The sequence below is a fragment of the Eurosta solidaginis genome, chromosome 2 (genome assembly GCF_040869045.1).
Source record: "Eurosta solidaginis isolate ZX-2024a chromosome 2, ASM4086904v1, whole genome shotgun sequence".
NCBI classification, from domain to species: domain Eukaryota; kingdom Metazoa; phylum Arthropoda; class Insecta; order Diptera; family Tephritidae; genus Eurosta; species Eurosta solidaginis.
The window spans coordinates 125,292,624-126,314,803 of NC_090320.1; the positions used below are offsets into that span (position 1 = coordinate 125,292,624).

General features: G+C 38.0%; 2 protein-coding genes across 7 annotated transcripts; one reads left to right on the top strand and one right to left on the bottom strand.

Annotated features, from left to right (window-relative positions):
* Positions 1–15,036: 15,036 nt before the first annotated feature.
* Sgt (small glutamine-rich tetratricopeptide containing protein) lies at positions 15,037–16,248 on the bottom strand. The gene has a single exon (XM_067766163.1). It carries the CDS (start codon positions 16,144–16,146, stop codon positions 15,208–15,210), a length of 939 nt encoding a protein of 312 aa, XP_067622264.1. The 5' UTR covers positions 16,147–16,248; the 3' UTR covers positions 15,037–15,207.
* A 281,733-nt stretch (positions 16,249–297,981) lies between these two features.
* Positions 297,982–882,495, top strand: Acadvl (Acyl-CoA dehydrogenase very long chain). 6 transcript variants are annotated; one of them, XM_067766166.1, is made up of 8 exons: positions 297,987–298,171; positions 496,895–496,924; positions 514,000–514,207; positions 715,701–716,192; positions 833,729–834,718; positions 861,027–861,366; positions 861,425–861,627; positions 882,286–882,495. In XM_067766166.1, the coding sequence occupies exons 1-8, from the start codon at positions 298,119–298,121 to the stop codon at positions 882,424–882,426; spliced, it is 2,457 nt and encodes an 818-aa protein (XP_067622267.1). In that variant the 5' UTR covers positions 297,987–298,118; the 3' UTR covers positions 882,427–882,495. The 6 variants fall into 6 exon arrangements, with proteins under 6 accessions (XP_067622269.1, XP_067622267.1, XP_067622265.1 ...); XM_067766164.1 differs by lacking the exon at positions 882,286–882,495 and adding an exon at positions 861,880–862,206; XM_067766168.1 differs by lacking the exons at positions 715,701–716,192; positions 882,286–882,495 and adding an exon at positions 861,880–862,206 and having other exon boundaries at positions 297,982–298,171.
* The last annotated feature ends 139,685 nt before the right edge of the window (positions 882,496–1,022,180 follow it).

The following is a 1,022,180-nucleotide window of genomic DNA, read 5'->3' on the forward strand; positions in this document are numbered from 1 at the left end:
CAGCATCTAAAACTGTAAAGAAAAAATACGATAGTACATCGTTTAAAAATTGATTTTTCTTTAACTTACATATCAAATTCCGTTCCTTAGCGATGTTGTGAAGTACAGCAAAAGCAATAATAACATTTTTCGCTGTATCCAAATCTACACGAAGACGTTCGAAAATAAAACGGAATTTCGATTTTATCTGTCCGTTTAGGCATTCTATTTTGCTTCGAGTGGCAATGTGGGACCTATTGTACCTATCATCAGAACAAAATTAAACATGAATAAATATGCACATTGCCAAGCATGCCTTTGGCGTTGAAGGATTCCTAACAGGGGTTAACAAAATAGGTGACAAAGGGTATCCTCCATCTCCGAGTAGTACACCATTATGGGAACTTCTCATTCTCTCTAATTTATTTTTTAATTGGCACTCGTTCCAAATCCGAGCGTCATGCTTTGAGCCACGAGATCTTGCGACAATATCCAAAATTTTGCAGTCTGCATCACATACGATCTATGGATGTATTTTATATCATATGATTAAAAACACAACAAAATGAGCAAAAAAAGTTTAACCTGAACGTTTAAGGAATAATACCCTTTTCTATTAAGGTAATGTCCTGCCATCATCACTCCAACATCCTTCGCAGGGCATTTTATCCTAACGTGTGTGCAATCAATTGCTCCAATAACTGCAGGAAATCATGTCATGTTGTAAAACTTAGATTTTACGTCAGCCAACTCCTGATTGGATGGATATGCAATGAAGTGTGGCAACAAAAGGGCAATCTTTTTGCACATGTTTTTTATAACCCTTCCAACTGTAGCCTGTGACATTCCATGAAGATCACGTTAAATGACCAAAATTCTGCAGAGCACAAATTATAGCACCCACCAATGTCACTTTGGTGAACATTTCTTCCTAAAAATCGCAACGCCGTGAGAACCTGCAAGCTGGCCGAAATGGGAAGTCCCCTGTTATTCAAAGGTTCGTCAATATCCAAAATTTCTATGAGATATAGAACTGTAGCCTTATCGAGATATCGTTTATAAAAATCGTCTTCCTCCATTTGGAAAGGATCGTACCGCGTCTTGTACACTTTTTCCCTCCTACTTGGGATTGCATCATCTACAATCGCAAAATCCCTCAAAATTCGTTGATTTCTGTCCATTTTTTCACTTTCACTTCAATAATTTCACTTTTATTTTAATTTCTCGTATTTTCGTAAGTATGCAACGCAAAACGTCAACTTAAATGTGATTTTAATATTTTAAAATGACGTTCGCGCCATTTTAAAATTAAAACTCCTTTTTAGAGATAAAACAGTGCTTAAGTTGACTATGATAGACTTAAAACGATGCTTAATTTAGAATCATGTTTAAATCGATAAAACTCTATTCTAACTTGACTATGATTACGGGCCACTATGTTTAATGTACATTTGAATTTTTTTCGAAATTTGAATGTTTATATTTCAATATAATAATTTTATATATGTAAGTAATTTGAAAAATTCAATTTCTTAATTTATTTAGTTAACATGTTTTTGTCTTTGAGATAGAAAAAGTGTGTTGCTACATGCGTAGTATACAAATGTCTATAGGAAAAGTATGTTTATAAGCAAAAGTGTCAATTTGTGTTGCTACATGCATAGGCTACATGTGTATTACGGAAAATTGTTGCTACGTTTATAGTATACATGTATATTGAGAAAGCCTAAATGTCTACGTATGTACAAAGTTAAAATTTTATATACGTATATATATATTAAGGTACTGTACCGCCCTTTTTCTGCTTTGCTTGCTGCCTTCGCTCTTGTATACTGCTGTTGTTGTTGTTGTAGCAGTGCTTCGCCCCACCTAACAGACGCGACCGATCACAAACTGTCATCAATATCCTCTAACGGGAACCCAAGGAAACTTGCTGTTTCAACAGGGGTGGACCATAGGGAAAGGGGTGTTAGAGGCGTTGGTTCCACATTACAATTAAAGAGATGGTTGGTGTCATGTGGGGACACATTGCAAGCGGGGCATACATTTTGTATGTCGGGGTTGATTCTGGATATGTAAGAGTTTAACCTGTTACAGTATCCAGAACGAAGTTGAGCCAGAGTGACACGCGTTTCCCTGGGGAGTATGCGTTCCTCTTCCGCAAGTTTTGGATACTTTACTTTGAGTACTGGGTTCACCGGGCAATTCCCGGCATAAAGGTCCGACGCCTGTTTGTGGAGTTCACCAAGGACCTGCTTGTGTTTTTTCGCTTCATACGGCTGTGTTCTCAGATGCCGTATTTCCTCAAAATGCTTACGGAGATGACTCCTTAAGCCCCTAGGCGGTGCTGGCTCGTCAATCAGATGTCTGTTGGGATGCCCAGGTTTCTGGGTATTCAACAGGAACTGTTTGGTCAGCATCTCGTTTCTTTCCCTGATGGGGAGTATTCTCGCCTCATTATGTAGATGGTGTTCTGGGGACATAAGAAGACAGCCCGTTGCAATTCTGAGAGCAGTATTTTGGCAGGCCTGTAGCTTCTTCCAGTGGGTAATTTTTAGGCTTGGCGACCATATGGGTGACGCGTAGCACGTAATCGGCTGGCTAATTGCTTTGTATGTAGTCATGAGCGTTTCTTTATCTTTTCCCCAGGTACTGCCAGCAAGGGATTTGAGGATTTTGTTACGGCTCTGAATTCTCGGAACAATTGCGGCTGCGTGCTCACCAAAATGTAGATCCTGATCAAACGTCACACCCAAGATTTTGGGGTGTAGGACAGTCGGTAGCGTAGAGCCATCGACGTGGATGTTCAAAATGGTCGACATTTGGGACGTCCATGTTGTAAATAAGGTCGCGGAAGATTTAGTCGGTGATAATGCCAGGTTTCGCGAGGCGAAAAAACTGGAGAGATCAGGGAGGTAGCCGTTTATTTTATTGCATAGCTCATCGATCTGTGGGCCTGGGCCTGTGGCCATTACTGTGCAGTCATCGGCGTAGGAAACGATTGTGACTCCTTCCGGTGGTGAAGGTAGTTTAGATATGTAGAAATTAAACAAAAGTGGGGATAGGACACCACCCTGTGGCACCCCTTGTTTAATTCTCCTTGGCTTTGATGTTTCGTTTCTAAATAGCAACGATTCCTGCCGACCACCCAGATAATTTGCGGTCCACCTTTTAAGACATGGGGGAAGGGTAGACCCTTCCAGGTCTTGCAGTAACGAGCCGTGGTTGACCGTATCAAAAGCTTTTGATAGGTCTAGCGCTACGAGTACTGTTCTATGGTGGGGGTTTTGATTTAAACCGCAATTTATCTGGGTACTAATGGCATTTAGCGCGGAGGTAGTGCTATGGAGTTTTCTGAAGCCATGCTGATGGGAGGCTAGTTGCAAATTTGCTTGGAAATAAGGGAGCAAAATGGCTTCGAGCGTCTTTGCTACTGGCGATAGGAGAGATATCGGACGATACGACTCTCCTATGTTAGCTGGTTTACCAGGCTTTAGTAGCGGGACCACCTTGGCCATTCTCCATTTCTCGGGTATGACAAAGGTGGAAAGAGACAGGTTGAAGACCTGCGCTAAATATTTGAAACCCTCTTTCCCTAGGCTTTTAAGCATCGGCATGGCTATGCCGTCTGGGCCCACTGCTTTGGATGGTTTAGCGCGACCAATGGCGTCCTCAACCTCTTTAGCGGTGATGGTGATTGGTGACGCGCTGAATTTGTGTTTATGTGCGTGTCTGTTGGCCCTCCGTCTAACTTTGTCGACCGTAGAATGCATTATATATTGTCGGCAGAAAGCGCTCGCGCATTTTTTCGCATCCGACAGCACTTTGTCGCCAAAGGCGATGGAAACTTTGTCTTTGTGCTTAGTCGGATTCGATAGGGACTTTACGGTGGACCAAAGTTTACCCACACCGGTAGAGAGGTTACAACCTCTTAGGTGCTCCTCCCATTTCGCCCGCTTGTGTTCATCCACAAGCAATCTGATGCGTTGGTTTATATCCCTTATTTGGGGGTCGCCTGGATCAAGCTGTCTTATAAGGTCACGTTCTCTCGCTAAGTTTGCGGCCTCCGCCGGGAAGTGGGGCCGGATTTCGGGAATTCTCCCAGCGGGAATGAAACGTGCTGAGGCGGATTCAATGACCTTACGGAAGGCACGCTCCCCTTGGCGGGCATCAGCCGGGATAGGGAGGGCAGCAAAGAGGTTGTCTGTAAAGGATTTATATTCTTCCCACTTTCCTTTTTTAAAGTTTATGAAAGTGCGTTTTTCGGTGACGATGAAGTCGGCGGTACGCTCGAGCGAAACAAGTATAGGCAGGTGGTCGGATGCCAATGATACCATCGGCTGCCAGTTGACGCAGTTTACGAGTTCTGCGCTCACGATTGAGATATCTGGCGAACTTTGACAGCTTCCTACCATACGTGTGGGGGCGTCTCCGTTTATTGTGCAGAACGTCGTTTCTTCTATTTGATCCGCCAACATCTCGCCCCTACTGTCCGCCCGCAAATTTGAATGCCATAGATCATGATGGGCATTGAAGTCGCCTAAAATAATGCGATTGTTTCCAGTGAGTAAGGCTCTAATATTAGGGTGGTATCCACCGGGGCAACAGGTGGCAGGGGGGATGTAGATGTTGATGATTTCTAGGTTTGCATCGCCTGACCGGACAGATAGGCCTTGACGTTCTAAGACGTTGTCCCTGCGGTCGATGCCAGGATCAAATATGTGATATTGCACAGAGTGGTGTATTATAAACGCGAGGCCGCCTCCATACTGCTGAAATTTGTTGTTGTTGGTGTTGTCTTCCATTGCTGCCGTTACCAAGTGATTTTTTTCTGCTTCTTGCCTCTCGTTCTCTCCTTCTAATTTTTCTCTGACTTTTGATGAATTTTAGGATGATGAGTAGGATAAGTAAATGGCGTGTCGGTAATGTTTTACCGCTATTAACGGTGCTTATTAAAGGCGTCACTGGTGGTTGTGTTTTTAGTTTCACCGTTATGGCGTGGTACAGCCAGTTCAAAATTTAATATTTCCATATACATGTATGGATGTATGTAACACCACAAAATGTCGCTGGTTTTGTTGAAGTTCCAAATTTATGTTTGTTAAAAATTGTATTTTTAAATTTCTTTTAAATTTTCCCAAAAAATGTATATGTTTTATATAGTCCATTTTGCCATTTGTGGCTTTTGTTTTGGAATTTTAGGTATTTTTTCGTATTTTTTTGGAAATTTTATATATTTTTTGTAATTTTTCCTTTCGAAATTTTGTATATTTTTGTAGTATTTGAAGCTTTTGTAATTTTGTGGCTTCAAAATTATGTGAAAAATGTTTATTTGTAGTTTTTTCTTTGAAACTTTATAACTTTTTTTTTGTTGGATTTCAAATTTTATGATTTATTTGTAGTTTTTTTGCAATTTGTAAAAAAAAATTTTTTTTGGTAGTTTTTATAATTTTTTTGTATTTTTTTGAAATTTTGTAATAATTTTTTTTGTGGTTTTTTTTCAAATTTTATAATTTTTGTATTTAGATTTTGTATTTTGAAATTAGAGTTTATTCCATGTAATTTTTTAAAATTTTGTTGCAATAAACGTTTTTGTAATTAAATCATTTTATGTAAACTTTTTTTTGGAAAGAAACTTTTTACTTCATGTAATTCTGATTTTATGTCTTTTTTTTTTGCATATTTTGTATTAACACAACCACGACGCATTTTTTTCGTCACCACCACCACGCACATATTCTTCCCATTTCTTAATTATGCTGATTTTGTAGTGCAGGGAATTTTTTTCTCTTCCCGGCGCCACCTTTTGCCGCAGGCACGGCCACGGTCGCCATGTAAGATGTCCATCGTGGTCATCTCTTTTTTTATCCTTACCATTGCACGCGCTGCCGTCATGCAGCTTTACCACAAGTATTATGCTGTTCCAACTTGGTAGTTGCTCCCACAGTCCGGCACTCACGCTATCGTTATTTCTTTCAATAAGAAAGGCAAGAAAGGGGCGATCGGGTACTGAAACAAATAAAATAGAAACTCGACACTTTATTTAATAGTGTTCTTTTATTAAAAGTACTGAAGCACTTATTAAGTTATTTCGACACAATATATTTAACGAAGTTCTCAATAATTATGACCGTTCGGTTTAACACGCGCAAAATATCTGGCGTCATTCAATTTGACGTTTGTTAAGGTAACCCTCATTGTGAGTGATTGGTGTGGTCAAAAAAATTGACGTAGTTAATATTTAATGATTGATGTTATGGTAACTCAACACTTATCATAAGGGTTCCCTTACACTTGCCCAAGGACGCCCAGTCCCAGGGCCACAACAGCAATTGCGTCCTGGCCTTCCACAACCCAGGCGTAGTCACCCGTCACTTACCCCGTGCGGCGGCGTCTCCCCTTATGCACTTCAGAATTCTGCAGTTAAACTATAATGGACTAACTGGGAAGATTACGGAGATAGTCGATTTCATAAAGCGGCACAACATCCGCATTGCTGCGATTCAAGAGACTAAACTCACAGCAAGATCTGCATTGCAGACCTGCTCTGGGTATAATGTCCACAGGAAAGACCGCGAGAGAGGAAATGGAGGCGGCCTCGCGTTTACCATACACCACTCTGTGCAATATTATATATTTGATCCTGGCATCGACCGCAGGGGCAATGTCTTAGAACGTCAAGGCCTATCTGTCCGGTCAGGCGATGCAAACCTAGAAATCATCAACATCTACATCCCTCCTGCCACCTGCTGCCCCAGTGGATACCGCCCTAATATCAGGGCCTTACTCACTGGCAACAATCGCATTATCTTAGGCGATTTCAATGCCCATCATGATCTATGGCATTCAAACTTGCGGGCGGACAGTAGGGGTGAGATGCTGGCGGATCAAATAGAAGAAACGACGTTCTGCACAATAAACGGAGACGCCCCCACACGTATGGTAGGAAGCTGTCACAGCTCGCCAGATATCTCAATCGTGAGCGCAGAACTCGTAAACTGCGTCAACTGGCAGCCGATGGTAACATTGGCATCCGACCACCTGCCCATACTTATTTCGCTCGAGCGTACCGCCGACTTCATTGTCACTGCAAAATGCACTTTCATAAACTTCAAAAAAAGAAAGTGGGAAGAATATAAATCCTTTACAAACAACCGCTTTGCTGCCCTCCCTATCCCGGCTGATGCCCGCCAAGGGGAGCGTGCCTTCCGTAAGGTCATTGAATCCGCCTCAGCACGTTTCATTCCCGCTGGGAGAATTCCCGAAATCCGACCCCACTTCCCGGCGGAGGCCGCAAACTTAGCGAGAGAACGTGACCTTATAAGACAGCTTGATCCAGGCGACCCCCAAATAAGGGATGTAAACCAACGCATCAGATTGCTTGTGGATGAACACAAGCGGACGAAATGGGAGGATGGTTCACCGTAAAGTCCCTATCGAATCCGACTAAGCACAAAGACAAAGTTTCCATGGGGTTCAAGGGGTTGTGTAGCGCAATATATAGCTTCTCCAACCCAATTGTCAACCTCACCTTCGAGCGGCGAATCCCGTTTCACTAACAGACGAGGCTCTGGCGACCCCAAGTTCCTCATGGAACTTGGGGGTGGGGAGGGAGGGATGGCCTGAAGGTTTAATGTGGCCATATAAATCGTTCCCGAGATGGTCGGGCCAGCACCTTAATGGTGCTGTGTTACCGGAGCGTATCGGATCTGTATCCGACAAAGGACCATCACATCGATAACACTCCCCAAAGCCTTCGGGGAGTAACCTAATCGCTACAACAACAACAACAAAGTTTCCATCGCCTTTGGCGACAAAGTACTGTCGGATGCGAAAAAATGCGCGAGCGCTTTCTGCCGACAATATATAATGCATCCTACGGTCGCCAAAGATAGACGGAGGGCCAATAGACACGCACATAAACACAAATTCAGCGCGTCACCAATCACCATCACCGCTAAAAAGGTTGAGGACGGCATTGGTCGTGCTAAACCATCCAAAGCAGTGTGCCCAGACGGTATAGCCATGCCGATGCTTAAAAGCCTAGGGAAAGAGGGTTTCAAATATTTAGCGAATGTCTTCAACCTGTCTCTTTCCACCTTTGTCATACCCGAGAAATGGAAAATGGCCAAGGTGGTCCCGCTACTAAAGCCTGGGAAACCAGCTAACATAGGTGAGTCGTATCGTCCGATATCTCTCCTATCGCCCGTGGCAAAGACGCTTGAAGTCATTTTGCTCCCTTATTTCCAAGCAAATTTGCAGCTAGCCCCTCATCAGCATGGCTTCAGAAAACTCCATAGCACTACCACCGCGCTAAATGCCATTAGCACCCAGATAAATTGCGGTTTAAATCAATACCCCCACCATAGAACAGTACTCGTAGCGCTACCCCAGCGGGTCAGGGGATCAGAATATACCCGCGGTAGGTATGCCTGTCGTAAGAGGCGACTAAAATACCAGATTCAACCCTTCAGGTTGCCAGCGCAATATATAGGTTCTTCAAACCCAATTGTCAACCTCACCTATCCGCGGCGAATCCTGTTTCACTAACAGACGATGCTCTGGCGACCCAATCTCGTGGAACTTGGGGGTGGGGAGGGAGGGAATGGCCTGAAGGTTTAATGTGGCCACATAAATCGTTCCCAAGATGATCGGGCTAGCACCTTAATGGTGCTGTGTTACCTAACCCCCAGCGGGTTAGGGGATCAGAATATACCCGCGGTAGGTATGCCTGTCGTAAGAGGCGACTAAAATACCAGATTCAAAGGGCTGTGTAGCGCAACCTTTTAGGTTGCCAGCGCAATATATAGCTTCTCCAAACCCAATTGTCAACCTCACCTGTCCGCGGCGAATCCTGTTTCACTAACAAACGAGGCTCTGGCGACCCCAAGCTCCTCATGGAACTTGGGGGTAGGGAGGGAGGGAATGGCCTGAAGGTTTAATGTGGCCATATAAATCGTTCCCGAGATGGTCGGGCTAGCACCTTAATGGTGCTGTGGTACCGGAGCGTACCGGATTTGTATCCGGCAAAGGACCATCACATCGATAACACTCCCCAAAGCCTTCGGGGAGCAACCTTATCGCTACAACAACAACAACAACAACCGGAGCGTACCGGATCTGTATCCGGCAAAGGACCATCACATCGATAACACTCCCCAAAGCCTTCGGGGAGCAACCTTATCGCTACAACAACAACAACTCGTAGCGCTAGGCCTATCAAAAGCTTTTGATACGGTCAACCATGGCTCGTTACTGCAAGACCTGGAGGGTCTACCCTTCCCCCATGTCTTAAAAGGTGGACCGCAAATTATCTGGGTGGTCGGCAGGCATCGGTGCAATTTAGAAACGAAACATCAAAACCAAGGAGAATTAAACAAGGGGTGCCACAGGGTGGTGTCCTATCCCCACTTCTGTTTAGTTTCTACATATCTAAGCTACCGTCACCACCGGAAGGAGTCACAATCGTTTCCTACGCCGATGACTGCACAATAATGGCCACAGGCCCAGGCCCAAAGAACGATGCGCTATGCAATAAAATAAACGGCTACCTCCCTGATCTCTCCAGTTTCTTCGCCTCGCGAAACCTGGCATTATCACCGACTAAATCTCCCGCGGCCTTATTTACATGGACGTCCCAAATATCGACCATTTTAAAAATCCACGTCGATGGCACTACGCTACCGACTGTCCTACACCCAAAAATCTTGGGTGACGTTTGATCAGGATCTACATTTTGGTGAGCACGCAGCCGCAATTGTTCCGAGAATTCAGAGCCGTAACAAAATCCTCAAATCCCTCGCTGGCAGTACCTGGGGAAAAGATAAAGAAACGCTCATGACTACATACAAAGCAATTAGCCAGCCGATTACGTGCTACGCGTCCCCCATATGGTCGCCAAGCCTAAAAATTACCCACTGGAAGAAACTACAGGCCTGCCAAAATACTGCTCTCAGAATCGCCGCGGGCTGTCTTCTTATATCCCCAGAACACCATCTGCATAATGAGGCGAGAATACTTCCCATCAGGGAGAGAAATGAGATGCTGACCAAACAATTCCTGTTGAATACCCAGAAACCTGGGCATCCCAACAGACATCTGATTGATGAACCAGCACCGCCTAGGGGCTTAAGTAGTCATCTCCGTAAGCATTTTGAGGAAATACGGCAACTGAGAACACAGCCGTATGAAGTGAAAAAACACAAGCAGGTCCTTGGTGAACTCCATAAACAGGCGTCGGACCTTTATGCCGGGAATTGCCCGGTGAATCCAGTACTTAAAGAAAATTATCCAAAACTCGCGGAAGAGGAACGCATACTCCCCAGGGAAACGCGTGTCACTCTTGCTCAACTTCGTTCTGGATACCGTAACAGGTTAAACTCTTACCTATCCAGAATCAACCCCGACATACAAAATGTATGCCCCGCTTGCAATGTGTCCCCACATGACACCAACCATCTCTTCAATTGTAATGTGGAACCAACGCCTCTAACACCCCTTTCATTATGGTCCACCCCTGTTGAAAAGGCAAGTTTCCTTGGACTCCCGTTAGAGGATATTGATGATAATTTGTGATCGGTCGCGGCTATTAGGTGGGGCGAGCATTGCTACAACAACAACAGCTCGATCCCGGCGACCCCCAAATAAGGGATATAAACCAACGCATCAGGATGCTTGTGGATGAACACAAGCGGGCGAAATGGGAGGAAGAAATACAATTGCGTAAAGTATTTTTTTTTTTTTCAATTACAAACAAACAATTTTTTGTACTAGAGCCTCAAAGAACGAAATTACTTCTGATATTTTTTTTTTGAGGAATTTAAATGTAATAAATTCCTTTGCTGTGGATGAAGAAATTGATTAATTTTTCCAATTACTAAGGAATGTAATGGGTAATGTAGTGGAATTGAATTTACCCAGCTCTGGTCTGAAAGGTATTAGTGAAGCTATTTTTTCAGAAAACTGAAAATGTTAAAAGAAAAATATACAAAAAAGTTATATGTATTTAATTAGCGAGCTTTGCTCATATTGCTTTATTGATATTAGAGAAAAATTGTAAAGTTTACAAACGGCGATGGTTACTAGGACATGTTTCTGAATTTCACTTCTTCATCAGCTAGCTTTTCGGGAGCTGAGAATTGAACTCGAATCTCCAACATTCATATCAGTGCAAAGGCAAATGCCTTTAGCTACTGAGCCATATGAATGTCCCGTTGCTCGCTGTACAATTGGTTTCTAAGAATTGCCTTTTTGTTTCTATTCCTGTTAGCCACCATGTAGGCACATACACTCTGTATGTAGTTTATTCCTAATAGTGCGGATATGATTTTTAGGAAATGAAATTCAGAAACATGTCCTAGTAACCATCGCCGTTTGTAAACTTTACAATTTTTCTCTAATATCAACAAAAAAAAAGTTATATTTTTTAATTTTTTAGTTAATGGTGATTTCAGTGCTGAAATAAATATATATCAATTGGAAGGTATTTTTATAAGCTACTTTGAGGAGAAATTACTCCTAGTGTTTGTGTTTGCACCAAAAAAAATATAGTTAGAATCAGCGGAACATTCTCTTAAAAGCCCAATCTTTCTCTTTTTTGACAAATGTATGTATTACTCACTTGTTCCCATAACAACAAGGAAGCAGGTAGCAGAGTATAAGAAATGCTACCACTTTTTATGATATGGCTCTGCTTTATTCTCGGTTCATGTTCAGAGCCGGAGCTATAGCAGGGCATATTTTTCGTTGCTACTGCTACCCTGGAGTAGCAAATGCAAACACGGATTTCCATTTTTCTTCCCTATTTCACAGCAAATTTGCGTCTTGCCAATTATCAGCATGGCTTTCGAAAACTACATACACTACCACAGCGTTTAACGCCAATAACACAGAACAGTACTCGTCGCACTTTTTATATGGACAACTACGGCACCTTACTGCAAGACTTGGAAGGGTTCCTCGCAAGTCCCAAATATGGATCGCAAATTATCTGTCTGGTCGACAAGCATCGGCGCAATTCAGGAACATAACATCTAAACCCATAAAGATTAAACAAGGGGTACCACAGGGCGCTTTTGTTTAACTTCAACAAATCGAAACTACCTTAGCCACCAGCCCCCAGCGTGTAAGCGGGTCAGAATGTCGCGGTAAGTATGCCTGTCGTAAGAGGCGACTAAAATACCAGATTCAAGGCGTGTGTAGCGCAACCCTTCAGGTTGCCAGCGCAATATACAGCTTCTCCAAACCCAATTGTCAACCTCACCTATCCGCGGCGAATCCTGTTTCACTAACAGACGAGGCTCTGGCGACCCCAAGCTCCTCATCGAACTTGGGGGTGGGGAGGGAGGGGATGGCCTGAAGGTTTAATGTGGCCACATAAATCGTTCCCGAGATGGTCCGGCTAGCACCTTAATGGTGCTGTGGTACCGGAGCGTACCGGATCTGTATCCGGCAAAGGACCATCACATCGATAACATTCCCCAAATCCTTCGGGGAGCAACCTTATCGCTAAAACAACAACAACAACCTTAGCCACCAGAAGGAGCAACAACTATTCTATCCTACGCCGATGACTGTCCAATAATGGCCACAGGTCTAGACCAACATATCGATGAGCCTTGTAATAAAATAAAAATTTATCTCTCCAATCTCTCCAGTTTTTTGTTGGACAAACAGTTTATGTTGAATATCCAGAAACCTGGTATTCACATCTGTCATCTGACTGAAGAGACCACACCTCCCAGGGGCTTAAGAGGTCATCTCCGTAAGCATTATGTCTAAATACGGCACCTGAGAACACAGCCGTGTGAAGCAAAAAAAAAAAAAACAGGTGCTCAGTGATATCCACAAACAAGCGCCGGCCCTTAATGCCAGCAATTTCCGAATCCAGTTCTTAAAGGAAAATAATCAGAACTCGCAGAAGAGAACGAGCTTTCCCTAGGGGAAACTCGCGTCGCTCTAGCTCAATTTGTTTTTGTTGTTGTAGCAAGCCCCTTTTCGATCTGTATAATGTAACAGATTAAACTCGTACCTATCCAGAATCAACCCCTACATATGTACATAATGTATGTCCTGCTTGTAATGTGACCCCACATGACACCAACCATCTCTTCAATTGTAATATGGAACAAGTTATTCAAGAATGATTTCAAAAATGAGTTTCAGTTTTTGGCCATTAAAAGAAAACTTATTTTATTATTTATTAGTTCGCCAGCAGTAATCAAATTGGGCTTAAGTGCAGTATACGGACAATTCCAAAATATTAAAAATTGAAGTATGAGGATTGATAGACATGGTCAAGGTGAGTATAACTACACAATTTTGTTTGTGGGCAAATGACAATAACAGGAGTTATTAAGGGTCAAAGTTCATATGAAGCATTTTTTTAAATCTAAATTTCTCTTTAATTATCGAACCGATTTTCAAAATTACCTTTCATTTGATATGCTGTTTGTATTCCTATCCCGTAAAATACTTAAAAAATTCGCTGTTTAAAAGTGCTATATTTACTAAGTAAATTACGCATATTTATTTGTACATATGTATGTATGTGTATGTATGTATATTGAAATAAAGCCAGTATGGCCTTATTGCCATTTTCAAAACATGGTTGTTGTAATGTTATTAGGCTGTACCTAAAAACGCGCAAGAGTGCGTACCGTGGCATGTTGCGACGGTTCAGGCAACCACCCGGACATGGCATGGCGTAGCCCAGGGTTATTTAAATAAGCGCGGCCGAAGGCCGCCAACTCGGAAAGGTGTTCTGCACATAAAGGAAACAAATACCAGGTATTCTGCGCAGAATTACTGTTAATTTGCCCAAAATTAAGTTTTGGTATACCAGGAACAGGACAGTTGGTATTGCATTGATGGGACTAAGGATATTATAACTATATTTTCATATATTTAATACAGCAATTAAATTTAAAAAAAATTTAGTTTTTAAAAATGTTTGATGTTTTTAAAAAATTATATTATTTCAGGAAATTCTTTGCAGTTATTTACTTAAGATATACATCAAATGAAAGGTATTGGAAATACATATCCAACGACGTCAAAAATCGGTTCAATACTTCAGAAGTAATTTAGATTAAAAAGAAAGCTTATTATGAACTTTAACCTTTAATAACTTTTGTTGTCGTTGTTTGCCCAACAAAAAAAAGATACCGTTATGTTTCTTTTATTAATACCTATCGATCTCAATTTTTCGTTTTTTTATATCAGCATTGTCCGTATACTGCACTTGTTCCTCAAATTGTATTGATATGAAGGAAAATTCAAAATTTAATCATCCAAATGTTGGTAATTAACACAAATATTTTCTAAATTTTATATTTTTAAATCAACTAATTTTATTTTTTTAATTGAACTACCGAGAAACTTGCGCTGTGAAAAATTTAAAGTATGCAAACTTTTGACCTCTTAGGACCTCAAATATCTTAAAAAGCAAAAAACCCGTTCTTTTAAGAGATCAAACTATCCGGATCAAGAAGTGGCTATGCCGCATATTCCATTTTACGCCACAAACACAACAGGTAACAGAGAATGTGTAAATCGGATTATTTTATTAAGATTAAGCATAGAATTTCCTGTAATCTAAACTCGGTTCATTAATTCGTGAAAGCCTAAATCCACGTTAAAAAAAGCTACAGTAACGTTTTACAACACGGTGTACCAACTTATCTGTATCAAAAATTGTCAAAGGGGAAATCAGTTGATGCATTTTGAGCTCCCAGAATCCGAAAGCGAAAATTATTTTTTTTTTACTTTTGGAAAAAGATATAAGCAAGAAATCTACACGTGGTTGTTGTTTTAACACACCCTTACATTAATGCAGAAAGGTATTCTGTACGGATATAATTTTGATAGCAAGTCGGTGCTATGCGTCAATACAGGTAGGTGTTCCGTGCAACAATAAAAAAAGATACGGACCATCCCAGGGTCTTTTCCCCTTTTTTGCAAATATCTTTTATTAGAGACACAATTCAAGGTCTATACTTTATTATTTTTAATTTGTATATCGATGGTGCACTGTCTTGCAAAACGTTATCCAAAAAATTTTTAAGTTTGAGTTTTTGATTTTTAATGTGCCTTAGTAATCATTTGCACCAAAAAATATATATTTAGAAGCAGCATAAAATTCTTCATACGGGCTGAATGCTTGTATAAAATTTAGCTAGATGGACGTATTTTACCGGATACGAACATTAAATCGCCTTCACTATATATTCACTGTGTAGGCGGCTGAGAGTCCGATCTTGTGCTGAAACCTTCGTTAGTGCTACCATCATTATCCGTGGACAACTGGCTTGCGAAGGACTGAAATAGTTGCATCAAGCCGTTGGGGAGTACTGAAGGGTCAATATCAGCGCTATTATGAGTTGGCACCCTAGAAAAAATTTGTGTCACTGCATTCATTACTAAGGGATTTTGAGACAATATTTGCAACTGTTGTATATCAATGTCTGCATTGTTAAAAATATTCCGAAGCGACGGTGTAGATAGCATAGTATTGATGCCTTCTGTAATTTGTGGAATAGTATTCCGAATTTCAGCTGCCTCGCGAGCAACTTCCAAATTGTTGCGATAATCTTGGTTATCAGGATCCAATTCGATAGCTTTCTCATATGCTTGTTGTGCTTCGAGGTACATTTTTAAATTAGAATACGCTATACCCAACCTTCCATAAGCTTTGCTATAAGTCGAGTTATATATTAAAGCTGTTTTACAATCTGTAATTGCGCTCTCATTATTATTCAATCGGATATATGCTGCTGCTCGATTGCAATAATAAATGGGGTTTTTTGGATCAAACGTTATGGCCTTATTATACTGTAACAGAGCCTCGTTGTATTTTCCATTTTTCATAAGACGGTTGCCCTCATTTTTGTAAGTTTCTGCTATTTGCTTTATTTCCGCGTTTTTTTCAATAAACAAGGACTGATATACTTCAAAAATATCGATTTTTGTATTGGTTTTATTATCAGTAGCACTGCTACCAACAAGTTCATCTAATTCCGTATCTTCAATATCAAAGGCCGTTTGTAGGCATTGAACAGCGACATCTACGCTTTCCTTGGAATCTGAGGATAACAACTGGGAAACACATGGGCCCCGCAAAAATGTTATAAATGTTCGCACAAACTCTTTCTGAACCTTGTCAGCCATGTTTAATATTGAAATCAGCTATTTATTTTACCAAAAGCTATATTTTCAGTGTGAATGTATCGATACTAGTACAGGGTTGGTCATATGCGTAAAACAAAATTTGTGGTAGAGTTGTGCTTTTTCGTTCATTTCAGAGATTCGGATCTTTCGTTCTTTTTCTGATGAACGAACAAGTTGTTCTTTTTGTTCACTTTTCAAACTTTTCAAGTTTAATAAATGTAATAATTAGTTTCTTACAAATAATGTTTTTCATAAATAGTCCACACATAATTGTTGTAGCAGTGCCACACACACATGACCACACATGTCTTTAGTGTAAGTGGCATCATCGACATTCGCGCTCACTGTGAATTTCAGCGTATGTGTGTATGAATCTACGGTAATAGTCTAGTTGAGGGGCCGACTGCTAATACGCTACCAAAAATATCGAGAGAGGAACACCTTTCTGCGTTGGCGGCCTTCGGCCGCGATTATAAAAAATAACCCTGGGCTACGCCATGCAAGTCCGGGTGTGTGGTATAACCGTGGCTACCGCCACGGTGATGCACGATTTTTTTGGGGGTAAAAACACAACAACAACCACATGGAAATCGCCAACTTCAACTGCAAATATCTCCGGACAGAGATAAAATTTTTCTTTTACGGATTATTGTTCTCGAGATTAATACGCGTCTTTTGACACCTCTCTCGATATTTTTGGTAGCGTATTAGCAGTCGACTATTACCGAATCTACAATGTTCGCGAACGAGAAGAGAGAAAGAATAACTTTAGATAAAACGAACTAAAAGAACTAATGAATTAAAAGAACAAATAGAACCGAAATCGAAGATCTAGTTCACTTGTTCAGTTGAGAGACCCGGTCAATTGAACAAGTTCAGAACGAAACGACCGAACTCTAATTTGTGGGCGCTTTCAGTAATGGGTGAGACACAATGCCGCATAGTCATAGCGAAAATAAAATTGCGCATAATCATAGCCAAAATAAAATAGATTTTAAATTTGGCTGCAGCTTTTTGACATAATTTTCTATGAACTATCTGTCAAAAAAGCTGCAACCTATTTTATTTTGACTATGACTATGGGCAAATAGGTTTTAAATTTAGATGAAGCTTTTTGACATAATTTTCTATGAGCTATCTGTCAAAAAAGCTCCAACTAAATTTAAAACATATTGGTCCGTAATCATAGTTGAAATAAAATAGGTAGTAGTGCAGTTTATGGTACCCACCGAAATTTGGGCCAAAATTTTCGAGTGAGGTATCAGAAGACGCGTATTCACGTCCGAAAGCGGAAGTTAACTTTTTTTACTCCTTTAAAAGTTATCCGCGGAAAACAGGTTTGAGTTAAACATATTTTTCCGCACGTTTACAATCTTTTAAGTGCACACATCACTTTACTTTTTATATTTAGTATATTAACATAATCTAAATTGCACGAATTAACGAAAAAATTATGTTAAATTTCACTAATTTACTTATAAAATATCAAAACAAATATTGCAACAAATTTCTGTCGAAATGAAAACACATGAAAGTGAACAGTGTTGCCAGCTCACCAACGCTGGTGATTACTTTTGTTGTTCTCTGTTAGGATTAATACATGGCGGTGGCGGCTCAACATAAATTTAAATAAACATACAATTACATTGTTTTTGTAATTACTGAATATGTTGCAATTTAATATATTAAAACAGAAGAGAATACGTCTTCAATTTATAGAAATAAAGAGATGCTGGCAAATATTTGGAATTTTCATTTTGGAACAAGTGCATAATACATACATTTGTCAAAAAAAAAGTTTGGATTTTATATAAGGTGCCACGATTTTCAAATTTTTGTTGATTTGTAAGAGTAGATGGGGTCCTAAAAATGACCAAAATGGAATCCGCAGCTCTAGGAAACTCTTAGTTTATGAAATATAAGCTTTTTAATTTCCAAATTTAGTAAAATTTTAACTTAAGTCCTGCTCTTAAAATTCGGGTCGCACATGTCGATAGCAGTATCAAAAGACGCATATTTGCGTCAAGATTCAGACCCCGAAAGCAGAAACTATATTTTTTATCTCGTTTAAAAGTTATTCGCGGAAAACCCGTCGGTACTATTGTCGCTTTTTTCGTTGTTGCAATTAAACAAACGAAAACATATGAAGGTGGTGAATAGTGTTGCCAGCTCCGCAACAATGTCTTTTTATCTTTGTAGAACATTATAAGGTAGGGGCACGTCGACATAAATGCAAACAAACATACACTATCAATGTATTAATTTTTTTAAAACTCTTTGAATAATTTGTAGTCTAATATTATTTGGGGTGTTGACATTGCTCGGGTTTATAATCGGATTCAGTTGTATGCGTAAAACTGCTTGCAATTAATTGATTCACTCACTGTATTGACCAATGAAATGTCATCAAAAATGAACTTCTCTTCCTTTCTCTTCTCTTCTCTTCTCTTCTCTTCTCTTCTCTTCTCTTCTCTTCTCTTCTCTTCTCTTCTCTTCTCTTCTCTTCTCTTCTCTTCTCTTCTCTTCTCTTCTCTTCTCTTCTCTTATCTTCTCTTCTCTTCTCTTCTGCAGAAGGGTGTACTACGCAGAAAGGCACGGTAATTCTGGGTACAGCACTTTTTTGCATAGGCGGCCTTCGGCCGCGATTATAAAAGATAATCCTGGGCTACGCCATGCCAAGTCCGGTGTGTGGTGTAACCGTGGCTACCGCCAACTTGATGTCTTCCGCATAGTACACCCTTCTGCGCAGAAGGACATCACCGGTTACACCACACACCCGGACTTGGCATGGCGTAGCCCAGGGTTATTTTTTATAAGTGCGGCCGAAGGCCGCCTACGCGGAAAGGTGTTTCAACTTTTCAAAATGAGTAGTAAAAATATATATTTTCCTTTTTCTTTATTAACTGAAAGGTGGTAAGGTAATATTTATATTTGTTTTTTTTTTTTGTATATGTGGCAGCACAGCTTTGTAATGTCATCAATAAAATACCCTTCAAAAAACGCGGTACTCCATAAATAATGTAAGGAATACTCCTTTGGGAGTAAAGGAGTATTCCAAAACTAATCTGTATTCATACGAAAAATGTGCTCCAATTAACATTGCGATGTCCTAGGAGAGGAGTAGGTGATCCCACTCTCGTTTTGTTTGTGAGTATTCCATAGAGTACATATGTGAGAGTACTTTCCAAAGAACTTTCACTGTAGTACTCCATGGAGCACCCACAGAGGATCATATGCCAAAGTACTATTGAGGAATTGTGTCGGAAAGAAATATCGGAGTGAATTTAATTTAAAATTAAGGTAAATGTAGAAAGCAATACAACTTTTATATTTTTTACTACGAATATTCTTATGTTATTTAGCATTTGCGTGAATAAAGAAACTAATATTTCTCTATACTATAGTATGTATACATAAAACCAGTTCGCGGTTGCATTTTATCAGAGTTGCCATAGTAAAATTTTATTATCAGTTATTTGTATGCAATATTTTACTTTTGGCAACTCTGTTCGATCGTCATCGTGTCGTGATCACGGTCGTTAAAAAACGAGCAATGATCGGCTGATGGTGGTCCGCAAACGCATTGCAAAGGAGTATTATTAGAGTACTCCAACATGAAAAAAATGGAACACGTAATCCAACAATTTTTGCAGGGTATATATATATAAATGTACATGTTGCTACAAAAGCGCGAATGATTTAATAAAAACATTTATAATAAGTAAAAACAATGCAAAAATGAAATGTGAAATATACGAAGATGCAATTTAAGTTTATCGTTGCCAATTTATATAGATATGTATGTGGATTAAGGTTTTGAAAGATGTGTAAATTGTAATTTAAAGTGCTATATAAATTTACTAAATTTGCAAACTTTAACAACAAAATAACTTTTAAATTGTAAGTTTGCGCACTTTAAAATATATATATTTGTGATCGGGACAACTCTCTCTTTCATTTTATACCAAGTTTTACCCCGAACTCGGGGGGTGCTATTCTAAGATTTTCCCAATTGAAGACGTATTCTCTTCTACTTTAATATATTAAATTGCAACATATTCAGTAAATTTCAAAAACAATGTAATTGTATGTTTATTTAAATTTATGTTGAGCCGCCACCGCCTTGTATTAATCCTAACAGAGAACAACAAAAGAAATCACCAGCGTTGTTGAGCTGGCAACACTGTTCACTTTCATGTGTTTTCATTTCGACAGAAATTTGTTGCAATATTTGTTTTGATATTTTATAAGTAAATTAGTGAAATTTAACATAATTTTTTAGTAAATTCGTGCAAGTTAGATTATGTTAATATACTAAATATAAAAAGTAAAGTGATGTGTGCGCTTAAAAGATTGTAAACGTGCGGGAACAATATGTATCACACAAACTTGTTTTTCGCGGAAACTTTTAAACGGGTAAAAAACGTTAACTTCCGCTTCCGGATTCTTAATCTAGACATGAATACGCGTCTTTTGATACCTCACTCAAAAAAAAAAGGCCCAAAATTTCGGTGGGTACCATAAACTGCACAATTACCATAAAATAGAGTTTTATTGGTTTAAACATGGCAGAGCTGTAAAAAGATTAAATCAATTGAGTGTGCATTCTCTCAGCATTCTTTTAAAAGTTTGTGATTTTTTTGCATATTATAAATCTCCATTCCTGAATGGCTTAAAATACTTTAATTCAAAGCTAAAGTTTGTGTGTTATTGAATGGTAATATATAATTCAATATAGAGTGTGAATGTAGGAACCACATGCAATCTTTAATGAATGTAAACTTGAAACGAATGCACACTTTTTTCCATTCAGTACTAAATACTTTTTTCCAAGGTTATTTTTTTGTATACTTTCATTGCCATCAGATATGTTTAATCAATATAGCAGTTGGGTGCAAAAAAGGCGTAAAATTGGTCAATAGGAAAATAGCCTGTTCTAATTATTCAAGTAATTTAATATTTAAGAATTCATGAGCTTAACACCGGCTTATAATTATTGAATATCAAGATATAATTGAATTTGGCTGAAACTTCGCAAAGACAATTTATTGCTTTCTTGCTCTATGTCAGAATGTTACTACTTATTTTGCTATTGTTGTAAAATGGATTTTGTAAATAAACACATTGTGCATGTACCAAGTAGAGTAAGTTGTGGATATTTTTGTCGATAATATAAAAAAAACAGATTCTTGAGTTTAAGTCATTTAAATACATCAAATTGCATAGGTCCATCGGCGATTTCGTTGGAGCTTCCTAATTCCGAGATTTTCGATAAACATATGCCTATTTCCATGGTATCGTCCTATGGTGATTCAGGCTTTTTCTATTCACCTGATTCACTTTCCCCGTTTTCCTTCATCTGTGCTACAAAAAAAAAGTTCCATTGGGAGAAACTCTTCAGAGGTTATTGACTGGCTCCATCGGACTACAGTTTTTTTACAGCTCATATTTTAACAGTGTTTGACGGAATATAAATATAGGACCCGAGTAGTTGAGAATAGTCTCTCTGGCTATTTGCACGGCATTGGTAAATGATAGACATTTTTTTGGTTGAATTCTATCTTACTTAAGTAGATTTGTATTCAAAGTTAATTTCCTTACTGTCAAAAAAGCTACAACTACCTATAGAACCCTCTTTAAATTACTAATTACAAACTATTGTGTTTAGAATAATTTATTATTATTATTATTTATTAGGATAATATAAAATATTACACTAATTTGAAAGCACACTAGCTACATTGGCCTTCAGAGGGTTTAGAAGAATATTTTTCTTAGAAAATAGAATATTGCTATTGCAATTTGCAAACTCACAAACCAGTATAGATACAGCATTTGACCATATACAGCTAGGAAGAATATATGGAGGAACTTAAGAGCTTTTATAATGTATTGCCTTTTCTTCAATTGTTTAATCACCAATTGGGGACGTGCAAAAATAGGCTAGTACTTTTTAATGCAAGCCTTTTATATGGCACATTGGCAACACTTATTTAGAATGATAACAATTTTCGGAATAGAGATGTTGAAATATTTGTAATTTGTTTTTTTTATTATTAAATTTTTAGGAAAATTTCAACATGAATACTTTTCCAGTTAACTTCTTCGTACTTTATTATCATTTAAATATGGAAAATCTGGTAATCACGGACAATAATTAAAATTTTGTTTTGATATTTTGAAGTGGCTTTATTAAATGCAACCATGTGATATTTGAGCGGGTTTTGTGCATGTACGACATTTTTCATAATTGATTGGTACTAGAAAAGTGTGTGCACACTCAGCAAAGGCTGCATTCATTTGAATGCTTATTCTGTGTTGAAAAATGTTTGTGTTTCATTCAACTACTGCATTCTTTCTTCGAATGAGTTAAGGAGTGCATTCTTTTTTTCCACTACTGAACGAAGAATGGGTTGACTTTTAAGCCACACTCATTAGCAAGGAATGAATGAATGAAGAGAAAGAATTCTTAAATCAATGATTTAAAATTTCAATTGATTGCACAGTTTTACGGCTCTGAAACATGGTTATAAATTAAATATCATTTTAACCTTTAACACCTTTAAACAAATTACCCTTAACCGATCCGACACCGGCAACAAGAAAACTTAAATAAAAACTCACCTCCAAACAAACCCGTCAATGTCCTACGCAGAATTACTGTGCATGGCGTAGCCGGTGTTGGATCGGCTAAGGGTTATTTTTTTAAAGTGCGGCCGAAGGCCGCCTACGCAGGAGGGTGTACTAGGCAGAAGGACATCACCGTGGCGGTAACCACGGTTATACCACACACCCGGACTTGGCATGGCGTAGCCCAGGGTTATTTTTTATAAGCGCGGCCAAAGGCCGCCAATGCAGAAAGGTGTTCTACGCAGAATTACTGTGCATGGCCACCAAAAAAGAGCTTTTTCAAATTTTTGGTAAATAAAGACTAGAAAAGTTAAAGATGTATATCCATCAGATGAAAGGTATTTTTATAAGTTATTTTTCAATTTTTTAATTTTTGAAATCCATCCACCAGTTTCGGAGATATTTTGATTTTAAAAATTCATAATTTCGCCCTTTGACATGGAATTACCCCCAAACCTTTCAATTACACCAAAAAAGAAATGTACCGTTGGAATCAGCATAAAAATCTCTATAAAGTCCGATTTATATATTTTTTTTTGACAAACGTATGTATTCTGCACTTGTTTCAAAATGAAAATTCCAAATATTTGCCAGCATCTTTTTATTTCTATAAATTGAAGACGTATTCTCTTCTGTTTTAATATATTAAATTGCAACATATTCAGTAATTACAAAAACAATGTAATTGTATGTTTATTTAAATTTATGTTGAGCCGCCACCGCCATGTATTAATCCTAACAGAGAACAACAAAAGTAATCACCAGCGTTGGTGAGCTGGCAACAGAAATTTGTTGCAATATTTGTTTTGATATTTTATAAGTAAATTAGTGAAATTTAACATAATTTTTTCGTTAATTCGTGCAAGTTAGATTATGTTAATATACTAAATATAAAAAATAAAGTGTTGTGTGCCCTTAAAAGATTGTACGTGAGGGAACAATTGTATCACACAAACCTGTTTTTCGCGGATAACTTTTAAACGGGTAAAATAAAGTTAACTTGCGCTTTCGGATTCTTAATCTAGACGTGAATACGCGTCTTTTGATACCTCACTCGAAAAAAATGCCCAAATTTCGGTGCGTACCATAAACTGCACAATTACCATAAAATAGAGGTTTATTGGTTTAAACATGGTTATAAATTAAATATCATTTTAAGTCTGTTATAGTCCACTTAAACACTATTTTATCTCTAAAAAGTATTTTAAATTTAAAATGACATGAGCGCGATTTTAATTTTTTAACACAGATTTTAAGTTGTCGGTATGCTCTCAAAAATTGCAAGAAATTAAACAATTTGCTATTTAAACGCGATGAACTTAAAGGGAAGTGAAAAAAGGCTTCCCCGACAAGCAAATATACGTCAGGAACGAATTTATTATCGCTTGAATTCCTATCATTATATTTGTGACAAAAATTACAGAATTTTAAAATGTGCGATGGTTACTTGGCTCCACATATGCGAGATCTTTAATTAAGGTTATTCCGCATTGTTGTTGTTGCTGTTGTAGCAATAAGGTTGCTCCCCAAAGGCTTTGTGGAGTGTTATCGATGTGATGGTCCTTTGCCGGATACAGATCCGGTACGCCCCGGTACCACAGCACCATTAAGGTGCTAGCCCGACCATCTCGGATTTATGTGGCCACATTAAACCTTCAGGCCATCCTCTCCCTCCACAACCCCAAGTTCCATGAAGAGCTTAGGGTCGCCTGATTCGTCTGTTAGTGAATCAGGATTCGCCACGGATAGGTGAGGTTGATAATTGGGTTTGGAGAACCTATATATTGCGCTGGAAAACTGAGGGGTTGCGCTACACAGCCCCTTTTATCTGGTGTTTTAGTCGCCTCTTACGACATGCATACCCACCGCGGATTTATTCTGACCCCCTAACCCGCTGGGGCATTATTCCGCATTCATAGCTATTTGTGAGTTTTGATATTTTAGTATCTTTTGAGGAAAAAGTAGCATCCAATATTAATTTTGGCATTAAATATAGAGTATTCAATGGAAGGAATTATTTACCACAGGCGTCGATTTTTAATATATATCCACAAGTTTCAAATGACGCGTTTTAATTTCGGAAGCAATAATCCGAAGGCGACAAAGTCATGCCTTTACTTTGTCATGAGATGTTTACAAAAAAGTTTAAAATTTTTATGTTGTTGGTGTAATTTTGGTGATATTTTTGTACACAGAAAGGAATTAACTAAAAAGGTGTTTTGCGCGGATACAATTTTCACCAGTTTCGCAGCCGTTTGAGGTTAATTTTTCGGTTTTTTGTGAATATCTACTAATAAAAGAACAAGTTCTTATTTTCGACTTCTGATGATTGAATTATTATTACAGAATTCTTGAATTCTGCTAGGATTTCATTTTGTGTCCTACATTTCCCTTTAAATTTGCCAATTCCTCTTAAAAAAAAGCGTGAAATAAAACACGGAATATATCAAGAACTAACAACAAAACATTTTAAGATCTGCTTGGTACGGCGCTGTTGTACTACTTCCCTCCTTTTTCACCCCTTCTATGGCATGGCCGACTTGAGTTCAATTATTTTCTAATAAAAGGGACTTACACTTTGCAGGTCCATGTACAATGGCTATACTATACTATACTAAACTCCCTATATTTATACTGATTTTGCGAAGACAAACTTGATTTAACTTGATTATCATTGAATGTCCTGCATACTTATTAGTATCGAGGTTAGAGATATCCCTATTCGGTTTCGGGTCTATTAAATTAAACGGCTTTAACGGTTACGACCACCTAACATTTAAGATTTGCATCATTTTGGCCGTCACATCTGGCGTAATGAAAACAACTTTTCTTTACAACATTCTTACAAACTATATAAACTATTCAACATGAGTATGAGTGTATGAGTGGATAGCCTTGTTGCTTCCTTTGCTCTAAGGAGCCCAAATCCGCTTCAACTACTTATTCGTTTATGGTGCGAGATTTGAATAATTTTTTATGTCGATCAAGTACATTCATTTATTCCTGATGATGGTTTCAGATTGGAACCGAAATATCGACCAATTATATAAATTATAATACCACAAAATACATGGTGTTTTATTTAACCTTGAGGCCTTGAGCTCAGCAATTAACCAGAAAGTTAGAACGAAATTAAATAAATTTTCTTTCAATAAGAATTTTCATGTTCAATTAAAAGATTGTGTACTCAATTTTAAATTGACGGTTGATAAAAAACAGCGAAATTTTACAAAACGCTTGCTAATAACTTTTAAATAGAATTGAATGATAATTATCCGCCACCAGATTATTATCAAAACGCATTTTCAGGTATTCCTTTGACAATTTTTGTGGTATTGTAAGAGTTTTTGTCACGTAAAAAATTACATATTTTATACGTGGAGTCAAGTAACCACGATTGTAAGGAACAGGGTGAACTTTTAAAATTTCTAAAAAAATTCTTCATATCGCCAATCAATGCCTTTTTTTCATGCGGTTACCCTGTCCATGCTTATTTTAGCTGAAACTGTGTTTAATTTGTCTATGATAGACCACAATTTCAAATCCCATTTTTTATTTAGGCAAGATTTTAACTAAAGAGTATTTTAGTCAGCGACTATGATTACGGGCCATTTTATTTTGACTATGACTATGCGCCTATAAGTTTTAAGGGTTGGATTTTATATAAGGTGCCAAGATATTCAAACTTTTTTATTTGTGGGGGTAGAGGGAGTCCTATAAATCACCAAAATGGAATCCGGAGCTCTAGGAAACTCTTAGTTTTTGAAAAAAAAAAGGTTTTAAAAACCCAAATTTCACGTTGATTTCTTTAGAATTACGCACTTGGAATAAGTTAATATCGGCCCCTATTATGAGCGTTTTTCGATCTTCGCTGGCTATCGAACATCGAAAATCGAATTTGAAATTGGTATTATGACATCTACGGCTGAATTCTGTAATTCAGTCTCATCTCAAGTCTCTAAATTTGAGATTTTCCTTTAGAGACAATTTTTGTGACTTGAGATGATTTCGGTATTCAGTAAACGAAAGTCACAAAAACAATTCACCATATCAACGAAATTCACCAAAATGACAATTGAACAAATAATATAGCATTGCATTTTGTCAACGCAATGTTGAGTGGTGTTGTGGCTGAGCTCGCTAAGACACCGTTCACAACTTTTATAGAAAATCCGAAAGTGTGTAGGTTCGAATCTCAGCGGCGCCACTAGAGTTCGATGTTTTTTTAAGTATTTTCTGTTTTTTATTTTTTTCTATGCTTATTTTAATTTGAAGAATAAAAAGAATATATTTAAAGCGTTTTTCGCAAATAATTTTCATAATTTTTCTGAAATTTTCACGTTTGTGATCTACCCCGGCCCAGCTCACAAATTAGTGATTGCTTTTGTGTGGCTGGAGACGCGAGACAGCTTACAGAATGGCAAATTGTCTCAAACGTGATTTTCACCCCAAATAGTCTCTAATAGTGACTAGAGACGGCTTACTGAATTCAGCTATTAATCTCTGTCGAAATTTTCGTTGTGTATCTAATTTTGAAGCGAATAGAAATTTGTTGTCGATGCTGTATCGAATAGAAGAAAATTGTTTGAAACGTAAGTTTTTTGTGTTTATCTTCTACTTTTTTGCTAACTAATAGTCATTTAAAACTATTTGTATTAATCGTATATATTGTAGGATGCTTTATTTTATTAAAATTAATATCCACACAAAAATTATTTAAAAGTAAATGTTATATTTTCATGATGCAAAATTGAATAATAATGAAAATTTTGGAAAAAAAATATTGAAAATTTAAATGTAGTAAAACGTATTAAAATTACAAAGTTCAAAGTAACATAATAACAAAGTTAAATAAAAATAATTGAGTCAATATAATTTAAGAAACCTACATATAGGTCCAAGGTCGTGAATTCAAAACAATTGCTTGGAAGATTGGTTTCAAAAATTGGACAAAATCTGTTTATAACAAAAGGAACTTGCAGAAAGGATCAGATGGAAAAAATTCTGAGTGCATTCTCGTACCCGATTCTCAGTTGAGACAATCCCTAGCGCAAAAACTGAGAATTGTTGCCAATTTCAAAAAGTTGGAATGGACTTGGCTCTTGTGCATTGTTGCAGCCATTCATCTTTACTGTATAGCAAGGACATTAACCCTTCTATGGTCATTATTAAGTTTAGTTTTTAACACATGTAGCAACATGTTTAGAAAACCACAATGTTTAGAAAGCTACAATTACGCGTTGAAATTTATTTCAGCGTTTTATACTTCTGGCTAGTTGCAGTACTTAAGCTTTTTTCTTCATAATAAATAATTTTGCTTTTATTTTATTTGACAGATGATGGGAATGCGCCTTTCTGAACGGTTGATTTTATCGAATTATCGAACAATGACACTAGTCTTGATCGAATGAGTGTTATAATACCGAATGAAAATTCGTGCGATCAGCTCTTTCGATCACAGTCGAAGATAGAATTTGTTTCATAATAGGGGCCATTATTACATTAACCCATGGTTCAACTATATACAGGTTGGCTCATCTGTAAAGCAACAAAATATGTCTGTTCAAATTGTCAAAATCTGTGTATTGGTGTTGGTGCGAATGGTATGGAATGGAAACATAAAACTTAGCAGTTTTTGTATGTGTAAGTAAAATGTTGCCAATGGGTTGGTTTCATTTTGAGTTTGCCATCTCCTTTTGACAATCCCTTCGACCATGCAATGACATAAATAAAATCAGCTGATGAGATGAGCCAACCTGTACATAATTGAACCATGCATTAACACTACAACACAGGTACTCGTTACCTCATCGATTACTTAATCGTCACCGATAACTTCGTCACCAATCATCGTCTTAATCACTTTTACATTGCTGTCGTGAAAAAAGTAACGCACGCGCTCTCTCAAAATAGTATACGCGTGACTCGCTTTCTCGCTCTTACCTATTGTGTTTTCGACATCCCTTCTCGCTCGATGTTATTTACATTTTGAAGTTACTTCTTTAGGTATGTTTTTCTTATCGCTAACCAAAACATATGCAACAACAACAGTACGGGTTACCTTCTGTCAAATCGTTTTTTGCATGAATGAAAGGCGTTCTTTTTGTTTAAATAACATTTAATTGTAAATAAATTATGTATACAATGGTTTTTACAAATAATTTTCTAGTAATTATTATTATTAATATTATTATTATGTGCATATTTATTGGTACAAACTACATATGTATATACATAAACCCATTTGTAGTCGTGCCCTTTCTGAAACCATTTTGAGTTTCGGAGCTCAGAGTGATGGTGCCCAATTTTTCCAGCGCTGGTGGTGTTGTTAGCATCAGTGTGCAGAGATATGAGTGTTGTAGATTTAATACCGGAATATATGCAGCCCCAATTCTGCTATCAAAGTCGATTTGAAGGTGTTGTTGAGCCTTTGAAATTGACCCTCTCCCATAATATGCATGGTAGGGCCTTATACTATTTTCACACAGACGGCTTATTGAATAATAAAGGCAATTTTCTACATTAAGACGCTTATTGAGCTCAATCTTCCCTACAAAATTCGAATCTATTATTATTTCATTAGTAGCTAATCGAATACCTAATGAAGTCAAAAGCACAATGCAACTCTGTTGGTAGCGTTCCGCTTCCGTTTCCGCTTCTTAGTTTTTGGTGTGTTAAGTGCTTAAAAATGTCATTTGTCTAAGCAAATGTCATTGTCTGCATGGCGGAACGATACAAGGTGGCCGCATCGAACAGCTGATTATAACCTTTTTTATTTGATTTGATACATCAACTACCGGCGCAGTACGATTTTGACATTTATCCATCGAATTTACAAGTACATGGAATTTTTTTTGTTTGTAGGTATGTCACCATGCTCCCACCTTGTATCGTTCAGCCATGATTGTCTGTCTCATCCTTCATACTAATCGAGCAGTTACTTCTGTGTGAAAGCAAAAAATTTACGATTTCATTAGCAGGTGAAATGAGATCATTAAGTTTCTGTGTGAAAACAGTATTATATGTGATACTAAAAAGGCCGAGGGATAGTTACCGCAGTTTTCTTGTAGCTTGAGCAAATGTACGTCCTTCTTACAGCCACAGCTGGAATATTGCTATGCCCACATCGTCAAATAAAATTATCTAGAATGAAAAAGAAACGAATATCAGTAATGATAGATAAAAAGTGTTTAATATAACCGGAAAAGTGTTTAATAAATACAAGATACTCAAGTGAACCATGCCAAGGCATCTTCGGGTGGCGGGGGTACCCGAAGATTATAACAAGGGATAATTGATAGATGTTGGGATAATAAATAGTAAATTAGGCGTGCTACAAAAACAAAAACGAATAAATGCAGATGACTGTTTAATCCATTATGCGAAGTTCTTTGAATGGATGTGCAAATTGAAACTGGCAAAGTACTGCTAAAACTGCTTTCCCGAGTAACCCGGGAACGAATTGATATGCCTTCGTCTATTCTTCTTTAGCAGCAGTGCCGAGCACCAGTTCCCTTTTCGACAGGAAAGTAAACGTTTGGTTGTCTAGAAGTTTATCACATGCCAGTACAGAACATACTCGTTTGCTGGATCTGACCAGTACATCTACTTTTCCCAGATTTTTTGGGCTCAGCAAGGGTATCCACCTGAATGGTGCATGTGTACCCTGCTGCCTGGCCGCTCACCCAACAACACCAGGTACGACGGAACTTGCCTTGTGGCACCCAAAGTGCACTCATGCTTCTCATGGCTCCAGCGGGTTAGTGGGCTTAGAATATACCCGCGGTAGCTATGCCTGTCGTAAGAGGCGACTAAAATACCAAATTGATTCAAGGGGGTTTGTAACGCAACCCTTTCAATGGGTTGCCAGCGCAATATATAGCTTCCCCACCCCATTGTCAACGTCACCTACACGTGGCGAAACCTGTTTCCTTAACAGCCGAGGCTCTGGCGACCTCATGTTCCTTATGGATCTACATTTGAGTAAAAACCAAAACAAAATATAGGTTAGGTTGAACTGGCCGGTTCATGAGGACCTCACATAGACTTAATGAGTCCGCAGTGTTACCAGAAGTTTGTTTTAACGACCAAGTTGAAAACCCTATCAACAACCACGACCTATGTTATAAAATAACTCCTTCTTCTTGACAAATATCTTGACATTATCACTCCTAATAGCTGGAACCTTAGCCTGACAAGCGCAGGGAACGAGCACAGAACGTGCTCGATCGTTTCCTTCTCCAATCCGCACTTCTTACATTTGCTATTACTGACCAAGCCTAATTTAAAGGCATGTGACGCCAGAAGGCAGTGTCCAGTCAGAATACCCGTCATGAGTCTACAGTCCTCTATTTTTAATGATAATGAGAATATAAGAATCAGTGTTTATGAATAACATATTTAAAGTAATCTCGTACAATAACTTGATCGATGGCTACATCGCCATGTAGGTAGTGTGGCGTTCCACCTTGTATGTAGGTACTGTATGTGCTCAACCGTGCAAATTGACCTTAGCAGTAACATTATTTACAAGAACGTTGCCTGGTATTTGTGCAGGCATCAATATAGCATACATTGGTCCAGTTCGGCGTGCACCAGCCACTGGTACAATCACTTTTGAATTTAATATAGATTAAATGTGCAGCAGTACTCCGGTTGTGGCAATATGTAATGGGCTGCTCCGTCTCTTGGTACGGCTGTATAAGTATGGGCGGCTGCAATGTATTACTAGTCTGCTCAAGATCGTATGGTACATAGATGGCTCGAAGACTCCAGAGGGGATTGGAGCCAGAGTCTTCGGACCCAGAGCCAAAATATCAGTACCTCTAAAAGCACATACGAGAATTTTTCAAGCGGAAGTATTCGCCATAAGTTGGTGCGCTAAGCTGAAACTTCAGCGCTGATACCCCAATGAAACAATTGCCATACTCAGTCAGACAGTCAGGCCCCACTAAAGGCACTGGTCCTTGAGTGCGTAAAAAATTCGAATCAATTAGGAGCATAGAACCTAGTACTCTTGCCCTGGGTCCCAGGCCATAGGGAATTAGAGGGCAATGAGCAGGCGGACTCTATCGTTTAATTTGTTGCGTCCCTCCCACAAATTATCATCCTCCAAGCAGATCCATTCAGCGGGTCTGTGCCATAATCTCCTCCTCCGGGAAGGTATCGAAACCAATCCGGGTCCTTCTCCTGACCCGGTCCTGAGAAATGGTTTTATTGCATTTGCCGGAAAAGAATCTTTTTAGGACGGTCATACTCTTGTCAGTGTGTCATGGGCAAGGGATGGTTGCACCCTCATTACATTATGAGAAAATACGTCACCTGAGAACACAGCCGTATGAAGCTGAAAAACACAAGCAGGTCCTCAGTGAATTCCACAAACAGGCGTCGGACTTCTATGCCATGAATTTCCCGGTGATTCTTGTACTCAAAGAACAAAATTATCAGAGCAGGAACGCACTCTCCCTAAGGAAACGCGAGTCACTCTAACTCAACTTCGATTTGGATAATGTAACAGGTTAAACCCTTACATATCCAGAATCAACCCCGACATACAAAATATATGTCCTGCATGTAATGTGTCCCCACATGACACCAACCATCCCTTTAGCTGTATTTTGGAATCAACGCCTCTAACACTCCTTTCATTATGGTCCACCCCTGTTGAAACTTTCTGTTTCCTTGGACTTCCGTTAAAGGACATTGATGCCAATTTGTGATCGGTCGCATTTATTGGACGGGACGAAGCACTGCTACAACAGCATGCGGCCAACCCGGAAAGAGAAGCAGGAACTGCATGACCCATCGATTCCGAGCCGTTCCTGCCAGTTGGTTCACAGGGGCATTTATTAGTAGAAGGGAGGTGAAAAAGAGAGAAGAACACTGGAGCAATACGCCAGGTTTGAGACAATCTAAGTTACTGTTAGGAGGTTGTAGCACAAGTCGCTACAGGGCAATAATAGACCTCTCGAAAGATAACCTAAGAATCCCAAGAGCTATTCTTACAGGGCATTATAGACTGAACAGCCGTATGCAGAAACTGGGCATACTGTCGAATAACACATGCCGATTTTGTGATCGATCAGCAGACGGCGGACCATATCCCCCTAGAATACGATACAATCTCAAAACGTAGGGCTAAGTTTATGGGCTCACCATGGCCAGTGCATTCCCACATTTAACCCTTCAAGCCAAGAACTCTGCTAGGGTTCGTCACATAAGTCGGCTAGGATGAGGTGCTGCGAAGAAGATGTGCGAGTCACTGTGCAATCCTCAATAAATTATCTATCTATATAAGTTCCGGTAACAAGCACCTTTGAGGTACTAACCCGACCATCTCGGGAGCAATTGACATGACTACATTGAACCTTCTAGGGACTGAATATTAATAATGACCGCAATGCAAAAGTCTGCTAAAATTTACCATTCTCCATGGAATGCTAGATATATAACTTTCCACGTTCTGAATCAGTAATGGAAAATGCAAAATTTACTAAAATTTTAACTGGCTGTGGGTAATAAGGTGTTGATGTCCTCTCTTAACGCAATTTAATGGCAACGGCGACGCAGGGAAAATAATAAAAATCCTATAAATCTACTGATCATAATTAATTAATTCCTCCATTTCTATGCAGTTGTATGCATACATACATATGTATTTTGTTCTCCAAATGCTATTTTAAGAAATCAATTAGTATTTACATGAACTTCGAACTCTTTTGTATTTGCATTCTTCTGTCCATTATCAACAAAAGCATGACAAATTATCACTACCAAATTCACACATGTTGTTTACATATTTAATATGGTAGGCAATTTATTTACCCTTTCTGGTGCGATGATCCTGGATAATCGGGCCTGACTACAAGCAATTTATTTTGCTTTAAGAGAGCATGCTTAACGCGAACCATATTATGTTAGGGCACAATTTCGGTGATCCAACCAATCAAAGAAATGTCTGCTTCTAATGCTTCTAGGATAGCAGCAGCAGCTCCCGTTGGCGGCACATAAATAACAGTTGCATGCGGATCAATTGCCTTTTTTGCTTCGGCTACCTATTCAATTTTAATTTACATCACATTATCTACTATTGCAATTTTTAATCAATACAAATCAATATAAATTACCGAAGCAAATACTGGCAAACCAAGAATCGTATATCCACCCTTTTTTGGGGAAATACATTCAACCAGTTGTCAGGTCGTGGGTCGTCCCCGCGTTGGGCTTCATTCAGACCTTGGCCCGCTCTAATGTAGAGAGCCTCACATGTTGAGGTGGAGTACGCTGTTAAAACAGCAATATTAAATGTTTGGATCGTTCAAAATATATGAACAAAAAAAAAAAAAACCGAAAAGTTACCAGCGGGTCCCTCCTAAACCAGGGGTGGTATCCACAGTATGTTTGCGCGGAACACTTTTCTACGTTAGCAGCCTTCGGCCGCGCTTATAAAACAGCACCCTGGGTAGGTCCAACACCGGTTTGGAGACCAAAACTATATCCACGCAAAGCACTTATGTTCACAGTTTTTTTTTGTTGGGTATTACACAACAAAACAACAATCACCTGAAAATCACCAACTTCCACTGCAAGTATCTCCGGACAGAGATACAGTTTTTATTTTCCGCCTTCGGAGATTTGTTCTCGAGATTAATACGCGTCGGGGGAAACATCTCTAGATATTTTTTTTGTGGTAACACATCAGTATTTTAATATAATAAAATTTATAAAATTGTGTTTACCAAAAAGGTAAACACGAGAAACGTCAAATGAAAATGTCCCAAAAAAAAAACACCACGGTGAACTCACATAAGTTCACAATGATGAAAAAAGCTTTAGGTTGAAGATTGCCAGATGGACGGGCATGATATGGTGAGAATAAGGACAAGGATAGATAGAGGGTGGTTATGATTGCAATAGACAAAAGAAAGACCGTGGGAAACGGCATAAGGAAACGGTTCTTTTCAGCGGTTCGGATAGTATAAAAGAGGGTAACTGAAGGAGAACAAATATAAATAAAATATAGCAGCATATCGAGCTAAAGTGCGCGCGCCGCTTTTCTGATAAAGGAAGATATCCTTGAAATTTTGTGTGCGTTTAAGTTTTTTTAAATTCCCTGTGCGCGGAGATCCAGAAAGGGTCAGTGTAGTGCCGAAAATAATAATTCTAGAGTTTTTTGAGATAAGGCAAATTGCCTTCAATTCAAAGCGCGGTTTCGGTCAATAATCGGTAAGGAGAAGGGCGACACAAAACCCAACCACCAGGACAGGATTCCTCGCGGCATAGATATGTGGAATATTTAATAATCAGGTGAGTCCTTAAATGCTAAAGGATTTTTTTTTAATCATGTAGACTTTCGCGCCGTTTGGGGTTCACGCGACCTCATTTTCGACTTCGGTCACCAGCCTCCTCAATAAATCCGCAAGCACGGATTTTTCTGAGTGAAGATTCCCACTCAATCATTGTTTTCTTGCGTAATCCCAAATTCTAAAAATTTACTATCTCTTTGATTTTTCTTTTTGATTAAAATAAATTTTTTGCGGATACATTCGTTTCATATTGCGCGTAGGTATGAGGGCAATATAATATTAATGTATGTGTGACATAAGGCGCGTGAACGCCAAATCGGTTTTGGGAGCCTTAATGAAAGAATTTAATTGGCGCTAATTGAGATTTCATTCTCGTAGTGGGAACCGGAGGTGGCCAGTGAAGCCTTTTTAAAGCGCCAGGGAATCACATTTTTGCGAATCACATTTTTTGCAAATCACATTTATTACGAATCACATTTATTACGAATCAAAATTTTTACAAATCACGAATTTTTACGAAAACTACGAATTTCTACGAATTCGGTATCAAATTTTACAAATGCAACAATTCTTTTTGCAACTTCAACATCAAAATTGTTACGAGTATCAACCATTTTTATAAAATCACCGTTTTTGTACAAAGTCCATATTATTCCTACATATTCGACGTCATTTTATACAAGCTCAGCGTCATTGCCTACAAATCCGACACAATTCGATCTCCGATCTATCAAAACCCTACAACATTTTTTTATCAAGTAAAAATCGTAATTGCATCTCATCACGATTTTGATATTACCATTTCATCACCAACAAATCCTTTTATGTGCGTCTCGGAAAGCTGCGTCCAATTGGATTTGTTTATTCACCTAGCCATTTACCCTAACGTTGGAGCGACCTACCTCATTATAGCATTCAGCAAAAAAGTTCACCATAATGTAATTTGTACAAAAGCTTTTTATGGTAGATAGAAAATTAACAAACGAGTCAGGGTAGTCTAAGAATTGTTTTTTTTTATCCCAAATTTTAAACTGTATGAAATATGAATTTTACATTGATGTGCATGGACATATATCCGAGTCACTATAAATCTTTTCCGTTTTAGTCTTAAACGTAATATTCGATTAAACCAAAATTTATAAAATTGTAAGGCGTCTATCAGTCACAAGATATACCAAAACGATTTAGACTGTTTTTTTTTTGTCTTACCTTTTTTTTTGCAGGGGGTATGAACCCTGCACCAATATGCTCCCCAATCCCCACATAAAAGAGCTCTTTTAGGCAGGCATTAGGGTGTGTTTTAAAACTCTTTTTTTTATATAACTCCACTTGAGTAGATAAGAGTTTGGTGATTTTGGCGACAGAAAGGCCCAGAAATGTATTTGAACATTTGTCATACAGTTTTTTTATACGGAATTCATGTGCGCATTTTGATTCTTTTTAGGGTGATAACATTTATAGGCCTGTTTACGCGTTCATAAATACTGTTTGTAATACGTTTATTTTTACTTTTATATGTTTGCATAAGGATATACATTTTTTTTTTTTGCGAAGAAGGAACCCATATGTGTTAAATTAAAATTTACATATATGTATATATATAAATTAAGGTGTTTGAAGAAAAATATTATTGAATATAAACGAAGCTTGATTTTTTGTATAAGATTTTATTTCATTCGTGTATAGATTTTAAGATTATGTTTATTAAAAATGCGTTATTGAAGTGAAAAGAGAAGTAATATGGCTGGCTAATTTCTTTTGGGGCGGGATGTAAGGATGGAATGATGAGGAGGTAAGTAGGAGTATGGAGCATGGCATTAGGGTGACCGCAGAGTAGGTTGCACGATGCGAGCGGTCCAAGGTTGGGTGGGATTCCTATTGTGCGGTGGGTAAGTGAATCCGAAGAGGTGAACGGAAGTAAGTAAATATATGTGTGCGTCCGGTTCCAAGATGGCGGGTTGAGAACCACGGCCTGCCAAACGTACTGAGCTAGCCAGGGCCACCATCTGGAACCAAAGCAACGTGTACGTGACATATATTTATAAATCAGTGTCAGGTCGTGGGTCGTCCCCGCGTTGGGCTTCATTCAGACCTTGGCCCGCTCTAATGTAGAGAGCCTCACATGTTGAGGTGGAGTACGCTGTTAAAACAGCAATATTAAATGTTTGGATCGTTCAAAATATATGAACAAAAAAAAAAAAACCGAAAAGTTACCAGTGGGTCCCTCCTAAACCAGGGGTGGTATCCACAGTATGTTTGCGCGGAACACTTTTCTACGTTAGCAGCCTTCGGCCGCGCTTATAAAACAGCACCCTGGGTAGGTCCAACACCGGTTTGGAGACCAAAACTATATCCACGCAAAGCACTTATGTTCACAGTTTTTTTTTGTTGGGTATTACACAACAGAACAACAATCACCTGAAAATCACCAACTTCCACTGCAAGTATCTCCGGACAGAGATACAATTTTTATTTTCCGCCTTCGGAGCTTTGTTCTCGAGATTAATACGCGTCGGGGGAAACATCTCTAGATATTTTTTTTGTGGTAACACATCAGTATTTTAATATAATAAAATTTATAAAATTGTGGTTACCAAAAAGGTAAACACGAGAAACGTCAAATGAAAATGTCCCAAAAAAAAAAACACCACGGTGAACTCACATAAGTTCACAATGATGAAAAAAGCTTTAGGTTGAAGATTGCCAGATGGACGGGCATGATATGGTGAGAATAAGGACAAGGATAGATAGAGGGTGGTTATGATTGCAATAGACAAAAGAAAGACCGTGGGAAACGGCATAAGGAAACGGTTCTTTTCAGCGGTTCGGATAGTATAAAAGAGGGTAACTGAAGGAGAACAAATATAAAGTAAAATATAGCAGCATATCGAGCTAAAGTGCGCGCGCCGCTTTTCTGATAAAGGAAGATATCCTCGAAATTTTGTGTGCGTTTAAGTTTTTTTAAATTCCCTGTGCGCGGAGACCCAGAAAGGGTCAGTGTAGTGCCGAAAATAATAATTCTAGAGTTTTTTGAGATAAGGCAAATTGCCTTCAATTCAAAGCGCGGTTTCGGTCAATAATCGGTAAGGAGAAGGGCGACACAAAACCCAACCACCAGGACAGGATTCCTCGCGGCATAGATATGTGGAATATTTAATAATCAGGTGAGTCCTTAAATGCTAAAGGATTTTTTTTTTAATCATGTAGACTTTCGCGCCGTTTGGGGTTCACGCGACCTCATTTTCGACTTCGGTCACCAGCCTCCTCAATAAATCCGCAAGCACGGATTTTTCTGAGTGAAGATTCCCACTCAATCATTGTTTTCTTGCGTAATCCCAAATTCTAAAAATTTACTATCTCTTTGATTTTTCTTTTTGATTAAAATAAATTTTTTGCGGATACATTCGTTTCATATTGCGCGTAGGTATGAGGGCAATATAATATTAATGTATGTGTGACATAAGGCGCGTGAACGCCAAATCGGTTTTGGGAGCCTTAATGAAAGAATTTAATTGGCGCTAATTGAGATTTCATTCTCGTAGTGGGAACCGGAGGTGGCCAGTGAAGCCTTTTTAAAGCGCCAGGGAATCACATTTTTGCGAATCACATTTTTTGCGAATCACATTTATTACGAATCACATTTATTACGAATCAAAATTTTTACAAATCACAAATTTTTACGAAAACTACGAATTTCTACGAATTCGGTATCAAATTTTACAAATGCAACAATTCTTTTTGCAGCTTCAACATCAAAATTGTTACGAGTATCAATCATTTTTATAAAATCAACACCGTTTTTGTACAAAGTCCATATTATTCCTACATATTCGACGTCATTTTATACAAGCTCAGCGTCATTGCCTACAAATCCGACACAATTCGATCTCCGATCTATCAAAACCCTACAACATTTTTTTATCAAGCAAAAATCGTAATTGCATCTCATCACGATTTTGGTATTACCATTTCATCACCAACAAATCCTTTTATGTGCGTCTCGGAAAGCTGCGTCCAATTGGATTTGTTTATTCACCTAGCCATTTACCCTAACGTTGGAGCGACCTACCTCATTATAGCATTCAGCAAAAAAGTTCACCATAATGTAATTTGTACAAAAGCTTTTTATGGTAGATAGAAAATTAACAAACGAGTCAGGGTAGTCTAAGAATTGTTTTTTTTTATCCCAAATTTTAAACTGTATGAAATATGAATTTTACATTGATGTGCATGGACATATATCCGAGTCACTATAAATCTTTTCCGTTTTAGTCTTAAACGTAATATTCGATTAAACCAAAATTTATAAAATTGTAAGGCGTCTATCAGTCACAAGATATACCAAAACGATTTAGACTGTTTTTTTTTGTCTTACCTTTTTTTTTGCAGGGGGTATGAACCCCCTCTTTTAGGCAGGCATTAGTGTGTGTTTTAAAACTCTTTTTTTTATATAACTCCACTTGAGTAGATAAGAGTTTGGTGATTTTGGCGACAGAAAGGCCCAGAAATATATTTGAACCTTTGTCATACAGTTTTTTTATACGGAATTCATGTGCGCATTTTGATTCTTTTTAGGGTGATAACATTTATAGGCCTGTTTACGCGTTCATAAATACTGTTTGTAATACGTTTATTTTTACTTTTATATGTTTGCATAAGGATATACATTTTTTTTTTTTGCGAAGAAGGAACCCATATGTGTTAAATTAAAATTTACATATATGTATATATATAAATTAAGGTGTTTGAAGAAAAATATTATTGAATATAAACGAAGCTTGATTTTTTGTATACGATTTTATTTCATTCGTGTATAGATTTTAAGATTATGTTTATTAAAAATGCGTTATTGAAGTGAAAAGAGAAGTAATATGGCTGGCTAATTTCTTTTGGGGCGGGATGTAAGGATGGAATGATGAGGAGGTAAGTAGGAGTATGGAGCATGGCATTAGGTTGACCGCAGAGTAGGTTGCACGATGCGAGCGGTCCAAGGTTGGGTGGGATTCCTATTGTGCGGTGGGTAAGTGAATCCGAAGAGGTGAACGGAAGTAAGTAAATATATGTGTGCGTCCGGTTCCAAGATGGCGGGTTGAGAACCACGGCCTGCCAAACGTACTGAGCTAGCTAGGGCCACCATCTGGAACCAAAGCAACGTGTACGTGACATATATTTATAAATGGCGCCCAAACAAAAAACACATGAAGGGATCGCTATATTTCTTATAGCACCCGAGAAATAATTTTTTTATAATTCAACAGAGCGCAGGAAAAGAAGCTTGAATTGGCGCCCTCGCAAGAAATCAAATATTCTTCTGTAACATTTAGTAGAAATACAAAGATATAATTGTCTTTTTTTTACTCAATTGATCTTGCACTTACAAATGTATTTAAGCTTTCAAAAAAAAAAAAAAAAAACGTTCATTTGAAAAAGGTTATGGTGTAAGCGGGTTTCTAAGCTAGTTAGGTGACTTGCTTGTCTATTTGTTACAAAGTTTAATTGCACCAGTAGTTAGGAGCAAGCCCACCATATCTGCTACAATAACCAAACGGTGGCATAGACACACAACATGAGGGTGATCTATTAGCATCGACATTTTTACAACACAAAAGTTTATTTTAGATTTCAGTTTTTTGGTTTGTTTCTTTTATAGAGAGTTAGTGTCAGGAATATGGCTACAAATGTGGAAGCCAAAACATAGGTTTTGAGTTTTGTTGTTCCATAAGTAGTAGATTTTGTGACCACAACTACATCGCGAATGGTAGGGGTTGTGAAGCATAAAATAGTTTTTTTTTGAATTGTTTCGTTTATTTAGCTTATCAGTGAGGATTCACATACCAACCCACACAGGAACGAACAACTATGCTCCAGAACCCTAAGCCTCCTCAAGTAGTCAGGCCATCCGAACACCCGCCAACTCATAATAGTCTAACTTATTTAATTTTTTTTATACATTTTTTATGTTGGAGAGCTTTTGATCTTAAATTTGGTATTGTTTTTTTTGAGGCAGTCTTTACAAAGATTTGATTTTTTTGGTGTATTCGGTGAGCATAAGGGTTTAACCTACAGAGATACGATATTCATATCTCTTCATCAATACACATATTTTTTTTATCTATATAGATATATCTTTTTTATTACATGTTAGATTCAGTACCTATAGGATTGAACATATACCTGTACAGACATCCTATTTTATAGTTCCTTTTGACATATAAATACTTTTTCTTAATAACACATGTTTTATTTTTTTTTTATTAATACATGTTCAATTTTTTTTATATAACATGGTTTGCTAACATACGCGAGCGAAGTTGCGAATAGTCAATCTAGAGGATTTAACGTCCATATACTATCCTTAGTTCGTATATTTTTCCTTTATTTTTGATTACATCAAGATTTTTTTTTACTTTAGTACCGATATAAAGGGATTTTTTTACGAGCGGCGCTGATACAGTGGTATGTGCTAGCCGAGATAAAATTTTTATAGGATCTAATATACATACATACATACGCAGCCATTTCGACTTATATACATGGTTTTTAAATTGGTTCATTACCAAAAAAAATTTTTGTTTGATTAATACGTGTTATACATATAATTTCGCATAGGGTATAACCCGCACATACATATATTTTATATTGATTTAAATTTTCTTTTATATAAATTTTCTTTTGATTTTTTTTAAAAGCGCTAGTACGTAAAGGCGTGTCTGTAGACACGCAAGGCTCATAGGATTAAACACACATTTCGGGTTTTATACTATAATTTTCTCTTTTAGGGTTACATAAGGATTTTACATACATATATACATTTACAGTGTGTCTTTTTGGTGCCTCGTATACAAAGATTTTTTTTAAGTCCAAATTTTTTTTTGAATCATTTGTATGAATCACTCGCCACCGGCCCATAATACACGAGCAAGAACAAAGATAGCCAACATGCCAGCAGAAGACGCAAACAAGCAAATGAATGAGGGTGATCCCGCATTCATCGATCTTTCAGTTAGGTTCGTAGGTACGAAAAACAAAGGGGATGAAAATGTAGGCGGTAGTGGGCAATGCGCACAGCAAGGTATGATACAAACAGTAACAACTAGTACGGGGACAATGCCCAAACAATATGGTCAAGCCCAAGTTACCCAATCGGTACTCATCCGGCCACCGTCGTTACCCTTTCCGCGCCCCCCTCCGGTTCACAATTTCGCAACTAATGTTACGGCCAGTAGGCCTATAACACCAAACATACGTGAGGAAGTGCCGCCCATAATAAAAAGTATGATGGCGGTAACTCAACAAGCCCTTTTAAGTGAAATGCGCGCAGGCATGCAGGCGATGTTTGAAACCGTACGCAGTTCCAGTGTCGAAGTGGGAGCTGGCCGTCAGACAAATAGGCCACGAATACCTTACAAAAAAAGGAGGCATAACATTAGCAGCGGGTCAGCAGAATCGAGGCGTTCAATACCTGAAAACGAAAGAGTTAATGAAAACGTCAACAACAATCTCAATGCACATAATAATATTCCTGTTAGGTCGGCGATAGGTCCGTTACCGGCGTTCAATAATCGGGCGAATCAGCGTCCAGTCCTAGGCCCTGCAGCACCGGACCATCGTTCTTCCTCACAAAGATCACCACCTGAGCCTCAATACAGAGCTGGTACCTACCGAGCTGAACTGAATATAGAAAAGTGGGGGATCAGTTACCAGGGTCACCGCGATTCCATGACCATAGAGGACTTTTTATTCAGGGTGGAGTATGTGAAAGAGCAGTATGGGTGTTCGTGGGCTGAGATCATTAGAGACTTTCATCGGCTGCTGAGTGGAGAGGCCCGTGAATGGTACTGGTTGTACATCCGAACGAATCGCAACCTAGACTGGCCAAGTTTACAATTCGCGTTACAACGGCAGTTCGGATCTCAGCTAACGGACTTCGATCTAATGAGAGAGATCACTGAACGCAAACAAAAGCCCGGAGAGACGATTGATGACTTTTTTCACGCTGTCGGCATACTGCGTTCGCGTCTAAGGAACCCCATACCCGAATACGAAATGGTTCGGCTTGTCAAAGGGAACTTGCGGGAATCGTTGGCCAAATTAGTATACCCCATTGCAGTTTACTCCATAGAGCAACTCCGTATGGAGTGTAAGGAAATTGAAAGGTGTTTTCCTCGTAGGGATCGAGTTCCTCAAGGTGGATTCGTGCCTCGTTCATACCAAGTGAACGAAATAGTTGATACGTCGCCGGAAGAGCAGGAGTCCCCCGGAGATGAGGGTCAAGTCTCCGTGGAGGAGCTCCGTTATTAGCGCGTTACCAAACACCCGTCATCTCGTGACCAAGCAAGTCGTAAAAACCTGGTGTGTTGGAATTGCGGTGCCGAAGGACATGCGTTCACCGACTGCATGTCGCTTCAGAGGCGTATATTTTGTTTTAAGTGTGGGAAGGCGGACGTCATCACGCCAAAGTGTCCAATATGTAACCTATCGGGAAACGCGAAACGGAACGCGATGACAGCGGGGGTATCGCGCTCCACACAATTCCCGCTAGAGTAGACGCGTCGACTAACACAGTAGATGAAGACCTCGTGAGAGGGGGCGATCAGCAGATATCACGGATAAAACCAAAACTAACAAATTATACTATTAATAACAAAACAAATAACCCGGCTAGACTGTCCCTTGAAGAACGTATGAGGAGGTACAAAGAAGCCCGCGAAAGAATCTTTGCAGACGGCGTGTTACTAAGTCGTCGCAGGGTGTCACGCAAGATACTGAAGGCAAGGGATCGATTTCGAAACCGGAAGATGCTACGTCGAGCAGTTGTTGCCACTGTTAAAAGGGCAGACCGAGATGACCCACGGGTGTACGCGGACATCGAAATAAACGGTGTCCAAAAACGAGGGCTACTGGACACAGGTGCATCTGTTAGTCTATTAGGTAGAGGATGCCGTGAGTTAGTCGAGGAGTTAGGGGTACCTATCGAACGTTTCATTTCGAAGGTTACAACTGCAGGTGGTGGCGCACATACGGTATTAGGAAAGATAACTATACCTGTCAAATACAAAGATTTAGAGAATAAAATAACGTTTTACTTATGTCCATACCTGGAACAAAACATTTATCTCGGGATAGATTTCTGGCGCGTTTTCCAATTGGCCCCGAATGTCATAGATGTAAATGAAATCGATTTGTCCAAGTTAGAGCAGCAGATGGTGACGGCGGAAGACAGGAATGAACGGCGTGTGCTTCATGACCTCACGGCGGAACAACAACAGCGCTTAAATCAGGTCGTCGAAAGTTTCAAAACGTTTGAAAAGGATGGTTTAGGTCGTACACCGCTGGAAAAACACTCCATTAAACTCGTGGAAGATGCAGTCCCTGTGAAAGATCGCCATTACCCACTATCACCTGCCATGCAATCTATAGTTTACACAGAAATAGACAAAATGTTAGAATTGGGGGTAATTGAAGAAAGTGAGAGCCCGTGGAGTAATCGGACCACTATAGTACGTAAACCCGGTAAAAATAGATTTTGTTTAGATGCCCGAAAATTAAATGATTTGACCATTAAAGACGCTTATCCGCTGCAGAATATAGAAGGCATAATTAGCCGCATAGATGATACCCATTTTATTAGTAGCGTGGATCTCAAGTTCGCCTTTTGGCAGATAGAACTGGAAGACAAGTGTAAACCATACACCGCTTTCACAGTCCCGGGGCGTCCCTTATATCAGTTCGTGGTCATGCCTTTCGGACTATGCAATGCGGCGCAGCGGTTATGCCGATTGATGGATCGAGTCATACCACAGAGATTGAAGGCAAATGTCTTTATATACTTGGACGATTTACTCATAATCGCTCCCGATTTTGACTCGCATCTGCATACGTTGCAAGAAGTTGCCATGTGTCTTAGAGAAGCAGGATTAACAATAGGATTAAAAAAGTCAAAGTTTTGTTTCAAGGAGTTGCCTTATCTAGGATACATTGTGGGCGGGGGCATGCTAAAAACCGATCCCGAAAAGGTAAAAGCAATCGTGAACATCCCGGTACCGAAAACCATGAAGCAAGTTCGGAGCTTCCTAGGAACAGCCGGTTGGTACAGACGGTTCATTAAAGATTTCGCGGCGATAGCGGCCCCGTTGACCGATGCCCTTAAGAAGACGAACAAATTCGAGATGACACCTCAAGCAGTCGAGGCGTTCAATAAATTGAAAAGAGCACTTACCTGTGCGCCTGTCCTAAGACACCCGGATTTTACTAAACGTTTTTGGGTTCAATGTGACGCCTCTGATTATGGCATAGGAGCGGTGTTATTTCAAAAAAACCACGATGATTCCGAAAACCCTATTGCTTATTTCTCTCAGCAACTAAACGATTGCCAACGCAAATATAGCACTACCGAGAAGGAATGTCTCGCGGCTGTGATGGCGGTGCAAAAGTTTCGCCCATATATTGAGCTGATGCCGTTCACAGTGGTGACAGATCACGCCAGTCTTAAGTGGCTCATGTCGCTAAAAGATCTGAGTGGTAGATTAGCGAGATGGTCTTTGCACCTTCAAGCATTTAATTTCGAAATAGAGCACCGGAAGGGCTCTGAAAATGTGGTTGCAGATACACTGTCACGGTGCATCGAGGAGTTAGCTCAATCATCGATAGCGGGAATGGATACGGTAGAGTTTGAGTCGGAGGAATATTTAGATTTGATAGGCACGATACAAAAAAATGCTGAACGGCTGCCGGACCTGAAAGTCGAAGACGGGTTTGTTTTCAAAAAAATGATTGCGAAAGATGTAGAATTGGAGGAAAATGAATGGAAGTTGTGGGTGCCGGCAGCATTGACCTCGACCTTAATCGAGAATGCGCACGGTTGCGCAACTGCTGCGCACGGGGGTATGGCAAAAACTTTGCATCGCTTGCGACGTTTATATTACTGGCCAAACATGGTAGTACAAGTCCGAAACTACGTCCGCGACTGTCAGATTTGTAAGGAAAGCAAGCCCAGTAACGCTATTTTGAAACCTGGTATAGGATCGGAGGTAGTTACCGAACGCCCCTTTCAGAAAATTTATATAGACTTTTTAGGCAAATACCCTAGGTCCAAATGAGGCAACGCCTATATCTTTGTAGTTGTGGATCATTTTTCCAAGTTCACATTTTTAAAGTCAATGCGTGAGGCTACGGCCACCAATGTCGTGAAGTTCCTCACCGAGGAAATCTTTCATAAGTTTGGTGTGCCGGAAATAATACACTCAGATAATGGGCAACAGTTTACCTCTAAACATTTTGCCAAAATGATAGAAACGTACTGCGTTAAACACTTGAAAACCGCGTTTTACTCGCCACAATCAAATGCCGCTGAGCGGGTCAACCAATCGGTCTTGGCTGCTATCCGCTCATATTTAAAAACAGACCAGAGGGATTGGGATCTATATTTGCCAGAGATTGAGTGCGCGTTGCGCAGCGCCATACACTCTGCAACGGGTGTGTCGCCATATTTCGCGTTATTCGGCATGAACATGTTCACCAGCGGCGCAGACTATAAGCTGGCTCGGAAACTAATTTCCCTCAATGACAACGAATTACTGTTGCTGAACGACAGCGACAGAATAAGATTAATGAGAGAGAAAATTAAAGAAAATTTACACGAAACCTATGAGACAAACGCGGCTCGGTACAACAAAAGAACCCGTGAAGTGCGCTTTGTACCCGGACAAGAAATATATAAGCGCAACTTCGTAGTAAGCGATTTTAATAAAAATATAAACGCGAAGTTTTGCAAAAAGTTTATCAAGTGCAGAGTAACGCGAGCGTTAGGTAAAAACATGTACCTGTTGGAAACGTTGTCGGGAAGAAGCTTAGGTGCGTGGCATGCCAAGGACCTCAAACAATAGTTCTCCTTCATTCAATCACTATCTCTCCGGCGGCGAGGGTCAAGTCGTCCGGAGAGCCACAACCGATCCATTATGTCAGCCAACCTGAAAGAAAGATAAACAAAATATCCATAAAGTAACTCGCTTATATGGCAGTTTTATATATAATAATACTTCCCGTAAATCTGTCTCCGGCGATGACGGTCAAGTCGTCCGGAGAGGTCCAATATCCAGTATATACACAAATGCCCGGCATAGCTCGCGAAGCAGGAGACAGTGTCAGGTCGTGGGTCGTCCCCGCGTTGGGCTTCATTCAGACCTTGGCCCGCTCTAATGTAGAGAGCCTCACATGTTGAGGTGGAGTACGCTGTTAAAACAGCAATATTAAATGTTTGGATCGTTCAAAATATATGAACAAAAAAAAAAAAAAACCGAAAAGTTACCAGCGGGTCCCTCCTAAACCAGGGGTGGTATCCACAGTATGTTTGCGCGGAACACTTTTCTACGTTAGCAGCCTTCGGCCGCGCTTATAAAACAGCACCCTGGGTAGGTCCAACACCGGTTTGGAGACCAAAACTATATCCACGCAAAGCACTTATGTTCACAGTTTTTTTTTGTTGGGTATTACACAACAGAACAACAATCACCTGAAAATCACCAACTTCCACTGCAAGTATCTCCGGACAGAGATACAATTTTTATTTTCCGCCTTCGGAGCTTTGTTCTCGAGATTAATACGCGTCGGGGGAAACATCTCTAGATATTTTTTTTGTGGTAACACATCAGTATTTTAATATAATAAAATTTATAAAATTGTGTTTACCAAAAAGGTAAACACGAGAAACGTCAAATGAAAATGTCCCAAAAAAAAAACACCACGGTGAACTCACATAAGTTCACAATGATGAAAAAAGCTTTAGGTTGAAGATTGCCAGATGGACGGGCATGATATGGTGAGAATAAGGACAAGGATAGATAGAGGGTGGTTATGATTGCAATAGACAAAAGAAAGACCGTGGGAAACGGCATAAGGAAACGGTTCTTTTCAGCGGTTCGGATAGTATAAAGGAGGGTAACTGAAGGAGAACAAATATAAAGTAAAATATAGCAGCATATCGAGCTAAAGTGCGCGCCGCTTTTCTGATAAAGGAAGATATCCTTGAAATTTTGTGTGCGTTTAAGTTTTTTTAAATTCCCTGTGCGCGGAGACACAGAAAGGGTCAGTGTAGTGCCGAAAATAATAATTCTAGAGTTTTTTGAGATAAGGCAAATTGCCTTCAATTCAAAGCGCGGTTTCGGTCAATAATCGGTAAGGAGAAGGGCGACACAAAACTCAACCACCAGGACAGGATTCCTCACGGCATAGATATGTGGAATATTTAATAATCAGGTGAGTCCTTAAATGCTAAAGGATTTTTTTTAATCATGTAGACTTTCGCGCCGTTTGGGGTTCACGCGACCTCATTTTCGACTTCGGTCACCAGCCTCCTCAATAAATCCGCAAGCACGGATTTTTCTGAGTGAAGATTCCCACTCAATCATTGTTTTCTTGCGTAATCCCAAATTCTAAAAATTTACTATCTCTTTGATTTTTCTTTTTGATTAAAATAAATTTTTTGCGGATACATTCGTTTCATATTGCGCGTAGGTATGAGGGCAATATAATATTAATGTATGTGTGACATAAGGCGCGTGAACGCCAAATCGGTTTTGGGAGCCTTAATGAAAGAATTTAATTGGCGCTAATTGAGATTTCATTCTCGTAGTGGGAACCGGAGGTGGCCAGTGAAGCCTTTTTAAAGCGCCAGGGAATCACATTTTTGCGAATCACATTTTTTGCGAATCACATTTTTTGCGAATCACATTTATTACGAATCAAAATTTTTACAAATCACGAAGTTTTACGAAAACTACGAATTTCTACGAATTCGGTATCAAATTTTACAAATGCAACAATTCTTTTTGCAACTTCAACATCAAAATTGTTACGAGTATCAACCATTTTTATAAAATCAACACCGTTTTTGTACAAAGTCCATATTATTCCTACATATTCGACGTCATTTTATACAAGCTCATTTATAGCATTCAGCAAAAAAGTTCATCATAATGTAATTTGTACAAAAGCTTTTTATGGTAGATAGAAAATTAACAAACGAGTCAGGGTAGTCTAAGAATTGTTTTTTTTTATCCCAAATTTTAAACTGTATGAAATATGAATTTTACATTGATGTGCATGGACATATATCCGAGTCACTATAAATCTTTTCCGTTTTAGTCTTAAACGTAATATTCGATTAAACCAAAATTTATAAAATTGTAAGGCGTCTATCAGTCACAAGATATACCAAAACGATTTAGACTGTTTTTTTTTTGTCTTACCTTTTTTTTTGCAGGGGGTATGAACCCTGCGCCAATATGCTCCCCAATCCCCACATAAAAGAGCTCTTTTAGGCAGGCATTAGGGTGTGTTTTAAAACTCTTTTTTTTATATAACTCCACTTGAGTAGATAAGAGTTTGGTGATTTTGGCGACAGAAAGGCCCAGAAATATATTTGAACATTTGTCATACAGTTTTTTTATACGGAATTCATGTGCGCATTTTGATTCTTTTTAGGGTGATAACATTTATAGGCCTGTTTACGCGTTCATAAATACTGTTTGTAATACGTTTATTTTTACTTTTATATGTTTGCATAAGGATATACATTTTTTTTTTTTGCGAAGAAGGAACCCATATGTGTTAAATTAAAATTTACATATATGTATATATATAAATTAAGGTGTTTGAAGAAAAATATTATTGAATATAAACGAAGCTTGATTTTTTGTATAAGATTTTATTTCATTCGTGTATAGATTTTAAAATTATGTTTATTAAAAATGCGTTATTGAAGTGAAAAGAGAAGTAATATGGCTGGCTAATTTCTTTTGGGGCGGGATGTAAGGATGGAATGATGAGGAGGTAAGTAGGAGTATGGAGCATGGCATTAGGGTGACCGCAGAGTAGGTTGCACGATGCGAGCGGTCCAAGGTTGGGTGGGATTCCTATTGTGCGGTGGGTAAGTGAATCCGAAGAGGTGAACGGAAGTAAGTAAATATATGTGTGCGTCCGGTTCCAAGATGGCGGGTTGAGAACCACGGCCTGCCAAACGTACTGAGCTAGCTAGGGCCACCATCTGGAACCAAAGCAACGTGTACGTGACACAGTTTGGTACCGTATTCCAAAGCATGTTGGTTGTAGAAAGTACCTTGTTTACCGGTAAGTTCTTGGCAAATGACACGTGAATCTGCATTTAATTGTAGGTTTCTTGTCGTTTCGGCATATTCTGAGCTGAATCGTACCACCCCGGCAGAGATGATATATATTAGAATAATATAACATTTTTTTAAATTATTTAAAAATGCACATACGTATGAATGCAAATCAGAAAGTAAATAATGTTGTTTTTGTTGTAGCAATAAGGACACTCCCCGGGAGCGATTTAGTATGACCACCTGAAACCTTCTAGGCTATCCCGTCGATTCTATACAACTTAATATTATTTTGGGCGAAGGCCGCAGAAAGGTGTTTTGTGCAACAAAATTTTTAATTTCCGCTTTCAGATTGTAAAAACGGAGCTCGCCACGCGTCTATTGATACCACCTTTGTTTAGGTTGTACACTGTCTTGTAAAACGTCACCTTTTTTGGTTTTGGAAATCGAATCTTCCAATACCAATTGATGGTAAGAGGACTAGGTTGTCTCTAGTTAATGTGCCATGTTAATTTAGAAGTCCTAAACTGCGAACACATGTCACAACTTAAAAGCCCGTAGCACAAGCACTTTTCTTTTTACACACCAGGTGACGCGAGAGCTTGTAGGAGTTTATATAACAAAATTATATTTTTTCTTCGTTTTAAAATGTTTTACAGGAATAACTAATAAATTGTCATTAAAGATGACACTGTCATTTCGATGACAGCACGAAACGTCGATGCGTTAGTGGAGAGCGAAAAAAGCTTTGAATGTGTGGGTGAACTAGTCAACTCTGGCTTGTAGGGAAGTTATCTTAGCCTCTGCCGATGTTAAAAATTAAGCTACAACGGTTTTTTAAATCCATAAATAAGGAACCTAAAAACTGAAAAAATACACCGCCGCCCACGTTTTTGTTTGCTTTGCTTCCCAGGGCAGTCGGTTCTATGTACCGGAGCGACTCGGGATTTTTCCCGACCAAGGACTGTCATTTCATTGTAACCCCATTTAATTTGTTGCATCCCTTCCACAAATTGTCATCTTCCCAGCAGCTCCTTGCAGCGGGACTGCTCCATATTCTCTTGCTCCGGGAAGGTATCGAATCCAATCCGGGCCCGCTCCTTACCCCGGTCCTGAGAAATGGTTTTACTGCATCTGCCGGTAAAGAATATTTTTAGGACGGTCATACTCTGTTCAGTGTGTCTCGTGTAAGGGATGGTTGCATCGGACAGTTTGTTCTGGGCTTGATCCCAAAACCTGACGTCCACGTAACTTTTATAAATTTTTTGTGGCTCCTTGCTGTTCACGCCCTAGGACGTCCCGTATTCTGCGCCTTAGCGCCCCCCCCCCTGCCCCTGCCTTCTCCCCCCTCTTTTCCGGCAGCAATTGTGTATGTCAGGGAAACATACTGTGCAAAGTTACGAGTTGCGAAGTAATGTTGGACACAAAATAAGAAGAATATATGATTTAATATTATTCGCTTTTATGGAATACTTTATTGAAACGATGTTGTTCAATAGACAGTTTGAATAAGAAAAAAATAAAATAAAAAGGAATTACAAAATAATGAACAAAAGGAATGTGTGTGTTTAGTATTACTCTGTTCACAAAAACAGTGCTGCCGAATGTTTTGATTCCTTTGTTTGTTACAATGTATTTTTCAACACTCCCACTCATTGTTGCAAACAAAATGAAAGTTATGACGTTTACTCCATTAAGCTACATAGATATTTATGTCGATTCTTGTTCAACGGCTTAGTTAGAATGTCCGCTACTTGTTCATCGGTGCTAACATATTCTAAGCCTGATGAAATGGTATTGCACGTCAATATGCTTAGTTCGTTTGTGGAACACCGGATTCTTAACTAGGCGTATTGCGCTCTGGTTATCCATATACAATTTTACATTAAAATCCGATTTTAATAACAATTCAGTCAAGAGTCCTTTTAACCAAACTAATTCTTTCACAGCTTGACATGCCGCGACATACTCGGACTCTGTCGAAGAAGTTGTCGTCTCATTGATGCCCAACTAATGACACCAGAACCAATGTTGAAAACATAACCACTAGTTGACCTTTTTGTTTCACTTTCTCCAGCATAGTCAGCATCACTATATCCGATCAGATTTAACTGACTATCACTTTTATAAAGGATACTAACTTGAATTGTTCCCTTTACATACGCTGCATTTACATGGGCCAAAATTGGTTTGTCGAGGTACCGACTTACAACCCCAATAGAATAGCTTATATCCGGCTTCCTATTGCTTCTTGATATGGATATTCTGTGTCTCGTTAATCATTCACAAAGTCGCGAAGATTCTGATTATGATCTATCGGTGTTGACACAGGTTGGCATTCCATCATACCGAAACGATTTAGAACTTTCTTGTCATAGGCACCTTGATGTATGTATATTGATCCGCCTTGCAGCCGTTGAACCTCTAGCCTCAAAAAACGACTAACATCCGATACGTTTACTCGTTGGTAACTATCAGCCCATCGTCCACATAAATTGCAATAATTGTCATTGAATCGTCTTTGTAACGAATAAATACACATGCATCGAAATTGCTAACCCTGAAGTTGTATTTACGAAGAAAAAACATAAATTCCTCATTCCAGCACCGTGATGCCTGCTTTAAGCCATCCAAACTTTTATTCAACTTGCATACGCGGTTACTGCCGTCGTTATAACCAACCGGTTGTTTCATAAAAATATTTGCTTTTAGGTTTCCGTACAAAAATGCAGTTTTAACGTCAAACTGTTCTGATTGCATTTTGTTTATTGCTGCCAGAGATAAGATTGTGCGAATCGATGTGCATTTGGCTACAGGGCTGAATATCTCCTCATAGTCTACACCATATTGTTGGATAAAGCTACGAATTACCAAACGAGATTTAATTTTTTCAATCGAACGATCTGTTTTCTCTTTAACTTTAAATACCCATCGATTGTCGATAACCCTTTGATTTTCGAGTGGGTCGACTAAATCCCAAGTATTATTCTTGATTAACGAATTGTATTCTTCGTCCCTGGCATGCTTCCACTGTTCTACATTTGATGATTTCACAGCTTTTTCATATGTCATACGGTCGCACAACAAACAGTCTCAATCAAACGATCTGGGGGCTTGACTCATAGTCGCAAATCATACCGTTCGTTGTTTCTTTGGCCTACGCTTTGCTCTTGCGCATCTTCAAAATGCTGTTCGTCGCTTGCAATAGTTTCACTGTTCGATTTTTGATGCTGAACAATTACCTCGTCTTCACTATCGGAGCTGTCCTGAATACTAAACTTTGTGGACTCAACTTCATTAAAACGAACATTGCAGCTGAGAAAAATCTTCTGGTTCTCTGGATCATATAACCGAAAATTCTTGATAGTGGGCTAAAACCCAACCAAATTAACCTTCTTTGCCTTTGGATCCCACTTTTTACGACGTTTTTGCACCGGGATTTGGACAAAACACTCAGATCCAAAAATTTTGATGTGGCCCAGGTATGGTTTTCGACCAAACCACTTTTCGTATGGCGTACTACCAATACACTTACTATTTGATGCACGATTCAACAAATATGTTGCAGTTCGAACTGCCTCAGGCTATACAAACTTAGGCAAACCGCTAGCAATCAGCATGGTTCTCGCACTTTCTTGAATGGTTATATTTTCTCGCTCAACTCGACCATTCTGCTCTGGCGTATATGGTGTGATATATTCACTTTGGATATCTTCATCGCTGAATATTCTTTTGACTTTTTGATTAATAAATTCCGTTCCATTGTCAAAACGAACGAATTTAATCTGTGCACCATTCATATTGCAAACCATGGGAATAAAAGACTTCAGGCAGTCATAGACCTCATCTTTGGTCTTCAACAAATACGTAAAGCGAAAAGTTGTTGCCTCATCCTTGATCAAAAGGAAAATAATTATACCCACCGATTTCACTCACTTCCATGGGACCGTACACGTCCATGTGTAAATACTCGCCAGCAACTGAAGAACACTACCTTTGAGTTAACCTGGTCATTTTTCCAAATTGAGAATCTTCGCAGAAAAACTTTGCATTTTCCGACAACTTCATACCGATTACTAAATCGTCTCTACACATCCTTTTGATTGATTCAGCATTTATGTGACGCATACGACGATGCCAATGTTCAAGTGATACAGCCGCTATATTAGCATATTCATCTATGCGCAAACAAAAATCCATTCGGAGCTGATTCATTTCGTTAAGCTTACCTGTTGCAACAATTCATTTTGCTTTATCGATTATTTTGCAACCATATTTGTCGATTATTGCACTTGAACCTTTCTCAGTCAACAATGCAGTTGAAAATAAATTTTGTTTTAGCTTTGGTACGTATAAAACATTTTCCAGGCGACGCGACTCCCACTGATTTTTTACTCTTGCATCAAGTAAAATGGTACCAATTCCGCGATCGAAACGATCGGCCAATTTGACCGTTTCCTTTCCGGTGTATTTTTTTAGCTCCGGGCTCTTTTCAATATCATATATTGATCCCGACATCGACCACAGAACGCCAAGGCTTATCTGTCCGGTCAGGCGATTCAAACCTAGAAATCATCAACATCTACATCCCTCCTGCCACCTGTTGCCTCAGTGGATACCACCCTAATATCAGCGCCTTACTCACTGGCAACAATCGCATTATCTTAGGCGATTTCAATGCACATCACGATCTATGGCATTCAAATTTACGGGTGGACAGTAGGGGTGAGACGTTGGCGGATCAAATAGAAGAAATGACTTTCTGCACAATAAACGGAGATGCCCCTACACGTATGTTAGGAAGCTGTCACAGTTCGCCGGATATTTCAATCGTGAGCGCAGAACTCGTAAACTGCGTCTGGCATCCGACCACCTGCCTATACTTATTTCGCTCGAGCGTACCGCCGACTTCATCGTCACAGAAAAACGCAATTTCATTAACTTCAAAAAAGGAAAGTGGGGCGAATACAAATCCTTTACAGACAACCGCTTTGCTGCCCTGCCTATCCCGACTGATGCCCGCCAAGGGGAGTGAGCTTTCCGCAAGGCCATTGAATCCGCCTCGGCTCGTTTCATTCCCCTCGGCAGAATTCCCGAAATTCGGCCCCATTTCCCGGCGGAGGTAAGTTTAGCGAGAGAAAGTGACCTTGTAAGACAGCTCGATCCCGGCGACCCCCAAATAAGTGATATAAGCCAACGCATCAGATTGCTTGTGGATGAATACAAGCGGGCGAAATGGGAGGAGCACCTAAGCGGAAGTAACCTCTCTGCCAGTGTAGGTAAACTTTGGTCCACGGTAAAGTCCCTATCGAATCCGTCTAGGCACAATGACAAAGTTTCCATCGCCTTTGGCGATATAGTGCTGTCGGATGCGAAAAAATGCGCGAGCGCTTTCTGCCGACAATACATAATGCATTCTACGGTGGACAAAGATAGACTTAGGGCCAACAGACACGCACATAAACACAAATTCAGCGCGTCACCAATTAGCATCACTGCCAAAGAGGTTGAGGATGCCATCGGTCATGCTAAACCATCGAAAGCAGTGGGCCCAGACGGCATAGCCATGCCGATGCTTAAAAGCCTAGGGAAAGAGGGTTTAAAATATTTAGCACATGTCTTCAACTTGTCTCTTTCCACCTTTGTCATACTCTAAAAAAGGAAAATGGCCAAGGTGGTCCCGCTACTAAAGCCTGGGAAACCAGCTAACACAGGAGAGTCATATCGTCCGATATCTCTCCTATCGCCAGTATCCAAGACGCTTGAATCCATTTTGCTCCTCTACTTCAAAGCAAATTTGCAGCTAGCCTGTCATTAGCATGGCTTTAGAAAACTACATAGCACCACCACCGCGCTAAATGCCATCAGCACCCAGATAAATTGCGGTTTAAATCAAAACCCCCACCATAGAAAAGTACTCGTTGCGCTAGACCTATCAAAAGCTTCTGATACGGTAACCATGGCACGTTACTGCAAGACCTGGAAAGGTCTACCCTTCCCCCATGTCTTACAAGGTGGCGCGCAAATTATCTGGGTGGGCGGCAGGCATCGGTGCAATTTAGAAATGAAACATCAAAACCAAGAAGAATTAAACAGGGGGTGCCACAGGGTGGAGTCCTATCCCCACTTTTGTTTAATTTCTACATATCTAAGCTACCTTCGCCACCAGAAGGAGTTACTATCGTTTCCTACGCCGATGACTGCACAATAATGGCTACAGGCCCAGGCCCAAAGATCAATGAGCTTTGCAACAGAAGAAACGGCTACCTCTCTGATCCTTCCAGCTTTTTCGCCTCGCGAAACCTGGCACTATCGCCGAATAAATCTTCGGCGGCCTTATTTACAACATGGACGTCTCAAATGTCGACCATTTTCAACATCCACGTCGATGGCACTACGCCACCCACTGTCCTACACCCAAAAATCTTGGGTGTGATGTTTGATTAGGATCTACATTTTGGTGAGCACTGTTGAGATATCACTGTCAAATAAAATTTCAACATTTATGACAACCTTTCCTTATACATACATATATGACACTGCAGGTTTTTGCGCTGTAAGTTAGTTCAGTTAGTTGAACCTCTTATATATCATCGGTCTTTCGTAAAGCACTTTTTTCTTTTCTATTAAAAGCGAATGAATACTACAATTCTTATTTGGCTAAATTGATTTATGCGACATTGGAAATCCTTGGATTAATTCAACAGGTTATGGGCCCAGGAAATTTGTCCAATAAAAAAAATAAAAATAAATGTAAGGCGCGATAACCTCCGAAGAGATCTAAGGCCGAGCTTCTCTTCCAATTTGCGTCGTGCTCCTCTTGATTTTTCCCTACAAATTGGCCGGACGGGACCTACATGTTGTATGCCGACTCCGAACAGCATCTGCAAGGCAGATGAGTTTTCACTGAGAGCTTTTCATGGCAGAAATACAATCGGAGCGCTTGCCAGACACTGCCGAGGGGCGACCCCGCTTAGAAAAATTTTCTTCTAATTGAAAAATCTTATTTCTAAAATTTTTGATGTTGCTTTGCCCGGTTTGCTTTGCACGCTACCATCACACCACGGTGGCCGCTATAAGCTTCAACAATAAAAAAGAAATTTAGCCACCTCAAGAATAAATTGCAACAACCACAATCGTCTTGTGATAGCGTATTGGTCAAGCATTCAAAATGGATTCATTTGGCGACAGGAAAGACGAGAACAATTTCACAGGCCACATTTTAAGAAATTCCTCTAATTATCGTTTATGGAAATTTCAAGATGTAGCCTACAGGAAAGCACGTGCATTAACTTATAGAAGGCAAAGCGCCAGCCACAACTCCAGCTCAAGAAGTGAAGAATACTTTTGAGGGAAACGAGGGAAAAGCCACGAATTCTATTATCCAGTCGTTGGATGCTGAGCATGGAAATCTTGTTTTAACATGTAAAACTTCAAAGGTAATTATGGAAAGCATTTATGAAAGGAATTCCGATATCCGAGCAAAGACTTTATATGAAGAATTTTTTACAGTGAAAATGCGAGATGATGAATCGGTAGCAGGTTATGTAGCTCGAGTTAATCAACTAGCGTCAGAAATCGAACAGCAAAATGAAAAACTATCCGATAGATTAAAGATGGCACGTATCATTACTGGTTTAACGTCAAATTTTAATAATTATAAAACAGTGTGGTACTACACTAAAGAAAACCGAACGATTAATGCATTGATGTCATCTTTATAGTTGGAAGAAGAAAATCTAAATCGACTAAGTGGAGAAGAAACAGCTGGTGTTAGCTCAGCGTTCTCAGCAAAAACTAAACCGAAACCATATAATCGAAAAGATTCAAATTCGAAATCAAAAACCGATAATTTGAAGCAAAAAACGAGGTGTAATGCGTGCGGGCATAAAGGCCATTGGGCTAGAGATAAAGGCTGTCCAAAATATGAAAAAAAATCTACAGGCAAAACCAGCAAAGAAGGTGGTGAAATGGCATGGTGTTCCGTACAGCAAACAATGGAATTACCAGGTAAGAAATCTGATAGTTGGCAGTCGATTCTGCAGCAACAAAACATATGACATTTCATTGAGAATGGTTTTCTACGCTACGAAAGCACACGAACGGTAGCAAAGTTAAAGTCGCAAACAATAGTTGCTTACAAATCGAAGGAATAGGAACAATTCCAATTGATGTGAAAGTAGAAAATCAGTGGAAGCCAGTTCGTCTAGAAAATGTGCTGTACGTTCCGGAACTCAGCGAAAATCTGCTATCAACAAGCATGATAACAGATAAAGGTATCACAGTGATAATCGACAAAGAAAGTTGCAAATTTGTCGACCAGTTGAACAATGTTGTTGCGTAGGAAAACGCAAAGAACTGAATCAAATTAAAATGAGTTTTTGATTACATATTGATGAATATGCAAACGTTGCCGCTGTATCTTTGCAGCATTGGCATCGTCGTTTGGGACATGTGCATGCTGACGCTATCAAGCAAATGCGTAAGAATGGTCTAGTTACTGGTGTCAGTTTGTCTGATAATGAAAGTTTTTTTGCGAAGATTGCGTATATGTCAGGGAGTATCAGCAAGAGGCGAATATATGCATGTAGACTTGTGCGGCCCGAGTGAAATTAATGGAGTAGGTGGTATTCGCTACTTTATGTTAGTGAAAGATGAAGCCACTAATTTTCGTTTTGTGTTTTTACTAAAAGATGAGGCTTATAGTTACTTGAAGTCATTAGTACCACTTGTTAAAAATATGAATGGTGCAAAAATCAAGCATTTTCGATTCGATAATGGAAAAGAATTTATCAATCGAAAAGTATTGACAAACTTATTAAGAAATGAAGGTATTCAGCTTGAAGGCATCACGCCGTACACTCCCGAACAAAATGGTCGCATCGAACGTGACAATCGTACTGTCCAAGAAAGCGCGAGAACGATGCTCATTGCAAGCGGTTTGCCGAAATCACTTCGGCCGGAAGCAGTACGCACAGCAACATATTTATTGAATCGCACAACAAACAGCAATTGCGTTGGAAGTACGCCATATGTAAAATGGTTTGATCGCAAACCACATTTGGGCAAGTAAAAATTTTCGGAACCGAATGCTTTGTACAGATTCCGAAACAAACGGGTCGTAAAAAATGGGACCCAAAAGCAAAAAAGGTTTATTTAATTGGTTTCTAGTCCACAAATAAAAATGTCCGGTTGTATGATCCATGTAGTGAATAGGTTTTTATGAGTTCATTCGATTCAACGAGGAGCAACCTGTCAAGTATGTTATTCACGAAGAATCAGAAATTTAAGATAGTGAGGTCAGCAGCAATTGTGAGCAAGAGTCTGAACATGAAGATGAAATCACTTCCCAAGAAGAAAATGTTTTGACAAATGATGAGGAGACGTGTGATGATAATGAATCGCGACAAAACGAGCGATATAATTTTCGACCACAAGTTAATACACGAAGTCGACTGATCGAATCAGGTTATTCGGCGTAATTGTGTGAACCAATATCATATGAGGAGGCAATTAATTCAAAATAAGTGCAACAGTGGAAGCATGCAATGGACGAGGAATATGAATCCCTCATGCTTATAGGCACTTGGAAACTAGTTGATGCTCCGAAAGATCAAAAGGTAATTGACAACCGTTGGGTGTTCAAAGTGAAGCAAAGCCCAGATAGAACGATAGAACGATTCAAAGCGCGTTTAGTTGTTCGTGGTTTCACACAACAGTATGGTGTCGATTATGAAGAAACTTTTAGTCCAGTAGTGAAACATAAGTCGGTTCGATTAATTTGGCTTTGGCAGCGAGTCACAAAATGAAGCTAATTCATGTATGTTTGTTTAATGGTGTGTTCAGTTTATACATATATTTAAGAATTCATGAGCTTAACACCGGCTTATAATAATTGAATTTCAATTATTATGTTTTATAAGAGAAACTGAAAAGAAAGAAACATTTACTGGCATATTGCGATGGACCATTTCGAAAACCGCCAACGTAATCATCATCAGGCAATTTTGTAGTGTTATCAAAGGTTTCACCGGGATTCGAACCGTGAATCACATGGTGAAATTGCAGTAGCCTCTAACCACTAGGCCATCCTGCTGGTATTTGTTTTCATGCTTAATTCAGTTTTCTCATTTCTACACTAACAACACAATTGACACATTTTGTCTCTATATTAATTTGTGTGCCATGTAGATTTGTTTTTGTAAAGTTCTTCTTCGTTTACGAATGAGAAGCTTTGTCAACTCGGGCTCAGTTGTACATATTTATGTATGTTTGTTTAATGGTGTGTTCAGTTTATACTTATATTTAAGAATTCATGAGCTTAACACCGGCTTATAATAATTGAATTTCAATTATTATGTTTTATAAGAGAAACTGAAAAGAAAGAAACATTTACTGGCATATTCGATGGACCATTTCGAAAACCGCCAACGTAATCATCATCAGGCAATTTTGTAATGTTATCAAAGGTTTCACTGTGATTCGAACCGCGAATCACATGGTGAAACTGCAGTAGCCTTTAACCACTAGGCCATCCTGCTGGTATTTGTTTTCATGCTTAATTCAGTTTTTCTCATTTCTACACTAACAACACAATTGAGACATTTTGTCTCTATATTAATTTGTGTGCCATGTAGATTTGTTTTTGTAAAGTTCTTCTTCGTTTGCGAATGAGAAGCTTTGTCAACTCGGGCTCAGTTGTACATATTTATGTATGTTTGTTTAATGGTGTGTTCAGTTTATACTTATATTTAAGAATTCATGAGCTTAACACCGGCTTATAATAACACAAGTATACACGGTTTTGGATCTGGGCAACTAAAAGTGGTTTTTAAGTCAATTTATGACGCTGAATCCGAATCTGCATTCCGTTTTTTAAGATGGATTCTAGTTTTTAATATAGTCAATAAATTCATTTTTTAAGATTTTTGTCAAATAATATTCATTTTATTAACTTAAAAGTAACAAATCAGAAATGAAGATTGGTGGAACTTTGCCTTTTGTATTGTTTAGTATCTGTTTCGCCTATTAGAGTCCAACAACAGTCGCTCATCATGCCTTCATCCCAAAATCCTTGGTATCGTCTTTTAATGTTGGCTAGATCTTGGTGTAACCGCTCTCCCTGTTCGTCGCTCGTATCACCCAAGTTTTCGGGAAAAAAATCGAGATGGGAATGCAGAAATGCATCTTTAGAGACATCCGAGCTCCAATCTTGCGATAATTTTCCAACATATCGCCAATAATTTCCTCAAAATTAGGGGATTTGTGATTACCAAGAAAGTGGTGAACGATATTTTGAAAAGATGCCCACGCGGCTGCTTCATTGGGCGTTAAACATTTTGTAAATTCTTTATCAACCATTAGTTTTCTAATATCAGGTCCGACAAATATTCCTTCTTTGATTTTTGCATATGACAATTTAGGAAACAACTTGACTAAGTACTGAAAAGCCGGTCCTTCACGGTTTAATGCTTTGACGAAGTTCTTTATAAGACCAAGTTTAATGTGAAGAGGTGGCAGGAAAATGTCTTGTGGATTTACAAGTGGTTCAGCGGAGACGTTTTGCTGTCCAGGCTCATATTGAGTACGACTTTGCCATTCTTTCCTCACATAATGATGTTCAGTTGCGCGGCTATCCCACAAGCATAAGAAACAACAAAATTTGGTGAATCCAGATTGCATCCCAGTTAAGATGCCAATAACCTGTTGAAATAATATAAAAAATAAGTGTTTTCGATTTAATTGGAATTAATGTTTATACCTTTAGATCACCACATATTTTCCATTTATGATCATTGTATTTGATGAAGCACAGGATCTTCCGCATTGTTTCGTATCATTCCTTCGTTTGTACTGCATGAGCAATCGGAATAGATGGTTTGTTATTCCCGTTGTGGAGAAGAGCAGCTTTTAGGCTGTATTTGGAACCATCAGTGAATACACCCCATTCGTTTCGATCGTAGGGTGCATTCATTTCATTAAATAAACCATTAATATCGTTACAGAAACTTATGTTGTCTTCTTTTTTGAAGAAGTGTCGAAGTGCCTCATTTCTGTTTCTGTATACAGTAACTTTTGTTCGAGAGTCTAGATTTTTCCATTTCTGCAGCCGTGATCCTAGCAACTCTGCTTTTTGTTTGGACAAATTCAAATCACGAATCAAATCGCTTAGTTCATCTTGCAAAATTAAATGTGGCCCTTCCATGACAAAGTCGCTTTCACTACTCGGGGGTGATGGAGTTAAAGTTTCCAGGACGTTGGCACTTATACTTCGATAAACTGGCAATGGATCATTACCAGTACGTGGAACTGGTTTGGATACTGATGATACATCAGGATAATTATATTTTGCTAATTTGTTTGCATTTATACCCGTAACTTTCATCAAACAAAAGTAGCAATCATCTTTATGGTTTTTAGGTTCTCTCCAGAGCGCTGGCATTGAAAAGGAAAAGTACTCACGTTCTCCCGATGACCACTTATACAGCTTTGTTTTGCATGCATTACAAATAAATTTCGGTATCCATGACTTATGACTGTCTGCTACTCTGAAACCAAAGTAGTGCAGATACGCATCTTTGAGCGCATTTGTTATTATTTTGCCACTTTTTTTAATCATATAACCACCACAAACGTAACAAAAACAATTTGGATATTTTAATTCTGAGTCTTAAACTATTTTACATTTGCTTATATACTAAATCTTAAAACTATGTTCCTAAACGTAACTATACTTGTAAGTGCGTTTGTGTATCTAATGTTAGACAAAGGACTAATTTTAATGTCTTCTTAGTTTATTCTATTGTTTGCTTCTATTAAGAAACCATCTGTTTTGTATGAGGGTTGTTTATACTTATCTTTTCTCAAGTGGACTGTATGTGTGTACATATGTGTGTGTATGTGTGATAGGTTTAGGTACCTTATCCTGTTTGTTTTGTAAGTATGTATGTATGACAATATTATCTTAAATTCTAGTGGACTGTATAAATTTACTTATTTTAGAGCGGCGTAGTTATATGTTCAAACTTTTATGAACATTCTGCCATTTTTACTTACTTATCAAGCAGTGCCACGATTTAAAAGCTGCTATAACAGCACAATGGTGCTATCATGCGAGATCTCGGAAACTAGAATCAATCTTGAAAAACTGAATGCAGATTCGAATTCAGCATATTAAATATAGTTAAGAATCGCTCTTATCTGCTCAGATCCAAAAGTTGACCTAAATTTGTAAACTTGTGTAATTGAATTTCAATTATTGTTTTCTAAGAGAAACTGAAAAGAAAGAAACATTTACTGGCATATTGCGATGGACCATTTCGAAAATATAAGTATAAACTGAACACACCATTAAACAAACATACATAAATATGTACAACTGAGCCCGAGTTGACAAAGCTTCTCATTCGCAAACGAATAAGAACTTTACAAAAACAAATCTACATGGCACACAAATTAATATAGAGGCAAAATGTCTCAATTGTGTTGTTAGTGTAGAAATGAGAAAAACTGAGTTAAGCATGAAAACAAATACCAGCAGGATGGCCTAGTGGTTAAAGGCTACTGCAGTTTCACCATGTGATTCACGGTTAGAATCCCAGTGAAACCTTTGATAACATTACAAAATTGCCTGATGATGATTACGTTGGCGGTTTTCGAAATGGTCCATCGCAATATGCCAGTAAATGTTTCTTTCTTTTCAGTTTCTCTTAGAAAACATAATAATTGAAATTCAATTATTATAAGCCGGTGAAGCTAATTCAGTTCGACATTAAAACAGCTATTTTGTACGGTGAACTAAAGGAAAATGTTTATATGAAGCAACCAGTAGGTTATGAGGACAAGAGTGGGTGCGTATGCCAATTAATCAAAAGCTTATATGGACTTAAGCAAGCTTCGCGATGCTGGAACCAAAAATCCACTTTTCATTCGCCAATTCGATTTAAGGCCTAGCAGTTCAGATCCGTGTGTTTGTTCGTAAGAATGACAATGAAATAACCATTATCGCCATCTATGTGGATGATGGATTGTTAGCAACAAACGAAGAGAGCCAAATTGATGTGATCATTTAATACTTACGACAACATTTTGAAGTAAAAGTATTTGAAGCCAAATATTTTTTCGGGTTTGAAATTGAAAAGTTATCCGATAATTAAATCCATATACACCAAAAAGCATATGCCATGAAAGTTTTAAATCGTTTTAACATGATGAATTGTAAAGCAGTATCAGCACCGATGGACTGCAATCAGAAGCTTAGTGATTTTGTAAACGACGAGCACGAAAAATCATTTCCATATCGAGAAGCCGTTGGCAGTCTGATGTGTTTGGCAATCGGAACAAGACCAGATATCAGTTATACTATAGGTGTCGTGAGCCGATATTTGGAGGGACCAACTGCAGCACACATTAATGCTGTAAAACGAATCATGAAGTACATAAGGGGCGCGTTAAGTACAGGTATCCTTTACAAAAGCGACAATAAATTTGATTTTGTTGGTTATAACAATGCAGACTACGCTGGAGACACAGATAGCAGAAAGTCGACGAGCGGTTATATCTTCCATATTGGTTCAGGTGTTATTAGATGGGCGTCAGTAAGGCAACAGTCGGTATCAACTTCTTCAACAGAATCGGAGTATGTAGCCGCTTGTCAATCCGTCAAAGAGCTAGTTTGGTTAAATTTACTCGTGGCCGAGCTGTCGGGGAAAAACGATTTCAAGGCCAAGCTATACGTGGATAATATAAGCGCGATCCGACTAATCAAAAACCCGGTATTCCACAAACGAACGAAGCATATTGATGTTCAATATCACTTCATAAAGGAAAAATTTGAAGAAGGCTATTTCGACTTGGAATATATTTGCACCGAAGAACAAATTGCAGATATATTTACAAAGTCATTAAATAAGAATCCGCACATACTTTTATGCCAATATATGAATTTAACTTTTGATTAACAAGGAGTTTTCATATATAGCTGAAATTGTGTTGGACAATGAGTGGAAGTGTTGAGATATCACTGTCAAATACAATTTCAACATTTATGGCAACCATTTTTTTTATACATATATATATATGACGCAGCAGGTTTTTGCGCCGTAAGTTAGTTCAGTTAGTTGATCCTGTTACATATCATCGGTCTTTGTTAAGCACTCTTTTTATTTTCTAATAAAAGCGAATGAATTCTACAATTCTTATTTGGCTAAATTAATTTATGCGACATTAGAAATCCTTGGGTTAATTCAACAAGCACGCATCCGCAATTGTACCGAAAATCCTGAGCCGTAATAAAATCCTCAAATCTCTTACTGGCAGTACTTGGGGAAAGGACAAAGAAACGCTCATTACCACATACAAAGCAATTGGCCAGCCGATTGCATGCTACGCGTCCCCTATATGCGCGCCAAGCCTAAAAATTACCCACTGGAAGAAGCTACAGGCCTGCCAAAAGACTGCTCGCCGAATCGCCACGGGCTGTTCTCATGTCCCCAGAGCACCATCTACATAGTGAGGCGAGAATACTCCCCATCACGGAGAGAAATGAGATGCTAACCAAACATTTCCTGTTGAATACCCAGAAACCTGGGCATCCCAACAGACATCTGATTGATGAACCAACACCGCCTAGGGACTTAAGGAGTCATCTCCGTAAGCATTTTGAGGAAATACGCACCATTTTTAACGTATCAGACAATTTTTCACTTTGCTGCTCAATTTCACATGACAACTGATTAACTTTGGCAATGCACCCGACGACTCTTTCATCATCCGCCATTTTGAGTGAAAAGTATTCCTCATAAAGTGTTATTACACGAATCGCGGATTTCTTTTTATAGACACTGCTCAATTTTCCATCATTTCTTTAGCTGTTCTGCATGCCAAAACAAGATTTTCACGCTCTGTGTCTATGAATTGAATTACCACGTTCATTTATTTACCTTCGTTTCGTTCATATTGATCCTTTACTTGGGCAGAGGCATCTTGCGCTAGTACTCTATCCAGTACATTGTCGGTTAGACCACGCGCTTTGATATACGCCGTTAGTTGAAATTTCTAAAGCCTATAATTAGAACCATTTAACTTGTGACCAATGAAATTATTTCCTTCTTTTTGATCTGAAAACTAGTCCATTTTAAAATGAGAAATTGAAATATGAGTACTTTCAAATATAAGACGATAACGATTATCTTTCTTGTAATCCACTATTTCTTTTAATTTAATGGCGGCGACCGAATGTTCTTTGTTGTTGTGCCATTCACTATAACGGGAAACTGCGACAGGCGATATTGCATAAAAATTATGAAATATCCCTTTAGCAATAACGAAGTTGACCTCCAATTGACTTTCAACTAGATTTGGTGTGATCTTTTGGTGGTACGCCTCTCAAACATTAAACAAATGAAACTTCTTATTATTCTTATTCCCAATTTTTTTTGTACGCTACGACGAGACGACTTGATAAAAAAAATTATGCACACGTCCAACACTTTTTCGACAACGTGATCTCTATTTATTTAAAGAAATCGTGCTTTCCCATAACCTGTGCAAAGTTATGAGTTGCGCAGTAATGTTGGACACAAAATAAGAAGAAATTATCTATAGATTTAATAATATTCGCTTTAATGAATAACGATGTTGTTCAATAAACAGTTTGAATAAGAAAAAAAATAAAATAAAAAGGAATTACAAAATAATGTACAAAAGGAATGTGTGTGTTCAGTGTTATTCCGTTCACAAAAACAGTGCTGCCGAATGTTTTGATTCCTTTGTTTGTTACAATGTATTTTTCAACACAGACTCTTAGTCCCTACCTCCCTTTGCACCGTCTCCCAGCAGAGAATATATATGTTTGCGACATCCGCAGCTCCTGCCTTGGGCGGTTCCACTTTCCTAGATGTTCTGGTCTCCGCGACGGCAACCCCCCGACGGGTTTCATTGCGCCATATTACCAGGTACCAATTCCGCGCATACCCAAATACACTGGGTACCCCAGTGCTTACCCAAGGACGTCCAGGCACAGGGCCACAACAGCAGTCTCGTCGTAGCCTTCCACAACCCGTCACTTACTCCCAGAGTGACGAGGTCTCCCCCTATGCACTTCAGAATTCTGCAGTTAAACTGTAATGGATTAACTGGGAAGATCACGGACATAGTCGATTTCATGAAGCGGCACAACATCCGCATTGCTGCGATTCAAGAGACTAAAATCACAGCAAGATCTGCACTGCAGACCTGTTCTGGGTATAATGTCCACAGAAAAGATCGCGAGAGCGGAAATGGAGGCGGCCTCGCGTTTATCATACACCACTCTGTGCAAATCATATATTTGATCCCGACATCGACCACAGAGACAGTGTCTTAGAACACCAAGGCTTATCTGTCCGGTCAGGCGATGCAAACCTAGAAATCATCAACATCTACATCCCTCCTGTTGCCCCAGTGGATACCACCCTAATATCAGCGCCTTACTCACTGGCAACAATCGCATTATCTTAGGCGATTTCAATGCCCATCACGATCTATGTCATTCAATCTTGCGGGTGAACAGTGGGGGTGAGATGTTGGCGGATCAAATAGAAGAAACGACGTTCTGCACAATAAACGGAGATGTCCCTACACGTATGTTAGGAAGCTGTCACAGTTCGCCGGATATTTCAATCGTGAGCGCAGAACTCGTAAACTGCGTCAACTGGCAGCCGTGGTAACATTGGCATCCGACCACCTGCCTATACTTTTTTCGCTCGAGCGTACCGCCGACTTCATCGTCACAGAAAAACACACTTTCAATAACTTCAAAAAAGGAAAGTGGTACGAATACAAATCATTTACAGACAACCGCTTTGCTGCCCTTCCTATCCCGACTGATGCCCGCCAAGGGGAGCGAGCTTTCCGTAAGGTAATTGAAACCGCCTCGGCTCGTTTTATTCCCGCCGTTATAATTACCGAAATTCATCCCCATTTCCCGGCGGAGGCAAGTTTAGCGAGAGAACGTGACCTTGTAAGACAGCTCGATCCCGGCGACCCCCAAATAAGGGATATAAGCCAACGCATCAGATTGCTTGTAGATGAATACAAGCGGGCGAAATGGAAGGAGCACCTAAGCGGTTGTAACCTCTCTGCCAGTGTAGGTAAACTTTGTTCCACGGTAAAGTCCCTGTCGAATCCGTCTAGGCACAATGACAAAGTTTCCATCGCCTTTGGCTATAAAGTGCTGTCGAATGCGAAAAAATGCACGAGCACTTTCTGCCGACAATATATAATGCATTCTATTGTCGACAAAGATAGACGCAGGGCCAACAGACACCCACATAAACATAAATTCAGCGCGTCACCAATTACCATCACCGCCAAAAAGGTTGAGGATGCCATAGGTCATGCTAAGCCATCCAAAGCAGTGGGCCCAGATGGCATAGCCATGCCGATGCTTAAAAGCCTAGGGAAAGAGGGTTTCAAAAATTTAGCACATGTCTTCAACCTGTCTCTTTCCACCTTTGTCATACCCAAAAATGGAAAATGGCCAAGGTGGTCCCGCTAAAAAAGCCTGGGAAACTAGCTAACATAGGAGAGTCATATCGCCCGATATCTCTCCTATCGTCAGTAGCCAAGACGCTTGAAGCCATTTTGCTCCTCTACTTCAGAGCAAATTTGCAGCTAGCCTGTCATCAGCATGGCTTCAGAAAACCCCATAGCACCACCACCGCGCTAAATGCCATCAGCACCCAGATAAGTTGCGGTTTAAATCAAAACTCCCACTATAGAAAAGTACTCGTTGCGCTAGACCTATCAAAGGCTTTTGAAAGTAGCTGACATAGGAGAGTCATATCGCCCGATATCTCTCCTATCGCCAGTAGCCAAGACGCTTGAATCCATTTTGCTCCTCTACTTCAAAGCAAATTTGCAGCTAGCCTGTCATCAGCATGGCTTCAGAAAACCCTATAGCACCACCACCGCGCTAAATGCCATCAGCACCCAGATAAATTGCGGTTTAAATCAAAACCCCCACCATAGAAAAGTACTCGTTGCGCTAGACCTATCAAAAGCTTTTGATACGGTCAACCATGGCACGTTACTGCAAGACCTGGAATGGTCTACCCTTCCCCCATGTCTTAAAAGGTGGACCGCAAATTATCTGGGTGGTCGGCAGGCATCGGTGCAATTTAGAAATGAAACATCAAAACCAAAAAAATTAAACAGGGTGTGCCACAGGGTGGTGTCCTATCCCCACTTTTGTTTGTTTAATTTCTACATATCTAAGCTATCTTCGCCACCAGAAGGAGTTACTATCGTTTCCTACGCCGATGACTGCACAATAATGGCCACAGGCCCAGGTCCAAAGATCGATGAGCTTTGCAACAGAATAAACGGCTACCTCCCTGATCTCTCCAGCTTTTTCGCCTCGCGAAACCTGGCATTATCGCCGACTAAATCTTCGGCGACCTTATTTACAACATGGACGTCCCAAATGTTGATCATTTTCAACATCCACGTCGATAGCACTACGCTTCCGACTGTCCTACACCCCAAAATCTTCGGTGTGGCGTTTGATCAGGATCTACATTTTGGTGAGCGCTGTTGAGATATCACTGTCAAATGCAATTTCAACATTTATGGCAACCTTTTTTTATATATACATATATACGACACAGCAGGTTTTTGCGCTGTAAGTTAGTTCAGTTAGTTGATCCTGTTATATATCATCGGTCTTTTGTAAAGAAATTTTTTTTTTAATAAAAGCAAATGAATACTACAATTCTTATTTGGCTAAATTAATTTATGCAACATTGGAAATCCTTGGATTAATTCAACAGGTTATGGGCCCAGGAAATTTGTCCAATAAGCTTCAACAATAAAAAGGAAATTTAGCCAGCTCATGAATAAATTGCAACAAACACAGTCGTCTTGTCATAGCGTATTAGTCGAGCATTCAAAATGGATTCATTCGGCGACAGAAAAGACGAGAACAATTTCACAGGCCACATTTTAAGAAATTCCTCTAATTATCGTTTATGGAAATTTCAAGTTGTAGCCTACATGAAAGCACGTGCATTAACTGATAATATAGAAGGCAGAGCGCCAGCCACAATTGCAGCTCAAGAAGTGAAGAATACTTTTGAGAGAAGCGAGGGAAAAGCCATGAATGCTATTATCCAGTCGTTGGATGCTGAGCATGAAAATCTTGTTTTAACATGTAAAACTTCGAAAGAAATGATGGAAAAGCTCGGAAGAATTTATGAAAAGAATTCCGATATCCGAGCAATGACTTTATATGAAGAATTTTTTACAATGAAAATGCGAGATGATGAATCGGTAGCAGGTTATGTAGCTCGAGTTAAACAACTAGCGTCAGAAATCGAACAGCAAAATGAAAAACTATCCGATAGATTAAAGATGGCACGTATAATTGCTGGTTTAACGTCAAATTTTAATAATTATAAAATAGTGTGGTACAACACTAAAGAAAACCGAACGATTAATGCATTGATGTCATCTTTATAGTTGGAAGAAGAAAATCTAAATCGACTAAATGGAGAAGAAACAGCTGGTGTTAGCTCAGCGTTCTCAGCAAAAACTAAACCGAAACTATATAATCGAAAAGATTCAAATTCGAAATCTGATAATTTGAAGCAAAAAACGAGGTGTAATGCGTGCGGGCAGAAAAGCCATTGGGCTAGAGATAAAGGCTGTCCAAAATATGAAAAAGAATCTACAAGCAAAACCAGCAAAGAAGGTGGTGAAATGGCATGGTGTTCCGTACATCAAACAATGGAATTACCAAGTAAGGAATCTGATAGTTGGTACATCGATTCTGTAGCAACAAAACATATGACATTTCATCGAGAATGGTTTTCTACGCTACGAAAGCACACGAACGGTAGCAAAATTAAAGTTGCAAACAATAGTTGCTTACAAATCGAAGGAATAGGAACAATTCTAATTGATGTGAAAGTAGAAAATCAGTGGAAGCTAGTTCGTCTAGAAAATGTACTGTACGTTCCGGAACTCAGCGAAAATCTGCTATCAACAAGCATGATAACAGATAAAGGTATCACAGAGATAATCGACAAAGAAGGTTGCAAATTTGTCGACCAGTTGAACAATGTTGTTGCCGTAGGAAAACGCAACGAACTGAATCAAATTAAAATGAGTTTTCGATTACATATTGATGAATATGCAAACGTTGCCGCTGTATCTTTGCAGCATTGGCATCGTCATTTGGGACATGTGCATGCTGACGCTATCAAGCAAATTTGTAAGAATGGTCTAGTTACTGGTGTGAGTTTGTCTGATAATGAAAGTTTTTTTGCGAAGATTGCGTATATATTAGCGAGTATCAGCAAGAGGCGAATATATGCATGTAGACTTGTGCGGCCCGAGTGAAATTAATGGAGTAGGTGGTATTCGCTACTTTATGTTAGTGAAAGATGAAGTCACTAGTTTTCGTTTTGTGTTTTTACTAAAGTCAAAAGATGAGGCTCATAGCCACTTAAAGTCATTAGTACCACTTGTTAAAAATATGAGTGGTTCACAAATCAAGCATTTTCGATTCGATAATGGAAAAGAATTTATCAATTGTACCGTAGTACAAGGCAGCAAGCCTCCTTTTTTTATTTTCTTAGTTCTATTCCCTGCTGCATTTACTTTTTTTTTCGTATCCCGTTTAGCTAGGCACCACTGTTTCTAGTTACCAAAAATTGCTTCACAAAGCATTTGTCAAAAACAGGTGATTTTGAACTCATTTATCGACTCATCTGAGCCAGGTAGGTCAAGCTCTCGATCTTTTCCTACACTCAAAAAAAAGTTATCACCTAGGCGATGCCATATAGGCATCAATGTGCAATTTTTGCTTATCTTTTTTTCGTCATCAATGATCTTATGTTATTGACATTTTCGTAATATTAGTTTGATACTTGTATTTGTCAAGTTAATAGACAAAATATAAATGTGATGCATTTTATAATGAATCTAGTAATAAATGTTATCATAATGAAACTAGGAAATTTATACAGTTATCATTTTGATATATTTTAAGGGCGAAACAAATATTTTCCATGGGCAAATCAATAATCAAGATACAAAATTGATACTTTTAATTATACTTTTTATAATATTTATCGTTGCATTGATACCACGAAAATTATACCGTTTATAGTTTCATTTTTGCACATCGTGTGTTAAAATGATAGTGATACTTTTTTTTTTGAGTGTATGGTTTCGGAGCAGTAAACGTCATAGTCGTGGTCAAGTTTCCTTGTTTTTTTTTTTTCAAACATATAGAGAATTGGAGTGAACTTTTAGACCTCCAAAATTTTAAATATTTAAAACATTAAAGTAGTGTGACATATAATAAAATCAAGTAAGTCTGATTCCATATAAAATTTGACTATTTTGTGTTTGATTCAAACAAAAATAATGGATTAATTCGCCAAGTTCGCGCGATAAAATAAAACTCCTAATTTCAACAACTCTCCTGTCGCCACTTGTTAGCAAGAGCAGTCCAGTCCACCTTGAGCAGAAATACGTACATAATATCTATGGTCGGTCTTAATGTTTTATTTAAAGAATTAAACCCTTTTACCCCCCTGTCTAACATTAAATTGTGTGGTGTCAAAAGTTAAAAAAACAAATTTACATGTTTGTAAATCTTTCGGAACAGAAAACCAATATTATAGTTATGATGATTTAAATTCGAATGAAAATTTCAAAATTTTTCACGTAATTTACCCAAAATTTCATTTGACGATTAATTTTCAGATGTTGGAACTATAAGTTCACCGGGCAATCGTCAATTTTTTCCAAGGACCATTTCAGCCGGTGTAGCTGAAATGTCTTCTTTAAATGTTGATCGAAAACCTAACAGTATAAGAGGTAGCTCACCATACCAATCTCTGGTTCCATTTGTAGCCATTAAGACGTTTTCAATTGTCTATGAAATCGCTCTACCATGCCATTCGCTTGAGGATGATAAGCTGACGTTGTAATTTGATGACTGTTTAATAACTTTATAAAAATAAATGTAAGGCGCGATAACCTCCGAAGAGATCTAAGGCCTTCCAATTTGCGTCGTGCTCCTCTTGATTTTCCATACAAATTGGCCGGACAGGACCTACATGTTTTATGCCGACTCCGAACGGCATTTACAAGGCAGGTGAGTTTTCACTGCACTGTTGTTTCTTCTGGAACCGTCTTGCTGTGTTGAGTCTTTTAGCAATTGATTTCGATGAAGCAATTGTATCTAAAAATTTGTTGCCATTTACAGAATTTTTAAAAGTTTGGTCCCATTTTCCGGTTAAAAATACTTTTACTATTTCTAAACGTCCACAGCCAGAGTTTAGCAGTTGCCTTATTATCAGCAGCTTGCTTATATTTATCTGGCAGGATCATATTTAAGTACTGGCAGAATCGCCATATAAAATGTTTAAATGATTTTTTTAATGTTTTACAAAATATTCTTATTCTACTTATACCTATTTACACTAATACTTATGAACATATACATATTTCCTGTATGTAAAGTCAGCATATTGGATTGACCTTATTTCGGTACTTGAGTACACATGTGTGTATATCGCCAAACGTGGCCAATTGACCGATATAAACGAATATGTGTAATCTATTCATAAGTGCTTGAATAGCAATATAATGTTAATGTGTGAGGTCTGCATGTGTATAAATATGCAACGAACACTTGAATATAGTGAAAGCAGAACTAATTCTAAGGGCATATTACACCGGTAGTCCAGTTAGTTTTGTGCAGAAGTCGTGCATGCCTTTCGATGTTGAAGAGAAACGGCAAGCAACAGTGTATCGGGGCATGGGGAACAGACGGTTGCACACGTATGGCACAATAAAATGTAAAGTCCTGTTTAAAGGCGGTGAATTCGAGCATAATTTTTTTATTTTACCCGATAATCAACCTATCGTCCCATTGCTGATCGGACGGGACCTTTTGGGCCGAATGGGCATTCGTTTATGTAAAACTGCTGAATTGAAATATAATAAAAATGAATAAATTTTGTTACATAATAAAACGAAAACAAATGATTTTCCAGAAGATAAAATCAGTGCAAATTGAGATTGCATTGATTGGGCAAAACGGGATAGGGGCGAGGGGGAACAACTCAGTGGAGGCATAAGATATAGGTGAACATTTGGCAGAGGCCGATCGCAACATTATACAGAAAGTACTTTTGCAGGAGTATAATGAAAAAGCAGAGGGTAAACTGGTAAATAAATATTTTATGAAGATTTCGGTGAAAAATGATACTCCAGTATATAGTGTTCCACGCTTTAAAGAGAAAAACGAAGTACAGGAAATAATTTAATAATAAACAGTTTAGTATCGCAGGGGTAACAAGGACTAGCGGGTCGCCGTATGCGTCACACATTGTTTTAGTTAGCAAGGGAGATAGGAAGTTACATATGTGTGTTAACTATCGCGAACTGAACAAAATAACTATAAAAGATCGGTTCCAGGTATCACTAATTGATGATTATTTGGCATATTTGGCCAGTAAGAGCACGTTAGATTTGCGAAATGGATAACACCAAGTTCCAATGCATGCAGATTAGATTCCGTTAACCGCTTTTGTGACAACGGTGGGGCATTATGAATACAATTTCATGCCTTTTGGGCTAACTAACGCCCCGGCTGTTCTCCAGCGGCTACTTAACCAAGTGATTCAGCCATTGATTAGTCGTGGTTTACTTATTCAATTGGCGCTTAACCGTTTAAACGGTTATGGCCGTCCAACAAGGCGCGCCAGTCGCTCCTTCTCTCTGCCAACCGGCGCCAATTGGTCACTCCAAGGGAGTTTGAATCGTTTTCCACCTGGTCCTTCCAACGGAGTGGGGGCCGCCCTCTACCCTGCTTCCATAGGCGGGTTCCGATAGAAGCACTTTCTTGGCCGGAGCGTCATCTTTCATTCGCATAACATGGCCTAGCCAGCGCAGCCGCTGCGTTTTAATTCGCTGGACTATGTTGATGTCTGCGTATAGCTCGTACAGCTCATCGTTAAATCTTCTTCGGTACTCGCCATCGCCAACGCGTAGAGGTCCATAAATCTTTCGAAGAACTTTTCTCTCGAACACTCCCAGAGTCGCTTCATCTGCTGTTGTCATGGTCCATGCTTCTGCACCATATAGCAGGACGGGTACGATAAGTGACTTGGAGAGTATGATTTTCGTTTGCCGAGAGAGGACTTTCAATTGCCTACCTAGTCCAAAGTAGCATTTATCGGCAAGAGTGATTCTTCGCTGGATTTCAGAGCTGATGTTGTTGATGCTAGTTCCCAAATAAACGAAGTCTTTTACTATTTCCAAATTATGGCTGCCAACAGTAGCGTGGTTGCCAAGGCGCGTATGCGCTGACTCTTTGCTCGATGACAGCAGGTACCTCGTTTTGTCCTCATTCACCATCAAACCCATCTTTACCGCTTCTTTTTCCAGTTTGGAGTAAGCAGAACTAACGGCGCGTGTATTAAGGCCGATGATGTCAATGTCATCAGCATATGCCAGTAATTGCATGCTTTTATATAATATTGTTCCAGAGCGGTTAAGTTCTGCAGTTAGTATAATTTTCTCCAGCATCAAATTAAAGAATTCGCAGGATAGGGGGTCTTCCTGTCTGAAACTTCGTTTAGTTTCGAACGGCTCGGAGAGATCCTTCCCAATTCTGACTGAGCTGATGGTGTTCCTCATTTTGCGCATCCGTATAAGTTTTGCGGGGAAACCAAATTCATACATAGCGGCATATAGGCAGCTCATTTTCGTGCTGTTGAAAGCGGCTTTAAAATTGACGAAGAGGTGATGTGTGTCGATTCTTTTTTCGCGGATTTTTTCCAAGATTTGGCGTATTGTGAAAATCTGGTCAATGGTAGGTCTACCAGGTCTGAAGCCGCACTGATAAGGTCCAATCAGTTGATGTACGGTGGGCTTCAATATTTCGCACAATACGCTTGACAGGACCTTATATGCGATATTAAGGATGCTGATTCCGCGATAGTTAGTGCAGTTTGCAGTATCCCCCTTCTTGTGGACTGGGCAAAGAACACTTAGATTCCAATCGTCGGGCATGCACTCGTCCGCCCATATTTTGCGAAGGAGCTGATGCATGCGCCTTACCAACTCTTCGCCGCCATATTTGAATAGCTCCGCAGGCAATCCATCAGCGCCCGCGGCCTTGTTGTTTTTCAATCTGGTTATTGCTATTCTGACTTCGTCATAATCAGGTGGGGGGCATTTATTCAATCATCATCGATTGCAGGATCGGGTTGGTCATCTCTGTGCGGTAAATCGTTGTCTCCATTTAGGAGAGCAGAGGAGTATTCCCTCTATGATCTACGTACTCTCTAGGCATCAGTTACAAGGTCGCCGTTTTCGTTCTTACAGGAGTCGTGCTTTACTTGGACGATATTGTAGTGGCCACGGATAACATGCAGAAACATGGTACTGCATTAGGGCGAGTGTTAGAATTATTAGCAAAGGCTTGATTGAGATTGATAAATGTAAATTCGCGTGCCAAGAGCTGGAGTTCTTAGTGTATAGAGTAAGTAAGAAGGGAATCCTACCCAGTGAAAGACAAGTTGAAGCCATTAGGAATATCAGGGAACCACAAACTGTGAAGCAAGTACAACAGTACATAGGGTTATTTTCATACTTTAGCAGATTTGTACCGAATTTTTCGCGAATAGCTAAACCATTGAGACAGTTGCTGGGGAAGAATGTCAGATCTGAGTGGACGGCTGTGTGCGAAGAAGCTTTTCAGACATTAAAGAAACGATTAACGGAACCGCGCGTTCTGAGCATATTTGATCCCAGCCGAGAGATTGAGCTACATAAAGATGCCAGTGCCTATGGCTATGACTATTCTGTTGCAGAAGCAGGATGATCACAAGTTCCATCCGATAACATACTTTTCAAAAGCCACCACGAAAGCCGAGACACGCTACTATAGTTTCGAACTGGAAACATTGGTGACAGTTAGAGCCCTTGAGCGATTTCGAGTTTTTGTCCAAGGAATTCCATTTACCATTGTGACCGATTGTAATTCGTTAGTGTTGGCTCTGAGGAAGAAGCAGATTAAACCAAGGATTGCTCGATGGTCATTAGCGTTGGCCGAATTTGATTTTGCAATTAGACAAAGGGCGCGGGGAGCAGATGGCACACGTGGACGCGCTGAGTCGGTCAACGTGTGTGGGTGTCGTGGAAGAAAACGAAGTAGATGTAAACATACGAGTCGCACAGATGAGGGCCCCGGAAATTAAGAAGTTGAAAAAGAGGTTGGAAAATGCCAATGTCGTAGGTTTTGAGATGGAGAACGGACTTGTATTCCGTGTAGAGGATGGGGCAAGACAGCTTTACGTGCCCAGAAAAATGGAAGATAACGTGATTAGACTAGTCCACGAGACATATAGCCACTTAGCGGTCGATAAATGTTATGACCAGAGCATTATTGGTTCCCGGGAATAAAAGCGAAGATTAAGAGCTTCCTTGCAAATTGTATGAAGTGCATTTATATTTCGAGGCCATCTCAGAATAACGAGCGATGTTTGTATAGTATTCCGAAGGAACAAAAGCCGTGGGACACGCTCCACATTTACCATTTCGGCCCCCTTGAGACGATCAGGTCTAAGCACCGGCATATTTTAGTAGTTGTAGATTCGTTTACCAAGTTTGTTAAACTATACATTGTAAACACTAGCGCCAAGGAAACCGTGTGTACTTTGCGAAGGTACTTTACAGATTACAGTCGTTCGCGGACAATTATCAGTGATAGGGCGTCCTGTTTCACATCAGCTGCGTTCAAAGGATTTTGCAAACAACATCGCATAGAGAACGTTTAGAACGCTGCGTCTTCTCTCCAGTCCAATGGGCAGATGGAACGGGTGAACAGAGTCCTAAAAATTATGTTGGCCAAACTGACTGATTCCCTCGAACACGCACACTGGAAAAAGAAGCTAGTCGATGTGGGATTTGCAATAAACAATAGAGTGCACAGTAGCACTAAACAGACTCCGAGTCGTTTGTTATTTGGTGTAGAACAGCGGGGGCAAGAGGTTAATGAGCTAACTGAGTACTTCCGGGATAACGCTCTGTCAGAAATTAGGGAACAAGCGGACAAAGCCATTCAGGCGTCACAGAAAAGAAACGAGCGCTATTTCTGGTGACCCACAAACCAGCCCAGCGTTTTGAAGTTGGCGAGTTCGTTATAATCAAGAATTTAGATACAACCGTAGGCAAAAACAAAAAACTTATTCCGAAGTATAAAGAATTAAGAAGCCGTTAGAGCACGACCGATACGTGGTGGAGGACATAGAAAACTGCCAAAATTCGCAGATTCCTTAAAGTAGCGTCCTGGACTCAAGCCGGCTTCGCCTTTGGGTGCGGCCCAGCCCGAATAACTGTGGTGCTACTTGCGAAGGCAACGACTCGAAGATACCAGAAGAAAATGTTTCTAACTATGTATGTAATGATAATGAATTTATTGATTATGAGTATTTGGAGGACGATGTTCCTAACTTTTATGTAATGATGATGATTGTATTGATTATAAGTATTTGGAGGAGGCCGCGGAGTCGCTAGAGTCAATCGGGCGACTGGTTGTCAGGTTAAGGCCGAGTTGTTCCCTGCCAAGTGGCAGCCTCAACCCTGGTGGCAACCTCAACCCTGGTGGCAACCTCAGCCTCTTCACAATACCGTCGCTGCCAAGTGACCTATCGGTTATTTTCGGTTATCTTTTTTGGCATATTGGATCGACAAGACGTGTTTCACGTGGAAAATTAATAAATCAAAGAAAACAACCGGAATCCTATTGAGTTTTTAAAAAAGCAAGGTTAGATATTTATTTGCATATCTCTATAGAGAGGTTTTGGAAAATTGTTGCGTTGGTTGAAATCAAGGCGAATTCAGTAGAAGGTGTTGTTATCATATTAGCTGATTGATTTTCTTGATAAAATCTATACAAAGCCATCGTACAGCGACATGCCAATTAATGTTTTAGTTAATTTGCGATGCAGGAGCAGTTTTAAATATAATATATTTATATTTTATTTAAAAACCTATTTATTTAAATGATTTCGATTTCAGAAACAGAGGCTTGTTACAGGAGCGATCGGGATTTTCTTGAGGATCCTGGTGTTCCATCATTCTTAACATTTTATTTGAGTCGATGCTCACTTGCAAATGATGAAAACACTCATAGTCAAGGCAAATGTCACATCTATATGAAAAAAGTTGGTTGTGACGCGGCCATTACTTAGTTACTTAATTGGCACTTAAAGGCTCCATTACTGATACTTAGCATAGACTTGACTTGGCTCGCGAACTGTCACTTACAGTTCTGTTAAATGAACATTGCAAGTTACTGATTACTCAAAACTTAACTTGACTTAGAAGTCTGTTGAATTTTGATTTTCTATGTAAGTTCTAAGTAACGTTTACATTTTGAGATGCCATTTGTTTGTTTCCATTTCATTTTGACATTTTGTCGTACAAATTGACATTTATTTAAAAATAAATTTCAACGCTGATTATGATGCCAGATTTTATGCGCCAAGTCGAGTATAATCGTGGCTAAGTTGCCAAGTTTACGCCAAGTCAAGTCAAGTATATGCTAAGTATCAGTAATGTGGGCTTAACCGTCTAAACGGACGCGGCCATTAGGTTAGTTTTTAGTTAACTAGAGAACTGTCACTTTACTGAGTTTTGCATGTAACTGATTACCACATTTATAAACACTTGACTTGATTCAGTAGCCAGTGGATCTTTGATTCTTTGATTTTATATGTAATTAAAGCAAGTATATGAAATTTATGAAAAGTTGATAGCAGCACGACGCCGTATGCACAAAGAAAGCTTCGCTGCATTACTCCGCTTCATAGATGAGGTCAATGTATGGCAGGATCGACATGCAAAAAAGAAATATGCGCTATGAGAACCAGGATATACCACTTAACTTCAGTTTGGAGAAAGTGTTCAGCAGTAAACGAGTGTTTAATGGTTAAGTGATTGTCAGTGATTGCCTTTATTTTGGAAAATGCTTCTCTTTTTATACAAAATATTCTTATTCTACTTATACCTATTTACACTAATACTTATGAACTAAAATGTACATATTTCCTGTATGTAAAGTCAGCATATTTGATTGACTTTATTTCGGTACTTGAGTACATATGTGTGTATATGTCCAACCGATATAAACGAATATGTGTAATCAATTCATAAGTGCTTGATGAGGAATATAATGTTAATGTGTGAGGTATGCATGTGTATAAATATGTAACGAACTCTTGAAGATAGTAAAAGCAGAACTAATTCTAAGGGCATATTACACCACCAGCCTTTGGAGAATGGTCATACATAATTTGCGCGCTAAATTATTTATGACCATTCAAGTGGTATTGACATAATTAGATTTCAAGTGTGCCGTTGTATTACGTTTAACGACTCACTTAAATTGCTTTGGGTTACGAAATTTTAATTGTCTTTCACATTAAATTGTTGTGTGGTCTTAGTTTATGACATAATGGCAACTTGATGCCAAAATTAATGAGTTTGTTTGTTTGTGCCGTTTTTTTCTTTTTATTTGTTTACATTTGTTTTGAATGTGTACCTATTATGCTGATTTTCGTTTTTCATTCTGTATATTTGAATGTTTACATATCGAGTTAACATTTATTTCGTGTTTTGGTTTTTGTATTTAGTGATTTAGTGAATTGTGAGTAACGTGGAATGCTTACTTGTATAATTAGAAAGTTTTTGATTAAATGATTAAAATGATTTAAGTATTTTGGTTATTACTGAAAATTTTATATTAGTTTAAATCTGTTTTGTGAATTATTATTTCTTATCTTAATTGGTCCTATCACTATTTCCTATTCTACCGGGAGAAAATGTAAATTATGTAAAATTATTTTCCTATCGATATTTTCTATTCTACAGGGCCCTATATATATATACATATAAAATGATTAATGTACTAATGTATAATTTAACTAGGTATAACGTATCCTATTATCTAAAATTATGACCTCTCCAAAGGGCAATGTTTTCCTAGATGAAACCGGTCTGGCTTATATTTATTACTTTACTATGGTATTTCTAACGAAGCATAAAGATAAATGGTTTATATTTCCTTTCGTTTTCTTTATGATTTCTTATTAAATAAAGAACCTTATATTTGTTTTTTTTTTCATTTCAGTTCTTAAACATATAAAATATGAAATATGTAACTAGTTATACAGACAATTGAGGAGTTGTAGTAGTTAGAAATTTTTAGAAGTTGTGGTTGATGGAAGAGCAAGGTAATTTATAGTGGGAGTAGTGGATCAACCAATTGATCGAAATCGGTACAGTGGATGCAAATTTTTTTTTTATACTTTATAGATTTTTCGTGTTTTCCAGCAGTATTGTTTTTTGATCTTATATGTCATGCGATTTCTGCGGCGGCCACCTAGACAGAATCGTCATGATATTTATGAAGAATTATTTAAGTTTTACCGGGATTTGTCACTTTCACAACCCCTAGAGGTTAGTGCAATTATTAGATTTAGAAAACTTTGGTACCTTTTTTAATGTTTAAATTTGCCTACTCGAGTATTATTTTATTATTCTTCACCAATTTGTTCCTCAGAACAATTCTATCTTTCCAAGTCCTAAATTGCCAGCTTCTTTTTAAAGCTCGGTAAAGAATTGTCTTAAGTCAATCTTATCCTCAACAATTAGATTGCTTGTATTTTCTACGCTACCATTTTTCTATCCTTGGATGAAAACGAGCGCGACATGTCTTATTGCTGCAAATTTATATAGTGCTTTATATATATTGTGACGAATATTCACATCACTAAATAAATGCACAACCACAAAAACCATAAAGCAAGCTACATAAACACATTAATCATTATGTACACACATACATAAAAGCAGCAGAGAGATACTCACAAACGCATGTCATCATCAGCCGAAGTAGTACTCACATATACACACGCATATGGTTACACAAATGCACGCGCGTATGGCTGGTGACCAGGTAGAGGATACTAGAAGAAGAAACAGCTATAAATATGGGCTGAGAGTATAAAAGCAGCACAAGCTGAGTAGTCTGTAATCAGTTTGATTTAAGCACGCTATTGGTTACGAAGTATAAGTGTTATTGTGAAGTGCTTTCAAAGTAGTCTAATAGAGACCATTTTGCATTATTGAATATTTGAGTTATTTATTCAACAATTTGGCGATACGACCGTTAGTAGAAGGTTGCAAATAGGCCGAACTTCACTAAATTCGTCACAATTGGTGTCAATACGCAAGCGTCATTATAGCTGTGAAGTTGCATTTTATTTTGCTGTGTTGTTTTGCGAGTTTTAAATTATAATATCTAAATCGTAATACTAGTTTGTGACAAAAATAAGTGCGAAAACCTAGAGTTCATTTTAATACAATTGATTTGCTTTGAAAAGTTAAGATTTTGCGAATTTTTAAAGTTTTTAATCAATTTCTTATTATTTATTTTGTGTTTGCCGAGTCATTGTGCATTTTTGTTTTTGTTGCAATTTTGATTGTCACCTTTTCACCTTGCAATTGGTTTTGTGCGCACACTTTTTGTTTTTCTCGCAATTTACTGTCTTCGCAGTTGTTTGCGTAGCTTTTTAAGTGTCAAGTGACAGTGACTCTAAAACTGCTAGCTACCGCTAAGCTCCCAAACTTTCAGAGTTGCTTTATATATAACCTTTCTCATTCTCAGTGCTATTTCAACTTTTTTTCTTTGTAATTCACAAACATATCTTTACCATTTCTATATTCTTATACTATATATTTTCACCTTTCTATAAAAAATGACTTGCATTTTCAAAAACTGTCAGGTAAACAGCGAATTCGAACGTTTTGTCTCTTGCTGGCTTTGCGATGGGCTCGCCCATGGAAAGTGCGCGGGACTGACGGCTAGAGTTGTTGACACTGTCAATGATAGGGAGAAGGGAGTACGTTGGTCATGCATTAAATGCAGATCAACTGAGGTTGACCTATTTAAACTGTTTAGACAAACACGAAATGCGTTTTGTGAAATTGCTAAAGGGTTTTCCATAATCACGGAAAAGTTCAATCAATACGATAGATTGTTCAAATCCTTCAAGTGTTTGGATGAGTTACCGCATTGTATAATAGAAATAAAGACAACCGCGATAATAAACAAAAACACTCTGAAGACTCACCTAACGCTTTGAATCTTAATCCTGCTCAGAACATTAATCTTCCGCAAGTGGAGCTCATATACTTGGCTTCCCCTAATCTGCAAGCTGTGGTTCCATCCACTTCTAAGGCCGCGGAAAAAACCTTAGAGTCTCAAATTGTAACTTATGAAACTGTAACTTCTCAATCTGTGACTTCTTATTCAGAAGCACTGACTAAGAAGCTGGTTGTAGTCCCGCTCAAAAAATCGATTTTTGTATCTCGCTTTGACAAAGACACTTCCGTTGAGGATATCAAGTCTTATGTCACTTCGAAAATTAAGGCTGAAAGCATGACTTTAAGAAAATTTAAATTTAATTACGGAAGAAACATTTCTTCATTTAGAATTGATGTCTACTCAAAAGATTTTGACAAACCTTTGGACAACGCATTTTGGCCGCCAGAGGCTTTTGTTGGCGAATTTGTGCATAAGACTATTGAGATTACTCAAAATGTAGCAAAAATTCCTCCTCAAAGTTCAGATCCAAAAAACTTAATTTAACATCTTGCTTAGGCATTTACTATCAAAACGTTAAAGGCTTAAATACTAAATTAACTGACTTATATTTGAAAACCATTCATTGTAACTATAATATTATTGCTTTTACCGAAACATGGCTGAAACCCAACGTTTAAATTCCGAAATTTTTTGCGGTGAGTATCAGACCTATAGAAATGATCGCTTAAATAGGACCGGAGGTGGTGTCTTGCTAGCTGTACATTCTTCAATTCCATCTGAAGATGTTAATTTAGCCGAAGTTGATTCCATCGAGTTTAAGTGCATCCGAATCTTACTAGGCCGGGGTCATATTTACTTAGCCGTTTGCTATATTCCACCGTCTTCTGATCTATCAGTGTATATGCACCATATTTCACTGTTACTATCAGTCAATTGGATGATAAAGCCTACGAACTCAATGATTGTTTTAGGCAGCTTTAACTGCCACATATATCTTGGGATACCGTTGATTACAATATTGTCCCCGTATCATCCAAGATGCATAACAATGACTTTTTGGATGGAATTACTGATCTTTGCCTTAATCAGATCAACTTCTTTCCGAATAAGTATGGAAAATTCTTAGACTTAGCATTTGTTGACGACATATCTAAATTCTCTATAAATCGGTGTGAACCTCTTGTTTTGCCAGAAATCGTTTACCATCCTTCTCTTGAGATAACTTACGAAATCATAAGCAACGAAGTCGGCTGCACTAACAAAACACGTGTCTCTACCAGATGCTTTGATTTTTCCAAAACTAATTTCAACAATTTAAATAAAGAGCTTTCTGAGATAACGTGGCCTCGATATAAAGAGGATGTAGAGGAAAACGTTTTACATTTTAATACAACCATTTATACTTTATTTGAAAAACATGTACCCAAACGCACATGCTCGTACATTGAACCAGTGCAAGCCTGGTTTACTAAGGATTTAAAAGCTTTAAAAAATAAGAAATCACGTTTATTTAAATTATATAAGAGAACCGCTTTACATTCTCATTATGCACAGTACGCTATTTTCCGTCATAAGTATTTTGAACTTAATAAAATGTTATAAAACTTACATATGTAAAATTAAAAGAAACACTATTTGCCACCCGAAGTCTTTTTATGATTTCGCAAATTCTAAACGCAGAACTAACTGGTTTCCTTCTGCCATGAAGTTTAGAAATAGCATTTCCAGCGACGATCAGGAGATTGTAAACTTCTTCGCTCAATTCTTTCACTCTAATTACTCTGCTGTGGTTGTTTCATCACCTGCAAATTATCCGTATGAGCTCCATTCTAGTAACTCAATATATGCCCCACATTTGCTGCCTGAAGATGTTCTACTACATCTTAAGACCCTAAAAGAATCCTTCAAATACGGTCCCGATTTGATCCCAACATGTTTTCTTAAAAAATGTGCGGAATACATTTACCAGCCCCTTACTGATCTGTTTAACCTCTCTTTAAAAAATGGCATTTTTCCGATGGCTTGGAAGGAATCTTTTCTTATCCCACTCCATAAAAAAGGAAACAAGTCGTCTATTGAAAACTATCGTGGAATAGCAAAGCTCTCCGCTATCCCTAAGCTTTTTGAAGCAATCGTTACTAATCACCTTACATTTTCGATTTCTACATCGATAGATAGTTCTCAGCATGGCTTTTGTAGAGCCAAATCAACCACAACCAATTTGCTTGAATTTAAAACTCACGTCTTTAATGGGTTTAGAAACAATCATCATACCGACGTTATATACACTGATTTCAGCAAAGCATTTGACAAAGTACGCCACTCATCACTTGTTTAGAAACTCGAATTACTTGGTTTTCAACCTGGCATAACTCGCTCGATCTCCTCCTATCTTTGCGGTAGAACTCAAAGAGTCATTTTTAAAAACATTTGTTCGAATGTCATCGATGTTCCCTCCGGTGTGCCTCAGGGCAGCCACCTCGGTCCTATTCTGTTTTTGATCTTTATAAACGATGTTTCCACAAATATATAATATTCTAAAAATTTAATGTATGCCGAAGACGTAAAACTTTTTAAGTCATACGCGTCGGTTGAAGAACGTTCCCTACTCCAGGCGGATTTAAATCGTTTAGTTACTTGGTGTAATGCGAATTTTATGCCTCTCAACATAGAAAAATGTAAATCCATATGTTTTTCACGTGGGAACATACATCCAGCTTCCTACACAATTAATGGCCAAACTCTGGAAAGCGTTGATGTTTTTGTCGACTTGGGAGTTACAATAAATTGCAAACTTAGTTTCAACCCTCATATTAATGCCACAGTCAATAAAGCGAGAGGAGTTTTAGCATTTGTGAAAAGATGGGCAAAGGAGTTTAGTGATCCTTACGTTACAAAAACCCTTTTTACATCATTGGTGAGGCCGATATTAGAATATGGATCGATAATTTGGAATCCGCGTTATCAAGTTCATGTGGATAAACTAGAATCAATTCAAAAACAGTTTTTACTTTTCGCCTTGAGAAATCTTCAATGGGACTCTCCGTATAATCTTCCTCCTTACACTAATCGATTAAAACTAATAAATCTTCCTACACTTGCAAGTCGTAGAGAAATGCTAGGTGTACTATTTATGGCTAGACTTTTAATTTGATCGATTTCAAGCCCATTTCTTTTTAACGAAGTAAACTTGAATGTTCCATGCCGAGTTTCAAGGCATTATAAACCTATAATTCTTAAACAATGCAGAAGAAATTTCCAACTACACGAACCTTTTCTATGTTTGTGTGAAGATTATAACTCTCACTCGAGAATAATTGATGTTTCGGACTCGCTCTTTGCCATAAAAAACGCGGTTCTATCTTCTCTTAATAATTAAAAAATTATATTTTTATTTATTATTTTTTAGTCTATTGTATTTTGTGAATCTATATTTCTCAGCTGATTAGTTTCTCTGTAGCTGAGCGGTTTTAGATCTCGGTGCTTAAGAAGCCACTGCCCTCAAAGACTCGGTAACAAAAAAAAAATTATAAATAACACATAAATAGGAATTAGGATACAAAAAAAAAAAAAACAAAAAAAAAAAGTATGTAAGAATTAAAAAAAAAAAGAACAGGGTTAGCCTGATTTCATCGGGCCACTTGAGGGCAGTGCGCTGCCCCAACGTCCGAGAAAAAAAAAGAAGAATTTTTGAATAAATTCCGAGGATTTCGAGTACAACAAGGACATGGCAAAGTGGAGTGAATTGAAGATCCAGCAACTGAAGAATGAGTTGGAGAGCCGTGGATTGAATACAACCGGCAATAAACCCGAACTTCAGGCACGACTACGAGAGGTAATGGAAGCAGAAGGAATTAAAGTGGAAGAGTATGTCTTTCATCTTGATGGCGACGGGCAACAACAAAAATTTGAAGAGAAAAACGAAACATCGCAGACAGTTACGAGCACAGATTTGGCTGCAATATCTGCAAAAACATCGATAGTAACATCCAAGATGAAAGCAGAGGAGGCACGTGTAGTATTAGAAACCGTATTTACAAATTCGATGAATTGGTCGAAACCAGTAATATATTTTTATAGCAAACAATTTTATTGACAAACGCCTAAAGTTATCTTTTACATTGATTATGATTTTTTATAGAATATACATTTTTGATATTTAAAAATTCAAAATAATGAAAACAAAAGTATTGAACATAAATATTGAATTCACAAAGTATATAAAGTTAACAGGTAAAATGTATAATATAATAGAAACCCTACATTACTCCCCCTTCCAGATAATTAACATTAAATAAATTAAATGTGACTTGCTTTCTTGTTCTATTGTTATTGTGATAAGTGTTACAGTTGTTACGTAACGTTTCAATAATTGCTGGTTTAAGCCTGTCAATTGGAATAGTTTTGATTTCATCATCAATTTCAATTATAATACTTCTTGGTTTTTTTCAAGTACCTTGTATGGACCTTCATACGATTGTTGTAAATAACGCTTATTAATGAAACGAACAAAAACAAATTTACATGTTTGTAAATCTTTCGGAACATAAAAACCAATATTAGAGTTATGATGATTTAAACTCGAATGAACATTTCTAAATTTTTCACGTAATTTACCCGAAATTTAATTTGACGATGAATTTTCAGGTGTTGGAACAATAAGTTCAACGGGCAATCGCTGTAGCTGAAATGTCTTCTTTAAATGTTGATCGTAAACCTAACAGTATTAGAGGTAGCTCACCATTCCAATATCTGGTTCCATTTGTAGCCATTAAAGAAGTTTTCAATTGTATATGAAATCGCTCTACCATGTCATTCGCTTGAGGGTGCTAAGCTGACGTTGTAATTTGATGACTGCCTAATAACTTTGTTAATTATGTAAACAATTTTGAAGTAAATTGAGCACCCTGATCAGTAGTTATTTCTAGAGGCACACCAAACCGAGGTATATATTCATGTAAAAATTTACTTGCAATTGTTTCTGCAGAAATTTCCCTTAATCCGTATGCTTCTGGCTAGCGCGTGAACCTATCGATAATAGTCAAAATATAGCGATGTCCGTTTGAAATAGGTAAAGGTCCTACAATATCTAAATGAATATGTTCGAATCTTTTCTTAGGTATTGAAATTTTACTAACTGGTGACTTCGTATGTCGATAAACTTTAGATTTTTGACAATTAATACATTCTTTTGACCATTTTTTAATTTCTTTATACATGTTTGGCCAAAAATATTTTTTAATAATAAGACGGCGAGTAGCTTTAGTACCCGGATGCGCTATCCCATGTAACTTATCAAATACTATTTTTTTTTTTAATGGACGTTGTGGCAGCGCGCTGCCCTCAAGTGGCCCAATGAAGCCAGGCTAATCCTGTTCACGCGATCGATTTATATATATATATAATAACTTTTTTTATTTTTTTTTATTTTGCCGAGTCTTTGATGGGCAGCGGTTTGTCAAGCGTCACGATCTGAGACTGCTTAGCTACAGAAGAAATTTCATCAGCCAAGCGTTATACTTAAAGAGAACAGAAGCAAACGTATTATACATTAATTTAGAGAGGTGAGAACAATCTTTTTTTATAGAAAAAAGGGAGTCCGAGCTATCAAATGTGTTTGAGTGAGAGTTATAATCTTGGCATAAACGCCGAAAAGGTTCATTTTGTTCGAAATTCGTTCTACATTGTTTCAGCAGAAGAGGTTTGAAGTGTCTCGATGTCCGAGAGGGAACGCAAAAGTTCACTTCATTCAGAAGGAATGGGCTCGAAATTGGTCCATTTAAAAGTTTTGTCATAAATATTACACCAAGCATTTCCCTTCGACTAGCAAGAGTTGGAAGATTGATAAGTTTTAATCGATTAGTATAAGGTGGAAGATTTGTTAAAGAGTCCCATTGGAAATTTCTTAAGGCAAATAGTAAAAATTGTTTTTGTATTGATTCGAGACTGTCTGCATGGACTTGATAACGCGGATTCCAAATCGAGCCGTATTCTAATATTGGCCTAACTAATGTTGTAAAAAGTGCTTTAGTTATGTAAGGGTCGTTAAATTCTTTTGACCACCGTTTAACAAATGCAAAAACACCTTTGCCTTTATTCACTGTAGCATTAATATGAAGATTGAAACTAAGTTTGGAATCCATCATGACTCCCAAGTCAATAAAATTATTTACAGTTTCTAGACTATAGTTGTTAATTGTATATGAAGCTGGTGGCGAAACTCTCCGAGAAAAACACATGAATTTACATTTTTTGAGATTGAGCGGCATATAATTTACATTGCACCAGGTAACCAAGTGATTTAAATCCATTTGAAGCAAGGAATGTTCCTCAACCGAGGCACATGATTTGAAAGGTTTTACATCGTCTGCGTACATCAAGATTTTTGAGTATTTAATTGTACCAGATATATCGTTTATGAACAACAAGAACAGAATCGGACCAAGATGGCTGCCCTGAAGAACACCAGAAGAAACATTGATGACCCCAGAAAGTGTATTTTTAAAGATTACTTTTTGCGTACGATAACCAAGATACGAAGAAATCCAACATATAAGACGGGGTTGAAAACCGAGTTGACTGCGCTTATGAATAAGTAATGGGTGTGATACTTTGTCGAAAGCTTTACTGAAATCGGTGTAAATTACATCAGTGTGAAGGCCTTTTCTAAATCCATTAGAAACGTGGGTGGTAAATTCTAGTAAATTGGTGATAGGTGATTTGCCCTTAAAGAACCCATGCTGCGAGCTTGCAATTATGGGGGAAATAGAGAATGTTAGGTGGTGGGTAACAATAGCCTCAAATAACTTTGGGATAGCGGATAACTTTGCTATGCCCCGGTAGTTTTCTATTGAAGACCTGCTTCCATTTTTATGAAGCGGAATAAGAAAAGATTCCTTCCATATTGTTGGGAAAACGCCATAAATTAAAGATAAATTAAATAAATATGTTAGCGGCTGATAGATGTTTGCGGCACATTTTTTAAGAAAGTGTGTCGGGATCCTGTCGGGGCCGTATGAATATGATACTTTTAAAGTTTTTAAATAAGATAATACATCTTCTGAAGATATAAATGGAGCTCTGATTGAATAACATGAATCAATATGGTATGGGTATTCATTAGGTGAAACGTTGGTCTCAATAGAGTAATTTGATTTGAAAAATTCCGCAAAGAATTCGGCGATCTCTTGATCATCGCTGGAAATATTATCTTGGAATTTCATGGATGATGGAAACCCTTTCACCCTGCGTTTAGAGTTTACGAATCCGTAAAATGCCTTCGGGTTGCAAGTTATATTTCTTTTCATTTTACAAAGATAAGCTTTGTAACACTTTTTGTTCAATTGAAAATACTTGCAGCGTAGAATCGAGTACTGTAAGTAATGGTTATGTAAACCCGTCTTTTTGAACAACTTGAAAGATCGAGACTTTTTATTCTTTAAAATTTTCAGCTCTTTAGTGAACCATACTTGGCTTGTATCGGAATGTACACAAATCCGCTTAGGTACGTATTTTTCAAAAAGACAGTAAATGGTATTGTAAAAGCGAGAAACGATTTGCTCCACATCAGCATTAAATATTGGCCACACTATTCGAGATAGATAACGATTTAATTTTTTAAAATTGGCCTTCGCAAAGTCGAAGCGATAACTGGAGTCGTATCGTTTATTTCCGCTGTTACAAGCATAATTTACAACTTCGTAAACTATTTTGAGGGAAGGGTGGTAAGCATCTTCAGGTTCAATAATTGGTTCGCATCGACTAATGGAATATTTAGATTCATCATCCACAAAGGCTAAATCTAACACTCTTCCGAATTTATTCGATTGGATGTTGATTTGTTGAAGCACAGCTCAGACATTCCGTCTAGAAATTCATTGTTGGAAGACTTTGACGAAACTGGTACGATATTAAAGTCAGAGATGCACCATGATATGTGTGGCATATTGAAGTCACCCAAGACAATAATGGAATCGGAAGGCTTTATCATCGAATTAACAGTTCTTAGCAAGGAAATGTGATGCATATAAACGGACAGTTCAGAAGATGGCGGGATATAACAGATGGCCAAATAAATGTGTGCGTATGCACAAGAACTCAGTTGTATCGTAAGTTATTTGGAACAATCGGTCTAGGACAATCTCCGAATGATTCACACCATATATTTAAATTTAAAAGAGGAATTTTAATTAATTTCATCATCTTGTTGCTGTTCATTTTCTAAAATTTTAAAATTAAGTTTTGAATTTTGAATTGCCTCTATTTCGAATGCCCTAGATAAAGTATCAGCTACCATATTTGCTTGTCCAGTAATATGCTAAATATCACTTGTAAATTGTGCAATAAATTCAAGATGTCTAGTTTGTCGTGGACTTCGATCAGTTTTTGAATTGAGAGCGAAAATTAAGGGCTTATGATCAGTAAACACAGTGAATTATCGTCATTCTAATAGATATCTCAAATGTTTAATATTAAGATAGATTGATAATAGTTCTCTATCAAAAGCACTATATTTCATTTCAGCTGGAGAAAGTTTCTTCGAATAAAATGCAAGAGGCTCAGATTTATTGTTAACATTTTGTTGAAGAGCACCACCCACTGCCGTATTGGATGCATCTGCAGTTAAAGTTAATTTTGCATCTTTGCTAAAATGATTTAACAATACCTTAGATGGAAATTTATCTTTAATGAATTCAAACGCTTTAATAGATTTATCATCCCAAACTAGAATTTTGTCTCGGTTTTTATTTGATTTATTAATTAAATCATATATAACTCCAGTAAATTCTGCTAATTGTGAAATATATATATGGTAATAATTAACCATACCCATAAACTTTTGTGTTTGTTTAATGGATTTTGGTAGTTCAAAATCTCGAATAGCTTTTATTCTATCTTCAGATGGACGTATTCCTAATTCAGAAATACTATGCCCTAGAAAATCGATTCTAGTAACACCAAAAATGCATTTATTTGGTTTAACATTCAAACCATATTCAGCCAAACGTTCAAAAAGTATACGGAGATTTTTAAAATGTTGCTCTTCACTCTCACTTGCAACTAAAACATCATCAGTGTACGTGAAAACAAAATATAATTCACCTACAACTTCATTGATGAATCTTTGAAAAGTTTTTTTGCTGAGTCCCTCAAGCCGAAAGGCCGTTGTTTACTATATAATTTGGCAGCTTAAATAGAGCTTATGTTGTGAATAGAGTGGAAGGCAGTGGCCTAGGCAGTCGAATGTCATATAATGAAGGAATTGGTGTTCGGAGTTTTTTCAAAATTTGCCCGAAATCCTGAATCACAAAAGGGAGTGTAGTTAAGTAAGAAAATGAAAAAATGTAGTTAGGCTTTGCTCCTTTTTTAGCAGGAGATTTTCATTTTAAAAATGTAATATACACACCAATGTTCATTCCATTACTTTTTTAGCAGGAGATTTTCATTTTCAAAATTTAATATATAAGCCAATGTTCCTTCTATTACTCATTTTATCTATGGAGCTTCACATGCACTTCATAAAAACGTGCTTTTTATTTTTCCGAACGTATTCCTCAATGAAAATAAATGAAACACGTATTAATGTAAGCATTAATCATGTTTCTTACTTCTTAAATGTTCTTCTTAAATATTATAAATGTGTTAAAAGTAGCAGGACTAAAATAATATTAACAAATCTGATATGTCAAACTAATTTTATATAATAAAAATGATTTCATAAATTGCATGCATTTTATACATATGCATTATATTTTAAATTTTCTCTAAATATTCTGTGCTGACTAAATTTTGCTTTTGCATAACTTTCTTTGGCTATATAAGATAACAATTCCAGGGGCCGTTTTCACCATCTTCGGTGAACGCTAACAAACACTTTATTTGAAAGAAATCGGTCAGTGATTCGTCAAATAAGCGTTACTTAAAAATAACGGACGTTAAAAGTTCCCCTGTCACATGAGGGAAAATGAAATACAACTATTTTTATAACATGAAGACAGATAGAAAATTTATTGGGGATTGCACTGCGACCGTTGATCTATTGTGCCCTCATCAGATGGCGTCGCGTTCCAGGAGGACATGTTCCATCGTCTCTCCTGATCGATCACGAAATCGACATGAATACAAAATTATGTTTTTTATTTAGTTGAACGGCGATAGAAATTCTTATATTTTTCAAGATATCCAGGAAACTTCAAGAAGAACCCTAAGTTTTTAATTATTTGTGTTTTGTGCGTTGCTTATATATTGAAGCAATTAAAGCGCGTGTGTTCAAAGTCAGATGTAGACGCAACGCAAGTGTCAAAACGACTCAAAAGTCACCTTAAGCTTAGTTGCTTTACGTGTTATTTATCATTATTAATTAAAAATGTTGGATCTCGTAAGAAGCTAAGCAAGATACACACGAGACATAGCTTCGTAGACGCGTGCAAAATATGGAATGCAGCTACGATTTTCTACACCTCAAGATTTCTTTTGCTGTATCTAATACGCGTCTATGAAGATACCCCTCGTGTGCATCTTCCCTTAGATTATTTTCAAAGAAAAAATGCTTTGTTTTTTAAACTTTGCTAATATTCACATACATGTCTACTACTATGGCTGTCGCTTCCATACTACTATTTCGTTATTTAAAAAAAAATTTGTTCTGAAAAATGCTACCTTGTCCCATGCGTTCTCAAAGACGGTTGCCACACCATGTTTTCATTTAGGACCAAAATGCATCGAAAAAAACCAGATCTCAAAAAAAAAGGACCAAATTTTTGGTTTTTTATTGGTATACAAACAATTGGGATGTTTCAATGGTTTAATATATCAAATTTTAATAAAGCAGAAACTCGGTTTTAATTCAAACTGCACATACAAAAATAAAGTGCACCTTAAGGTATTATATGTTCACATTTCTAGGATTAGTCTATGTCTTTCACCAACCAAACGTTGTGAGCGTTGATCGGTTAGGTTTTATTAAAGAACGGTTAAAAAATTTGCGTTATGGCAAACTCAGTAAATCGTAAATAAAACTAAGCAGTGGTGTTAATGCTATTTTTATAGATATTTACTTTTTCCCTAACAGTTTAAACTTCATACCAGAGCCTAGATTCAGTAAGTGTGAGTTGAAACTCAGACTAAAAATCAAACGTCTTAAAAGTTTCAACTGTGTAATAACTGAATACCGATCGAAATATCTAACGACTAAAACAAGTATTTTTTCTGATAAGTCCGTTGTTTCATCAAAAATTAATGACAAAGTGTTTGCCCGAACATTCAACACTTCCATTTTTAATGCCTTGCCTAATTTATCTACCGGTTGAAATGTCATTGTTCTGCTGCATTTTATTGATAGAGCAATTTTCGTGGTAAGAATTCCATTGAAGTGTAAATTGGTAGAGGTATTTCAATTATTTTATACGATGTTTAATGATTAAGTTGAAACACGACTTTTCTAGTCTTTAGATTTACCGGAAGTGCCGGCCGCCATATTTATTTTCAAGGTTGCCATCTATTTTCATATCGATAGTTTTACAATATTTACAATAGGGTTGCTTAACTTCTAATAACTTAAGGTACATGTACATAATAGGTTTACAGAAGTAAATTGAAAATTATATGTGGGTAATAGATTTGCCGAAAATTTTATTAGCAGTATTTTGAATTTTTGTTTCAGTGAAAAAGAAAGAAAAGTACCAAATCCGTGCCGAACAAGAACCAAAATTGAGAAAAAGGGACCAGCGGACCACATGGGGATGAAAGGGCCATTTTTTGTCCAAATGGACTAAGGTGGCAACCGTGTTCTCAATTGCAAGCTTCCACATCAAACACATACACATATAAGTACTTCGACATTACGAAATACATTGTCTCGTTGTAAGCCAAAGTATTTTTGCATAAAACCTTTTTGACCACCACAATACCACAGATTAAGTGTAAAATTTCACAAAAATAATAAATTTTTCGAAAAATCACACCGAATAACTGAAGTCCTTGTTTACGAATTTAGAAACAATGAGAATGATAAACAAGAATGAGTATGAAATATAATGTCAAAACGTATATGCACATGGTTGTTTTTCAATGCACGAAAATGCTATAAGAACGCACGAAATTGTTAAACTAAAGTTGAAAAAAAAATGTTAAACAGTTTAATATAAATAAAGAGCTTTTAATAAATACGCCTTATATATTCTATTTATACACCAATTGGTAAGGTGTATCTCACTTTCAAATTTATGCTAAATAATATAAAGTTTTTTTTTTTTTGAAATTGAGTCGAGAACTGTGCGTGTGAATGTGCGAATTTCGCCGATCAGCAGCTAGTTGCGCTACTTGGTAAAATTTACAATGCGAAAGGCATTCGAATGAACTCAAACATACCAAGAGGAGTAGTAATCACTGTTTTATAAATATCTTCTTCTGCCATTGGTATTTGGTGATACGCTCTAACAAGATCTAACTTTGAAAATATTCTTTATTTCTTAGATTTATATTAAAATCCTGAATATGTGGTAAAGTATAGGGGTTAGGAACAGTAACAATATTAAGTATTCTAAAATCACCACAGGGACGCCAATCATTACTCTCTTTTTTTGGTACTAAATGAAGTGGTGATGCTACAGAGGAATTTGATGGTCTACAAATTCCAGTTTTTACAAGAAAATCAAATTCAGTTTTAGCTACCTTAAATTTGATTGGGTCCAAACGTGAGAAGATTACCTTCTGTAACTAGTCTATGAGCTGTGGTGTGTTTAACTGGTTTTGAATAATTCGGCTCTACTATAAGGGAAAGAAATTCTTTCAACAATTTTATGTATTGATTTTCTACTGAAAAAATGTTTGGAAGAGAGATGTTACAATAGTACCAAATTGTGTTAACTGATAAATTTGTTAATGGATCTATTAAATATTTGTTTTTAATATCAATGAGAAGTCCATATTTGCATAAAAAATGTGCACCTATAATCGGTTTCGCTATATCAGCGATCAAAAAACAAAAGGAAATGCCCTCCTTAAACCTAAGTTAACATTTACAAGTTTTTTTCCATACGTAAAAATCGTTGAACCGTTAGCTGCTGTTAAAATAATATCTGATGATTTTTTTGCACGAGAATTTCGAAGCTGGAAGCACTAAAATTTCTGCCCCACTATCAATCAAAAATTTTAACTTGTTTTCTTTGTCAAATATAAATAAGCGACGAGTTGATATTTCTGAAAGATTTTGTTCCTGCTTGGGCTGTGCAAAGTAAACAGCGACAGTGCAAGTACACGCATTATACTACAGCACGAACTATTGCTTATTGCTTGGACTATGAAATAAACGAACAGCATAAGCGATAGCAGCTTTCTATGCTGCAGCAGGATTCAGTTGCTGTAGCTTGAATTTTGTAAAAGAAAAAGCAAAAGCAATGCAGACTTATTTTCATGTGAATTTGTTTTTCCGGCTGCGAAGCTGATGAACGGTAAATTAGAATTTGATGACAAAATGTTTTCTTTTTCGGCTAGTTTTGTTTAGGCAACAAGTGTCGCGTCAACAGAGTGGTTAAAAATGTGTGAAAAAATGCAGAAGTGTGGAAATATTTTAAAAATAATATAAATGATGGGATCGCAAGTTGTTGCATATGCAGTGCTCGGTTGAAAAACAACAACATTTTTAATTTAAAACGCATATATAAAACGTGCACAAAATAATTACAAATGCCGACTTAACCCTAAACGCGTCGACTAGTGTTTCACCAATACTGCGTAAGAAAAAAATAAAGATTGAAGTCAATAAAAAACATATTTTTTGGTCAGATGTTCGGCTTGTGACAGAAAATAGTGTGCCATTTAATCTTTTGAACGCGCCAAACTTGCGAGCATTTGTCGATGCGATTTGCGAAGGACTCTCAGGAAGCCTTGGTAAAAAGATATGTTTAAATGCAGATATTGCAAAAAAACATTAAAATTAGTTGCCGAAAACATTAAAAAAGATATTTCAAGTCGGGTTTTATTGAAAATTGACAGTGCTACGAGATTATCGCGCAATATTTTTGGCATCAGTGAGCAATTTATCAAAAACAATGAAAATTCGAGAATGTTGGGAATGGTGAATTTTAAGCGGGTTATCGATTGAAATACTTAAAACTTTAAGTAAATATAATATTCTATTTAAACAAGTAGTATCCATTACTTCTGACAATGGTACCAATATGATAAAAGCTACGAAAATACTGTCGCATTGTATTTCTATAGATGATTGCAATGAAGATGATGAGTAGTTGACAAACGAAGTTTACATGTAAGTCATAAATTCATATGAAGATTTTCCAGATAGCCGTGCTGGCGATATACAAATTTGTCGATGCGCTGCGCATACAGCTCAACTTTGTACGTTAGATGTAACAAAAATCGGTGAATTTAAAAAATATATTTTAAACTGTCGCAATTTAGTTAAATTTTGTCGAAAAAAATCAAATGGCTGCCGCGAGGTTTTAGAGCTCAAGGAATTAAGAGTTCCTCAGTTAGACACGCCCACTAGGTGGGGATCAACTTACCAAATGTTAAGTGACTTAAAAGCAGCAAAAGATATTTTAGTTAATTTGGAATCACCAAAAAATAAATCAACTGAAGAAAACTTTGAAAATAACGAAGCATTATGGGATTTTATTGAAGGGTATTGCGTTGCATTTAAACCCCTGCAAAAATCTATCGTAAAATTTCAGGAAGAGCAATTGCGTTATGGCGATTTTTATGCGCATTGGCTGAAATGACAAATTATGTACGCATATGGTTACAGATGTACACACAAAAATTCAAAACTTACACCTTCCGGTTAAGGCAAGTGATGGAAACGTACTGAATTTTTGGAAATAAAGAACACACAGCGATCCAGAATGATATGCTCTTAGTAAAGTTTGCTTCGCTATACCCCCAACGCAGGTGAAAATAATTTAAATATTTTTAACCAATAACAGTAAAACAGTCTTTATTTTTTGATTTTAGGTCACAATTGAGCGAGCTTTTTCTATTTTGAAAACAATATTAACAGAGAATAGAAATCGGTTAAACTGAATTCATCACACTTAGATGATGCTATAAATAATTTGTCATTATTCGAAGACGAAAATATGGAATAATACTAAATATTCTTATAATCCATTAAAATTGTATTTTATTTTTTTGCTTTTGAACTACATACATATTTAATTCTTTTTCTGTTATCAAACAATATTACACAATAAAATAATCAATGAATAACGCTGCATCACAAATTTCTTTTGCCCCCAACACAGTTGGTTTCCCTTGCTGTGCAGCTCACTGCTGCTGAAATATGTAAGCCAGCATGTCCTTGTGGTGATTTTATTTCAAATTGCCAGCTATAGCATGCAATGTGCGCTGCAGCATGTCGTTTGCTGTCGCTTGAACTCATTGTTTTTTTTTTTTTCAAATCAAAGCCAAGCACAATGTGTATTGCTGCAGTTTCCTCGCCCATGTAAGCACAGCAACAGTACCATTTTTAACGCTTTTGCTAATTTTGCTGCAGCATTTTAAATCCTGAAAGGAACTGGATGTCTATGGAAAAAATAACCAGCAGTGTGAAATTGACCCGAATGTCCGTAATGATTTCTTTACTTGTTCGGTAAACTTCAACAATGTTACTATTGTCGATGAAATATCTGCGAACAATGCGAATCAAGAATCCTTTGAGTTTCTTTGTGTTAGTGAACATGATCTGCAAAGGGCTGTATTGGAAATTAAGTAAGAGGCTGTTGGAAATGATGGAATATACTTGAAATTTTTCAAATTTGTGTTGCCATTTATTTTAATTGTATTAACTCATATAATTAATCATTGTTTTACAAGTGCCTGCTTCCCACAAACCTGGAAAAAATCAGTTATTTTGCCTATTCCAAAAAACCCCATGTGTCCACCCTTTGTGACTATGGACCAATAAGTATCCTGCCAGTTTTCTCTAAGGTATGCGAAAGTCTGATGGCCAAACAAATTACAGAGCACATACAAAAAAATAACTTGCTTTCTCCATTGCAGTCTGGATTTAGGACAAATCACAGCTGTGCTACAGCTACGGTAAAAATTTTAGATGGTATTAGAATGAATTTCGACGTTGGAGCTCTAACTATTCTCTGCCTCCTAAACTTCTCTAAAGTTTTGATTCAGTAAATCATGCCCTGTCATGTTGGAGTTTTTTGGGTTCTCTGAATGCTCCACGAAACTCATGTTTAGTTATCTCCCTGGAAGATTTCAAAGAGTGAAAAGTGAGAGTACCTCATCAGAGTTTAAGGCTATTAGGCTGGTGTCTCGCATGTATCTATCCTTGGCCCGCTTATGTTCAGTATGTTTGTTAATGACGTTTTTTCTGTATTTCAATTCGTTAATGTTCATGCGTATGCTGATGATATTCAATTATACCTTTCTGATCGTATTGGTCTTGTGGAAGATCTATGCTATAAAGTGAATAGTGATTTGTCTGCTGTTTTGTCCTGGACGCGGAAGAATGATTTATGTTTGAATGCAGCCAAATCGTGTGCCATTTATATTTCTAAAAGCGATTAAATTCAAACGACATTCCGCCTGTGTGCATTGGTACATCTACGCTTGTGATCACCGATAAAACAAGGGACATCGGGTTTATAATAAATAATAAGCTTAGGTGCTGTGATCATATCAATAAATTAATTAGCAATGTCTACGCAATTCTGCGTAGGTTAAGATTCTCTGCAGCGTTTAGCCCACAGGAAACACGCCTAAAACTCGCCCTACAATGAATTGTACCTCATTTCACATATGCAGGTATGTGAAATTGACCCGAATGTCCTTAATTAGTTCTCTACTTGTTCGGTCACCTTCAACAATGTTACTATTGTCGATGAAATATCTGTGAACAATGCAAATCAAGAATCCTTTGAGTTTCTTTGTGTTAGTGAACATGATGTGCAAAGGGCTGTATTGGAAATTAAGTTTGAGGCTGTTGGAAATGATGGAATATACTTGAAATTTTTCAAATTTGTGTTGCCATTTATTTTAAGTGTATTAACTCATATAATTAATCATTGTTTTACAACTGCCTGCTTTCTAGAAGCCTGGAAAAAATCAATTATTTTGCCTATTCCAAAAAAACCCATGCGTCCGCCCTTTGTGACTATAGACCAATAAGTATCCTGCCAGTTTTCTCTAAGGTATGCGAAAGTCTGATGACCAAACAAATTACAAAGCACATCCAAAAAAATAACTTGCTTTCTCCATTGCAGTCTGGATTTAGGCCAAATCACAGCTGTGCTACTGCTAGGGTGAACATTTTAGATGGTATTAGAATGAATTTCGACGTTGGAGATCTAACTATTCTCTGCTTCCTAGACTTCTCTAAAGTTTTGATTCAGTAAACCATGCCCTGTCATGTTGGAGTGTTTATGGGTTCTCTGAATGCTCCACGAAACTCATGTTTAGTTATCTCCCTGGAAGATTTCAAAGAGTTAAAAGTGAGAATACATCATCAGAGCTTAATACTATTAGGCAGGTGTCTCGCAGGTATCTATCCTTGGCCCGCTTTTGTTCAGTATGTTTGTTAATGACGTTTTTTCTGTATGTCAATTCGTTAATGCTCATGCTTATGCTGATGATATTCAGTTATACCTTTCTGATCGTATTGGTCTTGTGGAAGATCTATGCTATAAAGTGAATAGTGATTTGTCTGCTGTTTTGTCCTGGACGCGGAAGAATGATTTATGTTTGAATGCAGCGAAATCGTGTGTCATTCATATTTCTAAAAGCGATATAAATTCAAACGACATTCCGCCTGTGTGCATTGGTAGATGTACCCTTGTGATCACCGATAAAACAAGGAACATCGGGTTTATAATAAATAATAAGCTTAGCTGCTGTGATCATATCAATAAATTAATTAGCAATGTCTACGTAATTCTGCGTAGGTTAAGATTCTCTGCAGCGTTTACCTCATTCCACATATGCAGAAATAGTCTATAGCCAACTTGACGCACAATTTTTAACAAGATGAATGTAACCTTCAATAATGTAACGAGGTATGTTTATGGCATAAGTCACCATGGTGTGACAAAATTCTGGGCTGTAACATTAAGCAAAATTTGGTCGCAAGAAACTGCATTTTTGTATACAAGCCGTTAGAGTGGAAAACCCCTAAATATCTATAATACAAGCTTCAACTAACCAGATCTCAGAGACTCAATACGTTGGTAATTCCCAGACATAGTACACTAACATCCAGCCGAATGTTTTTCATTAGCGCTATCAAAATGTGGAACATGATTGCAGAAAGTGTTAAAGCTCGTTGGAATAGACACAACTTTACACGGATTTATTTAGATATTTTTGTGATCTTGCCTTCTGACTACATACCACTTACTGCCAATATCTTCCTTTTCCTTTTCTCTCGTTTTCTATTTTCAAATTTTCCTTTACTATCTGTCTTATATCCTATTTTCATTTATTAAATTCCATTGTATTAGTTTTAAGCGTTACATTTTTACATACATTTGTGAGGTAAAATTTTGTGTTTATTGAAATTTCAGGGTTGTATAGCTTCTTTGTTAAATTTTCTGTGATAACAACAAATATGTTGTGAATACAAATTTTGATTCGAAAAATTTCAAAATTTTCGTTTAGTTTCCTGATTTCATACAACTTTTTAATAATTGTTGAAAAATTATCAATCAAGTTTGGCATTTGTTGTACAGGTTAATTATTCTTCAGTTCAATTTAGAAGTTCTTACAGGATATTGAGAGAATGGGGCATTTATAATATCAAAATTAACCTTTTCAGGTATATCGTTGTTTGGGTCATTTTTGGGATTCTAATTTGAACTAGTCAGAATCGGGAAGGACCTCTCCGAGCCGTTCGAAACTAAACGATGTTTCAGACAAGGTGACGCCCTATCGTGCGATTTCGTTAACTTGATGCTGGAGAAAATTGTACTAGCTGCAGAACTTAACCGCTCTGGAATAATATTCTATAAAAGCATGCAATTACTGGCGTATGATGATGACATTTATATCATCGGCCTAAACACCCGCGCCGTTAGTTCAGCTTACTCCAAGCTGGAAAAAGAAGCGGTAAAAATTTGTTTGATGGTGAATGAGGACAAAACGAAGTACCTGCAGTCATCGAGCAAAGAGTCAGCGCATAGCCGCCCTGGCAACCACGCTACTGTTGGCAGCCATAATAAAAGACTTCGTTTATTTGGGAACCAGCATCAACACTAGCAATAACACCAGCTCTGAAATCCAGCGAAGAATCACTCTTGCTAATAAATGCTACTTTGGACTAGGTAGGCAATTGAAAAATAAAGTCCTCTCTCGGCAAACGAAAATCATACTCTACAAGCCACTTATCGTACCCGTCCTGCTATATCGTTCAGAAGCATGGACCATGACAACAGCAGATGAAGCGGCTCTGGGAGTGTTCGAGAGAAAAGTTCTTCGAAAGATTTATGGACCTCTACGTGTTGACGATGGCGAGTACCGAAGAAGATTTAACGATGAGCTATACGAGCCATATGCACACATCAACATAGTCCAGCGAATTAAAGCGCAGCGGCTGCGCTGGCTAGGCCATGTAATGCGAATGAAAGATGACGCTCCGGCCAAGAAAGTGTTTCTATCGGAACCCGCCTATTGAAGCAGTGGTAGAGGGACTAGGTGGAAAACGATTTAAACTCCCTTGGTGTGACCAATTGGCGCCGGTAGGCAGAGAGAAGGAGCGACTGGCGCCTTGTTGGACGGCGACAACCGTTTAAACAGCAAGTTCTTAGCACAAAAGATGGTATTTCATCAGGTCCACTGATTTTGGGTTGGAAGAGATCCGATGCTTAATCTTCATCATATAATTCTTATAACATCCTATCTGTAGCCTGTTGCACTTAAGGCGCAAGATGGAATATACAGCATAGTCACTATTAGAACCAGATAATTTGAAACGCTTAAGAAGCGTGTTTTTATGTTTTTTAGATTATAAAGTTCTCTAGAGCTTCAAGAAGAGCTGGAGGTACTGAAGAGGTTTTGGAAAAAGGCACACATTTGAGAAATATTGCATGTAAAACGTTGGTGAAATGTATGGAGCTCACTTCAATATCTCCGTCGTACTAAGGCCAAGTTATATTAGAGGCTTCATCGATTAGTAAAGACCAATTGGCCTTCCTAAATAGAAACGGGCGAGTAGACGCATTCGGATCAATAGTATTCCGCATCGGTAAACTGAGACAATCCAGGTATATAGAAAGTGCTGGATGATAAAAATCGTCAAGCAATACCACTTGATCGCATCGAGTTACAGAACAGTTCGATGTGTGGTCTGAAAATATTAAATCAAGAAAAATCGTAGAATACAACATTAGAAGCAGTGGAGAGTTTCCACCACTTCAAGTTCATTTGACCTTGAAGCTGCTGATGAAGATGAAGTACTTCTAAATACATTTCTGAGAAATGGATTGCTTGCCAGTGAATCAAATAATATGGTTACAGATGTGAAAACAAAAATTCAAAACTTACACCTTCCGGTTATGACAAGTGATGGAAACGTACTGAATTTTTGGAAAGAAAGGACACACAGCGATTCAGAATTATATGCTTCGCTATACCCACAATGCAGGTGAAAATAGTTTAAATATTTTAAACCAATAACAGTCACAGTCTTTATTTTTTGATTTTGGGTCACAATCAAGCGAGCGTTTTCTATTTTTAAAACAATATTAACAGAGAATAGAAATCGGTTAAACTGAATTCATCACACTTAGATGATGCTATAAATAATTTGTCATTATTCGAAGACGAAAATATGGAATAATACTAAATAATCTTATAATCCATTAAAATTTTATTTTATTTTTTTGCTTTTGAACTACATACATATTTAATTCTTTTTCTGTTATCAAACAATATTACACAATAAAATAATCAATGAATAACGCTGGATCACAAATTTCTTTTGCCCCGAACACAGTTGGTTTCCCTTGCTGTGCATCTCACTGCTGCTGAAATATGTAAGCCAGCATGTGCTTGTGGTGATTTTATTTCAAATTGCCAGCTATAGCATGTAATGTGCGCTGCAGCCCTGTCGTTTGCTGTCGCTTGAACTCATTGTTTTTTTTTTTTCAAGTCAAAGCCAAGCACATTGTGTATTGCTGCAGTTTCCTCGCCCATGCAATCACAACAACAGTACCATTTTTAACGCTTATGCTAATTTTGCTGCAGCATTTTAAACCCTGAAAGAAACTGGATGTCTATGGAAAAAATAACCAGCAGTGTGAAATTGACCCGAATGTCCTTAATGAGCTCTTTACTTGTTCGGTAAACTTCAACAATGTTACTATTGTCGATGAAATATCTGCGAACGATGCGAATCAAGAATCCTTTGAGTTTCTTTGTGTTAGTGAACATGATGTGCAAAGGGCTGTATTGGAAATTAAGTTTGAGGCTGTTGGAAATGATGGAATATACTTGAAATTTTTCAAATTTGTGTTGCCATTTATTTTAAGTGTATTAACTCATATAATTAATCATTGTTTTACAATTGCCTGCTTCCTAGAAGCCTGGAAAAATCAATTATTTTGCCTATTCCAAAAAAACCCCATGCGTCCACCCTTTGTGACTATAGACCAATAAGTATCCTGCCAGTTTTCTCTAAGGTATGCGAAAGTCTGATGACCAAATAAATTACAAAGCACATCCAAAAAAATAACTTGCTTTCTCCATTGAAGTCTGGATTTAGGCCAAATCACAGCTGTGCTACTGCTAGGGTGAACATTTTAGATGGTATTAGAATGAATTTCGACGTTGGAGATCTAACTATTCTCTGCCTCCTAGACTTCTCTAAAGTTTTGATTCAGTAAACAATGCCCTGTCATGTTGGAGTTTTTATGGGTTCTCTGAATGATCCACGAAACTCATGTTTAGTTATCTCCCTGGAAGATTTCAAAGAGTGAAAAGTGAGAATACATCATCAGAGCTTAATACTATTAGGCAGGTGTCTCGCAGGTATCTATCCTTGGCCCGCTTTTGTTCAGTATGTTTGTTAATGACGTTTTTTCTGTAGGTCAATTCGTTAATGTTCATGCGTATGCTGATGATATTCAGTTATACCTTTCTGATCGTATTGGTCTTGTGGAAGATCTATGCTATAAAGTGAATAGTGATTTGTATGCTGTTTTGTCCTGGACGCGGAAGAATGATTTATGTTTGAATGCAGCGAAATCGTGTGTCATTCATATTTCTAAAAGCGATATAAATTCAAACGACATTCCGCCTGTGTGCATTGGTACATCTACCCTTGTGATCACCGATAAAACAAGGAACATCGGGTTTATAATAAATAATAAGCTTAGCTGCTGTGATCATATCAATAAATTAATTAGCAATGTCTACGTAATTCTGCGTAGGTTAAGATTCTCTGCAGCGTTTACCTCATTCCACATATGCAGAAATAGTCTATAGCCAACTTGACGCACAATTTTTAACAAGGTGAATGTAACCTTCAATAATGTAACGAGGTATGTTTATGGCATAAGTCACCATGGTGTGACAAAATTCTGGGCTGTAACATTAAGCAAAATTTGGTCGCAAGAAACTGCATTTTTGTATACAAGCCGTTAGAGTGGAAAACCCCTAAATATCTATAATATAAGCTTTAACTAACCAGATCTCAGAAACTCAATACGTTGGTAATTCCCAGACATAGTACACTAACATCCAGCCGAATGTTTTTCATTAGCGCTATCAAAATGTGGAACATGATTGCAGAAAGTGTTAAAGCTCGTTGGAATAGACACAACTTTACACGGATTTATTTAGATATTTTTGTGATCTTGCCTTCTGACTACATACCACTTACTGCCAATATCTTCCTTTTCCTTTTCTCTCGTCTTCTATTTTCAAATTTTCCTTTACTATCTGTCTTATATCCTATTTTCATTTATTAAATTCCATTGTATTAGTTTTAAGCGTTACATTTTTACATAAATTTGTGAGGTAAAATTTTGTGTTTATTGAAATTTCAGGGTTGTATAGCTTCTTTGTTAAATTTTCTGTGATAACAACAAATATGTTGTGAATACAAATTTTGATTCGAAAAATTTCAAAATTTTCGTTTAGTTTCCTGATTTCATACAACTTTTTAATAATTGTTGAAAAATTATCAATCAAGTTTGGCATTTGTTGTACAGGTTAATTATTCTTCAGTTCAATTTAGAAGTTCTTACAGGATATTGAGAGAATGGGGCATTTATAATATCAAAATTAACCTTTTCAGGTATATCGTTTATTTGGGTCATTTTTGGGATTCTAATTTGAACTAGTCAGAATCGGGAAGGACCTCTCCGAGCCGTTCGAAACTAAACGATGTTTCAGACAAGGTGACGCCCTATCGTGCGATTTCGTTAACTTGATGCTGGAGAAAATTGTACTAGCTGCAGAACTTAACCGCTCTGGAATAATATTCTATAAAAGCATGCAATTACTGGCGTATGATGATGACATTTATATCATCGGCCTAAACACCCGCGCCGTTAGTTCAGCTTACTCCAAGCTGGAAAAAGAAGCGGTAAAAATTTGTTTGATGGTGAATGAGGACAAAACGAAGTACCTGCAGTCATCGAGCAAAGAGTCAGCGCATAGCCGCCCTGGCGACCACGCTACTGTTGGCAGCCATAATTTCGAAAGAGTAAAAGACTTCGTTTATTTGGGAACCAGCATCAACACTAGCAATAACACCAGCTCTGAAATCCAGCGAAGAATCACTCTTGCTAATAAATGCTACTTTGGACTAGGTAGGCAATTGAAAAATAAAGTCCTCTCTCGGCAAACGGAAATCATACTCTACAAGCCACTTATCGTACCCGTCCTGCTATATCGTGCAGAAGCATGGACCATGACAACAGCAGATGAAGCAGCTCTGGGAGTGTTCGAGAGAAAAGTTCTTCGAAAGATTTATGGACCTCTACGTGTTGACGATGGCGAGTACCGAAGAAGATTTAACGATGAGCTATACGAGCCATATGCACACATCAACATAGTCCAGCGAATTAAAGCCCAGCGGCTGCGCTGGCTAGGCCATGTAATGCGAATGAAAGATGACGCTCCGGCCAAGAAAGTGTTTCTATCGGAACCCGCCTATTGAAGCAGTAGTAGAGGGACTAGGTGGAAAACGATTTAAACTCCCTTGGTGTGACCAATTGGCGCCGGTAGGCAGAGAGAAGGAGCGACTGGCGCCTTGTTGGACGGCAACAACCGTTTAAACAGCAAGTTCTTAGCACAAAAGATGGTATTTCATCAGGTCCACTGATTTTGGGTTGGAAGAGATCCGATGCTTAATCTTCATCATATAATTCTTATAACATCCTATCTGTAGCCTGTTGCACTTAAGGCGCAAGATGGAATACACAGCATAGTCACTATTAGAACCAGATAATTTGAAACGCTTAAGAAGCGTGTTTTTATGTTTTTTAGATTATAAAGTTCTCTAGAGCTTCAAGAAGAGCTGGAGGTACTGAAGAGGTTTTGGAAAAAGGCACACATTTGAGAAATATTGCATGTAAAACGTTGGTGAAATGTATGGAGCTCACTTCAATATCTCCGTCGTACTAAGGCCAAGTTATATTATAGGCTTCATCGATTAGTAAAGACCAATTGGCCTTCCTAAATAGAAACGGGCGAGTAGACGCATTCGGATCAATAGTATTCCGCATCGGTAAACTGAGACAATCCAGGTATATAGAAAGTGCTGGATGATAAAAATCGTCAAGCAATACCACTTGATCGCATCGAGTTACAGAACAGTTCGATGTGTGGTCTGAAAATATTAAATCAAGAAAAATCGTAGAATACAACATTAGAAGCAGTGGAGAGTTTCCACCACTTCAAGTTCATTTGACCTTGAAGCTGCTGATGAAGATGAAGTTCTTCTAAATACATTTCTGAGAAATGGATTGCTTGCCAGTGAATCAAATAATATGGTTACAGATGTGAAAACAAAAATTCAAAACTTACACCTTCCGGTTATGACAAGTGATGGAAACGTACTGAATTTTTGGAAAGAAAGAACACACAGAGATTCAGAATTATATGCTTCGCTATACCCACCAATGCAGGTGAAAATAGTTTAAATATTTTAAACCAATAACAGACACAGTCTTTATTTTTTGATTTTAGGTCACAATCAAGCGAGCGTTTTCTATTTTTAAAACAATATTAACAGAGAATAGAAATCGGTTAAACTGAATTCATCACACTTAGATGATGCTATAAATAATTTGTCATTATTCGAAGACGAAAATATGGAATAATACTAAATATTCTTATAATCCATTAAAATTTTATTTTATTTTTTTGCTTTTGAACTACATACATATTTAATTCTTTTTCTGTTATCAAACAATATTACACAATAAAATAATCAATGAATTACGCTGGATCACACATTTTTTTTGCCCCGAACACAGTTGGTTTCCCTTGCTGTGCATCTCACTGCTGCTGAAATATGTAAGCCAGCATGTGCTTGTGGTGATTTTATTTCAAATTGCCAGCTATAGCATGTAATGTGCGCTGCAGCCCTGTCGTTTGCTGTCGCTTGAACTCATTGTTTTTTTTTTTTCAAGTCAAAGCCAAGCACATTGTGTATTGCTGCAGTTTCCTCGCCCATGCAATCACAACAACAGTACCATTTTTAACGCTTTTGCTAATTTTGCTGCAGCATTTTAAACCCTGAAAGAAACTGGATGTCTATGGAAAAAATAACCAGCAGTGTGAAATTGACCCGAATGTCCTTAATGAGCTCTTTACTTGTTCGGTAAACTTCAACAATGTTACTATTGTCGATGAAATATCTGCGAACAATGCGAATCAAGAATCCTTTGAGTTTCTTTGTGTTAGTGAACATTAAGTGTATTAACTCATATAATTAATCATTGTTTTACAATTGCCTGCTTCCTAGAAGCCTGGAAAAATCAATTATTTTGCCTATTCCAAAAAAACCCCATGCGTCCGCCCTTTGTGACTATAGACCAATAAGTATCCTGCCAGTTTTCTCTAAGGTATGCGAAAGTCTGATGACCAAATAAATTACAAAGCACATCCAAAAAAATAACTTGCTTTCTCCATTGCAGTCTGGATTTAGGCCAAATCACAGCTGTGCTACTGCTAGGGTGAACATTTTAGATGGTATTAGAATGAATTTCGACGTTGGAGATCTAACTATTCTCTGCCTCCTAGACTTCTCTAAAGTTTTGATTCAGTAAATAATGCCCTGTCATGTTGGAGTTTTTATGGGTTCTCTGAATGCTCCACGAAACTCATGTTTAGTTATCTCCCTGGAAGATTTCAAAGAGTGAAAAGTGAGAATACATCATCAGAGCTTAATACTATTAGGCAGGTGTCTCGCAGGTATCTATCCTTGGCCCGCTTTTGTTCAGTATGTTTGTTAATGACGTTATTTCTGTATGTCAATTCGTTAATGTTCATGCGTATGCTGATGATATTCAGTTATACCTTTCTGATCGTATTGGTCTTGTGGAAGATCTATGCTATAAAGTGAATAGTGATTTGTATGCTGTTTTGTCCTGGACGCGGAAGAATGATTTATGTTTGAATGCAGCGAAATCGTGTGTCATTCATATTTCTAAAAGCGATATAAATTCAAACGACATTCCGCCTGTGTGCATTGGTATATCTACCCTTGTGATCACCGATAAAACAAGGAACATCGGGTTTATAATAAATAATAAGCTTAGCTGCTGTGATCATATCAATAAATTAATTAGCAATGTCTACGTAATTCTGCGTAGGTTAAGATTCTCTGCAGCGTTTACCTCATTCCACATATGCAGAAATAGTCTATAGCCAACTTGACGCACAATTTTTAACAAGGTGAATGTAACCTTCAATAATGTAACGAGGTATGTTTATGGCATAAGTCACCATGGTGTGACAAAATTCTGGGCTGTAACATTAAGCAAAATTTGGTCGCAAGAAACTGCATTTTTCTATACAAGCCGTTAGAGTGGAAAACCCCTAAATATCTATAATACAAGCTTCAACTAACCAGATCTCAGAGACTCAATACGTTGGTAATTCCCAGACATAGTACACTAACATCCAGCCGAATGTTTTTCATTAGCGCTATCAAAATGTGGAACATGATTGCAGAAAGTGTTAAAGCTCGTTGGAATAAACACAACTTTACACGGATTTATTTAGATATTTTTGTGATCTTGCCTTCTGACTACATACCACTTACTGCCAATATCTTCCTTTTCCTTTTCTCTCGTCTTCTATTTTCAAATTTTCCTTTACTATCTGTCTTATATCCTATTTTCATTTATTAAATTCCATTGTATTAGTTTTAAACGTTACATTTTTACATAAATTTGTGAGGTAAAATTTTGTGTTTATTGAAATTTCAGGATTGTATAGCTTCTTTGTTAAAATTCTGTGATAAAAACAAATATGTTGTGAATACAAATTTTGATTCGAAAAATTTCAAAATTTTCGTTTAGTTTCCTGATTTCATACAACTTTTTAATAATTGTTGAAAAATTATCAATCAAGTTTGGCATTTGTTGTACAGGTTAATTATTCTTCAGTTCAATTTAGAAGTTCTTACAGGATATTGAGAGAATGGGGCATTTATAATATCAAAATTAACCTTTTCAGGTATATCGTTGATTTGGGTCATTTTTGGGATTCTAATTTGAACTAGTCAGAATCGGGAAGGACCTCTCCGAGCCGTTCGAAACTAAACGATGTTTCAGACAAGGTGACGCCCTATGGTGCGATTTCGTTAACTTGATGCTGGAGAAAATTGTACTAGCTGCAGAACTTAACCGCTCTGGAATAATATTCTATAAAAGCATGCAATTACTGGCGTATGATGATGACATTTATATCATCGTCCTAAACACCCGCGCCGTTAGTTCAGCTTACTCCAATCTAGAAAAAGAAGCGGTAAAAATTTGTTTGATGGTGAATGAGGACAAAACGGAGTACCTGCAGTCATCGAGCAAAGAGTCAGCGCATACCCGCCTTGGCAACCACGCTACTGTTGGCAGCCATGATTTCGAAAGAGTAAAAGACTTGGTTTATTTGTGAACCAGCATCAACACTAGCAATAACACCAGCTCTGAAATCCAGCGACTAATCACTCTTGCTAATAAATGCTACTTTGGACTAGGTAGGCAATTGAAAAATAAAGTCCTCTCTCGGCAAACGAAAATCATACTCTACAAGCCACTTATCGTACCCGTCCTGCTATATCGTGCAGAAGCATGGACCATGACAACAGCAGATGAAGCGGCTCTGGGAGTGTTTGAGAGAAAAGTTCTTCGAAAGATTTATGGACCTCTACGTGTTGACGATGGCGAGTACCGAAGAAGATTTAACGATGAGCTATACGATCCATATGCAGACATCAACATAGTCCAGCGAATTAAAGCGCAGCGGCTGCGCTGGCTAGGCCATGTAATGCGAATGAAAGATGACGCTCCGGCCAAGAAAGTGTTTCTATCGGAACCCGGCTATTGAAGCAGTGGTAGAGGGACTAGGTGGAAAACGATTTAAACTCCCTTGGTGTGACCAATTGGCGCCGGTAGGCAGAGAGAAGGAGCGACTGGCGCCTTGTTGGACGGCGACAACCGTTTAAACAGCAAGTTCTTAGCACAAAAGATGGTATTTCATCAGGTCCACTGATTTTGGGTTGGAAGAGATCCGATGCTTAATCTTCATCATATAATTCTTATAACATCCTATCTGTAGCCTGTTGCACTTAAGGCCCAAGATGGAATATACAGCATAGTCACTATTAGAACCAGATAATTTGAAACGCTTAAGAAGCGTTTTTTTATGTTTTTTAGATTACAAAGTTCTCTAGAGGTTCAAGAAGAGCTGGAGGTACTGAAGTGGTTTTGGAAAAAGGCACACATTTGAGCTCACTTCAATATCTCCGTCGTACTAAGGCCAAGTTATATTAGAGGCTTCATCGATTAGTAAAGACCAATTGGCCTTCCTAAATAGAAACGGGCGAGTAGACGCATTCGGATCAATAGTATTCCGCATCGGTAAACTGAGACAATCCAGGTATATAGAAAGTGCTGGATGATAAAAATCGTCAAGCAATACCACTTGATCGCATCGAGTTACAGAACAGTTCGATGTGTGGTCTGAAAATATTAAATCAAGAAAAATCGTAGAATACAACATTAGAAGCAGTGGAGAGTTTCCACCACTTCAAGTTCATTAGACCTTGAAGCTGCTGATGAAGATGAAGTACTTCTAAATACATTTCTGAGAAATGGATTGCTTGCCAGTGAATCAAATAATATGGTTACAGATGTGAAAACAAAAATTCAAAACTTACACCTTCCGGTTATGACAAGTGATGGAAACGTACTGAATTTTTGGAAAGAAAGAACACACAGCGATTCAGAATTATATGCTTCGCTATACCCACAATGCAGGTGAAAATAGTTTAAATATTTTAAACCAATAACAGTCACAGTCTTTATTTTTTGATTTTAGGTCACAATCAAGCGAGCGTTTTCTATTTTTAAAACAATATTAACAGAGAATAGAAATCGGTTAAACTGAATTCATCACACTTAGATGATGCTATAAATAATTTGTCATTATTCGAAGACGAAAATATGGAATAATACTAAATATTCTTATAATCCATTAAAATTTTATTTTATTTTTTTGCTTTTGAACTACATACATATTTAATTCTTTTTCTGTTATCAAACAATATTACACAATAAAATAATCAATGAATAACGCTGGATCACAAATTTCTTTTGCCCCGAACACAGTTGGATTCCCTTGCCGTGCATCTCACTGCTGCTGAAATATGTAAGCCAGCATGTGCTTGTGGTGATTTTATTTCAAATTGCCAGCTATAGCATGTAATGTGCGCTGCAGCCCTGTCGTTTGCTGTCGCTTGAACTCATTGTTTTTTTTTTTTCAAGTCAAATCCAAGCACATTGTGTATTGCTGCAGTTTCCTCGCCCATGCAATCACAACAACAGTACCATTTTTAACGCTTTTGCTAATTTTGCTGCAGCATTTTAAACCCTGAAAGAAACTGGATGTCTATGGAAAAAATAACCAGCAGTGTGAAATTGACCCGAATGTCCTTAATGAGCTCTTTACTTGTTCGCTAAACTTCAACAATGTTACCTTTGTCGATGAAATATCTGCGAACAATGCGAATCAAGAATCCTTTGAGTTTCTTTGTGTTAGTGAACATGATGTGCAAAGGGCTGTATTGGAAATTAAGTCTGAGGCTGTTGGAAATGATGGAATATACCATTTATTTTAAGTGTATTAACTCATATAATTAATCATTGTTTTACAACTGCCTGCTTCCCAGAAGCCTGGAAAAAACAGTTATTTTGCCTATTCCAAAAAAACCCCATGCGTCCACCCTTTGTGACTATAGACCAATAAGTATCCATCCAGTTTTCTCTAAGGTATGCGAAAGTCTGATGGCCAAACAAATTACAGAGCACATCCAAAAAAATAACTTGCTTTCTCCATTGCAGTCTGGATTTAGACCAAATCACAGCTGTGCTACTGCTACGGTAAACATTTTAGATGGTGTTAGAATGAATTTCGACGTTGTAACTATTCTCTGCCTCCTAGACTTCTCTAAAGTTTTGATTCAGTAAACCATGCCCTGTCATGTTGGAGTTTTTATGGGTTCTCTGAATGCTCCACGAAACTCATGTTTAGTTATCTCCCTGGAAGATTTCAAAGAGTGAAAAGTGAGAATACATAATCAGAGTTTAAGGCTATTAGGCAGGTGTCTCGCAGGTATCTATCCTTGGCCTGCTTTTGTTCAGTATGTTTGTTAATTACTTTTTTTCTGTATGTCAATTCGTTAATGTTCCTGCGTATGCTGATGATATTCAGTTATAACTTTCTGATCGTATTGGTCTTGTGGAAGATCTTTGCTTTAAAGTGAATAGTGATTTTTCTGCTGTGTTGTCCTGTGCGCGGAAGAATGATTTATGTTTGAATGCAGCCAAATCGTGTGCCATTCATATTTCTAAAAGCGATATAAATTCAAACGAAATTCCGCCTGTGTGCATTGGTACATCTACCCTTGTGATCACCGGTAAAACAAGGAACATCGGGGTTATAATAAATAATAAGCTTAGCTGCTGTGATCATATCAATAAATTAATTAGCAATGTCTACGAAATTCTGCGTAGGTTAAGATCCTGTGCAGCGTTTACCCCACAGGAAACACGTCGAAAACTCGCCCTCCAATTAATTGTACCTGATTTCACATATGCAGAAATAGTATATAGCCAACTTGACGCACAATTTTTAACAAGGTGAATGTAACCTTCAATGTAACGAGGTACGTTTATGGCATAAGTCACCATGGCGTGACAAAATTCTGGGCTGTAACATTATGAAATATTTGGTCGCAAGAAACTGCATTTTCGTATACAAGCTCTTAGAGTGGAAAACCCCTAAATATCTATAATACAAACTTCAACTAACCAGATCCCAGAGACTCAATACCTTGGTAATTCCCAGACATAGTACACTAACATCCAGCCGAATGTTTTTCATTAGCGCTATCAAAATGTGGAACATGATTACAGAAAGTGTTCAAGCTCGTTGGAATAGACACAACTTTACACGGATTTATATAGATATTTTTGTGATCTTGCCTTCTGACTACATACCACTTACTGCCAATATCTTCCTTTTCCTTTTCTCTCGTCTTCTATTTTCAAATTTTCCTTTAATATCTGTCTTATTTCCTATTTTCATTTATTAAATTCCATTGTATTAGTGTTAAGCGTTACATTTTTACATACATTTGTTTTTATTATGTTTTATTATTATTACTAATTTTCCAACTATTGTTAGAATAAGATAATATCCATTTGCCGATGTACATATAAAAGGCCTATTAGTCTTAGTTGTACAAAAACGAAAAAAAAAAAATAAATAAATAAATAAGCCCAAATCATTTATGAAAGTGACATAGGCCAAGGCATGAACTGCATTGGACCGATGCCGCGATCCTAAATACTCTGGGCTGGCATACGGAACACACGGTGTGGGGGACAAGGAGTCGATGACTCCTTCTTACGCGAGTGCGAGTGTCGGAAAGGCAGGGGAGAGACGGGGGTAAAAGCTGGTGCTCAGCATTGCTACTATCCATGCTACGTAGATTGTAGTGAATGGTTGTAGCAGCCGCGTTAGGTAGAAGCGCCGTTTGGCGCGAGCAACAACGGACGGTTGATGTGAGCTGCTGAGCAGCGCCGCTGCTAGAAGGTGGCGGAGGTATGTTTGAGAGGGAACAGCGGGGCTTCCTTGTACGTGAACACCAGGGATCCACAAAGGTTTTATAGAAATTTCGGGGGCGACGAACGTTGCGTTCTAACCCAGAACAGCCCGAACCATTCAACCATTTTTACATGTGATGCACTGGCAAGGGTATGACCGTCTATGATAAATCCTTCTCCGACATATGCAGCAGAACCACATCCTAGCACAGGGGTTAGGTTCAATACCTTCCCGGAGCAGGAGGGTATGGAGCAGTCCAGCTGCAAGGAGTTGCTCCGAGGATGAAAATTTGTGGGAAGAACGCAACAAATTAAATGGGGTTACACTGAAATTACAGCCCTTGGTCGGGGAAAAATCCCGAGTCGCTCCGGTACGAAGAACCGGCTGCCGTGGGAGGCGTACTCGGTTTTTTTCCCCCCGATATGGTCGCCAAGCGTAAACGTTACTCACTGGAAGAAAATACATTCCCGCCAAAATACTGTGCTCAGAACCGCTGCGGACTCACTTCGTCTGCCCACAGAACATCGCCTAAATAATGAGGCAAGAGTACTCCCCATTAAAAAAATAAAATAAATTAAGGCGCGATAACCTCCGAAGAGATCTAAGTCCGAGCTTCTCTTCCAATTTGCGTCGTGCTCCTCTTGATTTTCCCTACAAATTGGCCGGAAGGGACCTACATGTTTTATGCCGACTCCGAACGGCATCTGCAAGGCAAATGAGTTTTCACTGAGAGCTTTTCATGGTAGAAATACACCCGGAGCGCTTGCCAAACACTGCCGAGTGGCGATTCCGCTTAGAAAAATTTTCTTCTAATAGAAAAATCTTATTTCTAAAATTTTGATGTTGCTTTGCCCGGGGTTTGAACCCAGGGCATACGGTGTGGTAGGCGGAGCACGCCACCATCGCACCACGGTGGTCTCCGTCCCCATTAGGGAGAGAAATAAAATGCTAACCAAACAGTTTATGTTGAATACCCATAAACTGGGGCATCCCAACAGACATCTGTTTTATGAGGTCACTAGGGGTCATCTCTGTAGGCATTATGAGGAAATAGGGCGTATGAAGAGAAAAGCACAAGCAGGTCCTCAGTGATATCCACAAACAGGCGTCGGATCACTATGCCAGGAATTGCCGGGCGAATCCAGTTCTTAAAGAAAAAAAATCGCAGAAGAGGAACGCACTCTCCCTACTATAACAGGTTAATCTTTTACCTATCCAGAATCAACCCCGACCTACAAAATATATGTCCTGCTTGCATTGTCTCCCAACATAACACCAACCATTTCTTCAATTGAAATGTGGAACAAACGCTTCTAACAACTCCCCCCCCCCCCCACTATGGTCCATCCCTGTTGAAACTGCAAGTTTCCTTGGAATGCCGTTAGAAGACATTGATGACAATTTGTGATCGGTCGTACCTATTGGATGGGGCGAAGCACTGCTCTAACAGAAACAAGAACGTCGCCCTCGACGTGCATCCGTTCACTGATACTGAGCTAAAGGCGCCCCTATAAAGAATGAAGTCCGGAAAAGCGCCAGGACCGGATGGGATACCAGCAGAAGCAATAAAACTGGCTGCTAAGAGCAGCCCTGAATTGCTGTTGCATTTGTATAAGAAATGCCTGGAAGCCAGGATCTTTCCAGCAAGGTGGAAGACAGCACACCTCGTGCTAATCCCGAAAGGCAATGGTGACCCGAACTCCCCGTCGATTTTTCGAATATTATGCATGCTCGACACAGTCAGGAAAAAGGATGGAAAGCCTCCTTAAACAACGACGATAGCAGCCAATAAATGTCAGAGCCGAGGTTACAAAGAAATAAAGTTTGTTATACTTATCATAGATAAAAAGTCGACTAGAAATTTTATCGTGGTTTTTATTATTTTCCATCGACAATGCTGAACTTTGAGGTAAAATTTTTTGTTTATTGAAATTTCAGGGTTGTATACATTTAATAGCTTCTTTGTTAAATTTTCTGTGATAACAACAAATATGTTGTGAATACAAATTTTGATTCGAAAAATTTCAAAATTTTCGTTTAGTTTCCTCATTTCATACAACTTTTTAATAATTGTTGAAAAATTATCAATGAAGTTTGGCTTTTGTTGTACAGGTTAATTATTCTTCAGTTCAATTTAGAAGTTCTTACAGGATATTGAGAGAATGGGGCATTTATAATATCAAAAATAACCTTTTCAGGTACTAGGTAGGAACTAGTCAGAATCGGGAAGGACCTCTCCGAGCCGTTCGAAACTAAACGATTTTTCAGACAAGGTGACGCCCTATAGTGCGATTTCTTTAACTTGATGCTGGAGAAAATTGTACTAGCTGCAGAACTTAACCGCTCTGGAATAATATTCTATAAAAGCATGCAATTACTGGCGTATGATGATGACATTTATATCATCGTCCTAAACACCCGCGCCGTTAGTTCAGCTTACTCCAAGCTGGAAAAAGAAGCGGTAAAAATTTGTTTGATGGTGAATGAGGACAAAACGGAGTACCTGCAGTCATCGAGCAAAGAGTCAGCGCATACCCGCCTTGGCAACCACGCTACTGTTGGCAGCCATGATTTCGAAAGAGTAAAAGACATCGTTTATTTGGGAACCAGCATCAACACTAGCAACAACACCAGCTCTGAAATCCAGCGACTAATCACTCTTGCTAATAAATGCTACTTTGGACTAGGTAGGCAATTGAAAAATAAAGTCCTCTCTCGGAAAACGAAAATCATACTCTACAAGCCACTTATCGTACCCGTCCTGCTATATCGTGCAGAAGCATGGACCATGACAACAGCAGATGAAGCGGCTCTGGGAGTGTTCGAGAGAAAAGTTCTTCGAAAGATTTATGGACCTCTACGTGTTGACGATGGCGAGTACCGAAGAAGATTTAACGATGAGCTATACGATCCATATGCAGACATCAACATATTCCAGCGAATTAAAGCGCAGCGGCTGCGCTGGCTAGGCCATGTAATGCGAATGAAAGATGACGCTCCGGCCAAGAAAGTGTTTCTATCGGAACCCGCCTATTGAAGCAGTGATAGAGGGACTAGGTGGAAAACGATTTAAACTCCCTTGGTGTGACCAATTGGCGCCGGCAGGCAGAGAGAAGGAGCGACTGATGCCTTGTTGGACGCCGACAACCGTTTAAACAGCAAGTTAGACACAGTGGAATAACCCTTGCAAAAGACATATTGTGAAAGGTCCACTGCTGAAGATACTGTAAAAGCGAGTTGCTTTGATTCGATTCAAATAGTTTTGGAATAGCATAAAGTTTGGTTATTCCTCTGTAGTTTGTGACACAAGATCTAACCCCACTTTTATATAGTGGGGTAATAAATGCCTCCTTCCACTTCTTAGGGAATATCCCTTGCCTCACAGAAGCATTAAATAAACAGGTAAGGGGTTGGCAAAGAAATAGATCGCAAGTTCTTAGCACAAAAGATGGTATTTCATCAGGTCCACTGAGAAATATTGCATGTAAAACGTTGGTGAAATGGATGGAGCTCACTTCAATATCTCCGTCGTACTAAGGCCAAGTTATATTAGAGGCTTCATCGATAAGTAAAGACCAATTGGCCTTCCTAAATAGAAACCGGCGAGTAGACGCATTCGGATCAATAGTATTCCGCATCGGTAAACTGAGACAATCCAGGTATATAGAAAGTGCTGGATGATAAAAATCGTCAAGCAATACCACTTGATCGCATCGAGTTACAGAACAGTTCGATGTGTGGTCTGAAAATATTAAATCAAGAAAAATCGTAGAATACAACATTAGAAGCAGTGGAGAGTTTCCACCACTTCAAGTTCATTTGACCTTGAAGCTGCTGATGAAGATGAATTACTTCTAAATACATTTCTGAGAAATGGATTGCTTGCCAGTGAATCAAATAATATGGTTACAGATGTAAACACAAAAATTCAAAACTTACACCTTCCGGTTATGACAAGTGATGGAAACGTACTGAATTTTTGGAAAGAAAGGACACACAGTGATTCAGAATTATATGCTTCGCTATACCCCCAATGCAGGTGAAAATATTTTAAATATTTTAAACCAATAACAGTCACAGTCTTTATTTTTTGATTTAAGGTCACAATCAAGCGAGCGGTTTCTATTTTAAAAACAATATTAACAGAGAATAGAAATCGGTTAAACTGAATTAATCACACTTAGATGATGCTATAAATAATTTGTCATTATTCGAAGACGAAAATATGGAATAATACTAAATATTCTTATAATCCATTAACATTTTATTTTATTTTTTTGTTTTGAACTACATACATATTTAATTCTTTTTCTGTTATCAAACAATATTACACAATAAAATAATCAATGAATAACGCTGGATCACAAATTTCTTTTGCCCCGAACACAGTAGGTTTCCCTTGCTGTGCATCTCACTGCAGCTGAAATATGTAAGCCAGCATGTGCTTGTGGTGATTTTATTTCAAATTGCCAGCTATAGCATGTAATGTGCGCTGCAGCCCTGTCGTTTGCTGTCGCTTGAACTCATTGTTTTTTTTTTTTTTCAAGTCAAAGCCAAGCACATTGTGTATTGCTGCAGTTTCCTCGCCCATGCAGGCACAACAACAGTACCATTTTTAACGCCTTTGCTAATTTTGCTGCAGCATTTTAAACCCTGAAAGAAACTGGATGTCTATGGAAAAAATAACCAGCAGTGTGAAATTGACCCGAATGTCCTTAATGAGATCTTTACTTGTTCGCTAAACTTCAACAATGTTACCTTTGTCGATGAAATATCTGCGAACAATGCGAATCAAGAATCCTTTGAGTTTCTTTGTGTTAGTGAACATGATGTGCAAAGGGCTGTATTGGAAATTAAGTCTGAGGCTGTTGGAAATGATGGAATATACTTGAAATTTTTCAAATTTGTGTTGCCATTTATTTTAGGTGTATTAACTCATATAATTAATCATTGTTTTACAACTGCCTGCTTCCCAGAAGCCTGGAAAAAAACAGTTATTTTGCCTATTCCAAAAAAACCCCATGTGTCCACCCTTTGTGACTATAGACCAATAAGTATCCTTCCAGTTTTCTCTAAGGTATGCGAAAGTCTGATGGCCAAACAAATTACAGAGCACATCCAAAAAAATAACTTGCTTTCTCCATTGCAGTCTGGATTTAGACCAAATCACAGCTGTGCTACTGCTACGGTAAACATTTTAGATGGTGTTAGAATGAATTTCGACGTTGTAACTATTCTCTGCCTCCTAGACTTCTCTAAAGTTTTGATTCAGTAAACAATGCCCTGTCATGTTGGAGTTTTTATGGGTTCTCTGAATGCTCCACGAAACTCATGTTTAGTTATCTCCCTGGAAGATTTCAAAGAGTTAAAAGTGAGAATACATCATCAGAGCTTAATACTATTAGGCAGGTGTCTCGCAGGTATCTATCCTTGGCCCGGTTTTGTTCAGTTTGTTTGTTAATGACGTTTTTTCTGTATGTCAATTCGTTAATGCTCATGCTTATGCTGATGATATTCAGTTATACCTTTCTGATCGTATTGGTCTTGTGGAAGATCTATGCTATAAAGTGAATAGTGATTTGTCTGCTGTTTTGTCCTGGACGCGGAAGAATGATTTATGTTTGAATGCAGCGAAATCGTGTGTCATTCATATTTCTAAAAGCGATATAAATTCAAACGACATTCCGCCTGTGTGCATTGGTAGATGTACCCTTGTGATCACCGATAAAACAAGGAACATCGGGTTTATAATAAATAATAAGCTTAGCTGCTGTGATCATATCAATAAATTAATTAGCAATGTCTACGTAATTCTGCGTAGGTTAAGATTCTCTGCAGCGTTTACCTCATTCCACATATGCAGAAATAGTCTATAGCCAACTTGACGCACAATTTTTAACAAGGTGAATGTAACCTTCAATAATGTAACGAGGTATGTTTATGGCATAAGTCACCATGGTGTGACAAAATTCTGGGCTGTAACATTATGAAATATTTGGTCGCAAGAAACTGCATTTTCGTATACAAGCTCTTAGAGTGGAAAACCCCTAAATATCTATAATACAAACTTCAACTAACCAGATCCCAGAGACTCAATACCTTGGTAATTCCCAGACATAGTACACTAACATCCAGCCGAATGTTTTTCATTAGCGCTATCAAAATGTGGAACATGATTACAGAAAGTGTTCAAGCTCGTTGGAATAGACACAACTTTACACGGATTTATATAGATATTTTTGTGATCTTGCCTTCTGACTACATACCACTTACTGCCAATATCTTCCTTTTCCTTTTCTCTCGTCTTCTATTTTCAAATTTTCCTTTAATATCTGTCTTATTTCCTATTTTCATTTATTAAATTCAATTGTATTAGTGTTAAGCGTTACATTTTTACATACATTTGTTTTTATTATGTTTTATTATTATTATTAATTTTCCAACTATTGTTAGAATAAGATAATATCCATTTGCCGATGTACATATAAAAGGCCTATTAGTCTTAGTTGTACAAAAACGAAAAAAAAAAAATAAATAAATAAATAAGCCCAAATCATTTATGAAAGTGACATAGGCCAAGGCATGAACTGCATTGGACCGATGCCGCGATCCTAAATACTCTGAGCTGGCATACGGAACACACGGTGTGGGGGACAAGGAGTCGATGACTCCTTCTTACGCGAGTGCGAGTGTCGGAAAGGCAGGGGAGAGACGGGGGTAAAAGCTGGTGCTCAGCATTGCCACTATCCATGCTACGTAGATTGTAGTGAATGGTTGTAGCAGCCGCGTTAGGTAGAAGCGCCGTTTGGCGCGAGCAACAACGGACGGTTGATGTGAGCTGCTGAGCAGCGCCGCTGCTAGATGGTGGCGGAGGTATGTTTGAAAGGGAACAGCGGGGCTTCCTTGTACGTGAACACCAGGGATCCACAAAGGTTTTATAGAAATTTCGGGGGCGACGAACGTTGCGTTCTAACCCAGAACAGCCCGAAACATTCAACCATTTTTACTGGCAAGGGTATGACCGTCTATGATAAATCCTTCTCCGACATATGCAGCAGAACCACAGCCTAGCACAGGGGTTAGGTTCAATACCTTCCCGGAGCAGGAGGGTATGGAGCAGTCCAGCTTCAAGGAGTTGCTCCGAGGATGAAAATTTGTGGGAAGAACGCAACAAATTAAATGGGGTTACACTGAAATTACAGCCCTTGGTCGGGAAAAAAATCCCGAGTCGCTCCGGTACGCAGAACCGGCTGCCGTGGGAGGCGTACTCGGTTTTTTTCCCCCCGATATGGTCGCCAAGCGTAAACGTTACTCACTGGAAGAAAATACATTCCCGCCAAAATACTGCGCTCAGAACCGCTGCGGACTCACTTCGTCTGCCCACAGAACATCGCCTAAATAATGAGGCAAGAGTACTCCCCATTAAAAAAATAAAATAAATTAAGGCGCGATAACCTCCGAAGTGATCTAAGGCCGAGCTTCTCTTCCAATTTGCGTCGTGCTCCTCTTGATTTTCCCTACAAATTGGCCGGACGGGACCTACATGTTTTATGCCGACTCCGAACGGCATCTGCAAGGCAGATGTGTTTTCACTGAGAGCTTTTCATGGCAGAAATACACCCGGAACGCCTGTCAAACACTGCCGAGTGGCGACTCCGCTTAGAAACATTTTCTTCTAATTGAAAAATCTTATTTCTAAAATTTTGATGTTGATTTGCCAGGGGTTTGAACCCAGGGCATACGGTGTGGTAGGCGGAGCACGCTACCATCACACCACGGTGGCCGCCGTCCCCATTAGGGAGAGAAATAAAATGCTAACCAAACAGTTTATGTTGAATACCCATAAACCAGGGCATCCCAAAAGACATCTGTTTTATGAGGTCACTAGGGGTAATCTCTGTAGGCATTATGAGGAAATAGGGCGTATGAAGAAAAAAAGCACAAGCAGGTCCTCAGTGATATCCACAAACAGGCGTCGAATCACTATGTCAGGAATTGCCGGGAGAATCCAGTTCTTAAAGAAACAAACTCGCAGAAGAGGAACACACTCTCCCTACTATAACAGGTTAATCTTTTACCTATACAGAACCAACCCCGACCTACAAAATGTATGTCCTGCTTGTATTGTCTCCCCACATGACACCAACTATTTCTTCAATTGAAATGTGGAACAAACGCCTCTAACACCCCTCCCACTATGGTCCATCCCTGTTGAAACTGCAAGTTTCCTTGGAATCCCGTTAGAAGACATTGATGACAATTTGTGATCGGTCGTACCTATTGGATGGGGCGAAGCACTACTATAACAGAAACAAGAACGTCGCCCTCGACGTGCAGCCGTTCACTGATACTGAGCTAAAAGCGCCCCTATAAAGAATGAAGTCCGGAAAAGCGCCAGGACCGGATGGGATACCAGCAGAAGCAATAAAACTGGCTGCTAAGAGCAGCCCTGAATTGCTGTTGCATATGTATAACAAATGCGTGGAAGCCAGGATCTTTCCAGCAAGGTGGAAGACAGCGCACCTCGTGCTAATTCCGAAAGGCCAGGGAGACCCGAACTCCCCGTCGGTTTTTCGACCATTATGCATGCCGCAGGGATGGGTGCTATCACCTCTACTGTGGACGCTGGTCATCAACCAATTGTTCAGGCAATTCGATGAGGGACCCGTAAAACGTACGGCTTACGCAGATGACGTTGCAATTGTCATAAGTGGAAAGTGCCTTCCAACGATTAGTTCTTTGATGGATCGGGCGCTTCGCGATATTCATACCTGGACATCTAAAGTCGGGTTGAAAGTCAATGCGGAGAAGACGGATATGGTCTTGTTTACAAAGAGGTACAAGGTCCCAAATTGGACCAGGCCTAAGTTAGGAGCGGTGACCTTACAGGAGAAACCTTGCACAAAATATTTAGGAATCATCCTAGACAGTAAGCTGTCATGGAAGCTCAACGTGGAGGAGAGGGTCAAGAAGGCCTCAACGGCACTCTATGCATGTAAAAGAATGCTGGGGTGTACGTGGGGCCTATCGCCCTCTCTTTCTCATTGTAAGCCCTATTCTATACTATGGAGTTCTTGTTTGGTGGAAAGCCACACAAAAAACAACATACCTCAAAAAATTAGAGGGGGTATGCAGACTATCGATGCTTAGCATTACGGGAGCCCTGAAAACAACCCCGACGGCTGCACTGTATGCCATTTTGCACATCCCACCTGTAGACCTGGTAGCAAAGAACAAAGCGTTAACGACCGCAACCAGGCTCGGTGCTTCTGGGCAGCTTGAGCGCCGATCATATGGCCATAGTAGTATAGCGTCATCAATCACAAGACGAACAGACTACATGATTCCCTATCTGCGCTTCGAGGGAGATCTTAAGGCCACAATAGAGGTGGACGGTTGGCGCAAGTGTGCGCAAATGGCCGACGAGGCGATACATGTGTACACCGATGTTTCCAAAGTAGTGGAAGGAGTAGGGTCTGCGGTATACTGCGCTGATCCGGAAATAAGCAGATCCTACAGGCTGCCGGATTACTGTAGCGCGGGGCTGTAAAGTGTCGAAGATTATGTGTAGGTCTTATAACCTTAGACTAACACAGTTGCTCCTATCATTAAAAAGAGAGGACTGTAGACTCACGACGGGTATTCTGACTGGACACTGCCTTCTGGCGTCACATGCCTTTAAACTAGGCTTGGTCAGTGATAGCAGATGTCGGAAGTGCGGGTTGGAGGAGGAAACGATCGAGCACGTTCTGTGCTCGTGCCCTGCACTTGCCAGGCTAATACTCCAGCTATTAGGAGTGATACAGCTGTCAGATCTAGAAGCAGCAAGTGGCTTAAGTCCTAGGAAGCTTCTAGTATTTGCCAAGAGGACGGAGTATTTTATAACATAGGTCCTGGTTTTTGATAGGGTTTTTCAGTTTGGTCGTTAAAACAAACTTCTGGTAACACTACGGACTCAATCAGTCTATGTGAGGTCCTCATGGACCGGCCAGTTCAACCTACCTACCATGCATGCTCGACACGGTCAGGAAAAAGGATGGAAAGCCTCCTTAAACAACGACGATAGCAGCCAATAGATGTCAGAGCCGAGGTTACAAAGAAATAAAGTTTGTTATACTTATCATAGATAAAAAGTCGACTAGAAATTTTATCGTGATTTTTATTATTTTCCATCGACAATGCTGAACTTTGAGGTAAAATTTTTTGTTTATTGAAATTTCAGGGTTGTATACATTTAACAGCTTCTTTGTTAAATTTTCTGTGATATCAACAAATATGTTGTGAATACAAATTTTGATTCGAAGAATTTCTAAATTTTCGTTTAGTTTCCTGATTTGATACAACTTTTTAATAATTGTTGAAAACCGCTCTGGAATAATATTCTATAAAAGCATGCAATTACTGGCGTATGATGATGACATTTATATCATCGGCCTAAACACCCGCGCCGTTAGTTCAGCTTACTCCAAACTGGAAAAAGAAGCGGTAAAAACTTGTTTGATGGTGAATGAGGACAAAACGAAGTACCTGCAGTCATCGAGCAAAGAGTCAGCGCATACCCGCCTTGGCAACCACGCTACTGTTGGCAGCCATAATTTCGAAAGAGTAAAAGACTTCGTTTATTTGGGAACCAGCATCAACACTAGCAATAACACCAGTTCTAAAATCTACCGAAGAATCACTCTTGCTAATAAATGCTATTTTGTACTAGGTAGGCAATTGAAAAATAAAGTCCTCTCTCGGCAAACGAAAATCATACAAGCCATTTATCGTACCCGTCCTGCTATATCGTGCAGAAGCATGGACCATGACAACAGTAGATGAAGCGGCTCTGGGAGTGTTCGAGATAAAAGTTCTTCGAAAGATTTATGGACCTATACGTGTTGACGATGGCGAGTACCGAAGAAGATTTAACGATGAGCTATACGAGCTATATGCAGACATCAACATAGTGCAGAGAATTAAAGCGGAGCGGCTGCCCTGGCTAGGCCATGTAATGCGAATGAAAGATGACGCTCCGGCCAAGAAAGTGTTTCTATCGGAACAACCTTGGTGTGACCAATTGGCGCCGGTAGGCAGAGAGAAGGAGCGACTGGCGCCTTGTTGGACGGCGACAACCATTTAAACAGCAAGTTAGACACAGTGGACTAACCCTTGCAAAAGACATATTGTAAAAGGTCCACTGCTGAAGATACTGTAAAAGCGAGTTGCTTTGATTCGATTTAAATGGTTTTGGAATAGCACAAAGTTTGGTTATTCCTCTATAGTTTGTGACACAAGATCTAACCCCACTTTTATAAAGTGGGATTATAAATGCCTCCTTCCACTTCTTAGGGAATATCCCTTGCCTCAAAGAAGCATTAAAAAAACAGGTAAGGGGTTGGCAAAGAAATTGAGTGCAAGTTCTTAGCACAAAAGATGGTATTTCATCAGGTCCACTGATTTTGGGTTGGAAGAGATCCGATGCTTAATCTTCATCATATAATTCTTATAACATCCTATCTGTAGCCTGTTGCACTTAAGGCGCAAGATGGAATATACAGCATAGTCACTATTAGAGCCAGATAATTTGAAACGCTTTAAGAAGCGTGTTTTTATGTTTTTTAGATTATAAAGTTCTCTAGAGCTTCAAGCAGAGCTGGAGGTACTGAAGAGGTTTTGGAAAAAGGCACACATTTGAGAAATATTGCATGTAAAACGTTGGTGAAATGGATGGAGCTCACTTCAATAGTTCCGTCGTACTAAGGCCAAGTTATATTAGAGGCTTCATCGATTAGTAAAGACCAATTGGCCTTCCTTAATGGAAACGGGCGAGTAGACGCATTCGGATCAATAGTATTCCGCATCGGTAAACTGAGACAATCCAGGTATATAGAAAGTGCTGGATGATAAAAATCGTCAAGAAATACCACTTGATCACATCGAGTTACAGAACAGTTCGATGTGTGGTCTGAAAATATTAAATCAAGAAAACTCGTAGAATACAACATTAGAAGCAGTGGAGAGTTTCCACCACTTCAAGTTCATTTGGCCTTGAAGCTGCTGATGAAGATGAAGTACTTCTAAATACATTTCTGAGAAATGGATTGCTTGCCAGTGAATCAAATAATATGGTTACAGATGTAAACACAAAAATTCAAAACTTACACCTTCCGGTTATGGCAAGTGATGGAAACGTACTGAAGTTTTGGAAAGAAAGAACACACAGCGATTCAGAATTATATGCTTCGCTATACCCCCATCGCAGGTGAAAATAGTTTAAATATTTTAAACCAATAGCAGTAAGACAGTCTTTATTTTTTGATTTTAGGTCACAATCAAGCGAGCTTTTTCTATTTTAAAAACAATATTAACAGAGAATAGAAATCGTTTAAATTGAATTCATCACACTTAGATGATGCTATAAATAATTTGTCATTATTCGAAGACGAAAATATGGAATAATACAAAATATTCTTATAATCCATTAAAATTTTATTTTATTTTTTTGCTTTTGAACTACATACATATTTAATTCTTTTTCTGTTATCAAGCAATATTACACAATAAAATAATCAATGAATAACGCTGGATCACAAATTTCTTTTGCCCCGAACACAGTTGGTTTCCCTTGCTGTGCATCTCACTGCTGCTGAAATATGTAAGCCAGCATGTGCTTGAGGTGATTTTATTTCAAGTTGCCAGCTATAGCATGTAATGTGCGCTGCAGCCCTGTCGTTGGTTGTCGCTTGAACTCATTGTTTTTTTTTTTAAGTCAAAGCCAAGCACAATGTGTATTGCTGCAGTTTCCTCGCACATGCAAGCACAGCAACAGTACCAGTTTTAACGCCTTTGCTAATTTTGCTGCAGCATTTTAAACCCTGAAAGAAACTGGATGTCTATGGAAAAAATAACCAGTAGTGTGAAATTGACCCAAATGTCCTTAATGAGCTCTCTACTTGTTCGGTAAACTTCAACAATGTTACTATTGTCGATAAATATCTGCGAACAACTCAAATCAAGAATCCTTTTAGTTTCTTTGTGTTACTGAACATGATGTGCAAAGGGCTGTATTGGAAATTTAGTCTGAGGCTGTTGGAAATGATGGAATATACTTGAAATTTTTCAAATTTGTGTTGCCATTTATTTTAGGTGTTTTAACTCATATAACTAATCATTGTTTTACAACTGCCTGCTTCCCAGAAACCTGGAAAAAACAGTTATTTTGCCTATTCCAAAAAAAACCCCATGCGTCCACCCTTTGTGACTATAGACCAATAAGTATCCTTCCAGTTTTCTCTAAGGTATGCGAAAGTCTGATGGCCAAACAAATTACAGAGCACATCAAAAAAATAGCTTGCTTTCTCCATTGCAGTCTGGATTTAGACCAAATCACAGCTGTGCTACTGCTACGGTAAACATTTTAGATGGTGTTAGAATGAATTTCGACGTTGTAACTATTCTCTGCCTCCTACATTTCTCTAAAGTTTTGATTCAGTATACCATGCCCTGTCATGTTGGAGTTTTTATGGGTTCTCTGAATGCTCCCCGAAACTCATGTTTAGTTACCTCCCTGGAAGATTTCAAAGAGTGAAAAGTGAGAATACATTATCAGAGCTTAATGCTATTAGGCAGGTGTCTCGCAGGTATCTATCCTTGGCCTGCTTTTGTTCAGTATGTTTGTTAATTACTTTTTTTCTGTATGTCAATTAGTTAATGTTCATGCGTATGCTGATGATATTCAGTTATACCTTTCTGATCGTATTGGTCTTGTGGAAGATCTTTGCTATAAAGTGAACAGTGATTTGCCTGCTGTGTTGTCCTGTGCGCGGAAGAATGATTTATGTTTGAATGCAGCCAAATCGTGTGTCATTTATATTTCTAAAAGCGATATGTCAATTCGTTAATGTTCATGCATATGCTGATGATATTCAGTTATACCTTTCTGATCGTATTGGTCTTGTCTATAAAGTGAATAGTGATTTGCCTGCTGTGTTGTCCTGGCCGCGGAATAATGATTTATGTTTGAATGCAGCCAAATCGTGTGCCATTCATATTTCTAAAAGCGATATAAATTCAAACGGCATTCCGCCTGTGTGCATTGGTAGATGTACCCTTGTGATCACCGATAAAACAAGGAACATCGGGTTTATAATAAATAATAAGCTTAGCTGCTGTGATAATATCAATAAATTAATTATCAATGTCTACGTAAATCTGCGTAGGTTAAGATTCTGTGCAACGTTTACCCCACAGGAAACGCGCCGAAAACTCGCCCTCCAATTAATTGTACCTCATTTCACATATGCAGAAAAAATCTATAGCCAACTTGACGCACAATTTTTAACAAGGTGAATGTAACCTTCAATAATGTAACGAGGTATGTTTATGGCATAAGTCACCATGGCTTGACAAAATTCTGGGCTGTAACATTATGAAATATTTGGTCGCAAGAAACTGCATTTTCGTATACAAGCTCTTAGAGTGGAAAGCCCCTAAATATCTATATGACAAGCTTCAACTAACCAGATCTCAGAGACTCAATACCTTGGTAATACCAAGACATAGTACACTACCATCCAGCCGAATGTTTTTCATTAGCGCTATCAAAATGTGGAAAATGTTTGCAGAAAGTGTTAAAGCTCGTTGGAATAGACACAACTTTACACGGATTAATATGGATATTTTTGTGATCTTGCCTTCTGACTACATACCACTTACTGCCAATATCTTCCTTTTCCTTTTCTTCCGTCTTCTATTTTCAAATTTTCCTTTACTATCTGTCTTATTTCCTATTTTCATTTATTAAATTCCATTGTATTAGTATTAAGCGTTACATTTTTACATAAATTTGTTTTTATTATGTTTTATTATTATTATTAATTTTCCAACTATTATTAGAATAAGATAATATCCATTTGCCGATGTACATATAAAAGGCCTATTAGTCTTAGTTGTAAAAAAACGAAAAAAAAGAAAAAAATTAATAAATAAGCCCAGATCATTTATGAAAGTGACATAGGCCAAGCCATGAACTGCATTGGACCGATGCCGCGATCCTAAATACTCTGAGTTGGCATACGGAACACACGGTGTGGGGGACAAGGAGTTGATGACTCCTTCTTACGCGAGTACGAGTGTCGGAAAGGCAGGGGAGGGACGGGGGTAAAAGCTGGTGCTCAGCATTGCTACTATCCATGCTACGTAGAATATAGTGAATGGTTGTAGCAGCCGCGTTAGGTAGAAGTGCCGTTTGTCGCGAGCAACAACGGACGGTTGATGTGAGCTGATGAGCAGCGTCGCTGCTAGAATGTAGTGGAGGTACGTTTGAGAGGGAACAGCGGGGCGTCCTTGGACGTGAACAGCAGGGATCCACAAAGGCTTTATAGAAATTTCGGGGGCGACGAACGTTGCGTTCTAACCCAGAACAGCTCGAACCATGCAACTATCTTTTACACCTGATACACTGGCAAGAGTATGACCGTCTATGAAAAATCCTTCTCACACATATGCAGCAGAACCACAGCCTAGGACAGGGGCTAGGTTCAATACCTTCCCGGAGCAGGAGGGTATGGAGCAGTCCAGCTGCAAGGAGTTGCTCCGAGGATGAAAATTTGTGGGAAGAACGCAACAAATTAAATGGGGTTACACTGAAAATACAGCCCTTGGTCGGGAAAAAAATCCCGAGTCGCTCAGGTACGAAGAACCGGCTGCCGTGGGAAGCGTCCTCAGTTTTTTTCCCCCCGATATGGTCGCCAAGCGTAAACGTTACTCACTGGAAGAAAATACATTCCTGCCAAAATACTGCCCTCAGAACCGCTGCGGACTCTCTTCGTCTGCACACAGAACATCGCCTAAGTAATGAGGCAAGAGTACTCCCCATTAGGGAGAGAAATAAAATGCTAACCAAACAGTTTATGTTGAATACCCAAAAACCGGATCATCCCAACAGACTTCTGTTTTATGAGGCTACACTTCGCTGGGGCTTAAGGGGTCATCTCCGTAAGCATTATGAGGAAATAGGGCACCTGAGAACACGGCCGTATGAAGAAAAAAGCAAAAGCAAGTCCTCAGTGATATCCACAAACAGGCGTCGGATCACTATGTCAGGAATTGCCGGGCGAATCCAGTTCTTAAAGAAATGAACTCGCAGAAGAGGAGCGCACTCTCCCTAGGGAAACGCGCGTCACTCTAGCTCAACTTCGATCTGGGTACTATAACAGGTTAATTTTTTACCTATCCAGAATCAACCCCGACCTACAAAATGTATGTCCTGCTTGCAATTTCGCCCCACATGACACCAACCATTTCTTCAATTGAAATGTGGAACAAACGCTTCTAACACCCCTCTCACTATGGTCCATCCCTGTTGAAACTGCAAGTTTCCCTGGAATCGCGTAAGAGGACATTGATGACAATTTGTGATCGGTCGTACCTATTGGATGGGGCGAAGCACTGCTACAACAAAAACAACAACGTCGCCCTCGACGTGTAGGCGTTCACTGAAACTGAGCTAAAAGCGCCCCTATAAAGAATGATGTCCGGAAAAGCGCCAGGACCGGATGGGATACCAGCAGAAGCAATAAAACTGGCTGCTAAGAGCAGCCCTGAGTTGCTGTTGCATATGTATAACAAATGCCTGGAAGCCAGGATCTTTCCAGCAAGGTGGAAGACAGAGCACCTCGTGCTAATCCCGAAAGGCAAGGGAGACCCGAACTCCCCGTCGGTTTTTGGACCATTATGCATGCTCGACACGGTCAGGAAAAAGGATCGAAAGCCTCCTTAAACAACGACGATAGCAGCCAATAGATTTCAGAGCCGAGGTTACAAAGAAATAAAGTTTGTTATACTTATCATAGATAAAAAGTCGACTAGAAATTTTATCGTGGTTTTTATTATTTTCCATCGACAATGCTGAGCTTTGAGATAAAATTTTTTGTTTGTTGAAATTACAGGTTTGTATACATTTAATAGCTTCTTTATTAAATTTTCTGTGATAACAATAAATATGTTGTGAATACAAATTTTGATTCGAAAAATTTCTAAATTTCGTTTAGTTCCTTGATTTCATACAACTTTTCATACAACTTTTTAATAATTGTTGAAAAATTATCAATCAAGTTTTGCATTTGTTGTACATGTTAACTATTCTTCAGTTCAATTTAGAAGTTCTTACAGGATATTGAGAGAATGGGACATTTATAATATCAAAAGTAACCTTTTCAGTAATATCGTTGATTTGGGTCATTTTTGGGATTCTAATTTGAACTAGTCAGAATGGGGAAGGACTTCTCCGACCCGTTCGAAGCTAAATCATGTTTCAGACAAGGTGACGCTCTATCGTGCGATTTCTTTAACTTGATGCTGGAGAAAATTATAATAGCTGCAGAACTTAACCGCTATGGAATAATATTCTATAAAAGCGTGCAATTACTGGCGTATGCTGATGACATTGATATCATCTTACTCCAAACTGGAAAAACAAGCGGTAAAAATTGGGTTGATGGTGAATTAGGACAAAACGAAGTGCCTGCTGTCATCGAGCAAAGAGTCAGCACATACGCGCCTTGGCAACCACGCTACTGTTGGCAGCCATAATTTCGAAAGAGTAAAAGACTTCGTTTATTTGGGAACCAGCATCAACACTAGCAACAACACCAGCTCTCAAATCCAGCGAAGAATCACTCTTGCTAATAAATGCTAATTTGGACTAGGTAGGCAATTGCAAAATAATGTCCTCTCGGCAAACGAAAATCATACTCTACAAGTCACTTATCGTACCCGTCCTGCTATATCGTGCAGAAGCATGGACCATGACAACAGCAGATGAAGCGGCTCTGGGAGTGTTCGAGAGAAAAGTTCTTAGAAAGATTTATGGACCTCTACGTGTTGACGATGGCGAGTACCGAAGAAGATTTAATGATGTGCTATACGAGCTATACGCAGACATCAACATAGTCCAGCGAATTAAAGCGCAGCGCTGACTAGGCCATGTAATGCGAATGAATGAGGACGCTCCGGGCAAGAAAGTGTTTCTATCGGAACCCGCCTATTGAAGCAGAGGTAGAGGGACCAGGTGGAAAACGTTTTAAACTCCCTTGGTGTGACCAATTGGCGCCGGTTGGCAGAGAGAGGGAGCAACTGGCGCTTTGTTGGACGGCCACAGCCGTTTAAACAGCAAGTTAGACACAGTGGACTAACCCTTGCAAAAGACATATTGTGAAAGTTCCACTGCTGAAAATACTGTAAAAGCGAGTTGCTTTGATTCGATTCAAATAGTTTTGGAATAGCACAAAGTTTGGCTATTCCTCTATAGTTTGTGACACAAGATCTAACCCCACTTTTATAAAGTGGTATTATAAATGCCTCCTTCCACTTCTTAGGGAATATCCCTTGCCTCAAAGAGGCATTAAATAAACAGGTAAGGGGTTGGCAAAGAAATTGAGCGCAAGTTCTTAGCACAACAGATGGTATTTCATTAGGTCCATTGATTTTGGGTTGGAAGAGATCCTATGCTTAATCTTCATCATATAATTCTTATAGCATCCTATCTGTAGCCTGCTGTACTTAAGGCGCAAGATGGAATATACAGCATAGTCACTATTAGAACCAGATAATTTGAAACGCTTTAAGAAGCATGTTTTTATGTTTTTTAGATAATAAAGTTCTCTAGAGCTCCAAGCAGAGCTGGAGGTACTGAAGAGGTTTTGGAAAAGGGCACACATTTGAGAAATATTGCATGTAAAACGTTGGTGAAATGTATGGAGCTCACTTCAATATCTCCGTCGTGCTAAGGCCAAGTTATATTAGAGGCTTCATCGGTTAGTAAAGACCAATTGGCCTTCCTAAATAGAAACGGGCGAGTAGACGCATTCGGATCAATAGTATTCCGCATCGGTAAACTGAGACAATCCAGGTATATAGAAAGTGCTGGATGATAAAAATCGTCAAGCAATACCACTTGATCGCATCGAGTTACAGAACAGTTCGATGTGTGGTCTGAAAATATTAAATCAAGAAAAATCGTAGAATACAACATTAGAAGCAGTGGAGAGTTTCCACCACTTCAAGTTCATTTGACCTTGAAGCTGCTGATGAAGATGAAGTACTTCTAAATACATTTCTGAGAAATGGATTGCTTGCCAGTGAATCAAATAATATGGTTACAGATGTGAAAACAAAAATTCAAAACTTACACCTTCCGGTTATGACAAGTGATGGAAACGTACTGAATTTTTGGAAAGAAAGAACACACAGCGATTCAGAATTATATGCTATACCCACAATGCAGGTGAAAATAGTTTATATATTTTAAACCAATAACAGTCAATCTTTATTTTTTGATTTTAGGTCACAATCAAGCGAGCGTTTTCTATTTTTAAAACAATATTAACAGAGAACACTTAGATGATGCTATAAATAATTTGTCATTATTCGAAGACGAAAATATGGAATAATACTAAATATTCTTATAATCCATTAAAATTTTATTTTATTTTTTTGCTTTAGAACAACATACATATTTAATTCTTTTTCTGTTATCAAACAATAATACAAAATAAAATAATCAATGAATAACGCTGGATCCCAAATTTCTTTTGCCCCGAACACAGTTGGTTTCCCTTGCTGTGCAGCTCACTGCTGCTGAAATATGTAAGCCAGTATGTGCTTGTGGTGATTTTATTCCAAATTGCCAGCTATAGCATATAATGTGCGCTACAGCCCTGTCGTTTGATGTCGCTTGAACTCATTGTTTTTTTTTTTCAAGTCAAAGCCAAGCACATTGTGTATTGCTGCAGTTTCTTCGCCCATGCAAGCACAGCAACAGTACCATTTTTAACGCTTTTGCTAATTTTGCTGCAGCATTTTAAACCCTGAAAGAAACTGGATGTCTATGGAAAAAATAACCGGCAGTGTGAAATTGACCCGAATGTCCTTACTGAGCTCTTTACTTGTTCGGTAAACTTCAACAATGTTACTATTGTCGATGAAATATCTGCGAACAAAGCAAATCAAGAATACTTTGAGTTTCTTTGTGTTAGTGAACATGATGTGCAAAGGGCTGTATTGAAAATTAAGTCTGAGGCTGTTGGAAATGATGGAATATACATGAAATTTTTCAAATTTGTGTTGCCATTTATTTTAAGTGTATTAACTCATATAATTAATCATTGTTTTACAACTGCCTGCTTCTCAGAAACCTGGAAAAAAGCAGTTATTTGCTTATTCCAAAAAAATCCCATGCGTCCACCCTTTGTGACTATACACCAATAAGTATCCTGCCAGTTTTCTCTAAGGCATGCGAAAGTCTGATGGCCAAGCAAATTACAGAGCACATCCAAACAAATAACTTGCTTTCTCCATTGCAGTCTGGATTTAGGCCAAATCACAGCTGTGCTACTGCTACAGTAAACATTTTACATGGTATTAGAATGAATTTCGACGTTGGAGATCTAACTATTCTCTGCCTCCTAGACTTCTCTAAAGTTTTGATTCAGTAAACCATGCCCTGTCAAGTTGGAGTTTTTATGGGTTCTCTGAATGCCTCCAGAAGCTCATGTTTAGTTATCTCCCTGGAAGATTTCAAAGAGTGAAAAGTGAGAATACATCATCAGAGCTTAATGCTATTAAGCAGGTGTCTCGCAGGTATCTATCCTTGGCCCGCTTTTGTTCAGTATGTTTGTAAATTAATTAGCAAATCGTGTGCCATTCATATTTCTAACGACATTCCGCCTGTGTGCATTGGTACATCTACCCTTGTGATCACCGATAAAACAAGGGACATCGGATTTATAATAAATAATAAGCTTAGGTGCTGTTATCATATTAATAAATTAATTAGCAATGTCTACGTAATTCTGCGTTGGTTAAGATTCTCTTCAGCGTTTACCCCACAATTAATTGTACCTTATTTCATATATGCAGAAATAGTCTATAGCCAACTTGACGCACAATTTTTAACAAGGTGAATGTAACCTTCAATAATGTAACGAGGTATGTTTATGGCATAAGTCACCATGACGTGACAAAATTCTGGGCTGTAACATTATGCAATATTTGGTCGCAAGAAACTGTATTTTCGTATACAAGCTGTTAGAGTGTAAAACCTCTAAATATCTATATGACAAGCTTCAACTAAACAGATCTCATAGACTCAATACCTTGGTAATTCCCAGACATAGTACACTAACATCCAGCCGAAAGTTTTTCAATAGCGCTATCAAAATGTGGAACATGATTCCAGAAAGTGTTAAAGCTCGTTGGAATAGACACAAGTTTACACGGAAATATACAGATATTTTTGTGATCTTGCCTTCTGACTACATACCACTTACTGCCAATATCTTCCTTTTTCTTTTCTCTCATCTTCTATTTTAAAATTTTCCTTTACTATCTGTCTTATTTCGTATTTTCATTTATAAAATTCTATTGTATTAGTATAAAGCGTTGCATTTTTACATAAATTTGTTATTATTATGTTTTATTATTATTATTAATTTTCCAACTATTGTTAGAATAAGATAATATCCATTTGCCGATGTACATATAAAAGGCCTATTAGTCTTAGTTGTACAAAAGAAAAAAGAAATAAATAAATAAATAAAATAAATAAATAAGCCCAGAGCATTTATGAAAGTGACATAGGCCAAGGCATGAACAGCATTGGACCGATGCCGCTATCCTAAATACTCTGAGCTGGCATACGGAAAAAACGGTGTAGGGGACAAGGAGTTGATGACTCCTTCTTACGCGAGCACGAGTGTCGGAAAGGCTGGGGAGGGACGGGGGTAAAAGCTGGTGCTCAGCATTGCTACTATCCATGCTACGTAGATTGTAGTGAATGGGTGTAGCAGCCGCGTTAGGTAGAAGCGCGAGCAACAGCGGACGGTTGATGTGAACTGCTGAGCAGCGTTGCTGCTAGAAGGTGGCGGAGGTACGTTTGAGAACGAACAGCGGGACGTCCTTGGACTTGAACAGCAGGGATCCACAAAGGTTTTACAGAAATTTCGGGGGCGACGAACGTTGCGTTCTAAACCAGAACAGCCCGAACCATGCAACCATCTTTTACACGTGACACACTGGCAAGAGTATGACCGTCTATGATAAATCCTTGACCCACATATGCAGCAGAACCACAGCCTAGGACAGGAGTTAGGTTCAATACCTTCCCGGAGCAGGACGGTATGGATCAGTCCAGCTGTAAAGAGTTGCTCCGAGGGTGAAAATTTGTGAGAAGGACGCTACAAATTAAATGGGGTTACACTGAAATTACAGCCCTTGGTCGAGTCGCTCCAGTACGAAGAACCGGCTGCCGTGGGAAGCGTCCTCGGTTTTTTTCTTCCCGATATGGTCGCCAAGCGTAAACGTTACTCACTGGAAGAAAATACATTCCTGCCAAAATACTGCCCTCAGAACCGCTGCGGACTCTCTTCGTCTGCCCACAGAACATCGCCTAAATAATGAGGCAAGAGTACTCCCCATTAGAGAGAGAAATAAAATGCTAACCAAACAGTTTATGTTGAATACCCATAAACCGGGGCATCCCAACGGACATCTGTTTTATGAGGCTATACCTCCCAGGGGCTTAAGGGGTCATCTCCGTAAGCATTATTAGGAAATAGGGCACCGGAGAACATAGTCATATGAAGCAAAAAAGCACAAGCAGGTCCTCAGTGATATTCACAAACAGGCGTGGGATCACTATGTCAGGAATTGTCGGGCGAATCCAGTTCTTAAAGAATAGAACTCGCAGAAGAGGAACGCACTCTCCCTGGGGAAAACAGCGTCACTCTAGCCCAACTTCGATCTGGGTATTATAACAGGTTAATCTTTTACCTATACAGAATCAACCCTGACATACAAAATGTCTGTCCTGCTTGCAATGTCTCTCAACATGACACCAACCATTTCTTAAATTGAAATGTGGAACAAACGCTTCTAACACCCCTCTCACTATGGTCCATCCGTGTTGAAACTGCAAGTTTCCTTGGAATCCCGTTATAGGTCATTGATGACAATTTGTGATCGGACGTACCTATTGGATGGGGCGAAGCACTGCTACAACAGAAACAACAACGTCGCCCTCGACGTCCAGCCGTTCACTGAAACTGAGCTAAAAGCGTCCCTATAAGGAATGAAGTCCGGAAAAGTGACAGGACCGGATGGGATACCAGCAGAAGCATTAAAACCGGCTGCTAAGGAGCAGCCCTGAGTTGCTGTTGCATATCCATAACAAATGCCTGGAAGCCAGGATCTTTCCAGCAAGGTGGAAGACAGCGCACCTCGTGCTAATCCCGAAAGGAAAGGGAGACCCGAACTCGCCGTCGGTTTTTCGACCATTATGCATGCTCGACACGGTCAGGAAAAAGGATGTAAAGCCTCCTTAAACAACGACGATAGCAGCCAATAGATGTCAGAGCCGAGGTTACAAAGAAATAAAGTTTGTTAAATTTATCATAGATAAAAAGTCGATTAGAAATTTTATCGTGGTTTTTATTATTTTCCATCGACAATGCTTAACTTTGATGTAAAATTTTTTGTTTATGGAAATTACAGGGTGGTATACATTTAATAGCTTCTTTATTAAATTTTCTGTGATAACAACAAATATGTTGTGAATACAAGTTTTGATTCGAAAAATTTCTAAATTTTCGTTTAGTTTACTGATTTCATACAACTTTTGTTACAACTTTTTAATAATTGTTGAAAAATTATCAATCAACTTTTGCATTTGTTCTACAGGTTAATTATTCTTCAGTTCAATTTAGAAGTTCTTACAGGATATTGAGAGAATGGGGCATTTATAATATCAAAAATAACCTTTTCAGGTATATCGTTGATTTGGGTCATTTTAGGGATTCTACTTTGAACTAGTCAGAATTGGGAAGGACCTCTCCGAGCCGTTCGAAACTAAACGATGTTTCAGACAAGGTGACGCCCTATCGTGCGATTTCTTTAACTTGATGCTGGAGAAAATTATACTAGGTGCAGAACTTAACCGCTCTGGAATAATATTCTTTAAAAGCGTGCAATTACTGGCGTATGCTGATGACGTTGATATCATCGGCCTAAACACCCGCGCCGTTAGTTCAGCTTACTCCATACTGGAAAAATAAGCGGTAAAAAGTGGTTTGATGGTGAATGAGGACAAAACGAAGTACCTGCTGTCATCGCGCCTTGGCAACCATGCTACTGTTGGCAGCCATTATTTCGAAAGGGTAAAAGAATTCGTTTATTTGGGAACCAGCATCAATACTAGCAACAACACCAGCTCTGAAATCCAGCGAAGAATCACTCTTGCTAATAAATGCTACTTTGGACTAGGTAGGCAATTGAAAAATAAAGTTCTCTCTCGGCAAACGAAAATCATACTCTACAAGTCACTTATCGTACCCGTCCTGCTATATCGTGCAGAAGCATGGACCATGACAACAGCAGATGAAGCGGCTCTGGGAGTGTTCGAGAGAAAAGTTCTTCAAAAGATTTATGGACCTCTACGTGTTGACGATGGCGGGTACCGAAGAAGATTTAACGATGAGCTATACGAGCTATACGCAGACATCAACATAGTCCAGCGAATTAAAGCGCAGCGGTTGATGCGAATGAAAGATGGCGCTCCGGCCAAGAAAGTGTTTCTATCGGAACCCGCCTATTGAAGCAGTGGTAGAGGAACCAGGTAGAAAAGTATTTAAACTCCCTTGGTGTGACCAATTAGCGCCAGTTGGCAGTGAGAAGGAGCGACTGGCGCCTTGTTGGACGGCGACAACCATTTAAACAGCAAGTTAGACACAGTGGACTAACCCTTGCAAAAGACATATTGTGAAAGGTCCACTGCTGAAGATACTGTAAAAGCGAGTTGCTTTGATTCGATTTAAATAGTTTTGGAATAGCTCAAAGTTTGGTTATTCCTCTATAGTTTGTGACACCCCCCCCCCCCCCACACTTTTATATAGTGGGATTATAAATGCCTCCTTCCACTTCTTAGGGAATATCCCTGGCCTCAAAGAAGCATTAAATAAACAGGTAAGGGGTTGGCAAGGAAATTGAGCGCAAGTTCTTAGCACAAAAGATGGTATTTCATCAGGTCCACTGATTTTGGGTTGGAAGAGATTCGATGCTTAATCTTCATCATATAATTCTGTGCCGCTACCGGCCACTCACCAAACTTTGACGACGCGAGAATTCTTATACAAGAACAAAAATACACGAAACGATTTACACTAGTGACACTGCATATAATAAACACACCGACGGACATTATTCTTAATTTTAAGAGTGATACAGATGATTGCGCGCATATTTACAAACAACTGTTAACCAGTAATCAGTATCAAACTCCACGCCACACAGGGAAGACGTGAAATAAAATGTATGTACTTTGTATGATCTGTTTTTGTATGTTATATGTTTGAATTTAATTGTTAATTGGTTTTTATGTTTGTTATTAGTTTCAACCCTGAAGACGATTACCGTAGAGTAACCGAAATATATTGGTATCCAAAAAAACAACTTGTCTTTTTATTATGAAAAACCTGACCTCGAGCCAGCATAACTGCATAAAATAAGGTCAAGTATATTAGAGGCTTCATCGATTAGTAAATACCAATTGGCCTTCCTAAATAGAAACAGGAGAGTAGATGCATTCGGATCAATAGTATTCCGCACCGGTAAACAGAGACAATCCAGGTATATTGAAAGTGCTGCATAATAAAAATCGTCAAGAAATACCACTTGATCACATCGAGTTACAGAACGGTTCGATGTGTGGTCTGAAAATATTAAATCAAGAAAACTCGTAGAATACAACATTAGAAGCAGTGGGAGCTAGCATTCCGTCAATAAAATTCCATGACACACAGGGCAGATTGAAGTCTCCAGCCACTAAGACAGAATCAACACGCCTTGACATAGCAAATATAAACTTTAATAGGGAAGGGTGTTTTAAGTATATAGAAATACCTAACTGAGCCTGAATATAAGACACTACAAAATATTTATAAATAGATAAGAGTTTTACTCGCACGCAGAGGATTTCAACCTCAGCAGAATTATCGAAATACACTTCCTCAGCACAGAACCAGCTCCTGCCTTGGACGGTGCCATTTTCCTAGATGCTCTGGTCTCCGCGACGGCAACCTCCCGACGGGCCTCATTGCGTTATGTTGCCTGGCAGCAAACCCAAATACACCGGGTACCCCAATGCTTTCCCAGGGACGTCCAGTCCCAGGGCCACAACAGCAATTGCGTATTAGCCTTTCACAACTCAGGCGTAGTCAACCGTCATTTACCCCTAGAGCGACGACGTCTCCCCCGCTGCACTTCAGAATTCTGCAGTTAAACTGTAATGGATTAACTGGGAAGATCACGGCGATAGTCGATTTCATGAAGCGGCACAACATCCGCATTGCTGCGATTCAAGAGACTAAACTCACAGAAAGATCTACTCTGCAGAACTGTTCTGGGTATAATGTCCACAGAGAAGATCGCGAGAGCGGAAATGGTGGGGATCTCGCGTTTATCATACACCACTCAATGTAGTATCATATATTTCATCCTGATATCGGCCGCAGGGACGTTACGGCTTATCTGTCCGGTCAGGCGATGTTAACCTAGAAATCATAAACATCTACATCCCTCTTGCCACCTGTTGCCCCAGTGGATATTAGTGCCTTACTCACTGGCGATAATCGTATTATCTTAGGCGATTTCAATGCCCATCATGATCTATGGCATTCAAACTTGCAGGCTGACAGCAGGGGTGAGATGTTGGCGGATCAAATAGAAGAAACGACGTTCTGCACTATAAAGGGAGACGCCCCCACTCGTATGGTAGGAAGCTGTCACAGTTCGCCAGATATATCAATCGTGAGCGCAGGGCTCGTCAACTGCGTACACTGGCAGCCGATGGTAACATTGGCATCCGACCATCTGCCAATACTCATTTCGCTCGGGTGTACCGCCGATTTCATCGTTGCGGAAAAACGCACTTTCATAAGCTTTAAAAAAGAAAGTGGGATGAATAGAAATCCTTTACAGACATACACTTTGCTGCCCTCCCTATGCCGACTGATGATCGCCAATGAGAGCGTGCTTTCCGCAAGGTCATTGAATCCACCTCGGCTCACTTTATACCCGACGCAAGAATTCCCGAAATTCGGCCCCATTTTCCGGCGGAGGCCGCAAATCTAGAGAGAGAACGTGACCTTATAAGACAGCTCGATCCCGGCGACCCCCAAATAAGGGATATAAACCAACACATCAGATTGCTTGTGGATGAATACAAGAGGGCGAAATGGGAGGAGCATCTAAGTAGTTGTAACCTCTCTGCCGGTGTGGGTAAGCATTGGTAAACCGTAAAGTCCCTATCGAATCCGTCCAAGCACAACCTGAGCATCCCAACAAACATCTGATTGATGAGCCAACGCCGCCCAGGGGTTTAAGCAGTCATCTCCGTAAGGATTATGAGGAAATACGGCACCTGAGAACACAGCGGTATGAAGCCAACAAACACAAGCAAGTCCCTAGTGAACTCCACAAACAGGCGTCGGACCTCTGTGCCAGGAATTGCCCGGTGAATCCTGTACTCAAAGAACAATACCCTAAACTTGCAGAAGAGGAACGCACACTCCATAGGGAAACACGTGTCACTCTAGCTCAACTTCGATCTGGATACTGTAACAGGTTAACCTCTTACCTATGCATAATCAACCCCGATATACAAAACAAATGTCCTGCTTGTAACACGTCCCCAAATGACACCAACCATCTCTGCAATTGTATTGTGGAACCATCGCCTCTAACACCCCTCTCATTATGGTCTACCCCTGTTGAAACAGGAAGTTTCCTTGGACTCACGTTAGAGGATATTGATGACAATTTGTGATGGGGCGAAGCACTGCTACAACAACAAAAACAAAATTAACACGCCTCCACCAACTCTGTTTTGTCGGTCTTTTCTAAAGATCTCATATGAGTCTGCTAATAACTCAGAGTTAAACATATTTAGTTTCAACCAAGTCTCAATAAAAACCAAAACTTCATAATAGAAATCATGACTTCGGAGTAAAAAATCAACTAGTTTAGTATTTAGGTCCCTAACATTCTGATAATAGACGTTGAGATCATTATGAAAGGTATCAACAAAATATACGACTCCGCGGTAATTTCTACGCCTTTTTGAAAAAAAAACGGATGGGTTTAATGTATACATTAGTAGGCCAAAGAGAACCATTGAAAAGTTTGCTGTATTTATTTTCAATCACTCCAACTTTAAAAGAGACTCTCACTAAAGAGTTGATGTCGATATCTCTCTTTACTAATTTAAAACAAGCGATATTAGAAGCAACAATGCCAAAGTGACCAGAGATGTATTTAACAATACTCTCCTCAATCACAGATGGCTAACACGATGACAAATGAATCCATTTATACCGCACAAATACATCCAATTCGGCATTGTCATTGCTACGACTTTTGTGTTATATATTTTGCTGCACTCTTTCGTTATCTGTCAGAAACATCAACAGATGGCTCATCTGCATTATTAACTGCGCAAGCTGCAGCATCGGCATACGATATATTGACAGCAGAGCGCGACACTGCATTAGTATATGTCACATTGTTGTCAACCTTTTGAGCATTAGCATAGCATACGCTTAGACAGCCACCGATAAACCGAAAAATTGCAATCAGCTCATGAAATCGACCGGGCTGGTGTTAAAATTGCAACCAATTATCGGACGGTAGCTTTTTTTTCGTACATTCTACTTTTTCCCAAAAATACGCTTGCGTTTATGCTTTTATGTTCTTATCCCATAAAGGGCGCCTGTTTTGCACACAATTAATTAATTTTTCACTCCGCCGCACAAATAATAAATTTTTCATGGTAAATGCACGCAATTTATCGGATGATAAAATTGAACACGCGCGAATTTATCGGTAGTGAAACTCTACAACGGCCGACAACAACTCGGTGACCGGTTGAAATGTACACACGCTTATCTAAATACATGTGTTTATTTTTATCGGACGATTACGACCGGCATCGGGCGATCAAAATCGGTGGCTGTGTAAGCGTACACTTACACTTATTTGCATTATCAGTGGGCATATTTGAATTAGTTTTGTGATTGTTAGATTCTGCTTTAGTGGATTTGGATGAGGATGCAGTAGATTTAGTTTTAGATGTAGAAGTAGTTCCGGATGTAGATGTAGTTTTAGATGAATGTGAGACTTTAGAAGATGAGGTGTTTTATATGTAGATGTAGATGCAGGCGAAGAAGAGGTTTTCTTTGGAGTAGAACTAGTAGAGAGAATTTATGATGTGTGCGTCTGAGTAAAAGAAACAGGTTTAGATGTAAAAGTAGTAGTAGGTGCAGGTGACGAAGCATTAATTGTGAGATTACCGAGAGGGGAATTAGAGAACTGCTTGCGAAGAGGGTAGCGGGAAATTCCATAAGGTTGCTTGGATTAAGTCGTTGTTGTTGGATGCTTTGGGAGAGCAGAAATAAGTAGCGCACTATATATGGCATTCGGGCAACCATATGTCTCAGCAACATTTAAGTTGTTGTTGGATTACTTTAAGGAGTCCATTATATGATTTTTTAAATCATCGAATTTTTTTTGTCACAGCACTTGTAATGGGGACAAAACCTTGTGTTGAGCCATGAGAATAGCGTTCAAAATATTAGCTAGCTTGTCCGGCATGTTAACACACCTTTCACACAAGTAAAGCTAATGCGGGTTAAACTTGATTAGCTTTACTGTGTAGAGTGTCAAAATTAAAGGCAAGGATTTCCGCGCATAAATCTAATATCAAAAATCGGGACCACGCTAATGATAATAAAACAGCTTTGACACAACATTGCAGAGTAACCGGGCATTCTCCAGATTTAAACAACGTAGCAGTAATTCAACAAGAGAGGCATTACAACAAAAGATACACATTAGAAATGCTTCATATTATCAATACACCAAGAGATCAAAGGATAAATTTTAAGGCAGATGTAGAAGGCTGCGCGGCAGCCTATCGTCGATTGATTACAAGAACTACAATTCCTCGTGCTGTCCCAACACTAATGTGCTGAGCGCCACTTACTGCTTATTATTTAACGTAATGTTGTTTATTATTACGGTTCTTTGGATGTTTACCTTTTTTGTTTATCGTTTTCCCTTGTACTTGTTTATTTTAAGATTTGTTAAATTAGTCGATCAGGTGCACTCAAGAGTGTAAGTTAAAAATTATGGAATGTTGTTATGTTTTATGTGTTAATATGTTTTTATTTTTACATGCCTTTCGGTCCTGAAGATGATTTCAGTTTGAAATCGAAATATCGATAAAAATAAATTGATAAAAATAAATTTGACAAATATAAAATTTATATGTGAAATAAGCATTTTTGATGTTTCAATTTACATATACATGGCCTAGAGCTCGAAAAAATTTTTATAAAAATTTACAAAATAAAGGCCGAAATAGAATAAAAGTAATTATGGAACGGAGAGCACGCCGTAACAACAACAACCCAAGGAAAATCTACAAAGGCATTAAAAACAAATATAATAGTGAGACTAAAACATACATAAAACGCTATCAATATAGCACAAAACAACTAACCAAGCTGAAGCAAACCATAAAGTTTCTAGTGATATGCAGAAAAAGCGCAATAATACCAAAGTTTATAAGTATTGCCGCACAAACAATTTCCTACGTTCTCAACTGTAATATCAACGACAAGAGAATATCGAAGCAGATTAGGAGCGCAGCAGCAACATATATGACCACAGTACAAAGCAAAATTTTGAATATTATTATCAGAGCAAAGCATGAGCTACGGAAGCTGAAAGAAAATGAGGTAAATAACATAACATAACATAAGAAATAAATTACAACAAACGCTTGATACGGAAGACGCGACCGCATTTTTCGAAAGTGAGATAACCTTAACACATATTTTAGAAACGAAAGTAAAGAACACACAAACCAACAAATTCGAGAGACTTAAAGACGTTCAAAACCGATCGCTTATCATTCCAAAGCGTGCCGGAATGGCTTTGTAATACGACGAACACAAACATACCGACAGACACTCAGTGGCTACTCTCCTAAAGTCCAAAGTTCTCGTTACCAACAATCAACTCCACTTCCACTATTTAAACTGATATCTGACGCAGAGGACTGTATACAGACTATTAAAGAGAAAGAAGAGCAAGAAATTGAGCGGAACAATTTTACCACATTAATAAAAGATCACCTAAACAAGTCAAAAAACAACGCGCGGGACAGGTTTATTTTAGACACACTACACCAAACGAAAACTTTTCTCAAAGAAAATAAAAATTTATTAGTTTTGAATGCCGACAAAGGGAATGTCACAGTTCTGATGGACAAATCAGACTACGACAAGAAAGTACAACAAATCGTGAACGATATTTCGGCTTATTGCGTACTAAAACGTGACCCTACCAATAGGTTACAGGATAAAAAAACCGAAATTGTTGAGAAACTATTTAAAAATAAAATAATTGATTTGAAGGAGAAATATCGTCTAATAAGTAAAACGGCAAATGCTCCAAGGTTATATGGTCTTCCCAAGATTCATAAGAAAGGCGTACCCCTGCATCCTATATGTTCGTCTGTCAACTCCTCGTCTTATAAGTTATTCCAATATGTTGTTAATGTCCTCAAAAACCTAACCAAAATTTCGAAGTACAATGTCAGAGATTCGGTAGAATTCAAAAACAAGGTAAAAGATACTTATATAGGCGACGATGAATGTCTGATTTCGTTCGATGTGGTTTCCTTGTTTCCCAGCATTCAAGTCGACCATGCTTTAGATATTATAGCATCTAAATAGAACCAATTAAAAGCCCATACCAGTATTAGTAAAGAATTGTTTTTGGAAATTGTGAGATTTTGCATTAAAGAAAACCGATATTTCAAATCAAATAATAAAATATATGAACAGCGGTCGGGAATGCTAATGGGGTCACCAGCATTACCTGTCATTGCAGACTTAGTAATGGAAGAATTGCTGAGTAAATTCGAGGAAGACTCTCCTAATAAACCCCGCTTTTTATCTAAATACGTCGACAATCTATTCGCCATCGTAAAAATTGATGCTGTAGAGGATATGCTGACGAACTTAAACAGTTATAATAAATCAATAAAGTTTAACCATGAAATTGAAAAGGATGGCCAGTTACCATTTTTAGACACTTTGGTGATAAGAAAATACAAAAAACTATACTTTGACTGGTATAAAAAGCCTACATCGTCAGGCAGATTGACTAATTTCCACTCGAAACACAGCAATCTAACTATATTAAACACAGCAAAAAATTTTATTCGAAGAGTGCTGACCATCAGTGATGAAATATTCCAAAATAAAAATATAGAAATTATTGTAAAAATGCTTAAAAACAACGACTTTCCGATATATCTTATAAAAGGTTATATCCGCGATTATTTTGAAAAATCAAGTACCAATCGAATAAATAATAATTGAAATAAAATATATAAAACATCCGTATATGTCCCTGGACTGTCCAACAGGCTAAAATATTCCAATATGTATGACCACGAAAAATTCCAAATGGCTTTCACTTACAACAATACCGTACAACAAATTTTTAGCAACACAAAGGACAAAATCGAAAAATACGAGAAATCTGACGTAATATACCAAATTTCACGTAACGGCGACGGGCCCCACGTATGCAATAAAGTATATGTCGGGACTACAAAATCAAAATTAAAGACAAGGATTTCCGCGCACAAATCTAATATCAAAAATCGGGCCCCAGCTAATGATAATAAAACAGCTTTGACACAACATTGCAGAGTAACCGGACACTCTCCATAATTAAACAATGTAGCAGCAATTCGACAAGAGAGGCATTACAACAAAAGAACCACATTAGAAATGCTTCATATTATCAATACACCAAGAGATCAAAGAATAAATTTTAAGGCAGATGTAGAAGGCTGCGAGGCAGCCTATCGTCGATTGATTACAACAACTACAATTCCTCGTAAGAAGAGTGTCGTTCCAAATATGCTGTCCCAACGCTAATGTGCTGAGCGCCACTTACGGCTTATTATTTAACGTATTGTTGTTTATGTAAAAATTTGTTTATTATTACGGTTATTTAGATGTTTACCTTTTTTGTTTATCGTTTTCACTTGTACTTGTTTATTTTAAGATTTGTTAAATTAGTCGATCAGGTGCACTCAAGAGTGTAAGTTAAAAATTATGGAATGTTGTTATGTTTTATGTGTTAATATGTTTTTATTTTTACATGCCTTTCAGTCCTGAAGATGATTTCAGTTTGAAATCGAAATATCGATAAAAATTAATTGATAAAAATAAATTTGACAAATATAAAATTTATATGTAAAATAAGCATTTTTGGTGTTTCAATTTAAATATACATGACCTAGAGCTCGAAAAAATTTTTATAAAAATTTACAAAATAAAGGCCGAAATAGAATAAAAGTAATTAATTTATCTACAACTAAGACCTATTAATCTTTTATATATACATCAATAAACGGATAAAATAATCTTATGTTACTAATAAAAACAAAAAACAAGTAAGAACAGAATGTATAGTAAAGCTTAATACTAATAAAATTACAAATTTTTAAGCTATAACAGAAGATAATATTGATTTTGTAGAAATTTAGGTTGGAAATGAGAGGAAGATAGTGGGGTAAAAGAAATGATTATAAGTTGATTGTAGTTAAGAAGCAAGTCCCATACCTGTGTCACAAAAATATTGTGTTATTTGTGTTTTGATATTGCTTCTATTCAGTCGAGCTTTAATACTTTCTGGAATCATGTACCACATTTCTACAGCGCTAATGAAGAATAGTAGGCTGGACGTTAGTGTATTATATCTGGGAATTATCAATTTGTTAAGTCTCTGAGATCTGGCTAGTTGCAGCTTGCCATACAAATATTTAGGGGTTTTCCACTGTAACAACTTGAATATAAAGATGAAGTCCCTTGCGGCCAGATATTGCATAATGCTGCAGCCAAGAATTTTATCACGCCATGGAGATATATGAGCATAACGACTTAGGCCATGTACATACCTTGTTACATTATTAAAAGCTAAATTTACCTTATTGATACATTGAGAATCTATTTTGCTGTATGCGAGTTCCGCATATGTAAAATGTGGTAAAATTAGCTCCATCGCGAGTTTACGACGTGTTTCCTGTGGTATAAACACCCGTCCTACGCTATTTATTAACATGATCACAACAAATTAGCTTATTATTTATTATAAATCCAACGTTTTTAGTTTGTCAGTAGTTGCGAGGGTAGTTGTACCGATGAACAACGGTGGGATATTATTAGGATCAAATTTATTTTTATATAATGCATGGCATACGATTTAGCTGCATTTAAACATAAGCCATTCTTCTGAGCCAAGGACAATATAGCAGATAGATGGCTATTCACTAGAGCATAAGTATTCTACGAGACCAATTCGACTTGAAAGATATAATTGAATGTCATCAGCGTACGCTTGCACACTCACAAATTAGCACACAGGAAACACATCATAAACAAACATACTAAATACTTGCTGAAATGTTCCCATGAAATAGCTGGATATAAGTTTAGTTGAGCATTCAGAGAATCCAAAAAAGTGTCTGAGTTTCCAACACAAAATGGTATGGTTAACTGAGTCGAAAGCTTTAGAGAAATCTAAGAGGCAGAGAATAATATGATCTCCAATATCATATGGCACTCTAAAATCGTCTATAATTTTCAGCATAGCAGTAGCGCCACTTTCCTTGGGTCTGAATCCAGACTGCAATTGGGAAAGCAAGTTATTTTGTTGAATGCGTACCGTGAGTAGGCTGGCCATCAAACGTTCGCAGACCTTGGAAAAAGCTGGTAAGATACTAATAGGCCTATAGTCACAAGGGCTGGACGCAAGGGATTTTTTTGTATTGGTAAAATAACTGCCTTTTTCCAGGCATCCGAAAAGCACTTATAATAAAAGGGAGTACAATATTTACAAATTTTATGTATACCCCATCATCCCCAACTGCCGCGGACTTAATGGCCATAATAGCACTTTGAACATCATATTCACTAATGCAATGGAACTCAAATGGATTTTCACCTACAGTGCGCATACACATTTCATCAGTGACAGTTACGTTGGTGCAGGTTGCCGAATGTATAAAGAAGGCAATCAGGGTCAATTTCGCATAAGTCATTATTTTAACCATGTATGTGCAGCTTTTTAAGGTTACTCCACAGCTTCTTTGTTGGCAGTACCACTTTTTCGCTTGCCTGATAACACTTGTTGCTGTATTTCGTGCAACTTTATATTTACACCAAGTTGTATCTGAATTCGACCTACTCCATTTGGCATGCAACTTGTTGCGTTTCTGAATCGCCCCTCGTACTTTTTTATTGAACCATGGGCAAGACTCACTAATCACACTAGCTCACGAAGAGGGACGTGTTTATCAAAGAGGGCAACCAAATTATTATTGAGACATTCAAGCTTTGTGTCTACAGCCTCATAGTTCCAACATTCATTCCAATAAATATAATTACATTCAGTAAATAAAGCACTAACATTTACAGAACGGAAGTCACGGTATGAGAAAGCAACGCCACTAAGAGGACGTTCAAACACTACATCAAGACTACAAAAATTAAGTCAATGTCCGATATAAAAAACAGTTGGTCAAATTTAAGGACAAGTGATAAGTCAGAAATAATGATATAATCTAAATGGCTAGTTCTAGCATTACTTGCGTATCTGGTAGGCATTTCTTCATTAACAATGGCTAAACCAGCTGCTGATATTTGATCCCGCAATTTGATACAACTAGAATCTCTGTCAAGTAGATTGACATTAAAAACGCCTCATATAACAAAACATTCATAATCAATAATATACTCAAATAATTCTATGAAAAAACCATCTAACAACAGGCATTTATTCGGATTATAAACACAGGAAACAAGTACTTTCGTTATACCGTCTGAAATCTCGGAAATAATAAATTCTGAACTGCAGTTTTCTGATTTTGTAAGAAGTTTAATATCAAGAGATTTCTTGCAATATATGGCTACCCCTCCTCCTTTTTTGTGCGTGCCATCATTTCTCACCACATTATAATTGTTCATGCAACACTGAAGGTCATTGACATGTTCACTGAACCAGGTCTCAGAGATACAGATAATGTCTATTAGTGACTGTTCAAATACGTATCTGACATAACCCATTTTACCAGAGCAAAGGATGCGTGCACTAAAATGAACAATGTTAAGACCGTTGCATTGTTTGCATAATACCTCAGCTTGTGGTTAACAGATATTTCAGAGAATTTCATTTTAAGTGATTAACAGAGTGTTATCAAAAAAAAAAAAACATAGCGACAAGCAATAGAATAGTATATCAAGATGAATAAGAAAAGGTTGATGGCACTTATAATTTTGCATTACATACAAATCAAAGGCGAGAAGAAGAGAACAGATAAGAATAACAGAAGTTTACAAAGAAGAAAGAGAAGAGAACTTATGCCAACTTAATAACAAAATTGTAATAAACAACAGAACAAAAGTTAAATTATATACAATAACAATAATCGAAACATCTTAAGCTGTGCCGTCAATTCCGTCAAGACTTCTTTTATCATTCACTCGAATCGCCGCTTCCCCGTCTATTTTACGAACGAACAATTGACCACGTAATGATAACGCTGCTTTTAGATGTTTCTGCCGTTTAAGCTGAGCAGCATAATGCATGATTTCGCGGTTCGCTTTTGACAGACCTTCAAATATGTGGATGTGTGCAGTGCCGTCAACAGCAATATCGTTTAAAATGGGTGCTCTTTTTTTTCTACAGTACAAAGCTACTGACTTCAATAGTTTATTGTGTGCATGTGGGGATTGAAGTTTCATAATAATAGGTGAAGTTGGAGGTATCATAATGTTGCCGCTATTGTTTTTTAGCGGGCACTCGGACGATTTCTTTTACTGCTGGCATCTCACTTTGCACCAAATTGCATATGTCAGAGAAGATCTCCAAGCAACTCTTACTGCATTGGGTATGCCGTTTATTATTATGTCGGGAGCAGCTGCTTCGTTCTCCCGTCTATCTTACTCATTCTTCATCATTTGTACTTCAACTTTAAGAGCGGCAATCTCCTCGCATGACGATTCCACAGCAGTCAGCCTCACATCGAAAAGTTTGTTAGTGGTCTTGATACTCTGCAGCTAAGCATAAATGTCATTAAAGCGCTGCATTAATCTCTCCTCACTGCTCTTGATACTCCCATTTAACTGCTCCATCATTCTTTCCATTTTTTGTTGCCAGTGTACTGCTATTGGAGTCTCACCATCTCTGCCTTTACCATGAAGAGAGGTGCTACATCTCGGGAAAACTTTGTGCTTCTTGTCACTTTTTTTCAACAAGCGGCATAATTCAAATATGTTAAATTATGTATTAAAGTGGAAAAATTACACTTTGTAGATATTATTACAACGCCCGCAAAACAAGTAACAATTTTGCACACAGATTTTGACTAGATTACGAGTATTTTATGAATTTTTGCAATAGGAAAAATTGACAAAACCGACAGCGCGACAAAAACACGTCTACACTTGCATACTTCTGCACTCACTTCACTGCACGGCACTAGACTATTGTCACCAGTTCTGGAAAATTGTTTGTTACACTTTCCACAAAATGCATGCATTTTGGCCATTTAAAACGAAAGAAAATATAAGAATATGTGAAAATATGAGAGCAATTAAAAACACGTCCGTACGCGGCAAGAGGACAATAATATATATAATAATATAAATTTACTTTCAGAATCATCTAGATTAAAAAAATGATGGTAAAATATTTAGTTTTAACATCTAAAGTTATTTCTATGCCATAGGTTGTTTCGTTATGTACTAATCTAAAATTTTCTGTAGAAAGAGTGTACATTGAATAAACCACTTGGTCTTTCTTCGCTGCACTCAAATTTGATAATAAAAAGGTTTATGTTTTTCTTTAAAAACGTTATAAAATTCATTTAATTTATAATTGGAAATTATTTCCAAATAAGTGTTGTTTAATTTTGTTAAAACTTGAACTTTGAACTTTAAATATTCACTTTTTTTAAACTTGGTAAACTACTTCAATATAAATATATGTATAAGCATTTTATATAAATATACAAAACAATCGCGTCCGCGTTTGCCGGTTGATAGTACTTGCCTGGTCTTTCCAAATATCGTTGATGACGATACTTGTAAGCACCTTCTGCAGCTCCTGCAAGGCGCGGATGGTGATATCTAAGGCGCGACTGGTATTGCGCCGTTGGCATTGCACTGTTTACAGGCCTGTGGTGTGCGCGCGATCGTGCGCTTGGCTGTCTTTGCATGTTTGGGGGTTGCCGCTGTTTTGTTTGCAGGGCGCGCCTTTTTGGCCCTGCAGGCGCAGGTTGGTTTGCTCTCCCTGCGTTGGTTTTTCTTAGGTTTCGGCTTCCTCGGCGGTTGGGTGTTTGGATTCCTCTGTGCTGGGGCTTTGTGCCTTTGTGTCGGCCTTTCGGGCCCTCGTGTAGGGCCAGGCAATTTAAACAGTAGCCCTGTGCCCTGGCCACTGTAGCACACTGCGGTGGCTGCATCGCCTTAAAGGCCGGCCAGGTCCATAGCGCGTGGTAGCGGTGGCAGAACCGACACTGAAAGCAGTTGTTGGCCTCTACCGTGGGAGCCAGTGGGCATGCCGGTCTCGATGCAATTATATGTGTCGTCCTGAAAGTATAAGAACAGATAAAGGAACGAAAACTAGTTGGATACAGCGGACGATAAACGGAAAGTTAGTTAATCAAGGAAATCGTATATAAGTTATAGTGCTGTGCGCGAAGAGTGCTCCATTGAAAGAAAGCACAGTTTTAATAAAGAGCGCATGACAAGCCCATTTTAGGTGCGAACCTCTACAACCCGAATATGGTTGTCAGGGCCGAGGCGAACATTTTTGATTCGCCCCAGACGCCACTCGGTTGGTGGGAGCGAATCTTCATTGATTACGACGAGGTCTTAGGTTTTCGCTGTGGCGTTTGCCATTTATAGCCCTTCTGAGGGTCCCTGAGATAATCTTCTTTCCAGCGTCGACTTAATTGGTGATGAAGCGATTTGAGTTTTTCCCATCGATTTATCCAGAGGAGGCTTTCCTTGTTTGGTCAGGAATGGATAATAGCGGTGCACCTCGAAGGAAGTGACCCGTAGTGAGCGCTGTAAAGTCAGCTGGGTCCTGGGATAGTGATGTTAGAGGCATCGAATTAAGAACTGCTTCAATACGCACCAACAGCGTCGTGAATTCTTCGAATGTAAACTTGTGATATGCAGCGATTTTTTTGAAGTGGGTTTTAAAACTTTTTAGTGCGGATTCTCATAGGCCGCTCATATGAGGGGCACTGTGTGGAATATAATGCCAGTTTATTCCCTGGGAGTCATATTTATGCACAACGTCCGTTAAGAAATTTAACGAAGTCGGGTTCGAGAGCGCGTTGAGCGCCAATGAAAGTTTTACCATTGTCGCTCATTATTTTTGCGCGATGCTGCTCGAAAGGCTTCGGTGGTAAGGCCCGAGCATAGCTCGAGGTGTACAGCCACGTACCCTTTTATGATCGTGGTCGACCTCAGAACCTATGCTTTTATTTGGAATGGACCTGTTCTTCCTGTTGTGGAAAATGGGAGTGATAAATTGCAGCGCTCAGGTGGTAGCGCTGCCATTATTTATGGTCGCGTTTTCTGTTTGAAAAGCGTTTACGATTTGCATTGGAAAATGCATTTTTTAATAAGAGGCTTAAGTTTTGGTACGTAGTACTCTTGCCTCACCATTTGGAGCATCAACCGTATTTCTGCATGAAGAAGCAGGCGGTATAAAAACTCTAGATACAACTTGCATAGCCTTGAATCCGAAAGAAGGATTTCTGGATACTTCTCGCTCTATTGCAATGTTGAATGTTCCCATCTGCCACCGATACGTAGGAGTCCATCAAGAAAGGGGTTAAGAGCCAGAGGGGAACTCTTTTTGCTAATCGGCATTTTGTTTTGTAGGGCACTCTTTTCCGCCACGAAATGGCGAGATTGTGCCATTGCCACAAGCCGCGCTTTCACATATTGCAACTCATTATGGGTCAGATGGGGATTATGAGTTGTTGCCACCGATTTGGATTTGTTGCAGGCTTTGTTCACAAAGCGGAACACGTATGAAATCACACGGAGAGCTCGAGAGTATGAGGAGAAACGTTGAAGAATATCGCCCTCTTTCTCGCATGCTTCGGCCTTGCGTTTCTCGGGTGGAAAAGCGCTACTTGCTTTCGGCTTTGGCCATGCCAAAATATGGCAAGAAATCCATTGTGGTCAGTGCCTCCAAAGGGAGGAGCCTATCAAATCATGCGGCTTGCAACCATGTGTGCCAAGATCAGCAGGGTTGTCTTGGCTAGATACGTGGCGCCAGGTGCCGCTAGGAAGATGTTCTCGAATTTGAGAGGTACGGTTGGCCACATAGGTCTTCCATGTCGATGGAGACTTTTCTAGCCAAGCTAGTAAAAACTCAGAATCTGACCATAAGAATGTGTTGCATGCTTCTTGGTCGAGCTATTTTCGAACAGTTGAAGCCAGTTTGGCGTGTAAGACTGTACCATATAGCTATAATCGGTGTAAGCTTGCAGTTTTTATGGGGCAACTTTGCCTTTCGTAACCAAAAGAGAAGATTTTTTGTTTGCCCAAATGTGTGCGGATGTAAATCGCTGAGCAATATGCTTTTTCCAAGGCATCACAGATACGTGGATTTGGGTATCTTGCCCTGGAATGACATTAACCCATCGAGAGATTTCGATTTGGCAATTGGCTGGCAGATTTTCTTCGAAGTATTGAAATTTTGATAATGTTGCAGGCTTTCTGCTTTCATCCAAATCTCTGCCATCCAGCCAGATTTCTTGGAGAAGCATCTTGGTTTGGATCATAACTGCCGACAGCCATCCTGCCGGGTCAAAAAGTTTTGCAACAGAAGATGAAATTTGTCGCTTTGTGACCGCATTTTGGGTGGGTTCCGGCAGAATGGTGTTTGAAAATTTGTCCGTGAGCGCGTTCCGTCGAATGCCAAGAGTTTTGGTATTGGAAGTGCTCTCAAATTTCAAGAAGTTGAGTCTAGATGATCGTCCTTCGGCAACTGTTCTAATATGACCGGTTGATTAGCCGGTAATTTCTTTAGTGTGAAACCAGCTGATTTTAAGAATTATATCACTTGAATGAGTGATTCAGTGGCGTTTTCGATGGTGTGACTTACTGATAGGATGTCGTCGACATACGTCTGGGTCTTGTCAATTGTTGCAGCCAAGGGGAATGTCGCTTTCGTGTCATCTCATAGTTGACGCAACGTACGAATAGCGAGATATGGTGCACAATTGACGCCGAATGTAACCGTTTTTAGATTGAAATCGCTAACAATGGAGTTGGCCGATTTGCGAAATAAGATTCTCTGAAAATCTTTATCGTCCTCGTGTATGAGGATCTGATGGTACATTTTTTCAATGTCTCCATTGAACACATACTTATGCATGCGCCACTGTCGAATTAGTAGCATGAGATCTGTTTGGAGAGTTGGACCAGTATATAACACGTCATTCAAGGATTTGCCTGACCCAGATTTTTTAGAGGCGTTGAAAACCACACGAAGTTTGGTGGTGACCTTATCTGGTTTGACTACCACATGATGTGGCAAGTACAATGAGAAGACCTCGCCATTTGAAGTTATTTCGTATCGTTCGGCAGATTCAATGCGATCAAAGTCGAGATATTCTTGCAACAAATTGTTGTACATTGTACCTAACTTCCCCTTTTTCTGAAGCGTTCGCTCCATACTGAAAAACTGATGTAGGGCAGCCGGGCGGGATTTGCCGAGAGAGTTTTTCAGGAAACAATGTATCGACCGTTTGGAGAACGTGTTGTTATTGTTGCGTATATCTGCTCACACGCTTGATCCTCGGGGGATGTCTGTGGAGGTTGTGGGATTTCCTCCTCTTCCCAAAATTATCTCAATTGAGAACTGAGTAACTCGTTTGATTTTTTTTTTGGACTTTTATCGAGAATGACACTACATTTTCTGTTATTGGACCACTGAGAATCCAACAAAAAATGGTTTGTTGCGCAAGTATGTTGCCGCACACCTCTTTTATACCTTCCAGCAGGATTTGTGGAAGTATGTCGCTGCATATGGCCATGTCAGTCTGACCTGGTATGTGGCAATTGGGATCAGCGAGTTCAAGGAGTTTGAACTGCTCCCAGATTTTGCGACTAATGGTGGATGTTGGCAGATTCTTTGTAAGTTGCGGCAACACAATGGCATGAGCCTTTATCATTTTCATGGCCTTGGATACAACCAGTGTCAAAGGATAAAGCTTGTAGGACTTTTATACGACTTGTCCACCCATGCCAGAGATTTCGAACTTTGAATGCTCGAATAGTAGTTTCAACCGTTGTTGAAATTTGGAGGAAATGAAAGTTCTTTCCGAGCCCTGATCGATAAGGGCCCTCAGTTGAAATAATTGCCCATCGTATTCGACTGCGACCATAGCAGTAAGAAGTAGAATTTGGTTATCATTGGCTGCATGCAATGATTGGACCGGTTCGTGTTTTGAACAACACGTTAGCTCGCTAGAATCGGAGCTATTCTGCGTTTGTCGAACGGGAGATGTCGACTCAGCAGTTGTGTGCTGCACGTTTGATGCATTCGTTCGCGGGGTGGAACGTGGAGCTTGTGGATTCGCATGCAACAGCGTGTGATGCCGTTGATGACATATCGAAAATGGTCACTTGCTCGTGCACTCATTGTGATATGAGTGCTGCTAAGGCAATTTGTACACAGCTTAGCTTGTTTTACGAATTGTGTCCGGTTTTGCACAGACATTGGCTTGTGGACAGAATCTAATATGGTGCGGGGCGTTGCAGCATTGGCAAATTTCCTTTTTAGATTCTATCAAAAGGGTTTGCGTCCTGTTGAAGGACCTGTTTTGCGCAAAAAATCTGATGAGCGACTGGTTTTTGTTTGCTTTGGCTTGGTTGAAGTCTATTGACTCTTTCAACAACTTCATATCTCGAGGTGAGAAAGTCGTTCATTTTATCTACGCGAAGAGAGAGATTGTTCCCAAAGTGACAGGGTTGTTTCGGGGAGTATTGGTGAACAAATGTACACCAAAATCGGATCCCAACTGTCTGTCGTAACTCCATGGGAGTGAAGGTCTGATAGGCAGTTTGCAATCTTTGAAGTTGCTCACTGCGACAAGAGTCAATAAGGATTTGATCTGGTTGTCAACCAGGATACGCTTGTTTTCGTATCGTGGCCGTAAAGCTTTCCAGGCAAGGTCAAATTTATCATCGCTCAACGGATATTGTTTGACCATGGAGCCGGCTTTGGCTTGCGTTTTGTACCGGGAATGATAAATTTCTGAGCACGGGAGAGCTTTGGGTGGTTGATTTACACCGCTGTGAACATATCACGAAAAGCGAGCAATTCTTCATAGCCAACATAAAAGGTCTCCGTGTCGCATACTGGGACTTTGAGGTAAATATTTGCCTCAGCCGAGGGTTGTTCCACTCGGGTGGTGGACTCGGCGTTGCCATCATTTTGATCAACGAAAATTGATCTGCAATCTTTGCTTTTGTCACTTCGTATGTATCAAGGCAAGTGCATTGTTTACCTTGTTCTGGATTCTTGAAGCCTTCAGAGAAACTTTCGTCTGGTTTCGAAAATACCACATCGTAAACAGATTGAAGCCGTGCTCAGCAATCATCTAGTTATTTATCTTGTATCATGAGATACGATTCAATGGGATCTTGAATCGGTGCCTCGTTAACTTTCGCACAGTATATCATGAGGCTGTTACTTTCCGCGATGACCTTTTGCGCGGATGTGTCAACTGATCTGGATTTCGGGAGGGGGATGTTGCTTGCCCTTTACTTGGCCGTTTCTTCCTTTGGGCCACCTTTTGGTTTTGTGCCGGTTTCGGATATTTTTTGGGGACTGAGAGGCATTTAAAGCAAAACTTAAACAAAAATTATTTGTACGCTCAGGGAACGTTCGCAAAGGAAGTTTAATCTGGTGGCGGTGTTTGTGTGTTTTTTTTTTTTTTTTTTTAAGTCAAGCGCTAACAACCTGGCGTTCCTTAAATGATTTAAATCCGCGAAATGCGGAATTTAGTTTTATAATGTTAGACAAAAAACAAATAAATTTAAAAAAAATCACAAACACTTTTCATTTGTATATGCTTGTAAATATACATGTGTAAATAAACGTGTATTTGTAAATGATTGGTATATATATGTTTTTGAGCGAATCAAATACATCTAATTCGGTATTGTCATTGTCACCACTAACAACAACGCGCGATTTTTGTGTTATTTATTTTGCTGCACTCTTTCGTTGTCAGAAACATCAACAGAGGGCTCCTCTGTATTATTAACTGCGCCAGATGCAGCATCAGCATACGATATATTGCCAGCAGAGCGCGACACTGCATTAATATTTGTCAGTTGAACTGAAACACCCCTGGCAAAAACCAGGACCTATGTTATAAAATAACTCCGTCCTCTTGGCAAATACTAGAAGCTTCCTAGGACTTAAGCCACTTGCTGCTTCTAGATCTGACAGCTGTATCACTCCTAATAGCTGGAGTCTTAGCCTGGCAAGTGCAGGGCACGAGCACAGAACGTGCTCGATCGTTTCCTCCTCCAACCCGCACTTCCTACATCTGCTATCACTAACCAAGCCTAGTTTAAAGGCATGTGACGCCAGAAGGCAGTGTCCAGTCAGAATACCCGTCATGAGTCTAAAATCCTCTCTTTTTAATGATAGGAGCAACTGTGTTAGTCTAAGGTTGTAAGACCTACACATAATCTTCGACACTTTACAGCCCCGCGCTTGAACCCACGCTTTTCCCGCTTGGTCGATCATGTGCACCTCTCGCCTTCGCTTAATCTCGCCCAATCTAATTGGGACATCTACGGAGCAAGCTTCAAGGGATGCGCCCTTTTTAGCTAGTTCATCCGCTTTTTCATTCCCATCTATTCCCATATGCCCTGGGACCCAATATAGATGTATGCTTCTCCCTGTCCCCATTCTCTCCAGAGACTGCTTACACTTTAACATGCATTTAGATGCTGTGCTATGCGAGATTATTGCCTTAATTGCTGCTTGACTGTCAATATAAAAGTTAACACGGTTGCAGCTTAAGCTATTCTCTTCCAGGGTTTCTACTGCTTTGGTTACGGCTAATATCTCCGCTTGGAAAACGCTACAGTAATCCGGCAGCCTGTAGGATCTGCTTATTTCCGGATCAGCGCAGTATACCGCAGACCCTACTCCTTCCACTACTTTGGAACCATCGGTGTACACATGTATCGCCTCGTCCGCCATTTGCGCACCCTTGCGCCAACCTCGAAGCGCAGATAGGGAATCATGTAGTCTGTTCGTCTTGTGATTGATGACGCTATACTACTATGACCATATGGTCGGCGCTCAAGTTGCCCCGAAGCACCGAGCCTGGTTGCGGTCGTTAACGCTTTGTTCTTTGCTACCAGGTCTACAGGTGGGATGTGCAAAATGGCATACAGTGCAGCCGTCGGGGTTTTTTTCAAGGTTCCCGTAATGCTAAGCATCGATAGTCTGCATACCCCTTCTAATTTTTTGTGTGGCTTTCCACCAAACAAGAACTCCATAGTATAGAATAGGGCTTACAATCGCTGTAAAAACCCAATGAGAAAGAGAGGGCGATAGGCCCCACGTACACCCCAGCATTCTTTTACATGCGTAGAGTGCCGTTGAGGCCTTCTTGACCCTCTCCCCCACGTTGAGCTTCCATGACAGCTTACTGTCTAGATGATTCCTAAATATTTTATGCAAGGTTTCTCGTGTAAGGTCACCCTCCTAACTTAGGCCTAGTCCAATTTGGGACCTTGTACCTCTTTGTAAACAAGACCATATCCGTCTTCTCCGCATTGACTTTCAACCCGACATTAGATGCCCAGGTATGAATATCGCGAAGCGCCCGATCCATCAAAGAACTAATCGTTGGAAGGCACTTTCCACTTATGACAATTGCAACGTCATCTGCGTAAGCCGTAAGTTTTACGGGTCCCTCATCGAATTGCCTGAGCAGTTGGTTGATGACCAGCGTCCACAGCAGAGGTGATAGCACCCCTCCCTGCGGCGTGCCCCTGTCCACTGATTTCGTGGCCTCGTACAATCCCCATTGTGATGTAATCTTTCCGCAATTTAACATGCAGCCGATCCATCTGATTAAGGCAGGATGTACTTAAATTAATCGCCCATTTTGCAACATTATTGAAAGCCCCGGCAATGTCCAAGAAGATTCCTAGAGCATACTCCTTATATTCCAGGGATTTCTCTATGCTTATTACCACCCTATGCAATGCGGTGTCTACCGACTTGCCTTTGGTGTACGCATGCTGTGTTGTGGAGAGCAGCTTTTCATCCACGTTAGACTTTATGTACACATCTATCAGCCTCTCAAAGGTTTTGAGCAGAAATGATGTTAAGCTAATGGGTCTATAGTCTTTGGAATACATGTGACCGATCTTCCCCGCCTTTGGTAGAAAAGCTACACGAGCAGTTCTCCAAGAGTGCGGTACATGATTCAGTCGTATGCACCCATCGAATATTATTTTAAGCCTTTCCACGACCGCCCTACTTGAGACTTGTAGCATGGCCGGGAATATACCATTTGGGCCCGCCGATTTAAACTTAGAAAACGTCTTCACTGCCCACTCGATCTTGGTATCGGTCACCAAGCCCGGCACTACTAGCTCCGTGATCGGAGTGTGAGTGATGTCTGCTGGCTCCTCTAAACCATCTCCCGATGGGAAATGTGTATCGAGAAGCACCTCAAGGGATTCCTCACTATTACGTGACCATTTCCCGTTCTCTTTCTTTATTAGTCCCTGGACTATGTTTCCCTTTGCTAGGACTTTTTTCAGCCGTGCTGTTTCGCTGGAGCACTCTATGTCCGTACAGAAACTTTTCCATGAGTTTCTCTTCGCCCTGGTAATTTCACGCTTGTAGATCCTCAGTAGATCCCTGTACATGTCCCGACACGCTTCGCTTTCCGCGGTCTTTGCGAGCTTAAACATTTCTTTAACCTGTGTTCTTAGAAGACTCAGCTCATTGCTCCACCATGGCGGCTTTGCTTTTCCTCTGAATCTTCTTAGAGGGCAAGCTTTGTTATACGCAGTCATAAGCGTCCTTGTTAGGAATTCATTCGACGCCTCTAGTTCCTCTACATTAGCAACCTCTTTGGGTTGTCCCAGTTTTGTTTCTACATGTTTCTGGAATTTAGTCCAGTTCGTTGACCTAGGGTTTCCAAAGGTTCCTCCCTTCTCTACCCTCTTTAGGGGGGTGTTGAAGCTGATATACGCATGGTCGGAGAAGGATGGTCTATCAAGAACCATCCAATCATACCTTGATATATCACGCTCGGAGCTCAATGTAATATCCAGAACATTGCTGGATGTCGGAACAATGTATGTAGGGGCATTTCCCCTGTTGGCTATCTGCAAATTGGTTTGCATGATGTAACAAAACAGAGATTCGCCTCTCTCGTTCGTATCTGCTCTTCCCCACGCATTGTGGTGCGCATTTGCATCTGCGCCTATGACCAACCGCCCTTTGCGTCCCTCCTCCTGTACTAGCCTTTTGCACTCCATCGGTGGGCCTTCCGCAGCATGGGCCATGTAGAGGGACGCCAGGATAAATGCCTGCTTATTCTTTTGCGCAACGGCCACCGCTACGAGATCCTCAGTGGTGTAATTAGGCAGCATATATGAATGCAGCTGTTTCCTTACCATTACTACAGCTCGCACCCGTCCTTCCGTTTGCGCGTAGTAAACGCCAAACCCGCGCGCGCTAAGTCCAGAAACCTTTCCTCCCGATGAGAGCCACGGCTCCTGGATCAGCGCCACGTCAAACGAACCCTCCTCAAGGGTTAGGAGGAGTTCCCTCGACGCCACTTTACTGTGTTGGAGGTTTATCTGTAGGACTCGCAGCACCATTGGGCTGTTTGTCCCCCTCCAGCACCTTCGTCTTGACGTCGTCGTCCTCACTGTTGTGCAGGGTGTTCCCCTGTGCGAGTCACAGCACAATTTAGCGGTTGGTCCTCTTCTAGCACGTTCGTGGTGACGTCGGGGACCTCCACCTGTCTTTTTTCCCTTAGGCTTTTGAGGTCCTTTTCGACTTCGCCCACCTCTAGCGTGTTAGGGTTTTTATCCTCGGGACTTCTTTTCCTGAGTCGCATGTAAATTTTGCCAGTGCCAAAGGACATTTTACCAAGCTGCGTGTACAAAATATCATCCGCCTGCTTGTTTATTTGGAAGATGTAGAACTGACCATCCTCGGTAGGCCGAGATACAGTAAGTACCTTCCAATCCTGTGTCGGTATGTTCGGATTCTGATTCTGCAGAAGTCGCAGTGTATCCTCCGACTTCATCACGCATGGTATCCATACCTTAACTTTTGGTACCGTGGGGATTTGCGCTTTACCCACCACCTCAAACCGCGCGTTCGTGCCTTGCCTTTGGAGGTTTGGAACCACTTCCTCCAGCCACTGCAAGCTCGCGATGTTGTCGCACGCTATCATCTTCACACCGTTATACCATCCCCCCGAATCAAAGGTTGGAAGGGGCTTACTTGGTTGTTCCCGCATCATCTTAAGCATTAAGCTAATAAGCTCCCTTTCCACAGATCTCCACCTTTCAGTAGTCATTTGTCCGAAAGGACTGCTACGATCAACCAGCGCCACAGTCAGTGACTGCTTTGCCACATCACTCATCTTCTCGGGAAAAGCAGGAGTCTTAGTGTTATCTCCCTTTGGCACCTCCGAGACAGCAGCTGATCTAAGCAACACAAAAATAATAGACAAAAAGAAAAGAGGGAAAGCCAGGTACACGTTGGAAATCCTGAGAAAATTCCAAAGGAGAGACAAAACGATAAACAAAAAGGAAGATACATATGACGTTGCTGCCGCCTACACCCTCTGTCTCTAACAATAAACAAATAAGTGTGACAATGATACCACTATGACATGGTACCGGAATTAGTTTTAAGGTTCTAACAAAAATTAAAATAGTCCAATTATGTGAGTGCTTTATGTAATGGTTTATGAGTTATAAAATATAATTATTCAGGGTTTTTTGCCTCTTGTTTGTGATATTTGTTTGTATGTAATATTGTGATTAATAATGTTTGAATATTATGTTTCTCATATTAATGTATTGTTTTTTGTTTTTGTTATTAAATACAGAGATCACCTTTGAAAAAGCTAGAGAGACCAGCGTAACGTCTCGTTGAAAGGTGAAATAAATTGTTTTATTTGCATCAAACGCCAAATGGTCAAAACAGCCAAACAACAATCCTAGTTAATAATTAATTGTAACTAACTACGATTAAAAATAGAATAGAACTAAGGAAAGAACTAAAATGCTTAGGCAGATTATATAAAAATGAAAAAAGGGGTTTAAAGCCCAAAATAGCATAGAAAAAAATAGATATTAATTTTTAAATTCCAATATTTTTGTAAAGTTTATCAAGTAAGAAAAATAAATTATACCTAAATGTTAAAAATATTAACATAAAATTTTTTTTTTTTTAATGGAATGCTTTAGGTTCAAAAATAACTAATAGAACTAAGGCAGATCAATAAACATGAAGAAAAAATATGAAGCCCAAAGTGGCATAGAAAATGATATAGAAATAAAAATAGCATGGAACTGAAAATAGCATAGAAATTAGTTTTCAAACTCCAATATTCTGTAAAGTTTGTTAAGTAAGAAAAAATAAATTATGATATTTTGAAAAGAAAATAATTTTAAAAAGAAAAATTTTTACAAACAAGGAAGTTGTAAAATAAAATTTTAGTCAAGTTGGAATGCCTAGAATAAAGAATAAAATCAATAATTTTATTAAAGCTTAAATTAGTCTCTTTCTCAAAGTTATTAAAGAAAATTTTTAATTTTCATTATGTCTTGGTGGAAAAAGGTAGCAAATGGCATTATGATAGCAATATGTGGTTATGAAATAGGAAAAGAAAATTCAAGATATACTGAAAATAAAGTAGCAGAGAACAGATTAGTTAAATATGAATAACATTCAAAATATCCCCGATGTTTGGTTAGTCGTTTTATTTTTCGCATTCATACCATTGATCATTGCAATAGCTATGATGCTCACAAATTTATATAAAAATTAAATTTAGACAACTAAAAGCATTCAAGATCATGTTTAAAACATCATATTAACAAAAACCTTATTATTATTATTGAAAACCCAGGCTCGAAAAGGCTGAAAAATGCCGGCAATCTAGGATTTGTAAGAGAAAAAGACAGTTGTCCCTTAGGAAACAAATTGGTCAATAATAATGAATACTAGAGTAAGCAAATTTAAAAATAAAAATAAAAAGAAAATAGGTACCCAAGTTCTCAAAGATCTAATAAATGCATCAACCCCAGAAGTTATGCAAAAGTCGGCAGAATAAAAGGAAATTAATCATAAATATCATTAGGATTCTGTCTTGGTGGCCGCCGCAGAATTCGCATGACACATAAGATCTAATAAAAATATTGCTGGAAAATATGAAAAAAAGGTATATGAAAAAATATGAAAAATTGTTGCATCCACTGTACCCATTGGTTTAACTACTTCTCAATATACAACTCATTCTTGCTCTAGTGGCAACTGAATCTACCCAATCTACTGTATATAATACGCTCAGAAATCTCGCCTTTTAGAACAATGTCAATTTTCAAACGATAATGACTGTAACCATCATCTTATTCTATACGTTCTAATTTTAATAACAATGCAGAAGGTTTGCTTGGCAGAAATAGTCAAGCAAGGAAAACTAAATCTCCCACATTTAGTACTAGTTAAAAATAAAACAGGTCATAATTTAGGTAGTAGACATATAGGGCCCTGTAGAATAAAAAAAAAAATAGGAAACATAATTTTACATTAATCCCCTTTGGAGTAGAAAGTATTGATAAGAATTTAATTTAACTACACTTTAATGAGAATAGAAAATATAGATAGTAAAAATAATTATACTTTAATTCCCTATAATGCAGAAAATATAGACAAAAATTAAAATAAGACAATAACAATTCATAAACTACTATAAATTTGAATTTACTTGCTTACTTACTTACTTAATAGGCGCTTAACCGTCTAAACGGATATGGCCTTCCAACAAGGCGCGCCAGTCGCTCCGCCAACCGGTGCCAATTGTTCACACCAAGGGAGTTTAAATCGTTTCCCACCTGGTCTTTCCAACGGAGTGGGGGCCGCCCTCTACCTCTGCTTCCATAAGCGGGTTCCGATAGAAACACTTTGTTGGCCGGAGCATCATCTTTCATTCGCATAACATGGCCTAGCCAGCGCAGCCGCTGCGTTTTAATTCGCTGGACTATGTGGATGTCTGCATATAGCTCGTACAGCTCATCATTAAATCTTCTTCGGTACTCGCCATCGCCCACGCGTAGAGGTCCATAAATCTTTCAAAAAACTTTTCTCTCGAACACTCCCAAAGCCGCTTCATCTGCTGTTGTCATGGTCCATGCTTCTGCCCCATATATTAGGACGGTACGATAAGGGACTTGTAGAGTATGATTTTCGTTCGCCGAGAAAGGACTTTACTTTTCAATTAGCGACCTAGTCCAAAGTAGCATTTATTAGCAAGATTGATTCTTCGCTAGATTTCAGTGCTGATGTTGTTGCTAGTGTTGATGCTGGTTCTCAAATAAACGAGTTCTTTTACTATTTCGAAATTATGGCTGCCAACAGTAGCGTGGTTGCCAAGGCGCCTGCGCTGACTCTTTGCTCGATGACAGCAGGTGATTCGTTTTGTCCTCATTCACCATCAAACCCATTTTTACCGCTTCTTTTTTCAGTTTGGAGTAAGCAGAATTAAGAGCGCGAGTGTTTAGGTTGTTGATATCAATGTCATCAGCATATGCCAGTAATTGCACGCTTTTATAGAATTTTGTTCCAGTGCGGTTAAGTTCTGCAGCTAGAATAATTTTCTCCAGCATCAAATTAAAGAAATCGCACGATAGGGGGTCACCCTGTCTGAAACCTCGTTTAGTTTCGAACGGCTCGGAGAAGTCCTTCCCAATTCTGACTGAGCTGATGGTGTTGTTCGATTCTCTTTTCACGGGTTTTTTCGAAGATTAGGCGCATTGTGAAAATCTGGTCGATTTACCAGGTCTAAAGCCGCACTGATAAGGTCCAATCAGCCGGTTCACGGTGGGCTTCAATATTTCGCACAATAGGCTTGAAAGGACCTTATATGCGATATTAAGACGATAGTTGGTTCATTTTGCCGTATCCCACTTCTTGTGGACTGGGCAAAGAACGCTTAGATTCCAAACGTCGGGCATGCACTCGTCCCCCATATTTTGCGAAGAAGCTGCTGCATGCGGCTTACCAACTCCTCACCGTCGTACTTGAATAGCTCCGCAGGCAATACATCATCGCCCACGGCCTTGTTGTTTTTCAATCTGGTTATTGCTATCCTAACCTCGTCATAATCGGGCGGGGGAAATATACTCCATCATCATCGATTGCGAGATCGGGTTCGTCATCTCTGCGCGGTGAATCGCTACCTCCATTTAGGAGAGCAGAGAAGCGTTCCCTCCATAATCTAAGCACTCTCTGGACATCAGTTACAAGGTCGCCGTATTTTTTGGTAAAATTTTCGGGCATTATTCCTGGTGGCTAGCAGCTCAAGCTTCTCGCACTCACACCTTTCTGCTTCTGCTTTTTTCTTCCTGAAAAGGCGTCTCGCTTCCCTTTTCAACTCACGATAGCGTTCACACACTCCTCTTGTCGCGCTCGCTTTTAGGCAGCGTCTTTTCTTTCGGTTGCAACGCGGCATTCTTCATCGTACCAGTTGTTTTTTCGTTGCCGCCGGTAACCAACTTTTTCCTCGGCGGCAGTACGAAGTGCTTTGGAGATATTCTCCCATTGCTCCTGTATTCCTTCAGGCTGAGTTCTGCTCTCAGGGTGTGAGAGTCGAGTTGCGAAATCATTGGCAGTCTGTTGTGATTGAAGCTTTTCGCCGTCTAGCTTTCCTTGTGTTTTTTGTTCCTTAGTTTTAGCCGCGCTGAGGCGGGTGCGTATTTTGGCTGCACGAGATAATGGTCCGAGTCGATGTTAGGTCCTCGGATCGTGCGCACATTTAAAACACTGAAGACATGCCGTCCGTCTATCACAACGTGATCGATCTGATTGCGAATATTTCGATGTATCTTTTTATGCATAAACCTTGTTCTCGATATGATCATGTTTCGAGCACCGGAAAAGTCAATCAGCCTCAGTCCGTTAGGAGAAGTTTCATTGTGTAGGCTGAACTTTCCCACTGTAGGGCCAAAAACACCTTCTTTGCCCACACTGGCGTTAAAGTCGCCAATCACGACTTTTATATCATGGCGGGGGCAGCGCTCGTATGTGCGTTCTAATTGTTCATACAAAGTGTCTTTCGCCTCATCGTCTTTCTCCTCTGTCGGCGCATGGGCGCAAATGAATGATGTATTAAAAAAGTTTGCTTTTATTCGGATAGCGGCGAGACGCTCGTCTACAGGCGTGAACGCCAGAACTTGGCGACAAAGTCTCTCTCCCACCACGTATCCGACGCCGAAACTGCGCTTATTCGTATGGCCACTACAATAGATGTCACAATTTTGATATTCTTACTTCCTTGATTCGTCCAACGCATTCCTTGGATGGCGGTGATGTCAGATTTTGCTTTGACGAGGACATCAACCAGCCGGTCATCTGCACCAATCCCATTCAGGGAGCGGACGTTCCAGGTGCATGCCCTCAATTCATTGTCCTTCAAACGTTTGCCATGGTCGTCATCAATAGAGAGTGTATTTATCCGAGGCTTGTTGGTAGAGGTCATTGGAGTATGGTTTTACGTGGCGGGTGCCAAGCCCAGCGCAAAACCCGCTCAGCGGTCGTGAAAATATTACTTGCACATTTATATAGCGAGCCGCTTGCTCCAAGACAGACGCCCATGTGCAGCCGCACCTAGAGGTGTACAGACGCCGCCGATGAGATCTCCCCGGCTAGCTCTTAAACCGATTATATCAGAGTGGCCTAGCCAAGTTGTCGCCTTCTCACATTAGCTCACCGCTACCCAGAGGATACTTGGCCGCAAGCGACCGGCAGTATTGAGCTGCTTGAACCGAATGCAAAAGAATCACTCTGGCCTCTCCCAGGTGAATGGCGGTCAGAAGCTTTCCCTACTTTCGTGGACTTCTACACACGGCTCCACCATCCATAAGTTTGAATTAGTCATCAACAAAACACTTTAACTAGAAAATCCAAATTACAATAAATAAAAGCATTCCACCTTACTCATAATTTCCATTAAGTGCTCGCAACACAATATGTACACACGCAAAAGCAGAACAAAAGAGATAAAGAAATGTAAACTATTAAAACAAAAAAACACATTTTTAGAAATCAAGTTAATTTCATGTCATAAAATATTGGCACACATAAAAAAAACAATGTAAGCACATACGGATTCAAAAGTTAATAGTACCACTTGAGTAGCCATATATAATTCGTGCACAAATTATATATGACTACTAGGGCGGGTCGATTTAAAAATCGCTCATTGCTCTGTGAAAATCGTATTCTAGGAATCAAACTAAGAAACTTTGCCGAAGGAACCATACCTCTAAAACGAATTTTGATCTCCCCCAATTTGGTCGGGGTAGGGGCAAATTTTGAAAAATCCCACTTTGACCCATTTAGAGTGCTCCAATCGAGTCCAAATGTATGACCGACCCCCACTAGCTTTGGAGGCCCACCGATGCCTCCAGTGTGCCAGTGGCGCACCCCCTGGAACCCCCCTGGGGTTCACCATACAAACATTTCAAAAAATCGCCAGTTTTGCACTTTAAATGAAAAAATCAGCTAAATTGCTATGTGGTAATAAGGCCAATTGACCTTATGGCCGTTGACCTTATGTCACCACACCATCACATTAATGCATTGTCATCGAGCCTTGATAGGTGTGCAAAGTTGCAATCAAACTTATCGCCATTCAAAGTGGTGATAAGGCCAATTGACCTTATGGCCGTTGACCTTATGTCACCACACCATCACATTAATGCATTTTCATCGGTCCTTGATACGTATGCAAAGTTTCAAATTAATCAGACTTCTAGAAACCGGTGAAAATTAAGCGCAAAGATTCCGTTACATACAGGCCAAGCTAATAAAAGCGTGCTAAAAATGAATTTAACTTAGTAATAGAAAAGAAATAAAAAAAAATTATTAGAAATTAGCGTTTTTACAACCCTTTTAAAACCAAGGCATCAATGTGATGCATTTGCATGTCGTAAACATAGTTGTGTGGGTTTTTTATTCAACCGTTTTAAAAAATGAAGGTATCACTGTGACACAATTGCAGATCGTAAAATTGCTTGTGTTGTTTTTTTTAAGCCACCACAAGACACAGCAGGTAGAATTGAAATTACCATTTCATTCTTATTACCTCGTCTCGTAGACCATATATAACGCAACAGTTTTTGTGAATGCATTAAGTCGTTGTGAAGAACTCAAAGTGTGAAGTGCTAATTTCAGATAAAAAAAATAATAAGTGAAGTGACCATTCCAAATCAAAAAGTTTACAATGAATCCACCATCATCTACACCGCAAGATGAAGCAACTACATCAACAACTATCGAAAACCCAATTAGTCATATACCCAAGCATGATGTTATTGTTTTTGGTGTGTCTACTGATTTAACTTATCTTAATTTACCAACCCATCTGGATATCTTGAGATATTATTTTTACTTAAGCGAACGTGCTAAAACAGAACAAAAAAAGTTTTCCCATTAATCATTCACTATTCAAGTACAAGATAAGTTGATTGGAATTTGGGAAAAACTTGGTATGGAAATAATGCTGAAAAAAAGTGTATTTAATAAATTGAATAAATTGCTTGACAAGTATCAAGAGCAAATCAAGAGAAGAAAAGATAGATAAAATTGATGAGAAGTATCATACTAGGATGGTAAAAGAACCTCATCCTGTTATTTTGAGAGAACCCAATTCTGAATTGATTGGTTACGTAAGACTTGAACATCATGCTTGGGTATATGACTAATTGGGTTTTCGATAGTTGTTGATGTAGTTGCTTCATCTTGCGGTGTAGAGGATGGTGGATTCATTGTAAACTTTTTGATTTGGAATGGTCACTTCACTTATTATTTTTTTTGAAATATTTTTTTATCTGAAATTAGCACTTCACACTTTCAGTTCTTCACAACGGCTTAATGCATTCACAAAACTGTTGCGTGATATATGGTATACGAGACGAGGTAATAAGAATGAAATGGTAATTTCAATTCATCTGCTGTGTCTTGTGGTGGCTTAAAAAAAAAAACACAAGCAATTTTACGATCTGCAATTGTGTCACAGTGATACCTTCATTTTTTAAAATGGTTGAATAAAAAACCCACACAACTATGTTTACGACATGCAAATGCATCACAGTGATGCCTTGGTTTTAAAAGGGTTGTAAAAAAGCTAATTTCTAATCATTTTTTTTTAATTTCTTTTCTATTACTAAGCCAAATTCATTTTTAGCACGCTTTTATTAGCTTGGCCTGTATGTAACGGAATTTTTGATCTTAAATTTCACCGGTTTCTATAAGTCTGATTAATTTGAAACTTTGCATACGTATTAAGGTCCGATGGCAATGCATTAATGTGATGGTGTGGTGACATAAGGTCAACGGCCATAAGGTCAATTGGCCTTATCACCACTTTGAATGGCGATAAGTTTGATTGCAACTTTGCACACCTATCAAGGCTCGATCACAATGCATTAATGTGATGGTGTAGTGACATAAGGTCAACGGCCATAAGGTCAATTGGCCTTATTACCACATAGCCATTTAGCTAATTTTTTCATGTAAAGTACAAAACGGTGAATCGGGCCTCCAAAGTTAGTGGGGGTCGGTCATACATTTGGACTCGATTGGAGCGCTCTAAATGGGTCAAAGTGGGATTTTTCAAAATTTGCCCCTACCCAAAAGTTCGACCCAAATTGGGGGACATAAGAATTCGTTTTAGAGGTATGGTTCCTTCAGCAAAGTTTCTTATTTTGATCCCTAGAATATGATTTTCACAGAGCAATAGGCGATTTTTTTGCCTCCCACAAATCGACCCGCCCTAATGACTACTCTTTCGAAGGCGGATGGTGTAGCATTCATTCAGTCATTCACTCATTTGAACAAACACATATTTCGTTTTTGATATGTCTTGAGATGCATTGACTCTTACATACATATTCATTAATTTGTACATACATGCAGTCTATGTCTCGTAACTTGAGGCTTCTTCTATTTCAAATTACTCACTAAAAACCTTTGCCTACACGCAATTTATTCCCACGACTCGTTTATACTAGGTAAAAACACACGCCATATTGGCAATTTATACCATTTGGGCAATTTATTACGCAATTTATCATATAATAAATTGTAATAACAAATTGCCAATTTAAAAAAAATTGCGTAATAAATTGTTTCAAACTGTAAATACAACCTTGTAAAGTGTGTTTATTGAGTAGATTTAAACGTCAGCTGCGCATGGCTCAAATATATGGTTGGCTCATCTCATCAGCTGATATTATTTTTTTCATTTCACTGGAGTAGGAATTGTCAAAAGAGGATGGCAAACTCAAAATGAAACCAAAACATTGAACACATTATCTTACAACACACACAAATTTTAAAGTTTTATGTTTTCATTCCATTCCATTCACCTAATTCCAACACGCACATTTTGACATTCTGAACACAGGTATGTTGTTGCTGTAGAGATGAGCCAACCGGCCATCAAATTACTATTGTGTAAGCTAAATTGAGTTGTATGAACACCACTCAATTTGAATTGATATTGCCTCAATTTATTTTTCTGTTTGAACATAGCATTACGCTTAAACGAAAATTTCCACACTCTATTCCGCGGCGGCCACCGTGGTGTGATGGTAGCGTGCTCTGCCTACCAGACCGTATGCCCCGGGTTCACACCCCGGGAAAAGCAACATCAAAATTTTAGAAATAAGGTTTTTCAATTAGAATAAAATTTTTCTAAGCGGGGTCGCCCCTCCGCAGTGTTTGGCAAGCGCTCCGGGTGTATTTCTGCCATGAAAAGCTGTCAAGGAAAACTCATCTGCCTTGCAGATGCCGTTCGGGGTCGGCATAAAACATGTAGGTCCCGTCCGGCCGATTTGTAGGGAAAATCAATAGGAGCACGACGCAAATTGGAAGAGAAGCTCGGCCTTAGATCTCTTCGGAGGTTATCGCGCCTTACATTTATTTATTTTTTATTCCGCTTTTGCTTACTATGCACTTCCAACAACTTATATTATTTGCGCTGGACTGGCGCTTCCCACCGAGCTGAATATATGTATCTACGCAGTTCATATTTTGTACACTTAGTATGTAAGTATGTAATAATGTAAATATGTATGTAGGCAGCTCATAAGAATTAATTAGAATAATTTTGTATAAATACTAAGGTAAGACAATTGTCGTTTGGACATCAAACGAGAAACCAAGTTTTACTTTTTTATAATTATAACAGGCTCTGTGGAAAATCCTCTTACAAAACCCATTACACGGCACTAGATTATTGTCACCAGTTCTGGAAAATTGTTTGTTACGCTTTCCACAAAATTTATCCATTTTGGCAATTTAAAACGAAAGAAAATATAAAAATATGTGAAAATATGAGAGCAATTAAAAACACGTCCGTACGCCGCGAGAGAACAATAATATATATAGTAATATAAATTCACTTTCAGAATCCTCAAGATTTAAAAAAAAAAAATGATGATAAAATATTTAGTTTTAAAATCTAAAGATATTTCTATGTTTTAGGTTGTTTTGTTATGTACTAATCTAAAATTTGAATGTTTATTTGTATGTTGAGTTTGAGTATTTGTTATATTAATTGTTGTGAAAGTTCCTGTATAAATAGTTAGCGAATATATTGAATTATACACTGTAGAAAGGGTGTACAGTGAATAAACCACTTGGTCTTTCTTCTCTACACTCAAAGTTGATAATAAATATGTTTATGCTTTTCTTTAAAAATGTTAAAAAATTCACTTTATTTATAATTGGAAATTACTTCCAAACAAGTATTATTTAATTTTGTTAAAACTTGAACTTTGGACTTTAAACATTCACTTTTTTAAGCTTGGTAAACAACTTCAATATAAATATATGTATAAGTATTTTATATAAATACACAAAAGGATCACGTCCGCGTTTGCTGGTTGATGGTACTTGACTGCCCGTCAGTGCCCTTAGTGATCGTTCGTTGGTGCCTTTCTCTTCGCCGCGACGCCGTACAAATATTTATGAAGACGGCTTAAACATCCTGCCTGCCCTGCAGGGAGGCACTTGTAAGTACCTTCTGCAGCTCCTGCAAGGCGCGGATGGTGGTATCTAAGGCGCAACTGGTATTGCGCCGTTGGCATTGCACCGTTTGCATGCCTTGTGGGGTGCGCGCGATCGTGTGCTTGGCTGTATTTGCATGTTTGGGGGTTGCCGCTGTTTTGTTTGCAGGGCGCGCCTTTTGGGCCCTGCAGACGCAGGTTGGTTTGCTCTCTCCGCGTTGGTTTTTCTTTGGTTTCCTCTGTGCTGGGGCTTTGTGCTGCCCACGTCGAACTTTCGGCCCCTCGTGTAGTAGGGTGTGATGTGCCAGGCTGCAAATTTTGCACGACCCCCGTTAGTCTCATTCCCCCGTGGTATGCGTAAGGGCCAGGCAATTAAAACAGTAGCGCGGATGGTGGTATCCAAGGCGCGACTGGTATTGTGCCGTTGGCATTGCGCCGTTTGCAGGCCTTGTTGGGTGCGCACGATCGTGTGCTTAGCTGTATTTGCATGTTAGGGGGTTGCCGCTGTTTTGTTTGCAGGGCGCGCCTACCCAGGTTGGCTCGCTCTCTCCGTGTTGGTTTTTCTTAGGTTTCGGCTTCCTCTGTGCTGGGGCTTTGTGCTGCCCACGTCAACCTTTCGGCCCGAATTCCTGAAATTCGGCCTCATTTTCCGGCGGAGGCCCAAATAAGGGATATAAACCAATGCATCAGAATGCTTGTGGATAAACACAAGCGGGCGAAATGGGAGGAGCACCTAAGCCGTTGCAACCTCTCTGCCGGTGTAGGTAAACTTTGGTCCACCGTAAAGTCCCTATCGAATCCGTCTAAGCACAATGACAAAATTTACATCGCCTTTAGCGATAAAGTGCTGTCGGATGCAAAAAAATGAGCGAGTGCATTCTGCCGATAGTATATAATGCATTCTATGGTCGACAAAGATAGACGGAGGACCAACAGACTTGCACATAAACATAAATTCAGCTCGTCTCCAATTACCATCACCGCCAAAGAGGTTGAGGAAGCCATCGGTCATGCTAAACAATCCAAAGCAGTGGGCGCAGACGGCATAGCCATGCCGGTGCTTAAAAGCCTAGGGAAAGAGGGTTTCAAATATTTAGCATATGTCTTCAACCTATCTCTTTCCACCTTTGTCATTCCCGAAAAATGGCCAAGGTGGTCCCGCCACTAAAGCCTAGGAAACAAGTTAACATAGGACAGTCATATCTCTCCAACCGCCAGTAGCCAAGACGCTTGAAACCATTCTGCTCCCCTACTTCAAAGCAAATTTGGAGCTAGCCCGTCATCAGCATGGTTTTAGAAAACTCCATAGCACCACCACCGCACTAAATGCCATAAGCACCCAGATAAATTGCGGTTTAAATCAAAAACCCCACCATAGAACAGTATTCGTTGCGCTAGGCCTATCAAAAGCTTTTGATACGGTCAACCATGGCACGTTACTGCAAGACCTGGAAGGGTCTACCCTTCCCCCAAGTATTAAAAGGTGGACCGCAAATTATATGGCAGTCGGCAGGCATCGGTGCAATTTAGAAACGAATCATCTAAACCAGGAAGAATTATATAAGGGGTGACACAGGGTGGTGTCCTATCCCCACTTCTAACTTCTACATATAAAAGCTACCTTCGATACCAGAAGGAGTTACCATCGTCTCATACGCCGATGACTGCACAATAATGGCCACAGGCCCAGGCCCACAGTTCGATGAGCTTTGCAACAGAATAAACGGCTAACTCCCTAATCTCTCCAGTTTTTTCGCACCGCGAAACCTGGCATTATCACCGACTAAATCCTCCGCGACCTTATTTACAACATGGACGTCCCAAATGTGTACCATTTTGAACATCCACGTCGATGGCACTACGCTACCGACTGTCCTACACCCCAAAATCTTGGGTGTGACGTTTGATCAGGATCTACATTTTGGTGAGCATGCAGCGGCAATTGTACCGAAAATCCAGAGCCGTAATAAAATCCTCAAATCTCTTGCTGGCAGTACTTGGGGAAAAGATAAAGAAACGGTCATTACCACTTACAAAGCAGTTGGCTTGCCGATTGCATGCTACGCATCCCTGATATGGTCGCCAAGCCTATAGACCACTCATTGGAAGAAGCTAAAGGCCTGCCAGAACCGCCACGGGTTGTCTTCTTATGTCCCCAGAACACCATCTACATAATGAGGCGAGAATACTCCCCATCAGGGAGAGAAATGGGATGTTAACCAAACAGTTCCTGTTGAATACCCAGAAACCTGGGCATCCCAACAGACATCTGATTGATGAGCCAAGGGCTTAAGGAGTCATCTCCGTAAGCATTATGAGGAAATACGGCACCTGAGAACTCAGCCGTATGAAGCTAAAAAACACAAGCAGGTCCTTAGCGAACTCCACAAACAGGCGTCGGACCTTTATGCCAGGAATTCCCCTGTGAATCCAGTACTCAAAGAACAGTACCCAAAACTTGCGGAAGAAGAACGCATACCCCAGGGAAACGCGAGTCACTCTAGCTCAACTCCGATCTGGATACTGTAACAGGTTAAACTCTTACCTATCCAGAATCAACCCCGACATACAAAATGTATGCCCCGCTTGCAATGTGTCCCCACACAACACCAACCATCTCTTCAATTGTAATGTGGAACTAGCGCCTCTAACACCCCTCTCATTAGGGTCCACCCCTGTTGAAACTGCAAGATTCCTTGGACTCCCGTTAGAGGACATTGATGATAATTTGTGAATGGTCGCACCTATTGGATGGAGCGAAGCACTTCTACAACAACAACAACAACAACCTTTCGGCCCCTCGTGTAGTAGGGTGTGATGTGCCAGGCCGCAAATTTTGCACGATCCTCGGGAGTCGAATTGCCCCGTGGTATGCGTGAGGGCCAGGCAATTAAAACAGTAGCCCTGTGCCCTGGCCACTGTAGCACGCTGCGGTGGTCGCATCTCCTTAAAGGCCGGGAAGGTCCGCAGCGCGTGGTAGCGGAGGCAGAGGCAACATTGAAGGCACTTGCCGGTCTCTGCCGTGGCAGCCAGTGGGCATGCTGGTCTCGATGCTATTATATAACCGAATAAATTATTTGTACGCTCAGGGAACGTTCGCACCGGGAATATAAATTGGTGGCGGTGTTTGGTTTTTTTTTTTTTTTTTTGAAAAAAGCAATCAAGCGCGGACAACGGGGCTTTCCTTAAATGAAATGCGGAATTTAATTGTATACTGTTTGGCAAAAAACAAGGAAATAAATATAAAAAAAATCACAAACACTTTTCATTTATATATATATACTTATAAATATACGTGTGTAAAAAAACGTGTATTTGTAAATTATTGGTATCCTGGCTGCGAAAAAGCCATATACATATCCAAATAAATATGGCTGCACGTATGTCGCGAGACGGAAAAAAGCTTCTATTTTCCGCGGGGCGTTTTGTCAAATGTTTACCGTTTTGTTTGGTTATGTATCTCTTTTTTTACACTAAACTAAAGTCTTGAGATATCCAAATATTCTTTATGGCAAACGCCATTTAGTAAAAGCCACTTTGCAGAAGTTTTTAGAAATCGAAACAGCCCAAATCACTTTTTGCCTTTTTTTTTACTAACTCGCGACCACAACCGCCAATGACGCGTGCACTTTACTTTTTAGCTCTTCAAAATGGCTTACCTAGCCGTCAAGCCGTTAAAGAAAAATTCCATTCCAATATTGTGACTGCGCAGTGGAACGGCGCCGTTAAATCGCATAATTTAACTGTGGTTGCCATGGTGGAACCATACAAGGTGATGGTCGCGGGGACATTCCTGCAGCTATCATTAAAAGTTCCCATATACTTTGTTTTTGTGAATCGATGGACTAATGTCCAAAATAATGTCGTATACAAACTACGAGTTAGCTGTGACCTTGTATAGTTACGCCATGGTGGTTGCCGTTATTGGGAATTTTCCCACACCATTGGCTTATTTGGCGATGCCACCTGCGCGAAATTAACAAACATTTATTTTAACCACCACAGGCAGACATGAGTGAGGGTGAATCCTAACCTTTTCACCTATCACTAGCCAGCTAGTACGTTCAAAGGGTGAATCTCCCAAGTGGACCATAACTGTTTAATCACTTCATATGTATCAAGGCAAGTGTATTGTTTGCCTTGTACTGAATTGTTGAAACCTTCAGGGAAAATTTCGTCTGGTTTCGAAAATACCACATCGTAAACAGATTGAAGCCGTGCCCAACAATCATCTAGTGATTTGTCTTTTATCATGAAGTCCGATTCAGTGTGATCTTGAATCTGTGCCTCATTAAATTTCGCACAGTATCTCATGACATTGTCACTTTCCGCGATGAACTTTTGCGCGGATGGGTCAATTGATCTGGATTTTGGGCGGGGGGATGTTGCCCTTTCCTTGGCCGTTTCTTCCTTTGGGCCACCTTTTCGTTTTATCCCAGTTTCGGAAATTGTTTGGGGACTGAGAGGCATTTAAAGCAAAATTTTTGGGTTTTCACCAAAAAAAAACCGAATAAATTATTTGTACGATCAGGGAACGTTCGCAAAGCGAATGTTTGTGTTTTTTTTTTTTTTTGAAAAAGATAGTCAAGCGCGGCCAACGGGGCGTTCTTTAAGTGATTTAAATCCGCGAAATGCAGAATTTAATTTTATAATATTTGACAAAAAATAAAGAAATAAATATAAAAAAATCACCAACATATTCATTTATATATGTGTTTTAATGTGCCCTTAGAATTAGTCACGCGTTCACTATATTCAATTGTTCATTACATATTTACACACATGCAGACCTCACACGTCAAGAACTATTAATATCATATTGCTGAGCAAACACTTATGAAATGACTACACATATTTGTTTATATCAGTCAATTGGTCACGGTGACATTAGTCATATACACACATGTGTACTCAAGTAACGAAATAGGGTCATGCCAATATGCTGACTTTACATACAGTAAATATGTACATTTTAGTCATAAGTATTAGTGTAAATAGGTATAAGTAGAATTAGAATATTTTGTATAAAAGGAGAAGCATTTTCAAAATAAACAAGAATCACAAAGAATCACTTTGACTGATCGAACGCTTAAACATCAACTCCGTATTAATTATATTAGATGGCTATCCTGCCAGTGTAGATCAAAAATAGCAAAACTGCTGAAGATGTGGCTGATCAGAGACCCTGCCAAGTTTTAAAAAAAGGGGATATAAAAACTAATGGCCACAGGCCACAATTACAACATCAATCCACAACCAGTTAACGTAAAGGATCAATCCACATCCAGTTCAGCATTAAATACGTAAATATCCATTATAAGGACGAGCACAGTTAAAACAAGCAAGACAAGCAGTACAGCGCAAATCCATCTACAGGAGACATGAGTAGCAGCATGAACAAAGCATAAAACAGAGTGGAATAAGGAACTCAGCAACAAATATAATGACTGGCGGCAAATGATGTGGAATATGATATTGACTGGCGGCATACTAGCAACCAAAAACCATAACTGGCAGCAATTAGTCGTAAATAAATAGAAACATTTTGATAAGTAGAAAAATTTTGGGAGTCCAACGGACGCCTAACCAACGGCAGAAATTTGTTATTTCTGCTTAGGAATATTCCAAAAAATTTTTTTTATCAAACAGGATAAATAAAAATAACAAACAAAAATTAAAATAATTAACAAAACACTGTAAGCTACAACTATCTATCAGTTATGCCAGACATAATTGAAGAGGAATTCCACGCGACATTTAAAAGGTGCGAGGAATTACTGAAAAGTTATATAAAGACCACTGAAGAAGTTACCGTAACCCCTACAGCTGCGAAGCAAGGTCCCAAACCGATAACCATAGAGGAATATCGGCGGCGGAAGAAGCTGAACAAAAAAGAAGAGCTTAAAATACCTACCCTGGTTAAAAAACAACGACAAAAACGGGGAGGCAAAAAGTTCCAAAAAAGGAAAAAAATAGCTGAAGCTTACAAACTATTAAATTTTGCCATTACTATGGAAGAAAAATCAAAGCTAAGAAAAGAAATTAAAGAATTAAAGAGTACTAAGTAAATATACAAAATAAAAATTAGAAATGTTTTGAATAAAATATTATTTGTCATATAAAAGTGTAAATGAAAAATTTTAAACAAAGATGTTTTGAAGAAAAATGTTTAGAAATAAATTTTTTATACATTAATTGAATAAGGTCGTAAGTAAAATGGAATGCATAGGATAAAGGATAAAATAAAACATTAGAGGTTAAATTTAGTCTCTTTCTACCAGAAACAGTAAAATAATTATAGAGAATCTCAAAATGTCTTGGTGGACAAAGATAGCACTCGGCATCATGATAGCGATAGCCGGATATGAAGTAAGAAACTCCGAAACATCAGAGAACAGGATAGTCAAATATGGCCCACCAATAGAAACAGATACGAAAAACGTTCCAAACACTCCAAACGTTTGGTAGCAGCCCTAATTTGCGTATTCATGCTACTGATTATTACAATAGCTATGATGCTGAAAAAATATATGAAGCATAAATATAGGCAATTAAAACCCATTCAAGATCGTATCTAAGAAACTTCATTTTTAGTACTCTATTATTTAAAGCTTTTACCCTACCATTTAAAACTCATTCTGATTTTGAGGAAGTGCAACAAATAATTAAAAATAAAACCTTTAGATAGTAACCCTCGAAATGTATCAATCGACAAGTTTAATAGCAATTCAAGAATTTGCATAATTTCTTTGAATGCTCCTGATATCATTGAAGACAAAGATAATCAGGGAACAACAACAACATAATCAGGAAGCTTCACAATAGTAGTTCCTATGGTAGTTATCAAAATAACAACTATGAAGGCTGTCAAAGTAGGAAATTTAGACCACAGCCCTGATGAAAAAATAATTTTTCACAAGTATTGCTTGATAAAAAAAGCTTACGTCGGTGGAATTATACAAAATACTAAAGTACTAAAAAACCAGCCACGATAACAACAAAAATGTATTGCTTGATATAAAAAAGCTTACGTCGGTGGAATTATACAAAATACTAAAGTACTAAAAAACCAGCCACGATAACAACAAAAATGAAGAAAGTCACAAGAGAACCTATGTGTATATAAAGCGCTATATAAATTTGCAACAATACGACATGTCGCGCTCGTTTTCATTGAAAAATAAGAAAAAACACAGTTGTCCTGAGAGACAAGTTGGTGAAGAATAATAGATACTCGAGTAGGCAAATTTAAAAATAAAATAGGTACCCAAGTTTTCAAAGATCTATTAATTGCATTAACCCTAGAAGTTATGCAGGTGACAAAAGTCGAAAAAAAATAAAAATTTAAATAATTCTTCATAAATATCATGACGGTTCTGTCTTGGTGGCCGCCGCAGAATTCGCAAAACACATACAAAAATACAAAAAAAAATATCGCTGGAAAACATGAAAATCTAAAAAATTCATCTAAAAATGAAAATTTTTGCATCCACCGTACCTTCCTTTTTACCAATTACTTGAACTACTACTACCACTATAAACTACCATGCTCTTCCACCAACTACATCTTCTCAAGTTTCTATATAATTAATTACATATTTCTTATTTTATGTATTCTTAGTTTAGTAAAACTCAAATAAAATGGAATAACAACGAAAAGCGTTGCTTAATAGAAATAATTAATGTAAGGAAATATAAATCATTTATATTTACTATTTTTTAGAAATAATATAAATATAAGTTTGGCCGGTTTCGTTTAGGAAAACCTCGCCCTTTTAGAGAGGTAATAATTTTAGATAATAGGACCTTTATACCTAGATAAGTTAAATAATAGATATAGGGCCCGATAGAATAGAAAATATCAATAGGAATAATATTCCCCTAGGAAAAATATTGATAGGAAAAATAGTTTTACATAAATAGATAATTCAATTTTCTATACAGTAGAAAAAACGGTAAGAAAAATAATTACACTTTAATACCCTATAGAGTAAAAATATTGATAAGAACAAAAATTTTACATTAATACCACATAGAATAGGAAATAGCAATAGGATCAATAAAGATAACGAAATAATCTTATATATAAAAAGAAAGCCTAAAATGTGTGTTAGTTTGTAGCCGGTGTTTGAAGAGATGCGCAGGTCGAGTTTGTTCACAAAAGTTGCATATACATCACGCGGTGGTTTGCATATAGGTTTGGTTGCTATCGACGCACAGGGTCTCAAGATATAGGCCAAAGCGTGGACGCGGGTACCCTAGAATGTGCTTATAGCATATGGATATCAAATGAAAGCTGTTGATGAGTGCTTTCATAGAGGGTAGAATGTGTTTATAGAATATGGATATCAAATGAAAGCTGTTGATGTGTGCTTTAGGAGTGGGTAATTTTCATACCTATTGGTGACTAGGGTCTCGAGATGTAGGCCAAAAGGTGGATCAGGTAACGCTAGGATGTGTTTTTACATTATGGGTATCAAATTGAAGCTGTTGATGTATGCTTTAGTACGGAGTAAATTTTACACCGCTGGGTGACTAGGGTCTCGAGATATAGGCCAAAACGTGGACCCGGATACCCCTAGAACTTGTTTGTATTATGGAAATCAAATGAAAGCTGTTGCTGAGAGCTTTAAAGTAATTTTCATTGTGATATTCGATTTAGTTGCATCAACCTGATAAATATGCATGCGAAGCCGAAACAAAAACATGAATTAATAATATCCACATACTTATTTACATACGTCCTATTCGATTTGCCTGAAATTTGGTATATAAATTTGCCTATATTAGTATTTTCGATCGTTTTTTTCGGGAAGTAGACCAGAGAAGGACTGTGACCGGGATTAGGACTGGGACTGGGACTGAGACTCGTAGTGGGATTGGGACTGAGACTCGGAAGGGGATTGGATCAAAATACATACTACCCTGTGGGAAAGGGAAATAAGGGATGAAGAAGAATAAGAAGAACTTGAGAGAAGAGAGAAGATAAAAGAGAGAAGGAGACTGAGAAAGAGATAGAATGAGACGAAGATGGAGATAGATGAAGCGAAAAAGACGGAAGGAGGGATTAGGAAGGAGGATTAGGAAAACGTGTAGAGGGGGGAGGGCAGAGTTAGCCGGAAAAAGCTTATTAAAATGTATGCAGATAGATCAAATTTAGGGCAGAAAAACGTCTGCCGGTTCTGCTAGTATAGTAATATAAATTTACTTTCAGAATCCTCTAGATTTTAAAAAATAATGATGGCAAAATGTTTAGTTTTAAAATCTAAAGTTATTTCTATGTTTTAGGTTGTTTTGTTATTTAATAATCTAAAAAAATTAATTTTAAAACTATTTATTGTATGTTGAGTTTGAGTATTTGTTATATTTATTGTTGTGAAAGTTCCTGTATATATAGTTAACGAATATATTGAATTATACACTGTAGAAAGAGTGTACATTGAATAAACTACTTGGTCTTTCTCCGCCACACTCAAAGTTGATAATAAAGAGTTTTATACTTTTATTTAAAAACGTTATTTATAATTGGAAATTATTTCTAAACAAGTATTTAATTTTGTTAAAACTTGAACTTTGGACTTTAAATATTCACTTTTTTTAAACTTGTTAAACTACTTCAATATAAATATATGCATAAGTATTTTATATAAATACACAAAAGGATCGCGTTTGCCGGTTGATAGTGCTTGACTGTCCGTTCTAAATATCGTTAATGACGATGTCAGTGGTCGTTCGTTGATGCCTTCCACTTCGCCGCGCAGGGCTGCGCATACGAATAATTCGACGCCGTATAAATATATATGTAGGTGGCTTAAAAATCCTGCCTGCTCTGCAGCGAGGTACTTGTAAGCAACTTCTGCAGCTCCTGCAAGGCGCGGATGGTGGTGGTCATTTGTAGGCCTTGTGGGGTGCGCGCGATAGTGTTCCTGTATGTCTTTGCATGTTTGGGGGTTGCCGCTGTTTTATATGCAGGGCGCACCTTTTGGGCCCTGCAGGCGATGATTGGTTTCCTCTCTCCGCGTTGGTTTTTCTTAGGTTTCGGCTTAATCGGCGGTTGAGTGTTTGGCTTCCTCTGTGCTGGGGCTTTGTGCTGCCCACATCGACTTTTCGGCCCCTCGTGTAGGAGGGTGTGATGTGCCAGGCCGCAAATGTTCGACCCTCGGGAGGCGCATTCCCCCGTGGTATGAGTGAGGGCCAGGCAATTAAAATATTAGCGCTGATCCCTGGCCACTGTAGTACGCTGCGGTGGCCGCATCGCCTTAAAGGCCGGGCAGGTCCGCAGCGCGTGGCAGCGGTGGCAGAGCCGACACTGAAGGCGGTTGTCGGTGTCTGCCGTGGGAGCCAGTGGGCATGCCAGTCTCGATGCTATTATATATGTCGTCCTGAAAGTATAAGAACAGACAGAGAAACGAGAAGTAGTTCGATACAGCGGATGATAAACGGAAAGTTAGTAATACAAGGAAAGCGTATTTAAGTTATAGCGCTGTGTGCCTAGAGTGCTCCATTGGAAGAAAGCACAGTTTTACTTAAGAGCGCATGACAAGCCCATTTTGGGTGCGAACCTCTTCAATCCGATTGTGGTTGTCAGGACCTAGGCGAACATTCTCGAACATTCGTCCCAGACGCCACTAGGTGGGTGGGAGCGAATATTCTGTGATTACGACGAGGTCGTCTGGTTGAGGACTTCGCTGTGGCGTTTGCCATTTATAGCGTTTCTGAAGGTCCTTCAGATAATCCTCTTTCCAGCGTCGACTGAATTGGTGATGAAGCGATTTGAGTTTTTCCCATCGATTTATCCAGGAGAGGTTATCCGCGTTTGGCTCAGGAATGGCTAATATCGGTGCACCTCGAAGAAAGTGACACGGAGTGAGCGCTGTGAAGTTAGCTGGGTCCTGGGATAGTGAGGTTAGAGGCCCCGATTTAAGAACTGCTTCAATACGCACGAACAGCGTCGTGAATTCTTCGAATGTAAACTTGTGGAATGCACCGGTTTTTTTGAAGTGAGTTTTAAAACTTTTTACCGCGGATTCCCCCGGGTCCATTTGAGGGGCACTGGGAGGAATATACCGCCAGTTTATTCCCTGGGGGGCATATTTCTGCACAATGTCCGCGGAGCATTCGTTAAGAAATTTAACGAAGTCGCGTTCGAGTGCGCGTTAAGCGCCAATGAACGTTTTATCATTGTCGCTCATCATTTTTGAGGGATAACCTCGTCTGACAACGAATCGGGCGAATGATACTCGAAAGGCTTCGGTGGTAAGATCCGAGCATAGCTCGAGGTGTACTGCCGACGAATACAGCCATGTACCCTTTTATGATCGTGGTCGACCTCAGAACCGATGCTTTTATTTGGAATTGACCTGCAAAATCTATTCCTGTTGTGGAAAAGGGGAGTGAGAAACTGAAACGCTCTGATGGTGGCGTGCCATTATTTGCGTGCGCGTTTTCTGTTTGAAAAGCGTGCACGATTTGCATTGGAAAATGTATTTCTTAATAAGAGGCTTTAGTTTTGGTACGTAGTACTCTTGCCTCACCATTTGGAGCATCAACAGTATTTCTGCATGAAAAAGCAGGCGGTGTAAAAACTCTAGATACAACTTGCATAGCTTTGAATCCGGAAGAAGGATTACTGGATGCTTCTCGTTGTATTGCAATGTTGAATGTTCCAGTCTGCCACCGATACGTAGGAGTCAATCAAGAAAGGGGTTAAGAGCCAGAAGGGAACCCTTTTTGCTAATTGGCATTTTGTTTTGTAGGGCGCTCTTTTCCGCCCCGAAATGGCGAGATTGTGCCATTGCCACAAGCCGCGTTTTTGCATGTTGCAACTCTTTGTAAGTCAGATGGGGATTATGTGTTGTTGCCACCGATTTGGATTTGTTGCAGGCATTGTTCGCAAAGCGGAACACGTATACAATCACACGGAGAGTTCGAGAGTATGAGGAGAAACGTTGAAGAATATCGTCCTCTTCCCCGAGTGTGTGATATGCCCCGAGAAGCGCTACCTGCATTCGGCTTTGGCTATGCCGAAATGTTGCAAGAAAGCCATTGTGGTCCGTGTCACCAAAGGGAGGAGCCTATCAAATCATGGGGCTTGCAATCACGTGTGCCAAGATCAGCAGGGTTGTCTTGGCTAGATACATGGCGACAGGTGCCGCTAGGAAGATATTCTCGAATTTGAGAGGTACGGTTGGCCACATAGGTCTTCCAGGTCGATGGAGATTTTTCTAGCCAAGCTAGTACAATCTCAGAATCTGACCATAAGAATGTGTCGCATGCATGTAGGTCGAGCTGGTTTCGAACAGTCGAAGCCAGTTTGGCCAGTAAAACTGCACCACATAGCTCTAAGCGGGGTAAGCTTACAGTTTTATGGGGCAACTTTGCCTTTCGCAACCAAAATAGAAGATTTTGTTTGGTTACCCGCATGTATGTGGATGTAAATCGCTGCGCAATATGCTTTCTCCGAGGCATCACAGAACCCGTGAATATTGGTATCTTGCCCTGGAACGATATTAACCCAACGAGATTTTTCAAGTTGGCAAATGGCTGGAAGATTTTCTGCGAAATGTTGCCATTTTCATAATGTTATGGGCTTGGCGCTTTCATCCCAATCGCTGTCATCCAGCCAGATTTCTTTGAGAAGCAGCTTGGCTTGGATTATAACTGGCGACAGCCACTCTGCCGGGTCAAAAAGTTTTGCAACAGAAGATAAAATTTGTCGCATTGTGACAGCATTTTGGGTCGGTTCCTGCAGAATGGTGTATGAAAATTTGTCCGTGAGCGCGTTCCAAGAGTTTGGTATTGGAAGTGCTCTCAAATTTCAAGAAGTTGGAGTCTAGAAGATCATACTCCGGCAACTGTTCTAATATGGCCGGGTTATTAGTCGTTACTTTCTTTAGTATGAACCCAGCTGATTTTATCGCTTGAACGAGTGATTCAGTTGCGTTTTCGATGGTGTGACTTCCTGTTAAGATGTTAATATGTCGTTGGCATACGTCTGTGTCTTGCGAATCGTTGCAGCCAAGGGGAATGTCGCTTTCGTGTCATGTGATAGTTAATGCAACGTACGAATAGCGAGATATGATGCACAATTGACGCCGAATGTAACAGTTTTTAAATTGAAATCTCTAAAAATGGAGCTGACCAATTTGCGAAATAGGATTCGTTGAAAATCCTCGTGTATGAGGATCTGACGATACATTTTTAAGAATGACCCAACATTTTCAGTTATTGGACCACTGAGGATCCAACCAAAAATGGTTTGTTGCGCAAGTAGGCGCCGCACACCTTTTTCATACCTTCCAGCAGGATTTTTGGAAGTATGTCGCTGCCAACGGCCATGTCATTCTGACCTGGTATGTTGAAACTGGGATCAGCGAGCACAATGAGTTTGAACTGCTCCCAGATTTCGCGACTGATGGCGGATGTTGGCGGATTTTTTGTAATTTGCGGCAATACTATGGCCTGAGCCTTCATCCTTTTCATGGCCTTGGATGCAACCAGTGTCAAAGCCAAAGCTTGAAAATATTTTGTGCGACTTGTCCACCCATGCCAGAGATTTCGAGCTTTGAATGTTCGAATTAAAGTTTCAACCGTTGTTGAACTTTCCAGGAAAGGAAAGTTCTTTCCGAGCCCTGATCGATAAGTGCCTTCAGTTGAAATAGTTCCCCTTCGTGTTCGACTGCGACCATAGCAGTAGGAAGTAGAATGTTGCTGCATTCAATGATTGAACCGGAGCGTGTTGTGAACAACACGGTAGCTCGCTAGAATCGAAGCTATTCTGAGTTTGTCGAACGGGAGAATTCGACTCACCAGTTGTGTGCTGCACGTTTGATGCATTGGTCGTGAGGTGGAACATGTTTGCACAATAGACCAATGGTCGCAGTGCGATCCTCAATTAATTATCTATGACATGTCGAACGTGACCACTTCTTCGTGCACTCATTGATGAAATTAGTGCTGCTAAGGCAGCTTGTACACAGCTTAGCTTGTTTTACGAAATGTGTCCGATTTTGCACAGACATTCGCTTGAATTGTGGACAGAATCTAATAAGGTGCGGGGAGTTGCAACATTGGAAAGTTTTATTTTTAGATTCTGCCACAAGGGTTTGCGTCCTGTTTACGGACCTTTTTTGCGCAGAATTCTGATCAGCGACTGGTTTTTGTTTGCTTTAGCTTGGTTGAAGCCTATTGACTCTTTCAACGACTTCATATCTCGAGGTGAAAAAGACGTTCATTTGTGACCATGAGGGTAAATCTCTTCGCGAAGAGAGGGATTGTTCCCAAAGTGACAGATATGTTTCGGGGAGTTTTGATGAATAAATGTACACCAGAATCGGACACCACTGTCTGTCGTAACTCCTTGGGAGTGAATTAATGATAGGCAGTTGTTGATTGTATTTTTCAATCTCTGAAGTTGCTCACTGTTCTCGGATAGAATAGTGGCAAGAGTCAGTAAGGATTTGATCTGGATCCGTATTACGTGTTACGATCCGTGATCGAAAGTAATTTTTTAAATAACAATAGCTCTAAAATGGTGGATCGGATTCATGCCATATACGAACTAGCGACATATAGTATTCGGTAGATCCATAACTTATTATAATTTTTAGAAATAGTTTGACAGTTGCATAGTTATCGCTTGATTAAAAATGGTTTTCAGTCACTGATCGTAACACGTAATTCGGGCCCTGGTTGTCAACCAAGATACGCTTGTTTTCGCATGTCATAGTTATCATCGCTCAACGGATATTGTTTGACGATGGAGCCGGTGTAAAACTTAAAATAATGAAAGTGAACGCTGATGAGTAGCGTTAGAATAATATTGACTTTATTGAAGAAATGCATTTCTTTTTATACAAAATTTTTTATTTTACATATACGTAATTACACCAATACTTACAAACTAAAGGTATCTACATTCCTAATACATACATTCTGTGTCAGCATATTAGTTTGACCTAATTTTAGATATATGTTATTATGTACATATAAATATTTTGGCAGGCACATTGACAAACTGTTACTGGAGTTCAGTCACGCTGTTAATGAGTTGGTCAATGTGCCAGTCAAATGTAAACAGATATGGTGTTGGGTTGAACATAATTTATGTATGTCGATATTGTAATTTGAATGCAATTTGAATGTGTACGATCGATATTTATATACGCATAAAAATGCATTGGCAGAGAAGTGCATAATGCATAATGCTACATCATCCGCCTAAGAAGAGTCATATATAATTGGAGACAATTGTATATGACTATTCCAGAGACTTAATGACCCACTTAGCTTTTTAATCGTTTTTCATATTCTATTGTAGTTTATTATTTAATGGTACCTTGATATTACAGTTATGGGTGTACTTATGCCGTTTTATTTGTTTACATTAGTTTACATTTGTTTTTAATATGCTGACTTTGGTATTTCCCTTTTTTTCATATCATGTCACTTTGTTTTTTTCTTTGGCATGTTTTTATATTTATTATTGTGAGTAAGGTGAAGTGCTTACAGTAAGGTTTTTGGTTTTAATACTAAAAGATTTTATGTTGGTTTAAGTGGTTTTATGAATTATTATTTCCTTATTTTTATTTGTTCTATCATTATCTCCTACTCTATGTGGTATTATCGATACTTTGAACTTTATAATGTCTTTTATATCTACTATCTAACTTATGTGAGGCCTCTTCTCTAACTAATACTAAATCTCCCATATTTATTTTTTTATTATAGCTACTTTTGTCGTAATAAAATTTTCGTTTTTCTTTAGCTTCTTGGAGGAATCTCTTTGCTCTCTGTTGTGCTATTTGAAGTCTATATTTTACTTCTTTGTCATAGGCTTCGTGATTGTATAATGGACTGATTTTATTTACTTTTAGAAATTCGAAATTCGGGGGCAATATTTATGTATGGTTGATGGCGTTGTATTGTAACAATATGCGAAATACCTGAGGTATTCATCCCAATCGTCGTTGTCACTGGATATGTATGAACGTACTGTTGTATATGCATACCCATACTATTTATAAGACACAACTTGTACATGCATAAGGGAACTAGGTAACCCTAGTTCAGTTATGCATTAGAAACATATTTATATGTACAATGATGATTCATTAAATAACGCACGAGGTTGAAATCAACATCACATAGATATAACATGGTGTCATGTTTTCGAACCATTTAATTAATAATAACTAAACTAAACATGACAAACGGAAAAGAATTGGAGGCAAGTTCACAAAAGCCAGCATTGACTTTTGGTACAAACATTGGGCCAATAAATTTGGCGGCAAGTAATTTGGCAGTAGAGTGGAAAAATTGGTCTACTCAATTCAAACTTTTTACTCGCGTCAAATTTGGAGGACCAACCAAACGCGCGAAAAGTCGCTTTATTAATACACCATCTCGGGGCAGAGTCCCTACAGATATTCAACTCATTTAATGAAGATGTGGACACAGTCGAATACAGTGAGTTCATTAAAAATTCGAGGGCTATTTTGTGCCAAAAGCCAACATAGCAATGGAGCGCCACAAATTTTTTACACGTGGTCAACTTACAGGCGAATCAATAAATGAATATGTGGCTGTTTTAAACAATTTAAGTTCGACGTGCGAATTTGGAAGGCTCCGTGACGACCTTGTCCGGGACATTTTTATATGTGGCCTGTCACACAAATTTTCAAAAATAAAGGAGAGGCTTCTGAGCGAAGGTGACATACGCTTGCAAAAAGCACTGGACATAGCAAAATCCATTGAATTAGCCACAGCTCACAAGAACGTCATTGAAAACTCGGGAGAATAAGAAATGAGCACCATTGCGACATTAACGCGTTCAAACAGCAAGTACAGCAAGCCCTCTAAGAAGGAGCAAACGACAACAACGAATTGTACGAAGTGCGGACAATTCCATAAAAACAAATGTCCAGCTGCAGGTGTCAAATATCATGCTTGCGGTAAGCCCAACCACTTCGCCAAGTATTGCCACAACAAACAACATGGGAAGAAATACATAAAAAATTTACAAGAAGATGAAAGCGAAAGTGAAAGTGAAGACGAGAGCGAGGTACTTTTTGTGGGGTCATGAAAAAACTAAAACCACGTCAGTCAGATAGGGAGTGGAACATCACCGTACAAATTGGCAGCAGCAAAACTATTTTTCAGATAGACACAAGAGCACAAGCGAATGTTATGTCATTGAGTATGTATAATACATTAAAGCTAAACAATTTAAAAAAAGCATGTCAAAACCAAAATATTAACCTTTAGTGGCGAAAAATTGCCAACTGTAAGCATGTGCAACATACAATTATTTTTCAAACAGAAAGTATATTCAGTTGAATTCTATATTATAAATATGAATTATAATTATATTATAGGTATACAAAGCGCCAACAGGTCAATATGGTAAAGTGCCTAAATAAAAAGTTCGAAGAATATTCAAATATGTTTGAGGATTTAGGGCTACTTAAAGATAAATGTCATTTAAAAATCAACCCGGAGGTGGAACCAGTAACAGATTCTCCTAGGAAGATTCCATTTACACTGTATGAGCCTTTACAAAATGAACTAAATAGAATGCTGGATTTAACAGTTATGACACCTGTTAAAGAACTAACCGAGTGGGTGAGCTCAATTGTGTTAGTTACAGAACCTAATGGCAATTTACGCTTATGTTTAGATCCACGAAACTTGAATAAAGCTATTTTGCGACCACGTTTTGCGTTTCCGAATATTGATTAATGTAAATCGCGGTTTATATAGAAGAAGCCGACAACATATTCTCAAAAAACCTTTAAAAGGAGAAAATTATTATTAAAAATCTCCCACTTCTGTTTGGTATCCACGTGTAATAATTAAAAAATGTCCAGGGCCGAGGTCCTATTTCGCTCAAGATACTGAAAGCGGTTTATATAGAAGAAGCCGAGAACATATTCTCAAAAAACCTTTAAAAGAAGAAAATGTAAATGAAAATTGCGCAATAAGTGATAATATTGCAAAAAAAACGGAATGTAATAAATTACCATACACATGTAAATGAAAATACTAAAATCCAAGAAAACAAGACTATAGCAAATAAAAATATGAACTTTGAAAATACTAGTATAGCTAACCAAACTAAAATCCAAGAAAACAAGACTGTAGAAATTAAAAATATGAATTTTGAAAATACTAGTATAGCTAACCAAACTATTGGAAACCTGGCAATCCTATGAAATGCATCCCTGTAAAATGCATATATGTACAACAACTATGTTTTTTCAAATTTTCAACGTTGAGTTCAGTTCTAAAATAAACTTCGTACTAGTAACAACGTGTTTTATATTTATTCCGAGCTTCGCTGTAAGTATACGCGCAACAGGTTATGGGCCCAGAGCCTTGTCGGGATAATATTTAAAACGTTTGGAAGTTATCGCGTGTGTCGCAAAAGAGACTTGAATAGAACTGTGTGAAAAATAAAAAATAAAATGAGTTCGCTGTATCAAATAGAAAAGTTGGACGACGCCAACTATGATACGTGGTGTATACAGATGCAGTGCATCCTCGTGCATTCGGACATTTGGAGTGTAGTGAGTGGCGAATTTGTGAAGCCAGACGATGCCACGTTAGAAGCCAAATGGAAGAGCGAAAATGAAAAGGCATTAGCTATGATTATATTGTGTTTGAAGCCATCGCAGTTGGGCTATGTGAAGAATTGTATCAATGCTTTAGATGCTTGGCAAAAATTAAAAAGTGTATACAAGCCAAGCGGTCCAATTCGCAAAGTTACATTGTATAAAAAGTTATTAAGCCTGAATATGTGTGAAAATATAACAATGGCAAAGCATATTCAAGAGTTTGTGTGCATTTCTGAGAAATTGGCAGAATTGGATATTAAATTAAACGAAGAACTTTTAGTGATAATTTTGTTGTCCAGTTTGCCACGAAGTTTCGAGAACTTCGTGATCGCAATGGAGACGCGTGACAGTTTCCCCACCTTCGAAGTTCTAAAAATTAAATTGCTAGAAGAGTACGATCGTCAAGTACAGTCAGAGGGGCAGCATAAAAGTGTGACAAGCCAACAAGTGTTTCTAGCGACTTCGAAAGGGGAAGGTAAAAATCAAAATAGAAAATTCAACGGAAAATGCTTTAATTGTGGTAAGCGTGGACATATAGCGTCAAAATGTAAAGCACCGAAAAAAGACAAGCAGAGTGAGAAGAGTGAGCAGTGTTCGTTCGCGACGCTGGCAGCAGCCGATGTCTCAAGCATCAAACGTTCGTCGTGGTGTCTTGATAGTGGTGCGTCGACTCACATATGCAGTGAGAAAAGTATGTTTTTATCTCTTAAAGAGAGCAAAGAGAAAGTGATGTTGGCATCAGAAAAGTACTTAGAAGCTACAGGTGTAGGAAGTGTTTTGATTAAAGCAAATTGTAACATTGTTTTAAGAGACGTATTATTTGTACCAACAATGGTAGGCAATTTCATTTCAATCGGCAAAGCCATAAGCAATGGTATGCGTGTAAATTTTGATAAACAATGCGCGATTATAAGAAATGAAAAAGGAAATATTGTGCTAAGAGCAGAGAAGAGAAATAACTTGTATATATTTGAAAGCGAAATGTGTGTACAAAAGTGTTTCAGTGCAGTAGAAGAAAATGCAATGATGTGGCATAAACGATATGGCCATTTAAATTTTCAGAGTCTGCAAGAGCTGTGTAGCAAGAGAATTGTTAATGGTATAGAGCTAAAAACACTACCTAAAGACATAAATTGTGACGTATGTATGAGAGCAAAAATATGTGTAAAGTCGTTTCCGAAGGTTAGCGATAATAAATCGCAGAATTTGTTAGATGTGGTACACTCAGATGTGTGTGGGCCTATGCCAAAATTGTCACTTGGTGGAGCACGTTACTTCGCGACGTTTATAGATGACAAATCTAGGCGAATGTATGTGTATTTTCTCAAAACGAAAGACGAAGTGTTTGAGAAATTTAAATTATTTAAAAGCTTAGCAGAATGCCAAACAGAGAGAAAAATAAAAGTGCTAAGAACTGATAATGGCAAAGAGTATGTGAATCGCGAATTTGATAATTTTCTAAATGAGTGCGGCATCCAGAGGCAATTGACTGTTCCTTATACGCCTCAGCAAAACGGTGTCGCAGAGCGAGCTAATAGGACAATAGTAGAGATGGCTCGTAGTATGTTAGTAGAAGCAGGTCTCAATGAAAATTTGTGGGCAGAAGCTGTTGCTACTGCAGTGTATTTGCGAAATCGATCGGTAACCAAACAATTAGTAAACAAAACTCCATACGAGGTGTGGACAGGCAACAAGCCGAATGTTAGTCATTTAAGGGTGTTTGGTTCAAAAGCAATTGGGTTAGACAAGAGTCAACAGAATAAATTTAGAGAGCGGGGAAAAGAGTATATTTTTGTAGGCTACTCTTTAACATCAAAAGCGTATAGACTGTATGAATGCGAAGAAAGAAGAATAGTTGAGGAACGCGATGTGATGTTCGATGAAAAGGTATTAGGTAGAATGAAAGCGAAAGAGACAGAAATGGTAACAATTGACACAAATGAAATAAGAAGCAAATTACAACAACCATCAAATGAAATCGACAACAAAGTTCGTATTGAGGAGGAGCAATACGAAACAGCATCGGAAGCAGAGAGCGACGTTAGCAACGAAGAAGCAGGAGTGCAATGCAACGAAGGCTGCGTAAATGAATGTTTGACTGAACGAAGAGGAAGGGGAAGACCGAAACGTATACATACTGGTAATGTTGGTCGTCCGCGTAAAGAGTACCATGTTGTTAATTTTGCAAACGATAATCGTGTTAAAATACCGCTGAGCGTAAGAGAAGCATTGTCTAGCGAAAGTAGTGAATGCTGGCAAGAAGCAATGAAAAAAGAGTATGACTCTTTAATGAAAAACAACACATGGGTGCTAGTTGATTTACCTAGTGGTAAGAAAAAAATTGGTTGCAAATGGGTATTCAATTTAAAAAGGGATCAGGCAGGAAATATAGAACGATACAAATCGCGGTTAGTTGCTAAAGGGTGTAGTCAGCAATATGGTATAAACTACAATGAAACGTTTTCGCCTGTGGTTCGTCATGCTACTGTACGTATGTTGTTCGCGTTGGCGGCAGAGCTTGAGCTGCATATGCATCAGCTTGATGTCTCAACAGCATATCTAAATAGTGATTTAGATGAGGAAATTTTTATGGAGCAACCAGAAGGGTTTGTAAGCACAAAATACCCAAAACGCGTATTAAAGCTTAAAAAGGCGATATACGGCCTTAAGCAATCAGGTCGCCAGTGGAATCACACGTTAGATGAAATATTGAAAAATATTGGGTTCAAAGCTTGCGTTAATGAACCATGCTTATATAAGAGAAAAGACGGCGATAATTACAATTTGATTGCGATATATGTAGACGACATTATCGTGGCTTGTTCCAGCGAAAACGAACTTATAAAAATAAAGCGACAAATTGCAAACAATTTTGAGGTTGTAGACAAAGGCAAAATAAGGCACTTTCTCGGTATGGAAAAAGAACGCATTGGAAGTGTAGGCGCTATTTCAGCTGGTCATACTCAATACGTTCAAAACATGCTGCGTCAGTATGGTATGGAGAAGTGTCGTAGTGCATCTACGCCATTAGATCCTGGGTTTAAAGGGCATTGTGATAAAACAGAGTGCGAGAAAGTAGATACTACTGAGTATCAGTCACTTATCGGCGCATTAATGTACCTGGCGATAACAACAAGACCTGACATTTTGCATTCGGTCAGCAAGTTGGCACAACGAAACCAAAATCCGCACATTGAGCATGAGACAGCAGCAAAGCATATATTAAGGTATCTTTCTTCAACCAAAGATTTGAAGCTTGTTTACAAAAAGACTGGTAAGCAAGCCGAAGGTTATGTAGACTCAGATTGGGGTGGCAACACAGAAGACAGAAGATCATTCACCGGTTATGTATTTACATTGGCAGGCTGTGTATTTTCATGGGAAAGTAAGAAACAATCAACAGTTGCACTAAGCAGTACCGAAGCTGAGTATATGGCGTTAACAGCAGTGGCAAAAGAAGCAGTATATTTAAAGAAATTGCTTAGCGAGATTGAATATTGCAAGAATGAAGGACCAATGACTATATACGGCGATAATTTAAGTTCACATAATTTGGCGAAGAATCCGGTTTACCATAACCGGAGTAAACATATCGATATCCGATTTCATTATATACGAGATGTTGTAAAAAATAATGTAATCAATCTGAATTATATTAGCACAGATAATATGCCAGCAGATATTTTGACAAAGAATTTATGTAAAGTAAAGCATGTTAAACTAGTAAATTTGCTTGGATTGAAATAGTATTTGCTTTTGAGATTATATAAAAACTATAATTGTTGAGGAGGAGTATTGGAAACCTGGCAATCCTATGAAATGCATCCCTGTAAAATGCATATATGTACAACAACTATGTTTTTTCAAATTTTCAACGTTGAGTTCAGTTCTAAAATGAACTTCGTACTAGTAACAACGTGTTTTATATTTATTCCGAGCTTCGCTGTAAGTATACGCGCAACACAAACTGATAAACCAAATGAAATATATACAACTAAAAAGGAAGAAATGTTAAACCGCCAAACAAACTGTAAAACTTGTAAAGCATTATATTTCAAATTGTATTGATACATATTTTATAAAGAGAAGATTTTGTATATGCATAGCCATACTATTTATAAGACACAACTTGTACATGCATAAGAAAACTAGGTAACCCTAGTTCAGTTATGCATTAGAAACACATCTCTATGTACAATGACGATTCATTAAATAAAGCACGAGGCTGAAATCAACATCACATAGATATAACACGTACATAGTCATTGCATGTTCTGTGACTGCGTTCATAGTGTACCTAAACAAGTGTGTCAACTAAGCGATAAACGTCAAAACTACAAACAGCCTCGCTCACCTGATGCAAATCTCAGGTCTAGAGTTGCATTTTTCGTACGTAAGAGTACTTCAAGATGAGTTGCATTTAATAGTTTAATAAAACTTTGTAGTATTTACAGATGAAGTAGTTGCATATATTTCCGCGGAAATAAGAATACTAGAAGATTTGTAGCCTGCAACAATGCGGAAAGCAAAATTTATTTAAATTAAAGCCAAAATATAAAGCGCCTCACGTGTAACATGGAATATTTTCACTTCTAAGGCTGTTTACACAAATGCATAAGGGCAAACTTATATAAACGCTTTGGTTGCTTCAAATTAATGGAACGTACGGCGTTTCATTGTTTTTCGTACGGCGTTGTCAAAGCGTAGGCACGCAACAAAAGCATTTATGTAAATTTTTCGATACTTCGCCCGACAGATGAATTAATGAATGCAACACAGCCAAAGCGTCTATGTAAATCCGTCTTAATTTTTGTAGCTGTGAAAGTCTCCGGCAAATAAAATGGTGCAAACAAATCAAACTCCTATATGACACTACTTTATCTCCAGCTCACCGGGAAGTTACTATAAAATCGATTGCAAGATTCCCCTCGTTTTTCAAGGTTTTGTAGTCATCTCACTTAGTGAGCTACCTAGCGGAATTTTGTTTTCTGTAGATTATATTGTCACCAAGCCTCGAACTGTGTGCCAAGTTTCAAGTCTCTAGGTCACCGGGAAGTTAGTTAACAATGGATTGAAATATTCCCAAACCAAAACTAATCTTCTTAGTATCTCCATACATGCGCCATCTACCGAAATTTTTTTGATCAAGTATTGCATTTTCATCGCGTTATGACTCACGGCCCAAGTTCCAAGTCTCTAGCTCACCGGGAAGTTACCTAAAAATCGATAGCAAAATTCCATGCGTTTTTTCAGGGATTTTCGTTTATCTCGACTCGCCTGCCACCTGGCGGCATTCTGTTTTCCACGAATTGTAGTTCCATCGACTCGCAAACTAAGTATATGGATCACCGAGAAGTTAGCTAAAATTCGATCGCAAAATTTCCATTTTAAAATAAATTTTCTGTATATCTCGACCCGTGCGCCACCTATCGGATTTTTTTTTCACTTGCATTGTAATGTCTCCCAGATCTGAACTATGCTCTAAGTATCAAGTGTCTAGCTCAACGGGAAGTTACCCAAAAATACTTTTCCGTGGGTCAAAAATTCGTATGGAAATGAGGGGACAAACATGAAAGCGACTTAATATAAAGGTATAATACAAAAACCCACGAAATACAAGAAAAATACAACGTAGTTCATTAAAAAGAAACAAGCCAGTTTGTATTTCGATAGGATTTTTTGACATTATGCCGAGTTTTCTTTATTTTTTCTGACAAATGAAAATTTTTTTTAGTTTCAAAATTTTGTGCATAAAAACACAACTAAATTCAAAGTGTAAATTGTGTGTGCAAATGAGTTTTCAATAAGTGTACATTTTTCAGTTTTCATAGTTAAGGAATTGACCTCCAAATTCTTGTGTTACACAAATATAGCAAACTTGGGTACAGAAATTCAAATTAAAAAGTTTTTCACAATAATTAGAAAAACTCTACGTTTTCTCTGCTTTTTACACTTAAAGGAGTAACCCTCCGTAATAAATTAAACTTTTAACGAAAATGAATAACTCTGAACTGAACACTTTTCGCCATGATCTAAAATTAAAATGCTGTGGAACAGGATTAACACTTTTGTGACTACATAAACCCTGTTTCAACCTTTTACGTCTCTGCACAGAACCCTAATAGACCGTTTTCTACCGAAACAACAATGGCAACCCAGATTTTCCCGTTATGCTCACTTAAGCGAGTGCCTGTCAGAAAGAAGTCAACACACTTGTTCTTCAGTACCCATAGTTTGACGATGATATGATGTTGAGGTTTTATGCTCAATTTTTAGCAGTTTACACAGTTATTTGAATAAGCTATTTTTGTACTCTGTACCCATGTCCGTTATGATTGTTTTCATGCATCCATAGATCAAAATGAAATCCTCGAACACGGCTTTAGCGACTGTTGTTGCGTGTTTGCTTGGGGCTGGGATCATAGTAAATTTTACCAAGTAGCGCAACTAACAGCTGATCGGTGAAATTCGCACATTCACACCCACAGTTGACTCAGTTTCAAAAAAAAAAAAACTTTAGATTATTTAGCTTAAATTTTAAAGTTAGATAATCCTTACCAATTGATATATGTATATATATAGAATATATAAGGCGTTTTTGTTGTTATTAAAAGAATCTCTTTATTTATATTAAAGTTTTTAAAATTCATTTTTAAACTTTATTTTAACAATTTCATGCAATTTTAAAGCATTTTCGTGCATACAAATACAACCATGTGCATATAGGTTTTGACATTACATTTCATACACGTTCGTATTTGCCAATCTCATTGTTTCTAAATTCGTAAACAATGACTACGGATATTCTGTGTGATTTTTCGAAAAAATGTATTATTTTTGTGAAATTTTATACTTAATCTGTGGTATTGTGGTGGTCAAAAGGCTTTTATGAAAAATACTTAGCCTCACAACGCACAGTGTTTCGTGTAGAACAAGCTAGCTGGAAAAAATTATTTTATGAGATTTTCCGTTTCATATGCAGTCATTTATTGCAACTACGTCATTTTTTTCAGCCATATGTTCTTTTTTTTATTTTTTTTCCAAAATTTTACTTCATATGCACACATTTGCTTATTTCATATACAGCAACTAATGTGAATAAGTGACATAGATCCAAAAAAATTTAAAGGACTTAAGAATATTACTTTATTGTACTTAAATTGAATGGACTACAAATCTCAATACTCTAAAAAATTCTAAAAATTCGGAAAAAAAATTAAAACTTTTTATGAAAAGTCGTCGAATTTTTTAAGCATTTTTTAAATATAATTTAGTTTTTGTTATAGATCGTGACAAATTTTCTTATGGGAATTAGTTAAAATAAATTTGCGAAAGCGAAAATTGTAAGAATTGTGCAAAAAGGGTGTCTGCTTATTTATGTGAGTGACTGTACATATGTACATACATATTTTGTATTTATTTGAGTATTTATCCTGGCACTACAATTTTTACAAAATTATTTTATAGTACCAGTCAGGAATGTAAAAGTGAATTACAATAATATTAATAACAATGTAAATAATTAAATTAATTATGTGAAAATTACTTATTACAAAAACTTAAAAGTAAAGTATCATACAAAGTACAAAAACAATAGATTTAAATTAAATAAAACCTGATCCAACAAAAAGTTATAGAGTAGGTTATCTTTTATAATTATGTTATTATTCGTTATCATCACTTTCATTCGATGAGTCACTTGTGGAATAGTCATGAGCATCAGCAACACTACTGTGAAAGCTTGAAACAACTGGGGTATTTATTGACTACTCAACATTATCGGGGGACAGTAAGTTTAAGACTTCTGAAGTCATACTTTTAAATTTTTTCTTAGATATCTCCCTAAAACTGTTAACTAAAGGATCCGATGTTATAAGCAACATATTCATAAGATCTCTATTCGTGGCTTCACGCAACTGCTTTTGTATGTTATCATCCCTGAATCGTCTCAAATCTTGGTTACGGGCTTCCTGTGCTTCCTCAGAAAGTTGACCAATAGGTAAAATTGCTGATTTTATAATATCAGTACTATGCACTAAGATTTTATGAACTGTAACAGGTATATTAAACCATGGATAGAGACCTATGTATAGTTTTTTAGTCTCGACCGCAAATTTTTAAAATTTTTGGATATTTATATTGTACCCAGATGCTAATGCGCGAAGGAGAGTGTCGAATCTTTTGATGAGCGTAACATCCAGTCCCGTAATCTCAGCACAACCCTCAGGATTTTCGAAAAACCCACGAGCAGTGTTGCAGTCATTAGTATTGCCGAAACCTGGTTTTGGTTTATCTACTATCAATCCAAGTTTTGCAGTATTTATATTACATTCAGGTATTGGCGTAGATGCTGCCAAATGGGGTTGTTTTGTGTAGCGTTCCTGTGATGTTATACCTGCATTAGGATTGCTTTGTATGTACCTGTTTTTATGCCTTGGTGACTGGTGCGGTAGGTTGTGGCAGGTTGAAGTCAGTGATCTTCGCCTTTTTGCTTTTGGTGTGCCCTTGTTGACCTTGCGCGTTTATTTTTGTGTGTTTTATGGTTACGTGTTTGTTCCCTGTACCTGGGAATTGGTTTTACCGTTTGTAGATCAGCTTTAAAGGTTCAAATATCTCGTCGGAGCTGGTACGTACATACATCCTATTTTATATATAGAGATAACTAAATCTACAAAAAAAAAATTTTAAATAGATGTGCAAAGAATTCGCAATGGTTTTTTCTTTCTACTATTAGAGAATACTTGCGACTATAACATATGTAAAATTTAGCCCGGATGTCCGCGGATGTATGTAACTTTTTTGTCCCTAAAATTAAAAATATAGAGAAAAAATACCTTTTCTTCTTAATAACGGAATGTTAAATATATTTAAAATACTCTAATTGCGAAATAATTACTATTAAAAAAATTTACTTACCTTAGAGCTTAGAATTCATCAAAAAAATTATATAAAAGTGTTCACTTAAAAGAAATATGAAGCTTAATATTCAACAAGAATTTTGCAAATTAATCAATGCATTTTACGGCCACTCCTGCCTTCTTACTTCAATTACTCAATATATATGAGCAAAAATATCAAAAAAAAAGCAAAAATCCCGTTATTTTGTTTGTTTTCTTTCATTTCTCATTACGCTTTTCTTGGAATAAGAACTTTGTTTTTGTCCAGCTAGCTTGTTCTACACGAAACACTGTGCAACGCGACAATGTATTTCGTAATGTCGAAGTACTTATATGTATATGTATTTGATGTGGAATCTTGCATTTAAGAACACGGTTGCCACTTCAGTCTATTCTCTTCCACCCTATATGGTCCCCTGGTCCCTTTTTCTCAATTTTGGTTCTTTTTCGGCACGGTTTTGGTACTTTTATTTCTTTTTCACTGAAACAAAAATTCAAAACACTGCTAAAAAAAATTGCCGCAAATCTATTACCCACATATAATTTTCAATTTACTCCAATGGAATTCTTACCACGAAAATTGCTCTATCAATAAAATGTAGCAGAACAATGACATTTCACTTGGGAGATAATTTAGGCGAGGCGTTAAGAATGAAGTGTTGAATGTTCGGACAAACACATTGTCATTAATTTTTGATGAAACAACGTACTTATCAGAAAAAGACTTGTTTTAGTGTTTAGATATTTCGATCGGTATTCAATTATTATACAGTTGAAACTTTTAAGACGCTTCATTTTTATTCTGAGTTCAAAACTCACACTTACTGAATCTAAGCTCTAGTATGAAGTTTAAACTGCGAGTGAAAATGAAAGCATTTATAAAAATAGCATTAACACAATTGCTTAGTTTCATTTACGATTTACTGGGTTTGCCACAACGCAAATTTTTTAACCGTTCCTTACTAAAACCTAACTGCGCTATACATTTTATTTCATTGCAATCAAGCAAAACTAGGTTCACAACGTTAGATTGGTGAAAGACATAGTCTTATCCTAAAAATTTGAAAATGTGATACCTAAAGGTACACTTTATTTCTGTTTGTGCAGTTTAAACTAAAGCCAAGTGTCTCCTTTATTAAAATTTTATATAGGACACCCCTCAAACATCCTACAATTTTCGCTTTTTACAACAAATACGATACTCTAGTAACTTGCCGAATTGTTTGTATACTAATAAAATAAAGCTAAAATTTGGTCCTTTTTTTTTTTTGAGGTCTGGTCCTTTTTTCGATAAATTTTGGTTCCAAATGACAACATGGTGTGGCAACCGTGTTTGAGAATGCACGTGATAAGGTTGCATTTTTCCGAACTAAATTTTTTTTTTTTTTTTAATAATGAAATAGTAGTATGCAAGCGACTGCCATAGTAGTAGACATGTACATGACTATTATGAACAAAGTTTAAAACTAAAAAAATGTCTTTGAAATATAATCTAAGAGAAGATGGACACGAGGCGTAGCAAATTAAAAATAATAATAGCTGTGTGCATTTACTTTTCTAGTAATAAATTAAAATAAGAGAGTTTTGAAAATTTACTCGAACGAGAATCGTAATAGCAGCAAATTAACGAAAATTAAAAGATGTAAGTTTTTTGTTTAAATTTTTAATTTCCTAAAATAAAAAGCCTTTTTGTGTGTTCAAGGTCCAAGAAATCCACAAATAAACAGCAATTAAAATTGCTGGTTGCATTAATGGAGGGTAGGCCTGACATAGCCCGAAATTGCAACAAAGGCGGCATGGACAAAGGCGAATTGAATGCCGCAGGACCTCCAATGAAAACAATTAGCGATTGGAAAAAGGTTCATATTAGCATAAAAAATTTATTTAAAAAATTCTTTATAAATAAAATGATTTACCTTCTTTTTAGGTTTGGATCGACCAAAAGAAATATGTGCGGCAGAAAGCAGCGGCAAATGCGAAAGCGAGCAAAGCAACAGGTGGTAGTCCAAACACTCAGCAAGCCTTCTCGGATATAGAGGAAGCTATATATAGCCTCATATCCCTGAAGGACTATGTGGAAGGAGTCGAGGCAAAAAAAATAGGGCTCCCAACGACAAAAAATATTGCTGAAGACGAGTCGGAGTTTCCAATAGAATATTTGGAAGTCCTAACTGAAGAAAACTTAGAGTTGCCATCCAGTCCACCAACCACCCTTCCACGGGCAACTCGCGAGCTACCAGAGACCTCAAGGGCGGCAAAAAGAAAGAGGAAGCCCACTAGATCTTCTGCAGATGCTCTTGAAGCGGAACTTGGAGTCCAAAAAGAGCTTCTGGAAAATATTTCGCTAGCTGTCAACAATATTGTCGAGCACAACCAAGTTGAAAAACGACATTTTGAAGTGATGGAGAGCCTTAAAATGGAGGAAATTCAGGAAATGTGGCGGCACAATGCAGTTTTGGAAGAGCTGTTAAGACTGAAGGTGTGACTTGTGTCGACGGACTTCCTTTAATTTGTTTCATTTATGGGCTCTCTATCACCTTAAAAAGTAGTTTAAAACATCGCTATACTTAGCAAAAATATTTTCCAGAAGCTCTTTTTGTTGTATCTAGTTGTAAGAGAATTTTTTGTAAATAAAAACTAGGCTTAAGGATGAAAAAATAGAAAAACTGATGTAGAAATCAGAACGGAATTATTGATTTTCTACATCAGACTTTTCCATGACTGAGCAATGAATGCTGTGAATTATTTGTGTTCTTTTTATTTTTGGTCATATACTATAATGTATATGTATGTATATATCACCCTATTTCAAAATTCTTTTCAAAAACGCCACACTTCAAAATTGGTTCGAAAACGCCCTATCTCAGAATTTGATCGAAGAACACCCTAATTTAGAATTTCTTTCAAAAAGCTCCAGAGTATAAATTAAATATATTTTGACATGAGATGGGGCGTTTTTTAAATGAATTCGCCCCATCTAAAAATTCATTTAAAAAAGTCCGATCTCATTTCAAAATATATTGAATTATCCTCAGGGGATTTTTGAAACAAATTCTGAAGTACGGTGTTCTTCGATCAGATTCTGAGTTAGGACGTTTTGAACCAATTTTTGAGGTGCGGCGTTTTTGAAAAGAATTTTTAAATATTTTATAAATACCTATATTTAAAAAAAATTTGTTGCTGTGAATTATTTGTTTTTGTTTATTATATTATTGTATTTTAATATTATTTAGTTAAAATAATATATTTAGTGAAAAAAATTATCGAATTTTTTCGATTTGCTTTGTGCTCTAAATATGCATGAATTTAAAAAAATTAAAAGATTGACAATTCATCTAATATTACATAATGGTTTTAATTTTGCAATTGTGGTGGTAGCACATCTTCTACCGGATCCAAATTGTTGTTGTTTTAGCAGTGCTTCGCCCCATCCAATAGGTGCAACCGATCACAAATTGTCATCAATGTCCTCTAATGGGAGTCCACGTCGACCACTACACTTGGTTGCTTTGATTCTTGTGTAATCAGACGGTAGAGTATTGATGGTATTGACCTGCATTTATGTCCGTACCATTATTAGCCTTTTTCGATGGTTTAAAACTGAAGACAACTTGATCCTCAGACGACTGAAGCCTGGCCGTATGAGCCACAGTCTGACGATGGTCCAGCAATGCGCCCCCATATCAAGTACCCACGTCCTGCTACTGCATTTACCGGTTTCGGCAACATAATATGTTGCTTACTACGTGTCGCGCATTCAAATGGTATTTCTTTTGTCTCACTTATACATAAGTGCACCCTCCTTTTCATAACCGCCACCGTCAACACCTAAATCGAAAAGTTTCAGTTTGGAAGTATATTCACCGCGTCCGCCAAACATGCCGAAACCGCCTGAAGTGAAATGGAGAACGTTTATAAATAATAAAAAAAATATAACTATTAAAAATTTACCTATTTTAAAAAGATTTTTTTTAATATATTAAAAAGCTACGCAGAACATATACTTGTCCTTCTTATAAACGTAAGTTATTAAATGCTTATTTAATATAATAACTCCGCACAGAAAGCTCGGATTTGAAAACGGGGTTTTGTTATTTAAAGCTTAGCTATATATGTGGGATGGTTAATTTCAACATTGTTTGAAGCAATCTATAATAGGAGTGACCCATTTTAATAGTTGTGTCCCTCACACAAATTGCCATCCTCCCAGCATCGTTATCGTTTTTACATTGTTTTGTATAATTTGTACAAAATTTATTTGATTACGATGATGAGCAGTACAGCTGCTACCACGACGATTAATTGAAAGTGTGTGAAATGTTTGTGGTATTGTGGGAATGAGTACTATTTGAAGGAGAGTGAAAGAAATTAATATCATTTTATTACCATATCCTGAACCCCTTAATATATTTTTCGGCTTACTATCTAATGTCAACTTTACCTGTGTTAATTGTTGAACTAAATAGTTATAGACTATTTCCTATGTTTGCTCTTGTTGCTTGCGCCAGTCGTGTATTGCGATGAAATTGTTGAAATTGGATCCGCGTCCGAAGGATCTAAAACCTCACACTCAGTCACATCATGATTCGACTTATAATGTATGTACACATTATTTAAGCACAGCAAACGTTCACGATTTGCGCAGCTTTCTTCGGCGAATAGTGAAGCTCTCGTGCACCTAGGGTACACCTCCAGCGGTTTTTCAGCACACCATTCGTACGTTCAATAATGTTTCGACATTTTGCATGCGTTCATTGAATTTCATTTGATTTGAGCCTTCCGCTAGCGACCTATGAGGTGTCATAACCACGGTTCTAATGGGTATCCAGCGTCTCCTAATGAAAAAATGAAAATAAATATTTTTGTGGTATTAGAGAATGAATATTATTGAGGAGATTTTAAGACCTACAATCTTCGACACTTTTCAGCCCTAATATAGATGTATGCTGCTCCCTGTCCCGATTCCCTCCAAGGACTGCTTACACTCTAACACGCATTTAGACGCTAGGCTATGTGAGATTATTGTCTTAATTGCTGCTTGACTGTCAATATAAAAGTTGACACGTCTGCGGTTTAAGCTATTCTCTTCCAGTGTTTCTACTGTTTTGTTTACGGCTCATTCTTCAGCTTGGAAAACACTACAGTGATATGGTAGCTTGCAGGATCTGTTTATATCCGGATCAGCTCAGTATAGCGCAGACCCTACTCCTTACTCTACTTTGGAACCATCTGTGTACACATGTATCGCCTCGTCCGACATTTGAGCACGCTTGCGCCAACCATCCACCTCTATTGTGGCCTTAAAATCTCCCTCAAAGTGCGAATAGGGAATCAGGTAGTCTGTTCGTCCTGTGATTGATGACGCTATACTACTATGGCCCTATGGTCGGCGCTCAAGCTGCCCCGAGGCACTGAGTCTGGTTGCAGTTGTTAACGCTATGTTCTGTCCCGTAATGTAAAGCATTAATATCGTGCATACCCCCTCTAATTTTTTGAGGTAGGTTTTTTTTTGTGTGGCTATCCACCAAACAAGAACTCCATAATATAGAATACTGTTTACAATCGCTGTAAAAACCCAAAAATAAGGAAAGGGTGATAAGCCCCACGTACACCCCGGCATTCTCACCCCAAGGGACTCCTCACTATAACGTGACCATTCCCCGTTCTTTTTCTTTATTAGTCACTGAACTATGCTTCCCCTTGATAGGTGTTGCGGAGCACTCTATGTCCGCACAGAAACTTTTCCATGAGATTATTTATTATTGTGGACCTGTTATGTACTTATGCATCTACAAACATCTTAACGTCACTTACAACACTAATGGTAGGAGTCGTAAACATAGGATAAATGTTATACAAGTGCAATTTCGTAAAATGTTACCTAAAATCCAGAAGTTGTTTGCTCCGCTCAAGTACTCCTGTTCAAAGTGGGCACGTAGGTCGCTGGTATTCCAAATAAAAGAATCGTGACAGGCGCCAGGACGCGAAGCGTCGACATACCTTATCCTCATGTCATTATCGCAAAGCTAAGTATGTGAATATAAATTATATTTCAGAAAATTTAAGAAAATAAAAAAGAGAAACTTACAAGCAAAACGTTTAAACTGTGATATCCTTTTCGGTTATAAAAGAGGTGTGCATTTTGTGCAGGTGCAAGAATTCGCACATGGGTGCCATCGATACATCCCACGACGCCAGGAATACCATGTTTAATGTAAAAGTCCATAGCCATTTTTCTTTTTTCATCGACCGTATCGCACACCTTTATCCACTCGGGGCATAATTGTGACTCAAATATATTTAACACTTCCGTAAGAGCTTTACTAAAGGTGGATTGTGCCAAACTAAGAAAGGAGTATTTTCCTACTCCAGTTTGGTAACCTCCTTCAGCAAAAAAACGCAAGCACCCACTCAGTTTAACGATTGGTGGTACTGCGAATTGTTTTTTTACTGGAAGCAAAGCGCTAGTTAGCATATCTAACGGTATCTAAATACCACTTTGTTCACCCTATAGTACTTTAAAAATCTATTAAAATCCAATATATAAAAAGGGTTTGATAGCTAAAAATTTAAATTTAACTTACAAACTCTCAGGAAGCTCCAAATGATTCATATCGTCTCGCAGTTGTCTCCGCCTACCTCTCGGTGACACTTCCTCACGCTCCACCTCCTCTGCCACTAAGCGAAATGCTATGGAATGCATAATGGTCTTCTAAAAATTCCTATTAAAAAAAGTTAAAAGCATAGAAGATATTCTACCTTTTCTAGACCAAGTTAAAAACACTCAGGAACGTGAAGGCACATCTGCCCGGTCAGCCGATGTAAATTTAGAAATCATCAACATCTACATCCCTCTTGTTACCTGTTGCCCCAATGGATACTGCTCTGACATCAATGCACTACTCACTGGCGATAATCGCATTATCTTAGGCGATTTGGTAATTCTATACGACAAAATAACATTGCTAATACGCGTCCAAAAATATCGAGAGAGGTGTCAAACGACGCGTCTTGACAACAGTATTAATAATCCGAAGGCGGAAAATACAAATTTTAACTCGTTCAAAAGTTATTAACGAAAATGAACCGCGGGTCCCTCCGCGACCGGAGGTGGTATCCATAGTATTTTTGCGCAGAACACCTTTCTGCGTTGGCGGCCTTCGGCTGCGCTTATAAAAAATTACCCTGGGTGCGTCCAACACCGGTTTGGAGACCAAAACTTTATCCGCGCAAAACACTTATGTTCCCAATTTTTTTTGTGGGTAACCACATGAAAATCGCCAACTTCAACTGCAATTTTCCGGTTCGGATTATTGTTGTCGAGAATAATACACGTCTTTTGACACCTCTTTCCATATTTTAGGACGCGTAAGCAGTGTCATGCTGTCGTATAGAATTACCGGCGATTTCAATCCCAACCATGATCTATGGCATATGGAGCATGCAACTGCAATTGTTCCTAAAATCCAGAGCCGTAATAAAATCCTCTTATTTTTTGCCGGGAGCACTTGGAGTAAACGCTCATTACCACTTACAAAGCAATTGGCCGGCCGATTGCATGACACGCGTCCCCGATATAGTCACAAGCCTGCCAAAATACTATCTTCTTGCCTCTTGGACTTTGATGTGGCGAAGCACACCCACAACAACAAAACCCACTTCCACAACTGATCACCCCGCGAAATAACAAGCATTTAGCAAAAAAGGAATGTATTCCGTAACAGTTTTGTTTGGAAAATGCCGCGCACAAAGAAATGTTTAAAATTTTATGAGTTTGGGTCTAGAAAAGATAGAAACCGTAGAAAATATATCACAAGTGTATTACGTTATTGCGGGTACGCGCAGTCGACCAGACACGAATTGTAATAACTTATTTCTAGGTAAATTATAATTTTTTATAAATTAACTCTTTCTCGCGCTAAATAAAAACTTGTAAACGAAATGTCAAATTTACCCGAAACAGCTGATTCGAACTTCGAATTCTTCTTCCCAAAACTTTTGGGAAAAATCTTCTCCCAGGGAGTTTATAATTGGGAGAAACAAATTTGTGGGAGATGAACTCCCATGGGAATATTCAGAATTGGTCTCCAAATATTTGGTTAGATCGCATATAATGGTAACTGCATATTCGTTTCCATTTATCGACTTCGGTAATGGTCCGACTGTATCGATTTGTACAATATCGCAAGCCCTTGGAGGTGTCTCCGTTATTGTCATTGGCTCCTTTATATGCTTATTTGTTTTATTTTTCTTGTAGTGGATGCAGTTTTTTACGTATTTTCTTATGCCATTTTTCATATTTAGCCAGCTATATTTCTGCTTTATTTTATTGGTCATGCGATTTATTCCTGGGTGGTCACCACTAATAGGATCTTCATGATATTTATGCAGAATTTCTTTAATTTTCCCGGGTTTTGTCACATATGTAACCTCTGGGGTCAGTGCTGTTGTTAACTTATTCAGAACTTTGGTACCTACTTCTATAAATTTGCCTACTCGAGTATAGTTATATTTAAACAGTTTGTCCCCTAAGGACAACTGTATTTGTACAAGTCCTAAATTGCCGGCTTGTAAAGAATTGTCCTAAGTCAATCTTATCCTCAACAATTAGGTTGCTTGTTTCCATATTGCTACAAATTTTCGTTCCTTTTTTGAAATATAATTTCAGAGGATCGAAAACGAGCTCGACATGTCTTTTTACTTCAAATTTATTTAGCGCTTCATATGTCTTTGGGTTCTCTGTGTGACTTTCTTTATTTTCAATATTATTGCTGGTGTTTTGGCTGTTGATCTTGTTAATATTTTAATATTTTACTTGCCTCCACTGCCATATCTTTTAAGTTTGTAATTGTTATGCGGGATAATGCATCCGCTATGTGATTTTCTTTTCCTGCTATATACTCTACTTCAAAATCGTATTCTTCTAAATCGAGTCTTACTCGTGTTGGCTTAGATGAAGGGCTCTTCATCGAAAACAGATATGTTAAAGGACAGTGGTCGGTTTTAACCAGAAATTTTCTGCCATAGACGTATGGTCTGAAGAAAGTTATACCCCAGTGGATTGCGGCTAATTCTTTTTCTCTTGTGGCTTTATTGATTTCACCTTTTGTGAATGACCTAGAAGCGTAAGCAATAGGTAACTGTTTGCCATCGAGATTGAAATAGTGAGAAATAACTTTAACCATGTCTATAATGTACACACATACTTCGAGTTCACGGAAGTGACATCTGATACTGTAGCAAAAGTTGCTAAAAGATAGGCTTTTTATACAGATCATGTAAATTTGTTTCAAAAAAGCATAAAATTCTTGTATATAGAACAATCGTGGAACCTCATTTTAATTACTGCCCTACCATATTGTTTTTAGTGGCAGATAGTGTAATTGACAGTTTACAAAAAATGCAAAATAAAGCGATGAGGTTTATTCTAAAGAAAAAATACGATACTCCGACAACAGAAATGCTAAATGAATTGCAATGGCTTAGTGTAAAACAGCGGATCCTTTTCTTTGTGATGATTTTTATTTTTAATATTAAAAAGGGTAATCTGCCGGAGTATTTGAGCAACAATATTGTATATCAAAGAGACGTTCACAATATTAATACGAGAAATAAAAATAGCTTCAGACTTCCGCTCTTTACAACGGAAAGAGGACAGCTTAACTTGTTTTATAAAGGTCTAAAAAGATTTAATGAACTTCCTGTAGAAATTAGAAACTGTGAAGACTTAAATATGTTTAAAAATAAATTATACTTATATTGTCGCACAACTGTGATACGATAGATATTTCATATTACATGTGATAAGTTTATATGTTGTTAATCTAGGCATAAAAGCTGTAATAATAATAATAAATAAATAAATCAATAAAAAAAAAAGTTTTGGACTAATTAATGCTTCCTTTGTGGTCGGCGCTAGTGGAAAACTGGAGAGTGTCAGACAAAGCCTCTCTCTCGGACCACCGCTGGATCTTCTTCGACATCAAATTTGGATCTGGCCAGACTCACCGCTACAGAAACACAAGAAGAACAAAGTGGGATAAATTTGTAAGGCTACCTACTACGCCAGCTTTAGAAATAAGCGAACCTAACATAAACTGCCCGCAAAAGCTCGATGAGCGAGTCGACAAGGTAGAGCTCGCGTTAACTACCTCTTACAACAAGTGCACCCCATTTAGTATTCGTAAAAAGAAGTCCCCACCCTGTTGGAGCGGGGACCTTAGGAAACTTAGAACGACAGTACGGCAGGCATTTAATGAGTGCCTCATAACCAAGGAGTGGCAGCCATATAGGGGGGCGCTCAAAGCATACAAAAAAGCTATAAGTGTAGCGAAGGCTGTGTCCTGGCAATCCTTCTGCTCCTTAATAGAAAACACTCGTGAGTCCTCCAAAAATCTGGAGAAAAACAAAAGTAATCTTTCTGCCAAAAGCGGGCAGACGCACACACGAAAATGCCAAAGACTACAGACCAATAAGCCTCACATCCTTCATGCTCAAGGTCCTTGAGAGGCTTCTGGATATATATATTAGATCAATAATAACAGGACCAAACCTTTCAAATGCCCAGCACGCCTACATGAAGGGAAGATCTACGGAGACCCGGGCTTTGTGGAAAGATCACTAAACTACAAACAATTCACACTAGCAGCTTTGCTAGATATAGAAGGCGCCTTCAACAACATCGAAACCGGCACAATTGTGAAAGCCCTGCAAAGGGCCGGAGTTGACAACCACGTTTGTGGATGGACTCAATCAATGCTGGAAAACAGAACCATACAAGCGGATATGGGCTCAGTGACAATGACCCGCAAAGTTGGTAGAGGTACACCGCAGGGCGGGGTCCTCTCGCCACTACTCTGGGTCATTGCACTGAACGAGATACTACTCGAACTCGACAAGAATGGTGTTAAGACAGTAGCATATGCAAACGACGTGGTCATTGCAGTCTCGGGGGCTTTTCCCTCCACGCTAAGCGACATCCTTCAGAGTGCGCTAAGTAGGCTACATACCTGGGCGGAATGGTGCGGCCTCAACATCAACCCTAGCAAAACAGAACTGATACTGTTCAGTAACAGAACGAAAATACCAATATTTCGACTGCCCTCACTAGATGGTACGAACTCTCGCTCTCAACTAGAGTTAAGTACCTAGGCGTCGTAATAGACAACAAGTTAAATTGGAAAACCAATATCGAAAAAAGGGTAGAGAAGGCGTATATCGCATACTACCCGTGCAAGAGAATAGTCAGCAGAAATTGGGGGCTAAAGCCAAAACTCATGATGTGGCTCTATACGGCGGTCATAAGGCCTATCCTGACGTACGGAGCCATAGCATGGTGGCCTGCCCTGAACAAGCAATACAACACTAAAAAACTAGACAAAATACAAAGGGCAGCATGCGCAGGGGTAACAGGTGCACTTAGATCGTGCCCGACGGACGCACTAAATGTTATACTTAACCTGCTCCCACTGGCCCTTCACACCAGATATACAGCGATCAGCTCAGCCTTCTAAGGCTAAGATAGTCTGGATGCTGGACAGAAAAACGATATGGCCACAGTGACATCCTAACAAGGCTTGCCGATGTGGATTCGACAACAGATTACCTCTCAAAAACACTGATCTTCAACAGAAATTACAAGGTGAAGATACCCTCTAGAACGGATTGGTCGGCCGACAAATTTGGCAGGGAGGTGACCACCTCACTCTACACTGACGGATCCAAAATGGACTGCGGCGTCGGCGCAGGTGACTTCTCCAACCAACTAAATGTCGCAATCCCCATCCGCCTTCCAAACACAGCCAGCATCTTCCAAGCAGAGCTGCAAGGAATAGAGAGGACCTGCATCTTCCTGCTGCAGAACCGGATAGACGGTGAGGTAGTCATCACCTTACACATCCTTTTTTTTTTTTTTTTTTTTTTTTTTTTGCGGGGAGGCTGAAAAATGCTTAATGCACCATAATTGCTGCCGTCGGAGCAACCGTGTGTCCGTAGACTAAAAAACAGCCCCGTTCTGGAACCGTCGCCCACCCCGGCACCACTTTCGCATTACTTCAGGGTGGCGTTCCATATTTCTCATTTTTCATTTTTTAAGAGCCTACTGTTGTCCCTGCGTCCAGGTTCCCGCTATTTGCTCTGAGTGTCCATTTAATCACCACTGCTTCGCATGCGCATTTCTCTGCGCTCCCTCTCAACATCCATCAGGCGTGTCATTACTATAAATGCCATTTTGCTCACTGCAGTCCAGCATTCTTTCCTGCTGCACATATGTGAAACTAAATTTCTCGTGGTAGGTTCCTCCCCAAAGACTCCATGCAAGGTGAGTCTTTCTTCGTGGAAACGGGGGCAGTAGAACATGACGTGTTCTGCGTTTTCTAACTCTGTGGTACACATTGGGCAATGAGGATCTTCCTCTATCCTACGCTTCCATAAATACTCTTTGAAACCGCCATGTCCACTCATTATTTGCGTGAGATGGTAGTTCAGTTCGCCGTGCTTCCGCTCATTCCATTGAGCTACGTTCCAAACTAGTGTGAAAGTCCAACGCCCTTTACTCGAGGCCTCCCACCGTTCTTGCCACTTAGCTATTGTTTGTGTCCTTGCTCTTTTCTTGTCTTCTTCAGATGGTCGCTCGATATTAGTGTTATACAGATCGGCCATTTCGCTTGCCAGTAAGTCCACTGGGATTTTCCGGGTTAGAACCAGGATCGCGTCGTCGGACACCGTCCGATAAGCACTTGCTATTCTTAAAGAAGCAAGTCGGTACGCTGCTAATATATATTTTTGATGGGTCTGTTTAGATCCATACCACACTGGTGCTGCGTATAGTATTATTGAGCTGGTTACTGTGGACAATAGCTGACGTATAGCTTCGCTCGGACCACCAATGTTAGGCATTATTCGCATAAGTGATCCATTAACTTTGGTAATTTTCTCCCCCACCGCTCTGAAGTGCTCTTTGAAAGTTAACTTAGAGTCAATGTGCACTCCTAAGTATTTTAAGGAATCCTTTGAGGTGATTTGATGATCCCCGACAGTTAAGACTAACTCGTTCGCCGACCGTTTGAAGCTTACTAATAACACTTCCGTCTTTTGGCTAGCCAACTCCAGTCCTGTATTGGTCAGCCATTCCTTTATTCTTGCTACGGCGTCATTACATAATGCTTGAAGCAGGTCCAGTTTCTTGGCCACTACTACCACTGCAATATCATCAGCATATCCCACAATTTGCGTGTTTTCTGGTAGATCAATCTTTAGCACCCCGTCATACATTACATTCCAAAGCGTTGGACCGAGAACAGATCCCTGTGGGACGCCTCCTGTGATTTTATACTCTTTAGCTCCTTGATCCGTGTCAAAAAGAAGTACTCTGTCTTTAAGATAGCTACCTATAATTCTGCGTAAGTAAGCTGGAGTGCCGAAGCTTTGCAGCGCTGCCATTATCTGCATCCAGTTCGCAGTGTTAAAAGCATTCTTGATGTCCAACATAATCAGTGCACAGAACTTCCTTTTATTTTGGCCTCCAGAGATAGCTTCTCTAGCTATATTGACGACTGTTTGTATTGCATCTACGGTGGATCTTGATTTGCGAAATCCATATTGACTATTCGATAAGCCACCTGGTCTTTCTAGAGTCAGCTGTAGGCGCTCACTAATTATACGCTCGAAAATCTTCCCTAGGGAATCCAGCATACAAAGTGGCCTATATGATAATGGTTGGTCCGGCTGTTTACCACGTTTCAGCAATAGGACAAGTCTTTGTCGTTTCCACGGGCGAGGGAACACGCCTTCTTGCATACAGGCATTAAAAAGATCAGTAAATAATGTAGCCCTAGTTGTAATCGCGGCTTTAAGGGCTATGTTTGGTACTTCGTCGGGTCCTGGGGATTTGTTATCAGCAACTCTTTTTGCAGCGTCCAGCACCTCTTGCTCTGTAATTTGCGGAATTTCCGTACTTTCTAGATCCTCGCTTGGATAAGTCCAGCGATCTTGCGCCGGGAAAAGTGTTTCAACAATAATATTCATCAGTATCGGGCACGTAGGTTGCTGTGATATCGGTCCTTTAACTTTGGCCATCACAGTTCTGTAGGCTGATCCCCAAGGATCTAGGTCGACATTATCCAGCAGTTCCCTAAAGCATAACTTCTTGCTCTTTTTTATGGCATTTTTAAGTGCCTTTCTTTGTGCGACATAGGTGCTGTGTAGCTCTGCATATCGTGGTGATGAGCGTGCCCTCTGCGCTATTCTTCGTGCTTTGTGGCATTTTCTACGCTCTTCCGCAATTTCGTCATTCCACCAATATACCGGAGTGCGCTGTGCTTTTCCGCGACTTCTGGGCATGGCAGCATCACATGCCATACATAGCAACTTAGTGATTTGAACCGACTGGTCTTCCGCATGCGATTCTCGTACTATGGCGTCCTTCCAGATAATGTCAAATATTTGTGGGTCGAAAAGGTGCTGTTTCCATTTCCTACTTTGTCGATGTCTTGCTGCTACCGTTCGTGGAGTTTCGAGCAGCTCTACGCTAATAGCTTTATGGTCGCTGTGTGTGTAGACGTTGCTTATGGACCATTTTGCTCGTCTTGCTATTTCGCTGCTAGCGAAGGTGAGATCTATAATGGATCGTCTGGTACCTGTATCGAAGGTATATATCCCTGGTTCATTTAGGAGTTCTAGCCTCAAAGAAGTAAGACTTTCGAGGAGAACTCTCCCTCTTTCGTTGGTTCGTCTACTTCCCCACACAGATGACCATGCATTGAAGTCCCCACACACTAAAAGCGGGTGTTTACCTCGTGCTTCAATGGTGATCCCGTATATCATGTCTTCGAACTCGGCGATGGTCATGCTCGGAGGGGCATAGCAACTGAAGACGTATATACCGTTGATTTTTGCCCACGTGAATCCTGCTACCGTTGGCGTCATAATTTCCTGTGGGAGAAATTTCCCTGGTGCCCAAATTGAGGCTTTCCCTGCTGAATCTGAGAGCCAACCCTGCTCCTGGCGATTTTTGTATTGTTCAGAGAGTACCACTATGTCATATCCTCCTTCATAGACTGTTTGGGATAATAGCTCTTGGGCTGCCTCGCAATGGTTTAAATTGAGCTGCAATACCCTCATGAGACAGTCATTTTGCTGCCCTCTCGTTGTGGGCATTTAAAACTGCCTGCTGAATGTTGTCCCCCACATAGCGCGCATTTCGGTGCATTTTCGCAACTTGCAGCCTTATGACCTTCCTGGCCGCATTTCCTGCATAGGCTAGACCTATCTACAGTCTCCTTACATTTCTGAGCTATATGCCCGTAGCCCCAGCACCTATAACAGCGTTTTTCTTGCTTGAGCTCTCTAATTCGGCAGGAAACCCATCCTACTCGGATTCTTTGCGTATTAAGTACCGCCTTGGCATCATCCGCTGTAAGGCTTATAAGTGCCGACTTCGTGCCACTGTACCCTGTGCGTATGCTTTTTATGGCAGCCACATCTGGAAGTTTGATGTTGCATTGCTGGTGGAGGGCGTTGCAAATCTCCTCGGGCGTAGTAATCTGATCGAGATCTCTGCACTGTAGCGTGACCATTTGGGACTTTGTTATAACTTTAGCCGAGTCCTTTAGTACCGCTTCAATTTCTGCTTGGTACGCGCTTGTTTTCCCATCTTGCGATTTTTTCAGCTCTAGTAACAGCTCTCCTTTCGCCGTTCTTCTAATCGTTTTGACGTCATCACCCAGGGATTTTAATTCGTCGCATCTTCTCACTTTACGCAATATGTCGGCGTACGTCGCATCCCCCGCCTTGGAAATGATGATTGCATCCGGCCTAGCCTTAAGTGATTTTTTCTTGCTCTTCTTTTTGGCTAACTGCCACTCTCCCGTCTTTTGGGCTGCAGTTTCCTCTTTCCGCTCCGTCTTCTCTTGCGTTTCTTGCACATCCTACACATCCTCAAAAGCTGTCGATAACTGTAAGAGGGTGCTACGTGAAGCAGCTAACCAGGCAGCTATCACACTCAGCTGGGTACCCAGCCACAGGAACATTGACGGCAACGAAAAAGCGGTTGAAATAGCAAAGGCGGGAGCATCGTTAGACATCACAGAAGCAGTCGCGGTGCATCGACCACTCACATCAATTAAAAGAGGCATTCTCACCTATCTTAGGAAAATAGCAATCCCTTATTGGTACTCTACGGACACCTGTAGAACCACCAAACTAATCTGGCCAGAGTACAACCAGAAAAGAACCGATGATCTACTAAATAGTTCTAGGCAGAAAATACACAGAATCACGGCCACTATTACAGGGTACTGGCCCGCACGCGAGTAGAATGGGTATCCCCTACAATGAGAGGTGTAGGATCTGAAGACAGGAGGGTGCCGAGGAATCGGTTACCCACTTCCTCTGCGAGTGCCCAGCCCTCGCGAACTTTCGGCCCCGAGCTCTAGGCAACTTTGTGTTTCCCGACTTAAGGGCGGTGTCAAACTGCCGCATCAAGGATATCAGTAAGTTTATAGTTTTAACCAAGTGGTTTGAGTAAAGCAACACGCACGATACATTAGCCAATACATAATTGGTTCCAGGAGAAAGTGCAACAAAATGGCGCCTAGAGCGCTACTTGGGCCCGGCTCCATAGCCGGACAGCACAGCAACCAACCAACCAATGCTTCCTTTAGGTAGACAAAAGCTTTTTGACATTCACTCAAAGCAAACATTCTTTTTGCATAGCCTAGTTAGTTTTCCTGAGTACTCTGCGAAGTTCGGTACAAATCTTCTGTAGTAATTGCAGAACGCACGAACCTTTTAACTTCATCAGCTGTTTTTGGTGTTGGGTAGTTTTGAACTGTCTCAAATTTGCTTGGGTCTGGTACTATTCCTTTGCTTGTATATTTGTGGCCTAAATAGGTTACTTCTTGGCTGAAAAATAGACACTTATCTGGATGTAATTTTAGGTTGTATTTTCTACATGTGGAGAACAAATCTCGTAAGTTTTTACATATGTTTTTTAGAGAAACCTAATACAACTAAGTCATCCATGTAAAGGAACGCTTGAGATGGTTTGAGACCTGCAAATGCTAGTGTCATCATTCTTTGGAATGAATTCGGTGCTAATTTCAATCCAAAAGGTAGTCTTTTAAATCTGTATGTGCCATTTTCAGCTGTGAATGAGGTTATATCCCTGGAATCTGGGTGTAATTCTATTTGATGAAACCCTGACATAAGGTCTAGGCATGAAAAATGTTTTACTCTTCCAAATTGGTCTAAAATATCATCAATTTTTGGAAGTGGGAATTTATCTGCTGCTAACTTTTTGTTTACTTGTCTGTAGTCAACTACCAATCACCATCTTTTTTCTGTGTTCTCTGGGAGTGATTTTTTAGGTACTAACAAAATTGGACTATTGTACTCTGATATTGAGGGTTCTATAATGTCATCTTCGATCAATTTATTAACCTATTTGCTTATCTCCCCTTCTTTTGTCTGAGGCAATCTATAGTTTTTTATGCAAACTGGGGTGTCGTCTTTCGTGTGTAGTTTTTGTTTGCAAAATTATTTGGGGAAATTGGTTCTGTTTCTAGTGCAAATATGTCTATGAATTCTGTGCATAGTGTTGTTAGCTGAGAATTTACAAATTGTGGAAAGTTTTTGGTTAGTCTTTTTAAGTTTTCTGTATGATTGCTATTTTTATTGTGTGTGCTTGTCTGAATTAGTGTATACTATACACTAATTAGTCATCTAAATTTTCAGTATTAATTTTGTAATTTTGAATAGTTTTGTTGATAATTCTAACGAAAGTTTGGTCTTTATTTTTAATTGTTTTTGCTATAAAAATGTTTCAGACAATTGTTGATGGGGTATGAAGATGTTTTTATTATCAGTGTTTACTTTAATTTATCCAATGACTTCGGATCTAGCGGGGATTGTGATAGTATTGACCGACAGACAATTTGTTAGATGCATTGTTATTGTTTGGGGGAAACCATATGGTCTTAGGATTAACTTATCCTCTGTCTTGCCATAATATAGAATACAATTATATTTCTTTATGAAATGTAGTCTTATAATTCCATCGCATGGGATTGGGAAATCGTCTTTTACAACATGAAATTTATGATAAATAAGTAGGTCATCACCTTTTAAATCAGGTTTAACTGTGCCTAATGTGTTGGTTATACCTTGACCAATGCCCTTTAAATCTGTAATTTGTTCTGTATTTATTTTAAGATTATTACTGATTTGGTTCTTTTTAATAATGGAGATATCTGATCCAGTGTCTATTAAGAAATTTGAAATTGAATTGTTAAGTGTTGTTCTTGTGGATATATAACTGTTTAGGTGTAGATTTATTACACATATTTTCCTATCTACTGATCTTGAAGTGGAGTTTCCTGGTTTTCCTTTTGGGTACAACTGCGCACGTTACGTGTCTGATTGTAAGATCTTTTACTATTTTGGGTTTGTGATCCTCTTTGGGAATTATTATTATTTGATCTAAAATTCTTGTTGTATCTTGGCTGAGGTCTAAACCTCCTACCTAGGTAACTTCAATAGTTGTTATTTCGGTAACCTCCACGGAAATTACTTCGGTATTGATTTTGTTGCCGTATGTTTAAAAGTGTATTCGAGCTGCCTGTTATTTCTGTACAGCTATTTGTAAATTTAGAGATTGCGTCATTCATTGATGTGAAGGTACCTGCTTGCATGATCATTTTAACCTTGTCATTGGAGCAGTTTTTACACATAGCCTTTACTGCTGCTTGTTTTGAATACCTCGTTGCCAAGTCTGGGTTAAGTCCGTCCGAGATATAAGCTCCTTCTAAGCACCTAGTATTTTTTTCTATTTCTACGGTATATTGATTTGCAGTTTTGCTGCGTTGCTGGATGTTCAGGAGTTTAGCTGTTAAAACTTCTACTGATTCACCCTTTATTGCTGATTTTAACTTCAATTTTATTTGTGCGATTGTATTTTCGTTACTAATTAAATTTCTTGTCGTGCCTTTTAGCTTGGTCTTTAGCATTGTTATTGCTAAGGCTTCGTGCGTATCCTTGATTTGATCGAGTATGTCAAGGGCATCTAAGAAACTGTGCAGATTTTCCGGTTTACCATCAAACTCTGGTAATACTGACGAAGCAGTTTTAATAAATTCTACCACTGTTTGGCCCATCGTAACGTTTATATTTGGTATATTTAATGGCTTTTGTTCTTCCACTGACGGAGTCTGACTCAAAGAAGGTGATGGAGTCCGGCTCAGAGAGGGTTCCGATAGAATTGAACTAAAGTCAACCTGGAGTTTTTCCTCTACTGTGGTTGGTATTCTTAATTCTATATTGTGTCTGGCTAAGGAAGATACCAATTTATCTCGTACGTTGGAAAAAAATTGGTAAGCTTCTTTTTGGTGTTATTTGGTGAGTATATGATTTACTGTATTGATCATATGTCCTATATTATTGAGTGCTTCTAAGATTATATTCAAATGTTTTACTATCGTTTCTGTTTTTATGGTAGTATTCTTGTTTATGCATTTGTATGACTTATCAACTTTTGATTTTTCTTCAGATAATTTATCATAAATTTCTTGCCATGTATTCATTTCTTGTTGAATTTTTCTTTAAACGCGTTGTACATTATTCAATTGTTTCAACTTGTTCTTTATATAATTTTTTATTAGAACTGCAATTGTGACAATTAAAAATGTAATTACACAAATAAAAAGAATTAACCATTTATCTGATATATCTTCTTTATTTTCTATTTCCAGTTTTTGTTCATATTTGACTAACTTATCTTCAGAATTTGTCTCATTATTTTCCTTACCAACTTCGTAACCTGCTATACCTATTGGATATCATTTAATACGTTTTTCCACCATGCCATATTTAAAGAATTAACAAAAAACTTGTTATGTTATATTTTTTTTCTTTATTCATTTATCAAAATGTATATATATATATATCTAACCATCCTACATATTTCCTCTTCTGTAGTTGTAGGATTTATTACATCTTCTAGGGTTGGTTCCCTATTCATTCCTATATGTTTCCAGTGAGTTTTCAATGACTTAAATTCCTTTTCCAAGTCCTTAGTTTTTAATGTATTCTCATCCCACCTTGGAGGGGGTATTTGAAAAGTCCCGCTGCATTCCAACTTACTCAAAAAAAATTTGTCTTTGTTTACTTTCTATTCCTTAGTTCTTTTATTTTTTCTTTTAATTTTAATCTATCTATTGTATTTGCAGTTAAATTTAGTAGCTTAAAGATTTCAGCTATTTCTTTCTTCTTTTTAAACTGTTTGCCTCCCCTCTTTCTTCTTCGCTTTACTGGTGAGGGGATCTTAGGAATTTCTTCCTTTTTTAGTAGGCTTAATCCATCGCCAATACTCTTTTATAGTAATCGGTGTCGGACCTTGCTTTTCGGTTTTACTTTTTTTTAGAATCTCTTCGGAGACTTTTAGGAAATTCCTTTTTGTATTTTCACGCTTTTCAAATACCCTATGAAATTCTTCTTCTGTCGTTATTTCTTTCATGTCGAAGAAATAACTGAAACTCTTTCTATTTTCTTCTTTAGCAAACTGTTCTTTAAAAAAAGTTTTTTTTTTTTGAATTTTAGTAATATTTTACATTTTTTTTTCAACTAATTGTTGGTTCTAATTAAAAAAAAAAAAAATCCTACGCAAAAACAAAAGTTTTTGCTCATGGTTAAGCGTCCATAAGGCCGCTCAATTTATTCTAATATACTTATATTATACTGCCAGTCTAAATCGTAGTGCAAAGTTGTATGCCGCCAGTCGGGTTGAAATGTTATTTCAGTTTTTCTATGCGCATCTAGCTGCGTCCAAGTATTATGTTTTTAAAAAATATTTGTTAATGCTCCTCATCCAAGTAAAATATTCGCCAGTGTTCTTCATCTAATATTAGCCAATTCTCCTCAGTAGTGTGTTAAAAATATTTTGCTAGGACTTGTTTTTTTTTAACATTAGTTCTCTTTGGCACTAAAGTTTGACCATTAACTTTTGACTAAAAACTTGGCAGGATCTATGGTCAGCTAGATCTACCGAATTTTGCTTTTGGGCAAATGTTCAGCGGAGAAGTGCATAATGCATAATGCTACACCGGTTTTCCTTGCGTTTTGTACCGGAGATGATACAATTTCTGAAAACGGGAGAGCCGCTGTGAACATATCATGAAAAGCGAGCCATTCTTCATAGCCACCATAAAAGGTCTCCGTGTCGCATGCTGGGACTTTGAGGTAAATATTTGCCTCAGCCGAGGATTTTTCCACGCGGGGTGGTGGACTCGGCGTTGCCATCATTTTAATCAACGAAAGTTGATCGACAATCTTTGCTTTTGTCACTTCATATGTATCAAGGCAAGTGCATTGTTTGCCTTTTACTGAACTCTTGAAGCCTTCAGGGAAACTTTCGTCCGGTTTCGAAAATACCAGATCGTAAACAGATTGAAGCCGTGCCCAACAATCATCTATTGATTTGTCTTTTATCATGAGCTATGATTCAGTGTGATCTTAAATCGGTGCCTCGTTAAATTTCGCACAGTATCTCATGAGAGTGTCACTTTCCGCGATTAACTTTTACACGGATGGGTCAACTGATCTGGATTTTGGGTGGTAGGATGTTGCCTTTTCCTTGGTATTTTCTTCCTTTGGGCCACCTTTTGGTTTTGTCCCGGTTTCGGACATTTTTTGGGGACTGAGGGGCATTGAAAGCAAAACTTTTTGGTTTTCACCAAAAAAAAAAAAAAGAATAAATTATTTGTACGCTCAGGGAACGTTCGCAGAGTTCGAAGATGGAGGTACTCTTCCTGCCACAGGAATTTAAAAAAGGGAATTTAAATTGGTGGCGGTGTTTGGGTTTTTTTTTTGAAAAAATAGTCAAGCGCGGACAACGGGGCGTTCTTTAAATGATTTAATACACGAAATGCGGAATTTATTTTTATAATGTTTGACAAAAAACAAACAAAAAAATTAAAAAAAAAATCACAAACACTTTTACTTATATATGTATACTTATAAATATACGTGTATAAATAAACGTGTATTTGTAAATTATTGGTATATATATGTATTATTGGTATCTATATATTAATACGCTAACAAAATTTCTATACAATCAATTGACAGGCTGTTTCGCATACTTAGCATACGTAAAATCATATAAAAGTTATATGAATTGATTCGTATTGATCAGCCGCAGTGCATAGGCCTATTTTTGTTAACAAATATTACTCTATTTGTTAATAATTAATAGAAAAAGTTTTTTTGTAAATTCGAACAATTCATACAAATATCGTAAGTCATTTTGGTGCACAAGCGCGCCATCTTTGGGAACAATTATCTAAGTTTTCTAATGCGAATTTCAAAGACCTAAACCTTTATGCACAAGCGCGCCGTCTTTGGGAACAATTGTCTAAGTTTTCCAATGTGAATTTCAAATTTCATGTATACTCGCTAAATTCGAAAGCACAAAGGTTTCACCTACATACAAATATGGTTCCCCATTGTAGCCGCTTACCTATAATAGTCTCTACCAAAATCCTAAAATTGTTCCAAAATAATATGTAGCGTACCAAAAAATCTTAAATAGAATTAATTTTTGACCCGTCCATTTTTTGTGGCAAATTTCACTTAAACGTAAATACATAAGTCTTTATTTAACCGATTCTTTGTTTTTTATTTAAGTTGTTTTCAAAAAAATATGAAATCACAAATAATGAGTTAACTTTTGTTGAAACTAACTAATTTATTTATAACAATTAATGGCAAAGTTGCCCGAAAATGTTTTTGCATTTGCAGATTTAATCCTTATTTTAGATAAAGTACGTCGTATACTGGACAAAAAAAAGTTACAAAAATATAACATTACATTTTTATATTGCCTTTTATGCTAATTGATTTTAGTTCTTATTATATTTTATTATATATTCTCTTATTTCAAATTGGTTTATTATTATTTAACTGCAACTTGACTGAATCGGAAAATTTCACGTTGTATATTAAACGAAATAAAAAAACGTCCCAAAAACGTCTTTGATTTTAGGTCAAAACGGCAACCGGCATCATAGCTTGCATAGTCAGTATATTACCCACTATCTATATATCAACACGCTAACAAAATTTCCATACAATCAATTGACACGCTGTTTCGCATACTTAGCATACGTAAAATCATATAAAAGTTATATGAGTCGATTCGTATTGATCAGCCGCAGTGCATAGGCCTATTTTTGTTAACAAATATTACTCTATTTGTTTATAATTAATAGAACAAGTTTTTTGTAAATTCGAACAATTCATACAAATATCGTAAGTCATTTTCGTGCACAAGCGCGCCATCTTTGGGAACAATTATCTAAGTTTTCTAATGCGAATTTCAAAGACCTAAACCTTTATGCACAAGCGCGCCGTCTTTGGGAACAATTGTCTAAGTTTTCTAATGTGAATTTCAAATTTTATGTATACTCGCTAAATTCGAAAGCACAAATGTTTTACCTACATACAAATATGGTTACCCATTGTTGCCGCTTACCTATAATAGTCTCTACCAAAATCCTAAAAAAGTGTTCCAAAATAATTTGTAGAGTACCAAAAAATCTTAAATAGAATTAATTTTTGACCGGCCCATTTTTTGTGGCGAATTTCACTTAAACGTAAATACATAAGTCTTTATTTAACAGATTCTTTGTTTTTTATTTAAGTTGTTTTCAAAAAAATATGAAATCACAAATAATGAGTTAACTTTTGTTGAAACTAACTAATTTATTTATAACAATTAATGGCAAATTTGCCCGCAAATGTTTTTTGCATTTGCAGATTTAATCCTTATTTTAGATAAAGTACGTCGTATACTGGGCAAAAAAAAGTTACAAAAATATTACATTACATTTTTTATATTGCCTTTTATGCTAATTTATTTTAGTTCTTATTATATTTTATTATATATTCTCTTATTTCAAATTGGTTTATTATTATTTAACTGCAACTTGAGTGAATCGGAAAATTTCACGTTGTATATTAAACGAAACAAAAAAACGTCCCAAAAACGTCTTTGATTTTAGGTCAAAACGGCAACCGGCATCATAGCGGCCGTATTGCATATCCAGTATATTACCCACTATCTATATATTAATTCGCTAACAAAATTTCCATACAAACAATTGACAGGCGGTTTCGCATAATTAGCATACGAATAATCATATAAAAGTGATATGAATCGATTTGTATAGATCAGCCGCAGTGCATAGGCCTATTTTTGTTAACAAATATTACTCTACTTGTTTATAATTAATAGAAAAAGTTTTTTGTCAATCCAAAAATCTCTCCAAATATGGATATTTACTTTCTTGCACAAAAGCGCGCCATCTTTGGACAAATTATGTAAGTGCTCTAAGATACAAACCTACATAAGCGTACGCGCTACACGGTGAAAGATTAAAACATGGTTTCCCATTGTTGCCACTTACCTATAATAGCCTCTACAAAAATCCTAAAAAATTGTTCCAAAATAATTTGTAGCGTACCAGAAAGCTTAAATAGAATTAATTTTTGACCGGCCCTTTTTTTGTGGCAAATTTCACTTAAACGTAAATACATAAGTCTTTATTTAACAGATTCTTTGCTTTTTATTTTAGTTGTTTTCAAAAAAACATGAAATCACAAATAATGAGTTAACTTTTGTTGAAACTAACTAATTTATTTATAACAATTAATGGCAAATTTGCCCGAAAATATTTTTGCATTTGCAGATTTAATCCTTATTTTAGATAAAGTACGTCGTATACTGAACAAAATAAAAGTTACAAAAATATAACATTACATTTTCTATATTGCCTTTTATGCTAATTACGGAACAAAAAAACGTTCCAAAAACGTGTTTGATTTTAGGTCAAAGCGGCAATCGGCATCATAGCGGCCGTCTTGCATAGGCAGTATATTACCCACTATCTATATATTAATACGCTAACAAAATTTCCGTACAAAACAATTGACAGGCGGTTTCGCATAGTTAGCATACGTGAAATTATATAAAAGTGATATTAATCGATTCGTATAGATCAGCCGCAGTGCATAGGCCTATTTCTGTTAAAAAATATTACTCTATTTGTCTATAATTAATAGAAAAAGTTTTTACAATCTCTCCAAATTTGGATTTTTACTTTCTTGCACAAAAGCGCGCCATCTTTGGACAAATTATGTAAGTGCTCTATCCGAAGATTAGAACTGTTTGTTCACTTCACTTAATTTCAAGTAATTTCACCATAATTCTATGTCAATTTCATTTCATTTTACATAATTTTTATATTTTTGTTTAAGGAGCTCCATAACAAAATGTTATAATTACATGTGAAAAGTTTGTAGAAAATTTAAGAAAATACAATCAAAAAGTACAAAGTCTTAGATAAAATGCAAAATTTTACAGAAAAAGTTAAGTAAGTTAGACCAGCCTGCTATATTTCCAACACCTGATGCATAGACTGATTTGAAAAAAATACACGTTGGTCGAATTTCGACCACAGGCGATACTAGTATATATGTATATTATGTAATAATACATTGTATACATATGTTTATATGCTAGCGGCATCAATTTACTTTAGCCGAAATAATATTTCGGTTATAATACTTTTAATCAAGTTTTCTTTTTGTAGGGTGACGGGTCGAGAGAGAATAATAAGCTAAATAAAAATGGGATTTGTGCAAATAAAAAATTTTTAATGGAAAATTTTAAGATAATACTATAGCACTATTAAGCTACTAGGCCGACAATCTCGGGAAATGTTAATATGACCACATTGAACTTTCTAGGCCATCTCGCCCCCACCCCCTAATTACATAAGGAATTTGGTGTCGCCAGAGCCTCGCCTGCTAAGAATGTGTAAGTTAACACACAATATATTTGGCTCTCACATAGTGATTTACATATTTACTTACATATCTTTCGGCAATTATATTTAGTTCGCATAAACATATTTATGCTGATATACCATTTAAATTATTTAAAATTTAACTTACCTTCCTATAAACAAATTAATGCTAACATCAATTATGCGAACTTGCCACATCAGAATTTGACACATTTCTTAATAATTTTGGATTATCAAAACTCAATGACAATTTTTTGCATTTCCTGTTTCGCAACACAAATTCCGCTTAAACTAAATAATAAAATTTTGGCTAAACAAAGCCATTGCACGCGCATCCGTTGCAGTGCCTTTGCTTATGGTAAAATGCTGACGCCTGCGTCTGGCTTACTTAAGCACGGGTAACAGCATTTATTTGTTTTGTTGTTGCTGTAAATAATGAACGAAAAATCATTTTAATAACAATTAATTGAACACAAAAATTCAGTCTTCATTCCGTAGTGTCCGCGTTCGGTACAAAATCTAAAAAATTAAGCCCGAGCAAAATAAAAAAACAGTTAGAGTTACACTTTGGAAAATTTCTAAGTGAAAGTCGAACAGTAAAAATTTAAAATAAAAACTTTGTCTAAAAAAAGTGCTACTAGAAAAAGTGCCACTAAAAATTTTTTGTTACCTCTGATAAGAAAAAAATTGCCACAGAAAAGTGCCACTGGAAAACTCTGATTTGGAAAAAAAAGTTCCACTAGCAAAAGTGCCACTAGAAACATCCGATTTGAAAAAAAAAAAATGCTACAGAAAAGTGCCACTGGAAAACTCTGATTTGAAAAAAAAAAAGTGCCGCAATAAAGTGCCACCAAGGATACCCACACCGGATATTTACCTCTGGAGTAGTGAAGGGAGGAACCCAAGTACTAAAAAAGGATATTTCCACCACATTTTCCAGGAGGCGCGGGATGCTGACTCAAGTAACGTAAGAAAATAGATATTTAAGTTAAAAATATTTAAAACAAAAAAATTTAAATCTACTAAATTTTGAAATTTCATTTAAAAATGCATATTTAAAGAAATTTAGAAATTAACGAGTGAAAAAATTTTTAAGAAAAAGGAAAATTATCTTCTGATTATTTTCGGCCTTAGATTTATAAATTTTAAATATTTAACGAGCTCGAGGCCATATACATATATATTCAGTTTAAAACCCGGATAGATTTTATATATAAGTATATATTTTAAATTTTATTTAGTCGATATTTCGACCTCAATCTGAGGTCATTCTCAAGACTGTAAAAAACAAACATGAAACATTAAAATCATAAATAATATAAAAACCTATTTATAAACTTACACTCTTGGGTGTAGCTTGTCGACTAATTTTACAATATTAAACATAAGTTCTGGGTTTTAAACTGAATATATATGTATATGGCCTCGAGCTCGTTAAATATTTAAAATTTGAAACAAGGAAAAGTTAAAAAAAAGTAACTTTCAAAAACAATTACAGTAAATAAAATTTATAAAAAACAATGGAAGTAAAATACTACATGAAAAAATTACATTTTGAAAATTTGTCGAATTTAGAATAAATCTAAAATTACGAAATACGAATATTTATTGTGAAAATTACTCAAAAATCTAAATAATTTAGAACTAATTTAGAATTTAATAATCTAGATATTTCATTTAAAGAAAAAAAAACATTTTAAAAGTAAAAGTGCGGAAATAAAATTAATTAAAAATTAGGAAAATCCTTTTAAGAAAACCTTAATTTTTTAATATCACTTAAAGTCCAGGAAATCAAACCCCTTACTGAAGAAGACAAAAATTCAAAAAATGTTCACTATGGCTAACCCAAATAATTTAATTAGGTCATCAATGCTGGCAAATACTACTCCCCTACAGCACCAGCATCAAATACAGCACCCTCCACTTTAGCTCCCCCAAATCGCTGCAGAATTAGCTAATCTCATACGAAGTATGATTGCCCAAGCAATAGAAATAAACGGACCCACCTTAATTTAAAATGCCCTTAATCAAAATACAGCGCCAATAACAAGCGACCAAACAATCGACGAACGATATAGGGAAAACATGAGTGAAATGGACAAAATACCGGACGTGGTACGTTCCTTAAGAGAGTTTTTAGGAAACGCTTCAAGGTTTAGCTCCTCGAAGAAAAGCGTCGAACGCATCCTAAAAATTTAAGAACCCTCAAAAGGAACGCCCAGATACTTTGGCATTTTAAACGTAATAAGAAATAAAATAATAGGAAAAACAGATATTGCTTTAGAGTCGTACAACACACCCCTTGATTGGACGGCAATATCCCGTTGTCTGACCACCCATTATGCAGACAAAAGGGACATTGGAACGTTAGAGTACCACATGATGTGCCTGGTACAAGGACGTATGAGTATGAACGAATTTTACCAAAAAGTGTACAGTCATCTATCTCTGATCCTGAACAAGATAGGATGCATGGAAATCAGTGAAGAAGCAGTCCACTTACTAACTGATAATTACCGTGCTAAGGCCCTCGATACATTTGTGAGAGGTCTCTCTGGCGACCTACCCCAACTTCTAGGCATTAAAGAACCAAAGAGCTTGCCAGAAGCCCTACACCTTTGTATGAAACTTGAAAATCAAAACTTCAGGGCATACCACGCTAACAATCAGGTGTTAAACGCACCTTCGACCTCCCGCCAGCAAAGCTTTAATTCCGTAAACCCACGACAGCAACCTTTTACATCAAGATATTCTCAACCGCAGCTAAATCAACAATTCCAACCACCGTCATTTCCGAACTAGCTTACATACCCCAAACTTTAACAAATCCTATTCCACAAGATTATCGGCAACAACATTTTAATCCCCTCAATTACCAACACTATGCCAAGCAAAAGCCAAACCAACTTAACCAAAACAATAGATACCAACCACAAAACCCGCTAAACTAACAGAATTATTCCCCTCCAAGACTACCTAAACCACCTCAACCAATGGACGTAGACGAAAGCGTCAGGATTAGAGCGGTAAATTAGATAAACCGCCATAAAGCCCAAGAAATGGGTAAAAGATCGCCGAATACTTCGATGATAAATCATCCCCCTCCAAAGCTTCAAAGAAACTTCCACATAAATTCAGAAGAAGCACCAGAAAACCACGAGATGCCTTACAACGACTATAACGAACCAAGCCACAACGACCCAGTCGATGAATCGCTTGACTTGACCGACGTACATTTTTTTTAGGCTAAATAGCTCTTCGTTGCCCTACTTCAGATGCAAAACGAAGAGCGGCGATATATTAAATATTCTAGTAGATACAGGGTTCAACAACAACTACATACAACCTCGCCTAGTAAAAAAGAAAATTGAAAACGACAACCATTTTCTTGCAAATTCAGTAGGAGGAAAAATTGAGATTACCCATCATACGTACGTGAACCTTTTCAATCAGCCAAATATTAGTTTAAAGTTCTATCTCCTCCCATCACTTGTTTCTTTGTATGCGATACGCGGTAATTACAGCCTAAAAGAATTGGCAGCAGTCATCCACACGAAGGAAAGCTTCATGACCATTAATAATTCAGTTAAAATTCAACTTAAGCAACTGCTTTCACAAGATGTCAACCATGTCAACATCCGAAATGACCATATGAATGATTTTCAAAAACGAGTAATGAATTCCTTAGTAAAAATATTGACCTCTTCTCTGACCCCAATGAAAAGTTAACTTATACCACCAAAGTCGTTGCCACCATTAGGACGAACTCGGACGTACCAGTCTACACGAAATACTACCCCTATCCCATGTCCTTAAAAGGAGAAGTCGAAAAACAAATACAGAAATTGTTAGACGATGGAATAATAAGACCTTCACAGTCTACATATAACTCTCCCATATGGATTGTACCAAAAAAACAGGATGCTTCTTCTAGAAAAAAAATACAGACTAGTAATAAACTATAGGAAACTCAATTCCATAACGATAGCTGATCGTTATCCAATACCCGACATCAACGAAGTTTCAGCACAACTAGGTAATATACCTGAAAAGCGGTTTCTACTACATTCCATTGAAAGAGTCTGATATTGAGAAAAATGCTTTTTCAGTTAAAAACGGTAAATATGAACTTATACGTTTGCCGTTCGGCCTAAAAATGCCCCGGCAATTTTCCAACGTACTTTGGACGATATATTAAGAAAATACATCAGAAAAATCTGTTATGTTTATAGCGATGATATAATCATATTCAGTAAAGACGCTCCCCAAGGCAGTCGCTTCTATGTAGCGGAGCGACTCGGGATTTTTCCCGATCAAGGACTGTCATTTCAGTGTAACCACATTTAATTTGTTGCGTCCCTCCCACAAATTGTCATTCTCCCAGCAGCTCCTTGCAGCGGGACTGCTCCATATTATCTTGCTCCGGGAAGGTATCGAATCCAATCCGGGTCCGTCTCCTGACCCCGGTCCTGAGAAATGGTTTTGCTGCATCTGCCGGTAAAGAATCTTTTTAGGACGGTCATACTCTGTTCAGTGTGTCTCGTGTAAGGGATGGTTGCATCGGACAGTTTGTTCTGGGCTTGATCCCAAAACCTGACGTCCACGTAACTTTTATAAATCTTTTGTGGCTCCTTGCTGTTCACGTCCAAGGGCGTTCCGTAGTCTACGCCTTAGGGCCCCCCCCCCCCCCCACTACATTCCAGCTGCCCAGCTGCTCAGCAACCCACAACTAGTACCCACTGCTGCTGTTGTTGTTGTTGTTGTAGCGATAAGGTTGCTCCCCAAAGGCTTTGGGGAGTGTTATCGATGTGATGGTCCTTTGCCGGATAAAGATCCGGTACGCTCCGGTACCACAGCACCATTAAGGTGCTAGCCCGACCATCTCGGGAACGATTTATGTGGCCACATTAAACCTTCAGGCCATTCCCCCCTCCCCACCCCCAAGTTCCACGAGGAGCTTGTGGTCGCCAGAGCCTCGTCTGTTAGTGAAACAGGATTCGCCGCGGATAGGTGACGTTGACAATTGGGTTCGGAGAAGCTATATATTACGCTGGCAACCTGAAGGGTTGCGTTACACAACCCCTTGAATCTGGTATTTTAGTCGCCTCCTACGACAGGCATACCTACCGCGGGTATATTCTGATCCCCTAACCCGCTGCTGCTCGCGCCCCGCGGCGCCAACAACTCACACAGCTGCTACCACTCATAACTACTATCTTCGTAGCAGAGTCGGTAGCAATGCTGAGCATCAGCCCCTGCCCCCGTCTTCTCCCCCTCTTTTCCGGCAGCAATCGTGTAGATCAGGGAAACAGACTCTTAGTCTCTAACCCCGTTTGCACCGTTTGCCAGCACAGAATATATATGTTTGCGACATCCGCCCAATGCAGCTCCTGCCTTGGGCGGTGCCACTTTCCTAGATGTTCTGGTCTCCGCGACGGCAACCACCCGGCGGGTTTCATTGCGCCATGTTGCCAGGTCGCAAACCCCAGTCTACCGGTTACCCCAATGCTTGCCAAAGGACGCCCAGTCCCAGGGCCACAACAGCAGCTGCGTCGTGGCCCTCCTCAATCCAGGCGTAGTCACCCGTCACTTACTCCCAGAGTGGCGACGTCTCCCCCTATGCACTTCAGAATTCTGCAGTTAAACTGTAATGGACTAACTGGGAAGATCACGGAGATAGTCAATTTCATGAAGCGGCACAACATCCGCATTGCTGCGATTCAAGAGATTAAACTCACAGCAAGATCTGCACTGCAAACCTGTTCTGGGTATAATGTCCACAGAAAAGATCGCATGAGCGGAAATGGAGGCGGCCCCGCGTGTATCATACACCACTCTGTGCAATATCATATATTTGATCCTGGCATCGACCGCAGGGACAATGCCTTAGAACGTCAAGGCCTATCTGTCTGGTCAGGCGATTCAAACCTAGAAATCATCAACATCTACATCCCTCCTGCCGCCTGTTGCCCCACTGGATACCGCCCTAATATTAGCGCCTTACTCACTGGCAACAATCGCATTATCTTAGGCGACTTTAATGCCCATCACGATCTATGGCATTCAAACTTGCGGGCGGACAGTAGGGGTGAGATGTTGGCAGATCAAATAGAAGAAACGACGTTCGGCAAAATAAACGGAGACGTCCCCACACTTATGGTAGGAAGCTGTCACAGTTCGCCGGATATCTCAATCGTGAGCGCAGAACTCGTAAACTGCGTCAACTGGCAGCCGATGGTAACATTGGCATCCGACCACCGCCTATACTTATTTCGTTCGAGCGTACCGCCGACTTCATCGTTACAGAAAAACGCACTTTCATAAACTTTAAAAAAGGAAAGTGGGACGAATACAAATCTTTTACAGACAACCTCTTTGCTGCCCTACCTATCCTGATTGGTGCCCGCCAAGGGGAGCGTGCTTTCCGCAAGGTCATTGAATCCGCCTCGGCACGTTTCATTCCCGGCCCTACTTCCCGGCGGAGGCCGCAAATTTAGCGAGAGACCGTGACCTTATAAGACAGCTCGACCCAGGCGACCCCCAAATAAGGGATATAAACCAACGCATCAGATTGCTTGCGGCTGAACACAAGCAGCCGAAATGGGAGGAGCACCTAAGAGGTTGTAACCTCTCTGCCGGTGTGGGTAAACACAATGACAAAGTTTCCATCGCCTTCGGCGATAAAGTGCTGTCTGATTCAAAAAAATGCGCGAGCGCTTCCTGCCGCCAATATGTAATGCATTCTACGGTCGACAAAGATAGACGGAGGGCCAACAGACACGCACACAAACATAAATTCAGCGCGTCACCAATTACCATCACCGCCAAAGAGGTTGAAGATGCCATTGGTCACGCTAAACCATCCAAAGCAGTGGGCCCAGACGGCATAGCCATGCCGATGCTTAAAAGCCTAGGGAAAGAGGGTTTCAAATACTTAGCACATGTCTTCAACCTTTCTCTGTCCACCTTTGTCATACCCGAAAAATGGAAAATGGCCAAGGTGGTCCCGCTACTGGACTGGGAAACCAGCTAACATAGGAGAGTCGTATCGTCCGATATCTCTCCTATCGCCAGTAGCAAAGACGCTTTAAGCCATTTTTCTCCCCTACTTCCAAGCAAATTTGCAGCTAGCCTGTCATCAGCATGGCTTCAGAAAACTCCATAGCACCACCACCGCGCTAAATGCCATCAGCACCCAGATAAATTGCGGTTTAAATCAAAACCCCCACCATAGAACAGTACTCGTAGCGCTAGACCTATCAAAAGCTTTTGATACGGTCAACCATGGCACGTTACTGCAAGACCTGGAAGGGTCTAGCCTTCCCCCATGTTTTAAAAGGTGGACCGCAAATTATCTGGGTGGTCGGCAGGGATCGGTGCAATTTAGAAACGAAACATCAAAACCAAGAAGAATTAAACAAGGGGTGCCATAGGGTGGTGTCCTATCCCCACTTTTGTTTAATTTCTACATATCTAAGCTACCTTCACCACCAGAAGGAGTCACTATCGTTTCATACGCCGATGACTGCACAATAATGGCACCAGGCCCAGGCCCACAGATCGATGAGCTCTGCAACAGAATAAACGGCAGGGAAGTAGCCGTTCCAGCTTCTCTCCAGTTTTTTCGCCTCGCGAAACCTGGCATTATCACCGACTAAATCTTCCGCGACCTTATTTACAACATGGACGTCCCAAATGTCGACCATTTTGAACATCCACGTCGATGGCACTACGCTACCGACTGTCCTACACCCCAAAATCTTGGGTGTGACGTTTGATCAGGATCGACATTTTGGTGAGCACGCAGCTGCAATTGTTCCGAAAATCCAGAGCCCTAATAAAATCCTCAAATCCCTTGCTGGCAGTACCTGGGGGAAAAGATAAAGAAACGCTCATTACTACATACAAAGCAATTGGCCAGCCGTTTATGTGCTACGCGTCACCTAAATGGTCGCCAAGCCTAAAAATTACCTACTGGAAGAAGCTACAGACCTGCCAAAATACTGCTCTCAGAATCACCACGGGCTGTCTTCTTATGTCCCCAGAACACCATTTACATAATGAGGCGAGAATACTCCCCATCAGGGAGAGACATGAGATGCTAACCAAACAGTTCCTGTTGAATATCAAGAAACCTGAGCATCCAAACAGACCTCTGATTGATGAGCGAACACCGCCTGGGGGCTTAAGGAGTCATCTCCGTAAGCATTTTGAGGAAATACGGCACCTGAGAACCCAGCCGTATGAAGCAAAAAAACACAAGCAGGTCCTTGGTGAACTCCACAAACAGGCGTCGGACCTTTATGTCAGGAATTTCCCGGTGAATCCAGTACTCAAAGAAAAGTACCCAAAACTTGTGGAAGAGGAACGCATACTCCCGAGGGAAACGCGTGTCACTCTTGCTCAACTTCATTCTGGATACTGTAACAGGTTAAACTCTTACCTATCCAGAATCAACCGCGACATACAAAATGTATGCCCCGCTTGCAATGTGTCCCCACATGACACCATCCATCTCTTTAATTGTAATGTGGAACCAACGCCTGTAACACCCCTTTCATTATGGTCCACCCCTGTTGAAACAGCAATTTTCCTTGGACTCCCGTTAGAGGATATTGATGATCGGTCGCGGCTGTTAGGTGGGGCGAAGCAATGCTACAACAACAACAACAACGAAAAAACACATGCCCAAAATATCCACGAAATTTTTGAGACCCTACGAGAAGCAAACATGAAGGTCCAAATAGACAATTGCGAATTTTTCAAAAAAGGAAATGAATTTTTAGGATTCCTAGTTTCATCTAAGGGAATTACTATAAATCCCACTAAAGTAAAAGCAATAGTGGATTTCCCATATCCAAGAACACTAAAAGACTTAAGATCATTCTTAGGCCTCTCTGGCTAGTATAGACGATTCGTGAAAGATTACGCTAAAATTACAAAACCGCTTACTACCCTTCTTAGAGGAGAAGACGGAAGAATATCGAAAAACCCATCAGAAAAGAAATCCATTCAATTAAACGACGAGGCAATTAATCAACAAAATTAAAACTCACTTATTTCAATAGATGCTATTCTAACTTACCTAAACTATCAAAAAGAATTTCACCTAACCACGGATGTCTCAAAACACGCTATTGGTGCAGTTCTAGAATAGGAAGGAAAACCAATCACTTTCATTTCAAGAACACTAACAAGAACAGAAGAGCATTATGCTGCAAATGAAAGAGAGATGCTCGCGATAATCTGGGCTCTAAAATCTCTAAGAAACTATTTATATGGGACAGCAGAAATAAAAATATTTACGGATCACCAACCCTTAACATGCGCCTTCAGTAATAAAAACGACAATTCAAAATTAAAAAGATGGAAAGCAAACTCAAATATAAACCAGGCAAAACTAATGTCGTTGCCGACACTCTTTATAGACCTCCGGAACTAAATTCAGTAACAATAGCCACTCACTCCGACGAGAGCTCAGGACACAATTTAATACCGTCCAGATTTGGATAACTACCGAACAAGAAAGCTCATACGACTTTAAAATTCCCTTTCCGGCATACCACAGACATACTATTACTAAAACCGAGTACTCTAACGATGAAATTTATTAAAACGCTATCTAAATCCCTCCGTTATTAATGGCTTATTTACTTCCGAAAAAATTATTGGAAAAATCCAAAAATTGTACCCTATCCATTTTAACAATTTCAAAATAAGGTTCACTCAGTCGCAAGTTAAAGACCTACAAACGATAGAACAACAGGAACAACAAATCTTACTGGAGCACAAAAGAGCACATAGGAATGCAATAGAGAACAAAAAGCCAATTCTCGAAAAATTCTACTTCCCTCAAATGCAGACTGCATTAATTATATAAAATTAATAAAATAGTAAAACAATGTATAGTCTGCGCTGAAAATAAGACCGACAGACGCACAGTGTTTCGTGTAGAACAAGCTAGCTGGACAAAATTATTTTATGAGATTTTCCGTTTCATATGCAGTCATTTATTGCAACTACGTCATTTTTTTCAGCCATATGTTCTTTTTTTTATTTTTTTTCCAAAATTTTACTTCATATGCACACATTTGCTTATTTCATATACAGCAACTAATGTGAATAAGTGACATAGATCCAAAAAAATTTAAAGGACTTAAGAATATTACTTTATTGTACTTAAATTGAATGGACTACAAATCTCAATAATCTAAAAAATTCTAAAAATTCGGAAAAAAAAATTTTAATTTTTTATAAAAATTCGTCGAATTTTTCAAACATTTTTTAAATATAATTTAGTTTTTGTTATAGATCGTGACAAAGTTTCTTATGGATTAGTAAAAATATGAAAATTCGTCGAATTTTTCAAACATTTTTTAAATATAATTTAGTTTTTCTTATAGCTCGTGACAAATTTTCTTATAGGGTAGGAGGGTAGGTTATCTTTTATAATTATGTTATTATTCGCTATCATCACTTTCATTCGATGAGGCACTTGTCGAATAGTCATGAGCATCAGCAACACTACTGTGAAAGCTTGAAACAACTGGGGTATTTATTGACTCCTCAACATTATCGGGGGACAGTAAATTTAAGACTTCTGAAGTCAGACTTTTAAATTTTTTCTTAGGTATTTCCCTAATAACTGTTAACTAAAGGATCCGATGTTATAAGCAACATATTCATAAGATCTCTATTCGTGGCTTCACGCGACTGCTTTTGTGTGTTATCATCCCTGAATAGTCTCAAATCTTTGTTACGGGCTTCCTGTGCTTCCTCAGAAAGTTGCTCAATAGGTAAAATTGCTGATTTTAAAATATCAGTACTATGCACTAAGATTTTATGAACTTTAACAGGCATATTAAACCATGGATAGAGATCTATGTATAGTTTTTTAGTCTCGACCGCAAATTTTTCAACTCTTTGGATATTTATATTGTACACAGATGCTAATGCGCGAAGGAGAGTGTCGAATATGTTGATGAACGTTACATCCAATCCCGTAATCTCAGCACTAGCCTCAGAATTTTCGAAAAACCCACCAGCAGTGTTGCCGTCATTGGTATTGCCGAAACCTGGTTTTTGTTTATCTACTATCAATCCAAGTACACTTTTAAATTTATTCTGGATTTCGTTGGAACCAAGCTTTACACTCTCTTTATCTGCCTCATTCCTAAGTTGCCATTTTTTTTACTTCGAAGCGATAACTTATGTGAAGCAAGCATTCAAAACATCTTATCCATGCATGGAGAGTAGACAAACCAAAACCAAGATTATCTCGGTTAGGCGTAAAGTCCCGAAACACATTATTCATATCTTTTGGAGTGGCACCACAAATATAACACTTTTGTTCGGAAGAAGTTTCAGTCAAAGCATTGCAAACTTTTCCGTCAATCATTGTTAGAAGCATATTGTGATTTACGGAAACTTGGTATTCTTCGAGCATGTGCTTTATTGGCAACAACGCATTTATCTCCTTTAAAACTTTGTTCGTTTCAACGACAATAAAATCTTTTGTTTCTTTAGAAAAAATAAATTTAATTGGACGACAATACATGGTAGAAGAAGGTCGAGGATTCTGCCAAACAATTTTACCTTTTTCATCCTGTAATTGAAGAGGAACGAAAGAAAATATAAACGAAAACTCATCAGTGTCAGAACTGCATGTAAACTTTTGCTTATATGTGCTATTGCCAGAGCTTCCATCGCAACCCCACTTGCTGATTAAAGTATACGTCAAGTTTGTAGGTAATAAACTAACAAAAACTTCTTGATTTGCTAAAACTAAACGCTCAAAAGTTTTATCTAATACGGACTGGACTTTAATTTCCGCACGTGTTTCACCCACATCAATTTCATTTTGATAGCATTCTGCCTTAGCTTTTCTTGGACTAAAAAATGATGGATAAACCTTATGGCTTGCTTTGGCGCTCCACTTCCGAGTCGTTTTTTACCCGTCGTTTAAGCCGTCGAGTTGGTATCTACGTAGTATGCTAAAGCTTCTACATTGCTCAAGTATCTTGCATCTGGCTCACATGTCATCTTTTTGCCGGATATTTGAGTGGTTTCCTGTGATTTTTTTTATGACATTTCTGTTGCCGGGCATACGCGTTGATACTTCTGCCGCATAAAGTAACTCACCAGGACTTCTAGATTGCAAGAGGTCATCCATTCGACGCCTTTTGGTTTTTTCTCTGCAACTAACAAAGTCCTTCTTTCGTCTTCCGGAGCCGGGGTAACCTGAAGAAGTGGTTGGTTGGTCTGATGGCAACTTCGAATCCACCGTTATTGTAAATTTGAAGTCTGGATCCGAAAGCCACTCCGAGTGTTTATTCAAAAATCGTCTTCCAGAAGTGTTCCACTTTTGATCCAGCTTCGACGAATATGCCGATATTTGTAAGCTTAAACTTTTTATCGAATACTCGGCTGCTTCGCTTAACTCGTACTTAAGTACAGGAAAACTCAATAATTCTTTATATTTGGCTTCTTTCGAATGTTGAACCCAAATGTCAAAAAACTCCGTTCTTGGTACGGTTATAACTAAACCGCTTTGTGTTGTTGATTTTCCGACAGGGCGAATAGTTGATGATTGTTGTGCTGCCATCTTAAGTGTCGTTGATCGTTCTGATTTATTATCAGTTGTGCAGTATTTATATTACATTCAGGTATTGGCGTAGATGCTACCAAATGAGGTTGTTTTGCGTAGCGTTCCTGTGTGGTTATACCTGCATTAGGATTGCTTTGTATGTACCTGATTTTATACCTTGGTGACTGGTGCGGTAGTTTGTGGCAGGTTGAAGTGATCTTCGCCTTTTTGCTTTTGGTGTGCTCTTGTTGACCTTGCGCGTTTATTTTTGTGTGTTTTACGGCTACGTGTTTGTTCCCTGTACCTGGGAATTGGTTTTGCCGTTTGTAGATCAGCTTTAAAGGTTCAAACATCTCGTCGGAGCTGGTACGTACATACATCCTAATTTATATGTAGAGATAACTAACTCTACAAAAAAAAAATTTAAAATAGATGTGCAAAGAATTCGCAATGGTTTTTTCTTTCGATAATTAGAGAATACTTACGACTATAACATATGTAAAATTTAGCCCGGATGTCCGCGGATGTATGTAACTTTTTTGTCCCTAAAGTTAAAAATGTAGAGAAAAAATACCTTTTCTTCTTAATAATGGAATGTTAAATATATTGAAAATACTATAATTGTGAAGGAATTACTATTAAAAAATTTTACTTACCTTCGAGCTTAGAATCCATCAAAAAAATTATATAAAAGTGTTCACTTAAAAGAAATATGAATCTTATACTATGTTCAAACAGAAAAATAAATTGAGGCAATTGCAATTTAAATTGAGCGGTGTTCATACAACTCAATTTAGCTTACACAATAGTAATTTGATAGCTGGTTAGCTCATCTCTACAGCAACAACATACTTTTGTTCAGAATGGCAAAATGTGCGTGTTGGAATTAGGCGAATGGAATGGAATGGAAAACATAAAACTTTGAAATTTTTGTGTGTTGTAAGAAAATGTATTCAATGTTTTGGTTTCATTTTGAGTTTGCCATCCTCTTTTGACAATTCCTACTCCAGTGAAATGAAAATAATAATATCAGCTGATGAGATGAGCCAACCATTTAGTTGAGCCATGCGCAACTGACGTTTAAATCTACTCAATAAACACACTTTACAAGGTTGTATTTGCAGTTTGAAACAATTTATTACGCAATTTTTTTTAAATTGGCAATTTGTTATTACAATTTATTATATGATAAATTGCGTAATAAATTGCCCAAATGGTATAAATTGCCAATTTGGTGTGTGTTTGTACCTAGTATTAATATTCAACAAGAATTTTGCAAATTAATCAATGCATTTTACGGCCACTCCTGCCATCTTACTTCAATTACTCAATATATATGAGCAAAAATTAAAAAAAAAGCAAAAATCCCGTTATTTTGTTTGTTTTCTTTCATTTCTCATTACACTTTTCTTGGAATGAGAACTTTGTTTTTGTCCAGCTAGCTTGTTCTACACGAAACACTGTGAGACGCCCAAATAAACCGTAAATAAAACCTACTCCAATTCCCCAATATCCAGGACAAATACTTCATATCGATATTTATAGCCGAAAAGAAATTAGTGCTCAGCAATAGATAAATGTTCAAAGTATGCCCAAGCAAGAGTTATGAAGTCTAGGTCAACAGAAGATATACGCGAACCCCTCAGACAACTACTTTTTACATTCGGAATGCCACAAAGTATAGTAATAGACAACGAAAAATCACTTAACTCCCATTCAATAATCTTTATGCTAAAAGACCAATTAAGAATCAAAATTTACAAGACACCACCAAACACAAGTAGAGCAAATGGACAGGTAAAAAGATTCCATTCGACCCTCGCTGAAATCTTGAGATGTTTAAAAACAGAAGACGTTGACAGAACTTTCGAAGAATTACTCGACAGAACCATTTACGAATATAATTTCTCTATCCACCCAACAACTGGACAGAAACCTACAGAAAACTTTTTCGGACGTAGAATTCATATTAAACCTGAACAATACGAAGCAGCAAAACGAAATAACAGAGACTGAAAGATACACAGGTAAATCTGCAATACCATAACAAAAATAGGACACCCTGTAAGGACTATTTCCCAGGTCAGACAGTCTACATTAAAATTAATAAACGATACGGTACCAAACTAACCCCCCACTATAAAAAAGAAATAGTGAAGGAAAACAAGTCATCAACGGTCATAACAGAATCAGGCAAAGTGGTTCATAAGAGCCTAATAAAACAAGAGTAAAAACACAAAAAAAAATTTTTTTTTTTAAACCAAAAAATATATAAAACCGATTTAAATGAATTTCCTCTATTTAATTCAAATTCTACTCAAAAATCGAATTAAAGTAGATTAAATTCGTTCAAACGCAGTTTAAATTAGATTAATTTTAAACCGATTAAATAAAAAAGGATGAAAACAAATTTTTTTCTTTTCAACCTTTCTCGCAAAAGAAAACTGAAAAAAAAGTTTTTTAATAATAAAAATAAATAAGATGAAAACTATTCATGACATTATTTTTATTATCAAATTTTTAGATTGATTTCGGTTGCGCTAATAATACCAATATGCGCAAACGTGCAAACTACTCATCATCCCAACTAGTTACAGTAGATACAGGACCGACGAAACTACAAGTAGGAAACTTTAAAATTGTTCATATAATAGAACTAGAGGACTATACCAATACCATAAATAACTTGAGGACAACTATAAACGAAAAATTAACAAACCACCCCTTGAAACCTATCCTGTCATCCCTCATCAATCAATCCAAAAATTATTTAAATAGAATAAGAATAAATAAACATAATGAAAAAAGATCATTCGATTTTATAGGTACTACTTGGAAGTGGACAGCCGGAAATCCGGACCATAGCGATTTTAATATTTTAGTAGAAAGAATAAATAACATTTTAGATAATAACAACAGACAGGTTGTAATAAACAAACTGAAAAAGGAAAAAATTGAAGAAATAATAGAAAAAACTAATAAAATCTCTAAAATAATACAAGAGAAGAAAGACATAGATAACGAATTAATAATACAAATAAAGTTCAAACTATAAGTAATTGAGGAAGAATTAATTAACATAGCCTATGCCATTCATGAATTGATTATTCATATATCCTATCAGAAAAGGAAATTGAAATTACAAAAACACTTTTAGAAAACGAAAATATACCGTTTATAAATTTAGATGAGGCATTAGAAATTGCGAAAATCAAAATTGCATCAAATAAAGAAACTCTAATTTATATAATCAATCTTCCAACAACGGAAAAAGAGGATTGTAGGACCTTAGAAATAAGACCAATAAAAAAGAAAGAATTAATAAATAAAATTAATTACAATTCAATTCTTATATTGTGACGGACTTTTCCTTGACTTTGCCGGGGTTGGTCTCAGTCCGTCCAGGGTTCCTGGAAGTAGAAATTCCTAACGGTCCTTCTGAAAGAATAACTCTGTTTTGTTCGATACAAAACGTTATAAAAAATTATTTATTCAATAAAATTCTACTTTTCTACTCCTAGGCTGATTTCCTTGCTCTATAAGAGGTGACGGAGGTGATAAAGCCCTCGGCCAACCTCTGCGGTCGAAAGGAGTGATAAAGCCTCCAGACGAGTATACTTTTAGTACAAATGAAGTGAAAAAGCCTTCAGGTGTACTCTTGGTCGGTAGTGATATAACCTACCGACTCGTATGCCTGTCTCCTAATCTCTGAATTTCAATGCGAACTCGTCGCCCTTATATACTAATTTTTGCACGCAGGCAAACGGTTATTTTATAATAACAACTTTCAACTAATAGTATTAACAATATAAAACAACTGTTGTTCCGGTAAATATTTCCTTCCCATGAATTTCCATGCAACATAATGCTCCTTATTGAATACAATGCCTTTGTACTTGCTCATACTGTGCTTTCCAGGCTTTGGTTTATATATTGTGTGTTTGTATATTTGTTTGTGGTCTCCTGATTCTAATGTTGTGTTTTGCTTTGCCCAATGCTTCTGCCTTCTGTTGTATGGCGTGCGTTGGTGTGTTGTATGCTAGTGCGTAAATATGTATAACGAAATTTCAATTAGTAGCGGCGCTTATTTTGACGACTTGCTGCTGATCTCCGTTCACTTAAGTTATTATGTATGTTGTATTTGTAACTGGGTACATTGGATTTTGAGTGTGCAAAGGGTTGATCGAACGCTGCATTTTTATGTTTTGTGCGTATCTACTTTCCAAATATTTAATGCATGTTAGGGTGATCCTATATTCAAAGTTTATGTTTGCGAAAATGTAAATATTTGGCTTGCGTGCAAAAGTGCGCAAGTGTAATTTGCTCTTCAATTTAATAATTATAAATTCAATGTACAACAGAATATATGTATTTAGGGCATAATTCATAAAGGTATACATATGTATATTTCTGGTGCTTCATGCAAAAAATATATAAGTGATAAAAATTCAAGTATAAATTCCAAGTTATTTCCAAATGTATGTTATTTGCAAAAATATATAGATATGTGTATGTTGTGAGGATACAAAGTCCTCGGCTTTGGGGTCCTCACACTCCCCCCTCACCTTCCGCAATGAGACTCACCGTGACCAGCCCAGTGCGCGTAATGCGTACGCGGTAGAGATGACCCTCAATAAAACGTTTGAAAGACCGCTGTTGTCGTTTCTGTGCCTGCTGTTGTGGCTGGTGTAGGTGTCGTTGAATATCTTTGGTGAGTTCTTCTGGCAGTGGCTGGATACCGGAGCGGTTCTCCCACGTATCCGGCGTGTCGGTTTGGGCGCTGTTCAGCCATTGTTGGATTTCGCCTACCACACTGCTGCCGTCCCCGTCGTTATGGTTGCGGTCGTCGATGTCTTTGTTGCTTGCCGTCAGGCTTAGCACGTCGCTGCTGATGTCTTCGGGGCTGCCGTTGATGTCGTCGTTGTGGTTGAGGCTGCCGCTGACCTCGCTGGCCTTGCGGCCTAATATTTCCGTGTCGTCGTCGTTCCTTGTTGGCGGTTCGCATATTGCTTCTACGATCCTTTGCTTGGCCGGGGGTTCGGTTTCGACATGCGCGTTATATATGCGCATTCTCAAATTGACGCGCCGAGTGTACTCCACGAACCCTCGGCCCTGAGTCTCTTCGTTTCCTGACGTATCGAAAACTCGCCCTGCTGTTTTGGTGGCGGTTCATTGTCGTCTTCGTCCTCGCTCTCCGAGGAAATGAGGATCGGGGTACCGAACGATGGCCCACTCCTCGGACTCGGACCTGTAATCCTCGGTGCTATCATCGCCACTTCCCTCCTCGTTTGTGGCAGCTGGTGTCGTTCGCCGTAGCCGTATTCTCAACGGGGCCCATTCGCACCCTTCACTCTGGTCTTCGGAAAAGTTGGGAGAATTTGGTGTACTCATTGCTACTCGCTTTACGATACTTTGAGGTTTGACCTGTCGCGGCCCGGTTTATATATGTTTTCCTCCTGACGCGTTAGACGGTACTTTTCCTGGCAGCGGGTATCACTCAATCCTTTTTACCAAATTAGGTTTTGTAACTATGTTGTTGTTCGTCGCTGCCCTTCCAGTTGGTGGTATGTATGATGCCAGCCTATACTTTAAATAGAAACTGGTGGATTTTCCTTAGGGTGTTCCCACCATGTGTGGTGGATTTAAAAAAAAAAAACGTGGTATATCATGCGCATAGTTAAAGAGTACGGGATATTTATGTAATTGTGGTTAGAGTTTACCGAGTTTTTATTGGTTGATCCGACTTCCGGGTACTTCTTGATATGAAATTTCTTCGTGTATAATTTGACACTGTCTCGGTTGGGCATGTCCGTTACTACCGATTTCATCCGGATTGAAGTAGAATCTTACAAAATAGTCTGTAATTCCGCAATTGTCTCGGGGTGTGTGTTCGTTTAAGGCTGCCATAGCGAACTGCCTTCCCAGGTGTAATCTTGTTCCATGCGCCGGTTCTCTGGCGATCTGTAATTTATTTTCTGGAAATATTCGTACCTGATTCTCCGCAATGTTTTGTACTTGACCGTCTCTGTATGCTATCAGCTGTTGACTTGTACCTTGGTTCTCTCCGTGTTGTCTCTCGGTCTCTTCGCTGACTCGTGTGAGCGTACCGCAAATGGCTACCTCGCTGTTATTTTTCTGTTGTTGTACCTCGGGCTTGTTATTTGCTGTTCGATTGGACGATGTTGACGCGGTTTGATCTTCACTAGCGTCCTTTTTGTATCTCTCTTTATGACTTTGCTTCCTGGATTCATTGTTGTCGGCGGCGTCGGTTGCGTGGTATGCTTTCAGCTCACTTAGGTGGGCTGTCCTCCTCCTTCCTCTGAAGACTTTGTCTAGCTCTACGATCACTGGTGACACAAAGTTCATTACCCGGTGAGGTCCACTGTACCCTGGCGCTAGTTTGGCTGTAAAGTTATCTACCGCTTTTGATAGCTGATGCTCCTTTACCAGCACTAGGTCGCCTATCGCCGGTCGCCATTGCCTTCTTCTTAAATTGTAATACTTCACTTGCTCTATAGATGCTCTCTCTTGCTTCCGTCGTACCATCTCGAATATTTCTTTCATTCTCGTTGACTTCTGTCCTGGGTTCGCTAGTTTCTCGCCTGTGCCAAATGTCTGCTCATAGTAAAGGCTGTTGGGAATTCTCGGTTCCCTCCCTTGTACTATGTATGCTGGACTGTACCCGGTCGATTCGCATACACTTGTGTTCAATGCCAGCGTTATCTCGGGTAACAACTCATCCCATGTCTTCTGTTCTTTTCCCGTAAATTGTGCTATCATCCTTTTGATGTTCCTGTTTGCTCTCTCTGTTGGGTTCTCCTGCGGTGTGTACGGTGCCGTTAATTGGTGTCTCACGCCAAGTCCCTCTAAAAATCTCTTAAAACGTCTGCTTATAAACTGCGCTCCGTTGTCCGTAATAAATACTTTTGGAACACCGAACCGTGCCAAAATCCTCTCTCGAAATCCTCTTATTAAACATTCTGTCGTTGCCTTTCTGATTGGTATTACTTCTACCCATTTTGAAAATTTTTCTAAGAATACTAGTGTCATTGTGTTTCCATGCTTCGATCGTGGCATTGGACCAACAAAGTCTGCAGAGACTGTTGCCCAAGGCTCCTCTGCAATCTTCGTTAGCATCTTACCTGCGGCTGGCTGTTGACTCGGTTTGTAAATTTGACATGTGTGACACTGCTGTACGTATTTTCTTACATCCCTGAACATTCCTGGCCAATAGTAACGTGTTGTTGCTCTTGCTATCGATTTTCGGATGCCCATATGCCCTGCGCTCGGTGTGTCGTGAATCTCCTCTAGCACTCTGCGTCGCTGTGAAGTCGGGACACACAGCTTCCATGGCACTGCATCTTCGCCATCCACCTGACTTCCTATGCGTCTGTACAACTTTCCTTCCTCGATAACGTACTCTGGGAATTTCTCCGGGGCCTTCCTTACATCTTCCATCTTAGCTTTAAGCCACTTACACTCGTCTTTTCCGTCGTCCATCGTCAACGTACCCAACTGCTCGTCCATCGGTTGTCTTGATAATGCATCTGCCACAACGTTCAACTTTCCTTTTCGGTACTGTACGTCAAATGAGTATTGCTGTAGTTCCAGCGCCCATCTCGCAATCCGACCAGTCGGACTCTCTATCGCATTCAACCATTTCAACGCTAGGTGATCTGTTATTACTGTAAACGTGTATCCTTCTACGTACGGCCTCATTTTTCGTATTGCCCACACTATTGCCAAACACTCCTTTTCTGTTGGTGAGTAGTTCATCTCTGCCTTGTTTAACCTGCGGCTTGCGTATGCTATTACTCGCTCTTCGTCGCCTGAACCTTGCGTAAGTACTGCACCAAGACCAAAATCACTTGCGTCCGTTTGTAAACTAAACTTCCTTGAGAAATCTGGACAAGCGAGTACCGGTGCCTGCGTCAGTGCTGCCTTAAATGCTTCGAATGCTGATTGCTGTTCTTCAGACCACCTCCACTTACTACCTTTCTTAAGCATAGATGTTAACGGGTGTGATACTTGTGAAAAATCTGGCACGAATCTTCTATACCATGACACAACTCCTAGAAAACGTCGTAACTCTCGTATATTCTTCGGTGGTTGCAGTTCTTTGATGGCTGCTATCTTGTCTGGGTCGGTATGGATGCCTTCCTCGCTAACGACAAGACCTAGATATTTTAACCTTTTCTTAAAAAACTCACATTTTTCCGGGTTTATCCTCAGGTTCGCTCTATGCAGCCTTCGAAATACTTCTGTTAAATGTGCAATGTGCTCTTCCAATGTTTTGCTTGTAATGATAATATCGTCGAGGTATGCAAACGCGTATGGCTCCAGTTCTGGTCCTATGACACGATCAAGTGCTCTCTGAAAAGTTGCTGGGGCTGAGTGCAAGCCAAATGGCATCACCCTCCATTGGTATAGTCCACGCCCAGGTACTGTGAATTCGGTGTATTGCTTGCTGCTTGCTTCCATAGGGATTTGCCAATATCCATTTTTCAAGTCGAGGCTACTAATAAATCTCGCGCTTCTTAATTTGTCCAAGATATGTTGTATACGTGGTAAAGGGTATGCGTCTGGTACTGATCTTGCGTTTAGTTGGCGGTAATCTACGCAGAGTCTCCATTTTCCATTCTTCTTCTTTGCCAAAACTATGGGTGCGCTGTGCGGGCTATTCGATGGTTCGATGCAACCTTTTCGATCAGCTCGTCGACTTCCTTGTTGATATTTTCTTGCATTTTCGGATTCTTCGGATAGTACCTTTGCTTAATTGGACGGTCGTCTCTCATAACTATTTTGTGTGTGGCCACGTTGGATACTCCTGACATGTTTGGGAACACCTGTAATTCTTGGCTCAGAAATTTACTCACCGAATCCTCTGTCTTGCTAGTTGCTATCGCCGCCATTGGGTCGTGTTCCCTGAAATCTTCGCTATTCGTTTCGACCATAGTTGTACATGTCACTACCTCTTGCTTCCCTTCGTCTACTCTCAACGTTATTTCTTTACCACGACATCTCATCTCCAAGTTTACCTTCGCCAGATAGTCCGTGCCAATTACCACCTCGTCGCCTAGTCCCGGTAGGATTAGCATCTCGTTCCTCTGTACTTTACCACCCATTCTTAATTCTGCATCTACCGCTTCTTTGATTATTATTGCTCTGCCATCGCCCATTCTTACTCGCGTCTTTACTTCCTTGAATTTGCCAGTTTTTAATCTTCTCGCCATTGCATCACTTATAAAGCTCCTCGTCGCTCCCGTGTCAATCGCTGCTACTGCTTCTTCTCCGTCCACATACGCTGTTACCAATATGCGGCCGTTTGTGTATTTGAACATGCTTAATTTCTCCGAGGTTGCACTTCCGAAGACCCCATCCCCCGGTTCCAATGTGGTCTCTGGTCGTTTCCCTGTGGCTTCCTACAACAATCACGAGTGAGCACGCCTATCTTACCACAAATCCAGCAAAATTCTCTTCTTATGCCTCGGCACCAGTATGAGAAGTGACCACCTCTTCCACATCGTCTGCAGGCCGTTCTTGTATCTACATATTCTTGTTGTGGCTCTGACCTCTGCTGTTGTTGGATTTCTACTCGCTCTTCCTGTCTTTGTTCTGCCTGGAGACACTGGTACTGACCTTCTTGCCGCCGTGGTATGAATGGCCTTGTGGTTGGTCGCATTGGTTCCCTGTCAGGAATAATATTTTCATAGTCTTGAGCTAAACTTACCAGCTCCTCAAGATTGCTGACCTCGCTTCGCTTTATATATAGTTGGTACTCTCTGCGCGAGTTTCTGTAGATGCGGGTTAATTTCTGCTCCTCGGTGTAGCCCGCGTGACGCATGATTCCTTGTAGTGCCAAGACATAATCTTTAAATAGCTCACCTTGTCGTTGTACGCGCATACGAATTTCATCTTCCAATTGCTCTAAGTATCGGGAGCTTAGGAAGAACTTCAGGAAGTCTTTCTTGAAGGCGTCCCACTCTTGCCAGTGCCGGTTGTTATTCCTATACCATACCAACGCTTTGTCCCTCAACAACTCCGGCAGCGCTTTCGGAATTGTGTTGCGGTTGATTTCATACCCATCTGCTAGCTCCTCCACTCTTTCGATGAATCCTAGGGGATCTTTGCCTCCGTCGTACTTTAATCCCCACTTCCTTACTCTGTCCATGGTCGTTGCATATGTGCCAGGCTGTTGAATATAATTTGTCGTTGCGTACATACCAGGCTGCTGAATAAAATGTACCGGCGGTTGTCCGACCTCCAATTGATTGGGTGCACCATTTGCCTGTTTATCATTTCTTGGTGAATTTAGTTCGTTGCTTGTCTTTGACGCTTGTGGATTTGTTAGCCGCGCGTGCCGAATCGCCAACTCTGTGAATCGATCCCGTAAATTCTCGTTATCCTTCTCCTCTTGGATGAATTCCGCCAATCGTTTTCTTAGCTCGTCAACCGTTTCGCCATCCTCTAGCCCAAATTCCGTGCTGTAGGCTACCAGATCCTCTCGAGTGAGATAGTATACCCACGATACCTTTCCCATTGTTATTCTTTATATCCTCGTCGTATTAACCCAGAAGTGTGTGAACCTTGTTTCCCTCTTCGTTTCTGATGCTTTGAAAGTTTATCATAAAATTTGCTCTATTTAACCTGCTCGGGCGCCAAATGTGACGGACTTTTCCTTGACTTTGCCGGGGTTGGTCTCAGTCCGTCCAGGGTTCCTGGAAGTAGAAACTCCTAACGGTCCTTCTGAAAGAATAACTCTGTTTTGTTCGATACAAAACGTTATAAAAAATTATTTATTCAATAAAATTCTACTTTTCTACTCCTAGGCTGATTTCCTTGCTCTATAAGAGGTGACGGAGGTGATAAAGCCCTCGGCCAACCTCTGCGGTCGAATGGAGTGATAAAGCCTCCAGACGAGTATACTTTTAGTACAAATGAAGTGAAAAAGCCTTCAGGTGTACTCTTGGTCGGTAGTGATATAACCTACCAACTCGTATGCCTGTCTCCTAATCTCTGAATTTCAATGCGAACTCGTCGCCCTTATATACTAATTTTTGCACGCAGGCAAACGGTTATTTTATAATAACAACTTTCAACTAATAGTATTAACAATATAAAACAACTGTTGTTCCGGTAAATATTTCATTCCCATGAATTTCCATGCACCATAATGCTCCTTATTGAATGCAATGCCTTTGTACTTGCTCATACTGTGCTTTCCAGGCTTTGGTTTATATATTGTGTGTTTGTATATTTGTTTGTGGTCACCTGATTCTAATGTTGTGTTTTGCTTTGCCCAATGCTTCTGCCTTCTGTTGTATGGCGTGCGTTGGTGTGTTGTATGCTAGTGCGGAAATATGTATAACGAAATTTCAATTAGTAGCGGCGCTTATTTTGACGACTTGCTGCTGATCTCCGTTCACTTAAGTTATTATGTATGTTGTATTTGTAACTGGGTACATTGGATTTTGAGTGTGCAAAGGGTTGATCGACCGCTGCATTTTTATGTTTTGTGCGTATCTACTTTCCAAATATTTAATGCATGTTAGGGTGATCCTATATTCAAAGTTTATGTTTGCGAAAATGTAAATATTTGGCTTGCGTGCAAAAGTGCGCAAGTGTAATTTGCTCTTCAATTTAATAATTATAAATTCAATGTACAACAGAATATATGTATTTAGGGCATAATTCATAAAGGTATACATATGTATATTTATGGTGCTTCATGCAAAAAATATATAAGTGATAAAAATTCAAGTATAAATTCCAAGTTATTTCCAAAGTGATAAAAATTCAAGTATAAATTCCAAGTTATTTCCAAATGTATGTTATTTGCAAAAATATATAGATATGTGTATGTTGTGAGGATACAAAGTCCTCGGCTTTGGGGTCCTCACAATATGTAAAAATAAAACTTATAATGACAAACGCAACCAAGACACTACTGAAACCGGAGTTGATAATTTGTCTAAGTATTTCGTAACTCCATCGAACGAGGACGCTCGAATTTAAGGGCGGAGGAGTTAACACAATATATTTGGCTCTCACATAATGATTTACATATTCACTTACATACCTTACGGCAATCATATTTAGTTCGCATAAACATATTTATGCTGACATAAAATTTAAATTATTTAAAATTCAACTTACCTTCCTATAAACAAATTAATGCTAACATCAATTAAGCGAACTTGCCAAATCAGAATTTCAGCTAAATTCTTAATAATATTTTGATAATCAAAACTCAGTAACAATTTCTTGCATTTCCTGTTTCGCAACACAAATTCCACTTAAACTAAATAATTAAATTTTGGCTAAACAAAGCCTTTGCACGCGCATCAGCTGGAATGCCTTTGCTTATGGTAAAATGCTAACGCTTGCGTCTGGCTTACTTAAGCAGGGGCAACAGCATTTACTTATTTTGTTGTTGTTGTAAATAATGAATGAAAAATCATTTTAATAACAATTAATTGAACACAAAAATTCAGTCTTCATTCCGTAGTGTCCGGGTTCGGTACAAAATCTTAAAAATTTTTGTTTCAATCAACAAATAACCAACTTGTATGATATGTTCATATTTGTAATAGGATTCCCCTCGCATAGATGAGTTTGAAAGTTTAGTTGCGGAAGCTCTGAAGCTATAAAGCTTTTGTTGCACTTATCAACTCTTTGAATCGGTAAAAGTCTAGTTGAGGGGTCGACTGCTAACACGCTACCAAAAATATCGAGAGAGGTGTCTTTAAGACGCGTATTGACCTCGACAACAATAATCTGAAGGCGGAAAAGAAAAATTTTATCTCTGTCCGAAGATATTTGCAGTTGAAGTTGGCGATTTTCATGTGATTGTTGCAATGTTGTTGTACACTGAAAAAAATGTTGCGTACAAAGGGTTTTTGAACGCATTTAATTTTATCCTACCCCATTGGTGGACCGGCCAGGGTAATTTTTAGGTAAAAGTCCAGTTGAGGGGTCGACTGTTAATACGCTACCAAAAATATCGAACGACGCGTCTTGACATCAGTATTAATAATCCGTAGGCGGAAAATAAAAACTTTAACTCGTTCAAAATATATTAACGAAAAACCGAAAATGACCCGCGGTCACTCCGAAACCGTTACCTATATGGTAACGTTTTACAAGACGGTACACCACCTAATTTTTATCAAAAAATATCAAAGATGGTATCAAAAGACGCGACTCCATCTCAGTTTTAAGAATCCGAAAGCGGAAATCAAAAATTTTATGTTGTGTATAAAAAACCGTAAATTGACCCAGAGAGGGTCCGAAATAAGGGGCCCGATCCATAGTTTTTTTGCATAGGACACCTTTCTGCGTTGGCGGCCTTCGTCCGCGCTTATTAAAAATTACCCTTGATGGGTCCAACGCCGGCTTGGAGACCAAAACGTTATCCGGGCAAAACGCTTATTTCTACAATTATTTTTGTGGGTACAACAACATACAATAACCACGTGGAAATCGCCAGCTTCAACTGCAAATATCTCCGGTAACGTTTTACAAGACGGTGCACCACCTAATTTTTATCAAAAATTATCAAACCATTCAAGGTTCGAATCGAGCTCAAGGCCAGAACAATAATATTTTCTAATGATAATTATTGTTATTTTTTAATTTTTCTAAATTTGAAAAATTGTATTTTGTTTTTGGAATAGTAAGTAGAAAATTTTTCAGACAACCTGCCATAGCTGCGCAGATAGATCCATTCGAACCTTGAATGATTTATTAATAGGCCGATAAAAACAAAAACAATTGTTAAAAATTATCAAAGGTGGTATCAAAAGACGCGTCCCGACTTCAGTTTTTAGAATGCGAAAGCGAAAATTTTTATTTTTATTTCTATCAAAAGATATAAGCAAAAAATCGGTTCAAATTTTCATGTTGTTGTTGTTTTTTGCCAGATTTGTTGTACGCACTAACGCAGAAAGACGTTCTGCGCGCATTTATTTTTGATCCCCAAACTGGTGTCGGACCTACCCAGGGTAATTTTTTATAAGCGTGTCCAAAGGCCGCCAACGTAGAAAGGTGTTCTATGCAAAAAAAAAAAAACTAGGGATCGGGCCCGATATTTCGGACCCTCTCGGGGTCAATTTACGGTTTTTTGTAAATAACTTTGGACACAAATAAAATTTGTGATTTCCGCTTTCGGATTATTAAAGCTGAGGTTGAGTTGCGTCTTTAAATACCACCTTTGATAATTTTTGATTTAAAAATTAGGTGGTGCACCGTCATGTAAAACGTTACCATATCTCCGTACAGAGATACAATTTTTCTTTTCCGCCTTCGGATTATTGTTGTCGAGGTCAATACGCGTCTTTTGACACCTCTCGAAATTTTTGGTAGCATATTAGCAGTCGATCCCTCTACTAGACTTTTACCAATTTTTTATAAGAGCGGCCAAAGGCCGCCAACGCAGGAGGGTGTTCTGCGCAAAAATACTATGGATCCCACCCCTGGTTTGGGAGGGACCCGCGGGTCATTTTTCGATTTTTCGTTAATATCTTTTGACCGAGCTAAAATTTTTATTTTCCGCGTGGGATTATTAATAGTGATGTCAAGGCGCGTCGTTTGACACCTCTCTCGATATTTTTGGTAGCGTATTAACAGTCGAACCCTCAACTAGACTTTTACCAATTTTTTGTAAGAGCGGCCAAAGGCCGCCAACGCAGGAGGGTGTTCTGCGCAAAAATGCTATGGATCCCACCCCTGGTTTCGGAGGGCCCGCGGGTCATTTTTCCATTTTTCGTTAATATCTTTTGACCGAGCTAAAATTTTTATTTTCCGCGTGGGATTATTAATAATGATGTCAAGGCGCGTCGTTTGACACCTCTCTCGATATTTTTGGTAGCGTATTAAGAGTCGAACCCTCAACTAGACTTTTACCCTTGAATCCCATTAGGATTCAACTGAATTGCATTTCAAGATTCACCACGGTGCGTTCATATACCCTGCTAGACGGCTATCCGTCATTGAAGCGTCAGTTTACAGATATGGCTGATGGAATTTTCATCAGGGCGTAAAGCAAAGCTTCTATCAAGTTGTTAGAAGCGACATGAAAAACCTGATTAAACAATTTGTATACGTGTATGGTTTTCCGTCTTCCTTTTGCACACGAGAATTGGTATATCGCTGTCCTTGTCTTGCCTACGACATATACTCCATCATCCCTGAACACAGCTGATGTGAAAACCAATCAGACCTGGGCCGGAATCGCCACATACGATCACGGATCGAAAACTATACGAAAGAAAATTAAGTGATACGTCAGACGTATGGGTCGATCGGCATTACCACATACGAAATCTATCGTATCGTAATTAATTCTCAGTTCACAATAGTTTTTAAGGTCCACATCACTGTGGATTTTATTTTTATGTCACAATAGATGTGGAAATGTCAAAATATTTAAAAATTTTAATAAACAAACGAAATTTCAAAATGGATGTGCACTTACTTTTCTACATAAGTTCAAGCGATAGTGATGAAGATGAAACAGTAGCACGGAGGCTACTTAGAAATAAAATTGATCCTTTAGCTTTACCACAAACTGCGTAAGTATATGGCAAATAAAGTTTTACAAGTATACAAAAATGTGTGTTTTGCAGATTCTTGAAACGATTTAGATTATCTAAACAGGCTTTCCAGTTTGTACTTCATGCCTTAAATTTGAAGCAGTCGGATGCAAAAGCGGTGCCTCCAGTTCTACAACTAGCTGCCACACTTTCTCTCCAAGGATGTGGCGGGTATCAGCATTGTATCGGCAGTGACTATTTGGTTGGAATGTGCCAGAGCACTGTGTCAAAGATAATATCCCACGTTATTCTCGAAATGGAGAACAAGTTGTATCCACAATATATACAATTTCATTTAAACGAATCTTCGGAATGCAAGAAATGGTTTATGGATAAATACAAAATACCTGGAGGTAGGCAAACGTTCAATTACATTTATAAAATAAGTTTTCTAATTAAACACCTATTTTACAGTCATCGGTTGCATTGATGGCACACACCTCGCAATGCTACCTGCATCAAGTCGCACAAAGTTTGAGGGAACTTGCCTCTGTAGATAATCGCTAGGTCATCAGCATATGCCACGACCGTCCCGCTCCCCCAACTAGTATCTCTTAATAGCGAGTTTACCGTTAGGTTGCATAGTAAGGGGGAAAGGACACCACCCTGGGGCGTGCCCCTTGCGACAAATCGTGTTATCTCGACCTTCCCCAGTGAGGAAAGCACTTTCCTTCCCCTGAGCAGTTGATCAATTAGTCCCACTAGGGGTCTATTTACGTCCAGATCAGTTAAAGCAATGTTAACGGCGTCTGGGCTTATGTTGTTTAATGCTCCTTCAATGTCTAGGAAGGCCACAAGACAATAATCCTTTTCGAACAAGGATGTTTCTATAGTAGAGACTAGGCTGTGTAGCGCAGTCTCCGTAGATTTACCTTTGGTGTACGCGTGTTGATAGTCCAAAATGAGATTCCTATCAATGCTTGTAGTGAGAAAATCGCTAACTATTCTCTCTAGGGTCTTGAGTACGAAGGATGAAAGACTGATAGGTCTATAGTCCTTCGGCTCGTAATGAGAGGCTTTGCCTGCCTTAGGAATGAATATGACCGTGGCGCTCCTCCATGCACACGGAATATAGTTCATAGCCCAACAAGCGATATATATGTGCCGCAGCCAGTTGGCTGATACCTCCAAAGAGTAGATAAGTTGAGCGGGTACAATCCCGTCTGGTCCAGCAGCCTTAAAAGGTTTAAAACTTTTGACTGCCCACCTCACTCTCTCCTCAGTGATGGGTATATTCACAGCTTGGTTTGCTGCAGGTACTTCCGGTGCGTTGGTCATATTTCCCGGGAAATGTGTGTCCAGAAGCAGCTCTAGACTTTCCCCTTCTGTGCTGGTCCAGGTACCATTCGGTCTCCGCAGAAAGCTAATAGCTGTTTGCGTCTCAGAAAGCACCCACCGTAGCCTGGATGTGTCCACGACACTTTCGACTCCAGTGCAGAAGTTTCTCCATGAAGTTCTCTTCGTTTGTCTCAGGACTTTTTTGTAGGTTCTTAGTTTGTCCTTGTATTCTAGCCATTGTGACCCGTTATCAAAGAATTTGGCTTTGTTAAACTGTTCTCTACAGGATTTACGAAGTAGGTCCAGATCATGGGACCACCAGTGAGGTTTACGCTTACCGCGCGGTTTTGGCAATGGACAGGCCTGTTCTAAGGCTTTTGAGAAAGCCGATGTGAAGGTTTCTACCAGACCCTCTAGCTCCATCGTTGATGAGGGGCTTTGTGGGGGCAGTTCTGGTAGTTCTCTTGCTAACAGCTCATTATGTAGTTCCCAGTTTGTATTACGTGGGTTACGTCTCGCAATGGGCTGATCATCGAAGAACTCTAACATTACTTCAATATAACGGTGGCGTGAAAAGGAATGTTCCTCAAGAACACGCCATTTTTTAACCCACCCATAAACGCTTTCGCTACAAATAGTGAGGTCAATAACCTCTCTACGGTTTTTAGTAATAAAAGTTGGTTCATTACCTACATTGCAAACTACAAGGTTAGTTGTTAAAAGGTACTCAAAAAGTGACTCACTCCGAGTGTTTATGTCGGAACTACCCCACTGCACGTGGTGGGCGTTTGCGTCTGTCCCAATTAGCAGATGGCATTTGCTTGAGTCGGCCACCAGATCCTTTACCGTCTTTTGCGGAGGAGGTTCCTCTGCGTCGTACGGCATATAAACGGAGGCTAGTGTTAATTGGGTGCCTCCGCTTGCCAAGCTGGCCGCTGTGACGTCACCATTGCTATAATTAGGCAAGAGAAAGATATTTAGCTCAGACTTTACTAAAATGCATGTTCTCACTTTAACTTCATCTGCAGCTCGGATGAGCTTAAACCCAGTGGCCCCCAATCCGCAAATCCTTGAGTTGTTCACCCAGGGTTCTTGGATAAGGACCACTTCGACGTCGCCTTCAGAAAGGCGACTGATGAGAGCAGCCGAGGCTGCCTTACTTTTGTGCAGGTTTATCTGGAGCAACCTCAGCATGAGCTTGCTCAGACTCCCCTGCCTCCATCACCGTGATGTTGGGATCCTCTCCGTCGCTATACAGCAGAGCATCCTCCATCGACAAATTGCCCAAAGCCCCTGCGCAATTTGACGTGGCGGAAACCAGGCTTTCGGCGTCGGAGATTTCCGCTTCCACTTCGGGTGCCTCAATGTCCGTGTCCAAAGAGGCACTCGAAAGGGATTCGCGCTGTGCGTCCCCACGGTATACGTGAATTGCGACCTCCCCGAGGCCGTAAAACACTTTTCCTTTGCTCCGTCTAAGGGGCTCGAGAGCTTCCTTATTCAGGGCTAACACGACCTGTTTCCTAGGTCCTACAGCGTCCTCGACTTGGATGACACTCCAGTCCTGCGTTTGGAGAGCCGGGTTCATCAGTTGCAGTATCCTGAGAATTCTCTCAGGTTCTGCTGGAACCGCTGGAACCCATGCCCTGGCCCTTGGCCGAGCCGGAATGTCCTTACAGTCAACGACCTCGATAATCGCCCCGGGATAGACTTGTCCCAGCTTTGCGGCTGCTGCCTTGTACAGCGCAACAGACCTTGCGTCCTCGCAAGCGAGTACCTTGATTTGGCCCTGGTACCATCCTGCATCAGAACCTCGCGGCGGACTACCCGGAGACTCCATCAGCACGTCGAGAACGGCGTTACCGATTTCATTCCGGACGTACGGCCACTGGTCTTTAGGGATTGCACCACGGTCATTCCCTTGGTCCAGGATTCCTATAAGGATCCGGCCCTTGGCTACCTCGGCAAAGCTGGGTTTGGCTACCGCGGGGTGATTCTGGTGCCTTTTCGGCGGTGGTTTGATGTCCTCATCGGACCTTTGACGTTTATATGGGGTTGCGCTTGTTGGCAGAGAACCCCGAAAATTCGGCAGTAGAGCTCGCGCCCTTTCCACCGAATTCCTGGCGTTCTATGACAGCGTTTCCAGCGGAACACCCTCTTACCTTGACAGGACTTTTGCAGCCCTTCTTTTGTTCCTGTGGAACGATCCCTTGTGGGACTCTTCTTCCTCGCCCTCGCGGTCGTACCCCCGGATGATGTCTTCATTATGGCTCCTTTCTCCTTTGGCTCAGGGTGACCAGATCGTGGGACCCCTGTCACAGCCGTGGGGAGAACAGTCGCCATACCGGCGTCAGACGGGCGCCCAGCATCAGCAGGCGCGTCACTGTTCGCCGTTGCCAGCACAACTACCTTCGCCGCCATATTGGTGCTTGCCCCCGTCCGATCACCTAAGACTGTGTTGACTGAGGTTGCCCTCTTGTCGTCCGTGGGGAGCCGACCCGTCGTTTCCAACGCAGTCGCTCCCCCGGTTAAAGTAGCTGTTGCGGCCCCGTTTTCCCTTGGCTCGGAGTGGCCAGGTCCAGAGACCCCTGCCACAGCCGTGGGAAAAAAGGTTGCCGATCCGGCGCTTGGTCGGTGTCCGACAACAGCAGGCGCGTCAGGGTTCGCCGTTGCCAACGCAACTGTGTCAGAGAGGCTCCGTACAAATACAGCCAGATTAACCTCCCGGCTGCAAACCATCCAATGGGCACGGTGCCGCATAACACCCTGGATTTGGAGGGGACAGATCTTGGTCATCGCTCATCCTAGGACTAGGCCACCGCAGCCATGGAGATCCATGTGAACCTGCATCCTACTGGGTGGCATAGTCCCGTGGTCAGCGACTAAGCCCTCGCATCGCGGCAAGATGTCTGCCCTTCCCGAGGTAACAAGCACCAGTGAGGTACTAACCCGACCATCTCCGGAGCTATTGATATGACTACATTGAACCTTCTAGGGATTGAATATTAATAATGACCGCAATGCGAAAGTCTGCTAAAATTTACCATTCTCCATGGAATGCTAGATATATAACTTTCCACGTTTTGAATCGGTAATGAAAAGAGCAAAATTTACTCAAATTTTAATTGGCTGTGGGTAAGGTGTTGATGTCCTCTCTTAACGCAATGTAATGGCAACGGCGACGCAGGGAAAATAATAAAAATCCTATAAATCTACTGATCATAATTAATTAATTCCTCCCTTTCTATGCAGTTGTATACATGCATACATATGGGGTTTGTTCTCCAAGCGCTATTTAAAGAAATTAATTGGTATTTACATGAGCTTCGAACTCTTTGGTATTTGCATTCTTCAGTTGATTATCAACAAAAGCATGACAAATTATCACAAACAAATTCACACATTTTGTTTATATATTTAATATGGTAGGCAATTTACTTACCCTTCCTGGTGCGATGATCCTGGACAATCGGGCCTGACTAGACGCGATTTATTTTGCTTTAAGAGAGCGTGCTTAACGCGAACCATACAAACGCAGAAGGGTGTACTACGTAGAAGGATATCACCGTGGCGGTAGCCACGGTTATACCACACACCCGGACTTGGAATGGCGTAGCCCAGGGTTATTTTTTATAAGCGCGGCCGAAGGCCGCCTATGCAGAAAGGTGTTCTACGCAGAATTACTGTGCATGGCGCAGCCGGTGTTGGATCGGCTAAGGGTGTTCTACGCAGAATTACTGTGCATGTTTAATTAAGCCTTTTTTGAAAAAAATAAAATTAAAGTATTTTGTCAATAACACATTTATTCGACTTATTATTCGATTTATGATACGTTAACCATCATTTTCCCATAAAAACATAATTTTTTATGGAAATTTCTTCTAAATATAGATGTTTTATATTTCAAACAAAACCTTGTTTTATTACCTGCTGAGCTGGCAACACTGTTCACTTTCATATGTTTTCATTTGGACAGACATTATTTGCAATATTTGTGTTGATATTTTATAAGTAAATTAGTGAAATTTAACATAATTTTTTCGTTAATTCATGCAAGTTAGATTATGTTAATATACCAAGTATAAACAGTAAAGTGATGTGTGCGCTTAAAAGATTGCAAACATGCGGGAACAATATGTATCACCCAAACCTGTTTTTCGGCGATAACTTTTGCACGGGTGAAAAAAGTTAACTTCGGCTTTCGGATTCTTAATCTAAACGCAAATGCTCGTCTTTTGATACCTCACTCGAAAATCTTGACCCAACTTTAGGGTGGGCCCCTAAACTGCACTACTACCTACCTTTGTTGTTCTCTGTGACGATTAATACAAGGCGGTGGCGGCTCAACGTAAATTTAAATAAACGTCCAATTACATTGTTTTTGTAATTTACTGAATATCTTGCAATTTAATATATTAAAAGAGAAGATAATACGTCTATTTATCCAAATAAAGTTATGCTGGCAAATATTTGGAATTTTCATTTTTATTTAGGCGCAGCCCTTTCTCATTTTCTCTTCTCTCTTCTTTTCCCTTCTTTCTTCTCTTCCCTTCTCTTCGATTTCCTTCTCTTCTGCACCCTTTCCTTTTATTCTCCACCCTTTCCTTCTCTTCACTTCCCTTTCCTTCTCTAATCTTCTCTCCCCTTCTATTTTCTTCTCTCCGCCCTTTCATTTTCTTCTTTTCCCTTTCCTTTTCTTCTTTTCCCTTTCCTTCTCTTCTTTTCCTTTTCCTTCCCTTCACCCCTCTTCTCTTCACTTCCTTTCCTTCTCTTCTCTTCTCTTCTCTCCTCTTATCTTATCTTCTCTTCCCTACCCCTTTCGCTTAAATCGTGAGATTTTTTATTCCAAATTTTCGACTGCGGCGCTTTTTTCGTTAAATGAAAAAATCTCGATTCTCTTCATTTCGCATCATGAAACATATATTTTCGCCCGTAAGCGTTTTTTAAGTTTAATGAATAGATTTTAACTGCGGCGCTTTGCTTTGATAATTTAAAAACTTATCTCCTTAAATATGTATATTAAATTGCAAATTCTTCAACAAAAGCAAAACCATGGAGCATGGATGTTTATCTGAATTTATGTCGAGCCGCCACCACCTTGCATTGTTCTGACTAGAGACTATTCACCTCCGTGTGTGTTCATATGTTTAACTGCAACAAAGAAATAGGCGAGTTTTTTTTGATATTTGGTTTTCCTTAATAAGAATAAATAAGTGAAATTCAAAGTTATTTTTTCATTAATTCGTGTATATCAAATTATATTAATATACCAAATATCGGAAATGAGTTTATTCATGTGCCAACAATAACGTAATTGTGCCGGAACAAAACGTGCCCAATTTTTCGCGGATAACTTTTAAACGGGTAAAAAAAAGTCAACTTCCGCTTTCATATTCTTGATCTAGACGTGAATACGCGTCTTTTGATACCTCAATCGAAAAAAAAGGCCCAAATTTCCGATGTGTACCATAAACTGCACAATTACCCAAAGGTAATTTCCATCGTTGCTGAGCTGGCAACACTGTTCACTTTCGTGTGTTTTCATTTGGACAGAAATTTTTTGCAATATTTGTTTTGATATTTTATAAGTAACTTAGTGAAATTTAACATAATTTTTTCATTAATTCGTGCAAGTTAGATTATGTTAATATACTAAATATAAAAAGTAAAGTGATGTGTGCGCTTAAAAGATTGTAAACATGCGGGAACAATATGTATCACACAAACCTGTTTTTCGGCGATAACCAGCCAAAAAATGCGCGTCAGACGAATTCAATCGTGAAATTCTGTTTGCCAATTTAATTAATTATTAAGCGGTACCTGTTACAAAAAAAGTGAGTAAATGAATAAGAGGCATTTAAAAAACTGCCTCAGCAGTGAAAAAAGGCTCTATGAAGCCAGTGTAAATAAATGTGAAATGTGTGGTTTATGAGAACAATAGTGAAAATGTTGTTCCTATGGCTCAAAATGGAGGTGAAAAAAATCAATTCTTTACTTTAGCTCACAACTGCTAACGGGAGTGGTGTTACTAGACGCGCTTTGGACCCAGGAACACGATATTTGCAAACAAAATTTAAAAATTTCATGTGGTTGTAATTTTGATCATTTTGTGGTACCCACAAAAAATAACTGTTAGTAAAAGTGTTTTTCGCGGGTTTAGTTTTGATCTCCAAACGGGTGTTGGACCCACCCACGATAATTTTTTATAATCGCGGCCGAAGGCCGCCAATATAGAAAGGTGTTCGGTAATTCTATACCACAGAATGACACTCTTAATACAGGTCCTATATAAAAAGGGGTATCATAAGACGCGTTTTAGATCCAGGATCGCGCATCCGGAAGTGGAGATGACAATTTTTGAATCTGTAAAGAGATATTTGCAAAAGAAATTGAAAATTTTTCATGCGGTTGTTGTAATTTACATGATTCTGTAGTACCTACAAAAAAAATTGTGAACATAAGTGTTTTGCACGGATATAGTTTTGGTCTCCAAACCGGTGTTGGAACCACCCAGGGTAATTTTTTATAAGCGCGGCCGAAAGCCGCCAATGCAGAAGGGTGTTCTGCGCAAAAATACTATAGATCCGACCTCCGTTAATATCTTTTGAACGAGTTAAAATTTTTATTTTCCGCCTTCTTATTATTGTTGTCGAGGTCAAATCGCGTCTTTTGACACCACGATATTGTTGGACGCGTATTGGCAGTGTCATGCTGTCGTATAGAATTACCAATATCTTTTGACGGAAATAAAATGTTTAATTTCCGCTTTCGTAAACACGTCCGTTCACAGTTCTCCCAATATTTTTGTGCGAGTTTTAGCAGTTGTGAGCTAAAGCAAAGAATTACCGCAGATCAAAATATTTGCCAATTAAATCAAAATATTCTTGCGGTTGAGCCCAATTATAATTATTAATAAACCAAAAGATGTCCTTAAACAGTTCTTTCTAAGGCTTAACGAAAGATAAAATGTAAATTTAGTTCCTACCTATTTTACTATTTCTTCAAATAACCACACATTCCACTGAATCTATAATAACTTTAACTGTGTTAAATTTAATTTATTACTATCTTTATTACATTCGTAGATCAAACCAGCGGAGGTTTTAATGAGACTGCTCATGCTCACGCCCCACATTGGGAACGAACTTTTCAAAACCACCTACATATCACAAATATTAACCGATTTTAATCATTTTTGTACAGAATTTTTGTTATTGAATTCGGAAGAGACTCACATCGCCCGATTTTTAAAATTAATTAGAAAAACATTTTTATGGAAACGCATTTTCAGTGGAGCAGCAAGGAAGGCAGTCGGCATGATATTGTGGTGCACTGTGGCTATTCATGTCGGCTGGGCTGGGTTTTTGCCAACCATGCTGTCCTGCGCCATTAACAGAAAAAAATTCTATCATGCCTTTCAAAACTGACAGAAGCGCAGAGACAACTCAAAACGCCTATAATTCAAAATAAAACTACATCCGTTCGAACCGGATGCCACGGACAGACCGTTAAACATTCAGATCAAAATTAAAAAAAAACAGTCAAAAAGAAATCAAAAGGGCAAGGAAATTTTAACCGAACCGGAAATGACCGGTTACCAAACGCAGAAACAAAACAAACAAAAAAAGAGCTGAAAGTTAAAGAAAAGGAAGAAAAGGGCCGAATATACATAGGGGCGCCGCGGGTGTTGTTGCCCTCAAATCCATGGCCACTGACGCACCTAATTTTTCGGTGGCCCCTTACCTAAAAACCCTATGCCTTCTAAATGAATGGAAACATCAACTTTCCCATTTTTTATACAATTTATTTGAAATTAATTATAATTGGAAAACTTAGTCAAAATACATATACTTAACCAGTATTAGGTAAACGTCTGAAGATTAATACTAACGAATGGTCAATCTTATAAAATCAACATCAAAAAGAAGCGGCTCTTCCTTGACAGCTAATTTGATTCTATATCTTCCTCACGTCTATATTAGTGAATAAAAGGCTTAATCAACAAAAACAAGGTGTAACCTAAGAAAATTGTTTAGTCTGTTTTGATATTGATTTTGTAAGACAAACGTTCTGATATAATCCTAATTGATTGCCACAAATGTGTGCAGGCATGGCAATAAATGCAATACAACTAAGCCTATACTAAGGCTTATTAAAAATGTTTTAAAGGAAACCCTAAGCAAAATAAAGGAAGAAAAATAAATCAATTGTGGGTGTATTGACCGAGTTACATACACCTTTTAACGGTTATTGCCACACAAAAGTTGACTTCAAGAAAAAAAACTACTCTACTAAATGTATTATTATACGTAATGTTTTTACGGTATTAGTTTGTTGTTTTTGTTGTAGCTATGTGTTTTATTTCCTTATTTATTTATTTAATGTATTTATTTATTTTAATTCAATTTTCTTTTAATTTGCTTTAGATTAATTTCAATTGTTATTTTATTTTTATAACCGGTGTTTGATAATCTCTATTATTTTATTAAACCTGATTTTATTACAGTTTATTTTATTTTCGGTATATCTAATCTAATTATGTTGCATTGTGTTCTGTAATTTCTATCATTATTATTTATAATAATTATTAAATCTTATTTTGTTATAGGTTATTAAAAAAAAATGTTTAATTTTCTTTTGGTGCATTTAATTTACTATATGATCTTACTTGTTGAATATACTGCTCAACGCAGATAAGCAAATTGTTTGCATAGAACTCAATTTACAAAAAAAAAACCCAGCTTCAATGGCTTAGTTTGTGTTTTAGAATTAACAAATTTTTCTTTTTCGAGCTGTTATGCAACCCTGGCTTAAATGCGGATACGCGCTTACGTATGTATGCGATCTTATTTATACATAATATGTAAATTTTTGTTTTCTTTAGTTTACTAAACTAAATAAACGCTAGATACGAATGTGTGTGTGGATACATACCGAGATGCGCCTGAGGCTAAACAAAACACACTTGTGCATAAAATTTGCTTTGCTAAAACTGACATGAAGCTACATTGGTAGCCTCATCCGTACGCCCGTTCGCCTATTTGCAGGAAGAGAAGGTGACACTAGTTTCTACCAGCAACGGCGATAAATAGAGCTCTTGGTTTTGAGCCGCCAGCTTCAAATTTGGTACGATACCTACATACAAACTTTGAAATATGGGCGCGGCAACTGCTGCTTATTAAAAAAAAAAGATTCTTCTACTTTCGCTCGCGGTATCTCCACTAGAACGTTTAAAGGTAGCATTACGAAATTTCATGGGAAGAATCCGTATTCAATTTTGATCTGCTTGCGCTAACAATCGGGCAATGAAAGTGACACGCCTTGGTATACAAACACACAAATATGTACGTACGTATTTATATAGAACGGACATTTGATTTGCACACCAACCAAAAAATGTGTACCTTATGCAAATATTGTACCATTAAAATAGGTCAGTTTAATACAAAATGCGACTGCGCTGATGCTATTAGACATAAGTAAGTGTTGAAGACATGATCGAGTTTTCGAACTAAGTCCGCCCCCTCCGTCTGGCAACACCCGGCCAGTGCGGCCAAGCGCAGGCAGTGCAGCTCAGCTGTGGCTTGCCAACCACCACCGCGCTCACTCTCAATTTTTTAGTTTATCATAAACTACCGAATCGCCCACACGCATCGATCGTGCCCACATCGCATCGCCCGTTTCATTTTTATTAACGCCCGCCTGCCGTCGCGCAACTATTGCATTTTTACTTTGTGTCAAATATTTAAAATAATTAATTTTTATAGAGCTTGGTTTAATATTATAAAGGTATAAATTTTAAATAAAACGCGTATATATAGCTTAAACCCGTGTGCCCTCCTTTTATTAATCAAGTGTCTAGTGCAATGGTTAAACATGGTCCTTATGTGCTAAAAAGGCAACCAGCGACAAAAACATAAAACAAAAATTATTTAAAGTGATATACATTCTACATGATAAATAAAACATAAAAAATAATACGCGCTCGGTACGGCCACAAAAAAGTACTTAAGTAAATAAATAAAATTGATTTAAGAATTTAACAAAAAAAAAATAGTGTACATACATAAATACATAAAATAACTAAAACAAATTAAGGTGTGACAAAAAATGAAAAATTTATTTTATAAACAAAAATTGTTTAAGAAGAAGAAGAATAAATTTTGGAAAAATTTAATTATTTGATAAAAAGGGAGTTGTTTTTGAGAAAAAAAACTAAAATCCAACATAAAGGAAGAAAAGAAACAATTTAATTTTATTAAACAAAAAAGTTTACAAACAAACAAAACTTGATAAGAAGTGCTAAGTTAGAGTGAATAAAAATACGAATTACCAAAAATACAAAAAAAGAATTAAACAAAATTAAGTTCTGAAAAAAAAAAGAGAAGCAATTTAATATTCTTGTGGTAACATTCAAAATTAAATAACGTTTTTTGAAATAATTTTGAGAAAATGCAAATAAAAGCTTGGAAAAGAAAAACAGAAAAAAGAATAATTGAAAATTTTGGAAAAAAAGCGAAAATTTTAAGAAAAAGTTGAAAATTGAAAATTTGAAAAATATATACATATATATATGTATAGAAATTTGAAAAGAAAATAAAAATTAGTTTGGAAAAAGTTTGTTTGGAAAATTTTTTTAAACACAACACTACAACAAAGACAAAGATCATCAAAAAATATACTACAACAACATTAACAGCTACACCAACAAAGGGGAATTTCTACAAAAACCAGAACACAAACAAGTAAAAATAAAGAAAATGTCACAGTAAGTACTTTGTCACCCAATATATATACGCCCATATATATATTCCCTCCGTCTAAAGTACGGACCCCAAATCTAAAATCCCCAAATTTATATACCCCTCCGATCTAAAGATCCGAACCCTGTGTATATAACCCACATCAAAAAGCCTAAACCGTAAAATATTTCATTTGCTTACTCACTGTTACCAACAGGTACAGTCCCTTCAAAAAACCCTTATAAAATTTTCAACAAATAAATTTGCATTCCCGTACCAACGGAAAATCCATTGCCCGGTTCTATATACCCAAAAAGTTCGTTGCGCTAAATATCGACTTAATTATAAAAATATACACGTATATATGTAATATATGTATATACCCACTTAGTTCGGTAATATCACCCGAGCTACATATTTTTCCAGCGTGAAATTCACCGCTGCCCAATTTACCCTTATATACATATATTACATAAAATACATTTTACAAAAACCCATAGCAACAAACTTTGCCAAATTTTTGTCACTTTTCCTAAAGTTTATTTTACCGGTGCACCCAAGATTAATTTTGCATACAAACCTATAATTATATGCACCCATAATACCCACACGCACTTGTATATCCTTTTGCATAAGCCAAAAACCCACCCTCAACAAAGTAATTGCATGACCATATGTAACTACATAATAGAAGGAAGCAACAAAAAGATCATCGATCACATATTTGCATACATTACTTTGTCGATAGATCAAGTGCATTGGCACGGCAAAAAAAGGTATTATTGGTACACCACAGTTTACCGGCAAATATATTTTACCCATATATACATACATACGTACTATATACAATACTATACTATATATACTATAGACAAGTAAATATAACTAACCAAAAAGCCGGTACACATTAGGCCGGTCTCAAAAAATAAAAAACCCAGTGAACACAAATATTATAATATTTATATTATTATATACTCACATTACTTGTATTCAGAAGTGCTGAGACAAGCCCGTATTAAAAACCAAGCTTACATTAGGCTGGTTTCAAAAAAAAAATTTTTTTCCCTTTTGACAACATTTTTTTCCGATTTTCACAGCTTAATAAAAGCTCCCATTCCTTAATAAACCAAACTAATTTATAATGCCGAAATCGTCGGACGAAACCCAACAATTGACCACTGCAGATAAATGCCTGCAGAAATTCATATATGACGGTAACCAAGTAGAGGTTTACTGCCCAAGATGGTCACCCTCCCAAGCTACTGATTTATCAGAGTGTATGCTTAAGGTCAAATTAGAAGACCTAAATAAAATATGGGCAAAGGTGCTAGAGTCCCATCGAGATGTAAGTTTCTCTGATAATTATACAGATGTCAGCGGCTCGGTTCAGCAAAAATTTGCTAAATGCATGGAAACGTACCAAACATGCAAATCAGAAATTTTAGAAGCCTTACAGCTTTTTAATACTGCTAGCACCAACCAACAACAAATACCCGTCCACCCAATGAACAATTCAAACGCAAACGGTTTTTATTTAAAAGTACCACCATGCGACACCGAAGTATTTCATGGTGGATACGAAGACTGGCCATCCTTTAGAGATATGTTCACGGCAGTCTATAAAAACCACCCTAAATTATCACCCGTTCAAAAATTATACCACCTACGCCTGAAAACTAAAGGGCAAGCAGGACTTATTGTAAAACAATACCCACTGAGCGATGATAATTTCGAGCTTGCCTGGGAAGCACTTAGATCGAGGTACGAAAATAAAAGGATACTCGTCGACAATCAACTAAAGACGCTGTTCAACCTGCCCACAATATTCACAGAAAACGGAGAACAAATCCAGAAGATGCAGACAACAATCAACAATTGTATGTCAACTTTAAACACCCAAGGTATCCCGACAACGGAATGGGACCCGATCCTCGTTTATCTGTGCTCATCAAAGCTGCCAAGTGAAAGCCTTTCACTATGGGAACAATCCCTCAGCTCCCGGAAGGAGCTGCCCCTTTGGGAGGACATGAATAAATTCCTCACCAGCAGATACGAGGTAGTAGAAAGACTAAGTACCTACAGACCAGGCAAGGCGAAGCCCCAATTTTCGAGTTTTACACCACGAACGGTGAATCAAAACTCGAGCCAATCTAACAATAATAGAACCCATGCATATCATACGGAGTTCAATAAAACAGCTTCGTGTAGATTATGCAACCAATACCACGCAGTCAAATCGTGCGTCAGGTTTAAGAACTTATCGGTATCAGACCGAATCAAATTTGTGAGAGAAAATAGTTACTGTGAAAACTGTTTATCAACGTCACATCCCAAGAACGAATGTAAAAGTAGTTTCACGTGCGTTTATTGCCAAAAACGTCACCATTCGCTACTGCATTTGCAGCCCAAACCCCAACAATCACAACCAAACCCCAGAGCTCAAAATGCCCAAGCCGGCACCCCTAGGAGAACGGACGACGAGCGAGCCTCAACATCGAAAGCCGCCGCAAGAGCCACCTCCTCCCAACAGTCTCAAGACAAAAACCCGCTTTCTTCACTCTTCTCGAGTAATCATGGAACCACCCTATTACCCACAGCAATAGTATCAGTATACTTTGCTGGCGAATTTCATAAAATTCGTGCCCTAATAGACCAAGGTTCACAAAAAACTTTTGTATCATCCCGTATACAAAAGGTTCTTGGTCTACCCACAAAAGAGTCCCTCCACCAGATATCTGGAATGGGTGGAACGGTTGTGAAAAGTGCCAATAAAGTCTGCCAGATAACATTCTGTTCAGCAGACTTAACCCAAATTATAGACGCACAAGCAATAATTTTGCCGAAACTAACTAAGTTCTTGCCCACAGTCAGAGTTTCAAGCATCGATCTCGAAGAACTGTCCCATTTACCGTTAGCCGATCCACAGTATTCGATACCATCGAACATCGATGTGGTAATCGGCAGCGATATCACCCCGCAAATCCTCACCGAAGGGCTCCTACGAAATGTGAGTGGAACATTACTCGCCCAAAACACAATATTCGGATGGATATTAAGCGGCCCTGTAGCTGAAAATGTATCAACCTTCAGCACTCATGTCACGGAATGCACCGATGACCCCATCAATCAACTTTTGAGACAATTTTGGGAACAGGAAGAAGTTCACCAAGCCCAACAACGATCAGCAGATGATGAATACTGCGAAGCACTCTACGGGACAACCACAATTCTTGAGGAAGATGGGCGCTACAGAGTCAAACTACCATTCAAATCGGAATTTCCAGCCAATATGGCACTCGGTCATTCACGACTCACAGCACAACAGCAGTATTTCAGCATCGAACGAACCCTCGAAAGAAAACCCGAATTAAGAGACAAATATTTTGAAGTCTTTAATGAATATTTAACCATGGATCACATGGAACCCGCCTCCCAACAAGAGATAATTAGAGATGGTAAATATCTATCGTTTTATCTACCCCATCATGCTATCATAAAACCCGACAGCAAAACCACAAAAGTGCGAGTCGTCTTCAACGCATCAAAAATGTCGCATTCTGGCAACCCCTTGAACGACGTGCTTCATACAGGGCCCATTCTACAAAATGACTTAATGCTCGTCATACTTAAATGGCGACTTTATAAGTTTGTTTTCAACGGCGATATTGAGAAAATGTATCGCCAAATACTCATCCACGAAGAAGATAAAGATTTTCATCGAATCGTTTTTCGGATTTTCGACTAAAAACAGTTACCTTTGGGGTAAATTGCGCGCCATATTTGGCAATTCGAACCCTACACCAACTCGCCCACGACTGTCAAGATGAATATCCGCTCGCTAAAAACATTTTATTAAACGAAATATAAGATCGCGGGTTCGAATCGAGCTCAAGGCCTAACAATAATTTTTTATCATTATTATTGTTATGATAAATTTTTTCTTAATTGAAAAAATTTTTCAATTAGAATAGAAGAAAGAAAAAATTGCCAAAGCTCGTTGTATATAACAACAAAAATTGTTAATACATCCCAGAGCACGGGGAAAAAAGTGTCAATAAAATATGACACTATGGCAGCATTGCCAACAAACAAGTCCAATTTTCACAGCCATTCTGCAACAGATGTCGCAGTGTTGTGAATATCAATTGGCACGAACCAGAATAGAAGTAGGATTAATGAAGACAAACAAAAAACCGCTGTGATGGCTGAATGGTTATAGCAGCGGCGCCTAAACGTTGCCGATGAAGGAATTTAGCAGTTCCCGAAATGGATCTATACAACGAGCTTTGGCAGTTGTCTAAATTTTTTCTTTCATCTATTCTAATTTAAAAATTTTTTCAATTAAGAAAAAATTTATCATAACAATAATAATGATAAAAAATTATTGTTAGGCCTTGAGCTCGATTCGAACCCGCGATCTTAAAATCAGTAGGCCGATATAACAACAAAAATTGTTAATACATCCCAGAGCACGGGGAAAAAAGTGTCAATAAAATATGACACTATGGCAGCATTGCCAACAAACAAGTCCAATTTTCACAGCCATTCTGCAACAGATGTCGCAGTGTTGTGAATATCAATTGGCACGAACCAGAATAGAAGTAGGATTAATGAAGACAAACAAAAAACCGCTGTGATGGCTGAATGGTTATAGCAGCGGCGCCTAAACGTTGCCGATGAAGGAATTTTAGCAGTTCCCGAAATGGATCTATACAACGAGCTTTGGCAGTTGTCTAAATTTTTTCTTTCTTCTATTCTAATTTAAAAATTTTTTCAATTAAGAAAAAATTTATCATAACAATAATAATGATAAAAAATTATCGTTAGGCCTTGAGCTCGATTCGAACCCGCGATCTTAAAATCAGTAGGCCGATATAACAACAAAAATTGTTAAACGAAATATATGTTGACGATATTTTGTCCGGTGGTCATAATATACAGTCCACTTTGAACTCTATGACTCAAGTTATCGAAGCTTTAAAATCGGCAGGGTTCCCTTTGAGGAATATGCCGGCAAATCACCCTGAAATTTTAAAACCCGTTCCCGACCCTGATTTGCTAGACGTCGACTTCCTTAAATTCCATGATTCGAGTTCCACAAAAACCCTTGGAATTCAGTGGAACGTGCTAACCGACACCTTCACCTACACGTATGATCCACCGTCAGCAGAAAACACGATTACAAAAAGGCAGATTTTATCAGCAGTTGCAAAACTGTTTGACCCCGCAGGATGGCTTTCGCCAATAATGATTCTTGCAAAAATGTTGCTGCAACAACTCTGGGTGGAAGGAACGGATTGGGACGAAGACGTGAAGCCCGGAGCGCTCCAAAAATGGACCTCAATTTATGAAAATTTACCTCATATCAGAGACACTAAAATCCCTAGGTGGGTACAGTATTCCCCCGATAAACTAATCCAGCTGCATGGATTCTCAGATGCTTCAGAAAAAGCATTTTGTGCCTGTATATATTTACGAGTACAAACCCATGAAAATAGTTTTTCATCCCATTTGCTAGCTGCTAAAAGCAAAGTAGCACCCCTCCAAATCGTGAGTCTTCCACGGTTGGAACTCTGCGGAGCAGTTTTACTCTCCAAGTTAGTGAAACAGCTGCGAAGTGAGCTGAATCTACCCCCACACAAGCTCATTCTCTGGTGCGATTCTGCCATCGTACTGGCATGGTTAGAAAAACCACCCCATACCTGGAAAACGTATGTCGCCAACGTAACCTCTGAAATTCTTAAGAACGTCGACAACGCCACTTTGAGGCACGTTTCCAGTAAGGATAACCCAGCGGATTTGGGCACTCGAGGCTGCAAGCCTCAGGACTTGGAAGAATGTTGATTATGATGGGAAGGATCTAATTGGCTTATCAATCCATCAACTTCGTGGCCAAAGGATATTTCTCACCACCCAACTCCCCCCGAACAACGACATGTGGAAGTATTCCACACCCTGCAGGAAGAAAATATAGACATACTCGACCGTTTTTCGTCATTTTCTCGAGCGCTTAGAGTCGTGGCCTATATGTTGCGGTTTATCCGAAAAGCAAGAAAACTAGAAGTTCCAGCCACGCTCAACCTCACCCATGCCGAAGTGAATGGTGCCAAAATCAAAATCATCACTCAAACTCAACGAAATTATTACGGAGATACGATAGAGCTGCTTCAAACAGCAGGACCCTTACCCAAAAAGAACACCCTTCGGACATTAAATCCTGTGCTAGATGACTCAGGAATCATGCGAGTTTCCGGAAGATTAGCCTATACCACAGGTAGCTTTAATGAACGGTACCCAATCATCCTACTCGGAAACTCTCGATTTTGTTCTCTTCTGTTGGACTTTCTCCATTCGAAACTGCTGCACGCCGACAAACAGCTTATGATCCGAATGGTACAGAAACAGTACTACATTCCACGTTTGAAGCAAAATGTCAAAAAGCTCATCCTCCACTGCAAAACCTGCACCATCTACAAACAGCAGATGAAAACGCAGATAATGGCACCCTTGCTACCCGCGAGGTCAACATATTCTCAACCCTTCCATACAACAGGAGTCGACTTTGCCGGACCATTTTTGGTAAAAACTTCTTCCCTCCGCCGAGCTTGGTATGTGAAAGCTTACCTTTGTGTGTTCGTCTGTTTTTCCACAAAGGCTGTTCATTTAGAAGTGTGCTCTGATCTCACCACGAATGCCTTCAACGCAGCCTTTGCCCGATTCACTGGCCGCCGTGGCCTACCCCACCAGATATATTCTGACAACGGAAAGACGTTCGTCGGCGCACAACGCGGATTACAAAGAGAATTCACCACATTCCTCAAGGAAGTCGCTACAGACGTCGCAGAAAAGTATGCAACTCACGGATTCTCATGGAAATTCATCCCACCATACGCTCCTCACATGGGTGGTCTATGGGAAGCGGCCGTGAAAAGCTTCAAGATACACTTTACGAAAGTAGCAGGAAACCAGAAGTTCTCCTTCGAAGAGCTTACTACTCTCTTAGTACGCATAGAGGCGGTCCTCAACTGCCGACCACTCTCCCCTATGTCCGAAGATCCAATGGATCCCCTAGTCCTAACACCAGGGCATTTCCTACGTGGCGCGCCGCTCTTGTCGCTACCGGAGCCAACTGCAGAGCATCTCACCTTGGTCAACAAATGGCAGTAACTGAAAGTGCTTCACCACCAATTCAGCACACGATGGAAGAGCGGGTATCTCAAGGAGCTGCATAAGCGGTACAAATGGAAATGCCCTCAACGCAATATTCAAGTTGGAGATTTAGTCGTGGTAAAGGATGATTTACTACCCCCGAACGAATGACGTTTGGGACGGGTAATCACTTTACACCCTGGATCGGATAACCATGTTCGAGTTGTGGAACTCAAAACCCAAAACGGACTAACAACCCGAAATATTGCCAAACTGTGCGTGCTACCAACTGCCTAGTAATGCCAAACCTACCTCTGGTACCCGCTGTTTTCATGCCCCTAGCAATCTGAAAAAGATATATAAGCTACCCTCACCAACGTATTTTTCTAACCGATTTTTTTGAAAAATACGTATTTTTGTTTCTTGTCTTTACAGGACCCGCAGATCTATCGAGATGCATAAATGCCGTCTATGTGGGCAGCGGGTCATGTTGAAGACATGATCGAGTTTTCGGACTAAGTCCGCCCCCTCCGTCTGGCAACACCCGGCCATTGCGGCCAAGCGCAGGCAGTGCAGCTCAGCTGTGGCTTGCCAACCACCACCGCGCTCACTCTCAATTTTTTAGTTTATCATAAACTACCGAATCGCCCACACGCATCGATCGTGCCCGCATCGCATCGCCCGTTTCATTTTTATTAACGCCCGCCTGCCGTCGCGCAACTATTGCATTTTTACTTTGTGTCAAATATTTAAATTAATATTATAAAGGTTTAAATTTTAAATAAAACGCGTATATATAGCTTAAACCCGTGTGCCCTCCTTTTATTAATCAAGTGGCTAGTGCAATGGTTAAACAGTAAGGTTTAATTTTCTTTCAAATACAACCTTATGCATAATGCACATAAGTGATATAAAATGAGGCTTACATAACGTCTAATTAAACGAAATTAAACGAGGCCATCCTCCTTGTAATCGTTAAAATATTTTTTTTGGTGGGTATGCGCGCACACATGTAGACAATTTCAACTTAATTGGTTCTTGCACCAAGAATATTTTAATAAAGTGTTTTAAAATTTCATGTCTCCATTAATTTACTTCTAAACTGACCCCCTCTTCCCGGTTAATGTTAGTTGAAAAAAAAATGTATATTAAAATGTGTAATACATATATTAATTCTAAGCGACTCACCCGGTAGGCTGATACCTACTTAGCCGGCAAGAGGCCGTACTGTGGGCCTCTACCGCGTAGTTCCTGATGATGTTGTAGCCGGTGAGTTGTTGTAGCCGGTAAGTGTTGTTGTTGGCCGGTGTCGTAGCAGGTGTTGTTCGGCGGGCCTAAGTATGGCGGCCTGCCGATGTTGTGCCGGCAATTGTTGGCGTTGGCCGGCGTCGTATCAGGTTTTGTTCGGCTGGCCTATGTATGGCGGCCTGCCGATGTTGTGCCGGCAATTGTTGGCATTGGCCGGCATCGTATCAGGTTTTGTTCGGCTGGCCTATATATGGCGGCCTGCCGATGTTGTGCCGGCAATTGTTTTGGCGTTGGTCGGCTGTCGTAGCAGGTTTTGGCGTGGTTGACGGTGGTAGTTGGGTGCTCGTTTTTCTTCTTGCTGTTGATGTTGTATCAGTCGTGATGGTGGTAGCGCGCGATCTTGTCGTTGTAGTCACTTGTGTTGGTATACCAATTTCTAAGGGAAGCAGAAGCACAACGTTTTCCTAATTGTTCGACATTTCTTGTGTTACCAGTCAATGTGCTTACGGACGAAGGCAATATATACGAAGTCGGGAGTGAATTTATTGTCTTTAGATGTGTAGATTATTGCTCGTTGTGACGAATGTATGTATTGATATTTAATTTATCATTGCATTTTCTCACTAATTTTTATTCCCATTAAGCAAAACAAATTGGCAAGGAACCAAGCAATTATGGTATAGCAGTTGGCAAATTTGGAGCAAAATGTTACATATTTATCGAAGCTGGGAATCAGTCATCTACTACCATCACACTCGCTTCACCCATACGCACACTGACTACCACTGCCAACTGTACTCCCATATCCCCACTCTAACACCCATACTTTTACTCCTACTACTGAATATTAATAACAAAATTGTTTTCAACAGGGTATGCCGAAAGCGGAGTCCCTTGCACAATATCAAGTTCTTCGGGAATGCAAGGTCGCACTCAAAAAAGTGGAGCAATCTGTTTGTTGCATGACGGGCGAAATCAGCGAAAAAAGTTTGGATGAGATTGCGAGCCTTTTGCCCATGAAGTCGAAAACTGTCGTAGCACTTATGGAGGAAAAGCTGCGAGACCCCGAGTACGCACAAGCCATGACCACATACTTTCATAAAATAAAGAGTATCTGAGGACGTCCCGTATGTTGTACGCCAGATCTTTACTGATCAATTTATGGAGGAATTTAATTGGGGAGGCAAAGCCCGCCAGATCTCAAAATATTTGAAAAAGTCTTGCGAGGTAATCATCAAATGAGATTTTATATTTGATCCCTAACACCAGGACACCAGGAATTTGAAAAGGGTGTAAGGAGGGCCGTTGAATTAAGCCACCACCGAATTACCCAGAAGTAGTATGGCATGGGAACCAGAAAATATGGAAATTCCGATTCTTTAAAACTTAGTCTACTAATAAAGTTAACTGGTTTTATTTTTGAATGCTTAATATTATACTTTATTTTATACTATGTTTTAGTACTTCACATAAACTTATAAAATTATTGTAAAGCTTACAAAGTACATCAAGATGGAATTATTCATTAACCTTTGTGCCTGCTTTATAAGACATTAAAGTTTATGTGAATAGCTGTAAATTATTATTTTCTAATTTTCGATAATTTAAGAAAAATCGTGAACGAATTTTGTAACTGAAGCTATGCAAACCAATCTCCATAACGTTTCAAACAATTTAAAAGGTCCGAGAAAATTTCACTAAATTTTTGAAGTTTTATTTATAGTTTTCCGAATTTTTTATATAGTATAAGTTATAGGTTTTTCAAACTTAGCCTTAATTCTTAATATTTTTTTCTTCCATACATCGGACGCATTGTATAATTTATTATATTTTTCCGAATTCTTTGGAAAACGTGGTTTGGGTTGGTTTGAATAATTATAGTTACAAAAATTAACGAAGTGTTTTCTTAAGTTATCAAAAACCATAAAGAGTTGTTAATATTTTGTTTATTTATTAATTTGTTGCATGCTAGGTTAGGAGTTTTGTTTACTAAATTTTATAAAAATTGCCACTGCTATTTTCGTGTTCGCTGCTGTATGTACTATATAATATTCTGTGTTATGTATTTTATTTCCATGAATGAGCCTATTACAAGATTTGTTCGTTTTTTTAACAAATACTCCGATGTGATTGATCAAACTTGTTTTGTTTACAATATGTAATTGAAAATGTTAAATTCATAAGAACCCAAAATATAATTAAACTTATAACTATTCTAGTCTGTAAGATTTCAGATCAGTAGACTGAAATAAATAAATGACTAAAATATTATAATGGATACTTACTGTGATCTCTTTAGCTATAACTAGCTGTAAGAAATATATATTTAGCTAATTGGTATCTATTAGGGATATCTATTAGGGATGGATTAGTAAAACAAATTGTTAACTTTTTTGTAACTCAAACAATTTTAATATTTAGTCTGAGATCGAGTGAGGTTAGTTAAAAAAAAAGCCACAGCTATACATAATTTTTCATACATTTTAATTGTTGCTAATAGCCTTATTTCTTTGTTGCGGTATTTTTGTTGAGCTTGCGGCCATAGAGTAAAACACAATGTTTGCTTTTGCATAATTTCGACCTCACTCCGAAGTCTTCATCAGGGCTAATAAACATTAACAGAAATACAAAAACCAAAAATGTATAAATTACATAATAAATAAAATGTATAAGCAGATACACATACATAAATTTATATATAAACCTGGGCCCGAATCACCACATAAGATCACGGATCGAAAACTATACGAAAGACAATTACGTGATTCGTCAGACGTATGGGTCGATTGGCATCACCACATACGAAAGCTTTCGTATTGTAATTCATTCTCAATTCACAATAGATTTTATGGTCCAAATCACTGTGGATTTTATTTTTATGTCACAAATGATGTGGAAATGTCAAAATATTTAAACATTTTAATAAACAAAGGAAATTTCAAAATGGATATGCACTTACTTTTCTATATAAGTTCAAGCGATAGTGAGGAAGATGAAACAATAGCACGGAGGCTACTTAGAGATAAAAGTGATCTTTTAGCTTTACCACAAATTGCGTAAGTATGTGGCAAATAAAGTTTTACATATATATAAAAATGTTTGCTTTGCAGATTCTTGAAACGATTTAGATTATCCAAAGAGGCTTTCCAGTTTATACTTGATGCCTTAGATTTGAAGCAGTCGGATGCAAAAGCGGTGGCTCCAGTTCTATAACTAGCTGCCACACTTTTTCTTCTAGGAAGTGGCGGGTATCAGCATTGTGTTGGCAGTAATTATTTGGTTGAAATGTGCCAGAGTACTGTGTCAAAGATAACATCCCATGTTCTTCTCGAAATGGAGAACAAGTTGTGTCCGCAATATATACAATTTCATTTAAACGAAACTTCGGAATGCAAGCAATGGTTTATGGACATATACAAACTACCTGGAGGTAGGCAAACGTTCAATTACATTTATAAATTAGGCTCATGATTCCTTCGTTTGTAGGCATTCAGATCAAAGACGAGGTTTGAACTTGATAGGCGGAGCAATGCGTGGCTATTAGGTAAGACAGTGTATGCTTTGTGGTTAATATTTTTATTATAATGATAATTTTCATTTCAATAAGTGATTCTGGCTATCCACTAGAGCCGTGGTGAATAACGCCTTACCGAAACCCCGCTGATGGCCCTAGTGAATCAGTATTTAATGATGTACACTCAAAAGCAAGATGTATCATCGAACGAATCATTGGTATTTTTAAAGGAGGTTGGAGAATTTTAGGGTATGGCAATATGGGAAGATACCATCCTACAAAAGTGGAACGATTTGCCAATGTGTGTGTGCCAATGTGTGTGCACCTTTACATAATATCTGCATACAGTTCAAAATTGATTACAACATACGAAGATATGAATCAGACCAAATCAGCGATGTTGATCCAGGCGCAGCCAACCATCTTACCACAATTGGTCAAACAATAATAAACCAAATAAAGCACTCTCTAGTTAATTCCATGTAAAGATTACGAAAAAACGATTTGTAAAAGCAAATGAATTTATTTAATTGTTTTTACTTAATGCTAAATATGTATGTTAAAATTAGAAATAAAATAAATGAAATGGGTATTCGTTGAATTGCTTAAAATTACAAAAATAAAAATAAAAATGAAGTACAAACTTGTTCAAGCTAACTTAAGATTTTAATTTCTTCTTTTTCTAATTCTAAATTTTTGATTTGTAAATCAAGTGCATGGGAAACTCGTTGCTTCTCCTCCTTAATAGTTAGCATCCTTTCTTGCACTTCTAACAACCTCTCCTGCACTGCACCAACCGGTCAATCTTTTCCCCCAAATCGCGTTGAAAATCAGACACTTTACTTAACTTTTGTTGGAGCAGGGACAATTTCTCGGCACCCTTACTTACTCGCCATGGAGTATTGCTCCGAGAGGTTACTCGCGGTGTTGGGGTAGTAACCCACCTATATGGACCAGGCAAAGCGCAGGCTGATGCGCTACTTGTTCCACCATCTCTATTGCTCCCACTATCATTATTTTTGGTGCTGCTTCCTTGAGTGGGTGAATTTCCAAAAGAGCGAACGGTACTATTCCCGTCTACTGAAACCTCCAGTCCGGCTGCCTCTATAATTAACTCCTCAGTTGCACTGATGGGAATTTCGTAGAGAGACCTCTTCCAGTTTGTCTTTTGGACAATATATTGTGGGAAAGCTTGTTCTTCGCCTGATATTTTTGATCCGCGAAAACCTACGAGCAAATATTTGTAGATATCTTGGTCGCTCTATATATATATATATATATATATATATATAATCTTACATCTCCTCCCATAGTCTGTTGGACGTTGCTTTACCTTGTGCGGAATTGGGAAATTTATTTTTCACCAAGTTCGGGTGTTCCGCCATAAACTGCGACATGCACTCCTTTTGATTTGGGTTTAGCTTATTAAAATTCGTCCTTAAATAATAAAATATAGTTCAACGTTAATTTAAACACATATTTTTGAGAAGTAACTTACATTTTCTCTTATATTTCTATTTAATTTTTGTATATTTATATATTTGTACTCGCTTTCGGTTGCCGGTTTGTAATCGAATAAATATACGAACGATCGAGTGCAATTGTCTCTCGTTCACGGTTGTCGCGATCATAGTACAGGTCTACAAGTAGGATATGTGTGCGTGCTGCTACACAGTCACGCTCACTTGATAAAATGCTTGTTCTTGTTGGTTTTTTTTGTGGATGCTATTTGGCACTGTTGTACTTCTTAGGTCCAAGAAAAGTGTAGTAGCTGCTAACGAAAACTGCGTAAAATTTGTATTGCGAATTTACAAAGAAATAGCCTTATTTACTTTCAAACGAGCACTTAATTACATCTCTCCTTAAAATCCATATGTTTTGGACAATTTTGATTAACAAATTGTAATACTTTATTACAGCGGACGATTGCTAAAACACGACCAAAAACATCGGGGGAGGTATTAATAGACGCGTTTTTGTCTCGCTTCCAATAATTCGAATACTTTTGCGCTTTTAGAGTATTGATTAAAGGACAAAAGGCGTCTTTTCATTTCTCTTTCTACAATTTTGGACGGGTTATTGCAGTCGACCTCGGTTTCAAATTGTTTTTCGCGGAGAAATTTTGAACGGGTAGAAAAACTTAGCACCCGTGTTTGTATTCTTAATGCTGGAATAACCACGCGTCCTCAGATACCCCTATTCAAGACTTTTGTATAATTTTCTGTAGGACCCATATAGGTGCACTACATTTTCATACTAAATTTGTTCAAAAAATTTACCATCACAGCAACCCATATCTGATATTCCTCTCCTTTTTTTGTTTCCCTCCGTCGCTTTCCACGACAGCAACCCCGGTAATTTCGCTGTGCTCCACGCAGGTTCCACTAGGTTCCACGCTAGTTTGACACTGACCGAAGTGTCAAACTGCAGTGTGTTAGAAAGCGAAAGAAATTGTTTTCTTCTCATACATATCATACTTGTAAACCTCTACTATGGTCGCGATTCCGATTTACGATCCACAAAGTACGTTCACGTATGTAGTAATTCAAAAAGTGCCACTTTACGTGACGGATAGTACGATCACGTATGCCATAATCCGAAAAACAAATTTTACGTGACGAGTTATACGATCACGTATGTGGCGATTCGGGCCCTGGATAAACAACGCTTTTTTATATGTTTACATTTATGTAAGTATATCCTCATATATTTTATTTATAATATAATTTATACATATTTTGGTTTTTGTATATTTGTTTATATTTATTAGTTCAAAGATTAATTCATAGTGAAAACATAGTGTTTTACTTTGTAGCTTCAAGCTCATCAACCATGCCACGTTATGTACATCTACTATTTTAATAATATGTTAGTAAAATAATTATATGATAAAATTTTGTATGAACATAAATGAGAAATTTGAAATGTGAAAGGTTTTTTATTTTATTTATACAGGTTTGACAAATTTCTACGTCAGCGCTGTGTGGTGGTTTTATTTATACAGGGACCGAATCGCCACATACGTGATCGTATAACTCGTCACGTAAAAACTTGTTTTTCGGATTATGACATACGTAATCGTACGATCCGTCACGTAAAATGTCACTTTTTGGGATTACTACATACGTGAAGGTACTTCGTGGATCGTAAATCGCTATCGCGACAACCGTGAACGAGAGACAATTGCACTCGATCGTTCGTATTGTTATTCGATTACAAACCGGCAACCGAAAGCGAGTACAAATATATAAATATACAAAAATTTAATACAAATATAAGAGAAAATGTAAGTTATTTCTAAAAATATGTGTTTAAATTAATGTTGAACTATATTTTATTATTTAAGGACGAATTTTAACAAGCTAAACCCAAACCAAAAGGAGTGCATTGCGCAGTTTATGGCGGAACACCCGAACTTGGCGAAAAATAAATTTCCCAATTCCGCACATGGTAGAGCAACGTCCAACAGAATGTGGGAGGAGCTTTTCAAGCGTTTAAATGCTGACGGGCCACCAGTCAAAGACGCCAAAATGTGGAGGAAGGCATATATATATATATATAGATATATATATATATATATATTTGACTTCGCTGTGCCGCAAATAAAACAATATGTTTTTATGCTGGTCCGGTGAGAACTGAACTGACCGCTTTGCCTTTACTTTCCATTAAGTCACGTCATGATTTTCAGCGAATGGGGACGACGAAAAGCAAAAGCAATAAGTAAAGTCAAAGTGCTCTCACCATCGTTTATTAAATTGTAACGGAGTGAATATTAAATGAGAAGTAAAACTAGTTCTTACAGTGGCCAAAGAAGATGAATTATAATTATAAAATAAATGTTTTGTTGTGATGCTGGAAGCACCACAGTACTCCCCGTTTAATGAAAACGTACGGGCTTGCTTATGAGGCGTCTTGGTCTCAACCTTTGCTGCTGTTGGACTGCTTCTTTTGCTATCGGCTGTTTATCTCCCTTTGTAGATGTCGGTGTCAGCTGTGCTGGTTCGTCGTTTTCCCAAATATAGGCAGGCTTCAACCGGTCGATGTTAATGTTGACTTTTCGTTGGTTGATCGGAATAGTAAACAATTTTGTATTTCGTTGTATTACTTTGTGTGGCCCTTCGCAAGGCGTCGTTAGAGAAGGATGGATGGAATCGTTCCGAACTAAGACATGTGAGCATTTCATCATATCGGGATGAAGGTAGCTTGTCGAAGTTGAGTGGAATTTTGTTTGCGTAGGACGAAGTTGAGTCAGTAAATTTTTCAGATTTTGGAGAAAATCATTAGGAGTTTGCTCAGAACGAGCTTCCTCAACAAATTCTCCCGGTATCTTCAAAGTTGTACCGAACAGCAATTCTGCCGAAGATGCTTGCAAATCAGGCTTATACGCTGTCCGTATAGAAAGCATGATTAACTGTCCAAACCTCTTTTCCGGTTGCCAATATAGAAGCTTTGAATACTCTGTGCCACCTTTCTATTGTGCCATTAGACTGCGGGTGGTACGGCGTCGTTCTGATGTGTTTCATTCCCAGAATTTTGAATAGCCCTTTCAATAGGTGAGACTCAAATTGACGTCCTTGATCGGTTGAAATTAACTGCGGACAACCATAGCGGACTATCCACGTACTGACCAAAGATCGTGCGACCTAATCTGCTGTCATGTCAGGGATAGGGACCGCCTCGGGCCAGCGTGTGAATTGGTCAATTAAGGTTAAATAATAGCGTTGTCCGTTGTGGATTGGCAGCGGCCCTATAATGTCAATGTTGACATGGTCCAGTCGTCGTGTAGGCGGTGTGTATTGTTGCAACTTCGATTTTGTATGCCGACTCACTTTCGACTTTTGGCATGGAATGCAACAGTGGGAAAAATTTGAAGCTTCTTCTCATACATTTAATCAAACAAAACGTTGAGTCACAATTTTTACGGTGGATGTAATCCCTAGGTGTGAACTGTCGTGAAGTTCTTCAAAATTAATGGCCGAAATCGCTTGGGTATGTAAGGACGTACCGTTCGAGATGATACATCGCACTATAATTCGTTAGCATCACCTGGAATTTTAAAGAGTTTAAAAATAAGCGAAGTTTTGGTACCTTTACGTAGCTCTTGAAGTTCTGAGTCCATTTTTTGCGCTTTTGCTATTTCGCTGTAATCGATTGCGGAATTAATATCGAAAATTCTAGAGAGAAGATCAGGCAGGTGGATGCTCGAACCGCTGATGTGCCGAAAATCTGTTGTAAATTGACTGATATAGTCAAGTTGTCGTCGTTGTCGTGGAGAAGCTTTATCACTGCTTTGTTGGTTTGCATACGTAAGTGGTTTGTGGTCGGTCAGAATGTGAAACGAACGAACCTCCAGTATACAAATAAAATACTTAACCGCTTTATATATGGAGAGCAGCTCCCTGTCGTAGTTGCTGTACTTTTGTTCCGTGGCCGTCAGTTTTTTAGAATAATAACCGAGAGGTTGTGGACCTTTTTCTGTAAGCTGGGTCAATACGGCACCCACTGCACCATCGGAGGCATCATTGGCCAGAGACAATACGGCGTTTTGAAGAGGGTGCGCAAGTATGGCGGCGTTTTCCAGTTCCTGTTTGAACTTCTCGAATGCCGCAAATTGTTCGTCGCTCCAGGTTAGTATTGTACGTTCGTTGCGCTTATTACCTGGAATTATTGCTGTAAGTATCGATTAGTAAGTGGTTGCACGCGGCAGAAACTTGCGGTAGAAGTTCACGGTTGCCAAGAACTTTTTTAGCTGATGCGCGAGTGTAGGTCTTTCGAATTTCGAAATTGCTTCGACTCGCTCCGGTAGGAGTTTAATACCACTTTTTGTTATTAAGTGGCCGAGGAACTCAATCTCGTCTACAAAAAACTCGCACTTTGAAGGATTTATCGCTAAGCCGTACTTCCTGAGGCGCTCGGAAACCAACCGTAGATGGCATTGGTGCTCTCCGTTGTCAGTTGAAGCGATAAGGATATCGTCCATATAGGCGAAAGTGAAATGCAGGCCACGTAGAGCTCCGTGAATTAATCTCTGAAATGACTGGGCAGCATTACGTAACCCAAAAGGCATGTACAGGTATTCATAAAGGCCGAACGCGGTCGCTATGGCCGTCCTATGGATATCATCTGGATGTATTGGCAGTTGATGGTATGCCTTTTGTAGGTCTACTTTGCTAAAAATTTGTTTTCCTTCTAGTATGAAAGTACAGTCTTGCAAATACGGTATGGGGTACCTGTCTGGCGTAGTTTGGGAGTTTAACTTACGGTAATATCCGCATGGGCGCCATCCACCATCGGCCTTCCGTACCATATGCAGTGGGCTAGAATAATTACTATTTGACGGGCGAATAATACCTTGTCGTAATAATAACTCAAATTCTTCCTTCGCTATGCGTAGCTTCGCTGGATCGAGGCGCCGTGTTCGGGCAAAAACAGGCTGCCCGAATGTTTCGATTTCATGTTGCGTTGCAAAGGTGTTTTTGCGGTCGGACGACAGGCTTGTAATATCTTGAAATTCTGCCAACAGAATAGCCTATTTGGAAGCCTTGTCGTAGGTTCTGATCACGATTTTTCTTACCTTTTGTACGGTGCACAGTGCGTATATCTTTGTCAGACTGTCGATCAGTTTATTATTTTTGAGGTCGATAAGTAAACCGTAATGTCTTATAAGATCAGCTCTTATGATTGGCGTTCTTACATTTGCAATGGTAAATGTTCAATCAAAAAGCATCTTCGAAGACCGAGATCGAGACAGAGACGTTGTTGACCGAATGTGTCAATTGTTGCACCATTAGCAGCGTAGAGCTTCACGGCGAATAGTGTCGTTGTATGTGCGTAACGTCGTGGCAGAACTGATATGTCGGCGCCTGAGTCAATTAAAAAAGAAATAGTGGATTTTCGGTCGTTGATTGTGAGGCGGTTAACGCTGGCATCCACTGGCAACTTTGCTGCAGCGACCGCTTCAATTCATTTCTGACTGCGATCCCCTCTTGCTGCTGGTTCCAAATTTTTGGTGTTACCAACATTCATCTAAGTTAATGGCTGGGCTGTTTCTACGCCGATCGTGGGATTGCTGGCGAGATCTGGGCCTTACACTTCTACGAACAGAATTCATGCGGTAAAAGCGTTTCCCAAGTTCGTTAATAGCACGTTGTAACTCATTTGTACTCGGTACTTGCGTTCGATTTTTCTGCGAACGTAGCGGATTCAGGCGCGGGTCGATTTTTTTTCGGCTGAGCTGCTGTTTATTTGAACGCTAATAGTGTCGGTGATATCGTCTGCAATTTTCAGGTACTCTTTCGGTGGGCCAGAACAGGCGGCTACCGCAGGTTGAGCGTAAACGGGCAAACGTTTTGCCCACAAGTTTTTGACTGCCGATTCGCTCATGTGTCGCCGACCAGCCGCATCATTTCAGCAAACAATTGGCTTGGCCTTTGATCGCCCAATTGGGTTTCGTTGAGCGCTTGATTTAGGTGTCGTTGCTGACTGTCGGTGCAAAAAGTTATTAGTCGCTTTTTCACGTAGTCATACCTACCCTGGTCAGGGACTTCTCCTAACGTAGCTGAAAAACCCTGTAGCATGCGTGGCCCTAGTGCAGCCATCACTGTGTTGAATTTTTGACTGTCGCTTTTTATGTTCATAGCGGGAAACCAATAGTCGAGGCTTAGGAACCAGCCTTCGATGTTCCGGCGATCCATGGCAGGCATGTCGATTTTGATTGCTACGGCGTTGAGGTCTGTAGGTGCTGCAGATATTTTACCTGCAGGCATGCCAGTTTGTTGAGTTGTGCCTGTGGATTCATCCTTGGCTTGTGTTGGATCTGTTTTCTCCTCAGAATCACCAGGACCCATATTTGATGATTAAGATTTAAGTTGTTTTGCTAACTGTCGATGTAACCGATTTTGTCAGACGGGTCACCACTTTTGGCGATCTTGTGTCGCAAATAAATGAATATGTTTTTATGCTGGTCCAGTGAGAACTGAACTGACCGCTTTGCCTTTACTTTCCATTAAGTCACGTCATGATTTTCAGCGAACTCTTTGGCGTAATCTAAAGAGCTTGCGAGTATATGAAAGGGACAAACATGTATGCGAACTAAATGCTGACACCCTTAATGATGCGTTTGTGAGTAGTCCTGCTGTAAATCCTACTTCGCCTTTTCCAAATGCTTATGGGCGCTACTGTGGAGAAAATTTTGAGTTCAGGGCGGTATCCGAATGCGACGTGGTAAGGTGCTTACTTAAAGTTAAATCCAATGCCATCGGGGTTGATGGTATACCAATAAAATTTGTTAAAATTATTCTACCATTTATACTGAGTACCTTCACACACATCATCAACCATTGCATCACAACTTCTCGGTTTCCTGAATCGTGGAAATGTGCTATGGTAAGACCCGTCCCGAAGAAACGGCTTGCGAACTCGGTCCGTGATTATCGACCCATTAGCATATTGCCCGCGCTGTCGAAAGTTTTTGAAAGGCTGCTAGCAGAGCAAATAATTTTGCACATTTCTAGAAATAACCTCTTATCACCACACCAATCGGGCTTTAGAGCCAAACATAGTTGTACAACGGCACTACTTAAAATTCTTGAAGACATACGCATACCTTTTGATAAAAACCAACTAAATCTGCTTTGTCTATTAGATTTTTCTAAAGCTTTTGATTCTGTTGACCATGCGTTACTTTCTTATAAACTTAAAACATATTTTGGATTTTCCTACAGTGCTTTGATGGTAATGGAGAGTTACTTAACAGGAAGATCACAACTTGTTAATACTGGTTGCGAAATTTCGGGGACCAAACACCTACCCCGAGGTGTTCCGCAGGGTTCCATTCTTGGGCCTTTGTTATTCAGTATCTTCGTAAACGATATCTTTTCGGTTTGTCAGCACATGAAAATGCACGCATATGCAGATCACATACAATTATATTTGTCTGGGAGTTTCACGGACGTAGCCAACCTCTGTCTTAAAGTAAATAATGATTTATTGTCAGTACAGAGCTGGGCCAATAATAATGGTCTCTGCCTTAATGCAACTAAATCGTTCATTTTGCCCATTTCGAAGAATAGGTCCGTTGATGCCCTTGCCTCACCAATATACATTGGAAACACGGCTTTACAAATTGTTTCTAGAATTTAAAATTTGGGTTTCGTTATCAACTCTAATCTAACTTGTGAAGACCACATCAATACAGTCATGGGTAAAGTGTATACCACTTTGCGCAATCTTAGGCAATCTGCACCTTTCACACCTCCGCATATTAGAAGAAAACTGGCCCTGCAGCTTCTTTTGCCAATAATAAACTATTCAGAGCTCGTTTATAACAAGTTGGACTCATGTTCTGAATTTTTTGAATTTGCACACAAAGTTGAGGTCGCCTTTAATCATGTAACTCGTTACGTTTTCGGGTTACGAAAATTTGATCATATTTCGGCTTGGAGGTCCAAGCTATTAGGATGTAACATATTTGACTACCAAAAAGCTAGAAGTGTGATTTTTTTGTACCGCTTAATTGTGACAAAATCACCAGCATATCTTTTTGAGAAATTGACATTCACTAGGTCTCCCAGGACGAGTAATCTAGTGGTGCCTAACTTTAACTTCGTTGCTTCGACAAGGCTGTTTTTCGTCAACACCGTACGTATTTGGAACTCTATCCCAGCTGCAATTAGGAATAATGTAAACCAAAGCAACTACAAACATATTATTTTCAGTTATTTTTCTAGTCAACAAACTTAAACTGAGCATTTATTTTATTTTTATCTTATCTTAATCTAATTTAACCAAAATTTAAAATTTAAAAAATTAAAAATTTAAAGTTTTGTAGTATTGTTTTGATATGCTTGTTTTCTAGCATCTTTTATTTATTTATTTAAATGAATTATATGAATTATGTTTGTTGTACTACAAAAGACAATTTGTCTTATTGTACTAATGTATTTTTTCCGAATAAATGAAATGAAATGAAATGGGGACGATGAAAAGTAAAAGCAATAAGTAAAGACAAAGCGCTCTCACCATCGTTTATTAAATTGTAATGGAGTGAATACTAAATGAGAAGTAAGACTAGTTCTTACACTGGCCAAAGAAGATGAATTATAATTATAAAATAAATGTTTTGTTGTGATGCTGGAAGCACCACATATATATATATATATATATTTTATATATATATATATATATATATATATATAGTGCAACCAAGATACTTGCTCGTAGGTATTCGCGGATCAAAAATACCCGGCGAAGAAGAAGCTTTCCCACAACAAGTTGTCCAAAAGACAAACTGGAGGAGGTCCTTATAATGAAATTCCCATCAGTGCAACTGAGGAATTGATTGTAGAGGCAGCCGGAATTGAGGTCGCAGTGGACGGGAATAGTACCGTTCGCACTTTTGGCAATTCACCTGCTCAAAGGAGCAGCACCGAAAATAATGATAGTGATAGCAACAATGATGGTGGAACAAGCAGCGCATCAGCCAGCGCTTTGCGTGGTCCATCTAGGTCGGTTACTACCCCAACACTGCGTGTAACCTCTCGGTGCAATACTCCACGGCGAGTAAGTAAGAGTGCCAAAAAATTGTCCCTGCTCCAACAAAATTTGATTAATTTATTTTTAATAATTTTGGTAAAAATTAAAATAACGCGACATCAGGACGGAGTTATTAGTCGCTTTTTCACGTAGTCATACCTACCCTGGTCAGGGACTTCTAATGTAGCTGAAAAATCCTGTAGCATGCGTGGCCCTATTGCAGCCATCACCGTGTTGAATTTTTGACTGTCGCTGTAGGTAGGTCTGTGAGTAGATTGTCTGGTTTTCAGCGCGCTTTGGGGGAGAAGATTGACCGATTGGTGCAGGTGCAGGAGAGTTTGTTGCAAGTGCAACAAAGGATGCTGACGACTAAAGAGGGGAAGCATCGACTGCATCAAGAATCACATGCAATTGATTTACAAATCAAAAATTTAGAATTAGAGTCTCTAACAATAACTGTAAATAGAAAAAAAGAAATTAAAATTTTAAGTTAGCTTTAACAGGTTTGTATCTGAATTTTTTTTTTAATTTTTTGATTTTAAGCAATTAAACGAATAGCCATTCATTTATTTTATTTATAATTTTAACATACATACTTAGCACTTAGTAGAAACAAAGTTTGTACCTGCATTTTTTTAAGTTTTGTGATTTTAGCGATTAAACGAATAGTCATTTCATTTATTTTATTTCTAGTTTTATCATACATACTTAGCACTTAGTAAAAACAATTAAATGAATTCATTTGCTTTTACAAATCGGTTTTTCTTAGTGTTTACGTGGAATTAATTAGAGAGTGTTTTATTTGGTCTCTTATTGTTTGGCCAATTGTGGTAAGATGGTTGGCTTCCTCTGGGTTATCATCGCTGATTTGGTCTGATTCATATCTTCGTATGTTGTAATCAATTTTGAACTGTATGCAGATATTATGCAAAGCTGCACACACATTGGCAAATCGTGCCAGTTTTGTAGGATGGTATTTACCCCTATTTCCATACCCTAAAATTCTCCAAGGTCCTTTAAAAATACCAATGGTACGTTCGATGACACATCTTGCAATCACATCATTAAATGCGGATTCGCTGGAGCCATCGGCGGGGTTTCGGTAAGGCGTTATGCACCACGGCTCTAGTGGATAGCCAGAATCAACCGTTGAAATAAAAATTGTCATTACAATAGTAATATTAACCACAAAGCATACATTGTCGTACATAAAAGCCACGCATTGCTCCGCCTGTTAATTTCATACCGCGCTTGCAATACTCGTCCTTGATCTGAAAGCCTCCAAACGAAGGAATCATGAGCCGCACCAACGTACTGACAGTTCATTGCCAAAATTGTATAGGTGTGATCGCACATCTGCCAAAATATTTATATAGTTAGTACAAAGAATAAAGAAAATGGGCAACAACTCACTCTCATGGCGTTGATACTATGGTTTCCTTTCTTATTAAAGTACATATGCTCATCCACAAAAGTCTTTGCAAGCCGATGTGAGGTTTCCTTGTGGGCTTCCCGATTTGAACTCAGCGTCAACTCCGATAAAGTAGAGCTTGTCTTATATACCAAACGATACAAAATACCATCGTTGAACCTACCAGAACTAAATGGGGTGCGCCTAAGCCTGGCAGATAAAGCCAAATTTTTAGGCGTAGTTTTAGACAAAAAGCTGAACTGGAAGGACAACGTTATCCAGCGACAAAAGAAAGCATACATTGCATTATATACGTGTAAAAGAGCCATTGGCAAAAAATGGGGACTCAACCCCAACATATGCAGATGGATTTATACCGCGATTATCAGACCCATACTGCTGAATGGGGTAGTCGTATGGTGGCCAGCCTTGAGCAAGGCGTCAAACCTAAACTTGTTGGGTAAAGTCCACAGATCCAGCATGATAAGCATAAGCGGGGCTCTAAGAAAAACGCCTTACGAAGCTCTTCAGGTCATTCTTGACATCTTTCCACTGGATCTGGCTGGTCATCGAGCAGCGGCAACGTCAGCCCTGCGTCTAAGGGAGTTGTCGTTCTGGAACAACAGGACCATAGGACACTCAAGTATACTAAACAAATACAGTTTTCTCCCTCCTAGCACGGATCGCTGTGCGACCACAACAGTTGCGGAAACCAACTTTAAGATAAACATACCCAGCAGGGATGACTGGACGGAGTCGGATAAGTGCCTTGCTATGGGCAACAGCATTTCCATATACACGGACGGCTCCAAGCTAAACGGGAGAGTTGGGGGTGGAGTATACTCAAGGGACCTTGACCTCCAGCTCTCATTCAGACTACCCGACCACTGCAGTGTATTCCAGGCAGAAGTTGCAGCCATAATGGAAGCCGCAGCTATGATAGGGACATACATTGTCGGCAAAGAAATTTTTATCTTCAGCGACAGCCAAGCTGCCATAAAATCTCTGGGCTCCCACTCGTTCAATTCTGAACTAGCACTAAACTGTCGCCGATCTCTTCAAGAGATGGCTCAACAGAACCGTGTACACCTCACATGGGTCCCTGGACATAGGGATATCGAGGGAAACTGCATTGCAGATGAACTCGCTAGGCAGGGTACAACCAAACAGGTTCTTCCTGGACAAGAACGCTTAGGTATGCCCCTGTCCACATGCAAGCTAATAATAAAAGAGCACATCTACCGTCAAGCCGACGAAAGATGGCTACAAACACCGGGATGTCGAACGTCGAAAGAAACCTGGCCTAAATGGGATCCTAAAAGGTCCCGTCACGTGTACAACCTAAGAAGGGATACAATTTCCACACTCGTGGGGGCACTAACGGGTCATTAGGTAGGCATGCAGAAAGGCTAGGAGTGCCTTATCGTCGTTGCTGTAGGAGTTGTAAAGAAGATGAGGAGGAGGAAACGGTGGTTCACCTCATTTGCAACTGCCCAGCGCTAAGCGGAGCACGGCAGCGCTTTCTGGGAGCTCCATTTCTTGATACTGTGAGTCAGGTTGTGGAGCATGACGTCAAGGACCTGGTAGCTTTCATCAGGTCCTCAAAATGGTTCGAAGAGGAGAGGTAACGGTGGTTTTCGTGGTATCACAACGGGCCTAGTACTACTGGCCTAAGTGTGCCCTCGGGCAGCCACCCCAACCTAACCTAACCTGTTACCGGAACTTAGATAGATTGAAGATTGCACAGTGACTTGCACATCTCTTTCACAGCACCTCATCATAGCCGACTTCTTTGATGAACCCTAGCAGTGTTCTTGGCTTGAGGGATTAAATGTGGGAATGCACTGGCCATGGTAAGCCCATAAACTTAGCCCTACGTTTTGAGATTGCGTCGTATTATTGGAGGTTATGGTCCGCCGTCATGTGTTATTCGATAGTATGCCCAGTTTCTCCATACGGCTGTTCAGTCTATAGTGCACTGTAAGAATAGCTCTTGGGATTCTTAGGTTATCTTTCGAGAGGTTTTTATTGCCCTGCAGCGACTTGTGCTATAACCTCCTAACAGTAACTTAGATTGTCTCAAACCTGGCGTATTGCTCCGGTGTTCTTCTCTCTTTTCCCACCCTTCTACTAATAAATGCCCCTGTGAGCCAACTGGCAGGAACGGCTGGGGATCGCTGGGTCATTCAGTTCCTGCCTCTCTTTCTTTGTTGTCCGTTGTGCACTCAAGGACCAGTGCTGACTTTATTTCGAACGCCACAATTGCTTTTAGTGGGGCCTGACTGTCTGAATGAGTATGGCAATTGTTTCATTGGAGTATCTGCGCTGAAGGTTCAGCTTAGCGCGCAAAATTATGGCGAATACTTCCGCTTGAAAAATGCTCGTATGTGGTTTTAAAGGTACTGATATTTTGGCTCTAGGTCCGAAGACTCTGGCTCCAATCCCCTCTGGCGTCATCGAGCCATCTATGTACCATACGATCTTGAGCAGACTAGTAATACATTGCACCCGCCCATACTTATACAGCCGTACAAAGAGACGGAGCAGCACATTACATATTGGCACAACCGGAGCACTGCTGGACATCTAATCTATATTAAAGCTATGTATTCAAAAGTGTTTGTACCAGTGACTGGTGCACACCGAACTGGACCAATGTATGCTTTATTGATGCCTGCCCAAATACCAGTCAATGTTCATGTAAATAATGTTACTGCTAATGTCAATTTGCACGGTTGAGCACATACAGTACCTACATCCAAGGTGGAACGCCACACTACCTACATGGCGATGTAGCCACCGAACAGGTTGTTGTAAGAGATTACTTTAAATATTTTATACGTAAATACTGATTCTTATATTTTCATTATCACTAAAAATAGAGGACTGTAGACTCATGACGGGTATTCTGACTGGACACTGTCTTCTGGCGTCACATGCCTTTAAATTAGGCTTGGTCAGTGATAGCAGATGTAGGAAGTGCGGATTGGAGGAGGAAACGATTGAGCACGTTCTGTGCACGTGCCCTGCGCTTGCCAAGCTAAGGCTCCAGCTATTAGGAGTGATAAAACTGTCAGATCTAGAAGCAGCAAGTGGCTTAAGTCCTAGGAAGCTTCTAGTATTTGTCAAGAGTACGGAGTTATTTTATAACATAGGTCCTGGTTGTTGATAGGGTTTTCAGCTTGGTCGTTAAAACAAACTTCTGGTAACACTACGGACTCATTCAGTCTATGTGAGGTTCTCATGAACCGGTCAGTTCAACCTAACCTATATTTTGTGTTTTAGTTTTTACTTTAGAATCTACCGGTTAAGTGAGCGATGTTAGCTAACTAAGCTCCCTCAAATGTAGGTCCATAAGGAACATGAGGTCGCCAGAGCCTCAGCTGTTAAAGAAACAGGATTCGCCACGAGTAGGTGACGTTGATAATTGGGTTAGAGAAGCTATATATTGCGCTGGCAACCCATTGAAAGTGTTGCGCTACAAAACCCCTTAAATCAATTTGGTATTTTAGTCGCCTCTAGCGACAGGCACAGCTACCGCGGGTATACTCTAAGCCTAATATTTTGGGTGTCGCAAGGCAAGTTCCGTCGTGCCTGGTGTTGTTGGGTGAGCAGGGTACACATGCACTTTTCAGGAGGATACCCTTGCTGAGCCCAGAAAATCTGGTAAAATTAGATGTACTGGTCAGATCCTGCAAACGAGTATGTTCTGTACTGGCATATGATAAACTTGTAGACAACCAAACGTTTACTTTCCTGGCCAAAAGGGAACTGGTGCTCGGCACTGCTGCTAAAGAAGAACAGACGTAGTCTTATCAATTCGTTCCCGGATTACTCGGGGAAAGCAGTTTTAGCAGTACTTTGCTCGTTTCAATTTGCACATCCATTAGAAGAACTTCGCATAATGGATTTAACAGTCATCTGCATTTATTCGTTTTGTTTTTTGTAGCACGCCTAATTTGAATTGGGGCTGCATATATTCCGGTATTATATCTACAACACTCATATCTCTGCAAACTGATGCTAACAACACCACCAGCGCAGGAAAAATTGGGCACCATCACTCTGAGCTTCGAAACTCAAAAAGGTTTCAGAAAGGGCACGACTACGAATGAGTTTATGTATTTACATATGTAGTTTGTACATATCAATATGCACATACATATGTAAGGTTTACTAGAAAATTAAGGAAATTATTTGTAAAAACCATTGTATACATAATTATGTATAATTAAATGTTATTTAAACAAAAAACGCCTTTCATTCATGCAAAAACCGATTTGACAGAAGGTTGTTGTTGCATATGTTTTGGTTAGCGATTACGAAAACATACCCAAAGAAGTAACTTCAAAATGTAAATAACATCGAGCGAGAAGGAATGTCGAAACATAATAGGTGAAAGCGAGTCACACGTACACGATTTTGAGAACGCGTGCGTTAAGCGCCAAATACACGACACGAACATTTCCGCGAATATGTCATGTTTCCGCGATCTTTTCTGTCGTGTATGGTGGTGTTTGCCAGTTCGCGCAAATGATCGCCAAAAATCAAAATATTCTAGTTTTTGGCGAACATTTGCGCGAACTGTTCGTGCGTGTATGGCGAAATAGCTCATAATCGTAGTAATTTCTGAACGGAACAGACGTGCGCGGAAAAGTAAAATGGACAATAAAAAATTTCTGAGTGAATTTATTGAAATGTATAAATCTTTGCCATCATTGTGGCAAGTAAAAAGCAAAGATTATTGTAATATAATTAAAAAGAATAATGATTATGCGACTTTAATCGAAAAATTAAAAGAAGTAGATCCTGATGCTACAAAGGATAGAGTTATAAAAAAAACAAGTAGTTTGCGGGCGCAATACCGGCGTGAATCAAAAAAAAAAGAGAGATAGTTTGAAGTCTGGTGCTGGTGCTGAGTATGAATATGTTCCTACTCTTTGGTGCTATGATTTGCTATGCTTTTTGAAAGATCAAGAAGAACCTTTGGCAGGCGTTACCACAATGCAGGTTGAAAATTCAAACACATTTGAGGTAAGAAAACATTTTTTTTGCGATCTTCTCTCTTTTTTTTACGCTTAATTGCCACAGCGAGCAATACTGCTGCAGCACAATTGTTGTCCGTATTCATCGCTGTCTGAAAGAGAACTAATGTTCGCCCAAAAGTTCGTATGGTGTATGGCCAAAGCTGCGAACAAGATTGCGGAATGTTCGCGGAAATGTTCGTGTCGTGTATTTGGGCCTTTACTTTTTTCACTCCATCAATGTAAAAGTGATTAATACGATAATTGATGACCAAGTTATCGGTGACGATTAAGTAATCGATTAGGTATCGAGTACCTGCCTGTTGGGCAGTTGTGTGCGCTGTAAGCGGCCAATACGTCATCTGTGGCCAATACAAAGAGTGTCATCAAGAGCTTTACATCTCTAATGTTTAATTCCTTGCTATACGTTAATTGAACTAAGATTTCTAATATAATGCTAAGTCGTTCTAATTTGGCAACAGCTCGGCTGCCTAGGCTAACCAAGAGGTAATCGTACAGTATATCTTACAAAGCTGAGATTATGAAACGTTAATATCTGCTCAGGATAAGCTGTTTTTGTTTTTGTTCGACCTTTGAACCCTCAACCATTGCAAACCTTGTACGGTCGACATTTGTCATGTCAATGTTATAAATAAGGTTGCCAATGATTTCTTCGGTGACTGTCAGGTTTCGCGAGGCGAAAAAACGTGTCAGGGAGATAGTTTTTTATATCTTTGTGTAGCTCATCGATGGGTGCACCTGGACCTGGCCATTATCGTGCGGTCATAGGTGTTGGAATTCAATGGTTTTTGCTGTTGTAACTATAAGTACAGTGCCCAAATTTTTTGGGTAATAGTCTAGTTGAGGGGTCGACTGCTAATACGCTATCAAAAATATTGAGAGAGGTGTCAAAAGACGCTTATTAATCTCGAGAACAATAATCCGATGGCTGAAAAGAAGAATTGGTAAAAGTCTTGTTAAGGGGTCGACTGCTAATACGCTACCAAAAATATCGAGAGAGGTGTCAAACGACGCGTCTTGACATCAGTATTAATAATCCGAAGGCGGAGAGTAAAAATTTTAAATCATTCAAAAGATATTAACGAAAAACTGGAAAAAGACCCGTGGGTATACCACACACCCGGACTTGGCATGGCGTAGCCCAGGGTTATTTTTTATAAGCGCGGCCGAAAGCCGCCAACGCAGAAAGGTGTTCTGCGCAAAAATACTATGGATCCGACCCCCGGTTTCGGAGGTACCCGTGGGTCTTTTTTCGGTTTTTCGTTAATATCTGTTGAACGCGTTAAAATTTTTATTTTCCGCCATCGGATTATTAATACTGATGTCAAGACGCGTCGTTTGACACCTCTCTCCATAATTTTGGTCTCGATAATATCGCTGGCAGTACTTGGGTAAAAGATAAAGAAACGCTCGTGACTACATACAAAGCAATCAGCCAGCCGATTACGTGCTACGCGTCACCCATATGGTCGCCAAGCCTAAAAAGCACCCACTGGAAGAAACTACAGGCCTGCCCAAAATACTGCTCAGAACACCATCTGCATAATGAGGCGAGAATACTCCCCATCAGGGAGAGAAATGAGATGCTGACCAAACAGTTCCTGTTGAATACCCAGAAACCTGGGCATCCCAACAGACATCTGATTGATGAACCAGCACCGCCTAGGGGCTTAAGGAGTCATCTCCGTAAGCATTTTGAGGAAATACGGCACCTGAGAACCCAGCCGTATGAAGTGAAAAAACAAGCAGGTCCTTGGTGAACTCCATAAACAGGCGTCGGACCTTTATGCCGGGAATTGCCCGGTGAATCCAGTGCTTAACGAAAATTATCCAAAACTCGCGGAAGAGGAACGCATACTCCCCAGGGAAATGCGTGTCACTCTTGCTCAACTTTGTTCTGGATACTGTAACAGGTTAAACTCTTACCTATCCAGAATCAACCCCGACATACAAAATGTATGCCCCGCTTGCAATGTGTCCCCACATGACACCAACCATCTCTTCAATTGTAATGTGGAACCAACGCCTCTAACACCCCTTTCCTTATGGTCCACCCCTGTTGAAACGGCAAGTTTCCTTGGACTCCCGTTAGAGGATATTGATGACAATTTGTGATTGGTCGCGGCTATTAGGTGGGGCGAGCATTGCTACAACAACAACAGGGGAATCCTATTACAAATATGAACATATCATACAAGTTGGTTATTTGTTGATTGAAACAAAAATTTTTAAGATTGGTAGTAGTGCAGTTTACGGTACCCACCCTAAAGTTGAGCTAAGATTTTCGAGTGAGGGATCAAAAGACGCGTATTAATCTCGACAACAATAATCCGAAGGCAAGAAAAATGAAAAGGAAAAGGAAAATGTTATTTCTGTCCGGAGATATTTGCAGTTGAAGTTGGCGATTTTCATGTGGTTGTTGTTGTGTGTACCCACAAAAAAAATTGTGCAACACCGTGGCGGTAGCCACGGTTATACCACACACCCGGACTGGGCATGTCGTAGCCCAGGGTTATTTTTTATAAGCGGGGCCGACGGCCGCCAACGCAGAAAGGTGTTCTGCGCAAAAATACTTAACTTCCGCTTTCGGATTCTTGATCTAGACGTGAATACGCGTCTTTTGATACCTCACTCGAAAATTTTGGCCCAAGTTTCAGCGGGTACCGTAAACTGCACTATTACCTTAAGATTTTGTACCGAACCCGGACACTACGGAATGAAGACAGAATTTTTGTGTTCAATTAATTGTTATTAAAATGATTTTTCATTCATTATTTACAACAACAACAAAATAAGTAAATGCTGTTGCCCCTGCTTAAGTAAGCCAGACGCAAGCGTCAGCATTTTACCATAAGCAAAGGCATTGCAGCTGATGCGCGTGCAAAGGCTTTGTTTAGCCAAAATTTAATTATTTAGTTTAAGCGGAATATGTGTTGCGAAACAGGAAATGCAAAAAATTGTTATTGAGTTTTGATTATCAAAATATTATTAAGAATTTAACTGAAATTCTGATTTGGCAAGTTCGCATAATTGATGTTAGCATTAATTTGTTTATAGGAAGGTAAGTTGAATTTCAAATAATTTAAATTTTATGTCAGCATAAATATTTTTATGCGAACTAAATATGATTGCCGTAAGGTATGTAAGTAAATATGTAAATCATTATGTGAGAGCCAAATATATTGTGTTAACTCCTCCGCCCTTAAATTCGAGCGTCCTCGTTCGATGGAGTTACGAAATACTTAGACAAATTATCAACTCCGATTTCAGTAGTATCTTGGTTGCGTTTGTCATTATAAGTTTTATTTTTACATATAAGAATTGAATTGTAATCAATTTTATTTATTAATTCCTTCTTTTTTATTGGTCTTATTTCTAAGGTCCTACAATCCTCTTTTTCCGTTGTTGGAAGATTGATTATATAAATTAGAGTTTCTTTATTTGATGCAATTTTGATTTTCGCAATTTCTAATGCCTCATCTAAATTTATAAACGGTATATTTTCGTTTTCTAAAAGTTTTTTTGTAATTTCAATTTCCTTTACTGATAGGATATATGAATAATCAATTCATGAATGGCATAGGCTATGTTAATTAATTCTTCTTCAATTACTTCTAGTTTGAACTTTATTTGTATTATTAATTCGTTATCTATGTCTTTCTTCTCTTGTATTATTTTAGAGATTTTATTAGTTTTTTCTATTATTTCTTCATTTTTTTCGTTTGTCAGTTTGTTTATTACAACCTCTCTGTTGTTATTATCTAAAATGTTATTCATTCTTTCTACTAAAATATTAAAATCGCTATGGTCCCGATTTCCGGCTGTCCACTTCCAAGTGGTACCTATAACATGGAATGATCTTTTTTCATTATGTTTATTTATTCTTATTCTATTTAAATAATTTTTGGATTGATTGATGAGGGATGACAGGATAGGTTTCAAGGGGTGGTTTGTTAATTTTTCGTTTATAGTTGTCATCAAGTTATTTATGGTATTGGTATAGTCCTCTAGTTCTATTACATGAACAATTTTAAAGTTTCCTACTTGTAGTTTTGTCGGTCCTGTATCTACTGTAACTAGTTGGGATGATGAGCAGTCCAATATTTGCACGTTTGCGCATATTGGTATTATTAGCGCAACCGAAATCAATCTAAAAATTTGATAATAAAAATAATGTCATGAATAGTTTTCATCTTATTTATTTTTATTATTAAAAAACTTTTTTTTCAGTTTTCTTTTGCGAGAAAGGTTGAAAAGAAAAAAAAAATGTGTTTTCATCCTGTTTTATTTAATCGGTTTAAAATTAATCTAATTTAAACTGCGTTTGAACGAATTTAATCTACTTTAATTCGATAGTTGAGTAGAATTCGAATTAAATAGAGGAAATTCATTAAAATCGGTTTTATATATTTTTTGGTTTAAAACAAAATTTTTTTTTTTTTGTGTTTTTACTCTTGTTTTATTAGGCTCTTATGAACCACTTTGCCTGATTCTGTTATGACCGTTGATGACTTGTTTTCCTTCACTATTTCTTTTTTATAGTGGGGGGTTTGTTTGGTACCGTATCGTTTATTAATTTTAATGTAGACTGTCTGACCTGGGAAATAGTCCTTACAGGGTTGTTGTTGTTGTTGTAGCAATGCTCGCCCCACCTAATAGCCGCGACCGATCACAAATTGTCATCAATATCCTCTAACGGGAGTCCAAGGAAACTTGCCGTTTCAACAGGGGTGGAACATAAGGAAAGGGGTGTTAGAGGCGTTGGTTCCACATTACAATTAAAGAGATGGTTGGTGTCATGTGGGGACACATTGCAAGCAGGGCATACATTTTGTATGTCGGGGTTGATTCTGGATAGGTAAGAGTTTAACCTGTCACAGTATCCAGAACGAAGTTGAGCAAGAGTGACACGCGTTTCCCTGGGGAGTATGCGTTCCTCTTCGGCGAGTTCTGGATATTTTTCTTCAAGTACTGGATTCACCGGGCAATTCCCGACATAAAGGTCCGACGCCTGTCTATGGAGTTCACCAAGGACCTGCTTGTGTTTTTCCGCTTCATACGGCTGGGTTCTCAGGTGCCGTATTTCCTCAAAATGCTTACGGAGATGACTCCTTAGGCCCCTAGGTGGTGCTGGTTCGTCAATCAGATGTCTGTTGGGATGCCCAGGTTTCTGGGTATTCAACAGAAACTGTTTGGTCAGCATCTCATTTCTCTCCCTGATGGGGAGTATTCTCGCCTCATTATGCAGATGGTGTTCTGGGGACATAAGAAGACAGCCCGTGGCGATTCTGAGAGCAGTATTTTGGCAGGCCTGTAGTTTCTTCCAGTGGGTGGTTTTTTGGCTTGGCGACCATATGGGTGACGCGTAGCTCGTAATCGGCTGGCTAATTGCTTTGTATGTGGTCAAGAGCGTTTCTTTATCTTTTCCCCAGGTACTGCCAGCAAGGGATTTGAGGATTTTATTACGGCTCTGAATTCTTGGAACAATTGCGGTTGCGTGCGCACCAAAATGTAGATCCTGATCAAACGTCACCCAAGATTTTGGGGTGTAGGACAGTCGGTAGCGTAGTGCCATCGACGTGGATGTTCAATATGGTCGACATTTGGGGCGTACATGTTGTAAATAAGGTCGCGGAAGATTTAGTCGGTGACAATGCCAGGTTTCGTGAGGCGAAAAAACTGGAGAGATCAGGGAGATAGCCGTTTATTTTATTGCATAGCTCATCGATCTCTGGGCCTGGGCCTGTGGCCATTACTGTGCAGTCATCGGCGTAGGAAACGATTGTGACTCCTTCCGGTGGTGAATGTAGCTCGGATATGTAGAAATTAAACAAAAGTGGGGATAGGACAGGGGTTTTGATTTAAACCGCAATTTATCTGTGTGCTGATGGCATTTAGCGCGGTGGTGGTGCTATGGAGTTTTCTGAAGCCATGCTGATGACAGGCTAGCTGCAAATTTGCTTGGAAGTAGGGGAGAAAAATGGCTTAAAGCGTCTTTGCTACTGGCGATAGGAGAGATATCGGACGATACGACTCTCCTATGTTAGCTGGTTTCCCAGGCTTTAGTAGCGGGACCACCTTGGCCATTTTCCATTTCTCGGGTATGACAAAGGTGGAAAGAGACAGGTTGAAGACATGCGCTAAATATTTGAAACCCTCTTTCCCTAGGTTTTTAAGCATCCCGTCTGGGCCCACTGCTTTGGATGGTTTAGCGCGACCAATGGCGTCCTCAACCTCTCTAGCGGTGATGGTAATTGGTGACGCGCTGAGTTTGTGTTTATGTGCGTGTCTATTGGCTCTCCGTCTATCTTTGTCGACCGTAGGATGCATTATATATTGTCGGCAGAAAGCGCTCGCGCATTTTTTCGCATCCGACAGCACCTTATCGCCAAAGGCGATGGAAACTTTGTCTTTGTGCTTAGTCGGATTCGATAGGGACTTTACGGTGGACCAAAGTTTACCTACACCGGTAGAGAGGTTACAACCTCTTAGGTGCTCTTCCCATTTCGCCCGCTTGTGTTCGTCCACAAGCAATCTGATGCGTTGGTTTATATCCCTTATTTGGGGGTCGCCTGGATCAAGCTGTCTTATAAGGTCGCGTTCCCTCGCTAAGCTCGCGGCCTCCGCCGGGTGGCCATCCTTACAGGGTGGCCTATTTTTGTTATGGTATTGCAGATTTACCTGTGTATCTTTCAGTCTCTGTATGTTATTTCGTCTTGCTGCTTCGTATTGTTCAGGTTTAATATGAATTCTACGTCGTAGGTTCCTGTCCAGTTGTTGGGTGGATAGAGAAATTATATTCGTAAATGGTCTGTCGAGTAATTCTTCGAAAGTTCTGTCAACGTCTTCTGTTTTTAAACATCTCAAGATTTCAGCGAAGATCGAATGGAATCGTTCTACCTGTCCATTTGCTCTACTTGTGTTTGGTGGTGTCTTGTAAATTTTGATTCTTAATTGGTCTTTTAGCATAAAGATTATCGAATGGGAGTTAAGTGATTTTTCGTTGTCTATTACTATACTTTGTGGCATTCCGAATGTAAAAAGTAGTTGTCTGAGTGGTTCGCGTATATCTTCTGTTGACCTAGACTTCATAACTCTTGCTTGGGCATACTTTGAATATTTATCTATTGCTGTTAGCACTAATTTCTTTTCGGCTATAAATATCGATATGAAGTATTTGTCCTGGATATTGGGGAATTGGAGTAGGTTTTATTTACGGTTTATTTGGGCGTCTGTCGGTCTTATTTTCAGCGCAGACTATACATTGTTTTAATATTTTATTAATTTTATATAATTAATGCAGTCTGCAATTGAGGGAAGTAGAATTTTTCGAGAATTAGCTTTTTGTTCTCTATTGCATTCCTATGTGCTCTTTTGTGCTCCAGTAAGATTTGTTGTTCCTGTTGTTCTATGTTGTTGTTGTTGTAGCAGTGCTTCGCCCCATCTAACAGCCGCGGCCGATCACAGATTGTCATCAATATCCTCTAACGGGAATCCAAGGAAACTTGCTGTTTCAACAGGGGTGGACCATAAGGAAAGGGGTGTTAGAGGCGTTGGTTCCACAATACAATTAAAGAGATGGTTGGTGTCATGTGGGGACACATTGCAAGCGGGGCATACATTTTGTATGTCGGGGTTGATTCTGGATAGGTAAGAGTTTAACCTGTTACAGTATCCCGAACGAAGTTGAGCCAGAGTGACTCGCGTTTCCCTGGGGAGTATGCGTTCCTCTTCCGCGAGTTTTGGATACTTTTCTTTGAGTACTGGATTCACCGGGCAATTCCCGGCATAAAAGTCCGAGCCTGTTTGTGGAGTTCACCAAGGACCTGCTTGTGTTTTTTCGCTTCATACGGCTGGGTTCTCAGGTGCCCTATTTCCTCAAAATGTTTACGGAGATGACTCCTTAAGCCCCTAGGCGGTGCTGGCTCATCAATCAGATGTCTGTTGGGATGCCCAGGTTTCTGGGTATTTAACAGGAACTGTTTGGTCAGCATCTCGTTTCTCTCCCTGATGGGGAGTATTCTCGCCTCATTATGCAGATGGTGTTCTGGGGACATAAGAAGACAGCCTGTGGCAATTCTGAGAGCAGTATTTTGGCAGGCCTGTAGCTTCATCCAGTGGGTAATTTTTAGGCTTGGCGACCATATGGGTGACGCGTAGCACGTAATCGGCTGGCTAATTGCTTTGTATGTAGTCACGAGCGTTTCTTTATCTTTTCCCCAGATACTGGCAGCAAAGGATTTGAGGATTTTGTTACGGCTCTGAATTTTTGGAACAATTGCGGCTGCGTGCTCACCAAAATGTAGATCCTGATCAAACGTCACACCCAAGATTTTGGGGTGTAAGACAGTCGGTAGCGTAGTGCCATCGACGTGGATGTTCAAAATGGTCGACATTTGGGACGTCCATGTTGTAAATAAGGTCGCGGAAGATTTAGTCGGTGATAATGCCAGGTTTCGCGAGGCGAAAAAACTGGAGAGATCAGGGAGGTAGCCGTTTATTTTATTGCATAGCTCATCGATCTGTGGGCCTGGGCCTGTGGCCATTACTGTGCAGTCATCGGCGTAGGAAACGATTGTGACTCCTTCCGGTGGTGAAGGTAGCTTGGATATGTAGAAATTAAACAAAAGTGGGGATAGGACACCACCCTGGGCACCCCTTGTTTAATTCTCCTTGGTTTTGATGTTTCGTTTCTAAATTGCACCGATGCCTGCCGACCACCCAGATAATTTGCGGTCCACCTTTTAAGACATGGGGGAAGGGTAGGCCCTTCCAGGTCTTGCAGTAACGAGCCATGGTTGACCGTATCAAAGGCTTTTGAAAGGTCTAGCGCTACGAGTACTGTTCTATGGTGGGGGTTTTGATTTAAAACGCAATTTATCTGAGTGCTAATGGCATTTAGCGCGGAGGTAGTGCTATGAAGTTTTCTGAAGCCATGCTGATGACAGGCTAGCTGCAAATTTGCTTGGAAATAAGGGAGCAAAATGGCTTCGAGCGTCTTTGCCACTGGCGATAGGAGAGATATCGGACGATACGACTCTCCTATGTTAGCTGGTTTACCAGGCTTTAGTAGCGGGACCACCTTGGCCATTTTCCATTTCTCGGGTATGACAAAGGTGGAAAGAGACAGGTTGAAGACCTGCGCTAAATATTTGAAACCCTCTTTCCCTAGGCTTTTAAGCATCGGCATGGCTATGCCGTCTGGGCCCACTGCTTTGGATGGTTTAGCGCGAGCAATGGCGTCCTCAATCTCTTTAGCGGTGATGGTGATTGGTGACGCGCTGAATTTGTGTTTATGTGCGTGTCTGTTGGCCCTCCGTCAACCGAAGAATGCATTATATATTGTCGGCAGAAAGCGCTCGCGCATTTTTTCGCATTCGACAGCACTTTGTCGCCAAAGGCGATAGAAACTTTGTCTTTGTGCTTAGTCGGATTCGATAGGGACTTTACGGTGGACCAAAGTTTACCCACACCGGTAGAGAGGTTACAACCTCTTAGGTGCTCCTCCCATTTCGCCCGCTTGTGTTCATCCACAAGCAATCTGATGCGTTGGTTTATATCCCTTATTTGGGGGTCGCCTGGATCAAGCTGCCTTATAAGGTCACGTTCTCTCGCTAAGTTTGCGGCCTCCGCCGGGAAGTGGGCCGGATTTCGGGAATTCTCCCGGCGGGAATGAAACGTGCCGAGGCGGATTCAATGACCTTGCGGAAGGCACGCTCCCCTTGGCGGGCATCAGTCGGGATAGGGAGGGCAGAAAAGAGGTTGTCAGTAAAAGATTTATATTCTTCCCACTTTCATTTTTTAAAGTTTATGAAAGTGCGTTTTTCGGTGACGATGAAGTCGAGCGAAATAAGTATAGGCAGGTGGTCGGATTTCAATGTTACCATCGGCTGCCAGTTGACGCAGTTTACGAGTTCTGCGCTCACGATTGAGATATCTGGCGAACTGTGACAGCTTCCTACCATACGTGTGGGGGCGTGTCCGTTGATTGTGCAGAACGTCGTTTCTTCTATTTGATCCGCCAACATCCCTACTGTCCGCCCGCAAGTTTGAATGCCATAGATCGTGATGGGCATTGAAATCGCCTAAAATAATGCGATTGTTGCAAGTGAGTAAGGCTCTGATATTAGGGCGGTATCCACTGGGGCAACAGGTGGCAGGGGGGATGTAGATGTTGATGATTTCTAGGTTTGCATCGCCTGACCGGACAGATAGGCCTTGACGTTCTAAGACATTGTCCCTGCGGTCGATGCCAGGATCAAATATATAATATTGCACAGAGTGGTGTATTATAAACGCGAGGCCGCCTCCATTTCCGCTCTCGCGATCTTTTCTGTGGACATTATACCCAGAGCAGGTCTGCAATGTAGATCGTGCTGTGAGTTTAGTCTCTTGAATCGCAGCAATGCGGATGTTGTGCCGCTTCATGAAATCGACTATCTCCGTAATCTTCTCAGTTAGTCCATTACAGTTGTAACTGCAGAATTCTGAAGTGCATGGGGGGAGACGTCGCCACTCTGGGGGTAAGTGACGGGTGACTACGCCTGGGTTGAGGAAGGCCAGGACGCAATTGCTGTTGTGGCCCTGGGACTGGGCGTCCTTGGGCAAGCATTGGGGTACCCGGATGATTTGGGTTTGCGACCTGGCAACATGGCGCGATGAAACCCGTCGGGGGGTTGCCGTCGCGGAGACCAGAACATCTAGGAAAGTGGCACCACCCAAGGCAGGAGCTGCATTGGGCGGATGTCGCAAACATATATATTCTGTGCTGGCAAACATTGCAAGCGGAGGTAGGGACTAAGAGTATGTTTCCCTGACCTACACGATTACTGCCGGAAAAGAGGAGGGGGGGGGGGGGGGGGGGAGAAGACGGGGGCAGGGGCTGTTGTAGTTATTTAAACCACGTTTTTATTTTATAGTAAAACTTTAAATTATATTTTTTAAAAAACGCTTAAAAGTATGCGTCAAATTCTTTCTTTATTTTTTCACAACCATGAAAATTTTTGAAAATTGGAAATCAATATTGAAACTTAAAATATTGATAATACATTTAAAAATTACAAAGTTCAAAGTAACTAAAATACAAAGTTAAATAAAAATAATAAGAACCCTACAGCTGTTGCTCAGCATTGCTTCCGACTCTACTACGGAGATTGTAATTATGAGTGGTAGGAGCTGTTTGAGTTGTTGGCGCCGTGGGGCGCGAGCAGCAGCGGGTACTTGTTGTGGCTTGCTGAGCAGCGGGGCTGCTGGAAGGTAGTGGGGGGCGCTTAGGCGTAGACTACGGGACGCCCTTGGGCGTGAACAGCAAGGAGCCACAAAAGATTTATAAAAGTTACGTGGACGTCGGGTTTTGGGATCAAGCCCAGAACAACCTGTCCGATGCAACAATCCCTTACACGAGACACACTGAACAGAGTATGACCGTCCTAAAAAGATTCTTTTCCGGCAGATGCAGCAAAACCATTTCTCAGGACCGGAGTCAGGAGACGGACCCGAATTGGGGTCGATACCTTCCCGGAGCAAGAGAATATGGAGCAGTCCTGCTGCAAGGAGCTGCTAGGAGGATGACAATTTGTGGGAGGGGCGCAACAAATTAAATGGGGTTACACTGAGATGACAGTCCTTGGTCGAGAAAATTCCCGAGTCGCTCCGGTACATAGAACCGACTGCCTTGGGAAGTGCCTGTTGTTCTATCGTTTGTAGGTCTTTAACTTGCGACTGCGTGAACCTTATTTTGAAATTGTTAAAATGGATAGGGTACAATTTTTGGATTTTTCCCATTATTTTTTCTGAAGTAAATAAGCCATTAATAACGGAGGGATTTAGATAGCATTTTAAAAAATGTTTCAGGTCATCGTTAGAGTACTCGGTTTTAGTAATAGTATGTCTGTGGTATCCCGGAAAGGGAATTTTAAAGTCGTATGAGCTTTCTTGTTCGGTAGTTATCCAAATCTGGACGGTATTAAATTGTGTCCTGAGCTCTCGTCGGAGTGAGTGGCTATTGTTACTGAATTTAGTTCCGGAGGTCTACAAAGAGTGTCGGCAACGACATTAGTTTTGCCTGGTTTATATTTGAGTTTGCTTTCCATCTTTTTAATTTTGAATTGTCGTTTTATTACTGAAGACGTATGTTAAGGGTTGGTGATCCGTAAATATTTTTATTTTTGCTGTCCCATATAAATAGTTTCTTAGAGATTTTAGTGTAAGGCAACCCTTATGATAAGTGTTGAGTGACCATAACATCAATCATTAAATATTAACCACGTCAATTTGTTTGACTACACCAATCACTCACAATGAGGGTTACCTTAACAAACGTCACTTTGAATGACGCGAATTAATTTCGCGCATTCAACCCGACAAGTCAGACAATTTTTTGGAAGTCGCTGATAAACGAGTTGCATAATTTATATTAAATAAAGATACTCATCAAGTGCAAGTGTAAAGTTTTACTTTTTATTGGAAATTGGTGACCGACCCCTTTGGGTTTTCTAAAAACATTATTTTGGTTCGTAACAACTTGTTACTAACGATCGGTATTAAAGTGGCTGATGTGGCTTACCAGCGTTTCAACGACGCCGCTGAAAAAAAACGTCGAGTGCTACAACAGAAGTCCATCGGCGAAAATCCATGTCCATTTCGATGGACATGTTACATGGCGACCGTGGGCATGCCTGCGGCAAAAGGTGGCGCCGGGGAAGAAAAAAATTCCCCGCAGTACAAAATAAATTTAAGTAAAGATTTTTAAAATAAAATATGTGCGTGGTGGTTATGAAAAGTGCGGTGGGGGTTGTGCCAAGAAAAATAAATTTGTATTCACAAAATAAATAAGACGATACATATTACAATAATTTTAATTGCGAAATGCTACATGAAGTAGCATCTAATTTAGTTTTGCCATAATTTCAAAAAAATTTACAAAAATTACAAAAAAAAAAAATTCAAAAATATACAAAATTCCAAAAAAAAAGTACATAAAATCTCAAAAACACAAAAAAAATATAAAATTTCAAAAAAAATTCAAAATAAAATTATTATAAAATTATAAAAAGACCAAAAAAAAAATTCTACAAAATTACAAAAAGACTACAAAAAAAATTACAAAATTTAAAAAAGACTACCAACAATTTTTAATAAAATTTCAAAAATACAAACACCTAAAAAAAAAAATATAAAATTCCAAAAACTACAAAAAAAAGTATAAAATTTCAAAATCTACAAAAAATCATAAAATTTTCAAAAACCTACAAAAAACAGTTATAAACTACAAAAACTAATACAATTTCAAAAAATTTAAATGGTAAATAAAAACCAAATTTAAAACTAAAAGTGGACTTTTGCATAAAATTTCGTTTGGAACAAAATCCAAAATGTACATACATTTTTATACTACAAACAAGGCAAAGTTATTGGCAAAATTGTGGCGTAACATATATACATACATATGTACGAAAAATAATTTTTTGAACTGGCTGTACTATGCCATAACGGTGATGATAAGCACAACCACCAGTGACGCTATTACCAAGCACCGTTAAGTGCGGTAAATTATCCAAGCCATTTACTCCACCAACACCACCAACTCAACCTTAGAAAGAAAGAAATCATAGCGGAAGAGAGAGGCAAAGAGGAAAAATTCACTTGGTAACGGCAGCAACGGAAGTCAACACCAACAACAACAAATCACAGCAATGTACAAGCGAAGGCAGCACAAAAGGATGGTACAGTAGAGTAGAATACGTATATACATATGTAACATTTGATATCTGTACATAAGTAGAAATTTTGGCTTTTTCAATATACATGTATACTATAAACATAGCAACAATTTTTCGTAATACACATGTAGCCTATGCATGTAGCAACACAAATTGACACTTTTGCTTATAAACATACTTTTCCTATAAACATTTGTATACTACGCATGTAGCAACACATTTTTTCTCTCACACTTTAATACAAATATTTGAAATATAAACATTTAAATATCGAAAAATTTTTTGAATGTACATTAAAAATAATTTTAAATATACGGCCACCACATGCATATTCTTTCTTTTTCGAACATTAATATGGAACTTGAATTTTTTTATTTAAAATGCGAACATTGCTTCGTAATAAATACAATCGGAAAAATATTTTTTCTAATTTAAACTTTTTTTTTAAACCGTTTTGAAACGCAAATTATACATCAATTTTATATGTATAATACCAAAAATTTCCAATCTATTTGCCAAAATTTAGCGATAATTATTCAAACCTTATCAATTTTGAAAAATTCTCATTGACTTTAAATATCAACTTAGACGGGTTACAGTCAATCAAAGTAATGGTGAAAATTTATTTTTATCGGTGAAAGCTTACTTTTCTCTTTTTCCAATTATTTCTTCGGAAATTGAACATATACATAAACAAATACAGTGCTATCCAAATATTTTAACAACTCCTTCGAAGTATCACACGAATACAGTGTATTTCAAATATTTCAACATATTTTACATTTGCGATTCTTTTCAAACTATGCACCATATACAGTGTCTTTCAAATACTCCAACAGTTTTTTTTTTCTTTGCATTATTAAACGAATACAGTGCGGTTAAAATATTTCAACATTCACTTGCATTTACAAATTAAGTCATGAATACAGTGCCTTTCGAAGATGCGATACTTCTTTACCATTTACCAATTAACTCATCGATTTTGAATATTTCGAATCTTCTCTGATTTTACAAAAAAAAAAAATTTAATTTGCAAACCACAATTACGGAGTGAATGAATAGTTTCAAATTCATTTTTGTATAAACAGTGCCTACAGCGTTAATCTTAACATTTTTTGCCGAATTCCTTTTTATAAAACAATTTTTTCTGCTACGGAGGTAAACATTTTCAATAAATGTAATAAAGTTTTCAGATGTCAGTTGTCAAATGTCAGATTTTGATTCCAATTTCAAAGATTTACGCTATAATTTCACTAAGGTTACTAAACGAGTTTTAAATAACCGATCTATCTCAGCAAAAAAGTCAATAGAATATGAAGATGCTTTAATTAAAAGCTATAACGAAATTATAAAACAAGTAAATTCATATTTTGAAAATCGAGATAAGCCTAGTTCAATAATCGAAAGTTTGTCAAAGTGCAGAGAACAACTCACTAAATGTTTTTCTAGAATTAACTGCAATATAAAAAATACCCAAAGATCTTTTTGAATTAATACAAGAAAGCGAATCAAGTTCTGATTTTGACACTGAGGAAGAATTCTCTGACGCATCGACAACTTCAGCATACAAAGCTAGTATTATTAAAAAAAGTACCGTATCTTTTCTTGAGGATTTCCCTGGATTTTCCAATTCACTTCACAATAATAATTTAGATACTATTAGCGAAGAGCAACCAACAATGGCGACTCCAGAGCAAAAAAAAACTTTTATTACTATGTGTGCATCCATAATTAGAGAAAACTACAGCGGCGATCCGCTTTCACTTGCATCCTTTATAGATAAAATAGTTTTGATAGAAGATTTGATGGAAGAAAATTTGACAAACACTTTCATTTCGTTTATAAAATACAAGTTAGAAGGAAAAGCGCGTGAGGCAATTCCAAATGAAGTAACAACAATTCAACAAATAAAAGATGCATTAAAAGGTAGAATAAAACATTACATCTCAAAAGTTGTTGCAGGAAAAATTGCATCTTTAAAAGTTTTTAATAATAATCATACTGAATTCGCCAAACGTGTTGAGGAACTTTCCGATGCTTTAGAACGATCATTAGTTATAGAAGGAATGACTCAGGAAAAAGCGCACGAGATGGCAGTCGAACAAACCGTCAACGTTTGTCGGCTTAATACTCGCTCAGACCTAGTAAAATCAATTTTAGCGTCAACTACGTTTACTGATTCTAAGGATGTAGTTGCGAAAATGATCGTAGAACAAAATAACCAAGCAAGTGAAAGGCAGGTATTAGCGTTTAGATCGCGTTATAACAGGCAAAATAGTAGTTTTCGAGGTAACTTCAGGTCAAATCAATATAATAGGAACAACTTTTCGAGGTAAAACAACAATTTTCACAGAAACAACAATAACAACTATAAGCACAATAACAACAATAGTTATGGCTCGCGAAGTAATGGTAATTTTCGTAATAACAATAGAAGGCCCGTAAAGAGAAACAATAGCAATAACAACAGTAACAACAACAATCGACGTTCAAATACAACAAATAACGCTAGTGTTCGCACTTTAAACGCCAACGGCCCTCAGGAGCGAACACTGGGGGACCAAAATCTGAATTAAATAACGTTTTTCAAAATAAATCAATTCATTGTCTAAATCTGAACTACTCAGATTTTATCGAATTGAATTGCAATGACTCTTTTAAAACATGCACTTTCTTAGTAGATACACAGGCTGATATATCAATTATTAAACTGTCAAGTTTAAAACAAAATACTTCCATAAATAACAACAATATTATAAATATAACGGGTGTTCCGACAGATACAGTTTCAACATTGGGTACTATTAAAACAGAACTTTTTTATTCAAATTTTTCAATTCCGCAAACATTAAATGTAGTAGATGACAAATTCAACATACCGTCAGATGGTATTTTAGGCAAAGACTTTTTGAAAAAATACAATTGCATAATAGACTATGCAAACGAGAGCATAACAATTGGCATTGGCAAAAACATTCATAAAATTTCCATTTTACACATACAATCGATAATACATTGGAAATTCCTCCTAGATGCGAAGTTTATCGCTTATTTAAGCTGAAAAAGTCTAAACATCCAGTTTTTATAGACGCACAGGAAATTTGTAGTGGTGTGTTCACCGCAAAGTGTATTATTGACACTAACAATCCGATAATAAAAGTTTTAAACGTCACCGACGTCACGTAAGAAATTGTAACATAGTTACGGATGAAATGACCAAATATAACGTGTATAAAATCAATGATATTTCAAAAGATTCGAAAAGGTCAGAGGAATTAAAATCAATTTTAGAAAAACAAATGCCAAATTATGCCAAACCAAAACTTCTCGATTTATGTCTAAAATATGATGATATTTTTGCACTAAAGACCGATCGTATGACGCTTAACAACTTTTATGAACAGAAACTACGATTGACAGATACAAATCCTGTTTACATAAAAAATTACCGCTTACCATATTGTCAGAGAGAGGAAATTAATAGACAAGTTGATAATTTATTACAAAACGATCTTATAGAACACAGTTATTCCAACTATAATAGCCCATTGATACTTGTGCCAAAGAAAAATCCAAATGGACAGAAATCCTATCGCATGTGTGTCGACTTTAGAGCCGTAAACAAAAAATTGATAGCAGACAAATTCCCACTTGCACGAATAGACGATATTCTTGATAATCTAGGCAGAGCCAAATATTTTTCTACATTGGATTTGTATTCAGGTTTCCACCAAATCCCATTAAATAAAGATTCTAGAGACATCACTTCATTCAGCACTGATCGTGGTGCTTTTCGATGGAAAGTTTTACCATTCGGTTTAAACGTAGCTCCAAATTCATTCTCAAGAACAATTGCCTTTTCAGGAATTTCTCCAAACCAAGCCTTTTTATATGTCGATGATCTTATAGTCATTGGGTGTAGCGAAGCTCACCATCTTAAAAATTTAGAACAAGTCTTTCAAACATGCAAAAAATTTAATTTGCGTATAAATCCCGAAAAATGCATTTATGCGTTCAGAAGTCACTTTCCTAGGACAAAAATGTTCGTCAAAAGGTCTACTTCCAGACGATTCCAAAATAATTGCAATAAAGAAATATCCGAAACCTTGCGATAAAGATGCATTCGCCAATTACTATCGAAGGTTTATACCAAATTTTGCTTCAATAGCAGCCCATTTAAATAAACTTAGCAGGAAAAGAGTAGAATTTAAATGGGATGAGTCATGTGATATAGCATTTGGAAAACTTCGAAAATCTTTAATTTCTCCTCAAATTCTCCGATACCCAGACTTCAAAAAGGAATTTATAATTACCGTCGACGCTTCAAAAATTGGTTGTGGTGCCATTTTAAGTCAAAATAAAGATGGCATTGACTTACCAATTTGTTTCGCGTCCAAATCATTTAATAATTCAGAACAAAAGAAAACAATAATTGAGTTAGAGCTTTTAGCTATATTTTTTGCAATAAAACAGTTCAGACCATACGTATATGGCACACACTTTACCGTCAAGTCCGATCATCGTCCATTAGTTTACTTGTTTAATATGAAAGATCCCTCTTCAAAACTTTCACGTATCAGACTTGAACTGGCAGAATACAACTTCACTATTGAATACATAAAAGGTAAAATGAACGTAGGAGCAGATGCACTCTCTCGCATCACAATAGAAGAAATTAAAAATTCAGGCAAATCAATTTTAGCAGTACAGACAAGATCACAGACGAAACAAGAACAATTAGCGCAACAACAAATAGTCAAAGAAGAAAAAGTAAAGGAAAACATAAAATTACAATTTTATGATAATTTTTCAAACAAATTTTCAAAGAAAATACCCAGAGTAAAATCCCAAATAAATTATGATAAAAGTGGTAAAATTACGAATTTTGAGATAAATGCGCATCTAAAACACAAAAAAATTGAGTTAATTAAGGTTGCGTGTGCTAACAAAATAATACATTTAGATGAATTACTTTTGAAGCTACAAAAAGAAGCTGGCAAGCGCAATATTAATATAATCGAATTGAAAAAAATTATAATCTTTTTAAATATTTTTCGATATCAGATCTGAAAACCACTGGGAATAAAATTTTAAAATATTTAGAAATCATCCTAACCGAACCCGTAGAAACTGTGACAGACGAAGACAAAAAACAACAATTAATAACAATTTACCATACCGACCCAATTTTAGGAGGACATTTCGGTAGCATAAAAGTTTATCCAAAACTCAGAACCAAATATTATTGGAGACATGACGCGCGATATGGCGAAATTTGTTAAAAACTGCGAAAAATGTCTTTGGAATAAGGTTAAACCAAAAACAAAAGAAAATTTAGTCCTAACCGAAACACCCTGTAAGCCATTCGACATTGTTGTAATTGACACTATAGGACCTCTACCTCAATCCGATAATGGTAACAAGTTCGCTGTAACCATTATATGCGATCTCAGCAAATACTTAGTAACGATTGCGATACCTGATAAAAGTGCAAAAACGGTTGCATCAGCTATTTTTGAAAATTTCATACTAATATATGGCATTATGAAAACAATTAAAACTGATTTAGGAATACAAAAATGAAATTTTTTCAGAGTTAACAAAACTATTAGAAATCGAACACAAATTTTCCACAGCATACCATCATGAAACTCTTGGCACAGTAGAGCGAAACCACAGAGTTTTCAATGAATATTTAAGATCTTTTCTAAATCCCAATTTTTCCGACTGGGATGTTTACTTGAAATATTTCACTTTTCTTCATAACACAACAACAAACACAGTATTCGATAATAAATTCTCACCATATGAATTAGTCTTTGGCAAAGCAGCTAATTTACCAAAGGAACTGCAAACCGATAAAATAGACCCAATTTATAACATAGAAAACTATTCTAAAGAAGTTAAATTTCGTTTTCAAAAAACTCACGAATAAGCAAAAAAAGCAGTTACAGAACACAAATTAAAAAATTAAACCGGATATAACAAAAGTTCACAACCAATATCTGTCAAGGTATTTGACAAGGTATTGCTTCAAAAAGAACCCCGCGACAAGCATAGTAGTATCTATATTGGTCCTTATACCGTAATAGGTATTGACGGTGTAAACGTCACGTTAATTGATGACGGAACGAAAAAGGAAAAAATAGTACATAAAAATAGAATAAGAAAAATTAATTAAATTAAATTTTTAAATTCAATATTATTTAAAGTTCATCTGTATTGTTAAATTAGAAATAAAATGTTTTTTCTTCCAAATTTGAAAAAGATAATGAAATCAAATAAATTTAAACAATCATTAAAAATTAAGAAATGAATTCATACAGTAGAATTAAAACACAAAAAAAAATTTTTTTCTAATTATAAAAATTAAATTTAAGTCCTACTTTAGAAGTAGACTTTACAATTTAATTCTTAAATTAGATCTAAACATAGATGTAGATTTAAATTTAATTTAACAGTCTTAAACTTTTTAAGTTAATTACATCGCTTTTGGGACAGAAGAATTTGGCCAATTCTTCTTTTCCAAAGGGGGATGATGTAGGCAACCCTTATGATAAGTTTTGAGTGACCATAACATCAATCATTAAATATTAACCACGTCAATTTTTTTGACCACACCAATCACTCACAATGAGGATTACCTTAACAAACGTCACTTTGATTGACGCGAATTAATTTCGCGCATTCAACCCGACAAGTCAGACAATTTTTTGGAAGTCGCTGATAAACGAGTTGTATAATTTATATTAAATAAAGATACTCATCAAGTGCAAGTGTAAACTTTTACTTTTTATTGGAAATTGGTGACCGACCCCTTTGGGTTTTCTAAAACCATTATTTTGGTTCGTAACAACTTGTTACTAACGAGCGGCATTAAAGTGGCTGATGTGGCTTACCAGCGTTTCAACGACGCCGCTGAAAAAAACGTCGAGTGCTACAACAGAAGTCCATCGGCGAAAATCCATGTCCATTTCGATGGACATGTTACATTAGAGCCCAGATTATCGCGAGCATCTCTCTCTCATTTGCAGCATAATGCTCTTCTGTTCTTGTTAGTGTTCTTGAAATGAAAGTGATTGGTTTTCCTTCCTATTCTAGAACTGCACCAATAGCGTGTTTTGAGGCATCCGTGGTTAGGTGAAATTCTTTTTGATAGTTTGGGTAGGTTAGAATAACATCTCTTGAAATAAGTGAGATTTAATTTTGTTGATTAATTGCCTCGTCGTTTAATTGAATGGATTTGTTTTCTGATTGGTTTTTCGATATTCTTCCGTCTCTCCTCTAAGAAGGGTAGTAAGCGGTTTTGTAATTTTAGCGTAATCTTTCACGAATCGTCTATAGTAGCCAGAGAGGCCTAAGAATGATCTTAAGTCTTTTAGTGTTCTTGGATACGGGAAATCAACTATTGCTTTTACTTTAGTGGGATTTATAGTAGTTCCCTTAGATGAAACTAGGAATCCTAAAAATTCAATTCCTTTTTTGAAAAATTCGCAATTGTCTATTTGGACCTTCATATTTGCTTCTTGTAGGGTCTCAAAAATTTCGTGGATATTTTGGGCATGTGTTTTTTCGTTGTTGTTGTTGTTGTAGCAGTGCTTCGCCCCACCTAACAGCCGCGACCGATCACAAATTGTCATCAATATCCTCTGTTACCTGTTACAGTATCCAGAACGAAGTCGAGCAAGAGTGACACGCGTTTCCCCCGGGAGTATGCGTTCCTCTTCCACAAGTTTTGGGTACTTTTCTTTGAGTACTGGATTCACCGGGAAATTCCTGACATAAAGGTCCGACGCCTGTTTGTGGAGTTCACCAAGGACCTGCTTGTGTTTTTTGCTTCATACGGCTGGGTTCTCAGGTGCCGTATTTCCTCAAAATGCTTACGGAGATGACTCCTTAAGCCCCTAGGCGGTGTTCGCTCATCAATCAGATGTCTGTTTGGATGCCCAGGTTTCTTGGTATTCAACAGGAACTGTTTGGTTAGCAGCTCATTTCTCTCCCTGATGGGGAGTATTCTCGCCTCATTATGTAGATGGTTTTCTGGGGACATAAGAAGACAGCCCGTGGCGATTCTGAGAGCATTATTTTGGCAGGTCTGTAGCTTCTTCCAGTGGGTAATTTTTGGCTTGGCGACCATTTAGGTGACGCGTAGCACGTAAACGGCTGGCCAATTGCTTTGTATGTAGTAATGAGCGTTTATTTATCTTTTCCCCAGGTACTGCCAGCAAGGGATTTGAGGATTTTATTACGGCTCTGGATTTTCGGAACAATTGCAGCTGCGTGTTCACCAAAATGTGGGTCCTGATCAAACGTCACATCCAAGATTTTGGGGTATAGGACAGTCGGTAGCGTAGTGCCATCGACGTGGATGTTCAAAATGGTCGACATTTGGGACGTCCATCTTGTAAATAAGGCCGCGGAAGATTTAGTCGGTGATAATGCCAGGTTTCGCGAGGCGAAAAAACTGGAGAGATCAGGGAGGTAGCCGTTTATTCTGTTGCAGAGCTCATCGATCTGTGGGCTTGGGCCTGTGGCCATTATTGTGTAGTCATCGGCGTATGAAACGATAGTGACTCCTTCTGGTGGTGAAGGTAGCTTAGATATGTAGAAATTAAACAAAAGTGGGGATAGGACACCACCCTGTGGCACCCCTTGTTTAATTCTTCTTGGTTTTGATGTTTCGTTTCTAAATTGCACCGATCCCTGCCGACTACCCAGATAATTTGCGGTCCACCTTTTAAGACATGGGGGAAGGCTAGGCCCTTCCAGGTCTTGCAGTAACGTGCCATGGTTTCCGTATCAAAAGCTTTTGATAGGTCTAGCGCTACGAGTACTGTTCTATGGTGGGGGTTTTGATTTAAACCAGGGATGCACCTTAACGTTAAGCTAATCGTTTATCAAAAAATTTCCACCGTTTCCGTTGAAACACTTCGAAATATTATCGATAAAGAAATTATCAAGATAAATTGTATCTCGTTTTTATCCGAAACGAAAAGCTTTCGTTAACGTTAAAAATGTTAACAAAAACGTGATACTTTATGTTTGAATTGTGCTGGCAATGCTATAGCCATGGTGAAGCCGTAAGGTGGTAACAACGAGCGCACATACACACACAAACTCCATATAATTTGTTTGTGTAATTCGTTGGTGGTAATGTCAAAAACACTCTGAGAAATGTTCGTACTGTCAAAATTCATGAGAAAAGTTGCAATCTGCTTGGCTATTGCTTTCACCTTTAATGACTCCGCCATCAATCAGCTTTGCCAGCATAGTTTGAAATTAATAATGAACATAAACGATTTGATTCCGTTTTGATATGGCAGAAAACGAAACGAAATCATTTCGTTAATTTGACGTTTTTAACGTTAATAAACGAAACGAAATGACTTTGTTTCGTTTATTAACGTTAATTATCGTAACGAAATGATATCGGTTCGTTGGTTAAGCATGCCTGATTTAAACCGCAATTTATCTGTGTGCTGATGGCATTTAGCGCGGTGGTGGTGCTATGGAGTTTTCTGAAGCCATGCTGATGACAGGCTAGCTGCAAATTTGCTTGGAAGTAGGGGAGAAAAATGGCTTAAAGCGTCTTTGCTACTGGCGATAGGAGAGATATCGGACGATACGACTCTCCTATGTTAGCTGGTTTCCCAGGCTTTAGTAGCGGGACCACCTTGGCCATTTTCCATTTTTCGGGTATGACAAAGGTGGAAAGAGACAGGTTCAACACATGTGCTAAGTATTTGAAACCTTCTTTCCTTAGGCTTTTAAGCATCGGCATGGCTATGCCGTCTGGGCCCACTGCTTTCGATGGTTTAGCATGACCGATGGCATCTTCAGCCTCTTTGGCGGTGATGGTAATTGGTGACGCGCTGAATTTATGTTTATGTGCGTGTCTGTTGACCCTCCGTCTATCTTTGTCGACCGTAGAATGCATTAGATATTGGCGGCAGGAAGCGCTCGCGCATTTTTCTGAATACGACAGCACTTTATCGCCGAAGGCGATGGAAACTTTGTCATTGTGCTTATACGGATTCGATAGGGACTTTACGGTGGACCAAAGTTTACCCACACCGGCAGAGAGGTTACAACCTCTTAGGTGCTCCTCCCATTTCGGCTGCTTGTGTTCAGCCACAAGCAATCTGATGCGTTGGTTTATATCCCTTATTTGGGGGTCGCCTGGGTCGAGCTGTCTTATAAGGTCACGGTCTCTCGCTAAATTTGCGGCCTCCGCCGGGAAGTGGGGCCGGGAATGAAACGTGCCGAGGCGGATTCAATGACCTTGCGGAAAGCACGCTCCCCTTGGCGGGCACCAGTCCCGATAGGGAGGCCAGCAAAGAGGTTGTCTGTAAAAGATTTGTATTCGTCCCACTTTCCTTTTTTAAAGTTTTTGAAAGTGCGTTTTTCTGTAACGATGAAGTCAGCGGTACGCTCGAACGAAATAAGTATAGGCGGTGGTCGGATTTCAATGTTACCATCGGCTGCCAGTTGACGCAGTTTACGAGTTCTGCGCTCACGATTGAGATATCCGGCGAACTGTGACAGCTTCCTACCATAAGTGTGAGGGCGTCTCTGTTTATTGTGCCGAACGTCGTTTCTTCTATTTGATCTGCCAACATCTCACCCCTACTGTCCGCCCGCAAGTTTGAATGCCATAGATCGTGATGGGCATTAAAGTCGCCTAAGATAATGCGATTGTTGCCAGTGAGTAAGGCGCTAATATTAGGGTGGTATCCACTGGGGCAACAGGTGGCAGGAGGGATGTAGATGTTGATGATTTCTAGGTTTGCATCGCCTGACCAGACAGATAGGCCTTGACGTTCTAAGACATTGTCCCTGCGGTCGATGCCAGGATCAAATATATGATATTGCACAGAGTGGTGTATGATAAACGCGCCTCCATTTCCGCTCATGCGATCTTTTCTGTGGACATTATACCCAGAACAGGTTTGCAGTGCAGATCTTGCTATGAGTTTAATCTCTTGAATCGCAGCAATGCGGATGTTGTGCCGCTTCATGAAATCGACTATCTCCGTGATCTTCCCAGTTAGTCCATTACAGTTTAACTGCAGAATTCTGAAGTGCATAGGGGGAGACGTCGCCACTCTGGGAGTAAGTTACGGGTGACTACGCCTGGATTGAGGAAGGCCACGACGCAGCTGCTGTTGTGGCCCTGGGACTGGGCGTCCTTGGGCAAGCATTGGGGTACCCGGTAGACTAGGGTTTGCGACCTGGCAACATGGCGCAATGAAACCCGTCGGGGGGTTGCCGTCGCGGAGACCAGAACATCTAGGAAAGTGGCACCGCCCAAGGCAGTAGCTGCATTGGGCGGATGTCGCAAACATATATATTCTGTGCTGGCAAACGGGGTTAGTGACTAAGAGTCTGTTTCCCTGACCTACACGATTGCTGCCGGAAAAGAGGGGAGAAGACGGGGGCAGGGGCTGATGCTCAGCATTGCTACCGACTCTGCTACGAAGATAGTAGTTATGAGTGGTAGCAGCTGTGAGAGTTGTTGGCGCCGCGGGGCGCGAGCAGCAGCGGGTTAGGGGATCAGAATATACCCACGGTAGGTATGCCTGTCGTAAGAGGCGATTAAAATACCAGATTCAAGGGGTTGTGTAACGCAACCCTTCAGGTTGCCAGCGCAATATATAGCTTCTCCGAACCCAATTGTCAACCTCACCTATCCGCGGCGAATCCTGTTTCACTAACAGACGAGGCTCTGGCGACCACAAGCTCCTCATGGAACTTGGGGGTGGGGAGGGGGGAATGGCCTGAAGGTTGAATGTGGCCACATAAATCGTTCCCGAGATGGTCGAGTTAGCACCTTAATGGTGCTGTGGTACCGGAGCGTACCGGATCTTTATCCGGAAAAGGACCATCACATCGATAACACTCCCCAAAGCCTTCGGGGAGCACCTTATCGCTACAACAACAACAACAACAACAGCAGCAGCGGGTACTAGTTGTGGCTTGCTGAGCAGCTGGGCAGCTGGAAGGTAGTGGGGGGGGGGGGGGGCGCTAAGGCGTAGACTACGGGACGCCCTTGGACGTGAACAGCAAGGAGCCACAAAAGATTTATAAAAGTTACGTGGACGTCAGGTTTTGGGATCAAGCCCAGAACAAACTGTCCGATGCAACCATCCCTTACACGAGACACACTGAACAGAGTATGACCGTCCTAAAAAGATTCTTTACCGGCAGATGCAGCAAAACCATTTCTCAGGACCGGGGTCAGGAGACGGACCCGGATTGGATTCGATACCTTCCCGGAGCAAGATAATATGGAGCAATCCCGCTGCAAGGAGCTGCTGGGAGAATGACAATTTGTGGGAGGGACGCAACAAATTAAATGTGGTCGCTCCGCTACATAGAGCCGACTGCCTTGGGGAGCGTCTTTACTGAATATGATTATATCATCGCTATAAACATAACAGATTTTTCTGATGTATTTTCTTAATATATCGTCCAACGTACGTTGGAAAATTGCCGGGGCATTTTTAGTCCGAATGGCAAACGTATAAATTCATATTTATCGTTTTTAACTGAAAAAGCAGTTTTCTCAATATCAGACTCTTTCAATGGAATGTAGTAGAAACCGCTTTTCAGGTCTATTACCTAGTTGTGCTAAAACTTCGTTGATATCGGGTATTGGATAACGATCAGCTATCGTTATGGAATTGAGTTTCCTATAGTCTATTACTAGTCTGTATTTTTTTTCTAGAAGAAGCATCCTGTTTTTTTGGTACGATCCATATGGGAGAGTTATATGGAGACTGTGAAGGTCTTATTATTCCGTCGTCTAACAATTTCTGTATTTGTTTTTCGACTTCTCCTTTTAAGGACATGGGATAGGGGTAGTATTTCGTGTAGACTGGTACGTCCGAGTTCGTCCTAATGGTAGCAACAACTTTGGTGGTATAAGTTAACTTTTCATTGGGGTCAGAGAAGAGGTCAATATTTTTACTACCTAAGGAATTCATTACTCGTTTTGGAAATCATTCATATGGTCATTTCGGATGTTGACATGGTTGACATCCTGTGAAAGCAGTTGCTTAACTTGAATTTTAACTGAATTATTAATGGTTGTTGGAGACATGAACTCCAATTTGATTGAATTTTAAAAATTTTCCCTAATTATTCAATTATAATATAATAATGAATTTAATATGAAAAAAACGAATTTACAATGAATTTACACTTATATATGTATATCCTTACCTTAGAATAACTTACCTTGTAAAATTTAACTAAAACATTCACTTCTTAAAACCACATATGTACTTACCTTAAATTCCTTAAATCTACTTAAATCATTTTTCTAAAATACTTACCTGTGCTAAGATACATACCCTTTGTTAAAATACCTAGATTTACTTAAATTAACTTACTTAACTCACCTTTTTCAAGCACCCTGAAAAATAAGAATTTACTTACTGTATTCTGCATTTTTTATACTCTTTGTACATTTTCATATTAACATACATACGTACATACTTACCGTTTTCCTGCTGCGCAGGAGACTTAGGAAATTTGCCAAATCAGTTCGTCTGTAACTATCGCCCGCTAACGTTCATTATTGTTCTCGAGTAAAAGAGTTATTTGAGTGCCGCTAAGAAAGTTTAACTAGAGTTATTAAATAGTTTAAATAAAATATATATTAAAAATATATTAAAAATTTTATATTTAAAAGGTTCATTTTTCTTTATGTGACGGTGTATGAAGTGAAGTGCTAGTGGCACCTTAGACCCCCCACAAAAGTGTGCTTTACCCCCCAGAAAAGTATACATGGTCCTTCGAGCCGGATAACTGGCTCGTATGGAAATTTCACTAGACGACTAAGCCGTCTAGGCGGGCGAGTATGTTTAAGTGACTTAAACTATGAACATTTTTCGTTCGTTTGTTTCATTAGCCATTGAGTGTGCTTGTAATTCTCAACTGGTTAGTGCAACATTCTAAAGACATAGTTTAAGTTTTTTATCCCAAAGGGGGGTTTTTCAAAGCAAAACAAGGTGGCTCAACCCGCAGCCAATACCGTGGAACCCCCAGAGCTCGCCCCCAATGAATAAATACAAGGTCTAACAGGTGCATAGCAACCTCCCTCTCTAAAATAATACACAGTCCAATTAAGTAATATAATAGCAAAAACCTATTCGCCCGCCGAATCACCAAAGCTCAGACAATGGTCATGAAGCTTTCCTTCGTGTGGATAACTGCTGCCAATTCTTTCAGGCTGTAATTACCGCGTATCCCATAAAAAGAGACAAGTGATGGGAGGAGATAGAACTTTAAACTAATATTTGGCTGATTGAAAAGGTTCACGTACGTCAAAGCAATTCTGGCATCAACCTCTTTTAGTGACGCAAAAGGCGTCGTAGCAAAAATGATAGTCGAACAAAACAATCAGGCTACAGAAAGACAGGTATTAGCTTTTCGATCAAGGTTTAACAATCCAAACAACTTTCGCAATAACAGTAGAGGCAATAACTACTACAACAACAATAATAGATACAACAACAATAGCAATTTCAATAGGTTCAATAAGAATCACAATTTCAATAGGTACAACAACAATAATGGTAGATACAACAATAACAATCAAAATAGGCAAAACAACAATTATAGACAAAATAACGACAATCGAGGCAATGGTAATTCCCGTAACACTAGCAACAGTCAAAATAGGTTAGAAAACAGAACCAATACTAACGCCGGAAGTTAAAATACGCGAAATAATGCAAACGTTCGCTCTTTAAACTTGTACGCCCCTCAGCAGCGAACACTGAGGGACGAGGATATAGATAAGCGAATAAATATTAAAAATATTTTTGTCTAAACCTAAATTACTCAGATTTTATCGAAATTTATATAACCGGATCTAACAAATTATGAACATTTTTACTAGATACACAAGCTGATATTTCTCGGATTAAAATTTCAAGCTTCAATAAGCAAATTCCAATTAATTCTGACGATATAGTTAACATCACTGGCGTTACATCAAATTCCGTTCCTACCATAGGTAAAATAAACATAGACCTAAATTTTTCTAATAATCTAGTCGAACATAGCTTACATGTGGTAAACGATGACTTCATATCCCATCAGACGGTATACTGGGTAAAGACTTTCTTCATTATAACAAATGTGTAATAAATTATTCAAATAGTAGCATCTCATTCTGGGCAAATAAAGAAAAAGTCATTATGCCAATCCTATATGGAACGGAAAGAGATATGTGTATTATACCACCAAGATGCGAAGTTTTTCGAATTTTCGACTTAGGTCACTCAACGACTCCACTTTTCGTTGAATCTCAAGACAAAAAGGCATATTTACCGCAAGATGCATTACAAATTCCAATAATCCAGTCATAAAATTAATCAATACTACAAGTGATGTACAATTCGTACACAAAAATTCTATTAAAGCAGAAAACTTATCAAATTATCACGTCTATGTAATCGAGAAAACTAAGTCAGATGAGAAGCGAATTAACGAAATAACTTCGATTTTAAATAATCAAATTCCAAAAAATGCACCATCTGAACTTTTTATTCGCGCTTGACAACGATAAAATGACGTTAAATAATTTTTATGAGCAGAAATTGCGGTTAACTGACAACGAACCAGTGTATATAAAGAATTATCGTCTACCCTATTCACAGCGGGAAGAAATCAACAAACAAGTTACAAAATTACTAGAAAACGATTTAATAGAAGAAAGCTATTCTAACTACAACAGTCCTCTTATCTTAGTTCCTAAAAAGAAAATAAATGGCAAAAAAGCATACCGAATGTGTGTTGACTTTCGCGCATTAACAAGAAACTAATAGCAGACAAATTTCCATTAGCACGAATCGATGATATTTTAGACAATCTTGGCAGAGCCAAATTTTTCTCAACCTTAGACCTTTTTTCTGGATTTCACCAAATACCATTACACGTAGATTCACGCGATATAACCTCATTTTCTACTGATCGCGGAGCGTATCGATGGAAGGTATTGCCATTTGGTTTGAACATTGCACCAAATTCGTTTTCTAGGATGATGACCATCGCATTTTCAGGAATACCCCCTAATGTAGCTTTTCTTTATGTAGATGACATCATAGTCATCGGCTGTAGCGAATCCCATCACATTAAAAATTTGTCTAAAGTATTCAATACTTGTAGATCATTCAACCTTAAACTAAATCCAAGTAAATGCAATTTTCTAAGACCAGAAGTAACATTCCTAGGACATAAATGCTCAGCTGAAGGGCTGTCACCAGACGAATCTAAAATAGACGCAATTCGTAACTATACTAAGCCAACAGACAAGGACGCTGTAAGAAGGTTTGCAGCTTTTGCCAACTACTACAGACGCTTTATTCCAAACTTTGCATCTCTGGCAGCACCTCTGAATATACTGAATAGAAAAAGAGTAGAATTTAACTGGGACGAAACATGCGATAAAGCTTTTGATGCACTAAGAGCATCCCTAATGTCACCAAAGATATTACAATACCCAGATTTTTCCAAACAGTTTACCATTAAAGTACACGCTTCTAAGACGGGATGTGGGGCAATACTCAGCCAAGAACATCAAGGCAGCGATTTACACATATGTTATGCGTCAAAATCTTTTAATGAGGCAGAACAAAAGAAAGCCATCATTGAGTTGGAATTATTAGCCATTTATTTTGCCATTAAACAATTCAGACCATCCGTTTATGGAAATCACTTCATTGTAAAATCAGATCATAGGCCTTTAGTCTATTTATTCACTATGAAAGACCCATCTTCAAAACTTTTTAGAATCAGACTTGAGTTGGCAGAATACAATTTCACAATAGAGTACATAAAGGGAAAATCAAATGTAGGAGCGGATGCACTTTCTCGTATAACCATTGGCGAAATAAAAGAAGCAACCAAAAATATATTTGCAGTTCAGACTAGGGCTATGAGTAAGAAAAATGATAAATGTAGTTCTACCGAAAATATAGACTTATGTGAAAATATACAAACATTAAACGTTTATGATAAATTCACTCATAACTTTTCAAAAAAATTCCTCGTATTAGATCATAAATATTTCATGATAAAAACAACAATAAACAATTTTTAAGAATATGCGCGCACATAAAGCATAAAAGAAAAATTTTACTTGATTTTGAATTTTCTAACGAAATAAAGAATTTCGATACTTTAATTTCGAGGCTAGAAAAAGAAGCCGGTAAACTTAATATTAAGTAAATAGAATGGCCAAAAATCGATTTAATTTTCAAATACATTACAACTACAAATTTTAAAGAAAGAGGAAATAAGCTTTTACAATTTTTAAAAATTATTTTAATGGATCCAATTGAAACAATCACTGATCAGGAACAAAAATCAAAATTATTAGCAATTTATCACAATGATCCCATCACTGGAGGTCACTGTGGAACGAAAAAATTATACGCCGAATTACGAAACAAATTTTACTGGAAAAACATAACAAAAGACATAGCTAGTTATGTTAGGAAATGCGAAAAATGTCTTTTGAACAAAGTCAAAATAGGAAATAAAGAAGAACTCGTTCTAACTCCTACTCCTAATAAACCTTTTGACATTGTTGTAATTGATACCATAGTCCCATTGCCAGAATCGAGATATGGTAATAAGTTCGCACTTACCATAATCTGCGATCTGACAAAATACTTAGTTACCATATCAATACCTGATAAAAGTGCAAAAACCATCGCGTCAGCTTTATTCGAAGGCTTTATTTTAATATACGGTGCTATGAAATCCATTAAATCAGACCACAAGACAACGGTATTCGATAATAAACTTACTCCTTTTGAACTAGTTTTTTGGAAAAAGGCCATTGTGCCAGCTGAATTGAAGAACGAAACAATCGAACCCATTTATAATATCGAAAATTATTCAAAAGAAGTCAAATACCGAATGCAAAAATTTCACGCCTTGGCTAAAGAGTTAGTAGAAAAACACAAAATAAGAAATAAAGATGCATACGGCAAAAATGCACAACCAATAATAATAAACATAAACGATATGGTTTTAGTTCAAAAAGAATCACGTGAAAAACATAAAAACTTGCATCAGGGCCCATATTTAGTAACAAATATAGACGGCGTAAATGTAACCATTTTTGATAATGTAAGTAAAAAATACAAAACGATACAGAAAAACCGCATAAGGGCAGTGCCGAGATAAATAAAATCGGACGTACCCAATTTCATTTTGAGATAGTCAAAAAATATTTTTTTTTATTATTTCATTTCGCTAATAAAGCAAACTTAAATCAAAATTTATTATACTTTAAAACCATACTTAATTTAAATAAAAATATGTCAAACGGTGAAAACAATACGTAATGTAAGTAAAATAAACAAATAGAAAATGCATGTATAAGTTACTATACAAAACCGATGTAAATGAAATTTTGAAGTACAAAGAAAACAAACAAAAAAGATATAAAAACTATTAATATTCATATATGTAAATAGGTAGGCTTAAGGCACAGATAAATGTAATTAATTAAATTAATTAAGCTAACTTACAGAAAAAAGAGAATACTACATTAACTATTAATATTCATATATGTAAATATGTAGGCTTACAATAAATGAAAAACTAAGCATAACAAATATAAGTACAAATAAATGTAATTAGTTAAAGTAGCCTAGGTATATCTGCCGCAAAAGCTCAAAACTCATGTCATATTTTTTACATTCGGAATGAATGTAAAATCCACCCAAAAAAAGTTGAAGCCGACAAATCTGATCAACTTGTCGACTTCAACCTTTTTTTCGAAAAGGGGGATGGTGTAACAGCCTTATAATCTCACCCTGTTTCCCACTTGGTGCAACCCTGTTGTCTAATATTGTTAATGGACAACAGGTGTTGAAACAAGTTGGAAACGGGGAGGTCGGCAAAAAAAAAAGAAAAGGCGGCCATCATTATTAATTTGGCAGATACTTGGCGTGGACGAAAAACTTAAAAAAAGGAAAGAAGCTAAATCTAAGTGAACATATAAAAACTAAGTGCTACTACTTAAAAATACTATTATACTACAGTAAATAAAACTAAATCTAATTAAATAAAACTAAGAAAAATTCGTGTTCATTGTTTTTGGAGTTTGGAGGAGTGCGTGCGCTAGTAGCGTGCGCGCAGAAAAATTTGTACAAGTTCCGGAAAAATGGAGCTTAACGAGTGGCACTCAAGGAGGCCACGTTCACAGACCTATCAAAAGCTTCTCATACGGTCAACCATGGCACGTTACTGCAAGACCTGAAAGGGTCTACCCTTCCCCCATGTCTTAAAAGGTGGACCGCAAATTATCTGGGTGGTCGGCAGGCATCGGTGCAATTTAGAAACGAAACATCAAAACCAAGGAGAATTAAACAAGGGGTGCCACAGGGTGGTGTCCTATCCCCACTTTTGTTTAATTTCTACATATCTAAGCTACCTTCACCGCCGGAAGGAGTCACAATCGTTTCCTACGCCGATGACTGCACAATAATGGCCACAGGTCCAGGCCCAAAGATCTATGCGCTATGCAATAAAATAAACGGCTACCTCCCTGATCTCTCCAATTTTTTCGCCTCGCGAAACCTGGCATTATCACCGACTAAATCTTCCGCGACCTTATTTACAACATGGACGCCCCAAATGTCGACCATTTTGAACATCCACGTCGATGGCACTACGCTACCGACTGTCCTACACCCCAAAATCTTGGGTGTGACGTTTGATCAGGATCTACATTTTGGTGAGCACGCAGGCGCAATTGTTCCGAGAATTCAGAGCCGTAACAAAATCCTCAAATCCCTCGCTGGCAGTACTTGGGGAAAAGATAAAGAAACGCTCATGACTACATACAAAGCAATTAGCCAGCCGATTACGTGCTACGCGTCACCCATATGGTCGCCAAGCCTAAAAATCACCCACTGGAAGAAACTACAGGCCTGCCAAAATAGTGCTCTCAGAATCGCCACGGGCTGTCTTCTTATGTCCCCAGAACACCATCTGCATAATGAGGCGAGAATACTCCCCATCAGGGAGAGAAATGAGATGCTGACCAAACAGTTCCTGTTGAATACCCAGAAACCTGGGCATCCCAACAGACATCTGATTGATGAACCAGCACCGCCTAGGGGCTTAATGAGTCATCTCCGTAAGCATTTTGAGGAAATACGGCACCTGAGAACCCAGCCGTATGAAGTGAAAAAACACAAGCAGGTCCTTGGTGAACTCCGTAAACAGGCGTCGGACCTTTTTGCCAGGAATTGCCCGGTGAATCCAGTACTCAAAGAACAGTACCCGAAACTTGCGGAAGAGGAACGCATACTCCCCAGGGAATCGCAAGTCACTCTAGCTCAACTTCTTTCTGGATACTGTAACAGGTTAAACTCTTACCTATCCAGAATCAACCCCGACATACAAAATGTATGCCCCGCTTGCAATGTGTCCCCACATGACACCAACCATCTCTTTAATTGTAATGTGGAACCAACGCCTCTGACACCCCTTTCATTGTAGTCCACCCCTGTTGAAACAACAAGTTTCCTAGGACTCCCGTTAGAGGATATTGATGACAATTTGTGATCGGTCGCAACTATTAGGTGGGGCGAAGCACTGCTACAACAATAGCAACAATAGTGAGCGGACGAGTTTGCCAGGTTGGCAGCGGCCGGAAAGCCAATAGGGCCCGAGCCTATGGTGCCAATAGGGTCACATACAATAAGGGAGGACTTTAGTCAAAAGGAGGCGTGCCTCAGAGAACAACACTGGCGCGAAAGTACATGACTTCGGCAGGCAAAGGCACTAATAGGAGGGTACAACTCAAAGCGATATACGGCTATGATTAACCTCCCAAAAAGTAGCTTAGGATTTGAACATGTATACTCACAGGTCACTGTAGGCTAAAGAGCCATATGCATAAATTGGGCATATCGGCTAGTAGCCTCTGTAGATTCTGTGATGTCGAAGATGAGTCTGTAGAACACATCCTGAAGGAACGTGATGCAGTCGCGAGACGAAGACTTAGGATCCTAGGATTATCCAAATTAGAAAATAGTCACATACACTCTCTGAAGCCGAGAACCACTCTGGATTTTCTCAGAGAACTCGGCTTGGATGAAGTGTTGTAAAGAGAATGAGGGCACAATAGACCAATAGGTCGCAGTGCTGAACCTCACAACATCTATCTATCTAAACTTGCGGAAGACGAACGCACACTCCCTAGGGAAACGCGAGTCACTCTAGCCCAACTTCGATCTGCATACTGTAACAGTTTATACTTTTACCTATCCAGAATCAACCCCGACATACAAAATGTATGCCCTGCTTGCAACGTGCCCCACATGACACCAACCATCTCTTCAATTGTAATGTGGAACAAACGCCTCTCTCATTATGGTCCACCCTTGTTGAAACAGCAAGTTTCCTCGCACTCCCCTTAGAGGACATTGATGACAATTTGTGATTGGTCAGACATATTGGATGGGGCGAAGCACTGCTACAACAACAACAACAACAACCATCTTTTACCCCCGTCCCTCCCCTCCTTTTTCGACATCCGCCCTCGCGTAAGACGGAGTCATCAACTCTTAGTGCTCCACGCCGTGTGCTCCGTATGCCACCTGAGAATATTTACGATCGCGACATCGGTTCAATGCAGTTCATGCCATGGCCGATGCCATCTTCATAGATGCTCTGAGCTTAGAAGTGGCAACCGTCCGACCGGTGCGTTCGTTACACCTTGCTGCCAAAACACAAGTACTAACTCACCGACGCCATATACTCGAGCAGCAATCGGACAGCACACTCGACAAAGCCTATATTCGTTAAGGCGCCTTCACCCAGCTCTGACTCCCAGAGTGACGACTGCCCCCAAGATTTACGTCAATAATATCCGTATAGTATAAAATATTAAAATGAAGTAATTGGTTTTGTGAGTTTTTAACACCAATGAGCGAATGCTTTTTATTCAAATATTGTCAGCTTATTTATACTAAATTATTCTAAACATATTCTTACATATATATTTACTTTAAGCATACATACTTACATGCATATTTACCTTAAGCATACATACTTACATACCTACATACAACTCGATACAAAATATGTACCTACACACCTATGTTGAGTTGTGATTTCTGTGGGAAATGCAACGTTCGCAAATTTGCTGGAATGCTAATTTGGTTTGGTTGTGTGTTGTACACACACCTGTATTAAATCGTGTGAATGGCTATGTCAGCAACAATTATCAGATGCCTTTTTAAGTGTTGATGAACATTTAGACTATTTTTGTTACAGGGTAGCATATTAGCTGATTTAAATATTTGGCTGTTTACACTATATCATTCTACTAATTTAAGTCTATTTTTGTGTATTATTATTTTCTTATTATTTATGATATTGTTATTCTCTATGTTACTGGGAAATTTATGCTTATCCTCATTTCCTATTCTAGATGGGATTAAAGTGTCAGCAATTTTATTATCAGTATTTTCTACTTTATAGGGTATTAGAGTAAAATTATTATTTTCATCGATTTTTTATACCCTATAGGGCCCTTTATATCTACCGTATTTTCTTGTAAAAATTCGTAAGTCTGTGGTTTTTTTTTTGCCAAAGATCAATTCGAATGGACAATAGTTGTGGACTGTAGATAGGGTAGTATTGTAACAATATGCAAAATATTTAAGATACTCATTCCAGTTATCTTTGTTAATGGATATGTATGAACGCACATACTCATTGAAAGTTCTTTGGCTACGTTCAACAGTGCTTAAAGTTTGGTGGTGATACGGCGTAGATGTTTTGTGCTCAATATTAAGAAGCTTACATAGTTCTTCAAACAAGTTATTTTTATATTCAGATCCCATATCCTTTATTATTGTTTTCATACCTCCATAAATTAAGATGAAATTTTCGAATATGGCTCTGGCTACTGTTTTTGCATATTTGCTCTGTATAGGAATTGCAATTAAGTATTTAGTCAAATCACATATGAGAGTGACAGCGTATTCATTTCCATTTAATGATCTTGGTGAAGGTGCAATTGTATCTATTTGTATTGTTTCGAACGCCTTCGGTCGTGTTTCAGTCAAGATCATTGGTTCTTTTAAATTTTTATAAATTTTATTTTTATTACAATTAACGCGTTTCTTTCTATATTTTCTTTCATCATTTTTTGTATTTTTCCAGTAATATTTTTGCCTTATTTTATTAGTTGTACGATTGATTCCTGGGTGGCCACCATTAGCAGGATCATCGTGATATTTTTGAATCTTTTTAATTTTATCATTTTCCGTCACATGCACAACCCCCCGGAGTTAATGCAATAGTTAAATTTTTGAGAACTTTGGTACCTATCTCCTTAAATGTGTCTAATCGAGTATAATTAAACAATTTGTCTCCTAAGGACAACTGTATTTTCTTAATTCCCAAATTGCCGGCTTCTTCCATAAGCCTGGTAAAGAATTGGCCTAAGTCAATCTTCGCCTCACAAATTTGATTCTCTATATTTATTTCACTACAAATTTTCTTTCCTTTTTTGAAATATAATTTCGGAGGATTGAAAACGAGCTGGACTCTTTTCACTTCACATTTATTAAGCGCTTGGTATATTATAGGGTTATCTTTGTGACTTATCTTCTCTTCATTTCTATTACTGTTATTACTGGAATTCTTTTTAGTTTGTGATCTTGTCGTGACTTTCATTATTTTACATGCCTGTACTGACATTTCTTTTAAATCATTGATATCTATTCGTGACAGAGCGTCTGCCACGTAATTTTCTTTTCCGGCTATGTACTCCACCCCAAAGTCATACTCCTCCAAATCTAACCTGATTCTAGTTAATTTAGATGAAGGGTTTTTCATTGAGAATAAATACGTTAAAGGTCGATGATCAGTTTTCACTGTGAATTTTCTGCCATAAACATATGGTCTAAAATATATAATTGCCCAATGTATGACCGCCAATTCTTTTTCGATTGTGGCTTTATTTATTTCGCCTTTTGTAAATGATCTTGAGGCGTAGGCAATGGGTAATTGTTTTCCTTCATATTCTTGGCTTAGAACAGCACCGCAAGCATAACCACTTGCGTCGGTTGTAATAAAGAACTCTCTATCAAAATTGGGATATTGTAGGATATTTGTGCTAATTAATTAATGCATTTTTTAGGTAGTTAAAAGATTTCTCGCAGTCGTTTCTCCAATTGAAAATTACATTTTTCTTGTTAGAATCCTGGCGTATTCCGCGAAATTTGGTATGAATCTTTTATAATAATTGCCCGGTGAATCCAATACTCAAAGAACAGTACCCAAAACTTGCGTAAGAGGAACGCATACTCCCCAGGGAATCGCGAGTCACTCTAGCTCAACTTCGTTCTGGATACTGTAACAGGTTAAACTCTTACCTATCCATAATCAACCCCGACATACAAAATGTGTGCCCCGCTTGCAATGTGCCCCCACATGACACAAACCGTCTCTTTAATTGTAATGTGGAACCAACGCCTCTAACACCCCTTTCATTATGGTCCACCCCTGTTGAAACAGCAAGTTTCCTTGGACTCCCGTTAGAGGATATTGATGACAATTTGCGATCGGTCGCAACTATTAGGTGGGGCGAAGTACTGGTACAACAACAACAACAACAGCGAGCGGACAAGTTTGCCAGGTTGGCAGCGGCCGGAAAGCCAATAGGACCCGAGCCTATGGTGCCAATAGGGTCACATACAATAAGGGAGGAGTTTAGTCAAAAGGAGGCGTGCCTCAGAGAACAACACTGGCGCGAAAGTCCATGACTTCGGCAGGCAAAGGCACTAATAGGAGGGTACAACTCAAAGCGATATAAGGCTATGATTAACCTCCCAAAAAGTAGCCTTAGGATTTTAACAGGTATACTCACAGGTCGCTGTAGGCTAAAAAGCCATATGCATAAATTGGGCATATCTGCTAGTAGCCTCTGTAGATTCTGTGATGTCGAAGATGAGTCTGCAGAACACATCCTGAAGGAATGTGACCCAGTCGCGAGACGAAGACTTAGGATCCTAGGATCATCCAAATTAGAAAATAGTCACATACACTCTCTGAAGCCGAGAACCACTCTGGATTTTCTCAGAGAACTCGGCTTGGATGAAGTGTTGTAAAGAGAATGAGGGTACAATAGACCAATGGGTCGCAGTGCTGAACCTCACAACATCTATCTATCTAAACTTGCGGAAGACGTACGCACACTCCCTAGGGAAACGCGAGTCACTCTAGCCCAACTTCGATCTGCATACTGTAACAGGTTATACTCTTACCTATCCAGAATCAACCCCGACATACAAAATGTATGCCCTGCTTGCAACGTGCCCCCACATGACACCAACCATCTCTTCAATTGTAATCTGGAACCAACGCCTCTAACGCCTCTCTCATTATGGTCCACCCCTGTTGAAACAGCAAGCTTCCTCGCACTCCCGTTAGAGGACATTGATGACAATTTGTGATTGGTCAGACCTATTGGATGGGGCGAAGCACTGCTACAACAACAACAATCATCTTTTCCCCCCGTCCCTCCCCTGCCCTCCTTTTCCGACCCCCGCCCTCGCGTAAAACGGAGTCATCAACTCTTACAAGCCAACCTAATAAAACCGCACTGCGTTTTTTTAGCGCACGCAAACAACCGGCGTTTTTTGCCCTAACCCAAATAAGCATGCGTTGCGACAATGTAAAGCATGTGTGCTAACGTCAAATCTAAATGTCACGCAGAACAAAAATTGGAAATCCAGTTAGGTTTTCACGCAGCAAATTCAATTTGAGTTGCTCTCATACAAGTTGTATGTGCATGAGATATTTTTGACAGAAAATGACTTGCGTGCGTTTATATTAGGTTGGCTTGTTAGTGCTCCACGCCGTGTGCTCTGCATGTCACCTGAGAATATTTTCGATCGCGACATCGGTTCAATGCAGTTCATGCCATGGCCGATGCCACTTTCGTAGATGCTCTGGGCTTAGAAGTGGCAACCGTCCGACCGGTGCATTCGTTACACAGTGCTGCCAAAACACAAGTACTAACTCATCGACGCTATGTACTCGAGCTGTAATCGGACAAAGCCTATATTCGTTAAGGCGCCTTCACCCAGCTCTGACCCCAGAGTGACGACTGCCCCCAAGATGTACGTTACGGTATGGCAACCTCAAAAACAAACTCCGCACACTGATGAGCAATTGGCGTAGTTAGAGTTAGTTGCGCGCTCGGAACAAACGAAGACACATCGCTTTTACCATTTCGTCATATTAATTTCAACCAACATTTACTTTCCTATTACTAATTAACTTTTCTACATTAAATGAATAAAATATTTTTATATAAATTATGTGTTGCCCTTTTATTCCTCTAATACGCGTTTCAAGTCAGAAGTGGGATGAATTCACAACATAAAGCATTATATGTGACAATACGTGCGGATTGAAGTGTTGGTGAGTGTCGGTATAAAACGTTGACAAAAATCGCTGTCTCGGTAAATGCAACGCGCAATTATTTAGGTGCGGTCCAGTAAAAAGAAGTAATATATGTATAATATTTCTGAATACGAATGTATATGCGCGATACATATGTATAAGTAAATCACTTGAAAAGGCAGTAGCTCTTGTGCAAATGTGCATGGTAAAGCATGCTCGTGTAAATTTGTAGCAAGCTAACAAATTCGGCGCAATTACGATTGTGCTGATACATATGTACATATATATATTAGGTCGGGTCGATTTGTGGGGAGGTAAGAAAATCGCCCATTGCTCTGTGAAAATCATATTCTAGGGATCAAAATAAGAAACTTTGCCGAAGGAACCATACCTCTAAAACGAATTCTGATGTCCCCCCCTTTGGGTCGTAGGGGCAAATTTTGAAAAATCCCACTTTTTTCTTTTTGGAGTTTATTTTTCTCTTTAGAAATTTATTTATTCAGAACATATGTAAATGAAAACATGAATTTAACTTAGTAATAGAAAAGAAATTAAAAAAAAAATTATTAGAAATTAGCGTTTTTACAACCCCCTTTTGAAACCAGGGCATCACTGTGATGCATTTGCATGTCGTAAACATAGTTGTGTGGGCTTTTTATTCAACAGTTTTAAAAAATGAAGGTATCACTGTGACACAATTGCAGATCGTAAAATTGCTTGTGCTGTTTTTTTAAGCCACCACAAGACACAGCAGGGAGAATTGAAATTGCCCCTACCCAAAAGTTCGAACCAAAGGGGGGGGGGGGGGGGTGACATCAGAATTCGTTTTAGAGGTATTGTTCCTTCGGCAAAGTTTCTTATTTTGATCCCTAGAATACGATTTTCACAGACCAATGAGCAATTTTTAAATCCACCCGCCCTAATATATATATATACGGATAAAACGCGGATAACCGACAATTCGAAAGAACAAAGAGTGAGTGAGAATAAACGAATCGAGTGATGAGCTTTGGATAAAACGAATACACGCAAACGTCAAGAAAGCTTAACGAGTAAACGCCAACGTCAAAAGAGCTCAACGAATAAAGCAATTTATAAAACGTCAAACGAATTAACGAGTGAATACATTAGCATAACAAAAATACAAAAACGTAAACAAAATGGTTAAAATAAATGACTTGTGCCTGGAAGCAATAAAAGAAATTTTGCGGGTGAAGAATTTGTGAACGGTAGGAACAAAAGCCGAATTAGTACAATCATATATCGAAGCAACGGGTTGCGGGTGCGGCGCGTAATTTATATTCCGTGAAAGAAATTGCCCAGTACATACCTGAGTTTAATCCTACGGACATGCAGTCTATAACGGCCGAACATTTTGTCGAACGTGTTAATGCAGCAGTAAACGCCTATCGGTGGGACGAAAAAGGGCTTATGCTAGCCGTATTTAGTAAAATGAAGGGTGCTGCAAAGTTGTGGCTTGATGGCTCCATAGTAGTTTATGCAAAGTGGGAAGACTTTTCGCACGATCTGGTTAACGAATTCGGTTTAAGTCTAAATGAAGCTGAAGTACACCATCAAATGCACTGCGTCGCGGAAAAGCAATGAAAATGTTATTGACTATTGTTTCCGTGTATGTTCTCTAGGCAGACGTTTTAATTTAAGCGAACAAGCGATAATAAAATATATAAGCGACGGTCGTCGACACCGCGAGTTACAATGTGCCATTGCAGCTATGAAGTTTCAGTCCATTAAAGACCTTCGTGAACGTAAATTACTTTTTTCAAAATAATCCGGTTAATACCCGCGAACAATTTGCTAATAAAACAAAAATCGACAATACGTCTAAAAGTGCGTCTGTGACCGATAAGCACAATGGAATTAAGTGCTACAACTGTGGTGAAGTAGGGCATATATCGTCTAAATGTCCGAAACCACCTCGTCGCCCACGTTGTACGGATTGCAACAAAGTTCATCCCAAAGGTGAACCGCAAAAGTGTGGTAAAGCAAGGCAAGTCAGACAAGCTATATGTAACGCATTCGAAAAAGTTTTTGAAAAAATTGTGCGTATAAGAGCGCGAATACATTGCATTTGTGGATACGGGTAGTCATTGCACGTTAATACGAAAAACAGCTGCTGCTGCTTTGCCTATAAAACGAGAACTGTGTATTTTGAAAATAAGTGGTATTTGTGGCGGTGAACGATTCGCGAACGAAAAATCAGAAATTGAAATCCAAATAGATGATGTATCTAGAAAGTTGCAAGCGTATATCGTCGATGACGATATGTTAACTCATGCCTTGTTAATTGGGCAAAACGTATTTCATGATTTAAACTTTACTGTCGATAGTGGAGTGGCAAAGTTTGTAGCTACTAATGAAAATAAAAATAAAACGTGTAGTTTACAAAGAAATTGGAAAACGTCCAATCAGTAACACCGACATCGTTTTCGGTATAAGTGATACAGAAATACAGAAGAAAATCGCGGCATTGATAAATGAATATCGGGACATATTCGCGTGTGGCTTGGGTGAAATCGGTAACACTAACGCAATCGAGATGAAAATCGCATTAACTACAAACGAACCTATAACGCAACAACCGTATCGCGTGTCGGAACCAAAACGTGCCGTCATAGCAAAAATGATCCGCGAATTAATTGATAATGATATCGTGCAAATATCGGAATCGGAATATGCAAGCCCAATTACGCTCGTTAAAAAGAAAAATGGTCAAGAAAGTTTGTGCATCGACTTGCGAAAAGTGAACCAATATACAAAGAAAGAAAATTTTCCAATGCCGAATATCGGAGAAACGTTGCACGACGCCAAACGGTATAAACTGTTTTGTGCATTAGATTTAAATAGCGGTTAAGTACCAATCGCGGAGGATTGCCGAAAATACACCGCGTTTGTAACAACGGAAGGACTCTATGAGTTTAAACGTATGCCGTTCGGATTAAAAAACGCGCCTGCGGTTTTCCAGCGGTTGATGGCAAAAGTTAAAGAAAAAACAGAACCGGACGATATGATCCATTATATGGATGATATTTTGGTTCCTGGCATGACATTTAACGACATTATTCCGAAATTAAGACGCGTTTTTACAGCCCTAGGAGAGTTGTCATTAATACTTAACACCGATAAATGCGTTTTCTTACGGGAGAAAATCGAGTTTTTGGGTCACCAATTAATACCTGAAGGCATCACTACTGGTAAGTTAAAAACTTTAGCCATTCATAATTTTAAAATACCAACAAATCTCACGGAAGTTAGAATATTCTTGGGGCTTAGTGGATACTTCCGAAAATTCGTTCCTCGTTACGCCCTACTATCAGAGCCGTTACGATTACTATTGCGCAAAAATCAACCGTTTATTTGGGGGAAGGAACAGAACGAAGCATTTGATAAGTTGAAACTAACATTAACTTCGCAGCCTGTTATAGCTGCATATCGTTTAGAAGCCGATCATGAACTTCATACCGACGCCAGTTCTGTTGGAGTAGCTGGCGTATTGCTTCAACGTGAGGGGAGGGATTGGAAACCCGTAATCTATTACAGTCGATCTACAACAGATGCTGAACGACGTTATCACAGCTATGAATTAGAATGCCTGGCTGTCGTTGAGTCGTTGGAGAGGATGAGGTATTACATCCAGGGTAAATCGATAAAGGTTGTAACCGATTGTAGCGTTATTCGAACGGTAATGACCAAACGAGAATTAATTCCACACATCGCTAGGTGGTGGCTCCGCATACAGGACTACGAAATCGTAGTCGAACATAGGTCGGGAAAGGTCATGAACCACGTTGATGCACTAAGTAGGTCTCCTGCCGAACCTCCACCCGAAGTGGAACCAGCATCACTACGAATTAACAAAATTGACGTCGAAAATTGTGATTGGTTATTCGGTTTGCAACTACAAGATAGCAAGATAAAAGCAATTGTAGACGAGATGAATAAGCGAAACGTTACTAAAATGGATGGTTACCATCTTGGTAAAGGGAGGCTTTATCGATTAGACAAAGATAGGTCGCTATGGGTTGTTCCAAAATCTGTACGCTACAAAATACTGTTCGAATCTCACGAGAAGGCAGGCCATCTGGGTGTTGACAAAACGATCGACAGAATAAAACGAACTATGTGGTTCCCTCGCATGAGAAATTTTACAAAATCTCATATCAACTCCTGTGTTGACTGCGCATATAATAAAAAACCTAGTGGCAAAAGGGAGGGGGAGTATCACTATTCCGATGTTGACCCGATCCCATTCAAAACGATATACCTGGACCATTTAGGTCCGTTTCAACGAAGCCGTCTACGGAACGAACACATCATAGTCATCGTTGACGCGTCTACTAAGTTCACAATTATTCGTGCTGTCAAAAGCACCGCGACGAAGCTTGTCATCGATGTACTTAACGACGTATTTAGCTACTTTGGAACGCCGGGCAGAATGATCTCAGACAGAGGCACGGCCTTTACTTCTAACGTATTCAAAAAATTTGTGTTGACAATGATATCACGCATATACTTAACGCTGTCCGTACCCCGAGGGCTAATGGACATGCCGAACGCGTGAACCGAACCTTAATATCCATGCTACGAGCATCAACAACCAACGATAAACGATGGGACGTAAATTTATTCTCTTTGCAGTGGTCTCTCAACACGATGACTAACGAAACCACGGGTAGAACGCCTCATGAATTATTGTTTAATTATCAACCGCGTGATACGCTACGTAACAAAGCCATCGTCACTTTACAGTCTGACGAAGGATCACACACCACAAATATCGAATCTGTACGCGAGGTTGCGGCCGAAAAAATCACCACGCAACGAGAAAAAGCAAAAAAACGATTCGACCACAAACATACTAAACCGAGGATTTATAAAGAAGGTGACATTGTACTAGTCGAAAGCGAAGTCAGTAGTACTGGCGAACCACGAAAGTTAGAGCCCAGATTTAAGGGATCCTTTGTCGTTGCTAAAGTTCTTGGCAACGATCGCTACGTTATCGAAGATCTTCCTGGTTCACGACGTACTCAGAGGCATTACTCTACTGTATTTTCATCCGACAAGTTAAAGTTATTTAATTATACGCTTCCTGACGACGACGATGATCGTCCGAGTAATATGGGCGATGACGACATCTGATCGAGGGCGATCAGAGATGCAGGATAGGCCGAGTTGTTACGGTATGGCAACCTCAAAAACAAACTCCGAACACTGATGAGCAATTGGCGTAGTTAGAGTTAGTTGCGCGCTCGGAACAAACGAAGACACATCGCTTTTATCATTTCGTCATATTAATTTCAACCAACATTTACTTTCCTATTACTAATTAACTTTTACATCACATTACATTACATTACATCACATTACATTAAATGAATTAAATATTTTTATATAAATTATGTGTTGTCCTTTTATTCCTCTAATACGCGTTTCATACGTCAATAATATCCGTATAGTATAAAAGATTAAAATGAAGTACTTGGTTTTGTGAGTTTTTAACATCAATGTGCAAATGCTTTTTATTCAAATATTGTCAGGTTATTTATACTAAGTTATTCTAAACATATTCCTACATACATATTTACTTTAAGCATACATACTTACATGCATATTTACCTTAAGCATACATACTTACATACCTACATACAACTCGATACAAAATATGTACCTACACACCTGTGTTGAGTTGTGACTTCTGTGGGAAATGCAACGTTCGCAAATTTCCTGGAATGCAAATTTGGTTTGGTTGTGTGTTGTACACACACCGTTATTAAATCGTTATTAAAAATTTTGTTAGCTGACCTAATCATATGAAAACGACTTCAAAGCTTAAAAGCACATTAAACGGAAATGTGAAGCTTCTCAAGGCCAAAATAATGACATATCAATTTTAAAAATCGGACGTCAAATAACCAAGTTACAACGAAAAAACCGTTTCGGCTGTATTTCGAAGGATAAAAAAAATTTTTTCCGAAACCCTCTCAACATAATCTTCAAATTTAGGGGCGGACATTAGCAACTTGTTGTTTTTTGTATGGGGGCCAACCCAGTCTAATATACACTGCTCACTTTTACAAAAAGTCCTAAACGATTCATTAAATAACATTGGTCCTAATTTCTGGAAAATATCTACAATAGTATCCGTAGAAAAAGTTAAAAATACAGTGAAGCCGGAGGAGCTACGTCCATTCAATACGTTACCTGCAGATAAAAAAATAATGGAAACAGTGGTTAAAAATCAACTAGCAGCATACCTAGAAGAACACGACGTAATTATACCTGAGCAGTCTGGGTTTAGAAAAAGTCATTTTTGTGAAACAGCACTGAATATGGTAGTTGCGCAATGGAAAGAGGATATAAGTGACAAAAAAGTTGTGTTATCGGAAGTGTTGCCATTTTAGCTTTTGTCAAGCTAGATTTTGTTTTTTTCTCCGTTTATATTGAAAAGTTGCGATTTAGCTTTAAGCTTTTTTCAGCCTTTTTTTTTAGAAATATTTTAGCTATTTTTAGTTTTTTTAAAATTTTATAAAATCTAGATAAACAGTTTTATGTATGTTGGCATTATAGTAGGCAGAAATCGAGGCGTAGTAAATTTATTAAGGCAACATCAACCTAATATCATTTACGTTCCTTGTGTTTGCCACTCGATTCTATGACTATTTCATCTGCTTCGAATCCGCTTCCGAGAGAAATTGAGAAAAATCTAACTGGTTTTCTAAGTCCACATATGACAAAAGAGCTATGTAATCATACATATATGCAATTAGTGTGGACGCAACAAATTAAATGGGGTTACACTGAAATGATAGCCCTTGGTCGGGAAAAATTGCGAGTCGCTCCGGTACATAGAACCGGGTGCCTTGGGAAGCGACCATCTTGAACATCCACGTCAATGGCACTACGCTATTGACTGCCTTACACCCCAAAATCTTGGGTGTGACGTTTGATCAGGATCTACATTTTGGTGAGCATACAGCCGCAATTGTACCGGAAATCCAGAGCCGTAGTAAAAATCAAATCTCTTGCTGGCATTACTTGGGGAAAAGATAAAGAAACGGTCATTACCACTTACAAAGCAATTGGCCAGCCGATTTCATGCTACGCGTCCCCGATATGGACGCCAAGCCTAAAGACTACTCACTGGAAGAAGATACAGGCCTGCCAAAATACTGCTCTCAGGACCGCCAAGGGTTGTCTTCTTATGTCCCCAGAACACCATCTACATATTGGGGCGAGAATACTCCTCATTAGGGAGAGAAATGAAATGCTAACCAAACAGTTCCTGTTGAATACCCAGTGACCTGGACATCCCAACAGATATCTGATTGATGAGCCAACACCGCCCAGGGGCTTAAGAAGTCATCTCCGTAAGCATTATGAGGAAATACGGCACCTGAGAACACAGCCGTATGAAGCCAAAAAACGCAACCAGGTCCTCAGTGAACTCCACAAACAGGCGTCGGACCTCTATGCCAGGAATTGCCCGGTGAATCCTGTGCTCAAAGAACAATACCCTAAACTTGCAGAAGAGGAACGCACACTCCCTAGGAAACGCGTGTCACTCTAGCTCAACTTCGATCTGTATACTGTAACAGGTTAAAAGTAAGTAAGTAAGGTATGCCTGTCGTGAGAGGCGACTAAAATACCAGATTCAAGGGAAGGTGTAGCGCAATAAATCGTTCCCGAGATGGTCGGGCTAGCTCCTTAATGGTGCTGTGTTACCGAAGCGTACTGGATCTGTATCCGGCAAAGGACCATCACATCGATAACACTCCCCAAAGCCCTCGGGGGGCAACCTTATCGCTACAACAACAACAACGACATGACACCAATCATCTCTTCAATTGTATTGTGGAACCAACCCCTCTAAAACCCCTCTCATTATGGTCCACCCCCGTTGAAACAGCAAGTTTCCTTGGACTCCCATTGAAGATGATCACAATTTGTGATGGGTCGCACCTATTTGATGGGGCGAAGCACTGCTACAACAACAACAGGATTGGTGTGCCATAGTATAGCCTTAATATGAGTTTTATTGCACATATAAAATTGCTTGGACTTATAATAAGATACCATTTGACTTCATATTCATAATAAGCTATTTCAAAATTTATTTAACCGGGGGTCACTCGACGACAGTGGTTCGGCCAGCCCAGAAAGTGTCATGAAAATATTCCCTCCAAAAGCTCATTTGCCAGATATCGTTTGGAGTCGGTGTAAGACACATACCAAAAAATTGAAAAGGAGGTTCTCAGACAGTGTGGAATATAACGTTTACATCTTCATGGTTTCTTTAAAAGGACAAAAAGTAGATTTCTTTATTAAAAATAGTTTTATCAGCGTTCTTATTTTGCAAATAAAAAAGCATTTACCTCAAACATATTTATAAAACTTATAGACTATAGTAGAGTTTTGCTTATCATGTATCCCTTTTAAATTAAAACATAGATAGCATCTGCTAACTATTTTTTATATTTTTTATGAAATTGGAGTAAAATTTTTGATTATGCTTAGTCTTTTATGAACAAAATTAATAAAACGTATAGGAAGTTGCCTTAAAGTTTTAGCTTTTTTTCTTAGCCTTAAACTTTTTTATTTACCTTTTCTTATATTTTTATTTTTGTCATCCTAGCTTTTTTCTGAAAAAGTTTTGGCAACACTGGATACTATGCGGCATATACGTACATATGTTCATACCTTGAGTGGATAAAAAATTGGGTAATCATATATTGACGCTACCCCAAAAATAGGATACAAACTTGGATAATTTTCTTCTGCGAGGCGCCGATTTTAATGGGATGCGTGTGAGCTGTCAGTCTGCAACGACTGCATAGTTTTAGATGCATATGAGAGCTTTGAATATGTTGTTGTTGTTGTTGTTGCATTAACGATAAAGATACTCCCCGAAGGCTTTGGGGAGTGTTATCGATGCTGATAGTCCTTTGCCGGATATAGGTCCTGTAAGTTCCGGTAACAAAGCACCATTAAGGTACTAGCCGATAATCTCGGGAAAGATTAAAATTAAAATTACCAAATCAAACCTTTGGCTAAAATTTATTGAAATGAAATAAAATTAAAAAACAAGTAAGGAAGGCTAAGTTCAGGTGTAACCGAATATTACATACTCATCTGAGAGCTTAGCTGCGTTGGTTTTGTAGGGTTTCGTAGAGGGTTTGCAAGTGGTTTGATCAAATTGTAGACCAAGGGTGACATTTTTTGGGACGATTTTCCTTTATCCTTTGTCAAATAAATGAAAGTCACTATATAATTTTTAGCACTTTTTTGCAGTGTTCACTCCACCGCACTCCAACTTTAATAAAGGTGTACAAAATTTATTTAAATTTGTTTAGCTGCGATGGCGCGAATCGACCGTAGCGTTCGGAAGTTTACAAAATTGTGAAATTGTTTATGTATTAATGTATATGTATGGTGTGACAATTTATGTGTGTGAATGTGTTAGTGTGTGGTGTGTTAAGTGGGGGGCAGGATTGCACCTGTCAGTGTGCCGGTGTAGTAGGTGACGCGCGCTTAGCCATCCCGGACCCCTAGGCGAGTTGTCAGCCTAGTAGTCTCTGCAGCTGCTGCAACGTTTCCACCATGTTACTAAGCCCGGTTGGGCGACGAGAGCGTTGCCGTGCTGAATGCCGATGAGTTGCTGGTGCTGGAGGGCGATACCGGGCCCCAGGATGTGTCCATTGCCTTGGACGACGGTCTTGTTGCCAATGTGGACGCCGTGCCTGCGTATTGTGGTGTGTGTGTGGCCGTTGTCGCACAATGTTGCGAGTATGTCGTGTAGGTGGTGCCACGGGGACATTGCGCCTCGCCAGGCGATGTAAAAGAGTATGGTGCGGCCTGTCGCACAGTTGGAACAGGCCGATGGAGGTGCAAGCTTCCGTGGCATGCCATAGTGCCAAGCAGTTAAGGCAATAGCCATGCGCCTGTTCCACTTGCTGCCGTTGCGTTGGTTGCATACCCCTAAAGATTGCGCATAGGCGTAGCGCGTGTGGGCGGCAACACAGTGGGCAAAGCACGCCATGTGCCGCCACTGGATCGCTATCTGGAGCCTGAGATGCTGCCATTGTATCGGCCCTTGGTGTGGTTCGGCGAGACGTTGCGCTCGGTGGGGCTGCTGCCCTGGTAGCATTAGTGCGAGGTTGTGCGGTTGGCGGCGCTTTTTGCCGTGGTACGGTTACAGCTGAACGGATAGCTGGTGTTGGGGCGATTTGGTCGGTTTCCATATCCATGTTCATCTGTTTGGATAAAGAATGGACTTTAGTGTCATAAGGGCGGATTGAGTGCTTGATAGGAGCAACTTTATGGACATATGTAAATATAAATATTGTTTTTATCATTTAAGCGGTTTTTCGATTGTTTCTTAAAGCATATTCATTTAGATCGGTAATATGTTTAGATTTGGTTTATTTTTATGACATTAGATATTTGTGTGATCAATATTCTCAGCATTAGGGTCGATAGGTAAAAAGGAAAGCTTTACGAGCAGTCGAGTGAGTGTACCGTTTTGCGTACTCAGGTCAACTACTCGGATGTGACCGTCGGAGCCATAGTGTACCTTTTCAATGCGGACTAGCCGCCATGCAGTTGGAGGGAGACAATCGTCATGAAGTAGGACGTATTCTCCGATTGTTGGGGCTTCTTGTGCATTTTCCTTCGATATCGTTTAAGGAGGTCTTTTAGATATTCCTCCTTCCATCGGTGACTGAATTCGTGATGGATAATTTTAATTCGTTCCCATCGATTTATGAGGGATAGTGAGTCCACATTTGTGTCAGGGATAGCCAGAAGTGGAGCTCCTCTTAGAAAATGCCCAGGAGTAAGGGCTGTAAAATCGGAGGGGTCTTGCGAGAGCGCTGAGAGTGGCCGTGAATTTAGAACGGCTTCCAGTCGTATTAAAAGAGTCGTAAACTCTTCAAGTGCAAATTTATTATTGTCAGCGAGAAAAGCTGAAGTGGTAAGATCAGAACATAACTCTAAGTGCACCGCTTTTGTCGTAAAACATACAAAGACGGCCACGTAGGGTGGAGGATCTTAGCATCGAGGCATTTAGCTGGAAAGGTCCGGCAAAATCAATACCCGTGATAGTGAAGGGCAGAGTGAAATTGCGGCGCTCAGGTGGTAAAGCTGCCATGATCTGCGTGCGCATTTTCTGTTTATGCAATGTGCATACTTTACACATGAAAATGCACCTTTTTATTAACGACTTTAGTCGGGGTATATAAAATTCCTGTCGGATCATTTGTTGCATTAGCCGAGGTTCGGTGTGTAACATTAATAGGTGCAGGTAATTAATAAAAAGTGTGGCAAATGCGGATTTTTCCGGAACTAATATAGGATGCCGTTCACTGTGGCTCATATTAGAGTTTGCTAGTCTACCATTGGCCCGAAGCTGACCCTTCGAGTCTTAAAAGGGGGTAAGAACTAACAGTGGGCTCTTTTTGTCTATCAGTTTTGATGCTGTCAACAATGCCTTTTCACTGGTGTAATATCGATTTTGTGTGAATTCGATTAAGGATATATTTTCCCGCTGCACATCTTGATGCGTTAGAGCATAACTTGAGGTATTTGGGATTCATCTTACTTTATTCTTTAAACGATTTACAAATTGAAACATATGCCATATTACCCTTAACGCTCAGGGGAACGACGAAAATCGCTCAAGGATGTCGTTTTCCTCCAGGTTCGCATGGAAGCCTTCTATTCTTCGACTTTCCAGGGCTATGATATTACGTGCAGGGGACTTTGGATTCTGGTGATTCTATTAGCCAATGAGGGCCATTCAACCAAAGTGTTGTGGTTGTTAGGTGCAGTGGTTTGCAGCTTCTTGTGCCAAGATCCGCAGGGTTATCATTACTGGCTACATTCGCCAAGTTGCTGGCCCAACTAGGTCAGGAATTTGAGCTGTGCGGTTTGACACGTATGTCTTCCATGTATGAGGTGGTTTTTCTAACCAAGCTAAGACAATTTCTGCATCAGACCACAGATATAATTTTCAATTGCTTAGCTTTAAGCTACTTTGTACGGTTGGGGCTAGTTTGGCGAGCAGAAGTGCCCTGCATAGCTCGAGCCGTGGAAGGCTTACGGTTTTAAGGGGTGCGACCTTGCCTTTTGCAACTAATAAATGGCTTGTAGTTCTGCCATTGTGTTGCGTTCGTATGTAAATAGCTGCACAGTATGCTTTTTCCGAAGCATCGCAGAAGCCGTGGAGTTCCACATGATGATCGGGTGAGAAGTTCACCCACCGAGGTATTTGTATCTCGGATATAGTATGCAAGTTATTTAGAAATTGGGACCACTTTATTAACCGAAGTGGTTTGACTACTTCATCCCAGTCTGTTCCATCTAGCCATAATTCTTGTGTAAGGATTTTCGCTTGTATCATAATTGGCGCAAGCCATCCTGCGGGGTCGAAAAGTTTTGCCACAGATGACAGAATTTGTCTTTTCGTTTTTGCTGATATTGCAGATCTTGACTCAAGCGTGTATGAGAATTGATCTGATATCGCATTCCACTGTATGCCCAGGGTTTTGGTGGTGCGCTCTTTTTCAAATTTCAAAAAGTTTGTATCTAATAGATGTCCTTTATCTATATATTTGTTAGTATTTCTGGATGGTTTGCAGTTATCTTTTTGGACGGGAATCCTGCTGAATCAAGAGCTTTGATGACTTGATGCAGTGATTCGCACGCTAGGGGAAGGCTATGACTTCCAGACAGGATGTCATCTACATATGTTTGAGAGCTAAGCACCGGGCGGCTAGGGGTAGTTGCGCTTTGGTATCTTTTGCTAGTTCATGCAATGTTCGAATGGCTAGAAAGGGGAGCAGTTTACGCCAAATGTCACCGTTCTCAGTTTGTAGTCTCGTATCGGACTACAGCATTTTGCCAATGCTTGATGCTAATGTTATAGCTTGGAAGCATATTTGTCGTGGCAGAACTATAGCGTGTGCTTTTATTCTTTGATCGACGTTGTGAGAAACCATGGTAATGAGGCAGATTTTAGTTGAGTTTTGTACTACTCTTCCGCCCATACCTGAAATTTCGAAATTGGCTGGTCTGGTTGGCAGATTCAACCTGCTTTGAACCTTAGAAGTTATGAAGGATCGCTGTGATCCTTGATCTATAAGAGTCTAAATTTAAACAATTCCCCTCGGTGTTCTATAGAAACAATTGCTGTAGGTAAAAAGGTTTTGCTTTCATTATCGGAATGAAGCGTTTGAATGTTGGCAGATTTTGAACAACATGGTTGTTCTTGGCAAATTTCGGGATTTCCCGTTTCGGGATTTTCAGACGTAGCAGTTGCAGCTAGTCCTGTGGTTCTTTTAGCGTTAAAGCTATTTTGGTTATTATTATAATTGTTATTATGGAGCAACGAATTATGTCTCCTTTGGCAATGTGAGCAGCTGTATTTGCTCGGACAATTCTGTAGCGAATGAGTACTAGATAACCAGTTTGTACAGAGTTTTTTGGTTCTAACCAGATTATTTCTCTCATTTACTGACAAGTTTTTAAATTTATCGCAAGATCTTATTACATGACCTTCATTGCACAGTTCGCATGACGGATATCTTCGTTGTTCTGAAGTGAACGACTGGTTTCTATTGAAACTCTTATTGTTTGAATTATAGTTATTGGCTTGGGGTTTAAAGAAGCTTTTGGTTTGCATTTGTTGCATATTTTTCGGCTTTGTTGCTTTATTATCTACCCGTTCTGTGATTTCGAACTGGGTGGTGAAGAAATCTTTCATTGTTGCCACCTTGGGCATTTTTTTCGGGATGAGAGAGATTGCTCCCATAAAATTAATGATTTTTCTGGTAGTGTGGCGGCACAAATATTTACCAGAATGGGGTCCCAGTTTTCAGTGGGAATATTTTGGGTTGCTAGAAACGATAAACAGTTTGTAACTGTTGCTTGTAATTTAAGAAATTCCTCACTTGTTTCTTTTTGAATTTTTGGCAAGTTCATTAATGTGGTTATTTGTTTATCAACCAACACTCGTTCATTTTCATATCTACTCTTTAACGCTTCCCAAGCCAGATTGTCGTCATTAAGTGCGAACTCTTTTACTATAGCCGCTGCTTGACCTTTTGTTTTATTTCTAAAATGATATAATTTTTGGGCTTGTGATAACTTTGGGTGGTTTATATGCACGGCTGTGATGAAGTCCCGGAAGGACGGCCATTGTTCATAACCCCCATGAAATACTTCGGTATCACATGCTGGCACTTTAAGATATATGCCTGAACTTGCTTCGTTATTTTGTATTTGGGGCAGCTCTACTCGTTGAGGTGGAGTAGGTGCAGTAACCGGCTTTAGAAGTTTGAGTTGATCGGAGATCATAGCCTTTGTTTCTTCGTATCGGTCTAATCAGTTTTCGTATTTTGAATACGCCGAGTCGTTAAAATTGTCAGGTAAATCTGAATCGTCGGTTTCGATAATTGCGTCATACACAGATTGGAGTCGTGTCCAAAATCTTTCAAGGGATTTTTCTTTTACCTCGAGAACCGATTTCGTGTTTTCCTCTATAGGTAATGAGGAGAATCTAGTGCAGTATTTTATGACACTGTCACTTTCTGCAATGAATTTTGCAGCTGAAAAATCTTGGCCTTTTTTGGCTTTTGAACCCTGTTTTACGCGTGTAGCGTCTGCAGGGGTACCTTGGGGGGTTTCTTCATCACCCATTTTTGATGGAATTAAAAGAGGCGTTTTAGGGCCAGTTGACATTTATTGTCGAAATAAATTTAAAGATGTATTAATAGGTTTCCTCTCTTTTTTTATTGAGTTTTCTTCGCTTAACAGGAGGTTGTTTATTATTCGCGTTTTCGTTTATTGGGTTTTCAATAAATTTATATAGGTTTTATGTATATAAGTATGTATATATGTAATGCTTTTATTTTGCTCGCTAGTGTGTTTTCGCGGTATTAATTTAAGTAATTAAATAATTTTCTAAATATGCAATCAAACGGATTTTTGTTATGCTTTTATGCTAAAAACGTTTGTTGGGTTGCGCTTCAAGTAAGACCGGTTATTACCTTACTTATATATATATATGTTTGTCTATTAAGCTATTGCGGGGGTGGCTAAACACTCGTACATTTTTTTCTAGAAATATTTTATGCTATAGGGAAAATTTGTGTACTTAATTTTATTACGATCCGTTAATTTTTCTTCGAGTTATGGCTCCCGAAACATAGAAAATTACTTAGTCATAAAAGGGCGGCGCTACGCCCATTTTTTTAAATTTGAAGTTTTTCCTATTTATTGTTATAAACCCACTTGGGAAATGAAATACCATTGATATAAAGCTCTTTTTTGCAAAGATATAGCTTAATTTAATCGTCCACGACCCTTTTAAAAATCTTTTATATAAAAGTGGGCGTGGTCCTTAACCGATTTCGTTAATTTTTCTTCAAAGCATTCCTTATACTGTGAGGGCCCCAAAGCCGAGGACTTTGTATCCTCACAACATACCCATATCCATACATTTTTCTAAAGAATATACATTTTTGAAATAACTTGAAATTTATAATAATATTTGAATTTATAACTTATACATTTTATATGAAGCACCAGAAAAATACATATGTAAAGCTTTATGAATTATACCCTAAATACATATATTCTGTTGTACATTGAATGGATAATTACTAAATTGAAGGACAAATTAGACTTGCGCACTTTTGCACGCAAGCAAAATATTTACATTTCCGCCCACATAAATTTTAAATATAGGATCACCCTAACATGCGTTGAATATTTGGAAGGGAGTTAGATACGCACAAAACATAAAAATCAATCAACCCTTTGCACATTCAAAATCCAATACACCCAGCTACAAATACAACATACCTAATAACTTAAGTGAACGGAGATCAGCAGCAAGTCGTCAAAATAAGCGCCGCTACTAATTGAAATTTCGCTATACATACTTACACACTAGCATACAACACACCAACGCACGCCATACAACAGAAGGCGGCGTTAGAATCAGGTGATAACAAGCAAATTTACAAACACACAATAGTTAAAGCAAAGGCTGGAAAGCACGGTATGAGCAAATACAAAGGCATTGCATTCAATAAGGAGCATTATGGTGCGTGGATATTCATGGAAAGAAATATTCACCGGAATAACAGTTGTTTTATATTGTTAATATTATTAGTTAGAAATTTTTTTTATAAAATAACCGTTGCCTGCGTGCAAAGATTAGTATATAAGGGCTACGAATTCGCATTCAAATTCAGAGATTAGGAGACAGGCATACGAGTCGGTAGGCTTTATGACTGCCAACCAAGAGTACACCTGAAGGGTTTTGACTTCATTTTTACTAAAGCATAATCGTCTGGAGGCTTTATTACTCCAGTCGACCGCAGAGGTTGGCCGAGGGTTTTATTACCTCAGTCACCTCTTACAAAGCAAGGGAATTAGCTAAGAGTATAAATAGAGTTTATATTAAATAAATACTTATAACGTTTTACATGAAATAAACAGGGTTATTCATTTAGAAGGACCGGTAGGAATTTCTACTTTCAGGAACCCTGGATGGACTGAGGCCAACCCCGGCAAAACCAAAGGATAAGTCCGTCACATTTTAGCGCCCGAGCAGGTTAAATAAAGCAAATTTTAAGATATACTTTCATAGCATCAGAAACGAAGAGGGAAACAAGATTGACACACTTCTGGGTTAATACTACGAGGATATTAAACATAGCAATGGTAAAGGTATCGTGGGTATACTATCTCACTCGAGAGGAGCTGGTAGCCTACAGCACGGAATTTGGACTAGAGGATGGCGGAACGGTTGACGAGCTAAGAAAACGATTGGCGGCATTCATACAAGATGAGAAGGATAGCGAGAACTTACGGGATCGATTCACAGAGTTGGCGATTCGGCAGGCGCAGTTAACAAACCCACAAACAACAAAGACAAGCAGCAGGCAAATGGTGCATCCAATCAACTGGAGGTCGGACAACCACCGGTACATTACATTCAGCAGCCTGATACGTACGCAACGACAAATTATATTCAACAGCCTGGCACATATGCAACGACCATGGACAGAGTAAGGAAGTGGGGATTAAAGTAGGATGGAGGCAAAGATCCCCTAGGATTCATCGAAAGAGTGGAGGAGTTAGCAGAAGGGTATGAAATCAACCGCAACACAATTCCGAAAGCGCTGCCGGAGTTGTTAAAGGACAAAGCGTTGGTATGGTATAGGAACAACAACCGGCATTGGCAGGAGTGGGACGCCTGCAAGAAGGACTTCCTTAAGTTCTTCCTAAGCTCCCGATACTTAGAGCAATTGGAAGATGAAATTCGAATGCGCGTACAACGACAAGGTGAGCTATTTAAAGATTATGTCTTGGTACTACAAGGACTCATGCGTCACGCGGGCTACACCGAGGAGCAGAAACTAACCCGCATCTACAGAAACTCGCGCAGAGAGTACCAACTATATATAAAGCGAAGCGAGGTATGCAATCTTGAGGAGCTGGTAAGTTTAGCTCAAGACTATGAAAATATTACCCCTGACAGGGAACCAATACGACCAACCACAAGGCCATTCATACCACGACGTCAAGAAGGTCAGTACCAGTATCTACAGGCAGAACAATCCTGTCTTTGAGCGGGTAGAAGTCCAAAAACACCTGAGGTCACAGCCACAACAAGAATATGTGGACACAAGAACGGCCTGCAGACGACGCGGATGAGGTGATCACTTTTCATACTGGTGCCGAGGCATAAGAAGAGAATTTTGCTGGACATGCGGTAAGATAGGCGTGGTTACTCGTGAATGTTGTAGGAAGCCACAGGGAAACGGCCAGAGACTACATTGGAACCGAGAGATGGGGTCTTCGGAACTGCAACCTCGGACAGATTAGACATGTTCAAATACACAAACGTAACAACGTATGTGAACGGAGAAAAAGCAGTAGCAGCGATTGACACGGGAGCGACGAGGAGTTTTATATGCGGTGCAATGGCGAAAAGATTAAAAACTGGCAAATTCAAGGAAGTAAAGACACGAGTAAGAATGGGCGACGGCAGAGCAATAATAGTCAAAGAAGCGGTAGATGCAGAATTAAGAATGGGTGATAAAGTACAGAGGAACGAGATGCTAATCCTACCGGGACTGGGCAATGAGGTGGAAATTGACACGGACTATCTGGCGAAGGTAACCTTGGAGATGAGATGTGGTGGTCAAGTAATAACGTTGAGAGTAGACGAACGGAAGCAAGAGGTAGTGACATGTACAACTATGGTCGAAACGAATAGCGAAGATTTCAAGGAACACAGCCCAATGGCGGCGATAGCAACTAGCAAGACAGAAGATGCGGTGAGTAAATTTCTGAGCCAAAATTACAGGTGTTCGCAAAGATAGTTATGAGGGACGACCGTCCAATTAAGCAAAGGTACTTTCCGAAGAATCCGAAAATGCAAGAAATTATCAACAGGGAAGTCGACGAGCTGATCGAAAAAGGTTGCATCGAACCATCGAATAGCCCGCACAGCGCACCCATAGTTCTGGCAAAGAAGAAGAATGGTAAATGGAGACTCTGTGTAGACTACCGTCAACTAAACGCAAGATCAGTACCAGACGCATACCCTTTACCACGTATACAACATATCTTGGGGAATATTTTGAATAAGGTGCTACGATTTTCCAACTTTTTTTTCGAGGGGTGGCGGGGGTTCTAAAAATCACAAAATTGTCATCCGCAGCTCTAGGAAACTCTTAGTTTATGAAATATAAGCTTTTAAATTTCCAAATTTAGTAAAATTTCAACTTAAGTCCTGCACTTAAAATTCGGGTCGCACATGTCGATAGCGGTATCAAAAGACGCGTATTTGCGTCAAGATTCAGAATCCGAAAGCAGAAACTATATTTTTTATCTCGTTTAAAAGTTATTCGCGGAAAACACGCCGGTACTATTTTCGCTTTTTTCGTTCTTGCAATTAAACAAACGAAAACATATGAAGGTTGTGAATAGTGTTGGCAGCTCCGCAACAATATCTTTTTATCTTGGTAAAACATTATAAGGTGGTGGCATGTCGACATAAATGCACACAAACATACATTATCAATGTATTCTCGGATTCTGAATCTTGACGAAAATACGCGTCTTTTGATACCGCTATCGACATGTGCGACCCGAATTTTAAGTGCAGGACTTAAGTTAAAATTTTACTAAATTTGGAAATTAAAAAGCTTATATTTCATAAACTAAGAGTTTCCTAGAGCTGCGGATGATAATTTTGTGATTTTTAGGACCCCCTCTACCCTTACAAATCAATCAATCTGAATCTTGACGAAAATACGCGTCTTTTGATACCGCTATCGACATGTGCGACCCGAATTTTAAGTGCAGGACTTAAGTTAAAATTTTACTAAATTCGGAAATTAAAAAGCTTATATTTCATAAACTAAGAGTTTCCTAGAGCTGCGGATGATAATTTTGTTATTTTTAGGACCCCCTCTACCCCTACAAATCAACAAAAGTTTGAAAATCGTGGCACCTTATATAAAATCCAACCCCATATCTTGGACAAATTAAGAAGCGCGAGATTTATCAGTAGCCTGGACTTGAAAAATGGATATTGGCAAATCCCTATGGAAGCAAGCAATACACCGCATTCACAGTACCTGGGCGTGGACTGTACCAATGGAGGGTAATGCCATTTGGATTGCACTCAGCCCCAGCAACTTTCCAGAGAGCACTTGATCTTGTCATAGGACCAGAATTGGAACCATACGCGTTTGCTTATCTTGACGATATTATCATTACAAGCAAAACATTGGAAGAGCACATTGCACATTTTACAGAAGTATTTCGAAGACTGCATAGAGCGAACCTGAGGATAAACCCGGAAAAACGTGAGTTTTTTTAAGAAAAGTTTAAAATAACTAGGTCATTTCGTTAGCGAGGAAGGCATCCATACCGACCCAGACAAGATAGCAGCCATCAAAGACCTGGAACCACGGAAGAACATACGAGAGTTACGAGGAGTCGTGTCATGGTATAGAAGATTCGTGCCGGATTTCTCACACGTCGCACACCCGTTAACATCGATGCTTAAGAAAGGTAGTAAGTGGAGGTGGTCTGAAGAGCAACAATCAGCATTCGAAGCACTTAAGACAGCACTGACGCTGGCACCGGTACTCGCTTGTCCAGATTTCTCAGGGAAGTTTAGTTTACAGACGGATGCAAGTGATTTTTGTCTCGGTGCAGTACTTACGCAAGGGTCAGGCGACGAAGAGCGAGTAATAGCATACGCAAGCCGCAGGTTAAACAAGGTAGAGATGAACTACTCACCAACAGAAAAAGAGTGTTTGGCAATAGTTTGGGCAATACGAAAGATGATGCCATACGCAGAAGGATACACGTTTACAGTAATAAGAGATCACCTAGCGTTGAAATGGTTGAATGCGATAGAGAGGCCGACTGGTCGGGTTGCGAGATAGGCGCTGGAACTACAGCAATACTCATTTGACGTACAGTATCGAAAAGGAAAGTTGAACGTTGTGGCAGATGCATTATCAAGGCAACCGATGGACGAGTAGTTGGGTACGTTGACGATGGATGACGGAAAAGCCGAGTGGCCCCGGAGAAATTCCCAGAGTATGTTATCGACGATGGAAAGTTGTACAGACGCATAGGAAGTTAGGTAGATGGCGAAGATCCAGTGCCATGTAAGCTATGTGTGCTAACTCCACAGAAACGCAGAGTGCTAGAGGAGATTCACGACACACCGATCGCAGGGCTTATGGGCATCCGAAAATCGATAGCAAGAGCAACAACACGTTATTACTGGCCAGGAATGTTCAGGGATATACTAAAGTACGTACAGCAGTGTCACGCATGTTAAATATACAATCCGAGTCAACAGCCAGCTGCGGGTAAGATGCTAACGAAGATTTCAGAGGAGCCTTGGGCAACAGTCTGTGCAGACTTTGTTGGTCCAATGCCACGGTCGAAGCATGGCAACACGATGGCCCTAGTATTCTTAGGCAAATTTTCAAAATGGGTAGAGGTATATCAATCAGAAAGGCAACGACAGAATGTTCAATAAGAGGATTTCGAGAGAGGATTTTGGCACGGCTCGGCGTCCCAAAAGTATTTATTACGGACAAGGGAGCTCAGTTTATCAGCAGTCGTTTTAACAGATTTTTAGAGGAACTAGGCGTGAAACACCAATTAACGGCACCGTATACACCGCAGGAGAACCCGATAGAGAGAGCAAACAGGAACATCAAGAGGATGATAGCACAATTTACGAGAAAAGAGCAGAAGACATGGGATGAGTTGTTACCAGAGATAACGCTGGCATTGAATACAAGCGTATGTGAATCGACCGGTTACAGTCCAACATACATAATACAAGGGAGGGAACCGAGAATTCCCAACAGCCTTTACGATGAGCAGACATTTGGCACAGGTGAGAAATTAGCGAACCCAGGAGAGAAGTCAACGAGGATGAAAGAAATGTTCGAGATGGTACGACGGAAGCAAGAGAGAGCATCTATAGAGCAAGCGAAGTATTACAATTTAAGAAGAAGGCAATGGCGACCGGCGATAGGCGACCTAGTGCTGGTAAAGGAGCATCAGCTGTCAAAAGCGGTGGATAACTTTACAGCCAAACTAGCGCCCAGGTACAGTCGACCTCACAGGGTAACGAACTTTGTGTCACCAGTGATCGTAGAGCTAGACAAAGTCTTCAGAGGAAGGAGGAGGACAGCCCACCTAACTGAGCTGAAAGCATACCACGCAACCGACGCCGCCGACAACAACGAATCCAGGAAGCAAAGTCATAAACAGAACAGCAAGAAGAACGCTAGCAAAAATCAAATCCCGTCAACATCGTCCAATCGAACAGCAAGCAACATTTCCGAGGTACAACAACAGAGAGAGAACAGCGAGGTAGCCATTTGCGGTATGCTCGCACGAGTCAGCGAAGAGACCGAGAGACAACACGGAGAGATCCAAGGCACAAGTCAACAGCTGATAGCATACAGAGACGGCCAAGTACAAAACACTGCGGAGAATCAGGTACGAATATTTCCAGAAAATCAAGTACAGATCGACAGAGAACAGACACATGGATCAAGGTTACACCTAGGGAGGCAGCTCGCTATGGGAGCCCTAAAAGAACACACATCCCGAGACAACCGCGGAATAACACACTATTTTGTAAGATTCTACTTCAATCCGGATCAAATCGGTAGTAACGGACACACCCAACCGGAACAGTTTAAAATCATACACGAAGAAAATTCATTTCAAGAAATACCCGGAAGTCGAATCAACTACTAAAAGCTCGGTAAACTCTAACCACAATTACATAAATATCACATAAATATACTCTTTAACTAGGCGCATGATATACCACTTTTTAATCCACCACATACGGTGGGAACACTAAGGAAATCCAGCAGTTTTTCATTTAAAGTATAGACCGGCATCACACACACCACCGACCAGAAGGGCAACAACGATCAACGACGACAGGGAAACATTAAGCAGTATGGCCAGTGAGGTCAACGGCAACCTCAACGACAGCAGTCCTTCACGCGCTTTGCTGAAGGTCACCTCTACCGCATACGCATCACACGCACTGTGCTGGTGACGGTGGGTCTCATTGCTAGAGTTGAGGGGGGAGTGTGAGGACCCCAAAGCCGAGGACTTTGTGTCCTCACAACATACACATATCTATACATTTTTCTAAAGAACATACATTTTTGAAATAACTTGAAATTTATAATAATATTTGAATTTATCACTTATACATTTTATATGAAGCACCAGAAATATACATATGTATACCTTTATGAATTATACCCTAAACACATATATTCTGTTGTACATTGAATGGATAATTACTAAATTGAAGGACAAATTAGACTTGCGCACTTTTGCACGCAAGCAAAATATTTACATTTCCGACCACATAAATTTTAAATATAGGATCACCCTAACATGAGTTGAATATTTGAAAGGGAGGTAGATACGCACAAAACATAAAAATGCAGCGGTCAATCAACCCTTTGCACACTCAAAATCCAATACACCCAGCTACAAATACAACATACCTGATAACTTAAGTGATCGGAGATCAGCAGCAAGTCGTCAAAATAAGCGCCGCTACTAATTGAAATTTCGCTATACATACTTCGACACTAGCATACAACGCACCAACGCACGCCATACAACAGAAGGCAGAAGCATTGGGGAAAGCAAAACACAACGTTAGAATCAGGTGATAACAAACAAATGTACAAACATACAATAGTTAAAGCAAAGGCTGGAAAGCACGGTATGAGCAAATACAAAGGCATTGTATTCAATAAGGAGCATTATGGTGCGTGGATATTCATGGAAAGAAATATTCACCGGAATAACAGTTTTTTTATATTGTTAATATTATTAGTTAGAAATTGTTTTTATAAAATAACCGTTGCCTGCGTTCAAAGATTAGTATATAAGGGCGACGAATGCGCATTAAAATTTATAGATTGGGAGACAGGCATACGAGTCGGTAGGCTTTATGACTACCGACCAAGAGTACACCTGAAGGTTTTTGACTTCATTTGTACTAAAGCATATTCGTCTGGAGCTTTATTACTCCAGTCGACCGCAGAGGTTGGCCGAGGGTTTTATTACCTTAGTACCACCTCTTACAAAGCAAGGGAATAAGCTAGGAGTAGAAATAGAGTTTATATTAAATAAATACTTATAACGTTTTACATGAAATAAACAGGGTTATTCACTTAGAAGGGCCGGTAGGAATTTCTACTTTCAGGAACCCTGGACGGACTGAGGCCAACCCCGGCAAAACCAAAGGATAAGTCCGTCACAATAGTAAAGGCAATATCTCTGCCGAATTTTGTTACGATAGGTTTAACGATTTTTGATTTATGATTAACATGGCTCAATCAAATTTTTTTTCGATACTGATGATTTTGATATATGGAAGTCTATATCTACCTCGATTCCTTTATACCTTTACAACCAACCGGTACCCAATCAAAGTTAATATACTCTGTGTGCAAAGCACACTGAGTATAAAAATATAAAATTATATGAAATGAAATGAGATTGGCAAAAAATTAAATGATATGGAAATGAAAATAAAAGAAATTAAAGCAAGTAAAATGAAATGAAACAAACTAAAATTAAATGGAATGAAATGAAACGGAAAGAATTAAAGTTTAATTAAAGAAATAAAATTAGTTTAAGTGAAATGAAACAGAATGAAATGAAATGAAATAGAAAAAAAGCAAAAAGATATGGAAATAAAAAGCAATAAAAAAAAACTATATGAAATGAAAGAAAATGAAATAGAATATAATGAAGTGAAAATGAAAGAAATTAAATAAAATGAAAAAGAATTCAATGAAATGACATAGAACGAAATAAAATGGAATGAAATTAAAAGCGAATTTAATGAAATGACACGGAATGAAATGAAGTAAAATTTAATTAAATGGAACGAAATAATATTAAATGAGAAAAGAAATGGGATAAAATGATATGAAATGAAATAAAATTCAATGAAATGGAATGAAATTACAGGAAATTAAATGAAATAAAATAAACAAAAATTCATTTCCTCAATCTTATATTGATACAAATGAAATAAATAAAAATTCATTTGCTCAAACTTATAATATATTGATACATATATGATATATCGTATATATTATTTCAAATTGCTCTTTTTATGTGCGGTTCCCTTTTTCGCTCTTATTTGGAATCCAAATCTATAATTATAGGTTTGGTTGTAAAGATGGAGATTCGAGTTACGTTCCATTGAGACTTGAGCGAGATACGGATAGAAATTTAACATGCAAATGCAACAACAACGTTGTGATCCTGATATTTATCTGGTTCAATTTCTGATCCGTATAGCAGTTCCGTTCCTTTCGTTTTCTGTAATAGATTTTTTGACAGCTAACCACTTTTGAGCTGGTAGCACTCATGGCTCAACTATATAGTTGTCTCACCTCTACAGCAACAACATACCTTTGTTCACATTGCCAAAATAAGCGTGTTGGTGTTAGACGAATGAAATGGAATGAAAACATAAAACTTAGCAGCATTTGTTACATGCCAACCTAATAAACCCGCACTGCGTTTTTTTAGCGCACGCAATCAACCGGCGTTTTTTGCCCTAACCCAAATAAGCATGCGTTGCGACAATGTAAAGCATGTGTGCAAACGTCAAATCTAAATGTCACGCAGAACAAAAATTGGAAATCGAGTTAGGTTTTCACGCAGCAGATTCAATTTGGGTTGCTCTCATATAAGTTGAATGTGCATGAGACATTTTTAACAGAAAATGACTTGCGTGCCTTTATATTAGGTTGGCATGTTAGTAAGAAAATGTTGTAAATTCGTTGGTTTCATTTTAAGTTTGCCATCTTCTGACAATCCCTATTCCAGTGAAATGAAAAAAAATAATATCACCTGGTGAGATGAGCCAACCATATAGTTGAGCCATTGTAGCACTGAATTAAATATGTGTACATTTGTATATACATAAAAGATTTCGCCATATTTAAAAGCAAAAACAATGAAAGAGTAAACAACTTGAAGATGATGTAAGGAAAATAAATAGTTTGCTTACGTGCGAAACTATTTAAATGTTAATAATTCTATCTGTATCTTAAAATTTTGTGTACGTTTCTTCTTATTTTCAACAAAATAGATGTTTTATATTAGTGCTGCCAGCTCTCATAAAGTTGATCCAGATCGTTCCAATGAGATTTGAGCCAGAACGAGAGCTCGATAAACCAATGGAACGGCCCTTCGGTCTATTAGCGAGCACTCTTGTAATCCCACACAATTTTAAGGCATCAAAAATTGCAGCTCCCCTGCGTAAGGTAAAATGCAATTGTACTTTATTTTCGTTAAACTAAGTACTTACAACGAAATGGCCTATTAGTGTTCAAGTTGCAGATGTGGTTGCGGGCCAATATCACAATGCATCTCAAATAGCTCCAGCATTCGCAAGTAAACTAGCAGGAACCTCCATTGGAAAACCTACTAAACTAGAAAACAAATTGTTGTTAGTTATATAGAAACCAACAAATAAATATTGCAAAAGTATTTACCTCTATTTACAGTCAAAAAGCGCTTTTTTTTTTAAAGAAAATGCAGAAATATTTCCTCATATGCGAAATTGCGTAAAATATAAATTTTTATTGACAGCTGTCTATTTATTTTATGATTTTTTTATAATTGTCATCCACATACTTTGAGGCGCATATGAATTTTGGAAAATACCTCATAAAAATGCGGGTGTTAGTATAGTGTTGTTGTTGTTGTTGTAGCAGTGTTTCGCCCCACCTAACAGCCGCGACCGATCACAAATTGTCATCAATATCCTCTAACGGGAGTCCAAGGAAACTTGCTGTTTCAACAGGGGTGGACCATAAGGAAAGGGGTGTTAGAGGCGTTGGTTCCACATTACAATTAAAGAGATGGTTGGTGTCATCTGGGGACACATTGCAAGCGGGGCATACATTTTGTATATCGGGGTTGATTCTGGATAGGTAAGAGTTTAACCTGTTACAGTATCCAGAACGAAGTTGAGCAAGAGTGACACGCTTTTCCCTGGGGAGTATGAGTTCCTCTTCCGCGAGTTTTGGATACTTTTCTTTGAGTACTGCATTCACCGGGCAATTCCCGGCATAAAGGTCCGACGCCTGTTTGTGGAGTTCACCAAGGACCTACTTGTGTTTTTTCGCTTCATACGGCTGGGTTCTCAGGTGCCGTATTTCCTCAAAGTGTTTACGGAGATGACTCCTTAAGCCCCTAGGCGGTGCTGGTTCATCAATCTGATGTCTGTTGGGATGCTCAGGCTTCTGGGTATTCAACAGGAACTGTTTGGTCAGCACCTCATTTCTCTCCCTGATGGGTAGTATTCTCGCCTCATTATGCAGATGGTGTTCTGGGGACATAAGAAGACAGCCCGTGGCAATTCTGAGAGCAGTATTTTGGCAGGCCTGTAGCTTCTTCCAGTGGGTAATTTTTAGGCTTGGGGACCATATGGGTGACGCGTAGAACGTAATCGGTTGGCTAATTGCTTTTTATGTAGTCATGAGCGTTTCTATATCTTTTCCCCAGGTACTGCCAGCGAGGGATTTGAGGATTTTGTTACGGCTCTGAATTCTCGGAACAATTGCGGCTGCGTGCTCACCAAAATGTAGATCCTGATCAAACGTCACACCCAAGATTTTGGGGTGTAGGACAGTCGGTAGCGTAGTGCCATCGACGTGGATGTACAAAATGGTCGACATTTGGGACGTCCATGTTGTAAATAAGGTCGCGGAAGATTTAGTCGGTGATAATGCCAGGTTTCGCGAGGCGAAAAAACTGGAGAGATCAGGGAGGTAGCCGTTTATTTTATTGCATAGCTCATCGATCTGTGGGCCTGGGCCTGTGGCCATTGTTGTACAGTCATCGGCGTAGGAAACGATTGTGACTCCTTCCGGTGGTGAAGGTAGCTTAGATATGTAGAAATTAAACAAAAGTGGGGATAGGACACCACCCTGTGGCACCCCTTGTTTAATTCTCCTTGGTTTTGATGTTTCGTTTCTAAATTGCACCGATGCCTGCCGACCACCCAGATAATTTTCCGTCCACCTTTTAAGACATGGGGGAAGGGTAGACCCTTCCAGGTCAGTAACGAGCCATGGTTGACCGTATCAAAAGCTTTTGATAGGTCTAGCGCTAAGAGTACTGTTCTATGATGGGGGTTTTGATTTAAACCGCAATTTATCTGGGTGCTAATGGATGCTGATGAGAGGCTAGCTGCAAATTTGCTTGGAAATAAGTGAGCAAAATGGCTTCAAGCGTCTTTGCTACTGGCGATAGGAGAGATATCGGACGATACGACTCTCCTATGTTAGCTGGTTTACCAGGCTTTAGTAGCGGGACCACCTTGGCCATTTTCCATTTCTCGAGTATGGCAAAGGTGGAGAGAGGCAGGTCGAAGACATGCGCTAAATATTTGAAACCCTCTTTCCCTAGGCTTTTAAACATCGGCATGGCTATGCGGTCTGGGCCGACTGCTTTGGTTGGTTTAGCATGACCGATGGCGTCCTCAACCTCTTTAGCGGTGACGGTGATTGGTGACGCGCTGAATTTGTGTTTATGTGCGTGTCTGTTGGCCCTCCGTCTATCTTTGTCGACCGTAGAATGCATTATATATTGTCGGCAGAAAGCGCTCGAGCATTTTTTCGCATCCGACAGCACTTTGTGGCCAAAGGCGATGGAAACTTTGTCTTTGAGCTTAGTCGGATTCGATAGGGACTTTACGGTGGACCAAAGTTTACCCACACCGGTAGAGAGGTTACAACCTCTTAGGTGCTCCTCCCATTTCGCCCGCTTGTGTTCATCCACAAGCAATCTGATGCGTTGGTTTATATCCCTTATTTGGGGGTCGCCTGGATCAAGCTGTCTTATAAGGTCACGTTCTCTCGCTAAGTTTGCGGCCTCCGCCGGGAAGTGGGGCCGGATTTCGGGAATTCTCCCGGCGGGAATGAAACGTGCCGAGGCGGATTCAATGACCTTGCGGAAGGCACGCTCCCCTTGGCGGGCATCAGTCGGGATAGGGAGGGCAGCAAAGAGGTTGTCTGTATAAGATTTATATTCTTCCCACTTTCCTTTTTTGAAGTTTATGAAAGTGCGTTTTTCGGTGACGATGAAGTCGGCGGTACGCTCGAGCGAAATAAGTATAGGCAGGTGGTCGGATGCCAATGTTACCGTCGGCTGCCAGTTGACGCAGTTTACGAGTTCTGCGCCCACGATTGAGATATCTGGCGAACTGTGACAGCTTCCTACCATACGTGTGGGGGCGTGTCCGTTTATTGTGCAGAACGTCGTTTCTTCTATTGATCCCCCAACAGCTCACCCCTACTGTCCGCCCGCAATTTTGAATGCCATAGATCGTGATGGGCATTGAAATCGCCTAAGATCATGCGATTGTTGTCAGTGAGTAAGGCTCTAATATTAGGGCGGTATCCACTGGGCAACAGGTGGCAGCAGGGATGTAGATGTTGATGATTTCTAGGTTTGCATCGCCTGACCGGACAGATAGGCCTTGACGTTCTAAAACATTGTCCCTGCGGTCGATGCCAGGATCAAATATATAATATTGCACAGAGTGGTGTAAGATAAACGCGAGGCCGCCTCCATTTCCGCTCTCGCGATCTTTTCTGTGGACATTATACCTAGAGCAGGTCTGCAATGCAGATCTTGCTGTGAGTTTAGTCTCTTGAATCGCAGCAATGCGGATGTTGTGCAGCTTCATAAAATCGACTATGTCCGTAATCTTCCCAGTTAGTTCATTACAGTTTAACTGCAGAATTCTGAAGTGCATAGGGGGAGACGTCGCCACTCCGGGGGTAAGTGACGGGTGACTATGCGTGGGTTGAGGAAGGCCAGGACGCAATTGCTGTTGTGGCCCTGGGACTGGGCGTCCTTGGGCAAGCAATGGGGTACCCGGATGATTTGGGTTTGCGACCTGGCAACATGGCGCGATGAAACCCGTCGGGGGGTTGCCGTCGCGGAGACCAGAACATCTAGGAAAGTGGCACCACCCAAGGCAGGAGCTGCATTGGGCGGATGTCGCAAACATATATATTCTGTGCTGGGAAACGGTGCAAAGGGGGGTAGGGACTAAGAGTCTGTTTCTCTGGCCTACACGATTGCTGCCGGAAAAGAGGGGTGGGGGGGGGGGGGGGAGGAGAAGACGGGGGCAGGGGCTGATGCTCAGAATTGCTACCGCCTCTACTACGAAAATAGTAGTTGTGAGTGGTAGCTGCTATTTGAGTTGTTGGCGCCGTGGGGCGCGAGCAGCAGCGGGTACTTGTTGTGGCTTGCTGAGCAGCGGGGCTGCTGGAAGGTAGTGGTGGGGGGGGGGGGCGCTTAAACGTAGACTACGGGACGCCCTTGGGCGTGAACAGCAAGGAGCCACAAAAGATTTATAAAAGTTACGTGGACGTCGGGTTTTGGGATCAAGCCCAGAACAACCTGTCCGATGCAACCATCCCTTACACGAGACACACTGAACAGAGTATGACCGTTCTAAAAAGATTCTTTTCCGGCAGATGCAGTAAAACCATTTCTCAGGACCGGGGTAAGGAGACGGACCCGGATTGGATTCGATACCTTCCCGGAGCAAGAGAATATGGAGCAGTCCTGCTGCAAGGAGCTGCTGGGAGGATGACAATTTGTGGGAGGGACGCAACAAATTAAATGGGGTTACACTGAAATGACAGTCCTTGATCGGGAAAAATCCCGAGTCGCTCCGGTACATAGAACCGACTGCCTTGGGAAGGTGTTAGTATAGTAGTGTATTTTCGGAAAAATATGAGATGGTATTGAAATTCAAGGTGAAAATGGCAAAAAGCGAAAGAGTAGCATTCGCTAACGTTATCCAACTTCGGGAGTACATTTACAAAGATTTTTGAACATAAAGATGTTGCATGCGCGAGCTTCAGTGGAAAGCAGCGGAGCTTCAGTAATTCTGGTAGGACACTTCCACCATACCGCAAACCTTAACACAATTTTTAATATAATTTAAGCACACAAAATACACTGAGATTGGAGTTTTAGAGAGTAAAAATTGAAATTCTGAACAGATTAGCTGAATAAAAAATGTAAAAATTACACAGTGCTAAAAAAAAAAAATAAAAACATTTTTCAAGTGACCTAGTGTACGTTGTAGGCCTTGACGAGTACATCATGATAATGTGTTTCAAAATTGTCTAACAGCCCCAAATTTTCAAGTTATTGTCTAAAAACCGTTTTTCGCCGACTGCGCGCACTCTAACAATCATAACGTCGTCACGTTTTAAACCGATTTTCGATCGCGTTACGGTCTTTGGAAAGAAGAAAATTCAAGCTTTAAGCTGATATATATTTGTTTATACTTTATACAAATAAATTGGGACATTTTCCAAAAGTTATCTAAGATTTACCATTTTTTCCCCCGTTTTTCACAGTTGGACGTCTTTTATATGTAACGTATCATAAATAAATTATTTTTTTACATTCATTCTCAAAGAACTATTTATCCAGAGAAAGAAGTCATGGTTTATCAAAATCGGTTGATAAATGTTTAAGTTACGACGCTTATTGTAAACAAGAAAATTAATAAAAAAAAATTCTATCAATGGTCTGTACTCTGTTAGTTGCTGTGCATCACATGTATAAATTGAAAATATCTTCATACCTTCCTTGATTTATGCGTCACTTAGTTTTGGAAACACGGCTTTCTAGTGCAAAAAAGCCTACCTGTTTTTGTCAAGTCGTTTGACAAACTGCTTCATGTAGCCCAACTTGAGGTGTAGCGGTGGCAAAATAACTTTATCGTTCTGAACGAGTGGAATGTTAACGACGTTTTTTTCTTCTTCCTATTTCGAGTGTTTTCCTACACGGCCATTCACTGATTTTGAAATTATCTTTGCTACAACAACAACAACAACAAATCTGCTGCATGCGCCTTACCAACTCCTCGCCGCCGTACTTGAATAGCTCCGCAGGCAATCCATCAGCGCCCACGGCCTTGTTGTTTTTCAATCTCGTTATTGCTATTCTAACTTCGTCATAATCGGGCGGGGGACATATATCTCATCATCATCGATTGCTGGATCGGGTTCTTCATCTCTGCGCGGAGAATTGCTGCCTCCATTTAGGAGAGCAGGGAACTGTTCCCTCCATAATATAAGCACTCTCTGGACATCAGTTACAAGGTCGCCGTTTTCGTTCCTACAGGAGTTTGCCTCGGTCTTAAAACCTGCCGTCTGTCGCCGTATTTTTGGTAAAATTTTCAGGCGATATTCGTGGTGGCTAGGAGCTAAAGCTCCTTGCACTCACGCCTTTCTGCTTCTGCTTTTTTCTTCCTGAAAAGGCGTCTCGCTTCCTTTTTCAACTCACGATAGCGTTCACACATTCCTCTTGTCGCTCTCGCTTTTAACGTAGCCCTGTAGGCAGTGTCTTTTCTTTTGGCATTCTTCATCGTACCAGTTGTTTTTTCGTGGCCGCCGGTAACCAATTTTTTCCTCGGCGGCAGTACGAAGTGCTTTGGAGATATGCTCCCACTGCTCCTGTGTTCCTTCAGGATGAGTTGTGCTCTCAGAGAGCAGGTGTGAGAGTGAGTTGCGAAATCATTGGCAGTCTGTTGTGATTGAAGCTTTTCGTCGTCTAGCTTTCCTTGTGGTTTTTGTTCCTTGGTTTTAGCCGCTTTGAGGTGGGTGCGTATTTTGGCTGCAACGAGATAATGGTCCGAGTCGATGTTAGGTCCTCGGGCCGTGCGCACATCTAAAACACTGGAGGCATGCCGTCCATCTATCACAACGTGGTCGACCTGATTACGAATATTTCGACCAGGAGACAGCCATGTAGTTTGATGTATCTTTTTATGCATGAACCTCGTGCTGGATATGACCATGTTTCCAGCACCGGCAAAGTCAATCAGCCTCAGTCCGTTAGGAGGTTTCATTGTGTAGGCTGAACTTTCCGAATGTAGGGTCAAAAACACCTTCTTTGCCCACCCTGGCGTTAAAGTCGCCAAGCACGACTTTTTTATCATGACGGGGGCAGCGCGGCTGTGCGGCCTAATTGTTCATAAAAAGTGTCTTTCACCTCATCGTCTTTCTCCTCTGTCGGCGCATAGGCGCAGATGAATGATATATTAAAAAATTATGCTTTTACTCGGATAGTGGCGAGACGCTCGTCCACAGGCGTGAACGCCAGCACTTGGCGACAAAGTCTCTCTCCCACCACGAATCCGACGCCGAAACTGCGCTTATTCGTATGACCACTCCTATAGATGTCACAATTTTTGATCTTCTTTTTTCCTTGCTTCGACCAACGCATTTCTTGGATGGCGGTGATGTCAGATTTTGCTTTGACGAGGATATCAACCAGCCGGGCATCTGCACCAATCCTATTCAGGGAGCGGACGTTCCAGGTGCATGCCCTCAATTCATTGTCCTTCAAACGTTTGCCATGGTCGTCATCAATAGAGAGTGTATTTATCCGAGGTTTGTTGTTATATTTCATTGGAGTATGGTTTTACGTGGCGGGTCCCAAGCCCAGCGCACAACCCGCTCAGCGGGGGTGAAAATATTACTTGCACGTTTATATAGCGAGTCGCTTGCTCCAAGGCAGACGCCTGCTTGCAGTCGCACCTAGAGGTGTACAGGCGCTGCCGATGAGATCTCCCCGGCTAGCCCTTAAACCGATTATGTCAGAGTGGTCTATCCAGGTTGTCGCCTTCTCACATTAGCTCAGCGCTAAACGGATGTTTAGCGGCTACTCAGAGGATACTTCGCCGCAAGCGACCGGCAGTAGTGAGTTGCTGGAACCGCATGCAAAATAATCGCTCTGGCCATTCCCAGGTGAATGGCGGTCAGAAACTTTCCCCACTTTCGTGGACTTCTACACACGGCTCCACCCTCCATATAATTGAATAGCGAGTAGAAAACTGTCCAATGAAATCGAGATTCCTAATTTGACGTGGAGATGAAGAATCACGCTTGTTTCGGGGGCTGGCAATACAAATTTACCTTCTCTTCTTTCTTGTATGGGGCTGCTGCGTTACGGTGGTGAGGCGATGATGTGGTGGCGGTGTAGCGGCGGTGGCGATAGATCCTGTCCAGGTGTATCAACAACTTGAACACAGGTATCTCGATGGTGGTTAGTATGTGCACAAATCACTTGCAGGAAAATTTAATTCGTGCAGTATGTAGGGATACGCATGCCGAAATCGTTATAATTACTCAAAGTGAACTATACAACTTGCAAACCGATTCAAAAGGCACTTTATAGTGTTAAATAAAAACTACTTTCGTTTTTGTTTTTATCGGCCTATTGATAAATCATTCAAGGTTCGAATCGAGCTAAAGGCCAGAACAATAATTTTTTTCTAATGATAATTATTGTTATTTTTTAATTTTTCTAAATTTGAAAAATTGTATTTTGTTTTTGGAATAGTAAGTAGAAAATTTTTCAGACAACCTGCCATAGCTGCGCAGATAGATCCATTTCGAAGGGTGCTAAGCCTTCATCATCAGTACGCTTTAGGCATGCTGCGCTAACCATTTAGCTATACAGCGGTGGTTTGTTTGAATGGCAAATTTGCTACTTCTATTCCTTTTTACCAACTATATTTATTCAGTGTTGCGCCATGTGGTGCAAATCACTGATAATGCTGGATTTTTGTTTATTGTCAATTACTTTGTTTGACATTCCCAAGTGCTCATGGTTTATTAACAATTGTTTTTGTTTTTATCGGCCTATTGGTAAATCATTCAAGGTTCGAATCGAGCTAAAGGCCAGTACAATAATTTTTTTCTAATGATAATTATTGTTATTTTTTAATTTTTCTAAATTTGAAAAATTGTATTTTGTTTTTGGAATAGTAAGTAAAAAATTTTTCAGACAACCTGCCATAGCTGCGCAGATAGATCCATTTCGAAGGGTGCTAAGCCTTCATCATCAGTACGCTTTAGGCATGCTGCGCTAACCATTTAGCTATACAGCGGTGGTTTGCTTGACTGGCAAATTTGCTACTTCTATTCCTTTTTACCAACTATATTTATTCAGTGTTGCGCCATCTGGTGCAAATCACTGATAATGCTCGATTTTTGTTTATTGTCAATTACTTTGTTTGACATTCCCAAGTGCTCATGGTTTATTAACAATTGTTTTTGTTTTTATCGGCCTATTGATAAATCATTCAAGGTTCGAATCGAGCTAAAGGCCAGACCTGCGCAGCTATGGCAGGTTGTCTGAAAAATTTTCTAATTACTATTCCAAAAACAAAATACAATTTTTCAAATTTAGAAAAATTAAAAAATAACAATAATTATCATTAGAAAAAAATTATTGTTCTGGCCTTTAGCTCGATTCGAACCCTGAATGATTTATCAATAGGCCGATAAAAACAAAAACAATTGTTAATAAACCATGAGCACTTGGGAATGTCAAACAAAGTAATTGACAATAAACAAAAATCCGCAACACTGAATAAATATAGTTGGTAAAAAGGAATAGAAGTAGCAAATTTGCCAGTCAAACAAACCACCGCTGTATAGCTAAATGGTTAGCGCAGCATGCCTAAAGCGTACTGATGATGAAGGCTTAGCACCCTTCGAAATGGATCTATCTGCGCAGCTATGGCAGGTTGTCTGAAAAATTTTCTACTTACTATTCCAAAAACAAAATACAATTTTTCAAATTTAGAAAAATTAAAAAATAACAATAATTATCATTAGAAAAAAATTATTGTTCTGGCCTTTAGCTCGATTCGAACCTTGAATGATTTATCAATAGGCCGATAAAAACAAAAACAATTGTTAATAAACCATGAGCACTTGGGAATGTCAAACAAAGTAATTGACAATAAACAAAAATCCAGCATTATCAGTGATTTGCACCAGATGGCGCAACACTGAATAAATATAGTTGGTAAAAAGGAATAGAAGTAGCAAATTTGCCAGTCAAACAAACCACCGCTGTATAGCTAAATGGTTAGCGCAGCACGCCTAAAGCGTACTGATGATGCAGGCTTAGCACCCTTCGAAATGGATCTATCTGCGCAGCTATGGCAGGTTGTCTGAAAAATTTTCTACTTACTATTCCAAACACAAAATACAATTTTTCAGATTTAGAAAAATTAAAAAATAACAATAATTATCATTAGAAAAAAATTATTGTTCTGGCCTTTAGCTCGATTCGAACCTTGAATGATTTATCAATAGGCCGATAAAAACAAAAACAATTGTTAATAAACCATGAGCACTTGGGAATGTCAAACAAAGTAATTGACAATAAACAAAAATCCAGCATTATCAGTGATTTGCACCAGATGGCGCAACACTGAATAAATATAGTTGGTAAAAAGGAATAGAAGTAGCAAATTTGCCAGTCAAACAAACCACCGCTGTATAGCTAAATGGTTAGCGCAGCATGCCCAAAGCGTACTGATGATGAAGGCTTAGCACCCTTCGAAATGGATCTATCTGCGCAGCTATGGCAGGTTGTCTGAAAAATTTTCTACTTACTATTCCAAAAACAAAATACAATTTTTCAAATTTAGAAAAATTAAAAAATAACAATAATTATCATTAGAAAAAAATTATTGTTCTGGCCTTTAGCTCGATTCGAACCTTGAAAAACTACTTTCTTTACTCTGAGGAATTTGTACAATTTTAGTGTCACAAAAAAAAAAAAAAAAGAAATGTCAACAAACATATATATATATGTACATATGTACGTACATGTCAACTGTCAACTCATCGTTGGGGTTGCCAGAGGGGCGAAACGTGAACTCTTATACTCTAATGGATATAACTATAGATACAATTCATGGATTTAACGTAATTCATGAGTCGTAAAGATAATAACTATACATCAAATAGTAATGTATAAAAAGGTTCAATGTACATATTTATATATATGTAACTTAGTTACGGTAATTATAAATAAGGTACATGTTCAAATTCAATATAAAAAAATTCAGGTAAAATTCAAGCTCTTTTAATTGGTTATAAAAATACGATGTTGATGGAGTTGGCTGTTGATGACTGCAATAGTCGCTCAACCAACGCTCTTTAGTGAAGCACATGTAAGGCGTTTATGATCCGTCCAAATTTCGAAATCTCTGCAAACCGAAAATACTTAATACCAAGGTATATGGCAAGCAGCTCACGGTCATAAGTGCTACACTTTTTTGTGCATTAGATAGTTTCTTAGAAAAAATACCAAGAGTTTCAGGAGATCCATCATTGAGTTGCTGTAAAACAGCACCGACAGCTATCTCGCTTGCATCGGTACATAAAACAACCTCAGCATTGAGCTTGGGATGAGCCAAAAGAGTTGATTGAATGAGTGCCTGCTTGCATGCATGGTTTCCGAATCCCATTTGATTGGGGTCCTGTCCTTTTTTTGTTGTCCTTTATTACATTAATAAGAGGTTGTTGATGTTCAATAGCTCGAGTAATAAACCTTCTGTAAAAATTTATCATGTCTAAAAATCTTCAGCTCCAGAGCAACTGTAGGAAGTGGATAATTTTTAATCACTTCAATCTTATCTGGACGAGGACGAATTCCTTCCGCTGAGATGAGATGTCCTAGAAAAATTAATTCATTTTTTCAAATTCACACTTGGATGGGTTTTTGAAGACGTTCAAAAACTGGCTGAAGATGTTTGATATGCTCAGAAGGCGATGAAACGTCTCCATTTTGGAGCCTGTTGAGGTTGCACTCACTGTATCAGGGAAATGGCCACGCGCCATCGTAAACTTCACGTTTTACCTGCGAATGCACTAATTAAAAAAACCGATTTATTTGCTTACAGAAGCGTTTGTGATTAGCCTCTGTATTAAGCAGTAAATATATATATTTTCACAAAAATACTTTTACCACGACTTTTTTGGCATCCGACGCGCGTGAACTACTCAAATTGACTTTTTTTGATTTTATTTTCATTTTTGTCTCTACCTCTCGTAGAGCTTTTTAAAGCACGTTAACTTGGTTGCGGTTGCGCTGCGGCGAATGTCATTAAAGCTAGTTCTATTACTATTTATATCCTAAGAGCCCTATTATGCTATGAAGGTTTTAAATATATTTGCGTGGTTCCATTACATCATCCCCCTTTGGAACAGAAGAGTTTGTCAAGGTGATCAATCTTGACCAACTCTTCTTGATCCAGATGATGTAAATTGCCTTGAATGAACGAATTTATGTTTTACTGAATCCATTCCTCGTTTTCGCTCGTTCAAAACACTTGATACAATTCAAAATAAAGTTCACATCTTAAAAGAACTTAAATTTCTACGTTTTAAAGTAAGTTGTTATTACTAGCTACTTATTAAATTTTATGATAAGGTGAGTAATGTTTAATGCTAACTAGTAAAGTTAAGATATATTTTTTTTGTCGTAAGGTAAATGTTATGTATTTCGTTTCTAATGTATGTTTAGAAAAATACTATTTATTTGAAAAAAAATTTTGATTTTTGTATTCTCAAGCTATTTAGGTTACAATTTTTCGTATCCTATTTTTATGTACTGTCTTTTCTTTGTTTTTTGTTTTATCAAAATATGTTATGTTAACGCCGTCGATTTTTGTTACGACGTGTGGACCCTGGTAAATGCTAGCATGTTTATCGCGAGGTTCTTTTTGTAATAGAACGTTGTCGTGAACATTAACCGATATTGGCTGCGAGTCCCGGTTGTATCCGGTTTCGTTTTAAACCTTGTGCTTTTTAACGTATTTTTCCGCGAGCGAGTTTGTTTTTTGAAAACGATATTTTACTTCTTTCGCGTAATTTTCAATATTGTAGATTGGGTCAATTTCATCTTTTTGCATTTCGAGTGGTAAATTTGTTTTTTTTCCGAATATTAATTCATATCGTGTTAGCTTATTATCGAATACAGTGTTTGTTGTTGTATTATGCAAAAAAGTGAAATAACGTAAATAAACGTCCCAATCATCAAAATTGTCGTTTAAATAAGCGCGTAAATACTCATTAAAAACTCGGTGGTTTCTTTCAACAGTACCAACTGTTTCGTGGTGATATGGTGTTGAAAAAATATGTGTAATTTTTAAAAGTTTCGTTAATTTTGAAAATATTTCGTTTTTAAATTCTGTGCCAAGGTCGGTTTTTATTGATTTCATAGTGCCGTATATCAAAATAAAACGTTCGAAAATGGCAGAAGCGACAGTTTTAGCGCTTTTATCGGGTATTGGTATTGTTACTAAATATTTTGTTAAGTCGCATATAATGGTAACTGCGAACTTATTACCATTAATTGACTGAGGTAAAGGTCCTATAGTGTCTATAACGACGATATCGAAAGGCTTGCAGGGAGTTGGCGTAAGTACCATTCTTTCTTTATTTTTTGGTTTTACTTTGTTTACTAAACATTTTTCACAAATTTTTACGAATTTTGCAATTTCACGGGTCATATTCTTCCAATAATATTTAGTACGCAATTTCGCGTATAGTTTTTTGCTTCCAAAATGTCCACCTGTTATCGAATCTTATGGTAGATTGTCATCAGTTTAAGTTTTTTGTCGTTGTCGGTCACTGTTTCTACGGGGTCAGTCAATATAAGTTTGAAATGTTTTAAACTTTTGTTCCCGGTAACTTTTAGATTCGATATCGAAAAATATTTGAAAAAATTATCATTTTTTTGCCATTCTACTTGTTTAATACCGCGTATACTAGCTTCTTTTTCTAGCTTCAAAAGTAATTCATCGAGATGAATTATTTTGTTAGTAGGCGCAATACTTATTAACTCGAGTTTTTTATGCTTTAAATGTGCGTATATATTTATATTCGAAATTTTATTGTTTTTGTCATGACTGATCTGGCTTTTTATCCTCGGGATTTTCTTTGAAACGTTGTATGAAAATTTGTCGTATACTTGTAATTTTATTTGTTCGTCTATGTCTTCATGTTTTTGTTGCTGTTGTTTGTTTTGTTTCGACATTGCCCTTGCTTATACCGCTAAAATTAGATTTGTTGAGTTTTCAAGTTCATCAATTGAAATTCGAGATAATGCATCTGCACCGACATTAGACTTTCCTTTTATATATTCTATAGTGAAATTGTACTCCGATAGTTCTAGTCTTATGCGTGAAAGTTTTGACGAAGGGTCCTTCATGCTAAACAAGTAAACTAAAGGACGATGATCTGATTTTACGTTAAAATGCGTACCATAGACATAGGGTCGAAATTGTTTGATAGCAAAATATAAAGCTAGAAGTTCCAATTCGATTATTGCTTTTTTTTGTTCTGCATTATTAAATGATTTTGATGCAAAGCAGATTGGTAAGTCGTTGCCATTGTGATTTTGGCTCAAGATGGCACCGCAACCAATCTTCGACGCATCAACTGTAATAGTAAATTCTTTTGTGAAGTCCAGATATTGCAGTATTTGAGGGGAAATGAGAGATTTACGGAGTTTTTCAAACGCACTTTCACATTGGTCGTCCCATTTAAATTCTACTTTCTTTCTGCTCAATCTGTTCAAAGGTGCTGCTATGGATGCGAAATTTGGTATGAATCTTCTGTAGTAGTTAGCGAATGCAACGAATCTTCGTACCGCGTCTTTATCACACGGTTTGGGATATTTCTTAATTGCAACTATTTTCGAATCATCCGGTAGCAGTCTTTCGGACGAGCATTTATGCCCTAGAAATGTGACTTCTGAGCGCATGAAATTGCATTTTTTGGGATTTAAACGCAAGTTAAACTTTTTACATGCTTGAAAGACCTTCTCCAAATTGTTGAGTTGTTGAAACTCGCTACACCCAATGACTATTACATCGTCTACGTATAGAAAGGCTTGGCTTGGGGAAATACCGGAAAAAGCAATGGACATCATTCGTGAAGACGAGTTAGGCGCGATATTTAATCCGAAGGGTAAAACCTTCCAACGGAAAGCATCACGATCAGTGCTGAAAGAGGTGATGTCTCTCGAATCTTTGTGTAACGGGATTTGATGAAAACCAGAGTATAAGTCCAAAGTAGAAAAATATTTTGCTCGACCAAGGTTATCTAAAATGTCATCTACGCGTGCTAGCGGGAATTTGTCGGCTATTAGTTTTTTATTAACTGCCCTAAAATCGACACACATGCGGTATTTTTATTAGCGGCTGTTATAATTCGAATAACTATGCTCAATCAGTAAATTGTCAACTTGTCTATTAATTTCTTTGCGTTGTGAATATGGTAATCTGTAATTTTTAATGTAAACTGGTGTTTTGTCCGAAAGTCTAAGTTTTTGTTGGTAAAAGTTATTTAAAGTCATTACGTCTGTTTCAAGGGTGAATTCTTCGGGATATTTTAAACATAATTCAATTAGCTCATCGTTTGCGTACGTGGGCATCTGGTTTATTAAAATTGACTTTAGTTCTTCTAATCCTTTCTGGATTATCTAAAGCTTTATTAATTTTGTATATGTTAAAGTTATTAATATCTTCAGTCTTAATGTTGAAATCCTTTATGTATTTTACTTCATCTGTAGTATTAATTACTTTTAAAATTGGGTTTTTCGTATCGACTATACATTAGGCTGTAAAAACACCATCGGAAACTTCATGTGAATCTACGAAAACTGGATTTTTTGAATTACCCAATTTAAAAATACGGAAAACTTCACACCTTGGTGGAATTTCTAAACTATTGCTGGATGTACTATGTAGAATTGAAACATTAACCCTACTTGCCCCGTGATAAATTTGTATTGTGTCGTTCGCATAATTGATTATGCATTTGTTTATTTTTAAGAAATCTTTCCCGGGTATGCCATCAGATGGTATATTGAAACAGTCGTTCACAACAAGAAGAGTGTGTGGAATTAAAATGCCCGGTACTATTAGGTTCGTATCTGTTGTGCTTAAGGTTGTAATCTTGTCAGAAGTTACACCAGTGATATCGATAATGTTATTGTTATTTATTACTGCTTTTCTTGATAAACTGGAAATTTTAATGACTGATATATCTGCTTGCGAATCTACTAAGAATGTACATGTTTTGTCGGAATCAGAACAATTAACCTCAATGAAATCAGAGTAGTTTAAATTTAGACAGTAAATGGATTGTGTAATAGATTTTTTTACTCCTCCTCCCTCAGTGTTCGCGTCTGAGGGGCTTCGGCGTTTAAATTCCGTACATTAGCAGTGCCTCTATTATTTGAACTCGAATTGTAGTTTCTGTTTGTCGTATTTGATCTATTGTAGTTATTCGGCCTACTGGACGAATTGTTGCCTCCTCTGTTGTAATTGTTACCCCCTCTATTATAATTGTTATTTACTCTATTTTTTGAACTAGTACTTAGCCTTTTTTTATTTCTGTACCTGTAATTGTTGTTATTGTATCTAAAATTGTTACCACGGAAGTTGCCTCTAAAATTGTTTGATCGTATTGGTCTAGAGCGAAATGCCAATAGTTGTCTCTCTTTTACCTCGTTATCCTTTTATATTACCAGCGACAACTTTTGAGTTGTCGGGTTTTATTTTGCTACTTAACGCTTCTTTTTTCTGACTAACTGTACTAACTTCGGTTGGTAATGACTCGCGTGCTTTGCCTTCCAACTTTGATTTGAGAAAGGCTATTAGTGTTGAAGTTAGTGAATCATCTGAAAGATCTTCTATTAGGTTTATCTTGTCGATGAAAGACGGAAGCGATAACGGGTCTCCGCTATAATTTTCGCGCATCATAGAAGCCCATAGGCTAATAGCTGCTCTTTTCTCTTCCGGTGTAGCCATATTTATATCTCTATCAGCAGTTGTGTTCACGCGATTAGGGGATATTGTATCGTTGCTGCTTTCGTTAGAAATTGTATTGCTGCTATTTACGCTAATGATTTTACTATTATTTGAGGTGTCTGTTGTGCTCGATTCGTTATTAAACCCCCAAAAATCTTCACCTAAGGATATTCTTGGTGGAGGTCTATACGTAAATGATACTTCCTCTGAGCTCGCGTCTTGGAAATTTTTTTCAGAATCTGACATCTACAGTAACATTCGATAGCTTGCGTTGAGAATTTGTAGCAAAGTTGAAAAAAAATGTGTAGGTTTATCAAAAAAATCTAGTTTGGCTCAAGGAAAGAGGCGGCAATGGCTTTAAGGTAACACTCAAAATATAGATTTTGAAAATTTTGTAGGTAGAGTAAATGTAAAATTTATTTAATAATTTGGGAAAAATTTAAACAACGTGACATCAGGACGGACAAGGCGACAGCTGTTTCGATTATACCTTGTAAATCTCTTCAAAGCCTTTTCTCCCGGGAGTGGGAGTCGAACCCGCACTCCTACTATAGTTGAAATGGTTATAAACGCATTCAGCTACGTGATGCCTTAGTTGTTGAAAAGTTTTTCCAATTGCCTTCTTTCGCATATATTATCTTCCACACATGACATAATTCGTATGTAGTTATGTGTTGAAGTTATGCATGTTTGTAAGGCGGTTTGCAGAGAAACTTGGTATTTGTTGTTGTTTTTTTCTATTTATAGAACTACAACGAATTAACCAAATGTTGTCTACTTATATGAGTTAACCGGGGATTGCCCGTATCGCTTTTAATGTATGAAAACATTTATTTCAACCAATTTTTTTTAATTTTATAATTTGGGAAAAATTTAAACAACGTGACATCAGGACGGACAAGGCGACAGCTGTTTCGATTATACCTTGTAAATCTCTTCAAAGCCTTTTCTCCCGGGAGTGGGAGTCGAACCCGCACTCCTACTATAGTTGAAATGGTTATAAACGCATTCAGCTACGTGATGCCTTAGTTGTTGAAAAGTTTTTCCAATTGCCTTCTTTCGCATATATTATCTTCCACACATGACATAATTCGTATGTAGTTATGTGTTGAAGTTATGCATGTTTGTAAGTCAGTTTTCAGACAAACTTGGTATTTGTTGTTGTTTTTGTTCTATTTATAGAACTACAACGAATTAACCAAATGTTGTCTACTTATATGCGTTAACCGGGGATTGCCCGTATCGCTTTAAATGTATTGTACAGCTCCGTTGCTGCACTTCTTGGGGATGCAGGGTCTGATGCGGTACTGGTGATGATGTTGAGGCGTTGTATATTTTTTCTGCTTTAACCTTGTGCGTTATTAAAACACAGTAGAATTTATCCACACTCGCACAAAACTATCTATTTAATTATATACGAATATGTAATTTCACAGCGTATGCTATGTGTACATAATTTTCCGAAAGGAACTTAATGCAATAAAAATACAAAGTTTTCAAACACTTATAAAATTATTGGGTTTTGTTTGCAAAAAAAGCGATAAAAAAGCACATCAGGTGATACGCAAAATATATAGATGTTGATAAACTTGTGTCGTAGAGCGCGCACAATCCAAATTCGAGTTTTCCAAAATTATGTGCAAAAAGATGTGAAGAAGAAAAAATGTCAACATGATTGGTTGACAGCTGATGCTCGTTCAGGCGAGCGAGTAGCGCACGCATTGCCAACCACGCATTTAAAGTGTTGGGTGCGTTACCGTGGTATGGTGATTAGGGTTATTAATTCAAAGGGTACAAATTCAGTAAAAGGTGCGTGCGCTAATCGCTCGCTTGAACATCTTGCCCCGCCTAGACGCGTTAGCCGGCTAATGTCAATCTGAGCTGCTCCAGCGCTCTGATGGCCTCGTTCATGAGGATATTTGCCACCTTGCCTCGGTATGAAGCCGTCTGAAGGCCTGCTGCTGAGCACCGAACGGTCCGTGCTTTTGGGATCGTGACTGTGGTAGGATTGTAACGACTGTTCACGGCTTGTTGTTGTGGGCGTTAGCGGCGGCGGCAAGAGTTAGAGCGCGGTGCCGGTGTCGGAGGCACTTGAGGCGTTGGTGCGGCGTGACTCGATGGTGTTGGTGGTGGTGGGGTCCGGTGGAGCATGGTGTGGTGTGGAAGGGCACAAATGCGGCACATAATGGGCGACGTACACTCACTCGTCGCGTGTGATAGCGCCAGACAATTGGTACAATACCCATGGGCTCGTGCCAGGAGGTACCGCTGCGACGGCTGCATGCCCCGAAAGAGTGGGCAAGTACGCAGCGCATGATGGCGAGCGCATACGCGACATTGCATGAAATTATTGTTGGAGTTGTTGTTTTGGCGCTCGGCGTGATTGCTAGCCACCACCACCTGAGAGCGTATCGACGTTCTTGGCCTTGGAGTTGGTGTTACATCCATGTTCGCCTGAAACGAGTCGTATTCATATGACTTTAGTGAGGGGTATATTGATAATTGTAACTATGAGATGAAGAGGGGTTTTAATTGTTGTTTTTGGGGATTAGGCGGATACGGTGATTTGACGGGATAAATCTTTAGGACTAAGCGGTCTTGTTAGTGGGGTGGTAACGAAAATCTACACGGTCGCTTGGGGGCTGGGCGGACGATCTGCCGGGGGCAGAAAACATAGTTTTACTATCGGCCGTGTGAGAATCCCGGATTGGGTGCGTACCTCGACGACACGAATGTGGCCATCCGGGCCGGGGCGTGCTCGTTCGATGCGTCCGAGGCGCCATTCGGTGGTAGTAATTGTATCGTCCTTGATGAGAACACACTCACCGACTTTAGGCTCAATGCGGGTGTCTTTCCAACGATATCGTTTGTGGAGGTCCTTGAGGTAGTCCTCCTTCCATCGTCGACTAAACTGGTGATGGATAACCTTGACCTTTTCCCATCGGTTGAGCAGAGATAGGTTCTCATGGTGAGGTTCAGGAATCGCTAATAAAGGGGTTCCCCTAAGGAAATGTCCGGGGGTGAGCGCGGTAAAGTCAGAGGGATCCTGAGATAGCGGGGAGATGGGGCGTGAATTTAACACGGCCTCTATTCGTATTAGCAGGGTGGTAAATTCCTCGAAAGTGAATTTGTGAGATCGGACTGACTTCTTGAGGTGTGTTTTAAAACTTTTGACCGCAGCTTCCCATAAGCCGCCCATATGAGGAGCGCTGGGGGGTACAAACTTCCATTTTATGCCTTGAGCGGCGTTTTTTTTGACGACTTCTTGGGATACTTCGTTGGAGAAGGTCACAAATTCCTTTTCCGTAGGTCGTTTGGCACCTACAAAGGTTGTGCCATTATCGCTCATCACAGTTGCGGGATAGCCTCGACGTCCAACAAAACGGGCAAACGCAGCCAGAAAGGCCTCAGCGGTGAGATTTGAGCACAGCTCAAGGTGTACCGCTTTTGTCGTGAAGCAAACAAAAACGGCCACGTAACCTTTCACGAGGGTAGGCGATGTTAGCATGGATGCTTTTATCAAAAAACGGCCAGCAAAATCAACACCCGTTGTGGTGGACGGGGGAGCGAAAGTGCATCGTGCGGGTGGTAAGGCTGCCATTATTTGGGAGCGCATTTGCTGCTTGTGGACGGTGCATGTTTTACATTGAAAAATGCATTTTTAGATGAGTGGCTTGAGCCGAGGAATGTAAAGTTCTTGTCTAATCGTTTGCTGCATGAGACGGACTTCGGCGTGCAAGAAAAGTTCATGCAGGAAGCGTAGGAAAAGTGCAGCATATCGGGATTTTTCCGGGATAATAATGGGGTGGCTTTCGTTGTAGGTTAGTGTTGAGTCAACTAGGCGACCGCGGACTCGGAGCAATCCATCTTCATCCAAATATGGATTAAGGGTGAGAAGGGGGCTCCGTTTGTCTATAGGCTTCGAGGCTAACAACGATGCCTTTTCCTTGAGGAAATATCGCGACTGAGTTAAGGCGATTAGCTTGAGTTTCGTGTTTCGGAAGTCCTCGTGTGTAAGGGTTAACGGGGAAGTTGGTATGTGGCCCGCGCGGGTTTTAAGGGTGCGCATGAAGTGCAACACGTGAGTTAAAACTTTCAGGGCACGCGGAAACGAGGAAAATCGATCCATAATGTCGGGTTCTTCTTCGCTGGCATGTAATGCTTCGATTCGGCGGACTTCGGATGGACTTATGGAGGGGCGGCGCAAGTCTTTGGGCCATGATTCCGGGGGACTGATGAGCCATTCTGGGCCTTTCCACCACAGGGAGGAAGCTGCCAAATCAAGAGGTTTGCATCCTCTTGTGCCCATGTCGGCGGGGTTTTCGGAACTGCGTACATGTCGCCAAGTGGCGTTTCCAACCAGATCGATTATTTGCGCGGTTCGATTTGCTACGAAAGTTCTCCATGTATAGGGGGCTTTTCTAGCCATGCGAGCACTATTTTGGAGTCCGACCACAGCGTCAAGGTATGCGGACTGAGAATGAGTTGGGATTGAACGACGGAGACTAGCTTCGCTAGGAGCAGAGCTCCACACAATTCCAGCCGTGGCAAGCTAGTGGATTTTAGGGGTGCCACTTTGCTTTTAGAGACTAGGAGATGAGAGGTTGTGTTTTGTCCTACCGTCGTTCGGACATAAATGCTGGCGCAATAAGCTTTCTCCGACGCGTCGCAAAAGCCACGCAGCTCCGTGGGTTGGTCAGGGGAGTAATTGACCCAACGAGGAATTTGAATCCCTGTTATGGCGTGGAGGTTATGTGCGAACTGCGTCCACTTTGCGATGCGGGGGGGGGGTTTCACCTGTTCGTCCCAGTCAATTCCATCAAGCCACAGCTCTTGCAAGAGAATTTTGGCTTAAATCATTATCGGCGTTAGCCATCCTGCGGGGTCGAAAAGTTTTGCGACGGAAGAGAGAATTTGTCGCTTTGTGCTCGCGGTGGTTACTGGGATGGATTCAACGGTGTACGAAAATGAGTCCTTTATGGCATTCCATTGAATCCCGAGCGTTTTCGTCGTACTTGCTTTTTCGAATTCGAGAAACTGGGAATCCAGCAAGTCTGCTGTGGGAATAGTTTCAATTATTTCAGGATGGTTTGCCGTGATTTTTCTAAGGGGAAGCCTGCTGACGTAAGGGCTTGCCTGACTTGCGAGAGGGACTCTGCAGCTGAGAGGATGGAGTGCCCGCCAGAAAGTAAGTCGTCTACATATGTCTCGTCTTTTAATATCTGAGATGCTTTAGGGATGGTCTTATTAACGTCTTTAGAGAGCTCGTGCAAGGTACGTATTGCCAGATAGGGAGCGCAATTAAGACCGAATGTGACGGTTTTAAGCTTAAAATCTTGAATTGGACCATTGGGGGCTGAGCGAAAAATAATTTTTTGGTAATCTTGGTCCTCCTCATGTAAGAGAATTTGGCGCCATTTGGTACGTGCGCCACTTGAGTATTAATAGCATCAAATCGGGTTGTAGGGTGGGACCGGTATAGAGAACATCATTCAGAGAATTACCGGAAGTTGATTTCTTTGATCCATTAAAGACCACACGTACCTTAGTAGGTTCGGGGAGATTTTTTCAACACCTAGCATTATCTGCGGGATAAGGTCACTGCCAATGACTAAGTCAATCTGGGATGGAGAGTGGCAGTTTGCATCTGCGAGGGTCAGATGCACCCATTTTTCACGCTGTGCTGGGTGGGATTTAATTTGGGTAACATCTTGGTAACTGGGGTAGGACAATAGCTTGTGCTTGGATCCTTGTGGTCAATTCGTTTGAGACTAGAGTTAGAGAGCATAGTTTGTTCGATGTTTGAACTTCTCTTCCACCCATGCCTGATATTTCGAAATTAGATGCTCGGCATGGTAGAGGCAGTTTTATTTGAGCTTTGGAGGAGATAAAGCTCCGTTCTGACCCTTGGTCAATTAGGGATCTGAGTTTGAAGAGTACACCTCGGTGTTCTACTGAGACGATTGCCGTCGGGAGTAGTACTTTACTTTCATTGTCCGAGTAGAAAGATTGTACGTGGGCATTTTTTGAACACGTGGGTTGATCGCGGTTGTCTTCCGGAGAGTGGGAAGTTGGGAGACTGACATCAGTGGGTGTGGTAGTTGCTACTTGGGCTGTGGCTTTATGCATTCTGGGTGTTGATGATGTGCTAGAGGTCGCATCATCATGGAGAGCTGAGTTGTGCCGTTGCCGGCAGTGAACACACTTGAATGTGCTTTTGCAATCTCTTAGAACGTGGGATTGGGATAGGCAGTTAAAGCACATGTGATTGTCTCTCACGAACTTGTTTCGATCATGGACTGGCATTCTAACGAATTTTGCACAGCTGTACAGGGGGTGCTCGGAGGTTTTGCAATATGCGCATTTGTACATTGTGCGGTGTTCTGTAGAATGGGATTGAATCCTCGGATTGGATTTTTCGTGATTGCTGCCTCTGAATGCATAATTATTTTGTTTAGAGTAGCTTGTGCTGGCGGGGGCCGATGTGGGTTTAGAAGGGCGCCATTGGTCTACTCTTTCTACCACCTCATAGCGAATAGTAAGAAATTGGTTCATTTGGGACCAGTTGGGGAGATCTTTCCTGGAGGTTAGAGGCTGTTCCCACAGGGTTACCGTGTTCTCCGGGAGTTTAGAGGTGACCAGATAAATGAGGATTGGATCCCAACTTTCTGTTGAAACTTGCTGGGTGGCAAGAATTTGGAGGCAATTATTCACGGATGATTGCAATTTCTGTATATCCTCGCTATTTTCAATGGAAATTGGTTTTAAATTCATAAGGGTTTTTATTTGGTTGTCGACCAAAACCCTGCGATTTTCATATCGCGACCTTAGGGCTTCCCACGCCAGTTCAAAATTGGCATCACTGAGTGGGAACTGTTTGACTATTTCGCCGGCTTTGCCTTGTGTTTTATACCGGAGGTGGTATAATTTCTGGGCTTTTGTGAGTTTTGGGTGGTTAATATAGACCGCCGTGAACATGTCACGAAATGACGGCCATTGTTCATAACCCCCATAAAATACTTCTGTATCACAAGGCGGGATTTTTAAGCCGAAACCTGTTCCATCTCTGGGAAGTGATGCGGTGGGGGCGGCTATGTGAGTGTTTGCTTGTTGGAACAACATAAGTTGGTCCCCTATCTAGGCTTTTGTGTCCTCATAAATAATTAGACATGACTGGTATTTATTAAACGCGACCGGTTTGAAGTCATCTGGGAGATCTAGGTCATCTGTATCTAATATCGCGTCATGGGAGGTTTGGACCCGGTCCCAAAACCTATCAATATTGGTATCTTTAATTTTCAGGGACGATTCCGTATTTTCGTTAATCGGGGTGGACCTGAATCGAGCACAGTAGTCCGTGAAATTATCCGTTTCCGAGATGAAGTTGTTTGCCGTGAACATTTGCTTATTTTTTTTTTGTGGTTAGGCGCGTTTGGCGTTGATCTTTGGAGCTGCCTTGGGATTTTTCGTCGTCACTCATTGTGGGGCTTTTTGATTGGCTTCTTTGGGGGACACCTAACATAAAGTGAACAAGCGAGGGAGAGAGCCTGAGAGTAAGGGAGAGCGCCGGAGAGAGAGAGAGTGAGTTGACGACTTAAAGAAAGATTTATAACCGCAATGCAAATTTCACTACAAGAGAAATAAACTTTTTGACCTTTTGAAATTATATATTCAATAACGCGAACCGTGAATTCGTACCACTGTACCCGCTTGAGAGAGCAACAAAAATAAAATTGTATCACCGTACCGCACTTTTATAAACGTGTGTATATATATATATATATATATATATATATGAGTGAAAAAAATTTTTTTTTTTTCCAAGGGGATATATAATTGCTATATATTTGAGGGATTTTTAATATTTGTGAGTATTTGAGAAGAGAAGTTGAAAACGCTAATTAAAGAAATTTGAAAAAGTGAGTTTTATAAATTTATTTTGGGTCCCTGTCTACCAGTTAATTTTTACATATGCACATACATACATACGAATGAGTAACCAAAATATATTGGAAATGCACTGTTTTGGGGTGAACTGCCTTTCCTTTTTGCAATACGGGACTTTTATATGTATTCACGAAATATTAAAATTTATGATTGCAAAAAATTATTGGCGATATATATGTATGTATTTATGAATCCTATTGGGAAATCCACAAATATCAAATTTTAATTAAAAAATGGGGAATATTAATTATTTCAAGGAGGATTATTCTTCGATTTGTGGATTATTATTTGAATAATTTAACTTTGTATGTATGAAGGGTAGAGGCAGAGAGGGGGCAAGTTAAGTTTAATTTCTTTAATGCGTTTATCGCTCTGAGGGCAAATGAATAATTCTATACATACATATATGTATGTACAACATTCAAATGGAAAAACTCCACAAATATTATCTTTTTAATTATTTCGGGGTGTGAGCTGGGAATAAGAAATTTGATTTCTGCTCACGATTTTTGGGATACTTTCTCTTTAGTTCTCCAGCGTTGGGTCCAAAAATGGCGACGAAGGACCAAATGTACAGCTCCGTTGCTGCACTTCTTGGGGATGCAGGGTCTGATGCGGTACTGGTGATGATGTTGAGGCGTTGTATATTTTTTCTGCTTTAACCTTGTGCGTTATTAAAACACAGTCGAATTTATCCACACTCGCACAAAACTATCTATTTAATTATATACGAATATGTAATTTCACAGCGTATGCTATGTGTACATAATTTTCCGAAAGGAACTTAATGCAATAAAAATACAAAGTTTTCGAACACTTATAAAATTATTGGGTTTTGTTTGCAAAAAAGCGATAAAGAAGCACATCAGGTGATACGCAAAATATATAGATGTTGATAAACTTGTGTCGTAGAGCGCGAACAATCCAAATTCGAGTTTTCCAAAATTATGTGCAAAAAGATGTGAAGAAGAAAAAATGTCAACATGATTGGTTGACAGCTGATGCTCGTTCAGGCGAGCGAGTAGCACACGCGTTGCCAACCACGCATTTAGGTGATTAGGGTTATTAATTCAAAGGGTACAAATTCAGTAAAAGGTGCGTGCGCTAATCGCTCGCTTAAACATGTATGAAAACATTTATTTCAAGCATTTTTTTTAATTTTATAATTTATTTAATAATTTGGGAAAAATTTAAACAACGTAACATCAGGACGGACAAGGCGACAGCTGTTTCGATTATACCTTGTAAATCTCTTCAAAGCCTTTTCTCCCGGGAGTGGGAGTCGAACCCGCACTCCTACGATAGATGTAAATGTAAAATTGTTGTTATAGGTACTTGGTAACGAGTTGTGCACTTTAGAGGGTTCAGAATACGTTGTTATAGGCATTGTAGGTTTATTTTATGAGAAAAAAAAATATTTTGTAGACACAGATCTAAAAAAAATCGAAAAATGTTTGTAAATTTGTACTGTAGTTTCAGCGAGAAATTTCTAAAAATCGACAATGTTAAAAAAAATTTCCAAGTTGAAATTGTATAAAAGTTATTATGAAAAATTTTGATTGGCAACTGTAGCTTTAAATACAAGCAAAAGAATGTAGGTACGAATTTATTTTGTATTTATAAGAAAATAATGTGTTGTTTTTTTTTTGCAAAATAATTGTACAAGGGTTTTCGAATTTGTTGGTAGGCACTGTATTTCCAAACTATTGCTAACCGGAAACGCATTTAAGTAGCAAAAGGGGTTTATAAGGGCAAATTTATTATTTTATTCTTTTGTGTCAAAAGAAATTGAAGTAAACTCTTTTATTTTTTCGCAAAACTGTATGTTTAAACCAGTAATTCAAATAAGAAAGAACAGTACGTATAAATATGTTTTAAATGATTATTATTAAAATGATATTTCATATGTATACATATATGTATGTATTTAAGTATTACAATACATATTTATTTAGGTTTATGTGAAAAATCCATTGGGAAAAAGAAAGTTTTTCAAAAAAAAATTTGAAATTTTAATTTAAAGAGAAATAATTGGGAATAATATTTGTGTGCTAATGGTCATATAAGAAAATTGAAAAACATTAGTGTTAATTGATTTTATATGCAAGTTAAATATATGTATCAAAATTTAAAAGAATATAAATAATAGAATGTATGTATATGAATGAATATACGTAGGTGTTAGTATATACTTATGTTGCTTCTTTTGTTGCTGCTGCTGGCTTTGGCTACTCCTCGTCTTTCCATGCTCGTGCTGTGATTTCGCTGCTGCTAGTTAAAGATGATTTTAGCGTTATTTTTTCGCTACTTCCTTTTGGCATATATGTATGTGTGTTACTGTGCTGTGGTGGCGTGGTTTTCGTTCACCGCTATTAGCTTTTCTTTGTTTATATGTGTTTTTTTCAGTATGGCTTTGCGTACCGCTATGAACCAAATTATTGATGCACTGTTTTGTCGCTTGGCCAAGACTGTCTATGTACATACAATTTATATATTATATTCACAAATGTCTCTCTCAACCGTTATTTAAATGCTTTTGGTTTCCACCAGCACTTTACTAACCCTCCATTAGGCGCGTGGACTTTACTCACGCGGTTAGGCGCGTGGACTACGTTCGTAGTCCAACTTATTTTTCTGTTGTAATATTTTACAAAAAAACAAAATGTTTTTGTTTTGCTGATAAATGTTCATTTATATTAGTTTGAATGCCTAAGATATATTTACACTTACTTTTACTTAACTTTCGTTATAAAAAAATTAAAACAATTAATTCATGTTCTTTTGAGTTGTTAATGGCAAGTTTTTAAAATGTTTGCAGAATTAAAGTGTTTAATAAAAAAATCAATCAAATTCATCCTTATAATAATGTATATTTACTAAATTTTTGGCAAATTCTTCTGGTGGATTTATTACGACTCCTTGAGCAAATATAGCATCGCCGAATACAATTTACCTCGGGTTGTGGAGGCGGTGGAGGGGTCTTCTAAACCAAGAAAGTGCCGGACTCGGCGCCGCACTTCTTTTGACACGTTTGGAATGGTTAATCGTTCTTCAATTTGAGGTGTTATTAGCTTCCAAGCAATCATTTCAATAAAATCAGATCTAAAACTTTTTTTCGGGATTCTTAGCTTTATAAACGCAAGTAGCATTGATTGCAGATATATTTAGCAAGTTGTAGAATACTATCACTGGCCATCGATTTGTTGTTCTCGCTACATTGTAATTTTCGCACATCTGATCTACCAAATCCACGCAGATTTTCGTTTTTTGATAGCGGGTTATTATTTAATTTTTTGTCACCACGTTCTTGGTCAATCGAATTATCAAAATGCATTGAGGAAATCAGAATAACGGTTTTGTTTTTCTTTGGACAATATGAAGTTATTGTGTACTTTTCTTGAAAACCAAAAAGTGAAGTTTTTTCTTCTCTGTATTTTCTTGGCAAAAACGCGGGGGGGGAGGGGGGGGGGGGTGGGAAATTCCCGTTTATTTTTCCGCATAGTTCCGATATATGTCAGCTTATTTTCATTAAGTAATTGCTTTACAAGTGGAACACTGGTAAACCAGTTGTCGCCAGTTATATTGCGGTTTGTTCCTTCTACTGGCCGCACCAATCGGAGAACAACTTCATATGGAGAATTACTAAGCTTGTATGGTCCGTCAAGCTGAGTTCCCACGTAAGGCTCAATATTAAACGTATAAGAAGGGTTTGCATCGACTATCGCAAACATCTTTATCCCATATTTAGCCGTTTTACTAGGTATATACTGTTTAAGGGAGCATCGCCCTCTAAAAGCCAACAACTGCTCATATATTGTCAAAAATTCACTTGCAATAAAATTATTTTGAAAATTAGCCACGAATATGTCAAATACATCTCTGATGGGCGCAAATTTATCGACTTCTCTCCTTTCATTTCTTGTTTTAATATCATCAAACCTTAGGCATCTTAACAATAATCTAAAACGCTTTTCACTCATTGCCAGGTAACATAATTCCACGCCGTTTCCTTTTGAGTTATCCCATATTTTGTGAGAATTTTTTCTAGAACTTCTCAAGGTTCCAATTAGAAATATAATTCCAATAAAGGTACTTATTCCTTTTTCGTTAGTTAATCTTGCATCCCTTTCCCTTTGATTTTTTTTGATATTTTCAATATATATATTTGTTTAATCAGTTATCTTTTGAATAATATTGTCAGTTAGAAAAAGTTGAATACAATCAATCTCCAAAGCTACACTTCGAGCGTTACCTTTTGGACCAGAAAAAGTTGTATAATATTGTGGGAACGAATGCGTACCTGTAAATTAGCTCTCGTTTTTTCCACTTTGTTGTTTTGTCTCTGCCAAGGTAAAAATTATTGTCATCTGATTTTCTCTCTGCGTAGATTTCTGTCTCTATAATAGCTTCTTCTTCAGCCGAAGAAAGTTCTTGTTTAGAGTCTGTTTGATGATCGCTCCATTCTACGACGTTGTCACCTAGTTCATCTTCATCTGCTTCATCTATTGAACCTTCCTCTTCGCTAGAAAGCTCATCTAACCATTTCATCCAAACAGCAGGATTTGTGCTATGTTCCAAACGAATTTTTTTGCATCAGACACTTCAATCTCTATATAAAATAAAAATACTAATTTTTGTACTGAAATATTTGTTGCAGTGAATAGTCTCTAATTATGAAAATACTAAGATTTATAACTAGTTCTATTTCTGGAATAATATAACTTACCTAGGTGTTCCAACAGACAAACTTTTAAATTGTGCACTCTGTAAAAAATGTTACGTAATTAAGCGCGTGGATTACAATTGTAGTCCACTCGTATTTAACTTCAAATAAGCGGCCTAATCGTGGGTCGTAGCTGCCGCTACGTACATCTCGTGTCCGCCAGTTTTGCAGGCAGGCACACGGACACGGTCGCCATGAAACGTCTCCATTTTGGAGACTGTTGAGGCTGCACTCACTGTATAAGGGAAATGGCCACGCGCCATCGTAAACTTCACGTTTTACCTGCGAATGCACTAATTAAAAAAACCGATTTATTTGCTTACAGAAGCGTTTGTGATTAGCCTCTGTATTAAGCAGTAAATATATATATTTTCACAAAAATACTTTTACCACGACTTTTTTGGCATCCGACGCGCGTGAACTACTCAAATTGACTTTTTTTGATTTTATTTTCATTTTTGTCTCTACCTCTCGTAGAGCTTTTTAAAGCACGTTAACTTGGTTGCGGTTGCGCTGCGGCGAATGTCATTAAAGCTAGTTCTATTACTATTTATATCCTAAGGGCCCTATTATGCTATGAAGGTTTTAAATATATTTGCATGGTTCCATTACAGAGATTCAGATGCGATACAGATATCATCGAGATATGAAAACGTGAAGTCTAAATATCTCAAAATTTCGTTCATGTACCTTTGAAAAGTTTGAGCAGAATTACAGAGCCCGAATGTCATGTGAGTAAACTCAAAAAGACCAACGGGCGTAATTATAGCTGTCTTCGGAATATCTTGTTCACGGATGGGTATTTGATTATATGCCCTGTTCAAATCTATCTTACTGAAAATAGACTTACCGTGCATAATATTACTGAAGTCCTGGATATGGGGAAGTGGATACTTATCCGGAATAGTTTGAGCATTAAGCGCACAGTAGTCTCCGCAAGGACGCCATGTACCATTCGACTTACGTACCATATGCAAAGGTGATGCATAAGGACTTTTTGACGGTCTGCAAATACCAACTTTCATGAGAAAAGCAAATCCCTCCTTTGCCACTTTGAGCTTCTCGTCAGTAAGCCTTCTAGGTCTAGCAGCTACAGGTTCAATCACATGCATTGTTGAAACATCTGCTGGTAGTGCAGCAATCTTGTTGAGTTGGGTAATATCAGAAAACTTTGACAAAAGAACAGAATACTTGCAAGATGAATCAAAAGATTTAATTGACGTAGCTCCAATGCCTCAATCGTGAAGTCATCTTGTTTCTAGCTTTGCGAAATTATCAATCAAACGAAAATTTTTGATATCAACTAGTATACCATTCAATGTCGTCCCATACCCAAGTCTATTGATAAACGAGTGTTTCCAAAAGTTAAAATGGCGGGGTTATTTGCTGAATAAAGTTGAGATGAGGAATTCTTTCAATGTAAAATTTGAAACGAAGAGGCACTGACTACGAAAACGTCAGCTCCAGTATCAATCAAAAAGAAATTTCCAGAAGATCGATCTTTGACGAAAAGACGAATAGATGAAGAGAGTTGTCTGTTGATTTTATTTTTTTGAGTAAACGTTGTGTTTTTTCTTTCTTGGCGATGGTTGAAGTAGACATCGCCAATCTACTTAGTTTTTTGAATTAAAACAACACGGTGCTTTGCATTGAGTTGCACTATCTCCAAATTTAACATGATACCAGCAAACCTTTGATTCTCTTTCCCGAGTCGATGAGTTTGATTTTTTTATTATTGCTAGACTGAGATAGGTCGCTGTTGAACATAGTTTTCAAACGAGAAATTGAATTTTCAGTTTTTGGTACACGCTGCGCTAAAGATATGCTGTTGTCTCGAATGGCACTGATATTGGAAGAGGTATATTGAAAATCGATTTCAGCTGTTTCATTTTTCTTAATGTTGTCATTAATTTCATCAGCTACAAGTGCCAGATCTTCTAAAGACATCATTGGACTGGTCTTAGCAACGCCTGCGATCACTCCACGCGCAGCACTTGGCAAACGCTGAAACCAAAAATCTTTTATGATTTGTTGGTCTCTAGTAACATTTGTGCGTTGAAGCTGGGTTAGTATGTGACTGGGTTTATTATCTTCCAGCTGAATTCCTGATACCAATTGCTCCAACGTGCGCCGGACGATGTGGAAAACTTTGCTACAATTGTCTCTCTGAGTGTCTTGAATTTTTCTCGAATCGGAGGATTAGTGATGACATCATATGCTTGATCATATAAACGCTCGTCCAAATGAATGATTGTAATATGGAATTTTTCAATATCTTGTTGTGCTGATGGCAAAGCATTGATTCCTTGAAGCATGAAAAAAGATTCCAAACGACGAAACCATGACTCCACGTTTTTTAATTCGTATCCTTGCAATTTTGGAACGTGAACGCGAGTCGCGAAACCGCTTGAGGGGAAAAGTCCTGATTATCAGCATCCATGATGTTGCTTGCGTCGGCAAATTCTTCGACAGGTTCATTTTCATTTCTTGGAGCATTCAGTGCTCGCGTAACGCTGCACTATGGCGCCTCTGATCGAAAAGCCTGGCAAAAATCAAAAATTTCATGAAAGCGTTCGATAAACCTAATACATGTATTTAGTAGAGAATTATCCAGGGATTACGAATATATGCCTGTTATTAAACAGAAAGTGATATTTTAGGAGATAGAGCCGCTCAAAGTTGATTAATTTTTAACACTTAGAAAAATGTGTGGTTTTTGTTCTTTTTTGTTGTATTAAAAATTGTTTTGTCTCGGAATAAATGGCCTGCTACTGCCTTCTTATAACGAAAGAATATTTAATTCTAGGTTGAAGCAAAACATAAAATTTGTTTTTTTATAAAAGTTATCAGATCTACCTGTTTTTCGAAAATCTTATTTTTAGGACCTTTTTCGAACTTTCATGGAAAATAAAAAAGCGACAAAAAATGTCTCCGTGAAATTTACAGTAGGTATTTGCTAAATATTCAGCTACCTCAATTCATAAGGCCGACCTGCGTCCAGCTGCGATTTTACTTTTTACATCAAATAAAGTGAAGCAACCTGGCAAAAATCAAAAATTTCATGAAAGCGTTCGATAAACCTAATACATGTATTTAGTAGAGAATTATCCAGGGATTACGAATATATGCCTGTTATTAAACAGAAAGTGATATTTTAGGAGATAGAGCCGCTCAAAGTTGATTAATTTTTAACACTTAGAAAAATGTGTGGTTTTTGTTCTTTTTTGTTGTATTAAACATTGTTTTGTCTCGGAATAAATGGCCTGCTACTGCCTTCTTATAACGAAAGAATATTTAATTCTAGGTTGAAGCAAAACATAAAATATGTTTTTTTATAAAAGTTATCAGATCTACCTGTTTTTCGAAAATCGTATTTTTAGGACCTTTTTCGAACTTTCATGGAAAATAAAAAAAGGGACAAAAAATGTCTCCGTGAAATTTACAGTAGGTATTTGCTAAATATTCAGCTACCTGAATTCATAAGGCCGACCTGCGTCCAGCTGCGATTTTACTTTTTACATCAAATAAAGTGAAGCAACCTTGGGTATAAATACGCGCCTGAGCAGGTATAGGTAAGAAGGAGGCGAATTTAGTACGGTCACTTTTGTTGTTGGAATTTGTTAATAAAACCAAATTTTTCGGTTACAAGTGCAGCTAATACACCTGGAATACATTTCCATAATTTGAGTATATAAAGCAATGTTTAATACAACGCCCAAAATCAGTAGTTTTTTGGAGTCTACAGAATGAAATATTCTGTTTATTTAAATAAACATAAATATAGCTCACATATTTTTTAGTAAGATATACTCGATGGCAAATTTTAATATGTCTCTAGAAAACTCCAAACTATTTGAGGTGTGCAAAGCTTCAAAGACAAAAGCGGAGTTCGTTGAGGCTATTATGACAGAATTACCAAATGAAACATGCAACAAAGAAAAAATTGGCTTCCTCTACATTCCAATACAAAGAAAATGGCAAGCAGTCGGTCGTTCTACTTCAAGGTTTAAGCTGTAGTCATTGGTGCCGTTTGTCGTATCGCTGTAGTCGTATCCCTAACGTAATCAGCTGTTTATCGTTACGACGGTAAACCAAAAACCAATTGGTTGGCTACGATACGGTTACGACCTTAGCGGCACCAATAATCGATTGCATTGATTCTCACAAGGTTGATCGAATCAGCTGTTATAAGTTTACTGATACGGTTACCGATAAAGCACGAATGTCTGCCGCTTTATAAGAGTTTAAGTGACTTGCGTTCATTTAAATATGCAACGGTTCCGTGATTTGCGTTCACCTAACCACCCATCTGTGACTTGCGATCACTTCTCCAAGTGACTTGCGTTCACTTCACTAGTTATGATTTGCGTTCATGCAACCCTGGCGGTAGAGTAGACTGGAATTGCTATCCATTGCTTCCAGTCAACAGTGTTGGAATTGCTTTCCATCACTAATCTATGCTATAAATACAAGTGCAATGCATTAACTCGCTCTCTTGTTTACATGGAACGCTAAGCAGATATTAAATCATCATCAATATTAAATCATCATCGGATCATTAATTACGGAGCGAGTACGAACATCATCACCTACGCCAACTCCAGGGAAAAGAAAAGGAAGTATTCACCCACAACCGTAAGTTATATCTGTAAATATCAATCATCCGAGGTAGCACTTGCGCTGCGGTAATCCCCTAACTCAATCTAACCCTTGCGCGGTCACCACCATACGCGCGTGAGATTGGTTCTCGAATCCCACCTAGCCCTTGCGCGGTCGCAGGACGTATTAAATCCCGCATTATCTTCTTCAACTTAACTATTCAAATTTCATTTCATAAAATTTTCATCATATTTGCTGTGTGATGTATCAGCCTTTAATTTCCAATTGCTAGTTTTAAGTATTAAATTCAATAAAAGAATTAGAATCACATTAAAAAACCAATTTGCGTCAATACGTTAAAGATTTGGACCTTGCGAGCCAAATTCGAATCAGTGGCAACGCAAAAAGTACAACACTGCATATATCGCTATCGCCCCATCGTTAACTTTTTCACTCGAATTTTTAACTCTGCGCGTGTGATAACCAAAATATTATAAGTACCATAAAATATTTGGAAACAGTTTTTTTAAGTCGTAAAATTGTTAAAATATTTTGGAAAGAGTTTAAAAAAAAACTTGTGAAGTGGAGTGGCGAAAATTGCAACGCGAATTACCATTTTGCCTCACAAGCCGCAACGGGGGCGCCATGTATAAGTGACTTGCGTTCACTTAAATATGCAACGGTTCCGTGACTTGCGTTCACCTAACCACCCGCCTGTGACTTGCGATCACTTCTCCAAGTGACTTGCGTTCACTTAACTAGTTATGATTTGCGTTCATACAACCCTGGCGGTAGAGTAGACTGGAGTTGCCATCCATTGCTTCCAGTAAACAGTGTTGGAATTGCTTTCCATCACTAATCTATGCTATAAATACAAGTGCAATGCATTAACTCGCTCTCTTGTTTACGTGGAACGCTAAGCAGATATTAAACCATCATCAATATTAAATCGTCATCGGATCATTAATTACGGAGCGAGTACGAACATCATAACCTACGCCAACTCCAGGGAAAAGAAAAGAAAGTATTCATCCACAACCGTAAGTTATATCTGTAAATATTAACCATCCGAGGTAGCACTTGCGCTGCGGTAATCCCCTAACTCAAGCTAATCCTTGCGCGGTCACCACCATACGCGCGTGAGATTGGTTCTCAAATCCCACCTAGCCCTTGCGCGGTCACAAGACGTATTAAATCCCGAATTATCTTCTTCAACTTAACTATTCAAATTTCATTTCATTAAATTTCCTTTCCATTGTGGAATTACTTATCTTTTACATCATCATATTTGCTGTGTGAAGTATCAGCCTTTAATTTCCAATTGTTAGTTTTAAGTATTCAATTCAATAAAAGAATTAGAATTACATTAAAAAACCAATTTGCGTCAATGCATTAAACAATAATTAAGAATGAAAGCTGGCTAGCTGGCAAAAGTTTTTTGTCGAAGAAATGCCTAGCACTTCTACCTATCGAACTAGGTGAAGACCAACAAACCCTATAGAAGAATGTTCGACCTACACAAGGAAAAGGAAGCTGTCAGATTATACTAGAACTATCGCCACGACTAATCTATCAGAAGCATTGACTATTAAATATATAAAGGACGAAGAAAACACCAAGTCTCATATCATAGGAGCAGTTGCCTTAGCAAATCCAGTGCGACTGAGAAGGATCAAAAACAGCATTCCCACATCCCCAAATGCGCTACCTAGGAGATACACTCCTGAAGAGTTTTTGGCGCGGTTTATAGATCTCGGGTTATCGAAGGATAAATATAATATATTGCGTGAGTCATTATTGCAACATAATGCCCATCTTTTCCCTGGATACAAACAAATCACTCAAGCCAAGAAAGAAGCAGTTACTCCAAGAGCCAAAATAACCGAAGTATCAGCTGAAGTAGAGCTTCAAAACTTAGTGGATCTTACGTCTATGCGACTCTTGAAAAGTTTTTCTGAAGAAAAGTTGTACTCACTGCCAAAAAGCCTAACATTGATAAATAAATGGAGCTGTGATGGATCATCAGGACAAAGCGCATATAAACAAAGAATAAATGTAGACGATGGAACAATTAAATTTTGAACATGGACGTCGATGGCACTACGCTACCGACTGTCCTACACCCCAAAATCATGGGTGTGACGTTTAATCAGGATCTACATTTTGGTGAGCACGCAGCCGCAATTGTTCCGAAAATCCGGAGCCGTAATAAAATCCTCAAATCCCTTGCTGGCAGTACCTGGGGAAAAGATAAAGAAACGCTCATTACTACATACAAAGCAATTGGACAGCCGTTTACGTGCTACGCGTCACCTATATGGTCGCCAAGCCTAAAAATTATCCACTGGAAGAAGCTACATGCCTGCCAAAATACTGCTCTCAGAATCGCCACGGGCTGTCTTCTTATGTCCCCAGAACACCATCTACATAATGAGGCGAGAATACTCCCCATCAGGGAGAGAAATGAGATGCTAACCAAACAGTTCCTGTTGAATACCCAGAAACCTGGGCATCCAAACAGACATCTGATTGATGAGCCAACACCGCCTAGGGGCTTAAGGAGTCATCTCCGTAAGCATTTTGAGGAAATACGGCACCTGAGGACCCAGCCGTATGAAGCAAAAAAACACAAGCAGGTCCTTGGTGAACTCCACAAACAGGTGTCGGACCTTTATGTCAGGAATTGCCCGGTGAATCCAGTACTCAAAGAAAAGTACCCAAAACTTGTGGAACAGGAACGCATACCCCCTAGGGAAACGCGTGTCACTCTTGCTCAACTTCGTTCTGGATACTGTAACAGGTTAAACTCTTACCTATCCAGAATCAACCCCGACATACAAAATGTATGCCCCGCTTGCAATGTGTCCCCACATGACACCAACCATCTCTTTAATTGTAATGTGGAACCAACCCCTTTCATTATGGTCCTCCCCTGATGAAACAGCAAGTTTCCTATGACTCCCGTTAGAGGATATTGATGACAATTTGTGATCGGTCCCGGCTGTTAGGTGGGGCGAAGCACTGCTATAACAACAACAACATGGAACAATTACAGATGGTAATATGTTTATGGCTTCTATTGTTCCCCTCCGCTTAAAAGACGAAGCTTCAGAATATTGGAAAAATCCACGGCCGTCATCAGTTAAATTGTGCCGGCCGATATTATTTAAATATGATGAGTCTTCGGAAATCGTAAAAGCTACAGTGAGTGATATAAAAAATCAAATTGCAAAATTAGAACCAAAAATAATTGAAATCGAAGACGGGAATGTTATTACCATAAAGCATGATTTTCTTCTAACAATGGTCGATGGAAAAGTTTTAAACTTACTAACAAACACATCATCTTTGTTATTTTATTGAAAAAAAAAAAGAAATCAATAAATACAAGTTTATTATAAATAATACAGTTATTTCATTTAGTAATTATAATCATATAATTTTCGTTTTTACATCTTTTTAAAATTGATTAAATTTTAAGATGAGTTTTGGAGCACCCTTTATGTATATTTATTTTAAAGCTTAGGCTTTGGCTATCACAAGAGTAATAATTTTTTACAGAAATCAATGAAATTGGTAAAGCGGTTATTAAGATAAAACTGTTTATCATAAGCGGGTAGTGCTCAAAAATCTATTAGTTGTTCATCTTTGGCTCAAATACAATAATATTGAACAACTTTTAATAATTTTTCTTATTTAAGTATTAATAAAATATTTGGTTTTTGAATTTTTCAAAAATATGTAAGTAAATTTATACAATGGCGGCCACCGTGGTGTGATGGTAGCGTTCTCCGCCTACCACACCGTATGCCACACCCCTGGCAAAGCAACATCAAAATTTTAGAAATAAGGTTTTTCAATTAGAAGACAATTTTTCTAAGCGGGGTCGCCCCTCGGCAGTGTTTGGCAAGCGCTCCGAGTGTATTTCTGCCATAAAAAGCTCTCAGTGAAAACACATCTGCCTTGCAGATGCCGGTCGGAGTCAGCATAAAACATATAGGTCCCGTCCGGCCAGTTTGTAGGGAAAATCAAGAGGAGCACGACGCAAATTGTAAGAGAAGCTCGGCCTTAGATCTCCTCGGAGGTTATCGCGCCTTACATTTATTTATTTATTTTTTAAATTTATACAATGAATTTTCAAGCAATGTTTATATACTTAACTCCTAACGTACACATTTCACTTTTATAAGAGTATAACATCTTAAAAGAAGTAATGCGTCCATCAAGTTTGGTGGAGATTGATAACCTTGCTACAGTCCCGATGAAAACGTAGTAACTAAGAGAAGATAACAGAACGAACGCGTGTTGTGTGTTTGAAACGGTGAAAAGTAATGTAATTTACAAAATACCAAGCAAAGGGAATGAGATTGATTCTTGCGATAACATTTATTTGGACACTACCAAATCAAAATTGAAAACTCGACTCTCACAACATAAATCCGACTACAAGCACTGTCACAGTACGAAAAACTATAAAACCGCACTAATGGCCCACTGTTCGAACAAAAGCCACTGTCCGAACTTCGACGCAGCTTTAGTTGCTCAGCAAAAGTAAGAAAAGGATGACAATAGAAATGTTACATATAATAAACACATCGGAAAATATAAGAATAAATTACAAAACAGAAATTGACAACATTGCACAATCATATAGAGACAAAGAACGGACAGTGTTATACTCCAAGGTAGGCGGTAAATACGTAAAAAATAAATGTATGTATTTAGTTTAAAAATGTGTTATTTGATTACAACTAATAAATAAATTGTATGCTTTTATGTTGTTTAGTTGCCTTGGTTGGTTGGTTGGCTGGAGTGGCGAGTCCCAATTGACTCCAATTAGCGCTCATGCGTCGTTTTGATACCACAAACTCGTGAGTTAACCAATGGAAGGTTGTTGTAAGAAGACTAATAAACATTTTTAAGCGCCCCAAGTAAAACTCGTCCCTCTTGTAGGGGACCTAGTCTACTGAATCAGGATTGAGTCAAGTGTTACCCTAATTCTCCTATGTAGGACCTAGTCCAAGATGAAGTGTGGATTTGAGTATTATCTTAGCTCTCCAGCCGCATTTGTCCGATCATTAAAATGCACGCTTTGATTCCTGAATAAAGACAACCACCTGGATTAAGTCTGTAGTCAAGAATAATTTATTTTGGCCAGCTTTTATATGTGTACAGTGAAGTTCTTAATTCTACTCATGCATACAAAATTGCTTAATTGCTAAATTGAACTTTGGAGTATTTTTCATATTCGATTTACGCTTGAAATATATACAAATGCTTAATTGCTAATTGTTTCTGAAATAAGTGTGACACTTGTAATGCGATCATACATTGCTAAGCTATGTGTCACAGGTGGCTCATAAGTAAAGCTATGCAATCGAGACATCAAACCTGTTGACTCAGCAATATTTAGCAAGCATTGCTACAACAACAACAATAACTCAGCAATATGTATCGCGTGCATTAGTGTGGTCAGGCACACTACACCCTATATCCATACCGTGGATTTTATAAATTTGAGAAGCTCTCCCGGCTTAACATCCTTGAGTTCTGGGAGGCTTTCGAAAAAGGGCTTTCCAAGAAACTTTATTCTGCTTCTAGAGTGTGCTGGACATTCGCACAGCAGATGCCCAACCGTTTCCTTCGCCTGCGGACGCTTGCAGCTGCGACAGGAGGTATTGTGTTCCAGTCCAATCCGTGCCGCATGTACCCCAATTGTCCAATGCCCCGTGAGCACCGCAACTACTCTGGATATGTCCCTTCTGTTCATCTTAAGGACAGCTATAGATCGTTTTTCGTTATATAATGGCCACATGCTTTTAGAAACTCAGGTCCGCAACCGATTCCACGTATTGTTGGCCTCACTAAACCAGTGCTGGGAGATGCGACCCTTGATGAGTCCCATTGGTGCAAGGACCTCCTTCGCTCCTGACACATCAAGAGCCGATCCATGCCGTGATAGCCCATCCGCCATCTCTTTACCCTGTATGTTTCGATTCCCTGGCACCCGTATCAGGGTAACGCTCTGCCGGCTCGCCAGAATCACGGTTCCTACACTGCCCAACCAGGTTTGATGATATCGTCTCTGACCCAAGACCCGCCTGGCTATCGGAGAAAATGGCTACCCTGTTACCGTTACCATTGATATTCATTAACGATTTACATGCCTCTTGGATATCGAAAATCTCAGCTTGAAACACGCTTGCGAGTCGGGAAGCCACATGCATAAGGACGCGGGCGGGACAGCCGCAAATACTCCCGCTCCCACTCCGCAAGCCATTTTAGATCCGTCCGTGAAAACCGAGATGTCGAATATCTGAGTAATCCCCCCCCCCCCCCCCCCCCCTTCTTTCCAATCTTTCCTTGCAGGGAAGAGAAGTGTGTAGTTTGTGTCAAAGACTGTCCTTGGACATATGTAGTCCATTTTTGACAAGATGCAGGAGTCGTTAATATTGAGCAGGATACGGCCGTGCCCGTATGTACGCTCCCTCCAAATGCCCAACTCCCGCAGCCTTACGGCCCCTTGAGATGCCGTTTCCTTGATAAAGAGATCTACCGGTGGAACAATGTATATCATATTTATTATTTATTTATTTGTTTTCGAAGGACGACTCTACCTTGTGGACCACTTCATATAAAGCGGTCTCTGTTGAGCGGCCCCTGAGATAGACGTGTTAGGTTGTTGATGGCCCTGAGTTATCCAACACACCGCGAATTTGGAGGTCCAGTAGTCTTTCAAACGTTTTTAGAGCAAAGGACGAAAGACTGATGGGTCTGACATCCTTAGGCTTTTCATGTCCCCTCTTATTGACCTTTGTGACGAAGACCACGCTAGTCCCTCTCCAATTCAGGGGCACATGATTAAGTCGAATGCAGGCTTTAAAGATGCGTTCCATCCAGGGTATCACTAGACAGCGAGTCTTTTGTAGCATCGCTGGGAAAACACCATCCGGCTCTGGGGATTTGCATCATTGTAAATCTTACCAAGTAGCGCAACTAACAGCTGCTCGCTGAAAAGTCACATTCACATGCACAGTGCTGAGTTAAAAAAAAAACTTTAAGATTAGTTAGCTTAAATTTTAAAATGAGATAATCCTTACCAATTTATGTATATATAGAATATATAAGGCGTATTTGTTGTTATTAAAGGAAGCATTTTATTATATTAAAGTTTTTATAAATTTTTATAAATTTTTTTTTTTTCAAATTTCTTTTAACAATTTCATGCGTTTTTAAAGCATTTTCGTGCATTGAAATACAACCATGTGCTTATACGTCTTGACATTATATTTCATACACGTCCGTATTTGCCATTCGCCTTGTTTCTAAATTCGTAAACAATGACTGCAGTTATTCGGTGTAATTTTGCGAAAAAATTTATTATTTTTGTGAAATTTTGTACTTAATCTGTTGTATTGTGATGGTCAAAAAGGTTTTATGCAACAATACTTTGCCTCACAACGCGACAATGCCTTTCGTAGTGTCGAACAGCTAATATATGTATTTGATAAGGAAGCTTGCATTTGAGAACACGGTTGCCACTTCAGTCCATCTCGACCAAAAATCGTCCCTTCCAACCCCATATCGTCCGCTGGTCCGTCTTTCTCAATTTAGGTTCTTTTTCGGCACGGTAATGGTATTTTTATTTCTTTTCCACTGAAACAAAAATTCAAAGTACTGCTAATAAAATTTGCCGCAAATCTGTTACCCACATATAATTTTCAATTCACTTCAATGGAATTCTTACAACGAAAATTGCTCTGCAAATAAAATGTAGCAAAACAATGACATGGGAGATAATTTAGGCGAGGCATTAAAAAGCGACAAACACATTGTCATTATTTTTTGATGAAAAAACGGACTTATCTGAAAATATACTTGGTTTAGGGGTAAGATATTTCGGTATGCAGTTATTACCCAGTTGAAACATATAAGACGCGTGATTTTTAGCCTGAGTTCAAAGCTCATACTGACTGAGTCCAAGCCAGGTTTAACCTGTTAGGGGAAATTTAAGCATCTATGAAAATAGCATTAACACAATTGCTTAGTTTCATTTACGATTTACTGAATTTTCCACAATGCAAACTTTTTAACCGTTCCTTACGAAAACCTAACTGCGCTATACATTTTATTTCATTTCAATCAAGCAAAACTAGTTTCACAACATTTGATTTGTGTTACAACAAATGCCCTTTACCCCTCTGGGGGGAGAAGATGTATTAAAATAACATTTGCTTGGTTTGAGAGTTCAAAGAATTCTGATTTATTTACAAAAATATCTTACTTTATATACACTTTTCTTATCCTAGTTTTCTAATAATTTGTTGTTGTATACATAAATATTTACAGAGGTTCATTTTGCTACATGTGTGTGTGTGTGAATGTCTTATCCTTAACTATATTTATTTACATATACTTGTTATGTTGATATGAGCGGCCTCGTATGCATTAAAGCCCGGACACATAAGCAGTTTTTCATATAGATGAGTTTAACACAAGCTTATGCATTATGAGTAGGTTGCCCGTATTTTTATGGAGAACGGTAGAATGAGCGACAATGGCGCCATCTGATATTGAAAAGTAGCCAACTCCCAAATTAGTTTGCAAGCAAATCATAAAAAGAAGAATTTGACATTTGCTTTGGCTAAGGGTGTTGGCACACTTTGCAAGTGAAATTATTTTTCCCACTGGTTCGTAAATTTTCTAACATTTTTCGCAATTACAAAATATGGTAGCAATTTTTGTTTGTTGTATAGGGAGAATGTTTATAACAGTGCTTCTCGAAATTTTGTATGTGAATGGGCAAGGCGTAATAAACTTCAATTGCCAAGTCTGAAGTTCCTTCATGTTTACGAACGCAACATGTTGGTTGATTGTGGCGATGTTATTGGAATGCATAAGCTTGTGTTAAACGCATCTATATGAAAAATGTCATTGTGCCGCGGCCTTTATCTTATCTTTGTTTGTGTAGGTCGCTTATATTTACAGAGGTTCATTTGCTACATATCTATATATATATATATATGTGTGTTTGTGTGTGAAAATCTTATTTTTGTTTGAATAGGTCGCTCAATCACTAAAATATAGTTTCTAATAGTGGACTGTATTTAAGAATCTGTTAATTACTATTATCTTGTAAATGAGAAAAAATGTTCAAGGTTGCTTGAACATACTTCCACGGCCAAAAATATTCTTATCGATTACATATGCACATAATTCTGTTTATTTTGCATGACCGTCAAGTTTAATTGTAATTTTATTTTTTGAATTCTTCCAAACTGTCTCCGCCTTTATCCCGGAAGTAACGTTTGATGTCATCTTTTTTGACAAATTTGCTTGCAGTGACCTGAATACCTTGATGCTTGAGATGTTCTAATTGTTGTTGTTGCTGTTGTTGATGTTGCACAAGGAAATTGCCTATAACTTGCCTATTTGTATCGACGAGAATTTTTCTGTGCTATGTTATGTTGTCGCTCTGTTGTAGCTTGTTCTTGTAGTTGTTGTGGATGCTGTACTTGCGGATGATGCAGGTGACCGATAGACACCTGCGAAGATGAGCTCAACTGTACATCTCCGTCAATACTTCCACTACTATTACCATCGGTACGGTTGATAATACAACCCCTTTGTATTTCATTTACACTATCATCTGAATTGCTATTGGTTATAACAGTGCTGGATACTTCCATTTTCTTGGACGCCATCTGAACATCACAAACTAAATCCGATACCAATTCATAGTTAGCATGCTCGTATGTTAAATGGCCACGTTCTTCTTCAGGGTTCTGCGGTTGTTCTTCGATTTGATGTTGTTTTTGATGTTGCGGTTGCAGTTGCTGTCGCTTTCGTCGTGTCGTTTTTCGTACAGCATCATTATCATCATCCTCTTCCGCCTCGTCGTCGCCGTCTTCTGTCTCTGTCCTAACGTTCATTCCACTTCTCTCCCCTATTTGACAAATTCCTCCAGAATTTCCTGCCGAGGGAATAGAACGCGTAATGAGAATTGCATTTTCTTTAACATATCTATGTCTTTCATCTATTGATTTACTCTTGAAGCTTCTACATTCATTTAACAAATGGACTGGTATTTTTCAGTAAGTGACGTGTGATTTGCCTTGAACACTAGCTGCTTTCGATTTTTATAACCATGCTCCTTTTCGGCTACGGCTTTTTTAATGTCTGGAAGTGCTGATCGAGAAAATCTTCGACGTCAGTTAACTTTTGAACATCTTTGGCCTTCTTACAGTTTGTTCATATAATTTGAGCCCTTCCTTGTCCAATTTGCGAACTACTACTCGAGCAATGAATGGATCAGCATCTTCAGTTTTTATTCCTAATGACTCTATTGCGTTAAGAAACTCATTTGTAGTATCGAGTAATTGCCTTACGCTTTCAGTATTGTCACTATTTATGATCGGTTGATCCATTATTCTGTCCCACTGTTCACAACACATAGAATACGTTTATTGTCGTATCTTTGTTTAAGCAGACTTCATGCTGACTGATAATTTTCAGTTCATATTTGCAGATGTTGTATCAGCCGTGCAGCCTCGCCTTTTAAACAAAGGCGAAGGCGTAACATTTTTTCTGAGCTTGATAATTGCTCATTTTTGTGAACCATATCTTGGAACACATTGTAAAAATTAGCCCATTCTCTTATTTCGCCATAAAATGTTGGAATTTTTAATTCTTCTAATTCCAGATTAGGGCGGTAAGCTATTTTCGGCTCATCTTTCACTAAAAATCTTTCTAAATTTTCAAGGTTTTCATGATATTCAGCAGTTATATTGTCATATGCTTCTTCAATGTCATTATTATAATACTGTGATAACACGTTAGTATAGGCGTTTCTGATGTCCACATATAAATTTTCAAATATTTGATTTGGCTTTTACTGATCGAGCTTTCGAAGGTCATATCAGCCAATTTTCTTTTTAGATTTTGGATTTTCCTCATGAAAATCGCCATCTTTTGATCATTTTTGTCCTCCGTTTTGGCTTCTGCTACGGGTTTATGTTGATATTACAGAGATCCTCTATGTTTTTCCTTTGGTTTAAATGTAACTTGGTCGGAAACAGCATTTTTCACTTCTTCGATTTTAGCCTTGGTGTCGGTGTAGGAATCCTTTTTGAAGTAATCTTCTTCGCCAATGCCATCCGCCATAATTATTTCATGGTTGGCGTCAAATTCTTTTTCATGGTTTTTAAGAACCTTTACTATGTCCTCGGCCTTTGATCGTGTAATTGTAATGTCGGCTATATTATTGTATATTTGCAGAACTTCTTCACTGATGTCCAACTGACACTCAATGAGTTTCCTTCTATTTATCCCAATGTTGTTTTTTAATATTGTTTCTCGTCGAAATTTGATAAAAATTTTATAAACTTTACTCGCTGTTTTAGCCACGAGTACGCTTTTTGTAGATTCTTTTTTTTTTTTTTAAACACACACAGATTTGATCAACTTTACTCGCTGTTTTAGCCACGAGTACGCTTTATGTAGATTTCTTTTAAAAATACATAAGTTTGATAAACTTTACTGCCACGAGTACGCTGCTTTTGTAGATTTTTTTTGTTTTAAAAACACACAAATTTGATAAACAATTTTATAAACTTTACTTGCTGTTTTAGCCGAGTACGATTTCTGTAGATTTTTTTCTTTTTAAAAAAGACACAATTTTGATAAAAAATTTGATAAACTTTACTCGTTGTTTTAGCCACGAGTACGCTTTTTATACACTTTTCCGTTGTGAGCCACAGAAACGCTTGGTCATGCTCTTTTTCTTTGCAGAGACTTATAGTACCTTCGCTGAGCTCTTTTTAGGCTCGATTGACCAAATGTTACAACAAATGCCCCTTACCACTGGTGGGAGGAAGCAGATGTATTAAAATAACGTTTGCTTGGTTTCAGAGTTCAAAGAATTCTGATTTATTTACAAAAATATCTTACTTTATATACATTTTACTTATCCCAGTTTTCTTATAATTAGTTGTTGTATACATAAATATTTGCAGAGTTTCATTTTGCTACATGTTTGTGTGTGAATGTCTTATCCTTAACTATATTTGTTTTGTTGATATGAGCGACCTCATATGCATTATCTTATCTTTGTTTGTGTAGATTGCTCATATTTACAGAGGTTCATTTCTACATATCTATATATATGTGTTTGTGTGTGAATGTCTTATCTTTGTTTGAATAGGTCGCTCAATCGCCAAAAATAGTTTCTAATAGTGGACTGTATTTAAGAATCTGTTAATTACTACTATCTTGTAAATGAGAATAAATGTTCAAGGTTGCTTGAACAATTGGTGAAAGATATAGACCTCTCCTAGAAATTTGAAAATGTAATTTCTACAGGTACACTTCATTTTTGTTTGTGCAGTTTGAACTAAATCCACTTTATTAAAATTGTGTATAGAAAACTACAGAAACATCCTACAATTTTTGCTTTTTACAACATGCCGAATTGTTTGTATACCAATGACATAAAACTAAAAGGTCCTTTTTTCGATGAATTTTGGTCCCAAATGAAAATATGGTGTGGCAACCGTGTTCGAGACAATTAATTTTTTTTTTAAATAATAAAATAGTAGTATGCAAGCGACTGCCATAGTAGTAGCCATGTACATTAATATTCCCAACAGGCATTTCTGTAAATGTTTTTCAAAAGTAAACTTGCTTTGTAAAACTATATAAAAGCGTTTTCAGTATTAAATATTTTTAACTTCTTTCAGAAAACGTTTTTGTAAGCGTTGGACGTTGATGAGTAAGTTTATAAATAATTTAATTCTGACAGGAAATTGTAAATGTTTATAAAAAACACGAAAAAACTATTTGTCAATGTGTTTTAACTTGGAAGATTTGAAATAATTTTCAAAAACGAATTGCAGCTACACTTCCTTTAATGAATAAATGAAATTGGGAATTTATGTTTGTATATACATATATTATTGTATGTACATATATAATAGAGCGGGTCAAATTCTATGGATGGATTTTTTTCATCAGGAGTATAGCAAAAACGTAATCTACAGATGATTCTAAGAAAAATTGCTGAAGACACCATAGCTCTAAGTCCGATTTCGATTCCCCCGCTTTGGCAAAATATTGTTACGAATATTAGCAAAACTAAGGGGTGCTGCCATCTCTAAGCCGATGCTAAGCAGCGCCTTGCATGCACATCCATAGGTCAATCATGAATCTACATAAACGAATCAATCATTATGCCTACACATATGTAGGTACACGCAGCTGAGAGCAACGCACAAGCACATGCAGATATCTTATCTGAAATGCTCCTAAAGGTATGCAATTGTGATTGTGGAAGTGTCACTCACACATATAAGCGCATGGGGTATGAGAGAAGCTATAAAAATTATACATCTGTAGTTGTAGCTGAGAAATTTATAACTAACTAAGTAAAATTCTGGAAGCGCCTAGAAGATGCCACGAGGAAATCACAGAGTATAAAAGCATCAGCGGTAGAGGCGCTATGGGCAGTTTTCAGTTAAGCACGCTATCTGTCGGGCAATAGTATAGTTTCAATTGAGCTATCAATCAGTTTGGTTATTAAGCCAGCTAGTTGCAAAGTATAAGTGTTATTGTGAAGTACTTTAATAAAGGCCATTTTCCCATTATTCAATATTGGAGTTATTTATTCCACAGTTTAGTGATTCGAACTTAGCAGAAGGGCAAATAAGAGGATTTGCAAGTAAATTCGTTACAATTGGTGTCAGAAGAGGAATTGTTGAATAAATTCCAGAGGACAACAAGGACATGGCAAAGTTCAGTGAATTGAAGATCCAGCAACTGAAGAAGGAGTTGGAGAGCCGTGGATTGAATACGACCGGCATTAAACTCGAAGTTCAGGCACGACTACGAGAGGTAATGGAATTAGAGGAAATTAACGTGGAAGAGTATGTCTTTCATCTTGATGGCGAGGAGACAACAAAAATTGAATAAAAAAACGAAACATCGCAGACAGTTACTAGCACAGATTTGAACATGATATTGGCTGCAATATCTGCACAAACATCGACAGTAGCATCAATGTCGTCGCAATTGGCATCCCAACTGGAAGCGCAAGAGGCACGTATAACAGAAATGTCATCATAAATATCCAAAAATATGGCATCCCAACTGGAATCGCAAGAGACACGGATAACATCCAAGATGGAAACTCAACTGGAAGAACAGAAAACGTATATGTCATCACAGATGGAATCGCAAGAAACACGCATAACATCTAAGATTGAAGCACAGGAGATGCGTATTTCCGAAATGTCGGCACAAATTTCAGCACAGATATCATCTCAGATCTCCACACAACTAGAAGAGCAGGAAGTCCGTATATCATCGAAACTGGAAGCGCATATGGAAGAAAAACTAACCCATTTTCATGAAGGCTTCAGTGGTCGACAGGATAAAATAGAGGCAGAGATGGATGCTTTGAAAGATAGGATCCAGGAATTACAATTGAACCGCCCAGTCGTTTCAACGTCTAATCCGAAGGTAAAAACTCCATCCTTTGATAGTTCTGTTCCTTTCCAGTTCTTTAAGCTACAACTTGAGAAGACCGCAACAGTGAATAACTTGAATGTTGAAGATAAAGTTGCTGCACTGTTCATGGCGTTGAAAGGGCCTGCAGCTGAGATTTTACAAACCATTCCAGAGGGCGAACGGAACTGTTATGAAGCATAGATGGGCGCTCTAGAGAGACGATACGGAACTGAGCATTGCAGACAGATATACCAAATGGAGTTGCTGAACCGCTTCCAGAGGCCTGGTGAAACATTGCAAGAGTTTGTGTCGGATATTGAAAGGCTAGCACATTTAGCGGATGCGGACGAACCCGTGGAATACACTGAAAAAGTAAAGATTCAGAGCTTTATAAATGGCATACGGGACGTCGAATCAAAGCGAGCTACATACGTAAACCCAAAGCCAACATTCGCAGAAACGGTGTCACAAGCTCTGATTCAGGAAACAGCGTCGTTTCTGTGTAAGCAAATTTTCAAAGTTCGCAGTGTGGAAGTAGAAAGGCCAGAGTGGGTAGACGCAATATTGGAGGCGCTGAAAGGATCGCAAAAGCGGAGTGAAAAAGTTATCAAATGCTTCAAATGCGGGAAGTCCGGTCACATTGCACGTCATTGCGATCTTGATCCTAGTGGTTCCAACAATGTGGGTGGCCGTAAACGCAAAGCTGGAGGAGATGAGCAAGAGCGTGCCAGATGTAAAGAACGGAAACTTGCCCCAGCTATTGAATGTCCTGTGATATCTGTATCGCAAATTGGAAGAAAATCGAGCAGTCCCGCCGTCGAAGGAAAGCTGGATGGCAAGGAGCGTGTACTAACTGTAGATACGGGCGCATCTCATTCCTTAATTCAATCTGATTTGGTCAACAGGAGAGTAAAAACGATACCTGGAGTAAGGTTGCGTACGGTCAAGTCCAAGGAGAAGTGGTATGTGAGGTATTAATTGGAAAGGTCATGGTTCTACACAAATTCATTGTGGCGGAGATTGTTGATGAAGTCATATTGGGAGTGGACTTCTTGGTTGACGATGACATCAGGATCGATATGCGGAGAAAGATTATGCGCTATAAGAACCAGGATATACCACTCAACTTTAGTATAGAGAAAGAGTTCAGCAGTATTAGGGTACTGGTGGAGAAGACTCGACAAAGACCACGAAAGTCAAAGGTAAAGGTTGATGGATCGAATTGGCCAAATAAAGCGATATCAAAAGTACCTGCGAGAGAAACACTGGCATTGACAAACCCTAATGGACGCACAAAAACGAAGGAAAGAATTTCCTAGAAAGAATGCGAGGGTAGTTTCAAGCCGGGGCGCACTACTGTTGTGAAACGATACTGATTATGCGAAGCCAATCCGTCAAGCGCAAGCTCTACGAAGTAGTTCATTGGCCAAACAACAGAGTGCGAGGGAAAGGATAATGAGTAGTAAGATAAAAGACAGGTACGACAAGGAAAATAATTCGGAAGGTTTCCGGGAGGGAGATATGGTACTGCTATACAACCCTCACCGGCGGAAATTTGTTCCATCCAATATTCGGTGCAGTTGGGAAGGCCCGTACAAAGTTGTGAAGACGATCAGTGATACCATCTACCGCATACAAACCACTGGGAAACCACGGAGTAGAAGAGTGGCACATTTGGAGATGCTAGCAGCGTTTAGATCGAGAGATTCGTCTGATCGGGACAATCAGACTTAGGTGGAGGGCAGTGTTACGAATATTAACAAAACTAAGGGGTGCTGCCATCCCTAAGCCGATGCTAAGCAGCGCCTTGCATGCACATCCATAGATCAATCATTATATATTTACATCAGGGCAATTCATTTCATAGCACAATTGTGCCCTCTCAATTCACACGCATTTGATTCGCTCTGTCGTCGTTAATTGAGTTAGCTGTCGCTTGGCACTTGGCGTAGCAACATCGGTGGTGGGTATCGCCTGAGAATATGTATGAAAAATTATGCGCGATGCATATGCTTGTTGTTAGCTCGTTGCTTGCTAGTAAGCGACTAAATGAAAAATCAATTCACCCGCACGATCATCGCGACGATTGCGCTCTCACTAATACAGGTGCATTTTCAGTTTTGAATAGCCCTGATCTACATAAACGAATCAATCATTATGTCTACACATATGTAGGTACACGCAGCTGAGAGCAACGCACAAGCACATGCAGATATCTTATCTGAAATGCTCCTAAAGGTATGCAATTATGATCGTGGAAGCGTCGCTCACACATACAAGCGCATGGGGTATGAGAGAAGCTATAAAAATTATACATCTGTAGTTGTAGCTGAGAAATTTATAACTAACTAAGTAAATTCTGGAAGCGCCTAGAATATGCCACGTGCAAATCACAGAGTATAAAAGCATCAGCGGTAGAGGCGCTATGGGCAGTTTCAGTTAAGCACGCTATCTGTCGGGCAATTGATCAGTTTCATTTAAGCTATCAGTCAGTTTGGTTATTAAGCCAGCTAGTTGCAAAGTATGTTTTATTGTGAAGTTCTTTAATAAAGGCCATTTTTCCATTATTCAATATTGGAGTTAGTTATTCAACAGTTTAGCGATACGAACTTAGCACAAGGGCAAATAAGAGGATTGCAGTAAATTCGTTACAATATTTATTTTGCCATATGAATGTAGGGTTTGGCCAAAAAATCTTCATAGCTTCTGATAGAATTATAGAAAAAATATCATATTGGTATAAAGGTATTTTACGTACATTCCAGAATCTGTATTAATACCTATAGTTTTTAAATTTTAGTAGAGATATCAGGCTTAAAATATGAGAAACTAGCCTAAAATGAACTTTTAACTACTACTTATATTATCATTTTTAACAAATTTCTTATGGACATTTTTCTTTTTCTTTACATCTAAAATAAGTTCAGAACATTTCCAATAACTTTCAGTCAGACAGTTTTTCTTTTTTCGAATTCGTTTTATTAGATACAAATTTTCAAAAAACCTATATTTTCAAATAATAAGCAAAAAAAACACAATGTTTATATTTTAATGTAATTTATTTAAAAAAATTATTTTTTACTTAGGATTGACCATTTTAACGTATTTTTCAAAATAAAAGTAATGTTATTATTTTTTAAAATCTTTTTTTCTCTCCATTCGTGGTTGTTTTTCACGACTTTCTGCTGTAACAGCCATAACACCTTCACCGTTTTTTTTTCTATAACACGTTTGGAAACAGATGTTAACAACCGTACATATCTTTCTGTTCCTTGTATCTGCATTGGAATATTAGGATAATTTTGTGTTGGCTCATCATAATCTAAGAATTGTACCAAGTGATTGTATGGAATATTTCTTGTGAATGCCGGTTCAGATAGTAAATTATCTCATATCAGTAATCCCATTGCTGGGGTTGCCAGAGAGGTGAAGTATAAAGTGTTATACTGCAATACATTTTGACGAGTGCGTAATCTAAGTTTAAATAGGTATTATCAGAATAATTCATAAATAATTCAAATGAGTTTAAATTCAATAGCAAATATGTAATAAAATACATATTGGACCGTATAACTAATTCAATCTTTGTATATATTCAAACTTCAATTTACAATTCAAGATTCTTAAAGCTAATTTGTACACAATAAAGGGGTTGGTTGTTGACGACTACGACAGTCGCTCAAACATCGTCCCCGCCCTAGGCGCTTTCAGCGGCTAGAGCCTCTTGCAGCTCTTGAAGAGTCCGTAACGCATCTCGTACGAGGAGGTCTGACACTTTTCCCCTAAATGTGGTAGTCTGCAGCCTTTGAGCGGTGCACCGAACGGTGCGTGGGGCGTTAGTAAATGTTGGCGGTGGTGCGTCGGTAGCTGGCCGAGACAGAGAGATAGCTGGGCAAGAACGGGGTCGCACGGGGGGGGGGGGGGGGGGCAGAGGGTACTGCTTGGCGCCATTTATCAACTCTTTCTACCACTTCGTATCGAGTTGTGAGGAACTGGCCCATTTGGGCCCAGTTGGGAAGTTCTCTTCTTGAGGTTAGAGATTGCTCCCACAACGTGACTGTATTCTCTGGAAGTTTCGAGGTCACCAGATAAATCAGTATTTGGTCCCAGTTATCTGTGGAGACTTGTTGCGTGGCGAGAATTTGTAGGCAATTATTTACCAGCGATTGCAACTTTTGTACGCGTTCACTATTTTCCGTGGTTATCGTTTTTAAATTCATCAGGGCGCGTATTTGGTTATCTACGAGAACTCATCTGTTCTCGTATCGAGACCATGGCTTCCCACGCTAAGGCAAAGTTGTCATCAGTCAAGGGAAATTGGTTTACTATTTGATCGGCCTCTCCTTGGGTTTTGTATCTGAGGTGATACAATTTTTGCGCTTGCGAGAGTTTGGGGTGGTTAATGTAGACCGCTGTGAACATGTCACGAAACGAGGGCCATTTTTCATAACCACCATAAAATATTTCGGTGTCGCAAGGGGGGATTTTTAACGAAATGCCGGAAATGTTGTGACGTTAGGGGGCGCTGGTTTTTGCTTGATTTATCAACTGAAGTTGGGCCTCAATCTGAGCCTTCGTTTCCTCATAAGTTACGAGGCAGTTCATATATTTGCTATGGGCAGATTTTGCAAGTTCGTCCGGCATGTCCTGATCGTCGGTTTCTATCACTTTATCGAATGCTTTTTAGACTATTCCAAAATTTGTCGGTATTCGAGTTTTTGACATTAAGGGACGACCCAGTGTGGTCTTGGAGTGACGTTGACTTAAACCGAGCACAATCTTAATATATAAAAAACATGTGTCACTGTTTGAGGCCAATGGACTCCTAAATTATTGAACCGATTTTGAATTTGTGTTGCACCCCGTGTGTAGTTTGATCTAACTTGAAATATAGGATAGGTTATATCTCAGTTTATAGTCGCAATATTATTTTATCGGAATTTTTTTTATTTGTTTATACGTAATAATAAAATATTACGTATACGTAGTGGCACTCATATTTTCAGATGGTGCGGATATACTTCCGTGTAATTCATTGTTGTTTAATTAAACAACCTGCTTATCAATAAAAAATATAGCGAATGATATCAAGTATAGCACATCACCAGGCCAATGTGTAATAAAATACATATTGGAGCGTATAACTAATTCATTCTTTGTATAAATTCAGCCTTCAATTTACAATTCAAGATTCTTAAAGCTAATTATATATAATTTGTACAAAATAAAGGGGTTGGTTGTTGACGACTACGACAGTCGCTCAAACACAAAGAATAAACTTTGATAAAAGTACACTGCCATATAAAACAGAATTATAGTATTTTACATTGAAATACATTGGCAACTAAATTTTAATAATATAAACTGCTAGAGTTTTCAAATCTTCCGATGGTGTATTAGTTGTTGTATATAGACGTATACCCTGCTTGCTTTGGTTAGCCATCGAGAATGTACAACTGGTCTTGGTTTTATGTTAGCTAAATCAACTGAAACAGCACCATTTTAAATTGCTTTGGCCATTTGATATAAATATTTAACATCTGTAGATAATTCTCATTCTTGTTCATCACTGATCATACAAAGTATATTTTCCAATGCTATTGGTTCAAACTCACTTACAACCTGAAAAATAAATTTTTTAGATCAATTAAAATTAGTATAATTTTGCTATTTTAATTTGATTGAAAAAATATCATAAAATAATTTTAACAAATGCATACCTGAAATTTTTCACAGTCTTGAATGGCTTTATATATTTTTCCACTTTCTGCTCAAGGTCCACTAGTGACTGTTTTATCTTACTTACTTGCTTAATTGGCGCTTAACCGTCTAAACGGTTATGGCCGTCCAACAAGGCGCGCCAGTCGCTCCTTCGCTCCGCCAACCGGCGCCAATTGGTCACACCAAGGGAGTTTAAATCGTTTTCCACCTGGCCTTCCAACGGAGTGGGGGCCGCCCTCTACCTCTGCTTACATAGGCGGTTCCGATAAAAACACTTTCTTGGCCGGAGCGTCATCTTTCATTCGCATAACATAGCATAACCAGTGCAGCCGTTGCGTTTTAGTTCGCTGGACTATGTGGATGTCTGCGTATAGCTCATCATTAAATCTTCTTCGGTACTCGCCATCGCCAACGCGTAGAGGTCCATAAATCTTTCGATGAACTTTTTTCTCGAACACTCCCAAAGCCGCTTCATCTGCTGTTGTCATGGTCCATGCTTCTGCCCCATATAGCAGGACGGGTACGATAAGTGACTTGTAGAGTATGATTTTCGTTCGCCGAGAGAGGACTTTACTTTTCAATTGCCTACCTAGTCCAAAGTAGCATTTATTCGCTAGATTGATTCTTCGCTGGATTTCAGTGCTGATCTTGTTGCTAGTGTTGATGCTGGTTCCCAAATAAACGAAGTCTTATTTCGAAATTATGGCTGCCAACAGTAGCGTGGTTGCCAAGGCGCGTGTGCGCTGACTCCTTGCTCGATGACAGCAGGTACTTCGCTTTGTCCTCATTCACCATCAAACCCATCTTTACCGATTCTTTTTCCAGTTTGGAGTAAGCAGAACTAACAGCGCGGGTGTTTAGGCCGATTACATCAATGCCATCAGCATATGCCAGTAATTGCACGCTTTAATAGAATATTGTTCCAGTGCGGTTAAGTTCTGCAGCTATTATAATTTTCTCCAGCATCACCTGTCTGAAACCTCGTTTAGTTTCGAACGGCTCAGAGAGGAATATAGGTTTTTTTTTTTTTTTTAATTTTTTCGACTAAAACGAACTCGAAAAAAGAAAAACTGTCTGAATGAAAGTTGTTGGAAATGTTCTGAACTTATTTTGCTATAAAGATAAAACAATTTTCCATAAAAAATTTGTTAAAAATGATAATATAGTAGTTAAAAGTTCATTTCAGGCTAATTTCTCATAATTTAAGCCTGATATCTCCACTGAAATTCAAAAACACTACAGGTATTAATACATATTCTTAAATGTACGTAAAATACCTTTAAAGTAAGCCCACTATGATATTTTTCCTATAATTCTATCTGAAGCTATGAAGATTTTTTGGCCAAACCCTACATTGAATTAAAGTTCGTTCTCTTGCTGTGTGCGGTCGCTTTTCTCCCTGTCTAAGTTCCAATTCTTATTTTAAATCATATAAGTGCCGTGATACTAAATATTTTGTTAAGTATAGTTCATTACATAATTCTGTGCATTGTAGTGAAGTAAAATCTTGCCTTTGGGAAGTTGTTTTGCTAATTTAGTGCTTTTAAATTTATAAGTTTTTTGTTTTTTGCATTTCTGTTCCACAGGAGTGCACATACATACGTTCATATATCTACATTCATTTGCGGCATTAATTTTTGTGTATTTTCTTTTCTTCTTTATTTTTTGTTTTAGGAACAGCTGTTTGCGTGCATTCAGTGCGTTCCAGCCGTCATTGTGTTATTACTGTCTTAAAGCTGATAAGCCAGTGCCTCTAAATTGCTTTATTTTTCTTTGTTATATCAGTGGCTCTCAAACTTCCTTTTGTTTTTAACCCTTTTTAAAAGTAACCATATTCAAGTTCATATTTACATTTTATTTGCTAAATTTTTAAGACGACTATAATGGCAACTTCTTGTGTATTTGAAAACTGTTTGAACTCTGAACGTTTTGTAGCATGTTGGTTATGTGATAGTCTCGGGCATATGAAATGTGCTGATTTGACTTGAAGAGTGGCTGCCGCTTTGGATGAGGGTAAAGGGGTTCGCTGGTCCTGTCCAAAGTGTCGGTCTACTGAGGTGGATCTTTTCAGGCTCTTTAAAACAGCAAGAAACGGTTTTCTTGAAATCGGTAAGGAGATCATCAACCAAACATTTCAGATTTACGAAGCGGCTTTTAAATCTTTTAAATGTTTTGATACAACACCGGCAAGAAAGGGGTTATTAGAATTTCATATGTTTCTAATGTTTTTATAGAAACGGTTGCACCGGAATACATTTGAAAATTAATTAATTTGTTTAATATCTTTAAACTTATAACGTTTTTATTTTCTTGCTCCTTAATACTTCCGGTTAAGTTATTAATCGTTTCGATTGTATCGACATTGCCTTTGGATTTGTCATTTTTCTTTGCAGTTTTTTGCTGAGATTGTGTTTTACTGTTGCTTTGCTTTGCATGCTTGCTGGTGTCTTTCGACATGCATACAGGTGCTATATGGCCTACTTTACCGCACTTTCGGCCTACAGCGTCTTTGACACGAAATTGCTCGCGGCTATGTGATATACCGCAGCTTGCACATGATTTATACAATCTTTGTTTATTGTTTTGGTGCGGGATGTACGAGAGGATTTTTTTGCACTGTTAACCGCATTTGCGAGTGGTGTAGTTTCATCGGTTGTATTCTCTTTTAAATTCTCTTTAAGAGATTGCACCGCTGTTTTTGTGCTTTCGTAAGATTCGGCTATAAGGAGAACTTTTGCTAACGTTGGCTGGAGTTTATGTAATGCCGCAGCTCGGACGGTGTCATGAGGAGTATGTAATATTATGATGTCACGTATCATCTCATCTACATATTCATGACTGCATTTAGCACTTATGCACACAACGTTGCATTCTCTTGCTAAGCCGCGTAAATCAGCTACCACTCTTTGTAGCGTTGATTTGGCTTCATACTACATCTATTGAAATTGTAGCGCGCAGAAATTTCATGAACCTCTCTTTTAAAATGGTCTGAGAATTTCGCCGTTAGGTCAGCATAACTGTAGGTTTGCAAGTTTTGACTGCCAAATAACTTTTTTAATAGCTCGAAAGTGTCGCTGCCCATCCACAATAAGAAGAAAGACTTCATCTTTTCTGATGAAGTGACATTATATGCAATGAAATTTTGGCCCAACTGCTCCAAATATGAATCCCAACTTTGGAGATCTTTATTAAATGCCTGGAAGGATGCCACCAAAGAGCTTTCTCCTGTCCCTTTAACTTTGTCTTTTAAGACAGACTCCATCCATGTCTTTTGTGATTCGAGCATTTTTTGTGTAAAACTTTGCTGTTGCTCGAGGAGTTGCTTGAAAAATGCGTTTTCCGAATTTATTACGGGTTAATATAAAATAATGTTACAATTATATTTTATTTTTAAACACACGGGTTTCGTATTTGAAATCTCGCCGCCAGTTAATACGTCCGAGTCAAAAGGCTATTTTAATGCAACTAACATTTATTAAACTAAAACAATAACTTAAAGGTACGAGTATGATGGTTTGGTTTGATTTGTTTGTCGTTTTCCGTAAACACAGGGATGCAGAAAAAACTGGGCGTTCGCGAAGTGGAGGTGTACTTATTGCAGCTCAACGCAAGTATAATGCTTACCTAATTCAGCTGTCATCTTATATTCCGCCGAATAGCAATGAAGATCTTTATAAAGCTCATGCTGACAATATTTCGTCTGTAGTTCTTAATAAGCTTGGTGAAAATTATGTATGTATTTTAGGTGACTTTAATCTTAGTTATGTCACTTGATCTCAGGGTTTCTGTGACTCGGGCCTCATGCCAAATAATATATCGAAGTCCCTTGAGACTTATATTTTAGATAACATGCTAAGCTTAAACTTGCTCCAAATCAATAACTTCACTAACAGGCTTGACAGAATATTAGCGCTTCCCAAGGCAGTCGGTTATATGTACTGGAGCGACTCGGGATTTTCCCGACAAAGGACTGTCATTTCAGTGTAACCCCATTTAATTTGTTGCGTCCCTCCCACAAATTGTCATCCTCCTTGCAGCGGGACTGCTCCATATTCTCCTGCTCCGGGAAGGTATCGAATCCGGGTCCGTCTCCTGACCCCGGTCCTGAGAAATGGTTTTGCTGCATCTGAAGGAAAATTATCTATTTAGGACGGTCATACTCTTGTCAGTGTGTTTCGTGTAAGGGATGGTTGCATCGGACAGGTTGTTCTTGGCTAGATCAAAAAACCAGACGTCCACGTAACTTCTATAAATCTTTTGTGGCTCTTTGCTCTTCATGCCCTACGACGTCCCGTAGTCTGCGACGTCGGCGTAGTCACCCGTCACTTACTCCCAGAATGACGACGTCTCCCCCTATGCACTTCAGAATTCTGCAGTTAAACTGTAATGGATTAACTGGGAAGACAAAGGAGATAGTCGATTTCATGAATCGGCACAACATCCGCATTGCTACGATTCAAGAGACTAAATTCACATCAAGATCTGATCTGCAGGCCTATTCTGGGTATAATGTCCACAGAAAATATCGCGATATAATTGATCCCGACATCGACCGCCGGGACAGTGTCTTAGAACGTTAAGGCTTATCTGTCTGGTCAGGCGATGCAAACCTAGAAATCATCAACATCTACATCCCTCCTGCCACCTGTTGCCCCAGTGGATACCGCCCTAATATCAGCGCCTTACTCACTGGCAACAATCGCACTATCTTAGGCGATTTCAATGCCCATCACGATCTATGGCATTCAAACTTGCGGGCGGACAGTAGGTGTGAGATGTTGGCGGATCAAATAGAAGAAACGACGTTCTGCAAAATAAACGGAAACGCCCCCACACGTATGGTAGGAAGCTGTCACAGTTCGCCGGATATTTCAATCGTGAGCGCAGAACTTGTAAACTGCGTCAACTGGGAGCCGATGGTAACATTGGCATCCGACCACCTGCCTATACTTATTTCGCTCGAGCGTACTACCGACTTCATCGTCACAGAAAAATGCACTTTCATAAACTTTAAAAAGGGAAAGTGGGACGAATACAAATCCTTTACAGACAACCGATTTGCTGCCCTCCCTATACCGACTGATGCCTGCCAAGGGGAGCGTGCTTTCCGCAAGATCCTCGAATCCGCCTCGGCTCGTTTCATTCCCTCCGGTAGAATTCTCGAAATTCGGCCCACTTCCCGGCAGAGGCCGCAAGTTTAACGAGAGAACGAGACCTTATAAGATAGCTCGATCCCGGCGACCCCCAAATAAGGGATGTAAACCAATGCATCAGATTGCTAGTTGATGAACACAAACGGGCTAAATGGGAGCAGCACCTAAACGGTTGTAACCTCTCTGCCGGTGTGGGTAAACTTTGGTCCACCGTAAAGTTCCTTTCGAATCCGTCTAGGCACATTGACAAAGTTTCCATCGTCTTTGGCGATAAAGTGCTGTCGGATGCGAAAAAATGCGCGAGCGCTTTCTGCCGACAATATATAATGCATTCTACGGTCGACAAAGGTAGAGGAAGGTCAACAGATACGCACATAAACATAAATTCAGCGCGTCACGAATTACCATCACCGCCAAAGAGGTTGAGGATGCCATCGGTCATGCTAAACCATCGAAAGCAGTGGGCCCAGACGGCATAGCCATGCCGATGCTTAAAAGCCTAGCGTAAGAGGGTTTCAAATTTTTAGCACATGTCTTCAACCTGTCTCTTTCCACCTTTGTCATACCCGAAAAATGGAAAATGGCCAAGGTGGTCCCGCTACTAAAGCCTGGGAAACCAGCTAACATAGGAGAGCCATATCGCCCGATATCTCTCCTATCGCCAGTAGCCAAGACGCTTGAAGCCATTTTGCTTCCCTTCTTCAAAGCAAATTTGCAGCTAGCCTGTCATCAGCATTGTGAGGACCCCAAAACCGAGGGTTTTGTACACTCACAACATATACTTACATATTCATTTTTTAACATACATTTTATACAATAATTGAATTTATAACCCTGAATTTTATCATTTATACATTTTTACGACATGTACTATATCTTTATGAATTACACGTCAAAATACATGTATTCTGTTGTATATTGAGTAAATACTTACTAAATTGAAGGACAAATCAGACTTGCGCACTTTTGCGCGCAAACAAAATATTTACATTTTCGCCCACATAAATTTCAAATATAGGTCACTCTAACATACACTTAAACATTTGGAAGGGAAGTGGATACGCACAAAACATAAAGTTGCGCCGGTCAACCAACCCTTTGCGCATCCAATGCACTAACTACAAATACAACATACATAATAATTTGAATAAACTACAAATACAGCAAACTACTAAAAAGCGGAAGTTTGCGGATGATGCCCTGGGCTCGACTTCTACTTCTTCTGCTTCTAGTGTACCTATTCCTGTTTCTTCCTCGAACTCAATATCTTCTGCTTTACCTATTCCTGTCTCTACCTCTTGCCTTGGCAACGAATTGACCATCTTCAATTCGCCAGGCACTCAACAAGAAACTTCAGAGGCTACCACAACGTCTAAATCTGATGTTAATCAGGGGTATCCCCCACTACTTACACCTTCTACGACGGCGGTAACGTTGACGCCGTCTACCTCATCTGCTCCTATTTCGTCCATAACTTTTGGAAATCAGCAGGTACGACCCAGCGTTCCAGAAGATATGACAACTTTGATGGCTTCATCAACTCATAATTTACCAAGCCCTAATAATGCAGAAATTACGGTTGGAAGACAACTTATAGTTGTTTCTCCAAGAACAGCTATCTTTGTATCCCGCTTCTCAAGTGATAAAACTGCAGACGATATAAATTATTTTATATCGTCAAAAATAAAGTCGATTGAACTGCATAGAAGGAAATTTACATTTGACCATGATAGATGCATCTCTTCTTTGAAGATAGATGTTCCTGCAAATTGTTTTGAGATGCTTTTGTATAAGTCTTTCTGGCCAGATGGAGCATTAGTCCACGAATTTACGTCTAGGTCTAGAAATGTCGCTCGCACTCCACGACCTCAAAAAACTAGTTGTAGACCTTGGCATCAACTTCTATTACCAGAATGTGAGGGGCTTGAACACTAAACTAATAGATATTTTTCTTAGCAGCCATGGCCTTACTTTTATGGTACTGACATTTATCGAAACCTGGCTAAAACCTCATGTGCTCACCTCTGAAATTCTATGTAATAGATTCGAAATTCTTAGAAAAGATCGTCAAAGTAAATTCGGTGCTGGTGTCTTAATCGCCGTAGATGCTAGCCTATCTGCTGAAGAAATTCTGATTCCTGAAGCTGCCGAAACCGAATTTCTTTGCTTTCGTATCAAACTCTTATATATGCATTTATACATTACTATTATCTACCTTCCTCCGCAATCTGACCTACAGTTATACAACAAACACGCTTCGATTATAACAGGCATGCTTAACGAACGAAACGATATCATTTCGTTACGATAATCAACGCTAATAAACGAAACGAAGTCACTTCGTTTCATTTATTAACGTTAAGATCGTCAAATTAACGTTAATTTGTCGTTCTTAACGTTAATAAACGAAACGAAATGACTTCGTTTCGTTTATTAACGTTGATTATCGTAACGAAATGATATCGTTTCGTTCGTTAAGCATGCCTGGATTATAATGTCTGTGACTTCTTTGGCTACTTCTTCTGACTTGATTGTAGTTCTTGATGATTTTAATTTTTTAATTTACCGTGTGTAACGTGGAATATGATTGATGGTTGCTTGGTTCCCTGTTCTTCTCGAGAAATCTTTAACGAGTTCTTAAACAACCTTGCAGATAGCGGGCTTTTTCAGGTTAACGGCATTCTGAATAAGTTTGGTAAATGCTTGGACCTAATATATGTCAGTGATAATTCTAGATTCTCTTTAGTCCGAACTGACCCGTTGGTACTGCCTGAAGATGTATATCACCCTGCATTGGAGTTAATTGCTGAAACCTTTAGCCTTCCAAAACAACGTAACATCTATAATAATTTGTCTGCTGCTAGGTTGAGCTTTCCGTTATAGTTTGGCCCGATTATAGTAGGGATGTTGACGAGAGCGTTCATCATTTTACTAGTGCTTTAAACCTCATATTCCGTGCTTGTATACCCCAAACTAATAGCGTTAGAGTTTCAGTAAATACTGGTTGGTGCACCAAGGAACGAAACTGCTTAAAAAAATCAGAAAACGCGTTGGTTTAAGAGATATAAAAAATCTGGACTTCCAAATGACTATAGCAGATATTCTATTCTACGTCATAAATATAATTATTTGAACAAAAAGTGTTACAAAGACTACATTAATAAGATTAAGCTGCAACTTTCCTCTAATCCCAAGTCGTTCTTCAATTTTGTTAACACTAAACGAAAGACTACTGGATTCCCATCCATCATGATTTAAAGACTTGGTTTCAAGTGACGATGCCACAGTGCCGATATGTTTGCTGATTTCTTTAAATCAAACTATTAAATTGCGTGCCCGTCCAGCCGAAAGTTCTTTTTAGCTCGCCATTGGTTGGCGGTGTACGAACCCCTTCGATATCCTGTAACGACGTTTTTTTACACCTAGAAAACCTAAAAACTTCTTATGCTAGTGGTCCCGACAACATTCCTTCTGTTGTTCTAATAAGTTGCGCGGAATATTTGTATCGGCCCTTAACGAATATTTTTAATGCTTCTCTAAAGCAAGGTGTATTTCCCTGTTTCTGGAAAGAGTTTTATTATACCACTGTACAAAAGTGTCAGTAAATCATGTGTTGCAAACTATAGAGGCATTGCAAAACTTAGCCGAAATACCAAAACTTTTCGAATCCATTATAACTAAACAACTAGCTCATTCAGTTTCTCCTATAATTAACCCAGCTCAGCATGGCTTCTGCAAAGGCAAGTCAACTGAGACGAACCTGTTGGAATTTATTACTCATATCTCCAGAAACTTTAGAAATAACCTACATACCGATGTAATTTACACGGATTTCTGCAAAGCTTTCCATAAGGTTTCCCACATTATTCTCACGTATAAACTTAATGGTTTAGGGTTTCCACCTCAACTTCTGAGTTGGATTTCCTCTTACTTAAAAGGAAGGAAACAAAAGGTGTTATTTAAAAACAGCGAATCTCAATTCATTAGGGTTACTTCCGGTGTACCGCAAGGTAGTCACCTTGGTCCTTTGCTATTTTTGCTATTTATTAATGATCTTCTAAGCGCGTTAACTCATTCCAAGATTTTGATGTATGCTGGCGATGTAAAGCTTTTTAAAGCTATACTCACTCCGGAAGACAGATTGCTCCTTCAAGAAGATCTCGATAGTTTACCGGACTACCGGCTGGAGCAAGTGACTAGTTTTATTGACCTGGGTGTTACATTGGACCCAAGACTTGACTTTAAATTTCATATTGAAACTTGCTTTTGTTAAACGATGGTCTAAGGAATTTAATGACCCCTACGTTACAAAATTTCTCTTTACTGCTTTAGTGAGACCTATATTGGAGTATGCATCAAACGTTTGGAACCCGCGGTATAAAATCTATCGTGACAAGCTTGAATCGGTTCAAAAACAATTCCTACTTTTTGCTTTGAGTCATTTGGCGTGGGATCAAACAAGAAATCTTCCCTCTTACAACAGTCGGTTAAAGCTTATAAACCTCCCTTCTCTCGAGAGTCGCAGGGAAATGCTTGGTGTGTTGTTTATGGTGAAATTATTGAGTGGAACTGTGAATAGCCCGTGAGGCTATCAAGGCATTTCCATCCGCGTTTTTTGAGCACATGTAGGTCGAATTTCGAAATGCACGAAGCTCTTGGTTGTTTGTGCCTGGATTTTAAAAAGCATTATAGTAATTTTGATACGTCGGACTCGCTTTTCAAAATAAAGAGGTGTATTTTATTAGAGTTAAATTAGTATATATGTATACATATTTCAAATAACTAACTATAACTTACGGTTCGCGTAGCTGTCTTCTGAGCAGGCATGCTTAACCAACGAACCGATATCATTTCGTTACGATAATTAACGTTAATAAACGAAACAAAGTCATTTCGTTTCGTTTATTAACGTTAAGAACGTCAAAATAACGAAATGATTTTGTTTCGTTTTCTGCCATATCAAAACGAAATCAAATCGTTTATGTTGATTATTAATTTCAAACTATGCTGGCAAAGCTGATTGATGGCGGAGTCATTAAAGGTGAAAGCATTAGCCGAGCTGATTGCAACTTTTCTCATGAATTTTGACAGTACGAATATTTCTCAGAGTATTTTTGACATTACCACCAACGAATTACACAAACAAATTACATGGAGTTTGTGTGTGTATGTCCGCTCGCTGTTACCACCTTACGGCTTCACCATGGCTATAGCATTGCCAGCACAATTCAAACATAAAGTATCACGTTTTTGTTAACGTTTTTAACGATAACGAAAGCTTTTCGTTTCGGTTAAAAACGAGATACAATTTATCTTGATAATTTCTTTATCGATAATATTTCGAAGTGTTTCAACGGAAACGGTGGAAATTATTTGATAAACGATTAGCTTAACGTTAAGGTGCATCCCTGCTTCTGAGCACCTTTAGTTAGCCCCCTACTGGGCAATCAGCTCCTTTCTGAGCAATTCGCGTCAGCTCCCTTCTGGGCACCTTCGTCTGCCTCTTACTTGCATACGTATACAAAACTCATACCCTCTTGTAAAGTTAAGTTATTTATTTAAATTATCGCGCATATAATTATACATGTCACCTCTTAATATCAAATATGTAACTATAACTCTTAAGAACGTTTACTTAATGTTTTACACTGTTTTGTATAAGACATACTATTTGTAAATGTACTGCTATTTGCTATTTAGTCTATTTAAATTGCTCAATTTGTAGATTATTAAATAAATAAATAAATATGGCAAAATATCTATTTTGCAAAAGTGGGGGACTCGAAATCGGACTTAGAGCTATGGAGTCTTCAGCAATTTTTCTTAGAATCATCTGTAGATTACGTGTTTGCTATACTCCCGATGGAAAAAAAATTTGACCCGCGCTAATATAAATTAATACCATACTTTGTTAAACCCATTCCCACATGATCAGCAAATTATCATGCGATTCAGTTCCCACATAATTCCACCGTCAAAACGCTCGCATACTTTGGAATCATATTGCAACCAAAAATGCAATTGCGCTGCACGCGCATCCGCCGTCTTAGCTAAGGAAATTAAACACCTAAGGTAAGAGAAACACGTGCAACTAACAAACCAAACACTTCAGGTGAGAGAAACACGCGCAATCCATATTCTGCTGACCAGGCATCTTTGGTCACGTAGGCCGGCTCAGGCTTAGTTTAGTTGCCAGCTAAAGGCAAATAGTGCCGCCTAACAAAGTTTGGAATAAATAATAAAACATAAATTTATGTCTCAAAGGCACATAGTGCCGTCTAAGAAAGTTTGGAATAAATAAATAGTAAAATACAAACTTAAGTTTCGCGTTTTAGTTATCTTGCGCCCGAAGCAGGGACCGCGCGACAAAGTGACGCGGACAAGTGTAAAAAAAATATAATAAAAATAAAAATTACTATTGGAACAGGCCCTAAGTAGTGAGGAAAATTTTGTCCTCGCAAAAAGGACGGACCGTATAGTCCAGTCACCAATAGCGAACAATTAGAAGAAATCATAAAAAAAAAATATTAGCTAAGGAAAAATCGTAAAAAAATATAAAGCAAAAAGTTATAAACAGCTAAGACATACAGTGACTCTAAAACATATAAAATTAATAAAGCAATCATCTTTACCCTCATCATCTTCACAACAAAAGCAGTAAAAAAAAAAAAGTTATAAACAAAAGAAAAAAATATAAAATAAAATAAATAAATAAAAGCAATCATCTTTACTCTCGTCATCTGTGCCCGTCATCTTTACACCCATCTTTTTCTCCATTGTGGAAACCCAGTAAGGAATGATGCAGATCCCGAAAGAATTATTGTAAGTTAAAGTTAGAAAGTAAACTAGCATTAGGAAAAAATTATTGTAGAAATATAAAAAGAAATTATAGGATTAAAATTACTAAAACAATTTCATTTTCACAAAATGAGTCGGGAAGAACAGATAGCGGCGACTTTGTCGAGGCTTAATTTACAAACATCCTCTTCCAATTCCCCAACCACTTTTACCCCTAGCCAAAAAAGGGTATTGACATCCCTAATAACAAACACAGTTTCTGCCCTATTAAAACCACCATCAGAAGAAGAAGAGGAAACTCCCGTAGATTTCAGCAGTAACATAGAACAATCTGAGAGAGTGCCAGATGTGGTGAAGTGCTTGAGGGAATTTGTGGCAAGGATGGTGAGTTCAGTTCTTGGAGGAAGTCAGTAGATAGAATACTACTAATGTATGGCAGGAAGAAGGATACCCCGAAATATTTCGCAATCTTACATACAATTAGACATAAGATCATCGGGGAAGCAGACACAGACCTCGAGTCTTATAGGACCCCTTTAAACTGGGGTAAAATTAAGAAATGTCTGATGTTACACTGCTCAGACAAAAGGGATATGACCACCTTAGAATATCAGATGACAAGCCTTCCCCAGAGAAGCAATACGGATGAGGAATTCTATCAACAGGTTTATCAATACCTGTCACTAATTTCAGATAAGATTGATTGCCTTGAGCTAGGCGAGGAAGCCCTATCTGCCATGACGGCAACTTATAGAGAAAAGGCATTCGATATCTTAATAAGGGGACTTAACGGAAATCTTCCAAGTCTGCTAAGTGTACGTGAACCATCCAGTTTACCGCAGGCTCTCCATATGTGCCTCAAATTGGGAAATATGAAATACAGGACAATCCACGCAAATAACATTGGGTGACTGGCAAATAATCCTAAGCCCAGTAACCCTAATCCATCGAGATCATGATTATTTAAACCACAAACCCTACCTTTTTACCCGGAGCTCACAAATACTTACAACCAATCCCAAAGACCAATTTCTTACCAGCAATATGGACAGAACGGCAACTTTGTCACCTTGCAACCCAACTTTCGACCACCTCTTCCACAACAAACTAGTAGTAATTCCCCTCTACAATATCGCCATTACGTCACGTCACAAAATTACAGGCCACCCCTTCCAGCTAAACCCCCAACACCCATGGAAGTTGATCGGTCTCTTCAAACCAGGCAAGTCAATTACCAAAATAGGCCGCAATATCAACAAAATCAAACAACTAATAGCAAACCACAAGGGTTCAAAAATCGAGTGGCAAACGCTAGTGACCATCCAGCCAATAAAATACCACCGTCTCAAAGCCTGCACACCGCTAATAAAATGCAACGTATTTACAATGCCGAGGCTATAGAGAGTGGCTCAATAGACTGCAATAACGGTATTGCAGAGTATCCAGAAGAGAACTACTGGCAGGACTACCAACTGGAACAGAAGGAAGAACGTGAAGACGCCGAAGTAACCCCTAGCGACAATATTAATTTTTTAGACTAAACCCCTCCTCGCTGCCATATTTCCCTTATAGGATGAGAAATGATAGCGAGTTGAAATTTTTAGTAGATACAGGCTCGAACAAGAACTACATTAGTCCGACCTACATAAGAAATTTTATCCCAAATCAATCCTTCTACGCTAACTCAGTTGGAGGCCCAGTAAAAATCGACCGCCACGCAAACATTGTTATCTTCGGCGAGGAATTGGGGAAAATAAAATTCCACATCCTGCCGAACTTAAAGACATTCGATGCCATAATAGGCAACGGCATGCTGAAAAACCAAAATGCAGTGATTTTCACCAATGGCACTTGTTTCACACTGCTCAATAAATATAAATATCCCATCCACCAACTTCCAATAAATTCCATTACACATACCATCCTACGGCTTGACCATTTGAATCCTGCGGACAACGGAAAATTAAAACAACTCTTGGACTCATGTCCAACCTTATTCGCTGAGCCCGACAAAAAATTAACTTTTGTCACTAACGTTAAAGCGGAAATTAGAACAAGGAACGATAGACCAATCTATTCAAAAACATATCTATACCCTATGCCTTTAAAAAAAGAAATACACCAACAAATTGATGAATTGCTGAATGTTGTCATCATTTGTCCATCAAAATCTCGCTGCAATTCTCCAGTATGGATCGTTCCTAAGAAACAGGACGCCTCTGGTCAAAAAAAATATCGTATGGTAATCGATCATCGTAAATTAAACGAGGAAACCATACCAGATAAGTACCCCATTCCAGATATTACCACTATTTTATCCAATTTAGGGAGAAATCAATACTTCTCCACTATCGACCTTAAAATAGGATTCCACCAGATTGCCCTAAATGAGGCTGATATCGAAAAAACTGCCTTCTCAGTCGCAAATGGGAAATTTGAGTTCACGCGGTTACCGTTCGCATCATTTTTTTTTTCTAACGCGCTTTAGATGATGTTCTAAGAGAACATATTGGTATCCGATGTTATGTCTACATCGATGATATAATAATTTTTAGCAAAACCAAAGAAGAACATTTCGATAATTTAAGCATTATTTTTAACACTCTGGAAAGAGCTCGATTAAAAGTGCAATACGATAAGTGTTAATTCATTAAAGAAGAAATTGAATTTCTCGGTATTATTGTTGGTCAAGATTGTATTCGCACTACACCAAAAAAAGCAGAAGCAATAACTAACTTCCCACTTCCCAAAAATGTCCATGATTTACGATCCTTTTTGGGAATGACCGGACATTATCGTAGAATTATCAAAGCTTACGCCAAATCGCAAAACCACTCACCGAGCTTCTCAGAGGAGAACTGGGAAGAATCTCTAAAAATCAATCCAAGAACGTCCAATTGAATCTAACAGCTCAACAAGTGGAAGCAGTCAAGCAACTAAAAAATTGCTTAACATCTGATGATGTAATACTTCATTACCCTGATTTTGAAAAGGCATTCGAGCTACTGACGCTTCTCATTATGCTTTAGGAGCCGTACTCTCCCAAGAGGGTAGGCCAATATGTTTCCTTTCAAGAACGCTGAGCAGAATAAATTTTTGCAACCAACGAAAAAGATGCTGGCGATCATTTGGGCTCTGCAGTCACTCAGATATTTCCTTTACGGATCCAAAAAAGTTAAACTATTTTCCGACCACCAGCCATTGACTTTCGCCCTCAGGAACAAAAATACCAATGCCAAAATGAAGCGATGGAAGGCGCAACTAGAAGAATACAACCACGAAATAATTTACAAACCCGGCAACACAAACATAGTTGCAGATTGCCTCTCACGACCACCCCATGGCAAATATAAATTCAATTTCGGTCCATAGTAGCGATATCTCCTCAGGAAATTTAATACCCTCTCTAGAAACACCTATTTATGTCTTCAAAAACCAAATTTTTAACAACGAAGGTACAGAATCTTAATATAGTGTACCATAGACACATTATTACCGAGAGAACATTTTCGAAGGATTCACTAAAGTCAATATTAAAGAACCATCTGAACCCTTCGGTAATAAATGGCATCAAAACTATGGAGCCAATTATGCTAAAAATTCAAGCCTTTTTACCCCTACACCTTGCTAATTATAAGATACGGTTCACACAGCTGATTGTGGAGGATATCAAAAATACGGAAGATCAAAACCGGATTATAATAGAAGAACACAACCGCGCCCATAGGAATGAGAAAGAAAACAGATTGCAAATATTAGGAAAATACTATTTTCCTGCCATGGCAAACAAAATCAAAAAAATCACAAAGCTATGCAAAGTTTGCAAAGAAAACAAATGCGATCGGCACTCTAACAGTCCAAAACTAGGCGCTACCCGAATATGCGGGACATACCATTCACATAGACATTTTTTCAACAGACAAGCACAAAATGCTGACCTCTATTGATAAGTTTTCCAAATTAGCGGTAGTAAAGAAAATAGATGAAAGTATAGGGAAGCCTTTAAGGGACATAATATTCTACTTTGGAGTACCAAAAGCGATCGTTTTTGATATCGAAAAAACATTTAATTCGCAGCCTATAAAATGCATGTTGGAAAGCGAATTTAATATAACAATTTTTACTGCACCACCATATAAAAGCGAAGTAAATGGTCAAATAGAGTTCACTCAACGTTGACAGAGATCATGAGGTGCTTAAAACACGAGCATCCTGATAAAAGCTTTGAGGAACTTATGGAGTGGTCCGTGAATGAATACAACCATTCCATCCACTCGGTTACAGGGAAAAAACCAGTTGATATATTTTTTGGCAGACCTTCTTCAGTCAAGCGTGACGGACGTGAATAAAATAGGAAACAAATTCTTGAAAAACTTAAAATAAAACAGGAACAGGATCTTCAGTATCATAACAAAAATGGAGAGGAAGCAGCTGACTATAGTCCAGGGCAAAAAATTTTCGTTAGACAAAACAAGCGATTAGGTACCAAGCTTTCTAAAAGATACAAGGAGGAAATTGTCAAAGAAAATAGGCACTCTACAATAGTAACACAATCAGGAAAAATCGTCCACAAAGGACGCATACTAAACTAACTTCTTAACACGCATTCTCTGTATATCTATATTATTCCTTTCCCTAACACTTCTGTGCAATAGCTCAGTCGAGGTGCTCGACTACTCTCAAGCAGAAATCGTTACCATCGAGAACGGCATCGGAAAGGTGTAAACAGGTATCTACAGAATCCTCCATTACATCAACCTAACCGAGTATTCCTGCATCCTGGAAGACATAAATAGCCACTTCATAAGAAATATTCCACCTTCCCATCCTCTACACCCATTCATTGCAGAGAAATAAAAATAATTAATGTTACCATCAGACACATAGCACCCAAAAATAGAAGTAAACGATCAATAAATTTTATAGGATCAGCCCTGAAATGGGTCGCAGGAAACCCTGACCATGATGACCTTATGGTTATCAATAGTAAATTCGAAGAGGTTGTTGAAAACAACAACCAGCAACTAATAATCAATAGAAACATTTTTGAGAGAATTAAAAATATTACGCAAGTAAGTAATAGCATACTAAAAACAATGCAAAATAGCAACGAACTTCTAACCTCGTTGATACTCGAGTATAAGTTTAAGATTGATATAATAAAATAGAAATTGAAAACATCAACAGAGCAATACATCTTACCAAGGCTAATATGATAAATAGCTTTATAATTTCCAACCAAGAAGCTCAGAAAATTAACGAGATATTTATAAAAGAAAATATGACATTTGGATCGTTGGAACAATCGTTGAATTTTGCTGACGTCCAAATCGCTATGAATGAAAGCGTAATAATTTATGTAATAAAGGTACCTAAAACGAAAGACCAAATATGTAACTGAATTTTAATGAAACCAATAAGTAGGGATGGAAGGATCTTGAGACTAAAGTTTGAAAATGTGTTGAAGTGTGGAGGAAAGTATCTTGGAATTTTAAAAGTTTGCAAAAAAATAAACAATGTAAAAATATGTAAGCGAGATCAAATCGAGGATTTGGAAAATGAAAATTGTATTAAAAATTTAATTAAAAATAAGCCTTTTGATTGTAACGAATAGTAACGAATAGTGACCATGTCAATGATATCGATGAAATAAAAACAGGGCTAATATTGTTAAAAAATATTAATGGCAATTTGACCAACAAAAATGTAACAAGTCATCTAAAAGGGTCATATCTTGTAAGGTATTTTAACGAAACAATAAAGATTAATAACCTAAGTTTTACTGCGTTGGAAGCACATAGCCTGAGACCGTTGCCTCCCCTAATTCAACATCCGAGTTCACGCTCAGAGTTTGAGGAAGTTCTATCTCTTAAATTCATGAAGGAGTTAAATGTTAGGAACATAAATAAATTAGTTCTTTAAACCTTTTGGTGAAAGCCAGTATGGTTATACACTTTGGGATATTTGCCATAATTATGGCCATAATTGCAATATCTAAATGCAGGGAAAACAAAGGCTCTAAAATAATCATTCATAAACCACAGTCCACCCCAATGCCGGGAATACAAAATATTCTTAACGACATTACATTTTTTAAGATAGTCCAATCGGGGACGATCGAAATTTCGGAGGGAGGAGTTAATACCATACTTTGTTAAACCCATTCCCACATGATCAGCAAATTATCATGCGATTCCGTTCCCACACAATTCCACCAAAAATGCAATTGCGCTGCACGCGCATCCGCCGTCTTAGCTAAGGAAATTAAACACCTTAGGTGAGAGAAACACGCGCAACTAATAAACCAAACACTTCGGGTGAAAGAAACACGGGCAATCCCTATTCTGCATCTTTGGTCACGTAGGCCGGCTCAGGCTTAGGTTAGTTGGTAAGCGGTAGCTTAAAGTTAAGTTAATATTGAACTCACTCGCGAGCTAAAGGCACATAGTGCCGCCTAACAAAGTTTGGAATAAATAATAAAACATAAATTTAAGTGTCAAATGCGCATAGTGCCGGATAACAAAGTTTGGAACAAATAAATAGTAAAATACAAACTTAAGTTTCGCGTTTTATTTATCTTATATAATGAAATTATTAATTGAAATAAAAATTATCGCCTAAAAAAAGTCTACGAAGCTATAGTGTTAACTACTTTGTACTCTTTACTTTAATTTTTAAAATAATTTTAATTGAGTTTTCGTGTTAACTTAAAATTGATTTAGGTTTAAGAAGAGATTTTGAATTTCCATTCATTATTGCGAATATTGATACACCAATTTTAGGAGCAAACTTTTTAGAAAAATTCGGAATTATTGTCAATATTAAAAATAAAGAAATAATGGATTCTACTACAAAAATTAAAGTTACTGGATCTTCTGGATTTTCTGATATTTTCTCACTCAAAATTCCTATTGTCGAAAATAAGTTTTCAAAATTACTTAATGAATTTCCATCTATTACCTGTGAACCAGATTATACTAAAAAAGTTAAACACCATACGGTTCACAGGATAGAAACAAAAGGTATTTTACCATTTTCGAAACCCAGACGTCTTGATCCAATCAAACTTAAAATTGCTAAAGCTGAATTTGAATTTTTAGTTAAAACGGGTATATGCAGACCCTCAAATTCTCCTATTGCATCTCCACTTCATCTCGTTCCTAAAAAAGAACCAAATGATTGGAGACCTTGCGGAGACTATCGAAGACTTAATTTTATTACTACACCAGATCGGTATCCTTTACCACATATTCACGATTTAACAATTGATTTAAAAAACAAACAATTTTTTTCCAAAATTGATCTTGTGCGTGCTTACCACCAAATTCCAATGGCAGAAGAAGACATTCATAAAACTGCAATAACTACCCCTTTTGGAATGTTTGAATTCGTAGGAATGCCTTTCGGTTTACGAAACAGTGCTCAAACTTTCCAACGCTTTATTAATGAAGTATTTTCTGATTTCGATTTTGTATTTACATACATTGATGACATTCTTATTGCCAGTGATAATGAAGATCAACATATAAATCATTTAAAATCAGTTTTCAAAAGACTTGAAGAATATAATTTAAATATCAAACCTTCAAAATGTACTCTCGGTGTAAATAAATTAAATTTTTTAAGTTACGAAATTTCAGGCGAAGGTATTAAACCATCTTTAGATAGAATTGAAATCATAACAAATTTTGAAAAACCAATTTCTATAAATAAATTACAAAAATTTTTAGGTATGATAAATTACTATCACAGATATATTAAAATGTTAGCAACAGAACTTAGTCCTCTGCATGAAATGTTAACACATGCAATTAAAAACAAACTCAAACAATTAAATTGGACAAATGAAACCACAACAGCTTTCGAAAATGTTAAAAAACTTTTTGCTAAAAATACTTTACTTACACATTTCGACAAAAATGGTACTTTATCATTAGCAGTAGATGCATCAAATGTTGCTATTGGAGCAGTTCTTCAACAAACTAGCAATAATATACTAGAACCCTTAGCTTATTTTTCAAGAAAACTAACTACAACAGAAACTAAATATTCAACATTTGATCGTGAACTTTTGGCAATTTATAATTCAATTAAACATTTTAAACATTTTCTTGAAGGTAGAACTTTTACAATTTATACTGATCATAAACCTTTAATTCATGTTCTAAATTCTAAAGTAGATAGATCTCCTCGTCAACTACGTCATCTTGAATATATTGCTCAATTTACAAATGATATTCAATATATACGTGGAAAAGACAACATAGTTGCCGACACACTTTCCCGTATTCCAGAAATAAATGCAATTTCAACTCAAGATATAAATTTAGAAACTTTATATTAAGAACAGCAAACTGATACATTTTTACAAAAAACCATTTCTGATCCAAATTCTAAAAATAATTTAAAAGAAATTCATATTCCAATTATTAATTCAAACATATGGTGTGATGTTTCTCTACAACCTTTTCGACCTTATGTTCCACATTCTATGAGAAGAATTATATTTGACAAAATTCACTCATTATCTCATCCAAGTATAAGAACAACTAGAAAATTAATTCAAAATAAATATTATTGGCCTAACATGCGTAAAGAGATTAACGATTGGACTTCATCTTGCATCAATTGTCAAAAATCCAAAATTTCAAGACATACTAAATCTCCTATCCAAAAAATTCAAATACCATCAGGCCGTTTTGAACATATTCATATGGATATTGTTGGACCTCTTCCAGTTTCAAATGGAAATTGTTATATTTTAACAATTATTGACAGATTTTCACGTTGGCCTGAAGCTTATCCACTTAAAGATATTTCAACAAATACTATAGTAAAAACTTTTATTCAAAATTATATACCACGATTTGGTATAACATTGAATATTACAGTAGATCAAGGTTCACAATTCACCTCAAAATTTTTTACGGAATTAACTAAACTTTTAGGTTCTCATAAAATTCATACATCTCCTTACCATCCCCAAGCAAATGGCATGATAGAGAGATTTCATCGAACTTTAAAAGCAGCAATTATAGCATCAAACGACTCGGTTCATTGGTCTGACATTTTACCATTCATTCTACTTGGTTTACGAACTTCTATTAAAGAAGATTTAAAATGTTCATCTGCTCATCTGTTCAACACTTAGAATACCTGGTGAATTAATTATTTCAAATAGTAATAAAGAACATGATTTTTCTAATGACGCTCTTCATAAAATAAGAGAATATTTTTCGCTTGTTCCTTCTAAAGTGTTTCATCATAATAAAGAAAATTTTTTCGTTCCTAAACAATTAGAAAATTGTGAGTATGTTTTTGTTAAAGTTCTTCGTAAATCTAATTTAGAATCACCTTATGAAGGACCTTTTAAAGTTATCTCTAAGAAAAATAAAACATTTACAATTCAATACAAAAATACTATTAAAAATATTTCAATTGATTTACTTAAACCAGCAAACATACTTATTAACACTAATTTAAATACAAATACATTAAACAACAAAAAACAAAAAAAGGTTACTTTTAATATTAATTAATAATTTGTTTGTTTCAAATTTTCTTGGAGGGGGAGTAAATATAGTGTTAACTACTTTGTACTCTTTACTTTAATTTTTAAAATAATTTTAATTGAGTTTTCGTGTTAACTTAAAATTTTGAATAACTTCAAAAAAAGAAAATTCTAATTAGTTGGAAAATATCTAAACTCAAAAATAAACAAAAATAAATTTTTATATGTACTTAAAATCAAAATAAAAGATTTTTAAAATATCAACTCGAATGTTGATATATCGCCGTTCAACTAAATTAAAACATAATTCTGAGCAACCGCGGAACATATCCTACTGGAATGCGACGAAATCTGATGAGCGCACAACAGACCGATGGTCGCAGTGCAATCCTCAATAAATTTTCGATCTACCTGTGGCAGGGAAACTTTTAGCGTGTTTTATTTCAAAGTGACACTTTATTTGACATATCACTGAACGATTTCTTTCAAATAAATTGCTTGTTAGCGTTAACCGAGGATGGTGAAAATGGACCCTGGAGTTGTTACCTTATATAGCGAGAAAGTTAAGATATAATACATAGGTATAAAATGCTTGCATGCATAAAATCATTTTTATTATATAAAAGTAGTATGGCATTGAGATTTTAGTTCTGCTATTTTTAACACAGAGTTATTTTTTAACATAAAGTAAGAAGTAAAAAACATGATTAATGACTACATTTAAACGTGATTCATTTATTTTCATTGAGGAATAAATTATAAAAATAAAAATCATGTTATTGTAAAGTATATGTGAAGCCCCATATATAAAATGAGTAATAGAATGCACATTGGTTTATATATTACATGTTTAAAATGAAAATCTCCTGCAACTAATAAATAAATTGTATGCTTTTATGTTGTTTAGTTGCCTTGGTTGGTTGGTTGGTTGGAGTGGCGAGTCCCAATTGACTCCAATTAGCGCTAATGCGTCGTTTTTACACCACAAACTCGTGAGTCAACTAATGAAAGGGTGTTGTAAGAAGACTAATAAACATTTTCAAGCGCCCCAGGTAAAATCCGTCCCCCTATATCCATCCCGTGGAATTTATAAATTTGAGAAGCTCTCCCGGTCTAACAGCCTTGAGTTCTGGGAGGCTTTCGAAAAAGGGCTTTACAAGAAACTTTATTCTGCTTCTAGAGTGTGCTGGACATTCGCACAGCAGATGCTCAAACGTTTCCTCCGCCTGCGGACGCTTGCAGCTGCGACAGGAGGTATTGTGTTCCAGTCCCATCCGTGCCGCATGTACCCCAATTGTCCAATGCCCCGTGAGCACCGCAATAACTCTGGATATGTCCCTTCTGTTCATCTTAAAGACACCTATAGATCGTTTTTCGTCATATAATGGCCACATGCTCTTGGAAACTCTACAGGTCCGCAACCGACTCCATCTATTGTTGGCCTCACTAAACCAGTGCTGGGAGATGCGACCCTTGATGAGTCCCAGTGGTGCAAGGACCTCCTTCGCTCGTGAATCAAGAGCCGCTACTCACTGTGGTAGGTATGTTTCGATTTCCCGGCACCCATATCAGGGTAGCGATCTGCCGGCTCGCCAGAATCATGGCGCTCTCCCTACACTGCCCAACTAGGTTTGATGATATCGTCTCTCACCCAAGAGCCGCCTGGCTATCGGAGAAATGGCTATCCTGTTACCATTACTATTGATAATCATTAACGCTTTACACGCCTCTTGGATAGCGAAAATCTCAGCTTGAAACACGCTTGCGAGTAGGGAAGCCGCATGCATAAGGTCGTGGGCGGGGCAGTCGCAAATTCTCCCGCTCCCACTGTGCAAGCCATTTTAGATCCGTCCGTGAAAACCGAGCTGTCGAATCTCTGAGTTATCCCCCTGGGCCCCTTGAGATGCCATTTCCTTAATAAAGAGATCTACCGGTGGAACAATGTATATCACGTTTAAAGCTTCCGAGGGGCACGACCTAATTACCCTCGTGATCGCTCCGCAGTCAGATCGTTGAACTTTCCCTAGCATATTAATTATTTATTTCACCCCTACCGCATTCCACCATACGAGTGCTCCATATGTCAGAATTGGTCGAATTACTGCCTTATACATCCATGCCATGAGGTCTGGCCTCAGACCCCACTGCTTACCTAGCATTCCTTTGCAGGCATACATAGCCCCGTATGCTCGTTTGACTCTGTGCACTGTGTTAAGCCTGCAGTTCAGCTTTGGTGTTAAAAATACCTAGGTATTTCGCCCTATCAAAAAGACGCCTGGCCATCAAGAGTGGGAAGGTTAAAACTTGGGATTTTCGTCCTAGTGGTGAAGAGCACTAGTTTTGTCTTTGAGGGGTTAACGCTTAGTCCGCCGGCCTCCGCCCAACTACTCAGCTTCCCTAGTGATCCCTGCATGAACCCACTAATAACATTGCGACACATACCAGATACCAGTTATACTACGTCATCCGCGTAGGCCACTACTTTAACCCCATCCCTGTTGAGTTGACGAAGTATGTTGTCTATAACGCAAAGCCAGAGCAGTTGTGACAAGACCCTAAGGGGTCCCTTTCCACGGATGTGCCGTGATCTCACTAGCCCCCAGTTTTACGCTTCCTTGTGGACCACTTCATGTAAAGCGGTCTCTGTTCAGCGAATGTGGACGTCCAGTAGTCTTTCAAACGTTTTTAGAACAAACGACGAAAGAAAACTGATGGGTCTGAAATCCTTAGGCTTTTCATGTCCCCCTTATTGACCTTTGGGATGAAGACCACCCTAGTCCCTCTCCAATTCAGGGGCACATGATTAAGTCGAATGCAGGCTTTAAAGATTCGTTCCATCCAGGGTATCTCCAGACAGCGAGTCTTTTGTAGCATCGCTGGGGAAAATACCATTCGGCCCTGGAGATTTGTATCATTGTAAATCATACCAAGTAGCTCAACTAACAGCTGATCGCTGAAAAGTCACACATTCACACGCACAGTGCTCGACTCAGTTTGAAAAAAAAAACTTTTAGATTATTTAGCTCAAATTTTAAAATGAGATAATCCTTACCAATTTATGTATATATAGAATATATAAGGCGTTTTTTTTGTTATTAAAAGAAGCATTTTATTATATTAAATTTACCTATTTTTTTCATCTTTCTTTTAACAATTTCATCCGTTTTTAAAGCATTTTCGTGCATTGAAATACAACCATGTGCTTATACGTTTTGACATTTATATTTCATACACGTTCGTATTTGCCATTCGCCTTGTTTCTAAATTCGTAAAAAATTGCTGCAGTTATTCGGTGTGATTTTGCGAAAAAATTTATTATTTTTGTGAAATTTTGTACTTAATCTGTGGTATTGTGATGGTCGAAAAGGTTTTATGCAACAATACTTTGCCTCACAACGCGACAATGCATTTCGTAATGTCGAACAGATAATATATTGTAACGAATGTTAGCAGCACTGAGCGATGCTATCGTCTATAAGCCGATGCTAAGCAGTGACGCGAATTCACATCCATAGATCAATCATTATGTATCTACATAAACGAAACAATAATTGCGTCTGCACATATGTACCATGTACGTATACGAGCAGCGGAGAGTAAATGCACAAACACATACATATATCTGAGATATTCCTCTATAAGTATGCAATGAGAAAAACTATAAAATTGTGCAATTGTAGTTACAGCTGAGAAGTTTGAGAGCTGCTGGACTAGTAGATTCTGGAAGCGCCTAGGAGATGCGAAGGTTGAAATCAAAGAGTATAAAAGGCGGCAATTGTAGAGGCGCTGGAATTCAGTTTGATTTGAGTTGTCAAGCAGTTTCGACTAAGACGCTATCTAGCGAGCAAGAGCAGTATTATTATGAATAGTAGAGTTTCATTTGAGCTATCAATCAGTTTGGTTATTAAGCAAGCTATTCGTTGCACAGTTTGAGTGTTATTGTGAAGTACTTTAATAAAGGCCATTTTACATTATTACAAATTGGAGTTATTTATTCAACAGTTTAGTGATTCGAACTTAGCAGAGGATTGCAAATAAGAGGATTTGCAAGTAAGTTCGTTACAATTGGTGTCAGAAGAGGAATTGTTGAATAAATTACAGAGGACAACAAGGACATGGCAAAGTTCACTGAATTGAAGATCCAGTAACTAAAGAAGGAGTTGAAGAGCCGTGGATTGAATACAAGCGGCGTTAAACTTGAACTCCTAGCACGACTACGAGAGGCAATGGAAGCAGAAGGAATTGATGTGGACGAGTATGTCTTTTATCCTGATGGGGACGAGACAACAACAAAAATTGAAGGGAAAAACGAAACATCGCAGACAGTTACGAGCACAAACTTGAACATGATTTTGGCTGCAATATCTGCTCAAACATCGACAATGTCATCTCAACTAGAAGAACAGAAAAAGTATATGTCATCACAGATGGAATCCCAAGAGACACGAATAACATCGAAGATTGAAGCACAGGAAACACAAATTTCTTCACAACTGGAAGAACAAAAGACGTATATGGTATCCCAACTGGAATCGCAGGAAACCCGTATAACATCACAACTGGAAGAACAGAAGACATATTTGGCATCTCAACTGGAAGCGCAAGAGGCACTTATATCTGAAATGTCGGCACAAATTTCGGAACAGGTATCATCGCAGCTCTTTGGGAAACTGGAAGAGTAGGATGCAAAAATTTTACAACTCGAGGACAAAATTGATGCCGAAATAGAAGCGTTAAAAGGTCGTATGGAGCAGTTACAACTAAACCGCCCAGCTGTTTCAGCAAGCAATTCAAAGGTAAAAACCCCATCATTTGACGGTTCTGTTCCTTTCCAGGTCTTCAAGCTACAGTTTGAGAAGACCGCAGCAGTGAACAACTGGAATGCGGAAGTTAAAGTTGCTGCACTGTTCGTGGCATTGAAAGGGCCTGCAGCGAAAATCTTACAGACGATTCCAGAGGACGAACGGAACTGTTATGAAGCATTGATGGGCGCTCTAGAGAGACGATACGGAACTGAGCATAGGAGACAGATATACCAAATGGAGTTGCTGAACCGCTTCCAGAGGCCTAGTGAAACATTGTAAGAGTTTGCGTCGGATATTGAAAGGCTAGCACATTTAGCGAATGCGGACGCACCCGTGGAATACACTGAAAGGGTAAAGATTCAGAGCTTTATAAATGGCATCCGGGACGTCGAAACAAAGCGAGCTACATATGCAAACCCAAAACCTGCATTCGCAGAAACGGTATCCCATGCACTGACTCAAGAAACAGCATTGCTTCTGTGTAAGCCAGTTTACAAAGCACGCCGTGTGGAGGTAGAAAGGCCAGAGTGGTTAGACGCAATATTGGAGGCGCTGAAAGGATCGCAAAAGCGGAGTGAAAAAGTTATCAAATGTTTCAAATGTGGGAAGTCCGGTCATATTTCCCGTCATTGCGATCTTGATCCTAGTAGTTCCAACAATGTGGGTGGCCGTAAACACAAAGCTGGAGGAGATGAGCAAGAGCGAGTAAGAGGTAGGGATCGAGAGCTAGATCCAGCTATTGAATGCCCTGTGATATCTGTGTTGCAAATTGGTAGAAAATCGAGCAGTCTTGCCGTCAGAGGGAATGTGGATGGCAAAGAACATGTACTGACTGTAGATACGGGCGCATCTCATTCCTTGATTGGATCTGATTTGGTCCACAGGAGAGTAAAGTCATTACCTGGAGCAAGGTTGGGTACGGTCACAGGCGAGTATAACCAAGTCCAGGGAGATGTGATATGTGAAGTCCTAATTGGGAAGGTCATGGTTTTACACAAATTCGTTGTGGCGGAGATCGTCGATGAAGTCATATTGGGAGTGGACTTCTTGGTTGACCATGACATCAGGATCGATATGCGGAGAAAAATTATGCGCTATAAGAACCAGGACATACCACTTAATTTTAGTTTGGAAAAAGGCTTCAGCAGTAATCGGGTACTGGTGGAGAAGACTCGACGAAAGCCACGAAATTCAAAGGTAAAGGTTGATGGAACAAATGGGCCAAACAAATCAAAACCGAAGGTACCTGTGAGAGAAACACTGGCATTGAAAAGCTCTAATGGACGTACTAAAACGAAGGAAAGGATTTCGCAGAAAGAATGCAAGGGTGGTTTCAAGCCAAGGCACACTACTGTTGTGAAGCGTCGGAACGATACTGATTAATAAAGCAAATCCGTCCAGCGCAAGCTCTACGAAGTAGTTCATTGGCCAAACAACAGAGTGTGAAGGAACGGCCCAGGGTAATGAGTAGAAAGATGAAACACTGGCATGACGAGAACTTTAATACGGAAGGTTTCTTGGCGGGAGATTTGGTGCTGTTAAACAACCCTCACCGGCGGAAAGGTGTTCCAGCCAAATTTCGGTGCAGTTGGGAAGGCCCGTACAAGGTTGTGAAGAAGATCAGTGATACCATCTACCGCATATAAAGCATTGAGAAACCACGGAGTAGAAGGGTGGTACATTTGGAGATGCAAGCGACGTTTAGATCGGCAAATTTGTCTGATCGGGACGATCAGACTTAGGTGGAGGGCAGTGTAACGAATGTTAGCAGCACTGAGCGATGCTATCGTCTATAAGCCGATGCTAAGCAGTGACGCGAATTCACATCCATAGATCAATCATTATGTATCTACATAAACGAAACAATAATTGCGTCTACACATATGTACCATGTACGTATACGAGCAGCGGAGAGTCAATGCACAAACACATGTATATATCTGAGATACCCCTATAAGTATGCAATGAGAAAAACTATAAAATTGTGCAATTGTAGTTACAGCTGAGAAGTTTGAGAGCTGCTGGACTAGTAGATTCTGGAAGCGCCTAGAAGATGCGAAGGTTGAAATCAAAGAGTATAAAAGGCGGCAATTGTAGAGGCGCTGGAATTCAGTTTGATTTGAGTTGTCAAGCAGTTTCGACTAAGACGCTATCTAGCGAGCAAGAGCAGTATTATTTTGAATAGTAGAGTTTCATTTGAGCTATCAATCAGTTTGGTTATTAGGCAAGCTATTCGTTGCACAGTTTGAGTGTTATTGTGAAGTACTTTAATAAAGGCCATTTTGCATTATTACAAATTGGAGTTATTTATTCAACAGTTTAGTGATTCGAACTTAGCAGAGGATTGCAAATAAGAGGATTTGCAAGTAAATTCATTACAATATGTATTAGGGTGGCCCTTCGTTGTATGGAGGGGAAAAAAGTGTTTGGATTCTTTATCTCACCCCCTACAAATATGCGAATAGCTCAAAAACGAATATATACAAAATTTTTGGCCAATCAAAAAAGATTTAGAGGTGGCGCAAAGGGCTTGAAATCCTGAAAAATGACGAAGTTTTACAATTTCGTGTTTCAGGCTTCCATATTTCTAAATCCTACTAAAATTTACTGTTTTTCCATACCGTAATAAGATCTGCATTTTCTTACTTTTCTAAAGTGGCCACAATCTTCAAAATCGGTCGATCAATAACAGAGTTACAGGGCAAAATATATATTGCTTTAGACAAACAAATATGAAAAGTAAATTAAGTCTGTGCAAATGTGTTGATCAGTGAATCGTGGTATTCGGGTAAAAAAAAGCTCAAATAAACTTGTTTATACACAAATACATATATCCCTTGAAGCCAAACTTGAAGTTTATTTATTTACAAAAGTATACACATATATTTTTCTATAAATTTTCTTTCGAAATGCGTGATACCACAACAAATTTAAGCCTGCACTGCAACTTAGTAGGTTTTTTTAAATAGATAAATTGCGGCAATTTGCGTTGGGATGGAAAACTACTTCCAGAAATAACAGGTCGTGAAAAGGTGTTGTTACATACAGGAATGGCGAACAGTTAATAGGAGCTCCAAAATTATATGCTGCAATATGTTCGGAAATAGCTGATACGTTGGATGAACTGTTATTTGAATGGGATCTGAAGGATGATATTGTGGCCTGTTGTTTTGATACGACATCGGTTAACACAGGCGTTATAAAAGGAGCTGCAACGTTATTAGAAAAAAAAACTTGAGCGAAAACTTTTGTAACTACCTTGTCGTCATTATATTTATGAAGTTTTGCTGAGAGTTATTTTCCAGTAAATACTAGTAAGGACGTCCAGTTATTTCGGCGATTTCAAGAAAATTGGAAATAACATCTGCAAAATAGTTTTAAAGATTTGCTATAAAATAACGAATTGAAATTGTTTTTAAGCTATTGCAAAGATACTATTCTAAATTTCTCTAAGGAAGAGATGAAAAAGAAAATAGCAAGAGAATAGAGGGAATTGTTGGAATTAACGTCTATATGTCTAGGAGCAAGTGATGGCATAAAGTTTCGTGTACCAGGGCCCACTCATCATGCTCGGTGGATGTCTAAGGCATTGTATTGCTTAAGAATCTATTTATTTCGTGAGCAGTTTAAACTAACGGAGTATGAAGAGAATTCCAAAGCAAATATATGCGCGATTATTATACAATTCTATGTTAAGCTTTGGTTTAACTGTACCATTCCTCATAGAGCACTTCTTCAAGACATATCTTTTATTAAAGAAATATATAACTACAGATATGTTAATAAAAAAATATCTGAAATTGCAATAAAAAAAGTTTTGTAACCACCTGTGGTCCCTGTCTGAAGAATGTATTGCATTGGCATTGATCGATGACAACGTCTCTTGTACCATGAAGAAAAAGATTGTGGAAAAAATCAAAAGCATAGACAACTGCGACAAGGAAACAGAAAATTTAAAGAGGTTACAGTTAAGGCCCAGTGAAATCCATAAATCCATAGAAAAAGAACTACACGATTTTGTAACAGGAATTGCAATTGATTTTTTTGGTCTGTTTGGGATATCATCTCAAATTCTGGAGCTAGATCCACTATACTGGGCGGATACAGATAAAAAATCTAAGGATACTGTTACAAATATAAAAGTAGTTAACGACACGGCAAAACGGGGAGTAAAACTTATGGAAGAATATAATAGAATACTTACAAATGACGAACAAGAAAAACTATTTTTACAAGTTGTAACTGATTACAAAAACCAATTTGAATCACATAATAAATCATCATTAATTAGATCCTAGGAAAAATATCATATTATATACGTGTCACCTAAAGTTTCACAAGATATATGTATATGTTTTAAAAATGTATTTTCAAAAAATTTTATAATAAAAAAAATTTTGAAACAAACTCATTTACGTATACTCATTATATACACATTCTTGAAGTAAGGACAACGTGTTTAAGGCATAATTTATTTTATAACTTTATTATTATTTGACCAATTTTTGTTGTCTTAGATTTATTTGAAAGTCAAATATCGCTAGAACATACTAATAGGACGATAAATTACGTTCCGCCCATAACAAATGAAGTAGGGTTGACCAAATTTAAGAAATTGTAAAGATTCCGCATTTTTCAGAATTTCAAGCTCTTTGCGCCACCTCTAGCCCTTTTTCGATTGACCTAAAACTTTTTATATTCTAGTTTTTAGGCTATTCGCATATTTCTAGGGGGTGAGATCGAGAATCCGAACACTTTGGAAAATAAGGGCCACCCTAATATGTATATATGTATTTGGCGAGGGAGCTGGCATTTGAGAACACGGTTGCCCATCAGTCCATCTGGACCAAAAATTCCCTTCCAACACCATATCGTCCGCTGGTCCCTCTTTCTCAATTTTGATTCTTTTTCGGAACAAAACTTTCACATAAAATTTTCAATTTACTTCAATGTAATTCTTACAACGAAAATTTCTCTATAAATAAAATGTAGCAGAACAATGACATTTCACCTGGGAGATATTTTGGGCGAGGCATTAAAAAGCGTCACACACATTGTCATTAATTTTTGATGGAAAAACGGAATTATCAGAAAATATACTCGTTTTAGGGGTAAGATATTTCGGTATTCATTTATTGCATAGTTGAAACTTATAAGACGCGTGATTTTTAATCTGAGTTCAAAACTCACACTGACTGAAACTGTTAGGGAAAAGGTAAGCATCTATAAAAATAGCATTAACACAATTGCTTAGTTTCATTTACGATTTACTGAGTTTGCCACAAAGCAAACTTTTTAACCGTTCCTTACGAAAACCTAACTGCTAGAAATTTGAAAATGTAATACCTAAAGGTACACTTCATTTTTGTTTGTGCAGTTTGAACTTAAGCCATTTTATTAAAATTGTGTATAGGAAACCACAGAAACATCCTACAATTTTTGCTTTTTACAACATGCCGAATTGTTTGTATACCAATAAAATAAAAATAAAATTTGGTCCTTTTTTTGAAGTCTGGTCCTTTTTTCGATGAATTTTGGTCCCAAATGAAAACATGGTGTGGCAACCGTGTTTGAGAATGCATGTGACAAGGTTGCATTTTTCAGAACTTAATTTTTTTCTTAAATAATGAAACATTAGTATGAAGTGTTAATGCTATTTTTATAGATGCTTACTTTTTCCCTAACAGTTTAAACACTGCCTAGATTCAGTCAGTGTGAGTTTTGAACTCAGATTAAAAATCACGCGTCTTATAAGTTTCAACTGTGTAATAACTGAATACCGAAATATCTTACCGCTAAAACAAGTATATTTTCTGATAAGTCCGTTTTTTCATCAAACACTTATGACAATGCGTTTGTCGCTTTTTAATGCCTCGCATAAATTATCTCCCAGGTGAAATGTCATTGTTCTGCTACATTTTATTGATAGAGCAATTTTCGTTGTAAGAATTCCATTGAAGTAAATTGAAAATTTTATGTGGATCATAGATTTGCGGCAAATTTTATTAGCAGTACTTTAAATTTTTGTTTCAGTCAAAAAGAAATAAAAGTACCAAAACCGTGCCGAAAAAGAACCAAAATTAAGAAAGAGGGACCAGCGGACGATATGGGGTTGGAAGGGACCGGATCCAGATGGACTGAAGTGGCAACCGTGTTCTCAAATGCAAGCTTCCTCATCAAATACATATATACATATATTAGCTGCTCGACATTACGAAATGCATTGTCGCGAATAACTGCAGTCATTGTTTACGAATTTAGAACAAGGCGAATGGTAAATACGAACGTGTATGAAATATAATGTAAAAACGTATAAGCACATGGTTGTATTTCAATGCACGAAAATGCTTTAAAAACGCATGAAATTGTTAAAAGAAAGTTGAAAAAAGTTGATAAAAACTTTAATATAATAAAATGCTTCTTTCAATAACAACAAATACGCCTTATATATTCTATATATGTGACCCGGCCTATGAATAGGTGGCTTATGACTCAAAAAAGAAACAGCTGTTAAAGATAAACAATGAATTTCTTCAGTTTCTTATTAGTTTTTCTTTTGCATTATTTTTTTTGAGTCATAAGCCACATTTTCACAGGCCGGGTCACATATACATAAATTGGTAAGGATTATCTCATTTTAAAATTTAAGCTAAATAATCTTAGTTTTTTTTTTAAACTGAGTCGAGCACTGTGCGTGTGAATGTGTGACTTTTCAGCGATCAGCTGTTAGTTGCGCTACTTGGTAAGATTTACAATGATACAAATCTCCAGAGCCTGCTGGTATTTTCCCAGCGGTGCTACAAAAGGCTCGCTGTCTGGTGATACTCTGGATGGAACGCATTTTTAAAGCCTGCATTCAAATAAATCCTGTGCCCCTGAATTGGAGAGGGACTAGGGTGGTCTTCATCCCAAAGGTCAATAAGAGGGGACATGAAAAGCCTAAGGGTTTCAGACCCATCAGTCTTTCGTCGTTTGTTATAAAAACGATTGAAAGATTACTGGACGTCCACATTCGCGGTAGGTTGGATAACTCGGAGCCATCAACAGCCCAACACACCTATCTCGGGGGCCGCTCAACAGAGACCGCTTTACATGAAGTGGTCCACAATGTAGAGTCGTCCTTCGAAAACAAACAATTTACCCTGGCTGCATTCTTGGACCTAGAGTTAGCCTTCAATGTCCGACTGGAAGCAATAGAAGGCGCCCTTCATATACTCGGTATAGAGGACCCTATCGTAAACTGGATAGGGACGACTCTGCGGTCCAGAATGATAAGCGCAAAACTGGGGGCTAGTGAGGTCACGGCAAATCCGTGGAAATGGACCCCTCAGGGAGGGGTCTTGTCGCAATTGCTTTGGCTTTGCGTTATAGACAACATGCTTCGTCAACTCAACAGGGATGGGGTTAAAGTGGTGGCAAACGCGGATGAGGTAGAAATACTGGTATCTGGTCTGTGTCCCAATGTGATTAGTGGGATTACAGGGATCACTGAGCAAGCTGAGTAGCTGGGCGGAGGCCGCCAGACTAAGCGTTAACCCCTCAAAGACAGAACTAGTGCTCTTCACCACTAGGACGAAAATCCCAAGTTTTAACATTCCCACTCTTGATCTTATAGGGCCAAACTCCTAGGAGTCTTTTTAACACCAAATCTGAACTGGAGGCTTAACACAGAGCACAGAGTCAAACGAGCCTACGACGCTTCCCAAGGCAGTCGGTTCTATGTACCGGAGCGACCCGGGATTTTTCCCGACCAAGGACTGCCATTTCAGTGTGACCCCATTTAATTTGTTTCGTCCCTCCCACAAATTGTCATCCTCCCAGCAGCTCCTTGCAGCAGGACTGCTACATATTCTCTTACTCCGGGAAGGTATCGAACCCAATCCGGGTCCGTCTCCTGACCCCGGTCCTGAGAAATGGTTTTGCTGTATTTGCCAGAAAAGAATCTTTTTAGGACGGTCATACTCTGTTCAGTGTGTCTCGTGCAAGGGATGGTTGCATCGGACAGGTTGTTCTGGGCTTGATCCCAAAACCCGACATCCACGTAACTTTTATAAATCTTTTGTGGCTCCTTGCTGCTGACGCCCAAGGGCGTCCCGTAGTCTACGCCTAAGCGTATCCCCACTACCTTCCAGCAGCTTCGCTGCTTAGCAAGCCACAACAAGTACCCGCTGCTGCTCGCGCCCCACGGCGCCAACAACTCAAACAGCTGATACCACTCATAACTACTACCTTCGTAGTAGAGCTGGTAGCAATGCTGAGCATCAGCCCCTTCCCCCGTCTTCTTCTCCCCCCCCCCCCCCCCCCTCTTTTCTGGCAGCAATCGTGCAGGTCAGGGAAACAGACTCTTAGTCCCTGCCTCCGTTTGCACCGTCTGCCAGCACAGAATATATAGGTTTGCGACATCCGCTCAATGCAGCTCCTGCCTTGGGTGGTGCCACTTTCCTAGATGTTCTGGTCTCCGCGACGGCAACCCCCCGACGGGTTTCATCGCGCCATGTTGCCAGGTCGCAAACCCAAATCATCCGGGTACCCCAATGCTTGCCCAAGGGCGCCCAGTCCCAAGGCCACAACAGCAATTGCGTCCTGGCCTTCCACAACCTAGGCGTAGTCACCCCTCACTTACCCCTAGAGTGGCGGCGTCACCCCTCATGCACTTCAGAATTCTGCAGTTCAACTGTAATGGACTAACTGGGAAGATTACGGAGATAGTCGATTTCATGAAGCGGCACAACATCCGCATTGCTGCGATTCAAGAGACTAAACTCACAGCAAGATCTGCATTGCAGACCTGCTCTGGTTATAATGTCCACAGGAAAGACCGCGAGAGCGGAAATGGAGGCGGCCTCGCGTTTATTATACACCACTCTGTGCAATATCATATATTTGATCCTGGCATCGACCCCAGTGACAATGTCTTAGAACGTCAAGGCCTATCTGTCCGGTCAGGCGATGTAAATCTAGAAATCATCAACATCTACATACCTCCTGTCACCTGTTGCCCCAGTGGATACCGCCCTAATATCGAGGCCTTACTCACTGGCAACAATCGCATTATCTTAGGCGATTTCAATGCCCATCACGACCTATGGCATTCAAACTTGCGGGCGGACAGTAGGGGTGAGATGTTGGCGGATCAAATAGACGAAACGACGTTCTGCACAATAAACGGAGACGCCCCCACACGTATGGTAGGAAGCTGTTATAGCTCGCCAGATATCTCAATCGTGAGCGCAGAACTCGTAAACTGCGTCAACTGGCAGCCGATGGTAACATTGGCATCCGACCACCTGCCCATACTTATTTCGTTCGAGCGTACCGCCGACTTCATCGTCACCGAAAAACGCACTTTCATAAACTTCAAAAAAGGAAAGTGGGAAGAATATAAATCTGCAACAGACAGCAGCTTTGCTGCCCTCCCTATCCCGACTGATGCCCGCCAAGGGGAGCGTGCCTTCCGTAAGGTCATTGAATCCGCCTCGGCACATTTCATTCCCGCCGGGAGAATTCCCGAAATCCGGCCCCACTTCCCGGCGGAGGCCGCGAGCTTAGCGAGGGAACGAGACCTTATAAGACAGCTTGATCCAGGCGACCCCCAAATAAGGGATATAAACCAACGCATCAGATTGCTTGTGGACGAACACAAGCGGGCGAAATGGGAAGAGCACCTAAGAGGTTGTAACCTCTCTACCGGTGTAGGTAAACTTTGGTCCACCGTAAAGTCCCTATCGAATCCGACTAAGCACAAAGACAAAGTTTCCATCGCCTTTGGCGATAAGGTGCTGTCGGATGCGAAAAAATGCGCGAGCGCTTTCTGCCGACAATATATAATGCATCCTACGGTCGACAAAGATAGACGGAGAGCCAATATACACGCACATAAACACAAACTCAGCGCGTCACCAATTACCATCACCGCTAGAGAGGTTGAGGACGCCATTGGTCGCGCTAAACCATCCAAAGCAGTGGGCCCAGACGGCATAGCCATGCCGATGCTTAAAAACCTAGGGAAAGAGGGTTTCAAATATTTAGCGCATGTCTTCAACCTGTCTCTTTCCACCTTTGTCATACCCGAGAAATAGAAAATGGTCAAGGTGGTCCCGCTACTAAAGCCTGGGAAACCAGCTAACGTAGGTGAGTCATATCGTCCGATATCTCTCCTATCGCCAGTGGCAAAGACGTTTGAAGCCATTTTGCTCCCTTATTTCCAAGCACATTTGCAGCTAGCCCCTCAACAGCATGGCTTCAGAAAACTCCATAGCACTACCTCCGCGCTAAATGTCATTAGCACCCAGATAAATTGCGGTTTGAATCAATATCCCCACCATAGAACAGTACTCGTAGCGTTAGACCTATCAAAAGCTTTTGATACGGTCAACCATGGCTCGTTACTGCAAGACCTGGAAGGGTCCACCCTTCCCCCATGTCTTAAAAGGTGGACCGCAAATTATCTGGGTGGTCGGCAGGCATCGGTGCAATTCAGAAACGTAACATCAAAACAAAGGAGAATTAAACAAGGGGTGCCACAGGGTGGTGTCCTATCCCCGCTTTTGTTTAATTTCTACATATCTAAGCTACCTTCACCACCGGAAGGAGTCACAATCGTTTCCTACGCCGATCACTGCACAATAATGGCCACAGGCCCAGGCCCAAAGATCGATGAGCTATGCAGTAAAATAAACGGCTATCTCCCTGATCTCTCCAGTTTTTTCGCCTCGCGAAACCTGGCATTGTCACCGACTAAATCTTCCGCGACCTTATTTACAACATGGACGCCCCAAATGTCGACCATATTGAACATCCACGTCGATGGCACTACGCTACCGACTGTCCTACACCCCAAAATCTTGGGTGTGACGTTTGATCAGGATCTACATTTTGGTGCGCACGCAACCGCAATTGTTCCAAGAATTCAGAGCCGTAATAAAATCCTCAAATCCCTTGCTGGCAGTACCTGGGGAAAAGATAAAGAAACGCTCTTGACCGCATACAAAGCAATTAGCCAGCCGATTACGTGCTACGCGTCACCCATATGGTCGCCAAGCCTAAAAACCACCCACTGGAAGAAACTACAGGCCTGCCAAAATACTGCTCTCAGAATCGCCACGGGTTGTCTTCTTATGTCCCCAGAACACCATCTGTATAATGAGGCGAGAATACTCCCCATCAGGGAGAGAAATGAGATGCTGACCAAACAGTTTCTGTTGAATACCCAGAAACCTGGGCATCCCAACAGACATCTGAGTGACGAACCAGCACCGCCTAGGGGCCTAAGGAGTCATCTCCGTAAGCATTTTGAGGAAATACGGCACCTGAGAACCCAGCCGTATGAAGCGGAAAAACACAAGCAGGTCCTTGGTGAACTCCATAGACAGGTGTCGGACTTTTATGTCGGGAATTGCCCGGTGAATCCAGTACTTGAAGAAAAATATCCAGAACTCGCCGAAGAGGAACGCATACTCCCCAGGGAAACGCGTGTCACTCTTGCTCAACTTCGTTCTGGATACTGTAACAGGTTAAACTCTTACCTATCCAGAATCAACCCCGACATACAAAATGTATGCCCTGCTTGCAATGTGTCCCCACATGACACCAACCATCTCTTTAATTGTAATGTGGAACCAACGCCTCTAACACCCCTTTCCTTATGGTCTACCCCTGTTGGAACGGCAAGTTTCCTTGGACTCCCGTTAGAGGATATTGATGACAATTTGTGATCGGTCGCGGCTATTAGGTGGGGCGAGCATTGCTACAACAACAACAACAGCCTACGGGGCTATGTATGCCTGATATGGAATGCTAGGTAAACAGTGGGGTCTGAGGACAGACCTCATGGCATGGATGTATAAGGCAGTTATTCTACCAATTCTGACATATGGGGCACTCGTATGGTGGAAGGCGGTAGAGGTGAAATGCATAATAAACATGCTAGGGAAAGTTCAACGATCTGCCTGCGGAGCGATCACGGGGGCAATTAGGTCATGCCCCTCGGAAGCCTTAAACGTGATATACATGGTTATACCGGTAAATCTATTTATCAAGGAAACGGCGTCTCAAGGGGGCCTAAGGCTGCGGGATTTGGGCTTTTGGAGGGAGTGTGCATACGGGCACGGCCGTATCCTGCTCAATATTAACGACTCCCGCATCTTGTAAAAAATGGACTACATATGTCCAAGGACAGTCTTCGACACAAACTACACAATTCTGTTCCCCACAAGTAAAGATTGGAAAGATGGGGGGATATCACTCAGAGATTCGACAGCTCGGTTTTCACGAACGGATCTAAAATGGCTTGCGGAGTGGGAGCGGGACTATTTGCGACCGCTCGCCCACGTCCTTATGCATGCGGCTTCCCGACTCGCAAGCGTGTTTCAAACTGAGATTTTCGCTATCCAAGAGGTGTGTAAAGCGTTAATGGATATCAATGGTAACGGTAGCAGGGTAGCCATTTTCTCCGATAGCCAGGCGGCTCTTGGGTCAGTGACCATATCATCAAACCTGGGTGAGCGCCATGATTATGGCGAGCCGGCAGATCATTACCCTGATATGGGTTCCGGGGAATCGAAACATACAGGGTAAATAGATGGCGGATGAGCTATCACGGCGTGGAGCGGCTCTTGATGTCTCAGGAGCGAACGAGGTCCTTGCACCACTGGGACTCATCAAGGGTCGCATCTCACAGTACTGGTTGAGTGAGGCCAACAATAGGTGGAATCGGTTGCGGACCTGTAGAGTTTCCAAGAGCATGTGTCCATTATATAACGAAAAACGATATACAGCTGTCCTTAAGATGAACAGAAGGGGCATATCCATAGTTGTGGTGCTCCCGGGGCATTGGACAATTGGGGTACATGCGGCACGGATGGGAATGGAACACAATACCACATGTTTCAGCTGCAAGCGTCCGCAGTGGAGGAAACGGTTGAGCATCTGCTGTACGAATGCCTAGCACACTATAGAAGCAGAATAAAGTTTCTTGGAAAGCCCTTTTTCGAAAGCCTCCCAGAACTCAGGGATGTTAGACCGGGAGAGCTTCTCAATTTTATAAACTCCACGGGATGGATATAGGGTGACGGGTTTTACCTGGGGCGCTTTAAAAAGGTTTATTAGCCTTCTTACAACACCCATTCATTGGTTAACTTACGAGTTTGTGGTATCAAAACGACGCATGGGCGCTAATTGGAGTCCACGGGATGGATATAGGGGGACGGGTTTTACCTGGAGCGCTTGAAAATGTTTATTAATCTTCTTTCACCCTTTCATTGGGTAACTTACGAGCTTGTGGTATCAAGATGACGCATGAGCGCTAATTGGAGTAAATTGGGACTTGCCACTCCAACTAACCAACCAACCAAGGCAACTAAACAACATAAAAGCATACAATTTATTTATTAGTTGTAATCAAATAATACATTTTTAAACTAAATACATACATTTATTTTTTACGTATTTACCGCCTACCTTGGAGTATAACACTGTCCGTTCTTTGTCAGATTGTCAGTCGTTTTCTGATCACAGGAGGATACTATTCAATATATGCCTTAATGTAGAAACTCCTTTTCCCTATCGTAATCCAAAGAGGACCAATTGGCAAAGGTTCGTCAAAGTGGTAGGAAATAAGCATTAGGTAGGCTTCCGGAACAGGAAATTTCATCAGTGTAGGACCTTGATGCTAACAGAAGCAAGCTGGAGAAGGCCTTAGGGTCTGCCTTTTGAATAGCTTGTCCAACTAGTTCTAGTAAAAAGGTATACCCCTGGTGGAATTCCAACCTTTTTACGCTCAGGAAAGAGACTCGCAAATTAGGAGCGGTTAAAGCAGCCATTCGCTTCCATGTACAAACGTTTTTGAAAATTATTTGAAACCTTCCAAGTTAAAACACACTGACAAATAGTTTTCTTGTGTTTTTGTAAACATTTACAATTTGCTTTCAGAATTAAATTATTTATAAACTTTTGCGTCCAACGCTTACAAAAACGTCTTCTGAAAGAAGTTAAAAAATATTTAATACTGAAAACGCTCTTATATCGTTTTACAAAGCAAGTTTACTTTAAGCTACTTTGAAAGACATTTACAGAAATGCCTGTTGGGAATATTAATGTACATGTCTGCTACTATAGCAGTGGCTTGCATACTACTATTTCATTATTTAAAAAAATTAAGTTCGGAAAAATGCAACTTTGTCACATGCATTCTAAAACACGGTTGTCACACCATGTTTTCATTTGAATTCATCGAAAAAGGACCAGACTTCAAAAAAAAGGACCAAATTTTAGTTTTATTTTATTGGTATACAAACAATTCGGCATGTTGTAAAAAGCAAAAATTGTAGGATGTTTCTGTGGTTTCCTATACACAATTTTAATAAAGTGGCTTTAGTTCAAACTGCACAAACAAAAATGAAGTGTACCTTTAGCTATTACATTTTCAAATTTCTAGCAGTTAGGTTTACGTAAGGAACGGTTAAATAGTTTGCTTTGTGGCAAACTCAGTAAATCGTAAATGAAACTAAGCAATTGTGTTAATGCTATTTTTATAGATGCTTACTTTTCCCTAACACTTTAAACCTGGCCTAGATTCAGTTAGTGTGAGTTTTGAACTCAGACTAAAACTCACGCGTCTTATAAGTTTTAACTGTGCAATAACTGAATAATGAAATATCTTACCTCCAAAACAAGTATATTTTCTGATAAGTCCTTTTTTTCATCAAAAATTGATGACAATGTGTTTGTCGCTTTTTAATGCCTCGCCTAAATTATCTCCCAGGTGAAATGACACTGTTCTGCTACATTTTATTGATAGAGCAATTTTCCTTGTAAGAATTCCATTGAAGTAAATTGAAAATTATATGTTGGTAATAGATTTGCGGCAAATTTTATTAGCAGTACTTTAAATTTTTGTTTCATTTAAAAACAAATAAAAGTACCAAAACCTTGCCGAAAAAGAACCACCATTGAGAAAGAGAGACCAGCGGACGATATGGGGTTGGAAGGGACCTGATCCAGATGGTGGCAAGTGGCAACCGTGTTCTCAAATGCAAGCTTCCTCATCAAATACATATATACATATATTAGCTGTTCGACATTACGAAATGCATTGTCGCGTTGTGAGGCAAGGTATTGTTGCATAAAACCTTTTTGACCATCACAATACCACAGATTAAGTATAAAATTTCACAAAAATAATATTTTTTTTCGCAAAATCACACCGAATAACTGCAGTCATTGTTTACGAATTTAGGATCAAGGTGAATGGCAAATACGAACGTGTATGAAATATAATGTCAAAACGTATAAGCACATGGTTGTATTTCAATGCACGAAAATGCTTTAAAAACGCATGAAATTGTTAAAAGAAAGTTAAAAAAAATTGATAAAAAATTTAATATAATAAAATGCTTCTTTTAATAACAACAAATATGCCTTATATATTCTATATATACATAAATTGGTAAGTATTATCTCATTTTAAAATTGAAGCTAAATAATCTTAAAAGTTTTTTTTTCAAACTGAGTCGAGCACTGTGCGTGTGAATATGTGACTTTTCAGCGATCAGCTGTTAGTTGCGCTAGTTAGCAAGATTTACAATGATACAAATCCACAGGGCCGGATGGTATTTTCTCAGCGATGCTACAAAAGACTCGCTGTAACCAAGTGATATCACCGTTAGATGGAACGCATCTTTAAAGCCTGCATTCGACTTAATCATGTGCCCCTGAATTGGAGAGGAACTAGGGTGGTCTTCATCCCAAAGGTCAATAAGAGGGGACATGAAAAGCCCAAGGATTTCAGACCTATCAATCTTTCGTCGTTTGGTCTAAAAACGTTTGAAAGACTACTGGACGTCCACATTCGCGGTAGGTTGGATAACTCGGGGCCATCAACAGCCCAACACGCCTATCTCAGGGGCCGCTCAACAGAGACCGCTTTACAAGTGGTCCACAAATCGTCCTTCGAAAACAAACAATTTACCCTGGCTGCATTCTTGGACAATCATGTTCGGCTGGAAGCAATAGAAGGCGCCCTTCATATACTCGGTATAGAGGACCCTATCGTAAACTGGATAGGGACGGCTCTGCGGTCCAGAATGATAAGCGCAAAACTGGGAGCTAGTGAGGTCACGGCACATCCGTGGAAATCGACCCCTCAGGGCGGGGTCTTGTCACAACTGCTTTGGCTTTGCGTTATATACAACATAATTCGTCAACTCAGCAGGAATGGGGTTAAAGTGGTGGCCTACGCGGATGACGTAGTAATACTGGTATCTGGTCTGTGTCTCAATGTGATTAGTGGGATCATGCAGGGATCACTGAGCAAGCTGAGTAGCTCGGCGGAGGCCGCCGGACTAAGCGTTAACCCCTCAAAGACAGAACTTGGACGAAAATCCCAAGTTTTAACCTTCCCATTCTGCCTGCGGAGCGATTACGGGGGCAATTAGGTCGTACCTCTCGGAAGCTTTAAACGTGATATACATTGTTACACCGGTAGATCTATTTATCACCCACGTCCTTATGCATGCGGTTTCCCGACTCGCAATCGTGTTTCAAGCTGAGATTTTCGCTATCCAAGAGGCGTGTAAAGCGTTAATGGATATCAATGGTAACGGTAACAGGGTAGCCATTTTCTCCGATAGCCAGGCGGCTCTTGGGTCGGAGAACACATCATCAGAGCTGGTTGGGCAGTGTAGGGTGAGCGCCATGGTTCTGGCGAGCCGGCAGATCGTTACCCTGATATGATTTCCGGTGAATCGAAACATACAAGGTAAATAGATGGCGGATGAGCTATCACGGCGTGGAGTGGCTCTTGATGTCTCAGGAGCGAAGGAGGTCCTTGCACGACTGGGACTCATCAAGGGTCGCATCTCCCAGTGCTGGTTGAGTGAGGCCAACAATGGGTGGAATCGGTTGCGGACCTGTAGAGTTTCCAAGAGCATGTGGCCATTATATAACGAAAAACGATATACAGCTGTCCTTAAGATGGACAGAAGGGACACATCCAGAGTAGTTGTGGTGCTCACGGGGCATTGGACAATTGGGGTAAATGCGGCACGGATGGGACTGGAACACAATACCTCCTGTCGCAGCTGCAAGCGCCCGCAGGCGGAGGAAACGGTTGAGCATCTGCTGTGCGAATGCCCAGTACACTGTAGAAGCAGAATAAAGTTTCTTGGAAAGCCCTTTTTCGAAGGCTTCCCAGAACTCAAGGATGTTAGGCCGGCAGAGCTTCTCAAATTTATAAACTCCTCGGGATGAATATAGGGGGACGGGTTTTACCTGGGGCACTTGAAAACGTTTATTGGTCTTCTTACAACACCCTTTCATTGGTTAACTTACGAGTTTGTGGTAGGTATCAAAACGACGCATGAGCGCTAATTGGAGTAAATTGGGACACGCCACTCCAACCAACCAACCAACCAAGGCAACTAAACAACATAAAAGCATACAATTTATTTATTAGTTCAAATAATACATTTTTAAATACATTTATTTTTTACGTATTTACCACCTACCTTGGAGTATAACACTGTCCGTTCTTTGTCAGATTGTCAGTCGTTTTCTGATCACAGGAGGATACTATTCAATATCTGCCTTAATGTAGAAACTCCTTTTCCCTGTCGTAATCCAAAGAGGACCAATTGGCGAAGGTTCGTCAAAATGGTAGGAAATAAGCTAGGTAGGCATTCGGCACAGGAAATTTCATAAGTGGAGGACCTTGATGCTAACAGTAGCATGATACAGTAAGCCTTTACGCCAATGCAGTTTTACTGACTCAAATAACTACTTGAGTTCATTTGCATTGACCAAACCATTCAATCACCCAAATTATGTATGAATCATACATTGAGTTCATTTGCACTTGCCAAACCATTCAATATATCGGTCAACCAACTTATGCATGAATCACAGTAACGGTATGTAAGTCACTACACATTATGCTGACTAACCATTATTTATTATGAAACTATGTACATTGTAGTATGTAAGCATTAATGTAAGTACGTGTGTGTAGGTTAAGAACTTTTGTATAAATAGGAACGAATTTCTTTAATAAAAAGAATTATTGTCAGACTTTCAAGCTGAAACCTTTCGTCTTATCAATTTTAACTTTTCAGCAAGCTGGAGAAGGCTTTATTACCAAAATACCCAACCCCTTTAGAATTGGCTGAAAGTTTTTCTTCTTTTTCTAGCTTACGAAAGACGTTTTTCAGAATTTTTTCAAATTTTTTCATCCAACTCAAACAAAGTTATGAATTTTAAAAAAAACACCGTTTTTGTTTACAAAATGCTATAACTTTTTCAAACATTGACCGTTTGGGATTTTTTTTTAAATTTTATTTTAAATGTACTTTTCGGAAAAAATACAAAAAAATTTTAAAATTTTTTTTATTTGTAATTTTTCAGTTTTTCGAGGTTTTTCGAATTTCGCCATTTTTTTTCTCATAAAAAACTTCAATCAATTCTGCAATCATCCCCACTAATCCCGGAGTGGGCCGATTTTTTTTAAATTTAATTAAAAAAAAAAACTTAAAAAATTGTTTGTATTTTTTTCCGAAAAGTAAATTTAAAAACAAATTAAAAAAAAAAAAGATCCCAAACGGTCAATTTTTGAAAAAGTTATAGCATTTTGAAAACAAAAACGGTTTCCAACTCAAAATAAGTTATGAATTAAAAAAAAAAAACGAAGAAAAAAAATGCGAAATTCGAAAAATCTCGAAAAACTGTAAAATTACAAAAAAAACTTTAAAAATTTTTTTGTATTTTTTCCGAAAAGTGCATTTAAAAAAAATTTAAAAAAAAAGATCACAAACGGTCAATTTTTGAAAAAGTTATAGCAATTTGGCAACAAAAATGGTGTTTTTTTTAAAAATTCATAACTTTTTTTGAGTTGGATGAAAAAATTTGAAAAAAATTCTGAAAAACGTCTTTCGTAAGCTAGAAAAAGAAGAAAAACTTTCAGCCAATTCTAAAGGGGTCGGGTTCAAAATTGGTCGAAATGGGATGGAATACCCCATATACATATACATATATTAGCTGTTCGACATTTCGAAATTCATTGCCGCGTTGTGAGTTAAATATTGTTGCATAAAACCTTTTTGACAATCAAATACCACAGATTAAGTACAAAATTTCACTAAAATAATAAATTTTTTCGCAAAATCACACCGAATAACTGCAGTCATTGTTTACGAATTTAGAATCAAGGCGAATGGCAAATTCGAAGGTGTATGAAGTATAATGTCAAAACGGATAAGCACATGGTTGTATTTCAATGCACGAAAATGTTTTAAAAACGTATGAAATTGTTAAAAAAAAATTGATGAAAACTTTAATATAAAAAATGCTTCTTTTAATAACAACAAATACGCCTTATATATTCTATATATACATAAATTGGTAAGGATTATCTCATTTTAAAATTTAAGCTAAATAATCTTAAAGTTTTTTTTTTCAAACTGAGTCGAGCACTGTGCGTGTGAATGTGTGACTTTTCAGCGATCAGCTGTTAGTAGCGCTACTTGGTTAGCTTTACAATGATACAAATCCCCAGAGCCGGATGGTATTTTCCCAGCGATGCTACAAAAGACTCGAGGCTGGGGGCTAGTGAGGTCACGGCACATCCGTGGAAAGAGACCCCAAAAATGGCTTGCGGAGTGAGAGCGGGAGCATTTGCGACTGTCCCGCCCACGTCCTTATGCGTGCGGCTTCCCGACTCGCAAGCGTGTTTCAAGCTGAGATTTTCGCTGTCCAAGAGGCGTGTAGAGCGTTAATGGATATCAATGGTAACGGTAACAGGGTAGCCATTTTCTCCGATAGCCGGGCGGCTCTCGGGTCGGAGACCCTATCATCAAACCTGGTTGGGCAGTGTAGGGAGAGCGCCATGATTCTGGCGAGCCGGCAGATCGTTACCCTGATATGATTTCCGGTGAATCGAAACATACAGGGTAAATAGATGGCGGATGAGCTATCACGGCGTGGAGCGGCTCTTGATGTCTCAGGAGCGAAGGAGGTACTTGCACCACTGGGTCTCATCAAGGGTCGCAACCCCAGCGGGTTAGGGGATCAGAATATACCCGCGGTAGGTATGCCTGCCGTAAGAGGCGACTAAAATACCAGATTCAAAGGGCTGTGTAGCGCAACCTTTTAGGTTGCCAGCGCAATATATAGCTTCTCCAAACCCAATTGTCAACCTCACCTATCTGCGGCGAATCCTGTTTCACTAACAGACGAGGCTCTGGCGACCCCAAGCTCCTCATGGAACTTGGGGGGAGGGAGGGAGGGATTGGCCTGAAGGTTTAATGTGGCCACATAAATCGTTCCCGAGATGGTCGGGCTAGCACCTTAATGGTGCTATGGTACCGGAGTGTACCGGATTTGTATCCGGCAAAGGACCATCACATCGATAACACTCCCCAAAGCCTTCGGGGAGCAACCTTATCGCTACAACAACAACAACAACAAGGGTCGCATCTGCCAGTACTGGTTGCGTGAGGCCAACAATAGGTGGAATCGGTTGCGGATCTGTAGAGTTCCCAAGAGAATGTCGCCATTTTATAACGAAAAACGATATACAGCTGTCGTTAAGATGAACAGAAGGGACATATCCAGAGTAGTTGTGGTGCTCACGGGGCATTGGACAATTGGAGTACATGCGGCACGGATGGGACTGGAACACAATACCTCCTGTCGCAACTGCAAGTGCTCGCAGGCGGAGGAAACGGTTGAGCATCGGCTGTGCGAATGTCCAGCACACTGTAGAAGCAGAATAAAGTTTCTTGGAAAACCCTTTTTCGAAAGCCTCCCACAACTCAAGGATGTTAGGCCGGGAGAGCTTCTCAAATTTATAAACTCCACGGGATGAATATAGGGGGACGGGTTTTACTTGGGGCGCTTGAAAATGTTTATTAGTCTTCTTACACCACCCTTTCATTGGTTAAATTAGAGTTTGTGGTAGCACATGAGCGCTAATTGGAGTCAATTGGGACTCGCCACTCCAACCAACCAACCAACCAACCAAGGCAACTAAACAACATAAAAGCATACAATTTATTTATTAGTTGTAGTCAAATAATACATTTCTAAACTAAATAAATACATTTATTTTTTACGTATTTACCGCCTACCTTGGAGTATAACACTGTCCGTTCTTTGTCAGATTGTCAGTCGTTTTCTGATCACAGGAGGATACTATTCAATATCTGCCTTAACGTAGAAACTCCTTTTCCCTATCGTAATCCAAAGAGGACCAATTGGCGAAGGTTCGTCAAAGTGGTAGGAATTAAATTAGGTCGGCATTCGGCACAGGAAAGTTCATCAGGTGGAGAAGGCCTTAGGGTCTGCCTTCCGAATAGCTTGTCCAACTAGTTTTAGTAAAAAGGTATACCCCCCTGGTTCAATTCCAACCTTTTTACGCTCAGGAAAGAGACTCGCAAATTATTCAACCTGAGCGGGTCAAATGGAAACTGGGAACCGTATAAAGATAGTCTCAGGTGCTACAAAAAAGCTATTCAGAAGTCAAAGACGGAATGCTGGAAAGAATTTTTCTCTTCTATCGCGTCAACTAAAGAATCTTCGAGAATTGGTAAAATTCTCTCGAAGGGAAAATCCTGCCCATCCTTCTTGAGGAAAGAAGATGGATCATGGACAGGGAGCTCGACAGAAATAGTAGAGCTGCTGGTAAAAACGCACTTCCCGGGCTGTAGTTCCAGCCAAATGGAACCGAGGGACTATACAGGGGTAATACCCTCCCTCCGGTTAATAAATGAACTTATAACCAAAACTTATAAAAAAAAACATAGAATGGGCTATCAATAGGTTTTCGCCATACAAATCATTGTTTACTATATAGTTTGGCAGCTTAAATTGAGGTTATGTTGCGAATAGAGCGGAAGGCACTCGAATTCAGTGAAAGAAGGCACTCGAATGAAGTATAATGAAGGAATGATGTTCGGAGTTTTTTCATAATTTGCCCAAAATCCTGAATCGCAATAGGGAGTGTAGTTAAGTATGAAAATGAAAATATGTAGTTACGTTTTGCTCCTTTTTTACCAGGAGATTTTCATTTTAAAAATGTAATTACAAACCAATGTTCATTCTATTACTTTTTTAGCAGGAGATTTTCATTTTAAAAATGTAATATATAAACCAATGTTCATTCTATTACTCATTTTATCTATGGGGCTTCACATATACTTTATAATAACATGATTTTTATTTTTACGATTTATTCCTGAATGAAAATAAATGAAACACGTATAAAAGTAGTCATTAATCATGTTTTTTACTTCCTTATTTATGTTAAAAAATAACTCTGTGTTAAAAATAGCGGAACTAGAATCTAATGCCATACCACTTTTATATAATAAAAATGATTTTATGCATGCAAGCATTTTACACCTATCCATTATATCTTAACTTTCTCAGTATATAAGACAACAATTCCAGGGGCCATTTTCACCATTTTCCGTTAAAGCTAACAAGCAATTTATTTGAAAGAAATCGTTCAGTGATTTGTCAAATTAAGTGTCAACTTGAAATAAAGCACGCTAAAAGTTTTCCTACCACTGGTAGGTCGAACATTTTCGGATTGCACTTTGACCATTGGTCTGTTGTGCCCTCATCAGATTTCGTCGCATTCCAGTAGGATATGTTCCGCCGTCTCTCAAAATTATGTTTTAATTTAGTTGAACGGCGATAGAAACTCGGATATTTTTCAGAAAATGCAGGAAAATTCAAGAATTTATGGACAACGCTAGAAAAACGTAAGTTTTTTAATTAATTGTGTGCTGCTTTGACGTTGGCGTTGCGTTGCTTATGGATTGAAAACATAGCAATTAAAGCGAATGTGTTCAAAGTCAGATGTAGACGCAACGCAAGCGCCAAAACAACGCAAAAGCCGCCTTAGGCGTCGTTGCTTCTCGTGTTATTTATCATTATTAATTCAAAATGTTGGATCTCGTTAAAAGTTAAACTTAGGCAAGACACACACGAGGCGTAGCTTCGTAGACTATTTTTAGGCGATAGTTTTTATTTCAATTAATAATTACAATATTATATGTGTACATACAATAATATATGTACATACAAACATAAATTCCTAATTTCATTCATTCATTAAATGAAGTATAACTGCAGTTCTAGCGAGTTCTTGGACAACTCAAGGAGCGGTTTAAAGCAGCCATGCGCTTCCATGTACAAACGTTTTTGAAAATTATTTGAAACCTTCCAAGTTAAAACACATTGACAAGTAGTTTTTTCGTGTTTTTTGTAAAGATTTACAATTTGCTTTCAAAATTCAATTATTTATAAACGATCTTGTATCGTTTTACAAAGCAAGTTTACTTAAAGCTACTTTGAAAAATATTTACAGAAATGCCTGTTGGGATTATTAATGTAAATGTCTACTACCATAGCAGTGGCTTGCATACTATTATTTTATTATTTAAAAAAAAAAAAAAAAATTAGTTCTGAAAAATGCAACTTTGTCACATGCATTCTCAAACACGGTTGCCACGCCATGTTTTCATTTGGGACCAAAATTCATCGAAAAAAGGACCAGACTTCAAAAAAAAAGTTTAGTTTTATTTTATTGGTATACAAACAATTGGGTATGTTGTAAAAAGCAAAAATTGTAGGATGTTTCTCTGGTTTCCTATACACAATTTTAATAAAGTGGCTTTAGTTCAAACTGCACAAACGAAAATGAAGTGTGACTTTAGGTATTACATTTTCAAATTTCTAGCAGTTAGGTTTACGTAAGGAACGGTTAAAAAGTTTGCATTGCGGCAAACTCAGTAAATCGTAAATTAAACTAAGCAATTGTGTTAATACTATTTTTATAGATGCTTACCTTTTCCATAACAGTTTAGTCAGTGTGAGTTTTGAACTCAGACTACAAATCACTCGTCTTATAAGTTTTAACTGTGCAATAACTGAATAATGAAATATCTTACCTCCGAAACAAGTATATTTTGTGATAAGTCCGTTTTTTCATCAAAAATATGACAATGTGTTTGTCGCTTTTTAATGCCTCGCCTAAATTATCTCCCAGGCGAAATGTCATTGTTATGCTATATTTTATTGATAGAGCAATTTTCGTTGTAAGAATTCCATTGAAGTAAATTGAAAATTATATGTTGGTAATAGATGTGCGGCAAATTTTATTAGCAGTACTTTAACTTTTTGTTTCAGTCAAAAAGAAATAAAAGTATCAAAACCGTGCCGAAAAAGAACCAAAATTGAGAAAGAGGGACCAGCGGACGATATGGGGTTGGAAGGGACCTGTTCCAGATGCTCTGAAGTGGCAACCGTGTTCTCAAATGCAAGCTTCCTCATCAAGTACATGTATACATATATTAGCTGTTCGACATTACGAAATGCATTGTCGCGTTGTGAGGCAAATTATTGTTGCATAAAACCTTTTTGACCATCACAATACCACAGATTAAGTACAAAATTTCACAAAAATAATAAATTTTTTCGCAAAATCACACCGAATAACTGCAGTCATTGTTTACGAATTTAGAATCAAGGCGAATGGCAAATACGAACGTGTATGAAATATAATGTCAAAACGTATAAGCACATGGTTGTATTTCAATGCACGAAAATGCTTTAAAAACGCATGAAATTGTTAAAAGAAAGTGGAAAAAAATTGATAAAAAATTTAATATAATAAAATGCTTCTTTTAATAACAACAAATATGCCTTATATATTCTATATATACATAAATTGGTAAGGATTATCTCATTTTAAAATTTAAGCTAAATAATCTTAAAAGTTTTTTTTTCAAACTGAGTCGAGCACTGTGCGTGTGAATATGTGACTTTTCAGCGATCAGCTGTTAGTTGCGCTAGTTAGCAAGATTTAGAATGATATAAATCCACAGGGCCGGATGTTATTTTCTCAGCGATGCTACAAAAGACTCGCTGTACCCTTGGATGGAACGCATCTTTAAAGCCTGCATTCAACTTAATCATGTGCCCCTGAATTGGAGAGGGACTAGGGTGGTCTTCATCCCAAAGGTCAATAAGAGGGGACATGAAAAGCCTAAGGATTTCAGACCCACCAATCTTTCGTCGTTTGGTCTAAAAACGTTTGAAAGACTACTGATGGTAAATACGAACGTGTATAATGTCAAAACGTATAAGCACATGGTTGTATTTCAATGCACGAAAATACTTTAAAAACGCATGAAATTGTTAAAAGAAAGTTGAAAAAAATTTATACAAAATTTAATATAATAAAATGCTTCTTTTAATAGCAACAAATATGCCTTATATATTCTATATATACATAAATTGGTAAGGATTATCTCATTTTAAAATTTAAGCTAAATAACCTTAAAGTTTTTATTCAAACTGAGTCGAGCACTGTGCGTGTGAATGTGTGACTTTTCAGCGATCACCTGTTAGTTGCGCTAGTTGGCAAGATTTACAATGATACAGGGCCGGATGCTATTTTCTCAGCGATGCTACAAAAGACTCGCTGTCTGGTGATACCCTGGATGGAACGCATCTTTAAAGCCTGCATTCGACTTAATCATGTGCTCTGAATTGGAGAGGGACTAGAGTGCTCTTCATCCCAAAGGTCAATAAGAGGGGTCAAGAAAAGCCTAAGGATTTCAGGCCCATCAGTCTTTCGTCGTTTGGTCTAAAAACGTTTGAAAGACTGCTGGATGTCCACATTCGCGGTAGGTTGGACAACTCGGGGCCATCAACAGCCCAACACGCCTATCTCAGGGGCCGCTCAAAAGAGACCGCTTTACATGAAGTGGTCCACAAGGTAGAGTCGTCCTTCGAAAACAAACAATTTACCCTGCCTGCATTTTTGGACATAGGGAGAGCCTTCAATAATGTTCGGCTGGAAGCAATAGAAGGCGCCCTTCATATACTTTAGAGGACCCTTTCGTAAACTGGATAGGGACGGCTCTGCGGTCCAGAATGATAAGCGCAAAACTGGGGGCTAGTGAGGTCACGGCACATCCGTGGAAAGGGACCCCTCAGGGCGGGGTCTTGTCACAACTGCTTTGGCTTTGCGTTATAGACAACATACTTCATCAATGGGGTTAAAGTGGTGGCCTACGCGGATGACGTAGTAATACCGGTATCTGGTCTGTGTCCCAATGTGATTAGTGGGATCATGCAGGGATCACTGAGCAAGCTGAGTAGCTGGGCGGAGGCCGCCGGACTAAGCGTTAACCCCTCAAAGACGGAACTAGTGCTCTTCAGCACTAGGACGAAAATCCCAAATTTGAACCTTCCCACTCTTGATGGCCAGGAGTTGCGTCTTTCTGATAGGGCCAAACTCCTAGGAGTCTTTTCAACACCAAAGCTGAACTGGAGGCTTAGCACAGAGCACAGAGTCAAGCGAGCCTACGGTGGTATGTATGCCTGCAAAGGAATGCTAGGTAAGCAGTGGGGTCTGAGGCCAGACCTCATGGCATGGATGTATAAGGCAGTTATTCGACCAATTCTGACATATGGGGCATTCGTATGGGGAAAGGCGGTAGAGGTGAAATGCATAATAAACATGTTAGGGAAAGTTCAACGATCTGCCTGCGGAGCGATCACGGGGGCAATTAGGTCGTGCCCCTCGGAAGCTTTAAACGTGATATACATTGTTCCACCGGTAGATCTATTTATCAAGGAAACGGCATCTCAAGAGGCCCTAAGGCCGCGGGAGTTGGACCTTTGGAGGGAGCGTACATACGGGCACGGCCGTATCCTGCTCAATATTAACGACTCCCGCATCTTGTCAAAAACGGACTGCACATGTCCAAGGACAGTCTTCCACACAAACTACACAATTCTGTTCCCCACAAGGAAAGATTGGAAAGGTGGGAGGATCACTCAGAGATTCGACAGCTCGGTTTTCACGGACGGATCTAAAATGGCTTGTGGAGTGGGAGCGGGACTATATTACGACGCATGAGCGCTAATTGGAGTAAATAGGGACTCGCCCCTCCAACCAACCAACCAACCAACCAAGGCAACTAAACAACATAAAAGCATACAATTTATTTATTAGTTGTAATCAAATAATGCATTTTTAAACTAAATACATACATTTATTTTTTACGTTTTTACCGCCTACCTGGGAGTGTAACACTATTCGTTCTTTGTCAGATTGTCAGTCGTTTTCTGGCCACAGGAGGATACTATTCAATATCTCCCTTAATGTAGAAACTCCTATTCCCTATCGTAATCCAAAGAGGACCAATTGGCGGAGGCTCGTCGAAATGATAGGAAATAAGCTAGGTAGGCATTCGGCACAGGAAATTTCATCAGTGGAGAACCTTGATGCTAACAGTAGCAAGCTGGAGAAGGCCTTAGGGTCTGCCTTCCGAATAGCTTGTCCAACTAGATTTAGTAAAAAGGTATACCCCCTGGTGGAATTCCAACCTTTTTACGCTCAGGAAAGAGACTCGCAAATTATTCAACCTGAGCCAGTCAAATGGAAACTGGGAACCGCATAAATATAGTCTCAGGTGCTACAAAAAAGCTATTCAGAATGCATAGACGGAATGAGAATTTTTCTCTTCTATCGCGTCAACTAAAGAATCTTCGAGAATTGGTAAAATTCTCTCGAAGGGAAAATCCTGCCCATCCTTCTTGAAGAAAGAAGATGGATCATGGACAGGGAGCTCCACAGAAACAGTGGAGCTGCTGGTAAAAACGCACTTCGCAGGCTGTAGTTCCAGCCAAATGGAACCGAGGGAGTATACAGGGGTAATACCCTCCCTGCGGTTAATAAATGAACTTATAACGAAAAAAGAGATAGAATGGGCTATCAATAGGTTTTCGCCATATAAATCATTGTTTGGCAACTTAAATTGAGGTTATGTTGCTAATAGAGTGGAAGGCACTCGAATTCAGCGAAAGAAGGCACTCGAAAGAAGTATAATGAAGGAATGATGTTCGGAGTTTTTTCATAATTTGCCCAATATCCTGAATCACAAAAGGGAGTGTAGTTAAGTATGAAAATGAAAATATGTAGTTAGGTTTTGCTCCTTTTTTACCAGGAGATTTTCATTTTAAAAATGTAATTACAAACCAATGTAAATTCTATTACTTTTTTAGCAGGAGATTTTCATTTTAAAAATGTAATTACTCATTTGATCTATGGGGCTTGACATATACTTTATAATAACATGATTTTTATTTTTACGATTTATTCCTCAATGAAAATAAATGAAACATGTATAAATGTAGTCATTGATCAGGTCTTTTACTTCTTACTTTATGTTAAAAAATAAATAGCAGATCTAAAATCTCAATGTCATACTACTTTTATATAATAAAAATGATTTTATGCATGATTTCTCGTTATATAAGGTAACAACTCCAGGGTCCATTTTCACCATCCTCGGTTAACGCTAACAAGCAATTTATTTGAAAGAAATCGTTCAGTGATTTGTCAAATAAAGTGTCACTTTGAAATAAAGCACGCTAAAAGTTTCCCTGCCACAGGTAGATCGAAAATTTATTGAGGATTGCACTGCGACCATTGGTCTGTTGTGCCCTCATCAGATTTCGTCGCATTCCAGTAGGATATGTTCCGCCGTCTCTCAAAATTATGTTTTAATTTAGTTGAACGGCGATAGAAACTCGGGCGAGCTGAAGCGGCTGTCAGAAAAAAAAATGTGCCAGCTTAAACGAAAAATGGGCCAAAAAATTGGGTAAACTTTAGTTTGACCTACAACTGTAGAAATGCGTTCAAAAATTATGGGAAAAAATATAAAAATACTTCGAAGGCGGAGGATAAATATTATTTCCCATTCAAAAGTTATCACTAAAACCAAGTTTTGTAAATATGACGTCCCGATGCAACCAGTCCATTTTGAGCACAGAACCTGGAACGTCAGGCATGTAAGATAAGCCCTGTCCTCTAAATGATGTTAACTATTATATCCTAGGTCCGATTTACTCAAATTTCATAAGAATATTTGGTTTTTACTGTGAGTTAAATGCGTTACAATATTTGACTAATTAATTTAATCAAAATGTAAGTTTTACTTAGATTTGTTTATATTTAACTCTAACTAGTCGTATTATTGTGAAATAAGTTTAAGGAAATGAATATTTTTCGACTATCATTTTATTAAATGATTGAAACTATAAAATCGCCGAAATGTATGTCAAAAATCCCATATTCAGATCTATTCAGTTTTGTTTGGAGTGGCATCATTGACAAAAATGTGCATTTTGACAGCGCTCTCTCGAAACAAAGAGTCGCAAATCCGTTCATCTATGCAAGCGAGTGCCATAGTAGTAGACATGTACATTAATATTCCCAACAGGCATTTCCGTAAATGTTTTTCAAAGTAGCTTAAAGTAAACTTGCTTTGTAAAACGATATAAGAGCATTTTCAGTATTAAATATTTTTTAACTTCTTTCAGAAAACGATTTTGTAAGCGTTGGACGTAAATGTTTATAAATAATTTAATTCTAAAAGCAAATTGTAAATGTTTACAAAAAACACGGAAAAACTATTTGTTTTAACTTGGAAGGTTTCAAATAATTTTCAAAAACGTTTATACATGGAAGTGAATGGCTGCTTTAAACCGCTCCTTGAATTGTCCAAGAACTCGTCAGAATTGCAGCTATACTTCATTTAATGAATAAATGAAATTAGGATTTTATGTTTGTATATACATATATTATTGTATGTACATATATAATATTGAAATAATTAATTGAAATAAAAATTATCGCCTAAAAAGTCTACGAAGCTACGCCTTGTGTGTGTCTTGCCTAAGTTTAACTTTTTACGAGATCCGACATTTTGAATTAATAATGATAAATAACACGAGAAGCAACGACGCTTAATGCGAATTTTGCGTTGTTTTGGCGCTTGCGTTGCGTCTACATCTGAGTTTGAACACATGCGCTTTAATTGCTATATTTTCAGTCCATAAGCAACGCAACACCAACGTCAAAGCAGCACTCAAATAATTAAAAAACTTGCTTTTTTCTAGCGTTGTCCAGAAATTCTTGAATTTTCATACATTTTCTGAAAAATATCAGAGTTTCTATCGCCGTTCAACTAAATCAAAACATAATTTTGAGAGACGGCGGAACATATCCTACTGGAATGCGAGGAAATCTGATGAGGGCACAACAGACCAATGGTCGATTTACCTGTGGCAGGGAAGCTTTTAGCGTGCTTTATTTCAAAGTGACACTTTATTTGACAAATCGCTGAACGATTTCTTTCAAATAAATTTCTTGTTAGCGTTAACCGAAGATGGTGAAAATGGCCCCCTAGCGAGAAAGTTAAGATATAATGCATAGGTATAAAATACTTGCATGCATAAAATCATTTTTATTATATAAAATTTGTATGACGTTGAGATTTTAGTTCTGCTATTTTTAACACAGAGTTATTTTTTAACATAAAGTAAGAAGCAAGAAAAAGATGATACAAACATTTTAAGGACTACCTTTATATAAATGGACCAAAAAATAGAAGGCAATTTTTCCTTTAATACAGACATATTCTTGTTGAATTTTGACTAAAAAACTTCAACAATAGCTCTTGTAAAATAATTTTGGGGTTTAAATTTTAAATAATCAATTAGTTAATCCCAAGTACAAAGTTTGCCTTAAATTGAAAGATTGCGATCCACCTTTATAGTTTTAAATCCCAAAATTCTTTTTCAATAGCTATTGTTAAAGTTTTTTAGTCAAAATTCAACAAGACTATGTCCGTATTAAAGGAAAAATTGCCTTCTATTTTTTGGTCCATTTATATAAAGGTAGTCCTTAAATTGTTTTATCATCTTTTTGTTTTTAATTTGGTAGTATCGCCTACAAAAAGGCAATTGCAACTTTGATTAGTAATTTAAGTAATTCCTAAGGGAAAATTCTTATCTTTATTTATTTGTTCAAAATAGCTACCCGTTCTTTGGCGTTGCCCCGACGTACTACGCCTATATCTATATTCGGCTTAGGTGACTGTAGAAAGATGTATGTGTGCTACATATAAATCGGTGAATTATTATAGCTGTTCGGTGTTCTTGATATTGGTGGAGCGGGTGAGTTGGAAAAAGAGATGAATGTGGTGAATGATTGTTGTTGGCGATTATTCTCATAATTGGCGAAGCTGTATACTGCAACGCAATCGTTGTCGGTGAATATGATCACAATTGTTGAGGAAGTAAGTTCAACACAATTAATGATGTGGTGAATTTTCATTGCTGGTGAATGTGCTAACAATTGGTAGATCCTTCTGGCGAAAAATGCCACTATATCCAACAGATGTCGCTGGGTGATGCACCACAGCCAAAAGGTAAATCTGCAAATACAAGACACAAACCCTTCTGGTTATATGTATATGACCATTATATCCAGCAGATGTCGCCGTAATTCTCTTGGCTGTGGTTCATCACCCAGCGACATCTGTTGGATATAATGGCATTTAACCAGAAGGGTTTGTGTCTTGTATTTGCATTGTGTATTGCTATGGTTAGTTTCACAGCTTTCAGCTATTCAATTTACACATCTAAAAATCGTGCACTGAGGGAAATGCTTGGGCTACGATATCATTTTTGCTATTGATAGCGACGTATTTCGTACGATATCTATTTGGAATGGATCCACTATCAAATCTTATCTGCATCTAATAAAAAGTCATATCGCAATGTAGAAATTTTTTTTTTTGATGGGACTTTACTTTTTTATTTGTATAAAAAAAATATTTATGGACGGCACTGTACTATTTCATATTGGCGTGAGAGCAATATTACAACTTGTTGAAATGCTTTTTGGATTTAAAATGGTAGAGCACTGGGCTCATAGCCGTCCTTTCAAACTTTCAGGCGTATTGGACTTTTCACCACGATTTTTAGCTGTGTAGATCGAATAGCGAACAAACGAAGTGGAATTCTAGAACGCCTGCAACGCCCATGATGCTATCCATGGAGTTCTGGCTTAACTCAATAAGCATAACAATTTTGTGACGGCAGATTTTAGAAAATTTTAAAGTCTAGTAACAACATAATTTGTTTGGAGAATTACCTCTTGGCTGTGGTGCATCACCACCACTAATAGTTCATTCACCAGAACCCGTGATTCACCACTTGCTAGGTCATTGCTCCCAAAAATTCACCGAAGAAAATCAAAGTATAAGAAGCTTCATCATAAAGAATAGTGGGTTAAGCGGCTGATAGACGAACGAAAGTCCGAAATTAACTGCCTTGATCGGAATTAACTTGAAGATAATCCTCATAGTTAATTCCCAAGTTTTAAGAGAATTAGTGGAATTTTCGCTGACAACACTGGCGAAAACAAAAGAATTCCACTTCGTTTGTCAGCTACTTAATTTGCACAGCTGAAAATCGTGGTGTAATTCGATACGCCTGAAAGTCTAAAAGAATCGTGGTGAAGGTCGCGTACGCCTGAAATTATGCAAGGACGTGTATTGAGTTGGGCCTTCAACGAGGTGCAAATCTACAACGCCTGCGACACGCAGGAGGCTAGCCATGAAGGTATGGCTTAATCTTCTAAATAGTTCGACTTGTGCGTTACGTAGCTCAAATTTTTTGATCAAACATTGCACTGTCACCGAGTTTTAAATTATATTTCAGGTTTCAAGTCTCTAGATATCCAGGACGTTAGTTAAAAATCGATTTCAAGATTCCCAATTTAAAGCTAGTTTTCTCAATATATCGATCCATGCGCCACCTAGCGGATTTTTTTTTGATAAAATATCGCATTGTCACTGGGTTCTGACTTACCGCCCAAGTTGCATGTCTCTAGCTCATCGGGAAGTTACTCGAAAATCGATAGCAAGATTCCCCCCGTTTTTAAAGGATTTGCAGTTATCTTGACTAGCGCACCACCTAGCGGAACTTTGTTTTCTATAAGTTGTATTGTCTATCGCAACTTCGGAACTTTGTTTTCTATAAATCGTATTGTCCCCGGGTCTCGAACTATGTGCTAAGTTACAAGTCTCTAGGTAAGCGGGAAGTTAGTTAAAAATTTGTTGAAAGATTCCCAAATTAAATTTTATTTTCCTAATATCTCGATCCATGCGCCACCTAGCGGAATTTTTTTTGATTAAATATTGTATTGTCACCGGGTTCTGACTTACGGCTCAAGTTTCATATCCCCAGCTCACCGGGAAGTTACTCAAAAATCGATTGCAAGATTCCCCTCGTTTTTCAAGGATTTGTAGTTATCTTACTTAGTGCGCCACCTAGCGGAATTTTGTTTTCTGTAAATTTTTGTTTTCTGTAAAAGTTTCAAGTCTCTAGGTCACCGAGAAGTTAGCTAAAAAGGGATTGAAAGATTCCCAAATCAAAACTAATTTTCTTAATATCTCGATCCGTGCGCCACCTAGCGAATTTTTTTTTTATCAAATATTGCATTGTCACCAGGTTCTGACTCACGGCCCAAGTTTCTAGTCTCTAACTCACCCAAAAGTTACTTAAAAATCGATCGCAAGATTCCCTGCGTTTTTTAAGGGACTTTCGATTATCTCGATTCGTCTGCCACCTGGCGGCATTTTGTCTTCCACGAATTGTAGTGCCATCGACTCGCAAACTATGTGCTAAGTTTCAAGTCTCTGGATCACCGAAAAGTTAGTTAAAAGTCGGGGGAATTTTTTTTTTTTTCACTTGCATTGTAATGTCCCCCAGATCTGAACTATGTTCTAAGTATCAAGTGTCTAGCTCAACGGGAAGTTACCGAAAAATACTATTCCGTGGGTCAAAAATTCGTATGGAAATGAGGGGACAAACATGAAAGGGGCTTAATATAAAGGTAGTAAAATAACATGATTAATGATTACATTCATACGTGTTCCATTTATTTTCATTGAGGAATAAATCGTAAAAATAAAAATCATGTTATTATAAAGTATATGTGAAGCCCCATAGATAAAATGAGTAATAGAATGAACATTGGTTTATATATTACATTTTTAAAATGAAAATCTCCTGCTAAAAAATTAATAAAATGAACATTGGTTTCTATGTTACATTTTCAAAATGAAAATCTCTTGGTAAAAAAGGAGCAAACCTAACTATATATTTTTATTTTCGTACTTAACTACACTCCCTTTTGTGATTCAGGATTTTGGCAAATTTTGAAAAAACTCTGAACAGCATTCCTTCATTATACTTCATTCGAGTGCCTTCTTTCACTGAATTTGAGTGCCTTCCACTCTATTCGCAACATAACCTCAATTTAAGCTGCCAAACTATATAGTAAACAATGATTTGTATGGCGAAAAACTGTTGATAGCCCATTCTATCTTTTTTCCGTTATAAGTTCATTTATTAACCGGCGGGAGGGTATTACCCCTGTATACTCCCTCGGTTCCATTTGGCTGGAACTACAGCCTGGAAAGTGCGTTTTTACCAGCGGCTCCACTGCTTCTGCGGAGCTCCCTGTCCATGATCCATCTTCTTTGCTCAAGAAGGATGGGCAGGATTTTCCCCTCGAGAGAATTTTACCAATTCTCGAAGATTCTTTAGTTGGCGCGATAGAAGAGAACAGTTCTTTCCAGCATTCCGTATTTACCTTCTGAATAGCTTTTATGTAGAACCTGGGACTATCTTTATATGGTTCCCAGTTTCCATTTGACCGGCTCAGGTTGAATCATTTGCGAGTCGCTTTCCTGAGCGCAAAAATATTGGAATTCCACTAGGGGGTATACCTTTTTACTAAAACTAGTTGCACAAGCTATCCTGAAGGCAGACCCTAAGGCCTTCTCCAGCTTGCTACTGTTAGCATCAAGGGCCTCCACTGAAATTCCTGTGCCGAATGCCTACCTAGCTTATTTCCTACCACTTTGACGAACCTTCGCCAATTGGTCCTATTTGGATTATGATAGGGAATAGGAGTTGCTGCATTAAGGCAGATATTGAATAGTATCCTCCTGTGGTCAGAAAAGGACTGACAATTTGACAAAGAACGGACAGTGTTATACTCCAAGGTAGACGGTAAATACGTAAAAAATAAATGTATGTATTTAGTTTAAAAATGTATTATTTGATTACAACTAATAAATAAATTGTATGCTTTTATGTTTTTTAGTTGCCTTGGTTGGTTGGTTGGTTGGAGTGGCGAGTCCCAATTGACTCCAATTAGCGCTCATGTGTCGTTTTGATACCACAAACTCGTAAGTTAACCAATGAAAGGGTGTTGTAAGAAGACTAATAAACATTTTCAAGCGCCCCAGGTAAAACCCGCCCCCTATATCCATCCCGTGGAGTTTATAAATTTGAGAGGCTCTCCCGGCCTAACATTCTTGTTCTGGGAGGATTTCAAAAAAGGGGTTTCCAAGAAACTTTATTATGCTTCTACAGTGTGTTGGGCATTCGCACATTCGCCGTTTCCTCCGCTTGCAGACGCTTGCAGCTGCGACAGGAGGTATTGTGTTCCAGTCCCATCCGTGCCGCATGTACCCCAATTGTCCAATGCCCCATGAGCACCGCAACTACTCTGGATATGTCCCTTCTGTTCATCTTAAGGACAGCTATAGATCGTTTTTCGTTACATAATGGCCACATGCTCTTGGAAACTCTACAGGTCCGCAACCGATTCCACCTATTGTTGGCCTCACTCAATCAGTACTGAGAGTTGCGACGCTTGATGAGTCCCAGTGGTGCAGGGACCTCCTTCGCTCTTGAGTTGATGTCTCCCCGTTACACGCCGTGATAGCTCATCCGCCATCTATTTACCCTTTATGTTTCGATTCCCCGGCACCCATACCAGGGCAACGATCTGCCGGCTCGCCAGAATCATGGCGCTCTCCCTACACTGCCCAACCAGGTTTGATGATATGATATCTGACCCAAGAGCCGCCTGGCTATCGGAGACTGTCCTTGGACATATGTAGTCAGCTTTTGACAAGATGCGGGAGTCGCTAATATTAGGCAGGATACCGCCGTGCCCGTATGTATGCTCCCTCCAAACGCCCAACTCTCGCAGCCTTGGGGCCCCTTGAGATGCCGTTTCCTTGATAAATAGATTTACCGATGGAACAATGTATATCACGTTTAAAGCTTCCGAAGGGCACGATCTAATTGCCCCCGCTCCGCAGGCAGATCGTTGAACTTTCCCTAGCATGTTAATTATGTATTTTACCTCTACCGTCTTCCACCATACGAGTGCCCCATATGTCAGAATTGGTCGAATAACTGCCTTATACATCCATGCCATTAGGTCTGACCTCAGACCCCACTGTTTACCTAGCATTCCTTTGCAGGCGTACATAGCCCCGTAGGCTCGTTTGACTCTATGCTCCAGTTCAGCTTTAGTGTTAGAAAGACTCCTAGGTATTTGGCCCTATCAGAAAGACGCAGCTCTTGGCCATCAAGAGTGGGAACGTTAAAACTTGCGATTTTCATCCTAGTGGTGAAGAGCACTTGTTCTGTCTTTGAGGGGTTAACGCTTAGTCCGGCGGCCTCCGCCCAACTACTCAGCTTCCTCAGTGATCCCCGCATGATCCCACTAATCACATTGGGACACAGACCAGATACCAATATTACTACGTCATCCGCGTAAGCTACCAATTTAACCAAATCCCTGTTGAGTTGACGAAGTATGTTGTCTACAACGCAAAGCCAGAGCAGTTGTGACAAGACCCCGCCCTTAGGGGTCCCTTTCCACGGATGTTCCGTGACCTCACTAGCCCCCAGTTTTGCGCTTATCATTCTGGACCGCAGAGCTGTCCCTATCCAGTTTACGTTAGGGTCCTCTATACCGAGTATATGAAGGGCGCCACTTTTATTGCTTCCAGTCGGACATTGAAGGCTCACTCTATGTCCAAGAATGCATCCAGGGTAAATTGTTTGTTTTCGAAGGAAGACTCTACCTTGTGGACCACTTCATGTAATGCGGTCTCTGTTGAACAGCCCCCCGAGTTATCCAACCTACCGCGAATGTGGACTAAGATTATTTAGCTTAAATTTTTAAATAAGATAATCCTTACCAATTTATGTATATGTGACCCGGCCTATGAAAAGGTGGCTTATGACTCAAACAAATAATGCAAAGGAAAAACTACTAAGAAACTGAAGAAATGCATTGTTTATCTTTAACAGCTGTTTCTTTTTTGAGTCATAAGCCACCTTTTCATAGGCCGGGTCACATATATAGAATATATAAGGCGTATTTGTTGTTATTGAAAGAAGCATTTTATTTTATTAAAGTTTTTATCAACTTTTTTCAACTTTCTTTTAACAATTTCATGCGTTTTTAAAGAATTTTCGTGCATTGAAATACAACCATGTGCTTATACGTTTTGACATTAGATTTCATACACGTTCGTATTTGCCATTCGCCTTGTTTCTAAATTCGTAAACAATGACTGCAGTTATTCGGTGTGATATTGCGAAAAAATGTATTATTTTTGTGAAATTTTGTACTTAATCTGTGGTATTGTGATGGTCAAAAAGGTTTTATGCAGCAATAGTTTGCCTCACAAGGCGACAATGCATTTCGTAATGACGAACAGCTAATATATGTATTTGATGTGGAAGCTTGCATTTGAGAACACGGTTGCCACTTTAGTCCATCTGGATCAGGTCCCTTCCAACCCCATATCGTCCGCTGGTCCCTCTTTCTCAATTTTGATTCTTTTTCGGCACGGTTTTGGTACTTTTATTTCTTTTTGACTGAAACAAAAATTTAAAGTACTGCTAATAAAATTTGCCGCAAATCTATTACCCACATAAAATTTTCAATTTACTTCAATGGAATTCTTACAACGAAAATTGCTATATAAATAAAATGTGGCAGAACAATGACATTTCACCAGGGAGATAATTTATGCGGGACATTAAAAAGCGACAAACACATTGTCATTAATTTTTGATGAAAAAACGGACTTATCAGAAAATATACTTGTTTTAGCGGTAAGATATTTCGGTATTCAGTTATTACACAGTTGAAACTTATAAGACGCGTGATTTTTAGTCTGAGTTCAAAACTCACACTGACTGAATCTAGGCCGGGCTTAAACTGTTACGGAAAACGTAAGCATCTATAAAAATAGCATTAACAGAATTGCTTAGTTTCATTTACGATTTACTGAGTTTGCCACAAAGCAAACTTTTTAACCGTTCCTTACGAAAACCTAACTGCCCTATACATTTTATTTCATTTCAATCAAGCAAAACTAGTTTCACAACGTTTGATTGGTGAAAGACATATACTTATCCTAGAAATTTGAAAATGTAATACTTAAACATACACTTCATTTCTGTTTGTGGAGTTTGAACTAAAGCCATTTTATTAAAATTTTGTATAGGAAACCACAGAAGCATCCTACAGTTTTTGCTTTTTACAACATGCCGAATTGTTGGTATACCAATAAAATAAAACTAAAATTTGGTCCTTTTTTGAAGTCTAGTCCTTTTTCGATGAATTTTGGACCCAAATGAAAACATGGTGTTTGAGAATGCATGTGACAAGGTTGCATTTTTCAGAAGTAAATGTTTTTTTTTTTTAAGTAAGCAAATAGTAGTATGCAAGCGACCGAAGATGACTTGATACGAAACATTTGTTTACGCTCTCATTTTTTTCGCACTCACGAGGGATTTATCTCAAATTTGTGCTGGCAGCAATCACAGATAAATCCCTCGCGCGAGCTGAAGCGGCTGCCAGAACAAAAAATGTGCCAGCTTAAACGAAAAATGGGCCAAAAAATTGGGTAAACTTTAGTTTGACCTACAACTGTAGAAATGCGATCAAAAATTATGGGAAAAAAGATAAAAATACTTGTTTTAGTGTAAATATTATTACTAGTTCGAAGGCGGAGGCTAAATATTATTTCCCATTCAAAAGTTATCACTAAAACCAGGTTATGTAAATATGACGTCCCGATGCAACCAGTCCATTTTGTGCATAGAACCTGGAACGTCAGACATGTAAGATAAGCCCTGTCCACTAAATGATGTTAACTATTATATCCTAGGTCCGATTTATTAAAATTTCATAAGAATATATGGTTTTCACTGTGAGTTAAATGCGTTACAATATTTGACTAATTAATTTAATCAAAATATAAGTTTTACTTAGATTTGTTTATATTTAACTCTAACTAGTCGTATTATTGTGAAATAAGTTTAAGGAAATGAATATATTTCGACTATCATTTTATTAAATGATTGAAACTATAAAATAGGCGAAATGTATGTCAAAAATTCCATATTCAGATCTATTCAGTTTTGTTTGGAGTGGCATCATTGACAAAAATGTGTATTTTGACAGCGCTCTCTCGAAACAACAAGTCGCAAATCCGTTCATCTATGCCAGCGACTGCCATAGTAGTAGACATGTACATTAATATTCCCAACACGCATTTCTGTAAATATTTTTCAAAGTAGCTTAAAGTAAACTTGCTTTGTAAAACGATATAAGAGTATTTTCAGTATTAAATATTGTTACGAATATTAGCAAAACTAAAGGGGTGCTGCTATCTCTAGGCCGATGCTAAGCAGTGACGTGAATTCACATCAATAATTTAATCATTATGTATCTACATAAACGAAACAATATTTGCGTCTACACAGATTTACCATGTACGTATACGAGCAGCGGAGAGTCAATGCAGAAACACATGCCTATATCGGAGATACTCCTGAAAGTATGCAATGAGAGAAGCTATAAAATCGTGCAATAGTAGTTACAGCTGAGAAGTTTGAGAGCTGATGGCAACTAGTAGATTCTGGAAGCGCCTAGAATATGCGAACGTTGAAATCAGAGAGTATAAAAGGCAGCAAATTTAGAGGCGCTGAAATTCAGTTTGATTTGAGCTATCAAGCAGTTTGGTTATTAAGCAAGCTATTCGTTGCAAAGTACAAGTGTTATTGTGAAGTACTTTAATAAAGGCTATTTTTCCATTATTCAATATTGGAGTTATTTATTCATCAATTTAGTGATTCGAACTTAGCAGAAGGGCAACTAAGAGGATTTGCAAGTAAATTCGTTACAATATTTTTTAACTTCTTTCAGAAAACGTTTTTGTAAGCATTGGACGTAAAAGTTTGTAAATAATTTAATTCTGAAAGCAAATTGTAAATGTTTACAAAAAACACGAAAAAACTATTTGTGAATGTGTTTTAACTTGGAAGGTTTCAAATAATTTTCAAAAACGTTTGTACATGGAAGCGAATGGCTGCTTTAAACCGCTCCTTGAATTGTCCAAGAACTCGCCAGAATTGCAGCTATACTTCATTTAATGAATAAATGAAATTAGGGATTTATGTTTGTATATACATATATTATTGTATGTTCATATATAATATTGAAATTATTAATTGAAATAAAAATTATCGCCTAAAAAAGTCTACGAAGCTACGCCTCGTGTGTGTCTTGCCTAAGTTTAACTTTTTACCAGATCCGACATTTTAAATTAATAATGATAAATAACACGAGAAACAACGACGCTTAAGGTGACTTTTGCGTTGTTTTAGCGCTTGCGTTGCGTCTACACCTGACTTTGAACACATGCGCTTTAATTGCTATGTTTTCAGTCCATAAGCAACGCAACGCCAACGTCAAAGCAGCACACAATTAATTAAAAAACTTACGTTTTTCTAGCGTTGTCCATAAATTCTTGAATTTTCCTGCATTTTCTGAAAAATATCCGAGTTTCTATCGCCGTTCAACTAAATTAAAACATAATTTTGAGAGACGGCGGAACATATCCTACTGGAATGCGACGAAATCTGATGAGGGCACAACAGACCAATGGTCAAAGTGCAATCCGAAAATTTTCGACCTACCAGTGGTAGGAAAACTTTTAGCGTGCTTTATTTCAAGTTGACACTTAATTTGACAAATCACTGAACGATTTCTTTCAAATAAATTGCTTGCTAGCGTTAACGGAAAATGGTGAAAATGGCCCCTGGAATTGTTGTCTTATATACTGAGAAAGTTAAGATATAATGGATAGGTGTAAAATGCTTGCATGCATAAAATCATTTTTATTATATAAAAGTGGTATGGCATTAGATTCTAGTTCCGCTATTTTTAACACAGAGTTATTTTTTAACATAAATAAGGAAGTAAAAAACATGATTAATGACTACTTTTATACGTGTTTCATTTATTTTCATTCAGGAATAAATCGTAAAAATAAAAATCATGTTATTATAAAGTATATGTGAAGCCCCATAGATAAAATGAGTAATAGAATGAACATTGGTTTATACATTACATTTTTAAAATGAAAATCTCCTGCTAAAAAAGTAGTAGAATGATCATTGGTTTGTATATTACATTTTTAAAATGAAAACCTCCTGGTAAAAAAGAAGCATAACCTAACTACATATTTTCATTTTCGTACTTAACTACACTCCCTTTTGTGATTCAGGATTTTGGGCAAATTTTGAAAAAACTCCGAACATCATTCCTTCAGTATACTTCATTCGAGTGCCTTCTTTCACTGAATTCAAGTGCCTTCCACTCTATTCGCAACATAACCTCAATTTAAGCTGCCAAACTATATAGTAAACAATAATTTCTATGGCGAAAAACTGTTGATAGCCCATTCTATCTTTTTTTCCGTTATAAGTGCTTTTATTAACCGGAGGGAGGGTATTACCCCTGTATACTCCCTCAGTTCCATTTGGCTGGAACTACAGCCTGGAAAGTGCGTTTATACCAGCAGTTTCACTGTTTCTGCGGAGCTCCCTGTCCATGATCCATCTTCTTTCCTCAAGAAGGATGGGCAGGATTTTCCCTTCGAGAGAATTTTACCAATTCTCGAAGATCCTTTAGTTGACGCGATAGAAGAAAAATTCTTTCCAGAATTCCGTCTTTGCCTTATGAATAGCTTTTTTGTAGCACCTGAGACTATCTTTATACGGTTCCTAGTTTCCATTTGACCGGCTCAGGTTGAATAATTTGCGAATTTATTTCCTGAGCGTAAAAAGGTTGGAATTCCACCAGGAGGGTATACCTTTTTACTAAAACTAGTTGGACAAGATATTCGGAAGGCAGACCCTAAGGCCTTCTCCAGATTGCTACTGTTAGCATCAAGGGCCTCCACTGATGGAATTTCCTGTGCCGAATGTCTACCTAGCTTATTTCCTACCACTTTGACGAACCTTCGCCAATTGGTCCTCTTTGGATTATGATAGGGAATAGGAGTTGCTACATTAAGGCAGATATTGAATAATATCCTCCTGTGGTCAGGAAACGACTGACAATCTGATACCCTCCATCTCTCTACCCGAATATTGCTGTTTCCGCTTAGTAGCGTGACATCCAACACCTCCTCCAACCCGTTGAATGTGTCCATGGTTGGAAATACAAAGGTGGGTGTGTTTGCCCGATTACATACTACTAGGTCAGTATTAATGATATAATCGAAAAGTGACTCACCCCGAGTGTTGATTTCCTTACTTCCCCATAGGGAGTGCCTGGAAGTGCCATCTCATCCCAGCACAATGTTTGCAGTTCTCCAGTCCTGCATCAAGGGGCTCGGACCTTCTCCGGTGGAGCGTCCTTGTCATGCCGCATGTAGCAAGAAGAAATTAGTATGCTGACTCCGTCAGCTGTTTCTAGCGAAATCGTTGTCAGATCCGAAGGACTGTGAGAACAAACAAGAAAAACATTGTACTGTAAGGTAACCCTTATGATAAGTGTTGAGTGACCATAACATCAATCATTATATATTAACCACATCAATTTTTTTGACCATACCATTCACTCACAATGAGGGTTACCTTAGCAAACGCCACTTTGAATGACGCCAGATATTTTGCGCGTGTTAAACAGGACGATCAGACTTATTGAGAACTCCGCTAAAAATATATTGTGACGAAATAACTTAATAAGTGCTTCAGTATTTTTAATAAAAGAATACTATTAAATAAAGTGTCGAGTTTCCTTTTTATTTGTTTCGGTACCCGATCATCGCTTTCTTGCCTTTCTTAGAAAGAAATAAAAAAATAGCGTGAGTGCAGACCTCTGGGAGCAACTACTAAATTGGAACAGCATAACACTTGTTGAGAAGCTGCATGTCGGCAGCGCGTGCAATGGTAAGGATAAAAAAAGAGATGACAAAAGGTGGCGCCGGGGAAGAAAAAAATCCCCTGCAGTACAAAATCATTTTAACTAAAGATTTTTAAAATAAAATATATGCATGGTGGTTATGAAAAAGTGCGGTGGTGGTTGTGCCAAGAAAAGAAATAAATTTATACACACAAAATAAATAAGACGATACATATTACAAAAATATTTATTGCGAAAAGTTACATGAATTAACATCTAATTTAATTTTGCCATAATTTCAAAAAAATTTACAAAAACTACAAAAAAAAAATACAAAAATATATAAAATTCCAAAAAAAAGTACATAAAATCTCAAAATTACAAAAAAAAAGTTATAAAATTACAAAATTTCAAAAAAAATTTATAAAATTATAAAAAGCCTACAAAAAAAAATTTGCAAAATTACAAAATTTCAAAAAGACTACAAACAATTTTTACTAAAATTTCAAAAATACAAAAATCATAAAATTTCAAAAACTACAAAAAAAATATATAATTTCAAAAACTACAAAAAAAGTACAAAATTTCAAAATCTACAAAACAAAAAATCATAAAATTTCAAAACCTACAAAAAAAACGTTATAAACTACAAAAATTAATACAATTAAAAAATAATAAAACTTTTAAATGGTAAATAAAAACCAAAATTACATATAAAAAAGTGGACTTTTACAAAAGAATCCCATAAACAAAAGTTGCGGTGGTACATGCATAAATACATATATATGAACAGAAATTTTAAACTTTTGAAAATCCTGTACCACGCCATAAATCATAACCACCCGCTACGTCTTTAAAACGCACTACCGTTAATAGCGGTAAAATCACGCCATTTACTCAATACTATCAACTCAACCAGAAAATACATAGCGAAAGAAAGAGGGGGAGAAAAACCCAGTTGGAAACAGCATCACCTTGGACGGCAACAGCTAACATCAGCAATAGGCGAAAAAAAAAATACCAACAACAAATTTCAACAATATACCATCGAAGGCAGCGAGCAAAGAATACAAAGAGCGGTACAGTAGAGTAGATTAGTACATACGTATATATCTAATATTTTATTTCTGTGTATAAGTAGACACTTTGCTTCTGTTTGTTATCTTTTTCAATATCTGTATACTATGCATATAGCAAATCAATTTGACACTTTTGCCTTTGTGCATATGTACCTTTTCTATAAACATTTGTATACTATGCATGTAACAACAAAAATTGACTCTTTGTTTCTAAACATATCTTTCCTATAAACATTTGTATACTGCGCATGTAGCAACACATTTTTTTCTCACACTTTAATACAAATAATGAAATATAAACATTTAAATATCGAAAAAATTGTTTAAATGTACATTAAAAATAATTTTAAATATACGGCCGCCACACGCTTCACGCATATATTACTATCTTCTTTATTTTTCGATCATTAATATGGAACTTGAATTTTTTTATTTAAAATGCGAACATTGCTTCGTAATAAATATAATCGGAAAAATATTTTTTCAAATTTATACATTTTTTTTAAATCTTTTTGCCAAAATTTTGCAAAAATCTTGGAAACATAATCAATTAAAAAAAAATTATCAATGATTTTAAATATCAACACAGACGGGTTACAGTCAATCAGAGAAATGGTGAAAATTTATTTTTATCGGTAAAACTTACTTTTTCTTTTTTTCGAATTATTTCTTCGGAAATTAAACGTCTTAGATATTATAAATATTTACTTTTCTCAGCGAATACAGTGCTTTATATGTATTTTCCAAATCAATTTTGAAAACCATTCGACGAATACAGTGCTCTAGATATATTTTCCAAATCCCTTTCTAAAACGACAATACAGTTTTTTTAAACATTTCAAAATTTTTGCTCAAATGAAAGGAGTTATAATTCCATTTATTCAATGAATACAGTGCAATCCAAATATTTCAACAATTCCTTCGAAGTATCACACGAATACAGCGTCTTTCAAATATTTCAACATCCTTTTACGGTTCTTTTCAAACTATGCATCAAATACAGTGTCTTTCAAATACTCCAACAGTTTCTTTTAATTATTAAACGAATACAGTGCGGCTTAAATATTTCAACATTCACTTGCATTTACAATTCCTTCAAACTAAGACACGAATACAGTGCCTTTCGAATATGTGAACCTTCGTACCACTTACCAATTAACTAATCGATTTTGAATATTTCGAATCTTCTCTGATTTACAAAAAAAAAAAATTTTTTAATTGCGTACAACAATTACCGAGTGAATGAATAGTTTAAACCTAATTTTTGTATAAACAGTGCCTATCAGCGTTAACCAAGTAAATTCATATTTTGAAAATCGAGATAAGCCTAGTTCAATAATCGAAAGCTTGTCAAAGTGCAGAGAACAACTTACTAAATGTTTTTCTAGAATTAACTGGCATATAAAAATACCCAAAGATCTTCTTGAATTAATACAAGAAACCGAATCAAGTTCTGATTTTGATACTGAGGAAGAATTCTCTGACGCACCGACAACTTCAGCATACAAAGCTAGTATTATTAAAAAAAGTACCGTATCTTTTCTTGACGATTTCGATGGATTTTCCAATTCACTTCACAATAATAATTTGGATACAATTTGCGAAGAACAACCAACAATGGCGACTCCAGAGCAAAAGAAAACTTTTATTACTATGTGTGCATCCATAATTAGAGAAAACTACAGCGGCGATCCGCTTTCACTTGCATTCTTTATAGATAAAATAGTTTTGATAGAAGATTTGATGGAAGAAAATTTGACAAATACTTTCATTTCGTTTATAAAATCCAAGCTAGAAGGGAAAGCGCGTGAGGCAATTCCAAATGAAGTAACAAAAATTCAACAAATAAAAGATGCGTTAAAAGGTAGAATAAAACCTGACAACTCGAAAGTTTTTGCAGGAAAAATTGCATCTTTAAAAGTTTTTAATAATAATCATACTGAATTCGCCAAACGTGTTGAGGAACTTTCCGATGCTTTAGAACGATCATTAGTTATAGATCACGTTACGATCACCGTCAACGTTTGTCGGCTTAACACTCGCTCAGACCTAGTAAAATCAATTTTAGCGTCAACTACGTTTGCTGACTCTAAGGATGTAGTTGCGAAAATTATCGTAGAACAGAATAACCAAGTTAGTGAAAGGCAAGTGTTAGCGTTTCGATCGCGTTATAACAGGCAAAATAGTAGTTTTCGAGGTAACTTCAGGTCAAATCAATATAATAGGAACAACTTTTCGAGGTACAACAACAATTTTAGCAGAAACAACAATAACAATTATAGGCATACTAATAACAATAATTATGGCTCGCGAAGTAATGGTAATTTTCGTAATAACAATAGCAGGCCCATAAACAGAAACAACAGCAATAACAACAGTAACAACTACAATCGACGTTCAAATACAACAAATAACGCTAGTGTTCGCACTTTAAACGCCAACGGCCCCCAGGAGCGAACACTGGGGGACCAGAATCTGAATTAAATAACAAAATAAATCAATTTATTATTTAAATCTGAACTACTCATATTTATCGAATTGAATTGCAATGACTCTTTTAAAACATGTACTTTCTTAGTAGATACACAGGCTGATATTTCACTTATAAAACTTTCAAGTTTAAAACAAAATACACCCATAAATAATAACAATATCATAAATATAACGGGCGTTACGACAGATACAGTTTCGACATTGGGTACTATTAAAACAAAACTTTTTTATTCAAATTTTTCAATTCCACATACTCTAAATGTAGTAGATGACAAATTCAAAATACCGTCAGATGGTATTTTAAGCAAAGACTTTTTGAAAAAATACAATTGCATAATAGACTATGCAAACGAGAGCATAACAATTGGCATTGGCAAATATATTCACAAAATTTCAATTTTACATAATACAACCGATAATACTTTGGTTATTCCTCCTAGATGCGAAGTTTATCGCTTATTTAAGCTGAAAAAATCTAAACATCCAGTTTTTATAGACGCACAGGAATTTTTTAGTGATGTGTTCACCGCAAAGTGTATCGTTGACACTGAAAATCCGATAATAAAAGTTTTAAACGTCACTGATGAGGTAAAATACATTAGAAATTGTAACATAGTTACGGATGAAATCACCAACTATAACGTGTATAAAATCAATGATATTTCAAAAGATTTGAAAAGGTCAGAGGATTTAAAGTCAATTTTAGAAAAACAAATGCCATATTATGCCAAACCAAAACTTCTCGATTTATGTCTAAAATATGATGACGTGTTTGCACCAAAGACCAATCGTATGACGCTTAACAACTTTTATGAACAGAAACTACGATTAACAGATAAAAATCTTATTTACATAAAAAATTACCGCTTACCATATTGTCAGAGAGAGGAAATTAATAGACATGTTGATAATTTATTACAAAATGATCTTATAGAACACAGTTATTCCAACTATAATAGCCCATTGATACTTGTGCCAAAGAAAAATCCAAATGGACAGAAATCATACCGCATGTGTGTCGACTTTAGAGCCGTAAACAAAAAATTGATAGCAGACAAATTCCCACATGCACGAATATACGATATTCTTGATAATCTAGGCAGAGCCAAATATTTTTCTACATTGGATTTGTATTCAGGTTTCCACCAAATCCCATTAAATAAAGATTCTAGAGACATCACTTCATTCAGCACTGATCGTGGTGCTTTTCGATGGAAAGTTTTACCATTCGGTTTAAACGTAGCTCCAAATTCATTCTCAAGAATGATGTCAATTGCCTTTTCAGGAATTTCTCCAAACCAAGCCTTTTTATATGTCGATGATCTTATAGTCATTGGGTGTAGCGAAGCTCACCATCTTAAAAATTTAGAAAAAGTCTTTCAAACATACAAAAAATTTAATTTGCGTCTAAATCCCGAAAAATGCAACTTCATGCGTTCAGAAGTCACTTTCCTAGCACACAAATGGTCATCAAAAGGTCTACTTCCGGACGTTTCCAAAATAATGCCAATAAAGAAATATCCGAAACCTTGCGATAAAGATGCAGTAAGACGATTCGTGGCATTCGCCAATTACTATCGAAAGTTTATACCAATTACAAACTTAGCAGGAAAAGAGTGGAATTTAAATGGGATGAGTCGTGTGATATAGCATTTGAAAAACTTCGAAAATCTTTAATTTCTCCTCAAATCCTCCAATACCCAGACTTCAAAAAGGAATTTATAATTACAGTCGACGCTTCAAAAATTGGTTGTGGTGCCATTTTAAGTCAAAATCATTTAATCCAAATCATTTAATAATTCAGAACAAAAGAAATCAATTATTGAGTTAGAGCTTTTAGTTATATTTTTTGCAATAAAACAATTCAGACCATACGTTTATGCCACACACTTTACCGTCAAGTCCGATCATCGTCCATTAGTTTACTTGTTTAATACGAAAGATCCCTCTTCAAAACTTTCACGTATTAGACTTGAACTCTCGGAATACAACTTCACTATTAAATACATAAAAGGTAAAACGAACGTAGGCGCAGATGCACTCTCTCGCATCACAATAGAAGAACTTAAAAATTCAGAAAAATCAATCACAGACAAAACAAGAACAATTAACGCAACAACAAATAGGCAAAGAAGAAAAAGTAAAGGAAAACATAAAATTACAAGTTTGTGACAATTTTTCAAACAAATTTTCAAAAAAAATACCCAGAATAAAATCCCAAATAATTTCCGATAAAAGTGGAAAAATTACGAATTTTGAGATAAATGCGCATTTAAAACACAAAAAAATTTAGTTAATTTAAGTTGCGTGTGCTAACAAAATAATACATTTAGATGCATTACTTTTGAAGCTCGAAAAAGAAGCTGGCAAGCGCAATATTAATATAATTGAATTGCAAAAAAATTATAATCTTTTTAAATATTTTTCGATATCAGATCTGAAAACCACTGGGAATAAAATTTTCAAAAAATTTAGAAATCATCCTAACCGAACCCGTAGAAACTGTGACAGATGAAGACAAAAAACAACAATTGATAACAATTTACCATACCGACCCAATTTTAAGAGGACATTTCGGTAGCAAAAAAGTTTATGCAAAACTAAGAACCAAATACTATTGAAAAGGCATGACACGCGATATAGCGAAGTTTGTTAAAAAATGCGAAAAATGTCTTTTAAACAAGGTAAAACCTAAAACAAAAGAGAATTTAATCCTAACCGAAAAACCCTGTAAGCCATTCGAAATTTTTGTTATTGACACTATAAGGCCTTTACCTCAATCCGATAATGGTAACAAGTTCGCTGTAACCATTATATACGATCTCAGCAAATACTTAGTAACGGTTGCAATACCTGATAAAAGTGCGAAAACGGTTGCATCAGCTATTTTTGAAAATTTCATTCTAATATATGGCATTATGAAAACAATTAAAACTGATTTAGGTACCGAATACAAAAATGAAATTTTTTCAGAGTTAACAAAATTACTAAAAATCGAACACAAATTTTCCACTTATCATCATGAAACTCTTGGCACAGTAGAGCGAAACTACAGAGTTTTCAATGAATATTTAAGATCTTATCTAAATCCTAATTTTTCCGACTGGGATGTTTACTTGAAATATTTCACTTTTCTTCATAACACAACAACAAACACAGTATTCGATAAAAAATTCTCACCATATGAATTAGACTTTGGCAAAGCAGCTAATTTACCGAATGAACTGCAAACCGATAAAATATACCCGATTTACAACATAGAAAACTATTTGAAAGAAGTTAAATTTCGTTTTCAAAAAACTCACGCATTAGCAAAAAAAGCCGTTACAGAACACAAATTAAAAAATCAAACCGGATATAAAAAAAGTTCACAACCAATATCTATCGAGGGGTTTGACAAGGTATTGCTTGAAAAAGAACCCCGCGACAAGCACAGTAATATCTATATTGGTCGTTATACCGTAATAGGTATTGACTGTGTAAACGTCACGTTAATTGATGACGAAACGAAAAAGGAAAAAATAGTACATAAAAATAGAATAAGAAAAATTAATTAAATTAAATTTTTGAATTCAAATATAATTTAAAGTTAATTTCTATTGTTAAATTATAAATAACATTTTTTTGCTTCCAAATTTGAAAAAAAGAAAATAAAATCAAATAAATTTAGACAACCATTAAAACTTAAGAACATAATTCATACATTAGAATTAAAAAAAAAAAATTGTTTCTAATTATAAAAATTAAATTTAAGTCCTACTTTAGAATTTAATTCTTAATTTAGATCTAAACATAGATGTAGATTTAAATTTTAAAAGACTGTTAAATTTTTTTAAGATAAATTATATCGCTTTTGGGACAGAAGAATTTGGCCAATTCTTCTTTTCCAAAGGGGGATGATGTAAGGTAACCCTTATGTTAAGTGTTGATTGACCATAACATCAATCATTAAATATTAACCACATTAATTTTTTGACCACACCAATCACTCACAATGAGGGTTACCTTAACAAACTTCACTTTGAATGACGCCAGATATTTTGCGCGTGTTAAACCGAACAGTCATCAAATTCATCGTAAGCGAATCGTGTACATTTTTAACTTTAATCAGTTTACTTATAACCTAGTTTAAATAAATAAAACTAAAATTTATTGTAAGTGTACAAGTCACATTTTCCTTTATTTGCGACAATCGGATTCCTACAGTAAGTAGAAAGGAAAGTACGTGCATGCAAACGAGGGCACAAGCACCTGCATATAAATTTGCACGATTCAGTGTTGGAAGACACATGGCGACCATCTTGACCAGCCTTATTTTGTCTCCAAAGCTCTCAGCTGAGTATGTAATGCTCGGTTACACCCGAACTTAGCCTTCCTTACTTGTTTTCTTTTTTTTATTTCTCTCTCAAATAATTCTTTAACTTTTGTATTTTTTAAAACCTCGACTTTTCTCGTTTTCAGTTGCAGGTTTTTTACCTTTTAATTTCGTTTTTCTTTGTTTCTCCATTAGAATACAGGCATAAACTAGATGACATGATAAAGGCTCATGAGTATCCCCTTTGAAAGTGAACATAAGCTTTCGTAAGTGAAAATTGTCCCGCCCATCGAACGAGTGACCTCTCATGTCAATTAAAGCAAATAGTCCCATGGAGGAATTGGACCACTTCGATTGATATCGCTTTGACCACCGAGTGAACTGGAATTGAACCAATACAACAGATCGAATACAAACCAATACAACAGATCGAATACCCAGACCACCGGGGCTTGGGGATCTATGCATGAGCTTTCTACCTCCTGACCAATGATTTTTATATCCTTATTAATTTTTCGGCTTTTGCAGAGCATTTGAGTGCTTAAATTCGTACCAGAGGAGCCAACATTTCTCGATCCAGCTATGGGGGATCGTGTGTCTCCGTTTTGGAAGTCGCATTGCCATTTGTCATGTTCGATGGTGCCACCACCTACTAAGGCACAATTTTTCCTACTTAAAATCCCGCTCTTGTTTTGAAGTTCCCTCTTACGCCTCGATTCTGAACGTTGCCGGTAAAATAGTTCCCAGAACATTATGTAAGGAGTATATCGTCCAGTTCTTTTATCCGCGATTCTGGCCCAAGTGGTAACGCTTTCATCACCGAAAAACTCACCAGTGTCTGTGGAGAAATTTGAAAGGTAGTTTTCTTCGCTTTCACTGTTGCCACTTTGGCCATTTGGACCAAAAATGGTCCCTTCCATCACCATTTGGTCCGTTGACAAACACATTGCCGTTAATTGTTGATAAAATAACCGACTAATCAAAAAAAACTCTTGTTTCATAATAATATTAATAATAGCTATATATTTCGATCTGTTATAAAGCGCTATGTAAATATATGAAAATAAAAATTGCTTCTCGCCTAGCATAGCTTATAGCGAGCACTCTGCCGTGAGCCTAACATTTTCAAAACTTATACAAGGAAATTCTATGTATTACTTCTGGTTTGGCACGTTGATATTTAAATCTTTCTCACCCAGCTCAATGAGTTCAAGGAATTCCAGGACTATTGTGGTGTTAAGCCACGCAAGGTAATTGAAAACTGAGTATCTTGGCACAAGAAATATTTTAACTCGAAGACAGAAGTAAGCAAATGCAAAGGAGATTTGATTTCGGAAGAAATGTTTCGTATAAAATTATTCTCGTATGTGCTAGCAGAACCCCTGAGACCTCGAATCTAAACTCACACTTACTGAATCTAGGCTCTGATATGAAGTTTAAACGTTAAGGGAAAAAGAAAGCATCTATAAAAATAGCACTAAGAAAATTGCCTTTATGGTTTACTGAGTTTTCCACATACATAGTTCGGCAACAACAGAACTCAAATTTTGAACCATTTCTTACTAAAACCTAACTGCACTATACATTTTATTGCATTGCAATCAAACATAATGCTTGAACCAAGAGCTTTGTGACCAAAACTTGGTTCACAACGTTTGGTTTGTGAAAGACATAGACTTATCCTATGTCAAAATATAGTACCATTTTTGGTTGCATCCACATATATTCGTTTGTTCAGCTTGAATTAAAGGAAAATCTTCACTATGTTCAGTAAAATTTTATATGGAAACATCCTAAAATTTTGTATTTTATACTAATAAAATAAAACAAAAATTTGGTCCTTTTTTTCGATGAATTTTGGTCCCAAATGAAAACATGGTGTGGCAGCCGTGTTCGCTTACCGAAATGTCTCACTTGTAGATACGAGGTTAACGAATTAACGGGACGATGTGCATATGCATATTATGCATGATAAGTTTCTACATAGGTATATTGTATTTATTCTGTGAAAGTACATAATGTAAACAAATATGTATAGCAAGAGGCAACACTTTTTTAATATTATCTTTACTTATTTGCGCTTACAATTCTTTATTTTTCAGTTCTTCTTTTCCAAAGGGGGATGATATAAGGTAACCCTTATGATAAGTGTTGAGTGACCATAACATCAATCATTAAATATTAATCACATAAATTTTTTTGACCACACCAATCACTCCCAATGAGGGTTACCTTAGCAAACGTCACTTTGAATGACGTCATATATTTTCCGCGTGTTAAACCGAACGGTCAGACTTATTGAGAACTCCGCTAAAAATATATTATGACGAAATAGCTTAATAAGTGCTTCAGTATTTTTAATAAAAGAACACTATTAAATAAAGTGGCGAGTTTCTATTTTATTTGTTTCGGTACCCGATCATCGCTTTCTTGCCTTTCTTTGAAAGAAATAAAAAAATAGCGTAAGTGCAGACCTGTGGGAGCACCTACTAAATTGGAACAGCATAACACTTGTTGAGAAGGCATGTCGGCAGCGCGTGCAATGGTAAGGATAAAAAAAGAGATGACCCCGATGGTCATCTTACAGTACTTACATTTTACCAAAATGCATGTCCTAGGCTTACCGTCCTCGCGCTTGCAAAACGTAGAGTATCCCGTTATTGAGAGCCCTTTCACCTGCGTGTTCCACACCCAGGGCTCCTGAACAAGGGCTATACCAACGTCTTCCTCCAGTAGGAAGACGTCAAGGTTGTCCGAGGCCAGCCTAGAGTGCTGGAGGTTAATTTGGACAAGCTTTAGACCCGTTGGAACTATTGCGGGCCAGGTTCTTGGTCGGCGAGCTAAAAGTCCTCCAGGATCTTGTTAGCATCGTGGACCTCATCCGGTTCTTCCTCCTCCTCCTGCGGGGACCGAAGGATTTTCACCTAGGCGCGCCGCACGCCCCAAACGGAGGGTGAAGTCCGCTTTTTAAAGCGGAGTAATGCTGTCCTCTGATATGAGGAGCACGAAAGAGAGGCTGTTCCGCCGCGATTCCTCTGCCTTGATGACTACCCAGTCCTCCATGGGCACATCGCGGTTGTGAGCCCGCAAATACTTCAACAGCGTCCCGCTGTCTATTTTCGTTCTATTCTCGGGATCCATACCCGAGCTCGGCGTCTTTTTGGTATGTCGGCGTCCGGGATAAGCTTAATCCTTAAGCCCTCCCAGACCTCCCATAGGGCCAACACCCACTTCTCCAAGAAGTCCTTGGACTGCTGGTCCTCGCATTTAACCACTCGGTAACCGCGAACAACCTCCGCCGAGTCGAAGGAGGGGAGCTTACCCTCCGGATTGGCCATGACAAAGCCAATGACCATCTGAGACAGCCCTGCCTCTAGCTCCCCACACTTTTTCAAGACGGGCTTGCCGCTGTTGGTGGTCACATCCACTAGCGCAACTTGTAGGTTACTCTGAACCATTTCTGAGAAAGTGTTTGCTCTTCCCAGCGCTTCGGCTTATAAAGAGGCGTTACCACTTGTAATTTTGCTCTTCTTGGGGGTACTAGGGCCTCTTCCATATACCGGTTCTTCTTTGTGCCTGGGCCCTTCCGGAGACCGGTTGTTTTTACCGGCGGTGGTCCTGTTTTCGGCTTCCAGATGGTCCTTTGCCGGATACAGATCCGGTACGCTCCGGTAATACAGCACCATTGAGGTACTAACCCGACCATCTCGGGAACGATTTATATGGCCACATTAAACCTTCAGACCATCCCCGCTCCCCACCCCAAGTTCCATGAGAAGCTCGGGGTCGCCAGAGCCTCGTCTGCTAGTGAAACGGGATTCGCCGCTCGAAGGTGGGGTTGACAATTGGGTTGGAGAAGCTATAAATTGCGCTACACAACCCCTTGAATCCCTGCTTGTTGTTAGTTTCCTTAGTGTTTTATTGTTTTTTTGCTGAACTAACAAAAGATGTTGACCTCGAGCCAACAATACTAAGAGATATAGAAAAGAAAGGTCGCAAAAACATCTATATATTTAATTTTATTAATAAATTAAGAGGCTCGAGTTTTAAGAAAGAGGGAGTTTTGTATGTTTATTACTTGTTAATTATATACTTTTTTTATGTTCAGACAAATATGTTTGCATTATATAAAAAATAAGTGGTTAAAAAAATAAAATTGAAAATCAGTTATTTAGAATATAGAGAAATAAAAATAACTTAAATAAAAATACAATAACTTTATTTACAAGTTTTTATGTCGTGTATACCGATGGTTACAAATTAACGTCAGGGGTCGGGTCTGCTATTTACTGTGTCGATCCAGAATGTAGACTCTAAAGGTTGTCAGATCACAGCAGTGTCTTTCAGGCTGAAATTATATCCGTCAAGAAAGCAGCAGAAACTCTGGAGAAAGCGTGCTTAAGCTGCTCCCGCGTCAATATATGTATTGATAGCCAGGCGGTGATTAAGGCAATAATCTCAGATAGTAGTGCAGCAAGAAGGGTCCTGGAATGGAAAGAAGCATTGGAGAGAATTCGCCCAGATATACCTACATACATTCAGTTCCCGGTCATTTAGGGATAGAAAATAATTAAAAGGCCGATGAGTTGGCACTCCATGAATCGACGGTGGACGTCCCAATACTTTTGCGAGAAATCAAAAGGAGACAGTAGTTGCATATGATCTATCAAGCAAGAGAAGCGAGGAGCTGCAAAATTTCAGATATTATGTTCAAATCCTACGATGTTAGACTCACAAAGTTGCTCATAACTCGCACGGGCCAAGACTTAAGGCTAACGATGGGCATACGAACTGGACACTGCCTTCTGGCGACACATGCTTATATAAGGCCTCGTCAGTTATGTAGGAAGTGCGAGCCGCAGGAAGAAACGGTTGAGCCTGTTCGGTGTTCCTGTCCTGCGATCGCGAGGTCAAGCCGTCAGCTACTAGAGGCGGCAGAGTTGCCATATAGCGAGGCAGAAAATAAGCTAGGCCCAAGAAAACTTCTAATATTTGCCAAGAGGTAGTGTCCATATATATATTGGTCCAACATCCAGCAATGTTCTTCATATTATTGATTTTGATAGGAGAGTCTTTGATAGGCCAACCTTCTCATTCCATGCGCATATCAGCTTCATCATCCCCTTAAATAGGGCAAAAAAGCGGGGATACTTTGGAAACCCTAGTTCAATGAACTAGACCAAATTCCAAAAACATTTAGGAGGAAAACTTTTAAAACTTAAAGAAGTTACAGTTATTGAGGAGTCCAATAACTTCCTGACAAAGGCGCTTATGACTGCTTAGAACTTTTCCTCTAAGAAGATTCAGAGGAAAAGCAAAGCCGGAATGGTGAAGCAAGGAGCTACATCTTCTTAGAGTACAGGTAAAGGGAACGATTAAGCTTCCAAAGGTCGCGGAAAGCGAAGCGTGCCGGGACGACCAAAGAGATATGTTGATCTACAGTATGAAATTTACAGGGCGAAGAGGGTCTTATGGAAAAATATCTGTGAAGCGCTTGCCAACACATTTCTCATCGAGATCTTATTTTGAAGAACCAGCATACAACACTGACAATTCGAACACGGAGTTAGTGCGGGGCTCGGTGACTGATGCAAGGAGCGCATGAGTGGTGAAGACTTTTCGAAATTTAAATCGCCAGGCCCATATGGTATTGTGGCGAATATTAGCATTTCGATACATCACTATTCTGCTATTAAATAACTTCACCACAATAGTAAACAAGCAGCCAAACATATGTACATAAAAGCAAGCATCCACACACACATGCGAAGGTAACAGTGAAGGAAATATTTCACATACATACATGTAGGCAGCAACTAAGAGCAGATATTATTACTCACACATATTCACACATATAACTAGAAGCCACAGTGAGAATTAAATACATAACTTACTTAATTGGCGCTTAACCGTTTAAACGGTTATGACCATTCAACAAAGCGCGCCAGTCGCTCCTTCTCTCTGCCCACCGGCGTGAATTGGTCACACCAAGGGAGTTTAAATCGTTTTCCACCTGGTCCTTCCAGTGTGGCGGCCGCCCTCTACCTCTGCTTCCATAGACGGGTTCCCATAGAAACACTTTCTTGGCCGGAGCGTCATCTTTCATTCGCATAACATAGCCTAGCTAGCGCAGCCGCTCCGTTTTAATTCGCCGGACTATGCTGATGTCTGAATAAAACTCGTACAGTTCATCGTTAAATCTTCGGTACTCGCCATCGGTACTCAACGCATAGAGGTCCATAAATCTTTCGAAGAACTTTTCGCTCGAACACTCCCATAGCCGCTTCATCTGATGTTGTCATGGTCCATGCTTCTGCACCATATAGCAGGACGAGCACGATAAGTGACTTGTAGAGTATGATTTTCGTTTGCCGAGAGAGGACTTTACTTTTCAATTGCCTACCTAGTCCAAAGTAGCATTTATTGGCAAAAGAGAAAAATAAATAAGCAGCTCTTCGTGAAAATGCTAGACCTTTGGAGAAATTGGCGAACGAGGTAACCGAGAGTATAAAAGCAGCCCAAGCTGAGGAATACGAAATCAGTTTGATCTTAAACGCTATAATTGAAGACCGCGAGTATTGTCATTGTCAAGTGCTACTAAAAGCAGTGTAAATAAAGAGCATTTTCTATACTGAATACTGAGTTATTTATTTGACAGTTCAGGGATTCGAACGTTAACAGGAGCTGCAAAATAATAAGGAGTTTCCCAAAATTTTTTACAATTGGTGTCAGAAGTGGAATTGTTGAATAAGTTCCAGAGGATAACAAGGACAAGTTAAGTGATTTGAAGATCCGACAGCCAGCTCAAAAAGGAGAACCGAAAGCTATAAAATCCGAACTAGAAACACGACTACGAGAGGCAATGGAATCGGAAGGAATTGACCTTGATGAACACACATTTCATCCTGATGAGATTCCGAATCCATTTACAAGTGTGGGCACTAACGCAATACTAGCAGTGCTGAAGCAAATGTCGTCACAAATATCCACCGATATGTCATCACAACATACATGTATTTCAGAGATGTCGTCGCCAATAACATCCGATATTAAGCACAAGACCGCAGCATTAATAACTGGAATGTTGAAGATAAAGTTGCTGCAATATTTGTAGTATGGAAAGGGTCTGCAGCTCCTAAATCTTACAGACTATTCCAGAGTACGAACGGAAAGTTATAAATCATTAATGGCCGCTGTCGAGAGGTGTTACGTAAGCGAGCATAGTAAACAGATATACCAAATTAAGTTGCAAAATCCCTACCAAAAAACGAATGAGTCTTTGCTGGAGTTTTCGTCGAATGGCGAAATGCTGGCCCATCTGGCAAATGCGCACGCACCCGTGGAAATCACCGAAAGGTTAAAAATTCAGAGCTTTATAAATGGCATACGGGATATCGAAACGAAGCGAGCTACATACGCAAACCCAAAGAAAACATTTGCTGAAACTGTATAACATGCACTGACCCAGGAAGCAGCCTCACTTTTGAGTAAGCCAGCTTACAAAGCATGCCGTGTAGATGTAGAAAGGCCAGACTGGGTGGACACAATATTGGAGGCACTGAAATGATCACAACAACGGAGTGACAGAGTAATCAAATGCTTCAAGTGCCAGGGCACATCGCACGTCATTACGGCCTTGACCCTAGTGGCGGCTCCAGCAGCATGGGTGGTCTTGAGACAGAGCGAGCCAGATGCAAAGAGCGAGAACTTGATCCAGCTATTGAATGTCCCGTTACATCTGTATCACAAATCGGAGAAAATCGAGCTGTTTTACCGTGGGAGGATATGTGGATGGCAACCGGGGTTTACTGTCTGTAGATACCGGCGCATCTCATTCCATAATCCGATCTGATTTGATCAATAAGAGAGTAAAGCAACACGGAGCAAGATCGCGGACAACCAAATACAGGGAGAAGTAGCATGTGAAGTCTTAATTGGGAAGGTCACGGTTGAACACAAATTTGTTGTGTAGACCAGGCAACGATTGGTGGAAAGAATGGAACACGCAAATCAAAATCTACCTTCGAGAAAAACACTGGCATTGACACACCCAAATGGGCGCACTTAAACGAAGGAAGTAACTTCCCAGAAAGAATCCAAGGGTGGTTTCAAGCCAGGGCGCACTACTCTTGTGAAACGTCAAAACGACACTGGATATGCAAAGCCAATTCATCAAGCTCAAGCTCTTCGAAGTTGTGCGGTGGCCAAACAACACAGCGTGAGGCAACGAACCAGAATCATGAGTAGTTAGATACAAGAGAGGTACAAACAAAAATTCGGAAGGCTTTCTTGGTACTGTTATACAACCCTCAGCGGTGGAAAGGTGTTCCATCAAAACTTCAGTGTAGTTGGGAAGACCGGTGCAAACTTGTGAAGCGGACCAGTGAAAGAGAGGCTAGTAGCGGTTGGATCGACAGATTTGTCGTCCCGACTTATGTGGAGGGCTGTGTAGCGAATATTAGCATTTCGATACATCACTATGCTAAATCAGTTCACAACAACAGCACAGCTTTCCGCAAGGTCATTGAACCCGCCTCGGCTCGTTTCATTCCCGCCGGTAGAATTCCCGAAATTCGGCCCCTCTTCCCGGCAGAGGCCGCAAGTTTAGCGAGAGAACGTGACCTTATAAAACAGCTCGATCCCGGCGATCCCCAAATAAGCGATATAAACCAACGCATCAGATTGCTTGTGGATGAACACAAGCGGGCGAAATGGGAGGAGCACCTAAGCGGTTGTAACCTCTCTGCCGGTGTAGGTAAACTTTGGTCCACTGTAAAGTCCCTATCGAATCCGTCTAGGCACAATGACAAAGCTTCCATCGCCTTTGGCGACAAAGTGCTGTCGGATGCGAAAAAATGCGCGAATGCTTTCTGCCGACAATACATAATGCATCCTACGGTCGACAAAAATAGACGGACGCCCAACAGACACGCACGTAAACATAAGTTCAGCGCCTCACCAATTACCAGCACCGCCAAAGAGGTTGAGGATCTCATCGGTCATGCTAAACCAACCAAAGCAGTTGGCCCAGACCGCATAGCCATGCCGATGCTTAAAAGCCTAGGGAAAGAGGGTTTCAAATATTTAGCACATGTCTTCAACCTGTCTCTTTCCAACTTTTTTCATACCCGAAAAATGGAAAATGGCCAAGGTGGCCCCGCTACTAAAGCCTGGGAAACCAGCTAACATAGGAGAGTCATATCGCCCGATATCTCTCCTATCGCCAGTAGCCAAGACGCTTGAAGCCATTTTGCTCCCCAACTTCAAAGCAAATTTGCAGCTAGCCTGTCATCAGCATGGCTTTAGAAAACTCCATAGCACCACCACCACGCTAAATGCCATTAGCTTAAATCAGAAGCCCCACCATAGAACAGTACTCGTAGCGCTAGACCTATCAAAAGCTTTTGATACCGTCGACCATGGCACATTACTGCAAGACTTGGAAGGGTCTACCCTTCCCCCATGTCTTAAAAGGTGGACCGCAAATTATCGGGGTGGTCGGCAGGCATCGGTGCAATTCAGAAACGAAATATCAAAGCCAAGAAGAATCAAACAAGGGGTGCCTCAGGGTGGTATCCTATCCCCACTTTTGTTTAATTTTTACATATCAAAACTACCTTCGCCAACAGAAGGAGTTACTATCGTTTCTTACGCCGATGACTGCACAATAATGGCCACAGGCCCAAAGATCGATGAAAGCAATTGGCCAGCCGTTTCCGTGCTACGCGTCCCCTATATGGTCGCCAAGCCTAAAAACTACCCACTGGAAGAAGCTACAGGCCTGCCAAAATACTGCGCTCAGAACCGCCACGAGCTGTCTTCTTATGTCCCCAGAACACCATCTACATATGAGGCGAGAATACTCCCCATCACGGAGAGAAATGAGATGCTAACCAAACAGTTCCTGTTGAATACCCAGAAGCCTGGGCATCCCACAGACATCTGATTGATGAGACAGCGCCGCCTAGGGACTTAAGGAGTCATCTCCGTAAGAATTCTGAGGAAATACGGCACTTGAAAACTCAGCCGTATGAAGCAAAAAAACACAAGCAGGTCCTTGGTGAACTCCACAAACAGGCGTCGGACCTTTATGCCGGGAATTGCCCGGTGAATCCAGTACTCGGGGAACAGTACCCAAAACTTGCGGAAGAGGAACGCATACTCCCCAGGGAAACGCGAGTCACTCTGGCTCAACTTCGTTCTGGATACTGTAACAGGTTAAACTCTTACATATCCAGAATCAACCACGACATACAAAATGTATGCCCCGCTTGCAATGTGTCCCCACATGACACCAACCATCTCTTTAATTGTAATGTGGAACCAACGCCTCTAGCACCCCTTTCATTATGGTCCACCCCTGTCGAAACAGCAAGTTCCCTTGGACTCCCGTTAGAGGATATTGATGACAATTTGTGATCGGTCGCAGCTCTTAATTGGGGCGAAACATTGCTACAACAATAACAACAACAGCACATATGTACATGTAACATCAAAGCAAGCAGCCACTCATATGTACATGTAAACACCAAAGTAATCAGCCACACATACATGTAAACAGCGAAGAGAATATTTCACATACATACATGTAATCAGCAGTTAAGAGCAAAAGTTATTACTCACACATATACACGCATATAACTAGCAGACAAAAGTGAACCCCAGATACATAAAGCTGTTCGTGGAAATTCCAGAGTTTAGGAGAAATGGGCCAACGAGGTAACCGAGAGTATAAAAGCAGTGCAAGCTGAAGAATAAGGAATCAGTTTCATTTTAAACGCTATAACTAAAGAACGCTAGTATTGTAATTTTGAAGTACTACTACCAAACAAGTGTAAATAAAGAAAATTTCGCTATACTGAATATTTGAGTTATTTATTCGAAAGTTCAGAGTATCGAACTTTAACAGAAGCTGCAAAATAATTTTTTTCATTAATACATCTTAATAAACTTGGTGGGCATGGATGGATTGTTCTCAGTAGTGCATTCATTTTTTTAAGAATACGTCAGTGTTGAAGATCTGTGATTGGCTTTCTTTTCAGGCGCGTGAAATTATTTGATCTTGCTGACAGGGCTAGAATGAACGGATTGGGGTGAGTGGAAGCCTCGTGTTGTATGAAATAGCATACTTTTTGATTTCTTCAGCTAAATATTTTTAAGAATTAATGAGCTTAACACCGGTAAATAATAATTTGGTATTCAATTTTTATTTTGGTTTTATTGGGAAAAACTGAAAATAAGGAAACATTTACTGGCATATTGCGATGGTACCATTTCGAAAATCGCACGTCATCATCGTCAGGCAATTTCGTAATGTTTTTTTTTATTTATTTCAACAGGTTTCACCGGGGATCGAACCACGGTCAAACTACTGAAATCCCAATCGCATAACCATTGGGCTATTGTGTTGTATTTGCTTTCTTGGCTAATTTCAGTTTTATCCAATTTTCACGCTCGCACAATTTGAGACATTCTGTCTTTACATTAATTTGTACTATTCGTGCTTTTTCTTCAGCTATAGTTGGGATCTTTAGATCCCGGTGTAGCTAGTTGTTAGTCACATAGTAGGGTGCGTTTACAATCATTCTAAGGACTTTCGATTGGAATCTTCTGTCAAATAATCAGGAATTTCCCAAAGTTAGTTACAGTATTCCCCTCCATGCTTCAAATTTCGAGCAAAGCGATCATGGAATGGCATAGAGTAATATTCGAAGGGTGCATAAGACTGAATCATGCCTTTCCTCTGCCATCACTTTTGCTGTCAACTCTGACTATAATCCAACTGCTTTTCAATGATTATCTCTTGGGAGGATCGAGCGCTTCGGGATATACATACATACCTGGGCATCTAATGTCAGGTTGAGCACCAACTTGTCCGTAGATAAGTGGTATGTTTTACAAATTCAAAAAAAAAAATCTGTACTTTGTTGTAAATCAGTGGCATATTAAATAAATTTATGGAATTTCATTGACATGTTAAGTAGATCTTTGCGCCGATCACTTTATCGGAGGCGGCGGCGTAGGCACTACTATATACCTGTGGAGTCGGGTGAAAGCTTGATTTTTCTATTTAAAAAAAAAATATTTAGAAAAGGTTTTGTTTGTATGTATTTAAGGAAATCACCCTTTTCGCCATTTCGGAAAGATCTGGAGTTTTTTCTCTAAGTCTCGCGGATCGTTCGGCTGTTTTAAGAGCTATGATTCCCGATGTGCGAAAATTAGCAATCCTATCCACCACCAGTCGCTACCACGCCTCCTGGGCCTCACAATATATGCCAGCACAGAAGCTATAGGACTGCCACGTCGAACTCATACCTTTCTCAACGTCACTTTCCTAGAAGCTCTAGGTGTAGTTCCGAAGACTTTCTAACGGATTTTTTTGTCGCGCCATGCTGCCGAGCACTAACAGAGAAACACCTTGGGACGTTAGGGAGTAACTATTCGGCCAAGGATGCCGCCCTCGAAGTCATGAGCAGTCCAAGTGTATATTATTGCGTAACTCATGGGTGAAAATAGTATAATCCTACTTAATTTAAATTTTACAGGGACAATGGATAATTTTTTTTTAAATGTAGACCAAAATTTGCAAACGTTTGTGTTCGAATCATCGATTTCAATAGCCTTCGTTAAACCAAAATGATATTTTATATTGAAAGTCTACCGAGTTTAAGTTGAAAGATGTTAAGGTTATATGTTTATGTTAGAGTAGTAGCACACCCGGTCATTTGTTCGACTGTCTTGGAAAAGCTTTTGCTTCACCACTTTGAGTGTTCTTGCGAAGGACAAAGCCCCACCTGGTAAATATATGTGCCATCGTATTCACATATGTAACAGGAGCCGTAACGTGTAGGTGATATTTAAACTTGATTGATAGGCTAGATTCAGTATGATTAACTACAAGGTAGAGATATACGCCGCCGATAAACGCCGCCGCCGAATGCCAAATATATTGGCGCGGCGGCGGTGGCGTCCGGCGCGTTACTATATTTTCTACTCGTTTAAGACTGTTTAGGCCATTTATTGTTCATGTCGAAAATTGGTCGGATATGGTCGAAAGTGATATCAACGGATGCGCATCACTGCCCAGTTATAAGAAACTAATTACGAAATTTAACTCTTTCTAACTAGTTAACTGGGATGGGTACTATACCACTCACCTGGTTTCCAGGTACTCCTGCTGTGAATGCGGTGGTGATGGCGGTGTTACGATGGCGGGTTCGACGACAGCTGATTCTGCGTTGATCTCTTGTGGAGGAGTGTGTGTGTCCAATCAATTACTTCCTCCTTGTCGTAATAACATTGAAACCTCAGACTTTAGATGTCAACTCAGGGTCTTCAGCACTTAACTATTCCGATTCCAATTTTCGGATGTTGTTTGCACTCCGACGAATAATGAGGACGTTTGTCAGCTAATGTGCAATTAGTTTCGAAATCACCAACAACTTAATATACAATTTATTTTGATTGCGGCAGCCAAACCTGACTTCCTTTCTCACGCGTTGACGAATTTATAGAAAAGCGATGCAAACTCAGGTTGCGAATAAGGCAATAACGAGAATATTGATTAATTTTGTTTCATATATTTCACAAAATAACTTTCATCATAGAATTGATATTTATGCACAAATTAGTGGCAGGATTCTCACGAAAAAATAATCACAATGAAAATTTCTTAAATGATACAAAAGGTGGTGGTTTTTTGACAGGTGGCGATCATGCCGGATCGCCATCCTGTACTTGAGGCGAATTCAATTTGGTGGATTTTCGCGGTGGTGGCTGCCACACGTCCATGAGGAGACTCAATGGAAAATTTGAAGCTAAATAGGATACATTGATTTTGGGGAGAATTCAATATAAAATAATTCAATATATATATAATATAATTCAATGGTTCAAGATAAATTATAAGTGAATTCATAGATATACGTATAAAAAAGGGGGAGATGGGACGGGTGACAGCCTGCACCGAGTAAACACTAACTATTCAAAAGTTATTTAAAAAACAGGCGTCTTCGATGTCAGCTTAACACAGACTTTGCATTACCCAATTCACCAAGTTATTAAAAAAAACACTAAAATAAAAGTTGTATAATAAATTTATATGCTCACTTTGCATATTTTTTTTTTTTTTTCAAAAAATTAATAATGAACATTTTATATGACCCAAGCGAACATGTTTTAAATTGTCCTGAAGTTTTTAAAAAAAAGCAAAATACCCAAAAAAGGTGCCGATGTTTAAAAAAATTTTATATTGCGATTGGCTGAAAGAATAAGCGAAGAATAAGTGATGCAAAATCCTTTAGTAGGTTCTAGGGGCATAAACACTAATTTGAAATGATTCTTAGCTAATACTTAAGTTGAGGATATATGTACGTATGAGAAGAGTTTGAAAAATCTCTTGGCTTACATCCAAACATCTGTTGTTTATTTGCGAAACTATACAATATCGTCTGAAATGTTAATTTTGATTTTCACACTTCATCCTTCAACACACAAGTCTCCCGGTTTGACATAAAGTTGTCGGCCCTATCCAAACTAGTGAATCACATTGATTATAGCCTATCAACCAAGTTTAAATATCACCTACACGTTACGGCTCCTTTTACAAATGTGAATACGTAGGCACATATATTTACCAGGTGAGGCGTTGTCCTTCGCAAGAACACTCAAAGTGGTGAAGCAAAAGCTTTCCCAAGACAGTCGAACTAATGACCGTGTGTGCTACTACCCTAAAGTAGTGGTCAGTCGAACTAGTGTGAAAACTGAAGCTACGCGGTCATCCATAATGAGCTCTTATATCCTAAGGCCGGAAAACAGCAGTTAATTCTAAAATATCGTTTTGATTTAACGAAGACTATTAAAATCAATGTTGTGAACACAGACGTCTGCAAACTTTGGTCTACATTTTAAAAATTTTACCCAGGGTCCTTGTAAAATTTTAATTATGTAGATACGCCGGGGATTATAGGATTTTCACCCATTACGCAATAACATCCACTTAGACTGCTTGTGATATCGAGGGCGGCATCCTTTGCCGAATAGTCACTCACTAACGTTTCAAGGTGTTTCTCTGGTGTATCGGCAGCATAGCGCGACAAAAGCATCCGTTGGAAAGTCTTCAGAGCTACACCTAGAGCTTCTAGGAAAGTGACGTCGACGAAGGTATCAGTTCGAAGTCGCAGTCCTATAGCTTCTGGGCTGGCATATGGTGTGAGGGTCAGGAGGCGTGGTAGCGACTGGTGGTCGGGATTGCTACTGTTCGCACATCGGGAATTGTAGCTCGAAAAAACTGGATGCGCCCTGTGCCCGAGAGTCATGAGTATTAATAGACCATTAATAGCAACCGTAAGTCACCTTTGTGCGTGACCGCCAATTAGCCACAAATTATTTAAAGAAATTGTGTTCGCGTTATCCCTAGGTGAATCTACGCTTTGCACGAGATATACAGACAAAAGTGTGACTATTTTATGTATCTCTATATCCTTTCAGCAGACGCAGCAGTACTAATTTCAAAGACCACTCACGCGAAAAATTACTACAACAACAACAACCGCTCACGCCGCCGCCGCCGCCGGTATATAATAGAGCCTACGCCGCCGCCGCCGCCGATAAAGTGATCGGCGTAAACGTCTACTACAAGGGACTAGTTGGAAATGGGCCGCCAACTTGAAAAATAAAAATCAAAATTAACATTTCAGATGCTATTTCAAAGTTTCGCAAATAAACAACAGATGTTTGAATATAAGGCCAACTGATTTTTCAAACCCTTCTCATTCGTAAATATATCTTCAACTAAAGTCTGAAGTGAAAATCGTTTCAAAGGAGTGTTTAAACCCCTGGAACCTACTAAAGGATTTTGCATCACTGATTCCGCTTATTATTTTAGCCAGTCGGAATATAGAATTTAAAAAAAAATAGGCACTTTTCACGGGTAATTTGTTTTTATAACAACAAGTATTTGAAAACATGTTCGACTTGGGTTATTTTATTTGAATTTTTTATCTAATGCGTTTTGTTTTGATAACTTTGTGAATTAGTGATGCAAAATAAATCCACCTTAGAGACCAGTTATGAAAATGCTTCTTGCACATGAAAAAAAATTGTTTTAAGTTTTTTGATGGTGCACCGTCAAGTTCATGTGAAGTTATCGCGTCTCCCTAGGGTAAGCCGCATTAGATATCAGTTAGGAAAATAATTCTTGCTCATAAATTTGCCGTAGACAAGTGGCATATTTTACAAAAACAATACTTAATTTGATGATGGTATATCAAACAAGAGCTATTTTACTTCCCTTTTAGTGGCACATACATTTTTTTTTTTGCCCTGGATTAACCCACATAGTTTTTATTTGCATCAAATAAAATTATACTCCCTGCAAACATCGACTACAGAAACTGCCAACACAATAATAACAAATTCTAAGCCTTTAACACCAATAAACTAAAAGTAAATAAGCATTTGGTAGACTTCCGGTAGCCCTCTTTCATAATTACCAATATGTATTAGAAAATTAGCATATATTCAGTAATTCTTGAGAATTTTGCAGATATTGTACTAAATTTTTCCTTATTCCAATAACGTCGACGTAAAGTTTTGGCATTTTTCCCTTAAAAATACTATACGAAGAACTGAAGTATTGATCAAGTATTTTTTTTAGTAAATTACTAGTATTTTTGCAATAAAATACTTAATATTTGCTGAAACTATATACAAAGTGCAAGCAGGCTGTAAAGAAACGAACGCTCAAAATTTTTCAATTTGTTGTCTGTTTCCAGCACCCGTTGAAGAAAGCCGACCGTGTGTCTCGCCATATTGAACATCCTGTAAAGTGCTGCAAAAACGCTAAAAAAAGTAGCCATCTTGAACATCCTGGCAGGCAGACGGATAAGATATGACACTTGTTTTGTACGCAATGATATCGTCAACCTTATTAATTGGGCAATTGTCCGCATTGTCTAGCTAACTTCCTTCCAGAAAAAGGAAAGGATATTAGTGTCATAGATTTTGCAGTCGACTTATGGATCAACTTGTTACTTTTCACTAACCATTTCTTCAAGCACCGAAGCAATCTACTACCGACGGTTTATATACACTGAAACGCCATCATCAGTGTAGTTTTTCGTTCCCCGACGGGTGCCATATAATAGTTATAAGCGTACCTTCCTAAAATTTTATTTGTATTCATAATTTTTTTAGATAAACTTTTGTGTTAAGTTCAATTACATTTTAACAAAAAAACTTTGAAATAAATATCAATTAAAATAATCAAAGAGTTAAATTTGCAACACCTAGAAAGTTAGTGGCAAGGACAAACCAATAGCCCTGCAAACATACTACTGGCATTTATTCGGTAATTATCAGATAATTTACCAGTAGTTCTTCATTTAAACAGAATTGGCCTCATGATAAAATTACCCTATATACTTAATGTACATGTGAATTTAGTTAAGTACAATAGGAAATACAAAAACTGGAATATAGCAGTAGTTTTTTTTTTTAATTTTCGGGTATTATATCCAAACAATACCTGTGCATTAAGAGGTAGGATTTTGGTAACCAACATGAAAATATCCCTGCATTTTCCGAGGTAGTTACTTGTAACATCCCTTAAAGTTTGGTTTCAAATTCTGGAAATTTACAAGTATGTTTCAAAAAATTAATCAGTAGCTTTTGGGTGAGTTTTCCTAAAAATATAAAGGAAGACATTGGCATTTTCCCTGAAAATTATATTTGAAATACCCTTTAAATTCCCATGACTACTGTGTTTTCCTTGCCAGTAACGTATTGGTCAGGAAACCTTTTTCTAAGATAAGTGCCTTAAATAACTTATGCAGATTTATTTATGTTGCTGTTTCTTTTAAGTTTACAAACGTAGGTATAAATTTAATTAATATAAACAGGTATTCAATAACTTGTGGATTGCTTGTTGAAGAATGATAAATCTTTATTACTAGTCCAATAAGAGTTTAAAAAAGGTTCTGTTAGAAGGTTATCTAAATGGATCTTATAAAATATATGTTTACCTGTTTCCTGAAATGAAGTTCACCTAGACAGTGCGGACCATTGGTTTACATTGATGTATGTTTATCGACCAAAATTGTTAATTTATTGAACAAATTTGAAAGATCATTTGATCCAGTCCATACAGCCTACTTATGTATGTATATTTTCAACAGTTTCAGGAAAAATTAAATTTTAAATTACGAAGATACTGGGAGTTTACATACTCCAAATCACATACAGTATTAATAAGGGATAAATACCAGAATTCTACTTTGAGACAGTAATTACAGTTTAAATCGGCTATTAAGTAAACGTGGAAATTACTCAAAAATTACCGAATACTTAGCACTTTCTAAAATTTGTAAATATGAAGGGGGCTACTGGAATTTTACCAGATGCTTATTTACTTTCAGTTTATTGGCGTTAGTGTCATTGAAAATTGTATCACTGTATTAGTAGTTTCGGTAGTCGATGTTTGCAGGGAGATAATCGGAATTCGAAGTCGTATTTTACATATATATTTCAGGGAAAATACCTGTACCTTCAACTATAGTTTGAGTAAAATTTACCAAAAAGCTACAGAGTAATTCCTTGAAAAGTACTTTTAAACTAGCGGAATTAGTAGCCACACTTTTAGGTATGTATGATACAAGTACCTTACACGGAAAACACCGGTATCTTTTAATGTATGTAGGCTACCAAAAACCTACCCTATGATAAATAAGCATTGTACGTGGTATAATACCTGAAGAAAAACTACTGTTATAAGTATGTAGGTATCCCGAAATCAGTTCTGTTTAACTGAAGAACTACAGTAATTATCGAACAAACACCAGTAATACTACAAACACCAGTAATATTGCAGGGCCATTAGTCCTTATACACATTTTTTTGTTTTGACAAATTGATGTATTCTGCACCTAAGCCGCTTCTATAGTACCTGCCAAGAGGACGGTGTTATTTTATACCATAGGTCCTGCTTTTCGATAGGATTTTTCAGTTTGCTCGTTGCGCAAACTTCAAATGAAATTGTTACTTTTTCTTGGCTACAAGGTGGGATTGCCATGCCAGTTTTCGCAAGTCACAAAACTAAACTGCTAGTTTTCGTCAGCCATAGGCCGGAAGTGTTACTTTCGTATGACATTTTTTTAATGTTATTTTTCGTACGGCGTATTTACTTTCTAATCATTTTCAATACCTGCAGGTATTTTACAGCTCAACGAAACACGAATGCGATGGAACTAAAGAGTGGGATTAAAGCCTTGCCATCAAAAAAAAGTGCTTCTTTTATGCTGAACCTGTTTCGTGGAAAGTTTGTTTCTGAGGAAGTTTTTCCATATCCCGATGTTTTGGCAGATGAACAGAAAGAGCTAATTACAAGCTTAGTCACCCCCTTTGAAAAATTTTTTTCGGTAAGTACAACTTTTTAATTATTTATATTTTATTTATAATGGCAATCACCTACAAATTACAACTAAAGCGCCTAGTTAGAGTCAGCATCAGGCGATGTTGATAAATCAAATTCTGTTGATCGGCGAAATCAAAATGTAATAACAAAATGGTAAATACATTTTTGTTTGATTTTTTTTTTTCATTAAACAACCTTACAGAACAAGAGTTCCCCTCAGAAGACCATTTACTTAAAACTTAAGAGAAATTATTTGATTTGGCAGTTAGCTTAACTCACCTTTCATAACACATAATTTCTATCACTCAACTGACGGAAGGATGTTTGTGACGTTTTACTAGTCGGGTGATCTTTAAGTAGGTGATATGGCAAAATGGTTATAACATTGAGACTCGGGCACTTCCCGAGAAGAAGATTGGAAGAAGGAAGTAATCCCTGATTGTGTGCGCTGATTGATCGTAGCAATCCCTTCGTGCATATGTCTACTGAAAGGTGGAAATCTGTAGAAACAGTACGAGCCGAATAAACCGCTTCCAAATATTAGATACCTGTTTCAAATAACTCCGGAGACAAAGCGAATTAAAATGTTTCCTAATAGGGGCGTGGCACCGCCCACCTTTTAAAAATTCTGTACATATTTATATAGAGCAATAGCCCGTGACTGTCAATCCTTCGTCATTTTGTAAACATTTTGTGTGCGCATAGAAAATTAATTGAATACAAAACGTCAACTTGGCTTGCATTAAATACTCAAAACAGGTATCTCCAAAACTGAATGTGTGTCTGTGGTAACAGGACTATCAGCGTAGTGCAGTGGTTTTAAAACTGTCGAGGGTAGCGAAGTAAAAATTGACTTGCACCAAATTTTTCTTTGCTTAAATAATAATATTTTTAGTACATATTCCCCAATATACTATAATTTTTGTTGTTTCAATGATCACCCTTTGTGAAAAAATCTCTTTACACATATAAGAGAATGAAAATTTTACGAGTTCTGTTTTGGTTACGTAGGGTACTCTAGAGTCGATGAGCGGAATCCATTTTTTAAATAGCAATAGCTCCAAAAATTAACTGCATTAATTACATACGTGCAGTAGGGACCACGAATACTCACAAAATTACTAATTTCTTATTTTTTGTACAAATATTTTGTTAAACTCTTAGTTTTTGTAGTATACTCATTAGAGCGGGTCAAATTTATTGTTGAAAAGGCACATGCAGTTTCTGAATCTCATACTGAGTAATATTGCCATGGGACCATAGGTCTGAAATGAATTTCGAGCCTCCCTAATTTTATTAGAAAATTTTATATCAATATGACGCATAGATTCAGAAACTGGATGTGCACCTGAAGTTTTTTTCCCCATACAATTTGACCCGCCCTAATACTCATATTATATGTAGTACAATTTTCAAACAAGACTTTCAATTTGAACATACCGTTCACTGCGGCTTAATAAATTTTAATCTGTGTTAAATATGTGTACCTATTGCTACACAGGAAGGCAAAAGAATTCAATGGAAAGAGTACCATTAATGTGGAAAGGTTGGTAGTCGACTTATTCTTTAGAACCCATTAAAGGTAAAGTGACGGACAAAAGTCTAGCCGCTACCTTCGTTGTTTAGAAAAGGCAAAAACAGTGCGGAAAAATGTGTACATGTAACTTTGTTTTGACCCTTTTTTTAATCTGAAATTGCAAAAATTGAGTCGAGACCATTGTAAGAAACTTTGAAAAAGGTCGTTCTACCAAAAATTCGAAGCGTAGTGGCCGTCCGAGCAAACTTTCGCCGGGGCACCATCTTAATTTTGAAGTAATCCAAAATGAACCGAAGATAGAGCAAATTCGTCAGGCAATTGTGCTCATCCAGGAACAGTCCAAAGAGATCTGAACAAGGACGGTTTTTACAGCAGAACCCTACCTAAAAGCCTCTTATTTTTGAAATAAAATAATTTAAAAAAAAGGTTTAAGTTAAACGGTTTTGTTGAAAACAATACTTACATTAAGTAATAATAATACTGAAAGCTATAAAATAATTAGGTAGGTCCTAGGTACTAGTCATCACACTCCTAATTAATCTAGGGCGTTGGTCAGAAAAATAAATTAAAGGTTTCCCCCATAAATTCAGAAACACATTTTTTAAGAAAACATTAGTCAGAACCCTTTTTTCAGAAAGCGAAAATTCAGTATTGAGAACTCAGAAACAAAAATTCAGAAATCAAATTTCTGAGGTTAAAATTTCGAAGTGAAATTTGAGAAGTCAAAATTCAGAAAGGAATCAGACAGCAAAACAACATTAAATTTTGCGCCTGGAACACATCGAAAGAATCGAATTATGGAATATATAAGTTAAGGAGGCCAAGGACTAGGCCTCCAAAAAAATGAAAGTTGGGGGCCGCTCTGCGGCCCCATTATAGAATGCAAAGAACGATTAAAATTAATTGATTTGGTTCTTAAGTGTAATTCCCATTTACTTCGATGTCCAAAAACAGAATGAATCTTATTCTATACTAAAAACTAAGCGTCTAAATTAGTTTAACTAATTTCATATTTACTGACACTGCACTTCCCACGATTGGCCAAAATAATATTTTATCACTTGCGTGGCAAATCACACGATTTGCATTTTGTCTGCATATCATATCGCTTGATATCAAATCGCTTACACTGCAGTTCACATGAATTGCATTTTGTCTGCTTACGCAATATGATATCAGATCAATTACCTGCGTTGGCTTTGTTTGTTGAAGTGTGGTGTCAGCACATTCTTACAAGTAAGTGTGTCTCCCCCCTTGTTAAGTACCCCCTTTAAACATCTGCGTCCTGCAGATCAGCTCCTTTTTTAGAAGGATCCTTTGCATGGCTTGGCTGGTCCTGATCTATGGTCTGATTTAGTCTAAGAAAGTTGATTGTAGTAGTGAGATTTCTCCAGATAATGTAGCATGCGGCTACCAGGATGGCCAAGGCAAGAGCGTCAAAAATTAGCGAAAAGTGAAAATTATTCCCAATTAATTATTAATTTGATTAATATTTTCTATGCTGAGGCCGTGAATGTAGTTAAGGTTCAATTTTAGTCCTTCGCTCGTGATATTTACCAAGGGCGGTGGCTGGGCCTGCGCTGTGCGTACTGATCTGCTTGTGAATGTTTGATTTCCCACCGTAACTGTTCGTTCCATTTAGGGATGTGGAGTAGTTCCTCCCTTGTAATAGATCCACAAAGTTTGTGACAAATATTGTTAATTCAGCGATCATCTCGACGGTTTTAGTGTTGTCTGGTTCAAAGTAACATTTGGTGTCGGTACCTTTAACTAGAGTAGCTAGGCACCCGTCTTCTCGAAGTTTGGTCAGGGATTTGGAGGGAGCAAATTGTTGTATTGCTGATTGAAGAGCAATTCTTGTTCAGTCCGAACGTTTCAACTTCGTTTATTAGCATTTTTTATAGCTGAGGTCAACGTGGTATCCTCTTATAACAGGAGTCTGTAGCCATCTGGTTTTACCTTTGGCACGTACAAAAGTGTGCTGCCGTTTGAATACACGGAGTCCGACCCGTACTCTATGGCTTCGATGGTGTTCTGATATGGTAGGGAATCTTGCTCCATTATGAGCCTTCCAATCTCGTCTCGATCAAGAAAATGTGTGTTAATTATGCCAGATTTCGCTATTTGGCACGCTTGAATGACTTCTGACACCTGTTCCTTAAAGATAAGGACTCTGCTTAGGTCCAGAAGCTCCGTATTATCCTCGCTAATATTTTTGCATATAGCGTTAATGTGGAGCACCGCTTCGTTTGCTTTCTCGATTGCCTCGCGGGTACCGTTGAATAGTTTTTTGTTAATCCGGTACTGGTGATTATTGTTTATTACGACGTCATTCATTCTTCGAAGAATATAGTCCTAATCCGCTGCACCTGGAGACCCAGCAATCCACTTCCATGCAGAACCAATCCAGTCAATGGAACGTACCCTTCGTTATTTGCTTATTTGTGGTTCGTCGAGACGCAGCTTAGTTTGATTTATGTAGAATTGTAACACAGTGCGCACAGCCCTGCTTGTAATGTCATGCTCAGTTGACTCCATCAATTTGGCCAAAGCCGTGTTGAAGTAATTTAGGTCGACCACATGGACTAAACTGAAGTGTCCGTTCAGGATCCAACCACGCCCATGCTCAATAGTTACCAGCGGGGAGCCACAGTTGTATATGTTGAAGCCGTACACTCCAGATATTGAAAATAAACTGTGTTCCAACCATTAAGGAGAGAAAAAAACTCATTAGTGTTGGTAAGTTTAGTATTGGCCAATTTTTTGTTTTGTGGCACCAGGGACGGTAAAATTAAAATAAATAGTTACATAATGGAAATTTTGTTTTTTTTTTTATTATTATTATTGTTATTTAATGAACATTCTATTGTTAAAAAATCATTCCAAACTAAAAGCAGAAATAATATAAAAAAAAATTGTTTAGTATGCTTTTTTGAATTGAACTACAATTTTTGTATCTGTTTTTGTTGCGTTTAAATGTATTCCGAAATCCTACCGCCGTCCCCGGTTACCCATCGTAGTATTTGGAAGGTCCATAGGATCCGAGAACATTGATATGAAAAGGAAGTAGTTTGTAATTCTTCCTTTTGTTTGAAAGGTAGCGTTAAAAGTTATTACCCTTGGATCCTGCCGCCTTACAAAAACTCGTGGCAAAGAAGGTGAGGAAAGAAAATATTATTTATAAGAGTTAGAGTAGAGGTTGTTGTCTTCCAGACCAAGTTTGTTATTTTTGTAAAATGTATATTTTACAAGTTATATTATATTAAATTATTATACATAGAAAACGAGTAAATTAGAAAAAAGCTAATTTCATAGACCGTATAGCCGACTATTTCAAAATCCATGACGGTTTATCATCAGCTATCCACACATTGAAGGCTTGACGTTTAGCACGCACTTTGTAAGTTTCTATTTATAACTAGTTTTTCTACTTTTTGTTGTTTTTATTCTTTTACCACCGTCAATTGAGTGTGCCAGTCAGGTGCTATTATCTCATTAGACGAGGGTTTTTGTAGCAGCCTATGAAAGTCTCACAATTTTATTACATTCCAAAAACTTGTAAATTTCACGAATGCAACTATCAGTTAGTTTAATTAAATGTCAACTTACTTCCCTAAGCGCCATCTGTTTGTAAGTAGTTAAACGGTTAGATGTCGTTTTCAAATTGAACATATGCCTCTAGTGTTCAACGGCAGCAAATTACCATGGTGAGATATCTTTTTGCTATAGTGAGAAATCTTTCTTATAGTAATCTGTGAGAAATTGCAGTTATTCATTTCATATTTACCAAAAATATGCATTTAAATATATTTTGCTAGAATTTGCCACGGTGCCTTGATATTGCATTTCAATTTTATTAGCGTGTGTGAAATTAAGAAAACTAAGTCGAATCATGTGTAAGATTTTTTTACGAAGATTTTTAACTTTAGTGTTCTCCTTTAAAGCTTTAATAGAATGTGAGTAAGTGGAGTACTATTTCGTCTAACAACCCCAACCCTAAATGGCAACCCTACTCAAAAATGTCCCTATTGTAATGCGGAGTGAAATACCTTTCGTTTGATACCCATGTCGGCATATCTCATCCAATTTTTTTTTTTAATTTCGAATAGGTGACAACTCTAAATGGCAACCCTACTCAAAAATGCCCCTATTGTAATGCGGAGTGAAATACCTTTCGTTTGATACCAATATCGGCATATCTCATGCATTTTTTTAATTTCGAATAGGCGGAGACCCTAAATGACAACCCTACTTAAAAATGTCCCTATTGTAATGCGGAGTGAAATACTTTTCATTTGATACCCATATCGGCATATATCATGCAATTTTTTTTTAATTTCGAATAGGTGGCAACCCTGAGAAACATTCTTAGTGGCAACACCTAGGTAGAAAGTCTTAGAAGGTGATACATTATCTCTGTGCCAAATTTCATTTAAATCGGTTGAGTCGTTCCCGAGATCGTTCGGCTATACAAATATACAAGAATTGCTCGTTTAAGGTTATAAGATACATAGAAAACGGGAAAATTAGAAAAAAGCAAAGTTCATAGACCGTATAGCCGACTATTTCAAAACCCATGGCGGTTTATCATCATCGATCCACACATTGAAGGCTTGACGTTTAGCGCGTCAGGTCATCAATGCACTTTGTAAGTTTCTATTTATAACTCGTTTTTCTACTTTTTGTTTTTTTTTTTTATTCTTTTACCACCGTCAATTGAGTGCGCCAATCAGGTGCTATTATTTCATTAGACCAGGATTTTTGTTGCAGCCCATATACAAAAATAACAAACTTTGTCTTAAAGACAACAAATTAATAGAATAATATTTTTTTTTTTTTAATTTAAAAAAAAATTTTTGTTTTATCTAATTTGTCTCTTTTAGTAAGCGCATAATTAGTTTGTTGTGGGCAGATTTTTTCTAAAAAAATTGTATAATTTTTTTATTTTGCCGGTTTTATTAAGCGCATAACTAATTTGTTGTGGGCAGATTAAAAAAAAATTAAATTTTTTATTTTGCCTCTTTTATTAAGCGTATAATTAATTTGTTGTGGGCAGATATTAATTCATTAAATTTTTTAAACGAAAAATCGTTTCCTCTGTTTTTTATTTTTTTGTTTTTGCAATATTTTATTTTGCCCTTTCAATCGCTTAAGTGGTTTGTTATGGAAAAGATCTTTGATCTTGAAATTTGGCAGACGCCTATTTTGTGTCGTCTGTGCTATAGGATTTTAAATCTTTGTGGTCCCTTATTGGGACATCTTTTTATTGTTGACTTCCCGTGGTGACCTTATTTTTTTATTATCTTAATTTTTTTTGTTTTGTTTTTTTTTTTTGATCTTATGTTGGCGTATTTTTTTATCTGGCCTTTTTCCCAGTGTTGGTAAGCAATGTCACTCTATTATCCTTACCAACCGTTTCCTTTTTGTAAAGTGCCTTTTTTTTATTTTATCTGTTTATCCCTGACGTAAACCTCATCTCGTGGCCTAAAGTCCTTAGCTCTTTTCCTTTTTTCATTCAATCTGAGATTTCTTAACTCCTGGTTTCTCTTGATTTGTTCCTTGATCTCTGTGTAGACCCTGCTTTTGAAGTTGTTTGGTAGTTTATTCTTTCGGTTCTGTTGAAAAATATGTCGCTAGGCTTTCTCTTCGTTACAGAGTGCATTGTTGTGTTGTAACGATCGAGAGCAATATACACCAATTCTTTTGGTCTAGCGTTATTAAATCTCAACAATGGTAGAGTGGAATTTTTCAATCTGGCCATTTACTTCACTTCTTTGAACTGGAGTCTGATAGAGTTCAACCCCCAAACCTCTTATGTAGCTACATACAAAGGGAGTCATAAATCCCCTCTCATTGTCGGTGACTATCATTTTAGGAGTTGGGAAATAGCGTATTACTTTGGCTAGGTTAGCGCGTAGAGTGAAGGATGCTTTATTTTTAATGTGAAAAAGCTTAGCAAATTTGTCTATATAAAAATTTCTCCCCTTGAATTTCAAAAATTTACACATGCACTATTTCGGCACTGGAGTCTCTTTTATCGGTGGTTCTGCCGGATGCCTATCTTACTTGTTAGTAAGTGAGGCTTCACAAACACAAGTGAAATTTGGGAAAATAGTATTTTTCCAAGATTTGTTCCCTATTTTCTTTTGAGTTTCTATGGACCCTCCTATGTTCGGTCTCTATTATACCACAAATCCTATACTCGTTGGCCACATCCTCGACCACCCTCTGAGTTATCCTAATTTTGTATTAAAGGAAATGTGCTATATATACGTCTTGTAGGAGTTGTAAGTAATTTTCTAATCTTTATGCCATTTATGAGTGCCGGGTTTAGGCGTTCCTTCCAGGCTTCGGTTAAGCTGGCCTTTTCAATTATAGCTTGTCTCACATAATGACGAGTGAATCCTGGATGTGGATTTTCAACATAAGTCATTGCATTCCCCTCCATAAAAATTATTTGGTTTCGGAAAACGTTCAAAGAGGCTTCTACGTGTGGAATAAAGTCCGATGAATCCTATTCGGCACTGTGAGCTGTCTCATCGTCACTTCTAGCTTTTGTTGATACATCGTTGGGTTCCGACGGTGCTGTCAAATGGTTTGCCTGGCATGGAATTCTGGAGAGCCACTGGAGGCATAAGCCACTACATTCGATTTACCAGGAGTGTAAATAAATTCGTGGCTATACTCTTCTATTCTAGCCTTCCACCTCTTCAACTTGGCGTTATAGTTTCGACTTCCTAACGCAAAAGTGAGAGTGAAAATTCAAAATTTTTTCGCCCCATAGAGGTAAGATCTGAAGTTGTCCAAACTATAGCCAACATTTCTTTCTCGTTTGTGGCGTAGTTTTCCTGTTCTACTTAAAGATCTTGAGACGTAGGCAATGGGTCGATCTTTCCCTGTTTCTCCTTGGGATAGCACCCCCAATGGCATAGTTTGAATCGTCGGTGGTAAGGTTGAATGGTTTTTCGAAATCTGGGAATGCGAGAATATCTGGGGAAACAAGTCGATTTTTTAGGGTGTCGAAGGCCTAAAGGGCCTCGGAATTCATTTTGATACGCACTCTTCTAGATTAGTTTGCCATGACCTGCGAATTCTCACCGCGCGTGAGATTGGTCAAGGGTTTAGCTACCTTCCTCCCTATCTACTCTTTTTATTTCTACCCAATCGCTCTCGAAAACATTATACGATACCAGTGCTGCATCGGCACCTCCACGAATTTTCTGCCTAATATGTTGGAGGATGGCATGATACAGGGGCTTTTCCTTGACTACGTCGTATTCCGACAGAATTTCCTCAACGCTGTGAATCCATGAGATGTATTGAGAATCGCTGCCTTCAAAACTAGCAGCTCCTTTACGCAGTTGGGAAGTCGATATCTTTTAGTCCCTGTTCTATTCTTCCCAATCGCTCATCGATTCTGGCAAGATTTTGTTCTAAACTCTTGTTATTGCCCTCAATTTTCCCTAGCCTAGAGTTCAGAGCAACACCGTTGCTTTCGATACCCCCAAGCCGTGTCTCAAGCCGCCTAATCTGCTCGAGAAGAGCATTGACGCCTCCATTAAGTACATTAGCTTTCGTGGTTAAAGCATCCATTTCCGATTTTAAACAATTTTGTTTGATATTTAGTAATAAATTTACTTTTTATTTTTAATTTGGCACACAGTGGCTCTTTAAAAATTGTTTTTACTTTTTTGTGTTGCTTACTAGCGTTCGCGGTCACGCTGACGGGATAGTCCTTATATCACAGACTATTTGTTTGTTTTTGTTTTAAAGTTTTCTTAACACTTTGACAATTTCCTACAAAGAAAAAGGGACTTTAGTTACATTTGTGAAACTTTTACCGTGTTCTTATGGGAACGGCAAAATGTACCAAGTTTGCGTTTCACAGTACATTAGTCGACAATCAGATTGAAGGCAACCTACTAAGGCACAGTTGCTCCACAACGCTGTGGACATATTGCAAATCTTTAGCGTGTTCTTATGGGTACGCCGAAAGTATCGCAAGTAACGTGTGGCCGTTTCCAGTGTGTTCTGATGTGTACCCTGGAAACTCTATAAAAGGATAAAACGGCCCAAGTGTGTTCTTATGTGTACGCTCGGGATAACTCTTAAAGCCGTCCAAAGTGTGTTCGGAATAACTTTTTCAAAAAGAAAAAATTTTTTCATTCACTTGTTCCTTTTTTTTATTCGTTTTACCTCTCCTGGGGAGAGGAGCTTTTATACCCTAGCGGGTCCCAAAGGGAATCGCAGAATTAAGCTATTGTTATAACCGGAGCCTTTGTTGCTATTGTTATAACAAGCCTTAAATTATCTAAGTTGAGGTCTTGTCTCTCTTTTTTTATTCCTTTATCGGCTTAATTTTTTTATTAAAAAAATTTTCCTTTTTCCTTAGCACTCCACTATCACTATCACTTCTTGACACTAATCGCTACGGACCTCACATTTAAGGAGGTCGTTTTTGAAGGCCCAAAATGCCAGTGGGTCCTGCTCGGGCGCCAGTTAAGGAGGCCAAGGACTAGGCCTCCAAAAAAATTTAAGTTGGGCGCCGCCCCCGGCCCCATTATAAACTGCCAAAGAACGAATGAAACTAATTGATTTCGTTCTTAAGTGTATTCACAATTTACTTCGATGTCCAAAAACAGAATCAATCTTATTCTATACTAAAAGCTAACTCTAAGTGTCTAAATTAGTTTAACTGATTTCATATTTGCTGACACTGCATTTCCCACGATTGGCCAAAATAATATTTTATCGCTTGCGTATCAAATCACACGAATTGCATTTTGTCTGCATAACTCATATGATATCGCTTACGCTGCAGTTCACATGAATTGTATTTCGTCTGCTTACGCAATATGATATCGGATCAATTACCTGCGTTGGCTTCGCTCGTGTTTGTTGAAGTGTGGTGTCAGCACATTCTTACAAGTAAGTGTGACTGCCCCCTTGTTAAGTTATATAATATCACAAAATTGGGTGAAGCCTGAACAAATAATTCTATCGAAGGGTGGCACAACGCTATTCGAAGGACGCTTGGACGCATCCCAAGGCCGTCGGTTGTATGTACCGGAGCGACTCGGGGTTTTTCCCGACCAAAGACCATTTCAGTGTAACCCCATTTAATTTGTTGCGTCCCTCCCACAAATTGTCATCCTCCCAGCAGCTCCTTGCAGCGGGACTGCTCCATATTCTTTTGCTCCGGGAAGGTACCGAACCCAATCCGGGTCCGTCACCTGACCCCGGTCCTGAGAAATGGTTTTGCTGCACCTGCCTGAAAAGAATCTTTTTAGGACGGTCATACTCTTGTCAGTGTGTCTCGTGTAAGGGATGGTTGCATCGGACAGGTTGTTCTGGGCTAGATCCCAAAACCAGACGTCCACGTAATTTCTATAAATCTTTTGTGGCTCCTTGCTGTTAACGCCCTAAGACGTCCCGTAGTATGCGCCTTAGCGCCCTCCCCCTACCTTCCAGCAGCCCCGTTGCTCAGGAAGCCACAACAAGTACCCGCTGCTGCTTGCGCCCCGCGGCGCCATCAACTAATACGGCTGCTCCCACTCATACCTACAATCTCCGTAGTAGAGTCGGGAGCAATGTCGAGCATCATTCCAAAACCCAGGCGTAGTCACCCGCCACTTACTCCCAGAGTGACGACGTCTCCCACTATGCACTTCAGAATTCTGCAGTTAAACTGTAATGGATTAAATGGGAAGATCACGGAGATAGTCGATTTCATGAAGTGGAACAACATCCGCATTGCTGCGATTCAAGAGACTAAACTCACAGCAGATATTAATTCATTAAATTTTTTAAACGAAAAATCGTTTCCTCTGTTTTTTATTTATTTTTTTTTTTTTGTGCAATATTTTATTTTGCCTCTTCAATCGCTTAAGTGGTTTGTTATGGAAAAGATCTTTGATCTTAAAATTTGGCAGACACCTATTTTGTGTCGTCTGTGCTATAGGATTTTAAATCTTTGTGGTCCCTTATTGGGACATCATTTTATTGTTGACTTCCCGTGGTGACCTTATTTTTTTTATTATCTTAATTTTTTTGGTTTTTTTTTTTTTTTTGATCTTATGTTGGCGTATTTTTTTATCTGGCCTTTTTTCCAGTGTTGGTAAGCAATGTCACTCTATTATCCTTACCAACCGTTTCCTTTTTGTAAAGTGCCTTTTTATTTTATCTGTTTATCCCTGACGTAAACCTCATCTCCTGGCCTAAAGTCCTTAGCTCTCTTCCTTTTTTCATTCAATCTGAGATTTCTTAACTCCTGGTTTCTCTTGATTTGTTCCTTGATCTCTGTGTAGACCCTGCTTTTGAAGTTGTTTGGTAGTTTATTCTTTCGGTTCTGTTGAAAAATATGTCGCTAGGCTTTCTCTTCGTTACAGAGTGCATTGTTGTGTTGTAACGATCGAGAGCAATATACACCAATTCTTTTGGTCTAGCGTTATTAAATCTCAAAAATGGTAGAGTGGAATTTTTCAATCTGGCCATTTACTTCACTTCTTTGAACTGGAGTCTGATAGAGTTCAACCCCCAAACCTCTTATGTAGCTACATACCAAGGAAGTCATAAATCCCCTCTCATTGTCGGTGACTATCATTTTAGGAGTTGGGAAATAGCGTATTACTTTGGCGAGCTTAGCGCGTAGAGTGAAGGATGCTTTATTTTTAATGTGAAAAAGCTTAGCAAATTTGTCTATATAAAAATTTCTCCCCTTGAATTTCAAAAATGTCCACATGCACTATTTCGCATGGATATTTCGGCACTGGAGTCTCTTTTATCGGTGGTTCTGCCGGATGCCTATCTTACTCGTTAGTAAGGGAGGCTTCACAAATAGAAGTGAAATTTTTTATCTTACTAGCCGTTTTGGGAAAATAGTATTTTTCCAAGATTTGTTCCCTATTTTCTTTTGAGTTTCTATGGACCCTCCTATGTTCGGTCTCTATTATACCACAAATCCTATCCTCGTTGGCCACATCCTCTACCACCCTCTGAGTTATCCTAATTTTCTATAAAAGGAAATGTTCTATATATACGTCTTGTAGGAGTTGTAAGTAATTTTCTAATCTTTATGCCATTTATGAGTGCCGGGTTTAGGCGTTCCTTCAAGGCTTCGGTTAAGCTGGCCTTTTCAATTATAGCTTGTCTCACATAATGACGAGTGAATCCTGGATGTGGATTTTCAACATAGGTCATTGCATTCCCCTCCATAAAAATTATTTGGTTTCGGAAAACGTTCAAAGAGGCTTCTACGTGTGGAATAAAGTCCGATGAATCCTATTCGGCACTGTGAGCTGTCCCATCGTCACTTCTAGCTTTTGTTGATACATCGTTGGGTTCCGACGGTGCTTCAAATGGTTTGCCTGGCATGGAATTCTGGAGAGCCACTGGAGGCATCAGCCACTACATTCGATTTACCAGGAGTGTAAATAAATTCGTGGCTATACTCTTCTATTCTAGCCTTTGACCTCTTCAACTTGGCTTCGTTCCTTCCTTCGACTTCCTAACGCAAAAGTGAGAGGCGGGGGGCAGTGAAAATTCAAATTTTTTTCGCCCCATAGAGGTAAGATCTGAAGTTGTCCAAACTATAGCCAACATTTCTTTCTCGTTTGTGGCGTAGTTTTCCTGTTCTACTTAAAGTTCTTGAGACGTAGGCAATGGGTCGATCTTTCCCTGTTTCTCCTTGGGATAGCACCCCACCAATGGCATAGTTTGAAGCGTCGGTGGTAAGGTTGAATGGTTTTTCGAAATCTGGGAATGCGAGAATATCTGGGGAAACAAGTCGATTTTTTAGGGTATCGAAGGCCTAAAGGGCCTCGGAATTCATTTTGATACGCACTCTTCTAGATTAGTTTGCCATGACCTGCGAATTCTCACCGCGCGTGAGATTGGTCAAGGGTTTAGCTACCTTAGCGTAATCGCGATTGAACCTTCGGTAATATGACGTCATTCCCTTTTTAGTTCCTTAAGCGTTGTTGGGGGTGAGAGGTTCTCTACAGCTTGAACCTTTGAAGGATCCGCTTTCATACCGTGAGATGTGATTAAATATCCCAGAAATTCTACTTCCGTTCTCATAAACTTAGTTTTTTCCAAATTCACTCTCAAATTAGCATCCGCAAGCCTTTAAACACTATCTCTAAATTTACTAAATGTTCGTCGGAACGTTTTCCAAAGACAATAATGTCGTCAATATACACGTAGCATATCCTCCCTATCTACTCTTTTTATTTCTACCCAATCGCTCTCGAAAACATTATACGATACCAGTGCTGCATCGGCACCTCCACGAATTTTCTGCCTAATATGTTGGAGGATGGCATGATACAGGGGCTTTTCCTTGACTACGTCGTATTCCGACAGAATTCCCTCAACGCTGTGAATCCATGAGATGTATTGAGAATCGCTGCCTTCAAAACTAGCAGCTCCTTTACGCAGTTGGGATGTCAATATCTTTTAGTCCCTGTTCTATTCTTCCCAATCGCTCATCGATTTTGGCAAGATTGTTATTGCCCTCAATTTTCCCTAGCCTAGAGTTCAGAGCAACACCGTTGCTTTCGATACCCCCAAGCCGTGTCTCAAGCCGCCTAATCTGCTCGAGAAGAGCATTGACGCCTCCATTAAGTACATTAACTTTCGTGGTTAAAGCATCCATTTCCGATTTTAAACAATTTTGTTTGATATTTAGTAAAAAATTTACTTTTTATTTTTAGTTTGGCACACAGTGGCTCTTTAAAAATTGTTTTTACTTTTTTGTGTTGCTTACTAGCGTTCGCGATCACGCTGACGGGATAGTCCTTATAGCACAGACTATTTGTTTGTTTTTGTTTTAAAGTTGTCTTTACACTTTGACAATTTCCTGCAAAGAAAAAGGGACTTTAGTTACATTCGTGAAACTTTTACCGTGTTCTTATGGGAACGGCAAAATGTACCAAGTTGGCGTTTCACAGTACATTAGTCTTTAAATAATTAAAGTTTTGGTCAAGGGGGCTGTGTCATTCCTTTTTAGTCGTCACCAATCAGATTTAAGGCAACCTACTAAGGCACAGTTGCTCCACAACGCTGTGGACATATTGCAAATCTTTAGCGTGTTCTTATGGGTACGCCGAAAGTATCGCAAGTAACGTGTGGCCGTTTCCAGTGTGTTCTGATGTGTACCCTGGAAACTCAATAAAAGACGCAGCCGCAATTGTTACGAAAATCCAGAGCCGTAATAAAATCCTCAAATCCCTTGCTGGCTGTACTTGGGGAAAAGACAAAGAAACGCTCATTACCACATACAAAGCAATTGGCCAGCCGATTGCATGCTACGCGTCCCCTATATGGTCGCCAAGCCTAAAAATTACTCACTGCAATAAGCTACCGGCCTGCCAAAATACTGCTTTCAGAACCGCCACGGGCTGTCTTCTTATGTCCCCAGAACACCATATACATAATGATGCGAGAATTCTCCCCATCAGGGAGAGAAATGAGATGCTAACCAAACAGTTCCTGTTGAAAATCTGGGCATTCAAACAGACATCTGATTGATGAGCCAACACCGCCTAGGGGCTTAAGGAGTCATTTCCGTAAGCATTTTGAGGAAATACGGCACCTGAGAACCCAGCCGTATGAAGCAAAAAAACACAAGCAGGTCCTTGGTGAACTCCACAAACAGGCGTCGGACCTTTATGTCAGAAATTGCCCGGCGAATCCAGTACTCAAAGAACAGTACCCAAAACTTGCGGAAGGGAAACGCGAGTCACTGTGGCTCAACTTCGTTCTGGAATTTGTAACAGGTTAAACTCTTACATATCCAGAATCAACCCCGACATACAAAATGTATGCCCCTCTTGCAATGTGTCCCCACATGACACCAACCATCTCTTTAATTGTAATGTGGAGCCTTGGACTCCCGTTAGAGGATATTGATGACAATTTGTGATCGGTCGCAGCTATTAGGTGGGGCATTGCTACAACAACCACAACAAATGTGCTTGGAACTAACATATTTAATTTCTTAAATAAATTAAAAAACGAACAGACAATAATAGAAGCAAAACTGCAGCGATTTTCGGCTTTGTTTAATATTGTAAATTCAAAAGATAAACGCGAAAACTATTTAGTTAATTACATGCTTGCCATTGCACACAATTTAAAATTTTAGATTGTAGTACTTTTTCTTTATAAACGTTGCTGAATTTTGAGAAAAATTTTATGTTTTTTCTGTCGTCTGATTACTTTCTTAATTTTGCCTTCTGAAATTTTTCTTCTGAGATTTGACTTCTGGATTTTGACCTCTGAATTTTGTCTTTCTCAAAAAAGGGTTCTGACTAATGTTTTCTGAAAAAATATGTTTCTGGTTTTTTTTTCTGAATTTGTGGGGGGACCAAATAAAAGCTTGGACCGTGTCAAATTACTATTGATAGTTAACCGCTCATATCTTTATAAATGATATTTTCATATATGCATAAGTAAGACCAACTGAACCTTAAATAGGTTATGCTACGCCTCACGTTTTTAGAAATTCCACGCTCCTAGGGGTTAATTTATTTTTCTGAGTATTATTACTTAATGTAAGTATTGTTTTCAATAGAACCGATTAACTTAAAAATTTGTTTAGTATTTTATTTTTTAGATTGTAGTATTATTATTACTTAATGTAAGTATTGTTTTCAATAAAACCGTTTAACTTAAAAATTTTTTCAAATTATCTTATATACTTCAATTTCACCTTAAACATTTTAACCTATGTGCCCCAAAGTATTTTGGCGTTACTTCTGTTTACTTTAATTTCACTTACAAAATTTGAACTTATGTGCTCGCAAGTACTTTGATGTCACTTTTACCGGACTGTATGTTAAATTTGTTCAATGACCAAAAATAGCCAAATCGATATAGATCCTTGCGCCACCTGGCGGCGATCTCTTCATAAGTCGCTTTCTACTCATATATGTAATATGTGTTCCAAATATGAGCCAAATCGCAGCAGAAATACTATTTTGTTTTAATATCTCGATCCTTGCGCCACCTAGCGGAGTTTTTTTCTTTAGTTTCATTATCATCGGGTTCTGAACTATATTACAAGTTTCAAGCTTGTAGCTTAAAATTCCATTACAAAATTCGTAAACAACGCTACACAGAGTCAAGCTAAATAAAACCGTTTAAAAAACGTAAACTTCGCTGGGGGTTCGCGAAAGTACACAGGAAAAGTGTTTGATTTTTGGCAAAAACTTTTGTTTAGTTAAGAAGAATAAAAGTGTGGACATCAGTGCAGCATCTGTAATTGGTACAACTACATTTATTGAGGGTAATATGGATCGTGTTACATACAAGTCTGCATTTGAACATAATTTAAAACCATCGGAGAGTAAATTGTAGCTTGGTACAGGTTGTTTCTTTCAGCAGGATAACAATCTAAAGCACGCGGCACATATTACTGCTTTACTATGCTCCAAGACAATTAAATACACCACCATAAAACCGAGATTTAAATGTTATTGAGCATGTTTGGGAAATTTAAGAACGGAAAATTAAAAAAAAAAATCAGGTTTCTAGCGCTACTGCACTCAGAGATAGATGTGGTCACATTTTATTTGGAGTATAACGATATTATAGTTGCTGTTATGCGAAGATATTTTCTCATGCTAATAAGTTCCTTAAAAGACTAAAATTATCTGAAATGACTTCTAATTTATTCTCTACTAGGCTATTTGAAAGCAATGAATGTTACGATCGGACGAAATAACAGCCTAACATTTAAAAGATTTGATTCGAATTATTCGATAGTAATCCAAGTTACTTTTGAAGTAGCTGCAAATCACATGAACTTCCAATAAATGCACATATAAAAACCTAAGACCCCGTTTACATATAACCAGCTTCTCATATTTTCGTAATTAGCTCATAATCCTTATTTATATAACTAGATTTCCCATTAAAATTTTTCCCTTCGATAACTTTTCTAATTCGAAGCAAAAAATAAAAGATAAACGCGAAAAGTTCTCAGGGATGAAACATACATATCGTCAATAGATAATCTACGCGTTTAGTAGATTATCTATTGACGATTTTTTGTCGATCAAGGCATATATAAACGTGGTCTATGCAATAGTTAATCAAACACGATTATCCCGTTAAATGAGGATTAATAGTGGTTTTTGGCTTGTCTCATAACATTACTTAGGCCTAACAAACCAAAAATAAGGGTTAAATCCTTATTTTACGTAATAATCCCTTTTCACTATAATTATTCATTGTAAGCCCTCTTTTGAGATTTCTCTGTTAACATTTAACTCCCATCCCATTTGAAATTTACGGCTGGGTGTTCATAGGTTGAGTGTGGCATTCGCGTGACTAATGCAACATTTCACCTAGTTGCCAGTGATCGCTAGCCTTACTCTAGTTCTCCTGAAAAATTGTCGAACTGAATCGATGCCACTGATGAGTGTTAGCAACGGGATCGAATAATCGATAAAACTATCGTCAGCTAAAATCAGCTGGAAAAGACTCATTTCAGACGAAAATCGGTCTTAACTAGCCACACTGTTGGATATGAAGTTAAACTTTTCTGCGCTAGGATTTTATACTTCAGAAAATTTGTTGTTGATGTAAACTGCAAATCGTTCGTCGCAAGTGATCGTATAATATCGCATATATGGTAATTGTTTAAACATCACAAGTCAAAGACAAACTTATAAATTTTATCTTTTTCTAGACGATAACTTGAGCCAAAATCGATATATCTTAACTAACCTTAGTTCACGTACTTATCTGAAGTCACTTTATCTTGGTATAAAATATGGTCGAAATCCGATTATGACCACGCGCACTTTTCCGAAATCGAAAATTACGAAAAATTAAAAAACTGCCATAATTCTGTACCAAATATGAAAAAAGAGATGAAACATGGTAATTGGATTGGTTTATCGACGCAAAATATAACTTTAGAAACAACTTTGTAAAATGGGTGTGACACCTACCATATTAAGTAGAAGAAAATGAAAGCGTTCCGCAGGGCGAAATCAAAAGCCCTTGGAGTCTTGGTAGGAATACTGTTCGTGGTGTGACATATATAAATAAATTAGCGGTACCCGACAGAAGATGTTCTGGGTCACCCTGGTCCACATTTTGGTCGATATCTCGAAAACGCCTTCAGATATACAACTAAGGGCTACTCCGTTTTAAAACCCTCATAAGGCGTCCACCTATAGAACTAAGGCCCACTACGTTTTAAATAATCATTAACATCTTTCATTTGATACACATGTCATACAAACACATTCCCGAGTTACCCTAGGTTCATTTTGCTAAATGGTGATTTTCCCTTATTTTGTCTCCAAATTTTTCAGCCTCCTTCGCAGCTAGGAAATGGTAACTATTTATATGTAAGTATGTATGCAAAAGTAATGTACAAAGCTGAGTGCACGGTAATTACAATAAGCAAAAATTTATAAATTCTTTGTTTACAGGGTGGTTCATCAAGGTAAGTATTTTAACACATTTGCAGGGTATTTCATTAGGTAAGTATTTTAAGCAAAGGTGAGCAAAGGGTAAGTATTTTAAGCAAAGGTGAGTATTTTAATCAAGGGTAAGTGTAATAATATATTATAGTAAGTATGTTTGAATATATATATATATATATATATATGTGTGTAATTCATTGTTTGTGTAAATAAGTATGTATGTAAGTGTGTTTGTTAATTAATTATAATTCAATTAAATTGGTGCTCATGTCTCCAACATGGCGGCCGGCCTGCTCCGATGGCGGAAGCAGTAGCTCCTGCATCTCTTCGAAAGTATTCGCTGCTTTTGAAAAAAGATCACGCAAGCGCCGCTGGGTATCTTTGGGTTTGTGGCCTCTCTCTTTCGGTTTGACTATGAATCGTCGATTGGTGGAAACTTCATTTTTCCTCGATGCCATACATCGAATGCTCTTCTTTGGGCGAGCTTCTCATTGTTGTTCCCTATGGATAAGTGTGTGATGCGCAAGGCCGCATCGGTGACAACTGTCGCGCGAATTACATGCACCTGTGGCATGCGAGGATGCCAGACAATTAATATAGTATTTATGAGCTCGAACGGACTCATATCGCTGCTCCGGCGTCATGGCCATAAAGGCGGGGCAATACCGCAACGAGTGCTTCTGGCATCACAATCGGCATGTGCTGTAACTTCCGTAGCGTGGCCTGCAAAGAAAATTCAAAAAAAAGGTGGGCCAAGTGAGTATGGGTGTAGAAAATGGGCTGTGATGTGAATATCTAGAGTTGACAAGGTTTGGAGGTATATATAGCGTGAGGGTGGACAATCTATTCTGATAGGGAACGTACACACACTTTTGCTATGGGGCGTTTGTATATTCCGTCTTGAGTTCGGACATCTACTACTCGAACGTTTTCGTCCGAGCCAGGGTGGAGTCGAATGATGCGTCCACGTCGCCATTCATTGGGCGGAAGAAGGTCATCCTTGACGACAACTAGATCACCTTCTCTGACTTTTGTCTGCTGAGTCTTCCATTTGGTGCGCTTATGGAATTCTTTGAGATATTCATTTTTCCAACGCGTACTAAACTGATGATGTAGGACTTGCAGTTTCTGCCATTTGTTTGTGAGTGACAGATTTTCAGAGTTGGGTTCAGGTAGGGAGAGTAAAGGAGCGCCACGGAGAAAATGCCCGTTGGTGACATTGGAGAAAGTGGTCTCGAGTTGAGAACTGCTTCGATCCGCGCGAGTAGAGTCGTAAATTCTTCTAATGTGAATTTGTGGTTTCCTGCAACTTTACGAAAATGAGTTTTAAAACTCTTAACAGCTGCTTCCCACAATCCGCCCATGTGTGGAGCATATGGGGGAATGAATTGCCGGGATAGTCCGTGAGTTGAGTATTTTTCAGCTATGTCGTGTGCGGCTTCTTTGAGAAAAGCCGTGAACTCCTTCTGAATTGTGCGGCTGGCACCAATGAAGGTTTTATCATTGTCTGATATAACTTTATGTGATAGTCCACGACGACTTACAAACCACGAGAATGCTGCTTTGAAAGCGGCTGTCGTCAAATCTGAACAGAATTCGAGGTGTACTGCTTTTGTCGAAAAGCAGACAAACACGCAAACATATGCCTTTGCATACGATGCTTTTCGGAGAATGGTGATTTTGACTAAGAAAGGTCCAGCAAAGTCGACGCCGGTAGTGTAAAATGGTAGGGTAAAGGTGGTCCTTTCAGGAGGGCGTGCGGCCAGTATTTGAGACTTGGCCTGTTGCTTATATATAGTGCAAGATTTACAATGGAAGATGCACTTCTTCACCTTTTGCTTGAGTCGAGGGACATAGTACTCTTGTTGTATCATGCGGATCATCAGATGCTTTTCTGCATGCAAAAATTCTGAGTGGATAAAATCAAGGAGTATGGAGTAAAAACGCGAGCTCTCGGGAATAATAATAGGGTAGCGCTCGTTATAGGTAAGAGTGGCGTATGCGAGCCTACCATTGACGCGCATTATACCGGTTTCATCGAGCCTAGGGTTCAGAGACAAGAGTGGATTTTTCCTACTAATGGTTTTGCCCGATTGAAGGTCCGCAATTTCAGCCGAGTAAAATCTGAGCGGGGTCAACACGATTAGACGAACCTTTGCCTGGTGAACTTCCTCTTGTGTTAGTGTAAGTGCTGTTGGGACATTGCCTTTCATCGCTCTATTTATAAATCTGTACAGATACGCCACTACTCGAAGAGCTCTGGGATACGAAGAAAAACGGTCCAATAAATCTGGGGCTTATAAAGTAGGCTTGTGTACGCTTTTGCTCCGGTGATGTTATGGTTTGGGTCACAATTTTCGGCCAGGACGTCGAAAGTTTCGATAACCACTCCGGGCCCTTCCACCATAGGGGCAATCGGCTAGAATTTTGGTGTACATCCACGGGTGCCGAGATCTGCCGGATTTTCTACACCGGGTACATGACGCCAGGTGGCGTTGCCAACGTTTTCCAAAATTTGCGAAGTCCTATTTGCCACGTAGGTCTTCCATGTGTGAGGAGGTTTTTCCAGCCATGCTAGCACGATGGCGGAGTCTGGCCAGAGATAGAGTTCATGGGGGGTCAGATTTAAGTGCGATCGTATTTGCTTTATCAGTTTGGTGAGTAATACCGCTCCGCAAAGTTCCATACGGGGTAGGCTTACGGTTTGCAGAGGAGCGACTTTGCTCTTTGCCACTAATAGATGAGTGGAGAAAGTGCTTTCACTATTCTGCACTCGCAGGTACACACATGCGCAGAATGCTTTCTCTGAGGCATCTGAGAATCCGTGCATCTGAAAGGGTTTATCAGAGGAGAAATTTATCCATCGGGGAATTTTTATTTCGTTTATCGCGGAGAGATTTTCGCGAAACGTGTTCCATCTGCTGAAGGCGGCGGGTTTCACTTTTTCATCCCAGTCCGTTTCTTCCAACCAGAGGTGCTGCAGTAGAGTCTTGGCTACCGCCGATAATATTTGACGCTTTGTATTTGAGTTTGCTGGTGGAAGATGGTCATATGAGTAAGAAAAAGAGTCGGTTATCGCGTTCCATTTTATGCCGAGGGTCTTTGTTGAACTGGCGTCGTGGAATTTGAGGAAATCTTCATCTAACAGATCAGATTTTGGGACTAATATCAGAATATCAGGGTGATTTGCCGTAATTTTCTTAAGGGGAAAACTGGCTGTTTTTACGCTTCGATAACTTGATGCAGAGAGCTTATAGCGGACTGTAAATTATGTTCGCCGGAAAGTATATCGTCTACGTAAGTTTCTGTTGTTGTTGTTGTTGTAGCGATAAGGTTGCTCCCCGAAGGCTTTGGGGAGTGTTATCGATGTGATGGTCCTTTGCCGGATACAAAACCGGTACGCTCCGGTACCATAGCACCATTAAGGTGCTAGCCCGACCATCTCGGGAACGATTTATGTGGCCACATTAAACCTTCAGGCCATTCCCTCCCTCCCTACCTCCAAGTTCCATGAGGAGCTTGGGGTCGCCAGAGCCTCGTCTGTTAGTGAAACAGGATTCGCCGCGGATAGGTGAGGTTGACAATTGGGTTTGGAGAAGCTATATATTGCGCTGGCAACCTGAAAGGTTGCGCTACACAGCCCCTTGAATCTGGTATTTTAGTCGCCTCTTACGACAGGCATACCTACCGCGGGTATATTCTGATCCCCTAACCCGCTGGGGTACGTAAGTTTCTCGTAGTAATATGTCATGGGCGAGGGGGTGGGTAGATATGGTGTCTTGTGCGAGTTGGTGTAGTGTGCGTATGGCGAGATACGGAGCACAGTTGACGCCAAAAGTGACAGTCTTCAATTTAAAATCCTCCATCGGCAGATGTGGGCCCTCCGAAAAAGAATTCTTTGAAATTCCTGATCTTCCGGGTAAACGAGTATTTGGCGGTACATCTTTTCGATATCGCCGTTGAAGACGTATTTGTAAAAACACCATTTTAGGAAAACGAGCATTAAATCATTCTGGAGTATGGGGCCTGTGTGTAGGACATCGTTCAAGGAGTTTCCCGAGTGAGTAGTTCGAGATGCGTTAAAGACTACTCGCACCTTTGCTGTTTTGCTGTCCGGTTTTAGGACAGCATGGTGAGGCAGATAAAATGAAAGGTATTTTCCCTTATCGATGACTTCGCAAGATGAAGTTGCTTCCATATGATTTAGGGATATATATTCTTCCAGAACTTCTGAGTATTTTTCTCGTAGGTGGGGGTTTCTTTCCAGGGACCTCTCTACGCTGATGTATTGTTGTTGCGCTGCTATTCTTTAGTGTCCAACGGCAAAGGTATCAGGAAATTCCGTTTTAAGGGGTAATTTTACCACATATCTGCCATCTTCCTGGCGGTGTGTGGTTTCGGAGTAGAGTTCCTCGCAAATTTTGTCTTCTTCTGACAGGGCTTGGGTGCTGGGTAATTCCTCTTGTTGCCAAAACTGCTGCAACAATGTGCTGAGGTTATCGTCGGAGTTTTCGATAACTTCGGTAGAGAATGCGTTCACTTGCTCTTTAACGGGTCCGCTGAGTATCCACCCAAATATCGTATTTTGGGCTAATAAGGAACCACTCACATTGGTATATAGTCCCTCGAGTAGTACCTGTGGGGTTAGGACGCTGCCTATTACCATGTCGATTTTAGAGGGGCTCATGCATTGCGGGTCGGCTAGTGCCAATGTTGACAATTCCCTTAAATTCACGTTCGTAACTTTAAAACTCGGCAGGAAGTGGGTCAACTTGGGCAGTAAAGTCGCATGGGTATTAATTTGTGTTTTCTGATCAGACGAGCAAATTGTTATTTCGCAGATCTTATTTGAGTTTTCAACTACCGAACCACCCATCCCGGATATTTTATAATGACTACCTTTGGTCGGTAGTTGCAAGAGTGCTTGTATCCTACAGGCTACAAAGGTTTTTCGGAGCCCTGGTCTATCAGCGCATGAATTGTGTGGTATTCGCCGTTAGCCGCCACTGTGACTAAAGCGATTGGTAAAAGAGTAGTTTCCGAACTACTCGCGAAGTGGGTCGATGTTGTGTTATGTACGCTGGAGTTTTGTGTTGATTGGGTTCGACTAGCATCCATTGAAGTTGATGGTGTGTCTGGGTCTTCAACGTGTGGTGTGTTGTACGCTTTGCTCCTTTGTGGCCGCTGTGCTGAGTTTTGGTTGTAGGGATTTTATTGGAAATGGAGTAGAGAGTGGTGTCGCTGTTGGCAATAAACACACGTGAAATTGCTACGACAATATGTTTCCAAATGTGAGCAAGCTAGACAATTTGTACAATAATTATTGTCTCTCACAAATTTGCTTCGCTCTTGGGTCGATAGATCTCTGAATTTTATACAACTCATCAACGAGTGGTTGGAATTGCAGAGTTTACATGAGAATTGGTGCCTCGAGTTTACATGGAATGCTTCGGTCTTATTCCTAAATGGGTTTTGGTTTCACTATTTTCCGAAAAAATTGCTTGCATATTAAATAGAGTCCTGCGATTCTCGTAGCGGGATTTGAGTGCTCCCCACGCTAACTCGAAATTTTGGTCATTGAAGAGGTATTTTTTAATGACCAGAGCTGCACTGCCTCGGGTTTTTGCTTTCAGCTGATAAAGTTTCTGTGCCTGAGAAAATTTAGGGTGGTTTATATAGACGGCAGTAAACATATCTCGGAACGACGGCCAGTCTTCATATCCACCGTAGAAGACCTCGGTGTCGCATGCAGGGACTTTTAAATAGGGTTGGTGTTCAGGGAGGGTCTGCACGATTATTTGTTGGTGGTCTGTCGCAATGATTTGAGTAGTCTGACGGGTCGTGATCATCTTACTAATCTTAAGTTTCGTGCTCATCGCCGTGCCGAGCGATGAGTCGTATGCTTGCTCACACGCTGCCTTGGATCTTTCCTCGGTGACGTTGAAGTGTGCCTCTTCATATGAAGTTTCCACCGCGTCTACACGTTTCTTTAGATCCTCGAGACATATTTTGAGACTAGTTTCGGATTGGTCCGCCTCCGTCACGTTCCACCATTTCTCGCAGAATTTGTGTAATTTTGTCACTTCGAAGAAGACTTTTTTCTCAAAAGGCCCGAGTTCTTCTTCCGACAGTGATCTTGACCGGGTGATTACTCCTGGCAGGGGCAGTAGGGTTTTGGGTTTCTCCTGTTTCTCAGTCATATCAAAATTTTTAATATAAAATTTGCTGCGATTCTAAGTGTTTATTCCCACTGTAATTTTATTCGCAATTTTATCTACTCAGACCCACTGTGCTATTTTGGGTAGCGGAATTTGTTTCACACAGGTGGTGACAATCGGCTTTTGTATTGAGAGTGGGATCTCACTTGGCTTAGCGCTTCTAAGTACCAGTGTGTGTGTGTATGCATAAAGACTATCACAGTCGAAAATAGAAAAAGAAGTGGCTGGAGTTATAATTGCTTTTCAGTGAGTGTTGAGTGAAAAGGTTCAGCTTTAAATAATTGGGTATTAGGGTGTGCAATTTCTAGTATGGATTTTTAAGTGCAAAAAATGTGGGCGGAGATTATATATGCCATTACATAAATGAAGTTCTTAGTGTTTTTTTGTTGCAAAAATATATGCAATTTTTTGGGTAGCAACTAACTTTGAGTGAAAATGATTTAACGGGTGAGTGTATGTTGTACGGGTAAGTAATATATACGTTGAAATATATTATGGGTATAAGTACAGCCTTTTGGGGGGAACCGCTATGGGCTTTAAACTATATACATATGTACGAACTACTGGTTTTTATCCAGAGTCTGATGTTTTGTACCAACGGGTATAATGTACTGATATTGGGGTGCTTGGAGTTTGCTGTATTTATCGATGTAAACGTGTAATGGTTTGTGCAGGATGTACTCACTTTGGCATTCCGTTTATGTTTTATTACCACCTGTTTTATTGTTATTGCGTTTAATGTTGTTGCTTTTCCTGTGCTGGTGATTTTCCTGTGTTGTTGGAGGTTTGCTACAGTGTTTTTGTGAATGTTGTTGTTGTTGGTCCACTTACGCAGGTATACTGATTGTGGAGACAATAAAAATATTTCAACAGATTTTTATTTGAAATTTGTAGTAAATATACGTTGGCACTTTGCACGTACATATATATGCTAAACAATTTGTCCACTAGGGTGTACCGTTTTTTATAATAATAATTTTTTTCTTTTTAGGTAAATTCTTTTTGTTTAATTTTCAATATAAAACCTGTTTTATTTTCAGCACTTTGTAATTGTTAAGTAAGTAATTTGCACTTTTTTGTTTGTTTAAATTTATTTGCAGTTTGTTTTAGCGCGCACGTACCGGGTAAGTATATGACTTTACTTTTGGTTTTTGTTTTTTTTTTTTTTTTGTTTTTTTTCACTAGCATAGATACATAAGTATACACTTGTATTAAGGTAAGTAAGAACTTTTACGTCTTTTTTCGCCAGTAAGTATTTTATTAATTTTTATATTTTGCAATATTTTTATATCTTAGGGGTTTTTCCACTTATTATTTTTATTTAACCTCTTATAATTTTTTCCTCGCATTTAGGGTTTTAAGTTTTCCTATTTTTTCAAATAGGTCACTGATTCACGGATGGCCGCAATGGACCATGTATAATTACGGGTAAGTAGGGTTTTTGGGGGTCTAAGGCGTTATTTGCACTTCATTTTTGTCCTTTTTTTCTTCAAAGGAAGGCGCACTGGTTTTTTTTTACTAAAAATTACTTTATTGAACTTTAATAACTTCACTCAAAAAATTCGAATTAAGAATGATGTATATTAGCGGGCGGTAGTTGATAGCGAACTAACGTAACTCTTAAGCTCTAAATTTTTCAGCCTCCTTCGCAGGTAGGAAACGGTAACTATTTATATGTAAGTATGTATGTAAAAGTAATGTACAAACTGCGTGCACGGTAATTACAATAAGCAAAAATTTATAAATTCTTTGTTTACAGGGTGGCTCATTAAGGTAAGTATTTTACCACATTTGCAGGGTATTTCATTAGGTAAGTATTTTAGCAAAGGGTAAGTATTTTAAGCAAAGGTTAGTATTTTAATCAAGGGTAAGTGTAATAATATATTATAGTAAGTATGTTCGAATACATATACATACATATATATATATATATATATATATATATATATATATATATATATATATATATATATATATATATATATATATATCATCGTCAAACCGAAAGAGAGTCATCGTCAAACCGAAAGAGAGACGCCACAAACCCAAAGATACCGAGCGGCGCTTGCGTGATCTTTTTCAAATATATATATATGTGTAATTCATTGTTTGTGTAAATATGTATGTATGTAAGTGTGTTTATTAATTAATTATAATTCAATTAAATTGGAGCTCATGTCTCCAACAATGCGCAATCCGTCCATACTTTACCTTCCGGAACGGTAAAAATTCTTGAAACTATCGTACTTTTTGATAGGTTCATTCTTTCAGTGTAAGCAATAGTGACATCAACATTTATTCCAAGGATGTTTATTAATTGTAACCAGTTTTACACTTTCAATCTGAATTTCTACTAATCTCATTGTGAGATCACATATAATTGATGTAAATTAATTAATTCATTTAATGTTTTATACTTGTAATTTAGATTAATTCTTACTTCCTTTGTATGATGGTAAAGAATTTAAATTTCACAAGTAATTAAACACAACTTTCTTATTTCGATAATCAACCGGAAGTGCTCTTCCTCTTTTTTTCTCTTTATTATTCAAGGTTGCATTTTACATATTTACATTATACATGGACTCAGTGTTGTAATAACCACAGTGTCTCGTTATTAATACTATGATGCATCATAACATCATGATGCATCCGAATTATTTATGATCTTACAACTCGGCCAACCTGACAATATGATCGGCATCGATCAGGATAAACTGGTTTGATTATTATTTTCTTCTGCTTCTGCCACATCTTGATTCGTTAGGCTTCTATTACTCCATCATATGGTAGTTGGGTAATTTGACAATTGTCAATTCCCATATGACGTATCTATCATTGCCAAGTATCTTGTGTACTGTATACTGACCTTTATAGACAGGGTTAAACTTTTTGTTACTACCCGAAGGGACCGTTGTATATCAAAATTTGGCGTATCTAAAATAAAGTTAGATGCTTGTGTACCTATACTTCTTATATTCGTTCTTTGTCCGGAGAAATCTTATCTTAGAAATACTCAGTAAATTCGTCTACTATTGCACCTCTCTGTTCGACACCCAAAAGTAACTGGCTGGGCGTATCGCGACAAGTGCTTTGAACTGAATTGTTAATAGCATACTATACGTCGAGCAGTTTTTTAGTCCAATTGTCATGGTTCAGGTCATTAGTCAGTTGTCACCCTCGCCACCTGTCCATTGGCTTGAAGAGAAGCGATGGCAATCTTAACATGATTTATGTTTTTATTTGATAAATAAGCAGAGATTTCTAGAGAAGTGAAGCAACTACCTCTATCGCTTATAATGCGTCTAGGGCGGCTATAATAAATAAAGTACTTTTCTAGGGCTGTTAACTCTTGTGCTTGTGGAATTAGTGTGATATAATTTAATATACTTGGCGAAGGCGACGATAACCACTAAAATGTGTTTTCGATGGCCTTTAAGGACGGCAGGAGTCCAAAATTATCAACATGGATGGTATCGAATAGCAAAGGTACTTTCGCGTACCTGTCTCTCTTGATTGCGGTGGACTGGCATACATAATACAAGTTAAAGGACAGTAGTCCTTGATGAATAAACAAATTATTTTGTTGGGCCAGCTCGCCCAATGAATAAATATAAACAGAAAGATTTAACTTTGTAGAGACTAAGTATATTTTGCATTTTACTGTTAATACTTATACCAGTTTGGCGGCCACCGTGGTGTGATGGGTAGCGTGCTCCGCCTATCACACCGTATGCCCTGGGTTCAACTCCCGGGCAAAGCAACATCAAAATTTTAGAAATAAGATTTTTCAATTAGAAGAAAATTTTTCTAAGCGAGGTCGCCCCTCGGCAGTGTTTGGCAAGCACTCCGGGTGTATTTCTGCCATGAAAAGCTCTCAGTGAAAACTCATCTGCTTTGCAGATGCCGTTTGGAGTCGGCACAAAACATGTAGGTCCCGTCCGGCCAATTTGTAGGGAAAATCAAGAGGAGCACGACGCAAATTGGAAGAGAAGCTCGGCCTTAGATCTCTTCGGAGGTTATCGCGCCTTACATTTATTTATTTTTTTTAGTTGAAAAAGTTAAAGGAACAGTAAAACCAGAAGAAATACGGCCAATAAATACGTTACCTAGAGATGAAAAAATAATAGAGAAAATTGTAAAAGAACAGCTGCTAGAATATGTAAATAAATATGAAATTATTATTAGCGAGCAATCAGGGTTTAGATCAAAACACTCCTGTGAAACCGCACTGAACATGGCGATAGCAGAGTGGAAAGAAGGAATGTCTTGCAAACTAGTAACAGTCACAGGTTTTCTTGACCTTAAAAGAGCTTTTGAAACTATTGATAGAGATATGATGTTCAGGATATTATATAACATCGGCGTCCGAAATACAGCTTTAAAGTGGTTCAGAAGCTACCTTACAGGAAGAAAACAGAGAACTTTAATTAGGAACGTGACATCTCCTGAAATAGAAGTTGAAATAGGTTTACCACAGGGATCAGTACTAGCCGCGATTCTGTTCATAATATACATAAATGATATTAAAACTTGTTTGAGTCACTGTAAAATAAGACTATTCGCAGATGATGCATTGTTGACGATAAACTGTCCATCCGTAACTGAGGCCATATCAAAAATACAAGCGGATATAGACTCTGTATACAAATGGCTATGTCAAAACAAGCTCAAAATTAATATTGAGAAAACAAAATGGATGGTTATGAGTAAAATACACTCAGAAGTTGACAATGTAACCCTAAAAATAGCAAATATCCCATTAGAAAGAATAAACCAAATAAAATACTTAGGAGTTATAATAGATGAAAGATTAAAGTTTGATGAGCATCTTAAATATGTAGAGGGGAAAGTTTCAAAGAAGATAGGTTTTATGATACGGACGTGCAAGCACATAAGCCGATACTATAAAACAATGGTTTATAAGTCTATCGTTGAACCTCATTTTATATATTGCCCAACGATTCTATTTACAATAGCTGCTTCAAAGATAAATACGTTGCAGAAAAAACAAAATACGGTGATGCGATTTATTTTAAAGAAGCGTTTTGGTACTCCCATACAAGAGCTACTAAACAGCTTGAACTGGCTTAGTGTTAAACAGCTTGTATTATATTATACTTTGAAATTCATACACAACATGAAATTAGGAAACCTACCAAATTATCTAAGTGATCGTGTAAAATACAACAACGATGTCCATAACTATAACACAAGAAACAAAAATAATTTCCACTTGCCAATTGTAAAATCCCAATTTGATCAAAAGAGTATATATTTTGAGGGACTAAGAGAATACAATGAACTTCCTAGGGACTTGAAAGATTGTAAAAATATGAAGGAGTTCAAGAGGCTATTATACGAATATTGTAAAGGAGTACCTATTAGGTAAAAAAGAAATACATTTTATAACTCAAACTTAATTATGCAAAATCCAAAGACCGTATAATGTATAAATGTGATCTCATAGATGTAATCTAAGTCTAAAGACTGTAATAAATAAAATAACTAACTAACTAACTAAAACACCAGTTAAACTAAACTAAAAACTAAACATTAGTTAAAACTAAACAGGTTGAAATGCTCTTGAAGAGCGGCAGCGCTGCAATTGTTGCGTAACCTGTTTACAGCCCGTTGTTGTGAATCAGCATGCTAGCCGCTTCCCACAGGTGCAGTATGCCTTGGTTTGATTTCACAACCGTGTGAAATGCAATTATGCTGAGAATGCGTCTGGAGAATGAAATAGCATATCCGCCGTCACTAACTATGTCCTTGAATTGGGGTGTTAGGTTGCCATGCGTGGCCGTTATAGACCTAACTATATTCTTCAAGAATATTTTATTTATTATTTAAATTAAGTTTATTAATATTTTAAATTTATTAAATAACTGCCAATAAAATTTGCATTTTGAAATAACATACAAAGTAAAGTAGCTCAAAAATAATTTACAAAAATATAGTATATTTAATCTAAGTAGATAACCCTACATTTACTCCCCCTCCAGTGAAACGAAAATTTTTTTAATGTTAATTTATAGTGTATATTGATTACTTTAAGTTGTTGTTTTAATTAGAAAGAAGTTTAGAGTTTTGTGTTGTATATATTATATAGAATTTGGAACGGTATTTTTGTTTTAATTGTGTTCAAAGTTTATGTTGATATTGATGTAAGTACCCAATCTTTTAATGATTCGATGTACTTGATGGCTTCTGTTTTTTTTTTTGGTAGATGTTATTAATTACTTATTTTAGTAACATTTTTATGTATAATAATATTAGGTTGTATTATTGCTATGGTATGATGTTGAGGCTAAAAATCTCTTCATGTTCGTGAAATATTGTTATTTATAATGATGCGATTGAAGAACCTAGAATGAGGTTGAATGATAGTAGATGGCAACTTAGTGTGCACAATCACTCAAAAATTAAAAAATTTGTATTATGCAGAATATATGTTCAATATATAATTGTACTTTTTATAATGTATTTCCAAGTTGTTGATGATGGAATGAAAAGTCAATTCCTTTATTAGTTTGAGGGTGATATGAAATTTTCATTGATTCGCATCATGGTAATGAGTATAATATTTAGTTTTTATATGATTTTAATTTCAATATGAAAGAATTGTTATATTAGTTTCTTGTCTTCAAGACCAAGTTTATTATTTTTGTAAAATGTATATTTAACAAGTTATATTATATTAAATTATCATACATAGAAAACGAATAAGTTAGAAAAAAAAACAAAGTTTATAGGCCGTATAGCCGACTATTTCAAAACCCATGACATTTTATCATCAGTGATCCACACATTGAAGGTTTGACGTTTAGCCCATCAGGCCTTTAATGCACTTTGCAAGTTTCTATTTATAACTCGTTTTCTACTTATTAAAAACGATCAAACAACAAAACGCTCCGAGCTATGTTTATTCAATTTAATAAAAAGTAATTGAAGTTGACATTTATGTTTAAAGAAAGAATAGAAAATAGAAATTCATATGCCGATTGTCGTGAGCGTATGCACGCTCGCACGTCTGCACTCTTCGAATGTTAATACGTAACTAACTGTCTTTGACAACTCGGTCCTTCCTGACATTCGTCTTCCTAGGACGTCTCATCCTCTGTACTTTCGGTTGCCTCATCATGGTCGCCTACGCGATCTGGACTTAAACAGCACCATGTTCGCTGGAGACTACATTACAGAATCTTCGTTGTGTACGGATTGTGTCGGGTAGATCTTCCACAACGTATCGGTCATGGACCAGCTGTTTTGTGACAATACAAGGCCCCTTGAATTTCGGATCGAGTTTATGTGTGTCACCTGTTGGGGTTGGTACATGATCAATAACGACCAATTGTCCTTCGTTGTATACTGGTGGACTCTGATGTTTTTGGTCGTATCTTAGCTCCCATTTTTGCCTCTCGTTGCTGATATTCTGTATGGCGTTCTGTAACTTCTCCTGTTTGTCGTCGTCATCTGACATGGATATTTCATCGCTTAGTGCTTGTATTAGTCGATTATCGCCGACGCATCGTAAATCGAAATTGAACAAAAGTTCGTTAGGGCTAGTCTTTGTGGTGCTATTGTTTTGCGAGTTAATGCACCACTGGATGTTGGAAAGGGTGCTGTCCAATTTCTTGGTGGTTGTTGTTATTGTTGTTGTAGCAGTGCTTCGCCCCATCCGATAGGTGCTACCGATCACAAATTGTCATCAATATCCTCTAACGGGAGTCCAAGGAAACTTGCTGTTTCAACAGGGGCGGACCATAATGAGAGGGGTGTTAGAGGCGTTGGTTCCACAATACAATTGAAGAGATGGTTGGTGTCATGTGGGGACACGTTACAAACAGGATATATGTTTTGTATGTTGGGGTTGATTCTGGATAAGTAAGAGTTTAACCTGTTACAGTATCCAGATTGAAGTTGAGCTAGAGTGACTCGCGTTTCCCGAGTGTGCGCTCCTCTTCTGCGTCTTTTGGGTATTGTTCTTTGAGTACTGGATTCACCGGGCAATTCCTGGTATAAACGTCCGACGCCTGTTTGTGGAGTTCACTGAGCACCTGCTTGTGTTTTTTGACTTTTTACGGCTGAGTTCTCAGGTGCCGTATTTCCTCACAATGCTTACGGAGATGACACCCCTGGGCGGTGTTAGCTCATCAATCAGATGTCTGTTGGGATGCCCAGGTTTTTAGGTATTCTCATTTCTCTCCCTGATGGGGAGTATGCTCGCCTCATTATGTAGATGGTGTTCCGGGGACATAAGAAGACAACCCGTGGCGGTTCTGAGAGCAGTATTTTGGCAGGCCTGTAGCTTTTTCCAGTGGGTAGTTTTTAGGCTTGGCGACCATATAGGGGACACGTAGCATGCAATCGGCTGGTAAATTGCTTTGTAAGTGGTAATGAGCGTTTCTTTGTCTTTTCCCCAAATACTGCAATCAAAAGATTTGAGAATTTTATTAGGGCTCTGTATTTTCGGTACAATTGCGGCTGCATGCTCACCAAAATGTAGATCCTGATCAAACGTCATACCCAAGATTTTGGGGTGTAGGACTGTCGGTAGCGTACTGCCATCAACGTGGATGTTCAAAATGGTCGACATTTGGAACGTACATGTTGTAAATAAGGTCGCGGATGATTTGGTCGGTGATAATGCCAGGTTTCCCAAGGCGAAAAAACTGGAGAGATCAGGGAGGTAGTCGTTTATTCTTTTGCAGAGCTCATCGATCTGTGGGCCTGGGCCTTGTAACGAACTTCTCCCGAATGCTGCCGTTTACTATTGAAAAAGGGTCAGGCGCATGCTTCCGAGACGGGTCTGCATACCTTGCTATGCTACGGTCTGGCTCAGGGAAATGGGAGTGGGCTTGTCTCGGTCACATACAGCGAAATTCGTACGAAACAAATTCCCTAATGTCCCTACATTTCGTCATCAGAATAAAAGAATCAGGAATGCATTTTTAGTTTATACTACAAAGATTTCTTACATTTATTGAAATAATAGTAATAACTAACATTATTAGATCAAGTAATTTGAAGGTAAGAATATAGCAAAAAAAAAATTAATTCATCCTATTCTCAGTATTAAGGTATTTTTTATCAATTTATTCAAAAGCCAATTACTTCCTAAGATTAAAAGATATATAATTAATCGATATATTTAATATCCGAATATACGAGCTCTCGATGGTTTGGTCCGTTTATAATAATAGCTTTATATATGGGGTATTCCATCCCATTTCGACCAATTTTGAACCCGACCCCTTTAGAATTGGCTGACAGTTTTTCTTCTTGTTCTAGCTTACGAAAGACGTTTTTCAGAATTTTTTCAAATTTTTTCATCCAACTCAAAAAATGTTATGAATTTTAAAAAAAACACCGTTTTTGTTTTCAAAATGCTATAACTTTTTCAAAAATTTACCGTTTGGGATCTTTTTTTAAAAAAATTTGTTTTTAAATGTACTTTTCAGAAAAAATACAAAAAAATTTTTAAAGTTTTTTTTTGTAATTTTTCAATTTTTCGAGATTTTTCGAATTTCGCCAGTTTTTTTCTCATAAAAAACTTCAATCAATTCTGCAATCATCCCCACTAATCGTGGGCCGATGTTTTTTTTTTTTTAATTGAAAAAAAAAACTTTAAAAATTTGTTTGTATTTGTTCCGAAAAGCACATTTAAAAACGAATTTAAAAAAAAAAAAGATCCCAAACGGTCAATTTTTGAAAAAGTTATAGCATTTTGAAAAAAACACCGCTTTTTTTTAAATTCATTACTTACTTTGAGTTGGAAACCGGTTTTTTTTTTCAAAATGCTATAACTTTTTCAAAAATTGACTGTTTGGGATCTTTTTTTTTTTAAAAAATTTGTTTTTAAATGTAGTTTTCGGAAAAAATACAAAAAAATTTTAAAGTTTTTTTTTTAATTAAAAAAAAAAAAAATCGGCCCACTCCGGGATTAGTGGGGATGATTGCAGAATTGATTGAAGTTCTTTATGAGAAAAAAATGGCGAAATTCAAAAAATCTCGAAAAACTGAAAAATTACACAAAAAAAACTTTAATTATTTTTTTGTATTTTTTCCGAAAAGTACATTTAAAAACAAATTAAAAAAAAAGATCCCAAACGGTCAATTTTTGAAATAGTTATATCATTTTGAAAACAAAAACGTTGTTTTTTTTTTAAATTCATAACTTTTTTTGAGTTGGATGAAAAAATTTGAAAAAATTCTGAAAAACGTCTTTCGTAATCTAGAAAAAGAAGAAAAACTTTCAGCCAATTCTAAAGGGGTCGGGTTCAAATTGATCGAAATGGGATGGAATACCCCATATACTTATATAAATAATTTTATTGTGTGAAATCTCAGAAATTTTAGAAAAATGCAAACAAAAATGTTTTTAGTAAAAAATAAAAAAAATAAAATGAGATTTGTCTTATAATGACGTATTTAAGCATTAAATAAGATAAACTCATAATTTTTGATAAGATAGCGTGGCACTGCCCACTTATGATAAAAAGTTGTATCTAAGTAGCCACGTAATCAATAACTACCAAAATCGAAGGACGTATTGTTTCTTTTAAATGGCAATACTCTTTTAAAACTCAAATGTCCGTTTTTGGTGCCACAATAACAAGGTGCTTCAAAATTCATCGTAAAATTTTACATGTTTTTTTTTTAATTTACAAGCCAAATATGTATTTTATTAATAAATAAAAGTTGTTGAAAGTGGTTCAATGAAATTTTATTTGAGCTAAAGATTAAACAGCCAACGAATTTTGGAAAAGGGGAGTGGCACTGCCCATTTATGGTAAAAAGTTTGATCTTAGTAACCGCTTTACCAATTTGTACCAAACTCGATAGACGTATTGATTTCTATAAAATTTTAATACTCGTTTGAAGGCGAAATGCCTAAGCCTAAAAATAAATTTGATAAACTTTAGAGAAATGCAATAACGAAAAGTATATATTTATAAATTACTAAATTAATTAATTCTTTTATTTGAAATAAAAAATTAACTTGTACATGGATATCTTATTTTTCAATAAAGTAACACAATTGATTAGTAAATCTCTTTTTCATTGTTGTGATAAGATGTGAGAAACTTATTTTATCTTAACATAGTCATCGTCACTGGAACATATATCTAACAAAGCAACCCTTTCTGAGCTATACGTATATGCAAGATCTTTTTGTGTTCTTACATACCTCATAGATGATATGACTGGATCAGAAAAGATAGCTAACACGTTGAAAAGGTCTTCGATCTGTCTAACTCGTGATACTTTGCACGTGTTCATACATCTTTATGTTTTGTAGTCCTTATTCTTAGATTCTTGAGCTTCTTCAGACAATTCTCCTAATGGTAAGCACTGGTACTCTATTAAATCGTTTCCATGTGCTAAAATTTTATGTACCGTTGGTGTAAGTTTCTTCTCAGGATACTTTTGGTGCAGCAACTCTGTAGTTTTAGATGCATATTCTCCAAATTTAAGTCCTTTAACTGGTTCATGGCAGTTTAAAATATTTAAAATTACTCCCAATCTTTTCACAATATCTCTATTAACTCCTGTTATACGAGCAGTCACTTCATCGTTTTCACAAAATCTTCTTGAGGGGTTACCATCATTTGTATTTCCGTATCCGTACTTTGGACAGTCAACTCTAAGGCCAATCTCTTTATAGAATGCATCCTGAATTATTTTTTTTCACCTGTTTTGTTTCTCCTTACATGTTGTATTTTCGTCGAAAACTTATTATTGTTGTGGTAGTGTATAAGCCAGCTTCAAAACAAATTCCATACATCTTATCCTAGCATGCAAAGGAGATATTCTATACTCATAATTTAGTTCGTCAGATATTGAATCATCAAGATTTTCAAAGTTCTTTTGGCTCTTCTTACAAATTGGACATTTCATTGTAGATGTCGTATTTGTTATTAAGTTCAAAACTTGTCCATCGACCATTGTTAGAAGAAAATCATGATTTATTGTAATGACATTCCCCTCTTCAATTTCAATTATTGTTGGTTCTAATTTGCCAATTTGATTTTTTATATCACTCACTGTAGCTTTTATGAGTTCCGAAGACTCCTTCTCGTATTTAAATTATATCGGGCGGCACAATATAGTTGATGACGGACGTGGATTTTTCCAATATTTTGAAGCTTCATCTTTTAGTCGTAATGGAACAATAGAAGCCATAAACATATATTATTATCTGTAATTGTTTCATCGTCTACATTTATTCTTTGTTTATATGCGCTTTGTCCAGATGATCCATCACAGCCCCACTTAGTTATCAATGCTAGCTCCTTTGGCAGTGATTTCAACTTTTCTTCAGTAAAACTTTGAAGGAGTCGTGTAGACGTATGATCCGTTAGGTTTTGTAGCTCAATTTCAGCTGATACTTCGGTTATTTTGGGACTTAGAGGAACTGCTTCTTTCTTGGCTTGAGTATTTTTTTTGTATCCAGGTAAAATATCGGCATTACGTTGCAATAATGACTTACGCAATATAATATATTTTTTCTTCGTTAAACCGAGATCTATAAACAGCGCCAAGGCTTCTTCGGGAGTGTATTTTCTAGGTAGCGCATTTGGTGGTGTGGGAATTCTGTTTTTCATCCTCATCAGCCGCACTGGACTTGCTACCGCAACTGCTCCGTTATATGAGACTTAGCCTTTTCTTCGTATTTTTTATATTTAATAGCCAGTGCTTCTGAAAGATGAGTCATGGCCATAGCCTTTGTGGTATCAGACAGCTTCCTTTTCCTTATGTAGGTAGAACACTCTTCTATGGGTTTTGTTGGTCTCCCTCTAGTTGGATTGGTTGACGTGCTAGGCGTTTCTTCGTCCAAAAAAGTTTTGTCAGCTAGCCACTTTTCATGCTTACTTAGAAATTTTGAATTGTTACGATAGACGTCCTTCCATTTTCTTTCTATTATAATATATTGTAAACCAATATTTTCTTCCAGACCTTTCTTTTCTTTAATGCTTGTTTCACCCGCTAATGCTCTCATAATAGCCTCAACGAAGTCCCGTCTTGACTTTGTAGATTTAAACACCGCAAATAGTTTCGAGTTTTCTAAATACATATTAGAATTGGCTTCGAGTGTATCTGACTAAATATTAAACTGTGAACTATATTTAAAAATACTATTCACTACATTTAAGTAAACAGAAAACTTAGTTCCTTAATCTCCAAAAGACGAATGATAATGTGCATTGTATGATGGATAGCTTTATATACCTACTCAAATTATTAAAATGAATTTCAGGTATACAATTCGTAACAAAAAAAATGTATGTTGTTAACAAGTTCCAATAACAAAAACGACCTTACGGCCGTACTGAATTATATATACCATCTCAGGCGCGTATTTATGCCCAAGGTTGTTTAACTTTATTTGATGTAAAAAGTGAAGTTGCAGCTGGACGCAGGTAGTCTTTATGAATTTAGGTAACGGAATATTTCACAAATAACTACTGTTAATTTGACGGAGCACATATTTTAACATTTTTTTTCCATCAAAGTTTTAAAAAGGGCCTAAAATAGGAATTTGGAAAAACAGGTATATCCGCCAACTTTTAACAAAAAAAAAAAAAAACAATTTTTTTTTGCTTCAATCCTAAATTAAATTATCTTTAGTTGCTATACAAGAAAACGACAACCCGCCGCCTGATTTACTCACAAAACCCTTTTAAATACAACGAAAAAGAAGAAAAATTTAAAATTTTCCCAATGTTGAAAATTGGTCAAATTTGAGCGGCTCTACCTGGTAAACTATAATTTTCTGTGAAAAAACAGTTGTATATTTTTGATCCCTGGAAAATTCTATATTAGAAACATGTATTAGATTTAGCGAACGCTTTCATGATTTTTTTGTTTTTGCCATGCTTTAACGGCTGTGCGACGATGTATGATGGATAGCTTTATATACCTACTCAAATTATTAAAATGAATTTCAGGTATACAATTCGTAACAAAAAAAAATGTATGTTGTTAACAAGTTCCAATAACAAAAACGACCTTACGGCCGTACTGAATTATATATACCATCTCAGGCGCGTATTTATGCCCAAGGTTGTTTAACTTTATTTGATGTAAAAAGTGAAGTTGCAGCTGGACGCAGGTAGTCTTTATAAATTTAGGTAACGGAATATTTCACAAATAACTACTGTTAATTTGACGGAGCACATATTTTAACATTTTTTTTCCATCAAAGTTTTAAAAAGGGCCTAAAATAGGAATTTATGTAATATGTATGTATGTAAGTGTGTTTATTAATTAATTATAATTCAATTAAATTGGAGCTCATGTCTCCAACAATGCGCAATCCGTCCATACTTTACCTTCCGGAACGGTAAAAATTCTTGAAACTATCGTACTTTTTGATAGGTTCATTCTTTCAGTGTAAGCAATAGTGACATCAACATTTATTCCAAGGATGTTTATTAATTGTAACCAGTTTTACACTTTCAATCTGAATTTCTACTAATCTCATTGTGAGATCACATATAATTGATGTAAATTAATTAATTCATTTAATGTTTTATACTTGTAATTTAGATTAATTCTTACTTCCTTTGTATGATGGTAAAGAATTTAAATTTCACAAGTAATTAAACACAACTTTCTTATTTCGATAATCAACCGGAAGTGCTCTTCCTCTTTTTTTCTCTTTATTATTCAAGGTTGCATTTTACATATTTACATTATACATGGACTCAGTGTTGTAATAACCACAGTGTCTCGTTATTAATACTATGATGCATCATAACATCATGATGCATCCGAATTATTTATGATCTTACAACTCGGCCAACCTGACAATATGATCGGCATCGATCAGGATAAACTGGTTTGATTATTATTTTCTTCTGCTTCTGCCACATCTTGATTCGTTAGGCTTCTATTACTCCATCATATGGTAGTTGGGTAATTTGACAATTGTCAATTCCCATATGACGTATCTATCATTGCCAAGTATCTTGTGTACTGTATACTGACCTTTATAGACAGGGTTAAACTTTTTGTTACTACCCGAAGGGACCGTTGTATATCAAAATTTGGCGTATCTAAAATAAAGTTAGATGCTTGTGTACCTATACTTCTTATATTCGTTCTTTGTCCGGAGAAATCTTATCTTAGAAATACTCAGTAAATTCGTCTACTATTGCACCTCTCTGTTCGACACCCAAAAGTAACTGGCTGGGCGTATCGCGACAAGTGCTTTGAACTGAATTGTTAATAGCATACTATACGTCGAGCAGTTTTTTAGTCCAATTGTCATGGTTCAGGTCATTAGTCAGTTGTCACCCTCGCCACCTGTCCATTGGCTTGAAGAGAAGCGATGGCAATCTTAACATGATTTATGTTTTTATTTGATAAATAAGCAGAGATTTCTAGAGAAGTGAAGCAACTACCTCTATCGCTTATAATGCGTCTAGGGCGGCTATAATAAATAAAGTACTTTTCTAGGGCTGTTAACTCTTGTGCTTGTGGAATTAGTGTGATATAATTTAATATACTTGGCGAAGGCGACGATAACCACTAAAATGTGTTTTCGATGGCCTTTAAGGACGGCAGGAGTCCAAAATTATCAACATGGATGGTATCGAATAGCAAAGGTACTTTCGCGTACCTGTCTCTCTTGATTGCGGTGGACTGGCATACATAATACAAGTTAAAGGACAGTAGTCCTTGATGAATAAACAAATTATTTTGTTGGGCCAGCTCGCCCAATGAATAAATATAAACAGAAAGATTTAACTTTGTAGAGACTAAGTATATTTTGCATTTTACTGTTAATACTTATACCAGTTTGGCGGCCACCGTGGTGTGATGGGTAGCGTGCTCCGCCTATCACACCGTATGCCCTGGGTTCAACTCCCGGGCAAAGCAACATCAAAATTTTAGAAATAAGATTTTTCAATTAGAAGAAAATTTTTCTAAGCGAGGTCGCCCCTCGGCAGTGTTTGGCAAGCACTCCGGGTGTATTTCTGCCATGAAAAGCTCTCAGTGAAAACTCATCTGCTTTGCAGATGCCGTTTGGAGTCGGCACAAAACATGTAGGTCCCGTCCGGCCAATTTGTAGGGAAAATCAAGAGGAGCACGACGCAAATTGGAAGAGAAGCTCGGCCTTAGATCTCTTCGGAGGTTATCGCGCCTTACATTTATTTATTTTTTTTAGTTGAAAAAGTTAAAGGAACAGTAAAACCAGAAGAAATACGGCCAATAAATACGTTACCTAGAGATGAAAAAATAATAGAGAAAATTGTAAAAGAACAGCTGCTAGAATATGTAAATAAATATGAAATTATTATTAGCGAGCAATCAGGGTTTAGATCAAAACACTCCTGTGAAACCGCACTGAACATGGCGATAGCAGAGTGGAAAGAAGGAATGTCTTGCAAACTAGTAACAGTCACAGGTTTTCTTGACCTTAAAAGAGCTTTTGAAACTATTGATAGAGATATGATGTTCAGGATATTATATAACATCGGCGTCCGAAATACAGCTTTAAAGTGGTTCAGAAGCTACCTTACAGGAAGAAAACAGAGAACTTTAATTAGGAACGTGACATCTCTTGAAATAGAAGTTGAAATAGGTTTACCACAGGGATCAGTACTAGCCGCGATTCTGTTCATAATATACACAAATGATATTAAAACTTGTTTGAGTCACTGTAAAATAAGACTATTCGCAGATGATGCATTGTTGACGATAAACTGTCCATCCGTAACTGAGGCCATATCAAAAATACAAGCGGATATAGACTCTGTATACAAATGGCTATGTCAAAACAAGCTCAAAATTAATATTGAGAAAACAAAATGGATGGTTATGAGTAAAATACACTCAGAAGTTGACAATGTAACCCTAAAAATAGCAAATATCCCATTAGAAAGAATAAACCAAATAAAATACTTAGGAGTTATAATAGATGAAAGATTAAAGTTTGATGAGCATCTTAAATATGTAGAGGGGAAAGTTTCAAAGAAGATAGGTTTTATGATACGGACGTGCAAGCACATAAGCCGATACTATAAAACAATGGTTTATAAGTCTATCGTTGAACCTCATTTTATATATTGCCCAACGATTCTATTTACAATAGCTGCTTCAAAGATAAATACGTTGCAGAAAAAACAAAATACGGTGATGCGATTTATTTTAAAGAAGCGTTTTGGTACTCCCATACAAGAGCTACTAAACAGCTTGAACTGGCTTAGTGTTAAACAGCTTGTATTATATTATACTTTGAAATTCATACACAACATGAAATTAGGAAACCTACCAAATTATCTAAATGATCGTGTAAAATACAACAACGATGTCCATAACTATAACACAAGAAACAAAAATAATTTCCACTTGCCAATTGTAAAATCCCAATTTGATCAAAAGAGTATATATTTTGAGGGACTAAGAGAATACAATGAACTTCCTAGGGACTTGAAAGATTGTAAAAATATGAAGGAGTTCAAGAGGCTATTATACGAATATTGTAAAGGAGTACCTATTAGGTAAAAAAGAAATACATTTTATAACTCAAACTTAATTATGCAAAATCCAAAGACCGTATAATGTATAAATGTGATCTCATAGATGTAATCTAAGTCTAAAGACTGTAATAAATAAAATAACTAACTAACTAACTAAAACACCAGTTAAACTAAACTAAAAACTAAACATTAGTTAAAACTAAACAGGTTGAAATGCTCTTGAAGAGCGGCAGCGCTGCAATTGTTGCGTAACCTGTTTACAGCCCGTTGTTGTGAATCAGCATGCTAGCCGCTTCCCACAGGTGCAGTATGCCTTGGTTTGATTTCACAACCGTGTGAAATGCAATTATGCTGAGAATGCGTCTGGAGAATGAAATAGCATATCCGCCGTCACTAACTATGTCCTTGAATTGGGGTGTTAGGTTGCCATGCGTGGCCGTTATAGACCTAACTATATTCTTCAAGAATATTTTATTTATTATTTAAATTAAGTTTATTAATATTTTAAATTTATTAAATAACTGCCAATAAAATTTGCATTTTGAAATAACATACAAAGTAAAGTAGCTCAAAAATAATTTACAAAAATATAGTATATTTAATCTAAGTAGATAACCCTACATTTACTCCCCCTCCAGTGAAACGAAAATTTTTTTAATGTTAATTTATAGTGTATATTGATTACTTTAAGTTGTTGTTTTAATTAGAAAGAAGTTTAGAGTTTTGTGTTGTATATATTATATAGAATTTGGAACGGTATTTTTGTTTTAATTGTGTTCAAAGTTTATGTTGATATTGATGTAAGTACCCAATCTTTTAATGATTCGATGTACTTAATGGCTTCTGTTTTTTTTTTTGGTAGATGTTATTAATTACTTATTTTAGTAACATTTTTATGTATAATAATATTAGGTTGTATTATTGCTATGGTATGATGTTGAGGCTAAAAATCTCTTCATGTTCGTGAAATATTGTTATTTATAATGATGCGATTGAAGAACCTAGAATGAGGTTGAATGATAGTAGATGGCAACTTAGTGTGCACAATCACTCAAAAATTAAAAAATTTGTATTATGCAGAATATATGTTCAATATATAATTGTACTTTTTATAATGTATTTCCAAGTTGTTGATGATGGAATGAAAAGTCAATTCCTTTATTAGTTTGAGGGTGATATGAAATTTTCATTGATTCGCATCATGGTAATGAGTATAATATTTAGTTTTTATATGATTTTAATTTCAATATGAAAGAATTGTTATATTAGTTTCTTGTCTTCAAGACCAAGTTTATTATTTTTGTAAAATGTATATTTAACAAGTTATATTATATTAAATTATCATACATAGAAAACGAATAAGTTAGAAAAAAAAACAAAGTTTATAGGCCGTATAGCCGACTATTTCAAAACCCATGACATTTTATCATCAGTGATCCACACATTGAAGGTTTGACGTTTAGCCCATCAGGCCTTTAATGCACTTTGCAAGTTTCTATTTATAACTCGTTTTCTACTTATTAAAAACGATCAAACAACAAAACGCTCCGAGCTATGTTTATTCAATTTAATAAAAAGTAATTGAAGTTGACATTTATGTTTAAAGAAAGAATAGAAAATAGAAATTCATATGCCGATTGTCGTGAGCGTATGCACGCTCGCACGTCTGCACTCTTCGAATGTTAATACGTAACTAACTGTCTTTGACAACTCGGTCTTTCCTGACATTCGTCTTCCTAGGACGTCTCATCCTCTGTACTTTCGGTTGCCTCATCATGGTCGCCTACGCGATCTGGACTTAAACAGCACCATGTTCGCTGGAGACTACATTACAGAATCTTCGTTGTGTACGGATTGTGTCGGGTAGATCTTCCACAACGTATCGGTCATGGACCAGCTGTTTTGTGACAATACAAGGCCCCTTGAATTTCGGATCGAGTTTATGTGTGTCACCTGTTGGGGTTGGTACATGATCAATAACGACCAATTGTCCTTCGTTGTATACTGGTGGACTCTGATGTTTTTGGTCGTATCTTAGCTCCCATTTTTGCCTCTCGTTGCTGATATTCTGTATGGCGTTCTGTAACTTCTCCTGTTTGTCGTCGTCATCTGACATGGATATTTCATCGCTTAGTGCTTGTATTAGTCGATTATCGCCGACGCATCGTAAATCGAAATTGAACAAAAGTTCGTTAGGGCTAGTCTTTGTGGTGCTATTGTTTTGCGAGTTAATGCACCACTGGATGTTGGAAAGGGTGCTGTCCAATTTCTTGGTGGTTGTTGTTATTGTTGTTGTAGCAGTGCTTCGCCCCATCCGATAGGTGCTACCGATCACAAATTGTCATCAATATCCTCTAACGGGAGTCCAAGGAAACTTGCTGTTTCAACAGGGGCGGACCATAATGAGAGGGGTGTTAGAGGCATTGGTTCCACAATACAATTGAAGAGATGGTTGGTGTCATGTGGGGACACGTTACAAACAGGATATATGTTTTGTATGTTGGGGTTGATTCTGGATAAGTAAGAGTTTAACCTGTTACAGTATCCAGATTGAAGTTGAGCTAGAGTGACTCGCGTTTCCCTAGGGAGTGTGCGCTCCTCTTCTGCGTCTTTTGGGTATTGTTCTTTGAGTACTGGATTCACCGGGCAATTCCTGGTATAAACGTCCGACGCCTGTTTGTGGAGTTCACTGAGCACCTGCTTGTGTTTTTTGACTTTTTACGGCTGAGTTCTCAGGTGCCGTATTTCCTCACAATGCTTACGGAGATGACACCCCTGGGCGGTGTTAGCTCATCAATCAGATGTCTGTTGGGATGCCCAGGTTTTTAGGTATTCTCATTTCTCTCCCTGATGGGGAGTATGCTCGCCTCATTATGTAGATGGTGTTCCGGGGACATAAGAAGACAACCCGTGGCGGTTCTGAGAGCAGTATTTTGGCAGGCCTGTGGCTTTTTCCAGTGGGTAGTTTTTAGGCTTGGCGACCATATAGGGGACACGTAGCATGCAATCGGCTGGTAAATTGCTTTGTAAGTGGTAATGAGCGTTTCTTTGTCTTTTCCCCAAATACTGCAATCAAAAGATTTGAGAATTTTATTAGGGCTCTGTATTTTCGGTACAATTGCGGCTGCATGCTCACCAAAATGTAGATCCTGATCAAACGTCATAACCAAGATTTTGGGGTGTAGGACTGTCGGTAGCGTACTGCCATCAACGTCGATGTTCAAAATGGTCGACATTTGGAACGTACATGTTGTAAATAAGGTCGCGGATGATTTGGTCGGTGATAATGCCAGGTTTCCCAAGGCGAAAAAACTGGAGAGATCAGGGAGGTAGTCGTTTATTCTTTTGCAGAGCTCATCGATCTGTGGGCCTGGGCCTTGTAACGAACTTCTCCCGAATGCTGCCGTTTACTATTGAAAAAGGGTCAGGCGCATGCTTCCGAGACGGGTCTGCATACCTTGCTATGCTACGGTCTGGCTCAGGGAAATGGGAGTGGGCTTGTCTCGGTCACATACAGCGAAATTCGTACGAAACAAATTTTGTATGCAGGGTATTTAACACTACTTACCTCATTAACGGAGATAAAAATACAAAAAAACCAGCGAAACTCAAGCAGCGAAATAAAAATAATTTATTACAACAGCGGAATCAAAAAGGTTCATTGCAACCAGCGACGGAGGGATTGGAAAGATGGCATTTTCCCTCCTCGTCTTTACCCACCCAACATGTTAATGTACCCTGACTTTACGTACATTAACCCGAGAAAAACATTTAGACCTGGTATACTAGCCTGTCCCTACATTTCGTCATCAGAATAAAAGAATCAGGAATGCATTTTTAGTTTATACTACAAAGATTTCTTACATTTATTGAAATAATAGTAATAACTAACATTATTAGATCAAGTAATTTGAAGGTAAGAATATAGCAAAAAAAAAATTAATTCATCCTATTCTCAGTATTAAGGTATTTTTTATCAATTTATTCAAAAGCCAATTACTTCCTAAGATTAAAAGATATATAATTAATCGATATATTTAATATCCGAATATACGAGCTCTCGATGGTTTGGTCCGTTTATAATAATAGCTTTATATATGGGGTATTCCATCCCATTTCGACCAATTTTGAACCCGACCCCTTTAGAATTGGCTGAAAGTTTTTCTTCTTGTTCTAGCTTACGAAAGACGTTTTTCAGAATTTTTTCAAATTTTTTCATCCAACTCAAAAGATGTTATGAATTTTAAAAAAAACACCGTTTTTGTTTTCAAAATGCTATAACTTTTTCAAAAATTTACCGTTTGGGATCTTTTTTTAAAAAAATTTGTTTTTAAATGTACTTTTCAGAAAAAATACAAAAAAATTTTTAAAGTTTTTTTTTTGTAATTTTTCAATTTTTCGAGATTTTTCGAATTTCGCCAGTTTTTTTCTCATAAAAAACTTCAATCAATTCTGCAATCATCCCCACTAATCGTGGGCCGATGTTTTTTTTTTTTTAATTGAAAAAAAAAAAACTTTAAAAATTTGTTTGTATTTGTTCCGAAAAGCACATTTAAAAGCGAATTTAAAAAAAAAAAAAGATCCCAAACGGTCAATTTTTGAAAAAGTTATAGCATTTTGAAAAAAACACCGCTTTTTTTTAAATTCATTACTTACTTTGAGTTGGAAACCGGTTTTTTTTTTTTTCAAAATGCTATAACTTTTTCAAAAATTGACTGTTTGGGATCTTTTTTTTTTTAAAAAATTTGTTTTTAAATGTAGTTTTCGGAAAAAATACAAAAAAATTTTAAAGTTTTTTTTTTCAATTAAAAAAAAAAAAAATCGGCCCACTCCGGGATTAGTGGGGATGATTGCAGAATTGATTGAAGTTCTTTATGAGAAAAAAAATGGCGAAATTCAAAAAATCTCGAAAAACTGAAAAATTACACAAAAAAAACTTTAATTATTTTTTTGTATTTTTTCCGAAAAGTACATTTAAAAACAAATTAAAAAAAAAAGATCCCAAACGGTCAATTTTTGAAATAGTTATATCATTTTGAAAACAAAAACGTTGTTTTTTTTTTAAATTCATAACTTTTTTTGAGTTGGATGAAAAAATTTGAAAAAATTCTGAAAAACGTCTTTCGTAATCTAGAAAAAGAAGAAAAACTTTCAGCCAATTCTAAAGGGGTCGGGTTCAAATTGATCGAAATGGGATGGAATACCCCATATACTTATATAAATAATTTTATTGTGTGAAATCTCAGAAATTTTAGAAAAATGCAAACAAAAATGTTTTTAGTAAAAAATAAAAAAAATAAAATGAGATTTGTCTTATAATGACGTATTTAAGCATTAAATAAGATAAACTCATAATTTTTGATAAGATAGCGTGGCACTGCCCACTTATGATAAAAAGTTGTATCTAAGTAGCCACGTAATCAATAACTACCAAAATCGAAAGACGTATTGTTTCTTTTAAATGGCAATACTCTTTTAAAACTCAAATGTCCGTTTTTGGTGCCACAATAACAAGGTGCTTCAAAATTCATCGTAAAATTTTACATGTTTTTTTTTTAATTTACAAGCCAAATATGTATTTTATTAATAAATAAAAGTTGTTGAAAGTGGTTCAATGAAATTTTATTTGAGCTAAAGATTAAACAGCCAACGAATTTTGGAAAAGGGGAGTGGCACTGCCCATTTATGGTAAAAAGTTTGATCTTAGTAACCGCTTTACCAATTTGTACCAAACTCGATAGACGTATTGATTTCTATAAAATTTTAATACTCGTTTGAAGGCGAAATGCCTAAGCCTAAAAATAAATTTGATAAACTTTAGAGAAATGCAATAACGAAAAGTATATATTTATAAATTACTAAATTAATTAATTCTTTTATTTGAAATAAAAAATTAACTTGTACATGGATATCTTATTTTTCAATAAAGTAACACAATTGATTAGTAAATCTCTTTTTCATTGTTGTGATAAGATGTGAGAAACTTATTTTATCTTAACATAGTCATCGTCACTGGAACATATATCTAACAAAGCAACCCTTTCTGAGCTATACGTATATGCAAGATCTTTTTGTGTTCTTACATACCTCATAGATGATATGACTGGATCAGAAAAGATAGCTAACACGTTGAAAAGGTCTTCGATCTGTCTAACTCGTGATACTTTGCACGTGTTCATACATCTTTATGTTTTGTAGTCCTTATTCTTAGATTCTTGAGCTTCTTCAGACAATTCTCCTAATGGTAAGCACTGGTACTCTATTAAATCGTTTCCATGTGCTAAAATTTTATGTACCGTTGGTGTAAGTTTCTTCTCAGGATACTTTTGGTGCAGCAACTCTGTAGTTTTAGATGCATATTCTCCAAATTTAAGTCCTTTAACTGGTTCATGGCAGTTTAAAATATTTAAAATTACTCCCAATCTTTTCACAATATCTCTATTAACTCCTGTTATACGAGCAGTCACTTCATCGTTTTCACAAAATCTTCTTGAGGGGTTACCATCATTTGTATTTCCGTATCCGTACTTTGGACAGTCAACTCTAAGGCCAATCTCTATAGAATGCATCCTGAATTATTTTTTTTCACCTGTTTTGTTTCTCCTTACATGTTGTATTTTCGTCGAAAACTTATTATTGTTGTGGTAGTGTATAAGCCAGCTTCAAAACAAATTCCATACATCTTATCCTAGCATGCAAAGGAGATATTCTATACTCATAATTTAGTTCGTCAGATATTGAATCATCAAGATTTTCAAAGTTCTTTTGGCTCTTCTTACAAATTGGACATTTCATTGTAGATGTCGTATTTGTTATTAAGTTCAAAACTTGTCCATCGACCATTGTTAGAAGAAAATCATGATTTATTGTAATGACATTCCCCTCTTCAATTTCAATTATTGTTGGTTCTAATTTGCCAATTTGATTTTTTATATCACTCACTGTAGCTTTTATGAGTTCCGAAGACTCCTTTACGTATTTAAATTATATCGGGCGGCACAATATAGTTGATGACGGACGTGGATTTTTCCAATATTTTGAAGCTTCATCTTTTAGTCGTAATGGAACAATAGAAGCCATGAACATATATTATTATCTGTAATTGTTTCATCGTCTACATTTATTCTTTGTTTATATGCGCTTTGTCCAGATGATCCATCACAGCCCCACTTAGTTATCAATGCTAGCTCCTTTGGCAGTGATTTCAACTTTTCTTCAGTAAAACTTTGAAGGAGTCGTGTAGACGTATGATCCGTTAGGTTTTGTAGCTCAATTTCAGCTGATACTTCGGTTATTTTGGGACTTAGAGGAACTGCTTCTTTCTTGGCTTGAGTATTTTTTTTGTATCCAGGTAAAATATCGGCATTACGTTGCAATAATGACTTACGCAATATAATATATTTTTTCTTCGTTAAACCGAGATCTATAAACAGCGCCAAGGCTTCTTCGGGAGTGTATTTTCTAGGTAGCGCATTTGGTGGTGTGGGAATTCTGTTTTTCATCCTCATCAGCCGCACTGGACTTGCTACCGCAACTGCTCCGTTATATGAGACTTAGCCTTTTCTTCGTATTTTTTATATTTAATAGCCAGTGCTTCTGAAAGATGAGTCATGGCCATAGCCTTTGTGGTATCAGACAGCTTCCTTTTCCTTATGTAGGTAGAACACTCTTCTATGGGTTTTGTTGGTCTCCCTCTAGTTGGATTGGTTGACGTGCTAGGCGTTTCTTCGTCCAAAAAAGTTTTGTCAGCTAGCCACTTTTCATGCTTACTTAGAAATTTTGAATTGTTACGATAGACGTCCTTCCATTTTCTTTCTATTATAATATATTGTAAACCAATATTTTCTTCCAGGCCTTTCTTTTCTTTAATGCTTGTTTCACCCGCTAATGCTCTCATAATAGCCTCAACGAAGTCCCGTCTTGACTTTGTAGATTTAAACACGGCAAATAGTTTCGAGTTTTCTAAATACATATTAGAATTGGCTTCGAGTGTATCTGACTAAATATTAAACTGTGAACTATATTTAAAAATACTATTCACTTCATTTAAGTAAACAGAAAACTTAGTTTCTTAATCTCCAAAAGACGAATGATAATGTGCATTGTATGATGGATAGCTTTATATACCTACTCAAATTATTAAAATGAATTTCAGGTATACAATTCGTAACAAAAAAATGTATGTTGTTAACAAGTTCCAATAACAAAAACGACCTTACGGCCGTACTTAATTATATATACCATCTCAGGCGCGTATTTATGCCCAAGGTTGTTTAACTTTATTTGATGTAAAAAGTGAAGTTGCAGCTGGACGCAGGTAGTCTTTATGAATTTAGGTAACGGAATATTTCACAAATAACTACTGTTAATTTGACGGAGCACATATTTTAACATTTTTTTTCCATCAAAGTTTTAAAAAGGGCCTAAAATAGGAATTTGGAAAAACAGGTATATCCGCCAACTTTTAACAAAAAAAAAACATTTTTTTTTGCTTCAATCCTAAATTAAATTATCTTTAGTTGCTATACAAGAAAACGACAACCCGCCGCCTTATTTACTCACAAAACCCTTTTAAATACAACGAAAAAGAAGAAAAATTTAAAATTTTTCCCAATGTTGAAAATTGGTCAAATTTGAGCGGTAAACTATAATTTTCTGTGAAAAAACAGTTGTATATTTTTGATCCCTGGAAAACTCTATATTAGAAATATGTATTAGATTTAGCGAACGCTTTCATGATTTTTTTGATTTTTGCCATGCTTTAACGGCAGAGGCGCCACTGTGCGACGGTGAGCTCAGCGACGATGATGAGAATGTTGTAAGTTCGATGTATCATGTCTAGCGACCATGTCTGCTAGTGCTGCAATTAATTTGGAAATTACACTGGCAACATGTTAAAATGCCTATTTAGGCATCACTAGTAAATCGAATGGTTTTAATTATACAAAAAAAAATTACTAACTAACTTAAGAGGGCGAGCCTATCTACGGTATTAACTACGAGATCAGCACTTAAAATTTTATACCGAAAGTGCGAGTTTATATGAATTTTCTTTTTAAATTCTAACAATTGCAAAACAAAACTATCACGGAATAATCATATGACGGACAAAGAAAATGGTTACCACCCTACTCTACATTCGCAATCATATTGCACTAGCTATTTTACATAGAAAATTTAGGTAAACAGAATTAAAATTATTTAACTCTAAAATGTAGATTATCGGGAAAGCAATATGTTGACCATCTCGACGTTTGTTAGGAATCTCGGCATTGGAGGGTTGATATATGGTGCGGTTGATCCTTCACCTGCGTAATGATTTTATTCAAATTTCCTTCTTATTTTTCGTTTCACTTTTTCTAAAGTTAGGTGGGCTCATTGGCCTCTCTATTCATTTAATACATCAAGGTTTAGTTTCAGTTTTTACAAAATTCTATTCTTTTCCGCACGCTCTCTTTTATCATATAGTATGTCATATGCATATTGTGAAATTCCGGACACGGACATTAAATCGCCTTCATTATATAGTCACTGTGTAGGCGGCTGATGAGTTCAGCGATGTCTACTTCAAAACTGCCTTTTTGTGGTACAACAACCATTAATAGGAGTTTCATGATAAAAAAAAAAAACAAAAAACACATGGAATGCTTGTGATGTGTTGTTCCAACTATTTTTCTTTCACACTGCTTTTAGTTGTCATCCATTGGTGCCCATTTTCTATTGCCAATTTTCCAAATGTTCTCAAGATATAAATGCACTCAAACGCGCTTACAATGCAACGTAATTTTTTTGTTATTTAAATTTATAGTATTTTTCCCAATAACTCGCAGTTGATGCAATGCACTTTTCACTTTACCAATTCTGTAAATAAAATTTCTGGTTTTCTTATAATTTAAATACGAGATAAATGGCAAAAACCTCAATTGGTATTTGATTTTTCAGTTTTTCACAATCAAATTATTTTGACACAGCAACATAAAAATAAATAAATAAATGTAAGGCGCAATAACCTCCGAAGAGATCTAAGGCCCAGCTTCTCTTCCAATTTGCGTCGTGCTCCTCTTGATTTTCCCTACAAATTGGCCGGACGGGACCTACATGTTGTTCTTCTAATTGAAAAACCTTATGTCTAAAATTTTGATGTTGCTTTGCCCGGGGTGCGAACCCAGGGCATACGGTGTGATAGCCGAAGCACGCTAGACTTCATTTAATGTAACTGGACACGTTCTGTATTATACTGTTAAGTATTGAAAACCATTTTCACTCAAACGTTAAATGTTGAACTGCCCAACTATTTATAACAATGACAATAAACTGTGGGTCTAACACCATTTCACCATTTTAAAGCTATTTTGACTTGAAAACTTGATTTCGATCATCAAGCAGTTGAATTCGTGAATTTTTCGAAAAAATACCTTCATAGATCACGCCATCCAAATTTGCTTTACAAAAAAAAAAAAAACAGGAATATACCAGCATAAATTCGTACTGGTACAAAAAGTTGATTGAAAATTTGGGTCAACCATAAATAAATCATCTACGTAACTGTCGATCGTTGAGTAGCAAACAACCAAAGCTAAAATTTTATATTTCCCCATATCCTCCTCTTAGAGTTCGAACTTGGTACTTTTTTCTGTCGGGTGTTCGCCCTCTTTCCCCTGGCGTATCTAGGCTATCTCATCTTAAATACGGACAGAGATTGTTCTTGGTAATCCGATCCGGTTTGGGACTGTTATTATACGATCGAAATCTACTATACCTCGAATACAGCAAAAAAATCTACCAGTTTCTTGAAAAAAAAAAAACAAAAAAAGGACAGATGAAGACTAGTTTGGCATAGCATTCATTCTGGTTGTGCGATAGCTTGCATCATTGGATTTTCTGCATGGTATGTATGTATGATTTGTGCCTTAACATCATCTAGTAGTTCTCTGTTCCACTAGTTGAGCGCCACCTTCGTAATGCGCATGTGCGTGTTTTCCAAGTATTAGTGCCAGTGTTGCCAGGTTAGCCTTTTCGAGGCTAGATTTAGCCTCTTTTTTTTTGCCTTTAGCCTCGAAATTTTGGATTTAGCTTCGTGACTTTTTTCTAGCCTTTTTTACTCCGAATGTATTTTTAATAATTTCTAAAATAAAATAATTTCAATAGTTCCTGTGAACACCTTGTACATAAGCACCGCCTGGAATGTGTTCTAATCTTTAGTTATGCGTAGCAACCCTGTGACAATGTTGACGTCATTGTTTACTATATAGTTTGGCAGCTTAAATAGAGGTTACGTTGCGAATAGAGTGGAAGGCAGTGGACTAGGCAGTCGAATGTCATATAATGAAGGAATGGTGTTCGGAGTTTTTTCAAAGTAAAAAAAAAAAATCATAAAAGCTTTAATATAAATAAAACTATTGTTTTAATAGCAACAAAAACGCCTTATATATTCTATATACATAAATTCGTAAGGATTATCTCACTTTAAGATTTGAGTTAAATAATCTAAATTTTTTTTGAAACTGAGTCGAGAACTGTGCGTGTGAATGTGCGAATTTTCACCGATCAGCTGTTAGTTGCGCTACTTGGTAAAATGGTTGACGTTTTGCTTTCGGCGAGATATAATCATACATATGTATATACGTTCGTTTATTTCGATTTGTGTCAAGCTGCTGGAGAAAAAATGGAAAGGTAAGTTAAATACTTATATTTGACTAATTTTAGTGTAATTAAATTATCGTTTTTATTAATTCAATATAGATATTTAAGAAGGCTGCCGAATTCGGTTTTACAAAGGGCAGCCAGCAGTAATGGAGCGCCTGCCAATGAAACAGCTGAATCCTGCCCATTTAGCACGTATGTATGCATGTAAGTCTTTCAATTACTATTATATTCACCCCTATTACGGTTGTCAATATCAAGTCAATATTGTCAAAAATAGTGTCGACGCTCATGAAATGGTATCTGCGTTGTCAATGTCGATAACTATTGACAGCTGTTGATGCTTTTTTGGTATTTACTACAACAATATTGATATTCTATTGACTCGTGTCAACATAAAATCTGTCAACACAGTTTTTGGTGACGACAAGCGCTCAATTAAATATTCTGCTGTAAAAATTTGGTAAAATAATTCTGAATTATACCTTTTTACACACTTTATTTGTTTAGCTTTTATTTAATTTAGGAAAACTAATGAAAATTATTTCATTAGAAATAATTGTTGTTCGCTTCGCTACTTTCATTGATGGAACGATTTTCTCCAGAACGAATTTGAAAGCTTCTTTGCTTAGCCGAAAATAATCAACAAATCTGAAATAAATTAAACATAAACATGAAAGGTGGTTGAATCAATTTAGCAAACATCTAACAATTCGATTATATTTTCCATTAGTACACACCGCTCTAGGATGTAGAATCGTTTTTGGGAAATGGGAAAATTAATCATCCACTAATATCTTCACAAAAGTTTAGAAAGAAGTTCTTTATATTTAGCGTGTAATTTTCGCTTGTGCACTAATAGAAATTGCAATGAGCAGTTATGGTACTCACTTCGTATCTGGCAAATTGAATATTTGAGATCTTTGGCGCATTTCGCTTCTTCTGAGGAGCAACATCTTCTTCCTCTCCTCATCGCTTGAGCTCGAACTTTCATAAAAAAACATCTTCAAATCTTTAAACAAAACTTAAACACTTTTTATGCACAACAAATTGTAAATAAACAATTGTCAAAAGTATAAGGATCGTAGTTTTGCTTTGAAATTATCGATAACACGTCAACGTCAATACATTGACGAAGTAAATACCAGAATTGTATTGACGCGACGTTGATATTGATACGACGTGATGTTGATATTGATACGAAGCGACAGTTGACGTTGACAACCATAATAGGGGTTATTATAATTATTATTACAGCAAATCCAAACGAGATTACTGTCCCCAAAGTGAGACATCAAGTGACAGCGATAGTTTCAAATCGGAAGATGAAGAACCTCGTGACAAAAAGAAAATGTATGTGAATAGTTGGTAACATCAAACATTGGCGTTGTTTTCAATATATATTTATGTATATGTATTTATGCTCTTAAACAATTTCAGGCTTTATAAACAAAAAATACGACAAAGCTGGCTAAGTGGCAAAAGGTTGAACCAGTGGCTCATTTTAAGGGATAACTCCTTAAGTTGCAAGTATTGCTTATGCAAATTACAGCCGAAACTTTCTTTCACATGCGAACAGAAATAAGCACATAGACGCATTAGCGCCATTTAAAACTGGATGCCAACCAATGGTCCCCTTCAAACCGGCAAGAATAATCGTCGATACCAAACGAGCCGATTTACGCAACGCAATTCACATTGCAATTCACACTTCAATTCGTTCCGAAGATTATTTAACTATGATGCAGAAAAGTACATTTTTGGATAGCGCTATTGCGAGCAACTTGCAACTAGGAAGAACAAAGTGCAGTGCCTTAATAACCAATGTCTTGTCCCCCTACTTCACAAAAAATTTACTCCAAGATATTGGAAGTGCACAGTTTAGTTTAATTATAGATGGATCCACCGATATTGCAACTAACAAGCAACTAGGGATAGTGATACGATATTATAGTGCAAGTACGAAGCGTTTTATTAACACATTTCTTAGATTAGTAGAATTGTCGAATTCTACTGCAGAGGGTATAGTAGATGCTATTATAAAAACGCTTCAAGAATGTAATTTCGATATAAACAAACTAATAGGGCTATGGACAGACAATGCCAGCACAATGGTGGAGATAAACACAGGTGTCATTGCGCTTCTAAAAAATCATAATAAAAATATAATTTTAATGCCATGCATATGTCACTCGATTCAGCTAGCCGTACCCAGTGCTTCTAAGTACATCCCTAATGATATTGAATTTTTAATTTCCGAGAGTTATAATTGGTTTTCGAAATCTGCTTCTAGGCAAAATAGTTACAATCAAATTTTTTCTATAATTAACGATGGCCATGAGCCGTACAAATTAGTTAGGGCCTGCGATACACGATGGCTATCCATTGAAACAGCAGTTAAACGTAGTTTCGATCAGTGGATTGAACTGAAAACATATTTTGGGATTACGTCTTTAAAAGAAAGCTGTCATAAAGCCAAAATTTTATATGATTTATACACGGATGCAAACATGGCATATCTTATATTTTTAAAGCCAATACTGAATGAAGTTCAAAAGGTGAATAAATCATTTGAAAGTAATTCGGCTGACCCTACGAAGTTATTTTCTGATCTAAAAACATTGATTTCTACTTACTGTCAACAAGTTTTGCTGTATTCCGAGGATTTTGATCCTCTGTCGTCGCCTCTTACCCCGTATATCATTGCAACACCATATTTTTCATACGATTTCGAGGAATATATAAGATCCAAGTTGAATGAAGGTATTATTAATGACGAAGTACAAAAAATATTCGTAAAAACTGTCAACTATTTTTAATTGAGTTGATAAACCAGTTACGACAACGCATACCTAACAATATGAGTTCTCTACAAAAGTTTAATTTTTTTTCTGCTGAAAATTCGTTGAAAGTTTCAAAACCAGATTTATTTTCTTACTTTGAAAAAGAGAAGTATAGTTATTCTTCAAGTCAGATAGCATTAATAGAGCTGCAGTGGCGAAAACTTATAACTATACAATGGAAAAATATACACTCCACCATTGAATTTTGGTCGGAAGTCCGAGAATATAAAAATGCATTAAACGAACGTCCTTTTTTAGAACTTGTCGAATTCGTATTTAGTTTTTTAGTATTACCACTCAGTAATGCGGAGGTTGAAAGAATTTTTAGTGCCATGAAAATTCTGAAAACTAAATTAAGGAACAAACTAAAAATTAAAATGCTTAATGCGCTGCTTAATATTAGATGCTCGTTAAAACGCTTATCTAAATGTTGTAATGATTTTGAAATTACCGATGATCTCATATGTATGGTAAATCGCCAAACTTTATACGCAGACTTAAGCTCTTCTGATTTTTTTATGTATATACACATATGCAATCATTTAAAGTAATTCCATGTGCTAGTCAAGAAAAATGTGCCTGATATGTTTTTTAACAAGAAGTTATGTTTAAGTTGTGTTTATAAGTTTTTATTTACAAATGTCTAAACTAAAATATAAAAAAATTTTATGAATTTACCAAAAAAATTTCTAATTCCAATCTACATATATATACCTATATGTGTACCTACAATTGTACAATATCAAGTGGGTGTGTTAGTGATTGCCTTACCTGGGCTTTTAAGTTACGCTCACCCGCTCCCAAGCAATTAACTTTGTTGGTTCGTCAGAGCACATCGACGCTAAGTATATTTTTATGTTGTTGCACTGAGCATTGGTCGTGACGAACTTTTCGAACCAATGTTCGATACAATACAAGAAACAAGTTGATCTGCAACACACAATTATAATTGATGCTGTGATAATGATATCGCCCTGTGATGTTCGCATATTACGTCGAGAGGCTAATATCATTGTGATGCTCGTCATAGCCTGTGGTCATTATTGTGCAGTCGTCGGCGTAGGAAACGATAGTAACTCCTTCTGGTGGCGAAGGTGGCTTTGATATGTAGAAGTTAAACAAAAGTGAGGATAGGACACCACCCTGTGGCACCCCTTGTTTAATTCTTCTTGGTTTTGATGTTGCGTTTCTAAATTGCACCGATGCCTGCCAACCACCCAGATTATTTGCGGTCCACCTTTTAAGACTTGGCGGAAGGGTAGACCCTTCCAGGTCTTGCGGTAACGTGCCGTAGTTGACCGTACCAAAAGCTTTTGATAGGTCTAGCGCAACGAGTAATGTTCTGTGGTGGGGGTTTTGATTTAAACCGCATTTTATCTGGGTGCTAATGTCATTTGGTTGTGCTATGAAGTTTTCTGAAGCCATGCTGATGACAGGCTAGTTGCAAATTTGCTTTGAAATAGGGGAGCAAAATGGCTTCAAGGGTCTTGGCTACTGGCGATAGGAGAGATATCGGGCGATATGAATCTCCAATGTTAGCTGGTTTCCCAGGCTATAGTAGCGGGACCACCTTGGCCATTTTCCATTTTTCGGGAATGACAAAGGTGGAAAGAGACAGGTTGAAGACATGTGATAAATATTTGAAACCCTCTTTTCCTTGGCTTTTAAGCATCGGCTTGTCTATGCCGTCTGGGCCCACTACTTTGGATGGTTTAGCATGACCGATGGCATCCTCAACCTCTTTGACGGTGATGGTAATTGGAGACGCGCTGAATTTATGTTTATGTGCGCGTCTGTTGGCCCTCCGTCTAACTTTTTTAACCGTAGAATGCGTTATATATAGTCGGCAAATGGCGCTCGCGAATTTTTCGCATCCGACAGCACTTTATCGCCAAAGGCGATGGAAATTTTGTCATTGTGCTTAGACGGATTCGATAGGGACTTTACGGTGGACCAAAGCTTACCTACACCGGCAGAGAGGTTACAACCGCTTAGATGCTCCTCCCATTTCGCCCGCTTGTGTTCATCCACAAGCAATCTGATGCGTTGGTTTATATCCATTATTTGGGGGTCGCCGGGATCACGCTGTCTTATAAGGTCACGTTCTCTCGCTAAATTTGCGGCCTCCGCCGGAAAGTCGGGAAAGCGGGCCGAGGCGGATTCAATGATCTTGCGGAAAGCACGCTCCCCTTGGCGAGTATCAGTCTGGATAGGGAGGGCAGCGAAGCGGCTGTCTGTAAAAGATTTGTGTTCGTCCCACTTTCCTTTTTTAAAGTTTATGGAAGTGCGTTTTCGGTGACGATGAAGTCGGCGGTACGAGCGAAATAAGTATAGGCAGGTCGGATGCCAATGTTACCATCGGCTGCCAGTTGACGCAGTTTACGAGTCCTGCGCTCACGATTGATATATCTGACGAACTGTGACAGCTTCCTACCATACGTGTGGGGACGTCTCCGTTTATTGTGCAGAACGTCGTTTCTTTTGTTTGATCCGCCAACATCTCACGCCTGCTGTCTGCTTGCAAGTTTGAATGCCATTGGTCGTGATGGGCATTGAAATCTTCTAAGATAATGCGATTGTCGCCAGTGAGTAACGCACTAATATTAGGGCGGTTTTCTCCAAAGTGGCAAGCTTCGTCGTGACAAGACTTGGTGACACGCCACCTAATAGCCTGAAGAATAACTAGTCGTCGTTCACCTTGAACCATTCGTTATAATCGACCGTTGTGAATGATGAAGTCATCCTGGAACTTAGATGCTCCATTGCCGTTTGTTTTCAAAGCTGTAACAATCGTTTTCACATGTTCATCCTGCATCTGCATTGGGTAAATCCAGTCATCGCTGTTTTCACTGGCTATAGCTAGAACTCTTTCAGCTACAGTCTCCGGCTCAGATGGAGGTAGGGTAGGCGAACGTCTTAAGCAGTCAATGTGCTGCATCTTCGAGCCTTGACGATGCCTACACTCAAATTCATATTCTTGTAGGCGTAGGCACCATCAGGATATACGTCGTGGTAATTTTGACGTTGCCTTCGTCGTCACGTTCGCTTTGCAGTCCGTAACTACTGTTAACTTCGTGCCTAACAGATACATTCGGAATCTGTCTAGTGTTTCCACTATGGCTAGGACTTCTAATTGGTTGCTTGCATAGCGTGACTAAATCATTGCACTGACGGCTATAGAACGACACTGGTTTAAGCCCATAAGCTTCCTCCTGCAGCAATATACCTGACAAACCAAGGTGGCTGGCGTCCGTATGCACCTCATGTAATTTACTTGGATCGCTCAACACTAGTACTGGCTTAGACGTGATTGCTTGCTTTAGCTGGTCAAACGCTCTATCTTGTTCTTCTGACCAAATGAAGACTGCGTCTTTCTTTAACAGCTTTGTTAGTGGCGCTGCGATTTGGCTATGCTTCTCTACAAAATTTCTGAAGAATCCCGTCAGTCCCAGAAACTGACGTACTTCTGCAACAGTCGATGGTTTGGGAAAACCGCCGATGCATTTCGTCTTGCATTGTGACTTAGAAATTTTACGGTCTCGACAAGGAAGTTGCATTTGGAAGGTCTGAGTGTGAGACCACATTGACGTATCGCCTCCTAGGCGTTCTTTCCTTCGTCCACTGTTGGTGTTGCTATTATCATTTCATCGACGTAGCTGATTACTCGGTCTCGATTACATTATTTTGAGGTTATTGGTGATCTTTTCCTGGAAGCATATTGGCGCATTGACTAATCCGAACGGCATGACATTATATTCGAAGGAAGGCAGTATATTTCTTGCTGATTTCATCCACCGAAACCTGGTAGTAGCCAGAAGTCATATCCAATGTAGTGAAGAATTTCCCTCCAGCTAACTTAAAGAGTTGCTCTTCGACCACGTTCAGGGACTGTGTTCAATGCCCTGTAATCGGTGCACACTCGGCTCTCTCCGCTAATTTTGCGTACTAAAACTGCCGTTGTAGCGTGTGGTGATGTACTTGGACGGATTATATCGTTGGCCAATAAGTTGTTTAAAATTGTCGTTAATTCTCGTTGTTGCGATAGTGGAACCTGATATCGTTTTCCGACTATTGGTCCCGACTGTGTCACTTTAATTTCCATAGGGGTAGTGTTACATCTTCCCAACGTCGACACATCTTCCGCAGAGCAATCTTCATACTCATGTAAGATGACATTTATATCGTTACCTTGGGTATCATTCAACTGATCGTTGATTTTAAACACGTTCGATTTGAATTGTAACTGTAAAGACCCATTATCGATGACCAACCGTTTGTTTGCTCCGCACAAAATATCTCGCCCAAGTAGTAGGTCATACCCAAGTGTATTGTCCGATACTACGTATAAGTTTGCGTTGAAATTTTCGTTAGTGATCATTAACTTCGGCCTTTCGCGTAGACTCCACGGTTGAACCTCCAAACCCTTTAAAGCGCTTATATGCAGGGACGCATTGCATCGTTGGTATTACTTGTTCGCTTATTAGTGAATGGCCCTTGCGTGTATCGACCAAGGCGTCGTAAGGTTTACCATCAATTGTGACGTCTTGAATAATAGGTGGTACTTGTGAAGGTTTTTTTCGATTCCATGATCTATGCTATGTTTGGCTTGGTGTTTACTCGACAATCCTTGCTGTCATGGCCCACTTTTGACCACTTAGAGTAGCGTTATTTCTTTTGTGGTTACGGACATTTAATAGCGACATGCCCATATTCGTTGCAGTTGAAGCACCTCACTGATCGTTGCGATTGTCCAGAGCCTCCAGTACGCACGTTAGTGCTAGAAGTTGACGTTGGGTTTGGCTGTATCGAATTTTTTGATTGCACCGTTTGTTGGTTTTCTAGTGACCGTAGCAGCTCGTTGCTGGTGTTAAGATGGATTGCTAGTGTAATGATGGGAATAAAAAGTAATTGGATTTGGTGTGGTGCCTATTTAGCGGCATCAGACGGAATTCACTGCCATTGAAGTGGCAGCAGATTGAATTGAGTTCTTTATTAAAAAGCTGTTTCTTTTATACAAAATTTCTATAAGCTAAAATACCTAATTACACTACTTTTTACAAACTAAGTGTATTACATATATATACACTCAGTTCAATTCCCTGGGAACTGCATTCTAAGCATAAATAAAATTAGCTATGGAATCTGCAAGGCAAGCACAAGTGAATCATGTTAATAATTTGCATGCAGGTAAAGGCTTGTGGCGAGCAAGCTCTAAACAGTAACATACCAAGGTTTAGGTTACCAGACAGTGCACGGCTTAGTTACCGTGGCATGTAGAAAATATATGTTTGTACAAATGAATGAATGTGTCAATGAATCTCAGGCCGTACCAAAGCGAGCCAAAATATATATGTACAAATGTATTAACATGTATGTAAGAGTCAATGCATTTTAAGATATTCCAAAACGGGTTGAGATATATGTTTGTACAAATGAATGAATGTGTCAATGAATAACTTAATGAGTGAATGCTACACCATCCGCCTTTGAAAGAGTAGACATATATAAGTTTGTGCACGAATTATCTATGGCTGCTCAAGTTATACTATTAAGTTTTGAATCCGTTTGTGGTTACTTTGTTTGTTGTTGTTTTTTTTTTTTTTTGACATTTAACTTGATTTCCAAAGAATTGTCTACATTTGTTTTTCTCGTTTGTTTTGTTTTATTATTGTATTTTTCTTTTGCATACAATAAAAATGTTCTTTGTGTTTACAAAATTAAAGTGCTCTTATTTTATGAGTTTAACAGCCCTATTCTGTGCACTTGACAAATTCACCATCTTGCTTATTTGTCAAGTTTGATAATTTATCAAGTAATTGCTATTCTATGTAAAAAATAAAAAGGCTTTTCGCTGACAAATTGTCAATAAGTCAAACGCTCTTGATAATTTAATTTATACGGATAAACTTAAATTAGAATTCTGTTATTGTGCGATCGAGAGAAAATGGAAGATTTATTACTTTTGCTATTATTGTGGGAAGATCCTCTGGGAATTTTGGGGGTAATTTCAGGACGGTTTTGGGGACTCCCTCGGGGTAATTGGGGGACATTCCGGGATGGTTTTGGGGTTTCCATTGGGTGCTCCCGGGGTCATTTGGGGGTCGTTCCTGTATCGTTTTGGGGACTCCCTCGGGGTCATTTGGGGATCATTCCGGTACAGTTTTAGGGACTCCCTCGGGGTAATTTGGGGGTCGTTCCGGGATGTTTATGGGGACTCTCTCGGGGTCGTTTAGGGGTAATTTTGGCATGGCTTTGGGGACTCCCGCGGGGTCATTTGGGGATCATTACGAGGAGGTTTTGGGGAGTCCCTCGGGGTCATTTGGGGATCATTCCGGGACGGGTTTGGGGACTACCTCGGTGTCATTTGGGGGACATAACCCCCAAATAACCTCGAGGGAGTCCCCAAAACCGTCCCGGAATGATCCCCAAATGACCCCGAGGGAAACTCCAAATGCCCCGAGGGAGTCCCCAAAGCCATGCCGAAATGACCCCCAAAGAACCCAGCGGATTATTTTTTCCTATTCCAATTTCGGGGTTAGAAGCATAAAATGGGACATCTCGCTCCAATTGCTCATGCGTAGCACGTTCCACTTTTGATTTCTTTGAAAAAACTATGATTTTAAAATATTTGTTACAAAAAATTAAGAACAATATTTAACTCTTACGTTTTTTCCATTTCGCGATTGTTGCACTAAACCGTTGATTTAAATGAAAATAAAATACAGTCCATTAAAATAATAATTTATAAAATAAAAAAAATAATAAATTTAAAAAATGCTTGCTTGCAGCGGGCTTTGAACCCGCAACCCCAAACGTGTGAGTCGGGTAGTCATCCACTGTGCCACGACTCTTACACCGATAAGAACATCAAATTACTCCCTTATAAGTCACATTAAACTGCTCGCCCTCAACTGCCCCACGCTTAGCTAATTTAGTTCACTCCAATATGGTGAAAAGCACAGGTCGTAGAGCTTTTTAGAGTTGTCAAGCTATGCACAGAATATAAATATTTGTCAACTTGATAAAAATCTTGATTACTTGTCAACTTATTGACAATTTGTCAAGTACACAGAATAACCCCGTAAGTCTATTTTTATTTATTTATTTATTTATTTAGTTATTATTTAAAGTTGACGACAAACTATGGTCGACTGCATAATATAAAAGATATATAAATATACAACTCAAAAGATAAAATTTAAGATATATCGAGCTTTCAACAATGTTATATTACAAACAAAGAAATATTAATGAACATTACTATTTAATTTCAGAATATAATAATAATAAGAAATATGAGCAGAAATAAGATCTTATGCCGAAATCTTATACTAGCGGAATGCATCAGATTCCGCTCAGCATGATTTCGGAATGCAGTGGATTCCAATCTCCCTGTTGGAATGCAACAAGATTCCAATCAGCATGTCATGGGAATCCGGCAGTGCTAAGAGTAGTGTAATGAGGATACGCCATCACAAGGCATAAAAAAGTAACATGACCTGTGTTGTTGGAATGCACCGGATTCCAATCAGCTCGATGCCTGACCCATAAGATTATACTGCCGGAATGCATACGATTCCGGTCAGTGACTCATGAAAAAGCATGTTTTTTACGTTGTTGGAATGCACCAGATTCCAATCAACACAGTACTGTCTTGTTCCTTCGTAATAATACATGTTCATAAATGTTCCCCCATCCTTAAGCGAGATAGTTCCTGTGTTTTATCGAAGGAATAAAATGCCGGCAAATTAAATTAGCTTGTATCTCTTAAATTAGATAGGCAAGTATTGCATTACGTATAGTGGCAAAAGTACATTCAAGACTGATGCAGCTATACAAGTCATTGTAGTGCGCGCACCAGATAAGAAGAGGATTATTTTTAGCAAAGTTTCGTCGACAAAGTGGTAAATAGAAAGGAACGTAGTATCTGGATACTCTAGGGGGAACCGCAAAAAACAAGCGGCTGAGGAGGTCCGCGGAATCAATTTCTCCAATAATGAGCTTATGGATGAACAATACCCCAGTAATATTCTCCGATTTTCCAGAGTGGGTAAGTTAATAAGAAGAAGTCTACTTCTGTATGGAGGAAGGTGGAGACTTGAGTCCCAATTAAGGCCGCGCAATGCAAATATCAAAAATTGCTTTTGAACTGACTCAAGACGCTTTATATGCTTTTGAGAAACAGGGGACCAAACGCATGAGCAATACTCGAGTATTGGACGAACCAGCGATGTGTAAAGAACCTTAGTGAGGTACGGATCATCGAACTCTTTAGCCCATCTTTTAACAAATCCAAGTAAACCCAACGCTTTGTTGGCTATAGATGAAATATGCATGTTAAAATTTAAAATTCAATTTCGGATCAAAAAGGACACCTAGGGCAATTTAAAGCTAGTAAATTTGTTGTGCACCAACATTGGAACGAGTCCAAGTCGGCCTGAAGAAGATCCAAGGAACTCAAATCGGTAGGACAGTAAGTGTAGCAAAGTTTTACATCATCCGCATACATTATAGTATTGGAATATAATATTGTCTGTGGCAAGTCATTAATGAAAAGGGCAAAGAGCAAAGGGCCTAGATGACTTCCCTGGGGTACGCCGGAGGAAACTCCGAACGATTCCGACAGATTGCACTTGAACAGGACTTTTTGGGTCCGGTTAGAAAGATAGCTTTTCAGCCACATTAATAGGTGAAACGGAAAGCCCAGTAAATCAAGCTTATGAATAAGCAACTCGTGGTTGACGGTATCAAATGCTTTGCTGAAGTCCGTGTAGATGACATCCGTTTGCTTGTTCGCTAAAAATCCTTCCATAACTATAGAGGTGAATACAAGCAAATTTGTAGTGGTAGACCTTTGACGAATAAAACCGTGTTGACATGGAGATAAAAGACTAGAACACTGATATTGCAGTTGATTGGTGACAATCTGTTCAAAGACTTTAGGAATGACTGAAAGTTTAGCAATACCCCTGTAGTTTTCAACTTTTGACCTACTACCTTTTTTATGCAGGGGTATAATAAAAGACTGTTTCCAAAGTGCCGGGAATGACGCAGATCCCAGAGATAGCTCAAATAATTTTAAAATAGGCTCATACATGTTTTCGGCGCAGTACCTAAGCACGCAACTAGGAACACCGTCCGGTCCCGGAGAAGGGGTGGGCTTCAAAGATTGAAGACTCTGAAGAACAATATTACCATCAATAGCAGGATTCCTAATGTAATTCGAGCTATCTAAGCGATAGGGATATTGACCAGAATGAAAACCACTGGATGAATACGTGGACTTAAAGAACTCAGAAAATAGTTCAGCAACGTCGTCATCAGTGCAAGCTTTTTTACCTCCAAAGGTTAATGAGGAAGGATACCCAGAAGTTTTCCGCTTTGAATTTACGAAACTGTAAAACTTTTTGGGATTTCTAAAAAATTGGGCTTTACAACAACTCAAGTAATTTTTATAACAAAGCTGATTAAGACGGTGAAATTTAGAACGAGCTATTAGATATTTAGAGAGGTCTGCAGATGCTCCAGATTTCTTGAACCTCTTATAAAGCCTAGATTTGATGTTATTAAGTCTGATAAGTTGCCTTGAAAACCAAGGGGGCTTATTCGAACATAGGGTATAGCGAGTAGGAATGCAGGTATCAAAGAAGCTATCAATCGTACTGTAAAATATAGAGATAGCCGAATCGACATCAGTGCAAGCATAGAGATCCGACCAATTATGAGAAGCCAACAGGTCATTGAGCATAATGAAATTCGCTTTGTAGAAGCATCTAGATCGGGGACGAGACTGTACTTGAATCCTACGGGGTAGGCTGATATCAAGTGATATCTCTAGCGTAGGGTGAAGAGGGTCTTCTGGAAGGGATAAAGGTGGTATTTGCGTAAGGGCAGTACCCACCGAGCCATCCACAAATACTAAATCCAGCATTTTATTTCCACTATTTGGAACATTGTTAATCTGTAAAAGAGATGAGTCTAACAAGCAATTGAGAAACTCATGTTGAGCAGTGGGAGTTAAAAAGTTTGAATCACTTATATTAACCCAACTAACTGTTGGCAAGTTAAAGTCACCAACAACAACAAGTCGATCGTTATCTCCCAACTGCGAATGCAAATCACAGATGGCCGAGCTATGACTAGCATAAACATCCATATCCGAACGAGGTGGTATATACGAACAGCAAACAATTACGCTATAGCTACCGAATGAAAGCCTAACTGCTATGAATCCGATATGAGAGATATTGTCCAGCGAAATCAACTCAGACGATAGGTTAGATTCAACAGCAATAAGGACACCTCCCGCTCTAGAGATGCGATCACGCCGACAAACAGCATATTTATTTGAAAAAACCTCAGAATTGTAATTATCAGGCTTTAGCCAGGTCTCCGTAAAAGCTACAACTTGTGCAGAAAAGTTGAAAGAATTAAGGAAGAATGGAACAAGTTTTGATCGTAAACCACGAACATTTTGATAATTAATGAGAAGACGGGACAGATCAGCAATACCTTTGTGTTGTTATTACTGTGTTCGTCATACCGTTTTTTGGCTGTAATAAAACAGGTTCGGCCCTCGCCTTTCTCGTGAACAAGTGAACCACAGTATGCTTGGGCCAAAAAGAGGAATCAAGTACCTTATCGAAATATTCATCTGAAAGGGATATTTTAAATGAGGAGATGTCTCTCTCATATTTAAAGTTAAATTTATACACATTGATGTTACTAGTGGGTGCAACACCAAGTTTAGAGCAAACGTAATGAGCAATGTCATTTTCGGTAAGCGAGGCGTGTAATCGGGACACAAATACAGCCCTACGAGGTGGCACGGCAGTCACCTGCGAAGGAGTAGCGGATAGCGCACCAGAGAGCTGGGAAGGTGCGGCCGTTATAGCGTTGGTTATCGAGCCCGTACTATTTTTTTCAGGTACACTTGTATCGCTAGCAACAACCCCAGTATCGGTAACTGTTATTGTTGGAGCTAAAGATACCGGTGGAGGTGTAGGATGAATTGGGGAGTCCAGCGAAATCAACATTGGTGACGTAGAACAAACAAAGTGAGCCTCCATCGTTTTGAATCTTTCGTTAAGGTCACGAAACCCAATAAAAAATGTTGTTGAACTCTTTCTGAGTTTGCCTCATAAAAGCTCGCATGTCATTTTCTACGGAACGACAATCATGACATGTCCAGTTCAGTCCAATTTTGCTGGATATTAGGTCAACCACCCGACCACCTATGTGAGAGAAACCGGCACAGATAACATGAGCCATATTATCACAGAGCCAACAACAAACATAAGTATCACCACGGGAAATTTTCTTTTGATTGGTGCACTTCTTGACACAGCAATCCAACATAATTGCAAAGTTAAACAAACCCAAAAGAAAAATAGGCAAAAGAAACTATAAGTATAAGATAAATTGAACAGCTGTTCAAAAATTATGGGCAAGAGTTATTTTGGAGCACTGGATGCAAATCGCAAGACAGCGTATAGCTAGCAGCGAACACAACACAAAGCAAAAAGGGCACACAATGACTTGCTAATAGCAGCTACCAACAAAAAGGTATGCAGTTATCACAAATTTTCGTGAAAATCTATGATATATGAACACACAGACTGAATGTTTAAATTGCACAAAAAGCCACTATGTATATTGCACTGTGTAAAGATTTAATACGAAATTAAACTTATAAACTGTTTTCTATTATATGAATAAATATTTATAAAAGACAAAACTTGTTTACAAAGTAAAAAGAATAACAATTCGAAGAGCGATCAAAAACACGTCCGCGCACGGCAAGGTTACCAGATCAATGTTTTATGTATTACAATTTTCTTATTTTTATTATTTTGATTTATGTTTTCTATGTTTTTATTTTCTACATTGTTTATATCGATCTTTACTACTCTAAATGGAATTATAGTAAAATTATTATTTTTATCGATTTTTTCTACCTTATATCTACTATCTAACTTATGACCTCTCTAAAAGGCTAGGTTTTCCTAGATGAAACAGGTCAAACTTATATTTATATTTCTAAAAAAATAATGGGGATTAATGATTTAGTTTTCCTTACTTTCTACTCCACAGGACCCTATATATATCCTATCGACTAAATATAGGAGATTTAGTTTTCCTTACCTTGACTATTTCTATTAAACAAAGCTTTTGCATTGTTATTAAAATTAAAGCGTATAAAATAAGATGATGGTTACAGTCATCATTCGCTGAAAATTGACATTGTTTAAAAAAAAACGGGATCTCTAAGAGTATGATATACAGTGGATTGGGTAAATTCAGTTGCTGCTAGAGCAAGAAGTAGTTATATAGTGATAAGTGGTTAAACCAATGGCTACAGTGGATGGAAATATTTTTCGTATCTTTTCTTATACAATTTTTCATATTTTCCAGTAATATTTTTATTAGATCTTATGTGTCATGCGATTTTCTGGGTGGCCTTCCCAGCTGGGGTCGTCATGATATTTATGAAGAATTTATTTTATTTTTGTCGACATTTGTCACATGCATAACTTCTGGGGTTAATGCAATTATTAGATCTTTGAGAACTTGGGTACCTATTAATGCAAATATTAGATCTTTGAGAACTTGGGTACCTATTTTATATTTTTAAAATTTGCCTACTCGAGTATTCCATTCATTGACAATCAATTTGTCCCTAAGGGCAACTGTGTTTTTATTTTACAAGTCCTAGATTGCCGGCATTTTTCAGCCTGGTTAAGTATTGTCCTAAGTCAATCTTTTCCTAAACAATCTGGTTGCTTGTTTTATTATTCTTCAAATTTTCTATCCTTTTGGATGAAAAAGAGCACTACATGTCTAATTCCAAATTTATTAATTAATTTATTAAGCGCTTTATTTATAATAAGGTTCTGTTTGTGACTTTTTCTTCATTCTACTGTTATTACTGGTGCAAACAAATTTTTTTTCGCTTGTGGTATCTTTTGGTGTATTGCATGCTTCCACTGACAATGAAGCATTTTGGGGTTTGCTGCTCTTCCTCAAAATCGGATTGAGTTGCAAATAATGAAGTATTAAAGGTATCAACGTCTCGCCATATTTCCGTTTGCGTTGGCCAGTTCCCAGTGAATTTCCGCAGAATTTACTACACACGGAAAATCTTTCAATAGCATACTCACCAAATCAGTTCAAGACTGGAACACCGGTTGAGCATCCAGCCAGCTTTTTAATACGCCTGTGAGCGTTTGTGGTGCCGCAAAAAGTAGCAAATTGTCACTCCATAAGTATGTTCGTTGCAACTGCGCAGCCTTCGTTACAAATTGTTGTGCAGTGATTAATTTCTTCAACGGGTTAAAGTCTGGTAAAATTCCAACGATGTCTTGTATTTTGTACGTGGATGCCTGCTATGTGGTCGACTGTACATTGGATTCTCGTAATGTGTCTTGGGATGTAACAGGTTCAGCGAATGCTCGTGATGCATTTTCCGTTTACAATGATCTTGTCAATTCCGTGATCATATCCCTTAACTCACTCTTTCCCAAGGCTCGTCCTGATCGATCTCATTGGCATCAATTTCGTCAGAACCAAAATGTTCAATTAATGCCGCAACTTTGTATGCTTTATTGCCTGTCGCTGAAATATTTGCGTTTCGCAATAATTTATTTATTTGTGCCACGGTTAAAGATTCAATTTTTATTTGCATGGTGACTTTTGTTTCAGTTTTGTTTTTTTATTTGGTTTACAAGCCGTTGCTTAAACAATTAACTTTTGCTTCTTTCCGTTGCCGTTGCTTGCCAAAACCTGTCCGTTCTTGTCGTTGTCCGCTTGCCACTCCAGAATTTTTCCACTTAAACCCCAAGAAAGCACGCCAACAACATCTTTCGTTTGTTCACCGTTAGGCAAGAAATTCTGCGTAGCGTCTGCTGTCATTGTAACAATTCATGTGAAGCTAGATCGCTGCGCCGCCTCTGCGTTATCGTTGATTTGTGCCGTTTAATACGTGTTTATGTTAATAGCAGTGTTTATGTGTATGTTCGCTTTACTGCTTCATTTGCACCCGTAACGTTGATTGTCGTTGGTTTGTACACACTTGCATACATACATATGACCCGTTGCTGCATTTGCTTCAGCAGACTTAATTCGTTGAATTTTGCAGTCTTATGCCTTTCGCTGCAACAATAACGTTGCTGTTTGCTGCGAATGACGAACCGTTGCCAGTATCGTTTCAAATATTTTCCGTTGAGCCCAGTACGTTGCTCCTTTTCGGCCAGGAAATAGCGGTGGGAATTTTTATCAAATTTCATAAACTGAATTTTTCTTCTTTTCTTCGATGCATTAAGAAAAAACTTATATAAATTTTCATATTTCATATATCTTTATTAAGTCAAATGGTAACAACCTTACTGACTAGATTACAGGTTAACTTAGTACTAGTTTAAGTAATAAGACTCAATGCGTGCCTTAAACAGAGACCTTGGCATGGCAAAATCCAGGTCAAGGCTTCTGGATAGGCGATTAAACTCTACAAGACCTCTTAGAAGAAGTGCGAAACTGAAGTAATTCGAACGCAGCACTTCAACGCGGAATGTACTGTGAAAGGGGAGAGCTCTGTTAGGGACATTGAAAGTCAACTGCCCGAGTAATTGTGAGGAATAAATGGCACCGGATATTATGTCAAAAATAAACATTACGTTTTGAACAAGACGTCTAACTTCAAGTGGCAAGACATTGATAAGCATGCATCTTGCATTGTAGGGTGGCAGGGGATTAACAAAGTGCAGAGGTTGAAGAGCAAATCGTATGAACTTGCGCTGAATTCTTTCAATTCTTAAAGAGTGTGAAGAGTATATGAGATTCCAGATAACTGATGCATACTCTAACTTGGAACGCACTAAGGCATTGTATAATATTTTCCTGGTATATGGGTCCTTGAAATCCTTGGCATATCGTCGCAAGAAAGCTAAGTTGGTATAAGCCTTTGGTATGAGAAAGTTTACATGATTATAAAAAGTAAAAGATGAGTCAAAAGTTACGCCAACATCGCGAAACTCATTAATTGAAATCGAGTACGCGATTGAAACCACATTCATAGACTTAGTATACGTCATATGACAGCATTTACTAATATTGAGTCGCAGATTATTTTGACAGGCTCAATTATTTATACCATTCAGATCTTCTTGCAGACGCAATGCATCAGAAGTACAGGAGATTCTCCGAAACAGTTTTAAGTGGTCAGCATAAAGCAAATAATTCGAATAGTTTATGCATAAGCCAACATCATTAATAAACATTAAGAACAAAATAGGACCAAGGATGCTACCTTGTGGTACACCCGAAGTTGCTGAGAATTCATAAGACTTAGTTCTCTCGATTTCAACAAAAGATATTCTATTTTCCAAATACGACTTCAGCCACGACAGAAAGCTTGAGTGAAAGCCCATGTTTTCAAGTTCCCACAGAATTAGTTTGTTCGAAACTGTGTCAAAAGCCTTGGAAAAATCCGTATATATGGTGTCAACTTGACAACCATCCTTAAACGCAGACACACAAAACTGAGAGAAAACAGCCAGATTTGCAGCAGTCGAACGTCCCGCAATGAAACCATACTGACATGGATCGACTATTTTATTTATAGTGAATGATACTTTGTCTTTAACTACCTTTTCAAAAAGTTTTGAACATGTTGACAGTTTGGATATTGGCCTGTAATTCTTTACTTCATTTTTATTGCCTGACTTGAAGATAGGAGTGATAGACGCCAGCTTCCAGCGATCAACAAAAACTCCAGTCGATAGCGGAATATTGAAAATGTGGCACAGTGGCACACAAAGAGAAATAATACACTTCTTAAATAAAAAAGAGGGCAATCCATCAATATCATTTTTAATTGAAGTCTGTAAGGAGGATATACCCAAGATAATATTGGTTTCAGACACGGACAGAGACCCAAAGTCTAAAGGTTTGGGGCTATCAGTAAGATACCTGTTATCAAAGTTATCGGCCTCAACAACAAACGTAGATTTGTAAAAATCAGCAAAAAGATTTGCCGAATCGACCAAACTGTTAGAGCAAATGTCATTAAATTTGATACAGGTAGGTATATTAGAACAACCTTTCTTTGAACGAACATAGTTCCAAAAAGATTTAGGATTAACTTTCAACTCATCTTCAACTCGAGAAACGTATTTATTGTACAAAAACTTATTAAGAACATTGAACTGCGTCATATAAGAAGTATACTGATCTTTAAAAACAGTATCGCTGGTAGCCTTGTATAATTTAAAGTACTTATTTCTTTGATTTTTCAACTTTTTCAACCTAGTATTGTACCAGGGTAGTTTGTGAACTTTAACTGGTAGGAGAGAGAGATTTCTACTGAATATGTCAGCCATCTTTAGCAGAAAAACGTTGAAACATTCAGTTGCATTTTTAGCAACGAAAATAGATGTCCAGTCTATTTCAGATATGAGAGAGTTTAAAGATTCATAATTTGCATCCTTAAAGTTATAGGAGCGCTCATTATTATTTATATTGGTTTTCGGCACTAAGTCGAAGAATTCAATAGATAAAGATAGTGGTGCTACATGATGCATATCTGATTTATATATAGGAAACACACATTCAATCAAGTGAGTTATGAGGTTCTCATCGACAAAAATTAGGTCCAAAATATTGTTTAACTGGTTCACGAAACTGTTAATCTGAATTAGATTGGCACTAAAAAGGGTGTCTAAGAAATTAATCTCATGGGGGTGATGAACATTAGTAGGTGTTAAGATATCATCTTCTAGTAATTTCGACCAAACAACCTTGCTGAGATTAAAATCCCCCAGGACGCAAAAATTACTATCAACATTATATTCATATAGGTCAAATATATTATTAACATGAGCAAGGCGGAATGTAATAAACGCAGATAAATAAATTGCCAGAAGGCCCAGTAATACAGACACAAAGCTGGTCCAAGAGAGAGTCATCGTTAGAAAGCGGCACAGAAGAAGAGAGAAGAGAACGCCTTACAGCAATTAACACCCCACCGCCTCTGAGACGCCCTGTTTTGATAGGGTCTCTATATTTTCGATAAGTTTGAAACAGACTTTGATCAAAAAATTCTGAGTCAGAGAAGTCATTATTAAGCCAAGTCTCAACAATGACGTAGACATCATAGTCGCACCGTGCAGTGTCTAAAAATATATCTTTAGATTTCGTTCTCAGCCCAGATATATTCTGATAATAGATATTTATACTTTTTTTAATATTACCGCATATAGCTAAAGTTATGCAGTTGAGCCCTGTGCTTTTTGAAAAAAACGGAATGGTTTAATTTTGACGTCCGATGGCCATAGCGAAGACTCAAGAAGCTTATTATACATTGAAGGCGAGACTCCAAGTTTAAAATTACATCTTGATAACAAACTGGAGTCTGCATCTTTCTTTATTAATTTAAACGAATGAATTAATGAAGGCGAGACGTTTGCATTATGTGAGACATAGTCGACAATATCGCTAGCGTTTACCGTCGGCTTAAAAGACGACAAATGCAAACATATCAATCGAACAGCTAAGCTAAGATTTGCGTTTGAATTACTACCTACGACAATGGTGGGTGCTTTTATGAACTTATTTGAAATGTTATTATTATTGTTAGATGCTAAGCTAGAATTATTAATAGATGTTAGGTTAGTAGCGACTAAAAGAACTGGGTGAGGAAGACATATATATTTTACAAGTTATATTATATTAAATTATTATACATAGAAAAAGAGTAAATTAGAAAAAAAACAAAGTTCATAGACCGTATAGCTGACTATTTCAAAACCGATGACGATTTATCATCAGCGATCCACACTTTAAAGGTTTGACGTTTAGCATATCAGGCCATCAATGCATTTTGCAAGTTTCTATTTTTAACCTGTTTTCTTCTGTTTGTTGTTTTTACTCTTTACCACCGTCAATTGAGTGCGCCAATCAGGTACTATTATCTCATTAGACGAGGATTTTTGTTGCAGCCCATATGGTTTTTCTTTAAGCTCTTGCTTTTGTTAGAATTGAAGGGTGCGTTTTCCAGTAGTATGTTTATGAAGGTTTTGGACCACATTTTGTATGGGAAGCTGGGAGCATGTCTCACCCTAAAACCTCAACACTGCCGGACCAGTCTGCATTCAGTCTGACCTTAGGAATGAGATCTGTTCATTATTTTCGGACCAGTCTGGGTTGAGTCTGGCCGAAGGAATGAGTTCAGTTCCTTATTTATCTTGACCTGAAATATTTACCACCTCTCAAGATCATTCAACAATTTCTTTGCCTACATTTAGGGGCACACGTTCTTGCGGTTTGTGTTCCGTTCTTCTTGTGTTCTGGCTGATCTTGTGGTTTGTGTTATGGCTGATCTATAAGAAAAAGCTTAAAGCTATTTGCATTTTGTATGAAAAACTTGGAGCATAACTCACCCTAACTACTCATTCTACATTCTTCCGGATTGTGTTCTGGGTTTAGGCGCATACGTGCTTGCGGTTTGTGTTCCGTTCTTCTTGTGTTCTGGCTGATCTTCCGGTTTGTGTTCTCGCTGATCTATAAGAAAAAGCTTAGAGCTTTTTGCATTTTGTATGAAAAACTCGGAGCATAACTCACCCTAACTACTCATTCTACATTCTTCCGGATTGTGTTCTGGGTGATCTGTAAGAAAAATAGCTTAGAACTTTTTTGCATTTTCTATGGAAAACTCGGTGCATGTCTCACCCTAACAACTCCTTACTTTCAGTGCAGTCTGGGTAGAGTCTGGTCGTAGGAATGAGACCAGTTCTATATTTATCTTCACCTGAAATTTATGTCATCTCTCAAGATCATTCAACAAATATGTTGACTAAATTTAGACGCATACGTTCATCAATGCAGGAGAGTAACGAGCTCAGATTTTTAAATGGGCTCAGATTTGTACAGAGCCCCACGACTTTGTCTTGGCGCTCCGATATACCGCCCATGATGATCCTATAAATAAAGGTCGATATCGAAAGGGGTTCGATAATTTTATACAACTATAAAACATCTATAAAAGACATATACCACACCAGTTTCTTATCAGATACACAGCTGATAGGTAACATATTTATCAGATTATTATCAGATACACAGCTGAGAGGCAACAGCTTTTTTTTCGATCGCTCATTAAAAAATGTCATATAACCATATGACTGTATTAGCAAATCTTGCTAAGACCAGAAAAGTATTAAAAGAAAAACTTGAAAGAATGAAATTGGGAGAATTGGATAGAATCAACTTGTTGGAGGATACATTTAAGCCCATTTCAAAACCATTAAATGAATTAGTTGATAATTTGAAATACTAGTAATAAAAATAATGTTACTAATTATAATGGTGATAACGACGATACTGATGATGACATTTGGCGGCTTGATAATTTCAAAAACTCTAGTAATAAAAATAATGTTACTAATTATAATGAGGATGATGATGATGATGAGGAAATTTGGCAGGCGGACAGTGTAAAAGAAAGTAAAGACATGGAAGTTGATACATTGCCAACCTTTGAAAATTATGTGAATAATAATGATCTTAATAGTAAAACAAACATTTATTCGAATGACACAGAGCAAGGCAGTCGGTTCTATGTACCGGAGCGACTCGGGATTTTTCCCGACCAAGGACTGTCATTTCAGTGTAACCCCATTTAATTTGTTGCGTCTCTCCCACAAATTGTCATCCTCCCAGCAGCTCATTGCAGCGGGACTGCTCCATATTCTCTTGCTCCGGGAAGGTATCGAATCCAATCCGGGTCCGTCTCATGACCCCGGTCCTGAGCAATGGTTTTGCTACATCTGCCGGAAAAAAATCTTTTTAGGACGGTCAAACTCTGTTCGTTGTGTCTCGTTTGAGGGATGGTTGCATCGGACAGGTTGTTCTGGGCTTGAACCCAAAACCCGACGTCCACGTAACTTTTATAAATCTTTTGTGGCTCCTAGCTGTTCACGTCCAAGGGCGTCCCATAGTCTACGCCTTAGCGCCCCCACTACCTTCCAGCATCACAGCTGCTCAGCAAGCCACAACTAGTACCCGCTGCTGCTCGCGCCCCGCGGCGCCAACAACTCAAGCAGCTGCTACCACTCATAACTACTATTTCCGTAGTAGAGTCGGTAGCAATGCTGAGCATCAGCCCCTTCCCCGTCTTCTCCCCCCTCTTTTCCGGCAGCAATCGTGTAGGCCAGGGAAACACTCTTAGTCCTCTCTTTGTCCCTAACTCCGTTTGCACCGTTTGCCAGCACAGAATATATATGTTTGCGACATCCGCCCAATGCAGCTCCTGCCTTGGGCGGTGCCACTTTGCTAGATGTTCTGGTCTCCGCGACGGCAACGCAAACGCACTTTCATAAACTCTAAAAAAGGAAAGTGGGACGAATACAAATCTTTTACAGACAACCTCTTTGCTGACCTCCCTATCCCGACTGATGCCCGCCAAGGGGAGCGTGCTTTCCGAAAGGTCATTGAATACGCCTCGGCACGTTTCATTCCCGCCGGGAGACTTCCCGAAATTCGGCCCCACTTCCCGGCGGAGGCCACAAATTTAGCGAGAGAACGTGACCTTATAAGACAGCTCGACCCAGGCGATATAAACCAAAACATCAGATTGCTTGTGGATGAACACAAGCGGGCGAAAAGGGAGGAGCAACTAAGAGATTGTAACTTTTCTGCTGGTGTGGGTAAACTATGGTCAACCGTAAAGTCCCTATCGAATCCGTCTAAGCACAATGACAAAGTTTCCATCGCCTTCGGCGATAAAGTGCTGTCGGATTCGAAAAAATGCGCGAGCGCTTTCTGCCGTCAATATGTAATGCATTCTACGGTCGACAAAGATAGACGGAGGGCCAACAGACACGCACATAAACATAAATTCAGCGCGTCACCAATTACCATCACCGCCAGAGAGGTTGTAGATGCCATTGGTCACGCTAAATCATCCAAAGCAGTGGGCCCAGACGGCATAGCCATGCCGATGCTCAAAATCCTATGGAAAGAGGGTTTCAAATACTTAGCACATGTCTTCAACCTGTCTCTTTCCACCTTTGTCATACTCGAAAAATGGAAACTGGCCAAGGGGGTCCCGCTACTAAAGCCTGGGAAACCAGCTAACATAGGTGAGTTGTATCGTCCGATATCCATCCTATCGCCAGTAGCAAAGACGCTTGAAACCAATTTGCTCCCCTACTTCGAAGCAAATTTGCAGCTAGCCTGTCATCAGCATGGCTTCAGAAAACTCCATAGCACCACCACCGCGCTAAATGCCATCAGCACCCAGATAAATTGCGGTTTAAATCAAAACCTCCACCATAGAACAGTACTCGTAGCGCTAGACCTATCAAAAGCTTTTGATACGGTCAACCATGGCACGTTACTGCAGGACCTGGAAGGGTCTACCCTTCCCCCATGTCTTTAAAGGTGGACCGCAAATTATCTGGGTGGTCGGCAGGCATCGGTGCAATTTAGAAACGAAACATCAAAGCCAAGAAGAATTAATCAAAGGGTGCCGCAGGGTGGTGTCCTATCCCCACTTTTGTTTAATTTCTACATAGCTAAGCTACCTTCACCATCAGAAGGAGTCACTATCGTTTCATACGCCGATGACTGCGCAATAATGGCCACAGGTCCAGGCCCACAGATCGATGAGCTCTGCAACAGAATAAACGGCTACCTCCCTGATCTCTCCAGTTTTTTCGCCTCGCGAAACCTGGCATTATCACCGACTAAATCTTCCGCGACCTTATTTACAACATGGACGTCCCAAATGTCGACCATTTTGAACATCCACGTCGATGGCACTACGCTACCGACTGTCCTACACCCCAAAGTCTTGGGTGTGACGTTTGATCAGGATCTACATTTTGGTGAGCACGCAGCCGCAATTGTTCCGGAAATCCAGAGCCGTAATAAAATCCTCAAATCCCTTGCTGGCAGTACCTGGGGAAAAGATAAAGAAACGTAATTGGCCAGCTGTTTACGTGCTACGCGTCACTCATATGGCCGCCAAGCCTAAAAATTACCCACTGGAAGAAGCTACAGGCCTGCCAAAATACTGCTCTCAGAATCGCGACGGGCTGTCTTCTTATGTCCCCGGAATTCCATCTACATAATGATGCGAGAATACTCCCCATCAGGGAGAGAAATGAGATGCTAACCAAACAGTTCCTGTTGAATACCCAGAAACCTAGGCATCCAAGCAGACATCTGATTGATGAGCCAACACCGCCTAGGGGCTTAAGGAGTCATCTCCGTAAGTATTTTGAAGAAATACGGCACATGAGAACCCAGCCGTATGAAGCAAAAAACATAAGCAGGTCCTTGGTGAACTCCACAAACAGGCGTCGGACCTTTATGTCAGGAATTGCCCGGTACTCGATAAAATTACCCAAAACTTGTGGAAGAGGAGCGCATAGTCCCCAGGGAAACGCGTGTCACTCTTGCTCAACTTCGTTCTGGATACTGTAACAGGTTAAACTCTTACCTATCCAGAATCAACCCCGACATACAAAATGTATGCCCCGCTTGTAATGTGTCCCCACATGACACCAACCATCTTTTTAATTGTAATGTGGAACCAACGCCTCTAACACCCCTTTCATTATGGTCCACCCCTGTTGAAACAGCAAGTTTCCTTGGACTCCCGTTAGAGGATATTGAATGGTGAGTAGCTTCCTTGAGATTTTGTAAGGGTCTCAAATATAAGGCAGTCGTAAATTGCCATATACCAAAAGTAATTTTTTGGCCCTTACCGCTGGTGGGGGGAACCAAAGTATACTTTAAAGAAGCAATACAATGTTTTTAATGAGAAGCTAAATACATTCTCAAACGTTACAACAAATGCCCCTTACCTCTGGTGGGGGGAAGCAGTTTGTATTAAAATAAGAAGTGCTTGGTTTGAGAGATTAAAGAATTCTGATTTATTTACAAAAATATCTTACTGTATATACACTTTTCTTATCCTAGCTTTCTTATAATTTGTTGTTGTATACATAAATATTTACAAAGGTTCATTTACATGTGTGTGTGTGTGAATGTCTTATCTTTAACTATATTTATTTACATATATTTGTTTTGTTGATATGAGCGACCTCGTATGCATTATCTTATCTTTGTTTGTGTAAGTAGTTCATATTTACAGATGTTCATTTGCTACATATCTATATACATGTGTTTGTGCGTGATTGTCTTATCTTTGTTTAAATAGGTCGCTCAATCGCTAAAATATAGTTTCTAACAGTGGACTGTATTTACAAATCGGTTAACTACTATTACCCTGTAAATAAGAAAAAATGTTCAAGGTTGCTTGAACATACTGCCACGGCCAAAAATATTCTTATCTATTAGATATGTACATAATTCTGTTTATTTTGCATGACCGTCAAGTTTTATTGTAATTTTATTTTTTTTTACTTGCATATGAAATAAAGCGAGGGAAAATTATGTATGAATATTTTTAAACTTTAAAATACTAGAATGTTTTTAGCAATAGTTCATCTTAGCGTACACTTATTATTGTGTACGTATGTTTTTCTCTAATTGAAGAATATTTTGTGGATGAAAAGATATAATTAATAAAAAATAGATAAAATATACATACATTCTTCCAAACTGCCTCCGCCTTTATCCCGGAAGTAACGTTTGATGTCATCTTTCCTGAAAAATTTGCTTGCAGTGATCTGAATGCCTTGATGCTTGAGATGTTTTAATTGTTGTTGTTGCTGCTGTTGACGTTGCACAAGGAAATTGCCTATAACTTGCCTATTTGTATCAACGATAATTTTCCTTTGTGGTATGTTATGTTGTCGCTCTTTTGTAGCTTTTTCTTGTAGTTGTTGTGGATGCTGTACTTTCGGATGATGCTGGTGACCGATAGACACCGGCGAAGCTGAGTTCAATTGTATGGGTACAGTATTGACGGAGATACTTCCAGTACTACTACCATCGATACGGTGAATACTACAACCCATTTGTATTTCATTTATGCTATCATCTGAATTGCTATTGGTTACTTCCATTTTCTTCGACGCCATCTGAACATCACAAACTAAATCCGATACCAACTCATAGTCAGCATGCTCGTATGTTAAATGATCATTTTTTGACTTCCTAAGGTTCTGCGGTTGTTCTTCGATTTGATGTTGCGGTTGCAGTTGCGGTCTTTCTATTTTTCGTACAGCATCATTATAATCATCCTCTTTCGCCTCGTCGTCGCCATCTTCAAGAGTCTCTGTCCTAATGCTTATTCCACTTTTCCCCCCGGTTTGGCAAATTCGACCAGAATTTCCTGCCGAGGGAGTAGCACGCGTAAAGAGAATTGTATTTTCATCAGCCTCGGTCTGAATATCACTAATACTTTTATCCGCGTTAATATTTCTTTCTGTTATTGAATATGAGTTCATAGCATTGTCGTGCGCGCCATCGTTGGCTGACACGTATTCATCCTTGTCCTTCTCTTGCGGCATGAATAGCTGACGTAATCGCGGTGATGGAATGAATATGAAGGTTTCTTCTTCTAAGCCACCTAAAGTATGTTCATCTGATTTGAATTCTTCTTGGTTTCCTCCTACTTTATCTGCAAGAAAATTAGGTATGTAGATATATTTCTTATGATATTCGGTCAACATTTTGTGGTAATCATTCTCCAATTCTGGATTACAGACTTCAGCAAAATCTGTTTTGTAGAGGAATTGTATATCATCAAAATATTGGGATATAAATTTGTCAGAAGCGGTACTGTTGACAAGTTCACACTTGTCCAGAAGTCTGTAGGACAAATCAATTTTTTTTTTAAATATCTGTATTTTTCTTTGACTTATGTCAAGTTGACTTTCAGCGATCTTCGCCATGCTGAGTTATTTTTATTTAATTGTACTTTTGTTTTTGCCCAGTATATATTTTTTAGGCCCTATTAAACCACTAAAATGTGGTCCTGCCGGGGGGGTTTTGCCTTTAGCCAATGCTAAGGTTTTTATGTGCCTAATTATATAGGACTTTTTACTTCGCCTATATTGATAGGGCTTTTTTGTTTTGTTGATTGCCTGTATTTGTTTCACAGGTCTTACTTTTACTTATTTGCCTATGTTTATAGGGCTTCTTTACGTTTACTAATGCGAGCAGACTTTGCTGTCCCGTCTTACATATATTTTTGTTTGCTTGGTCATGCTCTTTTTCTTTGTAGAGACTTATAGTACCCCCGCTGAGCTCTTTTTAGGCTCGATTGACAAATGAATATTGAGCAGCTTCCTTGAGATTTTGTAAGGGTCTCAAATATAAGGCAGTCGTAAATTGCCATATACCAAAAGTAATTTTTTGGCCCTTACCGCTGGTGGGGGGAACCAAAGTATAATTTAAAGAAGCAAAACAATGTTTTTAATGAGAAGCTAAATACATTCTCAAACGTTGCAACAAATGCCCCTTACCTCTGGTGGGGGGAAGCAGTTTGTATTAAAATAAGAAGTGCTTGGTTTGAGAGTTCAAAGAATTCTGATTTATTTACAAAAATATCTTACTTTATATACACTTTTCTTATCCTAGCTTTCTTATAATTTGTTGTTGTATACATAAATATTTACAAAGGTTCATTTACATGTGTGTGTGTGTGAATGTCTTATCTTTAACTATATTTATTTACATATATTTGTTTTGTTGATATGAGCGACCTCGTATGCATCATCTTATCTTTGTTTGTGTAAGTAGTTCATATTTACAGAGGTTCATTTGCTACATATCTATAAACATGTGTTTGTGCGTGATTGTATTATCTTTGTTTAAACAGGTCGCTAATCACTTTTTCTTTCTAGCTGGCTTGAGGTCTGAGTTGAAATAAAAACACAAGGGTTTTTTATATATTACCAATATATTTCGATTACACACGGTAATTGTCTTCAGGGTGAACACTACAAAACATAAAAACAACAAAATAAATAAATAAATAACAAATTTCCTAACATACAAATTTAAAAAAAAATTATAACATACATTTTTTACACGTGTGTATCACTTGACGTGGAGTTTATCACTGATCGTTTGTTTGTCAACAAATATCTATAGAAGCTAGCAGAGTTATCTACGTCCGTTTTATAGTTCATTCGTTTACTGGTTGGTGTGTTAATAATGTGAAGCATTTCCAGAGTAAATCGTTTTCTGTAATGTTGTTCTTGTTGAAGAATAGTAGCTTTGTCAAAGTTTGGTGAGTGGGAGTTTTCAGTACATAAGTGCAGTTTTTTGGTTTGCAGTATGTTGGCGATATTTGTAATCCGATTTGTGCTGCGCTAGTCTAGTTTTAAGTTTGCCTTTTGTTGTTCCAATATATACGCTGTGGCATGGTTGGTTGTTTTTTCCATTGCAAGGAATTTCGTAAACTATACTGCTTTTTTCTGTATGTGGAATTTTTGATTTTGTTTGATTATATATGTTTTTTAATGTATTTATCGGCTTATGGGCTATTTTTACTTCATCTTTGTTGTAGCAGTCTGATTTGGCCAATCGTTCCGACAATTTTGGCACATAAGCTACTGACTTAAATATTTTCTGCGGTTTTTCTTTTTCTTTTTCTTGATTCTTTTCTTCTTGATATTTATTTAAAAGTGTTTTAATTATGTTTTCAGGAAAATCATTTCTTCTTAACAAAAGTTTTATTTCATTTTTAATTTCCTCGTGGTAAGTGTCGTCCGTAATTTCTAACATTCTTCTTATACAGCCCATTGCTGTATTCATTATCATCGTCTTTGGATGCTTTGAATAAAAGTTGATGATTCGTCCCGTTGATGTTGATTTCTTATACCACTTTAACTTCAATTCGTTTTTGCTTCTAATAACAACTGAGTCAAGATATGGTAGTTTTCCGTCTTCTTCAAGTTCCGTTGTAAAATTTATATATTTATTGAAAGAGTTTAGTGTGTCTAGCGTACTTTTTACATCATCTTCGTGTATTATAGCAAATAGATCGTCGACATATTTTGTGAGTAATCTGGGTACTCTTGCTAATTTCGTTGCTGTGTTCTGTTTCGTCTCTTCTTCTCGAAATATATTGGTAATATATAAAAAACCCTTGTGTTTTTATTTCAACTCAGACCTCAAGCCAGCTAGAAAAAAAAAAAGTGATTAGTTAACAAAAATGTCGCCAAAATCAAAATTTAAACAGGTCGCTCAATCGCTAAAATATAGTTTCTAACAGTGGACTGTATTTACAAATCGGTTAACTACTATTATCCTGTAAATAAGAAAAAATGTTCAAGGTTGCTTGAACAGATATTGATGACAATTTGTGATCGGTCGCGGCTTTTAGGTGGGGCGAAGCACTGCTACAACAACAACAACAACAACAACACAGATTTAGAATATTCTACATATAGTTCTCGTAAAGAAAATGTTGAGAGGCAAGCGATGAAGAAACCTACAAAAAAGAAGCTAAAGCCTATTGATATTATTAATGACAAATGTTTTAATAAAAAACAAAAACCAGATAACTTTGTTAGCGTTAGACGAAAAATAAATTTTATGAATGACTGTGAAAGGCCAGCTTAAAAAGAGCTGTACAAAGCAATGTAATGAAAACTAAATAAAATATTGATAAACAAGTAAGGAAGGTTAAGTTCGGGTGTAACCGAACATTACATACTCAATTGAGAGCTATGGTGGCAACATAAGGGAAAATAACCATGTAGGAAAATGAACCGAGGGTAACCCTGGAATGTGTTTGTATGACATGTGTATCAAATAAAAGGCATTAAAGATTATTTTACGAGGGAGTGGGCCATAGTTCTATAGGTGGACGCCATTTAGGGATATAGCCATAAAGGTGGATCAGGGTTGACTCTAGAATGCGTTTGTACGTTATGGGTATCAAATGAAAGGTGGTAATGAGTATTTTAAAAGGGAGTAATCCGTAGTTCCATAGGTGGACGCCGTTTCGAGATATCGCCACAAAGGTGGACCAGTGGTGACTCTAGAATGTGTTTGTACGATATGGGTATCAAATTAAAGGTATTAATGAGGGTTTTGAAAGGGAGTGGTGGTTGTTGTATAGGTGGTCGCCTTTTCGAGATATCGCCATAAATGTGGGCCAGGGGTGACTCTAGAATGCGTTTGTACGATATGGGTATCAAATGAAAGGTGTTAATGAGTGTTAAAAGGGAGTAATCCTTAGTTCCATAGGTGGACGCCGTTTCGAGATATCGCCATAAAGGTGGGCCAGGGGTGACCCTAGAATTTGTTTGTACAATATGGGCATCAAACGAAAGGTGTTAATGAGAGTTTTAAAAGGGAGTGGTGGTTGTTGTATAGGTGGTCGTATTTTCGACATATCGCCATAAAGGTGGACCAGGGGTGACCCTAGAATGTGTTTGTACAATATGGGTATCAAACAAAAGGTGTTAATGAGTATTTTAAAAGAGAGTGGGCCTTAGTTCTATAGGTGGACGCCGTTTCGAAATATCGCCATAAAGGTGGACAAGTGGTGACTCTAGAATGTGTTTGTACGATATGGGTATCAAATTAAAGGTATTAATGAGGGTTTTGAAAGGGAGTGGTGGTTGTTGTATAGGTGGACGCCATTTCGAGATATCGCCATAAAGGTGGACCAGGGGTGACCCTAGAAATTGTTTGTACAATATGGGTATCAAAAGAAAGGTGTTAATGAGTATTTTAAAAGTGAGTAATCCTTAGTTCCATAGGCGGACGCCGTTTCGAGATATCGCCATAAAGGTGGACCAGGGGTGACCCTAGAATTTGTTTGTACAATATGGGCATCAAACGAAAGGTGTTAATGAGTATTTTAAAAGGGAGTGGGCCTTAGTTCTATAGGCGGACGCCGTTTCGAAATATCGCCATAAAGGTGGACCAGGGGTGACTCTAGAATGTGTTTGTACGATATGGGTATCAAATTAAAGGTATTAATGAGAGTTTTAAAAGGGAGTGGTGGTTGTTGTATAGGTGGTCGTATTTTCGAGATATCGCCATAAAGGTGGACCAGGGGTGACCCTAGAATTTGTTTGTACAATATGGGTATCAAAAGAAAGGTGTTAATGAGTATTTTAAAAGTGAGTAATCCTTAGTTCCATAGGTGGACGCCGTTTCGAGATATCGCCATAAAGGTGGAGCAGGGGTGGCCCTAGAATTTGTTTGTACAATATGAGTATCAAAATAAAGGTGCTAATGAGTATTTTAAAAGGGAGTAATCCTTAGTTCCATATGTGGACGCCGTTTCGAGATATCGCCATAAAGGTGGGCCAGGGGTGACTCTAGAATTCGTTTGTGCAATATGGGTATCAAAAGAAAGGAGCTAATGAGTATTTTAAAAGGGAGTGCGCCTTAGTTCTATAGGTGGACGCCTTTTCGAGGTATCGTAATAAAGGTGGACCCGGGGGACTCCAGACTTTGTTTGTACGATATGGGTATCAAATGAAAGGTGCTAATGAGTATTTTTAAAAGGGAGTGGGCCTTCGTTCTATAGGTGTTCGCCTTTTCGAGATATCGCCATAAAGGTGGACCAGGGGTGACTTTAGAATATGTTTGTACGATGAAAGGTGTTAATGAGTATTTTAAAAGGGCGTGGGGCTTAGTTCTATAGGTGGACGCCTTTTCGAGATATCGCCATAAAGGTGGACCAAGGGTGACTCTAGAATGAGTTTGTACGATATAGGTATCAAATTAAAGGTATTAATGAGAGTTTTAAAAGGGAGTGGTGTGAAGGCGTTTTCCAGATATCGACCAAAATGTAGACCAGGGTGACCCAGAACATCATCTGTTGGATACCGCTAATTTATTTATATATGTAATACCTGCCAAGATTTTAAGGGTTTTTTATTTCGCCCTGCAGAACTTTTTCATTTTCTTCTACTTAATATGGTAGGTGTCACAACCATTTTATAAAGTTTTTTCTTAAGTCATATTTCGCGTCAATAAAACAATTTTTCTTTTTCCGTATTTTTCGATATCGAAAAAGTGGGCGTGCTCATAGTCGGATTTCGTTCATTTTTCATACCAAGATAAAGTGAGTTCAAGTAAGCACGTGAACTAAGTTCATTAAAGATATGTCGATTTTTGCTCAAGTTATCGTGTTAACGGCCATGCGGAAGGACAGACGGACGACTGTGTATAAAAACTGGGCGTGGCATAAACCGATTTCGCCCATTTTCACAGAAAACAGTTAACGTCATAAAATCTATGCCCCTACCAAATTTCAAAATGATTGGTTAATTTTTGTTCGACTTATGGCGTTAAAAGTATCCTAGACAAATTAAATGAAAAAGGGCAGAGCCACGCCCATTTTGAAATTTTCTTTTATTTTTGTATTTTGTTGCACCATATCATTACTGGAGTTGAATGTTGACATAATTTACTTATATACTGTAAAGATATAAAATTTTTTGTAAAAATTTTACTTTAAAAAAAATTTTTTTTTAAAAGTGGGCGTAATCCTTCTCCGATTTTGCTAATTTGTATTAAGCGTACATATAGTAACAGGAGTAACGTTCCTGCCAAATTTCATCATGATATCTTCAACGACTGCCAAATTACAGCTTGCAAAACTTTTAAATTACCTTCTTTTAAAAGTGGGCCGTGCCACGCCCATTGTCCAAAATTTTACTAATTTTCTATTCTGCGTCATAAGTTCAACTCATCTACCAAGTTTCGTCGCTTTAGCTGTCTTTTGTAATGAATTATCGCACTTTTTCGGTTTTTCGAAATTTTCGATATCGAAAAAGTGGGCGTGGTTATAGTCCGATATCGTTCATTTTAAATAGCGATCTGAGATGAGTGCTCAGGAACCTACATACCAAATTTCATCGAGATACCTCAAAATTTACTCAAGTTATCGTGTTAACGGACGGACGGACGGACGGACATGGCTCAATCAAATTTTTTTTCGATCCTGATTATTTTGATATATGGAAGTCTATATCTATCTCGATTCCTTTATATATGTACAACCAACCGTTATCCAATCAAACTTAATATACTCTGTGAGCTCTGCTCAACTGAGTATAAAAACCTGAAAAGCGAAAATCTGGTGATATCATTAATGAGCAACGTTTTGATAAAACTCAAAAATTAGATAATGTTATTGGCGTTAAAGAAAAAATATATTATATGAATAATTGTGAACGACCAGAACCATATATTCCAAGTAAACTAAATGATGAACAATTACTAAACAAGGCTGTAGAAAGTCAAAATAAAGCTGAAACTTTAAATGATAATACTTCTCTAACTGAACATGATATTTTGAGAAGAATCGAAGAAGATTCTAATATGCAGGAAAGACATAAACCTGTAAAACGTCAGAGTAAAATTCAACTAAATGACGATTATAAACGGGTTAAGCTTACTCACCCCCCAATTTACTATTACGCAATATAAAATTGCTTAAAGATATTAAAGTGCTTGATAGATTGTATGGTCTGAATAGAGATTCAAATCGACAATGGCGATTTGGACTCAAACCATTAAAAATTAGTTCTAAAAATGTTTTACAGATTGGTAGAGATAAATGGAAAATGACACCAGGTCTGTTGGAGTTAATATTTCATAGAAAACCACAACATTATAAAAAGGGTGATTTGCACACTTATCGACAGATTTTATTAGATACAAATGCTCACAAGCGTAACTATAACCCAGATAGACAAATTAAGGGGACAAAATCGTACAAATGTCTACATATTATCAGGAAATTATTCAATTATGGTCCACACTCGTTCATAAGGGGTAGAGGTTTATTGAAATCAATCGATTGCCGTTAAAATATTTATCAATATTGGGATAATCTTAATGAGTTGGTGGATAGATTGAGGTTGCTTATATCTTCAACAAGTGCTGGTCATAACAACCATCAAAACGAGATTATATTAATTATTGAAGAGTTGCGAGAAGCAAAGGTTATTAAGTAATATGAGTATAAATAAATCTGGACATTCCTCATTTGGTAATAGTCGATCAAAAACGAAAACAATTCTAGACCGAAATAAAAACCTTATTTTAAACAAGAAAATAATAATTAACCTAGCTGCTCCTATAGAAGATGATGATGCAATTTCGAAAGTATTATTTTTCGAAGAGTTAAATAAGATAAAAACTAAATTAGAACATCAAACTAGAGAAATAAATATAATCCTGAATAATAGTATTAAAAAGGATGTATCTATTATTGAGGATTATTTGATGCGTTTCGTTGTGTTGAAACAACATCCTACGGAAAAAGATGTTGAAGTGCTAAAAATAAAGTTCCGTACTATAAAATCATTAGCAAAATGAATAACAAAAGAGCTATTGTAGAAGAATTACATAAACAAGCTAGAAAAAATTTTAAACGAAGACGTGTTATTATTAAAGGAATCGATGATTTATGGAAAGCTGACTTGGTGGTAATGAGTCAATATTCAAATAGTAATAATCATTATCAGTATCCTTTAACGGTAATCGATACATTTTCTAAAAAAGCATGGGTTGAAGCAGTTAAAGATAAAACTAAAGAAAATGTCACAAATGCGATGGCTAAGATTTTAAATTCAAGTAACCGAATACCGAAACACCTGCAAACAGATAATGGAAAGGAATTTTATAATACTAACTTTAAGAGATTATTACAAACAAAAAATATAAATCATTATTCAACATTTTCATCATTAAAAGCATCTGTAATAGAGCGATTCAATAGAACATTAAAAGGCTTGATGTGGAAAGAATTTAGTTTTCGGGGAACTTATAAATGGATTGATATCTATAAAAATTTAGTAAATAATTATAATAATACTATTCACAGGACCATCAAAATGACTCCAAATGAGGTAAATTCCTCGAATGAACAAGATTTATTAGACACTGCATACAATAATTTAAAAGTTTTTAACAGTTAAAAGTTTAAAAGTTTTTCATATACCAAAATTGAAAATTAATGACGAGGTTAGCATAAATAAATATAAACATGTATTTGAAAAAGGGTATACACCAAATTGGACAACAAGAGTTTTTAAAATAAAGGCAAATAAAAATACAAACCCTACAACATATATACTTGAAGACTATCAAGATAATGCTATTAAGGGAGGATTTTACGAATATGAACTTTTGAAAACTAAACTCCCTCATGTATATTTAAGTAATTTAAATAGTTTTGAGACGTAGAAATAATAGAATTTATGTTAAATGGTTAGGATTCTCTTCTGAACACAATTCCTGGGTGGATGTTAATAATTTAAATTAATAAAATAAATAAATAAACAAATAAGAAGAAAAAGGGTTTAATAATTATTTCAGTTAAGTATTTAATGATAGCCTACCAACATGTCGCTTACATTAACATTAAGAGGTAATTCATCTATATTGGTTGCAAATTATTTCCCTCCCATAGAACTCAAACAAGATTATGTCTGTGGGTTAATCAGTTTTGACTCATATCATACAATTACAAATGTGGACAAAGAAAACAATTTGTTTCACATTGGATCGAATGTTATTGAGATACCTGTTGGAACATATGAAATGGATGATATAGTTGAAACAATTACTAACATATATGAACCTTAAATCAAGGGTATATTGATATAAGCGCTAATCCTAATACATATCAAACTGAAATTATGAGCTTTAAGGAAGAAGTAAATTTTGATAAAGAATGATCAATTGGCCCATTACTAGGTTTCAGTCGAAGAACACTGGAGCCAGGGATTGTTCATACTCTGAAAATCCAGTGGATATAACAAAAATAAACACGATATCTGTTGAATGTAATATCATCAACGGATCATATATAAATGAACTATCTGTGCATACAATTCATCAGTTTTCGCTTTGAGTTAGTCCAGGATATAAAATCTCAGAAATACCTGCTAATGTTATATATTTACCGATTAATACACGTCAAATAAGCACTCTAGTTCTTAGAGTTGTTGATCAAACTGGTAGCTTGGTTAATTTTCGTGGAGAGAACATATCAATAAGACTGCATTTAAAACCTCCCTAAAAATTATAATTTTTAATAAAAAACCACTGCATACAGATTTTGTGAATAGTTTTCAGTCAACCTCAAAAGTATTGGTTACAAAAACAAAAAGTCTACACTCCAAAGAAGTAAAATCTCCTGTTCAACATAAAATTGATTTACCCCCCTCGAATAAAGAGTGCCTAATAAGTCTAGGACTTTTTTAAAAAAATGAGTGATATAATAAACGTTTTGTCCAAACCCATATTTGATAATAGTATAATAAAAAAGGATTATCATAGCTACATACCATATCCGCAATCGTTTCAAAACAATGATGAAATTCCGATCCCTATACAAAATCAAGACCTGTATGTGCTACCTAGTGAGAGTACTTTATACATTGAGGGATTCATATCAAATAGTAATTCGCAAGTTTCAAAAACTGCAGCTGCTTAATAATTGTATGGCGTATTTATTCGAGGAGATTCGATATGAAATTAATGGAATAGAAATTCATCGCACTAGAAACTTGCGTACTGCAACATCAATGAAAAATTATGTATCACTGAACAAATTTGAGAGTAAAAATCTAAAAAATGCAGGGTAGTGTCCATTTGAAAATATTAACCTAAAGACTGGACATTTTAATTTTTGTATACCGTTGAAAAACCTGCTTGGATTCGCTGAAGATTTTGATAAAATTATTGTTAATTGTAAACATGAATTAATCTCAATACGAGCCAAAGAAGATGATGCTGTTATGATGTCAACTACACCATCAGAAAAGCTTATATTAAAACTTTTAAATATTACATGGAAAGTGCCACATGTTCAACTTTCAGACTCGTATCGGTTACTTATGGTGAGAACAATAAATAGCAAACAACCACTAAACATTTCGTTTAGAAGTTGGGATGTTTACCATAACCCGTCTCTACAGGAAAGCGCTAATATCTTATGGAATGTCAAACTGGTTGGTGAAAATGAAAGACCTCGCTATATTATTTTAGGATTTCAAAATGAAAATAAATTTACACATTGTGGCTTATTGGGTGTTAAAGTTCACCTCAACTCCACTACATATCCATATGATGATCTTAATATTAAATTTGATCGAAATCGGCATGCTCTATTATATGACATGTACTTGAAATTTCAACAAAGTTAGTATGGACGCACTCCCCAACCACTTTTATCACCTGATCAATTTATTCAAACTACTCCAGTAATTGTTTTAGATGTAACACATTAGAATGAATCTATAAAAAGCGGGCCCATCGAGATTCGGATTGAGCTAAAATTTCACAAGGCCGTCTCTGCTAACAGTGCTGCTTATTGTATTCTCATCCATGATAAAATGTATGAATATATTCCATTTACAAATGTTGTCAAAAAGATTATTTAAAAAAAGAGTGACAATTTTCTGAAACAACACAGAAGGAGATTACGCATTGCTGATTATAATAATATAACATGTGCCAAGTAGATTGCTAACCACAATTTTTCTTATCACAAACAAAAAGTGGTAATTCTCTGAAACAACACTCAAGGAGATTGCGCATTGGTGCTTATAATAATATAACATGCCACAAGTAGATTGCTACTCACAATTTTTCTTATCAATCACAAAAAATTTTCACAAGGCTGTCTCTGCTAACACCACTGCTTATTGGACATGATAAAATGTATGTGTATATTCCATTTGCAAATGTTATTACAAAGATTATTTAAAAAAAGAGTGGTAATTTTCTGAAACAACACACAACTAGATTATGCATTGCTGACTATAAAGGCATGGCACAAGTAGATTGCTAACCACACTTTTTGTTACCATGCACAAAAAACAATTTCACAAAGTACTTTATCGTTCTATTCTTCTATTATAAAAGCTCAGCTCAGTTCTACTTTAAATTATTCAAACTATTTATTTGAAGTAATTAAGATGGACGTATATATGGAATTAGAAAACTTTAATAATGGCTATAGAGAAAAGGATCATATTGTAACGAATTTACTGCAAATCCTCTTATTTGCAATCTTCTGCTAAGTTCGAATCACTAAACTGTTGAATAAATAACTCCAATATTTAATAATGCAAGATGGCCTTTATTAAAGTACTTCACAATAAATAAATCTACTATTGTCGGACAGATAGCGTGCTTAATTGAAACTGATTCTAGCGCCTCTATTTGTCGCTGCCTTTTATACTCTTTGATTTCCTCGTTTGCATCTTCTAGGCGTTTCCATTTCCAGAATCTACTGGTTGGCCATCAGCTATCAAATTTCTCAGCTGTAACTACAATTGCACGATTTTATAGCTTCTCTCATTGCATACTTTAGGGAGTATCTCCGATATATGCATGTGGTTGTGCGTTGCTTCTCAGCTGTGTAGACATAATGATTGATTCGTTTATGTAGAGACGTAATGATTGATTTATGGATGTGCATACAAGGCGCTGTTTAGCATCGGCTTAGAGATGGCAGTGCCCCTTAGTGTTGCTAATATTCGTAACACTGCCCTCCACCTAAGTCTGATCGTCCCGATTAGACAAATCCCTCGATCTAACCGCTGCTAGCCTCTCCAAATGAACCACCCTTCTGTTTCGTGGTTTCCCAATTATTTGTATGCGGTAGATGACATCACTGATCCTCTTCACAACTCTATACGGGCCATCCCCACTGCACCGATATTTGGATGGAACACCTTTCCGCCGGTGAGGGTTGTATAGCAGTACCAAATCTCCCTCCCGGAAACTTTCCGAATTATTTTCCTTGTCGTACCTGTGTTTCATCTTACTACTCATTATCCTGCATCGTTCCCTCGCACTCTGCTGTTTGGCCAATGAACTACTTCGTAGAGCTTGCGCTTGACGGATTGGCTTCGCATAATCAGTATCGTTACCACGTTTCACAACAGTAAGGCGCCCGGCTTGAAACTACCCTCGCATTCTTTCTGGGAAATTCGTTTCTTCGTTTTGTGCGTCCATTAGAGTTTGTCAATGCCAGTGTTTCTCTCGCAGGTACTTTTGATTTCTCTTTATTTGGCCGATTCGATCCATCAACCTTTACCTCTGACTTTTGTGGGCTTTGTCGAGTTTTCTCCACCAGTACCCGATTACTGCTGAACCCTTTCTCCAAACTAAAGTTAAGTGGTATGTCCTGGTTCTTATAGCGCATAATCTTTCTCCGCATATCGATCCTGATGTCATGGTCAACTAAGAAGTCCACTCCCAATATGACTTCATCAACAATCTCCGTCACAATGAATTTGTGTAGAACCATGACCTTTCCAATTAATACCTCACATACCACTTCTCCTTGGACTTGGTTATACTCGCCAGTGACCGTACGCAACCTTGCTCCAGGTAACGGTTTTACTCTCCTGTTGACCAAGTCAGATCGGATTAAGGAATGAGATGCGCCCGTATCTACAGTCAGTACACGCTCCTTGCCATCCAGCTTTCCTTTGACGTCAAGACTGCTCGATTTTCTTCCAATTTGCGGCACAGATATCACAGGACATTCAATAGGTGGGGCAAGTTTTCGTTCTTTACATCTGACACGCTCTTGCTCATCTCCTCCAACTTTGCGTTTACGTCCACCCACATTGTTGGAACTATTAGGACCAAGATCGCAATGACGTGCAATGTGGCCGGGCTTCCCGCTGTAGAATTCACTCATTAAGTTATTCATTCGTTTGTACAAACATATATTTCAACCCGTTTTGGAATGTCTTAAAATATATTGACTCTTACATACATATTCATACAATTGTACATACGTATATTTTGGCTCGCTTTGGTACGCCATGAGATTCTATTGAACAATTCATTCATTTGTACAAACATATATTTTGTACACCGTGCATCATATGGTAACCTGAGCCTTGGTATGCCTCTGTTTAGAGCTTGCTCGCAACAAGCCTTTACCTGTAGACAATTATTAACATGATTCATTTATGCTTGCGTTGCACATTCCACATCCAATTTTAATTATGCTTAGAATGCAGTTCCCAGGGAACTGAATTGAATGTATATGTGTGTTATACTTAGTTTGTAGGTATTAGTGTAAGTAAGTATTCAACCTGCTGCCGTTTCAATTGGCAGTAAATTCTATCTGGTGCCGCTAATTGGGCACTGCAACCTAGATTTCGATTTTCTCTTATCCGCAAACATTACATGGCGATCCTGTCATTTCCTTATTAACCTTTAGAACTGCTGAATTAAATAGGCAGCTTCCCTCGTCTGCTGCTTGAAATATAGGCAGACTTCCTCTAAAAAATCTTGCAAAATTTGAAACAGGACAAAATATCAAAATTACGGCGATATAACAAAAAAGAAATTTTTTCGAGGAATTACCGATAAAGAGACACACATCAAGAAGATAGCAGTTTATTATGAACACGTGGAATTGAAGCGTAAGCGTAGAGAAGTGGAATAGACTTTGGCCTGCAGACACACATCAAGAAGATAGCAGATTATTATGAACACATGGAATTGAAGCGTAAGGCATAGAGACGTGGAATAGACCTTGGCCTGCAGACATACATCAAGAAGATAGCAGATTATTGGGAACACATGGAATTGAAGCGTAAGGCATAGAGAAGTGGAATAGACCTTGGGCTGCAGACACACATCAAGAAGACATGGGATAGACTTAGGCTGCAGACACACATCAAGAAGACAAACGGAGATAGCAGATTATGTATGTAATTATCTAGGTAATTTATATTAAAAGCATTTGGCAACCTAACGGCTGCCAGTTTACGGGCAAAAAGTAGATTTTTGCTAATAAAATTAAGAATTTTTTTTTCTTCTCACACTAATTTTTTCAATGAACGAAATCAATAATCAAAAAGAATTTGACACATTATTCATGCATTGTTGTAAATCAATTGAGCAAGAAGTAAATAAATTAGAAAAAGAAAAAGGAGCAGAAATAATTACACAAGGCCCTAATGCAATTAGCATAGAAGAATATAGGTGTAGAATAAAACAACAAAAAATTGAGGAACCAAAGATACCGAAACCCACTAAAAATAAAAGAAAAAGAGGAGGAAAAAGATTTAACATAAGAAAGGCTGTAGCCATATTGTATAAAGAAATTAATTTGACAACAAACAGAGGAAAGGATACCTCTAAAAAATAAAATTAGGGAATTAAAAGAAGTATAAAAAAATTTTTTTTAAAAGAAAATTTTTTTAAATTATAATGCCGAACAAAAACCCAATCAAGCCAAAAAAGATTTAGAAAAGGAGTTACAATGGCTGAAAGGCTTTTGGAAGTATGACTAGGGAACCAAATATGGAGGATGTCATTAATCCTACTACTAGAATCGAGGAAACCAGACGCATGGTGATAATGTATAACCTTACAGAACATAAATAAATAAATATAAAAAAAAAAGTTTAACAATTATTATTTCAAAATGGGAGGCAAAGAATCCAAAGTAGAAGAACCCAATGCAAACGTAATTAATTCCATTCAAGTAATTGACCATAGTGAGGCATTAGACTTTATCAAAATCTTGTTGATAATTTTGACGGTCTGCACTTGCGTCAACTTTTTTCTAAAATTATACTCAACTCATAATAAATTTGTAAAGAAAAAATACATGAGTCGAGCAGATGGTCTAGACAAAGTGTAAACCCAAAAAAAAAAATATATATTTTTTACCTCGATGGGCAAATGGGAAACTATTCTCAACACACTTGTGGAAGAAAAAATTTTAGCAGAAAAAGCTTATAAATGTATTAATAAAAATATAAGCATACAAAGAATAACCGTTTTAAAACACCTCACGACAATATTACAGTCATTGAATAATATAGGCAAAGCTATACAAGAAGTACATAGCAAATTAACTGCCAACCATCAACTAGAAGCACAACAAATTTTTTCCGGTGTTAGAGATAAATTAGTATCCTCATTTGAAGGGGAGATAGAAATTGATTTTGCTAGCTTATTACCTGAAACTCAACCAAATCTAGGGGAAACCCCAAAAATTGAAAATTTTAATAAAACCTCACAAACTGAAAGCAACAAAATGTCATAAAAAATAGTCGAATTTTTAAAGACTGCTTCATCAGTTTTGCCAGAATGCGATGGTAAAGCTGAAAACTTTAATAGCTTTTTGGATGCTTTGGATATCTTAAAACAAATTAAGGATACCCATGAAGCTGTAGCGGTTTCGATGATAAAAACCAAGCTGAAAGGAACAGCCAGAAACCTAGTAAGCACTGAAAGCTTAATTGAGGCAATAAAACAAAAATTAAAAACAGCAATTAAGGGGAATCAGTTGAAGTTCAGGCAGAAAAACTCCTGAATATCCAACAGCGGGGCAGAACTGCAAATCAATACACTGCTGAAATTGAAAAGCTCACAAAATCGTTGGAAGGAGCATACATATCTGACGGACTAACACCAGAGTTAGCAACCAAGTATGCTACACAATCAGCTGTGAAAGCTATGTGTAAAAACTGCTCCAGCGATAAAGTAAAAACAATTATGCAAGCTGGAACGTTCACAACAATGAACGTAGCTATATCAAAATTTACTAACAGTTGCGCAGAAGTAACTGGAAATAAAAATTCAATATTACATATTCGCCAACAAAATTCTAATTTCCGAGGTAACTTCCGCAGGAGTTACAAAAACAATAATTATTGGGGAAATTATAGACGTTCTTTCAATACATATAACAATAATAACAATAATAATAACAACAGACAAAATAACCAAGGATCTGGTCGAAATTTCGGATCGCGAGGAAATACCCGCAATAACACCAGAAATGTCGGAAATGTAACACAACAGGAAAACCAACAAACTCCACCTCAATAAATATAAAATTATATATTTTCAATTTACACCTTAATAGCTGCATATCTTCCAGAACAAATCTGAATGATTCCATATCAACCCTCCTAATCGATACGGGAGCGGATATTTCAATAATAAAAAAGGGTCAAATTGACAGCAATGTCACGATAAATAATTCTCAAAAAACAGATGTAAGAGGAATTGGTCAAGGGATAACAAGCACTATTGGCACGGTTAAAGCGGACTTAAAAGACGATTACCTACTAATTAGACACAAATTTCACGTAGTAGAAGACAATTTCCCAATCCCATGCGACGGAATATTGGGATTAGATTTCATTAAAAAATATAATTGCATTTTAGATTATCAAACAGAAGGTGACACTCTAATACTAAGACCATATGACTACCCAGAAAACATAATAATTCAGATGACTAACAAACCAACAATTAATGGTATTTCAATTCCCGCACGATCAGAAGTAGTTCGACAAATTCACATAGAAAATAACAATTGAGATTTACTAATCCCACAACAAAAATTGTCTGAAAGTATTTTTATTGCAAAAACACTAGCAAACTCAAACAAACATTATTATAAATACAACAGATAAAAATGCAACACTTCAAGATTTTAATATACGTACAGAAAATTTAAATGATTATACAATAGTTAAAAATAAAAAACTCGAAAATGAGGCCAACAATAAGGAAAAATTAGAAAGTTTAAATAAAAATTTTCCAAAATTTGCAAATAAAGCACTTAATGCATTATGTGCGGAATTCATTGACATTTTTTCATTGGAAACAGAACCAATTACCACTAATAATTTTTACAAAAACTTCATATGAACGACAATAACCCAGTATACGTAAAAATTATAGAATACCAGAAACTCATAAGAGTGAAATTAATAAACAAGTAAACAAATTAGTTAAAGATGACATAATAGAACCTTCAACTTCAGAATTCAATAATTAAATTTTATTAGTACCGAAAAAATCACTACCGAATAACCAAGAAAAAAGATGGAGAATGGTTGTAGATTACAGACAAGTAAATGAAAAATTAACCGCAGATAAATTCCCTTTGCCAAGAATTGATGACATACTAGATCAGTTAGGAAGAGCTAAATATTTTTCATGCTTAGATTTAATGTCTGGATTTCACCAGATTGAACTCAGCGAAAAGTCAAGAGATATCACATCCTTTACAGCAGATAATGGTACTTATCATTTTAAAAGACTACCATATGGCCTTAAAGTAGCACCGAACTCATTTCAAAGAATGATGACGTTAGCATTTGCAGAATTAAAACCTTCACAAGCATTCCTATAAATGGACGAATTAGTCGTATTAGGATGCTCCGAAAATCATATGATTAAAAATTTACGAGATATTCTCGCAACTTTTAGAAAATATAATTTAAAATTACATCCTGATAAATGTTTATTTTTCAACCAAGAAGTAACTTTCCTTGGTCATAAATGCACAAGCAAAGGAATTTTGCCAGACCCCAGTAAACTCAAAACAGTTATAAATTTCCCAACACCTAAAAACGCGGATGAGGCGAAAAAATTCGTCGCATTTTGCAATTATTACAGAAGATTTATTCCAAATTTTGCAGAATATTCTAGAATAATAACAAGACTTTGCAAGAAAAATGTAGTTTTCGACTGGACAGAGGATTGTAAAAAATCCTTTGACTATTTGAAAGCAGCGTCAATAAGCCCTAATATCCTACAATATCCCGATTTCAATAAACAATTTTGTATAACAACTGACGCAAGTGTATATGCTTGCGGAGCAGTATTAAGCCAAGAGTATGAAGGAAAACAATTGCCAATTGCCTATACATCACGATCATTTACTAAAGGAGAAATTAATAAAGCAACAATTGAGAAGGAATTAGCGGCCATTCATTGGGCCATAACATATTTTAGACCATACATTTACGGTAGAAAATTTTTGGTCAAAACAGACCACAGACCCTTAAAATTTTTATTTTCGATGAAGAATCCGTCATCAAAGTTAACTCGAATCAGATTAGATCTGGAAGAATATGATTTCGAGGTGGAGTATATCGCAGGTAAAGAAAACTATGTAACCCACGCATTATCACGCATAGATATTAAAGAACTAAAACAAATATCGGTAGAAGCGTGTAGAATATTAAAAGTTACGACTAGGCCGGAAACTAACAAAAATCATAACAATAAACAGTTCAGTAGTAAAAATGAAGAAATAAAAAGTCACAAAGAGAACCCAATAATATTTGAAGCGCTAAATAAATGTAAAGTAAAGAGGCTAGTCCAGCTCGTTTTCGATCCTCCGAAATTACGTTTCAAAAAAGGAAAGAAAATTTGTAGCGAAATTAATATAAAAAATCTATATGTTGAGGCGAAGATTGACTTAGGTCAATTCTTTGCCAGGCTTATGAAAGTAGCCGGCAATTTAGGAATTAGAAAAATACAGTTGTCCTTAGGAGACAAATTGTTCAAAGATAATTATACCCGGGTAGACACATTTAAAGAAATGGGTACCAAAGTTCTCAAAAATATAATTATAACATTAACTCCAGAAGTTATGCATGTGACAAATAATGGAAAAATTAAAGAAATCCTTCGCAAATTTCATGACGATCCTGTTTTTGGTTGCCACACAGTAATAAATCGCATGACAAATAAAATAAAACAAAAATACTATTGGAAAGAAATGAAAAATGATATAAAAATTTTAAAGAGCCTATGATTATAACCGAAACGCCCACAAAAGCGTTCGACACAGTACAAATAGATAGGATAGGCCCTCTTCCCATAACGGAAAATGGAAATGAATATGCAGTTACTATAGTATATGACTTGACTAAGTATTTGGTTGCAATACCTATACCAGCAAACACGAAAAAACCATAGCAAAAGCGATATTCGAAAATTTTATCCTAGTTTATGGTTGCATGAAGACAATTATAACGGATATGGGAAGCGAATATAAAAATAGCTTATTTGAAGAATTATGCAAGCTTCTAAAAATAAACCATAAAACGTCAACACCTTACCACCATCAAACTTTAGGCACAGTTGAACGTAGTCATAGAACATTCAATGAATACGTACGTCCCTACATATCCATTGACAAAAAGTTTTTGTCTTTTTATTTATCGGCCGAAAAGCTCCTTTTGGAAAAATTAATAAAGAAATAAATTTAGTTAGTAAAAAATGGATCAGGGCATAAGTTAGATAGTAGATATAAAGGATCCTTTAGAGTAGTAAATATCGATGAAAACAATAATTTTACATTAGTTCCTTATAAGGTAGAAAAGATCGATAAAAACAATGTAGAAAATAGAAACATAGAAAACATAAATCAAACTAATAAAAATAAGAAAATTGTAATACATAAAAATAGACTTAAACTCATAGAATAAGAGCACTTTAACTTTATAAACACAAAGTAAATTTCTATTATATGCAAAAGAAAAATACAATAATAAAACAAAACAAAAGACAAAAAAACAAATGTAAACTGTTCTTTGGAAATCAAGCTAAATGTCACACAAAAATAAAAAATAAAAACCCAACAAGCAAAGTAAGCACAAACGGATTCAAAACCATTAACCTAACTTGAGTAGCCATAGATATTTCGTGCACAAAATTATATATGCCTACTCTTTCAAAGGCGGATGGTGTAGCATTCACTCATGAAGTTATTCATTCATTTGTACAAACATATATTTCAACCCGTTTTGGAATGTCTTAAAATATATTGACTCTTACATACATATTCATACAATTGTACATACGTATATTTTGGCTCGCTTTGGTGCGGCATGATATTCTATTGACACATTCATTCATTTGTACAAACATATATTTTGTACACCGTGCATCATATGGTAACCTGAGCCTTGGTATGCCACTGTTTAGAGCTTGCTCGCTACAAGCCTTTACCTGTAGATAAATTATTAACATGATTCATTTATGCTTGCGTTGAGCATTCCACATCCAATTTTAATTATGCTTAGAATGCATTTCCCAGGGAACTGAATTGAATGTATATGTGTGTTATACTTAGTTTGTAAGTATTAGTGTAAGTAAGTATTTTAGCTCATAGAAATTTTGTATAAAAGAAAACAACTTTTGAATAAAGAACAGAATTCAACCTGCTGCCGTTTCAATTGGCAGTAAATTCTATCTGGTGCCGCTAATTGGGCACTGCAACCTAGATTTCGATTTTCTCTTATCCGCAAACATTACACCGCATTTGAAGCATTTGATAACTCTTTCACTCCGCTTTTGCGATCCTTTCAGTGCCTCCAATATTGCGTCTATACACTCTGACCTTGCTACTTCCACACGGCGTGCTTTGAAAACTGGCTTACACAGAAGCGTCGCTGTTTCCTGAATCAGAGCTTGTGACACCGTTTCTGCGAATATTGGCTTTGGCTTTGCGTATGTAGCTCGCTTTGTTTCAACGTCCCGTATGCCATTTATAAAGCTCTGAGTCTTTACCCGTTCAGTGTATTCTACGGGTGCGTCCGCATTTGCAAGATGTGCCAGCCTTTCAACATCCGACGCAAACTCTTGCAATGTTTCACCAGGCCTCTGAAAGCGATTCAGTAACTCAATTTGGTATATCTGTCTCCTATGCTCAGCTTTCAATGCCATGAACAGTGCAGCAACTTTATCTTCAGCACTCCAGTTGTTCACTGCTGCGGTCTTCTCAAACTAGCTTAAAGACCTGGAAAGGAACAGACCCGTCAAAGGATGGTGTTTTTTACGTTTGGATTACTCGCTGAAACAGCTGGGCGATTTAGTTGTAACTGCTCCATACGACCCTTCAAATCATCGACTTCCGCCTGAAATTGAGCGATTTTTGCATCCTGCGCTTGCAGCTTTGATGTTACCCTTGCTTCGTGTGCTTCTAACTGCGAAGACATTTGCGCCACCTGCAATGATAAGGGCTCCTCTTGTTCTTCCATCTTGGATTTTATGCGTGTCTCCGGCGATTCCAGCTGGGATGCCATATATGTCGAGTTTCCATCTTGGATGTTATACGGTTCTCCTGGCATTCCAGTTGAGATGCCAGTTGAGATGTTATATCTGTCTTTTGCGATTCCAATTGGAATGACACTGTCGATGTTTGAGCAGATATTGCATCCAAAATCGTGTTCAAGTCTGTGCTCGTAACTGTCTGCCATGTTTCGTTTTTTTCTTCAATTTTTTTTGTTGTCTCGTCGACATCAAGATGAAAGACATACTCTTCCACGTTAACTCCTTCTGCTTCCATTGCCTCTCGTAGTCGTGCCTGAAGTTCGAGTTTAATGCCGGTTGTATTCAATCAACGGCTCTCCAACTCCTTCTTCAGTTGCTGGACCTTCAATTCACTGAACTTTGCCATGTCCTTGTTGTCCTCTGGAATTTATTCAACAATCCCACTTCTGACACCAATTGTAACGAATTTACTGCAAATCCTCTTATTTGCAATCTTCTGCTATGTTCGAATCACTAAACTGTTGAATAAATAACTCCAATATTTAATAATGCAAAATGGCCTTTATTAAAGTACTTCACAATAAATAACTCTACTATTGCCCGACAGATAGCGTGCTTAATTGAAACTGATTCTACCGCCTCTATCTGTCGCTGCCTTTTATAATCTTCGATTTCCTCATTCGTATCTTCTAGGCGCTTCCATTTCCAGAATCTACTATTTGGTCATCAGCTATCAAATTTCTCAGCTGTAGCTACAATTGCACGATTTTATAGCTTCTCTTATTGCATACTTCCGGGAGTATCTCAGATATATGCATGTGGTTGTGCGTTGCTTCTCAGCTGCGTGTACGTACATATGTGTAGACATAATGATTGATTCGTTTATGTCGAGACATAATGATTGATTTATGGATGTGCATACAAGGCGCTGCTTAGCATCGGCTTAGAGATGGCAGTACCCCTTAGTGTTGCTAATATTCGTAACAATATTATTAATATTATTATAAAAACTAATCTGGAAAACGACATAGGATATTTCAACGCATTAAACCATCAAACATCAGAAAATATCGAATTTGATGCCGTCCTTAGGAGACACTGGAGAGACGCTGGAGAGACGCCGATTTACCTTTCAAAATCGGAGACTTGGTAATGGAATTTGTTAAAGGGATCATAACAGCAAGAATGGAATGTCAATACTACTTATTGATAGGAGTTTCCATCATAGAGCTAAGCCAGGAGGATTTCCATTCCATTATGAGGGTTACCGTCTCATGGTCTGAAAGAGACGATGATACTATTAGTATGTTTGAGTATGTAGATACTTTGCCTATATTTGTGTTTGTTTGTGAAATAAACTTTGATAATATTAGGATAATTGAAGAAACAATAATAAAAAATTAAAAAAAAGATAAAAATTGTATTTATTTATTTATTTAAAAGGTTTATTTGAAAAAAGTAGGTATTTACAGGTAGAATTTATTTACAATATTTACAACGAAGTTGATTATAAATTTTTGTATAAGTGTTCATAATTTTGTAGGCTTCCTCATCCAAACGCTCTAGGTATGAGCAATTGCAAGTGTCTGGACCATCTGTGCTATTAGAATTCGACACAATTTTCATAATGTTTACCGAAATGATTCTTTATTTTACTTAATTTATCACTTTCGAAAAGTTTCGAAAAGTCTCCCTCTGCTCTTCAGGTAAAATATGTTCAAATTGTTTCAGAAAATTAAATATGTCTACTGCTGCTGAAGACGATGACCTGTCTGCGATTACTGAACCTTCATATGCAATGTTTGATAATAACGATCAACATGAATTATTGTTGGATTTATATCGTACAAAGCGTGCTCATATAATGCTTCTCGTTTATGTAATGCCTCCGTATTGTTTTCCGGAAATTCAAAGCCATAGATAATTAAAGTACGCTGTATACAATTGCTGTAATAAGAGCATTTAATTCGTATTTCACAATTATCGTAAACTAAATTGAAATGTCTATAAAAAACCTCTGGGCTTTCAAGAATGCCTCCTATTCTCTTTTCCTTTTCAACTAGTAAGTTTTTAAAATTGTCAATAGCCTCTAGAATGGTGTATGCACTTTTTTTCGCGACATGTGACTCAGTCCTTTGATCGGGGTTAGTTGGTCTAAAAGATCCCCCAGAGCTGTGCGTTGTTTTTCTTGTTGATATTGTTTTTAATAATGATGGGTTGAGCTCAGGAAAACTCTGATCTAACAATTGAATTGTTACATTTATTTTTAAACGTAATGAAGTGTTTGGAATATTGTTTTCAAAACTAGGCTGTTTATTATTTTCAAAATTTCTAAAGATGTTTATATTCTGATTCATAAATTGATTATAGGGATAACTTGTTCCATAACTTAAACAAAACAGGTATATAAGTAGGATTTTTATTAAATTAGTTAATTTCATATCGTTTTTTATTTTTTTATTTTTATCTATACACTTGTGAGGCACATTATACAATGACCATATTATATGTTTGTCTATAGTTTTTCACATCAATTATTTCTACATGTGGTCTTTTAAATTAAGTATCCTGGACTAGAATCTTTTCAATATCGCCTTTACTTAGAATTTGTTCAGTTTCAATTTCACGATATTCAAAGCACTTGATGCTCAACATTTTTTCCATGTATCTACTATCATATGTAGAAAGAATTGGTATATCAAAATTATCATATTCCAATTTAAAATGCCGATAAAATGCTTGTTTTGCCTCAATGATTCCTCCAATATCAAATTCCTTTTCAATGAGCTCTCTACGAAATGCCTCTATAGCTTCATCTATAGTAAAAATTCTCATAGGCTGCCCTTCCATTGAAAAATCAACTTTAGACGATGTTGTGATTGTTGTGGATGGTGAAAATAATGGCGTCGTTGACAACACTTAAATTTCTTCTTCGTCATTCGTTAAAAGAGGCTCACTTTGTTTTAGTAATAATAATGAAATATTAATTGATAAAATATCATTACTATTCGGCAATGTTAAATTAAATTGAATACTTTTCGAGTTTTGGTTTATCGCAAGCGCATTACTATCTAGGTTTTCCCAAAATGGTGCCCCGTAGATAGTTTTGAAAACAAACAATAATAATAATGAGATATAAAATTTAAAATTCATTGTGATATATCCCTTTGTTCACGACAATTTAAAATGAGGTTGATATTGGAAAACAATGTATTTATATACTTACTTCTCTTCTTCTTATTCTCACCCTTTAAAAACAAAAATAAAAACACTAAAGTTAGATTTATAATTCTGTTTTATTTCATTATAAATTTAAATTACTATCCGATATGTATTTGAACAAAATATATGTTGATTTTAAAGCACAACGAATTTGTCGTTGGTTGATTTTCACATTACAGTCAGTATGAAAATAATATTGACAACGCACAACATCTGGGTGTAAACTATATAATCTAGAGAGATTCCTTCCATTACATCCTGTACTCTCCTCTTCAGTGTTAAACACCGGCTTTTGGAGGAACTCTGCTATCCATACTTTTTTCTTGCCCCTTAACATAAAGTTTTATGTTCTTCAATGTTGACATCAAATAGTTTTTTACAGATTTAAAACTATCGCTTCCATAGGACCATAACAAATTATGGTAGTGTAACATTAACCAAATAGGTTGTCGTTCATTACCCTTACTCAGATCCGAAAATTCAAATGGAGCTTTTATGAGGAAACAGTGTAATTCTTCATTGTTGAGGACCACAGCCATTTCCTTTACAATAAATCTATTGTCGTATGCTTTAAAACCTTGAACATCTACTGTCGCAAACATTATGAAAATTAATAACGAAATATCTTTTTAATGGTAGACTTTTTTATACGTTAAGCACAGTCAGGTGAAGCATAATTGGATATAAACAGAATTTTTTAATTCTTTTTCAATATTCAGTAACCATTTAGTTATGTATGAAATTCTCATGTACTTATATGTGTCATTATGTACATGAAAACTTACACCCTAATAAGAAGATAAACAAAATGTTCAATCTTCATATTTAAAAAATTTTATAAATTATATGCGGTCATGTTTAACGAACCCAAATGGTTGTTATCAACGTTTTATTAAAATACAAAACTTTGTGATAAAGAAATCACAAGTTCATTATAAAGACGTCCTTAATTAAAAATCTAAAATATATGTATGTGTTGTACGGGTGTGGTCCGACTGACCCTTTTTGTAGACGAGAAAAAAGGGTGGGATGGGGGTGGGGGTTGGGTGTAGGCGGTATATCGGAGCGCCAAGACAACGTCGTTGGGTTCTGTGCAAATCTGAGCTCGATACTCTTCTCCATTGATGAACGTATGCGTCTAACTTTAGTCAACAAATATGTTGAAAGATCTTGAGAGGTGGCATACATTTCAGGTCAAGATAAATATAGAACTGGTCTCATTCCTACGACCAGACTCATCCCAGACTGCGCTTAAAGTAAGGAGTTGTTAGGGTGAGGTAGGTAGGTAGGTTGAACTGGCCGGTCCATGAGGACCTCACATAGACTGATTGGGTCCGTAGTGTTACCAGAAGTTAGTTTTAACGACCAAACTGAAAAACCCTACCAAAAACCAGGATCTATGTTATAAAATAACTCCGTCCTCTTGGCAAATACTAGAAGCTTCCTAGGAAGCCACTTGCTGCTTCTAGATCTGACAGGTGTATCACTCCTAATAGCTGGAGTCTTAGCCTGGCAAGTGCAGGGCACGAGCACAGACCGTGCTCGATCGTTTCCTCCTCCAACCCGCACTTCCTACATCTGCTATCACTGACCATGCCTTTAAAGGCATGTGACGCCAGAAGGCAGTGTCCAGTCAGAATACCCGTCATGAGTCTACAGTCCTCTCTTTTTAATGATTGAAGCAACTGTGTTAGTCTAAGGTTGTAAGACCTACACATAATCTTCGACACTTTACAGCCCCGCGCTTGAACCCACGCCTTTCCCGCTTGGTCGATCATGTGCACTTCTCGCCTTCGCTTAATCTCGCCCAATCTAATTGGGACATGTACGGAGCAAGCTTCAAGGGATGCGCCCTTTTTAGCTAGTTCGTCCGCTTTTTCATTCCCATTTATTCCCATATACCCTGCGACCCAATATAGATGTATGCTTCTCCCTGTCCCGATTCTCTCCAGAGACTGCTTACACTCTATCACGCTTTTAGATGCTGTGCTATGCGAGATTATAGCCTTAATTGCTACTTGACTGTCAATATAAAAGTTAACATGGTTGCAGCCTAAGATATTCTCTTCCAGGGTTTCTACTGCTTTGGTTACGGCTAATATTTCCGCTTGGAAAACGCTACAGTAATCCGGCAGCCTGTAGGATCTGCTTATTTCCGGATCAGCGCAGTATACCGCAGACCCTACTCCTTCCACTACTTGAACCATCGTCGTGCACATGTATCGCCTCGTCCGTCATTTTCGCACCCTTGCGCCAACCGTCCACCTCTATTGCGGCCTTAAGATCTCCCTCGAAGCGCAGATAAGGAATCATGTAGTCTGTTCGTCTTGTGATTGATGACGCTATACTACTATGGCCATATGGTCGGCGCTCAAGCTGCCCCGAAGCACCGAGCCTGGTTGCGGCCGTTAACGCTTTGTTCTTTGCTACCAAGTCTACAGGTGGGATGTGCAGAATGACATACAGTGCAGCCGTCGGGGTTGTTTTCAGGGCTCCCGTAATGCTAAGCATCGATAGTCTGCATACCCCCTCTAATTTTTTGAGGTATGTTGTTTTTTGTGTGGCTTTCCACCAAACAAGAACTCCATTATATAGAATAGGGCTTACAATCGCTGTAAAAACCCAATGAGAAAGAGAGGGCGATAGGCCCCACGTACACCCCAGCATTCTTTTACATGCATATAGTGCCGTTGAGGACTTCTTGACCCTCTACTCCACGTTGAGCTTCCATGACAGCTTACTGTCTAGGATGATTCCTAGTTATTTTGTGCAAGGTTTCTCCTGTAAGGTCACCCCTCCTATCTTAGGCGTGATCCAATTTGGGACCTTGTACCTCTTTGTAATAAAGATCATATCCGTCTTCTCCGCATTGACTTTCAACCCGACATTAGATGCCCAGGTATGAATATCCCGAAGCGCCCGATCCATCAAAGAACTAATCGTTTGAAGGCACTTTCCACTTATGAGAATTGCAACGTCATCTGCGTAAGCCGTAAGTTTTACGGGTCCCTCATCGAATTTCCTGAGTAGTTGGTTGATGACCAGCGTCCACAGCAGAGGTGATAGCACCCCTCCCTGCGGCGTGCCCCTGATTTTGTGGCCTCGTACAATCCCCATTGTGATGTAATCTTTCTGCAATTTAACATGCAGCCGATCCATCTGATTAAGGCAGGATGTACTTTAATGTAATTAAGACCATCCATAATCGCCCATTTTGCAACATTATTGAAAGCCCCGGCAATGTCCAAGAAGACTCCTAGAGCATACTCCTTATATTCCAGGGATTTCTCTACGCTTATTACCACCCTATGCAATGCGGTGTCTACCGACTTGCCTTTGGTGGACGCATGCTGTGTTGTGGAGAACAGCTTTTCATCCACGTTGGACTTAATGTACACATCTATCAGCCTCTCAAAGGTTTTGAGCAGAAATGATGTTAAGCTTATGGGTCTATAGTCTTTAGGATACACGTGACCGATCTTCCCCGCCTTTGGTAGAAAAGCTACACGAGCAGTTCTCCAAGAGTGCGGTACATGATTCAGTCTTATGCACCCATCGAATATTATTTTAAGCCGTTCCACGACCGCCCTACTTGAGACTTGTATCATGGCCGGGAATATACCATCTGGGCCCGGCGATTTAAACTTAGAAAACGTCTTCACTGCCCCCTCGATCTTGGTATCGGTCACCAAGCCCGGCACTACTAGCTCCGTGATCGAAGTGTGAGTGATGTCTGCTGGCTCTTCTAAACCGTCTCCCGGTGGGAAATGTGTATCGAGAAGCACCTGAAGGGGTTCCTCACTATTACGTGACCATTCCCCGTTCTCTTTCTTTATTAGTCCCTGGATTATCTTTCTCTTTGCTAGGACTTTTTTCAACCGTGCTGTTTCGTTGGAGCACTCTATGTTCGTACAGAAACTTTTCCATTAGTTTCTCTTCGCCCTGGTAATTTCACGCTTGTAGATCCTCAGTAGATCCCTATACTCGTCCCGACAGGCTTCGCTTTCCGCGGTCTTTGCGAGCTTAAACATTTCTTTTACCTGTCTTCTTAGAAGACTCAGCTCATAGCTCCACCATGGCGGCTTTGCTTTTCCTCTGAATCTTCTTAGAGGGCAAGCTTTGTTATACGCAGTCATAAGCGTCCTTGTTAGGAATTCATTCGACTCCTCCAGTTCCTCTACATTAGCAACCTCTTTGGGTTGTCCCAGTTTTGTTTCTACATGTTTCTGGAATTTAGTCCAGTTCGTTGACCTAGGGTTTCTAAAGGTTCCTCCCTTCTCTACCCTCTTTAGGGGGATGCTGAAGCTGATATACGCATGGTCGGAGAAGGATGGTTGTTAGGGTGAGTCATGCACCGAGTTTTCCATACAAAATGCAAAAAATCTCTAAGCTATTTTTCTTACAGATCACCCAGAACACAATCCGGAAGAATGTAGAATGAGTAGTTAGGGTGAGTTATGCTCCGAGTTTTTCATACAAAATGCGAAAAGCTCTTAGCTTTTTCTTATAGATCAGCCAAAACACAAACAGGAAGATCAGCCAGAACACAAGAAGAACGGTTTTTATTTAAGCTCTTGCTTTTGTTAGAATTCCAGGGTGCTTTTTCTGTAGACTGAAAGTATTTAATGTTATGTTTGGTTATGTTCTGGTCTGTAAATAATTAATTATCATATTAATTTTTTTTTCTTCAAGACCAAGTTTATTATATTTGTAAAATGTATATTTGACAAGTTACATTAAATTATTATACATAGAAAACGAGTAAATTAAAAAAAAACAAAGTTCATAGACCATGTCGATTTATCATCAGCGATCCACACATTGAAGGCTTGACGTTTAGCACACCAGGTAATCAATGCACTTTGTAAGTTTTATAACTCGTTTTCTACTGATTGTTGTTTTCATTCTTTACCACCGTCAATTGAGTGCTCCAATCAGGTGCTATTATCTGTATAGACGAGGATTTTTGTTGCAGCCCATATGGGGTTTCTTTAAGCTCTTGCTTTTGTTAGAATTCCAGGGTGCTTTTTCCGTAGACTTAAAGTATTTATTTAAAGTATTTAATGTTATGTTGCAGCCCATATGGGGTTTCTTTAAGCTCTTGCTTTTGTTAGAATTCCAGGGTGCTTTTTCCGTAGACTTAAAGTATTTAATGTTATGTTTGGTTTTACTGGTCTGTAATTAATTATTATATTAATTTCTTGTCTTCAAGACCAAGTTTATCTTTTTTGTAAAATGTATATTTGACGTTTAGTATAACGCGTTTTCTACAGTTTGTTGTTTTTGCTCTTAACCACCGTCAATTGAGTGCACCAATCAGGTGCTATTATCTCATTAGACGAGGATTTTTGTTGCAGCCTATATGGTTTTTCTTTAAGCATTTAATAGCATTTTATATTTAAAAAAAATAATAAACTTGGTCTTGAAGACAAGAAATTAATATAATAATTAATTATTTACAGTCCAGTAAAACCAATCATAACATGAAAGCATTGATACTTGGGAAAATATGTCAATAAAAATTGTTTTAAGAAATCTCTTGAAATTTTTTAAAATTGATTGTAGTAATTAGTTTGGTTTAAAAAAATTGGGATAGCATATTTGTTGTTGTGAAAGTTCTTGTATAGATAATTGATAAATGTATTTAGTTATATACTGGAAAGGAAGTTTACAAAACTAAAAAATACTTAATATTACTGTAATTTTTAAAAAATTTAATAACATTTTTAGTGATGTCATCAATAATACGTACTGAAATAAGATAACTTGATGTCTTGCTTGTATAATTGTTTAACAAAAGACTTAGGAAAGGAATTTTTTTTGAGCAAACGAAATTTTTTTAAAACTTGTTATTTTAGTTTTTAAATTAATAATTGTTTATTTGGACAAACATGAACAATTAGTTGCAGAATTTAAAATTCTTTGATAATCGATACAGTGATTTATAATCTCTTACAATTGTGGTTTATGGGATTAATTTGTTGTAGTTTCTACTTGTATGCAATTGATAGAATTATGGTATGAGCACATCTTCACCTTTGCTTTTACCGCTGATAATTGTTGCTTCGATTACATTCGGCATTAATTTCTTAATGCAAAGTCTGGTTCCATTGCACAATTTTGGTGGGTCTAAATTCCGAAGAAGCATGATTGGTGAGGCAATTTTCAAAGTTAATATATGCGCAGGCATTTCAGGTGGATCTAAAGAGTTTAGAAATTCAATTGGATAATTCACAATTTGATCTTCATCTGTAACTGTGTCGATCGATTTATATCTCGTCACTTCACCAGGAATTTGGTTTTGAATGCGATCATTGATTTTGTATACATGATTAATTTTAGGAGCTAAGATTCCTCGTTCCCATAGCCCAAAAAAAATTTTATTTTAAATCTTAATTCTGAAATATGAAATATGAAAAACTTTCGTCTTGATCGAAGGAACCTACAGCCAAAATTTGGTGATGATTGGAGTATGGGAAACACGTTTTCATGGGGAACACACACACAGAATTTGATTTTTTTAGAGGATGTAGATCGACTGAAGCTAACAAATTTTTTTAACGGGGGCAGATTACTATACGTCCAAAAGGCATAACAGCCAAACTCAACAATGCAGTCAAACTTTAGGTGTTAAAATAACTTTTTAAGTTTGTACGGCAGCCACAGTTCTGAAAAATTCCATTTGTAGGGAAGGTGCCACGTCTCTTTTTTCCCAATTCCACATTTTACTGGAGGTGTTAGGACTTAACGTCATATATCTCCTTTCCAATTTGTTTATCCTACCATTAATACATCCAGAGAAATGCAGTATGATGTATTCCATTTGTATGTGAGGTGGCACGCCCCCTTTTTCCCAATTCCACATTTTGTTGGTGGTGTTAAGGATTGACCTCAATAACTCCTTACTGAATTTCAATGTTCTGGCATGTATACCTTCAAAGTTATGCAGTTCCAAACATTCCATTTGTATGGGAGGTGCCACACCCGTTTTATATATCGAAATTATTTTTGGCCTAAAACATTCCCGTTGATCGAAGGAACCTATAACCAAAATTTGGTGACGATTGAAGTGTGGCAAATACGTTTCCATAGCGAACATACACACAGAATTTGATCTTTATATATATAGATGTAGATAGACTGAATGTAACACATTTTTTAACGGCGGCAGATTACTAAACGTCCAAAAGGAATAACAGCCAAACTCAACAATGCAGTCAAACTTTAGGTGTTAAAATAACCTAAGTTTGTACGGCAGCCATAGTTCTGAAAAATCTCATTTGTAGGGCGGGTGCCACGCCCCTTTTTCCCAATTCCACATTTTACTGGAGGTGTTAGGACTTAACGTCATATACTCTTTACCAATTTTCATTATCCTACTATTACTACATCCAGAGATATGCGGTATGATATATACCGTTTGTATGGGAGGTGCCACACCCCCTTCTTCCTAATTCCACATTTTCTTGGTGGTGTTAGGGATTGACCTCATATAACTTCTTACTGAATTTCAATATCGTGGCATGTATACCTTCAGAGTTATGCAGTACCAAAGATTCTATTTGTATGGGAGTTGCCACGCCCCTTTTATATATCGAACATATATTTAGCCTAAAACCTTCGTGTTGATCGGAGGAACATATAGCCAAAATTCGGTGATGATTGAAGTGTGGGAAATACGTTTCCATAGCGAATACACACACACAGAATTTGATTTTTATATATGTATATAGATTCGGCTCCTCCACTAATTACCAAAAATCCACAAGCCGGACACTCCAATGAGACCCATCATTAATTTTAAATCGGCACCATGTTACAAACTGTCCAAATATTTAAAAACGATACTGAAAGATACTCTGGAGCTATGGAACGAATATGCAATAGCTAACACTACAGAACTAATAGAGAAACTTGAGACCGTAGAGCTAACATAGAACAGCAAATTGGTATCTTTGGACATACAAGATGTATACCCATCAATACCACTATCGGAGACTTTGGACATAGTTAGCTCAAAAATAGTTCATAAAACAAAAAACAAAGTGAAAAGTATGCAAATCGCAGATACGCTAAGAACCACTTTACGTCAAAACTATTTTCAATTCAACAATAAAATATATAGACAAACAAACGGTCTTGGAATGGGAAGCCCCACATCAGTCATTCTTATGGAAGTGTTCATGCAAAATCTGAAAGAAAAGTACATACAGGAGCTGAAGTCAAAATAAGGCGTGTCAGTTTATGCTAGATACGTGGATGACATAATATGCGTTTAAACTACTAATAACGAAGAGCTTATACTGGAACACCTCAACAAGCAGCACGGGAATATAAAATTCACAATGGAAACCGAAAAAGACGGAGGAATCAACTTTCTAGACCTCACGATAAATATTGATAAAGTTGCTAAAAGATTTACCTACGACATATATAGAAAGCCAACGGCATAAAAATTCAGCATTAAGGTGTTTAGTACATAGATTTGATTATTATTTTCTTTAGCACGTTCTTCCGATTCGACTACATTCACGACAGACTGCTTCTGCCACATCTTGATTCGTTAGGCTTCTATTACTCCATCATATGGTAGTTGGGTAATTTGTCAATATCCATATGACATATATATCATTGCCATAAACGTTTTGTTACTACCCGAACTAGTATCAATGTTTCTTATAACGACGTAGTCTCCTACTTGGAAAGTTTTATGGTTCGTCTTGTTTTGAAGGGACCGTTGTATATCATAATGTTGCTTACCTCAAATAAAGATAGATGCTTTTTTTTTTTTTTTTGCTTGTGTACGTATACTTTTTAATTTCGTCCTTAGTTCGGAGAAATCTTATCTTGGAAATACTCAGTAAATTCGTCTGCTATTGCACCTCTCTGTTCGACACCGAAAAATAACTGGCTGTGCGTATCATGTCAAGTGCTATGAACTGAACTGTTAATAGCATACTCAACGTTGAGCAGTTCTTTAGTCCAATCGTCATGGTTCAGGTCATTAGTCAGCTTTCCCAGTATCGTCTTTATTACCTTATTCACCACCTGTCCATTGGCTTGAAGAGAAGCGACGGCAATCTTAACATGATTTATGTTTTTATTTGATAAATTAGCAGAGAATTCTAGAGAAGTGAAGCAACTACCTCTATCGCTTATAATGCGTCTAGGTAGGCTATAACCACTAAAATGTGTTTTCGTTTGGCCTTTAAGGACGGCAGGGGTCCAAAATTATCAACATGGTGGTGTCGAATGGTAAAGGTACTTTCGCGTACCTGTCTCTCATAATTGCGGTGGACTGGCATACATAATACATTTTAGGCAATTCCGAATAAACTTTTCCAACTTTGCTCGCGTTTCTGGGAACCAATAGTATATATTCAATTTATTCAAAGTTTTGGTAACGGACAAGTGCCCTATTTTTTCATTTATTAATTGTATCACATTATTTTCCATCTCTTGAGGTACACAAAGTGCATTTTTACCATCCGATTTCCTTCTATATACCAATCCGTCAATCAAATCGTAGTCGTTTACCTGTTCATTTTCTAATCGAATTCGTAACTATCTAATACTCCGATCTCGCTCCTTTGCCACATGGATACGAAATTCTACGTCATCTGCGTTTATAATTGAAGCTATTTGCCTTCTACTCAGAGCATCGATATGACTCATAGAGGTGCCCCTTATGTTGTATTTTCAAATTATAATTTTCTATCTCGAGAGCCCATATAGTAATGCGGGTATTAACCTGTTTCATTTATAAAGCCAAATAAGTCCGAAACCTCCTTACGGTAGATAGGGTTTCCAACTCAAAACTGTGATACTTTGCTTCAACACTTGGGGCTGTTTTAGAAAAATAGGAAACGGGGTGAAGTTTTCCGTCTTCTTGGCGTTGCGTTAAAACCAATAGCAAATATCGGACTTTTAATTAATCTGGACTTTAATTCATGAAAAGCGTCGCGGCAGTATTCATCAAAGTTAAATTTGGTATTTCTTTGAAGTAAGTTCTGTAAGGGCTTAGCAATTCGTAAAAATGAGGGCACGAATCTTTGGAAATAAGAGAAGAGACCAAGCCATGACTGTAACTGTTTGGGATTAGTAGAAGTAGGGAAGTTCTTTATACTTTTTATATGAGAATCATTGAGTGTGATTTCCGCTCACGAAACCCTATATACCCCAAATAATCAATTTCCTGGTATCCGAATTAACACTATTTTAAGTTAAGTTGTAATGAGCGTTATGTAATTCGCTCTAATACGGATTTTAATAGCGTAGTGTGGTCCTCCATGATTATATCATCCACATAAAAAATAATTTTTCTTTCGTTCAACATGTCCCGAAAGATAATATTAAATGGTTGAAATACTGCAGGTGCTTTCTTTAACCCAAATGGCATTTTAAGGTACTCGAATTGTCCATTGGGCGTTTCGAATGAAGTAAACGGTATGGAATCGGTAGACATACTAACTTGGTGAAATCCACTATTCATGTCCAACTCCGAAAAGAAGCGTTTATTCTGCAGGTATTCAATATAGTCGTCGATCAGGGGCAGTGGGTAATTATCCCTAACCCTCAATTTGTTGATAGCCTTTATAATCTACACACATCCGGGTTTTACCGTTCTTCTTCTTCACTAACACGATACCTGAAGAATAGGGTGAATCACTTGCCCGTATTATACCTCCTTTTAGAAGTTCTTCTACAAAGTTTTGAACTTCGTTGCGTTCTGAGTAAGACAAGCGGCGGGTGGCATAATGAAAAGGGATGCCTGTCTTCAAAAGAATTTCATTTCATATTGAAGTGGTTGGGGTCCATATCATTCTCATTATTAGGGACGTTGATACTATAAATTCAGGCAACTGGATATCCAAAGGACGGCAAGTTCATCAGGATTTTTGTTACCAGGGACCCTAGGCAGACAGTCGGCAGAAAGATCGTCGTTATTAACAAAAATGTTATCGTTTGTGTTCGGTTTTACAATTGCCGAGAATATATCGGAATCGGTTAAAATTTCAGATGCTTCAATCATATTTGTTTTGCTATATTTATCTATGTCTAATAGTTTTGCTTTGGTGTATCCTTTTTTATATTTTGCAATTCAATATGAAAAATACTAAGAAAGTTACGTCCCAAAATATCTGGCATTATCATTTCCTTATTTGATAATACATTAAATTCAATTTTATTAAACTTTACAAAGCAATATATTTTAGAAATAATATACATGTTTATTCCTCCAACGCCCTTGTATTGGAAATAACTTTTGTTGTTTTCCTTGCATCAGATGTTTCGGGACCCGTGACTCTTGTATAAAAAACATATCTTAAATAAAATACTTACAAAGTTAAAAGCGTTAACAGTGTCGGGCTCCTTGAAGTCATTCTCTACCGCTGACGCGACTTGTACTTTCGGTTTCAATACTTTTGCAGGGTTGGTGCAAGATCGGTGGTCGTGGCCCACTCGCCAGCAACGGAAGCATGCCCCTTCCGGTCGTAATGGATACGTGCATTGAGGCTTGATATGCCCATTTATAGAACAATTAAAGCTGTATATTGGCACGCTTTTCCGTCATCCCTTGTTAAACTTGGTTATGCGGATGATGTTAAACTTTGTTACTCATACTTGCCTTCAGAGTCTTCCCATGTGGAGCTTCTTCAGGCAGACTTGGACTCATTTCAATGCTGGTGTACTGCAAATTTACTAGTTTTGAATTGCTCGAAGTGCAAACTATTGACATTTTACCGAGTGAAGCCAAGTTTGACATCGTATACGTTAAACAGCACGCCTTTGGAGCGTATATCTGTCGCAAGTGATATAGGCGTTCTTTTTGATCCTAAACTGACTTTTAATACGCATATTTCATCAATGGTAAGCAAAGCAAGGGTATACTCGGTTTTGTGAAGCGATGGGCTAAGGAGTTTAATGATCCGTATCTGACTAAGAGCCTCTACACATCGTTGGTACGAGCAATCTTAGAGTATTGTTCGTGTGTCTGGTGCCCAGGGTATCAAAACTTTATAAAGCGTATTGAGTCAGTACAGAAGCAATTCATTATATTTGCACTACGTGGTCTTAACTGAGATTCAAGTATGCATTTGCCACCATATAGAAATAGGCTTCTCCTTATAAATCTGCCAACTTTAGAAAATCGAAGAACTTTACTCGAGGTAATGTTCATTCACAAGCTCATTATGGGCGAGATCGAATCATCTGATATTGTTAGTCGACTAAATTTTGCTGTTCCTGGTAGAACGTCTAGGCACTTTGTGCCTTTTTATTTGCCACTTTGCCGGCAAAGTTTTGCCAAAAATAATCCACTGCGAAGCTGGTGTTCGCACTACAACAACTTGTATACCTGCATCAGTTTTGAATGTTCGTTTTCCGCGTTGCATAATTCAATACTGTCACGCTTGGCCTGATATTATGTACTTTCTTTCATATGTATGTTTGAATTTAATTATTTTTAATTGAAACATTAATTTCATGTTTTATATATCTTAGTAGTCGACCGCATTGTGTCTGTGTCGACTTTAATCCAAATAAATAAATAAAAATAAATAAATAAAAATAAATAAATAAATATGTTGATTTTTCAGTATATGTCATAGTCATTAATATCCTTTTCATTATTTCTTCTTGGTTCTCCACGCGACCTTCTGGGCTTATCTACTTGTGCTTTTTTATATCCGTTTTTTGCATCAATGTTATATATTACTTCAAGCTGTCTCTTATATGCTTCTTGTGTAAGAGGTGATGGCGCCGTCTTTTTCCGTTTCCATTGTGAATTTTATATTCCCGTGCTGCTTGTTGTGGTACTCCAGTACAAGGTCTTCGTTATTAGTAGTTAAAACGCGTATTATGTCATCCACGTATTTAGCATAAAATGACACGCCTAATTCTGGCTGCAGCTCCTGTATTTACTTTTCTTCCAGATTTTTTTTTTTTTTTCAGATATTTGATTCCGCCATCTTTTTCGGTTGTGAATTTTATATTCCCGTGCTGCTTGTTGGGGTACTCCAGTACAAGCTCTTCGTTATTAGTAGTTAAAACGCATATTATGTCATCCACGTATCTAGCATAAAATGACACGCCTAATTTTGACTTCAGCTCCTGTATGTACTTTTCTTACAGATTTTGCATGAACACTTCCATAAGAATGACTGATGTGGGGCTTCCCATTCCAAGACCGTTTGTTTGTCTATATATTTTATTATATCAAGAAGAATTTTCGAGCTCTAGGCCACACATATATATTAATAATACAAATGCAATTAATTATACCATATATGTTGTATTTATTTATTTTGTCGATATTTCGATTTCAATTAGAAATCATCTTCAGGGCTGTAAAAAATAAATTTTTCTATGTATAAAAACCACAAAAGCACAAACATAATCTAACACTTACACTTGTGAATGCACCTTGTCGACTAATTTAAAATTTCAGTGCAGAACACAGAATATCATAAACAGAAAACAAAGATGTATACAAATAATAAACAGTAATAATAAACAAAATATCTGCTAACAACAACGTATATATTAACTTGTTGGACACCTCAGCGTTATTGTTGCTAAGTTCTCTTCATTACCAAATGTCTGTATGCGTGAGCGATGTTGTCGGTGTCGCTCTTAAAATTCATGCGTATGTCATTAGGTGTATTGATAATATGTAGCATTTCGAGAGTGTACCGCTTGGAATATTGTTTTTCTTCTTGCAATATTGTAACATTCTCTAAGTCCGGAGAGTGTCCCGTGGTCTTGCAATGTTGCGATAAAGCCGTTCTGTTGTCGTTAGAGTGGTCGCGATTTTTGATGTTCGATTTGTGAGCGGAAATCCTTGTCTTTAGTCAGGCATGCTTAACGAACGAAACGATATCATTTCGTTACGATAATCAACGCTAATAAACGAAACGAAGTCACTTCGTTTCGTTTATTAACGTTAAGATCGTCAAATTAACGTTAATTTGTCGTTCTTAACGTTAATAAACGAAACGAAATGACTTCGTTTCGTTTATTAACGTTGATTATCGTAACGAAATGATATCGTTTCGTTCGTTAAGCATGCCTGTCTTTAGTTTTGATTTAGTAGTACCCACATATACTTTGTTGCATACGTGGGACCCGTCGCCATTACATTTAATTTTGTATATTACGTCGGATTTCTCGTATTTTTCGGTTTTGCTTTTTGTATTGCTGTATATTTGTTGTAGGGTATTTTTATATTGGAACGCGATTTGAAATTTTTCTTTGTCATACATGTTTGAATGTTTTATTCGGTTAGACAAACCAGGTACAAATACGGCAGTCTTATATATTTTGTTTATCTTTTGTTTTTTATTTTTATTCGTAGCGTAAAATTGGTAGATATAACCATTAATAAGGTGGATCGGAAACCGTTGTTTTGAAGTATTTTTTGATGATGCTTATATTTTTCGGGTGATATATTCTATCGCTGATAGAGAGAACTCGCCTGATAAAATTTTTGGCAGTGTTTATTATTATACTCCTATCATGTTTCGAGTTAAAATTTATTAACCTCCCGGAAGCCGTAGGCTTTTTATACCAGTCAAAGGTTAGGTGGTTGTTATTTCTTATTACTACCGTGTCCAGAAACGGCAACATTCCATTGTTTTCCATCTCAGATGTGAATTTTATTGAGTTATGTGCGGCCTAGAGCTCGGAAATTCTTCTTAATATAACTTTTTTAACGGCCGAAAATAAAAATAAAAACAACATCAACTATATATTTTATTGTTGAATTGAAAATAGTTTTGACGTAAAGTGGTTCTTAGCGTATTTGTGTTTTGCATACTTTTCATTTTGTTTTTTGTATTATGAATTATTGTTGAGCTCTACAAATCCAGTTTTTACAAGAAAATCAAATTCAGTTTTAGCTACCTTAAATTTGATTGGGTCTAGACGTATTGGTTTAAGAGAAAAGAATATTCCCTTCTGTAAAAAGTCTATAAACTGTGGTATGTTTAACCGGTTTCGAATAGTTTTGTGTATTGATCTTCTACCGAAAAAAATTGTGGAAGAGCGGCATTACAATAGTACGAAATTGTGTTAACTGATTCATTTGTTAATGGATCTGCCAAACAAATGTTGTTAATATCAATGAGAAGTCCATATTTGCATAAAAAATCTGCGCCTATAATCGGGTTCGCTATATCGGCAATCAAAAACACAAAAGGAAGTTCTCGCCTTAAACCTAAACTAAAATTTACAAGTTTTTTTCCGTATGTAAAAATCGTTGAACCATTAGCTGCCGTTAAGATAATATCTTATGATTTTTTTGTACACGATGATTCTGAAACTGGAAGCACTGAAATTTCTGCCCCGCTATCAATCAAAAACTTTAATTTGTTTTCTTTGTCAAATATAAATAAGCTGCGAGTTGATACTTCTGAGATTCCATTATTCGTCACTGCAACAACGGAACCATTTTTCACAATCGCACATGGTTCTTCACATCTAGCTTTATTTCCGAGTATGTAGTGATATCTACATAACCAGTTGGGATTATCACGAGATTTCGAACGATATCTAATAGGACTTCTAAAACTATTTCTACTTGTTGAACGTGATCTTGAATAATTCTGACTAATTTCTTTCATAATCTCACTTAATTCCAAAGATAATTTTTGAAAATTTTCACAAATCAAAGATGTTGTCTTAATCAAATTAGTAATAATAGAATTTTCTCCTTTTAAATTTTGAGAACTATTTACCAAAGCTGAAAACTTCCCAAACGTTATCAGCTAGCTTAGTAAAATCATTTATGTCATTGGAACTCGAGCTTGTTAAAATTACATTCAAATTTGTTGGTAATTTTGGCATCCAAAGTTTCTTTAAAATTTCTTGGCTGAAATTAGAACTAGAAAGTAGAACCAGAGATCCGAAGGCTTACGGTCACTCATTTCAGAATCTTACAACATTTTATCTAACTTCGCATTCTCGCTTAAGGAATGTCTTTCAATCAAAATTTTTTAATGAAGAATATTTATTTATTTCCGGTGAATTTTGTATAAAATCTAAAATGGTCATTATGCTTCCTAAGGAATACAGTAATAATATACTCGTATTTAGTTGTTTCTTGATTAATTTTTTTAGTATTGAACTGCATTTCAGCATGTATGAACCATTGTGGCGAGACCGATTCCGGCGTGGCCAAAATGGTCTCCATGTGTCTCAGACAGTATAGAATCGTGCAGATTGATATGCAGGTATGCACTCGTTTGCATGCACGCACTGTATTTCACGACTGTTGAAATGTTTGATCACCGCAATTAAAATAAAACACTCGAACTTTTACAATAATGTTGGTTTTATTTGTGTCACACAAATTTATAGGTGAGCCGCTATATTTCTTATATTTTATGCGTACACGATATTACTTAGCGAAAATTTAGATGACTGCCCGAGTTGAATGCGCGTAAAATTCTGGCGTCATTCACTTTGACATTATGTGAGGTAACCCTCACTGTGAATGTTCCATACGTATTGCTTGACCTTATGGTCACGCAACACTTACCGTAGGGTTACCTTACATCATTCCCCTTTGGAAAAGAAGAATTGGCCAAATTCTTCTGTCCCAAAAGCGATGTAATTAACTTTAAAAGTTTAAGACTGTTAAACTAAGTTTAAATCTACATCTATGTTTAGATCTAAATTAAGAATTGAGTTGTAAAGTCTAGTTCTAAAGTAGAACTTAAATTTAGTTTTTATAATTAGAAAACAAAATTTTTTGTGTTTTAATTCTACTGTATACATTCAGTTCTTAATTTTTAATGATTGCTTAAATTTATTTGATTTCATTGTCCTTTTTTTTCAGGTTTGGAAGAAAACATTTTATTTCTAATTTAACGATAGAGATTAACTTTAAATAATCTTGAATTAAAAAATTTAATTTAATTAATTTTTCTAATTCTATTTTTATGTACTATTTTTTTCTTTTTCGTTTCGTCATCAATTAACGTGACGTTTACGCCGTCAATACCTATTACGGTATACGGACCAATATAGATACTACTATGCTTGTCGCGGGGTTCTTTTTCAAGCAATACCTTGTCAAATACCTTGACAGATATTGGTTGTGAACTTTTGTTATATCCGGTTTGATTTTTTAATTTGTGTTCTGTAACTGTTTTATTCGCTAATTCGTGAGTTTTTTGAAAACGAAATTTAACTTCTTTCGAATAGTTTTCTATGTTATAAATCGGGTCTATTTTATTGGTTTGCAGTTCTTTTGGTAAATTAGCTGCTTTGCCAAAGACTAATTCATATGGTGAGAATTTATTATCGAATACTGTGTTTGTTGTTGTGTTGTGAAGAAAAGTGAAATATTTCAAGTAAACATCCCAGTCGGAAAAATTGGGATTTAGAAAAGATCTTAAATATTCATTGAAAACTCTGTGATTTCGCTCTACTGTGCCAAGAGTTTCATGATGGTACGCTGTGGAAAATTTATGTTCTATTTTTAATAATTTTGTTAACTCTGAAAAAATTTCATTTTTGTATTCGGTACCTAAATCGGTTTTAATCGTTTTCATAATGCCATATATTAGTATGAAATTTTCAAAAATAGCTGATGCGACCGTTTTTGCACTTTTGTCAGGTATCGCAATCGTTACTAAGTATTTGCTGAGATCGCATATAATGGTGACAGCGAACTTGTTACCATTATCGGATTGAGGTAGAGGTCCTATAGTGTCAATGACAACAATGTCGAATGGCTTACATGGTGTTTCGGTTAGGACTAAATTTTCTTTTGTTTTTGGCTTAACCTTATTCAAAAGACATTTTTCGCAGTTTTTAACGAATTTCGCTATATCGCGCGTCATGCCTTTCCAATAATATTTGGTTCTGAGTTTTGCATAAACTTTTTTGCTACCGAAATGTCCTCCTAAAATTGGGTCGGTATGGTAAATTGTTATTAATTGTTGTTTTTTGTCTTCGTCTGTCACAGTTTCTACGGGTTCGGTTAGGACGATTTCTAAGTGTTTTAAAATTTTATTCCCAGTGGTTTTCAGATCTGATATCGAAAAATATTTAAAAAGATTATCATTTTTTTGCAATTCAATTATATTAATATTGCGCTTGCCAGCTTCTTTTTGTAGCTTCAAAAGTAATTCATCTAAATGTGTTATTTTGTTAGCACACGCAACCTTAATTAACTCAATCTTTTTGTGTTTTAGATGCGCATTTAATTCAAAATTCGTAATTTTACCACTTTTATCATAACTTATTTGGGATTTTACTCTGGGTATTTTCTTTGAAAATTTGTTTGAAAAATTATCATAAACTTGTAATTTTATGTTTTCTTTTACTTTTTCTTCTTTGAGTATTTCTTGTTGCATTAATTGTTTTTGTTTTGTCTGTGATCTTGTCTGTACTGCTAAAATTGATGTTCCTGAATTTTTTATTTCTTCTATTGTGATGCGAGAGAGTGCATCTGCTCCTACGTTCGTTTTACCTTTTATGTATTCAATAGTGAAGTTGTACTCTGCCAGTTCAAGTCTGATACGTGAAAGTTTTGAAGAGGGATCTTTCATATTGAACAAGTAAACTAATGGACGATGATCGGACTTGACTGTAAAGTGCGTGCCATATATGTATGGTCTGAACTGTTTTATTGCAAAAAATATAGCTAAAAGCTCTAACTCAATTATTGATTTCTTTTGTTCTGAATTATTAAATGATTTGGACGCGAAACAAATTGGTAAGTCAATGCCATCTTTATTTTGACTTAAAATGGCACCACAACCAATTTTTGAAGCGTCGACAGTAATTATAAATTCCTTTTTGAAGTCTGGGTATTGGAGAATTTGAGGAGAAATTAAAGATTTTCGGAGTTTTTCAAATGCTATATCACATGATTGATCCCATTTAAATTCTACTCTTTTCCTGCTAAGTTTATTTAAAGGTGCTGCTATGGAAGCAAAATTTGGTATAAACCTTCTGTAATAATTGGCGAATGCCACGAATCGTCTTACTGCATCTTTATCGGAAGGTTTCGGATATTTCTTTATTGCAATTATTTTGGAATCGTCTGGAAGTAGACCTTTTGACGAACATTTGTGTCCTAGGAAAGTGACTTCTGAACGCATGAAGTTGCATTTTTCGCGATTGAGACGCAAATTAAATTTTTTGCATGTTTGAAAGACTTGTTCTAAATTTTTAAGATGGTGAGCTTCGCTACACCCAATGACTATAAGATCATCGACATATAAAAAGGCTTGGTTTGGAGAAATTCCTGAAAAGGCAATTGACATCATTCTTGAGAATGAGTTCGGAGCTACGTTTAAACCGAATGGTAAAACTTTCCATCGAAAAGCACCACGATCAGTGCTGAATGAAGTGATGTCTCTAGAATCTTTATTTAATGGGATTTGGTGAAAACCTGAATACAGATCCAATGTAGAAAAATATTTTGCTCTGCCTAGATTATCAAGAATATCGTCTATTCGTGCAAGTGGGAATTTGTCTGCTATCAATTTTTTGTTTACGGCTCTAAAGTCAACACACATCCTGTAGGATTTCTGTCCATTTGGGTTTTTCTTTGGCACAAGTATCAATGGACTATTATAGTTGGAATAGCTGTGTTCTATAAGATCGTTTTGCAATAAATTATCAACTTGTTTATTAATTTCCTCTCTCTGACAATATGGTAAACGGTAGTTTTTTATGTAAACAGGATTTGTATCTGTCAATCGTAATTTCTGTTCATAAAAGTTGTTAAGTGTCATACGATCGGTCTTTAGTGCAAAAATATCATCATATTTTAGACATAAATCGAGAAGTTTTGGTTTGGCATAGTTTGGCATTTGTTTTTCTAAAATTGATTTTAATTCCTCTGACCTTTTCGAATCTTTTGAAAGATCATTGATTTTATACACGTTGTAGTTGGTGATTTCATCCGTAACTATGTTGCAATTTCTTATGTATTTTACCTCGTCAGTGACGTTTAATACCTTTATTATCGGATTGTTGGTGTCAACAATACACTTTGCGGTGAACACACCACTACAAATTTCCTGTGCGTCTATAAAAACTGGATGTTTAGATTTTTTCAGCTTAAATAAGCGATAAACTTCGCATCTAGGAGGAATTATCAATGTATTATCGGTTGTATTATGTAAAATTGAAATTTTATGAATATTTTTGCCAATGCCAATTGTTATGCTCTCGTTTGCATAGTCTATGATGCAATTGTATTTTTTCAAAAAGTCTTTGCCTAAAATACCATCTGACGGTATGTTGAATTTGTCATCTACTACATTTAAAGTATGTGGAATTGAAAAATTTGAATAAAAAAGTTCTGTTTTAATGGTACCCAATGTTGAAACTGTATCTGTCGTAACACCCGTTATATTTATAATATTGTTGTTATTTATGGAAACATTTTGTTTTAAACTTGAAAGTTTTATAATTGATATATCAGCCTGTGTATCTACTAAGAAAGTGCATGTTTTAAAAGAGTCATTGCAATTCAGTTCGATAAAATCTGAGTAGTTCAGGTTTAAACAATAAATTGATTTATTTTGAAAAACGTTATTTAATTCAGATTCTGGTCCCCCAGTGTTCGCTCCTGAGGGCCGTTGGCGTTTAAAGTGCGTACACTAGCGTTATTTGTAGTATTTGAACGTCGATTGTTGTTGTTACTGTTGTTATTGCTGTTGTTTCTGTTTACGGGCCTGCTATTGTTATTTCGAAAATTACCATTATTTCGCGAGCCATAATTATTGTTGTTATTATGCCTATAATTGCTATTGTTGTTTCTGTTAAAATTGTTGTTGTACCTCGAAAAGTTGTTCCTATTATATTGATTTGACCTGAAGTTACCTCGAAAACTATTATTTTGCCTGTTATAACGTGATCTAAACGCTAGTACCTGCCTTTCACTTGTTTGGTTATTTTGTTCTACGATCATTTTCGCAACTACATCCTTAGAATCAGTAAACGTAGTTGACGCTAAAATTGATTTTACTAGGTCTGAGCGGGTGTTAAGCCGACAAACGTTGACGGTTTGTTCGACTGCCATTTCGTGCGCTTTTTCCTGAGTCATTCCTTCTATAACTAATGATCGTTCTAAAGCATCGGAAAGTTCCTCAACACGTTTGGCGAATTCGGTATGATTATTATTAAAAACTTTTAACGATGCAATTTTTCCTGCAACAACTTTTGAGTTGTCAGGTTTTATTCTACCTTTTAATGCATCTTTTATTTGTTGAATTGTTGTTACTTCATTTGGAATTGCCTCACGCGCTTTCCCTTCTAACTTGGATTTTATAAACGAAATGAAAGTATTTGTCAAATTTTCTTCCATCAAATCTTCTATCAAAACTATTTTATCTATAAAGGATGCAAGTGAAAGCGGATCGCCGCTGTAGTTTTCTCTAATTATGGATGCACACATAGTAATAAAAGTTTTCTTTTGCTCTGAAGTCGCCATTGGTTGTTGTTCTTCGCTAATTGTGTCTAAATTATTATTGTGGAGTGTATTGGAAAATCCAGGGAAATCCTCAAGAAAAGATACGTGACTTTTTTTAATAATACTAGCTTTGTATGCTGAAGTTGTCGATGCGTCAGATAATTCTTCCTCAGTGTCAAAATCAGAACTTGATTCGCTTTCTTGTATTAATTCAGAAAGATCTTTGGGTATTTTTATATTGCAGTTAATTCTAGAAAAACATTTAGTGAGTTGTTCTCTGCACTTTGACAAACTTTCGATTATTGAACTAGGCTTATCTCGATTTTCAAAATATGAATTTACTTGTATTATTATTTGGTTATAGCTTTTAATTAAAGCATCTTCGTATTCTATTGATTTTTTCGCTGAGATAGATCGGTTATTTAAAACTCGTTTAGTAACTTTAGTGAAATTAGAGCGTAAATTTTTGAAATTGGAATCAAAATCTGACATTTGACAACTGACATCTGAAAACTTTATTACATTTATTGAAAATGTTACCTCCGTGGCAGAAAAAAAATGTTTCATGAAAAAAAAAATTCGGAAAAATGTTAAGATTAATGCTGTAGGCACTGTTTATACAAAAATGAATTTAAAACTATTCATTCACTGTGTAATTGTGGTATGCAATTTAAAAAGAAAAAAAAAAAATTTTTTGTGAAATCAGAGAATATTCGAAATATTCAAAATCGATGAGTTAATTGGTAAATGGTAAAGATTCGCATATTCAAAGGCACTGTATTTAAGACTTATTTTGTAAATGCAAGTGAATGTTGAAATATTTTAACCGCACTGTATTCGTTTAATAATGCCAAGAGAAAAGAAACTGTTGGAATATTTGAAAGACACTGTATATAATACACAGTTTGAAAAGAGTCGCAAATGTAAGATATGTTGAAATATTTGGAATACACTGTATTCGTGTGATGCTTCGAAGGAATTGTTAACTATTTGAATGGCACTGTATTTGTTGCAAAAAAAATGTGTAAATGTTTATGATATTCACTATGTTCAATTTCCGAAGAAATAATTGGAAGAAGGGAAATTAAGCTTCCACCGATAAAATAAATTTTCACCATTACCATTATGTGACTGTAACCTGTCTATATTGATATTTGAAGTCAATGAGAGATTTCAAAATTGATTAGCTTCGAATAATTATTGCAAACTTTTGGCGAAAAGGTTTGATATTTTTGGTATTATACATATAGAATTGATGTATAATTTGCGTTTCAAAAGGGTTTTAAAAAAAATGTGTAAATTTGAAAAAATATTTTTCCGATTGTATTTATTACGAAGCAGTGTTCGCATTTAAAATAAAAAATTCAAGTTCCATGTTAATGTTTGAAAAAGAAAGAATATAGTAATATATGCGTGATAATTTGCATGTGGTGGCCGTATATTTAAAATTATTTTTAATGTACATTCAAAAAGTTTTCGATATTTAAATGTTTATATTAAATATTTGGTTAAATTGTGAGAAGAAAAATGTGTTGCTACATGCGCAGTATACAAATGTTTAGAAACAAAGTGTCAATTTTTGTTGCTACATGCATAGTATACAAATGTTTAGAGAAAAGTACATATGTAAAAAGGCAAAAGTGTCAAGTTGATTTGCTACATGCATAGTATACAGGTATTGAAAAAGATTACATACAGAAGCAAAGTGTCTACTTATACACAGAAATTAAATATTAGATATGTACGTATGTTCTAATCTACTCTACTGTACCGCTTTTTGTCTTTTCTGCTTGCTGGTGTATGTGTTGTTGGTATTTTTCCGCTTCTTGCCGATGTAGATGTTGCCGTCCAAGTGATGCCGTCGCCGACTGGTTTTTTCTTCTTACTTTTGTTATGTATAGCATGATTTTACTGCTACTAACGGTACTGCGTATTAAAACGTAGCGGGTGGTTGTGCTTATGTATCAACGTTATGGTATGGTACAGCAGCTTCCAAAAACTTTTTACATATATGTATGTATGTACCACCACAATTCCACACGTAACTTTGGTTCAAGTTCAAATTAATTTTTAAATGTATGTATATACGAAGTTCTAAAAAGTATATTTTGCCATTTAGGATGTACCTTTTTCTTGTAGTTTATGAAATTTTATAAAAAAATTTTTTTTGTAGTATTTGAAATTTTATGATTTTTTTTTTTTTTTTTGTAGTTTTTGATATTTTAAATTTTTTTTTGTAATTTTTGAAATTTTTAAATTTTTTTGGAGTTTTTGAAATTTTTAAATTTTTTTGTAGTTTTTGAAATTTACATATTTTTTCGTTTGTAGTTTTTGAAATTTTGTAATTTTTTTTGAAATTTTTAATGTTTTTTTTTTTGAAATTTTGTAATTTTTGTAGTTAGATTTTGTAGTTTTAAATTATAGATTACTTCATGTAATTTTTTGAATTTGTTGCAATCAGCTTTGTGTAATTTATATCATTTTATGTAAAATTTTTTTTTGTATGTATGTATTTCTTTTTACTACAACCACCACCGCATCACAACCACCACGCACTCAGTTTTTAGCAAATTTGTAAATGTCTTTTAATTTTGTGCTGCAGGGAATTATTCCAGGTCCCCGGAGCCACCATTTTTCTGCAGGGATGGTCACGGTCGCCATGTGGCGAGACCGATTCCGGCGTGGCCAAAATGGTCTCCATGTGTCTCAGACAGTATAGAATCGTGCAGATTGATATGCAGGTATGCACTCGTTTGCATGCACGCACTGTATTTCACGACTGTTGAAATGTTTGATCACCGCAATTAAAATAAAACACTCGAACTTTTACAATAATGTTGGTTTTATTTGTGTCACACAAATTTATAGGTGAGCCGCTATATTTCTTATATTTTATGCGTACACGATATTACTTAGCGAAAATTTAGATGACTGCCCGAGTTGAATGCGCGTAAAATTCTGGCGTCATTCACTTTGACATTATGCGAGGTAACCCTCACTGTGAATGTTCCATACGTATTGCTTGACCTTAAGGTCACGCAACACTTACCGTAGGGTTACCTTACACCATGCTTCAGGACAACTTGTCCAAAACTGAGAAAGTTTCACTGAAGTGGAAAAAATTTCGTTTTTGTTTTGGTTCTCATATGAATTTATTAGATCATTTTGTGAAGAAGCACCTTCTAATTCGATAAGCGAAACGTTAACCTGATGTGTTGGTGTAGATGTGTTTCTGTCGTTTGGTGGGATGCGAAGCATAATTGAAATGGAATGTCAAAAATGTATTATACTCAGCGTGCTTTGCACACAGCTTTTGATTGAGCCATGTCAGTCCGTCTGTCCGTTAACACGAAAACTTGAGTAAATATTGAGATATCTTCACCAAATTTGGTACCCGAGCTTATTTGGACCCAAAATAGATTGGTATTGAAAATAAGCGAAATCGGATGATAACCATGTCCACTTTTTATATATATGTATAACATTTTGGAAAACATAAAAAACTTGATTGTTTAGTAAATAATACACCTAGAACGTTGAAATTTGACTGTGGACTGATATTGAGACTCTTGATAAAAATTTGAAAAAAAAATTTAAAATGAGCGTGGCACCGCCCATTGTGATAAAAGCAATTTCACAAATAATATTAATCATAAATCAAGAATAGTTAAACCTATCGTAACAAAATTCGGAAGAGAGGTTGCCTTTACTATAAGGAATGCTTTGAAGAAAAATTAACGAAATGGGTTAAGGACCACGCCCACTTTTACATAAACGATTTTTAAAAGGGTCGGGGACGATAAGCTATATCTTTGCAAAAAAGAGCTTTATATCAATGGTATTTCAGTTCCCAAGTGGATTTATAACAATAAATCGGAAAAACTTCAAATTTGAAGAAATGGGCGTGGAGCCGCCCCTTTTATGACTAAGCAATTTTCCATGTTTCGGGAGCATAACTCGAAGAAAAATTAACGGACCGTAATAAAATTGGGCACACATATTTTCCCTATATTTCTAGAAAAAATGGGCGAGATCGGTTAAAGACCACGCCCACTTTTATATAAAAGATTTTTAAAAGGGTCGTAGACTAGAATAATAAGCTATAACTTTCCAAAAAATAGTTTTGAATCAATGATGTTTCACTTATCAAGTTTTATTGTAAGAGGAAATGGGGAGACATTTTTTTTAAATGGGCGGTGCCACGTGTTATGTAGAAAAGTAATTTATCTGAAATGAAATGTACAATTGAAGCTCACGCTGGTTATATAATGTTCGGTTACACCCGAACTTAGACACCTTTCCTTGTTTTTAAAATAACATTCAAAACTCAACGTTATTAAATGCAAAATATTCTTCTTATTTATTTTTTATTTATAAAATGTATACATATACATATATAATATAACTGTTCACAAAATTATTGTTACACTTCAAAAATATTATGTTGTTGTTAATATACTTTCTGCGAATATTCTACCTGCTGCTGCAACTGATGTTAATGCAATGGCTTTGATGGTTTTGCTGCTTAATCAGCGAAGTCAAATGTGACAAGTGTGTTTATGCAATGGCTTTTTGAGGGGGTAGATGGATATAATGTGGATAAGAACTATTATAGACACCGCTTAAACATGGCTCCATACGAATATATGACACACATTCATAAATTGTATACCAACGGGTTTGTAGATTCACCTGATAGAAATGAAAGTCAAATTTAGGTTGCAGCACAATCAAATAACGCTTTTCGGAAGTTTTTGTTGGACGCACTCCAGCGCGAAAGATTCCCTTTTTGTTAGTTCTAATGACGAAACCAACGGTCACTTTTTGAATGTGACACTTGTTATTGGTAATGTTATTGATATGCACAGGCACGAATTACAACAGCAACAACACTACTATTGTTCACGAACGTGTGTTCAAGAGGTTTCTTCTTCCTTTCACCAAAAATGAATGTCAAAAATTTATTATACTCAGTGTGCTTTGCACACAGCTTTTGATTGAGCCATGTCAGTCCGTCTGTCCGTTAACACGAAAACTTGAGTAAATATTGAGATATCTTCACCAAATTTGGTACCCGAGCTTATTTGGACCCAAAATAGATTGGTATTGAAAATAAGCGAAATCGGATGATAACCATGTCCACTTTTTATATATATGTATAACATTTTGGAAAACACAAAAAACTTGATGGTTTAGTAAATAATACACCTAGAACGTTGAAATTTGACTGTGGACTGATATTGAGACTCTTGATAAAAATTTGAAAAAAAAATTTAAAATGAGCGTGGCACCGCCCATTGTGATAAAAGCAATTTCACAAATAATATTGATCAAAAATCAAGAATCGTTAAACCTATCGTAACAAAATTCGGCAGAGAGGTTGCCTTTACTATAAGGAATGCTTTGAAGAAAAATTAACGAAATGGGTTAAGGACCACGCCCACTTTTACATAAACGATTTTTGAAAGGGTCGTGGACGATAAGCTATATCTTTGCAAAAAAGAGCTTTATATCAATGGTATTTCAGTTACCAAGTGGATTTATAACAATAAATCGGAAAAACTTCAAATTTGAAGAAATGGGCGTGGAGCCGCCCCTTTTATGACTAAGCAATTTTCCATGTTTCGGGAGCATAACTCGAAGAAAAATTAACGGACCGTAATAAAATTGGGCACACATATTTTCCCTATAGCAGGAAATATTTCTAGAAAAAATGGCCGAGATCGGTTAAAGACCACGCCCACTTTTATATAAAAGATTTTTAAAAGGGTCGTAGACTAGAATAATAAGCTATAACTTTCCAAAAAATAGTTTTGAATCAATGATATTTCACTTATCAAGTTTTATTGTAAGAGGAAATGGGGAGACATTTTTTTTAAATGGGCGGTGCCACGTGTTATGTAGAAAAGTAATTTATCTGAAATGAAATGTACAATTGAAGCTCACGCTGGTTATATAATGTTCGGTTACACCCGAACTTAGACACCTTTCCTTGTTTTTAAAATAACATTCAAAACTCAGCGTTATTAAATGCAAAATATTCTTCTTATTTATTTTTTATTTATAAAATGTATACATATACATATATAATATAACTGTTCACAAAATTATTGTTACACTTCAAAAATATTATGTTGTTGTTAAAATACTTTCTGCGAATATTCTACCTGCTGCTGCAACTGATGTTAATGCAATGGCTTTGATGGTTTTGCTGCTTAATCAGCGAAGTCAAATGTGACAGGTGTGTTTATGCAATGGCTTTTTTGAGGGGGTAGATGGATATAATGTGGATAAGAACTATTATAGACACAGAAAAGTATTTGCATACATGTAATCAAACGGTGCGGTATCTATCCAGCTGTTAAGATAGCAGAAAAGTATTTGCATACATGCAATCATTAGCAGGCTACTTACATGTAATCAAATTTAACAGTGCGTCATCTATCGAGCTGCTAAGATAACAGAAAAGTATTTTTATACATGTAATCATATTTTATACAATGTAATCATGGCCATGCCACGCTATTGGCTGTTTTTAAAATAGAGTATGATTTGCTTTATGTTTGAAACAGTTGAAAACAGTGAAAGTTTATAATTTACGAATAGTTGCTTTCACGAATAGTTGTGTACATTTAAAAGAAGAATTAAAATCAGAGAAAATGTAGGGAGCGTGTCATTATTCTGTATTACAAAATTCTGGGTGACAAAATTCTGTAAATTGCAAAAAAATTCTGCTTGAACAAAATTCTGCTTTTTTAAAATTCTGCTTTCTAAAATTCTGCGTTCTAAAATTCTGCTTTTTCAAAATTCTGCATGTTTAATTCTGGAAGTCAAACTTCCGGAATCATGGCATGGCGTAGCCGGTGTTGGATCGGCTAAGGGTTATTTTTTTAAAGCGCGGCCGAAGGCCGCCTACGCAAAAGGGTATACTACGCAGAAGGACATCACCGTGGCGGTAGCCACGGTTATACCACACACCCGGACTTGGCATGGCGTAGCCCAGGGTTATTTTTTATAAGCGCGGCCTAAGGCCGCCTATGCAGAAAGGTGTTCTACGCAGAATTACTGTGCATGGCGCACTTTTTCAAAATAATTACATGACCTCTTTAACATTGTTAACATTATATTTTAATACAGAAATTTGTAATACAGAATTTTGTAATACAGAATTTTGAAAGCAGAATTTTAAAAAAGCAGAATTTTGTTTTTAGAATTTTGTACATACAGAATTTCGACACCAACCCATGTATGTATATACATTCACTCACTAAAAAAAGGATACACCCCTTTTTGAAAAGTTCTCAGCAATTTCGGCTTCAGCAAATTTATTTTAACTAATTTCCTATAAGAAAATGTATCAAGATCTAATAAAAAAAATATAAAAAGGTGTATACTTAAGTAAAGGTGTATACTTATTTTTGTGAGTAACTGTACCTATACGAATAGATGTGAACTTGCTAAAAAGGAAAATGCCAAAAGTGCGAACCAGACTAAGTCGGAAAACACCGCACAATGCGTTAAAAGCAGCTACATATCGTGCGCAGAAACGCATCCCGATTTATTGTTTTTCCAGTAGATGCGCGTTTAATTACCAATTAAATTACGATTATGCCAATTCAAAGGATCTTCGAATGGGAAGAATGAATGTGGTTTGTGTTCATTGCGGTGCAAAAAAATGGAGTGGCGAGGCGCCAGGTTTATGCTATGCTGGAGGTTAAATAATTCTTCCTAATCTTCAGGAGCCGCCGGACCCACTAAAATCCCTAATCCTCGGCACTCATCCATTATCAAAGCATTTTCTGGATAATGCCAGAAAGTAAAATAGTTTGTTTCAAATGACTTCTTTTGGAACGCATGAGATAAGAGAAGGGAATTTCATGCCAACTTAAGCTCAGGTATACCGTCTTATTGGATCACTATTACCAGAACCGAATGTACATGCCCAGTACCTACAAATGTATTTTATTTCCGAGGCTGACCAAGCCTCCATTCGCTCAAACATGATACCAACGTTAAGTTTGGAAGTTATAGATATACTACAAAATTTGCTGCATACATATAACTCTTTTATTTCGAGCTTCAAATATAATTTAGAGCGCATGGACAGGTCCGAGTCTGCAAATGATTTTCCGTTGGTTATCGATGCGGACAAACTACCTGCTAATGAGCACAGAGGGCGATATAATGCACCCTTAGTAAACGAGGTAGCCGTACTTTTGATAGACGAAGACAAAGGGCCGAGAGATATTGTTTTGCACTGTCGTGCAGGACAGCTCCAACGAGTCTCAGAGCTGCATCGAGCATATGATTCCCTTCAGTATCCGATCATGTTTTTAAGAGAAGACGGATACTCTTTAAACATGCCAAATTGTAATGGAACCAAGTGTATCTCTTGCATGCAGTTCTATGCTTACCAGTTTATGGTCAGAGATAACTGTTTAAATCAGCTTCATTATTTTAAAAAATTATTAAATCAATACTCAGTGCACATGATGGCAAAAATTATTTCTGAAAGATTGAATTTTATACGCAGAAATCAGCAAAAACTACGAGCTGAAGAGTATATACACTTGCGCGATGCTATAAATGAAGATTCGTTCCATATTACCCTATGCTCCTGCGGTGCTTTTCAGCTCATATAAATGTTGAATACTATCACTCGATTAAATCTATCAAATACGTATGCAAATATGTCAACAAGGGCACAGATAAGGCTACATTTTTCTTCCAAAACAATTCTGATGAAATTCAAAAATATCTCAACGGTCGTTATATTAGCACTTCGGAGTCCTTTTTGATTTTTTTTGATTTTCCAATTCATGAGCGATTTCCAACTGTTAGCGCATTTAGAGAACGGACAACGAGTTTACTTTTCAGAAGACAATGTACACCAAGTTTTTGAAAATCCGCACAAAACTACATTAATAGCGTTTTTTGAATTATGTGCCACCGATTCATTTGCGAAAACGTTTCTTTATCACGAAGTGTCGTCTTATTATACGTGGAGCAATCATAAGTTTTCCAGAAGGAAGCGCGGAGTTGCTGTTGAAGGTAACCCCGATATCAAAAAGGATTCGGCACTTGATAGAGTTTATAATGTCCACCCCATCAAACTGAATGCTTTTATATACCTTTACTGCTACACAATATTCGGGGCCCCACTTCTTTCGAAAGCTTGAGGACTGTAAACGGTATAGTTTTTAATACTTTTCAAGCCACTTGCCGAGAGCTAAACCTTTTGGAAAATGACGATCATTGCAAACATGCATTAGCTGAGGCATCTCTTTTACATTCACCGACAAAGCTGACAGAGTTATTCTGCATTATAATAGTTTTTGGTCAGCCTTCATCCGCTGAATTGCTATAGAACACATTCAAGAATGACTTCTGTGAAGACTTTCTTTTCAATGAGCGCAGAAGACGTAACGATCCCGATCTACTAATTTTGAACATTTGATAAACCAAGGATTGATAAAAATTAACGACAATTTAAGTAAGTTATTTTACTTTTTTTAAGGTTTAATTGACATCGAAGACAAAGTAATAGGACTATGCGAAAAAGAGTTATCGAGTTTTGGGCTGCCTTCTCCAAATCGGAATATTCAACGAACTGAATGCCCTTTTGGGACCACATTGATGCGTCCATGTGACGCTAACATTTTAATTGACTACCTTGCAACTAATGTACCAAAAATGGTTTCGGATCAGTAACTAATATTTGGCAAAGTTGTCAACAGCAATGATAACAAAGCTGGTCAAGCATTTTTCCTAGATGCGCCTGGTGGTTGTGGAAAACCCTTTTTACTTAATCTTCTTCTGGCTTATGCCAGATCTAAAGGCCACGTGGCGCTGGAAGTAGCGTCATCGGGAATAGCAGCGGCTCTATTATCCGCTGGCCGAACAGCCCATTCCAATTTTAAGTTGCCCCTAAGCGCATCCGTCCAAGAACAACAGATTTGCCCAATTCGAAAGAACGGGTCACTGGCCAAAATTTTACAAGGAGCTCTACTGGTAGTGTGGGATGAGTCTACAATGACCAATCGAGCGCATATTGAGGCAGTAGATCGCACATTAAAAGACATAAGATCTAACGACAAACCCTTTTTGGAGGAGATTTTCGTCAGACTTTGCCTGTAGTGGCGAAGGGAACTCGAGCTGATATTGTCAAATCATGCTTCAAGGCATCTTTATTATGGAATCACGTAGAGAAATTGTGTCTGCGAACAAACATGAGAGCACATCTGAACGGAAATGTTAGTACATTTTCCCAGGATTTACTCGACATAGGAGATGGTAAATTTTCCAAAGAGAACGGTTACTTTATAGTTGATTCAAAGCTTGGTAATGTGGTGCATAACGTGGACGAATTAATATTGCAAAGCTACCCGAAAGCTATATACCTGGCTATGCGAGAGGGCTGTCGTTTGACCAAGAAATACAACGGAAGACGAAATTAACAACATAATTATAGATAGAATTACCAGCGAAGTTACAGAGTATTTATCAACTGACTCTGTCCTTAATAGAGAAGATGCCGTACACTACCCTACTGAGTTTTTAAATTCTCTTAATCCCTCTGGCTTACCCCCTCATAAATTAAAGTTAAGAATTAACATTCCAGTTAAAGCCACCCACGTTATGCAATGGGACAAGATTAACAAACATTAACAAATAAAACGAATGCATAACAATATCCTAAAGGTAACAATCCTTACGGGTCCAGCTGCAGGAGAAATATCGTACATACCTCGCATACCTATGATTCCGACCGATATTCCTTACCAATATAAACGACTGCTATATCCAGTGAAAGTTTCCTTCGCACTGACAATAAACAAATCGCAAGGACAAACGTTCAACTATGTTGGGATTGACTTACGGGCAGAGTGTTTTACACATGGGCAATTGTATGTTGCAATGTTCAGAACTGGGAACCCTCAGAATCAAGCTATACTACTGACTTCAGATAATAAAACTAAAAATGTAGTATATTCTGAAGTACTTTGAAATTTAGTGTTATGTGCCTTTCTTTTAATCGAATGTAAACATAAAAGAAATTAATATTCATATTTAAATGGATATCGAAACCAATATGCTCTGCTTATTTCAAAACATTGTGTATTTAATAGTAAAGCGTCATTAAAAAATGTAAAAACTGAACCTGTGAACAACGTCGCACACGTCGCTAGTACGTAATATGTAAGTGTGACACAAAACGAAAATTTCGAATAGAATAAAGGACACATTCATAAAAAATAAAATAAAAATATAAAAAAATTATGTAATGAGAAAGAAGGCAGAGTTTACTAAACAAATTTAAAATGAAAGAAGGAAAATAAACTACTTAAAGTGCGAAAAAGTTAAGTGAAGTGAAGCAGAATAAATTAGAAAGGAAAGAAAAACAAATAAAGACATTGAAATTATTCACGCAACTATATTTACTAAAATAAAATTAATTCCATAACTTTAAGCGACATAAACAAATTAGGGTTATGGGATCTAAGTATCCGATTAATGGGCATATAATCCAACAAAGTTAGCCTAAAAATAAATATAGTAGGTATTATACGGCCTTTGCAATACGGCCGCTATGATGCCGGTTCCCGCTAAAATCAGAAACGTTTTTGGGACGTTTTTTTTTTTTTTGTTGTTTAATATAAAAATAAATAAATGTAAGGCGCGATAACCTCCGAAGAGATCTAAGGCCGAGCTCTCTTCCAATTTGCGTCGTGCTCCTCTTGATTTTCCCTACAAATTGGCCGGACGGGAACTACATGTTTTATGCCGACTCCGAACGGCTTCTGCAAGGCAGATGAGTTTTCACTGAGAGCTTTTCATGGCAGAAATACACCCGGGGCGCTTGCCAAACACTGCCGAGGGGCGACCCCGCTTAGAAAAATTTTCTTCTAATTGAAAAACCATATTTTTAAAATTTTGATGTTGCTTAGCCCGGGGTGTGAACCCAGGGCATACGGTGTGGTAGGCGGAGCACGCTACCATCACACCACGGTGTCCGCAAGTTGCAATAAAGAATATATAATAAAATAAAATAAGAAATAATAAAATAAATTAGCATAAAAGACAGTATAAAAATTTTAATGTTATATCTTTGGAGCAAAATTAATTTTTTTTTTTTGTTCAGTATAAGACGTGCTATTCTATGAGCATAAAATCTGGAAATGCAAAAACATTTTGGGGCAAATTTCCCATTAACTGTTAAATAAGTTTGGTGAGTTTCAACAAAAGTTAACTCAATATTTGTGACTTCATGTTTTTTTTTTTAAAACAGCTAAAATAAAAAACAAAGAACCTGTTAAAGACCTATATATTTACGTGTAAGTGAAATTTGCCACAAAAATGTGGCATGTTTTTTTTTTTAAAACAGCTAAAATAAAAAACAAAGAACCTGTTAAAGACCTATATATTTACGTGTAAGTGAAATTTGCCACAAAAATGGGTCGATCAAAAATTAATTCTATTTAAGACTTTTTACAAATTACAAATTATTTTGGAACAATTTTTTAGGATTTTGGTAGAGGGTACTGTAGGTAAGTGGCAACAATGGGAAACCATGTTTTATTCTTTCACCGTCTAGCGCGTACGCATTGGTCCTACAGATGGCGCGCCTTTGTGCACCGAAATAAATTTCGATATTTGGAGAGATGGTTCGAATTTACAAACAATTTTTTCTATTATAAACAAATAGAATAATATTTGTTAACAAAAATAGGCCTATGCACTGCTGCTGATCCATACGAATCGATTCATATAACCTTTAAAAGTAATTTTTTTTTTGTTCAGTATAAGACGTACCTTATCTAAAATGAAGATTAAATCTGCAAATGCAAAACCATATTCGGGCAAATTTGCCATTAATTGTTATAAATAAGTTAAGTTTCAACAAAAGTTAACTCATTATTTGTGATTTCATGTTTTTTTGAAAGCAACTGAAATAAAAAACAAAGAATCTGTTAAATAAAGACCTATATATTTACGTGTAAGTGAAATTTGCCACAAAAAATGGGCCGATCAAAAATTAATTCTATTTAAGATTTTTCTGTACGCTACAAATTTTTTGGAACAATTTTTTAGGATTTTGGTGGAGGCCACTATAGGTAAGTGACAACAATGGGAATCCATGTTTTATTCTTTCCCCGTCTAGCGCGTACGCATTGGTCCTACAGATGGCGCGCCTTTGTGCACTAAAATAAATTTCGATATTTGGAGAGATTGTTCGAATTTACAAAAAACTTTTTCTATTAATTATAAACAAATAGAATAATATTTGTTAAGAAAATTAGGCCTATGCACTGCGGCTGATCCATACGAATCGAGTCATATAACTTTTATATGATTTTACGTATGCTAAGTATGCGAAACAGCCTGTCAATTGATTGTATGGAAATTTTGTTGGCGTATTAATATATATATAGTAGATAATATACGGCCTGTGCAATATGGCCGCTATGATGCCGGTTTCCGCTTTGACCTAAAATCAAAAACGTTTTCGGGACGTTTTTTTTGTTTAATATACAACCTGAAATTTTCCGATTCAGTCAATTTGCATTTAAATAATAATAAACTAAGTTGAAATAAAAGAATATGTAATAAATTAAAATAAGAAATAAAATAAATTAGCATAAAAGACAATATAAAAAATTTAATGTTATATTTTTGTAGCACATTCATTTTTTTGTTCAGTATAAGAAGTAATTTATCTAAAATGAGGATTAAATCTGCAAATGCAAAAACATTTTGGGGCAAATTTGCCATTAACTGTTATAAATAAGTTTAGTGAGTTTCAACAAAAGTTAACTCATTATTTGTGATTTCTTTTTTTTTTTTTGAAAACAACTAAAATAAAAAACAAAGAACCTGTTAAAGACCTATGTATTTACGTGTAAGTGAAATTTGCTACAAAAATTGGCCGTTCAAAAATTAAGTATATTGAAATTTTCGTTTAAAACATTTTATTATTGTATCTTATTGTAATGCAATTGAGCACACAATATTTTTGGTTTTTTCGTTCGGTGCAAAGATAAACAAATTTTTTGGCGTCCCAACTCTAGAGCAAGCAACATACAGCTGGCCATGGGAAAAGCATGGACTCTCTAAATTTAATCCTGCAACAATAAGCGATTGTCCTTGTGCTTTGTTGATTGTAATTGCAAAATCAAGGCGTACAGGAAACTGAAAGAGCTTAAAATTGAATGGCAAATCTGTAGGAATCATTGGGATCCATGGTATGAGCACATCTTCACCTTGGCTTTTACCGCTGATGATCGTTGCTTCTATTACATTCGGCATTAATTTCTTAACGCAAAGTCTGGTTCCATTGCACAGTTTTGGTGGGTCTAAATTCCGAAGAAGCATGATTGGTGAGCCAATTTTCAAAGTTAATATATGCGCAGGCATTCCAGGTGGTTCTAAAAAGTTTAGAAATTCAATTGGATAATTCACAATTTGATCTTCATCTGTAACTGTGTCGATCGATTTATATTTCGTCACTTCACCACGAATTTGGTTTTGAATGCGATCATTGATTTTGTATACATGATCATTTTTGGGGGCTAACACAGTTCGTTCGCATAGCCAAAAAAAAAAATTTTAATTTAAAATTTTTAATTCTGAAATATAAAAAACCTTCGTCTTGATCGCCAAAATTTGGTGATGATTGAAGTGTGGGAAATACGTTTCAATAGGTAATACACGCAGAATTTGATTTTTATAGAAGATGTAGATAGACTGAAGCTAAACAATTTTTTTTAACGGCGGCAGATTACTATACGTCCAAAAGAATAACAGCCAAACTCAACAATGCAGTCAAACTTTAGGTGTTAAAATAACCTAAGTTTGTACGGCAGCCATAGTTCTGAAAAATCCCATTTGTAGGGAAGGTGCCACGCCCCTTTTTCCCAATTCCACATTTTACTGGAGGCGTTAGGACTTAACGTCATATAGCTCTTTACCAATTTTCATTATCCTGCCATTACTACATCCAGAGATATGCAGTATGATATATTCCATTTGTATGGGAAGTGCAGATAATTCGTTAAAATGTTTTTCAAAAAAATGTTCAACAATTAAATCATTGGCTTGATCGTTTTCCAAAACGTATGTCTCAATACGATAATTAAACATAGCGTTAATACATTTAACATTACTATTTACATTATGCATACAATTTTTTTATGCATATTTATTCTCAAGTGTGCTGTCCCAACATTTTGTTTCACTTGAATTTTACATTGCTCGCAAAACATGGGGGTTTTTTTTATAACTTCATGTTTCATTGTAATATGTCTAACTAAACTCCTCTTCCGAGTATATATCTTTTCACAAGAACTGCACGGATACATTTTTATTTTTTTTATTAATTGGCTTTTTCGAGCTTTTCTCATTTGAAATTGCTTTTAAATCCTTGAATCCATAATTTGGAATATGCCTACAATAAGCAACGGTGTTAAAGAAATAACGATGTATAAGTATTAAAGTTTATAACTGTTTACTAGAAGTGATCCTGATTAAACACGGTTGAAAATCCTTATAAAATGATTATCCGTGAAATACACATGATTGCTGAGCGGCTTTAAACAATTTACTACATTTTTTTTACCGAAAAGATGTCCAATTTATATACATTGAGACAAGTAGCCCTTATCTTTCTGAATGTATGTATATGGATGGATGTGACTGTGTCGGTGTGTATTTTGCGCTTTGTTGATATATATACATATATAAAATATAAAATGATTATCCGTTAAATACAGATCATTGCTGAGCGGCTTTAAACAATTTACTACATTTTTTTTACCGAAAAGATGTCCAATTTATATACATTGAGACAAGTAGCCCTTATCTTTCTGAATGTATGTATATGTATGGATGTGACTGTGTCGGTATGTATTTTGCGGTTTGTTGATATATGTATATATAATTTATATGCTGTCATGTTTACGGCTAAGCCCTGCTAAAGGTAAAAATTGTTTTGTTGTTTTGCAGTGTCATACGTATGCACCTAAATGATATAGATCGGCCAGAGCACAAACCGAAAGAACGGATGCGCCACCTAGCGGAAGATCAGCCAGAACACAAACCAGAAGAACGGATGCGCCACCTTGCGGAAGATCAGCGAGAATATAAACCAGAAGAACGGATGCGACACCTAGCGGAAGATCTGCCGGAACACAAACCAGAAGAACGGATGCGACACCTACCGGAAGATCGGCCGGAACACTAACCAGAAGAACGGATGCGACACCTAGCGGAATTGTTTTGCTGTATATATATATGTGTGTCGGTGTGTATATACTTTTCCTTGCACCATTTGAGTTAGAACTGGTATTTACGTACTACTAATATTGATAGTTCGGATATCAAAGAGTGGCTTTTCTTGCTTTTTTCGCTGCAAAATTTTTTATAATAATATCAAAATTTAACTGTCTTGCCAAAACGGATTCAACACAAAGCGTGGCAAGTCCTGAAACTCGCTCTTACGATGAACACGATCTATGAAAGTTGTCCATTCTTGAAAGGACGCTGAAGGAACGTTCGGCACTAGCTACAGTGACAGGTATAATGCAAAAGATACGTAAAGCAACACACATGTTGGGGAAAATTGTATACAGATTTTGAACATATGTAGATGGCATTTTGCAATTCCAATGGTGACAGACCTTTATCAAAATTTGCTTCGTAAATATGTTTCAAGTGAATTGTTTCGGATTCTAAGCTTTGAGAAACGTCCGACTTGTGTTTTTCGACAATGTTTGCTGCGCTCGCCCGAACCGTAGTTTCATCCATGTCTTCAAATTGCCACAAAAAGGAAAACGTCCCGCTCAAATTTCTCATAGCTGCAAATCGTTCAGTAATGCCAGTGATTACCAAATCAACGATCACCAGGAATGTATTGTTTTTAAAATCAGACTCTGAATCATTTAAATTATCTTCAGAAGTCTTTTGGGGTTTCTCTTTCGAATGTCCGGAAACTTCGGCGAGATGTTCAATTTAATAGCAACTGTTTTGAATTCGTTTAAAATTGTTTCCCATTGGTTCCTGATTAACTTCAAATCAGAAAATAAGACATCTAGATGTCGGACCTCAATATCTATGGTGGCGTCTCTAGCTTGGAGGATCACGTTTCTTTCATTAATGTTAGTCAGTATTTTGAACCAAATTGAGGACAGCAAAGTACATTCGAATTAGTTGATGTACTTAAGAATGCCTGTAACATCTCCATATGCTTGCGCAGTCAAATTTGGCTTTTGCCTGAAAGACTATGAAGAAAGCTAGGTAAATTTTTTTTAAAGATGTTCGTAAGGATCGATGTGGAGTGATGCTGAAAATAGTAAAACATTTTTGTACAACTACGAAGAAAGTTATTGCAGCTGTACAACATCCTGCAACATCAACACCACATAAATTGAGACTGTGGGTTGCACAAGGCGAGTAATCAGCATTCGAGTTTTTGTCGGGAATGTGACGTAGTGCTCCGTTGTAAGCTTCTTTCATATTGGCACCGTTATGGTCACTTGTGCATGACAATCTTTTAATGGGATTTCATGTTTACCTAGAGTATGGCAAATTACATCAGCGATTTTCTGACCAGTTTTTTGGTTACGATCCACGAAAGACAAAAACCGTTCTTGAATTGTAAAATTTGCTTTCGAATTGAAATGGAGTTAGTGCAAAATGAACATAGTCTGTTCAACGTGACTAGCATCAGGCAAAGCATCAACGATAATAGCAAAATACTTGGCTTTTTTGCCTTGATCTAATATAGTTTCCCTCACGTGCTTTGCACAAATTTCTATAAACTAATTCTGAATGTCTGGGTAAACATAGTGAACTTGTAAACGTTTGTGCTGCTGTTGTGAAATCCTTACTTTCTCCAAATGAGCTCTAAGTATCGAATCATAATGGCTTATGAGATCCTAGATGCCCAAAAAATATCCATTGTTTCGTTCACCAAGATATATACTTTCGCCTTTGAAAGCTAGGCCTCTTTCACCCAAAAATAAAATAGTGTCCAAAATTCTACATAAAATTTCTTTCTTTTATAAAGATCGCCAATGAATATAACATTTAATGTGATCTTGAGTATTTCCCATTCGCTCTCCCCATTCGCTCTCCCTATCGTCGGGCCTGCTTCAGACAATTCTTGTTGGTTGTGGAACTAGTAAATCTGAATTGTTGTTTTCTATGTGAATTTGTCGAACTACTTCTGATCTTGCGGGAATCGAAATGCTATTGACTGTTGGCTTATTAGTCATCTGAATTATTATGATTTCTGGGTAGTCATATGGTCTCAATATTAGAGTGTCTCCTTCTGTTTGATAATCTAAAATGCAATTATATTTTTTAATGAAATCTAATCCTAATATTCCATCGCATGGGATTGGGAAATTGTCTTCTACTACGTGAAATTTGTGTCTAATTAATAGATAATCATCTTTTAAGTCCGCTTTAACCGTGCCAATAGTGCTTCTTATACCTTGACCAATTCCTCTTACATCTGTTTTTTGAGAATTATTTATCGTGACATTACTGTCAATTTGACCCTTTTTTATTATTGAAATATCCGCTCCCGTATCGATTAGGAGGGTTGATATGGAATCATTCTGGAAGATGTGTAACTATTAAGGTGTAAATTGAAAATATATAATTTTTTATTTATTGAGGTGGAGTTTGTTGGTTTTCCTGTTGTGTAACATTTCAGACATTTCTCGTGTTATTGCGGGTATTTCCTCGCGATCCGAAATTTCGACCAGATCTTTGGTTATTTTGTCTGTTATTAGCCGTGTTTTTTATAAACGCGTATACGTTTACGTTTGAGCGTGAAAAAAACGTCTATCCTCGCTTAGATAATGCTTAGGAGACCCATTTAGCGGCAGTGGTTAAATAACTAGCTACAGCCACAGGGTGTACCGAAAAGCGGAGACACAACCCTCTGATGGCCATAGGGTATAACATATAGCTAAATCAGTTGCGATGAATTGTGGACACACATAGAATACATAGAATTAGTGTAGAGGGTGAAACAAAAACAAATATTTCAGTAACATCTGAGTATAATCCGTATCGAAATTTAGTAGTACACATTTTATGCGCAGTAATTTCAGAGGTGTATTTAAAGTTTGACGCTTAGCAGTCCATATAAAGTTTATGCGTATAGACGTTTACGTGTAAAAAAAACACGGCTATTATTATTAATGTTATAGGTATTGAAAGAACGTCTTTAATTTCCTCTATAATTATTGTTTCTTTCAATTTCAGCAGTGTATTGGTTTGCCTTTTTACTGCACTGTTGGATGTTCAGGAGCTTTGCTGTCAAAACTTCAACTGATTCACCTTTAATTGCTGTTCAATTTTTGTTATATCGCTTCAATTGAGCTTTCAGTGCTTAACAGGTTTCTGGCTGTTCCTTTCAGCTTGGTTTTTATCATCGAAACCACTACAGCTTCATGGGTCTCCTTAATTTGTTCTAGGATATCCAAAGCATCCAAGAAGCTATTCAAGTTCTCAGCTTTACCATCGAATTCTGGCAGAACTGACGAAGCAGTCTTTAAAAATTCGACTATTGTTTGTGGCATTTTGTCGCTTTCTGTTTGCAAATCTTTATCAGTAATTTCAGTTTTTAGGACTTCTCCTAAATTGGGTTGAGTCTCTGGCAATAGGACAGCACAATTTATTTCTTTTTCAGATGACGTTGGGACCAATGCCTCAACGTTGTATCTACTCATTGAGGATACTAATTTATCCCTGACACTGGAAAAAATTTGTTGTGCTTCTAGCTGATATTTAGCTGTTAAATTGCTATATACCCTTTGTATGATTTTTCCTATATTGTTCAACGACTGTAATATTGTCGTGAGGAGTTTCAACACAGTAAATCTTAGTATGGTTATATTTTTGTTGATATAATTATAAGATTTTTTCGCCAAGGTCTTCTCTTCCACAAGCTTGTTCAGAATGGTTTCCCATTTTTCCATTGGGGTATTATATATTTGTCCCTTAAAATTAGACTTTGTCTAGACCATTTGCTCGGCTCATGTATTTTTTCTTTAAAAATTTATTGTGAGCTGAATATAATTTGAGAAACAAATTGGGGCAAGTGCAAATTGTTAATATTATCAACAAGATTTTGATAAATTCTAATGCCTCACTATGGTCAACGACCTGAATGGAATTAATTACATTTGCATTGGGTTCTTCTACTTTGGATTCTTTACCTCTCATTTCGAAATAATAATCGCTAAAATTTTCTTATATTTATTTATTTATTTATTTATATTGGTATGAGTCGGTACGTCTCATAAATTTAACTTTGTACCTCCACCTTTCTTCACCTGTGGTTAGTATTGGTACTAGTACATTTTCTAAGGTGGGTTCCCTAGGCATGTCAATCAGTTTCCACCATTTTTTAAGCGAAACTAATGACTTTTCTGCTTCTTGTAATTTCCTTAATGATACAATACCTTTCTTAAAACTCCTACTCTCGGATTCTAAATTATCAACAGTGCGGTTGATAGTAATCAAGGTCATTAGGCATCGAAAAAACTTACTTTATATGCCTTTGATTGTTCTTATTTCGGGTTTCAAACGAATTTTTTCCTCCGTGTTTGTAGATAAATTAATTGTCTGATACAAAATTGCTACTGCTTTTCTAAGGTTGAATTTGTTACCTCCTCTCTTTCTTTTGATTTTGGTTGGTTTTGGGAAATCGGTTCCTCTATTTTTTGTTGCTGATTTCTACGCCTATATTCTTCTATGGTAATTGCCTTAGGGCCCTGTTTAATTTTTTCCAATGTTTTTACTTCTATTGCTTTTTCTAATACTTTTTCTAGTTTGTTTTCTTCTTCCTCAATTAATTTGCTACTTTGCAAGACTACTGCGTCAAATTCTTCCTGACTACTTATATCATTCATTTAAAAAAATTAAAGGGGGAAAAGAAAATTCATAAATTTATTGGCAAAAATCTACTTTTTTCCCGTAAACTGGCAGCCGTTAGGTTGCCAAATGCTTATAAAAAGTATTAAAAATACTTAATTGAAAAATAACTTAACTAATGCCAAATTTTTTCTTAGCTGGTCCTCGTTCTCCTTGTTTCTTATGCCACGATCTTGTTTTATTCCACTCCGTTTTTTGTGGTTTCTCCGTTTTCTGCGATGTCTTTAGCTGTATTCACAGTTTTCAATTCTTATTCATTCGTTTTGGCTTCCTCCTTATTCTCCTTGTTTGCAGGATCCTGTTTTTATTCCACTTCGCTATGCGTCGGTGGTGGTCGTTTTGGTGGCGGTAGTGGTCTTGCAGTATCCGAAAAAAATATTTTTCCTTCTTTCCTTTGTGGTATTCAAGAATTTTTAAAATTTGTCGTTTATTCCACTTCGCTATGTGTCGGTGGTGGTCGTTTTAGTGGCGGTAGTGGTCTTGCAGTATCCGAAAAAATGTTTTTCCTTCTTTCCTTTGTGGTACTCAAGAATTTTTGAAATTTGTCCTGCACCCTTGTTGTCACTGTCGCTGTGATCCGTCCCTTTGCATTGACTATACCATTCGCCGTTGCAAAGTTGATGCCTTGAACTCCTTTGCAGAAAGTTTCCTGCTTGGCATAAAAATTAAATCAGTCCTGCTAAATTAAGCAGAGCTGGCAGGATCGCTGGTAAGATGCCAATTTAATTCAGGCAGTAGGATGCCAATTTATTTAGGCAGTAGGATGCCAATTTAGGCAGGATCGGCATGTAATATGGTAACTAAAGGATTCAATTCAGAGTAGTGCCATTTAAGCGGCACCAAGATTGAATTGACTCTGTACATTTCGGCTTATTTATACTAAAATATTCTAAACAAATACTTATGTATTAAAGTTCCTATATACTAATCATACGTACATACATATTGCATGAGCGATGTAAACGTTTGTATATAGCAACCGTTCGCATGGCCGCTGTTGCATAAGCGTGGTTCATATATCGCACGCGCTTCGCTTGCTTGCCTGCCTGTGAGAACGTAATTATGTTGACGTTGCTTATTATAAACACATTCATACTTACGACATAAGTAAAGTGTCGAATGCATTGTAGCGTGAGAACCGTTTAGAACGCATGCAAGATATATGTATGTAACACTTTCCTACCAAAGGCGGGGAAGATCGGTCACGTGTATCCCAAATACTATAGACCCATCAGCTTAACATCATTTCTGCTCAAAACCTTTGAGAGGCTGATAGATGTGTACATAAAGTCCAACGTGGATGAAAAGCTGCTCTCCACAACACAACATGCGTACACCAAAGGCAAGTCGGTAGACACCGCATTGCATAGGGTGGTAATAAGCATAGAGAAATCCCTGGAATATAAGGAATATGCTCTAGGAGTTGGTGTTGTTGTAGCAGTGCTTCGCCCCATGCAATAGGCCTGACCAATCACAAATTGTCATCAATGTCCTCTAACGGGAGTCCGAGGAAACTTGCTGTTTCAACAGGGGTGGACCATAATGAGAGAGGTGCTAGAGGCGTTGGTTCCACATTACAATTGAAGAGATGGTTGGTGTGATGTGGGGGGGAACGTTGCAAGCAGGGCATACATTTTGTATGTCGGGGTTGATTCTGGATAGGTAAGAGTTTAACCTGTTACAGTATCCAGATCGAAGTTGGGCTAGAGTGACTCGCGTTTCCTTAGGGAGTGTTCGTTCCTCCTCCTCAAGTTTAGGGTATTGCTCTTTGGGTACTGGATTCACCGGGCAATTCCTGACATAGAGGTCCCACGCCTGTTTATGGAGTTCAGCAAGAACCTGCTTATATTTTTTGGCTTCATACGGCTGTGTTCTCAGGTGCCGTATTTCCTCATAGTGCTTACAGAGGTTACTCCTTAAGCCCCTGAGAGGTGTTGGCTCATCAATCAGATGTCTGTTGGGATGTCCAGGTTTCTGGGTATTCAACAGAAACTGTTTGGTTAGCATTTCATTTCTTTCCCTTATTGGGAGTATTCTCGCCTCATTATGTACATGGTGTTCTGGGGACATAAGGAGACAACCCGTGGCGGTTCTGAGGGCAGTATTTTGGCAGGCCTGTAGCTTCTCCTAGTGGGTAATCTTTAAGCTTGGCGACCATATCGGTGATGCGTAGCATGCAATCGGCTGGTCAATTGCTTTGTAAGTGGTAATGAGCGTTACTTTATGTTTTCCCCAAGTACTGCCAGCAAGAGATTTGAGGATTTTATTACGGCTCTGGATTTTCGGTACAATTGCGGCTGCATGCTCACTAAAATATAGATCCTGATCGAACGTCACACCCAAGATTTTGGGGTGTAGGACAGTCGGTAGCGTAGTGCCATTGACGTGGACGGTCAAAATGGTCGACATTTGGGACGTCCATGTTGTAAAAAAGGTCGCCGATGATATAGTCGGTGATAATGTCAGATTTCGCGAGGTGAAGAAACTGGAGAGATCAGGGGCCGTTTATTCTGTTAGATAGCTCATCGATCTGTGGGCCTAGGCCTGTGGCCATTATTGTGCAGTCATCGGCGTAGGAAACGATAGCAACTCCTTCTGGTCGTGAAGGTAGCTTTGATATGTAGAAGCTAAAGAGAAGTGGGGATAGGATACCACCCTGTGGCACCCCTTGTTTAACTCTCCTTGGTTTAGATGTTTCGTTTCGAAATTGCACCGATGCCTGCCGTCCACCAAGATAATTTGCGGTCCACCTTTTAAGACTTGGGGGAAGGGTAGACCCTTCCAGATCTTGTAGTAACGTGCCATGGTTTACCGTATAAAAAGCTTTTGATAGGTCTAGCGCAACGAGTACTGTTCTATGGTGGGGGTTTTGGTTTAAACCGCAATTTATCTGGGTTCCAATGGCATTATGGCGGTGGTAGTGCTGTGTAGTTTTCTAAAGCCATGCTGATGATGGGAATGGCAAAGGTGGAAAGAGACAGGTTGAAGACATGTGCTAAATATTTAAAACCCTCATTTTCTAGGCTTTTAAGCATCGGCATGGGCCCACCGCTTTAGATGGTTTAGCTTGACCGATGGCATCCTCAACCTCTTTGGCGGTGATGGTAATTGGGGACGCGCTGAATTTATGTTTGTGCGCGTGTCTGTTGGCCCTCCGTCTAGCATTGTCAACCGTAGAATGCATTATATATTGTCGGCAAAAGGCGCCCGCGCATTTTTTCGCATCCGGCAACACTTTATCGCCAAAGGCGATGGAAATTTTGTCGTTGTACTTGGACGGATTCGATAGGGACTTTACGGTGGACCAAAGTTTACCCACACCGGCAGAGAGGATACAGCTTCTTAGATGCTCCACCCATTTCGCACGCTTGTGTTCATCCACAAGCAATCTGATATTTTGGTTTATGTCCCTTATTTGGGGGTCCTGGGATCGAGCTGTCTTATAAGGTCACGTTCTCTCGCTAAATTTGCGGCCTCCGCCTGAAAGTGAGGCCGAATTTAGGGAATTCTTCCGGCGGAAATAAAGCAAGCCGCGGTGGATTCAATGACCTTGCGGAAAGCACGTTCCCCTTGGCGAGCATCAGTCGGGGTAGGGAGGGTAGCAAAGCGGCTGTCTGTAAAGGATTTATATTCTTCCCACTTTCCTTTTTTAAAGTTTATGAAAGTGCGTTTATCAGAGACGATGAAGTCGGCGGTACGCTCGAGCGAGATAAGTATTGGCAGGTGGTCGGATGCCAATGTTACCTTCAGCTGCCAATTGGCGCAGTTTACGAGTCCTGCGCTCACGATTGATATATCTGGCGAACTGTGACAGCTTCCAACCATACGAGTGGGGTCGTCTCCGTTTATTGTGCAGAACGTCGTTTCTTCTATTTGATCCGTCAACATCTCATCAATCATCATGTATGATAAACGCGAGACCGCCTCGCGATCTTTTCTGTGGACATTGTACCCAGAAAAGGTCTGCAAAGCAGATCTTGCTGTGAGTTTAGTCTGTTGAATCGCAGCAATGTGGATGTTGAGCCGCTTCATGAAATCGACTATATCCGTGATCTTACCAGTTAATCCATTACAGTTTAACTGCAGAATTCTGAAATGTAACGGGGGAGACCGTCACTCTAAGAGTAAGTGACGGTCCTAAAAAGATTCTCTTCCGGCAAACGCAGCAAAACCATTTCTCAGGTCCGGGGTCAGGAGACGGACCCGGATTGGGTTCGATACCTGCCCGGAGCAGGAGAGTATGGAGCAGTCCCGCTGCGAGGAGCTGCTGGAGGGATGACAATTTGTGGAATGGACATGACGAAGTAAATGGGGTTACACTGAAATTACAGTCCTTGGTCGTCCTTGGTTTCCAGTCTCTAAGAGAAATATTGTAATTTTACATTAGAATTCTAATGCAGTTCTCTAATGCTTTTCGAATCGAAAACTAGGTTAGAGAACTAGGTTAGAATTCGACTGTGAAACGATTCGAATAACACTAGAAATGCGATGTTATGATTATTGTCACTTACTTACTTACTTAATTGGCGCTTAACCGTCTAAACGGTTACGGCCGTCCAACAAGGCGCGCCAGTCGCTCCTTCGTTCCACCAACCGGCGCCAACTGGTCACACCAAGGGATTTTAAATCGTTTTCCACCTGGTCCTTCCAACGGAGTGGGGGCCGCCCTCTACCTCTGCTTCCATAGGCGGGTTCCGATAGAAACACTTTCTTGGCCGGAGCATCATCTTTCATTCGCATAACATGGCCTAGCCAGCGCAGCCGCTGCGTGTTAATTCGCTGGACTATGTGGATGTCTGCGTATAGCTCGTACAGCTCATCATTAAATCTTCTTCGGTACTCGCCATCGCCAACGCGTAGAGGTCGATAAATCTTTCGAAGAACTTTTCTCTCGAACACTCCCAAAGCCGCTTCATCTGCTGTTGTCATGGTCCATGCTTCTGCCCCATATAGCAGGACGGGTACGATAAGTGACTTGTAGAGTATGATTTTCGTTCGCCGAGAGAGGACTTTACTTTTCAATTGCCTACCTAGTTCAAAGTAGCATTTATCGGCAAGATTGATTCTTCGCTGGATTTCAGTGCTGATGTTGTTGCTAGTGTTGATGCTAGTTCCCAAATAAACGAAGTCTTTTACTATTTCGAAATTATGGCTGCCAACAGTAGCGTGGTTGCCAAGGCGCGTATGCGCTGACTCTTTACTCGATGACAGCAGGTACTTCGTTTTGTCCTCATTCACCATCAAACCCATCTTTACCGCTTCTTTTTCCAGTTTGGAGTAAGCAGAACTAACAGCGCGGGTGTTTAGGCCGATGATTATTGTCACAGTTATCGATTATTTGCACGACATGATCACTCATTCTTAGTGTTATACAAACAAAATAAAAATAGTGGAAATATTACAAGTTGCGAAATAAGTTTTTTTATTTATAAAAATAAATACTAGTAAGTGAAAATTAATCAAAAAAAGTTGAAAAAGGAAAGCGAGCAGATTATTGAAGTGCTATTTGAATGGCATGAAGAAAACGCTTCGTCATCTGTACCTCAAACCAACGCTGAGCTCAATCTTTAAGTACGGTTTGATTTTTTATTATAATAGAGAAAGCCTTTGAAATATGTTCCTTCTTAATACATAAGATTATAACAAAATAAACGTATTTGATATAATGAAACAATGAAAATTTCGCTCGTTTTAAATAATTGAACTTCATTGCGCATCACTTCAAAATTCTCATTAGAAACTCATTAGAATTTGACGTTAGAATTCGATTAGAATTCTAACACTTTTCTTGATATCGAGAACGAAGTCCCCTTTTTGTCAAGAATGCTATAATTCGCGACAGTTTCGCAAATCGTCCTCTAACCTTCTACCTTAGAGAAATACATTAGAATTCGATTTGTCTTCCAATCGTTTTCTAACCTAAATGTTTGTTGGGTAGAACCAACTGCCTTGGGATGCGAAGTCTTTCTGTACATTGCCGGGGCTTTCAATAATGTTTCTAAATGGGCGATTATGGATGGTCTTAATTACATTAAAGTACATCCAGCCTTAACCTGATGGATCGGCTGCATGTTAAATTGCAGGAAGATTACATCACAATGGGGATTGTACGAGGCCACGAAATCAGTGGACAGGGGCACGCCGCAGGGAGGGGTGATATCACCTCTGTTGTGGACGCTGGTCATAAACCAACTGCTCAGGCGATTCGGTGAGGGACCCGTGAAACTTACGGCTTTGATGGATCGGGCGCTTCGGGATATTCATACCTGGGCATCTAATGTCGGGTTGAAAGTCAATGCGGAGAAGACGGATATGGTCTTGTTTACAAAGAGGTACAAGGTCCCAAATTGGACCAGGCCTAAGTTAGGAGGGGTGACTTTGCAGGAGAAACCTTGCACAAAATATCTAGGAATCATCCTAGACAGTAAGCTGTCATGGAAGCTAAACGTGGAGGAGAGGGTGAAGAAGGCCTCAACGGCACTTTATGCATGTAAAAGAATGCTGGGGTGTACGTGGGGCTTATCGCCCTCTCTTTCTCATTGGGCTTTTACAGCGATTTTAAGCCCTATTCTATACTATGAAGTTCTTGTTTGGTGGAAAGCCACACAAAAAACAACATACCTCAAAATATTAGAGGGAAGGTATGCAGACTATCGATGCTTAGCATTACGGGAGCCCTGAAAACAACCCCGACGGCTGCACTGTATGCCATTCTGCACATTCCACCTGTAGACCTGGTAGCAAAGAACATAGCGTTAACAACTGCAACCAGGCTCGGTGCCTCGGGTCAGCTTGAGCGCCTACCATACGGCCATAGTAGTATAGCGTCGTCAATCAGAAGACGAACAGATTACCTGATTCCCTATCTGCCCTTCGAGGGCGATCTTAAGGCCACAATAGACGTGCACGGTTGGCGCAAGGATGCTCGAATGGCGGACGAGGCGATACATGTGTACACAGATGGTTCCAAAGTAGTGTAAGGTGTAGGGTCTGCGGTATACTGTGCTGATCCGGAAATAAACAGATCCTACAGGCTGCCCGATTACTGTAGCGTTTTCCAGGCGGAAATAGTAGCCGTAACCAAAGCAGTAGAGATCCTGGAAGAAAATAGCCAAGCTGCAATTGTGTTAACTTTTATATTGACAGTCAAGCAGCAAGTATGGCAATAATCTCGCATAGCACAGCATCTAAATGCGTGTTAGAGTGTAAGCAGTCCCTGGAGAGAATCGGGACAGGGAGAAGCATACATCTATATTGGATCCCAGGGCATATGGGAATAGATGGGAATGAAAAAGCGGATGAACTAGCTAAAAAGGGCGCATCCCTTCAAGCTTGCTTCGCAGGCGGCCCAATTAGACTGGGCGAGATTAAGCGAAGGCGAGAGGTGCACATGATCGACCAGCTGGAAAGGCGTGCGTTCAAGCGCGGGACTGTAAAATGTCGAAGATTATGTGTAGGTCTTACAACCTTAGACTAACAAAGTTGCTTCTATCAATAAAAAGAGAGGACTGTAGGCTCATGACGTGTATTCTGACTGGACACTGCCTTCTGGCGTCACATGCCTTTAAATTAGGCTTGGTCAGTGATAGCAGATGTAGGAAGTGCGGGTTGGAAGAGGAAACGATCGAGCACGGTCTGTGCTCGTGCCCTGCACTTGCCAGGCTAAGACTCCAGCTATTAGGAGTGACACAGCTGTCAGATCTAGAAGCAGCAAGTGGCTTAAGTCCTGAGAAGCTTCTAGTATTTGCCAAGAGGACGGAGTTATTTTATAACATAGGTCCTGGTTTTTGATAGGGTTTTTCAGATTGGTCGTTAAAACAAACTTCTGGTAACACTACGGACTCAATTAGTCTATGTGAGGTGCTCATGGACCGGCCAGTTCAACCTAATCTTAACCAAAAGTTAACTCATTATTTGTGTTTTCATGTTTTTTGAAAGCAACTAAAATAAAAAAACAAAGAATATGTTAAATAAAGACCTATGTATTTACGTGTAAGTGAATTAGTATAAAAGACAATATAAAAAATTGAATGTTATATTTTTGTAGCAAATTTATTTTTTTTTTTGTTCAGTATAAGACGTACTTTATCTAAAAATGAGAATCTGTTAAATAAAGACATGTATTTACGTGTACCTAAGTGAAATTTGCCATAAAAAATGGTAAGGTCAAAAATTAATTTTATTTACGATTTTTTTGTACGCTGCAAATTATTTTGGAACAATTTTTTAGGATTTTGGTAGAGACCACTGTAGGTAAATGGCAACAATGGGAAACCATGTTTTATTCTTTCACCGTCTGGCGCGTACGCATATGTACATATGTAGGTAAAACATTTGAGCAACACGACAACGCAGCTTTTCCAATTACAGTATGTAGGTTTGTGTTTCAGAGCACTTACATAATTGGTCCTACAGATGCTGCGCTTTTGTGCACAAAAGTAAATTTCGATATTTGGAGAGATTGTTCGAATTTACAAAAAACTTTTTCTATTAATTATAAACAAATAGAGTAATATTTTGTAACAGCCCACTACAGAGGTGTGTGAATTCATAGGTGGTTCCTAGGTGACGACATGAGGAACGAACCACTGACCTATGGGCAGTGAAAGGGTCGCGGCAGGCGCCTTAGCTCTTTCGGCGTGGGATGGGTTTTTGCCATACCATAAACTTATTTTAATAGGATTCCTGACATTCATTCACATAAACTTATTTTATTAGGATTCCTGACTGAAGAATAAAAATCAACACAAACTGGGAAATTATGTATGGTAACACGGGCGAAAACTAAATATTACCAAGAGAACAAAAAAGGACACCCCACTGTCAATCGTACTGATGCATTCAGCGAGGTCTAAGGTGATATTCGACCTGCGCTTTCTATACCCTACCCAGCCATGGATCTTCGTAACAACTGCATTGCTGAAGATCCCCAAAGAATGTAACGTTCCCTACCTTCCTATGCCATCATACGCCTCCAGGAAAACTGCACTTAACACATAATTATATGTTATAAATTCACTTCACATATTTATTCATATTCAATAAAAAAAAATAGTTATATTTATATTTACACTATTCTTTACTTGGCCAATATGCGCCAAAAACGTTTAGATACAATGGCACCCGTTTTGATCGGTGAGAATAAATAGATAGATATGTATCTAGTGTAGGCTATGCAATTGTGCCTGTAATGCTAGGAGCTCAGAAAATTTAGCTAACCGCAGTTGTGTGTGATCGCATTCGGAAGTAAATTGCAAACAAACAAATTTATGTTTTTTTCCTTAACGCATTTCTAAGTGCAATAGGATAATTGTTGCTGCGTTTATGGGCAAATATGGGATAAGCTGTTATCAAGTCGACATTGGTATGCAGATTTGTACCAGTTAATATGTAGGTATGTATGTCAACATAGGAAGCAGGTTTATTGCTTGCTACGTACGTACATACTGGTGATCAAAAGGAATATAAACAAAAAAGGCAACTCTTAGAGACCAATTGTACAGCGAACAACGGAACATTCATATGGCGTAGCAGCTAAAAAGGCTTGCACTGATGTGAATGTTGGAGACTCGAGTTCAACGCTCAGCTCCCGAAAAGCTAGCTGATGAAGAAGTGAAATTCAGAAACATGTCCTAGTAACCATCGCCGTTTGTAAACTTACAATTTTTCTCTAATATCAATTACAAAAACCATTGTATAAAGCAATATGAGCAAAGCTCGCTAATTAAATACATATGATCATATTGATATAATAGTAACAGCGGAAGTATTAAAAACAAATACTGTAAAAATCCGAACAAATGTTACTAAGCTTTCAAAAGCACGCCTAAAAATCATATCCACACCATTAGGAATAAACTACATACAGAGTGTATGTGCCTACATGGTGATCAAAAGGAATATAAACAAAAAAGGCAACTCTTAGAGACCAATTGTACAGCGAACAACGGAACATTCATATGGCGTAGCAGCTAAAAAGGCTTGCACTGATGTGAATGTTGGAGACTCGAGTTCAACGCTCAGCTCCCGAAAAGCTAGCTGATGAAGAAGTGAAATTCAGAAACATGTCCTAGTAACCATCGCCGTTTGTAAACTTACAATTTTTCTCTAATATCAATTACAAAAACCATTGTATAAAGCAATATGAGTAAAGCTCGCTAATTAAATACATATGATCATATTGATATAATAGTAACAGCGGAAGTATTAAAAACAAATACTGTAAAAATCCGAACAAATGTTACTAAGCTTTCAAAAGCACGCCTAAAAATCATATTCACCATTAGGAATAAACTACATACAGAGTGTATGTGCCTACATGGTGATCAAAAGGAATATAAACAAAAAAGGCAACTCTTAGAGACCAATTGTACAGCGAACAACGGAACATTCATATGGCGTAGCAGCTAAAAAGGCTTGCACTGATGTGAATGTTGGAGACTCGAGTTCAACGCTCAGCTCCCGAAAAGCTAGCTGATGAAGAAGTGAAATTCAGAAACATGTCCTAGTAACCATCGCCGTTTGTAAACTTACAATTTTTCTCTAATATCAATTACAAAAACCATTGTATAAAGCAATATGAGCAAAGCTCGCTAATTAAATACATATGATCATATTGATATAATAGTAACAGCGGAAGTATTAAAAACAAATACTGTAAAAATCCGAAAAATGTTACTAAGCTTTCAAAAGCACGCCTAAAAATCATATCCACACCATTAGGAATAAACTACATACAGAGTGTATGTGCCTACATGGTGATCAAAAGGAATATAAACAAAAAAGGCAACTCTTAGAGCCAATTGTACAGCGAACAACGGAACATTCATATGGCGTAGCAGCTAAAAAGGCTTGCACTGATGTGAATGTTGGAGACTCGAGTTCAACGCTCAGCTCCCGAAAAGCTAGCTGATGAAGAAGTGAAATTCAGAAACATGTCCTAGTAACCATCGCCGTTTGTAAACTTACAATTTTTCTCTAATATCAATTACAAAAACCATTGTATAAAGCAATATGAGCAAAGCTCGCTAATTAAATACATATGAGGCATTCTTTTTGTTTGAAAGAGAATTATGCCAACAAATTTCATTGTTTATCAAACTGTCTTCATTTATTAGCCTTTCAAACAAAGTTTGCAATGTTCTTTGACTTCATTTTTCTCAGCAGCAGTAAACTGGGAGAGATTGTTGGTGGGTGGGAACAGAAATAGAGCTATTTTATGAATCATTGTTAAATTACTAAGTAAAATGTCCTTAAGCAATGTACGCAGCCGTAGCTTCAAATCTTGTATGCATTCTGACTCATCGTTGGTTGATTCACAATGCCGCATTAAGTAGTAAACATGTACTATTACTAAATGTAAGGTTGGATAGCTATCACCTTCCTAATCTTTTGATGTTTCCTCAAATTTAGCCAGCACTTTAAGGGTATCTGTTATGGCATTTAAGCTTATTCCACTAATAAATCTCAGTTGACGATTTTCCTCCAAAATATTTCCAACGTCAACCCAATTATTTTTGAGAGACTGTAGCATGTAGTAAACTGTGTTCCATCTTGTCGGAGAAATGCTTTTAAGGGTTGTTGTCAATTGTGCATTGGCTCCAGATTTCTTGAAATACCTGACGACATGTGACATTTTTCTTTCATTTCGCTAATATCGGCTGACTCGTTAAGAGATTTTTCAACGATGTTGTGCAATAAATGGGTAATACAAAATTTGTGGTTGTGATGTTGGAAAGCGGCTTTCATGTTAGTTCCTCTACCCGTAACAATAATGGCTTTATCAAAGGAGCAATCAAATTCGTCCAAAGCTTCCGTCACTTTTTGCATAATTCTTTGATCTATTGTGAAAAAGTTCGTGAAAAAACAATCAGGGTATTCAGCAGGATATTCAAATAGGCAATTCTTACTAGAACAGGGCTCGAAGTCCATGGACTTAAAAGCAAGCAGTTTTGTGACTAATTTTGCATTTGTAATAAAGTGCGCCATTAGTGATAAGTAGGAATGCTTTGAAACAGTGTCTGTCCATATATCCGAAGTGAGTCCAAGAAATCCGCCACTTAGTTCCTTTAGTTCTTTTCTCATTTCATCGTGGGAAATTTTGTAGAGCTTGTCTATGTTTCTGGATACAGTGGTAGGGTGTGGTGGCAATTTTTCAACGTCTACATTTGGACCATACTTGGCTCCTATTGACAATATTAGCTCTATGTATTCCTGCAGGCCTTCATCCTCGACAATTTGAAACGATCGGCAATTTTTTACAACCCCTCCTGTAACAGATCGGACAACGTCCTTTCTTGTTTCGTCATCAACATCTATTCGGCGCCTATTGTCAACTCGATCTGTAAAAGTTTTGTAACACTTGTGTTTGACTAAATTCGATGTGATCTTTGTAAAGGTTAAAACGCTACTGCAGTCTTTGCAAGCTACTACTTTTTTCAAAAAGCTGCCGCCAATATTTGCTTTGCCGAAAATATTCCAAACTATGCTCTTTCCGGCAGTAAAAACGATTTTATCGTCTCCCTTGACTATTTTTTCTTTTATTTCGGCAAATTGGCGATTTTTTCCGGACATCGGTGAATTGGCTGATGTTAATTGGTCCATAATATATGTATATATTTGTGCACTGGCGGCCACCGTGGTGTGATGATAGCGTGCTCCGCCTACCACGCCGTATGCCCTGGGTTCACACCCCGGGCAAAGCAACATCAAAATTTTAGAAATAAGATTTTTATACTCAGTTGAGCAGAGCTCACAGAGTATATTAAGTTTGATTGGATAACGGTTGGTTGTACATATATAAAGGAATCGAGATAGATATAGACTTCCATATATCAAAATAATCAGGATCGAAAAAAAATTTGATTGAGCCATGTCCGTCCGTCCGTTAACACGATAACTTGAGTAAATTTTGAGGTATCTTGATGAAATTTGGTATGTAGGTTCCTGAGTACTCATCTCAGATCGCTATTTAAAATGAACGATATCGCCCACTTTTTCGATATCGAAAATTTCGAAAAACCGAAAAAGTGCGATAATTCATTACAAAAGACAGCTAAAGCGACGAAACTTGGTAGGTGAGTTGAACTTATGACGCAGAATAGAAAATTAGTAAAATTTTGGACAATGGGCGTGGCACCTCCCACTTTTAAAAGAAGGTAATTTAACAATTTTGCAAGCTGTAATTTGGCAGTCGTTGAAGATATCATGATGAAATTCGGCAGGAACGTTACTCCTATTACTATATGTATGCTTAATAAAAATTAGCAAAATCGGAGAAGGACCACGCCCACTTTTAAAAAAAAAATTTTTTTAAGTAAAATTTTAACAAAAAATTTAATATCTTTACAGTATATAAGTAAATTATGTCAACATTCAACTCCAGTAATGATATGGTGCAACAAAATACAAAAATAAAAGAAAATTTCAAAATGGGCGTGGTTCCGCCCTTTTTCATTTAATTTGTCTAGGATACTTTTAACGCCATAAGTCGAACAACAATTAACCAATCCTTTTGAAATTTGGTAGGGGCATAGATTTTATGACGTTAACTGTTTTCTGTGAAAATGGGCGAAATCGGTTGATGCCACGCTCAGTTTTTATACACAGTCGTCCGTCTGTCCTTCCGCATGGCCGTTAACACGATAACTTGAGCAAAAATCGACATATCTTTAATGAACTTAGTTCACGTGCTTACCTGAACTCACTTTATCTTGATATGAAAAATGAACGAAATCCGACTATTACCACGCCCACTTTTTCGATATCGAAAATTATGAAAAATGAAACAATGCCATAATTCTATACCAAATACGAAAAAAGGGATGAAACATGGTAAGGTATTGGATTGTTTTATTGACGCGAAATATAACTTTAGAAAAAACTTTATAAAATGGTTGTGACACCTACCATATTAATTAGAAGAAAATGAAAAAGTTCTGCAGGGCGAAATAAAAAACCCTTAAAATCTTGGCAGGTATTACATATATAAATATCTGGAAAACGCCTTCACACCACTCCCTTTTAAAACTCCCATTAATACCTTTAATTTGATACCCATATCGTACAAACTCATTCTAGAGTCACCCCTGGTCCACCTTTATGGTGATATCTCGAAAAGGCGTCCACCTATAGAACGAAGGCCCACTCCCTTTTAAAAATACTCATTAACACCTTTCATTTGATACCCATATCGTACAAACATATTCTAAAGTCACCCCTGGTCCACCTTTATGGCGATATCTCGAAAAGGCGAACACCTATAGAACGAAGGCCCACTCCCTTTTAAAAATACTCATTAACACCTTTCATTTGATACCCATATCGTACAAACAAAGTCTAGAGTCACCCCTGGTCCATCTTTACTGCGATACCTCGAAAAGGCGTCCACCTATAAAACTAAGGCCCACTCCCATTTTAAAATACTCATTAACTCCTTTCGTTTGATACCCATATTGTACAAACAAATTCTAGGGTCACCCTGCTCCACCTTTATTCCGATATCTCGAAACGGCGTCCACCTATGGAAGTAAGTATTACTCCCTTTTAAAATACTCATTAACACCTTTCTTTTGATACCCATATTGTACAAACAAATTCTAGGGTCACCCCTGCTCCACCTTTATGGCGATATCTCGAAACGGCGTCCACCTATGGAACTAAGGATTACTCCCTTTTAAAATACTCATTAACACCTTTCTTTTGATGTCCATATTGTACAAACAAATTCTAGGGTCACCCCTGGTCCACCTTTATGGCGATATCTCGAAAATGCGACCACCTATACAACAACCACCACTCCCTTTTAAAACCTTCATTAATACCTTTAATTTGATACCCATATCGTACAAACACATTCTAGAGTCACCCCTGGTCCACCTTTATGGCGATATTTCGAAACGGCGTCCACCTATAGAACTAAGGCCCACTCCCTTTTAAAATGCTCATTAGCACCTTTCGTTTGATGCCCATATTGTACAAACAAATTCTAGGTTCACCCCTGGTTCACCTTTATGGCGATATCTCGAAACGGCATCCACCTATGGAACTAAGGATTACTCCCTTTTAAAATACTCATTAACACCTTTCTTTTGATACCCATATTGTACAAACAAATTCTAGGGTCACCCTGGTCCACCTTTATGGCGATATCTCGAAACGGTGCCCACCTATGGAACTAAGGATTACTCCCTTTTAAAATACTCATTAACACCTTTCATTTGATACCCATATCGTACAAACGCATTCTAGAGTCAACCCTGATCCACCTTTATGGCTATATCCCTAAATGGCGTCCACCTATAGAACTATGGCCCACTCCCTCATAAAATACTCTTTAATGCCTTTCATTTGATACACATTCCAGGGTTTCCCTCGGTTCATTTTCCTACATGGTTATTTTCCCTTATGTTGTCACCATAGCTCTCAACTGAGTATGTAATGTTCGGTTACACCCGAACTTAACCTTCCTTACTTGTTCAATTAGAAGACAATTTTTCTAAGCGGGGTCGCCCCTCGGCAGTGTTTGGCAAGCGCTCCGAGTGTATTTCTGCCATGAAAAGCTCTCAGTGATAACTCATCTGCTTTGCAGATGCCGTTCGGAGTCGGCATAAAACATGTAGGTCCAGTCCGGCCAATTTGTAGAGAAAATAAAGAGGAGCACGACGCAAATTGGAAGAGAAGCTCGGTCTTAGATCTCTTCGGAGGTTATCGCGCCTTACATTTATTTTTTTTAATTTTTTTTAATTTTTTTAAATATTAAAAGGCTTCAGAAAAAGTATTGTGGTTTAGTTGGTGAAACTTCAATGTAGTTATCCATTGGTATGATCTTTCTTCAGTTAATTTCTCTATTTATATAGTTCTATTCCGCTTTTTTTTTCAAAGCGTATGTACATGTATTCTATATATACTGAAGTGCGTTTAATTATATAAATAGTTAAAGAAACAGATAATGAAATTTTTCTACAATGCAATATGTATACAGGTAAATATATCCTAACCCATTTTTAAGGCCATAATCGATGGACTTCAGGCAGGCAAATGTCTATCATCATACAAGTGTAAATATGGTGATTAGCGATGCACAACATACATGTTCCAGGATCGTTAATTATGGGAAAGCCCCACATAAATTGAGAATGCCTACCATTGTTCTGTATCGCGAATTTTCATTGTCTAATGAAAATAGTTTTATGTATATATGCATGTGCATTAATTTTAGAGAAATAACGTTTTACCAACTAACCAATGACTTTCAGCCTAGAATAATTCTATACATACATCATACAAGTTGATGGTGATTAGGGATAATGGCGCAATATATATTTTGAAGTTTTGTTAATTTTTAAAATTTTTGTATGAAAGGCGGGAAACATTGCAAATTTCTCCAGCATGGCTGATTTGTAAACGTTTATTAGCTCTTAAGAAAAGATATTTAGTAGTTTTCTTTCTTATTACAAAATTTTGTATTCGCCACTTAAAAATACCCATATTTTTTGTTAACTTTTTCATAGTTTCAACGCAAACATTTAACTTTTCATAAATGCACACATCGTCTCAGAACGAAAACAAGTATATAGGTACCTAGTACTCATTGTATATTCATTGGTACAACTTGTACAACGTTCATCTCATTGTGCTTCTCGATGAGACATGTGTATGTATGAATTTCTTTGGTAATGATATGAATGCGCGCATGTACAACGCAGACAAAATGCGGGTAAATACAACTTCTCTTTGCATACCATCACTCATACAATACAAACCCATTGGCGTGAAGTACAATGGATACTGAGACAGTATCAGTATGTCTCATTGTACATTCACGTGTGAATGCATTCATGCAGGACTCTAGTACATACCTATGCTTGGATATTAAAAATATAATATCACCAACAAAGTAAATACGTAGCACAATTATAAAGAAATTGATTAACATAGACATAAAAACATCAAATATTTGAATTGTAACGACCTAAAAAATTAAATGATCCTGAGGCAAGGGGGGTTTAAACCCCCAAAACCCTCCGTCGCTACGAACCTGCTACAAAGTATTATGACGTCACTTCTGCCGGGAAGTGAATTTTTTAGTGAAACGTCACTAACAAAATTTGAACTAATGTGCTCCAAAGCATTTTGACGTCACTTCAACCGGGAAATGAATTTTTTTACTAAAATTTCACTAATAAAATTTGAACTTATGTGCTCCAAAGTATTTTGACATCACTTCTACGGGGAAATGAATTTTTTACTAAAATTTCACTAACAAAATTTAACTTATGTGCTCCAAAGTATTTTGACGTGTCTTCTAACGGGACTTGAATTTTTATACTGAAATTTCACTAGCAAAATTTGAATTTATGTGCTCCAAAGTATTCTGACGTCACTTCTACCGGGAAATGAATTTTTGTAATGAAATTTCACTAACAAAATTTGAACTTATGTGCTCCAAAGTATTTTGACATCTCTTCTAACGGGCCTAGAATTTTTATACTGAAATTTCACTAGCAAAATTTGAATTTATGTGCTCCAAAGTATTCTGACGTCACTTCTACCGGGAAATGAATTTTTGTAATGAAATTTCACTAGCAAAATTTGAACTTATGTGCTCCAAAGTATTTTGATGTCACTTCTACTGTACTGTATATAATATTTGTTCAAAGAGCCAAATCGGACAGACAAGTACGAGTTTTTTTGAATGTCTCAATTTTTGCGAAACCTAGCGTGAATTTTTACTAAAGCGGTTTCTATTTCTGCATGTCAAATATGATTTCCAAATATGAGCCAACTCGGACCACAAATACGATTTTTGTGAATATCTCGATCCTTGCGCCACCTAGCGGCGATTTTTTTCATAGGTCCCTTTCTATTATTGTATGTATTATGTGTTCCAAATATGAGCCAAATCGGACCACAAATACGATTTTTGTGAATATCTCGATCCATGCGACACCTAGCGGCAATTTTTTTCATAGGTCGCTTTCTATTCTTGTATGTATTATGTTTTCCAAATATGAGCGAAATCGGACCACAAACACGATTTTTGTGAATATCTCGATCCTTGTGCACCTAGCGGCGATTTTTTTCGTAGGTAGCTTTCTATTCCTGTATGTATTATGTGTTCCAAATAAGAGCCAAATCAGACCACAAATACGATTTTGTGTGAATATCTCGATCCTTGCGCCACCTAGCGGCGATTTTTTCGTAGGTCGCTTTCTATTCATGTATGTATTATGTGTTCCAAATATGAGCCAAATCGGACCGCAAATACGATTTTTGTGAATATCTCGATCGTTTAAAAACCAAGATAAGTAATCTTTAATACCAGTTGTATGGTCTCATCTGCTATAAATAGTGGTGAAATGGTGAAAAGTCTACCCGCCTATTACTAACAGGAAGCACATTGGACTTAGTGCAATTAAGACGAAGATCATTATGCGAAGCCACTTAACGACAGAAATAAGGTCTTTGTTGAAATTGGCACACAATTCATTAGTTTTTGCAAGAGGGAGCCACATGAAAAGCTGCATAAGCTGCAAAAGCCATATCGCACCATCGATTTTTCGATAGGATTTGGGCTAAGGAAAAAAAGTTCCACTACGTATACCCAAAAAAATAATTTTCGAGCCTGCGAAATTTAATTTTTTTGACTTTTTTCCGACTTTGATTTTTAAGGTTTTTTTCATGACCTACTAACAAATTTTTCATATGTATACCCTGTCCGACCCAAAAATGTCCGCTAAAAACGTTGGCGATAACAGTTTTTTGAGCCTGCGAAATTTACATTTTTTGACTTTCTACTTTGATTTTTAAGGTTTTTTTCATGATCTACTAAAAAAATTTCATTTGATTGTAAAATTTTCAATTCCGACCCAAAAATGTCCGCTAAAAACGTTGGCGATAACAGTTTTTTGAAAAACGTTTTTAGCGGACATTTTTGGGTCGGAATTGAAAATTTTACAATCAAATGAAATTTTTTTAGTAGATCATGAAAAAAACCTTAAAAATCAAAGTAGAAAGTCAAAAAATGTAAATTTCGCAGGCTCGAAAATTATTATTCCTACTTACGGATTGACCTTGTTTTAGGCATCTTATTTCTTCGCCAAAGGCTATGCTCTGGCTCATACGAATAATCAAAATTTCGGCGCTGTTGATCGTGGTGTCCTGTAACATCATTTGAGCGAATGCTGATTCAGCCGACCTTTTGCTTACTGATCTGAGAAATCGCAAAACGTATCTTGTTGTACCCCGCAGCTTCTCCCACTTACTAAACCTTGTCACGTCAGGTATTACTTCTGTAAAGGATATATCACTTATTGTTTCAGCGTGCTCAATATGATGCACCGATTCCGGTTCGGCTGGCTCAGCCAAAATTGTCTCCGGCCACTCTGCTTCCTGCAATTTTAAAAATTAAGGACCTTGGAACCACCGCTATTCCCCATCTAAATTTGCCCACTGCTTTAATTTCGTCGCATCATAGGCCACGTTATTCGCTGATGGTACCCACCTCCACCTATTTATTTTAGTGGACTCCAGAATTTCTCCTATTCGTACGCCGACAAATTGGCTAAATTTGCGAAAGTATGAGCGAATCCAGTAGATAACATTTTTTGAATCCGTCCAGTATACACCTCATTTATCGATAAAGTTAACTCATTTTTAACAAATTTCGACAACCTTAGACCCAAAATGGCACCCATAAGCTCTAAGCGCGGTATAGAAACTGATTTAAGTGGCGCCACCCTCGAATTCGAAGCTATCAAACAACATTGTACTTCATCCCCCACAGTGGCTCTTAGATAAGCAGCAGCTGCGTAAGCTACATTGCTTGCATCGCAAAATACATGCAGCTGAAGATTTTGGATGCGGCTGGCTAAGGGGTAGCACCGAGGTATACAAACGTTCCTTATTCGTTCCATGGTGTGGACCCATGATTGTCAAGATTTTTGTTCTTCCTCCTGTACAGATGTGTCTCCCCCTGTGGGTTAGGGGTTAGAATATGCCCACGGTAGGTATACCGGTCGTAAAAGGCGACCATAATACCATGGGTACCCAATCCATGAGTAAGGTGTTTTACTCGAAAGGTAGCAGGGTGGACGCGGGTATCACCCTGTGGGACCCTGGGCAAGGTCTTTATAAATACTGCTACCGCGGGAGCAGGAGAAGCCAGTGTGACCTGATGCACTGCATCGAACGATGATTTGTATTCAGGTCTCACCTCCTGTCCTGGGATGGTCCCCTTGTGGGAGCATCGTGGTGGTTGTGGTTTCAAATAAGAGTTCACTTTATGACACGCTCTGAGTAGACTTGTTTTCCCTTGGGGACGCAAGACCCAAGGGAATTCGGTCTCTTGCTTGTCACAGTATACCCAAATTCATTGAGAAACTGACCCTGAGGGGCAGATGAATGGTTGGTCACATCCCATAATTGTGGCAACCGGATATGCCGGAGAAAAATGGTGAAACACGAAGCAGGCAAGATTTGATGCTGTCAAATCACTGCAGTGTGGCCGACTGCTATGCGAAGATGTTGCTGGGGCAGGTACTCGGAAAAGGTTGGACACATCCCTTTAATTGTGGTAGGAGCGTAATTTGGAGTGAAAATGGAGCATAATTGTTGCGTAATTGAGTGAAAATTAGAGTGAAATAATAGTAGCAAAAATGGAAGCCAATAGTAGCACAATATGGCGTGCAATGGCAAGGCAACGTAGTGTGGTCTTAAGCGATGTCGAGAGATATTGCTGAGGCGGGCACTCGACACTCACAGGTCTGTGCGCGGAAAAGGTTGGTCACATCCCTTGATTTTAATTGTGATGGAGTTTAAGACGGAGCATAATTGGTGCCAAGCTCACTCTGTTTGTCAACGTAGTGCGGCCTTTAAGCAATATCTAAGCAAAACCAGCTCCGTCGTCAACAATGTTTTACATTGTTGTTACACTGTAGGACAGGAAAGGTTGGTCACATTCCTAAATTGCGACAAAACACAAATCTCGATCTGATTGACCTGACAATTAGATACCCGAGATTATAAAATCAATGAAGGAGGGATACTGAGGCAAGCACGGAACTCGCGGTGGAGTTGCCGTGCAACCGGGTGCCATTACCCGAAAATGGAAGAGGGTGGATAGTCCTCCTCGGCCAAACCAAGGCTGGTAGACTTGAACACCCAGCTCACCGATTGGTACCAACTTGTTGGGCCGAAGATCAACGGACATTGATCTGTGTTTTACACCGGAGGTAGGTTTACGAAGACAGGTACTCCTGTAAGCATTTATCGACTGTACAGGTGTGTCATTCCTACTGGGTTATAGTGTTTGTTTACATTGTGTTTTTCGGCAGTGCGGAGTTTTAATCTTTTTGAGTGGGAAATCCCGATCGGATTGAGCTAAGTTTAGTTGTGTTTTGTGCGGAATTTAATTCCCTTTCGTTTGGTGTAATAATTGTTTCTGTGGTGTATAAACTTGAGGAAATATTTGAATTTTTCTGGTTTGTATGTTTGTGCATTTTAATTTTTCATACTCAGTTCTCAAGGCTATCGTAACTATTTTAAAGTTTCTGTAGAAACACTGTGCGCTGAAGGTATTTTTGAAATATTTTTCGGCGCCTAGTGATACACTTTTTATAGTTACTTTGAAGTACCTGTTGATTGAGTATACCCAGTAATAGATATTGATCCGATTTGGTGAGATATCTGGTTACTTGGATTTTTGTTATTTTGAAGTCCTTCTTTGTAGGAAGGTAAAAATTTGTGATCCCTTAAGTGGCAGAGTTCAACTTCAGCGCCTTTTTAGCTTGCTTGTTCGGTTTGGTATAGTTTTCGCTTGGGTCCTTTGTGGCCTTTTGTGTGGTTTTTACCGCGCGCTTGCGAGCTATACCCCCGTGGTTTTTGCTTTCGCCGACAAGTTTAGCTGCTGTCGTACCTGCTCGTTTTTGGGTGAAGTTTTTGTTTTGGGTTACTTTGCGGTCTTCTTATTAACGGATCCTTTGTTTATTACTGGTTTGAATTTTTCTTCTGGTTGGGTATTGTGCCTGTAGAAGTGATATGAAAGGTGGTGAGACTAGGAAGCGGTCTTCGAAGGGTTTTCGGGGTCCGGTTCGTGTTGGGAATGTAGCTCCAGTGGACGATTCCACGTCTGGAGAGGATACTGGTCCTCGGAGGTTCTTTAAGGACAAGGTTGGATCACGTAGTGCTGTCATGGATAGTAAGGTGACCAAGAAGATGCAGAAGGCTGCCAGGAGAGAGGCTTTGAAGAAGCTGCAAGTTAAGGAGGAGTTGGAGAAGTTGGTAGTTCCTTCGGTGTCGGAGACGGAGGATGAGTTTGAAGATTCGTTATCCGTTGGTAGCGATGGAAGTGGTGGGTGGTCTTCGCATGTTTTGGGGAATGTTGTGGTAGGTGTTCCATCTGATGGTTGTGTAGTTCAGGAAGTCGGTAATGGGGATGATAGTAATGTTAAGGGTCTGGTTGCTGGGGGGTCTGTTGCTGAAAAGCATGTTGCTGAGGGGCATGTTGCTGAGCAGTATGTTGCTGAAAAACATGTTGCTGTGCAACTTGTTGCCGAGAAACTTGTTGCCGGGCAGCTTGTTGCTGGGGCTCGTGAGTCTGGGCAGCTTGTTGCTGGGGTTAAAGGTGTTGGTTGTTCTACCAAAATGGGTGGTAATAAACCAACTGGTGGTAATAAAGCAGTTGACCATGAGTGGGTTATTAAAATAAAATAAATGTAAGGCGCGATAACCTCCGAAGAGATCTAAGGCCGAGCTTCTCTTCCAATTTGCGTCGTGCTCCTCTTGATTTTCCCTACAAATTGGCCGGAGGGGACCTACATGTTTTATGCCGACTCCGAACGGCATCTGCAAGGCAGATGAGTTTTCACTGAGAGCTTTTCATGGCAGAAATACACCCGGAGCGCTTGCCAAACACTGCCGAGGGGCGACCCCGCTTAGAAAAATTTTCTTCTAATTGAAAAACCTTATTTCTAAAATTTTGATGTTGCTTTGCCCGGGAGTTGAACCCAGGGCATACGGTGTGATAGGCGGAGCACGCTACCATCACACCACGGTGGCCCCCGAGTGGGTTATTGCATTGAAGAAAATCACGAGTAAATTTAATGAGGGAGTTTTTGGTGCGAACGGTGTGGGTCTTGATTCGGCGAAGGGGCTGATGGAGGTGTCCTCTGAGTATGAGACCCTCCTGATGACGCCTATTGTCGAGAATGCTCGTCTTCGCGGTCGTATTGAGGCGATGTCGTTGCGGGGTGGCTTGCTCGGTGGTGCATCTCCACGTGTGGGTGGATCTGTTTCTATTGATCCGTTGGTTGTGCCGCCTTCGGGTGGGTCTGTACCTGTGGCGACCACACCTGTGGTAGAGAAGCCGATTCAAACATGGGCAGCTATTTTTAAAAGCGGGGATAAAGGTGTTTCTGCTGAAGATGTTCGAGATAAGGTTTTGAAAGATGTTGCTCCGACTTTAGGTGTGAGAGTGCATCAGGTTAAGGCGGTAAAATCAGGTGCAGTGGTGATTCGTGTTCCCTCTGAGAAAGAGAGGGATGTTATCTTGAATAACAAGAAGTTTAATGAGATTAGGTTGGAGGTGACTGAGAGTAAGAAACCGGCATCTAGGATTGTGGTTCGGGGGGTTCATTCGGAGATTTCTCCTGATGATTTCATGGATGATCTTTTCCGGATGAACCTTGAGAGGAACCATCCTGGATGCTCAAAGTCGGAGGTTCGTTTACTGAGTAAACCTTGGATGAGTACTCCGGGTGTTGCAGTTAATGTGGTTTTGGAGGGTCCGGATGACTTGATATCCTCCCTCTTGAATGCGCAGCTCTGTTACATTAAGTGGTTTTCATTTTGGGTGCGTTCTTATACGCGAATTTTTGGCTGCTTCAAGTTTTTGAGTTTCGACCACCAGATTAGTGAATGCCGATATGAGGAAAGTGTCTGCCGAAAGTGCGGGGAAGGGGCATCAGTTGGCTAGTTGCAAAAATGAAGTTTGTTGTCGCAACTGTAAATTCAGTGGCAAGGATTCGAAGCATTTGATGTATCAGAAGTGTGTCCGACGTATGCTGCCGTTGTTGCCCGTGCTCTTGCCAGACATTAATGGGTTTAGTTTTCCAATTAAATTGTCAGGGTGCGTATGGCTGAGGAGGGGTATGGCAGTGCCTTACTTCAGGAACCTTACTGCATCAATGGTGTGGTTAAGGGTATTCCTGGAGGGTTTAGGGTCTTTTGTGACCTGAAAGGAAATGCTGCCATTGTTGTTAATCAGCCTGAATATCAATGTCTTTTGTTTGACGTGTCGGAATGGGGAAGATGCAATGTATTGAGGGTTCTTTCGGTAGGGCTATCTTTGCGAGCGTGTACTGTAGGTATGGAGAACCTATGGACCCTTATATCCGTTACTTGGATTCGGTGCTATTACTAGCGGGTAGCACGCCGGTCATCATTGGAGTGGATGCCAATGCTGTTTCCCCTGTATGGCACAGTAAGTTGTCTAGGCATTTGCCTGGATACGTGAGTCATACACGAGGAGAAGCTTTGGGCGAGTGGGTACACATTCGATGGGCCCATGGGTAAGAGTGATATTGATGTAACTTTTGTAAATGATGCAGCAATAAGAACGTTTGAGTTTTTGTGGAGTGTTAGGGGAGGTGAAGGGATAAGTGATCATAATTTGATTAAAACTGTGATTGCTTTCTGATCTTCTCCTAATGTGTCTGAGACCGTTGAAGAAAAGAAGTGGTGCACTGCTGGGGCAGACTGGAACCTGTACGGTTTATGCGTTGAGCAGGAGTTTTCATTAATTCCTCTTAACGTATTTACAGAGTTGCCAGTGGATGAGCAGATTGCCCGTTTGAGTGAGTGTGTGTGCAGAGTGAATGATAGTATGTTTCGAAGGGTGAAGAAACAACGATATAATTGTGTTAGATGGTGGACACATGATCTAACTCAAAAAAGGAGATCTGTCAGACGCTTGAGACGTCAGTTTCAACGTGCCAGGCGGATTGATGCCGATGGTGTGTCTCAGTTGAGAAGTCAACTAAGTAGGGAAATGAATGAATATAAACGAATGATTGTTAAAATTAAAAAAGAAGAATGGCGCAACTTCGTGTTTCAAAATTCTGACGATCCTTGGGTCGGGTCTATAAGATCTGCCGGGGTCGCCGACAGACCGAAGTGATTCCCTCCGTGTTGGTGAAACGTTGGTTTCTACTTGGAGGTAATGTTCGCAGCTACTTTTGGAAGGGTTCTTTCCCAGCGCTGAGGTTCAGGTACAGCCTCCTGCGCTGGATGTGCCAGCGCCTCCATTAGAATTTGAAGAGTTAAAATATGCGTTTGGCCTGGTTAGGTCTAAACGGTCTCCGGGTTGGGATGGGATAAACGGAGAGATGTGCAAGAGCTTGTGGAAGTTTATCCCGGAATACTTGGAAGCCATTTATGATAAATGCATATGGGAGCTAGGGTTGTCGTTATCTTGAAGTCGCCCGACAAAATAAGGTCTAATCCTCGGTCTTACCGAGGTATCAGCCTTCTTCCGGTACTTGGTAAAGTGCTGTAGAGGGTTATGGTTGAGCGGCTTCAGGAGCTAATTGGGGGTAATCGATCGGATAGACAGTTTGGATTTCGGAAAGGACGTAGCGTTGAAGACGCCTGAATGTATGTTCAAGATTGTGTAGAGAGAAGTTCTAGTAGATACGGTTTTGGCATATTTATTGACTTCAAGGGGGCGTTTGACTTTTTGCGCTGGGACAGGGTTATCGAACCATTAGAGGAGCTCGGCTGTCCAGAAATCGCCTTATGGCGTTCATATTTCTCGGACAGACTTGCTTCTCTCGTTGGTATGAGTGAAAGGGTGGAAAGGGAGGTGGCTCGAAGTTGTCCGCAGGGATCCATCTGTGGTCCATATATATGGAACATGATGATGGATTCCCTGTTAGGGCAACTCGAGCATCTTTGCAAATTCTGCGCATATGCGGATGACCTCCTCTTATTAGTAGAAGGGGATCCTCGCGCCAGCGTTGAGCGCATCAGTGAGTCATTATGTTCAATAGTGGCTGACTGGGGTGCCCACGTTGGAGTAGAGGTTTCGGTGGACAAAACTGCGACAATGCTGCTGAAAGGCAGATTGTCACGGAATCGCCCATCGATTGTCCGCATCGGCGGGGTCAGTATCATGTATGCGACGCAAGTCAAATATCTGGGGCTGGCAAAGGGTGAGCGAATGAACTTCCTACCACACTTAGAGTGCATGAAGGAAAAAATGTTGAGTGTGTGTGGGCAGTTGCAGCGGGTGATACGACACCATTGGGGCTTGAGTCGTCGTGCCGTTCGTACAATATATCGTGGTCTATTCGTAGCATGCGCTACTTTTGGTGCCGCCATATGGTATCGAACGATTAGTACTGCTCATGGTCTCAGGCGTGTTCTTAGTATTCAACGGTATATGTTGCTGGCGTGTTTACCTGTGTGCCGTACTGTATCTACGGATGCTATGCAGGTGTCGATGGGGGCCCCTCCTCTTGATTTGGAGGTTATTCGGAGAACTGTGTCATTTATGTTGAGAAGGCGGTTAAGTATGCCATCGTCTTTGCAGGAATGGTGTACTGATGGTGATTTTGAGAGGGAAATGTTGGCGAGCAAAATTCATTTGGATGGTGTTTTAAATTCTAAGTGGCAAGAACGTTGGACTTGTAGTTTTAAAGGAAGGGTAACGTATTAGTATATCCGGGACGTTTCGTTTGTGGCAGAGAATCCAGATTTCAGATTTAGTCTGAGTCTGGGTTTTCTGCTAACGGGTCATGGTTCTCTCAATGCATTTTTGCATAAGAGAGGTCTGAACCGAACGGAGCGTTGTGTGTGTGGAGCTTTGAGTGAAAATTGGGTGAATGTTTTGTGTGAATGTCCGGACTACTCAGACGTTAGAGATTTGAATAATTTTGGGATTGAAATTTGTAGTAATGGTTTTAAGGTAAGTGGGGATTTATCCAATAATCGGTCGGTTAGTTTGTTGAATGCGTTTGCAGTTGAGGTTTTTCGACGGCGTCGCATTTTGGTGCCTAATGGTGGTGGTTAGTATGAATGGATGTGTGTATGTGTGTGTGAATTGGGGCTCCAACCCCATCTTGATTATCTTTTTGTTGTTTTTATTTTTTCCTGGCGCCGTCCGGAGTAGGTGGATGCTCAACCGGTAGTAGCTTCGGCTGCGAAAGTCATACCAAGACTTTAAAGTGGTACCACGGGGAACAGATGGCCCGCGGAGCTTGCTCCGTTTCTGTTCATTGCGGTAGGCCCCTTTGGGAGCATCGTGGTTTTTGTGGCTTGATATCCAGATGCGGTAAGAGTTGGTCAGCTCGAATGTGGAGTTGCATTGCAACCGGGTGCCATGACCCATAGATTGGCAGGGGTGTTAGATAGGCCTCCAACCCCAAGGTAATGGTGTGTATGGATGCACCGTGAGGTTAGGTCAACAATGGCAGGTACTTACGTTAAACCTTGTACTTCTGTACAGGTGTGTCCCAGGTAACACCAGACCTCCAAATGTTTTGAAACACAATTTTAACTTGAATCATAAAAAACCCATCAAACATAGAGGACACAATTACTCGTAGAATGCTTCTTTTTGTTGCATATGTGATGCGATCTAAACCAAGTTTATCAAGTTTAGCAAAAAAACGTTAATTCCTCCGTATCTGGGCGCCACCATATGCCTAATACTTTTTCATACATGGTAGAAAGGTCGTGTAGAAGTTTGTTTGTTTGAGTCATTGTGTCGGAAATAGCCTGCAGTACGTTGTTCGAGTTCGAGAGCCAATTACGCATTTCGAATCCGTCCTCGCGGTGTATATGCTTGACTTGCAACGCTAGGTCCATCGCCTCTTTCTCCTTGTCAACGCTCTGTAACCAATCATCCACGTATGTGTTCTGATGGATCGCCGCTACTACGACCGGATTACCGTTAATGAAACGCAATGCATTTTCGTTTTTTATAAAATTTGCCAGAGACGGGGAACATGCACCACCAAAGGTCATCACTGTCATAACATAAATATCAGGTTTTCTAGAGCGATCCCCAAAGCGCCCCAGGAATTTTTGCGCGCATTGGTCCTGTTCTCGCACCCCAATTTGGTGGAACATCTCGCGAATGTCTCCAGTAATGGCATAAGGTCGCTCACGATATCGGAGAAGAATGCCAACGAGGGAGGCCAAGAGGTCAGGTCCTTTCGGTAAATAAGTATTAAGAGCGACACCGTCGACAGCAGCCGCGGCGTCCCAAACCAACCGAGTTTTATTTTTATTTTTATTGGTAACTGTATATATTGGAACGAACCATGCCCGACTGCCGTAGGACACCTCTCCTCTCGTTAATTTACGAACGTATCTCTTTAATTCGTAGACACGCATATGTTCGTTTAGAAATTCGTTTAAATTTGGATCTCGTGTCATTCGAATTTCCAGACAGTTGAGTCGTCGTAATGCCATTGGGAACGAATCTGTTAAACTAATCTCATCGAATTTCCATAACAAGCCGGGTTCCCCACGCTTTTAATCTTCTAGGTATTTAGTAGTCGATCTCATAATAGCAAAAGCCCGTTCGTCTGCTTTGGATCGTAATGGATCTTCACGCTTACTTATACCGACCGGTTCCAGTGAGTAATTGTTTTTTAAAATTATATCCAGGTGCTCTGTTGGGACGTAGGGGCATATGTGCATCATCCTATTTGGAGAAACATAAGCCTCTTCACCTCGCCCCTAAACGGACCAACCGAGACGACATTTCGTTGCTATGAGTTTATCACCATGGAGCTCCTTCACTTTGAGGGCAACATCGCGTTTTGCATTATCCGCGCCGAGTAGTAGTGTGGCACGTACTTCGGTATACGGTTATATTGACAGCCTATATAAATGGGGATGCAACGAAATCTCGTCGCGCGTGAGCGACTGTTTGGGTAGATCGAGATTAGCAACAGTGCGTATGTTGCGAAGACTTAACATCGAAGTGGTGCCGGACGTGGATGAGATTCCTACAGTGACCTCTTTCGATTCAGGCTCTATCTGCGTTATTTCGCCCGTCCACCTTAGGCATAGCTCATCTGACGGGCCTTTTAAGCCAAGCTCATCGGCGATGTGGTTCTCTAAAAGTATGCATGTGGAACCCTCGTCTATTAACGCGTATGTTTTTATGGACTTCGATTTGCATTAAAGCATAATTGGAAAGTAACGCAACAACATTTTTGTCGTATATTCACCTTTATGCAACATCACGGATGTAGGGTAATTAGACGGGTGGAGCAAAAGGTGATGTGGTCTTGTACAACCATCGACACCGCAATGACTTTAGTCGAAATTTTTTTAAAAAATGTTTCTTAAAACATCTGATGCATAATTTGTTACTTCGCACAAAGCTCCACTTTTCGTTGATAGAGCGCAAAACTGTTTGCATTTGTCAAGTTTGTGCTCACCATTGCACCTAACACACACTATTTTAGTTACTTCAGTATTATCACTGCGAGCTACGTCGTGCAAAAGCACCCTTTTCTTTATCTGAGCGTTACTGCCTTTGCCTTCTTCGCCGGAGTTACTTCCTGAGACTACTTGACTTGCACACGTAGCTAATTTAAAAAGCCAAGAGTCGAATTCCCCGATATCTATCTGAAGCAAAGACATTCTATGACGACCCCACTCTAACCTTAAATCACTTGGCAATTTGGAAATTAGCTCAGAGAGTAGCATCGGGTCATTTAGATACGAGGAAAGGCCTATGGCTCTCATAGTGGAGCAGTAGTTTTGCACAGCCAACGCAAATTGAATCAGGGTATCTAATTTTTCATATTTAACAACAGGTTCTTGGCGCAGCTTGCGCTGCAATGAGTGGCAAATAATTTCTGGGCGTCCATACAGCATACGTAGGGTATGAAGGGCCTGAAATATGGTTGCTGGTGTCATTAATTTCCCCCTTACTGCTTCTAGCGCTACGCCTTTTAGACAGCGCTGTAGCTGAATGAGATTGTCAGCATCCGTAAAGCCGCATTGCTGTGTAGACTGCTCGAAGCTTACAATAAATAGTGGCCACTTCCCTGACTTGCCGCTGAATGTCGGAAGATCTTTATTTATGACCTGACGTGAAGCTACTTGTGTAGAGGTTAGCCTCATTTGAGATGACATAGGTGGCACGGTGGGAGTATAGCCGTTAGATATTTCCGGCCAATGTCGACGGCCATCGTAGCAATTTGGTATGCCAGAATTATATTGGTTTGTTGGCGCTTCTGGCGCATCAGTCGAGGATGAGTTCATTTGAAAATACCCGCCCAAATCCTGTGCGGAATTTCCGAAATTACCATACGTATTTACCTGAAGGGGCTGGAGACGTGGAATGAAGTTGGGTATGTAAACGCTGAGGTGGTTCTTCCTGTCGTAATACTAATGACGGCAAAACGTTTTCACTCATCGTTATGCAATTTGAGGTTGAGTGATTGTAAAACGGCACATGCATTCTCGTAGCGGTGCAACTGGTGTTTACTGGATGTGCTGCCCACGTTGCTATGTTATAACTATTACGATTATGATCATTTGCAGTAGCACTGGAAGTCGAGTATGAGTACAACCCGTAGCTTGCGACGCCACGATGTATTCCAGTGTGCAATGTCGAGGTTATGTTGCCCATGTTTGCAATAGGCGATGCGTAGCTATCTCCGAAAGTGGCATATGGCGACTGTGTAACGTTTTGAAGCGCAAACCTATTCACATTTTGTACCATATAATCTTCTATCGGTGCGCACCCATCGGCCGATGTAGCACATTCAGAAGTTGGTGTCACAAAATGTGTAAGACATGTTGATTGCCGCTCCGGTGATTGCAGTCCTAACCTCAAATTAGGGGTGAATACCGCACATGTGGTCGTTGTCGGCGAAGTCTCAATTTCTGTCACGAATTCTTTGCCTGCTGTCACTATCGGTTGTGGAGAAGCCATCACGATTTACGTTTCCAACCTTGTTAATTATTTCAAGAAAATATTACCGCTGTGTGTGAAATCGCAAATATTTTCGATCATTGAAAATCCTGGTGCCGTAATCAAATAAAAGCAATATTTTGCGCTGATGTCCGCGAAAATATTTGTGCTTGAGCGCACCCGTTGATTTGTACTCGGCGAAAAGAGAAGTTTTGCATTTGCTATCTACTCAAACCTAATCGCAGAATTGTTATGCAGGTATGCATTTTATGGGATTAAACGACAATTTCGCTGTTTACAACGACACCTGCCGGTTACGTTGTAACAAGAACTTTTCACCGAAATATGTGACTGCAAAATATTACTTCGCAGTAGATACAAATTGAATCTAAAACTCCGTTAGAATTACTTTTATAATCTCGTATGGAGAAGATGTTTGCAAACTTGCGAGCACCTCAAATACTCTTGATTATCTTGCTAGCTGTGAACGTTCATTCAGCAAAGTCAAACTGATTTTCACATATTTACGATCAGCGATGGGGCAAGGTCGCCCAATAGGCTAGAACGATCAAGAAACTTTAAATAAAATCCTCTAACGGAGGTCCAAGGAATCGAACAGTTTCAATATGGTTTTACCAAAAAGAAGTTGCTATTACAGATTCTTGTTCCTTATTACAGACGAAAAGATGATTTGTGGTATACACCAGGCTGGGGCCATTCATAGAGATCGAAGTTGGGGCAGAGTAACGCGCATATTCTTCGGAAGCGTGTATTCTTCTTCGGCGAAGTCTGCATAGGCTGGAGCCTGACTTTGAAGGAAATCACAGACTCTGCGTTCGTTCGTTCTGCGGATCATATTACACCAGATCTCGTCATAAAGCTTATGCCTCCAAGGGATGCCTTAGTGCTCAGACGTCTTAAGAAGATATGCAGTTCGAAGTGGGAAATTTGGCAGCGCTGCAACTTTCTCCGTTGCAGCTATTTGAGGATTTCGATGCATATTTGTGCATTGTAGGCAATTTCGGATGGATTTGTATTCAAGCAGGGACAGTGTTCGACTGTCACAACCAAAAGTTGTTGGGGTTCCACAGTAGTAACGTTATGCCATCGAAGTGGCTGTCCAGTTGTGTTTTGTGCAATATCCACGTCCTGAACGATATGGCCGTATGTATATTAAATCAGTGTCAAGTCCTGTGATGTGAAAAATTTTAAGAGACAAGGGATATAAATGTTTATTTTGCAGCACCATGCAGCTGCAGGAAAAAATTAAGTCCTCCTCTAAGCCTTTCAACCCGCCGGGGAATGAAGCTCCCTCCATTTTCGTCCTTCAGAAACGAGGGCAATGTTTCCTATATTTCAGGATGAGGGTGCCAGTGTTATGATGACTTTCCCACCAAAATGATTACGCTCCAACGATTAAGAATTTGGGGGTTCTCAGAAAATAGTTTGCGCTTAACATAAGAATAACAAAAAAGAACGGGACTGTCTTCGGCTGTGCCGAAGACTTCATACCTTTCATGAATGGGGCTGAACAATAATCTTATCCCGTTCGTAATCTCCAAATAATCGGATGTATAAGATAAGAAATACATATATAGTGAACAGATGTATATACCTAAACAATTTTTAAGATAAATATAAAATAAAAAATGGTAAAAAACCAAACCCCCTATCTGAACGATCGGTTGTATGGGATATATATTACATATAGCTCCGACGAAATGATTTTTACAGGAAATCTTCTATGATATATTAGAATATATATCACCAAGTTTCACGTTTTTATATTGGAAACTAAGGGAGAAATGGCCAAAAATCTTTCTATCTGAACGATCGGTTGTATGGGATAGGTATCTATATATATAAAAATGGTGTGAAAAATGTATAGTAATTTATCAATTGAGAACGGTAGGACCGATTTGGCTCAAATTTTGTTTCAGTTATTCGTAGTTGCTGGGAGAAGGTTTTACGAAAGAAAATTTTTGGAAAACCCTGCGGAAAAGTCGGAGAATTGGAGAAATCGAAAATTGATTATTAATATAACGGGATAAATAACAGATGGTGCTGTGTTTCTGTAAGTTTCGGATAATTGTGAAATTCATTGTGATAAAATTGTATTTTGAGTGGAGAAATTAACGAGATAAATAACAGATGGCGCTGTGCTTAGGTTGAGCGTAATTTGACAGGTACACTTTTCTCATTGTAATTTTTTATTAAACAAATGTGCTATTTTTCTTCCTGCAACTGATTCGAGTTTTTCTGATTTTTGTGTTCATCGATTTATTTTTCTGATTTCGGATAGTCATATATCGCGTATCACAACCACAAACAGTACAAGCATTACGATCAATTGAAATTCCATTGCGATATTTATCAATTCGATCATTTTTTAAGAAAGTAAGTTTGCGTGTAAAAAGTGAGGTCATCTTCTAGAACTGCTTGCATATATTACGATACATTCATTCCGTAAGTAATTTTTTTTTAGAATTTTCTTTTTAGTAGGAATAGTCAAAAATTACTTTATTGCGTTTTAGCTGGAGTTATTTGCTTGACTAATGCGTCCTATTAGACGATCAAACCTTGGCCGACGTACACGCTGTGTCCGTGATAATCAAACGCAAGAGGAACGTGCAGAAGAAAATGAATGGAGACGTGCCCATATTGCACAAGTTCGCGCTGCACAATCACCACCACAAATTCAACAAAATGTTGTTAGAACACCAGTCATAAATGTAGGCTTGAATCGCGCTGATTTCGAATACGATTCCGCAATAGCCTACAAAGATCTTCGCTGCGTTGATATCGGCTCATTGTCTGTCGTATGCCAGCATTGCAATGCTTGAAGTTTCAATCAGAAACCCCCGGATTATGCTGCGCTGGTGGCAAAGTGAAATTACCCGTTTTAACCCACCCACCAGAGTCTTTGTATTCGTTACTCTATGGAAATAAAATCCAATCAAAAAATTTTCTATAGAATACACAAAAATATAACGGATGCTTTCAAATGACATCATTTGGAGCCCAAGTTGTTGCTGTACCCGGCTACAATCCCAATTTTAAGGTAATGATGTCCCGTTATTATAAAAATGAACAATTATTGTTATATTTTTTTTCGAAATTGCTTCCAAACATTCAGATTCAAGGGCAAATTCACCATCGAGCGGGCGCTTTGTTACCACTACCGAGCGAATATCATAAGTTGCTTCAGATCTATTTCGTTGGTGATTCGGTAATTGAACTAGATCAGCGTTGTGCAATTTTTACTGCGACTAAACGTGAAATGATCGAACAATTACAAAATCTTCTGCATGAGCATAATGATTTTTCAAAACAGCATTGGATATGATGCCTTCAGACGACCACAAAATCATTATTAGAGCAGACAAAATACACGCTGGAGGCCATGCAAGACAATTCAATGCTCCCACTATCAATGAAGTCGCAGTGGTGATTGTTGGCGAGAATAAGGAATCACGCGATATTGTTCTTTACCGTCGGGATGGTGGACAATTGAAGCGCGTTTACGAGACGCATCGGTCATATGATGCACTTCAATACCCATTGATGTTCTGTCGTGGAGAGGATGGATATCACTTCAATATAAAGATGGTTAATCCAACGACAGGTTTGTTTACAAGTCATCACTTCTATTTTATTTTGCAACCGAGTTCGAATTCATATTTCAGGAGAAGAAACGAATAAGGTCAGCTCAATGAATTTTTATGCGTATCGTTTGATGATTCGGCGCGATATTGACAATCATCTGTTGAGATATCGCCGGTTGTTTCAACAGTACTGCGTTGACATGTACGTCAAGGTCAAAACAGAGCGCGTCAATTTCATCCGTTTCAATCACTCCAAGTTACGATCAGATGATACATACACTTGCGTGATGCCATGGCTACTGAAGGAGACGCAACCAACATCGGTTGTTTGACCATTTTTCCAGCTACTTACGTTGGAAGGCCGCGCCACATTCATGAGTACGCTCAGGATGCTTGACGTATGTGCGGAATTACGGATGGCCGGATTTATTCATCACGTTCACTTGCAATCCGAAATGGCCTGAAATTACGAATCTCTTGCTGACAGGACAAACATCCAGCGATCGACATGACATCATTGCACGAGTGTTCAGACAAAAGATCACAGTACTCGTGGATTACATCGTTAAGCATAAGGTTTTTGGCATAATCCGTTGTTGGATGTACTCGGTTGAATGGCAGAAGCTTGGCTTACCATATGCACACATCTTGCTTTGGATTCTCGACACGATCCGTCCAGATGATATTGATTCGATCATTGCCGAAATACCTGATCCAGAAACTGATCCGGAGCTGTATTCCATTGTGACAACGATCATGATCCATGGGCCTTGCGGAGTCCACAACCCAGACTCGCCGTGCATGGAAAATGGAAATTGCACAAAGGGTTTCCCCCGTCCGTTGGTGGCTGAACAATCTCTGGAATCGACGAATATCCATTGTATCGGCGTCGTTCTCCAGATGACCATGGAAGATCAATCGTGATGAAAGTGAAAGGAAACAATGTCATCGTCGATAACCGCTGGATCGTTCCACATTGTCTGCTTTTGTCGAAAACGTTCTCAACTCACTGTTGAGTACTGCAATTCCATTAAATCCATCAAATACATTTGCAAATATGTGAACAAAGGGAGCGACATGGCGGTATTTGGCATTGTTGAACCGATTGCAAACGACGAGGTAACGAAATTCCAACTTGGACGTTACGTGAGTTGTAACGAGGCAATTTGGCGGCTGTTTTCGTTTCCGTTTCACGAACGTCACCCGACTGTGGTACATTTGGCAGTACACTTGGAGAACGGCCAGCGTGTCTACTTTACGGACGCAAATGCAGCGCAAAGAGCAGAACAACTACCAGCTACAACGTTGACAAATTTCGTTTCGCAAGGACTTTACTATATTCGGAAATGCCACGCTATTATACATTTAACGCTGCATCAAAGAGGTTTCAACGTCGGAAAAAAGGAAATGTTGGTGCTGGCTTTACTGATGTCTATTCCATCGATGCTCTCGGACGAATATACACAGTTCATCCACGCCAAGACGAATGCTTCTATCTTCGCTTGCTTTTGGTTGACATCAGAGGCCCTTCATCCTTCAATTCCCTGCGTACTGTGGATGGTGTGCTATGCGCCACTTTTCGAGAGGCTTGCCAACGTTTGAATTTGCTTGAAAACGATACATATTGGGACTCCACTCTCGCCGATGCAACTTTTTCTTCGCCAGCGAATGAAATTCGTATATTGTTCGCGATCATCATAGCCGCATGCCATCCATCGAAACCGACCGCATTGTGGGACAAATATAAGGACGAGATGGCTGACGACATTTCACGCAGATTTCCCAGATTTGAATTTCGATCTTCAAAATAATGACGAGATGCGCAACGAAGCGTTAATTGTGATCGAAGACATGTGCATCCTCATGTGCGGCAGTCTGGTGTCGACATTGGGAATGCCAGCGCCAAGTCGTTCGATAAACGATGCATTCAATCGGGAACTGCAACGGGAGCAAGACTATGATCGAGATGAGCTGGCCGAAAGGGTCCGAACAAATGTGCAGCTGTTGAATGCAGAGCAGAATAACGTGTACGATTCCCTGATGAAAGCTGTTGACGATGGAACGGGAGGCATTTACTTTCTCGATGCTCCCGGTGGGACAGGAAAAACATTCGTCATTTCTTTGATTCTGGCTACAATTCGGGCAAGATCTCAAATTGCGTTGGCTGTTGCTTCCTCTGGCATTGCTGTCACATTGTTGGAAGGCGGTCGAACTGCACATACAGCTTTAAAACTGATGCGACAGCGAAACTGATGCGAGAATGCAAAATCATCATTTGGGATGAATACACGATGCCGCATAAACCAGCTTTTGAGGCAGTTGAACGAACGATGGAGGATTTACGAGGTGATTCGAAACAATTTGGTAGGACTATGATATTGCTCTCCGGAGATTTTCGCCAAACGCTACCTGTCATCCCGAAATCTACTGTTGCCGATGAACTTAATGCATGCCTGAAATCGTCGTCTTTGTGGCGGCATGACAAAAAGTTGAAATTGACCACGAACATGAGAGTTGCGTTGCAGAACGACTCATCGGCTCTTGAATTCTCGAGACAACTGCTGGCGCTTGGCAATGGCCAAATACCTGTTGATATTTCCACTGGATTAATATCGTTCCCGGCAAATTTTTGCCAGTTCGCATAGTCGAAAGAAGAACTCACCACCAAAGTGTTCCCCGGCATTTCACAAAATTATAAAAATCTCGATTGGATTAGTGGAACGGTCAATACTTGCAGCGAAGAATAAGGACGTCGATAGCTTGAATTTGATTATTCAAAGTCAAATAGCTGGAGACCTGCATTCGTACAAATCCGTTGACAGCGTGCCCGAAGAGGATGAAGCGACAAACTATCCGACAGAATTTTTGAACTCGCTTAATGTGCCAGGAACTCCGCCGCACAATTTACAGTTGAAAGAGGGATCGATCATAATCATGTTGCGGAATCTGAATCATCCGAAATTGTGCAACGGTACGCGGTTGTCCTTCAAGAAAATGATGAACAATGGGATTCAAGCTACGATCATCAAGGGAAAATTCAAGCGAGAGGAAGTCCTTATCCCTCGAATTCCGATTATTTCATCTGATCTTCCATTCCAATTCAAGCGGATTCAGTTTCCCGTTCGATTGGCTTTTGCAATGACAAAGTCAATGGAAGTCTGTGGGATTGATCTCGAATTTCCCTGTTTTTCGCACGGTCAGCTGTACGTTGCCTGTTCGTGTGTTGGGAAACCGTCTTCGTTGTTTGTTTTTGCGCCGGAAAACAAAACAAAAAACACTGTTCATCATATGGCTCTCTATTGATTTCGATTCCGTTCAAATAAATAACATTGAAATTTAAACTATTTGTGTTTTATTAGCCTTGAAGTTTATCTGAAGGCGTTAAATTGGGGGGGGGAGGGGGGGGGGGGGGTGCCACACCTCTTTTCTAAATGAAAGGAAAAGGGGAAAGAAAGGGAAATGGCAAAGGGAAATGAATAGGAAGGGGAAAGAGAAAGGAAAAATAAAGAAATATTTAAAGGAGAAAAGAGGGAGAAAGCGAACGGAGAGGTAAAGCTTGAGATAGGAAGCGAGGTGCGGAATTTTTTATAGGGGCTTCTAAATGACAAATGCTTCCATTTCCAGGAAAAGTTTGTAAAGGACTGGAAGGAATATTATCGGGCAGGATAACATCTGCCGGACCAGTTAGTATACTATATACATATAGCTCCGATCAAAGTGATTTTTTTATGGAATCTTCTATGATATATTAGAATAAATATCACCAAGTTTAACGTTTTTATATTGGAAATTAAGGGAGAAATTGCCAAAAATCTTTCTATCTGAACGATCGGTTGTATGGGATATATACTATATATAGCTCCAATCAAAGTGATTTTTTCAGAAAATCTTCTATGATATATTAAAATATATATCACCGAGTTTCACGTTTATACTTTCTAAATTAAGGGAGAAATGGCCAAAAATCTCTCTATCTGAACGATCGGTTGTATGGTATATAACTATATATAGCTCCGATCCAAGTGATCTTCTATGATACATTAGAATATATATCACCTAGTGTCACGTTTATACGGCAGGAATGACCAAAATCGTCTTATCTAAACGATCGGTAGTATGGGAGATATACATGTGTTATAGTGGTCCGATCATACCGGATCCGACAATGTCTAATATAATACAAAAATACATCCTTGTGCCAAATTTCATTGAGATATCTCAAAATTTGAGGGACTAGTTTGCGTTCAAACAGACAGACGGACGGACGGACAGACGGACATGGCTATATCAACTCACTTCGTCGCCCTGATCAATTCGGTATACTTAATGGTGAGTCTATCTTCTATATTTCTCAACGTTACAAACATCGGACCAAAGTTAATATACCATTTCATGTTCATGAAAGGTATAAAAATGTAATGCTTGTTTATGCAAATTTTTTGTTCGCCAAAAATATTTTTCTCCGGGAGCAAGAAAACCTCACTACGCCACTGATAAGAAAATCAACTTTAAGAAAACGAATACTAAAAGAGAAACAATTTCAGATTTGAACCCTTTACAATAATACCGCAACAAACATAAGCACTAAACTAACGAAATGGCATCAAGTCATTTTCATGCATAATTTTCACATAATTTTTTTTACATGCACATTTCCTGACCGTTAGCACCGCTTAAAATTTGCCGTATCTCCTGAGTTTTACAGGCTCTTGCAATAATCAGCTATTTTATTGATGAAGACTCTTAAATATGAAAGTGTCCCTCAATACCAAGCAAGCATAGAGAGATCGCTGCTTTCATTCGCCGACGGTAATGGGGAAAGGCATGTAAAATGCGAATACGATCAAGAGGTGAGAGCAGTTGGAATATAATGACCCTGTTTGGGATTAATTATAACACACGCACTAGAGGCTCAATTACAAAATCATAAACTGCTTGACAAGCGTTAGATAAGGTTGAAACAAGAAAATAGGAATACTTTAATGTGAAAATAAATAAATTCAGTTAAATCGAGCTTATGCACGTATTATTGTATAGGGTCGCTTCGCTGACACTATCGATTTATGTCAACATTTTCGAAAAAGATTGCGAATCCTCTATTTTCGTAAAGTGGACCGGGCCCTATTATAATAAATCTTATTTCTGGTGCTATTTGTTTGAAATTTGGCACTTTGCTAGTTTACAAATAGGTAAATATTTGGGATATATTTTGTTCCGGAATGAGAATTGAGAATAAAGTAAGTGAAAGCTAGTAGTTCTTACATTATGATTTTTTTTTATTCCTTTAAGAGTATGGGTTGACTGCTAGAGCATTTAGAAAGGTATCAAAAGTCCCGTTTTGAGTACAAGATCAAAAATCAGGAGGCGGAAATTAAAAAAATATTTGTCTTCTTTTCCGGAAAAGGATAGTAAAGCGTAGTTGCTTCAATGGTGACAACTTCTGAAATTACGGCCCTTGACGGGATAGACGACCAGCTCTCGTGGGAACATACAGTTAATCGTAAGCGTGTTGCCCGGTGAAATGGACGATTCGCTTTTTTGTTTGTGTCTATCTCTGTAGCGTCCTGCAAACGATTGAAAATTTTACCGCCCTGCTCTGTTCAATTCGTATTACAGTAGACGCTCACAAATTAGAACCACTTTGTTTTTAGGGTGATTCTAATTTCTGAAAAATTCTAATTCCTGGACGTTTTTTTATTTGTATAAAACCTTAAAAATTAAGTCAATTTGCATTAAAAAAACTACAATGAAATTGATATTATTCAATTTTGTTCACAAAAAGGAGAAAATATAAGATAAAAATCCAGTACAATACATATCACATGTTTTTTTTATTAAATATACATATATGTATATTAGGCCGGGTCGATTTGTCGGGAGGCAAAAAAATCGCCCATTGCTCTGTGAAAATCATATTCTAGGGATCAAAATAAGAAACTTTGCCGAAGGAACCATACCTCTAAAACGAATTCTGATGTCCCCCAATTTGGGTCGAACTTTTGGGTAGGGGCAAATTTTGAAAAATCCCACTTTGACCCATTTAGAGTGCTCCAATCGAGTCCAAATGTATGACCGACCCCCACTAACTTTGGAGGCCCGACCCACCGATGCCAGTGGCACATCCCCTGGAACCCCCTGGGGGTTCACCATACAAACATTTCAAAAAATCGCCGGTTTTGCACTTTACATGAAAAAATCAGCACAAACATATCCATACCAGCTGAAAAGAGGTGCACCACTGCGTATACGTAACATTTTATTATTACGTATAAACAAATAAAAAAATTTGCAATAAAATAATTTGAAATGTTTGTATGGTGAACCCCCAGGGGGGTTCCAGGGGGTGAGCCACTGGCATCGGTGGGTCGGGCCTCCAAAGTTAGTGGGGGTCGGTCATACATTTGGACTCGGTTGGAGCACTCTAAATGCGTCAAAGTGGGATTTTTCAAAATTTGCCACTACCCAAAAGTTCGACCCAAATTGGGGGACACCAGAATTCGTTTTAGAGGTATGGTTCCTTCGGCAAAGTTTCTTATTTTGATCCCTAGAATACGATTTTCACAGAGCAATGAGCGATTTTTAAATCGACCCGCCCTAATGTATATATACGCTAATTCAAAAAAGTTCCAAAAAACAAAAACTCCAATTACAATAAATATATTTTTTCATTAAAAATACATAAAATATCGATAGAAATACATTAAAAAAACCAAAAATGAATCAAAAACTTAATAACTAATATTCAGCGATGTGCAATGGTTTTTGTTAGCATCATGATAGGTATAAGAACTGCTTCTTTAAAATTTGATATAGCTGATTGCAGATGGCGCTACATCAAATTCTATGGCTAACCTCTTCTCGTGAACACCTTTGTCAAGCTTTTCCAAGATCTGAACTTTGGTTTACAAGGACAAAGTATTTTTCTTACGTTTAATTGGCATTTCAGTGAATTACTTTTACTTTTAAAGAAGACATTGCAAAAACACGTGCACGCGTATCGAATTTCAGCAAAAAACTAACAAAAACTGTACAGAACCGCGACGAAAATCCAACGACTACCCAGCGTACCATGAATAAATTGGGGATTGTCCTTTTCATGTCTATTTTGCAACAAAAAAAAAAAAAAAACAAAATACGCTCAGAAATTAGAATTTTCTATTCCAATTACAGATCGTGTAATGTATTGAAAAAGTTGATTTTAATTTCTGGAAATTCTAATTACTAAAGGTTCTAATTTGTGAGCGACTACTGTACTATTAAAGTTTTTATGGCTATTGATAAATTTTTTTTGCTCTTATTTGTTCTCATAAAATTTTGTGTTTTAAGACAAGTAATGACAACTCTCTCTAAAATACCTCAGTTAGTTCAGTAAATATAAACTAAGGAGCAGTGCACGGACTTTACCACTTTATTGATAGATCTACCAACTTTTTAGCCCATTTTCATTTTCTACCACCAAAGCCCAAAAATCTACCAACATTTTCCATGGAAATTCTTAACAACGAATAGCGATCATTAATGCTATATGATAAGCAAATAATAGAAAGATATTTTCCAACGATATTCTCAAAGGATGAATAAAATTGGGAACTGAAAAGTCTTCTAAAAGAAAATTTGAGTGAACAAATGTTCTCCTTAGCAATATTACCCCACAGTAGTGCAGCCGAAGAAAGGTAGTTCTTTATAATGAACGACATAAAAACCGCCAAGCGTAATGGATTAAAAATGTCAAGCATTTCCAATCAAATAATAATAAAAGAGTATTGTATCGGACGGACTTTATTTCAGCCTCCAATTAAATTAATAAGATTTTATAAAAAATTTTACTTTGTAGAAGGTGATTTTGTTCCTTATATTTAATAACACCTATATGGAAGTAGATTTTTCTTTTGTTTTTTTCTGACAATTATTTTTTGTTGAAATTCGGTTTCTATTTTGAAAAATTTGTGCACAAATTCAAACAAGAAATAAATTTGTTTATGAAAGAAATGTAGTAAATGAGCTCGCAAATATTTTCCTGCCATATTTTCATCAGTTTTTTATGAATAATTTTGAACGAAAATAAAAAAGTTTTAAGTAAACGATAACATGCCAAAGGCGGTTATTTTGTGGCGGAAAAATACTGGTACATTGGAAAATTGTTGTTGTAGTGAGACGTATCGGTAAAGTTTCCTCAGTATTTCAAGCTCAAAATAGAAAAATAGCAAGTATCATATAGGCATAAGCTATGTATATACAAATTTACATAAATTTTTTTGTTTTGTTTACATGTTTTTTTAAGTGTTATTTCCGTGAAATGTGCCTTATTTGTTTTAAAATAAAATATGATTTTTTTTGTGCAAATATAAAGTGTAGCTATTGTTTTCTTGAAAAAAAAATCTACCAACTTCTACCACTATTTTAATTTTGCGTCTACCAACATTCTCGTTTTAAAAGTCCGTGCACTCCTAAGGAGCTTTAGGTAGCGTATTTGTAACAACGTAGCAATGCCTGACCACATATTTTGTTTGTGTAATTTAAAGATATTCTACACCATATATGTAATACTCCTATATTGCTACAAAAAGCAAGGTACATTCCCAAACATCAGAGTGCCGATATATTTCTGTTTAAACGTTTTTGTTTTTGTATTCAATAATCGAATGTACCTAAATTTAATTTTTTTCTTGTCACACGTATGCTGCTACAATCACAAAAATTTTATAGGCTGGGTCAGTCCTGTTAGTTATACATAACCCTATATTATAACGGGCAAACCAAATCGTCACATTCCCTTTTTAGTGTTATTCGTATATTCAATACAATTATCTACTTTGTGTTATTTTGTTACTCACTCGAATAAAGCATATGAAATCGAACGGTCGTGGTGTTTAACTTGTCTGACATCTCCTTCAAAGGTTATGGGCCCAGACTCATAAGAAACACGTGATTCGAAAAAATAGATACTTAAATAAAAAATCGGTCGATATACATATATTTTTATATTATCGTGTATTTTTTGGTAACTAGTCGGAAAAAAAAAATTTGTTCAAAATGAGCAACTGTTCCGTTTTAAATATTGAAAAACTAAATGGTGAAAATTATGAGAGTTGGTCCCTGCAAATGAAAAGTTTATTAATAACCATGGACTATTGGGAAACAATAACAACTCCCTGTCCAGAAGGTGCTAGTGCGCTACTTAAAACTAAATGGGTAACTACTGACCAAAAAGCATTGGCTACATTAACGCTTTGTGTTAAACCATCGGAGCTCCTGCATGTAAGGCAATGCAAGCATGCAGCTGAAGCTTGGAACAAATTGCAAGAAGTATATCGTGCAAAAACTCCATCGAAAAAAGTAAGCTTATTTAAAAGTTTATTTCGGTTTCAAATTAAAAGTGACGAAAAAATGGCAGGTCAGATAAATAGTTTTTGTAGCATAGCTGACAATTTACGGGAAATTGATATTGAGGTACCAGAAGAACTTCTGTGCATTTTGTTGTTGTGTAGCTTACCCGACGAGATGGAAAGTTTTGTAGTTGCCATGGAAAGCCGCGATAATTTGCCGACTCTAGAACAACTCAAGGTCAAAATTTTGGAAGAAGAGCAGCGTCGTGGAAGTCGATATGACAACAGCAGAGCAGAAAAGGTGTTTGCAGCGAAAATCGAAAGAAAGCAAATGGATAAAGCAGATCATCGCAGTGGTGAAAGCGACAACAACAACCACAATGGCAGGAGTAATAGACGGCGAAATATTCAGTGCTATTCGTGTGGTAAACGTGGTCACATTAGATCGGAATGCAGCAATAAGTCACAAACAAAAGTCATGAGTGCATGTGAGAAGGTATTAAGTACCAACAACAATCATTGGATTTTGGATAGCGGTGCATCCTCTCACTTGTGCCGAGATATCGAATGTTTTAATAAGCTGGAAAAGAGTATACAAACAATATTATTAGCTAATGGAGAGAGTTTTATAGCGCAAGGCGTAGGGGATGTGTTTGTAAAATCGGCACATTGTGATATTACTCTACGCAATGTTCTTTTTGTTCCAGACTTACATTCTAATATTTTTTCGGTTAGCAAAATAATTAGTAATGGGTATAGCGTTCACTTAGGTAAAAGCATGGCTGTTGTGGTCGATAATTGTGGAAAAGATTGCTTTAAAGCAAATATGGTGGCTGGTATATTTAGTGTAACCTTGGAAATGAGACGAGAGCGTGCTTTATCCGCAATAGACGGTGATAAAAGCAAAATTTGGCATTGCCGATTCGGGCATTTAAATTACAAAGATTTGCTTGCTGGCTCTATCAAAACAAAATATGGTGCGTGGTATGTATTTTTGTTTAGCAGACGGATTGTCGTGTATCACCTGTACAGAGTGCAAAATAAAAGTTGCCCCATTTAAAATCAATAATACAGTTTACACTAAAAAATGTTGAGAGCTTGTTCACTCGGATATTTGTGGTCCGATGCGCGTATCATCTCAAAGCGGTTCAAGGTATTTTATAACCTTTATTGATGATTATTCGCGGTATGTATGGACATATTTTTTGAAAAATAAATCGGAAGCGTTGGCAGCATTTAAAGATTTTGTTTCCCGAGCAGAAAACCAAACGGGTATGAAGGTAAATGTTTTGCGCAGCGATAATGGGCGGGACTATCTGAGCAACGATTTCAAAGATTTTTTGAGAAAAAAGGGCATTCGCCAGCAAACCACCGTCAGTTACACTCCGCAGCAAAATGGAGTTTCTGAACGCGCGAACCGAACGTTAGTGGAGATGGCCAGGTGCATGTTGGTAGGATCGAAGCTACCACAAAATCTTTGGACGGAAGCCGTTAATACCGCTACCTATATTCGTAATAGGTCTCCAACTAAACTATTAAAGCATAAATCTCCGTATGAGTGCTGGTTCAATAAAAAGCCGAATGTTTTTCATTTGAAGGTGTTTGGTTGTGACGCGGTGTGTTTGAATAAGAAACCTGGTAAATCAAAGTTCGCACCAAAAGGTCAACAGTGTTCATTCGTAGGATATTCTGACCAGTCGAAGGCATATAGGTTGTATTGCAAGAGCAACAAAACCATAATAATTTCGCGTGACGTAATATTTTTTGAAAACTCGTTTTCAAATACGGCTGAGGAGCTTGAAGAGTTTGATATCTTAGATTTGCAGAAAGCCATTTTAGCTACTGGTGAAGAAACCATAGCTGTGTCAGAAAGTGTGGACGATATACCTACCGGGTCAAACGGCGCAGCAGGGTTGTCAGAATCTGAGGTCAGTGATGAATGCTCAATAGTGGATGTTGGTGTTAAGCGCAAACGTGGGCGACCAAAAATTTTGAGAGACGGCCAAGTCGGCAGGCCGCGGAAAATATTTGCAACAGAACCGCAGGAGGTACTAAATCAAGTAATGACTTGTGCCCGTGATCCAGTTACAGTGGCGGAAGCTATGTCGGATGGTTGTTCTAAATTATGGAGATGGGCAATGCAACAAGAATATGAGTCACTGATAAAAAAAAAACACCTGGGAGTTGGTGGTTAAACCAGATGCGAAAAATATAATTGTTTCTCGCTGGGTATTCACCACGAAAAAGAGAGCTGATGGAACTGTTGAAAAACATAAGGCACGACTAGTTGCTCAAGTTGCGCCAGTTGCGCGTTATTCCACTATTAGGCTTATTTTAAGTTTAGCTGCACATCAAAATGTCTTGGTTCATCACATTAACATTGTTGTGGCTTATGTAAACGGCGACTTAGAAGATGAAGTATTTATAAGGCAGCCGGAGATGTTTGAGGACAAAAACAGTCCTGAGAAGGTGTGCAAGCTTAGAAAAGCATTGTATGGCTTAAAGCAAGCCGGCCACGAGTGGAACCGAAAAATTAACGACATTTTGTTAAGCATTGGTTTTAAGAGAAGCTTTGCAGACAGTTGTGTGTATTATAGTGGCGAAAAAGGCAAAATTTCAGTCATCGGTTTATACGTAGATGATATGTTGATTGCGTGCCCTTCGGAAGCTGATATTAAGCAAGTGGTTTTAGAGCTGAATAAACACGTAGAAGCCATAGACCGAGGTCCGACGCAGTATTTTTTGGGTATGGAAGTTTCAATAAATTCTGAGAATAAAATAATCCAGCTCCATCAAAATCGTTTTATACAAGATCTATTGGAAGAATGGGGTATGCAAGATTGCAAGCCAGCGTCAACCCCTTTGCCTAGCGGGACAGTGCTGACCAAATGCGAAGATAAAAACTGTTGTAAAATTTGTGATTTAAAAATGTACCAAAGCCTTATTGGTTCATTAACTTCCTTAGCGATGATCTCCAGACCAGATATAGCGTATACGATTTCGAAATTGTCACAGTTTAATTCACATCCTCACCATGAGCATTCCGTGGCGGCAAAGCATGTACTTCGTTACTTACAAAATACAGCGAAAGGTATTATAACTTATTCATTTAATACTAATGGTTTGGTTTGTTACATAGATGCCGACTGGGGATCCGACTCCATTGATCGAAAATCGTACAGTGGATATGTAGTTTTCTTTGCTGGAGGTCCAGTGGCGTGGGAGTCAAAGAAGCAATCCATATTATCTTTGAGCTCGATGGAAGCCGAATACATCGGCATGTGCCAAGGGTCAAAAGAAGTATCCTTTATACGTAGCCTTCTTAAGGAGATGGGGTTTACAAATTTTACTGACTCGGCTACAACATTTTTTTCGGACAATCAAGGTGCGCAATTCGCAGTGAAGAACCCAACTGTTCACAAACGAAGCAAGCATATAGACATCAAATTTCATTACATAAGAGAGAAATACAACAACAGAGAAATTGATATAAAATATATACCTACCGATAAAAATGTTGCCGATATTTTTACAAAATCCCTTTCAAAAGAAAAACAGAAATTTTTGTAAAATGTTAAATTTGAACTTTCCATGAACTCCAATAATGTATTTAGTAAATAATGTTTAAATTTATTTCAATTTCAATTTGGTTTGAGCCGGAGTATGTTAGTTATACATAACCCTGTATTATAACGGGCAAACCAAATCGTCACATTCCCTTTTTAGTGTTATTCGTATATTCAATACAATTATCTACTTTGTGTTATTTTGTTACTCACTCGAATAAAGCATATGAAATCGAACGGTCGTGGTGTTAACTTGTCTGACATCTCCTTCAAGTCCAAATGAAATCAACCAGGGTCTACACCCCACCTCCTCAGATTTGCATGAAATTTTTTTTACAATATCTATGGACAAATACAACAACCCGTATTTTTCAGTTTAGCCAAAATCGCTTTAGTTATTTTTTTATGAATTTTTATAAATTTTCCGTTTTTAGTCGATTTTCGCCTTTTTATATTCGGCGACAAAAGGTACTTTTCAGCAAAAAGCCTGGTATGAACTGATTTTTTAATTAAATGCTGTCAAACTGACAGTTCTAACCAGCATTCTGAAAATTTGGTTAAAAATAACATAGGTCTTGTCCAAATAAGTGTTTTCACCCTTTAAAGTTGATATTTAGGATTTTTTTTCTCAGCATGGTCTTCTCCATAAATGGTCAAAACTTTTTTCTACTACCTGGTACAATGCTAAGAGAGATGTCATTTAAAAGGAAATGGAAAATACTATCATATTGCAAAATAAAATTTGTGGGTATTTGATGGTAAGTGACCTAAAAAAAAGCTTGAATCCTTGCATTTCTTAAAATCGACTCCGTTAATGTTAAGCATTTGTAAATAATTATTTATATTGACTTATCATTTAAGTCTACAATCAACTCCTTTAAAGTAATTGTAATATATAATAAAATTAATTTTAGTCTTACTTGAATTACTGGTTGTCTCTAATTATGAAGCGCAGTTGAGTTCGCCTAAATACTTGAACATCTATGCAAAATCACACTGTTAAGATATGAAACACAAAAAGTAGTGATAAATACAATGCCAGATAACTAGTTTCTATTACCTCTTTACTCGTATCAGGCAGAATTATGTTTAATTTATAATATTTACAGATGGCAGTGGGTTTAAACTTGGCTTCTCCTAGGCCAGGAAGCTTTTAAATTGTTGATACCCTTTTTCGATAGGCTGAATTCCATTCTCCCAACTTTACTTCTTAGTTCGGGTACTTCTAAATTGAAAATTATATTGGTGAAAGGTACCCAGCACTTATCCTCTCTTCCACTGTTTCTATGATCTGGCCAAAAAAAGGTATGAGATGGCCAGTGAGGGTGCATGAAATTGATGTAAGCATCTTGATGATGATCATTAATGTATGTGACGACTCCTATGAAGCCCTGACTCTCATACACACATCCTATGTAGGTATTCGGCTGTAGGCTAGGTAGTATCAGTTCCTGCGTCAAGCTATACCTTAAGGCAAAGACCTCGTCGGTACTCACAAGCTTTGCTGCTATTTCCGTCTTTGATATAGGTTGAAAAAAATGAAAAGATCTTGTTCCAGGTATTATTTTGAAATCTGAAAAACGTTGATCCAACCTGGTTTTTAAATTTTCTACGACGGTTATATCAATAAATTGAAAATTTGCTTACAAAATTTGAACATTCCTTTTGGTGTGTAAATTTGGTCTTTATATGGCCTCTGAAGATTGGCTATAGTGACTGAACGCTTCACTGTGCCACCTATACCATCACAAGCACATTTTCCATGGCTTGTGGCATGGTTGAAATCTTCTTTGTGAAAACACAGATTTACCAAACTCTTGAAATTCTTGTATTGACTTGCACAGCCGTCGGTGATGTATTCCAAAGATGTTACGTTTGCTAATTTGTCTTTGATATAACTTCAAATTCTTCTTTGTACTACATAAACAAAGTTAACATCATGTTTCATATAGCAGATAAAAAACAAAATGATTGCTGAGAAACACTGGAGCTATCAGCTTCTCTGTAGTATACTACAACTGGGTGCAGAGTGCATGAGGAATGAGTCCAATGATAGCTTTGAATTTCATCTTGAAGGATAAATCCATTATTTTCGGAAAAATCCATAAAGCATAACATTTCGCTTGAAGACAAGCTTTGTTTCCTTTGTTTTATATATTGTGATTGCTTTTTTGAAATAAAGGAATGAGGAATTAATGTTTCTAAAATTTCATTTAAAAGTTTCTTGTATTCTGGAAGTGACAAAACCATTGTCTGCAGCTGGCTTCGATCAGTGTTAGTCCATTGCTTGAATATTATTTGATCTTCATCTTCACAATCTTCAAATGCTTTTTCTACAAACGCATTTAACCTTTCAGAATTAAGGCATTCGTCACACATTCTTAACATGCATTCTCTTTTTATATCATCGCACATTAACATCAAAGTTAAATCTTTTAGCTTACTTTTATCCAGCGACATTGGACTTATTAGTAAAGCAGGTTTTGGTGAATACAATAAACACATACAGAATTAACCCCCTTTTGATTCACTGTCACACACCATTTTGGCTTCAGTTCACAAAATTTAGACATTCCGATTTTGACATTGGGATACTTGTCTTTAAATGAGGCATAAAGTTCCTCAAGATTGCAGAGCATCAACCTCTTTTGATTGTAAACATTTTTTTCAATACTGCCTTTATCTTTTGCACCTGGCATTTGCCTACTAAATTCATCGTCCTCATAAAAAGCTTCAACTTTTTCTATTACATCAAGGTGAACCGGGTTAGCTTTCTTTGGTTCAGGAAAGCATAGTATTCCTTTTTATTGACGTAACTCTTTTGCCTTTCTTACTATGTAGTCAGTCACATTAAATTCATTAACAGTTTTTTTCTTAGACCACGATTGGGGCGTCAGTGTCAAAACTTGAATTTTTTCTTGATTACTTTTAGTGATTTTCAGTTTTTCTTTTATAGCATCAACAAGGCAATCCAAGTCTTCAGCTTTTTGTGCTATAGTAGATATAGATTCAATTGACGAACATGACGAATCTGATTCTAATTCTTGCTGTAGTAGTTTCAAGACACGGCCAACCTTTGATTTTACTTTATTTTTTAAATCAGTTACTTTTCGCTTTGCATAATTAACTTTTGATCCCATTGATAATGATCTTATTTTTATTGCTGAAACGCCTAACGTTGCCAAACTTGTGTTTAAATCATGCTTTTCTAAAGCTATAGACGGGGTGTCCAGGTTTCTTTATTTTACTGGTGTAAGTACACTATTGTCAGTATTTCCAGTTTCAAGATTAATGTCATCTTCAATTACTTGTTCATTTTCATCAACATGTGCCACAATGTTTTTCCTACAGTTGTCACGGATCTTTTGACCAGGAATTAAGATAATTCCTCTTTTGTGTTTTACCACTTTTGAAAATTGCAATGAAATTGGCCTTAAAGAAGCTCTGATAACTTTTTTGTGGACTTTATTGGGGTCACAACACTTCTTTTGAACATTTTCATAATATTCTGTATAAAACATAAAGTTGTGGAGACTATGTTAGAACTAGGTGGTAAGTTTTGGGTTAACCTCCAACCAATTAGTTCTTGATTTTCATTTGGCAAATTTAACACTAGCTGATTTTCTTTCTTGTTAGTAAAATCTTGACTGTGACAAGAAGAACTTGTAATCAGGCTCACAGTACATTGTTCCTCAGATACAGATGTCGAACCTTCTTCAGAACTCATTTTAAATTAGATCTATTGTTCAATTAGCTTTAAACCCTAAAAATACATTAAAAAATGTTTGTAAATACTTTTGCTTGCTTAACCCAATTTTTTTATTAAAAAAAACTCATGCTTAGTAATTCTAGCAAAGAGTTTTGATTAATAAGAGCAGTCACTCGTTTTTTTTTTTTTTGGGAAAATGTTGCAAAATTGTCCAAAAATTGGAATAGCACAAGGTGGCTACACCGCATAAATATATAAAAAAAAACTTCTTTAAGATAAAAATTCGGCAAAAATGTTGTGCTTTATAGCGATCTCTAGCCAATCGTAGCTAACTGGTGGCTCTTATTAATCAAAACTTATAAATTCATATCCTTTGCAATTATTTCACTTACCAACAATTTTGTTATTTAAAACAGAAACACTTTTTATCAATTTTTTGTAGTTACCAAAAATACTTCTGTTAAAATATTGTTTGTTTTACACAATGCACTCAATGAATGTAACGGTACTCTGCTACCAGCTACAGCTACAAAATCAAGGTTGCCCCATTGATAAAATATTTTTGAACATAATACCTGATAAAACGCCGATTTTAAAGTATACGACCAAGTATTTTATTTTAGAGTAAAAAACTTAATGAAAAAATTATAATTCAGATGGCAAATAGTTCAAATACTCAGAGATAGATAAGTTTAAAATTAACAAGTTACAAAAGTTAGGTACAGTTGAACAATATTCATTAAAATCTTGTTTTTATAGTTGAACTGCTTTGATGCTTTAACAATACCTTAAATACCCAAGCACATTCGACTTTTGCGTCGCTTTAGCGCTTATGTTGCCGATTACAAGAAATCTAACTATTCAAGCCTTTTTTTAGGTCACTTACCATCAAACATCCACAAATTTTATTTTGCACTATGATAGTACTTTCCATTTTCTTTTAAATGACATCTTTCTTAGCATTGTACCAGGTAGTAGAAAAAAGTTTTGACCATTTATGAAGAAGACCATGCTGAGAAAAAAAATCCTAAATATCAACTTTAAATGGTGAAAACACATATTTAGACAAGACCTATGTTATTTCTAACCTCATTTTCAGAATGCTGGTGAAATTTTAAGTTAGAATTGTAAGTTTGACAGCATTTAATTAAAAAATAAATCCATAACAGGCTTTTTGCTGAAAAGTACCTTTTGTCGCCGAATATAAAAAGTCGCAAATGGACTAAAAACGGAAAATTTATAAAAATTCATAAAAAATAACTAAAGAGATTTTGGCAAAACTGAAACATACCGGTTGTTATATTTGTCCATAGATGCTGAAAAAAAATTTCATGCAAATTTGAGGAGGTGGGTTGTAAAAATCTGCTTTCGCTGGTTGATTTCATTTGGATTGACCCGGCTGTCTTGTTTTGATTTCAATAGCAATATAGGAGTATTACATATATATTCTACACTAGTTTGAAAATGCAATGACGATAGAACATCTACACAAAATCCTGACCTAAAAATATTATGTGATTTGTTTTGTTTGAAGACTTATTTTTAAATACTAAATTGCGCAAAAACTTAAAAAAATCAAGGCAGGCCAGAGGAGATAAGGGTTATACCCCATAAGAGTCTTGAAAATATGCAATTCAATTATTTAATTTATTAAAAATCCACCACGAGGTGCGTCGACTAAACCACGCTTAAACACTTTTCGATTATTTTAAATTTATATTTTACATTTTATTTTAAAATATCTGATTACACTATTACACATTATGTGTAGTATATGAAATAATTTAAATGAATTTTAGGAAGTGAACAATGCTGCACGGAACGATGAAACTTCATTAATTGACAAAGAAATAATGGACCAATTGTGGGATCTTGGAGCTTTTGGCATTCAAGTTCCAGAAGAGTATGGAGGATTAGGACTAAGCAATACCCAATATGGTATTTTCTGTGAAATACTAGGAGGTAGCGACTTGGGTATAGGAATAACTCTCGGAGCTCACCAAAGTATTGGATTTAAAGGAATTCTGTTATTTGGCACACAAAAACAAAAACAAAAATATTTACCTATGTTGGCTACGGGAAAGGTATATGCAGCATTCGCACTTACTGAACCTAGTTCCGGTTCTGATGCTGCCTCTATAAAAACGAGAGCTGTAAAAAGTGACGACGGAAACTATTTTATTTTAAATGGTTCTAAGATCTGGATATCAAACGGTGGTATAGCTGAGGTTATGACTGTGTTCGCGCAAACAGAACATATCGATTCAAAAACTGGAGAAAAAAAAGATAAGGTACGTCTTTAATCCACTCACGTTGGTCCTCGACCAACTTTAACCCGACAAGTATGTCCTTCCGATTTTTTTAAGGATAATATAGAAATAGGTTGAACTGGCCGATCTGTGAGGACCTCACATGTACTGAATGAGTCCGAAGAGTTACCAGAAGTTTGCTTAACGACCAATATGAACCCTTTTACGGGAGCTGGTTGTATGTACAGACTCACTATGAGAGGGGAGAGATAAATGGGAAAAAGTTGGCTCAAAATTAAATTTCTGCTAATATGAAAAAAGAGGGTGAAATAGTTGATAAAAATTTCAAAACTAAATATTAAAAATCGTTTTCACAAAAAATCATTTAGCGTGATTTTACCGTTTTTTAACTTTGGAGACCGAAACTATATCAGCGCAAAACACTTTTACCCAGTTTTTGTGTGGGTACTACAACAAACTCATCAAAACTACAACAACCACATGAAAATTTTCAATTTTGTTTGCAAATATCTCTGGAAAGAAATAAAATTTTCAATTTCTGCTTTTAGATTCGCGATCCTGGGCCAATAGCGCGTCTTATGTCGCCCCTCCCGATATTTTTGAACGTGTATTAAGAGTGTCATGCTGTCGTATAGAATTACCAAACATTTTAAAATTATATAAAGCAAATTAAGTCTCATTACTATACCTTTCATGAAAATAAAATGGACCATCAAAGTTGGTTCGAGTCTCGAAAATGTTGAGGCCTTAAAGGAGAAGAGATAGATATAGTGAGTGGGTATATTTGGGTGCCCGATGAATCATTTGCCTAAACCAAATCTATATATATCCCATACCAGCTAGAAGCTTGTATAATATATATCCCATACAACTGGTGGTCAGATTTTATGAATTTTTGAAATTTCATCAGATTTTTGTTCATATCCATTAAGGAAAGATATTAGGTATTCGGCACAGTCGAAGGCAGTCCCGTCCTTATTTGTTTTTATCATAAAATTGCACTACAAAAATGTTAACCTAACCTGCTTTCTATATAATACTATCTTACTTTCCTACTATTTTACCCTTCTTTTATGCCCACTTTCCCGTATACTTCTAAAATACAAGCTGGAGCTAAGAGCGGTCGATATGACAGCTTCCAACTCTTCCTCCACCTTCTATCATTTCATTATGGGTTTGGATACCAATACTATATCCGCACAAAACACTTATGTTGTTATGTGTTTTTTGAGGGTACTACAAAATCATCAAAATTACTACAATCGCATTAAAATTTTAAATTTCTTTCGCAAATAGCTCTTGACATACCCAAGATTTTTGACCTCCGCTTTCGGATTCGCTATACTGGATCCAAAACGCGTCTTTTGAGATCCCCTCGATATTTTTGGACATTTATTAAGAGTATCATGCTTTCGTATAGAATTACCCGGAAATTTGGTAATATTACAACTTGAGTTTTGCACCTGAAGTTTCCGTTGAAGTTGTACCCAAAGACGTGTATTTTCGTCAAAATTAAAAATTCATAAGCGGAAATTATATTTTTTCAACCGTTTTAAAGTTATTTGCGAAAAACCGGTCGGTTTTATTGTCGCTTTTTTGTTGCAATTAAACAAACTAAAACATATGAAGGTGGTGAATAGTGTTGCCAGCTTCGCAATAATAGATATGTTGTGCGGTTAAGCATCGCGACCTATTGGTCTATTGTACTCTAATTCTCTTCACAACACCTCGTCCAAACCGAGTTCTCTGATAAAATCTAGGATGATTCTCGACTTCAAAAAGTGTATGTGATTACTTTCTAATCGCGATCACAGAATCGACAGAGGCTACTAGACGATATACCTAGTTTATGCATGTGGCTCTCTAGCCTGCAGTGACCTGTGAGCATGCCTGTTAAAATTCTAAGGCTGCTTTTGGGAGGTTTATCATGCCTTTACATCGTTTTGAGATGTACCCTCCTATTAGCGCCTTTTTTCCTATTGCTACTTAATTCCAGCTAATTTATAAATTCCAATAAAATGCACCACCTAGCTGTGTTTTTTTTTTCCTTTTTATTGCATTGTCATCGGGTTCTGATCTATATTCAAAGTTTCAAGGTTACGGCTTATTGGGAAGTTACTTAAATTTCAATTACAAAGTTCGTAAACAACGCAACACAGAGTCTAGCAAAATTAAACCGTTTAAAAAGTGTCCGTTCAACCGCATGATCAACGATGCCAAGTCAATCATCATTAAGCAAATTTGCCAAGTTTTCCTTGTCAACAAATATACCCTATTAGTACCTAAACAAAGTGTACCAAAAATTATGGTAAAGTTCATAAGGAGGTTGGAAAAATGCGTTAAATCGTCTCCAACACATTGTCACATTGGTGCATGTGTCTAAATGAGTGGTAACGGAGTTAAAACAGTATCGAAACTTCGATGAAGCTAGCGTAAAAAACTCTTTGGAATTCGTCAACAAGGCCAATGATATTATTTTTCAAGCAGATGATATATGTGCATCTTTCGACGTTACTGCATTATTTCCAAGCATCCCATTTAGCGTTGCTGGAGATAATCTACCAGGAACATCTGGAAAATGAAAAGGCAAAACCAGATGAAATAAAAGTATTAATAAAGGCAGCACAGTTTGGCTTGTCATACAATTATTTCGTCTTCCGTAATCACACTTACTCTAACGATTTCAGTGCAAGCATGGGAAATCCACTTTCACCCTTGATTGCAGAAGCATTTATATCCAAATTCGAAAAAGATTTGAAAGCAAAATGAGCCTTAGCTCGAGTTTGGATAAGGTGTGCCGACGATGTTTTTTAAACGGTTTTATTTAGGTTTACTTGACAGGCTGCACGGCCAGCGCGAATTTTGTAATTAAAATTTAAGTAACTTCCCGATAAGCTACAATCTGGAAACTTGGAATATAGTTCAGAACCCGATGACAATGCAATAATAAGAAAAAAAATCGCCGCTAGTTGGCGCAAGGATCGAGATATTCACAAAAAATCATATTTGTGGTCCGACTTGGCTCATATTTGGAACATATAATACATACAAGAATGGAAAGCGACCTGTGAAAAAAATTGCCGCTAGGTGGCGCAAGGATCGAGATATTCACAAAAATTGTATTTGTGGTCCGATTTCTCATATTTGGAACACATAATACATACAAGAATAGAAAGCGACCAGTGAAAAAAAAAACAATGGCCGCTAGGTGGCGCATGGATCGAGATTTTCACAAAAATCGCATCTGTGGTCCGATTTGGCTTATACTTGGAATACATAATACATACATGAATAGAAAGCGACCTATGAAAAAAGTCGCCGCTAGGTGGCGCATGGATCGAGATATTCACAAAAATCGTATTTGTGGTCCGATTTGGCTCATATTTGGAACACATGATACATACATGAATAGAAAGCGAGCTATGAAAAAAATCGTCGCTAGGTGGCGCAATTATCGAGATATTCACAAAACTCGTATTTGTGGTCCGTTTTGGCTCATATTTGGAAATCATATTTGACATACAGAAATAGAAACCGCTTTAGTAAAAAAAATTCACGCTAAGTGTCGCAAAAATTGAGATATTCAAAAAACTCGTACTTTTCTGTCCGATTTGGCTCTTTGAACAAATATTATATACAGTCCGGTAGAAGTGACATCAAAATACTTTGGAGCACATAAGTTCAAATTTTGTTAGTGAAATTTCTGTAAAAAATTCATTTCCCGGTAGAAGTGACGTCAAAATACTTTGGAGCACATAAGTTAAAATTTTGCTAGTGAAATTTCAGTATAAAAATTCTAGTCCCGTTAGAAGAGACGTCAAAATTCTTTGGGCACATAAGTTCAAATTTTGTTAGTAAAATTTCATTACAAAAATTAATTTCCCGGCAAAAGTGACGTCAGAATACTTTGGAGCACATAAATTCAAATTTTGCTAGTGAAATTTCAGTATAAAAATTCAAGTCCCGTTAGAAGGGACGTCAAAATACTTTGGAGCACATAAGTTCAAATTTCGTTAGTGAAATTTTAGTAAACAATTAATTTCCCGGTAGAAGTGACGTCAAAATACTTTGGAGCACATAAGTTCAAATTTTGTTAGTGAAATTTCAGTAAAAAATTCACTTCCCGGTAGAAGTGACGTCAAAATACTTTGGAGCACATGAGCTCAAATTTTGTTAGTAAAGTTTCAGAATAAAAATTCAAGTCCCGTTAGAAGTGACGTCAAAATACTTTGGAACACATAAGTTCAAATTTTGTTAGTAAAATTTCATTACAAAAATTCATTTCGCGGTAGAAGTGACGTCAGAATACTTTGGAGCACATAAGTTCAAATTTTGCTAATGAAATTTCAGTATAAAAATTCAAGTCCCGTTAGAAGAGACGTCAAAATACTTTGGAGCACATAAGTTCAAATTTTGTTAGTGAAATTTTAGTAAAAAATTCATTTCCCGGTAGAAGTGACGTCGAAATACTTTGGAGCACATAAGTTCAAATTTTGTTAGTGACATTTCACTAAAAAATTCACTTCCCGGCAGAAGTGACGTCGAAATACTTTGGAGCACATAATTTCAAATTTTGCCAGTGTAATTTCAGTAAAAAATTCAAGTTCCGTTAGAAGAGACGTCAAAATACTTTGAAGCATATAAGTTCAAATTTTGCTAGTGAAGTTTCAGTATAATAAAATAAATAAATAAAATAATAAATTAAATAAAAGCGTTGGGCGCGTGAAATTTCTAAAAATGTGAGGCGTAGCATAAACTGATTAAGGTTCAGTTGGTCTTACTTATGACTATCAATAGAAATTTGACGCGTCCAAAGCTTTTATTTAATTGCCTGATCAACGCCCTAGATTGATGAGGTGTGTGATAACTAGTACCTAGGACTAACTAATTATTTTCTATCTTTTAGTATTATTACTACTTAATGTAAGTATTGTTTTCAATAAAACCGTTTAACTTAAAATTTTTTTTTTTAATTTTTTTTTGTGTCATCAAAAAGAACGATCTCCGATTACAAATTTACAAGAAAATTGTCTACATGTGCGCTTGGTTTATTAACAAATGTTTTTGTTTTATCGGCCTATTGATAAAGGATTCAAGGTTCGATTCGAGCTCAAGGTTAGAAAAATAATTTTTTGGTTTATAATAATAATTTTTTTTTAATTTTCTATAACTGAAAAATTGTATTTTGTTTTTGGAATACATAGTAAGTAGAAAAATTTTCATACCTGCCATAGGTTGTTAAGCCTACATCATCAGTACGCTTTAGGAACGCTGCGCTAACCATATAGCTATACACCGGTGGTTTGTTTGAATTGCTACTTCTATTCCTTTTTACCAACCACACGCTTACGAATCATTGTACATCAGCAAAAATAAAGAGTTCTATAAACGCTGAAAACGGGAATATAAAGTCGCCTCTTTTCTTTTTATTATAGTTAACAATTTTATAAATACATACTAATTTAATTGATACATGTACCTTCTGTTTATTTATTGTACCTAACTCTATTGTTTTAGTAGCGCGTTGCTGATGATGGACAGCAGGTCTGTCCGAAATGCATACGCTGTGCTATATATTAAATAGAGGTTGTGAAAGATGTTAACTTCGGAACAGTTAAAGTAAAAAAGAAAAAATTAATAGGTTACATTGATATAAGGTAACAGTGGAAGTATTAAAAACAAATACTGTAAAAATGTTACTAAGCTTTTCAAAAAGTGCGCCTAAAACATTCCACACAATTAGGATTAAACAACATACAGAGTGTATGCACCTAATAGTGAATAAAATAGGAATAGCAACAAAAAAGGCAATTCTTGGAGACAATAATAATGGTAACTACATAGCTACATATAGGTAATGTTACAGTGTGATTATACTCAGCTGAGCAGAGCTCACGGAGTATATTAACTTTGTTCGCATAACGGTAATCCGTAATGGCATAAACTACTCGAGATAGATATAGACTTCTATATATCAAAATGATCTGGGAGAAAAAAGAAATTTATTTAGCCATGCCCGTCCGTCTGTCCGTAAACACGATAATTGAGTAAATTTTGAGGTGTCTTGATGAAATTTGGTACGTTGGTTCCTGGGCACTCATCTCAGATCGCTATTTAAAATTAACGAAATTGGACTATAACCACGCCCACTTTTTCGATATAGAAAATTTTGAAAAACCCAAAAAGTGTGATAATTCATTACCAAAGACGGATAAAGCGATGAAACTTGGTAGGTGGGTTGACCTTATAACGTAGAATAGAAAATTAGTGAAATTTTTGACAAAGGGCGTGGCACCGCCCACTATTGAAAGAAGGTAATTTGAAAGTTTTGCAAGCCGTAATTTGGCAGTCGTTGAAGATATCATGATGAAATTTGGCAAGAGCCATTACTCCTATCCCTGTATGTACGCTAAATAAAAATTAGCAAAATCGGATGACGAACCCGCCCACTTTTAAAAAAAATTTTTTTAAGTCAAGAATGATATGGTGCAACAAAATACAAAAATAAAAGAAAATTCCAAAATGGGCGTGGCTCCGCCCCTTTTCATTTAATTTGTATAGAATACTTTTAATGCCATAAGCCGAACAAAAATTAACCAATCCTTGTGAAATTCGGTAGGGGCATAGATTCTATGACGATAACTGGCTTCTGTGAAAATGGGCGAAATCGTTTGAAGCCAGGCCCAGTTTTTATACACAGTCTACCGTCTGTCCTTCCGCTCGGCCCTTAACACGATAACTTGAGCAAAAATCGATATATCTTTACTAAACATAGTTCACGTACTTACCTGAACTCGATATCGAAAATTACGAAAAATTAAAAAAAAAAATGCCATAGTTCTATACCAAATATGAAAAAAGGGATGAAACATTGTAATTGGATTGGTTTATTGGCGCAAAATATAACTTTAGAAAAAACTTTGTAAAATAGGTGTGACACCTTCCATATTAAGTAGAATAAAATGAAAAAGTTCTGTAGGGCGAAATCAAAACCCCTTGGAATCTTGGCAGGAATACTCTTCGTTGTATTACATATATAAGTAAATTAGCGGTACCCGACGGATGATGTTCTGGGTCACCCTGGTCCACATTTTGGTCGATATCTCGAAAACGCCTTCACATATACAACTAAGGGCCACTCCCGTTTAAAACCCTCGTTAGTACCTTTATTTTGATACCCAAACATATTCTAGAGTCGCCCCTGGTCCACCTTTATGGCGATATCTCTAAAAGGCGTCCACCTATAGAACTAAGGCCCACTCCCATTTAAAATACTCATTAACACCTTTCACTTGATCCCCATATCGTACAAACAAATTCTAGAGTCACCCCTGGTCCACCTTTATGGCGATATCCCGAAATGGCGTCCACCTATAGAACTATGGCGCACCCTCTTTTAAAATACTCTTTAATACCTTCCATTTGATACCGATGTCATACAAACACATTCTAAAGTAACCCCTGGAAAAAGCCTTCACATATAGAACTAAAGCCCACTCCCTTTAAAAATACTCATTATCACCTTTCATTTGATACCCATATCGTACAAACAAATTCTAGAGTCACCCCTAGTCCACCTTAATGGCAATATCTCGAAAAGGCGTCCACCTATAGAACTAAGGCCCACTACCTTTTAAAATACTCATTAACGCCTTTCATTTGATTCCCATATCGTACAAGCACATTCTAGAGTCACACCTGGTCCACCTTTATGGCGATATCCCGAAATGGCGCCCACCTATAGAACTATGGCCCACTCCCTTTTAAAATACTCTTTAATACCTTCCATTTGATACCCATGTCATACAAACACATTCCAGGGTTACCCTAGGTTCATTTTCCTACATAGTAATTTTCCCTTATTTTGTCTCCAAAGCTCTCAGCTGAGTATGTAATGTTCGGTTACACCCGAACTTTGCCTTCCTTACTTGTTTTAAAACATGATAGAAACTTGGTGTGGTATGTATAGAAAAAGTAAATTATAATACAGTAAAGTGATACTATAAGCTTTTGAAACTACAATGTTTTTAAAGAGAAAGTAATTTGAGAAGATTTTTAATTATCTACGTTATGTTTTGTGCACACTATGCGCCATACCCATACTCGAACTGCAATTTTGTGATACTGGTATTCGCTGCCAGTCATATAATAACCATCTCTGCTAATGATTTCCTCCGCTGGCGTTATTCGGTTGTTTTCTGCTGCGCCACTATGGTATGGTAATTTTAGACGCCGTTAGATGTACATACATATCAATTTGTATATGGGGTATTCCATCCCATTTCGACCAATTTTGAACCCGACCCCTTTAGAATTGGCTGAAAGTTTTTCTTCTTTTTCTAGCTAACGAAAGACGTTTTTCAGAATTTTTTCAAATTTTTTCATCCAACTCAAAAAAAGTTATGAATTTAAAAAAAACACCGTTTTTGTTTTCAAAATGCTAGAACTTTTTCAAAAATTAACCGTTTGGGATCTTTTTTTTTTTAAATTTGTTTTTAAATGTACTTTTCGAAAAAAATACAAAAAAATTTTTAAAGTTTTTTTTTGTAATTTTTCAGTTTTTCGAGATTTTTCGAATTTCGCCATTTTTTTTTTTCTAATAAAAAACTTCAAACAATACTGCAATCATCCCCACTAATCCCGGAGTAGGCCGATTTTTTTTTTTTATTTAATTGAAAAAAAAAAAGATCCCAAACGTTCAATTTTTGAAAAAGTTATAGCATACAGTACTATGCAAAATTGAAATATTTACCTTTTCTTTCCCTTGTCCGAATGTAATTGTGTCATTTGCATAATTGATTATGTATTTGTTCGTTTTTCAAAAGCCTTTCCCTATTATACCGTCCGAAGGAATATTGAAGTTGTCATTGACAACGTGAAGAGTCAGAGGAAAAAATGTATTTGATGCTATTATACTTGTACTAACTGTGCCTAGTGTCGTTACCGTGTCTGCTGTTGCGCCTGTTATACAGAAAAACCTCTCCTAACGGACACCTCTACTAACCAGACACCTCTCTTGGGCGGACATTTTTTCATGCACCAAGTTTTAAGTGCATTTGTCATAACAAATGCCCCTCTCTTATCCGGACACTCTCTTGGCCGGGCGCGGACAGTCATTTGTCATAAAATTAGACCAAAAACCTCAATTAAGCGGACCCGAACCTCTTGTCAACGGACAAAGAGATTTCGTTTCATAACAAATCAGAGAAAACCCTCTCTTGAGCGGACGCGAACTCCCCTTGAGCGGACAAAACTTTACATACATAACAATGCAAAACGTTCGTTACAATTATACTGACTTTTAAAAAACATCGTAGTGGTTGTGTACACACATACGATTTGAGTAAATAACAAGTAAGGAAGGCTAAGTTCTGATGTAACCGAACATTACATACTCAGTTGAGAGCTATGGAGACAAAATAAGGGAAAACCACCATGTAGGAAAATGAACCTAGGGTAACCCTGGAATGTGTTTGTATGACATGTGTATTAAATGGAAGGTATTAAAAAGAGGGAGTGGGCCATAGTTCTATAGATGGACGCCATTTAGGGATATCGTCATAAAGGTGGAGCAGGGCTGACTCTAGAATTTGTTTGTACGATATGGGTATCAAATGAAAGGTGTTAATGAGTATTTTAAAAGGACGTGGGCCTTAGTTCTGTATGCGGACGCCTTTTCGAGATATCGCCATAAAGGTGGGCCAGGGGTGACTCTAGAATTTGTTTGTACGATATGGGTGTCAAATAAAAGGTGTTAATGAGTATTTTAAATGGGATTGGGCCTTAGTTCTATAGGTGGACGCCTCTTCTAGATATCGCCATAAAGGTGGACCAGGGGTGACTCTAGAATGCGTTTGTACAATATGGGTATCAAACGAAAGGTGTTAATGAGTATTTTAAAAGGGAGTGGGCCTTAGTTCTATAGGTGGACGCCTTTTCGAAATATCGCCATAAAGGTGGACCAGGGGTGACTCTAGAATTTGTTTGTACGATATGGGTGTCAAATGAAAGGTGTTAATGAGTATTTCAAATGGGAGTGGGCCTTAGTTCTATAGGTGGACGCCTTTTAGAGATATCGCCATAAAGGTGGACCAGGGGTGACTCTAGAATTTGTTTGTACGATATGGGTATCAAATGAAAGGTGTTAATGAGTACTTTAAAAGGGAGTGGGCCTTAGTTCTATAGGTGGACGCCTTTTAGAGATATCGCCATAAAGGTGGACCAGGGGTGACTCTAGAATGCGTTTGTACAATATGGGTATCAAACGAAATGTGCCAATGAGTATTTTAAAAGGGAGTGGGCCTTAGTTCTATAGGTGGACGCCTTTTAGAGATATCGCCATAAAGGTGGACCAGGGGTGACTCTAGAATTTGTTTGTACGATATGAGTATCAAATGAAAGGTGTTAATGAGTATTTTAAAAGGGCGTAGGCCTTATTTCTATAGGTGGACGCCTTTTCGGGATATCGCCATAAAGGTGGACCAGGGGTGACTCTAGAATTTGTTTGTACGATGTGGATATCAAATGAAAGGTTTTAATTAGTTTTTTAAAAGGGCGTGGGCATTAGTTCTATAGGTGGACGCCTTTTCGAGATATCGCCTTAAAGGTGGACCAGGGGTGACTCTAGAATTTGTTTGTACGATATGGGTATAAAATGAAAGGTGTTAATGAGTATTTTAAAAGGGAGTGGGCCTTAGTTCTATAGGTGGACGCCTTTTCGAGATATCGCCATAAAGGTGGACCAGGGGTGACTCTAGAATGCGTTTGTACAATATGGGTATCAAACGAAAGGTGCTAATGAGTATTTTAAAAGGGAGTGGGCCTTAGTTCTAGGGGCGACTCCTTTTCGAGTGTCGCCATAAAGGTTGACCAGGGGTGACTCTAGAATGCGTTTGTACAATATGGGTATCAAACGAAGGGTGATAATGAATATTTTAAAAGGGAGTGGGCCTTAGTTGTATGGGTGGACGCCTTTTCGAGTATCGCCATAAAGGTTGACCAGGGGTGACTCTAGATTGCGTTTGTACAATATGGGTATCAAACGAAAGGTGCTAATGGGTATTTTAAAAGTGAGTGGGCCTTAGTTCCATGGGTAGACGCCTTTTCGAGTATCGCCATAAAGGTTGACCAGGGGTGACTCTAGATTGCGTTTGTACAATATGGATATCAAACGAAAGGTGCTAATGAGGGTTTTAAAAGGGAGTGACCCTTAGTTGTATATGTGAAGGCGTTTTCGAGATATCGACCAAAATGTGGACCAGGGTGACCCAGAACATCATCTGTCGGGTACCGCTAATTTATTTATATATGTAATACCACGAAAAGTATTCCTGCCAAGATTCCAAGGGCTTCTGATTTCGCCTTACAAAACTTTTTCATTTTCTTCTACTTAATATGGTAGGTGTCACACCCATTTTACGAAGTTTTTTCCAAAGTTATTTTTTGCGTCAATAAGCCAATCAAATTACCATGTTTCATCCCTTTTTTCGTATTTGGTATAGAATTATGGCATTTTTTTTCATTTTTCGTAATTTTCGATTTCAAAAAAGTGGACGCGGTTATAGTCGGATTTCCTACATTTTTTGTACCAAGATAAAGTGAGTTCAGATAAGTACGTGGACTAAGTTTAGTAAAGATATATCGGTTTTTGCTCAAGTTATCGTGTTAACGGCCGAGGGGAAGGACAGACGGTCGACTGTGTATAAGAACTGGGCGTGGCTTCAACCGATTTCGCCCATTTTCACAGAAAATAGTTACCGTCATAGAATCTATGCCCCTACCAAATTTCTGAAGGATTGGTAAATTTTTGTTTTACTTATGGCATTAAAAGTATTCTAGACAAACTAAATGAAAAAGGGCGGAGCCACGCCCATTTTGAAATTTTCTTTTATTTTTGCATTTTGTTTCACCATATCATTACTGGAGTTGAATGTTGACATAATTTAATTATATACAGTAAAGATATTAAATTTTTTGTTAAAATTTTTTAAAAGTGGGCGTGTTCTTCATCCGATTTTTCTAATTTTTATTTAGCACATATATAGTAATAGTAGTAACGTTCCTGCCAAATTTCATCATGATATCTACAATGACTGTCAAATTACAGCTTGCAAAACTTTGAAATTACCTTCTTTTAAAAGTGGGCGGTGCCACGCCCATTGTCCAAATTTTACTAATGTTCTATTTGCGTCATAAGGCCAACCCACCTACCAAGTTTCATCGCTTTATCCTTCTTTGGTAATGAATTATCGCATTTTTTCAGTTTTTCGAAATTTTCGATATTGAAAAAGTGGGCGTGGTTATAGTCCGATATCGTTCATTTTAAATAGCGATCTGAGATGAGTGTCCAGGAACCTACATACCAAATTTCATCAAGATACCTCAAGTTATCGTGCTAACGGACAGACGGGCGGACGGACATGGTTCAATTAAATTTTTTTTTGATACTGATGATTTTGATATAAGGAAGTCTATATCTATCTCGATTCCTTTATACCTGTACAACCAACCGTTATGCAATCAAAGTTAATATACTCTGTGAGCTCTGCTCAACTGAGTATAAAAATAGGTGATTCCCGTGCTTGTTGAAAATAATTTTCAAGGCGCATGCTTAGTTTGGTTTGCTCAGTTAAGTGTGTTCAGTGAAAGTGAAAAGACGTAAAACAATGTCGCGGTCGAATGTGAGTTTGAAAGAAAAAATTGCAATCATAAACGCTAGTGAGGAAAACAGTTCGTCCGCACGAGCATTAGCCCAAAGGTAACTTTTACTAAAAAAAACATCGTTAAAATTTATATTCGGAGTGTAAAAACAGTTTTCAATGAAAAAGAAAGTCGGCTAAATTATGTACATAGTCCTTATATTATCTGTTTTAAGGTTCAAAATTGGAAAAACCCAGGCTGCGCACATCGTTAAAAATAAAGAAGATAGATGGATGGAAGCAATATTCAAAGTAGAAGGCCCTTTATGAAAGCAGATGGGAAAAAATTTACGAGATGTGTTACGAGTGGTTTTGTAGGGCCCGAAGCCAAAATGTTCCAATATCCGGGCCAATAATTCAGGAAAAGGCCAGAGATATCGCTCTAAAACAGGGTGTCAATAATTTTGTAGCCTCTAACGGCTGGTTACAAAAATGGCGAACCAGACATAACATAACTTTTCGCTACATTTGTGGTGAAAGTGCTGCTGTTGATATGCAAGATGTCAAGCAATTTTTGGAAAAACTACCATCAATGATAATTGGATATGGCTCCAGGGATATTTATAACGCTGATGAGACAGGTGTTTTCTTTAGAGCTGTGCTAAACAGAACGTTGGCTCTAAAAAATGAGGTATGTCTAGGAGGCAAACTTTCGAAAGATCGTCTGAGTGTCCTATTTTGTGCTTATATGGCAGGAGAGAAAAAAACACCACTTGTTATTGGGAAAGCTGCACGGCCGAGAGCGTTTGCATCAATTGATATTAAAAATCTGCCAGTACATTGGTATTCAAATAAGAAGGCATGGATGACCCGTGAGGTGATGTCACAGTGTTTGAATAGAATGAATTGAATATTTTATGAGAATCGCTACCAGCGACTTCGACGAAATCGGAAAAATTTAAATTTAAACAATATATTGATTGAGAAGTATTTAGTCGGCGTTTAAAGATTGTTGCCTCTATTATAGCTGGTATTGCGAAAATTGGTAGTATTGTTTTGCCTGTTTGTATTTCCATTGAATCTAAAATTATTATTATACCTGAAGTTGGTGTGACCTCTAATGTTTCCTCCAAAGTCTCCCCGGAAACTAGATCTTTTTGGGCGTGACCGGAATGCTAAAACTTGACGCTCTTTTACCTCCTGTTGCCGTTCTATTATCATCTTTGCTACAAGGTCTTTAGAATCTTTGAAAGTAGTTGACGCAAGTATAGATTTCACCATGTCTGAGGGACTATTCAACCTACAAATGTTAATTGTTTGCTCAACCGACATGCCTGCGTCATGCCCTCGATTATCAGAAAGCGCTCTAGCGAGTCTGAAAGTTCTTCTACCTGTTTTGAAAATTCTACAAAATTGTTGTTGTTTACTCTCAAAGACGCTATTTTGCCCGCGACAACTTTCGAGTTATCTGGCCGAATCTTATTACATGACGCTTCTTTAATTTGGCTGACTGTATCTATCTGTGTTGGTTCTGCGCGCTTTACCTTCGAGTTTTGACTTTAGAAATGCAATAAATGTAGGAGTTAGTGCTGTATAAGTTAGTGTTTCTATTAATTCGATTTTGTCGATAAATGAGGCAAGTAACAGTGGATCACCGCTGTAGTTTTCTCGCATTATTGAGGCACAAGTAGTAATGAATGATTTCTTTTGATCCATTGTTGCCATTATGGAATGTATAAGATTTAAATGGGAAGTAGAAATTGATTTAGAAGGTGAAGTTTGCGTTGAGTTATCAAAACCGAAAAAGTCTTCGAGTAAGGAGTCTCTTGAACCAACTGTGGTATTTGAAGATGTTGACGAATTGTCGGACTCTGACATGTAAGGAAAATGCGAAAGAAAATTTAATGGAACAGCACAGGCTAATGCGTGAAGCAAAATATGGGTCGCTGAAAGCGAAAATATGAAATTGGATCTAAGCTTGAAGGAATTATAAAGAAGTTAGCTTGAAAATGCTGAGAAAAGTACTATCTGAAAAATATCGAAGTGACCGATGCACAAGGGCTGGGAGTGTCTCAAGTTTCTATATGGCGACCGTGGGCCGTGTCGCAAAATTATAAAAATTTAAAAAACCATACAAAAAAATTAAAAAAAACCCTACAACATTTTTTTAAAATGTGAAAAACTATAAAAAAAACTAAAAATTCAAAAAATTTACAATAAAAGGTTAAATGCTGAAAAATCAATAATGAACTCAATTTTTCTACCAAACAAAAAAAAAATGTTCATACTTTTCATACGTTACATAATACTACCATGAATTAATTTCCAAATTTTTTCATACATCTCATGCAAATATGGTGGTGGTACAACCGATGCATATGGTACAGTAAAGTGCAAAATAATAATACGTAAAATTAATTTATACGGAGGTAATAAACGAAATAACTAAGGAAACTTAAAAAATAAAAATAAAAAAACACACGCAGAGACAATCTACAAATATAACATAATCCACAAAACTAATAAAAACAGAGATAAAATACAAATTACTAAATACGGAAAAGCTACAAAACTAATAAAAACAGACATAATCAATTCTAAAAACGGAAAAGTCTACAAAACTAATATACTCGAAATAATTTACAAAAATAGCGGAAATAATATACAAATTGAAACTATTAACCGAGAACTGTACATAACGGGCCTAAAAACTGTTACCATGTGCCACCAATGTATATATATATACAAATTGATATGTTAGATGGCGTCTAAAATCACCATACCATAGTGGCGCAGCAGAAAACAACCGAATAACGTCAGCAGAGGAAATCATTAGCAGATGAGGTTATTATATTCGCAGAGGAGGTTATTATATAACTGGCAGCGAATAGCGGTATCACGAAAATTGCAGTTCGAGTATGGGTATGGCGAACAGTGTGCACAAAACATAACGTAGACAATTAAAAATCTTTTCAACTTACTGTCTCTTTAAAAACATTGTAATTTTGAATTCTCATAGAATCACTCTTTATTGTATTATAATTTACTTTTTCTATAAATACATCAAGTTTCTATCATATTTTAAAATCACACTGTAACATTACCTATATGTACCTATGTAGTTACCATTACTATTGTTCAACAAAAATTATTATTAAAACATTACAAAACACACAAGAAAAAAGGCAAAAAAAAATTTTATTAGAGAAAAGCAAAACACAAATATGTACATTTATAAAATTTTGTATGAATTTATTTAAAAATAATATGGGTCACAGTTGGACAAAACCAAACTTAAAAATTTCCATTTCATGCATTCGGTCAAAAAAATTCCTTTTTCTACTTTTTCCCATTCATTACATTTCACCTGTTTTAATCACAACTTCAAAAATATCTAAAAATTTCACTTCGTTTATTCCAAATACAATTTATAAAAAAAAACTAATCATTATAGAGCTTTGTAGTGTTACATGGAGATGCCCCTTGTTCGAAATGCACTTAACAATACCAAATACACAAGCACTTATAGACCACACAAATAGCCGACCCAAATATTTATGTATGCTCAGCGGGAGTTAACCAATGAGTTATTAATGCTTGCACATTCAATGCACAGTCAATGGTCAATGTGACTGCTAAAATATTTATATGTAATATTCATATGTATCTAATTGCATGTGGCCGCAAATAGATCACTAGAATAATAATAATGTACTAGGAATGTAGGTACTTTTTAGTTTGTATGTATTAGTGTAAATACGTATTTGTAAAGTAAGAAATTTTTTATAAAAGAGAAAAACATTTTCAAATAAAGATCAATAATTTTCTAGACGCAAGCCTCTCAGCCCGTGTCAAACTATTTTATATTTCATGGCAATCCTGCCAGCGTGATCAACAAGTTAGCAGAAAACGTTGCCACAATAAGCAAAGACGCTACAAACGATCACACTGAAGGAAGATCCTGCCAGATCCTGCTAAAGATCTGAAAGGTCCTGCCAAGTTTAAAATGTAGAGAAATTTTTTTTTGAAATCATGCTGGATGAAAATCCTGCACCGAGGAAAAGGAGCAATAACTGCATAACCATCGAAAGCTAGATCAACCCAAGTCCCGTTGTATGACTACAAACAATAATATTTTAACGGACTACTACCAATAAGCATAAGGAAACAAAATAACGGAAGCCCAACAATAAATTTGACTGGCAACAAACGCATAGATGGAGTGGAATAAATATAATATCTGACTGGCGGCTGGAGACTAAATAAAAGCATAATAGCAAACGAGCAGGACATGATTGGCAGTACGACTGGCAGCAAGACTGGCAGCGAATATTATGTATATTAAGTATATTATGTATATTTATGTATATTAAGTATATTTAAATTATTTAAATATAACCTAAAATTACATCCAGATAAATGTCTATTTTTCAGCCAGGAAGTAACTTACTTAGGACATAAGTGCAAGGGAATACTACCCGACCCAAGCAAATTTGAAACAGTTCAAAACTACATAACACCAAAAACAGCCTATGAAGTTAAAAGATTCGTAGCTTTCTGCAATTATTACAGTAGATTTGTACCGAATTTCTAAGAATACTCAAGAAAATTAATCGGGCTTTGCAAAACGAATGTTTCCTTCGATTGGACAGAAGAATGTCAAAAAGCTTTTGTCTATTTAAAGGAGGAATTAATCAGTCCAAAACTTTTGCAATACGCAGATTTCGCTAAAGATTTCTCCATAACGACAGATGCTAGTGGGCATGATTGCGGAGCAGTCCTTAGCCAAGAAAACGATGGCAAACAGTTACGAATCGCCTACGCTTCTAGATGATTCACAAAAGGTGAAATCAACAAGGCCACAATAGAGAAAGAATTAGCTGCAATCCGCTGGGCAATAACCTTCTTCACACCATACGTTTATAGCAGAAAACTCCTAGTTAAGACCGACCACTGCCCTTTAACATATCTTTTTTCATCTAAATTAACACGCGTAAAACTCGATTTAGAAGAGTATGATTTTGAAGAGGATTACATTGCTGGAAAAGAAAGCTACATTTGCAGATGTATTATCTCGCATAACTATTACAAACTTAAAAGAAATGTCAGTGGAAGCATGTAAAGTACTAAAAGTAACGACCAGATCAGCAGCTAAAAATACTAACAATAGTATTAAAAATGAAGAAAGTCACAAAGAGAACCCCAAATATATGAAGCGCTAAATAAATTTGAAGTAAAAAGACAAGTCAGGCTCGTTTTCGACCCCCCGAAATTATATTTCAAAAAGGTAAAGAAAATTTGTAACACTATAAATACAAGCAACCTAATTGTTGAGAATAAGATTGACTTAGGGCAATTCTTTACCAGGCTTAAAAAAGAAGCCGGCAATTTAGGACAAATTGTTTAAATATAATTATACTCGGGTAGGCAAATTTATAGAAGTAGGTACCAAAGTTCTCAAAAGTTAACAATAGCACTAATGCCAAAGATTATATATGTGACAAATCCCGGGAAAATTAAAGAAATTTTGCACAAATATCAGGGTGGTGGCCACCCAGGAATAATCGCATGACAGATAAAATCAAGCAAAAATATAGCTGGCTAAACATGAAAAATTACGTAAGAAAATACGTAAAAAACTGCATCCACTGCAAGAAAAATAAAACTAATAAGCCTAAAAAGGAACCAATGACAATCACGGAGACATCTCCGAAGGCTTTTGATATTATACACATCGGACCATTTCCGAAATCGATAAATGGAAACGAATATGCATTTCTCGAAGCAAACACGCAATAACAGTCGCTAAAGCTGTGTTCGAACATTTCATTCTGATTTATGGTTGCATGAAAGCAATCATAACGGATATGGGCACAGAATACAAAAATAGCCTATTTGAAGAACTGTGTAAACTGCTAAAAATTGAGCATAAAACTTCAACACCGTACCATCATCAAACTTTGGGTACCATAGAACGCAGTCACAGAACATATAATAAATATGTACATTCATACATATCCAGCGAAAAAGATGCTTGGGACGAATACCTCAAGTATTTCGCGTATTGTTATAATACAACGCCATGAACCACACATAAATATTGCCCTTTTGAGCTTATATTTGCAAAGAATCCCCCGAATTACGAATTTCTAAAAGAAAATAAAATCAGTCCATTGTACAACCACGAAGCTTACGTCAAAGAAGTAAAATATAGACTTCAGATAGCACAACAAAGAGCTAGGAAATTAGTCCAAGAGGCTAAAGAAAAACAAAAAGTTAATTATGATAAGAGTACAGTAAGGAAATAAACATAGGGGATTTAGTGTTAGTTAGAGAAGAGACCTCGCATAAGTTAGATAATAAATATAAAGGTTATTATAGAGTTAAACGTATTGATAAAAATAACAACTTTACATTAGTACCACATACAATAGGAAATATTGATAGGACCAATAAAGATAAGGAAATAATAATTCATAAGTGTAGGCTTAAACCAATATAAATCCAAATAATAACCAAAATACTTTAATAAAAAATCTTATAATTATACAAATAAGCATTCAACTTTGCTCGTTAAGCACAAAAAAAAATAAATCAAATGCCAACACATTATATGTAAACAAAAAAAAGACAAGAATCAGCATAACAAGAACGAAAAAAAAACGCAATTTACTCATAATTCGTATAAATTACTCAAAAGTCAGATTACAACCAAATAGGTTCAAAAAACAAAAAAAAAAACAACAACAAGGTCCACTAATATGTACATATGACAAAATAGACAATAAGAACACAAGTAAAGCAAATGTAAACAAATAAATACAAAAAAAACTACATAAACATACAAATTCATTTTTGGCATCAAGTTACCTTTACTTCATAAATTATGACCATACAACGATTCAATGTTAAAGAATAATTTGTGGTAAATAGTAATAGTTGTGATAGTAAAGTGATGTGGAAACATTTGAAACAGGCAATGAGTATGGGAAATGAAATTACATCTATCAAGAAAATAGTAATAAATGGTTTAATATATGATAATGAATCGGAAATCGCCAACAATTTAAATAAATATTTTGTAGATAGCATCCAAGACATTTGTAGTAATATAGAATTATTTGATAGAGATGCCAATATACCTAGTCTAACAAATTGTGTCTTTAAATTTGACCAAGTTAGCACGAATGACGCCGTAAAAATTGTCAGTAAATTTAAAGCCAAAAGAGGTGGAAAAAAATTGTTATCAGATGGTGTTGTGAAAGACGTAATACCATATTTAGGTTATTTCTATGATCAAATTGTAAATGAAAGTTTAAGCAGTGGCATATTTCGAACCATTTGAAAAACCTCGACTATAGTTCCAATAGAAAAAGGTGCAAATACTATTAAAGCAGAGGAACTGAGACCAATAAATACTTTGTCCAGTGATGAGAAAATTTTAGAGCTGGTAGTTAAAAATCAATTAGTTCAATATTTAGAAAATAATAAGATACTTATACCTCAACAGTCAGGATATCGACAAAATCATTCTTGCGAAACAGCTTTAAACATGGTTATAGCTGAATGGAAAGAAGAACTTAATAACAAAAAGTCGATCATTGCAGTCTTCATTGATCTCAAAAGTGACTTTGAAACTATCGAACAGAAAATATTATTAGAAAAATTATCAAGCATTGGCATTAAAGACATTGAATTAGTATGTAATAGAAATAAGCTGTAATGACCAAAATTTGCTTTACTGCAAGTCAAAGGACTCCACTATTCAAGTCCTACGTTTCGCTAATCTTCTTAGCTTCTTCAGGGGCAGACTGCATTTATTAAATAATAGTATAATACACCACAAACAACAACGTTGAATATGAAACATGAAAATAGAAAATTATAGAACTTAAATTGAAGAACTTTGTTTGTGTAAATATCACATTAAGATAAAAAAACTTACAATTTATGTGTATAAATATGTAATTATAATTTACATAATGCACAGTTGTCATTAATAAATAAATTAAATTCAAGTCAAAATTTAAAAGGTTTAGATACCCTTCTGTTTAGGTATACTTGTCAAATTGGACTTTGATCCATAAGTAGAAAAAACCAACATGTTGATAAAAATTATAAATAAGCGGATGGAATGTCATCAGTGTCCTCTTTACTGTTTACAGTTCGGCTTCTGTTTTGCATTATTCGCAAGCCTTCCAGTGTCAATCTGACTTTTCCTCGTTTTTCTTTGTCTAAGATTTTCGCATTGCTTATGTCAGCTATGTGGCCAGTGGCTGTTGTATGTTGCGATAGTGCTGTGCTGTTTTTGTTGTTTCTAATGTCTGCAGCATGTTCTTTTAATCTTACGCCTAGTGTACGTTTTGTTGTTCCTATGTATGTTTTATTGCATGTTTGGTTTTCTGTTCCCTTGCATTCGATTTCGTAAACTACATTCTTTTGTTGTGACGTTGGAATCGGGGTTTTTGTTTTGGTGTAGATACTTGACAGGGTTATGTTAGATTTATATGCCAAACATACGTTGTTGTTGCTTTTGATTAAGATTTTGTTAAAATTGTCTGTTAGCCTAGGTATATATGTTACACTGTAAAATTGTTTAGGTCTGCCATCGGTATTTTCTGTAGTGTTGTTGATTTTTGTGTGTTTAATCTGTTCCATTTCCTGTTTTATTAGATTTTGTATGAGTGTGTGAGGGTAATTATTTTGTATTAATATTTTAGTGATTTTTTTCAAATTTTTATCCCAGAATTTTTGGTGGCAAATTTTCAGCCCTTTAAGTCTGAGGTTTTTTGCGGTATTCACTTTATATTTAGAGGGCTGGGCTGAAAGATAGTTAATTAAACGCCCAGATGAAGTGGGTTTGGTATACCAATCTAGCACAAGTTTATTGTCCATTCTGAAGATACGTGTGTCTAGAAAGGGGATGCTGCCATTATTTTCAACATCCACCGTGAAATTGAGTTTGTTGTGGTACTTGTTGAGGGTATGTAGGATTTGATCTAAGTCTCTTCTCTTCACGATAGCAAATATATCATCCACGTATTTGTATAAGAATTTTATATTTATATTTGACCTTTCTTTAAGTTCTGCCATAGCGTCATTTAATAGGTCATCCATCACCAAGTCGGCTATAGTAGGAGAGAGTGTGAATGAACTCCAAAGGAAAAAACAATAGATTAGTAGAAGACTTATACAAAAACAAAGCCATTACCTTAAAAGAAAAACAACAGCTTATATGCTCAACTGATAATGCCCCCAGAATGTATGGCTTGCCTAAAATACACAAACCTGGTCATCCATTCCTTCCAATAGCATCGTCCATAAATGTACCATGTTACAGATTATCTAGATATGTTGGAGATATCCTCAAAGATTTAATATCTGAGGAACTCAATATAAAAAATTCCTTTGAACTCAAAGAAAAAATCAACAATATAAATGTTTCCGACGACGACGTACTGGTGTCGTTTGATGTAGTATCATTGTTCACTAATATACCTACGATGCTCGCGATCAAGATAATAATGAACAAATGGGATGAGATCTCCAGAAGAAACTCAATTACAAAAAAACAATTTCTGGAATTACTGAACTTTTGTTTAAAAGATAATAATTATTTCCTGTGGGGCGATAAGCTTTACGCTCAAACCTATGGAATGCCTATGGGAAACCCACTCTCTCCTACTATAGCCGACTTGGTGATGGATGACCTATTAAATGACGCTATGGCAGAACTTAAAGAAAGGCCAAATATAAATATAAAATTCTTATGCAAATACGTGGATGATATATTTGCTTTCGTGAAGAGAAGAGACTTAGATCAAATCCTACATACCCTCAACAAGTACCACAACAAACTCAATTTCACGGTGGAAGTTGAAAATAATGGCAGCATCCCCTTTCTAGACACACGTATCTTCAGAATGGACAATAAACTTGTGCTAGATTGGTATACCAAGCCCACTTCATCTGGGCGTTTAATTAACTATCTTTCAGCCCAGCCCTCTAAATATAAAGTGAATACCGCAAAAACCCTCATACATAAAGGGCTGAAAATTTGCCACCAAAAATTGTGGTGTGGTAAAATATTAATACAAAATAATTACCCTCACACACTCATACAAAATCTAATAAAACAGGAAATGGAACAGATTAAACACACAAAAATCAACAACACTACAGAAAATACCGATGGCAGACCTAAACAATTTTACAGTTTAACATATATACCTAGGCTAACACAATTTTAACAAAACCTTAATCAAAAGCAACAACAACGTATGTTTGGCATATAAATCTAACATAACCCTGTCAAGTATCTACACCAAAACAAAAACCCCGATTCCAACGTCACAACAAAACAATGTAGTTTACGAAATCGAATGCAAGGGAACAGAAAACCAAACATGCAATAAAACATACATAGGAACAACAAAACGTACACTAGGCGTAAAATTAAAAGAACATGCTGCAGACATTAAAACAACAAAAACAGCACAGCACTATCGCAACATACAACAGCCACTGGCCACATAGCTGACATAAACAATGCGAAAATCTTAAACAAAGAAAAACGAGGAAAAGTGAGATTGATACTGGAAAGCTTGCGAATAATGCAAAACAGAAGCCGAACTGTAAACAGGAAAGAGGACACTGATGACATTTCATCCGCTTATTTATTATGTTTATGATGATTGTTGGTTTTCCTACTTATGGATCAAAGTCCAATTTGACAAGTATACCTAAACAGAAGGGTATCTAAACCTTTTCAATTTTGACTTGAATTTAATTTATTTATTAATGACAACTGTGCATTATGTAAATTATAATTTCATATTTATACACATAAATTGTAAGTTTTTTATCTTAATGTGATATTTACACAAACAAAGTTCTTCAATTTAAGTTCTATAATTTTCTATTTTCATGTTTCATATTCAGCGTTGTTGTTTGTGGTGTATTATACTATTATTTAATAAATGTAGTCTGCCCCTGAAGAAGCTAAGAAGATTAGCGAAACGTAGGGCTTGAATAGTGGAGTCGTTTGACTTGCACTAAAGCAAATTTTGGTCATTGCAGCCTATTTCTATTACATAAATATACAAAAAGTGTTGACCAGCTTAATCAAATCGGACATTGAATTAGACTGGTTTGATAATTTCTTAACAAATCGTAAGCAAAGAACAATAATTGGTTCAGCATTATCCGACGAAGTTCACGTAAAGATTGGTTTACCCCAAGGCTCTGTGCTAGCTCCAATTTTATTTAATATTTATATTAATGATGTTAAGTCTATATTGAAATTCAGTAGCATTCGCGGATGATGCACTAATTTCCATAAATGGTAGGAATGAACATGAAATAAGAGAAAAACTACAAAGTGATTTAGATGCTCTCTATATTTGGCTGTGTGGTAACAGACTAAAAATTAATATTGAAAAAACTAAATATGTGGTAATAACAAGGAAGAATATTGCTCATTTTGAAACTATTAAAATAAATAATACTAAAATTGAAGAGGTGCAGACGATGAAATATGGCGGCATTCAAATAGATTGTAAACTAAAATTTGATGGCCATGTTGATTATATAACAGGTAAAATAGCTAAAAAAATTTTTTTCATTCAAGGAACCTGTAGAAACTTGAATAGTTATTATAAAGCAAAAGTATATAGATCCATAATTGAGCCATACTTCATATATTGTTCTACTATTTTCTTTATCTCGAAAAACTGAAATTTTTGGTTGAGCTCAAGGCCGGGTTTTCTTAAAAAACACTTGGATGTGTATTTTATTTTGTTTTTATTTTTCAATATTTCGACTTCAGTCTGAAGTCATCCTCAGGACTAGAAATAACATGAAACATAAATATTAAAACCAAAAAAGGCATCAACAAACATTCATTACTGACATCTTAAGCTACGCTTTGAAGACTAAAAAAGCTCTACAATAGTTATATGTAACAAGCATACAATTGGTATAGACCGAAAAAGTAAACAAACAAAAGAACAGTAATCGTAAACAAAATTCATAAAAAACAACCACACATAAGACAGCAAACAGATGATCATCCCAATATGTCAGAGTTGTTGTCCCGACGACGAACGTACATATATACATTTATCTTGAAAGATTCCCAAATTGATAAACTACAAAAAATGCACAATAAAGCTATGCGCTTTATATTAGGTAAACTCTTTGATACCCCCATTAAAGATATGCGACATATTTTGAATTGGATGAGCGTAAAACGGCAAATATTTTTCCACAGTATGAAGTTTATATACAACATAAAAACTGGAAATTTGCCTGATTATCTGAAAGCAAATATTAAATTTAACTACGAGGTTCATGACAGAAATACGAGGCAGAGAAATGATTTTAAATTGCCAAATTACAAAACGGAGTATGAAAAAAATAGTCTTTTTTACAAAGGGTTAAAATGTTTCAACGAATTACCTGCAAATATTAAGAATTGTGATAATAAATTATTTAAGAAAAGATTATATGCTCACGCGAAGTCAAAGAATATATAATAAATATTAGGATTCGAATGGATTTGTGTTACATGTTTCAAATACAAATTCAAATTCATGTTTCAAATTCAAATACAAATTCTAGTTCAATCTCATACATAATTAATGCAATAATATTTTAAAGTCTTGATCTAGGCTCTAAGAGTCGTAATAAATAAAATAAATAAATATTTATGTATGCTCACCAATGACTGCCATAATATTTATATGTATCTAATTGCATGTGTCCGTATACTCAGAAAAAAACCGCATTCTAAAAATAAGGCCGACTGGGATTAATTCTATCCTTTTTAATTCTTAAAATTTTAAGAATGATTCGGTCTTAAATATTCTTAAAATAAGATTTTTCCATTCTTGATTATAGCAATCAAGACGAACATGTTGATAAAAATTATAAATAAGCGGATGGAATGTCATCAGTGTCCTCTTTACTGTTTACAGTTCGGCTTCTGTTTTGCATTATTCGCAAGCCTTCCAGTGTCAATCTGACTTTTCCTCGTTTTTCTTTGTCTAAGATTTTCGCATTGCTTATGTCAGCTATGTGGCCAGTGGCTGTTGTATGTTGCGATAGTGCTGTGCTGTTTTTGTTGTTTCTAATGTCTGCAGCATGTTCTTTTAATCTTACGCCTAGTGTACGTTTTGTTGTTCCTATGTATGTTTTATTGCATGTTTGGTTTTCTGTTCCCTTGCATTCGATTTCGTAAACTACATTCTTTTGTTGTGACGTTGGAATCGGGGATTTTGTTTTGGTGTAGATACTTGACAGGGTTATGTTAGATTTATATGCCAAACATACGTTGTTGTTGCTTTTGATTAAGATTTTGTTAAAATTGTCTGTTAGCCTAGGTATATATGTTACACTGTAAAATTGTTTAGGTCTGCCATCGGTATTTTCTGTAGTGTTGTTGATTTTTGTGTGTTTAATCTGTTCCATTTCCTGTTTTATTAGATTTTGTATGAGTGTGTGAGGGTAATTATTTTGTATTAATATTTTAGTGATTTTTTTCAAATTTTTATCCCAGAATTTTTGGTGGCAAATTTTCAGCCCTTTAAGTCTGAGGTTTTTTGCGGTATTCACTTTATATTTAGAGGGCTGGGCTGAAAGATAGTTAATTAAACGCCCAGATGAAGTGGGGTTGGTATACCAATCTAGCACAAGTTTATTGTCCATTCTGAAGATACGTGTGTCTAGAAAGGGGATGCTGCCATTATTTTCAACATCCACCGTGAAATTGAGTTTGTTGTGGTACTTGTTGAGGGTATGTAGGATTTGATCTAAGTCTCTTCTCTTCACGATAGCAAATATATCATCCACGTATTTGCATAAGAATTTTATATTTATATTTGACCTTTCTTTAAGTTCTGCCATAGCGTCATTTAATAGGTCATCCATCACCAAGTCGGCTATAGTAGGAGAGAGTGTGAATGAACTCCAAAGGAAAAACAATAGATTAGTAGAAGACTTATACAAAAACAAAGCCATTACCTTAAAAGAAAAACAACAGCTTATATGCTCAACTGATAATGCCCCCAGAATGTATGGCTTGCCTAAAATACACAAACCTGGTCATCCATTCCTTCCAATAGCATCGTCCATAAATGTACCATGTTACAGATTATCTAGATATGTTGGAGATATCCTCAAAGATTTAATATCTGAGGAACTCAATATAAAAAATTCCTTTGAACTCAAAGAAAAAATCAACAATATAAATGTTTCCGACGACGACGTACTGGTGTCGTTTGATGTAGTATCATTGTTCACTAATATACCTACGATGCTCGCGATCAAGATAATAATGAACAAATGGGATGAGATCTCCAGAAGAAACTCAATTACAAAAAAACAATTTCTGGAATTACTGAACTTTTGTTTAAAAGATAATAATTATTTCCTGTGGGGCGATAAGCTTTACGCTCAAACCTATGGAATGCCTATGGGAAACCCACTCTCTCCTACTATAGCCGACTTGGTGATGGATGACCTATTAAATGACGCTATGGCAGAACTTAAAGAAAGGCCAAATATAAATATAAAATTCTTATGCAAATACGTGGATGATATATTTGCTTTCGTGAAGAGAAGAGACTTAGATCAACTCCTACATACCCTCAACAAGTACCACAACAAACTCAATTTCACGGTGGAAGTTGAAAATAATGGCAGCATCCCCTTTCTAGACACACGTATCTTCAGAATGGACAATAAACTTGTGCTAGATTGGTATACCAAGCCCACTTCATCTGGGCGTTTAATTAACTATCTTTCAGCCCAGCCCTCTAAATATAAAGTGAATACCGCAAAAACCCTCATACATAAAGGGCTGAAAATTTGCCACCAAAAATTGTGGTGTGGTAAAATATTAATACAAAATAATTACCCTCACACACTCATACAAAATCTAATAAAACAGGAAATGGAACAGATTAAACACACAAAAATCAACAACACTACAGAAAATACCGATGGCAGACCTAAACAATTTTACAGTTTAACATATATACCTAGGCTAACACAATTTTAACAAAACCTTAATCAAAAGCAACAACAACGTATGTTTGGCATATAAATCTAACATAACCCTGTCAAGTATCTACACCAAAACAAAAACCCCGATTCCAACGTCACAACAAAACAATGTAGTTTACGAAATCGAATGCAAGGGAACAGAAAACCAAACATGCAATAAAACATACATAGGAACAACAAAACGTACACTAGGCGTAAGATTAAAAGAACATGCTGCAGACATTAAAACAACAAAAACAGCACAGCACTATCGCAACATACAACAGCCACTGGCCACATAGCTGACATAAACAATGCGAAAATCTTAAACAAAGAAAAACGAGGAAAAGTGAGATTGATACTGGAAAGCTTGCGAATAATGCAAAACAGAAGCCGAACTGTAAACAGGAAAGAGGACACTGATGACATTTCATCCGCTTATTTATTATGTTTATGATAATTGTTGGTTTTCCTACTTATGGATCAAAGTCCAATTTGACAAGTATACCTAAACAGAAGGGTATCTAAACCTTTTAAATTTTGACTTGAATTTAATTTATTTATTAATGACAACTGTGCATTATGTAAATTATAATTTCATATTTATACACATAAATTGTAAGTTTTTTATCTTAATGTGATATTTACACAAACAAAGTTCTTCAATTTAAGTTCTATAATTTTCTATTTTCATGTTTCATATTCAGCGTTGTTGTTTGTGGTGTATTATACTATTATTTAATAAATGTAGTCTGCCCCTGAAGAAGCTAAGAAGATTAGCGAAACGTAGGGCTTGAATAGTGGAGTCGTTTGACTTGCACTAAAGCAAATTTTGGTCATTGCAGCCTATTTCTATTACATAAATATACAAAAAGTGTTGACCAGCTTAATCAAATCGGACATTGAATTAGACTGGTTTGATAATTTCTTAACAAATCGTAAGCAAAGAACAATAATTGGTTCAGCATTATCCGACGAAGTTCACGTAAAGATTGGTTTACCCCAAGGCTCTGTGCTAGCTCCAATTTTATTTAATATTTATATTAATGATGTTAAGTCTATATTGAAATTCAGTAGCATTCGCGGATGATGCACTAATTTCCATAAATGGTAGGAATGAACATGAAATAAGAGAAAAACTACAAAGTGATTTAGATGCTCTCTATATTTGGCTGTGTGGTAACAGACTAAAAATTAATATTGAAAAAACTAAATATTTGGTAATAACAAGGAAGAATATTGCTCATTTTGAAACTTATAAAATAAATAATACTAAAATTGAAGAGGTGCAGACGATGAAATATCGCGGCATTCAAATAGATTGTAAACTAAAATTTGATGGCCATGTTGATTATATAACAGGTAAAATAGCTAAAAAAATTTTTTTCATTCAAGGAACCTGTAGAAACTTGAATAGTTATTATAAAGCAAAAGTATATAGATCCATAATTGAGCCATACTTCATATATTGTTCTACTATTTTCTTTATCTCGAAAAACTGAAATTTTTGGTTGAGCTCAAGGCCGGGTTTTCTTAAAAAACACTTGGATGTGTATTTTATTTTGTTTTTATTTTTCAATATTTCGACTTCAGTCTGAAGTCATCCTCAGGACTAGAAATAACATGAAACATAAATATTAAAACCAAAAAAGGCATCAACAAACATTCATTACTGACATCTTAAGCTACGCTTTGAAGACTAAAAAAGCTCTACAATAGTTATATGTAACAAGCATACAATTGGTATAGACCGAAAAAGTAAACAAACAAAAGAACAGTAATCGTAAACAAAATTCATAAAAAACAACCACACATAAGACAGCAAACAGATGATCATCCCAATATGTCAGAGTTGTTGTCCCGACGACGAACGTACATATATACATTTATCTTGAAAGATTCCCAAATTGATAAACTACAAAAAATGCACAATAAAGCTATGCGCTTTATATTAGGTAAACTCTTTGATACCCCCATTAAAGATATGCGACAAATTTTGAATTGGATGAGCGTAAAACGGCAAATATTTTTCCACAGTATGAAGTTTATATACAACATAAAAACTGGAAATTTGCCTGATTATCTGAAAGCAAATATTAAATTTAACTACGAGGTTCATGACAGAAATACGAGGCAGAGAAATGATTTTAAATTGCCAAATTACAAAACGGAGTATGAAAAAAATAGTCTTTTTTACAAAGGGTTAAAATGTTTCAACGAATTACCTGCAAATATTAAGAATTGTGATAATAAATTATTTAAGAAAAGATTATATGCTCACGCGAAGTCAAAGAATATATAATAAATATTAGGATTCGAATGTATTTGTGTTACATGTTTCAAATACAAATTCAAATTCATGTTTCAAATTCAAATACAAATTCTAGTTAAATCTCATACATAATTAATGCAATAATATTTTAAAGTCTTGATCTAGGCTCTAAGAGTCGTAATAAATAAAATAAATAAATATTTATGTATGCTCACCAATGACTGCCATAATATTTATATGTATCTAATTGCATGTGTCCGTATACTCAGAAAAAAACCGCATTCTAAAAATAAGGCCGACTGGGATTAATTCTATCCTTTTTAATTCTTAAAATTTTAAGAATGATTCGGTCTTAAATATTCTTAAAATAACAATTTTTGTTGTTATATCGGCCTACTGATTTTAAGATCGCGGGTTCGAATCGAGCTCAAGGCCTAACAATAATTTTTTATCATTATTATTGTTATGATAAATTTTTTCTTAATTGAAAAAATTTTTAAATTAGAATAGAAGAAAGAAAAAATTTTAGACAACTGCCAAAGCTCGTTGTATAGATCCATTTCGGGAACTGCTAAATTCCTTCATCGGCAACGTTTAGGCGCCGCTGCTATAACCATTCAGCCACCACAGCGGTTTTTTGTTTGTCTTCATTAATCCTACTTCTATTCTGGTTCGTGCCAATTGATATTCACACCACTGCGACATCTGTTGCAGAATAGCTGTGAAAATTGGACTTGTTTGTTGGCAATGCTGCCAAAGTGTCATATTTTATTGACACTTGTTTTTCCCCGTGCTCTGGGATGTATTAACAATTTTTGTTGTTATATCGGCCTACTGATTTTAAGATCGCGGGTTCGAATCGAGCTCAAGGCCTAACAATAATTTTTTATCATTATTATTGTTATGATAAATTTTTTCTTAATTGAAAAAATTTTTAAATTAGAATAGAAGAAAGAAAAAATTTTAGACAACTGCCAAAGCTCGTTGTATAGATCCATTTCGGGAACTGCTAAATTCCTTCATCGGCAACGTTTAGGCGCCGCTGCTATAACCATTCAGCCACCACAGCGGTTTTTTGTTTGTCTTCATTAATCCTACTTCTATTCTGGTTCGTGCCAATTGATATTCACACCACTGCGACATCTGTTGCAGAATAGCTGTGAAAATTGGACTTGTTTGTTGGCAATGCTGCCAAAGTGTCATATTTTATTGACACTTGTTTTTCCCCGTGCTCTGGGATGTATTAACAATTTTTGTTGTTATATCGGCCTACTGATTTTAAGATCGCGGGTTCGAATCGAGCTCAAGGCCTAACAATAATTTTTTATCATTATTATTGTTATGATAAATTTTTTCTTAATTGAAAAAATTTTTAAATTAGAATAGAAGAAAGAAAAAATTTTAGACAACTGCCAAAGCTCGTTGTATAGATCCATTTCGGGAACTGCTAAATTCCTTCATCGGCAACGTTTAGGCGCCGCTGCTATAACCATTCAGCCACCACAGCGGTTTTTTGTTTGTCTTCATTAATCCTACTTCTATTCTGGTTCGTGCCAATTGATATTCACACCACTGCGACATCTGTTGCAGAATAGCTGTGAAAATTGGACTTGTTTGTTGGCAATGCTGCCAAAGTGTCATATTTTATTGACACTTGTTTTTCCCCGTGCTCTGGGATGTATTAACAATTTTTGTTGTTATATCGGCCTACTGATTTTAAGATCGCGGGTTCGAATCGAGCTCAAGGCCTAACAATAATTTTTTATCATTATTATTGTTATGATAAATTTTTTCTTAATTGAAAAAATTTTTAAATTAGAATAGAAGAAAGAAAAAATTTTAGACAACTGCCAAAGCTCGTTGTATAGATCCATTTCGGGAACTGCTAAATTCCTTCATCGGCAACGTTTAGGCGCCGCTGCTATAACCATTCAGCCACCACAGCGGTTTTTTGTTTGTCTTCATTAATCCTACTTCTATTCTGGTTCGTGCCAATTGATATTCACACCACTGCGACATCTGTTGCAGAATAGCTGTGAAAATTGGACTTGTTTGTTGGCAATGCTGCCAAAGTGTCATATTTTATTGACACTTGTTTTTCCCCGTGATCTGGGATGTATTAACAATTTTTGTTGTTATATCGGCCTACTGATTTTAAGATCGCGGGTTCGAATCGAGCTCAAGGCCTAACAATAATTTTTTATCATTATTATTGTTATGATAAATTTTTTCTTAATTGAAAAAATTTTTAAATTAGAATAGAAGAAAGAAAAAATTTTAGACAACTGCCAAAGCTCGTTGTATAGATCCATTTCGGGAACTGCTAAATTCCTTCATCGGCAACGTTTAGGCGCCGCTGCTATAACCATTCAGCCACCACAGCGGTTTTTTGTTTGTCTTCATTAATCCTACTTCTATTCTGGTTCGTGCCAATTGATATTCACACCACTGCGACATCTGTTGCAGAATAGCTGTGAAAATTGGACTTGTTTGTTGGTAATGCTGCCAAAGTGTCATATTTTATTGACACTTGTTTTTCCCCGTGCTCTGGGATGTATTAACAATTTTTGTTGTTATATCGGCCTACTGATTTTAAGATCGCGGGTTCGAATCGAGCTCAAGGCCTAACAATAATTTTTTATCATTATTATTGTTATGATAAATTTTTTCTTAATTGAAAAAATTTTTAAATTAGAATAGAAGAAAGAAAAAATTTTAGACAATTCTTAAAATAAGATTTTTCCATTCTTGATTATAGCAATCAAGACGAAGAAGTCTTAATATAAGAATAAGGTTCTCATATTAAGAAGAAATGAGCTTAAAACAAAACGAAGTCGTACTCATATCAAGAACATAATAAATATTCTTGATATAAGTTTCCAAATTTCTTGAAATAAGATGAGAGGCAATTTAGCACTCGGCTTTTGCTCGGCTGTACTCACATCTGTATTCTTGTTGTTATAATTTTACAAGTAGCGGCATTGGTACATACAAATACCCATTTAAAAATTGTGTGAGCTATCTTAACAAAAAATGAACATAGCTCCGGATTTTTAACTTTTTTCTGGAGATAGGTTTTGAAATTTGATCCCACTTAATTCGAGACTTCTAAATTTGTGAGATTGGCACTAGTTTTCAGTTTTTGTATTTGAAAGTATGATATAATTTTGACATTTTTTTCAATAGGTGCTATATATTCCCCCAGAGATAGATTTTAATTTTATGCCTGATGAAATCAGTACACAAAAATTGGGTGTAATATAAAGAATTTTGCATACAAATTAGCTCCTAAAAAATTTTCGTCCCAATATTGTGAACCTTTTGTTCAAATGAAAATATGGAGCAAATTTTTGATGGGTATCTGACGCTTGGACTGCATACTTTTGTTGGTATAATTTTGCAAGCAGCGACACAGCTACATACATACATATATTTCATATATGGTTGCGTCTGCTCGCAAGTAACGGAATTCATAAACGTTTACCGGCTAAGCAATCGTAGTTGCTTTTGAGTTTTTATGCAATTGGCGAAGTCGCAGTGAAGACAGAATGAAGCAGGAATTTTTTAGTTTTCTTTTGTCGGGTGCCAAGTGCGTTTAGTTTTTATTGTGTCATAAATAAAAAATAGAATAATGAGTGAAATTGAACAGGCGGACACTGACGGTTTGGTAAAACTAGTAAACGAATTTAATTTGCCAGATGTTCTGCCGTATTTAACGGTATGTACCTAAGTAATTTTTATTATATTAAAGTGGACTTTTACGCATGAATACGCATGTATGAATATTTATATATTCATATCGTCGGTGCAAGTGAAAAACTGCTCAAGTTTGTAAAAATTATAGGCGTTTTTACATTTTTAGCGATATGTGCATATGTAAATATGTATATACAAATGATGATGAATGTGTCAGATTTTTTAAATTAATGTCCAATTTTTTGATAAAATTTTAAATTTACGCAACAATTTAACTTTGATAAATTAAGCGCTAGGCCTAAATTGGGGAGGCTTAGAAGTGTTGTTGGTGTTGAAAAATCAACTAAATCGAAATAATGTGTCGTAAGTTTGAAACTTTGTCAAACAATTTAGCATACAAGTTTTGAAATAGGCTTACAGATACGTTTCACACGTTTAAATATATTTTAGGTCCACATGCTACTTTGAAACGCTTGCAGTATATGCGGAGTGAAGACATAAAGGAAGCCATACCACCTCTAGGACTTCGCATTTAATTCTGAGAGAAACTTTTTATGTGGAAGAAACGAGAGGTATTGTATACATGGAGTTTTAATTTTTACCACTTAAAATAAGTATTTCTTAATGTTTCTATGTTTTGTAGTATGGAATAGATGACGATACAACTTCTGTACCATCTAACGTGGGTCCTTGGCTCGAAACGGCAGGGCAAAACACATCATCAAAAATTTAATGTAAACTCCCCAAGAATTTGTTACTTAAAATTTAAAACCTTTGGGTATTTTTTTGTTTTTTGTGAAAATTGTATACGAACATACTAAAAAGTAACTTTTGTGAACCACTGCAAGGTTATGGCCATAACCTTCTAAAACTCGAGATCTTCATTCAATAAATACCCCTCGACTCGGAGATTAAACATAACTTATAAAAAGTGTGATTTTACCAAAATTTACGAAGGAATTTTTAATATGAAAAACGTTTACATAATTTTAAAACAGGCTGTATTCCGCTGTATATTGACCTATTTCTATCAACAGGATTTGACTAGCTTGTTGAAAAATTCATTTAGAGGCCAAAATATTCTTCAGGCCGAATGTAAAAATAAAATCCTCACAAATGCCCAAAGAGACGATCTTATTCACATAATATTGGAAGAGGTTATTGAAAATGATATAAGTCCCAGAGTGAAGGACTTTCCCTTTATAGTAGAAGAAATATGTTCCATCTTTCCCAATGAAGTTAATGTGCAGGTAAAATATCCAATATACATTAGGCTGTTTTAAAATTTTCTCAAAAATTTCGTGGTATGCGAAAGTGCGCCCTGAAAACCTATCGATCATTCCATTATGAACTCAACACATACACATTTTTTTCTCAGGTTTTTTGAATTTTTGGATACGTTGTAGGTTATGGGAATTAAAGTCAAAAATTCGATTTGCCATATCTTTTATTTGAATCGTTTTTTTTGAAAAAAAAAAAAAAAAAATTACGCATTGATTAAGAATGCCATTACCTGCAACATATTCATAAATTAGATAAATTGGAGATACATTGGGGCATAGTCATAGTCAAGATAAAAAGTTAGTTGTAGCTTTTTTGACAGATAGCTTATAGGAAATTATGGCAAAAAGCTGCAACTAACTTCAGCACCTACTTTATCTTGACTATGACTATGCCCCATTTTTTTTAGGTGCTGAGTTAGTTATTGAATGGCCGATAAAAAGAATCTCCTGAAAAGATGAAACAATTTAATCACTCTAATGTACACAAACTGTGTTTTATAAAAATATGCGATTTGTTCAAGTTATGAAGTTATTTCGTTAAACATTAGGGGACTTCACAACTGGCTCGTTAATTCGGTAGTCGGTAGTATTTTTATGGGTACTTTAATTTTATAAAAAAAAACGAATAGTAAATAAACTAACGAATTAAAAAACCAGGTGTATACCGCCATTATTTCTTTCTAGCCTATTTTATCTCTTAAAGTGAATAAAAATTAAAGTCAGATATGTGATTTCATAACTGAGCTTAAGTAGTGTTTTCTTCTAATTAATATTATGTCTTACAGGATTATTATTTCATTCCAAGGCAAGGAAAAAACAATCCATCTGGTAAATTGTATTCAAAATACAATAACCTAAAATCGAAACGACGTAAAATTGAAAGTTCATCAGAGTTGTCTGAGAGCCCTGATGAAAATTATTGTTCCCAACCGATTGCCCAAACTCCAGAAGTTGATGAATCGGTCTCCGAAGCTTGCAAAACTTCTTTAAACAAAGACGGTGCGGATTGGGTCCAATTATGCGAAAAATGGAAGAAAACATTTCAGATAAGGCAGCGGGATTTACATAATATGAGTCCATCTGCTTTATTTCAGGCTTGGTCTAAATTTGCACATGCACAGGCTGCTGATTTGGTAAGATGATTCTTTTTTTCTAAATGTTTGTTTAAATTTAAGTCTGGGAATGAACGCTCCTTTCATCATTTGGTGGAAGAGCTAAAGCGCTTAGAAGATGGAATAGACATTAGCATATGAAACGAAATAACAAAAGTTCATTTTGTTTTGGGATTAGTGGTAGGTGACAACTTGGCTGTAAACAGTATAATGGGTTTCGTGCAATCTTTCAATTCAAAAAGATATTGTCGTGCCTGTTCAAGAACTAAAGAACAAATGCAAAATGATATTGGTGAAGTTACTGAGTTTTTTCGAAATGAAAATAGTTATGAAAATGATTTATTGGAAAATAATTTTCAAGAAACGGGATTGAAAAATGTTTGTGTATTTAATAATTTGGACAATTTTAATGTAATGGATAATTTTTGCTTCGATATCATGCATGATTTGTACGAAGGAGTATGTGTTTACGATGTTTGTAACGTACTGCTTGCTTTAATTAATTCAAATATTCTTTCCTTGAATGATATTAATGGCAGAAAGAATCTTTTTCAATTTGGAGAAACAGAGGTTGGAAATTGTTCCATACCTTTGGATTTTTCTAGATTAAAAGCATTCAACCTAAAAATGACAGCCAGTGAAGTAATCTGTTTTGTACATTTTTTGCCGTTAATGATTGGAGATTTAATACCTCTAAACAATGAATATTGGCAAGTACTTTTTTAATTTTATTAGATATTATTGATTTAATTTTAAAACCGAGTTATGTAAGTGTTGACTTGACGAATTTACAAATATTAGTTGAAAATCATCATACCATGTATCTAAGACTTTTTGGTTCTCTAAAGCTCAAACATCACTTCCTTGTTCATTATTCAACAGCAATCAAAAAATGTGGCCCATTAAAGTACTTATGGGCAATGAGGTTTGAAGCCAAACACAAAGAAGCCAAAATTTACTGCCATAACACAAACTCAAGAGTGAATAAGCCTTATACTTTAGCAATCAAGGCAGGGTTAAAGTTTTTTAATTGAGCATGATCAATTCATTGAACCAATTTTAACTTATTCTACAACGATAATGTCAAATTTAATCAAAGATGATTTTTCTTATGAAATAAACGAATTAGTGAATATTGATTTAAAAAAATGTAATGTTTGTAACGACCTAGTTTTTAAGGGAACACGATATAAATCGAACTACTATTTATCTATAAATCGCATAAGCTTTGAATTGTACAAGATTAAATATTTAGTTATACATGAAGAAAATGCTTTTATACTATGTCATAAATTAGAAGTGAAAACATTTGAAAGCCATATAAGGTCCTATGAAATAGGTTTTTTAATTGATAAAATGTATTTAAAACCAATTAAAGAGTTCACAAGTCCACCTTTACATATATATCCTACAAATAATGTAAAGTCATATGTTAGAATGAAATATATATAAAAGTATATGTGTAAATAGATACAAATCTGTGTGTAAAAAAATAGCTGCAAAAACTATTATAATTTTCATAAAAACTTCTTTTAGTATTAACGAAAATATATAAGAATAAAATAAATATGATAATAATTTTGGCTCCTATTTTTGTGCATAATCGTTTATACATATATTTTTTTTTTTATGTGTACGTGCACAAGATTAATGTAAATTCTTAGTTTGTTGTGAATAAAAAAATTTAAAAAACTAAACATCGTTTTCATTTTTCCTACAAGGTATTTTGTCGTCAGTTGAAGAATTAAATATTCTTATTTTAAGAATATAAAAATCTTCTTTTAGGAATTCAAGGATTTGATCCAGGAATAAATATTCTGCTTTTAATTCCGAATTATTCTTAAAATAAGAACAAGTTTTCTTCGCTCAATCTTGTTTCAAGACCATTTGCATTCAATTCAAGAACGAATTATTCCTGTTTTAAGAATATAAAATTCTCTTTTCAGGAACTCAAGGACTTAATTTAAGAAAAAATATTCTTCTTTTATTCAAAATTCTTCTTAAAATAAGAACACATTTTTTGCTTCAAGTTCGATAAATTTGGATTCAAGACCATTTCGTGTTCAATATAAGATCGAAATATTTCTGTTTTAAGAACATAGTATTCTTAATTCTAGAATTGAAGGATTTAATTTAAGAACAAATAAGATTCGAATTGAGATTCCAACGAGTTTGATTTGAGAATTTTTAGTTTTGTTTTAAGAAGTATTTGTTCTTGAAAACCGCGAAACATTCTTAAATATGGACAAAAACGGGTTTAAAAGAAGAATTTTCGGTCTTAAAAAAAAATTCTTGAAATAAGAATTTAGTACTTCGGATGAGAATTATCGGGATTACCCTACTTTTGTGACCAAAATTCTTCATTTGTGCTTGATTCAAGTACGAAAATTCTTGTTTTTTTTTTTTCTGAGTGTAAATAGGTCAGTAGAATAATAATATGCTGACTTGTCATATATGTACTAGGAATGTAGGTACTTTTTAGTTTGTAAGTATTAGTGTAAATACCTATTTGTAAAGTAAGAAATTTTGTATAAAAGGGAAAAACATTTTCAAATAAGATCAATAATTTTGAAGACGCAGGCCACACAGCGCGTTCGAATTATTTAATATTGCAAGACGCAAGCCCCTCAGCGCGTTTCAAACTATTCTATATTTCACGTTCACAAAAACATACATTTGTAAAACTTTCGTTATTTAAAAAAAATTTTTGGTTTTTGCAATACTTTTTATTTTGCCAACATAAATATGAGATTTTTTTTAATTAACACGGTGCGTCCGTTACACAATTTGAGAAATTTGAATTAAAAACGGTGCATCCGTTATACAAAAATTTTAGAAATTTGATTTAAAAGAGGTGCGTGCGTAACGCAGCAACAATATGATAAATTTGATTTAAAAGCGGCGAGTCCGTAATAAAAAAACAATATAATCAATTTGATTTAAAAGTGGAGCGTCCGTAATGCAAAAACAATTTGATAAATTTGACTTAAAAGCGGTCCGTCGGTAATACAACAACAACTGACAATTTTGAATAAATGCGGTGCGTCCGTGATAAAACAACAATTTTGGAAATTTGATTAAACGCGGTGCGCCCACATTATATCTGAAATCTTAAATTTGATCATTAAATTTTTGTAAATATACATAAAAATGATGTGACACCCCCAAACATCGCAAATCTCGGCAAATCTATGATATTTTACGTGACATCCAAGCAATCAAAATACAATATCAGTTATCTGAAATGTATTTGGAAATCATGAACATTTTTAGATTACATTTCATAAAATTTGGAAGTTGTAATACGACGTCCTCGATTTCTTTCTGATTTTTTGTCGTGAATTACTCATGTATAAGTCGGCAAATTGTGAAATTACCCCAGGCAATGGAAATAAAAATGCTAAATCGAAGATCACGACTTATCTGAATGAAATCAATTAATAACTATAGATAACTTGTGGTGCTAGTGCTCACTCGTTTATTGTTCGATTTGCCCCCCTCGAAAATAAAAAACTACAGCCACACTTTCATGTAAATATAAAAATTAAATTCTTTTTCTGCAGAGATTTTTGAATATCCATCGACTTGTAATTTATGAAGCATAGGTTGAACCATTAGAGCAACACGATGTTACATCATGTAACAAAAAAATCGCTACATATTGTTACACGGACGTCATAACATGTTGTATTCACGGTCTTTCGTATACGTTCAAATATACATTGACATTGGTATCGAAAAATCCGTGCAATGCAAAAATCCGTGGTTTTTAGTGTCTGTACAAAAGTGTTGTTGAAAACATTTTGTAATAAATGAAGACAAATCAGATTAAAAACAACATAATGCTTTTTTTGCTACAAAATATAAGCATGATTTTGATAAACATTCGAGTCAGATTTTACGTTATAATTGTCCATTGAACTTCCAATAAGTATGTAGTTTACTGAACCGATGTTGTCAGAAATTCAATTGACCAAGACAGTGACTGAAGTATTTATTTACAAAAATGGTCAATTATAAAATTAACGATAATTTCATAATTAATTTTGAACAGTTTGTTTAGTAATGCAGTTTGAACAATTTTTTAACTCCTCGATTTGTTTTTTTTTATTTGATAAGTGTTTAACTGTTCAAAAATGACAAGGTACCAGTAAAGGTGTCACATTTCGCACTCTTCAGGTCAGTTTACACGCATGAATTTTACTCATTTTTCTCAGTTTAATCATTTTCTATAATTATTTTCAACCCAAAATACATTCAATTGTTTATTTTATTAGCTTTGGAGCTTGAACGCTAAAATTTTAGCGGTTATTTTGAACGATTATATCTCCCGAAGATGAGATTCATCCAGCTGAGAATGTTATACGAATAATTTGGGAAACAATTTAACCGTCATAATTGCCACCTCGAAGAATATCGAAGAAATCAACTAACTTGCTAAAGAATCAGAATTTCATTACAAAAATACATAGTTTTGTTTTATCATCCATATATTGCTACATTTGTTTAATGGAATTTAGCATTAAAACTTCTTTAAAAAACTGATAAATGTATTTCAATTCCGAGTTCATACAAATATATAACTCTGGTTCAAATTTAAACAACTTGCTTAAAAAGCGGGCGAATGTGTGATATAGATTGCTAATTGAATATCGAACAATCGATGCTCACTGATTAGTTGATCGATTAACACTAGACACCGCTAGTGGAGTGACAGCTGTTTTTGCGAAGAACTATGTACCTATGGTTTTCTCATTATCAAAATTATTTTAACAACAATCCGGATCTATTTATTTACAAGAAAATACACAAGGTAATTTCTAACTGCTATGAACATGAATGAATACTAATATATAATTGTGCAAGATATACGTCATATTGTGTACACGTAGTGAAATCTAGTGCATCAAAGATTGTTCGAGCGGGGATAAATGAAGCCGGAATTCCTCGTGAATTCCGGAAACGGGGAACTTTGGGGGCCGGTTCTTGAAACGTACGATTCAACAACAAGCAGATAAACTAAATATGCAAAGATGTAGGCATATATTTATATAGGATGGCCTGTCGCACAGGCCTTTATTGAAAATATAAAATGATGAAATAAAAATGTATTGGCAAACACTCACCTGGTGGATCGCTGATAAAATAATAAGAACGATTATGCCGCTGTTCGATCCTTTTATAGGTCCCAGGAGGTGACGCCATTTAACGGAACCGTATGATGGAACAAGGTCCAAGAAAGGAAAAAAAAAAACGCAACGAGTGCTTGCAGCGAGTCTTCTACCAGCGACCCTTCCAGGTGAGGTTTGTAGTTGATAATGCAGACTTTAACATGCCGCCCGCCTTGCAGCATTACTGCAATATAAATTCAATATTGTAATATAAACACCTTTATAAATTCAATTACGTATAAACTTCATTATAAATTCATTTTTCTTAACGCTAAAGGTTTTTGCTTGCCAGCTCAGTATGGGGTTACTTCGAATATGACCCATCCAAAAACGGTGTTCTGAGCAGCCGGTCGCGTCGGGCTTGCAGGCCTAAGTCCAGGACGGAGTACGGCTCCACACGCGTCTACTCCCAGAATCAGAGACACTGCGCTTTAACGGTAGAATGAGGGGTCTGCCAGGCGCAGGTTGTCGAAATCATCGGCAACACGCGCATCAATAGTACGCTCAGGGGCGCTCCTTACGAGGCTCCCAAGGACCTTTGCCTGGATTTGCACCCTCTCATTCAGACCCTTCAAAGTAAGGCCGCAGTGTTCCCTTTCATTCCGTGGCAGCAGATGGAGTCGTTATACAAGGCCCCGAGATATGATGGATATGGGTTGTCCAAGGTCGAGGATTGCGCGTACTGCATGAGTTCCTCCCCTTGTCATTACTTTGGTCACCACGGCAGGCATAAGGACAGAAAAACCCGTAGCGTTTATGGCAGGCCATTGGATGCGCTCTCGAGCTGGAGGTCTTCATCACTGGCATCAATATCCAGTATTTCTTCACTTGACTCCGACAGCTCTGGAGCCCGGTATGGTCGCGGTCGCTGACTTGGCCGATTTTCCACCTCGTCAAGGCCCTGTGACACTCGTCCTCTCGCCGTGGTGTCTCCCATAGGTGGAGAAGGCTGTGATGCTGCTCATGGCATCGGTCACATCGCCCTGTTGACAGACAGTTGCGTCTTACATGGCGCGGTGACAGGCAATTGGCACAATGGCGGTTGAGGAGGACGGCTCTGGTTCCATACGGCGCAGTTGGCGACAGAAAAGGAGCCGGTGGTTGTGCTGACATAAGGGGCATCGATGGGTGTTATCAGTATTGGCTCGGACCATTTTGGTTTGACCGACTTTTATATGAAAGAAGAAAAAAGAAAGCTGCAAAGAGAGAATTGGTTACTTAGGGGTTTCGATAGGTAGTAGGACTAATATAACTATTGGCCGTGTAATCACACCACGAGCTGTGCGTATTTCTACCACCCGTACTCCATTATCTTGGCCTGGGAAAACCTTCACCACTCTACCAAGTAGCCATTCATTAGCGGGTTAATTATCCTCTTTGATAATCACTAGATCGTTAACCTCAAGATTTCGTTGAGGATGTTGCCACTTAACCCCCTTATGTAGCTCCTTCAAGTACTCTCCCTTCCATCGTTGACAGAATCCTTGTTGAATAGCTTAGAGCTTTTGCCGTCGGTTGACGATTGACATCGGTGTTCCTTGAACCTCTGGTTCTGCCTTCGCTAGTATGGGTCTTCCAATCAAAAAGTGTCCAGGGGTGAGGGTTTCAATGCAGTCGGGGTTGTCAGACATCGGACTGATCGGCCTCGAGTTCAGGCAGGCTTCTATTTTAGCCATTAGAGTGGATAATTCCTCCATTGCGAATCGCATGGTAGTTGAAACTTTGCGGAAATGGGTTTTGAAACTCTTCACCCGTGCTTCCCATAGTCCTCCCATGTGGGATGCTCCTGGTGGGATAAAATGCCAGTGGATTTCTTGATGATGATATGACATAGTGGTATGCCGAGCAGCTTCAGTCATGAAATTCCGAAAGTCTTGCCTTAATGCCTTGTTTGCTCCTACAAGGTTCGTCCCATTGTCCGAATACACTTGGCGGGGACAGCCTCGCTGAGATATGAACCGCAAATGCAGCCAGAAATGTGGCTGTCGATAGATCGCTTGTTGCCTCTAAGTGTATTACTTTCGTAGCAAAGCAAACAAACACACAGACATAACCCTTCATTAATAGGCATGCCTTGCCCGTATAATTTTTGATGTCGAACGGACCAGTGAAATCGGTTCCGGTATTAGTGAAGGGTCGGGAGAGCTCCGTTCGTTCTGGCGGTAGTGCTGCCATCAACTGCTCACGTGTCCTTTTCCTGTGGATGAGACAAACTTTGCAATAATTTATTATATTTTTTATCAAATTTTTTAGCTTCACGATCCAATATCCTGATCGAAGAAGTCGTAGCATTAGTTGATTTCCCCCGTGTAGGGAAATCAAATGGGAAAATTTGACTACAAGCCGCGAAAACGCGCAGTCGTATGGGAGAATAATTGGACAACGTTCGTTGTAGGGTATCGTCGACAGCTACATTCTTCCTCCCACGCGCATTATCCCGTCCGCATCGAGGAAGGGGTTGAGGGTGCGGATGGAACTCTTTGAGCTGACGGCATCAGTGGAAGCTAGCATCCGATACTCCTCAACGTAGCATCGTTTCTGCGTTAAAAGAATAAGCCGGGCTTTTACCATTTTACTTTCTTCTGGTGAGATATGTGTGGTGCCGTTGCGGGGGGTTAACTTATGCGCAGGATGCGTGTTGCGATAGAACTGGAAGATTCGTGCGATGACTCTGAGTGCTCTAGAAAAGTTGGAAAATCGCTCCAGAATATCCGGGAGTTCTTGAGCGCTGGTGGTATGACCTCGGACAGCTCGTTTTCTAGGTCCATTTCCATAAACAAGGCATCTGTTTTGCTTGGCCACTCCGAGGGGGGCGCCTTCAGCCATCTTGGGCCTTGCCACCAGAGCGTGCTATTCGCCAACTCTTGCCGGGTTACGCCGCGACTGTCCAGGTCCGCTGGATTATCGCTAGATTCCACATGATTCCATCCCTCCACTCCGACGAGCTCATCAATTTTTGCGACCGGATTCGCCACGAAGGTTGTCCAGCAGCATGGTGGCTTTGGCTATTTGTAGATGGTCGGCTGCGTTACGTCGAATTGGGGGAGCAAAGCGTGGATAAGTTCGGGCAGAAGCAATGCTCCACATAATTCCAACCGTAGCAAAGAGACGGTTTTAACTGGGGCCACCTTGGTTTTACCTACAAGTAAACTTACATGGGGATTCCTGTTTATTGTGTGGTCGTACACTCTAACATACAGAACGGCTGCATATGCCTTTTCCGAGGCATCGCAAAACCCGTGGAACTCGATTTCATGCCACGGTGTGAAATGAATCCACCGTGGAACTTTAATTTCTGAAATGTGGGTATAATTTTTGAGGAAATTTTCCCATCGCCGGTGACGGCCTGGAGGGAGGCTATCATCCCAATCAATCTTCGTAAGCCATATGTCTTGCATCAAGATTTTGGCTTCTACTCCTATGGGTCCTAAGCAGCCTGCGGGGTCAAATAATTTGGCAACATAAGACAGACCCTAACGTTTCGTGTAATTCGGATTTGTGGAGATTTCCTGAACGCTAAAATGGAACATATCGTGTACCGCTTTCCACCGTATGCCTAACATCCTGGCTTCGCTGAGGTCATCAATTTCGAGGAACTCTTTTAGCAGGTGCTCCTTTGGTAACGCTGCCAAGGTCTCTTTCGAGTTTGACCCCATTTCCGAAGGGGGAACCCAGCTCCCTTGAGCACTTCTATGAGCCCGTAGTGCTGTCTCGCGGGAACGTCGTCGACGTACATATGCTGCTGGAAGCTAAAGGAAAACGAATTCTGATATCGTCAGCTAACTGGAGGAGAGTCCTGATAGCTAAGTACGGGGCACAACTGTGCGGAGTTCGTAATCTACCAACTCATCGTTCTGGGACTCCCGAAAAATTATACTGTGAAACTGGGTGTCGTCGGGGTGTAACAGGATCTGCCTATACATCTTCTCGATGTCTGCGTTGAACACAGTCTTAAAAAAGCGCCACTTAAATAATATGGCATTAAGGTCGGCTTGTAGAACTGGTCAAGAGTAGAGAACATCATTCAGACTAACTCCATTCGACGTGGGACTGGAAGCGTTGAAGACCACGCGCACCTTCGTGGTGGTACTGTCCGGTTTGATGACTGCATGGTGAGGTAGGTAATAGGGAATTGAGGAGTTCCTGCCCTACGTGGGCTTCACTGGACTCATATGCCCCAGCGTGATGTACTCCCGCAGCACCCTATGGTACTCGTCCTTTAACTCCGGTTTTCGACACATAGAGCTTTCGTTCCGGATGAACTGTTGCACTGCGCTGCTTCGCGAATCTCCAATATTGATGTCGTCGGGGAACTCACCTCAAAATGGTAATGATACCATGTACCGTCCGTCATCATTCCTGATCGTTATCCTTACATAGTGGTTTTCGCAAAATTGTTCCTCGGGGGTAACGGACTTTTTGTTCGGAACTTGGTCTAATTCGCAAAACCGTGTTAACTGGGCGCTGGAAAATTCCGTATAGAGGGAGATGCAAGACTCTGGACTCGTTTGGAGGGGGAGCGGGGCTGGGCCAGTCAGGATCCAGCCAAACACTGTTTCCTGAGCTAATAAGGAGCCTAAGACATCCTTCTTTACACACCCTTTTATTACCGCGGTGTACAAGTCAGCACCGATAATCATATCGACCTGCTGACTTTTGTGAAAGTTGACGTCGGCCAACTGCATCGGGGGGAGTTGACCAAGATAGGCTTGGTCGACAGAAAACTGGGGAAGACTATCTGTCAAAAAATTAAAATAAAAAAAAAGACTACCTGTCAGTTGGGGAAAAATTAGGCCTCTTGCCTCGATTTTGAGCTGGGGATTGACAGGTGATCCTAAAATGAACAGTGCTACTTTACGCACGTTTGCAGCGGACATGGCATTGATGCCGCTTACTTTGGTGATGTAGCGCGTGTTGGAAGTTTAATGCGTCTCTGGAGGCGATCCGTGATAAAGGTCCCTTCGGAACCCGAATCCAGAAGAGCTCTGGCTTCATATGCTACTCCATTATGACATACGTGTACCATGGCGGTTCCTAAAATGATATTCTTAAAATTCGCCGCGTATAACGCGTTGGGTCCTGAGATGGTTGAGTCGTATTAGTTTGGGGGGAGGGACTGCCAGTTGATGCAATTTGCCTGTTTCCATTTGGGTTGCGATGCAGGAGTGAATGATGGCGACGATGGCAACTCATGCAATTAAAGGTACTTGTACAATTACGTGCAACGTGTGAATACGCAAGGCAATTCATACATAAATTGTACTTTCTTACTACCCTACAGCGCTCCTCTACCCTCATAGCTAAATACTTGGGGCACGACTTCAGAGTATGGGGTACATTGGGGCACAGCCTGCAGCCCGCCTGCGAAACATTACCGTGATAGGCTGATACCTTCCTTTTTTCGTAGGTGGATGTCGAGGGCCAACTGTTTGCTCCGCGGGAAACTCCAACGCCTTGAATGTCCGACACTGTCTCCAAGGTTTGGAACAAGCTCGACAGGAAATTGTCCAGACCCTGCCACGCCGGAATCTCACTCTTACTGGTAATTCCCTGCTCACATAAGGCTAGCGTTGCGTCCGGCAGCTTGCTAGATACCAGATAAATAAAGATTGCATCCCAGTTGTTGGTATCAATGCCATGCATTTGCAGTATCGAGATGCAGTTATTTATAGATCGCTGTAAATTTTTTGTTTCAGTCCCCCGATCTCCTGTCAGCGATGCCAGGTTAAATAATATTTTCAACGCTGGAGCGCAACGTCAAATCAAGCTCGTGTGAGAGGTGATTTACCGTGGAGGAGGGTTGACGGATGAGGGTGAGGTTATGGATGGTCTCACCCATCAGGGCTGCGCACGTCAGATATGCTGTGTAGCAATTTTGATAATTAACCTTCGCCTCTCGCAAGGCCGTGGCCCCGTCATCGTCGTCGGTAAGGTCTTGGAAGACTTTTTCACTGTATCCCAAAGGGCCTTAAGTTCCTCCTTTTGAATTTCAAGGGAAAACACCGTATGATGCGCCCCTGGAGCTTCGTTAAACCGATTTTCAAACTCCAGAAGCGCATCACAAGCGCGCGAGAAATCCTGGGCGTTGGCCATGTTCAGGTACACTGGATAAATAGCTATTTACAAACTGGTGAGATAGGGGTACTGGGTAGGGGGACGGCGTTCGTCGCAACTTAAGGGGGTTTGGTCAACTATGTATCAAAATTCCGCTTGTGTGGTACGTAAGGGGGGTAAATTTGCCTTTATCACTGCCGAGGGGGGTGAAAAGCTAGAGTGGAGCTCTGCGTTCGCCGCAACTTAAGCCCCTAAAACTAAGTATCAATATACAGTTTAAAATAGGCACAGAAAAAAACTCAGCCGCTTAGTGCCTAACGTTTGGTCGACTTACTGCTTGCAGATTCCCAAAGCGGTGGGCCGTTCGTGTGGGCCTTGAAAATGTTGCGCTACGCAATATCTTTCCGATTCGGTGGGCCGTACGTGTGGGCCTTTAAAAACTTGCTGGGTGATATCCAAAGTGGTCGGCCGTTCTGTGGGTTTTTAAAACTTGCTGCGTGATATCCAAAGCGTTGGGCCGTTCGTGTGGGCCTTTAAAACTTGCTGCGTGATATCCAAAGCGGTGGGCCGTTCGTGTGGGCCTTTTAATCACTTGCTGTGCGATATCCAAAGCGGTGGGCCGTTCGTGTCGATATCTACACAGACAAGCGTGCGAATGTGAGTTCAGTATAAATTACTTACCTGGCCTTTAGCTGCCAAACGTTTCCCTGCTATTGTATACCCGTTTTATGGCTTTGGATCGTGGCAGGCCTTCTGCCTTTTGATGACTCCATAATGGCTTCGCTGCCCTGCTTTTCAGGGACTTTTGCACACACACAACTGGCCTAGTATGCTCAGCGTTTTTTTTTTTTTTTTTTTTTTTTTGGGGTATCTTCACCCTTTTTTAAAGCACCTTTTTCACTTCACTGCCCTGCTTTTCAGGGACTCTTGCACACTTTCACTTCTAAGGTTTATTATGCAGTGGCCACCGCGACTATTCGCTTAACAGCCTTATCGCACCGGTATTCTAATTGTGGTCGCGGCCACACTCTTTTGTTGTATCGGAGCTCAAACTGGTCAACGCTCAACTTTTTGTCACGATTTTCTTGCCTTTTCACTGGTCTCCTTCCCAGTGGATCGCACTTAGGATATGCCGTGTACGGAAGGCTGTAATGGTAATTCCAACTCACAAGAAAAAATATGCGTTTTGCTTTAGGTTTTTAATATATGTACATGTAAAAGTACAATACCTACGTTACGTTTTTCCAAGTAAAAGTTTACCTTCTTTGGTTGCTTTCCTTGTGGCCTCCAACACTTTGCTGTTGCTCCGGTGTGCTTCCTTTTCGTGGGCCGTCCTGGAAATGTTCTGGTGCTCGCGGCCGCCGAATTTCCAATAAAACACCACGAATTTACTTTCTTTTTCTCCTGCTGCTTACCAAAATCCTTTTTTTTTCAATGGCTAACTACGAAAATGTCAAAAACCAAATGTAAACAAGCAGCTTCTTACTTGCACTGCTTATTCACAATGGATATGGTGTGTTTGTTTGGTTTCCAATGGGACTTGGCAATTGTTGGTGGATAGGTTTTAAAAAAGCAAAATTGTTGGAAAAGACGGAGGATGAATTTGTTGTTGGACGCGTGAAGGCAAAAAAGACAAACTAATTGCAGCTGGTTTTATTACCAAAAAAATGAAAAATGTTTCAAGATCCGGCTCGAAGGACCATGTTCGAGCGGGTATAAATGAAGCCGGGTTTCCTCGTGAATTCCAGAAACGGGGAACTTTGGGGGAGCCGGTTCTTGAAACGCACGATAATGAAAAGGAAAACTTACCAGCTGTGCCCAGCTGTCCAACAACAAGCAGATAAATTAAATATGCAAAGATGTAGGTATATATATATAGGATAGCCTGTCGCACAGGCCTTTATTAAAAATATAAAATGATGAAATAAAAATGTATTGGCAAACACTCACCTGGTGGATCGCTGATAAAAGAATAAGAACGATTATGCCGCTGTTCGATCCTTTTATAGGCCCTAGGAGGTGACGCCATTTAACAGATCCGTATGATGGAACAAAGTCCAAGAAAGGAAAAAAATCAACGAGTGCGTGCAGTGAGTCTTCTACCAGCGACCCCTCCAGGTGAGGTTTGTAGTTGATAATGCAGACTTTAAAAAAGATAATGTTGAAGTGAAAAATTGTTAAAATAATAATAAGGTGATCGATACGCAAACAAAATGTTTTCAAATTCTCCTATTATTCCTGGATAAGCTAAATCATCCACCGTGGACAGCAGAAATGAAGTCCATCAAGTGCAAAGTTAATATTACACAGCAAGGCCTAAAAATATTACAACACGAGGAAAAATTCACTTGCCGTCCGTAGTATGTATTCAATTCAAGTGTCGAAAGCCACAACGCAAGTTTTAATGTCCTGCAGGTTCATTAAGAACGCATTTTTTCGAACAGAAGCATTGGAAATTATTTTTTGTCGCGGCCATATCATCTTTATAACAAACTTCGCAAATATTCGTTGACCTCTCATAAGTACTTCACGTTTTGCGTTATTTAATACACACCAATGCGATTTCCTGATCTAAAGTGTCAAAACTGACCATAATCCTTACAGTTTAAAGTCGAAATTCCGAAATGATTTAAAGCTTTGATTACAAGCTTTGATTATAATTTTGACCCTAAATTAATACTTACATAACTTCCAAACTTAATTATAGGTCTCAGTAAAACGTCCAAGCTGCCACGGAAAAGAATTAAATTACAGTGCGAAGAATGCGGAAGTCAAATCGACGACGATTACAACGTAAGACACGAACTGTCTAGACACAATGGAAAACGTGTAAAAGTCAAACATATTGGAGCTCCGTTGAATCCATTTGAAGCCGCAAAGAAGAAAACTATCACTTCGACTACTCTAACCTCTGAAAATTCATCGTGTTCTGATTTTGTCGCACCTCAACTTCCGGATGCAACAGAACAGCACGGTGCAATATCTACAAACAACTCACATCAAGTCAGAAAAGAGCCAGCTGCCAGTATTGTAGATTCTCCAAAAAAAGCTAAATGAACCTCATCCATCTTCTTCGCAAGAGCCTTCAACCTCATCATTTGTTTCACAAATGCCGGTTTTGTCTAAACCAGCATTAAATCCAACAATAAAATCAGAGGAAGTTGAGATGGAATTAACTTGGATTAATTTTTCTGGCAAAGTTGAAGAATTCCTGACAAATTTCGACCGTGTTAACCAAGTCATCAAAAATGAGGCAATGCCAAATTTAACGTTATTCTTCCTCAATATGATCGAATGCTTGACTAATATCTATGAAGAGAGTAAAGATCTATTGGAAGTCGCGAAAACAGAAGAAAAAAACTTACCTGTAGTAAGACCCATGAATTGCAAGTTAGCAATGGAGTTTTTATAGATCACGACCCTGGAAAACGAGAAAATATATCGACTGCAAATGAACGAAAGTATTTGATTTCACTTGGACCATACCAGCCGAAACTTCGCATCTTTCCAGCTAATGAAGATATAGAAGCGGGAAAGCAATGTCGATTCAATCCAGCGTGGTATTCAGTATACCCATTTTTGGAATACAGTCCTCATGACGATGCGGCCTTCTGCTTCGTTTGCCTTCTATTCCCAGAAGGAATGGAAAATCTTATGCTAGTCAAGAGTGGGTATCACTTGGCGTTTATCAGTGGCATTAAATGATGGGCAGATGTTACAAAAAAAAGGAAAACTAGTACAACATTTTACTTCAGAGTCTCATATGGCAGCTTTATGTGATTATGGTCGTTTTGTCAATGAAGGAAGCCATATAGACATTCTATTGGACAAATCCATCAGGGCACATAAAACTCGAGAAGCATTAGAAAAAGAGTATCACTTGAAAGTCTTGGAACTCCTGCTTGATATAACAAGAGCATTAGGGAGGCAAGGATTGGCTTTTCGAGGTCATGAGGAATCACAGGACAACAACGATGGGAATTTTCAACAAATTGTGCACCTTGTTTCACGTCATTCTCCACTATTGAAGAAATGGTTAGACGACACTTTAAAAATACCACGTGGGGCTTCGTACCTCAGTCCATTTACCCAACATGAATTCATCGATTTATTAGGAACCAAAACTCGAGAAGCCATTTTAGATGAAGTTAGTAAGGCTGGTGTTTTTTCTATCATGGCTGACACAACTCCGGACGCATCACAGCAAGATCGACTTGCTATTAACATCAGGCACGTACTACAAACTAACGATGGACTTGTTCCTGTTCAACGCCTTCTGAAAATGGATGTTGTATTGACCAAAAAAACCGGAGAGGAGTTAGCAGAAAAAATTGTAACAGCAGTTCAGTCCCTAGGGATCTCTATCAAGAACATTGTTTTCCAGTCAAATGATTACGCCAAAAACATGGCGGGAAACTTCATCGGTGCCCAAAAAAAATTATCTGAAAAATGTGAAAAAGAAATTCCTTACATCCCATGTCAAGCCCATCGAGCAAACACTTTTGTTGAAACAGCGTGTAATGCAAGTACGTTAATCACAGATTTTTTCGATGTTTTAGAATCATTGTATGTGTTTTTTCACGGTAGTACAAAACGTATCCAACGTTTACGCGAAGAGCTGAAAAGTATTGAGAATTCGTTGATGTTGAAAAAATTGTCAAAAACGCGGTGGACTGCTAGAGCTGAAACAGTAAAAGCTGTGTGGATTTCTCTCGAAGGTATAATAGATGTTTTGGAAAAAATCGTAAGCGATACAAACTTTTTTGATAATGCAACACGTTCTTCTGCTACTGGCTTCCTCAAGAAAATTGTGGACTTTGATTTTATCAGCACGTTGTTTTTTTGTAAAAATGTTATGTTCAAAGCCAAAAATATGACAGAAAGTTTAGAAGCCGAAGAACTGAACGTTATTGACGCATTGTTGTTGATTCAAAGCGCTTCATCATCATTCAAGCAAATGGATAATGACACTGACATCAATGCTTTGATAAACAGGTCGGTATTATTCGCCAAAAAATTAAAGGTCAGTCCTGAGGATGATTATTCAAAGCATCACAGAATGCACCGTATGCCAAAAAGGTATGATAACAATCCTGAAACAGCTTTCCATTTTGTTTTATGACTTATTATCGGAAAGATTTTAGGTCAGTGTTACTAGTCTTTTCTAGTTGCATTGACGACAATATGGAAGAAACTTTTACAACATTCATGCCTTTTCAGAAACTATTTCAATTTCCGATTGAAAAGAGCAATGTGACGATCGAATTAATTGAATCTATTGTGCAATCAGAGCCAGGATTTTTCAATGAAGAACTAGAATGTTTGCTTGCTGAGCTGGAAATTCTATTCGAATCATGTGCAGAATGTACGAATTTTAGGGATATTTCTGAAGTAGTGTTTGTTTCATTCTCACAGCTTCAGTGACATAAGCTTCGTGTGAACGCTACGCTCATTTAATAAGTTAAAATTAGCTTAATCATCTGAGAACAACAATGGGCGATGATCGCTTGAATGCGTTGATGTTACCTTATTCTTCGAAAGACAAGGTTGACGAAATCAACCTGCGCAAAGTTGTTGAAAAATGGTCGGTATTGAAACCCCCCAGAATGAGAATATGGCTTCTATTTTGCTGTGATTATATCATTTATTCCATATAACTGAGCAATATTATAATATATTTGATTTTATATTATATACTTTGTATGTCACAATAAAATTTTACCGGGATATATAGTGCGATTTTATGGTATTTATTGATACTTTTCCCTCATCACTTTTACCCAATTACTATTCATGCAGTCGGAAATTCGTTGAATTGAGTCGGAATTTTGACGTTCATCACCGCCCTCCCCCCACATTCAACGCACTCGCTATGCCCTTGCTTATAGGGGATATAAAGATTCTTCATTAGAATGCCTATGCTAAGTTCCGAAGTACCTGTCCTTAAAAATTATCTTAATCCAAATGTCGTAAACATGATTAAAATTCCAGAAGATGAGCTGAGTAACCTGCAAACCGTGTATCTATATATTAATACGCTAACAAAATTTCCATACAAACAATTGACAGGCGGTTTCGCATAGTTAGCATACGTAAAATCATAAAAAAAGTGATATTAATCGATTCGTATAGATCAGCCGCAGTGCATAGGCATATTTTTGTTAACAAATATTACTCTATTTGTCTATAATTAATAGAAAAAGTTTTTTGTAAATCCAACAATCTCTCCAAATTTGGATATTTACTTTCTTGCACAAAAGCGCGCCATCTTTGGACAAATTATGTAAGTGCTCTAATACACGAGAAAAAGTTTTTTGTAAATCCAACAATCTCTCCAAATATAGATATTTACTTTCTTGCACAAAAGCGCGCCATCTTTGGACAAATTATGTAAGTGCTCTAAGCCACAAACCTACATAAGCGTGAAAGATTAAAACATGGTTTCCCATTGTTGCAACTTACCTAAAATAGCCTCTACCAAAATCCTAAATAATTGTTCCAAAATAATTTGTAGCATACCAAAAAATCTTAAATAGAATTAATTTCTGACCTGCCCATTTTTTTTGGCAAATTTCACTTACACGTAAATACATGTCTTTATTTAACAGATTCTTTGTTTTTTATTTTAGTTGTTTACAAAAAAACATGAAATCGCAAATAATGAGTTAACTTTTGTTGAAACTAACTAATTTATTTATAACAATTAATGGCAAATTTTCCCCAAAATGTTTTTACATTTTCAGATTTAATCCTCATTTTAGATAAAGTACGGCTTATACTGAACAAAAAAAACAAAAAGTTAAAAAACTTAACATTAAATTTTTTATATTGTTTTTTATGCTAATTTATTTTATTTCTTATTTTAGTTTATTATATATTCTTTTATTTCAACTTTGGTTATTTTTATTTAAATGCAACATGACTGAATCGGAAAATTTCACGTGGTATATTAAATGAAAAAAAAAAACGTTCAAAAAACGTTTTTGATTTTAGGGCAAAACGGCAACCGGCATCATGGCGGCGGTATTGTGTGGGCAGTATATTACCCACTATCTATATATTAAACGCTAACAAAATTTCCATACAAACAATTGACAGGCGGTTTCGCATAGTTAGCATACGTAAAATCATAAAAAAAAGTGATATTAATCGATTCGTATAGATCAGCCGCAGTGCATAGGCATATTTTTGCTAACAAATATTACTCTATTTGTTTATAATTAATAGAAAAAGTTTTTTGTAAATCCAACAATCTCTCCAAATTTGGATATTTACTTTCTTGCACAAAAGCGCGCCATCTTTGGACAAATTATGTAAGTGCTCTAAGACACGAGAAAAAGTTTTTTGTAAATCCAACAATCTCTCCAAATATGGATATTTACTTTCTTGCACAAAAGCGCGCCATCTTTGGACAAATTATGTAAGTGCTCTAAGCCACAAACCTACATACATAGGCGTGAAAGATTAAAACATGGTTTCCCATTGTAGCAACTTACCTAAAATAGCCCCTACCAAAATCCTAAATAATTGTTCCAAAATAATTTGTAGCGTACCAAAAAATCTTAAATAGAATTAATTTCTGACCTGCCCATTTTTTGTGGCAAATTTCACTTACACGTAAATACATAAGTCTTTATTTAACAGATTCTTTGTTTTTTATTTTAGTTGTTTACAAAAAAACATGAAATCGCAAATAATGAGACTTTTGGTGAAACTAACTAATTTATTTATAACAATCAATGGCAAATTTGCCCCAAAATGTTTTTGCATTTGCAGATTTAATCCTCATTTTAGATAAAGTACGTCTTATACTGAACAAAAAAAAAAAGATACAAAAATATAACATCAAATTTTTTATATTGTTTTTTATGCTAATTTATTTTATTTCTTATTTTATTTTATTATATATTCTTTTATTTCAACTTAGGTTATTATTATTTAAATGCAACTTGACTGAATTGGAAAATGTCACGTTGTATATTAAATGAAAAAAACGTTGCAAAAACGTTTTTGATTTTAGGGCAAAACGGCAACCGGCATCATGGCGGCCGTATTGTGAAGTCAGTATATTACCCACTATCTATATATTAATACGCTAACAAAATTTCCATACAAACAATTGACAGGCGGTTTCGCATAGTTAGCATACGTAAAATCATATGAAAGTGATATTCAGCCCTATTCTGCATTTCGACTTGGTTTGGAATTTTTTCGATTTGGCAATTTTGGTATTCTGTGTTCCAATCTCTTTCGATCCAACTTCGAATCGTTCGATTTTTTGTATTCTGCATTTCGATCGTAGTTCCGTTTTTCTAAGTTGCAAATTTGTTGGCGGAAAAATATTTTCTTTTTATTTTTTTATTAATTTATAACAGAATTTTAACAAAAATGTAAGTAAAACTTGTTAAGAAACGTAGAAGGCTTGATGATGATTGTTTTTATATGTTTCCAGGTCAAAAACAACATGTCGATGTCGAAGTCCTTGGACGTATTTGCCCCTCAAAAAAATCTAACACATACTTGAAAGCATCCTTGTTAAGTCGAGAGTTTTTTTTGAACCTAAATAAGAGAATAAGTCTTTAAACTTTACCACTTTTAAGTTCAATTTCTTACAATTCGTCACTCATCTCAAATGGATTACACAAATGTCGCAATATTTGCCTTTCCATTCTCGTCTGACCATTTTCGTATGCGTTGCTTTCCAACTCCACAAATATGCCGCGGCTATTGATTCCATTATAATAGACAGCTATAATTTGTGTCTGTTCGTTGGGTCCAGTTATATGCCAAAGCAAGCTGGCGGCGTAGAGGAAGGTGAAGCGAAAACGTAAACAATCCTTGCGGAAGGAATAAATAAACCTTTATAAAGTATTTTAGGCCAGTGCAATGAAATTAGCATCCTTAAAATTCAGAAAATGTCAACTATATTCGTGCAGGAATCCGTTTTAACAAAACTTGGTGGCCACGGCAGGGAATTGGCCAAAAGAACGACAAAAACACACTTACAATTATGAAAGCACTTCACTCAAAAAAATATAACACTGCGGCAATATATTCTATTGCTTTTTTTGTACAAAATGGCGTGGATAATAAAATATAAACGTTTTTCAGTGTTTTTTACAAATTTGCTTTAATTTATTTTGTTCCAATGTTCACACATTCCGTACCAACAGATGATTTCGAAAAATCATTTGCTCTTCCTCTTCTCTTTACGATTCCGTCGTAATGCAGAATACCAAACTTCGATTAAAGCGGAGCGGAGAGCGGGAACGTAATCGAAATGCAGAATAGGGGTGATTAATCGATTCGTATAGATCAGCCGCAGTGCATAGGCCTATTTTTGTTAACAAATATTACTCTATTTGTCTAAAATTAATAGAAAAAGTTTTTTGGAAATCCAACAATCTCTCCAAATTTGGATATTTACTTTCTTGCACAAAAGCGCGCCATCTTTGGACAAATTATGTAAGTGCTCTAAGACACAAGAAAAAGTTTTTTGTAAATCCAACAATCTCTCCAAATATGGATATTTACTTTCTTGCACAAAAGAACGCCATCTTTGGACAAATTATGTAAGTGCTCTAAGCCACAAACCTACATAAGCGTACGCGCTACACGGTGACAGATTAAAACATGGTTTCCCATTGTTGCCACTTACCTATAATAGCCTCTACCAAAATCCTAAATAATTGTTCCAAAATAATTTGTAGCGTACCAAAAAATCTTAAATAGAATTAATTTCTGACCTGACCATTTTTTGTGGCAAATTTCACTTACACGTAAATACATAAGTCTTTATTTAACAGATTCTTTGTTTTTTATTTTAGTTGTTTACAAAAAAACATGAAATCGCAAATAATGAGTTAACTTTTGTTGAAACTAACTAATTTATTTATAACAATTAATGGCAAATTTGCCCCAAAATGTTTTTGCATTTGCAGATTTAATCCTCATTTTAGATAAAGTACGTCTTATACTGAACAAAAAAAAAAGTTACAAAAATATAACATTAAATTTTTTATATTGTTTTTTATGCTAATTTATTTTATTTCTTATTTTATTTTATTATATATTCTTTTATTTCAAAATAGGTTATTATTATTTAAATGCAACTTGACTGAATCGGAAAATTTCACGTTGTATATTAAATGAAAAAAAAACGTCCCAAAAACGTTTTTGATTTTAGGGCAAAACGGCAACCGGCATCATGGCGGCCGTATTATGTAGGCAGTATATTACCCACTATCTATATATTAATACGCTAACAAAATTTCCATACAAACAATTGACAGGCGGTTTCGCATAGTTAGCATACGTAAAATCATATAAAAGTGATATGAATCGATTCGTATAGATCAGCCGCATTGTATAGGCCTATTTTTGTTAACAAATATTACTCCATTTGTTTATAATTAATAGGAAAAGTTTTTTGTAAATCCAACAATCTCTCCAAATATCGATATTTACTTTCTTGCACAAAAGCGCGCCATCTTTGGACAAATTATGTAAGTGCTCTATCCGAAGATCAGAATCTTCATATTTCCACAATGATCACATTAAAACCCGGAAAAAAGTCTAAGTGCACTTATTGAATTTTTATATGGAACTGTTTGTTCACTTCACTTAATTTTAAGTAATTTCACCATAATTCTATGTCAATTTCATTTGATTTTACATAATTTTTATATTTTTGTTTATGGAGCTCCATACCAAAACGTTATAATTACATGTGAAAAGTTTGTAGAAAATTTCAGAAAATACAATCAAAAGTACAAAGTCTTAGATAAAATTCAAAATTTTACAGAAAAAGTTAAGTAGGTTAGACCAGTCTGCTATATTTCCAACACTTGATGCATAGACTGAGTTGAAAAAAATACACGTTGGTCGAATTTCGACCACAGGCGATACTAGTACTAATAATTTTATTAGATACAAAATTAGGATTACGCAACATATGGTAGAGGACGTAACAATCAATAATAGGATTTGCAACTTAATAGAACAGGAGCACAAGCGTGCTCAATAGGGGAAACAGGGAACAAATTCTTGAGAAATTATATTTTCCTGCAATGTCTAAACAAATAGGAGAGTACATTGGTCAATGTGAGACATGTAAACTAAACAAATACGATAGGCACTCTTCTAAACCATATGCGAAATCTTCCACATCGATATTTTCGAAATTGAGCGACAAAATATTTGAGTTGTATCGACAAATTTATTAAATTTGCTAAACTCTTCGCAATCAAAAATAAGTCATCTCATTTGCGTATGAAACTAACGACCGCGCTGCATTATTTTACAGTGCCACGAGCTTTCGTCATGGACAACGAACGCGAATTTTTGTCACCACTTGTATTAAATTATATCACGTCCTTAGGTATAGAAATATACCGAACGTCAACGCAGCGAAATGAGGCCAATGGTCAGGTAGAGTGGTTACACCTTCATTGAAATATAGCGCTGCCTTTCCGTTGAATTTCCGAGATTAACACCTGAAGAACGCGTCGCAATAACTGTGGACAGGTACAATAACTCGATACATTCCGTTATAAAGCGCAAGCCAGCTGATGTTTTTCTGAATAGGACAGCTAGGATAAATTACCAGGATCTAACAAACTTCAGGGAGCGCACTAGCGAGAACATAAAGGCTTTTCTTCTACACGAACAGGAAAGTAGCAACTTAAGAAATAATAAAACTCGCTCGCCCCCCGCAGACTAAATCGTTTAATATTAATTATATGTAACAAAGGTATTGAACATAATAAAACAGAAAATATAAACTAACTAAAGAACAGTTTTTGTAAACAAAAATATTGGAAAACGTCAAAGACGGCAAAACGCCGATCATCCTAGCGTTGGTGTTGTTGTCACCAAGACGATGGTGTAAATATGCATGTACATACATACATATATGTATATGTTTATGAAAAATGCATTAGGGGTGTCTGTTGTTTTTTATAAGGTTGCGGTATGCATATGCACAATTAGAAATGTCGGATTTGAAATTAATTTTCTTGTCATTAGGTGTGTCTACTATAAGTAACATTTCTAAAATGAATCTTTTATTGTAATTTTTCTCTTCTTCCAAGACGGTGACATTTTCGAAGTCCGGGTAATGCCCTGTATCTCTACAATGTGATGTTAAAGCTGTTTCGTTTTCCGAAAAATTATTTCTTAATTTTATATTTTATTTGTGAGTGGATATCCTTGTCTTAAGTCATCTTAAGTCATCAACAAGAACACCTATAACATGAAACTGCCAACAAAAGTTGTGAAAATGGTAAATACATATATAGAAAAAACTAAGATGAAGCTTTTGAATTTCCTGACCACCATCCAACATGCATCTCTTCGCAAAAAGGAACCGAGGTAAATAAACTAAAGACATACATACAACATCAACTGAACTCAGACGACTCCACTGCCCTCGGTATTCCTCTTAGGCCCATCTGTTCGTCCATCAACTCTCCGTCATATAATCTATGTATATTTATCGTCCAAATTCTTAAAAATCTTACCACCTCATCTAAGTGCTAAACACGCAATAGAATTTAAGAACAAAATCAAAGACACATATATTAACGATGATGAGAGTTTAGTGTCATTCGATGTCGTCTCGTTGTTCCCCAGTATCCCTGTAGATTTAGCCCTCGAGATAATAAAGTCAAAATGGATTAAAATTACAGAGTACACGTCCATGACCAAAGAATTCTTTCTGACAGTGGTGAATTTCTGCATAAAAGAGAACAGGTATTTCAAATACAATGAAAAGATATATGAGCAACGTTCGGGGATGCCCATGGGTTCGCCAGCTTCGCCCGTTATAGCAGATATCGTGATGGAGGAGCTGCTTATCAGATTTGAGGAGGATTCGGTCAACAAACCACGATTACTCACAAAATACGTCGACGGCTTATTCGCCATAGTCAGAACGGAAGACATGGAAGTAATGCTGGGCTTTCTAAACGGATACCATAGAGGTGTCAAATTTACAATAGAAGTGGAAAAAGATGGAAAGCTACCGTTCTTGGACACTCTTGTTATTAAGAAAAACAACATCCTCACTGTGGATTGGTTTAAGAAGCCAACAGCATCCGGAAGACTCATCAACTTCTACTCGCAACACGAGAAGAAAATAATTATTAATACGGCCAACAACTTTGTGCGGCGGGTTCTTTCCATCAGCGACAAGATGTACCATAACAAAAACATAAAGATAATTACAGAGACGTTAGAGGACAACAACTTCCCCATCAAATTAATGAAAAAACTGATTTATAACCACTATTCTCGACCCAGTGGTGAAAATGTGAGAGAAACATCGCAGGATAAAATATACAAATCTGCAACATATGTCGCTGGGCTATCGGAAAGGATAAAATATTCGAACTTATATGATAAGGAAAACGTACGACTAGCCTTTACGTATGACAATACGCTCCGGTGCATTTTCAGCAATGTTAAGGATAAAATATCCAAGTATGACAAGTCCGATGTGGTATACAAGATTCCTTGTAATGGCGACGGGTCTCACTTATGCCAGAAAGTATATGTAGGGACTACAAAATCTAAACTTAAGACAAGGATATCCGCTCACAAATCAAATATAAAATTAAGGAATAATTTTTCGGAAAACAAAACAGCTTTAACATCACATTGTAGAGATACAGGGCATTACCCGGACTTCGAAAATGTCACAATACAATAATGTCAATTACAATAAAATATTCATTTTAGAAATGTTATATATAGTAGACACACCTAATGACAAGAAAATTAATTTCAAATCCGACACTTCTAATTGTGCATATGCATACCGCAACCTTATAAAAAACAACAGACACCCCTAATGCATTTTTCATAAACATATACATATATGTATGTATGTACATGCATATTTACACCATCGTCTTGGTGACAACAACACCAACGCTAGGATGATCGGCTGTTTTGCCGTCTTATGTATTGACGTTTTCCAATATTTTTGTTTACAAAAACTTTTCTTTAGTTAGTTTATATTTTCTGTTTTTAAACGGTTTTATTTAGCTTTGGTTGACAGGCAGGCGGCATGCACAGCCGCACGGCCGTTGTGAACGAATCTTGTAATTGAAATTTAAGTAACTTCCCGATAAGCTACAAGCTTGAAACTTGGAATATAGTTCAGAACCCGATGACAATGCAATAATAAGAAAAATATCGCCGCTAGGTGGCGCAAGGATCGAGATATTCGCAAAATTCGCATTTGTGTTCCGATTTGGCTCATATTTGGAACACATAATACATGCAAGAATAGAAATCGACCTGTGAAAAAAGTCGCCACTAGGTGGCGCATGGATCGAGATATTCGCAAAATTGGCATTTGTGGTCCGATATGGCACATATTTGGAACACATAATACATGCAAGAATAGAAATCGACCCGTGAAAATAAATCGCAGCTAGGTGGCGCATGGATCGAGATATTCACAAAAATCCTATTTGTGGTCCGATTTGGCTCATATTTGGAACACATAATACATGCAAGAATAAAAAGCGACTTATGAAAAGAAAATCGCCGCTAGGTGGCGCAAGGATCGAGATATTCACAAAAATCGTATTTGTGGTCCGACTTGGCTCATGCTTGGAACACATAATACATGAAAGAATAGAAAGCGACCTATCAAAAAAAATCGCCGCTAGGTGGCGGAAGGATCGAGATATTCACAAAAATCGTATTTGTGGTCCGATTTGATTTGGTCCATATTTGCAGCACATAATACATACATGAATAGAAAGCGACCTATGATGCCCGATTTGGCTCATATTTGGAACAAATATTGCATACAGTCCAGTAGAAGTGACATCAAAATATTTTGGAGTTGGAGGAGGGACAAGCATACGTGGCGCAGAGTCGAGTAAAGTCTTTGGAAAGATTATGTATTGAGGACTTAGGTTGTAACAAATTATCAGGAAAGAGTCCTTGTAATAATGAGTCACTAAATGAACTAAATAGAATGAGAAATAATAGGCAATTAAATAAAGACTAAAAACTTGAAAATAAAATAATTAAAAAAAAATTTTTAAGTTAAACGGTTTCATTGAAAACAATACTTACATGAAATAATAATAATACGAAAAGCTAGAAAATAATTAGGTAGGTCCTAGGTACTAGTCATCACACTCCTTATCAATCTAGAGCGTTGGTCAGACAATTAAATAAAAGCGTTGTACGCGTCATATTTCTATTGATAGTCATAAGTAAAACCAACTGAACCTTAATCAGGTTATGCTACGCCTCACATTTTTAGAAATTTCACGCGCCCAACGCTTTTATTTAATTGTCTGATCAACGCCCTAGATTGATAAGGAGTTTGATGACTAGTACCTAGGACGTACTTAATTATTTTCTAGCTTTTCGTATTATTATTATTTCATGTAAGTATTGTTTTCAATAAAACCCGTTAACTTAAAAATTTTTTTTTAATTATTTTATATTATGTTCAATATCTTTGTTACATACAATTAATGTTAAACGTTTTAGTCTTCTAATCACAGTTGAAGAAGTAAGTAGTGATGTTTTGTTTTACAATTTTTTGTTTGTGTATAAAAAAGGGCTTTTTTCGTTTTGTGTATTTCTAGCTCCTGATGATGAATTCAGACTGAATTCGAAATATTGAGTGAAAATAAATTAAAACAAAAACATATTTATTTGTTTTATTTAAAACCGGCCTTGAGCTCAATAAAATTTTAAAATATATCTAACTAAAACAAAATGTCCAAAGACACATCGAAAACTTATAAAAAACATAAGAGGCGAGATTCGGCACTAACGCCGCGATTCTAGTGTGGTAACAACATTCTTCACCACGGTAACGAAATCATGTAGCAACGTTTACACCCTTTTGGTATTCTACCCGCTAAAGTAGCCGGATAATTGTTTACCCACAAAAGCAGGTGGTTACATCGAAATAACCACACAACAGCTGTTGTTTAGAAAGAGGCAGAACTGAAAAATAAAGAATTGTAAGCGCAAATAAGTAAAGATAATAGTAAAAAATTGTTGCCTCTTGCCATACATATTTCTTTACATTATGTACTTTCACAGAATAAATTACAATATACCTATGTAGAAACTTATCATGCATAATATGCATATACACATCGTCCCGTTTATTCGTTAGCATCGTATCTACAAATGAATAAGTAAAAAAAATGGTAAGTGAAGACGGTTGCCACACCATGTTTTCATTTGGGACCAAAATTCATCGAAAAAAAGGACCAAAATTTTGTTCTATTTTATTAGTATAAAATACAAAATTTTAGGATGTTTCCATATAAAATTTTACTGAACATAGTGAAGATTTTCCTTTCAATCTGAACAAACGAATATATGTGGATGCAACCAAAAATGGTACTATATTTTGACATAGGATAAGTCTATGTCTTTCACAAACCAAACGTTGTGAACCAAGTTTTGGTCACAAAGTTCTTGGTTCTAGCATTATGTTTGATTGCAATGCAATAAAATGTATAGTGCAGTTAGGTTTTAGTAAGAAATGGTTCAAAATTTGAGTTCTGTTGTTGCCGAACTATGTATGTGGAAAGCTCAGTAAACCATAAATGAAACTAGGCAATTTTCTTAGTGCTATTTTTATAGATGCTTTCTTTTTCCCTTAACGTTTAAACTTCATATCAGAGCCTAGATTCAGGTCTCAGGGGTTCTGCTAGCACCTACGGGAATAATTTTATACAAAACATTTCTTCCGAAATCAAATCTCCTTTGCATTTGCTTCCTTCTGTCTTCGAGTTAAAATATTTCTTGTGCCAAGATACTTAGTTTTCAATTACCTTGCGTGGCTTAACAACACAATAGTCCTGGAATTCCTTGAACTCATTGAGCTGGGTGAGAAAGATTTAAATATCAACGTGCCAAACCAGAAGTAATACATAGAATTTCCTTGTATAAGTTTTGAAAATGTTAGGCTCACGGCAGAGTGCTCGCTATAAGCTATGCTAGGCGAGAGGTACCAATCGTGGCTACTGCCTAAAAAGGATAAAAAATTGAAGAAAAGGGACCAGCGGACCAAATGGGGATGGAAGGGACCATTTTTGGTCCAAATGGCCAAAGTGGCAACAGTGAAAGCGAAGAAAACTACCTTTCAAATTTCTCCACAGACACTGGTGAGTTTTTCGGTGATGAAAGCGTTACCACTTGGGCCAGAATCGCGGATAAAAGAGCTGGTAACGATATTCGCTTACATAATGTTCTGGGAACTATTTTACCGGTAACGTTCAGAATCGAGGCGTAAGAGGGAACTTCAAAACAAGAGCGGGATTTTAATTAGGAAAAATCGTGCCTTAGTAGGTGGTGGCACCATCGAACATGACAAATGGCAATGCGACTTCCAAAACGGAGACACACGATCCCCCATAGCTGGATCGAGAAATGTTGGCTCCTCTGGTCCGAATTTAAGCACTCAAATGCTCTGCAAAAGCAGAAAAATTAATAATGATATAAAAATCATTGGTCAGGAGGTAGAAAGCTCATGCATAGATCCCCAAGCCCCGGTGGTCTGGGTATTCGATCTGTTGTATTGGTTTGTATTCGATCTGTTATATTGGTTCAATTCCAGTTCACTCGGTGGTCAAAGCGATATCAATCGAAGTGGTCCAATTCCTCCATGGGACTATTGGCTTTAATTGACAGGAGAGGTCACTCGTTCGATGGGCGGGACAATTTTCACTTACGAAAGCTTATGTTCACTCTCAAAGGGGATACTCATGAGCCTTTATCATGCCATCTAGTTTTGCCTGCATTCTAATGGAGAAACAAAGAAAAACGAAATTAAAAGGTAAAAAACCTGCAACTGAAAACGAGAGAAAAGTCGAGGTTTTAAAAAATACAAGAGTTAAAGAATTATTTGAGAGAGAAATAAAAAAAGAAAACAAGTAAGGAAGGCTAAGTTCAGGTGTAACCGAGCATTACATACTCAGCTGAGAGCTTTGGAGACAAAATAAGGCTGGCCAAGATGGTCGCCATGTGTCTTCCAACACTGAATCGTGCAATTTTATATGCAGGTGCGGTTGCTTGTATGCCCTCGTTTGCATGCACGTACCTTCCTTTCTACTTACTGTAGGAATCCGATTGTCGCAAATAAAGGAAAATGTGACTTGTACACTTACAATAAATTTTAGTTTTATTTATTTAAACTAGGTTATAAGTAAACTGATTAAAGTTAAAAATGTACACGATTCGTTTACGATGAATTTGATGACCGTTCGGTTTAACACGCGCAAAATATCTGGCGTCATTCAAAGTGAAGTTTGTTAAGGTAACCCTCATTGTGAGTGATTGGTGTGGTCAAAAAATTAATGTGGTTAATATTTAATGATTGATGTTATGGTCAATCAACACTAACATAAGGGTTACCTTACATCATCCCCCTTTGGAAAAGAAGAATTGGCCAAATTCTTCTGTCCCAAAAGCGATATAATTTATCTTAAAAAAATTTAACAGTCTTTTAAAATTTAAATCTACATCTATATTTAGATCTAAATTAAGAATTAAATTCTAAAGTAGGACTTAAATTTAATTTTTATAATTAGAAACAAATTTTTTTTTTTTGTTTTAATTCTAATGTATGAATTAAGTTTTTAAATTTTAATGGTTGTCTAAAATTATTTGATTTTATTTTCTTTTTTTCAAATTTGGAAGCAAAAAATGTTATTTCTAATTTAACAATATAAATTAACTTTAAATTATATTTGAATTTAAAAATTTTATTTAATTAATTTTTCTTATTCTATTTTTATGTACTATTTTTTCCTTTTTCGTTTCGTCATCAATTAACGTGACGTTTACATCGTCAATACATATTACGGTATAAGGACCAATATAGATATTACTGTGCTTGTCGCGGGGTTCTTTTTCAAGCAATACCTTGTCAAACACCTCGATAGATATTGGTTGTGAACTTTTTTTATATCCGGTTTGATTTTTTAATTTGTGTTCTGTAACGGCTTTTTTTGCTAATGTGTGAGGTTTTTGAAAACGAAATTTAACTTCTTTCAAATAGTTTTCTATGTTGTAAATCGGGTATATTTTATCGGTTTGCAGTTCATTCGGTAAATTAGCTGCTTTGCCAAAGAACAATTCATATGGTGAGAATTTTTTATCGAATACTGTGTTTGTTGTTGTGTTATGAAGAAAAGTGAAATATTTCAAGTAAACATCCCAGTCGGAAAAATTAGGATTTAGATAAGATCTTAAATATTCATTGTAAACTCTGTGGTTTCGCTCTACTGTGCCAAGGGTTTCATGATGGTAAGCTGTAGAAAATTTGTGTTCGATTTTTAGTAATTTTGTTAACTCTGAAAAAATTTCATTTTTGTATTCGGTACCTAAATCAGTTTTAATTGTTTTCATAATGCCATATATTAGAATAAAATTTTCAAAAATAGCTGATGCAACCGTTTTCGCACTTTTATCAGGTATTGCAACCGTTACTAAGTATTTGCTGAGATCGTATATAATGGTTACAGCGAACTTGTTACCATTATCGGATTGAGGTAGAGGCCTTATAGTGTCAATAACAAAAATGTCGAATGGCTTACAGGGTTTTTCGGTTAAGATTAAATTCTCTTTTGTTTTAGGTTTTACCTTATTTAAAAGACATTTTTCACATTTTTTAACAAACTTCGCTATATCGCGTGTCATGCCTTTTCAATAGTATTTGGTTCTTAGTTTTGCATAAACTTTTTTGCTACCGAAATGTCCTCTTAAAATTGGGTCGGTATGGTAAATTGTTATCAATTGTTTTTTTTCTTCTTCTGTCACAGTTTCTACGGGTTCGGTTAGGATGATTTCTAAATTTTTTAAAATTTTATTCGCAGTGGTTTTCAGATCTGATATCGAAAAATATTTAAAAAGATTATAATTTTTTTGCAATTCAATTATATTAATATTGCGCTTGCCAGCTTCTTTTTCGAACTTCAAAAGTAATGCATCTAAATGTATTATTTTGTTAGCACACGCAACTTAAATTAACTCAATTTTTTTGTGTTTTAAATGCGCATTTATCTCAAAATTCGTAATTTTTCCACTTTTATCGGAAATTATTTGGGATTTTATTCTGGGTATTTTCTTTGAAAATTTGTTTGAAAAATTGTCCCAAACTTGTAATTTTATGTTTTCCTTTACTTTTTCTTTTTTGCCTATTTGTTGTTGCGTTAATTGTTCTTGTTTTGTCTGTGATTGATTTTTCTGAATTTTTAAGTTCTTCTATTGTGATGCGAGAGAGTGCATCTGCGCATACGTTCGTTTTACCTTTTATGTATTTAATAGTGAAGTTGTATTCTGAGAGTTCAAGTCTAATACGTGAAAGTTTTGAAGAGGGATCTTTCGTATTAAACAAGTAAACTAATGGACGATGATCGGACTTGACGGTAAAGTGTGTACCATATGCGTATGGTCTGAATTGTTTTATTGCAAAAAATATAGCTAAAAGCTCTAACTCAATTATTGATTTCTTTTGTTCTAAATTATTATTAAATGATTTGGACGCGAAGCAAATTGGTAAGTCAATGTCATCTTTATTTTGACTTTAAATGGCACCACAACCAATTTTTGAAGCGTCGACTGTAATTATAATTGCTTTTTTGAAGTCTGGGTATTGGAGAATTTGAGGAGAAATTAAAGATTTTCGAAGTTTTTCAAATGCTTTATCACATGACTCATCCCATTTAAATTCCACTCTTTTCCTGCTAAGTTTGTTTAAAGGTGCTGCTATTGAAGCAAAATTTGGTATAAACCTTCGATAGTAATTGGCGAATGCATGAATCGTCTTACTGCACCTTTATCACAAGGTTTCGGATATTTCTTTATTGCAATTATTTTAGAATCGTCGGGAAGTAGACCTTTTGAGGAGCATGTGTGTGCTAGGAAAGTGACTTCTGAACGCATGAAGTTGCATTTTTCGGGATTTAGACGCAAATTAAATTGTTTGCATGATTAAAAGACTTGTTCTAAATTTTTAAGATGGTGAGCTTCGCTACACCCAATGACTGTAAGATCATCGACATATAAAAAGGCTTGGTTGGGAGAAATTCCTGAAAAGGCAATTGACATCATTCTTGAGATTGAATTCGGAGCTACGTTTAAACCGAATGGTAAAACTTCCCATCGAAAAGCACCACGATCAGTGAAGAATGAGGTGATGTATCTAGAATCTTTATTTAATGGAATTTGATGAAAACCTGAATACAAATCCAATGTAGAATAATATTTGGCTCTGCCTAGATTATCCAGAATATCGTTTATTCGAGCAAGTGGGAATTTGTCTGCTATCAATTTTTTGTTTACGGCTCTAAAGTCGACACACATGCGGTATGATTTCTGTCCATTTGGGTTTTTCTTTGGTACTAGTATTAATGGACTATTATAATTAGAATAACTGTGTTCTATAAGATCATTTTGTAATAAATTATCAACTTTTCTATTGATTTCCTCTCTCTGGCAATATGGTAAGCGGTAAATTTTTATGTAAACAGGATTTTTATCTGTCAATCGTAGTTTCTGTTCATAAAAGTTGTTAAGCGTCATACGGCCAGTCTTTAGTGCAAACACGTCATCATATTTTAGACATAAATCGTAAAGTTTTGGTTTGGCATAATTTGCATTTGTTTTTCTAAAATTGATTTTAATTCCTCTGACCTTTTCGAATCTTTTGAAATATCGTTGATTTTATACACATTATAGTTGGTGATTTCATCCGTAACTATGTTACAATTTCTTACGTATTTTACCTCATCGGTGACGTTTAAAACTTTTATTATCGGATTTTTAGTGTCAACGATACGCTTTGAGGTGAACACACCACTACAAATTTCCTGTGCGTCTATAAAAACTGGATGTTTAGATTTTCTCAGCTTAAATAAGCGATGAACTTCGCATCTAGGAGGAATTACCGTATTATCGGTTGTATTATGTAAAGTTGAAATTTTATGAATATTTTTGCCAATGCCAATTGTTATGCTCTCGTTTGCATAGTCTATTATGCAATTGTATTTTTTCAAAAAGTCTTTGCCTAAAATACCATCTGACGTTATGTTGAATTTGTCATCTACTACATTTAGAGTATGTGGAATTGAAAAATTTGAATAAAAAAGTTCTGTTTTAATGGCACCCAATGTTGAAACTGTATCTGTCGTAACACCCGTTATATTTATGATATTGTTGTTATTTATAGAAATATTTGGTTTTAAACTTAAAAGTTTTATAACTGATATATGGGGAAATCCGCCAAACTTTGGTTTTTTTGGAGAAAAAAAATTTTTTTTGAAACATGGTATCACGCAAATATCTTTTTGTTAGGAACATTGAGGGGTAAATTGGAGCTTTAGTGCATCGCCGTTACTCGTCTTACATAATGCCTCAAAAAGATATAGTCAAAATATCGAGCAAAATATATATAAGTTGAGGTCGCAATGTTAAATATACATTTATTTCAAGACTTCTGTACCGATTATATCGAAATTTTAAAAAAATATGGAGATATATGCACCTATTAGCTGTGTAAAATTTTTTTGATACACGAAACCCGGTTTTGTAGATATCGGTAAAAATATAAAGCCGAATAACCGCCAGATATTTTTTACTGCAAAGTGTGCAACACATTTATTTTAACACCTTTCTACGGATTCTTTTAAAAATTTAAAAACGTATAGATATGTGAACGAAGTATGTTTAGGTAAAAAATGTTTAATACCCGAGATCCGGTTTTGGAGATATTGATAAAAATATAAACGCGGAAAACCTTAAATTTTTTTTACTTTTTTAAACACTTCTTAACCGATTGTGTTGAAATTTTATCAGGATGTACATACCTATATGTGGTATATTTAGGTAAAATTTTGTTGATACCCGAAACCCGGTTTTAAAGATATCGGCAAAAATATGAAACCGGGTAACCGTCAAATATTTCATACCCGTTTGTTAATTTTTTCTCTACACCACAGTAGTACACGATCAATTGCCTCATCTTGGAATATTCGCTCAAGGAAAGTTATTGATGTTTGTACATGGGGCAAATATACGAAATTTCCGACAAAAATTGGCAATCGTCAAAAAGTGTAGAAAACAATTTTATTTTTTTTTTAATTTTGTACCAAATTTGTGTTTATTTTCATTTACTTTTAAATAAAAACTGGTTTAAAGAAATTCAAATATACGAAATTTCCGAAAAAAATTGGCAATCGTCAAAAAGTGTAGAACAAATTTTATTTGTTTTTTAATTTTGTACCAAATTTGTGTTTAATTTCATTTACTTTTAAATAAAAACGGGTTTAAAAAAATGCAAAAAAAATGTTCTTCACTTTTTGACGATTGCCAATTTTTGTCGGAAATTTCGTATATTTGCCCCATGTATAAACATCAATATCTTTCCTTGAGCGAATATTCCAAGATGAGGCAATTGATGGTATACTACTGTGGTGTAGAGAAAAAATTAACAAACGGTTCATACCCCGTGATAAAAGTAAAATTGTAGTTATGCCCACGAAAAATATGCTCCTGAAAAAAAATTTACGCAGCAAAGTGCTTCCACTTTTCTGCCTCTACCTTCAAAACTGAAATGGGCACATCGAATTTGAGACCCCGCGTATTTTTAGTCCTTGATAGGCTATTATCGTGCATAATCCAAATTTCAATACTCAGTTGCCTCAAAAAGTTATAAACAAAAAACTGTCAATATTGAAAAAGACAAAAAAAAAGTATCGCTATTTTGATTGATGATAGTTTTGAGTATTGGAGGGCACATTAATTTTGCTCATATTTTTAGAATCTCCGTCTCAAAAACAACATTCAGTTTGAATTCCAAAGCGCTTCAGCGATGCTTCAAAATTGTATCGAAAAAATTCAAAAAAAAAAAAATCAAGGGTATCGCTTGAAAAAATGTAAAAATCCACGTTTTTTACGTTTCGAAGTACTGCAAAAACTTACTATCAACTTTCTTGATTTTTAAAATCATCAGATCGATAGTCAAAAGGTCAAACTTAATGTCCTTGTACTTTTTTCTGGCCTTAAGTTTTTTGCCCATATGTAAAACCCGAGTATCCAAAAAATTTAAAGTTTTGGGGATTGTATTTTTATAAAGATGTTTGTATTTTTATAAAGAAAGTCGACGTAGTTGTCTGCCGACTGTATTTTTTTTAGCACTTCCTCCTTGAATAGGAATATCTGAAGATATTGCTCACGACTTGAAGGCAATAGCTAAATTAGGTATTTTAATATCGAAAAGTGAATTTACAGGATTTATCTGATATGCATATAATTTATATAGTTATGGAGTGACAATCAAAATGTACACTTCTTTTTATATATATAGATTTGATTTTATGTTATATACTTTGTATGTCACAATAAAATTTTACCAGGATATATACTGCGATCTTATGGTATTTATTGATACTTTTGCCTCATCACTTTTACCCAATTACTATTCATGCAGTCGGAAATTTGTTGAATTGAGTCGGCATTTTGATGTTCATCACCCCCAAGCACAAGCGTGCTCATAGGAACGCTCGCGAAAATAGGGAACAAATTCTTGAGAAATTCTATTTTCCTGCAATGTCTAAACAAATAGGATAGTACATTGGTCAATGTGAGACATGTAAACTAAACAAATACGATAGGCACCCTTCTAAACCATATGAGCAACCAACTCCTATTCCTAATTATCCGTGCGAAATCTTGCACATCGATATTTTCGAAATTGTGCGACAAAAATATTTGAGTTGTATCGACAAATGTATTAAATTTGCTAAACTCTTCCCAATCAAAAATAAGTGATCTCCTCATTTGCGTATGAAACTAACGACCGCGCTGCATTATTTTACAGTGCCACGAGCTTTGGTCATGGACAACGAACGCGGATTTTTCTCACCACTTGTATTAATTTATATCACGTCCTTAGGGATAGAAATATACCGAACGCAACGCAGCGAAGTGAGGCCAATGGTCAGGTAGAGAGGCTACACTCTACCTTCATTGAAATATACCGCTGCCTTTCCGTTGAATTTCCGAGATTAACACCTGAAGAACGCGTCGCAATAACTGTGGACAGGTACAATTACTCGATACATTCCGTTATAAAGCGTAAGCCAGCTGATGTTTTTCTGATTAGGACAGCTAGGATAAATTACCAAGAACTAGCAAACTTCAGGGAGCGCACTAGCGAGGACATAAAGGCTCTTCTTCTACACGAACAGGAAAGTAGAAACTTAAGAAATAATAAAACTCGCTCGATATCAATCGAAGAGGTTCAATTCCTCCATGGGACTATTGGCTTTAATTGACATGAGAGGTCAATCGTTCGATGGGCGGGACAATTTTCACTTACGAAAGCTTATGTTCACTTTCAAAGGGGATACTCATGAGCCTTCATCACGTCATCTGAGTTTATGCCTGCATTCCAACGGAAAAACAAAGAAAAAACGAAATTAAAAGGTAAAAAAACGTGGAACTGAAAACGAGAGAAAAGTCGAGGTTTTAAAAAATACAAGAGTTAAAGAATTATTTGAGAGAGAAACAAAAAAAAAAAAAAGAAAAAATGGGAAGCATTCCTCAAAAAATACTAATACTAACAAAAAAACTAAAACTAAGAACTAACTCACTCAAAAAACAAAAAAGAAAAGCAAAGAAAGGAAATCTAACAAAAACTAATACTAACTTACTAATTTAATAACTCAAAACTGTCAGAACAATTTCACCTTTAACATCACTCCTGTAGGATTTGAGAAGAGGATTTTGGAATCTAAAATCTACCTAAATATTAAAATATAATCAACATTATTAAAATGAAATTTTAAATTTACCTAGACTAGTACTTAAGTAAAACTTTGAAATGTAAATTTTTCAATAGCAATAGTTGACTATGTATTTCACTAGTTATAAGAATCTGTCTCTGTGCATCCGCATAAGCCTATGTGGTATTCGATCTCTACTCGCCCGTGGTAATCGTACGCGATGGGTACGGCTGGATAATCAATGGCTGCTTCAAATTAATGCATGTGATAAACCTAGCCCGCTATGAGGAAATAGCAAACTGGACGAAACCAACGATTTCACAGATGTCCTTTTTTCACTTGGGTAAAATCCAAACACAGCTGGAGGAGTTAAAAGGCCCAAGGGGCAAGAGAGTTAAGTGATCAATCAACTGGGTAGGATCGGCTTGGAAATGGATTGCCGGTTCTCCCGACGCTTCCGATTGGGATGAGCTCCTACGAGCCCTAGATTCGCCAGTGTCCAAAAACAATCAACAATACAAGGTAAACTGTGAAATATTCAACACAAAACTCGTGAGTTATTGCAGGTTGTCAACGAAATCGTATCTGCCACAAATGACATCATTGGCCAGAATCACCTCATAAAGCTCTCACAAGAATTCCTTCAGAAAGTCATGATCCTGAAGGATGACATGAACGAACTAGGGCAGGCCTGCCAGATGGCTATGGCAGGTATTGTCAACAGCAACCGACTAGACAAAGAAGAGACCAATGGACTTATAAGCGAAGTTGACGTCCTTCCATACAGCAATGTGATCGAAGCAATAGAATTCAGTGAACCTTCAATCTACACCAACGGCACGATGAACCATCAGATCACCAGAGCAATTGTAAAGGACGGACAGCGCATAGACCTGAATTATAGTACAGTCTTAATCAACAAAGAGCAAACGTATGGTATCAAGGATAGCTGCACCCACCTTACAAGCGCAATGGTATGCAAACAAAAAGCGCTGGACCTTACTTCGAGAGGACGACTGTTTGCCATGTCTGCTCAAAGGTGGTAAAACTAGTTGCCGATACATCAATTGCAACGACTCAACAATTGAGGTGATCAAGGAAGACACGACTCTCTTAGACAATTTCAATAACACTGTGTATTCAGGTGATGCTCCTAATCACTTGAGCGGCTCTTACATCCTTCAATTGGACGATGAAACGATTCGTATTGGTGACTGAACCTACTGGAGTATGTTGCCATAACTGTATTTTAGTGGTAAGGCGGAGGTGGCATGTGGCATGTGGTTTTGCACACCTGTCTTACCCACAGTTATTTAAACAATAAAAGTGGTTAATGCCTGGAGGAGAATACATTGAATAGAGGGAAAGAAGGCCCGTCCAGAGTCAGGGGAGTCTACCCAACCTCTTCAGCGCAGCTTGTACGAAGCCTTGGGCACTGTGCTGACTCCGATTGCGTGGCCAAAACAGATTTTTAACAAAATCTGAGGAAAGAAAATCAAAAAATATAATTGACATACAAACAAATTTTGCTTACTGCTTGAATATAAAAGTGCATGAAAAATTTATGAACACTGCAGAAAAATGTGTGTACCAAAGAAAGTTACAAAAAAAAAAGGTACCGAGAACTTGTTTAGCAGAAAAAAATGTGCTTAAGCTGTAACCTAAGAAAATGTGTAAGCCACGTGCATGTAGCAAAAAAATCTTTAAGAAAAATACGAAAAAAAATTTCAAACATGCGTAATATATCAGACATTAACTAAGAATAAATATAATTTCTGGCAGTGATAAAAAAAAATTATGAAAAAATAAAGAAAAAATGTGTTGATTCGGCCCTCCTTGGACTTTGGTGGTGGTGACGTCGCTGATGTTGCTGTCGGCGTTGCTGATGGTGGCGATGCTGGCGCTGACGTTGGCTGGCTTTCGCTGCTAAGTGTTGGCTTTGGCGTTGGGGCTGGCATTCGCTCTGTCAGTATTTCGCCTGCAGGCCACGATCATTCGCTTTGCCCTGGAAATGTCTCTCTCTCCCTCTCTCTCTCTCTCTCTCCCTCTCTCTCTCTCTCTCTCCCTCTCTCTCTCTCTCTCTCCCTCTCTCTCTCTCTATTTCTCTTTCCCTTCTCGCAGTCCTCGGCAATCCAGTTAGCTACATATGCCGTTGGAACCTATGTGTTTTGAAATTTCCAATTTCTTCCTTTAAAATTTTTGAAAATGCAGGTGAGTACGTTCTTTAGCCCCTTCCTAGGTCCTGCCACAAAAATTTGTAAAAACAAAAAACAAAAAGTAAGCAAGGCTATGTTCGGGTGTAACCGAACATTACATACTCAGCTGAGAGCTATGGAGACAAAATAAGGGAAAATCACCATGTAGGAAAATGAACCTAGGGTAACCCTGGAATCTGGTTGTATGACATGTGTATCAAATGGAACGTATTAAAGAGTATTTTAGGAGAGAGTAGGCGATAGTTCTATGGATGGACGCCATTTAGGAATATCGCCATAAAGGTGGACCAGGGCTGACTCTAGAATTTGTTTGTACGATATAGGTATCAAATGAACGGTGTTAATGGGTATTTTAAAAGGGAGTGTGCCTTAGTTGTATATGTGAAGGTGTTTTCGAGATATCGCCATAAAGGTGGACCAGGGGTGACTCTAGAATCTGTTTGTACGATATGTGTATCAAACGAAAGGTGTTACTGAGCATTTTAAGAGGGAGTGGGCCTTAGGTCTATAGGTGGACGCCTTTTCGAGATATCGCCATTAAGGTGGGCCAGGGGTGACTCTAGAATGTGTTTGTACGATATGGGTATCAAATGGAAGGTGGTAAAGAGTATTTTAAAAGGGAGTGATCCTTAGTTCTATAGGTGGGCGCCTTTTCGCGATATCGCCATAAAGGTGGGCCAGGGGTGACTCTAGAATGTGCTTGTACGATATCGGTATCAAATGAAAGGTGTTAATGAGTATTTTAAAAGGGAATGGGCCTTAGTTCTATACGTGAACGCCTTTTCGAGATATCGCCATAAAGGTGGAACAGGGGTGACTCTAGAATGTGTTTGTACGATATGGGCATCAAATGAAATGTGTTAATGAGTATTTTAAAAGGGAATGGGCTTTAGTTCTATAGGTGAACGCCTTTTCGAGATATCGCCATAAAGGTGGACCAGGGGTGACTCTAGAATATGTTTGTACGATATGGGTATCAAATGAAAGGCGTTAATGAGTATTTTAAGAGGGAGTGATCCTTAGTTCCATAGGTGGAAGCATTTTCGAGATATCGCCATAAAGGTGGGCCAGGGGTGACTCTAGAATGTGTTTGTACGATATGGGTATCAAATTAAAGGTATTAATGAGGGTTTTAAAAGCGAGTGGCCCTTAGATGTATATGTGAAGCCGTTTTCGCGATATGGACCAAAATGTGCACCAGGGTGATCCAGAAAATCAGCTGTCGGGTCCTGCTAATTTATTTATATATGCAATACCACGAACAGTAATCCTGCCAAGATTCCAAGGGCTGTTGATTTCGCCCTGTAGAACTTTTTCATTTTCTTCTACTTAATATGGTAGGTGTCACACCCATTTTACAAAGTTTTTTCTAAAGATATATTTTGCGTCAATAAACCAATCAATTTACCATGTTTCATCCCTTTTTTCGTATTTGGTATAGAATTATGCCTTTTTTCATTTTTCGTAATTTTCGATATCGAAAAAGTGGGCGTGGTTATAATCGGATTTCGACCATTTTTTATACCAAGATAAAGTGAGCAGATAAGTACGTGGACTAAGTTTAGTAAAGATATATCGGTTTTTGCTCAAGTTATCGTGTTAACGGCCGAGCGGAAGGACAGACGGTGGACTGTGTATAAAAACTTGGCGTGGCTTCAACCGATTTCGCACATTTTCCGTCATTAAATCTATGCCCCAACCAAATTTAAGAAGGATTGGTAAATTTTTGTTCGACTTATGGCATTAAAAGTATTCTAGACAAACTAAATGAAAATGGGCGGAGCCACGCCCATTTTGAAATTTTCTTTTATTTTTGTATTTGTTGCATCATATCATTACTGGAGTTGAATGTTGACTTAATTTACTTATATAAAGTAAAGATATTAAATTTTTTGTTAAAATTTGACTTTTAAAAAAATTTTTTTTAAAAAGTGGGCGTGTTCTTCATTCGATTTTGCTAAATTTTATTTAGCACATATATAGTAATAGTAGTAACGTTCCGGCCAAATTTCATCATGATATCTTCAACGACTGCCAAATTACAGCTTGCAAAACTTTTAAATTACCTTCTTTTAAAAGTGGGTGGTGCCACGCCCATTGTCCAAAATCTTACTAATTTTCTATTCTGCGTCATAAGGTCAACCCTCCTACCACCATCGCTTTATCCGTCTTTGGCAATGAATTATCGCATTTTTTCGGTTTTTTTTAATTTTCGATATCGAAAAAGTGGGCGTGGTTATAGTCCGTATCGCTCATTTTTAATAGCGATCTGAGATGAGTGCCCAGGAACCTACATACCAAATTTCATCAAGATACCTCAAAATTTACTCAAGTTATCGTGTTAACGGACAGACGGACGGATGGACGGACAGGGCTCAATCACATTTTTTTTCAATACTGATGATTTTGATATATGGAAGTCTATATCTATCTCGATTCCTTTATACGTGTACAACCAACCGTTATCCAATCAAAGTTAATATACTCTGTGAGCTGTGCTCAACTGAGTATAAAAAAAACGAAACATTTTCTAAAGCCTGAATATTATAAGTCTCGTTTCTTCCTTTATTGCTTCCTGTACTTATGTATGTATGCCCAGAGATACCCTATCATTCCAATCCCAGTTGGTATATAATGTAGTATGTATGGATTTACATACATATGTGCATGCACTAAAAAAAAACCACAAAAAAAATGTTCTTTCTTGTTGCTCTTAATTTCAATTTAATTTTAAATCCTTTTAGTGAAATAGGTCTTATGTGCCTTACATTTTATATCAATTACATTTGATTTTTAAATTTAATCTAAGTAAATTTTCACTTTTACTTGCCCTTTAATACCCCCATTCTTCATCCAAATATTATATTAATTTTATTTTAAGTAGATTTTACTTTATTTAACCTTTTTTTCTTTTTCTCAAAATTCTAGATTTTTACATAAATTTATTTGAATTTTATTCTAATTTTGAATATGTTATTTCCTTTTATTTTTAACTACCAATCTCATTTCAACTTCAAATTTTATTTAAAATTATTTATGTTTTGTCCTTTTATTTAACTTTAATTAAATTTTAATTTAAATCGGATTTTTACTTTAATTTAAATTAACTTCTGATACACAAAAATTCAAATTTTAAACAAATTCTGATTAATAAAGTTTTTTTTGTAACTTTTATTTAATTTTATCCTGCATTTTAAGAATTTTTTTTATCTTCGGCTTATGTTTAATGAAAAAATTTTTATTTAGATTAGGTTTAAGTTTATGTAAAATGAGATAAATTTTAATTTATGTGAACTGAGGGATTAATTTAATTTTACCGTGCACAAAAATTGTTTTGCTAAATTTCAACTGTCTGCAAAAAAATTCTTTTGCGTCTTTTGGACTGGATATCAAAATTGCTTTTAATCGATTTTACATTTATGGAAAAAGGAAACTTTCATTTAATTTAAGAGTAAAAAACGCTAATCAAATTGAAAAATATTTTGCTTTCAAATTTTGATAAACTTTAATTTAAAAGGTCAATCGAAACTTAAATTTTGGCAAAAGACACTGAAAGATTTTTTTTCTTTCAAGGAATTTAATTACCTAAACTGTGCATTTGTATTTATTTATTTATTTATTTATTACGGCATAAAAACCTAATTCATAGATTAAATTAGATTACAATTTACTATCTTATTGCTAAAGTTTTACAATATTCGTAAAGCTTTGCTTTAAAAGCTACGATTTCATTACAACTTTTTATATCTATAGGCAGTTCATTGAAACTTTTTAGACCTTTATAAAAAATATTTTGCTGATCTGTTTCAGTTCTGAATAAGGCAGTTTGAAATTATGTTTATTCCTTGTATTAATGTTATGTGTTTGCTTAACTAATACTACGTGTTTAGTTAGATATTCAGGTACATTTTCACTTTTAATATTAAATATAAACTCCATAGCGTGAAAAAAAATCTTTTGCTTGACACTTAACCAGTTCAAACTTCTCAGCATATCAGCCGTACGAGTTTCTCTAAGTTTTTTAAGAATAAATCTCATACATCTGTTTTGCATCTTTTGAAGTTTATCTATTTCTTTGTCTGACACAATGAATAGAATAGATGGGCAGTATACAAAGTCCGGTTATATTATGGACTTATATATAATTATTTTGTACTTTTTTTGAATATATTTGGGCGTTCTCTGCATAACCCCAATTTTTTCGCAACTTTCTCGACTGTGTAGTTTATATGTTCCTCAAACTTGAGGTTTCAGTAAAGCAATACGGAGGGTACATTAGTCAACATATAATTGGTTCCAGGAGAAAGTGCATCAAAATGGCGCCCAGAGCGCTACTTGGGCCCGGCCACAGCAACCAACCAACCAACCAAACCTGAGTTTGTTATCAATTATAATTCCCAAATATTTTATGCTTTCAACTTTCTGTATGCTTTCATCATTTATTTTTAAACCAATTATTTCCTCTTCATTAACGTTCCTCCTTGTTATTATCATAATTTCGTTTTATTTATATTAAGTTTCAGTCTATTTCCGCACAACCATTTATACAGGTTACTCAGTTCATGTTGTATTTTAGAAAGTGCAGAATTAATATTATTCTTACTAATCATTACCGGTGGCAGGAGTACTTACCGGTGGCAGGATGTCCAACGGGATTTCCCTTTCGCTGTTGGTTGGCTTGTACTTAACAATTGCGCAGCGGGTTCGAAACCGTTTTCTGAACACTACGGGATATAATGATATAAACGATTTTTTTTTCTTTCACTTGACCGGCACGCCCACGCACTTTAAATTCAACTATTGCAATGATTTTCTGAGCTTCAGTTCGATCGGGCGCATACCCCGATTCGTTTCTAAATGGAATTTCCTACCACTTTCACTCAATTCACACCCACGCATGTGCAGTTGCATTTCGTTTTTTGTGCATGCACACATTCATACCTCTACATGTAGGCCTCTTCCATTAGTGTTGCGCAACACGCGTAGATACCTGGTTGAGACATATTTTTTCGATAACAGTGTAACACAAGAACAAGTACGGTTGCCAGTGAAATATGTATCTTTGTATCTTAAGGCTAGCGTAACAGGCTCGCATCCGTCGATGCGGCTTGCCCCATGGAGCGTGTGCGTAAAAGAAATTCATACGCAGACGATAATGTGCCTTTTCCCTCTTCGACCCTCAAGGTGTGGCCTCGACCCACGCCTTAATGCCGGGCAAGTAGTAATGTGAAGATTCGGGGTTGCTTGGTTCACGTGATCCGCGCTCGTATCTACTAACTAACAATACATATCACAGATGCATGCATATAGTATAGTCAAGTGTGTATGTAACCATACAAATATATAGTCAGTCATGCGTAAAGGAATACGTTTGTAGTCAGAACAGGAAGCTTAGTCAGATTATTGACACCCACGGCAAAGATTTTTTAAAGATAAAAAGCAGCAAAACTTCACAAAATTCTAGTAGGTCACTTCCACCTTACCACAAACTTTAACACAATTTTAAACATAATTTAAGCACACAAAATACACTGATTGGAGTCTTAGACGGCTAACATTCAAAATTCACCATACCATATCGTCGCCCGCTAGCCAAAAGCATGAATGTGCAATTTTTCCGATTTTCTGTTAGAGGCCTCTTCGGATTACCCTTTAGATTCTCTAGGTTCTACTTAAATCTAGAGCTCCCACGTACATGGAAACCCCAATAATTTGCAATGCCATTTTCACGAATGTATAGTTCAAACACACAAAGTTGAGCCTAAAAATGAATGTGGCACATTGTATGACACATTCGTTGATATGGCTAAACAATTTTTGAAAAAAAAAAAAAATAAGAACAGCACATATTCGTATGTTCAAATGTTCAGGTATACGTGCCTGGTATTCTTCAAAAAAGAATTATACGTTGAAGAATTTTTAATAGGTTAATATCCGAAAAAATGTTTGTTTAATTGAAGGCAAATCGGTTTATTCAAAGCCGTTGCCTCTTCCCCAATCTAAAATACTTTGAAAAATTGTGTGAAAAACTGGTTATACCAAAATAATATCATTCTTTTTATAAAAATCTTGAAGAAAACTCTTTTCCCGAACCCAACATTTCAGAAGATTCTGATTCTGATGAGAATAATAACTAGTTCTATGTTTGCAATAATATCTTAAATAAAAATACATTAGTATATATGAAATTGAATTGAATGTTTAACTTTTTTCATTTACATACATACTTTCGATAAGTAAATGCCGCGGATGTTTTCCCAAGTACTGTGATGCTCCACGGAATTGGCCTAGCAGGTCTTGGCTTGGCCCTAACGTTATTTAAAAATCAATCTATAGTGATTTTTTTACGTCTTTTAAGGTTAAGGCCATACCATGACCAGTCGGGGCAATTCTTATAGCTTATTCGGATTCAGCGTATCAAAATACATAGAAAGCATGAGCCGATTTACCTGATCCGATTACTTTTAATTTTTATAGATGTGTTAAGAAAAAATATATCAGCTTTTTAAATTTTTGTTGTGCCAAAAAAATTAATATGCTAAATCTCGGAGAATTGAAGCGATACAAGCAGAACAATTATATCAATTACATTTGATTTTTAAATTTAATCTAAGTAAATTTTCACTTTTACTTGCCCTTTAATTCCCCCATTCTTCATCCAAATATTATAATAATTTTTTCTTAAATAGATTTTTTTTATTGACCTTTTTTTCTTTTTCTCAAAATTCCAGGATTTTCCATAAATTTATTTGCATTTTGAATATGTTATTTCCTTTTATTTTTAACTACCAATCTCGTTTCAACTTCAAATTCTATTTAAAATTAATTATGCTTTGTACTTTTATTTAACTTTAATTTAATTTTAAGTTAAATCGTATTTTAACTTCAAATTAAATTAACTTCTGATACACAAAAATTCAAATTTTAAACAACTTCTTATTAATAAAGTTTTTTTTTATTTTTATTTAATTTTAGCCTACATTTTAAAGAATTTTTTTATCTTCGATTTATGTTTAATGAAAACATTTTTATTTAGATCAGGTTTAAGTTAATGTAAAATGAGATAAATTATAATTTATGTGAACTGAGGGATTAATTTAATTTTACCGTGCAAAAAAATAGTTTTGCTAATTTTCAACTGTCTGCAAAAAAAATTCTTTTGCGTCATTTCGACTGGATATGAAAATTGCTTTTAATCGATTTTGAAATTATGGAAAAAGGGAACTTTCGTTCAATTTTAGAGTAAAAAAATGCTAATCAAATTGAAAAATATTTTACTTTTATATTTTGATAAACTTTAATTTAAAAGGTGAATCTAAACTTAAATATTGGCAAAAGACACAAAAAGATTTTTTTTCTTTCAAGGAATTTAATTACCTAAACTGTACATTAGTAATTACCGGTGGCAGGATGTCCAACGGAATTTCCCTTTTGTTGTTGGTTGGCTTGTACTTTACAATTGCGCAGCGGGTTCGAAACCGTTTTCTGAGCACTACGGGATATAATGATATAAAAGTTTTTTTTTCTTTCACTTGACCGGCACTGCACGATACCTAAACTTTTCCCACGCACTTTAAATTCAACTTTTGCAATGATTTTCTGAGCTTCATTTTGATCGTGCGCATACCCCGATTCTAAAATCTAAACATGTAGGCCTCCTTCGACTAGTGTTGCGCAACACGCGTAGATACCTGGTTGAGATACATTTTTTTGATAACAGTGTAACACAAGAACCAGCACGATTGCCAGTGACATATGTATCTTTGTATCTTAAGGCTAGCGTAACAGGGTCGCGTCCGTCGATGGGGCTTGCCCCATGGAGCGTGTGCGTAAAAGAAATTCATACGCAGCCAATAATGTGCCTTTTCCCTCTTCGACCCTCAACGTATGGCCTCGACCCACGCCTTAATGCCGGGCAAGTAGTAATATGAAGATCCGGGGTTGCTTGGTTCACGTGATCCGCGCTTGTAAATATCTACTAACTAACAATACATATCACAGATGCATGCATATAGTATAGTCAAGTGTGTATGTAACAATACAAATATACAGTCAGTCATGCCTAAACGAATACGTTTGTAGTCAGAAAAGGAAGCTTAGTCAGATTTTTGACACACGGCAAAGATTTTTTAAAGATAAAGATGTTGAATGCGCGAACTTCAGTAGAAAGCAGCGAAACATTCAACATTCAAAATTCACCATACCACATATAACATGTAACATATAACATGCAAAAATTCAATCATTTAGCAAATAGGTCCTTAGCGTGGTATACCACGAAATTTGTCCAGTTGAATCCCTAACTCATACATTGAATTGCCTATTGCCTTAAGCTCTATGCATTTAACTTGCTTGGGAGCCAACTTGGCGCTTTAGTTGTCAATCTGCGAGCTCTGCTTAAAGTTTCGACGGTATACCACTTGTCCAATTTGAAACCTAATATCCCTACTTCTTGTATAATAAGCTTTCCTACTATGCTCGTATGCTAACTTCAGTTCTTCCTTTATCTTATCCCTCAGCAATCTATCACCGTGTGCCTCCACTTCGCAATCAACATCCTTAAGTGAACCCAACTTCCGGTATAGTTCGTATTATGCTGCATGCAATATCATAGGCATACCGAAAGTGGTATGGTAGGGCGACATGTTGATTACGGAGTGAACGGAATTCCGAAGTGCAAACGCCACATCACTAATTTGTCGGTCCCAAGATTTTTGGTTTTCGGTTATAAATGATCTTACGATCTGAAGGACCGACCGACATACTCTCTCCACGGCGTTGCCTTGAGATGAATAGAATGCTGCCTTAATATGCGTTCTGGAGAGGAATTATCTTCCACTGTCCGAATAGATGTACTCGGGAACCCCAAATATATGGAAGACTTCTCGTTCCAGGAACTTCACCACTTCGGCTGAAGTTGCGCATGGGTTTCAAAAACACAAATTTTGTAAAATGGTCTAAACACACAAACACATAAACATTACCATCACACGTACGGACCCATGAAATCTACAAACAAAAGCTGAAAAGGCCGTTCGGTTACATGTTGTGTGCCCACAAGTGGTTTGTGAAAAGCGTTCTGTCACAATTTCTGGCAAGTAATACCTTCACGAGATAAAGAGTTATGGATGTGAGCTGTGGGCAGACTCTACTAGCCCCGGGCGTAGTTCCGACGGAATCCAAAGCTTCTAGGCGTGGTCCGCTTGAAGTGCTTCTCCCTGTCAAATTGCGTTCGTTTATATACGTATCCGTCTGATATGCATAAATCTGACAATTTGTCCTTATTATCTGTCACCGTTTCTGTAGCTCACGATATTCGTCCGAATCAAAATATGGCCAATCCAGGCAAATATAATTGCTAAACCGCTACCAAAAAGCTAACGAGAGTTTGCAGGAGTTTGCCTCGGATGTTGAAAGATTGGCTCATCTAGCAAATGCGGGCGCATCCGTGGAATACACCGAGAGGGTAAAAATCCATAGTTTTATAAATGGCATACGGGACATGGAAACGAAGCGAGCGACATATGCAAACCCAAAACAAACATTTCCTGAAACGGTATCACAAGCGGAGTGAAAGAGTTAATAAATGCTTTAAGCTAAGTCACATTGCACGTTATTGCGATCTTGATCCTAGTGGGACCAACAGCATGGGTGGCCCTAGGCACAAAGCTGGAGAAGATGGGCATGAGCGAGTCGTATGTAAAGATCGAGAGTTAGCTCCAGCTGTTGAATGTCACGTTATCTCTGTATCACAAACCGGAAGAAAATCGAGCAGTCTTACCGTTGGAGAATATGTGGATGACAAGGAGCGTGTACTGCGTGTAGATACGGGCGCATCTCATTCCTTAATCAGATCTGATTTGGTCAACAGGAGAGTAAAGCCATTACCCGGAGGTTGCGTACGGTCACTGGCGAGTATAACCAAGTCCACGGAGAAGTGGTGTGTGAAGTCTTAATTGGGAAGGTCTCGGTTCTGCAAAAATTCGTTGTGGCAGAAATTGTTGATGAAGTTATATTGGGAGTGTAGTTCTTAGTTGACCATGGCATCAGGATCGACATGCAAAGAAGGATTATGCGTTTTAAGAACAAGAATGTGCCACTTAACTTCAGTTTGGAGAAAGGGTTTAGCAGTAAGCGAGTGCTGGTGGAGGAGATTCGACAAAGACCACCAAAGTCAAAGGCAGTAGATCGGGCAAAGTTTGATGGAACGAATGGGCCAAACAAACGAAAATCAAAGGTACCTGCGAGAAAAACGCTGGCATCGACAAACCCAAATGGACGCACTAAAACGAAAGAAAAAAGAATTTTTTATTTGGACGTCAAGTAAATAGAAAATAAAAAGTATCTTAGATTCGTCCGTAAAATTAAATAACACATAAAAAATAGTTTTTATTTGGATGCCGAATTAAATAAAAAATAAAAATTATCTTTGATTTGTAGTTGGATTTTAAATCAAAGAGGATTTAGAATCACGCAATCCTGCCCTAGAGACCAAAGTTGGGGAGCAGAGCTTATTGGAGGTTTGCACAACTACACCTCCCATGCCCTAAATTTCAAAAAGGGAGGGTTTGTATAGGATTCCCAAGTTGGCCTGTGCTTTGGAGGAGATGAAACTTGATTCTGAACCTTGGTCAATTAGGGCACTAAGCTTAAAGAGATCTCCTCGGTGTTCTACCGAGACGATCGCAGTGGGGAGTATTACTGATCTGTCATTTTCCGAATGAAACGATTGACTGTGGGCAGCGTTTGAGGTGGAGGGAAGTTCTTCCTGAAGTTCTGAGTTACTAACGTCTTGACTAGTATTTGTGGATCCTTTAGTTGCTACTTGGGATGTTGTTCTTCTTCGGGGGCATGGGTTTTCTGAGATATTGCGGTATCGTGAATGGTGGAGGTGTGTCACCCTTTATAGTGAAGGTAATTTCTTGAACTTGAACAATCTTTGAGGAGGTGCGTCTGAGACAAACAATTTTCACACAGATTGTTTTCTTTCAAAAATTTTCTACGTTCTGAGACCGACAGTTTTTTGTAACGCAAACAGCTCTAAAGAGTGTGCGTAGAATGTTTTCACAGTATGCACGCATATATCTTCTGATGCTCTTTCACATGAGAATTTGTGTGCGTTAGGGCGTTATTGTTGCTCGTTTGGGGCAGACCTGCTCTGAAAGGGGGTTTATTCTGACTAGAGGCTGCTCTAGAAAAACCTTCGGTTGGGGCGGGGTTTGGCCGTGCGCCATTGATCCACCCTTTCCACTATTTCATAACGAGTGGTGAGAAACTGGTTCACTTGGGACCAGTTGGGAAGGTCTCTTATGGAGCTCAATGATTGCTCCCAAACCGCAACGGTGTTTTCGGGTAGCTTGGACGTTACTTAATAAATTAAAATGGGGTCCCAACTCTCTGTCGAGACTTGTTGGGTTGCTAATATTTGGAGGCAGTTTGTATGATTTTATCGGGGATTGCCCGTATTGCTGTTTTTTTTTTTGTTTTTAAATGTATTAAAACATTTATTTGAAGCAATTTTTAATTTTATAATTTATTTAATAATTTGGGAAAAATTTAAACAACGTGACATCAGGACGGACATGGCGACAGCTGATTCGATTATACCTTGTAAATCTCTTCAAAGTCTTTTCTCCCGGGAGTGGGAGTCGAACCCGCACTCCTACGATAGTTGAAATGGTTACAAACGCATTAAGCTACGTCATGCCTTAGTTGTTGTAAAGTTTTTCCCAATTGCCTTCTTTTGCATATTTTAATCTTTTACTCATTGCATACTTCGTATGCAATTATGTGTCAAAGCTATGCTTGTTGGTACGGCGGTTTTCAAAGAAACTTTGGTATTTGTTGCTGTTTTTTGTTCTATTTATAGAACTACAACGAATTAAACAATTTTGTCTGTTTGTATGTTTGATCGGGGATTGCCCGTATTGCTTTTTTTTTTTCAATGTATGAAAACATTTATTTGAAGCAATTTTTAATTTTATAATTTATTTAATAATTTGGGTAAAATTTAAACAACGTGACATCAGGACGGACAAGGCAACAGCTGTTTCCATTATACCTTGTAAATCTCTTCAAAGCCTTTTCTCCCGGGAGTGGGAGTCGAACCTGCACTCCTACGATAGTTGAAATGGTTACAAACGTATTCAGCTACGTCATGCCTTAGTTGTTGTAAAGTTTTTCCCAATTGCCTTCTTTTGCATATTTTAATCTTTTACACATTGCATACTTCGTATGCAATTATGTGTCAAAGCTATGCTTGTTGGTAAGGCGGTTTTCAAAGAAACTTTGGTATTTGTTGCTGTTTTTTTGGTCTATTTATAGAACTACAACGAATTAACCAATTTTGTCTGTTTGTATGATTTGATCGGGGATTGCCCGTATTGCTTTCTTTTTTTTTTAAATGCATGAAAACATTAATTTGAAGCAATTTTTATATTTATAATTTATTTAGAGCCAGTTGTTTACGGAAGATTGCGGTCTCTGTATATCTTCGCTGTTTTTAGTTTGAATGGCTTTGAAATTCATGAGGACTTTCATCTGATTATCGACCAAGAATCGTTTGTTTTCATATCGGGAATTCAGGGCTTCCCACGCCTTGCAGTATCACTGATATATAAACTTAAAGATTAAGTTAATAATTCAATTCACAATTATTAAATAATTCCATTATCTTCCACTCTTCTCCTGAATATGGGGTAGCTCTTAAAATGACTCATACAAAAATGATGTCGGGGTCGCTGGCATAAGTCCAGACCGCAGAATGGCGTCATATACATCTGCTTCCAGAACCAGAGAAACCGCAATTGAACTATAAAATGAGGGGTCTGCCAAGCGAAATCATCAATGACGCCCGCACCGATTATACGCCCAGGGGCGTTTCTCACGAGGCTACCGAGTATGCCTGCTCGTATTTGCGCTCTCTCATTCAAATCCTTCAAAGTGAGGTTGTAGTGCTCCCTTTCGTTTCGTGAGTGCGGATGAAGTCGTCGAGCGAGACCTTTGGATATCGTAAATATGGGCTTCCATGCTCGAAAACCGCGCACCGTTTGGTTCCGGCCTATTGATACTATTTTTGACGTAACCATGGACAAAGGACAGAAAAGCCCTGAGCGCTGCTGGCGGATCACCGGATTCGCTCTCATGTGTCTCTTATACCCCGGCGGTTGCCCTGTTGGCTAGAGTGCTTGATGATAGGCTGATGCGTTTATTTGATGGCGGAGACCGCAGTTCTATCGACCGCACACCCGGAGATCTGAGTGCCGGTTCTATGGTTGAGGGAGCTAGAGCGTTAGCTTGCCGTAGGTCTTCCCCGCTGGCCTCAATCTCCAGCACTTCCTCACTAGGTTTCGACAAATCTCGCGCCCGGTATGGTCGTGGCCGCTGACTTGGCCGATCGTCTCTCTTGGCAAGGACCGATAGCATGACTTCCTCGAGTCGAGGATTATCTTGTCCTGAAGAAACCTTGACAATTCTGCCAAGTCGTCTGTTGTCATATCTACAAATTATCTAGATAATAAAAAACCAATGTTGCCGTACAAAAAAGCCTACCTTAAGGGACCTTAAACTGTGAATGAAAAACTGTTCAGTAGTTTACTCGAGTTTAAATTTGCCTAGAGTTTAAGCAAACATAATTTAAGCTTAGCTTAACAAACTACTGAAAACCCGGGCCTAAATAATAAGCATCGGAATCAAAGCAAAGAATCATAAACAATCAAGTTTATTTTATAACTTCAAAATTCAAAAATCAATTACATAAAAAATCAGAACCAGCCAGCTTAACCTAAGGTGTGGCTGAAAGAAAGAAAAAATACGGTCTGCGCTGTGCGTCACAGGATTTGGCCAACAGAGAGACGAAATAGTTTACGTTCTGCGCATTTCCGCAATAATAAAAAATATGATAAAGCAATCAACGCTTAAACAAGTTTTATTATATTATTTATTATATTCTATTAGCGATAATCTTCAATTATCTTCTCCGGTTAATAATGGTGAAACAAACCATACATGTATTTCAACCTTCAAACTTTTCCCTAATATATTCCATATTCAGTTTTTAAGTTCAAGTTAGACGAAATAAATGTTTGCCTGTGCATGTCTATTCTTCATTTTTTTTTCGCAAAAAAATAGCAACAACCAATCAGCGGGCAAAGATATCACTCGCACGTACACAAACTCAGCTGGACTTAGTACTTTTCAAAATGAACGTATGGCATTGTTTTATTGAATGCATTTAAAAATACTTCTACATGCGTTCAATTAAATACAACAAAAAAACTTCATTGTTTTCGTACAGGTGAACCAAAAATATATCCAAAAATATTACTTCGAAAGTCATTTTACACGAAATTGTAGCAGTTAGTTCCTAAAGGGCACAACAGACTAGCTTCAGTTGTGGGCGAGAGCATAGAATGCGTGCACGCGGGGATGTGTGGTGCTCTTGCCTAAGCGTTTCACAACAACAAGTGCGTGAAAGCGCTTATGGGGTGATAACCGATGATGTACATTAATGCATATTTATCTTTAAATTGCTAATAGTAAAACTGTGTCAAGAGATAATAGCTTATGAGTTTATCTCTTAGTTGACTTCCAACTTTGTTCTCCCAGAATGTCATCTAGACTTAAATCACCAAAACTGAATCCAAACTTAAAGTCTTCTGTCATCTTTGGAATATCTCCCAGTTCAACTGAAGTGATTACATCTTAAATTTTGAACTATTTTAGCTCAGGTAATTTGGTTGACCTAGGATTGATGTACCATATATCCTCACAGTCCGTAAAGTTACTTCTGCAGAGTCAACTCGGCAGCCCTATTGTACTTCAATAATTCCTTGCTGACAGAGTTCTATTTCTGAAATGTTGTCGGTGCAGTTTACTTCCCCAATTTTGCGGTGTCGGAAGGGAAATATCTACATATTTATTGCATTAAGTTGCTCCTATAATGCTATAGGTTTGATAATGCCAATTTCACACGCTGCCGAAAAATTGGTCCTTCGTAAGAGAATATCTACCTTCGAATAGATTTTCCTGAAGAGCGATAGATGGGATGTAGTTGAGGGGAAATCCAAAGCTTTTGCAATTTTGAGCACCTCAGAAACTGATATTTTGTTACTAGAATAATAATGCTGTTTTCCTTCACTGACAAGGAGTATGTTGTTAGCCTTGATTTGAATGAAATTGCCATAGTACAGTGTATTGGTAATCTTAAAATATTTCTGATCCTATAAGCGGTATTTTCAACTGGAACAATATGTTTTCTTCAGGTAATCTGATCATAATTGATGTGATCTTGATAAATTCTATTGTGGTAAATGATTGAGCATAATATTGTAACGAATTTACTTGCAAATCCTCTTATTTGCAACCTTCTGCTAAGTTCGAATCACTAAACTGTTGAATAATAAATAACTCCAATATTTAATAATGCAAAATGGCCTTTATTAAAGTACTTCACAATAAATAACTCTACTATTGCCCGACAGATTGTGTACTTAATCAAAACTAATTGTAGCGCCTCTACCGTTGATGCCTTTATACTCTGTGATTTCCTCGTTACATCTTCTAGGCGCTTCCAGAATTTACTTAGTTACTGCCATATAATTATAACTACAGATGCACGTGTGTAGCTTCTCATATGCGCGTATATTTGTGAGCGACACTTCCACAATTACAACTGCATACTTTTGGGAGCATCTCAGATAAGATATCTGCAGGTGTTTGTGCATCTCTTCTCCGCTGCGTGTACGTACATATGTGTAGACATAATGATTGATTCGTTTATGTAGATACATAATGATTGATTTATGGTATGCAGATCCAGTCACTCTTAGCATCGGCTTAGAGATGACAGTACCCCTCAGTGTCGCCAATATTCGTAACACTGCCCTCCACCTAAGTCTGATCGTCCCGATCAGACAAATCTCTCGATCTAAACGCCGCTAGCATCTCCAATTGTACCACTCTTCTGCTTCGTGGTTTCCCAATTTTTTCTATGCGGTAGATGTTATCACTGATCTTCTTCACAACTTTGTACGGGCCTTCCCAACTGCACCGAATCTTGGATGGAACACCTTTCCGCCGGTGAGGGTTGTATAGCAGTACCAAATCTCCCTCCCGGAAACCTTCCGAATTGTTTTCCTTATCGTACCTGTGCTTTATCTTACTACTCATTATCCTGGATCGTTCCCTCGCACTCTGTTGTTTGGCCAATGAACTACTTCGTAGAGCTTGCGCTTGACGGATTGGCTTCGCATAATCAGTATCGTTCCCACGTTTCACAACAGTAGTGCGCCCGGCTTGAAACTACCCTCGCATTCTTTCTGGGAAATTCGTTCCTTCGTTTTTGTGCGTCCATTAGAGTTTGTCAATGCCAGTGTTTCTCTCGCAGGTACTTTTCGCTTTATTTGGCCCATTCGATCCATCAACCTTTACCTTTGACTTTCGTGGTCTTTTTCGAGTCTTCTCCACCAGTACCCGATTACTGCTGAACCCTTTCTCCAAACTAAACTTAAGTGGTATATCCTGGTTCTTATAGCGCATAGTCTTTCTCCGCATATCGATCCTGGTGTCATGGTCAACTAAGAAGTCCACTCCCAATATGACTTCATCAACAATCTTCGCCACAATGAATTTGTGTAGAACCATGACCTTTCAAATTAATACCTCACATACCACTTCTCCTTGGACTTGGTTATACTCGCCAGTGACCGTACGCAACCTTGCTCCAGGTAACGGTTTTACTCTCCTGTTGACCAAGTCAGATCGGATTGAGGAATGAGATGCGCCCATATCTACAGTCAGTACACGTTCTTTGCCATCGACATTCCCTCTGACTGTAAGATTGCTTGATTTCCTTCCAATTTGCGACACAGATATCACAGGACATTCAATAGCTGGGGCAAGTTTTCGATCTTTACATCTGACTCGCTCTTGCTTATCTCCTCGAGCTTTGCGTTTACGGCCACCCACATTGTTGGAACTATTAGGACCAAGATCGCAATGACGTGCAATGTGACCAGGCTTCCCGCATTTGAAGCATTTGATAACTCTTTCACTCCGCTTTTGCGATCCTTTCAGCGCCTCCAATATTGCGTCTACCCACTCTGGCCTTTCTACTTCCATACGGCGTGCTTTGCAAACTGGCTTACACAGAAGCGACGCTGTTTCCTGAATCAGAGCTTGTGAAACCGTTTCTGCGAATATTGGCTTTGGGTTTGCGTATGAAGCTCGCTTTGTTTCGATTTCCCGTATGCCATTTATAAAGCTCTGAATCTTTACCTTTTCGGTGTATTCCACGGGTGCGTAGGCATTCGCCAAATGTGCAAGCCGTTCGACGTCTGACGCAAACTCCTGCAAAGTCTCATTAGTTTTTTGGTAGCGGTTTTTCAACTCTATTTGGTGTATCTGCTTCCTGTGTTCGCTTCCGTATGGCCGTTCTACAGCAGCCATCAATGCGTCAGAACTCTTCCGTTCGTACTCTGGAATAGTCTGTAAGATTTCTGCAGCTGGTCCTTTCAATGCTACGAAGAGTGCAGCAACTTTATCTTAAGTATTCCAGTTGTTCACAGTTGGGGTCTTCTCAAATTGTAGCTTAAATACCTGGAAAGGAACAGAACCGTCAAAGGATGGTGTTTTTACCTTTGGATTACTCGTTGAAACTGCTGGTCGATTTAGGTGCAACTGCTCGATACGTCCTCTCAAAGCATCCACCTCGGCCTCAATTTTTTCTTCAAACTGTAAAATTTTCGTATCTTGCGCCTCCAACTCGAGGAAATACGTCCTTCTTGCTCTTCCAGTTGAGCAGAGATCTGCGATGATATCTGTGCTGAAATTTACGCAGACTTTTCGGATATTTGTGCCTTTTATGCTTCAATATTAGATGCTATTTCTGACGACATCTCTGAGATACGTGTCTCCTGTGGTTCCAGTTGGGATGCCATATATGTCTTTTGCTCTTCCAGTTGGGATGCCATATATGTCCTCTTCTCTTCCAGTTGTGATGACATATTTGTGGATATTTGTGACGACATTTCTGAAATGCGTGTCTCCTGTGCTTCCATCTTGGATGTTAAACGTGTCTCCTTCGATTCCAGCTGAGATGCCACTGTCGATGTTTGAGCAGTTATTGCAGCCAATATCATGTTCAAGTCTGTGCTGGTAATTGTCTGCGATGTTTCGTTTTTCTCTTAAATTTTTGTTGTCTCCTCCCATCAAGAGGAAAGACATACTCTTCCACGTTAATTCCTTCTGCTTCTATTGCCTCTCGTAGTCGTGCTTGAAGTTCGATTTTAATGCCGCTTGTATTCAATCCACGGCTCTCCAACTCCTTCTTCAGCTGCTGGATCTTCAATTCACTCCACTTTGCCATGTCCAAGTTGTATTCGAAGTCTTCGGAATTTATTCAAGAATTCCTCTTCTGACACCAATTTTAACGAATTTACTTGCAAATCCTCTTATTTGCAACCTTCTGCTAAGTTCGAATCACTAAACTGTTGAATAAATAACTCCAATATTTAATAATGCAAAATAGCCTTTATTAAAGTACTTCACAATAAATAACTCTACTATTACCCGACAGATTGCGTGCTTAATCAAAACTGATTGTAGCGCCTCTACCGTTGGTGCTTTTATACTCTGTGATTTCCTCGTTGTATCTTCTAGGCGCTTCCAGAATTTACTTAGTTACTGCCATATAATTATAACTACAGATGCACGTGTATAGCTTCTCATATGCGCGTGTATTTGTGAGCGACACTTCCACAATTACAATTGCATACTTTTGGAAGCATCTCAGATAAGATATCTGCATGTGTTTGTGCATCTCTTCTCCGCTGCGTGTACGTACATATGTGTAGACATAATGATTGATTCGTTTATGTAGATACATAATGATTGATTTATGGATGTGCATACAAGTCACTTTTTTTTATACAAGTCACTCTTAGCATCGGCTTAGAGATGACAGTATCCCTCAGTGTCGCCAATATTCGTAACAATATTTATATGTTTGTCAAGTGTGAGACTGAGAGCACATTGTGGGGAATGATGTTGAGCTTGTTAAAAATGCAATGTTTTATTTATTCTTGCATATTTTGGAATGCTCATGAAACTAGTGACGGCTTCATCTTGTATTTGGGAGTGATGCAGCCCGTCATTTATTTGTCTTTCTATTGTGTAGAGTAGGGATCCCCAGCCAGGCTGACCACAGTCAGCGTTCTGGGCGACTTCGTGACCGATAAAGTGCTTGGCAAGGGATGGGGAGCGGTAGGAATATAGCCACGTATACATGTCGACCACTGCATACACATATGAGGGTAAATATGTAAACATGCTTATAGACAAACGAAAAGAGAGCGCACTGTGGGACTAATAGGGTGATTGAGCAAATTAAAATAAATTGTATATAAAGTTCAAGTAAAAATTATTTTTTATTTAAACTTCTTTCTTTCAACTTTCTCCGCTTAATGTTATACAATTTACATACTACACGCTTTTTGCATATCAGGCACTGGGATTCCCCACCGTGCTCCCGGAATAAACAAACTTTTTCCCACTCCTGATCGAATCAACTAGCTCCACGCGATTTTGACATGTTTACCACTTCAACACTTTTACTTTAAGTACCCACTGTATTTAACAAACGCTCAAACATAATTGATATTTTCCTGCTCTCACGCTCTCATTGGACCATATGGGTGTGAAATAAGTGACAAGGGATGAAACGATACCATGAAAGTATCGATACCATTACTTGCAATAGCATCGAAGAAGAGTACCGATATAAGTAAGTATCGGCCTGAAAGTATCGATACTTACTTATAGAGGTCCTTTTTTATTAGAATTTCAACGTAAGTATGTGTCTATATATCTATATTATTTTTCATTTTTTTTAAACTTATTCGAAGCCAGACAAATTGGTTGGGTGGAGTTCTATGACGCTGGGTTTATACTGTGGAAAATTAAAACAAAAACAAAAAAACAATAATTTAATTAAAAAAGTGATTTTATTTAATAAAATTAATTTTAAAAGATTGGTCGTTGCAGGCTGTACTCGAACCTATGCCTACACTCGTTGCAGCCGAGTTGTCGCGCATTTGCATTGAATTTTACTGTCATAAATCATTCGATAAATCTGTGTTTCGATCCAATTCATTACTCGGTATAAAAGAATCGATACCTACTCAGTACTCGGCACAACAGAATCGATTACAAATTTACTTGGCATCGGAACAAAAGTTTCGATACTTACTTGTATTTACTAGTATCTTTCATCCCTATATGTAGTTTGGCATCAGCTAATCAACAGACAGTGATGCCAGATAAACATAATAATAATAATTTGAAGGTATTTTAACCATGAACTAAAGTTTGGTAAGACTTACCATTTTAAGGTCCGCCGCTATATAAGCATTAATAATAAAGAAAAAAAGCAGTATAAAATAAATTTTACTGCTTTTATTCCATGAAATTTGGTTTAAATAGTAATGTAATATTTTAACATTACAATAAAAGTCCATACATTTTTACTGTTAAAAAGATTTCAAAGAAAATACATTAAAAATAAAGCTATTATATTAAAAAAAAAAAAATTTAAAACGCATTAAAGCACATTTTATTGCTTTTGATTAACAAACCGTGATGGCAGTTTGCTTCCGAGTTTAGGCTCCAAAAGGAATGATATACCAAAATCATATGAAAAATCAAAGCCACTTAATATTTGGATCATTTTTGCGGCCGCCATGGTGTGATGGTAGCGTGCTCCGCCTACCACACCGAAGAGCCTGGGTTCACGCCCCGGAAAAAGCAACATCAAAAACTTTAGAAACAAGTTTTTTCAATTAGAAGAAAATTTTTCTAACCGGGGTCGCCCCTCGGCAGTGTTTGGCAAGCACTCCGAGTGTATTTCTGTTATGAAAAGCTCTCAGTGAAAACTCGTCTGCCTTGCGATACCGTTCGGAGTCGGCATAAAACAAGTAGGTCCCATCCCGCCAATTTGTAGGAAAAAATAGGAGCACGACGCAAATTGGAAGAGAAGCTCGGCCTTAGATCTCTTCGGAGGTTAACGCGCCTTACATTTATTTATTTAGATCATTTTTGCCGTGTGGCAATGAAACAATTTATTAAGTTAAAACAAATGCAAAACTCGGACTTAAATTTTTTCTGATTTCACCTTTGCTGCCCTTTTGTTAAAGACGGCAGTATAATGAACACTATCATTTAATTTAAAGAACAAGTGTATTTAACTTCAATTTCAGTACTTCACATGTCGAAACACGTAAATCAACCACATTTGATAACGATTTCAATACATTCTACCAAATTGGATTCGAAAACCTATCATGTTCAAATTAGGGATGCCAATTTTTTCTATTTTTATGATCCTGGTATTTTCGGAATCTTGGTATTGCAATCCCGGGATTTGGATATTCATTATTTTGCAACAGCTTAACTCGAAAAAGGTGAATCAATACCGAAAAAGGTGAATCAACACCGGGATCCCGGGATTGGCATCCCTATTTCAAATCCCTCATATTTGTAAAACCTTGTGTGGCACTCGCATCACTGCCAAAAAATGTTCTAACCAGTGAAATAGGCAGGAGGGATAGCGAGAAAGATCAATCCCCTTCGTCAGTGTCCTACGGTTTTCGAAGTATTCATGATTTTTTATAAATTGGCACGCCTTACAGCTAAACCTAAAACCTTTATAAACCTTACGTAAAATACTATATATATTGTTGGCGCCTCTGGTAGCAAATACACATACACTCTCGCTGTTCTGCCGGCTTTCATTTTCCCCTCCCGATAATTTTTCCTTTCCCCCTCTCCCAGCCCGCAAGTGTGCAATTATTGCACGCTCTGTTGCCCGTATGTGTCGATTTGGGGATCGCTAGTGTAGAGTGACTTATTTATTGCTCTTATTTTCTTGTTGATACCATCAGTTTGGTTTTCAATACCGTTGTTGTCATGTCTTTGATTAGCTCAAGTACATACTCATCTCTTACTTTACCAAAGAGTATATATTTGTTGAGAGGCGTCACTCGATACTTTTGTTTTTGCCAAAGCAACCCTATCGTGTCGAGTGTGATTCTCAAGGAAGTTTTGTTTAGTTTTCTTTAACTGCATCCTATATATTTATGCGGTGAAGTGACTTTGCATAATTACGATTTTTGGAAAGAGAATTAATTAATTAATTTAATACAATCAATAAAATAAACACAAATATCCAACGAAAATGTATGGCGTTTTTATAAATACATCTGACAACAAAAAAAAAAAACCAGCGACCACCTTGAGAGAACATCGAGTAATTTGTCCAAGTTAGCGTTCTGACGGCTCTTATTAATATATACTCTTTGACTTTACTGCATATCTGGGTAGTATGTCTTGAATCTTATTCACTCCTACATACATATTCATTTCTCCATACATATATTTTGACTCGTGCTATGCCATTCCACTTGGTACATTGCCTCGCAACTTGAAGCTTCTTTTATATCAGCTTGATGCCGACTAATTGCTCACTACATACTTTTGTTTGTACCCATATTATTTTGTTTATGTTAAGTTGCATTTGCCAGCGAACTGAATATATATGTATTTATACAATTCGCTGACAAATGCACATAATTATATTTTGTACACTTAGTATGTAAGTATTTATATATTAATACAAATTTCCATACAATCAATTGACAGGCTGTTTCGCATACTTAGCATACGTAAAATCATATAAAAATTATATGAATCAATTCGTATGGATCAGCCACACTGCATAGGCCTATTTTTGTTAACAAATACTACTCTATTTGTTTATAATTAATAGAAAAAGTTTTTAGTACATTCGAAGAATCTCTCCAAATATCGAAATTTACTTTCGTCCACAAAAGCGCACCATCTGTAGGACCAATTATGGTTTTTTGTAAATTCGAACAATCTCTCCAAATATCGAAATTTACTTTCGTGCACAAAAGCGCGCCATATGTAGGACCAATTATATAAGTGTCAAAGACACAAACCTACATATTATGTAACCCCGCTCAATCCGAAAGCTGCGTAGTCGTGTTGCTCAAATCCTTCACCTACATACAAATATGATTTCCCCATTGTTGCCACTTACCTATAGTGACCTATTTCAAAATCCTAAAAAAATTGTTCCAAAATCATTTGTAGCTTAAAAAACCTTAAATAGAAATAATTTTTGACCGGCCCATTTTTTGTGGCACATTTCACTTACACGTAAATACATGCATAGGTATTTATTTGTATTTGTATTTTTGTATCATTTTATGTATCATTATTTTGTATTCTTTGTTTTTTATTTTAGTTGCTTTCAAAAAAACATGAAATCACAAATAACGAGTTAACTTTTGTTGAAACTAACTAATTTTATTTATAAAAATTAATGGAAAATTACCCGAAAAACATACATATGCGTACGCGCCAGACGGTGAAAGGATAACACATGGTATACCATTGTTGCCACTTACCTATAGTGGCCTCTACCAAAATCCAAAATAATATGTAGCGTACAAAAAAATCTTAAACAGAATTAATTTTTGACCGGCCTATTTTTTGTGGCAAATTTCACTTACACGTAAATACATAGGTCTTTATTTAACAGATTCTTTGTTTTTTTATTTTAGTTGCTTTCAAAAAAACATGAAATCACAAATAATGAGTTAACTTTTGTTGAAACTAACTAAATTTAGTTATAACAATTGATGGCAAATTTGGCCGAAAATGTTTTTGCATTTGCAGATTTAATCCTCATTTTAGATAAAGTACGTCTTAAACCGGAAAAAAATAAAAAATTAATTTGCTACAAAAATATAACATTAAATAATTTATATTGTCTTTTATGCTAAATTCTTTTATTTCTTATTATATTTTATTATATATTCTTCTATTTCAACTTATTTGTTATTATTTAGATGCAACTTGACTAACATACAATCAATTGACAGGCTGTTTCGCATACTTAGCATACGTAAAATCATATAAAAGTCGCCACAGTGCATAGGCCTATTTTTGTTAACAAATATTACTCTATTTATTTATAATTAATAGAAAAAGTTTTTTGTAAATTCGAAAATATGTGCAAATATCGAAATTGCCATCTGTAGGACCCATTATGTTCACAACCCCCGCTGAATTCGACATTCCAAAAGCTGCATTGTCGCGTTACTCAAATGTTACATCTACATATGTACATATTCGTATGCGCCAAACGGTGAGAGAACTACTGCCTGACTCATTTTCAGTTAAAAAAAAATATTGTTTCCCATTGTTGCCACTTACCTATATTGGTCTGTACCAAAATCCTTAAAAAATTTATTTCAAATTTGACCCAAAATGTTTTTTGCATTTCCAGATTTTATGCTGATTTTAGATATAGCATATTTAACGAAAAAAACGACCCAAAAACGTTTTCGATTTTAGGTCGAAAAATTGCATGGGCCGTGTATTACTCACTATATTTATTATTAGGTAAACTTTTTTTCGATTATAATATGCCCATTACATTAATTCGAAAATAAAAAATGTTTGGCTGAAAAACTTCACAAAAGTTGAAACTGTACACGTGGCCCCACTTTATAAATTTTCAATACGGAAAAAACGGCTTGGCTGAATCGGAAAATTTCACGTTGTATATGAAACGAAAAAAAAACTTCCCAAAAACGTTTTTGATTTTAAGTTAAAACGGCAACCGGCATCATAACGGCTTTTTCCCATTTCAAAACAGAACTACTCCCTCACTCATTTTCAGTTCGAATAAAATATTGTTTCCCCATTGTTGCCACTTACCTATATTGGTCTGTACCAAAATCCTAAAAAAATTTTTTTGGACAAATTTTACTTACACGTAAATGCATAGGTTTTTATTTAACAGATTCTTTGTTTTTTATTTTAGTCGCTTTCAAAACATTTTTATGAAATCTAAATTTGAAAAATTGTATTTTGTTTTTGGAATAGTATGTCGAAAATTTTTCAGACAACCTGCCATAGCTGCGCAGATAGATCCATTTCGAAGGGTGCTAAGCCTTCATCATCAGTACGCTTTAGGCATGCTGCGCTAACCATTTAGCTATACAGCTATACAGCGTACTGATGATGAAGGCTTAGCACCCTTCGAAATGGATCTATCTGCGCAGCTATGGCAGGTTGTCTAAAAAATTTTCTATTTACTATTCCAAAAACAAAATACAATTTTTCAAATTTAGAAAAATTAAAAAACAACAATAATTATCATTAGAAAAAAATTATTGTTCTGGCCTTGAGCTGGAATCGAACCTTGAATCATTTATCAACAGGCCGACAAAAACAAAAACAATTTTTATGAAATCACAAATAATGAGTTAACTTTTGTTCAAACTCACTAAATTTATTTGTAACAATTAATTGCAAATTTGCCCCAAAATGTTTTTTGCATTTCCAGGCTTTATGCTCATTTTAGATATAGCACGTCTTATACTGAACAAAAAATAAATTTGCTACGAAGATATAACATTAAAATTTGTAAATTATCTTTTATGCTAATTTATATTGATATTTCTTATTTTATTTTATTATATTATCTTTTATTTCAACTTTTTTTATTTTTATTTAAATGCAACTTGATTGAATCGGAAAATTGCACGTTGTATATTAAACGAAAAAAACAACCCAAAATTGTTTTCGATTTTAGGTCGAAATATTGTATAGGCTGGATATTAATCTACTATCTATGTATATATTAATACGCTAACAAAATTTCCATACAATCAATTGACAGGCTGTTTCGCATAGTTAGCGTTGGTAAAATCATATAAAAGTTATATGAATCGATTCGTATGGATCAGCCGCAGTGCATAGGCCTATTTTTGTTAACAAATATTACTCTATTTGTTTATAATTAATAGAAGAGGTTTTTTGTAAATTCGAAAATCTGTACAAATATCGAAATTGCCATCTGTAGGACCCATTATGTTCACAAACCCCGCTGAATTCGAAATTCCAAAAGCTGCATTGTCGCGTTGCTCAAATGTTTCATCTACATATGTACATATTCGTACGCGCCAAACGGTGAGAGAACTACTGCCTCATTTTCAGTTCAAATAAAATATTGTTTCCCATTGCTGCCACTTACCTATATTGGTCTGTACCTAAATCCTTAAAAAATTGTTCTAAAATAATTGTTAGCGCACATAAAAACTTTAAAGAGAAGCAATAACTTAACTGGCCCATTTTTTAGGACAAATTTTACTTGCACGTAAATGCAAGGTATTTATTTAACAGATTCTTTGTTTTTTATTTTAGCTCTCAAAAAAACATTAAATAACAAATAATGAGTCAACTTTTGTTCAAACTCACTAAATTTATTTATTTATAACAATTAATTGCAAATTTGACCCAACATATTTTTTGCATTTCCAGATTTTATGCTCATTTGAGATGTAGCACGTCTTATACTGAACAAAAAATAAATAAATTTGCTACAAAGATATTACATTAAAATTTGTATATTGTCTTTTATGCTAATTTATTTTGATATTTCTTATTTTATTTTATAATATTATCTTTTATTTCAACTTAATTTATTACTATTTAAATGCAACTTGACTGAATCGGAAAATTTCACTTTGTATATTAAACGAAAAAAACGACCCAAAAACGTTTTCGATTTTAGGTCGAAATATTGCATAGTCGGTATATTACTCTACTATCTATTAATACGTTAACAAAATTTCCATACAATCAATTGTTTCGCATAGTTAGCGTACGTAAAATCATATAAAAGTTATATGAATCGATTCGTATGGATCAGCCGCAGTGCATAGGCCTATTTCTGTTAACAAATATTATCTATTTGTTTATAATTAATAGAAAAAGTTTTTTGTGAATTCGAAAATCTGTACAAATATCAAAATTGCCATCTGTAGGACCCATTATGTTCACAAACCCCGCTTAATTCGAAATTCCAAAAGCTGCATTGTCGCGTTGCTCAAATGTTTCATCTACATATGTACATATTCGTACGCGCCAAACGGTGGGAGAACTACTGCCTCACTCGTTTTCAGTTCAAATAAAATATTGTTTCCCATTGTTGCCACTTACCCATATTGGTCTGTACCAAAATCTTTAAAAAATTGTTCTAAAATAATGGTTAGCGCACAAAAAAACCTTAAAGAGAAGTAATAACTTAACCGGCCCATTTCTTTGGACAAATTTTATTTTATTCTTTATTTAACAGATTCTTTGTTTTTTGTATTTTAGTTGCTTTCAAAAAAACATGAAATCACAAATAATGAGTCAACTTTTGTTCAAATTCACTAAATTTGTTTATTTATAATTTGACCCAAAATATTTTTTGCATTTCCAGATTTTATGCTCATTTTAGATATAGCACGTCTTATACTGAACAAGAAATAAATAAATTTGCTACAGAAATATTACATTAAAATTTGTATGTTATCTTTTATGCTAATTTATTTTGATAGGTGTGGAAAAAGCTATTTTTCAATTCAATTTCAAGTAATTTCACCATAATTCTATGTCAATTTCATTTGATTTCACATATTTTTTATATTTTTGTTTAAGGAGCTCCATACCAAAACGTTATAATTACATTTGAAAATTTTGTAGAAAATTTAAGAAAATACAATCAAAAAGTACAACGTCTTAGATCAAATTAAAAATTTTAATGGAAAAAATACAAGTTGGTCGAATTTCGACCGCAGGCGATATTAGTATTTATTATTAGGCTAACTTTGTTGGATTATATGCCCATTAATCGGATGCTTAGATCCCATAACCCTAATTTGTTTATGTCGCTTAAAGTTATGAAATTAATTTTATTTTAGTAAATATGTTTGCGTGAATAATTTCAATGTTTTTGTTAGTTTTTCTTTTCTTTCTAATTTATTCTGCTTTGTTATATCTTAGTATTATATCGTTCACAGAAAGTATTTTATGGTAGATATGGACATATATATTCATTAAATGGAGTGTTTACAAATTTAATATAAATTAATTACGTACATAGATCTCAATGGGAAACCCAACAGTAAATATCCGAATATTAGAATCTTCTTATTTGAACATTGATAACATTAAAACCCGGGAAAAAGTTTAAGTGCACTTATTGGGTTTTTATATTGAACTGTATATTCACTTCACTTAATTTTTTCGCACTTTAAGTACTTAATTTTTTTTTCTTTCATTTTAAATTTTTTTTAGTAAACTCTGCCTTCTTTCCCATTACATAATTTTTTTATATTTTTATTTTATTTTTTATGAAGGTATCCTCTGTTCTATTCGAAATATTCGTTTTGTATCACACTTACATATTACATATGTGTTTATACAAAATTAAACTCGGTAAAGCGCCAATTGCATACCTAACGGGTGGTGTGAAATATGCTAAATTTCTTTAGCACATTTTTTCGTTTTTAACTAAGAGTTCGTGTTTTTTGAATTATGACACTATTGAAGTAAATGGGCGATATATGTATATGTAGTTTATATGTGTGATATAGGCCTACGGCGGAACCGAGCACCCAAAACTAACTTCGGTAGCGCGCCAACGGGTGGTGTGGAAAAAGCTATTTTTCAATTTAATTTAAAGTAATTTCACCATAATTCTATGTCAATTTCATTTGATTTTACATATTTTTTACATTACAAGGGGTTCTATACCAAAACGTTATAATTACATTTGAAAAGTTTGTAGAAAATTTAAGAAAATGCAATCAAAAAGTGTAACGTCTTAGATCAAATTCAAAATTTTAATGAAAAATTTAAGTAAGTTAGACCAGTGTACTATATTTTCACTCACTGCTTAACTATTAACGGATTATTGCACTACCCCCAACACTGGATGCATAGACTGAGTTAAAAAAAATACTAGTTGGTCGAATTTCGACCACAAGTGATACTAGGTAGTATAAACATGTAAAGTAGTACATAAGAATTATTTAGACTAATTTTGTATAAATATGAATACAATTTCTCCAATAACATCAATGATTGGTCCGATATCAACGGACAAACAAGTTAGTTTTCTTTTATTTCGAATTGTCATTCTGTCTTCATTACATGGCGATCCTGCCTCGATTGGTGTGGAAAAAGCTATTTTTCAATTTAATTTAAAGTAATTTCACCATAATTCTATGTCAATTTCATTTGATTTTACATATTTTTTACATTACAAGGGGTTCTATACCAAAACGTTATAATTACATTTGAAAAGTTTGTAGAAAATTTAAGAAAATGCAATCAAAAAGTGTAACGTCTTAGATCAAATTCAAAATTTTAATGAAAAATTTAAGTAAGTTAGACCAGTGTACTATATTTTCACTCACTGCTTAACTATTAACGCATTATTGCACTACCCCCAACACTGGATGCATAGACTGAGTTAAAAAAAATACTAGTTGGTCGAATTTCGACCACAAGTGATACTAGGTAGTATAAACATGTAAAGTAGTACATAAGAATTATTTAGACTAATTTTGTATAAATATGAATACAATTTCTCCAATAACATCAATGATTGGTCCGATATCAACGGACAAACAAGTTAGTTTTCTTTTATTTGGAATTGTCATTCTGTCTTCATTACATGGCGATCCTGCCTCGATTGTAATAAGCAGATTGCTATTTTCACTCTCAGCAGACTGCTTAAAACCTGGCAGTGATAATTCAAAAGAATCAAATCCTGGCAGTAATCATTTAAAAAGGATCAAATTGCTGAAATCCTAGCAGTGAACATTTAAAAAGGATCAATTGAGAAATTCATGCATATTTGCAAATGCAGTTATTGAATTATTGGCGCGGTGATGAACATTTGGCAATATCGATATAAAAAAGGTGGTAATCGAAGCAGAAAAAATTAAGTTGGAACATGAGCAAGGTAGTAATTGAAGTAGAAAAAATTGAAGATAGAGTATGAGCAAGGTGGTAATTGAAGCAGACAAAATTGAAGCTGGAGCATGAGCTCGGTGGTAATGGAAGCAGAAAAGCCGACACATAATATAAGTATATCATAATTTAGCCTCCTTTGGCGACTTAAAGATTTTTCAATTTCGGCTTTGGTTAAACCTATTTTCCTGGTTATGCAAGAAATAACCAAACAAGAGTTTGTTGCCACATTTGAAAATTGGCACAAAATCAGCCTAGAAAGAGAAAATAAACTTGAAACCCAAAACTCTCCAAAAGTCACTGAAGAGGTTCCTCAAACCTTTACAGTTTTGTAGCAAGACTTTCTGCCGATAATTATTGAAGAGTATCGCCGACGGAACAGGCTAAACAGGCAAGAGGAAGTTAAAATTCCTCCCCCAATAAAAATAAAAAACAAATACGGGGCGGAAGAAAATTCAAGAAGAAAATAGCCAAAGCTTACCGTTTGCTGAAGTTTGTAACTTCTTCGAAGAAAAAATAAAATTACAAGAACAAATTAAAACACGTAATAAAAAAAAGATAAAAAAAAACAATATATACAACTCCATATATAAAAGTCAAATTCTGTGTGTGTATTCTCTATGGAAACGTATTTCCCATATTTCAATCATCACCAAATTTTGGCTATAAGTTCCTTCGATCAAGACCAGGGCTGCTCAACCCCTATACACTTGTGTCACTTTTGTTTTTGTTTTGCCCTGAATCATAGGCACAGATTCAAAATCACACTTTGAATATAAAAAATATGTTCATAGCACTCCCATATTCCCTCACATATAATTTCGAATAATATGAAAATGCTCGAATTTCTTATGAAAGTGCCAAGAAAAAGCACTCCCGTATGAAGCTCAGGCACTTGTGTATAATGAAAAAAATTTACACTAACAATTTGACAACTAAAAATTATTCAAAAACATGATAACACTGAAAAAAATTTGTAATCAAAACATATTCATAAATAAAATTAAAATAGATAACTGACCGCAGAGCTGAAATATATGGGGCATATGACCAAAGAATATAAGCAAAACTGTACCAAAAGAAGAGGAGCCTATTCTAACTTCATACGATAATAGTAAATTATCGTCAAGGGAAGTCAGTAACTAGTGATACACATTTCTGGTTCGGAACTAGACCTACAGTGCCTAATAAGTACCATTTTGTTAGTTGCTATATTTGCAATTATCAAATCGACAGTTTGGATTTTTAAATTTTTTAATTAAAAATGGGCCACCAACAAAAATACTGCTGCCTTTTTTAACAAGCTACGATTAAATATGAGTATGCCTTTTTTCAACACTATTCCACCAATCCGGAACTATCGAAAAACGCGATAATATCATACTAGAAGCAATATGTAGAATTTCGCTCCAGTTCGCAGCCAACGAAATATTACCAAGAAAGAACTAGATATCAGCTGTCAAATTTTACACTAGTTCGTAAGTATCCAAAAAGTGCCAATAAAGATCTAGTTCTAAAGTAGAAATTTGTATATAGTTGCCGGGACAATTTCCGCCGCCTAGGACATCGCAATGTTAAGTTCGCCAGTTGAAAGCATGTAAAAGAGATAGATGGCGAACTATTAGTGGTTCAGAAGGCAGTAGAAGTGCACCTGTTTTGAACTAGAGATTCTCTTACGGGGTAGTTTCTGTGATTTTGTATTTTATTTCGGTATATTATTTTGCGTGGTTATGAGAAATTTTTTGACTGAAAGTGGGGGAACCATTAAGCAATCATGCCTATCATTTACTTGTTAAACATTTTATTAAATTCGGGTGGTATTTCAGCACCTCAGTAATCTCTGTTGCTAATATATGTAAATTGTAACACAAATTTAAAACAAACCGCGCGGGACCCTCTAAATAAGCATTTGGAAAGTTATCAAACTCAATTTCTAATGCAACATTCGCGGAAATCTCCACATTTACCTTTAGTATTATTAAAAACCAAATTTCGACGATGTAGTTATATAAAATAAACAAAAACTGAGGCTATAGGTCAATGTAATTTTTCGCAACGTTCAGAATTAAATTTATTTCTATGAAGTGTATAATTGGGCCAAATTTCTTTTAACTTATTTGGTGCATAGAGAGCTGCTTCGGCCGTTTTTTGGTAATAAAAAAAATTTATTGTTTTTTCATACCTACGCGTTTCGACGCGACAGCGCCATCCTCAGGGTATTCTATTTTTATTAACAATAAAGATGAAAATAGCAATTAGTTATAAACACACTTAATAATTTTTTTCCAATATAATATTTTTTCATTGCGTGTTGACTCACCATGTAATGGTATTTGCAAAAATATATAGCTAGATCCGTATGTTTCTCCTTACTTTGTACATGATTTTCTAACATCACAAAAACATTAATACATATAACATTTCTAACACCAGTACATAGAACATTAATTTAAAAATATATCACAGTTCTTTTCCCTTTTGTTTGTCAAGTTTATTAATTTTATTTTATCACCGCAGTATATGCACTATTTGTGTTTTTTATATCGTCTTTGAAGCTTATGACATTTCTCAGCTGTTGATGTATACGTAAGGTTTCCAGTGCTAGTCGTCATTTTTCTTTTCGCTCTATGTCCAATATTTTAGCGTTGGTGAAATCAGCTGTGTGATTGTTGCTTGTAAGGTGTTTTGCAAGTGCTGTTGTATCCTTTTTATTTTTGGCGTCCCTTTCATGTTCATGTAGTCTTATACCCAACGTTCTTTTTGTAGTCCCAACGTAGCTCTTGTTGCATTCATCATTTTCATTGCCTGTACACTTTATTTCATATACCACATTATTCTGATCTTCTTTTTGAATTCTATCTTTAGTTTTGGTAAATATTTTGTTTAGCGTGCTATGTGGTTTGTGAGCATAACTTATGTTTTCCTTTTCTACAATTATTTTTAGTGTTTGATTGTTTGTCAACCCTGGTACGTATGTAACGCCAATATATTTTTTTGTTGGTGAATTCTTTTGCTGTGTATTTTCGTTATTATTCGAACTTTTAATATTATTTATTATCGTTTCCAAAATAAAATTAATAAACTTGACAATCAAAAGGGAAAAGAACTGTGATATATTTTTAAATTAATGTTTAATGTACTGGTGTTAGAAATGTTATATGTATTAATGTTTTTGTGATGTTAGTAAGGAGAAACTTACGGATTTAGCTATATATTTTTGCAAATACCACTACATGGTGAGTCAACACGCAATGAAAAAATATTATATTGAGAGAAAATTATTAAGTGTGTTTATAACTAATTGATATTTTCATGTTTATTGTTAATAAAAACAGAATACCCTGAGGATGGCGCTGCCGCGTCGAAACGCGTAGGTATGAAAAAACAATACATTTTTGTTTTATTACTAAAAACACGGCCGAAGCAGCTCTCTATGCAACAAAATTAAATTTATTTCCTCTTGTATGTTGACGATATAACTAATTACGTAATATTTTAAGCAAAAACTTTGTATCTCGAAACCAAATCTTCAACTTTTCCCGACCTCAAACAATTAAAAATTTTAAAATTTATTTTTTTTAAATGCAAAAAAATTCAGTGCACGTACAATTTTGTACGTGTATTGTGATTGCACTTCCATATAAGAAATTTTGAGCAGCACTGATCAAGAGAAAGGTTTTTCATATTTCAGAACTAAGAATTTTTAATTTAAATTTCTTTTTTTTCAATTTCGTTTTTTTTTTTCAATTTCGAAACAGGAAAGTAAATAAAGGAAAGTCTTATTTTTTTCAAAATGCCTTGGTGGAAAGCACTAGCAAACGGAATTATGATAGCAATAGCTAGATACAAAATAGGAAAAGAAAACTCAGGAAACTCAGAGAACGGAATAGTTAAATATGAGCCACCAGTTGAAGTAGAAACAAAAAATATTCCAAAATATTCCAGAGCTTTGGTTAGCTGTTTTGTTTCTGCTGTTTCGAAAAGCATTCAAGAGCGTATCTAAAACCTCAATCTAATTAAAACGCCAACGTCATTAAAACAAGATGTAAATATCAACTTTAGTACCTTATTATTTAAAACTCAATCCAATTTTGAGGAATAGCAGCAAACAATCGAATATGAACCTTTGCAAACAGTAGCCCTCAAAATGCCTCAATCAAGACAGCTTCATCGGTGCTGCCTAAGTTCGATGGTAAACCGAGAATTTGCATAGTTTTTTGAATGCTGATATCTTTGAACTAATCAAAGATAACCATGAAGAAATAGCAATACCAAATTCACAAACAATGGTACTGAGGTTACAGGTAACCAAATTCGGTACTGCACCGTGGTAGTTTCCGTTGAAGTTAGCGAAATAACAGCTACGGAGGCTGTCAAGGTAGAAGATTTCGACCACAGCCCCGATAGAACCATAATTTTAATCAAAATAATGCCTGTGGGAGTAGACAAACTAACAATTCCCAAAACAGGATTAGAAACTTTAATTAAACAACACTCGTAATGTACGTAAAACCAGCTAACTCCACTGCAATAATAAACTTATTTAATCTTCTGCTAAATAGTTACATATCCATTATTAAAAATAACCAAATTGAAAGTAATATCACAATTAATAGTTACATATCCATTATTAAATATAACCAAATTGATAGTAATATTACAACTAATACTTCACAGAGTATATAGCTGGAAAATAAAGGCAGCGCGCTGCCCTCAAGTGGCCCAATGTAACAAGGCTAATCCAGTTCACGCGATGTATTTACATATATATATATAATACATGTTTTTTGTTTTGTCGCATCTTTAATGGGCAGCGGTTTGTCAAGCGTCGAGATCTGAGACTGCTTAGCTACAGAAGATATATCATCAGCCAACCGTAATGCTTAAAGAGAACAGAAGCAATCGTTTTATTCATTAATTACACTGGTCGACGGCCAAAATGTACCAGAGACGCCGTTATGAAATTCGTATGTAAAACCACCCCCCGATTTCGAAAATCGAGTTCATTTTTGATTCTATGGTACCGTTTTTGAGATATTTGCAATTTACCGTTATTCGAAAAAACCAAAAAGAAAAAACAGAAAATAAATATAGGAGATCTAGTATTAGTTAAAAACGAAACAGGTCATAAGTTAGATAGTATATATAAAGGGACCTGTAGAGTAGGAAATATTGATAGGAAAAATAGTTACACTTTAACTCCCTATAAGGTAGAAAACATTGATAAGCAAAACGACTTTACATTAATTCCCCATAGAGTAGAAAATAGCGAAAGCAAAAATAAGAATAAGAAAATAATAATCCATAAAAATAGGCTTGAACTTCTAAAAAACCAAAATGCTGATAAGCAAAATCGTGGTACATAAAAATAAGGTTAAATGTCAAATATTATTGTACGAAAAAAGAAACAAAAATATATAAACACTAAAAACAAAAATATATATAGATAGAAACAACAAAGGCAAATAAATTTAAAGAAAGAACATAGAAAAGAACATAAACAAATTTATTTCTTTTTGCGATCAACTAGCAATTATGTCATAAATTGTTGCCGCACAACAATTGAATAAGAAAAATAACAATGTAACTGAACCATAGCAATTATGTAAACATAAGCAAACTCAAAATTTAATTATGTCATAAGGTGAATAGCCATACATAATTCCCATATCCTATTCGTTCAAACGCGGATGGTGTAGTATGTCTTGAAATTCACCTCTCTGAAGTTGGCAAGAATAAGTGGCCTATTTATAATTTCGAAAAAAAAAAATTCTTAATCTTTTTTTTATGATGCACCGTCAACTTTACGTGTCACTTTTCGAAAACCACCGTAGGTACCAGTCTGGAATAATTCGTGCACGTGAATTTGCCATGAATTATCTGTGAAACAAAGATATTTGCTGTGACCATAGTTTAGAAATGCGTGCTACCCTCAGAAAACCACCTTAGAGACCAGCTAGGAAAATAATTCTTGAATGTGAATTTTCCGTAAATTTGCCGTAGATAAAAAATTCGAAAAAAAAAATTAAAATTTTTTTTGGTGCACCGCCAACTTGAGACCAGCTAGGAAAAAAATTTTTGCACACGAATTTGCCGTAAATTTGCCGTCGATAAGTGGCCTATTTTGTAATTTCGAAAAAAAAAAATCTTTAACTTTTTTTATGGTGCACCGCCAACTTCACTTGAAGTTAGCGTGCCACCTTTCGAAAACCACCTTAGACACCAGTTATATAATAATATAATAATTATTGCACGGGAATTTCACAATTTACATAAACGAGAAAACTAAAACAAAATTTAATATGTACTGTTTGCTGATTGGCTACCTCTGCTGACTCTAATGGATTTGTCGCAGGCCACTTTGGCAAGAAAACATCCCTTCTATGCACTGAAAAAATTCAATTTTTTTTTTTTGGCGCTTATAAACGTAAAATAGAATAGTTTAATAATTCTTTGTTACTTAAATTTTTCAAAAAATTTTGAATCCTTCTAAAACAGAAAGTTTTAAAAGATGATTTCAGACATTTTGTGTTTTACACACAAAATTTTCATATTTCGAGATTTTATGATACATTAAAAAACGGGTGGTGAAATTATTAGCACGTATAAAGTATACTTAAAGAGACAAAAGTGATGGCCATAGCTGTCACCAGTCTTATTTGTATAATAAAACTATAGAAAAATAAAACTTCATTTGCTTTTTCTCAGAAAATTTAAGTTTTGGACTAGTTCTGTTTACAATAACACGTATGATGTGAACATTTCCTGGGCTATGCAAAAGTCCACACTTTTGAGTATGATGATTTTTGGAAAACATTAGGTTTTTTCTCTAAGTATGAATAAAAATTTTAATTTTTTTGAGTGTATCAATTCTATGCAAAAGTCCACACTTTTGAGTATGATGATTTTTGGAAAACATTAGGTTTTTTCTCTAAGTATGAATAAAAATTGTAATTTTTTTGAGTGTATCAATTCTATTTGTTAATGAGGTAATCCGGGTATCATCGCTACTGTATCAGTTTCATTGGTGTCTAAGGGGTTTTCGAAAGGTGGCACGCTAACTTCACATGAAGTTGGCGGTGCAGCATGAAAAAAGTTTGAATTTTTTTTTCCAATTTATAACATATGCCACTTATCTACGGCAAATTCGTGTGCAAGAATTATTTTCCTAGCTGGTCTCTAAGGTGGTTTTCTGAGGGTGGCACGCTAACTTCAGGTGAAGTTGGCGGTGCACGATAAAAAAAGTAAACATTTTTTTTCGAAATTATAAAATATGCCACTTATCTAAGGCAAATTCACGTGCAAGATTTATTTTCCTAACTGGTGTGTAAGGTGGTTTCCGAAAAGTGGCACGCTAATTTCACGTGAAGTTGATGGTGCACCATAAAAAAAATATGAACTTTTTTTTAGAATTTGTTAAATATGCCACTTATCTACGGCAAATTTACGGCAAATTCACGTGCAAGAATTATTTTCCTAACTGATTTCTAAGGTGGTTTTCGAAAAGTGGCACAGTTTCATTGGTGTCTATGGTAGTTTTCGAAAGGTGGCACGCTAACTTCACATGAAGTTGGCGGCGCAGCATGAAAAAAGTTTGAATTTTGTTTCCAATTTATAACATATGCCACTTATCTCCGGCAAATTTACGGCAAATTCGTGTGCAAGAATTATTATTTGTTTTCTGAGGGTGGCACGCTAGCTTCAGGTGAAGTTGGGGGTGCACCATAAAAAAGTAAAATTTTTTTTTTCGAAATTATAAAATATGCCACTTATCTACGGCAAATTCACGTGCAAGATTTATTTTCCTAACTGGTGTGTAAGGTGGTTTCCGAAAAGTGACACGCTAACTTCACGTGAAGTTCATGGTGCACCATAAAAAAAATATGAACTTTTTTTTAGAATTTGTTAAATATGCCACTTATCTACGGCAAATTCACGTGCAAGAATTATTTTCCTAACTGTTGTCTAAGGTGGTTTTCGAAAAGTGGCACAGTTTCATTGGTGTCTATGGTGGTTTTCGAAAGGTGGCACGCTAACTTCACATGAAGTTGGCGGCGCAGCATGAAAAAAGTTTGAATTTTGTTTCCAATTTATAACATATGCCACTTATCTCCGGCAAATTCGTGTGCAAGAATTATTTTCCTAGCTGGTATCTAAGGTGGTTTTCTGAGGGTGCCACGCTAACTTCAGGTGAAGTTGGCGGTGCACCATAAAAAAGTAAAATTTTTTTTTTCGAAATTATAAAATATGCCACTTATCTACGGCAAATTCACGTGCAAGATTTATTTTCCTAACTGGTGTGTAAGGTGGTTTCCGAAAAGTGGCACGCTTTCTTCACGTGAAGTTGGCGGTGTACCATAAAAAAATATGAACTTTTTTTTCGAATTTGTTAAATATGCCACATCTACGGCAAATTCCCGTGCAAGAATTATTTTTTTAACTGGTGTGTAAGGTGGTTTTCGAAAAGTGGCGCGCTAACTTCACGTGAAGTTGGCGGTTCACCATAAAAATATATGAATTTTTTTTTCGAATTTATTAAATATGCCACTTATCTACCGCAAATTCACGTACAAGAATTATTTTCCTAACTGATGTCTAAGGTGGTTTTCGAAAAGTGGCACGCTAACGTCACGTGCAGTTGGCGGTGCACCATAAAAAAATGTAAAATATTTTTTTTTCAAAATTATAAAATATGCCACTTATCTAGGGCAAATTTTTTTGTTTCACTGATAAATTACGGCAAATTCACGGCAATTTTCCCAAAAGGTAATTTTTTTCCACGTAAAAGTTGTCTTGCCAACTTCAGAGGGGTTTGGAATTCATTCATTTTTTTATATGTACATATATTTTGACTCGTGCTATGCCATTGCACTCAGTACATTCCCCTCGTAAATTTCTTATATTTCAGTTTGAAGCTGAATACTTTCTTATACATTGCTACACATTTTTGTTTGTGTCCATACTATTTTGTTTATGCTTAGATTGCATTTCCCAGCGAACTAAATATATATGTACTTATACAATTCACTGACATATGCATATGTATGCATTTTGTACATTTTCTACATTTAGTATTTAACTTTTGTGTAAATATGTATTACAGTACATAATAATTCTTTAGAACAATTTCGTATAAATAAGTATAAAATTTTTCAATAAAATCAATAATACTTCGATCGCTCATGGTAGCCAGACGAAAGATTATCTGTTATTTCATTTTTACATTACATTAGGCCTCACTCAACCCAGGCGCAGTGAGCCGTCACTTACTCCAAGACTGACGACTTCTTCCTCGTTGCACTTCAGATTACAGTTAAACTGTAATGGGTTAACTGGAATATCATGGAGATAGTCGATTTCATGAAGAGGCACAACATTCCCAATGTCCACAGAAAGATCGCGAGAGCGGAAATGGACGTCGAGGCGGTGTCCATTTATCACTCACAATTAGTGTAATAGGCACAGTGTCCTGGAACGCCAAAGCATATCTGTCTGGTCAGGCGATACAAATTTAGAAATTATGAACATCTGCATCCTTTCTGTCACCTGGTGCCTCAATGGATAATGCCCTGACATCAGCGCACTACTCACTACTCAGCGCTTACCATCATCTGTGGCATTCTGATCTACAGGCGGAGAGCAGGGGTGAGATGTTGGCTGACCAAATAGAAGAAACGACGTTCTGAACGATAAATGGGGACGCGCCCACACGTGGGAAGCTCTCATAGTTCGCCACACATTTCCATCGTGAGCGCAGGACTTGTAAACTGCGTCAACTGGCAGCCGATGGTAACATTGCCATCCAACCACCTTTCCATAATCCCTTCGCGCGAGTGATCTGCCGCCTTTATTACTACTGACAAACGCACCTTCCTCAATTTTAAAAAATTAAAGTGGGAAGATTACAAAACTTATACACACAACCATTTGCTGCCCGCCCTCCCAATCCCGACTTATACCCTTCAAGGGGAGCGTATTTTCCGCAAAGTCATTGAAACTCCGTGGGCTCGTTTTACTCCCGCCGGCAGAATCCCGGAAATCCAGCCACATTGTCCATTGGAGGCTGTAACTCTAGCGAGAGAACGTGACCTTATAAAGCAGTAAGACCCTGGAGACCCCTAAATAAAGGACATAAATCATCGCATCAGACTGCTTGTGGATGAACACAAGCGGGCGAAGTTGGAGGAGCACTTAAAGAATTGTAACCTCTCTGCCGGTGTGGTTAAGCTTGTGTCTACCGTAAAGTCTATCGAACCCGATTAAGCACAATGACAAAATATCCCGCGCCTTCGGCTATAAATTGCTGTCGAATGCGAGAAAATACGGGAGTGCTTTCTGTCGGCAATATGTAATGCATTCTACGGTTGACAAAGCCAGACGCGCAAACGACCATACGCACAGCGCGTCCCCTATTACCATCTAAAGAAGTAGGCCAAGACGGCATAGCCATGCCAATGCTTAAAAACTTGGCAAATGGGGATTTAAATATCTAGCGTATGTCTTCAACCTGTCCTTCTCCACCTTTGTCATCACCGTAAAATTAAATATGGCGAGTAGTACCGTTACTAAAGCCTGGGAAACCACCTAACGTAGGAGAATCTTATGGTCCGATATCTCGCCCATCGCCAGTAGCCACGACACTTGAAGCCATTCTGCTTCCCTATTTCACTGCAAACTTTAGTCTTGCCAATCATCTGCATGGCTTTCGAAACCTACATAGCACTACCACCGCACTAAACTCAATCAAAACGCAGATAAACTGGAACATGGAAACGGCAAATGTTGACCATATTGGACATCCACGTCGATGGCATTACGCTACCGACTGTCTTACACCCAAAAATACTGGATGTGACCTTCGACCAGGATCTACATTTCGGCAAGCATGCAACTCCAAGTGTACCTAAAATCCAGAGCCATAATACAATCTTCAAATCTCTGCACTTGGGGTAAAGACCCTCATTACCACATACAATCCAATTAGTCGGCCGTTTGCATGCTACGCGTCCCCGATATGGTCGCCAAGCCTAAAGGTTACTCGCTGCAAGAAAATACAGACCTACCGAAACATTGCTCTCAGAACCGCTTGGGGCTGTAACCTTATGTCCCCAGAACACCACCAACACAATGAGGAGAGAGTACTCCCCATTAGGGGAGAGAAATGAAATGCTGAACAAAAATTTCTATTGAATACTGAGAAACCTGGGAATCCCAACAGACTTCTGAGCGAAGGGGCCACACTTCCCAGGGGCTTACGATCATCTCCGCAAGTATTATGAGGAAAAACGGTATCTGAGAACGCAGCGGTATGAAGAAGGAACCACAAACTGGTCCTCAGTGATATCCACAAAAAGGCGTCGGGCCTCTATGCCAGAAATTGTCCGACGAACTCAATTCTTAAAGAAAAACACCGTGAACGCGCAGAAGAAGAACGCATTCTCCCTAGGGAAACACGTGTCACTTTAGCTCAACTTCTGGATACTATTACAGGTTAAACTCTTACCTTTCCAGAATCAACCCCCACATACATAATGTGTGTCCTGCTTGCAAAGTGTCCCCACATGGCGCCAACCATCTCCTTAATACAATGTGGAACCAACACTTCTAACACCCCTCTCACTCTGGTACTTCCCTGTTGAAACTGAAAGTTTCCTTGGACTCCCGTTAGAGTATATTGGTGAATATTTGTGAATGGTCGCGCCTATTGGACTGCTACATCAACAACAACATTCCAATTGTCGGACATGCACCCGTCCGACCATATTTTGAAAACAAGAAGGTGATGCATGCGCCTTACTCTGGCAGGGTGGCTTTTGGCTTAGGATATACATCCCCCTATTGTAAGGAGTTTGTCGGTATGTATGTCCTGAAGAAATAAATAACTTATAACAATTCAATAATTTTTGAAATCAATAAAAATATGAAAGATTTTTTTTAGTTGAGATGGTAGCACCAAATGTCATGTTGTTGTTGTGCTAACAGTGCTTCGCCCCATTCAATGGTCACGACCACTCCTTTAACGAGAGTCCAAGGAAATTGGCAGTTTCAACAGGGGCGGACCATGAGGAGATTGGCGTTAGAGGCGTAGGTTCCATATTACAATTGAAAAGATGGTTGGTGTCATGTGAGGATACATCGCATGCAGGACATACATTACGAATGTCGGGGTTGATTCTGGACAAGTAAGAGTTTAGTCTGTTTCAGAATCCAGAACGAAGTTGGGCCAGGGTGACTCGTGTCTCCCAAATGTCATAATCTATTTAATTGTAAGGTAGTTAATACGGCGACCGTCAATTGACAATGGTATTACCTTCTTTCTTATACCTCTGCTAGAATAATACCCGTATTTTGTAGCAACTTCGTACCTTCAAATACTTTTTCCTTATAGGTAACAGCGTTCATCGTGGAGAGATCATTTGGAGGTGTTACTAGCGGGCCACCAGAGAAGAAAATGGGAATTAAAGCATCCAATACAACAGAAGTATATTTCGAAAATGTTAGTATTCCAGTGGAAAATGTTTTGGGAGAGGAAGGGGAAGGGTTTAAAGTGGCTATGATGATATTAAACAACGGCAGATTCGGTATGGGAGCCACATTGTCCGGTACTATGAAAGTTTGCATACAAAAAGCAGTTGATCATTCAAATAGCAGAGTGCAGTTCGGGAAAAAGATCAGAGAATATGGCGCCATACAAGAGAAAATATCACAAATGAACATCCTTCAATATGCAACTGAGACGATGGCTTACGCTATATCTCAAAACATGGATAAAGGGAGTAAGGAATATCATTTAGAAGCTGCAATATCAAAAATTTTTGCATCTGAGTCTGCTTGGTATGTTTGCGATGAAGCTATTCAAATACTTGGCGGTATGGGTTACATGAAAGGAGCTGGGTTAGAACGTATTCTTCGCGACCTCAGAATTTTTCGAATATTCGAAGGTACTAACGATATTTTACGTCTCTTCGTAGCACTTACTGGTATTCAGTATGCTGCATCCAATTTAAAAGAACTGCGGAGTGCATTAAAAAACCCAATCACTAACATTAAACTGTTATCTGGCGAAATATCCAGCAGAATCTCGAGATCAATTGGACTTGGACAAATTGACTTCACACCTTATGTAGCAGTTGAACTACAACGTTATTCTAAAGGTACAGCTGCGTGTATAGAAATGTTTGGCAAAACAGTTGAAGGACTTCTACTGAAATATGGCAAAAGTATTGTTAATGAGCAGTTTATTTTAAATCGGTTGGCAAATGCGGCAATAGATGTATATGCAATGACAGTTACCTTATCTCGTTCCACGCGTGCACTAAATTTGAGATTACCAACAGCACAACATGAGATTAACCTTACTAAAGCTCTATGTATTCAGGTATGTTAATAAAGTTTTGACACATTATTTGTATGTAACTTCGAAAAGACAAAATGAAATTACGTAAAGTTTGAATAGCTACATATCTTAACCCGACGATTATGACGCAATTGCAGGAGTTGGACCAGGGACCGACCCAAAAATCGTATTAAGTAATTTACTTCACATTTGGTACATAGCTAGTTTTTCCTCTTATTTATGGTGCAATAATGAATGTTGTTTGTTAGTTGTACTATTTCTGTTCTTCATCACCATGAATACAATGAGATTTAACTAATGAAATATTGTCAGTGGAATTCTCAGCGGTAGTGATCTTCGGCCCTACTATATATAAAAACATAAATGTAAATATTTCAAAAGAGCTTTTACTATTTTTAGAAGTTTTCCATACTTTCCAAAAATGCCAAAAATCAATTATATTTTTATCCAAAGTTACAACTTTAGAAGCGAATCAAAAAAAAAACTCATAACTCAACTGCAATTTTTGTAATAAGTAATGTTGACTCAAAATTAAGACTAGTGAGAATGTGCGATAAGGTGCGAAAAATATACGTTTTGTATTTATGTGGTACCTTCAACTATAGTTGGCGCTGTATTTGACATTTGGGCGGCATTGAAATTTCTGTACTTTTAGTTTTGCCGCCCACTGGTAAAGAGCATTACAGTCGTCAAGTTTTCATTATATTTCGATAGTAGTATAGTGCGATTTCAATACGATAAGTAATTTGGGCCGCGCTTACACGGAATCGCGACGGTCTGTGGCTCCGCCTACATATAGCATAAGGAAATTTAAAAGTTTTGCAAGCCATGGAAGATATCATGTTGGAATTTGGCTGTTATTATATTATAATTATATAACTTTATGTATATCTGAGCCGGTAGCGGCGTAACCCTCACGCAAGTTTGTTCGAATGCCACGGGTAGCGTTGCGTTATGAAATTATTAGTATTGCATATCATGGCGAAATACAAATATACTAACGTTACAGCGAGTACAACCATCGATGGTAAACAAATGTGCTGACGTTGCGTAGTGTGTCTGGCTGAGTGTGTTAACTGCACGCCTTTAGAGATGTACGTCCCGTAGATTAGGTGGTTAGGGTGAATCCTCGCGCCTGTGTCCGCGGAAGCTCTTGTTCAACAATGAAATAGTCAAGGTGGTATGTTTAATTTTGCCGTTTCCCCCTCAAAATTAAGGAAATAACTGTAATCAACACGGCATAGCCCAGTGTGATTTAACCAGTCTGTTTTTCCTCTAAGGTATGGATGGAGTTTTACATTTCCGGTTGTGATATTATGACATATCATATTGAGGTTGATGGCGATACTTCTATTTTTCATAGTGGATATCACAGCCGGGAGTCCCTGGATGCCTGAGCCGCTTGTACTCCAGTAGTTTCTATCGTCAATTCGAATCGTTTCGTTGTTGGGGAATATATAAGACGCTAAAATCATGGGGGTATTGTCTGACAAAATAGTCTTATTAAAGTTGTCCAAGAGTGTTGTGGACGCAAGCTTCGGAAGAAAATTCCGAGGATTCGAAGAACGAATATAACTTAATCTTTGTTAAGATGCAAAGACCAAAAAAAGTATTTTTAGTGCTCTATGAGCACGTCGTATCTTTATTGAATTCGGTTTTGAACTGACTTTACAATGTTATTCTTAAATGTAAGCTATAAACCTGGCTTGCCTTACATGCACACAACATGTGCCATACCTGTTCCCACGGTTTTGGTGTGTTGGTGATATGACACCTTAAAGTTGCTGCTTCCCATGATTATGGAATTTGTAAGGCAGACATAGCGTCAGCAGAAAGAGCGTGGCGCGTGTAAGAGTCAATGTTGGTTTCTGTAGTGTTAACTTATATTAATAAATTTTTATTCATGACGAAAAATACAATGTTATAAAGTCTTTTAGAGTTTTAATGAGTTTTACTGAGGATGAGAGAGGTTTACTGAGTTTTAATATCTGTAAGAACATATAATTAGAATTAAAGGGCAAATTATTTTAATCTTACATACTTATTGGTGCTTGCTTCTCGGCTCTTCGTGAAATAGTGAAACCAAAAGCAGCCGTTAAAGGTACGTATCGAATTTTCGGAAACTTAAACAGAGTTGTATTAAAACATAAGAAATACCAGACGTATACAATTATGAAAAGCATTAGGCTAGGCACATATGCCAGCAACATCCCGCCCCCCGTGAAGCCATGGAGCTCCTGCCAGTTGACGATCACTACGAATATCCAGCACAGCTAACTTTGATGCGGGCCTCATTAGTTTGCCACTTGATGTTTTGATTAGAGCCGATCTGACCTGTCCATCTGAACCAGGATATACCTCCAACACGATCCCACGCCTCCATTCGAGCAAGTTTTCATTAACATCGCATACAACAACATCTCCCACCTGAATGGGATTGACTCTTTTGCGCCATTTAGTTCGACGAGTAAGTGATGGTAAATACTCTAGTATCCATCTGTGCCAAAACGTCTGCCTTAATTATTGCAAAATTCGCCACTGCTTTCGGAGACAAAGTTTATCTGATTCAACTGGAGTCTGTATATAGTTTGTATAATGGTTAGGAGTTATCGGGTCGGCATCACGGTTATCAATTGACAGATGCGTAAGAGGACGCGAGTTAATTTAATTTGCAGCCTCGATAAGTAGGCTCTGCAATGTCTCGATTTGTGGAACCGCCTGTTTTAAAGTGAACGAGAAAACCCTTTTAACACTTCGACCATCCGCTCCCATATGCCGCCTTCAGAAGAGTCAACAGGGGTGTTAAACACCCACTCTATTCCTCGACGAGTACATTTACGCTCGAAGCCCTTGGATACTTGCACTCATTCGATTTTACTGGCTCCAACAAAATGCTTGCCCCTATCGCTCCTTATGCGGACGGGAACACCTCTACGATTAACGAAATTTCTCAGGCATAAAATAACAGCTCCAACCGTTAGGCAGGTGAACAATGCCACCCATCGCCTTTTCCGCCGTCTTCCAATGGAGACCATTACTGGCCCAAAATAGTCAATACCAGTATACGATAACGCTCTGACGAATGGTGAAAGCCGATCAGCTGGCATTTCACCCATGAGAGCACGGCTCGGCATAGCTGATGCGTTTTTTGCAGACTTGACATTCGTGCTTGACTGACTTCAGGAGACTTCGCACATTCGGGTTCCAATATATAGCTCGTATCGCATATATAATAACTGCCTGGTTTTGGTGATAAAATGCTTTATGGATATGCCGGACTATTAGTCGTGACAGGGCATGATCCTTTGGTAAAATTACTGTGTTCGTGGTGCAGACGGGTAAACACAGGGCGTTTTCAATACGACCACCAAGGCGCACCAGTCCCTTTGCATCCAAAACGGGTGTCAGGGTAAATAACGGACTCCACCTTGGTATCTGTTTTTTATTTCGTAATATCAAAAGCTCATCGACGAAGGCAGTTTCCTGAACCAACCGAACTAGCAGCTCCTCAGTTTCTTTAATTGCACCGACTATAACTTTAAAGGTTGACTGCTGAATTTCGAGGTTTTTGTTTAATAAAGCGCGAAATCTGATGACGGCGTGTCGAACCCAAGTCATCACTTTGACGTATTTATAATAATTTAAAAATTTGCTGAAAAGCACAGCATCCTCGTGCAATCGCAATGTGTATAACGGTTTTGCTCTTTTTTCGTTGTCGCTATCATTGGCGGAAAAATGCGGTAATACCGGCCAAACCTCTTCATTTTGCTTTAGGAAGTCTGGACCGTGAATTCACTTCGAATCCATCATAGATATAGTGCAAGCCTGTGGTGACGCTGCGCTGTCAGCTGGGTTTAACGATCCGAGTACCCATCTCCATTGTGCTACCTCAGATTTGTCAATAATTTCCTAAATTCGATTACTTACGAATTGTTTATATAGGCGAGCCTCAGAGCGAATCCCCGGAATCACTGTTTTAGAATCTGAGCAGTAATGTATTAGTGCAGGATTTATTGTGTGGCACTCAGTAATTGTTCTACTAAAACGTGTTTCAAGCACCGCGGCTTGTAGTTCCAATCTAGGAATTGACTTTGGCTTCAAAGGACTGCATCGAAACTTGGCGGCACGAAGGCAACGGTTATTTGGTCATAACATTTTATACGGAAAAACGCTACAGCTGCAAACGCCAGCTCACTTGCATCTACAAAAATATGCAATTGAATTTCGGCAGATAAATCTTAAAAAAACGGACTATAAACTCAAGGTATGTTTAACTCCATTATCTTATCAAGTGACTTATACCACTCGTACCATTTAACGTAAATGTCATTGGGTATTTCATTGTGCCAACCCATATTAACATGCTATAGTTTTTGCAACAAAATTTGGGTACCAATTTAATATTTGCAAAGAAACCAAATGGATCAAATATCGACATGGTTAACCTCAACAACTCTGCCTTTGTTGGTTTTCGGTCGCAAATTAAAACTGAAATTGGTATTTTTGTGAATGTTAAATTAAAAAATAAAACATCTCTTTTAGCATCCCAATGCATTCCGAGAACTTTGTCGCATGCTGATTTTGAACCGCACATATTTATCGAAACACACTCCTCTGGATCTTTGGGTGTAATGGCTTGCAGTAATTGTGTGGAGTTTGAAACGAAATCTCTGAGAACGAAACCTGCTTTGCTATGAATCTCCGTTACTTTTTTCGATACATGTATAGCCTCCTCGACAGTAGTGAAGCTGTTTTCCTAGTCGTCAACGTAATGACGATTGACTATTGCATTGACTGTCTTCGGGTAAGCGTCTTGAAATTGTGATGCATTAAAATTTTTCACATACTGCGCAGAGCATGGTGAACAGACAGATCCAAAAATCATGGCTTTTATTACATATATGTCGGGCTGCCTTGATGTATCTCCCCCGCGCCAGATGAACCGTTGTGCATTTGTACAATACTCAACGAACAATATTACTCTTTTCATTGAAATTGAGTACCCATCACCCATAAAATTAAGCTAATGTGTAAAATGCATCTGATGGGTAAAGTTCCAATCCATTGGGACGCGGCATGGTTTTTACAATAAAGTTCCAACTCATCAGCACCATTGGGACGCGGCAAAGTTTATACAACGTTCTGGATATGCAGCTCACTTCATGCATCAGCAATTTTTCACAATGGGTACATACTGGATACCTACTGGCAAAATTGATCGAATACCTACTAAACCGTATAATTGCTATACAATAAAACTAAATTAAACTTTAAAAGTATCTATACAATAATAATAATAAGTTGAATGCACACTAAATCTGAGTTTTCATTCTATTCTTTGGACAACGAAGGTGCTAACATTTTAGCGACAGTGTAATACGCCATATTGCTTCGGTGAGTTAATTTAGTTACATACCGCACACAAAAAGAGGATTTTTACTATATTTTACATTTACTATAGTATTCATTCCAATACTACACATTTTTTGGTGGTCCATGAGGGGAACCCTTTTCAACCATTTCTACCGTGAAATTATACAACTATACAACAGTTATATGCTTGCTAATATCTCTGCTGCATAAAAATAATACCCAGCTTATTCATCATATCATACATACTTAAACTTCGGCACTCTGCAGTCAACAGTTGCTATAAGCGCAGATTTTTTTTCTTTGCATCGGATCGCTAACGTTTTCCTCTGCCAACATCTAACATACCTACTTTTATTCAACGATCAACATCGCATTCGATTTTCTTCACATTAATTTATTTAATTGGCATAGCCATATATTTATAAAAAAAATAAAATATGGGGGTATAACATTAATCAAACTAGAAACAAATCGACTTACGACCTTTGAAAAAATTCTGGTCAACTTTAAGAAAGATTCTGCTTCGCGAAAAACTAAGCCATATTTTGAAGCGCTCTGAATAAAGAGTTTTGTTCCACGCATAAATCAATTATATGTTCAGACATTAAAGATGGCCATGACTATTTTACTAACGATGTTGCCTCCCAATTTGAAGAAATTCACTTGGAACTCTTTTGTCGGGTAAAACAGCAGCAAACAGATATGTTCCCCCATGCACCAGAGTGCGAGGAGACAAAGACTAAGAACCAGTCATCTGATTGTCAAGTGCGATTTGTCGCTCCTGCTCAATTGTTACGTTTACCAGTACCCTCGTTTTCTGGCAAGTTCACCGATTGGCCAAGCTTCCATGATTCATTCAATCGACTAATTCATAACAACCTTGAATTAAATTCTATCCAAAAATTGCATTATTTGAAGCAGGCATTGGTAATTGACCGTGATCTGGATATACATCAAATGCTTTTAACGGAAGCAAATTATACCCCGGCATGGGAGTTGTTAATAAAACGTTATAATAATCCGCGTATAATATTTCCCCATCATATGAATACGTTATACAATTTACCAGTTATCGTCAAGGAAAAGCCAGATGACATAAAGACTTTGCTTAATGTGGCGAATGTGTGTGTCAATGAATTTAAACGGCTTAAGGTTCCAATAGGAGAATGTGATCATTGGTTTGCACGTTACCTAACAACTAAACTACCAAACACACTCCGCATGGGAGCGTCATCTAGGAAGCAAAATCGAAATTCCGATTTTCTCTGATCTACAAGACTTTTTAAGCAATCGTCTCTTTATGATTGGTGCAAACGAAAACCGCACGTTAACTTTTAATGCCACACCCATACGTCCACAGTCAAATGATAATAAGAATAATCATCTTCAGAAATCAAAATTATCTGCGCGTACGGGACATAATGTAAAATCATACCACGCTGCCACTAAAGTCCATCAATCTTCACAAGATCGTTGTGCTCTTTGTGGACAAGCACATATAATTCGCCGTTGTCCAACTTTCTATCCAAAGATTGCTTTGAAAGAAAGAACATCGTCGATAAAACTAAGATGTGTATCAACTGTTTGAGTAACTCTCATGCATTATCACAATGCATAAGCAGCAAAAACTGCATACAATGTGGTCAGCGTCACCACACATTACTACATTTTCCACAGACTTCCAAACCAATACGACAACAACAATATCTCAATACGCCCAGCCTTTCACACCAGCATCGGCTTCAACCCAAGGGCAGGTAGGGCTTAGATCCACACCATCATTAGATACAAAACGTGGTGCTCATGCACACGCAACTTTAGCAGCCAATTCTGTACATGTGGACTCTAATCCATCTGCCAGTCATTTGTCCAAACAGGTTCTTTTGGCCACGGCTTTGATTTCATTGCGGAACTAAGCCACAAATCAATCCTCCACATTTTATGCTCTTACATATCAAGGTTCGGAAGGAACACTTATTTCTGAGAATGCAGTTGAACGCTTAGGCCTTCAACGTCATCAGCGATATCTGTGGAGTTGGTCCTAGTGTCCTGAGCCAGTCGAAATTTGTAGTTAGCTTCACTATACATTCTTGCCTCGACGTTGTGTTCCACAAGAAATGGAACATATTCAAGGTCTCACTCTGGCATACCCTTTATACTATCAGCCTAAGAAAATTGACGTCATTCTTGGCGCTGACATAATTGGTGCGTTCAATCAGCTGATTGCTCAAAAAACCCATATCGGCTCGATTTTGCTGGGTCGAATCGATTCTTCCCCACCTCCTGCTATCAAGGTGCGCTGCCATCATACTAACCTTGAATTAGAAGCGCTTGTGCAAAAATTCTACGACAGCGAACAAGTGCCTGTTGAAAACACAATGTCAGAGCAAGACAAGTGGTGCGAAGAGTTTTTTTTTGCAGAAACCCATGTGAGACAAGCTAATGGAAAGTACCTGGTTCGACTTCCATTAAAATCAATTTACGACCTTAATAAAACTTTAGGAAGATCCAGACAAATTGCACTCGAATCGTTTTTACAACTGGAGCGTAAATTTCAGCGCGACGATACATTTCGTTCGCAATACACGGAGGATATAGACGAATACTTTCACTGTAACCAAATCATTCCAGCGACGTCCAGCGAAGAACAACATTATTCGCTGACTGAAACAAATAAGCCTACGTATAGCTCCTGCATCTTACTACATCATGCAGTACTCAAGATGGATAACTCCACCACGAAAATTCGAATCGTTTATGATGCTTCGTTAAAAACGTTAAATGGCCTTTCGTCAAATGATTTGTTGTGCACTAGTCCACCATTGCAAAATGACCTACCTGCACTTATTCTTAACTGGCGTTTACAGAAATTTGTTTTTATAGCCGACATCCAAAAGATGTACCGATGCATTAACATGCATCTAGATGATGTGCATTACCAACGAATTCTTAGGCGAGCTAAGGATGGGCAAGTGTAAGAATATTGCCTCACCACGGTTACCTCCGGCACGGCCTCAGCTCCATATACTGGGTTATTCACCAAATCGCACGCGATGAGAAAGAGCGTTTTCCCCTCGCTGAGAACATTTTACTGAATGATATTTACGTAGACGATGTACTTAGTGGCAGCGACACCGTCGCTAAAGCAATACAAATGCGCAACCACCTTATTTCAGCTCTCCGAACTGCCGTTGCGGAGCTTCCGCACATAGAGGATATTGCCATACCTCGATGGCTTAACTGCACTTCACACATTCATTCGTTGGAATTACATGCCTTCTGCGATGGTTCATCCGTTGCTTATGCAGCGACCGTATATTTACGAATACAATATCTGCACAATGGGATTCATACCCATCTGATTACGTCCAAATCCAAAGTCACACCCAGTAATCCAATTACAATTCCACGAGTCGATCTATGTGGAGCGGTATTGGCCGCAACCATTGCCAAGTGGGCACAAAAACATTTACAACAGCGCTGTGGTGAAATCCCAACATATTATTGGACTGATGCAACTATCATCATTCGTAGTAAACCCTAAACTTGCCCGCTCAACGAGTTAATCCCCCTCAACGCGCATTTATAGCAACTGGAATCGACTACACAGGTGCCATTGACTTGAAATCGTCGAAGTATCGAGGGAACACTGTGTATAAGGGTTACATTGCCATATTCATTTGCCTGGCTACGAAGGCGGTGCATCTTGAAGCAGTCACCAGCCTGTCTACCGAACATTTTTTATAGGCTTTACCGCGACATATTGGACGACGGGGAGTTTTTAAAGACATTTACAGTAACTGTGGCACTAACTTCATTGGTGCAGAAGCCTTTCTCAAAACCAATTACCAAAAATTTCGACATGAATTTGAACGCGAAGTAATTCCCAAACTAACTGAGCAGCATATTCAATGGCATTTCAATCCACCTCATTCCCCAACTTTGGCGAACTTTGGGAGGCCAATGTAAAATCCATTAAATACCATTTAAAAAGAGCCCTCGGTGGAACGCAATTGACATATGAACAGCTATCAACGGTTTTAATTCGTATCGAGGCGTGCCTCAATTCGAGGCCATTATGCCCTCTAACCTCAGATCCCGATGACTTGTTGGTGCTCACTCCGGGACATTTTTTAATAGGTGATGCCTTGCTGTCTCCACCGGGAACGTCGGCTGCAAACAAATCATTGTCTACACAATATTTTGAACTTCAACGTTTCGCCCTACAGTTTTGGACAAGATGGTCCACGGATTGGCTCTCCCATCTTCAAGCTCGCCCTAAGTGGAGACAACAAGAACCAAATTTATCGGTGGCTGAACTTGTTTTAATAAAGGATGACCGGCTGCCCCCAATCAATAGCTGTTAGTCCGCGTCACGTATCTACATCCAGGATCAGACAACCTCGTTCGGGCCGTCACTGTTCGCACACAACAAGGCCTTTACAAGGGGTCGGTTTCTAAAATCTGCAGATTACCGATCCCGACTTCCGACGAACATCTTCCTAATTGATGCCGCTTTATCTTCTAATAGGTGTTGCAAACCTTCACATACCTTTTACCGTCAGCTACAATACACGTTTTCGTAACATTTATGTTGGAGTCAGCATCGGGCCGGCATGTACAATACTCAACGAACAATATTACTCTTTTCATTTGAAATTGACTACCCATCACCCATAAAATTAAGCTAATGGGTAAAATGCATCTGATGGGTAAAGTTCCAATCCACTGGCACGCGGCAGTTTGTACAATAAAGTTCCAATTCATCAGCACCATTGGGACGCGGCAAAGTTTATACAATGCTATGCTGCTCACTTCATGCATCAGCACTTTTTCACACTGGATACCTACTAGCAAAACTGATCGAATACCCATTAAACCGTGTAATTTCTATACAATAAAACTTAATTAAACTTTAAAAGTATCTATACAATAATAATAATAAGTCGAATGCACACTAAATCTGAGTTTTCATTATATTCTTTGGACAACGAAGGTGCTAACATTTTAGTTACATTGTAATTGCCACATGGAGAGTAGAGTGCTCCTTAACCCTGCCACGTGCTGCAGACAACCATACCGCACACAAAAAGAGGACCCCATTTACTATAGTATTCATTCCAATACTACACAGCATTATTGTCTTCACGTATGTTTATGCCACGGAACATCTCTTTTATGTCCCCGCATACAGCTATATTCCCTTCTCTAAATTTATACAATATCCACTGCAATGGTATTAGTTGATAAACATCAGGGCCCTTGTTGTGTAACTGCCTGTAGGGGTTAGATACGGCGGCCGGCAGGCATGGTGGTCGCCCGGCTAGAGCTCGTCGGTATTGGGGCGCTGTTCTTGCCACATCACCTAACCACAGTTACAGCCGGCAGGCATGGTGGTCGCCATATCTAACCCCTACAGGCAGTTACACAACAATGGCGCCCAACGGTAATAGACCAGTAGGTTAGGTTAGGTTAGAGTGGCTGCCTCCGTTGTCCGAGCGGAGACTCACGTAGGCCGTTGTGGCCCGTTGTGCTACCACGCGGGGGCCCCTATTTCCTATTACCCTACTTTCGAAGAAGAGGAGAGTTTAAACCCCAGTGAGGCTAAACCAGCGCGTTTGCCTAATGAAACGCAAGATATCGTTTGGGTTTATAGATTCAAGCTCCGCAAGGCACCCAAAAAAAAATCAGATAAAAGTTTGTAGTTCGATATGATTCAAATTGCATGCGCGCAGGATTTCTGCTAACGGGGACATACATACATATATACATTAGAGTGCTTCGCAAAATTTTTCCCAACTTCTATCCTCTCAAATGTTGGTCGTATTGAGGTGGCAGACACACTATAGCAAACTACAATATTATATATAAAATAATTTATACCTCATTGGCAATTTATTACCGAAAAAAAAAATGTATAGCTGCGTCCGGTCCCGAGAAAAGTGTCTGCTAGCTTAAGACTCAAGTCAGCAGACACTTCGTGAAAACACGATGTACAGCTTTCGAACGACTTGAATAGTTTATATTACATTTGTTGGCAATTTTTTACCACAAAAAAAATTGTATAGCTGCGTCCGGTTCCGAGAAAAGTGAGTGTCTGCTAACTTAAGACCCAAGCCAGAAGACACTCGTGACAACACGACGTACAGCTCCCTAACGATTAATTTATACCTTATTTGTTGCCTAAATGTTTCGTTGTCCTGAAAAATATTTTCACTATACCAAACGGAAAAAGTTAACTTTTTATATTTTGCCGACCCTAATAAACATAAATTATAACTTTCGAAAATCAGTGAGAAATCTTATTTCAAGAAGTTTTAAATACCGTATGCGCAGGATTTCACAGCAATTTACTTCGGAATAATATATAAATTCGTTGTTACAAAACTATGTTGACCTGTGTTATACATTTCCTCAGAATTTCGTAAATTTCAAAACCTCAACTTTGCGGAAATAAAAGATTTTCGTAAAAAGTTGCGTAAAATTGAAGTTAGGACAATAAATAATAATTTTCCCCATGTTAACGAAATGGGAATATAAAATAAAAATATCGTAACCCGTAGAGTAGAATTATATAGGACCCATCTTTTGTGAGTTTTTTTTTTTAAATAAAATAGACATTTGAGAGGATAGAAATTGAAAACTTGTTTTTCTCGGCGCACCCTAAAGCACATATGTATGTTCATACATATGTACTCGTTATCAGAAAATACGAAATACAAACTTTTCTCTGATTTTCGAAAGAAAGAAGACCGACATGTATTTTATAAACCGTTATAGTAGCAAGCATATCCTCTTGTGCAAACACAAAAACAATCAACATATTGATCATGGCGGAACGATACAAGGTGGCAGCATGGTGACATACCTACAAACATAAATAAAAATTTCATGTACTTTGTTTTGGTAAATTCGATGGACAAATGTCAAAATCGTACTGCGCCGGAAGTTGATATATCAAAACAAATAAAAAAAGTTGATAACCAGCTGTGCCATGCTGCCACCTTGTATCGTTGCGTCATGATATTGATGAAACTAAATTTACGCATTACAAATCCATTCAAATCATTTGTAGCAAGTATGCGCGCTAACATGTACATCGTACATACATATGTACATACATGCATGGGTATGTTCATACCATATATGTAATATTTCTATATCACTACTACTGAACTGTGCAGCCTGTCAAACACTACAGTACAGATATACAACGAGAGAAGGAGACAAAATCTCAAGGCTGTTGTTAAATTTTTGTAAACAAAGGGCCTAAATATATGTATATTTCAACAAGCCATCTTGCTTCTATCAATATTGTACATTAGGCTATTTCGTTCTCCAAATGAAAAAGTAAGCTTTTGTTTTACATTAGTATTATACAATTTTTATTGTTTTAAGAACTCTGCAGAATAGCATTACCGATTTGTGCTGAGTGTGCAGATATACGTATATAAATGAGCCCTTAGTGACCAAAAAGCGACAAAAAAGCAAATAATGCCAACTGACAAATACGTATTTCGCACGAAAAAGAGTATGTTAAAAAAATTGTGCAAACTTGATATTATTTCAACACCAATAGCAGCCAGTGCAGTACTCATATTTTGTTTACTTCATCAAAGATTTACTTCATTAAAAACTCAAAATAAGTAAAATTTGGAAAACTAGTTTGTTCAAGCTAATTCACTTTAAATTATTTTTGAAAACGTTTAAAAAAATTCTTGTTGGGATGTATGTACAAGTATATTTTTATACATGTATATTTGATTTTTTTTCATTTCAAAAATATGAATTATTCGCCTTGTTTTTTTCCTATTTATGTCAAAAATATTCTTTGTATGGCTGCAGCCCATGTTTAAATATTAAATACATCAAGCCTTTTATTGTATTTGTTGGCCTCTTCATTGTTTAATCGACTAAACTGAGATTTTATAACAATTAGTATGCAGAAGTTGGGTAAAGGGGATAGTGACCCGTTGTGATCCCTTTAATATTTTTTTTACACACGCTACTACAATTCACTAACACTAACAAAGCCCGCGCATGCGCAGAACATACATTTGCACAGTTTCAGCAAATAATGATTGACAGAAAATTTGCACATTAGGAAGATAGGAAGGTATTGATATAGAAGTATTATATATATGGTTCATACGTGTTTTCGCGAAGTGTCTGCTGGCTTGAGACTTAAAGCCTCCTCACATAAGCAGTTTTTCAAAGAGATGCGTTTAAGTCCATCTTTTGCGTTATGCGTACAAAATATGTTAGAAAGTAAATTTCTTGTATAGTGAGAATGTTTATAACAGTTATTCGCAAAATTTTGAATGTGAATGGGCAAGGCGAAATAAACTGCAATTGCCAAGTCTTTCCTTCATATTAATAAACGCAACATCTTGCTTGATTGTCGCGATGTTACTGGAATGCATAAGCTTGTGTAAAACACGTCTACATCCATATATGAAAAATTTCATCGTGTCGCGGCCTTTAAACCAGCGGATACTCACATTTTTCGGAAACGGACGCAGCTATTTTCCAATTTCGTTAACATGGGAAAAATTATTTTTTGTTCTAGCTTGAATTTTACGCAACTTTTTACGAAACTCTTTTATTTCCGCAAAGTTGAGTATTTGAAAATTACGAAATTCTGAGGAAATGTATAACACAGGTCAACATAGTTTTGTAACAACGAATTTATATATTATTCCGAAGTAAATTGCTGTGAAATCCTGCGCATACGGTATTTAAAACTTCTTGAAATAAATTATTCACTGATTTTCGAAAGTTATAGATACAGACCAATTCTAAACGAAAATTCCGTGCGAGTTTTTTCCCTTCTCCCATTCCTCGCATTCTAAATCTAAATTCCTTGTGAGTTTTTTCACTCCTCCCTTTCCTCCTATTCTGAACAATGTTCGAAAAAGCGGAAACCGGTTATGGGAGAAAAGTAGGTATTATGAATGTGAGGGAGAGGGAGATTTCTCTGTCATTTGATAGGAGTTTTTTCACTAGTTAAATTAAAGGGAATGCATCAAAATAGTTAAAGGAAATTGGTTATTTTAAGAAAGAACACTCATTTGTACAAATTTGTGCTAAAATATGTATTTACATTCTACCACAATATTCTCACTCTTAATACAACAACAACAACAACCACAATATTCTTTATTTTAAGTCGAAAAATATATCATAAGCAACGGAAGAGCTCTTCGCATATTTGATGCAGCCATCCAGAAATTGGGCAAGGATTTTTTAAGAAGGCTTAAATAGATTTTGGCATATGGCGGAAGGGGAACTCAACTTGACTTGGCCGCCAGAAAATTGCTTTGCAGAATGAATGCAGGCAACTCCGACGGATTTGTGTTATCCCGCAGGTCTTCTTCTTATGCTCCTCTGTTGATGTTGCTGTGGCACCAATTCATTACTCATTTCAGTGAATACCACATGAAATACAATAATGTGCATTGTTTATACCTTATTTCTTAATTTCAAACAAATTGGCAACAATAATTAAACTTTAAAATTTTTTAAACAAAATAAGAAATGCGCAACGAAATTTCAATTGACAAAACAGCTGTCTTCGAAAATTCGAAATTCCTATTCCCCAATTATTCTTCTCCCTAGGAGAAAAGAATTGGAGGAATTTTTTCGCGGGAATAAAAAAATCCGCGAGAACAAAATTCCGCGAGAATATTTAGAATTGGTCTGATAATTTATGTTTATTAAGGTCGGCAAAATATAAAAAGTTAAATTTTTCCTTTTGGTATAGTGAAAATATTTTTTAGGACAACGAAACATTTAGGCAACAAATAAGGTATAAATTATTGTAGTCGTTAGGGAGCTGTACGTCGTATTGTCACGAAGTGTCTGCTGGCTTGAGTCTTAAGCTAGCAGACACTCACTTTTCTCGGAACCGGACGCAGCTATACAATTTTTTTGTGTGGTGATAAATTGCCAATAAATGAGGTATAAATTATTGAATATATAATAGCCGTGTTTGCGCGTGAAAAAAACGCCTATCCTCGCTTAGATGATTCTTAGGAGACCCATCTAGCGGCAGTGGTTAAACAACTAACTACAGCAACAGGGTGTACCGAAAAGCGGAGACACAACCCTCTTTTGTATGCCTGTGTATAACATATAGCTAAATCAGTTATGATGAATTGTGGACACACATAGAATACGTAGAATTAGTGTAGAGGGTGAAACAAAAACACATATTTAAGTTACATCTGAGTATAAAGCGTATTGAAATTTAGTAGTACACATTTTATGCGCAGCAACTTCAGAGGTGTATTTAAAGTTTGACGCTTAGCATTCCATATAAAGTATAAGCGTATAGACGTTTACGTGTAAAAAAAACACGGCTAATATTGTTGTTTGCTATAGTGTGTCTACCACCTTAATACGACCTCAAATGTTTCTATTTCATGTGAAAAAAAACCCTCACCAAAGTTTGATAATTTTACTCCACTAAATTTAATTGATATTTTAACACTATATTTAACTTTTTTGAGTCCTTTGAATTATAGTTTGGCCTCAAAAGAGGTGCAAAAATTTGAACATGCCTATTTATATTGTAACGAATTTAGTGAAATTCCGCTTTTTTGCAACCTTCTACTAACGTTCGTATCGCTAAACTGTTGAATAAATAACTCCAATATTCAATAATGCAAAATGGCTTTTATTAAAGTACTTCACAATAACACTGATACTTCACAACTAATAGCTTGCTTAAATCAAACTGATTCCATTATTGCTCAGCTTGCGCTCTTTTATACTCTTCGATTTCCTCGTTCCATACTTCTAGGCGTTTCTAGAATTTACTTAGTTACTGCTATAAAATTATAACTACAGATGCACATGTATAGCTTCTCATATGCGCGTGTATATGTGAGTGATACTTGCACAAATTATTGCCTACTTTTAGGAGTATCTCAGATATATGCATGTATTTGTGCGTTGCTCTCCGCTGCTTGTATGTACATATGTGTAGACATAATGATTGATTTGGTTATGTACATACAATTCACTGCTCAGTATCGGCTTAGATATGATAGTATCTCTTAGTGTTGCTAATGTTCGTCACAATATGTTTGTATATAACATGGTATATTATCGTATGAATTGCAACTTTAAGGACGTTTTTCATAAAATTTCAGCCTCAAGCGACAGTAGTTTGGAAGATCAATCAATGCAAATTAATTTCGAAATAATTATGAAACGAGAAGAATTCGCAAGAATTACAAAATACACCAATTATAAAAAAACAAAAATGGACAAAAATCATTACGCATCCAAACGATTGCTTATTTTTAAGAGTGGAGAATGGCAAACTTTATTTGCTGACAAAATTTGGCAAAACAGCCGGTTAAAATGGGCAATTCACTTTCGTAGGCACTACTTGTCACTGAACGGGGATTTCGGTTCGATAAATGGTAATCATAAAATAGTCAATAGTATAATATAAAAGCAATTAACATTAAACCAGTGTGATAAATAGTGAACGCGCATAGAATACATAGAATCAGTGCACAGGGTGAAACATAGACACATATTTCAGTTACATCTGAGTAAAATGCGTATTGAAATTTAGTAGTACTAATTTTATCCGTAGCAATTTCAGAGGTGTATTTAAGGTTTGTCGCTTAGCAGTCCATTTAAAGTTTAAGCGTACGTAACGTATATAAAAAAAAAAAAAATAAATGTAAGGCGCGATAACCTCCGAAGAGATCTAAGGCCGAGCTTCTCTTCCAATTTGCGTCGTGCTCCTCTTGATTTTTCCCTACAAATTGGCCGGACGGGACCTACATGTTTTATGCCGACTCCGAACGGCATCTGCTAGGCAGATGAGTTTTCACTGAGAGCTTTTCATGGCAGAAATACAATCGGAGCGCTTGCCAGACACTGCCGAGGGGCGACCCCGCTTAGAAAAATTTTCTTCTAATTGAAAAATCTTATTTCTAAAATTTTGATGTTGCTTTGCCCGGGAGTTGAACCCAGGGCATACGGTGCGATAGGCGGAGCACGCTACCATCACACCACGGTGGCCGCCAACGTAACGTATATAGATGTGAAAAAAAAACAAAACTATTGTACAGAAGAGTAAATAAATTGAATTGTACATTGGAATGTACAAAACGAGTAATTAATAAGACAATTGTAGAATCCGGAAGTGTTTCGATGGCGTTTTGTCTTTCTTATCCAGGCAGTCCGGAAAAATATTTTGGCTTATTAAATTGTAGAACTATTACTTCACGAGTTTGTGAATATTTGTTGGCTTTATTCAAAAGATTTTCGGGATTATGTATTATTATATTACCTAGAGACCTTTTTGGGAATTATTCGAAAACTACCGCGGAACAATGTCGAGATGACTTTGGGGCCATTATGGTAAAATTTCGGGATAATTGAAGATCTTCATTAGTTTTTTAGCGATATCAATCGATATTGATGAGTTATCGATTTATTATCGATGGGCTGTGGGGTGTTATCGATATTATATACAAGTTATCGATTTCCTATCGCGGTGTTTTTACCGTTTCGCTGTCAAAGTATTTTCGGATTGTTATCGAAGTGTTATTGAGTTGTTATCGTATTTATGATGCACTGTCGCTTTTTATAGAGGAGTCATCCGGCTGTTTTTGGTTTGTGTTATAGACGAGGTATCAATTTGTTATCGACGGATTATCGGGTTTGTTTATATTACAACGGCTGTCAAATAATTTATTTAATAATTTGGGAAAAATTTAAACAACGTGACATCAGGACGGACAAGGCGACAGCTGTTTCGATTATACCTTGTAAATCTCTTCAAAGCCTTTTCTCCCGGGAGTGGGAGTCGAACTCGCGCTCCTACGATAGTTGAAATGGTTGTAAACGCATTCAGCTACGTCATGCCTGTTGTAAAGTTCTTCCCAATTGCCTTCTTTTTGCATATTTTAATCTTTTACACATTGCATACTTCGTATGCAATTATGTGTTAAAGCTATGCTTGGTACGGCGGTTTTCAAAGAAACTTTGGTTTTTGTTGCTGTTTTCGTTCTATTTATAGAACTACAACGAATTAACCAATTTTGTCTGTTTGTATGATTTTAATAATCGGGGATTGTCCATATTGCTTTTTCAAATGTATGAAAACATTTATTTGAAGCAATTTTTTAATTTTATAATTTATTTAATAATTTGGGAAAAATTTAAACAACGTGACATCAGGACGGACAAGGCGACAGCTGTTTCGATTATACCTTGTAAATCTCTTCAAAGCCTTTTCTCCCGGGAGTGGGAGTCGAACTCGCACTCCTACGATAGTTGAAATGGTTGTAAACGCGTTCAGCTACGTCATGCCTGTTGTAAAGTTCTCCCCAATTGATGTCTTTTTGCATATTTTAATCTTTTACACATTGCATACTTCGTATGCAATTATGTGTTAAAGCTATGCTTGGTGCGGCGGTTTTCAAAGAAACTTTGGTTTTTGTTGCTGTTTTCGTTCTATTTATAGAACTACAACGAATTAACCAATTTTGTCTGTTTGTATGATTTTAATAATCGGGGATTGCCCATATTGCTTTTTCAAATGTATGAAAACATCAAATAGTTTCGGCTTTTCAACGGCAACGAACACTTTTGCACACTCTGCTCTGAATCATTACACATAGAATGTTGTTGTTGAGAAAAGCAGTTAACTGCGCATGTTTGATTTATTTAAATATACTATATTCTTCAAAATTTATAGGTTACTGTCGATGTGGGAGCAGTTTTCATGCTACTTTTTAAAATGATGTGGAAGCTGATTTGGTATGGTATTGTAGTTTAACGCCGGGGCCGACCGGAAAAAAATGTGGCAAAATCTATATCCGAAAACCGCTTCGCGAGAAGATAGCTACCCAACTGGAAAAAGAAAATGTTGATGTTTTTCGAGCGAGAAAAGCGAATGAGTTAATGAGAGAAGGAGATCCAGAACCGCCCATTCTGCCTTCCATGCAAACCCTTCATACTTTGAAATCGATTGAGAAGCAAAAAACGTATTTGCACACCGATCCCATTATTGCAATAGATATGATGAAAACTGGTCAGTATGCAAATATTATACAATGCGTGTGGTACAGACCTTTCTGCGTACATTACTGGACGAACCATCAAATCCACATCATAAAAAAATGTTTTTCGTCAAAAATATTTAAAATTTCAATTGATGCTACGGGAGGGATTTGCCATAAATTGCATGACAAAACCATTTTTTATATCAAATTACAGTCAATTGTGGACAACAATTTACTGTCGCCCAAATTTTGTCCAACTCCCATCGAACGAATGATATCCAATATTGGTTTTTAATGTGGCAGAGTTCAGCAGTATTCGCGCCGAAAGAAATAGTGATTGATAGTGAAAAAGCGCTTCTTCATGCTAGCGCAAGAGTGTTTGCAGGTTTTCCAAATATATATGAGTACTCCAACGCTGTTGCATCGCAAGATACAATGCCTCGATGTTACATAAGGCTAGATGTAGCTCACTTTATCCACAATTATGCTAGGTTCGTTCCATATTGGTTCCGTACAATATTTTTTGAGGCATCCTATACTTTAGGACCAATATTGGATATCATACTTTATATATTCTTACAGATTTCTGAAAGGAACAATGTCGTTAGTACGAACATTTTGGCTAGCAATAATTGGCCATCTAATTATGTGCCAAAGCACACAAGAAGCTCAACAAATTTTGAAGAGCATTTTTACAGTGGCAAAAAGTCCAACTGAGGGGCTTAAGGAAGTGTGAAGTGCACAAAAACCAATTGGAAACGCTTGTAACAGGTATGGAACTTTGAACTGCAACAATGAAAATATATTTTTCAATCTCAGTTCGAAAATTTTCACTTTTCTCACTCATTTATAGGTGTTGGCGTGTTAAACGCTTATTGGGAGACAGGCATATAAGTAACTCATCGATAGACTTGAATAGTTAGTGAACTAAATAGTTCATTAAGAATTCCTTCTTAATTGTTTAGTCTGCTTAAGATATTTCATCGTACATTCATTTGCTAAATGCATGCGTATCAAGCCCTTTTCTGGGAAATTTAAGTAAGGCGAGGTAAAGTTACAATATAACAACATTTACAGTCCCTGCGGGTTACGTATCATTTTTCAATGTCGTCTTCAGCTTGTCTTCCAAAATTAAATCCATTTAAGGGACTTATTTTTTTACAATTCATCTTTTTTAATGAATACCGTTATGTGCAAACTTAGGACTTAGAAAAGTGTAATCCTGTAATCATCGTTAACCAAATAATTGTAAAAACTAACATAGAAGTATAATTGCAGTTAACTTGACTGAGCTGGTTTTGCCTAATGAAGACATCGATGAACATATTTCCGGACCTGAAAAAAATTAACTTCCGAAGATGATAATAGTGGCAGCCCTTTTTCTAATCTGAACGGTTGGGTAAAATAATGCGAGAGACTTGACGATGAAACCAATAACGTTTTAGAAGAAAAAGGAGATCGTGTTAACGCTCATTACCATCCAAAACTTGCCCAAAAATTAAAAGCGGTCATGTCGCTATTTCCCCTTTGGGGGAACGTTTATCGTTCATGTTTTGGATATGGTCGAATACCTGCATCATCTGCGGGAAGTGAAAGCGAATTTAATAAAATCAAAAATGTATTGCTCGCAAGGAAAGGCTTCGCGTAGACGACTTTCTGCAAAAACATATACAGTACGTACAGGGTAAAGTCAAATTGGTGGACGCTGCTGAAAGTGACAGTGAAAGTCAGTTAAGCGAAGAAATTGTTATGGAATCGCATTTACGATGGAAGCAGTAAGAAAGGCGGTCGGCATGATGTGGTGGTGCACAGTGGCTAGTCATTGTCGGCTGGGGCGGGTCCTTGCCAACCTTACAGTTCCTGCGCCATAAACAGAAAAAAAGTTCCTATCATGCCTATCAAAACTGAAAGCTGTCAAAATCAAAAACCCTGACAGAAGCGCAGAGACCGACTCAAAACGCTTATAATTCAAATTAAAACGACATCCGGTCGAACCGGATGCCACGGACAGACCGTTAACATTCAAAAATTTAAATTAAAAAAAAAACCGCAAAAAAAAATTACCGAACCGGACATGGCCGGTTACCAACGCTGTAAATCGAAATAAAAAAAATTGCCGAAAAGTAATGAAAAAGAAGAAAGATAAACAAAGAGGGCCGAATATATATAGGGGCGCCGCGGGTGGTGTTGCGACGCCCGGTGTATATACCCACCCTCAAATCCATGGCCACCGACGCACCTGTATTTCGGTGGCCCCTTACCTGTTTTACCTAAGTGCCTTCTAAAAGAATGTAGACGCCAGCATTCCCATTCTAATTACAAGTTTATTCAGATATCATTACTACTAAAGTATGTATGCTATGAAAGAAATATTTAAAGCTATACCTATATTTATGTCACCTCCTTTTTTTTTGACAAGGGTTATAAGCGCTTGGTGCAAAAAAAATTGTAAATAAATGTGCTTATGAATAGCAGATAGATTACATACAAAGTAGAAATTTGGTTAAATGCCCTTTCTCTTTTCATTCACAAACCTATCTTAGGGCTGTACAGTTTGGATACAACTTCCGATAATTGGGGCCCCCTTACAAAATTAATATGTTGTTGTAGTAGACTTATTTTGAGTTTAACAAAACATCAATTCGGTATAACACATAGTATAATGACACTAATATGTACTATGTACTAAGAAAATTGTTATAAACGCAACTAAGACTAAATTTGGGGTAAATCATACTCCTCGAAGAAATTGTTTCACATGTTCATGTAAAACGTGAGCTTTTAAATTCACAGAAAAATTAACGAAATCATTTACATGTTCAAGTAAAACGTGAACTTTTAAATTCATAGAAAAATTAACGAAATCATTTACATGTTCAAGTAAAACGTGAACTTTTAAATTCATAGAAAAATTAACGAAATCTTTTACCTGTTCTGGTAGAACGTGAACTTTTAAATTTATAGTAAAACTAACGACATCGTTTTACCTGTTCAGGTAAAACGTGAACTTTTAAATTTATAGTAAATCTAACGACATCGTTTTACCTGTTCAGGCAAAAAGTGAACTTTTAAATTTATAGTGAAATTAATGAAATCGTTTTACTTGTTCAGGTGAAACGTAACTGTTTTGCATGTACCAGTCAGTGCTGGTATTGTTTTGTGTTTAGTTCAACTCAGTCAAAAAAAATAAAATTAAAATAATAAAATGAAAGAACAAAGAAAATAATTCAGATTTGAAAGGTTTCATGTATGTATATGATAATATTACTTTAATATGTATAAATTTATTTTTGACATGTATTCATGTAGAATGAAGCAATTTAAGTTCCACTGCAAATTTTATGGTTTGTAAGTTAAACTCGACAATGCATTCACTTCTTGAGTTGAGGTTGATAATGAAAAAAAGCAATAAAGTAGATGCCATATTGATTATTCACAATTTACACGGGCATGCTGCAGTCAGTAAGATGGCAGTAAGCAATAAAAATTTGCATGTACTGTAACTTACATTATCACTAAATTTAACAGTTTACTGATAAGGATTATAGAAAATAGTATATATTTTTTTTTGTTGATAATGTAAGTTAATTTGCATTACTCGTTAATTGCATCCCTTAATATAAATTTAATGCGTTTTAACTGATAATGCAATTGAACTTGAATTACCAATAAAACTTTATTCCTTACAGAAACAATATCAATACCTTTTGCTCATTCCAAAAACATATCCGCAACAATTGCATTAATTAAAAAGTAATAGTAAAATTTTACTGTAACGCAAAGCAACTTTTAATACCTGAAACTTTTTTTGTTTCACGGGCAGTACAAATTGCCTACCTATGACCATCAAGATATGTTTTGTTTTTTTCTTTTTTTATGCTTCTAAGTTAATTAAACCTCCTTACTTCACTTTACGTTACGTCTACTTTTTTTTTTTGCATGGTATAATAAGTTAACTTTACTACAAGTGGATGCAGCTTGCTAGAGGACAAGGTTGAAGCTACACATACGTATATTTAGTTCAGTATTGGAACGAACTCACCGCTTTAACCGCTGATATTCGTTGTCGCAATTGGCCTGGCCGCAGGCCTATGTTCGCTGCCCTGTGGTCGTCATTGTAGCTGGTATATTGTAGCCCGTATGGTCGTAGCTGATAAAGATGCGGCTAGTATTGTTGTAGCCGTTATGGTCGTAGCTGATAAAGATGTGGCTAGTATTGTTATAGCCGGTATGGACGTAGCTGATGAAGATGCGGCTAGTATTGTTATAGCCGGTATGGACGTAGCTGATAAAGATGCGGCTAGTATTGTTGTCGGTGGTACCGCTTGTTGTAGGTGTTAACATTAGTGGCCGCAGGCCTATGTTCGCGGCCCCGCTGTGTGCGTTGCAGCTGGTGGTGGCGGTACGTCTGGTGGTTTTTGCGCTCGTGGTTGGCGCTAATGGAAGGGTTGGAGGAGGTACTACTAATGGTGATGCTCGTGATAATAGTAGGCGCCGTTGGTGGTGGTGGGCGCTTTGGGTCGAGGTAACCGAGTGAACCGGGTGGCGATAAAGCATCGCGCTACCCTGTACGAGCCGGATGACTTGGCTCTTTGACGTTGATTGTATTACGCGGCAGCGTACTGCTGGCCCTGGAGGCGGAGGTGGTGTCGGACGCTTTTCCGCAGGTGGTAGTGTCCTTCGTAAACGTAGAGGAAGAGGTTTATCTCACTAAGTGTGACTGCGAACGCCGACCTACTTCAACTGGACCTTGTGTCCACACAACACAACCGGTGCAGAGTTTATTACCACCCAAAATAGACGCGTAGAAACGAGATTTGTCGGAAAGAACGGTTTCGGTGCTTTACGCTATCGACTCTTTCCTAGTTTCTGGACAATTACCTGCGTATGTGCACAGCCGGCGAGGATGTTTTGTGATCCCCAAATTTTTCCACCCTTCCACTTTTTTATCTTGCCGGAAACTCATGGCAATTTTCGGTAGTGATGGCCCGTCTGTTTTTTTTCCTTGTTTTTCGAAACTTTTTATCGCAACTTTCGCCCCATCACTAGGTGTGTTCGCGCGAACACGCTCCCAAGTGGATCGTAGCCGTAGACCGTAGCAGCAGACGGTAACAAAATGTCTCATGAAATGCACGAGTCAGAAACAGTATTCGAAATGGTAAGATTAATTAGTGTAAGCTCGATTTAAATTAACTAGAGTTTAGCCTTGCTAAGTTGGCCTCTTAAGCTAAGATATGAAAATATTATGTTATTGTCCAAAGTGGCAAAGTTAAACTTCAGTCACCTTTAATCAAGCCGGAATCGAATAACCTAGCCTTATGCCTTGTAGAACGGCAAGTTATCTTAATATTAAAATTTGTAAATAGTGTATAAGTTTAACTTAATCCCTCACGTGAAGCTAACTGTGGGTTGAAAAGATAACTTGCCGTTATGTAAGTGAGCCTTAGTTAGATTAACTTATAAAAATTTGGTGTAGAGAAGCGCGGCCTAAAAATTTTGCGAGCTTGCCGCGTATTTTATGTTTACACATCACGAAGTCTTTGTAACATTTTTATACCTTTCATGAACATGAAATGGTATATTAACTTTGGTCCAATGTTTGTTACGTTGAGAAATATAGAAGATATACTCACCATTTAGTATACCGAATTGATCAGGGCGACGAACTGAGTTGATATAGCCATGTCCGTCTGTCTGTTTGAACGCAAACTAGTCCCTCAAATTTTGAGATATCTCAATGAAATTTGGCAGAAGGATGTATTTTTGTATTATATTAGACATTTGTCGGATCCGGTAGGATCGGACCACTATAACATATATCTCCCATACAACCAATCGTTCAGATAAGACGATTTTGGTCATTCCTGCCGCAATTTAGAAAGTATAAACGTGAAACTCGGTGATATATATTCTAATATATCATAGAAGATATCTTGAAAAAATCACTTTGATCGGAGCTATATATAGTATATATCCCATACAACCGATCGTTCAGATAGAAATATTTTTGGCAATTTTTCCCTTAATTTCCAATATAAAAACGTTAAACTTGGTGATATTTATTCTAATATATCATAGTAGATTTCATGAAAAAACCGTTTCGATCGGAGCTATATATAATATATGTATATCCCATACAACCGATCGTTCAGACAGAAAGATTTTTAGCAATTTCTCCCTTAATTTCCAATATAAAAACGTTAAACTTGGTGATGTTTATTCTAATATATGATAGAAGATTTCCCGAAAAATTACCTTGATCGGAGGTATATGTATATAGTATATACCTATCCCATACAACCGATCGTTCAGATAGAAAGATTCTTGGCCATTTCTCCCTCAGTTTCCAATATATGTAAAAAGGTGAAACTTGGTGGTATATATTCTAATATATCATAGAAGATTTCCTGTAAAACTCATTTCGATCGGAGCTATATATAATATATATCCCATACAACCGATCGTTCAGATAGAAAGATTTTTAGCCATTTCTCCCTTAATTTCCAATATAAAAACGTTAAACTTGGTGATATTTATTCTAATATATCATAGAAGATTTCCTGTAAAAATCATTTCGATCAGAGCTATATACATATAATATATATCCCATACAACCGATCGTTCAGATAAGGGGGTTTTTTTGTCATTTTTTATTTTATATTTATCTTAAAAATCGTTTAGGTATGTACATCTTGTTCACTATATATTTCTTATCTTATACATCCGATTATTTGGAGATTACGAACTGGATAAGATTATTGTTCAGCCCCATTCATGAAAGGTATGAAGTCTTCGGTACAGCCGAAGACAGTCCCGTCCTTACTTGTTTTATTTGGTTTATATATCCATTGGAAATTTAAGTCAATTAAAATTTAATGAAAAGTTCCCATACGCGTTTAACGTCTCGTACTCCTTTCCAGACAAATAATATATCGCTTCAATGTGCAAATACCAACATAAGCAATGACGAAAATGGCGAAAGTGCTCAAACTTTGTTGCCGCATAAAGAAATAAATTCAGATTACCTAGTATGTAAAAACGGCGATGAACCTAGTGGTGCACATATGTGCATTTCATGTTCCAAAGCTGTTCATGCCATCGAACCTTGTTCATACGGATGTGGAGAAGAAGGTTACGGCCAAAAAAGAGTTTGCCAGGAATGCTTTAAAGAAAACACCTTTAGCAATGTACTGGCTTCCAGATGTGAAGAAAATTGGATGGGACTGGGAGCAGAAAAATATCCAACGGGATTTTACTTAGGTTCATAAATTAAAATTATATTATTAATGGTATATCACCAAGTGTAATACTTTTTCAGGGTCAAATAAGGAAAAAGTGAAAGCAGCGCTAAACTGGAAAATTCACGCTGCCTTACACATTTTAAAAAACGGAAGTGATCCTGATTTGCAGGCAATCCATATTGATGGTAGTAACGTTTCGCTACTTAATACGTGCGCCTTCGACGCAATATGCCAAGTCATGTTAGGGGCTTGTTTTAACAATTCGATGCTAATGGAAAAGGTTTGTTTCTGAAAGGTCAAAAAATGTGATACCAAATAACGGGTAAAAAATCTTCTTTCATACTTAAAGCTTTCTACTAAAACTACTTTTCAACAAATCACAAAAATCGGAAGTAAATTGGCTCCTCCCTTTGCAATAAAAGCTTAACAATTTTGTAAATTTGAACTGATTTTTTTAAACAGGCTTCACCATTTTGAAAATGTTTCTTATCTCAACCTTCCCGGGTCAATAAAGTGCGCACATTTTTTTTAGGTAATGCGAAAGGAAGGAACTGTACCGTTCTTTAATTTCATTAAAGATATCCTGACAAAAGGTGCCACATCAGGGATGTACAAAAAAAGGGGCACTATTCTGTCAAACTGTTGCGAAATTTTATATCGCCACAAAAATTTGAACACACTTAATTGTGAAGTGACGGTTACTTGGCTGGCTCAACAACTATTTAAAGATTGTCCTACCCTAAAGGAGTCAACGGAATGCACAGAAGGCTGTGTGCGGAAAACAAACATTCCAGTCAAAAGGATGCCACTCACTGTCGCTACCTTCAAATATAATAAGGTTTAATCTGACTACAACGACATTCGTAACTGATTCGTGCTGCCCTGTGCCGCCGAAAATAACGAACCTCATAAGAACATGTGTAAAAGTAATTTTCCCATTCAGCAGTATATAACACGGAATAAATTAACCTAGCTACTCAGATTTATATGCAGTTACTGAGGTTAGTGAACGCTCTTATAATATATGAACTGTGATTTAGACGAGAAAAAAGCCATCATCCGGTGGCAAAATCCTGAGCCAGATAAATAATTTTGCATGTAAATGCAACAACAACGATTTGAGCCAGATAAATCCAGATAGAAGTCTGGTTCAATTTGTGAGCCAGATAATTTGTTAATTACTTCTTTTTAGTTTGGCAACGCTGCCTTTAATAAACCTACTTTTTCAAAAATAGATGTCGCTGCTTAGCCTTTCGCCGTATGAGTTAAATGAAAAACAGCCGCGACATCTGCCTATCACATTTCACGTGTGCGAAAATTTCACGACATCTGCTTCTCAAGTCTCTCAATGATCCAGAGCATTCCCGTGAGAATTGAGCGTGAGCCGGAGCTGTAAAACTCACTGGAGGACGGCAAAAATGAGTCCTTTCCTCGCGTTTTACATTATTTGGCACTAGATAGGTTTATGGCGAAGCAGCGTCACCTATATTTGAAAAAATCGTTTGATCAATGGTTAGTGCCCAAACTAAACAAATTAGCCATCATTCGGTGAGTTTTCTAGCACCGTATCACGCTCCATTCTTATGGGAACGCTCTTCAGAAGCAGTTCCAGAAATCTTTGTATATATGCGTTGTGATGGGCAGGTGCCGCTGTTGTGTTTCATTCCACACATAAAAGGCCAGTCGCATAAGATTTTTGATGCAGCATGGTGCGCTGACAGATGATTAGGTATGTATTGCATTACTTACTGAAAAATATACAAATAGCGTATCACCAGCGCCATCTTACATGAAAAAGTAGCATACTTTCAAATTTTCTTGCAAACAAAGCATAAGAAGAATTTGAAATTGGTTTTGGCTATGCGTGTTTCCAGACTTGGCAAGTGGAATTATTTTTCCCACTCTTTGGTACTTTTCTAACATTTTTTACAATTAAAAACTGCATTTTAACAAATGAATGTTTATAACAATGCTTCAAAAAAAAATTTATATGAATGGAAAAGCCGAAATAATTTGCAGCTGCTAAGTCTGCAGTTCTTTTATGTTTACAAACGCAACATCTTGCGCGATTGTGACGATGTTCGCTTTTGCATCAAAATTCATGAACATGAGAAATTTCATCGTGACGCGGCAATAAGGCTAAGGGACAGGCAGATACATCTATCACGTATGTACTCTATGGAATACTCACAAACAAAGCGAGAGTGGGATCACCTACTCTTCTCCTAGGACATCGCAATGTTAATTAGAGCACATTTTTTGTATGAATACAGATTAGTTTTGGAACACTCCTATACTCCTAAAGGAGTATTCCTTACACTATTTATGGAGTACTCGCTTTTTTTGAAGGGGAATCAAATTATCTGGCTAACAAATCGAAATAAGCCATCATCCAGTGAGTTTTCTAGCACCGTATCACTCTCAATTATTACGAGAATGCTTTAGATCATTGGAATACTTGAGAAGCGGAGGTCGTGATATTTTTGTACATATGAGTTTTTAGACAGATGTCGCCATTGCATCTCATTTAACACGGCTAAATGCCAAGCAGCGCCATCTATTTTTGAAAAAAGGAGGTTTATTAAAGGCAGCTTTGCCAAACAAAAGATAAGAAACTCACAAATTATCTGGCTCACAAATTGAGCCGACCTCTATCTGGATTTATCTGGCTCAAATCATTGTTGTTGCATTTACATGCAAAATTGGTTATCTGGCTCAGAATCCTTGCGACGGGATGATGGCTATGGACATCTATCTGGATTTATCTCGCTTCAATCATTAGCTGTGTTTTTTTTACATCTATAGACTTTTACGCTTAAACTTTATATGTACACTAATTCTATGTATCACATCTGATTTACTGGGGGTGTGAACACTGTGATAAAATACGAACTTTGATTTTGAAGAAAAAAATTGAGTCCTTTCCCCGCGTTTTACATAATTTGGCACTAAATAGCTACATGATTCAGTAGCGCCATCTATCTTTGAAATAGTTTTCATCATTGGTAGTGTCCAAACTAAGCAAGTTATCTTGCTCAAATTATCTCGCAGAAATTATCTGGCTCAATGAAGGCGTGTCCGAACTAAAAATTGGAACTTAGTTGTGTGTCCAAATTAAAAGTTGGAACCTAAAGAAATTATCTGCCCCGCAAATTTCACCATTTCAGGGCTCCCGGACGTTTAAAAATATTCGAAGCATTTACAATTTTTATTACGAACAACGTACCTACTTAAATAATTTTATTTGAGTTTTTTTTTAGCTTTACGAATGTTATATATGTAAGTTATCACACCCATATTCCCAATACCCCCAATGGCGCACCCTTTACTCACGTTGCCGTGCATGTGAGTTTGTTGGCCAATATAGAACTTTCGCTGACGTAGTCCACGCGCAAGCGAATGGTAACACAACGCGATCAACAACCCGTGAGAAATGCAGCATAGGCAATATTGACGTGCACGCACAACTCATCGATTGCGAAATATTTGATGGTGGTGGGATCTGCAACGTAAACATAAGTAGCGTAGAGTTAAAGGTTTCATGGGAAGAAGTAATTATGTTTAGAGTTAGTTATGATAGTGAGTGCCACCAGTGCACAATAAATTTGTCTTGCGAATTTCAATTGAATTCTTGTGTTTGATTTAACCATTGGCGAACTGCTGGTTCGTCACAACTTTAATTTTTTAAAGGTTCCTATCCTAGGAACTGTAAGTGGCGCCCGAGCAATCGGTGCGAAGTGCTTGTTCTAAGTGAAAGAGGATGTGAACTAAAACCCAGATAAAGAAAAAACTGGGTAAAAAACAATGAACAAATCTTCAACACGTTGAAAAAGTTCTAAGTGAAAAAGAGTGAACTAGCAAAGGGAAAATACAGATAAATACATTTTTTCCTTACGAAAATCTCAATAAGTTTCAACCAGAAAGTTCCAATGAGATATTGGATCTTGCGAGTATAAACTAATCCCTGCTGTATATTTCTTTTCTTATTTTTTCACAGAGATAAAACCATGGACGCAGACGAGGTGAAGAAATCGCTTACGGAACAGAATGGCGCCATTAACGCCATACTAGCCCAACTCAAAAAAATTGGCCAACGACTCAAAGGTGTAGAATCAAAGAACAGCGATGAATCCTTGTCTGGATTGAGTGATAATTTGGAAAGGCTAGAGGCCCAAGTGCGGGAAGTGCGAAGGCAGTCTTCGGACATCAGGGAAGAACTAATAGTAGAGCCATTAGTGAGTCCTCGGACAGAGAGTGAACTGGCGGAGGTCGCTAAGTTACCCGACTGTGTAAAAGAATTACAGGTATTCGATGGATCACGGGGCACTACGGCTCCTGGGTCCATAGCGTCGAACAAGTTATACGTGATTATGAAATAGTGCGGCATAAGCCAATATACACTACTATCTTAAGGCACATTAGAGGGAAGATTAAAGGCGCGGCAGATTCTGCGCTGCTGGCGCACAATATCCTAGATTCGGACTGGAGGAGGATAAAGGAAATCCTCTCTCTGCATTACGCAGACATTAGGGACATAGAAACGTTAGAGCAACAACTGACACTAATGTCGCAAGGACGGCAAAAGATGTCCGATTTTTATGCTCAAGTGCAGAAACAGCTTTCTTTAATGATAAATACAATAAAGGTAGACAAATACGTACACGGAGAAACCATAGAGGCACTGGCCGAGGCTCACCGCCGAAGGGCGTTAGACGTCTTCATAAGAGGGCTAAACGGAGATCTTCCTACCCTGCTTCTTGTCCAAAACCTGAAAACCCTACCTGAGGCATACTCTGCATGCCTCAAAATTTTGAATGTGGATCGCAGGAATGCAATCTAGCGCCCACCCGTCCACAGGGATAATAGAAAGGACAATTATCAACCTTCAGCTCCAACATTTTTTTCCCGCAATGGAAGAAATTATCCTAATTTAGACAATTCGGGCCGCAGCTGGAGAGATAACAACCAAACAGGGCAACGGCCCTCTTACCCAAGCTCAGGTCAAACGAAGTTGAGCAATCAGTCCACCCCAAGTTGGAGAAACAACACGGTAGTAAGAATGAATGCCGAACCATCTTCACAGAGCCGACAAAGAGGCAGCAGCACATTCTCTAGATACGACAATACAAAAAGGGGGGCAAGTTCTACAAGCTACCAAGGATATGCAAACAAAACTCCGAGTAAGCAACAGAAATTATTCCATCTGATTCCAGTAGACGAAGAAGAGAGCCCGAGGACCTCAACCAACAACAACAGCGAACAAACAACAGGAGATCAGGTAAATTTTACCATGGGAGCCTCGTGTCCGGCGTACCGTATTTAGAATACGCTACACAAGATTTGGGTATTCTAGAATTTTTAGTGGATACGGGGGCGAATAAAAATTATATAAGTGAACGCATAGCACAAAATACTTCACCGGTAGAAAAGCCGTTTCATGTAATCTCCGCGGGTGGAACTATAAAGGTGGACAGGAAAATATGTGGACACTTCTTTAAGTTTGTAGGCAAAGACCTACTCACCACCTTTTTTGTTCTCCCAGGCCTCAAACCGTTCGACGGAATAATAGGCGACGATACGTTGTCAGAAATCAAGGCAGTCTTAGACCGGGAACTGAATGTTCTCATTTTAAAACCAGACATTCTGCTGCCTCTTAAACGAAAAAAAGCGCAGCAGGTGAATAGTATCAGTACAAATATCCCCCTTGATAATAATATTACCCACTTTACAAGAAATAAGCTATACCAGATACTAGAAAAATATGAAATTTTGTTCGGACCGGTCGACCGAAGCATGGAAATCCACACCAATGTCCAGGCAGAGATTAAAACTGTAACCGAGAACCCCATATATACAAAAAGCTACCCCTACCCCGTTAATATGCGCGAGGAGGTGGAAAAGCAAATCCGGGGCTTACTATCAGAAGGCATCATTCGTCCTTCCAAGAGTCCCTACAATTCACCCATATGGATCGTACCAAAGAAATCTCAATCCGATGGAGAAAAGAAATATCGAATGGTCATTGACTTTAAGCGGCTAAACGCCGTAACAATCCCCGATACGTACCCTATCCCTGATATCAATGGCACTATCGCGAGTCTTGGTAATGCGAAATTTTTCACGACACTCGACCTTACTTCGGGATTCCACCAAATCCCAATGAAGGAGAGCGACATCGCAAAACCCGCATTTTCCACATTGAATGGAAAATATGAATTTTTGCGGCTTCCTTTCGGTCTGAAGAATGCACCCTCTATCTTCCAGCGGATGATAGACGACGTGCTAAAAGAATACATAGGTCGTATTTGTTTCATATATATCGACGACATCATAATTTTCAGCAGAGAAGAAGCTACACATTTAAGGGACATCGACACTATCCTTGCCAGGCTTTTGATTGCGGGTCTTAAGGTCAACCTTGAAAAGACGCAATTTCTGAAAAGAAGTGTGGAATTTTTGGGGTACATCGTGACTCCCGAAGGAATACTCCCTGACCCAAAGAAAGTCAATTCCATTAAAAACATGCTGCCTCCATCGAACCTAAAAGAACTCAAGAGCTTTCTAGGGCTAACTTCATATTATAGGAAGTTTATTCGCGATTACGCGAAGATAGCAAAGCCACTTACCAACCTTACGCGAGGTGAACATGCACAAGTAAGGGCAACTCAATCGAAAAAGGTGCCGATTACCTTGAACGATGAAGCCCAAGAAGCATTCGCGAATCTCAAGGAGATATTGACGACCTCCGAAGTCTTGACCTTCCCTAACTTCGATAAATCCTTCAACCTGACGACGGACGCTTCCGATTTCGCTATTGGTGCAGTACTATCACAAGACCACGATGGCAAGGACAACCCCATAGCGTTTATATCGCGGAGTTTATCCATTACGGAAGAAGCATACGCAACAAACGAAAAAGAAATGCTTGCTATCGTATGGGCTTTGGACAACCTCCGGAACTACCTCTATGGTGCTAAAAAGATACGTATATTTACTGACCACCAACCGTTAACTTTCTCTCTAAGCAATCGTAATTACAATGCCAAGCTAAAACGTTGGAAGGCTAGGATTGAGGAATACAATTACGAGATAATTTACAAACCAGGGAAATTTAACGCCGTGGCTGACGCTCTGTCTCGACTCAAAACTCAAGCAAACCCACTCACAACATCAACATCCGAAGCCGCCAGTCGGAACGCAACCACAGGATCAACAGCGAACTCTGAAAGCGAGGACGATGATACGATCCACAGTGCAGAACAGGACAATTCTGACCTCATACCGTTCGTTGAAGTGCCCCTTAACGTATTTAGGAACCAGCTTGTATTTAGGGGCAGACTAGAAATATTTGAAGAACCTCATCCAGGTTACTCGAGACACTACCTAAAGATAGAAGGTATCACTGAAGAGGAGCTTATTAGGGTACTCAAAGAGAAGCTTAGGCCGAATGTTGTCAACGGCATTAAAATGCCAGAAGGTAATCTAGGGCTGCTCCAAAAAGTATACCTAGAGAATTTTATGCAATATAAAATCCGTGTAACTCAGTCTATTGTAGAGGATTTGAGATATCCTGATAGGATTTGCGAGATAGTGTGGGCAGAGCACAAAAGAGCTAATCGCAACGCCACCGAAAATAAAAAGCAAATCTTAGAGAAATACTACTTCCCAAAAATGAACAGCATCATCAAGAAATACGTCTCGTCCTGCGAGACGTGTAAAATTAACAAATACGATAGACATCCAAATAAACCAGAATTACAAAACACACCTATCCCATCACGTCCTTGTGAAATTATTCACGTGGACATATTTGAAATACAAGGAGTGACATTTCTCAGTTGTATTGACAAATTTTCGAAACTCTTTCACTTGCGAAACAAGTCTACTTTGCACCTTAAGGACAAAATAGTGAGACTCCTACACTATTTTACGACCCCAGATATCCTAGTGACCGACAACGAGCGCGGTCTGACTAGTCCAATTATACAGAACCTCTTGGAATCATTAGGGGTTAGGTTGTATCGCACACCGACCCAGAGATGCGAAGTGAATGGTCAGGAGGAAAACTACATTCCACTTTAATCGAAATCATCAGGTGCCTAAAGGCAGATAACGCAAACCTAAAAACAAAGCAGTTAGTAACCATAGCAGTAGATCGATATAACAATTCTATCCATTCTGTTACAAACCGGAAGCCCAGCGAAATATTTTTCAACCGCGCAAGAGCTACAAACTACCAAGAACTTCTAGAAAAAAGTAGGAAGACCAATGAATATTTGAAAACTTTGTTGACAGAAAAGCAGCAAGCCCAGATTGAACGACATAATAGGAAAAGGTCTTTACCTGAGCGTTATGACGAAAATGATGTCATATACGTGAAGGACAACCAGATCAAGGGTAAACAAAAACCCATATATAGAAAGGAAATTGTCGCAAAGGATAACAGGGTATCAGTAACCACAGTCAGTGGTAAAAAAATTCACAAAACCCACATTAAAAATGTCAAACGCAGGAACACACATCCTAGCACATAACTGAGAAAAAAAGCAAACATCGTTGCAAAAATAAAAAATATAGAGAAAAAATCACAGAAAAATAAATGAAAAAATTATAATAACTCAAAAACGAAAAGAAATCGAAACAAAAGGAAATGATCATTACTACAAGAGCGGGCTTGTTAGTGGGACAAATCGTGCCTTAGTAGGTTGTGACGCCATCGAATTTGACAAATGGCTACGCCACTCCCAAACCGGATTCCACGATCCCCCATAGCTGGTTCGAGAACAGTATGATCCTCTAGCCTATAAAAACATTGAAACTTAATCCTAGCGCCTAATCCGCAGGAAGAAAAAATATGAGACTTTATACTCTTCGCCTAATCCGTTGAGTGAAAAAAAGAAAAAATTATCCTCTTCGCCTAATCCGTTGAGTGAAAAAAAGAAAAAATTATCCTCTTCGCCTAATCCGTTGAGTGAAAAAAAGAAAAAATTATCCTCTTCGCCTAATCCGTTGAGTGAAAAAAAAGAAAAAATTATCCTCTTCGCCTAATCCGTTGAGAAAAAAAAAAAATAGAAAAAATTATCCTCTTCGTCTAATCCGTTGAGTGAAAAAAAAGAAAAAATTATCCTCTTCGCCTAATCCGTTGAGTGAAAAAAAGAAAGAATTATCCTCTTCGCCTAATCCGTTGAGTGAAAAAAAGAAAAAATTATCCTCTTCGCCTAATCCGTTGAGTGAAAAAAAAAAAAAGAAAAAATTATCCTCTTCGCCTAATCCGTTGAGTGAAAAAAAGAAAAAACTTTTTTAAATTTGCCTTTTCCTTTTTTCTTTTATTTTATTGCCACAAAGGAAAAAAGGGAAATGAAAAATTATAGAACAAAAAAGTATAAATAAAAACAATAAACTATTCTTTTTTATCCTTTCATATTTTTAAATTTTGTTTCCCTTTCCCCCACTAATCAAAATTACAACTTACAAATCTTTTAACCGCAATTTAGAGTCACATTTTTTGCTCACCGCACAAGAAATGGGGAATACACTTAAACAAGAAAACAAATTATTTTTTCCCATTTTAAAGACGTAATAAGGGGAAAAATAATAATTGAAGAAAAACTACCACCCTTTTATTTTTTATCCTTTTTTTTCTCTCGACTAATCACAATGACAATGAAAACTATTCCTATAGATATTGTACTAAACATGTATCGAAATTTTTACTAAACATTTATCGAAATTTTTAATTCTAAAAACATAAATAAATAAATAAAAGCTACTAACACACTAAAAAATATTTTATTTAAGCAAGAAGACCAAAGCTATGCATAATAATAAAATGTCAAAATAAAATCCCTTTCTGTAAACCTAGCACTAATAACTACATTTACAGCCCTAAAGGCAAAATTAAATTTTTCTTTTCTCACACTAGTAAAAACTACAAATCCTAACAAAATTTTTAAGTAACTTAGGAATTACTACTAACACACTAACAAGAATAACATCCTTGCAGATTCCCACTGCTGGCACCAGCCATCAGCGCCCTTCATATTTTCCACTATAAAGAACCCATCATAACCATCCAGGACGGAAATGGGTGGATCATTGGCGGATCATTCAAGCTGATTCACGCTATCAACCTCCAACAATATGCTACAATTACCATGCAGATGGAAGAATTGACAAGCCGGCTAATGAAGCGAACCGACGACAAGATGTTGGCTCAACTCTACATTAACAAAACACTAGAGCGACTCCAGGAATTAACGGGCAACACAGGCAAAGTTAGGAAAACCCGCTCAATCGATTGGCTGGGCTCAGCATGGAAATGGTTGGCAGGGTCACCCGATGCAACCGACTGGAATAATATTCTCCGCAGCCAAAATGAAGTAATTGAGAGCAATAACCACCAATATAAAGTTAACAAGAAGCTTTTTACGGCCACCCAAGACATCGTGAAGAAAATTGACGAAGTGATGGACCGCACAAACTATGTTACAAAGGAGAACGAGGCAACAGAATTTGATCAAAATGCACTGCACAATATCCTGCTCCTTCGCGAAGAGGTCAACGAAATAGTGCGGGCATGCCAGCTGGCAAAGGTGGTATTGTCAACACAAACTTACTTGACAATGACGAGATCAATCAGGTGCTGTCGGAAATGGAGACCCTTTCGTACGAAAATATAATCGAAGCAATTGAGTACGGTCAACCGTCAGTATACACAAATGGGACACTGCTTCTCTATGTGCTCTCAATGCCGAAGGTAACAGCCAAAAAATATAATATGCTGATCACTCGCGCCGGCATATACGGACACAAACAGCTGGACCTACCGTTTGACAGGATGCTCGTAAACCAAGAGGAAACTTACGGGTTGACGGGTAATTGTATACTAATCAGTTCATCTACAGTATGCAGGTCAGACTCCTTATCAAAATTGGATGAAGATAGCTGCATACCACGATTACTAAAAGGGGGAGACGCTAGCTGCAAATTCACCAGGAGAAATGGATCGACTATAGAATTGGTAAACGACAATACGATATTCCTCTCGAATTACCAAGGCGTGATCAGGAGCAATAATTCCACAAACACCATCAACGGCACCTACGTCATCCAACTAAACAACGAAACTATCAAGATCGGTGACCAAGTTTTCTCCAGCAACCAAGCCATAACAGTGCAGGCTCTGCCAGCCATCCTTTCCAAAGTTAAAAATCATACAATGAAGATAAACCTGGAATATGTCCACGATATCACAATGGACAACGTAAGGTATCTGGGATACGTTAATGAAAAAATCAATTTGTCTATCATTACAGAAGCCCTAACAGTATGCGGAATAGTCGTGGCCGCTGCTATCCTATGGAGATGGTACACTAGAAAGCTAAACCTTCCAGAAATATTCGAACACGGGGCATATCGCACAAAGGCCAATACGATCACGAAGGACACATCTACATTTGAGCTTGATTACTCAGGAACTAGCCAACCAACAGGGAGCCTTGACCACTCCATACCTACCATAAACCTTTCACGTTTTTCGTTTGATCTGCGGGACGCAGATCTTTAAAGGGGGAGGAGTTATCACACCCATATTCCCAATACCCCCAATGGCGCACCCTTTACTCACGTTGCCGTGCATGTGAGTTTGTTGGCCAATATAGAACTTTCGCTGACGTAGTCCACGCGCAAGCGAATGGTAACACAACACGATCAACAACCCGTGAGAAATGCAGCATAGGCAATATTGACGTGCACGCACAACTCATCGATTGCGAAATATTTGATGGTGGTGGGATCTGCAACGTAAACATAAGTAGCGTAGAGTTAAAGGTTTCATGGTAAGAAGTAATTATGTTTAGAGTTAGTTATGATAGTGAGTGCCACCAGTGCACAATAAATTTGTCTTGCGAATTTCAATTGAATTCTTGTGTTTGATTTAACCATTGGCGAATTGCTGGTTCGTCACAACTTTAATTTTTTAAAGGTTCCTATCCTGGGAACTGTAAGTTGTATATTCCATTAAAACAAAGGCTAAAAATTTCATTTTATAGAAAAATTGGATGCACATGTACAATGTACACCAAGATAATTCGATAAAAAACTTTGAAAACAAATACAAAACACCATTATTGTATTATTTTTATTACTGATATAAAAGAACTTATGAATAAAACTGTGACAAAATAAAAAAAGTTTAAGAATGCTTCTTGCGATCTATACATGAAGTTGTAGGTCTGTTCGAGTATACAAAAAGTGCTTTTTCATAATTTCCAAAAAATCCCCAAAATTTGAAGTTAGGGCCAAAACCCCCTTTCCATAGATCGAATCATAAACATAAGTATTGCTTATAATTTTATTACTGTCAGGTCGGTATTTAATTAGCATTAAACGTGATCCCCAACCTTCGATATTTTTTAAAATACAAGGGTAATAAATTTAATTAACCTGTACTAAATTAGTAATAATGTTGTGCAGTTTAGTACTGTCTCGTTTTTTGATTGTGCATATGGGTTGGGCTGGCTTAAACTTAAGTTAGCCCAACCCTCGATATTTTTTAAACTACAAGGGTAATAAATTTAATTAACCTGTACTAAATTAGTAATAAATGTTGTGCAGTTTAGTACGGTCTCGTTTTTTGATTGTGCATATGGGTTGGGCTGGCTTAAACTTAAGCTATGGCTTAAACTTAAGCTAGCCCAACCCTCGATATTTTTTAAAATACAAGGGTAATAAATTTAATTAACCGGTACTAAATTAGTAATAAATGTTATGCAATTTAGTACGGTCTCGTTTTTTGGTTGGGCTGAAAAGGTTGGGCTAGCTTAAGAGACCTTACATTTTCATATGATTCTTCAATGACATTACTATAATACTGCGCGAACCCATTTGTATATGCATTTCGGATGTCACTCTGTACATTTTCTAAATATTTCATTTGGCTTTTACTGATCGAGCTTTCGAAGCTCATATCGGTCAATTTTCTTTTCAAATTTTGGATTTTCCTCATGAAAATCACTATCTTTGGATCACTGTTTTCCACAGTTTTTGCTTCTTTCACGGGCTTTTGTTGATATATTCTATACTTTTCCTTTTTTTAAAGGTAACTTCATCGAAGGAGCATTTTTGTAGCCTTGTATTACTTCTTCAATTTTACCCTTGGTGTCGCAGCTGCTTAGAAAAATATTCAGTGATTAGGGTAGGTGCTTGCACTCGAGGCGGGTCTGCATACCTTGCTATGCTACAGCTTAGCTCAGAGAAAAGGGGTGAGCTTGCCTCGGTACTTACAGCGAAAGCGGTACTAAAAATTTAAATGTATGCAGAGAGAGATAATTCAAGAAAAACAAAAGAAAAGCTGCGAAATAAATAAATGTACCACAGCCTCGTACACAACTGTATACCTTTCATCATGGGATACGTCTAAACTGGTGAGGAATCACGCAGCAACAACAAGAACCGAAAGAGGGAGGTGAAAGGTGGTATTTCCCCCTCTGTCTTTACCCACCCAACCTGTTAATGAATTACGTAAATTTTTGTTATTAACCCAATATCATACTTACTCAGTTTACCATGATCTAACCCTACATTTCGTCATTCAGTAAAGGCATTTTGGAAATTGTATACAAAAACTTTAATAATTTCATAATAGTAAGAATTTACATATAATTGTGATTACAACTAACCTAATAGAGAATTCTTTCCTTCTTTTTTTCTATCTTATCCTCAATAATAACTTACAAGGATAAGGTATCATTTATTTTGTTCTTATTTTATTAATTACACTGATATCTTTTCAAAATCCTTAAGCCAATTTTTGTTTTCTACTTTATGCAAACGTCTAAAAAAAATTATCGAACCCGTTGAAATCGGTTTTCTAACTTTTAATTCAGGATAAGCATCAAATCAAAAAAAAATATTTCAATATTATGTAATTATAATTGCTTCCACCTATGTATATGTACCATTAAACAAAAATAAAAATTTCAATTAGGTATATTTACATAGGTAAGGATGTTAAAATCTTCAACAAAACCTATATAAAAGGAATACATGCATATAATTGTAAATAAACACTTACATTATCATCTGCTGCATCGATGCGACGATGTGCCCAGCGACGTCGATGAAGTTCGATGTTGCATTGCTTTGATGATGTTGCTGTTGGTAAAATTTAGCGAATATATGTTTGAATGCGCGACAAAAGAAAAAAACACCAACAAAAACCAATTTGCTATAATCAAAGGGAGTATATGTAAACCATTTGTATGCTTCAAACCAATGTGACAAAAGTTTGCTGTTCAGATAAAAACAAGCCAGAGTTTAAGCCTTCTGAGGCCATCAAAATGGTTAAAAGCGGTTGGATGACTTTATTTACACATACGTACATGTTTGAATGAAATCATTTAGCTTAAAGTTTCTTGCTTTTCGTGATTTTAACTATAAAGTGGTTCCATTCAAAAACATTCGGAAAATGATAATTACGACAAAAAAAAATATATATAAAAGGTTATCAATATTGAAAAAGATTAACTGTTTTTGTTTTGTCATAAAGAAAAATAAGTATAAAAACAAAATTCTATGCGTAGTTGAACATAGCTAAAAATATTTTGTATAAATAATTTTTTTTTCTGCCTTCGGAAGGTTTCTCGGGAACGGGAACTGGGCCTGAATCCTCTGCTCATAATGAAGCTGCAACGATGCGCGTGGAAGAGGATTTTATTTTGATTTGGCTGCACAGAACTATGCAACTATTTGAGGCATATAGGAGATGATGGAACGTTTTCATAGTGTTCGTTTTATATTCATATTTGTTTCTTTATTCATTCAAAATTTAATTTATAATCGGAAAAAATTAAATTTTCTTTATCGCTTCCGAAAATTAATTGTAAGAGTAGAAAAATAATTTTTTTTTACAGATGATTTTTCTCGTTGTAATTATTTTACGGTGATAATTATATGACGTTAGTCTTTCTACATTTCTAACATCCTTAGTAATTTCACCCCTTTTTTTTTGTGTGGTTTATTCACAAAAATTCGAATTTTCGGACTTTTTCGAAAACGTTTGTAATTTTCGTAGGTTTTCTAATAAAATTCGAAACAGTTTTTTTTCTAGGTATAAGATTTGAAATTTTTATTCAAGTGTTTAAAGAACTCTGGTCTGTTCTACTTTCTTGCGAAAACGCTGTTCGTTTGCATATCTAACAATCCATTTTAGTTAGTTTTTCTCCTTTTAACTAAATATTTCGATACTTTAAGAAAACTTTTTAAACAATATTCACATTTTCCTTTTTTGTTGTTTTTTTTTTTTGAAAACGTTTTTGCAATTCGTATTATCTGTAAAATTTTCGTCTTATAAATTTTTTTGTATATCGAAATTTTTATGAGTTTTTAGAATTCAGTAAATTAAAAAAAAAATCCAAAATATAATCACGATTTTTCATTCTTTTCCAGTTTTTGGCATTCTTTCGAAAACGTTTTGAAAATATGGAATTTTTAACGATAATTATTTTTCTCTACGAATTTTCAATTTTTTTGTTTCCAACAAAGCACTTGGGACTACATATTTTTCGTTTTTTTCTTTTGAAACACTGCACAATTTTAATGTCTCCCTTTTTTTCGCAATTTTGAAAAATTTTAAAACTTTTTAGCTCTTTCAACTATGCAGCATTTTTCGACTCAAAAAAAAAAAAGAAGAATTTTTGCGTTTTTTTTTAATTTATAAAACTTTTTAAATTTTTTTCTTTTTAAGTTTTAAATAATTTGTTTTTATTTTATTTTTTTCATATAGCACATATAATCAGCTTAGGCATTCGCTAACGTAGTGTGTAACACTTGGGGTTGATTTTTAAACTATTTTATTTGAATGGAAACTATTTTATTTAAATTTTTCCATTTTAATTTGTCCAGCTTTTAAATAATCGAATGTTCCTTAACGTAGCGCAACTTATACACCGCGACATACTTTATACTTGGCTCTAGCCACAGACACGACCATCACTCAATCAACATCATCGAAAAACTGACTTTTCCCAAAACGACTCATCGCGCTCTACCCTTTTGTTAGCTTTAGCCCCCTCACATCATACTTGATCAACGGGATAATAGGATGATCAATAAGCCGTTAAAGTCGGTCACCTGATCTGCCTTTTAAGCCTTTGCTAATCCACTATTTGTTTGTACGAGCAACCAAAAAAAAAAGCATAAAGAACATTATGAAATTCGACGTCCGAATAGGCTGCGATAGGGACTCCAATCCCGAAAATCCTTAAGTCCCAAAAATTCTTCATTTACCTATCAGTTGAGATGAAATTAGCCCTGCCTCGGCCCGCTGGTTGAAGACGGGCTGTTGCAGCTAAGCTTTGAAGAAGATGACAAACAAATTCTGATTTAAGACGTGACTTAAGGCACGTTCGAGCTTTCTGCTGTGATAGCGCCGTATTCAATGGTTCCGGCGATATGCAAGTTAAAGTTAAAAAAAAATCTACTGCTTAGATTATAGCATTGTCAATATATTTTCCAAATAAAATATATGACACTTTGAGAGCTAAGCTGTTGCAAGAAAAACAAAATACCAAAATCTCGGGACTAATCCCGATCTCGGGATTATAATAAGATTGGATCTAGATCACCTGATATTACGGTTGAGCGTGGCTTAGCATACATAAGTAGGCATGCGTGGTACATACATAGTGGATGCTGTGTTATCATCCCGTCTTATGGGATATGGTAATGAGCGGATCGAGACTCGAATTTCCCAGTGGTAAATTTCATCTGGTCATCAGCATAGTAGGTATCCTTTTTAAAGTAATCTTCTTCACCAATGCCATCCGCCATAATTTTTCCGTGGTTGGCATCAAATTCTTTTTGCTGCTTTCCAAGGGCTTTTACGATCTCCTCTGTCTTTGATCGCGTAACAGTAGTTTCTGCTATACCATTATATATTTGCAGCACTTTTTCACTGATGTCCAACTGATACTCAATTAGTTTCCCTCTATTTATCCCCATATTGGATTTTTATATTTGCTGAATTTGTTATTCTCCGAAGGAATCGTTGGAGGTAATTGATTTGGTCGCCTGGTTGACCTTGCTGTGCCTCGACTCACAGCGATTGTTATTCCTGTGAATTACAAATTACAACAATTAATTTTTGCGTATAGTTTTCTTACTAATACGGCTTACTTTATTTAATAATGCGAGTAGACTTATTGTCTCGACTTGCATAAATAATTTTGGTGGTAATGCTCTTTTTCTTTAGAGACTTAGTTTACCTTTGCTGAGCTCTTTTTGAGGTTCCTATGGACCAAATGTAAAATTATTTATTCTTGCCCCTTACCACTGGTGAGGGGAAGCAAGAAAAATATGGAAGAAGAATGAAAGACCTTTCCTCTTGAGGTTCGTTTAATTCTCATTTTATTTAATAATAAAAGGGTTTATATACAATTTCTTACAACTATGTTCCTATTCTAATTATGTATGTATGTGTGTATGTTAAAAAGTGACTGATCATTACTTTTCTTTCAACGATCAGTTGTGCATTTATCGCATATGCAAACGTGAAGTGCATCTACATATATGTTTGTGTGTGTTTGTACACATGTGTAAATATTCCAATTTCTATTGTATACATTAGGTAGCAATGCATTATCGTTGAATGCTAATTAGGGAGAGAAGACCAGCCGTATTGATCTTTAATGTTTATATTTATATTCATGCATGAATGAATGTATATATTTGTGATAATTAAATGCGCTTTATCTTTAAATGTTTTCTGTGTCTTCACAGAGTCTAATATTAGGAACATATGTGCGTACAAATGTATGTACATATGTATGCATATGTGGACTGTATATTCGTAATTTAATGTTCAGGCTGCTAGATAACGAACCTTTAGCATAAATATTTGGGTGTAATTTTATTCACTTATGTTCATGCATGAATACCTATGCCTATTACAGTGATTAAAGGAATGTTTCATTCAAAGCAAGCCTGTACAGTTCATAGCGTACAAAAATATACGGACTTCACTTTTTGGAAACATTTTTAGTTTTGTTTAAACAATTTCGCTCAGATAAGAAAGGAATCAGGTTTTTATTTTAATGCAGAACGAAGGTAAATATTTCAAAGTTCTACTGCAACGAAGAAATTTTAAAATCGATAAATCCGTTTTAGAGTTATAGTTCTGTAAACAAAAATTGTATGAATTTTTCAACATTTTGGCAATTTGCCACGCCCGTAATATATACCTTAAAATTATCTTACGTAGCTAAGCTTTCAAATCCAACAATCCGTTTTAATATCGGAGAATTCTGCGTGAAGTTATGGGCGTTTAACAGAATTTAGCGACTATATTTTATGACCTGTCATTCGTATTATACAAAATTCACAACAGCATAAATATATTTAGTACCCTAAAAATTTTGCGACTTTCCTACACGCAGTGTCGAAGAGATTATTTGGAATATTTCACCACATTCTTATGTCCGCTGCAATGAAAAAGCGTTACCAAAGATGTTGTCAGGAGGGGGTTTTGTACAGTGGCTTGTTGGAACCTGTGCTCGACGATCCATTCAAAGCGTTTTGCAAGGCGAGCAATGCATCGTTTCAACTACCTCTCAACCAAATTTGATGGCTCAGAGTCCCTTTTTTAAACAAAACAAAAAAAAAAAAAAAAAAAAAAAACAGCTCACACATCTCTTCAAAATTAATGTAATTATATCTCTCGTTTTGCTGTAAACCGATGTAATTCATAATTTTAATTTATCGGGAAAACACAAACCAAGTTTAATTTTTCCCTACAAAAATAAAATTCAAAGGCAGCTGCCGTGGTCATTTTAGGCCTTGGAAGTACTCTTTACATCGCTATATATGTGAGTATAATATCACCTACCAGCTGTTTCGGGTTATCATATATAACATATCGAAATATTAAATTTTTTCTTCACATCTGTTTATAATAAAACGTGCGATGTATATTTTTGTTCTATTCATTTAAGTATTATACTCAGTAACTGAGCAGCTTTAGATCGCCCCTTGACAAACCCGCCTCCCATCAACAATTCGGCAATGAAAATGAACAGAATTCGCCTGGTTAGAAAATAAACTTTCATAGCTACTCTGGCAAAACTTTAATCGTGGATCGAGGATAAACTCTTACTTATCCAGAATCAACCCCGACATACACCATGTATGTCCTGCATGTAGTGTGTCTCCAAATGGCATCAACCATCTTTTTAATTGCAATATGGAACTAAAGACTCTAATGCCCATGTTTCATTGGTCCAACCCTGTCGGAATTGTATCATGGACTTATGTGTCCTTGTACTTCCGTTAAAGGATATTGATGGCAATTTGTAAACGATAGCGTCATTTGGATGGGGCGAAGCACTGCTTTAACAACAAAACCAACATCCTTCAACGATTTCTGTTGTTAGGCTGATATCAATAAGGACTGGTACAAAAGACTCTGTAAATTAAAATTGGGCTATTTTCGCAACATCTCTTTTCGACGTGGATTGGATTTTCATATTAGGGATAGAACATTCAGGCCTGTTCTGAATTCCGACTCGGAATGAAAAGTAAAACGACATTGATTTCGACTCGGTTTCTATTTGGTGTTCTCAATTCCGATTGTAAAAAATCGATTCGAAGTCGATTTCGAATCGGTTTCATTCCGATTCGGTAACCAGTTTTATCAGCTGTTTTTGTTTATGTGTTTTGGTTTAAGTATCATACAATTTTATTTTAATTAAAAAATGCCTGCAGATATGGTTTTTGATGCGCAGACGCAAGAATACGTGCTATTGTGCGTGCGAATCGTAAAAATGCGCTGGATCGGAATTCAGAACAGGTCGACTTCATTTCGATCAGCATCGATTTGTTTGCCTAATAGATTTCTTGATAGAAGTTTTTAAAGAAAGATTTATTATGCCAATTTAACTCAAATTTAAACAAAAAATACACACAACTCTTCCAAATAAAATGAAGAATTTAAAAAAAATTATTTGAAAGACAAATATCGCAACATTTGTGTATAATCTGCCAATTAATTTTCATTCCGACTGCTCAGAGGCAATACTTTTCAAACCGATAATTTTTGGTCGGAATCGAAATTGAGAACACCAATCCATTTCGATTCCGAAAAAATTGATCGGAATCGGAATCCAGAACAGGCCTGATTATTCTCCAACTGGGTGACTTCTGATCGCTTTGGGCGGCCACTTCTTTGCTTGTCCTCACTAAGCCACCTTTATTGAAGCAAAAACCATTCTTCTGACAGCGTTCTAGGATGGTCCTCTGACTTGTCCTAACATTTTGTAGCTAACATTGGAATTGTTCGTCGAAATATGCAAAATTTATTTACGTAACTCTTTGTTAGTACTAATTTTTCTCATCGATGACTTGACTTCGGAAGCTAATATATTTTCAAAAATTTCTTGAAACACCAATTCAAAAATAATTTCTCAGAAATTTGCAGTGAGTTCTAAATTTGCACAACTTTATGTACCACTCCTTACAGAAAAAATAGGGCTATGGACTTTTGACTAAAATGTCCACAAAAACACCCTCAAATCAATTTCCTTGGTGGAAGTTGTTGTTGTTATAGCGGTAAAAACACTCGCCGGTAAACAGGAACCTTTAAGGTACTAGCTCGACCATCCAGGGAACGATTTAACATGATCAAATTGAACCTTCAAGGCCATATAGCCTAAGGGGGTCATGAGGTCAATTGTCTTTATTTCCGTTGATTTAATTTTTCCACACCAGAAGAACGATCGCGCGGTCTGTCAACCAGATCCGGGAGCGTTTCAGTTTTAAGAAACTTTTTATATGCTACATATGTACCTGTTCGAGGAAAAGAAACCGAGACCTTTGGTATGGAAGGAAGGCAAACTATAAGAAAGGATGTTTATAAATACATAATATAAATTGCTTTATTTTTTAGGCTTCCAAACGATGCACATACAACCTTTCGAGATTAAGTAACCCATCTGATCTGGAACTATTCAACACTATGAGTGCAATATCTAAAGTGGTCAATGATAAAGGAGGGGTACATACTAGTCATGTCATAACTAATACTTGAATAATCATATGAAAATGAAATATTTGTAATCATTTCTATTTTTTATTAAATCGTTTATAGCTGAGTAAATATTTGTTTTTCCCGATTTTAAGCTGTACAACCTGGATCTCCTTTTGAGCCTGTGTTCGATTACTCGAATTATTTACTTAGGCTGTTTGCGAGTTTGCCTAAATTGCTACCTAAATACACAAAACACCTAGATCACTGGAAACTGTCGGCAAGGCAGTGCAAAAGAAAAAATTTAGAATTTTTTCGAGAATACTTTTCAAACTAAATTTATATGTCAAATTTCAAAAGAAACAATTTTTAATTTTTCGTTTTATCTTGTTTTTAAAATTTTGTATGCAAATCAAAAACATTTGTCCATCCAGAGAACGAGGACTCATGCTGCGGTTAACGTCCGATCGTTTGTTGAAGATGAAGAAGTGGTGGTCTCGAATGGATTCGCGCTGATATGAGCGGCACAAGAATCGAATTAATATTATAAAATATGGATCACAATCTGCACATACATATTCGACAGACGTGTATATCAATTGGTCCAATATATGTAGATAGATAGGTAGATAGATTGATATTTATTATTAATATGTTTACATATTTTTTGATTTCACAATAAATTTTAAATATCACAAATTCATTTTCAATTCACAGACGTGTATGATATACATATATATATATTAAGTAATAAAAAGTAAAAAGTAATAAAAAATATTTTAGCCTCGAATAAGATCTATACATAGCCGTTTAAAATTCATAATATTATTCTCTCGTTTGATATAATCAGGTAACGAGTTAAATATGTTAAGGCCCTTATATAATAATGTGTTTTGGGCTGCAGTAGTCCGCTGTAATCCTAGTCGAAAGTCATTCGCATTCCGCACAGCATATTGGTGTGTATCTCTAACATACTGAATGCAACTTGTTAAATACATCGGCGCCCTGTTCTGTTTAATTTTAAAAATCATTATTAGTGTATTGAGCATCAGTTTTTCCTCAATATTTAGCCATTTCAATGTTTCAAGCATGTGACTTATTGGGGTGTATTTGTGGCATTTTATTATTGATCTCATACATTTGTTTTGTAATTTCTGTATCCTTCCTATTTGTGATTGGTTACAAGATGTGTACAGAATTGTGGAACAGTATTCAAAATGTGGCTTTATGATTGTATTGTATATTTTTATTGCTGTTAAAGTGTCTAATTTATTTCGTATTCTTCTAAAGAAGTAAATCTTTTTTGCAGCTTTTTTACACAAATAGTCCACGTGATTGTTAAATTTGAGCTCATTGTCTATTATTACACCTAAGTATTTCATATTGGTTACTTGCTCAATACTAGTATTATTTATCTCTAAATTTATTTCGCTATTTGTATTTATCACCATTACTTTTGTTTTCTGTTCATTTAATTTGAGCCTATTCATTTTAAGCCATTTCATAATTTCATCTATATCACATTCTAACTTTCGTTTACATTCTTCCACTGTTTCTGCTTCTGTATATACCAATGTATCGTCTGCATACATTACCAATTTGGATTTTGATATCACTTTTTCTATATCATTTATGTAAATTATAAACAGAATTGCTCCCAGAAGAGATCTTTGGGGCACCCCTGTATTCACATATGAAAAACTTGATTTTGTGGATTTTATTTTTGTTTGCTGTCTACGATTTGTAAGGTAGTCCTTAAACCAAAGTAGCTCTTTTCCTCTTATTCCATACATATACAGCTTTTTTTATTAGAATACCTCTGTCTATTGTTTCAAATGCTCTTTTAAAATCAAGAAATAGAGCTGCTATTATTGTTTTTCGTGGACGCTTCTTCCACTCACTTACGACGAAGTTTATTGCACTTTCACATGAATGATTCTTACGAAAACCGGACTGGTTTAGAGACAGTATATTATTAGTTTCTAGGTACGTTTGTAGTTGATTTTTCACAACACTTTCCATTATTTTTTCAAATATCTTAAGAGTATTTATTGGACGAAACTCTTCACATTTTTTTGTTTTAGCGATTTTTTCAACTGGCACTACCAATGAGTCCTTCCATTCATTTGGGAATACTCCGCACATTAATGAATGATTTATTAACTTTGTTAAGAAAGGCCCAAGTACATTCCAGTTGTCCAAAATGAACTTTGGGCTCACATTATTCCAATCCTTTTTGTTCTTAAGTTTTTCACAAATTGCCTTTAGTTCGCAAATTTGTATTTCTTTAAAATGAAAGGTTTCAGGACAATGATCAATATTGTTAATATATATTTCTTTATCAATTGACTGATCTATTAATTCTATGCTCTCAATGAAGTATTTATTGAGCTTATCAGCTATTTCATTTTCATCACTTATTTCTTCGTTTTTATAAATTATAGAGCTTATTAATTTTGACTTCAGAAACATTTAACTGGCTTTCTAAGTCCACATGTAGACAAAAGATCCATGCAATAATACATACGTATATGCTGCATTAAACCACGGTCTTGGATAGTTGCAAATCGCATCCACACAAATGGGATAACTCCTTGTATTCCTGTATATATAATAAAACTTACTTAAGGAATCATTATAACCCTTATGGTAAAATATAACAACTTTTTATTATAAGGCTTATGGACCAATAAAAATGAGGCTTATTTACATAGTTAGGTTAGGTTGAACTGGCCGTTCCATGAGGACCTGGCATAGACTGAATGAGTCCGTAGTGTTACCAGAAGTTTGTTTTAACGACCAAAATGAAAAACTCTATCAAAAACCAGGACCTATGTTATAAAATAACTCCGTCCTCTTGGCAAATACTAGAAGCTTCCCCACCCACGCCTTTCCCGCGTGGTCGATCATGTGCACCTCTCGCCTTCGCTTATGCTTCTCCCTGTCCCGATTCTCTCTAGAGACAGCTTACACTCTAACACGCATTTAGATGCTGTGATATGCGAAATTATTGCCTTAATTGCTGCTTGACTTTTAATATAAAAGTTAACACGGCTGCAGCTTAAGCTATTATCTTCCAGTGTTTCTACTGCTTTGGTGACGGCTTGGAAAATTATACAGTAATCTGGCAACCTGTAGGATCTGTTTGTTTCCGGATCAGCACAGTATACCGCAGACCCTACTCCTTCCACTACTTTGGAATCATCCGTGTACACATGTATCGCCTCGTCCGCCATTTGAGCACCCTTGCGCCAACCGTCCACATCAATTGTGGCGTTAAGATCTCACTCCAAGCGCAGATAGGGAATCAGGTAGTCTTTTCGTTTTGTGTCTGATGACGCTATACTACTATGGCCGTATGGTCGGCGCTCAAACTGCCTCAAGGCACCGAGTCTGATTGCAGTTGTTAACGCTATGATCTTTGCTACGAGGCCTAAAAGTGGAATGTACAGCATGGCATACATTTCAGCCGTCGGGCTTGTTTTCAGGGCTCCCATAATGCTAAGCATTGATAGTTTGAGGTAGGTTGTTTTTTGTGTGGCTTTTCACCAAACATGAACCCCATAGTATAGAATAGGGCTTACAATCGTTGTAAAACCCCAATGAGAAAGAAAGGGCGATAAGCTCCATGTACACTCCAGCATTCTTTTACATGCATAAAGTGCCGTTGAGCCCTTCTTCACCCTCTCCTCCACGTTGAGCTTTCATGACAGCTTACTGTCTAGGATGATTCTTAGATATTTTGTGCAAGGTTTCTCCTGTAGGGTCACCCCTCCCCTGGTCCTTGTGATCATCGTTGGAAGGCACTTTCCACTTATGACAATTGCAACGTCATCTGCGTGAGGCTCGTCATCGACTCGCCTGATCAGTTGGTTGATGACCAGCGTCCATGCGGCATGCCCCTGTCCACTGATTTCGTGGCCTCATACAATCCCCATTGTGATGTAATTTTCCTCCAATGCAGCCGATCGTTCTGGTTAAGGCTGAATGTACTTTAATGTAATTGAGACCATCCATAATCGCCCATTTAGAAACATTGTTGAAAGCCCGGCCATGTCTAAGGAGACTCCTAGAGGCCTGGTCCATATTACTTATATTCCAGGGCTTTTTCTAGGTGGTGTTTACGGACTTGGCTTTGGTGTACGCATGTTGTGTTGTGGAGAGCAGCTTTTCATCCACTTTGGACTTTATGTACAAATCTATCAACCTCTCAAAGGTCTTGAGTAGAAATGATGTTAAGCTAATGGCTGTATAGTCTTTGGGATGCACATGACCGATCTTCCCCGCGTTTGGTAGGAAAGCTACCCGAGCAGTTCTCCAAAAGTGCGGTACATGATTCAGTCTTATGCACCCAAGCCCGGCACTACCCGCTCCGTGATCGAAGTGTGAGTGCTGTCTGCTGGCTCTTCTAAACCATCTCCCGATGGGAAATGTGTATCGAAAAGCACCTCAAGGGATTTCTCACTATCTCATTTCATTTACTTCAGCCTATGGTTACACCGACCTTACAGACTAGATAACAATATTGACTTAGTACTAAGGACTATCTTAAAATAAATTTAAAAACTAATGGTAATGAGATATAAGCTTTGACAAAAATAAGGATCTAGGCATGGCAAAGTCTAAATCAAGATAATTAAAGATTTTATTACACTCAGGTAAGGCCCTCATTATGGGCGCAAAATTATTATAATTGTACTTAGTAACTTTTGTATGGAAAGGTAAATTAGATCTTAACATCCTACTAGGTACATTGAAGTTTAGTAACCCGAGAAGATCCGGAGAATCAATAAAGCCACTATAGATGTCAAAAATTAACATTAAAGAATGAATAGTCCTTCTACAAGCTAGAGACTACATCAATAAGCATACACCGGTCTGGGTAAGATGGGTAGGCTCATCAAAATGAAGTGGCTGCAAAATTCTACAGTAATGTGGCAAACCTAAAGGTACGTTCACACCGGTAACGAAATAGCAAAGTTGTATAACAATTGTTTTAAAACAATTGCAACTTGTTATACAACCAATTTATCTAATTCCTTTGATCTTTACCGACAACCTCTGGGTAACATGTAACCTGCTATAAAAACAGAAAAAAAGTTACACAACATCGTGTTATACAATATTTTTCAGTTGAATTTCTAACAAGTTACATAACATTGGTTATATAACTGTTTATAACACGTTTTGTTACTGGTGTGGACGCACATTAATGAAACACCTCTGAGATCTTTCCACTCTGAGGCATAGATCGGATTCCAGATTATGGAAGCATACTCCAATTTAGACCGCAATAAGGAATTATAGAGCATCTTCCTTGTATAAGGATCTTTAAAATCTTTAGCATATCGCTTTACAAAAGCTAAGTTTGAGTAGGCTTTAGGGATAGTGTAGTTGACATGGTTAACGAAAGAATAACCTGAGTCAAAAAGCACACCGAGATCCACAAATTCAGTTACTGTATTGAGTTCAGTACTTAAGAGTGAGTATGTAGAGGAAAATCGATTTATTGACGTCAAAATGTCATATGGTAAGATTTGTTGATGTTAAGAGCCATTTTGTTTCTTATACTCCACTCAGCAACCTTATTTAAGTCGTGTTGTATAACTGGCTGTTGGGGTAAGGCAACGGTGGCAGGTGGTATGGTGGCAAGCCTCGCTAGCTCGTCGGGTGGGGTGAGTTTTTGCTCACCAGTCTTACCTTCAGCTCTACAAACAAAAATAGGGATTAATGCCTGGGTGCAAAATAAAGGTAACAAAAAAAGGAAATCAAGGAAAGAGGCCTGTCCGTGTCAGGCGGAGTCATCCCTCCCCTTTCTACGCATAGTACGTAGCATTTGGGCATCGCTATGACTCCGCATACCGAGCAAAGCCCCCTTAGCCTGACACATGTCCGTCCGTTGTCGTCCCGTGTCCCTACACAGTCCGGTCCGTCTTAGTCACCTCACCCCCACTTTCCCTCTAATGTGCCCTTGCAACACCCACACGAATTGACTGTTTACCTAGCCAGACATGGTGTTTTCAATTCAACCCATAAAAAGATAACGAGAAATTGAATAACGCCATCTAAGTTTCGTTTTGGAATTCTACAATCTTAATTTATTGACTAATATTATGCAAAAAACTAATATAAAAAGCAAAAGTGATTCACCAATTAAGCACATAAACTTACATCAACGAAATTCAAAAGACCATCAAAAAAATGGTTAATTATCTTACAACTAACAATCTTTCGTTAAAGACTAAGAAAAGGAAAAAAAGAAACCGGAAACAAGAAACTTCAAATGGATAACGGCTTTAAAAAATTTAATTAATGAGACTAACCTATAATGAAGGTTATTTGCGATGTGATTGACGCGAGGGAATTCAAATAAAAAAATTTATGCAAACGCTACTCCGTTACTTATCGGATGGCCACTGCGCGCCAATAGCTTATTGACCAATCCTAACTTCCAATATATACACCTCTTGGAATTCTTATGTACGTATAGACATATGTAGGAATGGATATGTTTTATTTTGTAAGAATAGGTTATAAGCTAGTGTACTCACCGATCTTTCCTTGTGACAGAGGCGCCTGCGTCGCGGAGAGAGGGCAGCTGTAGCAAAATAAAACCTAATAAACATACATACATATATACGTCTTCTCCCGATGGTATGCGAAATTAGAATATTTCCACTATTCACTCGTAGGTGGGAGAGGTGACAGAACTTATGCTGGAAGTTATTCGCGGCGGTCCGAACCAAAGTCACCGATGGATTAAAAAAAAAAATAATTGAATTAAATAAATTTGCTTTGCGAGCATCAAAAAAGAAAAAAAAATATAAAAAAAACAACGGCCACCTAACATTAAAAGTGTATATAAAAATTGGGTTAATTACACGAGGGCCGGCAACAAATAAAACAATTGATATTAACGCTTTGCACGCATGAAAAAGATGAAGATGCGGGGGTAGGATAATGTGAAAGGTAAGGGAACAAAAAAATTTACAACAAAAAAAGTTCTTGTGTCCGAAGACTCCAACGGCGAGCAAACGATCGATGAGATAAAGTGCATGCGCAAAATTCAATAATTAGCAAAAAAGAAAAAAAAAAAGAAAAGCGGCTAAGAAAAACAATAGAAAGGCAAAAAAGAAGAGTTTAAGTAAATTTTGAAAAAGAAAGTATAGGTTGATTAATACATAGAAATCACAAGCGGTATATAAAATGAATTTTAAGGTGGTCAGAAGTCCAAAAAAAATTTCGCGTTAACAACAAAGATGGTTAGGCTAGTTTAATAAAAAGAGGGTGAAGAAAAATTAATAGTAGGTTGTCTCGAAAAAAAAACTTAATACAAAAGAAATAACATTCGGTAATCTAACTTAGGGAAAATTTAAGAAATGATAATGAAACAGGCAGCGAAAGTTTAACTATGAAAATAAATAAAGCAAATAAAACTATTTAATTTCAATTATAAAAAAAAATAAGATAGGTATCAGCGGTAGTGACGGCTCATTTTTACTCCCTTTCCTCGCTCTTCTCGCTCGTTTCTAGCAAAGCGTTACTTAGATATGGATGCTTGGTTGCTGTGGCAGGAGGATTTAGGGGCACCCTTATCGCCTTTGGGCGTGGAGTCCAGCACCAAAATTATGCTTCCCCTTTCCTCCCTTGCAGTAGTTGATGTAGATACTTTTACCAAATTATTTGTATGCATGTATTGTGTAAATTTATGTGGTGGTGGTGGTAGGCCAATTAATTATTCTGCTCCGACTGGTGGTTTCCTACAGGCGTGGTACAAAGTTTTTTTCAGAGAAACTAGCAACAAAAAAACAACGAGACGGTGGCGACTTGGGTGCAATTGAATGAACTCTTTTAATTTTCGCATTAGCTCGTCTTATTTAAAATTAAATTTCATATTACGGTTTCAAATTCAAATTTCAAATGCAATCGAAATGGCAGATACTAATTTTACTTTTCCACACACCGTATGCACCATTGGGCGACATTATTAAAAGGTAAGCAAACCCCTCCCCCCTCTCAAAATTTAGGAAATATGACGTATATTTGTTAGACGAAAATTTCCAAAATTAAGTAAAAGGTCTCAAAACCTACGCAAAAGCAATCGCTGAGTTTTCACCAATATGGCCCATTATCACATTTTTTGTTTTTTACTTTTAATTAAATTTATTAATTTATTTTTATATACGATTTATGGCGACGTTCACCTGCCACCCAAAAATGGTTTAAATGATACAAAAAAGGGAAACCTATGAGACTCACCAATTTTGCCGCTGTATAGGGTAGTGTACTCGGGTTCATTTGGGTTACCGGTACCTTCAGGCCCGTTACTACGGCGCAGCACTAAACTTTTGGTTTAAATCTTTTAAAGAGAACTTTTTAGGTTTTTCGCACACGGGTAAAAACGCTTCAGCACTCACTTGGATGTACTCTACATTTGAGATATGCCCTGTCATCGTTTGGCGATCGTACCTAATAGATCGAAAGCCCTTCTTTCTCACCACTTTCACTCAAGAACGAAATACACCAATCCATACAATCCTGTTTTGGCGGGAAACGACAGACATAAGCTTTCACGATACTAGTTTCACCCACACTAACAGATACATATTCATACATCCAAATCACGTTAATAACACGCATAAAGGTAACTCCGTTGCTGTTAACGCACAGATACAGCGGTGTTCGGACTTTTGTAATGTTGCATTGGCCCACAGGCTGCCGCTACATTCTCGGATGCCGCCGATCTTGCATGCAACATGGAGCGTGTCCGTAGAGGGATTCAAAGCGCAGTCTGTACTATATACGTTTGGTTTGCCCAACGTGTGGCTTCGACCCACGACCCAAAGCCGGGCTATCCCCTTACTTATTCATTATTTCGTTAAGGTAACGCGTATTTGTTTTATGGGCAATATTCAGAATTATTTTGTCTGATGTCCACTAAAATCTATATCACAGTTTACTATCTAAAAGACTAGAATAGCATGCAGGTTAAACTTAAAGCTATATCACAGGTAAGTATCTAAGCCTAAATCACAGGTGAGTATTTACATCCATATCACAGCTTTGCAGGTAAATAAAAAGGGTGTCAATAAATAAATAAGGAAATAAATTAGACAATAGATAGGCAAATAAATCAATAAATAATTACAAAAAAATAATAATTAAATAATTAATAAATTATGAAATAATACAAAAATATATATAAATACAAATATAATTACAGGGGTAAAAATAAAGGGTATAAATAATTGTCAACATGTTTTTGCACCGTCAAATCAAGACTCTACGACATAAAAAATGCAACGCTTCTACACAAACCATATGCAACATATAACAAAACTACATGCAACACAGATTTAAGCAACAAAAATATCTTTAGCGTGGTGTACGCCGATTTTCTTGCCACTGGTATCGCCGAATTAGTACATTGAGTTTCCAATAGCTTTCAGGACTACACACTTACCTTGCTTTGCGACAAGTTGTAGTTTTCAATCTTCGAACTCTGCTTGAAATTTCGGCGGTATACCACTTGTCCGCTTTGGAATTTCACACCTTTGCTACGCGTATTATAAAAGTTTTACCTCGCTCATGTGCTAGTTTGAGTTCCTTCAGTATAGAGTCCCTAATACTTTGTAGCCTATCTGCTTTAACTACACCCACTTTGCGGCATATTTCGTATGCTGCCCCATGTTGCATCATGGGCATGCCAAACGTGGCATAGTATGGGGAGCAGTTAATCGACGTGTGTATCGCACTGCGAAGGGCGAAAGCCGCATCGATGATACATCTTTCCCAGTTCTTTTGATTATCCTTAATGAAGGACCGCACTATTTGGAGCACAGATCGGTTAACCCTCTCCACTGCATTCCCTTGAGGGAAATAAAAGCAGTTCTTATATGTTTAACTCCATACTTATTTAAAAATTTAGCAAACACGTCGGAGACAAATTGTTTCCCATTATCGGAATGAACGTATTCCGGGACCCCAAAAATGTGAAATACTTCTTTTTCTAAAAATCTACAAACATCTACAGACGTGGCTTTACGCATTGGTTTCAAAAAGACAAACTTTGAAAAATGATCAAGACACACAAGCACATAAACACTACCATCACTAGTACGTGGGTATGGACCCATAAAGTCGATAAACAAACGTTGGAAAGGTCTTTCGGTTACGTGTTGCTTTCCCATGGGTGGTCTATGAATCACGTTTTGGGTTTTGTTTCCCCTGCAAACTTCACATTCTTTAAGGAAGGTTTGTACATCGGTTACCATGCCAGACCAATAGTATTTTTCGCGTATTCGGGAAAAGGTTTTATGGATGCCCCCGTGTTCGGCCGAAGGTGAGCTGTGGGAGGATTCCACCAATCCTACGCGCTACTCCGCGGTACCAGGCTTGGTCCTGCTGAAGATCGTCCCCCGGTAAAACTGAGTCCGTTTATATACGTAACCGTCCGGCACGCATAGTTCTGGAAGTTTGGCCAGGTTTTCTGCCACGGTTTTTCTAAGTTCGTCATACTCTTCAGTTTTAAAGTAGTCCGAGTCCAAGTCAATGTCCATTAGTCTATCTGATAGCTGCATTTCCTCCATGTGCGCTCGCGACAGCGTATCGGGTACAACATTGAGTGCTCCTCTTCTGTGCTCGATTTTAAAGTCGTTCGCCTGAAGTTTTAAACTCCACCGTTCGAGTCTTCCTGACAGGTCACATTGGCTCATCAACCATTTAAGACTCGCGTGGTCGGTTATGATGGTGAAGGGTAAACCTTCGACGTAAGACCTAAATCTTTTCACACTTACCACCGCAGCGTATCACTCAAGCTCGGTGATACTAAAATTACGCTGCACTTTGTTTAATTTGGCGGAAATGTACGCTATCGGTCGTTCGTGTTCTCGTCGTCTAACTGAAAGAGTTCCCCGTCCACTCCGTCTGTCGAATCATCGCACTGGATGTAAAAGCGTCTGTCAAAGTCAGGGTGTACCAGTACGAGAGCGGAAATCAAGCTCTGTTTTAGTCGCTCAAACGACTTTCTTGCTTCTTCTGTCGGACAGACGTGCAGTGGCGCTGCAATGGTTGCGTAATCTTGGATAAAACGGCGGTACCAGACTGACATACCTTGGAACCGTCGAAACTGTTTTGTCGTTTTTAGTTCGGGGAAATCCCTCACAGCCGCAACCTTGCTCGCATCGGTTCGGATGCATCCATCGCCTACTACATAACCTAGGTACCTAACTTCCTTGAAATAAAACTTGCTCTTCTCGACATTTATGGTAAGGTTAGCTTCACCTAAACACTTAGCGACCTTTTCCAACACACATAAATGAGACAAAAAATCTACCGAACAAACTAACAAATAGTATAAATTCACGAAAACACAATCACGTAAAGATGCGGGTATAACCTTGTCCATTAATCTACACATTCTTTGTGCTGCATTACACAGTCCAAACGGCATGATTGTGTACTGGTAAAGGGGACGCCCTGGCACTGTAAATGCTGTCTTCTATCGGGACTTCTTCTCCAATGTTATTTGCCAAAAGGCATCTTTTAGGTCGATGGCCGAAATGAACCTGGTATTTTGGAGTCGGCTGAGAATCCCATCAATGTTCGGAAGGGGATAAGCGTCCTTTATAGTTCGCTCATTCACCTTCCTCACATCGAGACAGAGACCCATCGCCTACTACATAACCTAGGTACCTAAATTCCTTGAAACAAAACTTGCTCTTCTCGACATTTATGGTTAGGTTAGCTTCACGTAAACACTAAGCGACCTTTTCCAACACACATAAATGAGACAAAATATCTACCGAACAAACTAACAAATCGTCTAAATACACAAAAACACAATCACGTAAAGAAGCGGGTATATCATTGTCCAATAATCTACACATTCTTTGTGCTGCATTACACAGTCCAAACGGCATGACTGTGTATTGGTAAAGGGGACGCCCTGGCATTGTAAATGCTGTCTTCTCTCGGGACTTCAACAAATCGCCCTCAGCGGGTACCAATTCCGCAACGGCAGTGCGGTTTGAACGCACCATCTTTCCTCGACTAACAACATTCAGGTCGAAAGCCTGCCAAAAGTCTACCCCTAAATAAACTTCCTGTTGGAGGCCTGGCACGATTAGGAATTCCAAATTCTTAAGTTCTCCTTTCTATAGAACTGACAAAGCGATAGCACCTACTACCGGCGTTTCGCCGCCGTTTGCCGTACGGATGTTTTGGTTAGCCAACTTAATGATGCTGTCCTCTCTGCCTTCTATCAGTATTTCATAATTTTTACCTAGGCAATTCGCGCCAGCCCCCGAATCTAACAAAGCTAGGACATCCTTGCCCCCAATCTTAGTTTTCGAAAAGAAGCGATTATCTCCCTTGAGGGTTACGATAGTTGACACAATCTTATGGTGGATTCTTTTCATCATTTCCGCTTCGCGCTTAATTTTATCGTAACTCCTCTTCTTTATAGAAATTTCTTCAAAAAAATAAGATGCCTAGCTTCCTCATAGTCTATTTTCCTCTGGTGTAGACCTTTTCGCTCGGCTTTCTTCCCTTCTGCTGTATTTTCACTATCCTTCACCCCGCTTTCCCTCTTTAAAATTTTGACACTAGGTTGATCTCCGGGTAGTCTGTCTCCTAGCGAGAGCTCCCGGCAATCTCCGCCAGTTGGGAGTTTCCCTTCTTAAACACACAAAAAGACGTATCCTTACTTACTTACTTAATTGGCGCTTAACCGCCTAAACGGTTATGGCCGTCCAACAAGGCGCGCCAGTCGCTCCTTTGCTCCGCCAACCGGCGCCAATTGGTCACACCAAGGGAGTTTAAATCGTTTTCCACCTGGTCCTTCCAACGGAGTGGGGGCCGCCCTCTACCTCTGCTTCCATAGGCGGGTTCCGATAGAAACACTTTCTTGGCCGGAGCATCATCTTTCATTCGCATAACATGGCCTAGCCAGCGCAGCCGCTGCGTTTTAATTCGCTGGACTATGTTGATGTCTGCGTATAGCTCGTACAGCTCATCATTAAATCTTCTTCGGTACTCGCCATCGCCAACGCGTAGAGGTCCATAAATCTTTCGAAGAACTTTTCTCTCGAACACTCCCAAAGCCGCTTCATCTGCTGTTGTCATGGTCCATGCTTCTGCCCCATATAGCAGGACGGGTACGATAAGTGACTTGTAGAGTATGATTTTCGTTCGCCGAGAGAGGACTTTACTTTTCAATTGCCTACCTAGTCCAAAGTAGCATTTATTGGCAAGATTGATTCTTCGCTGGATTTCAGTGCTGATGTTGTTGCTAATGTTGATGCTGGTTCCCAAATAAACGAAGTCTTTTACTATTTCGAAATTATGACTGCCAACAGTAGCGTGGTTGCCAAGGCGCATATGCGCTGACTCTTTGCTCGATGACAGCAGGTACTTCGTTTTGTCCTCATTCACCATCAAACCCATCTTTACCGCTTCTTTTTCCAGCTTGGAGTAAGCAGAACTAACAGCGCGGGTGTTTAGGCCGATGATATCAATGTCATCAGCATATGCCAGTAATTGCACGCTTTTATAGTATATTGTTCCAGTGCGGTTAAGTTCTGCAGCTAGTATAATTTTCTCCAGCATCAAATTAAAGAAATCGCACGATAGGGGGTCACCCTGTCTGAAACCTCGTTTAGTTTCGAACGGCTCGGAGAGGTCCTTCCCAATTCTGACTGAGCTGATGGTGTTGCTTAACGTCATTTTGCACAGCCGTATAAGTTTTGCGGGGAAACCAAATTCAGACATAGCGGCATATAGGCAGCTCCTTTTCGTGCTGTCGAAGGCGGCTTTAAAGTCGACGAAGAGGTGATGTGTGTCGATTCTCTTTTCACGGGTTTTTTCCAAGATTTGGCACATTGTGAAAATCTGGTCGATGGTAGATTTACCAGGTCTGAAGCCGCACTGATAAGGTCCAATCAGCCGGTTCACGGTGGGCTTCAATCTTTCGCACAATACACTTGAAAGGACCTTATATGAGAAGGCTGATTCCACGATAGTTGGTGCATTTTGCAGTATCCCCCTTCTTGTGGACTGGGCAAAGAACACTTAGATTCCAGCCGTCGGGCATGCTTTCGTCCGCCCATATTTTGCTAAGAAGCTGCTGCATGCGCCTTACCAACTCCTCGCCGCCGAACTTGAATAGCTCCGCAGGCAATCCATCAGCGCCCACGGCCTTGTTGTTTTTCAATCTGGTTATTGCTATTCTAACTTCGTCATAATCGGGCGGGGGGACATATATTCCATCATCATCGATTGCGGGATCGGGTTCTTCATCTCTGCGCGGTGAATTGCTGCCTCCATTTAGGAGAGCAGAGAAGTGTTCCCTCCATAATCTAAGCACTCTCTGGACATCAGTTACAAGGTCGCCGTTTTCATTCCTACAGGAGTTTGCCCCGGTCTTAAAACCTTCCGTCTGTCGCCGTATTTTTTGGTAGAATTTTCGGGCGTTATTCCTGGTGGCTAGCAGCTCAAGCTCCTCGCACTCACGCCTTTCTGCTTCTGCTTTTTTCTTCCTGAAAAGGCGTCTCGCTTCCCTTTTCAACTCACGATAGCGTTCACACACTCCTCTTGTCGCGCTCGCTTTTAACGTAGCCCTGTAGGCAGCGTCTTTTCTTTCGGTTGCAACGCGGCATTCTTCATCAAACCAGTTGTTTTTTCGTGGCCGCCGGTAACCAATTTTTTCCTCGGCGGCAGTATGAAGTGCTTTGGAGATATGCTCCCACTGCTCCTGTATTCCTTCAGGATGAGTTGTGCCCTCAGAGAGCAGGTGTGAGAGTCGAGTTGCGAAATCATTGGCAGTCTGTTGTGATTGAAGCTTTTCGACGTCTAGCTTTCCTTGTGTTTTTTGTTCCTTGTTTTTAGCCGCGTTGAGGCGGGTGCGTATTTTGGCTGCAACGAGATAATGGTCCGAAGCGATGTTAGGTCCTCGGATCGTTCGCACATCTAAAACACTTGAGGCATGCCGTCCGTCTATCACAACGTGATCGATCTGATTGCGAGTATTTCGATCAGGAGACAGCCATGTAGCTTGATGTATCTTTTTATGCATGAACCTCGTGCTTGATATGACCATGTTTCGAGCACCGGCAAAGTCAATCAGCCTCAGTCCGTTAGGAGAAGTTTCATTGTGTAGGCTGAACTTTCCGACTGTAGGGCCAAAAACACCTTCTTTGCCCACCCTGGCGTTAAAGTCGCCAAGCACGACTTTTATATCATGACGGGGGCAGCGCTCGTATGTGCGTTCTAATTGTTCATAAAAAGTGTCTTTCACCTCATCGACGTATCCTTACCACACGCAAAACAGATCCTATTATGGAATGGGGACTTACAGTGGTTTTCTTTCTTTAGCTCGGACGGATTCTTTACACAAAAGTCGACAGGCAAGCCACACGCATAATACAACATTAAATGGTAAGGGGACGCACAAAAAGCATTGGTGGTGGGATTAGGGCTGAACGTTGCCTTCGGCTGTGCCGAATTTCCTTGTAGTCGTTTGTTGCTGGAACGGCGTTTTACGCTGGAAATTATGGTTCGTGATCGCGTCTACGGGAGCCTGCTTTACTTCCTAATCCGCAGGTGCCGCTTCGGGATGCCCTAATTCACCAGCGGCTTTGGCCCTACTTTTATTTTCTTTTATGAGCCGTTCCGCTCGCCTACACTCAGCCTTTAACCCAGCCAGCGTGTCGGGTTTTCGACGCAAACGTTAAATTTGCCAAGTATGGCTTCAGGTTCCCCCCAATTATCCCTACCAGCTCCTTCTCTGGGATACTTTTCCGGAGCCGGAAATTCAAATTATGGACCTCACCGTAGAAGTCGTCGAACCCTTCCAGTGGCTGTTGTTTGCGTTCCATTATCTCGCAGATTATCTCATAATCGGATTCTGCTATCTTGAAGTAGGCTAGCAGCTCAGCCCTTAGCTCGGAATACCCAAACTCGGGTTCATCCGAGTGGTCCTCTAAGACCTGCCAGTACCACTTCAAAGCAGAGCCCGTTACGAGACAATGGAAGTCGGTGAAGAGGTGAAAGTGTAAAATATTATGTTGCTGTGGCAACTTCTCAATCCTAAACAGAAAGCTCTCGACCGTTATTCCTTTACTCGAACCGTCAAACTTCATGTGCCACTTGTCCAGGTCCAACTTCTTCCATTTCGGTGGGTCCTGGGTGTTGCTCGATGAACCTGAACCCCCCAACGTAGCATTTGAATCGACACGCTGGTTAGCTGCTTCATCCCTACCATTCCTCTCTAGAGTGGATGACTGACCAGGCCGGTTTCCTATCCCTTGCGCCGAGGTTTCCATCACAGCGACTCGGTTACTGAGGTTTGCAACGTTGTCGCGGATATTGCGGGCCTCGTCCATATACTGCACCATCGCTTCATTTTGTTGCGCCATCATTGCCATCATATGGCTCCGCTGATTTATGTTGATGGCCGTTGAAGTAGATCCGCCTTGCCGCTGTTCCACAACATCAGCACCCTGGTCCTTTGAGGGCTCCTTGCGTTTAGAGATAGCCCCGGGTCCTGATCCGCCAATTACTCCACCAACAAGAGGGAGCGCTCCGTGTCGGACATATTGAAAAGTTCGTCGATTTTCCTCGAAAAACTACCCCCCAGAAAATGAAAACATTTCGGTTACTCTAAAACTAGATAGACGGACTGATTGGACTATCTGTTCCCCCGATGACCTTAAAACCTGCGAAGCGCACCTGTTAATTAGGTCCGTTGGTAAGCACTCGGAATGAGGTATGCCCGTATCGATTTGGGTAAAAATGGATCCGACGACCTCGTTCCGCAACGCCCTGGTGATACTTCGAGTCACTATTCGATCCGTGTTCAACCCCAGTCCACCAACAACTTCTTGCTGTGTGTCCCCCTCTTCCATTCAAGGAACTTTCTCCACTATTACGAGGTCCGACTCGCCAAACGATGTAGGGACCGAAAGTGGGTATAAGGGTTAAGGGCCACAAGTAAAGGAAACAAGGCTTTCGACTAGAATCCCAAAACAAATAAACAAAAAAAAAAAAATCGAAGGCTAGGCCAAGGGCAGGAAAAAAATTATACAAAAAATTTCAAAACGAATTCAAAATTGAAATGATTTATAACCAAACCAAAGAAAATATACTGTAAAAGGAAATGTATAAAAGGGGAAAAGAAATTATTATAGGTCACAGCAGATAGTAGTTGTAAAAAAAATAGAAAAATTTTTGAAATTCAAAAGAAAACAATCTCAAAACGTAGGTAATAACAGAAAAGGAATTGAAAAGTAATAAAAACAATATAATAGGAAACCTATTTGGAATCAAAAAAATTCAACCAATCCAAATGTTCCTAAATAGTAAAGAAATTTAAACGAAAATTCAAAAAAGTAATAATAATATGATAAGTAAGAAAAAAACTTCATATATGAATTTAAACCTAGCCCACGAACGGGTTAATAAAAAATTCAGAAATTTTAAATGTTGAAAACTTATGAACCAATATGTCTAAAAACTAGTAAGTAAATGAAAATAATATAAGTAACCGAAATTCCAAAAAGAATGATACTGAATTAAAAAGTGGCTAAAGGCAGGTTCTAGTGAATGTGAGTGAGTGGTCCGTTTGTCACTAGTCTAGGTACTAGTCAACTAAGTCCCCTAAATACGTCCGTTTATTCAGTGTGGCACTACAAGCCTATAAGCTCGGGCCTCAAGCGTGGTTGCCACACTGCTTCAACTCGCCTTCGTGTAGGCTGACTGCAAACCTCACGTGCACGTAGTGCTGGACTACGTACACGGTAGCTTAAACAGTCACCTACACGCTACAACATCTATTTGTCAATATACTAGCCTTACCGCAGAATACCACTTATGCAAGCGTATTATTGCAGCGAAGCCCCCTTAGCCTGACACATGTCCGTCCGTTGTCGTCCCGTTTCCCTACACAGTCCGGTCCGTCTTAGTCACCTCACAGCCACGTCCCCTCTAATGTGCCCGTGCAACACCCACCCCAATTGACTGTTTACCTAACCCGACATGGTGTTTTCAATTCAACCAATAAAAAGATATCGAGAAAATGAATAACGCCAGCTAAGTTTCGATTTGGAATTCTACAATCTTAATTTATTGACTAATATTATGCAAAAAAACTAATATAAAAAGAAAAAGTAATTCACCAATTAAGCACCTAAGCTTAGATCAAAGAAATTCAAAAGACCACCAAAAAAAAAAGGTTAATTATCTTACAACTAACAATCTTTCGTTAAATTAACTTATACTAGATAGTCGTCCAATGTATGGATACAGTAGTAAAAAGACTAAGAAAAGGAGAAAAAGAAACTGGAAGCAAGAAACTTCAAATGGATAACAGCTATAAAAAAAATTGAATTATTGAGACTAACCTATAATGAAGGTTATTTGCGATGTGATTGGCGCGAGGTAATTGAAATCAAAGAGAAATTTATGCAAACACTACTCCGTAACTTATCGGATGGCCACAGTGCGCCGATAGCTTATTGACCTATTCTAACTTCCAATATATACAACTCTTGGAATTGTCATGTACGTATATACATATGTAGGCATGGATAAGTTTTATTTTGTAAGAATAGCTTATAATCTAGTACTCACCGATCTTTCCTTGTGACAGAGGCGCCTGCGTCGCGAAGAGAGGGCAACTGTAGCAAAAGAAAACCTAATAAACATACATACATATATACGTCTTCTCCCGATGGTATGCGAAATTGGAATATTTCCACTATTCACTCGTAGGTGGGAGAGGTGACAGAACTTATGCTGGAAGTTATTCGCGGCGGTCCGAACCAAAGTCACCGATGGATTAAAAAAAAATAATTAAATTAAATAAATTTGCTTTGCGAGCATCAAAAAAGAAAAAAATATAAAAAAAACGAAGGGCCACCTAACATTAAAAGTGTATATAAAAATTGGGTTAATTACACGAGGGCCGGCAGCAAATAAAACAACTGATATTAACGCTTTGCGCGCATGAAAAAGATGAAGATGCAGCGGTAGGATAATGTGAAAGGTAAGGGAACAAAAAAATTTACAACAAAAAAGATATTGTGTACGAAGACTCCAACGGCGAGCAAACGATCGATGAGATAAAGTGCATGCGCAAAATTCAATAATTAGCAAAAAACGAAAAAAAAAGAAAAGCGGTTAAGAAAAACAATAAAAAGGCAAAAAAGAATAGTTTAAGTAAATTTTGAAAAATAAAGTATAGGTTGATTAATACAAAGTAATCACAAGCGGTATATAAAATGAATATTAAGGTGGTTAGAAGTCCAAAAAAAAATTTCGCGTTAACAACTAAGATGGATAGGCTAGTTTAATAAAAGAGGGTGAAGAAAAATTAATAGTAGGTTTCGAAAAAAAACTTAATACAAAAGAAATAACATTCGGTAATCTAACTTAGGGAAAATTTAAGAAATCATAATGAAACAGGCAGCGAAAGTTTAACTATGGAAATAAATAAAGCAAATAAAACTATTTAATTTCAATTATAAAAAAAAAACAAGATAGATAGCGGAAGTGACGGCTCGTTTTTACTCCCTCTCCTCGCTCTTCTCGCTCTTCTCGCTCGTTTCTAGCAAAGCGTTACTTAGATATGGATGCTTGGTTGCTGGGGCAGGAGCGTTTAGGTGCACCCTTATCGCCTTTGGACGTGGAGCCCAGCACCAAAATTATGCTTCCCCTTTTCCTCCCTTGTAGCAGTTGATGTAGATACTTTTACCAAATTATTTGTATGCATGTATTGTGTAAATTTATGTGGTGGTGGTGGTAGGCTAATTAATTATTCTGCTCCGACTGGCGGTTTCCCACAGGGGTGGTACAAAGTTTTTTTCTGAGAAAGTAGCAACAAAAAACAACGAGGTTGTGGCGACTTGGGTGCAATTGAACGAACTCTTTTAATTTTACGCATTAGCTCGTCTTATTTGCAATTAAATTTAATATTACGGTTTCAAATTCAAATTTCAAATGCAATCGAAATGGCAGATACAAATTTTATTTTTTCTTTAACTTACTTTTCCACACACCTTATGCAACTTTGGGCGACATTATTAAAAGGTAAGCAACCCCCCCCCCCCCCCCCCCCCCCCACTCAAAATTTAGGAAATTTGACGCAATCGCTCAGTTTTCACCAATATGGCCCATTATCACATTTTTTGTTTTTTACTTTTAATTAAATTTATTAATTTATTTTTATATACGATTTATGGCGACGTTCACCTGCCACCCAAAAATGGTTTACATGATACAAAAAAAGGGAAACCTATGAGACTCACCAATTTAGCCGCTGCGTAGGGTATTGTACTCGGGTTCTTTTGGGTTACCGGTACCTTCGGGCCCGTTACTACGGTGCAGCACTAAACTTTTGGTTTAAATCTTTTAAAGATAACTTTTTAGGTTTTCCACACACGGGTAAAAACGCTTCCGCACTCACTTGGATGTACTTTACATTTGAGACATGCCCTGTCATCGTTTGGCGATCGTACCTAATAGATCGAAAGCCCTTCTTTCTCACCACTTTCACTCAAGAACGAAATACACCAATCCATACAATCCTATTTTGGCGGGAAACGACAGACATAAGCTTTCACGATACTAATTTCACCCACACTAACAGATACATATTCCAAATCTCGTTACTAACACGCATAAAGGTAACTCCGTTGCTGTTAACGCACAGATACAGCGGTGTTCGGACTTTTGTAATGTTGCATTGGCCCACAGGCTGCCGCTACATTCTCGGATGCCGCCGATATTGCATGCAACATGGAGCGTGTCCGTAGAAAGATTCAAAGCGCAGTCTGTACTATTTAAGTTTGGTGTGCCCAACGTGTGGCTTCGACCCACGACCGAAAGCCGGGCTATCCCCTTACTTATTCATTATATCGTTAAGGTAACGCGTATTTGTTTTATGGGCAATACTCAGAATTATTTTGTCTGATATCTACTAAAATCTATATCACAGTTTACTATCTAAAAGACTAGAATAGCATGCAGGTTAAACTTAAAGCTATATCACAGGTAAGTATCTAAGCCTAAATCACAGGTGAGTATTTATATCTATATCACAGCTTTGGAGGTAAATAAAAAGGGTGTCAATAAATAAATAAGTAAATAAATTAGTCAATGGATAGGCAAATAAATCAATAAATAATTACAAAAAAATAATAATTACATAATAAATTATGAAGTAATACAAAAATATATATAAATAAAAATATAATTACAGGGGTAAAAATAAAGGGTATAAATAATTGTCAACATGTTTTTGCACCGTCAAGTCAAGACTCTACGACATAAAAATGCAACGCTTCTACACAAACCACATGCAACATATAACAAAACTACATGCAACACAGATTTAAGCAACAAAAATATCTTTAGCGTGGTGTACGCCGATTTTCTTGCCACTGGTATCGCCGAATTAGTACATTGAGTTTCCAATAGCTTTCAGGACTACACACTTACCTTGCTTTGCGACAAGTTGTAGTTTTCAATCTTCGAACTCTGCTTGAAATTTCGGCGGTATACCACTTGTCCGCTTTGGAATTTCACACCTTTGCTACGCGTATTATAAAAGTTTTACCTCGCTCATGTGCTAGTTTGAGTTCCTTCAGTATAGAGTCCCTAATACTTTGTAGCCTATCTGCTTTAACTGCACCCACTTTGCGGCATATTTCGTATGCTGCCCCATGTTGCATCATGGACATGCCAAACGTGGCATAGTATGGGGAGCAGTTAATCGCCGTGTGTACCGCACTGCGAAGGGCAAAAGCCGCATCGCTGATACACCTATCCCAGTTCTTTTGATTATCCTTAATGAAGGACCGCATTATTTGGAGCACAGAGCGGTTAACCCTCTCCGCTGCATTCCCTTGAGGGGAATAAAAAGCAGTTCTTATATGTTTAATTTCATACTTATCTAAAAATTTAGCAAACATGATGGAGACAAATTGTTTCCCATTATCGGATTGAACGTATTCCGGGACCCCAAAAATATGAAATACTTCTTTTTCTAAAAATCTACAAACATCTACAGACGTGGCTTTACGCATTGGTTTCAAAAAGACAAACTTTGAAAAATGATCAAGACACACTCCACATCACTAGTACGTGGGTATAGACCCATAAAGTCGATAAACAAATGTTGGAAAGGTCTTTCGGTTACGTGCTGCTTTCCCATGGGTGGTCTATGAATCACGTTTTGGGTTTTGTTTCCCCTGCAAATTTCACATTCTTTAAGGAAGGTTTGTACATCGGTTACTATGCCAGGCCAATAGTAACTTTCGCGTATTCGGGCTAAAGTTTTATGGATGCCCCGTGTCCGGCCGAAGGTGAGCTGTGGGAGGATTCCACCAACCCTGCGCGCTACTCCGACGGTACCCAGAGTTTCCAGGCTTGGTCCTGTTGATGATCGTCCCCCCGGTAAAACTGAGTCCGTTTATATACGTAACCGTCCGACACGCATAGTTTTGGAAGTTTGTCCTGGTTTTCTGCCACGGTATTTCTAGGTTCGTCATACTCTTCAGTTTTAAAGTAGTCCGAGTCCAAGTCAATGTCCATTAATCTGTCTGATAGCTGCATTTCCTCCATGTGCGCTCGCGACAGCGTATCGGGTACAACATTGTGTGCTCCTCTTCTGTGCTCGATTTGAAAGTCGTTCGCCTAAAGTTTTAAACTCCACCGCGCGAGTCTTCCTGACAGGTCCTTTTGGTTCATCAACCATTTAAGACTCGCGTGGTCGGTTATGATGGTGAAGGGTAAACCTTCAACGTACGACCTAAATCTTTTCACACTTATCACCGCAGTGTAGCACTCAAGCTCGGTGATACTATAATTAGATGCACTTTGTTTAGTTTGGCGGAAATGTACGCTATCGATCGTTCGTTGTTCTCGTCGTCTAACTGAAAGAGTACCCCGTCCACTCCGTCTGTCGAAGCATCGCACTGGATGTAAAAGCGTCTGTCAAAGTCAGGGTGTACCAGTACGAGAGCGGAAATCAAGCTCTGTTTTAGTCGCTCAAACGACTTTCTTGCTTCTTCTGTCATCGTAAACCTTTTGATTTTTTCTTTTGTGAGACAGACGTGCAGCGGCGTAGTCTGGGATAAAACGGCGGTACCAGACTGACATCCCTTGGAACCGTCGGAGCTCTTTTGGCGTTTTTGGTTCGGGGAAATCCCCCACAGCCGCAACCTTACTCGCATCGGTTCGGATGCATCCATCGCCTACTACATAACCTAGGTACCTAACTTCCTTGAAACAAAACTTGCTCTTCTCGACATGTATGGTTAGGTTAGCTTCACGTAAACACTAAGCGACCTTTTCCAACACACATAAATGAGACAAAAAATCTACCGAACAAACTAACAAATCGTCTAAATACACAAAAACACAATCACGTAAAGAAGCTGGTATAACCTTGTCCATTAATCTACATGTTCTTTGTGCTGTATTACACAGTCCAAACGGCATGACTGTGTACTGGTAAAGGGGATGCCCTGGCATTGTAAATGCTGTCTTCTCTCGGGACTTCTTCTCCAATGGTATTTTCCAAAAGGTATCTTTTAGGTCGATGGCCGAAATGAACCTGGTATTTTGGAGTCGGCTGAGAGTCCCATCAATGTTCGGAAGGGGATAAGCGTCTTTTATAGTTCACTCATTTACCTTCCTCGCATCGAGACAGAGACGCTTCTTTTCACCCTTTATCACCAGCGATACGGGAGAGCTCCAACTGCTATTGCTCTCCTCAATCACCCCTAGACCCAGCATGCGGTCTAGCCCTGCAAAAACAAGTTTTGTGTCGCCGGTGATATCGGATAGTGCCTCCGTTTCACGGGGAGGTTCTCATCCGAGACCTCAATCACGTGTTCGTCCACGTTTGTTTTCCCCAACTCAAATACAGGAAAGGATTTGAACTGCGCCTTGACCCTTTCTAAGACAGTACTTTGCTCTTTCGTGAGGACATGTTGCACGGCATCAAACGACAAATCGCCCTCAGCGGGTACCAATTCTGCAACGGCAGTGCGGTTTGAACGCACCATCTTTCCTCGACTAACAACATTCAGGTCGAAAGCCTGCCAAAAGTCTACCCCTAAATAAACTTCCTGTTGGAGGCCTGGCACGATTAGGAATCCCATAGAACTGACAGAGCGAAAGCACCTACTACCGGCATTTCACCGCCGTTTGCCGCCGGATGTTTTGGTTAGCCAACTTAATGATGCTATATTCTCTGCCTTCTATCAGTATTTCATAATTTTTACCTAGGCAATTCGCGCCAGCCCCCGAATCTAACAAAGCTAGGACATCCTTGCTCCCAATCTTAGTTTTCGCAAAGATGCGATTATCTCCCTTGAGGGTTACGATAGTTGACACAATCTTATGGTGTATTCTTTTCATCATTTTCCGCTATTCGCGCATCTTCTTAACTTTATCGTAACTCCTTTTCTTTATAGAAATTTCTTCAAAAAAATACGATGCCTAGCTTTCTCATAGTCTATTTTCCTCTTGTGTAGACCTTTTGGCTCGGCTTTCTCCCCTTCTGCTGTATTTTCACTATCCTTCACCCCGCTTTCCCTCTTTAAAATTTTGACATTAGGTTGATCTCCAGGTAGTCTGTCTCCTGGCGAGAGCTCCCGGCAATCTCCGCCAGTTGGGAGTTTCCCTTCTTAAACACACAAAAACACGTATCCTTACCACACGCAAAACAGATCATATTATGGAACAGGGACTTACAGTGGTTTTCTTTCTTTAGCTCGGACGGATTCTTTACAAAAAAGTCGACAGGCATGCCACACGCATAACACAACATCAAATGGTAAGGGGACGCACAAAAAGCATTGGTGGTGGGATCAGGGCTGAACGTTGCCTTCGGCTGTGCCGAATTTCCTTGGATTGTTGTAATCGATTGTTGCTGGAACGGCGTTTTACGCTGGAAATTATTGTTCGTGATCGCGTCTACGGGAGCCTGCTTTACTTCCTCATCCGCAGGTGCCTCTTCGGGATACCCTAATTCACTAACGGCTTTGGCCCTACTTTTATTTTCTTTGATGAGCCGTTCCGCTCGCCTGCACTCAGCCTTTAACCCAGCCAGCGTGTCGATTTTCGACGCAAACGTTAAATTTGCCAAGTATGGCTTCAGGTTCCCCCTAATTATCCCTACCAGCTCCTTCTCTGGGATACTTTTCCGGAGCCGGAAATTCAAATTATGGATCTCACCGTAGAAGTCGTCGAACCCTTCCAGTGGCTGTAGTTTGCGTTCCATTATCTCGCTCCATTAGCTCGGAATACCCAAACTCGGGTTCGTCCGAATGGTCCTCTAAGACCTGCCAGTACCACTTCAAAGCAGAGCCCGTTACGAGACAATGGAAGTCGATGAAGAGGTGAAAGTGCGAAATATTGTGTTGCTGTGGCAAATTCTCAATTCTAAACAGAAAGCACTCCACCGTTATTCCTTTACTCGAACCGTCAAACTTTATGTGCCATTTGTCCAGGTCCAACTTCTTCCATTTCGGTGGGTCCTGGCTGTTGCTCGATGAACCTGAACCCCCAACGTAGCATTTGAATCGACACGCTGGTTGGCTGCTTCATCCCTACCATTCCTCTCTAGAGTGGATGACTGACCAGGCCGGTTTCATATCCCTTGCGCCGAGGTTTCCATCACAGCGACTCGGTTACTGAGGTTTCCAACGTTGTCGCGGATATTGCGGACCTCGTCCATATACTGCACCATCGCTTCATTTTGTTGCGCCATCATTGCCATCATATGGCTCAGCTGATTTATGTTGATGGCCGTTGAAGTAGATTCGCCTTGCCGCTGTTCCGCAACATCAGCACCCTGGTCCTTTGAGGGCTCCTTGCGTTTAGAGATAGCCCCGGGTCCTGATCCGCCAATTACTCCACCAACAAAAGGGAGCGCTCCGTGTCGGACATATTGAAAAGTTCGTCGATTTTCCTCGAAAAACTACCTCCCCCGCAGAAAATGAAAACGTTTCGGTTACTATAAAACTAGAAGGACGGACTGATTTGACTATCTGTTCCCCCGATGACCTAAAAACCTGCGAAGCGCACCTGTTAATTAGGTCCGTTGGTAAGCACTCGGAATGAGGTATGCCCGTATCGATTTGGGTAAAAATGGCTCCGACGACCTCGTTCCGCAACGCCCTGGTGATACTTCGAGTCACTATTCGATCCGTGTTCAACCCCAGTCCACCAACAACTTCTTCCTGTGTGTCCCCCTCTTCCATACAAGGAACTGTCTCCACTATTACGAGGTCCGACTCGCCAAACGATGTAGAGACCGAAAGTGGGTATAAGGGTTAAGGGCCACAAGTAAAGGAAACAAGGTTGTCGACTAGAATTCCAAAACAAATAAACCAAAAAAAGTTGAAGGCTAGACCAAGGGCAGGAAAAAAAAATTATACAAAAAATTTCAAAACGAATTCAAAACTGAAATGATTTATAACCAAATCAAAAAAATATACTATAAAAGAAAATGTATAAAAGGGGAAAAGAAATTATTATAGGTCATAGCAGATAGTAGTTGTAAAAAAAAAAATAGAAAAATTTTTGAAATTCAAAAGAAAACAATCTTAAAACGTAGGTAATAATAGAAAAGGAATTGAAAAGTAATAAAAACAATATAATAGGAAACCTATTTGGAATCAAAAAAATTCAACCAATCCAAATGTTCCTAAATAGTAAAGAAATTTAAACGAAAATTCAAAAAAAGTAATAATAATATGATAAGTAAGAAAGAAACTTCATATATGAATTTAAACCTAGCCCACGAACGGGTTAATCAAAAATTCAGAAATTTTAAATGTTGAAAACTTATGAACTAATGTGTCTAAGAACTAGTAAATAAATGAAAATAATATAAGTAACCGAAATTCCAAAAAGAATGATACTGAATTAAAAAGTGGCTAAAAGGAAAGAAAAAGGAATGTTTAAATACAAAACTAAATTCGACTTAATTCAAAGCCCAGGCAGGTCCTAGTGAATGTGAGTGAGTGGTCCGTTTGCCACTAGTCTAGGTCCTAGTCAACTAAGTCCCCCAAATACGTCCGTTTATTCAGTGTGGCACTACAAGCCTATAAGCTCGGGCCTCACGCTTGGTTGCCACACTGCTTCAAATCGCCTTCGTGTAGGCTGACTGCAAACCTCACGTGCACGCAGTGCTGGACTACGTACACGGTAGCTTAAACAGTCACCTATACGCTACAACATCTATTTGTCAATATACACGCCTTACCGCAGAATACCACTTATGCAAGCGTTGCAGCTTTCAAAAGGAACCTATACGGCAAGACGAGTATCCCCCTTGTGTTTGTTGTAGTGGCACATATCGCTTCGGACGGATCCAAGCGATGTTGCTCCTACAACGGTCTCAGTCCTGTCAGAGAACAAAACTGAAATTGAAAGAAAGGTAAAAGTTATAAAGGTAAACATCAGATATCGTTAAGAAAAGAGTTAGGAGAAAAAGGGTATAGGAAAGAAAGGAAAAGTTATGGAAAAAGAAAAAAAAAATATTTTGGAAAATAAAAAAAAAAAGATTTAAGGAATGCAAAAATAAAACAAAATAAAGATGGAACTGAAATTGAGAAAAAAAAAATTGAAATTGAAAATTGGGCTACAACGTTGGGCGCCATTATTGTATAACTGGCTGTTGGGGTAAGGCAACGGTGGCAGGTGGCATGGTGGCAAGCCCCGCTAGCTCGTCGGGTGGGGTGAGTTTTTGCTCACCAGCCTTACCTTCAGCCATACAAACAAAAATAGGGATTCATGCCTGGGTGCAAAATAAAGACAACAAAAAAAGGAAATGAAGGAAAGAGGCCTGTTCGTGTCAGGTGGAGTCACCGCTCCCCTTTCTACGCATAGTACGTAGCCTTTGGGCATCGCTATGACTCCGCATACCGAGCGAAGCCCCCTTAGCCTGACACATGTCCGTCCGTTGTCGTCCCGTGTCCCTACACAGTCCGGTCCGTCTTAGTCACCTCACCCCCACGTCCCCTCTAATGTTCCCGTGCAACACCCACCCCAATTGACTGTTTACCTAGCCCGACATGGTGTTTTCAATTCAACTAATAAAAAGATAACGAGAAATTGAATAACGCCAGCTAAGTTTCGTTTTGGAATTCTACAATCTTAATTTATTGACTAATATTATGCAAAAAACTAATATAAAAAGCAAAAGTAATTCACCAATTAAGCACCTAAGCTTAGATCAAAGAAATTCAAAAGACCATCAAAAAAAATAGTTAACTATCTTTCGTTAAGTTAACTTATACTAGATAGTCGTCCAATGTATGGATACAGTAGTAAAAAGACTAAGAAAAGGAAAAAAAGAAACCGGAAACAAGAAACTTCAAATGGATAACAGCTATAAAAAATTGAATTAATGAGACTAACCTATAATGAAGGTTATTTGCGATGTGATTGACGCGAGGTAACTCAAATCAAAAAGAAATTTATGCAAACGCTACTCCGTGACTTATCGGATGGCCACTGCGCGACGATAGCTTATTGACCTATCCTAACTTCCAATATATACACCTCATGGAATTGTCATGTACGTATATACATATGTAGGCATGGATAAGTACTCACTGATCTTTCCTTGTGACAGAGGCGCCTGCGTCGCGGAGAGGTGGCAGCTGTAGCAAAAGAAAACCTAATAAACATACATAAATATATACGTCTTCTACCGATGGTATGCGAAATTGGAATATTTCCACTATTCACTCGTAGGTGGGAGAGGTGACAGAACTTATGCTGGAAGTTATTCGCGGCGGTCCGAACCAAGGTCACCGATGGATTAAAAAAAAAATAACTAAATTAAATAAATTTGCTTTGCGACCATCAAAAAAGAAAAAAAATATAAAAAAAAACCAACCAAAAAAGAGGGTGAAGAAAAATTAATAGTAGGTTGTCTCGAAAAAAAAACTTTATACAAAAGAAATAACATTCGGTAATATAACTTAGGGAAAATTTAAGAAATCATAATGAAACAGGCAGCGAAAGTTTAACTATGGAAATAAATAAAGCAAATAAAACTATTTAATTTCAATTATAAAAAACAAAACAAGATAGGTATCAGCGGCAGTAACGGCTCGTTTTTCCTCCCTCTCCTCGCTCTTTTCGCTCGTTTCTAGCAAAGCGTTACTTAGATATGGATGCTTGGTTGCTGTGGCAGGAGCGTTTAGGGGCACCCTTATCGCCTTTGGACGTAGAGTCCAGCACCAAAATTATGCTTCCCCTTTCCTCCCTTGCAGTAGTTGAAGTAGATACTTTTACCAAATTATTTGTATGCATGTATTGTGTAAATTTATGTGGTGGTGGTGGTAGGCCAATTAATTATTCTGGTCCGACTGCCGGTTTCCTACAGGGGTGGTAAAAAGTTTTTTTCTGAGAAACTAGCAATAAAAAAACAACGAGACGGTGGCGACTTTGGTGCAAGTGAACGAACTCTTCTAATTTTACGCATTAGCTCGTCTTATTTAAAATTAAATTTCATATTACGATTTCAAATTCAAATTTCAAATGCAATCGATATGTCAGATATAAATTTTATTTTGTTGTTTTAACTTACTTTTCCACATACCGTATGCAACATTGGGCGAAATTATTAAAAGACCGGTAGTATATACATACATGTACTGAAGCCCATGCAAGACCCCGATACCACAAATATGTTATCACGATAATAATAATATTTTTTTTTGCAAAAAGAAAAAGAGATGCCTAATATATAAAGATATAAAATCGGAATAAGTAAACGTGTAATAAATCTAACATACGTAAACCTAATACGATCAACACTAAACAAATAACTCTACGTTCGCCAATAATAATATACGGTGTGCATATCGACTACTTTGCACAGCGTTAAAAAGAAGCAAATCGACGCGTTTTTTTTTTTTTTTTGGCAAGTTGAGAAATGGATTAGATTTTTTTTGAGAATTAACCTATTCCCACGAAAATTTCGTAGTGCACGGATTTATTTAGAAAATCAAATAACTACAAATACGAATAACTAAAAACATATATAAATATAACCACCAACCAATACAAATACCAAACGTTTTTTTTTTCATAATGGCGGTGAGACATAGCAATGAGGAATTGAATTTGACTAACGCAGCCGAAGAAATGATCTGCACCATTTGTAGCGAAGGTGTGACGCAGGATCGTGTTGAGACTCCTTGCAAGCACGTATTTCACAGATCATGTTTAGGTAGGTGGATAGATACGAATTCCTCATGTCCTTCTTGCAGGGAACCAATAACTATGTCCGATCTACAAAGCCCTAATGGCGCAGCGGGGGTGACAGCCTCACCAGCAACTACTTCATTCCGAGCCAGAGGAGGAGCTATACCCCGAAATAGAGTAGCGACTCGATCAATAACACAGGCACTTCGAACCACTGGCACTGATTTTAATCGACCGAACGCATATCGTTCACCTAGACCCGACCACAGATTGACTGCTACTGCTCCAATGTCAAGCAGTAATGTAGACTATTCTAGAGTTCGAACCATGATTCAGGAATCTTTGACTGGCTTTCGCGAGCAAATAACCGCCCAAATCGGTAGTGATTTGAGCACCCTCTTGGGACAATTAAATGTAGGAGAGAATCGCTATCGCCAATCCACTCAAGAAACCCCAAGTCGACCACAGGAAATGCCACATAATCAGGAGGAGGAGCCCAGCCGACCGTACCGTGATAGTGAACCTCTGCCTTTGAGGAGCAATTTTCAGGCTAACAAGATCTCTAGCATGATTTCCAATTGGCGAATACGTTTCACTGGTAAGCCAAATGATATGTCGGTTGAAGATTTTATATATCGAGTTAATGCGTTAACACGTCAAGCTTTGAACGGAGATTTTGATGTATTGTGTCGATATGTCCACATGCTTTTTGCAGATAACGCGGAAGCTTGGTTTTGGAGGCATCACCGGCAAACAGATCGACTAAGTTGGGAGGAGATCTGTGTAGGATTAAGACAAAAATATAAGGACCAGTTGAGCGACTACGACCGAAAAGAAAATATACGTAGACGCAAACAGAGATCCAACGAACCATTTGACCAATTTTTAGACGAGTTGCTAACCATGAATGATAGGCTTCAAATTCCCATGACAGATCGGGAGCTTATAGAAACAATGATTAGGAATTTAAAACCCGATCTTCGATACGAGCTCTTGCATTTGGACATAACCGACTTATCTATGCTTCGAAGAGAATGTCACAGACATGAGCACTTCATGGCTAATTTTAGTAATAGCGCTCCTATCCGAAACTTTCCCGCTAGAAGAAACATATCTGAAATTGTTGAGGAAATTCAGGAGCGCGTTGATCCGCATACAACCGACTCATCGGATGTTGCCGAAATATCAGTGGAAAATTTGAAGTGTTGGAATTGCGAAATGTTAGGCCATAGGTATCAAGATTGCACCAACCCATTGCGCCGAATATTTTGTTACGGATGTGGGAAACCAGACACGTACAAACCTACATGCCCAAAATGTAATCGGGGTGCGGAAAACTCGAATCAGGATGTCCGCAGAAGGGGATATCCGAACCACCAGCCTCGGATGTAAATAATAGCATAAGTCTCGCGAACCCCAACGATCTGAGTCCCAAGCCATCTTGCCAGCCAAAATTAACTCCCATAAGATCTTTTCATGCCGGTTAGCCGAGTACAACCAGCGTCGCGCTGAAATTTTCTCAGCGCCACCAAAAATTGTTTCTCGTTCGGCACGACGAATGAAGAATTTCTGGGCTAAAAAGAAGCGTTTACGAAAATTTACCATCTCAGCCATTGTGTACAAAATCTCTGATATTAGGCCTTATATACGAATCAACATTAAAGGTGAAAATGTGTTAGCATTATTAGATAGCGGCGCGAATAAAAGTGTGATAGGTGGTCAGTTGGCCAAAACCATTTTAGAGCAGAATTCTACTTCCCCAGCCTTTAGTGGCTACGTGAAAACAGCTGATGGCCAGCGACAACAAATAAATGGTATAATAACTGTAGCCGTAAACTATAATGGTCAAATTAAGCACATAGAATTTTTGATAGTCCCATCAATAACTGAATCAGCCATTTGCGGCATGGATTTTTGGAATGAGTTCGATATAAAAGTAAAGATTGAGACCCAATGCGGTCACATAAATACATTAGAAACTAATTCCGAGGGAGTGGCGTCTCTGAATACCCAGCAACAAAAGCAACTAGATATTATAATAGAATCATTTCCTAACTTCGAGAGAGAGGGACTGGGATTAACTAATTTAGTGGAGCATATCATAGATACAGGAGATGCAAAACCCATAAAGCAGAGATTTTATCCGATATCACCAGCCGTAGGGGAAATGCTATGCCAGGAAATAGACAGAATGTTGGAACTAGGAGTGATAGAAGAAGCTCCAAGTTCGGCGTGGTCTTCACCAGGAGTGCTAATTGTCAAACCTGGAAAGGTTCGGTTCTGCTTAGATTCGCGCAAATTAAACGAGGTAACGCTAAAGGATGCATATCCCATTCCAATTATTGAGGGATTGCTAAGTAGGCTTCCTCCCGTGCATTATATTTCCAAGATCGACTTGAAAGATGCTTTCTGGCAAATTGGTCTTGAAAAGCAACCACGGGAAAAGACTGCTTTTACCGTTCCTAACAGGCCACTGTACCAATTCAAAAGGATGCCTTTTGGATTATGCAACGCGCCACAAACTATGTGTAGACTTATGGATAAAGTGATACCATATAACTTGAAAAATCACGTTTTCGTATATTTGGATGATTTACTAGTAGTGTCGTCTTCATTTAATGAACATTTGGTCCACTTGTCCGAAGTCTCCGCATGATTGCGAAAGGCTGGCTTGACTATTAATATTCGAAAGAGTAAATTTGGTCTAAGCCAAGTCAACTATTTAGGTTTTGTAGTGGGGAACGGATCTCTCCAGGTAGACAAAGAAAAGATTTCTGCAATTCAGAATTACCCTATTCCGAAGACTGTACGTCAACTTCGGAGATTCCTTGGCATGACCGGATGGTATAGAAGATTTATTGATGATTATGCTTCGACGACTTTTCATCTAACCGAGTTACTCTCCAAGAAAAAACAGTTTGTGTGGAATTTAGAGGCCCAGCAAGCTTTCGAGGACCTCAAAGAAAAATTGACTTCAGCACCATATTATTACACCCCAACTATAACAAACCTTTTATTTTACAATGTGATGCTAGTCAAGTAGGAGTAGGAGCATGTTTGATGCAGGAAGATGACAACGGTCAAGAACGACCTATAGCATACATGTCCCAGAAGCTGAACAAAGCGCAGCGGAATTATTCAGTGACAGAGCTTGAATGTCTAGCCGTTGTTCTTGCAATAAAAAGGTTTACGATGTATATTGAAGGGATGGAATTCAAGGTGGTGACCGATCATGCTAGTTTGCGTTGGCTCATGCAACAAAAGGATCTGAGCGGGAGACTAGCGAGGTGGGCCATAAAACTGCAAGGCTTCAACTTTTCAATTGAGCACAAAAAAGGAAGTGAGAACGTAATCGCGGATGCCCTGTCCCGAATGTATGAGGACGTGCCAGAATCCGAAGTTAATGTTATAGAACTTCCAGTCTTACCGGAAATTGATTTAGGCTCCGATGCCTTTAACTCGCCTGAATATGAGGAATTAAAACTTCGGTTTCAGTCCTCAAATTTGCTGGACTTCCAAGTCATCGACGGGTACATTTATCATCGTACCGAATTCGCAACTGGTAACAGCGATACTGATGACAATGCTTGGAAATTGTATGTGCCTACAGAATTACGTCACAATGTGATTTCTGCTGCCCACGAGCAACCATCAGCAGCGCATGGCGGGATAGCAAAAACGGTAGAACGTATTAGACGTCGGTTCTATTGGCCCGGCATGGTCATACAGATACGCGAATATATGCTGAACTGCGAGAGCTGTCAAACGTCGAAAACGCCATCAAAGCCACTACGACCACCAATGGGACAGCAAATTGTTTCAGATAGGCCTTTTCAAATTTTATATATGGACTTGATAGGACCATTTCCGCGTTCCAAAAAGGGTAACATTGGCTTGCTAATTGTACTGGATCATCTCACGAAGTTCGTATTTTTGAAGCCAGTCAAGAAGTTTACATCGAATTTAATAATGGAATATTTGAAAGAGAATATTTTTGATTGTTTTGGTATTCCCGAGAGTGTCGTTACCGACAATGGTAGCCAGTTTAAAAGTAAAGATTTTGAGCATTTTTTGCAAAAATATGGTGTCTCCCACATCACAACAGCTGTTTATTCCCCTCAGTCTAATGCCTCTGAGCGAGTTAACAGATCTATCAACGAAGCCCTAAGAAGCTATATACGTAAAGATCAGCGAGATTGGGATGCATTTACCAGCAGTATTAATTGTGTGCTCCGAAACAGCTTGCACCAATCTTTAGGTTATACGCCGTATTTCGCAGTGTTTGGACAGCACATGATTTCACACGCCGCTGATTATAAACTTCTGCGGAATCTGAATCTACTTAGCGACAATACGGTAAAACTGGAGCGTAGCGACAATTTTCAGTTAATACGCGAAGTAATAAAAAAAAATCTGGAGAAAGCTCATCTCCGAAACGCCAACTCGTATAATCTACGCAGTCGGATTAGAAGTTTTCAAGTGGGTCAAATAGTCACACGTCGAAACTTTGCACAGAGCAATCTAATCAAAAACTTTAATGCTAAGCTAGCACCTACTGGAGTAAAAGCGAGGGTTAGAGCCGTGAAGGGAAATTGCTATTACCTTTTGGAAGACCTAGATGGCAAAGTCGTTATATTTCCGGTAGCCATGGGAAATGCTTCTCGTATATCAGTAAGAGGTATAGCAAACCTGTAGCATGTTAACAGGGCAAGCCCTGTTAGATGATTTAACAGCATATGATCAGTTTCGAAGTTCAAGTTAATGTTACATTAATGAGTTCCAACACAAATTCCAATAACAGAAATGAGAACAGATGGTAACAGGTATCATAACAGCCGGGCTCACACGGTGGACGTATTGTAGGAAAATGTTGCTGAAATTGTGTGAGAGATTGCTTGTTAAAATAACCGCGGGAAGCATGGGAGAAATATAAATTCTATAGGTTTGAAGAGACTAAAAATATAAAAACTACACAAAGGAAAATAGTTCGAAAACAGCCAATTAACGGGGAAAAATAGCTCGTAAACACTTTTTTGAATAGAAAATAGTTCGCAAACAATTTTTTTGGAGAGCAAATGGCTTAACTGCGGCAGTTACAGAATTTAGAAACGGATAGCAAAAGGTTGGACAAGACAGTTGCTGAAGGAGTTGAATCACGATCGGTTGTTCGGGGAAAAAAAGTAAAGAAAATTTATATATTGTTTGTAATCCCGCCCGTGGGTAATTTTTAAAAGTTAGTAAAAATAAAAATTTACAAAGTGAAAAAAAAAAATAAATACAATTTTTAAGTTATAAAATCGAGGAAAAAAAAACAAGAATTTTTATATGAACACGTGAACAAGTGGGAAAAGTTATGCAAAAAAAAAAAAAAAGAGAAAAATTAAATTTGCTGAAAAAAATTTTATTATTTGAAGAAATTAATATATAAGAAATGAAAAATATTTAATTTCAAAAAAAAAAACATCATCACGTGAACAAGGAACCGAAAATTTGTATAAAAAAAAATATATATATATATATATATATTTGTTGGAAAAAAAAAAAGATTTGTAATTTCGGAAATACGTGTAAAAAGGGGAAAACTTTAAGCGGAAGATAGTTGAAGTATTTTATTTCGAGAAACAAAAGTTATAAGAACGAAATGTGTTTAAAGTTTATCAAAATCGAAAAGGAAAAAAAGTTTTTAAATAAACGATCAAGTGAACCGAAATTTATACATACCAAAATTTTTTAGAGAAAAAGAAAAAAAAAAAAACCAAAATTTTAATTGGTGGAAGAGGAAAAAAAAAAAGAATTAAAATTGAAAGGAAATTATATTATGTGGAAGTTTGAATGCGTACAAAAAAAAAAGGACAAAGTGAAGAAGAAATGAAAAATCTTAAATTGCGGAAAACGTCCACACGGAAGCCAAGAATCGAAAAGTTATAAAAAGGTAGATGTGAAGTTCGGACGCAGAAAAAAATAAGGACGAAAATTATTGAAAAATCGAAAAAAAGAGATTTTTTTTTTTTGAACGGAAAAAGCAAAAAAAAAAAAAAAGTAAAACTTTATCAGAAGATGAAAAAGTAAATATTTTTGAACTTTGAAAAATTGTAGAAAAAAAATAACACGGAACATAAATGAACAAAATTTTTAGTAAAGTAGAAATTTGCCGAAGTTTTGAGTAGCGCAAGGAACAGTTTACCTATCTATTTGCGTGCTTACTATAATAACAAAAAAAAAAAATGTAATCAGATCAAGAGGAAGGAATTTTTTTTCAAGGAAATGAGGCAGAATTACACGTCGGAGTCCCCAACGTCGGCAGGAGTTTCCAGGATAAGGAGGCACAGCGGCTAAATATTTTTTTTTAGTTTGTAGGACTTACTAAACAAAAAAAAAAAAAAGAGTAAAAGAAAAATTAAAATTTATGTAGGTTCTTAGGCTTTTTTAACATACACAAAACAAAAAAATATTTTAATGTAAAAAGTTGAAAGTGGGCGAGCGAGCGAGTCCAAAAAGCCCCAGAAAGTATACCACTGGAGAAAATGAGTATGGTTAGGAAAAGGTGCTAAATAACAAAAAAAAAAAAAAAAGTGTTTGTGTTGTTTATGTTTTCTTCTTCTCAAGATAATTCAGTTAAATATATGCTTTGGTAATCTGTGAATTTATTTTTTTTTTTGTTGCCATTGAGAGACTTCGAAATGAAAAATGCAATATAGAGAGATTGATTTCGATCAACCTGTTGAAATGTAAACTAACATAAATGATATGAGGAACAGTTTAGGTCGGTTAACATACATGTACATAAATACATATAGCACAAAGGAATAGATATAGAAAACAAAAACGAAATGTATGATTGAAGAAACTTTAATTAAAATTTAAGGATTGGAAAAATGAGAAAAATGAAGGTGTAACTTCTATTTGATATTTGTGGTAGGGGCAATGGTGAGTATGTGTGGGCTAAAAGAAAAACTTTTACCAATATTTTAGCAGGTTGGGCGGGTGTAGATGTAAGGGCAACGACAGCTTAGCCTTCCACCTCTGCCGGAAGAACCCCAAACGATGCAACTTGTGGCAGGTAGCCGTATGTATTAGTTAACGTATTACTTATTTATTTCCGTAGTAAATTTGACACGTTCTTTTGGGAATTTGTTTGATTGAGATGAGCCTAACCCTTCGACGGCCTCTAAATTTAAATTTTTTTTTGTAAATCTCTGTTTGATTTTTTTTTATGAGAAACCGAGGTAAAAGTCAGTGTAGGAGCAAGATCCCCCCATATACGCCGTAGACTAGCCGGCTGTAGCAAACAGAGTACCCGCTCCTTAAACCCTATACCCACTCGGAGAGCTATCGCAAAGCAGAACTGATGTTCCCTAATACAGTGCAAAGTAAGCTAAACATTCGTATATGTGAAGAAGTTTGTGGCAGGAAAGACAAACGTTAATGAGGCCAGCTTCTTTGCATAGATGGTGCACTATGAGGGAGCCAACGGAGGCATGAGGCGATAAGTTCATTACACCCCCCCCCCCCCCCACCCCTCTCAAAATTTAGGAAATTTGACGTACGTTTGTAAGACGAAAATTTCAAAAATTGAGTAAAAGGTCTCAAAACTCAAAACTTACGCAAAAGCAGTCGCTCAGTTTTCACCAATATGGCCCATTATCACATTTTTTGTTTTTACTTTTAATTAAATTTATTAATTTATTTTTATATACGATTTATGGCGACGTTCACCTGTCACCCAAAAATGGTTTACATGATACAAAAGAAGGGAAACCTATGAGACTCACCAATTTAGCCGCTGCCTAGGGTATTGTACTCGAGTTCTTTTGAGTTACCGGTACCTTCAAGCCCGTTACTACTGCGCAGCACTAAACTTTTGGTTTAAATCTTTTAGAGAGAACTTTTTAGGTTTTTCACATACGGGTAAAAAGGCTTTCGCACTCACATGGATGTAATTTACATTTGAGACATCCCTGTCATCGTTTGGCGATCGTACCTTATAGATCGAAAGCCCTTCTTTCTCACCACTTTCACTCAAGAACGAAATACACCAATACATACCAATACATACATTGGCGGGAAACGACAGACATAAACTTTCACGATACTAATTTCACCCACACTAACAGATACATATTCATACATCCAAATCACGTTACTAACACATATAAGGGTAACTCCGTTGCTGTTAACGCACAGATACAGTGGTGTTCGGACTTTTGAAATGTTGCATTGACCCACACGCTGCCGCTACAGTCGCATTGAAGAGCCAGAATATCGGTTGGACACGAAATTGTGCTAAAACTTAATCAGCATATAGGAGATATTTTGAATGAATAAAACATTCGCCAATATCATTTATAAATAACAAAAACAATATAGGACCATGAATACTACTCTGAGGCACACCTGAAGTGGCCACGAAGGGGTAAGATCTGGTACTTTCGATTTCTCCAAAGGAAATTGTATTAGCCATATACGACTTAAGCCACATTATAAAAGCTGAATGAAAGCCTAAATTTTGGAATTTTTTCAGTAAGATATTATGTGAGACAGTATCGAAAGCTTTTGCAAAATCTGTATAAATTGTATCGACTTGATATCCATTTTTAAATACTGAGACACAGTACTCTGAAAATATTGCCAAATTAGTGACTGTTGATCGCCCAGAAACAAAACCATGTTGGTATGGGCTTAAAATCCTTTTAATGGCAAAGCATAATTTTTCAGTTTTGAACATGTGGTTAATTTTGAAATAGGCCTGTAATTTTGAACATCATTTTTATTTCCAGATTTAAAGATTGGCGTGATAATGCTTATCCTTTGAAACCCTTTCGAATGAAATAGGGGAAGTTGCTAGTGTTGGACTACAGCTAAAAAGCTGTTCTTCTCCACATCTCGTATTACAATCACCCATCAACATAACGTTCTCAGTGTCCAGCTCTAGGATGGTCTCATACAGCGCATTAAAATCGCTTTCCTATCTATTAGAGTTTAAATAAACAGGTAAGGTATAAATTTGTTCTCGATAAAGACTCAATTCAATTACATAAGGTAGGTAGGTTGAACTGGCCGGTCCATGAGGACCTCACATAGACTGATTGAGTCCGTAGTGTTACCAGAAGTTTGTTTTAACGACCAAACTGAAAAACCCTATCAAAAACCAGGACCTATGTTATAAAATAACTCCGTCCTCTTGGCAAATACTAGAAGCTTCCTAGGACTTAAGCCATTTGCTGCTTCTAGATCTGACAGCTGTATCACTCCTAATAGCTGGAGTCTTAGCCTGGCAAGTGCAGGGCACGAGCACAGAACGTGCTCGATCGTTTCCTCCTCCAACCCGCACTTCCTACACCTGCTATCACTGACCAAGCCTAATTTAAAGGCATGTGACGCCAGAAGGCAGTGTCCAGTCAGAATACCCGTCATGAGTCTACAGTCCTCTCTTTTTAATGATAGAAGCAACTGTGTTAGTCTAAGGTTGTAAGACCTACACATAATCTTCGACACTTTACAGCCCCGCGCTTGAACCCACGCCTTTTCTGCTTGGTGGATCATGTGCACCTCTCGCCTTCGCTTAATCTCGCCCAATCTAATTGGGACGTCTACGGAGCAAGCTTCAAGGGATGCGCCCTTTTTAGCTAATTCGTCCGCTTTTTCATTCCCATCTATTCCCATATGCCCTGGGACCCAATATAGATGTATGCTTCTCCCTGTCCCGATTCTCTCCAGAGACTGCTTACACTCTAACACGCATTTAGATGCTGTGCTATGCGAGATTATTGCCTTAATTGCTGCTTGACTGTCAATATAAAAGTTAACACGGTTGCAGCTTAAGCTATTCTCTTCCAGGGTTTCTACTGCTTTGGTTACGGCTAATATTTCCGCTTGGAAAACGCTACAGTAATCCGGCAGCCTGTAGGATTTGCTTAATTCCGGATCAGCGCAGTATACCGCAGACCCTACTCCTTCCACTATTTTGGAACCATCGGTGTACACATGTATCGCCTCGTCCGCCATTTGCGCACCCTTGCGCCAACCGTCCACCTCTATTGTGGCCTTGAGATTTCCCTCAAAGTGCAGGTAGGGAATCATGTAGTCTGTTCGTCTTGTGACTGAGGACGCTATACTACTATGGTCATATGGTCGGCGCTCAAGCTGCCCCGAAGCATCGAGCCTGGTTGCGGTCGTTAACGCTTTGTTCTTTGCTACCAGGTCTACAGGTGGAATGTGCAGAATGGCATACAGTGCAGCCGTCGGGGTTGTTTTCAGGGCTCCCGTAATGCAAAGCATCGATAGTCTGCATACCCCCTCTAATTTTTGAGGTATGTTGTTTTTTGTGTGGCTTTCCACCAAACAAGAACTCCATAGTATAGAATAGGGCTTACAATCGCTGTAAAAACCCAATGAGAAAGAGAGGGCGATAGGCCCCACGTACACCCCAGCATTCTTTTACATGCATAGAGTGCCGTTGAGGCCTTCTTGACCCTCTCCTCCACGTTGAGCTTCCATGACAGCTTACTGTCTAGGCTGATTCCTAGATATTTTGTGCAAGGTTTCTCCTGTAAGGTCACCGCTCCTAACTTAGGCCTGGTCCAATTTGGGACCTTGTACCTCTTTGTAAACAAGACCATATCCGTCTTCTCCGCATTGACTTTCAGCCCGACATTAGATGCCCAGGTATGAATATCCCGAAGCGCCCGATCCATCAAAGAACTAATCGTTGGAAGGCATTTTCCACTTATGACAATTGCAACGTCATCTGCGTAAGCCGTAAGTTTTACGGGTCCCTCATCGAATTGCCTGAGCAGTTGGTTGATGACCAGTGTCCACAGCAGAGGTGATAGCACCCCTCCCTGCGGCGTGCCCTTGTCCACTGATTTCGTGGCCTCGTACAATCCCCATTGTGATGTAATCTTTCTGCAATTTAACATGCAGCCGATCCATCTGATTAAGGCAGGATGTACTTTAATGTAATTAAGACCATCCATAATCGCCCATTTTGCAACATTATTGAAAGCCCCGGCAATGCCCAAGAAGACTCCTAGAGCATACTCCTTATATTCCAAGGATTTATCTATGCTTATTACCACCCTATGCAATGCGGTGTCTACCGACTTGCCTTTGGTGTACGCATGCTGTGTTATGGAGAGCAGCTTTTCATCCACGTTGGACTTTATGTACACATCTATCAGCCTCTCAAAGGTTTTGAGCAGAAATGATGTTAAGCTAATGGGTCTATAGTCTTTGGGATACACGTGACCGATCTTCCCCGCCTTTGGTAGAAAAGCTACACGAGCAGTTCTCCAAGAGTGCGGTACATGATTCAGTCTTATGCACCCATCGAATATTATTTTAAGCCATTCCACGACCGCCCTACTTGAGACTTGTAGCATGGCCGGGAATATACCATCTAAGCCCTGCGATTTAAACTTAGAAAACGTCTTCACTGCCCACTCGATCTTGGTATCGGTCACCAAGCCCGGCACCACTAACTCCGTGATCGAAGTGTGAGTGATGTCTGCTGGCTCTTCTAAACCGTCTCCCGGTGGGAAATGTGTATCGAGAAGCACCTCAAGGGATTCCTCACTATCACGTGACCATTCCCCGTTCTCTTTCTTTATTAGTCCCTGGATTATGTTTCCCTTTGCTAGGACTTTTTTCAACCGTGCTGTTTCACTGGAGCACTCTATGTCCGTACAGAAACTTTTCCATGAGTTTCTCTTCGCCCTGGTAATTTCACGCTTGTAGATCCTCAGTAAATCCCTGTACTCGTCCCGACACGCTTCGCTTTCCGCGGTCGTTGCGAGTTTAAACATTTCTTTTACCTGTCTTCTTAGAAGACTCAGCTCATTGCTCCACCATGGCGGCTTTGCTTTTCCTCTGAATCTTCTTAGAGGGCAAGATTTGTTATACGCAGTCATAAGCGTCCTTGTTAGGAATTCATTCGACTCCTCCAGTTCCTCTACATTAGCAACCTCTTTGGGTTGTCCCAGTTTCGTTTCTACATGTTTCTGGAATTTAGTCCAATTCGTTGCCCTAGGGTTTCTAAAGGTTCCTCCCTTCTCTACCCTCTTTAGTGGGATGCTGAAGCTTATATACGCATGGTCGGAGAAGGATGGTCTATCGAGAACCATCCAATCATACCTTGATATATCACGCTCGGAGCTCAATGTAATATCCAGAACATTGCTGGATGTTGGACCAATGTATGTAGGAACATTTCCCCTGTTGGCTATCTGCAAATTGGTTTGCAGGATGTAACAAAATAGAGATTCGCCTCTCTCGTTCGTATCTGATCCTCCCCACGCATTGTGGTGCGCATTTGCATCTGCGCCTATGACCAACCGCCCTTTGCGCCCTTCCTCCTGTACTAGCCTTTTGCACTCCATCGGTGGAACCTCCGCAGCATGGGCCATGTAGCAGGACGCCAGGATAAATGCCTGCTTATTCTTTTGCTCAACGGCCACCGCTACGAGATCCTCGGTGGTGTAATTAGGCAGCATATATGAATGCAGCTGTTTCCTTACCATTACTACAGCTCGCACCCGTCCTTCCGTTTGTGCGTAGTAAACGCCAAACCCGCGCGCGCTAAGTCCAGAAACCTTTCCTCCCGATGAGAGCCACGGCTCCTGGATCAGCGCCACGTCAAACTAACCCTCCTCAAGGGTTAGGAGGAGTTCGCTCGACGCCACTTTACTGTGTTGGAGGTTTATCTGTAGGACTCGCAGCACCATTGGGCTGTTTGTCCCCCTCCAGCACCTTCGTCTTGACGTCGTCGTCCTCCTCTTGCCCTTTTGGTTTAGAGTATTCGAGGCCCCCTTCATCCCCTCGTGAATGTTGTGCCGTGTGTTCTTCTGTGCGAGTCACAGCACCATTTAGCGGTTGGTCCTCTTCTAGCACGTTCGTGGTGACGTCGGGGACCTCCACCTGTCTTTTTTCCCTTAGAATTCTGAGGTCCTTTTCGACTTCGCCCACTTCCAGCGTGTTAGGATTTTTATCCTCGGGACTTCTTTTCCTGAGTCGCATGTAAATTTTGCCAGTGCCAAAGGACATTTTGCCAAGCTGCGTGTACAAAATATCCTCCGCCTGCTTGTTTATTTGGAAGATGTAGAACTGACCATCCTCGCTAGGCCGAGATACAGTAAGTACCTTCCAATCCTGTGTCGGTATGTTCGGATTCTGATTCTGCAGAAGTCGCAGTGTATCCTCCGACTTCATCACGCATGGTATCCATACCTTAACTTTTGGTACCGTGGGGATTTGCGCTTTATCCACCACCTCAAACCGCGCGTTCGTGCCTTGCCTTTGGAGGTTTGGAATGACTTCCTCCAGCCACCGCAAGCTCGCGATGTTGTCGCACGCTATCATCTTCACACCATTATACCATCCCCCCGAATCAAAGGTTGGAAGGGGCTTACTTGGTTGTTCCCGCATCATCTTAAGCATTAAGCTAATAAGCTCCCTTTCCACAGATCTCCACCTTTCAGTAGTCATTTGTCCGAACGGACTGCTACGATCAACCAGCGCCACAGTCAGTGACTGCTTTGCCACATCACTCATCTTCTCGGGAAAAGCAGGAGTCTTAGTGTTATCTCCCTTTGGAACCTCCGAGAACACCGGAGTCTTCGCGTTAACTCCCTTTAGCGCCTCCGAGAAAGCCGGAGTCTTAGCGTTATCTCCCTTTGGCTTATCTCCTACTCCGTAGTTGGAACTTCCCTCTGACTGGCAGCTTTCGAGGTAGTTGCTACCTCGCTATTGGAACCCATCTGTCTTACAGCTTTGGGCCTACTTGTCTTGTCTATGCGACTGCCCTGCCTCGCGGCTCTAGGACTGGGTCCTTTCTGCCTCTTGAAAGCAGGCTTGTCGCCTTCTGCCGAACGTTGCCTCTTCATTCTGCCATTCGACGCTTCTTCCTCCTCGTACCGGTTGCAGAACCGAGGGTTTCTCGCAGCAAACCTTTTGAACTGCCTTCGACCTACTTCTACCGCTTCATGGGCCCATTCCAAGCGCTCGATCTCCACTTCTGTTGGGTCGACCACTGCTCCCAAGCGTTGTACAATTCTTAGTGCTGCACGGTACTGCGAGAGAGCTCTTTTACTTCCTCTGCTCCGTACCCTTCTCCACTCTTCTACTCCGTTTTCATTTGTGTGCTTCTCCAACACGGAGTTCATTGAATCAGCACTACTCTCGCTCCCCGAGTCCGACGCATCGCTTAATTCGTATTTGTCGTCCTTGGATTGCGACTCAGTCCTCCTCTTTACATCCTCCTTATTACATTCAGGTAATGAGTTGTTCATCTTGGTCGTACGACCACCTGCCCGACAAGGCGGGCTCAGCGGTCCAGTATTATATACGGGGAAAGAACCGTCCGCCACAGCAGCGCCCCTTACTGCGGTAAGGCCATAAATACTTCCCGAGATGGCCCGGTATCGGGAAGGCTCCGTTCGAATACAGCCGAATTTATCCCCTGGCTGCAAATCGTCCAATAGGCACGGTCCGCATAACACCCTGGATTAGGGGGTTGGCAGTTCTTGGTCACCGACATCCCGCCGCCCTCCTATGAGGCGAAACGGCGTAGATGTCAGTCCTAAACAACTCCGCCTCATAGTCGGGCGCTATGGAGTTCGGCTAAGCCCTCACACCAACGACAAGGTGCCTACCCTACATAAATATGCCCTTTCTTTACAAACTGACCTGACCAATTTCTGTTTACACGTTTTTTTAATTCCAAACAGAGCTCCACCGCTAGCACTTCCTCTCACATAATTTCTTGTCGCAGAAACCCCAAATAACAAATAATCTTTGAAAATATTTTCAACGCTGTCCAATCGCTCTTATATAAATGTTTCATACAATAAAAATACCTCGAACGTTTTAATATAATTTATAAAATCGTAGTTAGATAATTTTGTTCTTAAACCTGCCACATTATGTGCCAAGACCTTTAAATTGCGAGCCAACGCTTCTTCAGTATTCTTACTACTTAAACTGCTTAGTTTTTGGGTTCGCATTCAAAAGTTGCTTATAATCTATGAAGGCTGAGACAATTTTATCGCCATAAATCTTCTTCAACTCGGTGAGACCAATGTTCTCGGTAGTATTCTTGATCTTTTTTATGTTAATGAAAATATGACTTTTCAGTTAGATGAATGTAATTTGCCTATCATTAAGTACGACATACATCATCTAACTTTACAGTTATCGCTCAAATTTATTGATTTCGTATCTATTTCTGACGATGATAGTTGACCTTTTGACTATCGAAACGCAAATTTCGAAGTACTAAACTCAGTTATATCGGACATAGATTGGAACTCGATTTTTCTTGCTAAAAATGTCTCGGAGTGCTTTGATGTCTTATTAGATAGCATTCTCGTAGTGCTGCACAATAATCTCCCCCTTCTGCCGGTACGTATACACAAGCTTCACTGGTACACAAAAGAACTCAAACGGTTGGAAAATAAAAGGAATAAATATTTTAAGACAAAAGTATTTATATTCAGGGGCTCAAGAGGTAGATAATGTAGAGATGAAAAGTGGCATTTTTGTGGACAAGAGTTAGACAAGGTTAAGGAATACAAGTATCTAGAGTAGTTATAACGTACAATGCATCGTACCATAAACATTTCTCAAGTAAGCTTAAATCAGCAAAATACGCTATAAACAGTCTTGGAGATCTTTTTTGTCTAAAAAATACATTCCTCATAGTCATAAGTACAAACTATTTGAAGCAGCTCACAGTGTTTCGTGTAGAACAAGCTAGCTGGACAAAAACAAAGTTCTTATTCCAAGAAGAGTGTAATGAGAAATGAAAGAAAACAAACAAGATAACGGGATTTTTGCTTTTTTTTGATACTTTTGCTCATATATATTGAGTAATTGAAGTAAGAAGGCAGGAGTGGCCGTAAAATGCATTGATTAATTTGCAAAATTCTTGTTGAATATTAAGCTTCATATTTCTTTTAAGTGAACACTTTTATATAATTTTTTGATGGATTCTAAGCTCGAAGGTAAGTAAAATTTTTTAATAGTAATTCTTTCACAATTAGAGTATTTTCAATATATTTAACATTCCGTTATTAAGAAGAAAAGGTATTTTTTCTCTATATTTTTAACTTTAGGGACAAAAAAGTTACATACATCCGCGGACATCCGGGCTAAATTTTACATATGTTATAGTCGCAAGTATTCTCTAATAGTCGAAAGAAAAAACCATTGCGAATTCGTTGCACATCTATTTTTAATTTTTTTTTTTGTAGATTTAGTTATTTCTACATATAAAATAGGATGTATGTACGTACCAGCTCCGACGAGATATTTGAACCTTTAAAGCGGCAATTACCCACCAACGTGCGCCGCACGTACGTACGATTGTCGTACGAAACATGTTTGACCGAACCCTCAAGCCCGTAGGCAATTAAATTTATTTTTTCTAAAGAAACAAAAGATTTTATTGTTTTTGAAACGAACAAAGTTTTAGAGGAGATAAATGCGTTGTTGCCAACAAAGTACATGCTCGAAGAATACGAAGTTTCCGTAAATCACAATATACTTCTAACAATGATTGACGGAAAAGTTTCAATGCTTTGACTGAAACTTCTTCCGCACAAAAGTATTATATTTGTGGTGCCACTCTAAAGGATATGAATAATGAGTTACGGGACTTACAACTAACCGAGATAATCTTGGTTTTGGTTTGTCTACTCTCCATGCATGGATAAGATGTCTTGAATGCTTGCTTCACATAAGTTATCGCCTCGAAGTAAAAAAATGGCAGCTTAGGAATGAGGCAGATAAAGAGAGTGTAAAGCTACGTTCCAACGAAATCCAGAATAAATTTAAAAGTGTACTTGGATTGATAGTAGATAAACCAAAACCAGGTTTCGGCAATACCAATGACGGCAACACTGCTCGTAAGTTTTTCAAAAATTCTGAGGCTAGTGCTGAGATTACGGGATTGGATGTAACGCTCACTAAAAGATTCGACACTCTCCTTCGCGCATTAGCATCTGGGTACAATATAAATATCCAAAGATTTGAAAAATTTGCGGTCGAGACTAAAAAACTATACATAGATCTCTATCCATGGTTTAATATGCCTATTACAGTTCATAAAATCTTAGTGCATAGTACTGATATTATAAAATCAGCAATTTTACCTATTGGTCAACTTTCTGAGGAAGCACAGGAAGCCCGTAACAAAGATTTGAGACGATTCAGGGATGATAACAGACAAAAGCAGTCGCGTGAAGCCACTAATAGAGATCTTATGAATATGTTGCTTATAACATCGGATCCTTTAGTTAACAATTTTAGGGAGACACCTAAGAAAAAATTTAAAAGTCTGACTTAAGAAGTCTTAAATTTACTGTCCCCCGATAATGTTGAGGAATCAATAAATACCCCAGTTGTTTCAAGCTTTCAAAGTGATGATAGCGAATAATAACATAATTATAAAAGATAACCTACCCTATAACTTTTTGTTGGATCAGGTTTTATTTAATTTAAATCTATTGTCTTTTCTACTTTGTATGATACTTTACTTTTAAGTTTTTGTAATAAGTAATTTTCACATAATTAATTTAATTATTTACATTGTTATTATTATTATTGTAATTCACTTTTACATTCCTGGCTGGTACTATAAAATAATTTTGTAAAAATTGTAGTGCCAGGATAAATACTCAAATAAATACAAAATATGTATGTACATATGTACAGTCACTTACATGAATGAGTAGACACCCCTTTTTGGACAATTCTTACAATTCTCGCTTTCGCAAATTTATTTTAACTAATTTCCCATAAGAAAATTTGTCACGATCTATAACAAAAACTAAATTATATTTAAAAAATGTTTGAAAAATTCGACGAATTTTCATATTTTAACTAATTTCCCATAAGAAAATTTGTCACGATCTATACAAAAACTAAATTATATTTAAAAAATGTTTGAAAAATTCCACGAATTTTCATAAAAAATTTTAATTTTTTCTTCCGAATTTTTAGAATATGTTAGAGTATTGAGATTTGTAGTACATTCAATTTAAGTACAATAAAGTAATATTCTTAAGTCCTTTAAATTTTTTTGGATCTATGTCACTTATTCACATGAGTTACTGTATATGAAATAAGCAAATGATATATATAAATGCATATGAAGTAAAATTTTGGAAAAAAATAAAAAAAAAGAACATATGGCTGAAAAAAATTACGTAGTTGTAATAAATGACTGCATATGAAACGGAAAATCTCATAAAATAATTTTGTCCAGCTAGCTTGTTCTACACGAAACACTGTGCAGCTGTACGAACAGTATTGGGCTATGCATCAGAAGTGTGGGGAATTTAATATACCGAAGAAGTAGAAAAGTTGCTGAGGTACTTTATTAAAAGGCTGTTCAGATTACCGCGCAACACCCCGAACTATATGATTTATCTCGAAACCGGACTCCCAGAATTGTATATCAACTTCTTGGAAACGCATTTCAATTATACTTGCAGGGTTATGGAAATGGGTAATAACCGTCTTCCAAAGCTAATCGCAATGCACTTGCTAGAAACTAGGTCTCAATGTTTCCAAAAGTGGGATGCGCTTGCCAATGAGTGAACCAATTCTAATAAATGATAACACTTTGTGGAGACATTGGCGTCGCAATATATTAGCTAAAATAGATGTAGTCAAAAGGGAACATTTTCTTTTAAAAGCTCAAGCTAGCGAAGTAAGACGAACTTACCCCGTCCTCGAACATAAAATTTGTGAGCTTAATTATTTTAGAGATGAATTTAGCACATATGCGATCAGAAATTTGTTTCGCGTAAGAGGAGAACTATTGAAACTAAATTATGAACCTGATCTTGAGTATCCAGAAAATCGCTGTCCAATTTGCAACTCAGGAAACGAAGAAAACGTTTTACACTTTTGGGGTAGTTATCCCGTAGGTACTTATGGAATATAGAATATTATTTTTTAAAAAAAGTGTATTAACACACCAAGAGAACTTTGTAAAAAAAAAAAGATTCTGTTTAATAAAACAAATTACTACTACTACTACTACATTGAAAAAAGTATTAATCTGTGTAAGATTTATGCTAAATAAACTATCCAAAAAGTTGACTTCATGATAAGAGTTTACATTGGTAGGTGTTAAGATACCATTATTCAAGAGATTAGACCAAACAATTTTATTTAAGTTGAAATCACCTAATATGCAAAAGTTATTATCAGAATTGTTTTCAAACAGATTATTTACATTGTCAACATGAACTGAATATAATGATTCAGGACTACTGGGCGGTATATAAGATACGCAGATGAACAATTTTCCAACAATAACATATACATCGAAATCACATCGAGATGTAGCCAGAAAAACTTCTTTGGCCCTGGTCCGCATACCGGGGATTTTGATAATACATTTTCAAGATTGAGGTATCAGGTTCCAACATATTGCATTGAGTCCCGATCATTCCAAATTGACTGTTGGGACACAGACTTGTCCTTGGGTAGAACACGAAAGGGCCGAGCATTGATACCTGCTGGCCATAAATAGGATCCAGAAGTTTTTCAAAAAACACTGAGGTTACGCCAAGTTTAAAATTTATCCTTTTTAGAGTATCAAGTGTGACATCCTTCTTAACCAATTTGTGGCTGGAAAAACAATTACTTGATATTCCCGAATGTTTAACAATATATGCAATTATATTATCTTCGCTCACATTTGGTTTGAATGACGAAAAACGGTTTTTTTTCAAAATGCTATAACTTTTTCAAAAATTGACCGTTTGGGATCTTTTTTTTAAAAAATTGGTTTTTAAATGTACTTTTCGGAAAAAATACAAAAAAATTTTAAAGTTTTTTTTCAATTAAATAAAAAAAAAAATCGGCCCGCTCCGGGATTAGTGGGGATGATTGCAGAATTGATTGAAGTTTTTTATGAGAAAAAAAATGGTGAAATTCGAAAAATCTCGAAAAACAAAAAAAACTTTAAACATTTTTTTGTATTTTTTTCGAAAAGTACATTTAAAAACAAATTAAAAAAAAAACGATCCCAAACGGTCAATTTTTGAAAAAGTTATAGCATTTTGAAGACAAAAACGGTGTTTTTTTTTTAAATTTATAACTTTTTTTGAGTTGGATGAAAAAATTTGAAAAAATTTTGAAAAACGTCTTTCGTAAGCTAGAAAAAGAAGAAAAACTTTCAGCCAATTCCAAAGGGGTCGGGTTCAAAATTGGTCGAAATGTGATGGAATACCCCATATATATAATAACTTTTTTTTTTTTTTTGCCGAACCTTTTTGGGCAGTGGTTTGTCAAGAGACTCCTCAGCTACAGAGGAGATATAATCAGCCAAACGTAATGCTTGAAGAGAACAGAAGCAATAGTTTTATTCATTAATTATTAAGACTGGTAAGAACAGTCTTTCTTATAGAAAAAAGGGAGTCGCAGCTATCAAATGTGTTTTAGTGAGAGTTATAATCTTGGCATAAACACCGAAATTCGTTCTACATTGTTTCAGCAGGAGAGGTTTGAAGTGTCTCGAAGTCCGAGAGGGAACACAAAAACTCACTTCATTCAGAAGGAATGAGCTTGAAATTGATCCATTTAAAAGTTTTGTCACAAATAAATATTACACCAAGCTTTTCTCTTCGACTAGCAAGAGTTGGAAGATTGATAAGCTTTAATCGATTAGTATAAGGTGGAAGATTAGGTAAAGAGTCCCATTGAAAATTTCTTAAGGCAAATAGTAAAAATTGTTTTTGAATTGATTCGAGACTGTATACATAGACTTGATAACGCGGATTCCAGATTACTGTGTCATATTCTAATATTGGCCTAGCTAATGTTGTAAAAAGTGCATTAGTTTTGTAAGTGTCGTTAAATTCTTTTGACCACCGTTTAACAAATGCAAAAACACCTTTGCCTTTATTCACTGTAGCATTAATATGGAGGTTGAAACTATGTTTGGAATCCACCATGACTCCCAAACCAATAAAATTATTTACAATTTCTAGACTATAGATGTTAATTTTATATGAAGCTGGCGGCGAAATTCTCCGAGAAAAACACACCACTTTACATTTTTTAAGATTGAGCGGCATATAATTTACATTGCACCAAGTAAGCAAGTGATTTGAATCCGTTTAAAGCAAGGACTGTTTCTCAACAGACGCGTATGATTTGAAAAGTTTTACATCGTCAGAGTCCATCAAGACTTTTGAGTATTTTATTGTATTGGATAAATCGTTTATGAACAACAAGAACAGAATCGGACCAAGATGGCTGCCCTGAGGAGCATCAGAAGAAACATTGATAAACCCAGAAAGTGTATTTTTAAAGATTACTTTTTGCGCATGATTACCAAGATACGAAGAAACCCAACATATAAGACGGGGTTGAAAACCAAGTTGACCGAGCTTATAAAAAAGTAATGGGTGTGATACTTTGTCGAAAGCTTAACTGAAATCGGTGTAAATTACAGAATCCATGTTACGAGCTTGCAATTATGGGGGAAATAGAGAACGTTAGGTGGTGGGTAACAATGGCTTCAAATAGCTTTGCTATGCCACGGTAGTTTTCTATTCCAGACCTGCTTCCATTTTTATGAAGAGGGATAAAAAAAAGATTCCTTCCACATTGTTGGGAAAACACCATATATTAGAGATAAATTAAATAAATCTGTTAGCGGCTGATAGATGTATGCAGCACATTTTTTAAGAAAGCGTGTCGGGATCATGTCAGGGCCGTATGTATATGATAACTTTAAAGTTTTAAAATAAGATAATACGTTATCTGAATATATAAATGGCGCTCTTATTGAATTATATGTATCAAGATAGTGTGTGTATTCATTAGGCGAAACGATGTTCGCAATAGAGTAATTTGATTTGAAAAATTCCTCAAAGAAGCCGGCAATCTCTTGATCGTCGCTGGAAATGTTATCTTGGAATTTCATGGATGATGAAAACACTTTTACCCTGCGTTTAGAGTTTACGAATCCGTAAAATGCTTTCGGATTGCAAATTATATTTCTTTTCATTTTACAAAGGTAGGCTTTTTAACACTTTTCGTTCAATTGAAAATACTTATGGCGGTTAATTGAGTACTGTAAGTAATGGTTATGTAAACCCGTCTTCTTGAACAACTTGAAAGACTGGCAATTTTTATTTTTTTAAATTTTCAGTTCTTTAGTGAGTATAGTTGGCTACAAAAAACTTAAATGTAATCAAAATATTAAATCTCAATAAATACCTTAATATGAGAAATAAAAGAATCACAACAAAAAATCAGCAACTAACGTTGATTCTCCCTTAAAAATAATAACATCAATGGATAAACGTTTAAATAAGTTAAGGGTAGATCTAACATAAATTTTGCAAACACTCATACAACGTATGTTTCGCGAACATGAAGATAGACTCTTAAATGAAATTGAACTTAGAATAAGCCAAACACTCAAAGGGATTGAACAGAAGTTTGAAGACTATAAGAAAGAGTTAAATGATGTTAAAGAAAGAGTACTTGAATTAGAGGCAGTCGCGGCTAATGTCTCAGGTATACAAAAAGAAATAAAATCAATTTTAAAAATATTGTTATTTGCCTTCAAATATTATAATTTATTAAAATTTTGATGAGTTTTGAATAAATTGTGTAAGTGATATTATGTTTAGGGTGAAAAATTGTTTACATGTTAACTAATTGTTGTTTTAGATGATCTCAGAATGAGATCGAAATATCAACCAAATAAAACTAGAAATAGAAACATTTAAACTGTGTTTGAATTTTTTAAACTGCCTTCAGCTCATCAAAATTTTAATAAATTATAAAATCAATTATTTAAAATCTATTCGATAAACAAGAAAATGCTGCAGTTGCTTGTGATATATGCATAAATGGTGTACCTGTGCATGAAAATGATGATGTAAATAAAATTTTTAATAATCTATGTGACACAATTAATATTAATCGTCCAGCAGTAAAGTCAATATTTCGTCTTAAAAAAAACCTAATCTGGGATTAATAATGCAATAATCGTTAGACTCGGAACACCATTTGAATGAAACTCCCTGTTAAAATCAATTTCAAGTCTAACACGAACACGTAAAGGTCCGTTACGTTTGAACGACATCGGTATTGCATCGGAAACTCCTTTTAATGTAAAGGAGAACTTAACTCCTCGAAATTTTGGTATATATATTGAAGCTGTTAAACTTTGGAAGGAAAGAAAGCTAGCCTTAGTTTTCTCAACACGTGGTGTTGTGTTGCCAAAGTGAACCATTCTGATAAACCTTACCGTCTTAATACCATCGGTGATGTTTATAACTTATTTCGTCCGCAAAATGGTAATATGTATGCTGAATATTAAGTTGCATCTATTTTATAATTCTAAAATTCTGTCATTATTTTCTTTATATTTGTATTTAATTACTCAACCCCTATGTCTAAAATCATTGTCAAAATCACTGTTGTCGCATCTAATAGTTCTATTTAAATTACTATGTAATATAGCCAATTTTTGTAATACTAAACATAAAATAAATTTTAATGTAAAAAACACATTTACTTGCGTTGCAATCCCTTGTATCACATGTTGAAAAATTTAAATAATACGAGGGTATATTCCAAATTAAATATATATAACATGGTTCACGTATTACTAAACTTAAAAATTACTTAACCGTTGTTCATATTAATGCTCAAAGTTTAGAAATTAAAAATAGATGAGTTTCGTTATATATTCGAGTGTTGTGATGTAGAGATAGTATGTGTCTCTGAAACATGGTTCAATGGCAAAGTTAATGATGAATGCTATAAATTGCGAGGATATAAGCTCTTCAGGGCTGATAGAAAGCAAAAAATGGTAAAAAGGACAAAAAAGCCGGCGGTGTTGCCATCTATGTTAAAAATAATGTTAAATGCAAACTTAAAGCTAAGTCAAAAGATGGCGATCAAATTGAATTCATTTTCTTGGAATTATATAACGGAAATGAAAAAATACTGCTTGACAATGTATATAGGCCAAACAAAAATATGAATTCAGAAGCATTTGTTTTGGATTTGTCCAATATCACAGTCTTCGTCCTCAGATGAAATGAAATATATTGGCCTAGATGTTGTTAACAAAACTATACCTACTCACTACACCCCTAACTCAAATTCGCTTCTCGATATATTCTTTACTAATTCGTTGTCGAAAATTCTGTTGTTTGAACAAATATCTGCACCTATGTTTTCTAAACATGATCTTCTTTTCATCACTTACGATTTTAAATTAAAAAAGGTTAATGAAGGTTATAGCTATCGTGATTTTAAGATTATATATCTTTCTGCCTTATGAGATAAAATTTCACAGGTTGATTGGGGTTGCACATATTATATGCCGTCTGTAGATTATCAACTTCAGAATTTGTTCCCATGAAAACGAAAAGGAAAACAACAAATTACAATCCTTGGTTTGCACCTGAAATTAAATGTTTAATTGAACAACGTAATATAGCTTACGCAAGATGGAAGAGGTTTAAAACCTCTGAACTGCTTTCTGCTTTCCGCACAATAAGAAACTAAGTCAATACAAGCATTACAATTGCCAAACATTATACTATAAAACAAATTTAAAAATTGCTTAGATAGTAAGGCGAAATTGGAAAAGCAGTAGATAGTTTAGATGATTTGGATGTTAATGATTTGAACAGCAAATTTACGAATTTACCAACGTCTACGGCTGATATTGCTTATTACTAGAACCATGCCAGTATAAATGATCAAAATTCATTTTATTTTAGATGTTTCACTGAGACCGAAATGTGATGGAATCCATCCAAAATTTATAAAAATTTTATTTCCTACTATTTTACTATATATCACCCACCTGTTTAATTCTCTAATAAAAAAATCAATATATCCCACTCAATGGAAGCATGCTAAAAACGTACCTATACCCAAAACAGAAAATGAGTATCGGCCAATTGCTATACTTCCCTTTCTGCCTAAGGTACTTGAACGCTTAGTGCATTACCAAATCACTAAATATATTCAGGATAACAAATTACTTACTCCCAGACAATCTGGTTTTCGACCACATCATAGTTGTGTAACTGCTTTGATTGATGTTACGGAATATTTAAGATCACAAATTGATAATGATAAAATAGCTTTTCTTATTCTCTTGGACCACTCAAAGGCTTTTGATACCGTTAATAATGAAATTCTGATATTAAAATTAATCAAATTACTTAATTTTTCGCCTACAGCTGCGAAACTGATGACTTCTTATTTAAGAGGCAGATCACAATCGGTTTTCCATGATAATAAAATATCTAGTAGTGTCGACTTAACAAGAGGTGTACCTCAAGGATCTATTTTAGGTCCATTATTGTATACTGCTTATGCAAATGATCTTGCGAATCAGTTACAACACTGCAATGTTCAAATGTATGCTGACGATGTACAACTCTATATAAGCTGTAAAGCATCAGATATTGATGATTGTGTACGCAAAATTAATGTTGACTTGGATGGTGTTATACTATGTTCAAACAGAAAAATAAATTGAGGCTATTTCGATTTAAATTGAGTGGTGTTCATACAACTCTATTTAGCTTACACAATAGTAGTTTGATAGCTGGTTGGCTCATCTCTACAGTAACAACATATATCTGTTGAGACTGTCAAAATGTGCGTGTTGGTATTAGGTGAATGGAATGGAATGAAAACATAAAACTTTGAAATGTTTGTGTGTTGTAAGAAAATGTGTTCAATGTTTTGGTTTCATTTTGTTTTTGCCATCTTCTTTTGACAGTCTCTACTCCAGTGAAATGAAAGACATAAAATCAGCTGATGAAATGAGCCAACCATATAGTTCAGCCATGCGTAAGTGACGTTTAAATATACTCAATAAACACACTTTACAATGTTGCATTTGCAGGTTGAAACAATTTATTACGCAATTTTTTTTAAATTGGCAATTTATTATAACAATTTATTATATAACAAATTGCGTAATAAATTGCCCAAACAGTATAAATTGCCAATTTGGTGTGTGTTTGAACCTAGTATAAGAACTTGGGCTGCAATTAACGGTTCATGTCTCAATCCAAGCAAATCCAAATATATATTGGTCACCAAAAAAACACAAATTGTAACATCTTTTCCCGATTTAGTTCTGGGTGAGCCTAAAATTTAATACGTGGATAAGGTAAAAAATCTTGGTGTCACATTTAATAAACACCTTCACTGGAATGATCACATTATCAACTCGACCGGAAAAATATACGGGATGTTAAGAAGTTTATGGTGTAGCCAATTGTTTATACCACTGGAAGTAATAATGCTTCTGGCTAAATCATATTTAATGCCGACGTTACTATATGGTTGTGAGTTGTTTTCAAGTTGTGACGCAACTAGTAGGCGTAAATTAAATATAACTTTTAATAGTTTTGCAGGATATATATTTGGCATACGACGATTTGACAGAATATCTCATTATTCCAAACTCATTTTTGGTGTTACATTCGACAATCTTTGAAACTGCAAAACTTTAATATACCTTCATAGGATAATATACACACGACAACCGGATTATCTTTGCGGAAAACTAAACTTCTTGTCAGAAAGAGGAAACCGTATTATTCAAATAGAACATGACTCTGCTTTTTCAGATCAACATTTCTATATTAACGCCATACGAATGTGGGAATGGATTACCCCCTTATTAACAATTAGTCAGCAACGCAATGCAATTTAAAAAGTTAATATATGAGTATTTTGAATAACACTATTATATTTTGAACTTTTAAAATCATAAACTTTTGATTCCATATTGTTTGATTTTATATTGTAAACTAATATCGATTTAAGTTTTTATGTTAGTATTAGTTTTTGATATAATAATTTTTAATATGACTATAATACTATTCAATGCTTTTATATAAGATGAAATCTTTGTACTGAATTATAAGCAAATAAATAAAAATTAGTTTAAGATTGTAAAATCGGAATGTACACTAATCTGCTTAGGTACGTATTTTTCCAAAAGACAGTAAATGGTATTGTAAATGTGAGAAACGCTTTGCTCCACATCAGCATTAAATATTGGCCAAACTATTCGAGATAGATAACGATTTAATTTTTTGAAATTGTCCTTCACAAAGTCAAAGCGATAACTGGAGTTGTATCGTTTATTGCCACGGTTACAAGCATTACTTACCACTTCGTAAACTATTTTGAGGGAAGGGTGGTAGGCATCTGCAGGTTCAATAATGCGTTCACATCGACTAATGGAATAATTAGAGTCATCATCTACAAAGGCTAAATCTAATACTTTTCCGAGTTTATTCGATTGGATGTTGATTTATTGAAGGCAAAGTTCGGCCATTCCGTCTAGAAACTCATTGTTGGAAGACTTTGCCGAAACGGGGACGATATTACAGTTAGAGATGCGCCATGAAATGTGCGGCATATTGATGTCACCCAAGAATTTACAGTTTTTAGCAAGGAAATGTGATGCATATTAACGGACAGTTCAGAAGATGGCGGGATATAACAGATGGCTAAATATGGCTATTTGCTAGCTGAGTGCGTATGCATAAGAACTCAGCTGTATCGATGGCGGGTACGCTATGTTCAGGCGGTCATTTCTATATATTTCGTAGTCATTACAGAGGATCTCTGAATTAAAGGCCTTAGGTTTCAGCCAAGTTTCAGTAAAAGCAATTATATCGTAACATAATGTGACGAATATTAGCATCACTAATTGATACTCACATACCTAAGGTTATTAAATAAATGATTCAAGGATCGATTCGAGCTCAAGGCCAGAACAATAATTTTTTTCTAATGGTAATTATTGTTATTTTTTAATTTTTCTAAATTTGAAAAATTGTATTTTGTTTTTGGAATAGTAAGTAGAAAATTTTTCAGACAACCTGCCATAGCTGCGCAGATAGATCCATTTCGAAGGGTGCTAAGCCTTCATCATCAGTACGCTTTGGGCATTCTGCGCTAACCATTTAGCTATACAGCGGTGGTTTCTTTGACTGGCAAATTTGCTACTTCTATTCCTTTGACCAACTATATTTATTCAGTGTTGCGCCATCTGGTGTAAATTACTGATAATGCTGGATTTTTGTTTATCGCCAATAACAAAAACAATTGTTATTAAATAAAGGCACAACAACATTAAAGCAAGCTACATAAAGACATTGATCATTATTTACACATGTACTTACAAGGCAGCAGAGAGATACTCACCATCAGCCAAAGTAGTACTCACATATACACACGCATATGGCTATGCGAGAGACTATAAACTACAGATATACATGTACATATATGGCTGGTTACCAAGCATGAAGTTCGCGAAGTTACTAGACCTTAGGAGAAATTGGTGAACGAGGCAACAGAGATTATAAAAGCAGCGAAAGCTGAGTAGTCAGGAAACAGTTTGATTAAACACGCAATTAGTTGTGAAGTACTCTCAAAGTAGTCTAATAAAGACCATTTTGCATTATTGAATATTTGAGTTATTTATTCAATAGTTTAGCGATTCAAACGTTGCAGAAGGTGTAAAATAAGCGGAGTTTCCCTAAATTCGTTACAATTGGTGCCAGAAGAGGAATTGTTGAATAAATTTCGAAGATTGCGAATACAACTTGGACATAGCAAAGTAGAGTGAATTGAAGATCCAGCAACTGAAGGAGGAGTTCGAAGCCCGTGGATTGGCTACTACTGGCAATAAATCCTAGCTACAAAGACGACTAAGGACAGCTATGATATTTGAAGGAATCAATGCTGACTAGTATGTCATTCATTCTGATAGCGACAAGATTACAACAAAAATGGAAGAAAAAAAACGAAACACCGCAGACAGTAACGAGCACAGATGAAAAGTCGTCGCAAATGTCATCTCAGTTGGAAGAACAAAAGAATATATGTCAACTGGAAGCGCAAGAGGCACGTATATCTGAAATGTCCACTCAAATTTCGGAACAGGTATCATCGCAACTCTTTGCGAAACTGGAAGAGCAGGATGCAAACATTTTACAACTCGAGGACAAAATAGATGCCGAGATAGAAGCGTTGAAAGGTCTTATACAGCAGTTACAACTCAATCGCCCAGCTGTGTGTTTTTTTTTTTATTATACAAAATTGTATTGATAATCAGCGGAAATTCTTTTATATAAACAATATCTGAAGTGCCGTTTAAAATGCCTTCCGAGTGTTATGATTGCACAGCAAAATTGTCGCTCATAGACGAGTTGGTGGAGTGTCATGGGGGCTGCAGTAAAAGTTATTGCCTTAAATGTAGCAATATTAAGAGAGCAGAATTAAAAGTGTTAAATGAAAACCTCAACATTAAACGGTTTTGCAATGAATGTAGCTTATCTAGCACTAATATGAAATTTGTGGAAATAAAACATGAAAATGGAAAGAAAAACGATGTGAAAGAAATTGTTGATGATATTTTTAATAGGAAGTGTCAAAAATTTAAGAGCGACTTAGTAAATGAACTAGGTGTTATTTTAGACCAACAGATACAAGCGAAATATGAGGAAATGAAAAAACAAATAATTCAAGAAGTGTCCAAAGAGCTAAACAATAACATTGCAAAGGCTAAGTTATAGAGTGAACAAAGAACAACTAATATGAATGCAATAAATGTGGATAGCAAGGTTAATAACAAACCGACATATGCACAAGCAGCAAAATGTCAACAAAGTAATTATTAAACCAAAAGGCAATGTAAAGAAAAACAAAAAACAAAAAATGCTCTTAAATCGGTCATTGAGCCGACAGATTGTCTGATTAAAGATGTGAGAGTAATAAACAGTGGCGGCATAATTGTTGAATGCTCCGATGGAAATGCATTAGGAACAGTGCAAAGGAAAATCAGTGAACAGATCGGTGAAAAATACGAGCTTGAAAAGATAAGAAACCAAACAAAAAAAAAATGTTTAAGGTGTTATGATTAACAAGTAAGCTAAGCAAAGAAAGAATTGTAGAACGTTTAATAAAACAAACTGAAATGAATGACAGCAATGAAATCAAAATAATAACCGTAAATAGCAACTATCAGGAATCTATATATTAATACGCTAACAAAATGTCCATACAATCAATTGACAGGCTGTTTCGCATACTTAGCATACGTAAAATCATATAAAAGTTATATGAATCGATTCGTATTGATCAGCCGCAGTGCATAGGCCAATTTTTGTTAACAAATATTACTCTATTTGTTTATAATTAATATAAAAAGTTGTTTGTAAATTCGAACAATTCATACAAATATCGTAAGTCATTTTCGTGCACAAGCGCGCCATCTTTGGGAACAATTATCTAAGTTTTCTAATGCGAATTTCAAAGACCTAAACCTTTATGCACAAGCGCGCCGTCTTTGGGAACAATTGTCTAAGTTTTCTAATGTGAATTTCAAATTTTATGTATACTCGCTAAATTCGAAAGCACAAATGTTTCACCTACATACAAATATGGTTCCCCATTGTAGCCGCTTACCTATAATAGTCTCTACCAAAATCCTAATAATTGTTCTAAAATAATTTGTAGCGTAGCAAAAAATCTTAAATAGAATTAATTTTTGACCGGCCCATTTTTTGTGGCAAAGTTCACTTAAACGTAAATACATAAGTTTTTATTTAACAGATTCTTTGTTTTTTATTTTAGTTGTTTTCAAAAAAACATGAAATCACAAATAATGAGTTAACTTTAGTTGAAACTAACTAATTTATTTATAACAATTAATGGCAAATTTGCCCGAAAATGTTTTTGCATTTGCAGATTTAATCCTCATTTTAGATAAAGTACGTCTTATACTTAACGAAAAAAAAAGTTACAAAAATATAACATTAAATTTTTTATATTGCCTTTTATGCTAATTTATTTTAGTTCTTATTTTATTTTATTATATATTCTCTTATTTCAAATTGGTTTATTATTATTTAACTGCAACTTGACTGAATCGGAAAATTTCACGTTGTATATTAAACGAAACAAAAAAACGTCCCAAAAACGTCTTTGATTTTAGGTCAAAACGGCAAACGGCATCATAGCGTGCATAGTCAGTATATTACCCACTATCTATATATTAATACGCTAACAAAATTTCCATACAATCAATTGACAGGCTGTTTCGCATACTTAGCATACGTAAAATCATATAAAAGTTATATGAATCGATTCGTATTGATCAGCCGCAGTGCATAGGACTATTTTTGTTAACAAATATTACTCTATTTGTTTATAATTAATAGAAAAATTTTTTGTAAATTCGAACAATTCATACAAATATCGTAAGTCATTTTCGTGCACAAGCGCGCCGTCTTTGGGAACAATTATCTAAGTTTTCTAATGCGAATTTCAAAGACCTAAAGCTTTATGCACAAGCGCGCCGTCTTTGGGAACAATTGTCTAAGTTTTCTAATGTGAATTTCAAATTTTATGTATACTCGCTAAATTCGAAAGCACAAATGTTTCACCTACATACAAATATGGTTACCCATTGTTGCTGCTTGCCTATAATAGTCTCTACCAACATCATAAAAAATTGTTCCAAATTATTTTTAGCCTACCAAAAAATCTTAAATAGAATTAATTTTTGACCGGCCCATTTTTTGTGGCAAATTTCACTTAAACGTAAATACATAAGTCTTTATTTAACAGATTCTTTGCTTTTTATTTAAGTTGTTTTCAAAAAAATATGAAATCAGAAATAATGAGTTAACTTTTGTTGAAACTAACTAATTTATTTATAACAATTAATCGCAAATTTGCCCAAAAATGTTTTTTGCATTTGCAGATTTAATTAATTTAAAAAGTTACAAAAATATAACATTACATTTTTTATATTGCCTTTTATGCTAATTTGTTTTAGTTCTTATTTTATTTTATTATATATTCTCTTATTTCAAATTGGTTTATTATTATTTAACTGCAACTTAACTGAATCGGAAAATTTCACGTTGTATATTAAACGAAACAAAAAAACGTCCCAAAAACGTCTTTGATTTTAGGTCAAAACGGCAACCGGCATCATAGCGTGCATAGTCAGTATATTACCCACTATCTATATATTAATACGCTAACAAAATTTCCATACAATCAATTGACAGGCTGTTTCGCATACTTAGCATACGTAAAATCATATAAAAGTTATATGAATCGATTCGTATTGATCAGCCGCAGTGCATAGGCCAATTTTTGTTAACAAATATTACTCTATTTGTTTATAATTAATATAAAAAGTTGTTTGTAAATTCGAACAATTCATACATTTTTTGTGGCAAATTTCACTTAAACGTAAATACATAAGTCTTTATTTAACAGATTCTTTGTTTTTTATTTTAGTTGTTTTCAAAAAAACATGAAATCACAAATAATGAGTTAACTTTAGTTGAAACTAACTAACACACTAACTAATTTATTTATAACAATTAATGGCAAATTTGCCCGAAAATGTTTTGGCATTTGCAGATTTAATCCTCATTTTAGATAAAGTACGTCTTATACTGAACAAAAAAAAAGTTACAAAAATATAACATTAAATTTTTTATATTGCCTTTTATGCTAATTTATTTTAGTTCTTATTTTATTTTATTATATATTCTCTTATTTCAAATTGGTTTATTATTATTTAGCTGCAACTTGACTGAATCGGAAAATTTCACGTTGTATATTAAACGAAACAAAAAAACGTCCCAAAAACGTCTTTGATTTTAGGTAGCGTGCATAGTCAGTATATTACCCACTATCTATATGTTAATACGCTAACAAAATTTCCATACAATCAATTGACAGGCTGTTTCGCATACTTAGCATACGTAAAATCATATAAAAGTTATATGAATCGATTCGTATTGATCAGCCGCAGTGCATAGGCCTATTTTTGTTAGCAAATATTACTCTATTTGTTTATAATTAATAGAAAACGTTTTTTGTAAATTCGAACAATTCATACAAATATCGTAATTCATTTTCGTGCACAAGCGCGCCATCTTTGGGAATAATTATCTAAGTGTTCTAATGTGAATTTCAAAGACCTAAACCTTTATGCACAAGCGCGCCGTCTTTGGGAACAATTATCAAAGTTTTCTAATGTGAATTTCAAATTTTATGTATACTCGCTAAATTCGAAAGCACAAATGTTTCACCTACATACAAATATTGTTCCCCATTGTTGCCGCTTACCTATAACATAATTTTTGACCGGCCCATTTTTTGTGGCAAATTTCACTTAAACGTAAATACATAAGTCTTTATTTAACAGATTCTTTGTTTTTTATTTAAGTTGTTTTCAAAAAAACATGAAATCGCAAAAAATGAGTTTACTTTTGTTGAAACTAACTAATTTATTTATAACAATTAATGGCAAATTTGCCCGAAAATGTCTTTTGCATTTGCAGATTTAATCCTTATTTTAGATAAAGTACGTCGTATACTGGACAAAAAAAAGTTACAAAAATATAACATTACATTTTTTATATTGCCTTTTATGCTAATTTATTTTAGTTCTTATTTTTTTTTTATTATATATTCTCTTTTTTCAAATTGGTTTATTATTATTTAACTGCAACTTGACTGAATCGGAAAATTTCACGTTGTATATTAAACGAAACAAAAAAAAGGCCCAAAAACGGTTTCGATTTTAGGTCAAAACGGCAACCGGCATCATAGCGGCCGTATTGCATAAGCAGTATATTACCCACTATCTATATATTAATTCGCTAAAAAAATTTCCATACAAACAATTGACAGGCGGTTTCGCATAATTAGCATACGAATAATCATATAAAAGTGATATGAATCGATTCGTATAGATCAGCCGCAGTGCATAGGCCTATTTTTGTTAACAAATATTACTCTATTTGCTTATAATTAATAGAAAAAGTTTTTTGTCAATCCAACAATCTCTCCAAATATGGATATTTACTTTCTTGCACAAAAGCGCGCCATCTTTGGACAAATTATGTAAGTGCTCTAAGGCACAAAGCTAGATAAGCGTACGCGCTACACGGTGAAAGATTAAAACATGGTTTCCCATTGTTGCCACTTACCTATAACAGCGTCTACCAAAATCCTAAAAAATTGTTCCAAAATAATTTGTAGCGTACCAGAAAGCTTAAATAGAATAAATTTTTGACCGGCCCATTTTTTGTGGCAAATTTCACTTAAACGTAAATACATAAGTCTTTATTTAACAGATTCTTTGTTTTTTATTTTAGTTGTTTTCAAAAAAACATGAAATCACAAATAATGAGTTAACTTTAGTTGAAACTAACTAATTTATTTATAACAATTAATGGCAAATTTGCCCGAAAATGTTTTTGCATTTGCAGATTTAATCCTTATTTTAGATAAAGTACGTCGTATACTGAACAAAATAAAAGTTACAAAAATATAACATTACATTTTTTATATTGCCTTTTATGCTAATTACGGAACAAAAAAACGTTCCAAAAACGTGTTTGATTTTAGGTCAAAGCGGCAACCGGCATCATAGCGGCCGTCTTGCATAGGCAGTATATTACCCACTATCTATATATTAATACGCTAACAAAATTTCCGTACAAACAATTGACAGGCGGTTTCGCATAGTTAGCATACGTAAAATCATATAAAAGTGATATTAATCGATTCGTATAGATCAGCCGCAGTGCATAGGCCTATTTTTGTTAAAAAATATTACTCTATTTGTCTATAATTAATAGAAAAAGTTTTTACAATCTCTCCAAATTTGGATATTTATTTTTCTTGCACAAAGGCGCGCCATCTTTGGACAAATTATGTAAGTTCTCTATCCGAAGATTAGAACTGTTTGTTCACTTCACTTAATTTCAAGTAATTTCACCATAATTCTATGTCAATTTCATTTGATTTTACATAATTTTTATATTTTTGTTTAAGGAGCTCCATACCAAAATGTTATAATTACATGTGAAAAGTTTGTAGAAAATTTAAGAAAATACAATCAAAAAGTACAAAGTCTTAGATAAAATTCAAAATTTTACAGAAAAAGTTAAGTAAGTTAGACCAGTCTGCTATATTTCCAGCACTTGATGCATAGACTGATTTGAAAAAATACACGTTGGTCGAATTTCGACCACAGGCGATACTAATATTTATTATTAGCCTAACTTTGTTGGATTATATATCCATTAATCGGATGCTTAGATCCCATAACCCTAATTTTTTTATGTCGCTTAAAGTTATGAAATCAATTTTATTTTAGTAAATATGTTTACGTGAATAACTTTAATGTTTTTGTTTGTTTTTCTTTTCTTTCTAATTTATTCTGCTTTGTTATATCTTGGTATTGTATTGTTCACAGACGATATTTTATGGTAGATATGGTCATATATATTCATGAAATAGATCTCAATGGGAATCCCAACATTAAATATCCGAACATTAGAATCTTCATATTTCCACAATGATCACATCAAACCCCGGAAAAAGTCTAAGTGCACTTATTGCGTTTTTATATGGAACTGTTTGTTCACTTCACTTAATTTTTTCGCAATTTAAGTACCTTATTTTTTTCTTTAATTAAACATTTTTTAGTAAACTCTGATTTCTTTCTCATTACATAATTTTTTTATATTTTTATTTTATTTTTTATGAAGGTATCCTCTATTCTACTCGAAATTTTTATTTTGTGTCACACTTACATATTATATATGTATTTATACAAAATTAAACGGGTGGCGTGAAATAGGCTACATTCCTTTAGCAAATTTCTTCGTTTTTAACTAAAAGTTCGTGTTTTTTGAATTATGACACTATTGAAGTAAATGGGCGATATACATATGTATATGGGTTATATAGGCCTACTGAGGAACCGAGCTCCAAAAACTAACTTAGGTAGCGCGCCAACGGGGAAAACCCTATTTTTCAATTCAATTTCAAGTAATTTCACCATAATTCTGTGTCAATTTCATTTGATTTTACATAATTTTTATATTTTTGTTTAAGGAGCTCCATACCAAAACGTTATAATTACACGTGAAAAGTTTGTAGAAAATTTAAGAAAATACAATCAAAAAGTACAGGGTCTTAGATCAAAATTTTAAAGAAAAAGTTAAGTAAGTTAGACCAGTTTGCTATATTTCCAACACTTGATGCATAGACTGAGTAGAAAAAAATACACGTTGGTCGAATTTCGACCACAGGCGATACTAGTATATCTTAATATAAATAGCATCTTAGCTCACAAATATGAACTTAAAATGTTAGTATATGAAAAAAATCCGTTTATTGTATTATGTTCCGAATCTAGAACTACATGTGATATAGCGAATTAAAAATAACTAACTACAATATCGTTAGATGCGACTCGCACAGCAGACATACTGGCGGTGTACTTATATATGTACGTGCATGAAACAATAGAGTATAAGGTGATATACAAGGGATTCATGGGGTTGTGTAGCGCAATATATAGCTTCTCCAACCCAATTGTCAACCTCACCTTCGAGCGGCGAATCCCGTTTCACTAACAGACCTGGCTCTGGCGACCCCAAGTTCCTCATGGAACTTGGGAGTGGGGAGGGAGGGATGGCCTGAAGGTTCAATGTGGCCGTATAAATCGTTCCCGAGATGGTCGGGCCAGCACCTTAATGTTACCGGAGCGTATCGGATCTGTATCCGACAAAGGACCATCACATCGATAACACTCCCCAAAGCCTTCGGGGAGTAACCTAATCGCTACAACAACAACAACAACATGTGATATACAACAGCAGTATAAGCCAAAATGTGTGGTGCATAATCATTAAAATAAGGACCAGTGATGCAAAATGGTGTATCGGAGTATTATACCATCCACCTAATTGTAATGACATTGCTTTTATATATTATTTAAATGAAAGTATTTTAGTGAAATTTATACCAACTGAGAGTAATATACTCAAAGCAGATTTCAATGTAGACGTGAACAGAAATACTACAATCTGAAATAGCTTAAATTACACTACAACAAATGTATGCATGACCCAAAAAACAGATTTCAATATCCCAATCACAGAAACCTCCCAAACAAGGATTGATTTATTATACTCAAACAGTGATAATTGATGATGATGATGATGCAAAATAAGGCGATGAGGTTTATATTAAATAAAAAGCATGATACTCCGACAAGTGATATGCTGAACGAATTACAATGGCTTAGTGTTCAACAGCGTATCGTCAGCTTATATTCAATAACCTCCATCAGCAATTTTAACAAAAATGAGTTTTTGATGGTAACATGAACTCTGACTTACCTGTCATCTATGACAATTATGACGGATTAAAATTTTGCTTTATTGGTACTGTATTTTCATTTTGAAAATTCCTCTATCAGCAAAAAAAAAATTTTTCGAAGGGCAAAAATCTCTATCAGCATACTAATTTTTCTTAAATAAATTTTCTTTGCAAACGGAATAATCAGGGTAAGTTGCGTGCATCTTTATTCATGTATGTTTGCCAAATTATTAGATCTACATATGTATGTATATACATATTTAGATTAACGTCTAGAACTATCTATTTAAATAGTCTACGATGTCTGCATTACAACTATTTGCAATTTACTATGCATCATGAGCAGAAGAAAACACTGGAATTAATAGTATCACAGGTAGCAAATATAATAAATTAGTAAGTATTACTGGTTAATGGAATTTAAATTGAATAGATTCGGAAGGTGAGGAAGTAAACCCACCGGTAGGAAAAAGGAAGCGAGCCCACAACCCGTATTCTAATAAAAGAAAGGCTAACTCATGGAAAAGAAAGAAGGGTGAGAAGTATTTGGGATTTTCAACAAAAAGTGGAAACTTTAAACAATTATGGCCAAAACCAGCTAGTTCAATTGGGCCCAAGTGCATTTCACCAGCATGCCTGAAAAGCAAGGCCAGGTACTGTGGGCAGTTCAGCGATTGCAGATTAAACATCTTCATATCGTTCTGGAATATGTCGTGGGAAGCGAAATTAGTTTTTATAGAGAGCTATGTGTCACAGATAGAAAAGAAAAGAATCTATGTGGAAGATTCAGTAAGACGCAACAGCTTTATCTTTCGAATGCCGCACGACAATCAAGCACTGCAAGTATGCAGATCAATGTTTCTTTCAACTTTAGCTTTAAAAATTGGTATGGTAAAAGGTTTTTTAAAAAATGCAATAACGGTGTTTTGCCATCTTGCACTAAAAGAGCTTCAAAGATCTGTAGATCGAAAGGGTACCTAAACGAATATTTAAAAAAATTGGACTAAATGGAAAGTCATTATTATCGTAGTAATACAAACAAAAAATATATCGCAGCAACATTTAGAACCAAAGCCGATGTTTATAAAAATTATCGTCAGAAGTGTTCAGAACATGCAGTGAGACCCGTGTCTAAATTTACGCACTCAAAAGTTTTCGATGAAAATAATTTAGAGCTTTTCATGCCTCGCAAGGAGCAGTGCGATAAATGTGTTGGATACAAGGCTCAACAAATTTCCGAGCACGAATACAGCGAACATATTTCTAGAAAAGAGCGAGCTCATCTGAAAAGCAACAAGATAAAATAAGAGGTCAAGAAGGACAATGTCATGTTTTTACAATGGATTCTCAAACCGTCAAGCTTTGCACTAATATAAACGTATCATCGATTTATTATAAGCAGCGTTTGCAAGTCCATAACTTTACTATCTATAATATAGCCAACCATGAATGTACAAATTACTGGTGGAACGAAACTAATGGAGATTTATCGGCTTCGTCTTTCATTTCGTGCCCAATACATCATTTAGAAATCAATTGTTTATCCGATGCATTACCGATGTTGTTGTTGTTGTTGTAGCAATGCTTCGCCCCACCTAATAGCTGCGACCGATCACAAATTGTCATCAATATCCTCTAACGGGAGTCCAAGGAAACTTGTTGTTTCAACAGGGGTGGACAATAATGAAAGGTGCGTTAGACGCGTTGGTTCCACATTACAATTAAAGAGATGGTTGATGTCATGTGGGGACAAATTTCAAGCGGGGGATACATTTTGTATGTCTGTATGTATATGAGGTTGATTCTGCAAATGTAAGAGTTTAACCTGTTACAATATCCAGAACGAAGTTGAGCCAGAGTGACTCGCGTTTCCCTAGGGAGTATGCGTTCCTCTTCCGCAAGTTTTGGGTACTGTTCTTTGAGTACTGGATTCACCGGGCAGTTCCCGGCATAGATGTCCGACGCCTGTTTGTGGAGTTCACCAAGGACCTGATTGTGTTTTTTTACTTCATACGGCTGAGTTCTCAGGTGCCGTATTTCCTCAAAGTGCTTGCGGAGATGACTCCTTGAGTCCCTAGGCGGTGTTGGCTCATCAATCAGATGTCTGTTGGGATGCCCAGGTTTCTGGGATTTCAACAGGAACTGTTTGGTTAGCATCTCATTTCTCTCCCTGATGGGGAGTATTCTGGCCTCATTATGTATATGGTGTTCTGGGGACATAAGAAGACAGCCCGTGGCGGTTCTGAGAGCAGAATTCTGGCAGGCCTGTAGCTTATTCCTTATAATGTTATTGTAACGCGGTCAAAAACAAAGGGCGTCGAACCGAACGTGAAACAACCACAAAAAGCAATAGAAAAAATGCAGTGTCAAGTGCAATCTCATTCTCTTCAACAACTGAGTGCTAGTGATTTTGATCATGCGAGCACGAGTCTTGTTGGTGGTGAAGATGCTGCTGCAGCTGCTGCTGGCGTCGCTGATATTGGGAGTGTGAATGCTGGTAGTTATTCTGCTGTAGCTGGCGCTGTTTCTGATACTGCAGAGTCTGTCGCTTCATTTCGTTCTTATTCTTCTAATACCGGACATCCCAATGAGCAATTGAAAAATAGTTCCCAAAGTGATGGAATGAATAACCAAAAGGCGCGTCCAATAGTTGTTGGTAGTAACTCTAATGCTAGTTTAGAAGTTAGTGTACGATTCAAATGGCTTCATCTGTCATCTTTTAAGCCATCTGTGAATGCTGAAACTATAGTTGACTATGTATCAAGAACTGCAAATATTTCGCCTTTATTAATGCGGTGCCAAAAACTTACGAAAAGGGACATAGATGAAAAGTCCTTACGGAGTGTTAATTTTAAGCTTGGGATCCCAGCATCTAATTATAATAAGTTGCTCGATTCGTCAATTTGGCCATCGGATGTAAAAGTAAGACCGTTTCGTTTTTTTCAAAGGACTATGGTGCAAAAGGACAACTCATAAGTCCTCGCTCCGTCACCAGTAATGACTGCTACAATTCCTGTCTAATTGATGATGTCCGTTCTTTAAAGAACTCAATATCAATATATTTTCAAAACATATCAGGCATGAGAACTAAGGCCTCTGCTGTATTTGCTGCTACCTCTAGTGAAGAATACGATTTGATAGTTCTTGTTGAGACGTGGCTTACTGCGGACTTTTTTAGTAATGAGTTTTTTGATAAAAATTTGTATAATATATATCGCAAAGATCGTGATAGTGTAAGTACAGGACTTTATCGAGGTGGAGGAGTGCTAATTGCTGTAAGAAAAAGCCTACAAACCTCGGAGGTTCCTCTTAATATCGCTGATACTTCTATTGATCAGCTTATAATCAGTATAAAAGGCAAAACAGAATGTCTATTTGTCAGTGTTTCTTATATACCACCAAATAGTGTAGATAGTGTTTATGAAAATCACGTTAATAATATTATGCATGTTTCGAGCACTAACTTGAATTCTAAATTTTGTATTTTAGGGGATTTTAACTTAAATAAAATCGTATGGAATTATCTTCCAGGTGAGAAAACTCTCATACCTACTAACGTCAATCAAGCTAGTGAAATGTACTTAGTTGATAATTTTTATAGTTTACAGTTAGTTCAAATCAATGATTTTGAAAATACGCTAGGTAAAATCCTCGATCTTATATTTGTTAGTAATGATCTTAATTATAATTTAATTCGTTCTCTCTGCCCGTTATCTAATACTGATAAACATCACGTACCATTGATATTGGAGATTAAGTTTTATGAATTTGGAAATATTAAACTCAATAATGAAGTTGGTTTCAACTATAGCCGATGTGATTTTGCCTTGATCAATAATTTGATCTCAAATATTGACTGGCAGTCTCTTTTTAATAATCGCAATCTTTCAGACTGCTTTGACTTATTCAAAAGTAATATCTCGGAAATAATGAATATTAATATTCCTCGTTTCCCGGCAAGGGTTTACAAGTTGCCGTGGTATACCAAAAGCTTAAAGACTCTAAAAAATTTGCGTAATAAATATCATAAACTTTTTAAAAAATCAGGAAGTCCCGAACTCAAGCAACAATATCTGAATTACGCGAAGGAGTTTAATTGTCTTGATAAGTTTCTGTACAATAGATATATTCTCAATTTCGAAAATAATATCAAATCGAATCCTAAATCGTTTTGGAATTTCATTCGCTCCAAACAATCGGTTTCAACAATACCGTTGTCTGTGTCTTACAAGGGCAAGAATTCATCATCGTCTAGTGATTCAGCCAATTTGTTTGCAGAATTTTTTAAAGAAAACTTTGCTACTGATGATCTATGGAATGACGACGGGGATATGTTGAATGAGATAACGTCTTGTTTCGACTTCTCCTCATTAGTTCTAGATATTGATGATATTATCTTAAGTATTCAGACGATCAAGAGCTCCAAGCAATGTGATTATCAAGAATTTTCATCTTTTTTCCTGAAGCAATGTGTAGCTTCCGTTGCAGAGCCCTTGTTGCATATATTTAATTTATCATTAAAGTCTGGTATCTTTTTGGATGAATGGAAAACTACTTTTATTCAACCTATTCATAAAAGTGGTAGTAAAATTGACGTTACAAACTATCGGCCAATATCGAAGATCCCCGTGATTTCAAAACTTTTTGAGAAAACGGTGATGTTTAAATTATCGTCCGCAGTTAAGCGTTATATTTGCCCATGTCAGCATGGCTTTGTTCCGGGGCGTTCAACAGTAACTAATCTGGTCGTTTTTTCGAATTACTGCATCTCGTCTTTTACTCATGGTTGTCAAGTTGACTGCATATATACGGACATATCCAAAGCTTTTGACAGAGTTTCGCACAAAGCTCTCTTGGCTAAATTGCGAAAAATGGGTTTCCACTCAACATTTTTACAATGGATTTATTCATACTTATCCAATAGGATAAATTTTGTTGTTATTGACAACGTAAAGTCATCGCCTTATGTAGCAACCTCAGGTGTGCCCCAAGGTAGTATCCTTGGCCCACTTTTCTTTATTCTCTTTATCAATGATGTAAGTGCTTGTTTCAAGCAATGCAATTATCTCCTTTACGCTGATGATTTGAAAATTTTTTTCAGAATCAAGAACGAGTCTGATACTCTCATACTACAATCTGAGTTAAATAATTTTAATGAGTGGTGCTGTAAAAATAAGCTTGCGCTGAATGCCAACAAATGTTATTACATAACTTATTCCAAATTATGTAATAAATTGATTTCGTCTTACTATGTCTCTAATAAGCCGTTACTTAGGGTGAATAAAATTCGGGATTTAGGTGTTGTATTTGATTCGTCTTTTACATTCACCGAGCACTTAAATTTTATTATCCCCAAAGCATATTCCTTACTGGCCTTTATTAAAAGAAATGGATCCGAGTTTAAGGACCCATATACTAAAAAACTATTATATAATGCCTTTGTGCGGTCAAGGCTTGAGTATGGTTCCATAATATGGAGTCCTTATTATGAGGTACACAATAAGAGAGTCGAACGTGTGCAAAAAATATTCATGAAGTACTGTTTATACGATATAAACTTCGATCTGCCTCTTCCTCCATATATCTCTAGGTGTAAGCTAATTAATCTTCACACATTAGAAAGTAGAAGATTAATTACATCTATAATGTTTATTTATGATATTTCCAATGGCAATATTGATTGCCCGATACTGTTAGAGTCTTTGAACTTTTATGTTCCATCACGGACTTTGCGCCAATATAATATGTTTTTAATTGACCAGTTTAGATCTAATTACGCACTTAATGGCCCGATCACTCGCGCTCTAATTGCTATTAACTCAATCAATAATAATTATTGTATTGATTTTGCGATATCTCGTCGAAGTTTTAAAAATATGTTATTTTCCATTTTAAATTAAGTTTACTGTAAATAAACCTTATGTTTAATAATGTTTAATATAGTCTGTAAGATTTTTGTAATCATAGACTGAATAAAGAAATATGAAATATGAAATATGAAATATGAAATATTCCAGTGGGTAATTTTTAGGCTTGGCGACCATATAGGGGACGCGTAGCATGCAATCGGCTGGCCAATTTCTTTGTATGTGGTAACGAGCGTTTACTTGTCTTTTCCCCAAGTACTGCCAGCAAGGGATTTGAGGATTTTATTACGGCTCTGGATTTTCGGTACAATTTCGGCTGCGTGCTCACCAAAATGTAGATCCTGATCAAACGTCACACCCAAGATTTTGGGGTGTAGGACAGTCGGTAGGTAATGCCATCGACGTGGATGTTCAAAGTGGTCGACATTTGGGACTTCCATGTTGTAAATAAGGTCGCAGAGGATTTAATCGGTCATAATGCCAGGTATCGCGAGGCGAAAAAACTAGAGAGATCAGGGAGGTAGCCGTTTATTCTGTTGCAAAGCTCATCGATCTTTGGGCCTGGGCCTGTGGCCATTATTGTGCAGTCATCGGCATAGGAAACGATAGTAACTCCTTCTGGTCGCGAAGGTAGCTTAGATATGTAGAAATTAAACAAAAATGGGGATAGGACACCACCCCGTGGCACCCCCTGTTTAATTCTTCTTGGATTTGATGTTTTATTTCTAAATTACACCGATGCCTGCCGATAATTTGCGGTCCACCTTGTAAGACATGGGGGAAGGGTAGACCTTTCCAGGTCTTGCAGTAACGTGCCATGGTTGACCGTATCAAACGCTTTTGATAGGTCTAGCGCTACTAGTACTGTTCTATGGTGGGGGTTTTGATTTAAACCGCAATTTATCTGGGTGCTGACGGCATTTAGCATGGTGGTGGTACTATGGAGTTTTCTGAAACCATGCTGATGGCAGGCTAGCTGCAAAATGCTTTGAAGAAGGAGAGCAAATGGCTATGGATATGACTCTCCTATATTAGCTGGTTTCCAGGCTTTAGTAGCGAGACCACCTTGGCCATTTTCCATTTTTCGGGTATGACAAAGGTGGAAAGAGACAGGTTGAAGACATGTGCTAAATATTTGAAACTCTCTTTCCCTAGGCTTTTAAGCATCGGCATGGCTATGCCGTCTGGGCCCACTGCTTTGGATGGTTTAGCACGACCGATGGCATCCTCAACCTCTTTGGCGGTGATGGTAATTGGTGACGCGCTGAATTTATGTTTATGTGCGTGTCTGTTGGCCCTCGTCTATCTTTGTCGACCGTAGAATGCATTATATATTCAGCCCGATTTTAAACGAAAATTCCGTGCGAGTTTTTTCCTTTCTTCCATTCCTCGTATTCTAAATAAAAAATTCCACTTATTTGTACAAATTTGTGCTAAAATATGTATTTACATTCTACCACAATATTCTCACTGTTAATACAACAAAAACAACAACCACAATATTCATTATTCTAAGTCGAAAAGTATATCATAAGCAATGGAAGAGCTCTTCGTATATTTGATGCAGCCATCCAAAAATTGCGCAAGGATTTTTTAGGAAGGCTTAAATAGAGTTTGGCATATGGCGAAAGGCGAACTCAACTCGACTTGGCCGCCAGAAAATTGCTTTGCAGAATGAATGCATGCAACTCCGGCGGATTTGTGTTATCCCACCGTCTTCTTCTTCTTATGCTCCTCTGTTGATGTTGCTGTGCCACCAATTCATTACTTATTCCAGTGAATATCACATGAAATGCAATAATGTGGATTGTTTATACCTTATTTCTTAATTTCAAACAAATTCGCAACAATAATTAAACTTTTAAATTTTTTAAACAAAATAAGAAATGCGCAACGAAATTTCAAGTGACAAAACAGCTGACTTCGAAAATTCGAAATTCCTATTCCTCTATTATTGTTCTCCCTAGTAGAAAAGATTTGGAGGAATTTTTCCGCGGGAATAAAAAATTCCGCGAGAACAAAATTCCGCAAGAACATTTAGACTTGGTCTGATGGAAAAAATGTCGATGATAATAATTCTCAAGCATCGTTTTTGTTTTTATCGGCCTATTGATAAATGATTCAAGGTTCGATTCGAGCTCAAGGCCAGAACAATACGTTTTTTTAATGATAATTATTGTTATTTTTTAATTTTTCTAAATTTGAAAAATTTTATTTTGTTTTTAGAATAGTACGTAGAAAATTTTTCAGACAACGTGCCATAGCTGCGCAGATAGATCCATTTCGAAGGCCTTCATCATCAGTACGCTTTAGGCATGCTGCGCTAACCATTTAGCTATACAGCGGTGGTTTGTTTGACTGGCAAATTTGCTTCTTCTATTCCTTTTTACCAGCTATATTTATTCAGCGAATAATTTTTTTTCTAATGATAATTATTGTTATTTTTTAATTTTTCTAAATTTGAAAAATTGTATTTTGTTTTTGGAATAGTAAGTAGAAAATTTTTCAGACAACCTGCCATAGCTGCGCAGATAGATCCATTTCGAAGAGTGCTAAGCATTCATCATCAGTACGCTTTGAGCATTCTGCGCTAACCATTTAGCTATACAAAATAAAATTTTTCAAATTTAGAAAAATTAAAAAATAACAATAATTATCATTATAAAAAAATTATTGTTCTGGCCTTGAGCTCGAATCGAACCTTGAATCATTTCTGTACATGTTGTTGAAAGAAAAGTCTGTGTTTAATGTGAAGAAAGTTAAAGATGCTGATTAAACTCCAACATACTTAAGAAAAGCTACCAACTTCGTATATTTTCAATACATTTTGAAATTAACACCGTTGAGTTTAATTGAATTGTTTAGTTCTGCTGTAAAACTTTTTATGCATGGAGTTAGCAGCATTAAGTGGAAACGGAAAACTGATGAGTGGAAATGGAAAACTGTTATGAGCATATCGTCGAGGCTGCAGTAAAAGCTGCTTACTTCACATTTCACTCAAAACTGCTTTTTGGTACTGATGAAATAAGACACGATTTTTGCACATGGTGGTTAAAAAAAACTCGTGTTCGATGTCCAGAATCGCTTAAAATTACTTAAAATAAAAGCTGCTAAGTAACAAAAAAGTTATGAAAACCCGCTACCTCCATATATCTTCAATACATTTTGAACTTTAAAATTTTGCGTTCAAATCAGTTGGATGGTTAGCAGCTTTTACCGCGGCGTCGACAAAATGCTTCCTATTAATATCAAAAGCCAATACTTGGTGAGTATATTCTAGAGTTGTCCAGCAAAAGGTTCTTCCGTGGTCCATTCGAGAAAAAGAAACTTCGATTCTTTTTTACCTGCCCTAATGCACATCCAAACCAAAAATTAGTTATAGCTGAAACAGTTTTTATAATAGGGTAATTCTCTCTATATTCTAGACTTTTCCAACAAATAGTTCTTCATATTCGGGAAAACCAAACTACGATTCTTTTTTACCCGCCCTAATGCACATCCGAAACCAAAATTAGCCATACATAGCTCAAACAGATTTTATAAGGTAATTCTCGCAAATGACAACTTTTGGTCATTAAATTAGATTGAGGAAAACATTTCAAAGCAAATCTTCGAAAAGACTTTTGTCATTATTGAGGTCTCCACAAGCATTCCTAAGAGTCCTTTGAACTAAATGGACAATTTACAAATGTAGGGCATACCGATTGAGGCGATTCTGCGGTGAAAATCGATTGGAAGGTAAATGAAAACTCACATTTTTCAGATCTATTGATTAAAGATGGTCAGCAACAACAAAAGGAATAAAATCCATGCAAAGGGTGAACAGAAAGAACGTTATAAGTAATACCCTTTGTAATTGATTCAAAATTGTTTATATTGAAGTGCAAACCACAATATATGTACAAAATTGTGTGTAAACTCCCAGCAAACATTCGGAGTCATAAAGGTATTTAAAAGGATTCCGAAAGCAATGATCTTTGTTAAAATGAAAAAAAATTCATAATAAAATATGAATATTTGTTCTAAAGTTGTTTTGTTAAATATAAACTTCCGACGTCCGGCTCATAATTTTCTACATATCAGATTCATAAAAGATTCCTAAAAGATCATATTTCTGAGGCTCAAAATTTTCATATAATTGCTCCGTGAACGTTTTAGGTGTTGGAATTTGTTTTGTATTTGAAAAAATACTAAGTAAAATTTTAATTATTTCGGTTCCGTTATTCGTTCATAAGGTCCATTTCTAATTTTCTTTATGATTCAATTTTGATTTCAAATTTTTTTCAGTGCAATAATATTTTTGAATAAATTTTAGTTATCAATTTGTTAGTGTAAATTTGTTCTTCATACCCAAGTGCGTGAGCTCTATATAAAAGTGATTTTTTTACGCTTTCATAAGAAACTCAGGCACTTACATATGGGAGTGCGATAAAAATATTTTTTTTATATTTAAGTGTAGATTTGTATCTGTGCCTATGCTTCAGGGCAAAGCAAAAGTGCTACAAGCAGCTCTGTCTATAATTTTTCTATTCAAATTACATTTGGAGACCGTAGACATTTTTTTACAAAAGAGATAATACCCCTAATGATTTTTTGACATAAATATATTCATAAGAGCATCATCAAAAAACTCATACGTTTCATTTCTCAATGGACGCTTTCAGCGAACGGATACGTTGCAAACATGTTTCCGTCCGGAGTTCTTAAATTATTTTTTACACTCCAACATAATATTAAGAGCAAAAGTTGTAAGCATAACCAACAATCATCAACAGTTGTGTTTGCTGAAAGCATCCAATGATAATAATCTATGTCTAGCTACTTAGTTTTGTAAAAAATATAGTTATTTTTTTGCTATCCAGAAGCGTTTGAATTACATAAGTGTGGTTTTGAGTTGTGACACTTTTTGGTTTAGGGTGCCATATGTATACGTAACGCTCCGCGAGAAGACCCATACTAAACAAAAATTTACAGCCCAATTCTAAACGAAAATTCCGTGCGAGTTTTTTCCCTTCTCCCATTCCTCGTATTCTAAATAAAAATTCCTTGTGAGTTTTTTTCACTTTTCCCTTTCCTCCTATTCTGAACAATGTTCGAAAAAGAGGAAACCGGTTATGGGAGAAAAGTAGGCATTATGAATGTGAGGGAGAGGGAGATTTCTTTGCCATTTCATAGGAGTTTTTTCACTAGTTAAATTAAAGGGAATGCATCAAAATAGTTAAAGGAAATTCGTTCTTTTAAGAAAGAACACTTAAAATAAATAAATGTAAGGCGCGATAACCTCCGAAGATATCTAAGGCCGAGCTTCTCTTCCAATTTGCGTCGTGCTCCTCTTGATTTCCCCTACAAATTGGCCGGACGGGACCTACATGTTTTATGCCGACTCCGAACGGCATCTGCAAGGCAGATGAGTTTTCACTGAGAGCTTTTCATGGCAGAAATACACCCGGAGCGCTTGCCAAACACTGCCGAGGGGCGACCCCGCTTAGAAAAATTTTCTTCTAATTGAAAAACCTTATTTATAAAATTTTGATGTTGCTTTGCCCGGGAGTTGAACCCAGGGCATACGGTGTGATAGGCGGAGCACGCTACCATCACACCACGGTGGCCGGTGTGCTAAAATATATATTTACATTCTACCACAATATTCTCACTGTTAATACAACAACAACAACCACACTATTCTTTATTTTAAGTCGAAAAGTATATCATAAGCAACGGAAGAGCTCTTTGTATATTTGATGCAGCCATCCAGAAATTGCGCAAGGATTTTTTAAGAAGGCTTAAGTAGATTTTGGCATATGGCGAAAGGCGAACTCAACTCGACGTGGCCGCCAGAAAATTGCTTTGCAGAATGAAAACAGGCAACTCCGATGGATTTGTGTTATCCCGCCGGTCTTCTTCTTGTGCTCCTCTGTTGATGTTTCTGTGGCACCAATTCATTACTCATTTCAGTGAATACCACATGAAATACAATAATGTTATTTCTTAATTTCAAACAAATTGGCAACAATAATTAAACTTTACAATTTTTTAAAAAATAAGAAATGCGCAACGAAATTTCAATTGACAAAACAGCTGACTTCGAAAATTCGAAATTCCTATTCCCCAATTGTTCTTCTCCCTAGGAGAAAAGAAATGGAGGAATTTTTCCGCGGGAATAAAAAAATCCGCGAGAACAAAATTCCGCGAGAATATCTAGAATTGGTCTGATTGTCGGCAGAAAGCGCTCGCGCATTTTTTCGCATCCGACAGCACTTTATAGCCAAAGGCGATGGAAACATTGTCATTGTGCCTCGATGGATTCGATAGGGACTTTACGGTGGACCAAAGTTTACATAGACCGGCAGAGAGGTTACAACCACTTAGGTGCTCCTCCCATTTCGCCCGCTTGTGTTCATCCACAAGCAATCTGATGCGTTGGTTTATATCCCTTATTTGGGCGTCGCCGGGATAGAGCTGTCTTATAAGGTCACGTTCCCTCGCTAAACTTGCGGCCTCCGCTAGGAAGTGGGGGCGAATTTCGGGAATTCTACCGGCGGGAATGAAACGAGCCGAGGCGGATTTAATGACCTTGCGAAAAGCACGCTCCCCTTGGCGGGCATCAGTCGGGATAGGGAGGGCAGCAAAGTAGTTCTTGGCCAATGAAGAACTACTTCGCAGAGTTTGATCTTGACGGATTGACTTTGCATCATCAGTATCGTCTTGACGTTTCACAACAGTAGTGCGCACTGGCTGGAAACCACCCTTGCATTCTTTCTGGAAAATTCTTTCAGTCGTTTTAGTGCATCCATTAGGGTTTGTCAATGCCAGTGTTTTTCTCGCAGGTACCTTTGATTTCGCTTTATTTGGCCCATTCGATCCATCAACCTTTGCTCGATCTACTTTCCTTGACTTTCGTGGTCTCTGTCGAATCTCCTCCACCAGCACTCGCCTACTGCTGAACCCTTTTTCCAAACTGAAGTTAAGTGGCACATCTTGGTTCTCATAACGCATCACCCTTCTCTGCATATCGATCTTGATGTCATGGTCAACCAAGAAATCCACTCCCAATATAACTTCATCAAAAATCTCCGCCACAAAGAAATTTTGTAAAACCATGACCTTCCCAATTCAGACTTCACAGATCACTTCTCCCCGGACTTGGTTATACTCGCCAGTGACCGTATGCAACCTTGCTCCAGGTAATGACTTTACTCTCCTGTAGACTAAATCAGATCGAATCAAGGAATGAGATGCGCCCGTATCTACAGTCAGTACATGTTCTTTACCATCCACATTCCCTCTGACGGTAAGAATGCTCGATTTTCTACCATTTTGCAACACAGATATCACAGGGCATTCAATAGCTGGATCTAGCTCTCGATCTCTACATCTTACTCGCTCTTGCTCATCTCCTCCAGCTTTGCGTTTACAGCCACCCCCATTGTTGGAACTATTAGGACCAAGATCGCAATGACGTTCAATGTGACCAGGCTTCTCGCATTTGATAACTCTTTCACTCCGCTTTTGCGATCCTTTCAGCGCCTCCAATATTGCGTCTACCCAATCTGGCCTTTCTACTTCCACACGGCGTGCTTTGAAAACTGGCTTACACAGATGCGACGCTGTTTCCTGAATCAGAGCATGTGATACCGTTTCTGCGAATATTGGCTTTGGGTTTGCGTATGTAGCTCGCTTTGTTTCGACGTCACGTATGCCATTTATAAAGCTCTGAATCTTTACCCTTTCAGTGTATTCCACGAGTGCGTCCGCATTCGCTAAATGTGCTAGCCTTTCAATATCCGACGCAAACTCTTGCAATGTTTCACCAGGTCTCTGGAAGTGGTTCAGCAACTCCATTTGGTATAGCTGTCTCCTATGCTCAGTTCCGTATCGTCTCTCTAGAGCGCGCATCAATGCTTCATAACAGTTCCGTTCGCCCTCTGGAATGGTTTGTAAAATCTCAGCTGCAGGCCCTTTCCACGCCATGAACAGTGCAGCAACTTTATCTTCAGCACTCTAGTTGTTCACTGCTGCGGTCTTCTCACACTGAATCTTAAAGACCAGGAAAGGAACAGATCCGTCAAAAGATCGAGTTTTTACCTTCGTATTGCTTGCTGAAACAACTGGGCGATTTAGTTGCAACTCCTGTATATGACCTCGCAATGTTTCAATCTCGGTATCGATTTTGTTCTCAAGTTGCAAAATTTTTGTGTCTTCCGCCTCCATCTTCGAAAAAATACGTTCTTCTTGCTCTTCCAGTTGTGCAGAGATCTGCGCTGATATTTGTGCCGACATTTCGGATATTCGTGCCTCTTGTGCTTCAATCTTCGATGTTATACGGTTCTCCTGCGATTCCATCTGTGATGACATATATATTTTCTGTTCTTCCAATTGAGATGACATATTTGTGATGACATTTCTGTTATACGTGTCTCTTGCGCTTCCAGTTGGGATGCCAATTGTGACGACATTGATGCTACTGTCGATGTTTGTGCAGATATTGCAGCCAATATCATGCTCAATTCTGTGCTCGTAACTGTTTGCGATGTTTCGTTTTTCTCTTCAATTTTTGTTGTCTCGTCGACATCAAGATAAAAGACATACTCTTCCACGTTAATTTATTCTGTTTCCATTGCCTCTCGTAGTCGTGCCTGAACTTCGAGTTTAATGCCGGTCGTATTCAATCCACGGCTCTCCAACTCCTTCTTCAGTTGCTGGATCTTCAATTCACGGAACTTTGCCATGTCCTTGTTGTCCTCTGGAATTTATTCAACAATTCCTCTTCTGACACCAATTGTAACGAATTTACTTGCAAATCCTCTTATTTGCCCTTCTGCTAAGTTCGAATCACTAAACTGTGGAATAAATAACTCCAATATTGAATAATGGGAAAATGGCCTTTATTAAAGTACTTCACAATAACACTTATACTTTGCAACTAGCTGGCTTAATAACCAAACTGATTGATAGCTCAATTGAAACTATACTATTGCCCGACAGATAGCGTGCTTAACTGAAAACTGCCCATAGCGCCTCTACCGCTGATGCTTTTATACTCTGTGATTTCCTCGTGGCATCTTCTAGGCGCTTCCAGAATTTTACTTAGTTAGATATAAATTTCTCAGCTACAACTACAGATGTATAATTTTTATAGCTTCTCTCATACCCCATACGCTTGTATGTGTGGGCGACACTTCCACAATGACAATTGCATACCTTTAGGAGAATTTCAGATAAGATATCTGCATGTACTTCTGCGTTGATCTCAGCTGCGTGTTCCTACATATGTGTAGACATAATGATTGATTCGTTTATGTAGATACATATTGATAGATCTATGGATGTGCATGTAAGGAGCTGCTTAGCATCGACTTAGAGATGGCAGCACCCCTTAGTTTTGCTAATATTCGTAACAATATTTTATTACTCAATGGAGTACTTCGTATTATTCGCACTTTGCAAAATAGTTGATTCAACAGTTTTTTTGCTCTCCTGAAAAATTGAGTTTTTGCTGATGGAGGTTATTGAATATAAACTGACGGTATACTTTATTTTGTAATGATTTTTGTTTTTAATATTAAGAAAGTGGATTTACCGGAGTATTTGAGCAATAATATTGTATACTAAAAAGATGTTCACAATATTAATACTAGAAATAAGAATAGTTTTAGGCTCCCGCTCTTTTCCACGGAAAGGGGACCGCTCAATTTATTCCTTTAGATATAAGAAACTGTGAAGAGCTGAATGTATTTAAAAAGAAATTACTGTCATATTGTCGTACAACTGCAATAAGATAGACAGAAGGGATCTCATGTAATGTGTGATATGAATTTACTAAGCTAGGCTTATAAGCCGTAATAAATAAATAAATAATTCCGAAGGTAAAAAATCCTTCTTTTGACGGCTCTGTTCCTTTCCAGGTATTAAAGCTTCAATTTGAGAAGACATCAGCAATGAACAACTGGAAGGCGGAAGATACAGTTGATGTACTGTTCGTGGCTTTGAAAAGGTCTGCAGCTGAAATCTTACAGACTATTCCAGAGTACCAGAACAGTTATGAAGCATTGATGGCCGCTGTGGAGGGACGTTACGGAAGAGAGCATAGGAAACAGATATACCAAATTGAGTTGCAAAACCGTTACCAAAAGGCGAATGAAACTTTGCAGGAGTTTGCGTCGTATGTTGAAAGGTTGGCTCATTTGGCAAATGCGGACGCACCCGTGGAATACACTGAAAGGGTGAAGATTCAGAGCTTTATAAATGGCATACGGAACGTCGAAACAAAGCGAGCTACATACGCAAACCCAAAGCCAACATTTGCAGAAACGGTATCACATGCATTGACTCAGGAAAATGCCTCACCAGCTTTCAAAGCACGCCGTGTGGGGGTAGAAAGGCCAGATTGGGTAGACACAATTTTGGAAGCACTAAAGGGGTCACAACAGAAAAATGCCGGAGTTATGAAGTGTTTAATGTGCGGTAACCCAGCTCACATTGCACGTCATTGCAGCACCGGTCCTGGTAGTTCCAACTTGGCTGGTCGTTAACGCAAAGCTGGAGGAGATAAGCAAGAGGAGTCAGATGTAAAAGATCGGGAACTTGCCCCAGCTATTGAATGTCCTGTGATATCTATCTCGCAAATTGGAAGAAAATCGAGCAGTCTTATCGTCAAAGGAAATGTGGAATGCAAAGAACGTGTACTGACTATAGATACGGGGGCATCTCATTCCTTAATCCGATCTGACATGGTCAACAGGAGAGTAAAACCGTTACCTGGAGCAACATTGCGTACGGTCACTGGCAAGTATAACCAAGTCCAGGGAGAGGTGGTATGTGAGGTCTTAATTGGAAAGGTCACGGTTCTACACAAATTCGTTGTGGCAGAGATCGTTGATGAAGTCATATTGGGAGTGGACTTCTTAGTTGACCATGACATCAGGATATACATGCAAAGAAGGTATATGCGCTATAAGAACCAGGATGTACCACTCAACTTCAGTTTGAAGAAAGGGTTCATCAGTAAGCGAGTACTGGTGGAGGCGATTCGACGAAAGCCACGAAATTCAAAGGTAAAGGTTGATGGAACGAATTTGCCAAACAAATCGAAACCGAAGGTAGCTGCGAGAAAAAAACTGGCATTGATAAACCCTAATGGACGCACTAGAACAAAGGAAAGAATTTCAGAGAAAGAATGCAAGGGTGGTTTCAAGCCATGGCGCACTACTCTTATGAAATGTTAGAACGATGCTGATAATGCGAAGCGAATCTGTGAAGCTCATGCTCTTCGACGTAGTCGAGTGGCCAAACAACAGAGTGTGAGGAAACGGTCCTGGATAATGAGTAGTAAACACAGGCACGACAAGAACAGTTCAGAAGGTTTCCTGGAGGGAGATTTGGTAGTGTTATATAACCCTCACCGGCGGAAAGGTGTTCCATCCAAATTTAGGTGCATTTGGGAAGGCCCGTACAGAGGTGTGAAGAGCATCAGTGATGTCATCTACCGCATACAAACAATTGGGAAACCACGAAATAGAAGGGTGGTTCATCTGGAGAGGCTAACAGCGGTTAGATCGAGAGATTTGTCTGATTGGGACGATCAGACTTAGGTGGAGGGCAGTGTGAGGAATATTAGCATCACTAATTGAAACTCACATCACCAAGGTTATTAAATAAAGGCACACAAACATTAAAGCAAGCTACATAAACACATTAATCATCATTTACACATGTACATACAAAGCAGCAGAGAGATACTAGACTGGGTCGAAAAAAAAAAGTTGCTAATGTCCGCCTCTAAATTTTAAGATTATGTTGAGACGGTTTCGGAAACATTTTTTTAAATTTTTTTTGATCCTTCGAAATACAGCCAAAACGGTTCTTTCGTTGTAACTTGGTTATTTGAAGTCCGATTTTTAAAATTGATATGCCATTATTTTGGCTTTGAGAAGCTTCACATTTCCGTTTAATGTCCTTTTAAGCCTTCTGTTACATTCCGGTCATTTCATGACTTTTTTTGTTGAATTTTATCATATCTGCTAATATTAACAACATTTCACAATTTCCTTTCATGACTTTGTGTACTGACATAAATCCAATAGAAAAAGCATAAAAAAATGATTTTGATTTAATAAACAGGTGGTAACATCAAAACTTACGTGCGTACACCTTCAGGTCATTCGGCGACCATAAGCTGTTTTACATATAAAGTTTATATTTCGCGCCTTTTTTGTGGTTAAGTTTTTGCTGCAAAAGCTTGTATTTGTCTTATAAAAATGGAAATATTTCAAGCTTCTGTAAGTATTTTTATTAGAATATTTAATTATTATTGGTGTGTTTATTTATGAAAATTTGGTTTAGAGGCCAAATCGTCTGACTCAAAGCCAAGTAGAGCAGATCATTGACAATGATGAGGATTTTGATGAGTGTAGTGAAGATATAGATATAAACGTAGACTTTTCCTCGAAAATCTTGGCTTAGACCTTGTTCATGGGGAAATTGAACGCAGAAAAACGCTGCCAAGAACTCAACCGTCAGCGGATTTGTACGCAATATGAGAGCGGACGCAGAGCAACCAAGCACTTCGGCAGGAACTGTTCCGAAAAAAAGAAAAACTAGTCAGCGAGCCACCTGTGCAGTTTGCGAAAGCTGCACGGTTTGCAAAAAACCTATGTGTCCACAACATCGTTCAACGGTTACGGTTTCAAAAACCTATTGTTTGGAGCATTCAAATTAAAAAATGTATCTAATGTATTTAAATATGTATATATAACAGCTTAATAATCAATAAAACTAATAAATTTTAAAAACTTCTATTAAAATTATAAACTTTTATACTGATATCTAAGCAAAACACAGGTAAGGTCATTTCGTGACCTGAATATCACATGTGTAAGTTTTTTTGAATGTAACAGAAGGGTTAAGCTATGAAGCCGTTTTCACATGATTAGGTCAGCTAACAAAATTTCGAACTTCGTAATCGATATCTAGTTTTCGGAGGCTAAGTTCGAAAAACGGAGATAGTACTTTGTTTACTTAAGCCTCAATCTCTACGAAAAAGTGGGTTTTGTCCAATACCCAGAAAAAAAGTCGATTTTGTCGCATAGTGTTATTATTATAAATACGAAACAACAGATTTGACTCACTTATTTACTTTGACTTCACCTATTCATGATATTTGGCATATCTTTATTAACTTTTCAATGCAAACCCTGAAAATTTTCCTCCAAAAATATCATGAGTTTCAGGTTTAAGTGTAATAAGAATCAGGTAAAATAACAGTTGCAATAAATATTGAAAGTGCTATAACTTCTTTTTTTATTATTTTAGTAATATGGTTTCAAAGCAATATTTTCTTGAATTTTTAAGTACTTTCGTTTGGTAAGGAAAAAAACATACATTATGGGGGGTAAAATTTTGTTAGCTGACCTAATCATGTGAAAACGACTTCATAAGAGATACTCACCATCAGTGGAAGTAGTACTCACATATACACACGCATATGGCTATGCGGGAAACTATAAACTACAAATATACATGTACATATATGGCTGGTAACCAGGCACGAAGTTCGCGAAGTTACTAGACCTTGGGAGAAATGGGTGAACGAGGCAACAGGAAGTATAAAAGTAGCGAAAGCTGAGTAGTAAGGAAGCAGTTTGATTTAAACACGCAATTAGTTGTGAAGTAAGAGTTATTGTGAAGTACTCTCAAAGTACTCTAATAAAGATCATTTTGCACTATTGAATATTGGAGTTATTTATTCAATAGTTTAGCGACTCGAACGTTGCAGAAGGTGTAAAATAAGCGGAGTTTCCCTAAATTCGTTACAATGATTTTAAAAACAGTTCAGTTAATTTGGTGTTTAAGCCTATAACATTTTGGTAAAATATATCTAAAGCAGGTTTTACTTTCAGTTTTTTGACTCAGTGCTATTAAGAGGGATCCTTGCTAAGTTTGGAACACTCTTATTCCGCCTATATTCAAATTCCCGCACAAATGCCCCAGGGGCCAAAAATCGTTACTCAAGATAGTATCAAAATGTTCAATAGGTACATCTAATCTAGGTTAGGTTAGAGTGGCCACCGGTGCGAGCACCAGTGAACTTAGGCCCATAAAGGTCCCGTTGTGATACCACGTGGATCTCTCCCCTACTCAACCAACAGGTCGATTCAGAAAATGTCATGAATTTCTTAGGTTCCAACGTAGCCAGATCGCAAAGATCGTCAAAGAAGGGAGATCCCAGAGATTTCTTCCTCTTGTGCCAAAGCGCCGGAAAATCGCACAGAAAATGATTGACTGTTTCTATCTCCTCTTCGTCTTTCCAGCTCCTGCGGTAATCATTATAGGGAATGCCCAGCCGTTTTGCATGCCTCCCTATTGCTATGTGGCCGGTTATAAGTCCAACCACCAGAGATATGTCCCCCCCCTTCCAAGAAGAAGGAGACTTCTCGTGCGTCTCGCGACCTCAGGTCACACGAGCTTAGTGTGGTAGCAGGATTCAAGATTGCCCCATTTCACACCCGCTTCCATAAGGAAAATCCCTTTCAAAGTGAGCTTACAGGTAGCAAGCGCCATGCTCAATCCCTTCCAAGACGACGAAAGCGGAACGGATGTGCCTCCTCTTGCAAGCTCGTCAGCCATCTCATTGCCTGGTATATCCGAGTATCCAGGCACCCATACCAGAAAAAGTTAATATAAAGCAAGATACATTTCTTTCATAGCTAAAATTAAATTTCCGAATTGTTACTTGATCGGTTTTCGTTTTTGAGCAGATATAGGATTTCAGATACTCCTCAGTAGTCTCCCTATCGAATCTTGACACGAATATGGATTTTTAGGAGGGATTACAACCAAATTCCTAGTTCCAGGCTCAGTCGCTTGAGACGGTTTGCAGGCTCTATATTTTTTTTAGCTGCTGGTTTTTTTGGAGGTGCCGTTGATGTTGAAGGCTCTAGTATAAGTGGACTTGGGGATGGTCAGTTTATTAATTCTATGGTGGTAGGTGCGGGAACGGTTGGGTTCGGGATGCTTTTAACGGGGTCGAGGGTCAGTACGCCAGCGGAGACATTAATATGTTTTCGTTCACTATCGCGGCTATCACTATTGACATTACAAGGTAAATCAGTAATACATTTTAAAGTTTTAAACAAGTTTTCATAATACTTGAATTTATCCCGCAGTGCAGAAATTTCTTACCGATTTCGGAGAATGCGTTTCGAGTACTTTTGAAAAGCTTAAAAAGAATCACTTCTGTGGATCTGCATTTCAAGCATGACCAACGCACTCCCTTGTTATCGCGTCGCATACCCTTGCCGTCAAACTAGCGCACATATGAGCAAGCTCATCAAAAAGCCAGCACGATAGGAAGCGCTCTGTATCACCTTTCACTTGGCAATTTACAAAATTTCAAGACATTATAATGTAAAGTTTATTTAGCTTATGTGGGTAAAAAGTGAGAATTGGTTAAACAGAAGGATGGAATAAAATAGATTGGAGATCACAGTTAGAAAATCCCTCTATTGGCAGTTTTAATATAACTGTATGACCAGTTTAAGATCACTATTAAATGACGCTTCACAACACACAATGCAAACAGCTGTGACAGTGAGAAGAAAATGAAACAAATATGCACGAGCAAAATAACAACAATTGGAAACTGAAGATAAATAAATGCCCATCAACTGCAACAACAAATATGCAAGGTGACTCGGCAAATATGAATGTATATGTACACTTTTTAAATTATATTTAAGATAAAAGTTATTTAAGTAAAGCAAAGCTAAACTTTAGATTACTGAATGCAGTGCACAACATGTTCATACTTATTTTTTAGCACAATAATTATTAAAACTATGAGGTGGATTTTGCCGAAGGCACCATTGGAGTGCGGTACCATTGGAGTGCTCTGCCACGTAGAAGTTCCGGCAGCGATGGGAGGAGCTGGACAACGGGGATGGGGTAACATTCGGCGAGCTCCTCTATCCTCTCACGAAATTCATGCCGCGACTCCTCCCGAAAAATCCAAATCCCAGCGGCGCACGGTATTTATTATCTCACTGTCGCTCATTTCGTCTCGTTCCGGTGGTGCTCATCTCTGTCATGCGCGTGGGAGTGGGGACTTTGTACCTGGACGGTGGAGATTGGCTGGGTCGGGAGGGGGTGATATCCATAACGTTTACTGTCGGTATAGGCGTTTTCCCCTGCAGGTGGATGGAAGCAACAGTCTAGCGGCGAGGTTGTAGCAACGGCGGATGTTGCGACGGCAACAATCGGGAAATAGGGCGACGGAGCGGGTACCAGGGCGTTGGCGGAAGGCGATGAATACCGGTGACAGGTTGCACCTTTGCAGCGGCAGGTTGTTCCTTCAGGGCTAGTCGTCGGCGGTATAGGCGGGAGCGGACGCATCGGTGACCTCTAAAGAGGATTACCAGTGGCGGCTTCTTGTGGACGTATGCTGTCGGTTATGGCGTCTTTTCGTAGGCGGACGCTATCTCAGTGGCGGCTGCGAGGGAGACCTGCAAGGGATGAATATAGTTAGTGCCGGCTCGTTATCTGAACACCACCGCCTCTATGCATGCATGAAAGCAGGGCTGGGCGTGGAGTTGTACCAGCCGAAACTCCGTAGGCCGATCCGTGGGCTGAGGGGAAGTGCACCTTGGCGACACAGCGGTAACCCCTTTAGCTGGTGAATCGGTCTGCGGCCGGAGCCGGGTCGGAGGAGTAAGGGTCGGGTGGCTCTGGTGGTAAGATTGGCTCACTCTCTGGTTAGTTAGCGCTGACTGGCTAGCTGGACACCACCGCTTCCATGCCTGCCCAACGGTAGGATTGGACGCGGAGTTATACCAGTGGGAAATTCGTAGGCCGACCCGTGGGCTGAGGATAAGTGCACCTTGACGGCACAGCAGTAGCCCCTTTAACCGACGGATCACTCTACTGCGGGAGCCATGACTGAGGGGAAGGGCTCGGTTGGCCGTACGGCGGGTGTGGGTCGCCATGTTATATATGCCTTGTTGTTGTCGCCAAATGCATCGTATGTGATCGCTGCTGTTGGCTGCCTATTAATATACTATGTATTGTATGATTTCAGGCGCAGGCAGTGGGGGTCATACTATTGTAACGCTACGTTATAAAACAATTTTATTGATTTTAAACAAAATAAAACACAGTTAAAACCAAAACACAACTTCACACGTTGACGTTTGCCTTAATCTCCATCCATATGTCCTCCGACAGTAAGATTGCTTGATCTTCTTCCAATTTGCGAGATAGAGATTATGGGACATTCAATTGCGGGAGCCAGCTGTCGCCCCTTGCTACTGACTCGCTTTTGTTTAACGATTCAGTGAACTTGAAGATTTGCTCATCTCCTTCAGCTCTGCGTTTACGGCCACCAACGTTGTTGGAAATATTGTTGGTACTGCAATAACGTGCAATGTGCCCTGGCTTACCACACTTAAAGCATTTCACGGCAGCATCGTTTTTCTGCTGCGTTCCTTTTAATGCTTCCAAAATTGTGTATACCTAGTCTGGCTTCCACTTCCACGCACGGAGCTTTGTATGAGGGCTTATCCAAAAGTGACGCTGTTTCCTGAGTCAGTGCACCGTTTCAGCAAATGTTGGCTTTGGGTTTGCGTATGTGGGTCGCTTCGTTTCGAGGTCCCTTATGCCATTTATAAAGCTCAGAATTTTTACCATTTTGGTGTATTCCACGGATACGTCGGCGTTCTCCAAATGTGCAAGCCTTTCGACATCTGACGCAAACTTCTGCAGGTCTCTTTAGCTTTTTGGTAGCGGTTTTTCAACTTTATTTGATATATCGGCTTCCTGTGGTCGCTTCCGTATCGCCTCTCTAGAGCGTCCATTAATGTTTCGTAGGTGTTCAGCTCTCCCTCGGGAATCGTCTGTATGATTTCAGCAGCAGATCCTCTCAATGTCACTAATAGTGCAGCAACTTTATCTTCAGCACTCCAGTGGTCTTCTTCACTGTTGCAGTCTTCTCAAACTGAAGCTAAATATCTGGAGAGGAACAGAGCCGCCAAAAGATAGACTTTTCACTTTCGGATTATTCGCGGAAACAGCCAGGCAATTAAGTTGCAACTCCTGGATACGACCTATTAACGATTCTATGTCGGCACCAATTTTGAACTCGAGTTGTAAAATTTTTGAATCCTGCTGTTCTAGTTTCGCAAAGAGCTGCGCTGATACCTGTTCCGAAATTTGTGCCGACATTTCAGATATACGTGCCTCTTGCGCTTCCAGCTGAGATGCCATATATGTATTCTGTTCTTCCAATTGTCCTTCAATCTTCGATGTTATGCGTTTCTCTTGCGATTCAAGTTGTGATGTCATATATGTCTGCTGGAATTCCAGTTGAGATGCCATTGCCGATGTTTGTGCAGATATTGCAGCCAATTTCATGTTCAAGTCTGTGTTCGTCGCAATCTGCTGTGTTTCGTTTTTCTCCTCCCTTTTTGTTGTTTCATCGCTATCAAGATGAAATACATACTCTTCCACGTCAATTCCTTCCGATTCCTTTCTTCTTCAGCTTGCGCTGCTTTTATACTCTCTGTTGCGTCGTTCGCATATTTCTCATAAGGTCTAGACTTTTCACATTTCTATCGCATACTTGGATATTTAGCTATATGCGTGTGTGTGTGTGAGTAAACACTTCTGCCCTCAGCGGTTGACTGCATGTTTGTATGTGGGATATATCTTCACTTCGAGGTGCTGGTGATTATTTACTAACAGCATAGTGATGCTAATATTTGCCACAGTATTATTAAAATTCGGAACGTTTTAGTCAATATCATTGTTATAATCAGGCCATGCTAGTTTAGATAGCTCTTTATTTATTTTTTTTTAAGTTAGATATAGTAAAATCAAAGTCAATTGAGTTGCTTTGATATCATACCCTTAAACATAAGTTATAACATCAAATAATGAACGACTGTCAGAACACCACCCCGACTCTGTCAATGCGGTAATTTCTAAACACTTGAAAATCATTTGTAAGAATTTCAGCGTTAAAAGTATGTGGTTTGAGCCACGTTTCTGTAAAGGTGATTATGTTATATTTGCAGTGATTCGATTTTAAATAAAGGTCCGTTAATTCGGTATTCAAACCTCTAACATTTGGTAATAAATACTCGTTGTTGTTGTTGTAGCGATAGGGACACTCACCAAAGGCCTTGGGTAGTGTTATCGATGTTGGTGGTCTTTTGCCGGATACAGATCCGGTACGTTCCGGTAACAAGCACCATAAAGTACTAGCCCGACCATCTCGGGAACGATTTGGTATGACCACAAACCTTCTAGGCCATCCCGTCCGCCCACCCCCTACATCCATCAGGAGTTCGGGGTCGCCAGAGCCTCGGCTGTTAATGAAACAGGATTCGCCACGGGTAGGTTAGGTTGACCATTGGGTTGGAGAAGCTATACCTTGCGCTGGCAACGCCTTCAGAGGGGTTGCGCTACATAACCCCTTGAATTATTTTGGTATTTTAGTCGCCTCTTACGATAGGCATACTTACCGCGGGCATATTCTAAGCCCCCTAACCCGCTGGGTGTTTTTTGAAACGTCATTATTACTCGAAACCGTTGCTAAGCCCTGAGGACCGGATGGTCAGAAAGAGCTGTTCGACAAATTGTTAAAGTATTTACGAATACGTCAATTCTAAATGAGGAAATATCTCTTTCGTGTTTTAATAAAAAATTTTTATTACTACATTATCAGCTTTCATTTTATACACGATGTAGGACTTTGAGTCGTCCTCAGTAGTATCTTTTTCAAAACGTGACACGAAAATGGATCTCTTACGCGAGACCACAGCCAGATTTTTTACATTTAGAATAGGGTTCAGAGTTAGAGGTGGGAGCTTAGGGATTTTCTTCAGAGCCGACCTCGAGGAAGCAGCCTTGGAAGTTGGAGCTTCAGCTGAGGAATTGGCTGAAGCTAAATTAATGAGCTCGAGCGGTGGGAGTGAAGGAACCTTTGGTTTCACATTTGCACTAGCCGATTTTGATGAATCGGCTGTGCGTTTGCATTTCCTTTCGTTGCCATATTTATTAGAAGTAGGTGGAATGTCATCTAAACACTTGAAAGATTTAAACGAACTTTCGTTAAGAGATAAGTCTTTGCCAATTTCAGAAAACCCATTCCGCATGGCTGAAAAGCTTGAAAATACCGACTTCGGTTGAGCGACATTTCAAACAGGACCAACGAAGTCCCTTGCCCCCACTTATGACGTACTCACTCTACCAGTTGAGCCAGCACAATTTATGTGGGCAAGCCCATCACATAGCCAGCATGCTACTTAAGGTTCGAATTTGCTTTTAATCTTAGCATTATCAAAAATGCAATGCATTGTTATTAAAAGGGCAAAAGTTAAATTTGGGGAGTTAATTTAAAAAAGAAGCAATACAGCCTTAAAGTAGTAGATGCCTATGATAGTAATTGTAGCAAGCAGTTTGTGACACACTGTGTTTTGACGGTTAATAAACAGAATTGCAAACAGCTGTGATAAAGAAGGTAAGGAATTATAGAGTGCACACAAAAACAATTTCAAGAGTAAACAAAAGCCAATCATCTGCAACAATATGCAAAAAAGACTAGGCAGATGCAAAGAAAGAAAAAATTAAGTTAAACTATTTAAATTCACAAAATGTGAATATATTCAAACAAAACACTTTTAGTTATTGATATTAGAGAAAAATTGTAAAGTTTACAAAAGGCGCTGGTAAAAGGAATAGAAACAAAAAGGCAATTCTTAGAGACCAATTGTAAAGTGAGCAACGGGACATTCATATGGCTGAGTAGCTAAAGGCATCTGACTTTACACTGGTATGAATGTTGGAGATTCGAGTTCTATGATTCAGAAACATGTCTTAGTAACCATCGCCGTTTGTAAACTTTAAAATTTTTCTCTAATATCAATAACAAAAACCATTGTATATAGCAATATGAGCAAAGCTTGCTAATTAAATACATATCACAAAACACTTTTATTTTTTATTTTTAGGTGTATACTACTTATGCAAAATACTTAACTTAATCACAGAGAATGCCCAAAACTTACCAAAACTTAACATTTTTCAAGAATTAATCACAAAGAAAAAATTTCACAGCTAAATGACATTTGCGATAATTGTAAAGTGGAACCTACGTCTTTGAAAACAATCTCCCTATGTTCCGCCCCTGTTGAAACTGCCAGTTTTTAGGGACTCCCTTAAGGCTTTGATGACAATTTTTGAGTGGTCGCGCACTTTGAAAGGGGCAAATCTCGGTTAACACAACAACAACAACATGGGCATTTATATTCTCTGCGGAGTTGATGAGATGTTAGAGCGTTCGGCGATATTATTATTGGCAGGGACTCGTTAACGACGTGAGGAAGTACATAAATACTTGTGAAATATGAAAATTTACGAAGCAGCCAAATTAAGACCACCAATGAGAAAAAACTACCGATTCAGAACGAATTTATATGTCGATTTCCTAGGCTCTTATCAGCGTTCGCGATCAGGAAATTTTGTGATTTTAGCTCACCTTCCTAAATACGTTTTCTTGAAGCCGGTAAGAAAGTTTTCTGCCGATGTAGTTTATAAATGTCTAGAGGAAGAGATATTCCATGTATTCGTTGTTCCGGAGTCATTGCTTCCGACAATGGACAACAATTCAAATCTCACGTTTTTAATGTGATGCTTTAAAATTATGACGGGCACCACAAATATACATGTGGTACACTATCCACAAGCTAATTCTTCGGAGCGGATTTCGAATTTTCTAATTAGAAAACACCGGTTTTTATTTCTCAAACCGGATATAGCGGGTTTTTAGTACTTTCCCCAAATGATTAAACCAACGATCAGCTATAAATATCAGCATTTTAAAAATTTATTTTAATTTTATTTATTTATTACAGCGTAAGCCTATTTTGAACAATATTTATTAAATCACATTGTAGAACTTATCTTATAGGTAAGGTTTCACAATGTTCATATAGCCTGCTTTTAAATACATAAATTTCTTCACAATTTTTTATTTCATTAGGCAATTCATTAAAGTTTTTAAATCCCTTATGGAAAAGGTTTTGTTTGTCCACTTCTGTTCTATAGTGTGGCAGTTTAAAATCATTTTTCCTACGAATTATGGGTTTCGTTAATATATACAACATTATTTGTTAAGTATTCAGGTAAATTTCCTTTTCGTATGTTAAAGACCATTTTCATAGTATAATAAAAAATAATTTGTTTGACACTTAACCATTTTAGTTTTATTAGCATGTCGCTTATCGACGCATCTGACTTTTCCCGTAACAAAAATCTCATACACCTATTTTGCAATATCTGAAGTCTATCTATTTTTATATCTGATAAAATGAAAAAGACTGATGGGCAATATTTAAAATGAGATTCAATCATTGTTTTGTATACAATATCCTTAAACTCTCTATTTATAAATTTTACAGGTTCATAAAACCGACTTGTTTAGCTATCTTTCCTACGGTGTATCGAATATGTTCATCAAATTTGAGTTTGTTGTCAATTACAATCCCAAGATATTTTATTGATTTTATTTGCTCTAACATTTCATCTTTCACCCTGAGCTCAATACTCGCCACTTCGCTTTCGATTTTTCGGCTAATAACCATATAATTTGTTTTACTCACGTTAAGTTTAAGTCAGTTACCACATAGCTATTTATATAAACTATCTAAGTCACACTGCATTTTTGTCAATGCAGTTGTTAAATTACTTTTACTTATTCTAAGCAGAGCATCATCCGCAAACAGTTTTACGTTACAGAATTTTACAGCTTTAACAATCTCATTTATATAAATCAAAAATAATAAAGGAGCCAATATAGAACCTTACGGTAACCCTATTGGGACCGAAACTTCGTTCGATACTTCATCACCGATTATGGTATTTTGTTTTCTGCCAGTCAAGTAATTTTGGAACCACTTTAATTCTTTACCCTGAATTTCCATGACTTTCATTGTCTGCAGCAAAATGTCTCATTCCACTATTTCGAATGCCCTTTTCAGATCCGGGAAAACGCAAACAATGTCTTTTTTGTTATTTAGGTCTTCCTTCCAGTTAGAGATCACGATATTTCGTGCCTTTTCAAATGAGTGTTTTTTCTAAATCCCGATTGTTCGCTGATTATTAATTTATTGTCTTCCAAGTAATTTTCTATCTTATTTTTTATAACAGTTTCCATAATTTTTTCATCACATGGTAGTGTATTTATAGGTCACATATATATATTATACGTATTTTTTATTTTTTTGACTGGTATAATGGTCGACGTTTTCCATCTTTCTGGTGCAATGCCCGTTTCCATGCTTTCATTTATAATTTTTGCATAAAAATAAGCTGTATACTCTATTGAATCTTTTAAAACTCCTTCTGATAAATGATTTTTGCCACCAATTTTGTTCTTGTATAGCCGAACTATTTTGACAATGTCATCTGCTACAACTTTATTAAATTTAAATGTCGAACTGCTCTCAGATACGGTTAAATTTAAATCAAAATGTTCGATACTTTGGTTTATTTCTAATACAATGTTTACGAAAAAGTTATTGAGCTCATTCGCAATTTCGATGTTTTCTTCGATTTGCTTATCTAATATTTGAATTTTGTTGATTTCTTGATGATCTTTTTTCAGGTTTATGGTTTGCTTTAGGCTTTTCCACATTTCTTTGCTATTGTTTTTACTAACTAAGATTTTGTTTTCCATATATTTCGCATTTTTCTTTTTGATAAGTTCTTTGTATCTTTTGTTTATTTCTTTATAATTGTCCCAATTTCCTGTTTGCGTAGACTCATTTAAAATATTATATTTAAGTTTATTTAATTCTGTAAGTTCATGATCACTTATTTATAAGTTTTACTTTCACTACTTTTTCAAATGATAATCCTGTCATACATTGTAGAATTGCATTGTTTACTATGTCTAATTGGGATTCTATACTGGTTGAATCATTTATCACAAAACTGCATGCGCGCAGCAAGTTAAGTAGATTTTCTTTATTATAAAGTTCCCATGAGGTAATTGTTTTTGTTGTTCTCATTTTATATGTTGCTGATGTATTAATTCTTATTTCTATCGTTTCATGGTCTGATATTTTATACTTGTCCATGTTTTGACAAATAACATCATTCGAATTTGAGTATAGAAGGTCGATTTTTGTTTCAGTTTTATCTGTGATACGTGTGTTGAAGAGTATTTTTTGGCTCATTGCCAAATCATTAAACATATCTGTTAACTTCTTGTTATAGGTGTTGTTGGCATTATTAACGTTAATGTTATAGTCTCCAACCACGAAGCAATTCACACTTAACTCAACTTTTTCAACAATATTTCAATTAGATAATTTAAAAAGTCAGAATCACTCGTACTAGGTGAGTGATATAAACCCCTATTATAAACCCCGCCGCCTTATGATCACCCGGCCCTTTCCCCTCCGCATCGGCTCCGGCCTTAGACCGATTCACCAGCTTAAGGGGTTACCGCTGTGTCGCAGGGTGCACTTCACTTCAGCCCACGCATCGGCCTACGGGTTCCGGCAGGTACAACTCCGCACCCAGCCCTGCCGTCGTGCAGGCATGAAGGCGGTGGTGTCCAGCTAGCGAGCCGGCACTAACCATCATTTCATTCAATTCCTCGCAGGTCGCCGATACCGCTGACGACGATCGATCCATCCAATGCCGCCGCTACCCCCACAGGAACAACCAGCCGCTGTTCAGGTATCGGCCTGCGTCCCCTATCGCCTTCGCCCTGATACGCGCTCCGTCGCCTACCGCTGCTACTGTCGCATCATCTGGTGCCGTCGCTGCTTCCATCCCGCCGCTGCTTCTATCCCGCTGCTGCTACGACGACCGTGGCCGTCCGCAATCCTACCGCCGTTCAGCTGCCGTGCTGATCCCACCGCTACTTCCAGACCGCCTTATCAATCCTTCTGCTACTGCATCGCCGTTCAGCCGCCGTGCTGATCCCGCTGCTGCAACCGCGACTTTTGGCCGTCCGCTACTTCCGTCAGCCGTGCTGATCCCTCCGCTGCTTCCATACCGCAGGACTACTCCGTCCGCTACTACACCGCTGCTCAGCCACCCTGCTGATCCCTCACTACGGGACCTTTACTCGACTCTAGATTGACTGAGCGCTACCTCAGCCTTCGACAAAACCCACCTCATAATTCATTTTGAGGTATTAAAAAATTCTCAGATGTGGAGACTATTACTATTAAATTAAGTTTTATTTTACATTTCTGACAAAATCATCAAAAATACCTTTGCCGCACTTTTACGCAAAAATTATTTGTTTTTTTAATATCTCAAATGATTTTATCCAACATCATTTAAATCAATTTCTGAATCTGAAACACATAGCTCTGCACTAGAATCAGATGCGTGAATTCGATTCTTTCCAAACAACCGGTCATACAATATTAAAACATATTTTTTATTTCACTTATATTTTATTTTCACAGAAGCGTAATCTAAAAAAGAGCCATAAAAGTAAAAAAGTACAAAATCAATGTTATGAGAACTTTACCTCGGAGTTCCATTATTAGGGCTGCCTACATTCAACACGGCGTCTACAAACCACAGCCAATGACGTAGAATACAAAGATATTGCATACGCGAAAAATAGTGTGAGGCAACCTTCACAAAACTCTAGTATGACACTTTCACCACTCACCACAGCGGAGTGTGTTAAATTACCACTGCCTGTATTTATTATTTAACAATTATATTATACAAACATTTTTTATTTAGTTAATCTGTTCAGAATTTTCGGCTTTAGCCTCTAAAACTCCAATCAGTGTATATTGTGTACTTAAATTATGTTAAAATATCAGTTAAAGTTTGTGATGTAATGAAAGTGTCCTACTAGAATTTTGTTACGGTCCGCTGCTTTAAACTGAAGTTCGCGCTTGCAATATCTTTGAATTCTAACGTCATTGCCTCAACCACAATGAAGTAAAGCTTGACGACAACCGTAGCCAAGCATTAGCTACTTGATTACGTTGAACGCCGCAGCCACAAATATAAATTATAGCAAACAGTAGTGAAAAATTTGGAAACAAAGATTAATTATGTCAAAAAAAACGCCAAATAGGATTGTTTATAGCTTTTATTATCTATTATTTCCTTCAAATCTAGTTTTTATTGAATTAGGTTTAATCTGGCTACAACGGCATTCGATATTGGTCGTCCTCATTCTCTGCCACACCGAAAATGATGACTATCAAAAGACGTGTGAAAATAATTTAACAGATGTCGCTTTGTAGCCGTCCTCGTGAACGTAACTAGGCATATTCCCCTTTTTAAGCAGTGTTTCCAATTTTATTTTCCATTAAACTTGCCATATGTTTTTTATTGCTACCATACGAACGCATAAGCTCACAAAATTGAGGAAAAACCGGGTCAATCACCCCATTTAAAAGCGATCAGAAAAACAGGGATCAGTATCTTAGTAGCACGTGTTGTGCCGTGCGTTCAACAGTACGTGTTGCAATTGGTACTTCTCCTTACTTCATGGCGTTTGGACAACACATGATAAAAAACGGTTTACCTATAGTTTGTTACGCAATTTTAGCATGTTGGAGGATCGTGTAATAATTTTTAACTAGCAAGACACAATTGACATTGTGCGAAAGAAGGCGGCTTAATGCAATTTAGCCGAAATGAACGGCCTTATAACTTACGGTTACGTCTTGTAACTTATGAAGTTGGTCAGGAAATTTCTTGAAGGAATTTCAAACAAAGCAATTTTGAATAGGGATAAAATGCCAAATTAGCACCGCCTCGTTTGATTGGTACTTACCACATAAAGGATTTGCGACAGCAGCTATAAGCGGGTATCAGCTTTGTGCATTAGCCCAAACCTGATTTTGAGGGGGAGGAAATAAAATGTGGTGGCGCTTGTAGCCATATCACAATGACCTGGCAAGTCCGATTTTATTTTAAATAAAATATGGCAAAACATCATCGAGGTGGAAAACTTAGTAGTAGTAAAAACGAAAAAATCAACTTCTTTACTTAAGGAATTTTTAACTGCCATTTGTTAGATTATGTTACCATTTGATATGTCTGTAACGGGCAGAGCATAAAATTGCATACTTTTCAATATATCGCGAAAAGTAATCCAAAAAATCATTTGGAAAGTTTGAAAAAAAAAAAATTATGCAAGTAATATTCGAAATTTAAATGAAGTATTAAATTTTAGTCGATTCAGTTTGCGTTCCCAAAATGACGATTACTTAAAAAAATTAAACTACTACTTATAATTAATTTGTAATAATTTTACGCCTTTTGGTAGGAAAGATTAAAAGGAGCACGACGCGAATTGGAAAAAAAACTCTGGCTAAAATATCTTCAGGTGTTATCGCGCCTTACATTTATTGATTTTACAACAATTTTACGTTTAAATGTTACCTCGGCTTCTGCCATTAGTAAATGCTAGTATAATCAACGTCCGCTGAAATCCTTCTAGTCTTCGTTTTTTGAACGTTCCAGAAATGACGCGCCCCAAAATGACGACTTTAACATCTTTTCGCAAAATGATGTCCTCGGTATATTATAAAACTAGTTTTTTCTTTAATTTGGAATACCTGCGGGATGGTGGAGCCGCAGGGGGGTTGGCTTCTGAACGCCATTCACCTGGGAATTACCAGAGCGATTATTTTGCATGCGGTTCAAGCAGCCACTGAACATCCCTTTAGTGGTGAGTATAGACTTAACTATATGTTTTAATAACATTTTATTTATTTTTTAAATTAAGTATTAGGGCGGGTCAAATTGTATGGGAAAAAAACTTCAGGTGCACATCCAGTTTCTGAAGCTATGGGTCATACTGAATAATATTGTCCATGGGACCATAGGTCTGAAATGAATTTCGAGCCTCCCTAATTTTGTTAGAAAATTTTATATCCGAATCCGAATTTGACATTTATTTTCTTGTATTTTATTTGTGAGAACCGCTATACGGCGCTTTCCTAGTATTTTTCGCATTTTATCGCTTCTTTTTGGGGAAAATCGAATGATCTGTTGCAAAACTCGGCAAATATTTTACTTCTCTTCATTGTGTTCGTTACAACTCTTCAATCTGATGATGAAGAAAAGGTAAATGTGCAGAGGCTATTATATGTATGCTTGACAAATCAAAAAATTATGAACACCGTAATTTATGTAAATATGATGTCACTTCATTCAGTTATCGTAATTATAAAATCGGACTATTTCGTGAAAAACTAACGTTTTAAAATAAATAAATTACAATTAATTTGATTCAATATCTGCATTTCATAACATTTATTCAACTACGGACCCAGAACAGTCTACATCGCAAGCCGCAACAACATCAACAAGTGCCGAAAGTGAAAGCAGTTTGCGATATATGCCCACTCATGATGTTGCTGCACTTGGTGTGTCTTGTGAGCTGAGTGAACCTCGTCTGCCAACTAAACAGAATATCTTACGAGATTTTTTTTTTCTTGGCTGAACGTGCTCAAATCGAAAGTAAAATGTTTTCGTATAAACAATTTACTCCCCACGTGACAGCCGAATTGATTAAAATTATTTAATGTTCCATTTGTACCCAAACGGAGTATTGTTCGTAAAATGGATGCTTTGCTCCACAAATATCAAACCGAAGATAAACACAAAGGAAACATTAACTCAGCATTCACAGCCTTCGTACAATCTACAAAAGAAATATTTTATATTTGACGATATCAATTCGACTTGAAAGCAGCTCAATGCTCATGTGGATTGATTACAGAACACTTAAAAGAGTTCATGCTGGATCAATATAATGAGAGGAAATTTACGATACCGGAATACGTGACGGAAGTTGAAGAGCAAGTACCAAGGTCTACAATAATAGCAACAAGTAAAGATACTCGTGATGATATATACGTACCAGAAAAAGTTATGAATATTGGTGATGAGCCTAGTTCAGTTGGTGCTCCAATGAGACGTGGACCATACACTCCCCGATACAATGCTACGAACTTTGCTATGATGTGTGATAGATTTGATGTGTCTGATAGAATTACAACAGCATTAGCCATATCTCTTATGGCAGAAATTGGGACAACAGATGATCGTGGCAATCCTGTCATCATAGATAAATCTAAAGTTCGCAGAGAAAAAGTCAAATGCAGACAAGAAGTTCTTCGTAAACGGTATGATGCTTCCAATTTAATAGCATTTTCATTCGACGGCAGAAAAAACGATTCTTTAATGAGAAGTTTCATCCAAGAATGGTAAAAGAACCTCATCTAGTTGTTTTGAAGGAACCACATTCTGAATTGATCAGTTAGCTAAAAGTTGAAAATGAAAATGCTGAACACAAAGTCATCAAATTGAGCGAATTTTTCACCAGTAAATGAATTTCTCTGAATACATTAATTGGCATATGCTGTGATAGTGAGCCAACAAGTACTGGCACAACAAATGGAATTTTGCGAAGAAATTTGAGCGAATTCAGCTGAAGCGACCACTGCATTGGTTTGTGTGTCTTCTGCACTTTAACGAGCTTCCACTTCGACATTTGCTTGCCGCTCTGGAAAAGTCATCCACCACTGGACCACGAACAGCAACCGGAACGTTGGGCAAACAAATTGAAACTTGTGAAAATCTTCCGGTATGTAATTATTACAACTTATTTATTACCATTTTTGATCATATTTTTCAGCCATTATGTTTCAATACTAAATGATGATATTGTATATAAATTCTATTTTCAGGCGGTAAACGATTTTGAGAAGATCGCACTGGAAAATGTGGGTTCTGCTGTTGAACTATCAACCGACGCAATGTACTTGTTCAGAATGGCAAATGCAATCTCTGATGGCGAGGTCTCGGTGGATTTGGCTAACATTAAACCAGGGCCAATTGCACATTCACGCTGGCTAACCAAGGCCAGTAGATTATTACGGTTATGAATAAGCCATCTAAAAATTTGAAAATTCTGACAAACTACATAATGAAAGTGTATACTCCAATGTACTTCAACATTAAGCATTATAGTTCGGTCGTGCCCGGTATTGTATTACTTTTCAAATTCATACGTTGGAAACGGTATTTAGAAACAAATTTACAAGGCGTTATAAATGACGTGATTAAAGGCAATGGATATTTTGCACATTCAGAAAATATCTTATAATCAATTTTGTTTGATGAAAAAAAAGAGATACGAGACAAAGCTATAAAGAAAATTATGCACAACCGAAACGATCTGGACGATCCGATGCAACTTAGAGTTTATCGAAAACCAGTTATAAACTTCAATTGCACAGGCTATACGAATATGATTGATTTAAATGATGATCCAATCTTATTCGAACCACCGTTTACGTGAAGCATTCCATATGATCATTTGGAGGAATATTTAGAATACAACGATCCACTACTGCCTGATCCGAAAATTCCGTTGCACGTACAAGGAACAGGAAGACACGTTCAATTACTGGCTAGCATTTCTAAGCGAGTTATCGAAGAGAATCGAGAAGGTGTCATGATGGCGACATTAGAGAGCCGTCAGAAATATTACAAACTTGAAAGCAAGAAACACCTTCAAAAATACCGCCATTTCATTTCTTTTTTATTACAACATTTAATATGATTTTTGATGGCCTTGTTTATTTAAAAAATGTAGGATTTTGTGAGCTCGAGGCCTTGCTTTGAATAAAACATTATGTTAATATTCATATATATATTTGGTCGATATTTCGACTTCAATCTGAAGTAATTTTCAAGAATTTTTTAAAAACACAACATGAAAAGATAATAAGCAGAAATATATTAATTATATCACATATATACATTTATACCACTGGATCGACTTACTTGCATGGAAATGCATGATAGACTAATCAGGTGTTCTAACAAAAAAATATAATAGGCAGAAGGTGGCAAACAGGAAAGTAAACAATTAGAGTACCGCAAATATAAACAAATTTTAAGGAACCGTATAAGTAAACAAAATTACAAAACAACAATCATACACAGAGAATTTTTTAAGAATAACAAGACTAAATGTAACAAAGCAAAATGTGCATAATATCATCCCCCCTTTTTCATTATTGGTTGTCATCAATCGCGTTCGTAGCGGGATTTTCGTTGGGCTGTGGCGCTCTCGATGAGCCTTTTGTGATTTGCCGTGTGTGTTGTTGCTGCTTTGAAACTAAGTTGCGATACGCGTAGGCAAACTGGTCTACGTCTGACTTATAATTCATTCTATTAGGGGTGTTCATAATATGGAGCATCTCCAAATTATATCGTTTATTGTAATGTTTTTCTTTATCGAGAATTGTAACATTTTCCAAATCGGAATAATGTCCAGTATCAGCACAATGAGATGACAAGGCAGTCTTGTTGTCTGACGAATTGTTTCTTAGCTTGATATTGGACCTGTGCCCGGAAACCCTTGTCTTCAGTTTTTGTTTTGTTGTCCCCACATATACCTTCCCGCATACGTGGGACCCGTCGCCATTACATGGAATTTCATATATTAAATTAGATTTCTCTAACTTTGGAATTGGGTCCTTCATATTGTTAAATACTATTTTTCTTTGTCAAATAGGTTCGAACTTTTCATTCTTTCTGCCAATCCGGGAATATAAGATTCTGACTTATATAATTTATTGCCTTTTTCACATAAGTTTTCATTTTTGGCTCCTGCGTAAAAGTTGTGAATAAGTTTGTTAATCAATTTTATGGGGAATTCGTTCTGTTCTAACGTCTCCTTTATTATGGCAATATTCTTTTTGTGAAATATTTTCTCACTTATCGTGAGAACTCTACTCCTGTGTATGATTGTTGTTGTGTAATTTTGTTTACTTATACGGTTCCTTAAAATTTGTTTATATTTGCGGTACTCTAATTGTTTACTTTCCTTTTTTCCACCTTCTGCCTATTATATTTTTTTGTTCGAACACCTGATGAGTCGATCATGCATTTCCATGCAAGTAAGTCGATCTAGTGGTATAAATGTATGTATGTATGTGATATAATTAATATATTTCTGTTTATTATGTTGTTGTTGTTGTTGTTGTTGTAGCAATGCTCGCCCCACCTAATAGCCGCGACCGATCACAAATTGTCATCAATATCCTCTAACGGGAGTCCAAGGAAACTTGCCGTTTCAACCGGGGTGGACCATAAGGAAAGGGGTGTTAGAGGCGTTGGTTCCACATTACAATTAAAGAGATGGTTGGTGTCATGTGGGGACACATTGCAAGCGGGGCATACATTTTGTATGTCGGGGTTGATTCTGGATAGGTAAGGGTTTAACCTGTTACAGTATCCAGAACGAAGTTGAGCAAGAGTGACACGCGTTTCCCTGGGGAGTATGCGTTCCTCTTCCGCGAGTTCTGGATATTTTTTTTTTTTTTTTTTTTTTTTTTTTTAATGGACGTTGTGGCAGCGCGCTGCCCTCAAGTGGCCCAATGAAACCAGGCTAATCCTGTTCACGCGATCGATTTATATATATATATAATAACTTTTAACACTCTTATTCCGCCTATATTCAAATTCCCGCACAAGTGCCCCAGAGGGCCAAAAATCGTTACTCAAGATAGTGTCAAAATGGTCAATAGGTACATCTAATCTAAAGGAAGATACGTTTCTTTCATAACTAAAATTAAATTTCCGAATTGTTACGTTATGGGTTTTCCTTTTTGAGAAGATATACGATTTCAGATCCTCCTCAGTAGTATCCCTGTCGAATCTTGACACGAATATCGATTTTTTAGGAGGGACTACAACCAACTTCCTAGTTCCAGGCTCAGTCGCCTGAGAACGGTTTGCAGGTTCAATATTTTTTCTAGCTGCTAGTTTTGTTGGAGGTGCCTTTGATGTTGAAGGCTCTACTGTAAGAGGACTTGGAGATGCTAAGTTTATTAATTCTATCGTGCTAGGTGTAGGAACGATTGGGTTCTGGATGTTTTGAACGGGGTCTAGGGTCAATACGCCAGCCGAGACATCAGTTCGTTTTCGTTTGCTGTCACGACTGTCGCTGTTAGCATTAGCAGCTGAATCGGTAATACATTTGAAAGTTTTAAACAAGTTTTCATAATACTTGAATTTATCCCCTAATGTAGAAAGTTCCTTACCGATTTCTTCAAGTACTGGATTCACCGGGCAATTCCCGACATAAAGTTTCGACGCCTGTCTATGGAGTTCACCAAGGACCTGCTTGTGTTTTTTCGCTTCATACGGCTGGGTTCTCAGGTGCCGTATTTCCTCAAAATGCTTACGGAGATGACTCCTTAGGCCCCTAGGCGGTGCTGGTTCGTCAATCAGATGTCTGGTTGGGATGCCCAGGTTTCTGGGTATTCAACAGAAACTGTTTGGTCAGCTTCTCATTTCTCTCCCTGATGGGGAGTATTCTCGCCTCATTATGCAGATGGTGTTCTGGGGACATAAGAAGACAGCCCGTGGCGATTCTGAGAGCAGTATTTTGGCAGGCCTGTAGTTTCTTCCAGTGGGTAGTTTTTAGGCTAGGCGACCATATGGGTGACGCGTAGCACGTAATCGGCTGGCTAATTGCTTTGTATGTGGTCATGAGCGTTTCTTTATCTTTTCCCCAGGTACTGCCAGCAAGGGATTTGAGGATTTTATTACGGCTCTGAATTCTCGGAACAATTGCGGTTGCGTGCGCACCAAAATGTAGATCCTGATCAAACGTCACACCCAAGATTTTGGGGTGTAGGACAGTCGGTAGCGTAGTGCCATCGACGTGGATGTTCAATATGGTCGACATTTGGGGCGTCCATGTTGTAAATAAGGTCGCGGAAGATTTAGTCGGTGACAATGCCAGGTTTCGCGAGGCGAAAAAACTGGAGAGATCAGGGGGATAGCCGTTTATTTCATTGCATAGCTCATCGATCTCTGGGCCTAGGCCTGTGGCCATTATTGTGCAGTCATCGGCGTAGGAAACGATTGTGACTCCTTCCTTCCTGTGGCACCCCTTGTTTAATTCTCCTTGGTTTTGATGTTTCGTTTCTGAATTGCACCGATACCTGCCGACCACCCAGATAATTTGCGGTCCACCTTTTAAGACATGGGGGAAAGGTAGACCCTTCCAGGTCTTGCAGTAATGAGCCATGGTTGACCGTATCAAAGGCTTTTGATAGGTCTAGCGCTACGAGTACTGTTCTATGGTGGGGTATTGATTCAAACCGCAATTTATCTGGGTGCTAATGACATTTAGCGCGGAGGTAGTGCTATAGAGTTTTCTGAAGCCATGCTGATGAGGGGCTAGCTGCAAATGTGCTTGGAAATAAGGGAGCAAAATGGCTTCAAGCGTCTTTGCCACTGGCGATAGGAGAGATATCGGACGATATGACTCACCTACGTTAGCTGGTTTCCCAGGCTTTAGTAGCGGGACCACCTTGGCCATTTTCCATTTCTCGGGTATGGCAAAGGTGGAGAGAGACAGGTTGAAGACATGCGCTAAATATTTGAAACCCTCTTTCCTTAGGTTTTTAAGCATCGGCATGGCTATGCCGTCTGGGCCCACTGCTTTGAATGGCGTCCTCAACCTCTCTAGCGGTGATGGTGATTGGTGACGCGCTGAATTTGTGTTTATGTGCGTGTCAATTGGCTCTCCGTCTATCTTTGTCGACCGTAGGATGCATTATATATTGTCGGCAGAAAGCGCTCGCGCATTTTTCCGCATCCGACAGCACCTTATCGCCAAAGGCGATGGAAACTTTGTCTTTGTGCTTAGTCGGATTCGATAGGGACTTTACGGTGGACCAAAGTTTACCTACACCGGTAGAGAGGTTACAACCTCTTAGGTGCTCTTCCCATTTCCCCGCTTGTGTTCGTCCACAAGCAATCTGATGCGTTGGTTTATATCCCTTATTTGGGGGTCGCCTGGATCAAGCTGTCTTATAAGGTCGCGTTCCCTCGCTAAGCTCGCGGCCTCCGCCGGGAAGTGGGGCCGGATTTCGGGAATTCTCCCGGCGGGAATGAAATGTGCCGAGGCGGATTCAATGACCTTACGGAATGCACTCTCCCCTTGGCGGGCATCAGTCGAGATAGGGAGGGCAGCAAAGCTGCTGTCTGTTGCAGATTTATATTCTTCCCACTTTCCTTTTTTGAAGTTTATGAAAGTGCGTTTTTCGGTGACGATGAAGTCGGCGGTACGCTCGAACGAAATAAGTATGGGCAGGTGGTCGGATGCCAATGTTACCATCGGCTGCCAGTTGACGCAGTTTACGAGTTCTGCGCTCACGATTGAGATATCTGGCGAGCTATGACAGCTTCCTACCATACGTGTGGGGGCGTCTCCGTTTATTGTGCAGAACGTCGTTTCTTCTATTTGATCCGCCAACATCTCACCCCTACTGTCCGCCCGCAAGTTTGAATGCCATAGGTCGTGATGGGCATTGAAATCGCCTAAGATAATGTGATTGTTGCCAGTGAGTAAGGCCTCGATTTTAGGGCGGTATCCACTGGGGCAACAGGTGACAGGAGGGATGTAGATGTTGATGATTTCTAGATTTGCATCGCCTGACCGGACAGATAGGCCTTGACGTTCTAAGACATTGTCCCTGCGGTCGATGCCAGGATCAAATATATGATATTGCACAGAGTGGTGTATAAAAACGCGAGGCCGCCTCCATTTCCGCTCTCGCGGTCCTTCCTGTGGACATTATACCCAGAGCAGGTCTGCAATGCAGATCTTGCTGTGAGTTTAGTCTCTTGAATCGCAGCAATGCGGATGTTGTGCCGCTTCATGAAATCGACTATCTCCGTAATCTTCCCAGTTAGTCCATTACAGTTTAACTGCAGAATTCTGAAGTGCATGAGGGGTGACGCCACCACTCTAGGGGTAAGTGAAGGGTGACTACGCCTAGGTTGTGGAAGGCCAGGACGCAATTGCTGTTGTGGCCTTGGGACCGGGCGCCCTTGGGCAAGCATTGGGGTACCCAGGTGATTTGGGTTTGCGACCTGGCAACATGGCGCGATGAAACCCGTCGAGGGGTTGCCGTCGCGGAGACCAGAACATCTAGGAAAGTGGCACCACCCAAGGCAGGAGCTGCATTGAGCGGATGTCGCAAACCTATATATTCTGTGCTGGCAGACGGTGCAAACGGAGGTAGGGACTAAGAGTCTGTTTCCCTGACCTGCACGATTGCTGCCAGAAAAGAGGGGGGAGAAGAAGACGGGGGCAGGGGCTGATGCTCAGCATTGCTACCAGCTCTACTACGAAGGTAGTAGTTATGAGTGGTATCAGCTGTTTGAGTTGTTGGCGCCGTGGGGCGCGAGCAGTAGCGGGTACTTGTTGTGGCTTGCTGAGCAGCGAGGCTGCTGGAAGGTAGTGGAGGGGCGCTTAGGCGTAGACTACGGGACGCCCTTGGGCGTGAGCAGCAAGGAGCCACAAAAGTTACGTGGACGTCGGGTTTTGGGATCAAGCCCAGAACAACCTGTCCGATGCAACCATCCCTTGCACGAGACACACTGAACAGAGTATGACCGTCCTAAAAAGATTATTTTCTGGCAAATGCAGCAAAACCATTTCTCAGGACCGGGGTCAGGAGACGGACCCGGATTGGGTTCGATACCTTCCCGGAGTAAGAGAATATGTAGCAGTCCTGCTGCAAGGAGCTGCTGAAATGACGGTCCTTGGTCGGGAAAAATCCCGAGTCGCTCCGGTACATAGAACCGACTGCCTTGGTCTTTTCACGTTGTGTTTTTAAAAAAGCCTTGAAAATGACTTCAGATTGAAGTCGAAATATCGACCAAATAAATATGTGAATATTAACATAGTGTTTTATTCAAAGCAAGGCCTCGAGCTCACAAAATCCTACATTTTTTACAACATTTAATTGAATTATTCTGTTAACTGTTAAGTTGAATTTCCGAAGAAAAATAATGTGAAATAAGAATGAAATATGCTTTGTCCATAAAGCGAGTAAAAAGAAGAAACATCGATTTTTTTCGATACGGGTTATGTATGAGTTCCTCCCCTAATTCTCAACGCTTAATATTTTGGGCTATTTAAAAAATTGAATTTGCAATATGGAAAAGTAAAATTTTCGTCGATTTTTGCTAAAAATTCGTCGATTTTCCCCATAAAGAAGCGATGAAATGCGAAAAATAGTAGGAAAGCGGCTTATAGCAGCTCTCACAAATAAAATATGTACATGAAAATAAATGTCAAATTCGGATTCCTTGTACTCGGAAGCCCGCATACCCATATAATACACATACATAAAGGTTTTTTGTCTTTTTAATGCTGTTTCTAAGTCAATCTCAATCAAGTGAGAAAATTTTGATATACAATTTTCTAACAAAATTAGGGAGGCTCGAAATTCATTTCAGACCTATGTCCCCATGGGCAATATTACTCAGTATGACCCATAGATTCAGAAACTGGATGTGCCTTTTCAACAATAAATTTGATCCACCCTATTAAATATATTAAAAATAATATACTAATAATAATAAATAATTTACAAAAATGTAGTATATTGAACTCAAATAGATAATCCTACATTTACTGGTTGTTCGTTTTTATTGTTTATTTTTTTAGTAGCATATTTATATCAGGCTGCATATCATGTTGTTGATGCTAAAAGTCGCTTCATAGGGTTTTGTGGAATATTGTTATATTTATTGATGTATGCATATTGATGTGTTTGAAGAACCAAGGATGAGGTTGAAGGGTAACTATCCATTTTTATTTACTTAATTAGTGCATATACATTCAAAAAAATTTCATTCGCGATTTTTGGCACAACACACAAAGCAGCATCTCAACAAAAACCATTACCACAACACAGAAAGTGGCAATACATTATGAGCAACGCAATATTAGCAACAACAAAACAAGGTACGTGGTTGTAATTTCAAGCGCACAGTGAAAAATAAATTTTTTAAAATGAATTGTGTTCATACGACCTTTTGTCTATCCGCCATATCCTCTCACCCGCGGTAAGATATGTATATGCTGACACAGCTTAAGGTAACATAGTGCAGTTTTTTTCAAGCAAATTTCCTTTTAAACTGATACTGCACTATTTTCTGGTTCACATAACCACACCGTCTTTTAGATACCTCAGTTTGTTTATTTTGAACAAAAATAACACCACACTCTGTTGTTAATGTGCATAAAACCCAACAAAAATTTTATGGGAAATGTAACTATTGAATTTCTGCTTAATTTGTTTACACTATCGCTTATTTTTTCACGTTTTCATTATCACAACGAAGCTCAGGATTTTTGTCAGCAAGGCGAATTAAAGATTATGTCTGAGAAGCTAAGGTCAGGGCTTGCAGCCAAAAGAACTTTCTTCAATCAAAAAATATATAGATTGTCATACCAATCATATGTACGACGCTTGACTACAATGGGTAAGTTGTCTGCCAAGTTATCCAAGGGCACCAAGGAGCCTGAAGCTCCAACCCCCCCCAACACATGATTTACGTCTTCCTCCGTGTGATATGGCTGTGTTGAAGGTTGACTATTTGTCTTGTCCAACATTCGATATATGTTTACGGCTACTTACATAGGACCTTGCCCCGATTGAGAAGGTATTCTATCTTAATCAGAAAACTCAAGGGGAGGCCAACGATACTGTAAGCAGTGCCCCCGTCACTAATGAAGGTTTTGATATTGGCTGGACGAGTTTAACTGAAAGGTATGAAATTAAGCGTAGCTTAGTGAAGGCTCAACTCGACACTGTGTTCGGCATAAAGCCAATAGAGTCCAGGGCATTTTTTAAGGATTTTTCACTAGGTGGCCAAAAGAAAAATATCTCCTCGACATGACTGACCATACCGGTCAGCTTTTGAATATTGCCATTTTTGGTCAAAAAAAAAAACATGCTGTGACAACCGTGGTTGTGACTCACTCATACCAAAACATTTGCAATAAAACAAGTAATCCCAGGAATAGTTATTTTTCATATCCAACTTATTACATACTTGGCCAAAATTTTTTTATTATATGCTGACAAAAAACCCTCGAGCACGTGCAGAATTTGTAGAATTTATATATGTCACGGAAGTCGTGAGTACCTATGTTCTTTTCCATATAAATCCTCATTGATAGTATATTTGATGAACTATCATTAGAGTTAGGATTCTACCGGGTATTTACCATTTTTATGGGTAAATACCGGGAAAATACCCGGAATATTCCTTTTTTGTATCTTTTTTTGCGTATTTAAAAATCGTTTGAATCGAGGCTGCTTGGAATTACAATTCAGCAATTAAATTTATACGCCATTTGAAATTAAAAAAATTTCGTTTTTATTTTAAACAAACAACCCAGCAAACACTCGGAGTCAACAATTAGTCTGAAAGGAGTCCAAACTTTGGATCGTTTGCACTCGTTATGAACTCATTTAGGAACCTGAAGCGAATGCTGTATGCTTATATTTTGCCTCTAACATAAGTCTTATACAGACCTTCTTCCGATATCATATATGAGCCTTATTGGCATCATATACTGCTAATTTTGAGCCTTTTAATGACACTACTTCAGGGCTTTTAGGAAGAATTTTTGACATATATCCGAAGCGGAAAACATAGGGGAGAATGTGATAAAACTCACATGAGGATAAGATAGAAATGAAATAAGTATTAGTTGAGTTAATTATTTATTTAGAATAAATTGTCGCAGAAAAATTTCAGAGTTTTTTTCCGGAGCTGCCTAGTTTACTAATTCTAATATTTTTCGTTTGTTTATAATTTCATCAAATCGGAGTCATAAAAGACTCTAAGGTGATAGCATTTTTGAAGCTTTTGAACCATATTAAACTCCAGAACTGTAAGAGAATATTTATAAGGGACACATATTTACCCAAACAAACAGGCTCACGGCGCTCATAATTTAAGAATCCGAAACGAATCCAAAATAAGTGGGCAATATAGGAATCAGAAAAGCGTCGAAACGCGTAGGAGGGTAAAAGAAAATTTAATTTTTGCCTTTTATTTAACGGCCTAAAAGCTCCTAATCTTGCATGCAAAAATTATCATTTATCAACTATTTATGTTCGTCACAGCGAGTTTGGAACAAATTTTGAAACTTTGTTACGATCACTGTTCATTTTAATACAAAATGAATTACATTTGTACATTATTTTTACCCTTCCTATTCTTTTATTGTATAATAGGCCGGGTCGATTTATGGGGAGGCAAAAAAATTGCCCATTGATCTGTGAAAATCATATTCTAGGGATAAAAATAAGAAACTTTGCCGAAGGAACCATACCTCTAAAACGAATTCTGATGCCCCCCCCCCCCCCCCCCCCCCTTTGGATCGAAGTCTCTCTTTCTCTTTAGAAATTTATTTAGTCAGAACATATGTAAATGAAAAAATGAATTTAACTTAGTAATAGAAAAGAAATTAAAAAATTATTAGAAATTAGCGTTTTTACAACCCCCTTTTAAAAGCAAGGCATCACTGTGATGCATTTGCATGTCGTAAACATAGTTGTGTGGGTTTTTTATTCAACCATTTTAAAAAATGAAGGTATCACTGTGACACAATTGCAGATCGTAAAATTACTTGTGTTGTTGTTTTTAAGCCACCACAAGACACAGCAGGTAGAATTAAAATTGCCCCTACCCAAAAGTTCGACCCAAAGGGGGGGACATCAGAATTCGTTTTAGAGGTATGGTTCCTTCGTTGTTGTTGTTGTTGTTGTTGTTGTAGCGATAAGGTTGCTCCACGAAGGCTTTGGGGAGTGTTATCGATGTGATGGTCCTTTGCCGGATACAGATCCGGTACGCTCCGGTACCACAGCACCATTAAGGTGCTGGCCCGACCATCTCGGGAACGATTTATGTGGCCACATTAAACCTTCAGGCCATCCCCTCCCTCCCCAACCCCAAGTTCCATAAGGAGCTTAGGGTCGCCAGAGCCTCGTCTGTTAGTGAAACAGGATTCGCCGCGGATAGGTGAGGTTGACAATTGGGTTTGGAGAAGCTATATGTTGCGCTGGCAACCTGCAGGGTTGCGCTACACAGCCCCTTGAATCTGGTATTTTAGTCGCCTCTTACGACAGGCATACCTACCGCGGGTATATTCTGACCTCCCCTAACCCGCTGGGGGATGGTTCCTTCGTCAAAGTTCCTTATTTTGATCCCTAGAATACGATTTTCACAGAGCAATGAGCGATTTTTAAATCAACCCGCCCTATTGTATAAGCATCTTTTTTAGGCTCAAATGATTTACGTTAATAGGCTCATATAGGACGACCATTGCAAGAAGGAAATACATTGGTTTCGGCCTCCCAAATGAGCACATACCGGCTGTAAAGGCTTCAATTTAGATATTTTTCCGACTCTTTTTCGACTCAAAATGTTTACTGGGTAAACTTAAATATTTGCAACGGCATGCATTATTGGCTAAATATTTTTGAAAAACGCTGGATTACAGATTAAAACTAATTCAACCGATAGCATAATGGATAACTACCCACCAATATAGGACAAATTGGATACATTTTGGAATGAATTTGTGTGTTGGTTTCCCATATTTTTCAAAAGATTATTTTTACCCTTAAAAATAAATAAATAAATGTAAGGCGCGATAACCTCCGAAGAGATCTAAGGCCGAGCTTCTCTTCCAATTTGCGTCGTGCTCCTCTTGATTTTCCCTACAAATTGGCCGGACGGGACCTACATGTTTTTATGCCGACTCCGAACGGCATCTGCAAGGCAGATGAGTTTTCACTGAGAGCTTTTCATGGCAGAAATACACCCGGAGCGCTTGCCAAACACTGCCGAGGGGCGACCCCGCTTAGAGAAATTTTCTTCTAATTGAAAAACCTTATTTCTAAAATGTTTGATGTTGCTTTGCCCGGGGTTTGAACCAAGGGCATCCGGTGTGGTAGGCGGAGCACGCTACCATCACACCACGGTGGCCGTCGTGGGTATTTATTTTGGGTAAATATTTGGGACTTTACCCATTTTTACCATGTATAACCAATTTACCGTGTATTTACCATTTGGGTATTTACCCCTTTCCCATCTCTAACTATCATTCATTCGTTGATAAATTTCTTCGATTAGTACCAAAAACTTCATTAGAATTAGCAAGTTATATATTTTTTGACATTTTGGGGAAATCATGTATGTTCAGAAAATTTCTGACATTATTTCAGTTAGGTGTTGTTCACGCATTTTCGAAATTTAGTTGTGGCCAGATTATGATTACTACGTGGCCACGGCGGACTACTACGTGGCCATTTGGCCACGTTCGTATTACTTAAAAAATGCCCTGATAGAGTCTGATTGTGGTAAATCTGTAAAGGATTTACAATGAAAATTAAATAATTGTATGACAGCATTAAAGGGTCATAAAATAGATTCGTGGACGTCCTCTTTGTATACTGGTGTGCTGAAAAATTGCCCGAAAGCAGCCTCTCGCTTTGGGAACAATCTTTAGGGAACAAGACAGATATAGCTAAATGGGAGGACATGAATAAATTTCTTACTTACCGATTTCTGGCTTTAGAATACGTATCTGGCCATAGAAGCAATAAGACTTTAAAAAGTTTTAAGCCTCATATTTCAAAACAAACTCCTCAACCCCAACAAAAAAAGGTTGGCAGCTTCCAAACAAGCGTAACGAGGATTAATTGTAAAATGTGTTACAGAAATGGCCATAAATTCCGCAACTGTACGAAATTCCTTATACTTTCACCTACTCGTAGACTCGATTTTATCATGAACAATAATGGCTGCCTAAATTGTTTGTTATCTGGACATACTTCGTTCAAATGTACAAGCTCATACAGCTGCAGCACTTGCCATTCTTGACACAACACGCTCCCACATATACAAAAAAATCAACAAAAGACAGCAGGGCATGCAAAGCATCTGGATTATGATGTCCCATCCACATCGAAACAGGCAAGAGAGAGCCGAAATTCAAAGAGAAGTCTCGAACGTGCAATCTTGCCATGCGCATACAACCACAGGTGTACTGCTAGGTACTGCTCGTGGCAACATTAATTATAATAATACCAAGTTTTCAGCTAGAGCCCTAATTGACTCTGGTTATGAGTGCTCGTTCATCACCGAACGTCTTAAATGTCGAATTAACCTGTTACCCAAGAATAATCGCGCTCAAGTTTCCGGTATTACCATTCTCTGCACAGGTCAAAGAATCTTGTTCAATAGACTTGCGGTCCCTAATTGATCCATCTTTGAATGCAACGGTCCTTGTCCTGCCTCAACAAACAGGAAATCTTCCAACGTGCCAGATCAGTGTGGTGAAAAAGCAATCATTCCCAGATCTCGAGTTGGCAGATAAAATATTCTTTGTCATTGAGCAAGTGGATCTAGTTATGGGAGCGGACGTTTACCCTAAAATCATCCGGAATGGATTGCAGAAGAATGTGCTTGGCATGCTCTTAGCACAAGAATCTGTTTTCAGCTGGATTCTTACAGGCCGTGCAGATTCTCAAGAGCAAGCAAACCAGTTCCTCTCTTGTTATAGTGACGTATCATTGGATAAATAACTATCCGCTTTCTGGGAGCTCGAAGAACTAAAATCCATACGAACAATACTGCGAGGAATTGTATAGAAATACAACCACAAGGGATAATACAGGGAAATATACTGTCTCACTACCATTTGAACTAGAATTTCCATCAAACATCTCTCTAGGATCATCTCTTAAAAGAGCCTGCTCTCAGTTGCGCAACGTTACCGTCTCACTGGATGGAAAGCCCCCTACCCCAGCCGGTCCAACGAAGGCAAACGCACCCGTAACCCTGCACTACATAAGAGAAGCGGAACACCTCAGCGAAGAGCGAAAGAGAGAAAACCTAGAGCTCATAGAAACACATCAAAAAGCACCCACACACCTAAAATGGCCAAACACTTCCGCAGAACACAGAACCAATACAACACTAAAACAACGTTATTACCCGGCCATCCTCCTCAGCGATAATGGGGAACAACTCATCACTAACGCCCCGGCAACGATCTGAGGGATCATAACATCACCCACCGATTTACCGTAGCATATGCCCACCACAAAAATCCTACCGAACGCATTAATCGCGTTATCAAAACAAGGGTGGCACAATGTACGAAACAAGAACATCGGAACTGGCACCAGGAACTACCAGAAATAGCGTTCGCCATAAATACAGCCCAACACAAATCAACACACACATCAACCGCAGAAATAAATTTTAACCGCAACTTCGTCGGGCCGAGAGAAGCACGAACGAAAGATGTCATAACCGAAGAACCGCCTCCATTCGACGCAGTACCGTGGCCGCCAAATAAGCCACGAATACTGTACGTTAAGACATTCTGGGGCCCGCCATTAATAGCCGGACATTTATGTGACAAACCAACCACTGGTGACACTGTACCGTATGCACCAACCCGAGAGCCACACGATAATACTAATGGAAACCACGCCCCAGACTTCTTCGCCAGACTATGGCTAAAACGCAAAGGGTGGATCACGGCGCGTAGCGTGAACGAAGATCACACCATAATCAAGCTGAAAGAACACTCCAAGATGGTATGATTCGCTGGCTGAGGAGAAGCAAGATCCGACCTAGTTTGATAAGTTTTCTATACGTGAAATGTACATACCTTAATTTTGAAATGTAAATTTAAAATGTAATTTAAAAATGTATATATGTATATACCTTAAACTTGAAATGTAAATTTAAAATGAATTTCGTACTTGCAATGTAAATTTGAACACAAATGAAATGTGCACATTATTGTTGAAAAAGGAAAAGTCATTATAATAATAAAAACATCAACGAACACATATACACACATGTCGGCCGAGCCATTGGATTCAACCGATGGTAAAATATACCTGGGCTCTGCCCATGGTAGTGCAGGCCTCCGAGCCAAAACCCTAGAATACCACAACCTTTCGTCCGCCGAAGTAGGAGGGGACTGTAACGTAGCAAATGCTACGCCACAATATCTATTTCCCATTTAGCGGCCACCCCTAACATTATATTTTCCATTTACTGCCCACCCCTAGTATTGTATGTACCGACATACATATACATACATACTGGCCCAACAACCATCGCGCAAGCACAAGGCTCTGTGCGCGATAATGCGAGCGTATTTCCCAATGTGTTCATAGACACATATGAATAAAATGATTTGTCGGAATACACCAGGCAGTGCAGGGACTTTACCACTTTATTGGTAGATCTACCAACTTTTTGACCCATTTTCTACCACTTCTACCACCAAAGCCCAAAAATTTACCAACATTTCAATATGTTCGCATTGAAACCAAATACTGCGATCATTAGGTAAACGTATTTAATTGCCGAGTACACGCAAATAACATTAAGAGGTGACACTAACCTAAGCAATTTTGAAAAATGTGTGCACAAATTCAGACAAGAAATAAATTTGTTTATTAAATAAATTTGTTTATGAAATAAATGTAGTAAATGAGCACGGAAATATTTTCCTGCGCTATTTCCATCAGTTTTTTGTGAACGAAATGATTTTGAACGAAAATAAAACAAATTTTAAGTAAACGATAACATAGCGAAGTCTGTTATTTTGTGGCAGTATTTGTGGTACATTGGAAAATTGTTGTGGTTATTAGATGTAAATTTTCGTAAGTATTTCCAGCTCGAAATACAGGAAAAAAGCAAGTATCACATAGGCATAAGCTATGTATATATAAATTTACATGTATTTTTTTGTTTTGTTTACATGTTTTTTTAAAAGTGTCATTTCCGTGAAATGTGCTTTATTTGTTTAACAATAAATTATGAATTGTTTTGTACAAACATAAACTGTAGCTATTGTTTTCTTGAAAAAAAAAAAAAAAAAATACGAACTTCTATCACTATTTTCATTTTTCGTCTACCAACATTCTCTTTTTAAAAGTCCGCGCACAGACACCAGGCAACCTTCGCCTTAGGTAAGTGAAGTGCGTGCCGGCCGCCATTGACGGTCGACAAGGGGTGCCTTATGGGTTAGGAAGGTGCGTTAAAAGGTCGGTTCCACCGATGGTACGCCCCCCTTGCCTATCGGACCCCCTGCCGATTTACCCACATTTCCGGTGAGTAAGACGGGACTTACACCTCTTATTACTCACTGGAAAGGTAATGAACGAGCAGTCTTCTCGGGTAGAAAGGAAACCCGTCCCAACGCCAGTGGCGGGGCGGATCCCCCACTACCCCGACAGACTGCCGGAGCCAGTATAAATGCATTCTAGGGACTCCCTTTGGGTCGACGGGGGATAAAGTTCCAAGGTTGGTTCTGCCGATGGTACTTCCCCCCGGTATATTGGCAGCCCTAACACATATTCCAGGGACTCCCTTTTGGTCGACTGGGGGGGTAAAGTTACAAGGTCGGTTCTGCCGATGGTACTTCCCACCCCTCGGCCTAATGGGCAGCCCTAATATTTTTGTCATCATCTCCTCTGAGTAAGACGGGGCTGACCCCCCTCCCCCCCAATATATAGTAGTTAGTTAAACTAGCCTCGTACTAATAAAGACACTGAGCCTTAGGTGCCATCATCATCGCCCTTCCACATCCTCGGACATCCCATCCCGGAGCCTAGCCACCCGTCGTCATAGCTATTTGGTGAGAGCCACCGTCATTAAATACTCTCTCTTCGGTCGTGATCCTTACTACCGCCGTCATTACTACCGCCGTTATCACCCCTTGGCAAGAGCCACCGTCATTCACCGTAGTCTTCACCATCTTGGGACCCGCTAGCTAGCACTCTCTCTCTCTGCGGACAGCCGTCGTCCTTGGATTATAATATATTCTCACCGACACTACCTAGGGAACATCTCTCTCTCTCTCTTTCTCTCTCTCTCTCTCTCTCTTTGATTCAAGGTTGTGGATATCTTAGCCTGGAACCGCGCCTGTGTGTGTGTTCGAAATCAAAACACTAATTTACTGTGTATTTATTTAGGTGGGGGAAGTGGGACCTCTATCCGAATCTGGATTGACTTGAGCATACCTCAGCCTTTGACCAAACCCACGTCATAAACTATATAAACTGAGCACGAGTTTAAATATAGTAAACAAACAATCTACTGCAGTGAAGAGGAGTGGTACAATACCAATAACAAAAAGCACGCCTAGTACAAATTAATACAGAGAAAGAATGCCTCAAATTGTGCGAGAGCGTGAAAATGGGATAAAACTCAAATAAGCCAAGAAAGCAAATACCACACAATAGCCCAATGGTAAGGCGGCTGTGATTTCAGCAGTTTTACCGCGGTTTGATTCCCGGTAAAAACTGTTGAAATAAATAAACATTTCGAAAGTGCCTGACAATGATGACGTGGCGGTTTTCGAAATGGTACCATCGCAATATGCCAGTAAATGTTTCCTTCTTTTCAGTTTTTCCCAATAAAACCGAAACTAATAATTGAATAACAAGTATCAATTATCGGTGTTAAGCTCATTAATTCTGAAAAATCTTAAGTAAAATTGAACACACCATTAAACATACAAACATATAACTATATAAACTGAGCAGGAGTTTAAATATAGTACACAAACAATCTTCTGAAGTGAAGAGGAGTGGTACAATACCAATAACAAAAGCACGCCTAGTACAAATTAATATACAGACAGAATGCCTCAAATTGTGCGAGAGCGTGAAAATGGGATAAAACTGAAATGAGCCAAGAAAGCAAATACCACACAATAGCCCAATGGTTAGGCGATTGCGATTTCAGCAGTTTGACCGCAGCTAGATACCCGGTGAAACCTATTGAAATAAATAAAAACGATGATGACGTGCCGGTTTTCGAAATGGTACCATCGCAATATGTCAGTAAATGTTTCCTTATTTTCAGTTTTTTTTTTTTTTATTTATTTATTATTTACCGGTGCTATGCTCATCAATTCTTAAAAATCTTAAGTTAAATTGAACACACCATTAAACATACAAACATATATTTAATAGTTTGGGAAAAATTTAAATAACGTCCCACTACCGGGAAAAAAGGTTTTGAAGAGATTTACAAGGTATAATCGAAACAGCTGTCGCCTTGTCCGTCCTGATGTCACGTTGTTTAAATTTCTCCCAAACTATTAAATAAATTGTAAATTAAAAATTGCTTCAAATAAATGCTTTCATACATTTAAAGCAATGAGGGCAATCCCCGCTTAAGTCATACATACAAACATATAATTTTTCACTTTTGGCAAAATGACACAAGGATATAGAATTATTTAGCAAAGTGCGTTAAGCATTTCGTATATATAAGCGTTAAAACGAATACCAAAAATATAAATCACATTTAAAATTTGTAATGCCGTTTTACGTGCACCCCACTGTAACCAATACACTGTCCCTATTACATACGTCAACTCTGTAACAGCTGGCTGCAAGCGAATGACGGGCACTGACAAATGCAAGTAATAATGGGCAAGCATTTCATTCGCGCACCGATCGTCTAGCAAAGACGGCATTTAATTCTCAACCTTTTCATATCCACTTCGACTTAAGTACAAATAATTTGCATTTCATGATTATCGAAAGCTCACCTTCATCACGGTAAGATCCGCACCCCATGCGTTTGGGTGGATACCATTACCTTGTCTGGTACTTTCGATCCTGTGCGAAGTGGGCGACCTTGGTCGCTTCCTTTTTGTGTGTCCAGGGAGTAGTGAGTGCGGAGATTTAACTTCCACCCCACAGCGATCCAACGATCCACCTGCCGTATCCACCGACTCATCGGAATACACCAGCCGTATTTACCGACCCGCCGTAATCCACCAATTTGTCAACCAGGGACTTGTATTGGTTTCACCAACCTTCGGTTGCTTGGAAATCGATCCAACGATCCACCTGCTGTATCCACCGACTCACCGGAATACACCAGCCGTATTTACCGACCCGCCGTAATCCACCAATTTGTCAACCAGGGACTTGTATTGGTTTCACCAACCTTCGGTTGCTTGGAAATCGATCCAACGATCCACCTGCCATATTCACCGATCCGTCGGAATCCACCGACTCACCAACTTGCGGTTACAGTCCACCTTCCATACCTCGGCCAGGTCTACCTCTCTGCAACAGTGTGTGTGTGTTTTACCAAAATACCAACAACAAATCGACGTGTGTTCATTTTAAAGGAAATATGTGTGACTTATCTTGTTTGGTTGATTTTCCGACAGGGTGGATAAATGATGTATATTGGAACGATTTTTCGTCATCCCTTGTCAAATTTGGTTTTGAGACAAACCGGTTTCGGCGTTGTGCCATCGTCAGTGTCGATTTTCGTTCTGATCTGTTGTTGTCGTTTGTCCTGTATTTATAGTTCGTAGGTATATGAGCAGGTATTGTCAAATTGATGCTTGTGTATATTTAGTTATTTGTATGTGCTGTGTGTTCATTTAGAACCGAGGGTGGTTTACTAATCGATTTGTGTGGCTGACTGGGGTAGGTAGAAATCTGTGATTTTAGTCGTTTGACCTTCTTTGTCGATTTTTTGTTTTGGTGTGTCAATTGTTTTGTGTTTATTTGTTGTTGTGTGTTTGTCTGCTGTACCTGTGTGATTAAGTTGTTTCCTGTAAACAAGTTTTAAAGGCTCAAATATTGTGTCAGAAATTGTGTTTATCTGTTCGATTATTATTCTACCGTCGAATGTTTTCTGTTTGTAGATTTCCATGTTTTCGAGTACGTTGAGACGTCGGCCCTTTTCCTGTATGTGAAGAACCCTAACTGTTTTATTGATGTTTGCTGGGGAACATTCATTCTCGACCATGTGATTCACGAAGTTAGACTCGGGTATAATGTTTGGATTCCGTATTTTTTTGTTGTAATCTCTAATATGTTCTCTGAACCTTGTTCTTATTTGCCGTCCTGTTTGTCCTATGTAACTATGCTGGCATCCGCAGGTGAGCTTGTATACGCCGTGGCTGCTAAACCGATCCTCTGAGTTAATGTTAGTTCTTAGTTTTCGCCCTAGATTGTTCGATGTTTTGAATGCTGTGTTAATGTTGTATTTTTTGAAGAAGTTTGCCAATTTATATGTTGCTTTTCCAGTATATGTCATAGTCGTCCAGCTATTATTTTCCTTTTCATTATTTCTTTTTGGTTCTCCATTTGTCCTTCTGAGCTTATCTACTAGTGCTTTTTTATATCCGTTGTTCGCAGCGATATTATATATGACCTCAAGTTCTCTCTTATATGCCTCTTGTGTAAGCGGTGTTCTTTCAAGTCTATGTACCAAGTGCCTTAATGCTGCATTTTTATGCTGTTGAGGGTGATTTGAGGTATTGTGTATTATTGTATCGGTGGCCGTTGACTTTCTATATATGTCATAGTTAAACCTTTTGGCCTCTTTATCAATATTTATCGTGAGGTCTAGATAGTTGATTCCTCCGTCTTTTTCGGTTTCCATTGCAAATTTTATATTTCCGTGCTGCTTGTTGAGGTACTCCAGTACAAGCTCTTCGTTATTAGTAGTTAAAACGCATATTATGTCATCCACGTATCTAGCATAAAATGACACGCCTAATTTGGACTTCAGCTCCTGTATGTACTTTCCTTCCAGATTTTGCATGAAAACTTCCATAAGAATTGCTGATGTGGGGCTTCCCATTCCAAGACCGTTTGTTTGTCTATATATTTTATTGTTGAATTGAAAATAGTTTTGACGTAAAGTGGTTCTTAGCGTATTTGTGATTTGCATACTTTTCACTTTGTTTTTTGTGTTATGAACTATTGTTGAGCTAACTATGTCCAAAGTCTCCGATAGTGGTATAGATGGGTATAAATCTTTTATGTCAAAAGATACCAATTTGCTGTTTCTTGTTAGCTCTACGGTCTCGAGTCTCTCTATTAGTTCTGTTGTGTTAGCTATTGCATATTCGTTCCTTAGCTCCAGAGTATCTATCAATATCGTTTTTAAATATTTGGACAGTTTGTAACATGGTGCCGATTTGAAATTAATGATGGGCCTCATTGGCGTGTCCGGCTTGTGGATTTTTGGTAGCGCAACCAGTGGAGGAGCCGAAGGGTTCATTTGGACCAATCTATGTGCCATGTTAGAATCTACTATATTGGTTGCATTCTTTATAGCAACTTTGATTTGTTTTTGGTATTCATCTGTGGGATCCTCTCTCATTCTACGACATTTCATTTCCTCTATGAGATCCTCGGTTTTGGATATATATTGCTCTTTTTCGATTAGCACAGTGGTGTTTCCTTTGTCCGCTTTCGTTGTGACAATATTGTTTTTCCTTAGTTTATGCCGTAGATTCTTTATTGTTTTCTCCTCTGTATTCGATTTTTGTCCTTCCTGTGCTTTCACCTCCTTTTTTATGATTTCCCTGCACATGTGTCTTGCGTGCTCCTGTTCTTCCTGTGGTATCAATGATATTGCGATCTCCGCATCTACAATCGCTTGCTCCGTTTTTCTTACTGTATTCTGGTCCATGATATTGTGCTTCAGGCCCTTTTCGAGAAGTTGTGCCTCTTCCTTGGTAATGGCCACTGTTGTGAGGTTAACGAACTTGTCATGAAACTGGTGAGTGTTTTGGTTTTGGTTACCCTCTCGTCGTCCTGCCAGCTTGTCCAATTTTCGGTTCAGCGACCTGTATTTTTGTTGTAGTTCCCGATCGACCTCTGTCTTAATGCGGTCGAAACATTCCATTAATGCAGTCGTAGGTAGTTGTTCTGCCAATCTTAAATGGATAGATAATAACTCGGCATTTATCTCATCCTTCTTCGAGTACAAGCTTTCCAACTCATATTTTAATAATGTGTCCTTTTTCGACTCTGGATTGGCTGAGTTCTACCCCAGCTTTCGACGAAACACACCTACCGGAGCGACTCGGGATTTTTCCCGACCAAGGACTGTCATTTCAGTGTGACCCCATCTAATTTTTTTCGTCCCTCCCACAAATTGTCATCCTCCCAGCAGCTCCTTGCAGCAGGACTGTTCCATATTCTCTTACTCCGGGAAGGCATCGAATCCAATCCGGGTCCGTCTCCTGACCCCGGTCCTGAGAAATGGTTTTGCTGCATCTGCCGGAAAAGAATCTTTTTAGGAAGGTCATACTCTGTTCGGTGTGTCGCGTGCAAGAGATGGTTGCATCGGACAGGTTGTTCTGGGCTTGATCCACGTAACTTTTATAAATCTTTTGTGGCTCCTTGCTGTTCACGCCCAAGGGCGTCCCGTAGTCTACGCCTTAGCGCCCCCCCCCCCCCTTACCTTCCAGCAGTCCCGCTGCTCAGCAAGCCACAACAAGTACAGCTGATACCACTCATAACTACTACCTTCGTAGTAGAGTTGGTAGCAATGCTGAGCATCAGCCCCTGCCCCCGTCTTCTCCCCCCCCCCCCCCCCTCTTTTCCGGCAGCAATCGTGCAGGTCAGGGAAACAGACTCTTAGTCCCTACCTCCGTTTGCACCGTCTGCCAGCACAGAATATATAGGTTTCCGACATCCGCCCAATGCAGCTCCTGCCTTGGGTGGTGCCACTTTCCTAGATGTTCTGGTCTCCGCGACGGCAACCCCCCGACGGGTTTCATCGCGCCATGTTGCCAGGTCGCAAACCCAAATCATCCGGGTACCCCAATGCTTGCCCAAGGACGCCCAGTCCCAGGGCCACAACAGCAATTGCGTCCTGACCTTCCACAACCCAGGCGTAGTCACCCGTCACTTACCCCAAGAGTGGCGACGTCTCCCCTTATGCACTTCAGAATCCTGCAGTTAAACTGTAATGGACTAACTGGGAAGATTACGGAGATAGTCGATTTCATGAAGCGGCACAACATCCGAATTGCTGCGATTCAAGAGACTAAACTCACAGCAAGATCTGCATTGCAGACCTGCTCTGGGTATAACGTCCACAGGAAAGACCGCGAGAATGGAAATGGAGGCGGTCTCGCGTTTACCATACACCACTCTGTGCAATATTATATATTTGATCCTGGCATCGACCGCAGGGACAATGTCTTAGAACGTCAAGGCCTATCTGCCCGGTCAGGCGATGCAAACCTAGAAATCATCATCTACATCCCTCCTCCGCCCTAATATCAGGGCCTTACTCACTGGCAACAATCGCATTATCTTAGGTGATTTCAATGCCCATCATTATCTATTGTATTCAAACTTGCGGGCGGGCAGTAGGGGGAGATGTTGGCGGATCAAATAGAAGAAACGACGTTCTGCACAATAAACGGAGACGCCCCCACACGTATGGTAAGAAGCTGTCACAGCTCGCCAGATATCTCAATCGTGAGCGCAGAACTCATAAACTGCGTCAACTGGCAGCCGATGGTAACATTGGCATCCGACCACCTGCCCATACTTATTTCGCTTGAGCGTACCGCCGACTTCATCGTCACTGAAAAACGCACTTTCATAAACTTCAAAAAAGGAAAGTGGGAAGAATATAAATCATTTACAGACAGCCGCTTTGCTGCCCTCCCTATCCCGACTGATGCCCGCCAAGGGGAGCGTGCCTTCCGTAAGGTCGTTAAATCCGCCTCGGCACATTTCATTCCCGCCGGGAGAATTCCCGAAATCCGGCCCACTTCCCGGCGGAGGCCGCAAACTTAGCGAGAGAACGTGACCTTATAAGACAGCTTGATCCAGGCGACCCCCAAATAAGGGATATAAACCAACGCATCAGATTGCTTGTGGATGAACACAAGCGGGCGAAATGGGAGGAGCACCTAAGAGGTTGTAACCTCTCTACCGGTGTGGGTAAACTTTGGTCCACCGTAAAGTCCCTATCGAATCCGACTAAGCACAAAGACAAATTTTCCATCGCCTTTGGCGACAAAGTGCTGTCGGATGCGAAAAAATGCGCGAGCGCTTTCTGCCGACAATATATAATGCATCCTACGGTCGACAAAGATAGACGGAGAGCCAATAGACACGCACATAAATACAAATTCAGCTCGTCACCAATCACCATCACCGCTAAAGAGGTTGAGGACGCCATTGGTCGTGCTAAACCATCCAAAGCAGTGGGCCCAGACGGCATAGCCATGCCGATGCTTAAAAGCCTAGGGAAAGAGGGTTTCAAATATTTAGCGCATGTCTTCAATCTGTCTCTTTCCACCTTTGTCATACCTGAGAAATGGAAAATGGCCAAGGTGGTCCCGCTACTAAAGCCTGGGAAACCAGCTAACATAGGTGAGTCGTATCGTCCGATATCTCTCCATTTTGCTCCCTTATTTCCAAGCAAATTTGCAGCTAGCCCCTCATCAGCATGGCTTCAGAAAACTCCATAGCACTACCACCGCGCTAAATGCCATTAGCACCCAGTTAAATTGCGGTTTAAATCAATACCCCCACCATAGAACAGTACTCGTAGCGCTAGGCCTATCAAAAGCTTTCGATACGGTCAACCATGGCTCGTTACTGCAGGACCTGGAAGGGTCTACCCTTCCCCCATGTCTTAAAAGGTGGACCGCAAATTATCTGGGTGGTCGGCAGGCATCGGTGCAATTTAGGAACGAAACATCAAAACCAAGGAGAATTAAACAAGGGGTGCCACAGGGTGGTGTCCTATCCCCACTTTTGTTTAATTTCTACATACCTAAGCCACCTTCACCACCGGAAGGAGTCACAATCGTTTCCTACGCCGATGACTGCACAATAATGGCCACAGGCCCAGGCCCAAAGATCGATGCGCTATGCAATAAAATAAACGGCTACCTCCCTGATCTCTCCAGTTTTTTCGCCTCGCGAAACCTGGCATTATCACCGGCTAAATCTTCCGCGACCTTCTTTACAACATGGACGCCCCAGATGTCGACCATTTTGAACATCCACGTCGATGGCACTACGCTACCGACTGTCCTACACCCCAAAATCTTGGGTGTGACGTTTGATCAGGATCTACATTTTGGCGAGCACGCAGCCGCAATTGTTCAGAGAATTCAGAGCCGTAACAAAATCCTCAAATCCCTCGCTGGCAGTACTTGGGGAAAAGATAAAGAAACGCTCATGACTACATACAAAACAATTAGCCAGCCGATTACGTGCTACGCGTCACCCATATGGTCGCCAAGCCTAAAAATCACCCACTGGAAGAAACTACAGGCCTGCCAAAATACTGCTCTCAGAATCGCCACGGGCTGTCTTCTTATGTCCCCAGAACACCATCTGCATAATGAGGCGAGAATACTCCCCATCAGGGAGAGAAATGAGATGCTGACCAAACAGTTCCTGTTGAATACCCAGAAACCTGGGCATCCCAACAGACATCTGATTGATGAACCAGCACCGCCTAGGGGCTTAAGGAGTCATCTCCGTAAGCATTTTGAGGAAATACGGCACCTGAGAACCCAGCCGTATGAAGTGAAAAAACACAAGCAGGTCCTTGGTGAACTCCATAAACAGGCGTCGGACCTTGCCGGAATTGCCCGGTGAATCCAGTGCTTAACGAAAATTATCCAAAACTTGCGGAAGAGGAACGCATACTCCCCAGGGAAACGCGTGTCACTCTTGCTCAACTTCGTTCTGGATACTGTAACAGGTTAAACTCTTACCTATCCAGAATCAACCCCGACATACAAAATGTATGCCCCGCTTGCAACGTGTCCCCACATGACACCAACCATCTCTTCAGTTGTAATGTGGAACCAACGCCTCTAAGACCCCTTTCCTTATGGTCACCCCTGTTGAAACGGCAAGTTTCCTTGGACTCCCGTTAGAGGATATTGATGACAATTTGTGATCGGTCGCGGCTATTAGGTGGGGCGAGCATGGCTACAACAACAACAACAACAACGAAACACACCTTACAAATGGCGCCCGAGTAGATCCTCGCTTCCACAGGCGACAGTGGAAACTGATCAACCAACACCAACACTGGAGGAGCGAGTTCATCGAACACACCAGAACCACAGATTATCACACACACCCATCAAAGCACGCTAACCACCGATTCCCTCAGCTGGATTTATCTTCTTAAGAAGGAGAAACTGGTCGAAGAATGCAAAAGGCCCGCATCCTCGTAGAAGGGCAGACCATAGCTGATCTACGCGCCGTATTTAGTACCTATGTGCGAACCAAAAGAGCACGGGCATTAACCGAAAACCTGCTGAGAGACCTAGAACTGGAAGTTGACGCCGAAAAAAGGCCCGTTAGATTACCAGAGGAAACCGCTCCTGCCATCCTTATAGAAGGCCACGCACCAAAGGCAACAGAGCACAAAGTAGCGCGAAATCAGCCAAGCGAGATGAGCGATGCAGAAGTAATAACCACGGTTCGCCGTTGGAATATTCATTATGACGGCGACGGGACTCTCCACGACTTCCTGGAATGAGTTGAAGAACTAGCAGGATGCAATCGAATTCCACTGGACAATATCCTCATGACGCTTCCCGAGCTCCTAAGTGGTAAGGCGCTGCAGTGTTTCAGAATACGTAAACCTAACGTCCATAGATGGGCTGAGTTCCGAAGAGAAGCCGAGAGATTTTTCCTACCCCGACGACACCTGAGCCAGTTGGAGGAAGCTATCCCGAAACGGAAGCAACACCCACAGGAGGAAGCAAAGGACTACATCCTAGCACTACAGACGCTGATTCGCCAGCACCCGACGATGTCCAAGGAGGACCACTTAAGCCGCTTATACGACGGACTCAGAGTGGAATACCGCCTCTTCGTCAAAAGAGGAGAGTTGCAGACTATCGATGAACTCATGGAATTGACCGACGAATACGAACTCCTGAAGGCAAAAGAGAACAGTCAGGCCATGCAGAAGACGCACAGCTTGGCTATGTTGGGCAAAGGATACAACAGATGGGAATCGTGCTGGAGGTGTAAACGACAAGGCCATATGCGTGCCCACTGCCGCAACCCGGCACGGACTTTTTGTTCCAGATGTGGCCGAGACGGGATTATGTCTAGAGATTGCCGGTGCCAGACACTGCCATGCATAACCTCACAAGGGGCCAATAGCGCTATAAGCACCAACGCCAACCATAGGGGAGCTCTACGTCAACATCACAATAGAGGGCAGGGTAGTGCGCCCGCTTGGGGATACAGGAGCCACGCTGACCTACATCGACGCACGATACGCCAACACCTGGAACACCGTCAAATACGCTCCCACCCGAACCCCAGACAGATCCTGCTGGCTAATCAAACCTGCATATCAAGCTCAGAAGTATTTAGAGTAAAATTAACGCTGGGTAGGCACACAACCAGCTTATTGGTATTGTTACTTCCAAACCTATCCGAAAGGATGATCTTGGGGATGGATTTTCTAAGCAGCCGGAGGATCGCCATTACGCTGGATGGAGTCCAACTGACACCCCTCCAGCCTACCGATCCATCACAACCGGCCCCCTCAATGCTTTAACCACCCAGGAGCACTTGACCCAAGATCAACGACCCAAACTGCAGTCGATGATCTCACATCACTAGAAAATTTTTTCTCGCACGAAAAGACGCTGCACGCGGAAGAAACAAAGACCGCTGGACGAACCTGAGGCTATAAAACAGTCTAAACCTCCGCACAGGAACAAGCCGCGGATCCGGGGACCTACGATAGAAACACCAACAACAACCGCAAGACTGGTAGCCATAACATAAATGGTCCGAAAACAACAAAATAGGAAAACGGAAAAGAACGCAGCCCAACGGCCCAGAACCGTGGAAAAACCGAAAATCAGATCGGTGATCCAACGACCACCACAAGAGGAACACGTAATGGGAGCGCAGGTGGGAAAAAGTACGAACATGCTGCCCGCAGGATTCCGCATCAGGCGACCAATGAAGCCTCAACGACGGTGGAGTCACAAGTACAAGGGAAAAAGTACGTGGTGTGCAAAGGGGACGAACACGCCGCATATGTCAAACACGGGGGCGCAACAACATACGTTAATGAACATGGAACTGTTATTACATTACAAAAAAAAAAAAAAAAAAAACTTTAAAATGTAAGCATTCCTGAATTTGTACATACATATAATATTATCTAATCATGTACAGTAAATATTTTTTTTCTCTTAAAGTGAACTGCTAACACGCTACACATATATATTATATTTTCCAAATCATATATTATTAGTGCCTAATTAGCAGGGAAGCAAAATTAAACAGTCATCCCATTCCTGTCAAAGAGGACACCAAAAAAAAAAGAGCGAAGTAAAAAAATTGCGATTGATGTTTCGGTTGCTTTGAAATCGATCCAAAGATCCACCTGCCGTATCCACCGACTCACCGGAATACACCAGCCGAATTCACCGACCCGCCGTAATCCACCAACTTGTCATCCAGGGACTTGTATCGGTTTCACCAACCTTCGGTTGCTTGGAAATCGCTCCAACGATTCACCTGCCGTATCCACCGACTCACCGGAATACACCAGCCGTATTCACCGACCCGCCGTAATCCACCAAATTGTCAACCAGGGACTTGTATCGGTTTCACCAACCTTCGGTTGCTTGGAAATCGATACAACGATCCACCTGCCGTATTCACCGATCCGTCAGAATCCACCGACTCACCAACTTTCGGTTACAGTCCACCGTCCATCCTTCGGCCAGGTCTACCTCTCTGCAACGGTATGTGTGTGTTTTACCAAAATACCAACAACAAATCGACGTGTGTTCATTTTAAAAGGAAATAGGTGTCCTTTTTCGACTCTGGATTGGCTCAGTGCTACCCCAGCCTTCGACGAACCACACCTTACAAATTATTACGCGTAACTTTGGTTCATTTATTCCACAAATATCTTGATTTTAGTTATATATTTCTGCATGAAAAATACGAAAATTTTTATTTCTCAGAAAAAAACACAGAAAATGGAGCCTGGCTCTATGTGCTGAGCTCTTCCGGTAAAGATTCCAACACATTTATATTTTTTATTTGGCCACCGAAAGTATGTATTTCCAAACGATATAACTTTTTCCGAAATTTATTAATACCAAAAAAAAACAAACAAATCAAGCATCCTACTTCTTTGTCAAATAACATTAAGAAGTACATACATAAGATAAAAGGAGGCAAAGAAAATCCATATATGGCTTCCATGTTTTTCCAGTTGCGATAAATTGTTTAAAATAAATAAAAAGTTAACTGATTACAGTTTTTGGGAACAGCAAGCTTAAAGGTAAAGTTTAAAACTTTCATAGTTTCACAGAAAAATCCAAAAACGAATATATGGAAAGCAGAAACAGATTTACCCAAATTTTTTGCGCCTTTTGTGATAAAATCCCAAATAGAACTAGCATAAGAAACATTATAGCGGCACGTAAGGACGCCACTATCTTTGCCTAACTCTATGTAGTATGCGTTAACAATATGTAATGCAAAGTACTTGCGTCCTTCAGGTGTTTTTATACTCAGTTGAGCAGAGCTCACAGAGTATATTAACTTTGATTGGATAACGGTTGGTTGTACAGGTATAGAGGAATCGATATAGATATAGACTTCCATATATCAAAATCATCAGGATCGAAAAAAAATTTTATTGAGCCATGTCCGTCCGTCCGTCCGTCTGTCTGTTAACACGATAACTTGAGTAAATTTTGAAGTGTCTTGATGAAATTTGGTATGTAGGTTCCTGAGCACTCATCTCAGATCGCTATTTAAAATGAACGATATCGGACCATAACCACGTCCACTTTTTCGATATCGAAAATTTCGAAAAACCGAAAAAGTGCGATAATTCATTACCAAAGACGGATAAAGCGATGAAACTTGGTAGGTGAGTTGAACTTATGACGCAGAATAGAAAATTAGTAAAATTTTGGACAATGGCCGTGGCACCGACCACTTTTAAAAGAACGTAATTTAAAAGTTTTGCAAGCTGTAATTTCGCAGTCTTTGGAGATATCGTGATGAAATTTGGCAGGAACGTTACTCCTATAACTATATGTATGCCTAATAAAAATTAGCAAAATCAAGAATGTAATATCTTTACAGTATATAAGTAAATTATGTCAAGATTTAACTCCAGTAATGATATGGTGCAACGAAATACAAAAATAAAAGAAATTTTCAAAATGGGCGTGGCTCCGCCCTTTTTCATTTAATTTGTCTAGGATAATTTTAATGCCAGGATAATTTTTATGAGGCAAACTCAGAAAGAGTTCAACAACATTTTTATTGGGTTTCGTGACCTTAACGAAAGATTCAAAACGATGGAGGCTCACTTTAAAAAATTGAAAGTGATATCTGAATCCCCAATGACTCCAACTTGTCTTCGAGTCAGGGGCAAAGCTGTCCTCCTACGAATGTCCGTTTAACCGCGTTGACTGATACGAACAGGCTTACCAAAGACGTTATGAACAATGCAGCTCAGGAATCTCCACAACGATGGCGGACTAATAGTGGTACCTTTGCGGCTGTTTGTTCTACGTCACCAATGTTGATTTCGCTGGACTCCCCAATTCATCCTACACCTCCACCGGTATCTTTAGCTCCAACAATAACAGTTACCGATACTGGGGTTGTTGCTAGCGATACAAGTGTACCTGAAAAAAATAGTATGGGCTCGATAACCAATGCTAGGTCAAGCAATGCGTTTTCTGTCAACTATAACGGCCGCACCTTCCCAGCTCTCTCTGGTCCGCTATCCGCTACTTCCCTGCCGTGCCACCTCGTAGGGCTGTATTTGTGTCCCGATTACATGCCTCGCTTACCGAAAATGACATTGCTCATTACGTTTGCTCTAAACTTGGTGTTGCACCCACAGTAACATCAATGTGTATAAATTTAACTTTAAATATGAGAGAGACATCTCCTCATTTAAAATATCCCTTTCAGATGAATATTTCGATAAGGTACTTGATTCCTCTTTTTGGCCCAAGCATACTGTGGTTCACTTGTTCACGAGAAAGGCGAGAGCCGAACCTGTTTTATTACAGCCAAAAAACGGTATGACGAACACAGTAATAACAACACAAAGGTAATTGCTGATCTGTCCCGTCTTCTCATTAATTACCAAAATGTTCGTGGTTTACGATCAAAACTAGTTCCATTCTTCCTTAATTCTTTCAACTTTTCTGCACAAGTTGTAGCTTTTACGGAGACCTGGCTAAAGCCTAATAATTACAATTCTGAGGTTTTTTCAAATAAATATGCTGTTTATCGGCGTGATCGCATCTCTAGAGCGGGAGGTGTCCTTATTGCTGTTGAATCTAACCTATCATCTGAGTTGATTTCGCTGGACAATATCTCTCATATCGAATTCATAGCAGTTAGGCTTTCATTCGGTAGCTATAGCGTAATTGTTTGCTGTTCGTATATACCACCTCGTTCGGATATGGATGTTTATGCTAGTCATAGCTCGGCCATCTGCGATTTGCATTCGCAGTTGGGAGATAACGATCGACTTGTTGTTGTTGGTGACTTTAACTTGCCAACAGTTAGTTGGGTTAATATAAGTGATTCAAACTTTTACCTCCCACTGCTCAACATGAGTTTCTCAATTGCTTGTTAGACTCATCTCTTTTACAGATTAACAATGTTCCAAATACTGGAAATAAAATGCTGGATTTAGTATTTGTGGATGGCTCGGTGGGTACTGCCCTTACGGAAATACCACCTTTATCCCTTCCAGAAGACCCTCTTCACCCTACGCTAGAGATATCACTTGATATCAGCCTACCCCGTAGGATTCAAGTACAGTCTCGTCCCCGATATAGATGCTTCTACAAAGCGAATTTCATTATGCTCAATGATCTGCTGGCTTCCCATGATTGGTCGGATCTCTATGCTTGCACTGATGTCGATTCGGCTATCTCTATATTTTACAGTACGCTTGATGGCTTCTTTGATACCTGCATTCCTTCTCGCTATACCCTATGTTCGAATAAGCCCCCTTGGTTTTCGAGGCAACTTATCAGACTTAATAATATAAAATCTAGGCTTTATAAGAGATTCAAGAAATCTGGAGCATCTGCAGACCTCTCTAAATATCTAATAGCTCGTTCTAAATTTCACCGTCTTAATCAGCTTTGTTATAAAAATTACTTGAGTTGTTGTAAAGCCCAATTTTTTAGAAATCCAAAAAAGTTTTACAGTTTCGTAAATTCAAAGCGGAAAACTGCTGGGTATCCTTCCTCATTAACCTTTGGAGGTAAAAAAGCTTGCACTGATGACGACGTTGCTGAACTATTTTCTGAGTTCTTTAAGTCCACGTATTCATCCAGTGGTTTTCATTCCGGTCAATATCCCTATCGCTTAGGTAGCTCGAATTACATTAGGAATCCTGCTATTGATGGTAATATTGTTCTTCAGAGTCTTCAATCTTTGAAGCCCACCTTTTTTCCGGGACCGGACGGTGTTCCTAGTTGCGTGCTTAGGTACTGCGCCGAAAACATGTATGATCCTATTTTAAAATTATTTGAGCTATCTCTGGGATCTGCGTCATTCCCGGCACTTTGGAAACAGTCTTTTATTATACCCCTGCATAAAAAAGGTAGTAGGTCAAAAGTTGAAAACTACACTCAGAAAAAAAATCGTTCTAAAACGAACGAAACAAGTTCAAAATTAAGAACATTCGTTGACAAAAGTCTGTTAAGTACTCGTGACCGATGGGCTTGTTTTAAGAACAGTTTTTCCAAGCACACCGTTCGTATTTTATGACCAGTTTGGTATTGATGTGTGAAACTTCTGTGCTCATTTCAAGCACTACTTGGGCTTGATTTAAGGTTTTACGTTCTCACACTTCGAGAAGGATTTGGGGTCCATTTAACATTTTTCGGTCTCAATTCAAGAACGGTTCGTGCTTGATCTTTGGTGGGAGGGGAAAGTATTTTTTTTTTAATAGGTACCCATTTATTTTTTGTTAGTAATAATTTTTTTGTCATAAATAAAAAATATTTATAACAAAAATTTTTTTATTAATATTCAAAAATTTAAGAAAAAATGCATATATACATTTTTTCATTCATTTCTCTTATTGAGAAGTTATTCTTATTTGAAGACGTAATCTACATATATACTTAAAACATTTCATAACAAGTTTGAGAATTACCTCTGCATATGTGAATGGAACTGAAGGAAAAATAAGAGGTAAAAAGAGAACATAAAAAAATTGTTTTAAAAAAATTCAGAGTTGGACGGTGATCGAACTCGCGCCACACGATATCAGTCACAACATCTAGCCGCTGTGCCACTACAACTGCTTGGCAGCTCGTGCCAAATGTTGTATTTAACTTTGTAGTGCATACGAATTGTACCGTTTCATTTTTCTTGTACTTAATTTAAGAACATTCGTTCTCATTAATAGACCATTTGTTCATAATTTAAGACCAGCCGTTCTCTTTTAAAGAAAATGGTGTCAGTTCAAGAACAAGGTTGTTGTTTTAAGAACAGGTCGTTCGTTTTTCAAGAACAAAAAAGTTAGAACATGAAGAGCTTGAATTGAGTCCGGTTGTGCTGGATTTTAGAACGGTGTTTTTCTCTGAGTGTACAGGGGTATTGCTAAACTTTCAGTCATTCCTAAAGTCTTTGAACAGATTGTTACCAGTCAACTCCAATATCAGTGTACTAGTCTTTTATCTCCATGCCAACACGGTTTTATTCGTCAAAGGTCAACCACTACAAATTTGCTTGTATTCACCTCTATAGTTATGGAAGGATTTTTAGCGAACAAGCAAACGGATGTCATCTACACGGACTTCAGCAAAGCATTTGATACCGTCAACCATGAGTTGCTTATTCATAAGCTTGATTTACTGGGCTTTCCGTTTCACCTATTAATGTGGCTGAAAAGCTGTCTTTCTAACCGGACCCAAAAAGTCCTGTTCAAGTGCAATCTGTCGGAATCGTTCGGAGTTTCCTCCGGCGTACCCCAGGGAAGTCATCTAGGCCCTTTGCTCTTTGCCCTTTTCATTAATGACTTGCCACAGACAATATTATATTCCCATACTATAATGTATGCGGATGATGTAAAACTTTGCTACACTTACTGTCCTACCGATTTGAGTTCCTTGGATCTTCTTCAGGCCGACTTGGACTCGTTCCAATGTTGGTGCACAACAAATTTACTAGCTTTAAATTGCTCTAAATGTAAGCATATGACATTTCACCGAGTGAAGCCAGCATTGAAATCGTATGTAATAGATGGTACGCCTTTGGAGCGTATATCTATTGCAAATGATCTAGGTGTCCTTTTTGATCCGAAATTGAATTCTAACATGCATATTTCACCTATAGCCAACAAAGCGTTGGGTTTACTTGGATTTTTTAAAAGATGGGCTAAAGAGTTCGATGATCCGTACCTCACTAAGGTTCTTTACACATCGCTGGTTCGTCCAATACTCGAGTATTGCTCATGCGTTTGGTTCCCTGTTTCTCAAAAGCATATAAAGCGTCTTGAGTCAGTTCAAAAGCAATTTTTGATATTTGCAGTGCGCGGCCTTAATTGGGACTCAAGTCTCCACCTTCCTCCATACAGAAGTAGACTTCTTCTTATTAACTTACCCACTCTGGAAAATCGGAGAATATTACTGGGGGTATTGTTCATCCATAAGCTCATTATTGGAGAAATTGATTCTGCGGACCTCCTCAGCCGCTTGTTTTTTGCGGTTCCCTCCAGAGTATCCAGACACTACGTTCCTTTCTATTTACCCCTTTATCGACGAAACTTTGCTAAAAATAATCCTCTTCTTATCTGCTGCGCGTACTACAATGACTTGTATAGCTGCATCAGTCTTGAATGTACTTTTGCCACTATACGTAATGCAATACTTGCCTATCTAATTTAAGAGATACAAGCTAATTTAGTTTGCCGGCATTTTATTCCTTCCATAAAATACAGGAACTATCTCGCTTAAGGATGGAGGAACATTTATCAACATGTATCATTAAGAAGGAACAAGACAGTACTGTGTTGATTGGAATCTGGTGCATTCCAACAACGTAAAAAACATGTTTTTCATGAGTCACTGACCGGAATCGTATGCATTCCGGCAGTATAATCTTATGGGTCAGGCATCGAGCTGATTGGAATCTGGTGTATTACAACAACACAGGTCATGTTACTTTTTTATGCCTTGTGATGGCGTATACTCATTACACTACTCTTAGCACTGCCGGATTCCCATGACATGCTGATTGGAATCTTGTTGCATTCCAACAGGGAGATTGGAATCCACTGCATTCCGAAATCATGCTGAGCGGAATCTGATGCATTCCACCAGTATAAGATTTCGGCATAAGATCTTATTTCTGCTCATATTTCTCATTATTATTATATTCTGAAATTAAATAGTAATGTTCATTAATATTTCTTTGTTTGTAATATAACATTGTTGAAATCTCGATATATCTTAAATTTTATCTTTTGAGTTGTATATTTATATATCTTTTATATTATGCAGTCGACCATAGTTTGTCGTCGACTTTAAATAATAAATAAATAAATAAATAAGTCGAACAAAAATTTACATATCCTTTTGAAATTTGGTAAAGGCTTAGATTCTAGGACGATAACTTATTTCTGTGAAAAAGAGTAAAATCGGTTGAAGCCACGCCCAGTTTTTATACTCAGTGGACCGTCTGTCCTTCCGCTCGGCCATTAACACGATAACTTGAGCAAAAATCGATGTATCTTTACTAAACTCAGTTCACATACTTATCTGAACTCACTTTGTATTGGTATAAAAAATGGCCGAAATGCGACCACGCCCAATTTTTCGATATCGAAAATTACGAAAAATGAAAAAATGCCATAATTCTATACCAAATACGAAAAAAGGGATGAAACATGGTAATTGGATTGGTTTATTGACGTAAAATATAAATTTAGAAAAAAACTTTGTAAAATGGGTGTGACACCTACCATATTAAGTAGAAGAATTTGAAAAAGTTCTGCAGGGCGAAATAAAAAACGCTTGAAATATTGGCAGGAGTACTGTTCGTGGTATTATATATTTAATAAATAAATTAGCGGTATCCGACAGATGATGTTATGGGTCACCCTGGTCCACATTTTGGTCGATTTTTGGAAAACGCCTTCACATATATAACTACCACCACTCCCTTTTAAAACCCTCATTAATACCTTTAATTTGATACCCATATCGCACAAACACATTCTAGAGTCACCCCTGGTCCACCTTTATGGCGATATCTCGAAAAGGCGTCCACCTATAGAACTAAGCCCCACGCCCTTTTAAAATACTCATTAACACCTTTAATTTGATACCCATATCGTACAAACATATTCTAGAGTCACACCTGGTCCACATGTCATACAAACACATTCCAGGGTTACCCTCGGTTCATTTTCCTACATGGTTATTTTCCCTTATGTTGTCACCATAGCTCTCAACTGAGTATGTAATATTCGGTTACACCCGAACTTAGACTTCCTTACTTGTTTTGATTTACGGTTAAATACGCATTGCGTTTAAATATATTGGATGTCATATATGAAGGTGTAAATAAATCCATCTGTAAGTACAAATTTTTAATTCATATTTATAGATGAATTCAAAATTTGTATTGCTGTTGTCAAAATTGACGGTTTGAGAATTATAATAAGGACTTTTATAACCATAAAAATTAGAAGTTTAATTTT

What these genes read in the sequence shown, in the direction of transcription:
- Sgt (XM_067766163.1), bottom strand. Translation starts at nt 16,146, where the DNA reads ATGGCTGACAAGGTTCAGAAAGAGTTTGTGCGAACATTTATAACATTT.
- Acadvl (XM_067766164.1), top strand. Translation starts at nt 298,119, where the DNA reads ATGCTAAGTCGTTCTAATTTGGCAACAGCTCGGCTGCCTAGGCTAACC. An exon ending in CTGCCTAGGCTAACCAAGAG is followed by an intron (nt 298,172 to 496,894) that starts GTAATCGTACAG and finishes TTTATTTTTCAG; the next exon opens with TTCTTCTTTTCCAAAGGGGG. An exon ending in TCCAACGGGATTTTACTTAG is followed by an intron (nt 861,367 to 861,424) that starts GTTCATAAATTA and finishes ATACTTTTTCAG; the next exon opens with GGTCAAATAAGGAAAAAGTG.